Source organism: Podarcis melisellensis (assembly GCF_964234715.1).
Source record: "Podarcis melisellensis genome assembly, chromosome: 4".
Classification (NCBI taxonomy): domain Eukaryota; kingdom Metazoa; phylum Chordata; class Lepidosauria; order Squamata; family Lacertidae; genus Podarcis; species Podarcis melisellensis.
In genome coordinates, this window is record NC_138531.1 from 38,597,158 (window position 1) to 39,557,072 (window position 959,915).

The 959,915-nt window shown below is 42.1% G+C and overlaps 16 protein-coding genes and 9 long non-coding RNA genes across 62 annotated transcripts in view; 11 read left to right on the forward strand and 14 right to left on the reverse strand.

The window, feature by feature from the left end:
* The first annotated feature begins 28,331 nt into the window (after positions 1-28,331).
* TMSB4X (thymosin beta 4 X-linked) lies at positions 28,332-30,789 on the forward strand. Of its 2 annotated transcripts, none has more exons than XM_081907749.1 (3): positions 28,332-28,492; positions 29,800-29,913; positions 30,312-30,789. In XM_081907749.1, the coding sequence occupies exons 2-3, from the start codon at positions 29,814-29,816 to the stop codon at positions 30,344-30,346; spliced, it is 135 nt and encodes a 44-aa protein (XP_081763875.1). In that variant the 5' UTR covers positions 28,332-28,492; positions 29,800-29,813; the 3' UTR covers positions 30,347-30,789. The 2 variants fall into 2 exon arrangements, with proteins under 2 accessions (XP_081763875.1, XP_081763876.1); XM_081907750.1 differs by having other exon boundaries at positions 28,410-28,503.
* Positions 30,790-233,942: 203,153 nt separating this feature from the next.
* EGFL6 (EGF like domain multiple 6) lies at positions 233,943-282,432 on the forward strand. The gene is made up of 14 exons (XM_081907622.1): positions 233,943-233,994; positions 238,258-238,422; positions 241,489-241,611; positions 249,424-249,536; positions 255,350-255,442; positions 260,228-260,347; positions 263,208-263,327; positions 265,573-265,707; positions 266,977-267,099; positions 270,439-270,783; positions 276,695-276,766; positions 278,674-278,760; positions 279,324-279,583; positions 281,536-282,432. Exons 2-14 carry the CDS (start codon positions 238,361-238,363, stop codon positions 281,644-281,646), a joined length of 1,764 nt encoding a protein of 587 aa, XP_081763748.1. The 5' UTR covers positions 233,943-233,994; positions 238,258-238,360; the 3' UTR covers positions 281,647-282,432.
* Positions 255,619-627,050, reverse strand: LOC309368003. The gene is made up of 3 exons (XR_014167473.1): positions 627,033-627,050; positions 304,017-304,131; positions 255,619-255,637 (listed from the first exon to the last, which is right to left on the reverse strand). It is a non-coding gene; the product is annotated as an uncharacterized lncRNA (long non-coding RNA).
* On the forward strand, positions 287,566-291,052 carry TCEANC (transcription elongation factor A N-terminal and central domain containing). Its single transcript, XM_081907680.1, has 2 exons — positions 287,566-287,684; positions 289,651-291,052. The coding sequence occupies exon 2, from the start codon at positions 289,659-289,661 to the stop codon at positions 290,712-290,714; it is 1,056 nt and encodes a 351-aa protein (XP_081763806.1). The 5' UTR covers positions 287,566-287,684; positions 289,651-289,658; the 3' UTR covers positions 290,715-291,052.
* LOC309367972 lies at positions 289,712-295,204 on the reverse strand. 2 transcript variants are annotated; one of them, XR_014167423.1, is made up of 4 exons: positions 294,877-295,204; positions 294,144-294,290; positions 289,939-290,079; positions 289,712-289,847 (listed from the first exon to the last, which is right to left on the reverse strand). It is a non-coding gene; the product is annotated as an uncharacterized lncRNA (long non-coding RNA). The 2 variants fall into 2 exon arrangements; XR_014167424.1 differs by lacking the exons at positions 294,144-294,290; positions 294,877-295,204 and adding an exon at positions 294,319-294,683.
* On the forward strand, positions 295,304-302,233 carry RAB9A (RAB9A, member RAS oncogene family). Of its 2 annotated transcripts, none has more exons than XM_081907737.1 (3): positions 295,304-295,412; positions 300,336-300,377; positions 301,325-302,233. In XM_081907737.1, the coding sequence occupies exon 3, from the start codon at positions 301,362-301,364 to the stop codon at positions 301,965-301,967; it is 606 nt and encodes a 201-aa protein (XP_081763863.1). In that variant the 5' UTR covers positions 295,304-295,412; positions 300,336-300,377; positions 301,325-301,361; the 3' UTR covers positions 301,968-302,233. The 2 variants fall into 2 exon arrangements, with proteins under 2 accessions (XP_081763863.1, XP_081763864.1); XM_081907738.1 differs by having other exon boundaries at positions 295,311-295,416.
* Positions 304,721-310,288, reverse strand: TRAPPC2 (trafficking protein particle complex subunit 2). The gene is made up of 5 exons (XM_081907748.1): positions 310,153-310,288; positions 309,441-309,549; positions 308,899-309,047; positions 307,655-307,736; positions 304,721-305,942 (listed from the first exon to the last, which is right to left on the reverse strand). The coding sequence occupies exons 2-5, from the start codon at positions 309,531-309,533 to the stop codon at positions 305,844-305,846; spliced, it is 423 nt and encodes a 140-aa protein (XP_081763874.1). The 5' UTR covers positions 309,534-309,549; positions 310,153-310,288; the 3' UTR covers positions 304,721-305,843.
* On the forward strand, positions 310,366-350,560 carry OFD1 (OFD1 centriole and centriolar satellite protein). 4 transcript variants are annotated; one of them, XR_014167413.1, is made up of 24 exons: positions 310,366-310,762; positions 313,228-313,329; positions 314,078-314,278; positions 315,443-315,511; positions 315,938-315,968; positions 317,385-317,489; positions 319,268-319,404; positions 319,981-320,154; positions 320,703-320,809; positions 322,524-322,643; positions 323,917-323,990; positions 324,101-324,192; positions 324,320-324,509; positions 325,674-325,804; positions 326,695-326,806; positions 327,751-328,347; positions 329,149-329,296; positions 330,154-330,275; positions 332,177-332,293; positions 333,229-333,401; positions 335,244-335,408; positions 337,096-337,157; positions 337,564-337,688; positions 350,367-350,560. XR_014167413.1 is itself a non-coding variant. In XM_081907535.1 (23 exons), the coding sequence occupies exons 2-23, from the start codon at positions 313,234-313,236 to the stop codon at positions 337,613-337,615; spliced, it is 3,075 nt and encodes a 1,024-aa protein (XP_081763661.1). In that variant the 5' UTR covers positions 310,366-310,762; positions 313,228-313,233; the 3' UTR covers positions 337,616-337,972. The 4 variants fall into 4 exon arrangements, 3 of the variants coding, with proteins under 3 accessions (XP_081763661.1, XP_081763663.1, XP_081763662.1); XM_081907535.1 differs by lacking the exon at positions 350,367-350,560 and having other exon boundaries at positions 337,564-337,972; XM_081907537.1 differs by lacking the exon at positions 350,367-350,560 and having other exon boundaries at positions 327,853-328,347; positions 337,564-337,972.
* GPM6B (glycoprotein M6B) lies at positions 339,130-439,168 on the reverse strand. Of its 6 annotated transcripts, XM_081907689.1 has the most exons (9): positions 373,496-373,697; positions 364,159-364,278; positions 350,013-350,199; positions 347,514-347,670; positions 346,280-346,451; positions 344,395-344,468; positions 343,094-343,159; positions 342,943-342,968; positions 339,130-341,031 (listed from the first exon to the last, which is right to left on the reverse strand). In XM_081907689.1, exons 1-9 carry the CDS (start codon positions 373,542-373,544, stop codon positions 341,016-341,018), a joined length of 867 nt encoding a protein of 288 aa, XP_081763815.1. In that variant the 5' UTR covers positions 373,545-373,697; the 3' UTR covers positions 339,130-341,015. The 6 variants fall into 6 exon arrangements, with proteins under 6 accessions (XP_081763815.1, XP_081763813.1, XP_081763812.1 ...); XM_081907687.1 differs by lacking the exons at positions 342,943-342,968; positions 373,496-373,697 and adding an exon at positions 438,974-439,168; XM_081907686.1 differs by lacking the exon at positions 342,943-342,968.
* On the reverse strand, positions 453,203-492,931 carry GEMIN8 (gem nuclear organelle associated protein 8). 2 transcript variants are annotated; one of them, XM_081907730.1, is made up of 4 exons: positions 492,845-492,931; positions 486,581-486,618; positions 481,423-481,855; positions 453,203-454,116 (listed from the first exon to the last, which is right to left on the reverse strand). In XM_081907730.1, the coding sequence occupies exons 2-4, from the start codon at positions 486,581-486,583 to the stop codon at positions 453,860-453,862; spliced, it is 693 nt and encodes a 230-aa protein (XP_081763856.1). In that variant the 5' UTR covers positions 486,584-486,618; positions 492,845-492,931; the 3' UTR covers positions 453,203-453,859. The 2 variants fall into 2 exon arrangements, with proteins under 2 accessions (XP_081763856.1, XP_081763857.1); XM_081907731.1 differs by lacking the exon at positions 486,581-486,618 and having other exon boundaries at positions 492,845-492,926.
* Positions 624,725-737,414, forward strand: GLRA2 (glycine receptor alpha 2). 12 transcript variants are annotated; one of them, XM_081907643.1, is made up of 11 exons: positions 624,725-625,770; positions 628,116-628,249; positions 652,005-652,133; positions 652,234-652,301; positions 663,486-663,709; positions 678,411-678,493; positions 679,398-679,535; positions 681,336-681,412; positions 715,078-715,227; positions 716,030-716,149; positions 735,976-737,414. In XM_081907643.1, the coding sequence occupies exons 1-11, from the start codon at positions 625,703-625,705 to the stop codon at positions 736,255-736,257; spliced, it is 1,473 nt and encodes a 490-aa protein (XP_081763769.1). In that variant the 5' UTR covers positions 624,725-625,702; the 3' UTR covers positions 736,258-737,414. The 12 variants fall into 12 exon arrangements, with proteins under 12 accessions (XP_081763769.1, XP_081763762.1, XP_081763768.1 ...); XM_081907636.1 differs by having other exon boundaries at positions 624,731-625,770; positions 681,198-681,412; XM_081907642.1 differs by lacking the exon at positions 652,234-652,301 and having other exon boundaries at positions 624,735-625,770; positions 652,066-652,133; positions 681,198-681,412.
* LOC309367981 lies at positions 731,541-739,730 on the reverse strand. The gene is made up of 2 exons (XR_014167446.1): positions 739,475-739,730; positions 731,541-731,743 (listed from the first exon to the last, which is right to left on the reverse strand). It is a non-coding gene; the product is annotated as an uncharacterized lncRNA (long non-coding RNA).
* A 1,069-nt stretch (positions 739,731-740,799) lies between these two features.
* LOC309367994 lies at positions 740,800-746,761 on the forward strand. The gene is made up of 3 exons (XR_014167461.1): positions 740,800-741,008; positions 745,439-745,603; positions 746,155-746,761. It is a non-coding gene; the product is annotated as an uncharacterized lncRNA (long non-coding RNA).
* Positions 746,762-757,469: 10,708 nt separating this feature from the next.
* On the reverse strand, positions 757,470-770,493 carry FANCB (FA complementation group B). Of its 2 annotated transcripts, XM_081907556.1 has the most exons (10): positions 770,190-770,493; positions 768,733-768,821; positions 767,163-768,197; positions 765,871-766,023; positions 764,945-765,037; positions 763,751-763,879; positions 762,931-763,079; positions 761,956-762,392; positions 760,994-761,231; positions 757,470-759,880 (listed from the first exon to the last, which is right to left on the reverse strand). In XM_081907556.1, exons 3-10 carry the CDS (start codon positions 768,084-768,086, stop codon positions 759,475-759,477), a joined length of 2,529 nt encoding a protein of 842 aa, XP_081763682.1. In that variant the 5' UTR covers positions 768,087-768,197; positions 768,733-768,821; positions 770,190-770,493; the 3' UTR covers positions 757,470-759,474. The 2 variants fall into 2 exon arrangements, with proteins under 2 accessions (XP_081763682.1, XP_081763681.1); XM_081907555.1 differs by lacking the exon at positions 768,733-768,821 and having other exon boundaries at positions 770,190-770,492.
* Positions 770,494-770,652: 159 nt separating this feature from the next.
* MOSPD2 (motile sperm domain containing 2) lies at positions 770,653-793,932 on the forward strand. 2 transcript variants are annotated; one of them, XM_081907656.1, is made up of 15 exons: positions 770,653-770,928; positions 771,557-771,620; positions 773,888-774,043; positions 774,828-774,914; positions 776,466-776,620; positions 777,822-777,882; positions 779,025-779,063; positions 779,389-779,513; positions 780,471-780,641; positions 784,153-784,265; positions 786,536-786,632; positions 787,842-787,938; positions 789,597-789,726; positions 790,793-790,895; positions 791,376-793,932. In XM_081907656.1, exons 1-15 carry the CDS (start codon positions 770,920-770,922, stop codon positions 791,520-791,522), a joined length of 1,554 nt encoding a protein of 517 aa, XP_081763782.1. In that variant the 5' UTR covers positions 770,653-770,919; the 3' UTR covers positions 791,523-793,932. The 2 variants fall into 2 exon arrangements, with proteins under 2 accessions (XP_081763782.1, XP_081763783.1); XM_081907657.1 differs by having other exon boundaries at positions 771,560-771,620.
* Positions 792,428-825,959, reverse strand: LOC309367968. The gene is made up of 11 exons (XR_014167417.1): positions 825,524-825,959; positions 821,666-821,805; positions 816,009-816,165; positions 815,436-815,649; positions 813,658-813,817; positions 812,825-812,934; positions 798,943-799,116; positions 795,752-795,835; positions 795,517-795,589; positions 794,393-794,432; positions 792,428-794,303 (listed from the first exon to the last, which is right to left on the reverse strand). It is a non-coding gene; the product is annotated as an uncharacterized lncRNA (long non-coding RNA).
* LOC309367989 lies at positions 813,796-819,877 on the forward strand. 3 transcript variants are annotated; one of them, XR_014167455.1, is made up of 3 exons: positions 813,796-813,901; positions 816,093-816,296; positions 819,706-819,877. It is a non-coding gene; the product is annotated as an uncharacterized lncRNA (long non-coding RNA). The 3 variants fall into 3 exon arrangements; XR_014167456.1 differs by having other exon boundaries at positions 813,813-813,915; XR_014167457.1 differs by lacking the exon at positions 819,706-819,877 and adding an exon at positions 818,709-819,345 and having other exon boundaries at positions 813,813-813,915.
* A 4,909-nt stretch (positions 825,960-830,868) lies between the features above and the next one.
* Positions 830,869-858,717, reverse strand: LOC309367992. The gene is made up of 4 exons (XR_014167459.1): positions 857,851-858,717; positions 847,010-847,123; positions 832,040-832,175; positions 830,869-831,089 (listed from the first exon to the last, which is right to left on the reverse strand). It is a non-coding gene; the product is annotated as an uncharacterized lncRNA (long non-coding RNA).
* Positions 858,718-870,342: 11,625 nt separating this feature from the next.
* On the reverse strand, positions 870,343-891,224 carry ASB9 (ankyrin repeat and SOCS box containing 9). Of its 7 annotated transcripts, XM_081907719.1 has the most exons (9): positions 885,950-886,146; positions 885,661-885,828; positions 880,311-880,390; positions 877,717-877,824; positions 876,969-877,119; positions 876,194-876,328; positions 873,986-874,177; positions 871,068-871,105; positions 870,343-870,518 (listed from the first exon to the last, which is right to left on the reverse strand). In XM_081907719.1, exons 2-9 carry the CDS (start codon positions 885,752-885,754, stop codon positions 870,504-870,506), a joined length of 813 nt encoding a protein of 270 aa, XP_081763845.1. In that variant the 5' UTR covers positions 885,755-885,828; positions 885,950-886,146; the 3' UTR covers positions 870,343-870,503. The 7 variants fall into 7 exon arrangements, with proteins under 7 accessions (XP_081763845.1, XP_081763844.1, XP_081763843.1 ...); XM_081907718.1 differs by lacking the exons at positions 871,068-871,105; positions 885,950-886,146 and adding an exon at positions 891,201-891,224; XM_081907717.1 differs by lacking the exons at positions 871,068-871,105; positions 885,950-886,146 and adding an exon at positions 891,033-891,126.
* On the reverse strand, positions 880,918-882,080 carry LOC309368008. Its single transcript, XR_014167480.1, has 2 exons — positions 881,691-882,080; positions 880,918-881,613 (listed from the first exon to the last, which is right to left on the reverse strand). It is a non-coding gene; the product is annotated as an uncharacterized lncRNA (long non-coding RNA).
* Positions 890,785-894,906, forward strand: LOC309367979. 3 transcript variants are annotated; one of them, XR_014167441.1, is made up of 6 exons: positions 890,785-890,980; positions 891,283-891,399; positions 893,450-893,500; positions 893,609-893,712; positions 894,098-894,151; positions 894,775-894,906. It is a non-coding gene; the product is annotated as an uncharacterized lncRNA (long non-coding RNA). The 3 variants fall into 3 exon arrangements; XR_014167442.1 differs by lacking the exons at positions 891,283-891,399; positions 893,609-893,712 and having other exon boundaries at positions 893,450-893,589; XR_014167443.1 differs by lacking the exons at positions 891,283-891,399; positions 893,609-893,712 and having other exon boundaries at positions 893,450-893,566.
* ASB11 (ankyrin repeat and SOCS box containing 11) lies at positions 893,714-902,956 on the reverse strand. 2 transcript variants are annotated; one of them, XM_081907695.1, is made up of 7 exons: positions 902,588-902,956; positions 899,319-899,398; positions 898,185-898,292; positions 897,438-897,588; positions 896,286-896,420; positions 894,885-895,076; positions 893,714-894,241 (listed from the first exon to the last, which is right to left on the reverse strand). In XM_081907695.1, exons 1-7 carry the CDS (start codon positions 902,763-902,765, stop codon positions 894,117-894,119), a joined length of 969 nt encoding a protein of 322 aa, XP_081763821.1. In that variant the 5' UTR covers positions 902,766-902,956; the 3' UTR covers positions 893,714-894,116. The 2 variants fall into 2 exon arrangements, with proteins under 2 accessions (XP_081763821.1, XP_081763822.1); XM_081907696.1 differs by lacking the exon at positions 902,588-902,956 and adding an exon at positions 900,751-901,000.
* Positions 902,957-904,676: 1,720 nt separating this feature from the next.
* Positions 904,677-918,891, reverse strand: VEGFD (vascular endothelial growth factor D). The gene is made up of 7 exons (XM_081907679.1): positions 918,284-918,891; positions 912,605-912,815; positions 909,552-909,742; positions 908,810-908,958; positions 907,149-907,246; positions 905,511-905,706; positions 904,677-905,342 (listed from the first exon to the last, which is right to left on the reverse strand). The coding sequence occupies exons 1-7, from the start codon at positions 918,365-918,367 to the stop codon at positions 905,216-905,218; spliced, it is 1,056 nt and encodes a 351-aa protein (XP_081763805.1). The 5' UTR covers positions 918,368-918,891; the 3' UTR covers positions 904,677-905,215.
* A 327-nt stretch (positions 918,892-919,218) lies between these two features.
* PIR (pirin) lies at positions 919,219-947,156 on the reverse strand. The gene is made up of 10 exons (XM_081907721.1): positions 946,945-947,156; positions 946,441-946,578; positions 943,759-943,851; positions 941,545-941,628; positions 939,493-939,699; positions 931,515-931,599; positions 925,345-925,389; positions 924,274-924,356; positions 921,555-921,621; positions 919,219-919,609 (listed from the first exon to the last, which is right to left on the reverse strand). The coding sequence occupies exons 2-10, from the start codon at positions 946,531-946,533 to the stop codon at positions 919,494-919,496; spliced, it is 873 nt and encodes a 290-aa protein (XP_081763847.1). The 5' UTR covers positions 946,534-946,578; positions 946,945-947,156; the 3' UTR covers positions 919,219-919,493.
* Positions 947,157-949,298: 2,142 nt separating this feature from the next.
* BMX (BMX non-receptor tyrosine kinase) overlaps positions 949,299-959,915 on the forward strand; it is a 24,944-nt gene continuing 14,327 nt past the window's right edge. Inside the window, exons 1-6 of one of the 2 annotated variants that reach the window (XM_081907609.1) lie at positions 949,299-949,321; positions 951,490-951,646; positions 951,789-951,893; positions 953,439-953,520; positions 956,419-956,538; positions 958,510-958,571. In XM_081907609.1, the coding sequence (XP_081763735.1) occupies positions 951,500-951,646; positions 951,789-951,893; positions 953,439-953,520; positions 956,419-956,538; positions 958,510-958,571 (516 nt within the window). In that variant the 5' untranslated portion in view covers positions 949,299-949,321; positions 951,490-951,499. Of the gene's footprint in view, positions 949,322-949,865; positions 950,954-951,489; positions 951,647-951,788; positions 951,894-953,438; positions 953,521-956,418; positions 956,539-958,509; positions 958,572-959,915 lie in introns of those variants that run through there. The other variant, XM_081907608.1, reaches the window with a different exon arrangement.

Consider the following 959,915-nt stretch of genomic DNA (forward strand, 5'->3'; position numbering starts at 1 on the left):
TAGGTAACATTTGAAGCCACTGATTTACAGTAAATCTCAAGTCATCTTATAAACTCAATTGGGGGCACTAAGCCAGGAATAGGGACCTCTCGCCTAGGGGCCAAATGTGGTGCCCCAGCCTTGAGAGTCTCTCCAAGCCATGTTTCTTAACCAGCCCTCCTGGCACCTTCCTGGAGTATTTCCACCTGTCTGGAATGGGCTCTTGAACTCTGACAATGCCTCTTGCTTGCTCAGATGGAGGCTGGATGTGTGTGTTATGCTTAGGAGCTAACCTACTGTTTGAAAGGTAGAATGTGCACTCGTTGCTCTGCCCAATTTTGCCTCTGGCCCCGCCCACCAAGGGTACACAGCCCCCAGAACATTGTCCAGAAGGGAATGTAGACCTCAACCCTCAATTAAGATAATCAAGGCATGTCCACCTAAGCTCCTATATAGGCCTCTTCTCAGAGGGGGCCACTTCCAGCCTTTCAGACCGCTAGCCATAAGAAAAATAAAAATGGTGATATGTGAAAACAAAAATAAGACATAAAACAGTGTGTTTTGTTTACATATTCAGCTGGTCTGAGAGTACCTACTCACCATGGTCTAATCTTGTGCCATCAAAACAGAAATATTTTAATAATATTTATGAACATTTTGAACTCTCTGATATGATGACATCTATAACAGTTAACAAAAAAACAAATAATTTTTTTTACCAAATTACTTCTCTTAATTGCTTAGATTTGCAGCTTTAAGCTGAGAAAATATGCCACATTTTGGTCAAATCACATAAAAGCAAATTGCAAAGCTTATCGAAAGTCAAAATATCAAATTTGAGGTCCTCTCTAAGTTTAAGGTCCCAAACCTGAAAGGTATTCCTCCCCTCCATTCCAATTGGCATTGATCCCAAAAGTAATGTGAGATTAACACTACTGTTCTATTTTATTGGGTTTGGGTACAAATTCTTGATGTAATTATTCGGAATGCTTATACTAATGTAGAACCTAACAATAAGAAGCTGTTTAATTCACCACAACGGATTATCAAAAATAACTTTTAAATGTATCGCTCTTAGCCAACAATCTTAGTTGCCAATAACATTTGGACAATCCACATCAGAATCTGGAAGATCTGGGTCCAGAACACAAATACTTATAACAAAAAAAATTCCTTCCAGTAGCACCTTAAAGGAATTTTTTTTGTTTTGACTATGGCAGACCAACACGGCTACCTATCTGTAACAAATACTTATGTTCAGCTATGCTGAGCTTCTACAAGACTTGTCCAAAACCAGAAATAGTATATTATTGTCCCTCGCCCCTTGTGCCATGAAGCAGTTCTGTGGTACTACAAGCTGCTACTGCTTTTCTGTCCCCAGAGTGCCTTCTATTTGTGTGTGGAAATATCTGCTTATTATGGAAGGTAAATGTTAGCATTGTTAACAGTGTTTTACTTAAGTATGTTGTGAATACTCTTGTGCTAGCTTTCAATAAACTACTGTATCTTAACCTCTTCCTGGCTGCAGAAGAATAAATTTGAAGAACTCCAACCATCCAACTTATCTGTCTGTTTTCTTTCTGCCAGTCTAACTTTCTCCCTTTATCATTATCCTCCATTTGCTCTTTCAGCACCATAACAAGAAGAAAATAATGACGTTGGTGACACGCACCTTTGCTTGAGCTTTGACCCACCTGTGGGTCAACGGAACCCACATATTGAAGGTCACTATTTGAGATTCTGGTCATTTTCAAGCTCTCTCTGGCCTATAGACAACTTTTACTGTTTTTTGTTAGTCATGTAGATTAACTTTTTCTCCTGCTTTAAATTTAACCAAAAGGTGTTTCCTGTTGCTAGTATATGTGGCCGGTTTGAGGAAGCTGGTCAGTGCATTTTAGTTAACAACCCAAACACAGATTGTATGATAGTCACATTTCCTGCTCTGTACCAATCCTATGGTCTTGCTATGCCAGCAGCCCATTAACAATGACTTAACATCAGCGTTTCCTACTCTACATGGGCTCATCCACACTCCTTTGGTCCCGCTGCCTGTTTAGGGAAGTTTTTAATGTTTGATATTTCATTGTGTTTTTAATATTCTGTTGGGAGCTGCCCAGAGTGGCTGGGGAAACAGAGTCAGATGGGCGGGGTACAAATTATTACTATTATTATTGTCCCACCCTTGGGGAGCGGAAACTACTCTGTAGTGCTCATTTGGTGCAAACTGCTATTTGGGATTTTCCCAGATTGATGTTTGCTCTGATTGAGCACTAGAGAGTAGGTTTTCCCTGGGAAAGAAGCAGAGCAAGAGGGAAACCCAGGCTATCTAGGCACCAGACAAATGGAAATGTGGACGAGCCCTCTATCAGCAGCTGTCAAAACCTTTTCACCCACAGACCACTGGAAATTTGCAGAGGAGCTTGGTGCTTTTTCTACCTGTTGCAGCCATTGCAATGCACTGTGCTAGATGCTGCCTGGTTTTTAATTACATTTTATTGCTTCTTTTATTATATATGGCATTTTGCTACCATTTGAATAATCATAAATGCAGTAAACAATGAAATATGTACATAAGCTGCTTTGTGACTCATGTGAGTGAAAAGCGGCAGAGAAATCTAATACAGTAAATGAAATGAAATTTTAAAAATTAACATGAACATTTAATGCAAAGAATGTGCCACCTCCCATCTTCAACCATAAATCCACAGACACACCTGAAAGAAACTTGTGGGCCACTGGTCGTCCACAGAACACATTTTGGGAATGCTTGCTTTTTACTGATCCTATCATCTCACCATGTCAGCAGCAACACAGCGCAACTGGGATCCTGTTCACTCCTTGCAGCAAAGTTGAGGAAAATACAGTAGCATTCCAAGGACACTTCCACATGGCAGTTTATTGAGAACGCAGTGCTCCTTTACACATGACTTTTTTTTTAAAGCATCCTCGTCAAAATGCCACCAATATTTCCCTCCATTTAATCTGCTGGATTTAAACAAAAACTTTATGGATTTTTCACAGAAACGGTAAATCTGGCCTAGTGGGAAAATATTGTGGGGTGGTATTTTGAAGGGGACAACATCATGTGGCTGCTGTGCAAATCATTCACTCATGAGCACCACTGAATCCGTGATAAACACTCATGTGGAAGTGCCCAAAACTACAGCAACTCTGCCAGCCGCTCCCATCTGCCAGCACATGGCAATGCAACTTCTTGTGTGTCATACATGGATGAAGTCAGGGTGATAAAGGAACAATCATCACAACCACAAGGCACAACTAACCCAACACGAGGATGCTGAAGTACCCTCTGTAACAGCAATAGCTAGGGAAGAGGCAGCAAGATCCCAGAAAACAGTGGGATCTCTGCACCTATGCTATTGAACCCTGTCATACACCCCCTCTCACATAGTGGCTGCAAATAACCAACAAACCCCTTCTGAATGGCCAGCACACAAGGAAGGACAGCTGGATAGGTCAACACGGGACCCAAATAACTTGGGAGAGAGCACTATGTGGCATACAGCACATCTAGGCTATCCTAAGACAAGTCCTTGCAAGGAAGAAATGCCACCTGAGCCAAAGGGGCCTTTTTTTGTCAGAAAGGAAACAGAGTAATAATTATTGTGTTGCTTATTGAATACATATGTTACCCTTTTCTCCCCAAGGAGCCCAGGGAGGCAAACAGATGTACAAGTGAAGAACACAAAGGATGCACACACACACAAACCCCTTCTAAAACAAATTAAAACATCCTAAAAGCAATTACAGTTGAACATGTCTAAAAACAGTCATGGTTAAAAACATTATAATGGGCAACAAGAGAAGCCACAGCATAGCTGCTCACAGGTTGGAGCACTGGAATTGGAAACAGTTGTGATAGGTTTGAACCCAGCAATGAAGACTAGTAGAATTATGGCTGCACACTCACCTTAGGGATGCCTGACTGGGCAGCGGCACTCATGCCAAAGGAAAACAGGGTGGGTGCAGGGAACAGGCAGGACTAGAACACCCAGCAGACAGAAAAAAGAACACCTTGTAGGGCCCTTGCCTTCCTCTACCAAGGGGTTTGTGAGGAGGATGTGATCACCACAGGAAGTTAGAGGGGATAACTCAGGAGTTTTCATCCACAGGTGCACCTGAGACACCTGAGAGAGCCCAGTATCTGAGCCAATCAGAGGGAGAAGTGTATGGACCAATAGCCTGGCTTCCATGTGACCTCAGTTGCCTTTTGGGTCAACCATTGGTTCCTTGATTTGCCTAGCATTGCTAGATATTGCCCGGGCAGAACTTCTCCTCCCCACCTGCTGGCTCTGCTTGGCTCTTCACACCAATAGGAAGCAGGAGGCTTCTTGAAGCCCCTCCTCCCCTTACATTAAGCTACTTAGCTCCCCCCCTTACAGTCTCAATCTGAGGCCAGCTGCAGTGAGTAAGGACTAATCAGGGAGGAGAGGGAATACACAGCTGCTAAACAGCACCAGCAAATCAACAACAGGGGAAAGCTTTTTTTGACCTGTTGCCAAGGGCAGGTCATAAGGTTGCTATAAAGGTCTTGTCCTAGGGTGACATACCACATAGCAGACTGCTATGCCTCAAATGATTATTGCCTAGTTCAGAGCTTTCTAAACTATCGGCTGCAGGTGTATCGTGCGAATGCTCTCCATCCTCCTCCCGGGGCTGGAAAGGGTTACTTTAACCTCCAGTTTGCTAGTAAAATGGAATTGCTGTGTTGTGAAATGATGCAAGACAGAATTACTGTGTCATGCAATGATACATGTCTAAAAAGTGTGTCACTGACATGAAAAATTCAGAAAGCTCTGGCCTAGTTATTATCATTACCTCACTTCTCTGCTTGCGTGTTCTAACTCTGCATGATATAAAGCCACAGAAACGCAGTTCAGCACCAGGCAGCATACCTAAAGATATACCGTATTTTTCGCTCTATAAGACGCACCAGACCACAAGACGCACCTGGTTTTTGGAGGAGGAAAACAAGAAAAAAAATATTCTGAATCTCAGAAGCCAGAACAGCAAGAGGGATCACTGCGCGGTGAAAGCAGCAAACCCTCTTGCTGTTCTGGCTTCTGGGATAGCTGCGCACCCTGCATTCGCTCCATAAGACACACACACATTTCCCCTTACTTTTTAGGAGGGAAAAAGTGATTCTTGTAGAGCAAAAAATACGGTAGTTCAGGAACAAAGGAAAACATGAGTGCTTGCCTCCGTGTCCAGGAAAACAGGCGCATAGCAACAGCAACATACAACGGAAGTTCCCAGCAGACTGTGCTGGGAGTAAACAGGCATGTGATACACAAACATCATGCCTGTACCCTTTTAAGGTGGAATGGAACTATATCCTAACACCGAGTGCCATCAGCAGCATTGCCTGTGGAAGGCTCCTAAAACAGGGCATTCCAGGGACTGGGGGAATCAAGCTAATCTCACTGTCATTGGTAGCATTGTCCTCAACTCTGTCCTGATTGCAGGAAACTTGCTGCTCCACACCTGCCATGAGCAGGACTGCAGATGTGGTGGTTGCCTCGCAGCTCTGCAAAGTGTTTGGATTGTGTCCTAAAAATATTTCAGATTTGTGCTGGAAATAGAGAAATGGTGCGGGAGGTACGGCTGCCGCTGCTGTCAAAACCCTGGCCAACTTGTGGGACATCCGCACGGCTCGGGCCATTGACACAGTTGCCCCTGAGCACCCTTTCCCGCTTGGCTTCTTGGTATACTCCAGAGCCTTTTGGCAAGGAAAGAAGCTGGGAGACAGATTGAACGTGAATGGAGGAAAACTCTGGTCGAATGGAATGTAAGATAGGATACAGTTGTGGGTACAGCGGTGCTTTTTCAATTACCGTATTTTCGCTCTATAAAACGCACCAGACTACAAGACGCACCTAGTTTTTGGAGGAGGAAAACAAGAAAAAATATATTCTGAATCTCAGAAGCCAGAACAGCAAGAGGGATCGCTGCGCAGTGAAAGCAGCAATCCCTCTTGCTGTTCTGGCTTCTGTGATAGCTGCGCAGCCTGGATTCGCTCCACAAGGCGCACACACATTTCGCCTTACTTTTTAGGAGGGAAAAAGTGAGTCTTATAGAGCAAAAAATACAGTATATCACGTTCTGCTGTGCCTATGGATCTTGCCACCTGAGGCAGTTGCCTCACCTTGCCTCATTGGTGGGTCAGCCTTGCATGTCCCTTAGAGTGCTCAGTCTTCAGAGTTTCAGCCAGTCTAGGACAGGAGCTTTATGGTGCTTTTTGGCATCTGAAGAGGGAAGGAGAAATGTTTTAGGAGGATAGAAAGGAAGGAAGAAGCTTTTGTACTTTCTCATCACCTCTCTGAGGCCTTCTCTTACTGTGCTATTATGGTACTAATGGGCTCAGATTTGAGGTTTTAAGCCCTAATCCCAAACAGGATGCAAACTGCCCCACAGAATGAAGCATACACTGAATTGTAAAATGCCCATTCCAACTCTTTCTTTCTTTATCATGAAATTATCGCTTTCTGCTTTACCAGAGACATCCAGAAGCAGGAGCGTCTGTAGTCACATGTGGTTCTCACAGGATCACAACCCCAGTTTTTAATATCTGTTGCCTGGGTGGGGAGAACTGATATGGAACTAATTTCACCTGGCTTTCTGTTTTGATTTGTTTATAGCTTTGGGGAATTCCACAGAATTTTTCACATTGTGTTTTTGTTTGTTTGTTTACCTGACCAATGTACAAAAGCATTCATATTGATATTGGGACACATCTTTCCATGATGGTGCATTTTCAGGAGAACCATAAATATGCCCCTTTGATATCTAGTGTTTAGTTCCATTCCTTGCCACGATTAGATCACAAAATAACCACCACTCTTTAGTGTCTAATGCCCCCACTCTCCTTTTAGATTGGTGAAGATGCCTGCCTAGAAAATGCCTTCTTTTTTATTTCACTGTTAACTGTCTTCATCGTACAGCTTTCTTGTCCTTACCTACAAATGTAAATGCAGCATTCACTTTTCATTAAAGTTGGCCTAACCACTGGCCTAGCACTCTAGCATAACTGATGGAAAGCTACAATAGGAATTCTGACAAGCAAAAGCTTTGCCTTATGTCCAAAGCTGGCTAATTATGGATTAAAGCATCAGGGTTCATGCTGCTCAAATTTTAAGTTTTGGAGGTAAAATGATTTGTGTATCGGTATTTGAATATAACAAATACATCCTCAGTCATGCTCCCTGTAGGTGGCAGCAGTTCATTGCTACTGAAATTAGATTTCTGATTTAAACCACTGTAGTTATGAATTTTGCCCCATCTCTCTCTCTCTCTCTCTCTCTCTCTCTCTCTCTCTCTCTCTCTCTCTCTCTCTCTCTGTTTGTGTGTGTGTGTGTGTGTGTGTGTGAGAGAGAGAGAGAGAGAGAGAGAGAGAGAGAGAGAAACAGCAGCAGACTATTAAAAGATACTGAAGTATTTGAATATTGATCTGCTTGAAATCTAAAGTAATGAATTTATTAAACAAGTGACTTTACGGTTGCTTGCTTTTATAATAAAATATTATCAGTCAGACAGCATACAGATGCTATTAGCAAAAATCCACACAGGAAATGAAACAGAAAATCTGTATTCAGATCAACTAAAAGCCACACTTCATTTGAACTAAGGGCACTTCCAGACAATGGCTTAATATTGCAAATGAGTCGCCAAGATATCACAGGTCACTGACAACAGGTTGTTGTTTTTTTAAGCATATTGTTTATTTCCCCGACAAAGGGAAAATCCAGATTAAATGGGGGGAGGGGGAATACAGGCTGACATTTTGATGCCAATGACATCATGTAGCCTTCGCAAAAAACATGGATGGCTGTGGCGCCCCCATTTCACAATATACACCCATTCAGAATTTCTTCCTGATTCGGTGTTTAAAAGTAAGTTTCCCTGGTGAACGTGGTGGTAAAAGGGAAAAAAGGGCTTGAAGATGGATCTGGAAATGACAGGAAGGATCTATATACCTCCCCAAATATCATCATGTGGAACAGAAGCACAAAACTCCAGCAATTTTCTGAATTAACAGTTTGCTAACTGATTATTTTTTTCTGGAAACAATTTACATGGGAATGAACATTCAGCTTCTACAAGAGTCTGTCAGATTGCATGAGGTGGCTTTTGCTTTGTGTGAAAGTTCACCCAAAACATGTAAAAATTATCAGGTAAGAATGTCAGGAAAATGGAATGGAGTGCTACCTGAACACAGCCAAATTCGGAGTGCTTTCGTGTGCCAATTTCTTGTGGGTTGCTGCTTATTCCTGCATGTTTTGCACAGCATCGAACCACATTCTAACCAGCTGAGCTATCTAGACAGAATGCACAACTGTCATTGTGAAAATTAGGTTCCATGCTATTTATTTGTTGTTTGTTATCGTGAAAAGGGGGCGGGGCAGGATATGGGATGGCATTTTGATGATGACGTTATAATGTAGATGTTGAAGAAAAAAACAACATGCATGCATGAATAGCACCAAGTGCACCAGAAACAGCTGTGGGAAGAAGAAGAAGAGAAGAAGAGTTTGGATTTGATATCCTACCTTTCACTCCCTTTAAGGAGTCTGAAAGCGGCTAACAATCTCCTTTCCCTTCCTCCCGCACAACAAACACTCTGTGAGGTGAGTGGGGCTGAGAGACTTCAAAGAAGTGTGACTAGCCCAAGGTCACCCAGCAGCTGCATGTGGGAGCGGAGATGCGAACCCGGTTCCCCAGATTACGAGTCTACCGCTCTTAACCACTAGACCGCACTGGGAGAGTAACCTGGCTTTTGCCGAGTGCTAAGGAAGACAGCTTGTACCATTATAGGTAAAGGTAAAGGTACCCTTGCCCGTACGGGCCAGTCTTGACAGACTCTAGGGTTGTGCGTTCATTTCACTCTATAGGCTGGGAGCCAGCGCTGTCCGCAGACACTTCCGGGTCACGTGGCCAGTGTGACGAAGCTGCTCCGGCGAACCAGCACCAGAGCAGCACACGGAACGCCGTTTACCTTCCTGCTAGAAAACGGTACCTATTTATCTACTTGCACTTAATTGTGCTTTCGAACTGCTAGGTGGGCAGGAGCTGGGACCGAACGACGGGAGCTCACCCCGCCGTGGGGATTCGAACCGCCGACCATGCGATCGGCAAGTCCTAGGTGCTGAGGTTTTACCCACAGCGCCACCCGTGTCCCTTTGTACCATTATACAGTGGGGCAAAGAAGGAATTGTTGTTGTCCCTTTGAAAGTATAGAAGCCAGTGGTTACTTGAATGTGAGCCAGTCAGTTAAAAAGGTAAAGGACCCCTGACAGTTAAGTCCAGTTGCAAATGTCTCTGGGGTTGCGGTGCTCATCTTGCTTTACTGGCCGAGGGAGCCGATATTTGTCCACAGACAGTTTTTCTGGGTCATGTGGCCGGCATGACTAAGCCGCTTCTGGTGAAACCAGAGTAGTGCACGGAAACACCGTTTACCTTCCCGCCAGAGCAGTACCTATTAATCTACAGTGGTACCTCGGGTTACATACACTTCAGGTTACAGACTCTGCTAACCCAGAAATATTACCTCGGGTTAAGAAGTTTGATTCAGGATGAGAACAGAAATCGTGCAGCAGCGGTGCAGCGGCAGCAAGAGGCCCCATTAGCTAAAGTGGTGCTTCAGGTTAGGAACAGACCTCCAGAACGAAATTCTTAACCCGAGGTACCACTGTACTTGCACTTTGACGTGCTTTTGAACTGCTAGGTTGGCAGGAGCTGGGACCGAGCAACGGGAGCTCACCCCGTCGCGGGGGTTCGAACCACCAACCTTCTGCTTGGCAAGCCCAAGGTTCAGTGGCTTACACCACAGCGCCACCCACGTCCCCAGTCAGTTAGAGAGGAACAATTTCATAAAGCTCTCTGGACACTACAGGAAATGGACTTCAGGAGTATTTTTAACTTCTGAGATGTGCAAAGTCACCAAGTTCTCATCACCCCTTTAAAGTGTGGCCCACAGTGACCAAGCACAAGAGACCGCTCCCACAAAATGAGCTGTCTCTTGGCTTCCCTTAGAGTTCAGCCAGATTGTTATCAGTGCCTCCTATGAATAATAAAAAGAGAAAGACAATGCTCAAAAACAGACACAGTGACTCTGACCTGCAATCAGCAAAATTCTTGAGGCACATATTTTCTTTATCACCCATAAAAATCTAATGTGACCTAAGGTCACGACACCACATGGAGTAGTGGAGCTAAAGGGGTCCATGCTGGCTTCCAGCTATTTTATCTTTATGGTGTGATATGTGTGTTGCTTGCTTCCACACCTAGAGTGAGCTTTGGGGCATGCCACCAGAAACAAGCCAAAACATGAGTTAGCAGTGGTAGCTTGACAAAAAAAATAAGCAGATGCAATCCATCAGCCGCAGCCAGCCCTGCTGAAGTACACAGTCGTGTGGGATATCACACATTCTGCATGGGTGGAAGAGGCCACGCAGCAGCTGGCAACAGGCTTTGTCAGCAGTTGTCATATGCCACAACTTCAGTCTCTGCCAGTGACTGGAGTCTTTGGGAGACTTGGCTTAGCATGGACGCAGAGCTAAGCTTCTATATTCTTAATGATAGAAATTGAATAAATAATTATTACGAAACTATGGGGGTGCTTATTGTTTTTGTTTGTTGCTATGGTACGTTTTTGTGTTTTTATATTTTATAAATGTTATGTACACACACAGTGCTTTATATAAAACAGAATAAAATATATTGTGTTTTATATGTTGTATATCCAATATATTTTATATTGCAAACCATCCTCAGATGAAGGGCAGCATAGAAACATTTATAAATAAATAATAATTGCCATCTCCTCAGATGCAGGAAGTACAACCTGCACACATTTCTAATGCCCTTTGCCTTTTATCAACACCAAAAGCACAGGCCTCTGGGGAGATACATTTCCCTATTCTGGACATTAATGGCATCCATCCATAAAAGACGGCATGACTTGCTCACGCTGCCTGCATTTCGGCACACAATTAACATCCCGAGCTGTATGACCTTGCAAGCCACGAAGTGACTCAGCTTAGTTCCCTACAGATAAAATGGGAACAACAACAGACCTTTTGTTCCTGTTTCAAAATCAAGCTCAGAAATGGGTGGCATACCTATGATAAAATTCATTTGCTTTCAAGGCACATGTTCCCATGCCTTGTCAACTTGCTCCATGGTCTATGAGAAATTAAACATGCTGTATAAATGGTAAATGGGATGATGAGGAAGTACCTACAAAACCATGAATGACGCATGCATACTGAAGGGAGAGAGAAATAGTAATAACAGAAACCCTACTATGTATGGGGAGGCATCTTTCTTTCTTTCTTTCTTTCTTTCTTTCTTTCTTTCTTTCTTTCTTTCTTTCTTTCTTTCTTTCTTGTGCATGAATTTCTAAAATAAATAAATAAAAATGTTTTGCTTTACAACAACCCTGTAAGGTAGCATACTATTACAATCCCACATTGCGACGGAACAGCTGAGGCTGAAAATTAACGACTTGCTTTCAGGTCTCCAACCAAATCTGTAACCAAGGTAAGGTTTTGAACCAGGCTTCCTCACTCATAGCTCATATCCTTCAGACCACTTTATCTCAGCTTTCACCGTCAGACATGCCCCGTCGTGTTGCATGAAGTAAGTGAACAACATGGGAATACGTGCTTTGAAAGCAAATATATATACCCTGTCTATCTCCAAAGCAGTTACGTGGAAAAGAATGTGATCTGTAGGAGGCCTTCATCAGAGCCAAATGCCATTGCTGTGTGGTCGGTCGGGCAAGGGGCAGCCTTCTGAAGAAATGTGTGGCGTTGCTTTGTCAGCATTGCTGCAGGACAGCTCCTCTGTTTTGAACAACTGCATGCATATCTCTGAAGAACATGCTGTATGTGCAAGTCTGTGGCAGCTGTGAAATTTGGGGGTCCTTTTTCTTCCTTTCTTTCCTACTTTATAGGGCATGTATGAAACTGTAGCCACGCACAGTGAAGCTGAAGCAAACCCCATTCTATGTGCCTGTTTTCTTTTTCCAAAGGGGGTTTGCTTTGGACAATGCTCTCCTTCCTGGGGCTTCTGTGTGCATTGTATACTGAAACTGAAGCAAAGTCAGCCCTATCTTTGCAAAGATACCAAGCTAAGTATGCTGATGACAATGGTCCATTCTTCTCCCCCATTGTTCTTGCTCCATAAACTCTGAATGTTGACAGTGGATTTGCCTTTATAATCCAATTAGCTCTGTTTACATGCTAAGGTGTGGAAGGGATACTCAGTTCATTTTCTCATGTGGCCCTTGTACGGAGTGCAACAATGCAGTACTGTATCTGCCTTTGCAGCCAGCAGAAACAGGAAGCAGGCTTTGTGGGTTCTGCTTCTCAGGTGATCATTTTTGGTCCCAGGAGGACTTCTGCAAACCAGTCATTCCTGAAACCCATAGAGAAGGCAAAAGTCTGTTCACATGCATCTTTGTGGATAACTCATGTTGTTTCCTTTTTCCTTTATGAAAGCTTTGTTGAATACGAAGACCAACACAAGAACTTCATACTTGGCCAGAGATGGGAACCCAGGTCTCCCTAGCCTGCAGTACATTAGAATAGGTTAATGTGTACTGATGTCATCCACCCTGCCCTGTCTTCAGAAAATTTCTTCATGCTGCCATCAATTGCCCAGGGCCTTACAGAAATCATCTCAAAAAACAATATGGCAAACCCTGTACAGTGGTACCTCGGGTTACATACACTTCAGGTTACATACGATTCAGGCTACAGACTCCACTAACCCATAAATATTACCTCGGGTTAAGAACTTTGCTTCAGGATGAGAACAGAAATCACACGGCGGCAGCAGGAAGCTCCATGAGCTAAAGTGGTGCTTCAGGTTAAGAACAGTTTCAGGTTAAGTACGGACCTCTGGAATGAATTAAGTACTTAACCCGAGGTACACTGTATGTCTGTGTCATGAACCATTGGGTTTTTAGTTTTTTTAAAGGAGCACAAAATGCATTTTCCCTCCCTTTGCTGTTTATTGTATTAACCTCACCTTCTTTTCTTTGGCTCTGTGCACATTGCCACCTTAAAACACCAGGCAGTGATGTACAGAGAATTAACATACTAGAAGGTTAAAATCCTGGGAAGGAAAAATGGTGACTGCCCGGCAGTGAAATGGCATCAAGGGAGGTGCCAGGTGACCTTCCCTGGGAAGGGTATTCCCAGGAAAGCTTGCCTGAAACTTACTTCAAAGTAAGTGACATTAAAGTAGGTTCCACTGAGTTCATTGGGACTTACTCCCAAGTAAGCTTGCATAAGTTTGCAGCCTTACACACTCATTTCTCTACACTACCAATGTGTGGGACGTGGGTGGTGCTGTGGGTTAAACCACAGAGCCTAGGACTTGCTGATCAGAAGGTCGGTGGTTCGAATCCCCGTGATGGGGTGAGCTCCCATTGCTCGGTCCCTGCTCCTGCCAACCTAGCAGTTCGAAAGCACATCAAAGTGCAAGTAGATAAATAGGTACCACTCTGGAGGGAAGCTAAATGGTGTTTCCGTGCGCTGCTCTGGTTTGCCAGAAGCGGCTTAGTCATGCTGGCCACATGACCCAGAAGCTGTACGCCAGCTCCCTCGGCCAATAAAGTGAGATGAGCACCGCAACCCCAGAGTTGGTCACGACTGAACCTAATGGTCAGGGGTCCCTTTACCTTTACCTTTACACTACCAATGTAGCAGAGTGGTTCAAGGGCTGGACTAGGAACAGGGGAACCCCATGCAGCCACAAAGGTCATGGAGTGAAATTGCAGCTATTAGTGCCTCTCATTCTGACCTACCTCACATTGTTGTTGTAAGAGTAAGATGGAGGGTAACAGAACCATGTATTCTGCTTTCAGCTCCCTGGGAGAAGGGAAGGGCAGAAAGTAAATAAGTAAGTAAGAGAACATGCCTGGTTCCCACAGTCCATCATTGGCTGTGGGTCTGGTGCACAACATTATGAGACTCCCACTCTCCCACTGACTTTTCCCAGCTCTTTGACAAGGCCAGACTTCCCAAGCCATGTCTAAGTGGGTAAGCCATGGTAATGACAGGAAGGTAAATGAAATACCCACAGGTGTGAACTGATGTCCTTAGATGCTCTGCAGTGCGATCTGTAACAGGCTGCAGGTTGAAGGGAGGGAAGGAGGCTGCTGTTTTCTAAGTCTCGCACAAGCTCTGTCAAGAAAGATAACCCTTCCAGTAAATAAGTGAGCAAAGAAGTCGTCCTGGAGTGGCAGAAAGTTTTAATGCAGCCGCAAAGGAGTTTATTCCATCTTCTGCTATATTTCCAAATAATACTTGAAACAGTGTCCTTCCAGGATATTTCAGAGCAAAACTACACATGGGAGTTTCTCTATAGCAGGCACATCCAACAGATAGATCATGATCTACTGGTAGATCACTGGATGTCTGTGGTAGATCACTGGCTCCCCCCAAAGAAGCTCGCCAACTTTGGCTCCCCTAAAAAGAAGCTCAACACTTTTGCCATGGACCCCCCAAAAGGAGGGTAGATCACTGCCAGTTTTAAACTCTGTGAGTAGATCACAGTCTCTTGGGAGTTGGCCACCCCTGCTCTATAGAAAGAAAGGTGTTTGGCTGCAATTAGCCATTCCCCGACCTGAGGCTCCCCAGGTATTTTGGATTACGACTCAGCCAATGATGACTGGGGTGGCAGTAAAAAAAATATATATAATGATCTGAATGGCACCCAAAGACTGACTTGGAGTAATTCAATTCAAACTAATGGAACCTTCAAGAAGAAGTGGATTGTGGCTTCACAGCATTAAGTTTCTTTCATAAAAGAAAACTAAAAAAGCTTCCCTTGCTTTTTACACAGTAAACACCAGATATATCAGAATTACTTATTAGCTGGCACATTTAAAAAAGAACTCTTTGTTGGTCCTCTTCCTACCCTGGCCAAGAGGTGGGGGGAGTGAAATAGAGCCAAAAATAGACGAGATAGGCTGGGAACACTTTGTCTGGGCTCTGCTTCTTCCTTCTTTGCAAGCTGTGAAAGTCTCCCCACTCTACAGTTTTTGCAAAGGGATGGCCAAACCTTATTTTTCTAATTGCTCCGAGTTTGGAGATTGTTTTGCATTGCAGTCCTGATAATATTATTGTCATTTTGATTTAAGTTGTTGGTGTATTTAATTGTGTTTTATGACTTTTAACAAGTTGCCTTGTGGTTTATTGTGGTCGGTAAGCAATGGAGAGCAGTGTATAAGTGCATTCTTTACCACACTGGGCAAAAGATTCCTGAATTGCAGGGGGTTGGACTAGATGACCCTTGTGGTCCCTTCCAACTCTACAGTTCTATGATTCTGTGATACCTTGGTGTTTGACACCTGAGACGTATGTTTTCAGGACAGAGCTCATCCTCTACTTGCCACTATAATTTGTTTTAATTGCTTTTAATACTGAATTTTTAAATTGTAATCCACCCTGGAACTTGCTGGTGAAGGGCAGACAGTAATAATAATGATAATGATAATTTCCTTTCTACTGTGAGTTTCTGCCTTTCCTAAGGCACAATTAAAGGCACAATTGCTCCAGAGAGAAAGGAGAGCTTTCCTATTAGGAATAACAGACACAGGTATAGCAAAAGAGGATCGGAAAATATTCCTTTATGCCACAGGCACTGTGAGGACCTTAATTGCCAGAAATTGGAAAAAAATCATTTGTGCCAACAAAAATCTAATGACAGGATAAATTATTAGATTATACTGAATTGGCCAGATTAACGGAGACAATTAGGGGACAACCTAGACAAGAATTTCAAAAAGAATGGGGAAAATGCAGAGAATACACCTGGACTTGTTTCGATTAATTTCTACAGGAGACTTAGCGTTTTTTAAAGTCATAATTAGGAAAAATTGTAATAATCACATATAAAAGAAACAGTGTACAAGAAATAATTAAGGAGGCAATTTACAGGATAAAGGAAGTCTTTTACTTCTATGTTATGTTTTCTTTGTGTAAGGGGATAGGAGTTTTTAATTTTGATAATTAAATTGTCAATGGTGGTGGGTTTGTTTGTTTGTATGAGTTGTTGTGGACTATGTTGTAAAAAAAAATTAAAAAAGAAGAAGAAGAAAGGAGAGCTGAGAAGCCTTCTTAAACCTTATTGTTGTAGAACAAACTACAGTGGTACCTCGGGTTACATACGCTTCAGGTTACAGACTCCGCTAACCCATAAATATTACCTCAGGTTAAGAACTTTGCTTCAGGATGAACAGAAATCGTGCTCCGGCGGTGCAGTGGCAGCAGGATGCCCCATTAGCTAAAGTGGTGCTTCAGGTTAAGAACAGTTTCAGGTTAAGTACCTCCGGAATGAATTAAGTACGTAACCCAAGGTACCACTGTATTATGATCACTTCAATCATCATAGCCCCAGGGTATTTTACCTCTCCCCCCAAAAAAAGAATGCTTAAAATATAAATACAACAAAATGTGTTGTCACCCAGCTGATTTTGGGTCTCATGAAACAGCAGCAATTTGTTTGTTATTTAATTTGTTATTACTCTCTTTTTACTGCCCAGGGTAGAGAAAGGAAGGCGCTGCTGGGGTTTTCTGCCTTTGCTGCCGAAAAGAAAACCTTGGGTAGGAGGTATAGGGCACCATTTACATTTACATCTCAGTTAGCGAATTGCATTGGGCTGGCCCTAAGCTGTATTATTTCCACATTCACTTGTCTGCAAATTTTTTTTTAAAATCTTACACATCTAACATAGAAGCCTCAAAGTTCCAGCAGAGCAGTGGCACAGAAATAGGCAAGCTCCCTTTTTGGTGAAGTGGGTCACTCCTCTTGAGTTTCTACTTATGGGACTCTTTCTATGCTACTAAAAGTTTGCACACATCAGTGGCTTAAAATACAGCGAGGTCATTTCCCCTCACAGTGTTTCAAGTTGCACTGCACATTGCTATACAGAAAATTGGTGTGGTCTTGGGGGCCAGAATCTCCATGCCCCTGCAATCCCCAGCTCCTATTCAATGAAGCCCTCATCTGCACATGCGCTGTCGTCTGCACATGTGCAACAGATGCCTGGAATGTACACACCTTCAGCTTAACCGCAATGTTTTAAAATTGGATTGAAGCTGTCTTGAGGGAAAGTGCATCACTCAACAATATCTCTCAAGAAACTACAGGATATAGATGGGTTGTAGCTAGCGCCATGTGTCCTCAGCTTCAAACCCAAAAAGTGGGAGGGTGCCAGAGCTGGAGTAACAGAGTAATTTGTACACAGCAGAAGGCAGGAGTGGCAAAGGTTGCTGCTGCTGCCCTTTGGGACTGGTGGCAGGCAGAACGCAGGGTGCTCAAACAGCAGGTGGAGCCAGAAGCAAGGACAGGCAGAGCCCATTAACTGTAGTTTTGTCCTAATCTTCCTCACTGTAGAGTTCTGCAAGGGCAACACTAAGACTAAGGAGGAGGAAGATGTTTCTCAGGGCCACTCCTGGACAGGATGCAGCTAAGAGTGCAGGCAGGTAGGGGCTGACTGAGGGCAAAGTGAGGCTGGTGGGGCAGAGCCCAGTCTCTTCCTTTAAATTTAAACTCCTTTAAATTCCTGGGAGTTTACCTTAGTGAAGACCTCACTTGGAAAAACAATATAACTCAGGTGGTTAGGAAAGCCCAACAGAGACTCCATTTCTCAGGGTCTTGCGAAAGAACAATGTTAAACAACAATTGATGACCTCCTTCTACCGGTCCACAATAGAAAGTGTCCTCTCATATTGTATCACATTGGCTTGACAGCCACGGACAGAAAGTCTTTACAGAGGTGGTGAACACAGCACATGATATGATGGGCTGTCCCCTGAGCCCGCTAGATGACATCACAAGGGATGGTTGCCTTAGGAGAGCGAGAAAAATTTTCAGGGACGATTCACACCCCGGCCAGCACCTCTTTAATATTCTACAACAATGCTTGTTGTGTTTTCAAAAAAAAAATGTGTTTTCAAATTACTCTCTTCTTAGCAACCCATGCTAGGAGGAAGCTTTATGGACACACCATGCCATGACTATTGAATTAAATTGCTTGAATCCAAATTGATTTACCGTATATTTCGCTCTATAAGACGCACCAGACCACAAGATGCACCTAGTTTTGGAGGAGGAAAACAAGAAAAAAAAATCTGAATCTCAGAAGCCAGAACAGCAAGAGGGATCGCTGCGCAGTGAAAGCAGCAATCCCTCTTGCTGTTCTGGCTTTTGGGATAGCTGTGCAGCCTGCATTCGCTCCATAAGACGCACACACATTTCCCCTTACTTTTTAGGAGGGAAAAAGTGAGTCTTATAGAGCAAAAAATACGGTAAATGCAAACTAAGAATGTAGTAACACAGCACAAGTAATGAATGATTAGCAGGTCATCTGCATCTACAGCCAGTATTCGGTTTACAAAATGTATCCATCCCTGAAGCTAAGCCTTAAAACGAACTTCTGGACCCTTTTATATCCTGGCATATTTTGTAATGAGTGAGTGTTGCACAACAAGCAACTTCCTAACTGCCATCAAATTATGTAATTTCACCACAGTTGAACTAAATATTACAAGGGAGGGTCCATGCACAGATATTTTCTCATTAAGTAATTGCCACTAATATTTATTTAAACATATATTATGGCTTCAGTAGGAATAAAATACTGGATTCAGGTCAAATGTGTACTATTATTTATGGAATTGCTAGGTCTAGGCCCTGAGAGGTATCTTATTCCTTTGAGGTACCATCTGTACCATACATTTAAGGATTATACCCCTTTTAAAACTAAGCTCTGAGTGCTCACTGGAAGGACAGATCCTGAAGCTGAGGCTCCAATACTTTGGCCACCTCGTGAGAAGAGAAGACTCCCTGGAAAAGACCCTGATGTTGGGAAAGATGGAGGGCACAAGGAGAAGGGGATGACAGAGGACGAGATGGTTGGACGGTGTTCTCGAAGCTACCAGCATGAGTTTGACCAAACTGCGGGAGGCAGTGGAAGACAGGAGTGCCTGGCGTGCTCTGGTCCATGGGGTCACGAAGAGTCGGACACGACTAAACGACTAAACAACAACAACAAAAACTCATGGCTTCCCCCAAAGAATCTGGGTACTGTAATTGTTAGGAGACCCCCCTATTCCCCTCACAGAGCTACAATTCTCAAGAGTTGGTTAACTGATTGATGGTACTTAGAAACCCCCTTTCAGCTTAACCAGGTTTTTACCTGTCCAACATCTGACATCATATTTGTGGGATATATCCAGCCTCATATAACCAACATGCTTAACACTAATTAATGCATGAAGGGTTAAGACCATAGAGTAAGATGTCCTGTCACATCCCCTCACCTTGGGAGGAAGGAATACCAAACTCTTCATTCTCCCACTTTTCACCATTATTCCACCATGTGAACCCTTCCAGCAAGGAGATCTAAGCTGGATGCATGGATGCTTAAGCAAGCCATCTTTGTGTTTCTGTACAAATAATTTAGAAACATTTAGCTTTTTGGAACTAATCTAAGTTTTGCTGCTTGTCTTTTCTTGCTGTTATGTGGAAAAGCACATGAATCTGATGTCTGAAGAGTTTGTATGTACAGTGGTACCTCGGGTTAAGTACTTAATTCGTTCCAGAAGTCCGTACTTAACCTGAAACTGTTCTTAACCTGAAGCACCACTTTAGCTAATGGAGCCTCCAGCTGCCGCTGGAGCACAATTTCTGTTCTCATCCTAAAGCAAAGTTCTTAACCCGAGGTACTATTTCTGGGTTAGTGGAGTCTGTAATCTGAAGCGTATGTAACCTGAAGCGTATGTAACCTGAGGTACCACTGTAAACCAGCTTTAACTTACCAAACGTGTGGTCTCCTGCTATGCTAAGGGAAGTGGGGAACTTGGGAAGCAACTTAGAAGGGGATATTTTAAATGTCTAACAACTTATATTTCCACACTTTACTTTTCAGAATGTTTTGCGATTTTAAATATTTGCTGGGCCCCCAGAGTACTTGCCCCAATTCTGAGAAAAATGAGATAGCCTCGTGGGCCTAAAGGTTCACTATCCCTGCTTTAATTGGAATTTAGTTCCTTCTAAAACAAGTTTAATGCCATTCAATTTAACAAGTGAGCAGCCTACTAATAGAACCTCAAACCAACTAGACAGAGCCTCAGTTTATTGGCCCTAATTACCCATTGCCTCACCCAGATTAGCTGAATAGGAGAAGTAGAGCTGTGTGTCATCCACATATTGATGATACCTCAGTCCAAATCTCTACAGATGTCTAATAATATGAAGGATAAAACAGAGTCCTGTGGAACACCAAAGGCCAGAGCAATTGTAATTTCCACCAGCACCACCTTCTGGAATTGACCATTCAAGTAGGAGGAGAACCACCGCAATGCAGAACCTTCAAACCTTAATTCAGTCAGTCTATCCATAAGGATACTGCTATTGCTGGTACTGAAAACCACTGAGAGTTCCAAGAGAATCAACAGGGTCATCTGCTTCGTGTTCTTCTTTTGGCATATCACAGGCTGACCGAAGCAGTTTCCTTCCCAAACCAGGCATATAGTCCAACTGAAATAGATCCAGAAAACCTGTTTCATCCAAGAGTGCCTAGAGGTGGTTGGCAGCTGTATGGAATCAGAAAACTTTGCACTGGAATTATAGGAGATAAGAAAATGGGATTCTCTTCACACACCCATCTTGTCGTACTATCTTTATTGGAACCATCTAAAAGTCACCAAGCAATGAACAAGCTTTTGAGTTCCCCTGGTGTCTTCTTCAGACTGAATATTGCACAGTAAGAAAAAAGAGAAGAAAGTACCACACAGAGACACAAAAAGATTAAAACACAAAAAGACCAAAGCTGTGTGTGTGTTTTTTAAAAAACACATGCATGAGTATACACCAAAGCATTCTTCTGCAGTGACTCTTAGTGACCTTATTTTAGAAACTGGGAAGACAAAATGTGTAAAGGGGTGTTTATGAGACACAAAAAAAGAACCCTTTAAGCCTTCTTCACAGTGAAAAGAATAAGCTTGGTGACAAGGGCTGCATGATGAGCTCTACCCCCCCCAAAGCAGCTTTCCCCCCTCCTGCCATCACTGCCACACCCATCACAACTCTTACAGGGGGAGCCTTCCCTATATCTGGACGCTCCCTGCATGATTCTGATCCCTGATCACCCCAGGACAGTTCTACATCACATGGGGAGTCCGCAGGCTGCCTGCTGCTGCAGTTATGATGAACATGGTGGCAATATCAGCAGTAGGAATAGGAAGAGCCAAGTGACTTGGTAGGTGGGGCTAAATATGCAGACCCACAGCCCACCAACCCAGGGCTGTCTTAAGCATATCCGGTGCTGTGGTTCAAAGATCCCTCTGGCACCCCACCCCTCCCATTTCCAAGAGTTGTCAATCTTTCCTCAAGCCTCTGCAGGGATTGCTCTTCTCCCACAGAGGCTTGGGAAGGAGAGCTGCATGCCCGCCAGCCATATGGTTGATGGGGCACAGTTGGTGGGCGTGAAGGGAAAGGGGCAGCCGCGGCAAAGCTGCGCAGCTCCCCCACTCGCTGGGGCACCCCAAGAGGCCAGTGCCCTGGCGCAACACGCCAGTAAGCCCAATCGCAAAGATGGCTCTCCTATACTTGCTTCAGGTGAATAACATGTGAAAAGAGAGTAATGCCCACAAATGTGGAGAACAGTCCAAAAGATACTTGGATATAATCCTTACCTGACTCAGATGCCTAAAAACATGGTCCTAAACTACACCCCCCCCCCAATATTTAGTTTGCATTGCTTCAAAATTAAGATTTGAGAATGCCATCTTGAGTGAAAGAAAATATCTACAAGTAACCTTCAGACAACATTTCTAATTTACAAGCTGTGCAAGTTATAAAATATCTGACCAGTAAAGAATCAAAAAATCTGGTAACCAGATTACAGGAAATCATAGCTAAATCCTGAGACCAAGTTCCAAGTGGAAGTATAGAGGAAGGCGAATGGAGCAACAAAAGATAAAACTGGCATTGTTGCACCTCAATATCATTTATCTTCCCTTGAGGCAAGAGCCTGGCTGGCAGCCCTGAAGCTTTGGCTTAAAATTTATGTATTTTGAACGGCAGAAGGGTAGTTATTTTATCTTCCTGATGACAGCTATTGCAGTGTTTGGACAAATCTGTTGTTTGGACAAATCTGTTGCCCAGACATCTTGTTGCATTGGACTGCCACGCCTTTACCTTCTTCCATTGTGCTTGACTCTGCTTTAGATTTAGAAAAAAAGCAAGGGCCATGGGATATTGCATTTTTGAGGCTTTTTATTTCATGCAGGTACAACCTGCTCACTTTGTCCCATAAGCATTTCTAAAGATGGTCATGTTTAGTTAACTGCTCATTTTAGGAGTTTTCATGTAGTCGAATATCGTAAGGATTTTACATCTCATCAGATTTAAGCTGTGTACACCTGGAAACTTTAGTTTACCCCTGACAGAGGTACAGTTCCCAGCACCCTTAGCAAACTACAGTTTCCAGGATTCAGGGGCGTTGTTTCATTCTCAGTTACTTGGGCTTAGATATGCTAGAGCTCCTTTCTCCTTGAGAGTTGTCCTTGGAATAACTAGGAGGTGGAATCTGTGGAACATACTCTGTTGTAGTCATTGTTCATCAGCAAATGATTGCCCTTAATTTAATGGGCCAGCTACCAGGAAGGTCAGTTCAATTTTATGTTAAATGCTTACTGGGAGATAAAATCCAACAGGTGCAATGTAATACCGGTAAAGAAAACTTTAATGTAGGAGCAAGAACAGGGAGGCAATTAACCATCTGAAATAGGAGTAATCTTTTTGTGTGGAGGGGATTATCTCTCCCGGTGTATGTGTACACACACACACCCCTACCTCTGAGCTGGTGGCACTTATCTCGCTTTGTATTTTGCTCTATGTTTAAGATTATGGTGCATTGCCTGGTTCTATTTTGATTTTATTTTGTTGACCATGATAAATTGATGATAAGGATTTATTATCCCCAGACCACACACCTCAGCAACTTAAAGGTAGCACACGAGCAGTTTTATATATGAAAACCTCCACAGCGGAAATGCACACCTCTTGATTTATAAAGCATATAAATTAATGCAAGTCATGACCATTTTAAACCCTGTATCTTACTCCTCCGGCACTTGATGAGAAAGTGATCCTGAGTTATGGGGGGGGGGGGAGAGATGTAACTTGGTTTATGGCCAAACGTAACAACTTTATTTTGTTTTAATTAAGAGACAGCTTCCCTTTTACAATGCCAATTAAAATTACAAGCTTCTTTCAGATGGCCAGTTCAGAAAGAGACAATAGTTAGTATTGTATCATCAGCATACAGAATGTTTGTGAAACAGAATTTTTGTTGGAAACAATTCCACAATTATTGATAAAAACAAAGGTAGTTGTGCCAATCCATGCAGGGCAGGGAAAAATGCCCCCAAAACCCACAGTTGGGCAATCTTTTTGTTAGGGACAACCAAGTAGCAAACTTTCAAATACAGTGGTACCTCGGGTTACAAATGCTTCAGGTTACATACGCTTCAGGTTACAGACTCCGCTAACCCAGAAATCGTACCTCGGGTTAAGAACTTTGCTTCAGGATGAGAACAGAAATTGCGCAGTGGTGGTATGGCAGCAGCAGGAGGCCCCATTAGCTAAAGTGGTGCTTCAGGTTAAGAACAGTTTCTGGTTAAGAACGGACCTCCGGAACGAATTAAGTACTTAACCCGAGGTACCGCTTCTAATTCCTGGATCCAGCAAGTGCTAAAAGGATTCAGATTCAAAGAATACCCAGGCTAGCTTCCTGGTAAGGTAATCGGCCATTAAGGCAACAAAGGAAGTAGATCTGTGCCAGAAAACAAATGGGTGAGCCCCTTCCCTCAACTTGCAGGTAGAGGCTGCGGGCAGAAGCCTGCGAAGGAGAAACATGCTTGATTTCTGTTTGGATCCAAGGCTGCAGCTACGGGAGAAACAAAGGCTTCTTGGAGTGTTTGTGCTGTGAACCCCTCCATCGTAGGCTCAGGTTGCATATACTGTATGTGTCAATAAACCATATATCGTGAGGAGATCATGGTCTCCACTGTGCCTCATTCCGAAGGAAACATGAACCCTGAGTGAGTACCTGGAAGCCTTAGAATCTCACACTGTTCAGAGATTGGGGTGGCGTGCAACATTATGCACAACCGCGGTGACCATAATTAATGCAATAGTGAGTGTGTGGTATGGGTGGTGCATTACTCATTGAGAGCAGTGATGACAGTGATGCAGTTATTTTCAGTGATTAGAAGTACAGGAATGAATAGAAGAGTGTGATGCCACTGGCTGTAATCAAATAGCTGCACAAGATACAAACAATTAAGACAGGCTGTTAAGGAAGCATCTTCTCATCTAGAACTTCTGAGTGGTACTACTTGCAGTCTCGCAACAATGCATCAGGCAGAGTTGTAACTTCCTTGATTTACTCCTCTGGAAAGTAAAACACACGCACAACCAATGTAAAAAAATAATACTATTGGTGCTAATCTCTTACTGCTTTTGTTATTCAGTCATGTGTTCAGGGCAGGGATGGGGAACATCGTTGGCCTTCAACTCCCATCAGCTCCAGCCAGCATAGTCAATGGTCAGGGATGATGGGAGTTGTAGTCCAGTGCCCCCTGGCGGTCACAAGTTCCCCATCCCTGATGTTAAGGGACTTGGCCCTTTTATTTTTCTCCTTCCAATACTGTATACAGAATGCCTGCAAGAGATATTACTACAGAGAGAGTTCTCTTTTCAGCAGAGCTGCCAACTCTTGTGACAAAGTGTGAGCCTTGTGGTTTCAGGGGTTTCCTACGAAGTTGCAATACACTTTTTTTATATATAAAAAAAAGCATACAAATACAGGATCGTCTTTCTAAAGTAGGTAGAAACAACCGTAGGCTGTGCAAAACTGTCAAACAGAATTGTAGCAATGTTTGCAAACGCAGTAAGCTAACAAACCCAATAGTGATTCTCAAGTCAATTCTGTGATGTTTAGATAACTGGTCTAAAGATTTTTGAGTATGTGGAATGATCGCCCTTGCTCAGTTGAGCTGAGTCAGGCAAAAATAAAAATAAATAAAGATATTCTTTCCCACAGGATGATCAAATTACAGGACGGAAAGTTAAGAGGGCCCTTATTTGGCCCCACCCATGACTCCCAATGATCCTACTCAAAGTAGGCTGAGTGAGGTCTGAGGGGTAAAACGTTTCCAGGATCCTTTGTGGGCTTGGTGGGGGGAGCAATGTGCTTTAAAGGTATAATATGTATGCAAAATGTTCTGCGTTATTTTAAATTTTGTCCTTAAAATTAGAAATGCATATAATCCATTTTTCAGGTGGAAAACTGGGCCAAAAATCTTTGAAATTTTTTTGTGTGTGTGCGCGCGCCATCTCAGCAGTCCAATACTTGTTGACACAGGAATATTTTTTCTATATGTAAGCAGCCTTCTTGACCATGTGTGTGTAGTCACCTTTTTTGTGGAGAAACATTTGTAGGCATCAGCTTTCCGTGATGTTGACAGCAGCAGTAATTGCTACAAGCTGCATCTGTCTATCACTCATTGGTTGTCTCAATGCCCCCTCCCCCCCCATTTCATTCAAGTTTCCCCAGGACGGCTGAGGCTGCTCATCAACTGGAGACAAAATTGAAAGTGAGCACCTCAGAAATGAGATTTGAATGCAGCCTCCCTGGGTTAAAAATATTCTAAGCCTTCTCGTCTTCCTGTTACATTTTCAGTCCTGCTTACAGAAACAGCAGATCATGCAGTAAAACTGATTTTGGACTCTACCAGTTTAAGACGGCAGGTGGGGAATTCCTTGAATAAATCTCCCTCAAATTAAAAAAAAAAGCAAGATAAACCTATTTGTGCATAGAAAACTAGATGTCTGGGAGACAGGTTTCCTAGCCCAGCTCTCTGTGCGACAGGATAGATTTCTGATTGCAGAGATTTCCTTTTTGCAAGGAGTAGCATACACACACACACATACACCATTCAATTAAAATTTTCCATATCAAATGAGTAATGCAAGAATGGAGAACCTCAGGACCAAGGAAAAGGGGGAAACACAGTCCTCTGCGCCTCTCTTCTCACTGGCTTTTGGAACCCCCTCAGGCCTCACCCTCCACAGATTCTGCTTTGCACCCCAAGTGCTTTTGCCTGGCTGGAATATGCCCTTGAACTCAGCTGGTGCCTCTTTTGTGTCTAGATGGAAGATAGAGGGTGTGAGAGTTTGGAGAAACTACTGTAGCCTAAGGTACAAAGGCAAACTCTATATGCATTGCTCCTGCTGAACCTCCTGCCCCACCCAGAAGGTTCCAGGTGGCCCCTGGAAAGTTAGCCAGAAGGGAATGTGGCCCTTGAGATGAAGAAAGGTCCTGTGGTTCTGGCATAACATTCAAACTGATGCTTCGTGCGGAACACGCCCTTCAGAGTCTGGGTTGCCACCAGAAACCGTTTAAACAACCCACCCCCCAACTTTCCATTCTCTTAAAGCAATAATCTTCCTGCTAATCAATGAGCAATCACACCTTTGTGTGCTTATGCCTCGATGAGCAAATTCAGGTAATTTCGGAAGAAGGTGGCACAGTCACTCAGGAGAAAATTAATTTAAAACCCCTTTTCAGAATGTTTTTTGAATCTCAGTGTCATAGCTTTTTTGCTTTTGCGTATACCTCATTAAGTAAAATCATCATCAATATTTTTCTGTGTGCCATAATGTCCTCCTTTAAATTCCTGCTTATCTTTCAGGAGAAGCCCTTCTCAGCAGCATTATACACCCAGCCCTTAGTGACTCTCATAACAAGGGGCTGGATGTTTCCCTACAGCTTCAGTTGAATTCTTGTGCACGCAACAAGAATATATATACCTCGATCTGGCTCAAGTAAGGCCTGCCTGTTGCGAAATCCTTCCTCCACTCCCTTTTTTACAGCTTATTCTCTCCGGCCACCATGCAACAGACAGCGGCAGCGCGCAAGGAGCTGGCATGATCTGCAATAACCAGTTAGAGGGAGCAGGACTTGGGGGTGGGGGGGGGAGGGCAGGGGATGGGCAGACCTCAGCCTCACTACACTAGAGCTATTGTCTGCTGAACCTCGAAAAAAAAAGAAGCATGGCGCATGAGGTTGCAAGGGGTTGCAGCAGCAAACGGCAAAGGCAGCAGCAGGAGGCCGCCAGTCAGGAGAGGAGATGGGGGGCTGGATGGGTGGGTTGAAGATGAGGAAATCTTCCTAATGCGATCAATCGGGAGAGGTTGCTCAACGACAACAACAACGACAACGGAAATCCACAAAAGAGCAAGATGTATGCAGTCTTTGGGGGGTAAATGATCAACATACGCATGACTGGAAGCAGCCGGCAGAGACACCCCAGTCAGGGAAACAGAAGCACAAGGCGAAGCCATCAATGGTCGCTTTTTACAAGGCTTCTTTCTGCGCTCAAGCATATTGTTCCATCGCTTCCTTACACAACACAACTTCCTGATCATTTCAGGGAAATGCTTTTCAGAAACGGGATGGTCCTTCGTATTTTCTTTTCATGCCTGGCTCAGGGGTACTGGAATGATTATTCCTCAGCCAGCTGCAATAGAATCTGTGACGCTTCCTTGTTTTTATAGATACTTAAAATAAAAAGAGTATCCAAAATGACAAACCGATCCCCCCAAACCCCACCCACGTCTGGCAACATGACTTGTCATCCCCACCCCCTAAGTAAGCTAGGGTGTATCTGCCTCCCCACCCGGCCAGGTAATATCTGGCCAGCCGGGTGGTACTTTTACCCTTAAGTCGTGAATTTAAACGGTGCCTGCGTTTCACTCCAAGTGAGCAGCAGCCATTGTTTGCCCTTTTGGATGAAAGAGGAAGCACAAAAGGGCAGCTCGCAACCTTCCTTCCATGCGGCTCATGGGATGCCTCGTGGATGCCTGGGCCAAAACCGTAGCATATTTCTAGTCGAGGTCTGCATAGGTAGGCCTCCCGTGGGTCCCGCTGCCTGTATGGCGTGATCATTTCTCAAGTCAGCGGGTGCGAGGAAATTCTCCAAGGAAATGCAGCCTTTCATTATTTTATTATTATTTTTTAAAAAGAAAATTGCTCTTACTGGAAACGCCGGCATGCAAAATCCCCCCCCCCTTTTGCGGGGAACAAGAATGTATCCGAATCATAATTTACATGGACTTTCTTCTTCTTCTTTTCTCCCCCCTCCCCGCCCCCCCCCCGGTGCGTGTGGGTTTAATCGCTGCCTTTTCCTTTTCCTATGTAAGCAGGGCTCTCTCCGAGGGCGCAGAAAAGAGGAAGCCGGGAACTTTAAGGGCGGCGAAAGAGTTAAGTTATTCAAGATGACATCACTGCGATTTGCATAGAATCGGGGTATAACTGGTCACGCAGGGGGAGCGCCCTTTTATACGACGGTCCAGAGCAGCTGCTGCAAAGAGCGGAATTGTACCTGAAGAGAGCGCATCACTGGTGAGGCTCTGGTCTTTCTTTCTTTCCCGGTGGTGGGGGTTATTTGAGGGGTATCTCAGCACCCCTCTTTCCGTCCGCATGTTGCCGTAGGCTTGGATTTTCGAGGCAGTTGAGATTTTGGTCTCCGCTTTGTTGAACGCAAACACACCCAGGGCTTCTTTCTGAATGCACCAGGCGGCGGCTTAAATGCGTGGAGAAACGAGCTTTATCGTCACTATCATTAGTTTGCTATCATTTTGAGCGAGAAGGTTCTGCCCCCCCCCCTCCGACCCCTGGACCCTGATGTTTGCCGGAGGGGAAGAGAAGGGCATGCTGGACAGATCAGGGCACCTTGGTTCGGTTTCCTTGCCTGCTTGCTGCGCTTTCCTTGGAGAGGCGCGTTTTTGCGCGTGTGCGCGCTTCGAAACCTCGAGCCTCGGAGAGGCAGGGGGACTTGGGGCGTGATCGGAGAGGTGGAGAGGGGAAGATGCGGGCGGGGAGGGGGAGGCATCCTCGGACGACCGGCTGCTGCCGCCCCCCGCATGCTGAGCGACAAGAGAGAGCAGCTCTTTGTTTTCCCGGCGAGCAGCCGGCGCTGTGGATCTGGCGGCCCCGGGAAGGAGAAAGCGAGGGGGCGAGAGAGAGGGAGAGGAAGGGCGGCGGTTGGGGCTGCAGCTGCAGCTCGAGCTCTTTGTGCCGAGGGAAGAATGCAGGGCTCCCTCCAAATGTGCTGGGCAGACCAGACACTAAGATGGAAGAAAGTGATTAGCATAGTCTCGCTCGCTTCGCTTGCTGGCATTGTGTGCAGACACGCAGGCGCTTTTTTCACCATCCTCATCCTTTGCTTGCTTTATTCTAAGTGCGGTTTTCTCTGCTGCTGTGCTTTCCACATGCAATAAGGCTAGTGGAGAGATCTTAACTGGAGCAGATGCATCACCACCACTAAAACAATGAGTATTGTTTTTTTTCCTTTTAAACGAATTAATTGATTTTCACCTGGAACAAATTCTGTTTCTTTTAAATTTTATTTTAAAGCCTTTCGATTATCTCCCCACCCTGTGCGCTGTTTCATCTAAGGCTGAGCCCCCAGTGGTGCAGTTTTAATTTTTTTAGGTAAAATGAGCTCATATGGATATAAGTATATAGAGACCTGCCTTTTAAAGTAAGGGGGGTTTAGTAGTGTTGCACTTAATCAGGAAGGAGGAGCTGAGATGGCTGTAGTGAATTCAGGCGGTTTTGAAAAGGGGTGGGGTTGGGGGGGAGAGGAAGGAAGGGTGGTGCAATCTCTAACCATCTCTTTTCCCTCTTCTGTGTGTGTGTGCGCGCAGATCAATCGGCAGATATGTCTGACAAACCAGATATGGCTGAAATCGAGAAATTCGACAAGTCTAAGTTGAAGAAGACGGAAACGCAAGAGAAAAACCCACTGCCTTCAAAAGAAAGTAAGTGGATCTTGGGAAATGAGAAGAGGGCGTGGGCCGCTGGAGACAAAGAGAAGGCAGGGCTGAGCCAGGCTCCTTCAGCTATCCTCCGCCTCTCTTGCTGTATGGGGTTTCAGTGCCTTACAGGATGCTGTGCAATTTATGTACAAATGGAAGCATTAAATACAGCACACAAAGATATTTTATGAAAATAAGGGGACTTTTAAGCATAGTATGCATGAAATGCAATATATTGAAAGATAACTTTTTTAAAAAATAGATTTATTCCTCAGTGTCTAATTTTGATGAATTTTTAATGAATAGGTTTTTTTTTAAAAAAAATTGCGATTCCTATTTAACTGCATTTCAAATGCATAACCCTTTTTTCTTTCTTTTCTCCTTCTTTCCCCCCTTTGCAGCAATTGAACAGGAGAAGCAAGCGGGTGAATCGTAATGAAACCGGCCCTTCCAAATTATGCACTGTACATTCCACAAGCATTGCCTTCTTATTTTACTTCTTTTAGCTGTTTTAACTTTGTAAGATGCAAAGAGGTTGGATAAAGTTTGAATGACTGTACTGCCCCTTTCACATCCAAAAAAAAAATTTAAAGAATAGAGAGAACTACTGATGCTGTGAACGAAGGCGCTGCCCTTTCCATCTGCCTGTCCAGCTTGGTCCTGGTGGCACGAAAGAGCTTGCATGTGTCTCGAGAGAAGATCCTGGGAAAGGGACTACAGTAATCTAGTAACACCCGAATATACGCAAAGCTGTACCAAGGTCCCGCAAGCTGTAAAATGCAGTTAACCGAGTGCCATTTTTTTTTTGTTCAAATGATTTTAATTATTGGAATGCACAATTTTTTTAATATGCAAAAATAAAATGTTTTAAAATCTGGATTATACTGATCTGGTATATATATTTTTTTGAGAATTGTTATCAAAGGAGGAAGTATAAGTGCCTATACCGACATGAGATTATATGACTTTATAGACTCCTGCATAAACATTTTTTCCCCTCCAGCTTTTGTCTGCCAAGAGCAGCCTGCATATTAGGATTCAACATTCATTGGGCAATCTGCAAAAATAACTTAAAATATCACATTTCTTTCTAAGCGGTCTATGCAGGAACTATACAACCTGTATATTGTGCTTTTAAAATACATATATTTTAAAGTTTTGTTATAAAAGGCATTGGACTACCAAATTATATGGACAGTGTTTTGGCAATATATTTATTGCAACAATTTCCCCTTTCAACATTTTTAAAAAATCATGTTCAGCAAAACTTGGCAGTTTTGGATGCCTGTGCATGGAGGTTGTCTTTAGTGCATCACAGCTGCCTCCAGCTGGGGAATGATTTGAAGAAGACTTATTTTCACCTTGCCATGTCATTGCTGCTGCTTTGGGGGGCAGGCTGCTCCAGACATAGTGTTAATTCCTTAAGTGGCAACTTTCAAACTTGCTACATTTGGGGGTCTCCTGAGAGGAAGTCCTGGGTGTTGCAGATGTGTGGTTCACGCCAGGTGGGTGTTGCTCAGCTGCATCTCGCTGTCTTGTACAAATTGATGAGGATGCTCTAAAACACTGGTCTTCCAACTGGTGATCCAAGGTAGGTCACAACAGCAGCATCACCACCATGCAAATATATGGCAAAATATTTAAGAAATGGGCCCCCAAGTGCATGTTTCAGACCCATGTCCTGAGTCTGACAAGGTTGATGCCTGCCATAGAATACCTCTTAACAATGTGTGCATTGCAGAGGAGGAAAACGATCAAGCCCCCTTTTTAGATAAGGTTGCCATTGATATCCAAGTTTCCTAGAACACAATTTGAAAATCATTTCCATAGCACCAATATTTTGGTCTTAAACTCCATACTCCCATTCTAGGAATGGGAACAAGGTTTCCAGACTCCCACTGTCCCCATCACTGCCCATGCTTACTGAATTTGATGTCCAGCAACATCTAGAGGACCACAGGTTTGCCACTCCCGCACTGAGCAGTGCTTAGTATGTTGAGTGGGGAGCTCCAACCTCCTTAGTGGCTGTGCTTTTCTTTGTTCTGTTCATAACCTCATTTAAATTCCACTCTTCCATGCATCTTAGGGCAGTTGTAGATATGGCTTTCAGCCATACTAGGAAGAAGCAATAGACCCGTTTTTTCTCTGGGACATGCATGTGTGTGCGCACACAGTTTCACAGTCAATTAAAATACCGCTATTCATGAAAACTTGACAATGGCTATTGTATACAAGTGAAACCAGGCTCTATTGACTGCATATTGGAACTGCTGAGAGCTCCATTTTGTGCAATGTGTACCAGATTAGTTACCTGAAATCCTCTTCGACAAAAGTTAAGATGCTCACTACTAGTAACGTACAGTTTTAAGATCATAGAAATATGATCTTGCCTTTCCAAGTTGGATGTATTTTAAGCAACTGATTGTTCATTAATCTTTCAACAATATCAGTGGGTTCCCTGGCGGCTTATGTTTATTCCTTAATTTGTCTCTTCCTCTTTCGGGGTTTGATTCAGTTTGAAAGTAATCTTGTTAAGCTGCTTCTGAGTGAAGCAGGGGGATAACATGGGGAGGTGGGCAGTTAAGATGTGGGACTTGTAATTACAGACACACTCACTTGCTCCTGGATGTACCAGTTGCTTAACAGCCCAGACTTGCAACAGAGCTAGGTGCACCTAGAACCATTCAAATCAATGGGCTTAAGTATGCCTAATTCTGCCTAACATTGCTCTGAAATGATGTCAAAATGAATTCTCTTGGCAAATCCCTGGAGACATAACATTAAGCATATTGGCCAAGATCCACCCAAGAACTGTGAGATTCACAAGGGAGCTTTACAGTTGTTTTTCCTCACGGAGCAAGCCCCTTTGTGCATAGTAAATGCTTTTTTATTTGGAGGGGGCTTTCAAGTGGCAATTTATGACATGAGATGGAATTGGGGAGAGCTGTTCAAAGACAAAAACAAAATCCAAAATTTCAATGGGCGAAGACCATTTGCCTTAGCCTCAAGGGATATGATATGTTGCTGTCTTACTGAGAAGTAAGTCTTAAGTGAAATCACTGGAACATTGTTTCTGAGTAAATACAGGATTGGCCTGTTTACATCTCTCAGGAGCCACAGCGTTGAACTAGAGTTCTAAGAGAGACAACTAATAAAGAGCATTAGAAATAATTTGACGACAAAATGAAAGCGATCAACAAATAGGCTGCTAGAGAGCCCTGCTTGCTTCCTCTTGAACTGTGGACAAGCCACAGGAAATTGTTCTGCTGAGACTCTTAAAATACCAATTGAGAGACACCACCCTGCTAGCGATCTTAATCAGAAAGCAACAGGATGCAGAGCGTGATGACTAAAACCCAAAGTGTGGAGGCAATGCAGCATATGCTCAACTGAAAAGCATTGAAGCTGTGTATGAGGCTGTGGCAGTTTGGCACTAAGTGAGGTCATGCCCTCCTAACCCAAGCAGCACATTAAGCAATAGTATATTTTCACATTGTGCACTGGGAGTTTGCAAGTAGGATATTGGGCTCTTTACTTGGTTCCCTATGTGACAGGGCAGGGGAGGGTATTTTAAAATCCAGTTTTGGTCCAAAGGCAGTGCTGTGTTTAGGGTGTGAGGCAGTATAAATACCAGCTTTCATTCATGACATTATGAACTTGACTTACAAGCAATGTGTGTGAAGTGCACCACTTTTTAAACACACATGCATACACGTTCTCGCCATCTTGGAATATAGTCTAGTTTGAGTGGCACTGACTGACCAAGGTTACCCAGAGGAGAAGCTTGAAGCAGCCTGCTCTGCTCATGCCTTCATACCCAACACACAATTCACACGCACAGTGGCCATCAGCATACCCTGAGGTATACAAGTGAGGATATTTTGGGGGAATGGAAATGGGAAAGAGTGCTTTATAGAATGAAGACCTTGTGGTTGCATGTTTGTTACAAGAAGAAAAGATAGCGGGTGTTAGTAAACTAAGTTTTACTCATAAGTAGACTCATTGGAATTAGTGAATCTTAGCCATTGTCAGTGGGTCTACTCTCAGTAAAACTTAGTTGGATACCACCTGATATATTCATAAATGGCTAGCTACAGTGCCATCAGCTTCTTATAGCAAAATTCAAGCTTAAACTGAAGAAAGTAGGAAAAACAACTAGGCCGGTAAGATACAATCTAAGTCAAATCCCTTATGAATACACAGTGGAAGTGAGGAACAGGTTTAAGGATTTAGATTTGGTGGACAGAATGCCTGAAGAACTATGGATGGAGGCTCGTAACATTATACAGGAGGCAGCAACGAAAACCATCCCAATGAAAAGGAAATGCAAGAAAGCAAAGTGGCTGTCCAATGAGGCCTTACAAATAGCGGGGGAGAGAAGGCAAGCAAAATGCGAGGGAGATGGTGAAAGATACAGGAAATTGAATGCAGATTTCCAAAGAATAGCAAGGAGAGACAAGAAGACCTTCTTAAACGAGCAATGCAAAGAAATAGAGGAAAGCAATAGAATGGGAAGAACCAGAGATCTGTTCAAGAAAATTGGAGATATGAAAGGAACATTTCGTACAAAGATTTCCATAATAAAGGACAAAAGTGGAAAGGACCTAACAGAAGCAGAAGACATCAAGAAGAGGTGGCAAGAATACACAGAGGAATTATACCAGAAAGAAATGGATGTCTCGTATACCCCAGGTAGTGTGGTTGCTGACCTTGAGCCAGACATCCTGGAAAGTGAAGTCAAATGGGCCTTAGAAAGCACTGCAAATAACAAGGCCAGTGGAAGTGATGGTATTCCAGGTGAACTATTTAAAATTTTAAAAGATGATGCTGTTAAGGTGCTACACTCAATATGCCAGCAAGTTTGGAAAACTCAGCAGTGGCCAGAAGATTGGAGAAGATCAGTCTACATCCCAATCCCAGTCTACAAGGAAGGCTCAAGCAGTATGTGGACCGAGAACTCCCAGAAGTGCAAGCTGGATTTAGAAGAGGCAGAGGAACCAGAGACCAAATTGCAAACATGCGCTGGATTATGGAGAAAGCTAGAGAGTTCCAGAAAGACATCTACTTCTGCTTCATTGACTATGCAAAAGCCTTTGACTGTGTCGACCACAGCAAACTATGGCAAGTTCTTAAAGAAATGGGAGTGCCAGATCACCTCATCTGTCTCCTGAGAAATCTCTATGTGGGACAAGAAGCTACAGTTAGAACTGGATATGGAACAACTGATTGGTTCAAAATTGGGAAAGGAGTACGACAAGGCTGTATTTTGTCTCCCTGCTTATTTAACTTATATGCAGAATTCATCATGCGAAAGGCTGGGCTGGATGAATCCCTAGCTGGAATTAAGATTGCCGGAAGAAATGTCAACAACCTCAGATATGCAGATGACACAACCTTGATGGCAGAAAGTGAGGAGGAATTAAAGAACCTTTTAATGAGGGTGAAAGAGGAGAGCGCAAAATATGGTCTGAAGCTCAACATCAAAAAAACGAAGATCATGGCCACTGGTCCCATCACCTCCTGGCAAATAGAAGGGGAAGAAATGGAGGTAGTGAGAGATTTTACTTTCTTGGGCTCAATGATCACTGCAGATGGTGACAGCAGCCACGGAATTAAAAGACGCCTGCTTCTTGGGAGAAGGGCAATGACAGGCCTAGACAGCATCTTGAGAAGTAGAGACATCACCTTGCCAACAAAGGTTCGTATAGTTAAAGCTATGGTTTTCCCAGTAGTGATGTATGGAAGTGAGAGCTGGACCATAAAGAAGGCTGATCGCCGAAGAATTGATGCTTTTGAATTATGGTGCTGGAGGAGACTCTTGAGAGTCCCATGGACTGCAAGAACAAACCTCTCCATACTGAAGGAAATCACCCCTGAGTGCTCACTGGAAGGACAGATTGTGAAGCTGAGGCTCCAGTACTTTGGCCACCTCATGAGAAGAGAAGACTCCCTGGAAAAGACCCTGATGTTGGGAAAGATGGAGGGCACAAGGAGAAGGGGACGGCAGAGGACGAGATGGTTGGATAGTGTTTTCGAGGTTACCAGCATGAGTTTGACCAAACTGCGGGAGGCAGTGGAGGACAGAGGTGCCTGGCGTTCTCTGGTCCATGGGGTCACGAAGAGTCGGACACGACTAAACGACTAAACAACAACAACAACACAGTGCCATAATATGGACTTTGAGCTGTATGTACAGGCCTCACGTTCATTTCTCTTAGCTATGCATCAATGTAACCTCTTTAAACAACGTCTAGGCAAGCTGCATTCCGACCACTCAAATGGATTTAAAAGCAGTGTTCTCAGCGCCACATTTGGATGGTGCAGCAACAAGCAAGAGCAACTTTGTGAATGAGGGACGTTGCTTTGATTGGTCTGTTTATTGGCCTGGACTATTCATATTTCTGAAACTTTTACGCAGGTTTATCATTCCCATTTGGAGATGGACCAGCTGTTTTGGACATGGCTTTCCAATGGCTATGGGTTTTTTGTGTATGTGTGTGTTCCTACATTTGAATATATCATCTATCTGCTATGTTGCACGGGGAGGGAATATCTTCAACAAGGTACTCAGAATGAAAGGCACCATTTCCTTAGTTGCATATAAATAGAGAACATTTCTAATGGAGCATATGGCAAGGTATCTCCCTCCCATGCTCCCCACTAGCCCAATCTCAGCACAGGTAGATAAGGTTTTCATTATGCCCAAGATACATCTTTATATCTACCAGAAAAGTAGCTCTCCGTTTTGGCTTGATGTGAAATGTTAGCTATTGGGAGTACTCGTGATCGCCAAAGAAAAAAGAAATGTTAGCTGTGGTTTTTACACTTATGCGGTGCTGCTGATTTCTGCATGCATCCTGCATACGTATTGTATGAAACAAACTCCTGCCGTTTCAGTCATTAATTCTCTTGCCAGAATGATTCAAATGCACTTCCCCTTACTTAATGCATTTTGACTTCAAAATTATTATTATTCTGCAAAGAGGAATGTGTGGCATAATGCAACTTCCTTAGAAACCCTTACTTCCTTAGCAACTGTGCAGATATGAAAAGCAAAGGTGAGTTTTTGTCTACGCTAGTTGATTGCTATTACGCTGCCTCAAACAGACAAATCATTTCTAGGGAGCTAAAGAATGGGGAGAGATGTGCTAGGTCAAGCAATCCATTATAATGAATGCATATCATCCTAGCAGTGCTAAACTAAACCAAAAACAAATTTGTTTTAGCCATTCATGGCCAAGGATGAGAATCCTTTTGCACACAGATCTCTCCGGCTAAGATCTTTACAAATGGATACTTTGATGCTTAGAGACAGATAACAGAATCTCAGTCTGCTCTGAGATGCATTTCCAGGTTTAACCATTATGATGTGAGTAGACATCCTAGATTGGTCATTTGCATGACAGTGATATTGCTCACCACTCATAAAAGGGCATAATACTCTTTGTAGATCTATTCTGCCAATCCACATAGAATTGCAGAGTTGGATGGGACCCTGAGGATCATCAACAACCCCCTGAAAAACAGGAACTTGCAGTTATCCCATACGGGGATCAAACCTGCAACCTTTGCGTTATCAGCACCTTGTTCTACCAAGCTGAGTCCAACTGTTTCATCATTTGTGAAAAGAACAGCAACAAATATTTCTGTAGTATCTATATTGTACTGGGCGCCATACAAACAGAAACTCGATGCATCCATGGAGAGCAGGGGTAGACAACATGGTGCCCTCCAGATGTTTTAGACTACCATTTCCATCAGCCCCAGCTTGCATGACCATTGGTCAGGGATTATGGGAGTTAAGATCCAAAAGATCTGGAGGGCACCATGTTGGCTACCCTTGCTGTAGGGGATTGCAGGCAGGCTACACCTGCTCCATGTGTGCAATGTTTGTACAGTGTACAAAACACACCCGCAAGACTAGAGACTATTCTGCTGCTTATAAACTGGTTCTGCTTGTGAAATGACACCTATTGTCAACCATGTCTCTGTTCTTTAATCTTGATAATTTGTGACAAGCAAAACAAAAACGTCAGTTCTGTTTTCCTTTCTAATGAAGGAAGGAGTCACATTTTATCAAAGACTTGCTATAAATAAAATTTTACTCAACGGCTAAACCCAAATAAATTACCCCCTCCTCACCAGCCCACAGAGCAAATTCTTGTTGAGTATCAGAAATGTCCTTGAGCATATGGGATCTATGTTGACATTGGAGAAATGTTTACTTTTGTTTCCGTCCCAAAATGGGATTCTTGTGGAGTTGGCTAAATAACACAAAAATGAAATGTAAATATTTCTCTAGCTAAAAGCAGCATGCTTTGGGTGCTCTTTGTGGGAACAGGTCAGATTATAAACTGTTCTTGGGGAATCAGCCTTGGTTGCCAAAGCTTTCATAAGAACTGCTAGAATGTGATGTACTGAAAGTGAATTGCATTTACTCGGCTATTGAAAAAAGGCACTTTTCTCCCAACCCGAAGCAGATGGCAGATGTGTAACCTGTACAATACTTCATAACCACCCTTATATATACAAAGTTATTGTTCTTAAAGTCTCTAGAAGGTGTGGGGTTTTCTCATTATGGGAACTGAAGAAGCCTGCTGCTTTCTCATTTTGTATTCACAACCAGCAATGCAAACCTAGGACCGATTCCTATGACTAATTAGCCAGTGAGAATATTTGTGGCAATGTTTTCACTTCCTTCCTTCTTCCTTTTTGCTTCACCAAGCACACACTTTATAACCCACTGCCTGGTGCATCTTTAGCACAATCATTGGGCCACTGAAAAACTTGTACTTCTGACAGAGCAATCACACAATCATCTGATTGGGTGCAAAGTGGCTATGTGTAACATTGTGGCTCCTTCTCTATAGCAAACCTGCAAACTCTCTTGCATTCCACCACAAACCACACTGAACACCATCCAGAAAATGTCAGTCTTGACCAAGTCCAATACAAATCAACAGCGATGTTGGCTTGCCACAATGAAGCTACTCGTGCCATTACTTTCCAGGCAATTTAGGGCTCTTTCATATGCTACAAGTAGCAAATCTACGAGGCAACATTCCATATCTCGTGGCTACATGGCAAGGTAGGCTAATGCATGAGATTATGGTTTGGTCTGCAACAGCCAACTGTTGTCACTTCACTATAGCAGGAAGTGGGAGAAGGAAATGTGAAACACTTTGCATCTTCTTGAAGATGACAGCAGAGGGATTTTTTAGTGCTGTGTGGAGAGAATTCACAAAGGAAAAGAACCCTTTCTTGGGAGGGGGGTTACCCAAAGCTATTGGGAGATAGTAGGATAAAGACACACAAAAAGCAATATGATTTCCCCAAATGCATATGAAGTTTGTGGCTAGAGAATGTAACTTTCAAAAGGATTGGCTATCTCTGCAGATCATAAGCCCATTGGAAACCACTTTCAATAATAGCCAGCAGTTATTCCATACACACCAATCTTTTAGGAACAAGGCTTATATGATTAAAACCATTTACAAAACTAACCCCTCCCCCAAACTTCAGAATCATTCTTTCCCTCCTCTCCTTTTGGTCAAGGTGTCTTTGCAATGCATGTGTAACATGATAGCAATCGCACAACAAAAGCTTTGCACTGCAACAGTTTCAGACCACATCCTGGAGCTTGACCAAGATGCTGAATTTGGCTGCACTCAGAACTTTAAACATGCACCTTCTGTACTTCTTTGTACTAAGGTTGGACACCCTTTTGAAGGAGGCTGCTGCATGTTGTTTCATTTACACAGAGTAACGTGATTTTAATATGGGAATGACTAAGAAGGTGAGCTTTGTGCCAGTAAATCCTGACTTCAAGCCTCAGCCATGAAACCATTTACGCGACCTTCTGCAAGCCACTGTCTCTAAACCTTCATCCCCTCCATGGAGTTTCTTTCTCTGGTTGCTGCTGTTAAATATGATTATGCCATTTCTGACCTTTTCAGTTGTTACTTTTAGATTACTTTTAGTGCAGTTTTGTCTGTAATTTTTATTAGCCATCTTAAAGGTTTGAAAGAAAGCGGTATAGATCAATCAATCAATCAAACAAACAAACAATTAATACTGACCTACACTGTATGTTAAAAAGGCAATTCCACCTGTTCATGAGTGTGAACATGTTCATGAGTGTGCAATCTATTTTCATCAGGGCATTTTTGTCAGAAGTCCAGCAACATCTGCAGGGCACCTCATTGGCTACCCTTGGTTTATATGTCTCTGTATGTTTCAATGAAAAAACTCAGATTTGCTGGCGTGTGTGTGTGTGTGTCCACTATGTGGAATGGTGTGCTTTCCCATGTTGGATGAACAAAAACACTCACCATCTGTCCTTGCATTCTGTCAAAACCAATGTGACCTTCAGCTTATGCTGAAGATCAAAATGCTAGCCTGACAGGTTGCAACTGCAATAGTTGAAACATCTACCCATCTTTTAAAAGAGGTGAAGTGTCTCTCTGCGTTGCAAATTTCACAAAAACTGCTACACACCCACACCTTATACAGTACAGTGCAGACTTTGCAGGGACATTTTGAAGCAGATTCAGAAACAGTTTTCAGAGGTTGAACAGTATGGATTTTCTCTGTTTTTCTGTCAGTTTACAAAAAAACAAGCTGGACCGTTCCCTGCTTGCTCACTTGCACAAACATTTCTGAGGCAGTTATTTCCAGTCAGAACAACGCCCATTTGCATCCTTGTAAAAATTGCACTGTCTTTCCTTTCTGTTTCATACAGAACAACGCCATAAAATTAAGGAAGTAAACTGGCTGTATAGTTCAGCCATTACAAGATAATTACCTGTTGTGAAATTGTGTCTACAAGGCTGTAGAAAACCAGTGCATTATCTGGAGTGCTGGGGTAATGTACTCCTCAAGGCCAACCCCTCTATCAAGCTTCTTTATTTATATTCACCATAAATAACTCAAATAATATCCCTTGACAGGCTGAAGCTTTCTGCAAGTCACCAGGCAGATCTTTTTGCAGGAAGCACCCAGATATGCATTGCCCAGCAGTTTTTCATAGCAACTGAGTGGAAACTAGGAAGTGAAGCATATTCCCTGTATGTCCTGGTATAACACCTGCAGCAGAATATGTTCCCCAGGGTGGGATGAGGGAGGCCCTTTTGAGGGCTGATGAATATGTGATCATACTGATCCTTACCATTTATCTGCAAGGGCAGGGACAATACACAATCAGCAAAGCCGCTAGCCTAAGATCCACCCTGTGCACATTGTATTTAGAGCACAATAAGGCATAGGAAGCTACTTTATACTGAGTAAGGCCATTGATCCAGCTACCTCAGTATATGCTGGACTGATTGGCAGCATCTGTCTAGGGTTTCTGACAGAGGGCATTCCTAGCCCCTTACCGGGAGGTGTTTGGGGCTGAACCTGGGACCTTCTGCATTCAAAGCAGATGTGTTTGCCCCTGAGCTATGGGTCTCCCCAGGATCCTGGGATGCCAGTATGCAGAAATCTCATTGACAAAAGAAAGGTAACATTCCTGCCTATTAGTAGGGCTGGGCCTTGCTAACGGCTACTACTTAATGGATGCTAGTCTTGTTGGCTTCCAGGATCAGAGGTACTACGCATTTGAATTCCAGTGCCAGGGGATCATGAGTGTTTTTGCACTCATGTCCTGGCTTTGAAACTGGGCATGGGTGCAAAAGATCAGAACGCTGGACTTAATAAGCCTTTAGTTTAATCCAGCATATCTTTTTATGTTCAGATAAGTGTAAATTGGAGAGAAAAAACAGCAAATCCTCATACAAAAGATCAAATCATTTATCTACATTTTGATACAATTAAAGTATGTGCTCCAACTCATGACTGACGAAAGCAGCTGATCCTGGCTAGGGTTCAAGACAGAGTCATTGCCTTTATAAGAGTGTGTTTCTTTTCAATCCCTGTCCAGAGAAAAAAGTTTTCCATTTGCCCTGGGGGTAAAAGCGACCAATCTGCTGTTACTGGGGACTTCTTAAGATCACAGTTTAACCGTACAGTTTTTCTCTCACTTCCTTATGAGATGGGAAGTGCAACGAAGCTTTGCTAAGGTCATCTTTCTACTGAGTAGGCAGCTTTGTGTCTGAGAGCACAGAGGTTTTAAGGGGTTCATATTACAATAAATTGTCCTCTTCCTAAGCTTTGGCTGCTCTCTCAAACTCTGGCCCATTTCTCACATCACAGTAAGCAAAATTATATAACCTTGGTGCCAAGGCTTATTCTTTGGCTACATCTCGTGGTAACTGGTGAGGGAACATAACCATGGGCCCAGGTTTGGAAGACATGCTAGGTCAAACCTTAGCTTTACTCTGTGCAGTAAAGCAGAGCAGAAAGGAGCAAAGTAGCTGTGGGCTCCTTACCTGCATGTTCAAGTGTTCATGGTAAGCTATAGTTTGGGATACTGTGACTTCTGAACCAGTTCTTTATGGTGCATCAGTGATCCTATGCACTGCGAAGTGTGAGTTATCAACCAAAAGTTGGCAATGTCATATAACGCCCTCATGAACTGAGGACTCAGGATTAATGTTCAATGAGAAGGCAATGCTGTATAATGTCCACACAATTTTTTAAAAATACATCAGCACGAATGCTCAATAAACAACCAGTCTGGAAAGTCCCCAATGCTGTCTGGGTTGAGGCCCATCTGTTTTGATGCACAGTGGACAACAAATCTGGTATATTTTTAGACAGAAGGAAGTAACTATTTTGTGCCTTCCTATGGGTCAAATATACGGCAGGCTTGTTGCCTTACAACTGCATTCTTGTGTGTGTGTGTGTGTGTGTGTGTGTGTGTGTGTGCGCGCTCTGGCCTACTCCTATTCAAAGTTTAAGCAACTTCTTACCCAATGTAAACCTCTTCTTTTTGGGCCGGCATTCAAATGTCTGGGTTAAGCAGCTGTGGAAGAACATGGAAATCGACATGATGTTGTTATTGTGTGTGTCCTGTTTTATTTGTAATCCCTGCAGCCAACTTGTTTCAAGAGAGGTGGGGGCGGCTAGAAATTAAATTAAATAAACAAGAGGAGAGTAATGCAATCATGTGCATTTTTTAAAAAAATGCTTATTGAACAGCCTGCTCTATGTTCTGCTCAAAATGTTGGGGGCTGATGTCTACACATTACAAATATCCAGATGGGGAGCCATGTTAGTTTCTGGCAGCAAAAACAACATTGAGGCACCTTAAAGACATAAAAAAAGAGAATAATGTGATTATGGTGTAAGCTTGTATGGACTTTGTTGGAGTCATGAAGTGAAATTTCAGCGAAGTAGGAGCAGAGCAACTGATGTGGATCTTATCTTTGTATTGTAGGCTAGTGTCATGGACCGGCTGGATGCAAAGGAATGGTGGGAGGAACCAGCTGGGGAACCCGCAAGAGATGAAGGCGATTGGTAGTGAGATGATGATGAGTGTTCAGAGGGAGAAGAGGGAGCAGACTGGGAGGAGGAGCTGTCGGAAGCTGAAGAGGGGATAGTGAGCAGGGGAGTCTAGCAAAGAGAAGTCCAGAATTAGAGGCAGAAGCTGAAGTAGGAGAGGAGGGAAGCCAAGAGGCAGAGATGAACTCAGCTGATGAAGAGGCACAGGCGTTGCCCTCTCCTGCTGTGAAAAGCTCCCATCCCTCCTCATCTTCCAGAACCAGGAGAGGCATGAAAGGGGTGGAGGAGAAGTTAGCTTCATGCAGGAACAGTCTCAGATTGCTTGGGACCAACTGTTGAGAGGAGGGGACTTAGACAGCTGAGGGGATGTGTCATTAGGCCTGACACTCCTGTGCAGATATTTGCTAATAACTCCAACTTGCTCAGTGTGATTTACTGCTGGCTCACTCCTGTCAGCTCGTTTCTTCAGGCGATCACACCCCTCTCTATCCTCCATCCAGACAAGAAAGCAGTGCTATTAGAGTTCAAGGACATGTTCTAGCCAGGCCAAAACACTCAGGGCATAACGCAGGGCCAGTAAAGGTTGTGGCTTGTAGAGACAGTGAGGACAGTTCTGAGGGCAAGATAGGGAGGCCTGGAGGACTGCACTGAGGCTAAGATGCCCCATTCCTGCATTATAGTAACACATACAGTAATCCCTCTCCACCTGGATTTACAGGGCTCAATGTATCCAAACATTCTTGGTCAATCAGATGTTCACAAATCCAAGGTCAACATGAGCAACTGGCTTTCTTGGGCAGCTGCAGGGACTCACTGCTGATGCCAGCCCACCTTATTTATTGATTTAGTCTATCTTCTGACCAGTGCCGGACAGCTACCCTTTTCAATTCCCTACAGACCTAGCATTGTGCTGGGGTATTGTGGGAAAGGCAAAAGGGGGCTAAGCCTAGTGACCTAGCACTGCTCAGAGAGCTGCTACCCCAGCCAGGAAAGCTTGCCAAAGCCCCCAGACAGAGGAGGGAGCCCACCAGAGGCCCCTCTGCCCAGATCCAGGCCTGCATGAAGTCTATATGGAGCTTTCTTCAGTGAGTTTGGAGAAGCAGAAAACCCAGTTCCAGATCCTGAGGAATTGAGGTGTAAATGGAATTGAAGGATCATGACCATGCTAGGGCTGCTGCCTTTGGCAGCAATAATATTCTTAGTGCTGTTATGTTGGGGGGGGGGGGAGAGAAAACCCAGCAATGAGTTATCAGGTGGTTTTGCATGTGCTGTTCTCTCAGCAAAACACTTCATTCCTCCCACATCAACTTCTTTCCAGATAAACAAGCTAAGAAGACAGAAGCTGATCCAGCTGAAAAGACTAGTCAGGTTTAAAAAACAAAACAAAACAAAAATACAGCCGGTTAAATTTTAAATCAGGACTGGGGTTGGGGAGAGGGAGCAAAGGTGTTATAATGAAAGGAGCATTGAAGGATACATCTTCAAGATTAGGCCTGGCAAAATGGGAAGGAATTAACCCCAGCACAATGGAGTTACCGTTTTCATCCATGGCCAGTCTTTTCCTCACACTTCCTCACACTTCCACACCACCCTGTACTCTTCAGACGAAGGGCGGTATACAGATTTAATAAAACAACAACAACAACAACAACAACAACAACAACATACTTTGGAGGACACATGCATAGGATTGCCCTGTTATCATCTCTTTGGATCAAGAACAGTGGTTTTGCTTCCTTGCGCAGTGAATGTGCCTATTTCTGGAGGCAAAGGACATTCAGTGAGATTATTTACAGTGCAAGCCGTAACCACTGGCAACTTGTTCATGTTATAACTCCCGCCCACATATCTGCAGATCAACACTGAGCGCTGAATCATTTTAGTTTTCCTTGTGTTACAAACAGAAGGAAAATGCGAATACAATGAGTCCTGTGGTACTTCAGAGCGGGGGGGGGGGGATATTTCAGGCACAAGGGCCAAATCTGGACCTCTGGGCTTCCCTCTCTGGCCCTCAGCACACTTTCAAGGCCACTCCACCTCTCCCGGTCAACCCTGCATCTACAGCCCAGTTCCATGTGATCCTTTTGCCTAGCGGGAATATACCATTGAACTGTGATCATGCATTCTGCTTGCATGGATGTGTGTGTAAACATGATTTTGGAATGTAGCAAACTGTATAAAAGTAAGACTCAGAGAGTTGCATCTACTGTCCCAACCACTTTTGCTCTTGCCCTTGCTCATCAGTGGCACAGTTCCTTACAAAGGCATGTGGTCCTCTGGGTGAAAAAGGCTCTTCACCTCCTGAAATATACTCGGAGTCGAGAGTGGATTTCATGCTCTTTATTCAGCTCATAGTGGTGAGGAGGAATGGAAGTTCCCCCAGAATTTCTGCCTTATATACATTATTTACACAATGGGCCCAATGTGATTAGCTAATTCCGGGATTCTACTGTAGGCCAATCAGGTCGCAGATTCCCTTCCACCTGGAGCTGGATTGGGTGGCTCCTGTGGACCAATCAAACTGCTGCATTCTGGATCCTATTGTTCTAGGACCAATCAGTCTGCTGCCTTTTGGATCCTATTCAACTCAGTACATAACACCTCCGCTTTAGAGGTTGGCAGTCAAGGGTGTAGCCAAGGGAGGGCAAGGGGGGGCAGCTGCCCCCACATCAAATAAAATAATAGAAATGCTTAACTAACTGACCAAGCACCAACAGAAGTCCAGCCCTCCCCTAACAAAAATCCTGGTTTCGTTCATGCTGGCAGTGCAACATTACACATGTCTAACACAAAAGTAAACTCTACCAAATTCTATCAATAATTCCCAGTACCCTTAACAAACTACAGTTTCCAGGATTGGGGGGCGGGGGAGAAATGTGCTTTAAATGTGTGGTGTACCCAGCCTAAGTGATATGAGGAAGGTTAGCTGAAGACCATGGGCACAATTAATCACAACCTTTGCTTGCACAGTTAAACAGATGAGATTTTCACAATAACACTCGTTTGAGAAGGGTTTGTACAGGAGAAATTTCCATAGATTCCAGCCACACACACACACACACACACACACACACACACACGATATCTCACATGAGTTTGGCTTTGATTCTTTTCTGTGGCGGTTCATATTTTCTGATTAAATTCTGTTCTTTGTTCTCCTGAAAGATGAATAATTTATCAACTGCTGCAATGCCTTGCGCATATATATATATATATATATATATATATATATATATATGCTGAAACTATCATTAAATTTAATCAGATCCCAAGGAATTGCCCTACTCAGGCGACATGTCTGCACGTTAATTTTGTTTCTCGTTGATGGTTTCTGCCTTATGGGAGGAATGCCTATATCCTTAACCTAGTAACAGACAGGTTTCCAGCAGTGCACTGTGTTTCTTCCACATTGCAAGGAAAAGTAGGCCATCTCCTCACATTTAGTATGCTCACTACATATTTTATCGGAGACAGACAAGAGGGATAACATCAGTTCTTTCTGCCTAAGCAGCATTTCTTCTGGCAAAGGTTGGCTGCACACAGCACTCTTTGATCAAGTGTATGTTCCCCTATCTGAAAAGTCCCCAGTGTAGCTGATCAGACTGTGCAGGGAATTGTTAGCATTCAGTCTGAAGGCACATATGCAAGAATGCGCTATTTTGCTCTGCTTAATCAGACCACTTCCTTGTTCTGTACTCACAGTCACTAACACCAGATTATTATCGCAATCGTTTTCTGCCTCACTGTATGAATGAAAAAGAAAAGGAAGATTTCCCTTCTTTCCCTACTTTTCTTTTATCGTAGTAAAAGCTGGCTTATTAGGGGTGTTAAGGAATAACTAATTTGCATCAAAGGATGTGGAGCATGTTCTTAGAAGGCTTGCTCTGCTCCAATCAATATGTGAAATTCCCTGTGGGATTCAAGAGAAGTTAGATCAACCCTTTAGGGTGAAATTATAACTGGTTGACCCCCGATGAGTCCTGAAATATGTTGATGAAAGCAGGTTATGGATTTTGTGACACTGTGTGTGTGCATATATGTTTATTTATTTATATGGAAATGTATATGCAGCTCTTCTAGTGCTTACTCAGGACACTGAAGCAACTTCAAAATACAGTGGTACCTCAGGTTACATACGCTTCAGGTTACAGACTCTCCTAACCCAGAAATATTACCTTGGGTTAAGAACTTTGCTTCAGGATGAGAACAGAAATCATGCAGCGGCGGCACAGCAGCAGCAGGAGGACCCATTTGCTAAAGTGGTGCTTCAGGTTAAGAACAGTTTCAGGTTAAGAACGGACCTCCAGAACGAATTAAGTACTTAACCTGAGGTACCACTGTACAATAATATTCCACACATTTAATATAATAATAAAAACTAGACACAGGCTGTTTTCCTATAGGAGCCTGGCTGGTCTCTGTGAGAACAAGGATGTTGGAGAAGATGGGCCTTTTGTTTGATCCAGCAGGGCTGTCCCAATATTCTTAGCTGCAGCAGATTAAGACATTGGATGAAAGAGAGAAACCTATAGTCAGGGACTGGCTGGATAATGAGGAGTGGTGGGAGGTTCCAGCCAGAGATCGCCATAGGGAAGCCTCAGAAGAGGAAGGCTCCAAGCTGGGGAAGTGGTGGTGGGACAATGAAGACAGATCAGAGGAAGAATGGGAAGATGCTGGACAAGCAACAGGCTTGAGAGAGAGACAGATGGAAAACACTGCAGACACAGACCCTCCAAGTGCCCCTACTTTCCAGGGGTGTCCCTGATTTAGTAAACCCATCCCGGTTTCTGATTTGATCCTGGAATGTCCCACTTTTCCTTAGGATGTCCCTATTTTCATTGGACAAATGTTGGAGGGTATGGAGTTATCCAACCCCTGAGCATCTGAAGGCAATCCTTTATAGGGAAGTTTTTAAAAGTTTAATGTTTTTATATATGTTGGAAGCTGCCCAGAGTGGCTGGGGCAACCCAGTAAGATGTGTGGGGTATAAATAGTAACTTTATCATTGTGGAATGGGACGTCCCTATTTTCATCAGAGAAATGTTGGTGGATATGCAGATGTGGAACAGGCAGCTGAGGAGGAGGTGGGGGCTGAAGCTGTGACAGATGCACAGGAGCCAACAGGTTCAATCTATTGTGTTTAGCACTCCTTCACCTTGATGTCCGGGGACTTGGAGGGTTTTGCATGTCATAGAGCAAAGAGCTCTGTAGAAGGTTCTTCTTAGATAGATTTGTGTAGAGCACACTGGAGTAGTCCAGTCTTGGTGTAGCTAAGGGATATGTCATGACTTTATAACTCAATGAGCACCCTACAGCTGTCCCCCCCCCCATGTGTAGGATGGGGTGAAAGAAAGGCACAAACACTTTCTTGAACAAACAGTGAACTGTGTGAAAGCCTTTGCCAATGTGTCAGTAGCATTAAATTCAAAGGCATTCTAATGTACTTGAGAGATTTAGGGCCAGATCTCATAAGCTATGTTGCTCTATGTTGGTTGCTATTCCCAAACCATTTGAAGCAAAAGCCGGGAACTAACACACTGTTAAGATTCCTTTGTGCACATTTTACATACGTTTCTGTGCTGTGGCATCTAATATGTTTAGACATCATTGGACCACACATAGGATAGGTCTCCTTTTCATGTCACACAGAATTCTCATTGCTTCTGGCTTAAGAGGTGTGTGCAATATTTACACAGGTGCAATATTTGCACAAACGTCTGAGACGATTATTTGATGATGACTCAGGTATAGTAGTGCTATGACTCCTTAGCAACTTTATCTTCTGAGACCCACCTGGAAAGGTGACTCGTTTATGAGTTCACTCAATTATTTTTCTCCCTTTGAAATATCTGCCAGTTTTGCCAAGACTAGACTATGAGCACACCATAATGTTTTTGATCAAGATAGGGGGGGAAATACAAGATCTCTTGCCTAAAAATGTACTTTGCCATTAGCAATGCAGTTACATACTTGGCTTTCAGTCTACTTGCCCAAGAGCTATTATAGTTTGCATGGCTTTGGGAAGTTGTATACAGTTGTACCTCGGATTACAGACGCTTCAGGTTACAGACTCCACTTACCCAGAAGTAGTACCTTGGGTTAAGAACTTTGCTTCAGGATGAGAACAGAAATCGTGCGGCGGCAGCACAAGGCCCCATTAGCTAAAGTGGTGCTTCAGGTTAAGAACAGTTTCAGGTTAAGAATGGACCTCCGGAACGAATTAAGTACTTAACCCGAGGTACCGCTGTGTGTGATTACACCTTGTTCCACTGAATTGTAGTTGGCGCATACATAGGACTCCTTGGATCCATTCCAAGGAATAAACCATTTGCTTGTGTTTGTGTATTCTATAAAATATTGCCCACTTTTTGACAGAACAAACACTCTCCTTGTGGATAGATTTACAAAGAGAGAATGCCTGTTAAATCTCTAAAAGATATTGCTGTAAAAATATTGCTATACACTATGTCATTCTTTTAAGCAGTGCTTGAACACAAGTACCTAACTGAATAGGGCATGGTTCTACGTAATTAGGGACATCTTGAACTCCTTTTGAGGATCACTTCTTGCAGACTCTGTTGGTGGTGTCACTCAACTAAAACTGAATGGCAGGAAGGTAGAGGTGCTGTTTTTCTTATGTAGTTTATGTTACAATAATTGTGTCTTGCTTTTGCAGTCTGGTGGCTTATGGTTGTATCTTAAATTAGAAATACGTCACTCAGTTGTTTCAAACGTACGTAACAATCTTAGGGATCAGAACAGACACAGTAATAAATTGCTTGACAGTTGTACTACATAATGTTCCATGTGTCATGGATTATGGCTACTTGCACGTGGGGTACAGATAGTCGCATCTTTCACAATAATAATGGTATCTAGAAAATTTGTAAATTTCTTGGACTAGGTAAGGCTCAAACTAATAGGGAAGTGGAAGAAGGTGGAATCTCTTTGAAATCTCTTCAGTGCTTCTGAAAATCACCACCTGACTCTACTAATGTCCCTCAGATATATTGGTGACATATTAGTTGAGAGAAATTGTTATTTTTTCAGGAAGTGATCTAAATTAGGTGACCCTGTATATTGAGGTGCCATGGTCACACCCATTTGGATCAATAATTTATCTTTGAATTTAAAGTAGCTGTCTGTGAGGAGAAAAGTATCAAAGACTTGAAACCAGCCCTAAGTTTGTATCATTAAACCAGGACTTCATTTTAACTTAGCAAAAACAAAAGCTCATATATTTTCAAAACCCAGTCAGGTGTTTTTTTCCTTACTTGAATTCAAGCAGTAGTACCATATTCTGGGTGCTGTGAAAAGCCTGTAATAAAAATGTGGAATTTCTCCTGCTGGATGAGAAGGTTGTGGGGGATGGGTGGGGAGAAATTCTTATCCAGACATCCTGCCTTCACAGATTTTCTTTGTGATAAAACAAGATTTGCCTAGTGAGAAACAGTTTTAGGTTCGGGTAAAATACAGGATGTAGCATGTAGTGTGGGACAACATTTGTTTAGTTCATGGCTGAGAAATGACTAATGCAGCACATGGAAACTTGAAAAATTCTCCTGCTTAAGAAAACACGTGTGCTATTGTCCTCAGGGAAAATGGCTCTATTTCCAAACTTCCTAATGCAGGGAAGTCACAAGAGTTACCTCATGGCTGAATACAATTGAGCCCAACTGAAATAATAATGCACCTTAGGTTCATCTGCATGGGGATCTTTTCATCTCACCCATTGTGCGTCCTCCCTCCAGTTATAGTCGTAGTTATAGCCCTGCAGTTTATAGAAAATTATAAAGTTAGTTAACTGTAAGTAGGCATCTGTAATTATGCCATACTGGAGGACTGCATGTAAGGATTATAGTCTGGTATTTGTGACCTTTTTTTTAGAGAGAGAGCAAATTTACCATGGAATGCACTTTTCTTTGCATTTTTGTAGACAAGCAATCTTCTGGATGTTCCATCACTTAATGAGATTGCAGCTCAGCACAACCTAGAACCCGCCCCCCCCAAAGTGTGTTGGGTCAGGATTTGATAAATTGCAATCTCAGTTTAAACCTAAATATTCAGAAGATTGGCTAAGAGGATCAAATTACTGGGGGAAGTCAACTGATGATGCAGTCACAACATCCAAAACTGAGCATGGAAACTGACCCTGTGTTTATTCTCAACATTTCCCTGGGCTGAACTATCAGAGTCTAGCCCTAGGTTCTTCTGACATACATTTTAAAGAGCCCTTAAGCCGGGGTTTATTACATTTCTGCTGAGAAGTTGTGCTAATAAAAATAATTAGTGCTTCCAATCTTCCTGGCAATGTAAACTCATTCAGGCATCCTGTGGTTTGAGCCCTTGCCAAAATTTACCCTAACATTGCAATGATTGTGTTTGCTTTAAATTTGCTCTGCGTGGAGGTGCAAAACAATCCGAACTGTACCTTTCTAGCACACAATATCTCACAGGCCAAGCCCAAGGTATTTCGCTGCCTGACGTGGAGCAGCAAATGGTACAAATCCCCTCCCCCATTGCATAATACTCAAGGCTTGTCAAGTTACCATATTGACATCTGAGGCACCAGATCCCACAGACACTTCTTTCCCCTTCTTGGCACTAAAAATACAGTAATAATAAATTAAACAACTAACATCTTGCTGCCCTTTCACAACACCCCGAATCTGCTGCCTCAGGTGGCTGCCTCACTGTGCTTAATGGTATGACTGGCCATAGCTTCTAGCATCACTTAAGGAATATGGTCAAGACGGTGAACTCATTAGATTCCCCGCCCCCATCCTGTTTTGTGGTGAAAATGTGCTTCCTACTCCTGCAGTCACACAATTACTGGATCTGCACTATATTCCTTGCTGGCTATATCCACTTTATATCACTTTTTGTGGCAGCTTCGTATAAATGAACATTTCCCAGAAGCTCCGGCATCTTTCGGCGAGGGGTGGGGAGGGATTCTTGCTTTTATTACAGTGGGTTCACAGGTCTTATCAGAGTGATCTTGAGTATTATTTACCTTGGCATTAGAATACCTCTTACTGTATGCATGGAGAGGAACTGGAGGGCAACCATCTGTCAAACTGCTTCGAAATTCTACATGCTCAGCAGAAATTGTCAGTCAGTGGGATAAAATTGTCAGTCAGTGTGATGCAATGCCCTCATACTTTCCTCTTATCCATAAACAATACAGTCCTTTTGCTAAAGATGACGCTGTGAGTTTAGACTCCTTGTATCATCCATCATGGATGTATCTAGTTATGTAGATGTTTGGGGATCAATTCTTCTTCTTAATTCTATATATTCAGACCACCTCCCTCTTCTAACAGTATGAGGTGGCTTTTCCAGTTTGCTGTTAGCAGCCAAATTTGCTCTGGTTAGCAAATGGAGCCGCCTCCCTAGTGCCCTCAAAGTTTGGAGCAATGGGTAACAAAATGAGCATGTATCAGGTTCAAGCATCCCAAGTTCAATGTAAGCCTTCGTGTTTTATAACTCCTATTTAACATTTCTTTGTTATCTAGCAGAACAGAAGGGAAAACCTTGCCACACCATCCCAATGCAGATATATTTCCCTTTATTACATTCCTTCATAAGAATTTAAGATCAGGTGTAAATATCAATGTAGCTTTTTCCATCTCATGGGACCTCTTACTTCCAGGTAACAATGTTCACTTCTAACCTGTTATATTTTTATGTTTCCTTTTAATATTTTGATATTGTGTGCGCGTATCACTATTCTGACCCTAGGGTTCTTTCATTAAAGATGTTTACAAAATGGTGCATCTATTTTACAGGGAAACATATAATGCTTCTACACACCAATACATATAGAATTTATTTCACTGAATGTATTCTGTTCCATTGGAATGCTTTTGCAGGTTTTATAATGGCAACAGCTTTATCTGTTTTTATAATTGAATACTGTATTGTTTTTTGTAACCCACCCTGGGATCTTATAAAATTATCATTATCATACATTTGTTAGACAGACAAAAAGGGATAAGAGTTTCTCTGTTTAGTTAGAAAAAACCTAAGGGTGCTGCTTTTCTTGCCAAACACAGGAAGTGGCTGTTTTCCCCAAAGACGGCACTTTTACATAGCTCTTGTTAGAAAAACAGAAAAGGAGCAAGTAGCTTCTCTGCTTCTCTTTTGTACTAGGCAAGGCCAAACATTATTTGACTACAAAGCAATTGCATTGGCTACTGAAAACAATGCCAAGTAATAATGGATGAGAAATACTTCTTTCAAATTCAGTGATTCTTAGTTTATCTGAGCAAAGTTTTTTTAAAAAAAGATTACTACTACAGGCATGAAGTATTTCTCTCCCCTTAAACAGACAATTAGTACGGCTCTTTTCAATAATCAATCCGCCTATAGTTTAATATGACAAAGCCATGAATTGGTCAACAGGACCCAGAAGGACATTAAAATGTGTGTTTATACTATGCATACAGTGATCATTCAGATCCAGTTAGGTGCGTTTGTGTGTAGAAGGCCTCTGTACATGGATTCCTACTAGACAGAGAGCTGCAGCGCTCTTCTTGTGCTGGTACTTACTAGTACAGAGTACCATCAATTTTGTTTAAAAAATTGTTCTTTGCTGCCTATGGCCGCCATTTTGTGCTGACGGCCATGACACTTTTATCAAGATACTGGCACCTTATTTCTTATAAGGGAAAAAAAGAAAATCAAATGGAGGATCACAGTTCCTCATCCTGATACTACAAAGCACTGCCCAGGAGCCAAAACTGTACAGTTTTAGCCCTGATTATTCCCTCAGTGATCATCTACTTAGATGTCAGAAAAGAGGTTGATTCGGTCGCTCACTTACCACTGTTCCCAAATGCAAGATTGGTGTGATTCATTGTGCCTGTTCTTCTCCAGCGAAGGGAAATCACAGTGAATAGCACTGGTCATATCCAGGCTGCCCTTCAGATATTTATGCATTTAGCACAAAGGTTTGAAGAGGGTTTTTAACTATGCTCAATTGAACGGGCTTAGACACCTCCCCTGTGAGTGGGAAGCCTGGCTTATCAGGATTACGAGGAGAGTCCTAAGTATGTTCAGCTGATGAGTCTTTAAAAGCCTCTCAGGCCTTCATGCTAAACATGCGAAGATCTGAAGAGCAGTCTGCGTGCCAGGCAACATGGTGGGTGAGATGAGTGGGGCTGCCACTGCCTCGTTCCTAGTTTAATTTTTCACATGTCAAGGTGAATTTCCGAACCTGGCTTGGTTCTTTTTACCACTACACTATTTAAAAAGGTAAAGGGACCCCTCACCATTAGGTCCAGTCATGGCCGACTCTGGGGTTGCGGCGCTCATTTTGCTTTATTGACCGAGTGAGCCGGCGTACAGCTTCCAGGTCATGTGCCCAGCATGACTAAGCCACTTCTGGCAAACCAGAGCAGTGCATAGAAACACTGTTTACCTTCCCGCTGGAGCGGTACCTATTTATCTACTTGCACTTTGACATGCTTTTGAACTGCTAGGTTGGCAGGAGCAGGGATTGAGCAACGGGAGCTCACCCCGTCATAGAGATTCAAACCGCCAACCTTCTCATCGGCAAGTCCTAGGCTCTGTGGTTTAACCCACAGCGCCACCCGCATCCTTTGGTACTTCATAAATTAGGGTTGCCAGAGTGAGTATCACAGTGTTCCGTCTTGGTGTCCTATTGCACCACAAGCTGTTTAGTCATGCTGCCCACATGACCCAGAAAACTGTCTGTGGATAAACACTGGCTTCCTCCACCTAAAAAGCGAGATGAGTGCCGCAACCCCACAGCCACCTTTAACTGGACTTCATCGCCCAGAGGTCCTTTACTTTTTACCTATATCATGTCAAAGTACAATTTATTCCAAGAACAATACAAATCGATGAAGTGGTTATGTAGATTAAGAAAGACCTAAGAAATTTTGTGTTGTGTGTGCCTGGTGGTGGTGGATGTTATCCAAAGCCTGGTTTAGGCTCCTATCTCCAGAAATACAGCAACAAGGGATGCAGTTAGAATCCCCTTTTCTATCTTGAGTGGGTTTAATTTCAGTTCAATATGCCTCTAGAAAGAACTATAATTGTATAAAGAAAAACTACATGAAAATCTGTTTTGGTTCCCCATGGTGTTGTGTGCTGCCTTTATACATAACCAGGAGTCAAGATGTAATTTAGAAAAATGGTCCTATTAAAAACAATAGCTAATGACGAGCTAATAGGCATGGGCTTTCCTCTAGGCTATGGTTCTCTACCAAAGGCAATACCAGCTGCGCACATGACAAGGAAGATGCATGGCCAGAAGGTAAATATTATTAATGAAAGTGTCTGTCATTGCACAGATACAGTAAAGAGATTAGTGAGTCAAGTGAATCAACAACAGAATTTCAATTTTTACCAAAGGTTGCATGAGTTTTCACAAGGCCCTCTTGACTCACCTAGCTGAATTTTGCTGATTGCTACCTGTAGACTCAACCTATGTAATTTGTGCTATCTGCATAATACAGGAATGCTATGCTATGAAAACTCTAAGAAGCGGGACTGGAAAGAGAGTCTCTCCCTCCCCAAGGCATCATTTCAGACAGAAGGATACAATCAGTGTGGCTGCTGTTTAGCTACCTATTTTGATTTATTTTAAAGGTAAATAAAATAAAACGTTGCAATTTTAGGCATAAAGTCTTATCAAGGAACAATTCATTGTTGTTTCTCTTAAAAACATTACGCTTTTTTGCCACTATGAAAGGGGTGGGTGGGTGTACTTGGGAGATGGTTGCTTTTTTTTGCACTGGAACGCTCAAAGGAACAAAATTTTTGGTTATTTTGTGAAGTGAATTTTATGTTTGTCATTCCTGGAAAAGAATGGCTCAAAGGAAATAGCAGTAAAAGAGTTTCTCAGTTGGTTACTGAAGGCCAAATTGACTCAAAGGAATGTCAGCAATACAAAAAGTACATTAGGACTTCGAGCAGGGGTAGGCAACCTAAGGCCCAGGGGCCAGATGTGACCAAATCGCCTTCTCAATCTGGCCCACGGACGGTCCGAGAATCAGTGTGTTTTAACATGAGTAGAATGTGCCCTTTTATTTAAAATGCATCTCTGGGTTATTTGTGGGGCCTGCCAGGTGTTTTTACACAAGTAGAATGTGTGCTTTTATTTAAATGCATCTCTGGGTTATTTGTGGGGCATAGGAATTCGTTCATTTTTTATTTTCTAAATCTAATCCGGCCCACCACATGGTCTGAGGGACGGTGGACTGGCCCACAGCTGAAAAAGTTTGCTGACCCCTGATTTAGAGCACATTGAAGGATTCAGTTCCTGCAGCGTCATACTTTCTCACTTCATACTGATTCGGGAGTTATGTTCCTGCATCCAATCATGGGCATATTGTGAACAGCTGAATATGAATGGTGCAGGATTATTTTTTGGGAGAGGGGATATAATAATAATAATAATAATAATAGACAATATTAATGGACCTAGAGCCAATTTTGTTGGATGTACAGACTGGTATCTTAATGTAGCAAGTATTAAATAGTTGGCTATGAAGGGGAGGTTTCTGAACCATGAGGCTGGAAGAGCACCAAGGAGTTACTGTAGGCTTGTCACACGGGGAGTAAAGCTTCCCATTAGATAGTGCTGTGGCTTGTCCTGGGTGCAAATGAGTGTGCTGTCTCCATGTGATATCTAAGATTATGTACACATTAGCAGCTTAAAGTACAACGAGGTCTCCCTTTCCCTGCATTTCAAGTCACATTTTACATTGCTATACACACCGTAGAACAGGTGGGGATGCCTTCATCTGATTTGTTTCCCACAAGAAACTCCTAGCAGACCCTCCCAAAGGTCCCTATTTTCCAGGGACAGATTACGATTTACAGTTTCTGATTTGATACCGGAATGTCCCACTTTTCCTTGGAACATCCCTGTTTTCATTGGAGAAATGTTGGAGGTTATGGAGTTATGAGACCCGCTCCCCTCCAAGCCAAGGAGATAAGTAGCTATACAATCTTTAGAAGACATCTGAAGGCAGCCATGCATAGGCAAGATTCTGTTTAATGTTCAGTGTTTTATTATGCTTCAATATATGTTGGAAGCCGCCCAAAATGACTGAGCCAAAGTAGTCAGATGGATGGGGTATAAATAATAATAAAATTATGAAGATGATGATGATTATGGAATAGGTAAAGGTAAAGGGACCCCTGACCATTAGGTCCAGTCGTGGCCGACTCTGGGGTTGCGGCGCTCATCTTGCTTTATTGGCCAAGGGAGCCGGCGTACAGCTTCCGGGTCATGTGCCCAGCATGACTAAGCCACTTCTGGCGAACCAGAGGAGCTCACGGAAACGCCGTTTACCTTCCGGCCGAAGCGGTACCTATTTATGTACTTGCACTTTGCTGTGCTTTTGAACTGCTATGTTGGCAGGAGCAGGGACCGAGCAAATGGCAAGGTGTACAGAGCATAAGAGTGTGCAGCAACAGCAGCGGTTTTCTGTCAGATGCAGAAGATTGTGTGGGGAATGACTGCCCTGTCTTCTTTTTTTTTATGAATATATATTTTCAAATTATGACACTACAGAGCCATCTATGTGTAATCAAGCCCTCCTACTAATGGTTGCTTTGATGCATATGCCATGTAAACATTGCCGACAGGTTTAATAACACCTGTTGGGATTGGGGACATGGATGTGTTGTACATACAGTTGCAATCATCTGCCGGCTTCCTGCCAGAGCTGCTGGATGATCCAAGATTTATTCTTTTGAGGTTTAAGGCCCTGCGGGCTTTTCCGACTTGACAAGTTGCCCATTCCTGCATATAAAATAAATGTGTGTGGAGAACACAAAGAGACCAGGTAGAAACACAATGTCTATTTTTATCGGAGAGTGCTTATTGATTGATGTGGAATACAGTTTTTGACTTCTTTTTTAAAGAGTCACAAAAACCATGGGCCGCAGGTTATTTCCATTGCTGTTATGTACAAGGTGTACATAGTCATTGGCTTTAGAAAGGAACACTATAACATCAATGCAGTATATTCATGTGGTGTTTAATGGTATTGTGGTTGTTTTGTTTGCTTTTGCATATTTGTTCCTTCTCTCTGGCACTTAAGTTATATCTCAGCTAGAAATCCATATTAAACCCTTTGCAGGGTCTGGACATCTTCTCCAAGAGAAGGCTTGACTTCCCCTCCTCCCCATCATTCTTATGACTCAAAGCTGAGGTAGGCTCACCTGCCCTAGGAAGAAGCACCACTGCAAAATTATTCTCAAGCCTGGTACCCCAGAAACCCCTTGCCCTCACAGCACAGTTCACTGAGTGTATCAAACACCAGAAACTACTATTTCACCGTCCTACATATCTCCAAAGCTATGTCTAGATTTGCCAACTCTTCATTTTTACAAGTTGCTGATTCCCCCAGGTGAAGCAGAGGGACAAAGCCAAAGCAGTACAAAGGTTTTAGCCAGGCATGTCACCTTGATGAATCATGGGTATTAGATACAGAGCAGAGCTTGGTGGGTTGTGGTGGTGCACAGCCTGGTGGAATCTAGTGGCTAGTAGGTGCAACCTGGCAATGTCAAAAATGATCTCTTAGGCTGGCTCCAAAAGTAACTAATTTTCAGGCTTCAGTTATCCCAGAATATGCTTCTACTAGTCAAATTAACAATTTGACGGATGTTTAACAAGACTTGTCAAGTCCTAAATTACTTCTGTCTGGAGGTAGGTGGTTAGGATACACGATAACATGCCAGCACTGGCTTCCTCTTTCCTCTCCTGGGATCACATGTACTACTTTCACATTATCTTACAACTTATCATGGTGATACAAGAAGCAGGAATCTTAAATATTGCACAGGAACAACAAGCTGGCATGCCCCACTAAAGGATTTTTTTGGCAATTTTAACTTCCAGTTGTGTAAACCCCCAGAATCACTCATATTTTCCCCCTTGTGATATTACGTACGTCTCTCCATGTAATTTGATCTCTTGTTCATATCTAAGACCCCAAACACTTCCAAGGCTACATGCACACTTATCAGAAAGCAAATGCCTGTGAACTTAGTGGGTAGGTATGCAGAGGACTTGCTTATCCATTTCAGCCTATCAAAGCTTTGTGCATGCTAGCTTGCAATGCTAGTAAATAAGGAAATGAAACAAGGAAACGTTGCAGCTAAGTAAAGTACATTTGGAAGACATGCTCCAATATTAGGTGTACATTTGGGATACACTAGCGACTAGTACACACTGTTAAGAACTTAAGTACTCTACCGATCAAACATGTGCTGCCCAAAGTCATAGGATTAGGCACAGTACAGTTGCTTCTCATCATGGATTTTAATTGAATTGTTTATACTTTCCTCATCTGGGAAATGGCACACTCTCCCTCACTTTTATTTGGGACGCAAATAGAAATTACTGAACTCTATCCCTCTTTCCTCAGCTCAATGTTATGTGAGATTAGAGATTTGTTAAAAAAAAACCAAATACAAAAAACAAAAAACCAGGACTCTCTTCTACAGAGTTTGTGTTAAGGAGCCAAGAGCTGGAGAAGTTGCAAGGTTCTAGGAATGTCAACCTTGTTGATTTGGAGGATTTGGCGAGAGATATGAACTCTAAACTCCAAATCAAACAGTAAATGTCAAGGGCAGGATCTAAAAGTATATTTGAGCCCAGAATAAGGGTATCCTTACAAATAGTTCTGCCATATATTCAGCATCCCATAACAGCCCTGGTGACTGGCTGGTAAGGTAATTTGCATGGTTGCCCCTGTCAAGTGGTCATTAAGGAGAAGGAACCGGTGGCCCTACCAGAAAACAACACAAATGTCATGAATCCACAATGGTCAGTGAGCCACTAGGCTTCTGCATGACGGTGGCCTAGTGGGCCTTGCATGGGACTTGTGGCAGTTTCCCATCATGCAAATGACCTAATTGACATCAACTTGGCTACATCATTGCACATTTCCACACTACCCACTGGGTCCAAAGAGTATTATCAAGAATTATTGGTCCAATTCAGACATAACAGCAAAACATACTTGGCCATCATGATACCAAGGAACAAGCAACACGCATTGGACTCTCGTATTCTATCCTTCCCATCCTTTACATGCGAAAGAAGGAGATTAAAAGCTTCTGCTTCAATTTTGAGGCAAGCCATAGCCTGTTGTTTTGTCCACACAAGACACATAGTAGATGCAAACCATAGTTGCTTTGCTCCCAAACCAGGATTCTATTGAACTGTGGTCAGGGATTCTGGTTTTAATGCAAACCAACGTTTTGCAAAAACTGGAAGCAGGAGCTTCTGACGTCCTTCCTTCATGGGCAAAAGGAAGGAGGAGGGAAGAATCCAAAGCTTGCTACTGCCCGTTCCCTTAATGGAAAAACATGGTTTGTCACTGAATCTTACTCGAGCCATTTCTTTGAAAGTTATTACTGAGACCAGCTCAAGATTTCTGGTACGGGTCAAAGATGCCAACAAAACACACCTTAAAAGTTTACTGTCAATATTTCTATTGATTAGGATATCTTTATTTTCTTTATGTTCAGGCAGAATGCTTGGAAATCCTGGGCATTTGAAGGTTGCAAATCACTCGTAGCCGTAAACATGGTTTTAACAATGAGTCCATAAGTGACTGTGGAGGCCAATTCTGGATCCACACGTCCTTCCATAGTGGGGACATTGGTTTCCGGGCGGGAGTTGATCAAAGTGTGGATTTGCCAAGCATGCCTTCCTCTTAGCATGTTTCTCCCTTGCGTCCTGAGTTCGAGTGTCTTCAAAGCCCATGACACCTTTGGTAAAGGCTGTTTTCCAACTGGAGTGCTTGCAGGTCAGTGTTTCCCAGTTGTCAATGTTTATACTACATTTTTTTAGATTTGCCTTGAGACAGTCTTTAAACCTCTTTTGTTGACCACCAGCATTACGCTTTCCGTTTTTAAGTTCGGAATAGAGTAGTTGCTTTGGAAGATGATCATCAGGCATCCACACAACATGACCAGTCCAACAAAGTTGATGTTGATGTTGAAGAATCATTGCTTCAACACTGGTGATCTTTGCTTCTTCCAGTACACTGATATTAGTTCGCCTGTCTTCCCAAGTGATGTGTAAAATTTTTCGGAGACACAGATGATGGAATCTTTTGAGGAGTTGGAGATGGCATTTATAAGTGGTCCATGCTTCACAAGCATATAGTAAGGTTGGCAGTACAATAGCTTTGTAAACAAGCATTTTTGTTTCCCTGCGAATGTCTCGGTCCTCAAACACTCTGTGCTTCAGTCGGGGGAAAGTCACACTTGCAGAGCTCAGGCGATGCTGGATTTCGGCATCAATGTTGGCCCTTGTGAGAAGATAACTGCCTAGGTAGGAGAAGTGACTGACATTTTCCAACGTTACACCATTGAGTTGGATTTGTGGCACTGCAGAGGGGCTATTTTGTACTTATTGGTGCACAAATATATAATAAACCGACTGCAGGATTATTCTTTTTAACAAGCTTATACATGAAATCTAAGCTGCTAGAAAAATACTTCAACAGAGGAAATGATTCCACTTATGTCTGTTATATATGAGGAACAGAAGAGTTTCAGCATGAATTCACACAGAGCTAAGGATGGGATGTGCATAATTTGGTTTGTTGACCTTTGGCCAGTGCTTTGATAGCCATCTCCAGAGACAGATTCAGTTATGACATTTCTCTCCTGACAGCTTGTTTTTCATGAAAAATGAGGTAGGTAGATTAGGTTTTATAGCACATCGCCACCAAGAACATATTGCGCCATGCAGTCAAATATGTTGCAAGAGGACGCGTTTGTGTTTTCATTTAGTTCGTGCAGCAGCAGCAGAATTCTCCTATCAGAAGCCAGGTCCCAGGAGTTCCCAAGGGTTTAAAAATGTTTTAAAAGGCGTATTTTAAAAAAAAAGGAAGAAAGCACACAAAAGGTATGTCTTAAACAAAGCTAGGCCCACATGGGAAAATATGATGCGGCTGGCTTTGCAGAAATGAAAAATCAGGATGCAAGAAAGGAGGAACAGGCGGTAGGTAGACCCTGCAAAAGAAGGCCAGGCATGTGAAACCTTCCTCAGCCCTCCCCCAACACACATTTGAGAGCAACAGCTCTAAGAGGATTTGGAACTGGAGAAGGAAGTTTTGAAAAACCATAGAAAAGGAAGGAAAAACTCTATTTACTCACTGCTGATTGCACTTCCTGTTGTGACCTCTCAACGTTCTTTCATAACCTTCCAGGGGGTGGTAAAATCCTGAGCCAGAATAAAGAACAAGGTTTCTTCTTAGGACTTCTTTAGACCTTATGCTAGCTCAGGCCTACTGGTGCCTTTATGTAAAGAGCTGCTACTTGAGTGGCTCAATAATTACTTGACTAATGCTCCCAATTTCTCCTTTCTGCCCCACTTAACTATACCTTCCTCGACCCCCAAAAAGGTCAAGAGTGGCTGCTTGATGAGTGTCTTTCAAGTGGCAGTTATTTATGTATATGCCTTGCAATGGGCATGCTGGGAAATAAAGCCAGATCTCATGCTTGCCTCTTGAAAGGTACTTGGCACCCATTACAGAGGTTCTGGCAGCGGACGGGCAGATGGGCCTCCCAAGGCAGTATGGTTCTGATGCTTCTTAATAGGGTGGGAAAGAAGGTCGGAATGCAGTAATAATATCTGGCAGGCCCATTCCTTCTGGGCTTCTTACTGATGCTGCCTAATTGCAGGCTTACATTGGAAACCTGACCTGACCCTGTTATCTCTGTGCCTCCCTGAGATGATCTTCAGTTTAAAATTAATGGAAGCCGTAAATTGATGGGGTAGAAGCCTCTTGGCGTAACCTGGACCAAGGAGCCCTGAAGACCGAAACAGGAATATTTGGCTCCCTCACTTCCTCTCCCTCCCATGGGAAAAGGCAGAAGAGGAATACTATAATCAATTAAACAAAAAGGAAAGCATTGTTGTATCATTATCATTACTGCATTTATGTCTCACCCTTCCTCCAAGGAAAAAGAAAGAATGGGAAATACCATGGTTATCACAACAACAATGAATCATTTATTATATTCTCTCCCTCTTTCCCTCTCTCTCTCTAATAATAATAATAATAATTTATTATTTGTCTGCTGCAGACTATTTATTCAACAATCCATCCAGCAGCTGAAACCAACTCCTTACGTGTATTAGTGGTTCCCAAAACCTCCTCCCCAAGGACCCCATGATGTTTGTTGAGGGTCTTGGCAGACCACTCTACAATTTCAACAGCAGGCAGAAAAAATCATTAAGTGCTGTGCTGTATGATTTTTAATTGTATTTTTACAGTCACACTGTGGGCCGCCTGAATTGTAGTTCACGGACTATTGGAGATCTGTGGGCCACTATTTGGGAACCCCTGGTTTATATGGCATGAATACACATACAGACTTAAAGATCCTATTTTGCAAATGCATGCTGTATAAATAAGCTGCAAACACAATCAATCAATCAATCAATCAATCAATGGTTTTTGAAGGCTGAAGAAACGGAGGGATGTGTGACCAAAAACAAAAATGTCACATTTGGGGAGCCATTTGACATGGCTGGCCCTGAAAGCACCCCAAATTATACCAGGAGAGGGGGCTCCAAACATGCTGCTCTCCAGTCAAACACTTCCCTTCCCCTGAATGGCTGGGTTATCATTTCTCTGTCAGCCAGGTTATCAGCCTCACTACGCAACCCAGCCTCACCTAAAAAGAGTAACCCTGCACAACTAGAATATATATGCATGTGGCCTTTTGGACTGTGTACACATCTCGCATTTAAAGCTTGTCCCCCTCCTCCAACAAAAATAAAAGATCCTGAGAACTGAAGTTTACCCCACCCAGAACTATAATTACCAGCACCCCAAAGCTACAGTTCTCAAGAACCTTTGGTTGGGGGCGGGGGGGCCGGATGTGCTTTAAATGTAGAGTGTGAATGGTGAATGCCTAGATAGATTAATTGGTTAAGAGTGTGGTGCTGATAATGCCAAGGTTGTAGGTTGCAGGTTTGATCCCTGTGCTGGACAGCTGCATGTTCCTGCATGGTAGGGAGTTGAACTAGATGATCCCCAGAGTCCCTTCCAACTCTGCAATTATATGATTCTATGCTGCCTTGGGAAATACGGTGGTGATGGCCTCAAACCTCCCTAGGCGTCTAACTCCTTTTGTGAAATGGTGAGGCTGGACTTTGGTTGCTTAGTTAGGAGGCTTGTGAAAGAACCCTGTTGCAGGAAATGAATGCAATCCCGCACAGCCAGAAGCACACTATCAGATGTTGCTGTGTTGCCTAAGAGCAGGGTCTTGTACTCGTGGCCTAACTGTGTGGTAGTAGAAATAAATGAGGCTGTTCTAGAATATCGCAGAGGAAAGGAACCCTTGCCTTGGATGTGGTGACAGAGCTCATTGCAGCTTGGCTTATTTATGCCTTGAGAAGAGTGTTAAAGGGAATAGGAAAGGCTTATGGTCATCCCGTAAAAGGTAAAGGGTGAAGGGACCCCTGACTGTTAGGTCCAGTCGTGGCCGACTCTGGAGTTGCAGCACTCATCTTGCTTTATTGGCCAAGGGAGCCGGCGTACAGCTTCCGGATCATGTGGCCAGCATGATTAAGCCGCTTCTGGCGAACCAGAGCAGCGAACGTAAACACCGTTTACCATCCCGCCAGAGCAGTACCTATTTATCTACTTGCACTTTGACGTGCTTTCGAACTGCTAGGTTGGCACCCGTGTCCCAATGGTCATCCAGTATTACCATTCAAAAGAAGGAACTGAAAATGTGGAATTTGCACACCTGTATATTAGAAAGTTTCACTGCACCCTGGACCTGGCAGCTGCATTTATTAGACTTTAGGATAAAGATAGACACTTGTAGTAGAAGGACATAGAGCACTGTTAATAATCCCTCAGGTTTATGTAAACTTTACTTCTATAGAAACAGAACATCCTATTGTACTTTTATGCTTGGTTTTTCTATTATCCTTGTGCCTGATCTTGCCTCTGTTATACCTGGCATAAATAGTTTAAGGAGGTTTCGGAGTGGGGGGGAATATGCCAGTGGACCGATGTGCCATTTAAAAAGTTCAGTTTTCTGAACAAAAACAGAATATTTCTTGGGTTTACAAAGTAATATAAGCATTGTGGTTTGGTGTGTTATTCGATCTCCAAGACAAAAAAACAAAAAGGCAATTAATCTCTGAAGTGTAAGTTTGTGCGCATGTGCAAAACATGGATAATAATGTGCTATATTCGAAATTTTGTATTCCCAACTGAAAGCCCATCTCCCTTTCTACTGGAGTATTTTAACCATTTGTAAATTCCATGTGGAATCGCCATGTGGAAGAGGCCAGTTCACTTCTACATTACTGAGGAATAAGAGCAAGTAAACTAAAAGTATCAGTTACGGGAATGTTTACAAAGTGAATCCAAGTGGATTAAGTACCAGGGACACACCCACACTGCAAACATGATGTCAACTGAGTAATAAAGTCTACTTGGGAACAGCAGCGAAGGAGCTGCAATAAAATACGGGATAGGGATCAGAAGTATGCATTATGAATCCTTCTTTCTGAACTACAGCAACAGCAAGAAACCATCTCTGATGTTTGCAGACAATTTATTAGGCAATATTTATAAAACAAAAATATATTTGGATGCTTGTGAGCTCTGCTTAGGCACCTTAAGTAATCACAACTGCATGCACTGGAGTGTATTTTCAAAACTAGTTTTGCACAGATGCGGTAGGGGAAGGGGAAGAGTTGCACTGGGAGACCTAGCCAACCCAACGCTTAATTTGTGCAAGGGATACAGTGTGCAGAGGAGAATGCCTCTGCGCATGTTCAAAGTAGTTTTCTATCACATACATTTAGGATTCAAGGGAAGAATGTCTAGGTCATAAGGTGTGATAGCCAGGAAGTATGGCGTGACCTTTTTTCCTGCTGTGGAAATTAAGCACTGCCCTTATCTTGCTTTGCAGTGCCTTAGAATCAAAGAATCATTGTAGAGTTGGAAGGGACCCTGAGGTGCAACACCCTGCAATGCAAGAATACACAGCTGTCCCATACAGGCGTTGAACCTGCAACCTTGGCATTATCAGCACCACGCTCTAACCAGCTGAGCTATCCAGCTTTGTCATGTTCTTTGCAGACATAAAGGCTAAAGGTTCAGGGCAGCTTTGGCTAATCAAGTGAGTGTGGCCACTTGAATTTGGAGCCACACAGAAGCTATTGGTGTAAAGTTCATAGTTGCAGTGCTTTTCACCCTGCCATTGGTGTGAGTGGTACGCGCGCGCACACACACACACACACATGCCACATGAACTGCATTTCAGACAGCTGAGTCAACCGTTCAACATTTTGGAGTCTTGAACCAGGGAACAAAAAGCTATATGGAGGTTTCCAGTACCCGCAACTAGAAAGTATCAGAACTAGCCCTACCATTAGACAAAGTGAGGCATCTGCCTCAGGCAGCAGTTGCTGGGGGGCAGAAATGGCAGTCCCTGGCTATTCCTCCTAGGTCCGAAAGCAATTCCCCTCTGTTGGAGGATAGAGGCTTGTATACAACAGAGTCTGTCCAGGAGGCCTTGCTGCCTTCAGTACAGTACAGGATGTGATCCCATCACCACATTACAGTAAGAATCAGTTGTTGGTCCAGCTGGCTTCTGTACGTGGGATATGGAGAAGAAGCCTTCTTGTCCTTTGCCTCAGGCGGCAAAATGTCTTGGGCCAGCTGGAAAGTGCTATGATCTTCCTACCTCACTATGCTACTTCTTATGGATTAGCTACAGTTACATCCATCTGTCACTTCAGAAAGCAAAAGTCTGCTCAGTTCCTTTTTATTTTAAGGCTCCAGAGAAGATCATCGTGCTCCTTTGTCCCCTGAGTGCGTGAGAAACACATCCGTGATGGGAACGATAAAATTCACGACTCCTGTCTTGACCAAACATGTTCCTGTGATTGGCTGATTTTTCGCACGTTGCTACAAAAAAAACATGCCATTTGACACACTGCAGATCTGACAACTGCATTTTGCTTACTTCCATGACTCAAGGCAGCCATATTCTGTAAGGAAGCTAAAACAGTCAGTGACCAACTATTCTGTGGCTTATTGTATAGGACTGCAGATGTATTGTGGTCTCATTTGTTTTATGAAGGCACACAGCATGTCAGTGTCAAGGCTGGGGATTCCTCCCTATAGGTAAAGAATGAAGAAGCTGGGTAAAGATACCCAAAATGTTTATGTACTGACATTCATGGGCTCTGGAATGTCCTGCCCTGGGACATCCATTTGGCCATCTCCCTTATTTTTTTTATTTTAAAAAGGCTATCCTTCAGTGATAATCTCTCAGGGAAACAGAAAAACAACAACAATAAGAAAGCATCAATATAATATTACTATCTTCTGCACAAAAACCCAGCACCTAAATTCAGCTGAACAGATAAAGCTAGCATTATAAACTAGCTTAATCGTGATAGAGTACTCAGACAAATAAACATGTCTTTGCCTGGTGCTGGAAAGGGAACAAAGGGCAAACCTCCCTGGGAAGGGCATTCCATGGAAGCCATGTATGTCCCCCTCTCTCCTCTCTCCAGTCACCATTCACTGCCCACCTATTTTTACAGGATAGTGGGGTGATCCACAGGACAGCCTTGGATACAGAAAGCCTTAGGGCCAGGATACCTTAAGAGCTGCCACCCACCAAAGGACCTGGCCTACTTTCTGGAATAATCTGTAGACCTCTCTTTTTCCTGCTGCTGTCAATGAATCTGACTCTAATTAAGCTGTGTTGAGGTGAACAGCTGGGGGAGAAGTGCTGAGAAATTGCACCACAAAAACAACCAAGAACTTCACTGCGCTCTAAGTCAGTAATGCAAACCCCTCTCTTGATTTACTGGACTGCACATCACACAAACGCACACACCTTGGGAGTACAGTGGTACCTTGATTCTCAAGTCCGTTTGACTCCCGGAACCATTTGAAAACCAAGACGCGGCTTCTGATTGGCTGCAGGAGCTTCCTGCACTCAGACGTGTCAGAGGTTCGGCTTCCTAAAAACGTTTGGAAACTGGAACATTTACTTCCGGGTTTGCGGCATTCGGGAGCCAATTTGTTCGACAACTAAGCCGTTCGAGAACCAAGGTACCACTGTATAATTGAATTACCTTTTGCCCCTCATTAAACAAACCTTTACAATGCAGACAAACCTTTAAAAACCCCATATTTTTAGGTGTTTCACTGCAGCAAACTTCCTGTGCAAGGTACTTGGTGTGTGAGTGTGAATGCACATGCAGGCATACACAGCATAAGCAGTCACACTGCAATTTTGTTTTCCGTTGCCTGAATCAAATACAAGCATAAACTCCTGCTTACTTTGGTTGTTTTATAGGTATAATTGAAATGTATAATATCTCAGATGTAATTATTCACATCTAATGGGCATGGATCATCTTTCACCTTTTACCCATCAGCCCTTGTTGTCAGCAGATGTCTCAAGGACAATGCAATCAATTGATGGGGGAAGTGAGAGAGAGAGAGACTGGGAGGGAGACTCTCTCCTTTTACCTCAGCGTGAAGTGCAAGTTTCTGCTCTTTTGTCTGCTAGATACAGCTGCAGAAATGGATGAGGCCGCAAATGTGAAACCACTATACTCACCTGCAATTTCATTAATGTGGCTCATTGTGCTTCGCGCCTACTAGACGAGAGAATAAAATGTGATGGGTACGCGAGTGAGCTACACACGGTGCCTTTCTGACAATTATGATTCATGAAGCCTCCAAGTTGAGGAGGAGATCGGAGCACTGGGGAAGCCAAATAGGTGAGGGAAACTACAAACCTCTCACATTTTGAGTGATTGGGCTACGTTGGCAGAGCCAGCCTTGCAGCTCCTAGCACTGCTTGCAGCAGACATGCGGCACAGTAGCAGCCCACCCCTGAGCTACTTACTCAAGACAAAACATAGTAAGTGTGCATAGAGTTCCAGCCTGAAGGGTTAACTATATTCACTGAGCTCATCCTATGATCTCTATATTAGCCTTCTTTCCACAACCGACTTCTCCCACCATGAAGTGTCAACCATAGGACATCAATCATGGGCATTTGTGTGCACACTTGCATTTTACAGTGTAGCTTACTTCACAGGGTGGCTGTGACTCAAACTGGGTTTGTTGCCAAGGGATTTTGGGAGAAGATTTATAATGAGACAAAGAAAATATTCAAGGTGACTCTTCCAAAAAGGTCAGCAGCTGTTCTCTTAGGGATAACTGGGGTAGATGAACCAAAAAAAGCAGATGAATATATATTTTTATATGCAACAACCACAGCGAGAAAACTATATACACAAAAATGGTGAAATGCGGTGGTACCTACTAAAGAAGACTGGCAGCTGAAACTGATAGAGTATGCTGAATTGGTAAGTTTAACAAGTAGCGTTAGAGATCAGGATGAGGCAGACTTTAAGGAAGAGTGGGAAATGCTTCTGTATTGTTTAAAAATAAATATTGTAAACATGTTAAAATGCAAGTAGGCTTTGAATAGCAGTAAAATTATTTCTGAGAAAATTGTGGTGGAGATAAGGTGTAGAATAACTATAATAAGCAGCAATAGTTGGAATTTTGGGGAAGCCATGGAGGGGAAGTCCAATGTTAACCAACTGTTAATTGGAAAATGATGTTCTATCTATCTATCATCTATCTATGAACAAACTGTGTGTGAAGAAACCATCTCCCTTGCTCTGAGCTCTTTGGAGAAAAGGGTTCAGGGGATGAGATGTAACAAAATTATGTAAGGTCAGTGAGATCACATTAACTGCTTTGCTGCTGGAAAAGGTTTTGGAATGAAGGACTACTCCGGCCGGGTTTTTCACCCTCACAGAATTCATTAGCTCATGAAATATTAACTTCTGCTTGACAAGAGTTCAGCAATCAAAAAACAATTCTGTCAAGATGGCTTCTTTTGAAATTGCAGCTCGAAAGGTACTCTGTGTTCTTGCTTGACAGCGTTAGATGTTCTCTTGCTTTGCAAAGAGAGAACACATGGTTAGCCGTTTCCTTCCCGTGCTGAACATGTTGTATGAGGAGTTAAAGCTGTGGCTGGTATGTGTATAGAACAGCAGCAGAGGGAGGCGGGAGAGAATGTACTTCCCTTTTCCTTGGGCTTTGCAGAATACTCTGTGCAGTATTCTTAATTGATTGTTATAAGCAGAGAATTTCCACGGGCTGAGCCATGAGCTGCATTTAAATAAGAAGCTTTTGCCTCCTCTTTTCAGACTTCATATTCTTGAGTACGCTCTGGCAGCCTTCCAAGACAGTGCTTGAAATTCCAAAATGAAATTTCATTTCCGGATCTCCACTTACTGGCATCCTGGGGGAGACGGTTAGAGGTGAAAAGGTTGTTGGGGGGACACAAAGGCGTGGCAGCCTTTGAGCATTTAAGTGGCATAGCTCAGATAAATCTGCAGCATAATTGACCAAAGGATGTCGGGAAAGGTATGGGAGGCTGCCTCTGTTGCTTTTCTGCAAGGCTTATGCACGGAAAGAAAAGAACACCCCTAAGAGGAGCAAGACCCGGCTCCCACGCAGCTTGCTGGAAACCAAATGTTACAATGAAGAAACATCCAGGATTGATTCATTAAGAGGCGGAAAAGCCTCCCCCATGCCTAAGAACGAACCCTATAATTCAAACAAGAAGGCTTGCCAGCTTTCTTGCTGCTCTCAGGCCGCTCAACACCCAGATACTTAGGAGAGTCAGCTTTTGGGAAAGAGGAAGCTGTCTGGCGCTGAGGCCAAACCCCTGGTCTACCTAGTTCAGTATTGTTTTCTCTCATGACTGGCAGTGTGGCTCTGAGTTCTAAGACAAGTCTTTCTTCCCCTTGCCTGAACCGGGGACCTTTTGCATGCTAAAGTTGTGTTCCAAAACAGAGCAACAGCAGCCTCTTTCCTTCCCACCCTTCTCTTCCAACTTCCGCAAAATTTGCAGGGCCCTCCGGAAAACCCTTAAGCCATCACAGCCTCCCACTTTGTCATGCAGAATCCTGATTTCCCACCTTTGTTGAGGTATGCTGACTGGAAATGGCTTCTCACGTTGGGGGAAGCAGGGGGAAGAGAGAGTTGCCAGCTGAGGCTACCCTTCCTTTGCCACCATTCCTGAGAGTTGGAGAAGACTGGGGCTGAGGGGGAGAAGGAAGAGTCTTGTGCCGGGTCCAAGGGAGGGAGCCAAGCCGGCCAGCCAGTGGAGCAGCAGCAGAAAGAGGAGGTGGAATGGGGAATGAGGCAATGGGGACGTTGCTGGCATTGTCCCCACTATGAGAGGCTGCGACTTTCTGGCCACCCAGCCATGTCAAATAAAAATAAGAAGGAGAAGGTCAGGCTTGAAGAGAAGGCAGTGGTTGGAAGGGAGACCCTGGGCAGCAGCAGGGCCTGGGTTGGTGGGGTGGAGGAGAAGAGTGTAGCTGGTAGGGTACAGGAAGGCCTGTGGGGCTGCTGTTTGATGGGGGGGCAAAAAGGTTATGGGGTTCAAGAGTTGGTACTGGAGCTAGCTGGGCTTCAGGCGGGTTGTCTGTATCATGAAAACTTTAAGAAAAATATTTATGTGCAACAACAACAACAAAAGTGCTCCCCCCAAACCCAGCAGTGATACTGATGTAGAATAATAGAATCTCCCTATTTTCATCTGAGGAATGTTGGAGGGTATTTCTTCATGCCTGGAAAAGTTCCATTTCCTCCCAGCCCCAGCATGTCTCTGCGTAGGTTTAGCACAAGACACGGTTCTAATCCAATTAACCTTTCAAGACCTTTTCCCAATATCCATCTTTAGATTGAAATGAGCGGCAGATTGGGCTTAAAACCATTATCACCTGCCAGAAACGTCTTTTACATTACTGTATGCACATCCAACAGTTGAAGAGGAGAACTGTGTAACTTAAATGCTTATATGCCACATTGTGAACTTTAGTTGGTGCTAATGAATGTGTTGTTTTACAGCTTTGGTTTGCTTTCAGCATGCCTGAATTCTGTTAAAGGTGCACCAAAGTAAGGTCCATAAAAAGGCAGCAGCCTGGGTTACACCACAGCAGGATTATTTGCAAGAATGTGGCATAATTTGTTAGCAAGAGGATTATACTTCTCAAGGTGTAAGACTTGGCAGTATTATTCTGAACCTCATGCCTGCTTTATGGACGGTTAATTGATTTCCTCTTGAAATAGTGGACGGGCTTGATATTTTAGAGGCCTGGTTCTGTGTGCGTAATTATGATTAAAGGTGAAAGAGAGAAGCCCTTGAATATGGTAGAGTGCACTATTAATTGGTAGATCTGCAGGAAACAGACAGACTTTCTGGGAACTTCCTGTTTTCTGTGCTTCTCTGCAGCCTGTGCTAAATGAGTCATTGGTGGTTTGCAAAGTCACTTGGCTCTGCAGGCAGCACTGCTGCAGGATCACTGAGCTGATGGCAATGTCTAGGGTAGATTCATTCCTTGATCCAGACCAGGATTCTTGAGTGCTCTGGCCTAAGCATAGACTGGTCCACCCAAGCAATTTACAGAGCATTCTGGAAGGAAGAACACCAGTCGGGTATCTAACTGTGAGCAAGGAAAGTAAAAGAAATCTCTTAATTTAACAACCATAGTCTCAGGGTTTATCCACACTTTACACTTTGCACAGATGATAATGTCTCTTAACGCTCAGGCACACGATACAAGGACCTGAGACACAATGCACAGCCAATGCCAGTTCCATACGTCAGCCTTGCTTCTGGCTGTTTTGACATTACAAATACTTTGTGCCTTTAGCCAACCAGCAGCAGCCCCACCCTTCCTGAATTGCATCTTTAAAATGTAAGTTGTAAGAGAGTTACAGAAAAATTGGCCCTGTATCTTTGTTGCACTTTTACCCATCCCTTTCCCTTTTACACCAAGCACGTCTTAAACTCGCTCTTAAAAATGTAATGTGCAAAAATGACCTTGTCAGCAGGTCAAATCAACACTAATAGAAAATAAAACATTGTCAAGTGGAAAAGCTTCCAGGCGGCTCAGCAGGTATGAGCCAAGTGTATACTCTTAACAAGTCCAGAGGTTTTGAGAATTGGGTTTTAGGATGCTGATTTGTTCCTAGGCAATTGTTTTAACAGCTGTAAAAATGTGCTAAAAAAGAAAGAAAAGAAAGTGACCTCATCTTTCCATTCTTATTCAAGCCGTTTTTTATATCCTAAACGAACACGTGTGGGAAATGATTGTCTCCTTTTCCTCTCTCACCCCATGTAGTTCCGTCTCTCACATCGTTCTGTAACAGACTTTTATTTATGCTGAGAAAAATAATTTGAACTGAGGGAACTGTGGATTTTTGTTCTGGCTCACGATAATTTTGACAGCAACGGGTGAACCCAGTAATAATACAGTATGCACAATTGTGCAGCAGGAACTTCCATGCTGGTGAGAACTTTAAACATATCCCAGATTGCCTTGCAGCATGGCAGATGCAATAAATGTCTAGCTCCCTGTAATATAGCAGAAGAAGAGGCTGTTGGATGAGGCCAATGGCCCATGTAGTCCAGCAACCTGTTCTCACCATAGCCAACCAGATGCCTGCTGGAAACCTGCAAGCAGGATTTGGGAGCACAAGACTGCTCTCCTCTCCAGTGGTTTCCAACAGCTGGTATTCAGAAGCCTTGCTTCCTCCAACTGTGAAGGGAGAGCATAGCCATGGTGGCTAGTAGCCCTCTCCTCCATGAATTTGTTCAATCTTTCAAGTTGGTGGTCATCCTTGCCTCCTGTGGGAGTGAGTTCCATAGTTCAACTGCACAAATAAATACTGCCTTTTATGTACCCAGCAATCATTTACAACTTGATAAAGTGTAACCTGAGCTGTCCAGAAAAAACATGAGTCACATTTTCCCCCATAATGAGGAATATCTGGCAGTATTCCCCTGCACAAACCTTGACGGATGGAAAGCCCATGACAAAACCCTCTTCTCTTTCTCCCAGGGTAAAACAGGAACACTGGTTACGAAGGTTGCACAAATAGTAATGGTACTCGATCTCCATTTGCTGTAAGGAGTGGGGAGTGCCTGAATGGAACTCACCCGACCAGTACCAGCTACTCTATGCATTGCCTTATAAACTTAAAAACCAAAGCATGCCACTGAATTTTGACAAAACTCTTGTTGTGAATGTTCCCCTCTTTTCTACAAGACTTATTGGCTAATTCCTTTCTGGATCTGTGGAGTACACAACTGCACTGGGCTCAAACCAGCAACCACGTGTGACCAATATGTCCATAGCACTTTAAAGTCTGATTTAAATACTGCAAGGTCTGCCTCTCCCCATATGAACCAACCCAGGCTCTGTGATCATCATCAGAGGCCCTTCTTTGTGGGTCTCCTCCATGAGAGGTCCAGAAGGTGGCAACACGAGAACCAGGCGTGGGCAGAGATTGGAGGCTGGGAGGCTGCCAAGGTGATGTACGGGGGGGGGGGGGGCTGATGTCACAGGGGAATTTGTCCTTTCTGAAATCTAAAGGTGTTCTAGGGACAAGAAGCAGGAAGTAGGCTTCCTCGACAGACTGGTTGCTGCTCTGGTCCCAAGCTTGCAAAAGCTATGAGAGGTGCAATGAGAGACATGGACTGTTCTGCACCCCCTTCATTTAAGACTCCTGATGTAAATATGTGTACAGTATTTCTTAAAAACACTAACTTCTGCTGTGCCTCAGTTTTCCCAAAGGAAACACAACCCTGGGTGAGTGCCTGGAACCACCTGGAATCTCGTCACTCAGCAAAGATTGAGGGTGGCGCACAACCTCCGTAATAGTAGATTTCCCCATCTTTTCATTTTATGATTGGAATGACGATTCTAATTTGCACCTGTTGGTTATGAATGCAGAACCAGAGGTTAGTAACCATTCCAAGTTATCAAGCTGCAGGAGAATGGTATGATTTTGTGAATATAGTGCTTGGACTGTGATCGATTATTAGTCAGTCTTACCCCCGGTTTCTAAATTAAGGCAGGAGCCATGATACCAAGAAAAGGCCACTTTTGTGTTTAAAGTTATCCATCTCTTTCATGTCTGGATAACTATAGCAGTCAAAGATTTCAAGTGCATAAACTGTGTCAGGCGGGAATTTTAATCCACAAAAACAAACACTCTGTAGATCTGCATTCTTTGGAGAATGCTTTCTCATTTTTCATGGAAAATGACTACAAAAAATAGACAACCGCAGAGCACTGTGAAATATGATAAGAGGGTAGTAGAGGGAGTTGCCATGTTTATATAGTAGTATAATTTTTTTTTTTTAAAAAAAGGAAACCTATTTATGCAGCACAATCCTGGCCACATTTGCTGAAGAATTAGTTTTACTAGTTTCATTGGGACTTACTCTGAAGCAAAAGCACATGGTATTGCAGCTTTGGACATAATATTATACTTGGAAACAAATACAACACATAGAAGAAGATATAGGTTTCGTTCACTTGTGTACCTCCTGACACCTTATTCTCCCCACCCCTTGTAAATTCAGAATTAAGCTTAGATCCCTTAAATATTTAAATAGTTTAGTTCTCAACTTAATGCTGAATGTCAACTACTTAATCATCATGCCAAATCCACTCTGGAAAAAGCAGGAGATATTTCATACCCACTTGCAATCAGCATAGAAGTAGGATGGATGCTGTGTGCTTGAAAATGAAGGACATTACGTATTCTTAACCATTTCTAAACAGGATTAGAAAATGTGTACGTACTCTGGAAACAATGTATTTAAAATTGTCCTTAGATTGGGCTTTTGGCTAGGGTGTGGGATAAAAGCCTTTTAACTGCTACTATTTTATCCATAACAGGAATGGGAAATCTGTGGCCCACCAGACACCATAGAATCACAGAATTGCAGAGTTGTAAGGGACCCTTTGGCCGGGGAGGGCGAGGGTGGGATACAAATAATAAAATTATTATTATTATTATTATTATTATTATTATTATTATTATTATTATTATTTAGTCCAACCCCCTGCAATGCATGGTGGCCACAGGTATTGAGAGCTAAAGTCCAACACTATCTGGAAGGCTTTGCCATCACGATTAATATATAGATAAAATAATAGCAGTTCAGGTATTTTTTTAGCATGGGCTTCCCCCCCCTTTTTTTGCTTTGAAATTATTTTCAAGCTACATTTGGCAGCAAGATAGGATTTAAATAAAACAAAAATTAGCAAGAGCTGTTGGAGAAGGTGAGAGACGGACTATCCACACTATTATCCCTCCTCAGCTTCACGCTTCTATTGCCCTTTGTTCAACTGCAATACACTTCTGCAAATTATACTACAGGAACAAATTAAGAGGCATGAGACATAACAATGGATCAGTTGAGAGATCTGTCCTCCAGGAATCCACTGAGCATGCCATGATTGATTTAACCAGAGGTCTTCTGTAAGCCAACCAATAAAGCCAGACTAGTAGAACCAAGAGTTACTTTCTCCAGGCTTAAACCACTTAAGGCTGTTCTTGATGAACAGTTTATAGCACAAGAAAGGCATGGCTGTAACTTATTTGCTGAAGACATCTTTCCTAGAGCTGGAGCTTCTGGGGGTGGAAAGGATTTTCGCATTTTCCCAGGGCTCTTGACTGTTTTGTCACTGGGAGAATGTATTTAATAATTCCAGCCCCTATGGAGATGAACCAGCTGAAAATATGGTTGCCATGTGGAATGTGGTTGCACTGTCACCACCATCACACTGCTCAGATAATGCCTATGGGGTCACTACTGATGAGAGACAAAACCCCAGCCCTCCATTTTATGAACTTTCATTAAAAACACATTCATTGTGAACGTTGACTATTCACTCACCAAATCAGCCCTTTAATATAAAAAACACAAAACATGGGGAAGCCTTTTCCTCATCCCTTTGGCATAGTTGCACAATTTAATCAATCATTAATCAACCATGTGGTTGGATCACAGGTCTGGAAACCAAACCTGATGAGGAACGGTTGAAGGAGCTGGGTATGTTTAGCCAGGAAAAGAGGAGACTGAGATAAGATATGATAGCTATCTTCAGACATCTAAAGGGCTGTCACATGGAGGATGGAGCAAGCTTGTTTTCTCCTGCTCTGGAGGGTAGGACTCTAACCAACGGCTTCAAGTTACAAGAAAGGAGATTCCAACTAAACATCAGGGAAAACCTTCTGACGGTAAGAGCTGTTTGACAGTGGAACGGTCTCCCTCAGGAAGTTGTGGACTCTCCTTCCTTGGATATTTTAAAGCAGAGGTTGGATGGCCATTTGCTTTAGCTGAGATTCCTGCATTGCAGGAGCTAGGACTAGATGGCCCTTGGGGTCTCCTTTACTCTACAATTCTATTATTTAATTTAAAAACAACAACCCCAAAAGCAATCATTTTATTTCATGTGAGGGCTCTGTGTTTCCTCTCTCTGTTTCTGAAAAGGCACGTATCAAGCCAGTAACTTAGAAAACAGTGCTTCTCTGCAAAAGGCTCAGTACAGTGGTACCTCGGGTTACATACGCTTCAGGTTACATACGCTTCAGTTTACAGACTCCGCTAACCCAGAAATAGTGCTTCAGGTTAAGAACTTTGCTTCAGGATGAGAACATAAATCGTGCTCTGGCAGCAGCAGGAGGCCCCATTAGCTAAAGTGGTGCTTCAGGTTAAGAGCAGTTTCAGGTTAAGAACGGACCTCAGGAACAAATTAAGTACTTAACCTGAGGTACCACTGTAGTAAGGGACGTGGGTGGCGCTGTGGGTAAAACCTCAGTGCCTAGGACTTGCCGATCGCATGGTTGGCAGTTCGAATCCCCTCAACGGGGTGAGCTCCCGTCGTCCGGTCCCAGCTCCTGCCCACCTAGCAGTTCGAAAGCACCCTTAAGTGCAAGTAGATAAATAGGTACCACTTTATAGCGGGAAGGTAAACAGCGTTTCCGTGAGCTGTGCTGGTGCTGGCTCGCCAGAGCAGCTTCGTCACACTGGCCACGTGACCCGGAAGTGTCTCCAGACAGCGCTGGCCCCCGGCCTCTTAAGTGAGATGAGCGCACAACCCTAGAGTTGGACACGACTGGCCCGTACGGGCAGGGGTACCTTTACCTTTACCTTTTACCACTGTAGTAGCTCAGTAGTTGAGCACCTGCTTGCATGCAGAAGGTCTCTGTTTCAACCCCTGGCAGCTCCAGGTAGGGCTTTGAGTGTCTCTTGTCTGAAACCCTGGAGAGCCACTGCTGGTCTGTGTAGACAATACTGAGAAGGATGGACCAATGGTTCTGCTCAGTATCAGAAAGCTTCCCATGTTCTTCCCATCACCCCATCAGTTAAGTGGTGATAGGATCTGGCACTCAGTGTAGTGCTGAAGCTAAACCCCGGAATGTTTAAATCTTTTTCAGGAAACCCTTAATACCCGGCTTCCTCTTTTAAAATGCAGTTCTGATTCCTGTTTTTGACTGGATATGAAATGAAGATGTCAACCAAAGGGGCAGATACGACGGCTGGAACATGTCAGTGAAAATGCTCTCTGGTGCGGTGACACGACAAACCACACACAGAAACTTCAGATTGAAATTGCTGTGCGTTTTGGTTTGGGTTGGTGCTGCTCAGGCCTGTAGCTCGTGAGGTAGAGTGATGGGAAGTCCGTTTAACTCTCTTTTAGAGGTGTGGTGCTATGCGGCCAGTGCCTCCACTTCCCACCAATGAGGCAGGGTTGGGCATCGGGGTCTGATCCTTGCCAGAGCGCTTCTGGCTTGAAATCCTGCTCTACGCCAGCCTGTCGAATTGGCCAATGGCAAGCTGGCAAGGAGAGCTGGGATCTCCGGGGGGGGGGGCGGGCTTGAGGGAACAATCAGGCTTCCCTCAGGTCCGCTCCCCAGAGAATTTAAAACAGCCCGAGCCAGCCCCCCCCACGCCCAGCTCTTCTTTGTTGGCAGGAGGGGAGGCGCTGGCTGTCCTGCAAAGCCACTGAACCCCTAAAAGAGACACTCCCTGTTCACTTATTTTCTCCTCCCTACCTCCACAAGAAATAGTTGTCCACTCTTGTTTGTCGGTTCCCCCCCCAACTTCTTCAAGATGGGCTGATACTCATTTTTGTTTGTTTTCTGAAGGACTATCAGTGGTTCTCAACCTGTAGGTCCCCAGATCTGGTTGGACTACAACTCCCCTCATCCCTGAGCTCTGGCCTTGCTAGCTAGGGATGATGGGAGTTGTAGTTCAACAACATCTGGGGACCCACAGGTTGAGAAAGTCTGGACTAAATATTTATTACATCACAAAATTGTGGCTCGCCCCTCCTTGTTCAAGCTTCTAACTTCTTATTAATGGAGTTCTGTTGTAGGTTTTATCATTTATGCTAACAAGGAAAAGGCTACTGCTTTAAGCACTGTGTGTTTTATTAAAAAAGGCATTTTACCATTGCCTGCAGAGCAGGTACACAAGCTGTCTTTAGTATCCCCAGGGATTATTGCTATATTATATTGGGTTATTTCCTGCATTTGTAGCTGTTTAAAAGGAAAAGAAAGCCAGAGTGTCTGTGAAAAATTTACATTAACGCATGCTTGGTTAAATTGCAGAAATAGGTGAGAAATGCACTTACGCTGCACTTTCTTCGCTTTAGCAAATTAGGCATTTCCTGTCTTGGAGAATGGGGAAACAGCCAGAGACTTTGAGTCTCTCCTCTGATTATCCCTGCTCCAAATTCAATTTAATTTCCCATCCCAAGTTCAAAAGCAGTAGTCATGTAAGTCCATTTCCATAAAATAGTCACAGCGGGTAGGATCCAGGCTGCGTTTTCACGCTGAAATCAGTGGTTCCAAGTTATGCATCACTAACCACCTTTTGGTTTGAACTGATTTAGTCCATATAACAACAACAACAACAACAACAACAACAACAACAACAATTTATTATTTATACCCCACTCATTTGGCTGGGTTTCCCCAGCCACTCTGGGCAGCTTCCAGCAAAATATTAAAATACAATAATTCATCAAATATTAAAAGCTTCCCTAAACAGGGCTGCCTTCTGATGTCTTCTAAAAGTCAGATAGTTGTTTATTTCTTTGACATCTGGTGGGAGGACATTCCACAGGGTGGGTGCCACTACCGAGAAGGCCCTCTGCCTGGTTCCCTGTAACCTCACTTCTCACAGTGAGGGAACCACCAGAAGGCCCTCGGTGCTGATGAGGGTGGAGACGCTCCTTCAGGTATACTGGGCTGAGGCCAAAGTCAATGGATCAAGATAACTCTGACTAACTGATTTCCATGGGGCTAAAGCATCCGTGACAAGCTTAGTTTGGATTTGAGCCATACAATTCAACCCATTTTCTGCTGGTGTGGCTGTACTAGTCTATGTAAGGCAGCTTTGTGTTATGTATGATTTAGTTCCTCCTGTAAGATCCAGGGCTCTGGTTGATCACTCAAAGTGAAACCCAGCCACATTTTCACCAGATACGGTCCATATTACCTTATCAAGGGCACTATCTAACCTTGATGTTGGGAGGTAGTGGTGTCACACACACCCCTCTCTGCAGATGACCACTCACCCATGTGTACTGTGTCATTGGAGTGGTAAAATATACACAATGCTTTGTGACAATGCATGAGCCTACAAGAAAGTATACACTGCCCTAAGGGTATGTTCACATTACCAGCTTAAAATGCATCAGTGTTATTTCCCCACCCCACCCCGTTACATTTCAAGTCATCAAAAAGGGGGCAAGGATGTCTTCACTGAGTGTGCATGATCTTTTCAATTCCCCCACCCTTGTACCACCACCCTTGAAACTCCTGTCATCTGTGCATACATGAATGGTGGCTGTCTCAAATGTACACACCATTCTTAAGTATGTACAAAGCTTTCTAGTTGTCCATCTTCAAAAACTAGCAGTGGGAGCACACTGGATGTGGAGTAAGCAGTGATGTGAACCTGCCCCAAGTGCTTGTTTTATAGTATAGCAAGTCTTAGGACTAACTCATAACTGGTATCTCTCTCTCTCTCCACTTGGGGAGGGGGCAGATTCAGAGGAGCAAGAATCCCTTTTCATCCCTTGATTTATTTTTGGAAGTCCTGAGAATCAAACAACCCTGTTTGGGGCACTTGTATGAATTTCACAGCAGGAAATCATTTGCTCCCAGCAGCAGCTCTATGCAAATTTGCAAAACAAAGACATGAAGTAATGAATGGGGGAGCATTACCAATCATTCAGGGCTGAGTTGCCCTGTTTTTATTTATAGCCCACCCTCCCTGTTCCAGCATTAATAAATAGTGAATTTTTTATAGTGAATAAGAAATGCTGGTAGTTACACCACACATGCATCCTGAGTGCAATATTGTATCACCACTGAAAGAGATAATGAAGAAGAGATTATCTGGGTAAGTTTTAATTATAGGATCAGTTAATTGCACCCTCTTCATTTTTTGCTTTCCATCTTGTGCCACAATAAGGTTTTCACTTTTGGGGTTATAATGATTATTTGCTCACCCATTTGACCTTCATTCATATATTTCTCACATACTTTACTTCAAACACAAATATTTAAGTGCCACTGGTTAGCTGCAAATATGTGTGTGTGTTAAAATCAGGTTCAGCAACACTGATGAAAAGTAAGTAGATTCAAAATTGAATTGGGTAGGGATGTGTAAAGGCAAAAAGCAAATAAAACACAGTTAAATGTGTTTGGAATTCAAATAAAGCTTATATGTTAAAACCATTTATATGAATTGATTTTTTTTTAATGAGATAAAGGGACTAGGGGTTTACATGGCCCCTATCCCCCCCTCCAGATTACAGTAAGCTAAATATGAAACTCTAACAATATTGTTGCATGTGGTTATATTTATGGATATGGCTTAATTGCTTAGTAGAAAACTATTAATAAAAAGTTAATTGGAAGTTGGGTTAATCTGTATTGTAAGAAAATGTGTGTTATTAAAAGCTGTTTGCTATTTGCTGGGAGATATACCTCCAGAATGAAACTAGCTGGTACGGAGCCCATTATCAGGGCTGAAAACAGTTTGATTGGCAGGCTGTGGTCTAAACCACGGAGCCTAGGGCTTGCCGATCTGAAGGGCAGCGCTTCGAATCCCAGCGATAGGGTGAGCTCCCATTGCTCGGTCCCAGCTCCTGCCCACTTAGCAGTTCGGAAGCACATCAAAGTGCAAGTAGATAAATAGGTAGCAGTTCGGAAGCACATCAAAGTGCAAGTAGATAAATAGGTACCGCTCTGGCGGGAAAGTAAACGCCCTTTGCTATGATTAATTTATCCAGAAAATTCTGCACTTGGGCTTGGCTCAACCCTAGCAAGACCCCAGTGGCTTCCCAAGCTTCTAATAGTCATGTATTGTGGTGCAACTTGCTTTTTAAGTTAGAGTAAATTTACCCTTTTCCTTGTAGGTCTACATCTGGCTCTGGGGCACTCTGGTACCTCACTTTTGCTCTCTGCTTGTGGCAAGCTGTAATCTTGCATGATAGTAAACTGCACTCTGCTGTGACACGTAGGATAATCTGTTACAGATGCACACCTGCTCCCAGTTATTTGTGCATATAAGTGTACATCATGCCCTTCATTGAGCTCTCTGCACACAGCCCAAGTATGTGCAATACTACTGTTTATTTTGGATAAACCTTGATGCAGAAGCATGCAGCCTGCTCTCCAACATCCGGCTGAGAGAAATGGTAACGCCTGCAACAAAGCACCTCAAAATGTTTGCTACCAGACAAGGATTTATGAAAAGACAAGCCCTGCCCACACTAGCTAGAGTCTGGACAAAAAAAGAAAAGAGGGAAAACTCACTTCTCTTTAACCATTATAATTAGTGGTTGCCTGTAACTGGCATCGTATTTGCTGATATAAACACTTCTGATAGAAGTCAATGACCATTTTTACACCAAAAGGCACTTGGTCTGCTGTGATGATGATGGTGTCTGTCTGTGTTGTGGAATGTGGTGCACAATGATCTGCCCAGTGCTTGCTGGGCGATACCACTAAGCAATAAGGAGAAGAGAAAATAAAACCAGACAGACCCAGTTTCAGTTCATTTTGCACAGCCGGGGCTTCCTCAGAGAAAGGCACAAAATGTTTCTCTCGAAACCTCTTGTGCAACCCGCAACGCCCCCAGAACCAATCTGCTAAAGGCAAGCCCATTCTGCTAAGCACAGATATAGTAAGTGTGTGGAACATGCTTGATGCTTCCCCAGTTAAATATACAATCTGTGCAGTCCTATCAATTCATCCTCAGCACATTTTCTGCTATTTTCAGCCAGGCCTGCTACTTTCCTAGGGCAAAATATATTTTACTTCTTTTTTTTAAAAAAAACAAAAATCCCCACGAACAAAAACAAACTGATTTCATTAACCCTCTTCTAATATTATACAAGGCCATGTCCCTGGACACAAGCTAATCGTTTTGAGAAAAATCTGTTTCATACAGACCGCTTGTATGTTTAGAGAAAAAATAGGAAATACCTAAGTTTCTGTCCCATAATAGCTTGGCTTGAATCAAAGCAAAAAAAGGTTCTTAAGTGACTGCTGCACATGTAAGGAAGGGGCTAGGTTGCTAGAAAGTCATCATTATACGACTTCCTGTTTGGAAGATGGATTTCATTTGAATCCTGATTGCAACTTCTTCAAAGGACAAAATGGATGCCCTCCATTGTTAGGAAATCACTGAGCAATTTCTCCCCTGGTCTGATGTTTTCACATAGTTCTTTGGCAGGTCCTTGCTGAAAATTGAGTGAGGTTTCCTTTTCAGCTCTAAAGGGATTTAGGGATACTTAACAAAAGTGGGATAATTTTGTGCATTGAAGTGACCTGCACATGCCATAGTAGGATCATGTGGTGCAATCTTTTTTGGACTAAACTACTTCAGGTTTTGTCACAGGTTTGAATATATACCACTCTCCCTGCACATAGAAAACTAGCACATTGGGGATGCTTTCTATTGGCAAGGAGGTATTGTGTGAAAATCTGGACAGAAAAGTTTTTTTCCGACAAAGCTGTTGAGCAGTTTGTTTCGTTTTGTCCAAAGTTGTTGAACTTTTGTGGCAAATTCGCTGCTTCCGACTGCAGTTATTCCAGATATGCCCAGAAAATTCCAGACATGTGGAATTCCTAGCTAAGGAATACTTCATTGTTCCCCCTCTGTAGACTGTAGATAATAATAGCTTTCTGAATCTGACTCACAGGGAAATAGGCGAAGTATCATACAGAAATGGGGGAAGGGAGATCACTATAAGATAACCACACTATTTTCATTAGTTTTTCTTGGGCATAGAAATAAGGGTAGAAGTAATTTGCAAATATGTTTCTTGCTGTGCACAAATGGCCTCGATTTCAAATAAGCAAGAAGACAATCGGACACCTTTATGAGCAACTATTTATTTTGTCAAAAAGAGAGAATGGCTAGATTCAACTTTCACATATATAGCTTGCATATGATTTTGAAGGGCTTTTCCCACCCCACAAGAGGCGAGGGATGTATTTCTTTACAACAATGCACCTACTTTAAAACAAGACTGCCTTGTTTGTCCCAGTGGAACAGTTGACCTGTCTGCTGTCTCCTGGGCTTTGCCCTGATTTACACACGCATTGTCCTAATTTAGTCAACCATAATTCTCCACGTCACCTTTCCTCTCCCTCCCTCCCCGCCCCCTCAACCTCCTAGCTTGGTCAACTCTCTAGCTCAAGCCAGTGGACAAAGGTGGAGGGAGATGAAACATGACCCACATTTTTGCATGTACAAACATTTATAGGCGCACATTCATATTAGCTTATATGAAGGCGCACATTCATATTACCTTAGCTCCCAGGAGAGTATAAGGAAGTGTGTCTGCTCACACCACGTTTGCCACCAGCTGTTGCCATGGCAATAATCTTGATTGCTTTGGAAAACTGGGAATCTAGAACAGCAGGTCTTATTTTAAAAGCAGGATTATAATGAAACCCAAGTTTCTGTTTACTATGGAAAAAATGAACAGCCTTAGCATCTTCAAATTACAGTAGATGAAGGATGCTCTGCAGCTTGTAGGAGCACTAAGTGACAAAGCACTGTGTGTGTGTGTGTGTGTGTGTGTGTGTGTGTGTGTGATCATTATACAATGTTTGTGTCATCATTATACAAGTGTTTGATACTGTGCCATACAAAATTTCCAAACAGCCCCTCATCAACGACTCAGGTTATAGAGGCTGGTGGGCTTTGTTCTTGTTAATCTCTGCCCTACCTGCCAAAATGTCTCCTGCTTCCTCTCATTTGCTTTCCTGAGTAAAATAACATTGATCTACTTTGGATAGGAGCAGAGAAACACAGAAGGTTCTATCCCACCAAGTTTTATTTTAAAATTAATAGACCTAAACTAGCCATCTCCATTAATGTCATTGGGTCTATTTTGAGTACAACCAGTGTTGGATGTAACCCAGACTAAACCCTCCGGATACAGTCATATTGCAAGAAGTAGTGTTGTTATTGTTGCTGTTGTATTTAATCTCTCAGCTCTGTGAATACATAATTTTGGCAGGATTAAAAAGAAAACATGCAGAAAGATTTCACTGAAAGCACCCCAGTATCTTTTAAAGCAGCCCAAACTGCTCTTGAAAAGCTGCTCCCTGATACTTCAGGGCACTTTTGGGAATTGACGGTGCAGTGAGTGAAGAAGAAGAAATGCTTGTTGAATCACTGTCAACCATCAGAACATGCACTGGATACATGGGTGGATGGGTGGAGAGAAGGAGCACATCAAACATTCTGCTTTTTGCTTCAAGCAGAGCTTGGCCAGGCATGAATAGATGAAAGAAGGTTATGCCATGTGTCACCACATTGCTGTGGCCTAGCAAGACACAGGCTCTCAACTACAATCTGCTTGGAGCAGCGCTCTGAGCTGTATTCAAAGAAGAGGGGAGGAAGTCACACCCAGCCAGGACTCTGTGGAATGTCAATTGTTTTTCCTTTCTACCTGCTTTGCTTTGCTGAAGTGAAAGGAGTCTGTGGTTGCTGTTAGTCCAGCTCCATGTTGGGCAGATTGCCTAATTGAGAGCAACAGAGTCCAGGCGTTCTGCCCAGGAAGGAGAGTTTAGAGAGCAGGAAAACTTTCCTAGCCACTTTCTTGCCCAGGTGAACTTCCAGAGGCCAGATAACAGTAGAGAGTGGGGCAAAAACCGGGTTTAGAGAAACAGATGTGACTCATACCTTTGTACAACAGGCTACATTTCATCCATGCAAAAGCAAGAGGTTCTGACATACAGCAAGAAGCATGATCACAGTTCAAGAACATAGCCAGGCAAAAGCAGCTTATAAGTGTGCTGAGAAGGTATTTGCTCTTCCTAATTACTGAAATTAACTAGGGCTGTACTTTCAGTATGGACCATGGTGGTCACTGCCTTCTTAGGAGACAGTGTGGTCCTTACTGCCTTTAAGGAGGCAGCAGTTAGATCCCCTTCTAGAGTTCAGATCCAATGTTTGTTTGTTTTTTAAAAAAACATTTGCAGCCAGAGTCTAATATATCATTTTGAGCCAGATTCTACAGGTGGTGATAGGTTCACAACTCCAGACAATCTTCAAGCTTGTGTAGTTAAAGTAACATGTACCGTGTCTGATATACACATTCCGAAAGGACCCTAAAATTTTGTCTTTGTCGCCAAAGTCACCAAAATACATATTAAATTACTTCAAATGTTCTGGGGATTCTTATTAGTCTCCTATTAATTTTTTTAAAGAAAACATTTAATGCTACTTTAAAGCTGAACAATGGTTCTCTGTTGTTGACAATTCATGTAAAGTAAACTCAAGAGTTGCTGAAGGAACTCTTGCAGTAGGAAGTCATTGAAGTTTAATGTCTTGTAGCCCACAATGACTGTGGATTTGTGCCTACATGTTGCACACACAAGGTATGTTACAACAACAACAAAAAACCACTCAACCAAACATGTCCATAATCTACCTTTCATCAGTGCAGAGAAGTTCATTTTCTCCAGTGTTTTAAGAGCTTTTGTGATTCCTTCCCCAGTAAAGCTAAGTTAAGCAACCTACTGCAGGATACTCTTTCCCAGGAAGCAGCTTGCTTTTTCAGGGTCATGAAAGCATTTACCCACCTTCACCCCCTTTCCCTTTTGAAATTGCTATGCATTCCAGATTTTTCACTGGATGTTGGAGAGAGGGGGAAAGCGGGGGAGAGGGTTGATAATGAGCAGAAACACAGAAGAAATGTCCAGCCCTTGCAAGGTAGAGCTGCTCTCATCATACACAGTTACTTTGGTTTATATAAAAAAAGAATCAGCATTTTCAAGAGTCGTATTGTACAACTCATCACAAGGAAAAGGGTCTAGCCAGAGAACCATAATAGAGGGAGGGCTTATATTTGCAAATAAAGGCTCAGCAGCAGGAGTCAAGTGTCAAGAGTTCAGAAGGCAAGCAAAAATTTCAGACCTGAGTGGAAGCAACAAACATGTCCCAGCAGGTTTCCATGCCAGTCCTACCAAGCTTTTAAAGACACGGTGCGGTGAGCGAGCTTGCGAGACACTCTTGCCTTGCGAGCATACAGAGTTTGTAAACATACATTCCAGCTGGAAGAATGAGTCTGTTCCTATCTACAGAGGTGGTGCCCGGTCCTTGGTGACAAGGCTGCATCCTTCCTTTCTGGCTCCTGTTCAGCCTCTTATGCTTCCAGTTCAACCATCTCCAGCAAGTGGTCAATGCCTCCACAGACCCCAGGAGGAAAGCCTACATCCTCGCCATCAATTTCCATGATCTCCCCACCCCCTTCTGCTTCCTCCTCATCAGTCTGAGCCTACCAGCCCATGCCCAATCCCAACAGACCACAAGGCTCATGACAGATTTTGTTATTTTGTCTGGATGCCTGTGGTGGCCTTTACATCTTAGCTTTGCCTTGCCTGCCACCTCCACAGCACCTCAGAAAGGGGAACAATTCACAGGCTCTGATTTGCACTGTGCAGGCTACATGATCCTGGATGTTACACTTGCATTCTCTCTTATCCAGGACTCTTTGCCCCCCACTACCTGCACTCAGACATAGTAACCACTTCATAAGGTCCTCCCAAATAGTGTGACCCAGTGGACGATACAGACACATCGGAGAAAAGGCAGTTTAGTTGCTTGCTAGTGCAAATGGGCACTGTCAAAGCTGCAGCAAACCTAATGAGATTTTGCATAAAAGAACGCAAAGAATATTACATGTAATATAAATGTAATGCAACACCATGTTTCTGCTCTGGCTTTTTATGGTTGCGGATAACATAGCATAAACATTCATGAGAACCAGACGTTATTCTAGGATTTCATTAGCTGAAGGTCAATAGACGTCCATTTATCTTTGTTTTTCCATTTTCTGTCTAACATTTCATTAGAAACGGCATAATATTGTACATGGGTAAAGTGAAAGAGATGCTAATGTTGTATATGGGTAAAGTGAAAGGGACACTGAACAGACATTACTTTCAGTTGTTGGAAGGGATATTTACTGCAATGGCTTCAGAAATAATCAAAGAATTCCCAGTGTTGCATTGTTACAGCAAAAAAATCCAGTGGCTCCTTAACTACAGTGATACCTCTGGTTACGAATTTAAATCATTCCGGAGGTCCGTTCTCAAAACCATTCTTAACCTGAGGCATGCTTTCGCTAATGGGGCCTCCCGCTGTGCGTGTGCCAGAGGTGCACAACTTCCACTCGCATCCCGGGGCAAAGTTTGCAACCAGGAGACCTATTTCCAGGTTAGCGGAGCTCATAACCCGAAGCAATACCTATTTATCTACTTGCACTTTGATGTGCTTTCGAACTGCTAGGTTGGCAGGAGCAGGGATTGAGCAACGGGAGCTCACCCTGTTGTGGGGATTCAAACCACCAACCTTCTGATCGGCAAGCCCTAGGCTCTGTGGTTTAGACCACAGCGCCACCCGTGTTTCATACACCTAGTCAAACACATTGTTACAATGCATTGAAGAGGAGTGGCTTAGAAGGGGCGAGGGTTTAGAGCAGAAAAGTGGTTGGAAGAGAAAGAATGAAGCAGTGGAAGAGGAGAGTGAAATACTTTTCTGTTCCAAATCACCTCCTTTTGTGTCTGCTTTTGTACAGAAAAAGTGGCCAACAGGGAGGGACTTGTCATGCTCTTTTGTATGTAATGTGTGTTGTTGCCAGCTAATGGGATACTGTGGAATTAAGACAGACTGCTAAGATGTAGAGAGCTACAAGATGTAGAGAGCTACAAACTTTATCATTAGTCTTTATTATGGCTACGATTTACTGCATTGAATAATGCAGAGAGCTGTTTTAGTCTGTTGCGGCAAAAACAAGGAAGGGTCTTGCAATGCAAAAATAAAATCAGTGACAATTATGTTAAGGCTTTAAAAATATGCAAGATAAGTTCAGTTACAACACCATCAATTGAGGATAGCAAAAATGCCCTAGTATAGCTAGGTAATGTACAGTATTCATGCAGAGATTAGATATGTATATTTAATGTAAACCTTTGCTTAAATCACAAGTTCTCATTCTTCTTCTTTTTTAAAGTGTGTAACAAATTGCCTGAGGGGATTTGTTTGTAGTATGAGTTGCTCAGAGCTACTTCACACACAATGGCCTGGTTCACGTGTCATGCAAAGCCAAACCATGGCTTTGCAGAAATGCACAGTCTGCTCTTCTATGGTTTGTGGCCAGTCTGCTCTTCTATGGTTGTTCCACCATTGCACTTAGCTAAACCAGGGTTTCATTTAGTAACCATTCCATGACCAACCATTCAAAGTATATAAAAAAAGACATTTGCTAAACAAATATGCTAATTTGTTCTCCTCAAATTCTGCTTTACTTCATCATTTTAGCTGAGCTTGAACATTTTCTTGTGGTTCTCCTCTGTTCCCGATCTCACTTCTTCAACTTTTTAAAACCTGCAAAGCTAGTGCTGAGCTAAGCCTCTCCCCCCCCCCCCAAACCCCATTTAGGTCACTGCCCAGAATATACACCAAGGAGCCTCCATAGGAAAGCACAACAACCTTTCAACTTCAGCTGAATTTATAATGTAGAGAAATTTAGCATGCTTTGGTGGATCTGTGCAGAAAGAGGTCTTTTGTCTTTTTTAAATATGATTTACATTGGGGGATTTCAGAGAGAGACCATCTTTTTATCACATGTCATTCATCTTGATGATTTCTTTCTTCCACATTTTCCCTTCCAGTGCAAAAGAATTCATGCACCAGGTAGCTGTCTGTGGCTGACACCACAAGAATGAAAGGAAAGGTTTTTTTGCTTTATGCCCACAGGTCTGAGGGCTTTTTCTGCACGAGGGCTGAGTTTTCCAAGGTACTTCATAACAACAAGGAGTAACAAATATTAAATCACATGGAACTGTGTTATTCAACATCATGACCATTGTTGGTAACGGGAGAGAATTTCCATAAGCTCAGCTCTGGAATATATTTTGTAGGCATAGTGGTAAATTCAAACTGTAGATCAGAGGAGATGAAGAAAGAGAAGGATGCTGTGTATTTCATCCAATGAATAAAAAAATGAATCCTGCATCTTCCAGCACTGATCCCAATGGGGCAGTGACAAAATTGGAAGCCAGACTTTGGAGGAAATGAACACTTGAATTTCCCACGATTTTGGCATTGCATCATGGAAAAGGGAGCTCTTGCACCAAATACTCCACTTATTTCAAAGTCATACACTGGTGTAAGAAGAATCCTCCTTGTGTACAACATGGAGAAAAGGAAACCTCACCAAGTCCTTCTAACTCTTCCTTTGACTAGCTGCTTACATTAGAGCTGTGTGTGCATATGGCCACTTGAAATTCTCCACCCTCTTTGTGGGCAGAAAAGCTGGGGCAAGTAGACAACTTATCCAGTGGGAGCAGAAATTCTCTAACCATTCCTCCTTAAGCAGCAGACGTAGCACAGCTTCTTCCTATTCTACTGTTCGATGTTGTCCATTAATTTCAATGGGTGTACTCTTGAGTAAAATTTAGTTGAGTACCACCCAATATTTTTCTGATGATGGGGATGAGAATGACCTCTGAGCAAGCTTATGAGTTTAACTATGTCCTACCCAGGTCCTGCCATGTCCCAAACCCCAGCATAGGGAGTACCCAGGTGCATTATAATGCTGATGCAAAGACACTTGCACAAATTCCAGATGTCAATGTCAATGAAGTTTTGTATTATACTGAACACCAAGAGGATTTTGTGGTGACCCTGTTCTCATCCAGAGGACATAATTCAATTATAGGATTACACCTCAGTTATTTTAACACTGAGAGTTAAAAGGGGGGGGCAACGTTATTTTGTAATCTATGCATTTTCTCAGATAAGGATTAGATTAACCCTACCATTACAAATCTGGGAGGGGGTGTCTTGGCAATTACAAATTTGGGGTGACAGGGACATATGTAAGGAGACTAAATGCACAACAGAGTATATGTCACCTTCAATAAAACATTGCATATGTTTCACATGACATCAGTATGACATCTAGACAAAGGAAGAGATAATTATAGACTTGACTACCCAAAAAAGATGATAAATTTATTCTGAGTTATAGGGATGTAAAACATAACTGTTCCATTAAATTACTTTTGTCTGCTTCATTGAAGAGTCAAAAACGAAACCCTCTATATTATCATATTATGCAATCTTTGTGCTAGGAATAGCAATAGAAGTTCTAAGAAATGAGTGCAGAGGTTTTTAACTGTAAATACAGAGGGCATATCTGCATCAGTTTGAGTGGCATCAGACCAAGCCACAATCCACTTGTGTATGTTCCCTTTTGGTTCTTGGACAGCCAAACCAAAGCCCAAATGAGCCCACTTATTCCTATAGGCTACTTTGGTGATGATCCTAATGTCCATATATCAGGTTCAGTGGTGCATATTCCAAGTAAATGAATAAATGATTGTAGCCTAAGTGTGACTGTGGGTTTCAGGAAACAGGAGTGCTGCCTGTAGACCAGAGAACTGGTAGGAATCGTCATGAGTACATATTTCATATTTGATTGTTAGGTCACCGGAAAATGTATCGCAGCTAAAATTTCATGCCAAACAACTTTCTCAGGTCTCAAAGTTAGACTGGTTGGACTAGCTTTATTCATCAGATATTTGCATCTGATAGCATGCAGTTTCTTCCAGGCACCGTGACGAAAAGTGTGGCATGCTATCTTTGTTTTAATGGAAAATCAAATATCCCAGAGCATGATCAGTTTGATAGAAACACCTAATAATGATTTCTTAGGTCATAATTGATAATGAAACATGCATAAGATTCCACTAACACTTGGACGCAAAAGAACCACAAAGAAAACAGAGGATAAAAGGTTATCAACAGCACTCCTTTTTCTGGAGACTTGTGCAGGCTCAGGGATCTAGAGATGACTTCTAAAACTCACTCCATGGTGGAAAAAGCAATTGCCCATCCAAAGTAACTGGTGAAAAGAAGCCCATTATAGTTGCATGATTATGCAAATGTAATTTACATCATGTACTTAGTGAAACACATGATTTCAGATGAGTTTGGTTGCAGGGTCAGAAACAGAGACCAAGGTTCAGGAGCCAAAAAGTTGGTACCAGTGATGAAGAACAGATATGATGTCTAGGCAAGCTAAGAACAATTGCTAGCATCCTACTGGAACAGGCAAGAAACAATTTCAAAAGCAAACGGATGTCCTCAGGTAACAAGAAGAAGCAAGAAGAAGAGGAGTAATAATGTTGAAAAGTGGACAGTGAGACCACAGGAAAATGCAACACAGCTATCTAACCTGCTGCTCAGGTAAAGGAGCTGCCCTGGAAGTTTTTACACCTGACAAGATTGTCAAGGGTTAGTAATCTGACTGGGATATGTAAGTATGCAAGACAGCAGGGTTATTGTGACCGAACCCTTCCTACTGATCAAAGTCTGCAGCCAGAATTGGAGAGTGGCAAGGCTCCTGCGACAGCTTGCCAAAGGCAAAACTCCTAATTCAAATACTGGTGTAGCTGAGAGTAGCCCATAACAAACTCAGATATAATTTTTCTTTGCAATAATACTGTTAATCAAGAATTCACTTTCTAGTCTTTAAAATGTTTTGAAAACCCATTTTAGTCAAAATAATGTGAAGTGTAGAAAGTCCAGGTTAGGAATTTTGAAGCAGAGCCATCTCTTTTTCTGAATCCAGGGATATTAATACATGGAATGTTTCTGACACAAAGAGCTAATTATGTTCCAACTTCTGATTGCTTTTCCCCAAAGGCATTGTCTTCTGATACACTACAAATCTGATCCATAATTCAGTTCAGCTGAGATTTATGATTAAGCAAATTATGTCCTGTTGGCTTGAGTAGGACTAAATTAGTTTAAATAAAAGCACTTTAGCTTAGCTGGATAGTGGAAGGAACAGCACACCAAGCAAACAGATGTGTTACTGAGACAATTATCTATACTTTACAGATACTAGGCCTGCCTGTCTCTAACCATTTGGTGTGGGATGGGCTCCATCAGCCCTGTTGTGAATTAGAACAATTATTTTGTGCATCTGAGCAAACTCCAGAGTTTTGAGTAATAAATCTTTTCACCCTTGAAGCATGTGATTTCTGGTGAGGTTTATTTAAATATGGCAGTCCTTCATTTTTATGTAAAGATGATACAGTGTTGTGCACTTGCAAACAAATGGGGAAAACAATTTGAGCAAGCAGCAACAGATGCTTCCCCCTCCCGCTCCAGAATGAAAATACGGTTAATTCTTGTTTGGGAGCATTTTGCAAAGGAAGTCTAAAAAACCCCAAGAATGCACATTCCTTTCTCTGATCAACATTTGCAGTTCTATTGTCAAATCATTATGTAGCACAGAAATTCAATTTCTCTTTCCAGCATACTTTATTTTCCATTTAAATGGCTTTCTAATTAGCCTCAGAGCAGTGAGGAAGGCAAAATATGATTTATGGCGCTTTCAGTAACAAACCCATTGTTTAAGTCCTATGGCAGCTGTGCGCAACAGTAGTGCAGTTGCAGATCTGTTTGTTGTTAAACCATCATTAGGTTTTCTAAAGGAACAATTGCAGAAATGATATGCCTTTATTTGCTAATGATGGAGGGGCTTTTCCATGTTCCCTTCCATTTAAAATGGTTATCAGCTCAAAATCTGCCTCCAAGGAGGGTGAAAGAGCCATCCAGTGAAAAGGAGTTTGCTGGCTTGTGCAGATATGAACTAAGGACCAAACTAGATTTGATGTCTGTGTGGGTAAGTGGGTGCAAGAGTCATAAACTCGCCCACCCCACACTTCTACTATTTGCAATGGAATGATAGCTCCCATTGGTGCTCTCCAGTTGTGAATAGCAGGGACAAGGAGGCAATTCCCATCAGGGCTGAGGGGCAAAGGGTTAAACAGAAGCTCCCACCTCCCCCACTATTTGTGAAACAAATATTAGCTATATCGAGTATGGGCCTTAGAAAAACAATAGAGGGGGAAAAAACAAGCTTTGATATATTCACCTGATATATGGGTGTTTCCATATGCTTTCAATTTAATAAAGATGTTTCCTGCACATTTTCCACGATCATTGATGTTATGTTGAGCTTTTGGGGGATTCTAAACCTTTCAGCACCTGTCCCACCCTTCCCATCATGGAATTATTTTATTTTCATGTGCATTATCTTTTGTGCTTAGCTCTGGCACTATCGAAGGCTCATACAACCTTTCTTCTGGAACATCAAATATATGCACAATGATGAGGTTGTCATCTCTGGTAGATGAAACACAGACAGTAGCACCTGTAGCATCTGGTAGATGAAACACACAGAGAGTCAGTGTGGTGTAGTGGTGAAGAGCAGTGGACTTGTAATCTGGTGAACCGGGTTAGATTCCCTGCTCCTCCACATGCAGCTGCTGGGTGACCTTGGACCAGTCACACTTCTCTGAAGTCTCTCAGCCTCACTTACCTCAGAGTGTTTGTTGTGGGGGACGAAGGGAAAGGAGATTGTGACTCCTTAGGGTAGTGATAAAACGGGACATCAAATCCAAACTCTTCTTCTTCTAGCTCAAAAAGAGTCGACAATAATGTATGGATCAATTTGGAACTGGTTGTTCATCCTGGAAGTGCAACAGTAGGGATAATTCAGTTTGTAACTTAAGGGTGAATTCATGTGTCAATGAATCAACTCGAGAAGAACAGAGTGGAAGTGTTCTTTAGCAACCAGGGAGGCTGCATGATCCTTAGTGAGGCAGCATGTGCTCCAATTGATTGCGTAGCTGAGGGAGCTTTCCCCTGGATGTTCAGTTGAATCCAAGCCTGTTTTCCACAACGCTTGCCCTAAAAGACAGGACTTCTCTGTTTCTTTACCCTCAGATTATTCACTGTTTTCATTGTTTCCCTCAGTCAAATGTTGTCAGGATTTATTTTCTCTGGAATCCATCCGTATTGTTTAAACATCTCTACTAACAGTTAGCATGGGCAGGGATTGCTGTTTGAGGACAACAACTTCTGAATCTTCATGATGTAAACACCATTATCTCTGTACTGTATTCTTATTTAACAGTGAATTGTTTCGAGAGAAGCATTACTAAGTGTCCCAGGGATCCTTGGGATTAGGGACATGCCAATACTTTTCTGCTGCAACAAATGCCCTTTGGGAAAGAGACATAGCTCACTATGGGAAAACTGTTGTTGGTCAGGAACAATAGTGCAAACTAAAGACTGGAAAGCTTAATGAGAGCCAGTGTAGTGTAGTGGTTAGGAGCGGTGGACTCATAATCTGGTGAACCGGGTTCACTTCCCCGCTCCTCCACATGCAGCTGCTGGGTGACCTTGGGCTAGTCATACTTCTCTGAAGTCTCTCAGCCTCACTCACCTCACAGAGTGTTTGTTGTGGGGGAGGAAGGGAAGGGAGAATGTTAGCCGCTTTGAGACTCCTTCAGGTAGTGATAAAGCGGGATATCAAATCCAAAACTCTTCTCTTCTCTTAATGCTTAAGAATAGTGGTGACTGAGCTGCAGTCCTCCAGATGTTGCTAAACTGTAACTTCCACCAGCCCCAGACAGCACAACTGTATCCTCTCAACATCTGGATGCTTTAAATAGTGCATTGAAGTAGGAAAAATCTGAATTTCAAACAATGATTTGCACAAGTAAATACTAAAGCACCCATTTTAATACAGTGCTAGAAGTCAGCTGATATAATGAAGTGAAAACATGCTATCTGGATATATATTCTTTAGAACAAATATTTTGATTGTTTTTGATATGGAACATTTATCCTGAATGTAAGGAAAGATTGCTGCAATGTAGGAGGTTGGAGTAGATGATGCTCACGGTCCCATCCACCTCTACAATTCTATGATTCTATGTTGATTTAAATATTTAATTCAGAGTTCAGTTACACAAGAGCAACAATGCAGCCTCATGAGTTAAGGCAGGCATTGCAAACAAACAAACAAAGCCTGCAACACACTTCTGAGGGAAGCTGTTCATCATGAGAAGTTTCTTTTGAGCTATGGAATATATTTGAAAGAGATTGCATTAGAATTTAAATATGTGTTTAACCCCCACCACCACCACCATTTGCCTGTGTTCATTTCCAGTGGTTCCTCTCTATTTTCCCTTGATACAATGTTAAGTAAGCCAATGCAATCTCTGTGCTATGTAGACCTAGATTGGGGTCAGGAATGCAGCAGAGAAGCTCATTGAAAGTGCTTGAAACTAGGGGCTTTCCTGTGCTTCACAGCAGGGAATCACAGTTACCAGTGTCATCTTACATCACCCAATAAGATTTCAAAGAGCAGGGAAAACAGCTTTTCAAATCAAACTCCCACCCTAGGTCTTTTACTGCTCAACAAACAAAACCAAATAAAAAGACAAATTATATTTCCTAGCACTTACAGTAATAAATACGCTGTTCGTGTTATGAACCACCTGGCAGAATAGTTTGTTGGCACGTCACCCTGCGGTTTCCTAAAGAAACACAGCAAAGATCATATGCCTTCGTTTGGAGAAGGATGGAGTTCCTTCTTGTACATTTCCACTTTGTGAAACTCCTTCAAAGTAAGTGTGGGAGCTATTCATGCTTAGATTTGCAGCAGCACCCATGGAGCAGATTAATAGTGTAATATTCACTCCATGAACCCAATGGGATTTACCGTATTTTTCGCTCTATAACACGTACCCGACCATAACACGCATGTAGTTTTTAGAGGAGGAAAATCCGTAGGCATGCCACCCGTAGGCATTCCCTCCATAACACACACAGACATTTCCCCTTACTTTTTAGGAGGAAAAAAGTGAGTGTTATGGTGCAAAAAATACGGTACTTCTCAGTTGTTGTTATTATTATACAGATTTATAGACCACCTTACAGCATAAACCCATAGAAGCAGCGTACATGGTAAAACACAGAAACAAAAGCTACAAGTTCAATAAACTCTGAAACAATAAAGCCATCCACACAAACGCTAAAACCAATGAAACAATTTCACCACACATAAAACTGATCTTCCACAAATGACTGGGTTACATCTCAGGGGAAAACATGTTTTCAGTAGGAGGAAGCACCAATGGAATTATTACTTCTGAGTAAACAAGCATAGGCAATATCCAGTGATGTCTACCCACTTGCACAAGAAGACTCATGGTTTCTCTTCTCCCGCCCTGCACCCCCTCCCACCAGCCACACACAAACTCAGAAAAGGTGCTGTCTGGCAGGAAAATTTCAGAAACCCCAGTGATGATTTACTCCAGCAACGGCCATCTATTCTATGCCAGCCCAAGGAGGTCTCCATCATCTTACCACTCCCTGAAAGATGTCAATTCCCTTTACTTGCCAAATGCAACATGTGCTCTTATTGGTTGAAAGGAGCTAGGTGCCACTCAAACCAACATGTGGAGGGGAGAGAGAGCTTAATAATGGGCTGTGTTTTACAGCATTTCCCCCCTCACATCAGGGTCCGTTTGGGTCCTCCCTACCATTGGGGTCCATCTCTGACCATCGGGAAATTCTGCACCAATGCCTTGTGAGCAGACCAAGCAGCCTGCTTGTCAGGAGCTAGGTCCGCACAGGTAGATCTGACTTATAGAGCCCCAGTTATTTTTAACCTGCTTTCTCCATTTGACCTCTGTTCTTGCCTTTTTTATTCTTAAGGAATCTTCTTATATTTGGCTGTTGGGGTTTGTGTGTGTCTGGAAAAAAAATACATGATTCCAGTAATCTCCCACTTGCTTGATTCATGCTAAAGGAGTGTAGGGTTGTAAAAGACCATCAGGTTTCTCTGAGCTATGGGGAAGGCAACTGTGGGTGGGTATTACTCTCTGAGTGAGAGATGTGGTTGTGAAATGCAGAGTATACTGTCTCAGGGGCCCTAGTATTTTCTTCAGCATCCCAAATTCCCCACTGGGTAGCTAAGACACAACTGGTCTACCTTACAAGGCAGTTGTGCAGCTGTCGTGCAAGGAAGGGCATAAACAGAGGGTTGTAGCATTGTCTGCATGGTTATACTGAGCAATTTGAATGTGTAAGAGTCACCTCATGCCCTGAGCTTGCACCCTGCGTGTGTGTGTGTGTGTGTGTGTGTGTGTGTAATAGAAGCCAGAACCTCGAGGCCAAAGTTGCAAAGCCACCCAGAGTCTTAGTTTTACAAGCCTGCCTCCCCTCACACTTTCCTCTCATTCTTCAAGCAGTGAAGAAACAGGGTTACCAAAATAAAGCAGCATTCAAAAATGAGCTTGTTGTATAAATGCTTCACAAATAAAACATGCCAGAATAAAATAGAATGCAATGAGAGGGAAAGATAAAGCGAGGGAATGGAATGGAATGAATATTAAGCGGCTAATTAATGCTGCAGAAAAACATCCTTGAGAAGAAAAGTAACACTAGAAGTTCCATGAAACAAGAAAGAAATGATTCTCTAAGGGTATTAATTAACACTAAAGGTGCTTTCAATCCTCTTCTGCTTTAAGCTGGAAGCAGAATAGTTCTTCTGCTTTCAGACTCCAAACACTCTGCACCTCAAGTGTTGGAGGGGTTGCTTTTCATTTGGGGAAAGGTTAAAAAAATCCTCTACTCTCAACTGCCTTTCCCATCATAATTGCCACCTTGCTGCAGATATAAAGGCAATGCTATTTGGAAAGGAAAAAGTTAAAGTGATAGAGCTGGTTCCTAGAAAGGAGACACAGGACACAGAAAGCAAAAATGTAGCAATCCATGCAAGCCATTATTAGCCAGGATAGCCATCTACAGCTATTCCAAACAAACAAACAAAAAATTCCTTCCAGTAGCACCTTAGAAACCAACTAAGTTTGTTATTGGTATGAGCTTTCGTGTGCATGCACACTTCTTCAGACAACAAGAAGAGGGGGTGTGTTTTGTTCACAGATGTGTGCAAATACTCTGCAAAAAGAAAGTGACCAAATCATGCCTATTCAATAGTAAATGCCCAGTGTGGAAGCAGCCTAAACCTCCTCATCTCTTTCCACAGTATGCTAAAATACATATTCAATTTCCGGCAAGATTCTATCCATCAGATTTCATTTACACCACAATGGCCACAGGTTGTAAAGCTGGAGGAAGTAACTTCAAAGAGATTATTTCAGTTGAATAACAACTGAATTTGCATTTCGAGTTTTAAAGGCAAAGGTCACCTTTGGGTCTTTCTTTCTTTCTCTGAATTGTTAACAACATTTAAGGCAAAAATAACCTACCTTATGACGCAGGTGGCGCTGTGGTCTAAACCACAGAACCTAGGGCTTGCTGATCAGAAGGTCGGTGGTTCGAATCGCTGCAACGGGGTGAGCTCCTGTTGTTCGGTCCCAGCTCCTGTCAACCTAGCAGTTCAAAAGCACATCAAAGTGCACATAGATAAATAGGTACCACTCCAGCGGGAAGATTAATGGCGTTTCCGTGTGCTGCTCTGGTTCGCCAGAATCAGCTTAGTAATGCTGGCCACATGACCCGGAAGCTGTATGCTGGCTCCCTCAGTCAGTAAAGTGAGATGAGACCCCAGAGTCATTCATGACTGGACCTAATGGTCAGGGGTCCCTTTACCTTTTTATAACCTAGTCTTATAAACCACTGTATACACTGAATTATGCAGAATTCAAGCACTACTAGGTAAAGACTGTCTCAAGGCAAATCTTTAAAAATGCAGTATAAACACTGACAACTGGGAGTCACTGGCCTGTGAGAGCTCCAATTGGAGAACATCCTTTATCAAAGGTGTCATGGGCTTTGAAGACACTTGAACACAGGACGCAAGGGAGAAACGTGCTAAAATTAAAGCACACTTGGCAAATCTACACCGTGATCAACTCCTGCCTGAAAACCAATGTCCCCAATGTGGAAGGACGTGTGGATCCAAAATTGGCCTCCAAAGTCACTTACGGACTCATTGTTAAAACCGTATTTATGGAAGACAACCTTACACGGCTACGAGTGATTGCCGAAGAAGAAGAAGAAGAAGAAGAAGAATGATAGTACATAATCTGACCATTTGTAATGTGGCGTTTTGCAATGAAAATGCCACCTATACCACTTGTTCAGATCTTGTGAAGTCAAATTTGCTAATGGATTCTATTTCTGAACTTTCTGTGTATCTGCTAAGGAATAGTCCTCTCTTTCAGCCTGACAGGCTGTTTGCATTCTCAGCATAGTATGCTGTTGGTTTGTTTTCACCAATATGTTTTTTGTCAGGCTGCTTGCTATAATTTTTTTTATTAAAAGAAAGAAAGTGGCACTTTTTAACAACTTCTGAAAATCCAAAGGAGAAACATAAACAGGATTGTTCTAAGAGCAATGCCTTTTGTGATCTCCAGTTACCAAGACAGAGAATATAAACAAGGTTTTAAAGCAGGAGCGTGTTCTGCCATTAGGGTACTTGAGGACAGATAGTGCCTCTGATAAGATCAGTGTATGTATATTAGTGTAAAGGGACCATTATTCATAAACTAATTCCAATGTAGTCAGAATAATAAAACTTGGCCAATTTGCAACAAAGGCTAAAAGAATCCTGGGGCCTTGTTGAAGTAAATGGCTGTGGTGTGATTCCACAGCAGTGCAAAACAAAGAAGCTTGACGTGCTACCCCTTAAGGTGGCCACAGGGGGAAAAAAAGGAAATTTCCTCATTTACACAGCAATTAAAGGTATTTCCCACCTGGCCACCTTAGGTCCTATTCTTGTCCACTCCATTCCATTGACTAGAGCAGGACTAGAGAAACATAGTCAGATGGGTGGGGTACAATTATTAATTACTACTACTACTCCTACTACTACCACTACCACCACCAGGTAATTTGCACACTTGGATTGTAGACAGGGCCTTTTTGAAAATACCTGTGATTCTTACCTCACTTCTCATAACATCTCTCTCAGGTTTTTTTGACTGAAAGATAAGTGACTTTGCCTAGGGGCCTCTTCAGTGATCTTTGTGGCTGAGCAAGGATTTTTATCTTCTTGTTGTGCAACCAAGCCCAATACCTTCCTCACTGCAACACAGCGGCCATTTTGCTTGCTGGATAAACTTAATTCCTCAAATTCCTTTCCTGATAACACACATATTCTTCAACTGTCCCTACTTAGTTACCCATGGCAGCCCCTGTTGTGTAGCCAACATCCCTCTTATTTAATGTTCCTCTGTTGCCCCACTTTTGCTACTGAGGAGATTTTTTTGGGGGGGATACCTTTTTAAAATGTTATTAGTATGTACGCAGCAGTTCAGTTGTCATTCTTGAGGCTTTGGTTTCCTCCCACAGCTACTTAATGGAGCATGCAGAGGTTGAAGAGCCTTAAAATAGCATGTGCGGTGTGTCCTTTCTTGAGACTCTCTTCTTTGGAGTGGTGGCTTACACAGAAGTCAATGTGTGCTATAGATTTTAATATTAGTCTATTTCCATGCACTGAACATTCAACTTTTAAAAAATTGCTTCATAAAATAGGTGTCATAGCCAGCAATTGCTGTTAGGTCTAATTCCCAATACACATTAACCAGTTTATGCATGTAAACACAATTACTAGGTGTGTATTTTATTTATTTCGTTATAAAAATATTTCTATACTGCTGGATCATAAAATATATTGGACATTATTACACATTAAAACATAAATTGCCATTAAAAAGAAAGATAATTATTCAAGTGACTGGCTAATAAAAATAATAATGAATACCTTGATTCCTGCATTACAAGGGCTGGGCCTTTAGGTTCCCGTCTAACTCCACCATTCTATGAAGCTGCTATGAAGGTCTGTCTGCATCAAAAAGGTATTCAAGAGAAGCCTGAAAGTCAGAAACAAAGGTACCTGCTGAATCTCTGATGGGAAAGTGTTCACAGCACGGGTAATCTTAATCATATTGGATTATGGTTGCCTTACATTTGGAATTTCCCATATTCGGATTCCGCCCGCCAGAAACAGTGTCCGGGCAGATGTTGCTGAATGTCCAGGAATTTCTAGACGTATGGCAACCCATGTCAGAAGTGTAGATCTTGTTTACAGGCACATAGCTCCATATGTGATGGGAGTGCCCCAAAATCCAACTATTCTAGACAACAACCATACATGAAATAAGTAAAATAACCAAGCAAGTATTAGAAATCACCCCAGAATTGATCTTACTAAACATCTTCCAAGACAATAATGCCCACTTACACCACAAAGAACTCATAACCCACCTACTTTCAGCAGCCAGAAGCATCACCTGTCAGGAGTAAGCATGGACCAATGGTACCAAATAGTATGGGAAACAGCCCTACTAGAAAAATTAACCAATAAACTGAAACTGACACAGGGACAAATAGAAGAAGACACCTTTACCCCGGTATGGCTCCCCTTTATCACATACACTTAGAGGCTGTCCTTCAGCATTTATTGCTCCTCAGGTAGCTACCAAAAGGGAAAAACAAGTTAGTAAATCAAAAGCGCTGAAACAGGAGTAAAATGGAATAAAAAAAAACAACCAATGGGCATGAGGGCAAAACTGAAAAAGATGGTGTGTGTGCATGACAGCAGGACTTACACCTAACACTCCCATGCTATATACAGTGTGGATAAGCCTTCTAGGGTGAATTTCCGGAGTATTACCTCAAAAGAAAGCAGCATATCTGAAATCTTTTATATTGTGATGCCAATAAAGGTATATTTGATTTGATTTGATTTGATTTGATTTGATTTGACAGCAGCATATTCTGCTCAACAGGTGCTGGGATTCTGTGTTTACAGGACCACGCAGTACCACAGTGACGAGCGAAGACATTGGAAATTTTTAAAAACATCCTTTCTAGATTGTGTATGCAGCTGGGCTGCCTGCTCCCTGTAGTGTCGCTTCAGCCATCACTGTCATCTTTGTCCCCACCCCCCTTGCCACAGCCTCTTGTTACACCCACACCTTTCATCCTCTTTTAACTTGCCATTTGAGGCCAGGGCTGTCACTTACTCTGTGTGTTTAGGCAAGTCTGCTCAGGGAGGCCCTGGCTTAACCCAAACCTCTTGGCACGGACAGAATTACGTTTAAGAGATAACAGCAGGCGGCAAAGCACCTTCGCAATGAGAGAAACAAGAGCAAGGCTAAGCCTGGTGTAAGGAAGGAGGGCAGTGGTTGGAGGAGAACTATGCGAAAGGGAGGGCAATGTGGCATTTATCTGTTTGTTTAGCAGGGATTAAACAACAGCAGGCTAGAGCAGTGAAAATATAGCATGGTGCACTAGGGGTGCAGCACATTTGCAAAGATAAGCAGGGCCCAGTATGGTTTCAAATTGGATGGGGGACCGAGTGCTGAGATTCCTGCATTGCAGGGGGATGCACTAAATGATTCTTAAAGGTAAAGGGACCCCTGACCATTAGGTCCAGTCGTGGCTGACTCTGGGGTTGCGGCGCTCATCTTGCTTTATTGGCCGAGGGAGCCGACGTACAGCTTCCGGGTCATGTGGCCAGCATGACTAAGCTGCTTCAGGGGAAACAGAGCAGCGCACGGAAACGCCGTTTACCTTCCCGCCAGAGTGGTACCTATTTATCTACTTGCACTTTGACATGCTTTCGAACTGCTAGGTTGGCAGGAGCAGGGACCGAGCAACGGGACCCCCTTAGGGTCTCTTCAAACTTTACTCTTCTGTGATTCTCTTATTCTAATCCTGAAAATATCATAGAACCAAAGAGTTGTAGAGTTAGAAGGGTCATCTAGTCCAACCCCATGTAGTGCAGGTATCTTTTGCCCAACATGGGGCTCAAACCCATGACTCTGAGATTAAGAAGGAGTTTGGATTTGATATCCCACTTTATCACTACCCGAAGGAGTCTCAAAGCGGCTAACCTTCTCCTTTCCCTTCCTCCCCCACAACAAACACTCTGAGGTGAGTGGGGCTGAGAGACTTCAGAGAAGTGTGACTGGTCCAAGGTCACCCAGCAGCTACATGTGGAGGAGCGGAGACGCGAACCCAGTCCACCAGATTACGAGTCTACCGCTCTTAATCACTACACCACAATGGCTACACCACACTACACCACAAAGCCTCACGGAGAGCTTTTCATGCTTCATAAAGGGAGGTGGCTGATAACAGCAGATTAGGACATGCAGTTGGGCCCCTATCCTTGTTGTTGGGTCACTTAAATGGTCAACCAGCTGCATTCTCAGAGAAGCATCACCCCTGTGAGAGGGAGAACATCCAAACGATGCTACAGGAACAGAATTCAGGATGCGGTGCAACAGTTCATCCATGCATGAAAATCAGTAGCAGGTCATGCAAAAACAAACAAACAAAAAAACAGGGAGGGAGACAGTTTGCAGGACACAGACCAGTTCTTAGGCTTTGAAGCAATAATGTGATTTCTACACACAGTTAAATAATAGCTGTCTTCCTTGCTGTTTTCACTAAATCAGGCTTAGGTTTGTTATCTTCTTGCTCTATGGAATTCATTTCTGAGTTATGCAAGAGGCTTTAACCTAATCCCAAACAGTTTGGCTAGAGCGCAGATAACGACACGCTGATTGCACAAGTACAGGAGCAATTACAGGCAACAGCCTCATATAGAAACATCCAAAAGCAACTGACATTTCTAATAGGCAGATTCATTTACACCAGAGTGGTATGTTCAGTCCCAACCCTCCACATGATATGATTTGCCCTTTAAGTGGTTCCTCTTCCATTATTAAGCCCCTGTATTAATTTCATTAGCTAGTTTCCCCACCACACCATTTGTAAATATACTGATTTCCATAATAATATAAGGGTGCTATGACCTGGTGAATCATCAGCAAGCCTGTGTACACTTCCTATAATACCTGTATTACTCGATATATGATATCACCATTAAAAGACTCTGCATGCCAAAAAAAAAGGTTGTTGATATAATCCAGGATTTTCTGTGTCTTAATAGACCATCTCTGCAAGGAAAGTTAAAATGCCATGCACTACTTTTATGTAACAATCCTGTCCAATCAGAATTCAGGGACATGCATGAAAAGGCTCTTCCCATATTTGGGAACAGGCTTGCTTCATTCCATAAACCTGATATCATACTGACTACAATCACAGACTATACTTCAGATCTTTTACAAGAAGTCTTATCTGGGCAATGTTGATTTTGTTTGTTAAGGATGTGAGAAACCAGGCTAGACTACTTTGCATTTTTACCTTTATCTTTAAATTAAAACCAGAATAAAATTTAGTGGAAAACACAGTAATGGGTATAAACACATATACAATTTTTTTTAACCTTCTGCTTCAATGTCTTAGCTTTTTCAGTCACTCTATCATTTATTATTCCAGTTGGTAAACAGATTACAGGTGCTTGGTGTGATAATCTGATTTTATTATTAGACTTTATTACCAGAAGAAGGGACTACAAAATTTTGATTATTCTCATTATTATATAACTGAAAATTAGCTATTCTTCCATTTTATCTAATAGAGATTTCTGGTTAGTTCCAAAACTTCCAGATTGGCATAATGATATACTTCTACATTAAGCCATGGACCTGTTCTGTATGATTAAGAAAGATAATTTATAGACTATAAATTATAGTTTAAAAAGTAAACATAACATTTAAAGCTAGCAGTTATCTACTTGAGGATCGGTTAAACATCTGCTGGGTGCAATTAACACCAGCTGGGTGCTGTTGTTATACTGTAGCAAATTTCTATCAACTCCAAGGTTAATTAAATTATTGTAAATGATTATTATTATTTGGTCCCAATACTTTTAAATAAAATAATTTGAAAGGATTGGAGTTGCCTGTTCTTTTTACTCCATACCACCTCCATCACCACCCATTCTTCCCCACAGAGTCATCCAAGTGGGGCTTTTTAGGTTCAGAGGTCCTGGATTCCTATAGAAACTATAATTCCCTCCACCCTGGAAGCAGCAGAGCTTGGGCAGAGCTAGTATGGCCTGGGGTGATATAGAATTTGACCTATATCCAGACAGAATCTGCAATGCCTCCTTTGAAGTTCAGAGTAACTTGTCCAGACCTCCAAATCTGCCCCCAAATTCGCCGTTGAAGGTTTTCTGCATACTCTTGCAATAGCACAATGCACTACTGTCTCTTTACATCTCCCTCTTTCCTCGCAGTACAGGAGATTGTGCTGTTTTACAACATCAACAAAGGCTCCTGATCCTATGGCTCTGCCATCACTGAAAAGCAGAGCAAAGGATCAGGTTATCAACCTTACAGAGTAATGGATGTTATGTATGTTTTGAACACAGAATAAAAATGTTTCTTAAAAAACCCACCTATGTTTCTTCCAATAGTGCAAACAGTCCAACAATGCCTCCCAAAGCCAATGGTTAGGGCAACATGGTATCTATTGAAGATCTTCCTTTTTCAGCAAGCCATTTAAGTGGATATACTTACCCTAATGTGCATCTGTATTGAATTTGATTTCACACACACACACACACACACACACACTTGTGTGGTGATGCCCCGGGGCCCAAAGCTCCCCTTAGATAATAAACACACGGACACAAATATTTTGAGTTAATGGGATAAATAAGGCCATAACTTTATTGGTTACAGATGTGAGCTGTTTGCCTTAGGCATTGGGTGAAACTCACTATATCATGACTCCTGCCCAACTGCAGGAAGTCTCTTAAGAGTCAACCACCGATAGGGGGTGCCCTATGATAAAGGTAAAGGTAAAGGGACCCCTGACCATTAGGTCCAGTCATGACCGACTCTGGGGTTGCGGTACTCATCTCACTTTATTGGCTGAGGGAGCCAGCGAACAGCTTCTGGGTCATGTGGCCAGCATGACTGAGCCGCTTCTGGTGAACCAGAGCAGCGCACGGAAACGCTGTTTACCTTCCTGCTGGAGCGGTACCTATTTATCTACTTCCACTTTGATGTGCTTTCGAACTGCTAGGTTGGCAGGAGCAGGGACCGAGCAACGGGAGCTCACCCCATCGCGGGGATTCGAACTGCCGACCTTCTGATCAGCAAGTTCTAGGCTCTGTGGTTTAACCCACAGCACCACCTGTGTCCCATATAAACATCAATTAAGAGCACCCCCAGAGTCCCCGATGGGGTTGTTGCATGGCCCCAGGCCACACCCAGGCTTCAGACAGGATCCACACCCTTGGATCTCTTTAATGGGATACCCTTAATGAGGAGCGACAGGCAGAGGCAAACAACCTCCCCTCCCATGAGTCAGACTTACCCAATGCCGAACTGCCTAACTTTACAAAGTTGTCAAGATTGCTACAAGGTAGTTGAAAACCAAATGGCTGGTGCCAATTTGCCAAGTGGAAAAAAATCCTACCTGGTCCCAACAATGAGGCAACCAACATTAGTCCATAGCAGGGCCAAAGTCAAGCAATGCATAAAAGAGGGCGGGTGGGCTGGGTGGTCCAATGAAGGAGGCAAACGGAGGCCACCCCTCCCAGCTGTACCATGATTTAAATGGTAGCAGCCACGCCCCCTGGCTAACCTGATTGGTCAGCCGTGGGGCATGATGTGGCTGGGAGTCCCAATGACGCGGGCAGCATCACTCTGCCCCCTGCCAGGTCACAGTGAGGTCCCAGATGCCAGCCCACAACTCCACCGCACCCCCCGGAAAGGGGAGTGGCTTTACTTTAATTGCTGATTTTTTCTTGTTAATCCCCTTGGGATGTTCTATGGGAAGCAAGCAAGCATGCAGACAAACAAACAAGCAAACAAACAGCATCTTTCCTGTTATTTCACCCATTTCCTTAAAGGAAAAAACCCCAGACTGAAGAAGTTTGTGTTTCCATAATTTTGGAGATTATTGCATCCAGTGAAGTGCCAAACAGAAGGCATAACTACTGTCTGCTTCATCAGAAGTGTAAATGCAGAGATAGATAGATAGATAGATGATAGATAGATAGATAGATAGATAGATGATAGATAGATAGATAGATAGATAGATAGATAGATAGATAGATGATAGATAGATAGATGATAGGGGTTTATTTGCTCCATTTGTATATTTCTGCAAAGAACTTTCCAAATGTAAGATGATTTGGAAGCCATCTTTAGAAGCTACTGATGCTAATTATATTCAAAGTAGGCAGGGTGACTAATCAGTTAATCAGTCTATGAAATTAGATTTTGCTGGTGCATATTATAACTAGAGAGAGTCACATTTCATTAGAGTTTAAGAGTTACAGTAATTGAATATTTCTCACTCGAAGGACAGCTTTGGAAAATGAACGAAACTCTTTATGTGCTTGCGTTCAAATGTTGCTGTTTAGATTGTCACATGCTGCTCTTCTTACCTTGTAATCAAATTACTTTTCAATCCCCCAAAGTAATATTTATTTCATGTGGGGGTTTTTTTTAAGCCCACTACTTCTTTTATTAAAAACAGAGATGTGAGATGTGTGAAGATAAACTAAGAAGACATCTGTTGTATCAGGTCAAGAGTCCATGTTCTCACGGTGGCCAACCAGACGCCCACAAGCAAGGCCTGGGTGCAACAATGCTCTCCCCCACTTGCGCTTCCCTGCAGCTGGTATTCAGAAGTACATCTGGTGCAGTACATCTGTTTCAGAGTCTTAAGCGCATTTCACTGAAGACACAGAGGGCTTGATTTGTGCCCCAGTCCACCATGGCTAAGTCCAGCCAATGTTTTCAGTTGCAGGACTCGAGATCCCAGAGGGTTGAGTGGCCATCTGTGGCCATCCAGATGTTGTTGAGCTCCACATCCCACCAGTCCTGTTGATCAGCACGGTCAACAATCAGGGATAATGGGAATTGCAGTCGAGCAACATCTGGAGAGCCACCCTGGATATGAAAAGACAGTAGGTAATGAAAGTGACTCTGAGCACAATCTGACTTCCTTTCCCACACTACTGAGTAAAAAAAGCTAGCCATATTTCTATGCAGATCATTGCATGATCGTTGCAGGAGCTCTGGCTTCTCTGCGGCTAGAAATTAAGCACTGAAGAGGACAGAGCAGGAAATGCTTTTCCATGTCAGACTGTTGCAGATCTGTGCGCTTTCTCTCTCTCTCTGAACTTTGGACCACAAGTCAGAGCATGAGAGGAGAAATTGTCAGCATTCCAGGAGTACACAAGCTAGGTTTTCATGCCCCAGTCTTGTTCCTTGCTAACTTTCTCACAGAGCAGCATTGTCACTTGAGCTCTTCCACTTATACTTGCATACAAGTGAAAGTTCGAGAGCAGGAAGTAGCCAGGAATGTAATGAAAAAGATCAGATAGCACAAGGCAGGAAAACAAACTCCCGAAAGGATGAAGCAATTTTAAGGTTGGAAGTGGTTTTAAGGTTTCTTCAGAAATATTACTGTTTAAATTAAGCTCCCCCAACCCTTGTTAACACATTTGATGCATCTTGATAATGGAAAGGCATTCTTATTCTCTCTATAATAAGGGGTGGGGTGGGCAAATAATTTGAGGACCATATTGCAAAATTCAAGCTTAAACTGAAGAAAGTAGGAAAAACCACTGGGCCGGTAAGATACAATCTAAGTCAAATCCCTTATGAATACACAGTGGAAGTGAGGAACAGGTTTAAGGATTTAGATTTGGTGGACAGAATGCCTGAAGAACTATGGATGGAGGCTCGTAACATTATACAGGAGGCAGCAACGAAAACCATCCCAATGAAAAGGAAATGCAAGAAAGCAAAGTGGCTGTCCAATGAGGCCTTACAAATAGCGGGGGAGAGAAGGCAAGCAAAATGCGAGGGAGATGGTGAAAGATACAGGAAATTGAATGCAGATTTCCAAAGAATAGCAAGGAGAGATAAGAAGACCTTCTTAAACGAGCAATGCAAAGAAATAGAGGAAAGCAATAGAATGGGAAGAACCAGAGATCTGTTCAAGAAAATTGGAGATATGAAAGGAACATTTCGTACAAAGATTTCCATAATAAAGGACAAAAGTGGAAAGGACCTAACAGAAGCAGAAGACATCAAGAAGAGGTGGCAAGAATACACAGAGGAATTATACCAGAAAGAAATGGATGTCTCGTATACCCCAGGTTGTGTGGTTGCTGACCTTGAGCCAGACATCCTGGAAAGTGAAGTCAAATGGGCCTTAGAAAGCACTGCAAATAACAAGGCCAGTGGAAGTGATGGTATTCCAGCTGAACTATTTAAAATTTTAAAAGATGATGCTGTTAAGGTGCTACACTCAATATGCCAGCAAGTTTGGAAAACTCAGCAGTGGCCAGAAGATTGGAGAAGATCAGTCTACATCCCAATCCCAAAGAAGGGCAGTGCCAAAGAATGCTCCAACTACCGCACAATTGCACTCATTTCACACGCTAGCAAGGTTATGCTTAAAATTCTACAAGGAAGGCTCAAGCAGTATGTGGACCGAGAACTCCCAGAAGTGCAAGCTGGATTTAGAAGAGGCAGAGGAACCAGAGACCAAATTGCAAACATGCGCTGGATTATGGAGAAAGCTAGAGAGTTCCAGAAAGACATCTACTTCTGCTTCATTGACTATGCAAAAGCCTTTGACTGTGTCGACCACGGCAAACTATGGCAAGTTCTTAAAGAAATGGGAGTGCCAGATCACCTCATCTGTCTCCTGAGAAATCTCTATGTGGGACAAGAAGCTACAGTTAGAACTGGATATGGAACAACTGATTGGTTCAAAATTGGGAAAGGAGTACGACAAGGCTGTATTTTGTCTCCCTGCTTATTTAACTTATATGCAGAATTCATCATGCGAAAGGCTGGGCTGGATGAATCCCTAGCTGGAATTAAGATTGCTGGAAGAAATATCAACAACCTCAGATATGCAGATGACACAACCTTGATGGCAGAAAGTGAGGAGGAATTAAAGAACCTTTTAATGAGGGTGAAAGAGGAGAGCGCAAAATATGGTCTGAAGCTCAACATCAAAAAAACGAAGATCATGGCCACTGGTCCCACCACCTCCTGGCAAATAGAAGGGGAAGAAATGGAGGTAGTGAGAGATTTTACTTTCTTGGGCTCAATGATCACTGCAGATGGTGACAGCAGCCACGAAATTAAAAGACGCCTGCTTCTTGGGAGAAGGGCAATGACAGGCCTAGACAGCATCTTGAGAAGTAGAGACATCAGCTTGCCAACAAAGGTTCGTATAGTTAAAGCTATGGTTTTCCCAGTAGTGATGTATGGAAGTGAGAGTTGGACCATAAAGAAGGCTGATCGCCGAAGAATTGATGCTTTTGAATTATGGTGCTGGAGGAGACTCTTGAGAGTCCCATGGACTGCAAGAAGATCAAACCTCTCCATACTGAAGGAAATCAACCCTGAGTGCTCACTGGAAGGACAGATTGTGAAGCTGAGGCTCCAGTACTTTGGCCACCTCATGAGAAGAGAAGACTCCCTGGAGAAGACCCTGATGTTGGGAAAGATGGAGGGCACAAGGAGAAGGGGACGGCAGAGGACGAGATGGTTGGATAGTGTTTTCGAGGTTACCAGCATGAGTTTGACCAAACTGCGGGAGGCGGTGGAGGACAGGGGTGCCTGGCGTTCTCTGGTCCATGGGGTCACGAAGAGTCGGACACGACTAAACGACTAAACAACAACATTGCTGAAACCATTAAATCAATTTTGTTTATATTGTTAAGTGCAACAGAAACTGGTTAGGGAAGCATGTGGACTGCTAAACATTAAGGGAGAAGTCCTCCTCCCCTTTCCTCTAATAGGATCATCCAATGAAGCTGAATGGTTCAGGACAGACCAAAAGCAGCACCATGAAACTTTTAGTTACCAAATGCAGAATTTGCTTCCACCAGCTGTCGTCATGGCCACCAACTTTGGCTGTGGACACATTACTGGCGTAAAGCGCAGCTAGGTCATTCTTTTCCTCAATTCAGATTAAAGCTGATTTGGAGAAAAAACTCATAAAAATGCAGTATTTCCTGATAAATGACAGGTTAGATATGGATTGTGGTTAATGTGTGTGCGCACCGCTTCTCAAACCAGTGTTGGGACTACACCGGTTGTCGAGGAAATGTGAGCCTTAGATGGCTTCACAAGGGGATTAAACAAATTCATGGAGCATAAGGCAACTTCTAGTCATGAACAGCTATTACCTCCAGTGTTGAAGATTCTACGTCTCTGAAAAAAGGGTGCTGGGAGATTCTGTGATCTCTTACCTGAACAATGAATAAAAAATAAGATTCTGTACTTGTCTTCTTTATTAAACATTTGCTTTACAAAACGAAGATCAGAGAGAGCGATAAGCAGCACCTCCTGAACCCAGGGAATCAGCAGCAATCTGAAGTGTTGTTTATATAGGAGGTATCCACAGAGACAGATCCTTGAGAGGAGAAGAGCTATTAAGAAATCTGTTCCGTGGAGAGGATATCCAATAAACAAGCTTATGTGTAATGTGATTATGTCATTATAAGTGACAATGAAAGGAAGACAATGGCAAATATCTTTGTGCATTAAGGGCTGTGAACAGAGGGAGCATGAAGGATAACAGCTGAGAGGATATGCTGTGGGAGCGAAGACGGCAGCGGCTTAGTAGAAACATAATTCCCCACCACCAAAATCAAATTCAAATATGACCAGCTTCATTCTCCATACTGTTTCAAACCTATGTACTAATTACTAACAGGGCATTTGACCAGCTCATCTGTTTACCATCTGTCAGTATATCCTGGGAAACTGGTACAGATTTTGCCTCATTCCTTACCCTGTCCCCGATTGTCAGTGTGAACATTGCAATAGCTGGTTTCTTTGTTTGAAAAGTTCACACCTATGAAAACAATTTACTTTTGCCCACCCCAGTATCTGAGACTGGCACCTGAGGCAGCATAACCCACAAATGTCTCTCCCTAGAAGCAATCATGCAAGAATAGCAACTTAAATAAGTAATCACTTGCTGCCCGTTCATGACACCCACTATCAGCTTCACTCTGCATTATAGTAGGACCATCTCTCCTCAAAGTGACATTCTACTATTTGTTGTGTGCGTATTTTCAGGAGAGGCTGGCATGGTGGAGTGGTGCTGCAGGGCCACTCGCCTGAAAGTGGTGTCACTGCTGCCTAGCTGGACCATGCAAAGGCAGGGTGCTGGCAAAGTCAAGGCACATGTGTGCACTGGTGGGAGTTCTGGATTGACTCCACCACTATGCCCACACAGCTGTGACCTCACTGCCACCCTGCCCTACTCTCAAATCATCCAGTTATACAGTAGCAATGCCAGTATCAGGAGGCCCAATCCATGGCCCCATCCCACCATGCCTGCAACTCCTGTTTTGTTTTTAAGAGAGAAAATATTTAAGGATGTGAGGCTGGTATTGTGTAGTTAGTAGTTAAAAGTATGAGGTTGGAAATTCTGCCCTCCATCTGAGAGGGAATAACAGGGCAGCCATAATAATAGTGACCCACTATACAAGGTTGTTGTAACACAGAGGTGGCTAACCTGTGTCTCTCTGGATGTTGTTATATTCCATTTCCTATTAGCCCCAGCCAGCATGGCCAATGGTCAGGAAGGGTAGGTGTTGGAGTTCAACAATTTTTGGAAGGTCACTAAGGTCTCAAGTCACTGAAGCACCATTAAATAATGAATAATGTTTTTGTGGCGCATGTGTGCTTCGTCAACAGGCATTGTTCACTGGTTCCAAAGACTAATGGAGCCACTGTTGGCCAATGGTCAAGGGTGATGGGATTTGTAGTCCAAAAACATCTGTAAAGTTTGAACGTTGATGACATTGAAATGAACTGAAGGGGTTCTAGCAACAAGGGGAAAAAAATAAATAAGATTGGATTGATAACAGATAAATTAATTGGATATGAATTTGCTGAACAATTTTTTTAAAAAGGGATACAAAAAAGGGAGGCGTGAGGAAGTCAGGAAAATAGGTGAATCAAAGATGAGAATTTAAAAAGAGGGATTTTTGTTTTTTCTTTTTGTGCATCTTTTGTGTATTTTTTGTGCTTTTCTTGTGTTTTTTCTTTTTTCTATATGCTGTTATTCTTAAAACTTAATAAAATATTATATTTATATATATATATAAAATCTGTAAAGATTACTTGCATAATCAATGAAGCCTTTCGGACAGTTCAAAACCCTACATTTCTGCTAGGAAGTGGTCCTTATTTATTCCCCTGCCTGCATTCTGAAGTTGCGCTGCCCAAGGGGAGAGGTGCCACATGCTTGTTCCTCAGTATGTAGATCAGTTCTCAGATACCACAACTGAGTGATACATTATGCAGTGGGAAGGAAGGGCAAGATGCAAACCCATGGGAGAAAGGGGTTCTTAATTAACCAAGCCAGAAAAGTATCTTAGCTCAATTATTAAAAGATCAGTTTCTTGATGTGTTTTTTTTTCCTTAGCTGCTGAATAAATGATAGCAACATCCTTCCTTATTTAGTAAAATCTTAACATAGAGCATTATTTTAAGTGACACATAATTATTGTTATTTCCCATGCCTGAGGATGGAAGAATGAACTTCCATGTGTAAGGCAAAAAACAAACCTCCCACACTGAAAACAACAACAAGCACACACAACCTTCAAGCCACAAAAGGCTTTAGATTGACTCCTCCCTACTATACTAAAGTTCAGGTATAACAACCTTTCTCAACCGGGCACCCTCCAGATGTGTTAGACCACAACTTCCATCTGCCCCAGGTTGAGGAAGTTCTGAAGTATGGGAAACAAGAGTCATATTCATGACAGAAAGTGAACTGGAATATAAAAAGGGGTGGTGGTCTCCTTTGCACACACATATTATCTTCCTGCCCAAACTTAGCTTGTGGGTGGGTGGGCATCTTCTCTGGTTTGGAGCAGAAGCCAAAATAGCACCGATTGGGTGGTCCTTGTGGTATTTGTGAACCCCCAGCGCATAACAGTATTGTTACAGAACTGGCAGGGTGGGTGGGTGTGTTCCTCCTAAATACTAAAATGAATAAATGCTAGGATTTTGGGTTATTTGTGATAGGAGGGGAGAATATAAACTGCAAGGGAATTCTGCAAGGGCCTTCTCGGTAGTGGCACCCGCCCTGTGGAACGCCTTCCCACCAGATGTCAAAGAGAAAAATAACTACCAAACTTTTAGAAGACATCTGAAGGCAGCCCTGTTTAGGGAAGCTTTTAATGTTTAATAGGTTATTGTATTTTAGTGTTTTATCAGAAGCCACCCAGAGTGGCTGGGGAAACCCAGCCAGATGGGCGGGGTTTAAATAATAAATTATTATTATTATTATTATTCCTGGATAGCCTGGCTAAACTAGGACTGTTAAGAGAGCCGTTGTGGGTCGTTAACAGGACAATGGCACTCCTAGCCCCAGGTGTGACCAGAGACTGGAGATTTGGAAGGTTGCCAGGGTAACTGCTCTAGGGGAGGGCAAGGGTCTTCTGGGAAGAAGAGGAAGAAAGGTGGAGATCCATCTTGGCGAGGGAGAGGGAAGGACTGCCTGAAATGCTTTGGGCCATCCAGTAAGATCTGGACGCCCTCCATACAGACTGAGGGTGTAAATAGGTAAATAAACCCTATTTCTTAAAGCACAAGAGTCTCCACAGTGTCTTCTGTTCTCCAAAGGGACACAGACCCTGTGTGGGCGCCTGTGACCCCCATGTGTTCTGGCCACTGCTTCTGTAACAGTATTTAACGTGGAACAAAGCATTATTCAATGTTTTCTTTAAAGTCTATGAACACATTTGAACCAAGTTGTTGGGGACTAAGAACAGGGCAAAGCATAGATTTCTCAAACTGTTGTGAGATGAGTCAAACTGAAGGCACTTCATCAGAGTCAGGCATGTGTGTTGGAGCCAGAGAAGGTAAGGGGAAATGGCCTATACATGTTCCTCTGTGATGGTACATTCGTATGCAGCCTGGATCACTGAGGCTGGAGATAGAGGGCCCATTCAGATGTCCCTTTTCTTACACATTCATTCTTTTCATTATTATTTCTGTTCTTGATGGTATCAGGGCAATTATATGTGATGCTGCTTTCAAGACCATTTACCATGGCCAAAGTCTCAGGGCAGACATAATGCTTCCTTTCAAATTGGCGCATGTCCCATAACATCTGGCTGAAATCTTGTAACTTTTTATATCACAAATGTCCTGGGGGTTGTTTGTTGCTCTACTTTTGTTGCACTACAGCACAAGAGTGCCGCCTCCATATAACAAAAATGTGGTAACACTGGGAAAGCGTCGCAGAACAATTAATAGAGTGGAATGTGTGGATGCTCCAGTGAGCAAAGCATGGCAATTCCACACTAATCACCTAGGATCCTTAACCATCCTTTGCCAAACTGCCTTCAGCCTTCTGATAAAAACATGATCTGTCCCCAGCCTCACTTTAGGGCAGGGCTCTGGCAGGAAAAGAGTCCAGTCGTCTGGCTCATGACCACTGCTGTAGTCCAGACCTTGCTTCTGCAGATTTGCAAGACCACCCTGAGAAACTTTTCTTGTTTGAGATGGGAGAGAGGTGACAGAAAAAGGGGCTACTCTACACATGTCCTGGCTCCAATATGTTCATATCATGACAACAAAAGTCTGAAATCCCATGGTAGGTGGTCACTTAAAATTGTGGTTCAATGAAGAAGAAGAAGAAGAAGAAGAAGAAGAAGAAGAAGAAGAAGAAGAAGAAGAAGAAGTAGTAGTAGTAGTAGTAGTTTGGATTTGATATCCTGCCTTTCACTCCCCTTCAGGAGTCTCAAAGCGGTTAACATTCTCCTTTCCTTTCCTCCCCCACAACAAACACTCTGTGAGGTGAGTGAGGCTGAGAGACTTCAGAGAAGTGTGACTGGCCCAAGGTCACCCAGCAGCTGCATGTGGAGGAGTGGAGACGCGAACCCGGTTCCCCAGATTACGAGACTACCACTCTTAACCACTACACCACACTGGCTCTCCACCACACTGCTATCTCCATTTCTGTTTTTCCTTCCCCGCTACTACACTGAGTATGCATGGATATCTTTTGCCTTAGTGGTCCTTGTGCTCATTGCAGCAAAGGAGATGAACACACTGAAAGGCCCAAGAAGAAGCTGAACTCCAGGGGCCTCTGTTTCTATATGCTCCTTTGCAGCACACAATACAGAGTCCCAAAAGGTGAGTTGCCACCTTTTCTTTCTAGATAGGGGCTCTGTGTTTTTAACAGCTGGATGTCAGGCAAGATACTTAACAGGTACAGCTTTTAATACTTCTGTTTGTTCTCAATGAATCTTCAGTGTTGGTTAACAGAATCCTCCCCTTTTCCCAGTTCCTTGGAAATCTTATTACAAAGCATGTGTTCTGCTGATTTCCTGGGTATGAATAAAGGATGCATGGAAATGAAAGTGAAGGGTTTAGGTTTTTAAAGTTCACGTCAAAGGGAAAGACACATTATGTCCTCCCGAAGAACTCTCCATTTCCTTTCATGATGTAACCTTTCTGTCTCATTTGGCATGTGTTCTCACTCCCACTGCTCCAGATGCATATAATTTCTTCGTGCTGCTGCTCTGCAAAAACTGTGGCAGTTTCAATCTGCCCTTCTGAAAAACCAGCAGATCGAAGAATTTGTAGCTACCAGATGGGATCCAGAAAAGAGTGAGATGTTATTGGAGTTGATTAAATGGAGATGACATAATGGGTGCTTCTGCACATTTGTGAGAAACTTAACAGTTGCATTCTGCACCTGCCTATATTTGGATTGGCGGTCCCATAGCAGAGGGAGTGGCAAGAGTTTAATCATTAAATATGCATTTGGCAGGTCCTTTTTGGAGAGAACTTAATTTCTCTGTTTCATACTTTAAAAATAAAGCATAATTGTTTACAAGATGTGTATATAATTAACCTGAAGTAATCTACTTTGGTTGATATACAATCCATGGTCAACAAGTTCCTTCAAACTGATTCCAAGGCAAAGAAAGCCAGCTTCTTATTAACTTTGGATGTGTATTTTGACTTAATTTGCACCCAAGGTAAAAAAGAAAGAAAGCAGCACGTTGTTCCCAATTTTGGCTCAGGTACATCATGCTGAGAGGTGAACATGCAACACAGCATATCACTTTTTAGTAACACCCTTCCCTCAAAAGACTGTGTTCTTTAAATAAATAAAAACTGGCTCCACGAAAAGAGAAGTGTGTTCCTGAGAAAAGTTGGAACATGATGCCTTACCATCATTTTCACCTTTCATATGACAGTAGCACAGTGCAGGGACAAAAATAAACCCACAAAGTGACTGTGGCATACAGAAATGCTACAATGAGCTGGCCAGAGGCTGACACAGGCAAGAGCTTTACTCAAACAAGAGGAAAATGTTTGATGTCCAAATAATTGGGGGCTGATTTGATAGGTTTATTCTTTGTGTGTAACAATAAACCATGGTTAATGGTTTACTGGGATTGTGTAGCATCTTAGCGCACACTGCCTAGTTGCTCTGATCACTGCCTCTTAGCTTCTACGATGGGAACTGCAGCAACAACCCATGCAGCCTTGACTTGCCATCAGAACCAGGATTGTGGCTTGTTTCTTCCTAACAAACCACAGTCAACAACCCAGCAACAAGCCATAAGTACAAGATGGTCAGCAATTGTGATTTTTATTTTTATGGGAGAAGCAAATTGTGACCCCACATTCAGACATGACAGCAAGCCAAGGCTTCATGGCTGGATGCTCCTGCTTCCACCAGAGGAATAGTGAAGCAAGAGTGATAGGACAGTGTGAACTAGCGGACAACTAGAGCCTGATAAACCACAAACCAAGGTTTACTATTAAGTGCAAATGAGGCCATTGTTCCTATATGAACATGTTTCGCGTAAACATTTCCTGCAGTTTTCTTTTTAGGAGGTAGTGTGGTTGTCACATGGTTTTGTTCATACAAAAGCAGGTATTCTGGGGTATGTTTACCAGGCGATGCACAAAAGTTTTGTTTGTACCAGAATGCTGTTTCCCCCTGTGATTAATGGCCAAATCAGATATAGTAATTAGAAGTAAAGACAGCAACAGAGGCAGCCTTAAAATGCAGAAGACACCTGAACTTTTCAGAACAAGAAATTCTCTTGAAAGGAAGCTTGCCACAGTTTAGCAAACGCTCTGCCTTGGGACATTCACTCTGAGCATTTTATTTTATTTTAGCCTGCAGAATGTACTGATGAAATATTTGCAGCATGATAAGAATGCTAAAGCACCTGGCTAGGAGAATGCTTTCAGTGTTGGCAGAAGCAGTGTAAACAAGAGGAGAAGCTGTTTTTTCCCCTTAGTGCTGCATGGTGTTCCCATGGTGCTGCTTTATCAGAATCAGGGGACCATGCATAATACCGTGAGCTGGCTCTACTGGTTTAGGCTCCTGGGCAGAAGATGAACATGCTACCAGAGCGACATGGAAGCAACCATGGAGGCGGCTGCATATCCACAGCTCAAGGAAATGTACAAGACAGGTCTCATTGCCTCCTCTTATGGGAACATTAGCTTCTCACTTGGAACTATAAATAGCTAAACTATTTGGAAGCCTATTTGGTTCAATGAAAGGCAGTTGGTTAGTCATTCGGCCAGTGCTACTAGTACTACCAGCAGGGGAATGAGTCACAGAACTCATTGCCTAACTGTAGAGAACAAGCAACATAAAATACTGTATTAATTTCAGTACTTGCATGATTTCAAGAATATACATGGGTGTTCCAGTGTGGATCTAACCCCTGCAGGACACATGACCTTGATCTTTAGCTCCACCTCAATATCTGAGCTTGCACTGCTCAACTGCTTCATCTCTTTTTCAAAAGGAGGTGGCTGTGTAAATTGCTGATAGGCTGGCCCTTGTGTCAGTTCTGAAGTCATTTCCCCTTCCTCTGCCTTCAGCAGCATTTCAAAAAGAAGAAAAAGGATCTGAATAAATGTTTAACCGCGTTGGATTTGAAGCAAGGCATGTATGCTCATTAAAGGAGAAAGGGAAAGAACACAAATCTCATCCTACAGTAAAGAAAACAGCTGCAGGGGGATGTCTGTATCTACCTGGGAGGTTAGGCCCTGTGGGGTGGGTCTCTATCTTGCCCCTCCCCTATAGCTGGGGATCAAAACAGTGTTCACTCAGCCTATGCCTCAAAGGACTTGCAACTAGTATTCATGCACTAACTTCAAGCCGCCAGAACTGATCCTGTGGCCAAGGCTAGGATAGGTCTGTGGACACTGGGCTGGGCTGGAGGGAGCCAGTTTCAATGGAGAAGCAGGTGAATGTTTTTATCCCCTTTTATATGCTAAGATGTGCTTAGATAACAATGTATAACAACTGTGTACATCAAAAACAAGCTATTAAAGAGAGCTAACTGGCCCTGGCCTCATTATAACTGTCGGCAATCCCCAACTGGTTCACAGTCTAGTGGCAACAGCAGTGTGAAGTGAACCCTTTAGAGTGCACTTGAGATTATTTTGCAGTCAATGGTTGTGTGGCGTTTCTTTGCATATAGATTAGAATGAATATTTGTAGGTAAACTGTAGTTGTAGACTGGAAACACTTGCACTGTGTGGAAGAAGAGATTTTGCCTGTATCTCCATCAATATGCTTTGGGAAAGTGGGAAATTGTCTTCTCCATACCAGATATTTATTGCTCAGTTTTGCTTTTGTTTAGAAATACAACTGTTATCACCTGCCCTTCCCCAGAAGGTCTCGAGGTGAATTAGAACAATTAAATATTAAAAACATCTTTAAATGAATTACAGTCACAGGAATAGGGTGGGTCCTGAAAACACATATCTCAGGTGCCAAAGGCCAGTATAAAGAAGTGCTTCTTCAGCATACTGCAGAAACTGTGTTTCTGGGAATGGACTGGTGCTGTTGTTTTCCCCAATTTTACCTTTTTTGTAATGTTAGGGCAAATAGGAGCTCCATTGCTCTTTGTAGAACAGAAGATGCCTGCTGAAATCTGCAGTGTCACATACTGGTAAACTTCAATGGTGCTCAATGGCTTTAGGCCATTTAGGGGAACCTGTGGTCCTCCAGATGTTGTTGGACTACAACTTTCCCTCATCCCTATCCATCCCTGATGATCACTGTTCTCTACTGGCTTTCTTTATCTTATAGTTCATAGAAATGAATTCAGCACCACAATCAACAAACTCTGCAGCTCAGCTGCAGCACATACTTAAGGCGCACAGAGTCCATTTGGTCTCTCTTCCCTTCCCCTGTGACAGCAACCTAGAAACCTGAGAAAACAGATGGATCATCGCTCCCTTTGTCCATTGTGTTGCAGAAACGTAGGTGGACGCACCATTATTTACATGTTAGATTATTACCCTTTGTTGAAAGTCTCTTATTGTAGCGAGTAAATGTTTCATTGTCACACACACAGCCAAACATCCTCCCCAGTTAATTGTGAAAATGATCCTCTTCTGGCAGCTGGCCAAGGCAAGACATGCAAGCCGAGGGCAACTTCCTGGATAAAGGTCAACCCCACAATGATTTCTGCTTTCTTTAGGTGGGGAAAACAAAACAAATCCCATCACATGGGGAGGAACAGCTGAAGGGATCGTTTCATATACAATATGAAACTTCTTGAGTTGAGACCTGAAAAAAGGAATAAAAACACACCAGGGTTTATCTCCCCCCCCCCCCGACTCCTAAAGTATTTCCTGTCTTTTTTCTCCCTACAAGCCTTTTGTGAAACTTTGCTCAACTGCTGTTCCCTTGAATGCAAAAACACTACCAAGCTAAGATGGATGCAGTTTTTCTCTTGGGACAGGGCAGCCTGATCAAGTTGAAATGCAACTGGTTCTGTTCAGTGAACTTATCGCCAGCTCAGCTAGTGAGATGAGGCCTTTTCGTCCTTCTGTTTTGCCTGCTCTGTTCTTGGCATCACTACACATATACCATTATCACTGCATACACACCAGTGTGTACGGTAGACAAAACAGGGCAATCAGCTTTAGCGTGAATGGTGGAAGCCAGACGACAGGAAACTTATACCTATTCTCACAAGAGTTCCCTTTTCAATAATATCAATTGATGAAAACCCTCCTAAGTCTATCACTGCGTTGTGCGCAAACATGGTCATGTCATAATCACTGCCTCTGCTATATGCTTTCCTGCATCAAAATGATTCAATGTAAGAGCTTTCCTATAAGGCAGCTTCCCTCTCTCTCTTTTAATTCCTTAAGCTTGTGGGTCAACAATCCAGCCACCAGTTAATGCTCAGTTTTCATGCTGTTCCAACTGTATCCCTAGAATGGAGCCTCTGAATAGCATCAAAGGCTTGATCGTCCAGTTGAAGTGTCTTTGAAATATTCAATTTGAATAATAAACCTGCCCCAGCAGAGCATGGAACGTAGGTGGTTATCTGATACCTTTGATAAACAGAGTCTTTGAAGTATTTAATTGTGCAGCTGAAATCCTCAGACCTTGTAGCTGTTGCAGAAGGCAAAAAAAAAATTGTCAGCTGTGTTGTACATATAGTAGTCCTCTTGATTCAACATTATACACATGTAGCAGCGGGCTGCTGCTATGTATATATCCCCAGGCAAATAAATAGTGACAGAACCATCTGAGGGGAGAGAAGGCCAGTGACATATCTCTGTATCCCTTCCTACCCATGTCTTCCTCATCCCTGAAGAGATAATTGGCACTGTTGGGCATTTCAGCATGAGGATATATGTGGATAGGCTGCATTTGCATTTGTGGTTACTTAGGAAGCTAGGGTTAGGCATAAGTAGGCCTGCATGTGCATGCGTATAGCTGGGTAGATGAGGATAACCTAACACAAGTCCTCATGATTGATCCAACAGGTGTAAAGCAAGCATGCACAGTGGGGAGGCACAATCCCCAACTCACATATGCACATGTGGTTTGTGTACATGCATGCACATTAGATATGTGCAAATAAAGGTGCCCAAGTGTAGTGCAGGGCTTGCTGCTGCAATCTCACTTCCCAAACATGTGACTCTTCTTTCTTTCTTTCTTTCTTTCTTTCTTTCTTTCTTTCTTTCTTTCTTTCTTTCTTTCTTTCTCTCTCTCTCTCTCTCTCTCTCTCTCTCTCTCTCTCTCTCCCCATCCCTCCCTCCCTCCCTCCCTCTCCTGGGGCAGGAGAAAACAAGCTTTCTCCATCTTCACTTGACAGTCCTCTAGACCAGTGTTTCCCAACCTTTGGTCTCTAGCTGTTTTTGGACTACACTTCCCATCATCCCTAACCACTAGTCTTGCTCGGTAAGTATGATGGGAGTTGTAGTCCAAAAACAGCTGGAGACCAAAGGTTGGGAAACACTGCGATGGCTATCACATCTCCTCCTAGCCTCCTCCCATCCAGGCCAAACATACCCAACTCCCTCAACTATTCCCATGTATATGCATAAACACCACCACCACAACATAACTTGGCTGGAGAACAGTATTGCGTAATTCAAACAATGTCTGTGTTTTAGTTCTCCTATTGCTTCAAAAAGTGTGTTTGTCTTTAAATGCAAAATGAATTGAATTTCTCCCCCATTTATACCTCAGAAGCAAATCTCAGTGAATTCCATGGGAATTTTTCTAAGTCTGAGGAGTGGGTCAGGTAAGCCCCACCCTGCATAATCTATCACATGATGCAGCACACTATTTGAATGACAGTGGTCATCAACTTGGGGGGGGGGGGCTGGCCACCTCAAATATGTTATTGGGGAAGCCAAAGGGACCTTGGCCTCTAGGGGAGTTGGCTCCTATGAGCACTAGTGTGACGTAAGGCACAATTATGGATAAATATAATCATTTGCTGAGGAAAACAGGCTTTCATTTATGCATTACCTTAGTCAGGTAGCACAGTACTTCCACTGGCATGCATTTTTAGAAGGCCTCCACCTTAACCTTTTAAAAAAAATGCAACCTAAGAAGAGATCTTCAAATATGCCCTTCATTTCACCATCTCTTTGAGAAGCTTAAGCAACAAAGTTTAATCGCACTGTGAGCATTAACTAAGAAATGGCTCTTTAACCAAGTTCTCCAAAATGGGTTTTTAAAAAGTAGCTTTTGAGGCTCTCCTTTCTTGTGAAAAGGTCAACACAGCAAAAGGCTGCATTTGTTTTCAAGTCTCTGAGAAAATAAAGAAATGCTTGTCTAGAACAATAGGAACAGCTAAAAACAAAGGTGTCACACATGAAGTAATAATGGAACGGGAGTGCTACACACTAAACTTCCTGAAACATCAGTTCCTGTATCCGACAACCTAAGGCTATACGGAAGCAAGCACATTGGAATAAGCCCTGAGCTCATCATCTCCTTCCTTCCTGCAACATATTCAGAGAAAATTGATGCAGTTGGGGTAGGACCAACTACATTACCATTCAAATGTTGGTTGCCACTCAATGGCTGGTCTTTCTTTTATCATTTTATACACTTGGACACTTATAGGTTCCTGTAAGCATCTTCTTGACCACTGTGAGAACAAAATGAGGGACTAGACAGATAAGCCTTTAGCCTGATCAAGCTGATATCTCTCAAATATCCTTCTGTTTTCTACCCCTCCAAGATTGTATTTGAAAACTTCTGCCTAGTTATCCTTCTAAATTTCTGAATCACGGGTAAGATTGTTTCATATACTGGTTATTCTTCAGAAGGGTGGAGGTTGATGCCTTTAGCCTATATGATGGCTGGTGTTGTGTCAGCAAGGAGAAAAATACAGTGGTGCCTCGAAAGACGAAATTATTCTGTTCCGCGAGTCTCTTCGTCTTGCGGTTTTTTCGTATTGCGAAGCACGGCTATTAGCGGCTTAGCGGCTATTAACGGCTTAGCGGCTTTAAGAAAAAGGAAACAAACTCGCAAGAACTCACAAGACTTTTTGTCTTGTGAAGCAAGCCCATAGGGAAAATCGTCTTGCGAAGCGACGCAAAAACCGAAAAACCTTGCGCGTTTTTCGTTTTGCAAGGCATTTGTCTTGCGGGGCACCACTGTACGGTAAACCACCAAGAAACACTCTGGGCGGATCTACACACAGCAAAAAAAACATGCTATAGGTAAGTCAGAAATTAAACTGTTAAAAAAAACCTTATGTAAAAATAGCATAGAAAATGTGTTTGCTCTCTCGCGCCATCTGGTGTTGCATCTTTGTAGCACATTCAAAACATTGGTCTTTTTTTACTAATGTAGCTGAGTCCTCAGTCTCCTTTGACATGTAGTGACCGAAATATACTGGTTAATGGTTATTTTTCATTGATTCAGCAGACACGTCTCATATTCAACCCTAGGCAGCAGTAGCGGATTCTCTGCACTTTGTGTTGGTGGCAAGGAAATAGTGGGTATACCCTAGATGCCAAGATTAAGGTTTGGGGTAAGTACTCTTTGGTGAGAAAACCCCAGCACAGATAAAAATCACAAAACATGCAGCAAAGTAAAGAGTGGAAATACAGGCTGTTAGACCTTTAAAATATGCCTTTGTGAGTTCCAAAACAATCCCTCTTCCCCTAGCATAGAAAAGGACCACACATTTGGTAAATTAAAAATGGTTTCTCTACAACCTCTCCAAAGGTCAAAGTCATGTCCTTTTCCATATAGAAAATGTTGCACAGGCTTTAAAACCTGGCTTAGTTACAATGGTAAAAGTTCCTATATTATTGGTATAGGAACACAAGAATGGCTTGTTAGGATGGCTCGAGTACAATAGGCTTGACTACCTCCCTCCCAAGGTGAGAGGGAGTGATTTAGCTAAGCCTGGCAGGACAGCTTACTCTATAGCATTAACTCCTTCACACATTAATTAGACTTGAGCATGTTGGTTATATGAGGCTGGTTATCCCACACCTCACTCGAACACTCTCAGTAAGCAGGGCTGATTCACTGTGTTGGGAAGCCAGGGGAGCAATAGTGCCCCACCAGTACCATCTCACTGGCCACTACTATTATGAAAATGTATTGTTGCTATGCTGGGTTATTTGGGGATATGTACGATCTTGGGCTCCATGATCACTGCAGATGGTGACAGCAGCCACGAAATTAAAAGACGCCTGCTTCTTGGCAGAAAAGCAATGACAAACCTAGACAGCATCTTAAAAAGCAGAGACATCACCTTGCCAACAAAGGCCCGTGTAGTTAAAGCCATGGTTTTCCCAGTAGTGATGTATGGAAGTGAGAGCTGGACCATACGGAAGGTTGATCGCCGAAGAATTGATGCTTTTGAATTATGGTGCTGAAGGAGACTCTTGAGAGTCCCATGGACTGCAAGATCAAACCTATCCATTCTTAAGGAAATCAGCCCTGAGAGCTCACTGGAAGGACAGATCGTGAAGCTGAGACTCCAATACTTTGGCCACCTCATGAGAAGAGAAGACTCCCTGGAAAAGACCCTGATGTTGGGAAAGATAGAGGGCACAAGGAGAAAGGGACGACAGAGGACGAGATGGTTGGATAGTGTTCTTGAAGCTACCATCATGAGTTTGACCAAACTGCGGGAGGCAGTGGAAGACAGGAGTGCCTGGCGTGCTCTGGTCCATGGGGTCACGAAGAGTCGGACACGACTAAACAACTAAACAACAGCAACAACAACAAATGATCCTTATGCTGGATAAATGAAACTATTACCAATGTTGAAGATCCTAAGGATGCCTAACATTGTTCTTTCTTTGATTCACAAACTGTGAGTCAGTCCTTACCTACAGATTACTGTGGAGCACCCACCACTCCTAGCTGGCTAGGTTGCACACCTTCCTGAGAATAAGTTCTATTGGCCTTCTGAGTCGACCTGGTGAAACTGCACAATAAAGAGGGACAAGTGCAGCAGCTGTTTGGAAACTTCCATCCCACAGAGATAAATGTTTGCCCCCCGGGCTGGATCTGCCATGTCATCCAAGATTCTGACACAAATTACGCCCTTGCTAAATTGCAGCATAATTGAAATTGAAATATAGCCTGTCTCAGTAAGGCTGCTGCAATCGCATGCACACTTACATTGGGGTAAGCGTCACTGAGTTTAATAGGATGCACTTCTGAGTAGACATGCAGGACTGTACTAAAAGCTTTTTTTCCTAGCAAACACACTTAATAAACATATTCCATGGCTACAGTTACAGCAGAGCAGGAGATTGCGGAAAGGTCATCCGGAATATTAATCAATCAAAAATAACAAACTAACTGCTTGACTCATTGTCATGGAATTATTAGACATTATCTGATGTGATGGAAAAGAAAATAATACTTCCTGTTTTTGAGCAATTCTCCCACCCCCACAAGCATCAAGCTGTTTTGCTTTGTTTAAAGATCCCCCCCCACACACACATTGCAGATTCATTCCACTCAGTGATTTTATTTACTATTCAAGGACTTCCCAGTAGATACAAACAGGAAAACACAAAATATCCAAAAAAAAAACACCCACAAAAAACTTGAAAATAAAAGATTGTCCGAAATTGGGCCACATGGACAGGGATTATCTCTTTCATTAGCGAATGGAGAACTAAGCAGAGAAATCACAATAGTCTGTTCTCGTTTCAGATAAATATTTCCCCTGCTTCTGCTGGCAGAAAGAGACTATAGATTTTAGATTAGAAATGCTGCATGCCAAAGCTGTGTTATACTGATGTTGCAAGAAAATATAAGCTCTTACATCTATGATCGGGGAGGGAACGGGACAGGACAGAAAGTGAATCCAGATTATTTAAGGTGAAAACAAAATTTTGAAAACTCAGGCCTGGATATTTTTAGACAAGTGTGCGTGTGTATTCTACAGTCCAAAGGGACATGTGGGGAGAGGGGATGATGTTCTTTCCAATGCTCTAGGAAGCCTTTTACGGCCATTAGAGAAGAACTCGCTCAATATACATGCATTTCCTAGATCATTTTTAAACATCTGATAAGCTTTCAGCAGCTGTCAGTGTGAAAGCCACACGGTGTTTCTGCAGTCGATTTTTATTTTTTATTTTTGAAATGCCAGGTTCTGTAAGTGCTCGGAACTGCTTATTAATTGCTTCATGTAACATTGGGCCTAGCTGATAGATACGAAAAAACATCTGGGAGTTAATAAGGAAATGCTTTATAAACAGTATCTTAAATGCTAGAAGGGAAACGAGATGATGGACTGGAGTTATCTTTCCATCTACTTCTGTCTGGATGGCAGGGAATTTTTACATAGATGAAGATGAATAGAATAGGTTCACATATTCATTTAAAAAAATAGTTGCTGCTATAGCTGAATGTCTGAGTACCTCCATATGCATACAGTCTGTGTGGAGAGCAGAGTGAGGCCCAACCCTCCAGCCCCAACAGCCCCCCATTTATAGTGGAACATGAGAGAGGAGAGCATTTGTTCACACAGGCTGTCCTCCTTCATGACATTCTACTAAATATGCAGTTGTTAGAGGTACATGGGCATGGCTCAGATGATGCACAGCTGTTGAGGGCGGGGTCGGTTGATGGAATCCGCTCTCTCCACCTGTACATTATTACTATTTTATTATTTATTCCATTTATGCCCCCACGCTTCCTCCCAAAAGAGCACAGGGCAGCTAATGCATCCATAAAAAGAAACAATTTTAAAACACCATTATAAAAACAACTAAAATGTTCTTTAAAAACTGATCCGGGGGTTACCAGCCATCAAAGGTCTGGGTAAACAGGAATGTATTTTTTAAAATAAAATCGTCCTGAAGGTCCATAATGAGGAAGATAAGAATCACTTCGACAGGGAGGGTGTTCCACAAATGTGGAACTACAGTACTACTGAAAAGGCCCTTCTACCAATTAGGCAGCCCCTGGTGGTAGTATTATATTATGACGCAAATTTATAGACTGCTTCACTGCATGCAGCCATCAAAGCAGAGCACAGAGTATGTTGATATCCCTGTACATATATGCCTCACAAGGCATATATATGCTTCTTGCTAGAGTCTGGCAGCTTAGATTACTGTAGAGGTAAAAGGTAAAGGACCCCTGGATTGTTAAGTCCAGTCAAAGGCGACTATGGGGTTGCGGCACTCATCTCGCTTCCAGGCCAAGGGAGCCGGCGTTTGTCCACAGACAGCTTTCTGGGTCATGAGGCCAGCATGACTAACTGCTTCTGGCGCAATGGGACATTGTGATGAGTGCCAGAGAGCATGGAAACGCCATTTACCTTCCCCGCCACAGTGGTACCTATTTATCTACTTGCACTGATATGCTTTTGAACTGCTAGGTTGGCAGAAGCTGTGTCTCATGTTCAATGCATGTTCTTGCTTTATTCTAGTTCCTAGCTTTCTTTCATGGAAGCTAGAATGATCAATGGCTACTAGCTATGATAGTGAATGTCGGAGGCAGTACACCTCTGAATGACAGTTCCTTGGAATAAGCAAGGGAGGAGAGTGCTGTTGCACTCAGATCTCTGGCTGTGGGCTTCTCACGGGCATCTGGCTGGCCGCTGTGAAAAGAGGATTCTGGGTGAGATGGGCTCTTCTTATGCTGCTCCTTTCAGAATTAATGCTCTTCCTTTCAGAATGCAGAGGAATAGCATAGTTATCCTCAAGGACCTCTGCTGACGACGGCATCACTGAGCACTGCAGCTAACACCCAAAATCCAGAAGGAAGAAAAAGACTCTACTCCATTAACAGCTTTTGTCTGTCACCACCGCTTGAAATATACAGTGTGTCATTATACATGTTACATTCAGGAAATATATGTCACTGAAGATGGATATTTGGCAATGGTATCCCTGTGAAAAGCATGTCCCTTCTGGGAATGATACGAAACAGCTACTATTACTTACCAGCAGAGGCATCATTTAAGGCAGGTGGGAAGGTGTCAAGTCTCCTCCTGTGTTTCAGACCACATGCAGTTTTTCATTTCTTTCTTTTTCCAGGAGTATCAGCATTGCTGAGCGACTCTCCTTGGAGGAAAAGCAGGATATAAAATGTGAGGAACAAATTACGTTCTACAGGGCTAAACTTCTGGAAGTTACCTTTGCAGCAATAGAGCATACTGGAAATTTTAAGTGGCTGTGATTGTATGTTTTTAATAGAAGTTATATACATAAACAAAATTAAAACTATCAATGCTCAATTGTTTTCTTAATGATTGGGACTTTTTTTTCTATGTTTCTAGCTGCTTTTGTTATTTAAATACCTTGTTTTTTAAAAAGAGGAATTAACCAATTCATGAAGCATAAGGCCACCAAAGGCTACTAGTAATGATGGCTGTATGAAGTTCCCAAGGCCAGGGACAACATTGGGAGCAAAGCAATTGTTCCCATGCCCTTGCTTGTTCATCTGGCTGCATAGGAATCTGATTGGCCGCAATAGGGTGTTGGGCTAGGCAGGTCTGATCCAGTAAAACTCTTTTCACATTTGCACTGCTCAATTGGTAGAATATGAGATTCTTAATCTTAGTCTCAGGGTCAACTCTTAATCACAGGGTTGTGTGTTCAAGCCCCACATCGGGCAAAAAGATTCCTGCACAGTCCCTTCCAACTCTACAATTCTATGATTCTATACATTCTCACAATTATTATATTATTTTGCCACCGCTTCTATCCTATTTTGTCCAGCATCTCAAGCTGTTTCTCTGTTATTTCTACCCATTACATTTAAAAAAAATATTTTTAAACAATATAGTCAAACAACATAAAAGAAAAGGTATACTATATCATTATAAGAGTTAGGAATTACAATTCCATATATACTTATATAATGTATAGGTATTATTATCATCCCAATACATATGTTTATTTTTAACCTACTCTGTTTTGTAGAAATGTGTTCCAAATGTCATTAAACTTGTCCATGCAAAGTCCATGTCTATAAGCAATTTGTTCACAAATTGCAAGTGTAGTCAGAATTTTATTGATGGGTTAAAGATCCAACATTTACTGAACACAGTAATTTAGGGTGTCTGCACCCACAGACTCATAACCATATCTTAACAGTTTCCAGAAGGGTAGGGGCATTTGCTAGTTGGAGGAAAGACAGCAGAGAAACTGGGGCTCCTTAAAGACTAACAAACATATTACAGAACTGTCAGATGTGTGAGGTGTTACCCTAAATTTCAGGAATATATTGCACATGGTCGGGGTAAAGGAATTCTAAGCAGTGAGGTCACAGGAAAATGAAATGCAAACATTACAGATACTCTGTTACTGATCATTTTTGAAAAAGGAAGTCAAAAGGAAGTCTCCAGCGTGAAACCACTGAATTATAATTTGTATAAAGATCTATTCTGTCACTTGCGGCTGAAACGGAGATAATTTTTTCATCCCATTACTGGTTTTAATTCGACTACCAATGCCAGGATGCTTGTGTTGCTGTCACCATTGCTTTCTGAATAGCCACTGTAATGATTTGACTTTAATTCCAGCTTTGATGCAATGCCATCCTGTATCTTTTGCATGTCCTTGCCTTCTGATTTCACAGTCATCATCTGTGTGTGTGTGCGCGCGCACACGCGCGCGCTGAGGCATCTCAATGAAGTGAACTGGAGTGTAGTCTACAAAAACCATCTTAAATTTCTTAATCCTTAATGTGCACAAGACTCCTTGTTTTTTAAAAGCATATGATCAATGAACAATGGGAGAGAAATTAATTTTGCTTGGGAATGATCTGTTCTGCACCCAAAAATTTTCACACAACCATCTGATAAGATGATGATGATTTCTTGGTGGCTCTGAATTTCTTGGTGCCAGATGGGTTCCCTCCTCCCACAGAGAAAAGTGTGGGCGGAAAACCCCAAGAGAGATATCTGACAATTTATCATATGGTGTTCTGCTCAAAAGCAGAGATTGGATCAAATCTGAATGAGAAAAAGTATAGTAAGTAAACACTGAGATCTAGAGGACCACTCTTTATCTCAGTTGACAAGTTTGTTTATCTTCAGCCCTACATTTCTGGTAGTTGTTATGAAACCTTATAAATTCAACTAGGAAGAATATATAAAACAAGGTCGAAGAAGAATTATTAGCAGCAGATATAGCTACTGAGGGACACAGGTGGCGCTGTGGTCTAAACCACAGAGCCTAGGGCTTGCCGATCAGAAAGTCGGTGGTTCAAATCCCTGCAACAGGGTGAGCTCCCATTGCTCTGTCCCTGCTCCTGCCAACCTAGCAGTTTGAAAACACGTCAAAGTGCAAGTAGATAAATAGGTACCACTCCGGCAGGAAGGTAAACGGCGTTCCGTGTGCTGCTCTGCTTCACCACATGACCCACAAGCTGTACGCCGGCTCCCATGGCCAGTAAAGCAAGTTGAGTGCCGCAACTCCAGAGTTGTCCACGACCGGACCCAGGGGTCACTTTACCTTTATAGCTACTGAGGGGCATGAGAAATATTGCCTTCTCTTTACTACAGAACTGTCTCCAAGCAGGATGTCAGCATTTTCAGAATGGAAAACAGCAAACACCCACACAAGGAGAACTGGGGCAGTGCCATTGCTGATGGAGCTGATGCCATGTAGTGCCAATCTGACAAGGAGAACCATGGTCATAGGTATTGAGGAATAGGAACTGTTCCTGCCTGTCAACTTTAGGCATGCAAGAGCTAATTCAGAAGATTCCTACATGGAAGCCTACTTCTGCTCATGAATCACACTGCTGGGATCAAGGAAAGGTATCTTGCTTAAAGGGTGATATATTTACCAATGTATCTATTGAGAATGGCAAAAATGCAACAGCCAGCACAGGAAATGCTAGTTCACAAGGCAGAATTTCTGCAGGCCATGGAGTCTAAGGGCCATTGGCATGATGGGTTGGGGGTTAGAATATACAGATCTCTGGCTATGCTGACTCAAGCCCCTCATTCCAGCTCGGTTGGAGATACAGCTCAGCTGGCACACATGTTAACGTATTATTTATTTATTATTTATTTATTACATTTTTATATAACCTTTCATCTGAGGATCACAGAGTGGTTTACAACATAAAAATACAGAACATAGTAACAGACCAAGACAATACCCCACAAACTGAATGCATTACACATCTCGTTTGATCCTAGTGAAGCATCTGAATCTGAAGTAATATAATATCGTTAAAGTGCTTTTTGAAAGGCACTTGAGTATTTGTCATTCATATCCGTAAGCTCTCTCAGTTCACAGCCGTTCGTTCACAGGATAACAGGCTGCTAAGCTTCTGACTCACTCTCTGGGACAATGACTGGCTGCTCCTTGGATCTGAACCACTAATGATACCACACCTACGAAACTCTGCTTTTGGTAGCCTTGGTAACATTTTCTCAGTAACCTTAGTGATGGAAGCATCTTCTGCAATTGCGGCAGTGTTAGTTTCTATTTCCCCTAATTTTATGGTTTAAAAAAATGCCATGTATTGCTTCCTGCTCCTCCTAGTCAACCAATGAGTGTACAATCAGATGGGTATTTAAAAACCAATACGGTTTTATTTATGTATTTGATGAATGGAGTCTTATTAAAACCAGTTATCCATAAGTATTCCTGCTGGAGAATTGCAGAATGTCTACTATTTGTAGCCTGTTGGATTCATTTCTAAATGAACATGCTTAAGATTTCATCCTTGCAACCTAGTTCTAATAGTGTTTTAAAGTCCCCATTCATTTCAAAGGGTTTTTTTTGTTTAGGACTGAGCTAGAAATTTACCTAAAACAAGACAGAAACTATGAGATACCTAAATCCTGCTGGAACAATCAAATGTGGAAATAGCTTACATTGCCCTGCTCTCAAGGTAAGGGCTTTAGTAGTCATTGTTTTCAGATAGGCATTTTTTGTGTTTCTCTCCCGAAACAAGGACACAGGCTATTTTATATGTTTGTGGGTTTCCCCTTTTCAATGTTTCTTGATGCATTTTTAAGCCTGGCATTTAGTTATCTTGAGTAACAGAAGTCCAAAGTTTCAGACTTTCTTGAAAAGGGCATTATGTCCACAGGGAATCTACAACATTGGCTGGGACAGATAGGGTTGTCTAAAGCCTCAGAACAATTCTTCCTCTTTCTATGTGTTTATTTTGGAGTGTCCAGAGCACCAGGAAGTCTCCGAGGATGGCCTGTGCAGTAGCAATCTATTTTTTAAAAGTGATATAAACTTGTGATATACAAGTGATATACAAATGCCAGCACAGCCAAACGAAAGTTATGTGTCCTGTGCTTAGCCTTCTTGAAATATGTATTTTAAAATAGCTATCAGACATATTGGTTTGGATGTGTTTATTTACATTTTCAATTGCCTCATATTTTCCATTTTTTAAATTGAGGTCCATTGTCAGTACTCAGACTCACTGGGATGAGATGCTCTCCTAGAATATAGAATCAGGGGCCACCCTGCACAGGGCAAAATCTAAGAGGGGCCACATTTAGTCTGCCTTCAAGGAAGCAGTTCCTAATGTTTAGGCATATCCCTCACAGCAATTTTAATTCTACTTACACTGAGACTCATTACCTTTTCAAATTCAAAAATACACATTTGTGTCAAATATGACATTCAAAGCTGTATTTATGAAAGGTCTGCAGTTTTTAGCTCTGTACAATATGAAGTTCTCAAGCAAATAGCATCTGAGCATCTGGCTCACAGCTAACAACCAGGAGTGATTGTGAATGGCAGTATGGAAAAAAGGTGGCAGTGACTGAAGCTGTAGGACTTGCAATTAGTCTACTTTTGACAGTAGCAGTTAGATATTGCTGTTAGACTACAACTCCCATATCCCTGATCATAGGACATACTGGCTTAGGCTGATGGGAGTCAGAGTCCATCATCATCATCATCATCATCATCATCATATAAAGGGCCCCAGGTTTTCTCATCTCTTTGGAGAGAATGACCTACCACCCACGTTCAGAGTGGCCCTCCAGTTAAATTAGTTGCAGACTGCAAATTTCCCATTCCACAGACATTATCTCTGTACAGGAATGGTGAATTAAAATTTGGCACAAGCTAGGTACAATCCAGCTTCTCATAAACATTACATTTAACCGGCTTCATAAAATATACAAAAATAGGCTAGGCGAGTATGTTAAATATATTAAGACATAAAAAGGTAAACATCCTAGCCTTATCTGTGAAAGCACATGGCCACTCATAGTTGCCGATTCAGTTTTTCCATTCTTTTAAAGTTTAACGGTTTAGTAAGCAAGATCCTTAGAGAGTATTTTTTTCTAAACAGAAGGTTATTCTCTAAGTCTCTAGTGTTCTGGCAGAAACCCAAGTCCAAACTGTTTCTACAATCACATTGGCAAACTGCATCCTAAGAGTACCAAACTACATGTTACGCTCAGCCATATATATAATTTCTTTCACGTTTTTAACGGAAAGTAGCCTCTGAAACCAAGTTTCAATAGACTAGGGTGGAGAGGGACAGTGTGCTCCTTCTGCTTTGGACTGCTAGTCTGTTCAAAATCCATCCAAAACTGCATTTCACCCAATGATTATTTTGAACCATTCTTAAGGACTCTGAGATGGGAGGATGGAAAGAATGTCTTAACAACTTAACAATCCGACAGCACTCCTGGGATTCAGCCTAGGAGCTGCTAGTTCACAACCACAGTTTTAGAAACATGACACAGATAGCGCTATACTTGACAGAAGTTACATCAAACATGCAACATATTCCAAGTCCTCAGAAAAATGTAGAATGAAAGACTGATGAGTTGGCATGAAACATCTGCTCCTTTAAAAAGCATTTTAACATTTTGCATTTATATTTCCTTGCCTAATCTGAAAAGAACACACCTCAGGTGGGATTTAAAAAGCAATTTTAAAAAGGGCCATTCACAAAGTTACCAAACAAAATTAATACAAATACACTAATCCACAATGTGACATGTTTAAACAAGTTTAGTAGTAGCAGCTCCAATCAGATCATCCTCCTGAATCTTTCAACCAGCTGCTGTTAACAAAGTATTAATTAGCCCCATAAAACTGGTTTTTTCCTATTGTTGTAGCCAGCCTCATTGCAACATCCTTTGATCTAGGTTCCTGCATCATTTGAGCCCATTTGTATTGTGCATCTCTCTATGTGGATGTTTATAAAGGAAAAAGTTTAACAGGGCCATCCACTCCTACCTCTAGCTTGCCCTCTTCAGAAAGCCTATAAGACCAAAGGGCTATGAATGGTCAGCTCAGGGTATTACACCAAAGTGACTGTGACGGGCATTAATTCAAGGAAAAGCTCAGGTAGGCCAGGCCTAAACACCACTTTTCCAGAATAGGGTAGGGCAGTGCATACCCCTCCTATTGAAAAGGAAAGGCTCTCACTTGAGTAGAGTGGCCATGGGTCTTATTTTGCAACCCTCTTTTTGAAGGTGCTATTTATTTCAGAAGCTGTGAAGAATCAGTCTTGTTTAAAAATAAGGGGGCCTGGAACTACAAACATTGTTACCAGTACCTGACTGCTGCTGGGAGATCTGCTTAAGAAGACTGAAGCCAGCTGGTTCTCATCAGCTCCTTCTCCTCTGTCTCCTTGAAGGCTGATCAGCCACAGGTGGAGTCACTCTGCCTTCTCCCCCTTCAGGCTGCTGTTCAACAGGCAAAGCTGACTCCTGGCCCATGACACTTAGCAGGTGGAGAGCAGACTGAGCAGTCACAGGTCACCATCTTCCTCATATGATGAGATACTTTGCAAGTTTTTAATTTTATTTATTTATTATTCTAGTTAGATCCCACCTTTCCTTGAAGGAGCTTAAGGCAGTGTACACTGTTAGCCCCCTCCCCATTTTTATTATCACATCAACCCTGTGAGGTAGGTTAGACTGAGAGACAGTGATTGGCTTAGGGTCACCCAGTGAGCTTCATGTGGATATTTGAACCCTGGGTCTCCCAGATCCTAGTCCAACACTCTAACCACCATATAAGTTCAAAATTTGTACTGGTGCATATATATTAACGCATGCACATTTTATGCAAACCCTTTCCCTCTTTTTTAGTGCTGCATTTCCACTTCTTTTGACTATGCATAAGTGACCTCCGTAAACTAAGATCAATATATGAAATCAACGTTTCGCACCTTTCCCTGTCTCTGCAGTTCCTGTTTCTTCTTCTACTGTTCTTTCTCACCACTTCAGACAACTTCAACCCCACCTGTGAAAGGTATTCCAGAGCCTGCTCCACCAGGATAGAGACTAGATATTTGGCACTCCATGGGGGTTCAGCTGTTTGTTTGTTTGCAATATTTATTACAGGCAGTTTTGAATAATTCAGAAACAGCCTTTGTTTGTGCATCTATAGGGATTGGAAACTGTTCTTGATGAGGTACTAGAAGTTTGCAAAAGCCAGACTGTATTTGGAGAAAGAAAAAGTGAAGCACATTTAAAGAATGCAGCTTCCCCAAAGAATTCTGGGAACTGTAGTTTACCACTCACAGAGCTATGGTTCCTGGCATCCTTAACAAACTGCAGTGCTCAGGAGTCTTTGGGAAATGTTCATGTGCTTTAAATACCGTAGATGGTATCTATGCAGGCTAAGCGAATGGGGTCATTTCTGAGTATCTGATGGGCTCACCGCTCTTGCATAATTTTATTGTTCCTTGTTTACTCTTTTACTATGAGAGAGAAATATATTGAGAGCTATAAAAGAGATTACAGATTCAGCAACAGTTTGTGTTCAACAGGTTGACTGGAAGCCAGAAAGAGGTTTTTTTTATCAAATATGTTGCTGGGTAAAAATGATTTTTAAAAGCCCCATAAACAGGATGTGTTGAAACAGCTAAAAATGAAGGGGAAAATTAAAACAATTTTCTATTTACGGCCCATTTGGTGGCCTAGATATTCTGTCGGAACAGGCTGCAGAGCCTCGCAGCTGTGTGCCTTGTGCCTTTTGCCAGCAAAGATGCATTATTGATTTTTCAGGATATTGCTGAAATACCCGCATCAGGTTTGCTCTGCCTATAAATGTAAAGTTAAAGACATGACCACACTCTATAAATATGCATGCCAAAGACCTCTTGCTGGTATACAGTTTAACTTGTCACAGCAGATGCTTCCAGCCTGTGCACCTGTCCTGAGGCGGAACGGCAAATGGGATTCTCCACCCCCCCCCCCCAAGTCACGCCACACAGTGAAGTTATTTTGTCACCTGAAGCAGAAATGCATCTCCTCTTGTCTGGCAGTAAAAATACAACAATACTTAAAAACAACAACAATTTTCTGGCCTTCTGTTACACCCAAAGCAGCCGCTTCTCAGACCTGAACACCCTGTCTTTCCAACTAGACATCAAACAACATTTTTATGTGCTTCTAGCAAGTCTTTTCTGCTACTTAGAGAGAGATTTGCAGCTGCTTCTGAACATACAGAAAACAAGGAGCAATGCAACATACAAGGCTTATCCACACTTCCCCTTCCTCCTCTCTTTCCAAGCATGGTCTGTGCTTTGAAACTGCATGTCCCAACACTCTTCTTTTGCTCTGGAGCTTTCCCCACAAAATAACCCTCACTCTTTAATGTTCAATTGGAACAAACACCAATCCATGGAAAACCTATAATAACATTTGCTGAAACTGAGCACTAAAGAGAGGATTTTCTGCAGGAAAAGCTCTGAGGCAAAAAAAAAAAAAAAACTCCAAGCACTCGGACACAGAGCTTTTAAGTGTGGACCCATGTCTGGAAAGAGTGGGGCAAAAGATAAGTGTGTTGATAAGCCCACACAGTCAGTAGCAACCAGTCTTCAGACATTATTTTTGCAGTGAGGAGTAAAATCTTATCCATTTAGTTCTTGACAATACAGGCATAAAATAAGTCTCTCAGGCAGTCAAAATAGAGTAACGAATGTTATGTGCCAGAAAGTAATTCATTTTCATCAATGACTCATGCTAGATGTTGGTGAAAGGAGAAGTGACATATTCCCTGAGTAGTAGTTGCAGGAAAATATCTGGAGATGTGTGTGTGTGTGCGTGTTCTGTGCACTGAAAAAATTAGGTCACATCCACACCATACATTTAAAGCACATGAGATCCTCCAGAGATCTTCTCCCAAAAGGGTAAATATGGATTTAAATGAGGGGGAAATAGAAGTTGACATTTTGATGTCTGCAATGTCATGAGAAAACTTGCTAAAAGCCTCACATGTGTAAGGAACAACCATCCCACGGAGCAATCCTAATGAGAGAAACCAGATATCGTTATCCCTGTTCCAAACTCTGCGCAGGAGAAATTTGACTTACGCCAATTGTTTTCTGGCTAAGTTCCTCTGGGTTGCTAGGGTCATGTGAAAGGGGTTTGGAATAGGTGAAACTGCCTCCTTGCTCTGCCTGCCCCTGCCACATACCCAAAATGCCCTATTTGGGTGACTTATGCTGGTGTAAGTGCTGTCCCCTGAGCCAGATTTATGCCAGGGCTCAGCTCAAAAGCCCAAGATCCCCTCTTGGGTTTGGATTGTGGTGCAAGTTTCCATTGCTCTCTCCACACAAGGAAACTGACTCTGATAGTTGCCTCTGGAATGTCTCAGAGCTCAGTGTGTTCAGTAGCCTCAACTGGCTGCAACACTTTAACCAGGTACATGCATTTTAGAGGGTACGAAAAGCTTTTGTTCTTAATTTGCTACCATTTCCACATATATAAACATTTCTATTGAAGGATTTGTCCTTTGTTGGTTTGTTTGCAGAAGGTAAGCCACAATACCTTCTGTGTCATGTCTGGAAAGCAGGGAGGGGGGAGGGGGTGTGCAAGCAAAAGGGTTTCTGCAGCGCTGACTGTGGGGGTCTACATGACCCCAGTTCAGCACAACACTTGGTGACACTGGGGTGCCTCCTCCATCGTTAGCTCAAAGAAGATCTCTTTGATATTTGATAGCCTTGCACTCTCTTCAGCGTGCCTGAGCTTTGCATCACCAAAGAAAAGATCTTTGTAGTCTCTAGTTTTATAATTGTCATTTTAACTGCTTTGCTACACAGCGTGCCTTTTGAAGGCAAAATGGGTACCTAAACTATCAGGCACCCAGCCAGTGTCCTGGTTCCCTGCAAGTCTGAAATTTTATTGGAAAACAACAATATTATAAGCATCCTTAACTTCATCTGCATTCTCTCTGAACACATACATACTGCAAAAGTGTATATCTCACTATGCTGTCTTTTTAAAATTGTGCACTTTTTAGATCTCTGTGCTGTTAATTGAGTGTGTGTTGGCCAATTTCTTTCTTATCCTGATTCCTCTGGGACAAACTTGATGTGATGCATCTGAGAATGCTGATATTATCTGGATTTAACAATCCAGCAAGCAGGAAGGTGCAATTTAGCCCTTGACTCCCGTACAGTGATGTACATTGCTCCTTTGAAGCTGATATTGGCATTGGGAGGAAAGAGTTACCAGGGTTTGGCCCTGTGAGCTACAATTCACTGCCCTACACGTTTATGCAATTCATTCCATTGCTATTTATATTGGTTAATGAAAGCTGGCTTGAGATCTCAAACCATGGCTTACGATATCCGTCCTTAAAAAACCATACCACAGTGAGTTTCTGGAAGTACAGGAGGCAAAGCACGGGTTTGAACTGGTTGTCCGATTTAGCTTCTCGCCTAAATTCTTAGCTCCCACCTTCCAGATGCAGCAATTTCATCAGGCAGTGCAGTGGCTGCTCTAACTGTGGTTTGCAATTGGTCTGTGAATTTAGACATAACAACAGGTCATAGTTAGAATTCAGATCCCATTTTGTTGGCCCCAAACAACCATAGCTTACAGGTAGGGTTGAACCATGGTTTAGCTAAACAAACCAATATTTCATGTTATGCCTGAACCCAGTTAATGAATTACATTTCTTATGTCTAAATTATGCTCTACCATATAGGTTTTTCTTTCTTGGCTTTAGAAGGATGCACACATTGTCTGATCCTGTGCATGTTCACTCAGATATAAGTACTATGTTCAGTGGGTCTTATCCTCAGCTTCAGAGGCGGTTTTAGGGTGGTGCAACTGGTATGGTAGAATAGAGCGTGGGAGGCAAGTGGGGAGCACTGGATTTTAGCATAACACAGGGCACCGCTGAAATTTGAGAGCTCAAAGTCTGCCACTGCCTGGTTAATGTGCATAGGACTGCAGCCTTAGAGCCAAACGAAACATTAAGCATGCAATCAGCACATAATTAACAATTGTGTACTAGGTTTTGTTTTTGTTTTGTTTTTTGTTTTGCTAAATAGTGAGTGGGGGAACACTTTGCTCACACCAAGGCCCCAATTCTGAGAACTCACACTGTGGCTGCTATTTAACAAAGAAAAAAACAATCATACAGTTGCTAATTATGTGATTTATATAAAATGTAAGTTGACCCTTAGATATACCCTTCCATGAGCAGATGAATTGTCTGGAAGTCCACACACTTCATCTTACACTTGTAATGTAATGAGATGCTTGTTTCTCTGTTCACATATATAGAATACAACTTATTCATGCGTTTATGTATAGGAGAAACCGTGTTCTAAAACATTGTGTACAGTAACAAGGCTTTATGAGGTGAGAATGAGATAGTTTCACAAATGTTTGGGTACTGGATCCCGAAAGATGAATGTAATCTTGGGGTAGATCTTTATTGCCCTTTTCCCCTCTCACTGGCCTGTCTCTACTGTGGAATGTGATTGTATGGTTTAATCACAGTAACCTTGGGCAGTCAGCCATTTCATAAAATTAAACTGGCCCAGAAGCAACTAAGACGGAAATCACAAGAGGCAAGTAATTGAGTCCCTCTTTAACTGTTCATAGTCAAGTTCAAATGTACCGTATTTTTTGCTCTATAGGACACACCCAACCATAGGACGCACCTTGTTCTAGAGGGGTATACTGTGGTATATGTTAATGACCATATGATAGATGTGCTTGAAAATAATCCTTGAAAATAATGACATTAAATGCTTGTATTTTTTGAGCTCTGCTGTCCATTGTGAATCAAGTGTGTGTACTTGAGGCAGCTACCAGTTTAAGGAATTTTGAAAGTCTGTCAAAAAGTGAATATCTAGCTAAAGAAAGGACTCATTCTAACGTGCTGTGCCAGTGGGCGTAAGCACACTTCTGTAAATATTTTATTATTTTGACTGCTGTATTTTTTCTGCTTCATGGCAGATGAAAGAATGACCTTGCATGCCATGTTGTCTAGCATGCCTTTGTAACATGAAATTTTAAAGTCGCAGTACAGATGGGGGTCAATTATCTCTTAGCTACTTGCTTTCCTGCTAAAGCAGTTTTAGACTCCAAGGACTGGTCTGAATCATCCCCTGGCACAGGTAATAGAATTGTGCTCGGTGGGTAATCACTTTCGGAGAGCACAGTCATTTCCTGTGACTAAACAGAGGTAACATTCAGACTCAGCTGGCTTTGGCAAATGCTTGTCTTAGACAAGCTGATCTAGTTCTTTGAAAAAAATACTATTATTATTACCACCAAAGGCACAACAAGATTAATCGCCGCAGAAGAAGCAGAAAGTTCAGTTTCATTATGTATCTATGCTAGAGGAATGTGGTGGTTTCCTCTCAAATAACGTGCAAGTTAAGACATAGCCATGCTACTGTCACATCAGTTCAGTACTTTTATGTGTATGAGTTAAGGTGCAGTAATTATTTTTCAAACATAATCTAACTGGGATTGGGGGGGGGGAGGAATTAAATAACTCATGGCACCATACAATTTTCCACTTCTCAGTTTTAGACTGATAGTACCGAGATTAATGAAGTACCTAGTATAAACAGAAAGGTATATATTGATAACTACTGCAGATTTAGGTGCTAGAACTGGGGGGGGAAACCCTTCTATTTATACTGCAGCCACCTGGAGAATTTTGATGTAATTATTGCAATGCTCTAGGCTGCAATGGATATTTCTAATTTCAAGAAGAGCGTGTGGTTTTTCCATATTTGTTTATAAATAATAATATAGTGGTAGACGTAATGACACGACTACTAATTACAACAAAATGTTGCAGTGCAACCATACCTCCTGGTATGCTCCTTTTCAGGGACCTAGCCATACCTTCTTACAGGATACGATAAAAGAGACTCAGTTAAGGCATTCCACCATCACCCAGTTTCACTTTTTGTTTTCTTATCTAAGTGGATGCTGCAGCATACTCACACTTCAGTGGATTGTTTAGATCCTTAGATTTATATTTATTTTTAAAGCTTTTTTGTACTTCTGAAAACCTCTGGATTACCCTGATCATGCTAATGTCTCCCTCTTCTTTCTCAGTAGCCCTGTTTCATCTTTAGTTCCAATGGCACTCACCACCAGCATTTGCTATTATAGGGTGTGGTTGTTTCTCACATGGTGTATTGACATGGTACTGTGCAAGCGTAGATGGTTTAATGCAGAAGAAAATTGAAATATCATGAGAATACTGATACCGTAAGAGTGCATGTGGCTTGTCCATGTTAGGGTAACTAACAAGCCGATCCATTGTCATGGTCACTAAGCTCTTCAGAAGAGGAACTGATAGGGGCACAATCTTTACCTTGACGTCTACTCTTGATGACTTTAGACAAGGGTGATGGAAGAACTTCTGGGCAGTTCTGTGATACTCTCATTCCTTCTCCATCATTTCCACCAGCATAAAGTCACATTCTAGACCTTTTTTCATGCTTCTAGAAAATGAATATTTTACCTCTTTTAACAAGAGTCCGTGGTAGGCCCTATCAACAGAATTCATGTGCTGGTCTTATATATGCTCACATAGACAAACTTAATAATATAAGAGGAGGTCAGCTGGATCAGAAAAAAGGCTCCTCTGGCCCAGCATCCTATTTTCACAATGGTCAGCCAGATGTCTAGGGGAAACCCACAAGCAGGACCTGAGTGAAGCAGAAATTTGTCTTGTCTCTCATCAGTAATGTCATGAGCTGCATCCCATGGATGCCTATAATGCTTGCACAACCTCATTCCAGCCTGTACTTGGCAACTGCAATAACCTTGAAGCAGGAATGCTTCTTTGCTAGAAAATGTCTGGATCCTTCTGTGTAACCACTGAGCAATCACTGAATATTTGTTGTACTCTATATTAATAATCTGGAACGGCTCGTTGAGAACATATGGTGCTAATATTCTATCGCACACATTTCCTGCATTTCAGCTAGAGTATATGTAAAGCTCCTGCTCCTCTATGTTGGGACAGGACAGGGCACAGCCACCAAGGAAGGGAACGTTTTTGGAGAAAATCCATCCAAAATGACTTCTCAAGAGCTCTCATCCCTTCTATCTGCTACTGTCTGAAGCCACACACTTAAAGAACAAGGAGCATGATCATGCATTATTCAGTGCCTCCCCCTAGTCAGCAATGAATTTTATGGTCCATCCACTCTGCTCCAGAATTAGATCATCATCAGGAGGAAAGGAGAGGGCACAACCTTAGCAGAGAGGTTAGTCATTTTGAATAACAAGAAGGACTTTGTGACACAGTAAATGTTACTGCATTGAATCTGAATCTGAAAGTAAATCAGTGATTAGAGACACACAATATTTGGATGGCACTTGTACCTGAATGCATGCTGTCTCAGTGAAGCCTAATGCAAAAATACTATTTGTCATGTCCATCATTGCAGCTGGCCATCCCTGTTTCAGCTGCACATGGTCATTCAGAAGAAGGGCCAGGGGGATGCATGTTGCAGTCAAATAGAGATGAGGGGAAAATTTGATTCAGTTCACAATTTAGGCAAGCTTTTAATGTTTAACAGACCATTGTATTTTAATATTTTGTTGGAAGCAGCCCAGAGAGGCTGGGGAAACCCAGCCAGATGGTCGGGGTATAAATAAATTATTATTATTATTATTAAGCAAATGCACCTAGTCTGCACTTTCCAAAACAGTATGCAAACCGAAAGGCAGCCATCCTTTGAAATTTGCACTTCTCTGGATTTTGCAGTGCAGTTTTCCAGCCAACCAATGTATACAAAAATGTATATGCCAGGGTAAAGTGTGCATATAAATGCACATATTAGCAAAATAATCACATTCCAAAATGCATCATTGTACATTTGCAAAAAATGTGTATATTAGGCAAAATTGCACACAAAGATGTGTTTCTTTGGAGAAATTTGCGCTAAAATGCCAATGAATTTCCACAAGGCCTTTAAAAAACAATTCAAAAATTGCAGACTGATGTGGACAAGTAAACTTATGACTGGAAAAATGAAAGCTGAGAGAAACCAAAATTGACAGATCCATCTGTCCCTACAGTCAACTAATGGGGAGGGGCATAGGGAACTGGAGGGTGGAGCAGAGAAACTGGAAGTCACATTACACAAGTGGATGTCTATGGCACAGGCAGATAGATATTATTGGAAGTTGCCCACTGTTCACAGATCAAAAATGGGAATCATACAAAGCTAAAGCAGCAGCCTCTGACGTATGTAAAGACGCACCCATAGGAAGTCTATCTTTTGTATGTTTACTCTGATGTAAGCCCCACTATGTTCAATTTGACTTACTCTCAGAAAAATGTTCATAGAACTGCAGCCTTAGCCACTTAGACATGGGCAAAGAAGGGCTTTTAAGGCATGAGCAGTACCAGCGGAAGCCATGTTTTGCCTTATTTGGCAGTACATCAAATGCATATATATGCATGGTATTGGCTATATAAATAAAAAAGACCCATTCCATATGCTAGCTGGTCCCTGAATAACACATCTTAGCAACTTGTGGGAGATGAAGACATTTGAGCCAGTACTAGAGAGTGGAGGAAAAGCAGAAAGATGCTAAGAACCGTTATCAAGTCATCTCCATCAAGCTGTGTGTTCTATTCTGTGTGAACCCCAAAATGATTGAAAGTTTTGCCATGAATGGCAAGTAAAGCAGCTGAGCTGGACAGATGAAGAGACGGTGGATGTGCTATTCAGCCACACTGAGGAGCCAGAATGTCTGTCAGCTCATGGCCAAAAGGAAGCTAGCTAAGACAAGAAAATGAATAGAGAAGTTGAGCTTGGAGATGAGGAAGAAGACCCAGCTGTGCTCTAAATATCCCCACACAAAATCTCCATAGCACACAGGGATTGGGGGCAGACAGTTCTACATCCCAAACAAGATATGAGGCCTCTGACTGACACCACCAGGAGACTGGTGTAGGGGCATTGTTAATTTCATCTCCAGCTCCTCAGCCATTAACGGTGGCTTCGAAAAATTTTACACATCACTTGGGAAGACAAACAAGCTAATGTTAGTGTACTGGAAGAAGCAAAGATAACCATTGTTGAAGCAATGATTCTTCAACATCAACTTTGTTGGACTGGTCATGTTGTTCGGATGCCTGATTATCGTCTTCCAAAGCAACTACACTATTCCTACCATAAGAATGGAAAACGAAATACCGGTGGACAACAAAAGAGGTTTAAAGATGCAATTTTTTTTAAAATGTAGTATAAGCACTGATAACTGGGAAACACTGGCCTGTGAGCACTCCAATTGGAGAACAGCCTTTACCAAAGTTGTTTTGGACTTTGAAGAAGCACAAACTTGGGGCGAAAAGGAGAAATGAGCTAAGAGGAAGGCATGTTTGGGAAACCCTCACCGTGATCAACTCCCATCTGGAAACCTATGTCCCCACTGTGGAAGGACGTGTGGACCCAGAATTGGCCTCCATAGTCATTTACGGACTCACTGTTAAAACCATTTTCATGGAAGACAATCTTACTTGGCTACGAGTGATTGCCAAAGAAAGAATAATTTCTGTAGTGACATCAGACTTCCTTGAGTGGCACACTGGGTGACAGACACAATTGTGTCTAAACAGAAGCCAGCACTATGCTTGCCCTTTGTGGTTATTTTGTTCTTAGTTCAAGAGCATTGGATTAAAGGAGTGTAATCAGGATTTGATGGGAAGAGTAGGTAGACTCCCTGTGAACTCAGTGCTTCAGATGTTCTGAAGTCAAGGTGCAGAGCATCCAAGTTTGAATGATAGTATCCAAGTTATTCTGGCATCTGAGGTAGAAAATCTTACCAGTTTCTCCCCTTGGGAATAAAAAAACCACCACTACTACATTAACAACAATAATAACTACTGAAATGTTGAGGTTGCACCATTCATTGCCATTTCTTAAATAATGAAGTAAAATTCCCCATATCCAGGTTGGGCTCAAATAGACCCTCGGGTCCTCTGTTCGTACTCAGATACAGTGGTACCTCAGGTTAAGTACTTAATTCGTTCCGGAGGTCTGGTCTTAACCTGAAACTGTTGTTAACCTGAAGCACCACTTTAACTAATGGGGCCTCCTGCTGCCACTGCACCGCTGGAGCACGATTTCTGTTCTCATCCTGAAGCAAAGTTCTTAACCCAAGGTACTATTTCTGGGTTAGCGGAGTCTGTAGCCTGAAGCGTATGTAACCCGAGGTACCACTGTATATATATGTAAGCTTATGTACTACTGAATTAATTGGTGAGACATTTTCTAAAATATACTCCACAGCTCTTTCCCACCCACAATATCTAATAAAGTCAAGGTTCAGAGAGTTGCTGCTGTTTGTGTAGGTTGGCATTGCCTGTTATGTGTCATTAAATCTTTTCACAGATTGAATGACTCATTGTATGTGGCAGCAAGTTCTGATCTGCTGGGAGAATAGTGAGGCCTATAGGCTTCTCATCAACACACTGGCAAACCCTCACATTTGGAGAACGACATCAGTGACACAAGTCAACAAAAGCCAGGAAAACCGTGTTATATATAAATACCCAATGAGTTCAACAAATGTTACTTGATTTGTTTTAAAGTGGGGGTGAGGAGGGTACTAACTTGTGGCCTTCCAGATATTTTTAGACTACAGTTCTTTTCACTCCGAAACCATTAGCTATGCTGACTGGGGCTGAAGGAAGCTGGGGCCCAACATCTTATCTTGTGCAATGCTCTTCTAAAAGAGATTCAGCAGGTGCCTTCCATATTAACTTCCAAACATTTGCCGGAGACTTTTCTGTGCTTATGCAGGCAATTCGGGAGGAAAAAAACATTTTGCAAAACAGTCAGCTGGTGATCTGTTTTAATCTCTGTGTTGTTCTTACTGTATTGTCATTGTACTAAACCACTTGGACTTTTTCAAAAACAAAAGAAGCATACAAAGGTTTTTTTCTAAATAAGTAACCATGGAGGGCCACAGGGCGGCCAGCCCTGCTTTAAAGCATGTCCTACTTTAAGTGGGGTTATGATCTACTAGACAAGACACTGGAATGGTGCTCCTACTCTATTATAAATAGCCTCCCTGCAGGAGAGTCATTGCCACTTACTGGGAGGAAGGTGATGATGAAGTCTGGCTGCACAGGCGTACCAGCCTTGACACCCCCATCCTTGCCTATGCCTCTGAAACACGTTGGGAGACAAATGAAATCTGTTTCTGGAATTATGCTATTATTAAATTTTATAGTTAATGGCAACTAGTTGACACTGCTAATATTTGACAGTGGTTATCTTGTTAGATATGCACATGCGTACACACACAGGAACTGCCCAGTTCTGTGCTGCCCAGGAATTAAAAGAAACCATAAAGTATTGTGATTTTTAAATTGATAGCTTAATTAGTGAGTTTTAGGGCTCTACACACAAACATATACACACCAGCCTAGGCCTCTAATCTGACCTGGGCAGCACCAGTGTGGTGCAGTGGTTAAGAGCGGTAGACTCCTAATCTGGGGAACCGGGTTCGCGTCCCTGCTCCTCCACCTGCAGCTGCTGGGTGACCTTGGGCCAGTCACACTTCTTTGAGGTCTCTCAGCCCCACTCACCTCACAGAGTGTTTGTTGTGGGGGAGGAAGGGAAAGGAGAATGTTAGCCGCTTTGAGACTCCTTTGGGTAGTGATAAAGCGGGGTATCAAATCCAAACTCTTCTTCTTCTTCTTCTTCTTCTTCAATTTGTGGTAAGGGTGAGAGTTAATGTTTAGCTAATTTGATTCAAAATGGCACACAGAACCCAAATGTAGATGAAGGCCACTGCCTCTACCTCAGGAACCCTTGTGCCGAGTTTGGCGGCAATATCTTGAGAGCCATCTAAATTGAAGTTAGTTGGAACTGTCATGCCAAATTTGCCTAAGACCCAACAAAATCATGTGAAGATACTTTCAGAGGTGTCCAAATTGGCATGCCAAGCCATGCCAATGTTAAATGGTCTGCCATCTTGATTCAAAATGGTGCCCAGAAGCCAAACATTGAAGAAGACAGATGCCCCCACTCCGGGAACCCTCATGCGAAGTTTGGCAATGCTATCTCGACAGGCAATCAAACCCACTCCAAAAAAACCAGGCATACCAAAGTGACGTCTGGCAACTTGATTCAAAATGGCAGCCAGCATCCAAACATCAGTGAAGACAGCTGCCCACACCTTGGAAACCCTAATGCCAATTTTGGCAACAATATCTCAGGAGGTGTCCAGCCCCAAAGAGAACAGATGACAGACACACATGCCCCTTTCAAAAAAATATAGCAGATACTTCACACTTAATCTTCTAAGAATGTCAGTCTTAGGTACAGCACAACCCCAAGGATGTTTACTGAGAAATAAACCCCAATGAATCCAATTGGCTTTACTTCCAGGTAAGCATATATACTAGGATTGCACTCCTTGTGGTGTTTCAAGAAACTGAGTACTTATAGGGCACTTGAAGTCACTGTCCTGTTTAACTGGCTTGCTTATTCAGTGTTTGAATTCCTCAGGGATTATATCCTGCTGAGTTCACAGAACACTTGGAGCTGCCACGCTCTTTGGGGGGTCACTGTTCTTCCAAAATTTTAAATGATCGCCAGTATTAAGATGGGTGTAAACATGCTGATAGGCTCCAATGAGAGCTTTTGATATTTTACAATCAGGCCACCTGCTCAACATCTGCCTTTTATGAGGCTATTGTAAACGTCAAAGACATTGTATAAAGGAATGGTGTTATCATTAATAACTGTTAAACTTAGTAGATATGGAAAGATAATACAAGGGGACTGCACAATGTTTTCTTGCCCTATGGTCAGTCATTACCTTCCAGTACCCTCTTTTTCTTTGATCTGCAGTGGTCACTTGACTAAACACTTTGCCTTCTTTTGACTACTGTCTAATCCACATCCTTCTGGTCCTTTCTTGGTACTTGTACCAATGAATGAAAAAGTAATATAATACACTATATTAACTCACATGGCCTTGATTTTGTTTTTCAATTAATAGCATACTGGGGGAAATCAGAATAGTCCTCTTGGCAGAATGTCTTTGTTTTATTTATACCCTGCTCACAGAACTCTTCAATTAAGCAGTTTATAAATCTTTTAAATAAATTTATTGAAGAAGCTGGACTTTTGGGGGGAGGGGCGAGAGATATATTTTGCAATACTGGTGACAAGCTTGGAAAACTGTGGAATCTCATAGCACTCCAGGTTTGCCATCAGTATCACAGAATCTCATGCTATTATTTAATTTATTATCAGTTTTGTAGACTACCCCTTCATCATATCCGTAATCCCAGGGCAGTTTCCAACACATAAAACCACTCCATTAAAAAAACACATTTATATAACCAATAAGAATCAAAGGAGTAATTCAGCAGTTCAGAAACCATCAACAAGGCTGGGTACAATAGATTAACTCCTAGTGCCTGGGAGAACAGAAATGATTTTATCTGGTGTGGAAATCCCTGAAGGTCTCTGCCATCAGTACCACCAGGGGGAGTGTCAAAGCTGAGGAGCCACAACAAAGAAGGCCCTTTCCCACATTGTAGTGGTTGTGACGAATGCACCTTACATTTCTTAACTGGATGAAGACTCAGGTATATGACAGTCCATTTGTAATGTTGCCCTTTGACCTGACGTTCTATGATTCCACACTGCACACAACTCTTCCATGTAAAAAAAGAAACCAGATTTTGAAAGGACATGGGTAAGCTCCCAAATCAGGGCTTGATGTTCACAGCTGACATAAATGAACCTGAGCACAAGTGATTAGCTTCATCTCGGGCTCAATATAGTATTTCATTTTAGTGCCATTGGCAAAGGTATCTATATATGTTAAACACCCTGATCGTCATGCTGCTGTTTCATTTGAAAATCCTCGCACTCACCTCACAAGCTTAATTTCTGCAGAGCAGAGTGAGAAAGCGACATGGAAACGCCAAAGAGCTTATTGCTTGTCAAGCAAGAAGATACCAAAGCCCATTGTGTCAAGTTGCAATTTGTTCAGCCATTTTCTTCCAGGGGACCCACACAAGCAGATGGTTAATTCCTCTCCTTTTTCTATAAAAGGGCTGGGGGAATTCCTTCTAGGATCTGTGCTTCTCACACAGCACGCCCGAACTTTGGAATGAATGCAGGAAAGGGGCCTTTCAGGAACACAAAAAAGATGGCTTCTTTATTAGCATATCAGAAGTGAAGCTGTGGTGGGAACCCTTAGAGGCACACAAAGGAGGCGACGCCGTGCCATTGTCTAACGGGGCTTACAGAAGCAGGGGGGGAGATGATAATTGTCCATTTGCTAGGCAGTAACAGGCAGATGTTGACATTTCTTTCCCCTTGGGTTTAGGCTCTACAACTGTCCCTTGCCAGAGTCCCAAGGAATGTTTCCTTGTATCCTACAGAGAAGGCATTCATATGGAGAGTTTGCAAGACAAGCTGTTTTGAATGAAAGCATGGTGCATTTACATACGAACATGCACCCCCTCCTACGAGGGCAGGGGTTGGAGGAGGACAGCTAATTAGAGGTGGGGAGCTGGTCACAAATAAATTATGTCTCAAATCAGATTTTAATTCAGATTTAAAGAGCACAGTATATTACACTTGTGCAGAATCTTTGGGAGTGAATTTGAGAGACAGGATGAGATTGCAAATTTTAATTTCCATGATTTTTCAAGTTGTTTGGAACAAGAGGGTTTAAAAAATAATAATACAGAAAACTTGTTTCATTCCCAGCAACTCCATTTCCAACTGAGAAAGAGGGTCCCTCTCTTCTAGGTTGATCTAGAAACTGATGAGCACACCTGTGTCTGTGTGGCACTGTAATGGTTTTTTTCTGGCTAAGAACAAATTGCTATTTACATCTGGCAGCTGATTGATCTGCTCCTTTCAATTATTTTGTTTTTTGTAATTCATATCACCATAATTTTGTTTTCTAAACTATTTTTCTATAGCTATGTTCCTTGCTGAATTTGAAGGCCATTTCAAATTTTACATTTTTCTATGCACACTTAAAAAAAAAGAGCATATGCCATAAAATATAAACCATGAATACAACAGACATGTTTTTGCAATTGCGCTAGTAAAAACTGTTAAATACTTCAGCGAGCCAAGATTAGTTGCAACTTCTTGAATACCCAATGGCAAACTCAGGTTTGCTGCCACCTAATGTGTAAAATAGTTCATTCCTAGCTCACAGTTTGACACCAGCAACTGTCCTACATTGACTTAGATACCAATCCAAGTGAATAGAAAAGGATTTTTGCTTGGGCAAGGCAGTTCTCCTGAACTCTTCTCATTTCTTTGTCCTGCAGAAGCCCCTTTCCCCACATCACATCACATGCTATTCCAGGCAGCCCCTCAACCCCCAGGTCTTTGTGCCCATTCTTCTGATATTTTGCAGATAACTCTCCTAGGGGCACCTCAACAATATCTGCCATTTTCACAACAAAATCATTGCCCACAAAACCAGAAGGGAGGAAACACATCTGTTTTAGTTTATCTTCCCCCACCCCCAACTTTAAAAACACCTAGCACAAAGCTCTCTTGATCTCTTTTCTATTGGCTGATTTCTTACCTATAGCCAACTCTCTCAATATATGCTGTTTTGTATTCCAAACTGTGGGTTTTACTTGCAGAAAATTACTATGTCTTTCCTTCTGAGATCTGGCAGGATTTATCCCCATAGAAGGGGCTAACATGCCTACAAATTTCATCTACTTCTGCCAACAATAAAAGAGAGATACATGATTCCTTTAAAATAAATGTTAGAAGTACCCTACACACAAAAACCCTGGACATATTTGACTGTAATTTGGCAGGCATTATCCATTCGGGAATGGCTAAAATGTCTGCAGATGTAATCCACTTTGTCAAAGTGGAAAAAAAGAAGCACTGTTGTTGTTGTTGTTGTTGTTTCCCCATAATAACCAACAGGAAAAGGATGAAGCTTCAGTGTCCTGAATCAGGATCTGGACTTGAATTGAATTGAATTGGGCAGCCTCCAAAGCACTTCAGACTGCATGAAATTGAGGTTAAATCTTATGGTCAGTGCACCTCCCTACTTTTGAGACCATTTTTTAAATAAAAAAAATCTCCCAGAGAAGATGGCATGAGACTCACATTTCTTGACTTTTAACATGCGGTTACAGCTGAAAATTGTTGTTTCATTCTGCTTTTATTTTAATATGAACTTCCATGCTGGAAAAAATAATCTTGTTAGGTTTAAATGCTACTGACACTTGCTGACCACGTAGCTAAGGTCTTTTAGTGAAGATTCTGTTCTATTAACAACCAGAACATATGGCGTTAAAAGCTGTTTTAGAAAGAATGTAGCTCTATCAGTACTGAATGAGATCACAGCTGGTTTAAATCTTGAGTCCTCATTACTTGTCTGGAAAGCAGACAAATGCCTCGGGGGGGGGGGGAAAATATCACTGGTAACTGGAGGAATCAAGGGAGGAGGTGGAGGCTGAACTATGTAGAGTATGCCTTATTTGGAAAACCAAAGTTTCAGATAACTCTCTGAAACTCTTGTGACAATTCTTCAGCTTCTTAAGGCATGATGTCACCACAAACTGAAAAAAATGGGGCAGTCCATTTGTTGTTACCAAAAGATCCAAACCAGGAATGAAAGAAATATGGTCGATCTGAAACATATTTCGAAAAGCACAGGGTTTTGTGAGAAGAGGGAGTTGTGCAATTAATCATGCAATGAATCCTGCTTAGTGGCCAAATCTCCTGGAACGCTGTTTAGTTCAGTATTAATGGTTCATGTCCTATTGTCTCTCTCACTGTTAGTGATGACTCTTAAACAGTAACTGTAGTTAAATTCTGGTTCATGTTGCAATTTCCCTGTGCAGCTGCTTTATACTGCTTTATACTGATTCAGAGCATTGATACTTCCCGTTCAGTGTTATCTTCTTCTTCTTTCTTCTTCTTTGGCAATCATTCGTAGCCGAGTAAGATTGTCTTCCATAAACACGGTTTTAATAATGAGTCCGTAAGTGACTATGGAGGCCAATTCTGGATCTACACGTCCTCCCACAGTGGGAACATCGGTTTCTGGGTGGGAGTTGATCAAAGTGTGGATTTGCCAAGCATGCCTTCCTTTTAGCACATTTCTCCCTTGCGTCCTGTATTCGAGTGTCTTCAAAGCCCATGACACCTTTGGTAAAGGCTGTTCTCCAACTGGAGCGCTCGCAGGCCAGTGTTTCCCAGTTGTCAATGTTTATACTACATTTTTTTAGATTTGCCTTGAGACAGTCGTTAAACCTCTTTTGTTGACCACCAACATTACACTTTCCATTTTTAAGTTCAGAATAGAGTAGTTGCTTTGGAAGACGATCAACAGGCATCCTCACAACATGACCAGTCCAACGAAGTTGATGTTGAAGAATCATTGCTTCAACACTGGTGATCTTTGCTTCTTCCAGTACACTGATATTAGTTTGCCTGTCTTCCCAAGTGATGTGAATTTTTTTTCGGAGACACCGTTGATGGAATCTTTCAAGGAGTTGGAGACGGCGTTTGTAAGTGGTCCATGTTTCACAAGCATATAGTAAGGTTGTAAACAAGCATTTTGGTTTCCCTGCAAACAAGCTTTGTAAACAAGCATTTTGGTTTCCCTGCAAATGTCCCGGTCCTCAAACACTCTGCGCTTCATTCAGAAGAAAGCCGCACTCACAGAGCTCAAGCGATGCTGGATTTTGGCATCAATGTTGGCCCTTGTGAAAAGATAACTGCCTAGATAGGAGAAGTGATTGACATTTTCCAATGTTACACCACTGAGTTGGATTTGTGGTGCTGTAGAGGGATTATTTTGTAGTTGTGATATATTGACGGCTGAGATAGCTCAGTGGGTAGAGCATGAGACGCTTAATCTCAGAGTCATGGGTTTAAACCCCACACTGGGAAAAAGATTCTTGCATTGCAGGGGGTTGGACTAAATGACCCCTATGGTTCCTTCAAACTCTACAATTCTATGATTCTATGGTGGGTAGTGGCTCTCTTGGGTTTCAAACAGAAATCTTACCTACTTTCAATTCCTCTAGGGGGAATTATGCACACTAAACATGTGCTTGTCACTTATCTATGACACCCCCCCCTTTCGAGTAGCCCCTCTTCATCTATTAATATTTATTTGTACTTGATAGATCTTTACCTCTGGTATATGTGCTTTTTAGCCTTTCTGGTAAAGTGGTACCTCGGGTTAAGTACTTAATTTGTTCTGGAGGTCCGTTCTTAACCTGAAACAGTTTCTTTTCACAATTATCAGTATGCCTGTTCTGAAGAGAAGAAGTGGAGCTGAGGAAAACCCTTCCTCAGGCCTCAGATATTTCCCCACCTAGGCCTCCCAGCTGTGGATCTCTCTTACTCTTTTCTGCAGGCAGTCATGTGACATGGGGAAAAATAACTGGTTCCAAGTTTTTTATTAAGTAGGTAAATACAGTAGCTAAGTAGCGTTTGATACAGTTAAATGTGTGGAGATTATCTCCAAATTCAATATCCATAAACACTCCCCCCCCCCCCCAAAGCAACTTTAATCATTGATTACCCAGTCAAATCACTGCATATTCAGGTAATTACATAACCCACTTTTTGAGGCTATCTCTCATCATAATTCAGCAACTGAATCTGATTGACCATACACTTCTAACACTAATTTAGCCTGCTGAACCGGCCTTTTCATAAGATCTGAAAGTGACAGGCACTAGATTTTGTTAGTAGCAAATGCTGCGTCGTCATCCTCCATTCAAGTCTTGCTGTCAGGAAATGACCATGAGAGGATGAAGTGGATATTACAGTAATGCCTTTTCTTTTGCTGCGGTATTTCCATCTTAACTTTCCATAGTCAAGAGACAATCAAAAGACCTTCAGAACTAATTGCTGCGTTTGCTGCTAAAATCTGTACCGTGCTCTGGATGACAGGGGGCCTTAGTGATTGTGCGGCTAATTCAAAAGCTGTGGCTCCTTCCTTCAAAAATTGCTTTCACTGTCCATCTCTGCTCACGGGCACAAAAAGGGATTTCGTGTACTTACACATATGATCCTCATTAAGGCCCATTTGTTTTTGTTTTTAAATTCCCCAAAACCTTGTAATTCAACTAGAATGCAAATAAATAAAAAAAGTTTTTTTGAAAGATACTCAGCAGGGCCAGCACACTTGTGGACAATGCAACCACTTGTGTGAACTTAAGTCCTATTGATAGCAGTGCACTCAACCACATAGAACAGTATGAAATTTCATCATCATCATCGATGCAGATATTCAGGGGGTGGGGTGACATAGCTGGAATTCCTTGCCTATCCTGGTCTGCTGAAGCCATCCATACACAAATTTGATTGTTAGTCTTGAGGAAATGCCAGCACTAGGCACTTCAGATATCCAACAATTAAAAACATATGGAGGGATAAAATTAAATTTAAGAAAATGTCACTTTTTTATGCTAACTTAAGATGGTACTGGAGCATTAGACCTCTATATGATTTTCACCTTTGGTGGCTTTAGTCTCTTTGCTTATATTACAATTATTTAAGCCAGCTGTAGTGACAGAGAAAAATGAACTGTTTCCTACCATCAAATGTGATGTGCTTCACTGGGAACTAATTCTTTTCTAGAAATTTATCTGTAGGTGCTGGCTGCATGTAATGTGCTTGTTGGCTGTCCGGGAGTCAGCAATGCTGTTTGGCAGGAATGGGGAAGCTCAGACCCAGGAGCCAGAGGGTCATTACCTGGCCCTCAGGTGTCTCGCCAGGCCCCACCCTCTTCTCCCCAAGCCCCACCCCTCACTGGCCCTGCTTTGCATCCTCCTTGAGTGCCTTTGCCTGGCTAGAACGTGTCCCTAAAACCTGATAATGCTTCTTGCCTGGATGGAGGGTGGAGAGGGGTGTGCAAGGGTGTGTGGAAACAAGCTGTCCCACTTTTGCTTCTGACCCTGCCTATTGCTGGAATATGGCCCCCCAGAATGGAATGTGGCTCTTAGGAATGGAGATTTGATTCTTAAAACTCATTTTGATTCTTAAGAGAGAGGAGAGCTGAGTTGTGTGTTGGAACATGGGAGAGTCAGAGACTGGGTCGAGAGCGAGTAGACTGAATGGCGATAGGCTTGTTTTGGTGTGAAAGGCCTCAGATAGGCAAATGAAAGGAACAAGAGCAGGCATGGAAATTCATTGGGGTTTTGACATTTATTTGACCATATTAGCCCTACTCAGGCATTCAATCCCTACCCCATGTAATAAGAATCACACAAGGAAGAGCAGAGGAGTGCTTGCTAGCACCACTGCCCTCTCCATCATGTCTCCATTCTGAAGGAATGGGTTTCTGTGTAGTCATTTTGAAACTGAACCCAACCCCCCCCTTTTCTTTTTTCTCCAAGGGAGCATTTCTAAAATGCATTAACTTGAGCTGTTGAGCAAATGCATAACAAGAACACAGCTGTATAAACAAAGCTCTCTCCTTTATCGGTCACGGCAATGGATGACCTTGGCTGTTCCAGTGGAGTAGGGATGACATGTCTGGGTCTTATCTTACCACACTCTGACGCACAGACCTAGTCCGGGAACAGCGCCAGAGTGTGTTCTTGGAGTTGGTGACCTCTTGCTCCAAGATAGGAGCAAGGAATACCCTTTTATGGTCAGAAGTACAGGAAGGAAACCCCTTTTAAGGTTAAGAGTACTGGAGCAGGAACATCTGTGATGTTAACCTGCGTGTACAAGCTGACGTGCCTGGATTCCTGGGGAAGGGGGAGAAGAGGGTGCCTGGAGGATATATATACTGCATGAAATCTCTCATTTCTTTGGACTTGCTGTGGACTGACCACGCAAGTGCCTTTCTGCTGCTTGCTCCGGAGAGCAGAAATAAAGAACTCTTTCTCTGAACCAACCCTCGGTGTCATTTGACTTCCTTCCTCCCGTCCGGGAGCAACGCAGAGCCCACCAATCGGTAAAGTCTAATAAGGCTACAAGTCCATGACCCACCACCTTCCTCACATTGGAGGGGAACCTTCTGCAGCAGGAAGCCTGCCCTGCCTGTGGTAGCTCCTTGCTAAACTTGGAACTATAAGAACAGCAAGCTCCACTCTGCCGATCTTAGGCCTCCAATGTAGGGCAGAGAGGCGCACAGGTGGAACTGAACACCCAAAGATGTCTTATGTACTTCATGGTTTTAAGAGAGTTAGGAGCAAGCATATAACTCTGGGTAACATTTTTAAGAAGTTTGTCAGCCACCCGGAGCCTGTGGGCGCAGAATGTGGCAGGAGTTTAAACTGAAAAGTCAAATAGAAATGTACATGCCTAATAGAAATGTACATGCTTGGGCGGCCAGTAGTTTTCAGGCACTCATTATTTTGCATATGGCGGCAGGCTGCAATCCCGTACTCACTTATCTGGGAGTAAGCCTAATTAAAATCAATGGGACTTACTTCTGAGTAGACATGTATAGAGTTGCACGGCTGAGCAGAAATGGGAAGGAGAGGGAATCTGGCATTGATTTGTGTCGCACTGAGCTGAAGGAATGACTATTGATTCCTTTTGAAGAGGAAATGTGTCACAAAACTTGCTGTGTGATCAATATGTATACCTCAAAACCGCCTGGAACGATTCTGTGCTGAAGAAAGGTATCATTCCTTGACTGCTGAATCTGTGGAGAAATTAAGCAATCGTAAACATCACTGCAAAGTTCCGTGAGTTATTTACATCTGTTTTCCATTCATCATTCAAACAATGCCACTTTGATTTCCACCTCCACGCCCCCCTGCCAGCAACATATGTATAGCTTCCATAGCTGAAAACAATTAGCTGATCAATGCTCAAAGTATATGGTCACCAAAAGAAAACTGCATAGAAAACAGTTTAGGCCCTGCAAATGAAATCCACATAATGGCATGTCAGTGGGGTAGCCAGTTCCCAAGACATGTTTGTGTGCATAGCTCGGCTGTCTCCACTGCCATGGTTGTCATGGTGACTGCTCAGCCAGCTGCAGGTCGAGCATGGTGAGTGGATGCTTCCTCTCTCAGTCTTGGAGCGACAGGAAATAAGGAGGATCCCCTTCCTCTCTCCAGCTCCCTTAGCCTAGGATTTGTTTTCACTCAATTGCCAGGTGCAGGCATATAGCCAAAACCACCCACTGTTTTTGCCCCTGAACTAGAAGGGAATGGTGGAGTTGTGGTTGCTTGTCTCTGCCTTCACCTGTGTGTGGTCTACATGTCTGGAGAGCACGAAGACAACCATCTTTCTCTCAGTATCCTCCATTATGACTGCCAGGAGCAGATGGGACTGGGAGCAGAAGAAGTTGCCTCACACCAAATGGGTCCACATAGCTTGGTGTTGTCTACACACCAACTGGTTCTTGAGGGTTTCAGGCAGGATGCTTCTCCAGCCATACCTGGATATCAATGGGGCTGAACCTGGCACCTTCTGCATGCAAAGCAAGATGCTTTACCATGGAACGACAGCCCTTCCCCTGTTCACAGTCAAATGGTGAACCACCAAAAGCATTTCCTTGGGCAACAGTGTTTTCTCAGGCTCTGGCTACACCCAGCCACTGGCCATTGGGTCCTCCTAGACAGGAAGGACTATAAAAGGTTTCCTGTTTGGTCTGGGAGTGCACTTTGCCAGAGAAGCGATGATTTTCTTGATTATGGTGCATTCCTTGACTTTGGCACCTATTTTCATTTGACTCTCTGGTGTACCTCTAGGCCCTGTGCTCTACAGCTGCTCCCTATAGCTCAGCCCTAACAATAGCAGTACCTGGGTGCAAAGCACCCTCTGGTCCACAGTTTTTCATATGCGCGGTCCCCCTCACCCATCCACATAATAAGCACATGTGCAATAGCACGCATCATGTTGGTGGGAGGGAATGCATGTCAAGAAGTAGAATGGAAGAGCAACATAATCCTTATGGTATAGTAATGTCTCAACAAATGTCATCCTGGATCATAGCGAATCAAAGGGAGGGGAAGTGCCACAAACCAGTATTTGTCACATTGGGCCATAAAGAAAGTATGGTGCTACTTGACTGTTATCTGGGGCAAAAGATCAGATTCTATGACTGCATGGATCCTCTTTTCAAGAGCAGCAGCAACAACATTAGGCGGCACTCTCTCCCCTCCATTCAGAGGGTGTCTCTTAACAGCTTGGCTGGAATGTAAAGCTTGTGGGAAGTGTTATCTTACTGGCCTCCTGTCTGCCAGTGACTGTGAAGCCGTCTCATTATGCTGGGAGAAGCCAACTGTCATTCCCCACAGAAGATTAATGTATACTTGGGGGGAATACAAATAGCACAGGAGAGCCACGAGGGAAAGAAACTATTTTATGCATCGTTATGCTGTGGGGTGTGTGTGTGTGATTATAAATACCTGCCATCCACCCTGCACAATTCCTGCAGCTGGAAAATCAATTGACCTGATCCTCCTCTGTGTTTTATAGTTGTGTTAATCAGGGAATTACGCTACTACTCAGGTTTGATGAAGTACCCAATAAGAAAAAAGGAGGGGGGGCTGCAAATGCATTCAAATGACCTATTCCACTTCGCTAAGCAAGCAACAGGGGAGGGAGCAAAGCTCAGCAGTAAACCACCTGCTTTGCATGATGCAGAAAGTCTCAGGTTTAGTCTTTGGCATCCAACATTGAAAAAATCAGGCAGCTGATCTTGGGAAGCACCTCTCTCTCTGCCTGAGACCCTGCAAAGTACAGGATTAGATGGGCAAGTCGTGTGACCTGGTGCAAGGCAGCAAACTGCGTTCTTAATAGCCTGCCCCAGCACAGCTAAAATTAAGATGCACAATGTTAAGGTCAGAGAGCACAGATGCAGCATAGCCTTGAGCCCCGATCCTTCTGCGTTTTGAATAAGGAGAAGAAGCAGTCTTTGTAAGAACCTAAGAAGGCCCTTTTGGGATCAGGCCAATGGCCAAACTAATCTAGCCTCCAGTTCTCACAGTGATCAAGCAGTATATAAATATATATTTATATACTGAGTTAAAAAACAAAAACAAACCTGACATAATACTCCGTTCTCATCGCAGCAGATTCCTAAAATATCAGGCACAACTATGAACCATATACAAACATACCAGTATTGAGGCCAGTTTATTAGATGTCTACATAATCCTCTCCCGCTGTTCCAATATCAAACAGCTGTTTATGTGTTAAGCAAAAAGATAAATATAGATCACAGAGAAGCAGATTCCAGATTATAAATGTTGGGGTTAAAAAAGATAAAAGAAGAACCGCAAGGATCTTTATCTGCCTTGCCTACATATTGCTAAACTCTCTCCAGTTCTCTTAAGCAGTGATAAGTCCAACGCTATGGAGTTTATTTTATTTTGATAGGAGAGCACTGGAGGGTGATGGCTGTCTTGTAATATCTGCTTATAAATTTACAAATATGCGAGCAGAGTATGGTGGAAGCCAAAATACTCCTATGGCAAGGTAGTGCAACCACTGTTCCTGCGTCAAATTCCCAAATATTAATCTGCAGCCCTCTCTCACCCCAGGCTGCTTCCAGTCCAGCTAAAATCTATCTCTGCCAAATGCAATGCCAGGCAGAAAATTGTTATTCTACTCTTTCCGCTGTCGGAAGGGAGCGGAGAAAGATTTCTAGCTATCAAGACACTTCATTGTTCTCTTTCTCTCTCCATTTATATCATGACTTTCTCTAAGACATTTCTATCCTGCCTTTCCAGAGAGCCTCAAAGTGTCTTGAAAGGCACAATTAAAACAAAAAACCCAAAAAAACTATCAGTAAAAATATATTAAGGCAGCCACAAGAGAAAATATCACCAAATAAGAAGGTCCCTACACTCACACATTCCCATCCTACGATACAATATGCAATGGTGGGTGGTAACCAGAGGTGATGGTGTGAGAACAGTAATGGCCATTTTCAGATGATCCAGCCACTTTTCTGTGTATTGAAATGTGCATAAGGTTTGTGTGAGGGGGTAGTATCTGCCACCCCCACCCCTGGATTTGCACTCAATTTCTGCACATATTAAAAAGGAGTCAGAATGTCTGAAGACCACATCCTCTGTGAATCCTGGAAAACCTGCTCCCTGCCTTATAGGCTTTTCCCCACCTGGCCCGGAAGGGTGGGGCCCTAACAAACTCCAACTACAAAAGCTACAAAACCTTTTACTGATCTTTGTTTACCAATAAGTAGAATCATACGGATATCTATCTGTTCCAGGATATCCAGCAGTGATTTTTGTAGCCTACCGGCAGTGAAGCATTACATTTCCTATAATGGCAGGAAGACTAATATTTTCCGGGAATAGGAAAAGTTGGAGAGAATGACTGCATAAGGTTCTGTACATTCATCTGTTTTTGTCTATGAAACCAATACAATGTTGTTGTTTTTTAAAAAAGAGGGGGGGCTGGCCTACCACCCATGAAAATGATTAAGTAGATCCTTAGCTAGCAAACTTATGTGAACATTTTTGTGCCTGGCAAAGAGGGAGACTGCACAGAGAGAAAGTGCCCTTTTAACCACCCATAAGAAAATTTCATGAGCTATTTTACACAGCTTGCTCAATCTCTTCATTTACTGCTAATGATAATAGCTCTCTGTTGCATTAAACATTTGGGAATAGTAATGAAATGAAAAGTCTGGCTTCCTTGCTTCAACTTACTGACTCTGTAAAATTTGATTTATGGGTTGTGGTAGCTTACTGCGTATATTTCTAAAAGCTCGCTTTAAAAATATATGCGCTTTGTCTGTTGCTTGTGGAAGGAGAGGGGGATAGAAAGGATGTCATATGTTGTGTGGGGAGGGAAGCCTACATGTGCAGGCTTACCACACACTTTGGAACGCCTTAGAGTCAGGGTCAACAACATGTGGAAAGGATATGCGGATAGAAGTCTACTCATGTAGTCTTTGCTCTGCAAACATCAATGCCTAATGCACATCCGATGCTTTTTCTACAAGTACCAGGGAGCTAAGTTTATTGACCATTATCCAGTCCAGTGTTTTTTTGGGGGGGGATGCAGGGGTATGCATACCCCTAAACATTTTGTGAATTAACGGGAGAAGAAACTAAAAAAAAAAATCTTCTGTAGCATGGTGAATCATCAGTTCCATTGAATAGCACGGTGAATTGTAAGTTCTGTTACTACCCCCAATGGCGGCCTCACTTCCTGTCATGGTGTTTCCTGAGTCTCAGACGGAAGCGAGCATTTAATGTGTGAAGTAGGAGTTGGAATCTAGAACAGTGATTGGTCAGTTTCACTGTTACCACCTCCAATGGCAGCTTCCTTTCCTTTCCCAGTGATTTTCTTGAGTCAAAATGAGAGTACCCCTAAACATTTTTTTTAGGGAAAAAAGCACTGCTCAGATGTAGTAGAGAAATAAGAGTTGGTCATAAGGATCACTTCCCAATGGATTCATAACTGCATTGGGGACAAAATACTGCCCTGTGGCACCTGTGGTTGGCACTGATAGGAGTTGGAGTCAAAACATCTGGAGGGCATTACACTGGCTAACCTTGACTTAGAAGAATATAACCAATAATAGGACTAAGCACTTAGATAGGGCTTTTCAAATATTCAGAGCATAAATATTTCACTACTCCTTTCAATGCAGCTCGGTACTATTATCACCACATTGAAGTTGGGGGCGGGGGAAAGGTTGAGAAATAAGTGGCTTGCCGCACACAATTCAGCAGAAATTGGAGCTGCTTACAACATGGACCCCCGTTTTCAGCTCTACGCTGAGGAACTCCATAGGGAAGTAGTTTGTGGTCATAGAATCATAGAAGTGTAGAGTTGGAAGTGACCCTGAGGGTCATCTAGTCCAACCTCCAGCAATGCAGGAATCTCAACTAATGCATCCACAACAGATGGTCACTCAACCTCTGTTTGAAAACCTCCCAGGAAGGAGAATCCACCACCTCCCAAAGGAAGTCCATTCCATGGCCGAACAGCTCGTACCTTCAGAAAGCTCTTCCTGATGTTTAGCCAGAATCTCCATTATTGTAACTTGAATTCATTGGCTTGGGTGGGTCATACCCTCTGGAACAAGCTTGCTCCATCTTCCATGTGACAGCCCATTAAATATTTGAAGATGGTGGGCAGTATCCACAAGTCACACCCCATGAGAATCAGCCTCTGTAAGGTCTGGTTTTCAAACAGCCATCATACTGCTTCATGGAAGCAGACTGCTTCCATACGGCAGTTTATTGTAGACTTGGGGCTGCAGGTTTTTCGTAGCATCCACACTACGCCATCAAAATGTCACCCCATATTTCCATAGCTGTCAACTTTCCCCCTTTTTAAAGGGAAATTCCCTTATTCCGAGTAGGATTCCTCGCAAGAAAAGGGAAAAGTTGACAGCTATGCAACAACAACAACAACAATATTTATTACGGCCGTAGGCCCATACAGGTAAAAACAACACATAAATAACAGCTTGTGCACGTGGGGGGGGGGAACAGCCGCTAAAACACCACTATAACAATAAAATACTATAAAGTAGAATGGCATACTACGCCTTAGTTAGCTTGTAGTGCTCCTTGGCGTCGCTTTTGGGTAAGGACAGCGACCAGGAACCTGGCCACTTTCAGGGTCGTATGAGTATCCTTATCCTGCAAGATTTGAGCAAGGTGGAATTTTGGTGGGGTACCCTCTAGTTTCTGTATGATTGATCCCAACAAATTTGCCCGTGGCACATTGAACAGGGGGCAAGTGAATATGATGTGCTGGAGCAACTCCGGCGTCTCCTTATCACATTCGCTGAACCTCGCTTTGGTGAAGGCCAGTCTATGGGCAACAGTCGAAAGGGAGGAGAGGTATGATGGAACGCAGTAAGTTAGAGTGATACCAATGTTCTGGGGCGAACAAACATGACAGCTATGCATATTTCTCCCCTCATCAATTTAATCTGAATTTATTTTTTCCATTGCTTTGTTTCTTTATCAGATTTTCTGTGCGAGTGGTAAATGGGGAAATCATATCTGGCGCCATTTTGATAATTTGTGAGCAGCATTACGTCCACAATAAAGTGCCACGTGGAAACAACTTCAGACAAAATATTTCTGGCTAAAACCGAAGGCAGGAAACTTAGCTTTGCCCTGTCCACAGACCAATCCCACCCCTCCTCCTTCCTACAAAGTAGTTCCTGTAGGTTTTGGGCTTTCCTTGTCTGGAAACAACCAACACCACTGAATTGCTTTTACTTCGTGCTCCCACTAACCAAATAGAAAAGGGAAATGTATTTGTTTTAAATTCCTCACAGTTTGAGAGTACACCACTGAAAAGCAGCCATACAGATACGCTTATGATAAGAAATGACTAAATATGATTCTTAAATTTGTACACATGGGATAAACTTGTATCTGTAAATATAGACCACCACAAATAAACTGGAGCTATCGATTGGAGATGCCATTGAAATTTTGTTGTCAAAACCAATCTCTGGCCAATCTTTTCTCTCTTATATATTCATTAGCAAAGGCTGCTAACATTCTATCAGCATGAGGTCTAGAATCACTGAATCTTCATTGTGGCCTAGCACACATCTCGGTTATGCCCTCTGATCATATGATAGTGGATAACAACCCAAAAGCTAAATAAGTTGATCTGTGCTGTCCAATAACAAAGAAACCTGTTAACTCTTAGCTTGCTTATCCTTTGGTTTTCACAAAGTTCCTAATCCAGTATTTTCTCATTATTAGGGCTTGATGTAAGAACAGTTGAGCTGGACTATATTAGATTGACATCTGATCACTGAATTAGATTAAGATTTTCCCAAATATTTGGATTATCTCAAATTGTTCACCTAGAGAGAGTTAAGACTTTTTGGAAACCAGGCTTTCTAGGCAATGTAACAATGCCAGGTTAAACCTGCTTAGACACCTGTTTCCCATGTTACTTTGGAGCTTGTAATCTACTATTTGCAGCTACCACATCATTCATTGACCTCAGTAATATATTTTTTAAAATGCTCTCAGTGCAGTTGCTATTTGTAGTTTACAGGAAATATGAGATGATATTATTATTATTATTATTATTATTATTATTATTATTATTATTATTATTAAAAGATGGCCTATGTTTGGGGCTGAGGGAAGTAGGAATTTACTTCCATCAAAGAAAAATGTCAGACTAATGCATACTGAGTTGTAGCTGGTTTTAAATCAATATCACTATGTCTCAGATCGATGGCTTAGCAAGCAAATTATTTTTTCAGAGCTATCGACTTTCTAGGAGGGCAATGCTATGTGCACTTAGATCATATAAGCTTCTGCCTTGGCTATGATAATAATCAAGACAGATTTGTAGGTCACCTTGAAAGTGAGACGAAATGTTTCATCAAAAACAGAAGCAGAATATTAAAGATAGATGGGGCAGAGAGTTAGTTATTTGTTGTTTAAGGTGTTCTGCTTTATTATTTTATTTTTACATCACATCACTATTACTATTATTATTACTATTAATGTTACCTTGCTTTTTTTGCACAGGCGGGGCAGAGGAGTCTTAAATAAATAAGCATGCCTTTTTTCCTGAGGGCACTATATTGACTGTCTAGTTTAAAAGGCTTTTTCCACTCAGTCATTTTTCATACTCTGCAAAACACATCTTCCCTGTTGTGAACCTTAATTCACAGCTGTCCCCACATCACTCATGACCTGTGGAAAGGCTCTCCTTGCACTGGTAGAAAGCTTTACCCATAATTCTGATCCTATTTCCAGATAGGATTGGAGCTTTCATGTGTATACTGACTATGTAACTCATCACAAAAATATTGCTACACTAAAATACAGAATATCTGATCTCCTTCCACCCCCAGCACCACAAACACCCTTGCTCAAGGGGCAGCAATCACTTGTACACCAGGCTAGACAGACAGACAGACAGACAGGCAGATGATAGATAGATGATAGATAGATAGATATAGATAGATAGATAGATGATAGATGATAGATAGATAGATGATAGATATAGATAGATAGATAGATAGATAGATAGATAGATGATAGATAGATAGATAGATAGATAGATAGATAGATAGATAGATAGATAGATAGATATAGATAGATGATAGATAGATATAGATAGATTAGATAGATAGATAGATAGATAGATAGATAGATAGATAGATAGATAGATGATAGATGATAGATGATAGATGATAGATGATAGATGATAGATAGATAGATAGATAGATAGATAGATAGATAGATAGATAGATAGATAGATAGATAGACAGGGTTACACTTCCTCTGAAGGAAAAGTTTCGTAGCTTGAGGGTACTCCTGGATCCTTTGCTGTCGCTCGAGGCCCAGGTGGCCTCAGTGGCCCAGGAGTGCCTTCCATCAGCTTCAGCTGGTGGTCCAGCTATGCCCCTATCTGGACAGGAATAGCCTAACTACTGTTGACTATGCTCTGGTAACCTCAAGGTTGGATTACTGCAATGCATTACACGTAGGCTGACTTTGAAGACGGTTCAGAGAATTCAGCTAGTGCAGCTAGTGGGCCTTTCAGTGATTTCATCTTGGGGGGGCGGTGTGTGTTGTTTTTGTTGAATCTATTTATTTTTGATGTTATGTTTTTCTGTGTTATTTAATATCTGCATTCTTCTCTTATTGGAGAACTACATGTTATGGGACAGCATGCAAATGCCACAAATAAATAAACAAATTCCTGAAAGCCATTTCATTTCCGAGATTAGTCTACAGCATATCATGTTTATCTGAAAATGTAAAGACCAGTGTGACATGGGACAAAGCAATCCGATCTCACTTGCTGCAAACTCCAGCAGAAAACCCAGCACAGTCCCTTTGGTATGTTTTTAAGCCACAGAGACAGATAGAGAGCTGTGGTGACATGGGCCGTGAAACAAAACTGCCTAACTTTTTCCTACGCTAAAGAGATGTTAAAAATAAATGAGTATCCATTTACTCTGATTTTCCACACATGCAATTGATAACATCTCCCAAAACATGCAATTAGCCAATCTGTGAGTCATTCTTTCTAATTTAGTATTCATATTGGAAGGGCAGTGTAAGTGCTTATCAGCATGATTTAAACTACCCTGTTACCATATTGATGGCTACTAGCCATCACGGCTATGCTGTGCCTTCACAGTTAGAGGCATTAATGCTTCTGAATACCAGTTGCAGGAAACCACAGGGAGGTAGTTTGCTCCTGTGTTCGAATCCTGCTTGCAGGTCTCCTTTAGGCTAGACTAGATGGACCATTGGCTTGATCTAGCAGGCTCTTCTTATAGAGGCTCAGTGGTAGTTTGGATCCATAGATTTACTGACAGGACTTGGAAGATGTGCAATTGTATTAGGATTCCTTTATGTGCTACATTTGTGGATCCAGATCTGCAGCAGCATATAAATGTAAGAATGGATCTACCATATTTTTTGCTCTATAAGACGCACATTCCCCCTCCAAAAATTAAGGGGGAATGTGTGTGCGTCTTATGGAGCAAATGCAGGCTCCTTGGCTTCAGTGAAGGCAACCCGAAGCCTCAGAGTGCGGTGGGAGCACTCCTGCTGTGCTCCGGAGGCTTCGGGTTGCCTTCACTGAAGCCTGGAGAGCGAGAGGGGTCAGTGCGCACTCTGAAGCCTCCAGAGTGCAGCGGGAACTCCCACTATGCTCCGGAGGCTTTGGGTTGCCTTCACTGAAGGCGAAGGCAATGTGGGAGAGGGAGAGCTGCACAGCGCCCCTTCAACGAAGTGGGAGGAGAACAGTTGCGTAGCATGGGGGTGCAGGGGGGGGGCTGGCCGCACCGGGCGCAACGTCTGGGGTTAGGGTTAGGGGGCGCAAATCCACGGGTTAGGGAGCGCAAATTACTTGCCTTGCCCCGGGTGCTGACAACCCACACTATGCCACTGGAGGAGAAATGGAAGGGGCTCCGTTTCTCCTGCCGCTTCACTGAAGGGGTGCTGCACAGAGAGGGGGAGAATTTTTTTTCTTGTTCTCTCCCTCTAAAACAAGGTGTGTCCTATGGTCGGGTGTGTCCTATAGGACGAAAAATACGGTACTTTCTCAATATTCCTTCAACTTCACGAGACTGATAATCCACCTATAAACTGGATGCACATTTAATTTATGTTATCTTTTGTTTATGCTTTTGTGCTTTTACTTTTAAATTTGTATTCTTGTTATTGATTTAAAATGTGCTTGTGGTGTTATTAATGTTAAGTGTAGGCTGCTTCAAGATACTTGTGCTAAAGAGTGGCATGGCAATTTCCCAAAATGAATAAATACATACATTTTCTTTCTTTGCCCTATCTTCATATTCCTCTCTTTCCCCTGTTTTTCTCTCCAAACGATGTGTTTGGTATTGTCATTCAACTCATGGAACACCTTAGGTAAGATCATTTCTGTTGGTAGAAGAACATATTCTATTTAAAAGGTGGTTTAAAACGAACAGGCATGTGCTGCATTGAGCAAGCTAACATTTATTTAGCTGCCATATTTTCTTTATTGCACATCATGGACATGATCACATTTCTCTTCAACTTATTAGACATTGATTTCTGCCAGGGACAAAAAGAGTATTTTATTTATATACCTTGATTTATAGCTGTTCTATTATGAACGCTTGAAGAAGTAATAATAACTACAGAAACAGAACTGGGGGAAAGCTCAATTGAACAGAATAAAATGCAATAAAACTGAAACCAAACAGTAAATCAAACAGATTAAAGCACAGTAACGTGGTAGTTAAAGAAATCACCCCTTCTTCCAACTAACCCCTAAATGCCTGTAGACTAGAGTCAATTGGCACATAAACTGCTAATTGAAGTTCCAACAATCTTTTGCTAGACTATGCATTTTGAAGTAGGAGATATATTTCCAATGTAGTATTCCTTTATGGGTTGTTGTTTTTAATTAAAAAAACAAGTTGATGGATACAAAAAGCAGCTGGAAATAAACACAAGAGGTTTGTTTATGTTTGAAATTGTGCCTGTCAATCAGTGTTGATATATAATGAATAAAATTTTACCCAGAATGCTTGCATTTGGCATCTTACAGATACAGTCCTGCAGTATAAATTACAGCACCGGCCTAGTTTTTAATGTAGGGTAGCCAGCTCCAGATACTTAGAATAAGTTGAACTGTATAGCTGCAATGGCAAGAGAAATACAGGAAATAACATCTAGGAGCTGTTCTGCATGTCCCTTGATAACACAACATTACCCCACATCCGTTTTATGCACCGAAGCCTCTGTGGAACCACGCCACTTATATAACAAGACCACGTGTCCTGCTAATTCGTTTATCGTGGCCCTCTCATCTTCAACCAATAAACTTGGTGTCATTTCCTTCTATCATTGTTTCCAGAAAAAATAAGGGAGGCACATCCACTCTGCTTCCTTCTCTCCCCCCGCCCCAAATATTCTCAGGGCATCATTTCAGAGCTGCAATGGCCCAGTCAGCATCTTCCTGCCTGCCAGCCCTTGCATTACCTCACGGCCTTTTCCTCCCTGCTAACACCAGAGACATATTCTCCCACCCTCATAAATCACATGTGGAACAAATAAGTGAAGAGGAGTTGCTAGCAAAAACTATGGAGGGCAGAGGCAGGGGGCGGGGGTGGGGAGCAGCTCAAGTGAATCATTGACTCAGACTTACTCTCACACACAAGCCGTGCACAGTTATTGCAGCCAAGCCAAGCGCCAACTTTCACACATTCTCAGCTGCTTTAGTCCTATCAGCGAGGAGTAGGGAAGAGGGCAAGCTCATCGCTAAATAACCAACTGGCTGGCACAGATCTGGGAATGAAGGTGCCCATCTCAGCAGGCCTCTGGCCTCCAGGACATATCTTTCCAAATACTGCAAGCAGAGTTATTATTTTTCTATACCCATACATGTTTCCTCTGAAACAGTTTCTACACTGCATTTAAAAAAAAAGAAAAACATTTTGAAAGGTTGTTTATAAAACTTGAATGGAAAGATTAAGACTTCTGAAAAAGGTCCAGTGGGAATAAGCCGTCTCATCTTGAATGACAGGAGGATTGTTTTGTTTAATTTGGGTTACTCAATATAGCCAGATGAGATGCATCATTGCAACAGCCGCAGCAACAACAAGCAGCTAGAGATTCAAAGTAGGGGGAAGAAATGGGGCTAAAGCTGTTTATCTTTGAAATTGCAACAACCAAATGTCAATGTTTGATCCCGACTTAGGGGAAATTCTCAGAGGCTGAAACAGAAAGCGGAGGGGGAAGCAATTGCTTCCCTCAGCCATGGCTAACCTTCCAGTACTGTGCTAGTAATAAAACTGTGTGAGAACGACATACTTCTATTTACATATTTTGCCTGGCACCCATTTGTGTATTGGGTGGCATTCAGACAAAAATGTGTCGTTTTCTAATTTAGAACTCAAATTTCAACCTTTTTGTCTGTTACTGGCTGGAAATGATCATTCCCGTTGTAGGACAACCATCAAAAAGCAACCAAGTGAATGAAAAATGCCACTAGTTTTAGGATACTGTTTCTAGAAAGCTGCTCTGACAAGCCCAAGATACATACCAGAATCGAGAGACTGCACTGGGCAACAACAGCAGCTGTGCTCTTTCCATCACTGCCCTTTGGAAATGGTCGGAGCAGCCATAAGAGCTGTGGCCTAGGTGGCATAAAACCAGAATTCAGGCCAGGTGTCAGCCTCCAGTGATATGGGGCACAATGCTTGTGCCCACCAGTGGGAGCTGACACCTCCCCCTCCCCCCCCCCGCTACCTTATTTGTCCTGGCACTCAGCAGAAAGGCACTGGGTGCAGAGAAGCACCAAACTCCATAACAGAGGTAAGTAGAAGGTAGATCACGACGCAGGGATAGATCTCTGGGTGAATTGCAGAACACCAGAAAGGTGTGAAACAAGCAGTGATTTTATGAGCAGCAGGCCTTGTCCGCTGGGTTGTGGTATATACACAGCCGGCCCAGCCATGAGACCGAGTGAGGCAGCTGCGTTGGGCAGCAGAAGCCCAAGAGGTGGTGCTCCCCTGGATATAGCTCCCCAGTGTATTAAGTTGGTTTCACAAAGAGCAGTTACAAGGCCTACTATTCTCTCCTTGCCTCTCTGTCCAACTCCCTCTGTCTCTACTTCCTCTTCCTCCTTCAGGCGCGTCTCTCTGCTATTGCTGGTTGTAATTCTAAACTCCATACATTCTGTTGCAGCCAGGCACTCCAAGACAGAGGTATTGTCAGCCAGGAGCTGTTGAAACTGTCTCCAGGGCCAGGAGCTTGGCAGAACGTACACTCAGCCATTTGGAACACACAATACCTTGGAGGAGCTAAATATGCCATGGGTTTCCCAGGGGTCTCTTGGCTATGTTGGTGTTTGCAGGAGGACACCAGTAGACCCATCTGTGGACTAAGCAGCAACAGCAACACAATTCTTGGGATGTTGGATGGAATGTTAATTTAAAAAATCACACTTGGTGGTGTTAAAAATTTAGGAAGGGCATAACATAGATACACAATTTCATATATGAGTTTGTGTGTGATGGGAAACCTTCTCCACATAAAAAGAGGACAACCAAACTTTCTTGAAGCCTTTTCCTTCTATATCAGCTCTAAGTCTGCTGATTTGTATTCTCTCTGTGGAAGCAAGGTTCATTAGCATTCCTGTAAGGATCACCCACTAACCCATTTGGCTGCATTCCTAAACACACTTGCCTATAAGCAAGAGGATCTGAAACAAGTGAGACATACAGATGAGTAACCACGTTGAGGATGGAAGGCCTTCTAAGTCGAGTGAAATAAACTATTGAAATAGGGTGCTTTTGAAAAGGAGGGGGTACCTGGGGTACCCTTCCCCCTTGCACCAATGACCTTGTCGCTGATTTACAGAGCCCTGCAGAGTAATATCCATCAGAAATTTTGATGCGTCGAAGGGAAATGACACAGTGACGGCAATGCACTTTCTCCTCCCCCCCCCCCGTGATCGAATTATGGAGGAGGAAAGAGAATACAAAGTGAGCTGTAAACAGTGGGAACAAAAGCTTCTCTGTGCTGTCTGCTGACCTACTCAGACTCGCAGCTTTATCAATAAATTGCATTATCTATGCTCGAGTTAGTCCCACCACAAAGGATATCTCTCAAGGTTATCAAGACCGTGCTTAACTGTAAAGATTTCTGAAGATTAAGGCTGTCAGGTGCCCCTTAGTTTAAAGGGCTCATCTCCCCCACCTCACCACTGCCCGAAGCACCACCGTTTCCAAGCATCTTCTTTCTAAAAACTGCCTTAAGACCTGATCCGGCATTCAGTTTGGATACAAGGGCTTCAATGAGGACACAGAGCAGGCTGATAGGGGTGTGCATTGGCATTGTGTGTGCATCAAATGGCAAGGTGAAGCAGGGTGATTTAGCGAGCCGCCTTCTAAAGTGTGATATCTACAACAAAACCTCACCCCCATTGGATTTGGTGCCCCACAAAGCCCTGTGTCACTCTATTGCTCTATTTCAATGTTTTTCTGTATCAATACAGCTCTCCATTTCCTATATATCTCTATGTTGCTCTTTGCAGGAAACTTGGGATTCACATGCCTGTGCAACATGCACAACAAATACTGGATACAACAAGCATTTGGAGGTGACTCATACACTGGTCTTACATTTTCCTCAAGGGGTTGACTCATATGCCTGAAGAACACTAGTTTCCATATGTCATCTACAGTACTGCTATATTAAAGTTATCAGCGGAGGGACTCCTGGCTGTGAGGTGGGTAGGGAAGGATGAACCTGTCCATTTTGTTTTATCATTTTCCCAATCTTAAATTCAGTGCTCCAGCTTTCCACATGAGTTTGCAAAAATAGAAAATTAAGTCGCCATGGATAGCTCAGTTGGTTATCAACATGGTGCTGATAACACCAAGGTCATAGGTTCCATCCCCATATGGGACAGCTGCATATTCCTGCATTGCAGGGGGTTGGACTAGATGATCCTCAGGATACCTTCCAACTCTACAATTCTGTGATATAGTGGTGCCTCGCAAGACGAAATTAATTCGTTCCGCGAATTTTTTCGTCTAGCGAATTTTTCGTCTTGCGAAGCACGAAATCCCATAGACTCATACACTGGTCTTACATTTTCCTCAAGGGGTTGACTCATATGCCTGAAGAACACTAGTTTCCATATGTCATCTACAGTACTGCTATATTAAAGTTATCAGTGGAGGGACTCCTGGCCGTGAGGTGGGGATTTTCAATGCATTGAAAATCAATTAATGCGTTCCTATGGTCAAAAAAAGTCCAAACAAAGCCAAATTTGGTACAACAAGAGTTTATTAAGTGCTCTTTAAAGTCACACATACTGAAAAGAGCATTTCAAAATTCAAACCCAGAATTTTTTTTAAAAAAACAGCAGAGTGGCCCAATGGTCACAGAAAATCATAAAAATGCAGGAAAAAAACCACAAGCTTCCAGATTCTTGCAAACCCCTCCCCAACTGTTCCCCCAGCCACCCAGCACACAGAAATTCAAATCCAGATTTTTTTAAAAAAAACAGCAGAGTGGCCCAATGGTCAAAGAAAATCAGAAAAATGCAGAAAAAAACCACAAGCATCCAGATTCTTGCAAACCCCTCCCCAACTGTTCCCCCAGCCACCCAGCACACAGAAATTCAAATCCAGATTTTTTTTAAAAAAAAAAACAGTAGAGTGGCCCAATGGTCACAGAAAATCATAAAAATGCAGAAAAAAACACACACAAGCTTCCAGATTCTTGCAAACCCCTCCCCAACACCATGTCCTTGAATTCCAAACACCCCAACCCAAAATCCAACCCCCCCAAAAAAGTTTTTAAAGCTTAACTTACCAAATGGCTGCAAAAGAAGTTTTGGAAAAGCTTCAAAAATCACCAAAGTCTTTAAAAACCTCAAAAAAGGCTACTATGTACACTGCGTTCTATGAGTTGCTCCTCAAAGTCAAGTCGCAACTGTATTAACAGTGTTAAGAAAAAGGAAACAAACTTGCAAGACGTTTTCATCTTGCGAAGCAAGCCCATAGGGAAATTCATCTTGCGAAGCAGCTCAAAAAACGGAAAACCCTTTCGTCTAGCGAGTTTTCCATCTTGCGAAGCATTCGTCTTGCGGGGCACCACTGTACTATGAAAATTCCTCAACATCTCTGTTTGAATTCTGCTAATATTTGTATGCAATTTTGAACAAGATATACATTTTTGCAAAGGAATTTCCCCAAATATAATACTTTTTGCATATTATTTTCACTAATACAGTCGTATCTTGGTTGACGAATGCCTTGTGAGTCAAATGTTTTGGCTCCCAAATGCCACAAACCCAGAAGTGAGTGTTCTGGTTTGCGAACATTGTTTGGAACCCAAATATCCTATGCGGCTTCCGTGGCTTCCGATTGGCTGCAGGAGCTTCCTACAGCCAATCGGAAGCCGTGCCTTGGTTTTCAAATGTATTTAGAAGTCGAACGGACTTCCAGAACAGATTCCATTTGACTTCTGAGATACCACTGTACATGCATTTATACACATACTTTAGTATATGCACGTTTGTATGCATTACTTGCCTGGAGAACTACATTGCAGAATTCGGAAACGTGTAAATTTCGAAGGATGGCTGTATTTTGACTTATTACCAAAAGTGCAAATTTGGCAAGTTCACCTTTAAACATGAACTGAATTTCTCCCCATCCCTAGAAATGGGTAGCTACCAGTGATGTCACCCCAGTTGTGAAATGTCCCACCAGGCACCTTCTCCATTGTCCTTTAGGAACCAGGCAAAACCATTATTATTATTATTATTATTATTATTATTATTATTATTATTATTATTATTATTCCTGCTGGCTTCTATATTGGGGGGGGGGGGCTTTCTTCTTTAATTTTTCTGTATTTACACCTTAATTGTTCCATGCTTTTTGTAAACAGCCCTGGGTGTATGACTGAAGGGTGGCATAAAAAATAAAGACTAGCAGATATTTTTGCAGGCAAGAAAGAAGATGGGAAGAAGGAATTGCTATAAATATCTCCGTAACAGAATGAGACAGGAAGCCTCTTCGTCTGGAGATTTACCAGAGTCTCAGCAGTTTCTGAGAAATGTGGTAGCTCAGCCTGAGCTGAAACCTACAGAGAATAGCTTCAATTGTTTTTCCTCTATTTCCTTTCTAACAATATCTTGTTACTTTTAAACATGTTACTACTGTACATCCTCGGAAGCCTCTACAATACACTTCCAAATAATAAAGGAATAAGAGCTGTGATGCATCAGGCCAAAACTTCATCTAGTACAGCATCCTGTTTATCATCTGATCGGATCCTGCAGGAAGCACAAACAGGGGCATGGAGGCAATGGCTTCCCTTGCTCTCAAGCAAGTGGCTTTCAGTGGCCTGCTGCTTCAGAAAGGAGCTTTGCACCAAGTTAGATCATTGGCCCATCTAGCTCAGTATTATCTGTGCTGGGGTAGCCAACATGATACCCTTCAGCTGTTACTGGACCTCAGCTCCCATTACCCTGACCATTGGTCATGCTGGCTGAGGATGAGGGGGGCTGGAATCCCAAAAAATTCTGGAGGTCACTGTGTTGGCTTCCCTCCATCCATATTGTCTGACAGCTGCTCTTTAGAGATTCATTCAGGCTTCTTTCCTAGAAAAGCCATGAGGATCTTCCTCATGTAATGCATGAGCTTTCCCACTGAGCTACATCCTTTCCCCTAAGTGTCTTATCACTCCCTTTCCACTAGACCCTCTTTTTCTGTTTGCATCCATCACATTTTCACCCACATTCCTATCAGTCCATGCTCCCTACTCACGTTAGACTATTTCCCCAGCATCGGTGTCATAACAGAAACAACCACCGCTATGGCTAGACAGCCTGCATTTCCTTTTACGTTTTGCCCCCTTTTAAATCCATGTAACTTTACCATAGTAATAATGTGTAAAATGCCTCATAGTGGATTCATTTGCTGGCTTTTGGTAAACTGGAAGTAATTATTCAGCTTCAGTCTGATCACATGATGCGCTGTGCCACGCTTAAGTGTCTACTGCAGGGGTAGGCAACCTAAGGCCCGGGGGCTGGATCTGGCCCAATCGCCTGCTCAAGTCAGCCCCTGGGAATTGGCATGTTTTCACATAAGTAGAATCTGTGCTTTTATTTAAAATGCATCACTGGGTTATTTGTGGGGCATAGGAATCCGTTCATACTTTTTTTTCAAAATATAGTCTGGTCCACCACATGGTCTGAGGGACGGTGGACCGGCCCACAGCTGGAAAAAGGTTGCTGACCCCTGGTCTACTGTAAGTTCCCTACAGTGGCAAAAAGAAAGAAACTTGAACTTAATATCACATGTAACAAATGTTTGTACAGTAGCTTCTTTCAGGAGTTGCCTTCACCGTGCATACAGTCAATGCATGTGGAGTGGTGCGGCACTACATCCCACTAGCCCATTAGCCATAAGGTCTTCACGCCGCAGGACTGCTGAGCATTTAGAACTGTACAGCATCACCAGTGTCATTCACCAATAGCTCCCATTGGTTCTAGCAAGTACAGCCATGCTGGCTGGGGCTGATGGGTGTTGAAGACCAAAAAATATGGAGCGTGCCACGTTAGCAAAGGTGCTGTATATACGTGGGATTCCACGCAACGTGAGATGTCCAGTTGACCAGGATGCCAAATCAGGTGGAGTACCCATGCATGAGGAGTTCCACATGTGTCGGAAGCCTTTGCAGACCTCCCAGCTAGTGTGCTGAGCGCTGGGGCCACTGGGACAGTCCCACTCCTCCTTTCCTGTGCACTTGGAGGCAGCACCTGAAAAGAGCTGGGATGCTTATGAATGCAACTGTTTTCAAGGACAAGGACTTTCAAAATTAACTTGCTAAAGCATAGACTATGTCCTCAGAGAAGATTTAGGGCAGAACGACTGGCTTTGCCGCACTGGGTGCTGAGCCTAGGGGGCGCTCCAGGGTGCCACAACTATGACTGTTGCAAATTGAGCAGAATGGAAGGCAAAGGGGGGCAGATTTTGGGCTCACACAGGGTGCTGCTGAAATTTGAAAGACCCACATCTGTCCCAGACATTCTCCTCATTTAGCTACCCAGTTCTTAACATGCTGAATTACTTCATGGGAGTCCTGAGAAAGATAATAATAATTTACTAAGAAGAATAATTTAATATAATTGTTTCAAAAAGGTCAATTATTCACCTAAAAAAAAAAAAGAGGAATGGATGGAATGTAGAATTACAGCATCAAATGCTCACATTTCAGATTTCATTAATGCAATTTCTGTATTGGCATAAGGCAGCCGAAAAGAACTGCTGTGTTACAGTGTCTCAGCGTTCAGCACACTTGCAGGAAATTACTCACACTGGACAAGCTTTTATCTGCTGCTCAACTTGCCTTCGTTACTGGAATGTCATTAGTCATGCTGCAGCCTTCCAAGGGTGAAGAGCCAGCCACACTGCCTTGGCACAGAGATGGCTTGCTACATTTTCTTCTTAGGAAAAGCCTTCACAGTGCAGTGATTTGACTGACTTGAAAGGCTTTTCAGACATTCAAACAGAGTGTAGAATCTCCTAAATAAATAAAGCAAAGGGGAGTGGGGAATAGAGTGTAGAAAGAATTGCATTTTTGTGTGTGTATGGGGTGAGAGGATAGAATCATAACAGTCACCTACATCCTCAATCTTTGTGCATTTGTTTGAACAGCTGAATAAAGAGAGAAAGTGTGTAACTTTAAGGAACATGTAAAATGAGTAAAATGCAAGTGTGTGCTTCTAAACACGTATTCTATATGTGAACATTTTATATTCTTAAATCTTTAAACAGTGGCAAACTGGAAAATAAAGATTTGTGTTTATGTAATGCTTGAAAATAGAAAGGGCTTTTAAAAACAACACACAAGCAAGCAAGCAAGCAAGCCATTAGCTGCGGTTTTAATCATGTCCCATCCACCAGAATCTTTATCTATTATTTCAAATTGTATGCCGCTTTTCCACATAAACATACTCAAAGCAGCAGTGAATGTGACCACAAGAAATGCAAATCAATACATCATTGCAGTAACAGTCTAAATGCTAGTTCATTTCAGAACATAGCAATCCAAATAAATAATTCATTACGATAATATGGATATTATAACATTTTAAATTCATTTTAACTGGCCATTAAAACCTATCAATTGATTATTTTTTGGTTGCAATATATCAACAATATATATTATTTGGTTACAATATATAAACCAGGGGCATATTTGATCAACATTTCCAATGTAATCAGTTGTTAACAATAACATAACAAGCAAACAATACACAGCCATGCCGTGTCAATTAGTATAAAATCTAAGAAACTGCACATTTTAATCATGGAAGTTAAAAATTAAAGTGCAGTTATTAGGAGCTTGAGCATATACTATGAAGCGCTCAAATTCAGCTGCATAGGGAGCCACTCTTCTGTTGACAATAGATGACACCCATCACCTCCTTTAGTTTGACCTCTTATCCCAGACCCCCATTAAAGCCATCAGATAACCACAAAAATTTAGAGTGTATCTATGAAACCAAACCACCTCTAACGTGGAAGTGGTTCAGCCTGACCCCTTCCCTTCCCTGGCTCTTATCCTATAATTAATACAATTCTCATACCTTCCACCATCATACCACAACACTCTGCAAATTGCATTCATTTAGAAGTGTACCGTGGTTTTCAGTCTGTTCCCTCTTTTGGTCTCCTTTTTGGAGAGCCATCAATGCCCCTCCAATGGCAGGCAGACTATGACAATACCATGGGCAAATACAATGGGTTGAACCCAGAATTCTGTGAACGCTCATGGAAGAGAGGACTCTTAGGTCCTGCCTTCAGGCTTCCTCTAGGCATCTGGTTGGCCACTCTTGAGAATCAGATGCTGAACCAGCTGGGCCTTTGCACTGATCTAGCAGAGCTCTTGTGAGGTTCTTACATCTCCCTTCACCCTACGCCACATGCCACAATCGGCGCTGTAAGGTCAGGGAACCTTTCTGAAAGGTGTGGGAGATGCCACAGGGAGGTTACAGAAAGAAAGAGGAATTGGCTAGAATTGCCCTCTCCATGCTTCTTCTCTTAAGAAGCTTTTGCTGGATCCAACCCCCTGCTGTGAATGGGAGTAACATGAACCAAAATCCTCCTTCCATTCAAAAAAGGGCACCTTTGGATCCAGCCCAATGTTTTCATAGCATCCAAATCAGCTCCTGGAGATACTGAATTACCCTGACAGCTGGAATTTACCGCATCTGAAGCTTCTGCCCTCTGCACACAGTAGTCATATTTTACACTTTGATGTTTATCAACCTCTACATTTTATTTCACAGAATGGATCTGTCTAGATAGCTACAACTCTCTCCATTCTGTCAATAAATCTGCTGAGTCATTTTGCCTGCTAGGAAGAAGCAAACATCTGTGAAAATTCATAGTTGACTGACTCCCATTAAAATAAATGGAAGCCATGCAACCAAACCATTACAGATGCCTCAGTGGGTGGATGGGGGGAGGAGGATCAAGCTGGTAAATCTGAAACTGCGGCAGCATCTTTTGTTCTAAGCCCACTACATATCCAGTGAGCCACATGCAGAGTATGTGCACATGTTTAACATTGCTCCAAAGCCTCTTTTGTAAACTGCTCCCCAAGAATCCCCAAATGGTTGTTTTTAAGAGTGGGTTTTTAGATTGCTGTTGGATATTCTTTGAGGTCACCTACAGAAAAGGGCACTTTTAAAACTTGGGGTGCTCATATGGATTGTGTGAGGTGCACACCTCTAGATATTAGCGAAACCTTACAATTGACACTTTTCTATTCAGAGATTGTGTTATCACCGGTCTAGGGAATGAACCAAAATTCAGCGCTTAAACTGAGATAAATTAAAGCACTGTCATTATATTAAAGCACTGCCATAGGCTTATTACAATAAAGAACATTTCTGTCAACAATCCAGCAATCCTATACAGAATAGGTTGAACCAATTGAATTGCACATATCCAAGGGACTCCAATAATCATGCAAAGTTGTGTGCATCTTCCAAGAATGTCGCATTATACACAATCCAGTTGCGAATGCATAATATTCTTGCAATTGAAGAGAGCAGGGAACGCCATATTCATACAGAGCTCTTCTTTTAAGTGTTGAATTAGGGGTTTAGGATCAAAAAAAGAAGATGGAGTTGGATAGGAAATCTGTGCGATTCAAATCAGGTGGAAACTGAAAGGGTTGGAATGTTTTCTGAAAGGGGCTATGAGGTGATTACAGCTCCAGTAATTGTTTCGCCCAGCCATTCCTTTAGGGCAATCGCTTCAATAAGAGGTGCCAAGAGATGGATGGAGAGATCTAAATGCAAACATTCTGCAAACAGCTTAATGCTTAAATGTAGTGGAAAAGAACTGACATCACAAATGCCCCAAAGCCAAGCATATAGATTGCATACATCATTTTAAACAAAACAAAAACACACCAAGTGTTTCATACATTATTCCTGGAATATTGAATTCAGACAGGAAAATATAAACCCAAATGCTTCTAGGATAATAGAATGGGTTTGTATTGAATGTATTTATAGTGTCTTATTAGCCCTGTTCAGGCACTGTTCTCTGTGTTTTCATGTAAGCAATCAAACAAGAGAGAGCAGAGGCACACTGCCAAACCTTGCCCCCTCTGGCGCATCATTTAAGACCCTGATTGTGCAGGCTTCTGAATCATGCAGGGAGCCTGCAGGAGACGAGGAGGCTCCCTGCTGCAGACTTTCACCCTCCAACTGGTAGAGGGGATGCACATGGAATGAAGATGATGTGGTGGAGTGGGCGGGGCTTGGCAGAGTGCCTCACATGACTGCTTAGACGTGAGTTCAGAGAGTGCCTGAATAGGGCTTTGTCAATAATCTTCTATTAAGCACAAAATAGAAAACATAGCCAGCGTGATATCTAGTGGCCTCAAGTACTAGCTTGCAGGGCTTCCTATCAGAAACTGGCTGGCCAATGTGGGAAACAGGATGTGGGCCTAGATAGGCCTTTGGTCTGAGCCAGCAGAGCTCTCCTTATGTTCTTAACCTCTTGGACCAACTACCATAATATGCTTTAAACTTGGCCACCCTTGTAGATGATTCAGAAGCTTCCATTGATGTAGAAAGTGGCAGCATGCCTTTTGGCAGATAAAGCAGAAGGATAGTCATCCAATTCTGTAACAATGGCAGTAATTTCCAGTTAGCTTCTGGGACCAATTCACCATTTTGTTTTTGTTTTTAAAGTGTATAGCCCTTTGCAGTCTTGGGCTTACAGATCTCAGGGAGCAGTTCTCATTTTTGCCTTCTTCTGCCAATTAAGAGGCTCTTGTCTCCTCAGTGACCTTGCTTTGGCAAGAAGCAGGGCTTTAACTGTGATAGCCCCGAGGGCTATGGAGCAGCCTCAAAGAGGAGGTTCACCACTACACTTATCTTACGGCCTTTGAGGTGGGTTGAGGGCGTTAGATTCAAGTCATTTGGCAGCTGATAGTGGAGATACTGGCAGGTAGCATTGTTGCCCTCATTTCATTACGCAGTTTTTGTTTTTGTTTGGGGGCTTCTTCTTTTTCTATTCATTTTTAAAAAATATTTTTAATGCATTGAGTTATGAGGTTGTTTTGTATTTTAAGACACCTCTTGCTTGGGAGAAGAAATGAATGTGTGAATAAGTCACAAATTGAGTAACCCTTTCCCCACCAGACATAATTAAAATTGTAAACCACTTAGAGGTTCTGTTTACAGTCAAGTGGTAGAGACACCACATGTATGTAAATACATAAATAAATAAAGATAAAGTCTGCAAGGGACCACAAAGTCTGCCCTTGTTGGTCAGAAGAAAAATAATAGAATGAGATGGGATCCAGCATAGGGGGACTCTGGCTATCCTATTTCCCACTCTGGCATAATCATGCAGTGATAAGACTGTACCATTTGCTGAATTGCTATTAAAGCCATAGCACCTTTAAGAAGGAGCAGGGGGTTAGCTGTCTTATATGCACCTCCACCATTTGATCTTCAACATGAAGAAGTATCAGTCCCTTTAGAGAGTCTTTAGATCACTTTGATCATTTCTATGTGTGTGTTTCTCTCGTGCTTTCCCACCAATGCTGGAAGATCTGGAGCAAACAGGAAGAGTCTGTGCTAAGGCTCTGTCATATGTTTGGGTTCAATATCCTGAGGCAAGAGTTAACACGGTGTTTTTATTAAAAAGCAGATACAACAAAAGCAACTGGTTTTGTGCAGGAGCTCCATCAGCCAGTCAAGTTCCACCCACTCACACGATTATCCAGGAATCATCTTTAAACCACCATCTGAATGTTTCTTGTAAGGAAAGGTCTCTAACTTCCTACAATCACCACAGGATCATCTCTGTGTCAGAAATGCTCTAGTTTTCTGGAGAGGGTAACAATGGTTTTGAAATAGGAGCGACAAAGTATCTGGGTGTGGTCTGAGGACATGCGATGCATTCACCCAGCTGAAGAGCCTCGTCATTGTTTAGTTGGGAATTTCATGTAGCCCACCTTCATTTCCATGGTGGAAGAAAGGCAAGATACAATTGTACCAAAAATCTACCATGCAGATCTTCTAATATTATTAAGAGGCGCACCGCAGGGGTTACTACTCATTGAAAGTCCCATTAAAGGGGTTCTTGTGTTCAAGTGATAGGTACTCCCATTGTTTTCCACATATAGAGATCTGGTTTTGAAACAAACATTAACACGATATACCAAATAAATAAATAAGAGCCCACCCAATGGGTACCACTTCAGCTACAAAACACCTTGTGATTGAATTTTTCCATTTGCTTCTTGCATCAGAGATACTTGCTCGTCTTGGAGTCTCAATAAGCAAACAAGCCAGTGGTAATGTTTACAATTAAGTCAGAGTAGCAACTGATTAAACATTTAACAGATCTAAATTGGAACAATATCTCTCAGCAGCCTCAGCAGTTTGCTTCCCTGGAGCATTTTGGCTAAAGTGAAAAGTTTGGTGTTGTCAATATACAAATATAGTTCAACCTTGATTAAACAAAAAGCAGCACCAGTGTTTCATCGGAGAATACAAGGGAGTAAGGAATAATACCAATGTTCCAAGGACACACGTACATACCTAGGATAAATTTGCAATTCTGAGGCTGATATAAAAGCAGCGGTATAGATCCAGTGTGGTGCATAGACTTAGATGTGGCAAATCCAGACAAGTTTCCTTCAAACATCCATTTTCCCCTACGTTGTTACTACATCTGCACTTGTTCTCTCTCATACTATTCCTGTGAGGAGATAAGGCCAAAAATGGATACTAAACAGGGATGTGTTCCGTCTTTCCTTCCGCCAGCCTCTTCTGAGTGAGGCTCTAAGAGAGTTTGTTTCCTCTTCCATTGTGGTGTCACACAGCCAAGTCTGTTTGGCAATGTAGTGCCATGATATCATTGTATTGACTATCTGGTCCCTAATTGGCTAGAATGATGCAGCGAGAAGCCCTTTCAACTACAAAATTAAAAAATGGAGCTTAAACAGCAGTCAGATCTGGAAAGCAACAGCCATGAATAAAATGTGAAGGGGTGGAAGATATTGGTGTAGACACTGTAGCACACAAACACACACACACACTACATAGCACTTTTACATTCACAACTGAGTCAAATGGAAATGTAGTGCTGCACTAATATTTACATTGTGCTGTGTGATGAGAAAAATATGTGGATTCATACTGGAAACAGGAACCCTACTCAAAAGACACTCTTTGGTCTATACTTCTTGGTCCTCTCCAACTGTTACAGACGGCTACTTCTATACTTGCCTAACATTTCTCAGTTCTGTTTTTTATGTTACCTCATGTGTAGTGTAGATGCCACTAAACCCTGCTTCTGCATGGCAGTGTCTTTCTTTCCAGTCTTTTATTGATGATTTCTCCTGTTTATTCATATATAAAATAAAAATAATAATAACGGCATGCTATCCTCACAGTCTATTTTCCAGTGATGGGTTAAACTGAATTATCTAGAAACTCAAGCACACTTCAGGAATAATTAAAGCCTGGAAGCTTTTCTTTTTTTTTTTTACACAAGGCCACGACATTTCTCCCTCCCACTTCTAAACTCTCAAGCGAATATCAGGAAAAGGCAAAATGGTGTAATTTAATATTATTAATGGGTCTATACGGCTAATTTAATTTCTGAAAAATTCTTGTAGTGAAATGAGATATACGGAAGGGAAGCAAAAGGGCTTTCTTTCTTTCTTTCTTTCTTTCTTTCTTTCTTTCTTTCTCAAAGTTGCAGGTCTACATTTTTATGCTACATCAATATTGAAAAATTGGAGACTCAAATGTCTTTTTCATAAAGCCTTTGCAAACACATATTAGGGCTGTATTTGTACCTAGCTATTCATCCATGATTCCCAGTGGGATTTATTTGCCCATCATCTGTTGGTATCCTAAATTTGTATGATGTTATGCAGGTGTGCGCTTTTTTCATTAAAAAGGAAGTTTATAGTGACGAAAAAGAAAATGTACCTGTACATTATGCATAAACATAGAAGACCCAGATGCGTAACTATGTACATTAATCGAGTTATGGGTCAACTATGGAATCATACCAACACAGTTTCATCAAGGGGAGGGAACAATAAGTCTCTCTCTTCCCTTTGCTCCTTGTAGGAGCATGCTGCTGCTGCTCCTCAGGCCAAGATATCACACAGGCAGTGCAATCACAAGTCTTCTCACATGCCATCTCCAATGACGAAGTACACTGAGGGATCCAGCCATCACCAGGGCTCCCACTTGGTCGTGGATTTCTTGGGGAAGAGGTAATGGTGAGAGAAGGCCTCTCTGCATGCTGCCTCAATGTAAAAACTACACAGACAGATTTGACAGGTTATACCTCTCTGCAACTCTGCAGAACTGACTGATCCCCTCCTCCTAGCCAGAGGAACTGCTATCAGCTCATCTACGTTAGCATGAGCTGCCAGAACAGTTTTAGTTGCCTGAAGCTACACAAGGCTGGCACAGTCATTAGCCAGAATGAGGTAGCTGCTTCCTATGGCATATGGCAAGTGATGGGTGTGGTGACAAGGCATTAGAGGACAGCGCTGCATGTGTCACACAGCCCACTTTGCACCATCTGAGCTAACCTGCTGCCCTTGGATTCCTGGAGGATGTTGCTCTGTCACCAGTGTTGAATCTACTCTCAACCCAGACTTACTTTGTACATGGAATACAGCTGGGAGGGTGCCATTTTGCTCTTCCTCAACCTAGTGCCCTCCAGATGTTTTGAACTACAACGTCCATCATCCCTGCTGGTTGGCAGAGCTGATGGGAGCCAGGAGTTCAACAACATCTTTCAACCCATGCAGCTACAGCCATTCAAGTTTGGGCAAATCCTTGAAAAATTCTTAAGTCCTGGTGGGATCGGGCCATTAAAGTATGACGGTCCTGTGTTCTTAAAAGTGACACTGTCCTTTCTACCCTAAATCTTCATGAATAAGATGATAATGGGAATAGATTAAAGAGAAAATATTTCTGTTTTAAGTTAACTTTGTACATCCGGCGGTATTGTCTGTGTTGACAGCTTCGTGCTTCTGGTAGCCAGGTTTATTCTCATATGCCAGAGATTAGCAAATGAAGCAGTAAAAGAGGAAACAGCCAAAATCAGAGGTACATGTACCATCACAAGGAAATATGCCAGTATGTTTGGGGCACCTTGTCAAAAACATAAATTCTACTAAACCACACTATCAACAAAAATACTAATTTTAAATAAGCATTTCAAAGGGTTGATTCTTCACTAGAGACCTTTACTACTCATTGGCCATTGCTTACCATAAATGGAATTGAAATAGAAGCTCCATACAGTATTTAATAATATAGTACTTTTTTTATCCAGCAGTGCCTTTCACCATGGCCCAAACATTTCTATAATATTTACACACAAATAAATCCCAGCCAGCAAAGGTCCTTTCCATTGTTAATCAATGTGATGTTGTGGATACTGCTCATTTTATTGCCTCCTGTTGAGCACAGCTAGGCTACTAGTGATGAACTGTCCCATGATTGCCCTTAGAATAGCTTCTCTTAGGGTGCTTCCAGATGACCTGTTTATTGAACATTCATCCTGATTTCTTTGCAATTAGAGATTAGATTATAGTGTTTTTTAATGCACATTAGTTCTGATTCTTTTGTATGTGTAGAGAGATTAGATGATGTTGTGTCAAACCAAGTGCTATTCCACAATTTCCAGCACATTTCCCCATCACTTTCCTTACTGCAAACGACCACCACCCCAATGTTTTGGGGAGGCGGGTTTGTTGTGCAAGACCTCCAAATCAACTATAATTGTTCAAACAAAATTTGCTGGTATGCAATTAAATACTACCCAAAAATAGTGAGTCTGGAAGTGCCATTAATTGCACAATGCCCGTTTTTGTCCCTGGAGGAGGCTGCACTTACTTTTCCCCTTGCATTTTTCTTTTAATTTTTTAGCAAAATAGTGTGGTTTGGCTATTTAAAAATATGAAAGGAAGATGAGTATCCTAGTAATTAAAACCTTTATACAATCCTATAGAAACAGAAATTGGCATTGGGGAAATTCCAAGAGGCTATTGAAGAAGGGGAGGAAGTATTTTTGAGCAGAAAAGACAGGAAACTGCTGAAAGGTTTCTGAGCAAGTGACTCTCTCTCTCTGATGACACTGTTGGTTGGGGTAGCTCACCAAAACATATGACACGCAACACATGATGACATTTTGCTAGGTGCTGGACAAGTCAATGCAGTTTGGGGTAGCCTCTGAAATTTTGGGTGTGGGGGGCAGGTGAGAAAAAGCTTACTTGAATGCAAACTATGGTTTCAACTCTAGGTTCGGTTCAGGTGTGACATCTTGGCTGAACCAACATTAAAGTGTAGCAAAGAAAGGTTGAGGAAAATTTTGGTTGTGGGGGGCCACTAGGGGGCGCATTGGAAGATGGCTGACAATAACATCTCTCCGACCCACACGAGGTAATTTGGAGGCTATGATGGGAGTAATTAGCCTCCCTACCCCCCCCCCCCAAGGATGGTGGGGAGGACTGCCTTGCCTGCTGTGCCCTATACCACCCCTGAATTTGTGGGGATGGGGGCACTAGGCACAAAGCCCTCCTGTGGGATTCTGGTGCTCCTGGACGCCGTCCCTGATCCACGCTACTAGCTGCAAGAACTTCAAAAGAAACAATTTGGATGAAGGAATGCACATATTTCAAGGAAGGAGGGGGAGTAAAGACTGCTAACAGAAGAGATCTCTGATAAAACAAGACAAGATTAAATCATGAGAAGATACGCCAAGACACGGTATGGCAAATGACTGATGGGGGAGGGGGAAAATACTTTCCTTTCTTTCCTTATGTGATTAAACAAGAATCCCCTCCCCTCACGAGTCAGAAATGTCGTTTTAAGGACTTAAGCTGTGGATTTAAGGCTGTGTGGAGATAAACTTTCGAACCAAAGCATGTTTTAAGAAGAGCGTGGAATGTATAAGAGCTTTGGAATGACGCAGTTAAAAATGCCGTCGCCATATTGGGAAGTTCTGTCGGAGGACTTGAGTCTGGGAGGAGAAGTAGAGAAATAGAGCTGTTTTTATATTGTGGGTGAAACTCCTCAGAGGGACTTAAGAGCGACAGTTTTGCGAGATTAATGATGGAAAGAGTGATGTTATCTATGAAGGTGATGATATATGGAAACCATCTCGATTTGAGGATTGGAAGAACGGAAAAACTCACACAGGATTATTATTGGTGTTTATTTGCTTAAGGAGACTATCAGAAGAGATCATAAAGAAAAAAGAGAAAATATATGAACAAGATGTAATGCGGAAACAGCAAGATAAGACTGGATAGAATTATGAACTCTGTTTGGACTGATTTGGATTGATTTGGACATTAACGCAGTAGCAAGAAGATGATCAGAATCCCCCTTTGGATCTTGAAATATGGGTCCCCCCAACAAAAATTCAAAATTCGGCTTTGTAATTCGGAATTTATGTGATGTGATTTAATTTGATTTGATTGGCCGGTTAATAAAAAATTATTTTTTTAAAAAAGAAAATTTTGGTTGTGATAACAATAGGGAAACATGCCAGTTATAGAGACCCTATCACCCATTTATTAAAACAGTAATAATTTTACCCCCATTAACCTGCACTGAATTATGAAGCTCTCATAATTAAATATACTTTAAATGCAAAATGATTACTTCAAGATTCCCAGATTAACACTCTTTGCTCTCGCACAGCATTTCCATGCTTTCCCCTACCAGTCTTATAATGCTTCTCTCTTGTCTTAATTAGCATTGACATTCTTGATGCTTTGGTGTTTATATGGATTAGCAAGGAAATCTTTTTCTCTTTTTGAAAAGGGAAGGGATAAGTGATATAACCCCATTCATTCTTGAGTAATCAACCTTGTCCAAACATTAATTCTTTGTATGAATGAATGTAGGGGAAGCAGGGGATCAGTATCATGCCTCCTGAAGCTGTGCCTAACTCCCATGTGTGTTTTTCTTAGTATCATTTACAATTAGCAATTAAAGAGGGAAAGTGTTCGCTCGTTTTCATTTTAATAACTTATATGCTTCTTAATATAACACAATCTCTAAGCAGTTCACACAAAGCACAACCAAAAAACCACAAGCAGAGTGTGTGTGTGTTGTGTGTGTGTGTGTGTGTGTGTGTGTGTAGTATCAAAATACAAAAATAATCCAGAAAAACATTACGCAAAACATTAAAACAGAAATATGGGAATTATGTCTGTGGGCTGCTTTGCAGAGAAGGCATAGTGAAGCCATGTTCAAACCCAACTTCACAAACCATTTTTTGAATTTGGCTCAGTTCAAACAAGCCAGAGTTGAGCTTAACTTCAGTGTACTGGTCAGTATGTTGGTGACAAAGTATGATTACTGAAAAACAGATGTGAAAGCTTCCAATCTATTCCTTGAAGCTGCAGGACAAGGGAAGCAGACAAACCTGGTTTAGTCATGACTTCCAAACCAGTTCATTACCAAGCCTTACAAACTAAAAACCTTCCTGCACATAAGGAAAGTGGATGGATGGATGGAAGGAAGGGAGAGAGCAGTAGTGGCTAGTGGGACTGTAAGTGAGGGGCTTCCTCGCTCTCCTGGCTTCCCAAAGCCACACAGACTGTTCCTGGTTGCCAAGAGGGAAAGGCTCAAGGCTGTTGGGGGCTTGGCACAGCAGCAGACCCAATCTGGTGCTCCAGCAACTGTGCCTGCCTCACACTGAGCTCTACACGTGGGAAGCCAGGACAGGATTCAGCCCAACCAGCTACTACTGGGAGAAAGAATATTAATTATAACAGCAGTACATCCATTCTATTATTGTTCACTTGTATTTAAAGAAAACCAAGCAAATATTTCTGGGAGGACTGAAGCAAATGGAAGAAAGCCCTACCTAAGCGGACAATGAAGAGCTGAGAGCTTTTATCCATCAAGCTTTAAACAGTACTCTTTCCGCCCCCAAAGGTTTGAAAAGACAAGCAATTTGAGAGCAAAACAATAGCGTGCAACAGTGGAAGGCAATTATGGAAATTAGTTCCATTGGAAGCAAGAGTTCAGAACAAAACCTTTTATTGAACAGTGGGATATTCAAGCAGACTAAAGTTTCTAAAAAGAGGCAGTACAAGAGGTATATCTATTTGCCACAAGCGTTTTGTTTATATATATAAAAATCAATATCTCCACAAGTCTATCCAGGTGTTCTTGGGGTTTTACACAAACATTGTGTGGTTTTTATTCAACTGGTTGGGTATTTTTTTTGGCAAGTTCGTTTGCTCTCCTCAGGCAGATGGCTTTGTGGGCAGGCCCCAGGCCTCCCCTGTGAACTGGCCTGTCACAGTCCAGATTGTCCTTCTGCCGCCGAATTGCCCAATGGTGACAGGAATTTAGTGGGCATTCCCCTGGGCATGATGCCAACTGACCAGTAGTGGCTCTTGACCCCGTGCCAAGGGCAAGGATAAATGCCCAGCCTGCAAGGCCTTTCAGCCTATTTCTAGCTGCATCTGTTATTCCACCCACTCTCCCTCAGATTTGGGTACTTTGTGGGTGGTACAACCTTACCATGGACAATGTTGGTCACTGGATTTAGAGGCTGGGAAGGAATTTTTCCCATCTGGCAAACTGGCCCTGCCATTTGGGTTTTCACCACCCCATAGCAATCGTCAAAACTTTGTAAGGCGGATGGGCACTGGGTAAGCCTAGCCTTAGTTGGAGAATAGGTTGTAGCTTCCACCTGCCCCTCCATGGGTAAGGGTATCCTGTTCAAAGGATCTGGGAGGAATGGCTCCTGTCCAATGCCCAGACCACTTGGGGGGGCACCCCGATTTGATGTAGGTCATAGGGCTCCCCTCTATTCTAAATCAGAGCAAATGTCAGTCCAGAGAAAACCCAAATTGCTTTTTGCTCAGATTGAGCGCTAAAGAGGGGTTTCCCCTGAGGAAAAGCAGTGAGACTAGAAGAAGTGTGGATAAGCCCTAAATTAGTCTTCCTGACTTGCTTTGTTAACTCTGTGACTTTGTTCCACAGACACTGATGCACCCCTAAACCATTTGATGAGTATAATTGCAAAGCTACTAGCAAGTGTACTTACTACTTAGTCTTCATGGTGGTTGCTCTTCCAGGACCACCTTCTTGGGATTAGTCTATATTTTGCTGACGACAAAGGCATTAATTGCCTCGGCCTTTGTAAACTGCAAAAGAGCTCATTTAGCAGTTTAAAATGGGATCCAGATGCACCCACTCAGCATTTGCCTCGATAGCTTTTGAAGACCAAGAATAGAGGCTTTAAGCAGTAACTTTTTTGTGCTCATGGCAGGAGCCCAAGGTAATCTAGCATATAAAAAAAATTCTGATGAGTTCATTATTTGGTATTTTCAGCCAACTGGGCTGTTTGTGCCTAAAACATTGTCTGCATGTTTTACAACTATGTATTTTTAAATATTTTTTTTAAAAAGAGAAAATAAAAACAGAGTAACAAGTGAATGCTAAATTACTATCATCAGTTTTGTTGTTGTTGTTCATTTGTTCTCCTGTACAGTACTTGGACAGACACATGGAAATGTCTTGACTAATATTCTAATTATTGACCATTGTTTGTTTCTGTGGTAACAGTTGCACCATCAAACCTATTCCAAATGAAAAATAAGCCAGTATTTACCCAATGCCAATTCGCCTGGTGTGGTCAATGAATTTCAGTGATGGTGGCTCGTCACACACACAAGTTAATGCCAATTCTATTTGCAACTGACTTTGCTAGTTCTGTAAACACATTTTAAACTGGGTGGAAAAGAGGTTGTGAGCTATTCATTGTGAGGCTCAACCAAGTGTAATTTACAGCCCTTAAGGGTGTAACCATTCAACGATTTCAGTCACTATTTGATTAAAATGTGTCACTGCTATAGAATGTATCTCTTCTTTCACCTTTACAATTTATAGAAGAGTTACAATCAGTGCAACTTTGGTATGAAATGCTATAGCAATCACAGTGACCTCCAACCCTTCATGATTGCTACTGTTGCTTTTCTTTGTCATTTTTCTTTGTTCTGTTTCTTTTTGTCTCCTTCCTTTTGTCTGCCTCTCTCCTTTAATTTAATGTAAGTGGTGGCTGGCAGCTGACTTGGACGGCAAACGTCTTAAAATAACATTGCCACGGTGCAAGGAAACGCCCGCAGTGATGCTGGACATTGGACAACCAATGTGAAGATAAGATTATTTGTGGGTACAAAAGGGAAAAGTTAAGAGATGAGAGGGAAATGATGGGGTGGTAAAAAAAATAATCACCAAATGTTACTAATGTTACTAAACAAATCCTGGAGTTTGTTACAGAATTTGGAAAGAAAGTATAAAAGTTATTAATAGATAGACTGTAATTTCTGCATTCCTTATAAGTAACAATCAGCTTCTTTGACATTCTAAATATTACTTTTACTGCTGAAATATGAAAGGGACAAAGGCTGCTTTTGGGCAACCTGTTACAGATAGGTAGCCGTGTTGGTCTGCCATAGTCAAAACAAAAAAATTCCTTCCAGTAGCACCTTAAAGACCAACTAAGTTAGTTCTTGGTATGAGCTTTCGTGTGCGTGCACACTTCTTCAGATACACTTCTTCAGATACACATTTGTTTTGATTTGGGCAACCTGTTTATTCAGCATTCATTCTGATTTGTTTGCAAGGAGGTTAGGTCATGATAGGCCAAGCAAGTGTTAGCCCACCTTTTCCAGTTCACTTTCCTTGTTGCAAAAGTTTGACTTTTTTAGGGAAGCCGGTTTGTTGCACAAGACCTCCCAATAAATTCTGATGGTGCAACCTGAATTTTCTGGTTTGTGATTAAGTTGTATGTACCTGAAAATAGCAACAGTCTAGAAGCACCCCATAAATTAGGACTAATTCAACTTGTTTAATAGAAACAGTACATGAATTTCAGAACAATCTACATTCAGATGATTTCTTCAGATTCATCATTGCTGAAGGCAGCTTGGTCAGGTATAATAGTTTCATTTAGCCAATGGTTATTTGTGTAAATTAGGAATGTTCCTTCTAGTACTAATTAGAGTTTATAGTTAAGTATAAGCTGGCTCTAACTCAAAGTAGGTGTTTTCTCCAGATTTTCACTTCCGTACCCATTTTAATAGGGATGTTAAGACAGTTATACTCCACTCCAACAGTGGAGAAAAACGATATTAATTTATTATCTGACTGACAAATAAAGAAACAACAGCTTAACAAAGAATACCATCAAATAAACATTTAAAAATTAATGATCAAACCAGCACAGTGCCAATCTAAGCCTATCACTCTAAGCAAGATCAATTTCATACAACTAGATCACATATACAACTGACAATACATTTTAAATGTTATTTTTCACTCTCCTTCCTCTGGTTTGTGTAGAGATTAGGGAGGGAGAGATCTAGTCTTTTAGATCTTCTGGATGACAGATCTTTCTTCATGCCCCCACTTGTCACCTGTGCCGGATTAAAACCCACCTCATCACAGATACATTTTACTATGGAACATATTTGCCTATTATGTCTCTCTCTTCCTCTCTCTCTCTCTCTCTCTCTCTCTCTCTCTCTCTCTCTCTCTCTCTCTCTCTCTCTCTCTGACTTCTTGGATTCCATAGCAGCATAGTAAGATTTTGTTTGACTTCATAAATGAAGTGTATTGAACTTTAAAGCCCACAAACCCTCTTGGAGGAACATTTAAGAGAAAAATGACTTATAATAGACTTTTCTTCTTCCCTGTCTGTTATTTTCCTCACATTGGTTCACATAGCAACAAATGGCATGTTTGTGCTGTTAAGCAGTGGTAATGCCATTAGCTCCACACCCAATGACATCACACAGAATGGGAATCTATGATACAAAGTAATCATATGGCAGCAATTATGATTTTCATTGTCATAAGGAAAGCAGAATGATATAGTGCTTAGGGTCTTGGCCTTGGGCTAGGGTGTTCCAGGTTGAAATCACCACTCAGATTTCATGAATCTAAATGGATGACCTTGGGCCAATCCTACTCTTTCAGACTAATCTGTCTCACAACATGTCCCTCCCCACTGCCTGGAGGTGAGCTCCCACTGCTCGGTCCCAGCTTCTGCAACCTAGCAGTTCGAAAGCACATCAAAGATAAATAGGTGGAAAGGTAAACACTGTTTCCCTGCACTGCTCTGATTTCATCAGAAGCGGCTTAGTCATGTTGGCCACATGACCCGGAAAAACTGCCTGCGGACAAACGCCAGCCTCCTCGGTCAGTAAAGCAAGATGAGCACTGCAATCCCAGAGTCGTCTATGACTGGACTTAACTGTCAGGGGTCCTTCACCTTTACTTTAAGCATCACCTTAAGCCCATTGGAGGAAAGGCAATGCAGAAACATAATGAATGTAACAGCTTAATGAGGCAGCTTAATCACATGTGTAGATTTTCTACTCTTTTCAGCTAGGTCCTAGACCTCACCAGATCCTGGACTTTCAGTGCAGTTTTCAGTGTAATCAGCTCTGCAGTACATGAAGAAAACCTCTCTTTCTTTACCAAGCAACTACAAACAGTATCTAGTCATCCAGAGCAGCCTTCCTCAATTTGCTACTCTTAAATGTTTTAGACTACAACTCCTGTAATCAGTGCTTTTTTTCTATATAAAAAAAAATGTTTAGGGGTACTCTCATCTTCCTACTCATATTGAAATACTACCCCACAATGAAGCCAAACTTAGATTCATAAAATGTTTAGGGGTATGTGTACCCCCATGTTCCCCCAGAAAAAAAGCACTGCCTATAATCCCAACTATTGACCATGCTGGATGGGGCTGATTAGAATTGTAGACAAAATATTTGGGGGACACCAGGTTGGGAAAGGTGGTGGGACAGAGTTTTCAAAACAGAGATGATGACTCAAGCGCCAGAATTTCTCATTTTGGAAATCAGAAACCTATTTCATGATATACTATGTAGGTCCATTATGTCATTAGTTCCCCCCCCCCCCCCCTATTCTTTTCTTAAATTATCTTTCTTGGTTTTAGAGAAAGCAAGACGTGGGTGAAATAGAAAGAGGAAAATCACACTGAATAAACAACACAACCATTCAATCAATGTCAGTTCCAAATTTCCCAAAGACATACGATAATATGAACCACCATTTTCTTTCAAAGGGAAACAGCTTCCTTTTTCTAATTAGGGGAAATCAGAGCCAGAGTGGTATAATATTGTGTGGTGTAATGACTGAAGTGACAGGGAGACCCTGATTTAAATTTCTCTTCTGTTTTGAAGACTGTGGGTGGCCTTGGGCAAGTCAATCTCTATCACTCTAACCTACATCATGGGTTCGTTGTGAAGCGAAAGTGCCGGTCAACTGCTCAGAGGCCAGATGGGATGAAAATGGAATAGTTAACCCAGTTCAAAATGGTTCCATACCATAAGGATCCTGTCTGTAACTTTAACAAAGGGACGTCTTCTGGGCTCCCTGCTGCTGAGCAAAAGGTCCACCCTTTGTTTCCACAAAAGATGAAATATGGCACTTTGGGGGATTTTCTTTCTTCTTCTGCAGCAAAAAAAAAAAGTATTTATTTTATTGCTGAAAGATTCTTTCCCTCTTTAATTAGAATAAATATGCATTTGTCTTATATTTCTGGAAACCACCTGGGTGTTTAGTGTATGTTTTTAGTTTTGTCCACTGGGATAAATTAGCCTACCACTGAGCTAAATGCGACTGCCCTATGCAAACATCCAGACCCACTGACTTCAAGAGTCTTTTTGGTTTTCCCACACAAGCAGAAAATCTGTAATGCATGTGTTTCAAATGCTAGTCGTGCTCTTTTCTTGGAGTTCTATGAGTGAACTCCTAGGCATGTTTAACTCAGTTGTAGGTCCCACTGAGCTCAATGGGACTTACTCCCAAGTAAGAGTGCTTGTGATGGAACTGTTTGTGGTTTATAAAAATGGATGCAGCCTCAGGTGGAGAAGAACGACCCATCCACAGGAAACGTGGTCTGAAGAACTTGTTTCTCAATTGCCATTTCTTGTAGCACCACTGGCTCTGTATGCTGCACTGTTTATCTGATGCATAAACAATGTAGAGCTAGCACATTGTTTAAATTAGGAGTCGGGAACCTGTGGTCACTGAGATAGTGTTGGAATAAAGTTCCCATCAACTCCAGCCAGCATGGCCAATGGTCAGGGATGATAGGAGCTGTCATGCAACAACAACATCTGGAGCATGACAAGTTCCCCACCCTGACTTAAATAATATTTTTTAGTTCACACAAATTCCTTGTATCTGAAGGCAGTGAACGCGTATTAGTAAAACTGATAAGGACAGCTGAAACTGTGTGAACGATGTTAGTGATGACAGACCCAGGGAATGACTACTAGATAGTCCCACATGGACTTCATCTAGATGAGTTGTTGTCTGTTCTGATGTCAAGGTGTCTATTTTCCTGCAAGCAATTTTTCCTTATACCACATCATGACCTCTCACAGGTTATCCTTGATGCCTCTGTCTCCAGGACACCCCAGCTCCATAGAACTACTTAGGAAGGATGTTGTAGCCTTTATTTGCAAAACAAATGGCTCCCCAGTGACCTTTTACAGCCTGGGGCCCTCCAAATCTTTTGGATTACAAGTCCCACCAGCCCTGTCTAGAATGGTCAATGCTCTGGGATGATGGGAGCTGTAGTTCAAAACAGGTTGGGAAGGCTCCCTTACCAGCTTTGTGTCTGGAGGAGGCCTTGATACTTGCTGCTTTAAAAGGCCTTCCGACCAATTGGTGTTAAAGAAGGATAGAACATTCTTTATGTATGCTACAACAGCAGCAAGAATTCTCATTGCAAAGCACTGGAAGACACAAGATCTACCCACCTTGGAAGAATGGCAGATGAAGGTGATAGACTACATGGGATTGGCAGAAATGACTGGCAGAATCCGAGACCAGGGAAGAGAGACGGCGGAAGAAGATTGGAAGAAATTTAAAGACTATCTTAGGAAACATTGCAAAATTAATGAATGCTAACATGACGATGGTTTAGAAATTAAGTGGTTTTCAGCTGAAAGGGTTATGTAAGAAGAAAAGAAAGGTTAGAAATTAACTGAAAATTAAGGGAGAGGATTTGCTGAACTAATAATTAGAAATTGGGATACAGAAAGGGGAGGTATGAGGAGGTCGGGGAAGTAAGTTTAAGAAAATAAGGGATTGAAATTATACTTGTTCTTTTATGTTTGTGTATTTTTTTTGTTATTATATAATCTGTGAAAATTTAATAAATATCTTATAAAAAAGGCCTTCCGAACCATTTGAACCCCCCCCTCCAAAGATAAGTTATATACCCCTGCTGTCCCTAAAAAGAGAAAAGGAATCTTAACAGCACCACATCCATGAGGTGAACCAAGATCATGCATTTACTACATTCAGCAAAATAATAAAAAATGCAATCACTGTGCCCATACAGGAGCATATTTGAGTTCCTGAGCTTGTCAAAACTTCAAAACAAGGATCATTAAGACCTAACAGTGCAATCCCATGCATGTTTAGTGAAATATACTCAGAGTCGCAAAGTGATTTCATGCTCTTTATTCAGCTCATAGTGGTGAGGAGGAATGAATGAATGTCCCCTCAAAGTATCTGCTTTATATACATTATTTACACAATGGGCTGCACATGATTGGCTAATTCTGGAATTCTACTGTAAGCCAATCAGGTTGTGGATTCACTTATATCTGGAGCATGATTGCGTGGTTCCTGCCAACCAATCATACTGCTGCATTGTTCTAGGACCAATCAGACTGCTGCATTCTGAATCCTATTGTTCTAGGACCAATCAGACTGCTGCAGTTTGGATCCTATTCAACTCAGTACATAACATTTACTCAGAATCAACTCCTGCAGTGTTCATCAGGGCTTACTAGTTAGTGTGCTTAAGGATTTCTACAGCTTTTCTACATCTACCCCAAGTCCTTCCTATACGCATACAAGTTGCTTGCACTTCTGCACCCAAACTCAAGGTTGTTTGCCTTCCATGTTCACAATACTCAAAGGCCGCAGTTCGAATGAGATATGCAGTTCAGGGAGGACCTAAGTTTGTGAAGGAGTGTATGAGCTGTGCCTTGCAGCCTTCACTTTTTATGACAAACAGGAACAATTGAAGGTCAAATGCTACCCCTTCTTTCATTGATGTTTACGTAAAAATTCAAATGTCCAAGAATGTTGTGTTGTTGTTTTTTTAATAAACTTGTATTTGTGCTGAGTTTTACAAAAGTTATCTGGCTAAAATTAAACATCATCTCTATTTTTCCAGTTCTCAGGAATTCTTCATGAATTAATAAATGGTTGAAAAAATTATTTAATGCCAATTGAGCCTCTTGCAGAAGGAGTCAAGGTGAAAGATTTTCTGCTTGATCAAGAGAAGAAATGTACAATAAAATTTCTAACACCCGTTCATTATCTGAAGCCAACTCTGCCCTTGAAGGGAGCCCCAAAAAATCCACAAGAAGAATAGAAGGATTTAAAAGATACCATTCAGGCCGTGTTGTAAACAGTTTAGGAGGCTACAGGCAAGGGTGACCTCTGAACATTGGACTTAAGAATGATGAAACTGCTGGATGTTGAAGGAACCGGCAAGGAGGCACATTAAGGATAAACAAAGCCCTGTGAGAGTTAAGGGAACTTTTATTTCAAAGGTCATTTGACAGTGTCAGTTCCCTGGCCTCTGGTCACTCACTATTGTTCCCCACAGTGACTGTCCATCTGTCTCAGACCCACAAAAGACAAAATGGCATCTATCATTATTGATTACTTTAGGTTTTGAAGTGTTTTGTGAATTAGAGGCTGGTGCTGGTGGAGGACAATGACTCTCGCTTAGGCTTTTTGGCTGAAGTTCCATGGGGTGCCTCGGGCACTTTCTTGGCTGGTCAATAGGGGCTTTTGAAGACCGGCTGCACTGCAGCCAACACATGCCAAAGAAGAAGAGAATATTGCTGTCAGGGTCAAGTTTGTTTCAATGACCACTCAGGAAAGGGTGGGGGGAGTGCATTTATAATTATGAGTCCCTCCATCTGAAATTTTGTGGCATCTCCAGTTTAATAAGACAACTACCGTATTAAAATGGTTGATAAATTGTGCTCCAGAAACTGAAACTCGGACTGTGTTTAGGGAAAGGGGACAAACATGAGCAATTGGAACATCACAAGCTGTTGATAGTCAGACTGCCTTTATTAATTTTATGTTTGCAGGGCAGCTTGCAAACTTAAAGAGCAATCAGTTAATTTAGAAATGGCATCCTACCAGAATGCAGCAGCGCAGCAGAACATCAACAAGCTGGCTTAAAATTGGGGTGCTGCCAGGTTTGAGGGCACTCAGGGAAAGGTGACTTCCAGCCCCACCATATTACTCAGCTCTGATGCTGGTTGCTTGGTTGGTGGACCTGAAGCTTTAGCTGCGGGACGTTTTGCTTCTGCAGCTGGCTCTGTGGCATCATTTGGGGGACACACACGTACACCATGGGGTGCTAGATTCAGGCTCTGTCGTTTGGCCCTCTAGTTTTGGTCCAAAACTAGAGGCCTGGATACCGCATAAACCAAATGAACTGGTCACAAGCAGTAAGGGCCTCAGACTCTCCAGTCTCTACTGCCACCTGGGAATCCAGAAGCAATGGTGGGTTTCCCACATCAATCAGGCCCTCTATCATGGACAATTCCATCTTGCCTGCCTTGCTTCTGTAGTCAGGCAGTGATTTGGATCTCCCAATGCTTTTTTCCAGTGGGTACTCAAGGGTACACAGGACTGGCACCTCTTTTTCTTGCTGTTAAAAAGTGTGGCACTTACACTGTAACAAATTCTTTTTTTAAAAAAAATAAACAATTTCAACATATCAGATTATCAAATCATATAATCACATACATTATTTCCCCCCTTTCCCCCCTTCCACAACCCCCCGAGACTTCCCTCAGCTCCTTTCTCTGATTTCTCTGTACATATTATTCTCTGCAGGTTATAAAATTATACATATCCTTACATTGTCTATCCATCATGTTATCAACCAATAAATTTGTGTATGTTTATTCAAAACCTGCCAGGGAGTCCAATTCATTTTGCTGTCTTTTTAGATAATTTGTGAAGCGCTCCCATTCTTCCTTAAAGTCACAGTTGTCCTTGTCCTTCATTTGTATGTCAATTTAGCCAGCTCTGCATAGCTCATCCACTTTTCTGGCCACTGTTCTTTCGTTGGGATTTCCTCATTCTTCCATCCTTTTGCTATCAAGACTCTTGCCGCTGTTGTGGCATACATAAATAGATTCTTTGCTTTTCTTGGCAGGTCTTGCCCTACAATCCCTAACAAAAATGCTTCTGGTTTGTTTGTTTTTACAAAGGTGTGGCATTTACACTAACAAATTCATGGTGAGTACCAGCACATCTTTTTCTAGAAAAAAGGCATTGGGACCTCCTAATTTTGTCCTCTGAATATCAGCTTCTGGGGATAACAAGTAGAAGAGGACACTTGTGCACATTCTGCCTCTGAGTTTCCCGTAGACATCTCATTGGACCTGTCAGAACAGAATGCTGGACTAGCTAGGCCTTTGGTCTGATCCTGTAGGATTTATGTCCTGCTCCTTAGCCCAAATTAAATAAAGGGACGCGGATGGCACTGTGGGTTAAACCACAGAGCCTAGGACTTGCCGATCAGAAGGTCAGAGGTTCAAATCCCCGCGACGGGGGTGAGCTCCCATTGCTCAGTCCCTGCTTCTGCCAACCTAGCAGTTCGAAAGCGCGTCAAAGTGCAAGTAGATAAATAGGTACCGCTCTGGCGGGAAGGTAAACGGCATTTCTGTTTGCTGCTCTGGTTTGCCAGAAGCGGCTTAGTCATGCTGGCCACATGACCTGGAAGGTGTACGCCCACTCCCTCGGCCAAGAAAGCAAGATGAGCGCCGCAACCCCAGAGTCGGTCATGACTGGACCTAATGGTCAGGGGTCCCTTTAACTTTACCTTTACCTAAGCCCAAATTAGTCCGGGTTCATTTTGCAGATATCTGGAGGACCACAGGCTCTCTACCCGTGCTATAAGTGCTCCAATGCTTTTTGCCAGAAGGCATTTGATACATTTAGCCACTTTGGGGCGTTTTTCTCACTGTCCATTGCTGTTTTATGATTTTATCTTTCTCGGTATTTTTAAATATTCTATGCTGGCTTGACATTAGGAAAGCAATCTATGCATATTTTAAATAAACCCATGACCTTGAGACCTTGTGTACCATCTTAGCTGTTCCCATGGGCTTACGTGGGAAGAAGGACTAATCTTTAGATCCTCTTCCTCAGCAGAAAATTATTTGCTCACCCTGCCCAACACCCTTTATGTACCGCAAAGTGGTTTGCTGATTTAACAGGGAGGAATCTTGAATCTTTCTCTCCCCTGATGGTCTTGATGATGTGCCTGGGTCCCTGACCTCAGAAACAAGGCCATTATCAATTTCCTTTCTTTGTTTCATATCCATTGAGCAAGGGAGAGGATTATTACTGAATGTTGTTCTTGGTTTTATTACAGTACCTCAATCATTAATTTATTATTTATGCAACTCTGAAACTCTTCTCTGTGGTGGCTATTTCTGTTCTGAAATTGGATTGCATAAAAACCTTGTGCAAAGAAATGTTATTAGTGTTGCTCAATAACATAGACAAAATTGTCAGTGACATTTCTTCCTGACTGAAGACTAGGAAGCAAATGTGACCTCCTGATTTGTTTTTGTTTTTTCCTCCTCAGGAGAGAGTCTGGGAACAAGAACAAACCTACTTATAGTGCCTGAAGTGCACGAGTCAGTACAGTTATTCATTATAGCAAATGTTGGTTTATCTGTTCCATTTATTATGAACTTTACTCCTATTAGACTTATGGTTGTTGGGGGGAGGGGATTCTATATTATTTACATGCCATTGTGTTGATTATTATGTAAAATTGCTTTACATCCACCCTTGTTGACTCCTAATGGTTATGCAACTTTAAATAGTTCGTGATAATCTTTAATTTCACCTTTTCCAGCAATCAAAACATACCTGGAAGGCAGCAAAGCTATTCAAGGCTGGATGAAATCTTTTATATATGTTGATTACTTGCATGTTCAAAGCATTTCGGGAGAGGGAGAGGGAGAGAGAGAGAGAGAGAGAGAGAGAGAGAGAGAGAGAGGAGTGCATCTGAGGGACTGGGAGAGATTAAACCCTAGTCTTTCACAGAATATCTTATGCCTTTGACAGGAAGAGAAATCAATGGCTGGTCGAAAAGCATATTCTGGACACTAAGGTATGTGGAAATGAAATGCTCAGACCAGCTGCATATAAATAAAGTGGCTAATTAATGATCTGCCTCCCTGAGAGTTTCATATCAAACCAAAGCAAATGCTGAGAAAGTACCTGAGAGAGAGAGAGAGAGAGAGAGAGAGAGAGAGAGAGAGAGAGAAAGAAAGAAAGAAAGAAAGAAAGAAAGAAAGAAAGAAAGAAAGAAAGAAAGAAAGAAAGAAAGAAAGAAAGAGGCCTCGCACTGGCATAGTGTTCACTCAATAATTTAGTGACGCTTCTCTCTATGAGGAACGGTGGATGTATAAGCTCATCTCTGCCAGATCTGAAGCAAGCCTTATACTGCAAGCAACTGTCACATAACTATTCAGCATGGCAAGGGAGCATTGGCCTCCTTTCTCCCAACTGCCCAAAAAAGGGGGAGGGAAGACCAAATACCGTATATTGAATAAAGCTATCTGACATTTTACCATAAAGGTAAAGGGACCCCTGACCATTAGGTCCAGTCACGGACAACTCTGGGGTTGCGGCACTCATCTCGCTTTATTGGCCGAGGGAGCCGATGTACAGCTTCCGGGTCATGTGGCCAGCATGTCTAAGCCGTTTCTGGTGAACCAGAGCAGCGCACAGAAGTGCCATTTACCTTCCCGCCGGAGTGGTACCTATTTATCTACTTGCACTTTGATGTGCTTTCAAACTGCTAGGTTGGCAGGAGCTGGGACCGAGCAATGGGAGCTCACTCCGTCATGGGGATTCGAACCGCCGACCTTCTGATCAGCAAGCCCTAGGCTCAGTAGTCTCCTTTCATGTTTTAAAAGGTACATCTACTCATTGCGGCTCTTGAGAAGAACTGAAACTGTAAGCGTTCATGCATGCATTTGCTTGACCTGCATTTTGATGGTACTGTGTACAGATTACCATAATTCTACTGCACTTTTCTTGGTGTTCCACAGCTGTACCTTGTGAAAAAAATCTGATCTTACCAACTGAACAAAAATTCTGTCACACAAAATCTCTCTTTGGATTTCCCAGGCATTCGATAAGATCCAATTCAGCAGGTAAGGTTGGCTTTTTGCAAAGGAGAACACAGGACAACGAGAAAAGCTTTCAGACCCAGGGGAATTAACAGAATACGATCCAAATACAGGTCAGGCAAAAGTGTGAATGAGCCCTAAGGTTGTATACAATATTTAGAGCTTTCATGATAGATTGCTGCAGAAAGTGTTTCTTAACACTTTGAGACTGCGAATTTTATTTTATGGATTTTGATATTGCTGTATATTGCCCCCACAATCTTCAGATAAGGGTATATAAATAAAATGATCATAATATTGATCATAATGGAAACAGCAACTGCCACCTGATCCTTTAACTGCAAAAAGTGTGAATCTGCATGCAAAGCGTGAGTCCTACCTCTGAAAATTCTCCCTCCTCGAAAGTCAGGCTATTAAGTTGTGGGTGAACATATCAGACGACACAGCGATTCTTCAGACAGCTCTTGTTTATTCACAGGCCAGAACAGAACTGAACTGAAGGGTTCATCCAACCTGCTTATATAGAGCTCAACTACAAAGCAACAGTAACAACTTTCTGTAACTATCCAATCACTGAACGTCACTTTCAATTCCTTATTTGCATATGCGGACCTGAGTGAAAACTATCTACAGTATCCCCCTGCTGGCCCAGGGTGAGAACTTCAGTACATAACACAGGCAACCCCCTATGTGGCCACAAAGTGCACAACCAATGCATGCTTGTGTGTTCAAACACCTGCTGAATAACCACGTGCCCCCCCATATGCTACCCCATTCACGCCCCACCAAGAGCAGCCAGCAGATCGTGTTCAGGAACAGCAGAAAGAAAGTAATTCTGCAACAGAAATTAAGAACGGGAGTGTACTGCCCCACCTTGCACAATGTAGCATTAATGTACACAACATTTGTTTTTTAAATACCACTTGTTCTGCCTCTGTGAAGCAGACCTGACGTATAGCACTGCTTGGCAGCATGGAATGAGCATCCTGTTCCTTAAGAAAATCTCAGTGTTCTTTTACTGCTGCACAAAGCAGAGTTCTTGTGTGTGGTTTTCTTTGTACACTGGCACTAATCATTTGTTATAGTCTCTCCCCCCCTCCATTCCAACTGTATAAACTAAGAGTTAGGAAGGTGGGTTAATTTGCTGACGATTCTTGAAAACAATTGTTTCATTGCTAATGGGTCGGGGTGGGCTACAGTTTCATATTTATGCAGCACCTGCTGTATTTTCTGCCTGCACGTGTAATTCACAAGCTATCCATTGTTTGTTCTACCCGTTTTCAAGTGGCATTGGGAATGGGAATGACTTAATGGACAGACAGGCTGCTGAAATAATAATGTTGCCCTTTCAGTGATGGGAAGCAGAAGTAACCAGCAGCAGCCCAAGATGCTCACACACAGTACTATTTTAAAAAATCAATTTTGTATTTGCAAATTTAACAAGAAAAAAAAGTAAAAATAACAGACCATCATCAGTTCACATTGGGGGTGCAGTGACTATAACTGCAGAAATGTTAATTATAACCCCACAAATGTCCAAAGAGGTATTCCCAAAATAAAGATACAAAAAGTTCACATCAACAATGGCAGCAACAACCCGACAGGAAACTTGGTTTTCAGAAGGAGAGGTCAAAGTTAGAAACAGAATTGTTAGAATCCAATACTAAAAATCTATCTAAAATGTATAATTTGCTGCTGAAATGGAATACACAGGATGAAACAGTGAAATCAGCTATGATTAAATGGGCACAGGATATTGGTCATGACATTATGTTTGACGACTGGGAACAGTTATGGACCACCGGTGTTAAATTTACGGCATGTAATGCCCTGAAAGAGAATATAATGAAATGATCTATAGGTGGTACATGACCCCAGTCAAACTTGCAAAGATCTACCATCTGCCCAATAACAAATGTTGGAAATGCAATGAGGCTGAAGGTACTTTTTATCACCTTTGGTGGACTTGCCCAAAGATTAAAGCCTACTGGGAAATGATCTATAATGAAATTAAGAAAGTCCTCAAGTGGACATTTGTAAAGAAACCGGAGGCTTTTCTCTTGGGCATGGTCGGCCAATTGGTACCAAAGAAGGATAAGACATTTTTTATGTATGCAACCACAGCAGCAAGAATCCTGTTGGCAAAGTATTGGAAGATGCAAGAATTACCTACTCTGGAAGAATGGCAATCGAAGGTGATGGAATATATGGGACTGGCAGAGATGACCGGCAGAATCCGTGACCAGAGGAAAGAGACAGTGGAAGAGGACTGGGGGAAATTTAAAATATATTTAAAAAATTATTGTAAAATTGCGGACTGATAAGATGACAAGGGGTAAGAAACAAAGAATTACAGCTGTAAATCTTAAACTTCAAGAAAATGTAAAAGGGACTTGATTAAATACTGACTGATGAGTTGCTCGAAAAAATGGCAAAATAAGGATGTGGCGAAGGGAAGGCATGGGGAAGTCAAATTTTTGTTGTATGTCTTTGATGTTTGTGTTTTGTTTTGTATTGTCTTTAATATGTGTAAAAACCAATAAAAATATTATAAAAAAAAAAATGGCAGCAACAACCCCAACCCAAGATTCTGCTCAGCAACCTCAGTTTCTGTAGTGGGAGTCCGTCAGGGCCCTGTCCTCCCAGGCCAAGTGGGAAAAGGCCTGCAAGGCAAGGAGCTGGTCTTCCAGGACTCACATCCATTGGGTGAATCCAAGTTCTAGTATTATAAGGAAAGGCGAGAAAAAATATATCCACCCTCCCCACACTACCCATAAACTTGATTACTGATGTTAAAAAAATAGGGACTTTCTATGAGCCTAGGACTTGCTGATCAGAAGGTCGCGGTTTGAATCCCCGTGACGGGGTGAGCTCCCGTTGCTCGGTCCCTGTTCCTGCCAACCTAGCAGTTCGAAAGCACGTCAAAGTGCAAGTAGATAAATAGGTACCGCTCCGGCAGGAAAGTAAACGGCGTTTCCATGAGCTGCTCTTGTTCCCCAGAAGCGGTTTAGTCATGCTGGCCACATGACCCAGAAGCTGTACGCCGGCTCCCTCAGCCAATAAAGCGAGATGAGCGCCGCAACCCCAGAGTCGGCCATGACTGGACCTAATGGTCAGGGGTCCCTTTACCTTTACTAAGCAGTCACAGCCAAGAGATACTGACTAGATTAGGGCGGGCCATGTGAAATATGCTCAGATACCACTCCATTGCTGTCCACCCTGCAGCATCTGCTGCCTGAAGCGTCTACCTCACTCTGCCTAATGGTAGGACCAGCCCTGGCAATCAGTATGCAAGAAATACAATGAATACAGAACGGGAAGAATGACTTTGAAACACCATGTTAACGCCTACGCTGAATTTTGTTCCAAATGCCCTGACCTTTGGTTGTGTACACACTCGTTTACTCTGCATCCAGTGTGCTCCCACTGCAGGTTTGGGAAGCAGCATACACATAATGTAAGCCACAATCCATATGTACACTGCATTTTTGTGCAATTTCCCCCCAACCAGCTTCAATCCGAATTGAGAAGAGGAATGAATGACCTAACTGCATTTTAAGCTGGTAATGTGTACAGCACAGCCTTTCCCTGTAACATATTGGAACCCTTGCATTCTCGGCTGCTAAAATCCAAAGAAGCACACAGCCTATGTGGTAATTCAGCGTTTATTTTAAGCCGGCAGCCACTGCTGAGGTGCTCTTTAGAAAAAGCGTAGTCTCCTCCCTCTCAATCGGCACCTTTGACAGACGCAGGGGGAGGTTGTGGTAGTTAGCAAAGAGGCAATGAGTTTACATGAACCTCGTTCTCAGCATGCTTCAAAAGGAAAGGCATCCTATGACGCTGGCAATCCAAATTGTAGAAAAGAACAGCAGTGAGTGCCACTAAAAAGGGGGTACTGCACTCAACATGCTTTCATGCATGCCACTACTCCTCCACAGCAACATTTAAATTGGAAGAAATAGTTGTACCTAGCCATACCTAGCAGGCAACAAGACAGCCATTTGTCCACAAGGTAGAAGGTGCCACTGAGGACTTACTCGCTGGGTATCTTTTGGGATATTTTCCTCTCACATCAGTAGGGTGATAATAATGCTGTTGAAATATCTTTCAAGACACCTGGCTTCCCCCAAAGAATCCTGGGAACTGTAGTTTGATAAGGGTGCTGGGAATTGTAGTTCTGTGAGGGAGAAACCTCAGTTCCCAGGATTATTTGGGCTGATGGAAGTTCAGCGGGATGTAAATGCAACTAAATAAAATGAATAAATCCTTGTTCCCGTTTAGAAAATAATGTGCTACGGCAAAGCTATGGAAATGCCAGAATTCCATCGAGGGTGAGGGGGCAAACTCCAGCCACCAAACTCAGTACAGTGAGAACTAATGAAAGGTATCAGGAAAACAAGACCTGAGGAAGAAACTTGTATAGAACCCACTGCGAAGAAATATTTTGTAACAGCACTTCAAATCCAACAATATATTTTCAAGCTCTGAAGCAGTCTGAACATTTGCAGTCTTGTGGCTCCATATTACAAGGATTTATAGGGAGCAGTTTTATATTCCAGCATGCATCCAAGAACACACGTTTAGATGTCAGACAATAGCAGTCACAGCCCACACACTGAATATATGATTACCCGGCACAGCAAAAGGTTTTACAGTTTGCCTCTACTGAATGTAATGTTCTTTCAGTCAAAACTGCCTGAACGCCTTAGCAAATTGCGGCCTGGGCAGGAAGTTTGGCTCAATGCACCTTGCAGAGTGCCGTGCCCTTAATGGTTCGTTGTTTTTTTAAGTTAAGTATTAATGAGTAGTTTCTGTAAGTACAAAGCAGTCACTTTATTTCATGTGTGTTCTCTTTGTGGTGTTCTTTTTTTCCTGAGATGAAAATGAAAAGCAGGAGGGCTGTGGCCTGTACAGTCCCGTGACATTCCGCCACTCAGCTGCCTGCACTGCACAAAACTCTGCCCCCAACTCTTCTGCAATATCACCAAGGACACTGAGATATGAACTCTTTGAGAGTTGTGCCCCAGCAACGTCTCTGACACTGCAAAGAGGTCACACCTCTCAGATCACTTCCATCGGCAGCGCTACAAAAAATGTTGCTCTCTTAAGAAAGCACAATGTCTGCACAGTCAGGCAAATACTGGCTATGGTGCCTCATACCCTCCAACACCTCATAACGATGCCTTATGAGGAACGGCTAAGGGAGCTGGGCATGTTTAGCCAGGAGAAGAGGAGGTTAAAGGGTGATATGATAGCCATGTCCAAATATATAAAAGGATGTCACATAGAGGAGGGAGAAAGGTTGTTTTCTGCTGCTCCAGAGAAGCGGACACGGAGCAATGGACCCAAACTACAAGAAAGAAGATTCCACCTAAACATTAGGAAGAACTTCCTGACAGTAAGAGCTGTTCGACAGTGGAATTTGCTGCCAAGGAGTGTGGTGGAGTCTCCTTCTTTGGAGATCTTTAAGCAGAGGCTTGACAACCATATGTCAGGAGTGCTCTGATGGTGTTTCCTGCTTGGCAGGGGGTTGGACTCGATGGCCCTTGTGGTCTCTTCCAACTCTATGATTCTATGATTTCTCCGATGAAAATAGGGACGTCCCACTCCATAACGATAATTTTCCTGTTTATACCTCACATATCTTACTGGGTTGCCCCAGCCACTCTAGGCGGCTTCCAACATATACAAAAACATAAGAAAACATAATACTTTAAAAATAAATAAATCCCTATACAGGATTGCCTTCAGATGGCTCAGGGGTCGTATAACTCCTCAAACCCTCCAACATTTCTCCAATGAAAATAGGGACATCCTAAGGAAAAGTGGGACATTCCAGGATCAAATCAGAAACCAGGACAGCTTCTGTAAATCAGGGATGTCCCTGGAAAATAGGGACATTTGGAAGGTCTGGCGCCATATGGAACTTCCTTCCTGCCCCCTTCAGTGACCAAGTATTTGCACCCGGTGTCTGAGGTGTCTGTGGCAACTGGGTGCTCGCATTGGCAATGATAGCTTTAAAAGAAGACCTTTGAGAAATGAGTAAGCTTAAGAGTTTTTGTTGTCTTCTAGGACACCTTGCCAGTAATATACTGCTTCCTGGAATCTTATTAATCTGAATTTCTATGATCATAGTACATGTCTGACTCATTATATGGTGTTGAACTATTCCTAATAAAGAAGGTTACTGGCACTGCTGATCACATGAGCTGACCTTTTACAGTTCGACAGTAACCCTGATTTCTTAAAATGCCAGTAACCAGCCATCAAAATAGCCATCCTAAGTAATTCAACAGCAACTAGAACTAGCAGCCTTCCAGATGTGTTGGACTTCAACTCCCATCAGCCCGAGCAAACATGGCCAATAGTCAGGTTGGGAATCCAGGAACATCTGGAGGGATGCAGGATCCCAACTCTATCCTATAGTATTATACTGCTGTGGATTATGAATAATAATTGTCAGATTCTTAGCAATGCATTAATGTATCTGTTTTCAAAGCACAATTGTTATGCTGACCAATAATTGATTTTTTAAAAATGTGTATCAAATTATTTTGTTTGGTATGAAGGAGATCATCGTGCTTGTGTGAGGTGTCTTGTTATTGTTGAGTCACAAAACATGATTAAAATTCACAGAACCAAAAGAGTAGGCAGAGAGACCACGCAAACATATTGGTGAATCTCAGACTTGTCACACCTATGCAATAATACTGTGTGACATGAAAGTAAAACATAGAAAGATATTCATCTTCCACACAAAAAATGATTATATGAATGTGGTTTTGCCCAGCAGAAGAGGTCTAGTTAGGCGATATCCTTAGTAATTGCCATGTATTAATTTACAGACCTTGTCTAGCTAGGCCAGCTGAGATAGCAGAGAACCTTCTTCAAATAGAATTGAGCATTTGTCCAGGCAATCCAACATCGAAATGGCTATATATCTACAAGAGAAATTGAGTTATAGTGAATAACTTTGTAGCACACAGACCCTGAGCAAAAATGACTGAATTATATGTTTGGGCCTAGTGTAATCAGAGGCATATTATGGTGATAACAATCATAACAAAATTATAAGTGGCAATATACGGTATATATATATATATATATATATATATATATATTTATGTGCAGTATCAAAAAACAAATAAAGCAGCAGATAAGGATTCCCCCCCCTCCCTGTCAAAGCAGCACAATGAAAGAAACATAACTGAGAGCTAGGCTCTCTCCCATCTCTGATAAAACATGTCTTTACCAAGTGACAGAAATAATTTAAATGGTGTTTTCTGAGGAAGGGTAAGTAACTGAACAGGCAACTGAACCTTGCCATGACCAAAAGGATCCTGCTTCTCCTATCCATGCTCCATATTTCAAGAGAAAAGACCTCAGAGTATGGTCTAAAAGCACATGGAATCACCACTTTGCCAAAGCTAAGCAGGTCTAGGCCTAGCCTGTGCCTGGGGAGGTGATCACCTGAAGGCCGCTTGTATGCTGCCTTGGTTACCATGGCAGGGTGGCAAAAGGCAGGAGGCAAATGTAAGAAAATAAGTAGCTGGTGGAGGATACCACAAAAAACCTCTGATGTTGACTGGAGGACATGAGAAGCTTCTTCCTCACCGGCAGTATTTCATGAGTGAATGTGCTTTACTGTGTTAGGCTGCAGGTGAAGGGCCAATGTGAAACTGAAAGTGTTCCACGCCACACTGCCCGCACCGAGCCTTTGAGCAAGCTGGTACCTGGTGCAGCAACTAAATTCTAGCACATTTGCAAAGCTAAGCAGGGTCTGGTATGGTTTCAAATTGGATGGAGAACCATGTGTTGAGATTCCTGCATTGCAGACAGTTGGACTACATGGCCATTGGGGTCATAGAATCATAGAATCATAGAGTTGGAAGAGACCACAAGGGCCATTGAGTCCAACCCCTTGCCAAGCAGGAAACACCATCAGAGCACTCCTGACATATGGTTGTCAAGCCTCTGCTTAAAGACCTCCAAAGAAGGAGACTCCACCACACTCCTTGGCAGCAAATTCCACTGTCGAACAGCTCTTACTGTCAGGAAGTTCTTCCTAATGTTTAGGTGGAATCTTCTTTCTTGTAGTTTGGATCCATTGCTCCGTGTCCGCTTCTCTGGAGCAGCAGAAAACAACCTTTCTCCCTCCTCTATGTGTCCCTTCCAACTCTACAATTCTGTGATGTCTGGCTTTTCACCCACCATCTTGGAAACATATTTAATGTTTCCATACTGGAAATAAAACATCACATAATTGGGATTCTTTTAATAATGTTAATATATTGAATGATCTTTGTGTGACAATGTTGTTCTCTTCTTCAGGGCAGATATTTCTAGTCGCTCTCTCAAGTTAATCAGACTACAGCTTCCAATTACACTTCCTTAGATGCTAGGCTATGTTCAGCAGGCCTGAGTGGTGAAAGAGAACCTACAAGAAAACATAATATGCTACAATTAAAAGGGGAAATGAGAAGCTGAAGTTATGGGACTGTAATTAAAGTTTCAGTAAAACCAAATGAACAAATATCCTGGACTCACCTAATAATAACTGCCTAACCAAAATATTTAACATGGTTGCTCAAGCAGCCTTGTTTGACTGTGATGGGAGCAAATACGCAAAAATATAAACTATGAGTTTCTGAGGTTGGATACTTTCTTCCTAGATCAAATATGAGCAAAAGCATTGGTGGTTGGGGTGGAACAGGAGTCAATATTTCCTATGAAAAAGAACGTTTAGTAGAACGGTGGAACTTTACGACAAATGTCAACGGATCAGTTAGAAAATGTCAACACAATCTGATAATGACTGTAATGAGAACCACGTGCGGAAAGCAATGAGAAGCAAGTGTGAGCTGTTCCATTGTCAACAGCAAGAACATCCTGGCCGTGCTTGCGAAACAGACTCGCAGGGTCACAAAGAGTCAGGTGAATTGTCCTTGAGCTGCCTTAAATCTTATTGAAATCAATGGGACTCAAAAGCATGGGGCAGGAAAGGTGATTTCTGCTTGAGGTGAGAGGGCAGCAAACAAAAATGATCAAAAGTCTGCTCTCAGGGACATATTCTGGACTAACCTGCAGAACAGCAATAGGGTGGTTGCCCAACTGACTGATCTGCAGAAGCCAGCAAGTTTTCATGGCCTAGAGGTCAACGCTAAAGGTTCCACAATACTGACTAGGCTGCCTAACCAGCCCATGTTTGTATTTAGCACAAACTTCTTCCCCCACTCCAGTCTTCTGGCATGCAGAGAAGTTGCTTGGGTGAGAGACAGACATTTCTACCATTTGCACCTAGATACGGGGTAGAAATTCAATTCAGTTCACATTTAAAGGTGAATCTATGAAAATTTCACTTTCCAAAACTATACAAGAACCAAGGCATGGCCATCCTTTGGAAATCAGACTTGTCTGAATTTTGTGTTGCGGTTTTTCAGCCGAACCATGTTCGCAAAAATTCATATATTCAGGAAAATGTGCATAAAAATGAGATTGTATGACTGAAAATAACACAGGGAAATGTCTTATATTAATTTGCAAGAATGTTTACTTTAGTCAAAACTGCATACAAAAAGGTGTTTTATCAGGAGAAATTTGCACTAAAAGTCATCTGAACCTTCATGAGGGTGAGCAACTGGTAAACTGGCAAAACATTGCAGGTGTCTCATTTTTCTTCATTAAAACGTTAAAAGTGAAACAGTCTGTTTTAGTGGAACTTTTGCACCCTGGCTTGCATGCATTGATATCCCTTCAAAAATTAGGGATAGCTACAGTATGTGCTGCCACATCCCCACAAGTTGACTCTCTAAGCCTCCAGAAGATTCTCAGCCACTGTGACATTCTTCAGTGTCTCCAGACAAGCCAAGGGAAGAATACTGAAAACCTGTAACACAGAGCAGATTATTTTGTCTGCCCTGTTCGACATGAATTATAATTCAATATATTGGTTCTCCTGCATGAATGCCATCTGCTTGTGACCATTATAATCCATTTTCTATGCTGCAGAGACAAGATCTTAAGGGGGAACGTGTGTGCACAACCACTATCCAAACACTGCCGCTTCTCCCTGGGGAACTATTAAAGCCCGGCACACCCAAGTATTTATGAGCCATAAACTGCCTGCTTCAAATGGAGATTCATCGGGAATCCCTGGGAGAGACTGACAAAGACAGAGTATCCTGCATGCTGGTGGGGGAAGGGGCGAAGTAAAGGCTACAAAGATTCCTTCTAAGAGCCGCAGCAGCTGCAGCAGCTGCATTGATCAGTTGCTTCCCATTACTGCCCATCCATCGCTTTGTCTCTCCGGCAGCCAGAAGGAAAACAAAGAGATTCTTCCAAAGTCATAGTCCATTAATGTTTTTTGGGGGGAGGGGGGTTGGTTTTGGGGTTTTTTTTGCTAGGTCACCACTCCAGACTAGTGTCTGCACATTACATTTCATTAAAAGAGTAGGGGGTGGGGAATGTGAGATTCTACTTGTACTGAATGCTTTTGACTATAGTCCATGCTGATGCACAAAGGCTGCAATGTCCTACCTAGTTACTCAAGTGTAACTCCCTTAAAATGAGCAAGATTGTGCCCATGCAAAATTCGAGTGGTCGATTTTGCACTTTGAAGGGGTACAGCTTTCACAACGGGGCTTTTGTTAGTATACAGAGGACAGTTCCATAATTTTATTTTATTTTTAAAAAGAAGGAAACAAGGACATGTGTACATCTCAATAAGGTTTCAAAGATGCATTTTGATCTGCCGTCAAGACAGGGGTTGACACAAAGCCACACAGACAAATGGGAGCAGCAGCCTGGGGGCGTCCACATTCCAGGAATTTCTGCCTTAGCGAAGCAAATACTTGCAGAGAGAAGACCTTTTTTAAGGGTTTGGAGGAGGTGCACAGAGGCAACATAGCAGCTGGTTGATGACCTTTGAATTAAAAAAGGAAGAAGCCATAACTGATAAGTTTCTGACTTGAGATGGCCACCTTGGACATGGGCACACTTAAAAATGGCAGTCATAGGATGAAAGTCTTGCTAATTTAGATTATAGTGTTATACTTTTTTAATTCTCAAATACTTAGTGGGGCTTAATTCAGAATGGATATGCATAGGATTGCACTATAGTCAGTGATCTTCTGCATGCAGATGCTCTACCACTGAGCTACAGACCGCCCCCTTCCTTCATTTTGCAGGCTTTAGGGGGATATATCTGCTATTATTATAGCTCTTCCAGTGCAAGCATTTCTGCTGGCCAAATGGAATAAGTTCCCCTCTCCTCCCCTGCCTGCTGTTCTGGGGATTCTCCTGAGCAGAGCAAATTGGGGGTAGTGTGGATGGCATGCAGCAGGCAGGAGGGGGTGATGCCCCATTGCACTAGTAGAACTCATTATCCTGGCTTTCACTAGTACAACCTAGCTGCATCCAGCCCACTGGTTCCGATGTCTTACTGTGCTAAGAATTTCATTGCTGCTACTGTTATGATTTCATTATTGCTTGACTGTGATTTATTATTGTGTTTGTTTATTTATAACCTGGTTTTTAACCGAAAGGTCTACAAAGTGGTGAATGTGGGCAAATACACTTACGCAAACTTAAAAACTTGGTTGCAGTTGTGATTAAGGGGCTAAGAAGCCAAAGGCAATGGGACAAAAGTAGTCTGAGAGAGATAGCATCACCATGAGGGAGGAGGGGATAGAAAGAGAAAATGGACGAAGTACTGAAAAGCTGAGAGTCCGAAGGAAGCATAGGAGAAGGCTATGGAAAGCTTTAAAGGCATGCAAAAGGAATTTGTGCTAGATAAAGATTAGAAGGCAGTAAAGAGGAGCATCATATTGTCTAAGCAACAAAAGAGGTGAATGTTTTGTGGATACGTTTGAGCAGACAGATGTGAAAGAGGAATAAAAAAGAAAATATACCCATTTGACTTTTAAACTGAAATCTTAAATATACTTTCCTGTGTTAAACCAAATGAACCAAATGCTTTTACCAAATGATACATTTGTCATCCTGAATGAACACATTGCTGGAAAACTTAAACTGAAAGATGGAGTTTTTTTCAAACCGAAAGCACATCCATTCCAAAGACTCCCAGTATAGGAAGAAAATAAATCTAAACTTGTCTTGACCCATTCATCTGAGTCACAATGAATTCCTCCAGTTTCTTTCAAAGCACAGAAATCTGCAAGACCTTTTGTGGTTCTCTGTTTCTTGATTCATAGATACGTATGAGATTGCAAAAGGAGGAACTCACTGCCTTATATGGCTAAATAACTGTCTTGTTTTTGGGGGCAGGAACTAGCTGGCTGCAGATTCCAGAAAGAAAAGTATATGGTGCTACAGCATGCGCAGATGAACAACACTCTCAGAATGGTATTCCATGATTGTGCAATTTCTTTGAAATAAATACTGCTAGGTTTTCCAGGGAAATACCTCCAGTCATTCTCCTTTGTCCTCTTAGTATTTCCCTTTCCTTTTTGCCTCTCTATACAGCTGTTCTTATACACCACTGTAGTTGCTGCTGCTTCTACTATAGTTGTGGAGGATAGGTGGGCATGACAGCATTTGGCAGTTTTTGCAAGCGTGTGCGCAGTCACAGCCATGACTTGAAATGCTTATTAGCGCTGCAAGCAAACACATCTATGAATGTTACTGGGACTTGCCACATCAAAGCTCCAAAAGAAGGCAATTTCCTCCTGCTCTCTTCCCTACCGGAGAGATTATGAAATAAAAATGTTTGAGATGCTTCATTGAATCAGGTTTCTAATTCCTTTCATGCCCAGGGTAGCGCGCATACGTCCTCCTGGATTTTATAATCATAACAACCCTGCTGAAAGAACGTAACCCAGTTTCATGGCTGAACTGGCATTGTGCCCAGGCTGCCCCAGTCTACATCAAACACTCCGTAGACTGGCTTGGTGCCCTCCAGATGCACCATCATCTCTGATCGTTGTTCATGCTGTCTGGAGCTGATGGAACCTGCAGCCCAGCACAACTGGAGGTCACAAGCCTAGTAAAAGTGTTCTAGATAAACATTGCCCTGCACTGGCTTTTCATACATTGTTGAATTAAATTAAAATAAAAGTCAGCTATACAGACAACAACCGTTACAGGCGCATCCGACATGTGCATGACCGTGCATGCACACATCATGCTGAATGCCCACGTAAATCGGGAGTTGCCTGTAATTTGCAACTCAAGGCAGTGTCAGACAGAATACTAAGTGGTTACAGACTGGACATTTTATCACACATCTGCACTTGCTCAGGTATCTTGGGGCAGAGAAAACCTACTCTGAATGATTTTGGCCGTGTGCAATGGCTTAGTGATAATGTCAGGCAGGAAACACAAATTCCTGGTGCTGTTTCTTCCCTTCCCCCTTTGATTCATCTCCCGGCTCCCACCCCAACACGTCTGAAGAAAGGTAAGAGCCAATGGCATCTCTAGTCCAAGTTCTTTTTCTTGCAGTGACCAACCAGATGCCTGAGGGAAGCCCACATATATTTTCTCATTTATTTAGCCTTTGTATCAATATCTTTCAGTTACAAAGCTAAGTTTCTTTGTTGCCGTCTTCTTCAAAAGGGCTGCATGCATTGGGCTGAGAATGAGGGGTGGGATGTGTGTGTCTTTCATGTGTAGACATGGATATTTTGGTAGTATGCTTAATGCTGGTGGCGTTCCTCTGAAATGAGTATTACATCCTCCTTGCAACAGAAAACAAAGACTGCAGACTCCTCTTCCTGCTCTTATGAACCAAGCCTGATTGCATAGAAGAGTAAAGAGCGGCCCCTCCTGGCTCAAGGCACAACTCGGATTGCAACTTGTGGAGATTCCTTCCACTCCGCCCCCAACCTCTACTACGCAGCAAATAGCAGAGAAAGGCGTTTTCGAGTATGTGCAATGAACTGCATCAGTGGCAGCTTTGCGTTTGTGATTCAGCTTTGCAAATTTGATTCACCATTTAAAGCAGTTGCCAGTGTGGGATCTCATTAAAAAGATACGGTGCACGTCTAATTTTGCAGGTGCAACTCTCTGCATGGCAAGGAGTGCTGTACAGAGCTGCCAGCGAATCAATAGAACAACAACAAATTACCAGATTCACACACCAGCAGCCGGCTTCTCAGACGGAGAATTTCAGAGCCTAGGAGAATTATGTACTTCCCATTTTGACTAATCGCTTCTGGCTGCAGTGGAGTCTTTTTAAAGATGCTGAATCTGCGTTAAGCAGCAAGAGAGACACTCTGGGCAGTGCTTATGTCTACATAACAAATGGGCAAAATTCCACTATTCCTTCTAGATTTCACTTCAGCCTCATGTGCCTTTGTTTGCTGTGGGAAAATGAGCTGCGCTGCAGACATTGCCTCTTCCACCAATGCATTGCTATGATGGAAGGAACAGCAACACCCCACTTTTTATGAAACTCTTAATGGTCGTGTCCTGTATCTTTCTTAAAACAACTTTTCATGGGTTTTATAAACAAGGATCATAAAAGGATAAATGATACAAATAAATAGATCAAGTCTTCTCATGTCATTTGTATGTCACAAAAATAGCACAATAAATTTGCAGTAATATCTACGACATATGGTTCATTATTAGTGGTCAATGTGTGAGTTATTGGTCTGAACAAAACCAAAGGGGAAATTGGATAGATTTGACTGATAACAGTCAAACAGAAGCCCTTGTGGTTGCTCTTAGATTAAGTATGAGTAACATTCATTTTTCCTCCTATGTTACCAGTGAAACGATATAAAGTTTTGGTATATTGATGAATGTGGGGCAGGGGTTCGAAGTGAAAATAATAATGAAAGTTTAAATTTAAATTTAGATCAAACAGATTGAGCCAAATGCTGGTGCCTGGTTTTGCTCTTTATCTGGACTATTATACTAGCATGTGTTATGAAATTAAACTACACTAGGGTCAAGCACTCCTTTCAGTTTACAATGCTATTTGTGATTGCAGTCTCTTTTCCACCCTTCCAATACCATTCTGCTATAGGCAGTACCTTATGAGCGGCATCCTAAACCCCAGGCACAGTGCAGTGGATATAGGAGGGGTAAAAAGCAATGGCAGCACAACAGCTTCATGGCAGCTTCATCACCCAAGTGAACTCAGCAGGCATTTCAATTTCAAATATTACGGTTATTCTTACTTTTAGTTAAGTATTTTTAGGTATTTACTTGATTTAGGGGAAACAGTTGCCCCCCCTGCCCCCCCTCACAGCATCAGGAAGGGCATGCAGGTTCCCCATCCTTGCCCTAGGCCCTCCACAGCCATGGTTCATTTAGAAGAAAGTCATTTGCAAGGAGAGGAAAAAGATACCACCCCCCACCCAGCGCTTTTTTCCCTGGGGGTACGTAGCAGTACGCATACCCCCAAACATTTTGTGAATCTTGTACTTTTATTGTATTTATTCCCCCCCCCCCCGATATAAATCACTATAAAATGGTGGTTTTCTTGAGTCAAAACGAGAGTACCCCTAAACATTTTTTAAAGAAAAAAAAGCACTGCCCCCACCCCACCAAAAAGATTCATATTTGCAAGGAATTCGCATATAGTGATTGTTGTGTGTAGATGCAAAGTTATAATGATTGTAATTTAAAATGAAACATTATTCATCTCACCACAGTGTGAAAAGACTGTGATGGTGAGGAACACTGTGATCTGGTGACCTGGGTACCCGCTCAGTCTGCTGCTAGCTGTAGATGGGTGGTTTGAAGGCCCCTCTCATTTCTTATGGTTCCCCATTTATAAACTGGACTTGGAAGAATCAGCCCTTCAGATAGAATACTGTCCTCTGTAATGTAGGACACATCACCACCTCAAGTAGGGGTCTCTAACAGATTACAGTTCCCTTTCAGGAAAGGAGGACAAGAGTGGTCCAAAATCTTGTAGTGTGTCTCATCCAGTGCTTATCTGCTGTCACTGAGATAGTACAGTGATACCTCATGTTGCAAACTGTCCCCCTTACGAATTATTCGGGTTATGTGCTCTGCTAACCCGGAAGTAGATGCCCCTTGTTGCGAACTTTGCCCTGGGATGTGAGCGGAAATTGCACTCCGGCGGCATCGCAGCAGTGGGAGGTGCCATTAGCGGAAGCGCGCCTCATGTTACAAGCGGTTTCCGGTTACGAATGGACCTCCAGAACAGATTAAGTTCATAATCGGAGGTACTACTGTATACAAACAAATGGAACTTGCTGCCATCTATTGGTCTTCTTACCAAACTACGGGAGGTCATCCAAACCGAATTCGCCCATTCCCGTCCATTTTAGTTCACTGATGCCCAGGATGTCAATATTTATTCTTGACATCTCATTTTTGACCACATCCAACTTACCCAGGTTCATGGTTCTTACATTCCAGGTTCCTATGCAATATTTTTCTTTACAGCATTGGACTTTCCTTTCGCTTCCAGGCATATCCGCAACTGAGCGACCTTTCGGCTTTGGCCCAGCCGCTTCATCAGCTCTGAATCTATTTGTACTTGTCCTCCGCTCTTCCTCAGTAGCATGTTGGACGCCTTCCGACCTGAGGGGCTCATCTTCCAGCATCATAACTTTTACATGCCTGTTGTCTTTGTCCATGGAGTTTTCTTGGCAGGGATACTGGAGTGGCTTGCCGGTTCCTGCTCCAGGTGGATCACGTTTGGTCAAAACTCTCCACTATGACCTGTCCATCTTGGGTGGCCCTGCACGGCATAGCTTATAGCTTCTCTAAGTTATTCAAGCCCCTTCGCCACAGCAAGGCAGTGATCCATGAAGGGGCAATCTAGATGGATTTTATTTATACCTCTAAGATTTTGCAGACTTTGGCTGTGAACTGGAGCTCTACAAAAAAAAAAAATCAAGTTGGGCCCCAATGTTTCAAATTGGGCCCCACTGACAAGCCCTAAGTCTCATAGTTGCTGGGCCCAAGTTGCCCTGCCCTTGCATGAAGTCTTGGGCTTGCAATTTTGGAAGAGGGCACTGGGGAGCTGGCAGGCTGGTGAGGCCCCCTAGATTTAGAGTGTCGGGTTGCCTTGCCCTTGCATGAAGTCTTGGGTTTGCAATTTTGGGAGAGGGGAACCTGCCCACTGGGGAGCAGGCAGGCTGGTGAGGCTTCCCTATATTTAGAGGCCCTAGGCTTCAGCATACTTAACCTATACATAAATCCGGCACTGGCTCAGGCACATAAATACTAAAGACAAGCTCTGGGAAATTAAGCCTGTCATGCATCTTGAAATTCCCTCTTTTACACAGCTTTTGAAGGTGTTTTCTTTTGCATCTGGCCACATGGCTCTGAAGCTCTCCCTAAAAGGTACATATTCTTCAGACGGTTTAAGATGGTTTGAATAAATGGGCCATGGAAGATGGAATAAAATTTATCCCCTTCTTAAAGCTGCTGGGTACTGCAGTGCCCCCTCCTCTTCAGGCCTCCATTCAAGGCTAATTTAGTTTCTTGCTTTCCACGAGGTATTCCAAAGCAATTTACAATACAATCACTTGTCCTGTGAGGATGAGTGCTTGGAAAGTCAGTAATGACTCCTTGCCATTGGTTCACCAGGGTTTGGAAAGGCGCGCACACACAGAGACACACAAGCCCACTGAGGAGTACCCAATGGAAAAGGCAAAAAAGGGGGAAACCAATCTCAAGATGCTGAAGATCTGCCTTATTTGTTCATTTTCATTCATTTCTCTCAGGATTCCCTCAGGGTGGAAGGACTCGTTGTTCTCAACAGTGTAGTAGGAATTTTATGGTAATGTTCATAAGTGTACCAACCATGCACATACATAGATCAGCACAGGAAGGCCAACCTGGAACCATTTTGATTCCTAAACTGACCAAATCTTTTCTCTGCAAGGTCAAAATGCAAAAGCCTCCCCATTGTCTTTTCCTTCACAAATCCTGTCTGTGTTTGAATAGGGTGTGAGCCTGTGACCTGGCCCAGGAACTAAGTATTTATCATTGCAAAAGACTGGCCAGGCTACCCAGGAAATCCAATCAAGTAACCTGCCAGACAGGAGATAAACAAAAACAGGAGAAGAAAAAATATTAAAATTTCTATTTTGGACTGCTTTTTCTGTGATGTAGGTGTGATGTATCTGAGGGGTGGTCTTAGGTTACACCCCTTATGTGATGTATGTATGATGTTTCTGGGGGTGGTCTTGATCTACAGGGTGGCAATTTCAAAAGTCTTTATAAGGCCTTGCACACCATTTTTCTGGGTCCTCCTCCTTTCCTGCATGTGAGGGGAGCACCCTGTTGCAACAGATCAATAAAGATCAAGCTTACTAGCTGCTTTGCTTCTCAATATTCTATGGTTGGCCTCTGCCAATAGGGAACCTATGTAAGGACTCTATATGGGCTCTTGGATACCCCATAAGGGAAAAGGGCAATTTTTGTTCACAACAACAGCCTCCAAAGGGAGTTGCCTCCAAGTAAATCTGTCAGGTTGGAGTCACTGGCACACTATTAAGGTTACCAGACGTCCCCATTTCCCAGGTACAGTCCCCGGATTTACAAATCAGTCTCCATAGAAAATCCAATGAAGTTGAAAAGTGTCCCTGGATTCATTGAAAAAAAATCTGGTAACCTTACACTAACTGAAAAGGCACCAAGACTAATGCCATCTGCCTGGAATTAGCCCTGGAGCTGGGGAGGCCATGCCATGGTTTATATAGCAATTACAATATAAGCACAACTGTGACTCGCCATTGGGTGTCACTCTTCTTTCAACTAACAGTAGCACAGGCGAAAGCAGAGAAAAATCATCTGGGTCCTCTTTAAAACAGTTGAAAACACTCCCTTACAAATGTGGCAGGGTTGGTGTTTAGATGTGTATTGGAGCCATCCTATGCCGTGCAGCAATATCAAAACCTTTCTCAGCATTTCGGTTAACATGCTCTGCTTGGGTTGTTTTGCTTCTCTCATCCTCTGCTCACTAAGGCACAGCTCGGGGTTCTAACTTCTTTCTTCTTCTGGAATAATGTTATATATTTCACAATTCACTGAAGGGAGAAACATTCCTGGGGCATTTGGTTTCTTTTGGGAAAGCACCAGTGACTTAGGGTGTCTTTGTGACAGTAGGTGTAGTTACAGATATACCATTCACCTAGGTATGCCGAGCTAAAGAAAGGCCTCTGCCATGATCAAGGAGACTCAGAATCACTTACCAGCCACACCCCCTGCCTTCCTGGAAGAAGTCCTATGGCAACTCCTATCAGCTCCAGCCAGCATGGCTGAAGGTTGGGGGTGATGGGAGTTGTAGTCCAATAGCAACCGGAATCTGTCAAGTTCGGAAAAGCTGGTATAAGGGCTGCTAAAGGGGGCCAGGGAGATATCAAAAGGAATACTCAGACCCCTGCCTGCCATGCAGTGGAACATTTATTATCATTTGCTACCCGTCGATGATGTATCAACCAACTATCCTCTACCATTAGCAAGCCAGACGCCCAGTAAATGACGGGTAACAAAAGTTTAGACTTATTCCCATACACCACACTGTATGGTTTACATTAGCCAAAGGAAGCTAGCAGATTACTGATGCTGTCTGCTGATTTTCCAGAGATTTGCAAGCATGGAAAAGGAAACGACATTTATATGAAAAAGACTTGATGAAGGAAATCCTCCGAAGTGAGGTGTGGTTTTACATGTGAGCCATTGCACTGAATTTCCATCAATGGTGGTGCATTTGTTAGGTCTATATCCTGAAGGAAAGAACTGTGCTTGACCCTCTAGCTTGAGCCAGAATCCAGTTCAGTTAAAGTGTTTGTGTTTAAACAATGTTAGTCTTTTTGACTTCAAAGGGACTGCATAATCTAAGGGGCAAACGCTACATGGAACACACTTCTTGGATGTGAATTTTTTTTTTAAATGTGCATTTGTGTTAAACCTTTTCTATATTTATGATTCTTGCATAATTGTTTTTACACTTGCCATTGTTTTAACTGTTTTATGTATGTCATTATATTATAAATAGCTTTGGGATCCTCATAGGAAGTGATTCGTAAAGTAAATAAATAAATATATAAACTCCCATCTTTCCTGACCATTGGCCATGCTGGCTGGGGCTAATGGGAGATGGCGTCCAACAATCTCTAGGGGAGGCGGCCTGTCTTTGCTCTAGACAACTGAATTACTGACATGATGACATTTTTTTTATTATTTAGCAATTTTGCTGAAAAAGCTCAACATCTTTTCCGTCTGGATTTTCACTGTTTGAAATATGGCATCCCTAACAGAGGCCCAAAGACAGAAAGAATTCCAAACAGCACTTGACTGCTGAGGGCGATCTGACTGTGAGAATGAAAACAGTGATGCGAAAGAATGTTACGGACAAGGGTAGCAGGAGAGCAAAACCCAACAATTTAGTTTTAAAAATGAGGAATACCCTTTCACAGGGAAGTAGCACAAATGGATACAGCAGAAATTAAACTGACAAAAAAGATAAGAGGCTTTTCATTTGGGGGCCCTGAGGGAATCTAATTAACCACTTTCTAGAGAAACGGCAGCAGTGCCTCACACTGAATCCTCTGTCAGATACTTGGCAAGAAGTCAAATTGCTTTGAAAGAAATTAATGGGGAGGGAAAGCTATAATGTCTGACGATAAAGCAAACTGGCTGGCCTAAGAGCTGTAGGGCCTTTGGTTCTGGAATGCTTGAGTGCATATTGAGAGTGGACCAGTGATGAACCCTAGGATAGTGTTTACAAAAGAACACAAAGAACATAGTCATAAATCGCCCGCTGCAGCCTGTAATTACTCAAACTCTATTGCAGCAGATTTCCTCTTCATGTGATAAGTACTACTTGAAGCCAAACTAATGAGCAGTAATGACCAGAAAATTGATTGGTTGAGGTTACACCTTCTTACATTGGTGATGCAGAGATAGACTCATTTCTAACTGTGATTAAGCTACTTCCATCGTTCTGGTGTTGACCTCAGTGAGTCCATACTATAGTTTGTCCATTACAAGCTTCTTACTTTACACCCATCCAGCTGTTTAAGGTGATATCTTTGTAATCAAATAGAAGATGCTAAAAACCACAATTGCACTAGGGAGAAAAGAACCCTACCATATAGTTCACTCAACCTGGGAATGAGCTCCAGACTGACTACACTTGCCATGAAAGCTATGGCTATTACATACCCTCCAACATTTCTATGATGAAAATAGGGATGTCCCACTCCATAATGACAACTTTACTATTTATACCCCACACATCTTACTGGGTTGCCCCAGCTATTCTGGGCACTTTCCAATATATATAAAAACATAATAAAACATTAAAAAAACTTCCCTATACAAGATTGCTTTCAGATGGCTTCGGGGTCAAATAACTCCATAGCCTCCAACATTTCTCCAATGCCGACCTAGCAGTTCAAAAGCACGTCAAAGTGCAAGTAGATAAATAGGTACTGCTCTGTCGGGAAGGTAAACGGTGTTTCTGTGCGCTGCTCTGGTTCGCCAGAAGCGGCTTAGTCATGCTGGCCACATGACCCGGAAGCTGTACGTCGGCTCCCTCGGCCAGTAAAGCGAGATGAGTGCCACAACCCCAGAGTCGGCCACGACTGGACCTAATGGTCAGGGGTCCCTTTACTTTTACCTTTTAAGGAAAAGCAGGACATTCCAGGATCAAATCAGAAACTGGGACGGCTTCTCCAAATTAGGGACATCCCTGGAAAATAGGGACACTTAGAGCATATGCTATTATTATTACAACAGAGGCCATGCACAAAGGCTTCTAGAGATAAAGGATAAGCAGCTTTGTGACTGCAGCCGTACACAAGAACACAAGAAGAGCCCTTACCTATTCTTGCATGTAGTCCAACTTCCTGCTTCTTTCCACCAGTGGTCAACCAGACATTTTCAGAAGGCCCACAAGCTGGACGTGAAAGCAAGATCCCTTCCCTCTCATTATTGCACCCCAGGAATGGTATCCAGAGATCTGCTGCCTCTGAACCTGGAAGTTGCACATCTAGCAGCCATTGATGCTTGGGTCATCTAAGGAAGTGGCCATCACCACATCTAGTTGCAGCAAATTCTGTAACCATGCTTTGTGTAAAGAAGTTCTTTATTTTGTCTAACTTGAAACCATGGTTAAAGCCATTTTTTTAGACCTGAGGGATAGCTCAGTTCGAGCTCCACATTGGGTGAAAGATTTCTGCAGTGCAGGGAGTTGGACCAGATCCTCATTGTCTCTTCCATCGCTATGATCCTCTGTAACGTGTGACACATAGCCACCCTACACCCCAGTGAGAGGCAAAAGGATGAACTCATTCTGTGATAAATCAGTTTGTCTGGAGTCTAATGGATAATGCAATAACATGGAGAGAACCAAGGCTGAAGCATTTTCAGGCAGAATGTCTAGAACACCTGGAGCTGGGAGTGATGTTTGTGACTGATGTTGACATTTTCCTCAGGCCTTAAATTAAAAATAACTTTGGATAATGATAAAAGTTATGAAAATGCCCTCAGACCTAGTTGACAGCTATTAAATGTGCATGTGCAAGCTATTTTTGAAAGATGAAATGTTTGCTCTACATGTTGTGTCTGAATTATTTTACTGCACATTCTTAAGAAGATCTTTAGAAGCATTCTGTGGTTTGCCAATAGGGTAAGAAATAGAATCCCAAAGCAGACAGGCAGAGTGTTTTAAGGAAAGAGTGGGCTTTTATGAGCTGAATCATCATTTGTTTCCTCACTCGCAGAAAGAGATTTGGCTTGTTTTCACATTTAATCACAAGCGAGGAAATTCAACATTCTTCTACAACTGGTATCCATGATCAAATAGATTGCTGAATTAAATTATTATTTGAATGGTGACTCTTTCATTTTACACCCACCAGACTGCCAATAGGTCTGGCTCAAAGACATCCCTTGGTTTCTAATGCCATTTTATCCAGGGACTTTGTTATGCTTCGAGCTAACGCCAGTATTGTTTAATGATAAAATTCCAAATAACCCCAAATATACTTTGCAGGTATTGGCCCAGTTCACACATCACAGTAATGTTTTACTATGAAAGGTGGTGATTGCTACCACTGTACTTCTTGACTCTGGCCTCTAAGAGAAACAAACCACAACATCTGGCGTAAAAGGTAAAGGACCCCTAGAGAGTTAAGTTCAGTCAAAGGCAACTATGGGATTGTGGTACTCATCTCACTTTTAGGCCGAGGGAGCCGGCGTTTGTCCACAGACAGCTTTCCGTGTCATGTGGCCAGCTACTGGTGCAACGGAACACCGTGACGTAAGCCAGAGTGCACGGAAACACTGTTTACCTTCCCACCACAGCCGTCGCTATTTATCTACTGGCGTTGGTATGCTTTTGAACTGCTAGGCTGGCAGGAGCAGGGACAGAGCAACAGGAGCTAACCCTGTCACGGGGATTCGAACCGCCAACCTTCTGATTGGCAAGCCCAAGAGGCTCAGTGGTTTAGACCACAGCACCACCTGTGTCCGCATCTGGCTTAGTGTTACATCTGAACCAGGGATTGTTCTTTAGCTTGCTTAATCAAATCATGATTGGTAAGTCAAGAACAAATCTCATCTGAACTTGATTGTTTCACTTCAAACAAACCCTAGTTCACACGAAGGCAGAGATCATGTTTTCTTCTTCCCATTGACCAGAAGAGAGGAGTGAAACAGGAGCCATCTGGTTATTGGGATGTACAAACACTGCCCAATGTAGGTTGATGACTGGCTTCTTAGTCATTACATCTCCCCAGTATAATATTGCTCTAGAACTTGAAGGCTGCTGTCCTAATCACATGTACATGGAATTGAGTCCTACTGAACTGATAGGTCTTATAAATGTTTTTTTGCTAAAATGTGGGGAATGGATAAGCTAACTTTGCCTGTTTTTAAAGAGCCCACATCCTCCCACTAAAAAATATTATTACAGCCTGGATTAGATATTTTCCTGTCAATCTTAAGATTTATGAAAGAAGTCTCTAACAAATCATTTCAATAGGATGGTGAATAATTTCAGTGTAATAATTCAGTGACCGGATCATCTCCTCCTAGCAAGATACACATGGTAAACCTTAAGATGTTGGAGAAAAGCCAGATAGACAAACTTTACAACGGGTAGACAGAGGGGAAAGAACTGATTGTTGCCATTTACTCATGTGTACTGTGCTAAATCAGACTTTCACAATTATACTGGAAACAAGAACAGAAATGGATTTTCATGGTGATAGTTACAGTGCAAAACCATAAACTACTGTTATCACTGTTGCAAGAAATTCATCGAGATGTCCCTGAATACAAAGTGATTTATCCTTTATTCTGCAAAATACATCACTTTTATGAGAACCTAGCAATTGATTCTGAACAACATGTCCAAGCATTGTTTTGCAAATTTACCTTTTAATAATTGCTAGCTCCCTCCAATGAAGTATCAAAACTGATTAATGCTCACCCAAGTTTGTTTGTTTTTTGAGCTGTTTGGGGAATTTGGTGCAAGAGATATGATGCTGAGGGGCTAATGATAAGATGGGGGGGTCTCATTACCATTAGACACCATAACTAAAAAAATGCCCGTCTGGTGTCCTGCACATAATACATAATGAAAACAAAAACAAACAAATAATCCCCCTCTGACTACACATTTAAAAAGGCATAAAAGGGTCAATCGGCCAAGGGCCTTGTTGAAGAGGAATGTTTTTGCCTGGTGCCTAAGAAGATATATTTCCCAGTCTGTGTCTGTGCTGGAATTATTTTTAGAAGTGATAATGGTTTTATCATTTATGTGTTTGCTACCCTGGGCTCCTTTGGGAGGAAGGGCGGAACATAAATTCAGTCACCATCATAATCACCATCACTACCACCATCATCTAGGATGCCAGTTGTATTATTTCTTTACAAAGAAGAAGGGATAGTTGAAAGTACAGTGGTACCTCGGGTTAAGTACTTAATTCGTTTTGGAGGTCTGTTCTTAACCTGAAACTGTTCTTAACCTGAAGCACCACTTTAGCTAATGGGGCCTCCCGCTGCTGCCGTGCCGCTGGAGCACAATTTCTGTTCTCATCCTGAAGCAAAGTTCTTAACCCGAGGTACTATTTCTGGGTTAGCGGAGTCTGAAACCTGAAGCGTATGTAACCTGAAGCGTATGTAACCTGAAGCGTAAGTAAACCGAGGTACCACTGTAAATGACTTTGACATAGAGGGAACATGAGTGGACTTTGTATCTGCTGGGAATGGAGTGACCATCTTTGTAATGAGATGAGAGGATGGTTGTTATAAAAAGATTTCATGTTCTTTCTTATTTTGATGCAACCATTTTAATACCAAATCTTAATAATATAATGGGGGGAGGATTTCTAAAGCATGTTTAATTCCAAAATTGTTTTCAAGTGCTTGGCAGGTAAAATTAAACCACTGTAATGGGTTTTCAGTCTCACATTGAAAAAAATGGCTTCGTGGCCATACTATGGAGCTTTGAAGTATTATCACCACACAGTTCATGACTTTAAAGGCCCTAGTATGGCAGCCACTTAAATGTTACATTAAATTGCTACCCATGGCGAAGCAACTACAGTATAATGGCTCACCACCTAGACCAAAAGCTTTATTCATGAAGCTGCAGATCAGGAAACATCTGAAGCCACATGGGAGAAATCACCTGATCCAATGAGGTGAACTGGTGCCTGATCAGCTGTCCATGCGGTGACCGCTGCCATGTGGAATAGTTTGAATAAGATTGTAATGAAAACATACCAAACCATATATTACATGAAAAGAAATGTGTTGACCTTCAAGACAAAATTCATGTGTTTATGAATTCATTTAGCACTATCAAGGTAGGTGGAACTTTTCATGGCATGAAACTGCATATAACGACATTTGACATAGCTAGCATCTGTGAGCATGATTTGAGTGTGAAAATATCCCACAATTTCCACCTTGTGTGCTAATGATTCAGCCTTGGCTTCATCTTTGAAGTGGTTGATCTAGAAAGAAGCAACTGATCAGGGTGGGTGGGTTAACTTTTGCAAGAACAAGACTGCTGTAATACTTAGGACTACTATTTATTTTTTATTTTTAGAGGGATCTACAAGGCAAAAAAAAAAAAGTCAAACCCACAAAGGCCTCTCAAGCTAATCACATTGTCAGTTGCAACTGTATAGCCTTTGGAGAATGAGTTTTTAAAAAAACCACACAAGTATGCAGATTTGCCTTTTAACTGTGAATGAGAGCAGAGGATTAAGTATATGAAATGAAGTTTTTAAATGTTCAAAGTCTATTTCAAGCATATTTAATTACAATGTAAAGCATTTAGGAGAACTGTAAGAAAATACGTTCTGAGTGTGGATTATTGGGATGCAGGTTCCTATTTCCCCAAAGCAAAAGGGGCTGACAGAGGAAACACACCACCTGATGGGAAATTATTACACTTAATGCACACACCCTTCTGGCAATCATCTTCAAAGCATTTTCTAGCTGCAATCACACTGAAATTGCTGGGCTATGTTGTTGTTCTCATAACTCCAGATGGGAGTTGTAGTCCAAAACATCTGGAAGGCACCAGGTTGGGTTAAGGGTGGTCTAAGTTGAGCATGAAAGCTTAGAACTGGCAGATGTGTGAACTGTGACAATTACTATTCTTTGTACAGTAGAACCACGAACGCCTGTAAATTCTAACATTTTGGCTTCCGAATGTCCAAAAACAGGAAGTGATTGTTCCAGTTTTCAAATGATTTTCGGAAGCCAAACATCCAGCACAGCTTCTGTGGCTTCCGATTGCCTGCAGGGCGCTCCTGCAGCCAATCGGAAGCCACGCCTTGGAAGTCGAACATTTTGGAAGTCGAACAGACTTTCGGAACAGATTCCGGTTGACTTCCAAAGTACGTCTGTACTTTGTTTCTAGTTCTGCATTTCAGTTTGGAGTGGCTGCATACCTATCCTGATCTATTTGTACAGAGTTTGTGGGGAGATTAGATGACACCAGCTATTTGCAAAGCATTCATTTCGATTTGTTTATAGGGGCGTCATACAATGTTCCTTCAAGCAAGCATTAGAACACACTTTCCAGTGCATTTCCCCATAACTTTCTTTATCACAAGTATGATCTTGTGGTTTTTTCGGGGGGGGGGGAGATTTGTTGCCAAATCAAGTTTAATTGTGCAGCCTGAATTTGGATGGAATGCTGCCAAAACTAGCAACTCTCTGGAAGGACCCTTAGTCTCTGCATGTCCCAATTGGATGAAATGGGGAACAGGGTGTGGGTGGCATTTTGATGGAGATGCCGTTGGCTGGATGCTGTGAAGTAGCAACAAACCCATGATAAACTCACATGTGGAAGCACTCCCAGTGTGGAAGCAGCCCCAGTACAAATTGCTGTCCTGTTATTAAGTCTGCTGTAAAGCAAAGGAAGCTTTTGCTTAGCTAAATTACCCTGGGATTCTTCATGGTGTTGAGGATAACTATTAGTACAGGCACAATGATCTTCTTGCTGATTGCCAAGGCAACACTTAAATATGGCTCTTTGGAACAACTCTGCTAACTTTCAGGATATCCCTGATATGTTGATGGATGGAGTGTGAGAACTGGGTTTCATTTAAATTGCAAGATGAGAATGATTACTGTAACTTGCAATAAACATTCTTCTCTGGAAGGCATGGAAGGATGACATTCAATCCTCCCTCCCCCAGGATCCCATTTTAATTTGCTTCCCCTTTCTTCCCCTCTTCCCACCAACAAGTTTTACTTCAGTTGAACTAGGTTATATATAGACCACACTTATGATTCTATTCCAGTTAAGGTGCCTTCTATGTCCACAAGCAAGGTGTTCTGAAGGAGGTTGAAGCTGTGGGTTAGACAAGAGAAATAAATAATCCATAGCTATCCTAAAGCATCATTTGGAAGCTATCATTAGCCATTTTAAAAGATGTTGTATGACAAGAGTTCAGGCGCCGCAGTTGACTGAATATTTCTGTCTGCTCTGCATCATTAGTGAAGCAGTCAGTCATGTAGTTTCACATGTTAGTTTTGGCATACAAAGCATGTACAAGCTGAATTCCAGAATCATAATACCCAAGAATGCACACCACAAGAAGCAATTTCCCCCATACATTTTTTTTAGGCAGGCCACTTAAAACTAAGCAGTTTAGATTAGTGATATCAAATGTCTTCTGTGTTAGATGAACATATTCGGTGGTTTCAAACAGGATGAGCCAAAAAAAATCATTTTCTGTGGGTCTTATATTATTTCAACCTCATCAAACAAGAGAACAACAAGAAAAGTCTATGCGCAAGCATCAGATTGAACGGTGTCGGAACAGGGTGGCCAGCTATTTAAATAGCTTAGGAACATATCACAAAGTCATTGACCTGGTCACTTTCGGAAGAGTTGGGGGGTGGGGTGACAATCCACATCCCAGGCAAACAAAATGTAATCAGTCCCCCAAGGAAAATAATGGTTTTCAGCATAGTATGCAGACCCAAATAAAGGAAAGTAAACCTATATGGGAAATGACCTGGATTTGTTTAATTTACATTTCCTGGTTTCCTGTTATTCTTTTTCACATGGTGCTGTTTTATCCATTAGCAGCACACCTGGGAGCTAGAGCTCAATCAAACAATCAGGACTAAATGCAAACTGGCACTGGAATTTATTTGTTTTGTTATGGTAGTTGTGTGGTTTCTTGTTTTTTTGTTTTTAAAGCCATTCCTAGATCATGACCCGAGATATAATTTTTAAGCCGAACAGTGCTGCTTCTGGGAAAGAGATTTTCTCCACAGGAAAGCAGTCTTTTAAAGAGCAAGAACTGCACTATGTAAAAGGAGTTCCTGTGAGGGAAATATTGGGCCTGTCTCTCCATGTGTGCAAGTGTCATGGGCCAAGGCTGCTTTCATAAAAGCTGTGCTTGCACATAGTTCTAAGCTGTGATTTAGCATTAACAAGGACAAGGAGCAATAAGCCTCAGGCTCCCACAGGTATATGGAAGAGTTTGGAAGCTTTCATTCTGCTTTAGATTAACCACAGTTTCGCATTACACCCAAACCCTAAACTGTGGCTAATCTTAATCATGTTTTGCTGAAACAAGCAAGCTTTCTAAGATATGGTTGGCTTTTTTCAACTGGCCATAGTTATGGCAAACCACAGTTTATCCAGGTTTGAACATCACAACAAGTTGTAGTTTATCTAAATTGGAAGGTAAGCTTCCAAACTTCTCCTTGTGGAGCTACCAGAGGAGAGAACAGGGGAAGTGCATGAGCCCAAAGTGCAAACAACAGCTGTCTGTGGCTAATCTAGATGCCTTCCCCTTCCACCCCACATTAACAGGAATGAATGCAACCATTGCAGATCTCTGAGCACAGGTGTTGTATGCTGTGGTGGTGATGCGGTCCCTCAGAATTTCACCAGAGTGCTGGAGTGGAGCCTCTCTCTGACTGACTCCCAAGACAGCTAGCCAGAGGCAGGTGGAGCAACACAGGGAGGGAAAATAACAGGAGCTGTTTCTGAGGGAGTTAGTCAGTTAGGGCTTGATTTGAGATGGGAGATAGGGATTAGGATTGGGTTTGTCTGAGGGAAAACTGGTTTAATTCTGATTTAAGGTGAACAACCACACTATCTGTGGAAGAAGAGGAAAAAGCCTTGCAGCTTACAGATAGGAAGACCGGGCTGAGTGCCTGGGGAAGGTATACAGACAGGAGTTAACCGGAAGGCTGAGTCTGAGCAAGGAGAGGTAGAACCTGTGGGAATACAGACAACCTGGGTCTCATTCTAGCCAGGAAAAGAAGACTCCCAAACCAGTAACCAGGGGTGAGGTGACCCCCCGGGTCTGTTGTACTCATTAGAAAATCTCAGGAGTAGGATTGTTAAGAGAGTGGGTAACTGACAAACAGTACCCCTTTGCTTGTGAACCAAATTAATAAACTGTGTTAAAAGCATTGACCTGTAGCATCTGCTTGAACTAAGGACCTAGAAACGAGTAACAGAAACGGAAGTGTAACAACTGATTTTGAGTAAAGGGAGTTGAAGTCTTGCCTGTGTTTAAGCCTCTGGCATCCTTATATTTAGTTTAAATAATTAGATAACTTCTACCTGAAAGAACGCATCTCCTGAAGCAACTTTGTTTCACCAACTTCTTGAGTTGTTTTTTTAAATAAAACTGTCCTTGTTTGATCAACTCCTGAATGAGACTCCCTGAATCACAATTTCCCTCACACAAGACCCCTAGCCTGTGGCAAATGGTAGGCATTCATTTAATTGGTGTGCCGTGAGGTGGCCCACTATGTTTAATGGGATGGTGCAGTTAGCAGGGTGAGTCTACATATGCTGACAAGGCCTCACTCCTGGCAGCAATCATGCTGCAGCATTCTGCACCAACTGCAAATCGAACAGAAGGGAAGCCCAACATAAAGCGCATGGCAGTAATCATGTCTTGAAGTAAACAAGCGCATGAACTACTGTGGCAAGGCTTTCCCAGTCTGGGAATAGCCGTAGCTGTCAAACCAGCTGCAGTAGGTAAAAAGCACTTCCAGCCACTGAGGCTCCGGCGACAGAGCTGGAGCCAGAATCACCCCCAAAGTGCTAACCTGCTCCTTCAGGAGGAGTGCAACGTTTGCCAAGCATTTGAGGGTGGTCCAAAGACTATAGGCACTAGCAGATTTTTAATTATTATTATTTTACTTTGTTGTTGTTTAGTCGTTTAGTCGTGTCCGACTCTTCGTCACCCCATGGACCAGAGCACGCCAGGCACTCCTGTCTTCCACTGCCTCTCACAGTTTGGACAGACTCATGTTTGTGGCTTCGAGAACACTGTCCAACCATCTCGTCCTCTGTCGTCCCCTTCTCCTTGTGCCCTCCATCTTTCCCAGCATCAGGTACATTTACTTTAATGTACCTTTGTTCCGGAAACTGGAAGTCAAATGGGTGTTTTCCAACTTGCCCTGTATATATTTTCCCCCAGGTATGTGGCTTTACTGTGCTCAGTGTTCACTTGGGGAAAAAACATTTTAATTAAAATATCAATTAGTTATTGGGGCCTATGCAAAAAGCAATGCCTTTAGGACTGGAATGTGTGCAAGTGGGTGAGATCCCCTCTAAGAAACTTGTGGGCACGCTACCAAGCACTGTGGGAAATGGTGAGCAGAGTTACCAGACGTTGAGAGGCAGGAGGAGAAAAATAATGAGGCACTTCAAGGAAAAGAGCAGGGAGGTCTTGCTTCTGTCAGGGGTGGTGGGTCGAGGCTAAGCATGAAAAGTCCTTAATGAATCCAGTAGTTGTTTTCTACATTAGGCACCGAGGGGGACAAAAAAAGAGAGAGAGATTTTTATGAATAGCCACCTGGAAGGCAGAGCCAAGCAAGGAATGGGTGGAAGAGGAAACCTGTGACTAGAAAGGGTTAACATTCTGCAGCCCACACAATTGCAGGCAAGCGGGGAGCCCTTTAGATGGAACACTTTATTAAATAGTGCAGACATTTGGGCATAAGAAGCAAGATGGGAGAAGAGCGTCCCACACAATATGTATGAACAGTGTGTGGCAATGCTTCTGACTGAACCTTCATTGACTGGCTCTTAAGAAGCAGCCCCATCTCAACAGTGTGTGTTGAGCTGGACTACCGTTATATTGACCCTGATATTGGTTGGTTGTGAGTGACATGTTGCCGGTGATATAACCTACCTGTGCCCTAAAGCGCTAGTTTGCTAGCAGTCACCGGGGCTAGGTTCAAATCATAAATCATCATCACAAAGAGACAGCAGGCTGTGCAAATGAAGGATATGTCCTCCAGGGAATCAGTTATGTCACCTATGCTATTCTGTATCTATGCAAAACTGCAGGGACAGGTTGTCCATGGATTTGAGGTGTGTTGCCATCACCAGGTGACACCAAACTTTATTTCTTCTTTTCTTCTAACACCAGTGAAACTGTTGAGGCTTTAAATCAGCACATCTAGTGCATTAGTGATGGCCAGGGTACTTGGATGGATTTAAAAAACAATTAAGACAAATTCATGGAAGATAATAAGGCTATTAATTGCTACTAGTTATGATGGGACGCAGGTGGTGCTGTGGGTTAAAGCCTCAGCGCCTAGGACTTGCCGATCGAAAGGTCGGCGGTTCGAATCCCTGCGGCGTGGTGCGCTCCCGCTGCTCGGTCCCAGCGCCTGCCAACCTAGCAGTTCGAAAGCACCTCCGGGTGCAAGTAGATAAATAGGGACCGCTTACCAGCGGGAAGGTAAACGGCGTTTCCGTGTGCGGCTCTGGCTCGCCAGATGCAGCTTTGTCACGCTGGCCATGTGACCCGGAAGTGTCTCCGGACAGCGCTGGCCACTGGCCTCTTGAGTGAGATGGGCGCATAACCCCAGAGTCTGTCAAGACTGGCCCGTACGGGCAGGGGTACCTTTACCTTTACCTTATGATGGCTGTGTTCTACCTTCACTGCTTTATGTCTCTAAGTATCAGTTGCTAGAGTGGTGTTGTTTGTGTAAATGAGCTTTGATAATTGAAAGTTTTTTGGTGCGTGGTTTTTCTGCTTTTCTGAAAGAGTACTTAACCATGTACATTGCAGTGAAAAACTACTCAGGGCACCTTCCTTCTCTCCCTCCCTGATTCTGGGATGGACATTCTTTTTCCATCCCATCTCTGCAATTTTAAAGACCATTTTTTAAAAGGCAGCTAACAGCATGATCCCAGATTCCACTACACAGCAGTATAATGAGAGCACAAGATCCAGCATGTCAGTTCCATTGTTCAGCATTACAGAGCTGTCCCCATTCCCTGTGCAGGAACTGTGGCAATTAACAAGGCTGTATTGCTGTACACAGCACTTAGGACAGGGGACCTTTGGCTCTGGCCGACTGGCAAGAGATAAAACCCAGACTTGCACCATGCATTTAAAGTGGTACCATACCACTTTAAACAGATATGGCTTCCCCCAAAGAATCTTGGGAAGTGCAGTTTGTTATAGGTGCTGAGAGCTGTTGGTGTTGTTTAGTCGTGTCCGACTCTTCGTGACCCCATGGACCAGAGCACGCCAGGCACTCCTGTCTTCCACTGCCTCCCACAGTTGGGTCAAACTCCTGCTGGTAGCTTCGAGAACACTGTCCAGCCATCTCGTCCTCTGTCGTCCCCTTCTCCTTGTGCCCTCCATCTTTCCCAACATCAGGGTCTTTTCCAGGGAGGCTTCTCTTCTCATGAGGTGGCCAAAGTATTGGAGCCTCAGCTTCACGATCTGTCCTTCCACTGAACACTCAGGGCTGATTTCCTTAAGAATACATAGGTTTGATCTTCTTGCAGTCCATGGGACTCTCAAGAGTCTCCTCCAGCACCATAATTCAAAAGCATCCATTCTTCGGCAATCGGCCTTCTGCTGAGAGCTATTAGGATACCCCTATTCTCCTCACAGAGCTGCAATTACCAGAGTGGTTTAAAAATCAATCTCTCTTCCCAGGAAACTCTGGGAATTGTAGCTCTGTCAGGTGAACAGGAATATTCTAACGACTTTTAGCATCCTTAACAAACTACAGTTCTCAAGATTCTTTGGGGGGAGCCAGGGGTATAGCTAGCTGCTTGGGCACCTGGGGCGGTGTGCACACCCTGTGCCCAGGGCGAACTATAGCTGAGGGGGAGGCGGCAGGCAGATGCAAGCCCCACACTGAGCTTTTGGGCAGTGCGGAGCCTGCAGGCACTTGAGCCACCACATCACTCCCAGGAGAGATGCGTGGCTTGGGCGCGCTGCAAGCCCAAGGCTTGTGGGCTGCAGGCCTCTGCTCTATTGACTGACTGTATGTTTCTATTGTGCGCAGCTCGCAAAATGCTCCCTTTCCCTAAGCCCTTGCCAGTTTTGCCACCTGCCTCTTTCTTCACACTTGCCCAAGCTGCCTACTTATTGCAGGAATGGGAAATGTCTGCTGCCATCCGAATGCTGTTAGGACTTCAATTCCCATCATCCCCAGACAGGATAATGGGAGTTGTAGTTCACCAACATCTGGATGGCCACATGTTCCCCAGTCCTGATATATTGGGTACTGGCCTCAACTTGTCTCTCTGACCTATGGTTTTTGCTTTCCTCCTCAGTCAGATACTTTGGCTCAGCCAGCTTGTTGAAAAAGGGCCAGCACTGAGGAGACGCAGATCTCTCCACTCTCGTCCAGGGAGGCCCTGACTGACCCTGCATGGGATGGAGTGCCAGATCCCTTCTTCTGTCAGACAGACAGAGAGAGAGGTTCAAGCTCGCCATTAGTAAGGTTTAAGTTTCAAAGGGGGTTGAGTTATGGGACAATCAGTTAACATGAAGCACATTAACCTTGCCAGAGCACAGCTATACATTACAGGACTCTTTCATGTTTAAATATCATGGAATGATGTTCAAAGGAAGTTAAGAAGGCTACATTTCATTGTAGTAATATATGAGAAAACAGATAGGCAAAAAAAATTATCTACCCATACATGGATTTTCCATGTTACAGAATGACTTTAGAATACCAATGAATGAATATGAATGAACGAACACACACAGACACACAGAGTGGTGGTGTGGGGCAAGAGTGACAGAAATCTAGGCAAACCATGTCCAGAGCAATGAATTCATACTTTCCAAAATTCCTTTTTTTTAATAAATCTGTTTATTAAGCTTTTACAAAATACATTGAACAAAAGACAAACATAAAAGAAAATCAACAACAACACATACATTACAAGACAAAAGCAAGATAAAAAAGGAAGAAAAAAAAACAGAAGAAAAAACAAGAAATAACAAGAAAACAAAGTAAAGTTACAAACACTTGACCTCCATCCAACCCGGTTTAGATTAGAAACTCTTATAATCTTTCTGCAGTTATATGCTGCCAATACTATAGTCTATACATTGCAGGTATTAAATTCCATCCAAATACTTTCCAAAATTCCTAGCGAAAGCCATGTACAAGTCTTTTCTTTCATTCATCCAAAAAGGCGTTGGGAAGATCCCAAGGGGATGGGTGGCTTACAGAAAAAATAATTGGAAAAAAATAATGTGGGGGTGAATAGAAGTTCAAATAAGGAGGGTGGGCATTATATGTTGGGTTCTACACAAACCAGCTTCTCTCCCAGGGAAAATAGCAACTGGAGGATTGTTGTTGTTTTTTGTCAGGACTGTGTGGTGAGGGTTAACCCCTCCACACTATATGCCACAGTGCTGATCCTGAATAGGACAGCCTGTGGCTGTTATTGAAACAGGAGGAACTCGGTACTTTAAATGCAATCATGCATTTAGCATATAGCCTAGTTTGGCCCTGGAGGATTTCATTTACAAATCCTTAAAGCCTGAACATCCTCCCCTTCCTTGGAGGACCTGTAGACACAATGCAAAGGAATAGGCAGGAAAAGCATTGAAGAACATAATGTAAACTCCATGTAATCCCAAAGGGGCTTTCACTAGAGTTCAAGCTTTATTGATACAGTAAGAAAATACCAGGAGAAGAGACAGTCCTTGGTGTGTCCTTCAGGATTTGTGGGCAGGTAGGTCTCAGGTGGCGCTGTGGGTTAAAGCCTCAGCGCCTAGGACTTGCCGATCGAAAGGTCGGCGGTTCGAATCCCTGCGGCGGGGTGCGCACCCGCTGCTCGGTCCCAGCGCCTGCCAACCTAGCAGTTCGAAAGCACCTCCGGGTGCAAGTAGATAAATAGGGACCGCTTACCAGCGGGAAGGTAAACGGCGTTCCGTGTGCAGCTCTGGCTCACCAGAGCAGCGATGTCACGCTGGCCATGTGACCCGGAAGTGTCTCCGGACAGCGCTGGCCCCTGGCCTCTTAAGTGAGATGGGCGCACAACCCCAGAGTCTGTCAAGACTGGCCCGTACGGGCAGGGGTACCTTTACCTTTACCTTTAGGTCTCAGTGCACCAATAACTTTCCAATTCAATGGAGATGTGTGCTTGAATGCATCCACAGCCTTCGCTAGAGATAGTCCTAGTACTGGAAACTTATGCTGCATTCAGTCTCTGGGATGGAAGTGAAAGGCATTTTCCCAGAGAATTTCTTGCCATGTCAGCAGTGCAGAGCAAAAAAATGCACTTTTTTTTTGTCCTGCTAGTTTGGAACGACGACACATGCAGCAATCCTGTTGTCATCAGCCAAATTCTTCTCCATTGACACAACACAGTTAATATTAAAAGCTGATCCCGTTCTGAGATGCAATTGGCTGTCATTCAAATGCCTGGTGGTAAAGAAAGGTTTTTGACTGGTGCTGGAATAAATTCAGAATTGTCCCAGGCAAACATCACTGGGAAGAGCCACTAGGAAAGCCCTCTCCTTCCTTGTCACTCTCCAAATTTCTTTCGGATGAGGCACCTGGAGGTCTGAGCCTAAGGGTCTGAGCAGACCTGCAGAAGAGGTATTCTTTATGGTACAGAGGTCCCAAGCCTAATGCTGTAGACTCTGTCGCAGTTAACAGGGTGGATCTCTGGACACTTAGTCCAAATGTCCTAAGAGAAGAAAGTGCCACAGGAAATATAGCAATGTTGGTATCCATGCAAGCTGAGATAGTTAAATGAGTTGAAGGGTAAACAAGGGGCTGGTGCAGGTATACCCTGATCTCTAAGTTATTTAAGGAATGGCAGCAGGTCAGGTTCCCCTTGCACCCGCCGCCAAAAATAAAAACTGCATATCTATTACTGTCCCAAGTAATATGAGCAACGCTTTATTCCCGAAAACCCCTTACCCATTTTGATTATTATGGTCAATGCTTGTCCCGCATTTGCTTGTTTCTCATTTGTTAATTACCTGATCTCTTGTCTGGGGACACCCAAGCTGGAGGTGCATAAAGCCGCGTGTTTACGATTGTTTCAAGCAAGTGCCGGTCCCACCTCCCCACCCCCACTCGCCCACCTCTTCTCCATGCAATAAAACCGTTGTTTGCAGCGGGAGGGAAGGGCCTTTGAGCAACGTGGGGGTCTGCCGGGGCGGATCTCCCATGCAAATCTCCGCCCCGCCCCCAGGCCGAGGCATGCAGACCCCGGAGAGGCAAAGCTCAGACCCCAGCGTGGCTTTTCCCGTCTGGATCTAGCGCGGGCTCCTCGGTCCTGCAGCTTTGCGCCCTTGCCAGCTCTGCTCCCCTGCCCCATGGAAAGGCTGGGAGGAGTCCAATAGCTGCGGAGAAGAAGAACGGCGAAGCCAGCTTCCAGGGAGGAACAGGAGACCCCGAGAAGCGAGGCGGGGTCCCTCAGAGAGAGGGGGGCGTGGGCAGCAGCGTCCCTGGATCGTCGCGTGTAGGTTTGCCTTCTAGTTTCAAACTAAAGGACCTCTCTCTGTCTCTCTCTCTCTCTCTCTCCCAGCTCTACCCAACTGCCTCCTGTTGCTGCCTCAGTTTCCTCAGGCATGGTGCTGCTCGCCTGGAACACTTTTCTAATTCTTTCCTGGCTGCCCCTTGTTGCAGGTGGATTCCCCGAAAATGTCAGGTTAGTATCAAAAAGGGGCAGGGGGATCATGGGGGTTTCTACTGCTTTATATCTGTTCCTTTGGAGCCAGTGTTTTTGTTTTAATGCATATTTTGTGTTTCTCATTTGGTATTTTTATGTCAAGAGCCGCCCTGTGATCTTCGGATGGAGGGTGGTGTACAAATTTAATATAAATAGGTTTAAATAAAATAAGAGAGTGGGTGGGGTGGGGTTTCTCTCGGGCACTTGTCTGCCAGTCTTTGCGGCTAGGAGTCACTCGCCAAGGGCTGGTTCAAAGCAGCATTTAATTCACCTGGAAGCTGAATCTGTGACCTGCCTCTCCTGAAATTTATTCTGATGGGTGCTCTGCAGTGCTTGGTCTCCTAGGGCTTTTCCACACTGGGTGCCAGAGAGCCTGAGTGAGAAATTGGGAATTGCAGCTCTGTGAGGGGAATGCATGCAGAGTGCATTTTCAAGTGATCACAGCCCGTGCCTGTGCATCTAGGAGACAGGGCTTCCACCTTGCCGGATGTTGTTCGAAAGAACTTTGGGTGGCAAGCAATTCTCTTTTGGGGAAAAGAACAAACCAGTAGTTTAAAGGTGTGGCTGCTCTGAGGCTAGTGCCGTGGTGAGTGTTCCTAATCTATACACCTGATTTAGTGAGGATTTCGATGAGAGTAGTGCAGAAGATAATGCCAGAAGTTGTGTCTGCATGCTGTATACCTTAGAAGAGGGGCCAAGGTCAGTATGCAAGGGATTGCATCTCTCTCTCTCTCTCTCTCTCTCACACACACACACACACACACGTGTTTCTCCTCTTCCTGATGCCACCCCTCCCTTTCTTCATAGAATCATAGAATTATAGAGCTGGAAGGGAACCTGAGGGTCATCTAGTCTGACCCCCTGGAACGATAGTGGTTCCTTCCTCTGCTTCCCCTTGCCACGCCCCATTCCTCCTCTCCTTCCTACATTAGTGGGAAGGCAGTTTATCTCCACCTCTTCTGTCTTGCCGCAGTGCCTTGTTCCGCAGAAGGACCAGGGTAAGGTGGGGAGTCCTTATCATTCTGTGTGTGGTGACTGTGGTGGCACAAGTACCCTCCTGGTCACCACCCCCAGAATGCCTTCTTTTGAGGAAAGACACACACACACACACACACACACACACACACCTTCCTCACTGGGTGGGTGGGTCATCAGCATCACCAGAGAGCAATAATGTAGTGAGTGGTGGACCTGGGGAGGGGGGGGGGCATCCGTTTGCTGCTTTCCTGTGTTCATCTCCTGAGACAATTGTCTCATTCTTCTTCGTGGTTATTCCACTTGCAGGGCGGCTCAGTTGTGCCCTGCCTCTTCAACAGCTGATTTCATGCGTTTGCCATAGAATACTGTATGCCATAATATGTAGCTGAACCTTGCAAGGGATGTTGTATGTTAAGCCTGATTCGGAAGTGTGTGAGGAGGGCAGGTGGGGTTCTTAAGCAAATCAAAGGGGCAGGTGGGGTTCTTAAGCAATAGCCTAACTCCCTCATGGAATCCAGACAGACTTACACAGCATTTGAAATTGCATGTTGGCAGTTTGATATTCCCAGTAAACTGGCCTGTCCTGTGTGTTTCTGGCCTGGCCACACAGTATATAAAATGTACTGGCAGCATCCTCAAATATGGGGATAGGTGAGCTGAAATCAAACCTGAAAGTTTAACTCAGTGAGTTAAAAAAACCCCTCTGGTAAAACATAGTTTCGAGAGCAAGTAAAATTACCATTATAGAAGTGGTTTGAGTCGCTCATTATGTTTTAAAATGTACACCTTTAAAAACCTGCATATGAAATGGATAGACTCGTTTAGCTTTATATCCTGCTTGGTCCTGAGCCTGCCAAAAAAGCCATAGCTTCCCGACCCTTATTCCAAACCACAGTTCCAAACCAAAAGTGGCCAATATTGACAATCTGGGATCAATGGGATTATGTGAAGGGGTCAAAAGGCCATCAAAAAGGGTCTAGAGGTAGAAAAGAAGTTTCTGAGGTATACTGCAAAAACTTTGATGAGGAACTATGAGAAATAAAGGGCATTTGCACCATATATATAATATTACCAGTGAGGAACCTCTTTATTTAATAAGTTGAATCCACACAATACAACAGTATTCCTTACATGTTATGATTCCTAGCAATGGCAATTGGTGATTGCCATTGCTTATATAAGTTGCTTATATATTGGTATTTCATTTACATTTCTAAGAATTTTGTTTCTAAGCTCATCAAGATTCAGTGAGCTCAGATGTTTTGGGAAGCCCTGCTCTAAACCAGACTTTCCTAACTTGACACTATCCAGATGTTTTGGACTCCCAACTACCATCAGCCCTACCCAGCATAGCCCCAAAACATCTGGATGGCACCAGGTAGGGGAAGGCAGCTTAAGCCCACCCCCAGTGTTATTGGATGCCACCCCTCCCATTTTGATGCTCTGGGGCTTCCTTTAAATGGTACACCTGCCTGAGTTCTTCCACTTGCTTCTTCCCCTCTTTCCTGCTCCTGTTAACTAACTAAGCCTCAGCTCTTTTTCCCTCTCTGTGGTCTGCTGGCTGTTTCTCCTGCCTCCTTTCAAGAAACATGGGAGCTCTGGCATTCTTCCTTTCACTCATCCCCATACAGACTCTATAGTTTTCTCTGCCGTAAGGGATTTTGGGTAGGGAAAGCAGAATCACACTACCTTTCTTTGTACAGCAAGGTTTTTAAATAGGGAGTGGGGAAGTCACATTTTGACGTAAAGAAATCGGCGGTGACCTCCCTGTCTCAATCCAGGAGGAGCAGGAGGAGGAGTGAGGAAAGCTCTTGAAGAAGATTCCTAGGAGGAGTTTCTGTTCTGAATCCAGCATCAGCATAGCTGGAAGAAGAGAGGTCTCTAAGGGAAATATCTTGTCTTGAGACCACTAATGGGAAAAGAGTGTTTTTTTCCAGCATCTGGTGACTCCTCAGAAGCAGAATGCTCAGAAGCATTTGAACATTGAAGAAGCAAGTGGCAACCTCCTCCATCGCATCCCTCTTTGGTTGTCTCCTTTCTACCTTTGTCTCTCACCTGACCCTAGAGGTCCCTGCTCTAGTTTACATCAATATGTTTTGAAGCCAGTAAATCTAGTATTGGGGCAGTGCTTGAATTACAGGGAGCTGAGGGTGCCTGGTCCCTCCAGTTACTGCTTTTATAAGGCAATGGAAGCATGGTTGGCCAACCATGGAAGTTGAGGTTTCCCTACTTTCCTCTTCCCTCTTCAAGCACTGTGTTGAGGGTGATAAAGGAAAATTGAGTAACGTATGAATTTCTTCTAAGTTCTCCCGGAAGAATAAATAAAACACACCATGTCTTATTTAAACATGTTATCTATCATTTAGCTACTTGGAGCTCACAAAAATATAAAGCTGTGCTACATGCACCACAAGCTCTGGGGGAGAGAGAGAGGTTCCAGTTTCCTTTAAATGAAGTCACCGGAGGCATTACTGTGGTAAAAGTTTTTATTTTCACATATATGTAGGTTGAATATAAGCTGAGGGTTCACAGCATTAACACTCCCAACAGATTCTGCTTCTGCATTCATGGTTTTTTAGGGGCTACCAGTGCCACAGTATTGGATTCTTATAAAGGACAAGTTGGGTCTCTGTGTCTCTTTCTACCTTAGTCCCCTTACCAGTTTATTGCTTTCACATCCGCACTTTGATGAAATCAATTCCCACACGAAGAGGGTAAGCTTAGCTCTGATTCCCAAATTGTTCTCTCCTTCCTGAAGAATCCATCCTTTGAGAGGCACCTCCTTGAGGAAAATAAGATAGTTGACCCCTCTGTCAGTGTCATCAAGATAATCTTCAGTGATGCTGCTGGTTCCATTAACCTCCACTGTCCAGACCACTGCAACAGACCCGTCTGGTAACATTCAGACTATTGCCTCCTAATCAATGCAAATGTACTGATCTAGAAGTAAGCCCTATTAATTAGGATTGCACCTTAAATGAATGAGTTAAAAAATATTTGACCAGGAACATGAAGAAATCATTATCATCTATGGGTGGTTGGAAATAAGAGCAGGAAGTCACAAAATTAGAATCAGCTTGGAAAAAGTGAAGCCAAAGTATCTAAAAAGAAAGTTTTTAAAAAACACAGGAAATGTGGAAATTTGTAGAAGATAAATGACAATAAATAAAAGGGTTTTTTTGGAAACCTCTAGGAAATAAAGCAATAAACTTTTGGGATTTGCATTTAGCAGCAGATTTCAAAAGACGTAAATATTACATAAGGCAGGCGCTTAGACTGTACTCCTTTTGGCGCCTGCTAAAAGCATTTTTGTTTAGACAAATCTACCCAGATTGCTGGTGTGTGTTTAGTTTATTGCTGGTTTTAATTTTTTATTGTTTTAATTCTTTATACTAATAATTTTATTGATTTATTTCTTTTGTAAACTGCTTTGAGGGTTTTTAAAACAATCAAACACTATATAAACTTTATGAAATAAAGAAATAAATATTTTCTCTAATTTTGTAGCCTATCAAGTTTGTCAAAAACCTTAAGGAATAACTTTAAACTTATTACTGTACTCTGGAGTAGTTCTTATGACATAAATGGAATTCCTACAAAGTAAGTAGTCAGCGACCTTGTAAGAAAAGCCTCACGAACTATATGTCATAATTCCACGGAAACTGAACAACTCTGAAAACATTGCAATTCTGAGTGAGTGAATCCCAAAGTTAAGCAGATGCACAGACCTAAACTAAAAATGGCAGTCAAAGGGAAAGCTAGAGGGAAAAGTTCTCAGCACTTTCCAACTTTGTAGGTGTTGCGCTTTGCATGAATCTTTTCTTTCTTTGCATGCATGCATGATGGAATCAGTGTGATGTGCTATCACAGGACCTATTGTACACACATGGTTTGCCTTCTGTGTGAAGAATAATTCCAGAGCCTGCAAGGTTGGCAGCTTTTCTGTAGATTGAAACCATTTTAACATGTATATAAAGATTTTCATGCATGGAGATCTGCACTGTCACCACACACTAATTGTGGCAGATCAGTCAGGCCAATGTGTTTGTTTCCGATCAGTTAGCAGCTGCAAGGGTAATTGGAACCTGCCAGATTCTGGTAAGCATGGCTTTTTAAAAAACTGAAGTTGGTTCTGCTGTTGGTGAATCACAAATATACTGCTAAATTTTACCTTGTGAGAAGTTCAGCAGTAGTCCTAGTATATGCCTGGACTAGGCAGTGGGGAATGTTGGAACTCTTTTCTTTCTGTTAATGTGCTTAGCATGTTTTATTTATATGCAATGTGGATGTCATTTCCACTCGATTGACCACTACCCCCCTGCAACTCAGAAGTATCTCTTCAGGGTTTCTGGTTTCCTTTTGATAGTCTACAGTATCTCCCCTTAAGCCTGAAAATGTATTGGAAGAAAATCTGGAGCTATTTGATGCTGACATGCGATTTTTGCTTTTAATTTTAAGAGGGAGAATAAACCACAAGTTTCTTTTAAAGTATCAGTTGGTTATTATTATTATTTTGTGAGGTTTGGACTTGGTCCCCCCCCCCTTGGAAACTTTTGAGGATTTAATGCACTAAATATGTTTACCAGCAGTGTTTGGAAGCACAACATTGCAGCTTTTTCTAATTTTCATTGTCATCAATATCCCACAATAATTTCCAGTTTAAAAAGACAGCCCAATCATGAATGTAGTTTTTTTAGCTGGAACTTGCCAGAACTTAGTCCTGGCACCTCTCAGGTGGGTGCAATTGCCATTCTAAGAGAAAGAGGGAGGTTGTTCAATGTGACTTCTGGCACTTCTTTTTTTGAGAAAAATAGCACCGTGTTTATTTGGAAACAAGACTCACTGGGTCAAACTGTTGCTGACTTCCTTGTAATTATGATGGCAGCCATGGCATCATGCAGAATTCCTACACTTAATGGCCAGGAAGTAGCAAACTATATCTTCATACAAGTTGGCAGCCACACATACCCCCACCCTTGACATAGCAAACCACTTTTGAAACTGAGGTGACAATTTAAAAAAATCCTATGACGTGGCATAAACGCCTGCTGTTCAAGGTGTGTGTGTGTGTGTGTGTGTGTGTGTGTTCTTAAAATCCTACAGGCCTCTGGGTATGCTTGAGTTAGCAATTTGGATGCAAGTCCAATGTTCCTACATCCCATGCTGAATATCACTGGTGATTCAGATTATAGGCTGAAGCTGTTGATTCTTTGATGATGATGACATAAACAATTTTTTAATAGTACCATAGAGCACAAAGTATAATATAATAGTGGGATTTAAAACCTATACAGCTTTTCTATTTAACCTTTATCATTTAAGTTTGAAAATAGTAAGGATAATTTTTTTCAGGGGAGTGGAGGAAGTGAACCATGTTTTTCTCACTCTGCGTTTCCCACTGCTAATAGCAAAGTTATATAGTAACACAATCCACAAAATAATGTTCCCGATAGCCTCTGTTTAGGAATGAATGACATCAAGATTAAGTGGATTTGTCTTGTTGCTATCAGCTCCATCCAGGCTTATTAACCAAGCCATGTAAAAAGTTTTTTTAATAAAACAAAACAATTTATTTCTCTCATATTTCTTTCCCTAGGAAGCTCTACTACACATAAGGCTGAATTAATCATGTTTATCCCCAGAGACAATCCATGGTTTCGTTTTACCTTTATGAAAGTTCATAGGAAGTTCATAATTGGATGTCCATAACTATTCTATGGAGAGAAGGCCAAGGGAAACGTCACAAGGAATTCTGTGATTCTCTCCACTTCATTTTTTTTCCTTAACCAAAATCAGCTGAAGGAGATTTGACCTGGAAAGTGATCAGAAGGGAAAGGGGTTAAGTCTACTAGGATTTACAGCTGCTCGGGTTGCCTTTGGTTTAAACCAGGCATAGGCAAACTCAGCCCTCCAGACGTTTTTGGGACTACAATTCCCATCATCCCTGACCACTGGTCCTGTTAGCTAGGTATCATGGGAGTTGTAGTCCCAAAACATCTGGAGGGCTGAGTTTGCCTATTCCTGGTTTAAAGAAACAACCCCAAAGCATAGGAGAATCAATCACAGACACCTTGCAATTTGCCTCTTATTTTATTTATGTACAAACTTTTTTAACAGCACTTTCTTGGTAAAATGTTTTATGTGAACACTATTCTTGCTGCTATGTATAGATTCATATCAGAATTTAACTGCAAAGGTGGCAGAAATGGCTGCAAAAACAGGTCACATCATTTTATAACCACAGAATCTAGGTTTCTTAGTAGGTTTCATAGGCTGACGCTCAATGTGTGATGCTAAAAACTTACATCTGTGCACCAAAAGTCTTTGTGTGCTTTCAAATTCAGCAAATTAGAACTGGAGGAAAATCATTAGATTTTGTGCTTTTATTTGCTGTTTATTTAATTGAGAACTAGCAGCAACATTGGCTGGTAAGGGCAGAGATGTACATCTTAACGCAGCTGATGTAAATCTTTGGAGTTAAGGAAATTTGGATATATATGCAGGACATAGATGGAAGGCCACCTTAGAACCTCATGCCTGTCCCTCTGAAATCCTTGCAAAGGGGCAGGGGATTTAGAAGCCTAAGAAGAAGAAGATAACCAGTATTTTTGCTGGAGGGAGCAAGTCAGTTCTGCTGCAGTGAACCACATAGGCAGATAACACTTGTGATTAAGGTGCTTCAGGAGTGTTTAATTTCAGTTACTTCAACAGAACACCAGTGTGGCCAGCCTACACAATGGAGAAATGGAACATCTTTCCAGGTCCTGGTGCTGTAAGGGATCCGTTAATTCATCTGTTCTATTTTATGCACAGCTCACGAGGTCGTAGGCAGCTCCTAACCATGAATCAACCTGGAGTCTGCCGCTATGGCTCTAAGCTTGACTGCTGCTATGGCTGGAAAAGGAATAGCAAAGGGCACTGTGAAGGTAATAGCAACAACCTTTCATTCCATTGTCTCCAGAAATATATCCCTAAATTTGAGTGGATTTTACTTCCTGCCAGTGGTTTCGAAAATAAAGAAATGAAAGCTGCATAGTGCTGTTTGAGGGTTTAAAATGACAAGACAGGGTTAAGTGAAAATGTTCTGTTGCAAGAAAAAAAAGTATTCTGATCATTTTAACTGATTTGCTGTACAGCACAGACCAACTATTAATCATTTAACAGATGCCACATACCATAATCTATCCATTTATATACAAGGATGAGAAGAAAACAGTCCATTAACTGATACATATCATATCAGCACTATTGTAGTAATTACCATAACACATAGCATCACAATTACTATATGAAAAAAAATGCAATTTTCTGCATTATTATTTTTAACTTGTGGTATAATGCTTCATCTTGTTTCCACCCTCCCTCCCATTAGTCCTGGGCAGATGCTGTACTTTCCAGGGTAGCCAAAATTCCTGATTCCCTGGGCTCTTTCCATAACAAGTTCACAAACGTAGCTCATGGAAGAAAAGAGCTGCAGCTATTACACAAAATGAACCACATATCTTGGAGGAGTCTAAGGTGTGACTTGTAAAGTCCACAAATAGAATAAAATATAAAACAAAAAGTTTTATCCTAGGATAGAGTTGCCCAACTAGCCAGAAGACAAGCAAATAAAATGGCTTGGGTGATTTCCCCCACATCCACAGATACTCTGCTTTCATTTGGACAACAACAGTAAGGCTGAAAGTGGGGTCTTGTCGTTTTGGCATACACACTGCCCAGGCTTTCACTCCAGGGAGGTCACTTCAGTGCTGCTAACATAGTTGTTTCACTTCACACCCAGAGCCACACTCCATTCATTCATTTTGATTTGCACATGTTTGCCAGGGAGATGTGGCCTAGTGGAACTAGCTTTGCACACATGTGATGCAGGCATAGTTTAAAATGGCTCCTGTGTACTACTGAAGATGGTGGATAGGTGACACACTAGGTGGATAGGAAGGAAGGAAGGAAGGAAGGAAGGAAGGAAGGAAGGAAGGAAGGAAGGAAGGAAGGCAGTGAGTGCAGTGACACCACCATTTGAAGACAAGCCTAGTGTTTCCTGGCAGCCTCACCCCACTTAGGGAAAAGAAATGGTTGTGGCAGGGAGTACTGCTTAAACAGTCAGGAAGGTGGAGCCAGAAATGCTCATCTCATGTCAGATCCAGTATTATTATTATCTTCTTAAATTAAATTCCAATACAGTGGTACCTTGGTTTACGATCAGTCCTGTTTATGAACTATTCGGTTTATGAATTCCACAAAACCAGAAGTAGTGTTCTGGGTTTGCAAAGCTTAGCTTGGTCCAAGAACGGAAGCTGAACGGTGGAAGGGCACTGGCAGCGGGAGGCCTAATTAGGGAAAGTGCGCCTTGGTTTAAGAATGGATTTGTATTGCCTTTCATCCGATGGCCACAGGCTGGTTTAAACTATTAAAACACCAAATTAGATAACATAGAAACAACCAAAACACCCTCCCCCCAGTTTAATAGGCCAAAGATTATTTAATTAGCCAAGGCCTGGGAGAAGAGGAATGTTTTTGCTTAGTGCCTAAAGATATGTAGCAAAGGCGCCAGGAGAGAACGTTCCACAAGTAAGATGCCACCACAGAAAAGGCCTGTTCTCATGTAGCCGCCCACCGGACCTCACATGGAGGAGGCTCATGAAGAAGGACCTCAGCATCTTCTCTGTGCTCGATGAAAGAAAGAAACTGTGTTTCCAGCAGGCTTATTTCCTTAAGAATTCCATGTGTTTTCCCCATCATGCTCAGCTGTGTGGTGAATATGTGAGCTTTGACCTGTAGTCTTTGGTCTGGCTTACTTTCTTGAGACATAAAGGTTATTTTCCAATTCTGGTACTGTTGTAGTCTGGATTGCATTGGGATATGTGGAGCCCTGGTATGATATGTGTATAGTATTGCTTGGTGCTAGGATTCCTGTGAACATATGCAGTAGTTGTATGCCTTAGAATAAATTTTAAAAGAACCTTTTATGGGCTCCACCCATGAGCTCCACTTATTACTCTTCTTTATTATTATTATTTTAAGAAGATCACTATGGGATTTCCATGCTCAGTTTTTACCCCAAAGCTGTAGTGTTAGAAATTAAAATACTACAGGGAAAATGCAACCTTTAAGCAAGCCATGCAGAGGTATTTATAGCCAGGTGCTTTTGATTAAGTGGCATATGTTGTCCTCAGGTATTTATGTTAAATGGAGTATTTGCTAGATTTTTAACTGTCTAGCATCCTAATGCAAATGCACCTGAGGATTATCTGTGTTGTTTTCAGCCCTCTGGAGAATTACTTCAACGAAGAACCTATGGATATTTAATGACTTCTAAGATTTTAATAAAAAAATAGTAAAAACACAAGGGAGAGGTTGAAATCTTTCTCCAGCTGGAGTCTGGCAAAGCTGAATGAACTAATAAAATGTTGACTCTTGGAGTCGTCTCTTTCGTAGACGCTGCATCTGCTGTCCTGATGAGCTTAGCTTTGAATATATGGGGCAGATGAACAAAAGTTCACATCATAATTGATATGCTCACCAGACTGTTGTCCAATCAAAATAGCTGCCAAAAGAGCTTTTTCTCCTTGAACCTTTATTAATGCATGTTGCAGATAATAGCTCTAGTTGAAAGCGTTGCCATCTGTTGAATAGAGAAGTCCTTTATTAATAATTTTGGTATTGTTTGTATAACCCCAGTTCAGCTGCTTGAGTATATGGTGTGCTAAGAATGGATAATAATGTGAAGTTCTTTTTTAAAAAGCAAGGAGAGCTTCCCACCAAAAAACAATAGAATATCTTTGACTAGTATCCATTTTTCAAAAGCTTTACATTCTTCTCTTGGCAGATATCTGGTTTGAGTCCTGCATTATATATGGTGAATATATAAATTAAGATGCAGATGTTATGTGCATCTTAACATATGTACCTTGGTTCTCGAACGCCTTGGTACTTGTATGTTTTGGCTCCCGAACGCCAAAAACCCGGAAGTAAGTGTTCCGGTTTTCGAACGTTCTTTGGAACACGAACATTCGACTCAGCTTCCACAGCTTCCAATTGAGTGCAGGAAGCTCCTGCAGCCAACCTTGGTTTTTGAACGTTTTCAGAAGTCGAACGGACTTCCGGAATGGATTACATTTGAGAATCAAGTTACGACTCTGTTGTTTTTTCTTTATTACAATGTTCCTTTCATTAGACTACTTTTGGTCAGGATTTTTTATAATAAACATCTTTTTCCTGCTGGCACAATATCATTAAACCATTTGGAACAAATGATGGTTTAAATTGCCAGATATTGATTTCTAATAGATTTTAGATTAACATTTTGGGAGACTCTGAAATTCAGTCAAGTTTGGAAACTTCTTAACAGTGGCCAAGGACTTCTACGATTCAGCTAAAAAACAAACTAAATTCCACATGTAGAAGACTCTTATTCTGTGGACTGGAAACCTAAACTCTGCGACCAATAGCCTTATAGATTTAAATATATGGACAGGAGTTACAGAAACATGGTGCGTATTTTACTTAACCTTGACTGCAGAAGTGTCACCGGGCATGTGAGCATGTTATGGGAGAAACTGCAGCATGGGACTGGAATTTTTTGCAGGGTGAGGAGCTGGACATTGAAAGAGTTGAGGCAAGTGCTTCAAACTTGCCTGTCCCTACTCTTTTTGTGGATGGATTAGCTGCATGAATTTCTAGAAGTTCAAAGGCCAGTTCATCATCCCACCTCTACTTCATATTTTGTGATTCGCTCAAAGGCCAGGTGGCCCCTCCCTCATGCAGTCAGCTTAGGAGGAGTGTGAAGCTCTCCAGTCAGAAGTCCACATGGAAGTATTTGCATAGAAGGACAGTCCTCAGTTGGAAGGCACCCTTTATTTGAAGGACTAATTTAACCCATTATAACATCACCTGGGTGGCTGTCTGAAAAGGTCACCTGATCCCAGGTTTCTGTGCTTACAGTGAGATGTATTTCTGTTTCAAGTAAATTATTTATTTAAAGCATGTGTACCAGAGCAGCTTACATACAATCAGTTAAACAGGGTTTCCCAAACTTGGGGACTCCGGCTATTTTTGAACTACAGTTCCTATCATCCCTGACCACTGGTCCTGCAAGCTAGAGATGATGGGAGTTGCAGTCCAAAAACAGCTAAAGTTCCCTGAGTTAAAACAAGATAGTCTCTGTCTACAAGCTTAACAGTCTAAAAGATATACGGTAACACCCAGTGAAAAGGGGTGTGGAGGGGAAGGGGAGGAGCAAACTCAGGTGCCAATCATTAAAGTCAAAACAGTAGTGCTTGGCATGGCAACAATCCACAGTTCAGGGAAAGGAGGCCGTTGATGGAGTCTTTCAGCAGAGCTGATGGAATGAGCCCTGCTTCTCGCCTCTCCCAATTGAAGCAGCCTGCTAGAGTAGCTGCTACTAAAATTACAGTAATTATTTATACATTTACAGACATAAATATACATTAGCACATGCAGGTTATATGCAAATATCTGTGCCCTCCCTTTTCTGGTGATGAATTTCCACTTTTTGGGCAATGCTGGCACCTCTTTTTGTTGTTAAAAAGTGTGGCACTTACTATAACAACTTCATGATGAATACCCGCACCTGTTTTTCTAGAAAAAAGGCACTGAGTACAGGTAAGAGTAAAAACTGCTCATGGTCACCAGTTGATCTGAATGTGTATTGTATATGTAATGCCTAATACTTCACTAGACCACTGCTGAAGCACCAGATTAATTGAAATTCAGATTGACATGGAATTTTTTTGGGGGGATGGGTATTGGAAGCCATCATTAACTTTGCTGTTAGTCATACCCAGTCATACCCTGTAGGAAGAAAATCTAATAAAAGTGAAAAGACTTCAGTTGTTCGGAGAGATAGCTGTAAACTCTCAGAAAGTAGGATTTTTGGCAAGCAGGCATTGTGATGCTTGGGTGGTATATTAGATTGTGATATGGAAAAGTGTTCAGGTCCAAATGTGAGCCTCTTTATTCCTCCTGAGCTCTCACTATAATTTCCAGGGGAAATTAAGTCACTCCAGAAAGAATTTGGATCTACAGTAACCTGAAGCAAATCTGGCAATGATTGGAAACAAAATCAAATCAGCAACATTACGTTGAAATAAACATTTTCTGGAGAACATTTATTAAATTCCATAGTAAACAGGAAAGAAAATAAGTAGGGGAAAGACAATGGTATATTACAAAGAACAAATCATATATAACACAATTACAAGTGTTCTTGGGGTGAGTTTCTGTTGGTTTGATTTTCTAAAGTACAGAGTACATTTGGTTTTGTTTTGTTTTTAAAAAACTTACCCAGATTCTAAATACATGTGGACATTTTTCAGACAAAGGAATTAGACAAACTCTGCTTTTTGGAGAGCCAGTGTGGTGTAGTGGTTAAGAGCGGTAGGTTCGTAATCTGGTGATCCGGGTTCGCATCTCCACTCCTCCACATGCAGCTGCTGGATGACCTTGGGCCAGTCACACTTCTCTGAAGTCTCTCAGCCCCACTCACCTCACAGAGTGTTTGTTGTGGGGGAGGAAGCGAAAGGAGAATGTTAGCCACTTTGAGACTCCTTCGGCTAGTGATAAAGCAGGATATCAAATCCAAATCCAAACTCTTTTGGTTCTTAAATCCTTTTCTTATTATCACTGTTTTCCAAAACGATAATACTGAAGAATATACCAGTTGGGCTATTTTTATTCTGCGTTTTCACTTCCTATTTCTCTTCTCCTCCTTCTACAGCTACTTGTGAACACGGGTGCAAATATGGTGAATGTATGATGCCAAACAAATGTAAATGCTTTCCTGGATTCACAGGCAAAACCTGCAGCCAAGGTATGTACAATTTATCATTTTTCTTGTAAGCTGTTGCATCCTTTATTCTCCAGCAGCATCATGCACATTCTTCAGGAGATGCGCATCCCTGCATTTCGGGGAGACCCTTTGAAAGGTCAAAGGGTTATTTCTGTTATATTTAGATCAAAGACCTCCTTCCATCCCATCCCAACACACACACACACACACACACTCCTTTAATTTGAGTATGAAGTTGCAGTGATTTGGGTTCCTGCAACTACAATAGGCACATTGTGTTCTCATAAGAACATCTGGTGCCTCTTTCTAAGTGTAAGAAATACAACTTATAGGCTAAGGAATCTTGGAATCAACTCAACCCAACACCACTTCTGGCATCCCACTACTGTATTGAGCTATGCATTCTCCGTGGGCTAGGAGAAGCTGCTCTCTGGCTTGCAAGGCTGCATGAATAAGGGAGCAGAGTCTGATGTCATTAAAGCTGGACTGGAACGGACGGCCTGCTCAGAAGAACTCTGGCTTTACAGGAGCTGCATGACTGGAGTGTCCCATGAAGGGTGTATGCTAGTTTTTTCCTGATGAAATTTACATGTTTTACTATCGGGCAGGAGGCAAAGAAGTGACAGCATAGGCAGAAGAGCCAAATCTCCCCTTGTCTTTTTTCCCTGTGCTTAAAAGCAGCTGCTGGAGGAAGTGTGACTTTTGGATCAGTACAGCAGCTGTGGGAAAATGGTCATCCTCTGCGCCTGCCTTTTGTACTTGCCTTCTGCACTGTTTCCATGATTAAAGTCATCCCTTGACTGAAGCTGGTATTCAAAGTGAAGTAGGGGGAGAAATTTATACAGTGGTACCTCAGGTTACAGACGCTTCAGGTTACAGACTCCGCTAACCCAGAATTAGTACCTCAGGTTAAGAACTTTGCTTCAGGATGAGAACAGAAATTGCGTGGCGGCAGCGGGAGGCCCCATTAACTAAAGTGGTGCTTCAGGTTAAGAACAGTTTCAGGTTAAGAAAGGACCTCCAGAACAAATTAAGTACTTAACCCGAGGTACCACTGTAATATGTATATCTGTGTGTGTGTCCCCTGCTCTGTGCACCAGTTAAAGTGAAGGAAATGACACACGAATGCCCAGATGCCCCCAGTGCCATGGCTCCAATCTTCTTCATCTCCTTTTCATCAAAGGAAAGGATGTCAAGAGGTCTGATCATAGGTCTTGAATATATCATAAAGTTTGGCTTCTAAGTTTCATTTATTTTGATGAGAGAAATATGAGCATGTGACTAACCTTGGCTAGACTGCTGAATTGGAGCAAACGGCAATTCAGGACCTATACCTAGAAATGTGGAGCGAACATGAACGAGCTCAGTGTCTGCTATATGTGCCTCCCATTACCTGCAATGGATTTTTACACTAGGCAATGCATTTGTGCGCACACGGCAGTTTAAACTGGATTCAGGGCATCCCATAGGTGCATGTTTGTTCTTTGTCCTCATCTTTGTCCACAGCTTAACATTTCCAGTCAATTAATTCAGATGTTTCTGATCCGTGCATAAGTTGGGGATGGGAGTGGGTGGGGGTTCTAATGTAAAATCTCAGGTTCCCTGAGTGTGGGTACACAGAAGTGAATTGTATGGGTGTGACTTTTCAACATACGTGGTGATGTTTTGCTGGGTGCTAACCCTAACCCGCGACGGGGTGAGCTCCCGTTGCTTGGTCCCTGCTCCTGCCAACCTAGCAGGTCAAAGTGCAAGTGAAAGCACGTCAAAGTGCAAGTAGATAAATAGGTACCGCTCCAGCGGGAAGGTAAACGGCGTTTCCATGTGCTGCTCTTGTTTGCCAGAAGCTGCTTAGTCATGCTGGCCACATGACCCGGAAGCTGTACGCCGGCTCCCTCGGCCAATAAGGCGAGATGAGCGTCGCAACCCCAGTTGGTCATGACTGGACCTAATGGTCAGGGGTCCCTTTAACCCTAACCCTTTACCTTTAACCCTAACCCTTTGTTTCCACTTGCTCATCGCTTGAGCTTTATCTATCCATTTTGTCTCCATCAGCACAAAGGAAAGGGTGCCACATGCCTATTACAATTGGTTGTTGCTGAAGGTTCCTTGGCAGTGGGAAGGAGGAAAAAAGTTTAAACAGCTGTTTTCTGTTGAACTGCTCTTCTGCAAAACAGCTGTATTAAAAATAAAATTGGCTCACGCAGGTACAGCAGATGGGGAAGGGGAACAGAAATACCGCCTGCAAATCCCTTTCTCCCAAATTGCTCTCCCTGTCCTGCCTTGTCCGTTTTGTATTTGTGTGTGAAATGTGCAGCTCGTGTTCTTCTTCTGAGCCACACCACAGCTTTCCGTGTTGGGAGGCAGCAAGGCTATGGAAAATGGAGGCACTTTGTGTCTTTGCCTGCCAGCCATTCTTCCCCTGGCAAGACACTCCTTTGTGGGTTGCCGGTTCTCTACCTGGTGGTGCTGGGTGGGACACACAAATATATATTCATTTTTGAAACTGCCATTTTGCATGAGTGTGTAATTTGGAAAAAGATGACGCTGCTGTCTTGCCCACTGTGAAACATTGGCTCTGGCGAAACTTTATTACTATGTTATTCCACAGTCAAAACAGTTCTCTAAAACAAAAGGTGTGCACTCACAGGTAAGCTAATACCTGTGTGTGTACCCCCAATGGAGCTCAGGTTTCCACAACTTCTGGAGGCCACAGAATTAGTAGCTTGAGGGGAGAGGACAATGTCACTCAGCATGAATACATCCCATAAAACACCACCCACTAGTATGGACAGGAAACATTGAGACAGATTTAAATGGAAAGTGCTGGGGGGGGTGTCAAAGTATGCATGGATAAATTGGATCCATGCTACACACATGTGCATTAACACCCTAGTGTGTGCACAGCCAAATTGTCTTCGCTCTTTTCTTTCCTCTCCAGTTTCCCTAGGGCAAGAGCTATTTAAATCTTCCAGTCAATATCTAGAGGCTGTGTTTTGCCATCTCAGAACTTTCTACAGTGGAAATAACAATCAAAAGTCTTCTTATCCGAAGTGTCTATCCACTCTAATGCAGAGGCTACACATAAGTGCCATCAATTGCCAGAGCTGTGTGGTGGTTTTGCAGAGGCTGCATGTAAAACAACGTTGAGTTATTTTGTCTGTCTTGGGGAAACTTTTTCAGCATGCAGGTGGATTCTGCGATGGGCAGTAGTACAGGGACTGCAAATATCCTCCATCATCCAAGTAGGAAGTCAAAACAGTCAAAATAGCTCCTCAACTTCATGAAGGCTTAGGGGATGTGGGTTAGGAAGGCACGTCAATTCCTCTCCACTAGTCTCTGCAAGCAGAGAGGTGTGATGAATGTGGCTGGGGCCTGTCGTAACAGAGGCTTCACACTTGGCCTGGGAGTTCTCCTTCCAGGAGTTTGGTGCATAAAGCCCTGAAACAAAGAGTGGCAGGATGAAGGTGGCTTTCTATCCAAAGTCCCATGGCTTCAATTCTCAGGCTCTGCAGCTACACCAACCTGCACACAGCAAAAAATGGAAACTGCCTTTGGTGCTACATTCCACCCTGGCTGGCATGAGCTGGCATTGTTTCAAATGTAGCGGTGGCACCATGAATGCCATCTACCCCAGCCCCTCATTAGGACTTTTCTGCTTTGTGAAGATTTATTTTCAGGTTATGGAAATTTGCTTAGGAGTGAACCTAGACCTCCAAATTTGCCAAGTATTTAAAACTGGCAAGCTGGCATTTCTTCATGGCAGTTTGTCGTTACAGATTTGAAAAGAATTTTTAAAACAATTCTCTCTGTTTTAAAAAAAACAAAACATGAAAGGAAAACAAATAAAAGCATTTGTAATCTCTGAAAATTGAATCCTGTCAATGTGTCCATCAGATTGAATTAAAGACTGCTTTTTCTACATAAAAGAAAACCACGAGGAAATATAACTGACTGGTTAAGATCAATAGTAAAGGCCACTGGAAAGCAGACGATAAGCATTTTCATTGTTCTAGTAGCAAGGCAGTATGCCTGCCTATTCAGGAAGTATATGAACTTCAAAACAGAAAAGTTGATTTAGATCAATGATATAAAATTGATGCTTCAAGCTTGGCTTTAAATCATTGATTTACAATGGCTTAATAAATCATCCAGCCACAGCCAGGTAAACGAACTAACTTGTTTGCTTGTAAAAGAAATTTACATTTCTTGTTTTCAGTTACAGTGGTACCTCTGGTTACGTACTTAATTCGTTCCGGAGGTCTGTTCTTAACCTGAAACTGTTCTTAACCTGAAGCGCCACTTTAGGTAATGGGGCCTCCCATTGCTGCCACGCGATTTCTGTTCTCATCCTGAAGCAAAGTTCTTAACCTAAGGTAATATTTTTGGGTTAGCGGAGTCTGTAACCTGAAGCGTATGTAACCTGAGGTACCACTGTATAGATATTTACCATACCTAACTGAGAACCTCTGAGCTGTGGAGACAAGACTATGTGGCCATTCAGCATATACACAACAGTGTAGCAGCTGTTTTCTTTCCTCCCTTCACAGTACAATCTATCTCCTGGTGTGAGACACTTCCCCAGATTCTGTCAGGTGCAGGGGGAACTTCCTGCTAGTGCTCCCAGCACACAGCCCAGCAGATGGTCTGCTGAATTCTTTCTTTAAAGAATCTGGCTCACTTGAATCCTGGAGACATTTTCTCCATATGGGAATTTAAGCCGTAAAATAGCAACTGCAGTAAGCTATTTTGTTTTCTTCCAAAGATCTACAAACTCATTCCCACCCCCACCCCCAATTATTTCTGCAGATATCAACGAATGCGGATTGAAGCCACGTCCTTGCGAGCACAGATGTATGAACACGCATGGCAGCTACAAGTGCTATTGTCTCAATGGGTACATGCTCATGCCCGACGGCACATGCGCAAGTAAGTGACGGATATTACACAAGATGCAGCACGTGAGATGGGAGTCAAGTCCATATTGTAACTAATCATGAAATAACCTGTGCCTTATAGTATGAAGCAGCTGGTTAATTTATACTGTTACGAGTTGGTGGTGGTGGGGAGTAGGCCGTATGCCGAGACCCTTCTAACCCTTGGATCCAGCAACTGTTAAAGTACAGTATAAGCCAGACTAGCTTCCTGGTGATGTAATGGGACATTAAGGGAACAAAGGAAGTGGCTTGGGGCCAGAGGGCAAATGGGTGTGTCCCCTACCAGGTGGGTCCCCTCCCTCAACTGGGTGATAGTTAAAAGGACAAAGGCAGAGTGGAGAGCAGAAAGTAGAGTGGTGTTGAGCTAGAAGCAAAGAAGCAGGCGGAAGACATGCTTGATTTCTGCTGGAATCGGTGCCTGATTTATGTATAAGCTAAACAAGCTATAGTTTAGGGCCCCACTCTCTTGGGGGCCCCTCGAAAAAATTAAAGGAAAAAAACCTGGATGTATTTCCAAAATAAAAAAGAAATAAAATAAAACCTACATACAGCAACAGTGTTTTGTGTTGTGTAGGTCCACAAATTACCATATAGCATATATTCAACACAAAAACAGTGACAATTTGTTGTTGACAGCTGGACATATAAAGGGCCCCATTGCCTTCAGTAGCTTAGGGCCTCATCAAACCTAAATCCGGCCCTGGCTGGAATCCAAGGCTGCGACTATGGGAGAAGCAGAACCTCTTGGGGTGTTCATGCTGTGGTCCCCTCAATCATAGGTTCAGATTGTATATATGTGTAAATAAACCATACATCTTAAAGACATCATGGTCTCCACTGTGCCTCATTCAGAAGGAAACACGAACCCTGGTAAGCACCTGGAACCCCAGGAGATTGGGGTGCTGTGCAACAATATCATAGGAATCTTTCAGTGCTCCAGTGCAATTAGCGTTAAAGGATATGCTGAGCCTGGTTTACACCTAAAACTATATAGAGACATAGATCTCGTTTAGTTTGGGGAGCATTTTAAACTTCAGCAAATTAGTGGGTTTTTTTTTTGTTGCACCCCTTAGGAACCAGTAGTGGGGCATTTCTTTCTTTTTTTTAGCTCTGCCCATTTTTTTTACTGCGTGTAGATAAATCAGAAGGAACCACATCTGAAATTGGAGTAGAGCTTTTAAAAGAGGACTTGGATTTATGGACACATTTTCAAAGGTTTCTGTTGCAGAGATTTTCATTTCACACTTACAAATCCCCTTGAGAAAGGGAGCTTTCCCGGCGGGACGGTGTTAATTTAGAAAGGGGTAAAGGACAAGTTTCTAACCAGATCATTTTCTCTGAAGGCAATGTTGAAACTGCCCAAAGAGATAAATAAATGAAAATGTACAATTTACTAGTTTGGAAGTATTAGCAGTAAAAAGGAGAAAGATTCTAGTGGTTTTGTTGCCCTTTTATAAGGGCTAACTCTTTTTCTTGCAGCTGGCAGATTGAAAAGCAAAATATAAATACCTAGAAGCAATTCTTCCTTATGAGTTGTCAGGTGTGGTTTCCGAGCTACAGAACAGTTTAGAGTAGAAGGGGGAAAAGCAGGCAGCTAAGTTGTCACGGAAGCCTTGCAGATGATATCCAGATAAACCTATTTAATGGCTGTAATATAAAAAGGGAAGATGCACATATGTAACTGGAGCCTTTTAGTGCAATCATACTCACCCCTCATATTGGTGGCTAGTGTGTACATTAGGATGGTGTGAAGGCTGGTCTCTGCCAATGGAAAGGAGCTTTTGGGGTGGGGTGGGGGTAGCTTTTCCAGCTTTAATTAAGTGGTGTGATGCTGCTGCTGCTGGTTCTTCCCCTTGCAGACCCAAAATGGGACACTTCCAGGCAAGGTGCTGGAGGCTTTGGTTCAGCTGAATCCAAGACCTGGGGGTACCCCAAGAGCTACAGTCACTCAACCCCTCACATAGAGCTGGCATATCTAACAACAACAGCAGCAACCCACCTTCTGCCCCACCTGCCCCCCATCTTCTGTCCTGGCTGGAGCAAGCTGGGAGGACTTTGAATGCAGTGGTGCATCTGCTGGTCTCCAGCCTTATTAGGATTGCGTGTTATTTGCTGGCTTATTTATTTGTTTATCTAGTGCATTTCCATAGTGCCCGTCAAAACTCCCAGGGTAGGATACATATTAAAACATTTAAACCAATATACACATAAAATGTTAAGTTAGAATGCAGAAATAATTGAAGAAGCTGTTATATAGATCAAACCATAGGTTGGTTTTTTTAAGAAAACAGCAATGATGCTGGAATGCTTGGGTAAAATTTAAACAAGATCAGCATTAGGCAAGCTTACCAAGGAAAGGCTGTTTTATATTACAGGTGCCACAACTGAAAAGGCCCTCTCACCAGTCACCACCTGCCTAAGCTCAGGTGCCTAACCTGGGGCATACGATGAAGAACGTAAGGTTCATGCAGTCTCATGTGGTAGACATGGTCCTTCAGGTCCCAACCAATTTAGAGCTCCACAGATCGCTAGTATTACATTGAACTGTGCCCTGTGAAATGGAACAGCAACCCATTTAGCTGTTTTTAAAACTGGCAGTATGGTTTTGCCACAGTGGTTCCCACTGCCAAAGAGACAAACCACTTTTTAAATCAGAGGCTCGTGTCTATTTGGCAGTGGGAATAGCAGTAGCCAAATAGATAAGGTATGTGCTCATGTTCCTCCTTCTTTTTTGCATGCCGGTGCATTAATGCTCTTAGGGAAGAGATTTTAAGATCATTATCATCTGTTAATGAAACAAATCCTCTTATGCAGTTTTACCTATGGCTTTGTCAAGTAACATGTTTTTCAAGATTCCAGGAGCTGCGCTATGGTAAATTGTCAATATGGCTGTGAAGAAGTGAAAGATGACGTGCGATGCTTGTGTCCATCGAGCGGACTTCAGTTAGCGTCAAATGGAAAAACATGCATAGGTACATCAGCATCTGTTTATGCTCTTGCTGTCATTAGCACAACCATTCCAAGAATCCGGCCTGTGTTTGCTGAACACTATAGAATGGCTATACTTTTAGAGCAAGAGCGAGTAAACTTTTTGGCTTGGTGGGGCAGGTCCTTATCTGTCCCCACTCCTGCAGGTGAGCTTTGAGGCAGCACTGTCTGACTTTCACACAAACAAATCGTGATGAATAAACAGATGGTCTGGAACTGCCTGCAGAGTTTGGTGGGTTTTTGAAAGTCCCTAAAAACAAGTTTTTCTTCATGTTTTTAGACATCTAATATATCTACTCTCCAACTGTGGCTATGTGAGAAGCCCCAGAAGTAACAGTTTGGAGGTTTTATTCTTTTGGAAAGGGGATACTTCCTCATCCCAATGGACTCTAGGGATCTTTTAGAACCTAGGTGAATCTTGACAAGCACAGGAAATAATAATAATAATAATAATAATAATAATAATAATAATAATAATAATAATAATAATAAATTTTATTTATATCCCGCCCTCCCCAGCCAAAGCCGGGCTCAGGGCGGCTAACAAAAATAAAACAGTACAAAGTACAGTACATACAACACTCTAAAATCATTCATTGTAAAATTGATTGAAATGAACTCTTAGCTGTGATTACAGTCACTCATAACCTTTCAAGCAGCCTATTCATTAAACACATCAAACTGGAAGCATAGCTCTGCAAAAGCCTGCTACTTTTGTCATGGATTTCATGACATAAGAGTATTTTTAGGCACTATAGAATGAACCCTTATGGATTCTTGGCTCAGTTGTTAAACAAGAAACATGCCACAGAAGGAAACACTGCTCCTCTTCTCCCAAATTTGTCTGTATAAATGGGATTATTACTGCCCCTGTCATCCTCCCATCGTTTAATTAATGTTTATTTGAGGCTTTTGTCCACAGCATAAAATCAGGAAACACAGTTGAAATCTAACAGCCAAGTTCCTCATGCACTCATGTTAGTTGTTTATGTTTGCATTTTCTTTATTTATAAAATACTTCACTATACTTGGAGCAAGAAAAATAATCCTATCTGGTTGGGAGTTGATGATTCCAAATTAAGGACTGCACTTTAAAAATAATTATAGACATCTGAGGTTTGTAACTTTCTGTTGTATATTGCAATCGTTTATCCATAATGCATGTATTTATAGAAGGCGGGAATTATAGCCAGGCGTCCATGTGAACAGAGTGTAAATTCCTTTGTACTTTTTTGTGCCCATTCAAGCACTGATACAAGCTGTTTCTGTCTTGAGACGAGGAGAAGAGGGTAGTTCTTTCAAGCAAGAGGGATGAGAGTAAAATAGAACGGGGGAAGGACTTGTCAGGGTCCCAAACACTTCTGTTCTGAGAAACTTGAATGAAGCATAGGATAGGAATTTAATACATAACCTAAATTTACTAGGGACTAGAAAGCTTTGAACATTTGCTGCATAAATCAGTGAGATCAATGACTTTTGCTGAGAGTTCAGCTCCTGTAATTTTAATAAAATAGGCATGCACCTGTTGGATATTTATTTATTATATGTATATCCCACCTTTCTTCTTTGATTGAACTGAAGGAGGCATACAGTGGAGTTCCCAGGTATGGGCCAAACTTGCTTCAACAAAGTTGCTATGCTATTGCATGCCTTCAGATCATAAGCTGGGTATCAGAACAGTGGACATATATTTTTCTTGGTATGTGATGTGTCAGCTCTGAGTCTTAACTACTCATTGACTTTCCAGAAATCAATCCTAACCAACTGGCCTGGTAATACCTAACATTATTTACACAGCCTAAGAAAGAGGTTCAGAGATCTTAGGCAATAATTTAGGGCTGTTGCTGACTTCCATCTAAGACAGAATTTGGAACAAAAAATGGGTCTTGCGGACAGGTGAGGATTTGTTGAAATCCTCATGCTTACGCTGGTGTCTAGCTATGTATGGCTTAGAGTGGCATACATACAGGTGGAGCATCAGGGGACATATTATGGATGGCAACTATGCAGAAGGACTAGGTGGATTTCATCAGAAATTGGTAGGCTTTAATTGGGATGATAAAAAGTCAAGCTGGATTCCAGAGATGGATTTTGCACCTCTCTAGTATGGGACATATCATTTCAGCATTAGTCATTTTATTTGCAGATGTGACCATTAAGGGTTTGTTTAACCACCTTTATCCTGATACCTTTTCCTTGACCTTATCAGATTTCATTTTAATATCTTAGATATTAATGAATGCTCCAGTGGGAAAGCTGTTTGCTCTTTCAACCGCAGATGTGTCAACACATTTGGAAGTTACTATTGCAAGTGTCAAATTGGATACGAGCTGAAATATGTGAGTGGCCGATATGACTGTGTAGGTAAGAATTAGATTCTAGTTTTCCTCTCGTGTGTATGTACACATGCACATACATGCACATATTTTCCTTTTCTCATAAACATGGCTGATTTTGCTGTGTTTTTGAACTGTAGTGTAAATTTTGCTTGTGCTTGTATAAACTAATGCCCTGGAAACCACTTTTCGACCACTTTTGGGACTTTATTGAGTCTCTACTACCTAGTGGCAAATAAATAAAAATAAACACTTCTCTTTATATATTCTCTTTCTAGACTGATATGTGGAACCTATAACACAATATTACAGTGTATCCTCTCTCCTCAAAAGAGCACTCTCCTTCAGAGTTTCCACCACTCTTTCCCGCCAAGCAGAACATTCCATTCCCTGATTCCTGCACCCAATATTCCAGTTTTATGTTTTCAGCTATCACTCCACATTGAGAGGCTACTCAGTAAAGTGCATCCTTGTGGCACTTTGGGGTGTGTTGGCTTCTTAGGTTTGGTTTTTTTAAAAAAATTGTTGTACGTCTGCAAACCTTGGGAATTCCTCCAACCTGATATCTCTTGTTTCTCATTGGCCTTGTTTTGGCTACAAACTTGGTGGTACTCGCCACCTGAAGGAATGATAGAGCATTTCTTTGTAGTGTAGCTTAGAATGTCAAAGGAGAGAGTAACATCAATGAACGATCAAGTTTAGGGAATCTAAACATTTGTTTGCCCCATGGATGTGAGCTTAATTTCTAATGAAAAATAGTTTCCAAGTCTGTTTTGATGCCATGTGGATGACTGCATACAAGACTTAACATCTGTACATGCATTTGTCCTCGCAGACAACACTTTATGCTTTGTAATTATTATTTTTTTAAAAAACACAATAAAGTTTGCAATTTTTTTAAAAAAAGTTTGTTTAGGAATACTCTGCCCCCTGCCTACTAGTTTTTGACCAAATGCTTATTAACGGTCTAGCTCCAGTTCCCAGAGTGCTGTAAACCAGAGAAAGACAATAAATGGGCAGTTTGTTCAAATAGAATTTTTGAATTAATACTCATTTATTGTTAAGATCCCCTCCTTCTTTATATTCATTGACAAATGCAGTCTTTAACCATAGCACTTACAAAGAGGCTTGCCAACATTTTCTTCTGATACGATTCCTGTGCTTGCATGACAGGCAGGAATTAAACAGGTGCAGCTTTTCTCAGCATGAAAATAATGTTTAATTTGTTTTAAATCTCTGACTTCTCTCTATCTTCAGTTATTTGTTTTCTCTTGCCTGCCCCCCCCCATTCTTCTAGATATAAATGAATGTACTACAACCATACCTAAGTGTAACTTCCATGCAGAGTGCCTCAATACACAGGGATCCTTCAAGTGCAAATGTAAACCAGGCTACAGAGGCAATGGATATGAATGCTCTGGTAAGTGCAAGAGAAGCGTCATTGATTTATTCTAACACCTTTCTCAAATGATGGGAAGTTGGGACATTTTCAGAATGTACTATTTCTTTTTGTTTCCTATAAGATCCTGTGAACTGCTGACTGCTATCAGGAATCTAGTCAAGGGGCCTCATTAAATTTCTCTTTTATGTTCTTTTCTTTTCTGACAGTTGGTCTAGAAATTTAATAAACAAATGACCAGAAATCCTGGTAAAGTGGGGAATTTGAGGTTGGGGCAGGAGGTAGAGATACTTGATACTCTGCGAAGGTGAACATGACCACAATCTTCATGTAGTTGCATAGGTTCAACTTATTTTATATTTGTTGCTCTGTTTTGTTGTTCTGGCTTTAGGAAATCAGGGGGGAGCAGGCAAAAGTGCATTTCTTTCTTTTGTATTTACTGTGAAATAAGAACAAGCCTTGCACTTTCACCATGGAAATGTGTCTTCAGTTCTTGTTAACTTTCCAAGTACAGGCCAGCCCAAGACATTTCACCACCTGAGGTGAACTACAAAATGTCCCCTTCCTCACTAGGGAAGAAGGTGTAAGTTCTGCCACTTACATTGGCCAGGGCAGAAGGTGGTGGGGTGATTTTATCCCATGTTGCTGTGCTTTCTCCAGTCTGGTGCAACGTAGAGACCCATATTTCTCACAAAACAAATGTTTTTGGAGAATTTCCTCAGTGTCTTAAGTCGTGCTTTCGGTTTCATTGAATACTGTATACTAAACACTGATATAACGATGCACACTGTGGAAATTTAATCCCACCTAAAGGGGGATTGTGATTACAGTGTGAATATTAGCTCTTTCCACCTCATTTGACATACCTTTCCATAGTTCAGTCTAGACATGGCTTACGTGTTTGCCTGAGGAACAAACATTTTTACCGTGTCAAACTGATTTACCCTGCTAGAACCCAAGGTGAAAAAAAGCTGATTTGGTGGGGGTGGGGTGAGGACCGTGAACATATTGAACATTGGTTTCAGCCTATGAACTGTGGCATCTTCAGTGTTGTCTGGATCTGGCTGAGGAATCTGACATGAGTGGACCTGCAGGGATTGGATGTCCTAGATGAGTGCATCCAATCCCCCAAACTGAGCACCATGTCGTGCTCCCTTGATTTCCCAAAGCCAGAACAACTTTGCTGCGCAGTAAGAATATTTCATTACTTATAGAAAGACTTCAAAGCAAGAAGTGCAAGCAGATGTTCTGGTTTGCTGGGCAGTCATTCTGTCTTGAAAACCTCTGCAGACTGTTTATTAAAACGCATGCGGTTTGCCTTTCTTATTTCTGAGAGGAAATTTGTAGGGAATTGGGGGTTTCCAGTCAATTTTTCCTTGCTGTACCCTGAATAAAGATTTCAGTGAACCATGTCGGTTAAATTTCACAGTGTACATCTTTTAACAAAACTCTGAAATGGAGGCATCTGGGCAAAACTAACCAGGAAATATTGTTCATAGGAAAGATTGAAACTGCAATGTTGTTTCTAACTTTGCAGTTTCTAACTTGTTAAGACTGAATGCTGTTACAATATGTGCCAACGAAACAGAACATCCTTCTTTTGTTTCTGTCCTGGTTGATTGGGAAGAAATTATCTAACCAAGTATGTTAGACAAATATTCTCAATGTTATCTCTCTTTAGTAATACATATGAAATATGATATAGGTTTGTAGCAGGTTATCTCCCCATACTACTGCTACTTTTGTTGTTTAGTCATGTCCGACTCTTCGTAACCCCATGGACCAGAGCACGCCAGGCACTCTCCTGTCTTCCAGTGCCTCCCACAGTTTGGTCAAACTCATACTGGTAGCTTCAAGAACACTGTCCAACCATCTCGTCCTCTGTTGTCCCCTTCTCCTTGTGCCCTCAATCTTTTCCAACTGCTACTATTTAAACCCAAATGAGCCTATGTGAAATATCACATTTTCTATTTTATTCCCATGAATTACAATTATGGTGAAATCATATTTTTCCCTGAACAGATGGGTCACAGACATTAATCATGAGCAGAAAGGACATGTCTTGCTGTGCAGAAACTATCTGGCTTCTTCTTTAAGCACACAAAGTTAAAAATATGGCATAAGGTCAAATCTGTCAGCCGCTGGAATAACTATATATTTGTCTTTTCAGCTTCATTTAATGGTCTTTCCCTGTTTTGTCAACATAGATGTTTAAGTCACAAAGCATTGCTTTTCTCACTAGCTTGGATGTCATTCTAGTACAAAGAACTTCATTGCAAGATCTTGGGGATTCAGGCCAGTGTGAATGTTATCCAGAGATTCCAGAGCCATATAGACTCAGAGCTGATTCTCATCTTAACCTCTTAGTGAATCAAATCTGTACTGGTGGAATGCCTTCTGGATGCTATTACAGGCAAAGGTAGCTAGTAGGGATGGTTGAGGAATTCACTGCTTGTAAATTCTGATATGAACTGGCCTGATTTGCACCTCTTTAACTAATGAGCAGATTGGAATGTTGCTTTCCAACAGGTTTCATGCTTCTCTGAATGCTGCGACAGTTCTTATCTCAAAAAACATAAAAATGTATCTAGAAGTACATGCATCAAGATAAAATGTGTTTGGAAATGCATGTTTTGATTTATTTCTTTTTAATGCCAGTTTTCCTGCAGATTTTTAAACTGCACGGCTTACAGTGGAACCATGACAGAATGGACCTAAAGAGTGGACAAATGCAAAAATGATATGGACCAGAAATAAGACTGATCCATACACCTGTAGTAGCTAAGGATTGTTCCCAAAGCTTACTTTGTCCTCTGGGAGACATAATTGGAAGCAGCTATCCTTAGCTATTCCCATTTATCCCCATGGACGGTGGTCCTTGCTTTCTCGTGACAGTTGGCAGGTTCCTGGTAGGGAAGAGCAACTGCTGGGAATACTCCGCAGAATTTGTTATTTTCCTTTGTGACTGATTTGAGCTCTATGGTGCTTGACACCTGGCTGACCACAATACATGTTGATGAATTGTGTTTGACTTGTTGCTGACAAGTTATTCCGGCCCAGTGGTCAGGCACAAAACTAAGAAATAGTCACTTACCTTTTTAATAGGATTGACAAAGAAAACATTCACTGCTGCCCAGGTCTTCTACTCTGTATACTCATGGCTCTACATAGAGACATCTTTACAGATAATATACATTGCTTTGAATTTATTGTACTTCAAATACATTTTTAACATTGCCAACTGGTGTTTCATCATGTTGAGAAGCACTAATATTCTGCAAAAACCTAAAACCCTTAAAGTGTAAGCTAAGTCAAGCATATTTTGTGTTTTCTTGGTTCTCTACCCCATCCCCTGCTCAGTTATTCATGAAAACTATGTGAAAGACATTCCCAGAATCTCTGGAGTTGCCAAAGAGAAGCTCAAGAAGCTGCTTGTGCACAAAAACAGTGTGAAAAAGCATGGAGACATAAAAAATGTGATCCCAGAACCGCCTGTGACCCCAGCTTCTAAAGTTCACGTAAGACCGTTAGACTACGAAGACGGTGTGCACACAGAAGGTGCCTATGGTGAACAGGGGGAAAGTACTGAAGATGTCAGAAGAGAAGGGAAAATACAAGAGGAAGAGGAAGTTGAGAAAGGAGGAGAAAGGGAAGACCTTGAAAACCAAACTGGTCATGAGAAGAAACTTCGAGGAGATGTATTTTGTAAGTTTCACCTTTAATTCCCCCCACCCACCCCAATGTCTAAGATGATGTTGAATTTTGAGAAGCAGTTATTACCTTCTGTGGTGCAATGAGGTTTTTTTTCTTGTTTCTTGTTTTATCAACAAAACCCAATTTCTACTCCACCATTTAATGCTACCATTTAAATTCACTTACCTTAACTTACCAAGAACCCTGATAACCGTGGGATATAGGAGTGAAACAAAGTCATTCCAATATAGGGTGGGATTCAACTGAGTTGTTGTGTGCTGACACAGAATTCCACTCACACAATGAGACTCTCCACCTCTCTGCCCTCATATGCCTCTCTGTGCCCCATAAATCTTCTCTGGAGGATTGGGGTGGGGGAAAACCTAGAACACGGTATGGGGCTTGCAGGGGAGGAAAGAAGGGAAAAGTCACATTGTTGTGAGCAGATCTCATTCCCCCACACATACCCCACTTAGTGGTATGTTGAATTTCAGCCATAGCTGCTATAGTTGACAAATACATTCATGCTTATTTATTACAAGATTATATAGTGCACACGTTCGTGTGGTTACTGTGGTATAGTGCTGTTTCTTTAAATTGGTATATGTTTTGTTACTTAAATCTGGCTTATTTTACACTACTAAACCAAGATAGCTTTGAGGAGCCTTATCAAAAGTATCTTGCCTGATTGCCCTTGCCCACTATAACTGAAGACTTTTGTTAAAGCCCCTGTTTCAACCTTTACGGACCTATTACATGCAGGTATGTTTTTCCTGTCCTATCCTAGAGTCTTCCACTGGCTCTCCTACAAGACACCAGCACCTAGCATTCCAAACTGCCTCTCACTTCTTATCCCTCAGCACTGTAGACCAGACATTGCCCACCCCTGCTATACAGGCTCTGCAGATGGAATGAGGCATGCATGCAGTGTGCATCTAAGCCCTCAGTGCAAACATATGGATACCAGTCTGTCCTGCTACCCCCACTCGTGCATGCAGTAGATCAGGAAGAGAAACCAGGTTTGCAGGACCTGAATTGGCTATGCAAACTGCATGGTTGGCTTCCACGTGTAAACTTGGGGCTGTCCTTGAAAGGAAGATGTGTGTATCTTTTCTCAAAACACTTCCTTTGCTTCTAGTTTAGTTGGAAAGCACTAAATCAGTGGCCATGACAATCTGTCATGCAAGCCCACCCTTATTTCACTTAAATCCTCAGGATTTCAACTTGCCATTTTATTCATATGTGTGTGGTGGGTTTTTTTTAAAAGTGAACCTTGTTTGGCATAGAATCAGCTGTTTTGTTTTTGTGATGCACAAACTGTTTTTCTTTCTGTCTATACTAATTATATTTCTTTTGCTTGAAAACATCCAAATGCCCACATCACTATAACAAAACACAATCTGGATAAATGAGATTGTTTGAATCGCGGCCTTTAAAATCCTTTTAGTGTTGGTGCTTTAGAGCATAGTTAGCTTAAACAAATAAGGAAACAGTTTACAATACATGCCTTCGCTGTTTTCAAATATTTGTTGATTGACTTTGCATGTTGATTGGACCAGGATAAACTTATGATCCTCATTTATCAAAACTAGGCAGACAATAAGATATTTAATGATTTCTCAGCGATTGCAATATGTTTCTTTGTTGACATATACCAAGCAGGGAAGGGGGATCAAGAACATTTATTTTTGCTCGGTTCTCCTCCAACAGCATGTCATAGAGTGGCTCTTTTGGATATGCTATGGTTTGCAGTACATGCAAAAGCGTCAGGTTCATATGCTACAGCTTCTCATCTTCGTCCTCCTCTGGTATGGCCATGAAGAGAAGATCAGAAGCTTTCTCTTCCACTTTTAAAGTAACTGACAGTCCCTTGTATTCAAATGTGGGAAACCTGCTTAGTTTAAACTAGCTTTCCACAACCTGAAACCCTCTAGATCAGTGTTTCTTAAACTTGGGTCTCCAACTATTTTTGGACTACAACTCCCATCATCCTGAACTAACAGGGTAGTGGTCTGGGATGATGGGAACTGTAGTCCAAAAACAGCTGGAGAACCAAGTTTGGAAAACACTGCTCTAGATGTTTTAGAATACTGTTCAGCTCCTGTTGGCCAGGCTATTCTGGCTGAAGCTGATGGGAGCTGTAATCCAAAAAATCTGGAAGACATCAGGTTGAAGAAGGCTTGTCTAAATTGGCACATGATCCTGGCCTGCTCAGTAAAAATCAGCCAGAGTCCCCCAAACTCTGATTAGATTAGATGAGTCATGACTGCACCAAAAGATAAAGGTGAAGGATACTTGTGAATCCAAAGCTTGAGCACCTAATGTTAAGCCATAGTTTAGAGTCACATCTGAACCAGGCTAGTCTCCTCATGGTTTTGTGACATAAGAAGGAGCTGAATTTTGGTGAAGCTGTGAGGAGAATTTTGGAAGTTTTTACTTTTGTTTTAGATTAACCACACCTTGTGGTTCATTTTAACTATAGTTTGTAGAAAGCTGCTTCAACCCCGGTTTGAGAATCTGGATTGTTTAGGGATGAAAAAACACACCAGGGGAGGGAATGGGAGGCGAAACCAAGGCTTATTCTCATAATGCTAAACCATAGTTTAGTGTTATGCCTGAAAACAGGCATTGTGTGTCCATAACGCCCCTAGCAGCTGCCAGAAACATGTGGCAGGTACTTGAGTTGGCGTCACACAACCCAGCCGAAAAGAAAGAAAGAAAGAAAGAAAGAAAGAAAGAAAGAAAAGGTTTCCTCCCACCCAGTACAGTGGTACCTCAGGTTACCTACACTTCAGGTTACATACGCTTCAGGTTACAGACTCCGCTAACCCAGAAATATTACCTCAGGTTAAGAACTTTGCTTCAGGATGAGAACAGAAATTGTGCTCTGGCAGTGTGGCAGGAGCAGGAGGCCCCATTAGCTAAAGTGGTGCTTCAGGTTAAGAACAGTTTCAGGTTAAGAACGGATGTCCGGAATGAATTAAGTACTTAACCCGAGGTACCACTGTATTTTAAATTTAGGCCCAGCAAAGAAAATGGAGCTCTGCTATGACAAGTGAAGACACATTATAAAATTTCTTCCTTACATGACTCAAATTAACCTTTTGAACGAATGAATGCTCCTTGCAGAATTCGTACATTTATTGCAACTCCAATCTGTCGTCTGGGACAGCTTTCTTACCATAAATTGGCAGTGTTCAGTCCTATGTCTCTCTCTTAAAAAAACAACAACTAATACAGAGCATAGTAGGCTAGAGCATAGTAGGCTCCCATTATCACTAAATTAAGGTATTCCCATAAGTAAAACTTACACCCAAAACCAGCTTTGTACAGTTGTAGTGGATGCATGAGGTTTGATCAAATGCATTTTTAATGGTGTGGGTGAGATCGGGGGGTGGGGTGGTCTGTAATGACTCACTGCTCTGGTTATTGTATGCTAAAATACTGCTTTATCGTTCTTATATCATATTCCATTGAAGTGTCTAATTTATATTTATTTACCTGCTGAAGTGCCAGAGAGTGTTACAAAGTAATTTGACCAAAGCTCTTCCAGATGGTGCCCTAAAGATTTATTCTGTGCTGTGTTTGTCATCGCAATCTCGTGGTTCCTCAGATGTTTGGCCAAAATGACCTCCTCTTTAGTTGATGCCAAGAACGTACAGAAATCAGGCAGCAGGAAGCACTTGAATGGAACACAAATCACCATCCGTGGTGATTAATAACAACTACTGGGATCACTGACACAGTTGATCTGAACTTTACTGTTTCAGGAGTAATTTCTGGCTTCACCTTCAGATATGTCCTACATGCAAATCCTTCATTAGCACTGCCACTAGGCCTTGATACTCACAGGCCCCCAGGCTTAAGGCAGCAACTTTTGGCACAAGCAAAGGCTCAAATATGCTCACTGATATATATTTTCTTTTGCCTTCAATAGTGCCCCCCATGTCATATCTGTGAGTTTCAAACTGAGCATCAAAAAACAGCTTGTGGGGAGATGTTGCAGAGAGGAGGAGGGAATGTTTGCTATTTGAGAATAATTAATCCAAACATGCCAACTTGTGCAGTTCTCTGGATTATATCCATAGTTTCTAAGGAACATTTTGGCTGAAATGCTGCATAAACAAGTCTTGAATCCCAGCAACATCAATAGGATTTAAGCAACCTAACTGTTATGCTTTAGATGGAACACCAAACTGTGGTTTTGTGTTATGCATACAACAAACTTTGGTATCATACCTTCTCCATATTCACCTTAAGTGCGGCAGTTTCTTAATTTATTTTTGGATTCGAGGCATGGTTTGCATTACATTTGAACCCAACAAGCTATGCCTTCCTCAAGCCATAGTTTGTCTGTACTCTAGAACCACAAACTGTGGTTGGTGATCCTGGCTTGCAAGCAGTCTTAAGTTTTGACCAAACCATAGTTTGTCCAATTCAGATGAAAAAGCAAGCTATGCTTTGCTGAGAATCCAGAAATAAGAAAATTGCTGTTAATGAGGAGGAAGCATGCAAACCCCCAGGCTCAAACCTGCTCATGCAAAAAAGAAAAAAGAAAAAGTATGGTTTGGCATTATGTCTGAACCAAGTCTACATTCAGGGATGCTATTGTACCTATGTCCACAATCAAGATTGTTCTACAGATGTTCAGAAACTACAGTTGGGCATTCCAGCAAATTGAGGTATAAAATATCGCCAACAAGCAATTTTTCCTTCACTTAAAAGCATTCTGTAATTCAGAAGGAGTAATTAATTCTGACTGGTGGTGTTTCAGTTATCTCTCCCCCACCCCCACCATGTGAAGTGAATTTAGTATCTCATAGTTAAGTCACTTTCCATTTTAGTAATAGCTCTTTCCCTTACCTCATACAGTTATATGAAATAAACACTTTTTTTAGAGGCTTACACATTTGATATACTTCCTTCTAATTCAAGTAACAGAAGTCTAGGTGATTTAGACCATGGTCTTAGTAACGTGAATCTTGCAATGGTACTAGAAAAGAGAAGCTTTTGGCAATACATTATAGTCTATACAGTATTTCCTGGCTCATCTTTCCTATGTTCTGTTGAGCACATTTAACTGCCTTGAGGGTCTTACGTCTTTGTACATGTGTACTTGTCTTTTCAAGTAACATCTGTCAAAGGTTTCATATATGGCCCCCAAAGAGACCTGTCTGTTTTCAGTTTTGCAAAGTGCTAAAGAAGAGCCTTATGTACCAAATAATCTCCATGACCCTTAACACATGTTTATACGGGAATGGCTTGTTGCCGAACCAGGCCCTGGGTTAGTTTTCGTGCCTGAACCAAACTTCCATCCGTTTGTCACATCCATGTACGTGGAGGTGATAACTCAGAGTATGGTCTCCAGGCACATACTGCAGTTCTACTGCTAAAGCTAACTGGGTTTAGCCCCCCCCCCCCCCCGCAAAAAAAAATATCCTGGATGAGATTACCTAGGGGATCACAAGCTACTCTGAGTTTTTAGGAGTAAGTGTAAGGTTGTCCTGGATCCTGTATTGGAAATACCTTTTGAGTTATAACTCCTTACAAATATTGCTTTGCCAACACACAGTATTTTGCCCTGTCCCACAAAATGCATGATGTACAAAAACCTGATTATTGCATAAAAGAATGAACATGTTTTGGTGATGCATTTGAATTTGAGCTCCTTCAGCTCTGCAGCATTTCATCTAATAAGGGATATTATCTGGAGATAGCTTAGCCATATGTTAGTTTTGGGCGCATAATTTTTTTAAAAAATTGTCATGTAAACATAACTGGTAAGTACCGGTATATGTGCCATATAATTTGTTACATTGTGAAAGCTTGGTGGTATGTGATGTACAAATATTTTAGTTAATTCATATTTGTATTAACTGATTGTGTTTTTTTGGAACTAACAATATATGTTTCAATCATTCAGCTAAAGAAGCTGCTGCATTTGGGCCTCTCCCAGCACAAAGGAAACTTCCAGTACAAAGAGCAGAGCTGCAAGGTGGGCAGATTTTAAAAGGATTACTTTTGTTTTCATCTAGTGCTGGTGTCTTTTCATGGGATCCTTCATTGGGTGAACTTTAGGACATTAAAAATGATAATAAACAGCCTTTTTTGACAGACAGAATCCAACACTGCAATCCTAACTATGTCTACTCAGAAGTAAGTACTATTGAATTCAGTTGGGCTCACTCTCAGGTAAGTGGCTTCAGAATTGCAGCCTTAGATTAGTTAAGTACTTCTTCTATGGGTCTGCATTCAAGCCTGTCCCTCCATCAGTCAAACTCATAGTATCTGTCACCTCCCATAAATCTTCCTGTGCTCCTATCTGGACATCCTTCTACCTGTGTGTGTGGTTCCAATTTCTCATGTGTACCATATCACATTTGACTTAATTGATTCTGACTGTGCTGGTTTCAGCCTGACTGCAGTTTATCAAGAAATACAGTGGTACCTCGGGTTACATACGCTTCAGGTTACAGACTCCGCTAACCCAGAAATAGTGCTTCAGGTTAAGAACTTTGCTTCAGGATGAGAACAGAAATCGTGCTCCGGCAGCGCAGCAGCAGCGGGAGGCCCCATTAGCTAAAGTGGTGCTTCAGGTTAAGAACAGTTTCAGGTTAAGTACAGACCTCCGGAACAAATTAAGTACTTAACCCGAGGTACCACTGTATTACTGAAATGTAAGATGAGGTACACTGATACACCAAGATGCTTATCCAGAGCTTATCTAGGCAGCATCACCTTCTATTGGGTTCCACTTCACCTGGAAATAGGGCAAAAAGATACAACAAGAGATTGGTACAACTAGCACTCTTTGCTGATCCTAGTTTTCAGTTCAGAGTAGCAGCGATGAGCATAGACAACTGTTGTGTTTGCAAAGTAAAGCAAGGATTGGACTCTGATTAAAAATCAAGACACGAGGCTTTGACCAGCAAGGCTCACGGAGAAAAGTGCGTAAACCACACCCCTCACCAGGCCATTTTATTAGCAAAAGAATCTTTTACAAAGTGCTCGTAAGAACCAATCATATTTCCTCTGAGCATTTCATCAAACCCCACGTGGGGAAAAAGTTACACTACAACATTAATTAGCATGCATATATTTTGGGGTAAATATGTTGAGAACTACAAAGGGGTAGTAAATAACTTGAGAACTACAAAGGGCAACCCCAGAGGTGAGAAATAAACATGATAAGAAGGATGGCCAGAAAGACCAGATCACTACCACCTTCATGTGAGATCTGTTTCCTGGCTCCAAGATTAACATCTTAAGATTATATATAAGAAAACTACATCAAAGTAACTTGCCTACTATCTTTATGGCACAGGATGCCTGCCTGGCGAAGCAACTGCTGTGTACACTGTGTACGTGACGTGAGGAGAGAGAAATGGGCAGTAGGGTCAAAAGGGCCAAAGATGCAGAGGTGTAGATTGATCAAAAATCATATCAAAATAGTTTAAACCCAGTCAACACAATGCTTTCATTGCTGACACAGATGGCTTACTCTATATTTGTTATAATTCCTCATAGCAATCCCACCTGATCACTACATCTCTGGATATTTGCACTCCTACAGACAACTGCATCATGTCTGCATTATTTGCAAATATTGGAACACACACTGCTAGCAATGTGTGAACTAGTCAGACAGTTCTATGTCTGAAAGCAATATATTCAGTGCAATATATTATCCTGGCTAAGTGGGAATAGTTTGTCCATGAACAGCTCCAATGCAGCTGAGTGAATAAATATATATAGCTTATCTTAGGGGAGAAGGACTGAAAGGGAAGAGAGTTTTGCCTTGCTTTACAGCATTTTTAAAATGCTTCATCCACTATGTGTAATACAACACCTTGTATTTCCTTTCTCTGAATACCTCATCTCTATTTCTGGACCTCACCTAAGTGGACTGCAGCTTTGGGCAAGGGTCTTGTGCCTGGCAGCAAGATATAAATGATGACTTTGACTGGAATCCTGCAGATCATGATAATGGTAATACTCCTAGATATGCAATGCCTCCCCCATCCCGTGGCCTCGCTTGGCTTCCTCTGTGTGTCCCTTCCTAGTTAAGAGGTGGAGTTTGATCACTAGAGAAAACCCAGGAAATGTGCTTGATCATTGGTCAGTTCAGAAAATAGACCATGGTATATTGGACCAAGATAAAGAGTTTTCCTTGCATGCTCAAATGCAGCGTTTCCCCCAGGGGTTTGTTGCTCATTATTACCAAACCAGGAAACTGTGGTTTAAACTCTGGCTATAAACCATGGTTTGATCCTGGTTAGATATCTTATAGACAGACATTAAACAAATCATGAATTTCTAGACCCAGAAAGTCACTTGTGATTCAGACCAATGTATGTCTTTGGTTTCATCTGCTGCCTGATCATTTTTATCTGGAGATGTCAGGATTTGAACCTGAGACCTTCTGCATGCAAAGCATAAGCAATATCACTGAACTATAGTCCTCCCCCTGTGGTAAATAACCAAAATATTTAAGATGAAACAAAAGTAACATTCCGTTTCTCACTTTCTAAACCCCAAATATCTCTCTCTAGGTGATGGATATTACATGATGGTGCCGGGGTTCGTGGGTCACAAGAAGGATGTTGGTCGTTTGAAACTTCTTCTCACTGATCTTGAGCCAAAAAGCACATATTGTCTGATTTTTAGTTACCGACTTGCAGGAGAAAGAGTAGGGAAACTACATGTGATCCTAGGCAGCAGCAGTCCTTCCTGGTCACAGAGTGTGGGAGATGATGAACAGTGGAGGACTGGACAAATGGAAGTCCACACAGGGGCTGAAACAACGATGAATGTAAGTTACAGATTAAAAACCACCTGCAATGACCAGTGTAACTAGTTGCAGTTTGCTCTAACTGCTGGCAAGTTGTAATTATGGCTATATGGTACCTCTGGTTAAGAACGTAAGAAGTGCCTTGGATCAGACCAAAGCCCAGTATACCTGAAGGAGCGTCTTCAGCCCCATCATTCAGCCTGGACACTGAGGTCCAGCACCGAGGGTCTTCTGGTGGTTCCCTCACTGCAAGAAGTGAAGTTAGAGGGAACCAGGCAGAGAGCCTTTTCAGTGGCACCCTCCCTGTGGAAGGTCCTCCCATCAGATGTCAAGGAGATAAAGAACTACACTTTTGGAAAGACATCTGAAGGCAGCCCTGTATTGGGAAGTTTTTAATGTTTGACATTTGATCACGTTTTTATATTTTGCGAGGGAAACCCAACTAGATTGGGTGGGGTATAAATAATGAAACTTCTGCTATTTACCCCAAGCAACTAGTACTCAGTGGCATATTGTTATTGTTGTTGTTGTTATTAGTTCAGTATCTTTTTCTCACAATGGCAAACCAGATGCCTGTGGGAAGGTCATAAGCAGCACATGATCGAAACACCACTCTTCCCCACATATTCTCCCCAGCAGCTGGCATTCAGAGACAGGCCATCTCTGATCATAGCTGTCAACTTTCCTTGCGAGGAATCCCATTCGGAATAAGGGAATTTCCCTTTAAAAAAGGGAAACGTTGACAGCTATGCCTCTGATGCTGGAGGGTAGTACGCAGCCATCATGGCTAAGTAGTCACTGATAGCATTGTTCTCTATGATTTGTCTAAGACCCATCCATGTTGGTGGTGTAATGAATTCCACTGTTTTAACTATGCAGTGTGTCAAGCGGTACTTCCTTTAGCCTGCCCTGAAATATTCCAACATTCAGCTTCACTGGATGAAGCTGGGTTCTAGTATTAAAGGACACAGAAAGGTCCAGAGACAATATGCCACTGAGTACTAGTTGCTTGGGGGAAATAGCTGAAGAGTCCTGTTGCCCTTCAAGACCTCCTTGTGGGTTTGTTGGAGACATCTAGTTTGCTGCTGTGGGAAGAACAATGCTGGACTAAGTGGATCTGTTGGTCTGATCCAGCAAAAGCTGGTTCCTACGTTCTTATCCTATGGACCTGATTGTAGCATGATGGTCTCAAGGCTTCAGGGATAAATGTCTTACTGCAAATTCAGTGTGTGTGTGTGTGTGTGTATAAAATCTCAGATTCTAATGCATTTGGGGACTGGAGTATTAGCATCAGAGGCCATTGGAAGGTGAGGAGGCTGGAAACATTTGCTGGGCCTGTTACCTTATTTCTCTTGCCCATATCTCCACTAACGACTGGGCCGATTAAATACATCTAGACAAAGGAGAAAGAGTATGGCATGCTGTGCAATGATGGAATAGCAAAATGGCAGAATTGGGCTTTGTGAAATGGTATGGGAATGTTTTGGTTTTAGTTTTTAGTTTTAGCTTTTAAAATAGGGAGAGGCATTAAAGTGACAAATACATTCCACTAATTTTTAGCTCAACAAAAGGGGTTTCGGTATAAAGAAATATAAACCAAAAACATACTAAGCAAAAAATTCCTTGACAATGCCGTTAAGGAGTTAAGGTTGAATCAATGATCATGCATAAGAACAGAAGACAAATTTGCATTGCAGCATACTAAAGGACATGAGCAGAATTTGAATACGGTATTTATTTGTATTGGCTTTGTAAAACTGAATTTTATATCTTTAGATCTTATTTTGAAAATCTTCTTAATCCACAGAGAAGGATAAGATGTTTCATTATTTCAGTGAATTTTTTGATATGGTGGTAATAATAATAATAATGTGCATGTAGCACAGTTCAGTTTTCTAACTTAAGAGCATCTAGTATGTCTTGATAATTTGCACTTCTTCTGTTAATAATGTTTTCCCCACTCATTTTTTTAGATCGCTTTTGAGGCAGAACGTGGGAAAGGTAAAACTGGAGAAATTGGAGTGGACAATGTTACACTGTTTTCTGGTCTGTGCCCTGAAGACCATTTGACATTGGATATCTGAGCTTACTATTTTAAATACTATTATATTATTTGTTGTACTGGTCCAGAATTTTGTATCGTTGTGAGCTAGATAAAGTGCAAATCTGGAAACCAAACTTCAATGCAGACAGATAAACCGACAGGTAAAAAAAAATGTCTCCAGTTAGATACTACATTTGTATATAAAATATACTAAACTTTGGTTTATGTGTAGCTCTACTGTATTATATCATTTGTGGTCAGGGTCTTATATAATGTGAAAATATTTTGCCTGGATTTCCTGCAAAAAAAAAAAAGTGTTTTACATATAATTTCTTTGAAAGAAAATGCCTATTGTCGTATATTCCCCAAGTTCTCCTGCAGGAATGTGAAAGAGGATCTTCAAAAGGATATGCAATTTCTTGTAACACTTAGGACTCCTACAGTTTGCTACAGCTCTGTGGGTACCCTGGTGTATGCCTGGTGGTTGCTGCAGTAAATAAGTAAAGCATTAAAGAGAGATACATGTCTCCAAAGTCACATGGATGTGTTGGCCAGACAGTTACCTGATGAGTATCTGCCCACCATACTTTAAATGTTCATTGATGCAAACACCAATAATATTTGTCTGGACTCTGGAATCATTTTTCTGCCTAAATATTGCAACTGTTTGAATTTATTTTTTCCCCTAAAATAAAAAGTCAGCTTCTCTACTTCCCTTGTAAATCCAACTACAGCTATTTTAAAAGATGCTTTTTTAAAAAAAAAAACGCCAGTGGATTTGGCGGGGCAAGTGTTTTTATAAATAAATGAAACTATACCATACTGATTTTGGTGAAACTTTTCTTTATGGGGAAACTCAGCCAGATGGGTGGGGTATAAATAATTTATTATTTTTGTTATTAGGTAAAAGTGATGTCACAAGCACACAAGGCCACAAACCATTCCTAAAGTAATCCAAGCAATGGTTGTTGGGTTGCTGGCCAACCCAGTCAGATGGGTGAGGGACAAATAATAAAATTTGTGTTTATTATTATGTTGTAATTGACAGTGCTGGGCACCCATGGAGCACAGTGGCAAGTTAAAGCAGACAGAGACTATATGCATTCATATAGGACATTTCCCCCTTTCGTAGCCAACAATGTTGGTTCACAAAAACAGATAATTCCCAATTCCTGCGTTTGCATGAACACCTGGGAGAAGAGTTCTGATGTGCAAAACCTTTCTCATTTCTTTCATTATGGAAGACAGTGCTATGCACATATTCTTGTGACTCCCCCAAACATGAAAGTGAAGTGGTTGGGCCATGCTTGCTAGGGCTTTGTAAGCGGATCAGTGTGATTTTGCAGCTTCATGGGGGGGGGGGCGGGAATATGAAGGTCACAATAATACAGGGAAATAAATTTTCTTGAAGCCATTGAAATCAACCTTTCACTGGTATCTGAGAAACAATGTGTTGGTTCTCTCTGCCTTGTATAATTCATCATTAAGTTGATCATAGTTATCCATGATTGCTGAGGAGAAAATATATAATTAATGTCAAACTCTACAAATTACAAAGTTTAACCCCACTGTATTTTCCTCTAAACTGAAGACATATAAATGGTTTTGCGTGGGTTTTTTAAAAAACCTGCTAGTATTACCTAGGAATTATTAATTTTCATATGTATGGATGGTTACCAAAATAAGCGAAAAGGAATACTGTTGAAAGATGTGTATGAGTTACAGATATTGCTCTTGGAACTTATCCAGTTATATTTTATAAATAACTAGATTCGTTTTGAAAGTGTAATAGCACATCTGGAGACAGATTTGAGCTGAAAAGGGGAAACATTTCCTAAAGATGTCTAAGCGATACAAAGTGATAATTACAAACTTGAAAAATTCAGTCAGTTCATGAGAAAACATTTACTTTATGTGTGTCTTTGTAAACTATGTATGCTGATCAGCTTTTAATTAGAATTCGACTGATATTGTGCAAAGGAGTATAACTGTACAAGCTTTTCTGGAACAGCAAAAGCAGCTATTTTCCTTTTGTTAATACAAACATAAGATAAGTCCCTCTGAATCAGACTAAATGCCCATCTAGACCAGCATTCTGTTCTCACAAGTCCAGAAGCAGGACATGAGCACGACAGCACACTTATGTGCATGATGCTCAGCAACTGGTATGCAGAGACATCCTGATACTGGAGGTAATTCATAGCAATAATTCCTAGTTAACCATTGATAGTTTATCCTCCATGAATTTGTCTAATCCCCTTTTAAATCCAATCACATTGGTGGAAACAATGGAAGGAAATCTTGATTTGTCTGTTGCATAAAGTAAAGGTAAAGGGACCCCTCACCATTAGGTCCAGTCGCAGACAACTCTGGGGTTGCGACGCTCATCTCGCTTTACTGGCCGAGGGAGCCGGCGTACAGCTTCCAGCTCATGTGGCTAGCATGACTAAGCCGCTTCTGGCGAATCAGAGCAGTGCACGGAAACGCCATTTACCTTCCCACCTGAGCGGTATCTATTTATCTACTTGCACTTTGATGTGCTTTCGAACTGCTAGGTTGGCAGGAGCAGGGACCGAGCAACAGGAGCTCACCCCGTCGCAGGGATTCGAACCACCTACCTTCTGATCGGCAAGTCCTAGGCTCTGTGGTTTAACCCACAGTGCCACCAGTGACCCGCTGTCTATTGCATACCATCATGCAACTTGTATAGTGCTTGTATCTATAGTTGCCAGCTGCCCCTACTCCAGGACACATGGGCTTCTCCTGTTGTTCCAGTGACTTCTCCAGGGTGCCTGGCAGCTGGCCCACTGTCCACCTGTGTCACCAGCTTTTCTGGGCGATGGGCACCTGAGATCCTGCTGCTCCAACTGAGGCAACTCCAGCTGGCCTTTTCAACGCTGGAAAACTGTTTGGTGAACTGGTGACAGACATCAGAAAAGAGATCAGAAGGATGGAGAGAGATGGCTTGTGGGAGGAATATGTGGAATCAAAATGTAGTTTGTCAACCTGTGCGGGGTGGGAGAGGAGAAGGCTGGCAAGTGGCGAGATGTGCAGATACAGGGAGGTAGAAAGAAGACACTATGGAACCAGCAGGAGAAAGCCAAACAGTAAGAGGCTGGAAGGGGATAACCATTTGAAACTCCCCACTCATCCTTTTAAGTTGTGGATCAGAAGAGTTACATGCCCCTTTTTTGTTCCTTAGTTACTCCTATTTCCCAGATGGGGTCCTTTATTTTTATTTCTCTGTCTCAGCTGGTACCCACCAGTGTAACAGGCAACTATGGTCAAGTCGCCAGTGGTAACTCACATGAGGCTCCACACTGTTGCACCCTCACTATAACATGCAAAAATGTTTCTGCGTTTGGATTGATGTACATGGGCACTTGCTGAACTATGGTTAAAAACGGCATGTTTGTTCCCCATAATATTGCAAGCAAATGGGTTTAGATTCACAAGAGAGCCTAAGACGATGGCAATAAATTTTTGGACTCACTTAGTGATTTATTTTCTTCTCCACTGTGACACAAACAGATTCAGCTAGTGTCTGCTTGATTTGGGAAATGGGTAATTCTGCCAAGAAACTATTCCCTCCCTGTGGCTTCTTCCAGGGAAGGATAAAATGACACAAATATTGGTCAACTGAGAGCTGAGCCAACATGCTCCAGTCATATGAAGCCCCTGAGGCAGCATCCCCAATGGGTGCTTCCTGCCATGCCCCCACCTCTGCCAAAGAAGCAGTGCCATTATAGGTGCTGATTTCCTGCAAGACCTTTCGAGATCTCACCAAAGTCTTGCAAGATGTCAAGGAGAGCAGAAGATCTCACAAGATTTGGGTGAGCTTGCAAGCTCTTTCAGGAAATTGGCACCAATGCCAGCACTGCAGCTGGCACTGTGGTGGCGAGTGTCCTACTGGTGGTGTGGCAAGAACAGGGTGGCACTTCCTGTTTTGCGTCAAGTGGCAAAATGGACTATACCACCACTGAACTCAGGATTCCAGAATTTACAGTTGTCAGTTCTGAGGGAAGGCAGGCAAGGACCAACAGCCCAGGTGGGGCTTGCTAGCTCAGGGAGGAGGTGTGTGATGCCTTCGCTGGAGTAGGCTCAGGACAACTGAGCATCACATGCCTTGTTAAGCCCAGATGGTATAGCAGGCCTCCTCCGTCCTGGCCAGGCCTGCCTCATGCACTGAAGTGGCATGAAGTAGCAGCCTTATGCAGAAGAAACCCCCAAGGCAACACCCTCATGGGCACCTCCTGCCACACCCCCACCTCTGCTAGAGAAGCGGTGCCAGTATACATGTGCACATGTAAACAAATACCCATGTACACTTGGAAGTAAGCACAATTGAGTTAAATGGAGTTTACACCCGGGGTGTAGTAGGGATGTGGGTGGCGCTGTGGTTTAAACCACTGAGCCTCTTGGCCTTGCCGATCAGAAGGTTGGCGGTTCGAATCCCCGCGACTGGGTGAGCTCCTGTTGCTCTGTCCTAGCTTCTGACAACTTAGCAGTTCGAAAGCACGTCAAAGTGCAAGTAGATAAATAGGTACCGCTCCGGCGGGAAGGTAAAGGGTGTTTCTGTGCATTGCTCTGGTTCGCCAGAAGCGGCACAGTCATGCTGGCCACATGACCTGGAAGCTGTACGCCGGCTCCCTCGGCCAATAAAGTGAGATGAGCGCCGCAACCCCAGAGTCATCTGTGACAGGACTTAACTGTCCTTTACCTTTACCTTTAAGATGGTATAGTATTGCATCCTAGCTGTATGTCCGACTAAGCCGCCCAGAGTGGCTGGGGAAGCCCAGCCAGATGGGCGGGATAAAAATAATAAAATTATCATCATCATCCCCATTCCATTCTGGTACATTTGAAGCCACTTTGCTTGGTGCATAGGTGAAAAGAATATTTTGATATTGTAATATACAATACAGCAATGCATGTAGATGTACAACCCGTGGGAATCCTCTGCTTCCCCTGCAAATTACCAGTGCCTTTAGCAAAAACATCAAAAAGTTTTACTGATTTTAGTGCAGCTTCCAGCTGTTCTAAATGTTGGACTATACAACACCAGCAGAGGGCAGTAGATATTCAGACTTCGATCCTGCAGATGAAGGCATAAAACAGTTTTGTCTCTCGCGTGAATTTGCACTAGATCACTGCTATTGTAGTAAAAAAAAGTTATTTCAGTGTGGGTCTCTTTGCCTTTGGGGAACTTGGTTGGTATCCCCAATGAAGAAAGTAAGAAGTCTTTATTGCGATTGCTCAGAAAGTGAAACTTCCTTTAGCTTCATTTCTTAATGCAGCTTCAACTTTGCAGAAGTTTGCACTAAAAAAAGTGAAGTTTGTACAATTTCCTAAACTGCAATGAAGAGGCCAATTGGTTGGAAAAGTAGTTGTATTTTACATAAGCCCTTCTGGCTTGCACTCTTTCTAAACACCTGAGGAATGAAATTATCACCCCTCTTTTATTGTCCATTCCTGGTCGCCCAGCCACTGCCATACAGTCCTTTCTCTTGGCAGATCAAGATGACAGCAAAGGTTGCAAGGTTTTTAGCTGGGGCAATCAGAATAAGATCCACTATTTGACTACTGATGCAAAACCCTAACATGTATTTTATATAATTGACTTTTTATTTCTGTTCTTTGTATATCGTGTTATTGTTTTAGTGCTATGGCCGATGGCTGACGCAAATAAAGATTAATTCATCCATCCATCCATTCATTACATAAGCCTCTTTGCGGTGAAGAGGAGAAGTACGGTCTGAGTCTGTATTTCTATCGTTATTAAGAGCAGCAAAAAAACCTTAATTGTGCTGTGCTTTTCGTGTTTCGACGTGTTGTGAAGTAACGTGTTGTGGCTTGCACGAGAATTGGTGGCGGGGCAGAGAGAGAGAGCGCCTGCGCGCCAATAAGAGTCCTTGTGCGCTTCGACCGCCTCACAACGGCGACCCGCGAAGTCCCAAGCGCGCCTCCTCGGCTGCCGAGGTTCCAGAGCCAAGAGCGGGAGCGCGCGCGCGCACGCACCGTGCGTCCTTCCTCCAGAGGGGCGGGGCCGGGGAAGGCGGAGGAAGCTGCTCGGGCCAGGTAAGCGAAAAGCGCGCGCGCTGCTGCTACGTGCGCTGCTGCGGGTGGGAGGTTTGCAACGCCTGTGTGTTGTGGGGTCTCCCTGTCCCCGCCCCCCATCCCTCCTCCCTGGTGGAAGCTGCTCCGGCCCTTTGTGGATGCCACCTCGGAGGAATGTGGCCCGCCGAACAGAGGAAGCTGCCTTATACCGGGTCTGAGCATAGGCCCATGTAATTTTGTGTTGTCCGCACGGTTTGCAAGCAGCTGTCCAGGGTTTGGGTCTCTCTCCCAGGTTTGTGCTGAGAAGCGAGTCTGGAAATGGATCGTCTGCGTTCAGACGTCAGGGCTTGTCACCTATTTTAGTTTTGTTTTCCCTGGCAGGCTAAAGTGGGCTTGCCAAGGAGTTGTTTGACAGGCAGAACTTCCAATATCCCCTCCCCCTCCGAGCATGGAGATGCAATGGTTAAAATGGCCAGAAGAAACAGAAATCAGGAAGACCAAAATGTTAATAAAGGAATTGGGAATATATATAACTTTTCTTAAAGACCACTGTAAACAGTTAAAATCGTTCGTAATATTGGAATATCACTTGTAGTTTAATGGTGAATTTTGGATACAATGGAGAGAGAAAAGATTTGGATTATTATAAAAGATGCAGGAGGAAATGATTAACAATAGGACTCACAAAGGGGAGGAAAGTAAAATGTTTTTATGTTGTATGTTGAATATGTGACTGCAAAATTTTAATCTGAAAAAACAAATAAATACGTTTAAAGAACTTCTAATATTTCCCCCCTGATCATAGAGATACAGTGAGGGTGGAAGTTGCCACTGGTTGGCATTTGCCAACTAGTTTTCAGATGTTTGAAAGCTTCCCCATACAAGTGGGAAACTTTTTCTTTTCTTTTCCAGCTTGAAGTTTTAAGTCTGTGTGGAAGTCACACTGACACTGAAGAAGCCTTTCCCCCTGTGGGTATATGTGAATGAAAGAGTGAGTTATGGATGCTAATAAATTGTGGCGGAAGGTACTCTGCACATTCTTAAGGGCCCTCTCTGCTTCACATTACGCAAGTAGAGTATTGGCAGCAGGCTCTGCAGCTCTGCTTTTGCTTGAACACACCCAGTCTGTTCCCCCCCATTTGACACTGCGAGCCTTCCTTTCTGTACAAGGAGCAAATGAAGAACTGCAATCTTTGAAGAGGTTCTAAATGTGACACGACTCAAGAATCACTATGTCTAATAGTATTGAGGGACAAATGGTTTTCCTTTCAAGGATTGCCAGTTTTTTATTATGTTGGCAAATGGCTTTACAGTCATTCAGTTTCTTACATGGGTGGAGTTAAGAATTCTGCAAACAGCATCTTATAAAGTCTACCTGATAAAATGTAGGAGCCCTGGGATTCCATGTTTGTATAACTAGGATTCAGCACAGCCTCGAATCATCATTTGCTGGGTTTTGTTGCCAAGCCCACTGTTTTTCTTCTTCCTATTAGCTGAACAGCTCCCATGAGACGCATTTTGCATTTGGTTGTGTCTACCAAGCATAGCAGTCTCTACTATTGCCTTATGAAAGTTGAAATACCTATCACAGTACTCTGCTTAAAAGATATCACAGGGCGCAATTATTAACACTTCAATTACATAATGTGCAGATGTTCTATGTTTACTTAAATGTAAGTCCCAGTGAGTGAATTCCCTAGTAAATATGACTAAGATTACAAGCCCTTTTTATTTTATGTAGTTAAAAGGTTTGCACTCTGCATTTTTGCCCTTAAAGAGCACCAGTGTGTTAATCACTATTGAAGGTGCAAACATTGCAATGACATTCGTATCTAGCGCTCTATGAAACATTTTATAGAATAGGTTTTGAGAAAGACCCTGTGTCATCTGAGAAATTATCTGAATCGGAGCTCTTCTGTTATACTTCTGCCCTTAATACAATTCTATAGTGGCTGTAGAAAAGATAAATCTGCTTCTTTCATTACAGGATCTGAAATGTCTTACAAAAGGGTTCTCATGACTAGAGCTGATTGTATAGAAAACCTGCTCTCTGAAAAAAAATACGAAGATATTCGAAGTCATCTTGCGTATCTTGAAACTGTTGATATGACTGTAGACTGTCTCCAGGAAACGGATATTGCCAAAGCTGTGTTCAGAATCCTCAAGAACTGTCCCTCTGTGGTACTGAAAAATAAGGCAAAGCATTTACTATCGAAGTGGAAAACACTTTATAAGCATTATTACAATCAATGCATACAAATTAAGCCAGTATTACCTGATAATGCAAAAGAAGATTCTGATCCCCTTAGTGTAGTCCTGGCAGATGCAAACACTTCTGGAAAACTGAATCAGCATGAGATATTAGGCCCTGCCAGTTCCGAGAGTTGCCTGCTATCAGAAAACCATCCACAAGATACTGGAACTAATGTGCAAAAAGACAACGCAATTCAGCCTGCACTTCAAGAGCACGTGAGTTCTGTTAGTGAAACAAGCCCATTTCAGGTTCATACTACAGCTATGAGATGCAAATGTATAGAGCTTCTTTATGAAGCTTTGATTGACTCAACAAGTAATGCAAGTGAAAAGCACCACAAGATTGCTGAAGAAGTTGAACAACATATCTTTGTACTTCATGCTAAAAACGACAGAAAATACAAAAACTGCATCCGAAGCAAAGTTTCTAACTTGAAGAATCCAAAGAATGCTCACTTAAAGCATAACCTGCTTCTAGGGACTTTGAATCCTAAGACATTTGCGGAGATGTCCACAATGGAAATGGCACATGATGAACTAAAGAAGCTCAGAGCTTCGTATACAGAATCATCTGTTCTGGAGCATCAGCTCCCCCAAAGCATCAGTGGGACACATACAGACAAAATAAAATGTAGACGCTGTGAAAAATTTGATTGCACTGTTACTGCAATTGCCAGGGGAGCTCTTTTCCTTCCTGGTTGGGTACGAAATGCAAATCCAGATGAACAAATGATGACTTATGTAATTTGTAATGAATGTGGAGAGCAGTGGTACCACAGCAGATGGATTTGTTTGTGATTATGCATCCTTTAATCCCTACGTCTTCAGAGGAGATAAGTATTAAATATGAAATTACCAAATTACAGCTATCTGAATAAGGAATATTTAAAGTGCTGTAATGTTTGGTAATGCAATAAAAAGTGGATGAGCGTTATGAAGCAAAATGGTTATAAAGCTATTTGAGAGATAAAATTTTAAGTTGCTTTAAACTATTTTTAATAGTTTTAATATTAATGTTGTGTTTTAATTGTTGTAAAAAGTAAATTGTTGTAACCTGCCCTGGAACCTTAGGGTGAAGGGTAGGTAAATAAATTGTAATATTAAATATTATTAATAAATCAGAATATGACTCAGTACTCCCCACTTCTTAATTAAGACTGATGTCACTATAATCATTTTCAAGCATATATTTGTTAAAACCTTTATCAAGACTGATTTTTAAAATCTAGCAAATCTGTACTCATTTTATGTAATACTGGACCAAAATACAGGAAGGAGTTTTATGAACTTTAGAAACACTAATTGAAATCCTAACCCCTTGGTTTTTTCCCCCATGGAGTGGTAGCTCAAAGACGCAAAATAGAATAAGAAGCATTTGGGAGCAGGGATGGCGTCCTTGCAATGTGGCAAGACAAGGATCCTGCATTTTGCCGAAGTGGTGTGGTTGCCTTGACAATGGAGATATAACTTCCCCTTCATATCAGTTCAAACTGAGGACAAAGGAGCGGCTTTGTCATGTCGCCAGAGTTTTAAAGTTATGTTGTGCTTTCATGTTCATTACAGGATTGGTTGGGATCGCAATAAAGAAGGAGCCTTTAAAATGGTATGGAAAGATCAAAAGTGTAAGGGAAAAGCAAAAGGAGCCCTGAAACTTCTGAGTGTGGAAATTCAGCACAGCACTTATTTTACATATTGCCAAGCTCTTATCTTGAGCATTTGTACTTTCGTGACGGATCTGATAGTTTAGAGATTTTGCTGGTATATCAACTATACCACTGTCCTTCAGTTTTCCTACTAGAACTGGCGGAAGTGGTTTTGAGTACGGTGTTGGAAACTGCCAAAATTATTGTTATGTTATACACACTCAGTAGGAAAAAAAAAAAATTCCTTCCAGTAGTACCTTAAAGACCAACTAAGTTAGTTCTTGGTATGAGCTTTCGTGTGCATGCACACTTCTTCAGATACTTCTTCAGATACACTCAGTAGGGTTCATGTTTTTCAGTTGATCACGTTTTTTTGTAATTTGGAGATTGAACCTATTGCCAAGGTCAGATCACTTCCTTGTGGGGCTTAGACAGGCCAAAAAACCAGAATAAGAGACCATGATTTTAAGAGGTTAGCATGGTTGGTGCCATGATTCAGCATGATGACTCAATTTCATAGCTACAGCTCTTGCTCCACATTCATAGTTGGCTGCACCATTAGATGGGAGTGAATTTATTACAAAAGGTAAAGGACCCCTTACAGTTCAGTCACAGATGACTCTGGGGTTGCGGCACTCATCTCGCTTTACAGGCCAAAGGAGCTGGTGTTTGTCCGCAGTTTTTCCGAGTCATGTGGCCAGCATGACTAAGCCACTTCTGGAGAAACCAGAGCAGTGCATGCAACGCCGTTTACCTTCCTGCCAGAGCAGTACCTATTTATCTACTTGCACTTTTTGGCGTGCTTTCGAACTGCTAGGTTGGCAGGAGCTGGGACCAAGCAACGGGAGCTCACCCCGTCGTGGGGATTCAAACCACCGACCTTCTGATAGGTAAGCCCAAGAGGCTCAGTGGTTTAGACCACAGCACCACCTGCATCCCTTAAACAGAGTGCTTATAATGAAAAGTGGAAGGAGACAGTGTTAAGCTATAAGCTTTCTTGCGGGAACAGCGCAGTGGATTTAGGGCACTGGAAGTGGTGTGTTTGCAAGGGCTGGGGAGGAGGGCATCAAATGGCCTCGCACAGGGCAGCATATTACCAATGGCCACCCCTGCCTAGACATTTTAGCCCCTGAGGTGAACCCACAAAATGCTGTGTCCCTCTTCCCACCAGGGAAGAAGGGGTGAGTGAAGATCTACAACAGGCCTTTGACTAATTAAACAATCAATGGCCTTTTAAACAATGTGTGGGTTTTAATGTCTTTCTTTGTTACTGTGTTATGCATTTTTGTGTTTTGGTATTGTAAGCTGCCCCGAGATCCTTAGATGAAGGGTGATAGAGAAATCCAATAAATAATAAACAGGAACAAGGGGGAAATGAAGAGCTATATTGGAATATGCTGCCCCTATAGATCCTGCCATCTCACCTTGCCACATGGGTGGGCTGGCTCTGCATTCCTGTTATATAATAAGCAACAGAAGAGATGCTTTGTGTTTTAACCAATGATGTGTCTAAATGTTTTTTCTTTGCCACGGTTGCTCTTACCATCTGAACCATGCACCCAAGAAGCAAATGCTTTCATCCTGAACTATGGTTTTTCACATCTTCTAACATTATTATTCCAGTGCTTAATCTTAGCAAAATAAATATGCACTGCTTAATATTCTCTAGCATGCTATGTCATGGAGCATAAGTGAATGTCCCAAATGTCTAACAAATGATGCTGCAAAGGGCATCTTATGTTCTTCAGAAAAAGGAACTGAGTGTCCTGTCCCTGATTCTTCTTCACAGCTCACGCTCGTGCTGACTGGCATTCAACCTTCCAATGAATTGTAATTACATGAAACAGCTGAATTACAATTCATCAAGAGGTTCAGTGCTGTGACTTGTGGACTGAATAAAGACGTTAGATTATCACAGTGCATATGTTAATTTGTGTTCTAGCGCCAGGACATCTGTGTTAACAGTAACCTTTTTGTGTGAATGGCCAGTGTTAGAATCATAGAGTTGGAAAGGACCTTGTGGGCTGTCTAATCTAGGGGTTGGCAAAGTTTTTGTGGCTTGGGCCGGTTCATGGTCCTGCAGACGCAGCAGTGAGCCGGAGTGTGTGCATGCATGCACACACACGCAAATGCTATTTCCGGCGGAGAGGTGTGCACAGCTTCCCATTGGCTGCAGGAGCTCCGGTTTAGTGCGGCGCACAGGAGCCGACCTAGCAGGTGGCAGGGGTCCCTGAGCAGGTGGGGGGGGGCATGGGCCAGTTAAACAACTGCTTGTGGCCCATGGACCTTAGGTTGCTGACCCCTGGTCTAGTCCAATCCCCTGCAATGCAGGAATCTTGACTAAAGAAGCCATGGCCATTCAACCTCTGCTTAAAACCTGACCTGATGTTAGTCAAATAATAATAATAATAATAATAATAATAATAATAATAATAATAATAATAATATCTTTATTGTCATTGCCCCCTCTCGGGGACAACGAAATTACTTGGCTGCTCCATCCACCCATATGTACTTTTCTGCATTTCATTTTCCTCTGACTTGACTGCTTACAATCCCTTTTCCTTCCTTTCTCTGTGTATACCTGCAACACAGGATGACACTTTATATATTTGATGAAGTGGTCTGTAGTCCATGAAAGCTTCTGCTATAACAAATCGGTAGTCTCCACGGTGCCACAAAACCCTTTCAGCCATCTAGACATCATTATCACTATTTTGCAGATATGAACCTGAAATTGAAAGTGTGTTTTTACTTACTACTGCATATAAATGGTCACTAGCCTCTTGTAGTCATTATTTGAGGAAAGAAAATGTTAAGTCCATGTGAGTTCATTTAGGCTGCATCCCGTTCCCAATTAATGTTTAAATTCAGTTGCGCTAACTAGAATTAATTTATTTGAACTCAGTTGATGGGAATCCAATTGGACAATATAACTAGGTAAACAAAGGCTTTCATTGTCAATTTGTGGACATCCTTCCAAGGCTCTGAATGTAAATGTTTGTGAAGGGCAAATATTTGTTGAATATTTGAAAACAGACTTGAGGAACCCCAGTATTGCTTAATATTGTAAATAGATTATTCAGGTACTGTAAACAGGTAATTGGCAACAGGTTGTTGTTGCTTTTTTTAAAAAAATATATATCCCCAAAAAGCAAAATCTGGAGAAAATAGGGAGAAAATAGAGACAGGCATTTTGATACCAACTATGCCAAGTGAATGCCAAATGGAAAAAAATAATATTGCATGAGGAAACACCAATCTCACAATAAACACTCATCTGCAAGCAGCCAGAAAGGGGGAAAGTTGAGAGCAACCTTTGGGGGGAAAACTCTGAATGAGTGATCTGATGGGAGATGAACCAGGTAAGACCGCAGTTGTTGACATCTAAACCAAGAGGAAGTCAACAGTGCCAACAACTGCATAACAATGAAGGTGGATGAGGACAGACAGAGGAGAGGCCTTTTTTCAGCTTATGGAAAAAGGAGCAGCCCATTTCAGGCGCCACAGACAATACTACGTACAAATATGTGGCTGCTGCTAAGTGCCATTTCCCGTGAAATGGTGACTCTACCCCGGGGTGGGGCGTGAGAAGCAGGGGGGAGGCCCCTCTCTCCCTAGCAACAGCCCCTCCCTAGCAACAGCCAGCCAAGCCCGCCCGCTCCGGACGGAGTTGCGGCTGCCCTTCCCCTGGCGTCACGTGAACGCCAGGCCCCGCCCCCGTGGCGCAGCCTCCGCCATGTTGTTTTTTTCGCCTCCGAAGCGGCCCCTCCCCCACCACCCCTGGCACCTTTGCGAACGGCGGCTGCGGGTGACTCGGAGAGCCTCGTCCTCGCCCCTCGCCGCCTTCGTGGTAGGTAGGTGGGCGCGAGGGAGCGCAGGGCACCTTTCCTCGGGGCGGCGGGCGGAAAGGAGGAGGAGGAGGAAGGCGGTCTCCGCTGGCTTTCGGGGGGACACGGGGGGCTTTACGGGACTGGGCTAGCAGCCGGTTCGTGCCTTGCTTGCTGGGGAGGGATGCTATAGGGCTGCCCTGGTTCTGCTTCTTGGCTTTTGGGTGGCTGGGGTCTCCCCTTGTCGCAAAAAAGGGAGCCAGATGGGACTCCTCCCATCCCCCCCAAAAAAACCCCGAGTGGTTGTTTTGCAGGGTAAGCAAGCCGAGTTTAAATCGCTTCCTCAGGCTACCCAGCCGTGCAATGGGTACATATGTTTCATTGATTTTAAGCCCGCGGTAGGACTGCGGTACTAGAGAGGGGGGCGTTGTTGTTTTGTGGGGTGGTGTCAGGGTCCACACCTTTCGCCATGGGCTCGTTTCCTGCGCAGTGACGAGAGAGGCTTTTCCCTATAGAGGTGCTTCGTGAAACCTCCTCGGAGCAGGAGGAGGGGGCTGGGGTCTCTGGCGGCTGATGCTGCCCGCCTGTTTCCCTGCCTGACTTGCAAAAGGTGGCGTGATTAAAGGTCCCGTGATGGAGAGGCAGGCGGCGGCGGTTCGCTTGAGAAATAGCTGCTCTTCTATACTTATCGGCTGGCACATGACCAGTTTCTCCCTAGGGCAGTTTCTCAGAACTGATTAAAGTCACTGGACTGCTCAAAGGACAGCTCCGCTTCTTATGTATGTCCCCTTTGTCTGCCTTCATTTTTTCTGGCCATTTCATGTGGAAAATCCCCGTACCTTCCCATTTGAGGCTGATGTATGATACCATTTACTTGGCTGCTCTTCTGGTTTTTTGTGAACAAACTCTTCCTACCTGTGCATGAAAACAAAGAGCTTTTGCTTTATGCTTATCCAGTGCCAATTGAGATGAAGTTCTGGGTCTATCTAGCTGTGTGGCAAATAACTGCTGCAGGTTGGTTTAAAACTGTTAAGAATTTTTTGGTTGTTTCTGTCATATGGAAGAACAGGGAAATGTAGGATGTTTGTCCTTAGCAAGGATAAGAGTTTCGAAACATTTTTTTCCAGAACATTGCGTAAAAGTAATTCTTGCTGGTGTTGGAAAGCCACTTGAATGAAGGTGCAACTTTGTGGTATGTAAAGGACTATCCTGAGTGCTGCTTAACTTCAAAATTCTTAAAGACACAATGGTCTGACTTAAGTTTCTCTAGCCCTGTTTTCTGAGCCTGTAACTGAACAGCTCTGGTTTCCTTGTGTCAGATTCATAGTTGTCCTAGGGTGAAGAAGCTTTGTAGATAAACTTCATTATGCCAAAACTTCCAGTGAAGGATATTCTAATGTTTTCCTAGGCCGCCTAGTACATTACCTCACTTACCTACAGTTTAAAAGTACTTCCTTATACTTAAGCTAACCTTGCCTGTCTGCAACCTAAATCTAAAATTGGAGGGAAAATATTTTATGTCAACTTCTAAAAAAAATCTCTGAAAAGATCAAGCTGCGGAGGTGGGGGAAGATCCCACTTTTAAATTGCACAAATCACTAATGCAGGGGGGAGGTGGGGTGTCAGGAGTCCGACAAACCTATTGCTAAAGTTGTGTCATACAACCAGGAGTAGGGAAATTGCAGGTGCTTGTTTTCTTGAACACATGACACTTAGTTCCTGCTGCTTAAAGAATATTTATGTGTGTCTGCAGTGTTCATTTGTGGATAGAATTAGTAGGTATTTGTTTAGTACATTTTTATCCTACCTTCATTTCATCATGGAACTTATGGTGTCATACCATGGAGTTTCTAGGCGCTGACCAGACCCAGACCTGCCTTGTTTCAGCAGGGTTGCCATATCATCTTTTCCCAGCTGTACATATTTTTAAATTTTATCTTACATATTTAGAAATTGCTGCACAACCAGAAGCTATTGAAGTGGTGTACAATAAGATAAAGTGAGTTATAATACAAGAGAGAGACTCCAAAAAGGCTAAACCTAATTCTACAATTGTAAAATTAATATTGCATTAAATGACTGAGTCATCTGTGGGAAAACTTAAACTAAAATATCTTCAGTCCCCCCCCCCCTAAATATCAAGATGTTAGGCCACTTTCAAATTTCAGATGGTTACTGATTCCACTGGGCTGGAGCTGCAACACCACAGTGTGAGCAGGTCTGTGCCAGCCACTGTAATTTCACCAGTATTTTTATTGGAAGCTCTGACTCGTGTAATTCAGTAATGAGGAGGGGAAAGGTATCTAGAAGTAGGCACAAAAGCTATTATAGATAAAATGGATTTGAAAAAATGCTTAAGCCTTTGGGGAAGCTTTGAGGAACAGGTTCTGATGTGTAAAGGGCTGCATCAGGTTTTGCTTAATTTCACCAGAAGGACAAAAACCTTCTGGTTTTAGATTTTTATGGTCCTATTTTCCAAGTCAGTGATTAAATAGCTTTAAATTCCTGTAATGTGTGCCGTTTGCTCTCCACGTCTAGTGTGTGTTTATACTAGTGTGTGTTTATAGCTGGCCGTGGATTTTGTGATATGGTACAGCTAGTATATTGGGCCTTAACTTTCTAGTCCCTCTAACTAGTGCTACTTGAATACACAGCTCTTCAGTTTTTAAGTTCCTCTGGAATAGCTTGATCCAGACAAGAGGGGGATGGTGATGGTGAATGGGGCCTTGTGATCTGATGAGGTAAAGTTACATGCTGCTGATAGGATTTTCTTATCTATGAGAGACCAGGCTTACACCATGGGAGTCTGTAAATCCAGCTTTCTTCTCGAAGCATGACTGGACGGTTTCAATTAGTGCTATCAGATTTGCCTATCAAGAAAAACACATAAGCTATAATCCTGCACATGTATGACTTAAATTCCTCTTTGACTTCAGTGGGAACTTAGAAACCCAACAGACATCACTGTTTTAAATATTCCTGTACACTCATGCGTGTTTCTAGCTTTATTTGGTATTAAATCAGACATTCATAAATAATTGGACCAAAACCCCAGATCTTACTTTAAAGAGAGTCCAGCACACCTGATAGCTGGTACTCTGAATTTCAAAGTAATCCTAACACCTAGCTTTCAGTAGTCAAACATACTTGTTTACATACTTTACAGAACATCTGAAGTACTTTGACTGCCTTTAAAGTAAATCTCATTTAACAAATAATTTGGTGCCACAGAATATATTATTATAAGCCGAAATTACAAAGCACCCTTGAAGTGATTTGTAAGTAGTTAATTTTATTTTTTTTTACCTGGGGGAAAATAATATAGTGGGTTAAATTCCCCCAACACTGAATTACCTTTCACACCCCTGCAAAGTGCCTTTCTACTACTTCTTCATCTGGTTACTTGAACAAAGTTTGATAAGAGAAGCAATAAGGCTATAGACCTGAAACATGAACAGTCATACAGCCTAATCCTGTCAATGATTACTCAAGAAGTACTACAATTTTAATTAAACTGAGGCTGCAGTGCTGTGATTTGGTACAGCTTTCTTTTGGGTAGACATGTATAGATTTGTGTTTTTATTTCCAGGTATATAATCACTTAAATTAAAAAGGCATAAGAACTAGACTATAAAGAATAAAATGCTTGGAATAACATGAAAACCATTAGTTTCTTCATAAAGGTAGAGTGCAATATTAAAAAAAATTCTACCCTTAAAGATAAAAACATCAGGGTGGTTTACAAAACATTAAATGGCTAAATATATATGAAATGCAGGTAGTTCAAATTATGGCATTAAAGTAACATTACAAATCAAAATACTATATGATCTGGACTTTGGAGGGGACAGTCTAATATATGTAAATCTGTTGATGCTTATGCTAAAATTCACATATTTGCAGTGTGGCATGTGCTTTAAGTGAAATTGTAGAGCAGGAGTGGGGCTCCAATAGTCTTCCAGTTGTATCAGTCCCCAAAACCATGGTCAGTGGTAGCAATGATGGGATCTGTAGTTGAGCAACTTCTGGAGGGCCAAAGTTTCCCCACCTGTTGTAGAGACTTGCTCGAACCTTTTTGGTTTATACTAAGAAGACACTGCTTCAGTTTGTGATTCTGTCCTGTATGTCCAGTCTTTTTCATATCTGCCTTGCCCAGCGCAAGAGCTCAGTATCCGTGACTGGACTCCCAAAGCTGTTCAGTTTTGCCTGTGTAGTTGGCATTACTTATATTGCCAAAGTCAATTCTTAAAATAATGCGCCCACATTAATTTTTTTAATAGAAAATGCGCCTTTACATCTTTCTGTTCTGTTCTGCTCTGCTTCCCTCAAACCTCAACTTACTAGCATACCTTGGTTTTCTGCTTCCTCTTTTCCATCTAGTTATTCTAAAAGCAGCACGTGAACGTTTCACTTCCTCAAAAAAGGGGGGGTTAAGATTACCATGATTACACAATAACTTATTATTTGCCAAGTAATCTTAAGGGGGGATATATTCTGTGACCGAGCTGCTGCCACTTCCTAAGCCCTGCTGGCTTGCTCTGGCCAGGGGGTTTGGGAGTTTGGCTTTTTTTGTTCTTTTCTAATTTTGACTTTTTTAAAAAAGTTTTCCTCCTAAAAACACAAATGGAAGGGGATATCTAGGGCATGTTGATGGAATGAAGGCTTTTTGGATCCCTGCAGATCCAGGGGCTTTTATGATCTGCCCACTTTCAAGCTTTTACACCTCCAATGTTATACCTGTACCTGCTGAGCTTTCTGTGGGTGTACTAGGTGATCCTCCTGAGATGTAAGTGTTTTCCTGTCTGCAGGCCTCTCCACTGGTAAGAGTGGCACAATACATTTAAAGGCACCTTTGCTGGTATACGGCCTTAGTAGTTGTTGGGGTTTTTTAAAGTGCATGGCATTACTGTGTCTAAAAGTGAATACAATGTGTCTTTCTTTTACAGGTGTTGGATTACAATGACTGAACAGTAAGGGTAGCTTATTTGGTAAGTGTTTCATATGCTTGTAATATTAGATGTCTTCTGCATTTCTAAAATTTCAAGTAGAGGAAAGATCGAGGGGAGGAGGGTGTACCAGGAAATATAGCAGAGGTGGTTGCTTTGCAGAATACTGGTAAATCCCAGAAATTTCCCTTTAGACAGATGTTAGGAACTGTTCATATCACCACTGTTTTCTGAGATGCTTCATGAGGATGAGGTCAGTTTAAAAGCAGGATGGAGTTAGTTTAACAGTGGTCGTGGTGGTTGTACGATCTCTGGGTGGATGGAGAAGAGAGCAAGCCTGATCTTATACTGGCAGCCTGGCTGTTCGCATGCAGTCAGTTTGTACAGCATGATAATTTCTCATTCACAGAATGATTTTAGTTATAATTAAAATCAATCTACTCCTGCCAACCTAGCAGTCAAAAGCACGTCAAAGTGCAAGTAGATAAATAGGTACTTCTCCAGCGGGAAGGTAAACGACGTTTCCGTGTGCTGCTCTGGTTTGCCAGAAGCAGCCGAGTCATGCTGGCCACATGACCCGGAAGCTGTACGCCTGCTCCCTCGGCCACTAAAGCGAGATGAGCGCCACAACCCCAGAGTCAGCCACGACTGGACCTAATGGTCAGGGGTCCCTTTACCTTCACCATTTGTGACTAAATTTTAGAAAGTAACTAAAGTGCCCTTGATTTAGTTGCTACCATTTACAGCAGGCCTTTAGCATATAGTAGAAGAGCTTTATCTGTCTATGTTGTTGCTTACAGTTATATTGCATTTTAATCTATCTGTTATTTTTGAACTGATTTTAATGGATGAATTTATGAATATTGCTAGCCTCGCCTCTTTGGTGAGGAAGGGCTAGTTATAATAAATAAGCAAATCCCATATCAAATAGATATTTGTGTAACAAGTTGGAATTTCTTTGTATGAACTAGATCTGTTCTATTTTGCAGAACTGGATATAAGAAAATATCTGTTTTTGAAGCAACAATGTCAGCAAAATCAACGCTCCTTAAAGTAATCCTTCTTGGTGATGGAGGAGTGGGCAAGAGTTCGATTATGAACAGATACGTCACTAACAAGTTCGACACAGAGCTGTTCCACACAATAGGTGTCGAGTTTTTAAATAAAGACCTGGAAGTGGATGGACACTTTGTCACAATGCAGATATGGGACACGGCTGGTCAAGAACGTTTTAGGAGCTTGCGGACTCCTTTCTATAGAGGTTCTGACTGCTGCCTTCTCACTTTCAGCGTAGATGACTCTCAGAGCTTCCAGAATCTGGGCAATTGGAAGAAAGAATTCATTTACTATGCAGATGTCAAAGAGCCTGAAACGTTTCCTTTTGTGATACTGGGAAACAAAGTTGATATTAGCGAGAGGCAAGTGTCTACAGAAGAAGTCCAGAACTGGTGCAGGAACAACGGCAACCATCCTTACTTTGAAACCAGTGCAAAAGATGCCATTAATGTTGCTGCAGCCTTTGAGGAAGCTGTTCGAAGAGTTCTTGCCACTGATGATAGGTCAGATCACTTGATTCAAACTGATACAGTAAACCTTCACCGGAAGCCCAAGCCTAGCTCATCATGCTGTTGACTATTTTGTTTTGTTTTCCAGCCATATATAGTTCTAACTTAACTTGAAGTAATAATAGATCAAATATGATTCAGTGGGTGCCACTCTAATATATTAAAACTGTAACATTCTACCGCTTTATGTGTCGGCAGAGGAAAGCTTCTTTTCAATAAGTAGCCTGTTACTATGTTAGTGGAGTCTGACATCTGGGAAGGTACCAGCTGAAGAGTTGATTTAATTTAAATGTGTCATTTGAAAATTAATAAATTATATACTAAAACTTGAAAGTTCTAGAAGCACTACTTGGGAGGACTTGTTCTGAAATTCAGATGCAGAATAGATTTTTTTATATGTACATATATATTTTTATGAGATCACCAGCCCATGTTTTGCTTCACTAAAACCCTTTTTTCATAAAGCAGTAATGGTAGGTGATAGGGTCTTGTTCTAGTTCTCATCTTTAAAGTGATTTTTCTTTTTTAAAAAAAATCAAAGCTAATATAAGTATTTTAAGGGCTTTTGCTATTTGCCTAGTGTCACTGAATTGCCTGTAGATTTTATGTTAGGAAATAAACCTGCATACATGGAGCCTGCCTGGTTGTGTCTTCCTGCCCCTTTCATCTGTAATTGACTTCTATAAGGTTGGAGAACATATCAAGAGTTTTCAAAAGAAGGGGCTTAATGTAGCTCCTCATTGATACTAAAATTTCCCTTTGGCATGGTTTTAACCTTAATTTTGTATTGTCAATCTTAAATAGTTGTTTATTCTGGCCTCAGTGGGCAGTTACTTGGATTGCAGGATTTAAGGTTTTGAGTGAGAAAGCATTCAATAATTTTTTGTAGCAACATTTTTAAAAGTTAGAGCTGCAGTCCTGTGCACACTTATCTTGAGAGTAATCTGTATTGGAAGCAATGTGACTAACTCTTGAGTAAACACAGGATTCTGCTGCAAGTTGCTTCAGTATGAGAGATGGTTGAAAGGTTCACTGCCTCTGCCTTTCTCACTGAGCAGTTTTCCATGGCATTATCTTAAGCAGCTGAAGTATGTTTGAATACCACAATGTTTGATACGAGCAAAGCTGAACCTGTGCTCTCCAGAGGTTGTTGGACTACAACTCCCATCAGCCCTGCCCACACTGGCTGGGGCTGATGGGAATTGAACTCAAACGTCTGGAGAGCCACATTCCCCACTCCAGGCACTCCCTTTTGTTAGATTGCTTTTGGGATGGATAACATCCATTCTCAGGCAGTTGCTGCAGCACAATGCAGCTCAATAAGTGCGAGAAAGGGCAGCTTGGACTTAGGATGAAAACTTTTCACTCGTTCCTCATGCCTTAGGCAAATCTTCTCACAAGCATTAAAAGAGCAGTTGCCTTCAACTGCTTTCTCGTGACTTCATACAAATTATTTGATCTTTATCTATGGGGCTTTCTGTACTTTGATCAACTGAAAATAGAGCTGTGGCTGGAGATTTAGGCCATGCTTAATGGGCAGCATAGAAAAGGGCATATGATCTGAACTACTCTCACACACATGCTAGACAAGTATGTGGCTGGGTGGTTGAGTAGAGAAGTTATTTTGCTTTACCACTAGTGCGTGGAAGCGCTATACTTTTTGCCGGGGGTACTCACTATGCAAGATGCCTTATTGCCATTAGCTTTGTGAAGTTTTTGAAAATGAATGCTAAATAAACATCTCTGAGGGCCAATATGCTAATGTTATCAGTGAAAAGAGAAACACAGCATAACTTGCGGGAGGGTGACACTTCCTCAGAAGGTTTCCTATCACCCACCCATCTGCCTAACATCAGTGCAGGAAGGATCCTACAGACCTTTGAGCTGCAGGTTGACAAGGAGCTCATGTACTTATTCCAGTGAATATATTGTCAAACTACAGGTTTGTGGACACTAGGCAGAAATCAGCAGAGGGGGTGAAAACTAGAGTGTGTTGGTATATGGCTGGGTGGAAAAGAAAACCATCTCTTTTATCAGTAAATATGACCTACAGGGCTTCAATACTGTTCAGACTTATTTTAGTGTTTAAACTCGAGAGCATAAGTAATGATAGAACTTTTGAAAAAAACATTGCTAATGTTCCTCAAATAAGATGTTTCCCAGAAAATAGTGACCCTACAAGTATGTGTTAACTTGGAGTGGTATTCAGCTAAGTTTTACTCAACCCAGACCTAAAATCAATGGACCTATCTTATGTTCATTAATTTCAGTGGGTTCACTCAAGAGTAAAACTTTGTTGAATACAACCCTCAGTCTTGTGCCCATTTATAATGTGCTGTACCCAGTGCTGCCATTTTGCTTGCACAACAGACTCTTGCTTGTAAAACAGCAAGTTTCTCCTCCCCTGAAGCCCCTCATGCATTCTCCAAAATTGATCCAGCAGAATGGTGGGTAGTGGGGAGAGGAAGCAGAAGTTCTGTTGCATGAGCAGAACACTGCCTGCAGTGTTTTGGGTGCCAGCCATAGTGTGTGTTCTTGAACAACACAATGTCACAGAATCCTTGGGCTAAATGGTTTTGTGACTTATGTTATTGTAATTCAGAGAGCTCTGAAGTATTATGACTTGTGCTAGTTATCCAAGGCTTTTTCTACATATACTAAAGAAAAGAGACCTACATGGTTAAAGATACAGCATACTCTGTTTGTACTGCTGAATACTTCCTCCTGTTAAATTACAACATACCCAGGGCAGCAGTTAATATCAGAATAGTTTAATGAACTGAAAGACTTAATGACCCATTCAGAGAGCATCAATGCATATAATATTATAAATTTACATTTTATTTGGAATGTTAATTCAGAATCTCTGCAAATGAATCAAACATCACATATGTTATCCTATCACTTCAGTATGTTTATTGTGAAATGTAACCACTCAGTAGGAATGTAGCACAATGAAACTTCAATAGGCTTAAGCAAACTCTTAAGTAAAACATATAAATGAGTTATTTAATGTGAGGCTTTAGTGAGAGCCAGACTACCTATAGATGTTTTTGGCTTTCTTCCTTACTCTTTTCCAGGCTAAGGCTATATGGTCTTTCATATACAGTACACATCACTGATGCCAAAGTTAGAGGATTAAGAATACAGGCTATTCAATCTACCTAGAATAGGACTGGATAGTGCTTAACTTGATTGGATTGTTCCCAATATAATAAGCGTATTATAGAAAACAAAGTAGTGGGATTTAGTTCTGACCTTTTAAATTTCAGTTAAGTTGCTTGGTGTTAATACTTTGATTAAAAACCTGAGCAGCAAGTTACTACAAATAAGTTTTACAGGCAAAACACATCATCCTTTTTGCACCCTGTTGCTTCATTCACATGTGCACGTGATAATGAAGTCACTTGTAAGCAAATAGTGTGTTTCTGCCCAAATATGTGCTCAATTATTCCAATAAAATGGTAGCAAGTTGAACTGAGGCGATTCACTTGTAACTATGTGTTTCGGGGTAGTTGTGTTTCTGTTCTGCTATCCACACCTTTTTCATTTCAACACACCATTCTGGTATTTGGTTAGTCTTAATACTGACATAGCCCTGAACTGAATGCTTTCACACTGATCAAAAAAATCCTGATGTCTGGCTTGCTTTAGTTATTAAAAAAAACACCTAGGTTCTTCATTTAACCTTTTGCCAAGCTAGTGGAGGTGCTGCTTTAAATATTCAATTTTTAAAATTGATTTTCATATATACAAATGTTTTACAACTAGAGTGATCACCTACAATAAATACATCTTTTAGGCTCCTGAAATTGGTTTTCATACAAGGTAATAGATAACCGTGAGTGTTTTTTGTTGTTGTTTTTTGATAGATTAGCCTTTATAGGTTCAGAAATGTCAGATATACAGCAGGCTATTTAGGTTCTAATACAGTTATAGTAACTCAACTTAAAAGATGCTTTTTCCCAAGAAACTGGACTTTTCTGTCAAATGCAGTTGATCGAATCTGAGAATTCTGTTCATAAAATGGATTCATCGCAAACTGAGGAAAGAAATTAACATAGTGAGAACATATTAGTAATTAAGACATGCCAAAAAAAGTCTAGGCTGAACCACTTTGAGTGGCTCAGTTCACACATACAGCTAAGCCAAACTACAGCCACTTTGCTCCTCTGCCATTCCTGCTGCTGTGAGCTAGGCCATAGTTTGGTTTAGTATGTTATCTGAATCCAGTCTTGTGATTTATCTTGCTCGAGACAAACTGCAATGTATTGCTCTTTGCTTACAGCTCATGGTTTGTCCTGGAGCAAGACAAACCATTAGCCCAGGTTTGGACATGCTATGCCAAACCATGGCTTAGCGCACAACAAGAGGAGAATGGTTTTTGTTTAGTGTTGCTTGTGAATCAGACAACTATTCAGTTGATGAGGGTTTTTTTTAGAAAAGGAAAATTCAACACTGCATGAGGGTACTTTTGGGTATCTCCAAAATCTTCACAGGATTCCCCAAACCCTGAGTATCTCCAAAATCTTCACAGGATTCCCCAAACCCTGAAGCAGATTTTGGTGTACACAGGGGCTAGTGAGAGAAGTCCCACTTTGGAAGCAAAAGTCTCTACTACAGGTGGGCACAACTGTTATTTCCCACTATGATCAACCATCTCCAAATACTTTTTAGACAATAAGTTAATGTCAGAATCTACATGACTGTTCTAGCCATACGTAGCTGTCTGATACCGCCCTAGTTTGTACTTCATATTAAACCATAGTTTAAAACAAACTATGGTGTAATGTGAACACACAGCATGCTGCTACAGAGTTCTCCACTTCTCCCCTGCTTCTGTGCCACCATTGTGAAAAACTACAGGCTTGCTATGATATATGAACCCAGGCCTGTATCTTTCCAAACAAACCATGAGCACAATCTAAGCTTTTCAGCAGCATGGACTGGCATGGTGTGCATTCACAAGTCATAGTTTAATGCAATGTGCGAAGTGAGCTATTGTATTCTTTCTGTCCTTGAATGAGGAGGCAGGGCCACATTTCTTTGCTTCTTGTTACTGAAGTAAGTGCAGATCATTTGGTTCTACTGTGAAAACTGGCAGGAAAAAAGGGGTGTGCATACAACTCCTTCCCTCCTATGACACAGGTTGCTTCCTAGCATAAGTCACTGACTCATTTCAGAAGAGGTCTAGCTTGCCTTCCTGTATTGTCAACACAACTTGTTATACCTGTGCTGTGAAATCTCCCTTTCCATCACTTTGGGGGCGGGGCAGGGGGCAGTCCTTGTAACATAAGCCTAAATATGTCATCCTTTATAATATAAACATGCTAAACAGCAATTTACACTTCCTTCTAAATGCGGTTCTGTTCATAGACTTGACAAGTAACTGCTAATTAACTTCCTCTAGGTAAAAATTGAATAAGATAGGGTGCCTTTTCCAGACCAAGATTCCCAATATTAATACTGCATAGCTTCCTATACAGTGGTACCAAGGTTTACAAACTTAATCCGTTCTGGAAGTCCATTCTTAAACCAAAACCATTCTTAAACTGAGGTGCGCTTTCCCTAATGAGGCCTCCTGCTGCCGGTGCCCTTCCACTGTTGGATTCCATTCTTAGACTGAGGCAAAGTTTGTAAACCGGGACACTACTTCCAGTTTTGCAGAGTTCATAAACCGTATAGTTCGTAAACAGGGCGGTTCTTAAACAGCCAGAGGGCACAGTGCTAGCTACTTCTATTATGGATACTTACCTTTATATACAAGTCATAGACATCACTAAAGAAGTTTTTGATTCCATCTTCTTGCCTTACATCATGAAGCATTATAAATCTCATATGTAGAACAAATTAAGAAAATAACCACTTTTTTAACATTAGGGGCTGCCTAGGGGTTTTACCAACCACCCGTCCTTTATCCCTTTTGATTTCCCTCCTCTCACAGCTTGCCCCCAGTCACACCCTGTACTCCCTGTCACTTATTGGGGGCAGCAGGTATGTGTGGATAAAGGGGAAGAAAAACCACCACCCCCACTCCTGCCAGTAGCCCTACCTGGGCTGCCCCTCGCTTCTCTCAGGCATGCACACTAGGTTATCAGCATGAAGACAGACGAGTGCAAGTACAATATAGAGATAAAGGTACTAAGTCAGACTAAACCTGAGGGTCCCCTATTTGATTCCTGAACTAAAAGGGAATTGCCTAGATTTGTAGTATGTGAAACAGATGGCAGACATAAGCCAAGTGCACCTTGTATGAGAGGGTCAAGATGGCCTAAGCAAGTGAGCAATAACATTTGGAAATATGAAATCATACTTCCATTGGGTACAAATTGAAAGGCCGCTTGTGTGACTCAAAAGCAACTTTTAATCCTCTCCAGATGGCACCATGTATTTCAGTTCATAGTTGCCTCCCATTCTCAAATGAATACACTCTGGTTCTGCATTAGCTCAAAATGAGTCATGTCCATTTATCCCTTTTATTAACTACAGAATAACCAAAAATGCTCTAAAATGGGTGGGGAACCTATTTGACTACAACCAATTCCTTATTATCTGCCTTACTTACTGTCTTAAAAGGGGAGCATGGGGAGACTCACAAAGCCTTTTCCAGGTCTCCCGTGCTTCCCCTTTAAGGCTCTGAAATCAGGGCCTGAAAGAGGGAGGGATGAAACTTGCAAAAGGCTTTAAGGGCCTCCAGAAGGCTCAAAGAGGAGTGAAGGAGCTGCCATAAAGTCTTTGCAAAAGGCTCTTTGAAGTATGGTAAATGAAACTACTTCAAGGGACATTTTTGCACAAGGCTTTGATCCAAATTCAGTTGATGAGCAAGGATTAAATCCTGCTTCCTTGGCTGTGCCATCTTGTTCCCTACTGGGAACAGAACCCTGCAGCCAAGGTAGGACACCATCAGTGATGTCAGCTGATGGATATGGTTTGGAGAAATTGGACCCCTTGGCAAATTGGACCCCATGCCCACAGGTTGGAGGTTCCAGCAAAAAAGGATATGTCCTGCTGTGACAAAAGCAGAAACAAACCATTCATTAAACTTGTCCACAGTCTTCAGGTACATATTATTAGACAGCCACATGTTCTCATCTACTAGGTCAAGAGCAGCATGAGCTATGAACTGATTGAGATGGCGATGGTCATCCTGAAAAAAACAACAGAACTGAGTATGGCATAAAATAACTTTCTGTGATGCAATGCAAAACGTAATATACATTTGGCCAGTAATGCATCAGATATACAGACAGTATTCTTTCTGCCTCCATAGAATGTTAACCCAGTGTATGACTGGATGCTGAATCAGCCTGATTTGGGGGATGAAGTGGGGCCGGAGGGGAGGGAAGAGGGAGGAATCAAGCATCAATCAGATACATAGGCACTACCCCTACATAAGGGCAGTAACATTTTCAATGGCAGCAAATTTAATTAGAAACCAACTATTGACATCAAATTAATACAGACCTTGAGCTATCAGCTTTCTGGACTTAGACATGCTCATGACTATGTAAAAATTCAGTATTTATACAAAAATTTGCACCTTAGACTCTACTTTACCAGCTGGTAGAAATTCCATTTCAAACACTGGATTATCATGGTGACCCACAATTACAAAGTAGAAGCTTCCAGACATGATTAAGATATTCCTCCTGAAAAAGAGCATAGATCATACAGCTGAAGTCTGAAAAATAGCATAGATCATACAGCTGAAGACTCAAGCTGGTCTTCCTCTCCATCCTTCTTTCCTAAGTAGCTGTGCTTTCCTCTGGATCACACTAGTGAGGCCAAGAGCGGGGTCTTATTGTATGGGGAAGCCCAGAACCTCTGTTAATACTGCCCAGGCTTGCATCCTGGGAAGGCCACTTTAGTGCTGCAAATGCAGCAGTTAACTTCACCCCTGGAAGCATACTCCATTGTATCTCCAGGCAGACTGATACCAACAATAAGAAGAGCATGAGACTCTTGATTTCAAGGTCGTGGGTTCGAGCCCCACATTGGCCTAAAAGATTCCTGCAAATCACAGGGGCTAAACTAGATGACCCTCGTCGTCCTTTCCAATTATGCAGTTATATGATTCTATCATCCTGGAGGACATTCAGACTTCAGGGTGAGTGGGCATGAACCGCACAGAACCTCAATGGGGAACCACCGGTGTCCCCCATTAATGTCTCTACCCTTGACCGTTCAGCGGCGACCAGTTTTACTATTTCCCAAGCAGACGTTTTAACAGGAGTAGGGAGAAGAGGTTTTACCTGAGGTCCAGAAAGCAGATACGGGAAGAAGAGAAAACAGAAGGCAGCCAGGCGCTCCTCCCCAAAACATCCGGCGCAGAGTGATGTCGTCATAGAGACCAGCCCCTTTTATTGGTTGATTCTGATGGGCGGGTCTCTCAGCGGCGAGTTGTCGCGAGAGTTCTGCAATAGCGACGTGCTTGGCTGAGCGCTGGTAACCGCGGCAACGAGAGCCTTGAAGCAGCGGTTGGGAGCGAGTGGCAGTTGGGAGTCGGGGCGGGACCTTGAGAAGCGCGTCTGCGCGAGGCCGTTGGAAGAGGCTCTCGTCGCGCCTCAGAGGCGACTTCACGGCCGGCCGCTGCCTCCCCTTTTCTGCCCGTGTCAGAACTTCCCCGCTCTCCTCGCCACAAAATAGACCCTGAAACTCGGAAGGAGGAGCTGAGAAGGGGCCCACCGCCGCGCCTCAGGAGTTGTGCCCGGCCGGCTTCCTGAAGCGCCTCTCCTTGACCAGAGAAGCGTAGCCGCTCCCTTTCGCAGCCGCCCTCGCGGTACTACCAGGCGGGCGGGGAGCGGAGTGCGCTTCTCGAGGCCGGCCAGAAAGCAGGCGGGGCGCGAAAGGTCTAGCAAAGAGGTGGGCTAGTAGGAAGGGTCGTTTTTTTAAAAAAACGTGCTCTGGACTGCGCGCAACTCGCATTGTTATTATTGGTATTATTTAGAAGGTGTCTGAAGTTTCCTAGGGACTACAAAAAAGGTCGGGAGACTCAATCTGTAGACTAGCTTACCCCCTAGTTCGTTACACAATTGAACAGACACCGTATTGGGGAATGGGTAGGAAACGGGGAAAACCCTGGTGCTGCCCACTTCTAACATGGCCTGTATTAAATTCGGTTGCATCTAGTAGTTAAATGAAATCGGCAGCTCGAATACTTTCAGCTGTGACAATAGCTCCTCCTCCAGGGCAAGAAGATGTATTTTTTTTTCTCTTTCTTTCCCCACTCGCCATTTACCAGAGCAGTGGATCGAGATAACAGGGAGGCAAACTTCCTTACAGGATGAGCTGTTTGACAGAGGAGCATATTGTCTCAGGTGGTGGTGGTGCATGCACACAGCCAGGGCGTTTTTTTGGGTGGGGGGAGGATTTATGTAAGGGGGTAGAACCAAGCTATCTGTGATGTGATTGGTCAGTTAAGTATTTGTATTTACTTGATTTAGGGGTAGCAGCTGCCTCTCATTGGCTACACCTATGTGGTAGTGAGTTCTTGTAGGTGTTTAAGTAGAGATGGCCGTCACAGGTGTTGTAATCCGACATTCCTGATCTGGTGTTGAGCAGGTCTAAGATGACATCTCAGATTCCTTTCAGTTCTGTTATTCTAGAATCTTAAAACAATTGTGTCACCACATACGTCATTTTTTTGTTGATTCTGAATGTTATGCATATCGTAATTTTTCACAGGCAGAACAATCTGAGTCAGCCCCGGAAGGCTGGTCACAACAAATTCTCAGTTACACCCACAGGCTTGCCAACCAGGATGAAAAGCAGTGTTTAGAAACAGAGATATGAAAGCTAGGAGATAAATGGCACCTTAAACCTAGGTTATGGGCACAACAACGGAATGTCTAGGCATGCTTTTTTAAAAAAGAATACAAAGCTGAAAATGAATGAACTACAGCTAAAATAATTCTATTCACTTTTCACATGGTGTCTAGTCCTTATCCTGCCAACCCTCCTAATATTCTTAAGCGGGTCTCTTTTCCAGTCTTCAGAGAGTAGCTGGAAGTGTGGAGGCAGAAAAAGGTCCTCCCCTTCTTCCACTCTGCAGTTTTAATCTGAAATCCTAGGCACAGCACTGTGGCCAGAGCTCAGAAACTGCTCATGCTAATGAATTTCCCTGTCACAAAATGCGCCTAGAACAATGGGAACTGGTGAAAAGGGAGGGGTTTTTTTTGGGGGGGGGGTTTGCTGCACCAGCTCTAAGCTGCCCTAGCAGAGAGTCACAAATCAGACCCCTCTCCAGAAAGTGGATGGGACTAAGATCCAGTGAATCCTACCCCACCTCTTGTAGTGCCCATTTCAGAGCCTCATGCTGGCTACTCTCTGTGGTAACACAACTGGCAGAAGCATTGCTGTGTTTACCACAGCTGTATAATGCAAGGGTTGACTTCGTTGTGACACTGGTCAACTCACCCATTGGGAATTGAGCCTATTTTATCTGCTATACTGGCCTAATCCCCACTTCTGTTTCTTGCTCATTTTAGAATTGGAAGAATATCGGGAGGTGGGATGGAATGTTACGTACATTTTGTGCACAGTAAAAGCATGTTTTAATGTATGGTCCTAAGTGTACTTATTCAGAAGTCACTGAATTCTATGGGCCTTGTTCCTTGGTAAACACACATAGGACTGCATTCTAGTTCTATTTTAGGGGCATTCAAAGTATGCTTTTGATGTACCGGTTTTCATTCATACAGAATATAACATTAAAGAATCATGCGCATTAAAGAAACAAAATAATTATAGAAAGTTCATTAGGCTGTTCAGACTTCAGTAAGGCACCCTTTTTTAATTATGATGTGTGTTTCAATCCTACCTTCAGCCTTACTTGCTTTTGTTACCCTTTACACTTCCTCAATCCCTAGTCAATCTCCTTGCAAACCCATTTTAAAATTTCTATCCCATTGGGATCAAACCTATTCATATAATTTTGAGACCTGCATTTTTTAAATGAACAAGTCTCCTGTTCTTTGCCATTGCAGTTTCAATGCTTTGAATAGAACAGCTGGCAACAGAAGAACATAGGAAAGTGGCTTAGGTATATAACTAATCATGTCTGTTTACTTCCTTTGTTCAATACTGTTTTTGTAAGGACCAGGATGTTTGTTGATGGTAAATGTAAGCTACACTTCACTAATTGATAGCCCTGCATTTGCAACTCAAATAAACATGCTGATTTGATGCATGCTGCTAAGAATCACTTAAGATTTTGAAATTCGGGGTTTTGATATGCGATTATTAAAAGGTTGGCAACATTTCTGTTACCATGGCTTGTGTTTTGGGTTGTCTGCAAAAATAGCAATATTGTTTATTCATGTTTTCAGATCCTAATGTCTTCAGATGAATTTCCAGCTCTGTCGCAAGATGAACTCCGGAGAAGACTATATCAGACATTTAAGAGCCGAGGAGTTTTGGATTCACTTAAGGTATTTGATATAATTAAGCAATATTAAAATAAGGGTTTTAATTTATTAAGCAGTATTTATACCCTGCCTACTCACTGAAATCCTCAAGGCAGCTTTCAATATATTTAAAGCACAATAAAGTAGACATTGATATAGTAGTCACAACTGTAGGGCAAAGGTGTATGTATATAAGCCATGAAATTATGAGATATATTGAAAGAAATATTACTGCCAGATTTTCTCTTGATGTATTGCTTGACTGTTCAATGCGTAAAGCATTATACACACCAGTGTAACACAAGGTTTCAGTACACTTAACATATCAAAGTCTTAAACTTTAAAAAAATTATTTAATGTTTCTTTAGGGACGTGGGTGGTGCTGTGGGTAAAACCTCAGCGCCTAGGACTTGCCGATCACATGGTCGGTGTTTCGAATCCCCGCGGCGGGGTCCCAGCGCCTGCCAACCTAGCAGTTCGAAAGCACCTCCAGGTGCAAGTAGATAAATAGGGACCGCTTACCAGCAGGAAGGTAAACGGCGTTCCTTGTGCTGCGCTGGCTCGCCAGATGCAGCTTATCACGCTGGCCACGTGACCCGGAAGTGTCTGCGGACAGCGCTGGCTCCCGGCCTATAGAGTGAGATGAGGGCACAACCCTAGAGTCTGGCAAGACTGGCCCCTACGGGCAGGGGTACCTTTACCTAATGTTTCTTTTTCACTTTTTCTTCTAGAAATCCCAGTTAACAATAATATAATTTTTTCTTTGTGCCAGACACAGCTTCGAAACCAACTCATACATGATCTAATGAATCCCATTTTAAGTGGAAAAATTCAGCCACAAGCTGTTTCTAGTGAATGCAGTTCATTGTTAATTGGTGCTTCTAACAGTCTGGTGGCAGATCACCTGCGCAGATGTGGCTATGAATATTCACTGTCTGTATTCTATCCAGAAAGTGGATTAGAAAAGGATAAGGTAAGTACCTTCTTTTGAAGAATGTTAAATTATGCTCAGTACATAAATGAAGTCCTGTTTATCCAGTGCAGTTATTACATTGTCTATCATCCTATCTAGACCATCTTTAGTCCAAAAATGCATTTGTCATTTTTTAGTAAGTAAGTAAGTAAGTAAGTAAGTAAGTAAGTAAGTGTGGCCCAGTAGCAGATCTCAGCTATCTTACTGAACACACACACACCGGGGCATGCACACATTGACCCCCTAGAATCCTCAAACAATTTATAACACCACCACTCCAGAAGAGCATAATAGTGTGTGTGTGTGTGTGTGTGTGTGTGTGTGTGTGTACATTTTATATGTAACTACAAACAGTCCAAAAGTGGATTGGGTGTAGGAAAGCCTGTTGACTTGCCAGCAGCAGGAGACAGAAGGATCTGTTTCTGCTAGGATCAGGCCTTTAATTAGTCTTGGAAATCTCAGGAAGAAGACATTATGGGTATGTACAGCAGGATCAGGTTCATCTGTGTAGGGCAGGCACCCTCAAACTCGGCCCTCCAGATGTTTGGGGACTACAATTCCCATCACCCCTGACCACGGGTCCTATTAACGATGGATGATGGAAGTTGTAGTCCCAAAACTTCTGGAGGGCCGAGTTTGGGAATGCCTGATGTAGGGTCTTCTTTCCAATGCCTACTGAAGGTCAAATGGTCCCACAAAACATCTAAAGTACAGAGAAGAAACCACTTCAGAATGAATGCTGCTGATTGCAAAGTTAATTACAGTTGGATCAGCCAGCTTAGAAGCAGTCTGAGATATGTTATGGTAAATTCTAGGAAATACTTTGTGCATTCATGACTAAGTGACTGTTTCTGAGCCTCTGAAGTTGAGACATTGTGTATGTGTGAACTCCTGTGTGTGTATGCAAGAGTGAATGAATGTAAGACTCAATGCGAATCATTGTGAAACTGTGTTAACCTCTGAGTGCCTATGTGTTTGGCTGCAAAAGTGTGAATGATGGCATGCAATAATTGGCCTTGATACAAACAGTGAAGGTATATGTGACATCCCAATCATTATCTCATTTTGATTTTGTTGGCTTAGTTGTTTAACTTTTTGTTTTGATAATATGGATTGTCAAATGTATAATTGAGAGTTATCCGGTTTCTTTATCTCCTTATAAAGGCGCTCACCATGCAAGATTTACTACAGCTGATTAGGATCAATCCAAAGACTGATCTTTACAAAGCACTGGTAAAATAATCTTATTTCTTGCGATCTTATTTTTTGTTAAGCATTGTGTAGATAAGAATGTAGTCAAAATCCTCCACCTGCACTGTGGAAAAGGGTTAGGATAAGGTGGTAGAGACCCTTTGCTTCACTGCTGCGAAGCCCCTACTGCACTCTGTGGAGTGGGAAACCATTAGTGGTTGTTCTCTCACTGGCAGAAGCCTTCAGAAAAGCCCCAAAGGGAGTACTGTGGGATGCCGCCTGATCCTCAGACCCCTCTGGTGCACCTGCCTGGAATTCACACAGCAAAAAAGGGGGAAGGATATGCCCATAGCTTTTGCCCTGGCCAGTGGGAGTGGCAGGGCTTGGGGCGTGGCAGCTACTCTGCAGCTCTTCAGATGGAGCTCGGGACTGCGGTATAAATTGACTAATTTTTTTTTGTTTTTCCAGATTTCAGCTTCAGAAAAAGAGAATACAAAAGGTACAGCTATAATGTACATATATTCTAAGTAAGTTCAGATTGTAGGCCACAGTCCAAAGATATTGTGTGTGTTTAAAATTATGCACACGTGTTTAAACAATTTAATTAATTGTTTAAATAACAGTTAACTGAAAACTTATACCAAAATGACTCGCGACGAGATGACGGAGAGAAGAATGAGGCCGAGGAGGAGCTGGCGCCGCAGCAAAAGGCTGCTGTAAACGCCCCCTCGGAGGCACCTGGTTGGGTGCCTGCCGAGGGGCGAGAGTCTTTAACTGAAAACTGGGTTTAACTCAAAACCTCCAGGGTAGGCTAATTTTTTTAATGTTAATAATAAAAGTACAGCAGTTAAAAACAGATGGAAACATTTGACATTAAAATAAGTGACCAGTGGTTTCTTTGACATTTTCACATAAGCAGATCCTGCTGCTGAAGAGGCTAGCTGCCGTTTGGAAGAGACGAGTTTGAACAGCAACTTTGGATAGCATACATAAATATTTAGACAGAAAAACAAAATAATGCACATTTTGTGGCCACCTGAAGCCTGTGTGCAGCAATATCAAAATATAATACAAATACAAGAAAAAGTATCATCAGTAGCCATCACAGACCTTGCTAAACAAAAAAAAATTCTGCATGTGCTGGAGTTGCCTCATTGTTGGCGCATGCCTTATTTCTAGGGATGACAATTTGGGGGAGTGGACACAGCCAGGGAAGGCCCTCTTCCTGTGTAATCCAAGTGGATGTCTTCTGGCTGTGGCTTATCCATGAAGGCCTTTGTAGGTGATGTTAGGGAATGGGCAGATTTGCGTAGGTGAAGATGTTCACTTTGATAACCTGGTCCCAGATTGTTTAGGGCCTTATACATTAATACCCAAAACTTGGTGCAGTAGCAAATTAGCAGCCAGGGCAGTTCCTTTAAAACTGGTAGTAGATGTCTGCACCCATGCATATCAATTAGTAACATAACTGCTTCATTTTGCACAGCTTCTAGACCAATGTTATGGCAGCCCCATGTAGAACACATTGCATTAAAAGAGTATTGAGGTTAGATAATCTGCTTTCTCCAGGAGTACCTGGAACTGGGCAGTCAGCACACTCTCAAACAACTTCCCCATAATATGCGTGTTGGCAACCATATGTACATGTTATATGTTAAAAATGTTGTACCTGTATTGAAATGTTTCAGATATTTTTAGTTGTTTTTTAAAAAATACTTTTATGTATTATTTGCTACCATAGGCTCTTTTTGAAGAAATTTTAAAAATAAGAGGGACAGCTTTTTTTTCTTTAGAATTGTTCAACTTCCATTCATTGGTACTCTTTTACTGTTGCAAAATAATATTTATTCCTTCTTGAGTTTGAAACTTGTCATTTGTTGGAGAAGAGATGTGTGATTAATGGTGTATCTCTAAGGCTTTCTTGTACAGATATTAACTGAACTGATAGACCATAGCCTGCATAAGCAGATCTGCAGCACAGAAACTCAGACCAGTCCCACACCTGGTAAAGAATCTCTTGGTAAGTAGAGTTACTGCAGTTGCTTTATCCTCAGACTTTAGCTACAGTGGTACCTCGCAAGACGAATGCCTCACAAGACGAAAAACGCGCAAGACAAAAGGGTTTTTCGTTTTTTTTGCGTTGCTTCACAAGACGATTTTCCCTATGGGCTTGCTTCGCAAGACGAAAACATCTTGCGAGTTTGCTTCCTTTTCCTTAAAGCCGTTAATACCCAGCGATTCCGCGCTCCGCAAGACGAAAAAATTGCAAGACGACACAACTCGCGGAACGATTTAATTTCGTCTTGCGAGGCACCACTGTATTTATATATTCAGCCTTAAGAAAGAGAATACTGTAGCATCTGTTCTGTAGCCTTGCTTTCATACTGCTTCTGACATAACTCTTTACTAACTGGAGTATATGTGCACCTTTTTACCTTTAAAAAGCATATAATCCTTCAAAAAAGTTGGGAAAGCTTTTAGCTAAGAAGGAGTTGCACATACTTATATATGTTGCAGTTTCTAAATGTGGATCAAAACATAATCATGGGTTCACATTTCAACACAATATGGTTGTGAGTTTTGTGCTTTGAGAGAAAACAGAAACATTGAAAATGGTGTCTTCCCTACAGAGAGTTCTCTGGAAAGATAGGTATGTGATTGCATAGGTATGTACTAGACTGGTCCAATGAATTTGCTACACCTAGCAGCTGCACAAGTGTAGAACAAAAATAGCAGAATTATCCCCCCCCCCCAAAAAAAAATATCTTGCAGGGTTAAAAAGTAGACTAATGTATACACCAGTCACATCATCCTCTTCTACTTCCTGCACCTGCAGCCCAACTCTATGGTTGTGGGAAGTTTCCATTTTAGCCATTGCAGAGTATCCTTTATCATCACTGTACTGTATACTCCAAAACACTGCATAGGACAGAAAACATATTTCAGATGAACAGATATAACACAAATCAAATACTAGCCCAAGCAATCTATTCATAGAATGAAAGTTAGGATGGAATACAGATGCAGTCTGGAGTACAGTGGCATCTATTTAAGCTGGACATACCGTAGTTTCAGGCTGCTAGATACCTGATTTATTTCTATATTGTTTTCTCACTTCCATTTATTCCTTGGTGCTCTTTTTAGTAGAGGTTCGTCATAGCTTTATGCTTTCAGACCCTTTCCCCCTCAGCAGAGGCAGGGGACCTATTAGTTTGGCCTTCCCTTGGAGGCTGATGGCTTCCAGGTAGCTCTTGGGGATTTTCCGACTCATATGACTGGTGCTTCTTTTGAGGCCTTGGCTAATTAGTGTAATATGTGAATGGTGCAGGGTGTTGACACAGTCAGTCACCATTGAGTGCCCTCTGCCACTTTTCAGTGGTTACTTCCTGCTTGTGGAATGCTGTCTAAAGGGACTTTTGTCTGGTGCTATATTTATCTGTTAGGCACCAGGCAAAGACTTCCTTTTAACCTAAGCTTTAGGTCATTAATTTGAAGATTTTAAAAAGTATTTGTGGGCTCTTTGGGGAGGGGGCAGGATCTGCAAGACATGTCTCTTATTTCTATAGATGTGTGATTTGGGATTGGGAGAGTTATTGATGGTGTTTATTGTAACTGGTTTTAGTATTTCTTATGTTTCCATGAATAAAGCAACCAATAAATATAAATCATCATTGGCATCATAGCATAATAAAATGAAGTAGGAGAGCTGGCCCCTATAAAAATGTCAACAATGTAAATTTCTTTTGTTTAGTATGATCACATATAATGGAACAATGCCTTTTATATATTTTTTCATAGCTGAGAAACTTCAACTGATTGATGAACAGTTTGCAGACATGTATCCTCAGTGCCACAAATCTGAGTCGTTTGAAGTAAAACTTGCTGAATATAGAAAAGAAGTAGAGCAACAGCTTCAAGAGGAAATGTCTCAGAAGGTGAAGGGAAATGGGAGGAGAGGCAATGATGTTTTGTCAGTCTTAATGCAGATTTTCATGTGCCTATTTGATGCTTTTGTTAGTACAACAATTTACTTATTCTCAGAGTACACAAAATACATGAAGGAAAAGCAGAGGACAAACATTTATTGAGCAAGACATGGCTGTTTACATTATGATTAGTAGGAGTAATCATTGGGATTAGTTGCAGGATCAACTAAATGCTCTGTCTCAGTTGCTTTCTCACTTAACGGCCAAACTTACATTAAACAGGAGATCTGTGATTAGATCACTTTTTCTTTAAAAACTGTAGGAAGTGACTTGGATCAGGGCTATAATGTGGCTTAATCCTTGCATGCATCAGTGCTTGCTGCAAATGCCTGTTCACCCAACAGCTGCTTTTAGGAAAAGGAAAATTGGGAGATCTGATTAGTTGTAGAGCAGTGGATTTACCACGGTACTTTATCACATTCTTACACAGGAGGGATTTGCTAGTCACAAGAATTAGCCATCTACCTGTGATCTAATGTTTTTATGTGACAGTTGACACTTATAATTTTATTTTGAATGCCGCAGTTGCAACACTTCAAAGAGGTTGAAATAGCCAAAATTAAGATGGACGAGAGAGCACAATCCCAGAAAGAGATTTCAGAGCTTCGTAAAGAATTTGAAAAAGTTCACAGAGCCAAGTCAGAGGCTCTAAGCTCTCGAGAAAGAAATGCTATTGAGAGGCTTCAGAAGCAGCAAGAGGTAATGTTTGAAAAAATTGAACTAAATAGAATGGAGGAGTTGGGAGTTTTTATCCTATATCAATAGCCATACTGGGAAATGTATTGGGAGTGACTATGTATTTTGCTTGCAGGTTACTTCTATGTATCTTCCATTGTGGTTTATTCCTAATCTGCAATTTGTGCCAAAAAATGTGACCACCTGCTATTAAAATGCACTGCATAAGTAATTGTGTGGGATGCTGTATTTGAAAAAGTGGAAATGCATCTTCCATGTCCTAATATTTGCGTCTTATTCCCTTCGCACTGTTATCCACTGAAAAATAAATAAATCATAGAACTCTTCCCATAACTCATAAGATACCTGTTTTACCTAGTTGTAACTACTGCTAAGTCTTCTAGTAGTAACTAGTTTTATCAGCAAACTGCATAATGAAGTGCAGGCACTTCCAGCAACCAGTTAACAATAGAATGCTAGTTGTGAATACAGCCTTCCAAATCTCATATAGAATATGCAGCTGTTGCTACATTTGGGGCTGCATATAATACAAATATGTTTTTCCCCAATAGATTGATGCAAGGGAAATTTATCTGCAAAGGCAAAGCCTGCTGAAAGATATTGAAACAGTAAGATCCCGAGAGGCAGAACTGAAGCAGAGAATAGAAGCTTTTGAACTGTGAGTTGTTAAACATTCATATAACTTTAGTTGGGGGAAAACCACATATTTTTCTTGGCCTTCTAAATGCTACGGTTAGTATGAAGCTTCATTTACTCTTATTTCATTAAATGTAATGTTACACCTCTAGAAACAGTATTATCCAGCTGCTTTTAGCGGCAGAATTGTTCCCTATTAACTGAGTTTTATGGTGTTTCATCGAAAAGTTGGCATTGCTTTGACAGTTTGTCTTGAAGTCAATACATTATTTTGTTTTTTAATTAAACCATCTAGATACTGACAACAGTGCATGTTGATGTTTTGCCATTAGTCCTGATGTATGTTTAGGAGAATATGGGTTTGTGGACTGCTTAGAGGTTTTCCATCAAATAAGTATGTAACTTTAGTCAGTTAAATACATACAATAAATAATATTTAAGCATAGTTGCTCAGAAATCCATAATTAACTGATTAGGCAGTGTAAGTTTGTCGCCTTTTAATTCCCTTTCCCTCCCCTTCAGTTTAATGATAGATGAAAATCCCTCTGATTACCCAGAAGAGGGAGCTGGTGAACCTTTGAAATAGAGGAATAAGCTTCATCCTCCCTTGTAATTCCTTTACTTTCAGCATTTGCAGTCCTAAATAATTAGTTCGTGAGCCAGTGTTGTTCAAGATTTCCTGAAATCAGTAGTATATGTTCAACAGTAGGGTTGTCAGATTTAAGGCCTAATCTTTACCACAGCCCACATTTAAATCTGTCAGGGCTTGGTAGCTATGCTGTAAACTATCTGAAAAACCAGTGATTGCTGCAGTATGCTTTAATACAGGCCTCTGTGCTCATGCAGTGCGGAGTGTGGAACTTGTAATTTGCCAGCATTTTCAGTCAAACCGGAATGGGTAATAGTGACCCTGGAGAGTTGTATGGCAGGGTAGTTTAAGCTGCCAGGATGTTTTTTGTTTTGTTTTGACATAATGAAGAAATTTGGGGTGGGGAACTGCCATGTGGGAAGAAGATTAAGATGATGATAAGTTTGGGATTGACTATGGGAAGTAGCATAAGTGCTGTTAAAAGTGGCTTTGCAAAGCACAGTGTGGGTGGAAGAGTTTGGATGGAGAGGGGTATTTGAAGAAGCTAATACCCAGCTTTACTGCTATTCTTGCTCTAAACAACTGATTGGAAGGGAAGTGTAGTTACAGAAGGGAACATTTGAATATGAAACTATTATACACATGATTAGCCTTTGCTTTATAATATAATTATGGGAAATGTGGGGGTCTGAAGACACATATCAACTGAGTCACTTTAAACCTACCAAGTAAAAACATAATAACAAATCAAATAGCAAACTTAGTTCTCCATGTGTGGGTACTTAAGATGGCTGCATCCACATATGAGGGAGATGGTAGGAAGCTTGGTGAAAATCTCAAGGGTTGCAGGAGTACAAAAAAAAGAGAGAACTTAAAAAAAAAGAGCTCTAATGGGGTGGCAGAATATCCATTTGCTTCTTAGCTCAGCACACACACACACCCCTCCCCAAGAGGCCAGAATATTAATCCAAGATTATTGTTCTAGGCTGGCCAGGGTCTTGGACAAGAGCACTCCTAGGCACATTTTGAAGCATTTTGTTGTGAGTTCCACTGTAATAAGAAGTTCCCCATCATGTTTCTGATGCTTCTGTCACCTGATTTGTTCTGTTAGGATTGTTTTATTGTGCATTTTCTTTCTTTGCTTCAGAGCTCAAAACCTTCAGGAATCAAAAAATAAAACTGTAGAAGATGCACTTCGTCATCGAGAGGTGACTGTGAAGAACATTGAAGAGACTTACGACCAGAAACTAAAGAACGAACTCCTAAAGTAATTAATTTGCCTGTCTCCTTCAGTGACTGCATATGATGCACATAGAAAAGTAGTCACATAGTAAAGACAAACAGAATATACTAATAAGTGAAACATTTATGGAGCATTTTTATATACTAGGGATGTATCTGTCAGTGTGATGGGAAGAGATGGAATTTGGAGTTCTTGCCCTATGTACAAGAGGAGAGTAATGGAAGCAGCAAGCCTATAGAGGTTTCTTGTTCATCCTCTTGCAATGACCTGAAACTCTACTAGGGCAGGGGTGACTAGCTCACAGGTTGTATTTGCTCCCCTATATTTTTTTGTATTGTACTTTTTTGTATGTAAGATGCCCCCATGTGTAAGATGCCCCCTATTTTGGGGGACCCAAATTTAAGAAAATGGGGGAGATGGCACAAAGTTGTTCAGCTTTGGGGGGGGGGGGGTAGGATTACCCAGGGTTGTTGAGCTTTTTTTTAATGCTGAAAATCGCTCACCCGCACGTGCCTTGTGCCTCTCGTCTGTTCCCTCGCTGGCAGAAGCTGCCAATCGCCTGCCCAATTGCTGCAGTGTTGGCCAATAAACACCACCCATTGACACAGCAACCAATAACACGCACAATAGCCACTGACAGCCATGACAGAACCAATCAAACGTACATCCTATGCACTCCCCTTGTATAAGACGACCCCCACTTTTTAGCATGATTTTTAGAGAGCAAAACCTAGTCTTCTACACAGAAAAGTACAGTACTTTACACATTGCCCATGCCCACCTCTATACCTCAGTCCCTGGAGTGCTGACCAAAGGGCAATGTGATCCTCTGCCTTAAAAAGGCTAGCAATTGCTGTTTTAGGGATTTAGATTTTAATTAGGAGATGCTCAAATATTCAATATTTAATCAGGAGATGCTCAAATATTTAAACTCAGATTAAATTTTGTAGGGATGTCATGATTGAAGGAAATGCTGCTGGCCAGAGTACACAGATATACTGGCCTCTTTCCTCCTGTGCCAAATTTGAACAAAAAGAAACCAAGTGTGCAGTTTTAAGCAAGCTTCAATTGAGTTCATCTGCTTGGATTCAACTAGCTGTCAATTGTGTTTAGGACTATAATTTTATATATGGGTTCTCCCTCTGATTTGTATCTGAAGATTGAACATGGTTAGTTATCTAGGATAAAGCTACTATGACTTTAGCTATAAAGACACATGGAATTGAAGCTGACAGTGCTTAATCAATTAAAAGTCTTCAGTAATTTGGCAACACTTTGCAATGCTTTTTATTCCTAGGTATCAGCTTGAACTAAATGAAGAATACATAGCTAGAACCAAGAAAATTACTGAAGATGAGAAAAAAATTAAAGGTTTTTTTTATATCTATCTATTTAAAAAAAACCCCTACCACTCAAAAACAAATGTTTGACTTTTATTTAATGAAATATGTCTAATATAAAACTTTCCTGTTTTTGACCAGATAAAGCGATGCTTTTGCATGAAGAGACCATTTCTCTTAATTCAAGAAAGCAAGAATTTGAACATGCTGTATCACATTCAAAAGAGCTTGAGGTAGCTAAGTTAAAATGTCTGTTTTAGCAATATATTTTTACAACCTTTATAATTCAGATAAATAAATTATCCTGGAAGAGGTCTACTAACTGTTCCCCCCCCCCCCCAATATGGTATTTATTTCCAGCTGGAAATAGATTCAGTCAAGGCTCAAGTTTTATTATTAAGCAAGCAAAATCAGTTGATGACAAAAAAACTGGAAGAATTCTCAGATTATCCAACACTAAAAGAAGAGAAAATGGAACTTCAGGTGCAGAATAAGCTACTCAAACAACAGTTGGAAGAGGCGCGCAATGAAAACTTGGAACTCCGAGACAGTTAGTGTGAATCCAACATTCTTTGAAAAATTTTATTAGCAAGATTTGCAAAGAAAATACATTTTAGAAATGTAATAGCATGTCTGCTCTTTTCTTTGTTTCTCTGTGTTAAATGTCTATTTGTTTTTCTTTTGTATTTCTGTCATAACTAAATGGGTTTTTCAGGGTTTTCATAGTGCTTCAGGAAGTAACTCCTAAAGTCCAAAACTACTTATCTGCACCTATCTCTTTGCAAGACTGTCACTGACACCTATTGAATACACCTATTGAATAGTGACAATGACATCAATGGGCTTTCTTTAAAATTGTGTTTCACAAGATATAAAATCTGTAGTAGCTAGCCAAAGGCTAAAACATATGTGCTTTGCTGATTATATACAAATGACTGTGATTCAAGCAAGGAGCTAAAAAGATGACCTCAGATATAGAGGGACCTCAATTGGCTTGGTTATATGCCCTTATTATAAGTTGTGTATGCCAATGTATATCTTATGTACTTGAGTGTTTTGATGCTCCAGAGGCTAAGATAGCCAAAAACACAGAAGAATGACTCAAGTTTTTGAAGGAGATTCACCAATAGGACTTCATAAGGCCAATCTGAAGTCCACTGTTTGCTCCTCTCCTTGGTTTGTTGTGCTATGCTGTCCTCAGTATCCATTTTGATTTGTGCAAAACCCACATCAATGCTTTTATGATTATTGGATGGAACTTTATTAATCTTTTGTTAAGTCCTGATTAATGCTAAGAAGGATGTTCAGTGACTGCCTGCATCCAGGGCTTTCCAGGTTAAACCATTTGAATCATAGCACAGAACGCTAAAGAGTGTACAGTGGTACCTCTGGTTACGTACTTAATTCGTTCCAGAGGACCGTTTTTAACCTGAAACTGTTCTTAACCTGAAACACCACTTTAGCTAATGGGGCCCCCTGCTGCTGCTGCTGCTGGTGCCGTGCCGCCGGAGCACGATTTCTGTTCTCATCCTGAAGCAAAGTTCTTAACCCAAGGTACTATTTCTGGGTTAGTGGAGTCTGTAACCTGAAGCGTATGTAACCCGAGGTACCACTGTAGTTGGATGGTCTGCTACAGAGTATCTGTTTATCAGATGCAGTGTTTCCTGGCAAGATTAGATTTTAATTTATTCCTCCCCCCCCCTCCTATTTATAGAGTTAAGTCGGCCATCAGCTGAATATTTGGTCCTTGAGGCAGAGCTGAAAAGAGCAAAACATGCTAGGAAGCTTGAAGGTGAAGAATCTGACACTCATAAGCAGCTCTTGGAAAAACAGTTACAAAATGAGGTAACTACCATTTTGTTGTTGTTTATGCTCGTTCTTCTCGGACGCGGGTGGCGCTGTGGGTAAAACCTCAGCACCTAGGACTTGCCGATCGCATGGTCGGCGGTTCGAATCCCCGCAGCGGGGTGCGCTCCCGTCTTTCGGTCCCAGTGCCTGCCAACCTAGCAGTTCTAAAGCACCCCCGGGTGCAAGTAAATAAATAGGGACCGCTTACCAGCGGGAAGGTAAACGGCGTTCCGTGTGCTGCGCTGGCTCACCAGATGCAGCTTGTCTCGCTGGCCATGTGACCCGGAAGTGTCTACGGACAGAGCTGGCTCCCGGCCTATAGAGTGAGATGAGCGCATAACCCTAGAGTCTGGCAAGACTGGCCCGTACGGGCAGGGGTACCTTTACCTTTTTTAATGCTCATTTTTCTAAAAAATACTTTTTAAAAACACAATAGAATCAGCATAAATTCATCAACCACATTTTCCTCACTCCAAATTATTAAAGTCTAAAACCAATGTTAAAAAATACAATCTGATCCTGCAAAAGCAGTGCACACCCTCTACACTTGTATTTGCTGCTGAATTGAGAACTCTATGCATGATACTAAGTAAATTGTTAGTGTTGTAAATGCTTACTGTGATAATATTATACTCGAGGAATTAGACAACTAAATTCTCCCAAATAAAGGCCAAGTGAAGACTCTACATTCATGTTCTTCATTTCTCTAGATGAGGAACTGGTGCGCTCAAAATCGAAATATCTGTTTCTCTCTGCCTCCCTTCCACCAGTTTATTCATTTGAGACCTAGGGGGGCTGATTGCTCATTTGTAACTATATGGATTAGTTGCTTCAGTGTGTTAATGCTCTTGAATTAGTAAGGCATTTTGTCTCTGAAATCTTTTTAGATTGAACATTGTGTGCAGCTGAAGACTCAGTTGTCGGAATGTGAAAATACTATCAGGAAGTTAAATGCACAAATGGAAGACCTTAAGCTACAACTGAAACAGACACAGACAGGTTTGAAAAATCCTCTCCACTTTTGGGCTAACTCAATAAGATCAGGCTTTATTTAGAGCAATTTTATTTAAGCATTGGAGCAGATTAAAAGAATACACATGAAAAATGGCATGTATTGGGTTTTTTTTGTAAAAGTCTGGTATTTGATATTGTGATTTTTTAAATTTAAAACATTTTTTATTATGGAGAAAGATCTTGACCCTATGTAGACGATATCTGACAGTTCAGAAACAGAATCAGCAAAGATTCTTGTGGGATCTTAAAGAATAACAGTTTATTATGGCTTACAATTTCATGGACTAAAGGCTTCTTAATCAGAGCCAAGAAACGAAAAGAGTCCATGCAATTTTTAGCCAGAGACCTTCCATAACTGTATTTTATTGCTCCCAACTCAGATTTTCTTATTTGCCCCCCTTCATTCCTTTCTGTTACACCATTCTTTGTTTGAAATCACAATTTCTGAAATTGAGTTAAGTCCAATTTAAATGTGGCTTTCTGTGTATTTGGTTGCCCCCCCCCCCCCGCGCCTTGGGTACCTTACTATAGCTTTAAGAGACCTCATACTCCTCAAATCTTGAAATGACTAGGCAAATACTTTCATTATACTTCTCTATTTGGTTTTAAACATTTTATTCTTGTGTGTGTGACTGCCTTCTGCTGGTATAGGCAGCTCTTTGGATCTAACTCTCTTCTTTTGTGGCTCTGACACTTTCAGCTTAATCTGAATATTTTCTGTGCATTTCGTTTGATCATACTAACTTTAAAAACCTGAAATAAACTTGAGGTTTTTTGCTATATTAAATTATGTTGGATTTGTGTGTAGAATAACTATATTAAAATGTAAGGTAAGTTCAGTTTTCATTTTTGCATGCTAATTATACAGTGACCAAATCAAAATTTGTCTTAAATTGTTTTCTTTATCTCTATTAAATTCTTGCCTGTAGCATTAGAGAATGAAGTGTATCGGAATCCAAAGCCCTCTTTGGTTGATCGTTCTGTCATTGACTTGTTTGGTGACAAGACTGTACCTCCTGATATTTATATAGATGGTGCTTTCCTGAAAACACAGCCAATGGCTGATTTTATTGGAATGGGAAATGGTACAAGCCCCAGACATCATCACCACATACTGAAATCTAACACTTCACAAGATTCTGATTTAGAATTTGTAGCTAATACAAAGGCTAGAATAAAAGAATTGGAGAGAGAAGCTGAATATTTAGAAGAGGCCTACAGGAATTACCAATACAGAGCCATTCAAACCACAGCTGGCCCAGCAAAAACCACATTCTCTTCACCTATGGCAAGTAACTTTAACATGGCATCTCGCCAAAGACTTTGGTTTGCACAGGATGATCTATATTCTCAAGAATTACCCCTTCATTGCCAAAAAAATAAAAGCTATAGATGGACACCAGGAAATGGGGATCACTTGAAAGATCATCTAACCCCTCCACGGAAGAAGTCTACTTCTAGACGTCTGTCTTCTACTCCTGTTTCCAAAGCAAAGAGAAATATTAGTAACAAGCTGTTTTCTGAAGGTAAGCAATTTGATATTCATGAATTATGAGTGAAGTTGTTGCTTTGTGTGGATATCAAGAGCTACTGGTATTAAGAGTTTTCTGCAGTAATGTTTCCTTCTCTTGGTCTATTTCTACTTGCTGCAAACATGGAAATGCTGTTTTACTTCTAACCCCCTTTAATGCCACGCTATTTATCATTGAAACTGTTAGTCTTTTACTTGCTGACTCTCTGTAGTCTACACACACAGAGAGAGTATACTCTGATTAAACACTCTCTTGCTCCTGCTATTTAATCAAAACATGGAGATAAACGTAAGTGAGAAGTACTGTGCAGAAAAAATTCTTTTGTATTTTTTCCACAATGAACCAATTTTTTTCTAATCTGAAAACCAGTGTTAGAGAGTGCCAAGCCTATCTTTAAAGCACCCAAAGTCTTCCAATGTTCCTGTGTGTTTACCCCTCCTTAAATTATTCTTTGGTTTTCCAGGAATGATTTCCTAATGCACATCACTGGTACAGTGGTACCTAGGGTTAAGTACCTAATTCGTTCTGGAGGTCCGTTCTTAACCTGAAACTGTTCTTAACCTGAAGCACCACTTTAGCTAATGGGGCCTCCTGCTGCTGCCGGGCCGCCGGAGCACGATTTCTGTTCTTATCCTGAAGCAAAGTTCTTAACCTGAAGCACTATTTCTGCGTTAGCGGAGTCTGTAACCTGAAGCGTATGTAACCCGAGGTACCACTGTATTAAGTGTTTTGTTGCTTACAGTAGCTGTTCAGATACTATTGCACAGTAATATGTGGTTGCCTTCTGTTCTGCAGATACAGTTGCCTCATCTTTTGCTGCCCCTCATCAGAATGCAGACCAGCCTCTCTCCCCCATTCAAAGAACAAGCAACCTTTCATCTCCTGAACATGCTTCTAATATATCAGTTTCTTCTTCCCCAGCCTCCTGCAAACAAAAACTAAGGTAATGTTTATATAGTGGCGAAAGATCTCCAGCTATGTCATGTCCCATATTTGTATGTTACCTGTTGATATCCGTAATCAAACGTTCTTCCAAGAGCATGGTTTATCCTCAGGCACTTCAGTAGTTACAGTATCTTTTTGTGTATTGCATTTTTAATACATTACAGAACCATGGAGAAACATTTCCTAATCCCTTACACAAGCTGTGTGTGTTTTTTGCTGCTGAAGGCTGTGCCCTTGCATTCAAAAAGAGATGGAGATAGTAGTCGGCCTCTAACATGCAGACTCGGGGGTAGTGGTGAGTGAGTAGAGGTTGCTTAACTTTTGTGGGTCCATATCCTGACCATGTTGTTCCACTTTGAGAGCTGTATCCCATAAGAGTTAGTGTGTTTGGTAATACTGCACCAGGAAGAAGGTAGAGAGTACTGTACAGTGGTATGCAAGTTGATAAAATGATGAGGCAACCTTGCTATTCTGAATATGAGATCATGAGTTTAGATATTGGATAGTATGACTGAAATCTGAATTATTAGAACACTTGGACAGCATGGAAGCTGTCATCCAGGCTATAGAACCTTGCTATGGAGGAACCGCGCTATGGTTTTCCCCCTCCATACAACCTTAACTCAGTTTTCTGATGGTTGATGCTGGCATAGGGAAGAATGTACATAAAGGCTCCTCCTGCAAGAGCAAAACAAAGAGCTTTGATAAACCTTTCTTGTAACTAATGTTCATGTCTTTGCATGTTATGCCCATGGTGTGCTCTGCAGATGTGACACAGGCCTATTAACTTAACGTTTTAGAAACTTTTCTAAACTAAATATAATCACTTTTCTCCATCTCTTTCCTTCCTTTTAGTCTTCATCAGCAGCAAGGTGAAACTCAGGGTGTTAGTGACTCTGCAAAATCTGAGAAGCTCCTGTATAAAGACCTTGGAAATGATGACTCTGACCTTGGAAATGATGAGTCTGCCAGTAAATGTAAGTTTTTACTATATTTTTCAGAAAGAAGCAATGCAGAAATTTTATATCTGGGAGCCACCTTTTTTTAAAAGCCAGAAATCTCTTAAGTATGACTCTTTGTTTTTTTTTGGCTTTTCATAACTTCTCAACCTGTTCTAAGGAAATGGGGGTGCCTTTTAAGCCACCCCTTTTACCAGGCAACTGTGCAATGGTCTTAACATATAAAATGCATAGAACTGAAGCCTAGCCTAATCCTTGTGTGTGTGTGTATGTATGTGTGCAAATGTTAGTGGGAATGGTATTGGACATTGTATGATGTGTACATTGTACACATTGGGCTTGGGAACCCACATTAGTAGAAAAGCAAAATATGCAGAAGCTGAAGCTGTACAGGTTATATTGGTGAGGCCTTTTAAGATCTCCATTGCTGGCATAGGCAAAGTATGAAGTCAGAGCTTTGGGAAACTCTGGCACTCTCCTGATAGACATTTTAGTATATTTGATGTTTGCCACAACCTGGAAATGAAAAACTAGAGATAGTTTAAAACTGAGCTTTCCAAACTGTGTGTCGTGACACATTAGTGTGTTGGCTGCAGTGTGTAGTTGTGTCACGCAAATGCTCCTTGCGCTCCTTCCGGGGCTGGAAACGGATTACTTTAACTCCCAGTTTGCTAGTAAAACTGAATTACTGTTTTGCAAAATAATGCATGTCTTAAATGTGTGTCACCAACATGAAAAGTTTGGAAAGCTCTGGTTTAAAACTTAGAAGATGTGATGTAAAAGAATGAGATGTAATGAAAGTGAAAAATGTTTGAATTGGATAATGCACAGGGAAAACCAGTAAGTGCATGAAAGAGAGGGTTACAGCACTGGATATACAGTTCAAACTATAATTTGGGTTGGACAGAACTATTGAGGGAGTGCAAATTAAAGCTTTGCCAAAAAAATGCAACTATAACTTATTGGCTTGTGCTGCTATCACACAGTTCCTTGTATTGATTCTCTCAGTGTTTGTAGATTGATATGAAAGGATGGATGGGCACATGTGTACACATGTATACATTATCACTGGCAGCAGAGGCTTGGCTGAGGAGGGGGGGCATGGTATACAAAAAAATTGCAAGATGTGTGGCATGCTGCATGTGACAGGTACCTCAGACTAATCGTCTGGATATTGAGCCTGTAAATTAGCTAGGTTATATTTTGATATAATCTGTATTGGGGATGGAGAACCTTTGGCACTTCAGATGGTATTGGACTGTAACTCCCATAAGCCACAGCCTATGTGGCCATTGCTTAGGGGTGATGGCAGTTGTGGCCCTTCAGATGTTGCTGTTCCTTATAAAAACAAGATGTATATAATAACAGTAATGAAAAACCTGATATTAAAAGATAACAGACTGCTGCGTTCTGACAGAACCTTTCTGACAGTGATGTTTATGTATGGTGATAGAGGAGTTGAAACAACTGGAGAGGGACATGATGCTTGCAAGCCCCACCAAACACCAATAAACTTCAGCCTGAGAAGAGGCAAAACTATAGGAAACTTGAAAGTTTTGTTTTATGGAAGTGACTCAAATGCAACCAGACTCTCCATATTTTGCATTCATGCTTGTGTCTCATTGGTGGATTTTAATCCTACAAAGTCCACATTGAGTTGAAGCTGTTTTGACTCTTTGCTTAGGAAACATATTGTAAGAACTAGTTTCCAAGCCAGACAGTCCCATGATTCTGATTAAAACAGCCCATTTGAAGTTTCTTCATTCTTAGGGTAATGGTTGGCTTGGCCAAGAAGAGCACTTAATTAATGGCTTGCACTTATGCATTCTGAACTCAGTCATTCCCACACTGTGTCCATTTCTTTGCCCTGCTTTGATAATTGCAGAATAATGAGGGCATTGTTCCTACTTCTCCTCTAGATCAAGAGGACATTCCAGAACAGCTCGAAAGCGATGTGTCACATCCATCTCACATTGTTAGTGGAAGCCATGTTCCGGCTACTGTGCCAGCAGCGGGCACTTCACAGCAGGACATAAGTGAGTTTTCAGCTCAAACAAGTGTGAATAGCCATTTTAGATGGCTTGTTTATCAAAGTATATGGAAACTGAAGCTTTTGCAGCTATTGTCTGAAATACAGTAAATGGTATTATTTTAAACTGGCTACTGTCCATAACAGAATATCTTCATAATATATTTCAGTTTAGAGCTGCTTCAGTCAACTTAAGAACATAATTTTTAAGCTTTTCCAAACCTGTAACAGGAAGGCACACAATTATGTTAGACATTTGAAGATAAGGCAACAAGGGTAGAGGGCTTAACAAAGGAACCTAGGGGAACTCGAGATGGGTGGGGAGTGAGTTTGATCGTGACTATTCTCCATGCATAATGCACCACTTTCAACTATTTGTGTGGAAAGATAGGGATTCCAGAGGGCAAATGTTGAGAGAAACAGAAGCTCTATGAAGTTACATGTTTCTTGTTTGCATATTGGGGCAGCTGAAAGGGTAATATTTGTGACAGGGAGCCCTGCAGCAGTCCTCTTCTCAAGCTTGCTGTTGCTGTTAGACAGCTGTAACTGCTGTAATTGAAATTTTGTTTTGTTTTGTGACATTTCAACAAAATGTACCCTAACCATTAATACATTTCTGTACCCTACTGCACCATCATGATGACTAGGCACAGGCAGGTTTTCTGTAGCTTAGTGATCTTGCACAGTCTTATGTAGAGAGTTTATTGGGCAGCCATAGAGTTGGAAAATCACCAGTATACATTAAATGGAGGTAAAGGAAGCTGAATACAGTTTGTGCAGGACTTGACATATTCTGCTTCTCTGGATTATTAGTCTTTTCTGTGCACTGTTAAGTACCTATTTGTTTGGAATAATATGCATCCATATACTTTAACTGTTTGATTTAATGCTTCAGAATGCAAAACTGTCTTTCTTTGCTTAATTCTGCCCTCTATGTATTAGGTGGAGCAGAAATAACAGCCCTGGAGAAACAAAAGCATCCTGAAGAACAGGAGGAAGAAGAAGAGGAGGAGGAGGAGCAAAAATGGGAAGAGAGGGAAGGAAAAAGGCAGCAAGAGAGGCAGGACACTTTGGAAAGAGAGCAAGGAGAACTGGAAAAAGCAAATGAAGAATTGGTAATGCATTTCAGAGTCTTGGTGATTTAAAATAGTTATTATAAACTAAAGAGTACTTTCTTTTTCTGGACTAGGACTGTAGATACAGGCAGCCCCCCCATTTACATGCATCCAGTATGTGTTTGATTTTGTAAACTCACATCATGCCGAACCCAGAAGTGACCTGGAAACGCCATAAAGACATCACTTAAAGGGCGCAATGGGGGTGGGGTGTTTGCAGGCTTTTTCAGTGGGTTTCAGTTATACGCAATTGAACCGATGCACACAGTGCCTCAGAACATAAACCCTATGTAAACAGGGGGGCTGCCTGTATAGACAACAGATCCTCAGAGGCAGTTTTGTGGAGTGGCCGTTGCGTGTAGTGTGCTGATAGAATTTCTGCAGAACTTGTTTTCCTTCCGGTGGAGATTGATAGATCAGAAGCTATTTGCCACCTGCCATTTTACCACCATATTGATTTGCCAGGGATATGAGTAAGCTGCTGTAAAGCTGCTTTAAATTGGGTTTTCCCTGCTCTATTATATCCCCACTATATCCCACCCACCCTGGTTGAACAGAAATCAAATTTATTATATTGGATTATTCATAGTGCCTTAGTACCGGTAAAAGGAAAGTGTTTTAGAAATAAAAATAAACCGGACAACCTTTGAATATTTCTTTTTGGAAGAAGGAGATGGTTTATAGAGCAGCTATTTTTGAAGCTCTGTGCAGAATAGGAATTTTTATAAATGATCACTTCTGAGAGTATGCTGTCTTGGGGTGCTCTGATGATAGGAGGCTGCAGCCCTGCTACTTCTAATGGCAGGCTGGAGTCCTTCCCATCCAGTGGACTTCCTCATGAGGAACTATGTGGTCAGCATTTCTTACCATTTCAGTAATAAAACCAAGATATGGCACATTAATCTGACACCACCAAAGATGGAAAGTAAACTGCATCAGTTGTTCTTAGTATATGTTTTGGGGAAAGGGACCAGTACAAACATTCTCTTGGAGAACTGACTTTCTAACAATACTTTGCATTTAGCTGTTTTACTTTTTTATGCAAGTATTTCTAAACCACTATATAAAATATCAGGACTGTGTGTAACATTAAAGACATAAAACACCATTTGAGAAAGCAAAATACAGATAATGGTTAAGGTCACTGGTAAATAAAAAATTAAGCTGCTACAGTGAGCTTTCAACATTAATAAAAGGCCTCCCAAGTGTCACCTGAAAGTCAATAGCAAGGGTGCCTGCTGAATCTGCTGGAAGAATGTTCTCTATAGCATGGGATTGCAACATCAAATGCCCAACTTCTAGTTGAGGCCAGTTGCGCTTCTGTAAAATGGGGGATTTGATAATCAAATGTAGTTTAGTTCTGGTTGAAGTAAGCCACTTATTGATTACTGTGAGGATTTAACTTGTGTTTGAAGAGACATCATTATTGCAGGCAATTTGCTGCAACTAATTTTGTGCTGTTTCTTATATATAGTCCTTTAAGAGCCTTATAAAAGTACAGTGGTACCTCAGGTTACATACGCTTCAGGTTACAGACTCTGCTAACCCAGAAATAGTACCTCGGGTTAAGAACTTTGTTTCAGGATGAGAACAGAAATCGTGCTCCGGCGGCACGGCACCAGCAGCAGGAGGCCCCATTAGCTAAAGTAGTGCTTCAGGTTAAGAACAGTTTCGGGTTAAGAATGGACCTGCGGAACGAATTAAGTACTTAACCCTAGGTACCACTGTATAGGATGCTGAGTGTAGGTAGGATTATGTTACCAGTGGGCCACATTTAAGTGGAGCATTCCTTTCTTCTCTGTTAAAATGTTTTATGGTGTTCATTGTTTGGTTTCATAAAAGTGTATGCAAGAGTCAGTGGAAACCGAGAAAAAGCATGAAGATGTGGCAGATATGGAAACCATTATCTCAAAGTCTGAAGAGCATGGTGGTGATGCTATTCCTAATCCACTGGAAAAATACATGAAAATAATACAGCAGAATCGGGAGCAGGAGTTTGCAAATGAGGTGATGTTGTCCATTATTCTTACATCTAATGTCCTGTGGTTAATAGGAGGTCTCCCATCTAGGTTCTGATCTGAACCAAATGCGCTTAGCGTCAAGAAGATGGTGGTTTAATGCACCTGAGATGTATTAGTTTGGGAACTCATATACTCCAAGAACAATCTCAGTAGTTCCTTTGTCTTTTTCACACTGGACAAGCAAGCATGCAAGATAGCCTGTACACAACCAACTAAAGAGTAGAACAAGATCTAATTAATTTAAAATGTTGAGGTCTAGCTTTTGTTGTATCAGAAACTTGGGATATAAAGTCTACCTTATGTTTCCCCCACTTGAGGTCATTTAATAGTCTATCGGCAAATTATTTCGGTTAATAACCAACAAAAATTTCCAATGTACTAGATTGTTGTTGCAAACCTTGTGGATATTTGCAGTTGAGATGATTCTTCTGCAGCTTGCTTTGCGGTTATCCAGAATTAACCATCTTCAGCTGAATTAATGATTAGCTTACAAGGATGGATTCCAAGCCATCATACTTCCTTGATTATAGCTGTTTGGCTTAATGAGTATATTCATGCATATACAGTAAATTTCTAGTAGCCACACTTGAGTTCAGCTTGGCAAAACCTGCTGTTTATAGCTACACTTTTTTGCTGTATGATATCAAATTCAAAAAGGAACAGTAGAATGTTAGATCCTCTCTGTGCATCAAAATATCTAGGACTGAATGCTGTAAGCAAGCTAAACGAATCACTGGAAAGCACTATCATTTGTTACTGTGGGGGTGGCTTACCTGTGGCCCTCCAGATGTTGTTGAACTCCCAACTCCTGGTCTGTGGTCAGTAATAATAGGTATTTGTAGTACAGTAACAGTTGGAGGTTCCCCACATCTGTTCTACTTTTGATCTCTGTTAGTCATTTTGAATTGGTAATACGCAGTGATACCACTATAATTCCATCACGCTGCGCTACAGTGATCTCTGCTTGGTCTTGTAACATACAAATTCTTGCATCAAACTACTTTCTTAATCTTTTATTCACTGATCACTTTTGACAAATACAAGATCATTTGAATTTGGCAATGATACTAGAAAAAATAGTGGGCAAATACTTAAGTGTGTACATTCTGGTTTTAAACAGTTTAAACATACAGGTTTAAGATTACCCACAGAACTATGGAGACCACAAAATTTTGTCTGGAAAAGGTCATACCATGGTAGAAAACCAATAACAGGACACGTGAAATATGCCAAACTAAAATTTCTGATAACAAATTCCATTACAAAGCTGTTCAGACATAAGCATGCTATTTGTGAAATAAAGACCAAAAAACCCCATTGTAGTCAATAAGATTGTGTCTCTATCAGTGGCTGTTTCAATTGGTTGAAAGCAGAGAGAAAAGAAGACCAATTGCCATTTAGCACCTTCACTCCTAGAACTGCCCCACTCCAACAGCCATTCCACCTTGCCGTGTACAAGCTAAAACATGAATGTGTGTGTTCACCTTCATTCCCGCCCTTTTGCATTGTATCTGTTAGATGATAATGCATCGTGGCAGTGACCTGTCCTTTCTACTCTCTGTATAGCACTTAGGGTAATTTTAAGTACCTAATCATATTCCTGTTTTTTGAGTAGCAGTGGAATGTGGAGACCACACAAAAGCAACCAGTAACAACTTTCTTTTCTCTATTAGGACTTCAAGAAAGAAGCTGAAGTATTTTCTGACAAACTCTCAGGTAGTGGAAAGGAGGACAGGTATGCATCTTTCTAGTGCTTGACGTGTATGGTTCATATTTATTTTTGCTTTTTTTATCAAGTGGGGCCTTTTTGCAGTAAAACAAATCCTTTCCAATATACACTTTTAATTGCATACTAATTACACTTGTTTGGTAATCTTTACTGTATTGCAGTTGAATTAAGATTTGTTAATTTGAGCAGGTCTCTATTTATAGATTGTTTGTGATAGCAGATGTTGGGGAAGGAGATTTCACCACATCCCTATAGGTGTCCAAATTATCCCTCCCCCTAAAAAAAACCTCCTCTAGATGATTGGGGGACTTATGATTTGATGTGTATGCTGTGTGAGAGAAGGGTAGATGGGAATCCTAAGAAGGAGAATTGTATTAGACTGTTTCAAAATTCATTATTATCTGTGTTCCAGCTTTAGTGCTGCAGCCACTCTTCATGGAGAGCCTGATGATGATTTCTGGTGAATATCGATTAGCAGGGGCTCCCTGACCAGAGAAGTGCACTTCTTTTTCATCAGAGGAAGCACCACAAACTAGGGTGAGATTCTGAACATTGGAATATTGCCATCTGCATAATTCAGGAAGAACATACTAAAAGTGAAACATTGCTGTTTGTTGGCACAAAGTTGCTATCAGCGCTACTGAAACAGTGTTTCAGAGAATTGCTTCCTACCTGAACAACCAATTTTACGTGTTTAAAATATGCCAGTACAATAAAAATAGCTTTTTATAGAGGCAGTAGGGGAAACATTCAAATCAGGTTGCTTTACCTTGTTTTACAAATGAATATTTTTAAAAGAATAAAGCAGCAGTCATAGAAAATTCTGTGTTTAAATCTATTTGAAATATTTTCTTCCAGAGTTTATATTACAGACTTTACAGATGATTGACCAGCTGTCTATATAAGCATAGCTCAAAGCTCTAGAATGAAAACTGTGTTTAGACATTTAAGTTTTGGGGTGATGTGCTTAAGCAGCTTTTGACTTTATTGAATAGTGACGCTACAATTTCCTGCTGCTGCGCATCCTTTAGCTACTCTTTAAAAACAAACTAGGGCATCAGCAAGAGTTCAGTCAAGCACACTTTAAAAATTAAGTGCTTGTGATTGGGACTACTTCCTGTTAAAAGTACATGGTATTGAAAACGATGATTTACACTATTATGATGTTTAAATTTTGGAAATGGCTGTCATTGTATGAAACTGGCCTGAAAAACTGGGGCAACTATCTGAACTCACTAAAATTGAATCATATTATCAACTCATTTTAGAGGAGAGTTCCTTGGGAAAGTGATGAAAGAATATTCCCACTTTATAAGCTTTGTAATTAGTGGGAAATGCTGGTACAGATGAATCGATGGGGCCTGATTTGTTGAAATGCCAGAGATTTTGGAAGTTGAAATATATCCTGGCTTCATGTAGTTTGACCACGCCGCACTAAAATAATGAAACACACTATAGATGGGAAAATTTTGCAGTGAGCTATGAGAGACACCAGGCATGCCTCAAGCAGCAGTTCTCCTAAGACAAAGTTGAGCAAATAGTACTCTATTTCAAAATCAATTACTGAGAACAAGCCCTTGCAGATTAGCATCTTTCAAAACACTTTTGCATATCTGTGTTTGCTAATTTGACTGCTCTCATTTCTTAAGAGACAGAAACTAACAAATTTATGTTTATGTCAAACTGTATCAAACCTGAACTGTGAAATACAATATTGTTGTTTTTTGCCCCAAAGGTAAACTGATAATGTGCACACTTTTTGAATGTCAGACTCAGTCCAGAAGCACCCTAGCACTGAAGGATATCACATCTTGATAAGATGCAGGGAAAGGTCTATCTTCCTATGTCTGTTGGTTGCCATATTTTTCAGTAGATACTAAAACTTCCAATTATGTGTCACCCAAACACTAGCTTTGGGATGGCTGTCTATACTGCTACAACTGTTTCAAAACCTTCTTAAAATAAGCATACACAAATATTGGTTCTATTATCTACAAATATTTATTGTAACACTTGGATATAACTACAGGAAGCCCTTGGCACTGATAGAAAATATTGATTCACGGTTAGGTTACAAAAATTTATACATAGCAAAATTTAATGCTCTTTACATAAAAAATATTAGACTACTTAAACAAAACTTCAAAAAACTCCCAGTAAATAGCTACATAGAATTAGAAAAGAATTAGGCTTTAAGACACTGTCCGTTACCTTTATGCAAACACTGGACTAGTAAGAACATCACCTGCATTGCTGTAGAAATTTGTTTCCTTCATGCAACAGGTAAAACAAACACTAAGCTATTTTTTATCTGCTCTATATAGATTTTGCCTCTTTAAAAAGAAAGTCAGATTAGGCATGTAACAAACTCAAATGCAAGGTAATACCTGAAGTTTTTTCCACATTAATATTTTTTTCCTTTAAAAACTTTCTAAAGAAACATGTGCTTCCTTTATCTTTATACACTTCTGTATGAACTACAGGAGCATGGTTAATATTCAGCAAACGTTCAAAACTAATCAAACCACACATTAACATGGATGTATGACTTGACTTTTTTACTGATTTAAAACTCACCGATGTACTTAAAGTTTCTCCAACATTTATATATTTTTATATTTTAAAAAAAGCACACCAAAGATACCATCACTAGTACTCAAGCTAGCACTGAATGTTTCTGAAAATGTTAGAAGGCAGATTTTGTGGGAAACACTTTTAAAATGGCACCCAATATTTTACTGAACACCAAATTTCTTAAAAGAGAAAACAAATAAGCACTGTTTATAAACGTGCTGAGCACCAAATTTGAGACGGGTGGTTGACCTGTGCTCTGTATGGCTATGGGTTTTTATGTTCTACAAATTGTTATCTGCTCACTTGAAACAATTATATCAGTATAATTTCAACAAGGTAATGCTTTCTGCTTTGATAAAATACATGATAATGATCTCCCACTGCTATATAAATGCTTCAGACATTTATAGAAAATAAATATTAAGGCAAAGCTGACATTTATTTTCTGAGAAGGGGATCATTATCCTGATCCAAGGGTCTGTCTACATTCCATCAAACGGTATAAAATTAAAAGAAAACAAACTCTGGGCAACAGTGCCCAGCTTACTCTGGTAAGTGCAGTAGAACAACAGTGGCTCATTACAGCATCAATGAAAAGGGAGTGGCTCAGAAAATAACACTTCTGGCATTTAGTCCACAAAATCCAGTTTTAATTTTGACAGAGTCTGAATAAGATTATTTGTAACTTCCTGAAACCGTATCAAATAAGCACAACTATCAGTATTCAGAAGAAAGGGAATAACTAGTCATACTAGAATCTTAGTTACTTACATCTGTGTAATTATATACAGCCTTTAAAATCTTTTAGTCATTACAGGGCTGGATACCAACTGTGGTAGCCTGTTTTGAAAGGAGCGTGTTCCTTCAGTAATTCTTTTATAATTGCCAAGAGAGATCCATAAAGATCCTTGACCTGGTAACATGTTTTTCTAAAGTGGCCTAGAGACAACCTCTCTCCCCTCCCTCCCCCCCAAAAAACCATCCAATCGCAGTGCTAAAGGAATGGAGGATATCCACTGCAAATTTTCCCTATGATCATGGCCCAGGAGCATGAATGTGAAGTTTTTATACTTCTGCATTTGCTTGGACATGCATCTGTTCTGCAGAGCAGCTGCTTGATGATTTGTCAGAGCTACAAAATTCTTCTGGCAAACATTTATGTGTAAGAATTGAGTTGCTCTTTGGACCGAGACTGGATATCCTGAAGCTCCTGTTCTTCTTTTGCTTTGATATCCTGGTAAGCCTGCATTTTGCTCGCATCCTTTAAGTAGGCCCAGTTAGAGGACAGTATCATGAGGAAGTGTATCTGGAAGAGAAGGGTGAGCATGATGGCTAGTGAGCATGTCAAGAGGCAAAGCAGGCAGCTAGTAATATTAATTTTTAAAAGTTATTCTACATTATTAAATATTAAAAAAGGCAAAGAGGCTTATTTCTAAAGATATCTAGAATTTTGCATGCTTAATACTACTAAGTAGGTACTGGCAAAAGTTAGTAGGAAATAGGAACAAAAGCAGTTAATGCGAAAGAACAACAGAAACGGAAAAGCTTTGAAAATACATTGCAAGTTTACATGCTGAAGCCTAGAAGAGCAACTCAAGATAAATCTGTGATCGTTTCTTCCTTTCCCTGTTTCTTTCCCCATCCTCTTGAGTAAAGGAAAATTGTAATGTGGAAATTTTATATAGTTATCCTCTTAGAAAAGTTGTGTTCCGCCATACTCACTAGGGCAAAAATAGTTTTTTTTCCTAAAATGCAGCTCTCTATATAAAAGGGTTTGCTTTGCGTGCTGCATGGTTATACTTTGGAAGCTGATCACTGACAAGTAAGTTTGTAGCCTGTGCCACAAAAGTTGATGTTTTCTATTTCTCATAGGCCAGGATTGGTGTGGAATGAACTTGTTTCCATGCTTTTGCTAGAGAACTGCATGGCTTTTGTTTCTTATTTTTTGGGGGAAATGAAAATGTCAGCTAATGAAAAGGGTATTCTTCAGTGAGCCTAATTAGTTGTCTCTCAAAACATTTGACCAGTAAAAACCCAAAGGGCTGGTGTTATACAGTAAAAATGAGAGGCAAATATGTGGTACTTTAGAAGAGCACTTTGACAACAATCTAAAAGGTAGGCACTGACAGTTATCAAGAATCAAGCATGTATCTTGTGTGTCATCTATTTGTAGAACAGATGCTTTATTATTTTTCAGATTAGTGAACAGCAGAGACAAAATAACTTATTACAGGCCCTTAATTGATCCAGTAATTATTTCAGAGATGATTGTTAGAAAAAAATATAGCTTGATGTTAAATGAAAGCCCTCCTTCCTTTAAAGGGATGATTTACAACATCACTGAAAATAACAGTCCTCTCATAGTATAGAAAATAGCCAGCTCTCACCCACATCATTATTCATATACAAGAAATAAATTTGAATTAATCTAAAATGCTTAAAGATGCTTACTGAAGCTATTTACAATTTACTGTAACAAACTTCAAAAAAGCTAGACTCTTTAGTCTAGGGTGTCAGTGGTTTTTCAAGCTACACAGTGCAGCTCTTTACTGGGCTTATGCAATTTAGAATTTAGTGCAGCAATCTTCCCGACTCTTAAACTTCAAAACGGCATAGTTATATGTGGTAGCCATCATGTAGATCAGCTGGTGGAAGAGAACAAAACACAGCGTATAAGAGACAACAAATTCTACTGGCCTTTTAGGCAGTTCTTTGTGTTAGAATGAAAATTTATACTGTGTCAGGCACGGAATTCAATGAGAGCTATGGCAAAAATGACTAGCTCTGCTTTACCTAAGCTATGTAAGGGTCCCTGGTTGTTTCAGTGGGAAGTACATTGATAAATTATGACTTTAAATGAATTTGGCAACAGAAGATTGAAAGCAGGTTGCTGCAGCAGTTCATTGACAATAAATGGGTCTTGTTTTTAATCAGACTAACTAGCTTCAGTACATTCAGGTACCTTTCATACTCCCCAAAAGACTTAAAGGAAGGAAAGACAGGAGTATTAATTAAAACTATTTTCAAAGGTAGGAAACCTCTGTCTGAAGTGTCCTGATGCTGGGAAGTTCTACATACTAATGGCAAAATAGCTATATCCAAAAATGCCATAAATTGGCCATGCAACAGGATGGAGGTAAACGAATAGCAAAAAACAACAAAACTATTTTAAAGCTTGCTTTGGTGCAAAGCTTTATTGGGAAATGTAAGCACTTGCCTGCTATTTGGAATATCCTGAGAAAACTACAATCAGGTGCCAACAAACACAAAAATTATTACTTAGTTTAAGTTAAACAATATTTTAAAGATTACATCTGAAAAGGGAATATGTGGTTATTTTATGAGAGAGAGAGGATGATGGTACTCACCAGGGCTATGACAGTAGCACCAGCTCCAGCACACGCCACAATGAACAGGTGGTAAGACAAATAGAACTACAACAGTAAAGAGGAAAATCATTGTCCTAGGAGCTCCATGGCACATTAACAAATATAACTCTCGGGAGGCTGCCTAGTGTGGAGGAAGGTCCGATTCCATGAGTCACTGCACTAACAAATATTTTTGAGGGGACGTAGTGAGTACTCTGCAAGTCCAATGTCAAAACCTATGGCACTTCAAGCTATTCAGACAAGGAGTCTGTGCCAGTGTTGCTGCAACATAACACTGCCAGTTGAATCTAAATGCCAGGTTCCTTCACACAACTGTGAACACAGTTGTGACCATGATAGCATGGAAGAAGCCTAGTGGGAATCAGATTCTGCATACAGGAAACTTGCGCTCATCTCTCTGTTTGTGACTGGAAAAAAGGTTAGTCTTAATAACTGGATGCTGGTCGCCTCATGTGCAGCTTATTCAGGGCATTTTTTATCCATGCCAGCCAAGAGAAAAGAATGAACAAATCCAAAATTATTATTCTGAGTGAGACTAGGGCCACCACCATGGCAGTTCCATCAGCACCACTGCAACCTCTATTAACATTATTCTAGCCCACAGTCGTAACTGAGGGATACTCCACACATTTAAAAACCTGTGTGCGCCCTTGTTACCCACATGTATGGAATGACATGGAAGGCAGCATAATAAGGCAAACCTGCCCAACCTGCCTGGAATAGGTGCTTTTATAACTGGCAGCTGTGTGTTACTGCCTGTCACTGTAACTCAGTTGCAGTTAGACAAACTGATTAGAGGAGAGAGATGCTATGGACCACATCAGCCCAGTCTGTATGATGCCTTAGCAATAAAGATAGGAGACAGCCTATTCTGAGGGCACTATTTTTGCAGTTGTTCCTTATTCAAAGGAAGCCTGGCATATTAATCATTGATTACTTATCTATACGTTGTATCCTAGTGTTTACCATATTGATATGTTTTATGCAAAATTGATATGGCCTGATGAAATAATTTTTCAGCACTATATATTCCAGCTACTGAAGGGTGGGAGGAGAAATACCATTATCTCTCAACTGGCTATCCACAGAACCACTTAGCCTCACAACAAGTAGTGCAGACCTATATCCTCAGAATGTTGTATCATTCATTCTGCATGATTAAGAAACCTTTTTTTAAAAAAAATAAATGGCACCAGCATTAATGTTTTAGCAGACCAATTGTTTATATCCCAGTTGTCAAGATATGCAAGACAAGCACCGGGTGTCGTAGTCTCGTTTACCTCAGGCGTGCTGCACATATCTGCTAATGCTGACCCACATGCCTTGCCAGGCACAGCATTCCAAGGGATGATACCTGAAGTTAAAATATCAAAAAGCCATCGTTAAAGCTGATAGCTGATGCCATTCTCCCTTCTGAAATCCATTTCCCTTCCCCACCTACACGCAAGTTGTGTTCCTTTAACAAGCACCCACACATTGACCAGTTCAATCTGGAGTTGGCACCATCAAGTACAAAATCACTTAACAGTGTTCCCTTTTTACATCCAGGAGAGATTCTCCTTGCCAAGAGATGTTCTCAGATCTAGGATTCCCATATGGCGGACAAATGGTTGTTTTAGTCACTATGGACACTCTTCTTCTTTTTAATCACTGTCATATGCTGTGCTTCCTGACTCTATTGAATGGGCAAAGGGATTGCTGAAAACGGTGCTTGCATCTTTACAGGCTCTGCCTTAAACTTCGTGGATTGAGATTGCAATTGTGGTCAATTGCAGAGGAACTATTCAGAATTATCTCTGCAAGCCACTCTCTTCCTCCATTGCCCATTGCCTTATTAAAGCCTCTGTTCCTTTTCTTCACTACTGATCTTCAGGCCATTTTCTTTCTGGTGGAAGTATACCATGTGAAAGCAAAGTACCTCAACATATTGCACTATAGAAGATATTCATCAAATATATTCATCTTTGACCTTTTTGGGGGGTGGGGGGAGCTATACAGCAGTAGGTATGTGTATGAGAGTTATAAAACAATGGAGAAGTGTGTGGAGCACTAAGCCATGTGGAGTGAGAAAAACTATGAGCCAAGGTTTGGGCAACATGCCAACTCAACAGTCATGGCATAGCTCGCAGCAGCACAGAAGCAGCAGGACTAGAGGAGAACAGCTACTTTGTCTTGGAATCTCTATAAGTACTTCTATTGGCTTGTATCCAACTAAGTTGGATGAAAGTGAGTTGTGTCCATTAACTTCAATGGGTTTACTCTGAGAAGTACTAGCAGCGGATAAAAACCCATTATTTCCCAGGCTTGCCTCTACTGTGTCTTCCCCGCACATCTCATTTCCACTGGCCTTTCTGAAAGATTTGCACCCTTCTTTAGCCAATATCAGAGAAAGTATGGTAGGAACCTTAAAATACCTGGAATCTGGATGGAACTTCTATAAGTAAATTGACTCAACTTCTATTATGTGTTCAACTGCCCTGTGTTCTATTGCCTTTTCTTTTTGGAGGTGATCGTGTCTCTCACTCCTAATCCCGCACAAATAATCCCAGTCCCAGGGGAGAGTGGGGGCTAAACAATATTTGTCACCAAATAAGCATTAATGATAGGAACAACTGCATAGTGTGTGTGATGTTAATCAGGTAAAAAAGATCTGTTCCCATAATGTGTGATTCTTGGGTGCACAAATCTAGACCCCTGTTCCTTCCTCATACTGTTCTAACATTGTATTCCCATTCCAAAACAAAAGGATAAATGAAACTGCTTTGCACGAGCGCATACACAATTCACATTATTACAGAAATAGTAAGAATATGCAGATATATAGCTAAATTCAGGAGACTAGCATGGTAAGTTTTCAAACTATTTGGTGATGGGCTCAGGCTTGCTTAAGCAGTTTATTTTGCTGATTGTTTTATTATTAAGCCTGATAGCATAATGCGGATAACAGGCACAAAATCACTTTAGATAAATGACTTGCCAAATGCAGTTAAACTGGGTGCATCTGGAAAGAGGTCAGTGTAATCTGCATTAATTGAAAAAGTAATGACATGTTCAGAGACTCCACACTTGGTTGCTTTTTGGTTCATCTCATAAGGCTAAGACAAACCTGTTGAAGATAGGACAAGGAAAGAGGATAAAGCATTTAATCAGGATTAAAATAAGTACCGTATTGCCTGATATCCACACAGATCTGGTCCGCTGAAGCTGTCATATTTGCTGGGAGTGATCTGATGACTTCGCAAGTTGACCATATGTTATAGAACATGAAGACCGGCACAGCCGAGAAGCCAAAGACGCCAAGCCAGGCCACCCCCAGTACGTAGGTCAGGAAAACAAACTGAGGAGACAGGCACACATTTCACACAGAAAACCCCTTTCTCATTAATTTAGGAAATCAAGGGTTAATCTCATTTACAGTACACACACTCCTGAATTTTAAAATCCAAGAGCATGTCACACTGTCCATGTCTGATGTGAAGTCTCGGATTTTCACTCCATAGAGACCTTCCCTATAGCCCATGTTGCGATGTTAAAAGCTTGGCGTTTTGTTTTAAGTAAGCAAAATAAAAATCAGCCTGACTTTCCAAGCAGTAGTCATTCTGAGATGCTTTCTTTGTCATTGGAGTGGCACTCATTACTGGGAACTGTGACTTCCTTACAGTATCTGTGGGTACCTCCCAATTCCTGCTGCACACAATTAGGATAAGAGGGCATAGCTTCTAACAACAGGGAGTGCCAGCCTGTTGTCTCGGGTGAGCCAACTGAAAAGAATGTCATGCTTCAGCCAACTAAATTGGACCAAGAGATGGGGACAACTTAATTACATTTTGGTGGCCGGGGGGGGGGGGGATCTATAAAGTTAAAAAATAAGTGCTCTCAGTTAAGGGGGGTAGAAATCCCCACCCACCCCAAAAAGCACAACCTGGCTGCCAAAAGCACAACACGGGACAAAAACACACAATATATAATCTGGACATTTTTATGTATGGTGTTAATGAAAACTTTGACAGAACTGTGGCCCACTTAAAAGTTGTAATTTCTTGGAAGAATAAAATTGGTAAAAAAGAGGATTATGTCCAAATTATTTTTTCCTCATACCTCTCTCCAATAAAGTACTATTTGAGAGAGAAAAAGCAGGCAAATTCACTTAGGATAAGAAAACAAGCTAGAATTAATACCTAATTCTCTTGTGACCATTAAAGGGAGATGTATAGCCTCTGCTGTTTATGTGGATGACTAAGGTTCAACTGCTAGCATCTCTAGCTAGGGCTTTCTGAAAGCCTAGAAGGACACTGCTTTCTTATCAATGGCCAGCGTAAAGAGCTGGTGCAAACAACACTGTAGATAATGCTATGGACCACTGGAGTAGTGGCAATCCATATTCCTGCAATGGACTCACCATTCCACTGATGCAGCGGCCACAGATGGTTGTCTTGAATTCACCATGCAGCTCCTTCACAGCACTTGTTGTATAAAAGCCCTCCGCCAACAGGATAATTCCATACAAGAAAAAAAATGATGCAATGCCATAGATCACATACTGCATTAGTTTTATTCTGAGAAGGAAACAAACAGGGCAATCAGACTCTTGTCACTCTGAAATAAAGTCTCATTTCATAATCATCCAAGAGCACAAGGACAGAATGAACATCTTAGTGGTAAGTTCACAGGTGAGACCATTTACTAGTTGTTTAAAGAACCAATGTAGTAATTTCCATCAGGTTGCAAGATTTGGCCTTGGATCATGCTGGTGGTTGAGGCTGAAAGGAATTGGTGTCTTCACCATATGGAGAGCAGCAGGTTGAGCAAGGCTGGTCTAGATTCGGATCCAGTTGCTCTTCTTTTAATGTTGACTTGTCAACTGGAACTGGTTAAGCTGTTGTAGATTTTTACCTCATCATATTCAAGAATAAAGGGAACCGGAGCAGATGGAGAAGCTGAATTTCACATACGAACTGAACTAGTCAGTCAAATCCTTGGATGAAAACATCTAGTATTTATTGCCCTTCTATACAGCTATTACATCATGGGTAGGCCCGGGGGCCAGATCTGGCCCAATCGCTGCCTAAATCAGGCCTGCGGAAGGTCCAGGAATCAGCGTGTTTTTACATGAGTAGACTGTGCTTTTATTTAAAAAGCATCTCTGGGTTATTTGTGGGGCACAGGAATTTGTTCATTTCCCCCACCCAAAATATAGTCTGGCCCCCCACAAGGTCTGAGGTACAGTGGACTGGCCCCCTGCTGGAAAAGTTTGCTGACCGCTGTATTACACAGCCAAAGTTGACCACCAGTAACTTCAAAAATGCTGCAGCATCTACTGCTTACAGATAATTAAATAGCCTCAAGCCCTACCCTCACCAGTCACTCTAGAATATTTCTTACTGCAAACATCTTCCCTTACTGTATCCCAGAAGGAACCACAGCAGGCTTCTGCTGGGAAGGGAGCTTTGTTCTTGCTTTGTTTCAGCAGCAAGAAAAACATTTAAAGGGGTTCTGCTCCTACTCAAATAGACAAAATGAGCACTGCTGCAAGGATGGAGACCCAGACCGACACACCTCTATGTCATCTAGCAACAAGAAGGGGCTTTCCCCTTTCGTCTCTTGTCAGTGTGTGCTCTGCATCCACACAATATAAATTCCTCATAGTAGCAGTAGGGTACATTGCCCCCACCACTCAATAGAATGCAGCTTCTAGCTCTACCTATTCATTTGTGTAATTAACGTGCAGTTATTTCTCTTTTGTAACAGATCCAGCCATCTTTTCCATTAAAAGTAATATGTAGCCACAATTTGTGAGTAATTTGCATTGTCCCCCTTTGCTGCAAAATTTCGTTTCTGGTCATCACCGCACCCCATGGTATCCTCACAACCACCCTGTAATGCAGGTTTTGTTTCCTGTTCCACATACAAAATGTCAGAATACCCTGCATCTAAGGCACTATGCAAAAGTCCATTCGTTTGCACTTCTAGAGGTATGTAAACCGTATTTGTTTGTTTCAGTTTTATGCAGCACAATTAAAAGAATTTTATTTGATCCACTAGACATCCAACAGATAAATCATAATGCCAAAGGAATTATGCAGTGCTGTCCTATAGAAGTGAAGTAAATGACGGCCACTAACAATTTTTTCCAAGATCTAGAACGTGAAAAGGAAGACAAACTCTGTTCACCAAGGACAGAAGAGGCAACATGTTTTAAGCTTAAGTAATGTAGATGAGAGGTTAATAATTGAGGGGGGGGGGATTTAACCATAAGAACAGTTCAGCAATGGAAGATCCTGTTGAGGAAAACTAGCATGCTTCAGACACAAACCAATATAGCCTATTTCACTGGGAGGCAGAAGATTAGATTCATAGTCCATTACGCATCTACTATGGAGTTATGTGGCATGTGAGAGAAATGTCATGACTGCCTCAATTGCAGTGGTTAGTGATAACATTTATTATTTTATCCTTAGATTTAGCAGTATTGCTTTCCTGTGTACCTCTCCAGTATATTTTTAGTGGTCTGTCATCTCCTGGCAACAGCTATTTTTTCTTGCCTTCAGTTGCTATGGAGCTGAATAACTATGCTCTTTGGGAGATTTATCGCTACCCTTGTTTTCCTTCTCTCTGAATATACATTTGGGGGGGGGGATATATGCTGAATCCCTAACAGCAGCAGACTTCTGGTGGAAGTGTTGCAAATTCCCCAATCCTCCCAACAAATTTCATAACTATATGCTGTCCAAAAGATGTTTTGCTTGAAGTGGACTCTCCAAATTCACTTCAAATTTTGAGTTTTGCCAGGCACTCTTACCTCCTTGCAGGCTGAATTGGCATGCGCTCCTAGCTCTGATGTTATTAAAGTTATCACTGCAATTGCTTCACAGAGTAAGAGAAGTGGTTTTGTACTTACACTTCAGATAACAAAGCATGGTCAGTAACATTTGTGGAAAAACGCTGTTCGAGGATCGATACGGTCCCAGCGAGAGCCACATGACCGCAGCCGCAGAACAATGCTACCCCAGAGAAGCAGAGAATAGTTGCCACAAGGGAAGCATATGGAACTCCTCCCAGGCACTTAATGCAACATTCAAAGCAACCTAAGCAGAAAAGAAAAAGGGGGGGGGGACACAAAGACAACATTATTTAAGTACAAGAGCAGGTTATGAGAACAACATCATTTGGACTTCATGTGGTAAAACTGGTAAGAACAATTAGCAAAGTTACTTGTTCAAAGCTAATGGGTTGCACTTCCTACTTTCATCAGATGACCTTCCTCTTTACGTCTGTCGCCTCAAAGTACAAGAGTGACAGCACCCCAGATTCTATGAAAATCAAAGGCTGCAGATGAAGCAAGCTTGTGCAGGATGCTTTAGAAAAGAGTGTGTGTTCTCCACCAACACATCAAATTAACACTTCTATTTTAAGCACAGACAACAAAAATAAAACTTTGAAACTGAGTGCACTACACTGTCCTTTCAGACATCTTTTCAGGGCGATGGGAGCCAGAAGCCCTCTAGTTAAAAGTCTCATCTGAGCCACAAATTCATTTGACAGCCTTAAGTAATCCACCCACACTTGGTAGCTTTATAAAACCTCAGGCCCCATTTGACAGCACACTGGTTCACCCAACGTGGATGTTAAAAAGTTTACTGGTGTGTGATGTACTCAAAAGGTTCTATATAAACACAGCTGAAAAGTTTGTGCTTTCTCTGAAGAACATACAGATATATTCAAATACAGAACATCCCAAGCTTATTAATTGACATTAGGGATGGAGAATCTGTGGACGACAGTTCCCATCATCTCAGGCCAGAATTGTATCTGGAGGGCAGCAAATTCTCCCTAGGGTAGATAAAATGCTACACGCCCACTGTGCTTAGAAGCACTACTGGTGCCCTTCCACTTTAGTAAATGCCTAAAAGACTGATTATGGAAAATGAGTGGCCCTTCAGGATGATCTTGAAATAGGGTGGCTTGCAACAGTTGTTTCAAATGCAAGGTAAGCACCACCTGTTCCACTTACGCGTTTGCCTCCAAGCTCCCACCAGGAATTCAGGGCAACCAGGGTGCTAGGTGCTGACAAGAGAGAAACATTCCTTTCTGGGCCAGACCAGCAGCCCCAGTGTGAATGGGTATTGGTGGGAGGGGGCAGTCCTGTGTACAAAGGTAGTGTTATGTGGAGGGGGTTGGAGAATCAGAGTATTGGGAGAAAACTGCTTCATGTACCAAAGTCTCAGATTAAATGCAGATTGGCTTGGAATAAGCCAAGCACCATCCTGAGTCTATTTTATTTTTTAAAAAATTAAAAGTTGGCTTATCCAAGCCAATTTAAGGAGAACTGGGGAGGCAAGAGATGCACTCAGAAGTACAACTCTGATGTATATATTATTTGCTAACCACCAAAAGCAAACATTACATGATGTCTTTGTACAGGTACACAGCAACTATTATAGTTGGGCACATCCATAGAGCAATAAAGTCCATGCAGCAGTTAAATAAGAAAGTCCCGTAGCACCTTAAAAAGCTAACAAATGTATTGTGGCATAGGTTTTCATGGTCTGCTTCATCACATGCTTGAAGTGTCATCTTAAATTGGCAAGCATATATGCACATTGGGAGAGAGATGTCAGAGGAGGAAGGAACAGTCAGGTTCCATTCCTTTCCCCTTTTTGCATGGGTCTCCTGTCCTCAGTCCACTCTGTTTCAAGCATGATATACAAATGTATAAAAGAAAAATGCTTATTGTGTAGCTTTTTCGTGTGAAAAATGTTTTTAAAAGTAAAATATTGTTTGGGCTTTAAAATAGATAAATAAAATAAGAGTGTCTGTCACAAAATAGCTGTTATGGGGTGGCATAACCCAAAACTAGAGAGACAGTCACCCCTGACAACCTTATGCTTAAAGTGGGATGTCAGCTTTGTACCCATTGTGCAGATGTCACACACACACAGAGAAAGAGAGAGAGAGAAAGTGTCTAATCGCAACAGTACCATAAAAAGTATAGAAGGCAACCTCACTACACTATCATTTCACAGAAATAACGTGCTTTCCAGAAGGGCTCAAGACTTTTTTCTTTCTTTTTTAACGAAAGCTCAGAGTTTGGGGCACCTGTCCCAGAACACCAGTTAAAGCCTTAACAGGCATCATGGGCACCAGACTGAAGACACCTGTCCTAGCAACTCCAAGCAGCTATTACCAGTTGGAAAAAAGAAAAAAATGTACAAGGCAGCTGACTCAAGCTACCTCACAGAACTTCTTTGGGGTGGGTGGGTTCAAAGAAGTAGCTCAACCTGTCTGTACATTAACCTATGAAGGTGAAAGACCAGGTGAGTTTGCTCAAGATACAGACCTCCAAGATTCCTCCAGCGCCCCTCATGTCAGAGGCAAATGATGTGTATAAAGAACTGTGAAGGCTAGCTTGAAAACAAAATAGTCAACACTATTTTGCACTATATCACAGCAATGGTGATAACAAACATCCTGGCATTGACAAGCTAATTGACACATGAATTGCAATAAAACAGTTCAAGCCGTATTTCAAGCCATAAGTGAATTGCCTCATAAATTGTAATTCAGCACACTAGAGTTTCCCACTGAAGCTGCTTTGTTTAATTAGGGCCAGTTACAGAGTATCCTGAGAGGCAGAAAAGTTCTCCCACAGGCTTTTTGCAATTGCCATTTATGATATATTTGTGTCCCTTTGTTGCTTTGCAGAGACAGGCCTGCTGGTTCCATGTCGAATGCAGAAGAGCACACTGGCAGATGTTGGCAGATGTTACATTGGACAATGAGGGGGTTAATAAATTCCTGGAGTTGCAGCTGACAGTATGAGATCCTGTAGCTCAAGTCCCCCCCCCCAGGGTCTGTTTCTAACAGGTCTTAGATGGAGGTGTCCACCCAAGGCTTGTGAGAAGGAAGTATCATTGTCCAGATTAAGCTGTAGATTACTGAGGACACATCAGTAGACTCATCCAAAGCTTGCTGTGACATGTTTGTGAGGAATTCGGAAGTTAAAATTGCTTGCATAAACCAGGATTTGAATTCCATCTTTTGGAAGAGGTGATTCTAGTGAGGTGTCTGGTGATGTTGGAGGAGCTTCAGTTGTTGTAATCAGAGATCATGGGTAAGGTAGTTGAAGGTCAGTTTCCATCAACTACCTGTGTCTTGAATCCTTGCCTTTCCTGATTTCTAAAATTGGGCAGGGAGGGGATTGTTGGTTGGGCTTCAAGAAGAAGTTGGTCCCAGGTATTCTGAAGGTGGTGGTAGTAACACTACTCCTGAAGAAATTGTGGATAACTATGAAGTGACAGGGATTAGTGGCTAGATGCACTATAGCAATATTAGAGGTGATACTCTCAGTGATATCTTTGTGGGTATAACGGCCTCAGCAGCCATAGTAACTGGAATGGTGAACTCTGGGAGATTTTCAACGGGTTGCTATTTCCTCAGGATACTGATATTATCCTGTAAGAAACTTGGGAGTACTGGTCACACACAGTTTTGAGTACATGCATGTGTTCACTTTTCATGGGTGATGTGCATACTTTTCATGGGTGATGTGCAGCATATACCTCTGTGCACAATATCAAGACTTGCCTGAATTTTATTTTCTGTAGAGTATATCTGTGGCGCGCTTAAACTAGTAACACATCTAATCTAGATAAATAGATGTTTGTTATGTTTTTAACTCTGCATTTCATGACATAAAATATTTTCTTTTGCTGAAAAATGGTTTATCTGCTGGTCTCTTTCTGAAACAAACATAACCACACAATATTAATCATGTTGGCGTGGAAGAAACTAAATGGCAACAGGAGGACAAACAGGAAACATTTAAGAATGGCCATATTAGCAGAGTCAAAGAGATGAACTACTCTTGTCTTTATATAAATTCCGCTTTTTGAAAAGAGGAAAACCTTAACATCCCTTACAAAATATGGTGGAAGATGTTAAAAACAGAATTTAAAAGTATGCCAGGCATGTCCAATACTACCCTAACACACCAGAGTAAAGTAGTTTAAATATAAATTGTACAGATACACACATCAATGCAACTCACTTTCAATGGCCATTTTGTCTAAAGCATCACTAGAACCTTTTGTGCAGTTCAGAATAAAAACAATTTTTTGTCCTCAGGCTTGTGAGCAGCAGTTGCCATGGAAGCAGGTTAATAACAGCTCAGTGATTTGCCCAGAGCTAACGGTGAACCTGGCTGCAGATTTAACACACTCACAAAAGGAGGCCAACTAAAAAAAAAGAGAGGACTGAAAGTATTCTCTGGAGAAGGGTATAAAATGAAAGTGGATGTGCGCACACACACATGCACACACATTTTTTTATAAGGAATATAAATAGAAGAAAAAGAACAGGAACCAACTATGGTGCATAAAGCACTGGGAAAAACTCATGCTTTTCGAGCATGGGCAACCCCTGCACAAAGGGGTGCTGTCAATAGCATAAAACCCATACTTGGAGGTGTAAGACTTGTCAGTGTGGCAGCCCCTGTTCTGTGGGACAGTATCCCTGTTGGAATAAAACAGGCAACCGTTATTTGTACTTTACAGAAACCACTGAAGACATTTTTTTGTTTCAATAAGCTTTACCAGCTGGGTGTATTGTTTAAGAACCTATCTTTTATGCTGTTTGCTGTTTTGACTGTTTTCCAAGCTATTTTTAGTTATGCATGTCACCTACAGATTCATGTGGATTCAAACAATAAATAAAAGTGATCCTGCACTATCGCCACCTACATGCTGTCTTAAGATGACTAGTGCTGTGAGTCTGGTCTCAAACACTATCTATACTGGCACTTAGTAGAGCAGGGCATAAATAAATTGTCATTATTTATCATTGTGTCAACAGAATAAAATGCAGAATGGATTCCCGCATTCACCTACATACACACAGCCAAGTATTTATGGATCATCCTTTACAAAGTGGGCAAAGCAACTTGCCCATACTCACCTTATTACCCAAAGCAACAAACATTGTTCAGGAGAGGGTGGGTAGCCTATGACTCTCCAGATACAGCTGCTGGATTGTTTTCAATTTTGGTTGTCTGCTTGTGTGTGTGTGTTTTCTGTTTGTTTTTGTAATTGTTTGTTTTCTTATTATTTTTTGTCTGGATTTAGATATTATAATATTATGCACCCCTCTGGGAACCTTTGGGTCCAAGGGCGGAATGCAAATTCCACAAATATATAAATGCAACTCCCATAATCCCTGACGGGATGTTGGCTTTTCTGGCTGAAGCCAATGGGAGTTGGAAGCCCAACAGCATTAGGGGGACCAAAAGTTACAGCCATTGGCTGTAAAGAGATTTGCCTTCCCAATTCTCCCAACACAGTTACACGGAGAACTATTCGGATGCTCTAAGCCACTATGGGTTGATTAGCATGTCAAGAAGAGTTCTAAATACCTCAGTCAAGATTGCTGCCCACCTCCACTGGGAAAACCTTGAGTTTTGGGGAAACTCTTGACATTTTCCAAATGTATAAGAGCATCCAACAGATAACTACCACACATCAAGACAATAAATGTACTGTCACACCAAAACAATCACACACTCTATGGTTTTATTTAACTTTTTTAAAAAAAGTTTGCAACATTCCTGCAGGTTAAGAAGGTCTTAAAAATTCAAGAGTAAACAAAGCTTCCCCTACCAACAAATGGTTGGCCCTGAATTAATAGAAATACTGAGTTTTGAAGTTCTAACTCTTGTTTCATAAGCTCCAATATAAATCTACAGTTTATCATATTATGTGAAATGGTGTGTAGATTCTGTGGAACAGTGTATTAAACTACTGGCAGACCTTCAAACAGCTGGGAAAGGAGCTTTTCTGTAAGTTTAAATGAGAAGCTAGCCTTGCCCTTGCCCTTGCCCCTTATGGAACACTATCTCTAGCCATGTATAAAATGTAATGCTTTAACTAGAAGTCTCTGTATTAAATAAAATAAATACTGTGAGCATGTGAATAAATGCTCTGCAGGGGTTTCAGGCTGGAGAAACTTCCAACTTTACAACATGTTGACACCTGGCAGGAGGTGGCCTCAGGATGACTGAACCTCTCTTATTCTTCCCATCCCCTGAATCCCTTGCCTTCAATACACTTGCCAACTCAGCTCTTCAATTTTGTACCCAAGGATTAAGCCCTGTTCCTTCATCATTCCCAAATAATTGGTGCAGAACGGTTTGTGGCAGTATATGCAGAAAGACACTCAGAGGCAAAGGTAAAACAAGCAGTTTGTAAGAGCCATCGAGAACCAGCTGGGCATTCATTATCAGTTTGCTTTAAGCTATTTTTAAAATTGTATTTTTAAATGGCTGCAACCTGCCCTGGGACCTTATGGTGAAGGGCAGATAAGAAACTGAATGCATAACAAATAATAAGCAATATTTTTCTGGTTTTGAGCTATGCTGTCAAACAACTTTGCCAGAAAGGGAGAACATGGGAAGGGCATCCTATATTATGGGCTCACATTGAGTAAGTTTTGAACACTGATCTGGGGTAGCAAGTTCATCCAAGGTGACAAATGAAGGATAATGGTTGGAGAAAAATAAACACAGTACTATACAGTTACGGTCCTCATGACAAAACTAGCATGATTAATTGTAGGCTGGGGAAGTTGGAAATCAGAAGTGATTGCTCACCATATACCTAAAGAAAATTTGTCCAGAAACATAGGTGCTGCTTACAACAGTGGCCACAGAAGATGACTGCTTCATATTGGTGGACACATACCAATTCATTTAGATTTTCAAGCTTGTTGCAGGCCAAAGTTGTTGCATTTATCAGCTGTACACCTTCAAAACCAATCATATCCATCTTTCCATTTTGATAGCAGCAATAATGCTTCTCTGCTGTCTCAAATCATGATAACGGGATCCTTCTTACAAACAGTGAAGCAGCAAACACTAAGCTACATGCTTTTCCTATTGAACCTTTTCAGATAAATTTAGTGCGCCATGAAGCTGGCAGCTGATGACAAAGAGGGTTCTATTATAATAAGCTGAGAGAGAGAAGGACCTAGACTGGCCTGTAAAATGGAAGAAGCTGATCTAATGTTTGACATCAACACTGATTCAAGTCTAGCTGGTTTAGATAATCAAAAGTGCTCAAAATACAGCACTTGAGACAACATAAGCAAGAAGAGACCTCTTGATCCATTCGCTTGAGATGAAAGTAGGACAATGTTACCCCTTCTGGGGTGGCAAGGCAAAGCTGAATAAGCCCTTCTGTGTTGTGTTTGAAAAGGTTAAATTATTTTGCAACACAAGGTACCGCGAAACATCAGGAGGAAATTTGCTGCTCAATTATCTTCCAAAACATTTATGTTTTCTGACATACTCCTTTCAAAAGGAACTTCAAAGCTGCAGGTTTACTGTATTTTATAGAGCTCCCAAACGTTTATCTAAAGAACAGTAAATTCAACAGCATATCCCGTTGCTATGGTTAGTTTGATCATCAGGAAATTAAGGATTTTGGGCCCCAAAGCACTGAAAGGTATGGGCCCCTAACTCGCTACCCATAACATACGGAAACGACTTGCGAAGCCTCTCAAGCAGTTCTGTCCACACAGCTTGCCTCTCTGTCCTAATCACAATACAGTCTCTGGATCCAAACCAAGCTCTCACCTCTGTATGGCTTGCTCATTCTATGCCACTCTAATGCCATTTCCTGCTCCTGAACCTCCCTCCTCTGCATAGTATCTTCTTGCATACTCAGTGTTTCCTCACTAAACATGTTCCCCTATTTTGATGCCTTCCTTTCCATTCCTTACAGCCTTTAAAAAAACCAAAAGGGTGGGGATCCCATACCTGGCCAGTCCCACCCAAATTCCCATAACTTTCTCTCTTCCTCTACCATACACATCTCACAAATTCTGTTATTTCTCCCCTCTCATGCTCCCCTTCCTCTCCCTGCCCCAATATACACCCAATTATCCTCTCCACCATATCCTACAATTCCTGGTGTGCCTCCTATATTGTCCCCTCAGCCACTGTTAACAACTGACCTGTGCCAAACATCCTACCTAGCGAGGGCTACGGCTGTTGCAGCCCTATCTGTACCTTAGGGCAGAAGGGAGATGCATAAATTGGTAGTGTCCCTTCTTCTGCAGGATTCTGATTGTTGGATTACCGAGATGACAGCTAACTTCCTGCTTAGTGTGATGAAGAGGAAAGCGGCACCAACTTTTTCTTTAATACCACAGCTGTAGTTGATATGCCGCACAATCAAACGAAGTTCCAAGTAGCCTTATTGTACAAGGACAAGGAGCTAGGACGATATCTATTTTTACCTCCCCACCCCCATTTTATGTTGTTATTTCTATGTATATTATGCTATGGCCATACGGCTAATGCAATAAAAAAAAAAAATCTAATTTGTAGTGAAGCCATTTCATACACTGCCACTTCCAGCATATACATTCAACATGGGTGCTGCTTCCATGGGGCAAAGTAATTGATAGAATAGTTCCATCAGGCATCCAGGTATACTGTGCAAAAAAAAATATGCACATTTCTCTCTTTTAAACTGGAGCTGGGTGGGAGAGAAATAGGAATAGTGTGTTGCTATACATCTATTCAGCCAATAGGTTCCATTTATTATTGCTAATATTGCTCTGCCATGCTGTTTCCTAATGCTCTCAGAACAAAGCGACACAGGAATAAGATACAGAAAACTCAGTAGCAATCCAGAAATATCACTACTTTGTGGAAATAGCTTGAGAAATATGAGAGTTCACTAGTTTCCCCACATTTCCTAACTGCTTCTAGGATCAACTGCTAGAGAAGGAAGAAATAATAATAATTATTATTATTGTTTTTAAGAAAGGAAAGTCAACTCAGAGCATTAGGAAGATGTAGGCTAAGTAATCTGAAAAGCCTTGAGCTGAAAATATTAGTTTCCTGGGCTATACCACATTCTTTTGTTCCTCCACATGAAATATTTCTGCAAGGAGAAAATGGAACAAGTTGCCTTGGGTAAGTTTGTGGCTGGTGAGCCCCCCCCCCCCCGAAATAGATATAGATGAGGTGCTGGGCTAATATAAACTTCTTCCTTGTGTGCAATTCTACCATTAAAAGGATTCTGCTACCTAATACTTGCTCCAACATATGCAGTGTCCACACACCAGTGACGCATCTATGTCTGTATGGCCTGGAAGGGAGCTGGTTGAGCAACTGATATGCATGCAGAACATCCCAGGTTTAATCCCTGACTAAGGCTGGGAAATATTCCTGTTTTGAACCCTGGAGAGCTTCTGCCTCTGAGTATAGACAAGATGAGCTCATGGTCTAACTCAGTTTAAGGCAGCTTCTTCCTATATTCCACTGGCAAGTAAATGCTGCATGCCTGAGTACTGGTAGGCACATGGGTTAAGAAGCCCTTTAAAAGATGTGACAGCAGGCAGCCTGGAACCCTGGGTGGGCAACTGCTGGAAGTGAACAGAACATCTTGTTTAATCAGGCCACATAACCCCAAACAATGATAATACAGTAGAACATCAAACTGGCTTTCTATCCACAGCTCTCAACTTATTCAAAACACCTAATATTCACAGAACACATGTCCTTTCAGAACCTGCTCCCACCAAAGAGAAATGCTTAAAATTGTGGGTTATCAAACAACAACAACAACATGGCTTCAAATAGCACCAACACTTGAAGGGTTCAGACAACCAGGAACCACACACTAAGAAACTGCATGGCACTAGTAACCACATCTAGTCCATCATTAGCACCTCTCAGTCTTGGTTCCCCAGTGTTGCCCTGTCCTCTGTTTTCCCCCCAGTCATCTATTGAAGTTGTCAGCATGTGACAGCAGCCACACCCTGAGAATGGCTTCGACTGGCCGGCTAAACCAGGTGAGTGTAGCCGATAGGTCTCAAACCCTCAGTGAGTTAGAGACATCCCCTGCATGCAAAGGTAAGTTATGGTGGATTGAGAGGATGAGACCAATAGGAAGTCCAGTGGTCAAGAAGGCAGTTGTAGAGGGAAGTGAGGAGCAAATGAGGGTTAGGGATTAGAGTGGGGCAGCGGGTGTGGCTTGGGGATAGTCTGAGGCCAGATAGAGAATCCTGTTTTAAAGTATATCGCTAGAAAAGGGAAGCAAAGGGATTGTGGGATTCCTTCTCTCACACATGCCTAGGCATTGTATTTTAGTATTATTTGCTGTTGGTTGTGTTTGATGGATTAGTCTGTCCTACCCAACTCCAGCCTTCCTAGCAAAGGACACAGAGACCATTCTAAGATCACAACAGTGTGCATTCCGTGACAAAACTTCAACGCATCATCACAGAAGCCTCTCCCCCAACTGAAAGAGTAAGGTGAGTTAGCTCAGGGCTAGCTTCCCATTATATTCATTACATAAATTACTAGTATATGTAAGCAACCACTTTTCTGTCTGGGATACCCAGCAGATTTCAAGTGCTTCCATATTTGCTTTTATTTTAAAAATACATGCAATACCACAATATTCACAATACATGCAATGCCAAACCTGTATCAAGCAATAGCATTAATAAAATAATACAAAGCATAATATAAAAATATGCAAAGACTCCCCCCCCCTTTCTTTTCTTTTTAAAGGATTTCCAATATATTTGAACAGGAGAATTCACTCAGGGACACTTCATTACATCACTTTTAGAACATGTGAGTGCACTGGGTCTTTTAGGAAAGTCAGACTGTAACATGGGAAGAAATACACCAATCTCTGTCAGTAAGCAAAAACATTCAGAGCAATAAAGTAGAAGATTATCCAGAGGTCAACACAGATAAATATGTGTGTATTCCCTTTCACAAGCTACACCTTCAAACTCATTAAGGCACAGATGCATTTTAAATTACCTTCAAAATAAATCTGTATTTAAAACTGAGGGGTATTTTGCCAACTTTCCTTACTTTGTAAGGTTAGCTGACTATTATGTCAGTGTGGAAAAAATGAAAAATACATTGACATGCGAGCCCTGCGCTCTGTTTCTAATCCATTCAAAAGTTTGTTTTTGAAAGAAGATCAAGGAGAAGATGACTCTGTGATGGAGACAATTTATTTAAGCCTAGCAAGAAACCCATCACATAAAAGAGATTGCTCACATTTGCAACTGAATGTTGAGTCTGAAAGAAAAAAGGAAGGAAATCTTTACAAGATGAAGAATTTAAGAGACTCTGAATCAACAACTGTGTCAAACATTTTGCAGTCAAGAGCATGCATCTAAAACCACTTCAGAGCTATCTGCATCTGGAATTGGACAGAGCTTGTTCACTGCCTTTGCCTACCATAACATAACATAAAGCAGCTCCTTGCATAGCTGTCAACGTTTCCCTTTTTTAAAAAGGGAAATTCCCTTATTCCGAATAGGATTCCTTGCAAGAAAAGGGAAAAGTTGACAGCTATGGCTCCTTGGGAGTCCATGGACAATAGACATCAATGAAATAAACCGGTTAACAGTGAAAGACCTGGCCTGTATGAGGGGATAATTCATTAAGGGAAGATTCTATACAACCTATGAGTAAAATGTCTACCCTGTTTGCCCAATCTGGTGTAAGAAGAGGTAGAGGGTGCTAGATAGAGTGGGAGCCCTATCCTATGGGGGAAGAGAAAGGAGCTACTAGTAGGGAGCCCCCAGATGCCCTGCAAAGATCTGCCTCCAGTTTTTCCCACCTGGATCATGGATTGCTCCAGGTATGAAAAGAGGGAGGGCAAATAGGACATTTGTGCAACTATCCAACCTTACTAATGGTAGGGTTGCCGTATTTTTGGGCCAAAGTTGTTGATTTTTTATTGCAACATCTAAAAAAGAGTGAGAAGTTGTTGAGCTACTTTTAAGGAAATTTGTCAGAAATCTAGGTTTCCAACATGGGTTTCCATACGTCCAGATTTTCCCGGTCATTTAAGCGATTTCCGCCCGGACACTGTTTCTGACTGCCATATTCCAGCTATGTCAGGGAAATTCCAGATGTATAGCAGCCCTAACTAATGGGCCCCAACACAATTTCAAAGGCAGATCTAGGGAATCGTCACTGGTTCAGTTGCATTGGGCATGGAGCTTCTAGGATGCTGCAGCAGGAACCCCAACCACGAAATCCAATGGAAGGCTAGCGGCTGGTGGGTGGGGGAAGATTTTGGCGTCGGGCAGGCACCAATGAAATTTGAGACACCATGGTCCACCACTGATTCTTTGTTATAAGGAAAGCAAAGGGGAGCCAAATTCCAGTATTAGTTGCCATCTATCCCTCCTGCAGTGGCTTTATAAGGTGCAACTCTGCTCCAGAGTATAACACCTACCCAGGGTAAGAACAGTGATTTTTCCCAGCTGTTCCTCTCTGGTTCCTTCCTGAATAGATTTTTTGCCAATTGGCAAAATCCTCTTGCACAGGAGATGAGTACCTAGGTTGGGAGAATGCAAAAGACAGGCTGGGACCCTACTTACTGTCAAGGGTTTCTTACTTCCAATTGTTTTAACTACTGTAACAATGGAAAGGTTGTTTTAATTGGGCTGCTGAAACAAAAAAAGCTTAGTGGAAAACCAGGTGTGCTTTTTTGTGTGAAAAGGCTGAGAATGAGAGGCCCGTTCTAGTTTATGCTGCTCCCTTTGACTATGTAAACACTTGGCTACTATTGGTAGATGAAAAGAAAAACAAGTATATCTCACAAAACTGAAGTCTGTCCTTCACAATCTAGGATTTCTTTCTTATATCTTTCCAGCTGAGGCAGTGATCCCACATATCTCAAAATGTACCCCAAAGCCATAATCAATAATAAAGCAAGCATTGACTGTGATGGAGCTATTTTTCTAGGCTTTAAAAATCTAGACCATCTGCTACTGAAGGAAGAGATAGTTTGCAGATCCGTGTTATTTATCTGCGACTGATTACTGACATCTCAGTAAAAAATATCTACTGAACTGTACATCCAGTTGACCAATAGGCTACTGTAGCTTTTAAGCTGCCCAGAAAACCAGACTAAGCACAACAAAACTTCATTAGACGGTCAGTGACACACGGATATCATTTGTCTTCTCGTCTTGCTTTCTCAGATCCAGTTTAAAATTTATCCTTGCTATCTTACTATACATTCTTACTGGTTGCTTAAACTAGGACATTTTCATCCTCCAAGTTAAGGCACTGCTTAGAAATGCTAATAAGTGAGTGAAATAGAAATGCCTTAAATAAAATGAAATAAATAACACGTTTCATGCCAGCCGCAAAAAAAGTGATTGTAAAATATGAGTGCCATAGCAAATCAGCAGGCAGAGAACTTTATGCATTACTGCTAGGAAGCTTATATTCTGATCTTCAGGCCTGCTTGTCCACTAAGGATGATAAAAGAATTTGGAAGGGGGAAAATCATGAAAGAGCATATGGTGCAAATTAAATATGCAGGTTTGCTTTTAGCAAGGAGGAAAGCCATGGTCAAAAATGCATTCAGATGAGACGTTCAAAACCACTATATATTTTAAATATGGAACCTTTCCCAACCTGGTGCCCTGCAGCTGTTGTTGAAATATGGCTCCTATCATCCATAATTGTTAGCAATGCTGATTGGGACTTATGGGCATTTGAGCCCAACAACAACAATAGGGAGCAGAGTTAGCGCTGGCTGCTATGAAGAATACCTAACTCACAACCTCTACACAGAAACTACCAGTCACTGAACCAATGGGAAAACAGCCCAAAGAAACAAGTATGAGTGTAAATTAAGTCTAAGGTGTAAATAAAGTCTAAAGTAGGCTATATTACTCCCTTGAGAACCACAGAAGTCAAATATCTGGACTGCAAAGGATATGTGGAAGACCATTTGACTTTTTGTATATGGGCAGTTTTAAAGATTATTCTGAGTAGCCAGGTAAGTGATGCAAAATATGTCTTACTCTGTAAAACAGTTAGGAACAAATGCTTTGAAACAGACAACAAAAAAACCTGCCAAGTGAGAATCAGACACATCAACATATATATTTAGGAACATTTTTGCTACAGCTAGGAAAATGACTATTATGGTGCTATCATATTTAAATTCTCCAGTTAAGATATTAGACCCCAGGCTTTTATTTACCTTGAATCCCCAAAGGACTAACATTGCCTCTCAATGCTGGCACATGATGGTACTGGTGTAGCCTTGAATTCCTGTACATCCATTGGTACCTGCCAATTTCCATTTCTGGTCTGGTGATCACTGCCAATTTTAGGTGGTAAAAAGTCAGTGTCTCCAGCAAAGTTCAGTTTTACTTTAAGTACTTTTATTCAATTCAGATTTACTATAAAGAAAGCAGGAAAGGGAGCAAGGATGCAGAAATTTATGCTGAGATTTCGTAACAGAAGCCAGCCACACCCACACACCAATCAGAAGAAGGGGCTGCAATTATTAGTAGAATTTAGGAAGCCTGCTAGATTCCTCAGAGAACATATAAATTTGTATGTTGACATATCAGTAGCATCCAGTACTCTAGAGCAGCCTCCCCCAACCTGGTTCATTCCACATTTTTTGGATAACATCTCCCATCCGCTGGCTGGCTGGGGCTGATGGGAGTTGGAGGGCACAAGGTTGGGGAATGCTGTTCTCAAGTCATTTTTATGGCATTTCCATCCTTTATCACATGCATTCCTCTGTTCCCTTCTTTACTGGCAGTGAGCCATTCTATAGCTGATAGATTACAGCAACTTTTTCTATCCTAATTGTGGGAAACCACATTTACTATTTTTAACTTTTCACTAAACCCAGCAGAGCAAGATTATCACTCCCAGATGGAGTGAGGGAAAAAAAAATATCAAAGCACAATTTCAACTGTTGCAGTATTAAGCAGTTAGCATCTTGAGAAAACAAGTAGATAAGGCAAAGCTGTAGCATATTGTGCAAAATTGTTCGAGGGTACACTGGCAAGTTCCTTTGATAATTTGATAGCATACTATTTATTAGAATAATAGAAATTAGGGATGAAGAAATCTCTCTTTTTCATTCTTCCTGTCTTAAATTCAGTTCTTTACCTTTCTGAATCAGTTTAGAAATTCACCAGCACTTTAGTGCAAATTTCTCCTAATAAACACATTTTTGTATGCAGTTTTAATATGCACATTTATGCCAACAATTTCCCTATATATAATGCATATTTGTATGCTACGTTATTTGCAGAAATATAGGCATTTTTATGTACGCTTTCCCTAACATGCATTTTTGTACACATTGCAAAATTCAGAAAAGTTATGCTTCAGTTCACATATTTGTTTGAGAGCATGAATTAGGTAGCTTCCCATTTAATGCTAACGAAATCAAATTTCTTCTCTATCCCTAGTAGCAATGAAATCAACAAAAAAATCATTAAATATTACAAAAAGTCTAAATGCTGATTTAGAAGTTAAAAAATAAGCCAAAGTTTTATGCATTATCTTCAGCAAGCCCCCCTCTTCATACTGCTGGAAGTTGTCAAACAATAATCAATAACATGCAGTACTTTATATTCTACTAGGAAGTAACATCTAAGTCTAAGTGCCCTGAATGTTGGGAAGATGCTTTTGATAAACCCCACCAAGGCATTTCATTATCAGGTGTTTTCCATTGTGGAGAGATCAACACATGATGGATCCTTTCCTCAAATGCACTGTTGTTCTTTAGTATTTGGTTCCATATTTTTAAGACATTAAAATTTTATTAAGGAGCATGCAACAGGTTTTATGGAGAAATGGGACCCAAACTCTCCAAATGGTATTACTTCTGCACAATGTCTGTTCATTACTATGGGGTTTAAGTGGAAATCCCACTCAAATGAAAAAAGTTGTGAAATCACCAGTGCAGTGTTTATGGAGTATGCTTTAAATATTCTATTCAGGCTTTTCCAAGTCTTCTTGCAAATCAGTCTTGAGTTGGGTTTGGTTTTGAGGCAACTAAACTGCTTCAGATTTCCCTGGAGAATAAAAAGCAAATCAACCCGGTTGCTGCTATATAACCACAAAATTAAAAGTGCGTGTGGGTTTCAAATGGAAGTGAAATCTTTTGCATCTGCACCCATCTCATAAAGCCAATGCTGATTCGGTAAAGAAACTGAGTCCTTGCAGCAAAAATCTAAGGAGTTTAACCACCATGGACTACGTTATTTTTGATTCATACACTTTTTATATCTGTCTAAGAAAAAGATCCTCTCTTAGATAGCTAATCATCAACATTTCCTTGAGCATATGTCCATGTTATTCAGCTGTGGCTGTTTCCGCTTAATGCACAATCAGTCTTCTGTCTTTAGGCCCACAATGGATGCCACAGCAGCTGACCATGATCTCAAACAAGAAAATGGAGGGCTGGCTGATCATTCGCAGCATTTTTTTTTTTTTTTTGCATATATGGGTTATGCAATTGTCTCTCTGTATGAGCTTTGTAATTATGCTTCTTCAAACTGCTTCCACATTAGAGTCCTTTAGTATTACTGGGGCACTGCTTCTTCACAAATTGCTGGAGGAAGAATCAAAATGGAGGTTCCTCACAGGATTAAAACATAGCACTATGTTAACTAGCATTTCTATCACGCCTGCTCACAAGTAAGTTCCATTCAGCCCTGCCAGCTTTATATATAGTTTATTGCTTACAAGTTCAGCCTCTGTTATTGCTTCCTATTGATCCCAGCTGGGGGTTAGTGAGCAATTACTCCTTGAATAGCCTCTCTGAATTGCCCTGATGTCAGTTTATGTTCCCACCAAAGGGGACACTTTAATTACTTATTTCCTTTCTCTTTTCATTTTTAATAGTGAAATGGTACTTATTCGTTTCTCGACGTGAACAGAAACTAACATTCAGAGCATCTATTCAACGGGCAATTACTCATTAAATCCTTCAGACTGGGATCAACAGGAAGCAATTACACAGGAAGAACCTGAAAAAAGGAAGTGTTTAATTTAAAGGCGCAAAAGCCCTGGAAAAATCTTAATAGTGCTTTGTGTATCCACACTTGACAGGCTGGGGCTGCCATTGCATTGTATTGCAGGAAAATCAGTCATAATTTATCAGATTGTGGGGCAGGAGACATAGGAGGAAAACATGGAGAACACTGCAGTGATCTAACAACAACCTGTGTACACTCTCTCTCTCTCTCTCTCTCTCTCTCTTTCTCTCTCTCTCTCTCACACACACACACGGAACGGTCAAGCTTTGTTCACTCTCTCTCTCTCTTTTTTTACAGAACATCCAGATTACGTTCAAAAGTGAGTGAACAGCAGATGATAATCCCAGAGAAAAAGGGCTAACATGGAAGCAACCTGCAGTCCCTTCCCTTTCTTAAAGACACTTTTATGGCCCGGAGAATTGTAGTTTTTCCTTGAGGAAACTAGTGACCAGTACAGCACAATTAAGAGGCATTACTCTTCTCTAGATGGGATGGAGTAATCTAAAGTGGAAACACGGTGTACTATTACTTAACCACCCTTTTACAGCTTTATTTTAAACAAATGATTTTTAATATGGCCTGTGGCAGGACATATGGGCAGATTCAGTGCTAACACAAGGCTACACCTGCACCCTTCCATCACTTGCTGGGAAAAGACTCCTGCACCAGAGCAAGAAGATCATACTAGGTACTTCTACAAACAGGGGTCATGGAAAAGGAAGAGATGAGGGTGCCATTAACACAAACCTGTGCCCCACAGTCCTAGCCCTGCTGGTAGACCAAATTTTGCACCACTTGGGACCTGTTGCAAGGGCCTCTCTCTCTGTACATAAAGAGTAAATAAATGTCAAGTTTCAACAGCATGCCGCAGAGGGTTATGCTGCAACAGCTAAAGCCTTCCATAAGAATATTACTTAGATTATGTAAGCGTATTGACTTCATTAACATTTTCCTCTGCAAATTATTTGAGCCCCTCTGATCTAAGCAATCTCCTCTTGTACGACAGCTTTTCCGGATGCAATCCATGCATGCAGAAAAGCAGCGATGCTTTGGGGAAGTTCAACTCTTATCACCAGGTGATGCCCCAGCATGGCTGAAGAGATGGCTGACAGCACCAATCACATGTGATGGAAGGGGTATGAATCCTTCTCCTGTCCTCCCAAACAGGTGCTTTGCACTGTCTAAGCAGACAAACACCAGCCATCTGTTTGGCAGAAGTGACCTTCGAGCATAGAAGCATGTGCAGACCATGACTGCACTCTCTAACGTTTGGCCCGTTTCTTTGTTCAGTCACCTCTAGAAGCGTGATCTGTGCATGAACACCCATTTCTACCTATCACCCTTGTTAGACCATGATGGTGCCATTTTTACTGCCACCATTTTTGTCATTCCATGGCTCTGTGCCTACCTACATCATTGGAACTAGGTGCAACCTATAAATCATAGGCCCCTCTGACAGTTGCAGAGAAACAATACATGATAAGTTGAAGTTATAAAGGTAAAGGGACCCTGACCATTAGGTCCAGTCGTGGCCGACTCGGGGGTTGCGGCGCTCATCTCGCTTTACTGGCTGAGGGAGCCGGTGTACAACTTCCGGGTCATGTGGCCAGCATGACTAGGCCGCTCCTGGTGAACCAGAGCAGTGCACGGAAATGCCGTTTACCTTCCCGCCAGAGTGTTACCTATTTATCTACTTGCACTTTGACGTGCTTTCAAATTGCTAGGTTGGCAGGAGCAGGGACCGAGCAATGGGAGCTCACCCAGTCGTGAGGATTCAAACTGCCCACCTTCTGATCGGCAAGTCCTAGGCTCTGTGGTTTAACCCACAGCGCCACCCACGTCCCTTAAAGGTAAAGGGACCCCTGACCATAAGTTGAAGTTATAGCATCCCTCAAATCAATAATTCTGTGTGAACCTAAATATGACTGGGGAGATGTTAATTTTATTGGAGAGGGCAGATCCAGGTATCCATCAATTTGCACACATGGAGCTGTCCATAAAACTAAAATGAAGTGGCATAGCCTTTGCAGGCCATGGGAGCTGTGTTCATCAACTCTCACATGCCTGTGAATAATTGCTAAACCTGGAAGAACTGGTTTTGATTTATTTATTTATTTTGCCATACTTGTACAAATTATGTAACTAATCCCATTCTCCAAAGATAAGCATTCACCAAGTTTATTAAACACTGTAAGGATCAGGTAAATTTGCAATTTCTACCCCCGATCTAAATCATCGTTTCTGACATATCTGGCTTCCGTGCTGTCACACAATATGCCACAAATCCTAAGTAAGTATTGAAAGCTTAATGAACCTTAAAATACAAGTAACTTTATATGGTGCCAGTGACCTACAGTAAAATGTAAAACACATAGGAAGCCAACAGTATGATTGGGCATGAACTACCTGTGACTGCTAGTGAGCAGAAGTAGCTGGAGTTAATTCAAAGATTCTGCAACATTGAAACTGATCTCAAATATACACACTTAAAAGTGCCTGTACTATGTAAGCCTACAATTTAGATTCCAGAAAACTCTGATTTTATTTCTTTTTTTCACCACCATTTCAGATTTTCCGTATTTTTAATGGCAACGCACCTTCCACTTGAAATCTCTCAGCAATTTCTCACAGGAAGGTCAATAGTCAAATGTACAAGTCCTTCTAATATGCATGTCTTCTCAGAAGTAAGTACCACTGAGTTCAATGGTGTGTACTCCCAAGGAAGTTATTATAGCACTGCAGCCTAAAAGTGCATTTTGTGTGCTCAGGTTTTTCTTGCTTGCTGTAAAAAACAAGCATCATTTCATACATTGCTCAAATATAGCAATTCTTTCGGAATTTGCTTTTTAAATCTACCATAACCTTATAGCCAGTTTGCTCTGGACATCTGCAATAAATCTTGTATGACATGTTTCTCCTGTCCTTTACTTATTGGGATAGTATCCCCGCCCCAAATTAATACAAACATCTTGTCTGTGTTAATATGATGTATCTGGGTGTATTTCCTCCTCCTCTGCTGATATAAAATGGCATTCATTTTACCCATTTATTCCATCTCAGTAAATCCGCCTATCCCCATCCTCACTTTTTGATTTAATTTAATGCCTGCAAGATAAACCCTGTCATTTACAATAATTTATAAACCTTCAGCTTTAAATGCACTCAATCTGTCTTGCAGCCTGTAAAATATCTGCTCAACATTTCCACGGACAATGTTCATAGCCTATTCCTTTGATATTTGATAATCAGAATAAAGCAGCATATTAACAAGAGTGTCACACAGTTTCACCAATTAAAAGAACAGCAAATGCCACAATGGCTCCTCTCCAGAGAAGCCTTAAGGATACTGCAAATCACACTGTATATTTTTTTGGCTAATCTTTTTTCATACAGTTCTAGAGATTTATAGTATAAGACATACTTAGTTCGAAACGTATTTTAACTACACATTCACCAAAAACTAAACGTCAAGGACTCAAGTATTTAAAAACATTTCACAGTACATTAGAATGAAAATTTAGATGCACTATTGCGCCACTTCAGATGTAAACCACCATGGGCATATAACCATCATGTTAATGGCACCCAAGTCCCATTGATTTCAATGACACCTAAGTTAGTCATAACTATAATTTCATGTTGATTTCAATGGGACCAAAGTGTAAGTAACTTACTCTGGTATCCAACTTATTCACCCTGTGTGCTAATCTTTACAGCTATGGATTCCTTTCTATGACAGTAGGTTATTGCTGTTCAACAATTCAAGAAAAGCATTATTATTATTATTTGTAGAAACACAGCTGTGCGTTTCTAGAATGTTACAAAAAGGATGATAGTCCACTGCACTTTTTTTTGAAAATCAATTGCAGAATTCTTATGGGTGTGGACAGAAGAAGATTTCACTCAAAATGTACCAACAATTATTTCAATCACCTCAACACTTGAATCTTTATTTGCATACAAGGGGATGTTTAAAATAATCAAAACGATATATTTTAACAGTGACAAGTGTGCGGATATTTCCTTGTTCAATATCTGACATTTCGATAACACACCAACAATTGCTTCATAGAGATGACCAATGAAAAAATATGCTACAGGCTTTCTTTTAAATGGACGTAATTACATTTTTTAAAGTCATGTTATTTAGAAAACATTTGCATTACTTTTAAAAAATCTAGGGATTCTGATACAGGTTTTAACAGTGTGAAAGGGTTTGTGTATTGAATTTTTTCTCCATATTAAGTTCGCATGGTGTGTCATACACCTGAAAGCAGTACAAAATTCTTATGTGTCTTGTAAATAATACTGCAAAGGGGGTTGGAAAAACAACCCACAGTAATATCCATAAAGGTCCTTGGGTGTTAAATACTACAAACAAAATCTAAAACACCATCCAAAGAAATTATGCATATCTAAATTCTATTCTAAAAAATGAAAGAGAAAAAAACCTTGACAGGATATCAAAGCCTAGTAAAATGCTCACATCCTCTTAATTTCAGTTAGGAATGTGTCCGAAATAGCCATTTAGAAATGTAAATAATTTTTTTAAAATAGTAAGAGTCTGGTCTGAGTTTTAGGTGAGGGGAGCTATTCATATTTTATTTATCTTTGTAAACCTAACCCATTCTACCAAGGGGAACATCATAACATGGGTGATTACTTTCTTTTAAAGACTTTATAAGCCGCACCCTTTACAGACGATCAAGGAAAAATGGTATACTTCCAAATAAGTCCATGCAATCTAGCAAACTAACTAAAGTCAGGATACAATAGCAAAAGTGTCATCTTAAACGTAGAACGATTCTGCAAGCTTAGGTGATGTTTAAAGGCACATACATGACACTAGTCCTGAAATGCTTTAGACGTGGGCCATGATCAAAAAGACTATGAGCCTCAGGGGACTTCGCACTTGTGTTTCTTAAACTGCAACACAACACCCATCCTAAGTTGCAGAGCAACTGCTTCTGGAATACAGAAAACTTTCAGTAGGGTTTTGCGATATGGCACTGAGATATATAGATATAGTATAGATATGATAGATTAGATCCATCCCATCAAGTTGGTTCAAAGGCTAAGCAGTTCTTTAGATGCCACCAATTAATTTTCTTTGCAAGGGTGGTGTGGTGAAGGAAATAATGAATATACACCTTACACGGCATTCCTAAAGTTTCACTGATTTCAAAGACATTCATTCAAGTACAATTCACTTCTTGGCCTGGAGGTACACAATTTTCTCTTCCGTTCACTTAAGAAAGAGTGCTAATTGTATTTTTTGAAATTCAAAATGCAAAATGAAGCAATATTGAAAAAGGATCTGTACACACTTTGGAGGGCTCATTTTATAAGAAGCACCTTTTAAAAACAACTTTATCCATTGAAACAACAACAAAAACAACCTTCTGGGGTGTTTCTCCCCATCATGGGCATGCTAGTGTTTTGATATGTTTTGATTCCTTAGCATTGTCATTTTTTGAGGTAGAATATTCAGGCTATTATTCTATACAATGGCTGAACTATTCACCAAATTTTACTTTATTGAAATTGAAGCTCTTATAATATTGTATGTTTTAGATGTTTCACTGAGCAACACAATTAAAATTTGCGGAATATGTATCGCATCACTGTACATTTAACTAACAGATTCTTTTCCGGACACTCTAAACCATTAATTTAGAAGTATTCATTAGCAATTTAGGATGAAATACAAAGAAACCACTAGCAACAATATATATAACAGGTCCTGTAAGTTTTAGAATTTCTCAAACAAGATAAAATACTGGAACCAATCCTTTAGTGTATGCTCATTCCCTTTCAAGTCAGTGGTTTTATACAAGTGTAAATGGCTGCAAAGTTTCTAAATAACTACACTAGCCTGCTACAAAGAAGTGCAATCGAATGAAATAATGCAGGCTGTTAACTTTGTTTCATTGATCTTTAAGAATAACAACAGCCAGCAACATTCAGATTTGCTTTCTCTTGCCACACTGCCATTTTCTGGTCTGTAAGTCTCTCAATTTGCCCCCAAACACTATTGTACACTTTAATTATTTGCATAATATTACTGCCTCATTCTTTTCTCCCAAATATTATAGAAGTGCTGTACAAGAAAGCAAAAGAAAACAAGCCATTATGTCTACACTGGCAGAAAGCTTCCTGTTACAGTAATACTGGATCACCCAAACCCCTACCATCAGACTCAAAATGTGTGAATAAGGCATGTATGTGTGTACGTACACACACACACACACACACACACACAATTTTTCTCTAAGCTGCAAAAAATGCAGTCTGGGTTGTTTCATGGGATTCGAGATGGCTGAAAACACCAACTTAGAGATGTTGGGAGAGATGGCTGTTCCATTAATCTGCTGTCAAGCCATACAGCATAAAAACCACTGGAAGCTAGAAGATGCCATAATGATAATTTAAGCACTGCTCTAAAGAGAGTGACAAACATAGCCCAAATCTTTTCACTTAAGGTTCTTAAAAAGATTTAAACAGTCTATTGTTCAGTCCTCTGGGTACCTTTTTTCTCTTGGCTTTGTTCTGTATTTTCCTCCGCTGCAGTTTCCATGGCTGGCTTTATACCATCCACCAAAAATGCTCTCGCTCCCCGCCCCCAGCAAAGAGTCTCTCTTCCTTCTTTCTTCCTTCCCTTCTGTCTCCTATTTACCGCCGCAGTGATTGAGTGGCTCTGTTCCTCACTACAGTAGATTACGCTCCTTTCCAAAATGCACAAAGTCGTGTCAGCTTTAGTTTCGATCTGCCTACTGGTCCATAAAGATCTCTGCCAGGAAACACTCAGCCATACGTCAGAGACCCCAGTTATAAAATAGCAGGTCTCTGCTCGATTGTCTCCCCACTCTCTGTGTGTTTGCAATGGGAGCGTGAAGGGGGGGATAAACCCAGCTAGCCTCCCTTTTTTCACATGGTCTCTACTTTCCTGTTCTCCCTGTGAATGTTAATCAATTCTGTGGTGCAGAATAGATTAGTGACATCAGAAGAGGGGCTGCATCTGAGGGAGTGAGCAGAGCCCCCTCCTGTTGCATGACTCAGCGATGACACTCACCCCTCACCATCTCTAAGGAGAGCCCATGGCATCACATGACAACAAGACTCCCTTTCCCATGATGATCGCCTATTTATTATGCTTGGAATTTTTATTAATTCCACATGCCCCCAGTTCTTTCAAAGAACATGCCTGTTTCCTTTGTAGTTTTAGGTTTTGACTTGAAGGATGCATGGTTTGATCGCAGTTTAGAAAATAAATGCATATTTATGCCCATCAAATAACTATGTACCATGTGCTTATATGGTAGTGAGGAGGTTCTCACATCTCTGGGGCAGTTAAGCTATTGTGACCAGTGAAGAAAGGAGGTGCACAGGTGAGACAAATACTAGAGGTACATAAGATCTCAACTTTCCAAGTTCCAAAGTTAGATTCCTTCTATTTACGAAGAAGCGTCCTTATTGAAATAGAAGCTTAAAAAAGATTACAGGATGTCCTCATCCAGTCATAGGCAAATTTTTATCAGGAGATGACAGAGAATAGCACATCATTCGCCGAGCTCATGTAATAGACGTTGGCTTGAAGATTTTTGCAAATCAAACATTTTCTTTGCCAGTTATTTTGTTTGTTTAGTACTGTGCACAGGGGATCTTAAGATTAAGATCTGAGGCAGATGTTACATTTGCACATGAACCGTATTCTCAAGTTTAATACAGATGATGAAAAACCAGATGAAATGTTTTATTTCATGGAGTGTGTTAGAAGGTATTCTTTGGAGTCATAAACTCCTGGCATTGAAGGAGAGTTGGGGAGCTTCTGTCATGCTAGATCTCCATGTGCAGGGGTTGCCTGCAGTGACCAACAGCATTCAGACATGTTTTCTTCCCACTCACCCTCTGCATTCTGAGCTGACAGTCCCATGAGCTTTTTCTTCAATGCTCAGATCTGTCCTCAGAGAGCAGTAAACTAGACTACAAAGCTATCAAATACAAATTCAAAAATCCCAGGTAAATACCAACCTGCTAAACTCAGCGCAAGAGAAAGCATAAAGGAACAGCTAATTGAGCAAGGAGAACAACTGGATACCCTTTCCTACTTCATCACAACTACAATGGCTCCTGGGACTTCTCACCTGTCATGTCCACTTATCTGCCCCTGTCTTCCAGGGTGTGAACGGGTGGGGGTGGGGTGAAGCATTCAACATGCTTGAGGTTACCTAATCCCGAAAGGAAAAATTGAAAAATACACATGACTGGGGCCTTACTTTTGTGAACCCTGAGTAACATCGCTTTTCCATTTCCAGAGTTTACCAAATGTGTGTGTCCAGGAGCCTTAGAAATTGCATACATGGCAAAGCATTGCATTATCTGAACAGTGTGCTATGGCTTCACCCTATGGTCTTCCCTATGAGAAACCCCTGAGATATAGCTAGATATTTGCTGCTAAAACCCAACTCCATTTTTAAAAAGACATTTTCTAGCATCATATGGAGACTACCAAGACATGAACATCTAGTGTGAGATGCAACAGCTCTCTTTCAGTCATACAACACTCAAGAGGAAGAAGAAGAAGAAGAAGAAGAAGAAGAAGCAGCAGCAGCAGCAGCAGCATTTGGATTTGATATCCCGCTTTATCACTACCTGAAGGAGTCTCAAAGTGGCTAACATTCTCCTTTCTCTTCCTCCCCCACAACAAACACTCTGTGAGGTGAGTGGGGCTGAGAGACTTCAATGAAGTGTGACTAGCCCAAGGTCATCCAGCAGCTGCATGTGGAGGAGCGGAGACACGAACCCGCTTCACCAGATTACGAGTCTACTACTGTTAACCACTACATCACACTGGCTCTCAACCTTGTGTGATGCACCACTATATCTGCAGCTATACTTCTCCCCACACCACACTATTAAAGAAGATTCCTACATTCTCCCTCCTTCAAACACTAACCCAGGGTTGGGGAACCTTTGATCCTTCGGATGTTGCTGAACAACAACTCCCATCAGTCCTAGCAAGCATGGTCAACACCCAAGGATGATAGGAGTTGTAGTTCAGCAACATCTAGAAGGCCAAAGGTTCCTCACATCTGCGCTAGCCCATGGTAGATGGGATGGGCGCTTGAAGGAACCAGTGAAAATATATGTATCCTTAAAGATAAGATAACTCTTCACCCCCATAAATGCAAGAAACAATACTATCAGTGAACCATATCCAAACCACAAACCAGGAACACCAAATTGGAAGCGAGTGTGACACAATTCAGGAGAAATTTGGAAACATTAATATGACAAGGCTTGGGAGAGAATCAGTGACAAAAGAGAAGAAGCACAATTTTGCATCCTTCAAAATTCAAAGTATTTTCAAAATAATCAGTGTGCATTACAGGAGGCTATTAAAGAATAACATAGATACAACCAAGCTAAGTTTGTGAATTTTGTCATCAACAGAAAACAAATTTCCTTCTCTGACCACCACCCTACTTGGACTAGCAAGTCAAGACATTAGAACAGATGTATTTCAAATTTGCAGAAGCAGATCTACATTAATGAGCACAAATTAAATGCATATTAGATTATCAGCACTCATCCTCTCTGCCGAAATATTTTACATTGTCAGTACCAGCATTTGAAATTTTATATGACACAACCGACTGTGAGGATTGCTCCCTACACCTTGCTGCTTCAACATTAAAAACAAAAAATGGGGGGCGGAATAGTCTAAATTAATGTGTGTGGATTAGAAGGGAAATTGTGACTGGTCCAGAATATTGACTCACTCACATAGGAAATGTAACTTTTGGCTAAAAGATATAGGGAACAGGACATGCAGAAAATGGTACGGATTATCTGTCACCTGATAGTAACCAATTATTCTCTCTCTCTCTCTCTCTCTCTCTCTCTCTCTCTCTCTCTCTCTCTCACACACACACACACACACACACACACACACACACACTTCAAAGGGCTTTCTTCCCTCATGCACCAGAATCTCTTCTCCATTGTAGCCAGATGAGTCCAGCCCCAAAGAGTCTGTGCACAAGACCAAGAGACATGACTCCTCCCTTTCCCATAACTTCAACAAGCCCTGATCCAACATTAGGGAGGGAGAGGGAAGCTGTTGTATTGTGAGACAGAAGAAGTAGCAAGTGCATTCTTTTCCAGCTACAACCATTTCATGACAATCCAATTGTGGGGCTTGTTTGTTTCTTAGCCATCTCTTCTTCCAAGGAGTTCAGGATGCCATTCATGATTCTTCCACCCCAATCTTATCATAGGAAGAGTCTGCTGCATGAAAACAGTGGCCCATCTAGTCCAGCATCCTCACAGTGGCCAGCCAGATGCCTATGGGAAGCCCCATAGTAAGCATAACAGCACTCTATCCACTTATGATTCCCAGCAATTGACAGTCGAAGTACAACACTGCCATCATGGCTGGTAGCTCTTGATAGCCCATTCTACTGGACTGTGGCCTTATCCTCTTAAAGCCATCCACGTAGGTGGTCCCACTTCTTGTGGTAGCAAATTCCATAGATGAACTCTATTACTTCAAACTATAGTTTTATTACCACAACCATTTTGAGGGTTAGACAAGAGAGCACTATAGACTGGCCCCCAATCTCCCAGTGAGGGTCACAGCTGAGCAGAAACTTGAACTGGAGCTTTCACAGTCCTAGCCCAACTCATCAAGCACAACACCACATCGTCCCTCAATGCATGGGTGAAGCTGCAAACAACTTCAAAGCCTTGTTGATTTCATACTTTTGTATTGTTTCTAAGGCTGCATTTAGTAATATTGTGTGTGTGTGTGTGTGTGCATGTGCGCGCACATGCGCACCTGCAGATAAATAACCATTCTTCCCACAGGATTAAATAATTTTAAATAATGCTTTTAAAGCCTCTCACTTCTCCCTCCAAGCACTCTGGCAAACAAAAAGGACTTTGAGGAGTGTGGGGATAGTGCTCAGTGGCAGAGAGCTCTGGGAAAGAAGAGAAGCAACTATTTCTCTCCACTGTTGTTTCCTTATTCACACTTCTCTGCAAGTGAGATAGGACTCTACCTCTCTTCCAAGCAATCAGTTACATCATGGCTAATTTAGACGACAATTTATTGAAACATGCCTGTTTCATAAACCATTGTTAACCCACAGCATTTCTGGGTTCAGGCATAAAGTTAAACTGCATATAACCCAAAAGTAATTTTAAAAAATCTTCCATTCTTCTTGTGGCTTCACTGCAGGTGTAAAAGGGAGCACGTGAACCCAAGGTACACTCCGGTTCCTGAATATAAACCATATTTTAGCATAACATCCAAACAAGGCCTTCATATTTGAATCCAGGTATATTATATATCCAGGACCTTAAAAGAAACAGATGGATGAAATTCAGCTATGCTGTCCTGCCCACTGCACAACTACTGATCCAGAGGCACCGATTCCAGCTTCTATGCTGACCTGTGTGGTTCCTCTGCCGTCCATAAATACTTTCAGGGGGTGTAAAGGGCTGCACTAGGATGTGAAAACTGGTGTAAGCATTAGCGGATGCCACCGCTGGATTGAAAGTGGGTCACCAGCATTGAATTTAATCCAGACGTCTGTTAGACTGCTATCTGTACACAAGTACAGTTCACATTTTAATACTGTAAATATATTGGCAAACGTTTTCTTCTGCTGTGCTCATTGTGGATTTCACTTTGGATCTGCTCCCTCTGCTTCTCTTTCCGAAATGGAGTGTGCATCCTTCTAATCAAGTCTCATTTCATTAGATCACATACCAGTTTGCATAATTGATAACAGCTTACAATTTACTGCATTCACAGAGATCCTGTAGGGATTGCTTTTTTCTACATTGCAACCTTTTTTCTTTTTAACTCACAGCAAATTGAAGTCCTGACCTTGTGGAATTAAGTACTCAGAAATCCCAATTCCAGTCCTTCGTGTACCACTTTTAAAGAAGTGGATACGCTTTGGTTATCATGATAAAGTGTCACAAGCCATCTATCGCATCTGAATGTGCACTGTACTTTCCCACCTTCAAATATTCTTCACGAATTCTCTTACTAAAATACTGGATTACAGAGCTCACCACACTCTCCACCCCCTCTTCTAAGCTGCCATTCCCTCATACCTCGTGCATAAGAAACCCAGGCTCAAGTTGTGTCTTGATTGGACCCCTGTGTATGCATTAAAAATAACTCTTTTTTCTCCCCTTCACAATGCCCTAGAGAATGCAAATCAGGAGCAATCAATAATGACAGCTGAAGTCTAATAGTTCTCTTTCACTCACATCAACACTGTATCATACACTCAAGTAGAGCATGCTCTTTGAAACTCCAGGTGATTTTTTTTGTTAAGTCTACTTTAATATTGGACTACTTGAAGTGACAGAAGCTAAGAAATTTGCATGTTTAGTCTGGGACTATGCATTGCCAAATCTCAAAACAGTAGGGGATTTTATATACACAATGAACTTGAACACAAAAGCACTGTAGGGTGAGTTGAGGACAAGAGTAGCAGCCTTGATTCTGCATCACCAGATTGGCTGTCTAGTAAATTGCCTTGCCAGAGTAGGATTATTGCCTACAGTATTTATTTCTAACATTTTTGTCTACTCTAGACATGGGTTGTCAACGCTTTCCTTGGGAAACTCAACCTAAGTCCGAGAAAATGGGGGGCGGGGCAGAAATCTGCATAAATATTACTTGCTTTTATATCTTAAATGCAGTTGACCTCCCACTAAAACCAATGGCAAAATCATCACAGATTTGTATCCCCTGCCATACAAAATTCATGATCTGTGACTATTATTTTTCCATCCGCGCATCAGAGGTGGGACATGTTCAGGTAAGCAAGCAAGTCCATCAAAGGACTTCCTCAAATGGACTAGTTTTTCTCTTGTACTCAAAGTTCACACATCACAAAATTCTTCATGCTATGGTAACTGGCACTGAAATTCTATGCTTGTCCGCGCAGAAGTAAATTCTATTGTTTTTAGTGGGGCTTACTCACAAGGTAAATGTGAATAGGATTGCAGCCTGAAGCTCTAACTCTTAGAAAAATAATAATACATTGATGGCAAACACATCAGTCAGCACATCAGTTCTGAGCATGGTGCCAAGAACACATGATTTTCTTCCTTGGGCTTCACTTCTCTTTGAAAATTACACATGAAGAAGTGGTCAGAGAAGATGTGCAAGACATGCCTGAAATTGTGTGGATATAGACACGGAGACTCTCCTCTTTAAAAGACTGCTGAAGAAGAAGCTTGCCTGCTTGGGAACAAGGGTTCACAGATATGCATGAAGCAGCTTCTGCAGTCTCAAATCTCCAAAATTTGTGATCAAATCTGGATATACAACCTTTCCATTTCAGGTAGGTAGTCGTGTTGGTCTGACGCAGTAGAAATATATTTTAAAAAATCTGAAGAAGTGTGCATGCACACGAAAGCTCATACTGAGGACAAACTTAGTTGGCCTCTACTCTAAGGTGCTACTGGACAATTTGTTATTTATTATTTATATTTCTAACCTTTCCATTTGTTAGGAAAGCCCAAGGCCAATAAGCTGGCAGGCAGGGCTAGTCTCCTCTTTTGACTTTGCTCCCTCATAAACTTAACAAGTTAATTGTACATGGCCTTGTTGTACTTCAGGGAGGTGTGTGGCAGCCCCAGATATGGGATGCCTGAGAAGGGAAGATTTCCAGAAGAGCTGGCCGGGAAGGAAGCACAGACTGAGTCCATGAGAACCCACTCATCCCTGAGCAGCCAAGAGGCCATGGGTCTTCATGGGTGACTGAACTCTTCATCTCTATTCATCCCTTTTCTCAATGCATAACAACAAAACAGCAGTGCTCTCATAATACAGGCCTCTCCATTCTTTCCTCTTTTATCATCATTCATATCTCAACTATGACATGACTGAAAGGGATTCTGATGGGAAATGTGCTTCACATTAGCATATTTTCCCTCCAAACAATAGCGGCATTAAGCTGCTGCATTTTCAAAGCCTAAACAAAAAGCAGCAAGACTTTTCGCAGCAGCAGTGTTTGAAGTTTAATTATCTGTCTGCCTTATCTCTAACCCATTTTTATTTATTTTTTAAAACGAAAAAGGGACATATGTCTAGTTGGAAAGTTTGACTAACAGAAAACAGTAGGATGATAACCACTGATTTTTTTTTTTTAATGCAATGTCTTTAAGATGATTTTACTGACATGTGATGGTGTTAAAACTCATCTTTACTTCATTGATAATTGTATTTCATGCTCAGAGCCACTTTGTGGTGATAGTTATTCTATTTTAGAATTAAATAGATCAGTCTAGGCAACTCATTTTAAAACTTACAGAAGTTTTTTTCTGGCATTTTCTCATGCAAAAAGCTAGGCAGGCACAACACTGCTTAAGTACACAGCAAGACATCTACCCACCTTGTATTGTCAGTTGCAACAGTCTGGAAGTGTACAAAACCTAATTATTTTAGAAGAGGGCATTAGACTTCAAATAATTAGGAGAGAAATTTTCAAAGAGAAGTGAAGCCCAAGGAAGAAAATCATTCCAACTGCATTAGTCAGTAGACACATGAAATGCAATTCACCTCACCCTGAGCTGATAGCTGAATGGCTGACTAGTGTAGTTTTCAATGGGAAGTTCAACACAACTTGATCTGAAATAAAGCCAAAATAAAAGAATATATCTATGGAATGTGGTTTAGAAAAGCTGCTCTTCTCCTTTCTTCTTCAATTTTATTTATATAAAAAGATAAGAATCTTCATTTACTTGAGGCCCCCTCAATGCCTGAAGGCTCTAGTTAGCAGAGGATGAAACAAGATGATAAACTGCAGCAATACAGAAACATCCTATTTTTAGGCTTAATTCGGGCAACCAAAGGATTTACCCTCATCTATAATACCCATGTGTCAAACTAGAACCCACAATTTCTCAATGACAAACAGAAGTTCCTTGCCTGGGCTGTCCCTAAACCTTCTGCTCACAGAGCCAGGGCAAGAAAACCTCTCTTTTTAGACAAGAGGACAGTGACTTTAAGAGTACCTTAAGGGAGACTAAAAGGACAGCAAGGCCAAACTTCCAGTAACAATTCAAGGGAGAGCATCTCAGTAACAACTATGCCCCAAAAGCACACGAGAAGCTGCTAAATTATTTGTGGATTAGAAAACTCAGACCATTTTAGCAAGCAAACTGCCCCATAGATGTGCCAGCCAATTGTCTTTGCTGCTGCAGGCAACTGGCATATTCTCTCATCTGTGATCCATGCTGGCTTTGCACAGATGTAAACATGCAGGGTTTGGACCTGCTGAAACTGATGGACAAGTAGCTTCACCATGCTGATTTCAGTTGATTTACTCATAGAGTATGACTTAGTTGAGTATCACCTGCAAGTGCCATTGCATTTTCTACCTTTCACTCTACTTGTTCTATCTACATTATTCCTCACATTTAAACACGTACATAGAAGGGCCAACTTTTAGTAGTAGCGTAGGTAGGGCTTGGTACTTTATTAGTTTATTGTTGGGTGAGCATTTTATGTATCTTGTATTGTTAAGAGTTTTAACATTTTTATCTGCTTTTGAATTTCCTTATGCTGTATTTTATTTTTGTCAGGTTGTGTTGACACTTTACTGTAATAATAATAATAATAATAATAATAATAATAATAATAATAATAATAGATAGATAGATAGATAGATAGGTGATTTATACCCCACCCATCTGGCTGGGTTTCCCCAGCCATTCTGGGTGGCTTCCAGCAAAATATAAAAACATAATAAAATGTCAAACATTAAAAACTTCCCAATACAGGGCTGCCTTCAGATGTCTTCTAAAAGTTGTGTAGTTCTTTATCTGCTTGACATCTGATGGGAGAGAGTTCCACAGTGAGGGCGCCACTGCCAAGAAGGTCTTCTGCCTGGCTCCCTGTAACTTCACTTCTCGCAGTGAGGGAAATTATCGTTATTAATAGAATTGTAAACCACTCCCACCTCTCCTGCACTACAATACATGCAACAAAATCCACTATTTTGGGCAAATACATTTAATAAATTCATTTGGGGAAATGCAATCAATGCAATGAGACAAGAAGAAAGTATAAAAATGGAAAAGTACTAAACAAAAACAACACAGAGTCCTACCAGAATCAAACAATATAAAAATGAGAGCAAGAAAACAAGCTTAATATGAACCAAATGCCTTGAAGAGGGTTCTCTCTCTTTTTTTGTATGCCCTTAAAGCAGAGTCATTTAAACTGACGGTCACAGGCCATTTTTCTGTCTTCCAGCTGGGTTATTTGTGGGTCTTATCTCCCCAGTTCCCTATCACTCTGCTACACTTACAGGGCTATACATAATTAGCAACCCTTCCCGAAGTTACTGACTGAAATCAGTTGATTGTCAGACCTTAATTGGTCACATGCTTCTCATAACATTAGAAAATCAAAGCCACGCTGCAGGCCAAGCCAATTCCAACACAGGAGACTTTTGTTGTTTTTGAAAAGCACTACAGTGAGTTTTGGGGGGCGGGGCGGGGGGGCATCAATATAACCAATTAATATTAATTTGTAATGGAATGCAGTAAACAGTAGATACAGTTTATCCACTATATAGAATTAAGGATGATCAATGTTAATAAAGTGCCGATTGTACTTGGTCCCAGGGTTTTAACTGAACATGCAAGAACACAGGAAGCTTTTGTAAACCAAGCCAGACCATTGGTCCATCTAGCTCAGTCCTGGGCTTTCACCCCCTTCCTCTTGTCCCACTGCTTTTCCTTAGAGGAAATCGTTCTTTAGCACTCAATTGGAGCAAACAGCAATTCAGGTTCTTTCTGGATTGACGTTTGCTCTGATTCAGCACTAAAGAGCAGGTTTCCTCCAGGAAATGAGGAAAGGGGGAAACCACTTGGCCTTGTGCCCAGAAAATGCAGAGCAAGAGGAAAACTGTACTTTCTAGGCATGGGGCAAACAGACTGGAAGTGGTTCTGCAGCTCTAACTGGAGATGATTGGGAATTGTACCTGGGACCTTTTGCAGGTAAAAGAGGTGCTCTACCACAGCCCTTCCAGACACAGGTGACCTCCACCTTGCAGAAGCCAAGCAGGTCTGGGTGTGGTCAGTGCATGGAGTGAAGGACTCCTAGTGATGATTCAAATGCCACTCTGGAAGAAATGTGGGATATAAATGTGGCAAAAACATTGAAAATCCTTTATCCAATGGGTTCTTTGAGGTGGGGGGACATACCAGCCTGTCCCTGACTTTTAAATTGGCACTGCAATAGTATCAAGGCAATGGGAGGGGCGCTGGATCTACTTTGTGTCCTCTAGCAAACCAATGCAGAAACAGTTGCTGCTGCTCTCGGTGCACAGATGTCACTTGGGGCCATAGCTGTCAACTTTTCCCTTTTCTTGCGAGGAATCCTATTCGGAATAAGGAAATTTCCCTTTAAAAAGGGGAAAAGTTGACAGCTATGCTTGGGGCTGGATGGGTGGTTTGGTTTAACTTGGGTCCCTGGCTTTTGCACTGCCTCACCCAGAAGCCAGCCTACACAATAAACAACCAGGCAGGCTCATAAAACCCAACCAAAGTGGCAGCCAAAGAAGTCTGGATGGGCAGTAGCACCTTGTTAGCGACAACTAGCAAAAACATGCAAGGGATAAGCAACAAGAGATGTCTATCACCACCACCATGCCCCTCATAAGTGCCTAGAGCAGGGAGAGGGAACCCCTTCAGATAATAGGCAGTATTCAACTAACACGTCCTCTCAATCCAAGGGTTTCCATTTGTGCAAATGGACTTTGCCCCTTCTTCACAGCATGTGCTCTTCCCTAGAACAGATTTAGGGGGCGTGCAGGGAGAAGAGGAAGGAACATTCTATTGCACAAGCAGAAATCCCTTGTACTGAGAGAACGTTCACACAGTGCTATGCAGAATACAACCCTCAGTATGTGTTCTTTGGGGTTGGTCTAGCACGGCAATTTTCGAAGTGCTCTCACGCTGTCTTACAGCCATATGCCCAGAATGATGTTGACAAGTCTTTGCAGTGGGGAGGCTAGTGTTGATGTCATTTTGCCAGCTTGCTATGACATTGCCAGAGTCAATTCAGCTGGCCTGGTTGGCTAGGAGAGCGATCCTTCCCCACGTCCTGACCATTCTGGATATGTACCCTTACCCCACCCAAAGTTGCACATTTGCTGGTCCATGGAAAAGAAGGACCATTTTAGATAGAAGGAGATTTGATCAAAGATCAATATCATTTTGCTGTATTCATTGTATACCATGGGTAGCAAAAATAAAGGCTAAAGGACTAAACCCCTATGAATGATCCAAGAAAGGAAGCTGTGAATTCATGAACCTCGAATTCATTATAAAACATCACGAGGCAGTACACAACCTAAAATAACAGGAAAACCATTTTTAAATGTCAAACATATCAGTAAAAGCTGGCTGCAAGTATATTTTAAAAAGTCTTGTCAGGTAAACACTGTAAATGAATATGTAAAAGCTTCAGTTAACATGATCTGCACGTTCGATTCTCTGCAACATAGGCCTCTTGGTATGACAGTCGTCTCACACAACACTCCTAAGAGTAAGCCCAGAGAAAGTCCTCTGTCCTTTTGTATCATGCTGGCAAAGACAGATCATTGTATGCAACAGTGTCTTCATATCCCAGCTTGTTGACATTCTAAACCATTTCAGTTCCTAAGTTCCTTTCGTCTCTTTGGACCATGCATCTAAATTGTCTTCACAGGCTTCTTGACTCTGCTATTCTGCTTGTTTGCACTTCCACCAAGGTTTTTCCACTTAAGAGGATTGCTCTAGCTGTACATACACCCTGTATTTAAAATTCTGACAGGTCTTGAAACATAGTATTTCTTACCCACTCGTTGTTGCCAAGACAATCCCAGAGAGGGCTACATTAAAAGCAACACAAAATACATATTACAACATGTAACTGAACAACCTAAAATCAACAAGATTAACAACCCAGCAGCCTTCTCCAAATGCCTCAATGAATAAATGAGACTTCAGCAGGTGCTGAAAACTCAAAGTTGCCACTAGCCATATCTGAAAGGAGATTTCTTTTCTGAGGTGCCAGTACTGAGAAGGTTGGGGTGGAATCCAATGTCTCCATTCCACTATCAAAATGATATGTGCTTGTGCAATGGAATTCTTCCCCTCTCACCCCGCCCCCCACTGTGCATGCCCTATCCCCCCAATAGGCTCTGGAAAGTTAGGAGAACCCCAAAAACAGATTTAGGAGGGGTAGAGAGGGAGCAGTTCTATTGTACAAGCAGAACCAATGACTTAGTGCTACTATGGACAGAAATCTTACAGTTTACTTACTTGCCGTCTAAGCATGCAAGTTGATCATGTGAAGGGGAGATATTGCAAACTGTGGGTGAATATTTAACATAAGGCTTTCTTGAAAGAAAGAAAAAAAGAGGAGAGTGCATTGATCCTGCATCCCAACTGGCCTTGAGTTTATGACTCTGCAACCACAACAATAATTTCCCAAGGATTAAGCCCCCTATCGGTCTGGGAAAGTAGCACCATTAAGTCCTCGTAAGGCGTTGTATAGGAAACAGCCAATGTTACCTTAGCTCAGATGCATCCATATGACATATGGATTTCGTATGCTGGGTTCCCAAACTAAGAATTCTCATCTTTATCAGAGTACAGCATTCCAGTTCAAGAAAACAATTGGCGCATCTCCTTGTGTGACTAAGAAACGACATTTCACTTGGCAGGGTGCACTGCTGTTCTTTGGTCTTAAAAGAAGTCCATGAACATAGAGAGGGAAAAGAGTGTGAGACTGCACGAAGTGTGCTTTAAAGGCTCATTGGGAAGGAAATCAACATGTTATTCCTCTCTAAGAAAACTTCATGAAAATCAGTGGAAAATCTACTGTATTGAGCTGATATATTGGCACTCTGCTTCTTGTCCCAGCTTAGGATGATCAGGAGGTGGTTCTGCTCTCCTAGCAACCAGGTGCACCTAAAACGTTCTTCCACAAAGTCCTGGCTACTAGAGGAGGCAGAGAGAGGCATAAGTAGTGCAGAGTCCACAATTTCTGCTCACCCCCACCAAGAGGTGGGCGGGGTTTGCGACACCACGTGGGCTTACTAGGCCAGGTGCCACCCACCTTGCTGCAGGATGGCCGTTGGCCTGCCCCCATCTCAGCAGGACAATGGGCTGCTGGCTGGGGGTGGGAGTGGGGCGAGGGCTGGGAAAAGGGCTGGTGCTCTTCGGCTCAGACTCACTTTTCCTTCTTAGAACTTTAATCAGAACACTCAGTAGCCAATGGCCATTTTAGACAATTTCATTTTAATCATTTATATGATAAAACTCAATAATCAGATACTTGTGTACTCAATAATGTCAGATCTCATGTACTTCTGTAAATGTAAAATGGGAGCTACAATTTCTGTTACATTGCTAAAATGCAGAATGCCAGTCTTACTAGCTGTTGAGAAACATTTTGCATTAGGCATGAATTTCACCTTCCTATGGATAATCTGTGGACCTCTTGAAATACATTGTTCTCATAGTTGCAGCAAGTCTTACACATGTAGCAAACCCAATTTGTCGCCATATTATCCAAACTGAGACATGCAATTAATCTTAAAAGCCCTGCACTGAGGATAGACAAAACACATAATTATGCATCTTGTTTACATGTGAAACTTCGTTTGCACTTGCTATTAGCATCACAGTATCCTGAAATATTACAATATAAATTAACAGTAACATATTAAATGCTTGGGGATTGGCAATTTCATATTGCCAGTCTCATTTAAAGTTCAAATCAGCCAAGCAGAGGCGCACATGATGACATTTGAACGTTTTGTTATTTTACCCTTCCCTTTTCTTTTCACAGCATGCTGTTCTTGAAAGTTTACTTTTACATATAGTGTTCTGAAATCCTACCAAGATCACAGTAGAAAGAGGCATAAAAGATAATCAAAGGAAGCTACATAACCTCAAAACTACTGCAGGGGAACAAAGAAAAGTCAGTGGGACCCTGGAAAACAAACAAACCGACAATTGTTTTGTCTAGTTGTTCTGTCACACAGACTGTGTTGCATAGTCTTTCCAGACTAACATCCAAGTTCTTGGGTTGGATCCAAAGAACCATAAGCCAAAGGGCAGTGGTTCCCAGTTTTGTAACAAATGCTTGAGCAAAAGCTTGGCCAAATTCAGACCATTTGATTTAAGGTCTGAACAAACCATGGTTTATTGGGGGCCGAAGAACTGGGAAGCTTGTGCTAACTTTAATTTGCTGTTATCTCTGAATTCTCAGACCACTGAGAAACCTCAATATGCTGTTGTATTACTGAGATTAGAGAACTTCGGATGCTGAGCAGACCGGAAAGTGAAAACAGCTTTAAACCATACATTTGCATCCATGTTAACCAAGATTTACAGTTACATATTTAAGCAAATTAAAATTACTTAACATGTAATCAACCACTCTTCCAAGCTGTAATGCCTCTATCTTACATCCTTATCTCAAGATCAATGGTCTTCTTCACATGTCACATTAAACCATTGCAATGTTTAACTATGGTTAATGTGAACAAGTAGTGTTCACTTCACTCCTCCCCTGCACAAAGAGCAACAAACCTTGGCTTGTTGTGTTGTCCAAAGCAGAGCTCATTGTTTGTTCCTCTCCAAACAAGTCATGAGTGGTAGTCAAGGTTTAGTGCTTGTGGCTTATTTGGGAAAAACAAAACACAAGCCCAGATTTGAATGACAGGATATGCCAAGGCTTGGGGTTAGTTGCTTGAGGCTATACCAGGAGTAGAAGTGAAGCAAGGTGGGGACTTTTAAGAACTGTGCACCTGTACACTGCTCTTTGCATTAAACCATAGTTAAACTAGGGTTTCAAGTGATGTTCAAACCAGGCCAATGAAAAGTACAATTAAGACCTTTAGAACAGAACAAGGAGAAAAGGACTATGGGTTACCTCCCCTCTCATCACACAGCTTGTATAGAAGATCAGGGTTCTTAATCACACAAGTACATTTTGGCTATGTTAATTTGACACTCACCTTTAAACTTTGGGAATGACGAGGAAATAACTTGCTGAATTAACTATTAAAATTGGAATGTGGGAAGGAGAGATGTGGGGAAGTCAAGGAAAGAGGGTAACGAAAATTATATATGCATTGTTTTTGTGTTTGGTGTTTGTGTGTGTCTGTTTATAAAAATTTGAAAACTTAATAAAAATTAATAAAAAAAAAATAAACTTTGGGAATGACTAAGTAAGCTCCACAGTCCATTCAGACTATGTATCAATCCCATAATTGCTTTCAAGTTGACAGATGTGTGAACTTTCTGAGAGTCACAAGACAACAATATCAACTCTTTTATGAGTGCTGTAGAAACCAGCTACTAAGCATTTGGCTTGGATCCTATTGGACTATTTAAAGAATTGGCTAGTCCTAAAAGGAGACAATTAATAGCAAAGACCAGTAGTTCTTACTCAGGTGTAAAACTGATGCAATATTTCTGCAAGTAGGTAATATTTTATTTTTTAGCTGGCTGAAGAAAGGCTGACTTTTGTACTTCCTTCTATTTTTTCTACCAGTATTTGACATTTTCATGAAAAGGTTTATCTGTACAGGAAGACAATTGGCTGATAAAAGAACAATAATGGTGTATATTGAAATATAATAGACTTCTCTAGATATATATTTATATCTTGAGATATCAAATGAATAATAGTATGTGAAAGAAAATTCATTCTTTGGGTGCCAGCAAGCAGCAAATAGGATATTGATAAAGCAAAATTGCTTTAACAGAATTGTGTTAAAGCAAGGTGTTTAAAAAATCAGGACGTAGTGGGTAAAAAAAACAAAAACAAAAAATGAATACACCTGCTAGAACTGCTGTATAAGGTTTGGTTTAGGAAGTGCCTTTACCAACTTTCAAAAATGAATGAAAAAGATTTGATTATACCACCCAAAATGAATGGCCATTAAAAATGTAGTTCATCCAGCAGAACAAAATGATTTTAAATCCAAGGAACTTATCTAATTTAAGCCATTACAAAGGAGTAGCAGTTTTGTGCCGCATTGCCCAGAGAATGTTGTTGTGGTAGAAGAATGTCACTCTAGGGTCCTTGGGGAAAATAATGAGATACAAATGCAGCAAATAATTTTTAACAGTTGATTTGGCCCTCAAATAATTAAAACTAAATGTAACTGAGGTGCACTTTTTGGACACAATAAATTGGAAATGTCTCTTTTGCAAAATTCTGCTGGAAAGAACAGATGTTCCATAGCAGCACAACATGGCTAATTATGCATGTGCAATTCTGCATGCTTATTTTAAGGTTTCCTCCAGGACATATCATATGATTCCGGCTATAGCCTTTAACATAAAGAGTTCGCACAAAGCAACATGAAGAGATATGCCTATGAGTTGTGCTATTTATAGTCTGTTCAGAGAACAAACGTCAATGCTTTCTCAATAGGTTTCCTTTTCCTTGCTTAAATTCATTTTTAGAACAAGGGGTGGGGGGAGGAAGAAAAGATTGCATTCAACATTCAAAATAGAAAGTGAGCAACAGTCACTGTTTGATAAGATATGGTAGGAGTTTCTAATGCCATAATTTCAGAGCTGAAGGTATGGCACTTATGTGGGCTTTGACCAAGGATTATATTGTACCCTTTGGCATCTGAAACTAAATCCTGCCAAGGTGTGAGCTGATGTATCACAACAAAAACACAGTCCTTTGAGAAACTATTGAAAAGTCATTTCACATTATGAATGGAGTGATGAATGAACAGTCATCTTGTGGAGGCAGGGGGAGGGAGCAGATATTTATTGCTTCCTTGGGTTCCAAGTTAAACCACTACAAATGAGATCTGCAACAAAATGTTTCAGTGTGGAATGCTATAATTCAATATGTCAGCCAGTTAGCTAGACAGTTTTCCAGGATAAAGGTAAAGGGACCCCTGAACATTAGGTCCAGTCACAGACGGCTCTAGGGTTATGGCGCTCATCTCGCTTTATTGGCCGAGGGAGCCAGTGTACAGCCAGCATGTGGCCAGAATGATTAAGCCACTTCTGGCGAACCCGAGCAGTGCACGGAAACACCGTTTACCTTCGTGCCAGAGTGGTACCTATTTATCTACTTGCACTCTGATGTGCTTTCGAACTCCTAGGTTGGCAAGAGCAGGGATCGAGCAACGGGAGCTCACCCCATCATGGGGATTTGAACCGCCGACCTTCTGATCAGCAAGCCCTAGGCTCTGTGGTTTAACCCACAGTGCCACCCGCGTCCCTCCAGGATATGCATTTTCTAGGATACTCACGCCCAATTGTCAGAGTTATTTCGTTACTGAGCATGCTCAGTCCTCACTGTACTGCCTCGGAGTCTCAATCCCCTCAGATTTTTCTCCTAGGGATTGTTTGTACTTCTGTGAATCTTGGGGTTCCCCTGAGCCTGCTGGTACCTCCCCTCTTGGGTGTGTGTGGGCGGCATTTTCACTATGTGAAGACTCACACTTGGTGAATGAGTTCACCATTAGTATAGATTATGCCCTTCATAGCATGCTGATCAAAGAAATATCATGCAGTTGAACAGAAAGTAGTCCATTGCCCAGACTCTTCTAGCTAATGTCAAAACGTTAATTCCTTTTAATCCTTTAAGCTTCTTTCTGGATTGAACAACTGCTCCCAACTTGACTATTCCCCCCCCCCCAAAAAAATATGAGGCTTCCAGATTCAGCTAGCAAAGCAGTTAGACACTAGTATCAATATGCATATTGTAGAAGGGGAAAGATGCATTCTCCTTTAAAGAGGCATTTTCCTTTCAAAAAGTATGTTTAGCTTCATCTACATTGTGCTTAGCTCCAACAGTGCCCTGCAACAATGGAATCCTCTTCTCAATTTAATGGTGGGTGGGGGTTGGTGAACGGAAATCCAGATATGATGTTCTATTTGCACAAGCTTTTGTACCACCATTTGCACATTATCTTTCCCTCTGGATGTAGCATGTTTTACTTTTTAGAACTTAAATCCCTTACTAATGGCTAGAAGTGCATGGATGTTGCCACTGCAAAACACTTGCAAACGCAATGACATGAAATCCAAAGGGCAAAGAAAACAGGAGTGGAGGGCAGATGTGCCAGTCATAGCATGCTTTGCAATGTGGGAAGTGCATGCACTACATGTATGGCCCTGTAGCCGTGAAAAGTTTCCCACTAGGCACTGTGCAACAGTACTAATGGATTTACTCTTTCTGCTCCTACTTCTTTGGTGGGGCAGTCACAAGTCCACAAAAAATCGAGAAAATTAAGGACCATCCACAATATTTGATGCCACTGATTTCAGAAACAATAAAATTAATCCAGGTTTATATTCCAACATAAAAGAGTTGGTATAACTACATAAGAAACAAGCTTTGGGTGTCCAACTGTGGGGTGTGTGTGTCTGTTTGCATGTGCGATCCTTTTGATAATTACTGCCAAAATGCATGAAGTTCGCTAAATGGAGCCTCTGTATTCAGAGACCACATTCTCAATCCAAGACTGGGATAAACATCTGGGCAATGCTGTTCTCTTAATTCCTGACATGTGAAAGGGGATACAGCAGAGATACAGTATGAAGCATTGCATGATTCAAAAGCTATGCCAACTGTTCTTCAATTGAGTAGCCATTGCACTTGTCACACATGGACTCTGGGAAATATAATGCTCTACAAAAAGGTTAATTGCAGCTTTGTGAAGTTAGGGGGGGGTTCTTCCTTGACCTGAAACCAGTCTTGAGGCATTCTGAATTGGCTTCCATCCTTACATGAGATGACACACGAACTCTTGAAAGCCCCACTTGCTATTTCTATAATATAGTGCATTTTTGCCAAAAATTAGACAAAATCATTTTTGATAAGGCTATCAATGGCTATTAGCCACAATGACTATGCTGTTAAAGGCAGTATACTTCTGAATACGAGTTTCTGGTAATTGGAAGTGAAGAGAGTGCTGTTGTGCTAAAGTCCTGCTTTGGCTTCTCATAAGCATCTGGCTGACCACTGCGAGAACAGGATACTGCACTAGATGGGTCATGAGCCCAGTCTAGCAGGACTCTTCTTATGCCAATATATTCTTAAAACACACCTTAGTTTGCATAGTGCACATGCTAAACTTGTTTCAGTAATGACTTGAACATGCGGTAGGCATGTTCCTTGAAAGGAGACATATGAGGGCCCCAAACAAACTGTGGGTGTGGCACTTTGTCTTGCTGTCTTCCCTTATCCCTCCCTACCTTCCCACTTTTCAGACTGGGGGGGGGTGTCACATCAAAGGAGTTAGAGAGCCACAGGTTGCCTACCAGTGACTTAACAGGAGACATATATACCAGCAATTTCGCAACTATGTTTTCGGTTCATCGTTACCTTTAAATTAGCAAGGTTAAACTTTAACCAGGCCACCATATTGTTTAGACATCAATAAAACCAATCTCTTTCTTCCTTTCCCCCCCATTTCTGCATGTTAAAACTGGGAACTAAACAAAGTGAATGCATTTCACAGAAAAACAGTATACAGTGGCAATGTTAGAGAGTATTAGCTGCAGCATTTTTTCAGCCTTTGATTGGGCTGCTAAAGTTGGTACTGAAATGTGTTTTCCGAAGCAAAACACTTCATTTTGGAGCAAGGCTGGCCATTAAACAGCCTACAGGCCCCTGAAGAATCCATAGGCAGCCTACACACTTCATCCCACACACTTTCTTCCAACAGTCTTGAGAACACTAGGTATATTTTTACTCTCCCTCCCTCCCCTTTCGGAAGAGGAATTTTCTGGCTTTTGTGGCTGCAAAGACAAATGTGACAGCAATTTAATGTCATAATGAGTAGTGATGCAATTAGAAGTATGTTGACCCTACGTATTTGTACAATTCTCTCCATTTCTAAAGCCCATAATCAGAATGGCTGGCTCAAGTGTGCCTGTGCTTGTTTGCAGATCATAATTTCAGTGTGTTACCACCATCGGAATATAGGCAATGCTTTACCCAGCAACAGTGCTGGGTAAATCATTGCTATGATCTTCTCCACACATGTATGGAGATATTTCTGGAGATGCAGCCCTTGCACCACTACACTTTCCAGTATTACCTATAGCTCCTTGAATACTCTTTCTACCTCTTCTCTGGCATGTGCCCCATTTGGTACCATATAAATGGACTATCATTATCAAAAGCAAAGCGTACCCATTCTCTTCACAAATAAGCTTAATCCACTGCTTCCTGCAAGTCCAGCAAATGGGTACTGCATGTGCTTGAGCTCTACAGGATGAAACAGTGCAAGGTGGTGGGGAATGCAGGAACTAAAGAGCTCATTCGGTTGCATGCACTTGTACGTAACGAATTTGAGAAAACACTGGGTAGTCAACAACACATTTGGGAACACCACAAATTTAAAGATGCATGATAATCTAGTGGCTACACTTTTCACAAGCTGATGTGCTTCTGTTTCAGATCAAAAGCTCTCATTAAAGGTGATCTAGTTGTTTACAGAGATCAGGCAAAAATAAAATACAAATTTGCTTGTTTTTCACCACTACCATGAAAGTTGGGTTTGTGCGACCGGGATTCAAATAAGCAAGTATATGCAGTAGGCTATAGAAATTAGAGATACTTCAGTTGGCTGGTTATCAGCAGTGCTATGATATGGCCAGAATGCGTTCTGCAGGATTGGCCTGCGAGAACCACAATGATCTAGGTCAGTTTCTAAATCAGTGCTTGTTGCTTTTAGGGGCTTTGCATCTGGTTCAGGCTGGCGCTTTAGCGTATTGACACAGCCATTAGCCTTGGCTGTCAGCCAAGCAGCAGGATGATTGCCCTGTGCACCACAGGGAGTAGTGCCGTCTGTGCACACATGTTGTTCTGCAGCACAGGGCCTCCAAGCCATGTCACATCAAAACCCACTAGCAAAGACTCAGAGATGCATTTCAGGCATTTGGTTATCTCTTTCGCAATATGGCAAAATCAGAAAGTGTCATTTAGCACATCTATGTGTGGGCTGATGCCGCTGAGTAATACAGCTATTTTAAAAGCTGCTGCTAAGCAACACTGATGAAGTTGCCATGGACGAGAACTTATTTTTTTGTCTTTTAGAGACACTCTATTTTAATACATGTTTATAAGTCATCTTTAAAGTTATTTATTCAACTTTTGTTTTCTATCCCACCCTGCTCTTAAAGATGCCAGGTTTAGTGAAAAATGCTTCTTTATCTCACTCATCTTCACAACAAAGTGGGATGGGGGAAAGCAAAATCATCATTAATTCCCATTTCACAGACAGCGAAGTGCGGCTTAAGGAGTATGGCTTGCTCAAGCTGTTGTGGGTCCTGAGGTCACATCTTGAAGAGGATGACTGGATGACAAGGAAGAATAGGACTTTGGACCAGCTGCGGAGCATTCCCTGCCTGTGCCCAGTGCTGCCCAGCTGGACAGCATCTTGAGAAGGACACAACAGCTTAAGGAGCCCTTCCTGCGAGCCCATTGCCACTCGCAGAAGCAGCACTGGGCTTGCAGGGACCAGGGTGCAGCCTGTTGAATCCTTCTCAGCCACCCTCCAGGTGGAGGTCAGCTAAGAAGGATGCAACAGCTCTTGACGGGGCAGGGTGCCTTGATGGACACCCCCAAAAACCTGCCCAGGGCGACAGCCACCTCGGCTCCCCCATACTACACCCCTGGTTTGGACAACTGGAGGAGGAAAGGCCCTATTGGGTTGGGAGATGAGAATCTGGGACCCCAGGAAAAGTCTGGGCATCCTAGTGGTTTGAGTCTGGAGGACTAGAGGAATATACTTATGGGATGTCAGAAGAGCATCCTGCTCTTGTGAAACTGAACCCCCACAAGTGCAATCTCACAAGCTTTAGAGGTGGCTCCCATGCCCTCCCCCTCAGTGAAGAGCACTTCCCTTCTGTGGAGGTGCCTGGGGATAAATCTGGCATTGAGCTAACTCCATCTCCAAAGTTGCAGAGACAACAATACCAGCATGACCAAACCCTGCATGCCCAGCCTCTATAGAGGAGTACCTATTTGTTTGCCCAGTCCTAAGGATCAGAAAGTCAACTGTGCAAATAGCTGTGCCTGCCCTGCTTTTCAAAAGGAGAGCATGGGCTGGCATTGTCAAGTGTTGGATTCATGTCTTATCTCCAGCCTAGCCATGTATCAAAGAGCTGTGCCATGTCGTATCCATTTGTAAGCTGTAGAACCATGTTGGGATGCTGTACTGCCTCGTGGGAGTTAGAGTTCTGAGTCTGGCAAGGAGAGCCAGGATACCAGCAATATCCAGCATCTCCGTGAGTGAGTATCAATGCCAGTCACTGAGGTCTGGATTAAACAAGTCCCAGCTTTCTATGGTGTATGGGCACATTTGATTTGTCAAACGTGCCAAGTAAATTCTGGGTGGGTGGGTGGGTGCATGCATGTGTTTTGAGGTAACAAGAGTCTGATCTTCATAAAGCTTCTTCTGAGAATGCACTGCAAGACTGTAAATCTAATAGGGAGATCAAAACTTTTTTTAAGCAAGCTCACAAAAGCATCTCTCATAAAGCTCAAGTAGCTTGAAGGAGTCCTGGACAGCGCTGTAATCTTAAACCACAGTGAAAAATGAATTTAAGGACAATTCTCACAGAAAAGTTGATTTATTGATAATGTAGTGAGAGCAGGCTTGGCATATGGTGATGAATCAGCCACGGAATTGCTTTGCTATATGCAGAACTTCACAACCGAGGACAAAACTGTATGAGATGCCATTCATGATATTAGCAACTCATGCAGTTAGCAGGTGGCCTCCCCAATCCAAGTCAAGGCCCTGATAGTGATAGTTATGGTCTCAATATAGATTGAGATCACTGCACCTGCCATTTACTTGTTAAAAAGCCATTCAACACAACTGATAATGGCATGAATAGCAGCACCTCCTAGCCTGGCCCAGAGTGCACATTTATTGGGCAGCCAGAAACCAGAAGAACCTGGCAGACCAATAAAAGGTCTGCTTCTGTGGTTTGGCATCTTTACCACCAGGGGAAAGCCACAGCTCCTTTTGCCCCGCCCCCTCTGGAACCTACACCATGCCATCAACTGCAAGGGGCCAGAAGAGACTGCCATATACATATCCATGCTCCCCATATATATTGCACTGCATCTTTGGGGTGGATTTTCAAATTTGGTTTGAGAATTGCTTTGGGAGCTGAGTTATAAGGCATGGTAAAACATGGCGCAGATTTCAAGCTGAGTTCATGCTGTAGTCAAATGACTCTGCGCTCTTAATCTTGAGTCAAACTGTGGTTACCAGTAGCCATCCACTAGTGCCATCTTCCTCTTGTGTGCACTCAACAGAATGACGGACAATGGATTTTTCTGTTGACATCATTCATAAGTACAATTAAATGCTAGTGACGCATGACAACTTCCTGTTCATCGAGGAAGAAGAAATGTTAAAGTCTAGCCTTTTTAAAGAATGCTAGAGTTGTTTGCTTTCCTTTATATATCTAAACATTTTTTTTCAAGACATGAGATGACAAAAAAAGATTAAGAAGTCATTGTATACATATTCATTGAAACAATTGATACGACAGTACATGGAGGCTCTCCTATTGTTTGATATAAGCTGACCAATCATAATTCCCTATTGTTGCCTTATGTGTGAGAATGATACTGTTTCAAAATCTTACAAAAGAACCCAATGTTATAGAAAGTTGTCCGTTTCTGTAGCATTTGATATCTGTGGGGGGCAGTACAAGGGACTAATAATTCAGTGTTGCATGAGATTGTTTTGAGGATAATCTATTTTGTCTCATTTATAGCGGATTCAGCACATTTTAAGCAGATAGAAATGCTAAGAGTTAAGCACCACTAAATTAATAGGGAGCTCTGGGAACAGGAAGGAATATAGAGTTTTCACTACGAAGCTATTGATATGAATGTGATGTAGATCAATAGTGACTTTCAGATATTGCTGTCATGTAGTTACACATTACCAAATCAGCAGGGTGCCCATACTAAAAGACCATGTGAATAACTAGAAATGCAGACTAGAGACAGACTGTTTGCCCTGAAACATGAAGTCACAGTTTTTCAGGAATTTTCTCATCTTCAAAACAAAAACATCTACTAAAACAAAGTTACTTATATTTTAAAATATTTTAATTAACCTTTAAGCTGCCCCCAAAACTTTCAAATACCAGGTGTGCAAACATTATTTCTACAATAGATAATCTGCTTTGCAATTTTTTCAACATGTACTATTCTTTGAAATTGCTGAACCTGTTCCCAAGTAGAGCATTACTACTGAAGGTTTAGATTTTGTTGGAAAGGGGGTGATAACCTAAACCATTTAAGGATTCTTATTTGTTAGTTTTAAAAAACAAAAAAAAACCAAAACACACCTTAGAGATATTTTCACAATTGCTCTCTGTGCTGCTCTGTTCATTTGCTTATACATTCTAAAAGAAGCCAAAGCCCCAGGCTCAGACCCATTTTCTTAATTGTGAATCAAGGTAAGATGCCACTATGTGCTCAATATTCATGGGACTTCAGTTCTTACATTGGGCCGATTTTTCTCCTCAAATCTATGGGCAATTTGTATGAAAGGGGATTGCCAAATTATTTTTATTTATTTGCTCAGAGAATGCAAGATTCCCTTGGCCTGAAACATGTGAACTTCTGTATTTAGCTAATTCAAGGACATAGCAAGATTAGGGATTTCCCAGTCATGTGCAGGTAGATGAAAGGTCCACAAAATCCAACTGCCAAAGCCCAGGGAATCTGGCCCCTAGCAGAGCTTGAATAGGGAGCCACCTGGGGACCTTTTGCAGGCCATTCTTAAACTACTTGCTATGAGAGAGCAGGGTATAATATGCAACTCATCTGAACATTCTGAGAGAGGTTTGGTATTCAGTTTTATAGGAATGTACAGGACTGTACAGAATGTAAGTTAAGCGAAACCTTGCAATAAAGAAGAGAAGAAGGATAGTTTGGATTTGATATCCCACTTTATCACTACCCTAAGGAGTCTCAAAGCGGCTAACAATCTCCTTTCCCTTCCTCCCCCACAACAAACACTCTGTGAGGTGAGTGAGGCTGAGAGACTTCAGAGAAGTGTGACTAGCCCAAGGTCACCCAGCAGCTGCATGTGGAGGAATGGGGAATCAAACCCAGTTCACCAGATTATGAGTCCACTGCTCTTAACCACTACACCACACTGTATTATGTATTTAGAGTATTACGTTTTAGAGACCGGACAGTATTACATTTTAGAGACCGGATATGTCCTTCAGCTGGCATCATCACAAGTAATGGTTTCCACTGAGCCAAGGAGAGTCTGCAAAAAGACCCACATGCAATCCACGTTATAGAAATAATATGGCTCTCTGAAAAATGTGTTTTCTGTCTGAACAGACTAGGGTGGAATCTACACACATAAAAAAAACCCACTGTGATTTTTTTTAAAATGTTTTGAGAAATACATTGAGTTTGGCATAGCTTACGGTTGCTATCTAGTGTCACGTTTGTATATTGCGCTTTACAACACATTTAAAACGTTTTATTTGCAGCTGTGTAGAATAGTCCCCAATTAGGGATGGGGTCTACCTGACCTTGCAGATGTTGCTGGACTCCCACTCCCATCAGCATGACCAATGCTCAAGATCAGGGATGATGGGACTTGTAGTGCAAGAACATGTCGAAGGCCACAGGATTTGCACCCTGGGCTAGATGGATTGAGTACAAACATCATCATTTGGAATAACTCCACATCAGACCCATCTTTTCTTCTCTTTTTAAATAGCTGAAGCTAGCAGCCAAGACTACACAGCAGCACTTATCATGAGATGACACTTATGAGTCATAGCACTCCAAGCCCAGGATGTGCATATGGTACTCAGCATCATCTACTTACGTTTGGAGAAAAATTAGAAATATATCACAGCAGGTAACCAAGTCTATCCTTGTTAGAATTAAAAAAAGTTAACGAGCTAATATTTTTAAGATATCTTAAGAAGGCACGTGACAAAAAGTATATTAGGTCAGAGATGTAAAAATGTTATTTTACCAAGTAAAAATGTTATTTTTACCAAGCATCCTTGATTCAAGGAGCAAATGGTTTTAATCTTTCCAAGTGTAACTAAAAACAACCAAAACCCCCAAGATGTCTGGCAGAATTTACTCATGTCCCAGAAATAGATCAGAAGGATGAAAGGGGGAAAGGGTGTATTGCACCCTATGGAAGTTAAACTTATGGTGTGGGATAAGAACCCATTTCTACTGGGTAGAACATTGATAAGTACTTGAAGAATGAAGGTCTCAGACTGCATTTGTAAGCTCTACTGCATTAGATTGAAAGTCAACCATTCAGGAGTGAATCAGATGTCTACAGAAAGCCCACAAGCAAGTTGTTACCTTGAACAACCATCTCTCTTACTTGTTCCCCTGTAACTGGTATTCAGATGCATCCTGCAGCTATTCCTAAAGATAGTATACAGCCATGAATGCTAGAAGCCTCTGGTAGCTTTTTATTCTCCCGTGGATTTGTCTAATCCTCTTCTAAAGTTGTATAAATTGGCAGCCACCACTATATCTTACTTAACATTGCACTGTGTAAAGAAGCAGTTTCCTTTGCCTGTCCTGAATCTTCAAGCATTGGTGGACCCTGCTTTCTGGCTTGAGGACATCCCCATACATGTGACCCTCGGGGATGAATGCCTACCTCTGCATTAGTGAGACAGAAATTGCCTTACAGAAGCCATGCTGATTCTTTCTTCTATATGCGTGTTAAGCTTATCTTATTAACACTTTCAACCAGTTTCCCCCCTGAAATGTATGTTCTAGTTAGCTAGCCTATACAATCCTTGAACCCTTTTTAAAGCTTGGTGCTACTTTGGTGGTACAGAAGCCAATCTTAGTGATAAGCAATATATTTTTCTTAGACGGCTATTTGTTTCTCTTCTTCAGACTCCCTTCCAGAAAAAGTCAGTGCAGGTATCTGCACTACATATTACGCAGTGAAGACAGTTACAAACCTATCAGGGTTTGAAACAAATAACTAGGTCTAGAACCAGCGGAGGGAAAACAGTAATTGCTGGGTTCCCTTAGTAAAGAGTTGGATAACTGTCTGATAAAATCCTTTGTCTACATACATTTCAATTATTTTTCATCGAAATGGAGTTCATTCTACTTTCTGAACATAGCTACAAATTACTGCCCACCACACAAAACAAGACACTTCTCAGAACAGTTTGGTAACACTGCTAATTCTCTCTAGCCTTGCCTTGAAATATCGCAACTGCATCAGAGCCTTTTGCTGAGAACATTTTGTTTTGTAAGTCTGAGATGTAACCACAGAATGGATATTCTGTGAAGACAAGGGTGGCATTTCTTTACAGGCCTGACATCTGCACTTTCCTATTAGTAAGGACGAAAATAATTTAGACATTTCAGCTCATAACACACACACACACACACACACACACACACACCACTAAGAGAAGTTATTATCTGTACTAGAGGTTCCCAGTGAGAGTATAGACCAGTGTTTCCCAAACTTGTGGCTCCAGCTGTTTTTGGACTACAATTCCCATCATCCCTTGCCACTGGTCTTGCTAGTCAGGGATGATGGGAGTTGTAGTTCAAAAACAGCTGGAGGCACAAGGTTGGGAAACACTGGTATAGACCATATTAAACAGATTTCAAAAATTCATGAAGATCCTGTCAAGATCCTGTTTGCATTTGTGACATTGGACAGGACATAAGAAGAGCCAGCTGGATCAGATCAATGGCCCATCAAGTCCAACATTCTGCTCCCAAAGTGACCAACCAGATGCCAGCGGAAAAACCACAAGCAGTTCATGAGCACAACCGTGCTGTTCGTTTTTGCGGTTTCTAGCAGCTGGTATTCAGAAGCATCACTGTCTCTGACCATGGTGGCCCAGCCATGCCCCTTCTGGTGGCCCAGCCATGCCCCTTCTGTTGTCTATGCTCAGATAACCTCTAGATTTGATTTCTGCAAAGTGTTACATGTGGGGCTGCCTCTAAAGATGGTTTGGAAACTTCAGCAGCTGCAGAATTCAGCAGTCAGGTTGCTACCAGGACAAGACAATTTGAGCATATAACACCAGTCTTGGTCTGACTGCAGTGGTTAACAATTAGTTTCTGGGTCCATCTCAATTTTTTGACCTATAAAGCCTTATATGGCTCAGGACCACAATACCTCAAGAACCACCTCTCGCCATATGAACCAACACAGACCCTACAATCATCTCCTGAGGCCCTTTTTCATGTGCCTCCCCCATGAGAGGTCCAGAGGGTGGCAACATGGGAACATGTCTTTTTTTTGGGGGGTAGCTCCCCATATGTAGAATGCTTTTCGCAGGGAGGCTTGACTGGCACCATCATAACATATATTCAGGTGCCAGGCAAAATTTTTCCTCTATAACCAGGCAATCGACCTTCAACTCTGTGGCCTTTTAGAAGGGGACAGAATTTTTTTTAATGTATTTCTTGTTCCTCCTCGGTTTAAGGTATCTATGTAGGGTTTATTGTCTGTCTGCAAGTCTGGGTCAAAACAAAAAAAATTCCTTCCAGTAGCACCTTAAAGACCAACACTGGAAGGAATTTTTTTTGTTTTGACTATGGCAGACCAACACGGCTACCTATCTGTAAGTCTGGGGACACTGACCCAAAAGTTCTAGGGCACAGTCATTTAGGGTATATGGAAATTTTACTGGAACACATACGTAGCCCATCTATGTGAGGGTAGCTGAAGTCACACATTATCTTTTGAATGTTTACTTGATTTCATTCTTTTTTTTAGCAGTGGGGTGAATGCACATCTACAGTACTAAATTACTCTTGGGGTCTGGTATCACCGCCCACAACAATTTTGTGTAGGAATCTGCTCCTTTGGGGATTTCTGCATTGCTGGACTCAAAGATGCACAGGATGACATCACCTCCAGTACACCACCTCCTTCCCTGTCCTTCTAATCAAGTTTGTATCCTGACATAACCATGTCCCACTGGTTTTCTCTCTTCCGCCAGGTTTCCATCATGTCCTATGAAAAGGGTCTTGTATCTGAAGAATGACTCGTCAAAAGCAAACAGCCTTACCGAAGTCACATGTTTAGCCTAACAATTTCTGGGCAATGGATCAGTAATGCCAGGCTTCTTTTCCCTACCATGGCTAGGGAAGTTCACAGTAACAGTTGCTCCTACATTCCCTCTCGCTGAAATCCTGCAATAACATCAGAAATAGTAGAAGGTGATGAGATGTCATCAGATATGCATTTACCAGAGCAGACAGTATGGTTTTTGAGTATGTGGTGCTCCCTTTCAATCACACACACACACCTCTACCTCTGAAACTTGTATTTTCAGGCAACAATGGCAACACATACTTTGGATATTTGTGAGTGGAGGAGAATGGCCAGTGCATCCGAAGCACCCATTAATGATCCTTGTACCCCTTTCCCCACGTGTACTGAGTGGGAGGTAGTGCCATCTGCTAAACTCAACAAGGGATTTTGCTCAGGAACAAGAAACATTCAGGCTCATCTCCCACAAACATCAGCAGCTATCAAACAAGATAGGCGTTGGGATCCAGCCTAATGCTTTGGACCATCAACAAACTGGGAATGAATGGAAGGAGTTTTAGGAATATACAGAAGGAAACTAACAGTTGGACATAGCGTGAATGTTCTAACAGGTTTCCTTCTTCAAGAAAGTTCACTTTACCTTGGGTCCAATACTCTCTGATCAAGTTTAGGGCAAATAACACTAAGGTAACATTACTAACAAAGTTTCCAAGGCACTAAAATGTTTTCATTTCAGTCTAATTTGGATGATTTTATTATTCTGTGATTTCAGTTACAGTTTTATCCACCGATGAAGAGATTTTTCAGAACTGAAATAAAATAAATAATCACATTGTGGAAGGCTAGAGACGTCCTTCACTTTCAAAAGGTGTTTTAGAAGAGGCATTTGAAGAAATGTTTAGATGACTAATGTTGCATGGAAGATTCCTCTCATGAACAAGACAGTTTCCGCCCCCGCCCCAAAGAAAAAGAAGTAGTAAGTAATACCCGTATCTCTGTACTTGTGCACAAGGATGACAACCAAAACAATTCTCAAGGCATAGCAAGTTTAGAAACAATGTTTTACTCAGGGCCAAGCTAGGCATGACATTGAGGAATTGTGATCAGAGTTCCTGCAGTTTTTATTTGTTTAAAATAGTAACTGCAGCGAATCCAGCTGGGACTGCAGTACTGGGGGAGTGAGAGTTAAGCCTTTTCCCCACTCTGTTTTCTCCAATCAAAATTACTCCTCCCACAAAGCTGCTATTTGCACCATGGGGAAAAACACAGAGATGCCATATGTCACATCTAATCTGTTATTCTCAGAGGAAAAATGCAAACTATGGAGTTGGTAAATCTCCAGATCATTCCTCTTGCTTCACTAATCTGAGTGAATCCTCAGTTTCCTGGGAAGGTAAGCCTCACGAGGGTTACTTCTGAGTAGACATGTACAGAATTGCACTCTAAATTACTCAGCTGTAAATCAATCTATTAAACTTTAATTAATCAGGCAAAAGAAAGCTTCCTCATCTAACAATTGCTATTTTAGCATGTACAGCAAGAGGTTAACGAAGATTGCAGAGATGCATGAAAGCATCACTCTGTACTCATGACATGGAACAAACAAATTTTAAAAGGCACCCAATCACAACACAATGAATTGGCATCTGACTGCCAACTAAAAAGAGAACAATGGACAATCTGAGCGGCTTCTGGTTTTACAATGCAGCCTTGTCAACTTCTAAAAGCAACATTTTCCACTTGCAATGTACTGTACAAGTGTACTTTCTCCATGCAAGCATCTATTTGAGTTGCATAGGTCATGCAGTTTTGGAACATTCAGTTTAAGGGTGAAAAATGGAGTTCTATAATGTAAACAACTAGGTATCTTATGACTTCTATAATATCTCAGAGAGAGGAATGCAACACTTAATGCATTAATAAGGTTTGACATTTTTAGAACAAATGAATTATCATCTGGGCAGCTAATTATTAACAGTCAACTGATAGCAAGCACTTAACAGCTCAGTTAATACTAGGACTGTTGGCAATTCCTAGCATTGTAGTAAATTTCTAGTATTTATAGTCATGTGCTTTATATATTTTCCAGAAATGACTGGAACTGGAAGAAAACTAATAGCCAGATTAACTTTTTAAAACATCTCATGTGTTTTATTGCACATCAAATTGTGAATTCCAGGAGTACTGATATATTGCATAGGATTATAGTTCTTAGTTGGAGAAACGCCCGGTTCTCCAATGATCTATTATGCCATGGCGAAAGGAAACAGTGACAACCTTTGGAATTTGGGAGCATCTGATCTGGGTTTCCTGCCCACCAAAACAAAGAGTCAGGTGACAACATTCAAGCGAATAACAGCAAGTGAGGGAGTGAGAGACTACTGAGCAGCACAAGGCAGGCATTCAATGGAAGAGCAAAGTGCCACTGCATTTAGCCATACAGGTATCTTATTAGTCATCAGTGAGACTACAAAAAGAGTGAGGATGAAATGGAATGGAACAGCCTTAAGTACTTTGGCTCACACAATGATTATAAGATGGCAAGTCATAAGCCCAGAACAGCATGATTACTTTGAGGTCAAGCTTTACATCCATGTTTTCATTATTTCTAAGAGTTAAGCAGCAATTAGAAAAACATGAATGAGACAGTGGGGCCAAATACTGTATAAACACATGATGTCAGGGCTGTGCAGCCCTAGCGGACAAGATTGTTCCTAAGATTGATGTATGTTTCCCTTTAAGAGGAATCAGGTGCATAAAACATGGGTAGGCAAACTAAGGCCTGGGGGCCGGATCCGGCCCAATTGCCTTCTAAATCCGGCCCACAAACAGTCTGGCAATCAGCGTGTTTTTACATGAGTAGAATGTGTCCTTTTGTTTAAAATGCATCTCTGGGTTATTTGTGGGGCATAGGAATTCATTCATTTCCCCCCAAAAAATATAGTCCGGCCCCCAACAAGGTCTGAGGGAAAATGGACCAGCCCCCTGCTGAAAAAGTTTGCTGACCCCTGGTATAAAAACTGCTTGGCCCACCTTAATATTCACAGAACATTGGGGTTTAGGTTGTGGGGGGAGATAAGGGAGAATCACCACACAGCCAAATCCCTCATACTTGTTGCATGGCAGCCTCTAATTGGATTCTCTCCTTTGCCAGGTCCCAGCTGCATAAAGACAGAGACAAGCAGATGCACTCAATTACTGAGATGATACCTTAATGAGGCTTCTGAATACAGACCAATTCAATGTCCATTTGTGACAATGGATATATAGGCATGCCAAGTTATACTTGCACACGCAATGTCCAACATTGCTGATGCAATAAGGAGGGCCTAATTTCTTCCATCTGAGTATAATGTGCATTTCAAACATAATTTTCCGAGTTCCTTAACTATGACACAGGGTATATATTTCAGAATGGGGCTCATTCCAGTGCAAAATCCCTTTTTTTAAATTTATGCAGTAGAAGATCAAAAGAGGGATGTATCAGCCTGGCCTAATTGTCTGAAGACTCTGAATTTTACAAAATACACCTTTTCCCACACTGACTTACCAAGAGAGGAGGCTCACACATGTTTGAAGGGGGGAAAAATCACATTTATGGTTTGACATCTTCTTTTGTAAATAGATTATATTTCTGTTTTTAAAGACAAAACATATTTCCAGGAAGAAGAACCCTCCTGAGTTATATTTAAACCAGTACCTATGTCAGTTCAAATTGCCTCTATTACCTAACTTTTAAGAAAGAGTAAAAGGCAGCTAAACAGATGAAAAGCAGAGCACCAGACTCAGCTGTTTGCTTTTCAGAAAGCAGTACTCTGTCACGGTTCTTTTGAAACAGTTATTTTGCAAATTTCACTTTTTGAAATGTTCAGCATAGATAAATCATGAGTTTTCTGAAAAACAAACATCTTTCTACATTTATTAAAATGTCTTCCTACTTGCCAGTTTAAAGTAGGTGTCTGGGGGCCTCTACTGGTGCACCTTCACATATTACCAAGTTAGACACTGCATTTCATAAACATAATGGAGCTAAACAAATATTTTCACCAAGGTCATTATATGCCGGTCCATACTGGGCTATAAAAGAAAACTGTGCCACACCAATGACTGAAATGGAGCTGTAGGAATCCCCTAATACCAGCACAACTTGTGATGCACCAAGCTGAACTTCTTGCCCACTTGTCTTGTATAAAGGTCTGTATCATGGCCTCAATAAACCTCCTTGTTTTGCTGCCTGTCTGGGGCTGCAAAACAGGAATTCAAGACATTCCAGCAAAATCCTGGTGCAATGAATGCTTTGTGGTTGTCCTATCAGCCATCCCTCGGGTCTGCAGCTGTTGTTGCTGAATGTCAGGTTGGCTTTGAATAAGTCCTCCCTCTTTCATAATCTGATTGCAGATGAGGAGACTGATCTGCTCTGTGTCACTGCGACCTGGGTAGGTGAGCAAGGTAGAGTTGGTCTCACTCAGTTCTATGCTAACATTAGCTTAGAAGTGAGGAACAACTGGAAGTTTGGGTACAAAAATAATGCCTCACATTTCACTGGGGCTTAGTAGCCAACCATCATTTCTAGTAGCCAGCAAGGTAGACTTTCTTGCTCCCAGCTCCAAAACACACACAAGTTGTGTCCCCTTTGCACCAGTTTCCTAGCAAGAGCATTGTATAAAACAGAAACAATGAGCAGAGTGTGCACTCATATTAACTTTCCCCTTCAACTCTGTTTGACACTGCTGCTTGCTAGAGATGCTTTCTGCCTTCCCATCTTTGCCAGCAGCTTTTAACAAAATGTTATTCCTGCAGTGGACAATTAGATTTCTGGGTGCCAATAACAGTGGAAACTGTGGACTCTTGGCAAAGAAAAGCCTTTTGTGGCAGCACTGGTCCCAGCGGAGCCCTATAGACATGGACATATACACGTGAGAAGTAGACTCTGAACCCATGCTCCCCCCCCCTGTATTTGCACATAATTGCAGAGTACAACAGACCTGAAGGCTGCTCACCTCATAGGATGCAGATGACTCTGGGAAAGCCCAGGATCCCCAAACACCTGGCAAAATGTCACACATCGCAATACTACAGAGGCATGCAACAGCTGCATACTTATACCTCAACAATATCTTTAATTGTCTAATAATTTCCACTGTGCTCTAAAATGTACAATATTCCATCTGCTAGGAGTTTACTTTGTGATTAACATTTCGAACATAGATGTTCTTTTTAGCCAGCATTGCAACGTTTTCTTCCTATTTTATATAAGTCCAGCCATCATACTCAAAAGAAACATTGATTAATGCTAAGGCTACTTTGTCTGAAAACAAATCTAATTATGTTTCACTGCACTCTATTATATTGAATTCCAAACAGCTTATCACCTACCCTTAAAAAACCCTTTGGAAGTCTAAACTTGTAGCCCAATTTTCAGAAATACCACATGCCTCTCTGTTTCCTTTAATGTCAGTTCAGCTGCTAGCCATTACTCAAAATGTTTTTAAAAGCTTATTGTGCAAATACATTGGTTTAAAGCCTAATTCCTAAGACTTCCCGTGTTCTAATTATATCTACTGCCTTGTAATATGATCTGTCTTACCACAGAATTCTGGTACCAAAGCCAAATGAGCTTTGTCCCAGTTTGTATAAGCTTTTTACAAATTCTGAGATATCATTGCACCAAATAGCTTGGGGATGAAGACATGAACTATGTCTATGGAAGAATAATGTGTCCAAGGCAATGAAAGCTATCATTTGGGATGTTTTTCAAAGCTAGTGTATCTAAGGCAATAAATGACATGAAGATGCTCAAATCAGAGAGAGAACCAAAGGAGACTCATCACCATTATATCTGTATAGAAAGCTACTGGAAAGGCCAGAATTTGGCTATAACTGAGATAAATCAAGGGGTGAGATTTCATTAAGGACCTCCAAATTTCTTCCAATATTTGTACATTGAAAATGATGCAAAACACTCTGAACTGCTTGCAGTCTGCAGTCAACAAAGTGATGAATATTCGTGGCTTCTTCTATCCTGAGATAGTCTTCCTACTACAGAATTCCCGTACTTGCTATATCTGCAATGGACCATGGCACTTGGTATCCACATAATTCTGTGCATGCAACAGGAGTTACAGTGTCCAGGTAAATATTACAAAACTCTGCCCTGTTTTTCATGTTATAATAGTTGATGCCTAGAAATTAACTAAAACGTTTGAAATAAATGTGTTGGACATCTTGCATTTGGGGGCCCCATAGTCGGATCCACTGCCATCAACTTCCCAGCATTTGGGCACCCCTTCACTCAGCTGTCATGCCTTTCAGGTCCCTTTCCCACCAGGCTTTCAAGTCCTCCACCAGCATTCCTCAGTGTCTGACTGAGCCTCTCCAATTTTCTCTCCCAGTCAACAACACACAAACCACTCTCTCCCTAGGCCCCAGTATGGCAACCTTCCTCTCTAACCAAACTTAAGTTTTCCACTTCCCTTACAGCAGCTACACTGTTTATATTACAGGCAACTCTATATGACTCATTCTCCGTCTTTCAGCAATTAGAAGCACTTGTTCCATTCCATGCCATCATAGCAGTTAGACCAGTGGGTTGAAGGGAATTACCTTTTCGTTAATGTCACCCCAATCTATCTCTCTCTCTCTCTCTCTCTCTCTCTCTCTCTCTCTCTCTCTCTCTCTCTCTCTCTCTCTTTCTCTCTCTCTCTCACACACACACACACACACACACACAAACACAAACACACTGTCAGCGCTGGTCAGCAATGGCTGCAAACTCTGCTTCTGGCAGGAATCAACTTTCCTTAGGAGCCCCTGAGTGGAACCAATGACAGTGGGCTTTTATTTGGCACCAATCTCAGAAGGCACCAGCTACAAGCTCAGCTTGCAAAGGGACAATTTGAGAGTGCACTTTAAGGCTCCCAACTGCTCCTTTGTAGCTGCCTCTTTACCTGCCCCACATGGGACATTGCATATGATGTCAGGTGGGTGTGACTTTAAGAAAAGGAACACCCAGACCAAATTAGCCTCGCAGGCTGGACGTTTTCTCTAACTGGTATATAGTGATTAAGGTTTCGTCTACATTAGGTGCAGTATATATAAACAAACTTAGTATCTCTAATATTTAAAGTATTAAGCCAGGGGAGGGGAGAGAGAAGCTAAATCATCTACCTCATGGACACAATATAAAGGAATTCCATGACAAAATGTAACTTTATGCTTTCAAGTGCTATCAAAGGAGAGAAAAATAAGCTATCTGCTGATATTCACCGTGTTAAAATTAATGAAATGCTGTGATGATTGGAACAGAATGCACTATTCTCTCTCCCTCCCCTCGAAAAGAGTAAGTTGAACAGAAAAATAAGATGAACAGGATGTGCCGCTTAACAGATTGCGCACATGGACGACAGACAGCTAACTCCCTCTGCTGCTATCTCAAAGGAGACAGCAGTTACTTATTGCCTCCCACATCATCCCTTTCCTAGCGAGAGAGAAATGCTGGAAACATAAGTGTGCATGCACATGCGCATGAGGCTGCCATATAGTCTCAAGTTCATATTCCCTATGAAAGTCAAAATCAAAGAACATATAGCTCCATTCAACTTGCTGTAGTGGGAAGTAAGTGTTTCCTTTAGGGTGGTACAAACTTGCTGAGCCAGCACAGCAGAAAAATAATTTATCGTACAGTACCAGCATTTACCATGATGTTACATCAGGGCTGCAGGCAGATTTTTTTCAGCACAAATATTCGGACTCAGAATGACAAATGGGAATCTCATCCTTCCACATGGGCGAGTTTTATATCTGCACTGCAATTCCTCTCCAAAGTACCACCACTGATCTTCCTGGCACTTCAATTAAAACTCCTGAAGCGAATCTACTGACCAGCATAAGAAACTGAAGTCTTATGTTATCCAAAAGGCTACTAGAAGGGAAGATAAATTTCACTCCTAGGCTAAATCCAAAGAGCTCTGAAGTCACATGTTTCTTCCTCAGACTAAAAGCTGTATAGTAGTAGACACTGTGTATGTGCACACAGTTGACTATGTGAAGCTCAACATAAAAAAAATGAAGATCATGGCCACTGGGCCCATCACCTCCTGGCAAATAGAAGGGGAAGAAATGGAGGCAGTGAGAGATTTCCATGATCACTGCAGGTGGTGACAGCAGTCACGAAATTCTTGGGAGAAAAGCAATGACAAACCTAGACAGCATCTTAAAAAGTAGAGACATCACCTTGCCAACAAAGGTTTGTTAAAGCTATGGTTTTCCCAGTAGTGATGTATGGAAGTGAGAGCTGGACCATAAAGAAGGCGGGTGACCGAAGAATTGATGCTTCTGAATTATGGTGCTGGAGGAGACTCTTGAGAGTCCCATGGACTGCAAGAAGATCAAACCTATCCATTCTTAAGGAAATCAGCCCTGAGTGCTCACTGGAAGGACAGATCCTGAAGCTGAGGCTCCAATACTTTGGCCACCTCATGAGAAGAGAAGACTCCCTGGAAAAGACCCTGATGTTGGGAAAGATGGAGGGCACAAGGAGAAGGGGGACAACAGAGGACGAGATGGTTGGACAGTGTTCTCGAAGCTGCCAGCATGAGTTTTACGGGAGGCAGTGGAAGACAGGAGTGCCTGGCGTGCTCTGGTCCATGGGGTCATGAAGAGTCGGACACGACTAAACAACAACACTGAAGGTCATAGCTCATTGGTGGAGCCTCTGTTGGGTGCGGAGAAGGTCCCAGGTGCCATCTAGAACCCGAGCTAGATGGGCCAATGGGCCGGCTCAATAGAAGGTGCCTTCTTATCTCCGGGCGCACCTGAGGGCACGACTAAATGACTAAACCACAACAACAAGGGACCATGTGCACAAGTGTAGCATACCATGGAGATAGGGAAGGGCATGGTTAACCTAACCCTCCAGCACTAGTTTCCTGATCCAAATTTGCTTCTGTGGCTGCTGCTATTATTTTGATGCAGAAGATTCAGTACAGAGATATCCTGCAGCATGTATTGTTTGCTCAACCCCTCCCCTCCACCCTGAAAGTTCTGTGCTTAAAATAAAGAACGTAATGGCGTAATATCACTGAAAGGGGGAGATGTTCAGGAAGGAAGCATTAGGATTAGTTGACTCTGCCATTCTTCCAGGAGCTCACTGGAGCTTGCTTTCAGCAGTGCAGGGCAAAGAGAAAGAGGGAGCGTTTTCCTTCACCTTTTGCAGCAGCCCTTATGAAACTGTTTCCTTTGAAAAATATTGTATTCGAAGCAATAGGGAACTTCTGCCTGTGAGTATATGCAAGGGATTTTTGATGTTGTAGGCGTCCAGGGAGGAACATGCTTCTATTTGCATTTCAAGGGTAGGATCCACTGAAGCCAATGGGAGTTTTCCCTTGAAATGCAAATACTAGTCACAGAGAGGTGATTCTTTGTCACTACTGTGACAGAGAGAGGAATAAGCAGTCCTGAGGCTGCTGTTTACATAACAACAGAAAAGCATATTAATTGTATTCAAACAATTAACCCACAGACGTCTAGTTTGGTGTGGTTGAACAATAAGAGGTGCTGTGTCCGTTTTCAGTAGAGGAACTTCCCACTACAGAATCATAGAATCATAGAATCATAGAATCATAGAGTTGGAAGAGACCACAAGGGCCATCGAGTCCAACCCCCTGCCAAGCAGGAAACACCATCTGAGCACTCCTGACATATGGTTGTCAAGCCTCTGCTTAAAGACCTCCAAAGAAGGACACTCCACCACACTCCTTGGCAGCAAATTCCACTGTCGAACAGCTCTTACTGTCAGGAAGTTCTTCCTAATGTTTAGGTGGAATCTTCTTTCTTGTAGTTTGGATCCATTGCTCCGTGTCCGCTTCTCTGGAGCAGCAGAAAACAACCTTTCTCCCTCCTCTATGTGACAGTGGGAGCATCTTTGCAAAAATGAGCAACCGAAGTAGTATTACAGGGAAATGTTACTCCTTGGTGACACTGGTCACAAATATGGCTGTAGCTAGATTAGTGATGGGAAGGAAGGCACAGATAAAGAGCCTTGAAGGGCGTTCAGCACAGCTTGAGGTGCAGCTGCATGGGGGCATTTGTGGGTAGAACTGATCGATGCAGTACAGTGCAACTGAAGATTTTCTTTATCCAACTATCAAACTGAGACCAAAATGAACTTTTTGCTGTCCCTTCCACCATTATATTCACCATATTATCCATACACACTCCAGCAATAGTAAAGAAGATCAATTTTTTGGTCTCTCCAATACAGTGTTGCTGCTTTTAATTACTATTAAAGTTCCCATCCCAAATGAACTTGGAGCAAGAGAATCAGAGTAGTCATGTCCTTCCATCATCAATACAGTAAGATACCGTTAGTAGTTCACACAGGTTTTTATTTGGAAATCATCAATTGCAATTACAGAACGAAACCATTATGTGCATTTAATATAATTCATTGTTTGCAAATGAAGAACACCCCCCTGACTGCTGCATTTTAAAAAGATGAAGAGGATACAGCTAACAAGAAGAGATTCACACAGGCCATAGATCCAATTTGATCTAAGCTTTGATCTGCTATGTTGTACCATAGCAGTTATTTTAGCTTTAGCAAAGAGAGAAAAATAAACTGGACTACCCTGATAATTGAACAGTTGGCTATCTATTTAATATTCCCCACTTGTTCTCCACTTATAAAAACCTCTGGATGCAACTGAGCCACTGTATAACCACCACCACTTTTAAAACATTTAATAAGTGTCACTTAGCTCTATATCAGGGTTTCCCAAACTTGGATCTCCCGATGTTTTTGGGCTACAACTCCTACCATCCCTACCTAGCAGGAGCAGTGGGGTCAAGGATGATGGGAACTGTAGTTCAAAAATGGCTGGAGACCCAAGTTTGGGAAACCCTGCTCTGTATGGTATCAGGTATGATAAACATGTGAGCAACCATGCTGATCAGACCAAACGTTCTGTTTCTGCAGTGGCCGACCAGATGCCTATGGAGAAGTCCCAAAGTTTTCCTATGCACTGTATTAATCTGTGGTCCTCCAGATGTTGTTGGGCTTCAACTCCTGTAACTCCTAACAGCTGGCCATACTGACTGGGGCAGATAGAAGATGGGGGGCCAACAATATATGGTCAAAGGCTCCCCACCACTTGCTATACGTAACAGTGAAACTCCAAGTAACACTGGAAGATGATGGGAGAAGACTGGACAGGTATTTCAATTAGCACTTGCAATAGGCAAGAGAGAGTCCAGAAAAAGAAGAGACCACAGTGTCCTGGAAATACTTTCTAGAAGGAGGTTTCAAGGAAGGTACCACAGGACGGCAGCGAGACTTGTGTTAACTGTGCAATCTGTGTCACTGTAAATGTATCTAAGGTTACCACGGATTCTTTGAGGAATGTTATGGGGATATTTTATAAATATCTGGATAGGTAGGACAATTAACAAAAGAAAGAAAAAAAGCTGGCTAGCATTTATGAAAACTGAACATCCTGACCAATAGCTATCTAAACCAGGGGCTGGCAAGGTTTACCTCGCCTGGGCGGGTTCACTCCAGCAGAGATCCCTCCGTGGGCTGTGCGTGCGCTCATGATTTCTGGCATTTGCCGGTTTAGCCTAGAGCGCGGGGACTCACCGAGTGGGCAGCTCGGTTTAGGGGCTGCTCGGGGGCCGGTTTAAATGACCCCCTTGGGCAGCTTGTGGCCCATGAGCCTTAGGTTGCCGACCCCTGATCTAAGCAGACATAAACAAATACCAGGGTTAAAAAAAAAGCTGGGTAGGATCTAAAGTGCAATCCTATACCTGAATACTCTAAAGTATGCCCCACTGAGTTCAATACTGTTTAGTCCCAGGTTAGCAGGTATAGGATTCAGTTTTTAAGGAACGCCAGTCTAATACCAGTAGAATTTGAGCCCTATAAACGGATCAGCATTATTTAAGGGTCCTTGCTTTGTTCGGATTAGGATTGTTACACCTATGGAATATGTTTCAGTTTTGTTTTGTTTTGTTTTTTTGGTTCTAAAGCCAAACTGCATTCATGAACATGGGGGTGGGGAGGGGTAGAGAGAGAAATGGTCTGGTACTTTGGAATTCCCAAAGAGAACTTTCTAGAACGTTTCATGTACGTCTCTGAAGCATATGGCAATTTTTGGGGGGGAGAATAAGAGTTTAAAGGACAGCATAGCGCTTAGCAGATGACTAGAATGTGAGCTGGATGAAAATAATTGTATTGCAGTTTGAAAGAATAAAGCAAAGTTATTCAGATACTTTTTTTACAGCTTAGAAGCAAATAAGGAATTTAAGAATTATGCCTCCAACTTCTAACAGCTGCTGTGAAAGAATTCTCTCTCCCTGCTCCCCCCCGTCTCTTTTCATTCCTTCTCTGCCCATTTTCTTCCTAGCAGCTGCTTTTTTATCCTCATCCTCCTCCCTGTCTCTTCAGCTACCAAAGTTGGGGGGGTGGGAAGCATGGGGGTGCCAACGCACAAAGCGGTACTTGTTAAAAACTGAATATATCCAGGCAAACTGCCAAATTTCATTCCGAAGTTCCCCATCAGTTTCTCGGCACTAAAACAGAATATAGTAAGGCTGTATCCATTTCTAGCACAGAGTGTCTCCTATGCATCCTACAAGGAAAATATTAATTTCATCCAGGAAAGCAACATGGGTTTTTTTGCATCTTTAGGCATCAGAAACAAGATGATAGACAGTGGAACACGGATTAGGCATAGCTGGTTTCACAAATATAGCACTGCCTTTCAAAATGATAGATATGGATCTAGCCCAGTTCATACATGGGATCATGGCTTGATAGATAGTTACTTTAAAGTATGTTAGATTTATATCATTGTGATGGCCTCATTTGAAATTTCTTTAAGATTTTAAGTTATTTATTGGCTTCCCTCAGCACAGTAGCATAGGCAGAAAGTGTGTGTGTATGTGTGTGTGTGTGTACACGCCCACCCACCCATGTACCAAAAAATGCAAGAATTTTGGCTTTAGCACAAAATGTTCAGTCCAGCCAGCTACTCATGATGGACGATAGTCTATTAGTATTAGTCTGATCCTAAACGCACAATTACTTGGAAGTAAGAAACAATTCACACACTCATTTTTCAGTGAATTTTCTCAGCCTAAGTCAAATGTCTGTCTGCAACCAGAAAGTCTGAATGAACTTGTCCTAAAATCCATGAAGAGCAGCATTCTACACATTCCCACGACACGGAAAGATCAGTCCATCTCAATATTGATTTCCATTACTGGGCCACAAGCAGCTAAGCATAATGAGAGCTCAATGTGCGAATCCCAGCAAAATGTGTACTAATGTTGGGGTGGTGAGCTTAAGCAGATCCACAGAACAGTCATAGCAGTGGAAGCAGTTGCAGGCCAGGATCTGAGCTAAACAGCCAGACCAGAGAAAAGGCAGAACAAAAAATGAATGGGAGCTGAAGGCAGGCAGATAGGGAAGGAAGCAGATGGGTAGAGAGATTAGATAAAACAGAGGAAGACACTGAGAACAAGACTAGAGGCTGGAGAGGGAAGGGGGTTATTGAATAGGCAAAGGCCCAGCTGTTATGACCAGAAAACATGTCTAAATCGGAGAGTGGGAAATTGCATTCTTCTAGGAGGCCAATCCTGTCCCTTTTGTCTTCTTCCACTTTGCAGCCCTGAGTGGCTCACAGCAATAGATACAACAATGGGCACTAGCATAGTCATCAACTGTCCTGATTTAATTGGGACATCCCTGATTTTGGCACCACAGCCCTCAACCATGGAGGTGGTGGAGGCAGTACTACGCTCCAGCAGGTACCACCAAACTCCTTGGGACACTGCTGGGCACCTGTGTTTCCTTGCATGTCAGCTGCCTCAGCATGGTAGTGAGGGCAGGCAGTGAGTGGAGAGGAGCTTGTGGTGGCAGAAACTGCATGCAGCTCTCCTGGCTGGGAGGCAAGTGGCTGAGAGAGAGCACCTACAGTCTCCAAATGGTGGAGCCAGTGGTGGTGCTACCTAGACAGCTGCTACCTCCGTCCAACATTGGAGGAAGTGAAAGCAGGCTCCAGTTCCCTCCACCACTTCCTTCCTGCCTCCAAACTGGCTTCCTGCCACCGGAAGCTGGTTTTAAGGAGAGGTGGTGTGCTCTTGGCCTCCAGGAAACCTGTCCTGCCAGGGTGAGTTGGAAATTTTGGCCTTTCAAGGGGGTTAGGCAAGATGACCCCGAGGAGCCCTTCAAACTCTACAGTTCTCTGAGTTCTTTTAGAGAAAGACATGCGCCATGTGACTCAACCCTGAAAGACGTGTGTCCCGATTTTCCTCTGCAGCATGTTGGACGTTATGCACTATTGTACAGACCAGAAAGTTTCTGAAGCTCAGTGTCCCTGCTTCTGACACTCGTTCACCAGCATTATCTCCTCCTCTTGGAAAATAACCGATTACAGACTCCAAACTAATTTCCATGGTGCAAATATCTCCAGTTCAGGGCTAAAACCATGTGCATGATTCCCTCAGCTGCATCTTCCACATGCCTGGAAATTGGAATAGTAGATTCAGCTGCATGGACTCCCATTATGTCCATTTCAGTGAACAGACAAGTCTGGGACTTGTATCCGGCTCCAAGTGGTGAAGCTTAAACTAACGACACAGGATTTCATACCACATTACCTAAATAATGTGTCTGCTAAGAACATCTGTGATTTCCAAGCATTCTGGAGCTTGAGTGAACACGGAAAACACTTGACACAACATGCTAAACCAGTTACCATTTTTGCCTGAAGAACTATGGGTGGGGTGGAACCCACATGCAAATCCTGATGGCTTCCCTGTGTGCATGAATTGTGCATGCCCTAAAAACATCCCCAGAGTGTCCCCATAACATGCTATGGGTTCCACAACAGACAAGTCAATGCAGAACAGGTATTAGTTTGAAAGTCACAACCCTAATTAAAGCACATTGATAAGGGATAACCTCATTATAATTACATGCAGTTCTCAGTCACTTACACCAATTCACTGGATCAGGATAGCTGCCTAGAAATCTATTTAAATCCAAATATATGTGGCGGACAAATTACAGCCCTCTTACTAGCTCTTTATATTTTACTATGCAGATTGTTTGCCAAAAAGGACATTTTTGAGCTAAAAATTACCGAGAGGCTGTTGACCCAATATTTTTTTAATCCAATTACACAGAGTTATTTCAGACCTAAAATGTAATTTAAACTTTTCTTTAACACATACAGCCTTACATGCTTTTTGTTCCCATCATGCAGACAACTCTAACTAAACTTCTTACTGTCAAGGGACATAGAAAGTTGCATCCATTCCAAGCCATCTTAGGTGCCAATCCAAAAAACTGGCAGTGCTAATGAAAAAACTCTGCATGTTTTAGAACAAGGCAGAGTTGAACTAAGGTCCTTTCTTACTTCAAAACAGATATAAAACAAAGAGACTAATTGAAATGCAAGGAAGAACACAAGCAATGAAGTGTTTTAAATTTTCCCACCCTCTCTGAAATATTGTTTCTACTGATCACAGAAGAATGAAGTAGGGATTTGCTATATATCTTTCTAATAAGAAGTAAATCTTAGAAACCTCTTTGTAAATTTTGCAACTGGACTTTTTTTTAATGTTAAAGCTGAGAGAGAGAGAGAGAGAGAGAGAGAGAGAGAGAGAGAGAGAGAGAGAGAGAGAGAGAGATTACATTTACAAATATTACTATTGAACTTTGCTATTGCAATGTTAACCAGAATTTTCTTGCACCTGATGAGCTGGTGGAACCCAATGTGAGGATAAGGAAGAGGGAAGCTTCTTCAGGAGAGAGAGATGGGAAGGCTCACTTCTTTGCATGTGGACTGAAGATGATAGAAGGATACATATACATATATATTTCTGTTTGATTATGATAGGGCTTATTTTTAATGTTCCTTATCTCTCTGCTTCCTCCTTTTCTTTTTACTCTATCTTTTCTTGTTCTTTTCCCTTTCCTTTTTGTCTCTTTGATTCTATTCTAGATACTATTTTACTGTATTGTGAAAACTTTCATAAAATATCTTTGGGGGAGGGGGGAAGGAAAGAAAGGTGGAACCCTAGGCAGCTCTTATGTCTTCCCAATGGCAACTTGTAAAAATGTGTCAGATGATATCGGCCTATCCACCACTTCCTCTGCCGCCCCGCAAGCAGCAGCAGCAGCAGCTAATGAGCAGGGAAAGGGAAACATCAAACACAATGTTGTCTTTTCAGACATTTCTTCTACAGATGTTAATGGAAGAGCCTACGGTTAGCAGCAAGCATATGCTCCCCATAAAATATAGTCAGACCCTATGGAAGTGGATCCCACATAGGAAGCTGCCTTGCACCGGGTCACACTATTTGCCTGTCTAGCTCAGTGCTGCCTACACTGGCTGGCAGCAGCTCTCCAGGGTTTCAGGAAGGATGCATTCCCAACCCAACCTGGAGATTCCAGGAATTGCATGCAAAGAGGCTACTGAGCTGTAGTCCTTCCCTTACTACCCCAGATAATGTATATGCTTGCATTGATGTGAGGCTAGGGGCGGAAGGCTCAGTCCCTTCAATCTTTATTGCACCGGTCCTGAGAGATCATATAACACCGGTCCTGAGAGATCTGCACTGGCTCCCAGTACGTTTCCGTGCACAATTCAAATTGTTGGAGCTGACCTTTAAAGCCCTAAAAGGCCTCGGTCCTGTATACCTGAAGGAGTGCCTCCATCCCCATCATTCAGCCCAGACATTGAGATCCAGCTCCGAGGGCCTTCTGGCGGTTCCCTCATTGCGAGAAGTGAGGTTACAGGGAACCAGACAGAGGGCCTTCTCGGTAGTGGCGCCCGCCCTCAGATGTGAAGGTATCTTCTCTTTAAAAGACATCTGAAGGCAGCCCTGTTTAGGAAAGTTTTTAATATTTAGTGCTGTATTGTTTTTAACACTTGACTGGAAGCCGCCCAGAGTGGCTGGGGAAACCCAGCCAGATGGGTGGGGTATGAATAATGTATTATTATTATTATTATTATTATTATTATTATTATTATTATTATTTATTGCAGTTGATAACACAAGCAGCGGCCACATTTGGTGATGGCAAGTCTAATTGCCTGCAGTTCTCCTCCTTCTCACACTGCTATCTGATGACTTTAAAGTGGGGTCAGGGATTGTGCAACTCTTCCCACTTCAGAAAATGCAGTCACTTAGACAGATGCCATAATTTAATACAATTCATGTGTACGTCTACAAATAAGGATTTAAGAAACTAAGCCAGGGTACTAATTTGGAATGATCACGGAATTATATCAGAGCAAGATACAAGTGGGGATATGGAACAATAGAGAGAACAGAAGGCGTCTGAAACAAACCACAGCTTACCACAAACAAGCAGGTTGCTAGTGTACACTGCTCAAATCATGCCTGTCACACCAGTCCTCTTGCCAAGGCAAGAAGAAACAAATCACAGCTCTGGCTTAGCACTACGTGTGAACTAACACTCATGGTTTCCCTCCAAACCAACCACTAGAAGCCGCCAGGGCAACATATTACATATCAAAACATTTAAAAAGAAATGTATCAGAAAATCTTCTACTAGACTTCTATTTCATAGGATTTTAGAAACCCCTACAAGTTCAGAGAGGAGAGAAACTGGCTTGTACTTAGGGTATCCCAGCCCCCAACCTGACGTCTTATATTGCTGTCCTGACTTGTGGAACGAGAGATTTTATTCTGTGACTCCTAGGTATAGGGCGGTATAGAAATTCAATAAAATAAAAATAATAAAAATAAATAACAACAGCAACAACTTTTCAAGAGTGGAGAAATGGCACTTTTTTCCATTTTCCTAAACCAGGACTCCTTAAACTATGTGGATGAACTCCAAATCCAATCAATCCCAGCCAACAACATTTGGAGGGCCACAGGTTCCCTAAACCGTGTTTGAAGTGGGAAGAGGAGAAGCGGGATGATCAGGACAGACTCAGTCATGTTCACCAGAACAAAAGCGTGACAAGTTAAAGGTCCATATGAAAAGAAATGGAATGACATCCCACCTTCGAGCGCTGCCCCTAGATAATAGGAGGCTACTTATAAATACAACCCTCCTGATTTTCTCTCTCTCCCTGCGACTTGAAGTTATATATGGGCTCGGGAGTGGAAAGACAATCACCAAGGACAATCCATGGAACAGACTTCCCCAAATGAATTTCCCTTCTGTTTCAGAAGCCGGATCCAGGCAGGAAGCCGCTACACTGGGAACATCCAGTATAGGATGCCCTTGTGTGTGGCGAACCTGCTAAACAGATGACTGCTATGAAAGCATCAGTAACAGGTTGTGGGTGGTATGGCGAAATCCCGAAACCCTTCTCTCTTGTTCAATAGGTTACCAGGAAGAAGAAAATCAATTCTGCTGGGGTTTATTCTGCCTCCTTGTTCACTTGGGCTCAGCTGCTTTCCCCTATAGTTGGGAAGTGGAGAAGAGCAGCAGAAAGCAAACAAGCTGAAGGAAAAGTGCCTGATGGCAGCAGTCCAGAGATTATTATGGAATATGAGAAATATTACCAAGTTCAACTGGATATCTCAGAGGTAAAGGTAAAGGACCCCTGGACGGTTAAGTCCAGTCAAATTCGACTATGGGGTGCGGTGCTCATCTCCGCTTTCAGGCCGAGGGGGCTGGTGTTTGTCTGCAGACAACTTTCCAGGTCATGTGGCCAGCAGGACTAAACTGCTTCTGGTGCAACAGAACACCCTGATGAGTGCCAGAGCGCACGGAAATGCAGTTTACCTTCCCGCCCCAATGGTACCTATTTATCTACTCATGATAGTATACTTTTGAACTGATAGAAAGAAACACTCACATTTGGAGGGCCACTTTTTAAATCTCTCAAGGGCTCAGAGGTCCCCAGAAGCCAAAATCTTGATTGTGACAGGAAATATTAGCCAAATGTCAACTTCCTCTAGTGCCTTTAAACTGAAATATTTTACAATGTAGAAAGGAGCTAAACTGAAGATGACGATATTTGTTGTTATGGGAAAGCCCCACATCCTGTGGTCCTTTGGGGAAACAGTTATTAAGTGTGGGAGATGTTTTCTTACTGGCTTGTCTAAAGATAGTACGGGGAATGCACATCTGTAAATATAAGCAGCAATTATCGCGACTTTCTTTATACAGAGAGCCAACTTCATCATACTATTGTACTGTTCAACAAATAATAAAAAATCAGAAAGACACGTCCTACCACAGTATTGTATTTCAGCACATTAAGAGGAAATGCACTGGCAAATCTTACAACAGGATTCCTATTTCAGATGTGATTTTTAAAAAGACCATTTCTTGTAAGTTAGGGAACTGGATAGCAACCCTGCTTCATCTTACTTGTTTAAATTCCATCTCCTACAGAATTGGAATTCATGCCAATGTCAACTTCTTAACTACTGTGAAAACAAACAACGCTGATTTAAAAAAGCAAACACAACATATGTTCTACTAGGCTGGAACATAGGGAGCACACGATTTCCCTACGCTGCTGGAACAGTGAACGGGCCCATTCATTTGGAAGCACGATGCAACACTGCTGGGAGTACAGCCTAGAAACCAATCAGCCCTGAAAAGCAAAATGTATGTCTGGACTGGACAGGCTCCACAGAAACTAAGCAGTGTTAGAAACTGAGATATGAAAGCTAGGAGCTAAATGGAACCTTAAACCTAGGTTATGGGCACAACAACAGAATGTCTAGGTATTGTTTTTTCTTTTGTTTTTTAAGAATACAAAGCTGAAAATGAATGAACTGCAACTAAAATATTATGTTCATTTCCCTCATGGTCTAGTGACTAGTCCTTCCCCTGCCCACCCCAATATTCTCTTCTCCAGTCTTCAGAGAGTAGCTGGAAGTGTGGAGGCAGGAAAAGGTCCTCCTTTCCTTCCACTCTGCACTTTCAATCTGAAATCTTAGGTGCAGTGCTGCGCCCAGAGCTCAGAAAGTGCTCACGGTAATGAAATTCCCTGTTGCAAAATGCACTTAGAACAATGAGAGTTTTGAACACTGATACTAGGTCTGCCTGTCTTCAACCTTAAAATAAGAAATGTCTTTATATAATCTCTTCCATGGTATTCTCTGTCCTCAGTTGAAGTTTCTCAAAGCTCCCTTGTGATTTGGTGGTGGTGGTGGGCTTATTAGGGAAGGGCTGTGGCTCAAAGGGAAAAGACATGAGTTAATGGAAGAGCACAACATTTTCATGCAGAAATTCAATCCACGCTTAATCCTCAGCATGTCCAAACCAGGACAGGGAAAGACTCCTGCCTGAGTCCCTGGATAGCCACTGCCATTCAGTGTTGGCAATAGTCATCTAGAGAAATACATGAAGTGACTCAGTATAAGGCAACTTTCTATGTTCCTAAATTGCATGCATTTCAGTCCCACCTAGATGCTCAATATGCAGCTACAGGTAAGGATGGGGGTAAGCTGGGATTCAGCTAGGATGATGCTTCTCCTGAAACAATTGGGGGGAAGGGGTAGATACACCACTTTGCCACATCCCCTTTAACTAAAATTCTGGTCAACACTGATCTGACTACTAGAAATTTCCCTTCATCTCAGTTTCTTTCACTTCCGTTAAATATACCTTGCCAAAATCATGCCCCTCCACAGATTTCCCTACACTGTCATTCAGCACAGACTTCTTGTCCTTACCTTCAAAGCTCCCCGTGACCATCTCCAACCTTATCTTTCTGTCCTCATTTCCCACTTTTCACTCTTACAATTATACTACTTTTTTCTATCCAAGCCTCCCACCTCACTTAAATTACTCTATTTCCCAGTGCTAAGCTTTACATGCTCCTTCCGATAATTTTTGCTATTAGCCTCATCATTGTCCTCTATCTGAACTCAAAACCTGCCAGCTTTTGGCTTAACTCTTTAGCCCTGATTTAAATGGCATCTAGGTACCAATAACTGCATTTGCTCATATCCAGCCAATTATTACCTCTGCCTCCCCCCACTTCTCCCTCACAAACTGTCACTATTAAGACTTTACATTTTCAATAAAGGTACCACTTTGCCCATCTGATGTAATAATAAAGGAAGATCATATCCACTGCACAGCTTACTTTTCTTTTTAAAAATCAAGCAGTGCTGTAACTGCAACCAGCTAATTCCTGTATATACTAGTCAAGAGAATTAAGGACTAATTTTAACTATGAGATGGGCCACTTCTGAACTGAGAAGACGACTGGATGGGAAAAGAATGTCTGAACAGGTATGGAACAATAGCCTGATGGGCAGAATACCCAAAAGTAATTACGTGATATATGCTGAGCATGTGTAATACAGCTTGTATGTCCAATAAAGAGATTCCAAGTTCATCAAAAGGGTCACAGGGTGCATGTTTGTTTCTATATAGAGCAACTTTTACAGAAGAAATTATCATTATACACATTGAGAAAATGCCAATTTTCATGGTACAGAACTATATGTTAAGGACCACTCACATTCTACGTTATTTATTTGTTTTAATACCTGCCCTTCACTGTAAGGTTCCAGAGCGGGTTACAATCCTTTACAATTCATTAAACTTGTTGTGAAAGACTGAAGACATGCCAGTAAGTAGTAGATGTACTTAACTAACCGATTGGCATATTATTGCTCAAGTTAACAGCCAACATATTTAAAACATTTTGCCCCCACTCTTCTGAAGGAAAAAAAAGTCCTCAAAGCATCTTACAAAAATCAAGAATCAGACATAATCTTGGAAGGCACAAACAAAAGGCAAAGTGACTGGGAAGGAGATGAGGTAAAAGCAAACTCAAGCAGTAGTTCCTAGTTACAGAGTTGTTATAATGGGGAGAAATCAAGGAGTAGAGGTTCCAAAAGTTGCTAGCCAAGCCAATGTGGAGATCCTGTAGTCCCATCTCTCCATCTGCAATAGCCTGGTGGAATAGTTGTTGCCAGATCACAGCAAAGATTAGTTAGGTGCCCTCTATAGATTACATGGAATGGATAGAAGCCACAGTTCGGTAAGATTCATCTCATGAGTCTACTGCAACATTTTAAAGGACTGCAACTAAAAAAAAAAAAGTGTCTGTACTCACAATGAAGTTATTACATTAAGTGCCACACTTTAAACCTTTGGGGGGTGGGACCTGTGTGTCCCCCAGAAGCACTGATTACATCTCTTACTCAGATTCTCAAATCTTTATTGGCATATGTACCATTTTAAGTCAGCCTTGTAAAGGAAAGTTTTCAATGTTTGATGTTTTATTATGTTTTATATTTGTTGGAAGCTGCCCAGGGTGGCTGGGGCAACCCAGTCAGATGGGCAGAGTATTATATAATTACTACTACTACTACTACTACTACAAGATTTCAGTAGGGTTCAGTACAAAAAAAAATCACTCATCAAAAACCTGCATCTAACACTTAAGTTAGTGTTGTATTACATTCACGACTCTTCATTGTGTGTTGCAGAAACCTGGCTACTATCTCCATCTTATCCCCATATTGAGTAAGCATAACAAAGGCAACTTTACATTTGTCTCAATGCCATACCCTACTAATAACTGATTAATAAACCTATATCAATTTGTCTGATACCAGGGGCAGTGCAAAATAACGTGCATGCCTGATTCTATTATATCTCTTGCACCTTTCTTAAGAAAACAGAGAGAGATTGTCCATGACAGCATTTGGACCACTGGAAGATTTTCCAAGCGCTTCCATCCACAAACAGCTAGGATTTATATCATCAATAAGATTGCTGCAATGAGCATGTCTGTGTTATGGCTCTTCTTGGACATTTCCACGGGTCAATGCTGAAACAATGGCAGTATTTCCACATAATGCTAAGCCAAGGATGTGGTGCACTAACCACACAGGCAAGCCTGATCACTTCAGCTTCAGTCCTTCTCCTGTATGAGTGGGGTTACAAACCAGGAAAGGGATAGGCAGCTAAGTGCTACATTCAAACCTAGGATTATGGTTTCTCTCTTTCTCTCTCTCTCTCTAACAAGTCATGACTGCTAGCTTGTAGTTTTATGAAAAGTGAAAACGAATCATTAAAAGGGGGGCTAACAAAAAATGACCATCAGCCTGTTGGAAATTTAAAGAGATTGCTCCCAGAAGCAAGAATAAGAAATCCTAAAAGCAGAAGGCATGAAGGAGGAGGACGTGGGTGTGGTGTGGTGGGATAAGGGTGGAGTTCAAGATAAACCAAGGAGAGAAATCAGGGTAAATGACCAACTATGTCTCCTCAATGGTGTCTTGTGACAGTACTTTCCCTCCTTTCCAGATGTTATTGTCCCGTAGTGAAAATCTGGGTTGTGCGAAGTTAGAGGTACATCCAGAATTAATGTAGGGACAATCCACATTAAGCAAAAGTACGGATGGGCCCGAAGTGTGACCTGGCTCCACCCACAATTCCATTGGCAACAATTGCACCATGGGATACAGTTTCCAGAGCTTCTCAAGCATAGCTAAGCCAACACAATATTAACACAAGTTAAAACAAGGATGCGATTCTCTCCATCAGCCACATGAAGCAGGAATGAGCTATGCCCAAGTGTGAAAGTATGTCATTATCTGGCATTTCAGAAGAGATGTTAGCAAGAAGTTTTACACCAGAAAGGTAACATTTGCAGGCAAAAGTTAGTCTGTTTTTATGAGCAGTGATGAGTACACCCAGACTGCTCTGAAAAACAGTTAATACTTTGCTTCATTTTCACTGACCATGTTTGGACTATTAGAGCATGACATAATAAGCTGAAATATGAACAAGTCTTTCAGCTGCACACAAAGCTTCTTTGCTTTTCCCTTTGAACAAGTGAGCAAGCAAACAGGAGGTCCTCCATTAACTATAAACCAGGGAATTATGGCCAACAACTTCAGAACAAGTCAGAATATTCAAACATGGTTTGAAGTCTATTCATTGCAAAGCTGTTAACCATAGTTTCCTGGTTCAGACAAAACAAGAAACTCTAGTTAAAAGATAAAAGAAGATTTCCTGGCTAGTTGGTTTACAGCAAGGAGGCTTCTTCATATGTCAACTTACTAAGTCAAAATATGACCACCCAAACTTTCCCACAAAATGGTACAATTAAGCACTGTCTTCTCTCAGCATTTTATGCAAGGGGCGTCAGCTGTGAGTCAATCGCCCAAAGAGGAAATCTGAATCCTACATTCTGTACTGCTGCCTCTGAAATGGACAGCTGCATTAGTACACTGTTTTAAAGGAAATCCATTTGACATACACAGAAACTAGTCTGCTCTTCTGAATTCAATATGCCTGTTTTGTGTAGATAAATACCATGCTCCAGCTGTGCTTATATGTTTTTTCCCTCCATGGAATAATGCTGTTAAAACCCTTTGTTATATATCTTATGGGGATAATTCACAAGAGTAGTACTTGCCTAAACAGAGCTTCCATCAGCAGCTGCTCCCACCAATATTTATTTTCAATTTGTCACTGTGTCCATGGCTTAGGAAAATCTGGGTTCAAATCCCTATTTACCATCAAGCTGAGTGGTTGACCTGAGGCCAGTCACACGATTTCAGTCCACAGGATTGTTGTGAGGTTAGGATAAGTGCAACCTCCATGCGTGTGCATTGTTGTGAGCTGTTTGGAGGAAGGATGGAATGAAAATGTGAGATACAAATAATGGATATGAAGATGTGGCAATAATTATGGTATCTGATTGCAAGATCTAGTAATCATATAAGGTAGGAATCATACTCTGTTTCCTATTCACAGCAGGGAACAACGCCCCGAAGACTAAAAACAGATTACTGTTTTTGGAATAAAATTTAGATATGGATTTGTGCACAATTGATGCCTTTTTACTGGCAACTTGTCAAGCTAGACAGAAGTTAATAGGTGTCAAACATCACAGGGAAGCAAAGCTTTAATTTCCTCAGATCAGCATTCCAGACAATGTTTACAGACAACTTTTTTGCAAAGGGTTATTCAAGTAGTCCCCCCCCATAAACATCAGCTGCCTGGAATCTAAGCTGGGGGGGATTACTGCCAGGATTATACCAAACTCTGCATTTATTTCCCCAGAATCTCTTCCCCCTTTTTCAGCACGCTCTCCAATATCAAAAAGAACTCTCCAGACATCTGTGCTGTGGGTATTGTAGCCCCTGAAAGTTGGGTCACAAACATAACCTCAATATAGCATCAGGCTGGTATATCCATGCTTCATCAGAATGTGCCACGACTTCCATTCCATTTTGCTGACTTGCTTTGATAAACAAGCAAAATTGAAACTTGGGAAAGAGGGGCAGAGGAGGTGGGCAGGCAAAGGGGTGCATCTTTGAAAATGTCAGTTGCAGACTTTTAACATTCTTATTTCAGTTGTTTATACTGTGGGTTCCTCTAGTGGTGCATAATTACAAGTGAATAGACATTCCACTGAGTGCAACTTGGTGCAGAGACACGTCCATATCTAGATGTACATTCTGACGTGCTTTTTTACCAGCTGCATTGCCTACTGGTAAAGGTAGATCTGCAAGCATGCACATATAGACCATTCTGCCTTGACATTAAGATCCACTTGAGAATCCCTACATATAGGCCCACTGTAAGATCAAATTTGCTGGAGAGCACAAGAGACAAGGCCTTCTCAGTTGTGATTTCTAGCTTATGGAACTCCCTCCCCACCAATCTCCATTTGGCCCAAAGTTTAGAAACTTACCTGTTTTGAGTGAGCTTCTCTAAAGTTCTTTAATGCAGCTGGTCTGGAATTATTAAGCTGTTTTAACCATCTTTTAAAGATGTGACATTGTTTGGAGAATAATCTGCTGGGTTAACTAATGTTTAAAACACTCTGGGCCATGTAAGCTTTTATGGTAAAGGTAAAGGTAAAGGGACCCCTGACCATTAGGTCCAGTCGTGACCGACTCTGGGGTTGTGACGCTCATCTCGCTTTATTGGCTGAGGGAGCCAGCATACAGCTTCCAGGTCATGTGGCCAGCATGACTAAGCCGCTTCTGATGAACCAGAGCAGCGCACAGAAACGCCGTTTACCTTCCCGCCAGAGTGGTACCTATTTATCTACTTGCACTTTGACGTGCTTTTGAACTACTAGGTTGGCAGGAGAAGGGAGCAACGGGAGCTTACCCCATTGCGGGGATTCAAACCGCCGATCTTCTGATTGGCAAGTCCTAGGCTCTGTAGTTTAACCCACAGAGCAACCCGCGTCCCTTGTAAGCTTTTATGGTACTGATCTCCAATTCTGAATCAACATTATGAATGTGTTGTTCTAATGCATTTTGTGTGCTTTATTACTGTTGTAAGCTATACCTGTATACCTGAAGGAGTGTCTCCACCCCCATCATTCAGCCTGGACACTGAGGTCCAGCTCTGAGGGCCTTCTGGTGGTTCCCTCAGTGCGACAAGTGGGGTTACCAGGAACCAGGCAGAGGGCCTTTTTGGTAGTGGCACCTGCCCTGTGGAACGCCCTCCCAACAGATGTCAAGGAAATAAGCAACTATTCTGCTTTTAAAAGACAACTGAAGGCAGTCCTGTTTATGGAAGTTTTTAATGTTTAATGCTGTATTGTGTTTTTAATATTTGATTGGGTGCCACCCAGAGTGGGTGGAGAAACCCAGCCAGATGGGCGGGGTATAAATAATAAATTATGATGATGATGATGATGAATGACACAAATATAGATCAAATCAATGATATTAGGAGGATGGAACACTGGGACAGTGATACCTGTTAGTTATAGGGAGACATCTAAATACAAAGACGTTTTCATCCTTGCATACAACAGACCCATGTGGTGGAATTCAGCCTCAAATATAGAATTCTCCTTCTTTTTATTTATCAAAGTGCAAAATGGAAGCAATGGAGGAACTTGCTGGGGAGTTGCACTTGGTGGAACAAGATGCGTAACCCTTTTCTTGTCTGCCACCACTTATTGCCTGCAACACGCCCCCCCCCCAAAAAAATCTGCTTTTCTTCATTTGATGAGCAGATGGTGGAGTCCTTAGCTAAGGAAAAACCAGCATGGGAAAACTGCAGAGGATCCCTGCTCCAATCTCCTCACTGCTTAGTAGATGTGTGGCAAGCACGGTACTGGGAACTGCCACATTTTAATGAAGTGCTACAGTAAGTCACTTTCTCTTATATTAAATTTTATGTTTTTAATAATAACAATAATTTATTATTTATACCCCGCCCATCTGGCTGAGTTTCCCCAGCCACTCAGGGCGGCTCCCAATCAAGTGTAAAAACAGTGCAGCATTAAATATTAAAAACTTCCCTAAACAGATGTCTTTTAAAGATAGGATAGCTGCTTATTTCCTTCACATCTGAAGGGAGGGTGTTCCACAGGGTGGGCGCCACTACCGAGAAGGCCCTCTGTCTGGTTCCCGGTAACCTCCCTTCTCACAATGAGGGAACCGCCAGAAGGCCCTCGGCACTGGATCTCAGTGTCCGGGCTGAAGTAGCTTGACAAGCTGTCAGCAAAAAGGCATCAGTTGTGCGCAAATCCATATCTAAATTTTTCATCTTTCTAACTAAAGGTATTCAATTCCATGGATTCAATTTCATGGATGAACAGGTCACCTCTAATGATGACATGCTCAGGAAGCCAACATATCCATAAATGAAAACTTTACTGAAGGTCACACTTGGGAAGGCAATGCTTTCTATCCTCTGTATTAATTTATTCTCTTTCAAACTTACACAATGATTTAAGTCTGTATAAATAGAATAAAGAAGAACTTATTAATCTGTTAGGTTTTTCTTTTGTTTTTTTTGGAGAGATATTTATGTTTCTTTGTCTCTAGAGCAACTCCAAATTATATTCTGTTGAATCTTCATTGAAGACCAATGCTTGGAATATCTAAACTACAGACAATCTGATTGCCACTGTGACTGCACACTATAGCCTCCATTAAGTTAAGCAGTGGAGACAGTTCTACACTCTATTATTTTTTTCAGAGGTACAGTGTCCCTCATCATCCTTCCTTTTATTTTCTGTTTTGTCAGAGTAGTAACCAAAGTCATCTTTCTTGAGTCTTATTCAATAGTAGGTTGATAGCTGCGTCAGCAACCTTTACAGTCAGTGGACACATCTGGAATTTTGAGAGAGTGCCACGGGCACCAGTCACAAAATGGCTGCCATGAGGTCTGTGGCATAACACAATAACTGCCACATCTGAAAGAGAGGCAGGACTACAAAATGGTGTTGGAATGTCCCCGCATCAGTGGAGAAAAGGCATTGCTCACTGCTCCAGAACACTTTACAGCTAGTCTCTATTCAGAGTAGAAGAGACCAATGTGGACAGGGAGGACAATGTAGGCAGGGAGTTCCTTGCGTGACCTGTCCTGACCCTGCATAGATTAAATTAGATTTCAGAATTCCACAAGATGGGGACAACCTTCAAGGGTGTGTGTAAGGATGTGAACAGATGTTAGGAGAGGATATATTTATTAGATATTTTCTTTCCTTCCTCACAATTGTGAGTTCAGCACAGTGCACCCCTTTGAAGCTTTAAAGGCTATCCCACAGTGTGGGTGCTCATGTAACTGTGCTGACTTGATATGTGAACTTAGATATCATACATGAACTGAACACAATGGAATTTAGGCTCAGTTTAAGAATGTTAAAAAATGAAAGTGTGGAATTCTTTAGTACTTTAGAACAAGTGTTCACTATGATCTTCCTGTTACATAAGCAAGCAAAATAACCTAACAAAGTTCAGAGCGCAATGATATACATTAAAGTTAAAACAATCCAAAGTGTCAAATTCTGTCATCTGACTTGAACAGAGAACTTATTGAAGGAACCATTGATCAAAGCAAGTTCAAGATCTCTCATAATATTTTAAACAATACAGTCCAGTGTGTTTTCATGCTTAACTTTAAAAGCGTATTATGACTCACTACATTGTAAGAAAAGAATCAGTTGTGTGATAGTTCACATACAAAAACCACAGACTTTTTTAAAAAAAATGCTTGGTTCCCTTAGTTTATCATTCAAATGAGATCTGAAACAAACAAACAAACAAAAACACAATAAAGTTTCAAGAACAAAGGATTATTTATTTAGGTAAAGAGATAGCAATTAATATTTTTAAGTTCATCAGGGGGAAAGTATGCATATGAAAAGAAAGAATTTAAGCGTGAACTGGACCAAAGGATCCCACAATTGAAATGTAGCCAACTATAATGACCAATACTAATCAAATTTGACCATTACTGTGTCTCACAAAGGGTTTTTAATCCTGCCTGGACAAAATGTACAGTTGAATAGGAAGAAAGAGGGCTGCTTTTCTTTCAGGATTTGCCTCCAGCTGTTCAGAAGAAGAAAGCACAGTTTAAACACAAACAGATTTGTCTTTCTTTTCCCAGTTCAAATCATACGTTGGAGCCCTAACTCCAAGTAGTTAAAAGTATGCTGTTCATGGAGTTTGTAACTAACATTACTTTTCAACAGTAGCAGTGTGGCCAAAGGTCTATTTAGTTGATTTTCTTGAAGTTACCTTTTCAAAAGTTTGCTGAAAAAATGTGTGTCATCTTCTCTCTCAAGCAAAAAGTGGCATTAGTCTTCCGAGAAGAGACGGAGATGCAGAGAGCTGATGTTTGTATAATCAACTTTTCTTTAGTATTCTCTAGCTACAGTATGTCCTTTAAAAGTGGGGGGAGGAACTGGCCTGCTCATTTCCTCTTCTCTTATGAAAACCCCAGTGTTCAAGACCCATTCAGCTTAGTCGCTCTCACGCCAAGGAATCTGGCTACAAGATTGTTTCTCAGGCATGTAACAGGGTTTAGACTGAAAAGGGAGGGGTTGGGATGGAAGTTAGTAACACATGGACAGTTAACAAGCAGCCAGATCCAACTATTCCTCTGGCACAAGATCTTCCTAAGCCTGCTTTAGAGGGAGGAGCTGTGTTGTACAATCCTCTGTTAGCAAAAGGTATTTGCATGCACAAGGCAGGTTTGCCAGTGTATCTATTGACACCAACGAGGGCTGTAACAAAACATCCTTCTCTTGAAATTTCCAAGTCCTTTTTTCTTTTAGCATAGCATTCATACCTAAATTCTGCTTTTCATCCAAACCTCTGGGAGCACAGCAAAAGCCTACAGGGAACAACTGAGATGCAGCTCTGAAGTCTGGATGTTCCTTCAGCAGCAGTTCAAGGGAACTGCTGGGCAATGCAGTAACTTGCAAAGGGTTGCCTGCCCTCGACTCAAAGGCTACAATAACCCCAAAAGGGTATGGTGGCTTGCCTGGTCTAGTATTCAAACAAACAAGCATGAGAGTCAGAAAATCCATCTGATGTAGTTAAGTCTATAAGCCAGTTAGGAAATTTCCTAATAATTCAAAATCTATCAAGAGGTAAACCAAGTGTCTGCACAGCTACCAAAAGCATGAGGACTTGTCTGGAACTGAAGCTCCTGTTGAGGTGGCTAGTCTAATCCAGAGTGCTTTGAGAATGTCTTCACAACTCAAACTTCATTCTGAGGACCTGTTTAAAGATGGACAGAGTTCAGAGTCCTTTTCCCCCACCTCAGTTGGTAACATCAGGCATCAAGTAACTACTTACCATAACCGGGCAGTTCCTGTTAGTTTGCTCATTCCTTAATGTGGTTTACTGATCAAAGCTTGTTCAGGTTCTCATTAATTATTGGCATCAATTACGCCACCTAAGCGCTGGTATTAGAAAATAGTATCTCATCCAACTCTCATCCCTCACTTGCCTGAGTTTCCCTAGTGAAATCTATCCAACTCCCTTTGCACCAGAAGGGCAAGTCAATAGCCCAGGTAGATAAGAATATTGGAAAGAGTGTGACTTCTATAATTTAGCTGCTGGGTGAAGTGCATTCAGAGCTCTATCGGGAAGAACACTGCTAGGTGCCCTAGTGTTACAGAGGCCTGATTGGAGTCCAATGGAAGTTGGGTATTTAGTGCCACCAGTCCTGTGCTGTGGAAGGAACATTCTTTCAGCAGAGATTTGGCAGGCCGCTTGGCTTTCAGGTGTATCTTGAATGCCCTTTCATGCCAAGAGGCCTTAGCAGGTGTTTAAAATGATTAACAAGTCACTTTAATGATTTGTATTGTTTACAATGGTATTTTATGTTTTACAGCTGTGCACTACCCACCACACATATTTTACGACACGGCTGTATAGAATAAACAAATGTTCTAATCACAACTAACAGTTTCAGGCAGGATGGAACATTAACAAACGTTTTAGAGTGGCCTTTAGAGAAAAGAAGAACTTGCTGTTTTAAAACAAAGATCAAGACTGTTGCTTTAACAGCCCTGGCCAAAGCAGCATTGTTTCTGGATGCTTCCAATCCTGCTCTGGACAGCAGTCCTTTTGCTTATCTTCTTCACGTGCTTGCTATTGCAAGCAAGACTCCAGTCTTGCCCTACAGTAGGTCACTGTCCCCAAATGCTGTTTATCGAGCCTAAAACTGTCAAAACAACACTAAGTCAACTATCTAACCTAGAGGTTACCAGAGCATATACAACAGAAGTTAGGCTGTCCCTATTCACACAGGGGTGCAGCTTCATCATCTGAAGCTAATGAAAGATGCTCTGTGCCACCGAAGCCATCTGAGCCTTAGGTGACAGCAAAAAATCCAAAAGTACCTGTTCCTTCAGAGAGTGTGTGTGTAACCCCATCAAGAACAGGCAACCCCCCATCCATCACGTTCTAGGGAGCCACCCACTAAAAGTGCCTCTGTCTTATCAAGATTGAGCTTCAGTTTGTTGGCTCTCATCCCGTCTGTTACTGAGGCTAGACCTCAGTCTAGCACATTTACTGCCACACCTGCAGATGTAAAGGAGAATTAGAGCTATGGGTCATCAGCATATTGCTGACAATATACTCCAAAACTCTGAATGACCCCACTAATGGTTTCATGTAGATGCTGTACAGCATGAGGGATAAAACTGAACCATGGGGCCAAATAGCACTCCCAAGCATCACCTTCGGGAAACAACTATCCAAATAAGACTTGGAGAGTCACTCCAAAAGGATACCATAGCCAATGGCATTGAAAGCCACTGAGAGGTTGAGAAGAATGAACAAGGACACATTTTCCTCCTCTCTCCCCCAAAAGAGGTCATCATACAAGGCAACCCAAGCAGTTTCTGTGCCAAAACAGGGCCTAATCCCCAACTGAAATAGATCTTAAAAATCTTTTTCTCCAAGAGCACCTGAATATGACCCTTGCCCAAGAAAGGGAGATTGCCAACTGGCTGGTAATGATTTTTCTAATCTGGGGAGGGATTTCCCCCCCTTTATCAATGTTATAATACAGTGCTACCTCAGGTTAAGTACTTAATTCGTTCCGGAGGACCGTACTTAACCTGAAACTGTTCTTAACCTGAAGCACCACTTTAGCTAATGGGGCCTCCTGCTGCCGCTATGCCGCTGGAGCACGATTTCTGTTCTCATCCTGAAGCAAAGTTCTTAACCTGAAGCTCTATTTCTTGGTTAGCAGAGTCTGCAACTTGAAGTGTATGTAACCTGAAGCCTATGTAACCTGAGGTACCACTGTAATACTTTAAAAACATCCTTTTTTACCACAAGTAATATTAAACATATAAATTGAAAACAAAGATATCTAAGATTCAATATCAGAACAAATGGCAACAATAATCAGGAAACATTTCACATCTCTCTCTAACTCTTATCATTGTGATTGTACTCTTTATGGTTCTCTCCTCCCCCTTAATCAATATTCTTCAATACTGCCCTAGTCTCATGATTTAATTCAGTCAGTCAATAAACGTTTAAAGTCTTAATGTTTTACTGCATTAATGAATCTTAGCCAAAGAATGGCCAACCAAATTCCATAACAGTTAATCAGTTTCAAGCCATGTGTAGAAGCAATTAAGTAGATAGCACAGGATGCCAATAAAAAAATCATTCTGGAACCTTAATGGTTTGGCTACCATTTCAATTTCCAATCTTTCAATCTTAGGACTAAGAGGCGCGTATCCTTGGATAGGTTGCAGTTGCTTAGCAGACCTGACCCGCTTCTGTACAATGAGTTCAATGTTTAATTTTGCTTTTCAACTCTTAAGCACACAGCTCAATGAGACCAGTATCCAAGTTTATGTTTAGTGGCCCATTTCTGCTGCAAAAAACAATACAGATTGCTTGCAACCATATTTGCTGAATAGGCAGAAGCTAGTTTTAAAACTTTTTGGCGTGCTTTAAAAAAAGAAGATAATAGGAGTACATTGTATCATTTTGAAATTGCGAAATGAACCGCGTGCACCCACACACACAAACAAAGCCAGTCTGTTTCAGCGCTTGTGCAAAATAAACTTCTGTGCACCCAACAAATGTATCCAATACCTGGATACATACATGTATCCATATCCACAGCGCTCATCCAGGCCTGTTTGAACAGGCTGAATAAGTTCTTTTATATGCAAAAATCCACACACACACACACACATGCCCGCCCAGAAGCACTAAATTGTCTATAACCAAATCTGGATCAAGGCCAACACAAGTAGATTAATATAAGTGGCACTTTCCCCATCAACTTCATTGGAGGGGAGAGTGAACTCCCTTATCTGTCAAGGTTAAAAGGGACAGTTCTTCTTCTGCCTGCCCTTCCTCCCTTCTTTCAAAGTTAAGCAAGCACTGCAATTCAGGAGCCTAATCTCCATTCCCAATGTATATGGAATTGTGGAAACCATAAAGCAGTTTGGGAATGTCAGCTAATTTGATGCTGTACATCCGCTTTGGCTTTGGCCAACCAAGACCATATAGACATATAATTTACTAAAACCAGATGCACGGTACAAACAGCTGGATACTAGCATAGGGATATGAGCTGATAAACAGCAGTCTTGCTCTGATAACCTTCGTTGGGTCATATAAAGTCTAAAACCGAGCAACTTGGTCTTCTTTATCTGAAGCGTCAGCATTTTATAAAACTTCTGCTCTGCCCAGGAGCCATTTTAACCTTCCAAACAAAAAAAGCTTATTGTAAGCAAACTATACAATAGATAGTCTGAGATCCATCTGTGTGCTGAATTTCAATTATTCCAGTTAGTATGATAACCAAGATATCCTGCACATATTAAAGTTTATAATTCCAAAATAGAATATTAGGGTCCCCCTTCAATTGTATCTGCAAAGATACAAGAACAACCACAATCAAACAAGAACTCTGAATAAGCCCTTCTGATTTCAGTTTTTATATCTTTTTTTAAAAAACTTACTGCTCTTATAAGTATTGCCACACTCCAGAAATCCCCTTAAAATTGGTCACAATTGCGTTCACAGTTGATTTTTTTTTTCTGTACATGTTTAGCTAGATCTTGCCTCTTTTTTCTTTTTTGAGCAGCCAGAGTTAAAGACCTTCTCTAAATAAATATTTTTTTCTGCATAAATTCCTGTTAGGACACCTATGAAGTTTTGGTCATAAAAAATACACCGTGAATATACTCTACCACAATGGGGAAAAACTTTCTTGGCTATTTCTCCTGCCACTTCAGGAGTACAATTTCTATACCTACTCTCAGTATGCCACACTTTCTCTACCTCTGCCCACCCCCACCCCCGCCCCCTGCAATAACGGGCCCTCACTAAATAAGGACTTCCTGCAATTAATTCAAGTCAGTCACCAAACCTTCCATATGCTATGTACTATATACCTATTTATTTGATGACCACATAAGCAAAGCAGTGTCTTAGGAGTGCATTAGAACATTTATGCTGACTGTAAAAATATTACACATGTCACAAAGAACTGATACTATACTTAATTCTCACAACTTCATCCAAAAAATAAATCCCTGAGACTTTTTTTTAAGCAGTCTACAGCTGGAATGCATTAGTGAAATCTTTGCCATATACTTTTAGCCATCAAGACTGAGCTCCAGTGCATCGTTATTTCAATAACTCAAAAGAGCTTTAAAAGTAGTTAAATACCTTTTTTGTGGGGAGGGAGGGATATGTAAACTAAAAGGAGGTGTAAAGTAGAGAGTGTTGTCATTTGCACAAAGATCAGGCAAAACCTTTCCCACAAGGACACCCGCTCGGTCCATGACTTTCAGAATATATCTATTGATTGTGTTTAATGAAGCAGGCTTTAAAGTCATACAACCCTAAACGAAGACACAAGCCAGGAGTTATGACTTATAGCCAAGTATAAATTCTCAGTTGGGCTGGGTGGACACACTTAATTCAAAAAAGCGAACACCGTGGCCAAGATCTCAAAAAGGTTTGCTTATGCCTTTCCTCTAACCATCCCTTTCCAAAATCCAGCTCCAACCCACCAGAGGCAGATTAGATCTGATTTGTTACAATTTAAAAAAGGGACACAGTAAGAGTGCGAGAGTCCATGAACTATATGCAGGGCAGTATTGCCGTTTTGAAGTCATGTACCAAAACAAAGCATGCATCTTAAGCTTGCTCCTGCACACTGCTTTGTGTCTGGTCAGAAGCTTTAACAGAGCAGACAAAACTCCACTGCAGGGTGATCTGGGCTCTAACCTTACTGCAAAGTTACAGGGAGAAGAGGGAGCCTTCCTGGTATCTCAGGGCTCCCTCGGCTGCGTGTCGTCGCTTTCCCTTCCCTCCTCTCAGCATCCCGAGGAAGACCCAAGGATCTCAAAGGATCTCAACTTCTTCCCAATGCTCAGCACCTCTCTCCCGCCTCCCCAAAGAAAGACCCGCGCGCACAAGAGCATGTGCAGAGTGCCTCTCCCATCCCAGCCAGTATCTGCAATAAGAGGAAAGGAGGCTTCTCCAGAGGGTAAAATGCAGGGGCGCTTAGGGGTTTGAGGTTCCCTCTGCTGCAAAAATTACCCACGTTTGGGTCCCGCCCCCCTCACACCCGCCTGAAGGGCTTGAGGGGAAGGCAGTTCCAACCCCGGAGCCGTTTTCAAGGCGAGAACCGAAGCAGCCCTTCTCTTACCCATGGCGTCTGGCAGGCGCGCAGGTGGCTCGGCTGGCGGCGGCAGTGGCGACTTCCCCGCTTGCCCTTCAAGGCTGGCTTGTCCCCGGCTGGCTGCGAGGAGACGAGCAAACTCCTCCCGGCGGCGTCCTCCTCTCTCGGAACAGGCGCCTCAGCTGCTCCTCCGCGCGCCGCTCCCGCCCTGGATGCGCTCTCGCGCCTGCTTGGCCGGAGGGGGCGGGGCCTGCGCGGAGCCGCCTCAGAGAGGAGACCCCGCCGCGGGTCGGCAGGTCCCGGAGGCGGGAAACTCCGCGGAGGCAGCTCTTCGCCTCAGACACCTTTGTGAGGGGGGCAGCAAGGCAGGGCGAGGAGACTTCAGGTGCCTGGAGCTTCCCCGGTATTGTGTGGCTCTCTACATGCGCCTTGCACCCAACTCTCTCTCCTAGGGGAAGGATATCTCCCGAGTAACACCATTGGAGCTCTAAGGAATACACGCTTGTAGTGGGGCGCGTGCGCGCGTGCGCCCTCAGGTGCGCCCGGAGATAAGAAGATGCCTTCTATTGAGCCGGCCCGTTGGCCCATCTAGTTTGGTTTCTAGATGGCACCTGGGACCTTCTCCACGCCCAACAGAGGCTCCACCAATGAGCTACGACCTTCAGTGTTGTTGTTGCTGTTTAGTCGTGTCCGACTCTTCGTGACCCCATGGACCAGAGCACGCCAGGCACTCCTGTCTTCCACTGCCTCCCGCAGTTTGGTCAAACTCATGCTGGTAGCTTCGAGAACACTGTCCAACCATCTCATCCTCTGTCGTCCCCTTCTCCTTGTGCCCTTCATCTTTCCCAACATCAGGGTCTTTTTCAGGGAGTCTTCTCTTCTCATGAGGGGGCCAAAGTATTGGAGACTCAGCTTCAGGATCTGTCCTTCCAGTGAGCACTCAGGGCTGATTTCCTTAAGAATGGATAGGTTTGATCTTCTTGCATGGGAGTCTCATCCAGCACCATAATTCAAAAGCATCAATTCTTCAGCGATCAGCCTTCTTTATGGTCCAGCTCTCACTTCCATACATCATAGAGCTACAATATTCAGAGTGCATTAACAGTCAGTCCCTCTTCCTAGGGAACTCTGAGAATTATGAACACCTAACAACTCTCAGTGTGGGACGCGGGTGGTGCTGTGGGTAAAACCTCAGTGCCTAGGACTTGCCGATCATATGGTCGGCAGTTCAAATCCCTGCGCTGGGGTGAGCTCCCGTCTTTCGGTCCCAGCTCCTGCCCACCTAGCAGTTCGACAGCACCCCTAAGTGCAAGTAGATAAATGGGTACCACTTTATAGCGGGAAGGTAAATGGCGTTTCCGTGTGCTGCGCTGGTGCTGGCTCGCCAGAGCAGCTTCATCACGCTGGCCACGTGACCCAGAAGTGTCTCCGGACAGCGCTGGCCCCCGGCCTCTTAAGCGAGATGGGCGCGCAACCCTAGAGTTGGACATGACTGGCCCGTATAGGCAGGGGTACCTTTACCTTTACCTAACAACTCTCAGTAGAAATGTTGACAAGCTAATGTGCTAAATTATGGTACCAAACCAGTTCAAACCAGCTGGCACAGATTCTCCAATTAATATAGAAAAAAATCTACTGTTTGATCTTATGGCCTTTCAAGTAAAGGCAAAAATTCCAGTAAGTGACTAAGATGGATGTCTAAATGATGCTGCTAGGCTGGGGTCACCGATTCACCTTTTATTATTTTAGACCACATGAGGAGAAATCGTTCACATGCTGTTACACACACAAATTGTTATATTTGCTTTGATAGTCAGAACATATTTTATTTTACCTTTTTAGATCATTGTTCACACTGTGGGTGATAATAGCCCTGAAGTTTCTACACTTGAATGTGTGATTTCCAATTACATTTTTCAGCTATTATGTTCTATTATTGTGTGTGTGCCATATCATAATATCAATTCAGATTATCGAGAGTGCCAGGGAAAGAGCAAGCCATCTTTGAGATTGATATTTACAAGGTTATTCCATCATGTTCCGAAAATTATCACTGCTGAGCTGAGCACTCGGAGAAAACTGGAAATAATGATCATAGATAGTGAAAGTGCACGGTTCTTAACCAGATGTTAGCTTCATAGTGTATAGGAAGCAAAAACAAAAAAACCCAAAACCCTGCAGGCAAAGCAATGCTGTGTTCTGTACAATTAGGAAAAAAGTAGCTCATTTTATATGGTTCATTGATTAATTTTATGGGGAGGCCAATGGAGCATGCAAGTTATTAAACAGAACTGTGGTCCAGATCTTATAGATATCACTACACAGGCATCTTTACCTATTTTTAAAACATTCATAAAAATGGGTGATGGAGCAAAGTGGCTTTTAATGTGATTAAATTGAAAAGTCTTACTGCAGTTCCTTGGAAGATCATATGCTAAAATGGGTGTTGTGATTTCAAAATGGATTAAAATGAAATAAAAAAATTATTTATTTAATACATATAAGTATTTCCAGCAATAAAACAGAACAACAAAAAAAAAAACCATGCAATATTGACTCAGAGAATGAAACAGCAGCTAAAACCATTAAGACCTAGCCAATTAAAAGTATAGTGTGAGAAAATGGGGACTGGTCTAAACAGCATAGAGGACCCCCGCCCCCATAATCACTCTATGGTTACAAGTTTGGGGTTGTACTAAATGTTGGGGTTTTGTTAAAGCACCGTCAAAAATCTTGTGACTCTGATAGTAGAAAGAAACTGCTAAAGCAGTCAAAGTGAATGGACATGCTTCGATTGGCAGATTCCTTTTCTTTGGGAAAATGTGTCTTTGCATAAGTAAGAACATGGTCAAATATAGGTGATGTGTTTCCACAGAAACAAATGGTGCTTCCATGCAGATGTTTATTGTGGAATTGGTGATATAAATGCACATGTTTAATGCATTGTCCACATGATGCTGTTGTCATCAAAATGCCAGCCTGTACTTTTTTATATGCATTTAACCCAAATTTCGTCTTACGATGGAAAATCAATTAAGGGAAAAAGAACCCATTATACACCCACAATTAGTGCATTTTTTGGTTGTTGGTGGAGGGAAGTTGGTCCTGTCTGTGGTGGGTGCTCCTCACCTGAGCACAACATAGCCATTTGTTTCCAGTAGCCTGAAGTATAAGAACCTGTTTATTTCCGATTACCACATGCTGAAGGCACATTTTAATTTCTGCAATGCAGTTCAAAGGAGCTGTTTTCTTAAGATCTCAATATGGCAGACTATGTTGGAGACAGCAATTGCAGTGCTTACATTGAGGCTTGTGGGTTATTGACGGAAGGGGCCAGAATACACAGCATGGAAGCATTCCATCAAGGACCACCTACCAGTGTTGATGGGAAACACTTGCATAGTTATGAAAAGCAGAAGACTTAAACTGTGTATGTGAACCCTTATGTTCCAATCACATGCACAGAAAATCAGATCTCAAATTACTTATTTGAGAAATCCAGGTCCTAGCTTTAGAACCTCTGGAAGGGACGTATGTTTCTCCCCTTTCTTCCTTGGATGGAGCTGGTATCGTCATAGTGCTGGTGGAAAAGCAACAACCCAATAGGCTAGGGGTGGACAGAAGGTAAGACCATAAGAAGGATCATGTTGGATCAGGCCAAAGACCCACCTACTTTGGCATCCTGGTCTCACAGTGGCCATGTAGATGCCCATGGGAACCTTGCAAGCAGTAACATTCTCCAGACTTATGATCCCAGTAACTAGCATTCAGGGTCATCCTGGCTCTGGCAGTGGAAGCAGCCATTGATAGCCTTGTTCTCCATTAATTTACCTAACCCTCTTTTAATAACGTCCAAGTTGTCCATCGCTGCCTCATCTTTATGGGAATAAATTACACAGAGGAATAAGAACATTTTATTTATATGTATTTTCTCACACATCCCTTCCAGAGACATGCTTTTTTTAACCTCTTAAAAGGGATGAATAAAGAACAGCTGTTCAAATATATATTGTTGTTCAACAAGCAAAGAGACTTCCAAGTTTCAGTCATAAAAAGCAAAAGCAGGGTTAGTGGAACTCAGTGTAGTACTGCCCACCTCTGAAGCGAAAATCTCTCAACGCTGAATAAAGAAATCTAGAAGCATCAGGATTTATCTTATAAGAAATAAGTCTGGCTTTGTCCTCCATTGTTTTATTGTTCATCTGCTCTGGATTTACAGTTTTTGTATTTTAAAATTCAGTGGTGGTTGGTGCCCACTGGAACTAGAAGACAGGAAAACAAACCATAGGTGGAATCAGAGCCAATGACAGGAAGAGCCAACCAATTTTAGTTTTGTCTCCATCCTGCTCTCTGCAGGGTCCTGCAAGGGCATCACTGAGGCTGAGGAGGAGGAGGTTGATAGGCAGTGCCCTCCCATTGGTTGTAAGACAGCAGGAAGGTGGGGGTGGTTTTTTCTATGGAAATTAAAGCTGTTGCTTTGAGTTGCCTTTGGCAAGAAAAAGTGGTCCCTCAATTTAATAAGCTGTTATTATTATTGTTATTTGTGTTCTGGCTGATGCCATTTGGACTGTTCTCACGGAGCTCACATAACTGAGATTTCTTTTTAATTCTAGCCTTATAATTTGTTACACAGCAAGGTTTAAGCCGTGCATATAACATTAATTTAACTTCTGGTTCAGCTTCATAATCACAAGGGTGGTTCCCTTCACACCACAGTTGTTACGCCTACACAACCATCTCCACGAAGCAGTCAACATGAACACCACAACAAGATTTGGAATGGCAACTGCAGCTTGCCGCAAACCAGCCCTCTGTAGCCCAGTTTTGCAGTCGCCTTAAATTTTAAAACTGAAGTGGAGGCCCATTAGATGAAAAGTGGATTGTCTACACCCTTTCCAGCAGAGCTCTGTACCCATGCTAGCTTCATGCATTGGCAGATGTCCTTCCTTTGCAGTTTATTCATTAATTCATTCATTCACTTACATATATGTATTTGTGCCCTACCTTTCCTCCATAGAAATCAAGGTGTGTACACGAGTTTCCTCCCCCCTGAGAGATTGTGTCTAATGCAAGGTCACCCAGTGAGTTTTAAGGCTGAGTGGGGATTAGAACCCTCAGTCCCCAGGTCTCTAACCCCTATGCCAAGCTGGCTCTCTGTATTACTTCTCAGGCTTTTGTTTTAGCAAGCCACAGAGAAACCACTTCAGCCAGAGGTACATAGCAATTTCATAATTTGATGAAGGCAGACATAAGGTAAGAAAACTGCAAGCAGCCCTAAGACACCATAAAGATATATTTTTCATGGTTACAGCCCATTCTCCAGAAGTTTTCAGTACAAGCTACTATGCCCCCAGTGCCACAACAGAAGGGCAGAAGGGATAGGATTTGGGAGAGCCAAGGCCAGAAAAAGTCTCAGACTATTAGCTTTCATTTAAGAAAAAGAAAGTAAGTCAACCAGACATTTCTGAAGGAAGCCACAGCTCAAAATGCAAACGTAGCTCAAATGCTTCAGCACTCTTCAGGCAGTGTCATTGCTAAGAATTAATCACCTAATAACTGCTGCTAAGCAATATGATGAAGAAATGTTTACTCCTCCACTTGGGACTCAGTAGAGGACCCATTTGAGATAAAGATTACTAATTCAGGCTCTCTGTTGACATCTGTAGAAGAAGAAGAAGAGTTTGGATTTGATATCCCGCCTTTCACTCCCTTTAAGGAGTCTCAAAGCGGCTAACATTCTCCTTTCCCTTCCTCCCCCACAACAAACACTCTGTGAGGTGAGTGGGGCTGAGAGACTTCAAAGATGTATGACTGGCCCAAGGTCACCCAGCAGCTGCATGTGGAGGAGCAGAGACGCGAACCCGGTTCCCCAGATTATGAGACTACCGCTCTTAACTATTACACCACACTGGCTCTCACTGTACCTCTAACATGATCCAATACTTTGGATTCTAGCTGTTGGGTACATTTAGAACTTTTGGTTCCAACTGCTGGGTACCATTAAAAATTTAATTGACCTTAGAAAAACCATAATATTCATGTCAGAAGTTCGTCTAATAAATTCCTTGGTGGGCTGTCTTCACTATTACACCAACTATTAAAATAGCAGCCATATTTCAGAAATGAATTAAAAACAACACCATTTACACTACCATCTGATACATACCTACTCAGAAATGTCTGATCGAGATAAATGGGACCTACTCCCAGGTAGGTAGGTAGGTAGGTAGGTAGGTATGGGATTGCACCCTTAAGAACCATGTGGCAACAACACTGATTATTAAAATAATGCATCAAAGAACATAAGAACTGTCTTAGATTGCATTTCCCTCAATCATTTCTTAGTATGTAAATGTGAGCAGTGATTGCTTAAAATAATTATGGCTGCACATTAAACAGAGTGCATAATTCCCCCCTCCCCAATGAACCATAGTTAATTCTATCTGGAAATTAGTGAGTACCATTTCAGAGTTAATTACAGCATGCTAACTAGATTGTCACTAATAAGAGGCATGCCCTTATCTCTACAGACGGGAGCTAAAACAATGAATTTGTGACTCACGAGTGTCTAAAGAACACCCAAAAAGAAATCCATTTCTGCATCCTACATAAGAAATACAAATGGTCAACTTAAGATTGCAGCCTAGGTAGACAAAACGGGTGCTAAAATTGGAGGTCTCCTGATTTTTACGGATATGTTTTACTTTTGCCTCATGGGGGCTGGGGGGGTGAGGGAGAAATTTAAAAGAACTGGAAACTGCTCTATACAATGGGCAGCTTCTAAGTCTATATGAATGGCTAAGAGCTCGTGGAAATGACTTGGTGAGGTGTCCAGTTGTGTAGGTGGTGCCCAATGAATCAGGGGCCAATTCCATCAATGCAGTTGACCCCTGAACATATCCTTGGGTCATTTAAACACGTGATAAAGCTCCTCACAGTTACAGGATTCCTACTGAAGCCTGGAGAATATCTCCTAGACACCTGCAAGTGAGGAAAAATGTGAGGAGAGTGATCCTTTATCCAACGTTCCTGGCTTTCTTTTTGGTGCCAGTTCTGGAAGGGAAAGCTAAAAAAACTTTCCCTCTCAATTCCTAATGATTTAATCCAATTCTCTTTCCCCCTGCCCAATCTCTACTGCTTTGCAAATTGTCAGGCACAAACATTCCAACGGTAATTTTGGACTTGTAATCATCAGAAAACCAGAAGAACCACAAAGAAAGAGAGAGAGAGAGACATGGAAATATAGGAAATGTAATCAGCTAGAACTGAAAGCTGACTCAGCACCTCACTGGTGGATATGCCAGAGGAGTTTGCTAATGGTGTGTTTCAGCACCCTTGATTGAACTGGGTTTGCAAAGGGAAAAAGCAGCTGCAAATTCTTTTATGTTTAGTGTCTGCTTATTTTGGTTCTTTTTTCCCTATGCAAATAATATTACCTACCCTTCTGTTTTTGCTTAGTAGACAGCATTCCTTCCACTGAGTAAAAGGAAAAGATTTTTCTTCTTGTACCGGCCAATGCTTAAAATGCTGTTTCCACTGAAATGCACAACATTTCTGCTGCCTTTCATTTCTTTTGAAGACAGCACAGACCTGTCTCCATGTTAACTACACTGGAATTTGTGGTTTAAATGTTGTGCTCAAGATGAGGATAGCAAAACAATATTTAATGTCACAGGCCGTGGTACAAATGTGAGGGTTACTGAAAGGAAAACATGTTCATGGTTAAAGCTCTAGACTACAGCCAACTCCTGACCATTTTTGTTTATGCAGGAGTTAGCCTCATTTAACTCAACGGGGAATTATTAGGATTGCACTGCTTGTGCATATGGGTTTAGCTTTATTGTTCAAGAACAAGGCCATCAAACCTCAAATGGCTTGGAGGGAATCAACAAAATGTCCCAAATAGTCTTTGTTGTGATGAAACTCTCAATGGGGTTATTTTATCCAGATTTGGGACAAACAAACTAACTTAAGAAGAGCCCTATTGGATCAGGCCAAATTTCTGCCATAGTCCAGAATCCTTTTCTCACAGTTAGGGCTGCCATACATCTGGGTTTCCCCACAAAATGGCGTTCGGCCAGATTTCTGCTGAATTGAGAAAACCTGGGTGTATGGCAAGTTGGGGTATTTGTTTATTTTAAAAAATTTAAGAAAAGCCCCAAAATGAATGTTTATTTGGTAGATTTTCCCAAGAAAAAACTCTGTCTGGATTTTCACTTTTTGGAATATGGCAAACCCTGTTCACAGTGGTTAATGAGATTAATATTGCCCACATGCAGGTGCCGAGTACAAAAGTACCGCCCACACATGCAATTCACAGTAAGTGGTATTCAGAGGCATATTGCCTTCAACAGAAAATAAGAATGGCACCAGAAGTTTGAGTAGTTGCACAGGAAGAGTGGATGTTTGAAAGGCCCATCTTGCTGAGCCTTGGACTAATGCAGTCCCTCCAAGTGTCCCTATTTTCCAAGGACAGTCCTGGATTTACAGAAGCCATCTCGGTTTCTGATTTGATCCTGGAATGTCTCGCTTTTCCTCAGGGTGTCCCTATTTTCATCAGAGGAATGTTGGAGGCTATGGAGTTATGCAGGCTAAAGAGATATGTAACTATACAACCATTAGAAGACATCTCTGTATAGGAAAGTGTTTAATGTTAAATTATGTTTTTATATATGTTGGAAGCTGCCTAGAGTGGCTAGGGCAACCCAGTCAGATGGGCGGGGAATAATAATAATAATAATAATAATAATAATAATAATAATAATAAATCTGTGTTTTCATTGGAGAAATGTTGGAGGGCATGCAGTCTTTATCTTGTGTCTATGAGTCCAGTGAAGAGAGTGAATTAAGATTCAAGAAGTGAACAAGTGACAGACTGCTGAAGAAAGCCTGTCATCTTCTGCTTATGTTGTTGTGCTTGTGTCCTGTTCCTGCCTGTCAGCTTCCTCTAAGTATCTAGCTGGTTGCTGTGTAAATAGAATGTGGGACTAGATGAGGCTTTGGCCTGATCCTGAAGAGCTCTGCTTGTGTTTTTACCCAAACCTTAAGATCCTCTTTGGAAGCCTGCTTGGGTAACCTCACCAAATGAAGTGAGGTGGCTTTTCCAGTGCTGGGATCTCAGCTATTGAACAGCTTCTCCAGAGAGGCTTCCCTAACACCTTCTCTATGGTCAGTTCAGCACCCAGGCATTTAAATTTAAACCAATCTTGGTTTGTTCTGACTGAGTGTAGTGCTATGAACAAAAGCTATTTTTTCTGAGTATTGTTGCTATACTAGTAACAAATATTGTTCAACAGAGAGTTAATGAAGAAAGTATCTTTTGCTGAATTAATTCATTTGTGGAAATTCAAAACCAGCAAGCTTTTGACATTTTAGAGGGCTTTTCCTTTTTGCCTCAGGAGGGCTTTTCCTCAGAAGAACCTACATTTCTCCCAACAAGCTATCATCTTAACTTATTCTGTTGTTTTATGCTGGCTTTCTGTGTGTTGTGCTACTATAACCTAGCTAACCCACTGTATGCTAAAAACGCAGCCTTATTTGACACTAATTTATTCCTCGGAGACTTCATCTTCAAGCCCACTTGATGTAATGTCAGATTTTGAAAAACATGGTGTGATGTCAGCTAATTTTACAAGTCAAATCTGTGTTGCATTAGTGATTTCATACATACTGGGTTGCAAAGCTGCTTTTCATCACTGCAAAATTACATACGTGGGATATTACAGCATTTCTGATTAAATCATGCCTTCTGGATCCATTCAGATTGTTCCATTTGACTGAAGATGGGCAGTTTTGCAATGCACGTTTTGGCCTATGATTTTGCTTAATTCTACCCAGCATCAATGAAGTATTGAAGAATTAACAATGGTGTTCTTGTGTAAAGAACTGATTTTGCTACATTTGCATGCCATAAAACTATTCAATTGTCTAAAACAGCGATAACAGGAGAAAATTGCTGCTATTGTGTCCCTCTCTTTCTAATACGATTTAATTGCTTTGGACAACTAAGATAGAGTACCTTTCCCCCAGGACAGCTTCAGTACATCGTCTGAGCTCCCCCCCTTTCTTTAGAAACTAATTATTTAGAAGTTTTCTGTGGCAGATGTTCTGCAGTCAGAAGAAATGAGCTTATGCTGAACGGAGGTGAGTTGTGAGAGACTTTCACGATGGAACATTAAAACATTGCCAGACGCTCCTTCCACTAATTATTTGCATTTCCTTTGCTGGGACCAAAGATGATGATGCAGACACAACTTTCCTTGCTAACAATGCAGCTGTTCTTGTGACTGGATCCTGCAGCGAATTCATCAGACAATGCTTATAAAGACCATTGTTAATGGGGGACTGCCATCAAATCACAAGTTCAGTTTTGACTTCCAGCACCCAAACAAGAGGTAACGACTTCAAAACTGTAGCTGCTCTGACAGTAGATAAGGAAAATAAAGAGAAACTGCAAAAAAATAAAAATTCTCAACCAATTCCAAGGGAACTGGCTCCTTTTGAGAATACGCCTGAATGCTAAGGAATATGAATATAGATGTTAATCTGAAGCTTTTTTTGGAGCAGGTTGAGCAATTCTTTTAGGCTGGAATGCCTGTTGTGCATTGAAATTGCAAATAAATAAATAAATCTGTTGTTGGCAAAAGCTGTGGCAGAAGGAAGATGTTGGTAGGTTTGGGGAAGCAAGTTTTATTCACCCCAAATCCAAGATAAACAATGGATTGAACGAGGTCTTTCTTGCCTAAGTGGGAAACAAGGCCGGTTCTATCATTAGGCAGACTGAGATGGCCAGCTCAGGCAGGAGACGCCAAATCTTCTCTTGGCTCTTCCCTCCCTGCTGTTCTCGCCCTCTTGAGCTGAAACTCAAGCAGCGTTCCTTGCTTGCTTGCTGCTGGTCTGAGTTGGCAATAGGGCCGTTGGGAAAGTCCCGAGTGAGCAAGCAGCCAGCCGAGGCCACACCATTCCATCAGGCACCACCCATGCAATGTATGCAGGAGTTACCCCGGTGGCTGCATTGCAGCACTTGAACAGGCAGTGAGCAGCTGGCAGAGTGGTGAGCAGGAATTAGATATTGGATAGAGCTGTATGGTCCACCCAGCCTATCCTGCACCCATGAGCTACCCTACTGCCCACAAGTATGCTGCTTGATGATGTTCCATTGGCAGCATTGAAGCTGATTCAGCTGCTGGTCCAATCCCCTTCTATATATGGAATGGTGGTGGCAGCTTGTTCCTTTCAGCTAGCAGAAAGAGCAGAATGACCCTTGATGTTGCCAAGATCTCAATATGCCCCTCCTCTCAACTCTATGCATGGTTCGTATTGATGTCAAAAGTCAGAAATACTGGATTGCATTCCTATATGTAAGAGCTAAACTTGGGTAGAGAAACTCCCTCAGGAGTTGAGGCCAAGGAGATTTAACCTCAACCACCATGAACAGGCAAGAGAAAGGAAGAAAGAAAAGACTGCTGTTGTAGTCAAGGGGAACTGATAAAGGAGAAGCACTGTCCACTTTAAGTTTGCTGTGCCTGGACAGCAGAGCTAGGGTACGGAGGAAGCCGTCAGACTGAACTAAGAACTACAGTGGTACCTCGGGTTAAGTACTTAATTCATTCCAGAGGTCTGTACTTAACCTGAAACTGTTCTTAACCTGAAGCACCACTTTAGCTAATGGGGCCTCCTGCTGCCGCTGCACAGCCAGAGCACGATTTCTGTTCTCATCCTGAAGCAAAGTTCTTAACCCGAGGTACTATTTGTGGGTTAGCGGAGTCTGTAACCTGAAGCGTATGTAACCCGAGGTACCACTGTGAGACTGAGCCCTGAACACTGAGTTTCCAAGTTCCCCCACCATTCTGTATTAACAACCAATGTCTTATCAGTTGTTAGGATCCCTAGTGATTTTAATTTAATATTGAACTGTCTTCCCTCCCACTTCAAAATAAAAATTTCTTGGTTCTATTAAAACAAAGCGGTGGCCCCGCCAAAAATGCTGCATTTGTAGAATTCTAGTTCAGTCAAAGAATAATATGGAAAACCCTGATCCTTAGGTGACTTGGTATGCTTTTTTCTAATATGGTGGTTAATTTGAATTGATGAAGGTGTGCTTTTTGTCACATCTAAATATTATTATTGCCAGGTTTTTTTTCAGGGGCAACTCACTGGAACTCAGTTCCGGCACCTCTCAGGTGGGCGCCATTGCCATCCTAATAGAACAAGAGAGGCGTTCATGGTGAGTTCTGGCACTTCTTTTTCTAGAAAAAAAGCACTGATTATTATTAATTATTGAATTGGTTAGTTACTTGATCTTGCCCAGGGCAACCCAAAGCAACTTAAAATAGCTTCTTACAATAGTGATCTAAGTGACTATTATGCTTCAGACAAATAGATAAGGTGATACACAACAAGTGTGTGCAATGTGTATGTCTGCAGAAATAAATACAGTGGTACCTAGGTTACAAACGCTTCAGGTTACATACTCTTCAGGTTACAGACCCCGCTAACCCAGAAATAGTGCTTCAGGTTAAGAACTTTGCTTCAGGATGAGAACAGAAATCATGCTCTGGCAGCGTGGCAGCGGCAGCGGGAGGCCCCATTAGCTAAAATGGGGCTTCAGGTTAAGAACAGTTTCAGGTTAAGAACGGACCTCCGGAACGAATTAAGTACTTAACCCGAGGTACCACTGTATATCAAAAACAACAAAAAGGATATTTGTGCTGCTGAGTAAATATTGGAAAATAATACTATTTCCCCCAATTAAAGGAGTGAACTGTGGTGGAAAAGAAGCAGAGATTATTGTGACACATATTGCATCATGTCATCCATAAACATGTACATCAAATACCACAGACATCAAACATGTTTACAAGTCTGGATTTGGATTACATTAAAGATGCAAAGGATCTGTATGCAAAAAAACCAGAAAGAAAAACTAAACAAAACAAAATTTGTCATGAGACATCAAATGTATTTTTATTAGAATCCTTGCTGGCATAGTAATTACACAAATTAGCAAAAAAATGCATGCCTACAAAATGTTTACTAATATCCAGGGTGTGTTCTAACATGTTGGTTAACTGGTGCAAGTTGAATAGGAGGCAGGCTAATGTCTACTGAAGTTAATTACACACTAGCAAGTCCTGGAAGACATGGCTGTGGCCTGGATTTCAAACAATGCGTTTTGGAGAAATACTTTTCTATGGAGGGGTGTCTGAAATCTGTTAACACTTTTAGCGTGTGTTCATATTTTTGGCATGCACGAGACAGTACTGCAAATATATCCAAATCAAACGCACTGATAGGGATTCTTGAGGCATTTGTTTTTTGTAAATTCTGATATGAACTGACCTGATACATACCTCCCAGATCAAAACGTAAATTATAAGCCAGAATTAGAAACCCCTGCAAATTTGCGACGTGGTACAGTGGTACCTCAGGTTATAGACGCTTCAGGTTACAGACTCCGCTTACCCAGAAATAGTACCTCAGGTTAAGAACTTTGCTTCAGGATGAGAACAGAAATTGTGCAGTGGCAGTGGCTAAAGTGCATTAGCTAAAGTGGTACCTCAGGTTAAGAACAGTTTCAGGTTAAGAATGGACCTCCAGAACGAATTAAGTTCTTAACCTGAGGTACAACTGTACTTTGTTTAAAAAGGCGTACTTTGGGTTTAGGAGTGTTCCATGCAATGCAATTTTTCAGAGGCCGATCTTAAAAAAATGCAGATCAATGTAGAAATGTACCAGAATGGCCTTGGGGATTAACAGATTCAAAAGTGCCATGGATGGGAAGTAGACTGATCCCAGGATACGGTCTGAAGACACCAAATTGCTGAGATGAAGTCTGGGTTTGGTCAATGCCTGGATGGGAGACTGCTTGGGAACCATATACATGTTGCTTTGGGTTTCATCATGGAAGAAAGGTGGGATATAAATATTATTCAATGGAACAATCTGTCCGTGCGTATGCATGGTAGACGGCATCTCAGGTTCACAGGCTTAATTGTCTTCAGAGCTGCACCTCAGCTCCCTTGAACACTTGGCAAGAAGAGTAGATTGGTGAGCTCCTAGCCAGAGTGGAGAGGCACAATTCTTGTCCCCCTCTGAGCCTATGCCCTTGATTGACTTTTGAACTGTGGTCCTTGAGCATAAGAATCAGTTCTGAAATATTTATTCCCCCCCCCCATCCTGAGTACCAAGACCTTTAAAGATTGTCCTGCTTTCTGGTGAGGGAAATGCAATTTTGTAATGAGCTGGAAAACACACTTATAATCTCATACTTCTTTATTACCTAATCATGTAACAACAACAAACTGAAAGGAGAGGTGGGGGAAAGCTCTTCAGACGTTTTCTTCTGAGGTGAAACATCACAGGCCAGGTTTCAGTCTCGAACATAACTTTCTTCTACTGGTAGAATATCTGAGAAAAACCCTCAAATAGTTAAACTACAGTCGTTTAATATATTGTATCTTGGCCAATAGCTGCCTCCAGGGTATTGGTGGAAGTGACAGGAAAGAAGTCACATTTAAAATCTAGGGCAAATCTAAGATAACATTAAAAAAATGTAAAATAATAATAATTCTGGATAGTTTCTAACCTTTTCCCCAGCACAGCTAAGTGAAAACAAATGCTACTCCTCATTTCCTGCAGAGCCAGGGCAAGCCAAAATCAAATTACTTGAAATATATTTTTATAGAGTATTTTCCCTATCCCCTACAGTACAAATGACTAATTCAGCTCTTCCTGTTGGGTTGGAATGGGCTCTGGAAACTGGCAGACAAATTCAAATAGAGTTGGAAAGAGGAAAGGAAAATAAGAAAGGGGGCTTTTGCTGACTCTTGATTCATTCACTGAATCCTTCTGCTCGGTCGAGCATCAATTTACGGAGCCCTGAGATTCCTAAAAGGAAAAAGGATGCAAACCTTAGAGTTTCAGGGGAATAATTGGCCAGTACTTGGGTTGCTTTTTATCACAGTTCCTATCAAAGTTGAGTTGCATGGTGGTCTCCATAGCTTGGATTTTGCTGGCACCCAAGCCATAGAGTTTCTTCATTTCAGCCCCTCTCCTTTCGCCGGGCTTCTCAGCTGGGGGCTGTACCGATCGGCCTGTCGATAGGTGAAGGTCGTGGTCTGCTTCGACATACATGTCCTGGTGTTCTGCTTCAAGCTCCTGCTGTTTTCCTGTACAAAACACAAGACAGTTCCTTAAGCTGCTCCTCAGTTATGCCAGACAGGTTTAAAATTACACATGGGCCACATACGCGGACCTGAAGACATACACAATGATGCGGGGCAGAATTTTTCCATGGAACTCTCCCCCACCCCGCCACACTTCTTAAGTTCATTAGTAACAATGAATACATGCCAAATATTATGCAAGCTTGGCGGTTGGGGAGCATTTCACTTTTGTCTGCTAAATACAAGTAAAATCTGACAATTCCCCTATTCAAAATTTTATGGGAAACACAAATCACTGGGCATATGCATAACCTTTCAAACAAAGACAATCCATACACAACTTGAGCCTTGCAAGTATGCTGGTTCCCGTTTCAACAAGCCTTGAAGCTGTAAGTATATTATCCCTTTCTTTTAAAAGCTGCACTGCTTTGCCAATTTTTCTTTGGGCACAATTCAGAGTGTTGGCAATTACCTGCACAGCAATAAATAGATTCAGGTAGATAGCCATGTTGGCCTGGCGCAGTCAAAATAAATAAAAAATTGTCCAGTAGTGCCTTAGAGACCAATTAAGTTTGTTCTGGGTATAAGCTTTTATGTGCATGCACACTTCCTCAGATACAGTGGTACCTCGGGTTACATACGCTTCAGGTTACAAACGCTTCAGGTTACAGTACCTCGGGTTTAGAACTTTGCTTCAGGATGAGAACAGAAATCGTGCTCCAGCGGTGCGGCAGCAGTAGGAGGCCCCATTAGTTAAAGTGGTGCTTCAGGTTAAGAACAGTTTCAGGTTAAGAACAGACCTCAGGAACGAATTAAGTACTTAACCCGAGGTACCACTGTACATGCACACAAAACCCAGAACAAACTTAGTTGGTCTCTAAGGTGCTACTTAGAGGTCAAAAGGTCGGTGGTTCGAATCCCTGCTGCGGGGTGCGCTCCCGCTGCTCGGTCCCAGCGCCTGCCAACCTAGCAGTTCGAAAGCACCTCCGGGTGCAAGTAGATAAATAGGGACCGCTTACCAGCGGGAAGGTAAACGGCGTTTCCGTGTGCGGCTCTGGCTCGCCAGAGCAGCGATGTCACGCTGGCCACGTGACCCGGAAGTGTCTCCGGACAGCGCTGGCCCCCGGCCTCTTAAGTGAGATGGGCGCACAACCCCAGAGTCTGGCAAGACTGGCCCGTACGGGCAGGGGTACCTTTACCTTTAAGGTGCTACTGGACAATTTCTCCCCAATAAATAGCTTGAGGCTAGGATACATGAAGGACTGTCTTCTCCAAGGCCAGCATGTCTGCTTCCTAAGATCTGCTGAGAAGGTTGTGGCCCAATGGTGGCCCAAACAAGGCCTGGCTAGGATGCATGAGGAAGCTTCCTCTGTGGTTGCATCTAGGCTGTTGGAATTTGCCTGCTGGAATTTGGCCTCAGCTCTCTCTGCTTTATATCGCCTGGGGAAGACTATTGTTGTTCTCATCATCATGGCAGGCATTTGATCATCACAACCACCATTATTATGGCAGGCATTTGACCTGCCACGGTGAAAATTCTTCTGTAGCTGCCCTTCATGGGTGCATCAGATAACAAAAATCTCTTGCCTTTTTTATCTTCTTGATCATTTCATTGGCTTCAATGCTTTTAAAACTGCCACCCTGAGCACTGCCAAGTAGTTTAAAATTAAAGTTAAGGAGGGGGAAGCTCTCACGCGGAAGTATGCAGGGGATGAGGACTATGACAAAGGGAATCAAAAGTGGACTGGGGGGAAGATAACATTTATTCCTGTTGTAAACCCTTTAAAAAAGTAATAAGAGTGTGAACCAATTATTAGAGCAGATGTTGCACTGGAAAGAACAGACACGTCATATATGACAGAAGTTAAATTAAACTTGGTTCTCCCTCCCACCCTCCCCCAATAAAATGGGACCACCAGGCCTAAATTGTTTTGCAGCTGTGGCGATGAAATGATAGAACAGGACAGTGTAACTTTAGCCAAACCTCTGCTGGTGAAAACTGCTGACATTCTCCAGGGTAAGAGAAAGGACAGGCCTCAGCTTGCTACACATACCCGAGCTAAGCTTGTCTTGTGAAACCCAGCTGTTGGCATTGTCAGGGCACCTGCCAAATTGACAACCTCCTGAATGCTCACACAGATGCACTTTGTTTTCCCCCCTATTAAACACTACCCAAGGTGGTAGCAGCAGAGTGATAAAGTATTAAACGAGAATTGCCAGTCTTCAAGCTGATGCACTCAATCCTGCGCTGCCTGAGCGAGTTTAATTTCTGGTTAAGACTGTTAAATATTTAAGCCTTTTGCACCCATGGAAATCGACGGTGGCCCAAATTTATCTGCAGATTAAAAAAGTAAATAATTTGGATCCACAAATCAGTCTTAATTCTACGAAGCCAGCTGAAAGCTGATTTCAAAAAGGAGGGCATTTTTACTTCTATTGTAATAACAAGGGATGTCACACTGGAAGAGGGAGACACTCTGCCTAGCCATGCAAATGAAAGATATTTCTGACATAGCTTTAAAAGACTCAGCATATACACATTTTATAATCCCGTATTTTAAGTTTATGTGTGTGCATCACTTAAAGGTTGCACGCTGATCTATTTTACTGTTGGGTGGATTTTTGCCAAAATGTGTGTCTTTGCAGGAAACAGCCAGATGTGTAGATCTTCTTAAGCAACAGCTGTGTGCACCAAAAGCCACACTGGAAACAGCCCATCTTTGTTCTTGCTTACTGTCTCCAACAGTGAACAGGAAAGATTGTTATCTTGCATGAGAAACAGGCTGATTGTATTTATTTGATTTTGAAAATTTCTACCCTGCTGTTCAGCCCAGAAGCTCTCCGACTAGCTAACAATAGATATTAAAAATACAATTTAAACAATGGAATGGAAAAAACAAAGACAACAAACAGTCAGAGAAGTTTCAAAAATATGTTAGTGACGGCTTAGTCAATACACAAATCCAACACTTGCCTTTGTGTTTCTATCTACTTTTAATGATATTACGCATAAATCACATTGAGATAGTGGTTAAAAGGTGTTTAATAAAATAATAATAGTAATGATGGTCGTTGTTATCTATTTCATTTATGAATTGCTTCCTATGAAGCATTGTGAAATGGTTTCACAATGAAATAAAACCATATATTGAAGAATTGCATCTTTGAAAAACAGATAAAACAACAGCATGTATAAACACAATTGCATAAATAAAAATAATTCTCAAATCCAATGCAGCTACTGACTCGGATAAAAATCTTTATCACATGTAGAGAGAGATAAGGCTCCATATAGAGGGTCACTGTGTGATCCACATGCACACACACAAGAACTCATCCAGATTTCACTCATCAGTGAAATAATCTGCAGATTGTATACCAAAATGAAGTGTTTTGCAATACCTGCTTTAAAACATCTGCAATATATTTTAAGGCTAGGGGAAGGGGGGGGGAACTATTTCTGTGTGTAGCAGCTCACTGACAATCTGTCTGGTTCACAAGACAAATTATACCTCACTCATGGACAATAGATATTTAAACAGTACAATCTGGAACTTCAATTTCTGGATTCCTTTCTTTGCTGGGAAGCAACGCTCACAGACAGAAAGTCTTGCCTCACCTCTAAATATTGCCATAATTTACTCTGTATCTCTCCGCTATTGGCACAAACAAGCACAATTGTTTCTGGTGGTGGAAAAGCAGTTAAAGATCATTTACATTTTCACCTCCTCCCCTTTGCTTTTATTACTGTGTCACAGCTTTTAACACAAGTCTCCCCAAACCAGAAAAGAATTCTCCACCTAATATCCCCCAGTATAATGTGCTTAAATAAATTTTGGATGGCTGAACACTGTTTTGTGCCAGGCCCAAGTTTGCCGTCTAGACAGCACTGAGGTAAAAATGTATAGCATGTGTATCATAGTAAAGTCCTGAGCTTTCAAATGTCGATGGATGGCATGGGTTTTTTCCCCATATACTGCTATTAGATATTTTAAGTATCTGTATTTAAAGTGTTCTGCCAGTGTTTGCACTGGGGGCGCGGGTGGCGCTGTGGGTTAAACCACAGAGCCTAGGACAGAAGGTCGGCAGTTTGAATCCCCGTAACGGGGTGAGCTCTCGTTGCTTGGTCCCAGCTCCTGCCAACCTAGCAATTCGAAAGCACGTCAAAGTAGATAAATAGGTACCGCTCCGGCGGGAAGGTAAACGGCGCTTCCGTGTGCTGCTCTGGTTTGCCAGAAGCGGCTTAGTCATGCTGGCCACATGACCTGGAAGCTGTACGCTGGCTCCCTCAGCCAATAAAGCAAGATAAGCACCACAACCCCAGAGTCGGCCACAACTGGACCTAATGGTCAGGGGTCCCTTTACCTTACCAGTGTTTGCAAGCTGACTTGCAGGCTTTTATAGTAGACGTGTGGTATAAGTTGCCTGAGCAAAGGTGACTATTCTGGGCAGGGACACACATTACTCTTAAGAAAAGCTCAGCTCTGCTAGCAGTACAACTTCTGCAAATTATAGAAATTCAACTATTTCCCATTCTTTAGATTAAGCACACAAAGTTAACTGATGTCCCCAGAAGGGAACTGTGTGTCTCAGGGTAAAGATTTCACAACTCTAACCTAGGTGTTTAAACCTTAAAGGAATGTTGCCATTTTCTGTCCACAGTGGCTAAGAAGAAGTCAAATATTCTGCAACTCCTGCTTATTCCAGAGAAGCTGCCAGGTAGATTTGTAGCTGGTTGACTGACCAAACCGAAAGGGTGCTCACTAATGGTTCCTCCACATCCTGGAAAAAAGTGTGACAAGTGGGGGGCTGCAGGATTCTGCCCTGAGCCCATTGTTGTTCAATGTCTTTATAGCCCATTTGGATGAAGGAATGGAGGGAATGCTCATCAAATCTGCAGGTGACACCAAACTAGTATGGGTAGCTGTTAGACAAGAGTTGAGATTCAAGATGACCTGAACAGATTGGAGAACTGGGCCAGAACTAACAACATGAATTTCAATAGGGACAACTGTAAGGTTCTACACTTAGGCATGAAGAACCAACAGCACATATATAAGACAAGGGAAACTTGGATTGCCAGTAAAAAGGTAAAGGTAAAGGACCCCTGACAGTTAAGTCCAGTCACAAACGAATCTGGGGTTGCGGGGCTCATTTCGCTTTACTGACCAAGGGAGCTAACGTTTGCCCACAGACAGTTTTTCCGGGTCATGTGGCCAGTATGACTAAGCCGCTTCTGGCGCAACGGAACACCGAGACCAGAGAAGTGCATGGAAACACCATTTACCTTGCCGCCTGAGCGGTACCTATTTATCTATTTGCACTTTGACATGCTTTCGAACTGCTAGGTTGGCAGGAGCAGGGACCGAACAACAGGAGCTCACCCCATCACGGGGATTCAAACTGCCAACCTTCCGATCGGCAAGCCCTAGGCTCTGTGGTTTAGACCACAGCGCTACCCGCGTGGCGGTAGTACGTGAAAAAGATCTAGGAAGAAGAAGAAGAGTTTGGATTTGATATCCCGCCTTTCACTCCCCTTCATGAGTCTCAAAGCGGCTAACATTCTCCTTTCCCTTCCTCCCCCACAACAAACACTCTGTGAGGTGAGTGGGGCTGAGAGACTTCTTTGAAGTGTGACTGGCCCAAGGTCACCCAGCAGCTGCATATGGAGGAGCGGAGACATGAACCCGGTTACCCAGATTACGAGACTACCGCTCTTAACCACTACACCACACTGGCTCTCAAGGGGTCTTAGTAGACCACAAGGGGTCTTAGTAGACCACAAGCTGAACATGAGTGAACTGGGTGATGCAACAGCAAAATAAATCTAATGCTATTCTAGGCTGCTTCAAAAGAAGTAATTGTACCGCTCTATTCTGTCTTGGCCAGACCACACCTGGAATTCTGTGCCCAGTTCTGAGCACCACAATTTAAGAAGGATATTGACAAGCTGGAAGATGTGCTGAGGAGGGTGACCAAGATGATCAAGGGTCTAGAAACCAAGCCTTATGAGGAACAGTTGAGGGAGTTGGGTATGTTTAGCCCAGAGAAGAGACAGAGAAGAGACATATCTTCAAATGTCTAAAGCGCTGTCACATGGAAGAGGAAGCAAGCTTGTTTTCTCCGCTCCAGCGGCCAGGACCCAAACCAATGGATTCAAGATACAAGAAAGGAGATTCTGACTAAACATCAGGAAGAACTTTCTGATGGTAAGAGCTGTTCGGCAGTGAAACAGTTTCCCTCAGGAGGTGTTGGACTAGATGACTGTCAGGGATCCTTCAAACTCTACAATTCTATGATTCTATGAACAGCAGTTAAGGGATTTTTAGACTAGAGAATTTCCCCTGATGTTTATTTTTTTTGTCCTTACAGAAAATGTTTAAAATATACTCTGAGATAGGCTTTATTTCTAATCAACAGATACGAAACAGCTATTTGAACTATGAAGCGACATAAAAACAATCTTACAGATTCTTGAAGACCATCGTTTATACAATGACTTCATTGTGGGCCAGTATTTCAAATTAAACAAACTGAAGTTCTGCCAACGCACACAAAATGAACCAACAAATTGGACGGCAGCATTCATTAGTTTTAAGCTTTCAACCTAGAGCATTATTTACTCCACGCTTATGGAAGATCGCTGGCAACACAGGAATTAGAGCAAAGGATAACTCCAAAGCATGCCGTTTTTATTGGTTTCCCAAATGCCGAAACACATTGCAGCAAAGTGCATGACTTTAAAGAGCTCCATCCCTATCTAATTACAATTAGGAAGTGATTTTGTTTCCAGAAAGCATTATATGCACAAGGCAGGTACAAGATCGGGTTCGGTGGGGTTACAAGAGAGGAATGTAGAGCGCTGCCTTATAGAGACTCACACCGTTATTCCATCACTGCTGACTGGTTGTGGGTATCCAGTGTTTGAGACAAGGGAGATTCCCAGTCCTGCCTGGAGATTCTGGGGACTGAACCAAGACCTTTCTGCTTTCCAAACATCTGCTCTACCACTGAGCTATAGCTCTGCCCTATATATTTCTAGTATTCTCTGTGTGCAAATCTCTACCTCTTGAGAAGCACTTTTTATGGCTAGGTCCTACTTTTGTCCTTCCACCATCATAGAATCATAGAATTTCACAGCTGGAAGGGATCCTGTGGGTCATCTAGTCCAATGCCCTGCGATGCAGGAATATGTAGATGTTCCACATGGGGATGGAACCTACAACCTTGGCATTATCGGCACCATGCTCTAGCCCACAGCTTTTCAACCTTTTGCAGTCCACGGCTCCCTTGGCCAACTACATTCTTTCTGTGGCTCCCCTGTGGGGCTCAGGGGCCCAGTTATGTCACCCCTTGCCTGCCGAGCTGGCAGCCTCTCACCCTTTGTCAAACACCCTCCTTTGTGGAGTGTTCCCTCAGCCTCCTTTGTTATTCTCAAAACCAGAATCACAATCCATGGTTCAATTGACAAATATTCCTGATTTGTTTGTTTGTGATATAATTGGGACCATTATGCATGTGAGCATTCAATGTCATGGGACAGAGCACTGGATTTGAAGACCCTTAAAGCTTACCATGATTTTAAGTCAATCACTCTCTCTTAGTCCAGCCAATTTTACATAACAATTGCTAGAATGACTTGGGCATGATGATGGGGCTGGAATTGCCCAGAAAGTGATAGCTAAGAAAGGGACCATGCAACACCTGCTTAAATCCCTCCGAGTTGAGTCCAATTGTTGAAAAGTATGGAGTCCAGTGAGTTCTTGTGTGGGACAAACAGAAACATGACTGTGTGCTATGTGGCCCCTTCTTGGGTGCTTTCAAACATATTTCAGTATACCTGAAGGAGCGTCTCCACCCTCATTGTTCAGCCCGGACACTGAGCTCCAAGGGCCTTCTGGCGGTTCCCTCACTGTAAGAAGAGAGGTTATAGGGAACCAGGCAGAGGGCCTCCTTGGTAGTGGCGCCTGCCCCGTGAAACGCTCTCCCATCAGATGTTAAGGAAATAAACTACGACCTGACTTTAGAAGGCATCTGAAGGCAGCCCTGTTTAGGGAAGTTTTTAATGTTTGATGTTTTCTTGTGTATTTAATATTCTGTTGTCAGCCAGATGGGTGGGGTAATAATAATAATAATAATAATAATAATAATAATAATAATAAATTATTGCAACCTTTGAAATCTCAAGTGTTTTGCTGTAGTACAACTCCCACCATCTCTTACCATTGATCATGATGGGAGCTGATCTACCTAACTCCTCCAGAAGAAAAAGGTAACAGTGAATGGACACTAAATCATACTACCAGCATGAGGATTTAATGATCTGTTAAATAGATGCGCTGTCCAGGATGGCAACAATACTGCAGTAGAGAAGCCAACTGCTATGAATAAGATAAAACTATCATAAGGATTACAAATGCAGGCAACTTGCCATTCATGGACATGTCATTTCCTTTCCTTATAGATAAGGATGCATTTACACACAAATGGCCAAAATAACCATCAGTTTGGCATTACAACACACTGTTCTTCCCAGGCAAAAAAAACCCCAAACTAAAGGGAAAATGTCAAAATACAAAACAGAAATGTGTTGTGCTATAGAGCCCGCTAAGGTGCTGACAGAGAGTTTTACTGGACAAAGAAGCAAGGAGGAATTTCTAAGAGTGGGCTACCTAACCTGCAAAAGAGGGAAGAGGTGTATGAGAAGCTCCAATATGGCAGAAACCATATTTTCCAAGTCAAGTGCATTCAATGCAACTACGGTATGCCTTTTAAGCTGAGGGAGTCCTAGAGGAAAACACACAATTGAAACTGCTGTAAGGAAAGCTGCTGTCGATAAGACATCAGCATAATGGCTGTTTCAATACAGGCAGAGTGGGAGAGGAATTGGCAATAACTGTGCATTGATCTACAAAATTATCATTTCTTTCCAACATCGTAGGGTCTTTGGAAAGAGTAATCAACTAATGGCCTTTTAAAGATCCTTGGATAAAAAAACCAAAACCCTATGGAATCAAATCAAAATGTTTTCTTTTTAAAAACACACCGTATTTTCTTCTTTATAAATACGTATAATAACTACTTTATTTAAGCTAGCTTGCTTGGCAGCATCGGGAGCAATGGTTTGTAAAACCAATGAAGGCTTGGGTTCTGATGCAAGAACAAGACAGTCAGGGCACTTTTTAAAATTAGAATGCAAAAAGATTAGCAACCCTACAGAAGTGTAAATAAAGAAAATAATTGAACATCACCACTGAAATACTCATTCCAATGTGATATAAATAAAAAACCCTTTTTATGTAGTTGCCTGTTTCTGTTCCTTCCTTAGCATGTGAAGAATAAGCAAAATGTGTCCAAAATGGTTTTATACCAATTAGATGGAGTTGGTGGCTGCAATTGTTTCTATGATGAAACAGTACCATAGCCTTCCTCTACCTGGTGTCCTCCAGATATTGTTGGACTCCCAACTCCTATTAATCCCAGACAGAATGAACAGTTGCTCAAGGATGATGGGAGTTGTAATCCAGCAACAGCTGGAGGACTCCAGGTGTTGGACAGCTGCAGTACAGATTCTGGCAGAGGTTACTGAACACACGATCACTTCCAAAGTACGTCATTTAAGATACTACAAGAGCAGCATTTCTGAGTATAGTACTGGGAATTTTATATCATTTTGACAGTTCTATCAGGGGACAGATATCAGTGGAACTGGGCTTTTGAAAAGGCTTTTACATTAATATTTTTTACACTGAAAAGGTTCTGTTACATTAAAAGTTTTTTTTGCAATATTATCCCACAATCAGATCCGTTCATCATCAAATATACTTTCCCCAAAACCCCATTCCAATTTGTGCTTGAAATGTAATTTCCTCTTATTCATTGACAGAATCAAATAATATCATTTACTTACTAATCCTCTTGGCAAAGGGGGCAGTATGAGCTTTTCTGCAAAGGTTTCCCCATGTTTATTCTGGTATTTCTGAGTCCTTGTAACATTTCTAATCTGAAGATAGTGAAACCAAATTGGCCCACTGCCTGCCATTTCTTGAAATGGAGTATTGTCTTTCAAAAGATCTGTAATTTTAAATAGCTGAAACTGATACCAATCAGGAAATCCCCCAGCAGTAAATCAGTATGATGGAATACTGATGTTAGTCAACCTAACTCTTCTCTTATCAAACCATTGTGAACTGACAAGTGGCATCTTCTTGTTCACGTTTTAATCTAAGATCAGCCAGTCAAATGTTGCTGTGAATCTTAAAGCAAAGGGCTCTTTTCTGGTGCTTTCTGCTAACAGGTTGGGGCTGTGAAAATCCCAAGTATGAAGATTAACTGAACTGTGTAATTAGGTGGAAAGATCCTCAGAAGCCTTCCTTGTTCAGAAGATGCCTGTAAGAGTGTACCTACCAATGGATGTCATTGCTGAGAACAATGGGTGGAAACCCAACTAGTCTTGCTCAGAACAGAACCAGTGAAATTAATGAACATTACTAACTTAGGTTTGTTCACTTCAATGGGTCCACACTGCTTAGGGCTAGCATTAGATAAAACCCAGTGTTAGCCAAGTATCAGCTTGGCAACTTAGACCTCATCCATCCAAATGGGGACTGGTGGAAGCACCTTAACCATGTCAAAGGCCACAATTAATTCCACTTAACTTTGCCTGCCCCAGCCTACCACCCATCAGTTCCACTGAGTGAACCCAGTTCTAGCATTTGAGAAAGATATTAACTCTGTCTACTTTTCCCACTGCAAGCCAATCCAATCCAAATAACTTTATTGTACTAGACATTGGCCATGACAAATCTGAATCAAAAATAAATACACGCCACAAATAATGGTCTCTATTTAGATCTCTGCGTCTCCCTTACAGTTCACTGCTATATTGTCCAGGGTCTTCTTTCTGGTCTTTTTGGCTGCCAAAGCAAAAAGGGTGACATAAAGCCACTGAAGAATTTAGAACCTTCTCTGTAAAGGACGCGGGTGGTGCTGTGGGTTAAACCACAGAGCCTAGGACTTGCCAATCAGAAGGTCAGCAGTGATGGGGTGAGCTCCTGTTGCTCGGTCCCTGCTCCTGTCAACCTAGCAGTTCGAAAGCACATCAAAGTGCAAGTAGATAAATAGGTACCGCTCCGGCGGGAAGGTAAACGGCATTTCTGTGTGCTGCTCTGGTTTGCCAGAAGTGGCTTAGTCATGCTGGCCACATGACCCGGAAGCTGTATGCCGGCTCCCTCGGCCAATGAAGCGAGATGAGCGCCGCAACCCCAGAGTCGGCCACGACTAGACCTAATGGTCAGGGGTCCCTTTACCTTTATCTGTCGGGGAGAGACATCTTTCCTGCATGGACGGTTATGCGAAAAATCGCCTCCTGGGTCCGATGTATAGTGGGCAATATACTGTGGTACCTCGGGTTACATACGCTTCAGGTTACAGACTCCTCTAACCCAGAAATAGTGCTTCAAGTTAAGAACTTTGCTTCAGGATGAGAACAGAAATTGTGCTCCGGCGGTGCGGCAGCAGCAGGAGGCCCCATTAGCTAAAGTGGTGCTTCAGGTTAAGAACAGTTTCAGGTTAAGTACGGACCTCCAGAATGAATTAAGTACTTAACCTGAGGTACCACTGTACTAAATAGTGCAAGATGTCTTCCATCTACGGTTGCCCACATATACAAAGTCTGTCTTCATACAGTACCCTGTTATATCTTCCGTCTAGGACATCGGAGGGGACAGCTTGAAAACACAGCTCAGTAAAAGTGAATCTAAGTGAGGCTGGCCAGAGATTCAACAGGTAACTAGCTCTAAAATGGACCACATTTAGAAGTGGGAACCAAGGAGAGCATTTAAAGAATTTGATTGTACTACTGCAAGCTTGATTATATAAACTCACAGACCTCCCCAGGCCAATACATTCCCCCCCACAAACTAAAAATTTCAAAAAATTAAGCTTTTCCTTGGACAGTCAAGGAATTGTTCCAGATTAGAAAGCGTATTAGAGAATAAAGAGCCGGTGTGCTTTTGTGGTTAGAGTGTCAGAGTAGGACCTGGGAGACGAGGGTTCGAATCCCCATTCTGCCCTGAAGCTCACAGGATGACTGTGGGCCACTCATTCATTGCCTCTCAGCCTAACCTACCTCACAGGGTTGTTGTGGGGATTAAACATAAGCCACTTTGAGCTCCTTGGAGGAGAGGTGGGATAGAAATGGAAAATAAAATAATAATAATAATAATAATAATAATAATAATAATAATAATAATAATAATGTTCCAGCTTGCCTCCATAAGGGCCAGAGAAGCATTGTCTGCCTTATGCTATGCCACTGGGAATTGTCTTCTCCAGTCCAGAGGAGACGGTAAGCACACATTCAATTTACTTCAATACATCACAGATGCCACTATGAAATCTGTAACATCTGTGGTCTGGTACATTCCAACTATTCCCTAATATTACCAAATAATAATAGTAATAATAATAGTGCAGGATCAGACATTGGCAGTTGCTTTTAGAAAGGATCAAGTCTACAGCAATAAGATTACAGGCAGACCAGCTGACTCTGCTGCACTGTCTCTCCCCCCCCCCCCGCAAGGCTCCAATCTGTCTCCATCGACAGCTCTGATACCAGACGAAGCCAGTAGTTGCATTTAATGGAGGATTAAACTCAGCACATCTTGGTGTGTTTTTACTCACATACTTTGCACACGGTCTATTAGAATAATGCCTTATCCTATTCTACTAGGATAATGCATCGATATACTGAAATAAAAATGACTGAAACCCAGAAACTATTTGGCCAATAATCATATTTGCCTGCGCTTTAAGCAATAATAAGATTAATAAAGTATCAGTACAGTTGTAAACTCAATTATGAACGAAGAAGCTGATTTCAAGTAACATGGTTTTAGCGGAATGTAATCCATAAGTAAATGTGACGGGTGGGTGTCACTTCAACATAAAATGAGACAATTGTTTTAGAAAGTATCTTTCCATCCTTTCAAAGATGTAAAACACACATGCACACAATGAAAGAAATTGAGTATTCTGGTGAAGATAGGTTTAACAAAGCAGAACTGGGGGGGGGGAATATAATGCCTACTATATTCTGTATTTCCCCAGTAAAAGATTCTAAGTGTTAAACACACTATGTGATTGTTAACTACTACTTCTTTAAATACAAATACGCTACCGCCAGGAATAGTACCTCCAGCTGTCTAGCAGTTGTCTGAGTAACTATTGGTGCATAGACAAAGGATAACGTAAGTTCCACCGATCAGGATAAAGCTGGTCTCAGGAAGTAAAAAAATAAAATAAAATAAAATTGCTTCCATGCTTCTTGGCAACCCAGCCGGCCGCCTTGTCCATCAGTTTAGCAAAGGGGCCCTTAAGGGGGTTATAACTGAAGAACACAAGTTTGTGCAGTGAAATCCTATGGCCCCCTCCTTAGTCGTCCTTCATATTCTGTTTTTTTTTTTTTTTTTGCCATCAGATCACTCTTAACAGATAAGCTGTGCGAAGCTTCATTTTTTTCTTTCTTTTTTCAGTCTACAGATTAATTAAAAGCCCTCAGGTTAAATCAATGGCACCCGCCACTCAGCATGGGTGCATAGCCATTTACTCACACACTAAATGTGTGACATGGAAGAGGAGGAATCCGGCCACAGGGATTTTCACGTGCCTGGATACTGTCCTACTGTCCTCAATTCTTCATTTTGCTTCATCCTAGGAGGCAAGTCTGAAGACGGAGCTACAATCTCATTTTGCCATTAGGAGGTCTTAAGCAAAACACTCTCTCCAGAGCCGGCCATAATATCAGGTGAAGCGAAGTGTCTGCCTCCAGAAGCTGATTTTGGGTGTCACAAAAGGGCAGCCAAATGCTAATTATTTAATCTGTTTACTTGTGAATTATATTGTTAAGGCCAGTGAAGGGGAGAAGCGCTTCTGGGTTAATATTTATATCCCACTCAACCAACAACAAATGTTGAGGTCAAAGCCACTTGCAATAATCACAGTAGCATTTAAAAAAGCAACACATGTTGCTATCACTATAATATGAAATACAAGAGCATATAAAGCAAACAACAATAACAAATCCATCAAAACAATTAATGCAATTCAACGAAGAAGTAGAAACTCATGCAATTCAACAAAGATGTAGAAACTTGTAGTATAGCCAGAGTACTTCCTGCTGTGGGCTAGGAGGAGGTTCTGAGGGGGCAATTTTCAAGATAGAAAGTCTGAGGAGTGTTCTATATGAGGGATTTTTGACTTGAAAAGCCAACCCAGTCGACACTCCTACCCCTCTGCAATATTAATAGGAGAGTATTGCGTAAGGCTGTGTTGCATGACTCTGTAAGCTATACCTGCCTCTGCATACCTGCAAAAATAATGGGCCATTTTTATTTTTAAAAAACTAGTCAGTAAATAATAAATCACAAGAAATAAAATCTGAAAGGAAAAACAGCAGGAACCCTCCTCTCTTTACTGCTGTTTTGTGTTTGGCTGTGGAAACGCCAGTGCCATGATAAAAGCCCAGATATCTCCACCGGAGAGTTTTCATAGAGTTCTCATAGAATCTCATAGAATCGTAGATTTGGAAGGGACCATGAGGGTCATCTAGTCCAACCCCCTGCAATGTAGGCATCTTTTTTGCCCAATGTGGGCAACCACAACCGTGAAGTCCAGAGTCTCACAGGCACAGAAAAACCAAGGGTCATAGTCAACTGAGTTCTATTTGGAGGAGACACACTGAAAGGACCTAAACATTAGGAAGAACTTCCTGACAGTAAGAGCTGTTCGACAGTGGAATTTGCTGCCAAGGAGTGTGGTGGAGTCTCCTTCTTTGGAGGACTTTAAGCAGAGGCTTGACAACCATATGTAAGGAGTGCTCTGATGGTGTTTCCTGCTTGGCAGGGGGTTGGACTCGATGGCCCTTGTGGTCTCTTCCAACTCTATGATTCTATGATTCTATGACCTATGTTAGTCAGGTCCGTTAATCTAACCCCTTCCAATGCTGGTGTTGCACGAGAGAGAGAAATGGTGCTTTTCTAAGGTAACAAGGGCCTGCAGGCTATGTGATTCACCACCCCGATATACAGTATTGGGATTGTATCCAGTGTCAGTTATACTCAGCGTAGTCCCATTGTAATTAATGGACAGAGGTCCATCAAGGAGGCCTGATAGAGAACCATCTTATCTGGACCCCTCCTGTCCTATTGACTCAGAGGATTAGCCTCCCACCCCTTTTCCCAGCCTCACAAATTGCAAAATAAGGCCAGGGTGTTTTAACCAGCCAGAGGTGGAACAAACCAGGGCTGCTTCGGAGCTGTCCAAGGTCCTGGGCCTTGTCTGCTCTCCAATTGGACTTCACTTGGCCTGGCCATTTCCTGCTTCCTCTGCAACCCTCAAGCTCTTGAATCATCTGAAAAGACCCACAGAGAAGCCTGGAATCAGAGAATTGCAGAGTTGGAAGGGATCCCGAGGGTCATCTAGCTCAACCCTGTGAAATACAGGAATCTTCTGCCCAAAATGAGGGGGTGGGTGGGTTATTGAGTTGTTCTTGTTTTTATTTTGATTATGTATTTCATGTTTTTATATTGTGATTTTATTCTTTAACTGCCTTGAGACCTGTGTATATAGGGTGGTATACAAATTTAATAAACAACAACAACAACATGGGGCTCAAACCCACAACCCTGGGATTAAGATTACATATTCAAGTAACACTATCATTGGACCAATGACATTAGAGCAATATTTTACTGAAATGTATTATTTTTGTGATCATTGCACTATCCAAGAATCACACTTTATAACTATGGAGATTGAAAGGCTGCCCCTTTGAAGTTTGATAGACTGCAAGAACATCAGCTGAAATGTTATACTTGAAGGATCTTTCTATAAAAACAAACAAATAAGGGAATTGGTCAGAGTTTCTGAAATCTCCCTGGGAAAAACAAAGGACGAGAGTTCCCACCAAGTAGCACAACTGTTTCAACCTATACAATATAATTATGTCACAGCATTTTACAATGGCAACATGAGCCTTCCAGCTGTGGAGCTATCCAGCTGCAGCATGAAGAGCAAATTATTCTAAGTGACATTTTTATCACTAAGTGGACAGTTTCGCTGATGCTTTGTCCAAGTATTGCTAATGTGCTTTCACATGTCTGACTGATTTACTGGTCCCCAGCCACATTTCATCATAAAGTCTCCCCAAGCGACAAGTATCAATTCAGTCTCCCTCCCCTTCATCCAGGTGTGCTCAGACATATAGTCAGTCTTTAAATAACAGACAGGTTGACAAGAATGAATGAGGTGTCACACAAAAAACCAAAACAGGATCTGGGGTGAATAAAAGAAATACAATGCCCACCGGAGCCTGTCACTGAAAAAAATGTAACCACTACAAGCATGTCTTCTTTTACTTCAGAAAGGCCTCTCAAAGACAATGAACACATTTCAGTTTTTCTTCAGACAGAAGCCATGACAGAGAGACATACTAGACATGACAAATGTCTGCCCCGTTTACATATAAAGGGACGACTTGGGAGGAGGGGTTTTGCCCTTTGCACAAAATGGAGCAAAGCTCACACACAGCTCGTTCACTTAGTATAGGGGGGAGCCAACAGCATGCCCTCCAGATGTTTCTCCAACTGCCATCAGCTTCAGTCAGCATGGGCAATTGTCAGGGATGTTGGGAGTTGTAGTCTGGCAATACCTTGAGGGCACCATGTTGGCTGCCCTGGAATAGTTAAAATGCTTGTGACCTTCCATGACATCACAGAAACCCAAGACACGCATTGAATTACCAGCACCACACCCTTTAGCAAGCTCAGGACAATGCAGAAGACTCTCCAACAGAACTGAGTGCTTCAGAAAAGAGTTTCTCTTCACACTAATCTCTTAGTAGGGTACAGACATTGAAATGACTCCAGCCTAAAAACAGAATGCTGAGGGAACAAAATGATGGACTGCGAAAGGTCTTTGCTCTAATGTCCTCCCCCCTCTCCCCCAAGACCATGGACTGGTGCATATCAGCTGCTCTGTAGCCTCCAGAAATTGCCTCCAATAGCAGAGGTGATGATGCCATGTCAAAGCAGAAGCCCAGTATTGAAAGTGCAATTATTTGCCTGGCAAAGTGAGGCCTCCCATCCTTAAGCTGTACCCTTTCAGAAGATGGCATAGTTGTCATATGCTCTGGTTCAAAGATCTCATAACATGCTAGGTAAGGGGAGCAGAGGCTGAAGGACACCTTATCCTGTCTCCTTTGCTCCCCTGCTAACTGGAACACCTTGAGTCCGGAGAATGTTGAAACACACAGCCGTGGTGGTGGTGGGAATGGAATAGCTTTTCCTAAAACACGGTCTGAAATGGCAGTCATTTCCCACATCCAGATGTAGTGTGTAGAACAAAGTGACAAGCCACTCTCGATGCTATGGCTAGGAGCTGTCCTTATGTAGTGTCAGGGAACTGACATCGGAGCCGAGTGGAGCGGCAAGGCTCCCTAATGATGTCTGAGAGGGAACCAGCAAGGAGAGAGAGAGAGCTTCCGCTGGGGAAGGAAACCAAGGTGACACCAGGAAGAAAGGAGGGGCTGAGAGTACTTTGGGGGGGGAGGCTCCGAGACTCTTCCAGTGAAGTCAGTGAGGAAAGTGCAGGACCACCCCTTGGCACACCCACTCTGCGCAGAAGGCTTCCGCGCAGAGAAGCGAGGAGGAGATTATCTGTTAAGGAATTCTTATGTTGGAGGAAGTTTAGGAAACGCCCACTGACGGATTCTGCCAGTGATTGAGACAGTCGCGTTTTTAGGGCTGTCAAACCGGGAAAAGGTCCAGCTACGTAGCCAGCTCGGAGCAGTTTGGAATTTACGCACAAGCAACCCCAATTCCCATTACATGTAGAAACAGCAATTTGTAAACTAGCCCTTAAACTTTTGGCTCAGCTACAAACTGACTGGACTACACAAGGAACAGGTGTTTTCTCCTTTTTCAGTGTGTGTGTGTGTGTGTGTGTGTGTGTGTGTGTGTGTGTGTATTCTTCCCTTCCTGCTTCCCCATCAATCTCAATATGGAGCAAAAATCCTCAGATGCCTGTGGCAAGGCAGCTCTGAATCATCTGGAACACATTTCCTAATAAACCTCAAACTACAACGTTTGACAGAATTAGATAAACATCATAATATCCATTACCGGCACTATTTAATCCAATACAAAAACTCCGTTCAAATCTGAAGTTTAAGATTGATTTCTAATTGTATTTGGCGACGCGCTGCAGCATTCTAAAACAATTAGCTACATTCAGAAAGTACATTGAACTTGGCAAGGGACTGAAGGCAAAAGTTGAAGGGCAAAGTTATGGTAGCGAGGAACGAATGTAACAGCTCTCTCTGGAGAAGTAAACACACGCAAAATAAATCTGATTTGGGGAAGATCAGGCAGCTTCCTGTCTCAAATGCACCTTGCTGTCTCTTCTGCAAGGAAAGAGCCATTTTCACTGGAGAGGAAAGCAGCAATCATAGTGACATTTGTAACAGAATATATGCATGGACAGATGTTGGACTATATATGGCCCAAGGTCCAGTTCCCCACACAGCTATAACCTACACCGGGTGACCTTGGGTTCAGCTTGCTTGAGTTGACTATTGTGAAAATGAAATTGAGGGGTACAAACATTGTGTGTTTTTTCAAGTTCCTTAAAAGAAGGGTGAGATTAAAAAGCTAACAAATATGGGGCTTATTACTATAATAATAATAGCAGGTGGCGCTGTGGTCTAAACCACAGAGCCTAGGTCTTGCCGACTGGAAGGTCAGCGGTTTGAATCCCCGCAACAGGGTGAGCTCCCGTTGCTCGGTCCCAGCTCCTGCCCACCAAGCAGTTTGAAAGCATGTCAAAGTGCAAGTAGATAAATAGGTACCGCTCCAGCGGGAAGGTAAACGGCGTTTCCGTGTGCCGCTCTGGTTTGCCAGAAGCGGCTTAGTCATGCTGGCCACATGACCCAGAAGTTGTCTGTGGACAAACGCTGGCTCCCTCGGCCTATAGAGCGAGATGAGTGCTGCAACCCCAGAGTCATTCACGACTGGACCTAATGGTCAGGGGTGCCTTTATCTTTACTTTAAAGTGGCAAATTGTCACATATTTCAGATGAATTCTACCTTCAAAACTGATTTAGCTAATAGCTGGCAAGATCTGATGTGGTTTAATCACATGGGGTGGGCAGATCATGGGAGAAGTTTCAGTGAGAGCATGATTCAAATTTTAAACATATTTAAGAGTGGCATGGGACTGAGCCACTGGGCAACATCTGTTGCAGAAAGATAGGGATTCAACATGTTATCTTGTACAAAACGGCAGGTAACTAAAAGTCTGTATCCAGCCTTTGTTTCACCCAGATCCCTAACCTTCTCTTTCTGTGTGTGCATGCAAAATGTTGAATCCACTGGTTAATCTTGGTCTGACAGCAGGGCATGCCAGGTGTGATCTTTGCATTTTTGTATGTTTGCTTTGCTGTTGCTGCTGTTCAGTTTTAAATTATTTGTATTCTACGCATTGTGACCAATTGTGACGGCTTATAGTTTTTAGCAATAAAGATTTTATTCATTCATGCATTCATGCATCAGTTCTGCAGACAAGTTCCTATAAATACACAGCAAAGTTTATGCTAAGGGTACAAACCAGAAAAGGCCTGCTTCCTAGATTCCATGTTACATCTTCTGCCCTGGGGACAGAGGGGGGACTTTTTATTTCTAACTCAAACCTGCTGCCTGGTGCTGAGGATATTTTGGTGTAGAGTTAAATTAACTGCCTCGCTAATCAGTTAACACAGGCATTAGAATTCAGAATTCACATTTTCTCTGTTTATTTTTGGAGTGAAATTTTACGTTCCATTTGCTCTGTGAATAAACTTAACTTTTTGGTTAAAGTAAACTGGCATGTTAATCTGGTTCTTCTTAGAACAGATTCTAATTTAAACTTGACTGGAATCCAGGATCTGGCTTTTGAAGACTGCTGTTGCCTCCCACTTGTCTCTCCTGCAATCTGAAATGTCACTGTAACATCCAAATGCTTAATTTCTGGATTATATATATAGCAGACTTCCAGAATTTAGACTGTGGTGTAGTGCAGAAGCACATTTTGCTACACAATCGGATCACCTGGGTGGCATTGTGACAGTATTACCCAATAGTGGGGGCATTAGATATACAACATTAGGGGACTGTAACATTAAAAGGTAAAGGGACTCCTGACCATTAGGTCTAGTCATGATTGCGGCGCTCATCTCGCTTCCGGCGTACAGCTTCCGGGTCATGTGGCCAGCATGACTAAACTACTTCTGGCGAACCAGAGCAGCACACGGAAACACCACTTATCTTCCTGCCGGAGTGGTACCTATTTATCTACTTGCACTTTGATGTGCTTTCGAACTGCTAGGTTGACAGGAGCAGGGACTGAGCAACAGGAGCTCACCCCTTCGTGGGGGGAGATATTAAAGATTAACATTAAATATATATGCTAACATCAGGGCATGGATAGCTCAGTTGCTTAGAGCATGGTGCTGATTACGCCAAGGTTGCAGGTTCGATCCCCGTTATGGGATGGCTGCATATTCCTGCATTGCAGGGGGTTGGACTAGATGGCCCTCAGGGTCCCTTCCAACTCTACAATTCTATGATTAAAATATTTAACAGTAAAATGTAGAATGTCTCTCGCTTACTCACTCACTTTTTCAAAATAAATGTCTCTTCTGAATGGGATAAAAACATAAGGAGGTATTCTTCCACATCTTGTAAAAACTGTTAGTCCACCAGGTCTCGGGAAGGGGATGGTGGTGAATAATAATAATAATAATAATAATAATAATAATAATAATAATAATAATAATTTATTTACACCCTGCCCATCTGATGAGGCCTGTTTTCTGCCTCTTTATTTCTTCTCCTTTTTCAATGAATCTATCATTTCCAAGCTTTTTAGCTCCATTTTTAATAAAAGGCAATACATGACTATAAAAGAAAAGGAAGCATAAAATGTCTCATGATGCGAAGCAACAAATGAGAAACAGGCAATTGATATAATCTAATCTAGGATCTTAAATGTTTGGACCAAACAGAGTGCAAGTTTGACCTTCCTCTCATAAAAACCAAACTACAGTAAAATCAGCAGCTGGGAGAAAGCTGGACTTTCCTGGGAAAAGAGAAAGCGCAGGAAACAGAAACAGGATTTCAAGGTTACGGGCCAAGAGTGGGGCTCTGACAAGAAATCTCAGAGGGAGGGAATGACTTTTCCTGAGAGGTGCTCCTGGCAGTAATATCACTTGCTCCCCTCGCCAACAGCTGTTCTTACAGGCTCCCCTGAAGGAAGATGGAAGGGAAGAAAAATTACAGGAGGCCCTTAAGGCAGCTGCAGACACTAGCAGAGCAAATCCATAAAAAGGCCAAGCTTAGAAAAGACACTGATGGTGGGAAAGTCCAGAATCCTGAGGAGAATTGTCTACTGCTCTCTGCAAGGAGCCATCAACATGAAGCTCCCCTCAGTCCCTAAATATAGCATCTGCCCCATGCATTTGCCAATCTGTTTAAATTACATTTTTGCTTGTTTCAGAAATGACGCTTCCATGTATCTCAGCTCTGCAAAGCACAGCCAGTGGAATTTGTTTGCTGTCTCTTACATTAATTGGGTAGCTTGAGCCCAACACAGTATTTGGGGCCATGCTATTTCCTTACTTAAATTAAAGCATGGTGAATTTCCTGCCAAACTATCTCTTGCCCTCCCCCCTGTGGTTGTTCAATGGCTTTGGTAGCAAAAAGTCATGTGCAAATTTTATTTACTTCTTTTTTTAAAGCAGATACCCACATTGGCAGAAGTTACGGGCAGAAAATATACTGAGAAGATCAAGAACAAATGCCATAGCGCTATGCACTGAAGAAAGGCAACGTGATTTGCAAAAGCTTTCTGGGTATCCCACTGTGTGATATGGTGAGGCAAGGCAAGGCCCAACTCAGGCGCAAGAGAAAGCCAGGTTCAGCCTGGTCACAAGGCAAGACAAGGAACAGATTGGATATACTGCAGGGTTCAGTTGTCCTGCAACCTACAGTTGCTCCAGAAAGGAACACAATGAAAAAAAGTCCTTATGTAGCAGCAGCAGCAGCAGCAGCAGCAGCAGCAAGTGATACCTAATTGTTAGCCCCACTCACAATGCGAGGTGCTGCTGTATTAAAAAGGGTTAAACCACAGAGCCTAGGACTTTCCGATCAGAAGGTCGGCGGTTCAAATCCCTGCAACGGGGTGAGCTCCCGTTGCTTGGTCCCATCTCGTGCCAACCTAGCAGTTTGAAAGCACGTCAAGTAGATAAATAGGTACCACTCTGGTGGGCAGGTAAACGGCGTTTCCGTGTGCTGCTCTGGTTCGCCAGAAGCGGCTTAGTCATGCTGGCCACATGACCCGGAAGCTGTACGCCAGCTCCCTCAGCCAATAAAGCGAGATGAGCGCCGCAACCCCAGAGTCGGCCACGACTGGACCTAATGGTCAGGGGTCCCTTTACCTTACTGCAATGGAGCAGGGGAGCCTCAGGTCTTCTGATCAGCAAATAAGCAGCCTTCTATTATGTTCTTTATTTTAATCTTGCTTGATTTAATATGCAGAAAAATCAAAGGCAAAGAAAATTCTTAGGTTGAGCATGGATGTGTTGAAAGTGAGGCCACCCATCATTCAAGAACTCTGCAAGCTTCTGCCAGTGTTTTATATTCCTTTCAGCTTTAAGAACTTCTCGGCAAATCTAAGAGGGCTATTTTGCTGTCTCGTGTTCTTTATAACCAGCATTTCTGAATAGCTTCACAACAGAATGCTGGATACATCTGACAGGTGCAATAACCCGGAAAAATGACTTCATGCTCTTCATAAACAGCCTCTGGGAAGTCATTTAAACTCAACCACAAAAAGTCTCCTGCAGGTTAGAATTACCAGTTCTGCAAGGAACAATGAGAAAGAATTGCCAATTTAAAGCAATAATGTAAGCTATTAAATAATTTTGAATACGGTGGTGGGAGGGAGAATCACTGGATGTAAAGTCTTATACTGCAATGCTATGTACTGTATATCGTCTACTTCGAAATCTTACTGAATTCTACTGGGATTACTCCCAGGTAAGTGTGTGCAAAACTGCAGCCTGATTTCCTTACTGGAAAAACAACAACAACAAGAAGAAGCAAATGGATGAGGTCTGCTGGGAAGGAATCATTTTGTAGCTTTCTAACAGTTGTTTCCACACTTTGCCTGCGGTATACGACTCTCTACAGCGCAATGATGTAAATAACTTGGCATATTGTAAAAGCTCAGCTAAGCACGGTTAGCACAGCTAGTTTGGGGGCCATCTAGGAGCCTAGCACATGATGTGAATTACAAAGGGTTGGAGAGCACTCCAGAAGAATTCAAAGAAAGAAAAGAAAAGCTGTTTGAAGAGAGAGGGAGAGAGAGAAAAAAAAGAGTGGGTTTGGTGGAGGGAGGGGGAGAGACACAACACATCCTTATTGGAGTGCTAAATCAGGCGCAGGGTTTCAGGAGTTGCCAGTTTAAAAAATGCTTCACGGTCAAAGTTGGGAGTCGAGGCAGCGCACAGAACTGAGGCTGCAGTGTATAGAAGCCCACAGGCTGTCAGAATCTGAAGAGGTTCCTGGAGTGAAGGCGGAAAGCAGGAAGGAAGGAATGAAAAATATTTTAAGGCCAATTATTGTTCTTTTTTCTTTACCCTTGACTCCAAAGAATATGAAGTAGGTTTTTAAAAAAGGATTATATTCAGTCTTGACCACACCTCTCAACCGCTTGGGATTTTCCAGAACATTCCATGGGCACAGACAGCAAACCATGTATTAAGTCACAACGCATCACTAGTAATGGGCAAACCCACCACACTCCCAATCAGAATTAAATCTGATTTGGAATTAATCTGGAAGATAGTTTCCCCTCCTGTCTCCTGAAAACCCCAAACAAGGTCCACAACTTTGGATCAGGTCTGGATGTCTTGCTGCAGGGTGAAGATGACAACGTCCACAGGCCTCAGTACCTGTCAAAGCACCTTATAATTTCTGGACTGCCCTCACTTTGCACATATTACTAGGAAAGTGGGCAATGAGCAGTGGTAAGTTGCACAAAGAGGATGGGGTAGATTTTAGGGATGCAAAAGAACCAGAGTCATCCCAGCATTTTCCCTCATTGGGATTATAGATAGGTCCGCCCTGCCACAGGCTTCAACTTCAACTTTCGAACTAAGCACGGTTCTCCACTATGTCCAAACTTAGGAGCTGAAGTTAGCTAACAAACTATGATTTCAAACCATGGTTTGATAACCATCACCTAGCTGCACTTAGAAGTAAAATTTCTGAGTTCCAGTGCTATGGGGAACTGTGCTTAGTTGAGAAGCAGAAGGGCATTCTTTTAAGAGGAAACCATGGCTGGCTGAATCAGGCCAGTGTCAGTGTCCTACTAAAAATCAATGAATGCAGAGTGAAGAGGCTAGAGTCTGTGGACTGAGACCGGAAGAAATAGGCTGAGGGCTTGAAAGAACAGGACAAAAGGAGAAATGGAAAGAGAAATACCCTCATTCTTATTGTTAAGTAAAGAAGCTGGGAAGGGCTCCACGGCCAGGTGAATTAAGCTCCACCCCCCAGTTGCCATTCTCGTCACTCTCTATGAGTTTGGCTCCTGTGATCATAGAGGCTTCCTGCCTTTTTAGAACTTTTTCCAGGGTTATAAAATGTGCAAGGATTCCTCTACAAGCACAGGAGGTTTCCTGCTTCAGACTATCTCTCCTTCCCGCCACCTCCTCCAGCCAATGAGCATGGGAGAACTGTAGATTACAGTGATGATGCCTGGCATTTTTCTTTCTTCTTTTTAAACAGTCTACAGTTCCATCAATATCAATATATATATTACGAGGGGTTTTCTGCAGAGAATGAAAGACGAAGCACGGTAATGCGGTTATCGCATTTGGCCTAATCAAATTCCGCCCTGAAATTCTGTTCTGCTTAAAAAGCTGCACTCTGCAAAATCAATAGCTCTATGTAATTAAAGGCAGTGTTGGTGTATCTCTTCCACACACCCAGGTCTCAAGGGGCTGAGCGGGGGCACCACTCAGGCTATAATAGAGTTGGAAAGACACTCTTCCTCCTCCATCTCTGCTGTTATTCTTAATAGACACTCTAGTGGCTGAAACGGCTGCTGAGCAAGGAACTCTTGTTAGCCTAGAAAACAGGCGCCAGTCAAATAAAATAAAAAAAACTCTCGAAAGCCCTTTTAACCCCAAGGCATTTTAACAAACTATTACACAGAGAAGATGCTACTGATTTGTCTAAAGGCTTCCTCTCCCCAAATACAGCACAGTTCCGATTATGAAAGTGGAATATAGTTGGGTTGGAAAGAGAGAAAGCCAACTTCCTGCAGTACTCAGAGGTTAAAGATGTCCTGGAATCAAGCCAAAGGAAGGGAAAAAAAGAAAAGCAAATGGCTGATCCATATTATAGGTTACGTCAGGGCTTCCTCCAGACTTCCAACGACACAGCCAGGAATTTCCATTGGGCTGCTCCAACTATCTGCTAAACTTAACCTTAAAAGTGCCAGATTCATATGTCTATACAGTGGTACCTCAGGTTATGAACTTAATTCATTCCATTCTTAACCAGAGGCGTGCATTCCCTATATAGGCCTCCCGCGGCCCCAGAAGTGGATTGCGTTCGTATCCCGGGGCAAAGTTCGCAACCCGGAACACCTACTTCTGGGTCTTTGGAGTTCATAACCTGAAGTGTTTGTAAGCAGGACTGTTCGTAACCTCAGGTACCACTGTATTAACAAGTACACTGACAGCACCTTATGGCATTCAGGCTCAGCCAAGAAGAAGAAGAGGAGTTTGGATTTGATATCCCGCTTTATCACTACCCGAAGGAGTCTCAAAGCAGCTAACATTCTCCTTTCCCTTCCTCCCCCACAACAAACACTCTGTGAGGTGAGTGGGGCTGAGAGACTTCAGAGAAGTGTGACTAGTCCAAGGTCACCCAGCAGCTGCATGTGGAAGAGTGGAGAAGTGAACCCGGTTCCCCAGATTATGAGTCTACCACGCTTAACCACTACATCACACTGGCTCTCAGAAGACCCTCAAGAAGGGGGGTTTTCTAGGAATATTTCTGCCATGGTAAACAAACTGAAGAAGCAGTTCTGCAGGCAGCAAAAAGATGTAAGGTAGATGGTGGGGTGGCATAAAAGAAAAAAAGAAATGAACTAACAGGGGGCTCCTTTTAGAGGTAGACTGATAGAGGTGCACAAATTCAGGTTCTGAATTCCAGTGCCATTAGATCAAAGACTTCAAGAAGGGGTGGAATTTCTTAATGGCAGGGTTTTTCCTCCCAGAAAAGCCCACTAGGCCAGTTCTGCCTCTCTCTGCCTCTCTCCTTTAACATGCCATGCCCTGCCCTGCATGTAAACCTAAACAAAGGTGCAGCTTTGTGTTGCAGATATAGGTCAACATCCACGAGACACATTTAAAGATGGGAATTGCAACTCTGTGAAGGTTCTCCGAAAAACTCACAGCACTCTTAGCAAATGACCATTCCCAGGGTTCTTTGGGGGATGCTATGGGTAGCATTCAACCAACTGCTCCCGGCGGTTGTGGGAAAACACAGAGCAGATTTAGGGGTGTGCACATGGGGAGAAGAGGGGGGAAGAATATTCACCTTAGTGCTACATTGAATGCAACCCAATGACTGTTAAAACTGCTATGAGAGCACTTTGAATGTATGGTGTGGATATAACCACGATCTGGGGCTTGAATCCAACATTACTTGTACTTAAGAGTAGACCAATTAAAATTAGGCCCATTCATTTCAGTGGGTGTACTCTGAGTAAAACCTAAGTGAGCTAGAACCCTTGGACTAGAGAGATCTGGATTCAAATTCTGTCACCCCAAGCTGCTCAGACGAGGTGGGATTTTGAAAGTATGCCCCTTGGACATGTTTGACCTGCTACTGAATTGCAAAATTTGCTTTAAAAGTTATTATTCTGGGCTGAGCTGCTACTAGTGCTTTATTGTTATCTTGTTATTTACTTTCCAGTGCTGTTTTTCATGGTATTTTATTGAGATTTGCATTTTTCATCAAATATTGCCATTTTAATATTTTGTATGTGTGTAAGCCGGCTTGTGAGGGCTTGGTCCTAAAAGGCAGCCAAAAACCAATCATTAAATGTATGTATGTATGTATGTGTGTTATAGATAAAAGAAAGAGAGAAGGGAGTAGCTGTATTAATAACATGGGGAACATGGTCGAAGGCACTTACGCAGCTCTTCCCGGTGCTTCTCTGTTTGCTCAAAATACTGGCGGAGCTCTTCTGTGATCTCCATGTTGCTCAAGTCACACTCGATATCTGCTTCGTCTTCGGAGTCGGTGTCTGTTTCAGAATCGCTCTCCACGACTCCTCTGCCTGTGGCATTACGTGGGACATGTTGAGACCTGGGAGGGAGCCTGGGTTGGCTCCCTCGTGTGAAAGCAGAATAGGACCTCAAGGGCTCCCCTTCATCCCAATCAGAGTAGCGTCCACTGGGAAGACTTTCAGAAGGAGGAAATGGCAGATTATACAAGGACTCCATGGCTTTCCTGTAAGCATATCGGTGCCTGCTCATCCACTCCATGGCTTGGTTGTAATGCTTCCAGTATCTCACATAGACATTTTGGGAATACCATGGTCCTTTCTCTTGAGGCACTGAATCCCCCTAAGAACATGGGCAAAGATTAAAAAATCAATTATTTCTACAGCATGTCCTCCATCTCCCAATTAATTCATGCAGCCTACTCCTGCCACTAATTCGGAAAGCGATGCAACTTTCTGTCCTACTATTAGCTCAGTCGCAAGCACATGGCTCTTAGGTGGTTGGTAAAATATTTTGATTTATAAGGCACTGGCAGCTTTGCACCAATCCTAAGATCACCTAAGTTGACAGAAGTCCCCAGGAGCCTGAAATCGGGTAGCTTAGTAGCTCCAAGTGGATAAGAGATAAGGCCACAGGTTGTGCTTGCTCTGTGTCTACTATAACTCTATCCTTAAAGTAAGGGAGAGCATTTCCCTTGATTCACCCAAGCCAGAAGAGAATCGCTCATGTAACTAGGGTATCCTTTTGCTCCTTGGCTACCTTCTTCTGTTCAAGGCAACCTAGGATTAAATCCAGCATTTGTTTACACAGAAGAATCAATCAGATGTGCAACCTCCTTTGCCCGTGGAAAAAACCATCTCTAATCAGCAAGATACAACGTGCAACAGTTCAATAAAGCATCTCTTGTGAACCTGGTTGCACAAACTCAACCCATTTGCTTAAGCCGAAAAGGATGCTCAAATAGCTAAACAGCAGTGGGGCGAGAGCTAAATGGCGTGCAGAGATCCCTCAAGCATTTAAGCTGACAAGAGATTTAGCAAGGCAGTCCCAGTTTATACATTATCCTAGTGTCTCTCCTCTCCACTATGAAGATGACATGGGGGGTCTTTAACTGAATAGACCCCCATGCATACCGTTGCTCTCTCCCTCTTTTTCAAAGGAGAGAAATCATGTGAACAGGACCTCAAAACTATTGGCGTTGGCATGGAAGACGACATGCCATGTCATCTGTGTGTGGGGTGTCCTGCTCCTCCATCAAGTGAGGGCAACATGAACCAAGACACTGACACCCCCTCCCTACTAGGCACCCCTCCAAAACCCCAATTCACTACTATGGTGAGAAACATTGCACTCTTATTTCAACATGAAAAAGCTGTCAAGATTAACTTGAGGTCATGAAGCAGCCCCGAGTCTCCGTGCTTTATGAATATACATTTTGGAGGCAAAATCCTGAACGCTTCAGAATTTGACAGGATTGACTTCTGCCGCGCGAGTATTCCGCCCTAAACTATTAAGAATAAATGAATTCCAAAAGCCTAATTGTATTTACTCTTGCCATTCAGTTTTGACAATGAGTCTTAAGAGGTCAGTCTCCTTTTGTTTATGGCTAGTTTCACTTTCTGGTTCCCATGGACTAATAGGACGCACTTTTTTGTGTCAGACATACTTGAATACAAGTAGAAGTCTCCCCCTCCCCTCCCAGTCCATCTCTGAAAGACTTTGGTGGGGGAGGGACGGAGCCGTAACAATGGGCTTGATATGCATCCCACTGAAGTCAATGGCAACATTCCCATTATTTTAATGGCGCTGGACTGCTCCCAATGGCCTTTGGAAACCAGCTTTTAAGAACAAGGGCAAATAGCTCCAAATTATTTTTATATGCAACTTTTAAAATTAAAAAGTTCACGCATTCACAATTTTGTATATATTTAAAATTTCAAAAAATAATATTGGGAACATCAGGACTTACAGTGCAGTCCTAACCATGCCAATTCTTGTTTAATTTAATGGGGCTTACTTCCTTGTTATGACTGCAGCCTTAGCTGTAGAAGCCCTATTTATTTTAGTGGGTCTACTCTTAAGTATTACCAAGTCTGGATCTAACTGAATCAATTCGGTTCCGGGTTTGGTATACCACATTCTGGATGAAAATAAAATGCCAGGTGGTGATTGTACTATTCAGAGCATCTGGTAGAATTGCATCTCAGAATTTTATCATCTCAAAAAGTACATGGATCGCTGTGCATTTGAAAGTGACCCACATCAAATGTCCACTAGCTTAACCTTTTCCCTAACGTGCTACCTTTACCTATGTAGCTCTGAATTAGTCACATAGCCAAGTCAAGACAGTATGCATTTTGAAAGCAACTGCACCATATTTTAATAAGGTTTGCTAGCTTTACTCACTGAATTTTTAAGTATACATCACCAATAGTTCTAACAGTTTTGAGTGGCTGTATACTCTCTCTCTCTCTCCCCTGCTCCGCTGCAAGGCAATGCTGAAGCGCAAAATATTATCAGCTGTTCTTTTTAACCAAACTGTTTCTCAAGCGGATCTTGGTGGCGACTGCAGCAAAGAAAGTGGAATACAGCTGGCTGATTTGCCTAGCTGTTGTTAATTTAGGAGAGGAACACAAAGGATCGTTTCAAGTAGTCAGAATTGTGATTCTGATGCTTAGCCAAATACTTCTTTTAGGGGGAATGAGGGGAGGAGGAGGAAGGGGAGGATGAGAAGGGGTAGAAGTGACCCTGGGAAACCTCAGAATGCTGTAGGGAATGTTAAGAAGAAGCCTAGGTGTTTAAAACCATTTAAAAGGGGGAGGAGAGAGAGAGAGATAGAGAGAGAGAGAGAGAGAGAGAGAGAGAGAGAACTATAAAGCCCAGTTGAATCAATTGTATTATACATTGCATCAGTTGAAACAATTGTATTACACATCACCACCATCATCAGGCTGTTTCCAATTGGGTCTCTTCACTGGCTCTGTAGCCCAGATGAGGTTTCTGTTACTGGAAAGTGATTTTCACTTTCCCCCTCTTTCCTCTGCAGATCCCTCTCAAAATCTGCTCCAGAAGGTTGGGGAACAGTATGGCAGGTGGCACAGAGAAAGGGGCACTATGCAGAAATCGCCTCCCTCTCTCCTTTTGGCTCATAGAAGCCTCCACTGGATCAAAGAGCCTTCCATCAGTGGAGGAACTCAATTGGACACAACCCAAATCATCATCACCATCATCTTCTTCACCATAACATATGGCCTTCCTGAGCTGTATACAGTGGTACCTCAAAAGCCCAATGGAATCCATTCTGGAAGTCTGTTTGACTTCCAAAACCAAGGAAGCTCCTATAGCCAATTGGAAGCCACGGAGGACGTTCGGGTTCCAAAGAACGTTCGCAAACTGGAACACTCACTTCTGGGTTTGCAGCATTTGAGAGCCAAAACGTTCAACTTGCAAGGCGTTTGGGATCCACGGTAGTACTGTGTATTATGTTTGCAGTGCTACTTTTCACAGACCTCTTATCTCGAGAATCTCATGTCTTCGAGATGTATGCAACATAACACCCATGGTTTTAGGTCTGTGCATTTATTATGCCAAAAATAGCATTTTGCTCCCACTCCTATTCTCAGCTGCTTCCTTATTTACCCTGCAAGAAGCGGCCAAGTGTCATTTAGGGGGACACATGAATACGTGGAACAGAGCTGCAAACAAACAAGTGTTTGCAAACACAGTTACTAATTCCTAATAGGGGTTGGCTGCAGCTTCTTGTCAATTCTACATTGGAGGCAAACCTGTGAAATGGCCCCAATGGAGTGAAGAGAGAGGAAGATTCCTCAGTTAGGGCTTCCGAGGTTTGGGCTTCCTCAGGTCTGCCTGAGCTCAACTTCTCCTTGATAATATAGGAGGGGGCTTTATCCATCCTCAGAGTCTTTCCTCCTATATTTCTGATTCCTCTACATACAGGTACGCCACCTACATGACTCAACTGTTCTCAGCAGCACATGCACTTCTTCACATAGAATCAGCACCGTGGACTCTGTAACCAACTGCTATCCATGTATTGCAACTATTCGCTGTAAGCTGCCCAGAGGCATTTGTGTTTTGCAGCACTACTCAAATGCTGTAGGGATAAACACAGAGACAGAATCCAACAAATGTTTGTTGGGTCCCAAAGGCCCACCCGCCTCACGCCCCATTTCTCTTTCCTCCAAATCTGCCATGATGCCCTCTTTACGCCTAACCATTCTAAGCAATCTGAGCACATGTCTTTATTACAAGACAAAGCTTTAAAATGCTCGTTTGTTAAGGAAGGACTCACTGGTCATCCCTTTCCCCCATTAAACACACATAAACAAATCGTCTCTCAATTAAAAATGTGCCTGTGATCCCCCACAAAAATAACAACAATACTCTACAAAATTATTCTCTCATATATATATATAAGAGAGTAAGCACTTTTGTTTTTTTTTATAAATATTTATTGAAATTTTTAAGTAACAGTGTAACAAACAAACAAAGTTATAATATAATATAACATATTTTCTCATCTTCTTGTGACCTCCTCACATCTCCCGCCCCTACCTTCCATGCTTGTCACCAGCTAATTAGCAGCTGAGATAGATGCTCCTGTCTGCTCATTTCATGCCTGCCTCCTCAATCAGGTTATCTTGACAGGCTGCTCTGTTGTGTGTCTCTCCCCATCACCTCCTTTGCACAAGGCGATATGATTTGTAAGTAGCCCTATGGTGGTATTGGGCAAGAGATCAGCCAACTTGGCCAGAGCTACTGAGAGCTGTGTGGTAGAAGGATCCCACCCAGGCTATTCTGGCTTCTTCCCCTTTCTCACACTTCAGAGGGCCTTTGACAAGGTAGCCTATAAATATGTGAATATCAATGGATTCTAAATACAGACGTTCTCCTGTGTTTTAACCTTTCGTAAGGTGCTTCGAGAGGTTTAGTAAAAAGCATTGAACGAACAACAATATATTAATGTGGATTTAGGCACCGCAGCTCACAATTTGAATACCAAACTGATACATGCCAAAGACCATCAACAAATAGAAAGGATCTTACCATGATCTATGGGAATGTGCACCAGCGACCGATACAAACTAAAAGACAAAAGGAAAATAAATAGGTGAAGAAATCAAATGTTTACATAGAGAAGAGTACAAAATTAAGCCTGTTAGGTTTTCAGATTCAACTCAAGGTGCTTGTTTTGATCTTTAAAATGCAAGAAGGTTCAAGGCTAAGGGGTGGACTTTGGTAACATGGAGCCCTGAACGAGGACAAGATTTGATGCCCTCCTCGTTCTGGCCTTCTGTTCTGCACATACTCTCACGTGCACTACGGCGTAGTTGTGGCAACTCAAATCATCCAACTGACCAGGGCCTAACTTTGAGTAGGTGCCCATATATGCAAACAATGAAGGGTGTGCAATACTGGCCACATGGGGTGCAAGCAGGAACTCCAATTATTTTTTGCAGCAAGATTTTTTCCATCGCTAAAGCCCAGTGGATCTGAATGAAAGGAGATGAGTGATAACAGGATTGCGTCCATTCATCTGAAATGCAAATTAGGACACCACTACAAAGCAGCACAAAGGCACAGCTAGCACAATTGTACAGCTGAGAAAGGGCGAGAAAGAGAGAGAGAGAATGATCATTACTCACTCACCCTTTGCCGCAAAAGGTGTTGGAAGTTCATACACCCTTGCCGACAGACTACTACTCGCATGGGAAAAGATCTGAAATTTCTCAGGCCCAAAGATGCTAAGGAGATGGAATTTACAGTCATTCTCCCTAGTTTTCAAGGGAAGCAGAAAAAAACCTACAGGAATACTAAGCTGGCGGTGATTATTAACAGAAGACTGCAAAGATTCTGCTGTACTCTGAGCCTGCAGATCTGTAGCACATTAAGCTCCAGTTCCATTTTGTATGTCCCAAACCGTTCTGTTTCCCATGCTCCAGCTCTTTTAAAGTTTGTCCATGTCTCTCATAGTTTATACATGCTCACTGAATTTCTTTAATATGACACATCTGGTCTCTGGCAAGGTCGCTGTTATAAGTATAACAAGGTTCCTTTCCCACATTTAGGATACAGAGTCTTTTGTATTTGCCTTTCCTGTTTCCTGACTATTCTTAGGGTGGCATTCAACTAAGTTTGACTCAGAGTAGACCGACTGAAGTTAATGAACACTAAATTAGGTCCATTAATTTCAACGGGTTCTACTCTGAGTAAAGTTTAGCTGGCCAAATATCTTTATTAATAGACTGACTGCCTGAATCAAAAAGAATCACCTCTGAACTGTCCCAGGTATATGCAGACGTGTTTCAGACAAGGGCAAATGTTTTCCACTTTTCATTTTGCATTCGACAATCTGGCAGCTTGACGGGAGCCAACACAACTGTGGACTCAAAAGTTTGGTTTGTGAACAGCTGCTGGTTGTTGAAGCCACTGTGTGCAGGACCTCTTGGTTTCCGTCACAAGGTGGCACCAAAACTATATGAACTGGGGGTGCTGCTTGTCTGAGTTCATTTTATAAATCCAGGGTGGGAGCTGATGGAAATCCAATAACACAGATTTTCCATCCCTAATGTAAATGAAAATATTATCTGGTCCCATGTGGATTCTTATTATTATGTATTAAATTTCTTTACTGCCCTTCACCGGAAGACTACAATATATAAAACTGCAATATTAAAAAACCACAAAAAATACATAGCATAATAACAAACAAAAACTAAAACCCTCACAGTTTAAAAGGCCATAGATTGTTTAATTAGTCAAAGGCCTTGGAGAAGAGGAATAATGATGATAATAATAATAATAATAATTGATTTATACCCTGTCCCTCTTGTTGGGTTACCCCAGCCACCCTGGGCAGCTCCCAACAAAATATTAAAAACACGATAAAACATCAAACATTAAAAGCTTCCCGATACAGGGCTGCCTTCAGAGATCTTCTAAAAGTCAGATCGTTGTTTATTTCCTTGACGTCTGATGGGAGGGCATTCCACAGGGCAGGCACCACCACCAAGGAGGCCCTATGCCTGGTTCCCTGTAACTTCGCTTCTCGCAGGGAGGAAACCACCAGAAGGCCCTCAGAGCTGGACCTGAGTGTCTGGGCTGAACGTTGGGGGTGGAGACGCTCCTTCAGGTATACTGGGCTACTCACAAAATGTTTCTGCCTAGCACCTAAAGATATGTAACTAAGGCACCAGGTGAGCCTCTCAGGGGAGAGTATTCCACAAATGGGAAGCCATTGCAGAAAAGGCCTGTTTTCGTATTGCCGTCCTCTGGACCACTCATGGAGGCACACAAAGGGCCTTAGATGATGACTGCAGGGATATGCACCACACATACATCACAGAAGACCAGATCAATGAGTTTCCTACAGTAGTGGACCCCAAACTTCCCACCTGCCCCCCCATTTTTTTGCTGAGGCTCGTTTTTTGTTTTTTTTTTGAACTTGTGGTAGGCATTGTATGCTAGATGCTGTATGATTTTTAATTGCATTTCTACACAGATGCTGTGGGCCACCTGTATGCAGCTTGCGGGCAACTGGTGGTCTATGGACTTCTGTTTGGGAATCCCTGTCCTAGAGTATCCTCCTCAAGTTCAGACAGACAAAAAGGCGATACAGGGCCATAAAGGCAAGAAGCTGATAAGGGCAGTTTTCGTCCATTCTTGGTGGCTGGAGCCTGGATACCTCGCAAAATATTAAGGGAATCTGCTATGCCAGAACACTTTAATACAAATGCAATTAACCCAGTGGCAAAAGTTCTCATTGTTTTACACACTTAATCCTTCCTCTAAGCAACATTTCCTCCATCCCAGCTGATTGCCACTGTTGCAAAACCATAAACACCAACATGGGGCCTCTCAGGAATTCATGACCCTGGCAAGGGAACGTATTCTGTAGCTTTATGGGAAAACCACCACATTCCTGAGAAGTGGAATTGTGGGTTACGAAGTCTTGGCTGTGCTTAACGGGGATGGAGAAAGAAAGAATAGATTAATGGCAGAAAGGTTCAGATTGCTAATCTGTTTCAGCCACCATGATGAGAACAAGGGATTTGGTTTAAGAAAAGAGGAACTAATTCGTAACAAATTGGAATAACTCCTCCAGCATAAACTGCAGAAAGTAGCATTTTACTAGTAAACAAAGTCGCTGAGGCAATTTAAAAGCTCTACTCCAGATTATGCAGACATCAGAAGTCTCTGACCTTTTTCCTCAGACTAGAGAGGTGGATTCCTCACCCAAATGTCAACTTTTTGTCCCTTATAAAAACAGAAAAACCACACAGAGTGGTGGACTTTCATTCACCATTATGATTTCTATAATTGCTAGCATTTGCTAGAAAAATCTGATTCATCTTCTAAGTGGCTGCTCTATGTTAATAATGCTTGGGATTTAGATCTAAAGCAATGGAGGCTCTAAGAAACTCTGTCCTGCCTCAACATTCAGCCTTACCCTGCATTTCTGCACAGGTTAATTCTGATGGTAAATGTAATCAATTATCGCATGCATGCAAATCCCCAAGCGTGCATGAGTGGCTGGCTCTGAAACTGCTACATCCAACAGCTGCGCCAATTTAAACCCTGTACAGCTTTAAATCCTGTGCAGATTTCATTTCTCATGTCAGAAAAGTTAAGTCTGTTCATCTCAGCATGACATAACTGCACATAACATGTTTTTAAAAGGAAAACCAGGACCAAAGTGACCCAAATTTTGAATAAAGAAAAGTTGAACCATGCAATATGTCACACACTTTTTTGGGGGGGAGGGGCATGTGTGCAGATATGTATTTGGGTAACTCATTTTGCTTGTTAGCTTTGAGGAGGGGCAAGTAGTTCAGGCTACTGAAACACTGACACTGGAAATCTGACTCACAGAAGCACAATCCTATGTATGTCTACTCAGAAGTAAGCCCTGGTGTGTTCAACAGGATTTATTCACAGGACATTGGGTACTGGAGTGCAGCCTAAAGGATGAACTGTAGCGATGAAAACCTCAAAATATACTGGCAGATATCTGATTAGTAAATGTAGTTAGGTTGCTTGCATTGTCTTCTAGGATATTACCATATTTATGGTCATTTTCTTGGTTTTTTAAAAGACATAAAAGGGGGAGGGCAAGACAGAGAGAATGCAGTGCTTTCTTAACTGGAAATTAAAATGTTACCTAGATCCCATATTTCTTTGATATGTGGGCTTATCAGCAGTAAGGACCAGAAAGAGGATACAGTGGTACCTCTGGTTATGAACTTAATTCATTCTGGAGGTCTGTTCTTAAGCTGAAACTGTTCTTATCCTGAGGCGCACTTTCGCTAATGGGGCCTCCAGCACGTGATTTGCGTTTGCATTCTGGGGCAAAGTTTGCAACCAGGAGCAGCTACTTCCAGGTTAGAGGAGTTCATATACCAAGGCGTTCATAACCCAAGGTAAAGGTAAAGGTAAAGGGACCCCTGACCATTAGGTCCAGTCGTGGCCGACTCTGGGGTTGCGGCGCTCATCTCGCTTTATTGGCCGAGGGAGCCAGCATACAGCTTCCGGGTCATGTGGCCAGCAGGACTAAGCCGCTTCTGGTGAACCAGAGCAACACACAGAAACACCGTTTACCTTCCCGCCGGAGCGGTACCTATTTATCTACTTGCACTTTGAAAGCATTCAAACTGCTAGGTTGGCAGGAGCAGGGATTCGAACTGCCGACCTTTTGATCGGCAAGTCCTAGGCTCTGTGGTTTAACCCACAGCGCCACCCGCATCCCAATTGTACAGTGTTACACGAGGTATCACTGTACAATTGTTCCTAGCCAAAAATTTTCACTTTTAAAAAATAGCAGTTGCCCCATGTCAGCTTCACTCTATTTTCCCACAAACTAGGTTAGTGATTTATATTTAATTATTGCATTTATATGGCACTTTTCCTCAGAGGAGCTCAAGGCTTGATTCCCCCCCTTCCCATTTTATCTTTACAACAACCCTGTGAGGTAGGTTAGGCAAAGCGACTGGGACTGGCCCAGGGTCACCCAAGTGAGCTTCATAGATGAGTGGGGATTTGAACCCTGGTCTCCCAGGCCCTAGTCCAACACTCTAACCACTACAGCAGAGTTATTATGCTAAGACCAAGACATAAAATGTGCGTAAGAATAGAAAAGATGTTATTATGCCACCCGCAAGAAATATACCAAACACCATTTCCTGAATACGGGATTCCTAAATAAATAAACAAGCAACCCCTGCCCTGGAAACCAATCATAAACAGTTCTGCTCAATGCATGGGATGTTTACATAAACATAAGTAGCACAATAAAGCAAGCACCTCAGTTTTAAAGATTTGTCACTTACAGTAGACTTGCCAGACTCCATGCCCCACAACACTTTATTTTTCATGTCATCTACTTATGGTAATTGCATTTTTAACCCACCCTTCCACCAGGGTGGCTTGCAACCGTTCTCTCCTCACCCATTTTATATGTAACTTCGCCCAGCGAGCTTCAGGGTTGAATACAAATTTGAACCTGGCTCTCCAGTCTCAGTTCTGTAATCTAGCCAGGGCATCACATGTTGTTCTCAATATATGCCAGCAATAAATTAACAGCTGCCTAGGAGGCAGACGTCCACCAGGGGTAGCTTTCTCCTAGCCAAGCAAGTCTTCATGAGAATCGGTATCATATACAGTGGGCTGCTTAATTTTTTAAAAATAATAATAATACAGCACTTCTGTTTATAAACCAGCTGCCCAATCTTAATCCGCTTCACCTCGAAGAGCAGAAGGCAAAAAGGCCTTAGGAGCATCCTTGCTATATTTTGCGAGTATTTTGAGGGCAGCAGCCCAGAATAGACCACCTTTCCTCTGCTGGGTACCCTTAGCCATGGCTCATCTTGGCTGGGAAAGGCTGGTGTGGCCAAAGTTAGAGATTAGACGCCCAAATGGTCTGGCTGGGTTTCTAAGGCAAGCTTCCTCAACCTCGGCCCTCCAGATGTTTTTGGCCTACAGGTCCCATGATCCCTTGCTAGCAGGACCAGTGGTCAGGGATGATGGGAACTGTAGTCTCAAAGCATCTGGAGGGCCGAGGTTGAGGAAGCCTGCTCTAAGGCGTCGCGCGCCCTCCCATTAACTCGGGGAAGCGAATTCCCACGGGGCGATGGGAACAGGATGAGGGAAAGAGCAGGATCCAATCCCTCCCCTCGGCAAGAGCCGCGTGGACAGCAAGGCACCTGCCCTTGGGAACTCCTGGTCTATTTCTCCGCTGAGGTGCTTCAGGAGCGGCACCGGCAAAGCCCCCACCCCCGCTGCAAAAGTAACCGGCTGGGATCGGGGCAAACATACTTCGGGCGCAGGGCGCGCAGCAAGAACCGAAGACCGCGCCGCGCCCGGCTCTTCCTTCCTGCAGGCGGGGAAAGGGAAGAGGTGGAGCCTCGCTGCTACGGAGAAGCCAAGCGCCCGAGCTGTGTCTCTTTCGCGGGGCGAGGGCGGCATCTGCTGGATCGGTAGCGAGTTAACGCTGTGCCTGGAAAGAGAATTGGCTGCCTGTGCCTCATGCTTTTAAAGCACGTTCAACGCAGGCGCCCCCCCACCCCACATTCTGGGAACTGTAGTTTGCCCAGGGTGCTGGGAATTGCAGCTCGGGTAAATTACAGTTCGCGCGTGTGTGTGAGCTTTTAATACATTGTGTTTTAATGCCCTAACCCGCCTTAACAGTGAAAGGCAGGTAATTAATAATAATAGTAATAATCATCTCTAGTAAGTATGACCAACAGGCAGGAATTTGTAGTCATACTTACCCAATGGTAAGGCTTGGTGTCTCTCTCTGTGTGTGTGGGCGCACACACACTAAACAGTGTCATCGTGTGTCATAACTTACAAGGTATGACTCCCAGAGGACAATACTGTAGCTTGAAGGGAACACACACACACAAGAAAGCTCAGAAAGACTGAGCCAAACAGGAATGGGGATGAAGCTATCTCACCCATCACCAGGGGTACGCATACCCCTAAACATTTTGTGAATCTAAGTTTGGCCCCATTGAGGGGCAGTATTTCAATATACATTTTTTTAAGAATAAAAGCACTGCCCATCACGATGACAAAAGGCAATCCTCACCATTGCCACACTTCACAAAGCTGTGCATAGGAATGAGAGAGGAGTTTTGTTCCATAACTGTTCAGAGATTCCTGCACAACCGGGGTCCTATGTGACACCGAGCGTGAGACAAGTGGTTGTGGCTTGGGAAAACCACTTTGTGAGCCGAATTAGGATCCCTTGATGGGCGTAATTAGGACTGGGCTGGAGGTTCCTCACTCCTGATTTAATATATGCAACATTTGTACAGTTGGTGGCGCTGTGGGTTAAACCACAGAGCCTAGGACTTGCCGATCAGAAGGTTGGCGGTTCGAATCCCTGCGACGGAGTGAGCTCCCGTTGCTCGGTCCCTGCTCCTGCCAACCTAGCAGTTCGAAAGCACGTCAAAGTGCAAGTAGATAAATAGGTACCGCTCCGGCGGGAAGGTAAACAGCGTTTCCGTGTGCTGCTCTGGTTCGCCAGAAGCGGCTTAGTCATGCTGGCCACACGACCCAGAAGCTGTACGCCGGCTCCCTTGGCCAGTAAAGCAAGATGAGCGCCACAACCCCAGAGTCGGCCACGACTGGACCTAATGGTCAGGGGTCCCTTTACTTTACCTAAACTGCTCTTGGGGTGATATTCTCCGATGAACTAGAAAATTAACCTATGGCTAATTTCATGTGTATAACGAGGAGGGGGAGAAAAGGAAGCACACACACAGAGAGAGAAACAGAGAAGGGGCACATCATCCATTCTTGGTTCTGACTCCACCCACTACCAGCATATGCCCCTTGACAGATTAACCGCCAGTGGCGTAGCGTGGGTTGTCAGCACCCGGGGCAAGGCGAGTAATTTGTGCCCCCTAACCCGTGGATTTGCGCCCCCTAACCCCCAGATGTTGCGCCCGGTGCGGACGGCCCCCCTGCACCCCCCACGCTACGCCACTGTTAACCCCCAAGGGACTGTGGACCTACCCACTCCTGTTTTAATCTAGTTAGTGAGTTTATGTTTGCTTTGGTGCATTTTGTAGCCTTGGCATGCCTTGGTATGTTGTGAGCTGCCTTTTGAATGCTTATCCTCAAAGCCAGTGTAATTGATAAATAAATAAATAGGAATACTCTGTACACGCTGGCAATCTTTGCATCCTTGGGTAAAATACATATATAATATTGCTTGATCACCCCATTAGTTTTGAACCTTGAATGCTGGTGGGAGGATGAGAGTTTCAATCCAACAGCTAAGTTGGAGAAGGCAGACCTGCTGCATAAGTAAGCACATTTGTTGAGAGTCCTACTGACCTAAAGCTGAATGTTTGTATATTTCTGATGATGTTTTCATTGCTGCTGACATTTCAAGCTAATACAGACAGCATTTGCTTGCAGCCGAATGGTCTCCAAGCAATTACAGAAGTGGAATTGCATGCAAACTGAAAAGAAATCTTTGATCTCTACAGGCCTGGCAGCCGCTCTGCTTTCTTTAATAGAGTATTGAACAAAGTCTATCATTATGGTCTTGTTTTAATTGGTTCTATAGTTCCCTTCAACCCTCTTCAGCCTGATAGACAGGAGGCAGTATAACATCAAGGAACTGGAGAGTTGGCTTTAACAGAATGTTAATAGCTCTATTTTAAAACAAAAGGGGGAGGGACTAATGACCCCCAAAACGCCTTCATTTAATAGTCCTGAGTTTAGGAGATAATTATTTACAACAAGCTATCAATAAGAATTGTCTCCTGGACAAACAGACTCAGGAGTGTAACAAAAAGACTCATATTTAATGCAGAATATCATTCTGCATAAGGAATGTGGGTGGCACTGTGGGTTAAACCACAGAGCCTAGGGTTTGCCAATCAGAAGGTCAGCGGTTCGAGTGAGCTCCCGTTGTTTGGTCCCTGCTCCTGCCTACCTAGCAGTTCGAAAGCACATCAAAGTGCAAGTAGATAAATAGGTACTGCTCCGGCGGGAAGGTAAACGGTGTTTCTGTGTGCTGCTCTGGTTCGCCAGAAGTGGCTTAGTCATGCTGGCCACATGACCCGGAACTTGTACGCTGGCTCCAGAGTTGTCTGTGAATGGAGTTAACGGTCAGGGGTCCCCTTTACCTATCATTCTGTATTTATAACTGCAGTACTGTAGGGAGGGAACAGGGAGAGAAGAGAGAGTAATGAAGGAAAGAAGCAGAAAAGAAAGAATGAAAAAACTGTTAAAGAAACCATTTCGTCTGCGTTCAAGCATTCTGTCTTCTCTTTACCAGGAAATCAGCTATGAAAAAATGGGGTTTCTTTATTGTTTTCAGAGAACTGGTGGGAAGTAGGCTTACATCAAAAGTGCAGATTGTGGTTTCTTTTATTAAAGGAAAACAACTGACAAACATGAGACATTTATGCCTACATTTACTCCAGCTCCAATTACTAAATCTGTGTTCCAAAAGTAAAAAAGGATTACACCTTTCAAATACATGCCTGGTTCTAAACTTCAAAACCATCTTTCATTGGAACAAGAAATACTTAAACAGAATCTTAAGCTGTTTGAGACACAACCAGGCTATTGTCAGTTTCCCTTTGATGTTCTAAAGGTTTATTTTTAAGACATCACCAGCTTAAGTAACTAACATGTTTCCGCCTTCAAACAGCCCTGTTAGTTCTCCATTGTTCAGCAGAAAATTCAGATACTGGTTTGGGATTTTAGCCCATTCCCCACTTCCTCCAAAACTCCAGGAAGCCTTGATTATTTGCAATGAGTTTCTGCTGGTAGAGTGGAAGGACATGCACACTAAGTGATCTTCCTTGTCACTACATTTCTACTTGCGGTTTTTGAACTTCCTGGGAGCTATCATTTCTGCCTTGCAACTCCAGTCCAATGTGACTGGGTCATGGCATCCAACTTCTCCACATCATGGCTGCAACACTGCTTTTGCAGAAGGGGTTTAGCTCAGTGGAAGAGCTTCTGCTTTGCATGCGGAATGCCCCAAGCTTGATTCCCAGCATCTCCAGGAGGGCAAGGAATACTCCTGCCTAAAACCCTTCAGAACTGCTGCTGGTCAGTATAGACATTGCTGAACAAGATGGTACTAGGAAAGTGGTACATACTCCAGCTCTGCTTCATGCCTTTGAGTCTGTGGTGTGCCTCAATAGTAGCCTATTCTGTCCACATTGCTCTTTAGCATCTACATGAAACTGCTGGGAGAAGTCATTTGGAGGTTTGGGTTTCAGCCTCACCAATATGCAGGCGATGCCCATTCCTGCCTCTCGTTTCATTCACAATGCATGGAGATGCTGTGAAACCCCTGAACAGGCGCATTGACATAGTTTTGGAGCAGATGAGGGTGAGCAATAGCCATTCCAAAATCCATAACTTATAAAAGACCCTGTACAAAGGGGAGAGAGTTCCACAGTCTGGGAGCCAGTGCAGAAAAGGCCCTGTCTCTTGTGCCCTGAAACTGGATTGATTTCACAGGTGGGGGCACATGAGCAGGGCCTCTGAGGCAGGTGCTTCAAATAGCCCAGTCCCCACCTGTTTGCGTAGGCCCTTAAATGTTGAAAGCAGCACTTCAAAATGTACCTGGTAATGATGAGTTCAACTGGTGTGGAATTGCTCCCACCAGCAACCAAGCAGCAACATTCTACACATTCAAAGGCAGCTCTATGTGCAGTGCATTAAAGTAAGTCTAACTTGGATTTGACTGGATGTGCATGGTTTATTGACCCATGGTCGAGCTGACCGTAGCTGATAAATCAGCTATGTATGGGCAATTCTATCCATTTGGGTTTCTTTTATAAGACACAATTATGCCTAATATACATGATTGCATAATACAATGTATTTTGTATGTTATTGTTTCTAATATATACATTTGTGTGCACAGTAGAGTAAGGAACAGCATTACAAAATTTGGGGAAGTATGAATTTTTGAAGGGTGGGTGTGTTTCAGTTTAAGTGTTGTTTCAGAAACTGCACATTTTGGTATGTTTGCCTTTAAATCCAAATTGAATAGAGGTTGTTGTTTTTTTGCCATCCCTAGGAATGCTAAAAGGCATTCCTAGCCACAGTCTCCAGCAGCACTTCCACAGATAGAATGATTGACTGTTAAACCACTCAGAACTGCAGCTCTGTGAAGGGAACAGGGGTCTTAATAAACTACAGCTCCCAATATTCGGGGGAGGGGCATGGCAGTTTAAAGTGGCTTGATGCTGCTTTAAATGTATAGTGCAGATGAGGCCTGAGCAGGACCAGCAACAATTGTAGCCCTATATTTTCCACCTACAGTCTCGATGAACCCTACTATGCTTCTGTTTTATTTCTTATCTCTGCTCGATAAAGAAGCATTTGCTCTGCTTTCCTTCTTAGTTGTTCTCATTTCTGATAACAAACCTGGAAACCAAACTCACGTGATTTCATTAACTATTCCTTCTCCTATTCTCACTTTGTTAATGTCTGTACATGAACACACCTCTGCTTGTCTTCCTTGCTTTTGGAATTTTTCTGCCTGTTTCTTTATTTGTTCATTGTATTAATTTCCATCCTGCACCATATGCCCTCCTAGGATAGACTGCAAGTTTTTAAAGAAAGAAAGAGAAGAGCAACAAAAGCAGCTAGAAAATCATAAAATAATGCACCGCAGTAAAATAGCAGATAAGGCACAATGGATTATAAATGCACACACAGCTGATAAGATGTAGCTTCCAAAATGGCTTTAAAGGTGTTTTTTAATTAAAAAAAATTAGGATAATAATGTGCTTTCCACAGGGAATCTGAATAGAACTTTCAAATGTTAAGATTTTAAACTTAGTATGCAGGCTTTATCTTATATCTGAACAAATGGGACACAGAGATTAATGTTTCTCTATAAAGTACAGAGCATTTTCCCTTGGTCAGACCATACCTGGAATAATACTGTGTCCAATTTTGGGCACAGTAGTACTTCTGGTTAAGAACTTAATTTGTTCCGGAGGTCCGCTCTTAACCTGAAACCATGCTTAACCTGAGGTACAGTACCACTTTAGCTAATGGGGCCTCCCACTGCCGCCGCTTGATTTCTGTTCTCATCCTGAGGTAAAGTTCTTAACCCGAGGTACTGCTTCGAGGTTAGCGGAGTCTGTAACCTGAAGCGTTTGTAACGTGAAGAGTTTGTAACCCGAGGTACCACCGTACCACAATTTAGGAAGGTTGTTGAAAAGCTTGAGTGTGTGCAGAGGAGAGTAACCAAGATTATAAAGAGTCTGGAAACCAAACCTTATGAGGAACGGTTGAAGGAGTTAGGAATGTTTAGGCTGGATAAGAGGAGACTGAGGAGATATGATAGCCACCTTCAGATATCTAAAGGACTGTCACTTGAAGCGGCACAAGCTTGTTTCCCCTTCTTCAGAGGATAGGATCCAAACCAGTGGTCATAAGAAAGGAGATGATAAGTAAACATTAGAAAGAACTTTCTGGCAGTAAGAGCTTTTTGATAGTGAAACAGACTCCATCAGAAGGTGGTGGACTCCCCTTCCTTGGAGGCTTTTAAGCAGAGGCTGGATGGTCATCTGTTGTGGATGGTTTAGCTGATATTTGTTGGACAAATTGACCCCCTGAGGTCCCTACCAACTCTACAATTCTGAGTGGTTCTGGATTAAAAGTATCCTGTTTTGGTCAACAGATGGCAGCATTGTCAACATTAACTTGGTAGCTTGGCGGCTGTGTATCATACGAGACTTTTTGGGTTTTGTTGCTATGAGGAGAAGCCCGTGTGTGTGTGTGTGTGTGCGCGCGCGCACGTGCGCATACACACACATATTCTCTCTCTCTCTCTCACACACACACATACAAACACACACACACACACACACACACGTGTGTTCAGGAAAACAAAAGGAACAAACGCCCTTGAAATGTTTTGCCTTATACGATTTCAGGGATAAGGCTCAAGGATAGGAAGAAATTTTTTTAAAATGGGCCGCGAAGGCTGGCCCATTAGTCTGAATGCAGCCACACCAAGCTCAGCTAGGCCCCATCCACCTGCCTTGTTATGGGTGGAGCTGCCTGTCAGATTCCTCCTCCTCCTCTTCCTCTTCAGCCAAAGTGTCACCTTTGTGGAATTCAACAGGAACGACGCCAGAATTAGTTGGCTTTCCTTCTCATTGGTCTCTGCCTTCACCAGCCACTATAGCCCCTCAGAAGGGATTTGTGAGGCTGAAAAGTGAGAATGAAACTTCTTGAGTTGGGTGATGCGTTGCCTGAACGGTGATTCCTACCCTATGTTAAAACTTGAGGGGAGGCTTCCAGGAGTCAGAAGCGGCATTCAGCATTTTTAAAAAAAGGATTGGGCTGGTACGATTACTTCTATCTTTCTTCAAAGCGGAACTCTGTTTGGAAAAAGGGCTGTGTGTAGAAAAAGGGCTACGTAAAAGTCCTTGAGAGGAAAAAGCCATCATAGTTGAGTAGCAAAACATCTGCTGTGCATGCAGAAGGGTCTAAGTTCTACCCCCAACATCACCCGGTAGCATCAGAAGAGAACTGTGTCTGAAATCCTGGAGGGCTGCTACCAGTCAGTGTAGACAATATTGAGGTAGATGGACCCAAGAGTGTGACTTTGTATAAGGCAGCTTCCTAGGTTTCTAAGCACATCATATACTTTCAGCAATTCTGGCAACAGCCTTGTAATAGCCCATTGTTAGTCATGTATTATAGACATCAAAACATGACGGGACATGATGAGCTGAGCTGAAATATGTATCTGGGGTTTCAAGTAGCAATTTGTTCTCATCTCTCAGCTTACTCTCTCTGTTATGTACTGAAGTCCTCACCCTGGGCCAGCAGGGGGATACTGTAGATAGTTATGCAAATGAAGGATCGAAAGTGACATTCAGTGATTGGATAGTTTTAGAAAGTTGTTACAGTTGCATTGTAGTGGAGCTCTATATAAGCAGGCTGACTGAACCCTTCAGTTCAGTTCTGTTCTGGCCTGTGAATAAACAAGAGCTGTTTGAAGAATCGCTGTGTCGTTTGATATGTTCGCCCACAACTTAACACTCTCGGCCAGCCTCTCACCCAGCCTGGTGCTGTCCAGACGTTTTGGATTACAACTCCCATTAGCTACAACCTGCTAGCTCTCACACAGTTGTTCAATAAAAACTACATAATTTCAAAGCCAAGACTAGGCTCTCTATATTTGGGTGCTATTTCAAAGCCAATACACCCACACCCACATTTTTGACATTGTGAGCTACGGTCATCCATCAGCTAAACACAAGCCACTGTTAGACGCACCAGAAAATACGCAGACAAAGCAAATGACATTTACAGACACACACAAACATGTTTACTGCGGTAAAAGAGAATAACCTTGCAATAAATGCATTATGCATGTTCACAAATTTCAATCAATTTGCCTATTTTGAATGTCAATGGTTGCTCTGCTTTGCTTAATGTTAAAAGTATTGATTGGGCTGATTTCCCCTGAGCAGTTATGCCAGTAGTATAGCTTCAACCAGAGTGTTCCTTCAGTTTATAGGTTTTGGTTGAAATGCTGATGATTTGTCACACGGACCCTGACTCTCATATCACGGGAACTAGTGTAACAGCTGGCCACAATTAGTGTGACCATCTACTTTCCCTGACATTTTAAAGTACTGAGAGTGGAAATTGCAGGTGGGATTTTTTTAATGTCACTCAGAGTCTGGATAAGATGTGAGAGGCGGAGGAGACAGCTTTAGTGCTGAATTTGCAAACTAAAAATGCCAGACCAAAACTTTAATGAAATTCAAAATCTTTGCACTTGGGGCCCTTTCTACTTCTTCTAAATGGCACATGAGTACGTGTTTGGGGCCAATTATTGGTAGTCTGCCCCAGAGCTGAATTGTTGCATTCCCAGGAAGCTTCTCCTTAAGCACAGGAGTGGAAAATCTGTGGCCTTCCAGATGTGGTTGGACCCTCCTCTCAACATCAACCCCATACAGCCTGGCCAATCGTCAAGGATGATGGGAGTTGCAGTCCAACAACAGCTTTATGAACAGATTCCATATCCCTGCTCTATTGACTGGCAATCACTGGTATTGGAAATTACAACTTAAATGGGCTCTTAGCTGTGTGTTTTCCTAATGTTTCTGAACTCCTGAAGATTGCAATATACATTAAAACAAAACTAAGAATGTAAAAGCTTGCTGGATCAGGCCAGTAGCCCCTCTAGTCCAGTATCCTGTTCTCAAAGTGGTCAACCAGATGTCTATGGAAAACTCACACAAAGGATCTGAGCGCAAGAGCAGTCTCCCCTCCTGTGGTCTCCAGCAACTAGTATTCAGAAGCATTGCTGCCTCCAGACTGAGATTCTCTGGGTTCTCTGAAAGGACTGAAACCACCTTTCCTGTTTAACAAACTCAAACTAGAAGATGTTGCCGAGTTTCAGAAGTGGCATACCACGGGACAGAGTAGCTGTGCTAGCTGGGCAGCAGGTGGTTTGCTGCTGTTGTTGGGCAAGGCAGTGGGGTGGTTGTCATGGTGCAGACTCACTGGTGGAACCAATCCAGTGCTTCTGCCAATGTGTTTGCACCACACCAACCTCTTATAAGCAACCCACCCACCAGGAAGCTAGTATAATAGCTCTACCTCACCCAGCAAGACACTTCTGCTAAACTTTGCAATTCCTTGGCTTGCAGCACTTAGGGTGAGGCTCTTATTTGGCTTGGATTAAACGATTTCCTCTTCTCCCTCCTATTCATCAGCCCACATACCTGGCAGTGTTTTGTCCCAAGTGGGGTCTCAGCTAGATGGTGATTCAGCTCAAGAAGGGGGTTCTAGACAAGAGTTTGGGTTCTACCAAGGCAAAGTCACACAACAGAAAGCTCAGCTTCTGGGAAGGCAAAGTTCAGGTTCTAGTAAGGCAAAATCAAGGAAGGCAAAGCTCAAGTTCCAAGTTGAACCCTAGATTGCTCTGGAGATTCATGCCAGCAGGTTCAAATGTTTATTCCATAACACAACAGCTTCAGGTGGATACCAGAAAAAGCCTTCAGTTTCTTCTAGGTGCCTAGCCCTGCTTCTGTTGGGAGAAGACTTGTGGTTTCACCAGCAATTGGCTCTAACAGTGCAGTGGAGATCATGTCTTCTGGGCCAGAGTAGTTGGACCCAGAGGATAGCAGCATGACTTTTTCAGGCTCAGGAAGTGGTAGCAAGATGGGCTTATGATGAAGAGGGGGTTCTGAGAAAGTGGAGTCATCTGGGATTGGTGCAAAGGGCAACGCTCCCCACCTGATGCTTCCTTCAAATCCTTGACCTCGTGATCCTCTGAGCAATGACAGGGTACTGTTCCAGCAGTGATGACTATCCCTTCCCCTTTGCACCGGCAATTCTGGAAATGGTTGAAGGGGGGAGGCAGAGACATGTGGCTTCCTTCCTTTCATCCCTTGCCATGTGGCCAAAGCAGCCATTTTAAAGGAGGGAAAGGGAGAGGATGCAGCACGGCCATTGCTACTGAAGGTTTGTGACTCAGCAATGGTGTAGTGGGAGAAGCCGCTGACTGAAACATTACAGTGAGCTGCTGCCACTTAGCTGTACTGGGCTGGTCTAGATGGTCCAATGGGGTTTGGAGGCTCGATTGATTGGTGTGGGTGTTTTTTGTTTAAAAAACCTAACCAAAACTTCTACAGCTCTTGAGGGGAAAAAAAGGCATTTTACCCAAGTGTCTCCACTTTGGCTTGCAATTACTAGTCCCAGTTGAAATCAAGCCTAAGCGAGCTTACCCATTTAGATACCAATTTGAAGGGGATCTACAAAACACAGAAGCGTGAAAACCAGAAAGCATGTTTTCTTTCTCAAGTACTTGAAATTAACTAGAAGTGACATGAGTTCCCAGAGCATTAATTAGATATTGCAGCAGCGTCCATCTCCTGCTAATTTGCATGATTGTTCAAGGTTTTAGCATTTTTATTTCCTGAGCTTTGATTTTTCTTTTAAAAAAACACAACCCACCCGTGTAACAATAATCCACAACAAAGAAAGAAAATGCCTTTTCTAAAAGCAGCAAATAAGTGTTCTTTTCATCACCCCAAAACTAAGTGTCAGCTCATTTTCTGAGTATAATTATGCTATAAGAAAATTGAATGGGTAGGGGAATAAATATGCTAGTTCTTAGACCACCATTTGGGCAAGTGTCTTTATTATAGAATCATAGAGTTGGAAGAGAACCTGAGGAACATTTAACTCCACCCCCTGCAATGCAGGAAGCTCAACTAAAGCCATGACAGGTGGCCATCCAATCTCTGCTTAAAAACCGCCAGTGAAGGAGAATCTACAACATCCTGAGGGAGTCTGTTCCACTGTCAAACAGCTCTTACTGTCAGAAAGTGCTTCCTGGTGTTTAGTCAGAATCTGCTTTCCTGTAACTCGAAGCCATTGGTTCGAGTCCTACCCTCCAGAGCAGAAGAAAGCAAGCTTGCTGCATCCTCCATGTGACTTTAGATATTTGAAGATGACTATCATATTTCCTCTAAGTCTCTTCTTTTCCAGGCTAAGCATACACAGCTTCTTCAACTGTTCCTCATAAAGCTTGGTTTCCAGACCCTTGATCATCTTGGTTGCCCTCATATTTTTCTCCCTTTGGTGAGCCATTCATGAGATGGGCTGTCTGTCATTGCTTTTGAGGGTTTTGCAGTAGTGGGCCAAAAGCACAATCTTGCTATGGAGGTAGATGGTCATGGCCTGTTTGACATGGGCTGACAACAGTAGGAGCCGCATAGGAAAAATCTTTTTCTAAGGGTAATATGTGCCCAGATAAGATCTCAGGTAAGTCATCAAGATGAAAACAGATCACCTGTTGGATATAGTGTAAGGGAACTACCAGGCTGAGCACTCATCCTAATATTTTCATGGTTATATTGCCAGCTAGTAGAGGATATCCTGCATTTTCCTTTGCAATATCCTATCATTTATCAGACTTTTTGTAGCTTCTAGAAGACTGAAGTGCAGCAATAACAACCAAATTGTGTGTGAATAAGTAATCTGGAAGTGTGCTGTGGGTGGTCAGATTTGTTCGGGAACCAGATGTGGCTTGTGATTTGTTGATAAATTCTCTGAGAGCCATTTATTAATGAGAAATAAATGTGTGTGAAATCACAGTGATTGTGGCAGGAAATAAAAGATTAGCTGCAAATGAATACATGGACTTTCCACCTCAGCTCCTACTGGTAAGGGGAGAGGAGCAGGACAGGTGGTTATTCTCAGAGTGGCTTAACAGTCAATCCCTCTCCTCAGAAAACTCTGGGGGTCTTTGAACAATTTTCAGCACCCTTGGCAAACTGTACTTCCCAGGATTCTTTGGAGGGAAGCCATGACTGTTCAAAGTGGCATGATACTACTTTAAATGTGTAGTCCAGATGGTTCTTATTTATTAAAATTTGTACATTGCTTGATTCAAATTTTGTTTTTCACAAAGTGGTTAAAACCCCCCACAAATGCAATTGATAGGGTTATTAACTTCCATTCCCATGGCGGGTCTATGGTGGTGTCTTTAATAGATGCTTGCCTAATAAAGGAAATTTCAGTTGGCGTTTCAATGTGCACAAATGACTTAATAGCACTGAAATAAGGAGACCGTTGCTACAGTGTTGTTTGAAATGTTACTCATGAACTACGTTAACTTGTGCATTTAAAATATGCTTGCTGGCAATGTGATCCATTGTTTTATTGCTTTTATTCCCTTCAAGCTTTCCCTGGCCTATGGAGGAAATGTTTTTGCTAGCAAAAAGAACTGTGGTTTGCTGACTTTTCTTTTCAGAATAATGTCAAGATGCCTTAAGAAAACAACAATTTGAGGGGAGGAAAAAAAATGTTAAGTAGACAGATGCCCTCCTTGGCAGAATCCTTGACCTCAAAAGCAACAACATCTCATGAATATTGGTTGCCCATAGCCAAAGTGGTTAAATGGAGCTCCTTGCTCTGCAGGCATTGTTTGCTAATGAACTTTTAAGACCTGTTGTGTTCTGGATAGGCAGTTTTGCAGGTGATGGGTATGAAAGTGGTCCTTTCTCATAATGCCTAGGTGAACTTTGAACTCTTCCTTCTTCAATATTCTGTTCTAATCATATCTCCAGTCTTAAACATTTCTTGAGCTTTTAATATAAAACCAGGTGTCATAAGAATGAATTGCCATGGGGTATCTAAGATTATCCTCAATCCATTTAACTTTTAACAGCCTTCAGTTTGAAGAAAAGTTTTATAAGGTGGTTTCCTTTATGCAAGCCAATCTTAGGAGAGAGAGAAAGAGAGAGAGAGACAGAGAGAGAGAGAGAGAACACTAGCAGCTTCACATTTGAATTAAGTATTATCTCAGGTGGATACTATCCAGACCCAGTGATTTGTTTCATATTTAATTTGTTAATGAAATTTAGAACTTAATCTCTTGCCACAACTGTTCCCCCCAGTCCAGCTACCCCTCTCCATCTGTTTCCTACTTCTGTTATATCTAAGGATGTTGTTGTTAAAACATGCTTTTAAGTGATGTGCTCCTCAAATTTCTTTCTTGCTGTCCTCATTTAGGCAAGACCTTCATTTTTTAAAGGAAGACCTTTTGCCTCTACTAGCTTCCTTGACTCTATTAATAATGCTGACATTCTCTCAGATTTGGTGGTACCAGTCCTAATTTGAGATACAGTGGTACCTTGGGTTAAGAACTTAATTCCTTCTGGAGGTCTGTTCTTAACCTGAAGCACCACTTTAGCTAATGGGGTCTCCCGTTGCCGGAACACGATTTCTGTTCTCATCCTGAAGCAAAGTTCTTAACCCGAGGTACTACTTCTGGGTTAGCGGAGTCTGTAACCTGAAGCGTTTGTAACCTGAAGCATATGTAACCCGAGGTACCACTGTATATTATATTTCCCCCCAAGTATTCTGGAGAGATTTGATCCACTTTCCTTTCCTTTTTACCAATCCCTTCATTATTATTTTTAAGAAGTCCCCTATTTTGGAGTAAAATATGATGGCTGTGTTGGACTTTCCCGGCCGTTATTCACTGACATACATGTCAAATTTGAAAGCCCCTGGAGTTGAGAGTGCTCTTGTGTTCAGGTCCATAGCCATCTGGTTGGCCACTGAGAGAGTAGGATGCTGGAACTAGATGGAGCATTGGCCTGATCCCACAGGCTCTTCTTGCATTCTTAAAGTGCAGTGGAAACCATTTCCAATCAATGTAGGAACACAGAAGTCTCCCACAAGGTAGTGAGCACCACTTAAGATTAAATCCAGGCTCACATTCCTTCTTGGTAGTTTCCCATTTGTTCTAGACATTTTATTGTTACCAAAACATGCATTTTCCCCAGTCTACGCGGGGCTAATTGAAGCCTGTGCTTTCTCCCTCAACTGCTTCTAATGATCTCCATCCTGAGATCATTTAGAGCATTTGGGTTAGAGGGTAGACACTTGCATGCCTGTAGTACTAAATTACTTTTGGGACTTCCAATTGCCACCTACAGAAATTCTGCGGAGGAGTCTGCTTCATAATGGTACATATATATATGAAATCATTGTTGATGAGATGTGGACCATTTATTAACTTTTGGAGCACACTAATTGGTCAACAGTATGCTTATACTAATATGCATAGGATTCCCCAGTGTCCAGTCTTCTGTCCTTTTGCTTTATCTTAATGATTTTCTCTAATTTTATTGCTTCTTGTTGCTGCCAATTTATAACAAAACAATTCCATTTTGTTATTTTATAAGGGATTCTTACTCTAAGCTGCATTGGTTTTGGTTTATAAAGTCATTAAGTTCAGATACATTGACATACTTTAGATACTTTAATATAAAAAAGCAGTACCTAAACATTTTCAACCACCATGTAAATAAACACCATCATAAGAGGAATATTAAGAGCATCAAGGGAAAGACAAAAGCACTGAACGCTGAAAATAAATTATATAAAGCTTTCTGTCCAACGCTTATGTAAATTCCATCGCTCCCATTCTGATTGCATAATCATTCCTACCATCCCACCCCCTCTTCAGTTTTATTGTCCACTGAGAATTTTAGTTGAACTTTCTGTACTTTAATAAGATTTTGCATTTTCCAGAAGCCTTAAGGAATTGTAGCTACTGTATCATCATATAATCACAACCTCTTTCTCGAATAGATTTCGGAAAAGCTCCTGTGATTTCACTCATTTGTGTTAAGCTTTCTTCTTTGTATGCCTTTCAGTTTTGGGTGTGCTAGTGGCAAAACAATGAATGAAGGCATTCACACTCGGAATGCGTAAGCATGCTTTCTGAATGTAATTTATGAAGGCTACGTTTTGATGTAACATTAAAAAGCACATCCATATTTGATTGCCCCTCCTAAAACCAAGGCTTAAAATGGCACACCAGTATAGTGACAAAGCATGGCTTTACACCAGGGTTGCAAGATTATTACACCAGCAATATTACATTTTTTAATTGCATTTATATACCTCTTTTCATCTTAGGAGCTCAATGGTAGTGCATACATGGTTCCCCCCTTCATATTATCTCCACAACAACCCTGGGAGGCAGACTAGGCTGAGAGCTGGTGGCTTAAGGTCACCCAGTGGCTTTCATGATGAAGTGGTATTTTGTTCCCCAGTCTTCCAGGTCCTAGTCTGTCACTCTGCCCACTTAGAACACAATAACATAAGAGGAGCCTCCTGGGTCAGGCCAATGGACAGTCTAGTCCAACATCCTGTCTGCATAGTGGTCAACTAGATGCCTGCGTGAAGCAGGACCTGGGCACAACAGTACTCTGCATGCCTGCAAGTCCCAGTAACTGGTATTCAAGGGCATACTGCCTCTGACATTAGAGGTGGAACAGAGCCTTATCCTCCATGAATTTGTCTCTTTTCAAGCCATCCAAGTTGGTGGCCATCACTCCCTCCCATGGGAATGAGTTCTCATAGTTTAACTATGGAAGTACTTCCTTTTAACTGTCTTGATTCTTACAACATTAAGTTTCCTTATATGTCCGCAAGTCCTACTAGTTTCATGAGAGAGGAAGAAAAAAAAACCCCTTTATCCATTTTCTCTGAGTCATGTATAAATTTCTGCCATGTCACCTCTTACAGGCCCTTTCCCTAACCTAAAAAAGTCCCACATTTCCTTATAGAAGAGTTTCTCTGCCCCCTAGATCAGTCTGCTTGCCTATTTCTGACTTGTTTCCAACATTTTGTTGTTTAGTCATTTAGTCGTGTCCGACTCTTCGTGACCCCATGGACCAGAGTACACCAGGCACTCCTGTCTTCCACTGCCTCCTGCAGTTTGGTCAAACTCATGCTGGTAGCTTCGAGAACACTGTCCAACCATCTCGTCCTCTGTCATCCCCTTCTCCTTGTGTCCTCCATCTTTCCCAACATCAGGGTCTTTTCCAGGGAGTCTTCTCTTCTCATGAGGTGGCCAAAGTATTGGAGCCTCAGCTTCACGATCTGTCCTTCCAGTGAGCACTCAGGGCTGATTTCCTTAAGAATGGATAGGTTGGATCTTCTTGCAGTCCATGGGACTCTCAAGAGTCTCCTCCAGCACCATAATTCAAAAGCATTTTGAATTTTGAATCCAACACTATAATAAACTTTTTAAGGGGAGGCGATCAGAACTGTGCACAGTATTCCAAATATGGTCTCAGTATAGATTTGTATGAAGGCAGTTTTATTTTCAAATCCTTTGCTAATGACCCCAAGCATGGAATTTACCTTATCCACAGTTGCCACACGATGGGTCAAAGTAACTGGATGCTCCTTACCCTCTCCTTTCACCATCTGCTTAACTCACCTCAACCCTTTGTCAGCTAACACGGAGGCATTTCGTCAACTGGAGCTCCTTGTAGCTCATAAAGTGGCAAATTCCACTATACCACACTGGTTTAGTGCTGAATACAAATCCGTCTTGACACTTGATATGATGTGGGCACTGGCTAGTTATTCACAGGAATCTCCTAATGTAAGGAAGATAATTTAGTATTAGGGCTGCCGATATCCCCTTAAGCCTCACACTTGAGGATCCTGGAGCTACTCCCACCTGAACAATTGGAATTGCGTCAGCCCGAGCCTTCCCTACTTTAGAGTTTCCCTAAATGAATATATGAAAAGCAGGTTTTGTCTAAATTCCAGAGTGTATAAATATTTCAGTAAATATGAATATATGAAACCGTGCAAAGTGCAAAATATTTTTTTGCCGTAGCAAGAAGAATATTGTTGGAAAATATGTAAGCTGTACTGCTTATAAAATATTGAAGAAGAACACCAAAACAGTGAAATAGTTATATCATATGACATTATACAAATGAGCGAACTATGCTTGTTTTTCACCTGATCGAGAGTTTGCATATTTATTGCAGCTCACACAGAGTTTCTGTATCTCCAGATACCCTCATTTATTTAAATGAATGAACTGATGAGATTATTAGTCATGTTAACGACCATATAGAGCTTTCAACCTGAATAGCAGGAGGAAGCTATTGTCTTCAAGCCCTGCTTGCTGGCACCCCAGAGGGAACCATTTGCAGAGTGCTGAACTAGATGGAAATATGGTCAATTCCCCAGGACTCTGCGTAGTTTGGGTCATTCAACCACTGTGTAGGCATGGAACAGTCTCATCTACTGAAATGATTGGGGAAGTCATTTCGGACTGAGGAGCTTCATGCCTGTGCTGGCACAATGGGAAAATACAATGAAGTGGTTTTAGGTGTGGCCGTTTTGTGAAACATGTGTCCACTGGGTTGTATTCAAGCCTTTTAGTCCTTAAAGCTGAGAGCAAGATGAGCCCCATATAGTTGTGGAGGGAAATGCAGAGGAGCACAGCTCCATGGTGTTTTCCAGAGCTGGAGCAATGGCGTCATCTGCTGGAGCACCAGGGTCTTTGATGGACCACCCCCCCCTTCCTAGGCCAATAAATGTGGTGATAATGAGACTTGTAACTTCATGGGTGATGGGTTGGCATAGAGCAGGGTAGGGACCTGTGGTCCTCCAGATACTGCTGGATAATCACCCTTGATCTTTGGCCATGTTGGTTGGGGATGATGGGATCTATGAGCTGATGGGCTGGAGTCCAATGACATCTGGAAGGCTACAGGTTCCTCACCCCTGGTGTGGAGAACATCAGAGAAAGAGGGAAACCATCAAGCCGGGGCTGGAAACTTCTTTCATTTTCTTTGACGAGGTTCTTACATTATTCTAGCAGTTTAAAGTTTGTGTTTCTAATTAAAAGTAAAAAGCTGCATTTTAGTTGGCTGAAGAACTCTTTTGCCAAAGCTCAGTGTGCTTTACAAGTTGATCTTGTGCGGTCTGAAGTAAGCAGCACTGAGATCAATGGGTAGATCAATATCAGGAAACTATGCATAGAATTGCAGCTACGTCGCTCCTAATAAATGAGTATTGTACTATGTATTGCTGCTAGGTAGATAGATAGATAGATAGATAGAGATAGATGATAGATAGATAGATAGATAGATAGATGATAGATAGATGATAGATATAGATGATAGATAGATAGATAGATGATAGATAGATAGATAGATAGATAGATAGATAGATGATGATAGATAGATAGATAGATAGATAGATAGATAGATAGATAGATGATGATAGATAGATAGATAGATAGATAGATAGATAGATAGATAGATAGATAGATAGATGATAGAGAGATAGATAGATGATAGATGGGATAATGGATCAACACAACTGCCTGTTCTTTTGGACTTTCCTTGGAGATGTTGGTATGGGGGTTGTCAAGATGAACTCTTGCAGGCTAAAATTTACCACTATACCACTGATTCCATAACTCAAAATGTGTTCTAGAAAACATCCACTTGTTATAGACAGAGTGATGGATCTGTTGGGTCTTGGATGATTTGAGCTAGTATGGCTAACAGCCCTTGTCATTGCCTTTCCTTCATTTCCTTGTTTGTAGTGCAAACCTATGCAATTAGCACTTCAATATATCCAAATATCTGATTAATCTGAAAGCAATGGGTTTTCCCTCAGGCTAATCAAATAAATAAGCATGCACTTCAGATCTAAAACAGACATTAAATATATTTAAGTATTGCATCCATAAGCAAATCTATTATAGATCTATAGATTTTCTAAAACTCATACCCTTTCTCCGTTATGAATTTTGAACATTTTATTTCAAGCTTGCAAAAAAAATCCTGTATTTTTAATTGTTATTTTACTATGTATTCACTTTAGTCTTTCAAACAGTAAGGCCAAATGTCCTATTAACCTTGTCAATCTGACAGTTTTTGGAAGGAGTTAGACGTCAAGGGCAGTACAGCCGATTTGAATCACAATGGAACATGCAAAACAGCCCATCAATAATGGTAATTTCTACAAGTTATCAGTCATGTAACCTTGCAAGCCCTTTGGCTATAAAATATGGAAACAATTATCTTCACGGAGAGTTTTCTTGACCAAGATAACCTTGTGTTTCAGCAGCATGTCAGTAATAACCCTACATCATTTTAATTATAGTTTACATGCATCAGAGAAGAACTGGAGTTTACAATAAGACCCATTAAAAAAGCTGTATTTGCATCCTGGTTCTAAACATTTGCATTGATGTAGCATCATTGCAACATTATTGGCATGCCCCATCGTTAACTTTTTTTCTTTTTTGCTGGCACAAACATTTTTTAAAAATCAGGCTGTTGATTTCAATTTTGGCTTCTGTAGCAAATTATTCATATTTCTATTTATATTTGATCATGGGAAAGTAAAGACAATTTCCCTCTTGCTCTCAAAGAGATTGCGCCAGGAATCATGTTAGAATTGAAGAGGTATTGTATCAACCACTGACTGGTGTCACATGGCATCATGGTTTTCCTAAATGGTGGGGGATGAACTGGTATGCTTCTCATGGCACAGTCAAGACATGTATCAAAATGAACCCGAGAGGCTAAGGAAGTTATTCCTTCCTTAGAAATTCTACACACTTCCTAATGGGATTCCAGCTTCATGCTGAAAGGTTTTCAGTGCAAGCAGAAATGTGATATTTTCAAGTTGTGACTATTTAGTAGTTAGTAGTTCAGTGTCTGCTCTTAGGCAGGAGGGAAGGATGGTCAATGTAAGATAAGGCTTATCTGCACTTCCTCTTGCTCTGCTGCCTTCCCCCAAGGAAAACTGCTCTTTAACTGGAGCAAACAATGGGTTTTCCCTTGGAAAGGAGTGTGACATGGGGGAAACCGCTTGGACCTGTGCTTAGAAAATGTGGGTCAAACAGAAAACTGCTTGGACTCATGCTTTCAAGGCAAGCCACAAGTGGAAGTCTGGACAAGCCCATATAAACGTGGCCCTGCAAATTGCACTTTTCTGATGCTTTGGAAAAGAGCATGACAGGATCTAGATGTAGATGTAGATGTATTTTTTCCACTGTAGTTTGATTACATCTTTTCTTTATTATTGGAAGGACATTCAACCAACTATGTGTTTAATAAATGTTTTCAGACACACACATTGTCCTTCAAACATCACTATAAAGATAGGTCAAATTTGCTGTAGCCATGCAAAAATACAGTCACTTCTTGTAATGGAATTGAATAAAGCATGTTGCCTAGTAATGCCCCCAACCTAACTCCAGGATACGTAGAGTGGATCTTTTGATTAACCAGGTCCATAAAGCATAACTGTGCCCCTGAATTGAGTGGTTCAGTTTATGCTCACAAAAGAAAGGTGGTTGGTCCATTTGTCAAGGTGAACATCACATCTAGACTGGATGCCTCTATACAATTTATCCACTGTATCTGTTGATATCTTTAACTTGAAGAAGGTTTGCTATATTCAGGTTTTATATTTAGGTTTTATATTCAGGTGTGAAGGGTTGTGGAAGATAAATGTTTGAATTGGGGTAGGGAACTTGTGGCTCTCCAGATATTGTTGGACTCAAATCCCCATGTGGTCAGTGGTCAAGGATAATGGGAGTTGTATTCCAACAACATCTGAAGGATAAACCTTTCCCCATTTCTGGTTTAGATTAATTCTGCTCTTTGTCCCAAGTAATTCCTAAAATAACCATTTGTGAAATAATATTTTCAATGTGGTAATTTTCCTACAATACAAAAGAGGGGATATAACAACAGGTAAGAGCTCAAGTTTTTCAGAAGGGATCCCAGGCCACTGTTGTAACAGTAATACCCTGCTGTTGAGCTTCAGCTGATAGTGATGTACTCCAGTTGAAAGACTATGCCATGTGTGTTGACATTTCAGTCGAAACCTCTGAAGCGGCAACCTTTGAGGAGGACACAATCAGCATGAAGGCTGACCTGCTCTCATACATGACCTTTCCTCCAGCTGATCTCTTGGCACCTTTCAATAGAGTTATCAACCTTCAAACAACATTTCTCCTACTCATGATGTGTAAATCTCTCTCTCCATTTGAGCGAAGTAAGCTACAGCCAACTATACTGAAAAAATTCCATTTGAATCCTATTCTTCTCTCTCTCAACCTGCTGTGAATCTGGGACATTGTCCATAGATTTCCAGATATGAAGAAGAGTGCAGTAGAATAATTTGGAGGTGCTATTCTGTATTGCTTCAGAATTCATATTAGGAATGTATTTCTGAATGCTCTTTCCATGTAAAAACAAACAAGCATAAAACACCATAAACTTGCCAGCAAGTAAAGATCTAGCAGAGCAGGAGGAAAGTGTTCAGCCCAATTATATTACTATACTTTTCTTCTCACAGAGGTTTTTTTTTTTAATGCAAGTGAGCATTCAAAGATGTGCAGTATGTCATTGTGTGAATCATTCTACCACCCCAGTACACCTGTTGCAGGTGTAAAGCGTTGCCCCCCACTAGAGAAGGGAGCAGCAGTCAAAATAAGACACTCAAACAACCATTGCTAAGAAGTTGAGCATTCAAGGTATTGGAAGGACAACCGTGAACAAGTAAGGTGACCTCTTCTCATAAAAACTTTCTCCAATATGGGTATTTTATATCCACAAACTACTAAGAGTCTGAAGCTGAACATGTGATGGTGGTAGAGGGTTGGAGGGCTCTTTAAAATGCACATGGGCAGGAGCTATTGAAGCCTTTTTGACACCATCTTCTCAGTGCTTTCCCTCCAGCCAGGCTTGTTTCCAGTTTCAGAGATTAGCTAGGACAGGGGTTCACATAATGTTGTCTGCAGACCACTTGTTCTCTGTGAGTATCATTCAGGTGGTCTGGCAGTGACTGCATAGCTCTGTGTGTATGAAGAACGGCAGGTGCAAAGGCTATATGTATTTGAAGAACAGCAATCAAATGTTTGCATTCTCTTTCACCCACTGAACTTGGTTCAAGGGATTTTTCTTTCCAACTTTTGTTGGCACAAATTGCTAATGCTAAAAATGGTTGAATGTACAGTATACTGAGAATGTGATTTGACTGTTTGTGTTAGGTGGAAAGAAGTGGCAAATAAGGACCATGTGAGAATTCATTTGTGTTTTTCTCCCCATTTGACTATTTTGTTCAAAAGGCCTGTGAAGTTGGGTATCATATTGGCGCTGTCTGTTCCATGGGGTTCAAAGGAACTCAATGGGATATCTATTTCTTGGGACTCTGGAGATTTTTCCCGTGCAGAAGAATATCTGTTCCATAAAATACTGTATAAGAACTAGAGTTTTATGTCTAGTATGTTCTATAAATGGCAAAGCCTTTTGGGAAGAGGTCATATACTTTTGGCCCTCCAGATGTTGATGAACTCCAACTCCCATCAATCCCAGCCACTGGTGGCCAATGGTGATGGGTGATGGGAGTTGTAGCTACAGGCTCCCCACCACTGTGATAGAGGTTCAAGGCAAGAACAGAATGCCCCCATGAAACTCTAGGTTATGTGTGGATAAAGTTTAGTATCGAATGGAGTGTGATTTAATACAATTGAGGAACACTACCTTCTGTAGAAATAAACCCCACTGATTTCAGTCTAGGATATTTCCTGGAAACTGCAGTTTGGAAATGGGCTAACCTTGCATTTTCTTGAGCTACTTACTACATAGTAGAGTGATCAAAGTCCATAGGACTACTCTGATGTGAGTGGTTTAAAGAAGGCAGTTTTAGGAGCCTGTGGTTCTACTGACATTCAGTGTTTCAAAGTAACTATTTTGACTTAAGCTTCTGAGACACTTAGAGGGTTTTCAAAATATTATCTGGAGATTCCGGAAGTCTATATCCATCTCATTAAATCTGTGCAGGGGGGATGCCATTAACTTCCATCTTTTCGCCTAATGATATAATACATGCTCTTTTCTTTTAAAAAAACACATTCAGCATTTATCTCTCTGCTGGTCATATTCTTCCCTGTTCCCCAAATTTTACTGTTTTTAGTGTGGTTCCAAATTATGCAAACATAGTTTTAGCAGAGTGTGTAGTCTGCTGGAAGCAGCGATGGTCCTAAGGAATGAGGTTATGTGATAAGTGGAATTGGCTGGGGACTTTCCTCCTACCCCTGAATTGCCTTTTTGCTTAAGCATTTTATTGTGCCAGCTTTTGCTGTGGGGTTTTCTTTTCCACAAGGACATGTACAAAGCCAGCATAATCATACAAATCCTGGATGTGCCAGTAATAATTGGTTATGGCCAATTTACACATTTAATTTTCCAGTTGGAGAGTTTGTCCAAAGCATGCCTATGAACTGTCTATTACAGACTCTGAGGGTTGATTTTTTTTGAAGAAACTTTGTAGGGAAGCAGGTTGTTTCTTTTACGCATACTCAGTTATTCCATTTTGACTGGTATATCATCTAGAACCAAACTACATGTAATATTAAATGTGTAGCCGTTTCACATTTACTATTTTATTTTGAAAAGCTCTCTCTCTCTCTCTCTCTCTCTCTCTCTCTCTCTCTCTCTCTCTGTGTGTGTGTGTGTGTGTGTGTGTGTGTGTGAGAGAGAGAGAGAGAGAGAGAGAGAAGAATCAAAATCAGGATTATTATTTTTTATGCTTTCTTTCCATGTCATGGCCGCATCAAAAGTTTACACTATACTGAAAGCTTTCCGCTGTGCCACTAGTGATCATGGCATGGAAAACCTCCTCTTCACTGCCATCCCAACCTGACTGCTTTGTCATCCCCATTGTTTCTAATATATATATAAAAATCTTTTTATTTGCTCATTTATGTTTCATTTCTTTGCATGGAACACACAACAATCACTTACCTTGTAAGTATATATATATAGATTAAGGAAGCATTCGGTATACAAAGATAAATGAGACTTGTTCTGTGGTTCAACAACAAAGACATCGACTATAAAATGCACCTCTCTCCATCTTTTTCTCTCCCTCTGCCCCACCACTGCATACGAGGAATATTTACATTTATCAGCTTTGTCTGATCGTGTTAATGCATTACGAAAATGAGACATGCGGGTATCTCTGGAAAGTGACTTGGTTTCTGTATTCTAGTTCAAATCCAGAGTAACTCAAAGACTATAAAAGGAATGGAACTTCTGCTAAAGATTGTTAAGGCTGGAATGTATGCTGACAGAGTGAAATGGCTCTTGAGTAGTTGAAACTGTCACTTTCCAATTAGCAGTTCATGAGCTTAATCTGGCCCTCAGCTAATCTATATCTCTGTCTGCCGCTCGATTTGTCTTAAGTGGCAGGGGCTAACATTCCAAACTGGCCTTATGCCTTTGCTGAGATGGGGGCAGAAGAGGGGTAATTGCAGAAAACCTTCCAACCTTTGGCTCCACTTATCGACTGGCTGAGGCTGCCAGAGGAGCACATGGAACCATTAGCACAGTGGAGCTTGTGCGAGTAAACAGCTCTGAACAGGAAGACTTTGTCTTGGCTCAGTCTGCCAGCGCTGTGCTCTAGAATGGTAATCAACCTGGGGATGTTTACCTTCAGTGTAACACGGAGTTTTACAGAATATCATAAGCGCAATGGACAGCTCCCAGCTCCAAAGTGTTTACAGCCTAAAATAAAAAGCAGATATAGCATTCTAGCTCTAAAAATGTTAAACAGTAAGGAAGGGCTGCACATTTCCAAAGTCATTCCTTGCATATGTTTGGGGTGCTTTTCATACTACTGGCAAGCTATGTTTATGTGCACCCTACTGGCTTCTGTAGGGACGCAGGTGGCGCTGTGGGTTAAACCACAGAGCCTAGGACTTGCCGATCAGAAGGTCAGCGGTTCGAATCCCTGCGATAGGGTGAGCTCCCGTTGCTCGGTCCCTGCTCCTGCCAACCTAGCAGTTTGAAAGCACCTCAAAGTGCAAGTAGATAAATAGGTACCACTCCGGCGGGAAGGTAAACGGCATTTCCGTGCACTGCTCTGGTTCGCCAGAAGCGGCTTAGTCATGCTGGCCACATGACCTGGAAGCTGTACGCCGGCTCCCTCGGCCAGTAAAGCGAGATGAGCGCCGCAACCCCAGAGTTGGTCATGATTGGACCTAATGGTCGGGGTCCCTTTACCTTTATGGGTTTCTGTGGGACGTACACATGAGTCACGGGAGCTCAGAGCTGATGCCGTGGGATTTCTCTCCATCTTGAATTATTGCCCTCTGGCCTTTGGGTTAAAAGATGTGCTCTCTGCTGAACACATGTGTTCCTGCCACTATGTAAAACAAAACAAAAAGTCTTCATTTCAGCACCACCTTTCGATTGCACAGCTGGCAACAATCTCCAAGGAGCAATTGGGTTATTTTGATCTCGGAAGAAAAATGCCCATGGTGCATAGAAGGTGGTGAGGAAGATTAGCATTTTGCCAAGCTGTATATGAGCTCTCCATTTGTAATCATGCATTCCTTCACAGATTGTTTTGGAGCCTTGAGCAAGGTTTCCTGTTTTTAAAGAATGGGTTTCCTGGGGGAATTTGTTCTTTGCTTTGTATTCAGGGATAGAAATCTTGGCTCAGGCGCCGCATAGAGCTGCCACTAATTAGCCGCGTGTTTCTCTTCCCCATCAACCTCTGGGCAGAGGAAGTTCTGGAGGCAGCCCTGCAAATCGGGATGTTGCCGTGCAAACAGAGACAGCGTTCCCAAGGTGGTTACTCAAAACCCTTCTCCGGGAATATATCTGGATTGCCCACACCTCTAGCATCATGTAGTGGGGAAGGCATTATGGTCTCTTCTTGGCTGCCTACTGGATATTGCATATGACAAGTGTATGAATTGCACAATGGATTGCATGATGGGATGGGATCATTTGGCTGGTTGCTGCCTTATGTGCTTGAGTCATGGGGTGGGATGGTGTTGTAATGGATGGAGTTCCCAGGGATGCTGTAGGAATGTGGGAACAGCGTATTCTTGTGCTATTAATTCTGCTTTAGTTTAAGCATATGACCGAAATTCGTTTGCACAGGCATTAGCCTACTCAGTCTACTAGAGCCTAAGGGAGCACAATTCACCATCATTTATTTCTGTATTAATTTTCTCCAAGGAGCATCGTGTGGCATGCATAGCTCTCCTAACCACCACTCTATTATCCTGACAAAAGTCCTATGAGCTTAGACCGAAATATGGTGTCTAGCTGAAAGTCATTCGGTGAACTTTGTGGCTGAGTGAGGATTTGAACCTGGGTCTCTTCAGCCTGCCAACCTAGCAGTTCAAAAGCACCTCAAAGTGCAAGTAGATAAATAGGTACCACTCCGGCGGGAAGGTAAACGGTGTTTCCATGTGCTGCTCTGGTTCGCCAGAAGCAGCTTAGTCATGCTGGCCACATGACCCGGAAGCTGTACACCGGCTCCCTCGGCCCATAAAGCAAGATGAGCGCCGCAACCCCAGAGTCGGCCACAACTGAACCTAATGGTCAGGGGTCCCTTTACCTTACCTCTTCAGCCCTACTTTGATCTCTGCACCACATTGAATGTGCAATGCAAAGGTATTATTTCATTTGATTTTTATTCGAGATAACTGATTTCTCCAGCCCACTCATTCTGCAATGGGTGTGCATACTAACGTTAAAGCAATGACTTGAAAAGCAAACTTTGATTCTGAAAGAAGTATAGTGGCAGAACAATAGATGCATTTCCCATTCCAGGTGCTGCTAGAAATGAATATCTGTTAGTACTCTCCTGAAGGAAGGCAAGATGACAGCTGCTTCCAAATGAAGAGTATATTGAACAGTCACTTTGACAAAATTTGTGTGGAGGTTATACAATGTCTCTCTCAAGTGGTTATTACCCTGCACTGTGGTTTCCCACCACCTTTTCCCATCACCAATATTTGTTTTTCAAAATGGATTGTTTGGCCACTGTGATTTCTTGCAATAAGATCGTAAGAGCTCTTCTGGATCAGGCCAAAGTCCAATCTAGTCCAGTATCCTGTTCTCACAGTGGCCAAAGAGATAGATGCCCTTAGAAAGGCAGCATTCAATGTACCCACTTTCACTAAGGTGGGCTGTGAAAGTGCACTCTTATTGTGCAAAGGGCCAACAATTATCGAAATGTGTGACAGATCAATACAAAAGTGTAGACTGGAAGCATCTGAGATGGCAGTTCCTTTCTGCAACATGTTTCTCAGCAACTTTTTAAAACGCTTCACATTTGGAAGCTGTTCAAAAGACGGACATGCGAGTCATTCTTCTGCTCTACTGCTTTCCTAATTTGCTGTAATGGGAACACAAGATTACTTGTTCTGATATCACTCACCTTATGGTACCAAGCTTAAAATGCCTTGCGCTGAAAAGCAATTACCTTTTCAGTAGCAAAAACAGAAAAGAAAAGTCTCATGTAGATGTCCTGGCCATTTTAATTTTAAAAAGTGACTGTAATGATATTGGACATATGCATTAAAAAGTAATATCTGTTTAAAATTGAAAAAAAGAAGTTACCGTTCTTAAAACCCTTTTGCATTAAGAACGGTATGAAAAGCACTTATTAAAATGATTTTCTTCTTCTGGTAAACTCTTATCACTCCCTTTGCAAATAATTTTTTTTTAGTTTTTCATGGGATCAGATTAACATTACAAGTAACTGGATATTATTGAAATATTGTTTTCACCCCAACTATTAGCACTTGTTTGGTTTACCGTGCTACTTTGAACACCTTTCAGCCTTTAGATGTTTTAAGTCCAGTGAAATCAAACTTGTACTCAACAAACAATTACAAGGACTTGTAAGCTCATCTCACTTCAGGCTGAGGGAGTCAGCGTTTGTCTCCAGACAGCTTTCCGGGTCATGTGGCCAGCATGACTAAACTGCTTCTGGCGCAATGGAACACCGTTTGGTGTGGAACACTGCTTCTGGCGCAGTGGAAGCCAGAGTGCATGAAAACACTGTTTACCTTCCCACCACAGCAGTACCTATTTATCTACTTCAACTAGTGTGCTTTCGAACTGCTAGGTTGGCAGAAGCTGGAACAGAGCAACAGGAGCTAACCCCGCCGTGGGGATTCAAACTGCCAATCTTCCGATCAGGAAGCACAAGAGGCTCAGTGATTTAGACCACAGCGCCATCCACATCCCCTCACATATGAACAATGCCTTGTGAGTATTTGGCCATAAAAGGCAGCCCAACATTCCTTTAAATAAAAACTTGACTAAGAGGTGTTCATACTGGGATAATGTGGTGCTTATATAATTGTAAGAAGAAAGCATTGGCCACAAAAGACTGCAGATTTGGAATTAGTAATCTGGATATAGCATTTTTCTGTCATAACCTGGAGCATTGTTGATTCATCTCAAGTTGACTCACTTATCTTTCTGCGTCGTTAAATTAGCTATAAATAAATTAATTCCCATCCTTAATAAAGTAATCATGGTGGGAAAGCAACACCACTTGACTAAAAGACAGCTATATTAAATTTGCCTCATCTAAGATAACTAGATTACAGCTTCACTTCCTTTAACAAACTACAAGTCAATTGAATAACTAACTCATGTGTAGCACCCACAATGAACTTTCTCAGGCAAATAAACTTTGAAGTATATTGAAAGTCATGTAAGGGATATATAAACTGGAATGACAACAGATTGAAAGCAGAAATGACAGTACAGTGGTACCTCGGGTTAAGAACTTAATTCATTCTGAAGGTCTGTTCTTAACCTGAAGCACCACATTAGCTAATGGGGCCTCCAGCTGCTGCTGCGCCACCGCTGCACGATTTCTGTTCTCATCCTGAAGCAAAGTTCTCAACCCAAGGTAATATTTCTGGGGTAGCAGAGTCTGTAACCTGAAGCATATGTAACCTGAAGCATATGTAACCCGAGGTACCATTGTATCCCTTTCCACCCCAACCATGGCAACGTAATGATGTGTAGGGTAGCTACCTACCTGTTCCAATGTTGTTGACTTAGAAAGTTTTTTAAAGGTTAAAGGAGTATATTTTTATTAAAAGTTTATACTGCATATTAATAGCATACAAGAAACAGGCATTAACAATGTGCTTCAATAATTACTTACTTTAAATGTCTACTGTTTCTTTAAGGAAGCTGTTATCTCCTTCCCTATACTTCCTTAATGAAAGACCTATATGCCAATTACTGTATTCTCAGCTGCACTCCAGTTAACTCTCCTAGAAAGACAGATAGAACAAGACCTGAAGGTCTTCCTTCATTGGATGAGTGTTGAATGTAGTTTCTTAGTTGTCACTTACAATGGAGCAGCCTCTTTCTTCAGTGATTCCAGGATCTGCCTTATCCAAACCCACTACAGTGAATAAGGCAGACACACAGTCTACTTAAACCCCCAAACAGGGCATTTTAAGGATAAGGACGGGGCCTTGCTGAGGATCTACTGCACCCTAGCCCAGTGCAGCCACCAGCAAGTTGTGCCAAGGGGGTCTGATACAAAATAGTTTGCAAACATGCATACTTTCCTTCCCCTTCCCTTTCCACCCTCGCCAGTATGAGCATCTGGGCTCTGGATATGGTAGTGATGGCTTTGTTGCCCCCCCCCCCAGGTGATGATTGTGCCCTTTAGACTACCCCTTCATGGATCACTGCCTTGCCGTGGCGAAGGGGCTTGAATAACTCACAGAAGCTATGAGCTATGCCGTGCAGGGCCACCCAAGATGGACAGGTCACAGTGGAGAGTTTTGACCAAACGTGATCCACCTGGAGGAGGAACCAGCCAGCCACTCCAGTAACCCTGCCAAGAAAGCTCCATGGACAAAGACAACAGGCATAATAGAAGTTATGACACTGGAAGATGAGCCCCTCAGGTCGGAAGGCGTCCAACATGCTACTGGGGAAGAGCGGAGGACAAGTACAAGTAGATTCAGAGCTGATGAAGCGGCTGGGCCAAAGCTGAAAGGTCGCTCAGTTGTGAATATGCCTGGAAGCGAAAGGAAAGTCCAATGCTGTAAAGAAAAATATTGCATAGGAACCTGGAATGTAAGACTTCAGCTAGAGAGGCCTAATAAGTAGGTATACTAGCCTAACATTTAAAAAAACATTTTACCTCAGTAGTCAGGCACTGTGGATGTGAAGGGATGTGAATGTTGGGCAATTCTTCCACAGCTATTCCAGCTGGCAATCACAACTATTGGTCCCGGTAGTGTTCTAGCAAGAAGGGGGAGGATAAATGTACCCCGCCAATCACTGTGAGCCAAATTATTTGGTATTCTTACCCAGCCCTAGTGCTACCTTATGTCACCAATGGAATAATTTGCAAGAGATGAGTCAGAGAATTAGTTTTTGTGTTCTTGTGCCTTAAACCTGAGAAAATTGTAGCTTAGATCATTGTAGGGTTGCTCAAATAGCCATAAGGAAGTAGTCTGTCTAAAAAAGCCAATATGTACCAGATAAATTCAACTGGATTTGAAAATCTGGCTACATCACATTGGGGAAAGCTCGGCTCATAGGATTAGGGTATAAACAAACAAATTAAAAAATTGCATTATAGAAAAGTGTTGCTGAAACCTTCTGGCCACTCTTCACTCTTGAGGGAAGAATTCGACAGAAACAACATTAGACCAACTGAGTTTTCTTTCCATCACATTCAATCAAAATGATTTCATATGACTTCTCCTGGCTTCATGAAGCTCTGCTGCCATGCTCTTTCTTTCCAATTGCATTATCCATACAGGCTCGAGCCGCATTATTGCAGTCGATATTCCAGTTACATTCTGTCTGGGCCCAGCTGTTCTGCTGATTAACATCCCACGGTGGCTGCAATAAGCCCATTGGCTATAAAGGGAGGATTGATGCCAAACAGCTGCAGTGCAGGGTCACTTGGAAGAAGACGGGCAACGCATTTGCAGAGCGCAAGGAAACAAGACGGGGATGAGACAAAGAATTATTAAACCCCGATGTGCGCAGTGTTTCATACGGGAAGCAAAATCCTTCTGGCTGTGCAATCTAGAGGCAAATTATGATATTGTCTGGTTTTTAATACAAACGGAAGAGGACAGGGAATGTTTTCAAAATCCAAACCTCCTCGGTGAATATAATAGTTATTTTTACATTTCTATCCAGCTCTTCCATGGGTTCACTGATGGATGCTCCCCAAGGACAGCGAGTAAGGAGAGGATGCTGGTCTGCATCTGGCCTCCAACAAGTGATGCCAGTACACTTACTGGGAGGGAGAGGGGCAAGTGGTTGGGGAGGCCAGCATTGTGTGGCTGCACTCACAGAGCCAGTCTGGGGTTGCCTGGGATCGAATCTGGGAGCTTTTACATCCAAAGAAGATGCTCTGCCTGTTAAGTTGTGGGTGAACATACCAGACGACACAGTGATTTTTCAAACAGCTCTTGTTTATTCACAGGCCAGAACAGAACTGAACTGAAGGGTTCGACCAGCCTGCTTATATAGAGCTCCACTACAACGCAACTGTAACTACTTCCTGTAACTATCCAATCACTGAACGTCACTTTCAATCCCTTATTTGCATATGTGGACCTGCGTGAAAACTATCTACAGTATCCCCCTGCTGGCCCAGGGTGAGAACTTCAGTACATAACACTGCCAGTGAGCTAGGACCCCTCTCCCCATCCCACTTCCCCTCCCGCTAAGTGCAGCCATGCTGTTGATGAGACGAGAGGGGCAGGGCAGAGCCTTTCCCCGCCAGCTACCCCTGACTCTCTCTCAGGTAGGCACTGAAAAGGTCTGTCACTGCTTAGTTTCAGCAGTGTCACACCTGGGCAGATTCTTCACTGTGCCTCTTTTAAACAATGGCACTGTTATATATTTCTTTGGCTCACTGTGTTGGGTAAGAAATACCACTTAGTGACTGCAATCTATTGGGTTGTTGTGAACACCACCAAAGGTTGCCAAATGACCAAAGCAACTCACAATGCTGCTGTCACAATGAAATAGATGATACAGGTCATGGCTGCTAGGCTGCAATCCTCAAATATCTACTGTTGAGGGGGTCAAGGTAATTACTTTGGAGTAATTAGTCTGTGGCCTGAACATATCATTGACAGATACCTGGAAGTCCCAGGAAACTTTCAAGTTTGCCCAAGGACATCTGTCAAGTTTAGGTTTAATGATGTTTGGCTGTTCTTCCTAAAAAAACTCCAACCCCTAGTAATACAACTCTCTCTTCATTGTGTGTATTGTAAACTGTCCTGGACAGATGACTTTGCCCCATACTTTTTGCTGTCCTGCTATCCCTCCCTTCACATGTCAGAAACCATTGCAGAGTCAATTGCAGTCATATTAACGTCAAGAAAGTGTCTGAACTATCAGAACAATTTGAAATAGGAGCAGTTCAGCACAGAAGTATGTCAGTATTAGTACTCAGGAAATACAACTTCTTCAACAAAAAGTGACAGCCTTTGACCTGTTCCACGGAGCAGAGAATCTGGGCTTGCACAGCCAATTTTGGCTTAGTTGCTCCCTGTCTGCTGAGACAGAAAGGTGTAAGAGATGCCATCACATACTGTCAGAAGATATCTTTGTACATTAAGCTCCAAGCAGTTTGTTCTCTGGGTATTTAGACTGCTATCCTCAAGTTCCTACAGGTGTCATACATTTTGGCAGCTTGGTAAGAACTGAGATTGCTTAGACAGCCAGGTTTCAAGTTCATTTACCCAGGAATCACAACAATGTAAGATGTATCCTAAAATTTCAACACCTAGTTTCAATAGTGTGTGTGTGTGTGTGTGTGTGTGTGTGTGTGTGTGTGAAAAAGAGTGTAGACTTGGTGTCAAGCCAGCTTCTAAGTTTGAAACACTCAGATTGTAAACATCTTTACTCCAACATTACTGATGGTGATGCAGCTGACTTCCAGAATGGTGCGTTTTGATCACAGCCCAAGTCTAGAAATATTATTGCTTCTTTCTTATTCCAGCTGAGTACAGTTAGTGAATTCTAACCGCCCGCACAATTTCTCTTAGGATTGCCACAGCGTATGAACAGAGCCTGCTGTAATCCTCAGGCAAATGTTGTGCCACAGGCTGTTGTTTTAAGTCAGAAATTGCCAACTGGTAAATCGCATGCCACCTCCAGCAATTGTACTTGGCCCTGCTGTCTTTTAACGAAGGTATAGTTGTCCCCAGAGGTTTTCCAGCAAAGTAAATGAGATGCTTTTTAAAAGTGTGTGAGAGAGTGTGTGTGATGAAGAGAATCAGTATGGTAGTTTTTCTGCCTCTTTGGGTTTTGCATTCAGTATCCAAGTAGATGTGTTCTGTGAGTATAAGCACGGTGCTAACTTTATTACCTCACTGGAAGGACAGATCGTGAAGCTGAGGCTCCAATACTTTGGCCACCTCATGAGAAGAGAAGACTCCCTGGAAAAGACCCTGATGTTGGGAAAGATGGAGGGCACAAGGAGAAGGGGACTATAGAGGACGAGATGGTTGCATAGTGTTCTCGAAGCTACCAGCATGACTTAGGCCAAACTGCGGGAGGCAGTGGAAGACAGGAGTGGCTGGCGTGCTCTGGTCCATGGGGTCACAAAGAGTCGGACACGACTAAACGCCTAAACAACAAAAATAACTTTATTACAGTGCCTGAATACCTGTGGTGAAATTGGGCACTCAAAGGGGCACAGCTACCTCACTATAGCTTCCAAGTATATGAATAGATCCCTTTATGGGTGGCATGTGAAGATGAAAGACTGGGTGGACAAGGACACGAAGGCCCAGATGAGAAGAGGCTGCTAGCTGCAGAAGTAGTGGTCAGGCATTTTCCCATAGTGCAATGGTAGAACAACTGTCTTGCATGCAAAAGGTCTAAGTTTCAATCCCTGACATCTCCAGGTAGGACTGGCAATGTCCCCTAGGAAATGCCCCCAAAGCCACTGCTGGTTAGTGTAGACTAGGAGTCACCAAATGTTTTGGATCACTGGGCAACATTTCAAATTTTGAGAGAGTGCTCTGTGTGCCAGTCACAATATGGCTGCCATGGGGTGAGGGGTATGGCATAAACCAAAATTATAAAGAGAGCAGCCATGGCAAAGCTTTTCCCCAATCATATTTGTATACTAGAAACTACGTAAACCAGGGGGTCAGCAAACTTTTTCAGCAGGGAGCTGGTCCACTGTCCCTCAGACCTTGCGGGGGGCCAGACTATATTTTTTTGGGGGGAAATGAATGAATTCCTATGCCTCACAAATAACCCAGAAATGCGTTTTAAATAAAAGCACACATTCTACTCATGTAAAAACACGCTAATTCCCAGACCGCCAGCAGGCTGGATTTAGAAGGCAATTGGGCCGGCCCCAGCCCCCAGGCCTTGGTTTGCCTACCCATGGCTTAAACTATTGAATATTCCGCCTGTTAAAGACATAAGAGCCCAGTGTTCTCCACAAGGCCAACCCTAAACGAAAACATAGATTGTCATTTTGTACCCACTTACCTGGGAACAAGTCTGTTAAACAGAAAGAGACTTACTTTTGAGTACACCTGCATACCTCTGTACATTACGAATGCAGTGAAGACATACCTAAGCCTCTTTGCTTTATTTCTCTGGAATTGCTGTCCTTCGCTCACTTGCATTTTGGTGGACATATTAGTAAAGTTCTCCTGAAGAGAGCTTGGCCAATAACTTCGGGGGCTCATAAAAGTTAGAGCTCACCAAACCATGTAACAATCGCTGCTTCTCTCTCCCCATTCCCACCAGCCCTTCACTCCCCCTACTCTTCTTTTTAACTTATTCAGATGGTTGTAGTGGTGGGAACAGAACAGCCCCATGCAGAGAGGAAGGAGGCTAGTATCTTCATTGTTCTCCCTTGCTGTGTTGTGTTGTAACTGCGCCAGCCCTAGCTCTATTTTCTATAGAGCTTGGGTCATGAGCCAGAGAGGGAGGGGGCTGGCAGGGAGGGTGTTTTGGTGGCATGGAGGGGTCGAATTTTGGATTTCCACATTGGTTCGGAAAATTATCCGAGTTCTTCTTCATTTTTTTATTTTATTTTAAGAACCAAGATAATTTCCAAGTTTATCCAAAGCAAGTTTATCACAAGGCAAGAGCACACCCACCTAAGCGTCTTATGGAGAAATGATGCAATATCCAGTGTATTTGGTGTTTTCCATTTGTGCTTTTTCAGTTCTGATTTGTGGTGATATTTTGGCAACAACTGCAGTACTAGCTTATCTAGAATAGAAAAGCAGAGCATTACCGAGGCATTTAAGGACTACTAGTAGAGTTTATTGCCTCCTGATGAGGACAGATTTGGAATTAAATAGCCCACTAATTGCCCTATGAACAGTCTCTCTTAATTATCCATATCAGTTTCTGGTGGGGACGTGGGGGGGACTTTATTTGCCTTTTTGTGTGTGGAAAAAATAGCACTATTCCGCTTCTGTGCATGAGGAGGAATTGACATTTGGGCAGCTAATAGGCTATTAATCACTAATCCACCCACCCACCCACACTCATCAGAAAGCAATTAAATGAGCAGAATTTACAAGAACTAAAGTCTTACTAATATTGCTGAGAATCGTTACTGAACAGAACTTACTTTTGGAGAAACATTGCAGGATAATTTTAGTGATGGAGAAGGCATTGTTCATCAATATAGGCCAACTAAATGATAGTTCCATTTAAACTCAGCTAGCAGTGGAAAAGCAGTGTCTCAGCGGCATTAATGGGTAATTGCATATGTCTCTTTGGCTGGGTGGTGATTTTATGATTAGATCCATTCAACTGGTCTTTGCCTATGTGGGTTAGGGTTAGGGTGTGTTACTTTAAACAATATAAGATTTGTTGTACGAACAAAATGTTTACATCAGTGCCTTATTTCCCTCAGAAATCCAGTAGTTCACTGCAATTCATGAGGAGGAAAGCAGGAGGACAGTTAATGGGGGTAAAAACCCATTACAATAGAAGGATGCGTTAAGGACATTTATGTTCCACCAAAATCAATGAGACTTACAGTCCAAACCTAATTGTATTTACTTGGAAATAAACTCTACCAATCTCAGTGAAACTTTTAAGCATGAATACCTTGTTAGTACTGCTTTGAATTCTACTAAGATACACACACACACACACACACACACACACACACACACAAAACAAACCAAAAACAAAACCCAAAACACATATACATACACATATATACTTTTAAGTCCATTCATTTGGAATCAGAAGAAGAAGAAGAAGAGTTTGGATTTGTTATCCCACTTTATCACTACCCAAAGGAGTCTCAAAGGGGCTAACAATCTCCTTTCCCTTCCTCCCCCACAACAAACACTCTGTGAGGTGAGTGGGGCTGAGAGACTTCAAAGAAGTGTGACTAGCCCAAGGTCACCCAGCAGCTGCATGTGGAGGAGCAGAGATGCGAACCAGGTTCCCCAGATTACGATACTACCGCTCTTAACCACTACACCACACTGGCTCTCAAAATTCAGGAAGGCAGATTTCTCTAGATTGTTCAAATCTATGTTGAAATGTGTTGGATGCACATGCATATTGTATCAGGGCTACAGTGGGCTCAGGCTGTTTATGGCATGCATAAACCCATTTTGCTAAATATTACATTGGTACAGATATAAAGAATGCATATGTCAGAAGCACAAACACATTGAAGAGTACTTGGATGGGTGTGCAGAAGGTTGAACAAAAGGATTGCTGTGTGAAGGATGGCTCTCTAAGCTGCCTGAATTTTCAAGGAAAAATTTGAATCTGAAAGAATGGCAGTATTTGACTTAGATTCCATTACCATCATATTTTTTTCAAAGGCACTGTAATATCTGGATTTCTGCATGAGCTGGTGGCAGTGGCAGTTTGTGCAAGCAGCGACTTTAGCAGTTTTACTGCTTCAGCTAAACCAATTCTGTGGCAAGCGGAGTCATTTATGGGATCTGCAGTTCTTGGGTTGTACTAATGGCACAATCTGTGCTGGCTCTCTTTGTAGCTCTTTGTTCTCAGTTGTTTTCACATCTTGTCTTTAGTTTGCTCAGTTCAAGCAATCCTTTGATAGTGTATCTCTCATTAGCAACTTACAGCAGTAGTGTGGTAATGGAAATTAGAAAAAAATAATAAGATTGAGACTTTCCCTAAGCAATGAAGCTAAAGATGCAGCCCTATTTTCCCTTAGGATTCTCAAATATGGCTAAAGTCTTAGGGGAATGGAAAAAAATATAACCTGTGAAATGCTGACATCAAAATAAAAACTTGAGAATGTGTATTACCCCTCACATGTTTTAGAGACTTCATCAGCATTAATAATAATAATAATAATTCATTTATAACATTTACAGTATATACCACTTTTTGTCAATGGTTTTCAAGGCAGTGTACAAAAATTAAAGGAAAATAGCAACGGACAAAACAAACAGCAGATAAAAGCAGAAAGCAATGTCATATACTGTGGAAGCAGCATTTTGGCTTTATAGAAGGGCTTCTTGGGCACCTCCAAAATCTGTCCCAGAATAATGGCAAGTTCTGTTGCACATACAGAAGTCTGCTGAATGAACAGAATGGCAGTGTTGGATACAATCCACAAGTTTAAAACATTTAAAGTATTATGGGTGGTTTTAGAATGTTTTTAAGTTCCTGGTTTTTTTTGGGGGGGGGTGCCTAAAAGACAGCAAAGTTAGTGCCACAAAGCTGTAGCTATTTCGGGATAGCATCCCAAACCAGGGGCACCAGTACTAAAAAACGTCAGCCATCTTGGGCTCCCTCGGGCAGTGGTGAATTCTCCTTCACTGGAGGTTTTTAAGCAGAGGTTGGATGGCCACCTGTCATGGATGCTTCAATTGAGATTCCTGCATTGCAGGAAGTTGGACTAGATGGCCCTCAGGGTCCTTTCCAACTCTATGATTCTATAGGAGGCTAGGAGGGCAGGTGGGGGCGGCGGGAGGTGGGCATACTGCCTGCTCCTATGGTGGCTCCCTCAAAGGAGGGACCCCAAGCCCTCCTTCTGGGCTCCCTTCCAATGGCTGGACCCAGGGCATGTAGTGATCTTGTGGTGGTCAAGGGCTAGTCTCAATATTCTGGTGATTCTATAAGCTTCACCTCCAATTGAGATGGAATTTGAAGAATAGTCTAAGCAAGGGGGAATGTTGCTATGAGAGAAGGTGCCCCTTCAAGTGAAGAAGAGAAAGAAGAGCTTGGATTTGATATCCCGCCTTTCACTCCCCTTCAGGAGTCTCAAAGCGGCTTACATTCTCCTTTCCCTTCCTCCCCCACAACAAACACTCTGTGAGGTGAGTGGGGCTGAGAGACCTCAAAGAAGTGTGACTGGCCCAAGGTCACCCAGCAGCTGCATGTGGAGGAGCGGAGACGTGAACCCGGTTCCCCAGATTACGAGACTACCGCTCTTAACCACTACACCACACTGGCATATGAGTCATATGTCACTTCTGAGTTCTCCAAGTTTTTTTTTACAGTCAATACTTCTTTTAAAAAAACAAACAAACCCAACCACAAATACATATCGATAAAATGTTGTGTAGAAATCTGCATTGTGCATGGTCAATGAACATCTTAAAAACTTCACAGTAGAATTGACGGGTTCTGATTTACATGCAAAGAGAACAACATCCAGCTTCAGCTGAGGTTTGACATAAGAAACTGTTCCACCAAGAACACAAGCACTGCTGAAGAAGGCATTGGATGCACATCTGCTGCTGCTGCTTTTTTAGATATTAATTTGCAATGCATCCACTTCCTATTATTTCATGCCATGACACATCCCACTTAAGCTATTTTAGAACATCAGATGTGACTGCAGTGCGTACAGTGTGTCACATTATATCACATCATGAGGCAGCACGGGGTAAACATGGCGCGATTGGCAAGCTTTTAATTTGCTTCTCGGGTTGAACAGTTTGGCCCTGTCAGATAACAGAAATGGAAATAAGGAAAATAAATGAAAATACTGCAAGTGAACAGAAATGGAACAACCTGCCAAGCGTCTGCTTAAAATGCAGCTCGAAAGCATTCCAAACGCCTGCATTTCCTCTCACTTGCAGGATATCCTTGTTCGCTTCCATTAGTTTTTCTTTTAAATTCTTATTCTTGCCTGTGACGTTAGTGCTGAGCTTGCATGTCTCAGCTCAAATGAACTGGTTGTCCCCATCTACAGATATGGCCACTGTGCTATTTATTTCTCTAGATGCATCCCTCCAGATGTTGTTGGACTCCTATCGTCCCTGGCCATTGGCCATGACCACTGGGACTGATGTGAATCCAACAACATCTGGAGGGTCCCAGGTTTCCCCTCCCTTCTCTCAATCTTCATATTTCCCAACTTGTCTAACTGCATGCCACAGCAACCGACCAGGAATGTGAGGGTACACCCTTGTACTGGCATCATTTCATTTCCTGGTGATATTTTGTGTTCTTTTGTTTGGATTCAGGCTGTGTGAAAAGTTTCCTGGTTTGCATTTTGTACTGAATATCATGGATAGAGAAAGTTTCAGTGGAATCTGATTTCGCCGATTTCATGGGGAAAGAATATTAGTTTGGTTTGGGGTGCAAGTGTTTGCAGTTGCTCGTAAGTGATGGTTGTTTCCTTATTGTTTGTTTTAGTTTTCATATGCTGATCTAGAATGGAGGATGTCATGTTTTCCTACCAGCAACTTCACTTTATGAATATATGTGTGCAAATCAACATGTTTTAGCAGTCTAGGAATATTGGGGTCCAACTCACATTAGGGTGTTTCCCCCTCTGCTGCTTCGGTTGTTTCTGAGTCACATGGCTCATGCCCCAACTGGCTTCTGCATATTCCCTTAAATATACTTTGTTATGATGACATTTTAAAAACTTACTGCATTGTACTTGCCCTATGAACTTTCATGAGAACCAGCTATCCACTATATTTTCAGAGGGTGTGCCTTCAGTCCTGCAGTATCATACCCCCCCTCCCATTTCTTCTCAACACAGCTGTGCTTATGCTGCAAGCCTTTTCTCCCAAATGTTCATTTTCCAGGGTGGGGTGGTAATTGTGATTGCGGCAACAGCTACCTGCATGTCCTCCCAGCAACACAGCTTCCCCACCCTGAACCAACCCAGGTACTTATTAAGCAACAGAAGGCTAGATCTGTGAAAATGGCTGGTGGAGAGGAAGCCCAGCTCCAGGGACATTTGGGTCAACAGGGTCCTTGCTGGGAGAGATAAAGATCCCCCCAGTTGTTTCTGGGGGTGCACGTTTTCAGTGCAAGTTACTGGGAGAGCAATCCCTTCATTAATTTGCATGTGGGGGTGGGGAATAGGCTGGATCCTTAGAAACAGCTGGTGGTGGAAGAAGTGCAGCCTCATGCCAGGGGTCACTACTAGTTGTTTGTGTTTAGATTTCTCATCACTGTTCAAAGAGATCCTGCCATATCTTCTCTTAATCATAAATCACACACTCTGCCATAGACCATCTGTGCAGACACTGACCTAGGTATGCATATGTGTACAAAATATATTCAAAAGTTTACTTGATTTAAAAGACCTTTCAAGTATTTCCTTATGATTAAAGACCCTCCCATTTTTACTGCTTTCCACAGTGCTATGAAGCACAGAATGGCACCACAAACAAGGGAAGTATACCATTCTATGCCCTACACTGTGCCCCATGAATGGCAGCCTAGGACAGTGAAGTCTCATGAATGAAAGGGGCTTTGGTGTGAATGGGACACAGGGCAGAAAATGCATCCCCAGGAAGATGCACACCTCTTTTAGGACCTGACCAGCAAACTAAAACAAGATTGAAAACATGAACCTAGTTAACCCTTTGTTCCGTACAACCTTTACTTGTCATTGCTAGGTTTTCATCTAAAAAGAAATGAGTTGCATATAGGGTTGTTTGGGATACTGAACAAAGTAGCCCTTTCATCTTAATTGCTTAGGGCATGGATAGGGCAAGCCAGGAATTCTTCTTTAGCTCAGTTTTTGGAGCAGGGTGGGGTTTAGAATTTGCCTGCTTTAAAAACCAGGAGCTTGCCTCTTTTTGACACAGGCTTTTAACAGTTCCTGAAGTTCACATATGAGCCTCCCCAGTTATTTTTAGCTGCCTTTTCAAGGGTGTCTGTCAATGGAGATGGTGGATAGGTTTGCTTTCCGCCCCCGATAGAAGTGATTAGGTAAGACTTCTGCTGCCGAGAGGGAGATGGACTGGTTAAACCCGTGGGATTTCTTCCAGCTATATAATGCATGATTTGGCAATCCAAACAATACATTAGGAAATGAAGATTCTGCCTTGCTTTCCTTTTCTGTGAAAGAAGAAACAATGCTTTAGGAGGGACGATGATGATGATGATTATAAATCTGGGTTACTTTACTGAGAATGTCAAAGCTTATTTTGTTTTGCTGGTGCTCAGAAATCTGGACTTGTCTCCCAGGCGAACAGCTAAGCTTCCTCAATAATTAACAAATGTTCACAGGTCCCCCTATGGAACAGGAGTACAAGGCAGTCTTGACAGCTTAGTCTAAACTGCTGCCAAAGTCCAAATGCCTTCTAATATAGTCCACTCTATCTCTTTCCTAAAATCAATGCTTCACTACACAATTAGCAAAACTGCAATAGATTCCAATGAGCTGCTTAAATGAGTTGATCTACAGCTGGAAGAATCTTGCAGTCGTTTAATATCCACATTTTCTGCTCTCCTTCTGTAAGAACAAATTGATTTTCTTTAAATGTTTATCTCATCCTCAACTGACGTAAAATCTCCTAATAACAATGCTTAGCAACTAAATAGTGTTTTAGATGTGGCCTCTTTAACCTGCGACCCACAAAATCCAGTGCTGTCCATCAACCAGGAACTGTGGCCTCCTTTGGGGTTGGAAAAGCATAGTACAGTGGTACCTCAGATTACATACGCTTCAGGTTACAGACGCTTCAGGTTACAGACACTTCAGGTTACAGACTCTGCTAACCCAGAAATAGTACCTTGGGTTAAGAACTTTGCTTCAGGATGAGAACAGAAATTGTGTGGTGGTGGCGCAATGAGGCCCCATTAGCTAAAGTGGTACCTCAGGTTAAGAACAGTTTCAGGTTAAGAATGGACCTCCAGAACAAAGGTTCTTAACCCGAGGTACCACTGTATCATGGTAGGTGAATTGCATGTTGGGATTTGTAGTTAAAGAGATAGAAATAATCTGGGAGAAACAGGAAAGAAAGGGGAAACTGAAATGTTTGGAGAAGGGCAGAGTTGAGCTTTAGGCTGAATTCACAGGGAAATTTATTCCGTTTCTCCAATGTTTCCCTAACGGTTAATTTCTGTATTATATTTGAGCTTTTACATGACATAAAAGCCACTTCTGGAAATCTAGTAGAAAAGTTTAACACTCATTTCTGGTTAATTGCTTCCAGAAAAATCCTTTTTGCAGTTGTGGGAGTAAGGTGGCAGAATTTGGGGCCTATGATTCTTTCCTGCTGTTTTCATGAATGAATCATGGCAGGGACAGAAGCACACATCTGTGGAAAGGGCAGAAGAGTAATGACTTTATCCAATGACATTTGTTTGCTGTGCCCCACTGGTGTGAATGAATGGAGCATGGCATGCCAGTATATTGGTCAAAGTGCAGCTGTTCCAAAATGACAACCCTATGAGGTAGGTTAGGCTGAGAGCGAATGACTGGTCCAAGGTCACCAGGTGAAGTTCATGGCCAAGTTTGTGATCATGGTATCTCCCCTGCCAGGTAAGTATTGTTCATGGCCAAGTTTGAAACCTGGTCTCCCAGTGCTCTGCTACACCACAATGCCTCTTTACTCAGCTGCTTTACTCTGCCTCCAGATTCCTGCCATCTCTGCTTCCCACTATTGATACAAAATTTAGCAGGCATTAGAGTCCGCTAAATTACAGCTACTATCTTTGACACAAATTTTCTTGATGAGATCTTGGTATCACTTGGATGTTCCTTTAATGGCAATATGCTTGAAAATTCATAGTCCTCCACTTAGACGTTAATGGCAGTGGTATAAGACATACGTGATATCATTATTCATGCCAGGTGATACATGACTGAAATCTAAAATGGGTTTGCATATCAATCAACTACTTGAAAAATTGCTAGTAGGGTGATCTAGAGTTCATTGAGCCTTAGGCTGTAATCCTGTGCACATTTACCTAAGAGAAAGCCCCATTGAACATAGTGGGATTTACCTTTGAGTAAATAGGTATTTACTAGGTATTTACTAGGTATAGGTTTTCGAGGTTACCAGCATGAGTTTGTCCAAACTGCGGGAGGCAGTGGAGGACAGGGGTGCCTGGCGTTCTCTGGTCCATGGGGTCACGAAGAGTCGGACACGACTAAACGACTAAACAACAACAACAAATAGGTATAAGATTATGAAAGATGGGTGGATCTTACCAAAAAATATTGGCGGTGTGTATAGCAAATTTGATGACCTTCAGGTTGTAGTCGTATAACCACTTTTTGTTACTTTCCCCTCTCAATATTTCTAGTAAGCATAATAGCATTTGTTTGTCATTTTATACAAAATCTCTCTCACACAAAGTAACTTAATAACAAGGCAAAAATGAACAATTTAAAAGCCAACAAAAAACTGAAACAGAATCCTAACCATTGGCCCCTTCAGACATTGCTATATTACAACTCCCATTTGGTCTGTTTTCAGGACGTGCTGTATTCCTGCAACTGTAGTTTGCTTTAACTCTTTTTAATTATTAATTTTAAATGGCTGTAACCTGTCCTCCGACCGGCTGGCAAAGGGTGGGTAATAAATATTATCCTCATCCTCTTTTTCTATTGGCTTTGTTGCCTGGGGCTGTGGCATCCAAGCGCCACAGGTTAGCAGCCTTTAATGTAAACAATTCCTAAGAATCCTCAGCAGTCCTGGATTTGAGAGGAGTTTCAGACCACAAATGCATAGCAGGCTATTTCCTGCCCCCACCCCACTTCCATAACTTTTAAGAATCCCCAGGTCTTGAGTTCTGTTGGAGCTTTGGGAACTCTTATTTCAGAGCAGCAGGAGCATATAGTTGACTGTGTAATAGATCTGAGTGATTCGTTCCCAATAATGAGCTCGACAGGAAAGAAGAGAGAATAGCCTCTCGAAAATGTGAGTCTGATTTTTCTCATGGCACAAAAACAAGCCGCTCTCCAGAGAAAGTGTGAAAAATGTGAGATTCCGCAAAGTGGACGCAACTGAGACGTTTTGTGTAATGCCTGCATAATTTGCATGGGAGGGATGTTCAGAAACCCAAAAGTCCTAATGATATTCCTGAAAAATATTGCCGGTGGTGGTGGGAATAAAGAACAACAACGATGCATCTTAAATTGTTGTGGAGTTATGTAATTAGATTAGATTATGCACAGCACTGCCAGTTATTTCAGAAAAAAAGTTTAGCCCTTTAGTTAGTATATTTGTTAATATATGACTGCTCAACAGCAGCACATTAATGTAGCATTAATGGTAATGCGGTTTCCCACTCATAAAACATGGAGTCTGCTAAACTGCTCTTACAGCTGCTGTCTCCCATTGGTGTTGACTTCATCTGTCTTGATGCCTGCAGCAGTTCAGCAAGACCAAGAGAAACAACATTAGACTCTTCATTATTTATAACCTTTCCCCCCACCATCCACCACCAATAAAACTGAAATGCTATAAACACTGTTTCCATGGAAACACAAGAGAAGCGCAAAATATCATGAGTTTTTGCTGTCATTGGTATCTCTGAGGCCATAGGTAGGAACAGGCTGAAACATTGTATGGTAAGGTAGATGAGGGGTGGTTGCCCATGTTTATCCCTAGATGAAAAAACAGTGCAACAGAGCCAGTGTGGGGTAATGGATAAACTATTGGACAAAGACTGGACAAGACCCACTGTCTGTAAGATATTGTAATACTGGGCTAAGCCTGAGGAGAGCCAGGTTCTGCTCTACAATTGGCCATGAAGCTCATAGACGATCTTGAGCCAGTTGCTATCTTTTGGTCTAGCCTACCTCGCAGGATTGTTGTGAAAATAAAATGGAGGGTGCAGGGGGGACTTTGAGATCCTACATGGAAAGGCAGAATATAAAAGTTGTTAATCGTATATACTAATGTACACACACATGCAGGGGGCAACTTAGTGTTTATTTCTGCATGCCAACAATTACAAATCAGTATTCCTTTCTGAAACCAAGAAGGATGTTTTCTGTGCTTTTCTTTCTAAACATTGTGCTTCCTCTCCATTCATTTAATGCCTACTGGGAAACTGAGGACCAAAGGCATGGTTCCAGTTCCATCTTTTTTTGTGACTTAATTGTCAGCTGGTTGTGTTTGGCCATCAGCTCATAGATGAAATATGAAAGCAGTCAAGGGAGGAAATATCAGCTATATTTGGAATAAACTTAGGCTAGGCACTTATGAATTGCCCCCTGCCCTGTACAGCTTAGGCCCAGGCTATCTGACATATTCTCCCATACAAACTTGCCTGGGCTCTGAGATAATCAGGGGAGGCCCTTCTCTCTCACACACCTTTGGTGGGGATGCAGGAGAAGGCCTTCTCAGCGGTTGCTCCTAGTCTTTGGAATACCCTTCCTAGAGAAGCTAGACTGGCTCCCTCCTTGTTGTCCTTCCACTGGCAGGTGAAAACTGTTTTATTACAACCGGTTTGGGGCTGAAAGTTCCCCATGTCTATTGTAAGGACTCCACAGGTAGCTGCTTTGGATATGCCCAAAACCACATGTATATGTTGTATGCTCAGATTATAAATTATGTTTGAAATCTATTTCCCTGTTATCTTTTCTTTTTTAAAAAAGAAACACTGAATGAAATTGAGTGGGCATTGCAGCAGAACTTTCACTCGCCAGTCCTTTTATGCCTCAGTGAACTTTGTGCTGCTATTTAACTTCCTTAAATAGAGAAATATGATGCAAGCTTTCCCCCATTTCTTCTTAAGTGCAACTTTTAAGACTAATAAAAATCTAGGATGGTTATATATATATATATATATATATATATATATATATATGTACACAATTTGAGTGAGAGATGGTCCTTCCTTCACCAGCTTGGTGTTAATGCTGTTATTTTATTTTTATTGCTAAACTCTGCTTTCCAGTAATTGCCTAGAGATATGGCACTAGGTAAATCTTTCTGCGACAGAGCCAGGCAATGGAGCCATTATTCAGCGCTTACTAGAAGAAACAAGTTGTCTTTATCCCTTGATCAGCCAGCAATTTGTTTCACCACATTGATTGTGCTCCATCTTTCTGTCTGGGATTCCATTCTCCGAAGCATTTTGTCATTCACACTGGCAGCCTTAACAGTGCAGTGCCATACATTAAGTTCAGTGGCACTTAGTTAGCCCAGGTAATCCATGATTCAGCTACAACAGAAAAGTCTCCATGAAAATCCCTCAACATTTTAGTATGAATGTCTGCTAGTATGCACATTTTCTATGCATTTCCCCCCTAACATTTTTGGAAAGCAGTTTTCCATACTATAATGTGTTCTTGTATGTTATTTTCACTAATACTTGCATTTATATGTGCATCTTACCCTAATATATGCATTGGTGTCCATGCTCCTTGTCTGGAGAACTGCACCGCAAAATTCAGAAAAAAATATGAATATAAAAGGATGGCTTTGTTTTGGTTCATGAATTGTTTTGTAAAGGTGTGAATTAGGTCGGTTCACCTTTGCAAACTGACTTGAATTTTCTCCTCATCCCTAACTCCAAGTGAAACATAATTGAACACAACCCTCCTTCTATCCTGTAACACTAAGACCTTCCAGTTTATACTGAATTTTCCCACTGGTCAACAAGAAGATTTGAAACAAAAAGGACTTATTTAGCAGAAGTTGGAGGGTTCCTCAAAAAACACAACTGCATTGCACCTGAATTGTACCAGCTTTTTCATTTTTCTTGAGAAAGTCAGTGGGGAAAAAAATCTCCCAATTAAACGGGGAATGGGGAGAGATGGAATAGCTGGAAAATAGGAGGAGCACTAATAAGAGGGCTTGAAATGGGAAAAAAAATCACTCAAAGTGAGGATGGAAAAAGAGAAGAGCAGAACTCATAGGTGATATTAGACAAGGAGAAAAGAATGAGGAAGGACAAAACCCAAGAACGAACCTTCTGTGGTACACGGTGATGTTATTAGGAAAGGATGTTATGAGGAACAAGAAAGAGATTGATAAAACACATGAGGGAGAACAGTACAATGCACAGCAGGAGTGCTCCCTAACAAGGACAAAGAACCGCAAACAGATGACACAAAGGGGTGATGTGCTTAAATTGCTTATTATTTATAAGTTTTCATAAAACTTGAGTCAATAAGATGACATCAGTTCCCATAGCTCACGAGACAGAAAAATTCAGTCTACAGTTCTTTCACTGACTTCAGTGGTGAATCAACAGGCAAACACACTGCTTTTTTCAGGGGGTACTCAGGGGTATGCAGTACTGGCACCTCTTGTTGTGTTGTTTAAAAGTGTGGCACTTACTTTAACAACTTCATGGTGAGTACCGGCACCTATTTTTCTAGAAAAAAAGCACTGGCCAAATGTGTGTCCCAGGTTAGAGTCTCAGTGATGATAAGGAGAGCCTGGAGACTGAAGGGCAGTTTACACAAATCTAGACAATGATTGCATTTTTTTGCATCTGAATCCCTATAGACGTTCAATCCTAGTACAGTACTTCTTGCCCCTGCTCCTTTTCCAGAAGGGAGGTCATTAGCTGACCATATTGCTGTTCAGCTTGGGTTCCATTAATCATGGGTATTGGCCTCTGTACAAAACTTGGGGCATTCCCATGTGAAATGCAGTGAAAGATTGAGATCCCTTAACGTCTCATGCTTTACAGACTGTTTTATGATATGGCAATTAAAGGTGACAAGCTGTAGCTCTTTAATCCTGGGTGGCTTTCTAGGCAGCCAGGGAGAAACCACTGATAGTTTTTTGATGTGGGTCATTAGAAAGCCATGCAGTGCAGCACAGTACAGCTCTGTCGTCTCTCTGCCTACAGGACAATCAAAATTCAAAAGCTACTGTGAAAAATACTCAGTGTTGCTTTGTCACGATGCACATTTTTTGGGAAGGGAATTCATAAAATAGCTATTCCAGAGAAACAGGTTTGTGCTCTGAGTGTTAATTAGTCCCTGTGAGGGAGCCAGAAGAGCTGATTCATGTGAACTTTTATATTCACATCTTTACAAACCATTTGTTTCCAACTGTTGTCCAGGAACAAGGTATGTTGAAGTAGAAGAATGGAAGTCTGTCAGGCACAGGGATTGTCAATCATTTGGCTTAAATACCAGATGAATGCTAGATGTAAGCAACACTATTATTCTGCCCCTTCTTATAGTAAGTCATGGCTTCCTTTCATTTCAACTAATGATCTGACCTTGTTTGTCAGTGAAATATCTTACGAAAGGTCACCCTTTTTAAAAAAGTTGGAATAAAAAACTAAACATAAATCAGAAGTATTTATCTGTGAGAAAACCACTGAAGCGCATTCTACTTAATATTGTAAACAGGAAACACATATCATGTAGACATCAAGTTTCCACTGAAGCCAAGGACAGATTTCTAGTTTACTGCCTTGGCTGAGCTTTCAGGTGGAGAAATACAGGCAGGTAATGCCTCTTTTACAGTCAGATTCTTCCAGCAGTAATCCCCTTATCGTTTGTCCCGTTCTCTGTGATTTTGGTTACCATTCTGTAGATTGAAATGCATTAGTGGCTCATCTCTGAGAGAGGCAGAGTTGTTACTCTAGCTTCCTTGCACTCTTATTACTAGGAGTGAGGAGACAGCAGGAAGGATGGACCTCCCTAAAGCCCCTCTCCTCCCCTTCTCCAAGCTTAGATAAGCTTATGGAGTGTGGGGCAGTTGTCTGATACACACACACACACACACCCCTTTTTCTGCTCTGTGTCCCTCAGTATCTGCTCTTAGCTATCTCAGTCTGTCCAGCGCTAGCACTGGCCCTAATTCTGCTGCTGTTAGAATCAAAAACTGCATGTTTTGTGATTGCCACTTGCATGTAGCCATTAAAGGTGCTGAGCTCTACTTTCAGTTGTAACCGATCATGCTGCCTTTACACACAAATGGTCATGGAAATCCTCCCATGCCAATTCTAAAGTAGATAGACCTCAGATGGCATCCATTAGGCTCCTGCGAGGCAACTCTTAGTTACATTCAAAGGGGTGATGCATAATGATATCATTCAATCCATTCGGTTTATCTCGAAGGAAGGTAACAAAATCAGAATCTCAATTACGGCTTATTTCATACTTGAAAGAAAATATGTTTATTCATTTGCTCATTGGGTTAAATGGATATAATAGTGCATCTCCCTTTATTTTTCAAGGAATGATGGTGTATGAGAAATGAGACTGTGTCCTCAATTTATAAAGGGTGACGTTGTTGGCCATGCTGCCAATTTCCTATAGTGGTGCAAAATAACGGAAGTTCCTTTTCACAGTGCCAAGAGCGATCGTAATGAGATTGGTTCATGTGTGTAGCATAATAAATGCCATTAAAATTGGCTAGCTCATCCCTATCTTTCACAGTTATCTAATTTGGAGCCGGATAGTATATTTGCATGCCCTACTGTGAAAGCAAAAGTTCTAGCCTTGAGAAATATGTAGAGATTAGGTAAATCAATCAAGTGAATTCTATTCTGCCTTTAATCAACCTGTCCTCTGGGTTGGCCCCAAAATGTCAGTTTGCCTCTCCTTGAGAAATGAAGCCATGGAAACACACTCCCCACGCCTTCCAAGATATAAATATATTAATATATGCATGAAACTTTGGGAGCATTACTAAAAGTCAAATGTTACAATACAAAAAGCATGCTACCACATTATGTCTTCACTGGTCTTCTGGCTGTTAGAGCAGCTAACGGCATTCCATACTAGAACTGAGATGATCTTGCAAGGTATCATTCCTGGCCAAGAGGACCCATAAGTGGAATGGAGTGTTATGTGTTCACCAACAAAAACTGCAGTGCTCTTGATTGCTGTGTGGAAAACAATGCTCCTACCTGTGGAGAGTAATGGAGGCTTGATAAACTAGTGCGTAGTTCCCATTGTGCAGGAAAGAAGAGGAGGAGATATTTTGTGGCCACAGGCACCTGGCTGCTATGCACATTTTCTGCTCAGGACAGAACTTTGGTGCTTCTGTGGCTAACAATGGTGTAAAATTCCCTAAGATATTACAACACCCATCTTTTTATGAAGGAAAGCTGCCTCATGGCTTTATTAGTAGCTGCCAAGCTAACTGTATAGCAATCTCTTGATACACAGCCCTTTTATAGGAAACTGAAGCAAAAATACAAGAATGGACAGTGCAATGAATGCACGATGCCCAAAATTATCCAGCCAAGGACGGAAATTTAAAGTTAGGTTTTTGAAAATATTACTAATTGATCTGAAGATTACAGATTTTCTGGGCAGAACTTCTGGACAGATGCTTCCCATGTTGTTGTTTTTTTGTTGACATAGATGTCAGATCTCCCTCCCTCCAACACACTGGAGATCAGATATAAATGAGGTTCCCTGCATTTTAATAGTTGTATAAAAGGGCATTTCAGCAGAAATTATGCCTGCGTGAAAATCCTCCCCTAATGTGTTCCTTTGCCTGCACAAGTATTGGGGATACATGTCTTTTGACATCTGGTTACCTTGCTCACAAAAGGGACAAATTAAACATCTTGAGCATCTGATCATCATCGTTGTTGTTGTCGTTGTCGTCATCATCATCAATGACAACATCTAAATCATATCTACCAGATTTAACTAAATAGTTGCACTAGCAGGAGTCAGTGCAAGTCCCACTAGTGCAATGGATCTTTCCTCCCCCTCCCCCTCCTCTTCCTGCAACCTGCTCCACCCAGCCCTTACCATCTTTTGACTGGGGAGTCAAAAGAAGCCCCAGCACAACACATGGGAGGAGGGAAAAGGAGACTGTTCCATCTGACAAGCTGAAACGCTTGTGCTGGCAGATCTCCTTAGCGCTACTTTGAATTCCACCCATATTTAGGATACTTTATAATGAGTTTTATAATGAGTTACTGGACTGTTTGAGAACAGGACTAATACATCATTCCAATGATTTTATTGAAACATTATACTGTGCTAGAACACTAGGATAAATGTGATGTATACCAGATGAGAATACGAGAATATTAGATGAGATATGAGACTGAAACTCTGCTCTTCTTTTCTTATATATAAAAAAACAGGCATGGGGAGGATTTGGACTAGAGCTGTCAAAAGGTTCCAACTCTCTGACCCTATACCAATTCTATATCCGAAATTGCCTTGAAATTGTGATTGGGCAGGGAAGGGTGAGTTGCATCAAAGTCGTGTAATAAGATCAGAGGTGTAATATTCTTAAGTGGGTCCCTTGTATATCGCCTCACATGGTCGCATACACTTCTGTTAGCCACGCATTGCAGAAGATTCCAAGAGAACACCAGAACAATTGCTATATTAAACAAAAGGATAAACTCCGAGACCAGCTTACACAGAACTGAACTGGCAGAAGGATGAAATACACCACAGAAACCTCACCCACCGAGTTAATGGAGGGGGAACAGTGGCTGCAGTCAATCACCTTTTAACCCTTTAAACACCATATACACCACGAAAGTATCTCAAGGACATGAGGAAATCATTGCTGGATCAAGTCCTCTGGTCCAGCATCCTATTCTCACAATGGGCAACTAGAAGATGTCTACAGTGGTACCTTGGGTTACATACACTTCAGGTTACATACGCTTCAGGTTACAGACTCCGCTAACCCAGAAATAGTACCTCGGGTTAAGAACTTTGCTTCAGGATGAGAACAGAAATCGTGTTCCGGCGGCACGGCGGGAGCAGGAGGCCCCATTAGCTAAAGTGGTGCTTCAGGTTAAGAACAGTTTCAGGTTAAGAACGGACCTCCGGAATGAATTAAGTACTTAACCAGAGGTACCACTGTATTGGAAGCCCATAAGCAGGACCTGAGTGCAAGAGTGCCTTTTTCTCTTGTGATTCCCAGCAACTGATATTCAGGGAGATACTGTCTTCCACCAGTGGAGGTAGAACAACATAGGCATTGTGACTAGCAGCCATTGATAGCCTTATTTTCTACCAAGTATGTCAACTTGAATAAAATATAGGGGGAGGCATGTAAGCCCTGCCCTGCATAATTGATCACAAGACATAGCACACACCCACACCATTTGAATGGCAATGCCCATCAACTTTTTTTTTGGGGGGTGGCAACTGACCCCCTCAAATTCTTTTGGGGGGGGCTGGAGGGACCTCAGCTTCAAGGAGTTGGCTCCTATGTCCTCTACAGAGTTCTGGAAGTTGAAGAGGCTGCCATCCCTCCTTCTCCACAAACATTAGCCAACACAAACTTGACATATAAGCGTGGCTTCATCTTTTTTTGGGGGGGGGGGAGAAAGTAGCAGCTACCCTTGTGATTCTGCTTTCCCACTCCCCCGAATCTCTGTTTTGTATTGATTTTGAAGAGTGATGCTGACAGGTATACAAATCACCTCATTAGTTCTTGTGAGACCTTTCCACAATATGCACATAGAATAAGTAATTAAAACCAAAATCACAGCAGGGTGGAATTCCCAAACTAAATATTTGTCAAGAAACACATTATATTAGTGCCTTGAAAAGCAAGGAAAAGAATTGGACTGACCTGCAGGTCACAGCAATTCTTTGATTGTAGCTATGTCTCAGAAGGAATTATCCTTATCCCTAGGTTGGCGGGGGGTGGGGGAATTAACCCAAATAATTACCAGGCATGCAATCATCAATCACAGCCCAAAACTATGTACTACTACCCATATTTTTTAGGGTGGGCACACTATTATTTTTGTAGCAGAAATGATTAAATTATTCATTATATAACAACTTAGTATCCTTGCACCAGACTGAATATATTTGTCAGATTGGATACGTGGGAATTCCTGGTCCTCATTCTAATCAATAATGGAACTTGAGAAAATGGCATTTTTCACTGAGAATTGGCAGCGCTTCATAACAAAAGCATATCTGGAAAGTTAATCACTTTGCACTATGGCGCACCTCCATTTAACTATAAACTGACATTTGTATTTAATTTTGGAACCCTGATACCTGAATGCTGACACTGATTTTTGTTAGGTGTTGACATTATCTATAAGGGATGCTTAAGTTGTGCAGGGAGTTGGACTAGATGGTCACTGGGATCCCCTCCAACTCTACAAGGTCAGACGGTCACAAATCATGCATCTTGTGTATCTAACTTTCAAAGCAATGCTTTTGGAGTCATTTTGTATGGAATATAGGACTAGGCAGAGTCCTGATCTGAACTAGCTAGGCTTTTCTTATCTTGAAATAATTCAGTAGAGGACAATGTGGATATAGCATTGGATACTTACAGGAAAACTGAACCAAAATGGCCTCCCCATGGCATTTTATGAGTAGTGAAATGGGAGAGTGGTGGCACACACACACACATATCAACATTGGATGAATTCTTCAGTGGTTTGTCTCAAAAAACTCTTTGTATACATTTTGACTTACTTAATGTTGTCAGTTCATGTTGGTGGATGGAGGAAGCAGGCAGGATAGGAGAGGAAGACTGGAAAGTGTATGGTCCAAACCCACTGAGTTCTTCAACGATATCAAAGAAACATTAAACAATAATAAAACCGCATCTGCAGCTGCACCCAAAATTGAAGGACAGAAAAGTTGAGGAGGCCATCTTGTTTACAGTTCTCTGGGGGAGGACCGAAATTCTCCAAAAGTTCAAATTCCCAAAGAGAGCACTGAAATTCTCCAAGAGGAGGATCTAAAAAAAGAGGGGGGAAAGCCAAAACTTTGCCAGAGAATTCTTTTCTGAGAAAGTTTGACTCAGTCCTAATGCAGGTGCTTCTGTGCGGTCCTCTTCTAGGGCAAATGAATATGCATGGTATCAGATGGAAGGGGAAGGCAGGCCGTCACTTTTGTCTGACTTCTGGTCCACTGCATCACTACTGCATCCTGGGATGCAGAGGGGGAGGGCCAAGGTGGTGTCAAGGCACACACACTTTGCAGACGGACAGGTGGAAGTACTGATTTGGCAGAAAAAACATGGGTGACCCAAGATAAAATGAGCTCTGCAATCCCACCATTGGCTACTGATTATAGTATCGGTTTTAGGAGCATTTCAGCCACCCCACCCCATTCCACCTGTTTCCATGTTGGTATCCGAAGGTAACCAGGTGCCAACCAGGAATTATCGGTCATGCAGTGCAGCTCCTGCTATCTATGTCCAGACTGGTCTTAAAAGCAGATCGCTCACATGCTTGACCTGCTTTATATGTATCACAGTTTACATTCCTGCATCCCACCTGGTGGAAGGAGCAACAGTGGAACACGTCCTTCTGGTTTGCAGAAGAAACTGACTTTGTGTAATGCAGAATACTTAAATTTACCCAGTTGTATATATTCAAAAGGACTTATGCCCTTTTCAACAACTAATGGCAATAATTAGGAAAGATAACAAATGCCACTATGTAATTGCATCCCTTGAAAAATGTAACTTGGGATAACAGAAGTGCTGTGTCTGCTTCTCTTAGAATTGAATAAGCATCTCACCAGCCACTCTGTGGTTACCTGAGGCTGAAGCTGGGCTGGCTGTTCCTAGCCTTTGAGGATATGGATAGCTTATTGCAGGGGTATGCTTTTGCCTGTTTTATTGCATTACTTATTTATTAGAGATGGTAATAAAGCTTATGCTCAGCAGAGCTTAGGAAAATGATTTCAACTGCCAAAGGCATTGTTGCAAACAGATCCACCAAGGACAAACAGAATTAGAACACTATGGCCCATATAATTCATCTTCAAGAAAAAGGAAAATCAAAAAGTAACCCACAAGAGATAAAGGAGGGAAAAAAATCAGGCACAAGTGGCAAAAATGTGACCCAAATTTGCTAAGCTGCACACAAAGCAACCACCAACTGAAGAGGAAGGACTCTGGGTTTCATCTGCATCATGCCATGCAGCAACAAGTGTGGGTGTGGTGCCAACTGTGCACATGACAGGAAGTCTCACTCAATTCTGCCTCTCTTGACCCATGTACCTGTATGATAGCCACTCTTCCAAATACCCAGGGCTGCATTCCAAATCCACATTTTTATATGCACCATATAAACATTTGGGGTGGTATCAAACTAAGTTACTTGCACCCATTCATTTCGATGGGGCTCCTGAGAGTGTGGCTAACAAAGAGCTGTGTCACCCACCTGAGTCTATGTTGTGAGACAGAGAAACGTGTTGTGGAAAGAAGCCTTGAGGTATTGTACACATTCTTCACATCATAGCAGTCAAATAAGCCAAGTTCACAGACCCATTTTTCTATTATTGGTGTTACTGAATGTTGTATTGCCTGTAGTGGTGTGTTTGCAGTCTCTCTCTCTCTCTCTCTCTCTCTCTCTCTCTCTCTCTCTCTCTCTCTCACACACACACACACACACACACACACACACGGGCTGCTACATGAGTATGTGAAAAGAAAGATTGGGGTTGCCAACATGGTACCCTCCTGATGTTGGACCACTGTAGTCCAACAGATTCTGTTTTTTTTTTAAATATTTATTAAGGTTTTCAATATGAATACATAGTTAACTCACAGTACAACATATGCCATAACATATTTTCACAACTTCTTTGGACTTCCTCACGTCTCCCGCTTCCATTTTCATCATTAAATTTTTTTTACCAGCAATTTGTCTTCTTGTTTGCATTTTTATATCCCACAAACTTAATTTATAATCTAGTAGTTCTCCAAAAGGTTTATATTTTCTCAGTCTCACTTGTCTTCCTAATTCTATCTAGTTTAGTGGTGCTCAATTATTTATGATTTAGCAGCCTACTTAACATTCAGCCAAATTACAATGTTTTTGTAAATAAATCTTGAATTTCTTCCAGTCTTCTTCCGTCCTCTCTTCTCCCAGGTCTCGGATTCTGCCAGTCATCTCGGCCAGTTCCATATAGTCTATCAGTTGCATTGTAGTCCAACAGATTCTGGAGGACAGATTGGGTACCCCTGAGAAAGAGGTTAGGATGGTCTTAGTAAACTTTTAGGATCTTAGAGCATTCCTTTAATAGCCTAACTCAAGTGATCAGATAAAAGTAAATCCTCCCAGGGCACAGAACCTTGCTTGGATTCTGTTTCAGTTGGTCTACCAGCATCCATGGCATTGGGGCAGCAAAATGAACACCTGCTGTGTGTTGGTTGCTTAAGAAAATTCCAACGACACTAGAGTTCTGGGCTAACTCTTACAAACAGCAGAAGTGCAAACCTATGCATGGATGGTACCATTTCAGAATGCAGATGAAAGCTTACAGGAGGGAATGCTCCACCACAATAAAATGTTCCCATACATTGAAAAAGTATCATTTTGGGATGGAAATTATTTGCTAGAACCCTTCTTTCCCAGTCTAGTATTCCATGTGCAGGCAATAATTTGGATGAAGAAGGAACTGAGTTATCATCTGCCCTCTCCAGTGATACAGTCTAAACACAATTTTATGACCTTGCCAACTGTTTGTGAGAACTACCATTGTTCAGATTATTATTTCCCCAGCACCTCCCACATCCTTCACCACCAAGAGTTATGAGAGCTAGGAGCTGTTGACACCACCTGTCCAGATGAGATAACTCCCCACTCCCTTTCGTTACCATCATGTTGTGCCTGGTGCTTGGCAACATTCTCAGTAGGGTGGTCACTTATGCATTGCCAAAAAAAGAGAGAAAATGTATTAAAAACTTCCCCCTGAAAAAGAGGGCACTGGTGTGCATAAAATTTGCACATACTAATTTATAGGTGCAAATTTAGAAATACAGCACATCTCTTCATAGTGGAGAAGACCTGCTCAGTTTGCTGTCTTGGTGCAAACCATTAAAGGACAACTTCAAGGCCCCTTTTCTCCCTTCTTAGGGTCTTTTATATCTAAACTGGGCTTGAAATGGACAGACAACCCTTCAAACAGAGGATGCCTTCAAATAGATGACTTTCCTCTGACAGTCCTTCTTATGTGGTGCTCCTCTGTGGAGCAGGAATGCATGACCATGCTCTGTTCACTAGGGAGAGAGGTGTTCCTTGTGGCCTGTTGAGCAACAAGAGGGTTGAGTACAGGAAATTTGACAGCACTGCCCCTCCAGTGCCTCTGGCCAGCTTTCCCAATTGAGAGTCTTGGGAACTGGGAGCCATTGATTCAACTTGCCTGATTAGGATGAGAAGTTACTCATAAAGGAAGAGTAAAAATGAAACTGTAGTGAAATTTTAGTGAAATCTGCTTTGAGAGCTTTTTGTCAAAAAGCCTTATAAATATTCCAGATGAGTGAATAATAATGAATCCTTGTAAATAAAGCAATATGGGGTTTTGGAAAGATGAGGCAGTGGATTATGGATTTATCTCTTTGCCTGAAATTACCATTTTATGAAAGGCTAATGATCTAGGACTCTGTAGGACAATGCATGTTGTTTATTTATTGACAGCTGCACAGAGGAATGGATTCTGAATGCACCCAGAAAAAGAAGGATCAAAGCTTTTAATCTCTGAAAGCAAAAAGGCCAAGGGTTAGCTTTGGAAAGGCAGTTTTGCTGTTGTGTGTTTCAGGGCTTATTCCCAAAGTATCCACTGTGTCCAAACGTAAATGCAGAAATGCAGATAGAAAAGTTTGTCCAAGGTCACCACCTTCAATGCTCTTTGGCAATCCATAAATTCATTGCTTTCTTTGATCTCATCCTTCATCTTAAAGGTCAAATTTAAGTGCTTTGAACTTTCTATAGTCTCTTGGAATTTGCTAGAGAAATGACTTCAGTGTTCCCGCTTGAATCACTTACTGGTGGAATGCTGTGTTACACTGAGTAGACTCTATGCAGACAGTCCTGACTAGTGGTGCAGTTAGATGATTTTGGACTCTGAGCTTCGTAGACCTGCAGGGCATCTTCTCTTTAGATGGTGATATGTGTTACTTTACTTTCTTCAAAATGTAATAAACCAACCCACTGCATCTGAGGGCCCTCCTGCTAATTTTACGGAGTGGCACATTGAACTTCTGCCTCTTAATGGAGGTGGTTCCCAATTCGGCTCTGAGTTGCTGATAAGACCCTGACAGATCAACTGTCCTTCATGCCTGCAAGAATCATTCCTAAGTAAGTAAGCTATGCAATTACTGCCCAACTCTCCAAATTCCTGCCAACATACTGCAAATATCTAATAATTTCAATCTGAGAGCTAAGAAGATGATTGCACAGTGTCAATGAACCAATGGCAAACATATTTGTTATTCCTAATTTCTCATGAGTATTCCAAATGTGCTTTTATTTTTATTACATTTATCCTTATGACAACCATAGGAAATAGGTTAAGCTGAGAGACAATAACTTACTGAAGGGTCTCCATTAAGCTTCCTAGTAGAGCAGTGATCTGAACCTGTGTTCCCAAAGTTCAAACACAATATGGCACCCATTGCAGCACCATGACCTACTAACTAACATGTCCAAAGTCAGCATATGCATAATTGTCACTTGTTGGCAACACTACACAATGTCTTGCATGTATGAAAGAGCCCACATCAATCAAACATCTATCCCTCCACCTATCCACTCATTTATCCTGTAATATAATGATTCTCAATAGAGGTAGTTCACACAGCCAGCTGTTGAATGATCAAGCTATGAGAGATTAAGGCTGTAGTCTTAAATACAGTTAAATGTAAAGGCCCCTGACAGTTAAGTCCAGTCGCGAAAGACTCTGGGGTTGCAGCGCTCATCTCGCTTTACTGGCCGAGGGAGCTGACATTTGTCCACATACAATTTTTCCATGTCATGTTGCCAGCATGACTAAGCTGCTTCTGGCAAAACTAGAGCAGCACACAGAAACACCATTTACTTTCCTGCCAGAGCAGTACCTATTTATCTACTTGCACTTTGACGTGCTTTCAAACTGCTAGGTTGGCAGGAGCTGGGACCGAGCAACAGGAGCTTGCCCCATCACAGGGATTTGAACTGCCTACCTTCTGATCAGCAAGCCCAAGAGGCTCAGTGGTTTAGAACACAGTTACTAGGCAGTAAATCACATTGAAGACATTGGGGCTTACTTTTAAGTAAATGCTGTATATAGTACCAGCTGTTCTGTAAGTGATGAACATGTATTTGTCCTTCAAAATCTTTGACAAATTCCTTTATTGTATTAGCACAGCTCTAAAAAAACAAACAAACAAACAACCATTGCCATCTCATGTTTCATTTCATTTCAGCTTCTCTTCATGTCTGTTCTTCATACTCATAGCACTCTTTGTCTCAGTTAGCAGGTGGGTTAATCTGTCAATTTCAGCTTGTCTCAATATTCTCATTTTTCTAAACTTAGGTTCAGCTCTTCCCATCTCCACATCACTTTGCAATCAAGTTCCACATCATGAAAATTCATCAGCATTTTAGTGCAATTTTCTCCTAATATGCACATTTCTATGTACAGTTTTGCCAAATAAGCACATTTTTCAGAAATCAATTTCCGCTAACATTTTTGTATATTTTCACCAAACTTTATGCACGCTTTACGATATGCATTTTTGTAAACATTACTTAGCTGGAGAACGATGTATCAAAATTCAGAGAAGTGCAAATGTTGATGCATGCCTGTGTTTCAGTTCTCATATTTTTCAGGAAGTCCAAATCAGGTAGATTCACCTTTAAATGTGAAATGAATTTTCCCCTCATCCCTATTCATCCCTATTCCCAGCAGGTCTTTCTCACTTGAGCACCTTTCTCTAGAAGTTATGGCCTGTGATCCATGAATCAAGTAATTAATTCTGGGTGCCCAGGAATTTGGGTTTGCATTTTTTCCAGAGCAGTGTGTCATGCCACATGCCGAGCTGCTTTTGAAACATTGTGATGTGGCATGTGTGTGGATTCAAAGAGAGAGAAAACCCTAAGTTACTACTGAGCACACTCAAGGCCCTGGCAAGCCAAAGTGGATCGTGTCCATGGGCTATAAAAGTGGAAGCCCAACAAGATGGATGATCATTCAATAAGGCAATTTGTACAATATATAGAGAGGATTTACTTTATACAAGAGACAGTGTACATGCTGTAATTGCAGTATTAACAATTCAAGGGTAATAGTTAACATCAGTTTAAAAAACGCTATTTAGCAGTAAATCCTTAATTAACTGGAAATGTGTCTGCCTGTTTTTATGAGGCCAGGTATATTGATACTTAACTCCTAATTGGTGTTGGCTCCTGTAGCATAATGATTCAACCTGCTTTTCCTTCCTATGACTGCATACCCAAACGTGCTTGCCTGAGAGCAAAGTCTCACTGAAGCCAGTGGGAGTTACTTCTCAGTGATCATATATACTGAGATGTGTACAGATATACACTGCATCTGTACTCAAAAGGTAGAGTAGAAATGCATTTTCGTGAGTTTTTCACAGATATGAAACAACACATAGGAGGCCCTATAATGAGAATATTTTTGGCACTATGCCACAAATACAAAGTAGAAGAGCTATATTTGACAGGTGTCCTTTTGTGGGAATGTATAGCAGAGTTTTCCCAGTAGTGATGTATGGAAGTGAGAGAAGGACCATAAAGAAGGCTGATCACTAAAGAATTGACGCTTTTGAAGTATGGTGCTGGAGGAGACTTTTGGGAGTCCCATGGACTGCAAGAAGATCAAACCTATCTATTCTTAAGGAAATCAGCCCTGAGTGCTCACTGGAAGGACAGATCCTGAAGCTGAAGCTCCAATACTTTGGCCACCTCATGAGAAGAGAAGACTGCCTGGAAAAGACCCTGATGTTGGGAAAGATTGAGGGCACTAGGAGAAGGGGACAACAGAGGACAAGATGGTTGGACAGTGTCCTCGAAGCTACCAACATGAGTTTGACCAAACTGCAGGAGGCAGTGGAAGACAGAAGTGCCTGGCGTGCTCTGGTGCATGGGGTCACGAAGAGTCAGACATGACTAAACGACTAAACAACAGTAGCAGAGTCAATGGGGGCTTTTTTTGGCAGGGGGATAAGGACCCTCCACAAGCGACCTGGTCCTGTGTCTGGATAAGCAGTTGTAAGTGATGCCCCCCGTAATTTGTGAAAAGGTATGGTGAGAGAAAAGTTAGGGCTTCTAGAAGGAAAGAGGGTTGTTTATTCAGTAGCTTAAGGAAGTTTGTGTAGGTCATATGAACATGTGAGAAAGACAATGATTAGGGGGTACATACATATTGAGAAAGTGAGAACCTAAATTGCAGGATCAGAAAGGCAAAGCAGTGATGGGAGAAATCTGGGCTCCAGCATTGTGGAGTCATGTGATGGCATGGCACATAAATTAATCTACCTGGGACTAATGCATGCCTTCATTATATTTGCATTGGAGAAATGCAAGTGTTTGCCTGTTTCAGGTTCTGGTGTAGGAGAACAGATGCTATGCTCCAGCGCAGCTCCTGGCCAGAGGACAGGCTACTAAGTTTGAGACCTTGATTCCCTCTTTGAACATACTAGTATGTTTTGTGCCTGTCTAATAGTCTTCAGAAGGAGTAGTACATTCACAACGGGATTCTTTCTGGTACTCCTTTCTCCTGTAATGTCAAGGACAAGATCGTTCCCTCCATGTGCAGAAGCTGATTGGAGTAGCAGCTGGATCTTACCTCAGTACTAGCACTGGGATAGCATCCTCCAGCTTAGGGAGTGTAGCGCAGGCTGCAGAGTGCACACAGCTCTGTCCTCTATCATCTCACTGCTACTCCTCATCCCATATATCTGATGCCTGAGCTAGCCACCTCACTCTTTCTAATGGCAGGTCTGGCCCTGGGTAAGAAAGAACCACCTGTGCTAATAATGAAATCAAGAGGATGCACATTGAAATAGCTGCATTTCAAAGACACTAGTAAAAATAATAAGATCAATGCGTCTGATCTTCTTCTTGCACGGAGTGGGAGTTTTGACATTGACTTCAACTGGCTAATTATCAGTCCCTTAATTACCAAGTAAAGAACATTGGAGAGATAATTAACATTCCTCATCTTGGGGAGTCTTATTTAATTACTCAGAATGATAACTCTAATATTTATTTGCCATTTCATCCTTATGGCTTGTTAGTTATGTACAACATGCATCAAAGACACATTGAAAACAGGAGCAAAGGAGGGCAAAAAAGAAGCTCAAGCTAGCACATCAAATCCTAGCACACACACACAAAATCACAAACATTTCATCAAGCCAACTATTTAATAATCCCTAATTGTTGCATTGCACACAAAAGTTGACACACACACAGCCAAAGCTTGTCATTTGCATCTCATCTTAAAAAGGCCAGCAGACAAACAAGACATTAGTATTATCTGCAAGGTCTTTTAGAACATATTTTAGAACGTCTTTTAGCCCAATGTGCTCTTTGTCACTTCAGGAATATACAGTGGTACTTCTGGTTACGTACTTAATTCATTCCGGAGGTCCGTTCTTAACCTGAAGCTGTCCTTAACCTGAAGCACCACTTTAGCTAATGGGGCCTCCTGCTGCAGCCGCGCCACCGGAACACAATTTTTGTTCTCATCCTGAAGCAAAGTTCTTGATCCTGAGGTACTATTTCTGGGTTAGCGGAGTCTGTAACCTGAAGTGTATGTAACCCGAGGTACCACTGTATGTGCATAGAGCGCCAGTTCAGATATTTTAGAGAATGGTGAAGTCCATGCTAGTTGAAGCCATCCAGATCAGGGATGGAGAATCTGTTGCTCTCTAGATGTTGTTGGATTCCAACTCCCATCAGCCCCAGCCAACATGGATTTTGGGAGTCATAGTCCAGCAACAACTTCTGGAAGGTTAAAGGCTCTTGTTCCTCTTCCCCATTTTCAGTTTAGGATGCTGTTATCAAATCAATATCTTCATTAATCAGTATCTTCGTTAATTTGTCTAGATTGAAATGTAAACATTGATGGATATTCAACAAGGATTGTTATATCATTCACTTTAAATCTTCATCGTCACTCATTGCACTTCTTAGTTGTTTGTTTTAGAAAATGAACCTCAAAGAGACTTATATTGCAAAAATCAAAACCAATATAAAATGAAAACAAAATGAAAGCTTAATAATGTTCACATACATAAAAGAAGAAGAAGAAGAAGAGTTTGGATTTGATATCCCGCCTTTCACTCCCTTTAAGGAGTCTCAAAGCGGCTCGCAATCTCCTTTCCCTTCCTCCCCCACAACAAACACTCTGTGAGGTGAGTGGGGCTGAGAGACTTCAGAGAAGTGTGACTGGCCCAAGGTCACCCAGCAGCTGCATGTGGAGGAGCGGAGACGCGAACCCGGTTCCCCAGATTACGTGACTACCGCTCTTAACCACTACACCACACTGGCTCTCTAACACATCTCAGCTGCTAAAGGAGGCCACAAAACACATTTCTAAGACATAATGGGTAAGGCTAAGATCTCAGTTCTCCTGCACAAGCCCCAAAGAAAGGAACAGGTTCCATGAAAAAGGAAAGTCAAGTTCACAGGCTATCTGTCTAAAGGAAGAGGTCATTCATTTCCAGATGGCATAATGTGTAGGCCATAAATCCACAGATTAGCTTGCTTTGTGGCAAATTAATTCTCCTATTGATTCAATTTCCTTCTAATGTAAGATACTTTTTGACAGGCAAAGTGGCGTTTAAAAAATGCCCCCTAGAAGTGATTAGCTATTTCATGCTGTAAAAGGCTCCAATTCTTTCTCTCATCTTAAACTTTAACTATAGTTTTAAATTACTCATTTAACACACTCTCAAAAAAATTAGTTACATTAAATTCCGTGCAAGAATGCATTTGTCCAGCGTACAGGATATTAGGTTTTCTTTCCTACCTTTCCGTAAGTACAGTATCCAGATTCATATATATGAGCCCGTTGCTCTTAAGCAGCTGCTCGAAAAGTATAAATCCAGATTTTAGACTAAAAAAAACTATCATGTGAATGGTACCAGTATATATATATATATATATACTGACACAGGCCACAAAACCACAGCTCGCCCCTATACACGAAGCCAAGCCAGAGCACAACTAAGTGCAGTACAGCCATCTTCTCAGAAAAACTCTTCACAAAGTTCAAGAGGTCAAGACACAAAGACTTTAGCAACTAATCCACACCTAATGACCCACCTAAGTGGTACTCAGGATATCACTCAAGAAATCACTCAAGATATCCCTCAAGTAATTAAGGAACAAAAGAAGAAAAGGCACACTAGCCTGGGAACTTCCTCTCTGCCCAGAACATTGGAGGCTATACACCACACCCCCTCAACAGTATTTATAGGAACTCAAACACTGAGATCCTGCTCTGTTCCAGTAACAAGAAGCCGAAAGCACCAGCCTGAAGATGACGAGTGAGACCTCGTCGAAACGTCGCCTAGACACCCCAACTTTTACACGGGAAGACACCCGAGGACACCAAAACCTGCATTCCTGTACCCGTGAAAATCTACGAAAGCATATATATATATATATATGCAGGTTTTGGTGTCCTCGGGATACCAGCAAAACAGGGTTACGAAGCTAATCCAAAAAGAAACACCCCCCAAAAACCAAGACACAGAAGAAAACAATGGCATGGCCCTCCTTCCTTATATCAAGGGCACTACAGATAAAATTAGCAAAATCCTCCATAAACACAATATCAAAACAGCCTTTTGCACCAACCAAAAAATAGCCAATATCCTCAGAAACCCCAAGGATAAAATCCAGTTGGAAAACCAAGGGGTCTATGAAATACCCTGCAAAGTCTGCCCAGCCACGTACATTGGACAAACAAACAGACGAATAAATGCACGTATCGCAGAACACAAGAATGCCGTCAAAAAAGAAGAAAAAACTTCCTCTCTTTTCCAACACATGAAAGAAACAGGACACGAAATTAATTTTGCAGATTCCAAATTGCTCTTTAACATGGAACATCACCACAAGAGAATAATCATGGAAGCCATCGAGATAGAGAAACACCCTCACAACATGAACAAGCGTGACGACACATCCCGCTTGCCAGACATCTGGAAATTAGCCCTCCCCACAAAAACTGACACCAGATCCAGAGGCACACAAAACGCCATCACCAATCAACCACACCAGACCCAAACCCAGACCCTCTCCACAGATAAATTACAGACACCATCCAGTAGCCAAACCATGGTGGCACCTCCGGATGCTGCACCCCCCTGCAATCCCTACACAGATCTGGCTGACACAGGCCACAAAACCACAGCTCGCCCCTATACACGAAGCCAAGCCAGAGCACAACTAAGTGCAGTACAGCCATCTTCTCAGAAAAACTCTTCACAAAGTTCAAGAGGTCAAGACACAAAGACTTTAGCAACTAATCCACACCTAATGACCCACCTAAGTGGTACTCAGGATATCACTCAAGAAATCACTCAAGATATCCCTCAAGTAATTAAGGAACAAAAGAAGAAAAGGCACACTAGCCTGGGAACTTCCTCTCTGCCCAGAACATTGGAGGCTATACACCACACCCCCTCAACAGTATTTATAGGAACTCAAACACTGAGATCCTGCTCTGTTCCAGTAACAAGAAGCCGAAAGCACCAGCCTGAAGATGACGAGTGAGACCTCGTCGAAACGTCGCCTAGACACCCCAACTTTTACACGGGAAGACACCCGAGGACACCAAAACCTGCATTCCTGTACCCGTGAAAATCTACGAAAGCATATATATATATATATATATATATATATATATATATATATATATATATATATATATAAAATATACCACGACACAAGAGATTCCAATGATATTAATAAAAGCTACAGTACTTTACCCACTTATTTGGGGAGTATGCTTAACAGTGCTCACTGGAAGGACAGATTGTGAAGCTGAGGCTCCAATACTTTGGCCACCTCATGAGAAGAGAAAACTCCCTGGAAAAGACCCTGATGTTGGGAAAGATGGAGAGCACAAGGAGAAGGGGGCGACAGAGGATGAGATGGTTGGACAGTGTTCTCGAAGCTACCAGCATGAGTTTGACCAAACTGCGGGAGGCAGTGGAAGACAGAAGTGCCTGTGTTCTCTGGTCCATGGGGTCACGAAGAGTCGGACACGACTAAATGACTAAACGACACAACAACATGCTTAACAGTGCAATCTTTTGCATATCTACCTCCCACGAAAGCCATGGGGTTTGCTCCCAAGTGTTCCTAGAATAACAGCAGGGACTGGGAAATTCCAGGTGTCCAGCTCCTATAATTCCTGACCGTTGGCCATGCTAGCTAGGGCTGATGGAAGTTGAACTTCAACAACACCTGAAGAGCCATAGGTTCCCCACTCCCAGATTAGAGTTTAAAAAATGTAGTGTAAAGGAAAATCAGACACTAACCAAATTCACTGAAAAAGAATAGAATCTGTACAAAAGTGTTCGCATACCATCTCTTTAAAAGAGCAGGCCATACACATATGTCTCATATTGCCCCGGAAATTTATACTTTCTGATGCAATTATGCAACTCAAAATGAGTTCAGTGACAGCAATTCAGATACAAGTTGCTGGGAAGTTTCCTATTTTCATTTGAGGATTGCTGAAAGGTGTGTTGCCTCTTTGGTGTCTGTGTTTCTCACTTCCTCACAACTGACCGTACTCGACTCTCCCTGGAAAATTGGGCACTTGGAAGGTATGGAATTGGGCAAAAGAACTTTCCAGCAACTTGTATCTGAATTGATGTCGCTGAACTCATTTTGAGTTGCATGAATGCATCAGAAAGTATAAATTTCCAGGGCAATATAAATGAAAATATCCTTATTTTGATCTGAAGCATGTTGGAGGGTATGCAATTCCCAATGAAATGAGTAGAAGTTGTGGAAGCTGTCTCTCACACAACTGTGCACACCTCACATCCATCAATGGAGCATGTGCAGAACTTTTTGGTGGATTGTGGCCGTTGAATAAAATATAGAGAAAGTAGCACGTTATTCCCTCAAGGAATTATTTTGAGAATAGTGAGGTGAGAACCTTTTTCCTATTCAAATATAGCAATTTGAATTGGATTTAGATAAGGCTGCTTTGTGAATGCAAATATGAACATAATTAATACAAGAGAAGGAATAGATAATACAGCATTCTGATGATCATGCAGTTAAAATTATTTAGGTGTGGAGGAAGCTTCAGCATAAAATTGCTTCCATTCTTTAACAAGCATTAATGAAAAAAGAGGGCAAAAGAGTCACAGACAAGCTGACACCATACAAATGTCCTTGCTGTATATCAGCTATAAATAGCTTACTGACTAAAGTAGATATATGTATATGGACTTACAATGGAGAGGCATGAAAAGAACAACTATATGCACTATGAAGGGCCTTTCCATCATTTGATTTACTACTGGAAGCCAATAGGCACCTCCATTTTTCCACCTTTGGGTAATTTAAAAGCAAGGATTTTTAATAGGCTGCATTGTTCAAGAAATCAGTGAAAATATGTGCATATTTAAAATATGGAAGCTCTGGGAACATAGTTTGCCTCGAATGTCTAATTTCTTTGAAGGTTTCCCCCTTTCCAATGAGCAGAAATGGGACTCATTCTCAAAGTCAATGTCTAGTAGATTATTTAATTCAGTGATGGAAAGGTGCTGTGGCACAGGTAGATGCAAATGCAACTTATTCACATTGTTTGTACATGATTTTCCACCACCCCAATTCAGCTCACATGTGGGGTTAAATGGTTCTCAGTCACCTCTTCAGAGTGTGATAATTCAGTGGTCCTTCAGGGCAAGAAGACATACAAAAACCCTGTTGGCTCTAGCACTTTGTCACTAGCCATATCAGTGCTTCATTTTACTGGAGTGTAAAGCATCCTTCATTCATGGTGGCAGCGAGTTATTATTGATCCAAGGGACAGATCTACTCTATAAAAATAGGGAGCTGCCTTATACAGAGTCAGACCATTCCCTCCCTGGCTCTGTATTCTCTACACTGATTGACAGCAGTTTCTCTGGCGTTCCGGACAGGGGATGTTCCAAGCCCTACCTGGAGATGCTGGGGATTAAACCTGGGACCTTCTGAAGGGAAAGCAGATGCTCCACTAATGGCTATGACCCTACCCCATCAATATGGTTCCTGTCCATGCTTTCTCTGCACACAACATCGGTGGCATGCAGTGTTCCATCTGCACATGTCAACAAGGTGAAAAAGGTAGACAAATGTGAGTCATATTATGGTGAGAGTGACTCACAAAGGATTATAAAGTTGCATAAGAGTATAGTGAGATCCAATATTTTTTTGCCCTCATGGCTAGGTCCCTTCCAACAGGTATGGAATACACACACACACAGAGAGAGAGAGAGAGAGAGAGAGAGAGAGAGAGAGAGAGAGAGAGAGAGAGAGAGACTTGTTTTATTATAGCAAGTATGGCCAATTTGTGGAAAGGCTATAGTCCACTTCTCCCAGGTAGTGTGAGGACCAATTGGGGTCACGCCAGCCCGAAAAACCCCCTCTAGCCATGCTCACCTTCAGTTCAAAGGGGTGGGAAGGCCCCATCTCACAATGTTGCCTGACCGTGCATGGTAAGTGGGTTTCATGCTTGGGACTGGGTTGCCCAAATTCTTTCTTTAAAAAAAGTAATAGAATGGGGAATCACAATAATCTTATTCTATGTGTGTATTTTCAGACATAAGTCCCACCAAATTCAATTGTGATAGGATCTATTTCTAAGTTAGTGGGCATATAGGAGTGTAGTCTGAGTTTAACTTATGTCAGATTGTGGCTAGTTTGAGCAAAAGGATTTGTTTACACTTTCTATTTTGCATTCATATCGCATGAGGAAAACAGCATTCAATCATTGCATCCCCTTTCACCACAAACCAGCCAGGAGTTATCATACCATAACATTTCAGATTTTGATCATTGTAGGAATGATTCACAGCCTACTATAACTCATTTCACATTCATTCTTTATACTGTTATCCCGGCTAGCCTAAAATCGTGTCCTTTGAGAAATCTGCAGATGGCTCTCTAGATTGTTGGCATCAGTCTATCTGACATGTGGGGCAGCATAAATCTATCAGGCCTTTTCCTACAAGGCAGCATGGATTTTCTGCTGGATCTGACTTTCAAAATCTATTTAAAGGTTCCAGCTGCTTACATTGATATTCACCTTGTATCAGAGGCTCAGTTTAGCTGCATGTTTTTATAAAGCCAAAATGTTAATTTTTTTTGGGGGGGGAGGGGAGTCATAAGAAAGAAAAGAAGGAAAAAGATGTCTGGGATGTTGCAATTACTTTCTTGAATGATTAAATATAAATTTCTCCTTTAACACTCTCCTTGCTAGTGAAGCAGCTGTTGACTGGATGAGCTAAGAGAGAGAACAGGTGTTGATACCTGCTGCCAGGAATGATCTTGGAGGTATATAGGAAACTCTTCATGACAGTTTGAAAAACTGCAGCTACATGTTCACGAGTGTTGTAGATGGTGGTCACTTCCAGATGGCCGGTTTCTTGATCATTCATCCTGATTTGTTTGCACAAAGTTTATGCAGAGGTGAAATGATGTCCACTTTTCATTGAACATACCTTTGGATTTCTTTCTGGGAAGTTAGATGATGTTGCACCAAACAAATGTTATCCTACGCTTTCACATTAAAATGTTAATGAATTTTCATGAGGAATTGTTTTTAAAAATTGCAAACTGATGTGGAAATGTAGAGGACTAAACCTAAAAAATTGGAAAAATTGGAAACCGAGAGAAATGGAAACTGACAGATCTTCCCATCCCTTGTTAGAAGGCACGCCCCCCACTAGTCTGAACTGATCTGTGTCAGCCATGTTCCTTCAAGAAAGTTTTTTCCTTTATTTAATCACATTTATTGGTGCCTGCCTCTTCTTCCCCCTCCCTACCAATGGAGAGTTACAGACTGAAGAACAGAGCAGTTTCTGAGGTGGAGGTAGAAAAAAAAGCATAGTTAAGGAAGACAGTCTATAAAGAATAGAAGATTATATTGATCAGAGAAAAAGGGAGAGAGAAATATGGTAAATATGAGAACATTCTATGTCTAAGGAAAGAAGGAAGGGGATAGCGGAACATTAAAAACCCTGCAGGATTAGACTAAAGGTCTTTCTAGTCTGGCGTTTAGTTTCCAACATTGACCAATCAGATGCCTCTCAGAAGCCCTGGAGGTGGCATGGAACCCAGCAGCTGACTCTTGTAGTTGCTACTCAAATAGGGTGGCCCTGTGTCCTACTTTATAGTGGAAAGTCCTGCACACGAAGGGCTGTCAGAAGACAGCTCTTTGTTTAAAGCTGCCTTCTATTTGAAGTACTGTCTGTCCCACATCCAGTTCAAATATAAAGAACAGGATGAGAACAGGTGGGGCCTTGAAGTTGCCTATCAACTGTTACACCTTGGACAGCAGCCTGAGCAGGCACAAAGGTACCCTGGTCCCTGTCTTCAACACTATGATGAGATTTTTGTTTATTCAGCACTTATGTCTAAATTAGCATAGATACAACAAAAAAAATTCTTTCCAGTAGCACCTTAAAGACCAACTAAGTTAGTTCTTGGTATGAGCTTTCGTGTGCATGCACACTTCTTCAGATACACACGGCTACCTATCTATAACTTAGCATAGATACATATACATCTGCATATGTAAATATTATACAAATCTTTACTCTATTTTTGGTGACACTTTTTTCCTTTTGAGCAACTCATAAGTGGCCGCCCAGCATAGGGTTTCTGAAGCTGGAGATTGCACACAGCCAGTTCTTTCCCCCCAAGAAAAATAGGTTCCAGTATTCACCATGAATTTGTTACAGTAAGTAGGATAAGTCATTAGGTCCTAGGAGAAGGGGGGTCTGGAATGCTTTCTAACGATAACGTGTCCGCCAGCTGCTCCAGCTCTGCTGCTTCCCCCTCCTCTTCCATTATCTCCCAGCTTTGTTCCTCTTCTGTCTCAGAGTCATGATCTTCTACAGACCACCCATCTAAATCTATACTGTCCTCCTCTCCTCGGGAAGGTTCAGGAGAAGGCAGAGCAGTCTCCCCCATTCTTCCTCAGTCTAGTCCCTGACAGCAGTCAGGCTGAGGATGTTGTGCATTGCCTGCTGCTTTGCCCCTTATATTCAATGCCCAGAGACATTCTTTTATGACCTGTTCTTGACTGTCTCCCCCAGGAAGTGCCAGTCGAGCTTCTTGCTGATAAAGATCTCCAGATTACACATCTGGTACCCAAATTTGCTCTGGCAACTAAGAAGCTCCATTCTAGATATGTTAATGCTTTCTAATTTTAAAACCTGATGCTGTAAATTTTTATGCTTTAACTTTTATAGGTCTTGATTTCAGCCTTGTTCTTATCCCCCGCTGTACATTGTAAAGGCCTTTGGCTATGTAGAATAAATTGACTGATTGAATTAAAATAGCCCGAAAGCAACGTAACAAAACAAAAATACAAACAGAAAAAAATCAATTGAAAGTAATACAATTTAAAAAGAAAACAGTGCACAATGCAAAATTCCTAAGATGCTCATCAAACAAGGAGGCCATGTTTCCGTGTTTTACTTTCAGTTTCTCTTCTGACACTGGGCAATGTTGGCTGCTGCAAACTTCATAAAATGAGACCAGAAGAGACTGACGTCTATAACAAACAAACTTCATATATACCCTACCCAAGCTTGGATGGCTTTGAAAAAGGAGTAGACCGATTCATGGCTCTCATTGCCTATTAGCCATTCCCATTGCTGAAGATCACAAGCTGGGACAACACTCTTGGCACTCAGGTCCTGCCTTCAAGATTCACATATGCATCTGGTTGGCCACTGTGAGAACAGGGTCGTGGATGAGATGGGCCTTGGGCTTGATGCAGCACAGCTCTTCCTATGTTCTTACTGCAATAACTGAACACAGAGTAGCTGCTGCCCTTGGTTTCAATTCTCTTCTGGTGTTTTGCAGAACTGCTCCTTACACCCACTCCCAGAATGATTTGTTTCATACTGTCATTACAAACCTAATGAAGAATGCAGGAGAGACTTATATACCTATAACTAGAATATGCGTTGGATGAAATGAAATCCCAACATGGAAATTTGTCTTATGTGAAGGGATGTTAAAACGTGCCAGCCCTATAAATAGTCAAATTACTGTGGAAGGCTATTGCATGGTTGCCATCAAACATCCCAGTGCCCCCTAAAAGGAGGATGTTGGCACACAGCAATTTTTACACACACCACAAAGCACCAAATACTTGTTTTACAAAGCCATGTTGCCCTTTTTGCAGTACCTCATAAATAAATCTCATCTTCTCCATATAATAAAATATGACATGCCACTGAATACAAGAGTGTGTGTATTGGGGGGGGAGAGAACCTGTGCTTTTATTTTGCATAAACTATTTCTACTTGCCTCACAAGGGCTTAGAGTTTTAAAATAAAACCTCGTCATGGGTTATGACAGCATTTTGCAGTATTGTAATATACGATTTTTAGAAGCCTTTTCCAAATGTTCAGCTGCTGACATATGAACTGCCTCTGCTCAAAGGTTACTGATTTTTGCCATGAAGTGGAGTGCTGCATTAACCTTTATTTTATTTCCTCTAAATTAGAGGAACATTTCCTTCTGTTGAGCCTCGTCTTGTTTCAGGGGTAATCCACTGCATGCTAGTGGCATACATTGCTCACTTGTGTGGCCGCCACTTCTTCCAGTGCCTTCCATTTGCATTTTGAGGCCCCATTTGAGAAAATGAGTAAGGTCACATCCACGCCATTCGTCTAAAGCTCTTATACCACTTTAACAGTCATGGCTTTCTCCAAAGAAACCTGGACACTGTAGTTTGTTAAGTGTGGCATGAGTTATTAGGAGACTCCTATTCCCCCCCCCCCCAGAGCCACAGTTCCCAGAGTTTCCTGGGAAGAGGGACTGACTATATTAAACCACTCTGGGAATTGTAGCTCTGCTTGGGGAATAGAGGGGTTTCCTAACAACTCTCAGCCCCCTAAAAAGCAACAGTTTCCAGGATTCTTTAGAGGAGGCCATTTCTTAATCAAAGTGAAGTCTGGGGTCCTTTGATGCTGTCCTCATTTTGGTACAATGACATATTTTCTAGAATGGAGCCATGTGGCTCTTCTTGTTCTTAGTAAGACTCTCTTATGGTTAGTAAGACTCTTTATGGTTCTATTAAAGGAAGAAAAGAAATTGCCAATGCCAAGAGAATCTTTCTGATAGGGTTCAAGCCCATTTGGTGTTTTTCATCATTTATCGAGATATTACAGCTGTGGCAGTTAACATTGTCATTGACATGAAATATCACTTTCCCCAAAAATGTTAACTGCTCCAAAAAGATAGAATCTTCTCTCATGTTTCTTAGAAACTGCTCACATAAAGCTTCCCTTAGTGGCAGAACCCCCTTCCATTAAGTTTATCATTTTTTTTCTAAACTGCCTTATGAAATGTCACCATTAACAGCAATAGCTGATTTCATATAATTTTTGAGGAGCCTGTTTTGATCTCTTGCTTGGGGTCAGGGAAAGGTCCTGTAACAAAGTTGTGAATTCGCTATATATCAGAGGGCCAAACTTGATGAGACAATGTATATCCAACTAGGGATCTCCCATCTCTTTACATTTTGATAAAAAAACACACACCAACCTGGCCTTTTCTGCAGTGGCTCCCTGGTTGTGGAATGCTCTCTCCAGGGAGGCTTGCCTGGTATCTTTAAGCGGGGTGCTTATTGTTTTTGCTTTTTACCATGGTATGTATTTTGTGTTTTTATCTTGTAAACTGCCCCTCAAACTGGTCTTCAGATGAATGACGGTATAGAAACTTAACAAATAAATGATAATAATATGTTTTCATAATCTTGGCCTCATTTGCAGTGTGATGCCAAGGGTATATGAAAACCCTGATATAGGTTTAAAGGGTAGAATGATCTGTTGTGGACTTATTTCTTGTTGGCTCAAGCTTGTTTGCCAAAGAGTGTCTACCTGTGGATCTCCTTCCACTGTCACCATCACAATTATGATGGTGGCTTTACTTTTTCCTGCCACATTTACAACACAGAATTGCTTTTCCAGAATCTTCTGGATAGTTGGGTACCCCCCACCCCTCAAATGATCGAGACAGATGCATCCATTCTTTATATGAAAAAGCACACCCATTCACAGCACAAGCCTATCCACCTTTACTGAGAAATAAGTCTCACTGGGCTTAATGGGGCTTACTCCCAGCTATGGAGGTACAAGATTACAGCCTCAATTCCCAAAATGAAAAGGTGTCACCTTCATTACTATGTGGGATCAAGCATTTATTCCACACACACACACACCCTCATTCTTACAGCATAAACAGGTCACATCTGTGCTGTTCTGAACAGGAATAATTTTAAAGCTTTAGAAATCTATAAAGAAATTCACTTTGGGGCCAGAAATGTCAGAGAGCAACCAAAAAGAGAGGGGGAAAAGCAATTCTCCTCTGTAAATTTCCAGGGCTGCACAGCAGGGATGCTTTGCTGCTCACCCAGATTTCTTTACGAAGATGAAGGAAGACAGTTTTGTTTTGTTTTTTAAAAAAAGATATATATGATTAAAAAAAACCAAAGTTCTGTTTTTCTCAAATATGCAAATTTGGGTCTCTATAATTCATAATTTAACATTCTGTTAAGGTATTTCTTTGCTTCCCCTCTCCGCTCTCCCTACCTCAACTTTGTCTTTGTCTCTAACAATGGTGCCAAAGAATGCTGAATGAGTAATTGCAACAGAGGAATTGCAGACTTTAGGTTTGATGGTTTTCAGTTTAATATCCACAACACTGCAGGATTTTCAGCTACTCATTTATAGCCCTTGCCTGTGCAATCAATCAGTTACCCTAAATAATAAAAAAAAAGAATAGCAACACCAAGCCTATAGGTGTGAAGCTTTTCAAGTTATTATTTTAAGATATTTTTAATATAAAAAATCCAGCCATTATTATCCACACAGATTGCCATGAGCAGCTTTATATTCTACCATTTGCATGACTAAATTAAAAGCTACTGCATGCCTTGTGTGACTCACCTGGCATCATTGTGAGGAAGGCTGTGAATGTTCACTGCAAATTTCACAGCATTCAATTTAAGCAGCCCTATAGCAAAAGGGCCTCATTCAATGCCTAAATGAGCAGAACAACCAGACCAGTGGCATCAGATGTCATGTGATGCCATCTCACATCTTCTCAATGCGCTTGGCACTGGGGATGACACAAACCAGAAATTGAGGAGTTCCCAATAGAATAGACGCCATCACAGTTTCTGATTTGTTCCTGGAATGTCCCACTTTTCCTTACAGGTAAAGGTAAAGGGACCCATGACTGTTAAGTCCAGTCATGGATGACTCTATGGTTGCAGCGCTCATCTCGCTTTACTGGCTGAAGGAGCTGGCGTTTGTCCGCAGACAGCTTCCGGGTCATGTGGCCAGCATGACTAAGCTGCTTCTGGCAAACCAGAGCAGCGCACTTAAATGCCGTTTACCTTCCCGCTGGAGCGGTACCTATTTATTTACTTGCACTTTGACGTGCTTTCAAACTGCTAGGTTGGCAAGAGCAGGGACCGAGCAACAGGAGCTCACCCCGTCGTGGGGATTCGAACCGCCGACCTTCTGATTGGCAAGCCCTAGGCTCTGTGGTTTAACCCACAGCGCCACCCGCGTCCCTCCCACTTTTCCTTAAGACGTCCCTATTTTTATCAGACAAATGTTGGAGGGTATGATGTTGCATTGGTGAGGCTGGGGTTGTGCAGATGCACTGGCAAAGCCAATCCAGCCCTCCCATTGATACGCTATGCAGCCTTATTAATAATAAGTGACCTCAGGTGACCTCAACCCACCCCCTCCACTTTCATACTACTCAGAATGTGGTGTCAGGAGACCAGCTATGCAGAACCATCCTATTGTTCCAGCTTCTCCTGATGGTTTCTTTTTGGGGACAGAAGTGGGTTTGAACACACACACCAAAAATCTGAATAAAGCCATGTGGTGCTAGGCAATGAGAAGGAAGCATTTTCCTGCTTAGTAGCTCCCTCCCAAGAAATCAAAGCCAGCCGTAGGTTGCTCTAGTTATATTGACTGTGCCTTTTACATAGGAACCCCACAGACAAGCTTAAACATCAATAAGTATGCCAGCAATTAACTAAATTACCTGTGGAGAGGGCACATCAAGCCAGGCAGAAGGCAATTAGGCATCTTTTAGTTCTGCATCCCCTTGCACATTAACGCTACCCGAGCAGCATGGAGTAAGCAAGCTGAACTCTTGAGAAGTTCGCCCGAACAAATAAAAAGTATCACAAGCATTCCTGTCAGTTATCTGGGGGGTGGCTAGTGGGAAGTGGGTGTCACCAAGAACCGGGATTCCCAGCACTGGTGTCACTGCCCTGTACTGTGATGGTAGGGGGTAGGACAGAGTGGTGGCAAGTCTGAGGCACCTCTAGGGCCGGAGTGGAGCCAATTCAGAGTTCCTGCAGCTGCTCCTGCACCAACCTCAACCCCATAATGCCCTCACCCATTCAGGTAAGCGGTAATGGTGCCAGTTCTGGAAGCACAGTCCCTGCCTACTGCCAGAGTCCACCTCTGGTTTTTTTCTGTTTAAGTCATAGCAATTAGATTTAAATTTGGGTCTATATAAAATAGGATCATAGAATCACAGAACTGTAGAGTTGGAAGGGGTCCTAAGGGTCATCTAGTCCAATCTCCTGCAAGGCATGAATCTCAGCTAAAGCATCTCTGCCAGAACAGTTTACGTAAATCTGTATCCCCATTTATCTCCTTCTTTTGGGGTGGTGCATTTTCATTTTTGCTATGTGTACACAGTCACTCTACTTTAGCACACCAGAAATTCCTGCTGTTGCCTATCCCCACTCTTCCATTCTCTTCCACCTCTTTGTAAGCTCACTGTGGGTGACGGACCAGGGCAATGCTTGGCCAGGCCCCCTTCAAACCTGACACTCACACTGATCTGAATAAGCATTCAGATCAGTTTATTATTATTATTATTATTTTATTTCCCATTCTTCCTCCCTAAGAAGATCAGTGTTTCTGGGTCAGGATATTTCAGTAAACTAATATAAATAAGTGCTAAAAAGTAAGTAATGCTCGCAGCAGACCAAATAACTAGGGTGTCTCAAAAGCCTAGATGAAAAGTTCTAACTGCCCTCCTTGATGCAAGCAGTGAAGCAGCCATATTGATTTACTTAGGGAAAGTGTTCCAGAGACGGGGGCCACCACAGAAAAAGCCATCTTACACCTTTTCTTTAATTTTCTATGAATAATCTAAGACTGTTGTTTTGTTCAAGCAGTTCAGCGAAATCATCTTTGATTTAATAATATATTCTTATTAATCATCATCTAGTATCAGATCGAGCATTTCTTGTCTAAAAGCAGTTAATGGGCATCAATGCAGTTCTTGCTGGACGTTACTACTTCAGATGAGGGATGGGGGAGAAATTGGATTCAGTGAACCAAAACATATGGCTATCTTTCAAAATTTGAAGTTACCTGGATTTTTTGATGCCTTAATCCAACCAACGTTTAAAAAAGTGCATACTGGTATATGAAGGGAAAGTACATAAAAATGAAGATACTCATGAAAACAATGTAGAAAGATATTGATGGATTTTCATTGGGACTTAAAACTTCCCCACCCTGTGCCAGCAAATTGCTGCATAATGTGGAAAACTGAATTTAAGATAGGAAAAATGAGAAACTGAGCAAAGTGAAATTGGCAGGTCCTCCCATCCCTACTTCAGACCGTCGGGGTCAGTTGTTAGGTCCTATATAAAGGCCCTTGAGCAGCATGGCTTGGCTGCTCCAATCCTTGTGGCAGTGAGGCCTCAACAGAGCAGGTGACAAACAGGTTTAGAGCTCTAAACAAAGACCAACAAACTTAGCTGGCCTATTTCATCCAATAAAATGCATGGAAAACCTAATATTTCCATGGTGTAGGGGGGAAGAGCAGCTGTGTGTTCTCCCTGCCCTCCACTCCCCGCTTCGAAGGTTACCTCTAATACATATCCGTAATGCTGACTGACAAGGGAGGAGGGATTCCAAAGCATCAAAAGCCTGCGAAGCCTTTTAAGGAAGTTTATCTGTAAAGCAAAAACCATTCTTATGGGTAACTGTAATGAGAACTTGCCTTGCCGACTCGACAGGATTTAATTTCTGTGCCAACCTAATAAGTCACAAGTGTAATGCATATATGGTATGAATGTTCTCTTGCCTCTAATGGGCTATTTCCGTTGATAGCATCACAGAACAACATCAGCTGTGCAACATGCTACTGTTGACTTGTGCCGGTGAGATTTATCTTTCCAGATGTGGGTTAATCTGTGGTTGGTGAGCAATGACTTGCTTAGCATGCCAAATGATGCGCCTGCCTTTCTAAACAATAATGCTCAAGGTCAGCCCTCGTTCTCATTGTTCTGAAAAAGGGCTGTCGAGGGTTGAATGACTGAATCCATTGACGGAGCCAGAGAATTTTCTTGATTGGAACATTTAGAGGGCAGAAGATATTACATTAATCCATCTTTGAGTGTAATGAGACTCCACATCACTTTCTCATGCTGGCAGGCAGTTTTCCAAACGGAGTTGTTACTGAGTGTTTCCTTGATCTTTCTGTGCCCACAGGGTTTCCTTTTAACTTATTCAGCCTTTGGCAAGTGGACACATTGCACTGGAGTTATGGTACATGCCCTGTGTTCATTAATAGACATGAGCTGGGCTTTTCTCCCAAAGCATGGTGCCTTGCTGAAGACCCCAACGGATTATATATATATATATATGGCTTTAAAGGAGAGAAGCAGTTCTTGCACATGTAAGAAGACATAAAATACCTGGTTACATTTGGAAAGGTCATTCTCTTTTCACTCCCCAAGAACTAGTGCTTTGGAAGAGAGCATAGAGCTGAATTTATTAATCCAATTTTTGCACCCTTCCTCCAATCTTCAGAAGCCTTTCTGTGAGTGGAATGATCAAGCAGATTCTGGAACAGCGTCTGTGCAACCAAAATGTAGTAAAAGTAATCAGAAAGAAAATATAAATAGGAAGCCGGGGGACGGATGACTGTTGCGTTTGCAAAGTAAAGGAAGGATTGGACCCTGATTAATAAGAATACACACAGAGACTTGAACCAGCAAGACTCTGGGAAGGGTGCGTATAATCGTGTCTCTCTGTGCTTGTCCGAGTCTGCAGCCCCCTCGCCCAGTTACTTTTTATTCACAAAAGAGCTTTTTACAGAGTGTTCGAAAGAACCAATCAGATTTCCTCTGAGCATTTCCACAAACCCACGGGGAGAAAGTTAAACCACTAAAACTAATTAAGCACAAATATTTCTGGGGTAAATAAGTGGAGAACTACAAAGAAGAGTATCTGGCAACCCAGGAGGTAATAAACAAGCAATACACATATGATAAGGAGGATGGCCAGGCAGGAGGACAGCGACCGTTATCACCTTAATGTGAAATCTGCTTCCTGGCCCTAAGATGAAGATCCTACATCAAATAAACTTGCCCACTGTCTTTGATGACCCAGGACGCCTGCCTGCCTGTCTAAGTGTGTACGTGATTCGTGAAGAGCAGGGAGAAATGGGCAGCAGAGGCAAAAGGGCATCAAAAGGGCATGAATGTAGAATCTTATGGGATTTAATCAGAAATTATTGTCAATATATCAAACCCAGTCAACACAATGCTTTCATCGTGGACACGATGGCTTGATGTATATTTTATAATTCCTCATTGTAATCCCATCTGACCCCTACAGACGACCAAGGCTTTGCATGTGGATTTGTGAATGGCCACAATCTGGCTAATCTGCTTTTGCAGCTGAAACTCCTAAACGTGCTCACAAAACAGGAACTGCTTGCCCTTGTGCTGGGACTTGCATGAAGGCATTCCCTGGGTGTTATGTGATGTTAGTTACAGTAATCCCACTGAAATCAATGAACTTTGGTATCTTGTCCATTGATTTCAGTGAGCCTAATCTGAGTATCACCAAAGCTGCAATCCTAATCATGTCTACTGAGAAATAAGTTTTATAAAATTCAATAGGGCACGTTCCTAGGTAAGTGGGGTTTGGATTTTAGCCTTCATTCGATAACACCCTCTGTGTTTTTTAAAATTGCTTTCTACCATCACCATCTTTACCATCAGCCCCTAACTGTCTTAAACAAGACCCAGCAGCTGCAGATAATAGCCAGCTGCCTGGTCAGAGGAGATGCCTCTATGGATCAAAACATCTGGCGCTACCTGGCCCTGGGTTGCTAGGCAGCACACACTGGAGAGAAGAGACTCTGCTCCTGTGGTCACTACAGAACCTTTGCAGAGCAGCAGCTGAAGCAGCCAAACCACCAGCAGCATCTAAGTCACCCCACACTAACTATAGCCTTCATAAATCACTGCTGCCTTTAAAAACCCTTTATGATATTATGTATTAATTTTCATTTATTGGCAGCCATATTGGGCATCTGTCATTACACAGAAGGGTGGAATATACATATTTTAGATAAATAAAAAAACCAAAAAGATTGCATTCACTCATTATGCTGTTACTGTGTGTATGCACAGGGAAATAATCTGTGTATGAAACAATGTTAGAGACTCAGAGCTGGCATCCTGTTGCTCATACTGGTTGCTTCATCTCTAGATGAAAGAAAATTTAGGGTTTTTAAACTGTAAGATGGGGCCTAATTAAAGCACAAGGGGGGGGCTGTGGCCCACTAGATATTGTTGTACTACAACTCCCATATTCCCTTGACCATTGGCCATGCTGGTTGGGGATCATGGGAGCTGAAGACCAGGGATACCCTAAGAACCACAAGTCCCCCACCTCTGTTTTTTCCACTTACCTAGATCTGAAGTAGCACAGAATTAAAGGCAGGGAAAGCCTTCATTGAATTCCCGGCAATTGTTTCCTCATTCATTCATAAAAACCTTTTAAAAAACCTTTTTAAAAAGGCCCAGTTGGATGGGGCCAGCATTGTATTCTCACAATGGCTTCCCTGTGGGAAGCCCCCAAACAGTGCAACAGTGTTCTCCCCATTTGTGCTGCCAAGCAGCTGGTCTTCCAAGGCACACCCCTGCCCTGACATTCATTGATTTAGTCACTGGTTCATTCGTAGCTCTGAAAAGGAGTGAGGCATGGAAATCAGCTGCCTTGCTAAATATGCAAGAGATATCCCGTTGTGGCTAGGTAAAGGTAAAGGACCCCTGACCATTAGGTCTAGTCATGGACGACTCTGAGGTTGCGGCGCTCATCTCGCTTTATTGGCCGAGGAAGCCGGCATACAGCATGACTAAGCCGCTTCTGGCGAACCAGAGCAGCACATGGAAACACCGTTTACCTTCCCACCAGAGGCTGGTTTACCTTCCCACCTTCCACACTGTTTACCTGCTTTCAAACTGCTATGTGGGCAGGAGCAGGGACCGAACAACGGGAGCTCACCCCGTCATAGAGATTCGAACCGCCGACCTTCTGATCTGCAAGCCCTAGGCTCTGTGGTTTAACCTACAGCGCCGCTTGTGTCTCCTTGTGGCTAGGTAGGTGATCTTAAATCATTGTCTGAAACTGATCTAGCTCTGCACCTTGGACCACTGATTGCCCTTTTCAGCCCATAAGCATAATAAGCAAGAAAGAAATCTGTGGACAATGAGGTGGTAGCACTAGCAATGCTAATTTATCAAAAGACTTATAAAAGAATATTACTGTTTTCACAACCATGCCACAAAAGAAGAAATGATATATTTGCACTCAGGTGCCAATTAGTTCACTATGGAGCCACAGGCAAAAGCGAAAACATATGGAATTCTTAGTGTGTCACTTAAAAGCAATTATTTGCTTTAATGATAAAATCTGCCTAGCCTTCCCAACTCTTCCATGTAAATTCCCATTTAATTTCACAGATGGCATCTCTGTCATCATTTCTTTCGCCAGAGAGAAGCTCCATTTCTCGAAACAATTAAATTTCAATTTGTTTGGTAGCTTGCATGTTCTCAACCACGTTTTTAGCCTTGTAGGCACAGTGGGAGGAAATTCAGAGCTGTGATACCAAGAAGGGGGGTGGGAGGTGGGCAGGGACAGGCAGGGAGGCAGGGAGAGATGGGGAGAGGGAGAGAGAGAATGGAGTCAAGTTGAGGATAAACGCCTTGCCTTGCAATCTAAGCCACAAATCTGCTTTTGGGAGCAGCAGCGCAGCTAGAAGAGGTTGTGATCCAAATTGACAAGGAGCGAAATTGACAGTGCTGGTTTATAGAGTCTGAGCACAAGCATATTAATTAGAGTCAATCAATGGGAAAGCGGATGCTTGGATGAGAAAAGAGAACCAGATCACAACACAGAATCTGATCTGCTGAAACTGCCTCCAAAAGTCCATCCATCTTTCTTTTTTTCCATGCTAAGGAAAGTGGGGCGAGGAGCAGAAATGTTGGGGGGGGGGACCTATTCAGACTGCATGGGGAAAGTACACCTTATTAATATGCAAGCTGAAACTGACAAAAATGTTAGGCGGTGGCTGATGGGTTAGACGTTAATAGATTGTGTACAGCTTTTTCTTTTTCCCATTCTGGTAGCATTACTATTATTATTATTATTATTTAAAGATGCAGCCTCATATATTTTAAATGCATGGCTCTGTGTCAAAACACTATGATCCTAGAAAGTCTGTGCAAAGCATGGAAGGGAAGTGGGATCATGGCTGGAGGCATTTTGAATGTTATTGCAGCAAGTTACCCTGCTAAAAAAAAGGGACACGGGTGGCGCTGTGGGTTAAACCACAGAGCCTAGGACTTGCTCGGTGGTTCGAATCCCCGCAACAGGGTGAGCTGCCGTTGTTCGGTCCCTGCTCCTGCCAACCTAGCAGTTCAAAAGCACATCAAAGTGCAAGTAGATAAATAGGTACCGCTCTGGCAGGAGGGTAAACGGCGTTTCCGTGCGCTGCTCTGGTTCGCCAGAAGCGGCTTAGTCATGCTGGCCACATGACCCAGAAGCTGTATGCCAGCACCCTCGGCCAGTAAAGCGAGATGAGCGCCACCACCCCAGAGTCGGCCACGACTGGGCCTAATGGTCAGGGGTCCCTTTACCTTTACCCTGCTAAAAGGGCAAAACACTTCTATGGGGTGAAAACTCCCCAAACACCTTTAGGGTGTCAGGGTGGAGGAGGTAAACGATGCAAACTGCCCCAGGATTGCCCGCTCCCCAAGCCTGTCCCTTCCAGTGTTGTGATTCAGCCACCTGGTGCAGATTACTCCATTGCAACCTGTGCTAAGTTACTCCCTGGAACGAATCCAGTAGATCTGGAGTGTGGAGTTAGGTGTAAAGTGTATCAGCTTTATGTTAAAATAGGAAAAGGACTCAGGGCTGTTCAATAGCATCATCACGATGATACTTGTATGGAAAAGCCGCAAATAACTGCTACTTCAGCTGCCCTTCAGGCTACCTACAGAGGAGATAGAATGTTTTTCAATCAGCTTTACAGATCCCTATGAGAGTTCTCCCCATCAGCCCCATATCCGCTCTCCACCACTGTGGTTAAAAGAGCTCTGATAAGTGGTTCTGGCAACTCCAGCAAAGTCACAAAACTTGCTTGTCAGAATCCCTTCTCCAACCCCAATCTCCCCAAAACCTAGCTTCTCACTTTTATTTATATTTATTTACCTTCCTAGCTGTATATTTCCCTCAAACTGAACACATTATGTGACTGTTGGCCCACCTCCAAGTAATATTTCAATGATGCCTTGGGTGGCAAGAGCTGAAGGCATGGCGGGGGTGAAGTGTTTCATTGCCTGTTGCTTGTCAGTTGTTGTGGAAATACGCTGCCTCACTGTGCCTAGAATGTTTTATCCTGAGATGATCTGCAGGGATTATATTTGGGCAGCTCTTGACTGGATGTACATCTCTTCTATTTATTAGATGCTAAAACTAGACAGATTGGCAAGTGACATTTTTCGCTTCACCTATAGCAGATGGCATAGCTCGTTTGACTGACTGTGGTTCACCTTGGCCAATTCTGTTTCCTGCTTGTGGCATATTATAATTTGGGTGAGAATGAGCCAATCATTTACTTAGATAGAGGGCCCTTTTGGGTTGGCTTGTAAGTGATGACTTCCAGGCTCTTTCCATCCCTATACTTCTGATTCCATTGCATCTTTTTAAGTGTGTTACTTCAAAACATAAAGTACCATTCCAAATCCACCTGAAATTTAATTGTGTGAAGCTCAAGCAATAAGGCGGCATCATGTATCACTGAGTGCTGGAATTAGGGAAGGTGTCTGCACCTTGCCATACGTTTATCCCAAATTCATGTTATTCTTTGAGGGGTCCCCCACCTCTCACAAGCACAAAACTTTTTTTCCTGTCGTGAAAGAAGGGGATCCTGCATCAGTTGTCTCTGCTCACTTCTCCACTGGCAGGAAAACAAACTTTTGAGAAGGTACACCTGGTAATTGGAAACTCAAGGCAGTAGAAACATAAGATGATTGGACCCCACCAAACTTGAAGCATGGGGAGCCCCAACAAAAAATTATAATTTGGCAAAATATTTGGACTTTATGTAATTGTATAATTTGGAATATTTAATGTGATATGATTGGATTGTTAAAATGGAAAACTTAATAAAATTATAAAAAAGAGAGAAGGTACACCTGGTAGACAGGGCAGCCCTCTTGCCAGTTCAACTTCCTGCCAGCTCTTGCTGGCAGATCGAGGGATGGCAAAAGAGAAGAGGTGGGAACTGTTGAGCTCTTTTCTCCTAATAAGTTGTGTTCATTTCACTTCCTATTCTGTTAAGTTGTTTATTTTTTGGCTATACAGTTGCCCTCCTCACCAGGTGTACCCTCTTGAAAGTTTTACTTCCTGCCAGAGGAGAGGGGGCCAATGGGAACCCACACAGGATCCCCTTCCTTCCTGCAGAGACAGAACTTACCACCGTAAGTTCCAACATTCACTCCTATAATAATGCTATATGGATGCATTCAGACCACAAAGAATTTAAGAATACATGTATGCAACCTTTATTTCTGAAGGGCACGGAGGAAGGCCGGCCATTGTGATATAATCACTGTGCATACCCACCATGAATTATTATGACGGAACTTTTGCTCTCCAGTCTTTGATATTCACCCTGAGGTTCTGAAATCTATAAAGAGTTGCCTTACAATGAGTCAGACTAATGATCTATCTAGGCCAGGATGGACTAGCAACAACTCACCGTGGTATAAGGCACTAATCTTTCTCTGTTCTGCTACCTGAGATCTATAATTAAAGATGCTAGGGGCTGAAGCAAATGCATTATGCAGAAAAGCTTCTGCTCTGTCACTGAACTCTGGTCCTTGCTTGAAGTTCTGTAGACTGAGCTGATGATTGCTACCTAACATAAGGCAACCAATCATTAAAATACTCGTGGCAATGAAATGTCAGAGTTGTGTGAACAATCATTTAATCCATGTTGCAGGGCACAGGTATTGTATAGTGGTGCTACTTTAATTGGCTTTAATTGTCCTGAAACAAAATTCTTAATGAAAGAAACAATATATGTCCAGAGGCTAGAAAAGGGGCAGTTATGACACTTGTGGCTTTTTTTGCTCCTCTTTGTGAAACTTGAATGAATCTGTGATTGATTACCATGGCCTTTGTCCATCGGTTGTGTTTTCGTTACGTCATACAGTCTGTTGACCAAAGGCAAGCAGAACTGACAGAAAATAAAATACTTCTCTACTTTTAGGATGCACCTCCTTCAGTTAGGGATTTTATTTCCCTGGAGGTAACTATATACAGAGAAAAACTATTCTGAGAGACTCTTGAGTTGAATTGCATTAAGGTAAACCTTGTCTTCTCTGTCTCTGGTTCTTTTGGGGATAAAAATTCTAGTAATGAATGTGCTGAGTAATCATATACATCACATGCCCTAAATATTAACAGTGCAACCCTGTTCACATGTAAGTCTTACTTTGTTCATTTGGGCTTCCTCCAAGGTAAGTGAGGTTAGCCTCTGGCATCAAGCAGTTTAGGAGATGATAATTTTCCAGAATGGGTGATTAATATTGATTATATGCAACCTAGTTCAAATGAAAACCATGGGAGCTTTTATAGTCACCTTACTGGGATGTTAATTGCACTCAAAGTTAGTTCTTTAATTTCTTACATGTTTAAAAAGTGTTTTGAAAAAGTGTCTTGGTTTCAGTACTTTATTAAACCAGTATGAAACACAGGGCTTATTGTTTTTCCCAAAGGCTTAAATTCAAAGTGTGACTTGGCCTCATGCACTTTTTCCTCTTTCTGTCTTTCATGGGCATCCACAGGGATTTTTATTTCCAGAAAGAGGGACAAAACAAACACTTCAAACAAATAAACATAATTATCATCAGAGAACACATCTACATTTTTTTTGTACCTCTGATGACTGAGTGGTGGTGGTGGGCTGACCTGACCTCTGATCTAATCCTGGTATATCCCTCCACTGTTTCTCAATGCGGTGGGACGCAACCTGATTTTTTTTAAAAAAAATTGGAGGGCCCCAGTTCACAGCCAAAGTCTGCAAAATCTTATGGATATAAATAAAATTCATCTACATTGCCCTGGTGTGGGGGCCCCTTAGGAGCGGCATGCGGGGTCCAATTTGGCCAAATTGCTCCAATGGCCTTAAGGTCAGGCCTGATGATACTGTGCAGGGGTTGGACTGACAAGCCAAGACTCAAGGACTTGTTATGGAAATAAAGAGGGGGGCACTTATTGGAAATCAGTTTTGTCACCTCTCCTCCACCCCAAACCCCGAGACAATGAGCCCAGCCACCTTTTATTCACAGTCACATAAGCACTACACTACAACATGGCCATAAACCTGTACATTCAACCGCTGAAATATACACCCAATATGTAGCAATGAAGATTAATGTTACTGCTTTATGAATGAACACTGTGTTTTATGAATGGACTGTATTTCGTGAATTACCTAAGAGCCACCAATAGGGAGCTCTAGAATCTGACAGCTAACCAATTGGGTACTACCAAACAGCAGCCCCCATTGGTGAAAGCAGGTAACCAGCAGGAAACGCTTCAGCTCAGCCTTTGCACTGTTGACTGAACACCCACTGCTGTGTAGATAATGGAGAAAGCTCATAAATTGTATCCCTTCTGGCATCCTAGCCAACTCTATTATGCTGGTGTAAACCCTGGTGCACCAGAAGCCCAGAATAGCAGCAAATAAAATCTGCTCATACGTCAGCGACTGATAAGACTTGTAAACCAGTTCTTCCAAAGTCTTCCTAAATTATAAAGCTCCAAAATACAGGCCAAAAGAGAATAGGTCTGGGAAGAGCGAGGCATACAATGGGTACCACCAGTGAAAAGGCCCTGCTCCATGTAGCTCCTGCCCTGTCATTTGATAGGGTGCCCACTTGCCCTCCTTCTTGACATGGAATGCTCTCTATTGGAGGCTCCAAGTCCAGTACAAAGACCATAAGAAGGGAGAACAAAGACCTTGAAGTTCCCAACAGCTGTTCGTCAAGCAAGCAAGCACACAGGTCACCTTTGTCACAGTCAGGATGCCTATGTCCTGGCCAGGCCTGCTCCCAATCTTGTTTTTGTACAATCTTGTTTGTTCTCAGTAACCAAAATTATATTATCAACATATACAAGCAGAAAAGTTGTTTTCCTTTATTTGCAAGGAATCGTACAAAACAAAGTGGCACTAATAAATAAAAGTTCCAGGATGGCAACAGAAAGCAAACTAAAAATGCTTTTGCAGTTTATCAAAACTATCCAGCAATATCAAGTTGTAGAAAAACTGGTGCTATTCACAGTAACCCTTTTAGTTGATTTGTTCAGCAACTTCCATGCACATGATGTGTGATGCTAATTATTTTCCCAAAGAGTTTACTGATAACTAATCAGAGGCAGCTACAGTTGAATATGGCAACAAAATATCTGTGAAAGGAAGAGGAACAGGTTTGCTCAAGTGTGTTGCCAGTATAAATACTGTTTGTAATGAAGTGAGAGCAGTAGTTTACTTGCTTGAATTAACAAATAAGAAAGTTTTGAGAATTTAAATTCTAGATTAAAATCGATTACTTAATTGAGAAGGGGAGTGTAAGAAAAACATTGGGGCCTAATTTGAATAGTAGAGTGCCTGGTATCTGGTAGGCAATCTCATCCTTTATTTCCGCACTGTGGCTGCAGACCAAATCACCTGTCAGGAGAGTTATGAGATTCAGGTGAGGGTCAGATGCCTTGTCAATCCCTGCAGGTATATAAGAGGCCTTCGCCCTGCCCCGTGCCCCCTGCCCTGTGGTCATCTATGCTCTCTCTAGTGAAAGTTCATCCTTAAAGAAAACCATGGGGTGGGTAGCATTTATACAATGACTTTGCCCTTGGTTCTTAAGCTAGGTTCTCCGTTCATTGCTAAAAGATAGCTCTTAATAGTGTACTTCACAGAATTATTATAAGGCTGAATGAACTAAAAATGGCCATGTTCAAAAGTGATAAATAATTCAGTCCTTCGAAGCTATCACTCTCAGTGATGCAGTCAGTGCAATGCATCACATGGGGACCAGATTGTGCCATTTGTGTGGATATCAGAATATAGCTCTAGCTTTTCTTTGGGGACTGCTAGTTTATGATAGAAAGCCAGATGTGAAGGAATGTGCACATACCCTAATGTGAGACTGTCATGTTTGTCAGACAGTGGCAGCATACTAATTAAGATTCTTATTTTTTAAAAGGAAAAAATGTTACGTGCCCAGTGTGTGTGTATGTGTGTGTTCTCTACTCCTGTTTTTTCTGAACAGCAGGAAGTTCTAGGCATTCCCCCCCACTTTTTTACAGGGATCAGTTTCCTTCTAGAGGAGAGAACATTGTACACAAGTGACGACTCTGCAATGCCCTTTTATAATTTAGAAATGTTCAGGGACTGTGGAAGTCTTGGAGCATAGAAACAAGTTCACATGTGCAGTGCAATCCTATGCATCATTACTGAGACATAAGACCTGCCATGTTCAATGACGCATACCCCTTGGGAAGTATGCATAGGATGGAATCTACGGTCAGCTACATCAGCTTCAAAGCAAAGATCTAAAGGAGCTGATCTGGGTCTCTCTCAAAATCTCTAAGCAACTCAGCTAGCCAGCTGCAATGCCCACATCCATTTATTTTCCATGTGTTCTGGAAAGGACCTGTGAGGTTTTTTGCATGAGTTTTCTGTATATGCGAGGAAGTCATACCTGGATCTGTCCAAATTATTATTATTATTATTATTATTATTATTATTATTATTATTATTATTACCCTGCCTTTCCCCCCGAAGGGACTCAAGGCATCTTACAACTAAAAGCAAGAACCACTAAAAACATAGAAGAATCCATCATTAAATTACAATTGAATATTGATAAAATTAAAACTATATACATATATAAAATCAGTTTAAAATGTACTGGTAATTGCAATAAAAATAGCATGTCACCAGCCCTTTAACTAAATAAGTGGTAGCAGCTTCTGAAGCCCACAAACTCATCATCTCCTTATTCTGACATAATTAAAAAGGTAGAATAGAAAGACATCCTAATGTTTTTCATTGTGTCTATCATTGTAGTAGTCTTCAGTATGTTTTGCAGAGCATTCACCAATAAGAATAACACTTTTTGTGCAGTTGGCTTTATTCAAATGATTCTGCATATTATTGATATTTGGCTGGGAACTTACTGCAATTCCTTTAATTATTTATTGGGAATTTGGAAGGAAGGGTTAAGGAATATGTTGGGGGGAAAAACCTTTTCCTTCTGAATATTAACAATTAAATATTAATTGTATACATTAGTATTTTTAAATGCCACAGATCCTTTGAAAATGGCAACACTTCCAAATTAGAAAGACATTGAGACAGCTATTTGCACATAAGAAATCAACAACTCTGCAGCTTTAAAATCTTCATAGGTTTCAGTTCGAATGCAACTTCCACAAGTTGTGTTAGTTCCCCATCAGAGCAGCATCCAAAACATTCGACCTTTGCTTTCTGCATTCCTGTTATCCATTGCTCTCCCACCAGTTTGCATTGACTACCATACATTCAGCTGACACATTTTCAACCCAGTAAGTTTCCAAAGTTGGCACCGTTGACAGCTGGAGCTTCTCTGCAGCTCTAACACATAGTTAAAATTGTGCGTATGTGGTGCAACCAGAAGTGTGCATTTATTTCAGACCAATTGAACAATGGGGCTGATTATCCACTTACTACATAATGACTGTCATGGGTAATTTAAGGGGGGGGGCAAATGGGCTTCACTTTCAGTACCTAATTCATACCCAATCATCACTCATTCAAGATGGCTGATTTCTCAGTGACTATCTCCTGCCATCCATCCACTTTATCTTTCTAAAATCCCCCAGAAATTGTCTCATTACAGGTCACTCTGGGCAGAAATGTTGGCAGCCACAAAATCATGTTGTCTGCTGTTTGTAACTGCCATGTATTGTTTGGGCTGACCCCAGTTCCCCCCCAGAATACCCCAGGAAGAAAGCAACATCCAGAAGACCTGGGGAAATAAAATGACTTCTGATAGCATCAGTGCCACAGATCCATAAAGGAAGAAAATGAATGTGATAAATGATAAATGCAGTTTTTATGAGTGAATAATCAAATGAAAGGGTTTAAGCGCATAATGAAATGAAGGAAGTTGCTAATAATGGAAATGAATGGAATAACAAAAGGGTGAAAATTCATGCACATCCCTTGATGTTAAGAGAGCTACAGAACTGCCACAACTCTGTCACACCAGATATTTAAATAAACCACATATAAATCACACACACACACACACACACAGAGAAAATTCTGGGAACTGTAGTTCATTAAGGCTTCTGGTTGTTGTAGCTCTGTGGGGGGGCAGTAGTGGCTGGCGCCCACTGGCTTCTAGAAGACAGGGAGACCAAGGTCATTGACAGGTGGAGTTTTGTCTCCATCCTTCTCCCTGCTCAGCTCTACAGGGGCAACACTGGGGCCAAGGAAGATGAAGCTGATGCAAGTAAGAAGTCAGGCCCGCTAGGTCCAATTGAGGGCAGGCTGAGGTTAGTGAGTCAGTGCCCCATTCACCCTAATGGACCAGCCTCCTAATGGACCAGCCTCCTATGTGTCCCCTATTAGATTTCTGTGATTTGGGCTATCGGTGTGGGATGATCTGGCCAATAGCTCAGCCATGACCAGATAGTGTTGATAGCCCATAACATTCAGATGACTTGTCTCTGTGGGAACTAAGATGATCCCAAAGGTCAGGGGATGATCTGCCTGTATTGATATATCTATACACTGGTACCTCAGGTTAAGTATTTAATTCATTCCGGAGGTCCGTTCTTAACCTGAAACTGTTCTTAACCCGAAGCACCACTTAAGCTAATGGGGCCTCCTGCTGCTGCTGCACTGCTGCTATACGATTTCTGTACTCATCTTGAAGCAAAGTTCTTAACCTGAAGCACTATTTCTGGGTTAGCGGAGTCTGTTACCTGAAGCGTATGTAACCTGAAGCATATGTAACCTGAGGTACCACTGTATCTCCAATTGCTTTAAGTGTTGAGTATTGTATTCTCGATTTTGCTTTTAATGTTGTGTTTTTAGGTTTTGCTAACCACCCTGTGCTCTGTGTGAGGAAGGGTGGATGATAAGATAGATTTCTGTGCGAAAAGTAACAAGGAGCAGAACTGCAGTGGACCCATAATGTATGTATATTTTTAAGGATGCACAAATATTAGGAAATTACAATAAGCCTTTAAGTGGCCTGCTTCCAAAAGAAGCTTAATGCAGGGAAGGACTGCATCCCTGGAAGTTCCTCCTCCTTACATCAGTGGGAGATGTAAGTGGGGTGCAAGACTGTCTTCTGCTCACTGGAGCCAAAACCCCTTCCGGTGTTTTTGACAGCTGTGTACATGAGACAGCTATAGGAGCTCTGAGCAAAATGTTGGCAACTCAAATAGGCATATTTTCTTTCTGTCTTCAAATGGCCCCTTCCTTCCCTTGAGCTGCCTCCTCCTTCTGTTGGGGCTTCTCCTTCCCTGCACCCCCTCCCACTAGTAATTGCCTCTTTCCCTTCAGCCCATTTGCCCAACTGTGACACCACAGGGAGCCAGTGGCAACAGCTGAGGAAGCATCTGAACAGCCTCCTATTATCCATCTCGGTGGGGTGAGTGGGGGAAAAAGCTTTAGTGAACACTACTTAGTGTTTGTATGGATGGTTTTGTTCTTTGGCATTTAGCGGATTGATTTTATTGTCATTAGAGCTTGCATTTATGTGTTTTATTCTGCTTTTACCCCGTACGCCACTTTGATGGCTTTATATTCTGAAGCAATCTATTATATTTGTTTAATAAATAAATAAGCAAGCAATAGTCACCTCCCGTGCACCTCACTTTGACTAATGGCTTTACCAGTTAAGTGAGTGTAGGATTGCAGCATTTGTCTACTAGAGCAAGGAACTGCCTTCCAATGATTGAGATAATTTGTGAGTTAATAGCTCAGATGTGATTTCAGGAAAGCAATTTCAATCTGAGTTTAGAGAAACAAGCCATTGCTGCCGCTTTATTAACTGATAAGGTTATAAAGGTTACCGGGAAGTAAGGTTTCTACCAGCTCAGTGCATTTATTGCTGAGAAAATTACTTAACTTTCAGGGGCTCTGTACCAGCAACATTCTCATTAACAGAAAGCCAGCCTGTTTTATCTTTGTGGGCTCCTAAGTGCAGAGATTAAACTTCATTTTCCTGCAAAATTTAGGATTAGAATTAGTTCAGCAAATAAACTTCCCTTTGAGTGATCCATGCACATCTAGAAAAATCTGACCAGTGAAAGTTTGTTTTTCTTTTAGTAGAGTTGGACCAAGCATACACCCTTGGGAGTGCTTTTGGGTTGCCTGAAAATAATTCACAAAAAGAAACTTCTACTGGGAATGTTAACCCATTTTATATCCGTCCACCACTCTTGTCCCCTTCACCACTCACTGATGCTTTGGTACCACCACTGCCCTGCCAATTGTAAGGACATATTTCTCCTTCACAACATAGCCAATTAGGGATCACATGGCAAATGCATCCAGCAAATTAACTATACACTGTCCTCTTAAAGACACCCTTGCCTCCAGCCTCTCCCTTTCCCTCTTCTCTTTTAAACTCGGGGAAGCTCTTCTGCACACTGCTGTCTTGGAGCCTGCCTGAGTACTGTATGTAAATACATCAGTTAAACTGCCAACATCAGTGCGGAGCCTAAATTCAGTACAGACAGCACACCAAACATGATGACGTTCACGCTAGATGCTTAAAGTTTCACACACAAAAACAACTACCCCCTGTACATCTGTAATGGCATCTGTTGCAGTCGTAGCTTTGACATTCTTGGAGACAACAGATGTGATCCTACACACTCATAACATGTACGAAAACTACACTGAAATCATTGTAACCAGGAACCAGGCAAAATGACCATTTACTAGGTGGCAATTTACTATGAGGTGCAGGTTCAAGTGGGTTGAGAACATTTTGCCACATATTGGGCCAAATCTTGCCACACTTTTGTTCCTGATACATGGCAGGATCCTCTTTACTACGTCACAGGATTGGTTTGATAGGCTGATTTAGTTCATTTATATGCTGCCTTTCCACAAGATGCGGTGTCCAAAGCGGTTTACAACAAATGTCCGCTTATTCTTGAAATACAAAGCACTGGGGTGGTGAGAGGAACTGGTTTACAAAATGTATCAACAAATTCAAATAGGGCAAAAGCCAACCATTTAACAAACATAGAATAAATTCAGTATTACAAAGGAAATAATCTAGACTTCAATACGTAAATATTCAGCAAAAAGAAAGTTAGCGGGCAACTGCTTGTACTTGTCTTGCTGCACTTCAGAGGGGAGGAGTCATCTCACCACCAGTCTAGATGTCTTACAAGTGAGAGACCACATCTTGCCATCTGTAGGCTTAGTGTACCATCCTGCTAAGTGATAAAGAGACTTATAGCACACAGCAGGTACAGAGAGTTGATAAACGGCCATCTATAGCCAACCTTCCTTCATATAGTACAGAGATAGTTGGCACTTCTCAGGTTCAGACGTGTACCAGACGACAGTCATATCATTACTGTCACATTACATTTCAAAATGCTACTTTGAGACATAATGCATCGGCTAAGAGAGGGGGAGGGGGCAGATTTCAATGGCTTCTTTGGATGTCATCCTGGTATTTGTGAGGCATTTTTCCTTTTTCTTGGTCCGTGACCGCTTTCTTTGAATTATTTCATTTCATGATGCTGTGGGCCTTTTTGCCAGTGAAAGAGCTTTCTGTCTCACCCTTGAGAAGAGCCTGAATGAACAAAAAAGTATACATTTAAAAACCTTCTTCTGAATAAGTAGTGTGATCTTAGATTAGTCTTTCATAGAATATTTTAAACTGATATTTACAAAAGAGATTCTCAGTAGACATTTACTTCAAGGCATTGCGTTTCCAGTAGAACCTTGAAGTTTTATGGTTTTGTGGTGTTGTTTTTTTAAAAAAGCAATCTGCTGGCAGCAGCAATGGCTATCCGCTCAGATGACTTGGAAGATTAATATCTCTCTTAGCAGATATTATATGTGATAGCTAATTTCTAGTCTATTCAAAGGCAGTGTATGGCTAAATAATAATGAAAAATAGCCATGATATGCTCAGAAACTTCCTGGACTAGGCTAGATGGGTGCAGAAGTGCTAACGCCCATGCTTTAGGTCCCAGGTCCAAGAGCTATGGCTCAGTGGTGGAGCATGAATGTAGAAGGTCCCAGGTTCAACCCCTCCAGAAGCAGAAGAAGAAAAGGAAAGGAATTTTTTTGGGGGGGTCCTGGACTTTCATCCTGAGGTGCAGCCCTATTCGCACCTCTGGTGGGGCTCAGAAAAGAGTCCTTGGAAGTGGGGTCTCAGAAAGTAATTATCCTATTCCCTTCCTTGTGAGTGAACATCAGTAGAAATTAAGTGCATCTTGGCTAACAAGCAGGGACGCAGGTGGCGCTGTGGGTTAAAGCCTCAGCGCCTAGGACTTGCCGATCGAAAGGTCGGCGGTTCGAATCCCTGCAGCGGGGTGCGCTCCCGTTGCTCGGTCCCAGCGCCTGCCAACCTAGCAGTTCGAAAGCACCTCCAGGTGCAAGTAGATAAATAGGGGCCGCTTACTAGCGGGAAGGTAAACAGCGTTTCTGTGTGCAGCTCTGGCTCGCCAGAGCAGCGATGTCACGCTGGCCACGTGACCCGGAAGTGTCTCCGGACAGCGCTGGCCCCTGGCCTCTTGAGTGAGATGGGCGCACAACCCCAGAGTCTGTCAAGACTGGCCCGTACGGGCAGGGGTACCTTTACCTTTACCTGGCTAACAAGCTGTGATTATTTACTTTATTTCATCCCTGGTTCTTCAGTAAAATCCAAAGCCACCCCTGTAAAGATATTTCATGAGGACTCCACAAGAGACCTGTAGTGGCTAGGAGCCATGGCTGAAGGCCCAGGACAGCACAGCATGTGCTTCCGTAACAGCAGAAATGACATCTACCATCACGAATTAAAACTGGGGGTGTGGGAACCCAGCAGCCACTTCTGTTCTTTGCAATGTTACAAAGCATAAGGGTTCGATTCTGCTATACCTTTCCTAGAGCTTGCCTCTTTCCCATCTGAGGCTGTCTGTGATGTTTTCTTCTGATCAGTGCTCTAAAAAGCTTCCCCCTCTCCTGTGCCATGATTCACCTGGAGCCTTAATAGCCTTGCCAGCCTACTGAAGCCACAAAACGAGAATGAAAAGAACAATTTAGGGAAGAGGCAGCATAAGGACATTCTTCAGCACTGCAACATCTTCAAACATATATTTCTTTCCACTTTCATGCTTGGCAGGCCTCTTGCTATATTAGTTTCCTGCGACGGCAATGCCTTTTTGAAAGTGCTTTTAAGTTGTGGCTGTTTTTAAATGGAGGTTTCGCCCAACCCCAAATATAATGGAAAGTGTTCAGAACTTGATGGCTGGGGCCTAAATGGCATCACTTGCCTCCATCCTCTGCATTTATTAGCACATGGACTATTTTTAAAAATATATATAAAATGGTTGCAGGTTGCATTGCCCATTCTCTGCCATGTTTTCGTTTGACCATCTTTCATTTTAAAACTCAGGGCAGCTTAGTACGTGCACTGTAAGTTTATTGCTGAAAATGTTAGTGGTCACCTCCTTTATATGTTTATCTCTCTATGCTAGGAAGACTAAAAGTTCGTCCACACTTCTGGTTGTCCTGTGCCTGGAAAGCACGGGTCTGAGAGATCTCCCACTTGTCCTGTGCTTTCCAAGTAGTTTTTCATTTGTCCCACCATTTTGGCATGAATTCAACCAGTGCATCTTTCATTCACCTCTTCATAGGCAGGCTAGTGATTTGAAAATATGAAGAAATGAGCTCATATTACTGCTTTAGTGCTGATTGGGCCCAATCTAGATGTGATGTAAACACATCATGAACCTGGGAGATCCATCATTGACTCTCCCCTTCTTTTCTTGTAAGGGTTAAAAGCAACTGTTTCCCCCTAGATTTGTTTGGGGCTGCAGTGCTGAATGGAAGAGATCAATCCTTTCTCCTGTAACGTTTTCCTCCACTAAATTGCTCTCCTGTAGTTATTTGCATGTTGTCCTCCAGGACAAGTTTGAGATGCTTAGTTGAGGTTGTTATTTATTCCACAGGGGAGAGCATGCAGGAGCACATAAACAAGGGATCAAATCCAGCCACAGGAAAGACACCACAAGACACACACACACACAAAGAGCGAGAGAGAGACAGCTGCATGGATTTGCATTGTTCCCAGTGCAATTTGAAAATTCATCTTTATCAAGGGAAACAATATTTATATTCCTCCCTGAAAGCTGCTTGGCAGGTGGGTGGTAGGTGGGGAAAGACTTTCATGCCTCAGCTCCCTAAAGCGGTCCTTTTGTCTTTGGAAAACTTAAGACTCGTGAAATAGGCAGAGATACCTCTGACACAGTTATCTATGCTCTAGCAAAACATAGTTAGATTAATGTGCTGCATCTGAGGTGTTGCCTTTGAAGACTGTCCTGAAACTTCGGTTGGTTTGGAACGCAGCAGCTAGGCTGTTATCTGAGATGTACCAGTTTTAACTGATCAGACTTTGTGCACAGTTTGAGACTGGGAACATGGGCCACCAGCTTGTTTCAAGGCAGAAAAAGTGCTGGCTTTGATGTGTAAGTGCAAAATGATTTGGGACTAAGGTACTGGAAAGCATGCCGATCTCCCATCTCATTTTATCCAGTCTTTAATGTTCGCAACAGAGCAGATTTTATTTGTGGGTAACCCACCTTTGCAATGACAAACCTAGACAACATCTTAAAAAGCAGAGACATCACCTTGCCAACAAAAGTCCGTATAGTTAAAGCTATGGTTTTCCCAGTAGTGATGTATGGAAGTGAGAGCTGGACCATAAAGAAGGCTGATTGCTGAAGAATTGATGCTTTTGAAGTATGGTGCTGGAGGAGACTCTTGAGAGTCCCATGGACTGCAGGAAGATCAAACCTATCCATTCTTAAGGAAATCAGCCCTGAGTGCTCACTGGAAGGACAGATCATGAAGCTGAGATTCGAATACTTTGGCCACCTCATGAGAAGACTCCCTGGAAAAGACCCTGATGTTGGGAAAGATGGAGGCCACAAGGAGAAGGGGACGACAGAGGACAAAATGGTTGGACAGTGTTCTCGAAGCTACCAGCATGAGTCTGACTAAACTGCGGGAGGCAGTGGAAGACAGAAGTGCCTGGCGTGCTCTGGTCCATGGGGTCACAAAGAGTCGGACACGACTAAACGTCTAAACAACAACAACCCACCTTTAAGGATTAGGCAGGAGTGGTGACAAGAGAGTGGCACACTCAACAGACATATTTGTGAAGTGCATCCACTACTAAGCAGCCAGTTAGCACTTTTTATTTACCAAGGCATGAGACAGTCAGATGGTTCTTTCAGTGTTATACTAGATCTATTGGGTTTATTGACCAATCCTTTATTGACTGCTGTTTGCTACTTGCATTGATTTTATCTTTAGTTAAATTGCCTTTTATATTCATTGTGTAACTTTTGATTTAGTGTTGTATTTTTTGTTGTTGTTTTTTTACAAAAAGACACACTGCAGGCTATTTTGGAAATCCTTTTAGTGGAAATGAAGGAATGAGGAAAGGAATAGGGGGGAGGGATTTTGGACAGCTAATGACAAAAGCTGCCCAGTTAGAAACAAAGTCTAACCTGAAAGTTATAAATTCAGTAAGCATATTTGCTTTCCTGCCACATGGAGAGAAGAACAAATGCATTTCTATTATCAGGGTGCTCTTGGCTGTGAGGCTGTTGTCATTTTTTGTATATTTTTATTCTGGATGATTTATCGTGCTTTTACACATGACGTTGACAGTGCTCTTTTGCAATTTGTTTTTAATTTATTTTGCGAAAAGCATAAATAAAGACTGATAAGAGTATTATTTTCTGCTGTTTTCCACTTGAGCAATTAAAGGTGAAATAAATGTGAAAGATGTGTTTTATAAAGGGAGCTATAGTCCTGGAAGTATTGTGACCTTGGGACGCATCCACACGACACATTTAAAGCATTCTTATACCACTTGCACAGTCACGGCATTCCCCAAAGAATCCTGGCAACTGCAGTTTGTTAAGGGTGGTGGGAATTGTAGCTCTGTGAGGGGTCTCCTAACAAATTTTAGGAGATTACAGCTCCCAAGGTTCTTTGGGGGAAGTCATGACTGTGAAAGTGGTATATGAGTGCTTTAAGTGTATGGTATGAATAGCTAACAATTCGCTTCCCTTTCATGAAACCCAAGACCCACTTGCAACATGTCATTTATGCAACAATATCACATTAATGATACTGGAGCTGAGGCTCCAGTACTTTGGCCACCTCATGAGAAGAGAAGACTCCCTGGAAAAGACCCTGATGTTGGGAAAGATTGAGGGCATAAGAAGAAGGGGACGACAGAGGATGAGATGGTTGGACAGTGTTCTCGAAGCCAGCAGCATGAGTTTGACCAAACTGCGGGAGGCAGTGGAAGACAGAAGTGCCTGGCATGCTCTGGTCCATGGGGTCACGAAGAGTTGGACACGACTAAACAACAACAAATCACATTAATGGTAGATTTAGACTGGAATGTCCACTTTATTAGTTGTTCTGCAGTGCTTCCTCAGTGTTACCACATGATTGCTGTTTGGAGGGTCAATCTTGCAACAGCAGCCCCAACCCCCAAAAAACCTAGAAAATGTGTGGCATATTGCTGTTTGTGTTGCTGTGATGTGGCAGGTCAGTCTGCTAAAACCCAAAGATTTGCTCGCCTCCCATCCCAGCGCTGACTCTAGGTAAGCTTACTCCCGAGTTTGCTGCCACAGTGTGTAAAACTGCAGGGACCATGTTATTCTCCCTTCCCAGTCTCTTATTTCATAGAGCTCATGAATTTAGATGGAAAACAGTCAAAGCCTAGATGAATTACCAATTTATATTTGCTTTATTCTACTTTGACAGCCATGGCTTCCCACAAAGAAAGAAGGCTAGGCACGGGGGTTTGGTGGGGTGCTGAGCCTCCTCTGACAGAAATCTCTGTCCCCCTCTGAAAAAGTACAGTTCTCAGGAATCCCAGGCAAGAGGAAATGTCTCTTAAACTAGTTTAACTGAAAAGTCCTGTGAAAGTTAACTTTGGAAGTAAGGTATTCGTCACAATTTGCTTGTACAAATTTTCTAGGGTTGGATCTACACACAGGAGGAAAGCGCTATAAATAAATAACAAATAAAATCTTTATAACAAAAGGAAAAAAAACCTATGTAAAAGCACATAGAAATGTTTGGTGCTCTACATCACCATCTGGTGTTGCATGTTTATAACACACTTAAAATGCTGGGGGTTTTAAAAATAATGTAGCTGAGTCCCAGGTAGGCTGCTAACAAAGCATTCCTTCTGATTTGTGGGGAGGTTCTATGATGCAGAGTCAAGTAATTTTTACCCCGCACTTTCTAGCGCACTTCCCCGTCACTTACCTGACCACAAAAACTCCCGTTTTTTTTTTAAGTGGGTTTGCCACGCAAAAGCACAAATCCAGTTGAAATTGGCACCCTGAATTTGCCAGCATGTATTGAATCTCACTTGAAAAATGGCAACAGTCTATTGCATTCTGTTGGGCTTCCTCCCAGGAAAGTCTGCTTTAAGGTTGACAGCCTAAGGCTGAAGTCTGATGTGAGCAAGCCCCGTAAAATGTACTTAACTTACAAGAAACATGCACATAATTGCACTGGGCACCTGCAGTGTGATTTTCCCTACCGTTCAAGCCACCACACAGTTATTTTAAATCACAGGCATCGTATAGGGAGGAATTCAATGCCAGGATCTTCTGATCATTCTGCCAGCATTAGCATTCCCACGTGCCAGACAGAATGATTCCCCTCTCCCCCCCCCCCCCGTGTGTGGTTCTGAGGGTTCTCACAATCCTCCAGAACATTTTTCTTTTTGGGGGGAGGGAGATGGGGAAAGCCCCCTTGCACTAGCAAAAATCCTTGTGCCTTCTTCCCCATATGCACTGGGCTATTTGACTGTGGCCCATATTGTTTACCCTCCGTACTATCAATGCTCTTGTAGACCTTTGGTTGTAATGAACAGAAGAGACAGATTAGGCATGATTTTTGAAATATAAGGTCTTGCATCTTTGTTCCCAGAAATCTGCTCTGTCTTCTATCTATTAAATTATTTGAGAGTCAATGTCAGGAACAAACATGGGCTAGTTCATTTTAATACTGTCGTACAGAGTTTATTTATGGTAAATCTGAGGATTAGCACTACTAGAGGTTCAAATATTTTGACGTCAAGTGAAACTCCTGACAGCGTTAATATTAATTATCGGATTTTTATTCTAGGAAACCTTCTTTTAATAATTGATGTAAAGTGTGTGTTGCTGCCACTGTTCATTGTTTAATTACTTTTCTGATCAAACACATTAATGAAGGAAGACCTAATAAATCATGCAAGAGCATAGCGAAGTACTTAATTAGTATGTGTTGCGTTGATTGATGGTAATAGAAAACCACAGCAATCTCGAAAAGGTACTTAAATGTGACTGTGCTGTATTGCAAGGACACCTTCAACCAAGTTTGCTATTTGAACTAAAATAGGAGGCAATAATTCCTCTTTAAAATGCAGTCTTATAAGACACTGAGGCTGAAGTGTCTGTTCCTTTGCATCCTAAACCTTTAAAAAGTGTCTGAATTAGGGATGAGGATCCCAGGGCCTTCCATATGCTTCTGAGACTCACCCACCATCCCTGACCATTGCTCATGCATGTTAGGACTGATGGGATTTGGATTTGGAGTCCATCAGCATATGGAGTGCTGCAGATTGCCTCTTCCTGGTAATTTGAAGGTTGGTTATCAAAATGCACGGTGAATGATGGATATTGGGCAAGGTAAGCCATCAACACTGAAGCCCACTGCAGGTCCTAAACTTGGCACCTGAGGCACATCAGGAAGAGATACTTATCTGACTGCTGACATGAAGGAAGTTTGAAAGGTTAATCCTGCTATTTGACCAGTAAATGTAAAGATTTATCAACAAAGGCTACAATCCTATATCCCTGCTTATCTGGGGGTCTGCCCCATTGAATTAAATGAGAATTATGTCTGAATAGACATTTATTTTATCTATTTCACTATTTATAAGTCACACTTTCATTTTAAAAAATATAACAAGGTGGTGTGCAGGATAAAACAAACAATAGTACAATAACACTGATAAAAGATGGCTGGTAAAAATATTCACATTTCAAAGGGCTGAACAGGACAGTTTTTAAAAGGTGTCTTGTCTAAAGATGGGTGAATCCTGCCAGAATTCTGTTGACAAGCTGCTCCACAGGTCAGGCTTGGTCTTTGGTGAATGCTGACTGAGCTTCAGGAACATGGGAGGCCACCAAAAGTGCCCCATCAAAAGATATCAGTGATTGAGGTGCAGCATAAGAATCAGAGGGCCCTTGAGGTATTTGGGGCCCAAGTTGTTTAGGGCTTTGTGAATTAGCATAGGAACCTCAAACCTGGCCTAGTATCAAATAACCACTGTATAGGATTAGTAGCAGACGATGGAGCAGCGTGGCATGAGGTTGGTCAACTGGCTTCCCAATGCGGAGGTCATTGCCCGTAACTGAGGGGAGGAGGGGAGGTGAAATGGATGGCAGCATAATTCAGGTTCTAGGTGCTGGGGCCAAGGCACTGTGGGGCTCCTTAATTTTACTTATTTCGAGAGGGTCAGACCACCCCATTGTTACAGCTGTGAGCAGAGCGATGTCAGGATGCTGTGCACACAATGCCAGGACATTACGTTGGGCCCCTTCAGTGTGCTTCAGAAGATGGCGCCTCTGATTCAGGTGCAACATCAGGGGCATCAGATTGGCTCTGCTCTTTTGCCTGAACCATGTCAACCTCCCTGCTGCCTCCCAGCTGTGATGGCCTGGGACTCGGGCTTGGACTAGGAGCCAGAGGAGTCTCAGTCTGCACCTCAACCTTTTCCTCAGGCAGCAGCTGAACCTAGTCTGGGGCCTGATTCTGAAGAGCCCCAGTCTGCACAGGTTCCCCTGCAACAAACCCCATCTGGGCCGAGTCAGGGGCCTGAGCCTGGCCTGGCTCCAGATGCAGGGATTACCTCATTGCCTCCAGCTGGGCAATCACTTACAGCTGTTCCACTATCAGTTTGGTCAGGAGAGGCTGAGGTGGCCTCTGGGTCTAGTAACCCACCGACATCTCCCAAGCTGCAGAGACTGAGGTCTGAGAGAAGGAGAGACCTGAGTGCTCGCAGGAGGAGTGCTCGCCTTCGGGCGAGACAGGGAGGTGAGTCACCGGGGGATCAGGACTGGCTGTTACCCCGACAGAGATAAAAGGCTGCTGGACCCCGCCCCAGGTTGTGGGAGCATAGTTGCTGTTTGCCAGAACCTGCCTGTGATCCTGCGCCTGACCTTGCCTGGTTTCCTGCCTTGGCCCTGTCGGACTGACTCCTCGCGGAACTCTTGGATTTGGGACTGGACCTGGACTGTGTTTCTCGGGTTACCCCTGGGCCCAGCACACCAGTGACCTCCATGTTGGGAAGTCAGGTGAGCAATGCTGCCCCACCGGCCACTCCGCTATAGGAATTGTGCTGTATGGGTGGTAGCAGGTGATATTATAGTGAGGGGGGTTGGATAGGTCCTGTCCCCTCTTGCTGTTACCCAGGGTGGTGAAAAACGAAGCTCTTCTTAGTTCACCTGCATTCCTTCCAACTAAGTTTGCAGCATTCCTGTTAAGAAACTATGGTTTGTAAGCTACTTCAGGAGCCTTTTTTTGGCCAAAGAGCAGGATAATAAAAATAAATATGTAAAACACAGTGCCTATGTTTTGTTAGATTCTACAATGGCATTTTCAGCCATCGGCAAGCCCTGTGTGAGAAAAAGAATCTCGTTCAGTTCCAGGAATTCTTTTCCAATTTTTTTTTAATAAAAAAACACACATTATTTTTACCTAAGCTTTGATGCCTTTTCCCACACCGATTTAATTAGTGTTGGAGTGACAACAACTTCTTGAGGAAGAAAAACCTGCATGCTGGTGATAAAGAAAAAGTAGGAATTTAAATTAAGGATAGCCTAATAGCTCTGCTTCATTTGCCAGACCTGATATCAGCAATAAACACTGGTTTTAGGCTGAGATGGTGTATCCAATTTTTCGTACAAAAATCAGTTGCAGTAAAGAAGGCAGGAGATTTATGCACACTAATTGTAGGGTCGTCAAACTAGTGAACATTAAAAGCCCTTGAACTTTCTAACAGTATGTACTTCTTTCCTGTCATGACTATATGTGCATTTAACACGCCACGTTCTGCATTTCATTTTTACTCATAGAGTGAGATCCGACAAAGCATTGGTAGGTGTCTGCTTGTGTAATGGGGCAACTCTTTCCACTTATCTCCCCTGCAGCCCCTCCAACATACCTAAAATCAGCTTTGGAGGGTTAGGGGACTTTCCAGAGCAGACTTTGGGCCCAAACAGGGGCTTCAGGAGGAAGGAGAGACAAAGTCCCATTGCAGAACCGGATTTCCTGTTGCCCAGGCAGGAAGACACCATTGGATGCCATCCATGATGTTCTGTACCACACACAAGGCTTCCAAATATGCAAAGCATGTATTTCTTTCCAGACATTTCCTGTAATCTTCTAGAGATGCCATCAACTGCTTTTCAGTGGCAATGTAATTTTCAAGTATATTCCTGGAACAGGTTCTTCCGACATGTATGTGTCGTGCATAGCATTTTGATGTGTGTATTTGGAGTCCATAAAGACAACGGAACTGGAGATGCTCAATAGCTTCATCAGTGACATCAGTCAAGCTTCCAAATGGGATAAAGCTGGGAGGGATTGCAATCATTTTAGAGATCAGGTCCACATAGGCAGATACTAAATAACAGTAGGCTATAGCAACAGGGAAATGTAACGGGAAATTTAAAAGGTAAGAAGGACTAAATGCTACAGTGAATGCCAGGCTAAGTGCGAGTCAGCAATGTAACGTTCTTACCTCACTGGCCCATTCATTTCAGTGGGAATTCTGTTGGAGAACTTCCCAGTGGAGTTTGACAAGGGACTTTTCTGCACCAGAGCAAAATGTGCATCCTATCCCAATGGAGAAGAAGGCTAATCGCCGAAGTATTGATGCTTTTGAATTATGGTCTGGAGGAGACTCTTGAGAGTCCCATGGACTGCAAGAAGATCAAACCTCTCCATTCTTAAGGAAATCAGCCCAGAGTGCTCACTGGAAGGACAGATCCTGAAGCTGAGGCTCCAATACTTTGGCCACCTCATGAGAAGAGAAGATTCCCTGGAAAAGACCCTGATGTTGGGAAAGATTGAGGGCACAAGGAGAAGGGGACAAGATGGCTGGACAGTGTTCTCGAAGCTGCCAGCATGAGTTTGGCTAAACTGCGGGAGCCAGTGGAAGACAGGAGTGCCTGGCGTGCTCTGGTCCATGGGGTCACAAAGAGTCGGACACCATTAAATGACTAAACAACAACATCCCAATGTTTTCCTGGACCTTTCTCATTTTAAATCTGGGTCGCCACCCCCACCCCCCCAATTTGGATATTCCAAGGATTGAAAACCTCCAGATTGAAAGGGGTGAAAGTCAAGGCAACTCTGGGATGAGGAGGCCATAATGTGGATGTCTCTGCATTATTGGGGAAACAGGCTGCTGCAAATCTACATTTTGCTCCAGTGTGGATGAGTCCAACGAATACATAAGGACTGAACTTCACAGAATGAAAGCTCGACTATCCTGCACCATTTTTATTATTACTCTAGGGAAAATACAATAGGTATGTGGCTGCTTCACATCACTCACTTAAGGGATTGTGTGGTGATGAAAAGCTGAGGTTCTACTTTGGGAATGCAAGTCATGAGTTGGCTAATTGCTTACATCCATCATGACATTATAAGATGTAGACATGAAAGATATTTTTGGGCCCTGTGACTTCTTATTTGTTTGATGACACAAATGATAGGAGACTTTATGGAAGCCAGACTTGATCGAGTACACTCTGCAACACATCGTCATTTATTTAGGAATGCTAAATTAGAACAACGAAGAGTTGTGACACAGGCGGTCATTTTTATTATTTTTAAAAGCACAAATTATTCCATCAAAAGAGGACCGTTTGTAAGGCATGTAATGAGCAATATGTATTAGGCAAGCACAGTACATATCAATCAGATTACTTACCCATTACAAAAATGTTAAGCATAATGCATACAGTGGCAGGATGCCAACAGGGCACAAGGCAAGAAAAGAGTTTTGTTGTTTTTTTGGTCTGCCATTTGTACAACTAAACTCAGCAACGATTTTTTTTAAAAAAATAATAATCTCAAAACAATTAGGAAAATTAAAGGGAAACAAGTGGTACCCTGCTTTAAGTACACACCTGTTTAAAGAATGAGATAAGAAGGTTCTTTGGATGTCAAGCTAGGAGTTAAATGACTTCCAGGTGATCTGTTCATTGAGCATCCATCCTAGTTTGTTGCGCGAAGTGTGCAGGGTGGTTGTAGGATGTTCACTGATTTAGCATTACTTTTTTTCTTTGAGTTCAGCGAGGTTATACATGGAACATCAAATGATTGTTGTTCCACACGTTCCAGTGCATTTTCTCCCATCTCTTTCCTTACTGCAAAAAGTCCAAATTTGGAAGGCTGGAGATAGGATTGTTGCACAAGAGGGCCAGATCCAGTTTAAACAATAAGCTGGGTTGTGCCTGGATGTTGCCTGCAAAGCAGCAACAGTCTAGAATCACCCTGAGCTCTTAGAAGAAAGATAGGACAGAAATGCAATAAATAAAATAAAATCATCTGTCTTTGTCTCAGTAGGAGACTGGAGTAAATAAAAGCAAGTGAAATAAGACATGTTCCATTTTTAAACATTTAAAAAAATCTCGTGAAAATTCATCAGCATTTTGGTAGAAGTTTATCCTAATATAACTTTGTGTGCAATTTTGCACTGATGTACACATTTTTGCAAAGCCCTAATACAATGCATTTTTGTTTGTTATTTTCACTAATATATGCATCCTAGTTCATGTATTTTTGCACACATTACTTGGCAGGGGAACTGGATTGCAAAATTCAGAGAAGTGCAATTTTCAAAAGGTGCCTGTGTCTCAGTTCACATATGTATCAGGAAGTGTGAATGAGGTAAGTTTTCCTTTAAATGTAAAGAAAATAGAATTCCCCCCCCCAATCCCTAGAGGTGTTACGCAAACCTGGGCTGTGTACACATTACCAGCTTAAAATGCAGCTAGGTTAACCTTTTTCTCAATTCAGATCGAAGCAGCATTGGGGTAAGACACATCAAAATGAAGTATTTCCTAAGAAATGGCATGATAAATACAAATCGTATCTAATCTTGTGTTCATACCACTTCCCAGACCAGTAATGAGAGTGCACTGGATGCATAGTATACAACATTGTTTGTTTGGTGTGCTTATAAAAGCATTTCATTGTTTGTTTTTAAAAGCCACACACCAAGAATTCCTCTTTGCAGGAGAATTTACAAAATAAAACGATGAGAATAGTCTCATCATAGCTAACAATCTCCAAGCCCTGCTGCCCCCGTCTTCAATGATCTAATAATATAAATTTGGACATATAATCATATTTGATTTTCTTTCAGATGTAGAAAGGCTTGTTTTCTTTTTAATCTTCTGGCTGCATATTTCCTCTGGGTAATTCAACTCCTTTATCTCACGTTGTCTTCAGGGTGTTTGCTGAATCCCCAATCTGATCCTTCAGAATTTACTTCTGTTTATGACTCTTGCGCACATTTTAATTATAATAGATGAGACAATTTAGCTTGAACAAGCAAGAAAGTTCAGCGCACATGATAAAGAGTAAACAAGTAGATCAGAAAGATTGATTAGTTGACTTAAAGGAGGGAGCAGACATCTGTGACCTGACTGAAATCTGCATAGTATAGTTTGGAAGTTGTTGTTCTAGCTTCATCTTTTGAATCTCTCTCTCTCTCTCTCTCTCTCTCTCTCTCTCTCTCTCTCTCTCTCTCTCTCTCTGTGTGTGTGTGTGTGTGTGTGTGTGTGTTTAAGTTGCAGTTTGTTTTTGTTGCTGCCATCATTCTGACATTGCCATCCTGAAAATATAGATACATATAGATTCTATTGTATGGAATCTTAAATGTTAGATTCTATTTAATAGATTCTAATATTTAATCTGAACATATAAGATTCTAATATTTAATAGAATCTTAAATATAGATTCTATTGTAAGGAATCTTAAATGCTAGCCCCCTTTAGAACAGGAGAGGCTAACATGTGGGTCTCTGCCACCAGCCCCAGGTAGCATAGCTGCTTTATAGTATGACAAACCATGGGAGCAGCCCAGGGCCAGCCCTATATGAGAGAGAGTGAAACAGCAGCTTCAGCCAAAAGGTGCAGGGAGCGGCCAGAGTTGTGAGTGCCATGTGGTCTGCCCTGCACCCCCTATGCTAGCCTGCTGCCCTCCAGTGCAGTACAAGAAACTGTTCCTTCACCAGAGTCAGAACAGAATTCAACTACCAGTCCAATTGGCACCTGTGTATGGTTAGGGGAAGGCTGCCATCTTGTCCTCAGCCTCAGGCTGCAAAATGTCGAGCTAGCTCCGGAGCAGCCACACACATTTCAGCATGAACATTGCAAAATAAGTCAACCTAGAGCATTTATATCTGCCAATAGTTACCCTGATACAGCAAGGGAGGTTTGCTGCTGAAATGCCTCCCAACTCATCACCACTCACTTATATGGGTTTAGATGTGAAATGCCAATCTAAACCCCAACAATAAGTATCTTTTAGTGTGGAAACAAAGGTTAATTCTTGACCACCTTTTTATTACAAGTGGTGTGCCAAAGGGGGTATTGATTTCAGTTTTCAGTATGACATTTCCAGAAGAAGAAGAGGAGGAGGAGGAGGAGTTTGGATTTGATATCCCGCTTTATCACTACCCAAAGGAGTCTCAAAGCGGCTAACAATCTCCTTTCCCTTCCTTCCCCACAACAAACACTCTGTGAGGTGAGTGGGGCTGAGAGACTTCAGAGAAGTGTGACTGGCCCAAGGTCACCCAGCGGCTGCATGTGGAGAAGCGGGGAATCGAACCTAGTTCACCAGATTATGAGTCCACTGCTCTTAACCACTACACCACACTGGCTGTTGATGAACTGGAAAAGTTTCAGAGAGCAGTAACAAAAGATGAAGACAGGATGGTATGAGTAGCTCATGAGACCTACAGTAAGGTTACCAGATTTTTTTCAAAGAATCAGGGGAAACTTTTTTTGAAAAAAAGTTATTAAAGTTATTTTAAAAAAAATTAAGAAGTAATATCTTCTCTTCTGTGCTCTCTTCTGTCACATGGTCTTCTTCTGGGCCCTGGCCTGCTCTTTTGGAGTGCTAGTCACCATGGAGTAGGCTCGAGTTGGACCTGGGCTCGGTCACGTGTCCTTGCCCTCACTGTACTCTCTTACCTCTGCTCCTCAACAGCGGTGCGGCAAGGTTGGGGCTCCCCTCTTATTTCTTCTTCATCTTTCTCCTCGCCTCCTTCTCCCTGCAATGGCTCCAGGGTTTTTACTGGCCTTGGAGTCGGGCAGTCGGTCGGGTGGCCAAGCGCTCTCTCTCCCAGCTCAATTTGGGTTGTGGGGGGGTCAGCGGTTCGCCCAGTTGACGCACTGGGCGTCCCGGTTCCCCCTCAGCAGTGGCAGCGGCAGTGGCAGCGGCAGTGGCAGCGGCAGCGGCAGTCTGAGCAGCCCAGAGCCAGCCTGGTAGCACAGTTGGCTCTGGCTGGCTTCAGGAGCTGCTCACTGCCATGGCGTCTGCCATTTTGCCTCGCTGGAAGTCACCATATGATGTGTCTTGTGCCGTTGAATCAATTCCACAACATTCATTCCTTACTAACATATCTACAACACAATTTAGGTGCTGCCACAGAAAAAGCTCTCTGCTGGGTCACCAGTCCCTGCACTCCTTTTTCTTTTTTCTTTTTTTTAACAATTCTGTGCTCATTGCTAGCTCCAGGTCACCATGAAGCACTTAAAAAGCAGTGGCCCCATTACAGATCCTTGTGGAAGAACCAGTTTTCCCTTGCCTATTTGCCCATGACATCTCAGTTTACACAGAAGCCTTTGGTGAGGGAAAGCCCAGTCTACAGTGTTTGCTGGATTACCCTCGTCTACATACTTGTCGGCACACTCAAAGAAATATAAAAGCTTAAGGTGGTAGGACTTGCTTTTGTAGAACCCATGTGCTTGATAACTGTATCTTGAATAATGTTTTCCACTGGCTTACCCACAATAGAGAGTTAGGCCAGTCATTTCCCCATCATTCCAGTTTAAAGCTATTTCTGAAAATGCTACCTGTTTCTCATGGACAGCAGGCATACTGAAATTGGATTAGAGTAGCATGAGGCTAAGATATAAGGAGAAGAACAGTGCAGCAATGGAAAACGTTCTGGAGGGATGTCTTTGGAGTTGTGTCATGGGGATATGGCAGGTAAGGCCATGGCTGCAGAAAGATGGATTGAACACCCCACACATCAGCTGATGCACAAGGAGTTCTGCTCTGGCTCTGTCATCCACCCCCACCCTGGAGGGCCAATTTTGATACAAAGGTGGGACAACACAGTTATCCATCACCTATGTCAACATGATGGCAGATAATTGACAGGTGGGTGGTCCTGCCAATTTGCCAAAGTTGGTCTGCTGGAATGGGGAAGATAAACACCTGACCCATCTGGCCAAAAGCCAGATCCCCACCCCTCATCTATATATCACAGCAAATCCTGGTCTCAATTTCAGTATAACCTACCATGGCGGAAAAGATCACACGGCATATTAGCACTCTTCAGGTCCAAATTCAGCGGTTGTCCTGAGGGGATGCTGATAAACAGTCGGTAGGACTTAATGAGAAACGGGGTATATATAACTCTATTTTTAAAATACTATGTTTCTCATTGTGTCAGTCTCCTGCAAGACCATTTACCATGGTGTTTTTTTTATTGACAAAATTAATAAAACCATTCAGCTTAGTGGAAACATTTTGAAATGTAATTAGTATTCCATAATAGTGAGCATAAAAGCTGTCTAAACAGTATAAAAGCTGCCAGAATTTTAAAGACTAATTTTGATTGCCTCCTCATTGATTAATTCGCAGGCGCATAACCAAGCATTCATATCCCCGGCAGAGTCAGTGATAAATAAACATGAGCCAGGAACCTGTGAGGAATATTTATTGACCTCACTGCACAGAATGCATTTTGAATTGTCAGGAGGGCAACACAGCAGCCCAGGAAGAATTGGACCTTGGTAAAATTGATATTTTGTGTTATCTGAAAAACATTATGTGAAATAGATGCTGTGTGGCCTTCTGATGCAATCAACAGCTTCCTTGTTATGGAGCAGTAACTGACTTTAATGAAACTATCCAAGACTAAGCCTGCAACCGTAAACTTAATTTTTTTTCTTAACCTGCTACTAAACTCCTTGGGTAGACATATATAGCATTGCATTGTAAATGGATATGAAAGGCTGCCATGATCGGTTGCCTTTCATAAACAGGCTTGCTTCACCAGCTTTATGCCCCACTTGCAGGCACCTAAAGGACATCTGGTTGCCTGCCTCTGGAAATAATGGCAGAAGTGTGGATTTCAACGCATTGGGGAAGAATAATGTTCACGAGAGAGGTGCATCATCACAGCTCACTCAAAATCTGTAGCTATGCAGAGTAGGGTAGCAGCCTCAAGGGGTTCACTGCCATGAGATTAGAAAGAAGGACATGAGATTTTTGAACCCTGCCATGGGGCAGGAAGGGGGGAAACCATGTCCCTGTTCACCTTTCTGATTAAGTTTAACCTTGTTGCAACTGTCCAGGGAAGGGATCCTGGGATTGTGGTGGACAGCTCAATGGAAATGCAAACACAGCATGTGACAGACATGGAATAGATGGATCCCATGTTAATAAATTTAAAGTCATGAGTGGTTGAAAAATAACCAAACAACCTAACATCTTCACCAAAGCAAGGACTGTAATGCTGAAAAAACCGTGCCTGATATTAGGTTTGGTTTGTGGGGAAGAACATGCAGATTATTGAACGCCATTGGCAAGTTGTGGCTTCAGAGTGTATCTCCTGAAGTGTGCATTCATTGAGTGTTGTGGAAGGGGAAAGGGCATTCAGTGAACTGTCCCTTATAAAGAAGAATCATGTTTGGTCAACTATGAGTGAAGAGCGGTTGAACAGTTTAGTGCTGTCACCCATGGAACATGAACTTGCTCAAGGTATTGATTTCTCAGAGGTCATCAGAGACTTGGTGAATGGGAAAAAATCAAGAGGATGGCACTGAAAAACATGTCCAAGTAATTTATTCATTATATGATGCTGTTTGATCTACCGCTATCACTTTTCAAAAAGACATGGATATTGTTGAATACTGTTCTTATTCATAAAGAACTTAGACTGCTTATTTCCCTGTTTGAAAAGGTTTTTTTAGCTGCTCCTATCTTTTAATGTTTAAATATTATAAAATAATTATCTTATGATTATGACTTTTGAACTATTTATAATGGTTGTAGAATGCCCTGTGAGGGCTGAAACTCTGAAAGGCAGGTTAAATATCTGTTAAATACATTTTAAATAAAGACTGTGGATTCAAAGTAACTGTCCATATTGGTAATATGAGCATGAACACCAGGTCTTGCCAATTGATTGACAAGCAGTGGGATGGGATAGGAGACCCAATCCACATACAGTGTGCAAGATCTGGGAAATCCGGTTGTCACTTGTGCTGTGGGCCATGGGATAGCCATCTCTGGTGTAGAGAAAGTGGACAGAGAGAGGCTTCATTGCCTCTTTAATAGCACAAGTGTTCATCCAATTAAACTAAATGGTGGGAGATCCAGGGAAAGCGAAAACACGCACTTCATCACACAGTGCATATGGAATTTTCCACCACAAGATGTTGTCATGAGTGACTACCAACATAGATGGCTTTAAAAATGTGGATTTGACAAAATTCATGCAGGGTGAGGATATCAGTGGCTCCAAGTCATGATGGATACATTTTAGGATCGGCGTGACCATGCCTCTAAATACTGGGGGGGGGGGGAGAGAGCAGTGGGAGAAGGCTAGTGCCTTTACATCCTGGATGTGGGCTCCTCATAAGCATCTATAGTTGTAGAAAGCAGGATTCTGGACCAGATGGGCCTTTGGTCTGATCCAAAAGTGTCTTCTTATGTCCTTATGGCATTAGATGAATAGAAGCTTCTAGAGGTGTATCAGTCTTCAATATATATCCAGGACTGGTATCTTTTCATTAGGTACATCATGCTTCCAAGTCTGCTGAACAGTGTTGTGAATTGTGCTGCCAAGCAGAGAATCAAAATGTTGCTTACATATGGCACATTAACATTTGTATGAGCCTACTCGCACTCTTGCATCCTATTATAGCGGCTGTAGCAATCTGTCATCTATAAGGAGTTTCAAAGCTTGTTGAGAAACTCATAAATAAGCTACAATAGTCTTCTATTGTGCTGAGGCATTCTGAAACATCCTTACACAGTGTAATAGTCCTTGAGAACTAACGTCGGAGAAGGCATTGCAGGGACCCTATGGATGTCCATATCATTTTTTATTCATGATCTGGGCAAGACAAGATGTCCAAGCTAAGAAAGGGCAGTGTGTTGCTTTTTTAGTACAGAAAGAAGCTCCAAATTTCCAGGATTTAAGACAAAACTGAAGTACATTTTTGCTCTTTAGAGTCCTGAAATGCTTCTCACAATTGCATACCAAAAATAACCTGTTGTTTACAGTTACCACTTTGAGTCACGATCATTATAGTTTGAGTGTACCAATGCAGTTTGACAAAAGTTCGAATCTCAAGGGGATAGATATGCATGTCCAGAAGAAGTTTCCAACTCAGTTCCGTGAGTCAAGAGGCCTTTGATAGTTTCATCCCAGGAGGAATCTTGCTCAAGATGCTTTAGAGAAATTAGAATAAAATAAAGTGGATGAGTCATAACCACAGTTATTAGGAGCTGGCTGCATAAACCCTCCAAAATGGAATCTGCAGCTCAGAATTAAACCTGAGAGACTTGGGCTTGTGTGACTTGTTGAGCACAGACTTTCAGATTCTCCACATAGACCAAGAGGGTTCACATGTGGGTTACCTCTGAGCAGTGGGGTCCATTACCCAGACTCAGATGAAATGTGTGAATCCCATTATTCGGGCAAACTCTCTGGAGCCTTGTTTGAAATGGGTTCAAGGAAAACAATGCAATTTAGCAAATCTTTAACCCACTGTCTTGCTTAGCAAAGAATCCCCTTGTAGCGGACATCTCTACATTTTCTGTCTTTGAGCGGACTATGGCAGAGGTAGGCAATGTGATAGCCTCCAGATGTTGTGGTCTTCAGCTCCCATGAGCCCCTATCAGCATGGACAGCGGTGGCAGGTGATGTGTACTGAAGTCCAGGAACACCTGGAGGGCACTACATTGCTTACATCTGGTCTATGCCTACACTCTGTAAATGACAGATAGTATAACCAGTGGGAGCTTCTTCACGACTCCCATTGAAATGAATGGGGATACTGTACTAATAAAAGAGCACTTTTTTGTTTTTGCAAGAGGCGCTTCTCAATTGGGTTAATTTTGCCTGTTTTATGTTTCAGTGTGAAAGTAGTTCTCTGGGGGAAGCTGAGATATTTCCAGGCAAAGCCCCTAGTACTGAGAATACTCAGCTTTCATTGAACCAGTTCAATGCTGGTACTGTTTTACTGATCTGCTAAAGGTAAAGGTACCCCTGCCCGTACGGGCCAGTCTTGACAGACTCTAGGGTTGTGCGCTCATCTCACTCTATAGGCCGGGAGCCAGCGCTGTCCGCAGACACTTCCAGGTCACGTGGCCAGCGTGACAAGCTGCATCTGGCGAGCCAGCGCAGCACACAGAACGCCGTTTACCTTCCCGCTGGTAAGCGTTCCCTATTTATCTACTTGCACCCAGGGGTGCTTTCAAACTGCTAGGTTGGCAAGCGCTGGGACCGAACGACGGGAGCACATCCCGCCGCGGGGATTCGAACCGCCGACCATGCGATCGGCAAGTCCTAGGCGCTGAGGTTTTACCCACAGCGCCACCCGTGTCCCTCTACTGCTTAGCAATCGTACCTTATGTTTATGGGTTCTTCTTCCTGGGAGAAGAATGAGTGATCTCATTCAATAGCAGATCAGAAGGTAAATGGAACAATGTCACAACTACACACATATGCGATGAGGTCCTTGAGAGCAAAAAGGACCAGTCTTCAGGAATTACTGTCCTCATTCACAATGGGCACTTGCTTTGCCCGCTTTCATTGCAAATCTAAAACAAAGTCACTAAAAGGGGTCAGGTTTTTTGAAGCTGCTGAAAATGTTCACCAAAAGTGCTGCATTTGCCAATATTGAATAAAGTCTACAGTAAGATAATTAGTCATCTTTCTGTCTTACAAGACAATAGAACAGTTACCAAAAACGAGTTTCAGTAGCACATCTCAGTTTGATGGCCTTGTCGAAGGGGGGAAATAAAAAAAAGAAAAGGGAAATCAATTGCACCCATAACATAAACCAATATGGCTGGATTTTACAAGCTTTTAATTGACTGTAACTAATTGGTCCCTCCACAGGGTAGAATTACTTAATTTGCAAGAGACAGTAAAACACTTTGGTATGATAATACTTCTATGGCTGTTTGCATAGACTGTTTCGATTCACTGCTGCTTTCTGCTTTGAGCAATCATTTTTAACAGACCTGCAGAGGGCCAGGGGGTTGGGAAGAAATCACTCATTGTATCATTGCAGGAAATAAAATATAAAAACTCCCAACTATTATAAACTTAGAAAATATTAGTACTGTTATTTTGAAAACTTAACAAGACTGCTTTTCAGGAGAATGGCCAAATGCATACTGTTTCATCAGTGATGTCTCTTTGCACAGGCTAATCATAGTGCCAGAGTCCATCATGCTAATTTGATCTGTTTTTGTGTCTTACAACATATCCATAGTACATTAATTATGAACAAGAATTCATTTGGATAGATTAGCATGAACATCATTCCATGGAATAAAAAGAAGTGTGGTGGGTGAGCAACAAATACGAGAACAAGAAACTCGGAGAGTTAATACATTAAGAATAAACTCAGGATTTTGGAGGTGCATTTAATAATCAGACATGGCAGTTAAAATAAGGGAAAATAAGAAATCCACATAGTGCATTACTTTTCTCTCTCCCCCCCCCCCCAAGCTATGATACCTTTACCGGGACGCGGGTGGTGCTGTGGGTTAAACCACAGAGCCTAGGACTTTGCCGATCAGAAGGTTAGCAGTTCGAATCCCCGCAACAGGGTGAGCTCCCGTTGCTCAATCCCTGCTCCTGACAACCTAGCAGTTCGAAAGCACATCAAAGTGCAAGTAGGTAAACAGCGGGAAGGTAAACAGTGTTTCCGTGCGCTGCTCTGGTTTGCCAGAAGCGGCTTTGTCATGCTGGCCACATGACCCGGAAGCTGTCTGCGGACAAACACCGGTTCCCTCGGCCTATAGAACGAGATGAGCGCCGCAACCCCAGAGTCGGTCACAACTGGACCTAATGGTCAGGGCTCCCTTTACCTTTATGATACCTTTAAAAGACTGCAAGCTATGCAAGAATCACGGGACACAGTGTGGGACAAGCGAGTCCTGCAGCAAAATATTGCAGCAGGGAGTGTTCCTGTTCAGTGTCTCAGCCAATCAGTGATGCTTTCTTCCAGGATCCTCAACTTCACCCCTTGCCCTCCTCTTATTGGTCAGTTAGCATTTCGTGGTCACTGAGCATGCTATGTCCTCACTGGGTTCACTCCCTTAGAGTCCTTTTAATAAGATTTTGTTTGAACTTTTGCCAGCCTTGGAGTTCCCTGAAGCCGGTTTATACCTTCCTTTTGTATTGAGAAAAAAAATTAAGAAATGAACCTTGTGCTATATAAGAATATGATTGAGGCTGATAGTCACAGGCACTGTACCCAGGGAGGACTCAAGAGGGAACTATTTCTTTCAGAGTAACCTAATGCTTCAAGAACTGAAGATACTGAACACTATATTTTTTTAAAACTTCAGAAATTATTTAAGCAAGCCTACCCAGACATGTAATGTTGATATGTGATTTCAGTATACAATTTTATTTTATTATGAGATACACACACACACACACACACACACACACACACACATTTTTAGGTCAATTTGTTTGTAACATGTGATTTTATTGGTATTTTAAAATGGAATTTTATATTGTTTTATGCAAACCACTCAGAGGTTTTGAGGATTGAGTAGGATATAAATCAGGTTAAATGACAATAAAATAAAAGTATCACACACCCAACAAAGGTATATGTAAAAGACAAAACAACCCTTTCTCCTTTTTTTCTTTGGAAATCTTTTTAAAAAGAAGTAGACTATATAGCAGCATCTGCCAACCTTTTCGGGCCAGTGGGCATATTTGGATTTTTGAGAACATGACAAGGGTGCCAGTCACAAAATGGCCACCAGGAGGGAATGGCATAACACAAAATGGCCGCTGTTGGGGGTTTGGCATAATGGTTGCTACTTTTAAAAGACCAGAAAGGAAGATGCAAAATGCTGTGGGCATGTCCTCACCCCATCAGGCACCAGCACACTTGCTCACAGATGGATGCTCTTTGAGTCCTCTGTTCAGAAATAACAAATGGAAAGGTAGTCATTCAGTCCTGACATCCCATGAAATGTTTAAGGGGTGATTTTCAATGTAGGAGAGGCAGATGTGGAATTTTTTTTGAGAAGCCATTTACTGAAACTTTTCTGATTTTGGGTACCATAGGAGGTACTGGTGGACACACTTGGTACCTATGGGTATACCCCTGTGATCTAGGAATCCCAAATTTACCCAATAATGGGCTCTGAGGCCACTTTCTTAGCTTTCAGTCTAAACTCATTGCACCCAGTATTCCAGCAAAGAAATGAACAGGGGAGGGGGGGGTCAATTTTACCTGGTATCAACCTTGCTTGACATTCTGTGTCTAAGGAAGAATTACCCTAAATTATTTTAAAGGCTAAACCAGATCAATGACCCAGCACAGAATTTATTATTATTATTAATTTATTTTTGAGATGTATTTAATAGATTTCACTCCAGGACCAGATTTTGCTAATAACACTGTAGCAGAAAAGCTGGATTCAGTGATTTTTTTCCCCCATCGAAGTTTTACATGCCAAGGAGTTCTCATTTGAATTAAAAGTCTGCAAGAATAGGTGGCGATTGAAGGGATAATGTCCCCCTTCCATTTGGACCGTAGGTAAAACAGATGGTGATGTACCAATTTATGAGGATTATAAAGCATCAGCTAATCCTTTCTTAGGCAATGGATCAATACCCCCCACCTTCATGAAGTGACATTTGGGGGGGGGGGGTTCTTGTGTTGTTTTTGCAGTATTATCAAGGGGAGAGAGCTTACCAAGTTAGCTGTGAAATGGGCTTACCAGCAGGTGGCGCTTATACAGCAAATATGTCTTGCAGCTGAATCACTGAGTACCCTTTTCAAAGGGGTTATTGGCTCACTCACCTAGTTGCCCTGTGGCTTGGCCAATGCAGAGTATCTCTTTCAGTGGATTACAAAGCAGTGGAGCGAGGATTATGGCAGAGTGTTATCTGCATGACAGGCCAGTTAGTGGATAAATGGGAAATTCTTGAAAACGGACCAAACTAAACCGAAAGCCATTACCTGAAATGGGAAAAAGGACGGAAAATATTTATTTTGCCCTCCCTGCAAAAATGTAACATATCCAACCCAAAGGTACATGAAAAGGATGCAAAGCAAAGAAGAAATTATAAAATCTGCAAATCACTCAGAAGCACAGGTATTAAGGTGGGTTTTCCTACAGAGCCAACCTTTGTTCCTTATATAGGCATTGTCATAGGGCAAAAGAAGTAAAATGTTAGATGGGAAAAAACATTTGAAGTTCATACCAGCGTTTCACAGTAGAGCACAAGAGTCAATTGTTAGTAAAAGCTATGATTTTGAGGTGGTTGTTTTCTTTCTTCCTGGAAAGGCCAAAACAAATTTGATGAGACTAAGCAGTGGTGAGAATAATTGCTTTCTGAGCTTAAACACAAATCCATAGTTCAGATCTTATTAGGCTACAGCAAAATATGATTTCTCTAAACCTGAGATTCATATCCTGCCCAATCCTCAAGAGGTCTGCATGGGCAACAGCCTTTTTAAAAAAGAGAGCTTTTAAAGATCAATAAATTGAATAGGTATAAATATGAATATATTGTGGCATGCCACCCAATCTCTGAGCAGTGTGAGAATCCAGGGGTTCACAGCACTTACCCAGGCTTCGGCTCCTTTGGAATGAGGTACAGTGGGGACTGTGGAGTCTTTATGATATATGGTTTATTTACAGATATATGCAACCTATGATGGAGGGGTTCACACCATCAACACCCCCAAAGGATCTTGCTTCGCCCATAGCCACATCATTGGATTCAAGCAGAAATCAAGCATCTCCTCTGGCTTCCACCTGCTTCTAGCTTTTAGCTCACAGCTCTCCACTCTCACTTTTGTCCTTCTAACTACCAGCCAATTGAGGGGCCCACTCAATTGATCTCTGGTGCTGAGCCACTTCCTTTGTTCTCTTAAGAACCCATTACATAGACTATCACCTCACTAGAAATTTAGCCTGGCTTATATTCTAACACTTGCTGGCTCTAGGGGTTAGAAGGGTCTCGGCATACAGCCTAGCCCCCCCCCAAACACACACACACACACACTTCAAATAACAGTCTTGCACATCTAATGATTTTGTACAGATAAAGATGTTTGATAGCTCAGTTGGTTAGAGCTTGGTGATGATAATGCCAAGGTTGCCGGTTCGATCCCTGTAAAGGATAGCTGCATGTTCCTGCATTGTGGGGTGGACTAGATGGTCCTCAGGATCCCTTCTAACTCTATGATTCTGTGACATCATCTCTAGTAGTGGAATGGAGCTCTGGATTTGGGAGAAAAAGTGTCAGGAAGTTATAGTGCACAAAATCTATAGAGGTGAATAGGTATTGAAATATACTCGGAGTCCTGTAGTGATTTCATGCTCTTTATTGCAGCTTGTAAAACAGTGATTGAATTGCCCCCCCCCAAAAAAAAACCTTATGCTTTTATATACATTATTTACAGAATGAGTCCCATCTGATTGGCTGATTCTGCTTCCCTCCGGGAGCCTGATTGGTCTTTTCCTGCAGGCCAATCAGTTGTTGCATTCTAGGATCCTACTTGCCTATTGTTCTAGGATCCAAGCTTAGTACATCACAGGTATTATGTAAGAGCTCTTGCACAACTGTCATTTATTCATATAAGAGTTGCAAGGAAGAACTCCCCAATGATTTGTCCTCTTGTCGTTTCCGTGTGCTGCTCTGGTTCGCCAGAAGCGGCTTAGTCATGCTGGCCACATGACCCGGAAACTGTACGCCGGCTCCCTTGGCCAATAAAGTGAGATGAGTGCCGCAACCCCAGAGTCGGTAACAACTGGACCTAATGGTCAGGGGTCCCTTTACCTTTACCTAGGGAGGGCGACTACCCAGTTATCTTGGTTAAATCCAGCTCACAGTGGCCTTACAAACAATGATGAGATATTGGCGAGGAAGCAGGGTAGGATGTAGGGCCCCATGTTATCAAGGCTTTACAGGTTGAAAGCAACACACTGAATTACACATCAAAGCACAGAGTTTTCCACTGAACTACCAAGCCGTTGCTACTAAGCGGCTAAGACTGGGCCGGAAGGGTGGGGGAGACCCACTTACTACTGGCTATAAACTGAGGCCTATGGAATGGCTGGCTTGGATAGGGCTTGCACTATGACATTCTGCCTGCGCAAGTGTTGTTGGTGAGCCACGTGTGCCTACTGCATTTGCTTGAAGAGTGTGGGAAGCTCTGTAATGATTTGCACAATTGCATAGGCAACTCCAAGGGTGGAAGAACTGGATGGGCCGTTTTAATATTATATGTGTGTAATCTGCTATACAGTCCCATGTATCAAGCTAAAGGTTTCCTGGAATGTGCACCATACAGTAGGATGCTTTCAGGCCTCAGTGCACTCATACTCCCAAGACTACAAATGAGACCTTGACACAGGTAGGCAATCCCTTATTGGAATGCTTTGAGCGTGTTGTGCAGCATGCAGGTGTTATAGGAAAGGGTGGTGTCATGCAATAGTTTTACCCTCACAGTGGATTGATTGGTTCCTTCTCCGCTTGACTAGCCTATGGTACATAATGCTGTGATTGATGTGTGATGGTGGAGTTGTCATGGACACTATTGCATTGTCTATCAGTGTTGATACAGTTGTTTAAAGCAGTATCGTTTTCCCATCAACCAACAGCTCCTGCCGGGAGCGCATAGGATAATGATTGCCTATTTCATTATCAGGCCAATATTCTGTCTGCATTAGCAGCTGCTGGTATAGCACGGTCATTGGATGCTTTCAAGGTGCTCTGAGTCCAGGTGGTCTAAGAAGCAGCTGTTTATATGAAGAAGAAGAAAGGAACACTGAATTAGGGTTCCTTCACAGTCCATCAGCTTTTCCAATTCAGCTGCAGCCGACATGTGGTGGGCAATTCATTCCCCCTCCTTACCAGGTCAGCTTGCGGATTAGGTACTTTTAAGGACTTCCAGAAGAACCCTAGGGGAATGCCCTTGCTAAATTCATTCAGCCCAGGATTTTTGATTTTTCCCCCTTTTCTTTTTTGGACAGTGTGCAATTTGTGGAAAGATTATTTTTAGCCCACCTTCAGTTTTGGAGTATCAGCAAGGAATGTGTGATGTTCAACCAACCACAAGGTGTTTATGTGCTTTCAGAGATTGCTGTTAAACATAGCAGAGGATTGCCCTTCGAATAATTCATCAGCCAGTGATAGTTCCTTCCAAAGGTTTAAAGGTTGCTGCTTGTTATTTTGGGGAGCGATGCTATTTTCCCCTGTGGAGCTTCGACTAATTTATTACTCAGTCAAGATACTTAAAAAACAACAACACACCAGTCAATTTATTTTACAGAGAATGCCAGCAAATAGTAAATTAACACCTTTAATAATCTTAGTTGATTCTCCCACTCACATTTTTCTATAGACACTATGAATAAGTGTGTCTGCAAATAAGTATTATTCAGCTCTCAGCCTCAGTTACCCGTTCTGATAATTGACTAAAACGTGGATGCAGATTAAGTATGTCTTGTTCGTAAGCAATTTTAATTTTTTGCTTTCCCCATCCCCAGGAGCTTTTATTTCATTATTGATCTAACATTTTGAAAAATGAATTAACAGCATGGCTTTTCGCAATGAAATATTTTTTAAAAAACCACTATGAAATAATTCATACAAAATAAACTCTAAATAGCAAATCTATGAAGCACCATCCAAGTAAATAGAAACACTGGTTAATTACGCCCCCACCCCCCACATTTCAAGCAGGAAAATAAGGACATTCCCCCTTCCATCCCACTGACCCCATTGCTTGCCCGCTCGACCTCTGGCCTCTGCCTCCTCCTCCAGGGCCTTAGCCTCTGCCATCTCAGGAGATGCTGCTCCAGCTGGTGTGACCTGGTAGAAGGCTGCACCAGCCCACCAGCATGCCCTAAGGAAAGCTGCAGCCTCCGCCACATCCTCCTCCATCAGTGCCCCAGACATACTTCTGGAAGCCAGCTTCCAGAAGTTCTGCGATGGAAGAAGGAAGAAAAGTGGCAGGGTCAATTCCCCCACGCCCATTTTTTGCTCCCACTCTCTGGTGTGAGCCAACTGACTCACACTACAGAGGGAACAAAAAACCACCCGTCTTTTGGTCCCACGCTCTGCAGTGGCCAGAGCACAGGAGCCAAAATGAGACATCCCAGATTGGGATCAGAAGCCAGAGCAGCTTCTGTCAATTAGTTATGTCCTGCTTAAAACGAGACTCTTGGGGGGAATGTGGTTACTGTACCTTGCTGATAGACGCATACTAGGACCATGCACCAGATCTGGCTAAATCCCAGATCCTGAACTGGATCAGGATGATGTGGTTAGATAAGGTTGAGGCAGCTCCAGATTGTCCTAGATCAGACTTGATCCACCTGGAGTGATCTGGGGGTTGTCAAAAGCAGCAGCCTGCCCACAAGGACAGACAAAAAAAAAAAAAGAGAGAGAAAAAAAGAACAGGAATGTCTCCTTCTCCCCCATCCGGACTGCCTGACTGTTCAAGCCCCTCCACCAGGCAATTCAGGGCCCAGATCTGAAATGGGTTAGCCCTAGGGTTGGACTGAGCCACTCTGAAGCGCTTTGCCAGGCCCCAAATTGGATTGACATGCTCATGCACAAGCCCTAATATAGATGCAAAACCCATCAATATGTCTGACTAGACAGTTCTCTCTGCTCACCCTCTCTCACTTGCTGCATCTCTTGTGAAACAGGTCAAGCAGTGACAGGAGGAAGAATGCCCATTGCACAGCTAGGCAGCTTATGGGGGCATGGCAGGTCTGCTCCCCCACTAACCAGATTGTGATTTAAAGGCAATACCTGCAAAATCTGTGGAGAACAATGTTAAATTTTACTATTATTATTTTACAATTTTAACTATTTACTTATGCGTGGCACTCCTTGCCTTGATGACACTCTATCTGCAGCACCAATCACAAGAAGCTCCGCCCCTTCCCTGCCACACCTTTCACTGGCTCTGCTCTACAGCCTCCTTGAAATGAACTGGAAGCAACAGCGAGGAGGAGGAGGGTCAGGGGGCTCTGTAGGGGTTGCTAGTGCCCCCCCTACAGAGGAAGGGGCCTTTGTGGGTGCCTGACATTACCAGCTCTTGATCCAGGCCCTAGTTAGATACATATCTGCTTTGATTGCCTTGTAAACCAGGGTGACATTAATTGCTACAGAATTAGACTTGGATACTTTCCAAGAGACAAAGGTGGCCAAATAAGTGAGGGAGGAGGGAGGACCAGGGCAGACAACCAATTAGACCTGATTGGCTCTGTAGGCTTGAGAGTGATGAATAATGTATATCCTCCTTGCTGCATATGTGTCCATCCTCATGAAATATGTGAACTTGTCTAGCTGCAAAAACAAATGAGACTTAAAAGTAGAGCAATAACTTGCAGCGTTGTAGGATTTTTTTGGGGGGTGTGTGTGACTAATTGATGCAAATACGGATCGTTTGGTAATTTGTTATCTGGAAGAACAGCAGGCTGTACAATCAGCATATTATATTACCCAATGCAAATGATTCACAGGAATATGCAAGGGGTTCACATTCAATTCTAGTGCGCCTGAACCCCACCTGCAAAATACTGACACTCTGGAGGTGCTTTTGGACTTGCAAATCCACCAACTGTTTCTGGCAATGTCAATAGGCAAAATAGTGGAAGCCTTTAAATAAAGCAATACCCTGGAAGAGCCTCTCTTTCAAAACCAGGATGGCTATTTAATCAACATAGGTGTGCTTTCACTTGGCAGTAAAGGCTGGCTACTCGGAGCATCAAAGCCTGCATTTCTGCCCCCCTTCCACTACCATTTCATAGCTGATCAGTGTGATGTTTCAAACTTCTTTATTCCTCTATTGATAGCAGAGATCAGATCCCTGCCATGACATCTTGTCTGTGTGTTTTGCTTTGGTAATCAGCAGTCCCCTGCAGGAGCTGCAAAGCCACATTATAATTCTGGGAAATCAGAGGATGCTTGCGACAGGTACTTTTCTTTGGAAGGCAGCCCCAAAGGGTGAAACATGGATTTTGAGGTTAAACTTTAAGGAGATTTGTTCCTTTACTGCTGGACTGTATATGTGGCAGGTGTGTAACACCCCTTGCTGTATGTTTGGTATATCAGCTGGTGGTGTATTCTTGATAAGTTAGGGCAGTGTTTGAGCCACTGTACTGCGTGAAAGGATAAAAGCGTAATACTTCTCTTGATGATGAAAAAGCATAGCATTTATCTAGTACTTTAGAAAATTCAAAATGTACAACATTGTAGAAATCCTTAACATTAGATGCACCAAAGGTGGGGGACTTGTGGCTCTCCATATGCTGTTGAACTACAATTCTCATCATCCCCAGTCAGAATAGTTAGTGGTTGGAGTCCAGCTGGAGGGCTATAGGTTCCCCATCCCTGCTATACATTATAGTCAGAATTATGATAACATATTGCATTGGGGGGTTGAGGTGAGGAGAAAGTGCTTATTCAAGGCCACCTGACAAACTCACAGCAGAGATGACTTTTGAGTCAGTGATATCTTTGTTAACAAATCAGTCTCTTAGCAGCAACACTGGGTGTAGGGACTGGAATACATTTTAATGGCCTAATAATAATAATAACAACAACAACAACAACAACAATTTATTTATTATTTATACCCCGCCCATCTGGCTGGGCTTCCCCAGCCACTCTGGGTGGCTTCCAAAAAATATTAGAATACTGTAATACATCAAAAATTAAAAGCTTCCCTAAACAGGGCTTGACACACATATGAACCTAAAGCTCCACTCTTAACCCCACTTACCTAGGAGCAAGATCCACTGGATTTTATAGGACTTACTTCTGTTCTGAGTAGACATGGTTACAACTACAGTGTAAGTCACACTGTGTGTGGCACATGACCTGTTACCCTAGATCTTGTAGTAACATATTCCAACCAGATAATATAATTCTTGCTGGAGATGTGCTAGAAACATAGCAGTCATGCTTATATGGTCACAGATTAGTTTATTATCATATTTAGATATGGAAGCAATCTCCCAACCTCCCATCAGACTGGTGGGTGTCCAAGAGCAAGGTGGGTTGTGTTGATCCCCATATCCCGTAGCAGACCTGTGTGAATTATAACTCACCAAGCACATCCCACCAGCCATGTGTGGCAAATTGATCACTAGGGTCTGGATTAATTGGACCAGATCACTTTGACACTGTTTCCACCCTTATGGTTTTGTGGCTCTGTGGTTCTATGCAAGGCTATAAGCAATGAATGAGAACCATCTGGATCAAAGCAATCACTGGAAATGAAATCAAGAACTGTGACAGAGTTTTCCTGGAGACGCATTCTGGAATCCAATATTCACTTGGTAAATTATCTTAATAGCCTGATAACAAAAGACCTCTTTGTTAGCTGCATAATCAGTCCTACTTTAGACAGCTCTTTTGTGCAGCTCCTTTCTGCTCTGATTTCCTGTCATTTGCCCCTTCTGATCTTGCATTAGGAATATTAAAACAGAGGGCTTGCTTGCCTATCAGAATTCCAATTTTGTTCCCACGTTGCACGCTTTCTGTGAAGACGCCTCTCCTTGCTTAGGGCCCATGCTAATAAGTAAGAGAAACAAGGTTGAATGAGAATATGCATGTTTAGAATAAGGTTGCCTAGAGTGGGGATCTATGAATAAAACAAGCAAAGGTAATGACTCACATTGCGCCATTGTGTTTTGAAGTAATGGCTTCAGCTAATATGCAGTTAGGTAAAGCCCCAATAAAACTGCTCTCATGTGAGATGAAAACTAATTTGACATCCAAAACAGTGCTAGATTCAGGTTGGGGACAGCGGCTGTATGTGCTCAGTACCCACGTAGAAGATGGCGTGTGTCCTTCACATTCTTGTCCCTTACAGGCCTTTCACCAGTTGATGGTGGACAAGGTGTGTAGTTCCTCTTTTCCTCCCTCTCCTTTCCACTGACCCTCCCTTGCTTACCTGGCATCCCACACAGTGGCGGTGGCAGCTCATGCTCATCATCACTTGCTCACTTCCATCACTTACAGAGAACATGGGAGTCAGAGGACGGAGCAGCACCAGGCACTGGTGCCACCTGATTGCTTACCCTCTACCATGGTAAATGAGTTGTGTTGGAGAATGTGTGATAGCTGCTTCCCATGCTACTCTTCCTTGCTCCCTCACGTTCCTTCTGTTGTGGTGAGGGACAATGTGAGTGATTAAGATCCAGTGCCTCTCAAATGTGGTTCTCCAGCTGTTGTTGTTGGGCTACAACTCCCATCATCCCTAGCTAGCAGGACCAATGGCCAGGGATGATGGGAGTTTTAGTCCAACAAGAGCTTGAATTTAAGAAACACTGGATTAAGAAAATGGTGGTGATGAAGAGCAGGGGGCTCAGTCAGGTGTTGCTGGAAGAGCACAAGATAGATCGTGGTGCGGAAGAGTAGAAGCATCAGTTTTCTCCACCACCCACGTCCCCTGGGTCCAAATCCCACCATGGAATGATGTCAACTGTGGTTGGCAGTGGGCCCCCTGCCACAATGTGCATATGTGGCATATGCCCAAGAATGCCAACTGCTGGTGAAGGCCTACCGGGACTCGGTAGGGCAGCACCTTTCTTCAGCTCTCAGCTTTGATCAACAACTACAAATAACATTTAGGGAGTAGGCACATACAACTTTATATTTGACACTGTAGGTATGTGATGGTGGGGGAGGCCAGCTCATGCATTCTCAGACTGCTAGAGAAAGGCTTGGGGAGTAGTAGTCAGGCCATGGCCCCTAGGGGCAAAAATAACTACCAGCCTGATGGAAATGAGGGAAATAAAGTGGAGGTTCCTCCTGGCAAGGGTTGTCAGTGTCGACTGAGGAGGGAGCAGCAGAACAAATAGATGAGAAAGAAGAATACCCAGCAAACAGCTCAGATACTAGAACAACTGTGGTTGGTTTCAAAATTCACCGATGATTATGGAGAGAGAAGGGGCCTGGCTTGTATGCTCTGGCACACAGAAATCTCCCCGGCATCCTACCTGGATTTTGTGTTGATGGCAGCTGGATTTGGCTCCGAACTGCAAGCCCTGGATGATGATGATTACCTTAAAAATGGAAATGTTTGGTTTCATTAGGCATCAGTGATTGAAATGATTAGCCATTGCCTTACCCTGAAAGATAACCCGAGATTTATTATTCCTGGATGTGACTTTAATGCCTTTGCAAATTGAACTGTAGTTAATACCCTTGCAGTGTTTTTGGTTTTTTTCATTTCTAAAAGCTGGGTGGGTGAATTGATATTAATTTTAGATTCTTTTGCTCAATTACACTTTTTATCATACAGTTCAAGAAGCAGGCAAGATTCATTTTTAATAAAATAAATAAATAATCTCTGGCTCACCGCAGCAACACATTTCATTACCTTCAGTTCCACTACTCTTTTAGCTATATTTACTCTTGCCTCTTTGTGTAAATGGAATTCTTTGATTTCTTTCAAATATCTGGGCACTATGACTGGTGCTCCTATTACTTGGAGCTGCTATTACTTCCAGGTAAATAGGAATAAGGTTGTGGTGTAAACAGAAGAACAGCAGCACTGCACTCCTTGGCAGAAGTGCTCTAACTGATTTGCTTTTTCAGATGAAGATGCCTTTGTTTATTATGTCTTCTCAGTGAAAACATAGGATCCTTGTAAGGCAGGAGTGGGAGATCTTTTTCAGTCTGAGGGCTAAATTCCCTTCTGGGCAACCTTCCAAGGGTTGTATGCAGTGGCGTAGCGTGGGTTGTCAGCACCCGGGGCAAGGCAAATAATTTGCGCCCCCTAACCCATGGATTTGCGCCCCCTAACCCTAACCCCCAGATGTTGTGCCCGGTGCGGCCGGGGCCCCCCCGCACCCCCCACGCTACGCCACTGGTTGTATGCCACTGGTGGGGGGGGGAGCAGAGGCAAAAGTGGGTGGAACAATGAATTCAAAGTTTACCTTTGTATGGTAGGCAGGAGCAAGCTAGCAGTAAATCACATTGAGCAAGTGGAGTTAACTCTTTATTAGCAAAACCAGGAGCTGCACAGAAGTGTCAGGCCTAATGAGCAGAGCAACTCATCTCTGGCCCTCATTAAGCAGTTGCTAAGCCTTGTTACCTCTTCTGCTTCTGACATCTCCTCCTTCCAGTCTTCTCCCTCGGACCACACATTGTTGTCCCACCACCAATCCCCAGGCTCTGAGCCTTCTTCCCTTAGGGGTTCCCTAGCTGGTTCCTCCCACCATCCCTTTATATCCAACCAGTCCATGACAGCTAGTTTCTGTACAGTCACCTCTTTATTCTCCATACAGGCAAGCAAGAAGCATTGTCAGAATTCAATAACATGTTCCAGCCAAGCAAACAAAGCTGGAATTTGGGGTGAGGCCTGGGGAGAATACCAAGGACCTGAGGTTCCTTATCCCTGTTGAAAGGGATAATGCAATGTATAAGCACACAGATGTCGGGGGAGAGAGTCTTAATTAAGAATGCTAAGAGAAATGATGCATATTGCCCCAATCCAGGAAGTGTGATCTACACACAGAAGCAGGCTTCTACAAGCATAACTCATGAAATATACATCTGGAGGCACACTATAATCTGCATAGTGAGGCTTATTGGAACACCACTGAATAGGCTGGAACCATCTTTTTTAATGCATCTAGAGATATCACTTCATATGCATAACTATTAACCTGCAGCTGGAGACTGGATTGGGAAACCGCCACCCTCTGAGATGTTGTTGAACTACAACTTCCATCATTCCTGATAAGGGTGGCAGGAGTTACAGTTCAACAGCTTCAGGAAGGTCACTAGTTCCCCATGCCCTAGATTTTCATTTGAGTTTTTCAGGGTGTTTTTTTTCCAGAAATAGGGTGACAAATTCTTTTGCATCCGACATCATACGGGGACAGTGTAAAGGGAGAAGAGCATCTGGATTCATTTTAATTTACTCCATTCCATCTCAGGTAAGCTGGGAGCAAAAGAAACTATTGCCTCCGCTACTTTTATTTTTCTTGCCAAAGCAGAGATGTCTCAGACCATGTTGAAAGTGACCAGGTCTCTTACAGTTTTACAAAAGAGGATTAAGCTCTGAGCCTAAGTGCAGATTCTGAAGAGTTTCCCCATTCATGAAGCCAGTCTCTCTCAGTTAGGGTGCTTACAGCTGGCACAGAATGGAGGCCATTCACAAAACTGAAATAGGAATAGTGTTGTCAGCCCGTGTCAATTATATCTGTTGCATTTCTCTGCCTGCCTGCAATTTGTGGGAAATAATGATGGTGGATGATATAAGCATATTAGGTGGATGATATAAGCAGTAAATCAGGTCACCAAATCACGTGGCAAATGGTTACAAAATTTTACCTGGTGCAAAAACCACACAACGTTTCACATAACACCAGAAATTATTCCCAGGCTGAAAGTGCAAGTACTACTCTCCATGTACAGTGGTCAAACACAAACAGATCCTTAAAGACTCTGGGCCAATCATCTTCTCTTTCCCACACCCATGACATGGTTGAGGTGAAACAGCTTCACCTCGGCAACAGGGAGACCATTCACAAAAGCATTTTGTGACTAGGGTTGCATTCAAAAGAACACGTTTTCAAATGGAAACACTGGAAGGGTGATGGTAAGAGAGCAGGTCTGAGCTACAAAAATTCCAAGAACAGCATAGGTCAGTTTTGATATTGGGTTGAGGGGTCTAGCCTGGGGCGCAGGCATATATCCTATCAGTTCAGTTGATCTGGCAGAGATCTGTTGCATATCAGTGTTGAAGGCTAACTGCAGGACTGAGCTGCTAGAAAGGATAAATATTATAAAGGTCAGTGTATGTCTTGCTCTGCAGCAAAATGAAGCTCATAGTGGATGTAAGGTATGGTTCTGATGTTGCTTTAGCAACAATCAGAGACTGAGCCCTATATAATAGCAGATGTTGCCCACACTGGAAGGTCTTTCTTCAGCTAAAAGGGCCCAGTCCACTCCAGAAGTCTCCTACTGCAACAGAGTGGAGGAGCTTCCAGTCTCACAGGAACTTTATGGACAGATTCAGATAGCCAGCGCTATGACTCCAACTAATGCAATAAGGCTTCCCCCTTCCCCTCCCCTATGCACTGTCCATGCCTTCCTGGAGGGCCAGGAGGAGGGGAGATAATGTTTACTGGGCAAGTAGAAATGCTCTGGAGTGCTAAGTTGAATTTCACCCTCAGTAATGGTGTCCTCTGAGTCTGAGGATTAATTCATTAATTTGTCAGACACAGGTGCTTTATCCTTCCACATGTGATGAGTTTTAATTGAAATAACAGGTGGATAAATTAAAAGGAAAATCTAAATTGAATTGACTGCAATATCACATGACACCTGGGGTCCAACTTCAAATTGCATTACATATTATGGTGTGCTTAATGAAGAGGGGATGGTGCCTTTGTGATAGGAAAGAACTGGGCTCTTCACTCTTCCCTAATCTGGGGCCAGAAGCCAACTTAACTTTAATGGAAATGAGAGCTTCCTCTGGCCAGCTTCAAACTGGAACACCATGTAATGATTTTCTAATGGGAAACATGTAAAGTGTCCATATCAGATTAACGGAAGGAAAAAGCCAGCTCAGAAGTAATAGGGAGTTTCAGGGTTGGAATTGGGGACTGAATCTAATATTCCTCTTGACCCAAACAGGGCATTACAAATTTTAAATACTGATCTTCATGTATACCATTTCTTGGTGAGCATTTTATTTGGAGGGAAAGATGTAAAGTTGTGTTTTGTTTTGTTTTTTAAATTTAAAAAGAGCCAAAGAAAACGTCCCCTTTCACTCTGACATCCCGCCATGTCTTCTTGAATCCTCATGTGTAAAAAGTGGCAATAAAAATGGAGTACCTCCTTTGCTTGTTGAATGTCATGCTCAGTATGTAACAAGACATTTAAAAATCTGGCTGACATCTTCATAAGCCGTAGGAGGGGCTGGTTTGCTTGACATTACATTCCAAATTTCTACAGCAGAGCCAGAACGAGAGAGAGACACCACATCTTATTGAGTTACAAATACACAGGCACTCTGTCCACTTTACCTCTTAATTAAATGTACTCTGGAAACAGAAAGTTCTTTTGTAGAAGATGCAAATAAAGAGGCTCTTCAGTGAGCAGACTTTCTGGTGAGAGTTAAAATCACAGCCAGCTGAATAATGTCAAGGTTCCTGCATATTTCCAGGAGACAATGCAAGAGGTGGCCTCTTCCACCATTCAAAAATAAGAAGCTATTCCTTCCCCAAGGTTGCTGTTTCTCTTGCAAATAGGGCCCGTTTCCAACTCTTGAGGTAAAAAGATATGATTTCACTCTGTCATCCCACCGGCTCCACGCCCCACCATTCTTACCTGTCCCTCCTTTCTCAAGCAAGCAAGGTGCAAGGATATGCATTGTTTCCACAGAAGATGAGGCGAGAGTGGGTGGCTTCCATAATCGAAGCCCCTCTGGGAGGTTATGCTGTCCTCTGAGGCGCTTGTGGGGTTTCTTCATTGAGATCCTGGGGGTCTTTGGTGTCTTCCCCCCACCTCAACACTTCTTCCCATTTCAGGGTCAGGAACTGCCGTGCTGAGAAAGGCAGGCAAACCAAGTTCCCACAGCGCTCTCGCCACCCCTAGGAAGCCGGGGCTCTCCTTCTATGCTACATACAGTCTATGCTACATACAGTAACTCTCATGAAGTGGCAGGAGTGTAAATGGATATTTCTGAGGCACCATGGCGGGTTTCTGACTTCTCCCCACACTGCCTTTCCCCCACCCAAAGTGCCTCCTCTGTCTCTCCCCCCTCCCCTTCCTGCGCCTTCCTTGTTCTCCCCCCTTGGTATCCCTCCCGCCCCACGGAGCTGTATAACAGCAGATTTGGCCACGTCTTTCCTCAGATTTCTTCTCTCTCTCCCTTGCGTTTATGGGAGGAAGCTGGGACCCAAAACAGGCGATGGGACGGGAGAGTTAAGCGCCTGTTCCTGGAGGAAGAAACGTCTCTGAACTCCAGTCACGTTTGATGGAGCCAGAAGCATGCGCACAAGCTGAGCGTGGAGCTGTCCAAGTGCTGAAATTTATAGTCCGTGTGTAAGATCAGGGCTCCTTCCCTCATTCCGGCACAGGAGGGAGCGTAGCATTTTCCCTCCAGCTCCACACCAATCACCCCCTCTCGATATTTACAACTTGCCGATAAGGAAGAGGGAGGGAAGGAGAGAGGCAAACAGCTTCTTCCCCCATTTTTAACGACGATTCAGACAAATGCCGATGTGCAAGCCCAAGGGAAATAAGAGCAGATCTGGAAGACAGACCAGCGTGGCAGCAGCGCTATTCCCCTTGGCATGGTGCTAAGGCAGAGAAGGATTTGATTTTTCTGAGCGGGGTTCAGGATTTGGGTGAAAGCATCCTAGTGAACTGCCCGTTCAGATGCTTCGTATCTTTTGTGCTGGCTGTTTCGGATGTGCCTGGGCTTAACCTAACCATGATTCCGAGGACTGGTACTTTTGATTTTTTGCCGTCTCCAATGTATAGAAACGCAGATCTCCTCTTTCTGATTTTAAAGAAATTTAAATTATTGTTGGATTTGGGGATTTAGAGAAGACCTAGTACTTTCTGAGAGCCTCCCTCCCCTTTGATTGACTCTGGAACCGTTTCTGGGATATTTTTCCACACTCAACGCAGAAAACAGGAGGAATGAACCGACAGCTAGTGAACATTTTGACAGCCTTGTTTGCCTTTTTCTTAGAAACACACCACTTCAGGTAGGTGAAATCAGTTCCGAAAGCTTCTATTAAATCTGTAGGAATTTAGGACAACACAGGAGGAGTACTCCATAAACTTGACATATTTTAGCTGTGCTGATAAATATTTCATTTTAAATTTATGCAGACCACAGACAGGTTTCCATTTGAAAATAGCTGTTGCTTGGTAACATACTTTTAAAAAATCCAAACAAGTTTGGGCAAGTGAAGTTATATAGGTACCCTTTCTGTTAGAGAAAAAAAAATGTTTTATGGGCAATGAAACCCGAAACATTTCCCCATGTAATTGAAATCTACCTTCTTCAATATTATTGGAATCTCTCAGCTAGTCCCTTTTCTTCCTGTATAGGATAGTAAAATCTGTTTTTTGGGGATGGGCTTATTTTTGTCTGAGGAAATATACTCAAGTGTATTTAGTTAATCTCTAATGCACTTTAATCTCCCTGTTGTGTTAATCATAAAGGGTGGCAGAGGAGAGTTTCCACATCCTTGAAATGCATGCTTACCTGCAAAGTAGCAGTGCTGTTCTGTATTAGGGACTGTGAGTAAAAACTGGAAGACTGGAGGTATTCTGGATTAATTAACATGGGGTAAAAAAAATGATATGAATTCATGTATGTGGTGCTAAAGAGACAGACAATTGCTTGCGGAAGAAACCTCAAAAAGAAGTCATTATCCCAGCAGATTTTGATCATTTCAAGAAACATCTTTCTAACATTTAACATGCCTAGATCATATTGTTTTAACTAAACACCCCGTATGTTCAGCAGAAGGAGAAGGTGGATAGTTAAATGGACAAATCAGGTTTTTAGATGAGTTTCATTATGTGATTATTTCCAAAGGGATAATGTATTTGTCAATGTAACTGACAGCTGATGCACTTCAGTGAAACTGTTGGTGCTAATGAAAGGCTATTCCAAATAACAATGGTGTAATTGATCATTATCCAATTTTACAATTACATATTTTATCTACTTTATCAGCCTATCCCAATTTCTCTACATACCAATTTCAAAAAGTGTTGTCATGTCCTGCTTAGCAATACTATTTGTTTATTTATTAAATTTACATTCCGCCCTTCCTTCCAAAGGAAACCAAGTATGTGATGTTACGAGAGTTGATGAGGTAACATGTTACTGCTTCATAATGTAGGGATAAGGAATAGTTATTGACTTCAGTGTCCAATAACCCAGAATGCATATTTGTGCGGTCACTATATAAATAAAGGGTGATATCCAAAATCAGTCATACTCAGAGTAAACCCACTGAAATCAATGGACTTAAGTTTATTGATTTCAGTGCATCCACCCTGAGTGTGACTAATGTTGGATACCACCCATTGTGGTTTTTTTTTTCATTTCTCTGCTCTCTCTTCACATTTAATCAATTTTTAGCACTTACTTTAAGATAACACTAGAACACAGCCTATTGTAAAAGTCCCTTTGAGAGGATTACTTCTGATCCCTATTAGATGGTTTATTCAAACATACATCAATTAAAGTACACATTTTAGACACAAAGGAATATATTAAAATGTGTGGGAGAGTTATTATGATGGAATTCATTTCCTTGTGGATCAAATTTGTTCATTTCAAGTACTTCTTGTTCTTTATCTTAAGGGGGAATGCTTAGCATGTTACATGAAGAAAGCTATGAAGGCATGAGAGCACAATTAACACCAAATAGGATATAAATTGATATGAATGCTGCAGGAAGGGGCCATTCTCCTTGCTTCATGTGGGCTGATTGAAATTTAAAAACTCACATCTCAACATTTCCCGGAGGAAATAAATAGAATTGGTGAAGAACCGAGTCATTTAATTAATGCCTATTAAGATTGTAGAGTTTCTGTGCTTGTGTAATGTTCTGTACACTAACACAGCCAAGGTTTCTAACTCCTCTGTGATAAGTTTTGCCAGTTTTTCTAACTATGAACCCAAAGTAAGGCAGATGCGTATTTATGATTGTTGTTGTTTAGTCGTTTAGACGTGTCCGACTCTTCGTGACCCCATGGACCAGAGCATGCCAGGCACTCCTGTCTTTCAATGCCTCCTGCAGTTTGGTCAATAGCCATATGCCTTCAGCAATACTTATAAAATTCTTCAATGATGTCTAAGTAAAAGCCAATTTTGAACAATAAAATCTCAGTCCTCAACATTTTTTGCCTGATTCTTGAAGAGTTGTGATGCTGTTGGCTCTTCCATATTTGAGAATGATATGTAATACTTTATTAATATCATCAACATATTGTTGCATTCTTTTCAAATTGGCAATAGATTTCTCTCGTGAAATTATGTGAATTCAATCAAAGAATAATGGCTAATGGTAGTTAACTATTTGTTTAGGACAACTTTCTGTAAAGAACATGATTCCAGATCTGGGAAAACCCCTTCACAGGCACTGTCTCCTTCGGATTTCTTGGACAAACTGATGGGACGGACATCAGGTTATGATGCACGAATAAGGCCAAATTTCAAAGGTAAGTTCTTTCTAAGTCCATTAAAAATTAATTGGGAGTCTGTAAAATACCAATTATGATATTTACATGTGCACTAGTTTAGGCCTTTATGAAGCTCTGTTCTCACAAGCATATTAATCACTCAGTAATTAAAATGTGCTTTGCGTATATGAGTGATCCATCACAGATCCAGCACCATAAACACCATCCAGCACCATAAACAGAACTTAATATTTTGGAAACACAAATGCTTTTTAGTAGAGTGTATTCACTTGTAGGCATCAAGGCCTAGTTCACACACACACACTTGACTTCATCCAGCTGATCATTGTACACTAGATGACTGGGGTGTGAACTTGAGTGAAGACAATTTATTTGAGGTGATGTTGTGCAAAATGAAAGCCCCAACTGTGGTGTTAGATCTGTTATGTCCCATTCATTGCTAGACATTGCACTTCTCAAGTGATGAACATGCATGTCTGAATCAGCTTGAAGCGTTGAGGAATCACGTGATGCATATGCATGTGTAAAGTGGCCCAAGTAATTACTCTGATTTTAGGAATGTGATTCTTTACTGGTTTCAACACAATTCTAAAAGTGGAGTTGAATTACCTCCATATGGAAACAGGGTAGAGAATTAGTTTTTTTTATTATAGTCAACTTATGTTCAACAGACGTACTCATTTTATCCATAAACAGGATATTATGTTGAACATAAGTTGAATATAATAAAAAAACCTATCCCATTGATTTATAAACAAACACAGCAATCTGTATATACATGTCCATGATATTAGGCCTATGCCATTTACGTAACTTCCTTATTTCAGGTTGATCTGCTGAAGTCTATTTGGACTGTCAAATCCACTCTGAGATAAGTGAGCTGGTGATTAAAGAAACAGAAGGTTTAGTTATTAGCAAGTAAGACAGTGCACATGAAATACTTGGAGAGAGAGTACCCTCACCTTGGTGCACAGAAATGTTATCTTGTCCAATTCTAATTTAGATCTGAACCATTGTAGACATGATGTGTTTAAAATAAATCTGTTTCAGCCTCTGCTGTTCAGTGGACAATACAAAGGATGAGATTTCCAGAGTGGTATATAGACAAAATAATTGGCTTGTGTGGGGAAAACAAGTGTTTCTGCTACTTTTGTCATTTGCCTTCCAGATGTTATTGGACTACTGCTCCCATCAGCCTCAGCCAACATGGCCAGTGGTTGGGAATGATGGGAACTGAAGTCCAACAACAGCTGAAGGGCATCACATTGTCTGCTACATAGCAGTCAAGAGGTGACACATTTGAGCACATAACCTATAGAAGACTGCATTTGCAAATATATCAGACTGCCACATTTTACAAGAAGCTGTGAGCTGAAGGTGTTGCTATCATTTGAAAAGAGGTTACAAAATGCACTTCTTTGCTTCTCACTTCTACTCCCTCCTAGAGCACCCTGAACCCATTTTTTTTTCTGGAATCTTTAGTGTCTTCTGCTTCCTTTGCTTTCTAGCTGTTAAATCTTTGCAGGAGTATATTGAAACAGTGAAGTAAAAGTTGCAGAGGATGGGTATAAGCACGTGTGTCTGTGGTAGGATTGCCATATATCAAAAAGTAAAATTCCTGACACTCGCAAAGTTGTGATTTTAAGCTACTTTTTCCATCGTGTTGCTATACATCTGGATGGTTTTCCCTGATATTTTGCCAATATGGCAAAATTCCTCGCTAACAACGTTTTTACTCCCAGAAACCAGGACATGTCAGGCACTTTCCTGATTTATGGCAAGCCTAGTCTGTGGAAGATGCAATAATGCTAACGGAAGGGCCACATTCTTCACACTACACAATGGGAATAGGACCAAAGGTGGATGCAGAGAAGACTCTTCCTGCTGCTTAGAACACAGGATCCCTTTTGGTTTATAAGATCCAGGCTTAGGAAGCTGGCAGTAAATGATTTGTTAATTAATGAAACCTATGAACTGCTTGATTGTAAAACAAAACAAAAACACACACCACAAAGTAGTTTACAACAATATAAAATAATGCACAAAGTGTTGTTGATAAAAAAACATTTAAAAACAAGTATTCAAATATTCAAAGTGTAATTTAAAAAACCCAGTAGCAAATAAAATTTTAAAAAATCCACATATAACTACATGTCTGGCTAGGCTTGCCTCAACAAAAAAAGGTTTTAAGCTAGCACCAAAAAAAGCGCAGCAAAGGTGCTTACCTGATATCAATTCGCAGGGAGTTCCAAAGTATAGGTGCTGCCACACTGAAAGGTTGATTTCTTACAAGTGCAAAGCAAGTATCTTGTGGCACCTGTAACAGTGCCAGATACACAGATTGAAATGGTTGCACAGGCATATATTAGGTAAGGCAATCTGGCAAATAAACTGGCCCCAAGCTGTTAAGGGCTTTGTATACTAATAGCCTGGTACTTGGCCTTGGCCTTCTCCACTAATTACTTACAGCTTCCAGGTCAAGCACAAGGGAAGCCCCTAATGATTGTCTTGCAGTAATCCAACTTGCACACTTGCTCTTGAGAAGTTCCCAAATCCATATTAGAAGAATTTCACAAATAGTATGCAAGCTTTTGAGTTCTCCATATTCTGTCTTTAGGCAAGATGGTAAACAGGGTAGAGGGCAGATTAAAAAAACAACACTCCAAAAAAAAACCCTTTTGCTGATGGTGAAGGAATGGCAGCTGCATCTGGCCTTCAGATGGAATAGGGGAGGAGATAGCAGGCATTCAGATTTCAGGATGCACTGAGGTCCTGCAGGGAACAAGAAGCATAACAACTGCTGATTCTCCCATCGCTGAAACCCCAAAAAGGAAAGAAGGAAAGGCTGTTACTTCCATCCTTAGGCAAAGCACCCAGGCTCCTTGATGGGTGGAAAAAGAGAACCAAGAGACACTACACAATCTTTATGTTACTAAAGGTAGATGTCAATTTTAGACCATGTACCAGTTGGTGTGCTAGGCACACTGTGTTGTGATATGCAGATTGGTCTAGTGAAGGTAGATATGGCTACCTTTCTGTATTACCTTTTTTGTATGACTTGTTCGTGAGAACTTTCAAGCAAAGGCCTGAATTTATATACCCTCCTTCAAAACTTTCCATATTTACACCCCATTGATGCAATACATATTTATTAAATATTGATGAAGATGAAGCCATTTAGAACTCATGGTAAAAAGTTGGGTTTGGGGCACATTTTCTTTCTTAACAGAAGGGAGGCCATTTTTTGTTAATTGTACACAGTTAAATTTTGCTCTAGAGCAGGGGTTGTCAACCTGGTCCCTACCTCCCACTACTGGGCGTTTCAGGAGTCTAGGTGGGCAGTGGGGGGTTCTACAGCACAAGCTGAATCTTCCTTCCATCAAGCACTGGTGGGCGGTAAGGAAATTTTACCATCCAGAAAGATGCATTAGTGGGCAGTAGGTATAAAAAGGTTGACTACCCCTGCTTTAGACAATGGCACTTTCATAGTATGAAAACGAGGGAAGGATTCTTTGCTTCATGAAATACAGCCCTTATTTGGAATATAAAATAGATGTCAAGTGGGCTTGATTCAATGAACCCAGTGAGTTAGCAAAAGGATTCCTGCACATGCAACAGGACTCCCCCACCCCACTTCTCCCCCTGTGCACCTCTATGCGTCCCTCAAATCTACTCTGGAGGGTTGGGAGAACACTCCCAATAATGCGTGGGGAGAAGAGATTGTTCTGTCTGCCACATGCTTGCACTGATGAAACAATCATATTAGTGTGATGTTGCATTCCACCTAGTATCTTATAACGAGATGCAGCACACATACACCATTTGAATGACAATGCCCATCAACTTTTGGGGGGCTGGCCCCCTCAAATATTTTAGGGGGGCTGAAAGGACCTTAACCTCATATGTATGAGGTGCATTCATATAACACTTCACAGATCACTTCCAAAACTTGCATGCTCCTCCATGCTCTTAACTGGATAAGATAAATATATTGCTTTCTTTCTGTTTTCATTCCCTGACACCAGTATGGCAAAGAGTTGCCAGTGCTTGGAAGGCAAGTGATTGTAAAAGTGCACTGACAGCAGCCTCACCCAGTTTATAAGTTTTTGACCACAGCTTCAAGACATCTAGAGGGCACCAAGCTGGTTTTGGAAGACATTGGGTTGGGTTGATTTAAAGAGTCTGGTATCGTGGCGATGCGGCAGAGCACATCTGAGCCTTTTACACTGTGGAGCGTTTTTGAGCTTTCCTGTGCCAGTAACTTCCAATGCAATCTGCGCAGTCTAACAGGTGTACATTAGCATTTAAAACGTTTAATTACTGGCTAATGAGGGAATGCTACAATACAATAAAATGGCATATTTGAATCAGAAATATTCTCGAGCATTTTAAGCATGAGAAACAACCTTTCAAAAAGAAGAAAATAATTCAGATACAATTAATATGTGCCAGCAGGTAGAATAATTATACGAAAAAAGGAAACTCACCTTTCAACACTCTCCTTGTATCTGATTCATACTACCAACCATTTAGTAATGCTACTTTCTATGCCAAATCTAACATGGTCTTGTAAGTGGCTGGGAGACCTTTTCCTTGTGTAACAAGCAAATAATAAGTTCAAGTCATCACCTTCAGTGGCAGTGGGAAGCTCTTTTAAACAGCCCTCTAAAATATAACTACCCACACCCCTCAGATATGTTATGTATAAATGATCCTATGAGAAACGTTTGGTCCAGATGTTTCTGAACTACAATTCTCATGGCCAATGGCCAGGGGTGACAGGAGCCAAACTTCCCTTCATCCCTACTATAAACAAAGGATTCCCAGAACTCACACCAGTTTAGGAGCCTCACAAACATCTGTTGAATCTTGCCCCTTTAACATGTGACTCACATAGCTGGACTTCCAACTGATTTCATCTGGTGATTGCTCCCATCATATCTCACTTCTACTTGACTTACTATTATCTCATTTAGCAGGTTTTAGTAACTTCTATCCAAACTGTGTCCTGCCAACCTAGCAGTTCGAAAGCACATCAAAGTGCAAGTAGATAAATAGGTACCGCTCCGGTGGGAAGGTAAATGGCATTTCCGTGTGCTGCTCTGGTTCACCAGAAGCGGCTTAGTCATGCTGGCCACATGACCCGGAAGCTGTACGCCGGCTCCCTCGGCCAATAAAGCGAGATGAGCACCGCAACCCCAGAGTCGGCCACGACTAGACCTAATGGTCAGGAGTCCCTTTACCTTTACCTTTATCCAAACTGCAGCCTGGACAATAGAGCCAATCTCTCATACTTCTCTTTTAGAGTACGGCTGCATGCAGTTATTCTCCCCTCTACTTTATTTGGGAAACTTTGCATATGGGGAAAAGAGTGATTGTATTTTGAAGGATTATATCTACAGCCTTAAGGACCACAAGCTCCTCATTTATAAAATGAAAGAGGAAATTTTTCTTCAACATTTCTAACAAATTCATTGATTACCTACTTAGCTCCATTCCCTTTGGTGACCATGCAAGATGTTTACATGTCTTTTCTCTCTGTCCTCAACAAAGAAGCACCTGCCCACATTTTTTGGCACATGATGCTTCTTCCCAGTGCTCCACACGATATATATGCTGGCATGTCATTTTGCCACGAATAAGGCTGTCTTATTGTGATTACAATTTTTACACACTATTCACTTTATTTCAGCTAGTTATTTCAGCTAGTTATTCCAATCTGTGTACAATAGGATTACAAAAAGCATACAGTAGGTACAATTAATTAAAATTAATAAGAATACTGTAATAATAAAAAGGACATGATAAAAAAATATGAAGTACATAAATGTCATAACACAGATGGACTAGGCACCATACAAAACAAACACATTTGTTCTTTTCTAGGATGGCTTAAACATCCAGATGTGCTTGAGGTCTCTTTTTCAATTGGGAATGATTTCTCAGCTTCAGTTACCCAGGGGTAAAAACAGCAAACTCCTTTGGGACTTCCATAATGAGGCATCAGAAAATACTCTTCTTTACTGCTCATTTTTTAAAAATATCTAATGAGGGGCCTCTGCTCTGCAATTGCTCTGGGGTGAATCTCAGGTTTGTACTTTGCATACTTCACTAGGGCTGTATAATAAATAAAGATGCATAAAGTCAATCATGTTGTTCAAATCATAAACATGACAATTCCTGAGCAGACACTGTCACATTTACCTTAGTTTGCCTCATTGCATGCCCCCAGCTCCTATTCTAATAGTGCTCCTATTCTGCAAAGCTGGATTCATAGAGATGAGTTTCTAGTAAGACTGAGGGATAAAGTGGGAATGGCAACAAAATGTTGCAGTGTTTTTCCATCTCCTTTGTAGGAGTGTTTCTGTCCATTGTTTTGAGCTTCCTTTGCCCTTCTTACGAGGAAAGAGCTCAGGCAGGGCATTTTGCTACCACCTTCACACTCACCACACCTTCACACTGCAGAACACCTTAGTGTCTAGATTATGGAAAGGAATGGTCTCATTCTGCTTTTGGACAGAACTCACTCTGAGCATGGTGTCTAGTACTGGGCAGCATAGTTAAAGATTGATATGGACAAACTGGATCATGGTCTGCAGAAGAGTGAGAAAGATTGTGAGAGGCCTGGAGGCCAAGTCCTAGGAGGAATGGTTGAAGAAGCTGGGCATGGAATTAGCCTGGAGAAGAAATTATTAAGTGATGATATGATATCCTCCTTCAAATATTTGAAAGGTTGTCATATAGTTGGTTGGAGCAAATCTAGTTTCTGTTGCTCCAGAGAGGAGGATCCAAACCAATGGGTTCATATTATAGAGGGGGCAACTTAAAGAGGAATAATTTTGTGAGCTGTTCAACAGTGGAAGAAGGTAGACTCTTTTTCACTAGAGATGTTTTATGAGAGCTGGCCACATATCTGGGATATTGGCCCAGATCTGGGATGCTGGATTTTCTAGGAGAGGCTAGACTCAATGATACTGGAGATCCCCTCTATCTCTGTGCTTCTATGGCTACTGAAATGAATTACAGTGGCACAATTACTGGGAGAGGCAGCCTTTATGAAGTTGTGTGCCCTTACATCAGTAACTGGATTGACCAGTGAGCAGAAAACAGAGGCAATGGACCATCATCTTATCCTATTCATAGCTTAGTGAGGCCAAACCTGCTTCCCCAATAAACATATGGCCAGGCAGCCTGTGTCAGGGCTTATGGTACATTATGTGTGTTTCCAGAGTTCTCCCCTTCTTACTGAAGCTACCTGTGCAGAAGTTAGACAGGGGTTAAATCACTTCTATCTCATTGAGTAAGCATGCTGGCCACTTTTAGTCCATGTTGCCCGCCACCATTTTATACATGAATCTGCCATGTCTAGGGAAAAGTATATAGGTGAATGGAAGAATGTTTTCCTTGCAGAGGGTCCCAGGTTTAGTTGCAGAGGGTCCCAGGTTGAGGGTCTCAAATCTCCCATTTGAAAGAAACTGGATAGTTTCTTCTGGATAGCCACTGCTTGTCAAAGTAAACACTACTGAACGGGATGGCCACATGGTCAACATAAAGCAAATCCCTGTGTTTTTAGCTCAGGCTTTCCTTATTTCAAGAACCCTGAAATGCTGTCTTCCTTTCAACCAGGACATCTTGACTGAGTTGCCTGTATAGTGGTTAAGGTGTGCCTTAGCTACATGATGTCATGCGCATTGGCTTCACGCCCACTGACAACCCTGAGACTTTGCCATGTTAGTATTTAGCTCAGATCTTGTGGTTTCATAGTAGTATATTATCAGCTATAGCAAGGGACAATAGAACTTGCAAAATCCCTCCTGATAGTAACATAGGGAACTGTTTTCTACCAAGTCATACCATTGGCCCATCTAGCTCAGGGGTTGCCAGTGTGGTGCCTTCCAAATGTTGTTGGTCTCCAACTCCCATCATTCCTACTGGCCATGCTACCTAGGACTGATGGGAGTTGGAGACCTAGAACTTCCAAGGACACTACACTGTCTATTCTGACAAGAACCAGCTCTTCTTTCTCAGCTCTGTCTGAAGATGCTGGGGATTGACGCTGGCACCTTCTTCATACAAAGCCGATGATCTGCCCTCCCCCCTCTCCTCCTTGCTTTGTCTCTCTGCTGAGAAAGCTGAGTTGCTGGAGGCACTAGAGAGCATATTTGACACCTCACCCACCCATCGCAGTCTCTCTTACCCTTGGTGTCAGAATCATGTAACCCTATTACATATCACTCATGGCCCTCGTAGCAGAATTAGGAGAGTCTGCCTTCCTTCGGAGAAAGCCTTTTCTCTCTCTTATCCATTCCATTGTACAGAGTGAAATACTGCTCTGTTATGAATGCCTCGAGTGCAGCCTCAGTTTTACTTGGCAGATTAAACAACGCTGGTGAGAGTGACGGAAAACACTACATTATTTGCATGAAGCATTTTTCATCTCTCCAAAAACTGATGGTTGCAAATCCATTGTAGTAGCTAATGCCCATCTGGAGACTGGTAAGCAGCCATTATTAAACCATTTCACAAGACAGAGGTGAGTTTAGGGCAGCACGCCCAGTTCCCCTGCATTGGGCGCCAAGTGGAGGTGGTGCCTTCTTGAAGCCTGGTAAGCGCTTGCCCCAGGTTCTGGAAGGAGGCATGAGGGCTGTGACAGGGTCCTAAAGTTCTCTTTTCCCACTGCCAGAGCCCTAGAGCCTCCTTCCCAAAGCCTAAAGATAAAGGCAAAGGGACCCCTGGCCATTAGGTCCAATCGTGGCCGACTCTGGGGCTGCGGCGCTCATCTCGCTTTATTGGCCAAGGGAGCCGGCGTACAGCTTCCGGGTCATGTGGCCAGCATGACTAAGCCACTTCTGGCAAACCAGAGCAGCGCACGGAAACGCCGTTTACCTTCCCGCCGGAGCGGTACATATTTATCTTGCACTTTGACATGCTTTCGAACTGCTAGGTGGGCAGGACCAGGGACCGAGCAACAGGAGCTCACCCCATCACGGGGATTCGAACTGCCGACCTTCTGATCGGCAAGCCCTAGGCTCTGTGGTTTAACCCACAGAGCCTCCCACATCCCTTCCCAAAGGCTAGTGCCTCCCTTACTCGGCTTTCGGAAGGCAGTACAAGGGCTGGGTGGGGACCATCAAATTTTGGCCCTTTGACACAGGGTGCGAAATTACCAAGGTCCGCCCCTGCGCAAGGGACCAGGATAGGATTATGCAATGTTCAGGCCCACACTTTAAAGCTCAGCGTCCAAGCACTCTTTCGTTGCCCCAGAGCTTTCCCTGCAAGAACCCGCTCTCTGCAGCACAACAAACATCAAATTGGGTTTTCTTCAGATTGCTCTTTGCTCCAGTTCGACTTTCAAAAAAGGTGGTTTTTGTGGGGAAAGCTGCAGGGCAAAAAATGGAGAGAAAGATCTTGGACACGGAGCTTTAAAGTGTGCACTATGCTTGGAAAGCGTGGAGGAAATATAAATGTGGATAAGCCCCTGTTACATCAAGAAGAAGACCAGGCTTTCCTCTGGCTTTCCATGGGTGGGATAGTTTGGATGTGGATTCTAACAGGCAACCTTCTTCCTGAAATCTAAAGTGGCTCCATCCCAGGAGAATTCCACCACAGGCTTGTTCTGAATGTATACATCATCCCACATGTGCATGGATACATTTCTATGTAAGCAGAACTATTCTCTTTCCTCTGTTTAGCCACTGTCACCCACCCCACCCCTGAGGACTTTTGGACAAATGAGGCCGTACTATATATAGTGCCTTCAGTGCCAGACAGTGCTGTGACAGGGCTATTATTTCATGTTCTAGAGTGACAATGTGCCCCAAGTCACTCCTTCTGATGCAAAAGGACATGTGAAACTTACTGCTGTCTCAGTGTTTGTGAGCTGCAGTTTTGGCAGGGGTTGCGGGGGGTGTATCTGATTACAATTCATCTCTTGGCGTCATGTTATTTTCATGCTGAGTCAATGGGTTTAAAGCTGGATAATAAACACACTGGACTAGGTCATTTATTTATAATTTACCCTGGCAACAGTTACAGATAATGGCTTTTGTACTTTATCTTTCTGGCACTGGGAATCAGTTTTCCGTGGATTCCCCCCCCCCCCCCACGTTCAAACCCATTGCATGGCAATTTGCCAATACCATGGGGAGAAAAATTAATTACCGAAAATACTCAGTTAGAGAAAGGAAACATTCAACAGCAAGTAAACAACAGAATGAAGGGTGGGGGGAACAGTTGTTGCATGGAAACAGCTTCTTAATGTGTGAAGAGGGGTGGTATGTAAAGTGCTTAGTAGAAACCCAAGAGATATCCATTTCATTTGTTGTCTAAAAATGCCAATGTTTGCATTGAAAATGGAACACTGAGCACATGTAATGGAGATCCGGAGAGATGGAGGTCTGATGAGACACAGTAGAGGAGCACCTTGTTTCTCACTCTTCCCCATGCACAAGTAGGCAATTGGTTGATCAGAGCAGTGCTTCACCCACCCACACCTTTGGAGAGGGAAAAGGATCACACTCACACCAGGCCATCACACATACAGGCTTCTTAGTGGAATATTACAGACCCTTCAAGACCCTTTTCCAGAGACGTCCCTGATTTAAAGAAGCCACCCCGGTTTCTGATTTGATCCCAGAATGTCCTACTTTTCCTTAGGATGTCTCTATTTTCACTGGATAAATGTTGGAGGGTATGGAGTTGTCCAGCCCCCGAGCCGTCTGAAGGCAATCCTGTATAGGGAAGTTCTTTAAATGCTTAATGTTTTGTTATGTATTTATATATGTTGGAAGCTGCATGGCTAGGGCAACCCATTAAGATGTGTGGGATATAATCAGTATGGGTGGTGACCTGTTTCTGAAGACTTGGTCATGCGAGGGTCTGTGTGTCCCTCAATTCATGTTCTTCATCGCATACCATCAATCCAAGCCTTAATCTGTCCATTAATGCTACATGGGGAACAGTCACCTGGCAACCAGCTGCTGCCTTTGCATTTTGTCTGCAAAGTCCCTTTTGTGAAAGCTCCTCCTCTACCTGCCTCTGATCTGATGTATCTGTAGGGCAGGTGGGTGTGGCTTGGCCAAAAGAAGCCAAATGGGAAAGTCTGGCAGACCTATGGACTGGAGGCTCCCCACTCCACTTGTTGGTGGGTGGTATTGTTTTTGGCTACATAAGGACTGACTGTCAGAGAACAGCCCACGTTGGACAAAAAGACTCCTTCCTGCATTGCAGAGGGTTGGATTAGATGGCCCTCGTGGTGCCTTCCAATTCTATGATTCTATCAACTGATATTGCTATTAGTATGCACAATGATTGCTCAGGAGATAAAACCCAGATTTTGTTGGCCTCTGGAAAAGCCCTGGCTTTCCCCCTGAAAATATTCCATTCCATTCCATTTGTTTTTACTTTCTACAAATACAGAAAGCTGCCCAGTGATCAGGTTGTGTATATTATCTTTTCAGCTCTTGAAACTAGGATTCAGATTTTGCTTGTCACTGAAGAGATGGCAGGAGGTCTCTCAATGCTGATAGATTTCACATAGATACAGTACATCCCAGTGTCATGCGGGGATGTTTGTTAATCTGAAAAGAATGCCATGCTGGCACAGTAGAAGGAGACTGTCTGTAAAGAAGCAGGAGGAATGGTAAGCCAGCTCAAGACAAAGAGGAGAGAGAGTGATTTGTCTTATTTGAGCGTGTCAAGCAACTACTGAGTGCCATAAATCTTACACACACTTGAGAACAAATTTTGATCCAATAATCTGTACAACCATATCCATTTTGTCTCTTTTGTTCTCTGGAGACAACCAAGTAATACAACACAAATAAATAAAAGAAGTATGGGAATTTGAACAGTGCTCAACATGGATGTTGCCTCCCTCCTTTGTGTACCACACAACTGTAATTTAAATTTTTATATAGATTTGGGACAGCATTCAACCAAAGTTAGAGGAGATGATACCTGCCCCATCAGCCCCGCATAGAACACATTCTATTTATCAGGTCTTGAGGTTACCAGTGCATGATTCACCACAGCAGAGCTATCCTATCCAATAATAGCTGTAATGGGCACACCAGCTATAACTGGTAAAAGGCACTGCTAGCCACTGCTAGATGCTGCTTGAACCTCAGATAACAGAGATGGAGCAATAATACATAAAAATTAAATCAATTTTAAAAACAAAAAGACCAGCAACGTAACTGATAATTAAAATATCAGAATAGACTTAAAATACCAAGCCCACCTAATAAAAAGATTGGCTATTACAAGCAAATATTTTGCTTGAATGGTTTCTATTGTGTAAAGTCTTTGGAAGGAATTCAGTGTGGCACTAAGGTGATTGCTCTGTCAATGCAAGCATTCCTGCTTGCCTGATGGAACTATCCCCCCTCTCCTCTTCCCACCTGCCATTCTGGAGATTCTTTTGACTCCCACTCAGAGTCAATTGGGGGGCAGGGGTGGGGGTGGGGGAGTAAGGCCTGTTTCACTAGCAGAGGTTTTTGCCTGAGCTTCAACTAGTGGGACCCATTACAGTGGTACCTCGGGTTACAGACGCTTCAGGTTACAGACTCCGCTAACCCAGAAATAGTACCTCGGGTTAAGAACTTTGCTTCAGGATGAGAACAGAAATCATGCTCCGGTGGCGCGGCAGCAGCAGGAGGCCCCATTAGCTAAAGTGGTGCTTCATGTTAAGAACAGTTTCAGCTTAAGAACGGACCTCCGGAATGAATTAAGTACTTAACCTGAAGTACCACTGTAGTTGAATCCGGCCCTGTGATTTTGTGCAGAAAACACCAAGATATTAAATTCCAACACATATCATAGAATTGTAAAATTAGAAGGGACACCAACTTATTTCCAGACCTTTTTGAAGAGGTCTGGACCCAGAGACACTTGAGTCAAAAAAACTGCCCCCTGTTTGAAGTCCTGCTGTGAAAGGGGCTTGCCTTCAACTGACCAAAATCACTTAATGACGTGATATCTAGCCTTGAGAATTGTGGTGAGTAGACGGTAATAGAAATAATTAAAATAAAACCAATTCTGATTTCCCATGTTTCAAGTTCAGCATGTTACATTTCAAGCCCGGTTCAATTTTCTTCCATGCCCTTCCTTTCCAATCCATCTCCATTGTTATCACTGCCCAGGCATTTAAGCAGCACAGCTCCGTCTTCATTATGCCATTGTGGCACAGCAATTGGAAGCACTCAGTTCTTCCATTTGAGAGTCTGAATTAACTGGCATGTGTGAAAGCACAAAGTGCGCTTCTTTTCTCTCTCCTGTCACATTAGCTGGAATGGGAAGCTATTAACTGGTGGACTCTGAGAACTGACGGCAAAAGCACAACGGGTGGGAGCAGTTTGCAGAGACAATGGCGGAGTGCTCTTCTATGAACCCATCCACTTGTTTTGTGTTAATGTGGAAAGTTTTAATTGCAGCCCATTGAGTGTGTAATCCATGTTAAGATACCAGAGGTTCCTTCATATATCTAAGTAAAATTAAGGATTAGTCAGGAAGTCTCCATTGCCAAGTATGACAAATGAAAAAGAGTTTGCTGCCCTATGTCTCCATCAGCTGTCCTTCCCAGTGCCCAATCCCAGCACAGCTCCTTGTCCACATATGACTCCACTGCTTCTTGTAATCCCTCCATCAAGCTTTGGGCATTACATTGTCGCCATTGTTTTTCCCGCCTTCTCAAGGCTGCCATGTTACACCCATACATTGCATGTGAAGGAAGTTGGGAGTATCTTGGGGCATATGGTACTGGATGGGACAAAGGATCAGATATTGTAGTGATTAGGGTGGGGCGGAGTGGGAGGATGTGACTATATATGCCTTTTGATTAGAAGATTCAGAACCAAACCTCCCAACTGGTCCATGGTATCTATTATGAGGAATCACTGGCAGTTGGGTCCAACTAAAAGAGGATGGAACTATAGCTCAGTTGGTTAGAACATGGTGCTGTTAATGCCAAGGTTGCAGGTTTGATCCCCCTATGGGACAACTGTGTCTTCCTGCACTGCAGTAGGTTGGACAAGATGATCCTCAGGGTCCTTTCCAACTCTTCAGTTCTATGATTCTATTGTTTCCTGTGATGTACATGGTCATCATTTATCTCCAGGCTATAGAGTCTTTCTGAGTTTTTGAAGATTTTTTTTAACCCTCTGCAAAACCCGTAAAGCAGAGACAATGAGTGTGCACACCACAATATATCATGCCACCTTCAATGGAAAAAAAAGTCATCAGACTTACCAGCATCAAAGAAATCCCGTATTTACCCTGCATAAGAATGATTAAGGCTGAGCTGAGTCTTGTAAATGAACATTTTCCATAATGCTGAAAAGCACTTTCCCTTTTTGTGATTTGGGAATCACAATAAAAGGGGACAAAGCTGTTCTCAAATGCAGTGTGAGGGTGATTATTGATCCAACCCAGTCAGGTCATGTTCAAGGCAATATCACACTAACTGTCAGAGTCGTCTTCTCACTTCCATTCCCATCATCACCATCTGTTTACTTGTATGCTGCTTACCTACAAAATTGTGCCCGAAGTGGCCAACATCAAGCAATCAACAATAAATATAACAATTCCAAAAACATATTAAGAACAATTTAAAATAACCGTAGGGTCAATAATTGGGGGGAAATGCAGCATTATATAAAGCAATACAAATAAGCTAACCTAATTTAATTTTAATAATAATAATAATAATAATAATAATAAATATTTATACCCCACCCAGCTTAAAACGAAACAGTTGCATTCGGTCAACATGTGATAAGGAAGCAAGATTTCCCCAGGTCCCATGTTTCAGTGGGTCTTGCTCTTGACTTTCATATGTTCTGTGGAAGATGAAATCAGGGCAATATTTGCATACAGTTATAGCTGAGTTTCTTCCAATTGATCAGGAACCCTGGGAATTCAGGGAGCAGTTTCTACCAAAGGTGTAGAGATTAGATCATGGGGCAGCAGATGCAAAAGCTTAGGACAAAGTCAGAGGGGCATGCTTAGCTTTCCAATCATTTATAGAAGGGTGTGGAAACGAAGGTGAGAACAGGGCTAAACCAAACACCTTTCACAATGCTGAGCTGCTTTTCCTTTGCTAGTAGTGAATCTATGCATAAACTAATCAGGTGTTCAGTGTGAGCCTTATTTTCTTAATGACTTCAGGCCCTACAGAGTGAAGGGGAAACTAGATGTAGGTCTATAGCTATTGTTGGGTGGGTGGCTTTAAACCATAAGTTTTGGGGTCACCTGGGTGTGAGGAATTAGTATTTGTAATGCCTAATTTTAAATAAGGCACCATGGAAGGAAAATGTGTCATCTCTGGCCTTGATGTGGATGCTGAATGTGGCCAGGGAATCCACAATGTTTGCGACACAAAGACTTGTGAGTACTTCTTCTCAGCAGACCTGGCTAGGATTGCACTGTAAGCCACTGTGCTCTCTAAGGCTTTAATCCCCAGACCTCGTTATTCACATACCATTCTTAGGAGGCTTTTGTTTTTGCCTTGAGCAGACATTTTCTTTCATTAGAAGTTCTGTCCTATTCTCACGCCACCTTTCTAACCCTCATTAAATTCAACAAAGAGCCGTACCACTAAAGCAGCACTCAACACTTCTCCTGAGCCTGAACTGCTGAAATTTGCAGTCTTTTTTGACCTCATTGTAGGTCAACCTCAAGGTGTCTTTGATAGCAACTATTTGAGGTGGAACAGCTCTGTTTGTCCTTCATGTTATGATACTTTTTGATCTAACTGGGAGGTTGTACTGAGAAGCTCTGAGTGTTTTTTTCCTGAACAGAAGGTAAGGCTTTATAGTAAGCTACCTAGTACTGAGATTACTCAAATGATATTCAGAAATTGTTCCTTTAATTAGAAAGTACCGGTACCTTACATTATTATTATTATTTTGCATCCTATTGACAATAGTTCAAAGCAGGTTAAAATAAGCCAGCATCTCATTTTATCATCCCAACAATTTATTTTATCCTGAGAGTCTGCTCCCTAAATTAACAAGGATTTGAACCTGTTTTGTTCACATCCCATCCCATCTCATTTTCATTTTATATTTTATTTCATACCTGATATTTATACCACCTTTTAGGGTACAGTTGCCCCTTCAAGGGGATGTACAAAATTACAGGAAGATATAGCTTCATTCTCCATGAATTGGTTTGAAGTCATCCATGACCATGCACTATGTTAAGAGGTACTTCCTTTTATCAGTCCCTAGTTGTAGTATTATAAGAGAGGGAGAAAAAATTCTCTACACCATACACCTATTCCCTTATCATGTTCTCCTTCTCATCGTTTTTCCTTCATAAGTAAACAGTTGCAAACATTGTTTTAACATGAGAAATGCATTTTCTTAGTGGAAGTTGCTTGCAAAATTGTGTATATTAGCCAAAACTGCATACAAAAATGTGTGTGTTGGGAGAAATTCACACTGAATTTCTGACAAAGCTTCATACTTTTTTTTTTACAGGAAATTGCAAATTGCTGTCGAAATGTGGGGAACTGAATTTTAGATTCAATTTTAAAACCAAAGTTGACAGTTTCTTCTTTCCCTGTGCATACACATGATCATTAAACATGTTCAACTTCCCTTTAAGGACTATTTAAGAGTGATGCATTACTACATAATATATATTCAGAGCACTCATTAAGTACATGTTTATGCCTGAATAAGATTCCTGGAGCCGGTTTATGTCTTCCTGTGTCATACAGGGGAATCTGGAAACAGCCTCTGTGCAATTCTTTTTCAATGCCATCACAGAGCCATGTAGCACCGGTCATAACATAAACCTTCAGCCTGATTGGAGAGCACCAGCTGCTGTAAGAATCTCCTTATATTATATGCTACTGCAAGTGGCATGGAAAATCCATAGCATGGATGCGGTTTCCAACTTTCTCTGTGTGATGGAGCTAGCACCGAGCTCCGCATTAGTGATATGCATTAGCAATTTGGCCATGCAGCAGGGTGAAGCAACTTGCTTCAGGCAAGATGGGAGAGATGAAGGCAGGAATTGATGTCTCAGTGATGGGAGTGAGACTTTGAAAATTATTGTCCCTGGTGGGGGAGAAGGGGTGTCATTTGGGTTCCACTTCAAACAGCAAAATATCTACAGCTGGCATGGATTCTAAGTAGGACACGAGGAGATAGTAGCTCTTCTGTGTTGCTTAATCGGCAATAATCAGGTATGATCTGATTTTCCACTGCAATTCTGCTTTGTATACCAGCCTTCCTAAAACTCTTAGCAGCTACAATAGCGGCTGTAAAATGCTATAAGGTGTCCAGTTTGGGTAGCTTTAAAAGGCGTTACACACATTCCTGCAGGAAATTCATTCAAGGCTATCAATGGATATTGGCTATACATTGCCTCCAATATCAGAGGCAGGATGCATCTGAACACCAGTTGCTGGGGGTTGTGATCAGAACTTCCCATAGGCATCTGGATGACCACCCTGAGAACAGAATATTGGACTAGATAGGCCTTTAGTCTAACCAAGCTGAGCTTTTATGTTCATATGTCATTGGCCTCCATAAACGCTTCATTCTTCAAGGCAGTGACCACCAACAACCTTGTTAGGTTTGCAGGCTCATTTGGAATGTGGAGCAAGTAAAGTGGGCACCACCTACTGTGGTTACTTCTCTCCTCCCCTCTCCTAGATCACCCCAAGACACAGAAAGAGAACATGTTCTATCATCCATCCATCTATCTATCTATCTATCTATCTATCTATCATCTATCTATCTATCTATCATCTATCTATCTATCTATCTATCTATATCTATCTATCTATCTATCTATCTATCTCTATCTATCTATCTATCTATCTATCTATCATCTATCTATCTATCATCTATCTATCATCTATCTATCATTTATCTATCTATCATCTATCTATCTATCTATATCTATCATCTATCATCTATCATCTCTCCACTTTACTAAGAAATCAAGGTAAAAGACAGATTCACTAGAATTATACAGCGCCTTCACAGACCATAGAGCTGAAAGAGGAAGCGAGAAAGAGTGGCACTCTTTCAACTTCCTTCTTCAACTCTACGTGCTTCTCAGTGGATGAAAGCATAACCATTCTCACCACCTCATGACCAAAAGAGCAGTGAGGGAGGGATAGCTCAGAGGGTTCATGAACACCAGGGAGAAGACCTCAATGGTGCCATGTTGGCATAGCTGTCAACTTACAGATTTGAAAATAAGGGACCAGCAGCCTTGAAAATAAGGGACCAGCAGCCAAAACAAGGGACCTGCAGCCTCACCTGTTCCAGGCACTCCAGTCTTCCTGTCCTCCTGCAGTCTGGTTAAACTCATGCTGGTAGGTTCGAGAACACTGTCCAACCAACTTTGTAACCAGAGGTTCAACTGAATAGAATCTGAATCACATGCACCACAAGGCCTATGCAGCCTCAACTTAAGATGGCTCCCCAGCCTGGCTTTGCACTGCAAAGTTTGCAGCAGTACGTGCAACAAAATGGCGTCCAGCATTCAAAACCCCCCTCAGCTTGCATTAACTAGCCACACACAAGGCATTCAAGCTCCACCCCCCAGTCGTTCTTAGACTTCTTATTGCGTGAGCAACACAGCCAAGCAACACAGTTGGAGCCTCCCTCCTCCCTGGCCGGCAGGGAGGGAGGGAGAGGAGCTGCTTCATTTGAAATTTAAGGGACATCATTTTAGGGACATTTAAGGGACATCCATCAATAAGGCACAGCAGCGGGACATGGTGCTGGAATAAGGGACTGTCCCTTCAAATAAGGGACACTTGACAGCTATGTATGTTGGTGATCCCCACACAAGCTGCAGTTCACTGGAAGCATCCCAACATACATGACATTGTGTCATGCTTTGACGTGTGGCGTGTGGTCTAAATCACTGAACCTCTTGGGCTTGCCGATCAGAAGGTCAGCAGTTTGAATCCCCACAATGGGGTGAGCTCCTGTCGCTCTGTTCCAGCTCCTGCCAACCTGGCAGTTCAAAAGCACACCAGTGCAAGTAGATAAATAGGTACCGCTGTGGTGGGAAGGTAAACGGCATTTCTGTGCACCCTGGTTTCCATCACAGTATTCCATCGTGCCAGAAGCAGTTTGGTCATGCTGGCCACATGACCCGGAGAGCTGTCTGTGGACAAACGCCGGCTCCCTCGACCTGAAAGCAACCCCATAGTCACCTTTGACTGGACTTAAATATCCAGGGGTCCTTTACCTTACCTTAATGGGCAAGGGCAGCTTTTGGAGGATGTGTCCACAGTGAGAAGCAAAATCAACATTTTCCCCACAATCATGTCCCACTGGGTATATATGCTATGCTATTTATACCCTAGATAAAGAATTTAAGAAGATAAGAGTTTGTGCTTGATAAAGCAGAATAATAATTTTAGACCTTATTTGATTTTTCCAAGAAACTGCATAATCATAAAATAATACCATACAATTACTATATTTTAGGTCCTAGAGGGTTTTTTTTTAACTATTTCTCTTTTTAATGGTTGCTCAAAATTGCTGTCAATGAATAGTAATATTGACTAAAAGGAATTTATGTCAAAGCCCAGCTTTTAAGTCTTTTTAAGTTCCATTTATTTCAAAATACTGCATGATGATTAAGGTTTCTCAACAGATATCTTACATAGGGCCCTTTATATTTTTGACACACAGCATCTAAGAAGCAGAATAATGTCCCAAAACTTCCACACAGAATGACAGCATAAAAGGAAGGGGAAAAACTAACTTCAATGGGAAGGTTACCTTTGATTTGTACTTGTAGCAGTTTGGAGGCTTTGTCATATACATGATTCCTTTTTTTGGATTCTTGTGATCATCTCATTCTGTCTTTCACATTCTGAATTTCTTTATGATTTAGTTGGGATACTGGCTGGTTGTATCAAAGTTCCTAAAATGCCATTTTAATTATTGCCATAAGGCCAGTAAGGAGGCATTGGTTTCCTCTGAAGGCCATAAAAACACAGAACGATAATGTTTTGCTCTATGATTTCATTCTTGGTGCTTTCACCAAGTAGAGGAATAGTAGAGGAAAGGGGTGTATCTGCATTCTCTATATTTTACAGGTTAATGTTTAGTAGGCTTATTCTGGTGGCCGGACTTAGATATTTAAAAGTGTCACAGGTGCCAGCATAGAAAATGGATGCCACAAGCAACAAGAATAAAAATATATATGTGATTCTACTTCTTACTGCTGAGTACCATTACATATAAAAAAGCACTGGGAGACCCCCTCCCCCCAAAAAAAACCCTTGTATTTCACACAAGGACCCACAACAAAGTATGGCAGCCACTGAAGGCATGAGAACTTCCCGGCGAATTGTGAATCGAATTACCAAAGCAAGTTAGAGCCTGAAGTCAATAGGGGTAGGGCTTCAACGCACGCAGTAGGTTGACATCAGCAAAATGTGGGTAACTGGACACTAAATGCTTTCAATTTATAAAGCACCGCAGAGCTTCTAGAAGAATAGATTAGTAAGCAAGTCTCTGGAGAAGGCAGATGCAAGGAAAGGCTAATCCTAGCTACAGGATCTTTAGCAAGGTTTTGCTGATTCAGAACTCAACTACGAGAAGGTATTTTGGTTTGGTTTGGAAGAAATGAGGACGCTTTAGTGTTTTTATATGCACTGTAAGCCGCCCAGAGTGGCTGGGGAAACCCAGCCAGATGGGTGGGAAAAAAATAATAAAATCATGATTATGGAAAACTAAATCCAGGGCAGGGCTACACTCCAAATGGATGTTTCTGTCATGGCGCTGCTCCCATGAGGAATATAATTCTGTGAAGACAGTAGGTGCCGCAGTGCATCCACACAGTATGGGGCTGGATTCAACAAAATATTTGTGCTAGTTGGGGGCAGTGTAAGAGATTCCACGTGCACAATGGGCCTTTCACCCTTCTCCTCTCCCCACTTGCCCCTCCAAAAAGTTGACTTGCAGGGGGTTAGAAGAAGAGGAGAGGGCAAATTCTTCCATCAGGCAGGCAGAAATGTTTATGTGGATGAAACATACCCCTTAGTGCTCCTTTTAATTCCACCCTATATATTTAAAACCAGGGATCCATGAACCAACTCATTATTTCCTTATGTGCCATTAAAGCTATGTTCTTATATTAGGCCACTTTTTAAACGAAGTAATTATACCAGCACTATGGCCTTGCCTCATTATACAGTATATTTCTTCCTGAAGGCTTCTGCCAGCTTAAAAATGTTTCATTGACATTATTACTGAGGTGTAAAAGTTAAAAATTTGCAGCTGCAATAATACCTCCAGCACAAATTGGTATAGCTCCACCGGATAGAGATAATTGCTTAGCCTTGTTGGAACTCACAGGTCACCTGACCTGTAAAATAAGATCTGCTTCAACAGAACCCATTCATTGCTATTAAAATGTAGTTTGAAGTTACACCTGGCTGCTGACAAGCCTACTGCTTTCCCAGAATGCCCCAGTGCTGAGAATGTGGCCGCCAACTTATTCAGTTGAGGCACTCTCTAAACCAGATCTGTGCCAGGCCTGGAATAAAGAGGTCAGCTCTGTTTGCTAGTGGCTTTCTTCCTGTAAATCTACACTTGTGGTGCTCTGTGAACACAGTCCACTGGGCTGCTGCATTTATATTCACAAATACTGTGAAATATTCAGTACTTTAAAAATGTGAATGACAAAACGGTAACAGTGGGACAGTTTGCATTATTCAGTCACATGAGGATTGATCGATTGATAAGAGTTTTTTGCTCTAGAAAGCATGATATGTAAATGTTGAGCCTGAGATATATTTCATAAATCTGAAAGCATTTATTAGCTAGTACATAAAATCACCTTGGTTAACAATGTCTAGTTTTATGAGGAAAGGCCACAGTGGTGTCACACCTTAGTGCCGAGTAGCCCTATTGCACTCACTGTGTCAGCTTATGAATGAAAGTTTCCATGACTGCTCCCAGGATGAGGACTGATGAGGCTGTCATGCAATCTGCATCATGCCTTGCTGTCTAGTAAAAATCAATCTTGCATTAGTGGAGACTGTAGACAGATCTATTTTGTGCAGTGCGTTGCCATAATCTTTTGTCTGAAATGTTAATGTTTAAATGAAATGGATCTGAGGCAAACAAGCGACCAATGACAAGTGATGGACAGATCCTGTTTGTTTCTTTCAAACATGTTAAACAAACATTTTAACAATTATTTGCATATATGAACATCTGTGTACTGCCATTCCTTCAATATCCCAAGAGAGTTTGCAACACATAAATACCAGTACAATAAAATAGTCCATTACAATCCAATAAAAATCCAACCATCACCACAGTAGCCAGGGAATTCTCTGTGGCTAAATTATGAGTAATAAATTCTTCAATTTATTATTTCTAGACCACCCATCATCCATGCAGAAAGGCATGAATAACATTAAATGCAGCACCAAAAATGATACGATAGAATACATAAGGCAAACAATTATTATAAAAAGAAATAAATAACCTGAGCAGACTAAACTACCAACTGTAAAATGTGCCTGGGGGCAAGTAGATAAGTGTTGACCTGATGTTGAAAAAAAATCATAAAATTGGTGTCGGTTGAGCTCCTATGGAGGGCATTTGAGGAAACAGGGTGCCACCACAGAAAAGGCTCTGGAGTTGTGCTGTATTTTTGTACTTTTGTCTTTCTAGGCTGTGATGCTTTATGGCTTACATTTTTTATTTGTTATTTTCATTATTTCTGTTACATTTGCACTTTTAAAACAAAACAATAAAATAAAATAAAATAATATATATATATGAGAATGCAAAGGCCCTGCCCCTTGTAGATGTCCAAATTTGTAGTAGAAGAGTCAGCAGTCAGTTTAGCCCCCTCGCTCCCTAGATATAAATCATCTATCAAAGAATCCAAACATTACAATATTTCAGTTGATTTTTTGGCTAAGGGGTATGTGAAAAGCAACTGAAGAATCTGTTCCACAGGTCTTTTCTGTGCCGTATGCCAGATAATGTAAGAGTTCCTTTGGGAATTTAGGACTGCATGCAGATTTCATAGTTTTCTAAGCCTTTTGCAGTAAGAAAAGCAAATAGTTTTATGGCGCCTTGTGTGGACCACAATCCATTTCAACAGATGCATGAAGGTGTAGTCCTAAATTGGCAGGCATCAGTACCCATCATTTGCAAGAGTAAGACAGAGAGACGCAAGGGCAGAGGGAAATGAAATATGTAAAAATCAGACAGTGACCATGACATAAAAGCATTATAATTACAGTGGCATTCAGCAAAACATTTAACACACGCATTTTGGCAGCAGTGTGCTAATTAACACACTTGCTAGAGAGTAACTACTATTTGTGTTCCAGAAGCTCAGCTGATAAACACATTTCAAAATCAAAGAAACTGTCATGGGTACCACAAAAAAATACATTTCACAGAAAAAAAACTGGTGATCCTCAAAATACTTTGAGGATCAAAATACCTAGATTAAACATTTACACCCCTGAAAAAACCAAAGAAAACAAAGACAAAAAAGCAGGCAACCTCCTCAAACAACCCGCAAAAACCCATCGTATGACAAATTGGGAGGGGGCCTTGGTAGGCGTGAAGGATAGTGCCTTATAGCCCCATGTCGGGGACTCCATAGATCACCCAGATGTGGAAAATGAATCTGTGAATGTTATTTAATTGATATAAATATTGTTCATTGCTGAGTCTCACCTTTTGCTTAGTTTCAGCAGTCACTGTTCCAGATTTTCTTTTTATTTTATTTTATTTTATTAAAAAAATAGATGCTGGTGGAGCAGAACTTTGCTATGATATATATTGCAACATTTTTATTGCATTCCACAGGTCCTCCAGTAAACGTTACTTGCAATATTTTTATCAACAGTTTTGGATCTGTCACAGAAACCACCATGGTAAGTGTGGCGATGCCACTGGCAAAGAAACAACACTCCTGAATCTATGTCATAAACACAACCTGTCAAATTTTTTTTCTATTTATTGTTCAACTTGCAGGTCCTCCTGTAAATGTTACCTGCAACATATTTATCAACAGCTTTGGTTCAATAGCAGAAACTACAATGGTGAGTGGGAAAAACCATTGAAGCCATCTTGTGAAGGGAGGTGATGTGCTCTGGATCTGGGGAATTCTAGATGTAGGGGCTTCAGGTTTAAGGGAAACTCAACATGTACACTGTCAGCCTTAGGACAATTATAGAGTGTAATTCTTAGGAAAAATTTAGATAGCAATCTAGGATTTTATTTTTTAAATTATTTTTATTTATTGAATTTATACACCGCCCTACACCCAGAGGTCTCGTGGTGTAACCTCTAAACATGAGAAGGAGCAGAAATAATGGGTATTACTTAGATCAGTGATGGCCACATTTGAGGGCAGAAGTTCCACAAGTCAAGCCCATCACACACACACACACACACACACACACAGTGGTACCTCCGTTTTTGAACCTCTCGGAAGTCAAGCATTTCAGTTTTTGAACGCCAAAAACCCAGAAGTAACAGCTTCAGTTTTCAAATGCTTTTCAGAAGTCAAACATGCCACGTTGGCTTCCGTATTGAGTTTTCCGTAAGCAAATGCTTCCGCAAGTAAATGCTTTTGTTTTTGAACGTTTCGGAAGTCTAATGGTCTTCTGGGACAGATTATGTTTGAAAACCAAGGTACCACTGTATATGTATTTGCCATCAAATGAGGTGGAAAATAAGCTGCAGCACAACATTGACTCTTTGCTAGTCTTTGCTGTTCTTCTAATGTTGAGCTCTGGCTCCCATCAGCCCCAAGTAGTATGGCCAATTGTCAGGGGGGATGGGAATTGTTTGGGAGTCCAAAAACACCCACAAAGTTGGGGCAGACTGCTCTGTGCTACACTGCCCAGATGTGCACAGACTCCCATTGCTGATGCCAGTGGTGGAACACACACTCCTTATTCAGGTTAGCCGTCAAGGACTTGAATGTAGATTGTATGGAAATCAAGTTTATTTCTCTGAGGAATAAATGGCAAGGCACCATCACAGAATCCAGAACCCAAAGCCAAATTTAGCTTCTATTGAGCCTAATATTCAATAGGACCATTAGAGTTATATTCAAGCCAGACTGGTGAAGAATGCAGAAGAATCACCACCCAACTTGAAGGTTCCCTCCCTTCCATTCCCCTCCCTCTCTCTATGATGTTTAAGTCCTCTTGGTGACAGCCACCATCACACACACACACCCCACACCACCTGACGGCTGTGGAAGTCAGAAGCTTTCTGGAGGCCAAATGACAGCATCATCCAGCAGGCACAGAAAGGAGCTCCTTCTCACTGAGCTGTTTCCAGTGTTACTCATACTCAGAGTAGACCAGATGAAATTAATGGACATGACTAAATTTCATTGGGTTGGCTCTTTTTGCCCTTTTTTTTTTTTTTTGCTTTTTTCTTTTAAAAGCCAGTTCAAATATGGCTGCCCCAGCCCCACACTGAAGTCCACTCCCTTTAACACCCCCTTCATCACTCCCAGTTTCAAAGGGCCATTTTCACATTTCCCTGCCCAAATGAACTGAAAGTTACTTGCTGAAATATCAAAGTGTATAAAATATATTTTTTAAAGTATAAAAATGAAAAACAGGGAAATGGCTATACGGCTTGGCTGAATTAAACGTAATTTTAAATTATGCCTGGTTACAATCTTCTTCTTCTTTGTAAAATTGTTAACAGGGCAAGTTATTTTCTTACATAAGTATTAAAATACAAAGGTCCCAGATGTAAAAAGATAAAGCAGTGTCAAGTAAGCATAGATCAAAGGTGCCTTTGTAATTTTGCAGCTTCTGCAGTCTGAAAAAAGCAGATTTGGCATCTGATTGCCTGCATGCTCCCCTGTAGCCACCTGGAAGCATTTGAAAGCCTACAGCCAGTTGATGGTCAGTGCGGCAGGGGAAAGAAATGTGGCCAGTTCACGAGGAGAACCACTGGGCGCCATGAGATGGCGGTAGAGAGGTGCAGGCCTATTTGGTGCTGAGAGGCAAGGAGTTGCCGCAGCCAACGCTGTGGAAGTGTTGCTGAGTGGATAGTCACAGGGAGCACAGTAGATACTTCCTTTCCTTTGGGCATGTGCTGAAGTTGTTTTTCACCTGTCCAGAATAATTGTGGCCTTCTGACCTGGCATGGTTGCATGGCTGGACACAGGGGCCTCTTGTTCAAGACCTGTCCTGTGCTGGCTTGGATGCTTTGAGGCCTTGAAGTGGAAACACTTAAGAGCATGTGTAACAGAATTCCAGAAGGTAGTCTGCAAGTACAGGTTCCTGGGAACTGAATGGGATGCAGGTGGCGCTGTGGTCTAAACCATTGAGCCTCTTGGGCTTGCCAATCGGAAGGTCAGCAGTTCGAATCTGGGTCAGCTCCTGTCCCAGCTTCTGCCAACCTAGCAGTTCAAAAGCACACCAATGCCAAGTAGATGAATAGGTACTGCTGCAGTGGGAAGGTAAATAGCCTTTCCATGCACTCTGGTTTTCTTCATGGTGTTCCATTGCACCAGAAGCAGTTTAGTCATGCTGGCCACATGACCCGGAAAGCTGTCTGTGGACAAAAGCCAGCTTCCTCTGCCTGAAAGCAAGATGAGCACTGCAACCCCAGAGTCGCCTTTGACTGGAGTTAACCATCCAGGGGTCCTTTACCTTACTTTACCTTTTTACCTTTACCTGGGAACTCAGATTCTCCACTGCATGGAGAATTCCCAATTGGAAGTCTAATACTGTAGTCCTAGTAGTAGTAGTAGTAGTAGTAATATTTATTGAATTTATATACCATCCTTTATCCAAAGATAACAGGGACATTCACAGCACAAAAATACAATATGAGTACACAAAATACGTAATACACACAAATACAAATCCATGAGTCCCTCTCCCACAAACATATTGAAAAGTCCATAGAGAAACATTTTTGCCTGGTGCCTAATGATATGCAGCAAAGGTGCCATGTGAGTCTCTCTGAGGTGGGCATCCCACAAATGGGGAGGCACTGCAGAAATGGCCCACTCTCGTGCTGCCACCCTCCAGACCTCTCATGGAGGAGACACACAAGGAAGGGCCACGATAATAATTGCAGGGTCCAGATTGGTACATATGGGGAGAGGCATGCCTTGAGCTATTGCAGTCCTGAGCCATTTAAGACGTTATATGTCTTAGGAAAAACAAGCACTGACCTGAAAACGTTCAGTATTTAAGGAAGCCCACTCTCCCCTCTAAGCAATGCCACAGCAATCCTCCCAACTCAAGCAGAATTGCAGGGAATTAAATTTCACCTGAGACTTCACACTGGTGCTTTTGAAGGGCCTTGAATGGTGTTTCTGCCCTCTCCATTTAGAACTCAGACAACTGTAGTGCTGAGGTGGTAGGCTCAATTCAGTTCACATTTAAAGACAAATTTACCTCATCCACACATTCCAAAGCAATACACAAATCTCAGCACAGCCATCCTTCAAAGGCTGCACTTCTCCAAATTTTGCAGTTCTCCAGCAAATTAATGAGTACAAAAATGCAGACACTAGGGTAAAGTGTGCATAAAAATGCATATATTCAACATATGTTTAAAAGCATATTAATGTACAGAAATACACTGTATCTGGGAAAATATAAATATTAGTGAAAACAGGCTTTGCAAAAGTCTTTGATAGGCGAAAAGTACATGCAAAAGTATGTACTTTAGGAGATAGTTGGGGAAAAATATTGATGAATTTTCAAGATTTGCAAACCGATTTGGATATGTGGAGTAGTTAATTTATAATTATAAAAATGAGAAATGGACAGAAGCCAAACTTGACAGATTCACTCATCCCTTGCCTGGCATATCCTCCTTGCTCTTCATAGAGTTAGGCTATTAATGGGGGGCTATAAATGTTTGAAAAAGAAAGGTCATGGAGGAGTTCAACAGGTCCATGAGTTCTGGGGATTGTGGGATGCGTAGGACAGACAGTCTTTGCTTAGGGTCAAAACCTGAAGAGCCTCTGGCCTGGTGGGTCTGGGTCACAACAAGACCTAAGATACCTGACAGTCACTTACATACATTTCAACATAAGGTTCTATAGCCATAGCAGGTTTTGCTGCAACACATCAAAGCAAACATGAAACAAAACTCATCTATAACTTACATTCTTTTGTCTCTCCCACTAGAAAAATAAGATGAAGTTCAATCTTATTCAGATCAGAACTATACATAATAATTCCAATTAGGTCTAGTGCTCCTTAAAAATCTTGTCCCATGCCCTTCTGAAAGTCTGCGAAAAAGGCTCTGTCAGCATAGCCACAGGGGCTTTCTAGCTTTATCCTAAAACCTTCTGCTGACCTTAATGCAGGCAGGGAACAACAGCAATATTAAGCAGTCAAAATCCTGCATGTCACTGACTTTACAAGATGGCATTCAATGACAATATTTGCACGACCTAATGCTGATGGCATTAATCAGACTCCTCCATTGCTTTGATTAAATCCCCTCATTGCATTTTTCTGTCTATAAGGTATGTTAATGTGTGTCTTTTCAGTGTTCATTACCGCATTTCTGCTAACAGCAGCAACAACAAAAGGCTTGAATAGTGAAGTAGATTCAAACAAAGATGTTTGGCTGCCATGTTTGCTTTAATCATAATACCTCCAGACAGCATCGAAGGAGTTCTTCTCGATTCAGTGCTGTTCCGATGTCTGACATTGACTTTCTTAAAGCTGCCATATCTTCAATGAGTAGCTTTGAAACGTGTTTATAAAATGGTCCTAAAGGCAAACATCAACTACTGCTCATCTGCTTTGCTTTATAAACTTGATGATGTGCTGGACAGTATTTCATTCTTGTGGTAATATAAAATCATGAATTTCATGAGGCTTCGAGAAGTTATTGTGTCCTCACAAAACACTGTTGACAGGTTGGACATAAAATGGGAAAATTTGGTTTCTCAATAGTCTAGGAAGGCACACAATGGACTGCAGGTTAATAATAATATTTTTAAAAAACAAAAACCTTCTATGGCCCAGAAAACCAAAATGGCCAATTTGAAGTAAACTGAATACAGAGGCAAGAAGAGGTATCTGCAAATATCTGATAACAAACTCAATGATTATTTAATATGCTTCAAGTCCAGCCAAAGGGGAATTTTGCGTTTTCCATAACTTGGGCTAGTAGAAAAAGAAAACACTCAATCACTGGAAGAGTACTGTAAATCTAAATATCATTGGTCTTCTGAGGAGTAAATGGTACCTCATTTGCCTTACTGGTTGGCTGTAAAAGGCTGAGACTCTTAGACTGAAGTCTCAGGTAAGATTTTGTTAATCCTGGTTCTGAGTTTTATAGAAATAAACTAAGACATCTCAGGTCAACATTTTGCAATAGTTTTAGTATGACTGTGATAGTTTGTGATAAGTGTACTGATAGTGGAAAATGTGTGCAAAACTGCTCATTGTGTGCAGATTGTATTTTGGGTTTATTTTTTAAGATGTTTCATTTCCACCCCCCTCCTAAATATGATTTCTGGCAAGACAAATGTTCTTTCCAGAATCTCCCTATTCTGTCCTACAGCATAACTTGAGAAACTTACAGCACATCAAACACCCACAATTTATTTATTTTTTAAAAACTCTTCCTATCGTGACAGCAACTGCAATAACGTTTCAAAAATTTGGGCTTGATAATGTGCTATCACGTTTTGAATTGGTGTAATTTTTTTAAAAAAACATTTGTTTACTTGTTTGTTACGTTTTCATCCTTGCTTTCCTTCCTGCCTATGACAGCAAGGCAAGAAGCCAAAGTGTGCTCAACGTTTTATGTGACTTTTTTTTAATGTTTTTTTTTTTAAAAAAGCGAGGCAAGAAGCCAAAACAAATTAAACTGACAAGTATTAAGATGAAATGGTGCTACACAGTGTCAAGAGAAAGCATTTCCTGAAATACCAAAATGATGAATATACATTTTATACTTATTGAAAAAGGTTGTGTCTACATGAAGCTTGTATATAATACAGTGATGTTTTCCCATTGGTGAGGAGTTGCTCTTATCCCCTTTAAATTAGCTGGTGTCATAATTTGTCTGGTGTGTTGATTAGACATTAATTCAACAGAAGAATTAAACAATTCTGCTGCGTGACATTTGTGACAATAACCTGTGAAATGCCCTTGTGGCTTGGGGTTCTCTTCAACACTGCGCTTGCACAACAGGACTTTCTTTTTCCTCAGCTCTTACTGCCCCCATTAGGGCCTCCCAACATTTCAGAACTGATTTTGGGGAGTGCATTAGAGGCTAGAGGAGGCAGGAGAGAGAAAACTAGCTCCCTTGCATAAATTGAAGTCCATTGCACAAGCAGAGCTACAGTGCTGGTCACAGCCCTTTGCTAGAGCTGCTGCAGAGAAATAGATATAGCTAAATTTAATGGGTTTTATACCAATAAATATATTGCCATCATTTTTAATCGCTCTTGAAGATTAATCTTCAAGATTATGAACTCAGATTTAACATTGCAGCTGAAAGCCAGCCCATCAAATATATTTAGGCCATGATCCTCAAACCATATTTGGTGGACAGTCCTTTTGATTTCAAGGGGATACTTCTAAAATAAAATATTTTTTTTGAACAATAGGCTAACCAGGTGCCCGTGAAGTTCAGGGCTCCTGCATTCTTAATAGCTGCATGAAATGGGGGATCTTGGCTGGTGTAGACTTTCTTTCCACTTGCAGAACTATGATAGTGGCAAAATCACATACCCTTTTCTATTTTGTTATGCCAGGTGGAATCTACTCCACTTTCAGAATTCCCGAATCTCTTTTTAGGAAAGGAGGAAAGAGCTTCTCTGGTTGGGTGCAATTTAATCCCTAGATTCCCCACTTCACTGTTGTTTTTTAATGCTTGTGATTTGCTGCTTTAAGCGAAGTTTTAGTTTTCAGGCTACTGCTTTTTTCTGCTGCTGGTTTAAATGGTTTGTTTGTTTTGAATTGCAGGGTTGAGGTTTTGTAGATTTGTTTGTTTCTTTACATCATTATTAGGATTGTTAATATTATTATTTGTATTGTAATTTGAGACTCCTGGGCCATGTGGTGCTTGGGAGAGCAGAATAGAAATAAATAATGAAGAGATCAATATTGCATCTGATCAACATGTTTGGAAGCCATTGCCAGGTCAACTGTGTGCTCAGTCCTGGTGTTGCCTCTACCTTGTGCTGTCCTAGCCAGATAAGAGGTGGTGATGTCATCGTTGGCAGGCAGGCAGGCAGGCTGCACAGCACTGCTCTGCCCCTCGGGCTGCTCCTATTAACTGCCGGGGATTTTAAATCCTTCTTTACCTCAGTGCTTATAGCATAATAGTTGTATCTGTGCAGTTTCATAAATGAAAAGGCATATTCTGAGTTGGATTGCAACTGGTTGCTCCTCTCTCCACCAGTTAGGGAGTGATCTTAGTTAGAATTCCACAGAAGTGCAACAGCAGTCAGATTTATGTTATCACATTTGTGCTGCATTGGTGGCAGTTAATTAAAAAGGAAATCCTGGGGCTATTGATTTTAATACAGTGAATGTTAAAGCTGCCTTTTCCCCCCCCCTGCAAAGAAGGAACCTCGCAACCACCACAAAATGAACCTTAATGGTGTTCATATTTTATACTGTATTCCTCATTGCTATTAAAATTAATAGAAATATTTCCAGAGATTTCAGTGCCTAATGTTAGGCTAGGAGGAAGGGAAGGGAAGGAGAAAGCAAGGCAGAGCCAATACCATGTAATGATAATGAAAGGGTACTTTGATTCATCTCTAGGCAAACAACCCAATGAATCCACAGACGAGCTGGAGCCCGAGTCTACACCCTTTTCCTCAGTGCTGTCTAAAAATGCCTTTCATCTTAAAAGAAGGGGAACAGAGTGCCCTCCAGATATTCTTGGACTACAATTCCCATCATCTCCAGCCAGCATGGCCAGAGGTCAAAGATGATGGGTGTTGTAGTTCAGCAACTTCTGGTGTGTCCTTATCTAGTGTGCCCCTTTTGTAATTCTAACAGCGCATTCTTATGTGAGGTTATACAGGCTACAGTCCTAACCTCACTTAACTGTGAGTTGATCCAGTGGGACTTCATTCTGAATCGACATTGTGAGCCCCACTTTCTCCAGAGGAGCTTATTTCCTATTAAGGTTGCTTACGATTGCCACCTGAAATCTTGCTTATGTGAAGAGCAGTTTCAAATGCAGCATTATAATTTGCACGGGGTTTGCTTTGAGGTGAAAGTTGCCATCTTGTAGGTGGGAGATTGGAAGGGTTTGTGAAAATGAACCTACTTTCTTTCCATGTTTCTGTGCATTTTTCATGACTTTTCATATCCATTGCTTAACTGGTCTGTTGGTGACTCAGTGTCGTCTCTTACTGCGAAAACCACTTTGAGAACTTCTTGTTTAAAAGCGTTGTATACATTCAGTATTCTAAGGCCTCATCTGCACTTAAAGCAGTATCATACCGCTTTAACAGTCAAGGCTTCCCCCAAAGAATCATGGGAGCTATGGTTTGTTAAGGGTGACTAAGAGCTGTTAGGAGACCCCTCAAAGCGCCACAATGCTCAATGCTCGTTGTCCCTCACCGTCCTCAGTAACAACATGAGAATACTGGTCAATGAAAAGGTTTCTAAATGTCTTCATGTGTACAGTGATAGATAAAAAATGACTAATTTGGGTTAGAGAATGACATCATTTTCAGGAGCATTCAAAGACTCCTGGTTCAAATGTTCAAAGGAGCATTCCATTGACTTTCACTTTGGTGAGAAAGTTCCAATGATAAATGAACACAGAACATAGAAAATTGCTGTTTACTGAGTCAGGCTATTGATCTGTCTAGATCAGTATTGTCTACAGTGATTGGCAGAAACTCTGCAAAACTTTTCAACCTAGCAATGCCAGGAGTTGAGTCTGGGAGATTCTGCATGCCAAGCAGTTGCTCTGCCACTGAGCTCATATGTGTGGTTTTATCTAAAAAGTCATTCGTCACCTACATTCATGAAGGCAAGCCAATAAACAAGGGCACTTAGTCAAGCTGAAGTTTGAAAAGATTAGTGGCCCTATTATAGCACCATATGTAAACTGCCATCAAGAAGGAACTTCTTTCTTGGCACGTAGAAGAACACATTGCAGGCCATGTAATTAGCTGGACTGATCAGCTTGATGAAAATCTAAAACTCTTAGCCATGCAGCTTTAGGTAAATAAAAGCTAAATGAGAGATTGTAGCCCCAGATGGTAACATTTGGGCCAAAGCCTTGATCAAAGTAGCCCATGCATATATTTTTCAGATTCCAACCCCTAGGAGCCCCAGCCAGGTTGGCCAATGGACAGGGATGATGGGAGTTGTAGTCTATAACATCTGGAAAGCACCACATTGGCTATTCCAGACCTAAATCCTCACAATGGTTAATGTCGTAGTTGGAGTTGCTATAAAATGAGCCTATCATTTTGGTTTCGAAAATGTCACTCTTGATGCTGTGTTGTTTCAAAATAAAGAATCGATTCTGGTGATTATTGCATGGGCTGTACTATCTCAGTTTCGTCAGAGAAGCCTTTGGGGTGAAATCGAACCAATGCAGAAAACATCGCCTCCGTTACAGCTTTGAATCTAAAGAGCTATGAAACCAGTTTCATTTTCCCGAAGACAGTTTGGACTTCTTTCTTGAAAAGCAGTCCCTCATGCCACATCACAAATCTCTTTCATAAGCCGCTTGCCATATGACAGGTGTGTGTCTTTATTGTTTAAAGGAGGAGAGCTAAAAATTACTCTGGGCATGTTCAAGTTTTGGGGGATGCCAAAAGTAGGTATTTGGATTCTCTGTCCATGTAGCTGGGAGCCAAAGAAGCTGCTGTCATAGGTCCCACCCTGACATGACTCTCACTCAGGCTGACTACAGCTGCTGGAAAGCTCCAGAAGGCATGGCTATAGGGCAGTTCACCAACCGCCTTGGCAAGGGAGGTGGGAGACCAAGAAAAAATTGATTCCCTCCTATGTGGAATGTGAAAGGAAAGCCGCCATTTTGTGCTGGTTTTCCTCACCCTTCCATCCCTCTTCTTCACTCACTTCCTGTTTCAGGCACAGCTAATCCTCTTCCTGACATTTATTTATTTATCCAAGTTATATATTAGTTGTGTGTTGAGACCCTGAGGCCACCCCCTCGTTGAGGAATGAAACACAAGGACACGGATATTAGGTTAATGGTTATTGGGCAAATTTAAGCCACAACTTTATTGGTTACAGAATGTGAGCAGTATTGGCTTAGGCATTAGAATTGACCCGACTATATCTGACTCCTGCCCATCACGCAGGGAGTCCTGTAAGAATCAACCACTGGTAGGGGGAGCCCCGTCGGCGCAAAACAACTCGAGATCCCCCTGGGTTCCCGGCGGGGTCATGGCATGGCTCTAACCCCGCCCCAGGCTTCCACACCCCCAGATTCCTTTCACGGAATACCCTTAAGCTTGGAGGGACAGGTGATGGCCACACCTCCCCTCCCCCATCATAAGATCAACCAATGCCTGACTGCCAAAGCTTACAAAGTTGTGACGATTGCTATGAGGTAGGTGAAAACCAAATGGCCCATGTCAATTTGCCAAGTGGAAAAATTCCTACCAGGCCCCTCAACGGCGACCAACCGAGGTCCATAGCAAGACCAATGCCGAGAACCTGAAAATAGGGAGGGCGGGCAGGAGATTGAGGAAGTGCACCACAATGAAGTTCTCTGGCTCACGCCTTGGTTTAAATGGATCTATGACATGGCCGGGACCTCCAGGTGACAAGGGACTCTGCCCCCACCCCCAGAGGGGAGTGGGTGGCCACGTGGTCCACCGCAATCCCCCTACTGGGATGTGGAGCAGATTTGCTTTTCACTCAGAAAGTCACATACAGAGAGAAATCAAACTGTAGAACCTCAGGCAGCGTATATGAAGCACTGAGTGGATACAGATGAAAATATCGTACAGTCAGTCAGTTATTACATTTTCAGTCTTCACCCCAACCCATGACTGATATTTCATCACAAATGGCTTCCCAGAGGAAACTGAGGTAAAATCGCCATGCCAGCATTTTATTACCTGAAGAAAATAATAATGATGATAATAATGATGATGTCTGAATCAACCCTATGGTGTCCGTGGTCAAAGGAAAACATAATGCCCTCTCAGCTAATTATATAATTGCTATTAGTCTCGAAGTCTAATAAAGCCGAATTACATCTAATCCAGGCAAGAGATTTAATAACTGGTGTGCCTGACATTTCTGCAGGACTACAGAGTGAACATTTTTTTGAGGCAGCAGTGGAACGACTCCCGTCTTGCTTACAGTGAATACCCTGATGACTCTTTGGATTTGGATCCATCTATGCTAGACTCCATTTGGAAGCCAGATTTGTTCTTCGCCAATGAGAAGGGTGCGAACTTCCATGACGTCACCACAGACAACAAGCTTCTGAGGATATCAAAAAATGGAAAGGTGTTATATAGTATCAGGTAAACCTGTGTGTGTGTGTCTTGGGCAGCGGTTTGAACTTCCACATTCTATTTTTGTTATTCCTCTTTTATATGGTAATGAGGCTTAAACACAGAAGGGTGGTGGTGGTGGGGAAATCTCTCAGCTTCATTTTGCCCTGCTTGTTCTCTCCTCAAATGAGGAAATCAAGCAGGACAACAGAGCAAGCTAGTATTGGTGAGAATATGAAAGGGCCCAGCACCCCTTGCCTCCATCTACAGCAGTGATTCCCACCAGCATCAAATGGAGCCACCCTTTTAAAAACAAAAACTGAAAAGGAGGACTTCTCGTTTTTGTGACTGAGCTTCATTAAAATGCAGAAAGAAAGCCTGATTTTTAAAATGTCAAAAAGCATTTTTTAAAAAGGCATTTTTAGACCTTGAAGTATATTAAAGTAATAACTCAGATGTGCCTATATATTTATGTAGCCTGTCCTTGGTTGCTCAACCTAGTTATTTAGGCATTTTAAAATGCAAAGCACAGTGACATGCCTTACACTGGGATGGATCTGGTTAAAGTTGGTACATGCTCTCACAAGCACCCTTTGATGAGATGTGATTAAGCAGGATGCACGCAGAGAATTGGAATGATAAAGAACCTCAAAAATAGCAAGGCTGAGGCATACATTGTATAAATGATTGTTGCAGCATAATCTTCATATGCTACTTAGCATGCTTCATTGGCTTATTAATAGCTTAATATTTGCAATGAGGCTTGAAGATGGAAAGTCCACTTACTGTTAGCAAGGCAAATTAATCATGGTTTTGAAAGTCCTCTTTTTCTTGCCACAGTTGGTTCTAAATCACCACCAGTGCCAATGTCTTCTTAATTGTTTGGTGAAATATTTGCAACTCTTGAGTTGTATTCAGTGGAGTTTACTCAGAGTAGACCAATTGAAATTAATGGATCTAGGTTAGAAATGCCCATTCATTTTAGGGGGTCCACTCTGAGTTGAACAAACACTGAATACAACCCATGATATTGTGGTCACATGGAATTTGTCTTAAATGCAATGGTTCTAGGGCTTTCATCTATATAGAAGGAAGGACAGACTTTCACTGTCTTTCCATAGGCATCCATGAATCTACCCTTCCCTCCCCTAGAATTAATTCTGCAATGGTTTCTGACGTGACCACCTTCAATCTTCTTCATCCCCTAAACCTCATGTAGACATTACTCTGTAAATTCAGAAGCTATTATATCAGGATATACGGTAATTAGGACCGTGTACAGACTCATATAAACAAAAGTCCATTTGTGTTAGTATTTCAAGTTGCACCATAGGCACACTGATCTTATTCAGACACTTACTTGAGAATGGTCCATCTGTCCTCTGTCTGCTGTACCCTGCTCTACATGCATTGCACCATCTTTCTTCCAATTATTCTTGCTATAGTCTTTAGAGTGGTCGTAATGACATAGGCAGATTAAAATGGCAGCTGAGTACCATTGGAAGTAGATTCCATTGGGACTACATTCCAGTTGGTTCCAATTAACTTCCTCATCATTCTGACCAGTCCTCTAATTATGCAGCAAAAGTTAGGGAAGGCTTTAATGAAACCCAAAGCTCTATCCCTTCACTTCCCCATTTTTAGGCAAATTATGGGCCACCTGTAGCCCTACAACCAGTAGCTAAAATGAGGGAACTGAGCCTCTATAGCCTCTATAGAAAGAGGAAGCCTGAATGATAAGAGCACCATCAAACACAGCAAACGTGGTTACTTACCAAGCGCTGTTCTCACGTTTAATCCCCAGAAAAATAAGATGTTTCTCTTTGCTTGAGTGACATCAGATGTATCTTACTGGAGGCAACAATGCAGCTGAGTGCTGCTATTTGCAGCACAGATGGATAATTTTCCTGACAATTTTTCATGCTGCAAAAGTAATATTTCAGGCTGTCATATCAGATTTGTAAAATTCAGGAGCTTGAATGAAAGTTTATCTGAAGCAGAGTAAGCATATTTTTGTGTTGAATCAAAAGCATGTCATCTCCCAGTTGTGCTTTATGGTGCATAAATGTATCTTTCATGGGTAATCAGCATGAAGAATCAGCATTGCACCTATGGCCATCAATTTTTATTTTACCTTGGGGTGTATTCAGACCAATCTAGCAGTCGATGCGGGATAGAATGCCATCTCAGCAATTTTCAGGCGGACCTAAAACCACCCCATTGTGTTTCAATGAATATGAAGCCATCCCAGGATGCTACACAGAGCAAGGTTACACTAGCTTGCCCCATCCCCAGAATCATCATCCTTTTCTTTCTCTCTTTGGGTGGCTCCAGATTCTCTGTATTTTGCAGGAGAGATTCAAATGCAAACTGGGACTTTAGGTTTGCACAATTAAAGTGAACAAAAGCGGTCTGCTGCCCAAACCCACTTCTTTTTAAACACAGGCTGTGTACAGGCCATACATTTAATGCACGTGATCTTCCTCAAAGAACCCAGGGACTGTAGTTTGTTAAGTGAACTGAAAATTGTACCTGCCCCCCCCCCGCTAAACTACAGCTCCCAGGGTTCTTTGGGGGCAACATTGAGCTTTAAAGATATGGCATGTTTGCAGCCACAGTTTGGAAAGTGATGGGGGAAAGCATGAAAAGTGTGGAATGAATGAATAATTAACAGGTACATGTAAAAGGGCCTTGCAAACAAATCATGATGAATGCATTATGCTTGTTGCCTGTAAAATTATCAGAACATAAGGTTTGTGCAAGCAAATAAAGAGGGATGCTGAGTAAACAGGTCAGTTGGACCTGTTTGTCTCTGTCTGTTCCAGCCTTACCTTTTCTTGGCACATGCAACTCAGGAGAGCATAATTAACACGAGGTAGTTTGGCCGCAGCTTCAAGACAGGCAAAAGAAAGTGCTTCTTCACACAATGCGTCATTAACATGGCTTTGTTGAAGGGCCATGTTGGCTGGAACAGGACAGACTGCATAGACTAGTTACAAATGTTTCCTAAATTTATTACAAACTTTGGGATGGAAGCTTTTTACAGCATCTCTCTTGCCCTAAAGAAGGAGGGAGAGAAATTTTGAAATGTGCACCTGATTTGCCAGAAAAGAATTGGAAGTATTCTCTTCTTTATTGGAAAGGGGATTAGACAAACGGATAGAGGATAGATCTCTTGATGCCTTGCCATGACATCTAAAGGATGATTTTGTACCTAGTTGGCGTGTTTCCCAAAAACATCTGCCTGGTCACGATTGGAACAGTGGAATTGAACTTGATGGACCTTTGGTCTGATCCTACAAGGCCAAATGTTATGGTCCAAATATCATAAAATCAAATTCCACAGAGAACATTACAAAGTTCTGTATTGAGACAAACAAATCAAACACACAGAAGAAGATGAGGAACATGCGGCTAGGCAGTAGTACATATAAAAGGGATCTTGGGATCTTGGAATTGTAGTTGATCACAAGCTGACATAGGTCAGCCGTGTGATACAGCTGAACAAAGGGCTAATATTAGTAAGAATCCTAGTTTCCAAGCTATGAAAAGCAATTGTCCTGTTAGTTCGACTGGTGTTAAATAAGTCAGACCTCACATGAAGTAAAGCATCCAGTTTTGAGCCCCATGCTTTAGGAAGGATTTTGACAACTGGGAATGGGCTCAGAGAAGGGCTATATTGGTCTGAGGCATGAAAAGCAAGTCTTGTGATTAAAGGATTTAAGGAACTGGAGAAGAGAATACTCAGGAGTGGCATGACTGCCTTCTTCAAATACCTGAAGGGCTGTTGTTTGGAAGGGCAAAAGAAAAGAAAAGAAAGAAAGCTCTCTGCCACAGCTGCCACAAAGGCCAAATACAGATCTAATGACCTTGTATTATAGGAGGACAGATTTTGGTTGAACATTAGGAATAACTTACTGACGGAAAGAGCAGTTTGAAAATGGAACCAGTTTCCTAGAAGGATGGCCTGCTTTCCCTTGCTGGAGACCTCCAGGCAGAGACTTCTGGCCAGCCATGTGCTGAGGAATGATCCAGTCCTGGATTTCCTGTGTTGAATTAGATGGCTGACAAGCCCCCTTCCAACTCTGTGATTCTGTGTTCTTGTTCAAATACACGGTTGGAAGAAACGGTAAAGAACCAAAGGGTTTTATGAACAAAGTCTAGGATCCCTTCATACTCTTCTACTTTGCAAGAAACCAAACCCTTAAAGGTCTCATATGAAGTTAGCATCAGTATATTTTCTAGAAAGTTAGGTGCTAAATCTTTAGTTGGTGCAAACTGGGATGATGACAGTGGGCACAATTCAGCAGAACAATCCTGTTTGTTAGCCTCATCGAAACGATTGCTCCTGCACAGTGCTTTCTCATCCCAGGGAATGTCTTTGTGCTGTGTAACACACAATGTTCAGAACTCCAGAGAATATCTCAGATCTGCAATGTATATGGGTCTGTTAATCTGTGTGTGTGTGTGTGTGTGTGTGTGTGTGTGTGTGTGTGTGTGCAACAAAGAGAGCGAGAACAAGAGCTTCAGCTTGATGACTTTAATATTGTTCTATAATCTAATGTTAGAATTTAAGAGGATTTTGACTTCTCTAGTAACCCTGCTTTATCATGGAAGAGATTAGCAAAGTGAGAGGGCAGAGGTCATTATCATGACTAAAAGTCATTCTTTGCTCTGCAAACAGCTAAGTATTTTGTGTATATTCCTCTCTCCTGTTGTACAGTGATATTGGCTGTGCCCTGATGACATTGACAGGTTGCCTTTTTTTTAGAAGGCAACACAGATCTTGCCTTCTCAGGGGAACGTTCCTTTCTCGATTTCATTTTTCTAAGCCCAGCACAAGAAAAATGATTCAATTATCCTCAGGCAAAATTGTATGAAATTCCTTGTTCTTTGGAATGACTTTTTAAAAATGTAAAGCATTCCACTGAGGCTTGAAATAGCCTCTCGGAATAATGAAAGTGGGCTCGAAGAATAAGAAAATACAGGAAATGCTAATTGATAGAGCCTGCCTCAACAGAGTTAAAGCGCTTTTGCTAGATGTCACAGGAATGGTTCACACGTGCATCACATCCTTTTTGTACACTTGATTACTGAGTACTTGGGGCCAATTCACACATGCAAGTTCGTCACTTGATGACTGTAACATGAAGTGATGACTTGCATGTGCAAATGCCTCAAACACCTTAGCTAGAACTTACACTCTATTGAACACAACTTTTTGTACAGTGTGTTCACACATTCAGCTGCTGGCCATCAAGTCTAGGATCACCAAAGTCAGACAGTGGTGCTAGTACTCGGGTGCACATAGCATCTTCACACAAGTCATTGGGGGTGGAGCATGTATGTATAAAAGCCAGCACCAACCCTTGCCATCGTATCTTTTTATCATCACAGTGCTCACCCTCTCTCACTTGAGGTGACAGGACAGGTGCCACAGGGTGATAGACAAGTTCCTGCCTATTACAGGGGCTAGTCAGCCTAGTGCTTGATTTGGCTCCCCCAACTCCCAACCAAAAGCTCATAGAGCTCCTATTGCAGAGCCCTCTGGTGACAAGTATAGCCCATTAGGCCTATACAATGGCAGAAATAGTGCCTTAGGCCAGAATGTGGAATATAAGTCCCGCCCACAAGCAGAGGTCAGTTCCGCCCCATCTGTTGAGCATTGACCCTCCTGCTGGCCCTGTTGTTGTGAAGAGTACCATGCCAAACTCAGCAGTGGAACATTGCAGGACATTTGTCTGACAAACCTTTCGGCTCCAACTGCTACTTTAATCAGTAATCAATAGGAAAAGACAAGAAGCACATGAGAGCAGGGATAACTACTTTTGATAACTGACTCACATATGGATCCTGCAAAATTGCTAGGTTTATATGCAGAGATCCCAGAAAACTGACTATGCATTGCAGAACTGGAGCTATCAGGCATGCCATCAAAGAACCGGAATTTTGCCCGCAACATTTTGAAGTCACACTTCATGTTGCAAAGCAGCAGAAAATGATTTAAATATCCTGAAAGTAACAGCTTTTCTTTTGAAACTCAAAATGCCTTTGCTTTAAATCCTTCCTCACTTGGCGGCTTCGTTTCTATCAAAAAATGAGCATGCTATATTTAATTAAAAATAGGAGATATGTTGGCAGAGCCCATATATAATTTTGTATGTAGAGAGCACTATTCTTGGCTGGAAATATATATATATATTTTAAATTGGCAGACAGTTTCTTATGGAAATCAGTATTAATAGGCTTTTTGGAGCATGCTTACTGGATACAGGCCAAAGTACACATCTGTGTACATAAAAGTCTAACTGACAATGGTTTGCATCTGGCATGAACTGGTAGTAACTTCTGGTGATCCGTGTCCTATGCAAAATATTCCTTTTGGCAGCATAGCCAATGGTAGATTTAAAATGCAACAACAAATGTTCCCATTAGTCTGATTTGTAAATAGTGCCATGAGACTTAAACAAACCGAAGCAAATTATTTCCGTTTTGGGGAGCAGTAATAGCATAGCTCTGCTCCATACATAGGATATTTCCTTTTTAATGATATTGTGTGGTACCAGACTTCCATGAAGATAATGACAAACTGAAAATATTTTAGAGAGCTACAGAGAGATGCTAATGGTTGATTCTTATCAGGACTGGCAGAAGAGTCATTTATTTAACCAACAAAGTGTAGAGAAGGAGAGGCAAGAAGAGTGTTGAACTATTTTAAAGTATATGAGATAAAAGTTGGCCAGGGCTAGCTGTGCAAGCTTGTTTGCTGTCTCAAGTGCAGTGGAAGACACTGTCCCATAGCTAGTGCTGAAGTCAGATTCAAGGGCCAGTTCTATTGCCATCAGTATGTGTGGGCATGTGCGTTTTGTCCTTTGCCTCAGGCAGCAGGATCTCTTGAGCGGCTCCTGAAGAAGGGCTAAGGCAAAACATGTGAATTAACTTGTTCTCAGGCTGCAAAGTAGCATCAGTGCTTAAAGGTAAAAGTAAAGGTACCCCTGACTATAAGGTCCAGTCGTGAACAACTCTGGGGTTGCGCGCTCATCTCGCTCTATAGCCCAAGGGAGCCGGCATTTGTCTGCAGACAGCTTCTGGGTCATGTGGCCAGCATAACTAAGCCACTTCTGGCGAACCAGAGCAGCATACGGAAATGCCGTTTACCTTCCTGCCAGAGCAGTACCCATTTATCTACTTGCACTTTGACGTGCTTTCGAACTGCTAGGTTGGCAGGAGCTGGGACCGAGCAATGGGAGCTCACCCCGTTGTGGGGATTCGAACCGCCAACCTTCCGATCGGCAAGTCCTAGGCTCTGTGGTTTAGACCACAGCGCCACCCGCGTCCCTCTTGCATCAGTGCTTAGCGCACCATAAAAGGAAAGCATCCTTCTCAATCGCCACATTAGGTGAGATAACTGAAGGCTGTTCCCTTATTCTCCAGTTATTTACAGGACCTTGGATGTGTAAATAAGATTCATTGTCAAACCAGCTTGAAGGGTGCTGCTATGGCTTTCATTTTTATAGAGGGTTGCCTGTCATTGCTTTTGTATCATAACATATTTTTATATATAAATAAAACTCCTACTCACTTTATGTGTATGTTAACCCCACACACCAACAATAAGTGGTTTGTTGCTGGAATAATGCCAGACAGAAACTGAAAGGAAGTGACAAAAGAGTTTCAAGGTGCAGCCATGTTCCAACTCATAATATAAGAGGTTCTGAATTTAATTCCATAATGGCCCAATTACTACATTAATACAGATAATGCAGACATGCGGCACCCTTGAGGCTTCTTTGTTCTCTACCACCCCTCCCTCTACTCACAGACATAGTCTTCCTATCATCAGCACTGGCTCTACTATTAGACGGAGTGAGAGAGTAAATTTTGGTGGGAAATGGTGGCAGCCCCCAAGCTGCTTTCCTCTGTTAGATGGCAGAGTTTTGCATGCAAACGACCTGTCCTGGACTCCTTAAACTAGCCTGCTGCCTAAGGTGCAGTGGAGGATGATATCCTATCGCTGGCCTCTTGTACATGGAAGGTGAAGGCAGCAGCATCTTATCCTTTGCCTCAGGCAGCATAATGTATCGAACTGGTTCCACCCATCAGAGTGACAGACACCATACTACCGATTACAAGTCTGTAAGTTTTGTATGGGGGAAGCTAGAACTGGCATGGCAGCAATGGTCTTTGTTGAAAGGAAACATGTGGCTGAGCTTAGAGATTGTGGCCACTGGGTCCAATTCACAAACTGACCTTCTGAATAGGCAGGCGATTCCCAGCCATTTGTTGCTGGAAAAGGTTGCATACAGGTAGCATAAAACTCAGAAGTGTGATCCACATTTCATTGAACATAGATATATTGTTTGCACTTTCAGTTTTGAAATTGCTGGCTATTATAAAGAGAAGGCAAATGTCCAGTGTTTATCTTGAGACACACTAAGGCAATAAAACAAAATCAAAATGTAAAACCTTAAAGCAGAAACAGCTTACATTAGCTTTAACTACTAACCACAACCATATTTGAGTTTAATTTCATGGATTTTCTGAAGGGATGATAGATAGATAGATAGATAGATAGATAGATAGATAGATAGATAGATAGATGATAGATAGATGATAGATAGATATAGATAGATAGATGATAGATAGATAGAGATAGATGATAGATAGATAGATAGATAGATAGATAGATAGATAGATAGATAGATAGATAGATAGATGATAGATAGATGATAGATAGATATAGATAGATGATAGATGATAGATAGATAGATAGATAGATAGATAGATAGATAGATAGATAGATAGATAGATATAGATAGATAGATGATAGATAGATAGATGATAGATAGATAGATGATAGATAGATAGATAGATAGATAGATGATAGATAGATATAGATGATAGATGATAGATAGATAGATAGATAGATAGATAGATAGATGATAGATAGATAGATAGATGATAGATGATAGATAGATAGATGATAGATAGATATAGATAGATGATTGATAGATATAGATAGATGCTACATTCCTTGACATGCAGTGACTCATTGCAGCATATTTTATTACACTTTTAAAAAGAAAAGAGCCCTGCTTTCTGTTTTCGCCACTGCTCCATTATGTGCTATGCAAAGTGAAGTGAAGCTGTATGAACATTGCTCTGTGTTTGAGGGAACATTCTCAGAAACATCAATATTTATGAGGCATCAAGTGCAATCTCATTCAAATGAGTCTCTGTGTAATAGTAGGGTGACTGTTGAATTTGTTTCTAAGTTTATAAAGCACTCTGTTGCACTGGGGAGAAGGCATTCCTGCATTAATTAAATAAAAGCGAACTTTATTTTCTATATGTTAGGAATAAGGTGTATAAACCAGTAAATGATAAAGGAGCTTTTCATAACAGCTCCATAATCACACTCCCAAGGAGAGCCCATGGGAGGCAGCTGTGCTGATCCATGAATATCTCCCCCAAAAGAAGCAGTAAATACTCAATTTATCAGGATCCGATGACAAGTCATAGCGTAAGTGTGCTCTGATGGTGAGCATGTTGGAATTTGGAAACATTTTTTTTCTTCTTAAAGAAAACTCCATTGAACTCAGCACTGTTTCAATGTCTCTTGCCACCTTGAAGTCCCCGTCAGGCTAAAGAGTGGGGTATAAATAAATACATAATTACAATGGTGATGTGTAAAATATATTGAACTTTAAACAAAAGAATTTCTGCCTGTTGCCCCAGACAGCATGGCCAATGGTCAGAGCTGATGAGAGCTGCAATCTAGGTGATACCAGGTTGATGAAGGCTGCTCTAAGAGAACAGGAATGACTCAGATTCAGTCCATCAAGCTCAGTGCTGTCTAGACTCGCTGGCATTGAGCTTTTCTGGGATTTCAGGCAGGGAGTCTCTCCCAGGCCAACCCCTAGCTAGAGATCAAACCTGGGACCCTCTGCATACAAAGTAAGTGGTCTACACTTACAGAGTTACATCTCTTCCCCATGGGCTGCAACAGCAAAAAAAAGAGGCATCCGTCATCTAACGGCAGGTCTCACCTACCTGCAGTATAGTTGCCTATAGGAGACACAAATCTGAAAACTGTTCCAAGCAGATGGGAAGAAAACATGTTGAGGCAAGTGAAGAGGGAGAGTTGTGGTTGCTATCCAAACAGCCCACTGTCTTGGCTGCTGGACATGTTATCTTGCAAAGAAAAATACATTCATTCTAAAGGTGTTACCATTTCTCTTTTAATAGCCAGTGGGATGTTTTGTGCTTGACAACGTGCTAGTTCTCTCTGTGTTGCATTTTAGTCCGTTAAATGGTTTAATTTTATTTAGACATTACTATTTTTCACTTATTTTTTGTAAACTAAAGGGCTCTGTGTTACCTCCTTTTTAGCTAGGCTTTAAAGTGCTTCTCAGCCTGGTTTTTCTGTTTTCCACACAGAATAACCTTTACTTGTTTGTCCCCATGTGCTACAGTTCCCTAGTACAGTGGTACCTCGGGTTAAGAACTTAATTCGTTCTGGAGGTCTGTTCATAACCTGAAACTGTTCTTAACCTGAAGCACCACTTTAGCTCATGGAGCTTCCTGCTGCCGCCATGTGATTTCTGTTCTCATCCTGAAGCAAAGTTCTTAACCCGAGGTAATATTTCTGGGTTAGTGGAGTCTGTAACCTGAAGCATAAGTAACCCGAGGTACCACTGTACTAAGCTTCTCATTTCTGAAGTTCTTATTCAATCTCATGGCTAGAAAATCACCCACAAGACATCAAACCGAACCCAAAGGGGTACTTCCGGAAGACCTGTTTATTGAGGATTCATTCTGATCTGTTTGCATCGAGCTCAGATGACATTGTGTCAAAGCCAGTATTATCCCACACTTTCCACTGCATTTCCCTATGACTTTCTTTATTGCAAAATAAAGAAACTAGGTTTTAAGGAACCAGGTTTGTTGCACAAGACCTTCCAATTCAGCTATAATTGTGCAACCTGAATTTGTCCATATGTGATTGAATTCTACCCAGATATAGAGACAGTCCGCAAGTGCCCATAGATTCACATGCACTTTCTTTTTCTCTGTTCTTTTTAGCTTACCCTAGCTGCTGCACAATTTGTTTGGAGGGCAATTATTACGTTTGTTGAAATATGCAGCATCTGGAAGGATCGTCTTTTAGCAGAGCAAGCTTTTTATGTTAGGAAGTCAGATGTTATGAAATAAGCTGCAATAAGGAGGAAAATCCACAGATAAGTGGATTTGCAAATGATCCTGAATATTATTGCTCATCCAACATTGTTAATGCTGGGAGACCTTCATTATAAATGTGTGGATGTTTTGTCAAGCACTGAATTGGGCTGAGTGAATTTATGTTTCAGACAAGTGCTCATTCCTTAGAGATTGCTGAACTTTCTCCCATGTGTTTCACTGAGAAGGGATAGCCTAGCAAAGGGCTTTCCCCATGAGGAGAGCTGTCTCTCATCTGTTGAATAAATATCTGCCTAAGGAAAGATATCCACCTCACAGTGGAATATCCCTGTTTTTTTAGTTCAGTTTGTCAATGCAAACCTGTCTAAAGGATATTTTGCTTTGGACCTATGCTACAAAACCATGAGAAAAACTAAGTTGAGATCTGTTCCAGGTTGGGTGGCAATTACTCATAAAGCATGTCAGAAAAATTCTTTTTTACCTTCAACAATATTTCATTTTGGGCCTTCTCAGTAGTGGCGCCAGCCCTGTGGAACGCCCTCCCACCAGATGACAAAGAGGTAAACAACTACCTGACATTTAGAAAACATCTGAAGGCAGCCCTGTTCAGTGAAGTTTTTAATGTGTGACATTTTGATGTATTTTTAATCTTTGTTGGAAGCAGCCCAGAGTGGCTGGGGAAACCCAGCCAGATGGGCGGAGTACAAATAATAAATTATTATTATTATTATTATTATTATTATTATTATTATTATTATTATTATTATTCAGTGGTACCTTGGGTTACATACGCTTCAGGTTACAGACTCTGCTAACCCAGAAATAGTACCTTGGGTTAAGAACTTTGCTTCAGGGTGAGAACAGAAGTCGTGCGCCTGTGGCACGGCAGCAGCAGGAAGCCCCATTAGCTAAAGTGGTGCTTCAGCTTAAGAACGGACCTCCAGAACAAATTAAGTATGTAAATAGAGGTACTCCTGTAGTACAATCTCCCTCACAAATAAACATATGTAACACAAATGGCACATCTATTACATGCAATAGAAATGTCTGATAGGTAAGAAAGGTCACTGTATATTCCACACTAATTCTTAATATTAAAAAAATAGCTAGCCTTTGCCATGATGAGCTCATCTGCCGTTCTATAGACAAACTGAATTCTGCAGACATGCAAACAGAGGAACATGGTATGTAGTTTCCCCCACCATTTAAGTGAATTATTATTTCTGTACAATAATCTGTAAACTCTCCCCCCGCCCCCAGCATTTGGTATGTGTAAATTTTCAATTAATTTACTGGATGTGCAGTGTAATCCTCTGCATGTTTACTCAGAAGTAAATCCCACTGCGTATAGTGGGGCATAGCCTCAAGTAAGAGTGCATAAGTTTGCCAACTTGCCTGAGTAAGCCCCACTAAACACTGTGGGTCTCACTTCCAAATAGCTGTTCTGAGATGGGCACTGACCTCAGGCATGGCATGACCTACTGCAAGGCCAAGATCTGAATGAATGTAGGGCAGGGCTTGTTTCTTCATACTGAGCATCAGACTAGCAGCCTATCTTCTTCTTCTTGTTGTTGTTGTTTAGTCGTGTCCGACTCTTCGTGACCCCATGGACCAGAGCACACCAGGCACTTCTGTCTTCCACTGCCTCCCGCAGTTTGGTCAAACTCATGCTGGTAGCTTCGAGAACACTGTCCAGCCATCTCGTCCTCTGTCGTCCCCTTCTCCTTGTGCCCTCCATCTTTCCCAACATCAGGGTCTTTTCCAGGGAGTCTTCTCTTCTCATGAGGTGGCCAAAGTATTGGAGCCTCAGCTTCATGATCTGTCCTTCCAGTGAGCAGCCTATCTAGCAGGAGCATATGCATCCCTGCTGATTGCCCCGCCCTCACTAGAGGGTGCCTTTCAGTTAAAGGGCCCTAACACGCCATCACTTTCCTACTGCAACAGAGCACAGGAGACTTGTGATGGGGTCCTCTGAGTCTGAGAACAGCAACACTGCATCCATAGGCTGGGGCACAGGCAACCCAATGGCTCATTGGGTTGATGTACTTCTAGGGTTTCCTCCTTCTGTTTCAGTGCCCTTGTCCTCCTCAGCAATCCAGCTCTAGGGACATTACAGTAACCAAGCTTGATCCCCATTAATCCCCATTAATAAGACCCTCGTACATTCCTGGAAGGCTTTGACTTTCAGATCGCTGAAGTGTAACACTACATCTGTTTTTTTTCTTCTTTTTTTATAAATATTTATTAAGGTTTTTACAGAAAAGAAAAAACATCCAATAGCAATAAACAGTATTACTTTGTTTAACCAAATTTCATATCCTCTTTGAACTTCCTCACGCCTCCCACTCCCATTTACATCATTAATAAATTTTGTCCAGCAAATTATCATCTTATTTCCAAATTTTTAAAACCGCTTATTTAGTTACAATAAAATTGTTCTCCTGCAAATTTGTTTTTCTTAATCTCTCTTGTCATCAATTCCTAATCTATTTTAGTGATGGCCAATTATTTATAACTAAGCATCTTTTTTAACATTCCAATAGTTCATAATATTTTTGTAAATAAATCTTAAATTTCTTCCAGTCTTCTTCCATCCTTTCTTCTCCCAGGTCTCGGATTCTGCCAGTCATCTCCGCCAGTTGCATATAGTCCATCAGTTGCATCTGCCATTCTTCCAGTGTGGGTAGATCTTGAGTTTTCCAATTCTTAGCGAGTAGTATCCTTGCTGCTGTTGTCGCATACATAAAGAATGTTCTATCTTTCTTTAGCACCTTCTGGTCGACAATGCCCAGGAGAAAGGCCTCTGGTTTCTTGGTGAAGGTATACTTAAATACCTTTTTCAACTCATTATATATCATTTCCCAGAAGGCCTTCACCTTAGGGCAAGTCCACCAGAGGTGATACATCTGTTTTTTTTTCTAATGATTTGTTAATCTGAACAGTTTGAAAGTCCCTGTCCTGGTATGGCAAAGAATAATAAAAAAGGTGCAGCCCAGGTTTGGACTCAAATCAAGATTTGATTTCACTACTCCCCACCCACTCAGTGTGATACTAACAATTCTGTTTGTAATAGCGTGCCTCTTTCTTGACCAACTCTTAATAGAGGTTTCTTGACTGTAATGTGTGCGTGTTTTTAAAAGAGGTCGAGAAAATGTGAACGGCATTTGTAGGATTGGTTTGCATATAAATCCGCTCTAGCATGCAATTTGCAAGGAGAGGCGTATAGTTAATTTGCAACAGAAAAAAAGAGATTTTTAATTCAGTTTGCCACATCATTTAAAATATATATGAGGGTACATTGGAAGCAGACAACTATTTTTTGGAGTTCAAAGGGACTTGTCTGTGAAAGAGCAGCTCTTAAGATAAGCAACATCTGGCATACTGACCTCGTTTCGCCATCAGAACTAATAGAACTAATAGGATACAGGCTTTGATCTTTTTCATGTAACAATGGCTCATTTAAAAGAATCCCATTTTTGTTTATAATTCCATGCTTACTAAACGTAATTAAATCTCTTTTGCACTCCTTTAGGCTAACATTAACCTTATCGTGTCCCATGGACCTGAAGAACTTTCCAATGGATGTACAAACATGTACGATGCAGCTAGAGAGCTGTAAGTAATCAGATGCCGTGTGTGTGTGTGTGTGTCCATGTATGATTGCACTGCTTGAAATGTCAGCATTTAATGTCACTTTTATGCTGCTACAACCTCATGTTCTCTTACACTATGCTGCTGGCGCGTCTTTTCTGCTGACACAGAACTCTGCAATAACTGCTGCTGCTTCCATCTAACCAGGTTTAAATTGTCCCTCTCACATTTTAATCATGCTTGTTAGATAGCCTAAGCACTAAGGGTATTTTCAGACCACAGAGCCCAATGCGCTAGCTCCTGACCTTGGGAGGTTTTCCCTTCCCCTCTCCCCAAATGAGGGAGTGTTCCAAACTCTGCTGAGCCATTTGTCCTTACCTCTAGACACATTTGTTTACTCATAAGTTGTGGGCCCTCTGTATATATTTTGGAAAGCTGTGTGTGCGTGCCATGCACTTGGACACCTCTTAAAATATTGTAACCAAATTTTGCATGGTGGTTCCTGAGATCGAGGGGCAGGATTTTGTCTATATTTGGATGCCATTTGGAATCAATATGGTAGACTAACTAAATCTTTCAAAACTTCATTGATTTTAACCACTACACCAATTTTTTGGTTTCTTAGAATTATAGAGCAACACAGAGTACAAGGCTGCTAGAATTATAGATTCCCCCAAACATGGTCTTATCATAGATATCTTTGTGTGTTTCCATTATTTATACTCCAGGTGTACAGTCATTGTTATCATGTCACTCTTTGTGAGAAAAGTAGTGATTATAGTGCTGTTTAAGAGTTAATTTAGTGTATCTGCCATTGATGTTTTCCCACTGAAAAGCAAGAGTGCTTTTACTGCCATAATTTGTCTCTCTTGCCTTTAGACTGTGCTACTCCGATATTATCTAATCAAAGATAATTTGTTTATTTTAGTTGGCTACACTATGAATGACCTGATATTTGAGTGGATGAGTGATGGTCCAGTGCAGGTAGCAGAAGGCTTAACTCTGCCACAGTTTATTTTGAAAGAAGAAAAAGAACTTGGCTATTGCACAAAACATTACAATACTGGTGAGCATTTGCTTACTGTTTTAACAGTTAACTTCTGCAGATGACAAGAAATGGGGTTAGAGGGGTTAGCTGGGTGTGGAAGGGCAAGAAATGCATTTTATACAGCCTTCCCCAAGTTGGTGTCCCTCAAGTTTTGGACTATGACTCCCATCAGCCCCAGCCAGCATGGCCAATGGCCAGAGACCATTAGAGTTGTAGTCCAAGACATCTGAAGAGCATACGAGGATCTTCTTCCAACAGTATATGTATGCATTTCTCTGTAGCTATTATGAATTCTGGTTCTTTACTATTTCATTATGTGGACTACATTGCACCCCAAAGGGTCAGAAAACAAAGAGTTTGTTTTTAAATTTGAACCAGGAAATACATTTTAAGGGGAAATGCCACTCAATTGCAATGCCTGGAAAGTTCGTTTTAAAAAGAAGTTCTTGATCAAATTAATCCTGTCCAAATAGGAGCTTGTTCCTCTTATACAAAATGAACTAGCTCAGTTCAAGTTCATCCCTGACAACATTTTATCAGCATTCAGAATGCTTCCAAGCTGCTGTGCTCAAAAGTAAATAAGAGGCAGCACACAAGTATTAAGTAGCCTGACAGACAGAATGTCAACAGGTGGAAGCGTTCACCAAAATTGTATTTCCATACTCAAAAAAGTTTACTCTATTTAATTTGTGCCAGTCACATGGCACAAGCCATCGTGTGCTTTGTTCCTGTACTTCTACTGAAAGCTGTTGGAAGAAAGCAAATCTCTTCAGTTGAGAAGATAATTGAATTACCTCACATTCCTTCCTTCTGATTGTTTTACCACAGTGATTAAGTGACTAAGCACCATTAACTACAGCTGTGCCTCCGTATCTGCCTAATAAGCCTTAGAAAGATGCCATCACATTTTGCTTTCTAAGTTTCGTTATAAATGTTCAGTTCACATAACTCTTTTTTAAAATAAAAAATAAAAAGCTAAGAACCCAGGTCTCCTGCTGAGTTTGGGATAGGGAACAGACAAGAAAAAGAACTAGAACTCATTCAAAGTTCTACTCTAAAATTAATTCTTAATTCACAGTTTTTGTACACCCTGCAATTGGGGAAAGTACTTTCAGGTGTAGTTCATAAATTTTTGGACTAGTTCGGTGAACTAGTTCACTCCAAGCATTGCTGGATTTGGAATGCAGCCAAGTATTATGTTCCAAGTCGGGTTACTAATTACAAGCATTGGTGACTTCGATAATTTCCATTGCTGAAAACATCAGGCCAAGTGCCCCAATTCAAGTATTTCATATCTGATTGTTCAGGAATAAAAAATTGTCTGCCGTTTGAAAACATGAATAAAACTACAAAAGCCCTCATTATACATTAATAAAACTATATATAGACTATCCAGAAAAAACAATGTGTATCCCCACCCTCCATGGAAAAAATGTGTTACAGTAAATTGCATCAAGTGATATAAAATGTCAAGTGAGCACCTTGAAGTCAGCTCCACCAACATAGGGTGCCAGCCACAAGAATTTGTACTGTATTTTGAAGTCCTTGGTGAAGGAACGAAGGAAGGAATAATATTAGACATTTCAAAACTCCCTGTGCCTAAGGCAGTTAATTTATGCTCATAATAAAAGAAGATTAAAATGTACAAAAATGATTTATAAAAGCAATTTCATGTTCTAGGAAAATTTACATGCATTGAAGTAAAGTTTCATTTGGAGCGTCAGATGGGATATTATTTAATCCAGATGTACATTCCTAGCCTGCTGATCGTCATTTTGTCCTGGGTTTCTTTTTGGATCAACATGGATGCTGCTCCAGCCAGAGTTGCCTTGGGCATCACCACAGTCCTGACAATGACCACTCAGAGTTCAGGCTCCAGAGCTTCTCTTCCAAAAGTAAGAATTCTCCGCTTAACCCATTCGCTAATGGAAAGCAGTGAATGCTATCTTCGCTATCATCTTTTGTGTCATGCTCCTTAATTTTTCTCACGCATTTTAATTGCCAGATGGCCTAATTCTCCATATGCTCTGCCCTGGTGAGATCTTTGGATTTGGTCCATTTTACTCTGAGAGGGGGCTTCTGTGTGTGCAAGAGCGTGAGAGTTAAAATATGTAATGCAACATATGGAAGGAACAGGATAAGGTCATGATTCCTCTTGGGAGGCCATATGCTGGGGTTGACAGGAACCCTGGTCCAACACGAGGAGACAGAATCATTGGGAATGCATGGGCAGATTTGGGCCAATGAAAGTGTTCGATGGTTGCACCCACACAATGCAAAAGTGAGTTCTTTGATTGCGTTTTTGTCCTCTGTTTACTAATTTACATCTCCTGAAACCTTCCTTACGACTCTACATATATTGGGGTTGATTATGCTTTTTAAAATGTTTCCATTGGATTCCTAAGCATGTTTAAATGGAAGGAAACATGACTGATTTGAATGTGACTTATGCTGTTACGAACACGTTTAGGATCATGGTGTGCTTATATTTACGAAAACCTCCTCCTTTGAGCAAGGGGAGTTTTGTTGCTGCTCCCTTGTCCTTCCAGCTACAAAAACAAAAATGAACAGGGGTTTCCATCAAATGCACATGCAGAGCCTATGAACAAGCAGCTTATATGTATGTAGGCTCTGTTCACACCTTCAGCTGAGCATGACCGGGTTGCTACTTCCCACATAAAAGCAGTCGAATGATTCCACACAGCTTGGTCATCTTTCAAGGCCATGATCTGCAATGACTCACATTTAATTATATTTGAAGATGGTGTAGTCTGTTGAAATGGGATATTTTGCTGAAACTTTGAAAATTGCACAGATTTTGTTGATGTTGCTCTTCTGGTGGTAAAAATGAAACACCACTGAAAAATCTGGTGATTCATCACTGTTGGCTCAACTGAGTGGCTTGCTTTGCAGAAGACGTGGTTTTACATGCGGATTGTAAGGAATGAAATGTTCCATGGAGAATACTTCTATATTTTCTTCACAAATGTATGTGACATTTTATATCTGGAAAACAATTTAGAAAACATGAAACTGCTTTATTCCTGGTGAGACTATTGGTTCTTCTAGCCTTGTATTTTTCAGTCAGCCTGGCAATAGCTTCCAAGCAACCATTTCCCCAATCCTTTTAGGCGGAGAGACTATTTAAAACTGGAGACCCTTTTAAGTGAACAGGGAACCTCCTGCATGTGCTCTGACATTCAGCTATGACCCCTCCTCAATATAGATGAGTGTTGGCAGATGGCTAATTTTATCCTCCATCTGAATGTGGCTCTTTTAGTTTGGCCAAGGTTTAATTGGCATTTTCCTTTGGTTTAATGTTCAGCATTCTTTGCTTACAATTCCCCATGGCTCTGGCCTTACTACCAGGCAGAGTCCCCATCTACACTATACCAGTTTAAACAGCTATGCTGTCCCCCAAAGAATACTGGGAACTGCCGTTTGTTAAGGTTGCTGAGTGTTGTTTGTTACATTTCCCAGGGAAATGTATGGAGCAGAGAGGACCAGAATTAGGCAGCCTCCTGAAATGATTGGGGTGTGGAGCTGCAACTCCTAAGTATTTACTCCTAAGCTGGCCTCTTGTCTCCAGATGGAAGACACTGTCAAATCGCCAGCGTTGAACTTAGAGTCTCCTGGCAGTCCAGTTGGATTCTATATGTTGAATGAGAGGGTGCCATATTGTCCTTTACCATGGGCAGAAAAGTATATTGGCCTGGCTTTATGATGGATTGCTTGTAGATGCCTTCTGGTGAGTAAAGGAATATTATGTTAAAGGTGTGATAGCTGGATGCAATTGAAGAAGGGCCTACAAGGAGGGAGAATGTAACCGTTTAAATATGGGATTGGTTCTGATTTGATGCTTGATCTAACTCATAATTGTTTCCCAGAGTCAATGCCGCAGTACTCGGGTTAGGCCCCATTCAATTCAACAGCAGCCCCACTTTGTAAAGCAAGGGATTGGACACAACGGTGTATTGAGGCTGGACCTCAAACCAGATAGTGGACCTTCTTTACTGATTATATGATGGATTTAATAGACCTACAACTAGACGCTGTGACTTGCTTTACTTAACATGATTGCTAGCGGAACTACCTTTGACTGACAGCAGTGTGAAAAGTTTGAAGGCGCTGTTTTGACACATTTCCCTGTTATATGAGCTAGTGAAGACAAATAAATAAATACGGTAATTCTAGGGAAAAAGAAGAATGATTTTTAAAAGAATAATTTGTAACGGTGGAGGGGACATTCTAATTACATGAAAAGGATTATCGAAACCTCTAAATCTGGACTTGTTGAGTTGAAGAACATTAAACCATATCTTTAGGGGCCTGCCATGATTATTTATTTCACAGCTACTGCTCTTCTTCATGTCAGATTCCCTGATGCTAATGCTGTTCTCTTCTGAAGACATCGAGATTGCTTCTCTCAAGATGGATTGCTGTATGCAGTCAAACATGGCTCTCTATAATACGCTTCCAAAACATTTTACCGACACCTTTAGAGTTACCTGAGATGTGCAATTCTGTAACTGAGTTGGGCAACCAAACTACAACCAGTTTGCAAATGTTCACAGATAGTCAATGCCCTTTTCTTAGTAAAAACATAGGAGGTCCATCTAGCTCAGCACTGTCCACTCTGACTGGCAGCTGCTCTCCAGGATTTACACTCCCAGTCCTACTTAGAGAATGTTGCAGATAACCCGGGATCTGATGCATGCAAAGCTACAGCCCTTCTATTATTTTGTATTAAAGTTTTGTTTTTACTGTGCTAAGTTTAATACAACAAGGATTGTACAGGTTTGATACAACTAGCATTGGCTTCAGTGGGAGAAGAATAAATTCTTTCTGTCCCAGCCAGGGCTTGGAAAGTGTACTGGGTCATCTACCATTCCCACACCCGCTTAACATTGCTTTGTTAGTTTGTAACCTTAAAGATCTTACATAATATACAAAGATTTTGAGATTTTTATATCTATATGTTTCCATCTATATAATTAAACACGAGATGCCAAGGCTTTGTGTCTGGTTTCCATGGAAATGCACCGACAGCAACAGGTGTGCTGCATAATTATAGGCATTGGTTTTTAGCCTGAGAAAACACTAATCCACAAAGTGCCATAAAATATACTCTATAGCATGTGTAACCATCTTTCTGTGCATGTTCAACTCATTGGGGAGAGTGTTGAAACATCCAATACTAGGACTTCTTGAAAAAGCCCCAAAGAATTTGTTGGAAATCCGGATGTTTAAAAGCAACAATAGAATTAGTATCTCAAAAAATGGTAGTGCAAACTCCTTTTCCCATTTATGCATGAATACTACTGTGGTTGGTTTGCTTTTTGCTGGGCCTGAAACAGGCTTTACCTCTCAGTGGCTGAGTTTGCATGCGATGATGAATGCCACAGTGAATGATTTATCATGAACACACAGATATTGCCCACTAATATGTGAGATGAACAAACCACAATTCCTGGCTTATCATAACACCTGAACCAGAGACCATAGTTTATACAAATCACAATCAGTAAGCCAATAACAAGCCTTAGCTATATTGAGATAATATCCAGCCAGGTATTGTGGTTTGTTTCTCCCACACATACTAAAGAGGGAGCAAAGTAGATGAGATTGGTGCATTCATGGAAATCCATTCACCATGGTTTGCCATGGTGTGTAAACCTCAACCCAAACAAATCAGAACAAATGCTCAGTAAATGAATATATTAGTGGAAATAACATGCAAAAATGTGTTGCGTTGGGGAGAAATGCTTTGCAAAAATTGCACGGAAGAAATATATATATTCGTAGAAATGTTGATGAATTTTCATGAGGACTAAAAAAAAAAATAACAGATGTGGCATTGTGGAAAGGTGGATTTCAGATTGGAAAAGAGAGAAACCGAAATGGATTTTATCAGGGTGCCCTGGGCTGGGCTGGGCTGAACAAAACACCAGGTTTCCTCTTGCTGACTCCCTCATCTCTGATTTTGTTTCATTTTTGTAATTCAACGAGTGGGACACTTGGAGGTTAGATTGAAACATACATGGGGATGATCCATATTTGGGGATTGTCACCACTTTTGTTCCTTTGTTGGGTGGTTACCTAAGCAGTTATTTGAATAATGATCCAAATATATACCAAGGGATGAACAACCCCTCAGTGGGAACCTATTTTTAATGCACAGTGTGACACAAGTAACATGGAACTCTCCCCCCAACCTGCCCACCCAGTTGTCCTTATTCCACGTCATAAAGGCTTTTTAAGGCTCTAGAAAGAATATTTGGATTTCACAAAAGATCAGCAATTGCACTGTTATAAATACCTATAAATTTTTCAATCTTGTGTTTGAAAGTCTGGATTCTATGGTGTAATTGCATTTGCTTGCTGGGACTGGCTGCTGTGAGCAGACTGCCAGTGACTGCACACATTCACGAAGCTTTTATGTTTAGGTCATTCTTTAGCACTGCTATTGTGTCCTCTTTGATGATGGTTCCCTTTTCTCCATATGTATCATTTTGATAACTGGAACCATTTAGGCCTGCTTAAACATATCGATGCTTTTGTTCACTTTGAGGAGTAGGCACCTGAACAGGGCAGGTTTTGGTATCTATTCAGTACGCAGTACAAAGCAAACACTTGCTCCGCTTGTGATTTACAAACTGTTCTTTGCCAACTATTGTTACCTGAAGTGTCAGCATTTATTTTGGATTAAGGAGCTTTTGAATAAGACAATGGTTTCCATGCAGACTGTAGCAGCAGTGTGCCAAAATAAAAAGAGGTTTGCATTCTGCACAACACAACATACAGAAATAGCTCAATTGCATTACATACACACACAAAAAAGTATTGTACTAGAGTCTGAATAAACCCTTTTGTAGACTTGCTCAAAATCTTTGTTCCTTGGTTTCAAAAATAAAACATAAAAAGCCACTGGCTATCGTCTTACGTGTTCTCTACATCTCTATCAATCAATTTAGCATTCACCCATCATACCTATTTTGTTGTTGTTGTTGTTGCAACTCCCTGCTTTCTTAGTCATGTCAGCTGGTAACCTAGGAAGATTTTAACCAAGACTGAAGCCCAAGTACAGGAATGCACCTTCAGTAGAGGTCTGTTCCACTAATTACTTGTACGATCTTGTCAGATGAATTATGAATTACGGTCAATTTACTGTGCTTAGATTTAGTTGTCATCCAAACGGAGCTCTGACTGAAGGCAAGGTACGCTCTGTCTAAAAGCTCTGTCTATTTTAGAGTTCTTTGAGAGCTTCACTAAGCATGAAGATGGGGGTGACCCAGAAGACACTGTGTACTTGAGCTTTCAAATACGCTCCTGATGAAGCTTAGCAGTCAGCAGATAGACCTGCTTTTGGATCAGTTACTGGTTAAAGAACGCAAAACAGAGAAAGTAGGAGTGAATGAATGGTTCTCACAAGTGAGAGATCTACGAGGTTGGGGTCCCCAAGGATCTGGATTGAGTCAAGTGCTTTTTAACTTGGTCCAGAGCAGGGATGGGGAACTTGTGGCCCTCTAGCTCTCATCAGCCACAGCCACCATGGCCAATGGTCAGAAAGGGGGACCTGACCTCACATGCACACTGATGGGGTCTGAACTGACAGTGGTGTACCAAGAAAGAGATCTTGGGGTTGTTTTGGAGAGGTCAATGAAAATGTCAGTTCATTGTGCGGCAGTTGCAGGGGGTCAGGAAAGTGAACTGTATGCTAGAGACCATTAGGAAAGTAGTTGAAAATAAAACAGCCAATGATTATGAATATAGCTGGGACTGAGAAGCTTTTTCAGTCAATCCCAGCCCTTTTGCATCTGGCCACAGCCCAATTTCTTAGATGCCTTTAGCAAGTCGAACTCAAGGGGAACAGCAAAGCCCCTAAATGGCGCCCTGAATAAGCCTGTAGAATCTAAAAGCATCTCCTCACAATAGCTTCCTATATGGTTCCTATTTTGGTTCAAGCAACTGTATGCCTTGTTGTGTTGTTACATATATTTTGTAGGATAGTTAAGTATGGAAACAAGAAATATTGTCTTTTGCTTATTTCTGGAGCGCTGAAATAGCGCTCCTGAAATCTGCTGGTTTCCATTTTATATCATAGACTTGCTTTCCCTTTCCTCCTATCTAGCGAGAGACAAGAGCAATATATTACTGTTGTGTTGATAGTGGTAGCCTATTTATCATGACTTTGGTGGCATATCTTTGGGGAGAAAGATATTCATGTTTCTCTAGGATGACTGGGGCAAAGACAGATGCTTTATAATTTTAGCAAGGCCGCAAAAAACTCTCTGTGTGAAAAGCCTGCCTGAGCAGTACCTGCAGTGGAGCAAATTGGTTAATGTAAAATTCCCCAAACATGGCTCTAAGAGTTGATTAGCTTCACGGTTTCCATACATTAATGAGGCTTCCGTAAAAGCTGTTCACAGTTTAGACGATTTGCCCTGAGCACTTTTCTCATTTAAAGGCATGGAGCGGGTGTAATGAACTATATAGCAGGTTCATTTGGTCAGCCTCATTCAATATTTGGATTATTAGATAGCCATCTTGCAGATATGCTTGCGTCTCAATTAAAAAATGACAGCTGTACCTGTCAAATATATGTGGATGTAAACTGAACCAGGTCATTGAGAGGGGGGGGGGTATAGCTCTTGAATGCTTTGCCTCTAGAAGGTCTCAGGTTCAATCACTAGCATCTCAAGTTTTAAAAAGGTATCTGAGGCAGAGGGTTGGCCAGGTTGGGTACTGTCTGAGGGGCTCGGTTTAGGAAATTGCAGTCAAACCTAATTATGCGTAAGTGCTAGTTAGTGCATGAAGGGGTTAAGACAAGCAAGGTCTATTCCTAGACTCAGCTAGGCCACCCATTACCTCCATGAGGGAGGTAGTGAAGCTTCCTTTCTTCCTTTACTCACTGTCTCCCATCATGTAACTGACCAGGACAGACATGTCTGAACTTACTCCAAGTTCATGTTTAAAACTATTAGTGCTTTCCCCCCTAGAAAATTAGGTGTTGGTACTCACCATGAGGGACACGGGTGGCACTGTGGGTTAAACCACAGAGCCTAGGACTTGCTGATCAGAAGGTTGGTGGTTCGAACCCCCACGACGGGGTGAGCTCCCGTTGCTCAGTCCCTGCTCCTGCCAACCTAGCAGTTCAAAAGCACATCAAGTGCAAGTAGATAAATAGGTACAGCTACAGCGGGAAGGTAAACGGCATTTCCGTGCGCTCCTGGTTTGCCAGAAGCGGCTTAGTCATGCTGGCCACATGACCTGGAAGCTGTATGCCGGCGAGATGAGCACCGCAACCCCAGAGTCGGCCACGACTGGACCTAATGGTCAGGGGTCCCTTTACCTTTTACTCACCATGATGTTGTTACAGAAAGTGCTACACTTTTTAACAATGAAAAAAGGTGCTGGTACTGCGTACCCTTGAGTACCCCCTTAAAAAAAAACCACTGGAAACTATATAGTGCACCCAAGAGTAATCTACCTGCGTTCTCCTTGCTGCTGCATGAGACAAGGCATGATTCAGACCTTTGGATTTAGTAAGTAAAGCTGAGAGCCAGTGTGGTGTAGTGGTTAGGAGCGGTGGTCTTGCAATCTGGGGAACCGGGTTCATGTCTCCGCTCCTCCACATGCAGCTGTTGGGTGACCTTGGGCTATTCACACTTCTCTGAAGTCTCTCAGCCCCACGCATCTCACAGAGTGTTTGTTGTGGGGGAGGAAGGGAAAGGAGAATGTTAACCGCTTTGAGACTCCTTCGGGTAGTGATAAAGCGGGATATCAAATCCAAACACTTCTTCTTTTTAAATTTATTTAAGAGTGTGTGGTCTGCTCACTGCTAGATGGATTGATAGAAGGTGGCAGGAGCTTTAAAGCAGACTAAGTGCGATATGCAAAAGATATTCCACACTGTACTACTGCGTAAATCTGAGAGTGTTTTTAACTCTGCTGGGGGCTTTCTCCTGCTGGAAAATGTGAAAAGCCCTGCATTTTGAATCTAGGTGCCCAGTCAATTCTTTTGTCAATTACCTACATATGGGTCTGATCCATAGCTGTCAACTTACAGATTTGAAAATAAGGGACCAGCAGCCTCGAAAATAAGGGATCAGCAGCCAAAATAAGGGATTTTCCGAACACTGGTATATTCAACTTCTGAGCCCTTCCAAGGCAACCCGGCAAAGGGGGTGCAGCAAGGAAAACCATGGCAGGGAGAGGAGCTGCTTCCTTTGAAACCTGGGGAATTTAAGGGACATCATCAATAAGGGACAGCAGCGGGACACAGCGCTAGGATAAGGGACTTTCCCGCCAAATAAGGGACAGTTGACAGCTATGGTCTGATCTATATCCCTCCACACTCAGAAGGGCCCCACACTGGTCTGATCAGTCCACACTGCTAAAGTTCCCAGGATACTTTTTTGGTAGGGAGGATGTTCTTTAAATGTGCTTTCAATGTACGGTGTATATACACCCCCAATTTCTAAGTCTCCAACTGCTGCAGATAGGTCTAAGGTTGCCAACTTTTTTGTTATAAAAAGGTAGCTTTGTTCCTGTGCCTTTAACAGTAACCTGACATGCAGGCATTTAGCAGAATGAAACTTTCCCAGGATTTTTACACCATTGTAGGAAATGCTTGTGTTGCTAAATTTCCAGGAGCTTTAGAAGAAAAATAACTGAGACCTTCAGACACTTATACAAATGATGTTTACACATTAGAACAAAACAAACTCAGATTATTCCTTTGCTAAGAAGAAGAAGACGACGCAACATGCAAATGGAATTCTAAGTTTAAACATTTGCAAGAAAATAGAGCATTGGTACTTTTTTCCCCACACAAAAAAAGGAAACACAGCAAAGGGGTGGGGGAATCACAGTGAGGCATGGATGACAGAAGGATATGTAATGAGCCATTAAATTATAATAATTAAAATCAATTATCTCACTAGCTAAATACAGTCATATTTATTGTTGCGTGTACTTTCTTGTACAGTGGGGAAAAAACAAAAACAAAAAAATCAAGGATATGCTTGCAGTTTTTTCAGGAAACTTACAACTGAGGCAGGAGAGAGTTCCTCAAAATTGTGTTGCTTTTCTTCTTCATCCCGCCCTCCTTTTGTTTACCATTTTTTAAAGCCAGCAGCTTTATTTGCAGTGCTTGCAAATAAGTTATGAGGCAAGCACTCAAGATACAAACTTGTGTTTTGTACTGACAAACAGCAAGGTCAAAATGGGTATGCAATTTTGATAAGAGCTTTCTCTTTCTTTTGTCACGGATATTCTCAGATCCAAAGGCAAGAACGAAGCTGAGATCAGCTTTGTGAAACTGGGCCAAGAACTCCTCAAACCTAAAGTACCAGCCCATTTTATCTTTGCTTATTTTTGAAGTACGGATGGGTAAGGAATTAAAGAAGATAGCATTAAGTGTGTGTGTGAGAGAGAGAGAGAGAGAGAGAGAGAGAGAGAGAGAGAGAGAGAGAGAGAGAGAGAGGGAGCAATGGAGTGGCGGTGTTTCTCAATGGATAATTAACAAGGCTTTTGATTGGTATTGTCATGTGGCTCTGAGACATGTTCAAATGCAAATGTTGTTCGTGTAGTATGAATAAATTCCCGTTATAAGACAAACACTCCGGTGCATGTCTGCCATGTCACTTCTCTTGTTTGGTGTATTAGTGTACACTGGAAAGCAAAACATTGAAAAACAGTATATGTAGGAAGAGGTGGTGTTGGGTATTGTACCATCAAGAAGTTGCTGACTTCTCCCATGGAATGATTGTTCTGGCCATGGATGCTATGAGAGTGGTAGCATTCATCCATTGGGGGGCAAGCACAGCAAAGGGAAAGGAAGGAATTTCACTGGGAAGGACAGCAGGCCAGAAATTCATGTCAGTTGGAGGGGTTGGCAAGAGAAAGGACTGTCCCAGCTAGAGCTGATGAGCCATTTTTGTCTCCCCCTCTAAAGTGGATGTGTGTGAAAGAGTCATAAGTAGAGGGAGAGATCACGGCCTCTGAAGCTATGGCAGAGCGATTGGGACATCACCAAGAACATGTCTTGTTGGCGTTGAAACATTTCCACTGGCTTCCTGTTGGTTTCCAGATACAATACAAATTCTGCTTCTGAGATTTTAAAGGCCTTCATAGCTTAGAGCCCAGGTTTCTAAAGGAGCTCCTGGTCCCTGCAAAAAGCTGCCCAGCTCTTATGATCTGGTAGTGTTAATGTTACCTGAGGTCAGGAGATCTATGACGCTCCAGAGGGCTTTCTCAGGGAGGTGGTGAAACACTCTTCCCCTCCTGAAGTGCCTGCTTTGTCTGTTTTTCAGTGACAACCTATGAACAGGCTTTCTGAATATTTGGGGAGATATAGTGGTGGATATGTAAGGTGATAGGTTTTAATTGTGTTTTATGGTTTATGTCGTCTTTTATATTGGAACAATTTAACCTGGGGCCACTTGTGATGAGGGGCAGAATATACATTATACAAATAAAATAAGAGCCTAATAAGAGCCCTGTTGAATCCAGGCAAATATGAAGCATTTAGTAATGATTCCCATAAACACTGTTGTTATGATAATCTAATCCTAATCATTCAGGGTTCATTTTAGCTATTATATAGGATAGTCAGAACCTAGCTCCATGTAGGGAGACTTGCATGTGTGCAGCTGCTCCTCATTAAAAGCGCATCAAGAGTCAAGGATGGGGCTTTTTACAGTCTATAACTGAAGCAAGTAAAAATCCCGTTTTTAAAGGGATGCATCCTGTCCAATATACCACAGACTAATCATACACAACAGGTTCTTGATATTTCCTTTGTTCTCTATTTTTCCATATCAATATTATTGCATTTCTAAAGCCATGCATCATCAGGAGTTTAGGTGTTGCTGCAACTGGTTTGTTTTTCTTAAATGTATTTAATAGTTTAGGAGACAAGGTGCTACATTTGCTTTATCTAGTACTGATTCTCAAAAGGCGGAAAATTCAGTAACTGGAGTAGACATTAAACCTCATTTAACAAATAACATGCAGTGAGCCATTTCAAGCAATAGTTTGCTGTTCTGGGAAGTTTGCCAAGAAAAGCATTAAAATCCCTCTCTTTTCACAAGGCAGTCCTAGGTATGTCCAGGTAAGGGTGTATGGGATTGCAGCCTTAGTGCATAGGTTTAGGGAACCCCAGTGCTACATTTGGCTTGGTGTTAACATCTAAGAGACTATCTTCTCCATCAGTAAGTCTTGGGATAGTTCAGTTGGTAGAGCATGAGACTCTTAATTTCAGGACCATGGGTTTGATAGCCCCACATTGGGCAAAAAGATTCCATCATTGCAGGGTGTTTGACTAGATTACCTTTGTGGTCCTTTCCAAGTCTATGATTCTATGACATTTTAAAAGCTCAGCTAGAATACATTTTGGTATTAAGAAACAACTGAAGGTGGCTAATGAGAATACCTTTAATGTATCTGAAGCAGCAAATATTAAAAACAGTATCTGACAGTGACTAAAAGTTTCTTCTTTTTGTATCCGACAAAAAAATATATTGTACCCAACAGTTAACAGATTGCAGATTGTCAAAAGTAAGACGTTAACTCATCTATATTTATTTACCAAATCAATGATATGATTTGGATCTAAAAATAACTTATGTAATGTAAGGCATAGATATATAGTTCTTGTTTGTTCCAACTTCCTCTCTGTGTGTCTCTCTCATATTTCACACATTTTCTTTTCTGAGAGAGTGGAGTTGCCAAGATACCATAAAAGGTACTCCTTTTCTCGGGCTTTCCAGCTGTGAGTAGAGAGGGCATGGGGAATCTTTTGTAAACTCCTCAACATATGCTTCAGACAACCTTTGTGGCTCAGAGAGGTGTGGACAGTTTTAGCTAAGTTCAGAGAACTGAAGGTTGCTCTTATCTGTCTCAGTGAGTTTCAGGGATACTGAATGGCACTATTTAGAATTGTCTTTTTTGGGTGCTTTCAAGAATGCAAGTACCAGAGCACTAGGAAGAGACCGATTAGCCTATTATACAGTCCATGCTAATTTCACATGTATTCATTCTTGTTCTACTCATTTCTGAATTAACCTGCATTTTTTTAAAAAACCTACATAAAAAGTTAAATATGTAATATGCTATACATTTTATCACAAAATGCATTTTTAATACATATTCTATCTCGACGTTCACATTTCTAGATCCATTTTGTAATGTATTCGGGTACATAGGTGCTATGTAATGCGAACATTTTGGTTCCCGTTAGGATGAGTAAAGTCATTTTGTGTTCCCTTGGCATTTTGGCATAACTTGATGTGCAGACAATGCGTCTCATTTAGAGATCTAGAAGCAAGGTGCTTCCCCCAGACCACTGAACAAACTCTCTCTATCCACGGGAATACCTATGAACAGGCTTTCTGAATATTTGGGGAGATATAGTGGTGGATATGTAAGGTGATAGGTTTTAATTGTGTTTTATGGTTTATGTCGTCTTTTATATTGGAACAATTTAACCTGGGGCCACTTGTGATGAGGGGCATCCTACATACCAATTCACACATTAGTCCAGGAGTTGTGGATCAGGTAAGTATACAATGGAATTGATAGAAATAAAACTCATTAAGCATCTTTATGCACACAACACACCATGGCTATGGTGACCCAGTTCCAGCTGACAATTGTTGTTTGCCTTCTTTGGTCTTTGTTGGAAGTGTAGGAATGAGGCCCAGCCAAAGCATTTTGCTTCCTGTGGTGGAATAGGGAATGGTGCTGTCAGGATGCTGTCAGCAGCTCCTAGTTGGTTAGCCAGGAAAGTATAAGACAAGTAAAAGTTTCTAACAGCCCTTTTTTATTTCAATCTTTACAGAGAGGGGCTATAGAACCCTGCCTCTTGGATAATGGCATTGTCCTGAGTGAATCTCCACCGCCCGTCTTTCCCACTTCCTCATTCGTCATCATCACCTCCTCTACAGGTGCTGCTATGTGCCCTCTGTCTTTGAGCTCTGCTCTCCTACTTTTAAGGCTCGCCGGGTTCTAGGAGATGGAGGGTCTGGAATGCTTTCTAATGACAACGTGTCAGCTGGGTGTTGTCCCGGCTTTCCCATGATTTCCTAAGTTTTCCCCTCATCTGCCTCTGAGCTGCTACCTCCCTCAACCCCCTGTTGTAAATCTGTACTATCTTCCTCTTCCTCCTCCCTGGAAGGGTCAGGCTGGGGAGGCGGTCTCCACCATTCCTCCTCTGCCCAGTCCCTGACAGGTGCATCTACCATTTGCCACCATCCCCAAGACAAGGTGCTTAGCATCTAGCAGCTGCAATAGCTTCCAGTCCATTTCTGAGCCTGGTTCAGGCTGCTGGTCTTATCCTCTGAAGACCTTTATGGCTTGGGACTAGGGCTGACGTATAAGTTTGTTGTTTTGAGCCAGAAGATGGGAGGACAAAAGAGCTCCTGGACCTGGGGAGGTAATTTCAAGAGGCACAAACAGTTTTCAAAAGGTACCAGGGGGGCCAACGCTGGCGTTGGCAATGATTTGTTTTAATAATAATAATAATAATAATAATAATAATAATAATAATAATAATAATATTTATTACTTTAATGTTGCCACTAACTATAGATGAGGCGCTCCTTTTGGAAGCTGCTGACTCAAAGCTACTGTTTCCACTCCCCCTTGGGAATGCCCCTGGAACAGTGCGCCATCACGAGGCAGCATTGATCCTAGGATCCGATGACTCTTTGGTATTCCCGTGGTTAGAGAGAGTTTGTTCAGTGGTCTGGGGAAGCACCTTGCTTCTAGATCTCTAAATGAGACGCATTGTCCGCACATCAAGTTATGCCAAAATGCCAAGGGAACACAAAATGACTTTACTCATCCTAACGGGAACCAAAATGTTCGCATTACATAGCACCACTAAGTCGAGACAAATGTGATATTGTATGTAGCAATCACTAACCACAAATCATAGGGATGGTGACATTTACCTAAGGGGAGAAATGGAGATGGGAGATTTTGCTGTTACACATGAATAAAGACGAGCCTGTTAATGACAGTGATGTTGATGAAAAGTGAGCTGCAGGGAGCTGTTCACCAGAAAATTTAAGGTCAGGTAAAGAAAACCTAATAGTCTCTTTTAAAACTGCTGTCAAGGCAGCATTCCACATACTTAGTTCCTGTTCATATGGAACGCGGTAGGGGGAAGGAGCAGAGGGAGACTTCATAAAATTTTGTACTGGCTTTCTCGTTTGGAAACAATGGATGGAAGGCACAACCCGTATCTGTTCAGTCTGTATCTGTAACTGAACATTCCCTTCATAAATAACCTGAGTCCTGAAGCTCTTTCAGGGGTTGTTGGCCTGAAGTGAATGCTTGGGTGGACCAGTGTCATAGCAGTAGGCTCCCCCTGCCCAACCTACATGTATTTATGATAAGTGTAGAGAATCTTGCTGCATATGCTTTGATGGATCTGGCCACCATGACAATCACAAATCAGCCCACTAAAATAGAATCCTGTACGTGTCCCTCTATCACAGGACTCACTAGTGTGACACCCGTGAAGTCTTTCCAGGGTGCCGGTAAGGCCTCTGAGCCCCCAACCTCACTGCCCCTTTGGTCATGAGGTGCTAAGGGTTATTACCTTTTTCTCACTTTAGAAATACGCAGAGTTGAAAAAGGAAGTTGAAAGAGTGACACTCTTTCCCACTTCCTCTCTCAGCTCTACATGCTTTTCAAGATGCAGATGAATTCTACTGGATTGGACATTTATCAAGATCAACTGGAAATATGAAGTGTGCTCATTTCTTAAGATAAGCTTCAGAGGGCCAGCTTGTTTGCCCACCTAGACGATAAATTGGTTTGGGGACAACAGAGACAATGCCTTTTCTGTGGTTGCTCTCCAGTTAGGGAACCCCTTCCAAGTGAATTGGTTCCCTATAATACAGGCCATCAAATGGGCCTTGGAAACATGCTTGGTTGGTGTGGACTTCCTCTAAAGGTTTTTGTAGCTGCAGGGTTTATCTTTGCTTGCTTGTTTTTTGTACAATTGCTGAGGGCTTTTAATAAATTTTTTATGAGGTTTTATTGACCCATGCTTTTAAGATGTTGTGTTTCTAACTGCTGTGTTTCTAATAAAGTTATTTGGAACTTGTGCTCAAAAACCCGCTTGTGGGTTTCCCACAGGCATCTGGTTGGCCACGATGAGAACAGGATGGTGATCTAGTTGGGCCATCAACCTGATCCAACAGGTTGTTCTTATGTTCCTATGAAATTTGAATACAGTGGTACCTCAGGTTACATACGCTTCAGGTTACATACGCTTCAGGTTACAGACTCCGCTAACCCAGAAATAGGTTAAGAACTTTGCTTCAGGATGAGAACAGAAATCGTGCTCTGGCGTCGCAGTGGCAGCAGGAGGCCCCATTAGCTAAAGTGGTGCTAAAGGATAGGAACAGTTTCAGGTTAAGAACGGACCTCTGTAACGAATTAAGTACTTAACCCGAGGTACCACTGTACATGTTATATTTTAACTATGCTCTGAAAGATGATATTTAAAATACTTAATGAATAAAGAAACCTTTACTGAAGTTCTCTTACACTGAGTAGATCCACTGGTCCATGTATTATCTTTAATTATGATCTCTGACATATATAAAAGGAATAACAAGGGTATTGGGGGGGGAGTAGTAACAGAGAATAGAAATTTATACTTTTTTAGATAATTCCAGCATTAATATTCCATACTTCTTTAGCAGAAGATAGTCGCATAAAAGTATTAACATTCCATTTTTATGTCTTTAAGAAAGAGCCAGTTTAAAATTCAACTCTGAATTTTCTACATGACATGGCTTTTGCATGGCCAGTGTTTGCCAGTGGCATCTCAGATACTGTCAAATATGTGGTATACAAGGCTGAGGTTAAATATACTTAATGACTCATACTGCAGAGTTTTGTCTGCTTTCCTCACTAGAAGGAAACTATCTGCACACTGAGCTCACAACTTTCCAACTGATCCATTTAGCAAATGCTGATATTCATGTATTGAACACTATGTGCATTGGCTGCAATCCTGTGCCCACTTGAACTCAATGTCTAGAGGGCTTCAGTAGAAAGGATAGGAGGGGAAAGGAGGGAAAGAGAGGGAAAAATGGAAGGAAGAGAATATCTTAGAGTCTATAAATAGTCCTGCTTTATCACTACCCGAAGGAGTCTCAAAGTGGCTAACCATCTCCTTTACCTTCCTCCCCCACAACAAACACTCTGTGAGGTGAGTGAGGCTGAGAGACTTCAAGAAGTGTGACTGGCCCAAGGTCACCCAGCAGCTGAATGTGGAGGAGCGGGGAATCGAACCAGGTTCACCAGATTATGAGTCTACCGCTCTTAACCACTACACCACACCTGGTGTAGGGGAGGGGAGGAGATAGGGACAGGTCAACAGAGAATGTTCATCAGCATTGCCAAACTATAATTCCCAGGATTCTTTGGAGAGATTCAACCCTATATAAGTTTGAAGATATGCCCCTATTGGCTAGAGATCAACAGGTCTTCTAAATGAAATATCCTCAACCATTGTATCCTTCTGTAGAAGGATAAGGAAATAGAATCACATTTCTTCTATGTCCCCACAAACATATGATTACCCATGCTCTTGGAAATGCTAAGATGCAAAAAAAAAAGGTGGGGAGGGAGAAGAAAAAAATAAAACTCAGATACCAGTTCTTAAACTTACGAAGTTCTTATAATTATCATCTTAAAGGGAAATTGTTCTGGGAGAAGAGGAGCCGATGGCAGCCAGTCTCTTGACATAAGAGAAGAATGCAGCACTGCTTCCCATCTCTCCCTTATCTACAGCTTGGTGGAATTTGCATTTCATATTAACATTCTGAATATCCTTATTGGTATTTCTGTATTGAATAGTTAAATGGGTGAAGGTGGATCCATGCTTAGGAGAGAAATTGAGGGAGGCACGAGCATGGATGATACAGTGAAAAGGAAAGAAAACTCTTCATCTTTTATGAACTGAAAGGAAGAGGAACAGCTGGAGGAGAAACAGAGATGTGGATGAACTAAATGTTGTACAGCTAATCTGCTCACGAGTAATCATGAGTAATTAAGAAGGGCTTTGAGAAATGAGTTTCTCGTTAAGTAGTTTGGGACAATGGAGCATCTCCTGTGTTTTATTAATCAGCCAAGCTGCTGATTAGAACCTTCACTTCTCATTTGAAAATAATTATAAAGTAGTAAACAACACTAGTAGGTGACCTTTGAAAACTCAAAGTATCCTCCTTCTAAAATAATTTTGGAAAGGACATGAGCACCTCTAAGCAGTTTTTCAGAACCATGTGGACATGTAAAAGGGAAACGGATCATTCCCTCAACACTCAATTTAGTCAACCATGACAGCTTCAGAAGAATAGTCATTTTGGTCCATAGAAGCAAAAGAACATAAGGAAACCAACATAAGGAATTTTGTGACCTGTTTTCATAGGCTCATATGCATTGTCTCCATCATGAACCTGGGGTATATTGGGTGTTGGGGGAGGAACACACCGCACTCCTTCTCAGGTAGTTTGTCCAACTTTGGTCCCTACCCTGCACTCAGCTCTCACTTGTGGCTCCTGGAGGCTGTTAGCATGTGATAGCAGCCACACCCTGGAAATGGCTTCAACTGGCCAGCTAAACCAGGTGAGGGTAGAACTTCCCCTGCATGTGAAGACAGGCTCCAGGGGATTCAGCGGATGAGACCACTGGGTCAAGAAGGTTGTTTCTGCATGTGCTGCAGGGGGAAGTGAGGGGCAAATGGGGCTTGTCAACCTGGGAAGGTAGGCCATCTAGGAGAAGATAAGCTCTGATCCTAAATCTCTGCTGCCTTGCACCTTGGGAGAAGCAAAGGCTAAGGAGCAAACCCTGCACAAATCTAGAGTAGAATCCCTAATAATTATTTTTAGGGCTGGGTGATGTCTTGTACACCTCCTTCCAGCAACTTCTGTGGCCAAGCTGGCACCAAACATATTGCTCTGCTTTCCTTTGGACCACAACAGTGAGACTGGGGGGCGCGTTCTTGTCATCTTCAATCTGCACCTCCAGGCCCAAATAACAGCACAAAAGCAGGCATAGACATGCCCATAGTCAAGGAGCTTTAGGGTAACCACAGATTATTTTCTTCTGTAAAAGGTGGCTTTGCGTGACACAATACTCTGATATTTTAGAATAATGATTGCAAGCTGCTTCACAGTCCTTTACAGTCCAATTTTATGCATGATTTAGATACATGGCTGGAGAGCTCTGCTGAAAAATTCAAAGAAGTGTGGACTTGGAAGAACATAAGTGTTTTGGAAAGTTGGGTAGATTCGCTTTCAAATGTGAACTGTATTTAATTTCTCCCCTCTCCCTAATCCCTGAGCTGGTGGATACCTTCCCCCTCTCCACAGTGCTTTTTATCTGCCTGGATCTTCCCAGCTTTGGTGGCCTGATAGGTTTCTTGGCTTGCTTTTTCACCGCAGCCACTGTAGATTCATGATGACAGGTAGGTAAATGTCAGTTTACATGGAAGAAATAAATTCAGCAGGTTATGTGTGAAACAGAGTTCACTAGGGAAACAAAAGCTTTGTTATATTTCTAATTACTAATGGCAGAGGAGATTATACTGACATTTCTGGCATTTTTAAAAAAGAAATCATAAGACACAAAGGTGATTTAAAATCCTTGAAAGCCTCTCTATTTTTACCACTTCTGTACAGCAACTTGCAAGTAATCAAAACCAGGGGTCACAGTTCATTTCCTTTCAAGCACACCTCTGTTGTTTTTCAGTACCTGCTGAAGACCTTCAACAAACCTTTTAAGTAGAGTTCCCCTCGTCTCCCCCCATCTATGTATAGGATTTGAAATTGTTTTTCCTTTGAAATGGTCTTTATATATAAAATTGTTTTGTATATGTTTGGATTGCTGGTGTGTTATTGCTAAATCACTTTGAGATGTTTCCTAGGAAAGGATCCTTAAATGGAACAAAATAAACTAACAAATAAATAAATAATTTGCCAGCAGGGTCAGTATCATCAGTCCTTTGAATATGGAACTTGGGTGGTCTGGTGCCTCTCAGTTTGGCAGTAAAAAGGTAGGCAGCCAAAAACAAGTAGTTTCTGGATGCTCATGGTACTCCTCAGATACGCTAAGAAGAAGAAAATTAAAAGATAAAAGTGTCCTTAAAAGGGGGGAGTGCAACAAGGATCCATATCCAGAAGTCCTGTGAAATTCTGAAGGTTTCAGTGGAAGATACAAAACAGCAGGGACTGATGCCCATTTGGACTGGTAGGATCAACAGGAGGTCAACAGCAGGTGGAGCCAGAACTAATGACAGGCAGAACCAGCTAACTCTAGTTTTGTCCCCATCCTCTTCCCTGCTGAGTTCTACAACGGGAAACATGGAAGAGGAAGCTGCTACAGGCAGTGCCATTCTCTTGATGATAGTAAGAAAGAAGTCATGCAGGTGGGGTTGACTGAGGGCAGAGTAAGGTTAGTGGGCCAGCCTCCACTCAAATGGAAGGAAAATGGTTGTGAAGGGGGATTGGGCCATTTAAGGTCTTTACAGCTTATAGGCATGGATGTGAGGCTAAAAAGAAGGGGGAAAGGGCTCTCTCTGAACTCTGTGGGGAGATTTCAGGTGGGAGGAAAAGGGGGGAAATGAAATCCTTCACCTTTTCCCATCTCCAGAGCCCCCCCCCCATACACACACAGAGAGAGACAGAGAGAGAACATATAGCAATAAAACAATTAGCATGGTACAGCTCCCACAGTTTCAGGAGGAAGGAAATATGCCCTTGTTCTTTCTCTTTCCCATCCAAATGTCTTTAAAGTATGTGACATCTTTGGCAACCTCAGTGTCAAACAGAGTGATCTGAGAATCACAGCTTCCCTTTGATGACTTACTAAAGTGCCAGGAGTGAAGAGTAAATGGCAGCCATTAAATATCTTGCCCAAATATTGATGTCTTACATAATTGGAAAGCAAATATGAATACATCATAGGCTCATGGTTTATCAGAGCCCTAAAGTAAATGGTTTTAAAACCTTGTTTCCACAGTATTTTAATACATTGGGGGGGGCTGTATACACAAACACAAAACAACAATGGTTGACAACAAAGGAACGAAACATACAAAGTAAGACGTAAATATATTCATGAATATATTGAGTGTCATATCAGTAACTGCAGGACCAGACTGCATGTCTTACAGTTCATGATGTTGTTGCTGGTTTGTTTGTTTTTTTGAAACTGTTGTTCTTGATTGTATATTGAAAGAAAAACAGAGGTTTTTCAGAGGATATAAGATGTTATTCTATGAGATAGTTCCAGCAAATTCCACATGACTGGATCACAGCAGCCCTGTCATCTCACCTCACAATACAGCATCCGGCATATATAAAATATGATCCTAAAAGTCAGGAATCTTCTAGAGCTGCATTTATCCTGCAGACAGAAGCATAAATTGCATGCTCTCCCTGTATGCTTAGAAGCACCTCAAGATGCTCAAGAGACTCCTTTGATCAGGGTTTCTAGAAAAAGGGGTGCCATAAATCACCCTTGTTCTCTCAGAATGGCAATGGCACCCACCTGAGAGGTGCTGAAACTGAGTTCAGCTGAGTTCCAGCTGAAAACCCCCCTGCTTTTTCACACTGAGGGCCACAATCCGAAAAGGGCAGCCTGCTGAGAGCTTCTGTAAGACTATACGTCTGTAAGACATCCCAGCCAAACAAAAACCAAAGGTTTCCATACACACAGAGGCAGGTGGGCCAGAGTTTACTCACTTGAGGCCTGATGGCTGAACAGAGAGTTCTGGATGAGCACACTCAGGTCTTGAGCCTGAGGTTCCCCAATCTTTATTTAGTCTTCCCAATCATTGCAGATATTGTTAACATTTACTGAAAGCAATAGAAGGCAGTATATGCAAATCATTTAATTCTTGTGTTGTATTCAGTGAGCTAACAGTTTCTACCTACAAGTGGAAGCAGAAACAGAGAAGTTGTTGGGTTTCTTCCAAGTTACCTCAAAATTTCTTCACAAAACACTGCTGCATTATGCTTGACAAATACTTTGCCTTTTCAGAATCCAGCAAATATGAGGCTAGCTTATTTTGAATACACACGTCTTTTGGATGACTCAAGTTTCCAAAAGAAGGTATTTCTGAAGTGTGCAGAAAATGCTTTAGATATGCATGCAGTTGCTAAGGCAATAGGAGGCTCTGGTGTTTGCATGTAGCTGCTCATGGGCTTCAAGGCATTGTTTAGACTTAATCTTGGCCAAGTTTCAAAGCTATGCAGCGCTGAGATGCATGACCAGCATCAACAGGCAGCATAGTCAGGCACCAGCTGGGGGTCCACTGCTAAGCAGAAGCCTTTGAAACAAACACTGATGTTTCTCCAGTTTCCCAGGTATTCCCTTTCCACCCTCCTTTCCTCCTTTGACTTACCAGAGTTGACAGGGTGGGTCTGAGTCTGTCACCCAGAAGTGGTCCTTGACACAGCCCTGGTGAGGCCCCCTTGCTCTCCAGCTTCCCACCGCAGTGGGCTGCTGGTGTTTCCCAAGAGGAGAGGGGTGAGGGGGAGGGAACTCAGAACTGTGAGGAGCAGCAAGAGCATGAGATTGGCTTTGCCATGATGCACGGTGCTAAGCTCCCCATCCTTCACCCCTTCTGTCTCCCTATCAATGAGCACCAGTTAGAAACCAGGCTTCCTATATTTCTGCTCCAGCTTTCTGGAATTCCAATTGGCACCCAACTATAGCCAAACAAATACAATAAATAAATCTCATTGATCTCGGGAACATGAAATTTGATTGTGACATCTTAAGAGGTGTCTAGATGTATAGAGAAGAGACAAAGAAACAAAGAACTTCCCAGGGTTTTGTGTGTGTGTATTTTTCTTAGTTTTCTTTGGTACGTCTCCTTCTTGACAATGGGAGAGAGACTCTCAGATCTTAAGGAGGTGGGGTGTCCCATGAATACATAATGTACATAGAGTCTGTAAGCTACTGATCTGAATGTTTCACAAATTTGAGGGTGTGGTAGATAAGATATTCAAAACCATGTATTGATTTACAAGATAAACCCTAGATTTCTAAGGCTTCGGTGGAATTTTTATTGCAAACTCATCCTAGCAATAAGTTGTACAACAGCGAAGGAAGAGGGGAATGTGTTGCTGCCCAAGACCAAGCAAATTCAGTATCACATTTTTTCTTCAATGATATTTGTATGTGCATTGTGAATGCCTGTCATATATGATATCTCTGCCTATATGACACCCATTCACTTTAAATCTGCATTCTGAGAGGGAACATTAGATGTGTTTGACCAAAAGAACTGCTGCATTTGAACTTGCTATTCTCATAGCAAAATCAGACCAATTTAAGAGGTGGAGAATTCATTGCATGTCACTTTCTGCCAATCATCAAGTATATTTGCCCTTATTTTCTCATTCTGCCAACCCACGTTTCTAAATTGCAAGTTTATGCTGAGATTCATCTCTTTTAACATTAGCTTCCTTCAGTCCCATGGTAGCACTTTGACTTTTTTGAAACAAGAAAAGAGAAACAAGATAGTAATAGCTGGAGGCAATGTTTCACAGCCAATAGTTCAACTAGCTAGGATATGAAGGCATTTGCCATCTAGTAATGGTCTGTGCTGCTAATTTGGAATTAGCACAACTTTTATATAATTTCTAAATGAGTTACAATTTATCCACAGTAGCAGGTGGCAGAGTGGTGGTGCTCACCTGACCTATGGCAACTGAGTTACAGCTGGCAGCTGGTTGGCGCTGTGCAAACACACCAGCAAGAGCACCAATGGTCTCCTGCTGCTTTCACAGAACTCACCGTCCTGCTGCCTTGCCCTTCCAGCTCTACCTCCCAGTAAGCAGCAGTGATCCATCTGCCAGGAGGTCAGTTAAGTGATGATGCCCCACAACTCTCATTCCATTCCATTCCATTCAGCACGCACAGAATCTGCATTCAGTGTGTTCCACTCAAAACAAGGCGGTGACACTGTTAGCAAACACATTTCCAATTGCAAGAGTGAAGGACAGCTCTTGGAACCCTGAAAGCTAACATTCAGGCCAAGTTACACAACTGTTGTGTGCATGGCTAGCCACTCTTTTACTAAAGTCCCTTTAGATTACCCTCTTGAACATGGTGTCATTTGTTGCTAGCTTGAGCAAAGTAGTTGCATGAGGTGTGGTGGTGCACAGAAAACCGAATGCACCGAGTTTTAGCAGACTGCAAAGCCACAGATTTGGCCTTTGCATCGGCATATTTAAACCCAGAGTTCTATGTGCTCCATCACTCCCTATGCAGACACTTCAGTTCATCAAAGCCATGCCTTCCTGTCATTGAGAGCAAGTAACTACCAAGCCCAGGAGGGGCAGATCTCAGGGACCAAAGCCCAGATAATTCTTCACAGTGATTGCATCTTGGTGTTTGATTGTTCAGTTCACTTTAAACAAGCCTGCAGAGGCATGCCAGGCTGCAGTTATGAGGAATGGTTTGTATGACAGGTTCATTGTTCTCTGTGGGCTTAATAAAAAGTGACCATCCATCCTCACAGTTACTGTTTGAACTGCCCATCCTCACCTCCTGCGGAAGCTTGTCAAACAAAAATATCACTGTGCAGGCATGGCCACAATCCATATAACAGAACCATAATCATAACACTGGGTACCATATGTTATAAATCTAGAGCAGCATTCTGCTTCATATAGGCACATAAAACTTTTATTGGGCCTCATGATTTTCCACACAGACATTACAACATTTTAGGATTTTGTTCAAGTGGAGCTGCTTTTTTCTGCCCCTCCCCCCAGTTCTTTTGTAGTCATTAGCAAAATAAACACTTGTGATAATGTGTGTGCGCATGCACGCACACACGCACACACGCACACGTATACATATATGTATACACACATTCTCCAGCTTTATTATATATAAAAAATACATTCTATAAAAAGATGAAGGACTCCAAAGGCCAAAGGAGAGAAGAATTATTAATTTGTCATGTGATTGGACCGAGTTAAAGTCTATCATCTGGTAAGCAGCAAGTGGTCTGGGTCATCCCATGATGGTGAAATGGGTTCAAATTGTGGTACATCTCAACTTTGAGATGTTGCAGCCGACCAGCTAGCACGATCAATAAACCACTTTATTCCAAGTAAAGGGACGGTCAGTCAGAAAAGTTGCAACTCCCAGGTTGTGCATTAAGTTCTCTATGGGATTGCAGGAGAATTTTGTATTACAGGAGCATACACTATTTCTGTTGTCTTAACATTTCATAAAGGAGCTGGACAGGCACCTGATGTGGTCATCTTTCAAAGCCAAGCCATAAATAAAGCTTGATGGGTGCGCTGTAACTAACAAGTTTTCTTGACAGCCAGCAACCGAGAGAAATCCATCATAGTGAGATAAGTGCACACACTTATTTTCACAAGGTGCAACATGAAAGGGAATCTAATAAAACTGGGCTGGCTTAAAAACAAGTCCCTGTACACCTGCATTTACAAGCCCAACTTTTTAAAAAATAAACAAATACCAGGAGTCCAAGAAGGAATTGTGGGAGGTGAGAGGTGTCTTTTCACAACATTGTTCATATGTTTCAGTGAAAGGGATATTTAAAGGAGAGAAAGGATTAATAACTCTTTATACTGCTTTGGTAGCTGTGCCCAAACCATACCACCCAAATACATTTCGCTGTGAGACTTGGACTGTTTCACTCACCTTTGGCAGACTTGCTCTGCAGATGTTCAAGAACATCACATAGGTCTTGCAGAGACACAGAGTAGCTCCAGAAAGTGTTCTGCAGAAGAGATTCGAGCACATGCCAGGAAATTTAGCTCTGCACAATTAAAATGAATCAAAACACTCTGTCACCCTAGTGCAACAAATCCACATTTTGAATGGACTTTTGGTGGTTAGGAAATCAACGTGGGAAAGAACTGAGAAGTGTGGAATGAACAAATGGTTAACAGGATGATGTATAAATACCTCACGAGCAAATCAGGTTGAATGCTCATTGTTGTATAGCCATCCCATTAACAAATCAGAACAAATGCTCAATAGTCAAACCACAATGTAAGCTTTGTGCAAGCAAATCAATGCAAATGCTGTATAAGCAGCTAATCTGGAAGAGCCTTTGGTACCTGTACACAAAACATGCCATCCAAATATCTTTCACTGTTTGACTTGCAGTGCCTACAAACTGTCACTGTTTGCAGGAAGGATTCAAGGGTAAACTAGAACTTTATATTTGCACATTTACAGTGGATTAAAAGGCTGTATCATGCTAGCAAAGGGATGGAAGGTTCTCTCCAGTTCCCAGTCTGAAATCTGGGGTTCATTCCAACTTTCTTTCATATGGCTTTTCAGCTCTGTGTCTGAGCAGGTGTGTGTGTTTGTTCCGGCACTTTCCATGGGAAAATCCATGTTTTTCCACTGCATCAGTTCAAATGGCATTTGCTGTTTTCGTGGATTCAGTGGTAAAATGCACTGGGCCAAAAAACAAACAAACAAAAATAATGCTTGGGCATGAAGCTTTAGAGCACTGACTTGTGCCTGGAAAGCACACTGCAAAAGGAAGTCTGGATGAGCCCTTAGCTCTTCAGATTTCTGCAGCAATGGGGCATTTTTTCTTTCTTTTTTTAATGCTCATGAAAATTCACTAGCATTTTAATGTGAATTTTGCCCAATAAACACATTTTGTATGCAGTGTATGCTGGAGCTGATGTGAGTTGTAGTTCAAATCATCTGGAGGGAAGAAGGTTGGAAACAGCTGAGCTAGATGAACAAGTCCAAAAGAATTCCAAAAAAAGCTGATGGTGGCCCATGTGCAAAAGAACTGTAATAGTTAACCCAACCAAAGAAGAATGGCAACTTAAGTTGACAGAATATGTACAACTTGCAGACTTAACATATAGAATAAGAGAACAAGAAGAGCATATGTTTAAAGACGATTGGAAAATGTTTATGGAATATATGGGAAATACAGTGGTGCCCCGCAAGACGAATGCCTCGCAAGACGGAAAACCCGCTAGACGAAAGAGTTTCCCGTTTTGGAGGTGCTTCGCAAAACGAATTTCCTATGGGCTTGCTTCGCAAGATGAAAATGTCTTGCGAGTTCCTGTGGTTTTTTTTCCCTCCCCCCCTTTTTCTAAACCGCTAAGCCGCTTATCCGATAAGCCGATAAGCCGCTAAAAGCCGCTAAAAGCCGCTAAAAGCGCTAATAGCGCTAAGCCGCTAAGCCGTCAATGGGCTTGCTTCACAAGACGAAAAAACCGCTAGACGAAGAGACTCGCAGAATGGATTCTTTTTGTCTTGCGAGGCACCACTGTAATTGTGTACAGCTGAAAATGCTGGCAGCATTAAGACAAATTCAACAGTGTAAATAAGTTTTGATGGATGCAATAATAGAATACTGATTGGTATAGTTTTTGTAAAATATGCAGGGATTTATGATATGTAAAATGAACACTGGAAAGAGAAGAAGCGAAGTAACTGATATCTTAAGGATGTAAAATGAGTATTTTAAATTGTAAAACAGAAAACGTAATTAAAATTATATAATAAAAAACCCAAAATAGTCAAAAGTGTAAGTTACATAATTCATTTAACATTTGATAGCTTTGATATTAAATGGAGAGCACTTTTGATTCAATTGATTTCAACATTTTGTTTAAAATGGTAATGTGAGTAGCTTTGTTGCAAAATTAAAGGTATAGTTTATTTTATTCAGCATTGGAAAACATAAGCCAAATGAACAAAGACATGCAGTATTTAGCAGCTGGAAATGTAAATGTTTGAATTGTGCAGTTAAGTGTTCTACGTGTGGGTGTGTGCATGCACACAACTGCGTGTACACACACAAACAGCTCCGTATTGCTTTTGCCTTTGAAAACACTGGTGAAGCTCAGAATGACTCCAACTATGCAGGTGACTGCAGTACATTAAGAAAATACATTTTCCACACTGTAGTTTCTATAGCAGTCGCAACTAAGTGAACCATTAAAAGTGATCCAGTTCACTGAACCAAATAAGAAGAACCTAAAATTAGAAAAAGTAAGCCTGAAGCTATTGGCTTAAAAAAAAATACTCTTGATCTTTGCTGTTGATGATTAGCCAAAAAATTATTTTAAAAACCTCCTCCTGAATTCTTTTCTATCATTAGAAGCTTCTTTCAAAGCACACAGATTTCTATGACTTTCTTCAAGGCATAATTATGAAAGGAAGTTTATTTGTTTATTTCTTATGACTGATAGTCTCTCCATATTAGCAATGAATAAATTAAGTCCATTGGTTAGTGACAATTGCCTTGCCGACACTGAAAACAACATCAGATTAAATGATGGAATGTGAGCAAATGAGGTATCTCCTCTTATTATGATCACTATTTTCTCATCCAGCTTGAAAAGGTCCTTGTCATTCTAGGTTTGGGTAGCTGAAATAGCCTCATTCTGAAAAGGAAAAAGATGGTCTTTCTTCCTCAAACCATGATTAGAGCTAGAAGGATTATGTGCAAACCCCACCTCAAGTCCTGTTTCCTTCACAGAAGTGAATGTGGAAGCTCTTTAGCAGGCTTCTTCAAACACGGCCTTCCAGATGTTTTTGGCCTACAACTCCCATGATCTCTAGCTAGCAGGACCAGTGGTCAGGGATGATGGGAATTGTAGTCTCAAAACATCTGGAGGTCCGAGTTTGAGGAAGCCTGCTCTTTAGTATCTTCTGAGTGCAAATATTGCGGTACATTTTTAATAACAACAACAATAATAATTTTATAGGGACGTGGGTGGCACTGTGGGTTAAACCACAGAGCCTAGGACTTGCCGATCAGAAGGTCGGCAGTTCGAAGCCCCGTGACGGTGTGAGCTCCTGTTGCTCGGTCCCTGCTCCTGCCAACCTAGCAGCTCGAAAGCACATCAAAGTGCAAATAGATAAATAGGTACCGCTCCGGCGGGAAGGTAAACGGCGTTTCTGTGCGCTGCTCTGGTTCTCCAGAAGCAGCTTAGGCATGCTGGCCACATGACCCGGAAGCTGTACGCCGGCTCCCTCAGCCAGTAAAGTGAGATGAGTGCCGCAACCCCAGAGTTGACTGGACCTAATGGTCAGGGGTCCCTTTACCTTTACCTAATAATTTTATTATTTGTACCCTGCCCATCTGACTGAGTTTCCCCAGCCACTCTGGATGGCTTCCAGCATATAAAAAAACATAATAAAACATTAAACATTAAAAACTTCACTGAATAGCCCTTGCATGCTTGTTACCCCCCATGCATAAAATGAGACAGATTTATGAAACAAGATGTAAAGTGGTGGTTCGAAGGGATCCGTATGTGTGTTTGTATTAGGCGAAATGTATGACTATGGATTGTGGCACTGTTGAGTGTTGGCTTCACTTCTATGCTACAAATTCCTTGACTCTTCTCTTTTTATGCGGATCATACCTGATATGATGACAAGGTGCTTTAACCAAAATAATAATAGTAATCCTAGCAATAAGCAACCCTGAATTCAATTTATTTCATTATTTTACAACTATGTTTGGTCAGCATGCAGTACCCCCGTAGTCTAGTACGCTAAAGACCGTCTCTGTGAATAATTTCTTCCCCCCTCCGAAAGAGTTTTATATAGCCCAAATTGCAGTTTTCTTCACAAATTACACTTGAGCAAATAAGAGCACTTTTCAGTCCTTCGCCACCGGCAGACTCAAGGTAACAAGTCTGGAGTCTTTCCAAGGTAGAAGAGACCTTGATGACATTGGAGATGGAATGGGGACATTCTATTGTTCGGGGGGTGGGGGTGGACATGTTACACAAAAGCTTTTTTTTTAGAAAAGGCAGGAGGCAAAAATATATCATATATTATTTTTCCCATTTAATACATTTGAGTGATTTAATATTTTGCAGATGTCAGGGCAGGTAAAAATGTTCCAGGTATCTTTGATCAAGAGCAACTGCAAGCACATTTCCTGACGTATATCACTCATAGTCATCAAAAACAAAATAATTCAGCATCCGCATGAAATATTCGGTTTGGGTTAAGAAAAAATGGCTTTGAATTGATTAATGATCATTTGACTGCATGGCAAACTATGGATTTTTTAAAAATTAATTTGTTTGTCACAGTATCCAATCCTTTCTCTAAAAGTGAGAGCCTAGATTCCTAGAGAAGAGTGACAAATGACGGAGGAGAAAATGGCTAGAGAAATCTATATCTTCCATAGCCTGCAAGAAAAGCTATGCTTTAGACCATGGGTAGGCAAACTAAGGCGTGTTTTTACATGAGTAGAATGTGCCCTTTTATTTAAAATGCATCTCTGGGTTATTTGTGGGGCCTGCCTGGTGTTTTTACATGAGTAGAATGTGTGCTTTCATTTAAAATGCATCTCTGGGTTATTTGTGGGGCATAGGAATTCATTCTCCCCCCCCAAAAAAAATATATATATATATAGTCCGGCCCCCCACAAGGTCTGTGGGACACTGGACTGGCCCTCTGCTGAAAAAGTTTGCTGACCCCTACTTTAGACTTTCTATACCTGGGGAAAGTGTTATTCCATTGGGATAACAAAGACTATGTACACACCATACTTTTAAAGCACATTCAAAGCACATGGATCTCCTCCAAAGAATCATGGGAACTGTACTTTTTAATGGGTGCTGGGGGGCAGCCATGTGTTTAAATATATAGTGTGCATGCAGCCAATGCCAGATTTTCTGAGCTCTGGGGGTGGGGGGAAGCTGAGGTGAAAGATGAGAAGGGGGACATTTTGTTCATACAGATGTGCCAGGAACAATGAGTGAGCAAAGCATGGCTATTCCACAATAATGAATCATCCAGTGACCTCTCATTGCATGGTTTTATGAGGATTACAGTTCAAGTTAGGCAATCTAGAAACCTTTGGGATTCCCTAATTTAGTCAATTAAATCAGATCTAGTCCACTTCTTTTGGTCAGTGTGGCAAGATCCACCCCTCCAAGTAGTCTAAGTCAGCATAAGGGTAGAGTGAAGTAAAACACCTTTCCTTGTTCCTTCTCAGTACAGGAAGTCCGCAGGCAGTCTAATATGGACTCCTATTTCCTGTGGCTTTATTATTGAGCACTTCATGGTATTCAGAGAGTACTGACAGTATCATGCTGACTCTTTCTTATCCTGGCCCCATGTACCTGAGTAGAATTGCAATGCTTCCATACAGTGCAAAGAGCCAGTATGGGAGAAGTGCAATTAGGAACTGGACTTCATCAGAGAGCAAAGGATTAAGCACTCATTGCCTCCCCTTGATCTGGATGAGGCACCCCTGTGCCTACATGTTGTTTACTCTAAAATAAGAATTCATATAATTATTAATGGCGTTTAGTTTGGCCCAAAAAGTGTTGTGTGACAAGCTAGTGAGCCACTAACAAGCACTAAAGATCTAGCTTTGTTCCCTTAGAATCTAATGGTCAATATTGAGAATTACACTCCATAACAGATAAAGCAGACAATATATATCTTGCTGACACTCGTGGGAGGTTTGCCGATTGTTGCTATGGATGCAGGATTTTATACCTATGATTGCAATGCAATGCAGGATTTTATACCTATGATTGCAATGCACTGAGAATAATGCTATATTTTCTTTCCACATAAATCTGTATGTGATTCTGCTTTGGGGCAGAATATCACTCTGGGGAGCTGATTTGGTTAGAAGAAATGGCCACATGGGGGGTATAGAATCATAGAAAAATAGAATTGTAGATTTGGAAGGGATCCTGAGAGTCATCTATTCCAACCCCTTGCAATGCAGGAATTTCAACTATATCATACATGACAGATGGCCATCTAGCCTCTGCTTAAAAACCTCCAAGGAAAGAGAGTCCACTACCTCTTGTGGGAGTCTGTTCCATTCTCAAACAGCTCTTACTGTCACAAAGTTCCTCCTGATGTTTAGTTGGGATCTTTTTTCTTGTTACTTGAATCCATTGGTTCGGGTTTTAACCTCCAGAGCAGGAGAAACCAAGCTTGCTCCATCCTCCATGTGGAAGCCCTTTAGCTATTTGAAGATGGCTATCGTATCTCCCCTCAGTCTCTTCTTCTCCATGCTAAACATACGCAACTTCCTCAACTATTCATCATAAAACTTGGTTTCCAGACCCTTGGTTGCCCTCCTCTGTCCATGTTCTAGTTTGTCAATATCCTTCTTAAACTGTGGTGCCCAGAACTGGACACAGTACTCCACGTGTGGTCTGACCAAGGCAGAAAAGAGGGTGACTATTTTCTTTCAAGATGTGCAAGGGATGTTTGTCCTTTCTTTTATTCTACAAATAACCTCTCTGGTGGCCTACACTCTTCAGCCTTCTGGAGTCCCCACTCTAATAGGAAAGCCCAGCCAAGCATATTGTGGGGCTCCCAGAAAGTGAGAAGAAGACCCAGAGATGGTTGTACAATGAAAGGGGGCACTCACTCAATCCTAAACGCCCCTTACCTCCCTCATAATTAAGGAACATTTTTTTAAAATGCTCAAACAAAATTATAAAATAAGTTCTCTAGAATCCTGAGAAAGAGACCAGGATGGCAGCTTTTTCCTTATGAGCAATGATTCTCTAGAACTGTGAGGGCAAAATTCAGCACAACACAAAATATTACAACGTCAAAATAATCCAGCTAGTGCAGCATCTGGAAGTTTAAGTGACAGGATGGCTAAGTGCCCTCCTGCCCTCTAGGGAAGGATATTTTTTTTCAGTCAGAAATGCAGATCCTTGAGGCTTCACATCCAACAATAAGGTGACTCAGAACAACTTCCAGGTGTTCATACATTCCTTATAAGGTGGGTGGTTTTATGGGATGGAGGGCAAGGGAGCAGGGAATGGGAAGATATGCTATGAAGGCGTTGCAAATATATATTTAGAAGAGCTCACAACAAATGCCAAGTACAGCTGCACTGGAGGCCAAATCACATCATGCGTTTAAAACTGGAGTGGCTTCGTAACATTTTGCTCACTTACAATTAGGCAGTAACTTGTTTGAGATGGCGCTGAATGAATGAAAAAACAGAGGAAGGGGAGTGGGATGAAACTCAGGAGGTTGTTGCTGCTTATTATGAATGTGTTCCGAAACCAAGATGAAGGGCAGCCCATTTCTTGCTATTTCTGCCCTCAGGTCCTGATGGTCCTTTTTCCTAAACCCTAATGGAGGAAGTGAAAACCTTCTGGGTGCTGTTGGTCCCTCCCCCTTGTCTGTTTGTGTTCTGCTGCCATTTCTTTGTGAAAGTCTTATCATATACTGACAGTGTCCGTTGCTGCCTTTAAACCTCCTGACTCCACTTATACACATGTCTTACTGTGTGTTGATATGAAAATAAGGCTCACTGCCCTCATTAGGACTTACTCTCCAGCAGTAGCAGCTGGTGATGCAGGACTGAGGGTTATGAGAGGTAACCTGCTCAACCCTACCTCACTAGCTACCACTGTTCCCTCTTTAGTGTGCACAGCATTGTGGCTGTAGAGTTATTCTAGATACTATGCCAAATGTAGTGGTGGACAGACAATAAAGTTCTCAACTTCAGTCTGCTGCAAAGGTGGTGATATTTCTGAATTTATAAAACACAAACTCCTTCATTTGGGGAGTTTCTTTTGGTGTTTCTGTCAGGACTCACTTGTTTTCATGTTCCTCAAGAGTATTGAAAAGTGCTTTCTAATTTCAGTGGATTTCCTGCAAAAATTGTAAACACACACCTGTCCAATCTTTGCTGTTCTTCTCAGCACTGTTTCTCTTCATCGTATTTCCCCTCATAGTCCTCAGCCACACTGCCCTTGAATCCGAGTGGCTGTGGCAGCCAAAGTGATTTTGATAATGATGTCATGATGTTATGTCTGAAGTAATGATGTCATGAACACCCTGTGGGTCATCGCAGCCAATCACACTTGAGGAGACTAAAGAAAATGGCACTGAGGAGAACAGATCAAAGGGGTCACCATACAGTAACAAAACAGTGTGAATGTTGGGGATGTGTATGCAGGGCCGTCTTACCCATAGGGGCTAGGGGTGTGGGGCACCCGGGCACTGGGCTCTCAGGGGCGCCAGGCCAACAGTCTGGGGCCCGAGAGTTGAGTCTGGGGAAGAGCCCACCCATCATTCGGAGTGCCACGGTGGGCTCTTCTGCTGCAGGTGGCTCTGCACCACGAGTTTGGGGTGACTGAGCCAGCGAGACTCTGAGGCGGGTGGCTGGCTCCATTCTCCTGCACTCCTGGGACTGGGTAACCTGGGGAGGGGCACCAGGCGGATCTTTGCACCCCGGCACTGCATATGCTTAATACAGCCCTGTGTGTATGTATTCTGGCCATCTGTTTGACTGGATCAAATGTAGTACTTTTCAAAGGGAATAATAGCAAAATTAGAGAACATTCAGTGCAGTTCTAGATTATGTGACAGTTTGCAGTGCTTAGTAAACACAGAAGACAAAGGCTCTCTGTGCAAGCCCACATTCTCTGTACAGTAGATGTTTTCTGTCTTCATCTCATGCAGATCTGTCATTCCTCATTACAAGATGCCATGATTTTTATTTCCCGTTTCCTTTGTCTTGTAGGTTTCTTATGTAAAAGCTATTGACATCTGGATGGCTGTGTGTCTTCTCTTTGTGTTTGCTGCCTTGCTCGAATACGCAGCAGTGAATTTTGTGTCAAGGCAACATAAGGAATTTCTCAGGCTTCGGAGAAGGCAGAGAAGGCAAAACAAGGTACAAGACTCTATCCTCCATATAATCATGGTTTTCCCCAAAAAAATAATTGTTTGCACTCTTCTGATTTCCTCCCTTTAGCACGCAAGACACAAAATATATTTCTTTATTTCCTCAAAATTTTAGTCAGTGAAAGGAGCTGAGAATATAAAACAAGAGTTCATTGTGTTTCTATCAATGCCTGAACTGAAAACAAAAGGTTTTTCATATTTGTAAAACAAGTCCAAGTATGCCTTTCTGTAAAGAAATATTCAATATTGAAAGGGCAAACCCATGATATTTTGCAAATTTCAGGCTTGCTGTGAATATTCATCTCACTTTTAATTTGAATGTCTTCCAGGCACCAGTCTTCATTTCATTCTTTTTAGCACTGTTGTCTTTAGATTCTGCTTTAGCTGCCAATCCATCAACCAGTAGTTGCATTGTAGTAGCTAAAGTGCCTTTATTATGTTGAACTGGAATTTTAGAAGTAATTTATCGCCTGGAGTCCTGACAATAGATACTCATTCAAAGTTGATTTTCTCTTGACCTCCATATGATATTTACCACCCATCTTTCTCAACAAACAACAACACATACACCATACTAATCACATTATTTCAGCTACTATTTGCTTTAGTTTGACTTTCATAGCCAATTCCAATCGATCTCCTTCTCAATTGCCTTACATTGTTCACCAGGATGCTCTTCAATAACTGTGCCATTCTTACTTTTCTTTTTGTTTTGCTTTGTTTCGTTTCATATATCATTGCACCATTTCCATTCTTGCTGCTGCTCTCTGTTCTGACCAATCTGGGAACAGGCACAGACTGTGGCTATTGGGAATGAAAGCGTCGAGTCGGTACGGCGTATGAATGGCTTGCGGATGAAAGAGTCACCAGCACACGGGATAATGAATCAGATCTGCAATCCAAGTTTGAGGGTAAAGAGAGAGAGAGAGAGAGAGAGAGAGAGAGAGAGAGAGAGAGAGAGAGAGAGAGAGAGAGAGGTTGTATGAAAATGATGTCATAAATTGGCAACTGCTAATATTTATGACATCGTAAGTAGTAGAACTCTTATGTCAAACAGAACAGTTCTGACCATATGTAGATCTTGGTATGTTTCGACTTCTTGTACTCTGTGTTTCTGCTGCTTTCCCATTACATCTTTCATGCTGCTTCTTTTACCATGGATTAGCACATACATGGGTAAGCTTACTTCTGCTATTATTTACAATGCACTTATACTGCTGAACTTTGAAGTTGTGACTCAGAGCCAATCTGCATGTGGCACTGATGCCATGAGTGCAACATGTGTGTCTCATTATTTCAGTGTAAACAGAAATCTCAGTAGTAGTAGAACGGATAGGACTGGGCCCAGACAAGGGAAGGGGATTTGACTCTTCCCCTCATCCTGTGACCTTATTAAGCCCCATCACCTGCTATTATTCCCCGGAAGCAAAGCCTCCATCTATGCCAAGGCTTTCCTCTTAGGGACAATACCAGCTGTGGGTAGGGCAATTTTCATCAGGATCATGGTATGGGGAGGCACGTTATCCTGCCGTGTGCCATGACAGACCCTCCAAAGTGTCCCTATTCTCCAGAAGCTGTTTCTATTTAGAGAAGCTGCCCTGGTTTCTGATTTTATTCCTGAATGTCCCTTTTTTCCTTAGGACATCCCTAGTTTCATTGGATAAATGTTGGAGGGCATGGAGTTATCTAACCCACAAGCTGTCTGATCCTGTATACGGAAGGATTTTTTTAAATACTTATTGTTTTATTATGTTTTTATATATGTTGGAAGATAGATATATGATAGATAGATAGATGATAGATAGATAGATAGATAGATAGATAGATAGATAGATAGATGATAGATAGATAGATAGATAGATAGATAGATAGATAGATAGATAGATGATAGATAGATAGATAGATGATAGATAGCTGCCCAGAGTGGCTGGGGCAACCTAGTATGCTGTGAGAGGTGTAAATAATAAAATTATCATTATGGACTGGGATGTCCCTAGTTTTATTGGAGGGTATGCCATGATCCTGCTTGCTCCTCTCCTTGCCATGGCTGCTAATTACACTGGACAACTCAGACATGCTCACTGCAATTAGTGTCGTGTTTCGTTTGGCAAACAAGAAAGCGGGGTCACCTGTGAAGAATGCTATTGTGACAAGTATCCTACCTCTCGTCAAAATGCATTTTCAGAACCCAGTTGTGTGAACAGAACAGAAACAACCCTACCTGCACGTTTAGGACATCATATTTAAAATGTTGCTGATAGTTGCTGAGCATGGCTTAGTCTCAAAACAGAAGAGCTCTGTTGAATCAGATCAAAGGCCCAACTTTTTGGAGTAGCCAAGCAGATACCTCCAGGAATCTTACAAGTAGAGTTTGAAGGCAACAGCGCCTCCCACAGCGCTGCCACACAGTGTTCAGTGAACAAGGAGCCCCTGAGCAAGAAAAATTCAAAAAGCCCAGTTATTAAATAGTAGCCTTTGATACTCTGATCTTCCATGACTTTCTGTAATCCCCTTTGAAAGCTATCTATGCTCGTAGCCATCATTGGCACATCTTGTGGCAGTGATATCCATAAAATAATTGGACATTTTGTAAAGAAGCACTTTCTCTTGTACTGCCAATTAGTTTCATCAGATTAGCTTGCATTCTCGTGTTATGCAATATGTGGGGGGGGGGGACCCTCTACCCACTGTCTCCACTTAGTTGTGCTATTTCACATTTATAACGCTATTGCAACCTTCCATGTACAGAATCTGTTCCAATCCCTTCATCATTTTTGTCGCCCTTTTGTGCATCTTCTCCAGTTCTACAATTTCCTTCATGAGCTAGAGCAACCAAAACTGTATCTAGCATCACTGTCACGTCCAGAATATTTAATTTGCATTGGGAATTTGCATGAAGAAATGCTGTCTCATTTATGAGGACAAAAATCACTTTGAGATCATATATATTCTCCAACCCTACTACTTAGAAGTTTATTTAGAAGAACATTCTCAACCATAGGAAGAGAAGAAAGAATACTGTGCTGAACTGAGGGAAGCAGATTAGCTTTGAGGAAGGCCATGGTCTAGAGATAAATCACATGATTTGCATTCAAAAGGTCCTCAATACAATTCCTCATATCTCCAGTTTCTTTTTTAAAAATAAAGACTTTAAAAATAAATAATTCCAGGTATACCAACACTCTTATAATAAAAAATGAACTTTCTTGAACTTCCCCCTACTTCTGAATTTTTTTACATCTCTGCCAAGGCTGGTGCTAAGTAACAAGAATAATTTTTGAAACTGGGGTAATTTTGCATTATAAGGGAAGTATCTGCCTTTGTGATCAAAGCAAAAAGCACTGTGCATGCTGCAAAGTCTTTATTCTGTTGTCCCTGAATAATTCAAGAAGCTATTGTCTCATGTGGCAAGTCAAGCAGGATATTTCCCAAAAGGCTGGCAACAGCAAAAGCCGACCTCTGTATTAGGGTTGACAATGCTGATTCTGTTGTTAGCACTGATGTTACATTAATACTGGTGGGATCAAGAAAACTGGAGCTCAGGGGGACGTGTTAATTGATTTGCATATTTATGCTGCAATAACCTGAGCAGATGCACCTGCAGAAAGAACAAGGTGCTTCAATCTACATCTACTGTACATCAATACCCAGAAGTCCAGTTACTTCCTCTATATTATAAAGATGACCCTGTGATTTGCTTCCCCCCGCCCCAGCAGACCAGTCTAAAAGAAGTATCTTGCCCCCTAGAAACAGCTGTACAACTGGAATGATCTGGTGTATCTTGCTACTCTGAATATCATTAGTCATGCATCAGCCAAAATATAGGGAGGAAATGGGATCCTGGATTTAGGACCCTTACCATAATGGAAAACAGGGAGCATGCATAAAATGTGGGCCTCCAAGCCACTCTCTCTGGCCTTTGAGATTCTCCCTGGACCATGCTATCTCTGTAGACCACACTTCTCACTGACTGTTCTGTGCCCCCTTCAAATGCTTTTGCATGGCTGGAATGCATTATTGCCCTGTGCTCATGCCTCTTGCTTGCCTAGCTGAATGAAGGAGAGGGGATGAGTGTGCAGACTAAATTCTTGCAGGGCTGACTTCAGTCTCGTCTGTTGCTCCACATACTTTTGCTTCTGAACACACCTCTTTATTTGCATCTGACCCCCCCCCCTGCTTCCCCAGAAGGTCGACCAAATGAATGCTGTTTGAGGGCTGGAAAAGGTTCCATAGCCTCCAACGTTTCTCTGATGAGAATAGTGACATCCTAAAGAAAAGCAGGGCATTCTGGGATCCAATCAAAAACTGGGATGGCTTCTGTAAATCCGGGACCCTCCCTGGAAAATAGGGACACTTGGAGGGTTTGAGGTTCCCTGCTGCTGATCTCAAAGCAAAAGAAAAGTCAAAGGTTTTACAAGAGTAGTGTGGATCTGTGTCTCATTATCATATACATGGGGAAGGATGAAAATACATTTGCATACATGTTAGTTAGGAAAGAGCTTGCTAGTTCACTCTCATTTAGCTCCCTTACCCTGGATGTCTGAAGTGGCCTGCCAAGAAATTCAAGCAGTCACCACTCCTCAGAAAATCCTTGTCATTATCAGCTGCTTCTTCCTTACACCTCTGTGCTGCATGTTTCAAACCAGAAGTGGCAGGAAAGAAAGAGAAAAGGGGGATTTGTGTCTCACTCTGTGATACCTGCAGCCATTTCAAGAAGTGCAGATGAGTTTCGGTGCTTTCAGAGATACGTACAGTCGGAGGGCTCATGTGTGAAACACTTTTATGCATCACAGTGTGGAGGGGCGGAAATCTTTTGCAGCTGTGGAAGCATATCTCAGGAACTAGCTGGAGAAGCAGCAATGGCCTGCTTCTAGCTTAGGGAATGTTGTAGTAAACATTTGGGCATCTAATATGAACAGGGGAGAGAGAGAGAGAGAGAGAGAGAGAGAGAGAGAGAGAGAGAGAGAGAGAGAGAGAGAGTCTGCATGCTACATTCAATGCACATTCAAAGAATTCTGGGCAATGTAGTTTACCCCTCACAGAATTGCAATTCCCAGCCACCCTTCACAAACTACAGTGCCAGAATTATTTCAGAGAGAAAATATGCTTTAAACATATAGCGTGTATGTGGCCTTAGTGTTTGTGTGCTTTGAATGTGCTTTAAAGGTATGGTGTGTACACAGCCTAGTGTTTCAGCCATATTGCTGTAGCTAAGGCGTGAGCGACGTGTGTTTGCAAAGCATATATTCCATAAATGTGCATGGGTTGTTCCCTATTGCTGGCTGCTTCTTCTTTGCTTCAGTGCTGGGTTGTTTCTTCCAAAATGTGAACTTACCTCAGGGACAACTCAGTTGGTTAGAGCATGGTGCTGATATCACCAAGGTTGCAGGTTCAGTCCCCCATAAGATACAGCTGCATATTCCTGCACTGCAGGATGTTGGACCAGATGATCCTCAGGGTCTCTTCCAACTCTATGATTCTATGAAAAAAAATATGAAATCAGTGCCTTGAGATTTCTGGATGGGCCTTTGCCAGACAGAGACAGATGATTGTCCCTTCTCTTGCCTTGTCCCTTCCAGCCTCCCCAACCCAATCTGATAATGTGCTGCATTATTACCACATCTCAGTCATATCAGGAACGGAGACAACAAAAGGCTGGGGCTATTTGTAAAGGCATAGCTTTATTACTTAATTTTGACTGAAATGAAACACTCATATCTTGTCAGTAAAATATATGTATATATAAATAAATAAATAAAATACTCCTTTCCCCAGGCTGGATTTGCCTTGAAAAATATTCAGTGCTTCTGTCCCCAGTGGAAATGTTTTATACTTCCTCAGATCCTTGCGTATAGCACTTTGTGGTAAAATGTGCCCTGTTTGTTTTATGTAACATTCCGCATCATGTGAATAATGGAAGTGCTCAAGGAAAACCCTTTTCGCTGGGCTATTTTTAGCCCTCACAATGCAAGCTCAAGCACATGGGTTTCATTGTGAGAAAGACAGCCTTAATATGAATGGCTTTATGATTCCCACTGCTATTACCATCTAATTTGCTTCAGGCAACCAATAGAAGTTGGTTGGTTATACTGAAGATCAACACTTCTTCAGGGCAGACCTGTTGGCGGTTGACTGTGTCACAGCGGTGTGGACATTTGGCACCCTTTAAACACACCCACAGGGATGCGGGTGGCGCTGTGGGTTAAACCACAAAGCCTAGAACTTGCCGATCAGAAGGTCAGCGGTTTGAATCCCCGCAACGGGGTGAGTTCCCGTTGCTCGGTCCCTGCTCCTGCCAACCTAGCAGTTTGAAAGCACATCAAAGTGCAAGTAGATAAATAGGTACCACTCCGGCAGGAAGGTAAATGGCGTTTCCGTGCGCTGCTCTGGTTTGCCAGAAGCGGTTTAGTCATGCTGGCCATATGACTCGGAAGCTGTACGCCGGCTCCCTCGGCCAATAAAGCAAGATGAGTGCCGCAACCCCAGAGTCGGTCACTACTGGACCTAATGGTCAGGGGTCCCTTTACCTTTACTTAAACACACCTACAGAGCAATCCTAACTATAGAAAGCTGGTGTAATGTACACCCGTGTAAGTCATGGCAACTTAAGTTACTCCTGTTCCAAATTCCATTCAGGAAGAATTTGACTTACACCACCCTTTCTGCTGGCTGGTTTTCACCAGGCTGTTAGGTCATGTGTCCAAGCTAGAAGGGGTTTGGACAGTCTCTCCCTGCCCCGTATTGCACTGGATTTAGGGCAGTGCAGGTGGTTCCCCCACACAGGACACCAAGCCAAGAGGGTGCAACATTGAAAAGATCCGTAACTGGGAAGATCCAATTGGGAGCGCCAAACTTTGGGCTCATTCAGGGCGCCATATTACCAAAGATTACCCCTGCTTGCACCTCATAGGTTCCATGGACTTAAGCTGAACTGCAGCGAGGAACTGACACTGCCTCAGTCAGAGCTGAGCCAGGAAAGCCCAAGATCCTCAGAATCCAAACTCTCATCCCAGTGTATCAGTATAATTCGGGGACACAAGGAAACTTCAGCCCACTCTTGGAGCTTTCCTGCGGTTCAGTAAAAAAGAATGCCTCTAACGTCCACAAACCCCTGTATGCTACATTGCATTGTCATTTCTTATAATGCTGAGTTGAATGTTATCTACTGAGCACTTTTGGCTCAAATTTTAGATGTCAGGAAGTAGGTGCAAGGGGGGTAAGATACAGACTTCAGGACTGGTGGCCATTGATAGCCTTATCCAGTGTGTAGAAGAGACGTGACTTTTGACATCAAACCTATTTGCAATAAATTAATGACCAGTTATCACAGAATTTTTCTTTTTTTTAAGGGGAAATACCGTGGAAATCTTGAGCAACAGGAACCCTAGGAAACTCGGGCCTAGTTCTCACTGGGGTTGTGCCACTTCAGAATGTGTATGGGTGGCACAGTGACTCACATGATCGAACGTTACTCAATAAGAAAATCCCTCCAAACTAAATGTCAATGTTTCTGGATGGAGAATTATTCACTCAAGTATGTTCTTATCTGTACTCCAGAGTGGCAATGTCCAGATAACTCATTGAGAAATCAGCTTTAAGAAAAGTAATCCAAACCAAGTAATCTACTCAGCATATTAACTGTTGCACGATTGGACAAAGATTTATTTAAAGGGATAAGTAACAGGTAATTTTGTTTTGGACACAAAATCATTACAGGAGGAAAGAGGGTGATTCATGGGCTGTAACAGGCAGCCACAGAATGCCAAAGGCAGAGTTTTGTGGTTTATTTGCATCTATCCATTTGGGATCAAATCTGTATTCCTTAGCCAAGAGTAGACTGCTAGAGAGCCTGGGAGGTTTTTTTTTTGTCATTTCTTTTTTTCTTTTTCTTTTTAACCTTATAACTTTGTGCAAGAGGCCAAGTGATACTCATCACCAGGTAAGGAAAGGGCTGTACTTCAGTTCACTGGGTTTGACGTACAATTTGCTCATAAACAGCAGGGAACACACCGCAACTGTACTTTGCCATTTCCCAAATGATGAAAAGAGCCCACCTGCTGGGTGCAAATACTCCCATTCTTTTCTGTGCCTGGAGAAAGAGAATAAATTGAAAATAGGACATGAACAGCTGGAAAAGAACCAGAAAACAAAGCACACTTTTATTTTTAAGGCCACAGGAGCACAGTTTAAAAGCACCTTCCAAAATTAAACTGCACGCACATGGAGGGTTTTTTTGTTTTTTTAATGGAAATGTATATCAAGAAGGATCCTCTTTTCTTTTTTCCCCATATTTATTTTTACAGTTCCTAATACTTGATTTGGGCCTTGTCTTTAAAACATGAATGCTGTTGCAAAGCATCTGTTTCTGTAGGAGACCCTGTGATACAGATTTCCTAATTTCTGTCTGCACTTCTTAATACAGGCATGGGGAACCTCAGACCCAAAGGTCTAATGTGACTCTCCTGGCCTCTCAGCCTTGCCCACAGAACTCTCCTCAGACCACACACCCTTCCCTGCCACATACCTCTCAAGTTCTACATTGCACTCCTTTCGAGTTTTTTTGCCTGGCTAGAACGTATTGTGATAAGTTGGGGGGCACCCCCCCTTGTTGTTGGCATCTGTCTGTCTTGGGAGACAATGGAGGAGTGCGCCTTTGTGGATGAAGTCAAACTGTTGGAAGGTTGCATCGCCTGCTGTGGCTGTACCCACCAATATGGGAGAGATGTTTTGTTGCAGTTGGGGCAGATGAAGGTGTCTGGTTGTGCACCATGGTGTTTCTCTCTGTGCTCCTCCCAGCAAGGAATCTTGTGCTGGCTAATTTAGACCAGCCTGGCTAGTTAAGAGCAAAGATGTTAACAGATCAAGCTGCTGATTGCTGGTCTTTAGTGCATCAAAGGAAGGGTCTCAGGTCTGTGAAAGATGGGTTGCCAAGGTGATGGCAAGGGAGCAGGCTGTGCTCACAGGAAAAATATGTCTCTAAAAGCCCTAGCCTTGTGATATGAGATGGATGGAGAGGAGTTGCTTAGGTGAGAGGTGTGCTGCGAAGAGAAAGGAGAACAAAGACAGAATCATTTTGGCAGGCTGGCTGAAGGGAAGCTAGGAGGGATGCCTTGGATTCCAGTGCTGCACTGCTGTGGGGAAGAAGCCACCATTGAGATGGCCACACTGTAAGATCTGGACTCCCTCCCTCCAAATTCAGGTGTAAATATGTGAATAAATCAAAGGAACACAGGCTCCTGGAACCCCCTGGAATATTGCTACCACTCTGCAGAGATTGGGGGTGGTGTCCAACCTGTGAAACAGTATCTTGGAACTCTTAAAATGCTTCTTGCTTGCCTAGATGGGAAGGATAGAAAGGGAGGTGTGAGCAAATTAAAATGTGTTGCTCCACCCACTTTTGCTTCTGGCTCCTCCCACTTCTGGTATGTGGACCCTGGAAGGCTGCCTAGAAGGAAATCCTCAGGCTGAAAAGGACCCTTCACTTAATGGATTAAGTCAGGATGTGATGGGAGTCCCGTTTCTCAGACTCTCCAGCAGCAACAGAGGACTGCTGTGACATTCCAGGTGACCCCTTACAAGGCCCTGGGCATCATATATTACTGAGTAAGTTTCCTAGTGTGTCCACTGAGTTCAGGCTTCCCTAATTCGTCCTTAATAAACTGCTTCCACCACCTATGAAGGCCTCCCTAATGCTTTCATGTAGAACGCTTAGAAAAAGCTATACCTTTTTCTGAAAAGCCACAGAGAAAAGCAACGGGGAAGCTACGCTGATTACAAGATGAGCCTGAGGAACTCTTCCATAACTCATGCTGAGTTTCTTTTTTAAACCTCTCCCTCCTCTTCTTTCTTACTTCATTTCTTCCTTTCTACCCCATTCCTATGAAAATCACTTCCCTCTAGCATTTCTACTCTTCCTTATTTATTTATTTTTTTAAAAAAACTTGTCTTTTCCTTCAACCTTTTTACCACACCACAATGATTATTGACATCAGATTCATGTGCTTTCCCATAAAGTACGCGGATGATACCCAGCTCTACCTCTCTTTTAAATCAGAACCAGTGAGGGCAGTGAAGGTCCTGTGTGAGTGTCTGGAGGCGGTTGGAGGATGGATGGCGGCTAACAGATTGAGGTTGAATCCTGACAAGACAGAAGTACTGTTTCTGGGGGACAGGAGGCGGGCAGGTATGGAGGATTCCCTGGTCCTGAATGGGGTAACTGTGCCCCTGAAGGACCAGGTGCGCAGCCTGGGAGTCATTTTGGACTCACAGCTGTCCATGGAGGCACAGGTCAAAGCTGTGTCCAGGGCAGCTGTTTACCAGCTCCATCTGGTACGTAGGCTGAGACCCTATCTGCCTGCGGACTGTCTCGCCAGACTGGTGCATGCTTTGGTTATCTCCCGCTTGGACTACTGCAATGCACTCTACGTGGGGCTACCTTTGAAGGTGACTCGGAAACTACAATTAATCCAGAATGCGGCAGCTAGACTGGTGACTGGGAGCGGCCGCCGAGACCATATAACACCGGTCTTGAAAGACCTACATTGGCTCCCAGTATGTTTCCGAGCACAATTCAAAGTGTTGGTGCTGACCTTTAAAGCCCTAAACGGCCTTGGTCCAGTATACCTGAAGGAGCGTCTCCACCCCCATCGTTCTGCCCGGACACTGAGGTCCAGCGCCGAGGGCCTTCTGGCGGTTCCCTCATTGCGAGAAGCAAAGCTACAGGGAACCAGGCAGAGGGCCTTCTCAGTAGTGGCGCCCGCCCTGTGGAACGCCCTTCCAGCAGATGCCAAAGCGATAAACAACTACCTGACATTCAGAAGACATCTTAAGGCAGCCCTGTTCAAGGAAGTTTTTAACGTGTGATATTTTACTGTATTTTTGGTTTTTATGGAAGCCGCCCAGAGTGGCTGGGGAGGCCCAGCCAGATGGGCGGGGTATAAATAATAAATTATTATTATTATTATTATTATTATTATTATTATTATTAAGCAGCAGTAAAAGACAGACAGTTTAACTTAGGTTACAAAAAGTGGTAAATGTTTCTAAATTATATGTATAGAAACACAAAGTTGGCTTGCGGGTCGGTTCACCTGCTGGAAAAGAAATGAACAAAGTGTTTGGGAATGCTTCCTCCCAAGGTGAGGGGTGTGACCTAGCTAAGCTGACAGGACAGCTTACTCTGTAACCTCTTCATGCATTAATTAGAGTTAAACATGTTGGTTATATGAGACTGATTTATCCCACAAGTGCGTTCAGGATGATAAACTAGTGTTTCTCACAAGGATGGCTGGAAGCTGGCCACATTCTTTTGGTAGGTTCTGCTGTTTCCCAATATACTGTTGCTCAGCTGTCTTAATAGAATGGACCCATTTACTAGAATGAGTCACGCATTCATTTTTAATGCTCTGCTTTCCTTGGTGGCAACAGAGTTGCCTCCTGGTGCTCTGCAATCTTCATCTGCCACAAGAACTGCTAATTAAGAATGGAAAGTGCAGTCCATGTTTCATAGAGATATACTAGACTGCAAGGATATTGCAGATTATAAGCATGTTCTTTTTTATATTAAAAAAAAAAACCCGAACACACTTGGATTTGCTCTTACAATGGAATGTTTTGCTTTCTCCAGGCTTATTGTCCTTTCACCTGTAATGGCACATACTTGTAGTGATGCTCTTTGGTGAAAATCTCCCTTGAGTTTGCCCTAAACTTCCCTCGGTCATTTTTAACAGGTGGTTTCCCACAAGGAGAGCTTCAGCCCTGTAGGTTTTATAGTCAACTTCCTAATTTAGCAAAGAGACAGTAAGAGCTTGTAAAGCTGACAGCATCTGGCCTAAAGAAGGTTATTTTGCCCGGTTCATTTGATGAGCAGGTGACAGCCAGCCAACCAAGCTTCTCTCTTTGCTATGCTGAACCACTGCAGCAGAGGCTGTGCTCAGCTGGCAAGCAGATTAATCTTTTTATTAGTGAATGTTTTGATGACAAAGCAAAGTACAGGCACTGAAGCAGAACAGACCATTCCTGAGAAAACTGGGTCCGTGAAGAGGAAGTTTTAACAAGTAATTGTGAGGACTAGCATATAGCAAGGCATGTGAGTCCTTTCCAGAGAAGGTTGGAGTCCAGTTAAGGAATGTCGAAGGGCCATGAGAGTGTCTTGCCCTGAAGCAATACAGTGGTACCTCAGGTTAAGTACTTAATTCGTTCCGGAGGTCCGTTCTTAACCTGAAGCACCACTTTAGCTAATGGGGCTTCCTGCTGCTGCTGCACCGCTGGAGCACGATTTCTGTTCTCATCCTGAAGCAAAGTTCTCAACCTGAAGCACTATTTCTGGGTTAGCGGAGTCTGTAACCTGAAGCGTATGTAACCTGAAGCGCATGTAACCACTGTACTTGTCTGGAGCTTGGGGCTTGGCAAATGAATGCTAATAGTTCAGCAATTTGTTCCATGGCTAGAACGGCAGACCTCCGAGCTGAGGGTGTTGCAATCTAGGTGTCTATGATAAACACCTAGATTCCAATTTGAGCTGGACTGAAAAAGAGACATGGAAAGCTAAATTAGGGCTCTGTGAAAATTTTAGGGTGTTGGCTGTGAGGGCAGTGGGCATTGGCTGTCTGTTAGCAGGTTTAAGCTGTTCCTCCATCTATGCTCAGACTGTATATCTGTAAATAAGCACAACTACAAAATGCTCTGAAGCCTTCAGTGGCCTTTCAAAGGAAACCACTCCTGGGTCAAGTGGAACTTTTCAACTCTTGGAGAAGTGGGGCGAGCTTAACAGTATTATTACTTATTAACGGTGGGCATTAGTGTCATATCTGAGAGCAGTAGATAAAACTCTTCCGCCAGAAATAAGCACTGTTACAATATTAAAATGGGACCTTGCTCTCAAGATTGCATGCCAAGGTTAAAAAGACCCCACATACAGGTTGGAATGAAGCAGGCTGTGGTGCTATGCTATTATTCATTGCTAGGCGGGAAGTAGGTTTATCTCTCCAGAGTCCTTGGTAGGGATGTCACCTTTTAGCGGTGTCCTGCTTTTACAAATGAGTTAGATCAGGCAGCCTGGAAATGGGAGTGTGATTGCGCAGCAGCTGCTGTGTCTCTTCAGCATGGCAAAACCAATCCAGATTGGTGCTGTTTACATGTAGGCAAGCCAACGCAACGCAGAGGTTAATGAATTATTGAGCACCTCTCTTAAATTGGCTGGGGCATAATTAACTTTACTCTTTAAAGTGCTGGGTCCAGGGGGGAAGCTCGCAATGTGCAGGGAAAGGGGGGGGGAGAATGCCATTTTTCACAACACTATGTGGCAGATTGAGAAGCAGGGGAGGAGTGGGAAAACAAAGATAAATTGAGTGAGATAACCTCGTTGTAGATACACTTGAAGAATAACGGCAGGTAGGGAAGGATGGAAGTAAGGAAAACTAAAAGCTACCACCTGCGTTCATCTCCCACTATCACACACAAACACACTCCAACTGGGTCCCATATTACAACATGTTTACTTTGTTTCAGGACATTCAATGGGTGCCATTTTGTCTGATATCATCTATAATGTTCTTCCCCTTCCATTTGTATAGTCCCGTTCTGTGTCCATTCTTGGTCACTCTACATCAGTGATGGCCAAACTTGGCCCTCCAGCTGTTTTGGGACCACAATTCCCATCATCCCTGACAACTTGTCCTGTTAGCTAGGGGTGATGGGAGTTGTAGTCCCAAAACAGCTGGAGGGCCAAGTTTGGCCATCACTTCTCTACAGTGACAAAGGGAAGCTTGGGAACTGGCCTTTCTGTAGAAGCTGACTGCTTAACAACTACCCAATGGGTGAAATTGATCCTGCTACTGTCTGTCATAACCTGCCTCACTGGGTTGTTGTGCTGATAAAGGGGAGGGAATGGACCACATGTGTCACCCTAAGGACCTCAGAGGAAAAGAATGGCTCAGTGAAATAGTGAACTCAGAAAAGTCTATCTGAATTGATCCTCAGCCTTAAGAAAGCTTTTGGCACCTGATCACTATACCAACACCAGACATTAAAACAACAAGTCTATTTGTTAGATTACTTTAGAATGATAAGGTCAGATAGGTTCTTAAAGCAAACAAAGTGGCCAACCCTATTAAAAATAGAAACTACATAATTTCAGTACAGAAACAGGTAAAAAAAAAAGAAAACAAGCAACAAATAACAAACACAAAATAGCAAATAAGATGCCACATGTAATTAGTAATTATTTATGTATCACATATTTCCCGCGCCCTCCTCTTTCTAGGCAAGATTATCCTCTTAGTTCGGAAACATCAAAGAAACAAATCAGCTGAAACAAATCACTGAAGCATGTTCAGAAATTTCTGACTCCCTCTCCATTCCACGCACACACACTGTGTTATTTGTGCTGCAACCTTCCTTATACCTGTGTGGTGACAATCAGTAATGTAACCCTATGGCCAGGGAGAAGAGAGCACCTTTTAGGCGTTTGAGTTAAGCCATCTTTACTGGCCCAGAAAACGATGCCTGGGTTACTTGTTGCAAACAAAAGATGTGCAAGCTGATAGAAAGAAGAGGGTTGTGGTGGTTTTTCTTTAGCTAGATGAAATGCCACTTTGAGTTACTCTGCTACCCAAAGCTCTTATTTTATTGTTGGCTGATGCTGGTAATTCTTCTCCGTGCTGCTTGTCTTTTGTGTTTGTCCTTTGATCTCCACCAGCTCTCTTGTGACTCTCGCTGTTTAGTCTTGATGCACACAACACACAAAACATTTGCTTGCTTCATTTTCTTGGGGTTTTTTTTGTTTTGTTTTGTTTTGCTCCTTTGTGACAGTTGGCATTCATATTCTCTTCCTGTATGGTATTTGCTGTCTCTCTCGTGTTATCCTGGCGGAGTTCGCAGATGATGAGCCCACTTGAGGCTGTCTCTTTAGTCGCTTCCAAAGTTTAGTCAGAGTTGGCTGAGCTTTTTTTGCCCAATGGCTACTGGTCAACCCTCGGGGGGGGGGGTCACATGCCAGTGATGGATGTGGTCATCCTACACTCTATTATTATTACAGTGGTACCTCAGGTTAAGAACTTAATTCATTCTGGAGGTCCATTCTTAACCTGAAACTGTTCTTAATCTGAGGTACCACTTTAGCTAATAGGGCCTCCTGCTGCCGCCGCGCCACCGGAGCACAATTTCTGTTCTCATCCTGAAGCAAAGTTCTTAACCTGAGGTACTATTTCTGGGTTAATGGAGTCTGTAACCTGAAGCGTCTGTAACCCAAGGTACCACTGTATTATTATTATTCGCCATCCTTTTTACCTGATGTGATTCAAAGCAGCTTGCATACACACACACACACACACACACACACACCTCAGCTGATTCAAGGTGATTTGCTTGTATGCTTACCTTTCAGCCTTGTGTAGTGTGGGCTGCCAGTGCCCGGGGCTACATGGAAGCGTGGGTGGGAAGGAGCCCCCTAACAATGTTGCACCCAGGGTAACTGCCCCTGTGGAGCACACACACACACCATGCTACCCCACTGGTCTTGTGGATTGCTCTTTTGTGATTGACTTCATACCTTGGTCTATGTTTTTAATGGGAAGCAACTTTGAAATCTCTTGTGACGAGCCAATATTTGTCCAATCACTGTCGACTGACAAGGAGGCTTTACAAAATGTGCCTATCTAGTGGCCTCCACTTTAAGCTGGTTGCTTCCTAATGTAAAGGTAGTGGATCAGGGACTCAGTACATGGTCCGTGGTAAATGCCTAAATGAATTCTTCCTTGGCTGCTGCTCATTTAAATGTGCAAATTTTTCCTCCCTTAAAAGAAAAACCACTTCACTTTTTTATAATCTGCTCCAAAAACTTCCCTGACCCCCCTGCTTCTCCTCTCTCTCTCAGGCATTGGCTGATCCACTCTAATATAGCTGCACAGTTTATTTGCAGGCAGAAATATGGAAGCCCCTCTGCCTGTCTTTGGCATGAATGAACAGGCATGCCTGGACAGCTCTAAGATGGATATCTGGCTGCTAAGGAGAGCTTCATGTTTAAATTGATGAGCCAGGTTGATGAGCAATTTCATGTTAAATTTAGCCACTTCATCATGTCCTGTGTCTCACAGGCTTTTAACTCACACCTTTTGGAACAGTTTCAAAATCTTTCAATGAAAACAGACAGGTTATGTGTGTTGCTTGTGTATGTGATGAGTCCGAGAGCCAATTACTTTCCAATTTTATAAGGGCCATGTGAAGATAAAAGCATCAAAACCGATAAAAGCTACTGAAATGAGTTGAACTGAAACAGTGCTCCGTCTGTACATAACCATTGAATTGTTTTCCGTACATTTATTTCAGTATATCTTTGCCTACTTGAAGCCTGCATTTCCCAGACGCAGATATCAATTTAGCAATAGGAAGGACACCCACACAGCACTATCCTCCAAGTGCTCGAAATACCCTCATTTAAATTAGCAGGAGGTGATCTGCAGACTTGAGGCAGAAGCAGCGATCAATTGCATTGATGAGCCTTCTTCCTGCAAGATGCGTTGGTAATTGGGAGGAAAACACATGTTAGGAGTTTGCTGGAGATAAGACTCAAAGCTAAAGCAAGTCTCACTTATCTCTTGAACATGTGTTACCACAGCTGCTCGTTTAAAAATGGCATAGAGTTTAATATTTAGGGCAGATGGGATTGCGGGGGTGGGGAAGAATTGTTGGCACTGGACTTGTTTGCACTATTCTTACTGGGCAAGGATTCATTATTTCCCCTCCCCATCATATTTTGGATAATTAGGACAAGACATACCATTTTGGAGGCTTTCAGGGACTTCCTAGCCAAGTGCCAGCAGGGAGGCAAGAAATGGCCTTTTCCCAAGGACCTATTTCTTATCATGTATGTGTTCTTGAAGGACAGTGGGCTAGCCAGAAAATTTATATTTGCTCTAAATAATAATTATAATCATAATACCCTGCCCATCTGGCTGGGTTTCCCCATCCATTCCCATTATATTGTCTTTGAATCTGTGCACCCCAGCAAAATAATATGTTTTTAATGCACATACAATTGCTTGTGCACATGATGCTCAAAGAAAATATCTGAGTTGCCTGTTCACAAATTTCTGACTCCCTGTGAGGGAAATAAGAATCTCTCAACATCTCTTAACCCCCTACATGCATATAATTAATTAAAAAAGAAAAAGAAAGCAGGGGTTGGTAGAGGAAAGGGAGCTGGCACAGTCATAGGTCATGATCCGAAAGGCTGCATAGCAAGCGCTCCATGAACGATGTGGCTTCTGAGTCTCCTCCCAACAGATCCCTCAACTGCTTGACAAGCCATTTTTAAAGCTCAGAACTTTCCTCCCACACTCCTCTTTTAGCATCTCCTCAGGGCATATCTATGCTAAAGAGCCAATCTGCATATTCAGAATGAGGTGGTAGGTAGAGTGATGTGGTAGAATTCTGGGCTGTACTACTTCAGACTGCAAGTGAGTGTGGGTGGGTGTCATGTTTTTGAATACTTTTGGTTGGGGGAGGGGGGAAACATGCTAAATTTCTCTCCATGATGTAACTACTTTGCCACATTGGGGTCAGTATTTTTATTTGGAAAGGTTTAGCATAGATCCACAGTGATTTCTTTTTTCTTTTTTAATGTGAACAAGGATTCAAAAAGAATAACCCCTCTACTGAGGTGGTATAGTCTAGAATGCTCCCATGTCAGTAGGGCTGGAGGAGAAAATCAATTTGGTTTCTGTTTAAAGGCAAACCTACCTAATTCATGTTTACTGAAAAATTCCAGGAAGCAAAAACAGCCATCCTTCAAATTACCTGAATTTTGCAATGCAGTTCACCAGCCAAGTAACATGTACAAAAATGCGAGTGCTAGGATCAAGTATGCCTAAAAATGTATACATTAGTGAAACTAACATACATAAAAAATTCATTATGTTACAGAAAATTATTGGGCAAAATTGCATTCAAATATGTATCAGGAGAAATTTGCACCAAGTTGCCGATGAATTTTCATGAGGGTTGTTTTAAAATTTCACAAACGTATGTGGAAATGTGCAGAACTGAAGACTGGAAAAATTAGAAATGGATAAAAAGCATAAGTCACAGATGTAACCATCCCTGCATGTCAGTCTTGCACCTCATTCTGTATAATGGGTACGACAGCTAGTGAAGCAGCGGTTTCTTCTCCTGGCAACTGTATTTCTTTGAGATGGATATGAACCTGTAACATAATTCTCAATATCCTTGCCAAAACTTCCATTCTCAGATTGGAGAGGGGGACACCCATCTCCCCCCCCCCCACTCCACCTCTTTCCCCCTTTTTTTCCTAATGTCTCAACAAATGAAACTGATTTGTAAAAATGTTACATGGGGTGGGGAATGTGAGAGAGAGACATTGCACACACTTTTGTAAATCAAGAAAATCATAAATAAATAAATAGAATGGGGGGGCAGTAAGAGAAAACTATTACATTAGAATAACAACCCTATGGCCCTGGAAGGGTTTTGAAGGTTTCTTCTCTTTTAAAAAAAAATATTTTTGTTGATTTCCAAAAAATATAATAGAGCAACCTTGAGTATACATACATAGCAGAATCCACCCGCAGACAAAAATGATAGAATTCCTGATACAGAGTCAGACTAGATCGCAGCAAATGATCGAATTATAATAAAAGAGTTGTTCCTAGATCTGTATGATTATTATGGGTCAGTATAGCCCCTACATAGGGAAGCATGGATCTTGGGAGGGCCTGATAATTTTGAGTCCTAATTAATAAAGGGAAACATTTAAAACTGCACTTCCTAGCCAATCTTTCTTCGCTTTGCCTCTCACCACCCGCCTGCGTTGTGTAAGACATTTGGACAGGACTGTAACCCAGATATTATTGAACCATGACTACCATTATTGTGTACCATGTACCATATAGCATTATTATACATGACTACCATTGTTTAGCAATGACCATCTGAGCTCCCACCAGTAAATAATAAAAAAAATAAACAAGGCAAGTTATTTATCCTTAAATGTCAGATTAAGGTCACTTTCCAGAGCTTGCAGTGCTAAGCAAAGGGCAAGCAATAGGAATTAGTAGTTTCCCCAAGACAGTGTGAGGAGGTGCTGCAAGGGTGTGTGAGGGAGCGACTCACACATAAGGAAGTCTCTCTAAATTGCTGTCGCCTCCTTCATCAGGAACTCCAGGCTGGCATGTGTAAAGTAGAAGCTCATTATTTTGGGGGAAATCTGGACAAGCCAGATGAACGTCTCCTATAATAAGCTATTAGCATATTTGAGAGTTTCCAAATAAATTTAAAACACAAAACAGTGGCTGCTGAGAACCTGTTCTCCTTTAATTAACCTTCTGACCTGGATTTGCATTGCTTCTGCGTGCAGCACTAAGGAACAGGAAAAGCGTCCTGGGAACGCAGCTTCGCTCTATGCTTATGCAAGTGCTATTAAAGGTTTTAAAAGGAACTCAGTTCATTGCAAATTTACCAGGGCATGTTTCCCTTGGTGAGGAAGTTAAATCAAATAGCTACCTTTTCGGAAAGGGGGGGGAAATCCACCCAATTTATAATTTTATTTTCTTTGGGGTGCTGAGCACTTAGACCAGGCTTCCTCAAACTCGGCCCTCCAGTTGTTTTTGGCCTACAACTCCCATGATCCCTAGCTAGCAGGACCAGTGGTCAGGGATGATGGGAATTGCAGTCTCAAAACATCTGGAGGGCCGAGGTTGAGGAAGCCTGACTTAGACTCATAGGAGACTTACACAGAAGCATGCAGAAGACTTATGTGGAACTACTAAAGGGATGGTATTATTCAGAGTAGACCCACTGAAACGACAGGCTCTAACTTAGTTGTGCTCATTAATTTCAACGAGCCCACACTGAGTAAAACTTAGTTGAATACCACCCAAGCTATCCAAGCAACGTTTAGTCAGGCAAATTACATGTGTGAAAGAGTTGTGTTGGGATGTCTAAATGTCAGGTCAGATCTGCAACAGAAATGAAAACCAGCTTCATATTTTGTCAGTACAGGACATTGCAAAGGGGCTGTTGTTGGGATAGAGATAGAAACCTCTAAAAGCAAGTTTCCTAGCACGCTTTACAGAATAACAGTTCTTAGGATTGTTTTGAGGAAGCCAGTGTTGTTTTGCATAATACTAAAACTGCTATTCATAATCCATCCTCGAGAAGCTTAACATATCACACAAGGGGAGTTATCTCATTTTCACAGCAACCATGTGAGGTAGGTTGGGCTGGCAGATAGTGACTGGCCCAAGGTCTCCCAATGCTTTTCATGGATACCGCTCAACTGCCCTAATTAAATTGGGACATCCTGTTTGGGGGCCCTGTACCCTCACACGAAAGCATGGCACTCAAAAACATGTGAGAGCACAGGGCCCCAAACACATGTGTACTTTCACACGGGTCACATGACTTGCTTGGGAACACAGCTCAGAAGACATGCATCAGTTTTTGGCCTGGACTTGCTGAAGGGTATGTTCACTGCCAGTACTGAACTAAATGGGACAAGGCCGTGTCCTACGGTCTGGTCATGACATCTGTCCACCACTCCATTGGGAAATCGACAGAATTACAGGATATCCAAGTGTTCTTTTGTCAGAAATATTGTGGCACTGCCCATTTGGAAAGCAACATTATGAACAGAGCTCTTGCTCAACAGCTAAGGGCAAAAACTTAAATGAGATTTGCATAGACGATTAACCGCCTTTCCCTTCCGTTGCTCACCCTCCAGGATGAAGATGGTGCTCGCGACAGCCGGTTTAACTTCGGCGGCTATGGGATGGGTCACTGCCTCCAGGTGAAAGATGGCGCTGCCATCAAAGCCACGCCTCCCAACCCGCCCCCGCCCCCACCGCCAAAGGATTCCGATTCCATCAAAAAGAGGTTTGTGGACCGTGCCAAAAGGATCGACACCATATCCCGAGCGGCGTTCCCGCTGGCCTTTCTCATCTTCAATATATTTTACTGGATTACGTACAAAATTATACGCCACGAGGATATACACAAAGATTAGAAACGTTTCTGTCTGAGCTGGGACCTTCTAGCCAAAGTGACTCTCTTGTAAATAAAGAGTGAAATGTCTTTCCTGTCATTGACTGAGGGTTTTGATTTCTGTGGTACTAAAGAGAAAGGGTGGGGTTAGAAGAGGAAGAAAAACAGAAAGGAAAGTTTTGGTAACAATTGCACAAAATGAGATACTGTGGGATCACCAAACGAGGATTTGCCCTGATTTCCTCCTCTTGCTACGTGGTCCTTCCAGACTCTTGCCAAAATCAAGCAAACCTAAATGGGGCCATTTTCCCTCTCTCCAACCCCCCCCCCCAGTGTCTCTAAGCTGTATTTAAGAAATACTTTAAAGCATCTACCATGGGACTGTCTGTAATGGCTGCACTGCAATGAGTTTAAAGAGGACCAAACCTTTTTTCAGGGTAACGCTGCCTTTCTATATGAAACAAGTCTAAGCTACATTCCATTAATGTCTGTAGTTAATGATTTGCCCAGAAGTCCCTTTGTGGATTGTAAATTATTTCTACTAACAGGGCATGGGGGGGTGTCAAGGGGGACGATTTATACTTTAATATCCTTGTGGGTGTGCATTTTAATATTCCTGCTTTCCTAGAACTGTAGTTTTTGAGGTCCAACTTGTGTAGGGTGTGGTTAATTTCATAGTGTCCACTTGTAGAAACAACCTGAGAAATGGCTGGTTTTATCTTGGTTCCAAGACAGTGCACTTATTTCATTTCAATTCATTTCTGCCTGGTTATTACTATATTTTTTATTATTGATGACATTCAGCATAAGGTGCCAAAACTGTAATTTGACCTATCGTATTTCCCTGTATCACACTGTTGATTAAAAACTTGTTTCCTGACCTAGCTCAGTTTAGCATTGACTTTCTATTGCTGCTCTCATTGTAGCTGCGAGTTGATAGCTCTGTAGGTAAACACGACTCGTTTACAGACCTCTAATTTATATCTTTACTATAAAAAAAAGAAAGAAAGAAAAAAGTGGCTATCATTTTAAATATCATTGACTTATCTGAAGAATTTTAAAAACTGTACTGTGATTTTCATAACCTGTTAACCTTTTGGTGCCAGAGCTATGTGGTCCAAATCCTTGCTATGTGTTCTAATGTAGAAATAAAAAGTAAACGGAAACCAAACAAAAAAATGAGGTATTTTTGCTTACATGGGTGGCATTTCAATCAACTTGTTTTTATTATCGTTGTTAGCTGCCCTGACCCCGGTCTTGGCTGGGGAGGGCGGGGTATAAAGAAAATATTATTATTATTATTATTATTATTATTATTATTATTATATTTTTTATTTTTTAAAAGCTTTGCTATTTCACATTTTCTGCAAAAGGGTTTACTGCAAAAAAAATTAAAATGTATTATTGATTGGGGTTGGGCATATTTTCCTTTTATGGCTGCTAGTTCTTGTTGCAAGAAAAAACCCAACCCACAAACTGAACTGTTATGGTTGCTTCCAGATGACCTATTTTATTGAGAAGTAATTCTGACTTGTTTGCACAGAGTTTATGAAGACACTCTGTGCTGTCCACTGTTTACTGAGCATTCATCTTTATTTGTTTGCAGAGAAGTTATATGGTTCCCTGCAAATCAGTTGCTATCCCACACTTTCTAGGGCATTTTACCATCACTTTCCTTGCTGAAAAAAAGTATTTTTGTTTGCTTTTTGAATTACATTTGTTTCACAATACTGCCAAAGTTTATTAAAGCAGCCCTGTTTAGGGAAGTTTTTAATATTTAATGCTGTATTGTTTTTAACACTTGATTGGAAGACTCCCAGAGTGGCTGGGGAAACTCAGCCAGATGGGCGGGGTATAAATAATAAATTATTATTATTATTATAAATCCATTTAAATTAGGCAAATCTACATTTCCAAGTATGTGACTGAATTGCTCCTGCAATTTAGTGATCATCTGAAAGCTACCTTGGGACAGAGGGAGTAAGGCCATTTCTAGGCTGTTGCTATTTTGAGGGATGATTAAATCACACACCAACAAATTAAGGTTGCAGAATTAAAGTGGATTTGTTGCTCTTGCAACAAACCGATTTAAAAATAATAATCCAACTCTTTGCTGTAAGGAAGGTGACAGGAATATGCACTGGAAATTGTGTTGTAACATTTGCTTGACGGAACATCATGTAATTTCCCTGCAAACAAATGAGAACGAATGTTCAATAAGCAGCAGACATCCTATTACCTCCACATAAACTTTCTCCAAACATGTCGGAATAAATGCTTAATAAGGAGGGTGTGTCTGGAAGCTACCCAAGTCTCTGGGAATCCCAGGTAAGTGCATATCTATGGGTTTTATACTGATGAAATTGCCAGAGAAGATTCACAAATAATTAGAATTATACAAAAAGAAAGAATTAGAATTATAGCTGTTTAAAATCTTTTATTTCCTGAAAGATCCTCCATTATTACAAAGCAAGGATCAGCAATGATTCTCTTTAGTACTACTTGTATTTTTTGTTCAATATTTATTAACATCTTGTTTCCGTGCTCTTATCTTATAAGCTACCATTGCCATCTGTTACAAGAAATGAAATGTATTATCAGCCAAATCACAACAATGCTTTCATTTCAAATGAAATTCCTTCATTAATCTTAAGCATTCTTTCCCCCCCTCCCCCACTTGGTCAATTAATAGTTAATTTTTAGTTAATGCATCTATTTATCAAATCGTTTTAACAGAACCATGTTAACCATTCTTTTGTGATGTCTGTCTCCAAAGAGAAACATGGAGATTGAGCAAGAATTATGTAGTGCCATGTGGTTCTTTTCCCCCAAAAGGTGTAGAGAATGCCTGAAACTAGCACCAGAGGTCAAAATGGCTGAGCACCTGCCAAGGTGCCACCTCACAGAAAAGATCCCACCACTGAGAGCATCTGAGTCCTGCTGCTTTTTCTCCCTGTTGTTTATTGTTTGGCCCAGAAGGGATTGTAGAAGTGAATAGCAATGGAGGAAAGGACAATGAGCGACAGCTGCCCTCTGCTTCAAGTGTTGGCAGATGCTAGGCTTGTGCAATCCACTTTATTTATATCTTCTTCTTCTTTTGTTACTATAATCCCAAGGTCCACTAATGGGAAACAGGTGAAAAACATTGACTCAGGAGGCAGAACATACTGGAAGAATTCAGGACAAGGTGCCTATGATCCCCAAAGTAGCAAATGATTTTGCCGGATGATAAAACTTACCATTCCTGACCATTTGTCGTGCTTGCTTGGGCTGATGGGAGATGGAGTCTGGCAACAGATGTCAAGCCTTTGTTTTCTCTCAAAAAATTTTTGTTTCAGGAGAAAGTACTCTGTCACTGGGCTGCAGCCCTTCCCCTTCCTTTCTCTGGCAGAACTTGTGCTATACGGGGCTTCAGAATAGGCAGAAATTCAACAGGGCAGGAGTTGTTCACTCTGGAAAATGCCAGCTCTGCTTTACATTTGCCCAGAGTCTTGTTATTAGCTGAAAAGGGAAATGTTGAGGGGAAGTCAGCTCCTTGGAGGCAACAAAACACTACAATTGCACCTGACAGAATTGACCTTAAGAAGGAAGGAGGGGGAAAAACAACCTCACAAACCAATGGCTACTCAGTCAGCAGCAGAGTACTCTCACAGAAAACTTTAGTGCTCCAACAAATGTGAACAGCAAAGTGAATGTCCTGCTATCAGCAGCTATCAAGGTCTCTCAGAGAAAGCGTCCGGAGTGAAGACTCAACCTATTACCAGAATACCAGAAAACAGCAACCAAATTGAAGCAGATATTGAAGCATCTATGCTAATGCTCTGTATTCTAAGGAATACAGAGATAGAATCAAAGAGGAATGAGATTTCATGATCTGTCTCATAGGTATCCCCTTAATTTATTAAATCTGATAGGAAGAGGATAGAGCTGAATAATCCAATTTCCTCTCTCCAAAAATTCTGCCTGACTTGTTGGCATTCATAGTAAATAAATATTTATTTCCTTTTCTAAACAAAATAGATATGGTTTCGACAAAATAAAGCAGTATTCAGTGATCCTGAGAACACAAGCCTGCTTCTATAACTGTAGTGCCTTTACTAGACCCTTTTGGGAATCTAAAGATTAGTCAAGACACAAGGCATTGCATGCTGATGACCTCTTGCTTTGGACAGGACTTAAAATGTGTTTATCGCATCATTCCAAAAAATAAAATGTTCCAATGTAAACACTGACAACGGGAGTTGTTAAAAAGTCATTTCTCCTTTGAACTTTGGAAATGGTATTCAAGGACTTGATTCGTAGCATGTGATTTCATTCACTTAGATAAAAATGCTGTGGAAAGGCGAGTTGGTTTCTTTAAGCCAATTTTCCTCCTGCGCACAAGAGGCACAAGATCCCTGCCACAGCTTTTGCAACATGATTCAATTTCAGTGAGATTGTCCCTACCCTTCATCGCGAAAGCAGGTCAAGTTTGTGAAGGCAAGCCTTGAGGCAGATCACACCTCCAACACCTTTCCCTTAATGCAACCAAGCCGAGCTGTTTAGCAATCCATCTGTAGCCTCGCTCATTTATGCTGACAATGCTTTTGACAGGGCTGCTTGGCTGCATGTTTGATGACAGCAGTTCGGCAGAGTTGGAGCGCTCCCCCATCATTTATAAAGTCGGGTGGGGAATGTATAGAAGCCGCTGCATGTATCAATAGTAATGGATGGTGTTGTGTTAAAGGCCTTTCATCTGGAAGAGACAAATACAGAGCGATGGTCTTGCAACAGGTAATCCATTATGTGAAGGCCACTGGAATCAGTCTGCATGTGATAATTACAACGTGTGTCTGTAGGGACAGCTGTAGGGACAGTCTTGAGTCTACCAGGTTCTTTTCTTTAGGGGGAAAAAGGTGGAGAGGGAATGAGCAGAGGAACTACAAGGGCTTTTTTCAAGTGATGCAGTTATGCACACTATAGGAGCAGGAGAAATGACCCTGAGAAGCAGGATTTGGAACGCTGGTTTACAGAGGTGTCATCTGGCAAATGATGGAGAGGGAAGGCAGGCCTGTTGTGGTGCACAGATGATAAAGACAGAATTTCAGTAATGAGACAAACACTGGATATTTGGGATAAACAGGACTACAGCTGCACAAGTGGACCGATGAAACTTGTGGTTAAAGACAAAAAAAAAATACTTCAGGAAAACATTCAGTCATGGTAAGTGATAACAGTCTCCCAAAGCTGTGAGGCAAAATGCCTATACACTATATAGAAAATATAAGATAAGACAATAAGGCATAATATTTTGATAATTTTAATTTGTGGAATGTTGACATTTATTGGGGGAAGTCTTTGTGTTATCAGTTACAATTCTCAAAGTGCGTTAACAGTTAATCCCTCTTCCCAGGGAATTCTGGGAATTGTAACTCTGTGAGGGGAATAAGGGTCTCCTAACAACTCCCAGCACCTTTAACAAACAACATTTCCCAGGATTCCCACTCATGAATCTATCTGAACCTTATTGATTAGACTCTTCTCTCTCCTTTCCCTCTTTTTATGTGATGCTCCATATAAGGGTGAACAAATCTGTCAATTTTTGGTTCTCTCAGCTTCTCATTTTCACCCATGTTAAAATCAGTTATCCTCATTTCTGATAGATGATAGATAGATATAGATAGATGATGGTGATGATAGATAGATAGATAGATGATAGATAGATAGATAGATAGATAGATAGATAGATAGAGATAGATAGAGATAGATAGATAGATAGAGATAGATAGAGATATAGATAGATAGATGATAGATAGATAGATGATAGATAGATATAGATAGATAGATAGATAGATAGATAGATAGATAGATAGATAGATGATAGATGATATAGATAGATAGATGATAGATAGATAGATAGATAGATATAGATAGATGATAGATAGATAATAGATAGATAGAGATAGATAGATAGATAGATGATAGATAGATAGATGATAGATAGATAGATGATAGATAGATAGATGATAGATAGATAGATAGATAGATAGATAGATAGATAGATAGATGATAGATAGATAGATAGATAGATAGATAGATAGATAGATAGATGATAGATAGATAGATAGATAGATAGATAGATAGATAGATATTCCTTATGGAAATTTATCAGCATTTTAGTGTGGGTTTCCCTTAATCAACACATTTTAGTATTATCTTAAGCACGGAACATATTTGTTGCTGTTGCTGTCAATTATGCCAATGGTGGTTCATAACGGGTGGTAGATGTGGAAGCTCAGGCTTGATGACCTACATTTGCACTAAAATAGAGCCAAAATTGTCTCTGGCCTCTTCAGCAACCTCAGCTTTTGCATCTGGAGTCCATCAGCCCCCCCCCCCCCGCCAGGGCCCACACCCAAAATATATACATTTTTGAAAAGAATTGTCCCTAAAAGAATGCATTTTGTATGTTAGTTTCACTAATATATTCATTTATTTCCACACTTATATCTGCAAAAGAAATTGTACACACTCCTTGGCTGGAGAATTTTGCATTGCAAAATTCAGAAAAGTGTGAATTTTGAACGATTGCTGCGTTTTGGTTCAGATATTGTTTCAGAAAGTGCAATTTTCTACGTTTGCCTTTAAATCCCTCCTCATCCCAACTCCAGATTAGTATTCTAGCACATGAGAGGGCAGTATGTTTCTCCTTTACCCCATCCGACCTCGGTCTTTGATATGCAAGGTCAAGCAAGGTACTGAATAGTGATAGCCAAAGCAAATAAAATGCAAATAAACCAAAAGCTCAAGCAGGAAATGAAACAGAACAGTCAGGAAAGAAATCCATATGCTTTTTCTCACACATACCCCTCCCAATTGAGCTAAAACATTTTAGAATAATGGATGTCTTTTTTAAAAAAATACCATTCCAGTAAAGACTGTTAAGCACAATGACCTTTACACGGCAATGGCAAGCATTACTGGGACTGCCTAGCATTTGATCAAATGGAAGAAACTTTTGGCTAATGTAATATGAGTGAGAGAATCTGATTACCAAAGATGAAGACGTCTCAAGGGAAAGAAAAAGAGAGAGGATGCCATGTCCAGTATATGGGCTCCTCCCAAACTTTTTTTTATTGAGCCTTCATCCTGATTTACTTCCACAAGGCTCATGCGGAGGTTAGACTATGTCTGATTTGCTTGTTTGGTAGTTGTACGTCTTCCCATTAATATTCGCTATTATAATATTCATAATATTCAACCCACACTTTTCAGTTCATTTCCCCACATAGCAGCATCAAAAGAGCCCAGTTCTTATTTTTAGAAGAGGGTAGGGGTTTGTTGCACCAGGCCAGCGTTGACAGAGCACTTTAATCTCCCTTAATTGTGCAAACTTACATTGCCTGTATATCCTTGAATCTCTCTGGCAAAATGCTGCCTCAAGGCAGCTTAGGATCAAAAGGAGACTGTTGAGCAAGGGCTTGAATCAGCGACCTTTTTATTTTTTTGAAAGCTGTTGTGCCACAATCTGAGACTTGCTAAACAGGTACTGTGCCAGGCACAGGAATCCTGAATGGAGAAGGCTGCCACTGTGTGGTTAAGAATGCAGAGGGTGAAATCGCTGCGCTTTTTAACGTCGCAAGCAGGAGTTGCGCATAGTCTCTTTCTCATGGGAGAAAAATAAGAAAAGACGGCTCTTGCATCACTAAATCCTTCTCCTAATCAAATTAACCCTTATGTAAGCAGAATTAACACACCGTCCCCATGAGGAGCAGATAAACCCACACGATTGTTCAAGGCTGCTGCTGCAAACAGTAGAGCTAGATTCCCTCCGTAATAATCGGGAGCATAGGCTGTGATCCCACGTTCAGTTATGTGCACATAACATATGTCGAAACTAATGGGATTTACATCTATGGAACAGAGCATAACATTTCTTGTCAAATGATTTGTTTCCTGCTACAAGGAACAGACTGGAAAAACTGTCCCTCTGCTTATATGTTGAACCCAAGAGATTCCTAAATATTTTGTGGCATATCCCTGCCTGATTACCAGCTTCATCAGGAAGCAACATTAATATTTAAATGTCACATTTTGCTGCCTCATTTTAGTGCCAAAATTATTAATCCTGCCACAGTTTCAGTCTTGACATTTTTTTAGATCCCTTGATGAATTTCAGATTTATAGTCGGCCCCTGTAATATCTCCTCAATCAATTTTGTCATAGTTCATTTCGTGTCTGGCAACACAATTGCATCATGTGGCTTGTTCTCATTATATTAGCGGTGAACTGGAAGTTTAGCTCTTCCTCACCCCTGCCCTTCCATCTTGGCTTTTAGTTCAATTTTTCTAGATGGTTTTTGGCCTTGTTGAACGCCCTCCCATCAGATGTCAAGGAGAATAAGAACTACACAACTTTCAGAAGACATCTATAGGCAGGCCTGTATCAGAAAGTTTTTGACGTTTGACATTTTATGTTTTTATATTCTGCTGGAAGCCGCCCAGAGTGGTTGGGCAAGCTTAGTCAGATGGGCAGGGTATAGATAATAAAATTATCAACATTCTTATTACTGATTAGAATGATGGTATATGCAAAATGAGGGCAGGGAGTATCTTCAACCAATTGAGTAGATAGGCCTCATCTGCACTACACATTTAAAGCAGTGTTCCTCTGCTTTAACCAGTCATGGCTTTCTACAAATAATCAAGAAAAGGGTAGAGAGCTGTTAGGACTGGACACCCGTATTCCATAGTCTCCAGCTGTCTCCCAAATGCCAGGACCAAGTGTTTCAGGAGGTTATAGAGCACCCACTGGTTATCAAGCATTCCTTCTGATTTGTTTGCAGTGAGGTTGTACAGTGTCGTGTCACACAATCATTGTCCCACACTTTCCCCTGCATTTTTTATAAAGCTGGTTTATGAAATCTGCTTTCACAAGAGTTCCAAACACACTTTAATTGTTCAACCTGGCTTTGCCAGTATGTGGTTAAACCCCACATACAAAATTGTGACAGTCTAGACCGATGGCTACATCATCTCCCTTTAAGCAAAGGAGCAAAATAATAATGGTGGTTTTTTTTTAATCCAGCATCAATACTCTAACATGTCAAGAAAAACCAGGGGTTTCTGGGAAACGTTGACAACATTAACTAATAACTGCCCTTCACTCTCTTCTTCCTGACCTACCTGGCTGATGTCTCTGAAAACGTTGCATCTTCTTTTTAGGTTTGAATCATCTCCTGGGATTAAATCTCGGAACAATCCACTTCATTTACCTCTGATCTCCTTATGGAAAAAGCCAAGAAGTGCTTCCTTGGGAATGATTACACTCATTCAGATTGGCTAATACACTGTAATGGATTACAAAGACAACTAAAGAACAGCTTAGATGTAAGGCTATTTACTAAATATCCCTCCCCGCCTTGCAAAAAAGAAAGAAAGAAATCAGATGCATTTGCTAACTAGGTGGCAGCCTTTCAGGTTTACACACAAATGCTGTTTCCCCAAAACCCTTTCTATTGTGATTACTTGTTGCTGTTTTTTCACTCTGTGTTGATTTGCAGAACCATAAACGTTATTTTAAACTTATCTCTTTATCTTATTTTATTTCTGTGCTACCAACTACATTCAGCTTTCAAGATATTGTTAGCATTACGTTTATTCTATTCCTCTGACATGATGTCTCCCAAACTTGGGTCTCCAGCTTTTTTTCAGATTACAATTCCCATCATCCCTGCCCACTGGTCCTGATAGCTAGGGATGATGGGAGTTGTAGTCTAAAAAAACCATGCAGAGGATGAACATTAGGAAAATGTTATACTGTATACATGCAAGAATAAGTTGCTTCTGGGGGCCCTCTGAGATTGGTATGTGTTATTCAATTCAATCTGATGCTCATCCCATAAACTATTTTTGGTTTGTTTGGTTGTTGTTTTTTACAGACAGCATGGGTATTTATCAGCAGTCAAGGCAAATGTCACAATGAAATGTTTCGGAAGCAGTAGCTGACTATATTTCAAAACATAATTGGCTCTTTGAATCTAGAGAAAGAGATGCCGAGGCTGTTTGCGCCGCACTTGGCTGTGCCAGAGAAGCAGATACCGGCCAGAATAAAGAACATTTGTAAAGCAAACAATGCTCAAGGGGAAAAGAAGAAAATGTACAAGGAAGCAGACAGACATGGGCAGCGTTATTCTCAAGGGCACAGCAGACATGTAATTATAAAAATGATAAAGTAAAATGCATTTACCCTGGCTTCATGTATTTTTTTCAGCATAGCTTTTAAACCTTGTTTAGGGTCCCTGGGTTGGTGGTGGTGCAAAATCTCTCCCCCATATGCAAAATCTCTGGCATAATTGATGGGCAACTTGGCTGTGGGTATCAAAAATGCATTTGTCAATAAAATGAAAGCATTTACTTTTTTTCAAAAAATATTTGCTCCCCTCCACATATGCATTCCTAAGTTATCTTTCTCATTTGTTAGATTAAACTTTATCAGGTAAACCAGGGTGAAAGCTCAATTTAAAAAGTTGCCTTTAGGAGCCCTGAGGCACTTTGCAATTGCGGACCCATTGGTCCCTTCTGAACACCAGGTAGGGATGGATGAGGAATTTGGCAAAGTTCATATTTAAAGTTGAACCTAGAAAAACTGCTGTTCCTGAAACAATAACGCCAGTCAAAACACAGCCATCCTTCAAGATGTGCATGTCTCTGAATTTTGCAGTGCAGATCTCTAGCCAAGTAATGTGCACAAGAATGCATGTAATAGGGTAACATGGACATATATTAATGAAAATAGTGTTAGGCCTGGACGATGCTGAGTGTTGAGTAAAAGAAAAATCAGATAGTACAGATTGTAAAGAATTATGTCTTGGAAAATAACTGATATTTCATGTATTGAACATGAAAGTTTTTGTCTATTTGCGATGAACCTATGCTCATCGCTACTTCCGACTCCAGTTTCAATGTTATTTTCGAACAATGTCCATGTTCTTCTTTTCTAATGCACAGGTGTGAACAACGCGTCAAAGTAACAAATAGATGATTGTGTTATTCTTTCATAAGAAATTATTAGTGCCATTTTCACTGTAAGTATAGCAAATGGCACCTCAGCACTTCCTCTCTACAGATAACTTCAATGTAATGCTGTACTAAACCATGGTTTCCTGTTACAAAAACTACCTCACAAGCCTCCTGCTCTGCACTTCCCCCTCTTCTTCCATCATGCATGTGAAAAAATTGAAAGCTTTTACTTGAGAACTGACCAGTTTCCCTGTTATATCCAAACTCAACAAACTGTAGTTTTTCCTGACTATGGTTAGTTTATATAAACAAGAATCAAACCTGGTTTGTTATTCTGCTTTGTTAAGTAATCACACTTCCAGCAACCCACAGTCTCTTGATTTCAGGAATCACAAGAAGAGTAAAGGGACCCCTGACCATTAGGACCAGTCGTGACCGACTCTGGGGTTGCGGCGCTCATCTCGCTTTATTGGCCAAGGAAGCCAGCGTTAGACCGCAGACAGCTTCCAGGTCATGTGGCCAGCATGACTAAGCCGCTTCTGGTGAACCAGAGCAGCACACGGAAACGCCGTTTACCTTCCCGCTGGAGCAGTACCTATTGAGCGGTACCTATTTATCTACTTGCTCTTTGTGCTTTCGAACTGCTAGGTTGGCAGGAGCTGGAACTGAACAACAGGAGCTCACCCCATCGGAGGGATTCGAACCGCCGACCTTCTGATCGGCAAGTCCTAGGCTCTGTGGTTTAACCCACAGCGCCACCTGCGTCCCACAGTACTCTGGTTAATTTTAAGTGAAAGCTTTCAATTTCCCATCTATGTATATGAAGGAAGGGGAGAAAGGAAGTGTGGAAGCCCAAATCTCATTCAGTCTCTTTTTCCTATAGTGTTAAAGCATGACATCCTCACCAGCCTCAGCTCACCAATGGTCATGCAGCAAAGTGTTGTTGTTCTACCATGTCCATCGGAATCATTTATGACTGAAACAGGCAGTGTAGAGAGACAGCAGCTGCTCCTGTTGAATCATTCAGTCATAAAATGAACCTACCTTGAAAGAACAGGTGGTGACCATAAGCCTTCCAACACAGACGACCCCAAAATGAGGGAAATTATCCAGGTGGGAATGAGTGAAAAGAAAAGCACTTGTGGACCTTAGCTCCCACCGCTCTGAGTTTCTGGCGTACTCCACTTTTGGCAGACAGTTAATGGGATGGTTCTGGCTAACGTGAGCTTGGATGAGTTTCTAGGCCTGGAGCAGATGGTACCTTCTGGGTACCTTCTAGATTTTGATACATTTTATTGTAGCCTCACAGCAGGTCCAAAAACTGAGAATCAGCAGCCAACCGTTCCTGGGAGATGATGCATGCATATAAATTGCTGCCTGATACCTGAGGGCAGTGGCTATTGTTCTCTTTTGATCCCAACCTTGATTACAAAGGGTTCTCTCTAGCCTTTGCTCGTGTGATATTCCCATCAGCAGGCACTGCTTACCGGAGCTATGAATATGAAATTGTCTTGCGGAGGCAGCACGCAATGGGGCTTCCCCCTCAAGAAACCGCACATACTCATTCATGCTCAGCCAGTTCCAAAGTGCTCCTGGGCCCGTCGTGAGCATGGATTTGCAAAAGCGGAGGCAATTCCGATAATGCTGCCAACCCTCACAGCAATGGGTCACTGGATCCTCATAAATGTTAATACAATGTTTATAGCTCAGACTTCAGCGCCACATGGACTACAAGCTGTTTCACACTGCCTGGGAGCTCTGTGAGGATGTTGGATTGAGTTGCTTGGGAAATCAGGGCAGTCCCCAAGGTATATTTCAGGCAGTGCTGATTCCACTTTCCCTATACAGTGGTACCTTGGTTTAAGAACAGTCTGGTTTAAGAACGATTTGGTTTATGAACTCTGCAAAACCAGAAATAGTGTCCCAGTTTGAGAACTTTACCTCGGTCTAAGAACAGAATCCGAACAGTGGAAGGTCACCGGCGGCGGGAGGCCTCATTCCCACAAACATGCCCAGGATTTTAGCCCTGCAGTCTAATCCTATGTGTATGAAGAGCACTGCATTCACAAGGAGTTCCCTGCTTCCCCCCCCCCCCCGCAAGTAAGTGTGCATAGTATTTCACACTCTGCCACAATGAATTGTTGCTCTATATAGCACCCATTACGTATGCACCTCCCTGCATTATGCTCTTACACCTCCCTGCAACAATTCTGTTAAGATTGTAATAGTGCCGTCTCACCAAAGAGAAATTCCTTGATATTCTCTGCTGAAATGGATCCTAATGTTAAGTCTTTTTCCAGCCCCCCCCCCGCCCCTTGTACAGTAGTTGTGCAAGACTCTCCAGATTAGTGTGTTGCTTTTGTATCTTTATTTCATCACTAAAATGAATAACAATTCCTGGTGGGGAGAACACGTCATTAGAGCAGAATAAATATAAGGGTTGGATGAATATCTGCCAGTTTTCACTTACGAAGCTAATGTCTGAAATAGTGTGATGGATTAAAATTATGCAGAAGCTGTTTCCCAAGTATTCCTTTAAATTTACAATTATCAAGTTCCCCTATGTTTGACTCTATATGTGATCGCAGCTGTGTTCTTATCCATGCTTTAGAAAGAAGACGCTAAGCAATGAGCTGCAGTTGCTTTGGTAACTCCGTGCCTGGCTTAGCACAGCCAGATCCTCATGTATATACAGGTCGCAGGCTGCCCTTCCTATTCCAGATCATAAATGGATTTACCCTTTTCTGGTGGGCGTGAAATGAGCTCATCAGGTTATAATCGGGCATAGGCATAGGCAAACTCTGCCCTCCAGATGATTTGGGACTACAACTCCCATCATCCCTGACCACTGGTCCTGTTAGCTAGGGATGATGGAAGTTGTAGTCCCAAAATATCCAGAGGGCAGAGTTTGCCTATGCCTGGGTTATAATCATTCCTTCTATGATGTACATAGTCATTACATTTATGCCAGTAATTATTTTCTGTCATTTTATATTATACTTCAGAGAATATCTGAATAAGTCACAACTTCTAACGAATGCATTCAATGTGATCTGAATAAAAGCAGGTAAATTTTAAGATCTGATTGGTTCAGCTCTACTTACCATTCACATTGACGTAGCGCAGAACTTTACATGCCAATTTGATAAAAGGTGAGCCCTTTGCATTCGAATTAGAATTTCATTAGGAAGGACAGTGTTTAAACACCTTTTTTATGTATCTACCTAATCTGTTCCAGGTTGCATTGTATGGAGTTTCATGTATCAGCATTAAATAGCAAATACAGAGTTAAATCTTCATCTATTAAAAGCTTAGTCAAATATGATTGGCTTCATCTGGTGCATTAAAGAGTGCTGTGGAGAAAGTAAGTATTCAAAACTCTGGTGCCACCCCCAAAAGGCCCTGTCTCTCTGCACTCTCTCAAGTATTATGAACAGGTCCTTGCTTCTTGATGAGTCACTGGCCCTTAGTCTCCTGCTTGCTACCACCACTGTCAATCAAATTCCACATGACATGACTAGCAACTGCCCCTCCATCTCAGATAAAATTAGAAAAGATGCAGCAGGTACTGAAGAGAGAAATAACACCCCCCTTTTTTTAAAACTGGAAATCCCAGCTACTGGGATTTAACAATATAAATGCTCTTGAAATCTTAGGGTTCATTGATTCCTGTAAAGCCAATGACTTGTAGCCAACACTGCCGTCTTGGCTCTCTCAGCACAATGTAATCATGGCACATGGACTCTCAGCACAATGATCACCCAAAGCTTTCTATGACTACATGGCCCAAGCAAATCAACAGCTAAAGCAGAGTTCTGAGGTTCATGGCTATCTGCAAGCTCAGATGTTGTCCCAACCCCCGGCATGTCCCTTGAGCAATCCTTTTGAAGATTAGGACACACTCATTCACATGGAGCTTGTCCCAAGCCAATAGACCAGGCAAGTACATGGGCACCTTTGTGAGTAGGCTGGGCCTGCTTGTGCAACCTACAACCGACTTCATGTCAACACTGGTTGCTCACGATCTGACTTAGATAGTGCCTGCCTCCCTAGTGGTGGATGGAGCAGGAGATCAGATAATGCCTCCTCCATGCTTTGGGGAGTGGGGTTTGCTGTCACTGGGGCAGGGCTCTCTTTCTCCTGACAAACTTGTTTGGTCCCAAAGCAGCATCCAGTTCAGCACCTCCCAAGCCAGGATCAAGTTCTACATTATTGTCCCATTCCTTCTCTCCTTCAGAGGAACACTGTCATGGCGCTCATGAGAACTCCTATTGCACAAGCAGAACAGGTTTCTGCTCACACAAGGGGCCTTGCCCTTCATCTCCCCTCCTCCAAAAAAATCTGTTACAATGCGTTGGCTGCAACCCAATATCTGAGACAATCCCATTTCAGCAAGAAGCAGTCTGGCTCCACCACCAAAGTTCCCTCAACAGTTCCCTACCCTTTGCTTAGCTTAGACTTGTCTTAAGACTCAAATTCCTTTAGAGTTAGGAGGCAGTATAACTGCTGAGGAAGTTGAGAAGCTCTCTAATCCTAAACCCACAAAATCAAGTGGAACAATTGTAAATATTTCATCATTTGTACTCAGGAGGCACTTTCAAGGAGGGGAATAGAACGTTCCCCAGACTCCAACTCCCTATTCCCCGCATAAATACACTATATCCTAGCTTTCTTGCTTTTTCTTCAGAAATTGGTGTTGGGATTTAGGTTTAAGTTTGACTGAATGTTTTGTCCATTTCTGTGGCTAAGTATGGGATTCGTGGAATGCTTTAAATTACTTATGTGCTCTTATAACCTAAACTCAAGCTTCAATAGCCCGTGTTTTGAAAGGTCTGGGAATATTGAATGAGTCAGCAGCTCTGCCAGCGTATGACTTCAGGGCAGGTCTTTTGTTCTGACCATTTTTTTGTGTGTCTGGCCAAAACAGAACACCATGTGCCTCTGTTCTCAAAATGGAATATTCCATGCTGGACAGATGCAGAAGATAGACTTAAGGGGCCCAGTTTTCAGAAGTGCTGTGTGTTCACTCAGAATGCAATACAGTGAACATTGCCGAGGCTGGGGAAGCGAGTTTGACAAACTGTGTGTCTTACACTAACTATAACAATATGTCTCAGTGTATTGCCGTCAGTAAGCGACAGTCATTCTCTGTATATCCAGATGTATCGGCCATCAAAATAAGATATTATCTTTTATGGGGGTCCAGCCTGTTGGTTTTTAAATAAATAAATTATATTCTTAGAGGCAAAACATTTATTTTTTTTGCTTGCCTGAATATAGTAAAAAATTCAGACCCATCGCAGTTCCCTAAGGCCTCCCACCTGTACGCCTACATCACTCTCATGTAGCCTGGCAACACCTGATGTTTGTAGCACAGGGATGGGGGATCCTTTCAGCCCAACGGGCTGCATTATCTTATGGACAGACTCAGAAAATACCGTACTTGAGATATGACTCAGGACTGACGGGGGGTGGAATTCTGAGAGCCAGATCTCAAGAGACCCGGGGGAACCCTGACCTGAGCCCCCTGAATGATCGGTCCAGAACTTTCTAGAAGATCTCCTTTTCTGCCTCTCTTGGTCACTAAAGCCCTCGTGGAGTAGGCTAAAGAGCCTTGCAATGTACTAATTGCTACGACCAATATCTAGCTGTATGTATGCCAGACTCAGTGCCATAGGGAAGCGGCTTGTAAAAGATGCCTCATGACCCCGTTTTATCCTCCTTAAATAGCTTTTCTCCACCATTTCCCTCCTTCGCCACAGTAATGCTGTTCAATAATGCAGATGTAATTTTGTGGCTTGATGTTCTATTTTGCTTTTAGAAGGAGGCAGTATGCTTTCCCTCCTCCCCAACCCCCTCATTATTTGGAGCATGCCACTCTCGTCTGTTGTTCTTCCAGCGCTTCAGGAAAGAGAAGACCTTATTTAGAGCAGACATCGCTCATCTGTCATTACTGTCAGACTCTGGGCTTAATCAAGCTGTCTCCGTTTGTTATATTTTGAAGCCAACTCTTCGCTGTGTTTGTATGTGCACACATGCATATACAATACACAGGCCCTTGTCCAAGGAAGGACAAGCGCAACAGATGGCTGTGTGGTGACTCTTAAAACTGGATTGTCACAGAATTCACCTCCATCCGATGGCCAAACTAGATGATACACTAGCTGTCTCTCTGCCTTTAAAAGCAGGTTTAAAAAAACAAATTGTCAGCACTGTGGCCTGGTCCAGACAGACCCTTAAGAATGCATGTAACTTCTATGGTCAAACTCTGGATCATTCCTTCTAACACCAGCAATTTTTATAGGGCAGGGGGGGCCTAACCTTTGGTTCTCCAGATGTTGCAGGACTACAGTTCCCATTATGCCCAACGTTTTGGCCATGCTGACTAGGCCTGATGGGAATAGGAGTGCAACATTGTCTGGAGGGCCACAAGTTAAGCACCCCTGACATAGGGTGCAGGGAGGAAGGTCCCTGAATAAAATGTAATAAGCGCCGTCTCTGTCCTCCAAAACTGATGATAGCACCTATCAGAGCGGAGTGAACAGATCACATGGCAATGCTATCCCTTATCCTCAAGTTACACAGGGTTGAAGATCAAGGCTGTGCCCACATATACACTGAAAGCAGTATTGTGTCACTTTAAGCACCCATTTCCTCCCCCAAATCATCCTTGGAAGTATAGTTTGTTAAGCTGCTGAGAATTGTTAGGAGACCTCGCTATTTCCCTTACAGAGCTACCAGGGTGGTTTAACAATTGATCCCTCTCCACAGGGCAATCTAACAACTGTAGCTCTGTGAGGGAGACAGGAGTCTGCTGCCAATTCTTAGCACCCCTGACTAACTACAGTTAATGAGGATGCGTTTAAAATCCAACTGTTGCTTCTCGTATGCAGATTAGGTCCAAGAGAGCAGTGTTTGTGGCTTAGAAACTTGAAACAGGAAGAGGGTGCTTAATACTTTTCAATCTGCTGCTTGGTCCTGCCAGTTGCTTTCCCCATTATCTCTCATATTTGTGAGAGGCTGTGGAATTTGGGATTAGATAAAAAGTAGGGAGGTTTTAATGGATGGCTGGATGGGGAGAGGGAGGGCTTAAAACCTCCTTCTGCCCAATACGTTTCCATTTTGTGGCAGAATCAAGACAGAGCTTAGCTTCACCTTCACAAGCCAAGGATCTTTCTCAAATCCACATACTCAAAGTTTAATTTCTATTGGTCAACTGAAAGTTGACTTAATTGTTACAGTGCACCCAGGTCATTTCTGGTTAGAAATTAAACTATCATGCCTCAGCAGATGCTTACATAAATGAAAAGAGAACAGTATAAGCCCCCAATGCTAACCAGGGCATAACAAATGTACTTACTCATGCAACAAAGATGAAAGAAAGCAATCTCTTGAGAGTTGAAGCTTTCCTACTGGTCAATGGAATACAAACTTTTTTAAAAAAAACAACAACACACCTCTGGCTTAAAGACAAGAGAATGGGAAATCTAGATGAGAATAAGTTGATCACCAACACCAGACAGAAGTGCTCTTGTTCAGAGATTCTCCAGCCAGCTTGAAACAGAAACCACATATTTACTTATGATGTATTAAAAGCATTTCTATTCCACTTTCATTATAAAAAATTTAAAAAGCAATACACAAAAAAAATGCAAAATCACAATGCATTAAAATGCAGAAACATAACAATAATAGTACTGTAAGTTACAATAAAAATCACTGCTAAAAGCTCAATAGTAAAACTCAGAAGAGCTCTTTGGGATTTCTCTTACTCCTGTACTGAGGAGCAGCTCACTACAAATTACCAAAAGACTTTAAAAAATGGTCTTTTTTCAAACACTCGCTGATCAACAACCATGAAAGAGAGGTGATGGCATTCAGATATATTGGTGTAGTCTTCCAGTCAACAGGACTGCAGGGAGCCCAGTCTGCATGTTTTTGAGAATGCCCAAAGAACTACCATTGCCCTTCCTAGGTTCTTTTTCTCGAAAGGAGGCTCACACGTTCAATTTGTGACTGATGGTGAGAGCCCAACTTACACATGGCTCACAGCTGTGCATTTACAAGGACTTTTAGTAGATATACAATGCAGGATTTTTTGCACAGTAACCTTGGGTTAAGAACTTAATTTGTCCTGGAGCTCCATTCTTAACCTGAAACTGTTCTTAACCTGAGGTACCACTTTAGCTAATGGGGCCTCCCGCTGCCACCGCACGATTTCTGTTCTCATCCTGAAGCAAAGTTCTTAACCCGAGGTACTATTTCTGGGTTAGCGGAGTCTGTAACCTGAAGCGTCTGTAACCCAAGGTACCACTGTACCTTTGGTGTTCCATGTTGCACACCGAATGCCTTAACTCAAAGAGTAGGATCTGGGATGACTCCACTCAAACCACAAGTTACAAAACACATATCAATCCCTGTAGAGTATAGACAGCAGGAATGTACTACTACATAATCCAGTTCCATTTTGGCATGCAAACTTGAAACTGCTATTGGATCAAGTTAAATCTTAATCCCTCTGTCTTAGCCTCTTTTGTTTCATCAGATAACTTCTCCTCTGGTTGGAAGAGAGATGTAAAAGTGGAACTATCACACTTTGGGTCATCGTCCCCTGCTCTGTTACACTTGTGGCCTTGAGAACTAAGGACACAACTAAACAAATCTGGGATGTAGCCCTGCAAGAAAACTAAGCCAGGCAACTGGAAACGGTAGCAAAACCTTCGTTCCAGCTGCTTATCTTTATGCTCTAGAAATTTCCAAATATCATAGAGCTTTCACTTTGGCCTCCTTTAATGCCTTGCCATCTGCTCTGCTGGGAGATGCACACACAAACACACACACACACACACACACACACACACACCGCTTGTAACCACTGTGCCTGCTTGTCAATTGGGAATCAAAACAGTTGAGGACATTCCTTATATATTACTCCCCAGTTCTGATAACCTGCCTCCTTTTGTCAGATTCCACTAACTACTAAATCAGTACCAAAGTGGCAAAATTCAGTGCATTAATAGGAACTGGATGGTTAAGTCTCCTTACCAACCAAACTATCAGTCAGCTAGTGATGTTCTAGGGAAGGATAGGATGCTGAGACAGGTGGCATCCCCTCTTTATCCTAACCCAGGCAAAACTTGTCTAAAGTGAATATCCTTTTGCAAGTGACCTAGAATGGATTTGAAGACACTACGACTGAAGACACTACGTCATCCGAAGCAATTTGAAAAGAAGGGAGTTCAGAAAGAACTGCCGTCTCATGCAGGCTACAGACATGCACAAGCACCTGCAAGGATCGGTGCACATTCACAAGGTCTTTTTTTATTTAAGTTGTGCTTCCCTTCAAAACACTGGAGAAACACCAATGAAGTAAGCAAATCAGTGGATGGAATAAGGTTAGCTTGATGTACTGTAACCTTTAAAAATACAGTGGTACCTCTGGTTACGTACTTAATTCGTTCTGGAGGTCCGTTCTTAACCTGAAACTGTTCTTAACCTGAAGCACCACTTTAGCTAATGGGGCCTCCCGCTGCTTCCGTGGTGCCGCTGCACAATTTCTGTTCTCATCCTGAAGCAAAGTTCTTAACCCGAGGTAATATTTCTGGGTTAGCAGAGTCTGTAACCTGAAGCGTATGTAACCTGAAGCGTATGTAACCCGAGGTACCACTGTACCACATGCAATGACTGGCCACATGGAGTGCTGGTTTTTGCAGAGACTCCTACTCTTGAGCCAAGCATTACAATGACCTGGCAATCATTTTAATCTGTGGAACTGAGGGACGAGGGAATGCCCAACCCACCCTGAAGCACAATAAAAACCTAATCGAACTGCAGGATTATTCCAAAATAGAAGTTGCCGATTGGGAAATATGGGGAGATACTAACCTGTTAAGCAGTTATTTCTGCACTTTTCCTCTACCCAGAAGCAAGAGCTCACAGAAGCATTTATGTGCACTCATGGGTGCAATGAAGCAGGCTCTGCAGCCCGTGCGAAGCACTGGCGAACCTGAGAGGTTTCTTGAGTTTATGAAGATGTTTGCTTGAAGCCAGGTTAAAAGGCAAGAAGCCTCATAAAGTAACTACGGTTTGAAATTCTTGAGGATCCTTTTCAACCCAAGCAGTGCTTTTGATGCACAACACAAAAGGGGTTAAATTCTTTCATTCAGTGACAAGTACGAAAATGAACAGCTTTTATCAACTCAGTTCGTTCCACATATCAAATCAATGACCAGAATGCTACTTTCAAAAGTATTTAATGGATAACTCTCTACAAGTGCATGATAATGTTTTCAGAAAATTGCCAGTCAAAGCTAACAAGGAGTCACTCAAATGGCCGCCAGATATTTCTTCATATTTGCAGGCAGTTTCTTAGACGGGGTAGTTTTCAAGAGCTTAACATCTTTTTGCAACACATGTAAACCCAGCCCTAAGAAAGTTGTCGCTCACTATGCTTCTAGCAGAAGAAGCAGCTATTGCCTACAATATTCTGTATTTCCCCCTTTCCATCTCTTCTACATGAAGAAAACAATTTTAAAATAAGTATATAAATTTGAAGAAACAGGCTTCTTCTATAAATGATAGACCCTTACGTAGCCAGAACCACATGAGAGGTAACAACAGCCGTGGGGAAAACCTCAAGGTTTGCAGACACACAGTAAAAATACCATGAAAGGTAAAAAACTCACAGAAGAGCTTGAGAAGGACTGAACATGGTTCCTGGAATAGAAGAGAACTGTTGAGGAAAGGCAGAAAATTGTGAAGAGGAGGAGCAGAGGGCATGGGACAAAGAGAGAGCGTGGCTGGCTGGCAAGAACCCTGAACAGGAAGACTCCCAATCCAAAATATTTTGCAGCAGGCCCCATTTGCAGAACATAACATCTAAGGGACCTATTGAGAAGAATAACACTAAATAGCCATCATAATGTATAGGTTTGAGCAGAGATTTGGAAACCCATTAAAAACACTGTTTAGTGCATGAAGATTATTAATGAGCTTTCAGCTCTCTGCACAGCTGCAGGGAAACTGCTTCGTTTCACCGATATATGAAATGAAGAACAATTCTGTAATCCCAATATGGAATAAACAATGTTTATTGGGAAGTTTGATGGTATCTAATAGGTGGCGTGATCAAGTTTCCTGTTACTGTAGCTTAAAAAACAGGTTACAACATGCATGTAAACAAGTAAGGCAAATATAAAAAACCAGCCTGTCTCTAGACATGCTGAGATTTAACATTTGTTAGAAAGCCAAGAATCTGGTTTGCCTATGTTGCTAGCTTTCGGTTGCTCAGCAACTCCTGTATCAGTCTGTAAAACACAAATGCAATGTATATTGGGCATCACATTCTCCAACTGTAGTCAACAGAATCAAATGTAAAGATGAGTGGAAAGCTTCTATTCCACCACAATAAAAAGATTTAAAAAGTGTCTGAAGAGAAATAAGTGCAATGGAGCTATTGGAAAGGAGAAGTATCATTGGAGAAAGGCTTTTGGAAACATAAAGAAACATGAAACAGAGGCTGACTTTGGGATGTGCCAACAGGTTGGCTAACATCTGCAACATTCCTTGCACAAGTATGCATAGAAGTTTAAAAGATACCTAATGGAAATATATTCTGGGTATCTTTGTTCATGGAACAGCAGAAGTGTACCCATGAATGTATTGAGAAATGTATTGAGATGCGGTTTTGAAAAAGTGTAGAAATACCACTTGCCAACTCATTTTCAGTGAATATTCTGGCCACAGTACTTCTGTGACCTAATTAGGATAGCAAGCTGCTGGGCAACCTATTCGCTCAGTGAAAAAACAAACAATGGCTACCCTTACTCTCCCATTGTATCAGGGTGCAGAGTTTATGATGCAGGATCTTTTCCGAAGCTATAGTGAAACACAAACTTTTAAAAATCTGTTGGGCACACAAAACAGCAGTGTGGGCGAAACAGAGGAAGGCAGGTGACAGCAAATCAAGGCCTCTGTCTCTCTTTCCCAACCTGTTGCTCTAAGTAGAGAAGCACAAGCATGGAGAGTCTCAATACAGAATACTGACAGAAGGCAGCTTATTGACCACCGTACTTTTTGTTCAGGCAGGCATTTCACCATAGCTCTTTGAAACGTTGCAAAATAATTCCCTTGCAATTGATCACTTGCTGAACAAATATAAGAGCACTAATGGATTCTTCATTTTAATCATAAATAGGAATATGAAGCGCGTCACATTATAGCTTTGGCTAAGAAATAAGTCAAAGAAGTTTGCCAAGCAATGAGCACTGCCATGCAATTGTGTCAGAATTCAGCTGCGATTCAAATACATTCAAAATGAGTCTCCTGTACAAGGACCCACCCACTGTTCGGTTCATACCCAGCATGCATTGCTTCTGCTCCCTTTGAAACTGCTCTCTGAACTGTTGCACCGCAGAGACGCTACTTGCTTCTTTGCTCTCCTCATAAATCAGAGACGAGCGGTTTTCAGGTTGGCTTAGAGCTGCGGAGGAAGCTTGCCGGATAGTGACCATTTCCTTTTCTAAAGTTAGTGCAAGCTGTTCAGCAAGTACCTTCCTGCTTCCTACCCTGAGTGGTTTTATCTTACAGGCTGGTGGCAACGATCTGGTAAGGTTATAAAGGCACTGGAACAAAATCGTTTCATGTCTGTAAAGCAGATTTGTAAAAAAAAAAAGGTCAGTTATCATTGTTCATAAAAATTCACAAGCAGAAGTTTAAATGTAAACCAGAAGCTATTCAGAACATGAAGCACCATACTTAAAGGTGAAAAAAAGAATTTCCCTTTGGAACAAACGCAAAGTATGGGGAAAGGCAGGAGCAAGCAGGGCTCAGTTATACTGACAGTAATGTTCCCTGAGAAGTTACAATTAAGGTTTAGAGCAGGGAGGAGGAACTTGCAGTCCTCTAAACCACAACTCTTCTCTTCCTGATTGTTGACCATGCTGGCTGGAGATGAGAGTTGAAGCCCAATAGCCTATGGGGACTGTGGGTTCCCCATGCCTGGCTTTTACTTAAACAATCTGTTTAAATATTGTGCTCAAAATATGCATTGTAACTGAGATGAGTATGTTTGGTATTAGTAATCTTTGAAAGGGGAAATGAGGTTCTTTGAAGCTATTCAGTGAGCTGAGTTCCATGACCAAGGCAATGAAACCCTATGGGAATTAGGATAGAAACATGTTTACATAAGTGAATTAAGCCGTAATAGAAATCTGTTTCACAACTCAATATTTTATAGTGTTTAAAAGCTCTTTCTAAGGTAGAATACTTGGAAGAATATTCACTGAGCATGAAAACCTGTCCCGTAAAAAATATCCTCTCAGTGAAAACCTGTCCCGTAAAAAATATCCTCTAAAATGACTGAGCAAAATTCTAAGGAAGTTACGTGTATTTTCTATGGCTGTGCCCACCTGCTTCTACCTGGCTTGCATGAATACCAAATTCAAAGTGGAACATCGTATGTTTCCATAAGGTAGATAGCAATGTTAGTTCTGAAAATTCCACAAGGTGTCTTGTTTCAAGTTTATATCATCTTCATTGAATGAAGCCACTGTAATTATAGTTCTGGGGTCTTCTATGCTCCCCTACGCAGATCACTTAAAATGTTTACAAGAGAATCCAATGACCTACTCATCTAGCTAGCATAGCACAGCTATTCAAAATGGTCTTAGATTGCTAGCACAGCAATGGCTATAGCTGTCATGCTCACAAGGCAAAATGAGGTGAGAAAGGTATCTCCAGCTTTTCAATTGCCATTACCTGTAAAATACTGTTAAAGTTCCTTCGAATGGTGTTTTGAGATTCCACTTGAAGACAATGCCATTCAGATTTCCGGATTTACAAGAGATGAAAGTATCGGGATATTCTTTTATTGCTGCACACTCCATTTGTTCCTGCAGCCATGTTTTTATGTGAATCAATGTACAGTCAGACGAAATGATTTGAAGTGACACCTTGTGTGACACTGCACAAAGTGCAACAAGATCTTTTACGGAGCCTGCAGCAGGGGCAGAAAAGCATTCGTGAAATTAAAATGGTGTGCAGGGCATTCAAAGCATCCCTTCAACTGTTTCCCCTTCATTTTAAATCCTTCAATTAAGCAAAATCCTAGATCAAATCTGAGATCTAGATATTGCATTCCTTTAGACTAGCTTATTTTATGATAGGAAGGCATTTGTGGTTAATTTTTGCTGCCCTATTGTAAACTCTTGGTGCCAGTCAACGAGTAATTTAAACTCTGCTTGTTTGGTGACAATATCCCTCCCACATCCTGCAGATCATCCCTAAAACCAACCAAGAACAACCTCTTCGTCGCTCAGGTGACTGCTTCAGAATTATTAAGTCATCTTCCTAGTCACACAAATTAAATTTGAAGCTTTCATCCAGATCAGAGTGGGGTGGAATGAGAGAGAGAATAGACATTGTTTCAGAGACGGGAAGAAATGTTAAGTGTTCCATTGCTTTTTAAAGTAATGTTTTGGCTCTAAAGAAAACTATTGCCACCTATTCAGCTCTTTGGGACCGAACTGGCAAAATACCTAAGTCAGAAACCAAGTAAACCTGTTCTGGGTTCAATTCCTGTTCAAGTCTTCTAACTAAGGTCAACATTTCCTATACTACAGCAGGTAAGCTTAAAAAACAACAACCTGTAGTTCTAGCTTTTAAATATACAGTCCAAAAAGTACAGCAAGTAGCTACCAATCCCTGCATAAAAAGTTTACCTGTGTATTTATAATCTTTTAGATTTATCGAACCTTTTCCAGCAGAAATCTCAGCCAGACTTAATAAAATCTTCCCACATAATAAAGTCATTCTTTTGCTTTTCTGCAGAATTTCGTCATCTCTGCAGCTTCTCTTCGTAGCATGTAACAGTACCACGCAGCCTACTTCATGCAATGCTAAGAAAGGGGACAGCTGGGTAACTGCAGTGAAGGTTTTTGTCCTATCCACCTTCACCTGAGAAGGTTCCCCATTGCACTCCTTCCCATTATGGCAATCGAGCTTGATCCTTTTAAGCAGCGGCTCCAGTTGCCAGTGGGAGGCGGATTCTGCCAGCGCAGCTTTCTTCAACGCAACTACGCTGCAGCGGCACTTAGCTGGAAAAGACGAAGGGCATTTCCGAACCATTACCAAAGATAAACGGACGTCACTGAGCAGCCTGTTCAAAAAAAGAAAAATGCAGACTTAACAAACAAAAAACAAATGCAGGAATGGCAGTGTACTGTGATCTTCTCTTGATATACTTGAGATTTACAGTGTCTTCATAGTAGCAAAAACATACACTAAAATGTACCTTGCATTTATACCATATAAATCTAACATACATTCATCCAACTCAGGATTTTTTTTGCATTTTCTTTTGGAACCATTCTTAACTTTTCTATTTTCTACTGTGGTACCTCGGGTTAAGTACTTAATTCGTTCCAGAGGTCCGTACTTAACCTGAAACTGTTCTTAACCTGAAACACCACTTTAGCTAATGGGGGCTGCCGCGCCGCCGGAGCCCGATTTCTGTTCTCATCCTGAAGCAAAGTTCTTAACCTGAAGCACTATTTCTGGGTTAGCGGAGTCTGTAACCTGAAGCGTATGTAACCCAAGGTACCACTGTATTTCTAAATTTTGCAGTTGTAGGCTATATAATCTCTACCAATAGCAGCATTTATCCGTAGTTAATGTATAGGATTTATACAACTTACATGTCATATGTGTCCATTAGTTTCACTCCAACTACTAAGCTGTCCTCCACCACACGGTACCAAACCTCCTGCACAAGCTGCTCTTTGTCTATAGATGGAGTTGATGTGTCATTATCCAATGGTTCATCCCAGAGGGAAACAAGACCTGCCTTTCAAGAAAAGACACACACATCTACACGTATGCCCAAAACAAGCCTGTGTCACAATTCAAACAATTCCGGAACCAGGAAAATACTACTATTCTTCATATATTTCAGCTAAAAGATTAATCAGTATGGTACATTCCACTTTTACAACAAAATATGCTAAAGAGTTTCCATAACCCTCTATAGGGTTTTTTCCAAACCACAGCTGCAGCTATTTACCTACCTGACAACTTCAAAAACTGCACCCATTTTGAATTGTTCCTTTGTTCTAATTTGAGAGAGAATTCCACCCATTGGTGAACAGATAGAGTTCTGTATTACTCCACATAAACTATGGAAAGGAACCAGTGACTGCAATGCTTTGAGCTGAAAATATATGTATGGCACAGGAACCTTTCTGTGATAGTCATGTCCTTTAGCAACAAAATTTTGTACCTGCATTTCCTTAAAGACTGGCTATTTTTGGCTTTAGTGAAAAAAGTTGACCCCAAACATAGAGAAATATTTCTTACATGGTTACAGCTACCAATGAGTGACTCTTATGCAACGTATTGGAAGCCTGTGTCCCTACCTATTATAGAAGAATGGAAACAAAACCTGTTTATATATATATATATTTTTAAAAAAAAACATGTCTCTGTTACAGAAAAAAAATAAATCTTCATGTAGCATACCTTTTCCGCACTTGGAAGACTGTGTTTTTGGTCTTGAACTAGGTCAATCAATGCTCCACAACTTTCCACCAGAACCTTTTCTTTGAGCCGTAAATGCTGCTGTAGCTCTCGAACAGAAGCAAAACCAGCCTATGGGATACAAAAGAAGTTAAGAGAGTTCATGATGATGACACTGCGAGAGTAGATGCCTTTCTTTTGCAAGATATTAAAAGAGCTAACAGTTGTAGATTCCTCTCTCACTGTTAAAAAAATAAAAACCATAGCTTAACATAGAAATGGGAAGTTCTGTGCTTGCTGTGATAATTATTTGATGAAACCAACAATGCAGAGAGAAAAATCTGTAGCTACTCACTGCAGAAATTGTGCAGTTACCTGAACTTTGGACATTGAGTTTCTTTCAGCAACCTGCCTTTCTTTTATACCCCCAGTCCTCAGCTAGGCTGATGTAGATACCCTTTTGCTCTTTGCCCTTGGACACCTAAACTGCTAATCTGTAGCCCTTCAGATTTTGCCCATAATTTACTGGCAAAACTTATGCCAGTAAAGGCTGAATGGGAATGAATGAATGAATGAATTCTTATGATTCCTGGCCAATGGCATGTTCCCATCAAAGGTCTTCATAAGTGAATTCACAGCAAAGTAGCAGCTAAGGTTATATGTGTCATCCACAGTAGACAACCTCAAAACTTGATGTAAAATAAAGTCAGCAGCAAGGCACCTACAATAAGAAAAGCATCATCATCTCAACGTTAGGTTTTCAAGGACGTATACAAGGCAGGAGAAGGAGGCCAGACAATAACTCCTAGTGCTTATCCCTTATTTTCATTTGGGTTGGAAAGTGAATCATGGGCAATAAGCCTTTCTTTCCTAGCTTCCAAACAAACTAGTGATGGCTATCAGTACTTCAAAACCTGAAGAGAGCAAGGCTATAGCCCTGTGCACCTATACCTGAGAGCAAGCCCCACAGAATGCAGCGAGAAGTTTAGACACCGAACACTCCAGTAAGTTAAGATTCCCTCAACACAACTCAACAGTAATTATAGCAGGGAATACGCAGTACGACTACCTGGTTCTGCATTTGCAAACATCAATGAAATGGAATGATCCAAAACAGAGTTTATGCTGCATGAAAGTTAATACAAAACAAGCCCCAAGTTGTCAAGACATATCAAGAGGCAGATAATGGATCCAAACCTGCAGTCTTGCTTCAAGTCCTTTGATAGTAAGGAAGTGGTTCTTTTGTAGCTCTTGTGTAGAATGTGAGTCATCTTCATAGCTTATGTTATTCTAAAGACAGGCAAAACATATTTAACTCTATGCCTGAAAGTAAGTGAGGCACGAATGTGGAAAACTGAGCCACACAAGGACCAAGTAAAAGCCTTCCATTCATGTGCTACCCGAGTGAAAATGACAATTGTATCCACTTCAAAGCCTACATTTCTCTATTTTTATAATAAATGTTACAAATAATTATAATATTGTAGATTTGATGCAATATAGATTTATTAAAATATATGTACTTTAATTATACCCCAACCATTAAAAAAATATTCTACGCATCTACTGGTTTTCAGTTGAAAGATGAGATTGATAGTACATAGTAGCCTGGTTTGGACATAACTGCAGCTTTTTCTTAGGTAAGCTTTAAGTATTAGGCTCAAGCACTTCCCATCTCACCTCCGCAAGATCAGAAGCGTCTGTTCCTGTTTCAGATTAACCAGTTTCATGTGCCATTGATCTTCAGTGTGCTTAATTGAAACAACTTAACTTCAGAAACTATTCCTTTAAGTTGAGTTGTTCCAACAGACCACAGTTAAGATTAACCGGTTCGTTTGAATTTGGATGACTCTGCAGAATGCAGTTAATCTAAAAAGGAATTCTTCCTTGTAGCCATGCCAGAGATGGGAGCATATGCAAGACAAAGGTGCTCAGAGGCATGGTTCAGCATTATGTCAAAACAAGGTCACTGCAGAGTTATGAAAGGCATTTGATTCTGCAAGGCACACCTTCCTCCAAACCTCCTCAATTTGAATCAAAGCAAGCCGTGAAGCAAATGACTCTTTGCCTAATGCCTTTTACCGAAACCTTTCCCAACAATTTCCCCAATCAGTAAATCTTACCACATGGTGAACATTTCCAAAATTGGAGATTTGAAATGTATTTAAACTTTCTGAGATGGAGTCAGTCTTTAGAAGAACTAAGATTTGTTCCGTTCCAATGCCAACAAAATCATCTACCAGAATAGACCTCACATTTTTCCAGGAAGAAACCACCTGCAATGTAAGGTGACATTGGAAATGTTTTCATTCCGTTAATATCTACATTATGCACATGAAATGAAAATATTCTCATATTTGACAGCTTAAGCTAGTATGGCGCAGCGGCAGCTAGACCCACAATGCACCAACTACAGTTATAACGGACATTTCAAGCAATTTTATTCTTCAATTAATTTCAAGAGCGACAAACATTGTGTGAATCCATCCTTAGGAGATGGAGCATGGACATTTTATCATCTGCTGTGTTATGCATACTTAAAACTTCTTTCATTCTTCTGAAATTTATTTCTGGTGCACCTACGTTCATTGAACACACAAGTATTTGGTTTTGTGCCTTTGTTCAGGACTTCATTTGAGTGAGGACTTAGCCGCAGCATCTACATATATTCAGCCCTGGAACAAGTTAGAAAATTATTTCAAAATTGCCTCCATGACTCCACAGAGAGCTTCAACACGGAGTAACTACCATGAGCTCTGGGTTAAGAGGAATGACTTTCAAAGAAAGTAGAATGACACCTGGGTTGGCATCAGCCCCAGCACATCTCACTACCCCTGTTACACACAACAGGTTCTGCAACATCAGAAATCCAGGATGCATTTGCAGCTTCCATGTAGGCAAAAGGCTTCCCTATTCATCTCAACTGCTAGGAAAATCCTCCTCTGGAGGAGAGATGTGGGAGCCAGCTTTATGTCATCTAGCCTGTATACCGGCTGTTTGCCATCTACCCATCACCTCTGAAATTATGGGTAGCCAGGCTCCCTGGAATGCAGTAAAACCAATACTAGAAACTGTATTGTTTGTTAACTCTTGTTTTGCTTTGTATTTATGTTCTTAAGACTCATATTATTATCATTTTTGTAATACTGAATTTATTCTGTGTATTCCAAATTTTGTGTGTTTGTTGTCATTTTGAATTTACTGATATGTTCTATTTGTAATAAAGAGCACTGGAAATACAAGGTTTTGAATGTTTGCTGTAAGCCGCTTTGGGCCCTGCCTGTTGTGGGAAACAGAATATAGGCAAGCTCAATCACTCAATACGTGCACCAGTTTCTGGTTTGTGTTGAGCATATTGCATAACATCAGAAGGCAGAACCTTTGCAAGCCTAAGAACAAAGCATCAGATCAATACCTGTAAATTACGCTTCCATAGTGCACACACATCTCCTGAAGCAAAGGTTACAACCACCAAGTGGCTGTTTCCTTCCACTGCTGCTACCTGTACAGAACAAGGATTCTCATATGGAAGCTGGTGGACATCTTTTGGTAGACCATCTTGGAAAATGATGACTTGGCTTTTGCATGTGACTGCGACAACTGACGTCCTGAACTTGCTTCTCGCAGCATCGACTTCACAAACGTGCACACACGCTACCACGCCGCCATAAGCATGAGGAACAAAAGTGGCCCTTGTTAGCGCTTGCTGTTTCTCCACTGCATAGGCAAAGCACTCGGTACCCCAGATGAATGCATCTGATTTGGGAACACTTTGCCCATTGCCTCTGTCTGTCAAACAAGCAGCTCTTGTTCCCAGAACAACAGCACCCTCACCCTTAATCTCACCCGCCCATTTGATGGAACAAAGCTGAACAGGGGCACGTAAAACAGTGCAAGTTTGGGGAGAAATGTGAAACAGGCTTTTTGCATGGCTCCATAAAACCGTTGGGCCAGAAAGCAACTTTACGGGTTCTTTCAGTTCATAATCCAATTTAAAATGCAGAACCAGCTCGAATTTGTTACTGTTATGAAGCAAGAGTAAAGTATATTTTGTGTTCTTCTTCACTTTCTTTTTCAATAGAACACAAGGGTGAAGGATTCCTGTTCTGAAGTCAGATCCGCAGCTGCAATGAACCATTTCCACACCATCCTCACAATCGCTGAATGACCCAGTAGACGTCTCAATAAACTGTTTAGTACAACTGTCAAATGTCATTCTCCTGACGTGCAATTTCATCACTTTTGTACCACCGCCTTGTGTGGATTTCAGTTTTGACAGCTGGAAAATCAGGAGTTCCCCATTATATGACAACAACTTCTCTTGCTGATCCATCAGCATATTTCCTTAAAATACGTCCACTGCAAGACGACCATGAGTTAGTCTCCTGCTTTTCAGTAGGATGATTCTTCTGTTTAATGTAGCATTTGATCTGAGCAGCATTTTTCCAATCTGAAAAATAATAAGTGTTTGGCAATAAAGCAATAGAAAGCAGATCATTTTAACCTCAGTAAGGAAGGATCAGTCTGTGCCCATAAAAAAGTCACATTCACACAAATAATTCAGTTCAACAAAACACTTCCAGCTGGATTCTAAATATGTATGTCTAAGTAAAGAGGGCACTTCCTGATAACCATACCTAGGATTGCAGTGTTTAACCCAGGGGTGGGGAGCTTCAGGCCTGGGGGCCAAATACAGTCCTCCACGTCTCTCCACTGAGCCCTTGAAAGCTGCCCAGGCCACATTTCTCACCAGCCCTGCTCTGCACTCTGCTCAACACCCAACCACACTCCCCTCAGCTGCAATTCCCAGCAACTAATATTCAGGCGCATACTGCCTCCAACAGTGGAGGGAAAACATATCCTTGGTGGCTAATTGTTATCATTGATGTGGCCCCGGAAGGCTGCAAGTGAGGCTGAGTAAGGTCCTCTGCTTTCACCCATGTACTGTTTACACTTAAAGATGAGTTAAAGCAGAAGGGTACCACCTTTAGCTGCCAATTCCTATAGATGTTCAAGAAGTAAGGTCCACTGAATCCAGTCTTGGCATTAGTACTAGTGACAAACATCTAAATATCTGAAATTAGACAATTTTTAATCAGGATTAGACACAGAAATCTAGTAAATCCCACATGTAATGCCAGGGAAAATTACAACTGTCCAGCATAATCAAGCTTTTCCCAGGATGTAAATTACCTCAACCAACAGGCCTTAAAAGCATTTCTTGCTCTGGAATACAAAAGTAACGGTGCTACAAATAGCTAAGTTCTAATCTAAAGATGATCTGGTTTCTCAGGCACCTATAAAATGTCTACTCATAAGCAAGCCCCACTGTACACATGTACACATCTTAAATGAGTACAGTATACAATAGCAATCTCAAAGGAATGTCATAGGGGATACACTACTGCTATTGAATACAAGAGAAAGGCTCCAAGGTGACCAGATGTGAAGGAAGACAAGCCTGTAACTTTAATCACTGTGTGGAAGTTGACATTTTGACAACTACAGCTGGTCATGCTATCAAGGGAGATAAAATCTAAAGAGTTTCTTCTGAACAAAAAATACAAGAGCTTTTGCATTTCAACCAACCCAGCCACACTGAGTTAGAGACAGTGATCACATATGTTCTTTTTTAAAGGAAGTGTTGATTCTAAAAGTATGTGATCTTAGTTATCTGATGGTGCAGGACACAAACGGCAATAGGCTTACAACCACTCTTTTCTCTTTCTGGGTCAGAAAACAGATCTGACCCATGCGTGAGTAAGAAATAAAAGAATTGGCTGGGCACCAAGATTCAAAATGCTGGGCTTTACACATTCTCATCCTGAAGCGAATGTAACGAGCGACGGCGCATCTGCGCAGGATGTCATTTTGAGCGTCTGTGCATGCACAAGCGGCAAAACCCGGAAGTAACATGCTCCATTACTTCGGGGTTGCCGTGGAGCACAACTCGAACGCGCTCAACCCGAGGCACATTCGACCCAAGGTATGACTGTAGTTTGCTTGCAGAGCTCACCCTTCTCTCTAGCGCTCTGGCAATAAACAGACCACACTCTGTTAAGTAAATTTAAAATGCTTGGCTTGCAAAATCCAAAGGTCTGATTCATGCGCTGTTCCACGCAGCAGCAAGGAGAACACAGGTGGAATACTACTGGGTACAAAATACAGAACACAAGTTTCAAGGATGTAGTCTGTGCTGGGAACCCCACTGAGCTCAAAGGGGCTTACTCCCAGTTAAGAGAGGTTCAGATTGCCTCCTCAGAATCACTTTACTTTAGCCCTGTCAACCTAATCCCTCTCTGTGAGCGGGGGCGGGGGATTACTTCTGTAAACCACCACACAAGCCACACCCGCTTGCATGGGAGAAGGCAGTGAAATCCCCATCCTTATCCTGGTCGGCATCCCTCTAGGAATACTAAAGAGCAACCTTAGGCGCACTTACTTGGAAGTAGGTTCCACTGATCTGAATGAGCAAAGGGGGCAGGACCCGATGAGCCTCAACACAACGCGCGAGGAGACCGCGGGAGCCCCTTTCATTCCCCAAAAGCAACAGCACTAGCGGCCGGAGCTTCAAGCTCCGAACAATCCCGCCAAACAAAAGAATCCTGGGAACGGAGTCACGTTACGTCATTAAGCCGGGCGCCATTGGCTGTAGCAAACGAAATGGGCGGGACCGTAAAGGGAGATGCGAAAGGCCGCGCGCGGTAGGATTGGACGGAATCACGCCAGGAAATGAATGGGCGTGGCTTCCAGAGAGAGAGAGAGAGAGAGAGAGAGAGAGAGAGAGAGAGAGAGAGAGAGAGAGAGAGAGAGAGAGAGGTTGGGAGGGGGGAGGAAGTGGGAGGTTGTGGTTTCGCGTCTGCGCGCGCGTGCTCCGTATGATTTGTTTGTTTGTTTTTGTTGAACGAGAGCTGGGCCTGGTTGGTAGGCGGCTGAGAGAAAGGGCGGGGACTTTGTTAGCCGTTGAAGCCGGCGCGCGCGTTTGTGTGGATCTGCGCGCGCACGCGCGGCGTCGGCTGGTGTCGGTTCCTTACCTCAGCCTTGTGTCACGCGCTCCTTTTCCCCGGCGCCTCCGCCCACCCCTTACCCACCCGCGCTCTTGGTCTCGCCCGTTTCTCTCGCGTCGCTGCTGCTGCTTCTACTTCTACTTCTAGTCTGGTGCGGGCAGGACCATGGCGGATGTGAGTAGTCAAGAGAACGCGGAGGGGGGAATTCTCGGCCCGTTTACATGACTATCCGCCGGGCTGAGAACCGCGGGAGGGGCCGGTTGGTCCAAGAAATAATGGCTGTTGGGTTTATTTCACTTTATTTTTTTGCTGCTAGGGCGGTAAAATTGAGGTGACTGGGTTGAGGGGATTTGAGGTAGAGTCTATGGGGCGACGGGAAAGCCGCACGAATATCCCCCAGCCCAACTCCTTCACAGGTGGGGAGTCTTCCTCAGGTGGCCCTGCTTGTGGCACAGCAGGCGCCCTTCTTGGGTGTGCCTTGGCTTTCCCCTTTTTTAAACTTTTTAAGAGAGAGATGAAAATCGACATTGTGCCTATTAGGTTCAGCCTCTTGGTAAGGGCCTCAATAACGTCAATGAATGTGTCTGGGCTGCACAGTTCCACAACAACTCCCGAGTTTATCATTGTTTTGGGTCCTTGGTTTTCGACTTCTGATGTTTGGCCGTCAGTTGACAACATTCTCTGACCCTGGAAATGAGGCAGATGCTCTGCCGCAACCTAAGGAGGCAATCTTATCACTTTAAGGAGGGCCCTGTTCTGTAAAAGTTTGTGAAAATGGCATCTTTTCTGTGCTCCTTTCCAGCAGGACACCAGGGCTCCATTAATAAGTGAAACCAGAAGGCGCTTTGAGGCAGAATATCTACAAGGTTGGTGCAGTACCCAAACATTTTATTTCTATCCCACACCTGCAGTGTTCCTGACATGGCAAATACAGGATTGGCGGCTTTTAAGCCCAGTAGCCCATTGTAGGCCAAATACGTTATACTGGGTTAAAAAAAGAGGATCTTTTGTACTTGGAATGTTTGGACATCAAGGGACAAACAGCTTGAGTGAAATGCTACGATTTTATATGGCCACCTATAGTTCACATTTTGCTTACTAGGTTACCAGTTGTTTACCAGCCTTAGATGCCTCTGAAAGGAGTTTCCTTGTCTGCCAGTGTCAATCATTCATCTATTTTATTTAACACCTCAGTAGTATACATGGAATTCCCAGTTTTCCTAACCAAGCCAGCCCTGTGTAACTACCACAAGGTTTCTTTGTCATGTACCTTTGCACCTTGCCCTGGGGCTGATGAGCATTAACTACTGTTGGATGTATTCCATTTTTAGTACGGGCCAGACTTGAGATAGTAGGGCAACATGATTTGCATTAACGATACGAAACATTGGGTATGTATCAACGATCCCATGTAGTATGTAATGACAAGCAATTTTGTGTATCCTCCTTGTTTCTTGGCACTTCTTCCTTATGAGGAGCCTTGACTTCTCATCATAACTTTTCGTGACTTCTCCTGGTTTGGCTTGGTCATTGAAGCCATGTGCCATTCTACAGATCTCCTGATAGCTGTCCTTTCTCACCCTGGGAGATCCAATTACCAAAATTTCCATGGCTTATCTGACACTTTGAAATGATCATACTTTTCTTGTGGGCCTTGTCAAAAGGCAGGGTGTACTGCTCTATCATCAGCAGTCATTTTGACACATTTCCACTGATGGTTGCAGAGCAAACTCCAGTGCAGGCTGTCTGAAAGGGGAAGTGAACATTTATCACACAGATATCACACAGATAGTATGAAAAAGGCTATGTTCTCTTATTTGTCCTCTGACACTTACTTGCTTTTATTTGTTATCAATCCATGAAACTAGTTAATAGGTGTATGTTGGTTGTCTTCCTAATAAACAAACCCAGTTCAATATATTCTTCACTGTGGTGATCCTACCCATTAATGCATCATTGTTTCTGCCTGAATCAGCCTTCACTTTCCATCACATACTTAGGAATTTGTAGCCTAATTAAAAGCTACCTTCTGACTAAACACTTGAAGGATTGGGCTGTTATGAAGTAAGTCCTGATGATTTTCCAAGCGAAGTTACAGGGAACCAGGCAGAGGGCCTTCTCAGTAGTGGCACCTGCCTTGTGGAATGTCCTCCCATCAGATGTCAAGGAAGTAAACAACTATCTGACTTTTAGAAGTCATGTGAAGGCAGCCCTGTTTAGCGAAGTTTTTAATATTTGAAGTTTTATTCTGTTTTAGTGTTCTGTTGGGAGCTGCCCAGAGTGGCTGGGGAAACACAGCTAGATGGGTGGGGTATAAATAATAAAATTATTATTATTATATTTGTGTGAACTTCTGATGCTGTGCGCATTGCTCAGTGAATTAAATCAAAAGATGCATTAGTCAGGGAACACTTTTTCTCACTCCTCTCAGATTCTGCCCTTTTCTGATCATGAGCTAGTGCAGAGCTTTCCAAACTGTGTGTCACAACACCTTAGTGTGTAGGTGTGTTGCATGAACACTCCCTATGCTCCTCCTGGGGCTGGAAATGGTTTAACCTCTGGTTTGCTAGTAAACTGAATTACTTTTGTTGCAAAATGATGCATGTCTAAAAGTGTGTTGCCAACATGAAAAGTTTGGAAAGCTCTGAGTTAGTGTTTTTTTTAAAAAAAAATCCACAAACCAGTTACACAATCCTGCTACATTTTAAGGACATTTCCCTACCTGTAAGCATTTTTGGTGCACCAAATGCAAACTTAACAAGCTTTTAATGACTTTTCCTGGTTTATCTTGGTCATTGAGGCTATGCTCCATACCACAGCTCCTGATAGCAGCCGTCTCCAGCCTGGTAGGCCTATTTACCAACATTTCTGTGACTTGTTTGACACCGTACTAGGCCACAGTTGCCTTGTGGGCCTTGTCAAAAGGCAGGGTGCACATACTAACATATATATTTTTAATGTTTTGTAGACACTTGGAAATAAAATATATAAAGCAGAAATAACATGTCTTCATTATCCCAACACATTCTCTTAAAATTGTAGTATTCCTGCTCAAACTGTTAGGAAACATATGTATGTGTCAGTTTTTAAATCTGGTCATATTTTCTAATGCCATTCTTATTTTATTGACCAGCAAAAACAGATAAATATGATTCTAGAGATACAGAGAGACTACAGCAAGATGATACCTGGGTTGATAATTTTCTGATATGGCGAGATGATAATGTGGACGATACATTAAAGATGATTGATGAAAGCTTTCAGTGGAGAAAAGAGTATGCAGTTCATGGTAAGATGTTTGGTATCTAATTCTAAAAGCAGTTGCTTTTCAAACTGCATTGCTGCTTTTTCCACATGCACCTCTACTTGATAGTTTTGTCCTGCACTTCTAGGGTGAGTTGTTAATAATATAGTAAAACCCCAAAAGCAGCCTTTGAGTAAAGACATTACGTTCTATACTGACAAAATACTGCAAGTAAATAGCAGCAAAGGAGAGCTGGTATTTAATTAGTATGTAATACAATTGTGTGCATCCCTCCAAAGTCAACTACAGTATATAGAAATATTACTGCCCTAAATTATGCGGGCACACACTGTTCCACAGACAAATTCTCTGCTTGAGAATAATGCCTGATGTTTAGTTGTTTTTCATCACTTCATGGGATTATTTTGCTATTTCTATCTGTACAACAATGATTTATTCACTGACAAGGGCAGTCTTCATACAGCATCCAGGAACCAAAATATTTATTCTTGGTCTGACAGTTTATTGGTGCTGCCCTTGTGTGTTCAGTCTATCAGGGGTTCCTACTCTGTCATAAGTGAGAAGAGGTTCCCTAAAATGTTTTAAATTAAATATTACCCCTAACTCTTTTCCAGGCTTCAATAACTTGTCTTAGAACCCTGCCGTTCCCTATTACAGGATAATCAATACAATATGCTATGTTGGAGTTATAATGGTGTGTTTTGGTTGAAATAAATAACTGCCCCGCCCCAAGTCTTGCTTTAGAACTTCAGGATTTTGTTATAGTATACTTATATGTGCTTATAAAAATCTTGCTTTTTTTTTGTAGACTTGACAGAATCTTCACTTCCAAAGCGATTCTTTGAACCTGGTGCCATTTACCTACATGGTTATGATAAGGAAGGCTATAAAATCTGTAAGTCTGCCTGTTCATCTGCTTACTCATTTACAAGTAATGCAAATGTAATTATGGTTTCAGAGTGAAGAGAACTAAACTTTATGATAATATATACAGTAACAGGTTATTGGCATCTGTATTTGAGAAGTAATAAAACAATACTGAGGCCATATCACAGGGAGGTAGCTATTAGGCAGTCTTGTATTTAATGAAGGCATGCAGGGTGTAAACATTTACTTCATTAGCCCTTCGTTTTAGGAGACACATCTTCAGTATCACATGAAACTAACTATGCTCAAGCATATTCTGTTCAAAAGTGCTTATGTGTCTTTCCTCTTCCTCAGTATAGCTTCTTGAAATTTGACTGATTCTGTACACTGATTGCTAATTCTTCCACCTTTTGAAGAAAACCTTTGGTGGTTTCAATTTTTCAACATGGTGGATGCCTTAGGAAGGCATCTGATGGTGCAACCCAATTCCATTGGAATAAATAAATGTGTCTTTATTGAATGGGACAAAGATTAGTGGGGTAAGATAGCTGGAAATAATGGCAATCTATTTCACATCTGGCAACCAATGCACCCCTTAGATTTCAGATAGTACATGGGTAGATGAGTCTAAAACGCTCAGGACACACAGTTCATTGTCCTCTAGCAGCTATGGTGGCTCATCTACCAGAAGTAATTTATTTATTGTTAACTGGAAGTGTATACTCTAGTCTAACCAAACTAGGAGGTTCCCCTGTCCATGTACTATCTGAAACCAAAGGGGCACATTGGTTGCCAGGTTAAAAAAAATTCAGCTCAACTACCTCACTAGATTGTTCTCTTAGGTCTGTAGCCCTATTCTGCTCCATGGGGCTCGCTTCTGAGTAGACATGTATATGATTTTACAGTAGATTATCTTTGTTTCGTTAAGAAAATTATATTTGGGCAAACCATATATAAGTGGATTTAAAAATCCCTTCCTAAAAGGACTCGCTCAACATGAAGACATGTTTTATATCTTGCATTCGTGCTTCAGAGCATGTAGGAGGAGGCAAAAATATAGATTCACATTTTTCTTTATAATATCGTTTTTAAAAAATCTTCCAGGGATTTAAAATAAAATGCTGTGAACAAAACTGTATTATAACTAATGCATGATAAATAAAAATGTATGTACCTTAGAAAGTAAGAATATCTCCTTTACTTAGGAGATAGAAAGTTCAAGAATAAGGGCATAATCCAACCTGTGGGAGGGGGTGAGTTGAATTTTATAGAGTTGATGCATTTCTTAGTTCTGCTGGCCTGCATCTTTTATGTGTGTAGGTTGAAGCTTTGAAGCAGCATAACATTGGAACACACCTCTCAGCCAGATTACTATGCCATTTGAAGGCTGCCTTATCAATTTGCCCCCCGCCCCCTCTATCTACTACTCTCACAGATGTGGCAGGGCTGTGGATATGGTGGTTGCCTCACTTCTCTGCTAAAGCCCCATGGGGCAGCATCAAGTGTCTGGGTTGTGTCATAAGTAGCTCTTAGGCAAACATGCATGTTTATTTGTGTTTCTCCCACCCCACTCCATTAGTTTGGTTCAGGGTGAAACTTCATGTAAAAGATTCTAAAACTCAATTTGAAAAGAAGAAGCTAGTAGCCTTTTGGTTGGAACGCTATGCCAGACGAGAACACGGAAAGCCTTTGACAGTGGTATTTGACATGGCTGAAACTGGAATTAGTAACATAGTAAGTATGCATATTACTGTTTTCCTGTTGATGTGTCTTAAACAAAACATTTCCAGTTGGAAAGTTATATACAGTCATACCTCGGGTTGAAGTAGCTTCGGGATAAGTATTTTCGGGTTGCGCGCTGCGGCGACCCAGAAGTAACAGAGCACGTTACTTCCGGGTTTCGCTGCATGCGCAGAGGGTCAAAATGGCGTCATGCGCGGAAGCAGCAAATCGCGACCCACGCAGACGCAGGTTGCGTTCGCTTCTGGATGCGAATGGGGCTCCGGAACGGATCCCATTCGCATCCAGAGGTACCACCTTACTGCCTTTATGAAGCCTTTTATAATGGAGTACTTAGATTTAAATTATTTGCCTTTCAGCATAAATCTAACTGTTCTGGATTGACTTGTTTATGAATCACAGCCAAAGCCAGCTGTTTAATAAGAACTATGCTGAGTGTACTACTTACTTAATTAGCAGTAGAAAGTGCTGCAATCATACATTCTGTTTTGCAACAAAGTTCCACTAATTTCTATAGGTTTTAGGGCCTGTTCTCTCAACAGTCTCAGAACTCTTAACCATTAAAAATAAAGGCCTTGACGTCTTTTATCCATGTAAACCTTGTTAAGACTGCCAGATGCTTCCTGATACCACATATAAGATTTAGCCTGGATTTTCTTACGCTGTCTCACCACAGATGATACCATCTCACAGAAGTATTTGTCAGGCCTATATGCATAAAGTAACCCTTTAAACTGGCCTGTATGTGTTGCTCCAAGCCAGTTTGCATATATTTTATAGGGTTACTTCAGAATCAGCTTGATATACAGTGGTACCTCAGTTTACGAACTTAATCCATTTTGGAAGTCTGTTCTTAAACCAAAACCGTTCTTAAACCGAGGTGCACTTTCCCTAATGAGGCTTCCCGCCGCTGGTGCCCTTCCACCAGTCGGATTCCGTTCTTAGACCGAGGCAAAGTTCTCAAACCAAGACACTATTTCCGGTTCTGCAGAGCTTGTAAACCAAATCATTCTTAAACCGGACTGTTCTTAAACCGAGGTACCACTGTATTTTTGAATAAGGTGAGATATTCTAAAATTTAAAACGTTGAAGCACCTTCAGCACTGGAGCTGTTGAACAGAGCTTTCTTGACGTTTTCTGAAAGCTATAAGTAGAGTTTAATCTTTTGTTAATTGGTAATACATCTTTATTTTAGGATATGGATTTTGTCCGATACATCATCAACTGCTTTAAAGTTTATTACCCTAATTACCTCAGTAAGTATGATAATAGCATTTATATTATACTATAGATTTAGAAAATAAATGAAAAACAAGAGTTTCTCAAATCTGAGGGTAGTATCAACCATAGTACAAGCTGGTTCCTAAAAATGGAAGTTTGGAAACAAAGTGGTAGTGTGAAGAATTCATAGAAATCTGAGATATATTTTGAGATGTTCAGTGGATTCGAGCCTCATGCTGTTTTTCTCCCTGCTCCTGCCTAAATATTTTGTCTGCAAAATGGATTACAGTAGGCATAAAATAGATTGATCCTAGGATATAAGTGGCACTTTTTTTATAGCAGCAGAAAATAATTCTTCACAACTGCCATGTTCACAGTATAGTTCTTTTCACAATTTGTCACAATTGGGAGGTTTCACTATCCAATTACTTCAGACAGTCTGATACTCAATTAATTAACAAGGCCTTTCACAGAGCAGCTATTGAATTGAGTTTTGTAATTGTCCCCCTCATAAATATTTTTTAAAGTATTTCTATATGTATTAGGTAAATCATACTAGGGAGTAAAGAATGAACTGGGTACACTGGGGCTTTTCCTATCCCCCTTCCCAATATAGTTTCCGGTATCCTGAAAAGCCACTCCAGGGAATACAGTTGAAAGGCAGCCAGGGGTGGGCAGGCAGCACACCTGTGAGTGCAAAGATGCATTTACCATTTATTTTTAGCTTTAGACTTCAGCCAATTAACCTGGGAGCAGACACAGATAAGATTGGGCTTTCAATGTAGTCTTTCAAAGTTTTGATTGCTCCATTTTATTTTAAATGTTTTTATTAGCTTTTGTGTTTGATTTCTCAAATACAGCTGTTAGGGAAAGCATTCTGCTCATATCTTTATAATTTACTTTTATATCCCTTTACAGACTAATGTATCGATGATAAATTTTCAGTTATTTTGCTTATAACTAAGGTGACTCCCACCCCAAGAAATCTAAACTCTGGCCTATTTTCCACTGAATAATGTATTTAAATTACACATTCAGAATTGCTAATTTATGTAGTGAAGAAAATGAAGAGGGGAGTTTAACAGGACAACAAATAAAGTATTTTCATTTCATAGGAAATTTGACAGTGCTAAAATGCTATATTAACCACAAAAACCCTCTTCTATTGTTCATGCAGCAAAAATTGTGATCTTTGAACTGCCCTGGATAATGAATGGTAAGTTAAAATTTTAACTTGTCTTATCTGGAAGGATTGTTATTCAAAGTTGTATTTTATGCAAATCCCTTATTATTGTTGACAGGGGAATTTTTATATGATTCTAATGTTTTTGTACAGTGTATCTTGTGTCTTATTTTTACCTGTCCCAAACATTCAGGGAAGGCAATGACAGCTTAAAAAAAAAATAGCAATCAAATACCATCTAAAATATATTTGCTTCCAATATTTGCTAACAAAACTAATGGGAAGTAAGTTGTGATTGTGGTCTGTGTAAACAAAATAGTAGAACTCTTTTCAAACTATCTTCCCTTTTCTTACCCAGCTGCTTTTAAAATTGTGAAAAGTTGGCTGGGTCCGGAAGCAGTGGGTTTGCTGAAGTTGACTAATAAGAATGAAATCCAGGAGTATATCAGTGCTGAATATCTTCCACCCTATATGGGTGGAACTGTAAGTATATTGCTGCTGAACTTAATGTTTGCTGAACTTAATGTTTATGTTGTGAAGGGAAAGTATAATAAATATATAGACTGTACACAGTTTTGGTATTAAGTAAACAATTATAATACATTTGTTTTTAATGATTAATTTGTGTTCTACTGTTTTGTTACTAATTTCTGCTTTTAGCTATTTTTCCAGTGGTCTTTTTCTGTGTACTATGATTGTTTTGATTGGTTTTCTGTCTTGTAATTATGACCCTCTTTGGGGACTGTGAAGTTGTTATTCAGCATATAAATAATTACTGTTTTTAATTCTGTAGTCTTCACAGTCATCAAACCACCTGCTTCCAGAGTAGTAGTAGTATTGTTTTAGAGCAGGGATTATTTTTTTGGCTTCTCAGATGGATTAAGCCTACTAGGGCTTTCAATCCAGTCTGTGGTGTGATCTTTGAGACCTTCTGCTTCCTGGGAGGGCAGACTTTCAGGCTGTCATTAAAGTGAATAATGACTTATCACTCAGCTGTGGAAGCTATCATGCAGTCTTCTGATATTCACATTAATCATATTCCTGCTTTGGGTTGTAACTTGAGTTTTAGATATTTTAATTCTATTAAACATCAACCATAATTTGTTAAAAGGCATCCTGCGCAGAAAATGCTGGAAACGCGGTCTGAACACCATTTCCCATCCATTAGTAAGATTTGTAAGATAACAGAATTGCTGAATTAATGCTGATTAACTGGGCATTAACGAGGTTGTATACCCAATGATACACTAATGCTTTGATTTGCTTATATTCTTACGTGATTTCCTTAAACACTAAATGTAGCAATATAGTTCTTGATGTTTTCTTCTGCTTAGAATGCACAGATAAAACCAGTCAGAGTTGAGGACCAAAGAATGATTTGGTGTTTATGTTTATCTTTCACCACCATCTCCATAACACACTAATATCTTTGTATTACAGGATACCTTCAAGTATAGTTATCCTCCATTGGTTGATGATGATTTTCAAACTCCATTGTGTGAAAATGGACCCTTGACTGGTGAAGATGAAGTTGAAACCAAAGAAGAAACAGACATAGATAACAAGGAGAGTCCAGATTCTAATGAAGAACAAGCACTTAATTCAAAAAAGGTATCCCTGGACTGAATGTTACATAGGAAAGAATGATACAAACAAGTATTCTATGGCAACCCTCCAAGCATTCAATGTTAAACTAGTGCAGTGAATAAAGCCTAAAGTGTCATTGGTTGGATATTATGTTCTTGCTGTCAGGATCAAGAAACCAGCCCAAAAAATCATAGAATTGTAGAGTTGGAAGGGACTCTGAGGGTAATCTAGTCCACCCCCCTGCAATGCTGAAATCTCAACTACAGCATTCCTGACAGATGGTGATCCAACCTCTGCTTAAAAACCAGCTCCTGAGGGAGACCGCTCCACTGTCGAACAGCTCTTACTTTCAGAAAGTTCTTAGTATCTCACTTATTGTAACTTGAAGCCCTACTACCTTCTGGAGCAGGAGAAAACAAAGTTTCCACCATCTTTCATGTGACAGCTGTTAGTAATAACAACAACATTAACAACAATATTAAAAAAATTATATGCTGCCCATCTGACTTAGTTACCCCAGACACTCTGAGTGGTGTCCAACAAATTAAAACACAATTTAGATTTACACAGTTTAGATATTTGACGATTGCGATCATATCTCCTCTCAGTCTCCTCTTATCCAGGCTAAACATACCTAGTTCCCTCAACCGTTCCTCGTAAGGTTTGATTTCCAAACCCTTTATCGTCTTGGTCATCCGCCTTTGCACCCATTCCAGCTCATCAATATCCTCCTTAAATTGTGGTTCCCAGAACCAGACACAGTATTTAGGTGTGATCTGACCAAGGCAGAATAGTGTGGTACTATTACAGAATAGTGTGGTACTATTATTAGGTGTGGGACGCGGGTGGCGCTGTGGGTAAAAGCCTCAGCGCCTAGGGCTTGCCGATCGAAAGGTCGGCGGTTCGAATCCCCGCGGCGGGGTGCGCTCCCGTCTTTCGGTCCCAGCGCCTGCCAACCTAGCAGTTCAAAAGCACCCCTGGGTGCAAGTAGATAAATAGGGACCGCTTTCTAGCGGGAAGGTAAACGGCGTTTCCGTGTGCAGCTCTGGCTCGCCAGAGCAGCGATGTCACGCTGGCCACGTGACCCGGAAGTGTCTCCAGACAGCGCTGGCCCCTGGCCTCTTAAGTGAGATGGGCGCACAACCCCAGAGTCTGTCAAGACTGGCCCGTATGGGCAGGGGTACCTTTACCTTTATTATTAGGTGTAGAATCTGACATTTGTCCCTATTGAAATTTCTTTTGTTAGTTTGGGCCCAGTTCTCTATAATCTGTTAAGGTAATTTTGAAACCAAATTCTGGCTTCATCGGCATTGGCTACCCCTCCCAGTTTGATGTCATCTGCAGATTTGATAAGTATCCTCTCAATTCCTTTGTTCAAGTTGTTTATAAAGATGTTGAACAACAGGTTTGGGAAAGAACCCTGCGGCACCCCACTTGTCATTTTTTTCCAAGATGATCCTTCCCAGTATCTTAATTCTGTGCCTGTGAATGTGTTGCTTAGCTGTTAACATTATGCACCAGTTATCCAGGAATCCTAAGCAATCCTTCTGAGATACCAGGAGACTTTGCCTAGAGGAGACACTTCACACACAAACACACACTTTCCTTATTTTAGCTTATATGAGAACTGGAGTTACTTTGTGAAGCATACACACTCAGCAAAATTTGCATGCTTTAAATTTTTGAGTGGTGAATTTTAGAACACTTCATAAATGAATTAAGTGATAGAAAGTTTATCGACCTTTTCTTTTCTTGTGCTTTTGTCTATATCTGAGCTTGGAATGTCTGCATTAGAGTAGTTTTGGTCCTGCACAGAGGATCTATATAAGTTGGAGTTGTTGGGCACCTTATTTATTTGAGAGTGCATGTTGAAAGTAACACATTTGGATCTACTGTACTGCAGTTACAAGTAACATCTATGTTCACTTTTTAAAAAGTACTGTGTAGGGGTTACTATGGAGAGTTAAATATACATAGTTTTTTCCTGTTAGATGTTCCTTTCAGGTTTGGGGCATTATAGTTACCTGAATGCTCTTACAGTTTTGAAAGCATGCACTATATTCCATCACACTCCTAGCAGTTATTTATTCATGTTCTTACATTAATATCCCACTTTCATTCTGTCATAGACCCCAAAGGAAGTGTACATGTGAATCCCAGGTGGTCAGTTGCTCAGGCACTGACCAGACCCAGACCAATTTTCCAACTGCCAGTTACATAAAAAAAGAAAAAAAGGTTAAGACAATTCATTCCATGTCTTCAATATAGTTACTTCATCATTCAGTCCTGCCAACTTTTCATTGTTTTGGTCTGAAGTCTCCAGGTTTTTTCCATTTCCATTTCATATCTCTGATTCATTTTCTTTCCCCATTTTATCAAACACTCATCCTATCATTTTTAGTTATCAACTGTGGAACAATACCAAGAGTCATTGGGAAATCCAGGTGCATTTTTGCCATACTGGATGCTTGTGATGTTTCAGATACTGTATTATTAGCAACTCAGTCTACCTTAATATTTCCACCTTAAGACAGGCTATGGATATGATCTCTCACAATAAATTCTTCCCTGCAGCTGGAGTAATGGCTGATGTACTTTGATTTCTTTAGTGGCAAGAAACAGAAAAGGAGTTAAAGATTTTTCATACAGGGGATTCCCTCATCGGTTTAATCTTTATTGCTAACCATAAATTAAGCTTTTTTCTCTGCCTTAGACACTTTAACGACTAGTTTTCCTTTGTGTTCTTAACAACAGCAACTTAGAAATTTTCAGATTAAATTTTCACCAGCCGATAGAGGGATTTCTCTAAGTTTCGGTTTTGCTTGTCCCAGAAGTGTTTGAGAGGGGGTGGATCTTTCTAACTATGAAAGGTGCACAATGGGCACAATGTCAGTTTCTCAGCTTGCCAGCTCATTTTAACTCCTGTTTAAGCTGCCAGGCATAGACAGCAGAAAACGGCCTTGATCAAAGTATTTGAGGTTGCTCCCAGATCACTCTTATCTTCCAGAGTTATGAATAGTCAAACCATCTGTCTGACTATTATCAATCACCACATGATTATCTTCTGTCAGAGGAGAGCTAACAAAAACAGCCAAAATGCCATTCCTCTTGGGAGTCCCCAAGTTCATCAAGATGTTGGAATAATACACATGTAAACAATATTGTTTAATTTGTATAGCTGAAAATTGTGCTTGGATTTCTGATAAATTTCTGATAAATGTTGTCATGGAGTGGGGCAGAAAACTGGATGAAGACTAGGAAACCTCAGACACACCAAGGCATCTTAACCTTAAAGTGTATTCCCATTTATCAAAAATAAAAACATTAGCTTCATTAAGTGAAAAACTTTCAATATGTATAAAACTCTGTTTACCTTATATCAAACCCAAACAAAAAATTGTTAAATGTAGGTTTAGTTAGTGATAACTTTCATTTACTGAATGAAGCAGAGTCCATAATTTTCAGGCATGTCCTTTTACTTGATAGTAAAATATAATTGATTCCTGAAAAGTGTTCCTTGTTTCTGTTTCCCCAGGCAAATTTTGCAGAACAAACTCCAAAAGCAGAAGAGTGTGAAAAACAAGATTCCAAAACAAAAAATGCAAAGAAAGCACTAACCACTTTTAAAGGACCTTTATTGCACATCAGGTATTAGTAATAATTTCATTAAAAATGTAGTTCTTTCCATATTGTAATATTGCTGTTCTGTGTCTTGAAAATTACTTGAACGTGAAGGGAAATATATTTGATATTTTAAGAATTGTTTCACATCTGATTCAGAGGTCTTCTCTGAAGTGCATGTTTCTTTATGAAGGACACGGTGGTGTTGATGAAGTCAGGGTTCTTTTGGCAAAGAAGTTCAGACACCTGGATTTCTGATGAATTTGGAATATGTTGTGATGGATACACATTTTATGAGTGTATTATAGCTGCTTTTCTCCACCCCTCACAGCAGTATCCTATTATGTAGTCAGTTAGTGTTAGGTAGTTATAGTGTGGGAGTCAAATACTGTACCTTAAGTGGAGAAAGATATCTACAAAATTGCTCTGATTTTAATTATTACTTTGTTAATTTGTATAGTGCAGAAAAGTCTGTAAATTGAACTGTAACACCTGTTGAAGTGTAGATGTTTACTTTTACATAAGCTGTAACATAAAATATGTAGAAAATATCCTGATGTGCCGTAAGAATTTGAAAGCATTTGAAAATGTGTCTGTTTCATTAGAAATTTGAATTAAAGTTTTTGTTTATACAAATCTGGTATCAATCTAGATTTTGGGGATGCAGTGGAAAATCTGTAGCAGTTGCATTATGTGGTGTTGATTACATCTGAAGTTTGTAGGTTTCTGAGCAGGTAATTGAAGATAATTTCGGAACACAAACTTCTAATATGGCCTAGGAACATTCCAACCTAAGAAACATAATTCAGAACTTCTAGCATTTGATTTTGTCACTAAAATAAATTCTTCATGTGATTATAAATGAATGATTGATAAGTTCATCACTTCCACTTGTCTTCCAGAAAAGAAAGGATTATTTCATTATTTCAGCCTAGTTATGTCATGTATATCACCCAAGCGTTTGATATACATCAACATTGCAGTCAGGAATTCCATATACTATAGACAAGCAAGTGCATGAAATTCATTGTGGCAGGTGAGCAGGTTGGTAGAGGAGTAATACAGCACTCTGAAACCAAGCAGACTGCTGGAGGAGTGAAACCCCTTCATCTTCACCTGGCGTAGAAGTGCAGTTTTCCATACCTTTTCAGCCAGCCAGTCCCCAGCAGGCTAGTAACCTCATTGACTTAGGTGTCTGTCGGTTCATAATGTGTTTGTGGGTATGGGAGAGGGGGAGTAGAGATTATAATAAAGATGAAATGTTCTAACATTTTTTCCAGATCTAACATGTCTTAATTTGGGCAAAATATATTCCCACATTTTAAATTTCATTTTGCATTGTGAGTGTTATTATACAGATAAGTTGGTGTGCATAATTCATTATTGCAATGCCTATTTGTTGGGATCCAAAGAGCCACCTGACTGGTTCTGTGCACCAAGCCTTGGGCTTGTGTTTCTCAAGCAGCAGTCCCCTAAGCTATGTGTCAAACCTCTTCTAAAGATGAGGAAAGCTCAGAAAGCAGTTGTGTTACAGAATGCGAATCTACTGCTTGCATGCCTTCAGTGCATGCAAAATAGCTCTTTGGGTCCCAGGTACTGAGTTGCGTGTTAAAAGTGCATATATTTCTGCTACAAAATAAAATAGTAAGAGCAGACTTTGCCTCAGCATATGTAAAACACTTTCGCTTTTTCTTAAAATGTTGAACTGATACAGCTATTTGGAAGTTCCTGCTGGCCATAAGTGTTGCAGCTCACAATTTTCATACGCAAGAGCCAGATTCTGTCTCGCCCATCTTCCATTTAAAAATTATATCCGGTAGTAGGGCTGTGAAAGCGTTTGGAGAGTTGCTGCCGTTCAGAGTAGACAGTACTGAGCTAGATGGACTAGTGATGTGATTTCATGTCAGGTAACACTACACATAAATATATATATATATTACTTACCCCAAAAGATGACAAACAGTTGTTTTACCCTTAGCTTGTTGATGCTTCATGATACTTTGTTAAAATACATGTGTATTTTCCCAAACACATATTTCTTAAAACTCGGAACACAAAATGACTCCTGGATATGATGAGTAAAATAGAAGTATTAATTGCTTTTCAAGTGAAAATTTCACTGAAAGGACTGTTAAAAGTATTTGACATTTAGCAGTATACGTTGAAGGATTGGGTTAGAGCCTGTTAACTGAGAGATAGTGTTCTAAATAAGCACAAACTTGATTTTTAAGAGAATGAATGAAGTTTGTAAACCTGTAATGCAAATGCTTTAATACATATTTGTGATTTTTCATTAGTCCAGCAGAAGAACTGCATTTTGGGTCCAAAGAAACTGGAGAGAAGAAATGCTTGATCGTTCTCACAAATGTGACCAAAAATACAGTGGCATTTAAGGTAAATACTGTGTTTATGTGGTGATTAACCTGACTAAATAGTAACCATAATAGCTGATGAAATGGTTTTCAGAAGGTGTCCGTAACTTTCTATGACAAAACTGTCAAACCAGGACCAGATAAATGGTCTTAAAGGTGGAATAACTATATATTTTTTATATTATACTGTATAACTGGATCTCATCAAATGTTTGTCACTTTAATATTGCAGTGAAATGCCAGATAATAGCAGTGAAGTATCAGGAAAGATACCCCCAGGAAGAACATGATATGCAGTTTATAAAGCTAATGCGGAAACGTGTGTAAAACTTACATGGAAAGAGTGAGAGGAGATCTTACTCTCCCATTTTACTAGAACTTGTGGTGTCCTAATGAAGAATTAGCAGTACAGTGAGTTGAGAGCAGAAGAGTATATTGTTTTCTTTGGCTTAATTTACGTAATTCATTACAGTGATTGCTTAAATTACATTTAAGAAGAACTGGGTGTTGTCATTGGTTATTTGTTATTGATAAGTGGTATCAACAATAAAAGGTTAGTGTGAAGTGTTCAGCCAGCGTGGTGTAGTGGTTAAGAGCAGTTAGACTCGTAATCTGGGGAACCGGATTCGCTTCCCTGCTCTCCGCATGCAGCTGCTGGGTGACCTTGGGCCAGTCACACTTCTCTGAAGTCTGTCAGCCCCACTCATCTCACAGAGTGTTCGTTGTGGGGGAGGAAGGGAAAGGAGAATGTTAGCTGCTTTGAGACTCGGGTAGTGATAAAGCGGGATATCAAATCCAAACTCTTGTTCACGGTTAAAGTCTGGCACGCATATATTCCTGTTGAGTAGACATACAGAAGGTTCTCATGACTCCTGCTGATTTTGCATCCTATACTTCCCTCTTTGCGCTATTGCACTCCCCCCCCCCCTCTCTCTCTCTCACACACACACACAGCATTATGTGGCCACTGTGCATGCCAAGTCCTCGTTGCAAACTTTGGGCTTCCCCCAATCCTGTTGATACCCTCCCCCCCCACACACACACACTTGGGAGAGTAAAGTTTGGTGTTTTGTGGAAGTTAAATGGAAGATTAGTGTTCAGAAGCAAAATAACACAAATGGAGAATACTAATCAAGTTTTTGTCCCACTGGTAAGTTGTGAGCGGAATCTAGTCCTCTACCTTGTTAAATAAGAAAACTGGTAGCATTTAATACAATTACACTTTGTTTAGGTTAGAACAACCGCTCCTGACAAGTACAGAGTGAAGCCAAGTAACAGCAGCTGTGAACCAGGCACATCACTAGATATAATAGTATCTCTTCATGGAGGTAAGTAAAATCTTTTACACTATTGTATAAATGAAATAAACAAGTTCTGTAATGTACATTACTGACAGCAAGCTTGGAATTCTACATGTACTAGAACATAAGCATTAGTGAAACCAAATAACTGTTCAGATTTCATATGACTGCTTCTGTCTAGTCCAAATCTCCCAGTTCAACCTTTCACTCATCCCCAGTAGTGGAGAGATGAAGCCTGTAGAATTCCATAGGCCAAAATTTGAACAAAACAAACCCTAATAAAGTTCATTGCTCAATCTCTTTACAAACCTCTATCATTACTAGCCTGTTTCTAAAAATTCTGTTGTTTTTCATGCTTCCTGTAAATATGCCAAAAGTTAGCTACTCATTCACAAATAAATATACTGTTAAAGAGGCCTCGGATTCAAGTTGTGTACTATTTAAATGACCATTTTTGCTTATCAAAACTTTGACATTTAGGAACTTATTTCAAATAAGTAGCAGCCTCCTTGATGTAGCATAAAGATATTTGAGTTATTTTCCAGAATGATTAGGAGAGCAGTTGGATTGACGTTGATATCAATATATATATTTGCTTTCGTAGATTTTCACGGGTACAGGAATATATATATATATATATATATATATATATATATATATATCTCATTTGATTCTTTTTGTGTGTGTATATAGTGTAAACATTATATTGAGCCCTGCCCTAGAGAATTTAAGAATTCAAAACATGCTGGATCCTATTAACATTTAATTATTGTTATTTTTTATTTATTCTGGAATTGGGCTGCATATTTAATGTTGGATGAATAAGTAAAAGGTAGTGTATTCTTTCAAAAGTGTGTGTATGGGGGGGGAGAGAGAGACTATTAGAATGTATACAACCTGTGTTTGAAAAACTACAGCAACTAGATTTTAGAAGAATTTATTTTAGGACAGCTGTGTGATAGGTATATGGTAAAATAAATTAATCCCAAATTATTTATATGCCCCATTAATCTGCTGTAAATTAGTTTGGGGATTTTCATGAACCTACAATTAGCTTATGTCCACCAGGGCTTGTTATGAGATCTGAACACCAGTTACAAGATGCAATTTGAACCCACATTCATGCTTTGGAAAACAGCCCAATTCAGACACAAAGTCTGAATCCCACTTTGGAGAAATGATTCTTTCTGCCTTTCTCTGCTACTATTATGGGGATTTTTTTGTTTTTGGTTTTTTTAAAAACCTATCACCTACCCACCCATGCCCACTTTTGACCAAAATAAATAACATTTGCTGAGTAGATAAAGTCTGTGAATTACAAGGGGCACCTTGTAGATTGAGATTAAGAGGGGTACCCTCTTAATTAAGATTAAGAAGGGGTGAAATTTGTAGTCATGGAAGCCCCATTTGATTTCAGAAGGATGACAGGAAGTGGCTTTCTTGCAGGTACAGCCTTTATAGTTTTACATTTTAATCTCTGAATTTATCTTATACTCTTTCATAACTCTTTTGTGAATTGGCAAATTTTGTTCAGTGCTTCTAATTATTGCATATCTTCAGTAACAAACCAGCTTTTTGTATATGTAGATATAGTCAAGGATGTGGGTTTTTTTGCTCGTAGTGTATAAACTTTTGAAATACTGCCTAAATCCAAAGGAAGTAAAATTGTCATGTTGATTAAACAGGTTGTGCAGCTTCCCTGCAAGATCGTTTCTTGATTATGGCAGCAGAAATGGAGCAGTGTTCTGGAACAGGAACACAAGAACTGGGTCAGTTTTGGAAGGAAGTTCCAAGAAACAAAGTGATGGAACATAGGTAAGCATTTCACTTTGTTTTGGGGGACATATTGAGCTGCCTATGCAACTGAAAACAAATGTTCCATATTGCTTAGTATCTTGGTAGGTGAAATTTGCCAGAGATGCACCCTTGATAGGCATGGTATAAAATAAAGAATGACTTGTTAGTTCCTTCCTTAGGAGTTGCACAGATACAGCTCTTTGAAATATTTACTGCTGGTGTTTATAATTACAAGTATGGTATATATGTAAAAATGATTTAAGAAGAAAGAGGAAAGTTGCCAGTAACTAACTGCCTGTTCTAGAGTACAGAGCAGCTTTTAAACATGAAAAACAAAAAAAGCTACTGGGAGAAGAGTAATGCAGCATGTGTGGCCAGCTGCAGAACATGCATGGCAAGCTTTACCACACACAAAAAAAAATAAGAGAGAGGACTCACCTAGACTGGTAAAGAAAAAGCGATTTATATGTGTTATGTAACAGTATGCCACCTGATGGCGACGTGGAGTCCCGTTTTTCTCTACCTGTTTTCCCTGTTTAAATTTACAAAGCTTTAAACTGAAATGCTTCTTTGATGTGTCTAGATCCAGCCAGAATTATCTATTGCCCTTCCAAGCCCCCTTCCTTTCCCTTTCAAATCTAGTACATGTGCACAGCCGAAGATGAGAGCCAGTCTCCAAAACAGTGTTCTCATCACTCCCCTTCAGATTGTGTTCTCCCTAGCACGTAGCGCTCTATCTGTAGCTAGTCAGTGCTTATGCAAGCTTCCCAAACCATTACCACTTATGTTTTGTGCAGGTAATCTTGTCCTTCTGATTGCTGGTTCCTCAGCAATATGGCTAGGTTTCCTTTTGACTCCAGCACTTTTATAATTGATGATGACCTTCTCTTTGCTGGTCACTGTGGTGGGCAGGGGCAAGGTAGGGAAGCAGAAATAAAGGCTGCATCATTGAACATATGAAACAAATACCAGCAGGGAATGGAATCTGTGAAGCAGAAGAGGCTTGGAGAAAGAAAGAAAAAATAACCATGTCCTCTTACTATTGTACTACATTTCACTGTTCTGCTGTTTCTATTTGTCCCAGGTTAAGATGTCATGTTGTGGAAAGCAGCAAACCTTCTTCTTTAACAATAAATGAAAATTCCTTCAATGTTCCTGCAAAAACGAACGAAGATTTACACATACAGGTAACACTTGTGCATATTAATATATAGCTTCCAGCTGGATCTGTAGGAATGTGCAGTGCATTGGGGGCTTTCAATATCCTCCTTCCTCCTGTAGCCTTTAGTGCCCTTGAAAACCTGAAGAACTGAAGGTTGGAGACTCCCCTCCAGGGTGACTGTTGCTGTATTCTAAGGAGCTGCTCTTTAAAAAGCAATCGATATTGGGGAATTCAGGACAGAAAGAAATGAAGTATTTTTTTACAGAATTATGTAACTGGCCATTAGGCCATGTAGTGGCCACAGTATCTAATGTGAGGAACAGTAATAGTGATAAAGAAAGCACTATGAGCTTGGTATATGTTGAATGTATGGCTAGCACATAGCATGCCTTACTTATATAGTAGAACATAGGCATATTTTCAGCTAACTGATAAAATACGTGTTAGGCATTAAAATTGTGTGATTTATTTATTTATTGTTTACTCCCCCCCCCCCCTTTTCCAGCTAACACAGTTATTGCAAGCTAATAAAAGACTCCGAGAACAGATTGATCGTTGCGTCTGGTTCCAGCAATTGACTCTCTTGTTTATGTTTCTATTACTGGCCAGTACTACCTTTTGTATCTACTTGTTGTATGCGCCAAGGAGCTAAGTAGCAATGCTTTGTACGGTAAGCCCTCTCTGCAATTCATTTGGAAAAGGCAAAGAACCAGTACTATGAAACTGCCAAAAAGGAGATCTATATGAGACTCTCCAGAAACTGTGAATCACAAGATTGTGATCTATGCCTTTAATCAACAAGTAGAGTGACTTTGTTGATATTTATTAAAGTACAGGAAGTAAAACAGGATATTAAAGGAGTCATTTTCACTGGGCAACCTAATAACTGTTACAGAACAAAAGATGTTTATGACAATGTATTTTTACTTTTATTTCTGTCATGCAGAAGTATACAAGATGTATCAAAACAATTTGTGCATAAAATGTATTTCCCTTGAAATGAAAGTGCAAATTAGTAACAATATTGGAAAGCCTCATTTATGCCATTTGTACATAAAAGGAAATGATACACATGCTCATGCAGTTTGAAATGGAAGAACTGCAGTCTGGGGGGGTGGTCTTTATTCTTGCTCACTTCCTCCCCCCCCCTGAAATTATTACAGATATTTAAGATTATACTATTTTGCATTGAATACCTTGTAGCCATAATTGCCTGGAAATGCCTGCAATGGTTCCAAAGAGCCAAAATAAAAGTTAGTTTTTCCAAGAATGCCATAGTACATTACTATATACCATGATACCTGAAAAAGAATTGTGTAGGAACACAACTCTCCATTCTTCAGTGTGTCTTAATCTACAGAACTAAACTAGCTAGTTCAGGAGTGCAACTCTATTATGCCATGAAATTTATTGTCAGTTTCCCACTAGGTTGGTGTTCTCCTGTAATTCAAGGACAACAAATAGAACACCATAAATTATTATTTGTTATTAAGTTTGGAATAATTCCTGTAATTTCTCAAATATGTGTTGTAAATCACGTGTGATATGGAAAAAAAAGTAGGAAGACACAGGTATACAGAGGAATTGCAAATAGTGCTTTTTGAAAACCATTACAAGAAAGCATCCTAAAAGATGAATAAAAACATTCCCAGTTAAACATTCCTTTTACATAACTATAACTATGCTATATGAAATTTAAAAGTAAGAGTACTCATGTTTTGGTTAACATTTAATCTTTTGTAAATCAGACAAGTTGTAACAATACATGGTGCAGTAAGTCATGTTTGCAGATGCAGTCCTAAGATCAGTTCTCAGCGCTTCTTTCTGCTGTAGAATAATTTGAAGCAAAAAATCTAAACCAGCCTGTACTCGCAATCAGGCACTCATTGGTTAGGCTCTGGAGCACACAGCATGTGCAGGGACTTCCTCTTTCTTTCTACGTATGAGAAGCTCTATGTGCACATAGGCACTTTTTGCTACACTCTTCAGCTGTTCCTATTTTATGTAAAGGAAAAAAATCCCTGAGTAGCTGAGCTTCTGCATATGCAGTGAAGTTGCTTCACTCCAGTGGCACTAAGCTCTCATGATTGAGGCCATAATTTATATCACATACTACTTCTTCCACTACAGTGTATCTCACCTTGATAATGCTGCTCACTCTTCTGGGTTCTTGTATTTTATTTCTAATTTATTAGTAATAACTTTGTGGGAAATGCAGTTTACTTTTACAAGTTAAACCAATTTTCAGCTATTGGTTTCAGTAGGCTTAAGCATGTATATCTATTTGACTGTTACCTTAATGTGTAGAATTTGGCTATGTTCATTTAGCTAAGCTTGAAATTAGGGAGGATGACAGCAGATTTATTTGGCTTGTTATAATAGTTTTATGAGTCTGCTGGCTTCCTATATAGTGCCTCCTTGTTTCAAATCCCAAACCCTAGGAAGATGGGTCTCTTGCTACCTACTCATTTTACTGAAACATTCACCAAGGTTTTGATCACTGAATTGACTTTTATAAAATTGAACATATTCTAGACAATAATAATGCAAGGTGATTTTAGTCAAACATTCAAGGATACAGGTATGAAATACTTTTATAGAATTTACCTTTGTGCCCATGGATTTGTTCTGTATTGGCTTGCGGTTTCAGCTGATCATAAGAAACATATCTTTCTTATGCAAGTCACTTCATATTTCACAAACAAGCCAAAACAATTTGATTAATTGGTCTCTCATCAGTTGCATTACCTTCAGTTAAATTCTATTATTGTAGTTCCTCAGCAAGTCAACTGTAAGTACAAAATATAGAATAATTCTAGTCTCAAATTAATATTTTTTAAAATGCTTATCAGTGAGTTGGATTAGATTTAATTTCACTTTGTTAAATGTTTTCAGAATATATTCATAAGCATATGCCAATTAATGCTCTTAATGGTCTGGTGCTTCAAATATTTTCAGTATTTTATTACTGTATTCATATTTTCTATGTAAAATCGATCAGATAGACGACGTTTTATATTTTAATATGTTATAAATAAATAACTGCATTTGTGAAACAAAAAGGGGGAAACGCGTTCATTGTAGTTCTTAACAGACACAGTTTGGACATATGTTTTTTCAAAGTTCAGTTGCGTTTCTTGCTCTCTCTTTTTAGTGCAGATTGTATTTAAAATGAAATATTACATTGCCCTTCCATTCTACCTCATTTGTAACTTAAAGAAAATTCTTCAAGTTATGTAGCCCCATCGACTTTAGTACAATACAAATAACCAACCTTTAGCACATGCTGCTAGGTTGTGTTTGTGTTGTGTGCCTCCCCCCCGCCCCACTGCACACATGCCTTTGCCTTTTATAGAACCAAAGGGTTGCAGGTTTTATTTCTGAGCAAAGAAGCATAATATTGGGATGTTAGGAAAATCATATTCTCTTAGGTCTGAAAAAGAGGAACATGAGAAAAGTGTCCCTGGGTATGGCCAGCCAAAGTTCAGACAAATAGAAGGTCAAGCATCTAGGCAATCTTACCTTTTCCTTGCCACTGCTACCCATTTTCTGGAAGTACCCTCTGTGAAGGCAAGCATGCTCTGGTTTTTAATTTTCACTTAAAGAAGGTACTTATGCTCTACTCTCAGCCAAAACAACTTCATTACCCCTCCTCCTCTTGAACTCTGAAATTTCTTTCTCAGAAAATATAAGGAGGGCAGGTTGTGCTTTTAACTTCCTGTAAAAACAGGCCACAGAATGACTCAGAAGCATGTTCAAACTCAGGAATGTGAGCGTGCAACCAAAATCACCCCAATCATCTCATTATTTGGGTTACACAGAGAGCTGATGAACTCTAGTCCAGAGCATACAGCTCATGTGACTTCAGTTCCTTCCCTCTCTTGCCCATCAGCAAAGCACTTTAATCAGCTGTAAACTTGTTCATTTTTAGCATTTCCTTCTTAGTTGTGTTGAGTTTCGGTGCACTAGCATCTTTACTTTAAAATAAAGTATTGCCTTTCCCTCCTTAGTTCTGGGGCCTGGCACTGACTGGGAAGAATCAGCTGCAGATAGAATACATGAATTAGCAAGATAATAGGTAAACTTCCACTACCAGCATTGGGTTTCTACCTGAAAGAGCCAAACATTGGTCAGCGTCAATTCTTGCTAAAACATGTATATGCTAGCTGCTACTGCTATCGCTGACCCTTCTGACCAGAGACGCACACACTGTTTACAGTGTGGGTGGGCTTTCAGTCCTCCACTTGCATGCCCAAATGCCATACTACAGATTTGGATGGAGGATTTACTAGTGGCCCAAACTCTCAACCAGCAGAGAAACCTTTTGTACTCTGGATACTCCGAAATGGCTTCAAGTATTCATCCTCTTCACTCTCCCCACCTTTTCTACTGGAGCTCCTGTTTCAGACATTCATGAGCGAATGGGACAATGGAATGCTCCAGACTTCCTACCTCCACCCCCCCTCTTAAGACAAGTTCTCAAAGTTATCCTCTCCTCTACAGAGCCTAATCTCTGGAAAGCCAGGCAGAAGTCAACCAGCTAATAAAATATGTAAATAAATGCTTTCTTAACTACGAGGAACATTAATGAAAAATGCTCAATATAGAAATAAGTTGCCCGTGGCCCCACAACACCAACAGCTTACTTTAGGAGGAGGAGAAAATCACTTCCAAGTAATAACAGCTTGAAGAAAAGCTCAAACACCTGTTCTACAAATCCTGGGGAGGAAAGCAAGAAATTGGGAGTGGCATTTCCCTGGCAGGAGCACCAAAAAGGCTCAAAACAGAATGTCAGGGCTTCTTGCTAGCGATAGTGCTATTGACAAATTGCTCCAAGAAAAAACAAATTACTGCAAACAGCATCAGTTGTGTAAAACTTACCAGATCATGCAGAGGGTCTGCGAAACAAGAAATGAAAGAGCGAGGTGATGGGTGGTTCTTCCCCCTTTGTATGCAGTTCATTGTCTGTCTGAATAGAAATGACAAGCTCACTCTTAATTCATTAGGAGAGTCCTGCAGGGTGAAGTAGTGACTGATCACTACCGAGGAGTTCAAAAACAAGTACCAGGAACAATTGCCACCTCCTACGCTTTTGTTTCCTGTACAACAAATTATTTGACAGGTACTCCAACTGATGCCATGACCAAAAACGTTGCTCAAACAGGAAAAACTTGATTATTGAATACGATGCCAAGCAAAAGCTTACTGTCTTAACAACCTGCTACTGCTTTGGGTAGGCATAGTACTACTGGGAAGGTTGAACCACAATGCCCTAAGGCAGACTTAATACGAATCAGAAAGCTGACAGCAAATTCTGTCACTAAAATGCATATTTGAGGAATTGTTTATTCCAGGGATGGACCTATGGCTCTTCAGATGTGGCTGGACTCCCAGTTCCCATCAGACCCAGCCAGTGGCCAGGGATGATGGGATTTCCATTCCAAAAACATCTGGAAAGCCACAGGTTCCTTGCTTTAGACATTGCATGCAAAAAGGCTACAACAAAAAGCATGTGCCAAACAATGAGCAACAGGAGATTAAGATGGCAAACGGGTCTTTTCCTCAATGCCAAGAGAGCCTGGCATTGAGGCAAAACCTACTACTCTTTGTTTCGTCATGCCTGCTTTCTTGAGAAGCATAACAATAAGCCACGACTGTGGGTTGTCTTCAACCAAGTCCTACTCAGAGTAGACCCACTGAAATTAATCTGCCAAATTTAGCCTTGTCTATTACCTTCTCTGACTTCTGGCTTTGCTGGGGTTGATGGAAGTCTGCTGTATCAAAGCTCCTCAGCCCCGCTTAAACAACCAGCCTCATTTAAAAAATTGTACATTTCCCCAGAGATGGCCACCTGCCATATTGATGTAAGTGCCTAAAAGATATCAGAACATATCCACTACAAATCCACTACAAATCCACTCCACTCCCCAGTGGGGAGGAGTTGTGGTGGACCACGTGGCCACCGATTCCCCTCTGGGGGTGGGGGCCAAGTCCTGCATCCCTCGGAGTTTCCCAGCCATATTCGCCTGCCAGCAAATCCACTGGCTGGGGGGGGGGGCGTGGCCGGCCTCATTTAAACTGAGGCGTGAGCCAGAGAGCGTCCTCTTGGCTCACTTCCTTGGTCCCCCGCTCTCCCTCCCTATTTTCAGGTTTCAAATTTGGCTTTGCTATGGACCTCGGCTGGTTGCCGTTGAGGGGCCTGGTAGGAATTTTCCCACTTGGCAAATTGGCTTGGGCCATTTGGTTTTCACCTACCTCGTAGCAATCATCACAACTTTGTAAGGTTTGGCGGTTAGGCATTGATTGATCTTATGATGGAGGAGGGGAGGTGTGGCCATCAACTGCCCCTCCAAGCTAAAGGGTATTCCGTGAAAGGAATCCGGGGGTGTGGATCTTGTCTGAAGTCCGGGGCTGGGCTAGGGCCATGCCATGACTCTGTCAGGAACCCAGAGGGAGCTCAAGTTGGTTTGCATCGACGGGGCTCCCCCTACCAGTGGTTGACCCTTATTGGACTCCCTGCATCATGGGCAGGAGTCAGATATAGTCTGGTCAATTCCAATGCCTAAGCCAATACCGCTCACATTCTGTAACCAATAAAGTTGTGGCCTAAATTTGCCCAATAACATTAACCTAATTTCTGTGTCCTTGTGCCTTATTCATCAACGAGGGGGTGGTCTTGGGGTCTCGATGTGCAAACAGCTGATTTCCATCCCAAAAATAAACAAGCTAGTAATAACAGCAGCAATCATCCTCTGAACAACATCCAGTCATTCATCTCCAAATAGCAAGTTCACTGTTGATCATTCAGTGTCTACAACATCATGATCACTTTGCAAACACCCACATTTTATTGCTCTATAGATTGCAGTTTGCACATTCAGCTGAACGTTACTTAACTGTATGCTTTTAACAGGCCACTCCAATGGAAACCGTTCCTGCTCCACTCGTGTTCTCAAAATAACAAGATTCGATGCAGTTCTTTTCCTCCATCTTTTAAGGAGACTATTCTGCCCCAAACTACTAACAGCAACAATAGCATTGATGCTCATTTTTTAAAATTTCACTAATAACTTTGTTAAGTCCTAACTATTAGCAGTTTGGATGCAAAAGTATATTCAGTAAGCAGTGTGCAGTAAATCAAACTTAAGATCTTGGAGATGGCCCCTAAAAATCAATGAAATATTTAGTAGGTATGCGAAATTCCCTTGCATTCTATTGTACAGAAATGGGTGGGAATTGGATTTTACTGTTCCACAGTTTCTGTACCCAATAGCCAGATCCTGTGTTTCTGATTTAAATCAATCAACACAGCCAGCTTTTATCAAGCGGGATTAAGTTTTCAAGTGTTTCTGCTTTTGCAGACATCAGGTAAAGCCTTTTGAAATATTTTTTTAGTGTGGCTGTTTAAAGGATTGTACAGCTTGACTGACAGAGGATATGAAAAAGAAGGTAATTATCTCAGGAGCGTACTGGACTGTATCTCCTTTGCTATTCTTGTTCGACAAGGCACTAGCTGTGGATCAGGTGCAATGCTCACTCTTGGAATTTGCAGAAAAGGCTAAATACGTATCAGAAACTTTAGAATTCCCCCCTGCCTGCAAATAGTGAAGGCTAAACTTGGGAGACCTTTGCACAAAGCTGTTAAATGCTTTTTTGTGGTCTTAAATGCAGATGTGAGAGGTCTCTGATCCTCAGCCTGACATTTGGATCTCCTACCTTCAGCTATTCAAGAGAAGGTACTTTTGACAATATGACATTCGACAGCAGCCCACCCAACTCATTCTAGCGTGGTTTTCTGAGCTCCTTTTTTTTTAGAAGCCAGAGAAAGAGGCCCCAGAACAAAGTGTGGGGTCAGTCAGCAAAAATCAGTTGCCCTGACTTGCTTTAGCAAAAGCACAGTTGGATACAACTCAAAGAGATTTAAAGTGTGTTGATTTTGCATTAGTCATTTGTGCTTTTATACAGGTTCACAATCTCCATGTGCTTTTCCTTATACGATGGATTAAAAATGAGACAAAACAAGCAAAAATTGCTTTTTTTATTATTTGGCTAATACAGCAGTATTTTGTCACTTGCCTGCAGTCTCGATCAGGGCGAATCATTCCTGCGATGCTGGAAAATTATGGAATGCAGTGTGACAGGTTTCAATTCTCCAATGATATTTGAGTGCCCTGGTGCTGGTTGCAAGGCTTTCATTTTTTATGGAAAGGGAGCGCTCGTTTTGCAAAGAGAAACGTTCCAAGTGTCTGTAGAGAGAAAGGAAGAGACAGGCTTTTGCTGTTTATAATGCCTAAAGGACCAAATACGCAAGAAACGACACACAATTAAACAAACCCTGCTTTAATGTTTCATGACATATTTTATAATGAAAGAACCCAGCAAAACTTTTCAACTTGAGTTACATTGAAGTTCTCAAGCAATGCAACAGACACAAACAATTCATTTTTCGAATTGTGATTTCCACAGAGGATTCTGAATGTGGCAGAGAAGGCAGGGCTTGAATTTTAGGGGCAGGGAAGCTCCCTTAGCTTTTACAACAGTTCCCTTTTACCTACTGTTTTTAAAATGCTACGATTTGACTGGATTTCATTAATGGCCCTCCTAACTTCCCCCATAATTCTGGTAGGGGAAGAGAAGTTTGTTGCATTTGTTTCAAACACATTGGAATTTTATTTTTAAAGATGCAATTATACACTAGTTTACAGCTGCGCTGACTTGCCTTGTGAAAACGCAAGCACAGCGATACCCATAGAGTTCCATGCAAAACAAAAGGGAACAATTAAAAACCACACAACTAAAAGGCAAGAATTAGCATCTGGGAGTCTTATTTAAAGTTCCAAAGGTGGCAATTTGACCAGGGCCCGAATGCCTACCATCAGCTCATTGGGCACACACAAACACACCCTGCCTCCTAAAGCTTTGAAGGATACTGGAAATAGTTTTGTAATGTTGTGGAGGAATTTTGGAGGAGAGAAACACGCATGGCTTGTTAGCTTTAAGGAGCTGAGGTATGCGAAGTGAAGTTACTTAGCAGTAGTGCAAACTGTCAGGGGCTTATTGTTAGAAGCATTCCTGACAGAGATGGAAGAAACAACAACTCAGAAATCAGAGCAAATTGAAGTCACAAGATGTAGCACATAGCACTAGTAGGCATGGGCGACAGAAGGGATGAGACAGGGATACGAAAGAATGTTATTACTGTGAGGTTATCTCTTATAAGACTTTACTTGCAATTACAGATAGTTTTTAGAGGTCCTAGGGGCCAGTAGTTTTTTGTTGTTATTTGAAGAGGCCAGGCACCCTCAGTGTTCAGAGGGCTTCCCCCACCCCCCAGTCTTTGCTGACCTTCATTCTGAGGAAACTGAACTCTGAACCCCGTAACAAGCCCACCTCAGATTGTAGGGAAGCTCAGAGTTTCAGTTGCCTTCTCAGACACCCTCCCAGCCTAAGTCTGTGCTCAGCTGCATGCTGGAGCCTTGTGCGCCACTGATTTGCATCCGGATGCATAATCTCGTTAAGACATTCAAAACCCTCTAGTACATTTCCCAAACAAAATCAGAGGAAGGTGTGCATCATTAGGAAACAGTTTGCATAATACGTAAGTTATGCAACACAGATCTACACTACCCTATTCATATGCAAGTATGGGGCAGGGGAGACAATTCTGTTCTGGTGCCAAGCCTGCCTCACCTCTGCTCATACTTGCCTAGCAACCTGGCACTCCTCTGCACATTAGAACTGACATATCAGCTATGCCTACGAGCACAAAGTCCAATGTGCATAGGCCAAATCATATGCAATCTTGACCTGGCATAATTAGGGGGAAAGGACTGCAAGCTATTGAACCTACTCTTTCCACAGCACATCGTGCAAACCATTTTCTTGAACGTATGTATAGCTAGAAAGAATAATTAAATAGGAGCATAAGAAGCTGCCTTATATTGAGTCAGACCATTGGCCCACTGAGCACAGTTGCAGTGGCCGGCAGCAGCCCTCCAGGACGGCAGGCAGAATTCTCTCCCAGCCAACAACTGAACCTGGAATCTTCTGCATGCATAGAAGATGCTCTGACCCTTCCCCATCATTTCTAGATAAATGAGTTTTGGTTTTTAAGTCCTTAATTTTAAAAACAAGAGGATTTTATTTTTCTGCTGTCTGCATTTAAATACTTTAAGACTAAGATTTTGGAAATGGTATTCAAACCTTCGCCCAATATATGGCGGAGAACAGGTTTGCTGTGAGACAGAGCTGGCCCTACCATTAGGCAGAGGGAGGCAACTGCCTCAGGCAGCTGATTTGCAGTATCGTGAAAGGGGAGCATATAGTTAGCTATGAAATTTACTGTTGCTGTATTTTTACAGTCAGGAAGGGATTGCACAAATCCTGGATTGTGAAATTTTCTGTCTCAGCCACCTTGGATACAAAACGGCATGACTCTTGAGGGAGATTGAAGATCATTTGCTGCTGCACCTCAGGTAGTAACATGTCTTGGACCCGCCCTGCTGTACATACTTATTCAGATCATATTGCTTAATGCTTAAAAGTAGTAAGGCTTCAAAGCTTTTGTTGTGACGTGGGGTTTGTGATTTCAGCTCTCTTGACATAATATGCTGGAGACAGTTCTCTAGTAACACTTCTTTATTCAAGCAAACAAGACTGAGACTGAGGAGGGGAAAGCTACATTTATAGGGACAGGGAACTAGCTAGAAAGGATACATTTTGGAGGGAACAATATCAGGCAATCACAGTCCTGCCTTTTGGAGGAAACCAATAAGACAGAGGATCCAAATACAGCAGCTTAAATGAACCAATAGTAGCTGTACCCTCTGGAACCAAAAGGCAGTTACTTTACCCTAATGCACATACAGACAATAATAATACAGATATAAAATCCTTTGACTCAATACACAACAGCTTTAATCAAGTGCGGTTTGAATGAAGGCCAAATTTTGAATGTACAAATAAAGCCACTGGACCCACATTTGTACATATTACGTTAACAATGTAAGCCATCTCCTTCCTTAGCTATCTGGAAGCATTTTGAAAAAAATAATTAAGTGCACGAGAACATATATTTGTTTTGTACCCAACAAGGAAGACTAAAGCACTGCTGCTCAAACAGGAACTTTTCATGAGATAAGAAAAGTTATTTATACAAGTACATTATTCCTAGTGATGGCTGCTTCCCTGTTCCATCAGACTCAAGAGCCCATTGGACTTGAATGATTGAGATTCAATCATTCAGCAAAGTAGCAAGTTTGAAAATGACTGTCACTTTTCACTCTGTCTCTATTATAGCACTCGCCTATTCCTGTTATCAATGTATCCAAAGCGAGTTATTAAAGTCTCTTTTCACTAGGAATTACCAGGGCTTCTGCCTGTTTATTAAACTGAACTCTCTAATCCCTCAGTCACTGAACATTTAGTCATAATTTGTTCTCACTTTGAGAGCTGCAGTACAATGTGATGTACTGTGGAATGAGAAAAGTAATCTTTTTTCGCCAGCTGCTATCCTTCTGTTTTCCCTCTTTGAATTTATGGATTGAGCTGTTTCCTACCAAATACCAAGGTAGATCAGGTCTACCTTGATGCAGGTTTAATCTGTAGGGGCTCTTTGATTGACTGCTAAATCTTCAGACAACGCTAGTCCTGGCCCTGTGCTTACATTATAAGCTCAAGTTTCAAGGGCAGTTGAAAAAAGAAGAGTCACTGCCACACTAGATATTTATGTAATGATGTCCTTTAAAAATCCTAGTAAATGGCAGTTCTATAGTGTTGTAAGTCCAGAGTCTCTTGAGCAAAACAATTCTTTATAATTATTTCAACCCTTTGCAAATCAAATATTGAAAGAAAACAAGAAAAAAATTGCCGGAGACAAACTGGCTCGTCTGAATAGGCAACATGTGCTAAAAACCAAAACCTCTTCTGCTAGTGAAACAAGACATTATACAGAAGTTCTTATGTGCAGAGGGCCCAATTTGGAAGTGGGGTTTCCACGAATTAAATGTAAATTCACCTACAGAGCACCTATATTTTTAGCCAACTCCCTAGTTCTAGTGACTACGGCTATAATTGTGTATTTATTTATTTAAAATGTACCCTACTTCTCCCCTCCACAAAACAACCAACTGCGATCCAACACAAATGATCAAACTAGAGACAGCAGCCAAAACAACAACACGCAAATTTGCAGGTCTCAAAATCAACACGTCAAGCAGTTACAGACTCAAAAGCTTATTTAAACATGAATCTTTTCAATTAACAGTGGTTAATTAAAGAGAGGGCGATAACTTAATCTCTTGAGAGTGAGTTTACCACTTTTGGGGCAACACTGCAGAAAAAGCCCTAGTGCACATTAATCAAATGAGATGGTCTCCTATGCATGCAGAGTGCAAGGTTTGTGAACATTTTTGTCATGCCACCCACAAACAACTTTTGCAGCTAAAATTTTACACATCCCCAAAATTCAACATGGCACTAGTCCCACCCCCAGACTGGTAAATTTTCTGTTCCCTCCTATGCAGACTTACCTGGAAGTTAGTCCCCCGGAATTCAGTAGGCCTGCTTACTTCTGAGTAGACATGTATACAGTTGGAGGGCATGTATAGCTCTGTGACTGGGTCAAATGTTATATAAGAACAGGCAAGTCTAGTGGCCTGGACAAATCAGTGGCTAAAGAAACCACAGGTTTGGAAAATATAAAATAGTACAGATATGCTTTTCATCCTTTCCCTTCTCTGTTTCGTTTTCTAAAATGTCCTTTTAAAATAAGTGTTCATTCATTTAATCATACTCTGCTTGATGAAACAGCTCATTGAATCACAAGTGCCATCATAGTATATGTGCAGGCTGCTTTATAAATATAATTATTGTTATTTATTATTCATAATCACAGTGCATGATTATGCCACTTGAATAGAGAGAGTATATTTGTGTATGTGCATTTTTAATTTTATTTTTGTATTTAAGATTTCATTTCCACGGGAGCTGTCATATTACTGGGTCAGTTTCTTGCTAGCTAACCACGTGTGGCTTAGTTCAAGTTTATTAACAATAATCCCTGATTAGGTTGCCCCTAATCGTCTTATATTCAGAGATTTGTCTATAACACAAACACATAACTGTTTATTTTGAGATTGTGGAAATCCAGGGCTACCTTGCTTGATCAAAAACAGAATTCTGAGCTGCTTCTCATTGTGGTAAGTACAATCTTTAAAAAGAATACCAAGGAGTAATAGCTTATTAAAATATAGTATATATATTGTTTACTGTGTCTGCATTTATTTTGTCCTTCCCTAACAGTATGTCTGTATTACTGGGGGGTTTTGTGCATTGTTAGTTTTCCATATTCCCTCAGAACAGCCATACTGGGGCAAACATGCCAGAGGCTGATGAGAGCCAAAGTATATGGAAGGGACCAGCATAACAAAGGCGTATTACAAATTATGATCAAAGTCTTGCCTTGTCATTACTTTTAGAAAGCTTTTCTTCAGCTAGTCAGAGCAAAGTCAAGTATCACTGCTGCTTCAGGTGTGGTTTAAAGGCAGGGATGGGAAACCTTTTTTTTTTCTTTTTAAGATATAATACCTTCCAGCAACCCCACTTGCCAGTGATGGGCAGCTGCCAGAGACAGGGTGGAGAAATAAAGGTCAAGTTTAGCTATCCTCCATCTAAGCAAGCAAGAATTCAAGCATACGTTCTACCCAGGTGAAAACACTTGAGGACGCTGCAAGCCAATGTCAATGTGGCTTGTGAAGAGCAGGGGCGAACGAAGAAGAAGAAGAAGAAGAAGAGTTTGGATTTGATATCCCGCCTTTCACTCCCCTTCAGGAGTCTCAAAGCGGCTAACATTCTCCTTTCCCTTCCTCCCCCACAACAAACACTCTGTGAGGTGAGTGGGGCTGAGAGACTTCAAAGAAGTGTGACTGGCCCAAGGTCACCCAGCAGCTGCATGTGGAGGAGCGGAGACGCGAACCCGGTTCCCCAGATTAGGAGACTACCGCTCTTAACCACTACACCACACTGGCGTCGTGACACCCGGGGCGGGGCATCGCTACATAGGGCACATGTGCGGCGGCGTACGACACATGAACTGTATGTAGCGACACCACACATGTGATGTACATAGCGGTGCGGTGGCGCTTGGTGCCGGGATCCCACCGCCGTCCATACAGCGCTCGAGCAGCGCCGGCGGCAAACCGCTATGTACAGTGCATGTGTGCTGCGCATGCATGTGATGCCGCACATGCGCTGTACATAGCGGTCGGGCACCGGGATCCTCTTCTCATGGCTGCAGCCATGAACGGAGGATCCTCCACATGTGGCTGTAGTGGCACAATGGCTGCTCGTGCCACTGCGCCTGGGCCGGGGCAGCAGGGCAAGCACCCCACCTTGTCACCCTTCCAGATGTGGAACCTGGGGCGCACCGCCCCCGACCCCTGTTGCGACACCACTGGTGAAGAGGGCTGTGTGGCTGGGGAGGATATGTAACCTGGAAAAAGTCCCAAGGGCCATACAAAGAGATATTGAAGGCCACATCAGGCCTCACAGCCTGTGATTCCCTTCCCACTGAAAAGTGGCACTGGTTAATCAATGGCTGCCCTCTTCTTCCTCTTCCAAGCAGGAGGGAGCCTTAGCTCAGCAGGAGAGCACATGTTTTGCATGCTCTTCTAGTTAAAGGATCTCTAAGGGAAAGAAGCATGCCTGAGACCTTGGGGTACTGCTGTCAGTGAAGGCATTTAATCATTTGGGTGTTGTTTTTAAAGTGAGCATAAGGCTACGATCAAGCCATTAAACAGGCTTAAAACAATGGAACAAGGAAGCTGCTCATTGGGGGCAGAATCTCTCCCTTCTACATCGCCAGAAAACATATGTGACAGTCCAACACCTATACTCTTTCATCCAAACAGTTTTCCCACCCACCCCTTTTATTGTAGTAAATTCTCCCAAAGAAGTGGGTCTCTCAGCAGTGCTCTTTTCAGCTGAGCACCTAGACTAAATTCTCTCTAAAGATCTTAAAGATTTCCCAAACCCTTCTCCGAAGTGGTAGGGTTAAGGATTTTGGAGGCTTTAATTAGCTTCATTCCAGAGTTTATATATTTCACGAGATTACTTTGAGGCAGCTAAACCTCCAGTTCAGCCGTTCCTAAGTACCTTGGGCTAATCTTCCACCAGAAGTGCTCATTGTTTGCCCCAAATTCCAGGAGCTTTATGGGAAATAAGTTAGCACATTCAAATCAAATCAGTGCACTGATGATTTCCTGTGAACCATGCCGACCTTCAAGCAGCATTCAATAAGAATCTTTCGTTGCTCTGTTGTATATGTGACCTACAGCCCGATCCTTTACATATTAACTCACAACTGAGGTCTCCTTGTCTAGCTGTTTACCTCATGCTTTTACAAATTTGAAATGTTACAAATAAGTTGCAGTTGAGGGCCAACCTGAATAAAACATTGTAGGACAGGTAAGCCCCACCCCAAATTATTGATCACATGATGCGACACATGCACACCATTTGAATGACAATGCCCATCAACTTTTTGGGGGGTGGGGGAACTGGACCCCTCAAAAATTTCAAGGGGGGGACCTCAGCCCCTAGGAGTTGGTTCCTATGGCCATGTGATAAAACTCGGGTGTCTCTTTTTTCCTTTTTGCTGTACAATTTTGGTGTGGCACTGTGTAAACAACTCGACTGACTTTCTGAGACTGGAAGGAAATACCTAATAGGACGCCTAATAGGCCATTCAGAATCCTTTCCCCCCCTCCCTGCTTCCCCAAATACTTGTGAATTCTTTTTCATCCAAAGCTTCCAGAGCACTTTACAGACTTGGCAGCAGGCATTTATAGAATGACCTCGCCACAAGGGATGGTGTGTGTTTTTTCTCCCCCTCCTCCTTGGTTTGCAGTTAGTTTATGCCCTTAGGAATGAGAATTCATGCTCACTCCAAGATTTTAAAACACACTTACATAATCACAGCACTTCTTGTTAACTATTTAAGCATTCCACCCAGCCCTGTGACAAGACTATGCTGGTGTGTATATATAGGATGGTGAAGGAAATCTCTTTGTCCTCCTAACTTCCCATTCCTTAATATTTGCTCTGGGCTGATCCAAGATGCAAACCCCAGAATGCTAGTTTTATTGCCTGCTCCACCCTCCTGCTTATCTCCACTTCACATGGGTCACCAAAATAAGGTGTCACATCTGCAACATACGGTACTTTTAAAGCACTCTTATACCAGTCATGACTTCCACCAAAGGAATCCTGGGAATCCTGGGTGCTGAGAATTCTTAGGAGGTTCTTCACATACCTCCCTGACCAGATGTGGAAAATCTCCACATAGCCACACCTTTGTTCAGGTAAACACCATTTGCAAAGCATGAGTTTCTAGACACTAACTTGCTCCTTGTTCATGTTTTGACTTAATGCACAAAATAAGGAAGGTACTGGGTATGGGAGAGGCAAGTTAACCCTGTAGAGCCAGACATGTTGGGGGGCAAGATATTGGAAGTCTAGGGGAATCCTTGGGCCCTGGAATATTATATTGCCAATACTCACAGCTCATAGGTTCCTAATTGCAGAACAAGACAGCAGTCAATATCTAACCTCCTTCTGCCTGCTTGCTTCCAAAATCTCACTGATTGCCTAAGAAAGTGGTTCAAGCAAACCTCCTAGCCAGATTTCAGAGCTGTCTTTAGCTGACATGACTCAACTTTAGACTTGGTGTCGGCTGTCCTATGGTATCAGATGACATTCTGCTTTTTGTTTTGTTTCTACCTCTCTTGTCCCTAAAGAGATGTCTTCTTTCCGCTCCCTTTGTACCAGCAAGTGTCTGATAGTCACTTCTGACATTGTCAGGTTGATTTATCTTAACTGGATCAGAAGAATTTTCTGCAACACTTCCCTGTGGGATGTCTCGTTGTGCCCTGTAACAATAACTTTCCGCATCCTTTTCAGTTGGGACCTCAACAGGGTTGGAAGATGGAAATGCATTCCTAACCCATTACAGCTTCCCATTTACTGAGACCCTGGCTGCGTGTTACCTCATCACATGAAACTGTTCTGAAGAAGAGCAAGACTCTGACTGTTGAGAATTATGTAGGTTCTTCAAGGAGAAAGTTGGAAGGGATTGTAGACCCATTGATCACCTTTCTCCAGTATTCATTCATGCTTGTCGTAGCTCCACTGACCACCTTTCTCCGCTGTTGATACTTATCTCTCTCTCAGTTAGTGGCTATTTTTTCCAAGGAATTGGGAAGAGCAGCCACAATCAGCTGCCAATGAAAGAAAAGATAAAGAAGAGATGGAACAGATAGCTGTACAATCCCTTCCTCTGGCTGTCTTTGAGGGAGCCATTAGAATTCTCAGTAGTCAAGTCTGGTCTATACAAGCAACAAAAGGCCTCTCAAAGAAAGGGGCTGTGAGACTGCACCCAGGGCCCCATTCCACAGTTATGTGACATTGGCCCCCCTCTTGATGTGGCATGGGGGGTATGCAAAAAGGACCCTGTCATGTGTATCCTGGAACTGTGAAGTCACTAAGGTCATACCCTCACTAGGGTCACGTCCCTATTTTCTCCAATGAAAATAGGAACATCCTAAGGTAAAGTGGGACATTCCATGATTAAATTAGAAAAAATATTGTAATTGGGGATTGAGGGGAGAGAGAGAGAGACATCTCAAACTGTTACATATTGTACCCAAAGGGATTTTTCCCCCTCTTATTCACTTTCTGGCAGGTGCCCCACATTTGATTCCCAGTAAAATACAACAGAACAATTTTTAATATGTATTTTTAAAGCATTCAAATAAATGGCAACAAGCACAATATCATGGGGAGCCAGACTTGAATATTCAAAAATGATAAACACACACATGAAATGAATGGACTTGGGAGCTTGTGTCTGCCTGCCGAGTTGTACTTGATCATAGATAAAATACAAGCTCCCCAGACTTGAATGCCTGTAGACATGTCAGTGGCTGCCACAGCAGCATTTAGTGTTCAAAAACCTTAAACTGCAGTTTGACAGAGGGCAGCTAACTGCCAAGTATGAATTTGCTCATGCACCTAATGGGGCATTTGAATGCCACCTGCGCCCACCTCACTCCTGCCAAAGTAATAATTCCAAACATATGATATAAACTATAATTCTTCCATCCCCAGTTCTGTTTACGGTGTTTCACAGAATTCAAGCGGCTGCTATAGGGATATCTTTATCCTGGCAGCATCCTACTTTCCCATTGAATTTGACAAGTTAGCATCTCTATACTCAAGACTCAAACATTACAATTCTCTTAGGGGTGTTATCTGCGAGATGGCCCAATCTGAAACAGCTACTGACCAACAGCAGAGGTGCTATTTAAGAGGGCCAAAGGATATGGAGCTAGAAAAAAATGGCCTCTCCTTTTTTGCAAGTTAGGCACAATCCTACACATATTGACTCAGCAAGCAAATCCTGCTGTGTACTGTGAGGCTTGCTCCTACATAAGTGTGACTAGAATCAAATCTTGAATCCTGAATATATCTCAAAGCAGGCATCTGACCCCCCCTCATAGAACTCTAATTAATGGTTGCCATAATTTGATTTTGAACTGATTTTAGAATGAATTTATTTTAGAATGCTTTGTTACTTTTATTGTTGTTAGCCGCTCTGAGCCCAGCTTCAGCTGGGGAGGGCGGGATATAAATAAAATATTATTATTATTATTATTATTATTATTATTATTATTATTATTATTATTATTTCACCCATGTGAAATGATCCCCCTACTGATTTCAAGCAACAGTTAGGGAATAAACCCCAAATCTAGCTCTGGCCCTCCATCTACTTTGGCACTCCTGGTCCTAATAATGTCATACCATCAACAGCTCATTCACCTGCATGCTTTCAGCAGATTACATCGGCCAAAAATGTATGCATCTTCCACAAGAAACAGCTGCCTCCTACCTGTTCCACTGTATTCCTGTTTTGTATTCTAGTTGCTCATACCTCAGGCAGGCAACGCATCATACTTATTTACTCATGTCTGCACTCCAGGTATTTGCCATTGTCCATTCTCACGTTGGGAAGATAGAAACATCCGCCCTGTGGAACCCAATCCAATCACTACTATGTAGAGTTTCATATGGAAAACTAGTCAGCAGGTACAAAATCACATCAGTCTTCGCGTTCACATTCATGCACCTTTTCTTTGGATTTGGATGGTGGTTAGGCTTCAGGTTACAACAGCAGCTAGGGCTGAAGGCCCAGCCAGCATTAATTCTGCTGCAATGGTGCTGTCAGTACAAGACTTCCAGGCAGAAGTCCATGGCTCCCCTCTGCAGAAAGAGCAAGAAGGCCCCACCCCCACTATAGTACAGCTGGCTTGCCACAATCTGGAGTGAAGTAATACACCTAAGAGCACTTCCCTGCAACACACACAAATAGCACCAGAGTCCAGAGTCTAAAATTATCTACATTGCACCACTGCTCTGTTTCCTGCAGTTTAAATCCCCCATGAATCAAGCACACCCAAAGCACTTTTTAACCCTTTCCTGCTAAGCACAAACAACAAATTCTTCCCTGATTCTGCCTTGGTCCTTGCATGCAAGAGTAAGCGGCCAAAATGCATTCAAGGAAACCTCTGCCAACAGTGTTGCTACTCTTGGGAAGACAGGCTTAAGAATCCTTTGCCTGTAGGCCAAAGTTTATTTTACATTAAAAGCACTTCCAACATCATTTTCAGAGCAATAAGGAAAACGTATTTTCCATATGTGCAATGTCAGGTTGGATTTACGCCATCTTTGGAACTGGTACGAATGTATAATGGATGTGAAGTGTCAATTATTTTTCTGCCATGATTTTGGTTTGTTACTTTTTATGGAAAGGGGATCTTCGTCAACAAGATGTGTCCCACTTTACCAGTTGTGCACTAAAGACACATGCCAGCTGGATGATAGCACTGAAAAGCGGTTGTTTCCGCATGACAACCGATTAGATCCAATGCCCATTCAACTGTGTCAAGTTCCATTTCATCCTTTTTCAACACAGTGGTCTCAGTCTAGCAAAACTCCTCATATGACACAGCAAGAGGTTATGTTTATTTCATAAAATTTATACACTGGTTGATTGTTTGTTTGGGGGGGGACAACTCAAAGCGGATTTTAAATACAGTGGTACCTTGGTTGTTGAACGCCTTGGTTGTCAAACAAATCGGCTCCCGAACACCACAAACCCAGAAGTGAGTGTTCTGGTTTGCGAATGTCCTTTGAAAGCCGAACAACCAATGTGGTTTACACGGCTTCCAATTGGCTGCAGGAAACTCCTGCAGCCAATCAGAAGCCTTGGTTTTTGAACCATTCCAGGAGTCAAAGAACTCTCAGAACAGATTAAAATCGAGAACCAAGGTACCACTGTCCATGTACATGGGGCAGAGGGTTCCATCCATTATCATTAGTTCTTCTCACACCAATTTTGACATTTCACTTGGCACCAGCGGAGATAGGAGATGACAACTTGTGTTTTCAGTTCTGAGGGGCTTCAGAAACCTATGGGGGACTGAACTGAAAGGGGCACAGGAAGTGTGCACAGATTCTACTGACATAAATGAGTCCGTTTACACCAGCCTTCCTCAGTCAGGTGCACTCCAGATGTTTTGGACAACTTTCATCAGCATGGCCAATGGTAAGTGATGATGGGAGTTGTAGTCCTGCATCTATAAGGCACCACGTTAGGAAAAGCTGTTATACCTACCAGACATGATTCTTTGATCCCTTGTATAGGAATGGGAAACCTGGCTCAGGAAATAAGTATAATATTTTGTGTTAATTAGCTGTGGATGGTGAATGGTAGTGAATAAGCAAAACAAAAAAAATACCACAGAAATGCATTTGGTAGGGTTGCCATTCAAACAATGAAAATCTGGACAGAAAAGTTGTTGTGGTATTCCAGATATGTCTGGGAAAATCCAGCCGTATGGTAACCCTACATTTGGATTGTGACGGTCTTCCCCACCAAAGAGATTTTCAAAGATTAATTTCAAAATAAACATTTTATGTAATTCAGAAGACACATGCCAGTATTACATACCATATTTTTTCAACCTAAAAGGAGCTTACAGAAAGTAATTTGTCCTTTTTTCTCTCTCCCTTTAATTAGCAATATAATTAATTTGAATAATTCATTCTCAAGGAGGATGTACTGAATTGTGAGCAAACCTAAGTGAATGTTTACTAGATAACATGCATTAAACAAGCCATGAACAATAGCTTCATCAACAATAGCACAAAAACATTATGGAACTCTGCACCGTGGTGTAATGCAGCTGTCCAAAAATAAAAATAAAAGACTCAAAATTGCTTGAAATTTGGAGATATCACAATTTAGTAGCCACAAAATAGTGAGGGATGTTGTTTTGTTTGTTACTATGTTGTTTATTTCTGTGTTTTTATATTGTAAACCACCTGTGACTCTCAGATGAAGGGCAGTACAGTGGTACCTCAGGTTAAGTACTTAATTCGTTCGGGAGGTCTGTTCTTAACCTGAAACTGTTCTTAACCTGAAGCACCACTTTAGCTAATGGGGCCTCCTGCTGCCGCCGTGCCGCCGGAGCACGATTTCTGTTCTCATCCTGAAGCGAAGTTCTTAACCCAAGGTACTATTTCTGGGTTAGCAGAGTATGTAACCTGAAGCGTATGTAACCTGAAGAGTATGTAACCCAAGGTACCACTGTACAGAAATTTAATTGTTATTACTAATAATGAAGTAAGGTTTTCAGTGGCAATCAGGCAAATGGGTACCACTATGGGCACAATTTAAGTATGCGCCAGCAATATACATACATGATGATGATCATAAGTTTCTTATTTATACCCTGCCCATCTCGCTGGGTTGCCCCATCCACACTGGGCGACTTCCAACACATATAAAAACATAACGGTAGCAATATTCAGGTATTATATCAGGGTTTTTACCTTTCGTGGCCAATGGGCACATTTGGAACTTTGATAGCTGCCATGGGAGTGTAGCATAACATAAAATGGTTGCCATGGGAATGTGGGGCAATACAAAATGGCTTCCACACCTAAAGGAGCAGACAAAGAGATAGGACCACAAATTAGTGTGGGCACGTGCAACAGGGAACAGGTGCCTACATCAGCCAATGCAACACTCAAAAAAAGAAGCTCTGTGTACCTCTTCTTTGTTCGGAACAGAAGAGAGAGTGTCCACTGAATATGCTGGCATCCACTGAAATGTGGGCTTATTTAAGAGAGGGTTTTATGTATGAAAGGCTGAGCCAGTGCAAACAGGAACGGCGCAGGAAGAGCAAAGAATCTTTCACACAATGTAGATTTTTGAGGGGATACGTAATTAGACATTTCTCAGGCACCGCAGGAGATACCAGCAGGCACCCTGGCACCATGCTGGCGGACCCTGCATTAAGTTCTCTGTGCTGAAATAAAGCTGCATGGGGGAAAGGGGGGGTGCACGCCACTGCCAATGTCCTCCTCCCCACCAGCTTCACTTCCCGTTGTGTAAAAGAGGCATCTAAGAACATTCAGCATTTCCAATAGAAGCCTCTGTGCTGATGCATTCAGCTGAATGCAGTTTGAAGACTCAGAGTCAAAGGTGAAGCCACCATTTACAGGGAACCCCCATGCCACCCTCAGTGAGTTTGATTTAACACAGATAACCATGCATATATATGGCTGTAGAGAATATACTGTATTCAATACAGGAACCCTTGTCTATCAGATGGGTCAAGCTGAAAGGCTTAGAATGATGCAGTTATAATGCAGCACCAAACCTGAGCATGAAGAAGGGTGAGAAATTAGTCTTGAATGTAGCAGCAGGGGCCCATCTGTTCAATTTCTGACGTATTATTTATCATACTAAAGTAGGTCATTTTTAATCGTGCTTCTCCATTCCTTCTAGCTCACAGGAATATACATCATGCCTTCTCCTTGCTAAGAAAAAGAAGAAAAATCAATAAAGGCTAAATAAAATTTAAATCAGGATGTTCCAGTTTGACACACACAAGAGAACTGAAGGTCTAAGAGTGTCAGTATTGTCAGTACAAAAGCATTCCTGATAGGCCTGGGCATACAACTCTAAGTGCAACCTAAGGAGCTCAAGCTGGGATTTTCTGCCTTTGCCATGACCCTGCTGCCCTTTGCTTCTGGCTGAATTTAAAAGCAAACCTATCAGATTTGCACTTTCTGAAACAATATGCAAACTAAAACAAAAACAACAAAAAAGACCTTTGTTCGCAATTCACACCGCAGAATTTTGCAGTGCAGTTTTATGTTCAAGTAACCTGTACAAAAATACATATACTAGGGTAAAGAGTGCATAAAAATGCATATATCAGTGACACAACATACAAAGGTATCTTACATTAAGGGAAATTGTTTTGCAAAACATGTTTATTAGGCAAACTTTCCTAGAAAAATGTTTGCATTGGGAGAAATTTGCACCAAATGGGTGATGAATTTCCGTGAGCACTTAAAGCAATCGGAGGTATCCTATCGCCCCAGGGATGCACTTTCAGGGGCCATAGGGTTGCAATCTAAAGAGTTTGTGTTTTGTTTTCTGGTTTATGTAGCCCTGACGAAAATAACATAATGTATTTTATTTTATACACCATGAGCTTTGGAATGATTCCTTCTTGTTGAAAATAGTTTAAACAACATCAATATCTCTGGCAAGACTTGCTGCAGATGTATGCAATGACAACAGCTGAAGACCTGAGAAAACCACATTGTATATTCTAAAACAGGGGTCAGCAAACTTTTTCAGCAGGGGGCCAGTCCACTGTCCCTCAGACCTTGTGGGGGACCGGACTATATTTTGGGGGGGGGGGGAATGAACGAATTCCCATGCCCCACAAATAACCCAGAGACACATTTTAAATAAAAGCACACATTCTACTCATGTAAAAACACCAGGCAGGCCCCACAAATTACCCAGAGATGTACCGTATTTTTTTTTTAAAGGACACATTCTACTCATATAAAAACATGCTGATTCCTGGACCATCTATGGGCCAGATTTAGATTTAGAAGCTGATTGGGCCGGATCTGGCCCCCGGACCTTAGTTTGCCTACCCATGTTCTAAAACGTATCTGATCAATACAAACCAAAACACTACACATGCAGAGGTTTCCTGTTTTGCTCATCTGAAGGTAAAAGCTCCTTCAGCTGCATGTCTGAGCTCATGATGGAGGATGGTGAAGCTATTGCCTTGATCCAACAAGTGAAAGACATGTGTTTACCAGAACTGGGAAGACCTGAACAAACGGGCAGAAGCCCCACTGAAATCACCTTCAAAACCACGTGTGGACTGAACCCAGTTCTTTTCCTGAACTGATTACTGGTGCTCTTCAAAACCGTTTGATAAGGCCTCATGTTTGCACTCTCGTGTTCACCTTTTAGACCCTTGTTGGCATGCCCCAAGAGACACATCCACAGCACCTGTTTGCGCATGATCTTCCCTCTGCTGTACGGGAGCCACAGTTCATTGCTTATTTACATACACCCCATAGAGATGCTTTCATCAAACCCAAAACACACAGACAACCATGCCTGCTGTTGTGTATCTCTGCTTCCACAGGCAACATGGGTGCTATCAGAAACAGGTCTTAAATTCCAAGTCCCTGAGTGGGTCAGCTGCAGTCAAATGCTGGGTTTACATCCAGACGCAGCGGATGTTGCACAGTTCCCCTTTGCTTCTCTTGCCCAAGATGCTCTTGGCAGAAAGATGGGCCTCAGGTGGGCAACCGGGATGAGCACTGATTAGCTGGAAGAGGTAAAGAGATTTATACATCCAATATAACGAAACCTGTATGATCCTGTATAACTTGCTCGTTGCTAATCTCCTTCCAACTGTGCTTTGGCACGGAACACCAAGCCTACTCCAGCCCAATATGCAGCTCTGTATATTTCTCTGGTAATTAACCTTGACAATTTGAAGTGTACAGCTTCAGCCTGGGTATCATGCTCGTTCCTACCCTCTGCTGCTAAAATAAAATTATATCTTTGCTCATCCATTCATTTTACATGTAGAAAGACAGATGGTTGCTCTAGATTGTTCCGTGCTGCAACAGATGCTGTAATTGAGGGCTGGAAAACTCTGCCAAATTAATTAGATACCCTTACCAATTTGGATGGAAGGGACAGTGCATTACCATTCCACGCTGTAGAGCTTCTGACACATTGGGGTTATCTTTGTTGAATTTGCAGGTTTCCTTGGGAACTCTTCCCATTGTTCAAGGTGGGACTAGAACCGCTTGCATCATGAGGGATTTGCCAGGTGCTGAACGGTGAAGAGGCAAGAGCAGCAAAACGAAGGAGAAGGGAGAATTGGGGGACAAAAGCAGACGTGTATCCAAGTGTTTATAGAAAAATCAGTGTATCCTTACTTCCATTCATCCATTAAAAAAACAGGTAAGGAAACGGACCATTGTTATTCTAATGAGCAAAATGCCCTTCTCAGTATGATGGGCAGGGAGGATGTGAGGAACTGGGTAATACATGGACCCCTAAGTGTGCACACATGTACAGAGGGTCCCTCTGCAATCCTTAAAAAGGAAGCAACACCCAAAGGTGGCTTCAATTCAGATCCTGTTCACTGCACGGTGCTATGCAAAAATAATAATAATAATTGGTCAAAGTGGCCTAATGAGCATGACCATTGTCAGGGAATTGACATCGGAGCCAGAAGTGGAGGCAGGGCTCCCAAGCTATGCTGGAGAAGGGCCAAGCAGGGAGAAAGGGGACTCATCGGCTGGGGAAGGAAATCAGCGTAACACCAGGGATAAAGGGGGGCGGATGGGGGAATCAGAGAGAGGTCTCCAGGACTCTTCGCTGGAGACCAGTGGGGAGAGCACAGGTCCTCCGCTACCCACACCCACCCTGCGCAGAAGACTTCCACGCAGGGAAAGTAGGCGTAGACTTGGCGACAAAGAATTTCTTTGCTGGAAGAAGTTCAAGAAACGCCCACTGACGGATTCTGCTAGTGAATGAACAGCCACAAAGAGAAGGCCTGTCCAGCCAGGAAAAGTTTAACCAGGCTACCTAGCCAGGAGTGGCGGCAACTTACGCACGAGCAACCCCATATAACCATTACAACCATCATAGAAGAGAGAGAAAGCTGACTTAGAATGGAGCATCAACTTTTATTTTACCCTCAAACCAAGAGGAAAATAGAAAACAATATAGAAAAAAACATGGTCTTCTTAAATAAAAAGAGTCCCGTTGGATCAGATCAATGGCCCAACTAGTCCAGCATCCTCTTCTTGCAGGGGCCAAGCCAACTGCCTCCAACAATGGAAGGACAACATAGTCATTTTGGTTTGTAGCCATATGTTAGCTCACCCTGCCGTCTCTGAGAAACCATAGAATCATAGAGTTGGAAGAGACCACAAGGGCCATTGAGTCCAACCCCCTGCCAAGCAGGAAACACCATCAGAGCACTCCTGACATACGGTTGTCAAGCCTCTGCTTAAAGACCTCCAAAGAAGGAGACTCCACCACACTCCTTGGCAGCAAATTCCACTGTCGAACAGCTCTTACTGTCAGGAAGTTCTTCCTAATGTTTAGGTGGAATCTTCTTTCTTGTAGTTTGGATCCATTGCTCCATGTCCGCTTCTCTGGAGCAGCAGAAAACAACCTTTCTCCCTCCTCTATGTGACATCCTTTTATATATTTGAACATGGCTATCATATCACCCCTTAACCTCCTCTTCTCCAGGCTAAACATGCCCAGCTCCCTTACGTATTACTGCAATAATTTTATCAAAGAAAACCAGTTATTTATTAAAATATTTATATGCTGCTGCATCATAAAAAATAATAATCACAGGGGTTTACAATATAAAACAAAAACCAGACAGTAAAGCCATGAAAAGTTAAAAACAAGTTAAAAGCAAAAATAGATAGATGATAGATAGATAGATGATAGATAGATAGATAGATAGATAGATAGATAGATAGATAGATAGATAGATGATAGATAGATAGATACATACATACATACATACATACATACATACTAGATAGATGATAGATAGATAGATAGATAGATAGATAGATAGATAGATGATAGATAGATAGACAGACAGATAGACATACAGACAGACAATTGTGGGGATGTACTCTTTATGGCCTGCCTAGGGCTGGCAGAATAGAAAAGTTATCAGCAGGTGTTTAAAAGGGGGCACTGAAGGAGCCAATGTGTGTCTATTGGCAGAGTCTTCCACAGCTGATAACATGAAAAGCTTGGTTTATCACTGTTGTCGGTTGACAACCCCAATTCAGGGAACCATCAGAAAAAGTGACAATAATTCATGAAACAAAACAACTTTTTTCAAACAAAGACGCAATTCATGTGAGATTGAGAAAGCATTGCAACTTGAACCTGGTTTTAAGCATTGCTGAGTTCAAGCTGCATCAATTCAGAATATGACTAGGCCAAACTGACTCCATTCCACTTTCTAAGAAACAAATACCCCTCTCATATTATCAGTTATTACTCTTCTACAGGACTGCTTTGACACATGGGAGCTGGCAAAGGGGAAATGACACAGCAGTTTGAAGGATAGCTATTGCACTAAGGGTTCTCAACACTGGCATACTGGAACAAGAACTAGTATTAAGGGACAAACTTCACCTATTTCAGGATATGTGTGATTCTTCTTAAAAGCAGCCATGTGGTGAAGGGCCATTTGGATCAGGGCAGGCAATTTCCCAGTGCAAAAACATCTCCCTCCCAGTGCTGCTGTGAACTGCATGCTTTCATAATACATGCTATGGCTCTGATCTCAAACACCATGCTTCGAAAAGGTGCATTTGCTTTTAGGGAAAGAAGGAGACATCGGAAGATCCAGGCACGGAGCTTATTAGTTTGAGCCAAAGACAGTTGTACACAGGACCATGATGACATGAATTAGGATACCCAGAATTTTAAGGGAAGGACCCAGGTTTGATGACCTATGACAAACCTTGGAGAGCTGGTGCTAGCCCCTGTTAGGAACAGTGGGCCAACTCTGGATGGATAAGTTTCCTATGCTTAGGCCGATGGCAGGTCTACTTATTACCAGCGCCACTTAATAGGCCCCTCAAAACAATACATGGCAATGTTATGTGTGAAGACTGCCAGATGGGTCCCATCAGTTGTTTTGACTGCTTTTATACTTCTAGCAGCTACTACTAAGAGTGCCTGGTGGAGAATGTTTACATGATGTGGGTCCAATTTGCTACATATAAAACCTTCATGGGAACCAGTCACCATACAGAGGTTGTTTCAAGTAGTGCTCAAGAGTCAGAGAACGGTGGCTGGTGATGTTTATAGGCACAATATGTGCTTCCCCCAAAGCTTTCTGTTTTCCACAGACTAATGACTTATTGGTCCGAAATGCCTTTAACTATTAGCATCAGGTGCATGCTTCTGCAACAGAGTATAGTGTCATTTTAATAAATCTCCTCACATATGAGAGCACATTTTAGGCAAGTTTGGGTCATTTTGTCTCAAATTCTTTGCAGGACTTTTCCCCCCCTTCATAGAAAGGGACTAGAAAGGGTGCAAAAGAAACTTAATAGCAAGAGACAGCCCTGTCACAAAAATTAGTCACTCTGCAAGGGTGGTTTTCTCCCCATTCTGTCGCCATGCCAGATAGATACATTCTTACAGCATGTAAGAAGAATGCGGTCAAACTTTTGACTGTTGTAACTTTAGGTTAGCTTTTTTCTAATAAGTTTCAGACGGGTTTTTTGAAGCCCTCTGTTAAAACGACCCTATCAAATTTGCAGTGTTTCTTAGAATGGGGAGAAAGAACATAAATGATTGTGTCTTGTAGGAATGTAGGACTGCTCAAGTCATGGAAAGCATGCCATAGACAAAGAAATGGAAGGTTTTTGTGTGCACCTAGAAAGAGCCTAAGGTCGGTTCACCTCAAGATAGATTTCTGCCTCTGTTTTCTTATAATGTAGTCACCCTGATCATGGCCCAGCTGAGGTTGAACACCAGTAACTGACAAAGGTACATATATTAATACTGTATAGCAGAGAAAAGTTTAAGATTGCTCTGTCAACTAAAAATTACCATGCCAATTTCATGGTTCTCTGGTCATGCCTCTGTGTCAGATATTCAAAGTTTACCAACATTCCATCACGTTGGGGGGTGAGGTGGGGGAGAGTGAGTGTTTTCTTGTTATTGAGCTTTATTCAAAGCTATACTTAAAAGCCTTTAATAAGACACAACAGAGCTTGCTAATAAAGAATGCAACTGAAAGGGAACCAATTTAAAGGAATAAACATGTGCATTGCTACTGCCTCTTCCTCCTCCCCATCACTTATAAATGCTGATATATTTGTTCAGAGGCTTACACTGCTGTGTTTGCAGATCACTCAGCATGCTGGACTATAAATTCTTTATGTACACCATTTGCCACAATGATTTTGCAGGGGCAAAAAATTGTTTGCATAAACTTTTCTGGTCCAGGTTATTTCTTTGTGGTCCTGAGCTGTAGCTGCTCGTATAAAAGTTGCCAGAGGTTCTGCTCTTGTTCAAACCCACTTCATTTTGCTCTAGCATTGAAGTTATGTGCTCTACAATGATCATAAAAGCATGAATATTTCTTTGATTGTAGGGTTGTCAGTCTCTACTACCATTATGTTTACTGGTCTCAGGAGGCAAAAAACAGACAACAGATTCACAATTAGGTGGAAACTTTTCCTTAAAATATTTAAAACTGGAGAAGAATAGTTATTACTAACTAAAACAATTACACTCATGAAAAGGGTTGCTACTTGAGGGTCAATTTCCAAATCTATAGTTCCATATGCTCCTCATATTCCGTTTGAGATAGAACCAAGCACTTGGGGAAGCGTTGAATGAGCTGAATAAATTATTGCTGAATTTCACTTGAGTGTACATAGCTTCTGCTTCTCTTTGTTTAATTCCTCAGCACTAAAGTGTGTTTGTGCTGACATATTTTGCAAAATGAAAATGTAGGATACATTCTCTACAGCCAGGGCCGGATTTACGTATAAGCTAAACAAGCTTCCTTCCTTCCTTCCTCATGGCATACATGCTGCTGCTTTCATCACCAGCTGTCTCCACAACCACCCACAATTGCTCTGCTTATGATCTGGCCCGGAATCTTATGCTGGAATAATCATATGCTACATGATCTATGATATCATACATTACAAATACACCACAGTTTGTTGTGCCCTTCATTGTAAGGAAACCACACCTGAGGTATGTGCTGCCACCCCTGAAACTTATCACCACTCAGGGACTGCGGGTGTAGGAATGCTTCTTTGTGGGCAGTCTAGGTGTAGTCTAAAACAGCACCCAACAGAGCTCAATGGGCATGTCCTTTTCCACATTCCAGGTTTAGACTATAACTTAACGCAAATACTGCCAATGGCTACAACATCAGCCAACTTCACACCCAAACACCCACCCACCGACCCACCCTTGCTTGGTTTATCTTCTAGTATGATGAACAGTTTTGGATAATGCAAACCCTTGAGAACTATTTTGTAACATTTTGGGTAGGAAATAATAATGGCATTGCTCTAATGTGAATTTTGGAATTTCTTTGGTGGCTGGTTACAGTCATATTCAAACAAACATAAATAATAAAACCAATGACTTGAAAATATCTCTAGGGCTTCCCAATCCTCTGCTTCCATCGACAGGGACCCATGTCTCTTCTCCCCTGGGCCCATTTGGTGCCCAATGCATCTGCACATGACAACCGCTCTGTAACATCCCTTGGGAGACGTCAATATGAAGAATGAGCTAACCTATCGTTTGTAGTCCACCCCTTGGTTCTGATCTTCAGGCCATACTCAGGAGACTCTGGTACCTTCGCAGCAGTGATCTTCATTACCACCAAACACAAGCTTTTGAGGAACCATGTGACACAGTGCCTCAGTCCTAAGGCCTGCACCAAACGAAAGAAAAAGAGAAAGCTCTCAAAAACTAACAGTCCCTCTTAAAGCTATAACACAACCACACAGTATAATTAAAGCACTATGGTGCTACTTTAAACCATCATGGCTTCCCCCCAAGAATCCTGGGAGTTTGTGAAGAGTACTGAGAGTTTTTAAGGAAGCCCTGTTCCCCCAGGCCAGCCCAAGAAACCTTGGCATCTGAGCCAAACCAACAAATGTGTATCCCTATCCCCAGCCCGGCCATGCAACCTGCCATTTTGTACAACACCATGCACTCACCAGTCAGCATGGCAAATGGTCAGGGATGACATGACACTGACAAGCCATGTGGTGTAATGGTTAGAGTGGCAGACTAGGGCCTGGGAGACTAGAGTTCAAATCCCCACTCATTTTAATGTTTGATGTTTTATTGTTTTTACACATGTTGGAAGCCACCCAGAGTAGCTGGGATAACCTAGTCAAATGGGTAGGGTGTAAATAAAGGAGTTGTTATGGAATAGGATGTCCCCATTTTCATTGGAAAAATGCTGGAGGGTATGCTAGCTCTGTACTCCCAAGCCCCTCAGGAAGAACTTGCTACCCTCATTTTCTTCCATAAAATACATTTGTCAAAAAGTAAAACCCTTTCCTCACCACTTTTTAAGAATTCTGGTTCAATAACAGGTGTCTGGTAAGTGTGAAGGAGTAAGAGATAAATACATGGCAAAGTATGTGGCAATGACCGCTCCCCGCTTAAAACGGGGGGGCGCCCTTTGCGTGGACGCGCGCAGCCCCTGGATCTGGAACGGCTCCATCAGCATAGGCTTGGCTTTGCCTTCCCTCAGGTGGGATACCTGGAGGTCTCTGCCTACCTCAGTCAATTGTCCAATCCCACCTGGGGGAAGCGTTGCCAAGGAGACCAGGCCAGGTAGGGGAGGGATTACCTGCCCACACAATAGAGGGAGGATCTTACCTGGGAATCCTCACTTGGCTCCAGAGCTTCTCCCACCCTACCCACCCTCAGTTAATGTCTTATTTTGCAGGTTAACTTTTCTTCACAGGTATGCGGGCGCTGCTACGTTAAGGTCCCTGTTAAAGGGCCGGAAAGGAATTTCCCTGCATTGGCAGGTTTCGCCTTTCCCGTAGCAAAACATCACAACTTTGGCGGTATCAGGCCTTGGGGGGAATCCTTTAGTCCATCTTCCTCTTTGCGGCGGCAATACCAGGGTTCCCCGTTAAAGGGGTTTCTGAAGGGAGGCTTTGACCGTACGCCAGAAGGTCGTCATTGCTCTCCCCTGCGGCAGCGGCGTTACGGGTGCGGCTATCTCTGCTTGAACATATTTTCTCTAGAGCCGGCCCATCCCCCCAACACACTGGATAACCCTGATGCTCCCTAGGTCCCCGGTGGGGACTGGGAAGGGAGAACGCCCAATGCCTGAGCCAAGGTCTACCCACATTTGAAATTTAATAAAGTTGTGGCCAATTTAATCCCATAGCACGTTGTCTTGAGTCGTTATTCCACATGACGGGGGGGGGGGACCGCTCGGGATCTGGGGACTCTGCCTGTCCATGCAAATGTAGGAAGTGTCGTATGGAAATTCCTGCTTTTGTTTTATCCTATACTCTGCTCTGGATAAGGTGGGGCTAATTTTTATGAGTGCTGAATGAATATGCTATCTTCTGCTTCAGTGCAGGGAATCGGGTTATGTGGATCTCTTCCCCCCCCTGCTAGTTAAAGACTCTAGACTTCTTGCACTTTAAATAAATCAAAGTAACTGCACAGGATTGATGTGCAAGATTTTCTGTGAAATATTTATTTGGTGGGTAGCAGAAGAGAATTAGTGGAACATGTTAAGTGGATGGGTTTTTATAATGAAACGTCCCTTTTTTAAAAGGTACCGTGAAGTGAGAGTGCTTGAAGTTTTAAAGATTCTGAAACATTTGATAAGGCTCTCAAGGACTTGCAACCATTATATTAATATTTGTTATCAGTGGCACTTAGGTTCTCCTCCATTCACTCAATGAGTATCTTAAACAAACAGGTTTGGGCAGGGGACAAACCCAAAGCAAAAGCGTCAGACACATTTGGTGGTGCGGAGCATGATCAATGTAACCCAGCCAGTGAAGCACTTTAACACCCCATTGATTTCAGTGGAAAAGTTAAGTACGTACTTAAATCTCTCTCTCCCCTCCCTTTGAAATCGAAAGAGTTCATCTCTGCCTGGTTTCCGCCCAAAAAGATTCGTTTAATTCTTTTCCTCACCGAAGAAAGAGATGTTGATGCAACTGAACTTAACTAATGTGGCTTGTATTAAATAAACGCAATCCCCTTAAAACAGAACGGCTCCATCTCATTACAAGCACTTACATTTATCACAGATTCAATACCTACTGCGTTTCCTTGCCCATATAGTCTAAATGATATCAGGCTGGTTACTGCTTCATTATCCAATAAGCACACTATGCATGGGCTTAGGGTGGAGAGACACAGAGAGAGAGATTTTGGAAAGAATTTGACATTTGATTTTTTTTAAAAAAAGCATCAAAGTAGATATCAAGGGAGAAGTCAGAAATTTGTTGGACTTGCTTACTAAACTTGCTTACATGCTACATTTTTCTGTTCTCTGTTTATTACTTATCCCCATCTAAATTAGTGGGCATCTAGCACGTGTTGCACATATATACATGCATGTGCATTTCAGAATACATGCAAGTTTTATGTCATTAAAAAAAGTAAAATTTCATGCTTAGTATTGTTTTTATTTTAAATTACATTTAGGGAGGCCCTATGTTTTCTGTGCTTACAGCCTCTAAAGGTCTCGATCCAGCTCTGCAGGTGGTGAGCTAACAGTTAACTCATGGCAATTAGGAATCAAACATACAACAGAGATTGCTGCAGTAGCTTGCTCTACAGGAAGAGGGACGGATGTGCTGAGGTCGAGTAACAGTATCACCATGCACTGCCATCAGAAGTGGCTCACTAAGGAGGGCAGATCCACTTCACCAGCCTCCTGCCAACTGAATCACAGTTACTTACTGTGAGAGGGAGGGGCAAACAGGTAGCGAGTTCAGCATGGTGCAAAGACACTGGCGGAGCCAATTCAGTGCTCCTCATGCCCTCTTTGCACCATGCTGACCTCCTCACAATCTTACCACTCCCCTTCCCTGTAAGCTACAGAAACCCACCAGTCTGGGAAGCTAGCCAAGCAGCTCTGCCCCACCTAGCAACCAACTTCTGACTACCATGCCATTGGGCCTTGAGGAAGAGCGGAAACATACCAAGAAGAGTTTGGATTTGATATCCCACTTTATCACTACCCGAAGGAGTCTCAAAGCGGCTAACATTCTCCTTTCCCTTTCTCCCCCACAACAAACACTCTGTGAGGTGAGTGAGGCTGAGAGACTTCAGAGAAGTGTGACTGGCCCAAGGTCACCCAGCAGCTGCATGTGGAGGAGCAGAGACATGAACCCTGTTCCCCAGATTGCAAGACTACCGCTCTTAACCACTGCACCACACTGGCTCTCAACAAGCCAGTGAATAGGTCGTGGTGGCTCTCACTATTCTTTGTCTTCACCATCATCACCACAAGAGGGGCCCAGAATGGCAGGAAAAGACAACTGTTTAATAGATCAGAAATGATTAAGATCTTGGGAAATGTAGTAAGTTCTTTTAAAAAATCATCATCATCATCAGACTTTGTGTTTGCAAAATGATGAACTTGGACATACTTGTGTTGTTACCAACTGAACTTGCAGATGATGGTTCTTTCCACTGAGTAATCAGAGGTGGAAGGAGTGGTGGTGCTTTTTAGTTTCAAGACACATAATGGGCTGGGGCACAGGTGGCTAAAGAGAATAGTGAATTTCATACTATTAGGGTAGGGAAAGAGTGTCTGTTATGAAAGATATACCTGAGTGAACAACTACAACAACAAAGGAGATGACTTTCTCTTAGGAAGCCATTCTGTATTGATCAAATGGAAGCTATTTGATCTGCATCTAAATGGCCAGTGCATTGCAGGAAATAAGAAAATGCAGAATAGTTGAATAATCAATGTGACTGAAATTGACAAGCAGCAGGATTCTGTAATACACGCTGTCCTCAAGAGGAAAATGTGCATATGGCTTTCCTGAATCTCATTATAATTTATGTATTTTCAAGATATAAAAATTGATGAAATACATTTATTTAAATCCCTGGAAAGAAATAATGGGTAATACCGAAAATGAATTCCAGGAGGCAAATTTACCCCCAGGGGATAATAAAATGATTGAAGTTCAAGCCATTAGAAACACGATCCTCATGAAGTGCCCCCTTTTCCTTATATAAGATAGTGGGTTCTTTTGCCTGATTAATTCTGCAGGGAAGGGGAGGAGAGTTTTCCCATCACTCTGCAGAGCCTTGGCAGCAAATTGCTGAAAGAAGTGAGCCAAGTGGCTGTGCATTAAGAATGCACAGCATGTGCCATTGTGGTGTACACTGTCATGTTTGAAGTGGAGAGACAGAGAGAGAGAGAGAGAGTGTCATGCTTGTATACATGAGGAAGCTACAATTAACCACGTAGTAAACTCAGTGGCCCATACAGAAGCAAATACCCCCTCCCCACAATGCAATTTCACAATGGAGCATTCACATCAATAAAGATGAACGACATTTGTCATTTTTGTTGGGACTGGCTTGAAATCCAGCAGAACCCAGGTCAGATCAGTCCATCCCCACCTCCAGAATGCCCTGCTTTAGAACTTTCCATGGAGTACTGCTGGCAAAAAGATTGGTGGGCATCACAATAAACACAGCACCAGCATCCCGTGGTTGGATTGTATCCTAAGCAAAGCAGAGTGTGAAGCTTGAGCCTTCCATCTTTCTCAAATGATAGTAAACAAAGAGAGGTGAAGTCTATTTTCATGTGCGTGAAAAAGCCTCTCTTCTCTTATTCGCTAGCCAGGACATTGCAATCTACAAGATGGCACCATCTTAGGGTGCCATCTCCCTCAGAGGAGCAAGGGGTGGTGGCCTGGTAAGAGAGTCTTCTCCTTCATGTCTCCCAAACTGTGAAACTTCCCTCTTAATTGAGGATGTATCTCTTCACCTTGGTCTGTGACAGTTGAACACAGGGCAATGCAACCATGTGAGTATGTAGTATGCAGGTAGAGAAACAGAGAAACATGGCACATTGCCATACACATCCTGTATCAATTGATCTATAGATCTTATTTGCTGCTTTAGTGCACAACCTGTAACTCATCAAGCTTGATGAGCCCAGCCATGTATGGCAATCCAACAGAGAATCTATCAACCTCTTTTTGCTGCCCAGTTAAGATTGCAAAATAAACGGATTTTCAAGCACTGGCAAACCACCCAGTACAGCACTGGTATGCTGCAGTTGTCTCGATAGGCCTGTCTTATGGCATCTGCGTCAACAGCCCAAGCAGCCTACCTCTTGCTCAGGGGCCATTATATCATTGCAGCCCATGATGTGGCAGAACTGCCAAGATAACAGCAGCCTGTTATATATATTTTTTCCAAAAGCCATTTCATTCCTCCTCCCCCACCACCTCCACTTCAGAGAAGATGCTTTGCCACCATTTCCCACTCATTTCACCCTTTGAATCTTGGATTCATTATAACATTACATCTCAGATGAAATTCAGAAAGGTTAAAGGCATTGATTAAGGAGGTGATTATGCATTTAGGTTTCAGGAGGGGGAGAATCAGACTACACAATCCTGAGGGTACATTAACCTTTCAGATCTTCAACTATTGTACGGCTGGCAATACCGAATCCTCTCGTGAAAATGTCAGCAAAACACATGGCCTCGCTTGGCTGTTCATTTGCTTGATAGAAATGTGGTAATGAACAAAAGGTGGCCATAAAACAGGAAGAGAGAGCCTGAAATCAATCTCTCTCAGCTTAGATTAAGGTCCTGTCAGCGAATCCTCTAGCACAGATGGCCAAAAGGCTCACTTGTTGAAAAATGAAAGGAGACAGAGGATTAACCCTCAGCTATCTGAATGCCAAACATTAAGCTAATTAATGCTGGGAGGACTAGAGTTCTGTATTGATGTTGAGGAGGGGCAGTGGGGGGGGGGTCTAAGCGCATGAGGCGGCAGAGAAGGAATGGCCAAATGAACAACAGGCAGAGGTGCTGCAGCGTCCTCAGCCTGTTCATCTGTTGCTGGATATTTCCCATGACTGCTACAGCACCTCAGCTTCTCAAGTGTACACATCAGTCCCAACAGCTGGCAAATAATATTCTCTCCTGTAAATCTGAGCTAAACATGTCTGTGTACATATCTCATTCTGGCCTTGCATTTGAAGTATCTATTGGACTTCAGGTCACACAGCTGGCTTACAGGGCAATATTGACAAATGATACACTTTTTCTATTAATTGTCATGAAATAGAAATATAATAAATCAAATCAACGATGATTTCCTTGGAAATGTTCCTTAGTGGAGGCTTTGAGAACTCTTTGAAAACAAAGTTCCCAGACTCGAGAACAACAGAATTGGTTCTCTAGGTGTCATGTACCCTAAGGCTCCCTTAGCTGTTGCTTTTTTTTCTCAGGCCAGCTCCTTCAAAGCACACAAGGCACCCAAGGTAATTGCACAACCTGCTCCGACTCCCTCTCCTTCCACTGTGAATATGGCAGACATGGGAAATGGCTCGCTGTGCCTGGGTGACACAGTAGTCCTCACAGAGAGAGAAGAAAGGGTGCAAACAGAAGCTGCCTTCAGAGGCTCTGCTCAGTGCTGGATTTACATATAAGCTAAACAAGCTATTGCTTAGGGCCCCACTCTCTTGGGGCCCCCCCAAAATTTCACTATTAATATACTACACAATTACTGTGATAAAATACATATTTTGTTATGTGCAAATGGCTTTAGATACCTATTAGGTCCATAAATTACCATATAGCATTTATTCAACACACACACAAAAACAGCGACAATTTGTTGTTGACAAAGGGCAGCTGGACATATAAAGGGCCCCATTACCTTCAGTAGCTTAGGGCCTCATCAAACCTAAATCCGGCGCTGGCTCTGCTACATGGACTCCACATGACAAAAGGATAAAGGTTTACCCAATCACATGGAAGAGCCTCCAGCAATACAACTGATTGTCCACTCAGACCTTCTCCCAACACATGGAGACAGAGCCCGGTTAGTGGACACAACATCAGGAGCAAGGCTTCACTACACTTTGATACGGTAGATCCCCTTTACACTTAAGTTTAGGCATGAAGTGACCTAGGCAAGCATTCCAAAGTGGAAGAGAAGTGGTTGAAACAAACCTCCACAGACATAGACTGTGCTGTGGCATATCAAATGAGGGGGTTTTCCCCCCACCTTGCACACCAACACAGCCCATTTTTGACGCATTGTGGGTCAAAGAAAGTCTGAACACAGAAACTTTAGACAAAGGAGGGGGGCTCTTTCACAACAGTTGCACAAATATGCTGACAGGAATAATTGCCATGCTATTCTGGATCCACTTGGCAGCAATAATACATTTATGCTATCCACTACAGCAAATGTCATTTTAGAGCCAGATTTGAAAGATGGAGCTTTCTGTTTGTTTTGCTCACCCTACTTGGTTGTTTGGTTGATTTATTTAAAACTTTCCTTTAAAAAAATTATACATCAACTTGGTCAGATTTCAGTAGGGAGATATTGACCTGTACTAGAGGTTTGTAATAAATGCCTGTCTTACCTTGCCAGCTGGAGATATAGATAGATAATTGATAGATAGATATAGATAGATGATAGATGATAGATAGATGATAGATAGATGATAGATAGATGAAAGATAGATAGATAGATAGATAGATAGATAGATAGATAGATAGATAGATGATAGATGATAGATAGATAGATAGATAGATAGATAGATAGATAGATAGATAGATATAGATAGATAGATATAGATAGATGATAGATAGATGATAGATAGATAGATAGATAGATAGATAGATAGATAGATAGATAGATAGATGATAGATGATAGATAGATGATAGATAGATGATAGATAGATAGATAGATAGATAGATAGATAGATAGATAGATAGATAGATAGATAGATAGATATAGATATGGATGCTTTTCCTTCCTTTTGAAATTTTCTTTGCTTTGTTTTGGCTGCTATTTTGTTGTTGATGTTGTTGTTGAGTTGCTAGTTGTTGACTCTGAATTATTTTCACTTCCCTCTGATCCTCTGGAGTAACATCAGTTGACTGCCATGACAGCTAGTTTAAATGAGGGCAGAGCCAGTTAGCAAACACAGCTGCTGGAGGGAATGGTTAGGTGACTGTACCCAGCTGCTGAATGCTTCAGCAAGCTATGCCAACAGAAGGTTTTTGATTTTAAGCAAGTGGGCACCTTATGGAATACATTTGCATGCTGTTAGCTCCAACTGCAATGAATTCCCATTTGACAAATGAATAGTAACCAATAACCAAGTCCAAATATTATAATTGGATTGGAGCAAATTCAGATCCCGCGACACACTCGCTTATTCAATGTACTGCTGATGGCAAATCCTGTGACACTCGCAGCCTTGTTGTGCTCCACAACAAAGTTTTGCCTCTAGACCAGAATGGGGAACCTGAGGCTCGGAGTGGCCCCCAGGTCTCTAGGTCTAACTCTTGGGACTCTCTGTAAGTCAAAAACTCTCACCAGCCCCACTTTATGCCCTTCTTGAATGCTTTTGGCTGGGGAAACACAGCCAGATGGGCAGGGTATAAATAATAAATTTGTTTATTTATTATTATTATTATTATTATTATTATTATTATTATTATTATTATTATTTTGCCTGGCTGGAATGTGCCTTGAATTCTGATCATGTTCACTGCTTGTCTTGATGGTGTGTGCAGAAACCAGGTTTACAATGCAAAGGTAGACTTTGCATTTGTTGTTGCAGGTTGTGGAAGGCGGTTCTATATACTAAGACTTTTGGAATAAGGTTTGCCGTTTCTGGCATAAGATTTGTAGACATGATACCCCCTCTTAAAAAATATGTCCCCATTTTTGCCCCATTTTTGAAAATAACTTCCCTCATGACAAGTGAAATTGTGAACAATAAAAAAGAAAAATGGCAGGGCCTCTGAAGACCGAATAAAATTGGTTTGTGGTCTGAATTAGGAAAATCCCAATAATATTCATTTTAATATATTCTATGGTTGTCAGCTATGTAGGTATAATTATTTTCCAGTAGGTTCATCTGCCACAGGCCTGATAGTGATCAGTTGCTGTTTGTTCTACTCAGATAAGATCCTTAACATAACAGTGAACTGCAGGAAGAAAAATGGGAGACATTGTTCTCTAAGTCTGGGACCTTACTCAGGAGTAGACAAATTACAAGGAATTCCATTTACAGTCACCTTGTCTGCTGTAATGTATGGCTTTTTCTTCCACTGATAGGGAAGTTGGGCAGGCATGTGGGGTTAAGAACATAGCACCCAGTGACACAAGCCACATCACTTCGGCAAAGATGTCTAGTCTGGGTATCTTTTCCAGGAATTGCTTTTAGAACAGCAGGAGGAAGTGAAATATTATCAGGTAGCCAGAAGCAGTGCTCTTACTTGAGCCCACAATGCTGCCATCTCCCACCAAGGCCTTCTATTCTCGGACATGCCTCTCATGGACTCAGTGATTTCTGGAACACTTTATATACAGAAACATGAGCACCTGCATGACTACAAAGAAATCCCAGAATTAAAAAAAAATCTGCCTCATTAAAAAGATGTCCATGTCCCCAAGATAGTCATTGAGCCAGATTCAGCCACCCAGCCCTGCTAGCAGAAACTAGCACAATGGCTGCCACTCGTTCAGTGGGGCTTTCCCCACCCTCTCCTCTCCATGTGCACCCTATGCCTCCCCTGAAGGGTTGTAAGACCCCTCATGGAAGGAGGGGGGAGATGATTCCATCAGACAAGCAGGAGAGAATTCCACCCCTTATTTTCAAAGTCTTCCCACCACTTGTCGCCAAAATGCCTTTCTCCATCTAATTATTCACTTTGATCCATTCAGCGTAAGGTTTGGCATATCTTTTACATTGACACTTGGATTGGGAACATGGGGCCCTTCAGACGTTGTTGAACTATGTCTCCCTGCTCTTTAGCTATTCTGGCCAAGGCTGAGTGCAACAGTCTCTGGTGAGCTAAATGGCCCCCACTCCTGCTTTAGGAGAACCTTGTACTGCAAAATATTCTATGCCAGATCCTGACACCGAAGTACACACCTGACTAGTAGCCACTGGGCTATAGCATGCATCAGCTAGATGAGGTTTTTTCACAGAAATCCACTCATTCACTGAGCTCTGAGGGAATGAAAAGGAGGGTAGATGGGCTCCATTTGCAGGGATATTGACCCAAGTGCTGGATGAGATGATGAATGGAAAAAATGAATGAAATGCACCACATTGTAAATTGATTGGATGATATTACCATGCTGTATGATCATCAATAAGACATATAAATCATTGATAATATTTTGAGAGGCAGCAAAGTCACTCAGTAATATCGTATTTTTCGCTCTATAAGACGCACCAGACCACAAGACGCACCTAGTTTTTGGAGGAGGAAAACAAGAAAAAAAATATTCTGAATCTCAGAAGCCAGAACAGCAAGAGGGATCGCTGCGCAGTGAAAGCTGCAATCCCTCTTGCTGTTCTGGCTTCTGGGATAGCTGCGCAGCCTGCATTCGCTCCATAACTCACACACACATTTCCCCTTACCTTTTAGGAGGGAAAAAGTGAGTCTTATAGAGCAAAAAATACGGTACTTAGTGTCAGGGTTTCAGGGAGAGAAGAGCAGATGGGGGAGGAGACAGAGAGCGAGGGGGAAGAATCCCAGAGAGATGAGGAGGAGGATGACGATGCCCAAAGGTCGTCCATGAGTCTGACCAGTGAGTCAGAGGACTCCCAAAAGGGGGCCCCCCTGGTCAGACCAAAGGGGGGACAAGGGGGAAGCAGTGAGGAGCAGGGGAGCGAAGGGAGAAGCCCCAGTGGGAGTTGGAGACAGGAGCCGGCTTCTCAGCCGGAACGGAGTGAAGGGGGTGGAGTTACCAGTGTGTCAGAGGGAGCAGAGCAAGAAAGAGACAGGGGAAGGAGATCGGAGCAGGGCGCTCAGCCGGAAGGGGTGGAGAGCAGCACCGGGAGCAGTGTAGCGGTCGAGAGAAAGGTCAGAAGCAACGTACGCGCGCCAAGTTCAAATGTAGAGGCGCGCGGAAGTGAGGAGAGCCCTGGGGAGGAGCCCGGCCCCAAAGCGAGAAGGAGGGGGGCAGAGGCGTCAGAGGATTCAGCCTCGGGCGAGTCCCGGCGAGGGGGAACCCAGGGGGGCAGAAAGACCCTGCGGAAAAGGAAGGAGAGGAAGAGGTGGTCCAGGACTAGCCTCTTAAATTGGTGCCTCGGCGGGACAGATTCAGAGGGGACTTCAGCGGTCTAACGTTACAGACGTAGAGTCACAAAGATGGAATGTAAACGCAACCATGATCTTCAATAAAGACTTTCTGTAAATAAACCGGATCGGAGTTGGGTCTCTTGTGAGCTGGGACCAAACGGGTGGCTCTGACAGTAAGTCCCCTCCAAAGAACGCAAAAAAATTTTTTTTGCAAAGCTCACCAACGGGAGCAGCCATGAGCGCGGAGGAACAGCTGCTTACGCTGAGGAATCAAGTTACCGAACTCACAGCTGCAGTCATTGCATCGCAGAAGAAGAATGACGAACTGGACAAGGCTTGCCAGGACCTGCGAACAAGGTGGGAGCAGGCAGGCAGGGCAGGGGTCCCGGGTTCCAGATCGGAGGGCGTTGCACTTGGACGGCGGGGGGGCGCCCTAGTTACGCACTTTAATGGCAACCTGCAAGACTACCCTAACTTCAGGGCAGACGTCGTGTATGCACTGCATTTACTCCGTCATGATTTTAAAGATGAGGAGGAGAGAGTGGGGTTCATAATTTCGCATCTGCATGGGGAGGCCAGAGCTTGGCTGCGCAATTTGTGGCGCGAAGATGGCCCTGCCCGCCGCAATTCTGATGAATTTATTAAAGCGATGGATGCTTGTTTCCAGTCCTCTGTGGATGTGGATATTGCGCGTAGACAGATGCACGGACTGCGGCAAGGCAAAGCCACTGTACGTCAATATCATTCCAAGTTCTTTGCATTACTAACTGCGTTGGGCTGGGAGAAGGATAGTAAACCAGTCAGAGATCTTTTCTGGGAAGGTCTTAGCCCCCCCGTCAAGGATGAGATCGCCAGGGGGGATAGACCCCAGACCCTAGAAGACGTAGTGCAACGGGCTTTGGCTATAGGGATCCGACATGAGGGACGCCCGTGGCACGAGGGGGAGGGACCCCAGGCGCGTGCACCAGCGAGAACCCCCCCTTTTGTCCCCAGGGACTTCAGCCAGACGCACCCCTCGCCCTTGGAGACGCAAGGAGAAGAGCCGATGGAAATCGGTGGTGCTAGGGCTCAGACACCATCCAGAGCCCCTGTTTCCGGTGCAGTGAAGGCGAAGCCGCCTAGAGGGACCAGGAAATGTTACATCTGTGACAGTGCACACCATATGGCGAAAGAGTGCCCCCAGAGGCTCCAAAAACACACTGCAGCTCTAGCAACAGTGGCAGCGGAAGTGGTGCAAAGAGAGCAGCCTCAGGGAAACGACAGTGCCTGGCTGGAAGCGGAGCTACTGGGGCTCAGCCAGGCGGATCTGTAGAACAGTCCCCAGCACCCTTGCAACGCACAGACCCTTTACCACCCAAGCCAGCAGTGCAACTCATTGCAACCCTTCAGCTGCCAAATGGACAATCCCTGGAAGTTCCCATCACGATTGATTCAGGAAGCAATGCGGATTTTGTAGGAATACAATTTGTCAAGCAGCATAGCATAGCGCTCCTGCCTGCAACGACGCCTCTGAACGTGGTCACAGTGGACGGCAGGAAATTGCTGGGAGGACAAGTTGTGCAGCAGACGCCTCCCATGGTGATGCAGATTGGGAATCATCGAGAACTCATTAGCTTCAATGTCACCCACCTGTCAGACACGCCCATTGTGTTAGGCATGAGTTGGCTGGAGAGGCATAGTCCTGCTGTAGCGTGGTACCAGCGGCAGATCACCTTCTGCTCATCGTATTGTGCTCAGCATTGCATCCAAACCAATCAGGAGGAAGGAGCTGAGCAGCAACTGCACCTGGGCATGGTGCAGGCAGTGCCTCACAAGTACGAGGGATTCTTGGAGGTTTTCTGCGAGAAAGAAGCTGACAAGTTGCCGCCTCACAGGCCTTACGACTGTGCGATCGACCTGGTGCCAGGGGCGCAGCTGCCAACTGCAAAGCTGTATTCCATGTCTGAGGACGAGATGCAAGAGCTCAGAGAGTTCATAGAGCATAATCTGAAGCGCGGGTTCATCCGGGAATCCAAAGCAGTGGGAGGCAGTCCTGTTTTCTTTGTGAAGAAGAAAGACACGCCCCAAAAAAGACTCATTGTGGACTATAGATTCATAAATAGACTGACTAAGCCCAAGGCCTTTCCCATGCCCAAGATTGACGACCTCCTAGCGACCGTTAGGAAGGGTAAGATCTTCACCAAGTTGGATTTGCGTGGAGCGTACAACCTCATCCGCATCCGGAAGGGCGATGAGTGGAAGACTGCCATGTTCACGCCTCTAGGCACGTATGAATACAGAGTTATGCCGTTTGGTCTCCAAAATGGCAGCCACGTTTTCCAAGCATTTATGCATCACGTGCTGGCGGGACTCCTCTACAAGAAGTGTGTATGTTTTCTCGACGACATCCTGATTTTCTCGGAATCGCCGGAAGCTCACGAGAAGGATGTAAAGGAAGTCCTACAGAGGTTGAAGGAGCACAGGCTGTACGCCAAGTTGGAGAAGTGCCAGTTTGATGTGACGGAGGTGGATTTCCTTGGCTACAAGCTGTCCGACGAGGGGCTGGCCATGGACAGAGTCAAGGTCCAAGCGGTGTTGGACTGGAAGAGCCCACGCAATCGGAAGGAGGTCCAGAGATTCATCGGATTTGCCAATTTTTATCGCAAATTCATCAAAGGTTTTGCAAATGAGACGGCAGCAATCACGGACACCCTCAGTTCCAAGAAGAAGAAGTTTGCTTGGACGGAACAGGCAGAGCGCTCTTTTCGGAAGCTTAAAAGCCTCTTCGCCTCCGAGGAGCAGCTGCTGCACGTGAATCCTGGCAGGCCCATGCGGGTGGAAACCGACGCGTCAGACAGAGCGGTTGGAGCCGTCCTTCTGCAGGAGGATCCGCAAGGCAATTGGAGGCCGGGTGCCTTCTACTCCCGGAAGCTCAGCAAGACGGAGCGGAACTACACCATATGGGACAGGGAGCTGTTGGCCATTCATGCAGCTTTCAAAGCGTGGCGACACTTCCTCATAGGAGCCAAGCACACAGTGCAGGTCCGCACGGATCACAAGAACTTAGAGTATTGGCGAACGGCAAGGCTGCAGACCCAAAGACACATGCGCTGGGCAGAATTCTTTGCGGATTTCGACTTCAAAATAGAATACATCCCGGGAGACTCCAATGTTATAGCAGACGCGCTCTCCAGGAAACCGCAATACCTGGAGGAGACGACACCAATTGCAGCGAAGCACATTTTCGCACCACAGGCGTGGGCGTGCGCTGCCATCGCAGTCGACCTGGACGCGGTGCGACGCGCGTTGCAGGCGGATCAATTTGCACAGTCCAAGATGGAGGACCTCCGCAGCGGGTCGCAAAGAGACGATGAGTTCCAGTTGCGGGACGGACTCTTAACTCGCAAGGGTGCCCTCTACGTGCCTAACGACGAACTTCGCGCAAAGGTTCTGCAGCAATTGCACGACGCCCCCAGTGCGGGCCACTTCGGCAAGGAGAAGACAATAGAATTAGTGGCCAGGGACTTTTGGTGGCCCCAGATGCGGGGAGAGGTGGCGGATTACGTCGCCAGGTGTGACACCTGTCAGAGGTCCAAACCAGTACACCAGAAGCCGGCGGGATTGTTGGAACCGCTGGAAACGCCGCAGCAACCGTGGGAGAGGGTAGCACTGGACTTTGTTACTGACCTGCCCAGCTCCAGGGGCAAGACGGCGGTGCTGGTGGTTGTGGACTTGTTCACCAAGATGGCGCACTTCATTCCTTGTGCCAAGGTGGCGACGGCAGAACAGACCGCCAAACTCTTCATCGACCACGTGTTCAGAGTGCATGGACTACCGCAGTCCGTCCTGTCCGACAGGGGGCGCCAATTTGTTTCCAACTTCTGGCAGAAGCTTCTGGGTATCCTGCACGTCAAGATCGACCTAGCGTCGGCGAGACACCCACAGACCAACGGCCAAGCAGAGAGGGTCAACGCGATCATGCAGCAGTACCTGAGGTGTTACGCCAATCAGCGACCAGCAGCGTGGGTGGACTACCTGCCGATGGCTGAGTTTGCCTACAACAACACGAAGCACGCATCGACCGGGGTGACGCCGTTCTTCGCGAACAATGGCCGTCATCCCAGAACCTTTCCGAGACTTATAACGCCAGGAGAGGGGGTGCCTCAAGAGGCCGACCAGTTCGCAGCAGAGTTGCAAGAGGTGCACGAGGAGCTGCGGAGACATTTGGAGCTGGCCAAGCAGGCCTATAAGGTGCAGGCGGACAAGCACGGAAGGGCGGGAGAGGACATCCAGGTGGGGGACTGGGTATGGTTAGCGGCCCAAGCGATGCCAGCCAAGTCGTTAGCCAAGAAGAAGCTAGGACACAGGCAGCTAGGACCATACCAAGTTGAGGCTAGGATCAATCCGGTAGCATTTCGCCTGGCCCTTCCAGAAGGCTCCAGAGTGCACCCGGTCTTTCATAGGTCGGTGCTCACTCCCTACAAGGCCCCGCACAGGTTTCAAGAGTCAGAAACAGTACCAGACCCACGCAAAGGGGCACCCAAGAGGGGGGGGTCGCCTAGGGCCGAACCCCTTAACGAGGTCACAGAGATACTGGACTCGAGATGGGGGGAGGAGGGGGTTGAATACTTTCTCGCCAGGGAGGGCACCCCAGCCACTGCCAATAGTTGGGTGCCGGGCTACGCGTTAGACGAACCCCTTTTGAAAGAAGAGTTCCATGCACTTTTCCCACATAGACCCATGCCAGCTGAGTACTTTGATGACTGGCTTTTCACACCCACATTGTCAGATAGCACGTTCAGGGGTTTCTCTTCCCCCGAGGAAAGAACACCAGAATCAAGCCCGCCCAGGGGATCGTGCTCGGGGGTGGACACGGAAACCCCTTATTGGTGGGAGGAGCAACCAGAGGAGGAATGGCGTAAGAGGTGGATGATGGGTCCTTGGCGGGCAGCACCAGAGGAAGTAGCAATGGAAGAAGAGACTGAGAAGCCTTTGGGTGAAGAACCCGAGTTCGAACACACATACACAGAACTGCCAGCAGAGAACATTGACGTAGACGACCTGTATCCTGAGCCTACCCCCGAAGAGCCGCAGTTTCCACAACCGGCCCCCGGCGAGCGGGAGGGGGGAAGGGGGGGCTTCGAGGGGGGGATGGATGTCAGGGTTTCAGGGAGAGAAGAGCAGATGGGGGAGGAGACAGAGAGCGAGGGGGAAGAATCCCAGAGAGATGAGGAGGAGGATGACGATGCCCAAAGGTCGTCCATGAGTCTGACCAGTGAGTCAGAGGACTCCCAAAAGGGGGCCCCCCTGGTCAGACCAAAGGGGGGACAAGGGGGAAGCAGTGAGGAGCAGGGGAGCGAAGGGAGAAGCCCCAGTGGGAGTTGGAGACAGGAGCCGGCTTCTCAGCCGGAACGGAGTGAAGGGGGTGGAGTTACCAGTGTGTCAGAGGGAGCAGAGCAAGAAAGAGACAGGGGAAGGAGATCGGAGCAGGGCGCTCAGCCGGAAGGGGTGGAGAGCAGCACCGGGAGCAGTGTAGCGGTCGAGAGAAAGGTCAGAAGCAACGTACACGCGCCAAGTTCAAATGTAGAGGCGCGCGGAAGTGAGGAGAGCCCTGGGGAGGAGCCCGGCCCCAAAGCGAGAAGGAGGGGGGCAGAGGCGTCAGAGGATTCAGCCTCGGGCGAGTCCCGGCGAGGGGGAACCCAGGGGGGCAGAAAGACCCTGCGGAAAAGGAAGGAGAGGAAGAGGTGGTCCAGGACTAGCCTCTTAAATTGGTGCCTCGGCGGGACAGATTCAAAGGGGACTTCAGCGGTCTAACGTTACAGACGTAGAGTCACAAAGATGGAATGTAAACGCAACCATGATCTTCAATAAAGACTTTCTGTAAATAAACCGGATCGGAGTTGGGTCTCTTGTGAGCTGGGACCAAACGGGTGGCTCTGACACTTAGGTTTACCTCTCAAAGGCAAACGTTTGCTTTCATAATGAAGAAATTACAGTGTACACCCTCCAGCCTGTGACAGACAAAATTACACACATTTGTTTAAGATCACTATAAACGATGAATTTGCATTATAGAAACGAATGAGCAAGCATGACCTGCCAAAAACATTTAAAGCACAATCCTAGGTGTGTTTACTCTGAAATAAATCCCACTAAAGTCAGTGAGATCTACTACCCTCAGCAGGTAATGAATATGGAACTGCAATCTTAAAACGTTCACCTGAAAACCTATTTTTATCTACATTCCTTGTGTCATTAGCAATGGAAATTCTCGCTGTATGTTCCAGATTTTACAGGCTTAAGCCTTACCACCCCACAATGAAACCATTCAGTTTAATCCTCATTTACAGCTGCAAAAATGGAAGTTTGAGAGGCCTTAAAGAATCCCTTGGCAGAAGTAGAAGAACTCATGTTTCCCCAGTTTGTAATTTTGTGATTAACTGAAGCCCTGCTCTGTCGTTTCAAGATGGCTGCTGTATTACAACAGTGCCAGTTCCCCTCAGTACCAAGAGCCTCACTATTTCAAGCATCATTTTGCACTGGCATTTTCCCATCACAAGAGGTACTGACATTAAATGCAGAATGATGATTAAAGCAGCAATTCACCACAGCTAGAGGTAAAAGTAAATATTATGCTTTAAAATTGTTTTCTGATGAAGGTAGTAATTAGGTGCCAACCATTCTGTCAACAAACTGAACCTCATTAGTACGAGAAACTCTCCAAGTTCCCTCCACCCCACCCCAATCTTCTTCTCCCGAAGTAAACTCATTAGTGTTATCAACTGAAGGCCTGTAAATCTAACTCCCTGTAACAGGAAAATAATGGAATTAAAGTGTTTGCTCTTCACTGAAGAATGGACAGATTTAAAATAAAAATGCCAAACACCTGTCATGTGCAAAGCACAGTGGGAGAATGATGTCACAGATGACATATCTCTTCATGTCAGTGTGACTTCCACATCAATTTCTTCTCATGAGATACTGAAAATGGGAAGCTGTCAGAGAGAGTGGGGCAGAGATCTACATTATTGCTCTTCTTGCGCCAACTATGAAGATTTTTGGCACTGCAGATAAATCATCAACATTATTTCTCTGATTTAGAAAGAGACTTTTAGAGTAAGAAAGGTATCAAAGTCTGGTTTCAGAGCGTTCTTCTAAGAAAGCAAAAACACAGAGATTAAGCAAAGAGAGGGAGAGGTGCTTGAAGTTTTGTAAATCAAGCAAAGGACTCTCATAAGACATTACCTGGTTGATTTAAGGGGTGACTCATGTGTATAGCAGTCCACATTGCTTACAGGGTTCCAAAATGTGCATGGAGCCTCTATGGATACCAGAGCCTCTCCACTTCAGAATGGGTAGAGGGCGATCAGAACAGCAACTGTGCTAGAGTTGGACAGACCCACCTTCCCCACAGCGTCTCCTTGCACTTGTAATCATTAATACTGATTGTCTAGGGTGGCTTGACAAAACCTGCAGTAATGACTCCATGCTTGAAATAGACTCCCAACACCAGTTTTCCAGGACTTCTATCTCCTCGGCTACCCTGGCTATCCAGCTGCTTTACACAGTGTCCCAAAGACCATTTCTGATGTTGCCTCAAGACAAGAAGTGCCCATACCAGAAGACACAGATGTGCTCATTTTTTATTACTTTTCTAAGGTACATCTCTGCAGCTTACACAAATCACAGGCCAACTGACATATAGTTTCCAAACCACGTATCCTGGCCCAATAAGATCTGTACTACAAGAGCCATTCAGTTTATGATAGACTCATCCCCAATTTCAGAGCACATCACGAACCTTTTGCAGTGTATCTTCCGGGTTACTCCTCCTTTCAGTCTTAATTGTTATTGTTTATGCCTGTTCTCAGAGGCAAAACAACTTTCGAATGTATTTTTCCTTGCAGCTTCATAACAATATCTTTATGCTTGCATGATGGTTGAGTTTATGCATGATTGGATGGCATTATAGTGTACATTATCTGGGCTGGAAAATGAGTGGGGTGGGGGAAGAGTGTCTAGACCTAATTGTTGTCTGTTCTTTCAGTAAAGCACCTTAAGAGGGAGGTTATTTGTTGCAATAGTGACAAATGCAGAATGGACACTTCATAAAGAATAATGATGCTATTGATACATTTTAAAAAAGAAAACAGAAAACCAACAGCAACATTAAATAAAAATGTTTTATGTGCTTTGGAACAGATTGATTTCCATGTACAACATCCAGCCCCTTCTGTTTTTCTACGAAGCAATTTTCTGCCTTGACAATTTCAAGGAAATTTACATTTCCAGAAAGCACGGTGGCTTTCTTAACCTTTCCTTTTGATACACTCATCCTCTTAAAGAATTCACAATGCTGAACTCTGAGTTACGGAAACTTCTCCTACATGCATAGATTTGAGATTCAAGTGCAATGGGATTTAGCTTCATCAGCCTTTGCCAACCTGGTGCCCTCCAGATTTGTTGGGCTATAAGAAGTAGGAGAGGGTGCTCAGGGGTGATCGTGCCAATGGCCTGAGCCAGCCAGATGTTCCATTTCTCAACCAGGGCTTTGACAGGAGCACCAGTCATCTCAGCAATGAACTCCTGTAGGCCCATCTATCAATACCCCAACTCAAACCAACTATCTATCAATATCCCAACTCTTCATAGGCCCCCCACCTCTGCAGAGGGGGAAGGATGCTAAGAGCCTAAATCTCAACAGGATCTGACCATGACAAGGGACTGATGTCAATATCCCCCACTTTCAGATCATCCTCTTCCTGCCCAGTCAAGAAAACAAGGCCCAGAGTGTGAGCCCTGTGTTGGGCCGATGACTGAAGATAGCTATGACAAAATTATCTTAATCGGATAGTGCACAACTGCATTTTCTGTAAGTCCCCCTGAAGTTAATGGAGCTTAAATGTATATTAATTATGGAGGACAGTAGCCAAGAATTTCTGGATCATATCCCAGAATGTACATTGTGTTATTTTATGTTCCCAGAGTAGATCATAAAGCAATTCAGTTTGAGCTCTTGGAGGACTTTAAAGCAAAACAAGGCAAAAATGCGGGCAAAACCTAAAGAGATTGGATATACATTTACTTTTATTGCCACACTTCTGCCATGCCAATGCCCACCACCAACTATGCTGCCGCTGTGCCTCGGCTCTCACAAAACTCAGTGAGAGCCTAGGCAATCCTCAAACTTTTGTTGCTGGGCCTTTTGCACTTCCACCGCCTGAGGTGAGTGTTATACCCTGCTTTATGAACAGGCCGGTTCTGGCTAAAACACTGGGTTCTTACAGATCAAGTCTCTTTCAGCTCCAGTTCCAAGACAGGGTTGTTTCGTTCTCTTTCTCACCCTGACATTTTGATGGCATCACCTCCAGCCTGCAGGCAGAGAAGGCACATATCCTTCCAGACGGACCTGCAGCTGTTTAACTTCTATTGGCAACATATACCTGTACTAGGACATTTCTTTAGTTATACAAAGGCTCATTCTGCCAACAAATTCTGCCAGGCCAAACTTTTCTACTCCTCCAGACCAGACAGAATACAATAGGATGAACTATTGCCTTTCACAAAGGTAGCAGCTACACATCACACAGGGAGGCATGCCTGAGCAAATATATCGCCATTCCAGTTCCCATACTCTTGCTCATCTTTGCTCAACCTTGTGCCTTCCAGATGTTTTGGACCTCAGCTCCCATCATCAATAGCCATTGGGCCTGCAGGCTGGTGCTGGTACAAGTTGCAGTCCTAAACAACTGGAGGATGCCAGGCTAGGAAAGATCACTCTTTATAATTCTATAACTGACAGTCATGAAGTTGTGGGGTTCACTCACTCATAGCAGTACAGTGGTACCTCAGGTTAAGTACTTAATTCGTTCTGGAGGTCCGTACTTAACCTGAAACTGTTCTTAACATGAAGCACCACTTTAGCTAATGGGGCCTCCTGCTGCTGCCGCGCCGCCAGAGCCCGATTTCTGTTCTCATCCTGAAGCGAAGTTCTTAACCTGAAGTACTATTTCTGGGTTAGCGGAGTCTGTAACCTGAAGCGTATGTAACCTGAGGTACCACTGTACAAAACAGTGTTACAAAATCATTCCTGCGGAGAGGGCATATTACCGGTACTTCCCTATATTCAAACGAACTATTTCTGTTATGTGGCTTCTGATTGTCTCTGTAGCAGAAGCAGTGCTATTTTTCTAGAAAAAGAGGTGCTGGAACGCATCATGGATGCCTCCTTCGTTGGCAATAGTGCCCACCTGAGAAGTGCCAGAACTGATTTCTGGTAAATTCTGGCTGGGGGGAAAGGCCCTGAGCAGAAGTCTATCTAGAGCACACAGTGAACCATAATTTGTACAATGAAAAACACGGCATTCAGGAATCAGAGGCCGTTTTAATTAAACTGAGGAACAGACCCATTGGATGAGAAGTGGGATTAAATTATGGCTGTTGGTAGTAATAATACTGTTGGTAGTAATAATACTATTACTATTACTATTAGTAATAATAATACTGGGTGGCAATGTTTTGCTAGATTAAGACGCATACATATCTACAACTCCTAGAACCATGCAGTTGAATTTGAGACAGCCTCATCCCCAGACTAAGGCAAGATTCTGTAACATGTGACTTACCACTACGTGACGAGTAACCAATTCTACTACTACAGTATGTAGCGTAGCTCCACTCTCTGCCTGGTACTTTTACTTGAGTCACTTGATTTCGTGTGAATCTTTTTATGCCAGCATCAGCCACCACCAGGAACAGGTCAGATAGGCATGTGAACTCTGGCCTGATTTAAAACTCTGACTCTGCAGGCAGTGTTTTTATGACCTCCAACAAATACTGGCTCCATGTTCATGGGGGGAGGGGGAATCAGTATGTAGAAAAGAAATGCCAGAGTACTTTTCAGTCTTCACGTGTCAAACGTGTCGATGCAGCAATCTGATAAAAATTGTCAGGAGAAATGTGGAAATTTATCATGACAGGATGTGTGCATTTTTAGAATTTCCCAAAGGAGCACAGAAACAAATTCCAAATGTCCATCCCATGTGGAACAGGAACACCCATAGGACAGGCAGAAAGCAAGACCGGCATCAGCAGCACTGTCCCAATTAATTCGCAGGAGCAAAGCCCTGCAATGCAATTCTCTACAGTAAATCCTCTACTTGTGCATCATTGTTCCAGGGAGAGGGTAGAGCTATGTATTTAAACACACAAGAGAGATAAAATAGACATATATGAATGAGTGAGAAAGACAGAGAGATTAACTATTTTTATCCTCTAAGCCAAACTGGAGATTTCTTCTTACAGGACAGCCTATAAACACTACAGATAAATACATGCATACCCAACTTCATTTATAGCCACAGCAAAGCACATTTACCTTTTGCCATTAAATGCCTTATCGTGACGTTATAGGAGCGTGTCTCGTTTCTGTAAGCTTAGCTTTAGAAAGTACACAGTTATAAAGATGTACCAGCCCTTGAGTTGTTAGCAGTTGTTAGAAAAATAATGTAAGAATGGTATGAGGCCACTTGATTCTCCCAGAGACAGTGGATCACTATGGTAACATGTTTTGCTTGAGAAATTGCAGAGAAATTGACAAAAGTGTATTGTTATGTATTTGCTGATACCAGAATGGTAAGGGATCTCAGGGGTCCCACTGCAAAACTTGGGTTTGGCTTCCTTGAAATGCTGGTCACTGAAGACTATGCCATTTCTGTGATAGAAGGTCGAGTTACTTACACACACACACACACACACACACACACACACACACACACACATATATATATATATATATATACACACACACACACAGTTACAGGTAGGTAGCTATGTTGGTCTGCCATAGTCAAAACTCTTTGTGACCCCATGGACCAGAGCACGCCAGGCACTCCTGTCTTCCACTGCCTCACTGCCTCCTGCAGTTTGGTCAATACACACACACACAGGCTGAGTAGAAAATAGAAGGTCCATGGCATTAACATTCTAGCAAATCCTGCTGCCTCACTAGGTTTCAGGGGGGCACCCAAATCATAACTTTGGATTCTCACAGAGAGCAAGTCTTTGTTTGTTTGTTTGTTTGTTTGTTTGCTCGTTCGTTCGTTCATTCATTCATTCATTTATTCATTCCCCGCCCATCTGACTGGGTTTCCGCAGCCACTCTGGGTGGCTTACAACAGAATGTTAAAATACAATAATCTTTTAAACATTGAAAGCTTCCCTAAACAGGGCTGCCTTCAGATGTCTTCTAAAAGTCTGGTAGTTGTTTTTCTCTGACATCTGGTGGGAAGGTGTTCCACGGGGCGGGTGCCACTACCAAGAAGGCCCTCTGCCTGGTTCTCTGTAACTGGGCTTCTCGCAGTGAGGAAACCACCAGAAGGCCCTCGGCACTGTCATGTCTCTCTGTCTTTCCAGCCTCAGCTTTCAAGACTAATTGGGCATTGTTCTCCCTCAAGAATGCCTTGTTGACATCACCTCCAGACATTGAAGTGAACAAGGCATGTGCGCTTTGGCTTAATCTCTTCCCTGTCATAGTGAGTACAGTCTTCTTCAAGGCAGGAAAGTCTTGATCTGCAGGCTTTTAAAACACCAATGTACCATCTGTGTGCTGCATGATGAGCAAAAAACTATGAAATCCACAGCTGAGCAACTCCTTTATTAAGTCCAACCAAAGCATCACAACATTGTTGCACAAAACTGTGGCAAGCTCTTGAGTTCTCCCAATGCTCTTCAACAAGCTCATTTAGTGATGCTTGAGCTATACCAAAGCCTGAAGACACAACAAATACGTACCTGGATATGCTGCATACCTGAATGTTCAATGGATAGAATGAAATGCTCTTTCCTTTTCATAAAGATGGAAAACCTGTCTCTCCACTGAGATACAAGAACAGCCCAAAGCCTGGCCCAAGACATTTTGCTATCTGAGGCAAAGAACAAGAAGCTTTCCCCATGCTATGTGCATAATTCTAATTCTCCCCTGGTCTCCTCGGTGGCCCAAATAGGATTAATTTAGCCAGCTAGCCCTGGTGATCATCTAATGTTTATTGGATGGATTTCCCCGCTAAATTGATTTTTGAATTCTGAATTTGTTGTTATTCATGTTTTATACTGTATTTTATGCTGGTTTTTTGTTGCATCAATTAAGTGTTTTAAATTTGTTGTTACCCACCCTGAGCCGAATTTTCTGAACCAGGAAGGGTGGGATATAAATAAAAAAATTATTATTTTATTATTATAAGCTGACTGGGGAGGCAGCTGAATTTCACTTACTTTGATCCTGACAACTGGAAGGAATCCTCCACTGCAACTATCAGAAGCCTATTTGGGGTGTGTATGAGACAGACTGAACGGCACACACAGCTCTCATCCCCAGTACAGGAGAATGGCTGGTGCGGAGGGTGATAGGAGAAATGGCCGGGAGAATCTTCCTGCCTGAGGCAACTGTCTCACTCTGTCTAATGACAGGGCCAGCCCTGGAATGAAACAGCACACTTTTGCTTTCTAAATGATCTCTATGCTTTTGTTTCTTTAAATGATCTCAGATACAATGCAGCATTTACATCAAGTCTGCAGCACCTGGGGAGGTGTCTTTCAACGGCTCTGTGTCTTTTCCTTCCTGCTTTACACTTCCATGTGTTTCGTTCCCATTTGATGATAAATCAAGGCACCCCCAGATGTTTTATTGGTACACTACTCAGTAAAAAGACTTTAAAATAATATCAGATCAAATAAATTCAAACGCAGCATGGACCTGCCTAAATCTGCCTGGGCAATGTATCAGCATATAGTTGGCCTCAGTGTTCAATAGCAATTAAAGTGTGCCTTCTTACCTTTCTCTCGCTGTGGGAGAAAAACTCAAAGCTTCCTCAGAATGGAGTGAAGGATGCCTAAAAGCTCGTGCTGTTTTCTGAAGCTCTCTTCATAGCCAACTTCTCTTCGAGACACTGCAACATAATGGAGTTGAGTTGCTTTAATTAACTGCACATTCCTGGGGCCTAAAAGTGCCTGTAGAGGATTCATGAAGCCTTTCTGCCAATATTAAACACAGATCAACTCTGTGCTAGTAAAGGAAACTAATGTGTTTTCTGACCTGTCCCAAAGGCTTGGAGTGAACAAAAGAAAGGTCATTATTTCCAAGAGACTCTACTAAAACCTCTCTGCAGTGTCAGTTTTGTTGACATCCCCCCTCATTCCAGCTGGTAATACTGCAGTATCATTGCTGCCGGAGGCCTAAGAACTGCCAGGAAAGAACTGGCTTTCCCAGTTATGGATTAATGCAACTTAACACAAGTTGTCCTGTTATTCAGGACGGCCACTTGCCAAAAGGAAACTGTCAAGTGTGAAGAAAACAGGATGCCTTCTAGAAGGACAGAGAGAGATGAAACTCAAACAGAGTGACTATGTTTCCATGGCGATGCCCGCTGGTTATCCACTGTGTGCAAAATAAAAAATAATAAATGATTTAAGTTTTGTCTTGTCAGTAATATGCATCATCCCAAGAAAAATGAATCGTACATTTGGCATCCATTTTTAAAAGGTTAATGAATGCTGCGTTCCTAGGCATGCCTACTCAGAAGTGGTGCAGCAATTTCAAAAAATCTGCTAGCACATTTGCAAAGCTTAACAGGTCCAGTATGGTTTCAAACTAGATGGTGGACCGTGTTGCAGGGGGAGTGGGAGTCTGTCAGTCCCCCCAACATCTCAGGTAAAGATATGGACATACATGGGATGGCCCTGTCTGTGCAATCTCTCATGAAGTAAATGGAGCTACAAGACATATGGCTGTTATGTGTTAAATCAATGCTGCAGAACTGGTGGTCCTTCAAGTATGGGCCAGGATCATGGGAGCTTTCCCTTAACAAGATCTTAAGTCCAGTTTCTCCACTTTGCTAAATTCTCACACCGTATAGTACTTGAGGTGTGGGTAGGTGGATAAGGACACTAACTGTTCTAGCACTGGAAAGGAACAAGTAGTCTGTGGTTTGTAGGAATTAGTCTACAGTCTCTCTTTCACAACTCCCATCCACAATAATTAACCTCCAATAGAAGTTTTGAAGAAAGGATAGCTAAAGACTGCACATATTAAAATAGTCTAGCTAGAACATGTTGATCAGTCCTAGCAGTTGTTGTTGTTGCTGTTTTTGTTTTTTATATCGAGGCCAAATGCACATGAGACAAAATTATTTCTGGACTGGACCATTATAAACTTGTACAAAAGTCCCTGGCGTTTTCTATTTGTTTTTGCCTAACCGTTTTTTGGAATCAAGAAGCAATTAAGCTATCCATCTTGTATCCTTTCAGAGAAACTGGGCTAAACTGTGATGGAAGCAGCTCCTCTTCGTTTCCAGAGGAAAAACCTTTCAACCTTTGGCAGTTCACCCGTCACCGACAGCATTCGGCAGACTGGATTACTTGCAGCCTAGTAGTTCATTATTCACATCACAGCAACTTCCACAAAATTTGCACTGAGCTAAAGTGAAAATGTGCTGTCACGTTTGTCACCGTATAAATATCTGACCTTTCCATATGGAAGGAAAAAACACCAGCTGTCTGTGACAGTCTGAAAGTATTTGGCACAAGCTCACCAGGAGCGATCAGGCCCACTTTACAACACTCCCCCCCCCCCATGTTAAATTCTGAAAGAAAGCAGGCATTTAATAGGGATATGCTGGCAGATTTAAATGCCAGTGCTATACAGGGGGTGGGGTGGGGGGAAACCAACTCAGACATCAGTGCAGCTCTTTGCAACAGGACACAAAAATAAACTAAATGCTCAAAACTTTCTGTTGAACTTTAGCAAAAGATAACACAATAAAAACAAGAGGCTTCCCCCCAAATGCTATGAACTGACTGGAAGCATCTCTGAACAGTGGCCAGGCCTGAATTTCTCCATCTCTACCCTAGATACATTTGAAGGACTAAGCTGAAAAACCGAATCGCATTTTCTTGACTCAAGACATGGCTAACATTACGTCAATTGTAAATGGTAAACTCTGGCGCAAGTGTGAATCACTGCTACTTAAAACTCAAACACCATATGTAACTGATTGTTCCACTCCTGTTTATAGCAGTATCGAAGTGTCACATTATACATTTTTTTGTTTTACAAAAGCTTGACATTTATGCAAAGCAGAGCCTTTGACCATACAGTGTTCAGTTTTGTCACATTTTACAGTTAAAATGATAACAACTAAAGCCAGCTCTCTTGCTGAACGTAACCCCGAATGATTTATGATGTGACTTTAAGCAATTTCCCAGCAAAGATAATTCTTATATCGGTCCCTGAGGTCATAGGAAGAATTAAGAATGGTGTCTCTGCTTTCCGATAAGGTCAACCAAACCTTAGCATTGCTGTGTTTTTCTAGGAATGAGCAGTAACTCGTAATTTTTATAGATCTATTGGCGCAATGTTGCAGGGATCATAGAATGATAAGAGTTGGAAGGGACTTCAGGTGTCATCAAGGCCAACCCCCTGCAATGCAGGAATGTCGGCTAAATCATACATGACAGATGGCCATCCAACCTCTGCTTAAAAACTTCCAAGGAAGGAGAGTCCGTGGAATCTCCTTTCTTGTAAGTCAAATCCATTGGTTTGGGTCCTAGACTGTGCAGCAGGAATAAACTTTTTGTATGTCTTATACTATTGTTGTGCTTTACAGTGGCATAGCGTGGGTTGTCAGCACCCGGGGCAAGGCAAGTAATTTGCGCCCCCTAACCTGTGGATTTGCGCCCCCTAACCCTAAACCCCAGATGTTGCGCCCGGTGCGGCCGGCCCCCCCTGCACCCCCACGCTACGCCACTGGTGCTTTCCCCCCTCATTTTTATTGTTATATCTTTTTGTAAGCTGTTTTGAGGTCTCTTACAATCAAGCAGTGTGCTATATACATTTTCTGAAATAAATAAAATAAAATATTATTTCCTCCAACACTGAACTTTAGGATAAAAGCTCTGTCAGTGGGGACATTTTTAAGCACAGGATTTTTTCCACAGGCTCAGACATGGCATCGATTGAGACAGATTCCCACCTTGCAATTATCTGGTCCTCTAATATATTGCTCCATATATTCTCTTATCCTTTAATTTTGCCCTTTGTCCCTATCTTGCCTCCTCGGTTCTTGTTCAGATATGATCTAGACAATCCTATGTGTGATGCGAAGCGGCAATGTGATTTGAGGGGTCCGAATCACAAGTCACAAGGCTGCAAGATCAAGTCTGTTCAGGAATATGATAAATCAAGCCGATTCCGAGGCTTGGTGACAATTGATATCTAATTTGGCAGTTAAAGCCATTCAGGATGAAGTCAGTTTGCCAGCTGAACGCAGCGTAGGCGCATGAGACAAAGCAGCATTCACCTCCAGCCGAAAGACTCTTGAAGCAGAAATGACATGACTGTCCAAAATATGTGTGCTGGGGGGAAAGCAGGGAAAGGTAACCCGAGTTGTGCAACAAAACTTCATAAAACCAGCTTTGTTTATTGCAATAGGAAATAGGGATGTTTCTTAGTGGCATATTGCATATGCTGAACTAAATATCAGCAGACAAGTTCCAAATCAGTTACCTTAATATATTTCCTTCCGTTCTAATGGCAGATAAATCATTGTTAGCCTTCAACCTAGATGTATAACGAACTTCTGAGGAGTTGCACCATTACAGGAAGGGGCTATGGCTTCGAGGCAGCACATTTGCTTTGCATGCAGAAGGTTTCTGGTCCAATCTCTGGCATTTCTGGGCAGGACTTGAGGTCACCCTTCTCTGAAACCCTGGAGAGCTGCTGTCCAAAATGGTGGACAATACAGAGCTAGTTGGACCAGTAGTCTTCCTTAGCAAGTTTCTTATATTCCTTCTTGGATAGAGTGCAAAGGGGTTTGTGAATTATTCCTGCAATTGCTTCCATATTTTTTGGTTAACTTCTGCATCTTGTGCCAATTCCTGGAGGGTATCGTGCATAGTTAGTTCACCAGAAAGATGAATAATGGATTTATGACTCGCTCAGACTTTCTCTGCTTTAGCCTAAAATGTGGGCCCATGTCAGGGGCAGCTAGTTGTGAGAGGAAAAATTGTTTTGTGTTTTGGGAAAATCTGAGGCAGCCTGACAGGCACATCTGAATGCTGAACATTTGATCTAGCAGCTAGAGGTCTATTGTGACTTCTAGAAATGAGCTTACTGTGACATAAAGCCGAAGGCAGTTATTTGGCCTCAGAGAATGCACTTGAACAAGCATTCTCACATGCAAAATATGACCATTGGGTTTGGGCATTAGCGCAATATGCCAAGAGAAGCAGAGAGAGAGAATTCTAATATGCAAGGTGAAATTTGCCTTCCTGTCAGAATCTTCTTTTTGTCTACCAATCCTCCCCCACCCTTCATATCTTTTTCCAGAACTGCCACTACCTAAAATGCTAATAGTTGACCTAACTATGTAGATTCTCTGATGCCTAACGCTTGGAATGAACTAGTTCAGTTTAATGAAATTCACTGTAATAGTTCAACAATTTCTGAACTGCACTTGAAAGTAATTCCCATAATTGCTGGGTGAACAGAATGTAAATTAAGTTCATTGTGGGAGGAGGGAGAACTCTGAGTGCTTCCTAGTTGATCTTCAATATCTTACATGTCTTTTATACTCTTTGGGCCTTTCAGCTTAAAGAAAGTGGACAGGGATTACACAATTTACATTCCACTGTCGTTTGTTGTTTGTTTGTTTTAAAAAATATGTTTTCTTAGTCCTCTTAAGTGTATTTTGTACTTCAGCACCATAGCTTCTTCCATTCTGGATGCTAGAGTGGGGATGCAGATGATCATTTCGATTAACTTGAACTGAACTGACTGAACATAACTAGTTTGTTTTGTAAAGAGATGAGTAGGAACAGGAATTAGTTCCTTTTTCGACATGCTTGAACTCCAGCTACCCCTAGTTCCTTTTAAAGAGGAACTTTCTGAGCTCTGCTAGTGCCAATGCACCGTCTTCCTATAAATGGCATGGAGCCACATTTGAGTATAACCTCTCTAGTTGTGTGGGCTTTGAAAACCACGTTCTTTTACTGAACTAGGCTAAAGCTGTATTTGTCATCAATTTTGCAACTTAAGGCATTGCTGGCAAGGGAGAAAGAACTTGAAGCCATCTAGAATGACATGTAGCCCTGGAATAGAAAGCTATCCACTTCCCCATTTCAGGGATCATCTCTTACTTATGCTAATAATTCGCTAATTATTTGGCAAAATATGTTGTACATTTCCCCCTTAACTATATAATTTGTGCAGTGTGTGTGTGTGTGTGTGTGTGTGTGTGTGTGTGTGTGTGAATGAGAGTTTCTGTAGGAACTGCCCCTACTTTTTAGGATACTGTTCTTTTCCCTAGCTCTTGTGTAACCCCTCTTATGTGGTTCAATACGCACACACATATCAGTAATAAGGTGTCAGACTTGATCTTTGGAATAGTCCTTTTTGGCTATAGAGCATATGACTCTCTCCAGCTGTTAACCGCACATCTCACAGAGCAAAGACTAAGGAAAGCTCTATAAATGGGTTTTGTTTTAGAACCAAGTGTCCCCAGTTATAGAAGCCACTACTCCTATGTTTAGCAAACAGCTTGCTTTCCAGATGTCACATGCAAAAGGGAACACGCTGTGCTAACGGCATCTGTCCTCTTAGCAAAGGTTCAGTGGCCATGCATTGATTTTGTTTCAAAATGCAGGAGAGACTTCCTAGTTGTGCTGGTTGTTCCCAAATATTTGAAAGAAAGTTTCAGCAGCTTGTAGCCTTAGCCGAGGCCACATTCATTTGGAGCTGAGGCCCATAGATTGCAATGAGATAGGCTTCCAAGTAAATATACAAACAATCAGATATATATATATATATATATTAACCTGTAAGTAGACCCTATTGAATTGACTTTTCATGCTGATCCTGCACATTGGACCAACAGAAAAATGTAACCTACTTTTAATTTCTATTTCATCTTTCATCTAGGTACATTTATTAACAGCTCCACCCAACCCCATACCACCTGTAAAAATACAGATCTTGAGGTTTCTTTAACACTTCTCTGTTACTTAAACAGGGTTCACAGAGTAGGAGGAGGCGGCCAAGGGGGCATTTCCTGTTTTGCCTCAAGCGGCAAAACATCCTGGGCTAACCCTGCATACTTCTTCCTAAAATGACACGGGAAAAGCCTACCGGAATAATCCTGGAAAAGGTATTCAAATGTGAAGACTTGTGCATACATCTAATCACTTTTCTTATGTTTCATTGTTCTGAAAACCATTTCCCAAGATCAAACACTGATGATTATGGTAGCTGACCAAATTGTGAAAGATGTCACAATATTCACAAAATTATTGGGTGGAATCCCGTATTGGGGAAACCCGCAGAAAGTTGCTGCAAAGACTACTACTTCGCAACGACAGCAAACAAGTTAACTACAGGCTAGTTCTGTGCTCAGTCTGCTTGCAGCCGATTTCTCTACCATCTCTGCTGTTGACCTAACAAAAGAGTCACTCATGTGCTTTTATATGAACTTTAGTTTTAATATAGGAAGCAGCCATAAGAACTGTCCTAATAACTTCAGGGGCCTTGAAGAAAATGGCTCTGGGAAATGATGGCTGATATAACTAGCATTTTTCCACCCCTCCTCTTTACTGTAAATTCCAAGCCCTACTTTTCAAAGACCACTTTTTAACTCTCAGAATGTGAAAGCCTCATTGTTGGGTTACAAGGAGATTGGATGCCTGTCAACCATAAGTATTATGCTCGGTAATAAATGCTTCTAATATTAAAAGTCAGTCATGGCCTCAAAACCAAATCTAATCTCTCTCTTGTGATGCCTTGCTGCTGTTATGAAACCTAATTCCTGAGAGTTGGCAGAGGGATTCCTTTTTCTTTCTTTTTTACTTTTTTGTTTTACACTAAGCTCTTGTTTTCCCCTTAAGGAGTCTGTATTTTAGTGGGATACGAGGAAAGGTTAAACTTATGTTTATTTGCATATTTATATGCTACCCTTCTAGTGTAAAATAAACAACCCAGAGCAGCTTACAAGATAAAAGCATTCCATACAAAAGAGACGAAACACAAAAAATCATAAAACACAGAAAGGGCTGTCTCAAAGTTTAAATCTCTTCAGGTTTTACATACATCTGGTATGCCTTTCATTGTTCAGAGAAGCTCTTCCTAAAAGAGGTTGCCAAGGAAATTCTTGGTTCCCAGGACTCATTCCCTCTCTGTCATTAAGAGGCATTTGCTAAGGGTGCTCTGGGATTTTGGACTCATTGCCCCTTCTCCTTCTCTTTTCCCTTTCCATTCTCTGGAGACACCGGACCCTTTAATTTTTTTAGAGCGCAGGCTTTATGATTATGTAGAGATCATTTGGAAAAAGAGGGGGGAATCCCGGCTCCCAACCAGGCAATAACTGGAAGTGAGCTGTTCAACAGTTACAAACTACTTAAAAACTGGTGAGGGAAGGCTGTATGGAAAGGAAGGAAGGAAGGGGGGTGGGAGGGAAATTGCCCATGCTTGCAGATACATGGAAACTTCAAAGAAAGCTGTTCTCAAGCCCTTCTAAAATCAGCGTATCAAGTGGGTCAAATCTCTCTTCAGCTTTTCCACACACTTGGCATGATCAGATTTTCACAGGAAACCTCTGGCACGGCCACAGAACATCATGAAAAGCTCTAGAACGCAGGGAATTAATCGGTGCAGAAGCCAATTAAATATGGGTCAAGCAAGAGTATGGATGGGCCCTTTGTTGTGTTCACTCATTTCAAGAGGTCTATGCTGACTTGGACTGGCTTTGAATACAGCCCCAAAGGTCAACAATAACCATTCTGGGGAAGGGAGGGGAGAAATATATGAATACCTAGCTCACTGCTCTCTCACCTGAAGCCCAAAAAGGCTTCAGGTAGAGAAACAAAAACATTAAAGTGGCAGTAGAGAGGCTGAGGTTGGCAAAAGTTGTTATATCAGGAGCAAAACACAGATTGCTACCTCATATTAAGCCAAGCCATTGATCTATCTCAGTGTTGACTTGTGGTTGCTCTCCAAAGTTTCAGAGGGGGGGTAGCTTTCCCATTCTTACCTGAAGTTGCCAGGAACTGAACCTGGGAACTTTTGCTCTGCCACCAAACACACAACATGGCCTAGCTGCCACTGTGCAGTCAGAGGTGGTTCTAGGGTAGCACACCGGTATGGGTGCAGTGCTGCAGGGGGCGCCACAATAATGCTGTAGAATGGAGCACAAGAGGCAGGGGATGCTGAATTTTAATGGTGCACAGGGCACTGCTGAAATGTGAAAGCCCAAAATCCACCACTGGAGCTGTAAACTTCGACCTACCAAGGGCGCAGTCACTCTCCCTCTCTTGCTCTAGCCCTCTGCATGCAGAGTGTATGGATTCCTGTTCCTTTGGGGAAGGGGGGATGTCATGATCTCTGGTTCTTGAGGGCAATGACAGCAAGTATTCCAAAGCCAGCTCTGGCAGATCTGTGAGATTATCCCCTTAGGAATGCTCGGAATTCTGCTGTTTGGCAATGTTAGATTGGCAGGGTCTTGGTTTATTTCCCCCCAGGCTCATCTGTGCAATCTAAAATTCCTTCCCACTGCAGTCTTTTATGTAATTGCAATAATATTGTTTTGAGTGCTTTTTTTGTGAGCATATGAAGAAGACAACAGAAAGGTCTGTGCATTCTAGGGAAGAAATGACCATCTTCTAATTCCCAGTCAACTGATGCATGCCATTGGTTTAATTCAGTGCTTCTTGAATTGGGCACTTTTCTCTATCACCCACGGGGTGTATAGGCTGGGGATACAAGATGTAAACTTGAAATTAGGATGTGGGCTGAGAAGAGCTCCAAAATCCAGGTACGTAGAGGGAACCGAAGACCTGTCTTAGGCATACCTCTGGTGTAGGTAAGTTGCATCAGAACATTTTCTGATGCCCTAGTCCTAGATAATAATCTAATTTTGCATTGTTATTTTGCTTGAATTTAGGGAAGCTAGAAGCTTTTAAAGTGCTTTCCTAAATTCAAGCAAAATAACAACACAAATTAGATGGTCTAATATGGTATCTGCAGTTGACATCCAATTTTATTACAATATGAAGTAGGTGCAGGGGAGCGGGAATCAATTGAAAATGAAGTACTGAAAAAAGAAATTCCAGAAAAGTTTCTGACCCACATCACTGTCTCCCTCCCCCACCCCAAATAAGTCTTCGGAAACTAAAAATGCTGCTGGCACCAATTGGAAGTTTACCACCAAAGTTTGATTGATAAAAGGTGGAGCAGATTTTTTGTAGGATGTGGGTGGCACTGTGGGTTAAACCACTGAGCCTAGGACTTGCCGATCAGAAGGTCGGCGGTTCAAATCCCCGTGACGGGGGGAGCTCCCGTTACTTGGTCCCTGCTCCTTGCCAAGCTAGCAGTTTGAAAGTACGTCAAAGTGCAAGTAGATAAATAGGTACCACTCTAGCGGGAAGTTAAACGGCGTTTCCGTGCGCTGCTCTGGTTTGGCAGAAGTGACTTAGTCATGCTGGCCACATGACCCGGAAGCTGTACACCGGCTCCCTCGGCCAATAAAGCGAGATGAGCACTGCAACCCCAGAGTCGGTCACGACTGGACTTAATGGTCAGGGGTCCCTTTACCTTTACCTTACAGCTGGGGAGGGAAGAGTTAAGCCACCCCTTCTGCTGCAGTCCTGATGGAAATCACACTTTCTCTCTCACACACTGCGCTCTTAGTATCATTACATGTTGTAAAAAGGCCCACAGAGTTTTATGCCTGTGCATTTAATGTAAAGTGCGGTCAAGCCCTCAAACTCTTAAGTCTATGAATATATCAAGAGATTGACTTAAAGGAGTGCTGTTCCAGGACTGCCCCAGAAATCAGGCCATATCACAATGCGCTTGTGAAGAACTGAGTATGTCCTGTGGGAAACCAAACAAACGGGAACCAGAGCATCTGGGGGAATCATTAAGGTGTACATTTTACGCGGCGTTTATCGAGGCTTTAATGAGACACTTGCTCCAAATTACTAACTCTCTCCCACACGCACACCCAACATGTTCTTTCTCATAAAGTTTCCGATATTAAAAAGGCTTTGTCGGGAAACAATGCACAATGCTTCTGTCCTAACTAACAACATGTTTTTACATTAAAGAAGAAAGACAGCAGTGGGCCTCTTGAAAGCCTTTGGAGGAATATTGTAATGAGATCCATCCTAGTGCCCTAATTCTAGGGAAAGGTTGACTCGGTATAACCTTTTTACCTCAAGTAACAGACACAATCGATACTCACAATGGATAGTTACAGATAGGTAGCCGTGTTGGTCTGCCATAGTCAAAACAAAAAAAATTCCTTCCAGTAGCACCTTAAAGACCAACTAAGTTAGTTCTTGGTATGAGCTTTTGTGTGCATGCACACTTCTTCAGATACACTGAAACAGAAGTTTCCAGACCCTTCTATATAGTGAGAAGGTGGGGAGGGGTATCACTCAGAAGGGTGGTGGGAATGGGTGATTGGCCCTTCTGAGTAATACCCCTCCCCACCTTCTCACTATATAGAAGGGTCTGGAAACTTCTGTTTCAGTGTATCTGAAGAAGTGTGCATGCACACGAAAGCTCATACCAAGAACTAACTTAGTTGGTCTTTAAGGTGCTACTGGAAGGAATTTTTTTTGTTTTCACAATGGATAGTCTCAAGTGATGGCTGCCATTGTTGTCCCATTTTTCCTGGTTGCGTCGATTGACACTTGAGACATGCTCATCTACAGGACAAATGGGACAACAGCCTTGGTGAAACAATGCCATCAGCTTCTGGTAGCCTGTACACCTACAGGTGTACAGCCCTGTGTGAAACTGCATTATCAGCTCCTTTAGAACAACCCGGCATCAAGGAAATCGTAGCAAGAGGACAGACAGTACAATTGAGATGAATCTGGATTTGAGTGAAAGGTAAATGTTGGCAACAGCAAAAAAAGGGAGACCAGATTGGTTGACTAAATGAATAGAGAGGGTATGTCCGGAACCCCTGGCCTACCTGGAAGCAAGTCCCACTGGCGTACACAGTATGTCAAGTCCAGCAGTCAGGAAACACAGTCCTGTGTCAAACCTGAAGCACAGTCCTGTAGAGGTTCTGGAGCATCCAAGCTGATGTCCATCAATATGGGCAGCTGAGCAGACACAACATCTCAGCTCTGCTCTCCTTCCCTCTCTTGAGTCTTGATTGTAGCATCTGGGCTTGATGAGGCATGTGACCCTCACCTGTACTAAGCCTAATCAGGCTGAGGAATCACATACCTCCTCTCTGAGCTAACAAGACCCACCTGGGCTGTGGGCCCTTACCTGACTCGGCCTCCCAGAGCATACCTCCTTCTATGCTTCAGGACCCTCCTTGTTTGTGGAGACAGGGGCCTCTCTGGCTCTGGTTATGGGTCCTGCTCTTCTGGTCCCTGCACACTTACCCTCCATCCCATTGCTGTCCTCCATCACCTCTTGTGTACTTTCTGCAACCCCAACCTCTCCTTTTCCACCCCCAGCTTGTCCCGGTGGGCCCCAATCCTCTTCCTCCTCCCCGTTGTCCTGACAGTTCATGACAGAATAAAGGAAGAGGTTGGCCCTGGCATAGTTACTGGAGGAAGGAAAGCAATATATTGACTAGTCTGGCATGGGGAACCTGTGGCCTTCCAGATGTTGCTGGATTACAATGCCCATTGCTCCTGACTCTTGGCCATGTTGACTGAGGATGATGAGAGTTATAGGAGTCAACTCCTAGGGGCCAGAGTCCCTATGCTCATAAAACATTTGAGGAGGCTGGCCCCCCAAAACTGATGGGCATTGCCATTCACAGAGTGTGTGTGTGTGTGTGCGCGCTACGTCTTGTGGTGGGGTGTGGCTTACCTGTGCCTCCTCAATATTTTATTCAAGTTGGAACCCCTGATGGGAGTTGTTAGAATCCAGCAACACCTGAGAGCTACATGTTTTCCATCCCTGTGTGGATATGCTTTTAGCCTATCCTGTTTCATGGCTAAGACAAGACAGACATACATACAAACAGACATTCCCATTAAAAACAAAACAAAAATGAGGATATGTTTATGTTGCAGTATTGAGTAATTGCACTTGGTAGAGCTGGAAATAAGGATGTGTTTGCAACCACGGTACATTCATAAGGATACCAAATGCTTTGGAAGTACAGAGGCAGTGACTCGTACTCTGGTTTCTGTATGTTAAAACGAAATGTTCCCTTACTCAGAGGAGATTATGGCAGAAATAGCACCTGGGAGAAATGGTTGAAGTGCATCCATTTGTATAGGTACCGGTATTTTGAAAGCTGGCAGCAAAAGGGTTTGTTCCCCGTGGCCAATTTATTTTATCTTTTTTTAATTGAAACAAAAGACTAGTAGTTCTGGGATCCAGTTTGCAGCTGGGATACAGTGAGTAAGCTAGTGATCTACATCTGCATTCCCAAGGAAGCACTGCTGATCTTTTAATTAAACCATGATCACCCAGTTTAACTTGTCTCCGAAGGAAAGCAAGATGTGCTGATATATCAGGTGACTTCACAGCACCTGTTGAGAACTAATAGGTGGTTCAACCTTCATCACACTCTAATTGATGCAGAATCAGAGTGAGTGGGAGTTGTTCAACAGCACACCATGTTCAATGGAATCCTTTTGCTCGGGTCTATTAGTTTAAATAGAGCTCACACAGGAAACTTCCCAATGGGTTTTCCCTAATGGGAATTTTGTCATAGCTTTCAGTGTGGTGTAAATGGTCTGCACCCATTAGTAATTCTCAACAGATACTGTGAATTATGTTAGTATGTCAGTCATGCCTTGTTTTTATTTGGAGACAATTGAAATGGAAATCAGTGTGGAGCATTAAGGTACACATCAACCATTGTCTTCAAAAAAAGTTTGCCATTATCTGAGTTTCAGTGCAAATACCCCACACACTAACCTTGAACAGATTAAGCTATGCCAGCCAAGAAGGACAATGAACAAACTGACAAAAACCAGCCAGACCAATGGATTTCTGAAAAAGGGATACAGACAGGAATTGATGTTGGTAAAGTTCTTGGATCAAAAATATAATTCAAGCATTAGTTCCAGGAAATAAATCTTTGCTAAGGTTAATGGTACAGCAAACCCCATTTGTTTCCCTTAAGCTATTTTCCATATTTGAATGTTAATTATGAATGTGGTGGCATTGCTTCCCAGAAAGATAGGTGTCAAAAATATTGTGTTTACAATGCAACTGACTTGTCAGAGATAGTCATCAACTATGATCTCCAGAACCACCTTGTCATAGAGAAAAGACAAATGGTGTATCAAAAACTCCATGATACTACTTTCAGCTGAAAGTAATGTGTATGCATTACCTAAAACACTGCTAGATCATTCTTTTTCTCAATTTGGAACAAACCTGGTTTGGGGGAAATTGGATCAAAATGCAGTTTTCTCAAGAAACAACAAGATAGTTACAGGATAGCTATATAACAGAGTCAGGGATTGCAGAGTTGTGGTGGAATGAGTATAACAAAAGTTAAAATCATAGCCTGTTGTGCTGTTATGAAAAGATAGCAGCCCACAGAACACAAATAATTGTATGTTAATGCTGTATTGTTTTTAACATTTGATTGGGAGCCGCCCAGAGTGGCTGGGGAAACTCAGCCAGGTGGGCAGGGTATAAATAATACATGATGATGATGATGATGATGATGATGATGATGTTTTATTCAGCCAGTGTGCCGGGTGTCTAGGGCAGGTTCAGCCAATGTGGTGCCCTGTTGTTGGACTCCAACTCCTATCAGCCACAGCTGGCATGGCAAAAGGTCAGGGATGATGGATCCTATAGCTCACCAACATTTAGAGACCACCACATTGGCTAACCCTGGCCTAGAGGCTGCCATATCCTCAAATTTAACACAGCCACTATGCCCCAAAACTCATGTGAACCGTCACTGCTGTGAAGCAGAATGGGGAAAGAACCTCCATCTCACCATCTGACTAATGGAAAGTAATTGGAAATCTGTCTTGGAATTTTCAGCAAGTGTCTTATCACATTTACCATCTCATCGTACACAAGACCAGAGATTGGCAACTTCTTGGCAATGACTTGCTGGTAAACACTAATGACTTTCCTTACAGCTCCAGGTATATTTGCCACCTGGAGTTGCCTTGAAGCATTTAGGGAATGAATCATTCAGTTACCGATTTAGTTGCCTGTACCTTAGACACAATTATAATTTTGACTATATCTGTAAATAACATATTATGCTAGTCTAATGGTTGCCAAGCAATTACAGGATAATTTATGGTGAAATGTACTTCTCAAAGGCTCAAGATTTCCACATGCTTCATTGCAATGCAGGTTCTTTGCACAGCATGTGAGTGACTTGTGATGCTCCCCAGCCCATCTCATCTCACCGCATCTTGTTAACAGGAGCTTTGTATTAGTCATGTAATACTACATACTGATGAGTGGACATAATTTTCCATGAACCGAAGCGCAATCGAAACTAATTTGGTGCCTTCTTCCAATTAAGTATTATAGAGATTTTCACCCTGCCTTTCAAACAAATCCCCAGGGTGGTTTATGCAACTTCAGAGATGCAATAAAAACAAAAACAAAGAACAGGCAAACAATATGTTTCAAAAAGCAGAAAAAGAATGGAACAAGTGATAGAAAGCAAAGCACTGTGCTGGTTACAGCAACCATTTTAAGTTACTCCCCCCAAGTTGAGACCATGACAGTGGGTTCAGACAATCCAATGTCTCCTTTGGGATAGAAGGGCCAATGCAGGTATCAGAGGACTAAGGGAGTTGGGCCATTATATCGACATCTTTGTACATGTGATGCTCATATTATGATAATGGGGTGTGCAGGTGGGAAGAGTGTCTCTCTTTACATCTTGTACTCACTCAATGGCGTCCCTATTAGTAGAGTCCAGGCCAGGCATTGCTCCCATTGCAATATCCCTGCTTCCTCTTCATATCAGTGGACGGCAACTAGTCATTTATGTAAGAGAAACATAAAAGGGTTCCTCTGTTGATTTGGCTAAGATGAAAGCCATTATCTCAGAGATAAATAGTTCCAGAATTATCTGTAATCAAAGCTAAAGACACAGCCCCTTTCTCTTCTGCACATCTACAGAAATCTTCCTTTGTGTGTAAAAGCAGACTTTAAAGTTCAGAGTCCATCTTCCCAAACTCAAGTAAAGTGCCACATAATCTCAGAACAGTAGGAATAGCTTTGGCAATCAGGGTTCTTTTCAAATGTGGACTTGCCAAAGCATTTGTATAGCTAGAAAGAACAGTTTTGCTAGGTCTTTCTTTGCACTATACCTTGAATTACAAAAGGATTTGTTATAATAATGTCAAAAGGAACCTGAAAAGGACCGCATAATGGCATGGAAATGCACTTTATCTTGCTGAGATGCATACAATATTCAAGAGGTGCCAATGTGAATTTGGATTAGACTGCATTTGACTTGCCTAAGACTTGCTGTGGTGTAGATTGCCAAATAGTGATATGCAGCATCTGAGTGAATTATGTGCATGGTCTGTGTGCCAGGCCAGTGTTTGCAATAATCCAACTCATGTCATGATTGGCAGTTATTATACAAGCATCTATTGTTAAGAAAGAGAGAGAGAGAGGCAACTTCACACTACTGTCTTTGAAAGTGGTTGTCAATTGAATACTTCAGAGCTGAACAGTGGTTTGACTTTAGGAATATGTAGATCTACAGAGGTGAAAGGAATCATGGTTCCAATTTTTATCTTATTAACAACATTTCTAGTAGAAAATGTAATAAGATTCAATACAATTCATTCCTCTCATGCTGAGTATTAAAATAATGATATCCCTTATAATTTCTAAATGACTATGGATCAGCTATAGTGTTGTGAAGGTGCTGCCATGACCTTTCATTTTTAATTCTCTTTTATGCAAGTTTCTGACTTGCATAAATTTGACAACCCCACAGTGTTTCCACAACTTTCATATTAATTCTACCTTAATGGGACTCTTTGGCTTAACTTTCCAGGTTTGGGCATTTAATATCCTAGCCATAGAAAGAATATATGACAGGTATAGCTGATAGATGGCCAGAAGACTGCATTTTACAATATTTAGTAGACAGATGGGATAATCTCAGTTTAAATCTGTTTGCAATATAACTTTAATCATCACATTGCCATAAGCCCATAGCCTTCTGGCATCTTCAACATATATGATAAAAGTGTTTTAAAATTAATGTATCAGTCCCAACAATGTCCTGGCTCTGACACATTCTCACTCATATATTTTAACAATGCAAAGTAGAGCTTTCCCACTTCACTGAATCAGTGGGAAATTAGCTCAAGAACATAATAGTGCCCTCACACCACATCAAGCATCTAGGACCTACATCCTGCTTCCTACAGTGGCCAATCAGATGCTTCTGGGAAGTCCACAAGCAGGGCTCGGAAGTGATGGTCCTCTCCCAGTGGTGCAATTGGAGAGCATAGAAAAGTAGACTTCGTGTGAACACGGAGGCTCCATATAACCAACATGGGTAGTAGTCATAGTTAGACCTATCCTTTACGAATCTGCCCAGATCCCTGGTTCAATGGGGAAGCCGTGAATTTCTTGGCCTTATGGCTGAGGTCAAATATATGGTGTAGCAGTACAACAGTCTTTGGACTATTGAGGCAAACCCTCCAAGTGTCCCTGTTTTCCAGGGACAGTCCCAGATTTACAGAAGCTGTCCAGGTTTCTAATTTGATCCCAGAATGTCCCGCTTTTCCTTAAGACGTCCCTATTTTCATCAGAGAAATATTGGAGGGTATGGAGTTATCCGACCCCTGAGCCATCTGAAGACAGCCCTGTATAGGGATGTTTTTTTAAAAAAATGTTTAATGTTTTATTATACTTTTATATTATGTTGGAAGCTGCCCAGGGTGGCTGGGGCATCCCTGTCAGATGGGTGGGGAATAAATAGCAAAATTAGTATTAATAATATTATTATGGAACGGGACATCCCTATTTTCATTGGAGAAATGTTGGAGAGTATGCTGAGTTGACACCTGTATGTAACTACACAATACAATGTTCATTTAAGCATAGCATCTGCACATGAGGAGGCTATTCAATTTTATTTTATTTTTAATAGTATCTGGTATGGTCCTTCCTGGTGAAAGGGTTCAGCTTGACTTGATTTGGATTCCCTCTCATGGTGCTTTATTCCTCTTCAAAGCACAACTTATCTCGCATCCTTCCAAAGGACACACTCGGTGTTCTCACCTAAAGAGAGCTACACACCTAAAAGAAATGAGGAAAACAAGGTGGAGTGACTACAATGCTTTTATGTAGGAGGTTGGAGCAGAGACTTGTGCAACTAGTTCTGCTCCCATTGCGGCCAGCCTTAAAAAACCAAGACACAAAATCAAAGCAGATGGATACGTCGAGGCCATAGTTGTCATGTGTCAGTAGCCACAGTGGCCAATTAGATACATATGGGAAGCTGGTGAGAACTTTCCACAGGCACCTGGTTGGCCATCATGAGAACAAAACTAGATGGGTCTTCGGCCTGGTCTAGCAGGGTTTGTCTTATGTTCTTAAGGAGTGGGCATGATTCATACAGTCCCATTTTCCCAGGTCCAGCATTCCAGGATGGGACTGGGGGGGGGGGACATTTGCCAGTTACAGGGCTTCAGACTCTTGTCTAAAATGCCTGCTACTAACAGACTGGCCTGCCCTTCATTCATTGCCCTGAGGACACAAGTGAGGACAACAGAGAGGCTGTCAACTGGCAAACTGCCTTCCTGGTAGCACTTGCTCCAATGTTTACCTTGTGGCATGGTAATGGGGGTTCCAAGGCATCAGGCCCTCAGATGACCTGGTTGGTGCAGGCCAGCTATGAAAGCAGCCGACCAAAGGGCCCTCCAAAGCAGGAATGGGGCCTGGCTTTCCCTGAGGAGTTCTGTCAACCCAGATGTTCACATGTCCTCCAACATTTCTCTGATGAAAATAGAGGTACAATAACAACTCGCCCAACTGATTGGGCTGCCCTAGCCATTCTGGGATGCTTCCAACATATATAAAAAGAGAATGAAATATTAAACATATCCCTTATACAGGACTGTCTTCAGGTGTCTTCTAAAGGTTGTATCTCTCTGGCTCAGGGGCCACTTAACCCTCCAACATTTCTCCAATCAAATTAGGGATGTCCTAAGGGAAAACAGGACATTCCAGGATCAAATCAGAAATCGGAATGGCTTCTGTAAATCTGGGACTGTCCCTAGAAAATAGAGGCAATTGGAGAGTCTGTGTCTGTGGTGGATTTTGAACGAAGCCAGCTTGTTTCTAATGTTGCATGCGCTGGGTGCATTGTTTGAATGATAGAGCAAAGCAGTTCAGGTAATTCAGTTCAGGCTGCCACCCCACTTGAGTAAGTGCCACTAAACAAAGCGAGACTTATTTCTGAGAAAACGTGCACAAAATTGCATTGTTACTCATCTACTTTGGGAGGAGTTTTCTCTCTGTATACTAAAATGAGCCTTCACTTCATCTGGCATTTTCCCACTAAGACTTCTGAACTCTGAGAAGTCCACTTGCTGTTCTTTTCAGCAGAAAAGCTAACATTATCACTTCTGGAGGGATTTTGTTTGAGCGCAATGTTCCTGGACGAATGGAGTGAGCCCGGATGAAAGGCAGTAGGAGAGTGCCATCTTGTGCTTATATTGGGAAATGTAGTTTAGGAAATAGAGGTGGTTGGGTGAGAGAGAGAGATCAGCTGCAAATGTTTAATATATGTAATAAAACTCAACGATAGGCATGCATCTTAACTAACATTGTGCAGTCTATTGGAGACAGGGCTGCCAATTCTGTTCCCTCATGTTTCCAGGCGGATAGCTCAGTTAAATGAGCTTTCCAAGCATTGCCCAAATATACTGTAGGTTCATTAGGTGTTTGCCAAGGAATAAGAACATGGGATAGATGCCATCGATACAATGGAATAGTGTGCCCACTTGTATTTGCATAAAATTTACCCTTACTGATATATAGGTAGAGATGCAAACTGAGAAATATTTAATTAAGCAGAAACACAATACAGTGATACCTCGGGTTACATATGCTTCAGGTTACATACGCTTCAGGTTACAGACTCCACTAACCCAGAAATAGTGCTTCAGGTTAAGAACTTTGCTTCAGGATGAGAACAGAAATCATGCTCTGGCGGCGCAGCAGCAGCAGGAGGCCCCCATTAGCTAAAGTGGTCTTCAGGTTAAGAACAGTTTCAGGTTAAGTACGGACCTCCGGAACGAATTAAGTACTTAACCTGAGGTACCACTGTACATCTCACAATAGTGAGGAAAGTTATGACAGGAGATATGTCTGCTGTCTAAATGCTATCTTTTGATGGGCCTTCAAGGCATTGGATGGAGTAAGTGTCTAATAAATGTGAATAACAACAACATGACTGGGTTACATGCACATGTGGTTGTATATGTCTGGGCCCTGTGTGACAAATTTATTCTCTATACGTAGCAGGGCGATGTGCTCAGACTTAACTCCAGTCTCTCTTTATGCACAGACAATGCACCAACAAGCTCCCCTTGTGAACTAGCTCTCAGAATTTCTAAGACTAATGAAAACTGTTCAGACCTTCCCAACTGTAATTTTTGAAAAGCCAGTTCTCCATAAGAATGCATAACATCTGCAGTCTAATCTGCCCCAATATCTGCAGCTTTTGTTGTTGGTATCAATCAAAAAGAAACACTTAAAAAAGCAGTTATTCACCATGTTTGCATGGGGGTTAGCAAAACTTAAGCTTTCAAAGATAATTTTATATGGAATACTTGTTTTATTGTTGTAATGCATACTGTTCAGAACCGAAGAGTTGACATTTGGTAATGCATTACCCTTTTCTTTTCATGTTAGGTGAGCTTTGTCAGCAGATAATTCCGGTGCCATTTTCTTTCAGTGTTCACTGGGTTCTTCACCTATGTGCCAGAACAAATTTATCATACCCTCTAAGTCCCAGTTCTTCTAAGCACCATCTAGAAGCCTCTCAAGTAAGAACTGCTTGTGTCAAAATCAATAGCAAAACATCAATTGATTTCTATTTAGAATGATTTGCAGTCATATTGAATATACTGCGAGTGGGGTCAGGCATGTAGAAAAATGGGGATTTTGTCTTACCTTTACCTATTATTTCCTTCTTTGTGGACACAGGTGGTCTGCTTATTGGATTGCTCCTCTTCCTGACCACAGACAGGGCTTATAGAAGCATAGAACTGAAGAGTTGGAAGGGACAAGGGTCACCTAGTCCAACCCCCTGCAGAAATATTTTGCCCAATGTGGGTGTCAAACCGGAGACCCAGAGATTAGGCATCTCTCTGGGAGAGGGGGCTTCCCATGGACCCAAACAAGGCTTGAGCAGTGCACTCCAACCTATCAGAGAATTTAGCAGTCCCACTGAATGGCACCGGGTCAAAGAAGGCTAATCTAGCCTGGTTAAGAGTTTTGAAGACCTCAAGAGCTTGCCTCCACTTTTCATGGCATTTTGGTAATAATAATAATAATAATTTTTATTTATACCCTGCCCTCCCCAGCCAAGGCTGGGCTCAGAGCGGCTTACAAGCAATAATAAAAACAAGTTAAATGATTACAACTTAAAAACAAAAATAAAAATACAACATTAAAATATTGAAACATTAAAATATTAAAATGTAGCCTCCTCGCAGGAGGAGAAGGAAAAGAAAAAAGAAAGAGAGGGAGGGAGGGAATCAAATTGGCTCCAAACCAAAGGCCAGGCGGAACAACTCTGTCCTACAAGCCCTGTGGAAAGAAATCAGATCCTGCAGGGCCCTGGTCTCATGAGGCAGAGCGTTCCACCAGACCGGAGCCAGAGTTGAAAAGGCCCTGGCTCTGGTTGAAGCCAATCTAACTTCCTTAGGGCCCGGGACCACTAGGGTGTTGCTATTTATGGACCTTGAGGCTCTCCGTGGGGCATACCAGGAGAGGCGGTCCCATAGGTAGGTAGGCCTAACAGAGCTGCAACCCTAATATGGATTTCAGGTGCTGTTTTTCAAATGAGCCAGCACCTATTTTGTTGAGAAACTGCGAGCCTTGAAATATTCAAAATACCCGTTTTCACATTTTTGTGACTCATTCATAAAGAGCACTGCACTTCCCGTGGGGGGAAGTTTCCCGTTGACAACTTTGCAATCCCACTGACTGAAGAGGAACCAGTCAGTTGATGCCGTGCGCAATTGTTGCTTACCGAATTAATTCCCTTTTATCACTATCCTAGGAAAGATTGCTCAGTGACATCCTGCACCACACTGGGCAACATCAATTGCAACACCCTTTCACATGGTTTAACTCACCACCTTGACAGTTTGATGCATGTAGCCTAGTCTGGAAGACACAGTGCACCAGCCTGAAAAAAACACGGTACAAGCAAGAGCTGTTTTCTCAAAATGTCAGAGATAAAAATTACATGAGAAAATAGGTGGCTGGAATTTTCAGGGAACTGGCACCCTTATCCTCAAATGGTGGCCACAATCCAGTTAAAAGTTAGTCACGTACACGCTCTACTGAAAGCAAAGGTGCACAGCGCAATCTTATGCATGTTTACTTGGAAGTAAGACGCACTAGGTTTAAGGAGGCTTACTCCCTAGCAGGCTTGTTTAAGACCAGAACTTTGTATTTGTCACTAGTAATATGCTTCATTGGCTTCAAAAGAACTTAACCATTGTTAACTTTAGTTGGATCAGAACCAATGTATGAAAATAAGCCTGCTCATTTTGGTACATGTACTGCTATGTGTACGTTTTCAAGTTTCAAAGCAAATTTATCTTTCATTATTGGATTCAAAGCGGGGGCAGTTGACCAATTTCTCTTCATTTAGAGAGGGAGTGACTAAGACCTTTTCAGGGATGAGGAAGAACCTTTTTCAGCCTGACAGCCAAATGTCCTTGTGGACAACCTTTCCTGGGCCATATGTTGATTGTGGGCATGGCCAGAGGCAAACAGTGGGTGAAGCAACAGGTGAGAATCTTACCTTTGTACAGTAGGTGACATTTGAGCTATGTAAAAATTAGATGTTTACACACACACACACCAAATATCTCCATAACAGACAAGCACTACGCCTTATCACAGTTCAAGGAGACATTACAGCCAGGTGTAAATTTTTGTGGAGGATGCATTGTAGGACAACTGAGGGGTGTCTCTGAGGAAGAGCTGTGGCCTGGGGAGAGTCCTGAGGGTCAGACTGAGACATCTGGATTGGGCCACATTTGGTGTCTGGGTCTAAGGTTCCCCACCCTTGGCTCATATAATAACCATACAGTGTTATTAAATAGCAGTTGCTTAGTGAAGTGTTTTAAATGCTACAGTCTGGGGCTTTTTACTTGTTCAGTACATAGGTTGACAAGGATAGAAACTGTGAGGTCATAGATGATATAGATGATAGATAGATAGATAGATAGATAGATAGATAGATAGATAGATAGATAGATAGATAGATAGATGATAGATAGATAGATAGATGATAGATAGATAGATAGATGATAGATGATAGATGATAGATAGATAGATAGATGATAGATAGATGATAGATAGATAGATAGATGATAGACAGATGATAGATGATAGATAGATAGATAGATAGATAGATAGATAGATAGATAGATGATAGATAGATAGATAGATATAGATAGATAGATAGATAGATAGATATAGATGATAGATAGATAGATAGATGATAGATAGATGATAGATAGATAGATAGATAGATAGATAGATAGATAGATAGATAGATGATAGATAGATATAGATTGATTGATTGATTGATTGATTGATTGATACACACACACACTTTCTCTCTCACACACACATACACACTTGCCCAGTTTTTCAGATCCAGAGTTGAGTCCCTAAGGTTGGATGGCGCCTTGTATTCCTCTTTCTGGCAACTCCTGCAGCCAAGCTGCTTTCCTTTGGACCACACCAGCGAGGCCAAGAGGAGGGTCTTGTTGTCTCTGCAGCCCAGGACTTCCACAAATACTGCCCAGGCTTATGTCCCATGGAGGTCACTTTGGTGCTGCTAATATAGCGGTTTGACTTCACCCCTGGAGGCATACTCCATTGTCTCTTGAGACAGACAGCTGTCAACAACAAATATGCCTGGATAAGAAACAACACTTTAATAACCCATCAGGCAAAACAAAACACTTAAAGGTACAACAGAAACCGTTTCAGCTCATCTGGTAGCAGAAGTTCACTCATTCTCTGTCGCTGTTTGCATCCCAAGGACTTCCGTATGCAAAGGCGGCACAACTGCATCAAGGAGAAGGGCCCTGGAGAGGAAAAGAGGCCAAAGATACAAGCAAGGTATTATTGACTTCATAACACTTTCCCACAAAACACCGTCTGCAGCTGCATCACAAGAGACCCGGAGGAGCTGCGCTGAAACAAAACAGCTTTGAGTTCTCTGCTCTCACAGTGCACCTGAAAGCTTCAAGAAATTCTTGTGTTTGACTTTTTCCAAATTGAGATATATTGTTCAAGGTCAAAAGCAAATTACTGCATAAGAGAAATATGGGCTGAAACAAAGACAAACAAAGCAATTGACTGTATTACGAAGGCTATTGCTAAATGGGCAATGAAATAATATAAAAATAGATTTGATTGTCTGTCATCTTTGGGTCTATAATCTTGGGGGGGGGGATTTACAGCAACCAATTATTGCTATACGGCTTTAAGATGAAAGTGAAATAGCAGTCCTCTGGAATAACATTGATTTTAGCTAAGTGGGCCATTCTACTTTCTCCAGCCCCAAATGTTGATAGTAGTGGGATTTCATCCTTGACCATGATCTGTGGAAAAGAGTTAAATACTGCCTTTACCTCAATGAATTTGCAATCCTTTTCTCCCCTTGCTGAAACTGCAGGGCAGGGTGGAGGGAGAGAGAAAAATAGATACAAAGGAGAAGGTCAGAGTGATAGTGCTGATTTCTAGACAGGAGAGATAGTCTATAGAACAAGAAGTTCTATACAGCTCAAAACCATCCAGGAAAGCAACTGAATAACAGATCTCCTGGGGGAAATACACAGGAAGTTACTTGGGTTAAAAGGGTAAGATTTTCTTAACTTTGGGGGAAGGGGGGGACAACCTCAAAGCTGAACAGGGGGGGAAATGGAAAGATTATATATTTTGATTATATCATGCAGAACAGATGCTCAGTGTGGAAGCAGCTTTTGTCAGCAAAAAAACCCTAAATTTATCCCTCAGCTACATTAGTGGTTGCAGGGGTCTCCCCTCTGATATAAAGTAAAAAAATGAATTTGATGGGAACAAGAAGTTATCTCTCTCGGCCCTGACACCCCGCATAGAGTAGCATGCACAAACCATGTCACAATGGATTTCAAGCAGGGAGCAACAACACTATGCAAGAGTAGAAGCAGAATACAGGTCGCTCAAGTAAATGAACAGCAGGCAGAAAAGGAAAGCTCTCTTCTGGGGCCATGATCCAATGCTAACGGGGGAAATTGCCTTTCCAGCGTCAAGGACTACATATCTGGATGTGAGCACAGTATAGAGATTTTCCAATGATTTTTTAAAAAATAAAAATAAATCAAAATACTTATTTACATACAGCCCAGTGCCGGATTTACGTATAAGCTAAACAAGCTATAGCTTAGGGCCCCACTCTGTTGGACGCCCCCAAAAAAATTAAAGGGAAAAAACCTGGATGTACATTTCCAAAATATATGTAAATGTGTTTGCATTATTAAGTTTGTTGTGAATAAAAAATCATTTTAAGTTAGAACTTAACAATTAATTCACTATTAATATACTTCTTAATTTTATTTCACTTTTAATATACTTCTTAATTGTATTTCAGTTCAACAATTACTTTGATAAAATATATATTTTGTCATGTGCAAATGGCTTTAGATACCTATTAGGTCTATAAATTACCATATAGCATATATTCAACACAAAAAACAGCGACAATTCGTTGTTGACAAAGGACAGCTGGACATATAAAGGGTCCCATTGCCTTCAGTAGCTTAGGGCTTCATCAAACCTAAATCCAGCCCTGGTACAGCCCATTTCAAATGTTCAAAATGCTTGGCATATATTATATCACTAATTCTAGATGGAATGTCATATCATCCAATAACCAGTTTCTTATTGTGCCTGTTTGTGATAACCCAGAGGAAAGCCAACTCTATCCAAGATTATACGTGGAAAAAACGATGCTCGTTTGTTTGTTTGTTTGTTTGTTTGTTTGAATGAATGATGTGTGTTGCAACAGAAATGTTAGAGCTGCCACACTGAAGTCAAACATCTCATTATGATTTAACGGAGCTGAGCACAGTCTTTCATATCCACTATTTAGCTCTCATTAGCAGCTATGTTATTTATCTGCCAACCGCAAGATGAACGTCGTATTTTCTTACAAAACATGGTAATTAAATATGGCAACAGAGCTTTTAAAAGCCTTTCCTCAGTGAGATTCATACTTGAGGTCTTCAAAACATTTCACAATAGTATAATAACTATACATAGATAGCAAGAGTTAGGCTATATACATATTTCATCTTTTATTTATCCCTTGAAATGATTCCACACAGATGCAACTATGTTGGCAGGAATAGTCTACTGTAGTACATCAGGCCTATACAGCAAACCTTCTATGGCTTCATATGAGACATTTACACTAGCGTTACAAAAAAACACCAACCCACCATCATTTATATCAGGCATAGGCAAACTCGGCCCTCCAGATGTTTTGGGACTACAACTCCCATCATCCCTAGCTAACAGGACCAATGGTCAGGGATTATGGGAGTGGTAGTCCCAAAACTTCTGGAGGGCCGAGTTTGCCTATGCCTGATTTATATCATACAATGCATATCCCCTAGTGTCTGTATATAACATTTTGATCTAAGTGAATATGTGTGTCTAAGTGTGTAGACGTAGATATAAATATTTGCATAAAGAGTCAGACTGAGCTTACGGTCTCCTATCCTGGAAAACATAACAAGCATGATCAATATGAATTAGTTTTATGCTCATCAGGAAATATGCAAAAGGAAATATTAATTTTGTGTGATAAGGAGGGTCCCCAAATTTGCTTACAGATCTGAAACAATACAGTCCCATTGGTCTGTTTTTCTTTTACACTATCTGCTGTATTCTTTCAATGCAACAAATAGTATCAAATAATAATAATGATGATGATGATGATGATGAACCACATATGCACAAGAAAATCGAGTCTATTTTGATGGGTATAAATTTGCTGAAAAGAAGTGCATAACAGAAGGGAACCTGCTATCAAAGCATTCACATGCTATTGTCACACCAGATGATGCACATCCTACAAGGCTTTTTTCCCTTCTTGGAGCACTTTCCCACCCAACTTATTTCTGTTTCATACCAAGAAATCCGGGCGTGGATACTAGTCTTTGAACAAAAATCGCAAAGTGTAACAAGGATAAAAACCAAGGTTTCGGAGTTACAAGAACACACAGTTCTCCTTTCTTCTGAGACCTGGATCCTACAAAGATGCCCTTGAATGCGTAGCTATCGCCATGTGTACTCCCTAACATAACCTCAGGGTCACATTGTGGCATCAGTTGTTGTAACCAAGTTGAGTTATCTGCAAAGTTTTTTTATTATTTAGCTCAGATTAACAAGTATAATTAACAATGTGGTGGGAGAAGAGAGAGAGAAAGAGAGTGTGTCCTTTTCAAAGCTTGATTCAGCACCCTTAAATACTTTGAATTTGAATGAAACCAAGATTAATAGGCACCTTCTCTCTGCAGCAATGTCTGCACTAGCGTGTTGTTTGGAGGAACCAGGTCTGTTGGCTTTTTGCCCTCGGCATTCACAGCCCCGATGTCTGCTCCAAACTCAATAAGTAAATGCACTAAGTTAGCATTGGAGGTCTGAGCAGCCATGTGGAGAGGGGAATTCAGTCCTTTCCCAGTATTTGCACTCGCTCCTGGAGGGAGAAAAGGAAAGGAAAAAGTTAAAACTAACAAAAGCTGCAGTTCCCCATATTCTTTATTACCTCTGGTCAGTTTAAGGATCATTTAAGGCTCACACAATCTCCTCCTATATATGCACATTAGTTGTTGGGGTTTTTTTAGTTTAAATTTCAACTGGCTTCAAACCTGTTCACGGACTTTGGCTTGCAGCCAAAGCAACGTGGAAACTGAACACGCATGAAAGGATTTGGGGATGTTCACAAAGAATGATTGATGCCTTTGCACAGTACAGGTCCCAGTGTTCTTGACAATTAACCTAACAAGCAAATATTTCAACCCACGTAGGTTGTCTCAGGCAGGTGTTTGAGTTGGCAGGAGAACACAGAGCAAACTGTAGAAAGCTACAAGGCAAAGTTCACCTCTGTCTGTGCACATTTTGTTACAGTTTAGCCAAACTTGAGGTACTCACTCTGGTTTCATTAGGTGTGAATCTCTCAGTTCGGCAACTCAAACGTCCTGCGCGGCTTCCACTTGAGTGCAAGAAGCTCTTGCAACCAATCAGAAGCCGTGCCTCGGTTGCCGAATATTTCAGAAGTCAAACGGTCTTCCAGTATGGATTACGTTCGACAACCAAGGTTTGACTGTATATGTTATTCTACTGTAAGGCAGGAACCTGTGCACTCCCCACCACCACTAGGGGACAGACAGACTGACAGACTCACACACGCGCGCGCGCGCACACACACACACAGAGAGAGAGAGAGAGAGAGAGAGAGAGAGAGAGAGAGAGAGAGAGATGAAGCTGCACTAAAACTTCCATTATTCCTGATCATTGGCCATGCTGGCTGGGGCTGATAGGATTTGGAGTTTAGCAGGCTTCTCACCCCTGCTTACAAGAGTATGGTATGTTCCTAGTGGCCTTAAGTAAATCTGCAATTTTAGTGCAATCAGTGCAAGGAGAAGAATACCCTCTGTACTCCTGATTTGAGGAGAGACTGTGGCTCAGTAGGCTTCACATGCAAAAGGTCCCAGGTTCAGTCCCCAGCATCTCCACATCAGGTTGGGAGGCATCTGACTGAAGCCCCAACCACTGCCAGTCTATCCTGAGACAAACAGAGCTAGATAGACAAAAGATCTGGTTCATATAAGGGAGCTTCCTGTATTGCTATGATGGGGTGGACAGGTTCGAGAAGGGGCCCATGAGCATTGGTGGTTTTGTGTTTGCATTGGCCACGGCCACCTCTGAGTAAGGAGAACCTTGTTGTGGTGGATCTAACTTGTTAAAATATGAGCTTATTTATTTCAGTGGCTGCTGTCCAAAGAGATACCCTGGGATCTGTTAACACCTTACAAATTCTGCAGGCAAAATTATTGCATCACTGTTATTTCCCTTTTGGGGGTGGGGAATTCCCTTGCTGTTTTGGGGATTCCCTCCCTCTGCTTAGGTTTTCTGAAAACTATTATATACCTGTATAACTGAAGGAGCGACTCCACCTTCATTATCCAACCCAGATACTGAGAGGTCCAGGCAGAGGACCTTCTCGATAGTGGAATTCACCCTGCAGAATGCCCTCCCATCAGATGTCAACGAGATAAACTAATAAACAACTATTTAACTTTTAGAAGACACCTGAAGGCAGCCCTGTTCAGGGAAGTTTTTAATGGTTGATGTTTTATTGTGTTTTTAGTATTTTGTTGGGAGCTGCCGAGTCAGATGGGCAGCATATTATTATTATTATTATTATCATTATTATTATTACAGATCTCCCCAGGCTGGCTCATAACCTTTCTTTTGTGTGTGGATGATGTCATTTTGGCTTCATAAGGATCCATCTTTGAAGAGGGAGTTTGCTATTGGCTTACAAGTCAAAGGTAGCCAACATGGTGCTCTCCAGATGTTTTAAACTACAATTCCCATCAGCCCCAGCCAGTGTGGCCAAAGGTCATGGATAACTGGAGCTGTAGTCCACAATGTCTGGAGACACCATGTTGCCTACCCCTGATGCAAGATATAACATTTAAAAAATTACCTGACTCAAGTAACTTTTTGACACAGTCTTCTTGCTGGCTCTCACAAGCGACGTAGAGTGGAGTACCAAGATGCTTTATGTTGTGATCAATATTGACTCCGTGGGACACAAGGGCTTCCACACATTTGGTATGACCTTGAAGGATTACAGGCAGTTTATAAGTCGTATCAAAACCAACCTGATGACTAAAACTTTGTAGCCGTGATAGAAATCAGCAAGGCTTTGCTGTCTTTTCAAAAAAAATTCCAGTTTCATCCACTTTCTTTGGCTCTAGCATTAAGGTTTCTTTTTCTGCCAAATTTTAATGAACCTATTTGGTGGGATCAACGGTTGCTGCTTCTGCACAATGAAATTCAAACGAACATAGTTTCCCACATTATCTTATTTCCTAACCACCCCAAGAAAACAGGGCTAGCCCTCTTAGAAAGTCAGTGTGATAGAAGTTGTGCTCCGTGATAACACTAAACCATCGTTTATCATTATGGTAATAAGCCTACTCTCTTCCTGCACTTGCACCCTCCCCTCCCTCCTTTGGTGCATCTGTGAGGTAGTGATTGGAATCACTTTCTGTTTCAGATTAACTGCAGTTAGGCGTGTCACCCAAACCCTGCACTGTGGTTGATGCTGGTTAGTAAAAACAAACCTGCTGCATAAACCATGGTTTGATTAAACATACATACACATCACAGATGGTTTTATCTGCAACCCATGCATTCAAATGAATCAATAGATGCAAAGATTGTGTTGGCATAAAGGCACATCTGCTGACATTTACCTCGCTTAGCAGCTTCGTGGATAGGTGATGCCAGATCGCACACGGCATGGGGGCTGGCTCCATGCTGCAGTAACAGGTTCAAGCAGTCTACACTGCCACTGACACAAGCATTGAACAAAGGGGTGTTCCAGTCAATGGTAGCCATGTTCACCTGAAAGGAAAAGAGCCAGCAATGTAGCTGTTGCCTAAAGCGGTGGAACAAACATTGGGAAAACAGCCATACAACTGAATATTTACTAACCACCCCACCTTAAGTCATTTTGATGGCTTTAAGCATGACATTTTCATCAGCCAGAAATAAGCGTATACCACCTAGATTTCAATTTGAGACCTTCTTGTTGTTTTCAGTGCTAAGACACAGTCCTAAGAATGTTGATAACAAAGCGCTTTGGAGCATTATCAGAATGTGGTTTGCTCACACCCTGTTCCCATCCAGCCAAGATCAGGGGCAATGACTTTCAGAGAGATTCCAGCCCCTGGCCTTCTTTTCTATAAACAAATTACTGCAGTCAGTCAGCAGCAACCTTGCACATAGCATATGCAATTCTAGAACATTTATTCTATTCTTAATAGATTGTCCTGGCGGTGATTGGAAAGGATTTTTTTCCCAACCACAGATTGGTCAGTGACAATGAGAAAGTAGTGCCGTGGGGGGGGGTGTCATCATTGGCATGGCTCACTTTCTTGAGCTATCAGGGCATCTTATTTCTGCATGCACCCAAATCCTAGACATCTTCAAGTTACTCACATTGGCCCCGTGTTTTAACAAGACACTGGCACAGGCAGAATGTCCCCCTAAGCAAGCTTCGTGAAGAGGAGACACACAATCTGCCGTCACAAGATTCACACTATTTCCCTAATTAAAAAAAAAAAAAAGAAAGGATAATTAGAGGCTGATCCCTGCATTACCACATGAATCTGAAATGTTTTATGTTGCCAGCAGTGCAAGTCCATTCACTACTACTCAGAAGCAAGTCCCATTAATTTAAATTAAATGAGGTAAGTGTTTTGTATAGCATCACAGTCCTAAGCACTGGGCGCACCCTTGGTCTCATAGACGGTAGCGATTGTTGCTTCAGTTGTGTAAGTCCCACTGACGTGAGGAATGATTGGTTCACTCAAGCACTATTCTTGATATGCAAACTAACTTCAACAATGTTGCATCTGCAGAATGCAGATGTCTTGCTTCCCTATCTGTCTATTCCCAGTTTCCTTAGAAATTGTAGGGGCCTTTTTGCTAATCCACCATTATTAAAAAACTGAAAATGAGAACATAGGAACATAGGACACTGCCTCAGACCAATGTTCCATTTAGTTCAGTATTCCAGACACTGACTGGTAGCTAGTGATGGACAAATCTGTCAGCTTGTTCTCTCATTATATCCGTTTTTCAGATCTTAAATTCAGTGCTCGACATTTCTGCAGCAATGTGGGATTTTATTTATTTTTAAATTCTCACAAAAAACCACCAGCATTTTCGTGCAAATTTCTCCTAATAAACACATTTTTATATGCAGTGTCAGCTAATATACATTTCTGTAAGCAATTTCCCCCTAACAGGATACATTTTATAAATATAGAATTGCACTCTTCCATCTAATACATTCATATTAACATTCTTTGGTTGGAGAACTACATTGCAAAGTTCAGAGACTCTGCACAGCTGTTGTTAATATACTACTGCATTAGTCAGCAGTGCCATTCCCCACACCCATGTTCCTTTTGCAATGCCTATTTACAAGTAAATTCCACTCAGGAAGGCTCATCCCGATGCTAATGACAAGCCTCCTGTTTGCAGTTTCAGCTTGTTGATCTGGGCTCTGATCTAAATAGCCTTTGTAAATTTCCGCAATGTCCGTTTCTTTTCCAGAGTGGTGGGGGTGATACCCTCTCATTGTTTTCTCTTTTCTTTTTCAAACAGTAAAATGGCATTATAAAAAGAAATTAAGTTTCAACATTTAAAAATGAGAAAAAGGAAGTGAGAGGAAATCAGTTAAGTATGGCTACCATCCTAACTTGACAGCAAATCCCATGGCACTCAATAGGACTGATTTCTGACATGGTTAGAATTGCACTGTAAAACTCTGGCCCACACCCTGCTACAATCCTGGAAAGCGAAACAAACACCGGGGGAATTAGATAGGGTCTATTGCAGGCTTATTAACTACTCGCCCCTAGGCCTGGATCAAAAGTAATAAAAAGTTCATCAATAAAATGGACTGAACTTGCAAAGAGAGAGTGTTCAATTTAAAGGCACTGGAGCCCCGAAATACCGTAAAAGCATTTCTCCTGCTCACCCTGGACAAGCTGATGCTGCAACTGCATCTTACTGCAAAATAATCACTATAAATTGAGGGTGCAAAAACTTGGGAGGTTTACCCATCAAATACTAGACTGCAACAGTTAATAACAACATGGGTGCCTATTAAAAAAGTGAGTGGACACAGAAAGAAGTGCTCATATGGAAGCATCCCTGTTCACAGAATTGGAAGTGACCTCAAAGGCCATGTAGCCCACCTCCCTGCCAATGCAGCAAACAACTGTCACAGCATCCGTGGTAGATGGCCTTCAGGCCTCCACTAAAAAAAAAAACTCTGAACAAAGGAGGATCCACCGCCTTCCAAGGCAGTCTGCTCCAGTACCAGCTAGTGGGGCAGAGTGTCACTCACCTGGCTTCCCAAAACAGGTTGCTACCGATAATCAAGGGTGTGTTGAGGTGGCAGAGAGGTCAGCATGGTTGCAGGAGGAGAAGTGTTGGACTGGCTCTGCTGCTGCATTTGCACCACACCAGAGTCACCACTGCCTCACCTGCTCTGTTATCGGCAGTGACCCCCACATGGGAAGTCGAGTGAGCAATGCTGCTCCACCTCACCAGCTGCTACTGGTCTGGTCCATTCAATGATATCCTTCCTTTTGCTTTTAATACAACTTTCTTAATGGGATTCATGCATAGTGTTCCTCTTAAGCTATGCTACATGTTTATATATGATTCTTTTTTTCAGCCCACTTAGTCAACATTAACATGTAGCTTCCAGAAAGCTCCCGTTGCCATTAGTGGACTTATGCAAAAGTGAGATGGATATTCACCATTCTTCCTACAAAGAACAACTGAAAGGAACTCTTCCCTTTCCAACTCTCAACTCTTGGGGTGCTTTGTTTTGGTTTTGGTTTTGAATAGCTCACAAGACTACCATTTTCTGAAAACATTACATTTTAGTTCTCCTTCAGGTCAACACATATGTCAAACCTTTGCTACCTTACTGCATAAAATGGAGTGTGCCTTCAACAAGAGGCTTAATGAGCAAGGCAAACTCAATGTTTATCTCCCTAATGGTGCAGTACCTGATGGATGAGTTTCTTCAGAGCAAGCAGCCGCCCATGAATGGAAGCATCGTGCAAAGGAGACCAGTCAGAAACAAAATCTGCATTAAGAGGGGAAACAAGGCTTAAGAATGTGATTAAATGAAGTTATCTACTCTTGGTTTGGGGAAAGTAGCTCAGTAAATCCGGCACTGTCTAAAAGGATTCTTAAAGGTTAAGCGATATCCATGTGTTTAAATGTGATTACTTCATCCTTGCTTCAGTGAGCAAAAGCAATTGTGTTTTATTACCCGACCTGTCAACCTGATCTCAAGGCAATGAACTTCGAGGGAAGACCAAACGGTTGCATGCTAGAGAAACAGATAAAAAGTCAGTGTCATAACACATCCATTGGCATGTCTTTTCCTTTCTTTTCCTCTTCAATGATGATGCTTGGCTAGTATCCATATATATACTACCTTGATATACTCTCCTTGTTTGCATTATCCCGTAGGCAGAACAACAGATTATGCCAGGTGTGCCTGCCTATACTGTTTTTACTTCCCTTACTCTGTTATTTCTCCTGGGTCAGATTTTAGCTGGTAAACTCCACAGAATAAGGACAGCATGCACTTTGATTGTTAATAACAACAGCAGCAGCAGCAGCAATTGGTACATTCTGGAATGATTTAGGGACTGATATACCATTCAGAATGTCATCATGAGAGAAGGTCCAGCTGCTGGCAATATATGGTTTTCCGCTCAATTTGATAATAAAGATGCTGCAGTACCTATCTGTGAGAGGAGACTCCTTCTTCCATGTTTTGTCACAGATCATTAACCAAACTGCTAAACAAACATAAATCCTCAATAATGGCTCACTGGAAACACAGCTCAGCAAAACAGTGAAATCTGAAAAGGTATCAAAATACCCTCTCAATAACTTGTTCTTTAACTATTTTTTACTCTTTTCCATTTTTTTATCTCATCCATGCCCTCATACTTTTCTTTCAGTTCTGCTCATTCTCATTGACAAGAACTCTTCCAGGCCAATCACATTTATGCTTATATCATTGCAACAACCTCTGAGGTTAGACTGAGGCAAAGTGTCCTGGTTCACATACAATATTAAGCCACGGCTTGTTTACCCTAACTGTGGTTTCTTTGAATGTCCAAACCCATCCCAGTAAAATAATAACAGTTTGTTTTCCGCCAAAAAAAACCCATAACTGGTTGTTGACTTATGAACTCTGCCTTGTTTTTACTATGGTTTGGTGTCACGTCTGAACCCAACAGCCTTGCTGAACCATGGTGAGTCTGTTCTCCTCACCCGACACTTGTAAAGCTAAAACGGCACAAGGCAAGAGTAGCTGGAAAACAAGCCAAAATTTGGAGAAAAGAAGGCATGGCTTACTTGTTCACTTGCATGTGACATGACTCATGGTTTGTTGAACAAAGTATGGCTTAGTATTATGTGTAAACACAGCCAGTGACTGGTTCGAAGTAATCAGTGGTGTTCGTGGGGAATCTGAACCAAAATCCCAACATTCCAAGAGTAAAGTTGCAATTCTCTACACACTTACCTGGGAGTAAACTCTATTGGACATGCATAGGGTTGCACTGTAGCACTCTACACAGTTGAACTACACCATTTCATTGTGATGTACCTTAATCTGTGACACATTAGTGAGGGGAGTTTAGATGAATTGATCTACTGGCCCATACCTAAATCTTAATTTCCAGCTTTTAGCCACAGACATGAAAAACATCATATGAATATTTTATTTTTAAAATTCTGAATGGTTTAACATTAGAATATAATACCTACAGGATGATCCACTGACGTAGTCCTTAGATTATATATATCTAGCCACCTGGGTGGTATCACCTGGTGCCAGTTACCAGAGGACTATGTTATTACATGCTATGGGTGTCGGACTTGCTGGCGGTCTATTTTGATGCATTGTGGTAGGTCCAGGCCACCATCCTCTGCCCTATCCTCAAAGAGAAGTAGGTTGCCTCTAATGAGGATACAGCTCACCTGTTGCATTACCTATACAAGGTAGATGATAAAATCAACAGTGTCGCGCAACTGATCAGAATCAGAAGAGCATAAAGACTATGCTTGGAGTCCAACTGTCCAAAGGTTTCAATAACGTTTGACTATGCAATAATAGCAATCATGAGACCACAGTGGTAACACTAGCTCAGACAAAATCATTGAAACAAAACTTTTATTTTCTAAATGGGAGCTGAACTGGCTTAATTTGGGGGACACTTCTCCTTATTTTGCTGCTGTCACTTGCATATCACAGTTGAATAAGTTGATTAAATTTTGTAAGCCCTGGGCACCTCTTATTAAGTAGCTACGTCAGCAGTTTGTTTTTAACATCCTGAAAAATAATATGTTATCCTGAACTCAGCACCAATGTCTCTGTGTCTTATCCATGTAAAAATCACCACCTCCCCCATCAGATCAACAGGGAAACTAAGAGGAAAATGCAAACAGAATTACTTGTCTGCCGTGAAGGATTTTCCAAGGTTACAGCCAGCTATGATCCAATCTGTATCTGCAGAACATCACGTAATAGAACCCTCGTGAGACTGTACCCAAGGAATACCGTAGCTAAGTGGTAGATCACATCATGCCTTGCAAGGTCCCAAATTCAATGTCAGCTAAATGGGCAAGTGCCAAGTGATGGGACAGGCCTCTTCCAGGTGCTCAGAAAACATCCTGCTAGTTAGAGTAGACTGTGACCCTCCAGATATCATTGGACTCCAGCTCCCATCAGCCCCAGCCAGCACAGCCAATGGCCAGGGATGATGGAAGCTGCAGTTCAGCAACATCTGGAAGGCGACAGGTTCCTCACCCGTGGAGTACTGAGTTCTATGGACCAATGGTTCCACTCAGTATGAGGAGGCGTCACATTTTCCATTTCAGAATGTAGGGTGGCATTCTGAATGTTTAAATGTTTCCCTATGCCATAAACTTCCTGCATAAAGAAAGCTTCTACATCAGAGAGAAAGCCTGGCCATAACTCTTCTCTTTGATATGCTAGTTTTTCATGGACAAGGGTGGGTTGTTTTTAGAGTGGGGAGCATTCAGGCTTGTAATTCTCCACCTGCAGGAGAAGGCTGCAATGTATGATTTTCTGAATTCGTTGATCAAATATGTGAAATGAATATACTGGGTGGAGTTGAATGTTGCATGAATGTTCTATCAAAGCACTGCTGCCTGCCAGACAGAATGATCTTGTCCTCGCCACCCCCACATGCTGTTCTGACCCTCCCACGCCATTTTATGATTCCCTCTAGGATTTCTGGTGCAACTGTGGAAAACATGATTGCCGCTGCAATTTGTACACCAGTCCTCCGTAAACATAACAGGCAGTGTGGTACAGCAGCCAAACTGTTTGCCTTAAGATGTGAGATAGCCAGGTTCCAATCCTCACTCAGGGAAGCTCCCCTGTTACATTTGCTCCAGGAAAACACCCTGGTTACACTGGACTTCCCTGCAAAAAATGCATGCACCGCAGATGCCACAAGCCATTGTGTATGTGCATCCAGGAATCCTCATTTCCCATACACATGCATGTGGTTGTTTAAAGAGACATGTACATGCCTAGCCGCAATTTGCATATTTGCTGCGTGAAATGCTGATGTTAACACCAGTGTTTCCTGCACTGACTGTAATGCACAGCGTTGCCCTCGGCCATGAAATTCCTTAGTTGGCATTTGGCAAAGTACCCAGTCTTCTCATCCTGTTCTACCTCACATGACTAGATTTAAAAAAATAAAACTGAGCTTGTAGACAGGGTACAAATGTAATAAATAAAAGCTATATCTAAATTAAGTCTCAGAGAACAGACTTAAAATAATGACAGATGAATTAAAAGGAAAAAAATGTATATTGCTATGACACTTGGAGATCAAATAAGCAATGTGGATTTTGTTCCTCCACTAAACTGAATATTGAGGGTAACAGAAGTAGGCCTCCATCTACACTACACAATTCCTGGTCCCGGAAAACTCTGGGAATTGTAGTTCTGTTAGGAGAATTTGGAGGTGGGTCTCATAACAACTCTCTAAACAAACTATAGTTCCCAGGATTCTTCGGGGGAAGCCACTACAGTGGTACCTTGGTTGTCGAACGTAATCCATTCCGGAAGTCCATTCGACTCCCAGAACAGTTCAAAAACCAAGGCACGGCTTCTGATTGGCTGCAGGAGCTTCCTGCACACAATCTGAAGCCACGGAAGCTGTGTCGGACGTTCGGCTTCCAAAAAACATTCACAAACAGGAACACTCACTTCCGCAGAAGCCATGTCGGACATTCAGCTTCCAAAAAACGTTCACAAACAGGAACACTCACTTCCGGGTTTGCGGCGTTCGGGAGCCGATTTGTTTGGGAGCCAAGCCGTTCAACAACCAAGGTACCACTGTACTTGCTTTAAATATATAGTGCAGGTGGGCCCCACTCTATGTGCACATAGTGTCACTTCTGTTTACCAGGATGGGGTTGGGGCACAGGTGGAAGGGTTGGTGAAGCCAGGGTTGCAGAGTCACTCTGGTAGAACAAATCCAGCAACACCTCCCGTATACACCTATAGAGTCTCAACCTCACTTCTATCTACCCTAGCATCACGTTGTCCCAGTAAGTAGTAGCAGCAACAACACTTCTCTTGGGAAGGCAGTGACATGGCACTGCTCCACCACGTCAGCTACTCCTGACAGTTACAATATTATAATATATATATCTTAATAAAAATAGATCTGGTAAAACAGGAATGTTTATAAAGCAAATGTCTATATGTATCTTCAACCCGCATACTTCTAAGTATAACACACTCATTCATTGTGGCAGCATGTTCAGCTCACATGCTGTATCGTTAAATCAGTTTCTAAATCAACAACAAAAGCAAATATCGATTCATCTAACTGCGAAAGAACTATTCTTTATCACAAATGCCAAATGTTCTATATTTTTTTAAAAAACGCTAGCGGAAGCGGTTTGCTAGTTATCTTAACTTATTGTATACTTGCTCACATCTGGTGGCAATGGTTCAAAACAAGTCACAAGTTAGACTGATAACGCCTTAACTTTTCCATTCATCTAGGCTTTTTAACTACCTCCCATATGCTTTTAAAATGGTTGTTACATAGATCACTTTGTTATTTTAAGCACTGTGGTGCTTTTCACATTTACATTTGCTTTTTGCTGCATTTTATTGTTTTTTTATTTGCATTGCTAAACCATTCTGAAAGATGGTATAGAAATGTTCTAAAGACATAATTCTATACATTAACTCTCATTGCGCAGCTATGATCCTTCCACCTCCACTTTGAAACAATCTCTTCCCTTCCCTTTTGTAAAAACAGCATTATTACTTACCTCCCATCAGTAGATTAGGTAGGTATGTTGGAAGAGACTGGCTTTCTGATCTCTGGGATATGCCAGCATTCGTATTTGCCCCTTTCACATCCATTGCGACACTGGACAGTCTGGCTACTGTGATTTCACTTCACAGCTGAGCTCATAAGAGTTCAAATTCCATCTCGCCTGTTAAAAAAAATCCCAAGTTCTATGAGTCATTTATTAAGCAGTGTGTATGCAAGTGAAGAACATTTTGCAGAAGACCAAGGCTTCAGTGCTAGCATCAGGTTTACAGGAACCCAAATACCTGGGCACTCCAGCTTAACAGAACACCTCTTCATTGACTGGGTTAAAAAGTACATGAAGATTTCGGGCACAGAGAACAAAGTGAGGGATGTGGCTGATGTCATATCCTTTCCAGGACCATGTCCAATCAGCGAGTTTGCCTTCTGTTTTTATAAGAAAGGAACTTCTCAGTTGCCAAAAAAACAAGACAGAAAGAGCCAGTTTTACTAGCTCAGCAAACTGTGCCTTCAGGGGATTTATAACAGAGAAAGAGAGAAAGAGGGGGGGGTAACGCTGTCTGCAATGCCTTTATCACAAGGCACAAATTAATTTGTTTTTAGACATACCATCACAGACATTCAAAAAGAGCATGACTACACGCGAGCTGAATCCTTTCTGCACAGAAGTTTTTGCACCACATACCACAAGAATATTAAAACCACATGTTTGGAGAGCTGTTTCCAACTGCTCCTTTATACTCTCTATGGCATGAAAAAGCACAGTGTTAGGCAGAGCTTCTTTATTTCATTTTAATATCCTGGCCGCGGATGAACTCAAGACGACACATGATGAAGGGTAAACAAAGCAAAACCCCATTCAAACCAACACGCCTGTTAGAATAACTGTTCTATTCACCCACACCCACACCCATCATCCATCCGTTTCTGTTTAGGGACTTAATATTACACTCGGTAGTTTGCATATATTTTTTACCTGAATAGAAACTTATTAACTTAGTGGCCCTTCAAGGAAAAATGGCTGGCAACTCCCCAACTATAATTAAATGAAAACAGAGAGGAGCAACGACCACTCATGAGCCTCTCTAAGACTCACTGAGCAAGGGGGAAAGGAGGAGACTGGCATATTATAAGACAGCGGTGACTGCAATGTATAAGGATCCTGTGTTCTTCTTTTGGCAGTTTGTTATTATTACTACTATTATTAAAGTACAGATAAAACCACTTACCCTATGTGGGCAGTGGCGATTCAGATTGGGGTTGGCAGAGAGATGGGGTGGGCGGGGTGAGGATCACCTGTGGGGCCGGCTGATGTTAGTAATAGCCACGGCTGGACAAGTGGGGGGGGGATTACCCGCCAAACTTCTAATTTCAAATGGGCCAATCAGTACCCTAGCGGGGCGGGCAGTGAAATAAGTTGTGGTTTGTTTCCTCGTTTGTGGAATGGTTCCTAGTGTGTTGAAGAAACCATGATTAAAAAAAAAAAACCAGGGCTTTGTGTTGTGGATAATTAATGAGACAATTGAAAGGTAGAATTCAATTTTTAAAAAATGGTTATCTAAACACACTGTAGCATCATCAGTTAATTTAAAAGTAAGGTAAAATGGTAAAGGACCCCTGGATGGTTAAGTCCAGTCAATGGCAACAGCTTTCTGGGTCATGTGGCCAGCATGACCAAACCGCTACTGGCTCAATAGAACACCGTGACGGAAGCCAGAGCACACAAAAACGCCGTTTACCTTCCCGCCACAGCGGTACCTATTTATCTACTTGCACTGGTGTGCTTTCAAACTGCTAGGTTGGCAGGAGCTGGGACGGAGCAACAGGAGCTCACTCCGTTGTGGGGATTCAAACCACCTACTTTCCTATCAGCAAGCCCTAGAGGCTCTGTGGTTTAGACCACACGCCACCCACGTCCCTTAATTTAATTCAATTTTAAAGTATGTTAAATGATTTATACAAATAATAGTATTTATCCCCAACCAGCAACTCTGAAATATTTAAGAATATCTTTCCCGTTCAAGCTTCCACACACCTGGAAGGGCTTCAGAAATCGTGACTCAGTGCTCTTCTCATTTAGGAACTAAGCACAGCCTATCACAACAGCTCTTTTCGAAAAATGTGAACGGACTGAGTAGCATAGGTAGCTCATGCCATTATTCCATTTGTTAGAATAGCTCTTAGCCTCCAGAGTGAAACATCAGCCTTAATCCTACACATTGATGTGTCTGACAGTCTGGTCTTTGACCGCATTTCACATAACTGACAGTAAACTTAAAGTGGGAGAAGGGGCTATACATCAGGATTGAATGATGAGAATTGGCAGAGCAATGTAGGAACAGTTGCATTATGTCTGCTTTCATTATGCTCAAGGTAAAGCTATCCAGTCTTTTCAACAGTGCCTGTTTTTCGCTATAAAAAACAGCAAATCAAAGGCAGCTGCGATTTTCCACAATTCAGGTTCTGCTTCTGAACATCATACCTTCTGATTCTGATGTGCAGGTGTAAAGTGCCAGCGCTTATGTATGCAAAATGGACCACTCATACACAAGATGAAACCATCAACCGCCTGGTGGAGCCCTTAGGTTTGTAGAAATAGAAAATATCTGGGGAGGGAACCCTGAAAAGGAGGGGAGTCAAAAGACAGCCTAATGAGCCTGCTCAGTTGTCATGGAATGCAAACCAGCTGTCAGAATGGTGGCAAAATGGATGAGGAGGGTAATGGATTATCCTGGGTACAGGCATGGCTGACTGACTGGAATAATGGACAGGAACATTCCACACTACACTACAGCGGTACCTCAGATTAAGAATTCGTTCTGGAGGTCCGTTCTTAACCTAAAACTGTTCTTAACCTGAGGTACTACTTTAGCTAATGGGGCCTCCCTCTGCTGCCGCGCCACTGCAGTGCGATTTCTGTTCTCATCCTGGAGCAAAGTTCTTAACCTGAGGTACTATTTCTGGGTTAGCGGAGTCTGTAACCTGAAGCGTATGTAACCCGAGGTACCACTGTATTCTGTTGCAGGTCCCAATTGTACTACTAAAATACCAGTCTTTAGCCTCACGATATGTATGTATATATAATAGATATATACTTGCTTTCGTAGATTTTCACGGGTACAGGAATGCAGGTTTTGGTGTCCTCGGGTGTCTTCCCGTGTAAAAGTTGGGGTGTCTAGGCGACGTTTCGACGAGGTCTCACTCGTCATCTTCAGGCTGGTGCTTTCGGCTTCTTGTTACTGGAACAGAGCAGGATCTCAGTGTTTGAGTTCCTATAAATACTGTTGAGGGGGTGTGGTGTATAGCCTCCAATGTTCTGGGCAGAGAGGAAGTTCCCAGGCTAGTGTGCCTTTTCTTCTTTTGTTCCTTAATTACTTGAGGGATATCTTGAGTGATTTCTTGAGTGATATCCTGAGTACCACTTAGGTGGGTCATTAGGTGTGGATTAGTTGCTAAAGTCTTTGTGTCTTGACCTCTTGAACTTTGTGAAGAGTTTTTAGATCCTTCAAAGACCCTCTCCACAGATAAATTACAGACACCATCCAGTAGCCAAACCATGGTGGCACCTCCGGATGCTGCACCCCCCTGCAATCCCTACACAGATCTGGCTGACACAGGCCACAAAACCACAGCTCGCCCCTATACACGAAGCCAAGCCAGAGCACAACTAAGTGCAGTACAGCCATCTTCTCAGAAAAACTCTTCACAAAGTTCAAGAGGTCAAGACACAAAGACTTTAGCAACTAATCCACACCTAATGACCCACCTAAGTGGTACTCAGGATATCACTCAAGAAATCACTCAAGATATCCCTCAAGTAATTAAGGAACAAAAGAAGAAAAGGCACACTAGCCTGGGAACTTCCTCTCTGCCCAGAACATTGGAGGCTATACACCACACCCCCTCAACAGTATTTATAGGAACTCAAACACTGAGATCCTGCTCTGTTCCAGTAACAAGAAGCCGAAAGCACCAGCCTGAAGATGACGAGTGAGACCTCGTCGAAACGTCGCCTAGACACCCCAACTTTTACACGGGAAGACACCCGAGGACACCAAAACCTGCAATAGATATATACCACACCACACTCATTATGGCAGGAAGTCCTTGCCCCAACAACCTACAGCTTTCCAGTTGAAGGATCTAAAACATGAGTGTCGGCTCTGGCCACATAATTGGGCAATGTGATGGTTTCTTTTAGTGTCATTTCCCACATTCAACTGGGCATGTATGTGTCAGCGGAAGGTTTGCAATTGCGATCCCCTTCCTCCTTCCATTTCTGCTTAGAAATGTGAAGAGGCATGTGGAGGGAGGGGCCTTTATAGTGCAGGGACCCCAAAGCAACACATTGACCCAAACCAGCAGATCGTCATTCGGTGACAACGTGGGACAGAGTCTTCTCAGGACAGCACCCACACCAGACCGGTGCCCTCCCTTGCACAATTCACGAGGCAGAGACAATAATATATTCTAAACTCCTCTTAAACACCAATGGTTGCCCCCAAGCGTCCATTGATTCAGATTCTTGTAACTTTTTCATTCTCTGTTTTGTACACCACTCTGTTTTATTTGAGCAGTTTCAATCTTGTTTTTAGGAAGTTTCACCAAACACTATTGTTTTAATACAAACCATTTAAAGCACCATTCGTAAATAAATATACACATACGCACTCAAATGGGATTGAGTGAGGGATGCCACCCAGTGTCAAGGTGGTGGCACCGCCTAAATAAAAATTAAGAGCACCCAAGTGTAAACATGTCCCAGCATTTTGGACTAAGCTCAACATAAGGTGCTTACTCATTCGTAGAAAGGGTGCCAGGAAACAGCTTCAACCTGAAATTCAGTTCTTGACCAAAAGGCCTTTACTATGGATCATAAATCAATGAATGAATTAGTCATAGTCGGGGGGGGGCGACTTCCTTTCAGGTTGATATTACATAAGAAAGTAACACGGGCAGAAGCCCCACTTTTGAAAAAGCAAGGTCATGACTAGATAACAGACTAATGGAATAGGTGGTCTCAAGCCTGTGGTGGGATGGTGGCTCACCTTTGAAAGGGGTCAAAACAGAAGCTGGAAGATAAAGGGTTTAGATCTTAAGAAAGCTCATGGGATCTTACCTCCTCACACATGGTCCCCCCAGACACTTCCTTTCCAGCTCCAAGGAGGCAGGGAAGGGGCAGGGAAAGAAGGCAGGAAGGAGATCACGCCAGGCACTTGGGAGCAATATTCTTCATGTTTCCTTTCGTTGCTCTTCCCAATCTCCTTGCTGCTAGCATGCTGAAAAGACATGCATGAGGGATCTAGTAGGAGTAGGTAAGATCTCAGGGGATTTCTTGAGATATAGGTCTTCTCTGAAGGGGCCTACCTGCTGGGCATGGCTGGCTGGGGTGGGGCCAGGAAAAGCAAGGCCTTTAACTTAGCAACCACATGATCCTGCAAGTCTTCCCTCCCTCCCAGTTTCTGAGACAAAGGAGTAGAGCTGGCAGAGACACAGGTTATTGGAAGGAGCTGAGCTTTCAGATGCCTCTCATACCTTTGCTTCCTTTTGCCTAAGAACCTCAGATTTGATGTCCAAAGCCTCGTTAAGACTCATGAATTCATTATGCTTTTTGCAGCACCAGCCGATACACATTTCTGGTAAAACAGTGCCCCTGTTTTCAAACTCTTCTAGTCATCTGTATGCATACCAAATCCCAACTTTGGGTTCCTTCCAATAAGTGTGTAAGATCCAGGTACTGTAGCTCTATAAATAAAGCTGTCAAAACATTTAAGAAGTTGTTTCAAAAATGTCAAACAGTGGAACACACCTAACCCTTTTGAAATCTTTAGACAGAGAGATATTGACTGTTCCTTAATAAGAAAACCTTTAGACTAGTTTGGTGTAGTTCAGTGATCTTTTTTATGTGTGCTAGTCTGAATAATTTAAGTTATAGAAAATATAAATACAGATTTTTTAAAAATAAAAATAGGTTATTGTTTGTTTTAAAAGTGACACTGCTGCTCAATAGTATGTGTCAGGCATTTTATAGGACGTTACAGATGACCCCTTTGTTACCCTCCTGAACTTGATGTAGGGTAAAATTGTTTTTACAACCTGACAGGGTAACACAGGCTTACTAAACATGCACACTGTGCTACCGCTTGGTAAATGGTCACGTATCTAGCTTACTGACAAATGTTTGGGGATAAGAGAGATAATAAGGGGAAACTGCTATACACATATTTAGAAGCATTTTCTTCTTCTATTACTACCTCATGTATTCCAGGCTCAAGGCCAGCCACTGGAAACATTCAGAAACTCAGCCCTGGCTATTAGGACTCTCTGTCTTCTCTGAAGATTTCTTGCCATTTCTGGCAGCTAAGAACATAAAAGATGCTCTGCTGAATCAGACCCAAGGCCCGTCTTGTCCAGCATCGTATTCTCACAGTGGCCTACCAGATACCCATAGGGTGCTTGCAAGCACAGCACTTTCTTCAATTCTCCCCTACAGCATCCTGCTTATTGTTTTGACACTGAGGTCCAGCGCCGAGGGCCTTCTGGCGGTTCCCTCGATGCGAGAGGTGAGGTTACAGGGAACCAGGTAGAGGGCCTTCTCGGTAGAGGCACCTGCCCTGTGGAACGCCCTCCCATCAGATGTCAAGGCAATAAACAACTATTTTACTTTTAAAAGACAACCTGTTTAGGGAAGTTTTTTATTGTCTGATGCTGTATTATTTTTAATATTCAGTTGGAAGCCGCCCAGAGTGGCTGGGGAAACCCAGCCAGATGGGCGGGGTATAAATAAATGATGGTGATGGTGATGACACAGAAGAGATCACTTGGACAGTGAAGTCATTGATAGTCACTGTTTTACTTATTATATCAACTGCTCAGTGAAGAAAGGTTGCAGCATTTGGGACTTTGCTGATTGGAGAAAGGACGAGTAAGAAGTGATGTAACAGACATTATAAAATTATAGATGGCGTAGAGAAAGTGGGCAGAGAAAAGCCCACCCATGCTAGAACTTGTCGACCTCCAATGAACTAGAATGCTGAAACGTTAAGCACAATTAAAATTTAGTTACGTTATGGAACCTACTGCTACAGGACGCTTGCATATTTCCCACAGGCATCTGTTTTTATCCACTGTGAGAACAGGATGCTAGACTAGATGGCCATTTTCTTATGTCTCAGACAAGTCACCTTGTCACATATCTGGCTCTGAGCAATGCAGCAGTAAACCTGCATTATTGTGCACTCTGCCTAAATAATAGTGAGATTGTTTGGCACTCAGATATCACAGGAAATAGTGAACGTGAATTGGCAAAAAGTTTAATATTTGACAAAATGAACTGGTTTTGTGGAAAAGAGAGCGAAACTAGGGCTGCCATATGTCTGGGATTTCAAAGATGGAATTGACATCCAGGGGGAATCACCGAAAGGTGAGGCTTTGTCCTGGTTCTTAAGCAAGTTAATTGAAAAATCACATTTTTATTTGTGTTTTTGTAAAAATAAAAAACAGCACACACACAACCCTCAAATTTAGGGGTTTGTCTAAAAGAAAGCTCAGCTTAGGGGTCCTGGTTTCTACTTTTTGGAGTATGTCAACCCTAGCAAAACCGTTTCTGAAATAGATCCATCAAGATTCAAAACGTTCACCTGGTCTCAGAGAGCCCTCCTGTGTACATTTAAGTAGAGTTAGCTTTTAATGGCAAAAATTACAGGTAATTTTCACAGGCAGAAAGATAACTGTTTTCTATAATGGACTAGATGTTACTGATTCAGTGTCATTTATCTTTTCAGAGACTAAGCAATCAACCATTTCCCGTGAATCTATTTGTTCTGCTTCATACTGTATGTGCCTGTGATAACGCCAGCATTAATGGATCCTCTTCCTCCTCTTTTAAAGCAGATGAGAAAGTATGAGCTTGTTGTTATACCAGGTGTATTTTCATCTTCTAGGTGTTGGCTAATCCTGTTCTGAATTTTAATGGCCTTAAAAAGGGATATGGCAATTGAATTATATACTCTGCTTATCAAAGAACAAAGGACAAAGTAACTTGCAGGTAAGTTTAGGTGTGTTTAATTAAAATGAAAAACATTTAATGGACTTACTGAACATCTACACCAGTTAAAATGTAAGAATATGGATGTGCTGTGGATGTAGTACAAAGTAGTACTAATACAAAGAGGTACAATAAACCATGAGGAAGGTATGAGAAGAACCCTAGATTTCATTTTGCTGTGATTACATAGAAACTGCTTCATTTTGGCTAAACATTTGAAAAGCAAACTTTCAACCTCCAGAACAAGCTTTGCACAGAAAATAATGCACAGATGCTATTTTCAAGCTTCCTATATTATGGTTTTAAACCCCATGTGCCTTTGTTAATTTTCACCCTGGTTTTTATTATATTAAGAGTAAACAATCTTTTTCATTGGTTCTGTTAGCCTACAAAGAACTGTAAGGTTATCGGAACAAAAGAAAATCTTCAAGTCGTTCAGGTAAGTGTAGTTTGTGGACTAAATAAAGGCATGATCGGCCCAAGCATTTTCGGATACACAATCGGCACAGTTGGGCCAGCCTAGGAGGGCCTGGAGGAAGAGAGAAAAAAGAGTAGTGTGAATTCAATACTGTCAACTCAGAGATAAGTACAGCATATATCAGTGCGCAGAAATCTAGTCTATAAGGAGACTGTGAATCAAGGGTAGGCAGGTAATCCAGGTAAAAAGCTAGATAGAAAAAGCATCATCAATTCAAATTTAGATTTTAGCTTCCATTGGAATAATTGGGAACCTAGATTACAATATACAGTATGTTTATCTCACTAAATAATTTTTGAAGCACAATAATACATAACCTGGGCTTTAGTTAAACCAAAGTAATTTAATAAAATTTTCACTACTCTGTATATAGAGATGAATGCTACACTCTTGTCTGGTGGCTTCCCATTACCATTTTTGCTTTACAATTTAATGAAAGCCCCAAAGCCCCCAAAGTTCTGAAATATTACAGGCATAGGATTTCCCAGATTTTTACGCACAGGCAAAGCAGATCACTTCCTTTCCCCATCTCCATATATTTCATTTGTATAGCCATGATCTAATTGGCTCAAATTCTTTTAAAGTCATTCAAGGACATCCCTGTAACCAAATAACCCCTAAGAACCTCAGTGGACAACAATAAGACCTGACAATTTGCAAGAAGAATGACGGTGATAAATGTCTTGGCCATTACCTTCCCGAAGCAACAGTGCCCGTTCTACAGAGCTATTAGGTGCAGCAAGATCAAGAGCACATTTTAATTCAGAATTTCTACATTTCAAGCTGGCCCCGTAGTCTGTTAACAAGTTGACAATTTCTGCACTGGATTTTCTAGCGGCTGCATGAAGTGGTGTGTCCAGCCCCTTACCCAGGTTGACATTAGCTCCTTGGAGAGAATGTATGGAAATGAAAACAAACTAGTTAGCATTACATGGAAAGAAGACAAGAAGACAGCAATGCGAATTTTTACTTCCTCCTTTAATACTTTTTCTTAATGCTGGAATAAATTTCTTCTCTAAAAACTATTTCTATGTCAGCAGCTAGGTTTGTTCCCTCCCCCCCCCCCAGGGAACTGAGGAACAGATAAGAGAAGTAGGGTTGGAGTCTGCATTTAAAGGCAAACTTACTTTACTCACTTTCTGAAACAATATGTGAAACACAACTATCCTTTGAAATTCAGACTTCTTTGAATTTTGCTGTGCTCCAGACAAGTAATGTGCACAAAATGCATTTACTAGGGTAAAATGTGCATAGAAATGCATTTATTAATGGAAATAACATACCAAAATGCATTCTGTTAGGGAAAATTACTTGCAAAAATGACATCATCATCACAACAACAACAACAATATCTTAGCCCCTGGAACCAAGACTAGCTCCAGCCTCCAAAAGTGAGGTATACTGACACCAGTCCTCCTTTTCCTTCAGGCAAGGACAATTCTCAAGGCTTGGAGTAATTACCGGTAATATTATTTAGGGAGATGAGGGAGCATCCCACTGACACCTGTCTCTCCCAGGCACCAGGGCAGTTGATTTCTTGCAGTCTCCCTAGGCCCGGAGATACAGCACGACAACAAACTTCCCTCAGCATCTGTATTAGAGACTTGGCCGGGCTACATGTTCTGCCTGCTTCTAGGAAATGGAAGCTTAGGAACTGGAGGTGATAGCAGGCCAAGGTCTGCACAGAAGGTTCCAGACTTGCATATATATCTCCCTGTCAGCCATTTGGAGTATTTGTATTTATTTATTTGAGTTTCAACACTATTTACAAAGAGACAGTAAAAACAACTAAAGCAGTTTGTTTTAATAGGGGTGAAAAAATAAGATGGGTTTAAAAACAATACAAAATAAACACCTTTACACCCAGCTGGAAAAGCTTGTTGAAGCAAAAATGTCTTCAATGGTTTCTGGAAATTCCAAGTAGCGGACAGCTGCCGTATCTCAACAGAGGTGCTGTTCCACAGAACAGGGACAGCTGCTCTGAAAGCCTTGCTCCATCTTACGATGGAGTGTGTTCCTGAAATAGTGTTGGGATGTTTAGGAATGCAGGAGCCCACCAATCCCATCCAAGAAAACCCAACACACACCAGAGTACCTAGTTCTAAAAGTTTCTTGACACAGTCTGTCCTTTGATTCACGCAGGCCACATACAGTGCTGTTCCATGCTGTGGGTTTTCTTGGTCCACATCAACACCATTGGCTAAAAGAATTTCCATACACTCCCTGTGGCCTATGTAAACACAGAGAGGAGAAAACCTTGTTGAACTATGGGGCAGCAAGTGGCCTAAAGGTAAAGGGACCCCTGACCATTAGGTCCAGTTATGGACGACTCTTGGGTTGTGGCACTCATCTCGCTTTACTGGCCAAGGGAGCCGGCGTACAGCTCCGGGTCATGTGGCCAGCATGACTAAGCCGCTTCTGGCGAACCAGAGCAGCTCACGGAAATGGCGTTTACCTTCCTGCTGGAGCAGTAACTATCTACTTGCACTTTGATGTGCTTTCGAACTGCTAGGTTGGCAGGAGCAGGGACCGAGTAACGGGAGCTCACCCCGTCACGGGGATTCGAACCGCCGACCTTCTGATTGGCAAGTCCTAGGCTCTGTGGTTTAACTCACAGCGCCACCCGCGTCCCTAGAAACCCTCTAAATGCTCTGTAACTAGATATTCCTAAACCCCAGTGACCTGAATCCTGCCTCTGAGGAAGGATGTGGGACGGACTGCTTAACCTTTCCCCCACAGCCATTTTGCTACTCAAAATCTCCTCCAGCTGCTTCCCTTCCCTTTGTTTATGTGTTGTATTTCTTTGTGACACAATCACTGTTTGCCCACCAATTTCCTGCCCAAATTCCACACGCACCCTGTTTCTATTTACTTATTTAGAAAGGTTTTGTCCCCATCCTCTTCCTTGCTGAGTTCTACAATGGTTAACTCTGTGACTTAGGTGGAAGTTGAGGAAGCTGACAGACAGGATCCACTCCTGGGCTGGTTGAAGACTGAGGTTGTTGAGGCCGCCTCCAGTGACCCTGAGTCTCCCAGCATCACCAATGAAGCTTAATGCCTCTGATAACTGTTCATGGCTTTCTACCTGCTCTGCTCATCAACAGTCGCCCAGAATTGGGAGGGCAGGGGGAATGGGCTGGACCCACCTTGTTAGGCAGTCAGTTGGAATCTCATTTGGGACCAACAAGCTTCAGAGAATCTGACATTCTTGTATCTAGTTAAAATTGTCCCAAACCACTACTGTTACCTCTCTTGACAGCTTCATGAATTGGGGAAGCAAAATGATTCTCCAGTTGCGGCCGGGCACCAAATTCAAGCAGCATATCGACGCTAGGGGCACTGCCACAACGGCAAGCATTAAACAGAGGTGTGATCCCATCTAAAGTGACTGCATTCACCTGCAACACAGAACAAAGACAAGACTGAGTGGATGCCGTTAGAGAGCCAAACACTTCCTGTTAGTGATTTCTTTTTATGGTATTTGTGCCTACTTTTAACTCTTCCATTTTGATTATCTTCTTGGACATTCCCAATAATACAAAATGCACACAGTTACCCTGTTAGATCCCATTTTGAAGCAGCATCTCTCATACAGTGGTACTTCAGGTTAAGAACTTAATTCGTTCTGGAGGTCCGTTCTTAACCTGAAACTGAGGTACCACTTTAGCTAATGGGGCCTCCTGCCGCCATCGTGCGATTTCTGTTCTCATCCTGAAGCAAAGTTCTTAACCCGAGGTACTATTTCTGGGTTAGTGGAGTGTGTAACCTGAAGCATCTGTAACCCGATGTACCACTTTACAGGAAAGCAAAGGCGTAGCTACGGGGGGCTAGCCAGGTTTTTTGCTCTGGGTAGGCCTCCAGAGGGGCAAGCACTGAAGCTCCCAGCCTCTGTGTGCATACACAAATGCGCGTGGAGGGTGTGCCAAACTGGGTCTTTGACCCTGGTGAAATAAAGCCTAGTTTAACCCCTGCAGAAAGTCATGGTAGTACTCACCCGAGCACCATGTTCCAGTAACACTTTTGCACAAGCAACATGGCCACCCAAGCAAGCCTCGTGAAGAGCAGTAACATGGTCTATTGTAACAATGTTCACGTTGAACCCCTACAGTTGAGAACAAAAGGTATGGATAATAAGCAGTTCCAAAAAAAAAATAATGTATAGATTTAATATTTGCTTGAAATAAAACACCCTTTTCCAGTGGTTAGATTTGTGGTTCGGCAAAATGAAATCTGCAAGACTTCTCCCAGAACAAGCATAGTTTAAGCAATCCAGTTTCTCTAACTGAAGAGAGATTGGATGCAAGAGGTATAAAATATCAGACTGCTACACTGTCTTACCTACTTCACGGGGCTCTTGTGAGAATAAAATAGAGGGAACATGGATACCACTCTGCATTACTTCAAGGAAAGGTGAAATAAAAATGCAATTTTAAAAATAATTTTTAAAAACACTTAACATAGCAACATTACTCAGCATTGTGGAGCCTTCTCCACAATATGAACTATTTGATGTGCTCAGTTCCCCTCGAAACAGAATTTTGTGGGGAATCAGTGTGAAGACAGGTAAGTAGAGAATCTGGTAAGAAATAGATTAATAAATCACCCATTGTCTCCTTACGGATGCTGAACTGGTGTGAGCATGAGCAAAGTTTGTGAAGAAAAACTCCATTGGGAGAAAAAAGAGAACTATGTATGTGGCTGTTTCTAAAGAATTCATGGTTTTGGACTTCTGCTAAGCCAATACTTCAGGCTGCAGTCTATAACTTATCCCTCTCTTGTGTTGTTCCAAAAAATTGACACTTTAACCACTACAATAAACAGATCTGGAAAAGGAGGTGGATTTTTGTTTCTAAATCTTGGTGAAAACACCCTGGGCAACCTGCAGTAATTGTGTGAATTGGCCCTAAGTTTATTCCCTTTCATGCAATCTTTGCAAGCTCTGCTCAGTTCAATTTTGAATTTGCACACTCAACACTGAATTTATTTGTGTAGTCTGTATGCATTGCTGTGAATAGAATGTTTGGGGTGCAATCCTATACACACTTAACCTGAGGGCAAGTCTCATTGCTGCTCAGTAGACATGTAGGATTGCATTGTAAAATCAGGGAAGTATATTAGGGTTTCTTACCTGTGCTATCAAGGTTTTCAACGAGAGGAGGCGCCCTTGAAAGGCAGCTTCGTGAAGGGGAGATCTGTCTGCCCATGAGCCTAAAATAAGATCACTGAAGGATAAGTCTATAGAACAGAGATTTACAGAGGTGTAAATACAATTATGCCCCTTTTTATAGAGGTTTTGTTATTTGGGCATTTCTTGAGGGAAAATGGCATCCTCAAGTTCTCTCCTTTGCTATAACATGCAGGATCACTTTCTGCCCAGAAACCTTGGATAGGTAGTATATAGATTATGGTGATGATGATGATGATGATGTCGACCATCAAACACATATGTATTCCTCCACTCGCCACCATCAGTGGCCCAATGCAAAGGATTTTGCTTTAACATGGGGCAGGGAACAGTGTCTGAACCGAGCATTAGGCCGTTATCTCCCCCACCTCCCGCAAGCCAAATTAAACAAGTAGGTGGGGCCACTCACCTGTCGATTGCCTGACAACATAATGAAATCAAGCCATGTGGGCTACACAAAGCACTCTGCACAACCTGACAATCTGCCAATTGTCATGTCTCGCAAAACCTATTGCAAGACCCCAGTAGACAGCCATTTGAAACACTTTGCAAGACTCAGCCATCAGAAACTGGTGACCAGACTTCTGTTCCTTCACGGCCCATTTGGAGTCAATAATGAGAGAGAGAGAACAACCATGTTTCTGTTGTGATCTTGTGCATGCATACAGGGCCATCTTTACCTGGGGGTGCAAGGGGCACCAAATGTTTACCTCTCGATCGGTGGCAGTGAAAAGCAATGGAGCGGAAGTCCCCACGCACCTTCTGTTGCTCTGTTACTCCATAGTGTCAAACAAAAGCAGTTTTTTCTGCTGCACCATTGTTTCAGGTGAGTGATTCCCCCCCCCAAAAAAAAAGGTCAGCAACTTTGAGTTCACCCCCCTAAAAAAGGGGGCGCTGGGCGGATCTTTGCACCCCGGCGGCGCATGTGCTAAAGATGGCCCTACATGCATATCTGAGCACAGTGTGGCTTACTTCTGAATAAATAGGTGCACACAGTAAATCCATGTTATTTTTATTGTGATATATAGCAGTTGGAGCAGGGGCTCCAGTTACATTAAGCAGAACTGTGCCAGTTTTGTGATTAATTGACATCACCTTCCATTTTCCGTAACTGGGGTATGGCTCTCTTTGTACTCTTAAGCCATGAAGCTCAAAGGAGCAAATATTGCCTTACCTGTGATGCTGCAAACAAGAGATGCATTAACGTACAAAATAGTGTGAAATGTGAGGGTTAAATATAACCATGAAAACAAGAACAGGCCCAGGCTATAAATATCTGTACGTGTCCGTCTTTTAAGTGCAAGCTTTCTACATGCAGCTGCCTAATGTATTTGCACAAAGAGAGCTGTAGTTTTCTAAGCAATCTAGAACATACCTCCTTGAAACATATGACAAATGTAATTCCCATAAGGTACACCTCTTAAGGCTCCAGGTACTGAAGGCATCCCGGAAACGGTATTTTTCATGAAGCTCTGAGGGTACCGGTAAATGCAGCAGCGCTGGACAGCATTACTTTAAAGCTTAGCGGTAACAGTGTGTAAGTAATCTAATCGAGGTCAGAGTTGGTGGTCAGGTGGTGTTTTGAAAAACGATACTCAGTTTGACAGACTGGCAAAAGGCAACGTGGCAGAGAAAAAGAGCGTAGATAACCAACACCTTTTCATGTGCCCAAAGCTAACCATCTAAATTGGGTTTTTTTAAAAAAAATTAAGCCTTCAGTGAGGGAAACTGATGTGTTTGAAAATAAACATATGCTACCTTACAGAATTGCAGAGGTAAGTGGGAACTGCAGGCCATAAAATGTAGAAAGATTAATAATATCATTCATAACCATTACTGCTTCTGACAGATTTACTGACTCCGACGGGACAGCTCATTGATACTTATGTAGTCTAGACACAAATAAATTATACCTAATAAATATTATAATTGGAGCATTTACAGAGCATTCTGTCTCCATGACTGATATTTGAAAAGCCACATTGTTGCATTTGTGTATTTAAAAGCAGTTTTTCTCCCCCTGTTCATGTTTGACATTGCAGATTAAAATTAGTACCGTGCACAACTGTTTGTATTTGCAAGGCTATGAGAATGCCTAGGAAATAAGCCGGCGATAATGGAAGATTTTTGCTAATGTCAGTTTAAATGATGTTAAAACCCCCTGTACCTGCATTCTCCATCGTTTTATTGCCATGGATGACTCATAAATAGTCAGGACTGGGATGAACCCAGAAGGACATAAAGTCAACACATCTGGCCAATGACCCAAGCTTAACATTTTGTGACTCATTCACATATAGTAAAGTTGTAAACTTGCCGCCCTGCTTGGCAGAGAAAGCAGGAACAATCCAGTTTCATCCCTCCAATAAAAGCGAGCCAAGCCACGTGCAACTGCTGTTCAAGCAGACATTTCACTCTCCCAGCAAGTATCTTCTTTCAGAAAAGGCATATTCTAAATCTTTTGCATTGTTGTACGCATAATGATAGGGACGCGGGTGGCGCTGTGGGTAAAACTTCAGCGCCTAGGACTTGCCGATCGTCAGGTCGGCGGTTCGAATCCCCGTGGCGGGGTGCGCTCCCGTTGCTCGGTCCCAGCGCCTGCCAACCTAGCAGTTCGAAAGCACCCTCGGGTGCAAGTAGATAAATAGGGACTGCTTACTAGCGGGAAGGTAAACGGCGTTCCGTGTGCTGCGCTGGCTCGCCAGAAGCAGCTTGTCACGCTGGCCACGTGACCCGGAAGTGTCTGCGGACAGCGCTGGCCCCCGGCCTCTTAAGTGAGATGGGCGCACAACCCTAGAGTCGGACACGACTGGCCCGTACGGGCAGGGGTACCTTTACCTTATGCATAATGATGCAACAGACCCACAATAAGACTGCATTAAATAAATACCGAAATAGTTTAAATAGCAGCATTGCAGAATTCTGGCTTTTAAAATGATAACAACAATAAAAAGAAAACCTTATTTCCTATAACAAAAATAAGTATTACCTTATATTGAAGCACATTGGTTTTCCCTGCGAATCTTTAATTCTTCATCTTAGACATATTCCTTCTAGCTTATGCTTGTATTAACAAAATTATACACATATTTATATTTCCACCCGGCTTGATTACAATGCAGTCATGAGTACCAATTTTTGACAATTTCAGTGATTTATTTATTTTTTTTAGATCAGTTAGGTTTTTTAAACATTTATCTCCACAATTTTACCTGGGGCTATTCCATAGATCTCTTCTGCTATCCTTGCAGCCTCTTTCCTGTTCCCTTTCACAATATAGAAATGGGTCAGTAAAGCCAAAGAGATTTTGATTAAGAGCTTGAAACAAAACAAAGCAAAGATTGCAAAATAAATGTTATTGAAAGCATAGAGTATCGTACTGCCTTCCATTTTGTTTTGCCCTTTGTATAACTTCACAGGTCTCCTAAGTTACATTCACTATTATTGGTATCGTATGACATCTATTTTAAACTCTCCGGCCGCTGATGTTCCTCTGTTACCAAAAATACACCCTGTTTTTGTCCCAAGCAAGCTATTGATATTAAATAACAATGCTTAGGATTTTAAAAAGCTTAATGCTTTTCTCTTCCTGTTCAGATTTGTACAAATTCATGTTTATTTCATCCATGTTTATTTCATCCCACTGTATTCTATTTGTATATTCCATTTTAATATTTGTTAAAAGAGGAACAATCAGCCCTGTGATCTCACAAGGAAATGCAGCATTCAGCATTCCTAAATTTATATAGTAGTTTATTTAGGTTTGAGCTAATTTTTATGGACGTTTGCATGGAACATTTTCTTTTAATTCATATGTTTCGAAGTTGCAGTGTTTTAGGAACCTGTTAATAATGTCTCGACAACACTAGGTGGAGCTATTGGAATACAATATTTTCCTGTGTAATCTGTCACAGTGTGGCAGGCCAAAAGAAAGGTTTATACCTGCTTACCGTAGTCTAGACCAATTTACATCCACAAGACATTAATGAAAGTGGGTCAGTTAATTGCCCTTAACACTAAAAGGAGATTAGCCCACATATGATAATTTGCTGCAAGCTACTGCAAAAAAAATTGCAAGCCATTATCATTGCATGAATTTCAGGTCCACAAAATTGCCATTCTGCGAAAGCCATTTTCCAAATTGCATTTGACTCCCCCATCTACCTCATCATAAGTGAGTCTTATGGAGAAAGAACCATTTGGACAAATGTCAAACCACTTTGTGAGGGGGAAAAGGTTTAGTGCTTGTTTTTCCCCAGCCTTCTTTAGTGAAGCCAGAATTGAACCTGGGACATTTGGTACATTTTATTCTTTATATATTGAATTTATATATTGCCCTATACCTAGGGGTCTTACTACTGTGCCTTACTACTAAGATACAGTCCTTTCCCTTAAAGAAGCTAGTATTTGAAAAACACAGTATTGGCTTTCTCTGCCACCAAACCTTTAAACCAGAGGCAAGGAACCTGTGCCCATTCATGCTGGACTTCAGCTCCCAGCAGACCCAGCCAGCAGAGCCAAAGGCAGATTTCCGTCCAACTGCAAATAGCAGACTTGGGGTTGGGAGCAGGATCCAATTCCGATCATGGCTGGGGTGGAGGCAAAAGGTACAAGCTCCCATCCTCACATGGCATAGTCCTGATCTACGGCATTATTCTCCTTATGGCCTCGGCCCGTATATATCCAATTGATCACTCACACAGGTGAGGGAGGGCCTCCTGTAAATACCACTGTTATCAGGAGGTCCCTTCCACACAATGGAAGAATCAAGCCTTTAGTGAGTACTGTGGCACCTTCCCTTTGGAATTCCCTCCCCTTGAATATTAGGAAGGTGCCATTTTTTATGCCTTCTCAGTGCTTGCTTACAACCTTCTGTCCTGTTAAGTTGAGATCTTTTCTCATCCGCATCCATACTGGAATTGTTTTTAAGGCAATTTTATTGTTGCATCTCTTGTTTGCCATCCTAGGCTCCTTTGGGAGGAAGAGCGGGGTGTAAAGTAATAAAAAGGCTAATTGCAATGCAGATGAGTGATTTTGGAGAGGATTACATCTGGAGGGAAGGGTGAAACCTCCCCTCCTTCTCCCTAGCATCAAATTAAAAATCCCCTGCCACAGGAATAGCATTTAGCTTCACCCCAAGTGTTACCACATGAGTGGTAGAACAGACTTCTTTAAAAAGGAGGAGTGTGGGGACACTTTTATTCCATGTGTATGGAATGAAAGGATGCACATGAAAACCTCTAGTCATAGTTCATTCCTTCTGACCAAGCTTGCAATAGAAATTATACACGTCAATGCATATTAATTAATAACTGGTGCCTTTATTTTTCTATATACATTTTAAATATGGCACATCAGACAGTAGTTCTAGGATAAACCCAAATAATAAAACACAGACAGACAGTAGATCGAATCATTCAGTGCTGAACACATTAGGGAACCAAATTTTAGAAGGTCTGGAAAAGTTGGTCTAAAAAGAAATATGACCAATAAGCAGGTTGAAGGCATAGAAATATTCTCTGCATTTCAAAGTTATTTGGTAAAGATATCCCCATTGCTTCTAACATGCCACTTTCTTTTTCATACAACATCAATGAATGTAGGTCTTTCTGGTAGTCCGTTACAGAACAAGGATAAAGTTTGTTGTAGCATATATCAGCGGTCAGGTGGCAATGTCCTTGCAGATCCATTCGTCATCTTAATAACGAAGACAGACTGGATTTTAATTGTATTTTTTAGCAGTAAAGCCACCCGTATCCATGATTATTATTGTTTAACAGTGGGCAGCTACTTTGCAAAGCAGTGTGGTAGTGGTAGTACAGGAGATAACAAAAGCTCAGTCATGGTGTTTCTCTGCTTTGGGACCCGTGAGGACTTCTTCCCCCTCTTGGGCGGCAACAGTGCCTCGAGCACGCCGGCCGAGCGGTTGGGCACATTCTGGCTTGGAATGGGCATTTGTCTTCACAGCTATTTAAAGACAGTAAGTCAGAGAAGACAATGTGGTAAGTGCACACTTCTGTTCCATGGAGTATGTACAGGAACGCATGAAAACACTATGTCCATTGTGATCATGTGAAGGGAGGTACAGAATCATTACTTATGGCTCCTTGCACTCAAATGTAAAGGAAGGCTTACCTGCATGTTTCTGCATTAAACTCTTTGTGTTTCTGAAGGCAACTGTCTTGGTTCTCCGTACACAAGTAACAGCTGCAGTTCTCTTTGTTCTGAAATAAATTGCCAGTGCATTTCCATTTACAGATGCACTCGCAATTTTCCTCATCAAAGTTCATATTTGGTGCACACATTGCAAGTTCAGCAAGTGGAGGGAGTCCTGGCACATGTTTTGGAGGGAAGAGAGAGAGAGACAGAGACAGAGAGAGAAAGAGATTTATAAAACTCCTCACCATCTTCCGAAAATGTTGGCACCTCATCATTTCACTATACGTCACAGATATAGGGTGTCACTCAAAGGTAATATCCTGCAGGTGTACAGCAAGACTTGAACTTAACCTATAAAATGCACTATTTATGGCACTGTGCGTCCAGAAATCTGAACTCCTATCAACCTACAGTTAGAACTATGGAATCCACAGCTTGAAAACTATGATGAAGTTGATATTCTAGCAGAAATAAACAGAGTCTGTATGGATATGGACTTTAAAAGTCATGACAGCAATATACATACATTTCAAGTGTACCGTACACCCCAAGTATTCTAGGAACTGCAGTTCCCCCCTGCGGCACCATGTGTATGATGTATGATGTATACACAGCCATATGTTGTTGTTGTTTAGTCGTGTCCGAGTCTTCGTGACCCCATGGACCAGAGCACGCCAGGCACTCCTGTCTTCCACTGCCTCCCACAGCTTGGTCAGACTCATGCTGGTAGCTTCAAGAACACTATCCAACCATCTCATCCTCTGTCGTCCCCTTCTCCTTGTGCCCTCCATCTTTCCCAACATCAGGGTCTTTTCCAGGAATATACTAGGGGTTTTTTTTTCCAGTTGGGCTCTAAAGAGTTAGTTTAGCCTGGATTTGCAGGCTTTTTGCCTTCCCCCTTTGGAATAGAAGACCCTAATGACAATTTCACAAACTCCTCCTTAGTTTCTCCCACATGGTTTGCTTTGTGGCATGGGGCGGTGTGGTTGTTTAGGAAAAACAAAGTGCAAAGCACCATTGAACATCTGGCGCTAGCTGTGCAGCGCTTTTGTTCCAGGTCATTAATTGCAATCACAATTATCTGGAGTTGCTTCTCTTCCCAGGGGTGGGGCAGTATTTGTCTCAGCAATGGCTAGAAATCACTTGGTAAGTATTTTCTTCCCACCTGCTTTAAACATCAGGTTCTCATGCCATACCATGAGGAAATTGCTCTTGAAACTTGCCCAGATTTTACTATCTTTCCAGGTGCACATAGCCTAGGATAATCAATAATGATGATGACGACGATGATAATCCCGCTGCGCATGTAAAGTTGGGTGGGAGTATCTGGGAGGAGGACAAATGCTTTGCTTCAAATGAAGGAGTGTTACTTCTGTCTGACTGAGCTTCTCATTTCAGTTGATTCTAGAAAAAGCAAAATGCTTTTAACTACCAATCTGCCCAGATTCACTCTTTTGTTCCTGGATACAGAGTTACAGAAGTGGGGGGGATCACCTATGCCCACCTATTCCAGTTTGATAATGTTGTTATTCATAATGTTGTTACGTTGTTCTTTTAACTGGTCCAGATTTCGCTATTAAAGTGAGTATATAAGTAGTACTAGTATATATATACCTTCCCTTTTGCCAGGATGATCTTTGTCCAGAACACATTCACATTTATCGCTGTCCCACATCCAGCCACTATGACACAGTTTGTTTATTTGAGGACAACTAGAAGGAAACAAAAGGCCAAATAAATATGTTAAGAACACATTTAAAAAGTAACTGATGTATACACACCGCTTCGTTATATATTTCTTATGGAAGTGTGGTATATAAATATTCAAATATATACATGCAAAAATGGCATTTGAGAGCCAGCTTGGGGGGGCGGTGCTAGTCAAATTAATTAAAGGTAATGATAAAGGGACCCCTGACCATTAGGTCCAGTCGCGGACAACTCTTGGGTTGCGGCGCTCATCTCGCTTTATTAGCCGAGGGAGCCAGCGTACAGCTTCCGGGTCATGTGGCCAAGATGACTAAGCCACTTCTGGAAAACCAGAGCAGCACACGGAAATGCCGTTTACCTTCCCGTTGGAGCAGTACCTATTTATCTACTTGCACTTCGTGCTTTTGAACTGCTAGGTTGGCAGGAGCAGGGACCGAGCAACGGGAGCTCACCCTGTCATGGGGATTCAAACCGCCAACCACAAGCCCTAGGCTCTGTGGTTTAACCCACAGCGCCACCCGTGTCCCTAAAGGTAAAGGTAAAGGTACCCCTGCCCGTACGGGCCAGTCTTGACAGACTCTGGGGTTGTGCGCCCATCTCACTTAAGAGGCCAGGGGCCAGCGCTGTCCGGAGACACTTCCAGGTCACATGGCCAGTGTGACATCGCTGCTTTGGCGAGCCAGAGCTGCACACGGAAACGCCGTTGACCTTCCCGCTGGTAAGCGGTCCCTATTTATCTACTTGCACCCGGAGGTGCTTTCGAACTGCTAGGTTGGCAGGCGCTGGGACAGAGCAGCGGGAGCGCACCCCGCAGCAGGGATTCGAACCGCCGACCTTTCGATCAGCAAGTCCTAGGCGCTGAGGCTTTAACCCACAGCGCCACCTGTGTCCCATACCCGTGTCCCTACGCTTAGTCAAATACATTAAACCAAGGTTCCTCAATTTGGTGCCTTCCTCATATTTTGGACTACAATTCTTAACACACCCAGCCAGCACAAACATGCTGGATGAAGCAGATGGTAGTTACAGCCCAGAACATCAGGAATATACCAGGTTGGGGAAAGGCTGAGTTAAGCAGACAGACGGCACATGGCCGTGGTGTATTGGGGCTCAGAGTCTGTTGAGAAGCTTCTGCATTTAGAGACGTGTCTTAGGAACTTCGACCAGAAGTCTCATTGCCGTCAAAGGAACAGTTCAAGGAATTACATTTGCTAAGTCATCAAACTGGGGCCTCGATACATTCCAACTGCCTGCTGTTTATTAATTTGCCACAGCTGCCTGTGACAGTTTTGACTCTCTTTTTTTTAAATGTAAATATTAAAGATACCATAGTAATTAAAAAATGCTGCTAGAAGAGAAGTCTATATGTTATGCAACATATTTCTACATTGTTTTTCCAAGCAATCATTAACTTTTCTTTGTAACATTGAAAAACATACTTTTTAAAAACATCGGATAACCACTGATCTTGGAACAAAGCATACAATTCATGAACACTTAGAAAAGCTTCATGACTGATTGTGTATCTTTTAAAAAAAGTAGGATAGAGAGACTGCCCATCTTACCTATCCTCTTCTGGATATTGAACAGATCTTCGTATGATGGTGTACGATGGGCGCTGAGCATTTGTTAAGCACTTGCAACCGGTGTGGTTTGCAATTTTGACTTGAATCGGATCTGGCACATTTGTTAAAGGAACTGAAATCTCAAAGAGCTGGAAAGATGAAATACAGCATTTTTACACTATTAAAACACATTGTTAAATAGCCTCCCCTCATTGTTAAATACCCTCCACATTTCCTGCTCAATAAAGCAAAATAGAGGATTGAGCTTCATGTTAGGAATCTTCAGTTACAATTCGCCCCTAAGGACATGCGATGGGCATGAGTCTAACATGTACTTGAAATCTTTGATAGCCTGCAGCTCCTTGTCATGTGTTCACGCCATGTCCTCCTCTTCACATTGTGGAGTCTATAGTTCTACAGACATGAGTGAATGTGGGACAGCCACACTTGCTCTGCCATAGTGAATAGATTCATAGCTATGGGCAACTTTCATGGCCTTGTTCTTCCCCAACATGGCGTCCTCTGCGTGTTTTGGGTTACAACTCCTATCAGCTGGGGTTGATGGGAGTTCAACGCCAGAGGACACCCCATTGGGTGGCTGGTCTTCCTACACACACTTACTTAGGAAAGAGCTATCTACGAGTCTATTCAATTAAGAGGGGCTTGCTTCAAAGTCAACCTGCATAGGATTTGACGGTTAAGGAGAAACAAACTGCAGAAGAGTAGAAAAAAGTCCAAATACCATTTTGGATATGTAAGATGTGCTGGTGTTCACGCAGCTTAGGCTCTCTTCATTGCAGCAGCCTCCGCATCTGTAGACGTTCACACAAGGAGGCTTGAAGAATTTATTGGTGGTCGTGCCCAGCTCTTTGGCAACTTCCACGCAGGTCTCCCTCGGCACGCACTGAGTCCTTTGCCACTCCTCATCTATGACTGGAGAACAAGGGAGCCATTCTAAAAGCGGCAGTTGTCATCACACAACTGGACTCACCAGCTCACTGGCCTGCTCTCTGAGTCCTGTGTGAGATGCAGCACTGCACTCTGACGGGGGGAAAGCAACATCATGACATCTGCTGTTTATTAATATAAATGAGCCAAGCGAGTTGTGCAATGAATGTGGCAGAGTGGAATGCTCCCTCCGCCATGGTATTTCATTCCCACCCACCCCTGAAACAGACATTCAACATTTCATGGCCATGCTCAGTCCTCACCGGGCTGTCTGATGGGCATGGTTTTCCCATGAGTTTTCCCTGCAAAAACCTGGCACTGCTGCAAACCAGTTTGTGCTTCCTTTCTGTGTTTGGATGGTCCCCTGTTGGCCTGCAGGGATGCACACTCACCTCTGAAATGGCAATTTGGAAAGAGAGGGATCATGATCAATTCTGAATTGCTTCAATCAAGGTGAGAGCTTTACCAACTGACCGCCATAGCTGATGTAGTTATAATTTCTCCCCTTATCCTTTCTGTGCTTTACAATGTGTTCTATAAAACCCAGATATGATAGATTCTGTTATCAGCCTGCTTAGAGGTGCAGGACTGACGTGGTAACTAACCTCATGATCTGCCAGATCCACACAATGCTGCCCAACACTGATGATCCAATGCCATCATGGGATCCAGCTTGGGGTGACATGAAGCTTATGAAGACCAGTTGCAAGGACTCACAACTGAGGAGAACATGGTGACCTTCAGGGCCTGCTTGTGGGTTTCTCCAAGACATCTGGTTGGGTCACTGTGAGTTCAGGATGCTAGACTGCACTGGGCCCTTGGGCTGATCCAGTTGAGCTCTTCTGATGTAACCGGCCAGAAAAGGGGTAGGAATAATGTCTGGCCTTCTCCTGACCTTTTAGCAAATATCTTATGAGCTCAAAGCGGGCAGGTGAAACTTTTCATAACATGGCGGCAGACATTATGACCTGCTCTTTGGTCACCTGATCAAACGGCTGTTAAAAGGGACAGCTATAAGAGCCAGTTCAGGAGTTAGCAACCCTCGGTCTAACTACAAAAATGCAGATGCCACAGCACACCTGTAGGGTATGACCAGAGCCCATGGCATCCTTTCCAATGTTTTGGTCTCTGTTTCTTTCTTTCTTTGTAAGAACAGATGTCCAGGAAGCTCCTGCCCAGAAAAGTCCAAGCAGATAAAGTGTTTTACATCAGGGCACACCTAATAAAAACAGGCATTTGAATGTTTCTGCATTTCAAGCTGCTGTTGGCACATTCCTTTTAAATATTGCTGTCTGTTTACATTTTTCCTTGCAGTGGAAAAATGCTTTGTATAGAGCAGAGTTGCTCGAACTGTGTTGTGAGCGGAAACAAAGAAAAATACCTAGTTTTGTGCAGAAAATCTAAAGAAGTCTGTAGCAGGCTTAGAGGACATTCCTCCTCTTTTTTGTCTCCTTTGGTACATAAGGCCACTGCCCATATTGCATTCAGCACACATGAGACAGAATGCCTGATACAGAGCTTGCAACAATGGGTTTGACACCTGTCTGCACTTCAGACTCAGAACTTCGATCAAGCACCCTATCAGCACATTGAATTTTTTGTTTTGTTTTTTTCAGGGTGTGAATTTTCAAGTTTGTAGACACCTTTCCAGGTGAGCACATTAAATCATGGAATAAATGATTCATGGCTTCTGCTTTCCTTCCAGGGATCCATGCAGCTTCTCCCAGGGTAGCACCCCAAGCAAAAAAAAGTCCATTGCTTTATTGCCGACAAAATATCATTTCCTCCCAGCCAAACAAGCACCACAAACACGATTGTGGGATGCTTTCGGTATAGTGGCTATACTATATCAATACATACTGGACAGTGTCTGTGACATCTCTAGACACATGGTGACTCCTAACTGTACCATTTTCAACTTCTTAAAATATTATTTTACTTTATTTTCAAATGGATTTTTTTTTTTAAAAAAAAGATAGCTTCCTGCTTATATCACTCAGAGCACTGACATAACCTTATGAACAAGGAGCAGACCCATCACCGTGTGTGTGTGTGTGTGTTTCAGGCACAAAAAACACATAACAACCTCCCTTTCACATAAAAACAGGGGCGGCCAAAGAGCTTTTGATACCTGAGGAGAAACATCTCGCAAAAGTATGGATAATTTGGATGGTTAAAACTTGGGTAAGTATTGATGTCCAGTTATTATTATTAGGACCCATGGAAGGGATGGGGGGAAAGTCAGGAGATTCAGAGCAATCTTGATATATGGATCTTGAATTATATTTTATATGTGTTTATATTTGTTAAAAATCAAATAAAAAAAACTTACACAAAAAAAGAGAAACGTCTCACAGCCGCCACCCCGCCACACACACACACACACACGGATGCGAGCGCAAACTCTGTAAGTCTTCTTCATCAGACCAGGGTATGGGTGGTGATGAGGAAAGAGCCTTTTTTGATTTCCACTTCCTGCCCAGCGGTGGAGTTAGCATTGGCTCTTCCCTTCAGGAGAAGCCAACCAAAGCCCCACCACACTGTCCGGTGAGGGGGATGAATCTTCCACTGACTTGTCAGCGATGCCTCTCCTCTCGCCAACTTGGTAGGAGAGGAGATGTTCTGCAGAGCTTTGCTGCCAGTCCCTCACAGCTGCTAGAGACCAGGGAGAAGACCAGTGGCTAAGCTGCGGGGTGGAAGAGGGGTGATGCTGCTTGCAGGATGCCACCTGAGGCAGTTGCCTCACCCAGCCTCATGGGTGGGTCAGCTCTGCATACAAACAAGACAGCAACCTGACATATGTCACTGTGGATCCAGAAATATTCAGTTCATAAACTGTGAGCCTACCTTTCAGTATCTCAATATCATAGAAAGCAGCGGCAAATCTCGTGGAGCGATGCGAGGCTGATCTGGAATCCAGACCGGCCATGCCCTTAAGCTTTAGCCGGCACTTCCAAAGCTTCCAGTCCTCAGAGTGGGTGATGCGAAGAAGCTCTTCCAGGCTAGAAGCTTTCCTGATCTGCTGCTCTGACCACTCCAGGGCGGAAAGTGATGTTCTCTGTAAGAAAGGGGGCGAAAACAGAAGATCAGTCCTGTGCCTACATATATAGACCTTAGGTAGCAAAGAGCACACATTTCTGTTGAATGTGCCAATGTAATACAGACAATAAAAATATACTTTAAAAATATATCAGGCTGGGTTAAATAATTACTCTTGGATTAAAGGAGGTGTTATTTTCTAATGTTTGTAACTAAAGAATTAGTTACAAAGGATCCCAGATATGGGATCACCAGCCCATGGTTTTTCTATTATTTATTAACTAAATTTATATACCACCCTTCATCCTAGCATCACAAGGTAGTTTACAATATAAACACACAAAAATACATAGCATACTAACAACAAAAGAAATAAAAGCCATTGGTTGTTTAATTAGCCAAGGGTCTGGTAGAAGAAGAATGTTTTTGCCTGGTGACAAAATATATGTAATGAAGGCACCAGGTAAGCTTCCCTGGGGAGAGCATTCCACAAATGGGGAGTCACCAAAGAAAAGGCCTGTTCTCGTGTTACCACCCTCCAGACCTCTCCTGGAAGAGGCACACAAAGAAGGGCCTCCGATGATGGTTGCAGGGTCTGAGTCGATTCATAAGGAGAGAGGTGCTCCTTGAGATACTGCTGGATAAATGATCCAAAATGTCAGGAGTCTGTCCCTTGTTCAAATCTGACCAAGAATTACTAATCATAGAAAATACAAAGAATTCCCCTAGCATACCAAGAAGTGCCTTGGGATAAACAAACATATATCCAGTCAGTAGAATCATGAAGAACTGACTTACAGTAGCCATGAAAAACATTCAACAATGTCCATAACATTTTACAGTTAATTTGATGTGTAAAGCATACTGTTGCATGCACAAGATGGAAGTGCTCACAGCATTAACACAGACTGTGTCTTCCGATTAGGTTCCCAGGGAGACTGAAAAGTCATAGCTTTTGGTCCAGCATATAACAAGAGAGCAGTGAGAGAAGAACTGGGAGGTAGATTTAGGAACTTAAGACTGTTCCTCCATTTCAGAAGACCCTATTGTCTCCTGAAGTTGCATCCGTGGTCTTCACACTCTGCAGCATTGACTCACGGGGAATTATGAATTATTTGAGGACATTTATCGAACATGGTTTGCTTTCAAGCAACCCAGGAACCAAGCTGTAGAAGCTCCTTAACCTGGCACACACGCAGAGGGTACAATGCCATGCCACTGGCATGTGGAAGAGGTTTATGACCAAGCAGTACCAAAAATGTCAGTCCGGGAGATACAAGAACCTGGCTGGTGGCTCCAGCCAAAATGGAATACATACAATAGCTGAAAGCTATTAATATTTCCTTAGCTACTGTGTCTTGGGATTTTTGTTTTTGATTTATTGTAACAGCTTGCCACATGATTAAAAACCAAGTAAAACACAGAATTGTATTTCTTGTGAACTCTGAAGCACTGGAAAGGGAGGGCATATCTTTCTACTCATTTTCATGAATAAAAAAGGCCCGGGGCTGGATAAAGCTCTCCAAGTTTCCTTTACCTTCCCCACTCCCCCTCAAAATGATAAGTACATCAAGGACATGCAGTGGGATGTTAAAAAAGTGTGCTTTTTATCTGCTCTTGCTGTTTTAAAAACATGGTGCATGGTAACAGCCTAAAAGAGAGGGCTCTCTTTCAAGATCTCCCAAGAAGAATGGCACTCCCCAGGAGAATTGATGGGATCAATTTTCCGGAATATTGTGACCACATTTATTTTATGTAGAAACCATTGCTCATCATGACTTTTAGTCACAAGGAATTGAAAGGAGCAGAGGGTTCAGAAAGCCAATAAATATGTTTATTGACAACATGTGTACTTTACAAAATTTCTTAACTCCTGAGGAAATAAATATTCACACCACATGCCATGAAATGTAATTTGTGGCGGTAGCCCTGGAACATTGGGCTGTGTTTCCAATTGCTGTATTAAATGAAAAATAAGCTTGATCTCTCATCTCTCAAATTTTGCTAATTAAGCAGGCATGTACATAGAGAATATCCCCATGGCTAATCAGTTGAGCTGTGTTGAGGTGGCCTGGCTATTTACTGGGTTAGAGCAGGGTGTGATAGCTGGCCACCTAGGGATGGGAGCAGAAATTAAATTCAGTGCACATTTAAAGGTGAAACTATCAAGTTTTCACTTTCTGAAACAATAAAAGAACTAAAACACAGACATCCTTTAAAATTCGTACTTACCTGAATTTTGTGATGCAGCACTCCATAGAACTGTAGAGTTAGAACGGACCACAAGGGTCATTTAGTCCAATCCCCTGCAATGCAGGAATCTTTTGCCCAGTGTGAGGCTTGAACCCATGACTCTGAGATTAAGAGTCTCATGCTCTATTGACTGAGTTATTCTGAGTTCCCACCAAACTACCGGTATGTTTACAACAAAGCATACTTAAGGGGAAGGTGTGCATGAAATGAATATATTAGTGGGGGGAAAGACAAAAATGATAATGTGGGGGCACTGTTTGCAAAAATGAATACATTAGTCAAAACTGCATACAAAAAAAATGGGCCACTTGACTATCCAAGCCTGGAAGTCCAATTTGGATCCCAAAAAAGTACAGTGCTTCCTTCTCCCCTAGGGCAGAAGAAACATCTTGAAGAACCGTCTCTTACAGCACCTGCTCTTCAGATTTGGCTTTGCCAAACTTCCCCTCGTAGCTCTTTCTGGAACAGCTGTCTGGGAGAAAAAAACCTCTCAATAAAGAGCCTGAATCTTCTTTGCTCAGTGCACACGTCCATAGGGTCAAGTACCTTTTTAAGGCAGATGGAGATTTACCGCAAACATCCTGGCTTTGGTCAAAGGAAAGCCTGGACATTGTCTCTGAACTCCTGCTTGGAACCAGGGAAGAAGCGGGGAATGAAGAGCGACATTGGAAATGGGGGTGGGATAAAGATCTACATTGGGATTCTCTGCCGCTATGGATCCTTCCACTTGAGGCAATCGCCTCACCTTGCCTCATGGGTGGGCCGGCCCTGGGTGTCACTGCCTTTCATTAGGTTCACAAATGCTAAGAGGGGAGAACCCTGAAGCTACTTTGCCCAGACAAGAGCCTCTACACACACACACACACACACACACACACACACACACACACGTTTCTTCTGCCTTGCTGCTTCCTGGAGATGATTAAATTCCACTTTCTCCCACCCGGTGCCTGCTGGCTACTCTCCCTACCCAACAAGAGAGGCATTGTTCTGTCTCTACAAGCTCATACCAACCTCTTCCAAAACTTCCTCTGTGGTCTCTCCATCTATTGGCCCAAGCCTGTGGGAGGAGCTCTGCTTGAATTGGGCCAAACCAGAGCAGCTGTCTTTACAGGTCAGGGGCACTGCCAAAGCAATGGTTCCTCTTCTTTCCCAGAAGGCGCAGTATCTGGCCTTTTGTGAAGTGATGGAGTTGAGTGCCAAGCCCAGCATTTGGGGGCTACAGGAACAGCAACACTACATAAGAGAGAGGCCAACTATATAGGCACTCCCGCTGGACTTGACTGATTCAGGTACGCAGCACCGAGCTGTATATAAACTCCAACACCTCTCTGGTCCTAACGCCACACACACAGGCAGATCCTCTCTCTTTGTCTAATGAAACACAGGCTTCAACTTGCTGTCATACTGGGACCAAGCCCATGTTAGTTAGGCAGGTTACAGTCATTGTGTAAAGTTCAGGAAATCTCTCTCTCTCTCTCTCTCTCTCTCTCACACACACACACACACACACACACACACTGCTGTTGTAATATGATACGGTGAGGGAAACCAACACTTTTTGCCACACACTGCTGGGAAATTTTAAAACAGGGCCCCCCAAAGGCAGACCAGATGAGTCTTGGGGTGTGATCCAGCAGGGATCTTCTTATGTTCTTAAAGGGAATTCTGCACATAGATGTTTCAAGGCACTTGCCCTACAGAAAGGACATAATTTAAGCTTGGGCTCTTCTCTGTAGCATAAGATCCCTGCCAAGAGGATAGTAAAGCCAGTCCAGTCCATCAATCTACTTCGCACCAAGCTGCCCATAGTTCTATGTGAAAGAAGAGCTGCTTGATGTCGCTGAGATTTAGAATAACCTGCCGCTCAAAATGTTTCATAGCACTTTTGAGCCACAGGCTGCAATTCTGTACTCACTGACCTGGAAATAAGCCCTCTGCAATTCAATGGGGCTTTCTTCTGAGTAGGCAGGTATAGAATTGCATCAGCTGAAATATATTCCAAACTATAGAAAAATCAGCAAATAATAGGTAATTGGTGTAAAAAAATAACGATTTCAAAACCTCCGGAGATTTAACAGAAAGCACAAAGTAGCCTTTTCTCGTTCCTATGTAGAAATCATTGGTAGCCCACTCCTTATGCAAGGACGGTCAACAGTGGAGCCCACTCCCAAGCAATTATGCATAGCATAAGTTGGCAGCCTTAATTTTATTAACAATAAATGCATTTTGATAAGATAAAAGGAAATCATTTCATGGAGGATACCAGAAAGGCTGACTTCTACTCTAGCACGAAATAATGATTACCCTCTCTCTCTTTTTAGTTGACCTACACAGTATATCCATGTTGCTTCTGCAATATAATTGGCATTATATCATTGTACTGCAGAAATACCCTGGGGCCTGGCTGATTCACATTTTTGCCAAATGCCAGCAGTTGCATTCCCCTTCCCACCCCTGTTAATTTGAACATAACAGGATTCTTGCTTGAATCTTCAGTTCAGTTTTCTGATTTACTGAAGAAGCTAACAGTAGAATGTAACAAGTTAAGGAAATGAGGAACACTGATACCTTTTCTAAACTTTCAAAGTCTCGTAAATATGCTATTTACACAATGAAGTTGTAAGGGAGGCTAGCATATTATCTTTTGAATGTTTACACCATGAACCAACCTTAGAAGGCATTTCTCATATCAGATCTGGCAAAGAATTACTTCTCAAACCATACAGGAATTCAGCCTTAATTATTCAGACTGGATTGGTACATTATACAGCAGTAAGGAGTTTCTCTAATCACACACACATTTGACAATGTCCTGGAATGACAAAAACTTCTAGGAACTAGATATTAAAGGGCAGTAGCAAATACGTTATTTGGGAACAGTATTTAAAACCTAATTATTTTTAAAGTGGATCCGTGCAAAAACAGAGGGACTGAAGTCAGCCAAAAGTTAAATACTATTTATTTCAATGGGTTAGTTGAACATGCACTTTAGTCTTCCCCTTGGAAATCTGGCAGGTCAGAAAAATGCTTAAATTGGCTAGACCGTGCTGTTAAATCTTCTCTGACGGTATTACATGTGTCAAAGTTGTTTATTTATGCAATACTTAAGAGTCACCCCAGAAAGAACTTTAAAAGGTGCCACTGTAGTCCAAAGATCGTTTCAGACAGGAAAACCCATGTGGTCTCGAGACTCCTATTGATGCAGACAATTCCAAAATAAAGCCCACTTACCTTTACAGATCCATGTTCAGAACCTTGCAGCAGATGTAGAAAAGACACTATAAATATGTTTACAGTTGTCCACGGCTTGTACATCCTTGTGGTTGACGTCCACACTTTGCTACACAGTTGAAGTCACACAGCTGGAGAAGAACGTTTCGAAATTCATTTCTCTACGAACTGCTAATGTTTTTAAAAATGCATACCCAGAATCTTACTCTCCATGTAAACTTAAAGTGTATACACGAGATGTAAACAGCACAGTTAAAAAAGAAGAGTAAAATTCACTTAAACAATGCCATCTCTTTCTTGTAGGTACTTTTTAGATATAAAAATACAAAAGTGAAAAAATATTTCCAGAAGCAGGCAACTACAGGTCCCAGTCTATTAAAAAAAATAATCAATCCATCTCCCACCTGGACATAAAGAGAAACTCAATATTAATTCATGGTCCAGGAAAGGTTAAAATCTGCTGAGGGGGTTTGGTCTCCATGTTACAAGCTTCCTTTTAAGACGGCAGTAGAACGGCCGATGCTTTGAGCTAGAGAGAGCTGTAATCCAACTCTCTGTATTGAAACTTTTTTTCACAGCCTTCATGGAAGCCTGCAGAAGCCTGCGTCTTAAATCTGATACAGACACTGGCAGAAAACAAGAGTCACATGTTGGCTCCTATCCCATTCTGTCCCTACCAATGGTGTAGCATTTACTAAACTAACCGATGCAATGTGTGCCACCATTATTTTAAAAGGTATTACCTGAAACATGAAACTTCAGCACATGGTCTTACAAAGTATACATACTACAATAGGTGCACTCCTACAGCTACACACACACAGACACACTCATACACCGCTTTCCTTTACATTTTCTGTGTTGTAAGGGTTTTGACAAAACCATTTCATTTATTAAAACAGTGCTTTTACAAAGAAAGGGCATGAGACTGTACGTTTTAGATGAAAACGCTTTTTATTACAGATAAACAGAATGTTTATATATCATGTATATCAGAGAGTAATAAAAATGCAGCTGTACCCATCTACGACACTCTAATAGCTAACTTTGGGGCTAGGCATACTAGAAACATTATTTGGGCTCTATGTGGCAAACCCGCATGATCAGTACTAATGAAGCAAATGGAATCAGTAAATGCAGTAAAGATCAAGGTGTACAGCTGCACACGTATTTTTAAAAAGCCAGTCAGCATGGGTTCTGCTACCCCACGTCATTTGTTTCCAATCTTTGATTTCCAAGTGGTGGCTCTCTCAAATCCATTTCTTGCATTTCTGAAGTCATTAAAGGCTTGTTGAATTTCTTCCTGTGTATTCATCACAAATGGACCTAAGATATAGATTGCAAAATTCAGGATAGTATTTAATTATTGCGGGCTTCAGTGGCGTAGCGTGGGGGGTGCAGGGGGGCCCGGCCGCACGGGGCGCAACATCTGGGGGTTAGTGGGTGCAAATCCACGGGTTAGGGGGCGCAAATCCACGGGTTAGGGGGTGTAAATTACTTGCCTTGCCCCGGGTGCTGACAACCCACGCTATGCCACTGGCGGGCTTTAGGCTTTCTGTAGATGAATTCAATCTCATTCCTTCTCCTTTCTCCTCCTCCTTTTTGGTCCCCAAATTCATTCCCAAGGGCTCAGCTGTGTTGAAGGTTGGCATAGAGGTTGCCCCGCATCAAAGGATTGCTGAGTGAGCAATTGAGCAAGGATTGCTCAATAGCATTTGACGGCAGGTTCTTCTCTTCCCTTCTTCACATTAAAGGGAAATCTTGGGGATTCCACACATGCTAGCGGTGGAAGGGGAAGATCTGACTCTATAAAATCAGGGGCATCTAATCAATACTTTGGGTGCCTCATCTGCCCCCTGACCCCACTGATTTTGGCCACTGCAACAGAAAGAGGGGGAAATGAGGTAGACATGTGGGTGGAGCACAGCGCCCTGATGGGATGCAAACTGTCCCCTCCCTGGTCATCAGACTGGTTGGTTGATAAGAAGGAGGGCTGTGGGGTGAGCACACCCACTACTTGTATGCAGCCCCATATGGACTGGCCATGGGTGACTGTGGTCCTTGTACCGCAGACTGTTAGCCACCATGCTGTAAATGATGGAGGAGTTTGCCACGTTTTGCATCTGGTTGAGAGGGCATAGCAAGGCAGAGGGAGGGACACATTGCTTCCAACCTTCAAGTCTTCTCTAGAACTGTTTCCACAGACACTCACAGACAAAGGCCTGCAGATGCAGGTGAAGCCGAGGGTCCCCCCTCAGGCCACAGGACACGCAAGTTCTCAGTCACTTTACATGTGTGTGCATCGAGATCATATGCACTCATACATCATGTATTTACTTGCAGGAATGCATGGACTCAACCCAACTAACACGTACAAAACATTATTCATATTGTCGTTCATAGCCATCCCCACCCATGCATTTATGTGCCATGTACAGCACTGCATCAGTGCAGATGGCTCTGAAGATGGTAAGCAAGTTACTGAAATCCCATGGGAGTAACAGTCTCGGTTCTTCTTCACCAAACCCGTCCTCCCTTTCTCACATTTTGCCTGCCAGTAGCTTTGTGCAATGATGGTAAGATATAACTAGTAACAATGGCAAGGCCTGGCAGCTTTGAGTCCCTTTGCTAGGAGGCTGGTAACATTTATTTACAGTGGTACCTCGGATTACAGATGCTTCAGGTTACATATGCTTCAGGTTACACACTCAGCTAACCCAGAAATAGTGCTTCAGGTTAAGAACAGAAATCGGGCTCTGGCAGTGCAGCAGCAGCAGGAGGCCCCATTAGCTAAAGTGCTGCTTCAGGTTAAGAACAGTTTCAGGTTAAGAATGGACCTCCGGAACGATTTAAGTAGTTAACCCGAGTTACCACTGTACGTACTTTGCTTTCCAACGTTTATGCACTTCTTTTCAAAAATTTATTTACAAATCTCTTAATGCACATTGTAACATGATACATCCTTTGACCAGGGAAATAATCTGAATGATCTGACTGCTCAAACCACAGCCTGTTTTTCCAAGAGCAAAACACAACTGTAACAAAAGATTCCAAGCAAGGCCTCTCAAATACAGTGATTTACAAATAGGGCATATCCCTATAAATACTAGTGGAAGGCCAAAGCAGCAAGTCACTGATGTTCAGCTGTAGACTTTTCAACAGAAGGGCAGGGGGAGATATTCCAGAATAAACGCCTGAGGTTGAAGATGAAAATACGTTCCGTATGCCCCATTTGTTTAAAAAGAAGACAACTTGTTAAACAGATATTTACCATGTTGCACTACTGGTTCCTTAATGGGCTCCCCAGCCACCAAGACAAAATGGCTCACTTCAGGATCCTAAAAGGATGAGCAGAAAGCATCCATCAGCAGCATATAAATTACATTTTGAGATTTTGAGATTAGATACCCAAAGCAGGAGCAAATTACAATACAGTAGATCACAAGTCTGGTGCCTCAGCATACCCTCCAAGTGTCCCGACTTTCCAGGGACAGTCCCAGAATTATGAAAGCCTTCCAGGTTTCTGATTTGACCCTGGAATGTTGCTGTTTTCCCCACTGCTGCAGAGCTCAGGGAGAAGGATGAGCCAGCGCTTGTCCCAAGCGATGACCCATGGCCTCTCCATGTGGGATGAACAAATGGTTAGTGGGAAGGCGAATAAACACCAAGCAAATCAGGGTGGATGCAGTATAACTGCCCCACAAAAAACCAGAATCAATGCTCAATAAAGACCAGGTACAATCTAACCTTTTGGTAAGTTTTCTGCAAGCAAGTCAGCGTGAAACCCAAATAAGCAGGTCATCTGGAAAGGGCCCTGTGCCTAAAGTGGGATTTGGATCCTATCTAAATACAATACTATGGACCACATGCAAGTTGTTATTAAATATATGGTGAATTTAAACATGTAAACAAAGGCGGCAGTTCTGCGAATTTGCTTGGTGAGAGCTAAAGGCCAAAAACAAATAGACAACGCTTCTCCACCCAAGATTTTCCACAAGGGAACTTCCCCATCCCAACTCTTGAGCATCCCCCAGCATAACTGGGCTGAACATCTGTTGGAATAGTTTCCAGAGAGGTAGCAGAAATTGTCACAGCAAAAATAAGTTCTCCAGCTCCTTCTGGTGTGTAGGGCCTCCCACTGGAACTGACAGAACTTTTTACTGTGCTGTGGCAGTTCTCCTAAGGATAAAAGAGGCATCTTAAGAATCCCACTCCTGTGTTATGGCATGTTGTAGCTTTTAAGGTAAACTACCCTGTCAAAGCAGCATTGTCTCTTCAGCAGAGGCTCATAGGGTCTGGCTGCACTGAAGATAAATTGCTGGATATTATGTAAGAAAAGAATTGCGACAGACCTATTGTAGTCTTAGTATTGCAAAACTGTCTTGAGACATAAGGGTGTAGCTCGTACCGAAAAATAAACAAGACTTTCAAATCATGTCAGGTTCAATTTTTTTAGGAAAAGCACAAATGCAGAAGTGGATATATTTTTTAGAAAGCAAATTATAACTTCCTATGATTTTGCTCACAAAATAAACTGCTCTTTCCAACAACCTAGAATATAACCTATTTTTCCAGCCTAGAGACGGTTAAACATACAAAGAAAAGTTGGATTCAAGGGGCATGCAAAACAAACAAACAAACAAATAAACTATCTTAACTCCCCAACATGAATTATACAATGGTTTGTTCTTGGCTCACTGCTTTGAGATTCGTCTCTTTGCAATTTGGCAGAAGAAGGAGCCAGGTCCCTGCCATTTGAGTTGTATGTCTGCCACGGCATGTGAATGAGGCCAATGGAAACTGCACTCTCCTATATCAGTAATAACTTGAACAGATTGAAGGAGGTGCTTTTGATTCAACTTGAGTGAACACAGGAAGCTACCTTCTATTGTCAGAACACAGGACTGGTTACATCAGTGCTGGCTAAAACTTTGGTTCTTCAGATGTTGCTGGACTAAAACTCCCTTAACCCTTCAGCCAAGCTAGCTGGAGCTGGTGGAAATTCAAAGCCAATAGCATCAAGAGGGCCACTCTTGTGTGCAATGATTTGCAGTGGCTGTCTAGGGTTTCAGACAAGAATCCTTCCCTGTCCCTACCAGGAAGGGGCCAAGGAAAATTCAGCCTCAGTTCCAGGGGATCTGGGGAGCTTTTTTAGTACATAACAAATATACAACATTGTTGCTGCCTCTGTTCCTTGCTCACTGCTCATGAGGTCAATAGAGTCCATTGGGCCAGCACTGGGGCACAAACCTTGTGTAGCTAGCTCCTTGCTTCATGTACAATGATACGTCTAGGAATAAGCCAGGCAGTTACTATGTGCTCAGTAATTCTCAACCTGTTTTGTAGGGATCAGTCAGGCAATTTCTTTGTCTGGCTGTTCTTTGAAGGCCGCTATATCATAACCAGCATGCGAGAGACTGCCTGGAGAGCTTAGATATAAAAACACAGCCCCTCATATGCTCCAGTGTAGCTGAACTGAATATCTGAAGAGAGGGGTGGGCAAAGAATGGATCTGTATTATAGAAGTCGTCGTCAATACATTTGTTAAAGGACACACTGCTATTCAGGGCCACCTTGAGTCAGAATGTATCCCAGAATACACCTCATTTCCATTGTAGAGAACACCTGAAAGCACTCGCAAACTGCAATTTAAGCAGCTTGAAGGGTGCGGGGAGTAAAATACAAAGAGTAAGAATAAATGAAGCCGATGAAATCCAGTCCACTTACTCTAGTTCCACAAGAGTCAATGGGCTGTTGCAGAATAAGAGCTTCTCAAGAATTGCAACCAAGCAAAAGACACTTAAACATTTAGTATAGGAAGGGAATGAAGACAGGTTCAGCACTTCTTTTAACAGTTTAATTGGGGGTTCTTGCTAAGGCGGTTTATTTGGGATTCATTCTGACCCAGTCTACTATTGTTAAAAACCTACTGAAAGCATTCTGGGGGTGGAAGTGATGTTTTGGAGCCAGACAGGTTAGTTGCAGAATACCTTGTTTTCAAACTGAATACAGTCTCCATCGTCCAGCACAGCAGTGTGGTGCGGTTCTATTTTTTGTTGAGCATCAGAAGGACCTGGAAAATAGTGTTTTTTTCAAGAGGGGATTGTGCTAACATTTCCAAATAGCTACTGGCTAATTCACACTGTTTCTGAAACTTATATGAATAATTAAACCTTTCATGAAAATTTCCAGGCAGATAGCTGATCACAGAATAACTTCATTGCAAGGTAAGACTTACGATGCCCAAGCAGGCAATGCTATAACTATTTACCTGATTAAGCCTCACTGAACTTGATGGGTCTTCCCTCCGAGTATAGGATTGTTCTATAAGGGGCATTTTACAGTTCTCCTTGCAATATCTGTTTTCTACTTTGAAATAAATGCTTCAGCTGAGATGCCTCAGCCAGAGCATGAGACTCTAATAATAATAATAATAATAATAATAATAATAATAATAATAATAATAATAATAATAATAATAATTTATTATTTATACCACGCCCATCTGGCTGAGTTTCCCCAGCCGCCCAGAGGGTCATGAGTTCGAGCCCCACATGGGGTAAAAGATCCCTGCATTGCAGGGGGTTGGTCTAAATGACCCTCACGGTCCCTTCTGATTCTGTGAAAGGATATCTAGCATCACTATGGTCCTCTGCAGATAACCGCTTCATTACCCAACAAAGCCTTCTCCAACCTGCCACAACTAAGGCAGCTCATTTGCGCCACGAGGACCCTCAACAAGGGTCAACCACAGATTTATTGTTTATAGATAGGTGGGCTCACAGGCGGAGCAGCAATCTCTAGGAAATACTGTGCAGAGACCATAGTAGGCTTTATAGAGCAACCCAGTGTCATAAACCAATAGGAAGCTACCTGCTAATCTTTAAAAGCTGCAATTTTTACAGAGCAAGCAAATGCTGCCTGTTTGACATTTACAACCGTCTGAATACCAGTTCACCCCTAAAAACAGATCGTACTAGCTTTTGAAAATAAAAAATGGTTCTCAAAAACAGAAGCAGTTTCCAGTAATCAAAACAGGGTGGAGACAACAAGCAACTTACCAACATATACATTACCAAAGAGCGTGTAAATAAACGCTGTCCAACCTGAAATGTAAAAGGGCAAAATACTGTCAGATACATAGAAAGTTTAAACATATGGAGGCCTGTATTAGGCCATGCAAAGTTGTAATTTGAAAGGTATAGGTGTGACTCTATCCATGTGTAAAGGTTCCATTTTTAAAACCATATTTTACTTATTTTCAGATGTAACATGACTAATGAAACAATATTATTACCAACCTCCCACACCTCCCCAAAGTAGAGAGAAATTCACTACAGCAAAATACATTGGACTTTCCAATGTATTCATTAACTGTTCTGTTTAACAATAGGATAAATAAGTAAGTTATTCCATTTTAAGAGGCTTACTGGGAGGCAACTTTTTTAAATATATTTTTTAATTAAATTTTCTATTTTACAATCTCAAATAAACATTTTACAAACTTTAAAATATCCAGTGTCTACCCTTCTTCTCTTCCCATGGTTGATTTTACATAACATACATCCCTACATATTTTACTATAACCATTCAAATCAGTTTTCCACTTTTACATCCATCAAAAATTATTTACTCTTTTGAATTTATCTTAATGCTGTCAGCATTTTTAGCTGTATATTTCAGCTGAATACTTTCCATATATTCAATAAATGTTTTCCAGTCTTCTTTAAATGCATGTTCTTCTTGCTCTCTTATTCTAGGTGTTAAATCTGCAAGTTGTACAGATTCTGTCAACTTAAGTTGCCAATCCTCTTTAGTTGGGGCCTCATTCAATTTCCATTTTTCAGCTAACAAAACACAGGCCGCAGTTGTTGCACACATAAATAACCTTTTCTGACACCTGGGAATTTCAGTATGGGTTATCCCCAACAAAAACGACTCTGGTTGTTTTTTGGAAACTAGTTTTAAACATTTTTTTCAGTTCATTATAAATCATTTCCCAATATGCTTTTAACTTTCTATACTGGGAGGCAATTTAAGACCTGTATGTCACATCTAGCCCACCAAAGCCTCTCCAACAGGCTGCTTAGCCTTTTACTACTGTCCATTTATCCTTCAGCTGCGGTTCTGTAAGAAGGAGACACAAAATGGACCTTTTCTTGGGAAAGACATTTAACTGGTGGGCCCAGTCCATTGTTTGGTGGTTTGCTGCTTCATAGCCCAGTTGTAAATGTTTTTTGCTCAGATGGAAATCCTACTTGGTTTGAAGGGAATTGTTTGCTTTAAAAGTACACAATGATGCAGCCACCAGAACGCCAGCTAGATGAAATCCTTATTTGCTAAATTTGACCACCAGCTCTGCTTCTTCCAAGCTCAATGCCTAGCATTTTGACGTGGATGAAAAAAAATATTGCCATGTAACCTGATTAAAACTCTGTTCTCTTTATCCCAGTTGGCACCTATATTGGGTCTGAATTGATTTTACCTATGCACTGCTGCTTTAAATGGCTTTTTAAAACATATAATTGTTTTAAAATTGTTTTTAGATATGCAACTGTTCTACCAGCTTCATAAATGTTTTATTGTCAATTGCTTTGGGATGCCTCATGGGAAACAATTCATAACATAAATAAAGGGCGCTCATCTTTTCGTTAAAACGTTAGTGCTCAGTCTGCAACAGTTAGTAAATGTGTTCTTTTAAATGCAGATGCACCTCTGAAATAACCACATGGATTTCAGCCACAGCAATTCTACTTTCAAGGTTATATCCTTCTCATTCTCTGGGCACATATCCCAGAACAAGCAGCAAGCCTCATCATTTCGACATGAAAATCCCAACACATTAAGCTCCAATTAAATGACCACAATTTTTCGCCATATATAGACAGAGTTTGGAAGGTAGCCTTAAAAAGTCAAATTTTGCGGCTATATAGTTATGCTTAAGACTTCTTCAGAAGTTAAACAGTGGGCCGATAACTGAATTTGTGACATTTTACAGCAGCCATTCCAAACCTGCCCCCTTTATTTCTCTGCTTCTTGGGGTGAGTGGTGTTACTTATATACCTAAAACCTCCCACACAAGCATCCAGAGGCTCAGGGGAACACCAGGATTTGCAGGAGTACAAGAAACAAAACAAAAACATGTTAACACACAAAGGAGGCAAACTCCCTTCCAAAGGCCAAAACACAACTGCATACGTGTGCATGGCCTGCCTGATTCATCCATGTCTGTTGCCATAAAAAATATGTTGGAACTAGGGCTTGCGTGATAAGTTTCCATTGCCCAGGCTCCTGGCTGTATCTGCTAGGAAGACAATGAGTTTGGGGCAAGGGGAGAAGAAGGAGGAGGAGAAGAAGAAGAGGAGGAGGAGGAGGAGGAGAAGGAGGAGGAGGAGTTTGGATTTGATATCCCTCTCTATCACTACCCTAAGGCGTCTCAAAGCGGCTAACAATCTCCTTTCTCTTCCTCCCCCACAACAAACACTCTGTGAGGTGAGTGAGGCTGGGAGACTTCAGAGAAGTGTGACTGGCCCAAGGTCACCCAGCAGCTGCATGTGGAGGAGCAGGGAATCGAACCTAGTTCACCAGATTATGAGTCCACCGCTCTTAACCACTACACCACACTGGCTCAGAAGGAAGGAAAAAGATTAACAAGATGAGGGGAAGCAGACCCAGCAGATTAGAAGTTGATGGTGAAAAATTATGAAAGCAAAAACTGGGTTAGAAGAAAGTGAACAAACTATGAGCAAGAAGATTACGTAGCTGAGAGCAAGAAGCAGGAGAGAGAAGGGAAAGGAGGAAGGCTGATGAAAAAAACCAAGACATGACTTGAAAGTGAGGCGGAAGGTGAAGAAGCAAATCAGTGAACACAGGATAGGAACAGATGTGGAGAGAGGGGAATTTCATGGTAACTGACACAACAAGAGTATGGGACAGGGAAGGGATGCAAAATGGAGGCACAGCAAGAATGGCAGAGTGGGAGGCCTAGAAAGGTGGAGTTGTCTGCAGCACTAAACCCAATCATTAACCTACATAACGTTTTGTTGCACTTGCCCATCACAGATTCCTAAGGAAGACTGCTTAATTCAGCTAGAAATCTAGCTTGCATTGGAAAACACCAGCTGATCTGATCTGAGATGACCCACTGGAGCCACAGAATACCAAGCTGGCTTGTTTTCACTAATCATAGTTAAGATTAACCACAGTTGACAGTTTCGGCTGATATGCTAAACTGTGGTAAAACTAAAGCAGAAGCAGAAACTTCTGATCTCTCCTTGTGACTGCACTGAAGAAGAGCAAAGGGAAAGCGTGGGAGCTTAACAGGGCAGACTTCTTCTAGCACATTAAGGACTATGTTGTCTCTGAAATACAGAATGACACAACCTTCAGTACATGTTTCCTGGATCTAACAACAATTTGCATCCAGGAAACCATGTCCCATTGCTCTTCTCCATTCCAGCAGGTGTCTGTAATGGACACTATATGGTCTCCTCTAAGACCCAGTACTCCTGCTCACCAACCTTGGCCTGGAATCTTTTAGCCTTAGCTATAGCTCTCTCAGGCTATTGATGGTCCATGATGGTTATGCATTCCCTGGACTCATCTTCTTCCCTTCCATCTTCCCTCAGGGCAACACACATCATCTTAAGCAGGAAGTGGGGGAGGCACTGCTCTCTATAGTTCTCTCAAGCTTCTGCTAATCCCCCGAGGAACTAATGGTTCATTGTTTGCTAATGTTCTGTAGCAAGGGATTGTGATCTCTTTATGCTCATCATATACCTCTTCAAAAGGAGCCAGCTCTATAAATACCTAAGAGAGAAGCCTGTAATTCTCCTTCCCTTCTTAAATCTTCAGCAACCTTTTAGAAGTGTTAAAAATGATTTACTTGAACTCAGGATATAGTTCAAAAGATAGCAAATGAGTATTTATTGATATAGTTATGTGTCAGCTCCTTAACTCTTCAGTGGTTATTAGTATATTGCTTTAAAAGGCCAGAGTTTCCATAAATTTGTTTACATACAAACACAAATGTGCAGAAACAAACATCCGTCTCTCACAGAAATGGCTGAAAAAACTTATGGAGCGAATTTGCAGCTAATTCTTTGCCCATTACCTAAGAGACAAACATGTGTGGCAAATGCCAAGGAATTTTGCAACTCCAGATCCTGAGCTCATTTAACAACAACTATAAAAAAAAATACCTTGGCAATCTTTATTCAAATGAGCCTTACCAAAGTCAGGATAGCATATGTAGCAAGATAAGTGTGTGCATAAGTTTTTTGGATCCAAACTCAGATTCTTTGCAACTGAGGCAGAGCATTTACAATACATAAAAATCTTACTGACTGGCCTCAGTATCTAGCCAGCAGCCATCTGTTTTCTGCAAGAACTGGGGCTGAACTACGTGTTCATGGGATTGGATTGTCTGCCATTCTGTCTTTAAATGAAATGCAGCCATGAGAGGCTACCAATCTGATTAGAGCAATGGAAATGTGCGTTTTTCATTCTCCCCACCTCACCCCAATTTCTCCAATCAGCTGCCCCTAAAGGGTATTGTACTTTTTACCTCACTTGGCAAACCACAGTTTGAGAGTATAATTTAGACTGGGAAAATGGCACAATGGAGAGAAAAGGTTAAAAAAATCTCCCATAATCCAACTGCTCTAATCGAATTGGAATGTACTACAGTGGTACCTCGGGTTAAGTACTTAATTCGTTCTGGAGGTCTGTACTTAACCTGAAACTGCTCTTAACCTGAAGCACTACTTTAGCTAATGGGGCTTTCACTGCTGCTGCGCTGCCGCAGCACGATTTCTGTTCTCATTCTGAAGCAAAGTTCTTAACTGAAGCACTATTTCTTGGTTAGCGGAGTCTGTAACCTGAAGCGTATGTAACCCGAGGTACCACTGTAATGGCTGCATTAATAAAAGCAGATCACAGATTTCCCACATACCAAACACTTCGACCCTAAATCAGTGGAATGCGTATTTTTCCTACAAGAATGGAAGTGAAGCCATTAACTTGCAAAAGAGCTACTGGGCAATGTGAGTAGTCACAGGTCCAGAGCATTTGCCTATTTCACTATCATCCTATTTACTCAGTCCTCCTTTCACGATGCCCAAAACAAAGGGTGTTGCTGTCCTTGTTGCCCTGCCTCCTCGGCTTCTGGGCCCAGCGGCCCTCTACACATTAGAGGAAATGGTCTGAAATGGGGGGCCTACTCTATGTCTGGAGGCTCCCCGCACAATTCAGAAACCAGAAACCACACAGGGAGAGCAGGCTGCTGGCTTCAGACCTCACCGCTGCTGGAAATGTGACAGGGAGGGCGGGGCCAGCAGCTGCATCCCATGGAGGGCATGAGATGGTGACCACGTGATGGAAAAATGACTGAACAGGGCTTATGGCTATTCCTGGAGGGAAGCCACACGCCATACGCACCAGCACAACAGACGTCTGTGTGCACAACAGAGATTCCTCTCCTGTCCTCTTCAGTCCCCGCACCCAACCTCCAAATTGGCTCCAGAGGGTTGGGGATGGTCAAAAGCAGATTTTAGAAGTGCACAGAGGGAGGCAAGAAACCAGAGGCCCTGCTGCACCTGTGAGAATACAGCACTGTAGCTATTAAGTCTTTCAAGCGTGACTATGTACTTACTGGGACGCGGGTGGCGCTGTGGGTTAAACCACAGAGCCTAGGACTTGCCAATCAGAAGGTCGCGGTTTGAATCACCGCAACGGGGTGAGCTCCCGTTGCTCGGTCCCAGCTCCTGCCAACCTAGCAGTTCGAAAGCACATCAAAGTGCAAGTAGATAAATAGGTACCACTCTGGTGGGAAGGTAAATGGCGTTTCCGTGCGCTGCTCCGGTTCGCCATGCTGGCCACATGTCCCGGAAGCTGTACGCCGGCTCCCTCGGCCAATAAAGTGAGATGAGCGCCGCAACCCCAGAGTCGGCCACGACTGGACCCAATGGTCAGGAGTCCCTTTATGTACCTATTCGGCCATACCTCTGACGTGAGTTGGCAATCCATGTGGAAAAAAGGTGCTATGCACAGAACATACCCTCAGATATTTCGCCATGTAAAAAGGCCCAAGCACATAACCAAAAATGGGAATGGAAGTTAAGCCCACGCTAAGAACTCATGCCATCATAAGGTACCATTAACAAGATCCAAGCATCACCATTGAAGCTGCTCCAAATTCCATTTTTGACGATATGAAGGAAATGTTTCCTACCTTTGGGAACAGCCTGGGTGTGTTTCGCTCCTTTGTCTAGCTTGAAATCCAGATACAGCGTGGGAGTGCGGGTATACACCTTAGACTGAAGAGCAACAGGGAAATTTACATCTCAGGAGGAGGAAAATGGGCTGGCAGCATAAAACACATCAGAACAAAGAGGGAGTTCACCAGCAGTGCATTTCAATGGAGGATAAGGCTATCAATTGTAACTTCATGATGACTAAACACTACCTCTAGAACAGTAGCAATCCTATACATGTCTCCTCAGAAATAACTGTCTGCCACTGAGTTAATTTAATGCAAGGGCCTGTAGATTGTGCATATGTATATATATTTTAGGCTGCACTCTTCAAACAATTATAATCTGCCTCAGCACAACTGTTCAAAAGAATATTTGAGAGGCTCTTTTTATGCTAGCCACAAACCCTAAAGAAATTGCATGGAGTCAGAACAACAAACATGGTAACGAAGTAAAAACAAAAAAGATAGATATTTACATTCAAGAACTGGAAAGAAGGCAGAGGGGGGTGGGGGGGAGTGAAAGGCTAATTCAACTCTGAATAAGGAGACCTCCTGCTGGCCTCAGTTCTGAAATTCAAAATTCCCACTCCCACCCCGAATCCAAGGAGGTAGCATAGAAAAGTGAAATGTATGAGCAAGATTCACAGCCTCCCATTCAAGTAGACACCATATTCGGACTGTTGCCTTCAAAAAATATAGTTCTTTCAGCATCAGTGGCTACCTTGCCTGCATTTAACCTAGAACTGGGATTGGGAAACTGTGGCCCTCCAGATGTGACTGAACTTCAACTCCCATCAGACTCAGCCAACAGGGGCAACCATCAGGGCTGATGGGAGCTGGAGTCCAACTACATTGGAATGGCCACAGATTTTCCATTGCTGACCTAGAAGCTGAGAAGTCAAGTACTGTGAAGTCTCAAGGAAATGCTGAAGAATCGTAAAGCAGAGAAAGAGTCTTTATATGGATAAGTAGCACTGATTAAACCATTTTTAGGATGGGTGGGTGCAGTTCTGCACCATACACGATTGTATTTCAGCAGACTTTATCATACCATCTTATTACTCCTATTGGAACAGGTTCAGGTATGAACATTTCTCTTGGTCCATATGACAAATATGGCATTTTCTCCTGACTGTTCTCTTTCTGATAAAGATCTGCAGGATTTAGAGAGCACTTCGTTTAGTTCTCCTGCAGATACGTTTTTAAAGATTTGCTTTGCTGTCAAGCTCGTGGCTTAATGAAGAGAGACTTCTAAACAGAGAAGGGGAAAATAAAGGAATACTCAGTGTGATAGCTCTGAAAAAAAGCAAAAGCCATCCTACGGATTATTAGGAAAGAGACTGAAAATAGAATTGCCAGCATTTTGAATGTGGCCTAAAGTTCAGGTCACTATCTCAAAAAGGACATTGAAGAGCTGGAAAACTAGAACTGGAAGAGAGCAACCAACTTAATTGGGGAATATACAAAAGGAAGTACTTTTTCACCCAAATTATAGAATTGGCTGCCATAAAATGCAATGATAGTCAATAGTTTGCCTAATCCAGTTTTAAACTTGTCAAACTCATGAAAGATAAATAAACTAATGGCTACTAACCCCAACATAACTGCAGAACCAATAAGCAATGCAATTAATTTTAACATTTTTAAATATTATGTGGAAATATTATACTTTTGTGTGTGCAAGTCAGTCCTATGGGGCATGTCTGGAGAAAATGAATTTCCTCTAAACAAATTTAATCGGCAAAGTGAGCACAAAGCTATTTCTTTCTCTGTCTTTGCCAGTGTTTTAGTAATCTAATCCTCCAAACCCACACAGACTCCATGGGGCTCAGCAGGGATATTAGGGATTAATTTAGCAAAGAGAGTAACCTCTCACCCCTGGAGGTGTCCCTTTCGGGTAAGACCTGCATTGCAATCACGGACTAATGCAAAAGGTCTTCAGACATTGTGGTCAGCATTTTTTAAATGAGACACGAGAACTGAGATATATCCCAACACAATGTAAACAAAATCTAGAAATCTCTCTGCTCTACAATCATCTTTACAACTCATAATTTCCATGTAATCCATACTACCATGGTGTGCCTGATACCAACAGCCATTTCTTATATGACAAGAATGTAAGATCTACCCTGCTAGGGCACACTTAAGGTCTTTCTAGCCAGTTCTCCCAGTGGTCAACCTGTTGCCTACAGGAAGCCCACAAGGAAATGAGAGCAAAAGACCTCTCCTGCTTGTTGTCCTCAGCAATTGGATTTCAGAGACAGTCCACCTCCAATTCTGGAGCTAATACAGCTATCTTGACTAGTAGCCACCAATAGCCGTATTCCGCATGAATTTGTCTAATCTCCTTTTAATGTTGTCCAAGCTGGCTGCCATCATTACATCTTGTGCCAGCATAGTTTAGGTATGTGCTGTGTGAAGTCCTTCCTCTTATCTATACCGAATCTCCCAACTAACAACTTTATTGGATGCCCCAATTACAAGGAAGAATATCCTCTCGCAATCCTCTTTGCTACATTTCCCCAATGAATATCCTACATTGCCATCACTCAGATGCCAGGGATTTTGATTATAAGAATTAGTAAAAGCCCTTTATAACTCCATGTGCAGACATGTCCTAAAGGCATCAGATGAAATGTAATGAAACACAAACTGCATTCTCCAACAGTGCTTGCTTCCAATTATTTTACAAGATCCCCGAAGACCTTTCCTGCTTGTTGAACCTGCCCTGTGAACCTATACTAAACAACAGTTCATACAACCCAAATCCATGTTGCCTTCTTGTTAGAAAAAGGAATGGCTATTCTTAAAATAAGGAACAGGAAAACCAGTTCCCCCCAAACATGAAATTTCAAGCAGTGGTGTCTTGTACCGGAGTCAATGTACAAATTGCAATCTTGGGTCAGGAAATGAATCAGAAGTGGAAATGCATCACGTTGAATTTTTAAAAGGGTGCCTTCCGGAAGGCAAAAAGAGGCATTAAATCAAAAATGCCTTTTAAAACAGCACTGCAAAGTACTTATGGAAAGATTTGAAGCCACATGTTGAAAGAATTTATGACTACTTTGGTATGCAAACCCCACTTTGGCTCATCTTGCGTACATTTTTTTCAGGTTATTCGTGGTAATAAGGCACCAGCATTAAAATGGTTCAACAAAGCATCTTCAACACGCAGAAAGAGAATTTACGACCGATCTGAAGGTGGTGGGTTTTTCTGTCTTTTATACCTGCACTAGAAAGGGCAGCAACTTCCCCTTGGTATGGTCACGATTTCATTAGGCCATACAGCTTACATGTGGCATTGATTTGCCTTCATAATAAATAGCACGTTTGCTAATAAAAACAATGGGAGGAATGCTAGAAGGTGATAAAAGACATGCAATTGGAAAAGCTTCAGAAAAGTATGCAATGTGAAGTCATCCCTTGAGTTTGCAAACAACATTTACTGTAACTGCAGGCATTATCTTCATTTTTAAATGCGGGATATATGAATATGGTTAGAACTTGCTGCATAGCAGTAGCTGGGCAATGAGCCATGCTTACTAATATTACTCAGTCTGTATTCACAGACTTATAGAAGGGACCCCAAGGCGCATCTAGTCCAGCCCCCCTACAATGCAAAAATTACAGCTAAAGAATTCCACACAAGTCTAAGTAGGTATTATAATGAAAACGAGTAACTCAAAATATGACCCTGTGATGATTGTAAACATATTTGCTGCTATATTCAGTGTTGACATTTGTGCAAAGGGTGTTTGTGCCGGTGGCAATGCGGTGATGAAGCTTCTGACGTTAACTGGCTGAACTGATGAGACAATGTGAAATGTCTTCCATTGGTGAAGCACTAGAAACTGGAGTAATGAGCAGCAGCTGCCTCAATGGAAGCAGCTTCTAAAATCACTGTTAAAGGTGGAAAGCGAAGTAGAGATTCTTTCATTCCTCCGTCAGAGCTAATGTGTAAAGATAGACCATGATGCCTACCTTATGCCCCCAGTTTATCTGCCATCAGAGTATAGTATTTCTGCCATGCCAAATCCTATCTGTCAACGCTGTGTTGGCAGAGTTTTGGGTATATCCTATCCCAAGCACTTACATCATGCCTGCACAACTGGCTAAGCCACCAAGCCAAACACAGCCCATCATTTATAACTGTGGCTCAGCAATGGCTTGATGAGCCTTTTTTAGCTTATCTGTTTGAGACTATAAAAGACAACTAATAACAACAAACCCCACATGGCTCATGGATTGTGTTCAGTCTGATGGATGCCAAAATTGAGCACAACGAATTAGTTGTTGTGGCAACAATGCTTTCAGTATGGGCTCATTAAACGCATGGAAAATGCTACAAATAGTATTTAACATGCACAAAGTGGATTAAGTATTTCCTTTATGGGTGCTATTTACCCCAGGAACTTACAAATACTGATCTAATACAGTGGCACCTCTGGTTACGAACTTAATTCGTTCTGGAGGTCTGTTCTTAACCTGAAACTGTTCTTAACCTGAGGTTAAGCTAATGAGGCCTCCCACTGCCACCATGCTGCCAGTGTGCAATTTCTGTTCTAATCCTGAGGTAAAGTTCTTAACCCAAGGTACTACTTCCAGGTTAGCGGAGTCTATAACCTGAAGTATTTGTAACCTGAGGTACCACTGTATAGTAAAATGAAGTTTGCTAGAGCGATTGCTTTTTCTAAAGTCCAACTTTAAACATACTCTTTTCTATAGTGTAGAATATTAGTTTCCAGGCAACTCAGGATTAACTGAGCCACAGTCAAGTGCTCACCCAGGGGCTCTCTATTTTAATTGGCTCCTCACCCAATTCACGCAGCTACAGTAGCCGTTCCCAGAATTCATTGCTGCTGGACATGCCCATGAGCATCTAAAGCCAAGTGCTGACATCTTAGGTGAGCGTGCTGAGTCTGCAGAAATTTTCATCCGAGTAGGCATCCGCCACCCCTCTGCATCTGAAACTTTGTACCAAACTTCTGATCAACTGACTCCACCCAGAAGTACGGCATCATCCAGCTGTCAAACTGCCAATGGTAGGTTGCAAATAGGATGCAGGTTGTTTTAGTGCTTTAGGTTTGCAAATAGCCAAAGCTTTCATTTCCTCATGAAACTTTTTCGAGTTCTTCCACCTGGAAGACTTTCAGCAATTGTTTAAGGAATGAAAAATGCAGTGCAGGTAATCAATGTAAAATCAGAGTAATGTGTCTCTCTGGTATAGCGTGTCTACATAAATTATTTTAATGCACCACAGAATGTGTGTATTTTCTTCATCTTGCCAGGTAATATCAGACTGATAAATCGGCTATGCTCTTTCTAGACGTACCAGACTAGGCTTTTGAAAATTGTGGTCCATGAGGAATCTGGCCCGACGGGTACATTTTACACAGCTTCGGCCCCAGAAATAGAGCATCACCTAAGAAGCTGTGCTGTTAACTGTTGGGGACAACCTTGGCCAACCTCTTCAGATATGAGGCTGAATTATTGGGAAATAAAAATTATACAGACTCTGGAGTGGGGGGCTGATTAAAAAAGGATGCCTTGTGGGAGGAGAAACCAGATTATACATTATTATTTTATTTGTACTCTGCCCATCTGACTGGGTTGCCATATACAAACACATAATAAAACATTAAAAAGTTCCCTATACAGGTCTGCCTTCAGGTGTCTTCTAAAGGTTGTATAGTTACAACCTTGGCTTCTGAAGAGATGGCGTTCCGCAGAGTAGACCCTCTGCCTGCTTCCCTGTAACCTCACTTCTCACAGTGGGGGAACTGCCAGTTCCATGACGAAAGGTTTTAAGGATACAGGAAAACATAGGTCTACTGGGCCGGACCATTGACTCTAGGTTGGTGGTTCTCCAGGGTTTCAAGACAGGGGAAGTTAGCAACCCTAACCTGAAGTGCCGGTCATTGAGCAAAGCAGATGGCCCTTCCCCATATTGAATCTCCCACTCTAGCCTTGCTTTGACATTGTTATTCCTAGAATTTTCACCAAATGCCACAACTGAAATGAGAAATAAGGCTGAGCAGCCTCTAAGCTAACAGTGGGCTAGGGAGGAATGCCTGGGCAAGACAGCCCATCTGCTACTCTGCTTCTGCACAGGCAAGGGCTCAGTTAATAAAACAAAGAAGTGGAATGTAGAGGCAGAGCCCAGGGGTCAGGGGTCAGCTCCGAAAGTGTGGGGTGGGCTTAAGTGTTCTGTGTGGGGCCAGCTGGAACTGGCTGAGCAAGCTGTGCGGCTTGTTTTCCCTCTGTAACCTTTCCTGATTGGAAGTGGCTGTTGGTTAACTGCAAGAACAAAGGCGTCCGGCTTCCTTTGCGAGACACATTCCAGTATATCACCAAGGCATGCCTCGACAGTATATAGGATGAGACTCGCTCACTTATTTTATGTGCTTCTAGATGGGCCACAGCAAGGCAGCTTGTTAAAAAGAAGGGGGGGGAACCCAATAAAATGCTTGCTTGAAATACCAAGATTATGACCCTTGAGACTCAACCTCCTCCGACAAGGCCCCAGCTCCTTTTCTCCCTTGCTGTAAGAACAAACCATGGCTTGACTATACAGGCACTGCTTCCAGAAAGTGAGATGCTATTAATAATAATTCATACATCTCACAGCATCTCACTGACAGTAAAAACACTTTCCAGACAGGTAAGCAAAAGGGATGACATCCCATACAATTACATCCTCTTAAAACTAAAGGCTCAGTCATTCAGATCCCTACAAATGGCAGATGTAGCACGACTGGCCTGCTTGTTTTCCACTTGTCTGACCCTGAGGGGTTACATAATTAACTAGCTGAAACATGTAACTTCAGTGAATTGGAATTTTAAGCATATGACAGGTTGAGGGGAAACATGCAGCCAGAAAACATTTGCTAAAGACACTGACGGTGCCTGTAGTCTCCACCCCCATTGTTCTGCCCAGACACTGTGGTCCAGCTCCGAGGGCCTTCTAGTCGTTCCCTCACTGCGAGAAGTGAGGTAACAGGGAACCAGGCAGTGGGCCTTCTCAGTAAAGGTGCCCGCCCTGTGGAACGCCCTCCCATCAGATGTCAAGGAAATAAACAACTACCTGACTTTTAGAAGACATCTAAGGCAGCCCTGTTTAGGGAAGTTTTAAGTGTTTGATGTTTTATTGTGTTTTTAATATTCTGTTGGGAGCCGCCCAGAGTGGCTGGGGAAACCCAGCCAGGTGGGCAGGGTATAAATAATAAATTTATTATTATTATTATCTAGCATAAGTCTTGGATAGCCACCCCCAACCTGGTGCTCTCCTGAGGTCATTGGACTCCAACTCCCATCACCCTAAGCCATACTGGCTAGGACTGATGGGCCTTGTAGTCGAAAATGTCATTTGGTTGGGGAAGGTTGAACAGTACACATCTTTTTGTGGCAGTAGGGCTCCATTGAAGGAGCACCGTGTGGGAACTGCCTTCAAAATCGCAGTGTGGCTTTCTTTCCAGCCAGCGGCTCTGTTCAGGAGGAGGAGGAGGGAGAGCACAGCTTCCTCCATCACTGAGCTGGCTGCAGGCCTTTCATGCAAACAAATCTAAGCGCATAGGTCACAGAGTTTCTTTGCAAGCAGATCCTTTTGTATATAAGGGCTCTTTCCATTCCACTTTTTCCAAGGAAATACAGTTGTGTGGACTCCTTCCCCAATAGCATGTGGACTACGTAAACACAAGGAGTACACAGTAACTTGCCCCGTAATCTTACTGCACCTTATCAGAGAAGGAAAAGTCACTCACAAACACCCTCATTTTGCTCTGCCATGGCTTGACCTCCCCCTCCCCCCTCCTGAAGGAATAGTTAAGACAAGGGACTCGCTTTTTAAAAGGCTGCAGGTTGTGCTAAGCCATAAGATAACTATCAGAACTGTTCACAGTTTTTTTTAAAAAAAGAGGCCTCTTTTCACTAGTTTGTCAGCAAATGTGTTTACCTTTACGCCCAGCGCCTCTCCTGAAATGACGGACACACTCACGCCGTTCTGTGAAGGCTTGGGGACTTCTTCCTTTTTGAGTTCTTGGTATTGGGGTTCAATCATTTTCTCAGAGCTTCGCAGGTTGACCCAAAGCTGCAGGCCGTGGGCTGGCTCCTCAGTGCATGGCATCTCTGCATGGAGAATGCCACGGCCGGCTGTCATCCACTATATGCCAAAAGGTAAAGGAGCAGGTAAGAGAATTGAAATATTTTGCTTTGCAGAAGCTGAAGTGAAGCATAAACTCAGTTCCTAGTCCCGTCCCCCCAAATTGCACACACGATCTAGTGTTGTGCTCAAAGCTGGCAACCCCACCTCGCATTATTTAGCCAAAGCGCAACAAGATGCAAAAATACAGGTCTAATAATTTGTTATGCTATTAGCTAAAAATTATCCACGAGTTTTAAACACTTAGGAAACAAAAAGTTTCATGGCGGATTGTGGTATGATGGGAATTGACCCAGAATGTAAATATCCTAGGGCTTCAATAATCCTATGCACGCTTACCTGGGAGTAAGGCCCCATTGAACTTCATGGGGCGTATGTCTATATCAAGGTTTCCCAAGCTTGGGTCTCTAGCTCTTTTTTTGGACTACAATTCCCGTCATCCCTAGCTAGCAGGACCAGTGGTGAGGGATGGTGGGAATTGTAGTCCAAAAACAGCTGGAGTCAAGTTTGGGAAACCCTGGTCTAAATAGACATGTAGGGTTGCATTAAAGGTCTTTAGAATAATTACAGATAGGTAGCCGTGTTGGTCTGCCATAGTCAAAACAAAAAATATTCCTTCCAGTAGCACCTTAAAGACCAACTAAGTTAGTTCTTGGTATGAGCTTTCGTGTGCATGCACACTTCTTCAGATACCTGAAGAAGTATCTGAAGAAGTATCTGAAGAAGTGTGCATGCACACGAAAGCTCATACCAAGAACTAACTTAGTTGGTCTTTAAGGTGCTACTGGAAGGAATATTTTTTGTTTTGGTCTTTAGAATGTTGTATTAGAATGAATTGGATTTGGAAGCTTTAACATCATCTGTAACAGGAACAGGCTAACCTGTGACACCCCCCCCCAGATGATGCTGAACTCCAATCCTAACCAGACTTCTCCAATGACCAAGGATGATGGGGGGGGGGGGGAGGTTGTCGCAGGCTAACTACCCCTGTCTACAGTATCGGTCTTGACTCTTTTCAGATCTAGGTCCCATCTTCAATCCCAAACTGAAGCCACTTTAATTCTTTTTCTGTTTAGGATGACCAAATGCAAGGGAAGGCAGAGCTCCTATCTGGAGAGGTTTATACAGAAGAGGATGTTTAGGCCGGGTAGGAAAAACCGCATCTCGCAAAACTCCCTCTTCTGCAAACAATTCAAGGCAGGGGAGCTCTCCTCTCCTCCCGGATACCTAAATAGCTCCCCAACCTCATCTCTTTCAAACAAACTTAACGGAGTGGTGGTACCACCACTGTAACCCACCTCAAATTGGGATGCAGGGAATCCTGAAGTCCAATGGTTTGCCCCAGGAGGGAGGATCCTGTGACACTCCAGATGTTGTTGTACCACAAACTCCCATCGTCCCTGACCCACTGGCCATGGGGGGCTGCTGGCAATCCGAGTCCCAACAAAATCTGGAGGGGTGGAGAGGTCACAGGCTCCTCAGTGTACAGTGGTACCTCAGGTTAAGTACTTAATTCGTTCCGGAGGTCCGTTCTTAACCTGAAACTGTTCTTAACCTGAAGCAGCACTTTAGCTAATGGGGCCTCCTGCTGCCGCTGCGCAGCCAGAGCACAATTTCTGTTCTCATCCTGAAGCAAAGTTCTTAACCCGAGGTAATATTTCTGGGTTAGCGGAGTCTGTAACCTGCAGCGTATGTAACCTGAAGCGTATGTAACCCAAGGGACCACTGTACTAGGAAGACGACAGAGCGGGGGGGAAATACATTGCAAAACTTCTAGTCTTCAAAACCAATTTCAAAGTGAAAGGGCAAGACAGGGCAACCTCCGTTCTCATCACTTCACCTTACCTGCAAATCTCCTGGATTCAGTCTACCTGCGTGGCCACAGAAGTCTTCATGGGCCATGGAGCCACCTGCCAGTAAGTATGTTACCTGAGAAAGAGAAGATTTAGAGCATCAGGGAAGCCCAAGCTCACAGCAGGTTTTATAGCCTCATCTGACAATCATGAAGGCATTTGTTCCAACAGAGTTTGTAGTCTGAAGCCCAGTGAACTGTAATCTAAATGACATTGTTTCTTTCCAAACATGGAACAAAGCCTTATGAGACTTACAATAACATTTCCAGTAAAAATACAGCTTAAAACATCAAGCAAGCAAGAACAACAATAACAAACCCACAGAGCAAATAAATATTGGGTATAATTCAGCCAGTTAACGTTTTAGAATCTTATTGATTTAAACAGGAGAGTTAGACAGACCGTTCATGTTTTCCCACTGAAATCAATGGCACTACACTGTACTGTATTGATCCCCATGGTATCTCGTGGTACCCCAAAGACAGAGACATTGTTTTTCATTTAAACTAGACATGGTAGAATGATATCTTGCATACTTATTGTACAAACTAAAAGCAACACTGGAAGAGGGGGAGGCATAGATGAGGGAACTGAAAGCCAATAAAATGAATGTACTTTAAGGGACAAATCATATTGCTAGTGAAAGAATGAACTGGGAAAATAGGTGTGATTTTCCCATAAATATTTACATGGACTGTATTCCACATTGGTGAAATCCCAATAAATTCCTGGGTGGTTTTTGTGTTGTTGTTTTTTACTTTTGCGTACCTATAAAGGTATTCCCTATTACCCACTGGATTTGATAATGCATCATTCGCTTAAAAAGCCGGTGATCTTTAAAGAGATTTTCCCTGCAAGTCTCGTTTTTCACTAAGAAATCATTTTGCCCTGCACAAACTCATCCTTGCCTCTACTGCTGCTGAGCAGTGCCGCCTGCTGGCGGGATGTAAGAAATGTTCCACAATCTGTCACAGCAAAAGCATTAAGAAGAGTCTGGCATGACCTTAAAGATGAGCAAGTCTTTTTGTAGCATAGCCTTTTTCAGACTCCGGATCACACAGTCAGGCCACAGTAGAACTGCTAAGTCTTTAAGGTACTGTAAGAGGGTTGGTGGGTTTTTTTGGTAATTCTAGAATTTTTACAGATATTTGAAAGATTTATACACTGCTATTCAGGGGAAACCTCACTAAGCGCTGTACATAATAACGTTCGCAACAGGAAGCATCCATTAAAACTGTAGAATAAGACAGCAAAGACACGGGCTGTGTACACACCATGTACTTAAAGCACAAGAATCCTGGCAAATGTTTGCGAAGGGTTCTGGGAATAGTAGTTCTGTGAAGGGTAAACTACAGTTCCCAGGAGTCTTACGGGGGAGCCATGTGCTTGAAATGTAGGACGGTAAATGTATTTTACCGATTTTCCACTGTAATTAAAAAGAAAGAAAGACCGTAAACAGGAATACAGTCTGCCATAATTGCATGTGCATTTGTGGGAGAGGCCACTCAACAGAAAAGGCATAAAAGGGTGCAGCGTTTCTATGAAATTGCTTGCCAGACGAAGCTTTCATGTGTTTAGCTAGCCTTTCCTCTAATGTGACCTTTTGTCTCCATAGGGAGATAATCAGACTTTTCCGGTTTGGGGCTATGAGTTGCCGTGCCACTAATAAAAGAAAGAGAATTACTTCATTGTAAAGATGATATCTCTGTTCGTTCATAGCAAGGTGCTTCTTGAATAGCCCGGGCTTTCTGAGAGGGCAATGTAGGCCACTTCAACTGGAATATAGGAATGAGAGACATTGGGCAGCCTCTGTAGGCTCTTCTGTTTTCTCTCTTCTCCCCGCAGGGGAAGAGATCTCACAGAACCAGCCAAACAACCAACTCTTTAATGAGTCTCATGTGAGACCTGTCATGGGTTGAGGCCCAAGTCGGCTGGCCTCAGGAACATAGCAAGCTGCCTTCTACAGAATCAGATCGCTGGTCAGCTAGCTTAGTATTGTCTACACTGAGTGACAACAGCCCTCCAGCGTTTCAGACAGGGATTCTCTCTCCCAGCCTTACCTGAAGATGTCATTGGGGACTCAACCTGCTACCTTCAGCATGCAAACCACGGGCTCTATCCCTTGAGCTGTGGCCCATTCCCAAACTATGTACTATAGCAATGGTAAAAACCGGCAGACATAGGCATGCACGCCGTAACAACTTACAGTCTCAAAACCTCGGTGAGGGTGATCAGGAAATCCAGCCGGTTTTCCTCCTTTGAACTCGTCAAGCAGCAGAAACGGATCCAGATTTTTCAACTGAAAATTAAAACAGCAAGAATTTTACAAAGTTGTGGTTTTTTTTAAGTGACTTGCTTGAGAGAGACCATGTACAACTGAACTTGTGTGGTCCTGTTCTCCAAGTCACACCCACTTGATGAGAATGAAAGTGCTTTTTAGGAAAGTTGTCAAGGCTTTTGGGGCAAGCCTCTCACCCCGACTCAGTGCCAACTCTTGTTCTGACATGCCCCCGTGTTTAATCCATGCTAGTATTTTATTGTTATTGGTGTCGTTTTAGTGATAATTTATTTTATTCAGATCACAAGCTGCTCTGTAAAAAATGGGTGATAAATCTGTTGGGTGAGTTCAATGCTAAATCCTATGCAGCTGTGGAACACAAAGATGTTGGACACAGTGGGTTTACATTGTCATAAAATGCATAATAATAATGATGATGATAATGATAGGCAGAGTTTGTGGTATGGCACAAGGGTCTTAGGTTGCAATCATAACCCTACCTGAATTCAACAAGATTTATTTCTAAGTTAACATGAAAGTTTATGTCAGTATACTATGCTTGCTCAAGTCACTCCTGCCCCAATTAAGTGACATTAAGTTACTGAAGTCAATGGAGAATGCCAAATGATTGCACCCATTCCTTCTATAGCCCCACCCATGGGAGTTCACCTGCAGGCACTCAAGGCACTCCACTGATGTTCACAGACTTAGCCAGGGAACACCTAACTCCTCTATCAAGGCACATAGCATGGGGTTACCTTATTTTACCTACAGCCCCCAGGTAAGCATCTCAGGAGAAAGATGCTTTGCTCAAACTGTCTGCAGCAGCTCCAGGTAAAGGGTCTGAAGTTGCAGGGTGAGAAGATCCTCTGCCTCAAAACCAAGCTACAAACTTGGAGGAAAGTCAAGTGTGTTGTAGTGGTTAATGTGTTGATCTAGGCCCTGGGAGGACAGGGTTCAAATCTCCCACAGCCATGGAAGCTCACTGGGTTTATCTGGGGCCAGTCAGACACTCTCAACCTAGCCTAACTCGCAGGGTTGTTCTGTTCAGAATTCAATTCGAGTTAACTGGTAAAGAATTTGGGAACTACCGACATAATTGCCAGAAGGGGAGAGTACCCATGCTGTTAAAGGTAAAGCTAAAGGACCCCTGATAGTTAAGTCCAGTCACAGACTACTCTGGGGTTGCGGTGCTCATCTCGCTTTACAGGCCAAGGGAGCCAGCGTTGTCCGCAGACAGTTTTTCCAGGTCATGTGGTCAGCATGACTAAGCCGCTTCTGGCGCAAAAGAACACCAAAACCAGAGCAGCACATGGAAAGGTCATTTACCTTCCTGCCGGAGAAGTACCTATTTATCTACTTGCACTTTGGGCGTGCTTTCAAACTGCTAGGTTGGCAGAAGCTGGGACCAAGCAACGGGAGCTCACCCCGTCATGGGGATTCGAACCGCCAACCTTCTGATCGGCAAGCCCTAGGCTCTGTGGTTTAACCCACAGCGCCATCACACCTAATGTCTTTCAAGTTATCAGTGGACCCTGGAGATGACAGTATAGAGAAAAGAATCTGCTTTACACAGGGAGGCCAATCCTTTTTTGGGCTTGAGGTGCCACACACTTGCATGAGCATGCCGATCACCTGAGGCAGAGGCTATGGCTCTCCTCTGCTCATTATTGATACGATGACAAGGAGGGTGTGGTCTTCGTATGAACCAGGTTGCTAGGTGGAGAGGTTTAAATCTCCTTTTTTAAAAAATACACTTTTTTGCTGCCACTGTGAAACCTGGTAGGATTTGAGGGAGGTGGGGATAAAAATAAGCTGGGGGGGGGGGGCTTCATCAGGTCCCGGACTTAGCCACCCCTGTGTTACGCTCCCCATCAAACACCCTAACATACATACACCAATAGCAAGGTACTTAAAGAACCCAAGGTACAAATTTGTGCCTACAAGTTTACTATTATCTATTGGACTTGTATCCCACCTTTCTTCTACAAGGAGCTCAAGGTGGCGTATACATGGTTCATCTGCCCCTCCTCATTCAATCCCCACAACAACCTTGTGAGGTAGGTTAGGCTGAGAGGCTGTGATTGGCCCAAGGTCACCCGATGAGCTTCATGGCCAAATGGGCATTTGAACCCTCTAAGGCTGTGGTTCCCAGCATGGGGCACACGACCCACAGTGGGCCAATCTGATTTTTAAAGGGGGCAATTCAAGAATGAGTTATTAACAGTTAATGGACTTTTAGGCTTCCTCCACATTTTTGAATAATAAGAATTATATGTCACAGGGAGGGGGCATCAGGATTTTAGAGATGCTTAGGTGGGGCATGGCCAAAAAAAGGTTGGGTACCACTGCTCTAAGGTAAGTTTTTAAATAGAGAGAAAGTGCAAAATAGGAATGGAAAGGGATAGGCAATGAGGGAAAGGGGTGACACAAAATATCTGGAGCTCAGTTACCCTTAGCCACCCCTTAACACCACAAAGGCGTGACAATTTTGGATGACCAAGAGCTGGCTAGGTTGATGGGAGTTTTAGTCCGAAATGACTGGTGGGCACCAAGTTGGCCAAGGCTGCATTCGGGCATCATGTGAAACAGAAACAACCAGCGCCTTACCTCAGGCCTCCCAATGCTTCTGCGAACCCGAGCGCCAACTCCTTCCGCCTGTTCCCTGCTCAGCACCGTTTTGACAACTTTCCTTGCAGCCATCCTTGGGGAAACAGCACCAAGTCCTAAAAAGAAACCTCACACCACCTGCCCAAAAGAAGACGTGCATCTTAAATAGCGTTCAGCCACAATCTCTCTGTCTGAGCCTGAAGGCATCAGAGTCAGGCAAACGGGCGACACGCTCCCTTTAGCAAATGGATTTTCTTTTCAACTAGTCAATAGTTTTAAGCTGGCAATCCTATGCACACTTTACCTAAGTTCCTACGGAACTCACCGGGACTTACCCCTGAGGAGCAAATGCCTAGAATCGCACAGTTTCTTTGCTCCCCTTCGCAAATATGCCCATCAGAAGTTTGCTTTGCTTTCTTAATTCCCTCCCTCCCACAAATAAAGTGACCTTTATCATGGTCCCGCAGCTGTTCCCTTTCTTCTTCTCCACTATCGGTTCCCTACCTTCTCCCCGATCTGAGATGGACAAACCCGGCAGAAAACGCTGCTTGCTGAAGTGCTGGGGAAAACAGCAAGCTCGGTGTGACTCAGCAGATCACTAGACTTTCTTTTTTACAAAAACATAATGTGTAAAGCAAACAAACGGGAGGGCCGGATAGTGCAACTACAATAGCGCTAAGGGCGTGGGCGAGTTGCATAAAGCTGCGAGTCGAAGCAGACTCTGTGTTCCAACGGGGCTTACTCCCGGGTAAGCGGTGCATCGGATCCCGGCTGCTCTGATGGGACTAAGTGACATTTACTCCCGAAGAACGAGAGAGGCGTTTGGGATTCCGCTCCAAAGGCGGCGCTCGAGTCCACCTGCCACCGCGATCATTATAAAGCGCAAATATTATTATGCAAAGACGGGATCGCCGTTTCCAAAGGATAGGAACGCCCGGAAAAAGTGCGCCCGCCCATTTCTAAAATTGGCTGTGCCCTGCCCCTTTTTGTCCAAACGAGCAGGGCAGCCACCCTATCGGCTTTTAAGAGGCGGGACCTCCGAGAGCCCTTTTGTAAACAAGGGAAGGCGAGGAGGCGTGTTTGTGATTCCCTCCGTTGCCCGGGAAGCATTTCCGGTCTGGAAATTAATCCCCCCTTCTCCCAGCACACAGCTGGGTTGCATAAAGGAGACATGCACCAGAAGAAGGGATCTGGCAGGATCAGATCCAGTCGCACGCAGCACAAACGCAGTCCCAAAGCATAGGTGTAGGGTGGGCAGCAGCGCAGTGGTCACGCATTTGTTTTGCGTGCAGACGGTCCCAGGTGCGACCCCTGACTTCTCCAGCAAGGGCAGGGAAAATTTTTGGCGGAGAGCCTTGAGGTGGGGGCCACCAGGATTTTCCTGGCCCCGGACACAGAGGCACACGTTCGCATGTACACTTTGCCCTCTGGAAATTAGAGCTCTCTTTGGGATGCAGGACCCCAAAGCAAAATGGTGGGCTGAAAAGCCATTAGTAAGATTACTGGTAGATAGAATATTGACAGGCGAAGCTTTTGCTGCAATTGCGTTTTCCAACTAGGTGAGGCTAACCCTGTTTCATGGCTACCTTCCACACAGTTGTTAAAGACACAAGAGTCCTGCACTCCCAATGGTGTCAGCCGTAATCCATGTAGATGACTCAGAGTAGAAACAACATAGTTGGGGAATATTTTTAGAATATATACACGTACGTATGTATAGATGAACATCCGTAACTGTAAATGAATTACATTCACGGGCAAAATCAGGTGATAAGAAACAAAAGCCCAAAGCTAGGAAAGGAAGTATCTTCCCTGCCCTCGGTGGTTCGGCTGCTGTGTTCCATTCCTGATATTTTGCACCAAAAGGCAGACAAACCAGTTTTATTATCTCAATAAACAACAGTTGATTGTTGTTGGGTCAGTCAATAAACCAGCCTAATCCACCTTGCTGCCATAAACCATAGTTTTTACTATTATTAAAGCTTTTCAGATTTATACATTTCACTAATTTTACAATCATTTTAACATTTCAAACTTGACTTCCCCCTTTTTCTGCGTTTCCTTAAAATTTATTTTTAATATCTCCTGCATGTCCAAATTAACTTAATTTGGCTCATTTATTCATCTACTTTAAATACGTACTGTTATGAAACTGCAGGTTAGTACAATAATCCTGATAATGTTCTTATCTGTTTACAATTTTTTCCATAAATATTCAACAAACCATTTCCATTCTTTTATAATAAAAAAGTTTGTTATCTGGATTTCTTATTCTTCCGGTAACTGCCATTGACCATAGTGGTGCATCTTTGTACTACAGTGGTACCTCGGGTTAAGTACTTAATTCATTCTGGAGGTCCATACTTAACCTGAAACTGTTCTTAACCTGAAGCACCACTTTAGCTCATGGGGCCTCCTGCTGCCGCTGGAGCACGATTTCTGTTCTCATCCTGAAGCAAAGTTCTTAACCTGAAGTACTATTTCTGGGTTAGCGGAGTGTGTAACCTGAAGCGTATGTAACCTGAAGCGTATGTAACCCGAGGTACCACTGTATCAAGGATCAGGCCAGGGTGGGGGACAACAGGCAGCCAGGTAGGCCTACACTTGACATGAGCCTTGCAGGGTGGGACAGGGTTTCCCGCATTTTTTGTTTGAGTTTATAACTTTATTCTAACAAGACTTCTGCCCTAGGCCTCAGATAAGCTATGCATGGGCCTGTCAAGGACTATGCCTTTTTGGGTGGGTGTGTCCCCACCCCCTAAACCTGGTCTGCAAATTAGTACAGCTCCAATCTGAATCTGGTTTGATTACTGCAAGCCTACACCCACTACACCCATTTGGGAGTAAGCTCCATTAAACACAAATATTTGCTTCTGAATAGGTATGTATGCCACAACACTGTAAGTTAACAATACAGTGACTTCACCTCTGCAAACTTTTCACATTTTACATTTGCCATGGGGTGAGATTGACCGTATTTTTCGCCCTATAGGACGCACCGTCCCATAAGGCGCACCCAGTTTTTTGGGGGGAAATAAAGGGGGGGAATTATTTCCCCCCCAGGCGCGGGGCTGGGGCGGGGGAAGCCCGAGCTTCCCCCAGTCCCCAGAACAGGCAACTCTCCGCAAGCCGTGGGAGCCCGGTGCTGCGCGAAGTCTGGGCGCGCTTAGCTCAGCGCACCCAGGCTTCAGCATGCAGGCAACTCTCCGCAAGCCATGGGAGCCCGGCGCGGGCTCCCACGGCTTGCGGAGATCTGTGCGAAGCCTGGAGAGCGAGAGGGGTTGGTGCTCTCCAGGCTTCAGCGAAATCCTGCATTTGCCCCATAGGACGCACACACATTTCCCCTTCATTTTTGGAGGAGGGAAAGTGCGTCCTATGGGGCGAAAAATACGGTATTTATTTTTAACATACCACATACTTACTGTGTAGTAGTATTTGTGCAAAATTACTTTTGTTAAAAGAAAAACTGTTCCCTGAGCGCCCCCGGAACAGTTTTTCCTTATAACAGTTCTGAAGCGGTATCTGATTTCAAAATAACCCAACAGAGGAAAGCTGCATCCTGGTTGCTTGGAGAAAAGGAAGTGCAACAGGGTACAAGAGGAAATGAGGTCTTTACAACTATGGAAACTCCAGAACTACAAAATGAGACAGAAGCTGGAAGGAGCTAATTTGTGAATTCAGTGCTGCTCATGAGTGGAATTTTTTCCAGCGTCCACATGGTACATTCTTAATCAAAATGCCACCTCGTTTTCCCCGCTCCTTCCAATTTAAACCAAATTTACCATTCCTACTAAGTGTGGGGTTCTCCTCCCCCATTTATTTATCAGGTTTTCTAGGAAGCCTGGATCAAACTGGATTAAGGGGGGAAATATGGGGTGCCATTTTGATGAGGATGATGTTGTGTGGATGCAACACAAACATGCATGCCTGAGCAGCACCACATCCACAATAAACAGCTGTGTGGAAGTGCCCTAGAAGAGAGATAGCAGAGAAGTTGGAAGAAACAAAATAAATATCACTGAGTGTGATTTTTTAAAAAAATAATTCTCATAATTAATATTTCTACCTAGGAAATAGTTCAACCTTCCTTAAAAGCACTACGCATGTGAAAATCAAAATGGGGAGAGCGTTGTCTGGTGCAGCAGTCCTAACTTCAGTTATCCAGATTTCTTGGGAGGGGGGGGGGGAACTATCACATTTGCACAGATAGGGCATTCATTCCCACAGTGGCAGACAAGCAATAAAAACTCCAGTTGTGTCGCTTTGTGAAATCGTACCCTAAACAATTCATTGGAAAATATTTCTCTTAGTACAAAAAATGGACAAACTAACAAGAGACAGGTGTGTTATAACTGGGAAAGGGGATGTTGGACAATATGAGTTGTATGCAAATAACATCTGAAAGACATTCCTATATTTGGTAAATATGTAAAAGAAGCAATAAGAAGGATACTTCCTCTTGAATCCATCATGAGAAGAGGAATATTGTCTCCATAGGAAGTTCCTTGTTGAGGTAAGCCTCATTTTTTCTTATTTTATTTTATTAGTATTAGTATTTTGTACGCCTTATAGCAACACATAATGAATTCTACTGCCTTTTAGTATTCCTGTACGCATATAACCTTTTTAAAATAAGTTCAAGTTATGTTTTTGACATTTCCAGTGATATTTGGGATTAAGCCTGGGAGCGTTCATTACGTCTGTACAATCTAGGAAATATACCGATGTTTCCTTTTGTTGCTCACTTTAATTTGTTGGGTTTTTTGCTTCAGAATTGCCATCTTGCACATAATTTTGCTTGGGTTATATTTATAAATGCATATTTGAAAGTCAAGATCCACTGGAATAAATGGGACTATTTACAAGCATTATATTTTAGTCAAAGGAACTAATGTTTCTATGTTGCTGTTTATTTTGAGAGTAGGTAAATAATATGTAACAAGGGCTATGTTCTAGACTCAGATTTGACATTGAATTATTTTAATTGCAAATTTGATTCAGTTTTGCAGTTGGTTAATTGGTGCTCTCTCTAATTTCCTGCTCTTTTAGTGACCGTAAAATGGAAACCATGGAGAACAGAATCATTCTAGAAGAGTTGCTGATGAAGAAGTCTCAGCAAAAGAAAAAAATATCTCCAAATAATTACAAAGAACGACTCTTTGTTCTTACGAAAACAAGCCTTTCCTACTATGAATATGACAAAGAGGTGAGAAATAGATTTCTTAGAATGCAGTGTAAGTGGGTAAGAGATTCTTGGGTATTCAACCTCTGGCTAACGCCTTTTCACGTTATGTATTCCTTCTTATGGGTGTTGGAAACTTTCTCCCTACTTCCTTTTATGTTCTTAGAAAAAAGGAACCAGAAAAGGATCAATTGACATTAAGAAAATTCGATGTGCGGAGGAAGTGAATCTAGACGAACCAGCCCCGCCAGAGAGGCAGTATCCCTTCCAGGTAAAACTGTATACAATAAAATATTTTCGGTAGCAAATTCATATTTTGCTGGATGGTGCCTATAGTTTGAATGCCCCTCCAAAAAGAGAAAGCCCTGCCTCAGCATGTTGATGAATATATACTGGTGGCCCAAGACGTTTCAGCCAAAAGACCTCCTTCAGTGGCTTGGTATACTTGTTCAGTCAGATATCTTGAAAAAAAGCCTCCTCCAATAACTTAAATGCAGCAATGCTGAAAGGAAGCCTTTACCAGATGTTTCGGCAAGTTTGTTGTTATGAGTTTAGGGTGGGTAGACTGTATGCCTGAGCCCCCTTTAATTCCTGGATCCAGCACGGATTCAAATCCTGGAATAGGCAGGCTAGCTTCCTAGTGAGGTAATGGTCCTCTAAAGTATGGGCCAATGAGGTAACAAAAGAAGTGGCTCTGTGCCGGATAACAAATAGGTGGGCCATCCTCCTTCAACTCACTGGTAGGCAAAGGCCAGTGCTGGGAGTTGGAAAAGAGAGAGCTAGAAAGGAGAAGGGGCAGGCAGCAGGCTGGGCTTTTGGGAGAGACAGTCATGCCTGATTCCTGTTTGAATTCAAGGAAGAAGAAATACCTTTTTGGGGTGTTAATGCCGTTAGCCCTTCCATCGTAGGCTCAGGTTGTATATATGTATAAATAAACCATACATCCTAAAAACACCACAGTCTCCGTTTCCCCTCAGTCCCGGGAAACTGAACCGAGGGCAAGCACCTGGAACCTTGCACTGCGTGGAAATTGGGATGGCATGCAACAATATAAAGCCATCTTTTTGGAGATTTGCTTGGTGGATGCTTCCTGGTGTGTTTTACGGTTTGAATGCCACCAAATGACTTGTGATTCGGAGGAAATGACCAAAAAGTTAACATCATCTAGGAGATGAATTATTTGGTTTCCACAGAACATCTGTATTTGGAACACCCTTTCTAGGGCAGTGGCCTGTCTTGTTCCTACCCAAATAATACTTTGCTGCAAAGTATGCTTTGAAATATCATTTGAGGCATAGGGAGCTGTTTTAAACTCATTTCTGCTGTTATTATGATAAATGCTGGGTGCAACGCTGCTTTTTGATGACATGTTTTTGTTTTATTTGAAGGTATATTCAAGGTAGATGAATTAATTCAAGCTGTGCATACAACAGATTTGAATGTGTATATTTGGGAAATCAGTCTGAGCTGGGTTTAGATCTGAATCCAGAATCAGTATCAGCATAAAAATTAAAAATAAAATGATAAGACGCAATAGAATTTTTATGCTGATACTGATTCTGGATTCAGATCTAAACCCAGCTCAGACTGATTTCCCAAATATACACATTCAAATCTGTTGTATGCACAGCTTGAATTAATTCATCTACCTCCCACGCCATGCACTGTAATTTATAACTCTCTGCACATGGCAGAGTCTGAAATTATACTGGTTTCACCCATATCACGCATGAAATACACCAGCATCTGGCAGGCCAGCAGTGCATTGTTTATTTTAGTGCTCAGTAACTACAAAACTGTTTCCTCCTATGCATAGATTGTGTACAAAGGTGGCCTCCTGTATGTTTTCTCTGCAAATGAAGAGAGCCGGAGCCGATGGCTGGAAGCTTTGCATAAAGGTAACAAGCTGTTTCATCAGACTCTGAGGACTCTTTAACGTTTAACAGCTAACCTGAAAGGATTTCCATTCCAAATACAGTCGTGCCTCAGGTTAAGAACTTAATTCATTCTGGAGGTCCGTTCTTAACCTGAAACTGTTCTTGATCTGAAGCACCGCTTTAGCTAATGGGGCCTCCTGCCGCCGCCGTGTGATTTCTGTTCGCATCCTGAAACAAAGTTCTTAACCCAAGCTACTATTTCAGGGCTAGCAGAGTCTGTAACCTGAAGCGTCCGTAACCTGAAGCGTCCGTAACCTGAAGCGTCTGTAACCCGAGGTACCACTGTAGCATAATGAAACTTGGTTGATTTAAGGAAATTGATAGTGCCTTTGTGAGAAAGCTCTTTACAGAACAGCTTGAAGAAGAAAACACGATGGGAGGCTTTCAGAGTTCAGTCAACCAATTGAACTTTTTTTTTTTTAGCAGATTAGCCGCTTTGAAATTGAAAACTATTTTTTGTAACAATCTAGATGGCATATGTGTTTTATGGTGGCTGGCTAGTCTTTAGTAGGGCCGTAGCTAGTAGATGGTGAGGTGGGACCCTGCTAGGGGCGCAGGCGAGGGGGGCCCCTGCAAAATCAGCTGCCAAGACCCTCCACCAGGCGCCCTGTCCAGCCTGCCTACTCTAGAGTCACTTGTCTCTCTCTCTCTCTCCTCTCGCACACCCTCCTTCAAGGGTGTCAAGTTGAATAAAATGTATGGGGGGGCAGGTAAGTACCACCCTGTATAATCGAGATAGAGTGCATGCTTGCTAATTGAATGGCAATGCCCATTAATGGGGGGGGGTGCGGCCTCCTCAAATATTATAGGATGAGGCGAAGGAACCCCAAGGAGCTGGCTCCCATGCCCTCCTCCCTATTAAAGTGGGTTGCTCCTCACTTTATGCAACTTCACTTATGCACGCAGGGGCCCGGAAAGTAACCTGCACATAAGTGGGGAGATGCCTATATACCATCATCTAGGTCAGCCTTCCCCATCTTGGTGACCTCTATCTGTTTCAGCATCCTTCAATCAGAATTCATTACAAAAAAAGAATTCATTACAAGGTGAAGTATGTGAGGAATTGAATGGGTGCAAGGGGCATGGTTGGAGGAGAGGCAGAAAGAAGGGCCAATTTGTCTGTGGCTAGGGGCACAATCTAAGGGACGCGGGTGGCGCTGTGGGTTAAACCACAGAGCCTAGGACTTGCCGATCAGAAGGTCGGCGGTTCGAATCCCCGCGACGGGGTGAGCTCCTGTTGTTTGGTCCCTGCTCCTGCCAATCTAGCAGTTCGAAAGCACGTCAAAGTGCAAGCAGATAAATAGGTACTGCTCTGTCGGGAAGGTAAATGGCGTTTCCGTACACTGCTCTGGTTCGCCAGAAGCGGCTTAGTCATGCTGGCCACATGACCCGGAAACTGTACGCTGGCTCCCTCGGCCAATAAAGCGAGATGAGTGCTGCAACCCCAGAGTCGGTCAAGACTGGACCTAATGGTCAGGGGTCCCTTCACCCTTTACCTTTAGGGGCACAATCTGGATGGCTCTGCCAGGGGCGCAAGATCACCTAGCTACGGCTCTGGTTTTTAGCACACATAGTGTTTATGCCTGCACCCAAGTTCAATGTCAGTGCTTCTTTGACATTTTGAGGGCTGATGGACACACACACAGCTCCCCTGTTCATTCCAGTAGAAGCAGAAAGTTTCATAAGGAAGGGCCAGAGCATCTGCTTTGCATTCGGACAGCCCCAGGATTTTCTGGTAGGGCTGGGGGTATCCCCTGCCTAAGCCCTTGCAGAGCTACTTTGAGTGTAGGTAGCACTAAGCCCGATGGATCAATGTTCTGACTTGGTATTTATTCATGTAATTTATACCCTGCTCTTCCTCCCAAAGGAGCCCAGGGCACCAAACAACGAATGACGAAACGTCTTTACAAACACCTTTGAAACAATTCAAATACAGATGCAGGCTGGGAAAGATCTCAATTTAAAAGGCTTGTTGCAAGGCACACACATGCACACACACACACACACACACACACACACACACGTGTAAATAAGGCATTTCCCATGTGTGCAAAACTGCCCCCTTCATGAAAGAGATTGAGGAATTCCAGCTCAGGTTGAAGTTCAGTGTGAGCAATAAAAAAAAAGAAGTCTGATTTTATCCGTTGATTTTACCTTTGTGTTAGTGTCTTATTTTATGTTTATGCTGTACATTACCTTGAAATTTAAGGTGATGTAAAGTGGCATATAAATGCTTTAAAGTAACAGAGGACTAGGGAGCTCTGAACCAGAGGCTAAAGCTACAATCCTGTATCTGCTGACCTGGGAATAAGTCCCATTGAAGCTTCCTTTTGAGTAGAACGTATATAGAAGTGCAATGTCAACCATTTCTAAACTTTTAGTACAGTTAACACTGCACTGATACACTCAGTTAAGGCTGGTCCACAATATTGTGCAGCCTGAGCCGAAAACCAAAATAGAGTCCCTCCTGTTCCATGAGCAAAAGTTGACCGGACCCCTGGCTGAATCTTACTTCGAGACTTGCAGCAGGACAACATCTTCCACTCTTTCTGAGTGTAGCAACCTAGGAGGTGCAGGCTAGGCCCTGGGGCAACCACAGCCCTATCCACTATGACCTCGCCACTGGTTTCCATCCCTGAACATTTGCTTGCTGAGGCTGTTGCCTCATCTGCCTAATGGCAGGGCCAGCACTGACCTCAGTCCATATTCTCAGCATTCGCACCTTGTTCCGTGTGAATTGGCCCTACATCTGAACTACTAGTCTAAATGAGGTTATTGTTTTATAGCAGAAAACATTTTCAGTCTCTTCCTCTCTCTCCCCTGCCACCCCCCACCTCCTCTGTTTTCTATGCTTTCCAGAGATTCTGGGCAATACAGATTTACTAAATAAGTACCACAGCAGATTCTATTCCAACGGGAAGTTCCTGTGCTGCAATCAAACCTGCAAAGCGGCTCCTGGATGCATAATCTGGGGAAAGTGTAATGTGTTGTTTCATCTCTTTCTATCATTCATACAATGGAAATTTGAGGCTTTTTGTGCCCTTTCCAATATTATTTATTTTATTTTTATTTTCTTAGGCATTTGCATTTCTTTCTTTCTTTTTACAAACTGCCCTTTCATATAAAATATCACAAGGCAGTAGACAGACCAAAACCACACTTTTGCAATAAAAGCAACAAAGATGTCAGTAACAGTAAGCCCATGTGAAGAGTGAGTGACTGTTAAAGCACTCTGGGAATTGTAGTTCTTGGAGTGGAATAGAGGTTTCCTTAACAGCCCTCAGCATCCTTAGTGAACCACAGCTCCCAGAATTCTTTGAGGGGAACCACCATAACTGTTTAAAGTGTTGTCCTACTGATGTGAGTAATTATTATGGGTGACATTCAACTCAGTTTAGCCCACTGAAATTGTTATGATCTATTATTTATTCAATTTATATACCGCCCTTTATCCAAAGATCCCAGGACTGTGTACAACATTAAAAACATAATTGACATAACACAATAATAAGAAACAATAAAACAGTCACAGAAAAAAAATCATAACAGTCCCAATGGTACCAGGGAGCCATCACAGGAAAGGTCCTTTCTTGTGTTGCCACTCTCCAAACCGCTCAGGGAGAGGGGACACAGAGAAGGGCCTTCTTGGTAGTGGCACCCGCCCTGTGGAACGCCCTCCCATCAGATGTCAAGGAAATAAACAATTACCTGACTTTTAGAAGACATCTGAAGGCAGCCCTGTTTAGGGAGGTTTTTAATGTTTGATGTTTTACTGTGGTTTTAATTCTGTTGGGAGCCTCACAGAATGGCTGAGGAAACCCAGCCAGAAGGGTGGAGTATAAGTAAATTATTATTATTATTATTAGATGACAAGTGCAGGGTCTAGGTCAGTTTGTATGGGGAGAGGTGGTCCTTAAGGTACTGCGGTCCTGAGCCTTTTCGTATGACTAAGTTAGCGCCATTAATTTCAGTAAGTCTGCTCTGAGTATAACTTGGTTAAATACTGTACTGCCCTCTGTATCTGGGGCGTATAATTTCAGATTGCAGGTGGGGGTTTACATGATTGGATGCTCCTGCTCCATTCATTCATTCATTCAATCTCTCAGTCAATCAAATCCGTCCATATAGAAAACTGGCATATTGGAGGAGAGTGTTCCAGCCTAGCTTTTCCCCTACCACAGGCACCCCCAAACTTGGCCCTCCAGCTGTTTTGGGACTACAACTCCCATCATCCCTAGCTAACAGGACCAGTGGTCAGGGATGATGGGAACTGTAGTCCCAAAACAGCTGGAGGGCCACGTTTGGGGGTGCCTGCCCTACCACATGGGCTTATCTGAAGAAGAGCAACCCGCTTGCAGATGGAAGTAGTACTGCTCAGACTGAGCCTTTCCCAACAGTGAGGGGGGAACCACAGCAAATTTGCTGGGAAAGAAATAAGCAATGCCCTGTTGTTTTTGCAAAGCTGCAAATGTCAGTGAGCTGAAGTATTTCCAAAACAAACTATCTACATGCAAATATTGCTCTCCGTCCGAGTTCTTGGCACAAAACATCACTGTTTTGTTTGCCAGTTAATTTGTGCAGTTAGATGAGGAGGAAGGAACTTTTCCCAACCACCCTTTAGACTCTGAGGTTTTCAGCACAATGCAGTTAAGTACTGCCTTTTTCAAACAGTTCAGGCTTTTAAAGAAGCGTGTTTATACCAGGCTTGTTTAGAGTGTAGGAATATAAATGGATTAGACCAAGGTCCACACTGTAACCCCACAGTCTGTTTTCAACCAGATTTTGCTCTCAAAAGGTAATGAGGGAACAATGCAGCCCACTCTGGGTTAGTCCATTACTCCTATGGTAATAAACAAAGCTGCCTGATAAGAGTTTTCCAAAGTCTGCTTGTCAGTGGAGATTCAGGGCATTAATTTCACCCAGCCTTTCCCCCCTTAATTCTTGATATAGATTACATTCTTCACAGTGCAAGCAGTGCAGTGAAACCGCTTCCACCAGTACCAGGAACACAGGTGAATAAAACTTTGCCACAGTGAATATGGGTTGTTTATATTCTAGATATGCTGCTTCCATTAGGATGAACAATGTGGGACTGTTTGAAAGAAGATGGGCCCTTGCCTCATCTTTCTCTTGGTACAGATGGAAAGAGTAGACTTTTTTAATCACGTAAACGGTGAAGGATATTCATGTAGGGTCGTCTTCTCAAAACTTGTAAGGGACTGGACCAAGCTACTCAGAACACACCACGAATAGCTACTAGATAATTTTATTCCAGAATTATTACAGTAAAGAAGATCGAAGGTTATAGCAGAAAGTTAACATGCTTACACGTACAAAGACATTTCCTAAAATGGGACTCCTCACAAGAATCAGATTATTAAGAGATGGCCATGAATGTGTAATTTTATAACCCCGCAGCTATCTATGCCAAGCCCCACAAAGGGTCATTTGTGATATCAAGCTGTTTAGCATCTCTATTGGCCAAGCACAGATAAGACCACCAGACCCACCCCCCATTAAGTCAGTTTAGCTGGCATATGCACTGATTCTGCTAATAATCTTGAAACTGAGTCAACTTATTCAGTTTTCATGAGCCAGCATCCTAGCTTAAATGTCTGCTCTGGGCATCTAAAATAGTTCAGCCGCCCCTAAGTCCAGGCCAAAACATACAATCTTAGATTATATCTGTGCCAACTGATATATACATCCTGTATATAGACAGGATTTTCAGTGCGTTTGACCATTTCAAGGCTAATTCTGTACTTGCCATAAAGAAATGCAGTGAACTATCAATGACCTAAACCTAATCAGAAGGGTGTACCTTTCGCACTGGATCCCCTTGACCATGGTAGTCATTCATAGGCCATCTCTTCTGCAAACCCAAGTGGTAGCTGGTTTGCTTTTTTAAAAAAATAATTTTTATTAACCGACCCATCAAATCAAATCACATCACATAAATTCCGAATTACAAAGCCGAATTTTAAATTTTAGTTGAGGGGAGGGACCCATATTTCAAGATCCGAAGGGGGATTCTGATCATCTTCTTGCTACTGCGTTAATGTCCAAATCAGTCCAAATAAAGTTCATAATTCTATCCAGTCTTATCTTGCTGTTTCCACATCTCATCTTGTTCGTATATTTTTTCTTTTTTTCTTTATGATCTCTTCTGATAATCTCCTTAAGCAGATAAACACCAATTATATCCTGTGTGGATTTTCCGTTCATCCAGTCCTCGTATCGAGATGGTTTCCATATATCATCACTTTCATAAATAACATCGCTCTTTCCATCATTAATCTCAGGATCTGTCGTTCTTAAGTCCCACTGAGGAGTCACTCACAATATAAAAGCATCTC

Excerpts from the sequence above, each read along its gene's own strand:
- TMSB4X (XM_081907749.1), top strand. The coding sequence starts at position 29,814 with ATGTCTGACAAACCAGATATGGCTGAAATCGAGAAATTCGACAAGTCT. Across the intron at positions 29,914-30,311 it reads CCCACTGCCTTCAAAAGAAA|CAATTGAACAGGAGAAGCAA; the intron begins GTAAGTGGATCT and ends CCCCCTTTGCAG.
- EGFL6 (XM_081907622.1), top strand. The coding sequence starts at position 238,361 with ATGGAGTGCCAGATCCCTTCTTCTGTCAGACAGACAGAGAGAGAGGTT. Across the intron at positions 249,537-255,349 it reads TAGCAAAGGGCACTGTGAAG|CTACTTGTGAACACGGGTGC; the intron begins GTAATAGCAACA and ends CTCCTTCTACAG. Across the intron at positions 255,443-260,227 it reads AGGCAAAACCTGCAGCCAAG|ATATCAACGAATGCGGATTG; the intron begins GTATGTACAATT and ends TTATTTCTGCAG.
- TCEANC (XM_081907680.1), top strand. The coding sequence starts at position 289,659 with ATGTCTTACAAAAGGGTTCTCATGACTAGAGCTGATTGTATAGAAAAC.
- RAB9A (XM_081907737.1), top strand. The coding sequence starts at position 301,362 with ATGTCAGCAAAATCAACGCTCCTTAAAGTAATCCTTCTTGGTGATGGA.
- TRAPPC2 (XM_081907748.1), bottom strand. The coding sequence starts at position 309,533 with ATGTCTGGAAGCTTCTACTTTGTAATTGTGGGTCACCATGATAATCCA. Across the intron at positions 307,737-308,898 it reads TTTGTCACAGCAGGACATAT|GAGATTTATAATGCTTCATG; the intron begins CCTTTTTTGCTG and ends TGTTCTACATAT. Across the intron at positions 305,943-307,654 it reads TCTATGACTTGTATATAAAG|TTTGCGATGAATCCATTTTA; the intron begins GTAAGTATCCAT and ends TTCTTTCCTCAG.
- OFD1 (XM_081907535.1), top strand. The coding sequence starts at position 313,234 with ATGTCTTCAGATGAATTTCCAGCTCTGTCGCAAGATGAACTCCGGAGA. Across the intron at positions 315,512-315,937 it reads CTGATCTTTACAAAGCACTG|ATTTCAGCTTCAGAAAAAGA; the intron begins GTAAAATAATCT and ends TTGTTTTTCCAG. Across the intron at positions 324,193-324,319 it reads CACATTCAAAAGAGCTTGAG|CTGGAAATAGATTCAGTCAA; the intron begins GTAGCTAAGTTA and ends ATTTATTTCCAG.
- GPM6B (XM_081907686.1), bottom strand. The coding sequence starts at position 373,544 with ATGGAAACTGCAGCGGAGGAAAATACAGAACAAAGCCAAGAGAAAAAA. Across the intron at positions 346,452-347,513 it reads GCCGCTGCATCAGTGGAATG|TTTGTTTTCCTGACCTACGT; the intron begins GTGAGTCCATTG and ends CTGTCTCCTCAG. Across the intron at positions 344,469-346,279 it reads TGTGGATATCAGGCAATACG|GTATCATCCCTTGGAATGCT; the intron begins GTACTTATTTTA and ends TTTTAACTTCAG.
- GEMIN8 (XM_081907730.1), bottom strand. Across the intron at positions 454,117-481,422 it reads GAAGCACCGGGAAGAGCTGC|GAAAACAGCAGGAGCTTGAA; the intron begins GTAAGTGCCTTC and ends TGTTTTGTACAG.
- GLRA2 (XM_081907636.1), top strand. The coding sequence starts at position 625,703 with ATGAACCGACAGCTAGTGAACATTTTGACAGCCTTGTTTGCCTTTTTC. Across the intron at positions 625,771-628,115 it reads TTAGAAACACACCACTTCAG|GACAACTTTCTGTAAAGAAC; the intron begins GTAGGTGAAATC and ends CTATTTGTTTAG. Across the intron at positions 678,494-679,397 it reads TACGATGCAGCTAGAGAGCT|TTGGCTACACTATGAATGAC; the intron begins GTAAGTAATCAG and ends TGTTTATTTTAG.
- FANCB (XM_081907556.1), bottom strand. The coding sequence starts at position 768,086 with ATGCTGATGGATCAGCAAGAGAAGTTGTTGTCATATAATGGGGAACTC. Across the intron at positions 766,024-767,162 it reads TATGGAAGCGTAATTTACAG|GTGGTTTCTTCCTGGAAAAA; the intron begins GTATTGATCTGA and ends CTTACATTGCAG. Across the intron at positions 763,080-763,750 it reads GTCTTCCAAGTGCGGAAAAG|GCAGGTCTTGTTTCCCTCTG; the intron begins GTATGCTACATG and ends TTTTCTTGAAAG.
- MOSPD2 (XM_081907656.1), top strand. Across the intron at positions 776,621-777,821 it reads AAACTGGAATTAGTAACATA|GATATGGATTTTGTCCGATA; the intron begins GTAAGTATGCAT and ends TCTTTATTTTAG. Across the intron at positions 784,266-786,535 it reads GGACCTTTATTGCACATCAG|TCCAGCAGAAGAACTGCATT; the intron begins GTATTAGTAATA and ends ATTTTTCATTAG.
- ASB9 (XM_081907718.1), bottom strand. The coding sequence starts at position 885,754 with ATGGATGTGAAAGGGGCAAATACGAATGCTGGCATATCCCAGAGATCA. Across the intron at positions 874,178-876,193 it reads CAAAAAGTTACTTGAGTCAG|GAGCGAGTGCAAATACTGGG; the intron begins GTAATTTTTTAA and ends TTCTCCCTCCAG. Across the intron at positions 870,519-873,985 it reads GACATTGCTGCAGAGAGAAG|GGCCCTTCTCCTTGATGCAG; the intron begins GTGCCTATTAAT and ends TTTCCTCTCCAG.
- ASB11 (XM_081907695.1), bottom strand. The coding sequence starts at position 902,765 with ATGGAAGGCAGTACGATACTCTATGCTTTCAATAACATTTATTTTGCA. Across the intron at positions 899,399-902,587 it reads GATCTATGGAATAGCCCCAG|GCTCATGGGCAGACAGATCT; the intron begins GTAAAATTGTGG and ends ATCTTATTTTAG. Across the intron at positions 896,421-897,437 it reads TCATGAAGCTGTCAAGAGAG|GCCACAGGGAGTGTATGGAA; the intron begins GTAACAGTAGTG and ends GTGTTTACATAG.
- VEGFD (XM_081907679.1), bottom strand. The coding sequence starts at position 918,367 with ATGTACAAGCCGTGGACAACTGTAAACATATTTATAGTGTCTTTTCTA. Across the intron at positions 909,743-912,604 it reads TGATATTGAGATACTGAAAG|TCATAGATGAGGAGTGGCAA; the intron begins GTAGGCTCACAG and ends CTTGTTCTCCAG. Across the intron at positions 908,959-909,551 it reads CATCTTACATATCCAAAATG|CTCTTTGAGATTTCAGTTCC; the intron begins GTATTTGGACTT and ends TCATCTTTCCAG.
- PIR (XM_081907721.1), bottom strand. The coding sequence starts at position 946,533 with ATGGCTGCAAGGAAAGTTGTCAAAACGGTGCTGAGCAGGGAACAGGCG. Across the intron at positions 924,357-925,344 it reads CTTTGGTAATGTATATGTTG|GTCCTTCTGATGCTCAACAA; the intron begins GTAAGTTGCTTG and ends ACTATTTTCCAG. Across the intron at positions 919,610-921,554 it reads GGAACCAGTAGTGCAACATG|GTCCATTTGTGATGAATACA; the intron begins GTAAATATCTGT and ends TCTATATCTTAG.